This window comes from Acinonyx jubatus, chromosome B1 (genome assembly GCF_027475565.1).
Source record: "Acinonyx jubatus isolate Ajub_Pintada_27869175 chromosome B1, VMU_Ajub_asm_v1.0, whole genome shotgun sequence".
Lineage (NCBI taxonomy): Eukaryota > Metazoa > Chordata > Mammalia > Carnivora > Felidae > Acinonyx > Acinonyx jubatus.
In genome coordinates, this window is record NC_069382.1 from 78,047,207 (window position 1) to 79,200,639 (window position 1,153,433).

At 38.4% G+C, this 1,153,433-nt stretch overlaps 5 protein-coding genes, 4 long non-coding RNA genes, 1 other non-coding gene and 3 pseudogenes across 27 annotated transcripts; 7 read left to right on the forward strand and 6 right to left on the reverse strand.

Moving 5' to 3' along the window:
* The first annotated feature begins 1,260 nt into the window (after positions 1 to 1,260).
* On the forward strand, positions 1,261 to 659,803 carry TTC29 (tetratricopeptide repeat domain 29). Of its 6 annotated transcripts, XM_053216892.1 has the most exons (20): positions 1,261 to 1,455; positions 4,668 to 4,814; positions 13,563 to 13,689; positions 253,231 to 253,386; positions 262,742 to 262,837; positions 400,341 to 400,431; positions 412,857 to 412,973; positions 418,774 to 418,901; positions 419,551 to 419,598; positions 424,886 to 424,983; positions 426,762 to 426,845; positions 462,969 to 463,192; positions 468,627 to 468,812; positions 509,325 to 509,537; positions 515,800 to 515,885; positions 548,500 to 548,591; positions 566,803 to 566,926; positions 575,669 to 575,897; positions 659,294 to 659,360; positions 659,647 to 659,803. In XM_053216892.1, the coding sequence occupies exons 10-20, from the start codon at positions 424,892 to 424,894 to the stop codon at positions 659,675 to 659,677; spliced, it is 1,428 nt and encodes a 475-aa protein (XP_053072867.1). In that variant the 5' UTR covers positions 1,261 to 1,455; positions 4,668 to 4,814; positions 13,563 to 13,689; positions 253,231 to 253,386; positions 262,742 to 262,837; positions 400,341 to 400,431; positions 412,857 to 412,973; positions 418,774 to 418,901; positions 419,551 to 419,598; positions 424,886 to 424,891; the 3' UTR covers positions 659,678 to 659,803. The 6 variants fall into 6 exon arrangements, with proteins under 6 accessions (XP_053072867.1, XP_053072868.1, XP_053072869.1 ...); XM_053216893.1 differs by lacking the exon at positions 13,563 to 13,689; XM_053216894.1 differs by lacking the exon at positions 13,563 to 13,689 and having other exon boundaries at positions 253,234 to 253,386.
* LOC106983757 (calcyclin-binding protein-like) lies at positions 89,046 to 134,019 on the forward strand (annotated as a pseudogene).
* LOC113603115 (U2 spliceosomal RNA) lies at positions 231,020 to 231,207 on the forward strand. Its single transcript, XR_003424669.1, has one exon. It is a non-coding gene; the product is annotated as a U2 spliceosomal RNA (small nuclear RNA).
* Positions 659,804 to 674,945: 15,142 nt separating the features above from the next.
* Positions 674,946 to 676,479, reverse strand: LOC128314447 (V-type proton ATPase subunit D-like; annotated as a pseudogene).
* Positions 676,480 to 720,411: 43,932 nt separating this feature from the next.
* On the reverse strand, positions 720,412 to 722,353 carry POU4F2 (POU class 4 homeobox 2). Its single transcript, XM_027066863.2, has 2 exons — positions 721,888 to 722,353; positions 720,412 to 721,433 (listed from the first exon to the last, which is right to left on the reverse strand). Exons 1-2 carry the CDS (start codon positions 722,170 to 722,172, stop codon positions 720,492 to 720,494), a joined length of 1,227 nt encoding a protein of 408 aa, XP_026922664.1. The 5' UTR covers positions 722,173 to 722,353; the 3' UTR covers positions 720,412 to 720,491.
* A 34,711-nt stretch (positions 722,354 to 757,064) lies between these two features.
* LOC106983623 (28S ribosomal protein S16, mitochondrial-like) lies at positions 757,065 to 757,472 on the reverse strand (annotated as a pseudogene).
* A 27,721-nt stretch (positions 757,473 to 785,193) lies between these two features.
* On the forward strand, positions 785,194 to 786,007 carry LOC128314448 (uncharacterized). The gene is made up of 3 exons (XR_008296087.1): positions 785,194 to 785,427; positions 785,516 to 785,769; positions 785,869 to 786,007. It is a non-coding gene; the product is annotated as an uncharacterized LOC128314448 (long non-coding RNA).
* A 4,700-nt stretch (positions 786,008 to 790,707) lies between these two features.
* SLC10A7 (solute carrier family 10 member 7) lies at positions 790,708 to 1,040,264 on the forward strand. 6 transcript variants are annotated; one of them, XM_015081568.3, is made up of 12 exons: positions 790,710 to 791,046; positions 799,929 to 800,011; positions 806,044 to 806,180; positions 810,871 to 810,946; positions 867,002 to 867,040; positions 972,283 to 972,318; positions 990,961 to 991,044; positions 1,000,116 to 1,000,281; positions 1,001,231 to 1,001,282; positions 1,011,514 to 1,011,587; positions 1,037,281 to 1,037,426; positions 1,039,823 to 1,040,264. In XM_015081568.3, the coding sequence occupies exons 1-12, from the start codon at positions 790,947 to 790,949 to the stop codon at positions 1,039,850 to 1,039,852; spliced, it is 1,023 nt and encodes a 340-aa protein (XP_014937054.1). In that variant the 5' UTR covers positions 790,710 to 790,946; the 3' UTR covers positions 1,039,853 to 1,040,264. The 6 variants fall into 6 exon arrangements, with proteins under 6 accessions (XP_026922663.1, XP_014937054.1, XP_014937060.1 ...); XM_015081574.3 differs by lacking the exon at positions 867,002 to 867,040; XM_053216897.1 differs by lacking the exons at positions 867,002 to 867,040; positions 972,283 to 972,318; positions 990,961 to 991,044; ... (3 more) ...; positions 1,037,281 to 1,037,426; positions 1,039,823 to 1,040,264 and adding an exon at positions 833,266 to 839,724 and having other exon boundaries at positions 790,711 to 791,046.
* Positions 901,227 to 921,506, reverse strand: LOC113601729 (uncharacterized). Its single transcript, XR_008296086.1, has 2 exons — positions 921,303 to 921,506; positions 901,227 to 901,557 (listed from the first exon to the last, which is right to left on the reverse strand). It is a non-coding gene; the product is annotated as an uncharacterized LOC113601729 (long non-coding RNA).
* A 14,788-nt stretch (positions 1,040,265 to 1,055,052) lies between the features above and the next one.
* On the reverse strand, positions 1,055,053 to 1,077,806 carry REELD1 (reeler domain containing 1). 2 transcript variants are annotated; one of them, XM_027066857.2, is made up of 7 exons: positions 1,073,954 to 1,077,806; positions 1,072,022 to 1,072,262; positions 1,068,554 to 1,068,776; positions 1,066,296 to 1,066,459; positions 1,063,018 to 1,063,330; positions 1,062,431 to 1,062,494; positions 1,055,053 to 1,061,617 (listed from the first exon to the last, which is right to left on the reverse strand). In XM_027066857.2, exons 2-7 carry the CDS (start codon positions 1,072,227 to 1,072,229, stop codon positions 1,061,009 to 1,061,011), a joined length of 1,581 nt encoding a protein of 526 aa, XP_026922658.1. In that variant the 5' UTR covers positions 1,072,230 to 1,072,262; positions 1,073,954 to 1,077,806; the 3' UTR covers positions 1,055,053 to 1,061,008. The 2 variants fall into 2 exon arrangements, with proteins under 2 accessions (XP_026922658.1, XP_053072874.1); XM_053216899.1 differs by lacking the exon at positions 1,073,954 to 1,077,806 and having other exon boundaries at positions 1,072,022 to 1,072,979.
* Positions 1,065,784 to 1,093,391, forward strand: LOC128314449 (uncharacterized). Of its 5 annotated transcripts, XR_008296092.1 has the most exons (5): positions 1,065,784 to 1,065,984; positions 1,068,576 to 1,068,801; positions 1,071,920 to 1,072,039; positions 1,084,785 to 1,085,007; positions 1,089,754 to 1,093,391. It is a non-coding gene; the product is annotated as an uncharacterized LOC128314449 (long non-coding RNA). The 5 variants fall into 5 exon arrangements; XR_008296090.1 differs by lacking the exon at positions 1,089,754 to 1,093,391 and having other exon boundaries at positions 1,065,786 to 1,065,984; positions 1,068,556 to 1,068,801; positions 1,084,785 to 1,085,422; XR_008296093.1 differs by lacking the exons at positions 1,084,785 to 1,085,007; positions 1,089,754 to 1,093,391 and adding an exon at positions 1,075,464 to 1,081,855 and having other exon boundaries at positions 1,065,788 to 1,065,984.
* On the reverse strand, positions 1,093,244 to 1,107,618 carry LSM6 (LSM6 homolog, U6 small nuclear RNA and mRNA degradation associated). Of its 3 annotated transcripts, XM_053216900.1 has the most exons (6): positions 1,107,460 to 1,107,617; positions 1,105,739 to 1,105,828; positions 1,104,514 to 1,104,672; positions 1,099,183 to 1,099,298; positions 1,095,493 to 1,095,606; positions 1,093,244 to 1,093,532 (listed from the first exon to the last, which is right to left on the reverse strand). In XM_053216900.1, the coding sequence occupies exons 4-6, from the start codon at positions 1,099,274 to 1,099,276 to the stop codon at positions 1,093,498 to 1,093,500; spliced, it is 243 nt and encodes an 80-aa protein (XP_053072875.1). In that variant the 5' UTR covers positions 1,099,277 to 1,099,298; positions 1,104,514 to 1,104,672; positions 1,105,739 to 1,105,828; positions 1,107,460 to 1,107,617; the 3' UTR covers positions 1,093,244 to 1,093,497. The 3 variants fall into 3 exon arrangements, with proteins under 3 accessions (XP_053072875.1, XP_014937073.1, XP_014937079.1); XM_015081587.3 differs by lacking the exon at positions 1,104,514 to 1,104,672; XM_015081593.3 differs by lacking the exons at positions 1,104,514 to 1,104,672; positions 1,105,739 to 1,105,828 and having other exon boundaries at positions 1,107,460 to 1,107,618.
* Positions 1,107,619 to 1,121,757: 14,139 nt separating this feature from the next.
* On the forward strand, positions 1,121,758 to 1,139,347 carry LOC128314229 (uncharacterized). The gene is made up of 3 exons (XR_008295720.1): positions 1,121,758 to 1,121,949; positions 1,134,572 to 1,134,710; positions 1,138,974 to 1,139,347. It is a non-coding gene; the product is annotated as an uncharacterized LOC128314229 (long non-coding RNA).
* Positions 1,139,348 to 1,153,433: the final 14,086 nt, after the last annotated feature.

Genomic DNA, 1,153,433 nt, shown 5'->3' on the forward strand with positions numbered 1-1,153,433 from the left:
ATCCCATTATTTTTGTCTACTAGGCGCACGCTCTGCCTGTGCTTCTGCATGTGGTGGCAGTTTTGTTGCTAGAGCATGAGAGCTGGAACAGGGCCTCTTGAAACCCGGGCTAGCAAATCACACACCATCACTTCTGTTGGTTCAGGCTGCTCACAGGACCAGCCCAGATTTAAAGGAAGGAGAAATATACTCCACTACTTTATGAGAAAATGACAAAGACACATTGCAAAGTGTTAGCATTCAGGGATGGGAGGAATTGTTGTGGCCATCATTGGCAAGAGTCTACTCAAGCCTATTACATTGTCTCTTTAGAGAAGCACATTCTCTGAGTTACTTCCTATGTGTCAGTATGTGTGTATGTGTCTCTTCATTCAGGCTTCCATAAGAAAATGCCATAAATTTGGTGGCTTATAAACAACAGAAATTTATTTCTCACAAATCTGGAGGATTGAAGTCTGAGATCAGGGTGCCAGCATGCTTGGGTTCTGGTGAGAGTGCTCTTCTGTTTTGCAGATTGCTAATTTCTCTTTGTTTCCTCATGTGGTGGGAAAAGGGCAAGAGAACTCTCTGGAGTCTCTTTTATAGGGGCAGGGATTTCATTTCTGAGGGCCCCACCCCATGACCTAATCACCTCCCAAAGGCTTCACCTCCTAATGCCATCGCTTGGGAGGTTAGGATTTCAACATATGAAATTCAAGGGGACACAAACATTTAGTTTATTGCAATGTATGGGAATATTTATATAGGTATATATAAGCTACAACTCAGAAATGCGCATGTGTGTATATATAGCATATTTATAATGCATACAGAAATAATTTACTAATATGTAGGTATATGCAGTAGTCCTCTCTTATCTGAGGTTTTGCTTTCTGCAGTTTGCATCACCCTTGGTCAACCATGGTCCAAAAGCACACGATCCTTCTTCTGACATATCATCATAAGGTCCTTAATAGCCTAACACTATGTCACAATCTGACAATGCCTATTTCATTCACCTCACTTCATCTCATCATATAGGCATTTTATCATCTTACATTATCATGAGAAGAAGGACAGGTACAGTACAGTTAGATATTTTGAGAAAGAGAGATGCCACATTTACATAACTTTCACATTATGGTGTTTTGTTATAATTTTTCTATTTTTAGTCTTGTTATTGTTGTTAATCTCTTTCTGGGCCTTATTTATTTTTATTATTATTATTATTTTTTTTACGTTTACTTATTTTTGAGACAGAGAGAGACAGAGCATGAATGGGGGAGGGGAGAGAGAGAGAGAGGGAGACACAGAATCGGACGCAGGCTCCAGGCTCCGAGCCATCAGCCCAGAGCCCGACGCAGGTTCGAACTCACGGACCGCGAGATCGTGACCTGAGCTGAAGTCAGACGCTTAACCCACTGAGCCACCCAGGCGCCCCTCTGGGCCTTATTTCTAAATTAAACTTTATTATAGGTATGTATGTACAGGAAAAAACATAGTGTATATAGGGTTCACTATCTGCAATTTCAGGCATCCAGTGGGGGTCTTGGGATGTATCCCCTATAGATAAGTGGGGATGACTATATTAGTGAACATATGAACAGCCTCTGAATAGGAGTTACTTGTGAATTGTCTACCATGTTGTCTAAAGTCATTTGTAGAAGGAGCAGTGCAATACATCTTGCTTAGAAGTTGCACATTCTAAATCAACAATATATATTTTTTGTTCAGATAAGAAATGTGTAATTCACCATTGACCTTTGTTTAGTTTGGCTTCTAGAAAGCTGAGTTGAACTGAATTCATTGCTTATTTTTGATATTAACTTAATTGTTTCCCACTATTTTTTTTTTTTTTTTGAGAAAAAACAGAGAGTATGAGCAGGGGAGGGGCAGAGAGAGAGGGAGAATCTCAAGCAGGTTCTGTGCTGTCAGCACAGAGCCCAATGTGGGGCTCAAACTCATGAAACCATGAGATCATGACCTGAGCTGAAATCAAGAATCAGATGTTCAACTGACTGAGCCACTCTGGAGCCCCTCCAATTTCTTAGAATTAGTTTTCTCTTTCATTTTTGACTTCCTTATTGTGTACTTTTATTTATTATAAGCTACTTCAATCATTTTTGAAATGAGATAAGGAGCAATTAAAACATTTAAAAATACAAGAATGTGTCTTTTGTAGTATCAGATAAATTTTCACTTGGGAGAATGATGTTAACACATGCTACAAAAGACTGGAAAACCAAATGTTGGGATCATTTCACACTGGTAATATTTGTGGTATTAGCTTATACAATGGATTAGTTCAAAGAGTGGAAGCGAGTTCCCAGGAGTGATACTGGGCTCAAATGCTTATTGTTTAGTGAATTCTTTTTCTCACTTTTCACAGTCATCTGGAAGAGCCCATGGTGCATCATCATCAGAGATTTAATATTTTCATTTTTAATTCCAATTCACCTATTCCTCCTTTCTAACTAAGAAAGGAGTCTTCATAGAGGAATAAATCATTTATTTGGTTATTTGCTAATATCAGATTATTATCTCACATGTAAAAAGAGGTATTTGTTTCACTCTATTTTTTTAATGAGATCTCAACTACGTAAAATTTATCACAAGCATTTGTGACAAATTATAGCAATTATACAAAATGCTGGTAATGTTCCAAAGACAGTTCCATTGTCATTTTATTTATTTATTTATTTATTTATTTATTTATTTATTTATTTATCTTAGAAATTTATTTATTTTGAAACAGTGTGCATGAAAGTGGGGGATGGGCAGAGAGTGAGGGAGAGAGAGAAAGCATTCCTCTGCACTGGACAGGCTCTACACTGTCAGTAGGCCACGATGCAGGGCTCAAACTCTCAAATAGTGAGATCATGACCTGAGTTGAAATCAAGAGTTGGATGCTTAACAGACAGCCATCCAGGTGCCCCATCATATTATTTATAATAGACCCAGATTCAGTGGGTTAATTACTTCTAAAAGGCTGGTATCAACCAACTAATCCATTTTTTCTTCTATATCCTTTTATAAGCAAAGGAGAATTCTATAGTTCACATTTGTTATTCTAGAAATTCTAGTCATTTTCATAAACTCCCAAATTTAATTTACATCTCTGACATTTCTCCTAGCTGTTTGATTTCCTATAATCTATATTTGTAGCTGAGGACATTAGGCTTTTGCTTATAAGGGCAACTGTAAACTCCCACTGTGTCTTTTCCAGAGGAATAGCTATAGAATTCACTAATAACAGTCCTTAACTTCCATAGTAACCAGTATCACTGTCATGACATTACTCTCTACCCAGGACTTTTACTACGTTTGTAATGCCAGTAGTTTGGTTTTTGTCTGTTGGAAATGATAGAGCCACTAGTCCACATCTCTGTTTAGGCCAAGAGAAAACTTAAAGGAATAAAATTGTCAGGTGCACATTGGAATCTCTTAAGCTCTATTTTTACTCCCTACTTTGTAGAGTTCAAAACAAGCAATCTCAAAGTGACACATTTTTTTGTTCTCCATTTTATGGTGTCAAATACTGGCCTCCACAGAATGGGGAATGGAGCTGTGCAAATGTAGTAGAGGGGGTTATTTACTCTTTGATCAGTAACTTCCTCATGAAGAGTGACACTCTTCTCCAAGTATACTGAAGACTGGATTCATTCATTCAGTTACTCATTCAACATATTCAACATATATTTATTACCCATAGTCATAATAAACTAAAAGTATTTAGCAGGCATTAGATCAGGCTCTGGGAAGAGAGCAAAGAATAAAACAATGTGTGCTGCCCTCAAAAAGATTACATGCAGTCTTGTACAGGACATTCAATGATTATATAAATAATCTGAATGAAAAATAAAGGATGCTAGTGTGAGGTAGAAGATGAATTCCCTGAGGAAGTAACTTTCAAAGTGCCACCTGGAGGGTAAGTAGGTGCTAACCAAATGGAGATGGAAAGGGTAGAGAAGCCCAGCAAAGATTCCAAGTTAGGAGGTTAGACAGAATTTGATATACATACCAAAGGTCAGGGTGGCAATTTGTAGGTTTATGTTATTAATCATGTACTCCTATTACCTCCATTATGTTTTACAGATTGTGGCTTTTTTCTTTTTAATTATTTTTTATTTACATTTATGTATTTTTGAGAGAAAGAGAGAGACAGAGCACAAATGGGGAAGGGGCAGAGAGAGGGGGAGACACAGAATCCGAAGCAGGCTCCAGGCCCTGGACTGTCAGCACAGAGCCCGAGCTGGGCTCAAACTCACAAACCGTGAGATCATGACTTGAGCCGAAGTCGGGGGCTTAACCGACTGAGCTATCCAGGCGCCCCTGACGTTGTTTCTTTTTAAATGATTGAGCCTACAAAATTTTTTCCCCTGTTTTTTGTTTGTTTTGTTTTATTGAGGTATAATTGATTTTACAGTTGACCTTTGCCATTACTTTTGTCAAAGTATCCTTTTGACAAAATACTCGTTATTTATAAAAGTACACTGAGGCAAACTCGAATTAGCTAAAATTGAGTTTATCTGGGAATAGCAGAGTAGCTGCAGTTGGGTGAACGCAGGCTTCAGCAAGCTATAGACGAAGCCTTGGAGGCTTTTGGGTGGGTTGTATTCATGGGCAAGGAGTGCAACAAGAGGGAAGTCCAGCCAGAGTCCAAGCATTAAGTTCATTGGCTTGTGCAGGACAGAGATGCTTCGCGGACGTTCACTGATCAGGAGAGGAGTCTCCGCCTCAGCGTGGAGTTCCGTTCCTCCCAGCGCGCATGCGTGAGATTTGCAGTTTCACAGCTTCCAGTTTCATTTTAGCTCGAGATCCTTTTGCGCTTTCAGGTATGTTTTTTTTGAATTATTAACTCTCAATTCGTATTCCTGGTGCATAATATTTTTCTTTGATTTTCCCTTTCTCCAAGAGAATCCAAATATATTTCTCTATGTAACATTTGCATTTGTATTTAAGCTTGCATTTGTCTTGCCTCTTTTAGAAGGGACATGCAAACAACTCAAATGAGTATGGGGTGTGATACTGTGATTTATAAGAAGAAATATATACTTGATCTTCCTGGCATGTGGCTCCTAAAGCCATTGTAATTTCTTAAGTGATAAGAGCGCGGCGCCCTTTTTTGTTTTAATGTTTGGCCTTTTGTCCTCCAGTCCTCAGATAGTGCCAGGGAGATGAAGGTTAAATGAGGGTCTTGTTTTTCATAACAAGCCCCTTTCAACCTGAGTTTGTTAATGAGGTGATTTTTGGAAAGCCCCTTAACTCTGGGATGGAGGCTTGTTGTCAGGGGAACCAACCAGGTGATTAGAAGTTTGGAACTTGACCTCTGGAGAGGTGGGAGGGGCTTGATGTTAAATTAGTCATCAGTGGCCAAAGATGTAATCAATCATGCCTGAGTAAGGAAGTCTCCATAAAAATCCCTAAAAATACTGGCTTTGGGGAGTTTCCAGGATAGTGAATGCATGGAGATGTGGAGAGCGTGGTGTGCTTGGAGTGGATATGGAAACTCGGTTCCCATAAACCTGCCCAATGTGTCTCTTCCTTATGGCTGTCCTGAGTTGTATCCTTTCATGATAAACTGGTAGTTTAGTAGGTTTATGGTTTTCCTGAGTTCTGTGAGCCATGCTAGTGAAATACTGAACCTGAGGAGGGGGTTGTGGGAGCCTCTAATTTATAGCTGGTGAGTTAGAGGTACAGGTGACAACCTGGGCTTGTGATTGGCATGTGAAATGAAGGCAGTCTTATTGGACAGAGCCCTTAACCTGTGGGATCTGGTGCTTTTTCCAGGTAGATGGTGTCAGAATTGAATTGAATCATAGGACACCCATTAGGTGTCCATAGTCACTTAGAATTGCTTGGTGGGGAAAAACCCTCACATACGTGGTGGCCAGAAGTATTGAGAGTTGAGTGGCTTATTTTTGTTTTTGTTTTTAGAGACAGCGAGCAGGGCAAGAACAGAGAGAGAAAGAGAGTCTCTCTCTCTTTTTTTAAATGTTTATTTATTTTGAAAGACAGGAAGGGCCAGAGAGAGAGAGAGAGAGAGAGACAGAAAGAAAATCCCAAGCAGGCTCTGCACTGTCAGTCCAGAGCCAGGCTCGGACTCGAACTCACAAACGGTAAGATCATGACCTGAGCAGGTGCTGATCACGAGTTGGGTGCTCAACAGACTGAGCCACCCAGGTGTCCTGAGAGAATGTTAAGCGGACTCCATGTTCAGTACAGAGCCTGACCTGGGGCTTGATCCCATGAGCCTGGGATCATGACCTGAGCTAAAATTAAGAGTCAAACACTCAACCGACTGAGACACCCAGAAGCCCTGATAGTAGGGTGTTTGAGACAACAGTGTTTTCAGGGGCTACAGCATTTTAGCCATACAATAATCAGGGGTGGCTTACCTGGCTTACATTCCATCCAGATTACAGTTACCAAGTAAAGATTGTCTTGAGTGGCTAAAATAAGTGCCACTGTACTCACTGAATTCACTAACAGACATTTGAGGGTCTTGTCTACCATTACTTTGCATACATCTCTCCATGATTGTTACCTACTTTCCAGTTTTAATACTTTCCAATAAGCAGATTAAAGTAGCATGAAGTAGGACGAGATTGTGAGTTGCTTAAGGAAGGTTCTTTGAGAAGCTCAAGAAGATGATTTGACAGCCTAACAGTGACCAAAGCAGAAGAACCAAGGAAAGCAGACACAAAAATTAAAAAATTATAGCAATCTCTGACATATGAGCGCCAGAAATAACTGATTTGTATCAATAATCTCCAAGAACAGGGGCTCCTGGGTGGCTCAGTCAGTAAAGTGTCCGATTCTTGGTTTCAGCTCAGGTCAGGATCTCACGGTTCATGGGATTGAGCTCTGTGTGGGGCTCCGTGATGGCAGTGCAGGTCCTGCTTGGGATTCTCTGTCTTCCTCTCTCTCTGCCCCTCCCCTGTTCGTGCTGGCTCACTCGCTCTCTGTCTCTCAAATATAAATAAATAAACATTAAACAAAAATCTCCAAGGACAGCATTCCTTGGCTACAAGGCATCATATTTACTGTTCATTATTTTAGCCCCGAGTTGCCAGAAAAATGTTGTATTACATTCAAGTAGTCCATTTACAAAGACATGGAAAGATTCTCACCAAAATTGTTATTACTATTATTACTATTATTGGTTTCTGTGCTTTAAAGGATTAAGTTAACGGGAAGATTAACTGTGTTGCATGACTCATTCACCATCCTTTGCTCACATTTTTATGGGGCATCCACTGTAAACTAGGCACTGACCCAAGTGGCTGGATCCATAGTGGTAGACAAAGTAAGCACCGTTGTTGTCCTGATGGAAGTTGCAGGATTGCAGAGATAGGCAGTTATCAAACAGGCAAAAAAAAGAAAAAAAGGCAATAACTTGTATAAAAGGCTACAGGGGAAGAGAATATGATAGAGAACCCAAGGGTGGGGATGAGGAGACACAGAACATGATATCTTAGCCATCAGAGAGGGCCAGAGAACCCTAAAACAGCATGGTACCAGCAATGTGACAAGGGGGAGAAAGAGAGGTTCAATAGCAGAAACAATAGGGAAAGGACGTGAGATGGGAAAGAGGTTGACGACGTAGACGAGTTACAAGGAGGACAGTGTGACTGGAGGTCATACGGGGGATTATGGGGAGAGTGGAATGACTTGGAATTGAAGAAGGAGCCAGATCATGCAGGCCTTTGCAAACCACTAGAGTTTGGATTTTGTTCAAAATATCATGGGAAACCTTGGAAGGATTTCAAGCATAGCCACTGGGTAACCAGCTCTAAGTGTCTTTAAATGCTTTAGTTATTTTTGTTTCTCTTTGCTTTTGCTTATATTTGTAGAAATGATGAAGGGATACTTCTAAAAATGTGTGGTGCAGAAATGAATCCAAATTTTAAGGGCCCTAGATCTTAAATAGTTTGGGAGGCCCTGTGTAAGAAAAAAGAACTCAAAATTACAAATATAAAAATAGGAACAGAGATGTTCTTGGAAGGGACCCATGAAAGTGAGGGACCCCAGAGCTTAAGCTTCATTGTATCACATTATATCCACTTACTTCTGGTGCTGTGGGAAGGAGTTCATAGATATTCCTGGCTTTAGGTGGGAACCAAAGTTGATTTTCAAGTTTAATTGCTTGGAACAGGTCTCCATTGTTCTTCAGAAGCCCTGTTGGTTTTGCTTCTTTTTCCCCCCTGTTGAATCCCTCCTTCCAGTGCCCCCTGACTCAAAGAGCTCAAGTTAAAAACTCTTGTTTTTGTGGTTGTCTTATGATTGATTTCGAGTTTTTCTGTGGAACTATTTTGTCCTTCCACATTAGTGTATCCATCCTTTATAACAGTATGGATATCTCTTAGGGTTAACATGAGTATATCTGAAATGGTATGGGACAGGGAAATGGGATGGAAAGCAGTTGATAAGATTTATGTTTGTTAATGTTATGGAGATTCCATTTTCTCAGGAAAAACATACTAGAAATATTCTGGGAGGCTGTTATAGTGATGTACCAAAGTTTCACTTTTTGAGATCAAAGACCTTGGAAAGTTCAAAGTGCTTTATTGGGGCAGAACCCCTACCACTTTTTGTTCAACGTTCCTTTCAAATCTTGTTGAACACTGTTGCAATCCCTTACCCTGTTTATCAGGCTGCTCTACTGCAAGAAATGATGTCTATTCCATGAAATGCTCTTTAAAGAAATGGTACTCTGTGCTTTTATGAAATTGAGGGAAAGATGAGCTGGCTAATTTATTCCATCCCTAAAGCTTTGTAACAGAAGTTTAAATGAATGAAAATGATTTCAGTTTGTAGGCCTGGTCTGCAGATAGGAAAAACTGCTGGAAACCGTTGAGTGTGGAATGGCTTCAATTTGCTGCATGGATCTCAGCCCATGATATGCTGCTTTTTGTTAACTTTCATAAAAGAGAAGGAAATACAGAGAGCAAAAGCTTTCACAAGGGCTGTGGTTGAAAAGAACCAGTACATGAAGCTCTAAGATTGTTACTTACATTAAACAATGGGGCATTGTTCTGGTAGTGGAAGATGATGGGGACAGGTCTGTGAGAAGTGCGGAGAGTGAGATTGACAGACGCCTCAGTGAGAACTGGGACGGATTACACCCTGGCTTTCTCCACTGGCAGGAGGGCCTGGAGATGCGTGAGAGGCAACCTAAGCCAGGGCTTGTGTGATGATTAGGAGGTCATGAGAATACAGTTTCACTCTACACCGAGAATATTGTCCCTGTGTTTTCTGTATGTGACTTAAGTATCAATGTGTTTGATATTGCCTGGACCACAGAATGTAAATGTTGTTCCTTTTATCTTTCTACTCCAATACTGATACTTCATTAAATGGATGTGATGGGGTCCCTGATACCACATAGGTACAGGTGGAGAACATCCTTTAGTACACCTATTTGCTCCACAGCTTTCACATTTTGCTTTAATTGCACAGCACTGCACTGCTGAGAACTGTAACCCAAGCATCTCCACAGAGTACTCAAGTTGGGCATCCTGGTTGATTTATAGCAACAGTTAGTCATCTGGCCTTGGTTTCCATGCCTTGTAAATACAAAGAAGAAACCAATCCTTGCCCCCATCCTGTAGAAAGGACAGAATGGTTATATACGTCTGTCACGTACTTAATCATTGTCTTCCTCCTCCTCCTCTCCTCCTTCTCCTTCTCTTCCTTCTCCTTCTCCTGGGTAGTATTGAAATGATTTGGGCTGCTTTGAAGTCAGTTTATTTTACTAAATTAAACTTTTCAGATTGTGCCCCCCCCCTTTTTTTTTACATGATGCCATGCAGTGTTCGATTCATTCTGGCACAAGTACATCTGTGTTTATAAATCTGACCATTTAGTCTTTACAGAAGACAGCTGGAGCCAGAAATCCATGCCAAAGTAAGTCTGTTGGTAGGCCCCAGGTTTTTTTTCTCGATATTATTTTAGATTAAATATTTCCCTGTGTGGTTCAATATCTTTGGCTTTAAGTACCAGTTTACTTAAAGAGGCAGTATAGTGCAGTGACTGAAGACATAAGAGTTACAGTCAGAGAGAACCCAGTTCAACTTACTGTGTGACTTAGGAAAGTCAGTTTAGCTCTCTGGGCCCCAGTAGCTTCATGTGTAATATTGTGACTGTGGCATCTGGCCTCCAAGATGGCCCCAGTGATCCCTGCCTCCTAGTATTCGTGACGTGTGTGGTCTCTTCCCATGTTGAATAATGTTGACTTGTTACTGTGGAAATGATGGTGTGGGACTTCTGAGGCTAGGTAATCAGAGACATTGTGGCTTCTGCCTTGCCCTTTCTCTTGGATTGCTCAGTCTGGGGAAAGCTAGTGGCCATGTTGTGAGGATAGTCCAGCAGTCTGAGGAACAGCCCACCTGGCAGGAGCTGAGGTTTTCTGCATACAGAGAGCACCATATAAGTGAGCTATCTTGGATGCACATACTCAGGCCCAGTGAAGCCTTCAGATGTCTGCAAACTTGGCCAATGTCTTGACTGTAACCTTGTGAGAGAATCTGAGCTGGAAACACCCAGTCAGATTTCCCCCCAGTTTCTGACATACAGGAACTGAGAGACATAATAAAGGTTTACTGTTTTCAGCTACTGAATTTGGGATGATTTGCTCTGCAGCAATAGATAAATGATACAGTTAGAATGACAGCACCCCCTCATAGGATTGTTGGAAGGATTAAATGTGACATTGTAAAGTGTTTGCACAGAGTCCGGCACGTGGTGTTATTCGGAAAGATAAAAGCATTGGTTGTAAATGGAACTAGACACTAAAGGACCAGTTCTCCTCTCCAGTACCTGTTCTCCAAATGCTTTACGTGGGTTCTGCATTTAGATGATAAATAATTTCAGGTTTATAGCCAGCTCTTGAGGGAATGGTACATTGGGTGGCAAATCTGATGCTTCTCATGTCCTGCCTCACATGGTTTTTATTATTTTTATTTTTTTATTTTATTTTATTATTTTTTTATTTTTTTTCAACGTTTTTTATTTATTTTTGGGACAGAGAGAGACAGAGCATGAACGGGGGAGGGGCAGAGAGAGAGGGAGACACAGAATCTGAAGCAGAGTCCAGGCTCCGAGCTGTCAGCACAGAGCCTGACACAGGGCTCGAACCTACAAACCGTGAGATCATGACCTGAGCCAAAGTCAGACATTTAACCTACTGAGCTGCCTAGGTGCCCCTGCCTCGCATGTTCTTATCCCACCTTTTAATTTCAGCCTTGCTGTTCCAGTCAGCTACAGGATACCATTAGCTTAACGGCACTGCCTCAGCTGCACAAGTGCCTCTTGCTCACCACTGGGGCTGTCTTATTCCACACTAGTATGTACACTTTCAGCTATTTAGGTACATGTTCTTTGGGCTCACTGCCTAGAATCAACTGTCTGCATGCCAGCCCTGTATGCCTCTGGCTCTGGCCCTTAGAAGTTACGTTAGACTGCAACAGATGGCTCTAGTGAGAATTGGCCAAGTGTTGGGCTTGACGTGTGTTCACGAAACCATTACCATAATACCTGCTTTACCCCGTTCAGTGGTTTTCTCCTGTTCTCACAACAAAGTCTCAAACATCTCACATGGTGGCATGGACCTCCACAAGCTGAGTCCTAACCATACCTTCAGCCTCCCCTGCCAACTTCTCCCTCCTTTCGCATCACTTCTCTACATTGGCCTCACTGGGCTTCCTTCAATTCCTTTTACATAACAATCTGTGTTTGTTGCCTCTGAATCCAGTGTTTCTTAGTTCTTCTTACTTTGCTTGGCATTGTCATTCATTGTTTGGGCCTCAGCCTAAATGAGGTATCCCCTGGCAGGGCTTGAAGACATCATTTTAAATATCCCAATATCAATCTGGATTTCTCTTAGCGCCTGTTGTACTTGTAAGTATTTTCTTAATGTTCACATTTCCTTCTTGAATGTAAACTTTATAAAGGCAGGAGCTGTGACTGTCCAGTTCTCTATTGTTTAATGTTTGGCTTAGCATTTCAATAAATGTCTATTCATTGGAAGAAAGATTTTAGGGAGAATTCACTTGGCTGGTAAATATGTGTTTTTTATCTTCTTATTAATATTTTTAAATATTTATTTCCAGAAGGGGGGGGAGAGAGAGAGAGAGAGAGAGGGGGGGAGAGAGAGAGAGAGAGAGAGAGAGAGAGAGAGAGAGAGAGAGAGAGAGAATCCCAAGCAGTCTCTGCATTGTTAGCACAGCTTGATCTCATGAACTGTGTGATCATGACCTGAGTAGAAATCAAGAGTCAGACCCTTAACTAACTGAGCCACTCAGGTGCCTCATCTGTGTTTTTTATAAATGCCCTAGTCTCTCCTTTAAGACATGAACCATATCCAAAAGGGCCTCCTCAAGCTGCTGAAACAAAACATTACTTTAATAACAAAAATGACAAATTTGTTGGCAGTAAAACAATTTACTTTTATAATTACATTTCCTTTTTTGTCAGTTTACAAAAGGCAATATCATAGGCTCACATCAACTGACAAATTCCCCCAGTAATTTAGATTATAATTCAATTTACAAAATTTGATTGATAGACAACTTTTAGAGATCACTTTTATTGGATAGAGTCTACCCTGCATAAGTAAAACAGCTTCAATTCATGTAATCTAAGCTTTATATAAATAGAACAGACTTTCTGTTGTAATATATGTAGAAGGAGCACTCATTTGCTGAGTGAGTAGGAGACAGGAGGTGCCCATCCTGGAAAATCTGACCATTTCAGAAATGACAACACTATTCAGATGGCAGAGGGTTACACTAGGATTCTGCTTGTATGTTTAAGGATAGAGAGTCTTTCATGAATGTGATCATGCTTCAGAATATATTAGGGTAAATTCTAGGGCCATCTCATATTAGCTGGTATCAGATGGCCTAAATTTGTAAACTAATACTAAAAATCTGGTATCATATCAATTGAATTATGGTACAGGTAAGAAATCTGAATAATGTTGTATTTAAGACAAGTTTCAATGATACATATGTATATAAAATGGAAGTCAACTCTGTGGTAGATCAATTATGCACAAAGATAGCTGCCTTGTTATTTTGCAGAGTTCTGTGTACTGAGTTTATTATGTCCTTGATGATGATAAAGAGCACACACTGTATGTGGCAGGAGACCATTCATTTAACAGGTACTTATTGTGTGCCTACTATGCTTGGGCACTTCTCTGGGCATGAGATATAGCAAGAGCAAAATATATCTTAGCAAATTCTCCTGAAGAACAGATTTTGCCATGACAAAGGGCTTTGCAAAACCACATGGAGAGGAAATGGTTGACATCACTGGGAATTAGTGTTGGTCAGGCTACAGGAAATTGTCAGCAGATTTCCCACGGTATTTTCTGAAGAACTAGGATCTTCCAGAGGGGAAGCGATGTCATGTATTTCATCTAGATCCAGCTGTTACAGCAGTTTATATGAGGGCTAGACATGTTCTTTTTCTCTAAGGAAATGGAGATATCATTGAACTAAGTTAATTGAATTCAGGTCTCACTCATCCACAGGGTTTCCCTCTGGTGGAGTTGACCCCTTCCTTTCTCTCCCTAGGATCAGGGAGACTTAGCCAGACAGTGAGTTGTTGCTGAAAACCAGAGAGCAATCGATCATGTACAGAGAAGACAAGGGATGAGCAGTCATAGAATTAAGGATAGACTTTTAATCCAGATTTAATAAGGTAAGCTATATTAAAAGATAATTCCTAGGATAAAATCTAGGAGAGATCCTGATTGTACAATCTAGATCAGGGGTTCTAAAGCTTGGATGGGCATCTGAATCACCACCTGTGGAACTAAAATTAGAGATGCTTCAACTTAACCACAGCAGTTCTGCTATATACTGAAATTTGAAAATCACTCACTGAGATGTTAAAATTTATTTGATGATGAACTCTCACCACACTTTCCCAAAGATTCCCATAGTCATTGGGAAAGATACCAACTTTCTATGCTGCCTGAGATGGACTCCTTTTATTTCTGAAAACACTTGCATAAAAAATAAAAATTAAAAATCACAAAAATTACAATGTAAATTCTTGCTGATTAGTAAGATTATGTTTGCTAAAGAGATTGTGTATGACCACAGGTGCTGTGGTTCAATCTTAGATCAAGTGTTCCTTTGATTAATTGGGACAAACTGTGAAATATTTTCATTTGTGGTTATCCAGACACTACAATTAGAGTTTGAGTTTGGACCATTGCACCACTGACTATGGGAACTGAGATCTTTAACCTTAAAAGAGTTTTTATGTAAAATGTGTACCAACAGTGTATGGAATCAAGAAAATCACTTAGCAGTGAGAAGATGAGAACTGTATTAATGTGGTTGTTTTGCTACTTGGTAAAACCAATGGTTTGAATGACTTAACTCCAAAGAGAGTCTTGTGGGTTTTGTTTTCTCTCCTTTGTTACTCAATTGAACATATTTCCTGACTAAAAACCAAATAACTTTAAAAATACTAGGTTACATCAATTCTTAGTTAGCCATGTTTGCAAAGATTTCTTCTGGAAAGATGGTGGGAACAGTTTTTCCTTTGAATCTGCCTCCCAACATTCTGAACCTGATGCATACATTGTATGTTTGGCAGCACATAATGCTTTTGAGTTTTTCTTTATACAAAGCTGTGGAAATTTACCAGAGTAAATCATAAATCATTTCTGTCGTTGACTCCAGAAAACTGAAATTGCACAAGAAAATGAATATACAAATTAAAAAAAATAAAATTTGGCAGGTGGTCTGGTAGTTGTTTTAAGCATTGTTTAGTCCCAACGAAAACTGAAAAATAAGTTATGAGTTGAGTTGTATAGAGTGTAATAGAATGAAGCTTCGAAGTACTAACAATTTAGAAACCATCACAACCCTTGTCTAAAGCACAGATCTTCTCTGTCTTTTGCAGTGTTTTTTGAATTAGATGTCTGTGTTTACCAGCTGCTGTAAATCACTTTTTTTTTTTAGTACAGCATTTGACACTATGATACCTTCAAGTGGGTGTTGCTTATCTTGTGAGTGCTGGTGAATGTTGAATGAGTATGAGAAAGAATTATAGCTATTTAACAACTGTTTGCAAAGGTTCCAGGGTTCTTGGGAGGGAGCAGGAAGTATTAATTTAAAAACAGTTTGCAAAGCGAAAAAGACAGAAGAAGAAAGCATTTTATTTCTTAATCTGTTTGGATTACCTCTAAGGAGATGAGTTATGAATGAAATTCAGGATTAGTACACAGGAAGGGCTCTTAAGAGACAGTCTAGACTTTAGGCCATCTTTTCTTTTATGAAACTCCTTTTTTTTTTTTTAAGAGAAAATTCTCTGCCATATGCTTACACACTTGGAAGAAAAGGGAACTAATAAACTCTGAATAAATTAGTCTGGTGTCTAATAAACTTCATCAGCATTGTCTTCTTTGAAACATATTATTTTTTTAACTTCTCAGATTGCAGTTTGGATTTCATAGGATTTGTAGACCCAGTCATTTTACATCTTAGATTTGTATAGTTTACTTTTCTGCCTGTTTTAAAAAAGATGGTCAAAGTCATTTTAAATTCTAAAACACTTTGCAAAGTCACTGCCCTTTATCTTAAAATTTTAAGCTATATGTTAAGTTAGCCATCATATTTCAACAAAGGTATCTCTGTTGTCACTGGTACATTTTAAACTACTATTGGGAAAAATTTTCTGGTAAAATTATTTTATGTCTTCTGTATACAGTTATGAAAGTTTAAACATAGGATTCACTTCAGATGGCCCTGTCAGGGATGGATGATTCCTCTGTATATCGCCTCAACTCCAGTGCTACATAAAAGAAGGAAAACAGTTTAAAAAAAAAGAAATCTGTTTATATAATGCCTGTAAATAGTATATACGAATATATTGCAGACCGTGGTGAGCAATTAAAAAAATTCCTTACACTGAGGGGGCGCCTGGGTGGCTCAGTCCAACTGAGTTGGACTTCGACTTTGGCTTGGGTCATGATCTCACGGTTCATGGGTTCGAGCCCCATGTCAGGCTCTTGCTGACAGCTCAGAGCCTGGAGCCTGCTTCGGATTCTGTGTCTCCCTCTCTCTGCCCCTACCCTGCTCATGCTTGCTCTCTCTCTCAAAAATAAACATTAAAAAAAATTAAAAAATTTCTTTACACTAAGATTGAAACCAACTGCATTTCCTTTTCCTTAACAACTTTCACGCTACAGAGATACCTCTCACTTTACTGCCTTTCAAGCACTTTAGACAGCAGAATTTGTCACCCACACTTGGCCCTTTACCTTAAGCTGCTTTGGTGGCCATTTGCTGCTGCTGCAGAAAATCAGATTTTCCTTGATGAGCATTTTTGCGTGGCTGTGGAGTGGGTGAGACTTCTCCCAGGAACAAGTATTTATTCTAACTTAGTTACCAGGAGGCCCAGTTTCCTTGACTGCCTTGTCTCCATGGAGGCAGAGTGCCAGGCCTTTCCCTGGATTCCTTATTTGCATCTATTCTGAAGAGTTGCCTAGTGGTCCGAAGTTCCTGGCTGCAGCTCCTCTTTGTTCTTATCCCGTCTCCAAATGTGACAGTTTATTCCCTTGATGAAAGTTTTACATACTTAGGCACCAATATTAAACTTGTATAACAACTTACTACTTGAAAAGCTCATCTGTGGGGCAATGACTATAAATTTTGGTATGTACATTTGCTGAATAGTATGCAACCAATAAAAATCCAATGATGTGGAGTCTAGAACTCACATCTCCAGACTGCCACCGAGTGCTTTCCCACCATGATTCTGTGTCTCCCAGAAGCCAAACAAAATTCAGCCTTCTTTGGCCTGGAGCAGTTTTAGTTTTGCATTGCTGTTTCATCTGACATGCAAAGTATCAGAGCCAACAAATATGAGAACAGTTTTCCATAGGTCTGTTCTGCCAAAACTAACATGCACTGGCCATTGAAGCATCAAAACAATTTAGAAGACCTCAGTATTCAGTGCTGAGCAAGACCCTCTTTCTAGCATGGCTCACCTGAGCAGCGTGCTTGTAGACAATGACTGTGTGCCATTTGCACCAGGGAATGGGAAGTGAACTTGGGAAAGTGTATTTCCAAAAATGCAAATACCTACACATAGTTAATAAAGAGAGCTTGTGGGAAGTAGTTCCTCATGTAGCTTTTATACTTCTTTTCCTCTTTAGAGCTGAGGAAGGGCACATATTCTGGCTTCCATTTTTGTTTGTGTTATAACACTGCTTTGGGCGCTCCCTTGTTCATTCCTGTTTATTATTTCCTTATGGAAAAGCAATTATTTTGACTAGTTGGGAAGAAGTTTGCATTTTCTGTCTCTTTAGAAGGTGGAGAAGAAGAGTATTTATTGAGGGAAACGTGACATGTCTCACATTGCTCTTGTGTTTGGCAGTGTCTTGGTAAACTCTTCAGCCTTGGGATTTGTACAATTGATGCCACGATCCTGTCAGTGGTTTTAAAGGTGAATATTTCTATGTTATTGTCTTAAATAAGGCTCTCTGCATTTCTGCCCTTGTAGAGGCTGTGTAAATTAAAATAAAGTGGACTATTTTTTCCCTATCACCTTTAAAAACATTTGAAAACTTACAAAAATGCTTTTCAGATATGATGTATCATGTATTTCTTATAACACTCCTTTGGGAGTTTGTATCGTTATTTGTATTTTAAAGATGAAGGAAAACTGAATTGTAGCTAAAAATTGGCAGTACAGTGTGGTCTTCCCATGGCCTCTGCTCTCAAATTCCTTGTCATTTTCCCCTATCTCCTGTGATTTATGGCCCCTCTGTTGTAGGGTCCCCATTCCATTAACAGGATAAAAATTCCCTACAACTTTTACACTTTGTGTAACACAGCTCTTCTGAAATTGTACTTTATTGCTTGTATGAATCTGTAAAATCTCCATCTTTTACTGTGAGGTAAGGAATAATACAGCAATAAAAACTTTAGAAGTGTCTCCTGTGATAGTGTATTTTGGTAAGATTCACTTCTATTTTGCTGTTATAAAATGGTGGTTGAATGAAAGTAATGGCTTTTTTTTTTTTTTTTTAGAAATATCTATTCTGATCCAATTCATTTTTTAAAAAGAAGTGCATGTGTGGTAACAGACTTAAGACAGAAAAGTGGTAATTTGACGTAGATTTTCTGTTTGCTTGCTTAGGTAATTTTTTGGCCATCAGGAAGAAGGGCACTATCACTGAAGGAAAGCTATATCCTTGTTCATTAGTTTTCATAAGACAGTCTATGGTTTCTGTTCTTGATAACGTACTTCAGACTATGACCTGAGTCAGTAATTGTTGGATGTATGTGTATGTGTGTGTGAACCTGGCACAAATGAAAAATTATGATGCTATTTGTCCACCTTCTTCTACTCTTCTGCTCTTCAATCCTATGTTTCTTTTTGTATCCCTTTGCTCATTCAAAAATATTTATGGAGAGTCACCTGTGAAACCTGGACACAGAAGAGTGAGTGATTGCCCAGGATCTCATGGTTAATAAGTGGCATGGTCAGGACTTGAATAAAGCTGCCTGGTCACAAAGCCACACTCTCAACTGCTAAGCTCTTGTGGTATGCACTGTGCATGCGTGTGTGTGTGCGTGTGCGTGTGTGTGTGTGTGTGAGGGAGGGTGGGAGGAAGAGAGGTGGAGAGAGAGAGAGGGAGATGCAGAGAACACATAAGACATGGTCTTCCCTCTCCCAGCCCCTTAATAGGGCAACATGTTGGGAGTCATTCAGTCTTCTGTGTGAGCTCATTGTTGTCTGGGCATGTATTTTCACTGTTCCCTAATGTCAAGAAAATATGGCTTGGTAGCATTTCAGTGGGAGAACAGAGATGTGTGTAAGTGAGATTAATCACTCTTCGTGAAAAAGGAACATGTTCTTAGTGACCTTTATTTTCTAACTTTTGGCAAATATTTTAATCTTCAGTATTTCAAAAACTTGAAGCATATGGTGATTGAAAATGACTTCATAATTTTATGCTTGAAAAATATTGGGAGCACAGAGCAATCTTTTTCCTCTGCAAGGATCTATCTTAGAGCTAAGTGTTATGGAGAGAAGGTAATAGAAAATGTGGATATACTCCAACTTATTGCCCTAAAGCAGGGCAAAAGAAAGAAGATTGGATGTAAATTAGTGCAATCCTTAATGTGATCCACAAATTGGTGTTGCTGACCAGACTGATTGTAAACAGTTTGTGACCAGATAGATACAAACGTTGAGAGTGGTTTGAGAGTGGTTAAAACATTTGCGTAGGGGCACCTGGGTTGTTCAGTTGGTTAAGCGTCCAACTTTGGCTCAGGTCATGATTTCACAGTTCATGAGTTTGAGCCCCACATCGGGCTCTGTGCTGACACCCCAGGCTTGGAGGCTGCTTTGGATTCTGTGTCTCCCTCTCTCTCTGCCCCTCCCCTGCTCTCACTCTGTCTCTCTCTCTCAAAAATAAACATTAAAAAAAAAAAAAGAAACATTTGTGTAACGGAAAGAAATTTGGAAGTGTAATTATTTGTTTATTGAATTTAATGATAGAAAAAATGAGGGGTGACTGGGTGACTTAGTTGGTTAAGCATCTGACTTCAGCTCAGGTCATGATCTCATGGTTTGTGAGTTCAAGCCCCACGTCAGGCTCTGTGTTGACAGCTCAGAGTCTGGAGCCTGCTTGGGATTCTGTCTCCCTCTCTCTCTGCCCCTCCCCCATGCTCTCTTTCCCTCTCAAAAATAAAGTAAATAAATATTTTTTAAAAAGTAAAAATAGAAGAAACAACGGTGTTTGTATTTTCTGTCCCTTTTGTTTTTATTTTCTTTCTCTATTTTCATTGAGGTATAATTGAAAAATGAAATTGTGTATACTTAAAGTGTACAACATGATGATTTGACATACGTATACATTGTGAAATGATTACTGTAATCAGGTTAATTAACATGCCCATCACCTCATGCAGTTACCATTGTTTTTTAGTAAAAGCACTTAAGATTTACTCTCTTAACAAAATACACAATATAGTATTACTTACTGTATTGTATGTTAGATTCCTCAGAACTTACTCATTTTATAACTGAAGGCTTGTACCCTTTGACTAGCATCTCTTATCTCCCCTACCTCTCAGTCCCTGATAACTACTCTTTTATTCTCTGTTTCTATGAGTTAGTTGTTTGTTGATTTTTTTTTTTAAGATTCCATGTATAAGTGAGATCCTACAGTATTTGTCTTTTCTCTGGCTTATGTCACTTAGTGTAATGTCTTCTAGGTTCATCCATGTTGCAAATGGTAGGATTTCCTTATTTCTCATGGCTGAATAATGTTTTATTTTGTATATATATTCATATGTATGTGTATATATATCACCACATATTCATATATATATAATGCATACACATATCATATTTATGTGTATGTGTCTATGTATGTATCTCACATTTTCTTTATCCATTCATCTGCCAATGAATCCTTAGGCAGTTTCCCTATCTTGGCTATTATGGATAGTGCTGCAATGAACATGGATGTTTTTATTTACTTTTTCTGGTAATTCATCTCTTTTATTTTGTAAAAATATCTGCCTGTTTTGGATTGCAAATTGAAAAAAAAAACTCATCTTCTACTACAGATAGTTTGAGAACACTGTGCTAAACCACAATCAACTCAGGCTTTGCTATTGAATTGAAAATAATGTTTAAAAAAATTTTTTTTTAAGTTTATTTATTTTTGAGAGAGAGAGAGAGAGACAGCATGAGTGGAGGAGAAGCAGAGAAAGAGAGGGAGACACAGAATCTGAAGCAGGCTCCAGGCTCTGAGCTGTCAGCAGAGCCTGATGTGGGGCTAAGATTCATGGACCAGGAGATTATGACCTGAGCCGAAGTGGGACACTTGACTGAGCCATCCAGGCACCCTGAAAATAATGTATTTTAAAAACACATTGAGTATAAAATACCAGATTGATATATGTAAATTTTATCATTAGGAATTTTTTAAACCTTGGTCAACTAGGTGAATAAGATTCAAAGGATTCTGGGGGCTTATAATTGCATAGGGGCAATTTTTGCTTAATTCCTGTGAGAAATTTTGGCAAAAGCTTGGGAGAGGCCAAGCCCTACTAATTTGTTAATAGTCGAGTGTCTTCACAAGGATATCCTGAGGATATCTTTGTTTAGTCTCTCACCGAAAGAATTGTTGTGTAAGTATCAGTTCATTCATTCATTCATTCATTCGTTCATATCGGGGACCTTATAAATGCCCAGGACCACTCTCTGCATGTTAGAATGTGCTAATGGAATAGTATGAGGGGTTGTCTATATACAGACATTTTTGGAGATGTTTTAAAGGTAGGTTTTGGGTTCCTTGAGGAACCCTTGAAGAACTCAGGCCCACTGAGCACATTTACAGAATGTTCTTAGCTGGTTGGACTTCAACCATGCTTTTCCTATTTTCCTGGCCCCACTATCTGTCACCCCAGTTTTCCTAGCTTCTATTCTAGGAATAGATCCAGAACATAGCAAGTGGGACAGGACAATGGAAATCACAGAAGAATTCAAAAGCTAAAGCTGGAACACCCACTACAGAAGCAGCCTCCACTGCAAAAGTTTTTGGCTTTGGCAAGTGGGTATGGGAGGTGTGAGAACTGCCCCCCTGCCACAACTGGCCAAGGACACGGTGGCCTGCATGAACACCAATGTCATTTAAAAAAAAATTTTTTTTAAGTTTATTTATTTTGAGAGTGAGGGAGCATAAGTGGGGTAGGGGCAAAGAGAGAGGAGAGAGAGACTCCCAAGCAGGCTCTACACTGTCAGGACAGAGCCTGACATGGAGCTCAAACTCACCGTGAGATCGTGACCTGAGCCAAAACCAAGAGTCAGATGCTTAACCAACTGAGCCACCCAGGGGCCCTGTGAACATCAATGTCATTTTAATATAAAGTTAGCAACAGATGTGTAACCTAAAAATGGAACAAGACCTTTTTGCTGAATCAGCCAGTTTGATTCTCCGTCAGGAGGAGAAAGCAAGATTACGGTGAAATTCCTGCTAGAATCCCATTTGGTAAAGTGTAACCTCTGACATTCCACTGAGTGATCTTTTGGGAGTTCTAAAGACCTAACGTGCCTTTAGAAAATAGCACAGTCTTTCTCTTTCGTTTTGACTTCCTTTTATTTATCTTGATTTATCACTGGTAGGTTTGTTGTTATCATAAAAGAGAAAGTTTTCATCATAGATGGCATTCATGATGGCAAGTTGTAAAATAGTGTGTTTTACTGATGGATGTCCAGATAGCATTGAATGGGGGAGGCCTAATCATTCAATCTCTGTCAGCAATTAGCCTGGATTCATAAACAAGAACACATGTCGAGACTGTGGTATTGACTACAACAGCTAGGTACTTTTTACCAGGGTTTACAGAGCCTTGATTTTTCTCCATGTGATGTGTATGGGAGAAGTTGGGGAGGTCAAGAGAAAATAAGCATAAGTCAAAGGGAGACTTGTAAAATAAACAGCAACATCTGGCAAATGACTTCCTCCCATGTACATAGGAAGGACTCTTATTCAGGGCAGTGAATGAGAAATGTTTTTCTTGGCAGCATGTTAGGTTAATGTCCATCAGATTTGGGAGTGGGGTTTGCTTAGGGTTATAATATTTCTCTTGTTGATGGTGTGGACTCTAAGGCCAGATGCTCATAGCAGCAGCCATCCATTTGGCCATTCTTAAGACTCGTTAGGTTTACTTTGAAGTGTTTTCAAAAGACATTTAAACATTAAAGGCTCATAATTCTTCATTATCTAAACTTTTGTTTACATCTTCTTGGTGAACTATATTATTTACACTGGAGAGGTCTAGTACTTCATTTCTTTTTGCTCAATTAGCAAAAAGAACATGAAATTGTAACAATTCAGTATATCACTTTAGACATACCAATATATACAGGCCCTTTGTAATTTCGTGATGCATAACTATTTCCATTAAATGATTAAAAATAAATTGAATATGCAATAATTTGTTATTTTATAGCTTATCACTGTCTTTATGAAGGGTACTTTTAGGCCTTTTCTCACCGAAATAGACATATTTTTGTTGTTTTTACAGACCAAAAAAAAAAAGTAAAATATGCATACTATATATATTAGGAAAATAAGCAAAGCAAAAGTTTATAAAATAAGAAAACTTTGGAGTCTTTCATCTAGATCATATCAAATGACAATTCTATGTTGAGTTTGAACAAACTCAGAAATAAAATATTAAAAAAAATACTATTTTCATTAAGTCCCTTAAAGATAGCACAACTTTATAATTCTGTTGTAGGAGTTGTGTAATTTGCTTCTTCATGCAGTGGCGATTGAGAGGTGTTTTCCTAGTTGTGGGGAAGAGAATGGGAAGAAAGCATACCCCTCTGGGGGGCTCAGTGGGATAGAACGTCCACTGAATTTCCCATCTCACTGCTCTTCCCTTCCTCCCATTTCTGTCATGGCCATTTATGAAAAGCAGATGGAAACAAAGTGATTTACACATAGAATAATTCTATTTAATACCATGGGAAATGTGGATGTCTTGGTTTTAGGATTTTTGTGATGGTGTTGTTTTTTTAAGTGCAAGCCTTTCGCATTGTGAAGCCATCTGCTTTTCTGAAGCCATGTACTTTAAAAAATTTTTTTAATGTTTATTTATTTTTGAGAGAGAGAGGGAGGGAGGGAGAGAGAGAGAGAGAGAGAGAGAGATAGAGAGAGAGAGAGAAAGGGAGAGAGAAAGGGAGAGAGAGTGGGGGGGAGCAGCAAAAGAGAGAGAAACACAGATTCCAAAGCAGGCTCCAGGCTCTGAGCTGTCAGCACAGAGCCGGATGCAGGGCTTGAACCCATGAACTGTCAGATCATGACCTGAGCCAAAGTGTGGTGCTTAACCGACTGAGCCACCCAAGCAGCCCTGAAGCCATGTGCTTCTTGACCCAGGAGTCTTAGAAAGGCTCACAGATGGGAATCTGTGTCCATTATCTACAAGGGAAAGAGAAAGGTCCTGGGATTTCCCAAGGGGGAAGTAATCAGGGTAGCAGTTACCCGAATAGCAGGCCTACCAGGAACTGTGTCACCTGTGCTTAGTGAATGAGAAAAACTGTCACAGAGTCATACACTTAGTCACCATCACCCCAAGTTGTTTTAGAAAAAAACAGGATAAAGAATATAATTTACCTTCTTGAAGAGACTACAGTGGAATTTAGAGAAGGGAGAAACTGTACCTGGTGACATTGGACACAAGGAGTAACTTGAATTAATGAATAAGGAGGTGGTGGAGGGATATTGAAGAGCATCCCATGAAGAGGAAATCACGTTCAATAGTCACATAGTTTTGTTTTTTCATTATTTTAAAAAAAAATTTTTTTAACGTTTATTTATTTTTGAGACAGAGAGAGACAGAGCATGAACAGGGGAGGGGCAGAGAGAGAGGGAGACACAGAATCCGAAACAGGCTCCAGGCTCTGAGCCGTCAGCACAGAGCCCGACGCGGGGCTCGAACTCACGGACCGTGAGATCATGACCTGAGCTGAAGTCGGACGCCCAACCGACCAAGCCACCCAGTCGCCCGTTTTTTCATTTTTAAAAAATTTACATCCAAGTTAGTTAGCATATAGTGCAACAATGATTTCAGGGGTAGATTCCTTAGTGCCCCTTACCCATTTAGCCCATCCCCCCTCCCACAACCCCTCCAGTAACCCTCTGTTCTCCATATTTAAGAGGCTCTTGTGTTTTGCCCCCTCCCTGTTTTTATATTATTTTTGCTTCCCTTCCCTTGTGCTCATCTGTTCTGTGTCTTAAAGTCCTCATAAGAGTGAAGTCATATGATATTTGTCTTTCTCTGACTGAATAGTCACATAGTTTTTTAAATGACAAGAGACCCTGTGCTCCTGAGGATCTCCCCCGCCCCCCGCCAGAGCTCCAGACCCACTTGATAGCAGGCCATTGCCGTCCCTCTGTGGGAATATAACATGTAATATATATTGGTTATGGCACTTCAGAACAGACACTGACTCACTGTAACTGATTATAGAGATCCAGGGCTAATTAACCCAAAGCAGGAGGCATGCAACCATAAGAAGGTAAGGGAACTGTAAGAAAGCAAGGTTTGGTCTGGGACTTTATGCCTTGTCTCTGCTCCTTGTTTGCAGTGGCGGATTCACTTTCTCTGCGCCGCTGTGAATGTGGCAGGCGGTTTATGACATTCCTATTACTCGTAGGGTTTCTATATCCTGGTTCCAGGCCATGAAGAGATTGAGTAAATTCTCTATTGGACTTTGTTCCTCCTAACAAAAGCTACAAGGGAGTCAAAATAATCTACATCATTATCTCAACCACTAACGTATAACATTGAACAAAATAATCAGTGAAAAAAATATGTAGATGGTAAGTCAGATTTTGGGGGCCATTGACAAAGAAGTAGGAGGAAGTTGCATTTGGTCTAAAAGATCAGTATGTACTCTGGCAGTGGTTTAATTCTTGCCTAATGAATATAGATGAGAAGCCTGGGGTATGGCTTCCTGAAACATGAAGGTTAGCTGTAGACGAATAGAAAAGACCTAAATGGAACTGGGCACACACCCCATGGGCAGGATGGGCAAATGTAAGACTGGTTCCTGTTTCTAGAAGATGTGCATTCTGGACCACTTACTGAGCCACAAGTAGGAAGGAGCAAGGCAGACGATCAGGCACCAGAGAGGTTGTGCAAAATGAAGGCTTAGTTTTAGCAAATGGCTGTGAAAGTGAGCTAAAGAATGGTTTTTAAGGACTGATGGGTCCCAGAGCCTGAGACATAACTCAGCCCACAAGCTCAGGGAAGAGAAGAGGGCTTGGGGATCTAGGAACAAGGGTGGGGGTAGTTGCGAAGGTGGGGGAGGGGTCAATGTGGGGGGATTTGAGGAGTATCCTGTAAATGGATGGGAAAGGCTTCTGTTTGCAGGAGAATTCCTTGGTGAGCTGAGAAGAATATGTGAGATTTTTGTGTTTCTGTGCTTTATTAGTCAAGATCAGGGTATGGACAATCCAAAAAGTTACTTCCCTATCAATGTACACATTATTTGTCAAAAATGCTAGTAATGTGTTGACTCTTGTCATTGACTCGCATAATAACCAAGAGTCAATTTCTTCTACATAAAATACAAAACTACAACTAGAGAACTGATAATCAGTAGTAAACTGTGGAGAGAAAAAGACTCATTTCAGTGGAGAATTCCCAAGTTTATATTTTCATTTTAAAATAAACTGCAACCAAAGACACCTGTTTTAAATAACCATGTCTGTTTTCCATGCCCATAGTTTCATTTTTTTGTTTGTTCTGAAGGAGATGATAATGAACATGCTGTTGAAATGGAATGTTGTATGCTTACATTTCCTATTTCTTTAACAGTTTCCTCAGTTACTTCTTTCTTGGACTCCATATTATTTGTTAATGCTGAATACCAGAATATCTGCCTTCCCTCTAGGCCTTGTCCCAGTTGGATCCCATAACCTTCAGGAAGCCTTTTTTAAAGCTCTTCTATCATCCATCAGAACTTTGCAGAATGCTTTTTTGCTTTCATAGTCATTACTACACATCTTAGTACTTGATTTTATTTGTGTGTTTTATGTAAGCTATTCTTCCTCCTCACTGTCAGATTCCAGATCTTTGTTCTGTGCTGAACTTTGTCTTTTTATGGAGAATATCTATTTTTCTCTTGTCTCAGACACATGTACCATTTCCTCTTGGCTCTTGCATCAGTGTTCCACAACCCAGTTCCCGTACTTGAATCTCTTCCAGAATGGTTTGTAGGCCCTCAGAGTGCATTTCCAATGCTAGTTTCCTGGAATCTGAGATTTACATTATATATATATATTTTTTTACCTGCCTGCCCCTTCTCAATCTCTTTATCAGTCATTTCACCTGTTTGAACACATGGCCTCATTTACACTCTCACTACCACACTTACAACACTCTGAGACCAGATGTGTAGGGGTTTTCCCCTCTCTAAGCACTTCCCTCTGACATCAGCTGGGTGTCCTACAATTTAACTCAATTCTGACATTGTCTACCTGGAGATGGCATCAGATCCCATAGGTTAAGGGCTCAGTGCTGCAGGAATGCCCCCTCCTTCAGAATCTGGTCACAAGTAGTAGGTTCCTAGGTTACCCATAACTTTTGTCCAGCTTGGCTGCACATTGGAGATTCCCATGACCTCCTCCCCCTTGGATTTGATTATTTGCTAGAACAGCTTGCAGAACTCAGGGAAACACTTATGCTCATCAGTTTATTATATAATAATGGATATGATAACGAATACAGATGAAGAGCCAGATGAAGAGATACATAGGGCAAGATATGTGGGTAAGGGGATGGGTGGAGCTTCCATGACCTCTCTGGGTATGCCACTTTCCTAGCACCAACATGTATACTCAGAAGCTCTCCGAAACCTGTACTTGGGGATTTTTATGAAGGCTTCATCACATATGCTTGATAGAGCATTAACTCCATTTCTAGCCCTGTTCCCTCTCTGGAGAGTTGGAGGTAGGGCCAAAAATTCCAACCTTCTAATCATGGCTTGTTTTTCTGGTGACCAGCCCCATCCAGGAGCCCAACAAAAGTCACTTCACCAGAATAAAAGATACCACTGTCACCCAGGAAATTCCAAGGGATTTAGGTGCTCTGTGTCAGGGACTTGGTCAAAGACCAAATATGAGAACAAAAGGTACTCTTAGTTTTTTAACATTTAGGAAATTATAAGGGTTTTAGGAGCCTGGTGCCAGGAACCAGGGGCAGTGACTAATACATATATTTTCTTTTTTATAGAACTTACACTAGATTATCCCCACAAGGCAAGTTTTCTAGACTCCTGGCTATAGTTCTCCTTGATCTGATGCTTCCTGCCACCTATATTTTGTCTTTTAATGATCTTTTAATATTTTCCCCCATATTGTTGATATTTGGATCTGTGCCTCATCTCTGCTACAGTATTTAATCTAATATTTACAGCCACGATGTGAGAAAAACACTATTGTCCCCATTTTACAAATGCCAAAACAGAAGGTTTAATAAATGGTGTCATGCCCAATGCCAACCCACTAATAGATGGTAGAGAAATGATTCAAATCTAGGTCCTCTTTCCCCCATATCACAGAGAAATGGAACAGAGAAGCCCCACAGTTCAGACATTGATCTCATCACTGTGAAAATGCAGCTGGGGAGAAGCCTTTCTTGCATGAGCATAATCCTCATAATTGATGAATACTTAAGAATTGCCTTGACAATGATATTCAGCTTTTTAAAGTAAAGGATTTCATTGTGTTACTAAGATAAAAATATAATTCTAGTTACCATTCGGATACTTGTGGGAACTTAGCTTTCTGAATGTGTAGTTTTGGAAGGAAACTGATCTGAAGTAGGAATCTTTATTTATGTTTATAATGTTTATTTATGTTCTTTCCTATTGGTTATTTGAAGGGGCGTAAACTACCTGAATTTCAGATTGTCCCTGGGAGAATATTTGTTATAAAAATATTGTGGGAAAAGGTCACTATGACTTAGAGAACCCACATTTTGGGGGAGGGTATTTAGAGCCAATTTTCTAAGAAATTATTATTTCCATTGAAAGGGAAGTTCAAAAGTGTCTCATTAATTTTCATTTAATCTTATCCAAAATGTCCATTACCCGGTTCCCTATCATCTGCAGTTATCACAATGTGTCATTTTAATTTAAGGGGGGAGGATATATAAATAGTATATGCAAAGAGACAATATTCAAATATTGCATGCAGATTTCTCTCAACCATCATCATGGCTTTATATGTGCTTAAGGAAATTGTTTTAGTTGTTAAATCTTTGACTACTCAGTATGTTCAAAACACAAAAATGCAAACCAATGCTATAAGGTGATAAAAGAGGCATGCTAGATTTGGGTTTGTTGAGAGAATTAAACTTGGATTTTTCAAGGGGGATTTTATAGATTTCATAAGTCATGCAGTCATGCAGTCATGCAGAGGATTATTGTATAGTAAGAATTGAACATGATTATAAGTCAGTTCAAGTGATATTAATTTCGGTTTAAGTATATAGCTAATATTAAAACAGGTATAAATATAGAATATATTGTATATTTAAAGTCTCTTTCAGCTCTAAGAATGTCACTGACAATAACTGATATTAGTGCAAAGAAGATGGAGAAGGAATAGCCGGAGAGATAGAAGGAAAACTGGGAGAGTGAGCATCAGTAGAGTCAAGGGGAAAGGGTATTTTTAAGGAGAAAAGATTTACTGACAGTCTTGAATATAGCATAGCAAAGAAGACAAAGTCAAACATTGTGTCTGTTAGAACTGTAAAACATCAGAGCACTTAACGAGTGTAGTGGTATTGGAGTGTTATGGGACAAGGTCACATCAAAATGGCCTGGGGAATGTGTAAGTGGCAAATAAATGGAATGAATGAGTAAAAAAATAGTTTGAGAATATTTTGTAAAGGATAAAACATATCTTGAAAGGAGGCTAGAGGACATGTAGATTAAGGAAAGTTTTGTTTGTTTATTTGTTTTAACTTTTATTTATTTTTAATTGAAGTATAGTTGACAAGTTTTGTTTAGTTTTTAATGGAAAAAACTTGAAATGTTTAAAAGCTAATGGGAAGGATCCATTTGTTGGAGGGAGTTGAATATTAAGGAGAGAAAAAAGTAATCCATAGTTCCTGTGGTTTCTGATTAGGTGAATGAGCATAGCATTCAAAGCAAAGTGAAAGCATTGGCCTTATACAATGCCAGAGTCAACTTCTTCACTGTCACAGGAAAGAAAGGATGAGAATAGTTATAGGGGAGATTTGTATATTGGTGATGCATAGCTAGGGGATTGGCAAGAACATTATTGACAAGAATCTAAATTTGATAAGGAGAAAGTTTAGAAAGATCAATGAAGTTGTGAAGAGTGGTCAAGAGTAAGCAAACTAGATGAAAAAGAGGTTATGACCAGAATGGGGGTGCTTAAACTAGTGCTTTTGGTACTGGAGTAATTCCAGATGATCACAAGGTTCTAGGTGTAGCCTGGATATGTGTGCTGATGTGAAGTGTTGGAGAAGGGTATTGGAAACAAGGTACTTAAGATACCAAGAGGCCAGGTTCTGATTGCCCATATGGTTGTTGTAGTCCTCCACAGAGATGAGAATGGCTTGGAAAGGACAGGTGGCAAAGTCCGATGGATGAAGGTGAATGGATGAAAGATAGGAAGCCTGAGGGGCAGGGAGTAGGAGAAGGTTGTGGAGTCAAGTGGCATGGGACCCCACAGAGCAGGATGTTTTACTAGGAAGGAGGAGGACAGCAACTGGGAAGAACGAAGGTAGCAACTTCACTTCTTAACTCTATGTCCTTGGGGTGTGTAAGAATAAGCAGAAGTTTGCAGAGAAACTTGTATCTTAGGGGAAGGGGAAGGCTGGGGTTCAGGTACGGTAAGGAGATGGGAAAATATTTAGACAAGGTTGTGTGTTGATTTTGGAACAAGAATTCCAGATGGCACAGTGTAGGGGAGTGCAGCTCTGGGGAAGGTAGTTATTACAGGAAGATGGTGTGTTAGAGCAGTGGCTCTCAAATTATAACATATATCCAAAGGGCCTTGTTCAAATGCAGATTGTTATTCAGTAAATAGGGGAGGTGAAGATTGAGATTCTGCATTTCTAATAAGCTCCTAGGTGATGTCAGGGCTGTTGGTCCCAGACATACTTTCTCAAGAGATTAGAGAACACGTCTGTTTACAGGTTTACTCTGCTATCTGCAAGTAGAACATCCCTATGAAACTTTCTGTAAACAAAAATGCTTAAAGTAAAGAAGCAATTAACATTAATTTATATGGAAAAATGTTTGAGCATTCCGAGGCCCCAAAAATAACCTGTCTTAGGCTTTTCTGATACCTTGGAACACATCTTGCTAACGATGCAGAACATAAATCCAGATAAAGCACAGGTGCTCACAGACACAGTTCAAGGCTGTGGCCGCTTGATGCTGAGATGCTGAGTGTAGTTCCCGGGGAAGGAGCTTGGCGGGGCCACTCTCCTTGTTCTGATTGTGCCCCCTTGCTGCAACACAAATGCTGAATGCTATTTTTACTTTGCACCTTTTTTTGTAAAAGCAAAAATACTCTTCAGATTTCTTTTGTTAGTGAAAACAGGTACTTATGTAGATCTTTCATAAAAGCAAAGTGGTGTAGTGTTAACTTTCAAAAAGGGGGGGATACTTGTATTTGGGGGTGTAGGGAGGGAATGCACTTTTGATGTTGATTGGTGAAAGTAGGGATTAAGTATTAATTAGCACGTGTTAAACCTAATATATCTCAGGGGCTGTTTATATGTATTACATATATAAACTCATATAGTCCTCCTGTTGCAGGATTTTTTACCGTAATAGCTGGGATTCGTTGTCTTGCCATTTCAAAGAATGAAGAGGTGGACACAAAATGAGCAGCAGGCAAAAGTTTATTAGAATATAAGATTAGAAAGGAAGAACAGTATGAAAGTTCTCATTACAGAGAGGGGACATTTGAAAGTGAATGCCTGTTATAGTAGGCAGGATCCTTGTTTTATAAGGTTCTGGTCAGCCCTTCCCATCCCTTCCACCTATTCCTTCTCAAGTTCTACCCTTATTGGCTTGATAGCTCTAGGTGCTGAGTTTTCTGTTCCTGATTGGCTCATTTCCGGTCTATGGCCACCGTTAGGTCTTTTGTCAGATTCCTGAGGGGAAACCTCAGGGGGAGTAGGTGGGGCCTGTTACATTCTTAAGAGGAACCTTACACCTGAGGGGGTTTGCAGACTCTCCCAGCATTGTTCCAGAATAGGTGTTTTTCCCCCTACTCAGGGACCTCAGGCCCTAATCTTTCCCTCTCTGCCTCTTGATTCCTATCTTCCCTTATAATATTTCCAACAACCCTTTGAAATAGGTATTATTATTACTCCCTTTTGCAGATGAGTAAACAGAGGCATTTGTTCAAAGATGTGTAGCTGGGAGTGATAGAGCTAGGATTTGAACCCAGGCAGTGTTGACCAGAGCTGACATGCTTTGCTATTTATGAGAGTCACAGAAGTTGTTTCAAGAGTCTGTATGAGAAAAATGAACACTGGGAGTAGTGGTTAGAGATTTTTATCTCTCTTGGTAGATGCTTTAGAAATTTTTGAATAAAGGAATACACTATTTCATTGTTACAGAAATTCTATGGAGTGTACAGGGTGTAACTTCTTAAATAGGAATTTGCAGTGATTCTTACCTATTTTTTGTTAACTTCTATTTTCATAGACATGTAAACATAGTTCTAAATTTAAATTAGTAGTTGTAGCTATTTCTGTACTAACTAAATGCAGTCATTTGCTTATTGATTCTCCCAGATGTTGCTTGTGTGTTGGAAGCAGGATAGTGGCAAAGCACCCCCGGTTCTCCTATGCTCCACCATATTACCCTTGGATAAATAAAGATGCTTATGTATTATCTGGCCAATCTTAGTGCCTGTTTGTGGGTGAACACTTTGATACTTATAAAATCTTCCATAGTGTTCTTGAAGAGCTTGTAGGCACACAGAAGTACTCTAGAAACTGAAATCATACTTAGGACAACTGGAACGTAGTATATCCATTTCCATCAAGTTGGCAAACTATTCATATTGTTTTGGCAAACTGATCACATTCTTTCCAGTTTAGCTTTCGCTAGATTTCTTCCTAAGGGAATCTACAAAGAGAGTAAGGAATAGAAAGATGATTTATCTTTCATGAAAAAAAATTCAAGTATTTTCTCTTTTTTCAAAACCTTAACTCATTTACAAAGGTGATAATTGCCTAAGGAAGGAGAGTCAAGTGGGGATTGAAACTTAGTGTGTTGAAAGAGACCATGCTTGAGTTCACTTAATATTTAGCTAGAAATTTCTTAATGCTGATCTTATACCTAAAGGGGACTTGAAGGGATTTCAAAGCTCATATTTCATTATTTTTTAAAGTATTTATTTATTTATTTATTTATTTATTTATTTATTTATTTATTTATTTTGATGGGGGGGGAGGGGTAGAGAGAGGAGAGAGAGAGAATCCCAAGCAGGCTCTGCATGGAGCACATGGAGCCAGCATGGAGCACAACATGGGGGATAGAACTCACAAACTGTGAGAACGTGACCTGAGCTGACATCAAGAGTCCCATCGCTTAACCGACTGAGCCATGCAGATGCTGCTAGATCAGTCACATTTCTAAAATCAAACTCTGGAAAGAGTAAGTGAAAATTAGGTAGATAATTTCCTTTGGAAAGTACCCTCTGGCTCCAATTCGGTCATTTTCTGCCTGGCACAGTATATCAAACACCTCCACATGTTGTCTTTATGAATGTCAACTTCAGCCTTTTGAAATGCTTAATGCAATAAACAAGTTTTAAGGTGAATGAAATACATACCTTTGATCGCCAGTGATACTAGATGAAGAGTGTGCAGTTGTGTTACTGTTGATACTCAAAACTAATGTTATGTTTCTTTAGAGGATAGCTTGTTTTTATTGGACACCATTATTGGACACCTTTATTTGGTGTCCACCAAAATGGACACCTTTATTTAAAGGATAGCTTGTTTTTATTGGACACCATTATCTTCTGCTTTGAGCAATCCAGTAGCCTCTTAACTCATTTCCCATTTCCCATTCTTAGTCCCTACAATCCATTCCCCATAAGCAGTCATGTAAATTAAAAAGAAAAAAAAAAACCCACAACATACATCAGATCTCATTCTTGCTTGTCTTAAAACTTTACAATATTTTATCTTTGTGATTAGAACAGAATCCAAACTTTCTATGTAATGTGATCCCTAATTAATTCTCCAACTTTTCTTATTCCCTTCTTCCTTTGGTCACATCATGGCAGCCCTGACAGCTGACTTAGGCTTGTTCCTGTCTTGGGGTCATTGCATTTGCTCCCCCTTGCCCCCCCCCCCCCACCCCGGAATCCTTCTTCCCAGATCTTCATGGATCTTTACCCTCAGTATTTTTGGAATTCTTAGGTTGATAGATTTTAGACAGTACCTCAGTGGAATGTGAGTTATTGCCATGATTATTTAGTTTTTGTTTTGTTGACACAGTATCTACTTTATAACAATGTTTAGTATTTTTGAGGAGTCATAAAAAGTCCTAATTAAAACTTTAAAATTTTTATTCCTTTTGATAATATATTTTAAAAATAATATATATTATATACATTTACATTTTAGGGTATAGGATTTGTAATAATAAATGAATCATTTCTTGATGACTCAGGGTCATTAGTATATAAAGTTGTTATTATGGTCTAGTATAAGAATGTTCTCTGGGAGTCGTGAGGATCTCTGCCCTTTCGCTAAATTACCCCTTGCTGCATTTGGGTACTAAGGTCTAATTTTTATAGTTCTATTAACAAATCTGTTCTTCTCCATTTAGCTATGTCAGCTAATATTTTTATTTCTTTCCTGTAACTTTCCCTAGCTCTTTTCCCCCTTTCCAGTTTTTGCTTTTATTATGTTATGTCTTAGGGAAACAGATTACTGAGCCAAATAAAATTGTGCCCAAAATAAGGGAAAGTGTCTCAAAGTCACTTTTAAATTATTATTATTATTTTTTTTAATGAAGTGCACATAGATGAGTGCAGGGAGTTACTTATATGCAGTTTGGCTTTTTGAAGGTGTTTTTCGGTTTATTTCGGGGTTTTGATTGCATGCCTATTTCCTAGTTATATGAGAGCTAGAAAGAGCCATGTGACTACTCCTATTTTCATTTTTTTAAAAGTTTCATATGATTTTGGTCCTGTAATTATCTTGTGGTTTTAATCAAGATCAGCTTGTTAATTTTAAAAACTCATTTATTTTTCAGCTTTATTGAAATATAATTGACATATAACATTGTGTAAGTTTAAGGTGTATGAAGTGATGATTTGATACACATAAATATTACAAAATATTGTTTAGCACAATAAGGAAAGTTAACATATCTTTCACCTTTCATAATTACCATGTGCTTGTTATGGTAAGAATATTAAAGTTTTATACTCATAGTAACTTTAAAGTATATAATACAGTATTGTTAATTAGAGTCACCATGCTGTACTTTGTATCCTGAGAACTTCTTCATCTGTATCAGAAACTTTGTACCCTTTGACCAACATGTCCCCATTTCCCCCATTCCTCAGCCCTTGGCAACCGCCATTTTACTTTCTGTTTTTATGTGTTTGATATTTTTAGATTCCACATGTACGTGAGATCATGCAATATTTGTCCTTTTCTGTATGACTTATTTCATTAGCTTAATGCCCTCATGATCCATCCATGTTGTTGCAAATGGAAGGGTTCCTCTTTTTCTCATGGCTGAGTAATATTCCATCATTTCACATCTTCTTTACCCATGAATCTGTTGTTGATGAACATTTAGGTTATTTCCATATATTGGCTATTGTGAACAATGAACATGGGAATGCAGATATCTCTTTGAGATCCTGATTTCATTTTTTTTGGATATATACCCAGAAGTAGGATTGCTGGATCATATGGTAGCTCTATTTTTAATTTTTTGAGGAACTTCCATACTGTTTTCCATAGTGGCTGCAACAGTTTACATTGCTATGAACAGTATACCAAGGTTCCCTCTTCTTCACATCCGTGGTGACATTTATTTTTCTCTTACTTAAAAAAAAAAAATATATATATATATATATATATATATACACACACACAAACATATATGTGTGTGTGTGTGTGTGTGTGTGTGTGTATCATTCTAACAGATGTGAGGTGACATTTCATTGTGGTTTTGATTTGCATTTACTTGATGATTAGTAGAGCATATTTTTATGTACAAGTTGGCCATTTGTATGTCTTTGAGAAAATGCTCACATTTTCTGCCCATTTTTAAACCAGATCAGTTTTTTGCTATTGAGTTGTATGAGTTCCTTATATATTTTAAATGTTAACCCCTTATCAGGTACATACTTTGCAAATATTTTCTCCCTTTCTGTAGGTTGCCTTTTCATTTTGTTGATTGTTTCTTTTGCTGTGCAGAAGCTTTTCAGTTTGAAGTAGTCTTACGTGTTGAGTTTTGCTTTTGTTGATTGTGCTTTCAGTGTAATATCCAAAAAAATCATTGCCAAGATCAATGTCAAGAATTCCTTCTACTTTCTGCTAGGAGTGTTATGATTTCAGGTTTTACATTAAGTCCTTAATCCATTTTGAGTTTATTTTTGGGATTAGGTTGAGAAAAGGGTCCAGTTTCATTGTTTTGCATGTGGATATCTGGTTTTCACAACACCATTTACTGAAGAAACTATTATTTCCCTATTGAGTGTTCTTAGCTCCCTTGTCAAGTATTAGTTGAGCATATATATGTGTGAGCTTATTTCTGCACTCTTGATTCTGTTCCATTGGTTTATTAGACTTATTTTATGCCAATACTATATTCTTTTGATTACTATAGCTTTGTAATAAAGTTTGAACTCTGGAAGCATGATGCCTTCAGCTTTGTTCTTTCTCAAGATGACTGGCTATTCATGGTCTTATGAGGTTCCATATGAATTTTAGCATTTTTTTTTTTGAAAAATGCCATTGGAATTTTTTTCTTCAAATTTTTATTTAAATTCTAGTTAGTTAACATATAGTGTAATATTGTTTTCAGGAGTAGAATTTAGTAATTCATCACTTATGTATGACACCCAGCATGCAATGTGACAAGTGCCTTCCTTAAATACCCATCACCCATTTCACTCATCCCCCACCCCACCTCTCTCCATCAACACTCAATTTGTTCTCTGTCATAAAGAGTTTCTTATGGTTTGTTTCCCTCTTTCTTTCCCCCTTTCCATATGTTCATCTGTTTTGTTTTTTAAATTCCATATATGAGTGAAATCGTATGGTATTTCTCTTTCTTTGACTGACTTATTTTGCTTAGCACAGTACACTCTAGTTCCATCTATGTTGTTGCAAATGGCGAGATTTCATTCCTTTTGATGGCTGAGTGATATTCCATTGTATATATATGTATCACATCTTCTTTGTCCATTCGTGAGTCGATAGACATTTAGGCTCTTCCATAGTTTGGCTATTGTTGATAATGCTGTTATAAACATTGGGTTACATGTACCCCTTTGAATCTGTATTTTTGTATCCCTTGGGTAAATACCTAGTAGTGCAGTTGCTGGATTGTAGGGTAGTTTTGTTTTTACCTTTTTGAGGAACCTCCATACTGTTTTCCAGAGTGGCTGCATAGTTCTGTTTTCCAGAGTGGCTGCATAGTTTTTATTCCCACCAATAGTGTAACTATTCTCCACATCTCCACAAGTCTTCTCCACAGACTTTCTCCACATCTTCGCCAATACCTGTTTTCTTGTGTTGTTAATTTTAGCTGTTCTGGCAGGTGTGAGGTAGTATATCATCATTGCTTTGATTTGTATTTCCCTGATGATGAGTGATATTGAGCATCTTTTCACGTATCTACTAGCCATCTGGATGTTTTCTTTGGAAAAATGTCTGTCTATGTTTTCTGACCATTTCTTAACTGGATTATTTGTTTTTTATGTATATATGTATGTATGTATTTTTGTTGTTGTTATTTGAGTTTGGTAAGTTCTTTATAGGTTTTGGACACTAACCCTTTGTCAGGTATGTCATTTGCAAATATCTTCTCCCGTTCCATAGGCTGCCTTTTAGTTTTGTTGATTGTTGTCTTCACTGTGCAGAAGCTTTTTATTTGGATCAAGTCCCAATAATTCATCTTTGCTTTTGTTTCCTTTGCCTCTTGTGACGTGTCTAATAAGAAATTACCAAGGCCAAAGTCAAAGAGGTTGCTGCCTGTGTTCTTCTCTAGGATTTTGATGCTTCCCTGTCTCACATTTAGGTCTTTCATCCATTTTGAATTTTTTTTTGTGTATGGTGTAAGAGAGGGGTCCAGTTTCATTGTTCTGCATGTTTCTGTCCAGTTTTCCCAGCACCGTTTGTTAAGGTGACTCTCTTTCTTCCATTGGATATTCTTTCCTGTTTTGTCAAAAAATGCCATTGGAATTTTGATAGGGATCGCAGTGAATCTATGGCTTTGGGTAGTATGGGCATTTTAACAATATCAGGGCATTTTAACAATAACGATATCCTCTGATATGTCTTTCCTTTTATTTGTGTCTTCTTCACTTTCTTTCATCAGTGTCTTATGGTTTTCAGTGTATAGATATTTCACTTCTTCGGTTAAATTTGTTCCTGAGTGTTTTATTGCTTTTGATGCTATTGTAAATGGGATTGTTTTCCTTAATTCTCTTTCAGTTCATTGTTAGTGTATAGAAATGCATTTGATTTTGAATTTGGTCATATAATACAACCTCTTTTCAAAAAGTACTGATTTGACCACAAGAATTAGTCCTAGAGAGAATGTCTAGGAAAAAGCATCAGTGAAATCTCTTGGAGCTTCAAATAGAAATGTTTTATAAATAATCCATGTTATTTGTCAAGCATGCATCAACTAATCAACTATTGCCCAATATCATATTATTTCAGAGGGTGAAATTTAAACAATGTCTTAGAATCTGGACTACGGACAAATCTTAAGCTATTGTCCTAAAGTATGTAAGCTAATTTGGTGCTTCATCTTGAATTCATATAGCATTATTATTTTTTTTATACTGAGGACATTCTTTACTTATTTACCTATAATACACTAAGGGATAAAACTGGTGGTAATACATCTGATTTCATAGAAAAGTACAGTGGACTTAATATCAAATGGTAGAGAAGCACCGCAGAAATTTTGTAGATATAATTGAAGAAAAAAACCTTTAAAAATGTTAATTTTAAATTCTCTTAAATATAAGTCAGTAGGCTTATATGCTCACTCCTTGCTTGAAATTCTTCGTTACAGTTGTAGTCAGTCACAGTTGACAGCAATACCTCAGTGCTCATTTCAGAGTCACTGAAAGATCATTCCCTCAAAAAAAAAAAAATCACTGAGAGGCCATATACACAATAAGACAGTCTTTTGGAGGTTAAAGATAATTAGAAGAAATAGAGAAAAAATAAATGCAGCTTCTAAGTTTAATTGGTCAGTCATGTATATTAAAATAATTCTTTCTCAACTCTCATAAGTATTGTTTGAAGGCTTATGCTTCAGTTGAAAGAACATCTAACTAACGCCTTGCTTTTTGCAGAGGTACAATTATTTTTGGAAACTTTCCTGAAGTGTGTTTTTTCAAAAGAATTGTTCACATTTCTTTCCCTTTGCATTTACTTAAGGTAGGGAGTGGTGGATGAAGAGAAAATAGTGATCAAGTGATGAATGAATCTCAGCTTAACATTGTTATGTGTGAGGCTGGACGAGTCTCCACTGTACTTCCTGCTCTCAGTGACCTGGAGGCATTTCTCTGTCTCGTTATCATCCTGTAACAGCTCCTTTCTTACCAGGTCATTAAGATCCCCTGCAAGCCTCTGTGACAAGCTCTGCCTTTCAGGAACTCAAGATTAATACTTTAGGTAGAGTTTGGGAATTCCTTGTTATCAGATTGATCTATGAGAGTTTATCTACTGGTGTCAGGAATGCAGGCTTGCTGTAGAGTAAGTCAAGCTAACATAAACATGCCCATATACACATTTTAAATTCATTCTCTACGGCCTTTTTTCTTTTCTTATTTACATAAATGGTTAATTATTTCTCTATGAGATTAGTTTATGTTAAAGAAAAATAAAATTCAATTCTATGTTAGACTTAGGGCTGATACTGTAGTTTGGAGTAGTATTTCAATTTGATTTGGATAATGTTGATGTTACCCTAAGGTGATTTTTCTATCAAATCTCTAGAAATCTTAATTGACAGGAGTTGTCTTTAAATTAAGTATTTTCCTTTTTACACTTCACCTTTATTAGTGCAGAGAACCATGAATGGGTAGACAGGACTCATCTTTGAGAAAATCGCTTTACCTTGCTGCGCTTTGGTTACACTATCCTAAGGTGAAATTTTGGTTTAGGTGATTGCTAAGTTGATTCCAGCTGTCTCGGCTTCATAAATTTGCCATAAGATGCACAGTAAGCAGCACATTTACGTTCATTATTAGGTTTTTCAACATGATGTATATACTGCTCATGTCCTTAAGCTCACATAACAGTCATAACACATTAAAATAAATACGGATGATCTCTGAGACATTTGTGTGGTAAAGGTCAGATGATTTATTAACGGCAAGAGTTCCTTGGGATTTTCTACCTTCTGTCTATCTCTCTCTATATATATCTATTTAAAGCTTATTTATTTTGAGAGAGAAAGAGTGTGAGCAGGGGAGGGGCAGAGAGAGAGAAAGAGAGAGAGAGAGAGAGAGGGAGAGAGAATCCCAAGCAGGCTCCATGCTGTCAGCACAGAGCCCAGTGCGGGGTTTGATCTCACAAACTATGAGATCATGACCTGAGCTGAAATTAAGAGCCAGACGCTTAACTGCCTGAGTCACCTAGGTACCCCTACCTTCTATTTAACAGTGATATTGGTATTTATGATGAAAGAGAGAGAGCAGGATGGCTATCAAGGGGATGATTGTTCCAAATTAATTGACCCTGCTATGTTAAAATTATAATGACTTTTATGACAATCATTATGATATAGTAAGTGCCTATTTTCTTCTTGATTTGTTTCAAAGAATCTTGGTGACTTAGCCAGCATCTTGATGGCTTCTGTGCTAATCTGTGGGATGGTTTGTTTCAGTGAAGGGAGCAGAAAGTGTGCTATGTTGACCAAAAAGGCAAAAGGTATTGGAGAGAAGCTGAGGAAGAAGAGGGAGAATTTTAAAAGTATGGCATCTGAAGAGAACAGACTTATTCTGTACTGGGAAAAAATTATCTTGAGAATGAAATAGGAAATTGTACCGATTATATACTATCACATTGTAGTCATTATTAATTTGTGGCTGCTTCCACCAATCAGTCAAGCAAGAGCAAATATTCAAATAGAAGGTACTATTCCAACAGCACATTCAGATCCCTTATATTCTGTTAAGGAAATTGGATGGAGCACATGGGGCCCAGTAGACCTGTAAGAAGGGTGCAGTTATTCTACACTAATAATAATAGATAGGAAAGGTTGTATGGGAAAGGTTGGGGGGTGCAGAGTAAATTAGTCACCTTTTAGGGATGGATTAACTCCTTTAGGCCCCTAGGGTGCCTCTCGGTACATATATTTTTGCGCTAATGAGCACCCTTGGGTCCAAGTATTAATGCAGGCCAAGAGGGGAATGGTTTGCTCCCCAGGCATCAGTAGCATAAGGCCCATTATTATTGTTTATAATAAAATATTGTACTTACTGCACATCTGTGATCAAAGACTTTTTTTCTTTTTCCTTCTAAAATTTTCTCATTAATCCCAGCACCATTACTAGGATGAAGTGGCTAGAATACTATCATTAGCTCCAATTTTTGAGAGGAAGGGAGAGGCCCAGGAAAGTGGCAACTTGCTTAGGCCACAGTGAGTTACAAGTGGAAAAGGGACAAGAAATCAGGATTCCTTGCTTTTCTTCTCAGGCTAAAAATATCTTAGCTGATGAAAAGATGTCAGGCACTGACTCTAGAAATCAGCAAATGTTTTTATTTCTCCCACTCATCTTCTTGCTCATAGTACTTTTATTTGATGGAAGGGCTATGTTTCTCCTTTCCCCAAGATGATTGAAGAGGGTCATTGGTCCAGTGGGCACCAGCACTTTTTTTTTTTTTTATTGCAAGCCTAGTCCTCCCATGACATTTAAACATTTAAAAAAAAAAAAAGATGTGAAAATGCACTCTATAAGAAAATCCACTTGTGAAAGATAGCATTAAAAAGAAATCTATCCTCTAAGTATTTAATAAGACAAGGGTCCAGTTCAGCAATGGGAGCAACTGAGGTAAGAAGATCATTGAACATATAGACATGTGAGCACTCAAGACCTGTGACTCCCATTGAGTGGGCAGATGATCCCTAACACATGTTATCTTGTGCCCTATTGTCCCTGTGGACCTTTGAGATTTTCTGTCTAGTTTCCAAACAAGGTCTTCACTCCTTCAAATTATTGGATTTGTCTTAGAGCTGGTGGTGGTTTAAAATAGAAGACGGTACCTTCCATGACAAACCGGTCTATGCAGGCTCCCAGGGTGGGTGGGATTCACTGAAAAAAAAAAAAAAGTTTAGATTTCCTGTACTTACAGAAGCATTGGAACTTCAGGGAATGGGGACTCATTCATCAGAGCTTGGGTAACCCGGTATGTTCAAAGAATACTTTTTTGCACAGAAATAAATATAGTCCTCTTTTTCTTTTTTCTCTGTATGTGACTAGAGGGTGAATATTGGATCTTTATTTAAATCTATGGTATTAGCAAATGGATTAAAAACATATACCTTGAAGTTCTTAAAACTTGTGTAACCTTGGACATTTAACCTTACCAAGTCTCAGTTTTATATTCTATAAAATGGGCTAATAATTGTACTTACTACATAGCAATAGATGAGATAATGCATTTAAAATGCTTGACACAGTGCCTGAAACATAGTAAGAAGTCAATACTATTGGATGTTATTATTAACTACTGGTACTCTTGACTTAAAAAGAAAATAGTTAAGGTTTAAAAATATTTAATAATGCTTGACTGTGGCCACAAATTACAAAGCCTGACCCAACTCCTTTGTCAACTTTGAAGGAATAAGAACCATGAAATCCTTATTTCTCTGGTTTATCATCAGGGATTCTAAAGTCTATAACTTTATTGTTCAGCTCTCTCTTTTTGTCTACAATAATTAAATCACACCTCACACAGTTTATTTGAGCTACTTTATGTCCCAAATCCTTGGGTTGCCCCATAAAATCAGAGAAGAATTTCAACTTCTTAGCAGTGTTTTAGAAATAAGTCACAGAAACTTTCCTATTTGATCATAGCTATTTTATGATTCATGTTTTATTTCTGCATGATTAGGAGGAAGAGGCTATTAGTGGGAAGACACTCTACTACAGTAATTCTTAACTTCACATCCAAGGATGATTCTTAAAAATCCAAATGTTCAGGCTGCATCCCAAGTAATTCAAGAGAATTTCTGTGTATGAGATTAGGCTTTACTTTTTAAGGCTCCTCACATGTTTCCTTATTCACTTAAAGTTGGGACCCACTCTTTTGTTGGTCTTCCATTCTAGCAAATCTCAGGATTATGGGGAACGTGGTGATTCTAGGGCCCTACCCTCAGAGATCCTATATTCGGTAGGTCTAGGCTAAGGCCTGGGGGATTTTCATTTTTAACCAGAACCCTTCCATATCCTCCTTCCCGTGGTGATTCTGGCTGAGTAGTTTTAGGACCACATTATTGGGAAACACTGTTGTTGACTAGTAACCTTTTTAATGATCCCATTTTAAATTCACAAGGTTCTAAACAGGAATAAGAGCCTTATCAACAAATACATTATTTGGTTTCATCCAAGTTGCAATATGTGGGAGTTCCTTTGCTTTCAGATGTGTGGTAAAATTTAAAATTAGCACCTCACAGTTTGGGAGTTGGCTTTTTGTACATCATTGTGAAACTGCCTTAATTCACAAGACAAGAGGCAAGGAACTGCTTCTGACTTGCAGGGATGAGTCCAGAAAAGTTTCCAGAGACTGTGTTTTCTCTCATTGCTAGATTTGCCCCCAGGTTTCAGATGATTGTTTTAGCTAAATTTATTAAACCATAAAAAGGAGCTTTTATTAGAATTATCTTTTTCTTTTAGGTTTTTAGCCATCTACTGAGATTTCTGTAACTTTACCATGGTTTCATTAAATGAAAGCCTAGAATTTCTAATGAGCTTATGAGGCTGTTACATTTAATGTCAGACTTCCTGTTTGCTTTGTAATAAAATACAACTAAAATTTGCACATGTTTAATTTTTCTCAAGTTCCCTTTTGGCGTCTTGGACTTGACATTCCTTGGAGACCTGCCATGTGTTCCCCTTGTGAAATCTGAGCTGTAAGCATACTCTGTGTTTAACCCCTGCCATAGACTCCAGTATAAATTTTTGGGAAAGGCCAATGATGAATAACTTTTATAAATTTTTCTTTCATTTTCATTGAGGTTTAAGCCAAGTATACTAAGTACCCCCAACTGCCCCTAAAAAGAAAAAAAAAAGAGTAAAAGGAAAGCAAAACCAATATTATTAGAGCGCTTAGGTTTTAGGCAAAATAGTATGTTCACTGAACAGCACCAAATATACAGTAATATAAATTGGCTTTTAAAATAATTAAGGTATTTACCAATTAACATGGCACTCTGATGATATCATGGGCCCTTCTGAAGGAGCCAACCTTATAATTTATGGCCTGTGGGACTAACATTTTATAATTTGAAAATGATAAGGCTGATTGAGAATTGCCAGTTCAGTTCTTTATCCTCGATAGTTGACTTTAAGCACAGGTTACTCAAACAACTACTTTCATCTCTACCATTCATAGTTTGAGTGTTGTGAGCATTATACTTGTCCTGAACATTACTCTCAGCACCTAGAGCAGCCGTGTCCTGGTAAGAACCAGCTTCGAGATCAGGCATAATGTGTAACTCTGGAACAAAAATCTTCCTACTGACCCACAGGCCCAGGACCAAGGAAAAGATGCCCCACTATAATGGCTCTGCCATTATAGGGAAAACAAGACTGTTCCCAAAATATACAGGCCTACCTTGGAGATTTTGCAGGTTTGGTTCCAGACCACTGCAATAAAGCAGATATCACAACAGAGGAAGACGATTGAAATTTTTGCTTTCCTAGTGCATAGAAAAGTTATGTTTGCACTAAACTTTAGCCTACTAAGTGTACAATAGAATTATGTCTAAAACAACAGTGTATATACCTTAAATTAAAGATATTTTATTGTTGGGGCACCTGAGTGGCTCAGTTGGTTAAGGATCTGACTTCAGCTCAGGTCTTATCTCACATTTCATGAGTTCGAGCCCTGTGTTGGGCTCTGTGCTGACAGCTCCGAACCTGGAGCCTGCTTCAGATTCTGTCTCCTTCTCTCTCTGCTCCTCCCCCACTCACACTCTATTTGTCTCTCTCTCTCTCTCTCAAAAATAAACTTATTTTATTGTTGAAAAACACAAACTGTCATCTGAGCTTTCAGTGAGTCATAGTCTTTTTGCTGGTAGAGGGTCTTGCCTGCACCTTGATGACTGCTGACTGATCAGGGCAGTGGTTGCTGAAAGTCAGGGTGGCTGTGGTGATTTTTTAAAATAAGACAACGATGAAGTTTGCTGCACTGATTGATCCTTCCTTTCATGAATGATTTCTCTGTAGCTTGTGATGCTGTTTGATAGCATTTTAGTCACAGTAGAACTTCTTTCAAAATGGGAGTCAGTCCCCTGAAACCCTGCCTCTGCTTTATCAACTATGTTTATGGAATATTCTGATTCCTTTGTTGTCATTTCAGTCTTCACAGCATCTTCATCAGGAGTAGATTCCATCTCAAGGAACCACTTTCTTTGCTGATTCATCAGAAGCAACTCCTCATGTGTTCAAGTTGTGTCATGAGCTTACAGCAATTCAGTCACATCTTCAGGTTCTACTTCTGATTCTAGTTTTCTTGGTATTTCCACCACATCTGCAGTTACTGTCTCCTCTGAAGTCTTGAACCTCTCAAAGTCATCCACAAGGGTTGGAATCGACTTCTCCCAAACTCATGTTCATGTTGATGTTGATATTTTAACCTCTTTCCACGAATTACCATTGTTGTTAATGACATCAGGAATGGTTAATCCTTTTCACAAGGTTTTCAATTGACTTTTCCCAGATCCATCAAAAGTATCACTATCTATGACAGCTACAGCCTTGCAAAATGGATCTCTTAAATAATAGGACTTGAAGGTTGAAATTACTCTTTGATCCACGGGCTGCAGAATGGATGCTGTGTTAGCAGGCATGGAAATAACATTAATCTCACTGTCTATCTCCATCAGAGCTCTTGAGTGACCAGGTACATTGTCAGTGAGCAATCATATTTTGAAAGGAATCTTCTTTTCCAAGCAGTAGTTCTCAATAGGGAGCTTAAAATATTCAGTACACCATGTTGTAAACAGATGTGCTGTCATCTAGGCTTTGTTGTTTCATTTATAGAGCACAGGCAGAGTGGATTTAACATAATTCTTAAGAGCACTAGGATTTTTGGCTTCAATTTAAAGTCACCAGCTGTATTTATCCCTAAAAAGAGAGTCATTTGTTCTTTGAAGCTTTGAAGACAGACACTGACTTTGCCTCTCTAGCTATGAAAGTCCTAGATGGCATCTTCTGCCAGTAGAAGGCTATTTCATCTATATTGAAATTAGTTGTTTAGTGTAGCCACCTTCATGAATTGTCTTAGCTGGATCTTCTGGATAACTTTGCTGCAGCTTCTACATCAGCACTTGCTGCTTCATCTTGTGCTTTTGTATTATGGAGACAGCTTCTTTCTTTAAACTTTATGAACTGACCTCTGCTTTCAATTTTTCTTCTGCAGCTTCCTCACCTCTCTCCGCCTTCATAGTATTGAAGAGAGTTAGGGCCTTGCTCTGAATTAGGCTTTGGCTTAAGGGAATGTTGTGGCCGGTTTGATCTTCTATCTAAAGCAACTAAAACTTTCTCCATATCAGCAATAAAGCTGTTCATTTTCTTGGGATTCATGTGTTCACTGCAGTAGCACTTTTAATTTTCTTCAGGAATTTTTCCTTTGCATTCACATCTTGGCTGTTTAGTGCAAGAAGCCTAGCTTTTGGACAGTCTTGGCTTTTGACATGCCTCCGTCATCACTAAGCTTAATCATTTACAGCTTTTGATTTATAGGGACATCCCTTTGAGGAAATGAGTGATTTTTCCTTTCATTTGAATACCTAGAGGCCTTTGCAGGGTTATTAATTGGTCTGATTTTAAGATTGTTGTGTCTCACGAGGCACCTGGGTGGCTCAGTTGGTTAAGACACTGACTCTTGATTTCAGCTCAGGTCATGATCTCACAGTTCACGGGTTTGAGCCCCACATCAGGCTCTGTGCTGACAGCATGGAGCCTGCTTGGGATTCTCTCTCTCTCTCTCTCTCTCTCTCTCTCTCTCTCTCTGCCATTCCCCAACTCGTGCTGTCTTTCTCTTCCTCTCAAAATAAACTTAAAAAAATATTGTTGTGTTTCAGGGAACAGGGAGGCCTGAGGAGAGAGAGAGAGATGGGGGAACATTTGGTTGGTGGGGTAGTCAGAACAAACACAATGTTTGTTGATTAATTTTTCTCTCTGCTATGGGAATGGTTTGTGGTTCCCCCAAACAATTACAATAGTAACAAAGATCACTGGTTTCAGATCACCATAACAAATATAATAATAATGAAAAAGTTTGAAATATGAGAATTACCAAAACCTGACACAGAGACATGAGGTGAGCAAATGCTGTTGGAAAAATGGTGCTGATAGACTTGCCTCATGCAGGGTTGCCACATACCTTCAATTTGTAAAAAATGCGATATCTATGAAAGCACAATAAAGCGAAGGACAAGAAAACACAGTATGCCTGTATCACATTACTGAATGTTTAGTTGTTCAATGAGAGGAGGTAGGTAGAGGGAGACTTATCTTCCAGTGCATCCATTCACTCAACATACATTTTAGATCATTTAGTGATCTAAATCAAAAGCTGGGTATTGTTTGGGCATTGGCGATGTAGTGGTGAACAAAAATCTCTATCCTCATGGAGATTACATTCTAGTGGAAGGAGGTGACAAAAAGTAAAATTAAAAAGTGAACTACATAGCATGTAAGATAGTGGTCAGTGCAATGGGGAAAAATAAAGCAGTAAAGGAGAAGAGAGAAAATAGTGGGGGACTAGGTGTAGCAACTTAAAAACTCAAAATCAAGGAAGATGTTACTGAGAAAGTGACATTTGAGTGGTGTCCTGAGAGAGGAGAGAGAATCATTTGGGTACTTGGAAAAAGTAGTCCAGGCAGAGAACAAAGTATGTGCAAGTGTTCTCAAGTAGAGAGTACCTAAGCTATTCAGAGGCCAGGGACCTGGGTTGTGAGGGTTAGGTGGAATATAACACAGGTTGGAGCTAACCAGTGGATCTAATCAGCCACTAATTAAAAATGCTTATTTTATAGGCTTGGATGGAAATGGTGGCCCTCCTAACTGCCCACTTCTCCTCATCTTCCTCTGCTCCTCTTCCACCCCTCTTTCTCCTTGTCTTTCAGACTTACTCATGGAGCTATCCTCTGTGGCAAGTTTTCTTTTTAAAAATTTTTTTAATGTTTATTTTAACGTTTATTTATTTTTTTTGAGACAGAGAGAGACAGAGCATGAATGGGGGAGGGGCAGAGAGAGAGGGAGACACAGAATCTGAAGCAGGCTCCAGGCTCTGAGCTGTCAGCACAGAGCCCGACGCAGGGCTCGAACCCACGGACCGTGAGATCATGACCTGAGTCGAAGTCAGACACTCAACTGACTGAGCCACCCAAGCACCCCTGAAAGTTTTCTTCTTACAGACCTTCCAGCAAGGAGACTAAAGATTCAGAATTAAATGGCCATGGCCTTGTCCCCTCAAGGGAACATTCTAAAAGATCATCCTGACACTTTATAACCTTATATGAAGACACTTCTAGCCACATGAAAAGCACAAGAGATAATTGCACTTGATAACTCAACTTCATAGTGAAAATTAAAAATGTCAATTTGCAGTAGAAGATTGGTCTTTATTCTGGTCTGGTGAGAAAGGGATTCAGCTGGCTTGGACATCTCTAGGAGGTTCTCTGAGGGTACAGAAAGTGATACTCAGGCCTTGCCCTCATACAGATGTGGAATTTAAACCCTAGTAATGAAGTTTTCTAAAACACAGGTGGTTCTTTCATTATCATTACAAGTTTTTGTGAGGGTTAGACATATGGCAAATGCTTTGTTCATAATTGGAGGCCAATAAATTGTAAGAGTACCTTGATAAATGTTTAGACATTTGTAAATAGTGAAAGAAGTCCAGGAGAGGATGAAAAGAGAGAAGGAAGTGGAGTAAAGGAAACCAGAAAGAGGAACATATTTGTCGGATGAAGGCAAGAAGCCAGTGGAGATTGAAAAGGTGAGAGGTCATACCCTTTCACTTTCACACATTCCTGGAGGGACACTGCTGTCATCACTTCTTTATGGAGCTGCCTCCATGTCTCATGGCTGATGAGGCAGTCATGAATGGAAGTGAGTGACAGGGGCCATTGGGATCCTGGCAGCCCATGTTTATCAATAATTACCTTCTGGGTATGGACTCAGTAGCCGATAACAACACCATAGGTTTAACCAGTGTGATTTATGGCCTGTGAATGGGATCTGTCATGGGAAAGAATTAATGCAATTCAGCTTTGGTGAAGAGGAGATTTTCAGTTTGGCCTCTTTGAGCCTTGATGACTATGGAAAGATGTCCCCAGTTCTCTTACAAGGAAATTAGAGCATGAATATGAAGCCCACATGTGCCGTCTGGCACCTAGGAGATGTTCAGTCAATGACTGCTGGCTCTTACGATAATTTCGGCAACATAGCATACATGTATGCTTCAGGTATTATTGGCTTTATTCTAAATGTAGTATAATCTTAATGCATTGCAGCATCAAGTAGTATTTCATGAGGATAAAATTATTATAGCTAGAAATATCAAAATAGGAAATAATAATTCATCTCAATAGTTTTAGGCCTAGGAGAGAAAAACGTGTACAAAACCAAAGCACACAGATGACGTTTTGCCTAGACGAAAAAATGGTACTTGCATCAAAAGCAACTCACGCCTTCCTTTGATTCTAGTCTCTCAAAATAAAAATGTAACTTTTTAATTTATCCTCTGGTGTCTTAAAAAAATACTGAAGGAGCCTGGGTGGCTCAGTTGGTTGAGCCTCCGACTGCGGCTCAGGTCATGATCTCGCGGTCCGTGAGTTCGAGCCCCGCGTCGGGCTCTGTGCTGACAGCTCAGAGCCTGGAGCCTGTTTCAGATTCTGTGTCTCCCTCTCTCTCTGCTCCTTCCCCGCTCATGCTCTGTCTCCCTTTCTCTCTCAAAAGTAAATAAAACATTAAAAAAAATTTAAAAAATACTGAAAATGTTGTAAAGAGTAGTTCATCATCACTCATGTGAAATGAAAAGCTGTTGCCTCTTCTAGATGAAACGATTCCATGATCATGTACATGGGGGGATGGATATTAAATTGAGAAAAAGAAGTGCAACCTACTGTTCTTGAGAACTATGTCACTGGAAATCCAGTCATGCCATGCTGACTTCACTGCCCTTGGCCAAGAAGATCATGCTACTTACAAGGGACAACAATAAAGGAAATTTGGGAAACTGGTGCACTCTTTTCCTCTGTACTCTAAAATTTGTGCGCTTGTGTGTAACAAACTTGTATTATTTTATTGTTTCTTACTGTGTGCTAGTTGCTTTAGTATATTTCCCACATTGAACACACATAACAATCCTATCAGAAAGAACATCATTATCCTCATTTGAAGGTAAGAAAAGGGTTTAGAATATATGTCTTGCACCAGATAGCATCATGCATAGCACCAGAGATGAGATTTGAACATGAACCTAAGTCCATGTGACTAGAAAATAGGTGTTCTTTCTACTTTACCACTTTGTTCTATGTGCCTAAAATCTTCTCTCTTCTCTTTTTACTTGGTTTCTACCTACCATCTCTTCTTTCTTACGAATACTCTCTTGCCTTCCAATCTCTGGTGGCACATCTGCCATCTACTGCTCCAGTATCCCTTCTATAAAGATGTTTATGGGTCAGGGAAATTATTAACAAAAGACACCGTCATCCAGTACATTCCTCTACGGTAATGCACAGTGTGGATCCTTGGATCACTATTGGGCACATTATCTGGAAATTTGTTAGATAGGCCTTCAAATTTAGGAACTACACTTGGCAATAAAAGTGGGTTACAAATATTAATAACTAAATATCTCAGTTTTATGTGAAGCACTTGAGGGGACTCTATACAATGAAAACCCCCTATACAATGAAAACCATAATTTTTAAGGAGCTGCATCAGATCCAGGTCTTTTCTATTTGTTCCCTCTAAACCTTCCTACCTCATATTTGTGAATTAGGTGTTTTTCAGTAGCTTGTTTTGGAAAAAAAGACATGTGTTTTTCAACCATGATTCATTCAGGCCACTCTAGGATGCTCATCAGAACTTAGAACTCCGTTCAGAATAGATTGTCCTGATGAACACTTAGAGATTTGTTTGTGTGCAATATGAATCTTCATGCTAATGATAAAAATTTATATTCTAGCCTGTACTGAATATCCTTGGACATACCTTTATAGCTTAATGGTCATACAAAGCTGTCCTCTGTAACCCCTCTCACTGTGGGCCCATCACTGTCTAATGCGACAAGAAGGGAGGGCCATTTCTTTTTTCCTAGAGTTTAGACAAGGTTGGCTATGGGTGGTCCCATTTTGTCTTTGAAAGATGATGGTGAACTGAGAAGTCACTTTGGCTGTCTGATTGATTCTCATTTGTGGATGGTTAGAAGGCAAGTTTCTATACCTTTAAGAGTTGGAATTCATCACGAATACCTCTGGTTTTGTCTCACCTCATGCAGACAATATAGAGACGTACTTGAGAGCATGCTCCCTTTAATTTCAAAGTTATTTATGACAACTTAAAATCCACAACTTGAAAAGACTTGAAAGACTTGAAAGTATGTATTCTCCTCTTCGAGAACATGAACATTTGACTTTTCTTTCTGGAAGAAATAAAAGATGAAAAAAAATCCCTTTATTTCAGTCTTCACCCTGGGTTTAATTACTTTGGAGCCTTCTCCTGTGCTTTTGGCCTATTTGGCAATCCACATCCATGAATCATCCGAAAAACAAGTGGGCAAGCAAATATAAGTGGCTGAAAAACAAAGATAGGAGGGTAAGGCATTTGTTCTACATATATTTTGATTTCAGTGTGAAATTTCTTGGTTTAGAGCATTGTCATATATACAAATAACATAAGAAATGTAAAAATTTTGTAATTAATTCTGTGCGCTTCACATACTTTATAAACACTCTGGATGGAATACTAAACACGAGAACTGTTTTATGCTGTGGAAGAATATCGCTTTTCTAGTTCTTTTTGTGTTTTTCCTGTCTCACCTATCAAAATGTAGTCGCAGCAGTAAGGCTGTGTGTAATTAAGTGCATTGTACCAAGTGGCACACTAAATGCATATCCTCAATTTTAATGTGCATTTAATGTAATCTATTCCAAATAACGGAAATATTTATAGAAGGAGTTGGTTCTCGCCTTTCTTGAGTGATAAAAGAAAAATCCATTTAACAGGTTAAAAAAAAGTATTCTCTGCAAATACGAGTATAAAAAATCAGACTGCTGGATCATTGGATGAATTAGGGTCAAACCACAAATATGTAAGCAATGTACATAGACCTTTCTGCAGCTGCAAACATTTCCACCGGTAGAGTGAGCCTGTAAATCGGGTTTCCTGTGTTGGCCGTGGTTGCCTCTTTCTTTTTGATTTTGTAGTTCCCAGAGATCTAGGCTTTGTAACTGATGTATCCTAAAACTTTCCACAACAGTTTTCTCTTTAATGTGTAACAGATACTAACTAACTGCAAAGAAAAATCCAAGACATTGTTCTGGATTAATATTCAATATGTATAGGCAGAAAAATTCAAAAAAGTGTTCTTAAGTATTCACATATACACAGAGAATGGAAATGACTGGAAGCTGGGGAACTGATTACTAAATTCCTTCCTTCCTTCCTTCCTTCCTTCCTTCCTTCCTTCCTTCCTTCCTTCCTCTGTCCCTTCTCTCTTTCTCTCTTACTCCCTTTTTTCTTTTCTTTTCTTTTTTTCTTTTCTTCCTCTTTGTCTTTGTCTTTCTCTTTCTCTCTTTTGCATTAAATTACATTTTATGATAGATGTTGTTTCAGGACGTCAGAAAATAAGAATTTATTTTAATGAGCAAATAAGATTAGTTATGAAATTCCTATTGAGCTTATTCTCTCTTATACTCTAAATGGTGTAGAGCATAAATGATGCTCCAGCTACATAAAGAAATGATTCCAAATATATTGCAAATGCTGCAGTAGACTGAAAATGGTTAGGGATTCGTGAGCTTTTTGGTTATTAGACTGAAGAGAATAAAGGACAAGAGTTTTGATGAAAACGTAAATAGAAATTTTCCAACAGTGCATTTTGAAGGAAGAACTTAAAGAAGTGTGAAAGAGTCGGGGATGTTGCTCCATAATGACAGCTGAAAGTTCGCATGCTCACTGTTTGCCAGGAATCATTCTAAATACATTAGGTGTGTCGTAAAATGGCTCAATGAGGTAGGTGGGATTGGTTGCCTTTTACAGGTGCTGAAATCTTAAACCATTGGCTAAAAACAGTAGAATAGAGCGGAGACTGGGGGACCGGTCATTCTGCTTCTAAGAGGCAGTCTGGTGATCGTGCTCCCGTGCTTCTTGCAGGAACAGTGCAGGGAACGGCAGGGCAAATCATATCAAGAAAGCTAACTTTTCCCCCATTGCTACCATCTTCTTTTTAAAATTTGAACCTGTGGTATTCAAAACAAGGCCAAAGGCCTTTCTGTCTTCATTACACACCTTCTCGTTGGGGCCTTGGGATATGGTTAAAGATGACTGATTTATCATGAAGATGTTTATCGCCTCTTTTTCCTGAAACCAGTTGAGTGGTAGTAAAGAAGTTAAAATTATATGGGACCAAACAGACAGAAAGCCATGGTGTGCAAAGGAGACTGTTAATGAGAAAAGCCTTGATGTTCCTGGAAGAGTCTTTGCAGGTTAAGATTCTGGAAAAGAGCAGTACTGAAATATAAAGATTGTTTGAAAGTCACTATTCAGAATCTAAGATGGAGGCAGAACGGCAGGCATCTAGCATCCTAACGGAAGGCTGAAGTGTTCTTCTGTGGAGAGTTGAACTTCAGAGGCTGAAGATTCAGACACTAGCTTCTTCCTTGCTTGTGGAACACCTGCAGGAAGAGTCTAACCCCCCTACTCCACAAAAGGGGATCAGAAATCACTAAAAGGCTTCAGAAATAAACAGCAGATTGAGGCAGTTTTTATTTTCCAAATGTAACATAACTATCTATGCGTGTATATCTACACACATAGACACCTGTGAGGTGGGATATACATCTGTCCTGACAATTCTCCCATGGAGATGCTGAGATGTGCCATCTCTGCACTTTTCCCTCGAATCTGGGAAGGAGTGTGTTGCTGCAACCAGTATCGCCAAAGTGATGCTCTACAACTTCTGGGGCCAGAAAATAAGAGGGATACAGCTTTATAGCTTTTACCTGAGGTCTCTCTTTCTCTCTCTCCCTCTCTCTCTCTCAGTTCATACACTTTGAGAACCTTGAGCCAATGTGTAAGATTTCCGCTTTCCTGAAACTGCCAAACTAGAGAGATTACGTGCAGAGATTGCACAGAGATAGACAGGTGTCTGACAAGCCTTGAGTGTTGCAGCTCCCAGCCCTTGAGCTGCTCTAGACGATGCCAAGTAGAGCAGAGACACGATGTCCCTGATGAGAACTGCTCCAATTCCAGATTCATAAGCAAAATAGATGTTTTTGTTATAAGCCACTACATTTTGGGATGGCTTGTTGTGTGGCAAAAGATAACTGGAGAAAGCACACACTGACACTGGAGGCTCTTAGAATAGCCTGAAGGGAAGGGAATTTCTCAGGGGAAGTTCTACCCCATAACGCCTTAAAGTTTTAGTTACTGATCCTCATTTGTAATCAGAGAATTTCCAGTCATATCCTTGGTGTCTTAGTGTCTTATTATTAAACATGAATGGACAATCATGAACCACTGTCCACTTGAAGAAAGTTTCCTTTAAGAAACAGAGATGAAAATAGACAGATGAACTCGAAGAAACAAAGGTAATTCAGGAAAGAGAAGGAGCATTCTGCTCTGCAATTCAGAAATAGACAAGGATTATTATACTCAGAAAACAATGAAGAAGGAAAAATTAGAAAAAGAGAAGTTTTGCAAGTTTGATATATAATTTATAACATAAAGAATTAAGTAGGGATGCCTGAGTGGCTCAGTTAAGTGTCCGACTTTGGCTCAGGTCATGATCTCATTATTTGTGGGTTCGAGCCCCGTGTCGGGCTCTGTGCCTACAGCTCAGAACCTGGAGCTTGCTTTGGATTCTGTGTCTCCCTCTCTCTCTGCCCCTCTCCTGCTCATGCTCTGTCTCTCAAAAATAAATAAATGTTTAAAAAATTAAAAATAAATATTAAAAAAAGAAGTAAATGGTTGGAAGATAGTCAAAGAACCCTCCCAGAGAGTGAAAAAAGGAGAGAAAGAGATTGATTGTTTAGAAAAAATCATGGAAGACCAGAGTATATCTCTGATATCCAAAATTTGGATGATAGGAGTTCTAAAAATAACATTTTTTAAAAGTAGAAAATCATCACAAATGAATAGAAAAATACTTCTAAAAACAGATGGATATGGGTTCAGTGAGTTCCAGTAGCAGGACTGAAAAAGATTCACTCCAAAGCACTTAATGATGGAACAGGGATACAGAAGAAGATTCTAAAAGTTTCCAGAGAGGAAAAGTAAAATCACCTCACCCATAAAGGCATAAGCTTCAGAGTGGCATCTTATTTATTGCCTTCCCAATACTATAAGGAAATAGATAGAATACTTCACAATTTGGACTGAAAGTGATTTCCTACTTACAATTAATTCCATATCTTGTCATATTATCAGTAGAACGTCAGCTAAAAAAGACATTTTCACATATGTGAGGATTCATGCACTCATGCATTATTTTCAAAGTGTCCAATGAATTTGTTTCATCACAATGAAAAATAAATCAAGAAAAGGAAGACCTGTTTTTCAAGAAATAGTGAATAGACCTCAAAAGAGGAATAAAAAGAATATTCAGGATGACACATGGGCAGCAGCCATTGGTTCAAATTGGAGCAAGAGGACTGGAGGGTCCAGGAAGGAGAAGCCTGGAAATAAAGGGGGCTTGATAGAACATAAGATATAATAGTGCATGAGGTCAGGGTGGGGAGAGCACATAGATAGCAGATATGGTAGAGTAATTGGAAAAAAATAAAGATACGTGGGTTGAAAATTATGTAAATCAGGAAACAATGCAACTATTAAATTCAGGACAAACTTAAATTATTTTTATAAAGAGTATAAGAAGGGATATGTAATCATTTAATAAAATGCTTTTATATTACTTGATTCTGTAGTGAATAGTATTTACATAGTTAATTCTGTAAACATTATTCATTTAACTAAAAATAGTAAAACAGTTATATTAGGAGGAAGCGGAAGGGGGATCAATGGTATGAGCACTCAGTCCTGTTCTATCATAATGGGAAATCAATAGTTACAGTGTAAAATTGATTAATCAAAAAGTAGCCATAATATTATATTATTTGGAAAAATGGAGACATTTTCCAGGAGAAATAGCTATGAAAGAGTTAATAGTGATAGTAGAGAATGACATAAAATTTTGGAAGTAGGTCAGGAACTGCTGTTTTCCATTAGAAGTAGAACAACAATATATATTGGTTTATCCATGACAGTTCTGGTTTACGCCTCATGTTCCATATGCCATTTGGTTTAATATTTGTGCCAGAAATAAGTGTCCCAGTTTGGATAATAAATTATATGATCACTTTAATTATAAACATTTTGGTTTAACGTGATATTTTTAAAAGGACATAGGTATACTTTTGTTATAGAAAATAAAGGTTTAAAAATAGAAACAAAGGCTATTGGTTTGTGATCTTGTCTTTGCTTAGAGGGGGTAGTAGAAGCTTAGAAACATATAGACCATTGGTTGAAATGGTGGAGGAGGGGGAGGGGCAATGCTGGCAGGGAACTTCCTTAACCTCCTTGCTGTCCTAGTGTGACAGTTGTACAAATACATCATAAAAATCTTCCTATCCGATGCTGCCAGGAATGGACTTCTGGGTCAAATTAGCACTATGTCAGGAAGGCAGACAATAGTTGGAAAATGCGTAGAATTGAGAACTTTGGGAATATCAAAATAAATCCTGGCACAAGAACATAAATGCCATGTTGACAGTAGGGAAACCTTATTTATGTGTGATGTGAACCTTGCTTGGAGTGAATAGGCAGAAAACCTAAATCATTTCAACCTGGATTTTAGCATGCCATGTGCTGGGGAGACCAGAGGTCTGGAATGAGAACAAGACTTATATTTGCTCCCTCCTCCACACACTGGACCTTGAAGAGTGCTACTGTTAACATGTAAATCACTGGAAATGCCTAAATCCCAAACCCCAACACACGAGGCTAATTTTCCTTGGGGTGGGAAAGGTGAGGTGAATGTAGAGAGGCTGGTGGTGAGTGGGGATGTTCAGCCTAACCTGTTGCTTGAAATCAGCAATGGATTTCATGTCCGTTTCCAATTCTATTAGATGTCTCCTCATGAAGCCGGATTGGACCAAGTCTGTCAGACACTGTTTTCTTCTGCTTCGGAAATGATAATATACTTCAGATGTACTTTCATTTATTCAGCCTCTTAGTGGCAGTCTTTTTCCTTAATCTTAAAATAGTTTAAAGAAGGAGGAGGACCTAGAACCATCTAGCCCTAGTCTCTACTGAGAAGAAAGCAGACCTTTTTGGAATGTGTGAACACTTGACTGAAATCTCATAACACTTATTTGGAAAACAATTCAAGTTTTTCCTTGTACACTCTAAAATTCATGGACTTGTACAAGGGGCTGCCCTATTTTATTGCTTCTGATTATGTATTGGGTGCTTAAATATATTCCTTACAGGGAACACACACAAGAATCCTATTTAAAAATCACTATCCTCATTTGCAGGTGAGAAAAGGGTTTAATACATGTTTCTTGCATCAGATAGCTCCCTCCATACATGGGATTTGAACCTATGTCTGTGTGATTAAAAAGTCTTTCTACTTCACCACTTTGTTGGTGTGTGCTTAAAAGGTTTTCTCCTCTCCTTCCACTTGTTCCCTACCGATTGTCTCTTCTTTCCTGTTGATATCCTCTACCTTACATTTGACTCTAGCCTACATGTGCTGTCTACGGCTCCAGTATATCTTTCAAAAAGATTTTTAGGAGTCAGGACAATTCTTGACAAAAAAACGCTGTTATGCAGGAAGTTCCTCTAGGCAATGCTATTTAGAGAGCAGTCCTAGGACGGGCAGCATGGGCATCACCTGGGAACTTGTTAGATATGGAAATTCTCAAACCCTACCCAAGACCTAATACATCAGAAACACTGGGAGTAGGGCTCAGATACAACCTCTTTTATTTTTTAATTTTTTAATTTTTTTTCTTAATTTTATTTTTTTATTTTTTAAAATTTACATCCAAATTAGCATATAGTGCAACAATGATTTCAGGAGTAGATTCCTTAATGCCCCTTACCCATTAGGCTCATCTCTCCTCCAACAACCCCTCCAGTAACCCTCGGTTTGTTCTCCATATTTATGAGTCTCTTCTGTTTTGTCCCCCTCCCTGTTTTTATATTATTTTTGTTTCCCTTCCCTTATATTCATGTTTTGTCTCTTACAGTCCTCATATGAGTGAAGTCATATGATTTTTGTCTTTCTCTGACTAATTTCACTTAGCATAATACCTTCCAGTTCCATCCACATAGTTACAAATGGCAAGAGTTCATTCTTTTGGATTGCCGAGTAATACTCCATTGTATATATATACCACATCTTCTTTATCCATTCATTCATCGATGGACATTTGGGCTCTTTCCATACTTTGGCTATTGTTGATAGTGCTGCTATAAACATGGGGGTGCATGTGTCCCTACAAAACAGCACACCTGTATCCCTTGGATAAATGCCTAGTAGTGCAATTGCTGGGTCGTAGGGTAGTTCTATTTTTAGTTTTTTGAGGAACCTCCATACTGTTTTCCAGAGTGCCTGCACCAGGTTGCATTCCCCCCAACAATGCAAAAGAGATCCTCTTTCTCCGCATCCTCACTGACATCTGTTGTTGCCCGAGTTGTTAATGTTAGCCATTCTGGCAGGTGTAAGGTGGTATCTCATTGTGGCTTTGATTTATATTTCCCTGATGATGAGTGATGTTGAGCATTTTTTTATGTGTTGGTTGGCCATCTGGATGTCTTCCTTGGAGAAGTGTCTATTGATGTCTTTTGCCCATTTCTTCACTGGATTATTTGTTTTTGGGGGTGTTGAGTTTGATAAGTTCTTTATAGATTTTGGATACTAACCCTTTATCTGATACGTCGTTTGCAAATATCTTCTCCCATTCTGTCGGTTGCCTTTTAGTTTTGCTGATGGTTTCCTTTGCTGTGCAGAAGCTTTTTATTTTCATGAGGTCCCAGTAGTTCATTTTGCTTTTGTTGCCCTTGCCTCCAGAGACGTGTTGAGTAAGAAGTTGCTGCAGCCAAGGTCGAGAGGTTTTTGCCTGCTTTCTCCTCGAGGATTTTGATGGCTTCCTGTCTTACATTTAGGTCTTTTATCCATTTTGAGTTTATTTTTGTGTATGGTGTAAGGAAGTGGTCCAGATTCATTTTTCTGCATGTTGCTGTCCAGTTTTCCCAGGACCGCTTGCTGAAGAGACTGTCTTTATTCCATTGGATATTCTTTCCTGCTTTGTCAAAAATTAGTTGGCCATACATTTGTGGGTCCATTTCTGGGTTCTCTATTCTGTTCCATTGATCTGAGTGTCTGTTCTTGTGCTAGTATCATACTGTCTTGATGATTACAGCTTTGTAGTATAGCTTGAAGTCTGGGATTGTGATGCCTCCTGCTTTGTTTTTGTTTTTGTTTTTGTTTTTTTCCAAATTGCTTTGGTTATTTGGGGTCTTTTCTGGTTCCATACAAATTTTAGGATGATTTGTTCTAGTTCTGTGAAGAATGCTGGTGTTACTTTGATAGGTATTGCATTGAATATGTAGATTGCTTTGGTAATATTGACATTTTAACAATATTTGTTCTTCCTGTCCAGGAGCATGGAATCTTCTTCCATTTCTTTGTGTCTTCTTGAATTTCTTTCATAAGCTTTATATAGTTTTCAGTGTATAGATTTTTCACCTCTTTGGCTAGGTTTATTCCTAGGTATTTTATGGTTTTTGCTGCAACTGTAACTGGGATTGATTCCTTGATTTCTCTTTCTGTTGCTTCATTGTTGGTGTATAGGAATGCAACCGATTTCTGTGCAACCTTGCTGAATTCATGAATCAATTGTAGCAGTTTTTTGGTGGGATCTTTTGCATTTTCCATATAAAGTATCATGTCATCTGTGAAGAGTGAAAGTTTGACCTCCTCCTGGCTGATTTGGATGCCTTTTATTTCTTTGTGTTGTCTGATTGCAGAGGCTAAGACTTCCAATACTACTATGTTGAATAAAAGTGGTGAGAGTGACATCCCTGTCTTGTTCCTGACCTTAGGGGGAAAGCTCTTAGTTTTTCCCAATTGAGGATAATATTAGCATTGGGTCATTCATATATGGCTTTTATGATCTCAAGGTATGCTCCTTGTATCCCTGCTTTCTTGAGGGTTTTTATCAAGAAAGGATGCTGTATTTTGTCAAATGCTTTCTCTGCATCTACTGAGAGGATCATATGGTTCTTGTCCTTTCTTTTATTGATGTGATGAATCACATTAATTGTTTTGTGGATATTGAACCAGCCCTGCATCCCAGGTATAAATCTCACTTGGTCTTGGTGAATAGTTTTTTTAATGTATTGTTGGAGCTGGTTGGTTAGTATCTTGTTGAGAGTTTTTGCATCCATGCTCATCAGGGAAATTGGTTCTCCTTTTTAGTGGGGTCTCTGGTTTTCGAATCAAGGTATGCTGGCTTCATAGAAAGAGTTTGGAAGTTTTCCTTCCATTTCTATTTTTTGGAACAGTTTCAAGAGAATAGGTGTTAACTCTTCCTTAAATGTTTGGTAGAATTCCCCCTGGAAAGCCATCTGGTCCTGGACTCTTGTTTTTTGGCAATTTTTTGATTACTAATTCGATTTCCTCACTGGTTATGGGTCTGTTCACATTTTCTATTTCTTCCTGTTTCAGTTTTGGTAGTGTATATGTTTCTAGGAATTTGTCCATTTCTTCCAGATTGCCCATTTTACTGGCATATAATTGCTCATAATATTCTCTTATTATTGTTTTTATTTCTGCTGTGTTGGTTGTGATCTCTCCTCTTTCATTCTTGATTTTATTTATTTGAGTCCTTTCCTTTTTCTTTTTGACCAAACTGGCTAGTGGTTTATCAATTTTGTTAATTCTTTCAAAGAATCAGCTTCTGGTTTCATCAACCTCTATTTTAACAAGCTGTCCAGGTGATTTTGAAACAGGCTAACATTTGAGAACCATTGCTCTGCAGCAATACAACTCTAAGTGTGCTTCAAACTTATGGCCCAGCATTGACCAGCACCATTAGCATCATCTGGGGTTTTACTAGAAATGCAAATTCTTCAGCCTCCGGCCTAGACCTACTAAATCAGAATGTCTTAGAACAGGGTGCCAAGGATATTGGTCCCTGGAATCTGTGTTTTGATAAGACTTCTGGGGGATTCTGATTCAAGCTTACAATTGAGAGGCACAGCTCTAGGAATTATCATTCTGTCTTTATTGCCAAGAGGAGCATGCAAGCTTGAAACTCCCTCATCAGTTTTCCCACAGGAGGTACACATTCTCTCCAGATGTAGTGGGTGCCTAATTACTATAGTAGTTACACCCAAGAGTCTTATTATGAACAGAAGTTTTGGAATTCATGTAAGTGGTAAACTCATCTTAGAAAGGTATTGCAACTTGAACAATGTTAGACTTTTGGTTATTTTTAGTATGCTTATTCCTTCCAGTGTTGCCTGTTCCTGGAAGCTCTCCAGGAGCTTTCTTTCATGTCCTGCCCTTGGTGCCCCTTTCTGCATGCACTCAAAGCACTCAGTGATTATAGCACTTTCACTGGTACTAAAATGTGGCTTCTTACTTGCCAGCTTCCCCCTAGCCTTTGAGCAGAGTCCATTCTTTTTCTTCCTACAAGAGACTAAATAAGCATATAACCAAGGTTTTGTAGAACCTATAGAACTAGAAGGAATCTTGGAGGCCTTCCCTTATAACCCCTGCTGCAAGGAATGTTGGATAGCAATGCACACAGAGAGAAAGCCATGTTTAGGTCAGCAGTCTAATCATAAGGCTGACCTTGTCTGTAATGACCTTTTGTTCTATCTGGCATAAAATCTAGGTAGTGCCTTGACAACTTAGCCTCTTGAGACCTATGCAGTGAGGCTGGATATTTACTGGAAGGTGGTCAATGTTCCAGTATCAGCCCACTCTGAACTAGTTAGGCTCAGAAAGTCATGGGGGATGAGACTTCTCCCTTATTTACTTTTTTTTTTGTTTTTCTTGTATGTGCCAAGTGTCTTGTATGAATGGAAGGATCTTATAAAAACTCTAGACTGAATTCTTCCCTGAGGAAACTGAGATCTGGAGATGTGGGTAGATTTTTATATTGGAATATTAATTTTTACAATAAACTTATAATTTACCAGATTCTGAACTTTTTGAGGGCAGAGATGATACCTTCATCTTATTATCTGTAGAGCCAGAAAAGTGCATGATACACAATTAATTGGTACCTAATAGATATTTGAATGAACAAATGATTTGCTTAAGGTTGCCCAGGGATTGAACCTGAATGACAACAAAAATTTTCTAGGTCTTAATCCTTTGGTCTTCCAGTTGAAGCTTATAAGAATGTAGATGCTAAAGCTACATAAGTCTGGCATAATTCGTGCTGCTATTCCCCCATAATTAATCCTATTACTATAGAGAAGGCTCCTCTGAAATTGGTCCAAGCTGATCTGGGTAATGTCAGGTCAAAGAGGATCCAAGCCTTTCACAGCATGGATTTCACAGACTTTACCCCCGTTTCTTCCCTCATTTCAAAAGAACAAATTTACATTGGCAGTGGTTCCCAAACTTTTCCTGTTAATATACCACTTAATTAGGATGAAGGTTTCCTAAACCACATTGCTTTCTTGAGAAGACTGGTATTTTTGTTAAGTATATTAAGCAACAAAAGTAAAGAGATGGTCATTTGATAAATACATGTGAAAGACCGACAAGGGGTTATCTTTATGAATCTCAAGTACCACTACCGGGCCAGATGCAGAAATATTTTCCATAACAATTACTATGGCGTTAAGTTTCAAATCGATATATTTCTGCCCTTTGTATTTTTCCTCTCCCTTCCAACCTCCATCCACAGGCAAGCATGGATCAATCTGTCATTATAGATTAGTTTGCATTTTCAAGAATTGTATATAAATGAAGTCATATGACATTTTTTTAGTGTGGCTTCTTTTACTCAGCATCTTTACTTTCAGATTCATCCATGTTTTTGTGAGTATCAATAATCTATTACTTTTTATTGCTAAGTAGTATTCCATTATAGGAATATAGCAAAATTTATTTATTCACTTTACCTGTTATTGGTCTTTTGGGTTCTTTTCCAATTCTGGCTATCACAACTAAAGCTGCTGTAAACATTTGTGCATATATCTTTGCATGGGCATATGCTTTTGTTTTACTTGAGTAAATAAGAAGTGGAAGGCTTGGGTGGTCTGATAGATACAGTTTTAACTTTTAGGAAACTAGAAAATTGTTTTCCAAAATAGTTAACACCATTTTGCATTCAAACCAGCAGTGTATGAGCAGTTTTTCTACATTGTTGCCAACACTTGATATGGTCATTCTAGTGGGTAGATAGTGATTTTTCATTTGCTTTCAATTTGTATTTTCCTAAAAACAATGATCTTTAGCATTTTTTCAAGTTCTTCTTAAGAGATCTATATATATTCTCTTTAGTGAAATGTTTGTTCGAATCATTTTAATATTTTTAAAAATCGGATCATTTGGTTTTTTATTATTGAATATTAAGATTACTTTATATATTCTAAATATAAGGCCATTATCAGATACATACTTAGCGCATATTTCTCCTAGTCTGTGACTTGCCTTTTAATTTTCATAAATGATCTTTAGAAGAACAAAAGATTTAAATTCTGATGGAGTCAAATTTACTGAGTTTTTCCTTTTTTGTTTGGAATTTTTGTGTCATCTTAAGAAATCTTTGCCAAATTCAAGATCATGAAGATCTTTCCCTACATTTTCTTTGAGAAGTTCTATAGTTTTAGCTCTTACATTTAATCTTTGATCTATTTTGAATTAATTTTTGTAAATGGTGTGAAGCAAGTCAAGGTTGTTTTTTACATATGACTATCCAATAATTCCAGCACTAGTTATTAAAATAATTTAACTTCCTCAGCGAATTGTCTTCTTACCTTTGTTGAAAATGAATTGACATATATGTAAGGGGATATTTCTGATTTTTATTCCGTTCCATTGATTTATTTATCTCTCTTTATAATACCATACTGCCTTGATTACTACTACAATACAGGTCTTGAAATCAAGTAGTGGTATGTAAATATTCCAGATTTGTATTCTTTGTCAAAGTTTTTTGGGGCTATTTTAGGTATGATTAGGTCTGATTTCCCATATATGTAAAAATAAGCTTGTTAATTTCTAAATAAAAGGTCACTTGGATTTTGATTAGGATTACATTGAAGCTGTAGATCAATTTGTTGAGAACTAATGTTTTGGAATACTGAGTCTTCCAGTCCTTAAATATAGTATATTTCTCCATTTACTTAAATTAGTACTTCCTTGTAGCTTTCAGTGTACAAGTTATATATCTTTTTACTGATTTGTCCCTACATATTTTATATTTTGATATTATTTTAACTGATTTATATTCTAATATCAGTTATAATTGTTGCTATTACTTAGAAATACAGCTGATTTTTTTATATTGACTCCATACCCTGCTTAATAAGTTTACTTATTAGTTCTAGTAATTTTGTAGCTTTTGTAGGGTTCTCTATATAAATGGTTATGTTGTTTATGAATAGCATTTTAGTTTTTCCTTCCAAATTATTTCACTTTTAATTTCTTTTTCTTGCTTTATTGCACTGGCTAGAACCTTCGATATGCTGATTAGAAGTAATGGGAGAGGACATTCTTGTCTTGTTATCTACTTCAGGTGAACAACATTCAGTATGATGTTAGCTGTAGGTTTTTTTTGTGGAGGCCCTTTTAGCAGGTTGAGTTATTTCTATTCTTAGTTTCCTGAGGGCCTAAAAGAAATGAGTAATGGAGGTTAGATTTTGTCAAATGCTTTTTCCATATCTATTGAGAAGATCATATGATTTTTCTTTTTAGTCTATTATTGTAGTGAATTACATTGACTGAATTTTTTTAATGTTTATTTATTTTGAGAGAGAATGTGTAAGCACACATGCATGTGCACATGCAGGGGAAGGGCAGAGAGAGAGGAATAGAGAATCCCAAGCAACGCGGGGCTCCATCTCATGAACCATGAAATCATGACCTGAGCCAAAATCAAGAGTTGTACTCTTAACCGACTGAGCCACCCAGGCCCCTTCCCCTCTGACTGATTTTTGACTACAAACCACCCTAGCATTTCTGAGATAAACCCCACTAAATCACTGCATAGTATCCTTTTCATGTATTGTTGGAGTTCATTTGCAAAAATTTTAAGAGAATTTTTGCATCCATGTCCAATAATAATATTGGTTTTTAGTTTTCTTATAATAACTGATTTTGGGATCTGGTTAAAGTTGACTTCATAGACTGAATTTGGACATCTTCCTTATTCATTATTTTCAGGAAAGTTAGTGTAGAATTAAGTGTAGAATTCAGGAGTGAGGCCATCTGTGCCAGAAGTTTTCACTGTGTGAATGTGCGAATGTTTGTTACTACAAATTTAGTAAGTATTCAGATTATCTATTATCCTTGAATGAGCATTATCCATTTCATCTAAGTTTTAAGTTTAATGGTAAAATATGTTTAAATTTTTTTAAATGTTCATTTGCTTTTGAGAGAGGGAGGGAGGGAGGGAGAGAGAGAGAGAGAGAGAGAGAGAGAGAGAACAAGAGCAGGGAAGGGGCAGAGAGAGAGGAAGACACAGAATCTGAAGCAGGCTCCAGGCTCTGAGCTGTCAGTGCAAAGCCTGACACGGCTTGAACCCACTAACTGTGAGATCATGACCTGAGCCAAAGTCAGGCACTCAACTGACTGAGCCACCCAGGCTCCCCAGTGGCAGAAAATGTTTAAAATATTCTTTCATTTTAATATCTGTGACTTTTATAGTTTTGCCACCACTCTCATTCCTGATACTAATTTGTGTTTTTTCTCATTTATTTCTTGTTTAGTATGGCCAGTAGTTGATTAATTTTATTGATCTCACAAACCCAATTTTTGGTTTTAAAAATTTTCTCTGTTATTTTTGTTTTGTTGATTTATGCTTTTCTCTTTAAAAATTTTTAAATAAATTTATTATTTTTAATTAATTAATTAATTAATTTTTAAAAGTAAGCTCTACACCCAATATGGGGCTTCAACTCACAACTGCAAGATCAGGAGCTGTATGATCTGCTGACTGAGCCATCTGGGTGTCCCTAATTTTTTTTCTTTTTCTTTTTGTTTTTCTTTTTAATGTTTACTTTAGATTTAATTTGCTGTTTTCCTCTAATTTCTTAGGGTAGAAACTGAGTCTACTGATTTAAGATCTTTCTTCTTTTCCAGTATGGGTATTTAGTGCTATATATTTCCCTCAATTCTATATATTTTGATATGTTGTATTTTCTTTTTTTTTCTTTCTTTCTTTTTTTTTTTCAATATATGAAATGTATTGTCAAATTGGTTTCCATAATATGTTGTATTTTCATGGGGCGCCTGGGTGGCGCAGTCGGTTAAGCGTCCGACTTCAGCCAGGTCACGATCTCGCGGTCCGTGAGTTCGAGCCCCGCGTCGGGCTCTGGGCTGATGGCTCAGAGCCTGGAGCCTGTTTCCGATTCTGTGTCTCCCTCTCTCTCTGCCCCTCCCCCATTCATGCTCTGTCTCTCTCTGTCCCAAAAATAAATAAAAGTTGAAAAAAAAATAAAAAAAAAATATGTTGTATTTTCATTTTAATTTATTTCCAAAGTGGTAAACACTTTGAAAAGGGCCATGACTAATTAGGCTTGTATCTTTCACTAGGAAACAAGGGCATTTTTTTAACAAGAATAACCTGAATTATTATATAGGTGCTGTATATTACGTGAGAGGATTGGGCAATGCAAGGGGGTGGGCTATGTCAGATACCTTTTATGTGACAGCTCACATCTTTTTGGTTTTACCTCTTTCTAGAATATTTGGATACTTGTTTCACTGAGCTGTTGTAGCCACTGATTTCACAAAATAAAAATATGACAGTGTTTTGCTTTATGCATATTCTGTGTACTTTTCCCCTCTTACCCCGTGATGTCTTTGTTGTTGCTGAACTGTGAGACACTGCAGGAGCCACTTGGTCCCCATGCATGGGCAACCCAAGGGTACAGGGGGTCAGTGTCAGTGTCAGTGAGAGATGTTAACCTGTAGATAATTTTTCTTCCTTTCTACTCTTGGATAGATTGTTCTAAGTTAGTAGTTTATATAGCCTATAGGAAGATGGTTACAGAAGGTAGAACAATCCAAGAGGTTGAATGAACTATTTACATTTTTTTTTCTCCTTCTTTGACTCATTTTCTCTTTCCCTCACTCTTGCTTCCTGGAGATTGTGTATCGGCTTTTACCCCTAATAAAGGAGTACTGTATCAGCTTTTACCTTAGATCTTGCTTTCTGGGAAACCCAGACTAAGGCAGAAAGCAATCAATAAATGAAAAATCAGTACTTATTATTTCAATTAGTTTATTTAAAATGATTTCATATTCATCAGGGTCTACTATGACTGAGAAAAATCAAGATAAGAATATACAAAGTATGGGGTGTCTGGGTGACTCAGTTGGTTAAGCGACCAACTCTTGATTTTGCATCAGGTCATGATCTCACGGTGTGTGAGTTCGAGCTCTGCGTTCGGCTCCATGCTGACAGTGCAGAGCCTACTTGGGGTTCTCTCTCTCTCCCTCTCTGTGTCTCTCTCAAAATAAATAAATAAACTTAAAAAAGAAAGAAGATACCAAGTATGACTAAGTTTCAGTTTAGCCAGTAATGCAGGAGGTCATCAAGAGGAGGTGACCACTGGTTGACCCTGCAGTTGGACTTGGGCAGTTAGAGGCTCCTCACCACCTTCCCTGTCCCTGAAATGTATGTTCTGTCTGCCATTCCCATATTGGGAGCTGTTTGAAGGACATATCCTTGAGAGTCAGCTGGTGTTGAGACCATTTGAACTGAATACATGACTAAACCCTGTGAAGGCCTGTAGAAACTTTAAGATTCTGGTGGGCAGCTTTAGAGAGCTACTTATTTTGCAGCCAGCCAAGACAAGCCTTGTGTGTAAGTTCCCTTGATTGTTATACCTGTCACCTGCCAGTCTGGAGTGGTCTTCCTGTTTGTTTGGTTTCTTCTTGCCCTTCTGTGTATGGCACCCAGTTTATGAACCAACAGCCAGTGTTATTGTTCTGAAACTAAAGCATTGTTGCAAGTTTTCCTTTCTCCACTTAGTACTAATTCACCAATTGTTTTCCTCTGATGATTGTATTTCCTTCTGAAGTATGGTGTTTTGCATTTTGAGTTTAGGTGTTTGACATCAGGGAGCCTGTGTGTGGCTTTCAAAACTGTTTTGTACATGGATTGCACTGTCTGAAAAGTGAATACTCACTGTCTGATCCTGTGTGTGTAACCTCTATTTTTAAATAATCCACGGTTCTTCTTAACTAACTCCATGTCAGTCTCTTCTCTTTGCTCTGAGCTGCCTATATTGTTATTGCAAGAAGGTAAGAGGAAATATTTATGTTATGAATAAGTCTGTAGAAAATCATGTATTGTCACTTGTAAACTAGCGTATGCTTGACTCGATTTCTTTTGTCATCACTAACGTTCTTTATGGGCTTGGTTATTTGCTTCTTTCTTTTTGTTTGGTGACCAAATATCAGTGTAAACCTCTGTCTACTGCCAAACTCTTCTATTGACAGCTAGAGCCAAGATTTAATAAACTAATGCTAATCTGGTATTTCAGAAGATTAAAGCATTTGGGGAGGGGGTAGTATAAATATGCTTTACATTATCTCTTTGTTACAGGGTTAATAAAAGTGCTCATTATGCATATTGTGAAAAATTGGAAAAATAGAAGACAGTATCACCAGTAGCTCAACAGAAAAGAATCACAGCACTTGGATGTATTTCCTTTCAATCTGTTGTTGAGCATATTATTTTCATATGACTATTATGAAACAAAATTAAGTATATCAGTGTTTTCAAGAATTTATTTTCTGATTTAAAAAGTAATACATGTTTGGTGTAGCAAATTTGGAAAATAAGACATTTTTAATAAAAAATAAAATTGTGAATATCACCTGCATTAGTCACTTTCCCATATTTAATTTATTTATAATGTTTTTTACTTGCAAAGTATCTTGTAAAAATAAGCATTTCTTCCAAGTTCAAATAGTACTCTGAATAAGACATATCAACAACTTAACATGATAGCTTTTGTTAAATATGAATTATCTAAACTTTAACAAAAGTGAACTTTATTTTATCCTTATTATAAATATTAAGTTGTAAGAGCAAATAATTACAGTTAGGCTAATATTTGAAAAAGGAAAAAGGAAACAACTTATGTCTGATAGCTCCTTTATTGTGGTTGTTAGTTCCTTAAAAGACAATGTACTTGGCTTTCTACTGGTAAGCAGCCTTTTGCTTATCTTGCATGTCTGAGAGGGGATCCAGGCTGGAGCAATACTTCTCATTATGTGGGAAGTTCTAAATCTTTAGTAATCATGTGTTTCCTTCAGGATTGTAATCACATTTTCCACTAAAGAGGAGTCCAATACTCCAGCTTTGCATCTTTGTGAAAACCTTCCAGCGAACATGATTATGAATGCACGACAGGCTGCAGGGGTAGTGGTATTAGGTAGGTGTTCAGTAGGAAAGTCTTTGCAGACTTCACATTTGGTTATAAAGACAGGTTTATGAAGATACAGTTTTTTAATTACACTTGTATGTTTTAAGATAATTGCAGACTTACATGCAGTTGTAGAAATACTGTAGAGAGATCCTATTATTTTATACATTTTACCTAGACTCCCCTAGTGGTCATATCTTGTAATATTGCAAGGAAGAGATGGGCATTTACCAATTTTATTCATTTTTCCTTAGTTTTATTCATACTCACTTGTATATGTGTGTGTATTAGGTCTGTGCAATATTATCATGTGTAGTTTTGTGTATCCCCTGCTACACAACAGTTAAGAAAAACAGATCACCACAAGGGCCCCTGATGTGTTGGTTTTTTTTAACCATGCCCACCTCCCTCCCATCCCTAGTCCTGCCTCTATTCTCTGGCAACCACTTATTCATTATTTATTTTTAAAATTTTGTCATTTTGAGAATGTTCTGTGTAATAGTTACAGATTCACAAGAGGTAGCAAAGATAGTACAGAGTGGTTGTGTGTACATTTTACTTAAACATAAAGCATGGTATCTAATCAATAAAGTTGATGTTTTATAACACATGAGAATGGTCCTATGCCATTTTATTACATGTGTAGATTTGTGTAACCACTGCTGGTGATTGTGGTTGAGTTTTGTAAAAAAAAAAAAAACTTTGAAGGAACGTGAAATATCTATGGAGAAAAAAACCAATAAATATTTTAAAGTATTGGGGTCATTTTAAATATGTCTAAGGATACTTCATACTCCTTCCTTCAAGAGGTGGAGCCTAATTCCCGTCCTACTGAGTGCTGGCTTGACTTAGTGACCCACTTCTATCAAAAAGAATAAAGTGGGGGTGGTGGTATGCAACTTCAGAGACAAGGTCCTAAAGGGCACCTCTCTCTGGTAGAAGGGCATGCTCTCTCTGGTAGAAGTTAGCTGCCATCTTGTGAGCGGTCATGTGGAGATGCGTAGGTAGTGAGGAAGTGAGGCTTTCTACAAAAGCTATGTGAGTAAGTCATCTTTAAAGTAAGACTTCCAGCCCCAGTAAAGTTTTCCAATATGTCTTTGGCTGCCATCTTGACTATAACGTAATGAGTGAACCTGAACTCCAGTTGCCTAGGAAAGCTGCTCCCAGGTTCCTGAACCCGGAAACGATATGAGATGCTAAATGTTTGTTTGCTTAAGCCACTAAATTTTGCAGTAATTTGTTATGCAACAATGTATAACTAATCCAAATATCAATATGTAGGAAGACATATAAAATATATTAGAAAATAAAATTTTTTTAACATCATTGAAAAGAAAAATCCTACAGACTACCTTTGCTTTTATAATTACAATGGCATTTTGGGCATAAGACAGTATCAGGCCAAGGGGTCACTGAATTGCCTAAACTGTGAAGGTGGGTTGTTTTTTCTTTTTCTAATTGGGGTAGAGGAGAATCTAGGTCATGGGACCTTCTAAGTTTCTCCATCTTCCCCTCCCACACACTCCCTTACCTTTTTTTTTTTTTTTCCTCTGAGGCTGCAGGCTATATGGCAACTTTTGTTTGTTTGCAATGATTGACTTTGATTTTGTATGGAGGCATCCCCAAATCTTTGTGCTTGGTTATATCACAAAATAATCATCCAGTGGCCTGTATCTGTAATGATTTATTGTTAGAATTTGAAACCCAAACCAGCATGTCTTTTGAATGTATTACTTGATCTGTGCTCCAATTTAGTTATAGAATGGACACAGAGAAGAGAGTCTGTGACTTATAGTATAAAACAAAACAGGAAATAATTGCTTCACGTCAACTCTTCTGTGTGGTTTCCACAGTATTTGTGCTCAACTACCCTATCCTAATTTTGTATCTGTCTTTAACCATTATTTTCTGATTAGAAATATACTATATTTGAATCTTTTATCACCAGCATATGTAATAGCTACAGCAATGCTAGAGCAACCACTGGCAGCTTCAGACTTCTTTGTAAAGGTGCTTTTTGGAATGTGGCAGTTTAATGGGAATTGGGAGATAGGGTATTTGTCTTGAAGCCACATTAATAAAGCAACAAGGGATTACGGGGATGGTGGTGGTGGTGGTGGTGGTGGCTAAGCTTCCCTCTCTTCAAGCCACTTCTTGGCACTGCTATTGAAAGCAGTATTCTACTGTGGAAACTTTCTTTCTCCATCTACTTTTATTGGCACCTCTTCCTCCACCAGTCCCTTAACTGTTATTCCCTAAAGCAGTGGTTCTCAAACTTTAGCAGGGGTCAGAGTCATTTGGCAGATGTGTTAAAACAAATTTCTGGGCCCACTTCCAGAGTTTCTGATGCAGGAGGTTTGGAGTGGGGTCAGATAATTTTCATTTCTGCTGGCTTCCCAGGTGATGCTCTTGCTGCTCTTCTAGAGGCTATACTTAAGAGCCACTGCCCTAAAGTTCTGTGCTTAGGTAGGAGTTGAGATCCTGAGTACACAGTGAAGGCAGGAGCCAAAGTAGCAAAGGAGATCACCAAACTGCTTTTGCATGAGGCAGTCAAAGAAATACGTTTTTGCTATTGAGAAAGAGGAAATGAGGAGAAGAGAAGGAGAAAGGGGAGTGGCGTGATTAAGATGACCTGAGGCTGAGGGGTCAGGTAAAGATCAAGGCACCTACAGAAAGAACCTGGTAGAGAGGTTCTTGGAGGTCTTTAAAAATTCCTCCTCCGTATCTGGGCAAATCTTAAAATATGCCATATTCACTCATTTCCTATCAAGGTGTGTGTGTGTGTGTGTGTGTGTGTGTGTGTGTGTGTGTGTGTGAAAGAGAGAGAGAGAGAGAGAGAGAGAGAGAGAGAGAGAGAGAGAGAAGGAAAGAAAGCACAAGAGCGAGATAGAGACAGGTTGTGCATATGAGTGAGACAGACACACAGAGAGGATGTGCATGTGCTTGTGTGAGAGAATTAGACAGCTGCTGGTTTGTTTTCTTTTTTCTTTTTTTAAAATTTATTTATTTATTTTGAGAAAGAGCAAGCGAGCCAGGGAGGGGCAGAGAGAGAGAGGGCAAGAGAATCCCAAGCAGGCTCCACTCGGTCAGCATAGAGCTCAGTGCGGGGCTCCAGCTCACAAACTGTGACATCATGACCTGAGTTGAAATCAAGAGTCAGATGCTTAACCGACTGAGTCACCCAGGCAGACCCTGACAGCTGCTGATTTCTGCTGAGAATTGATGCCCTTCAGAAGAGAGACAGCACATTTAGGATGGTGAAGTGGTCAGCAAACTAAATAAGCAACAGACGGTAGCCAGAGGTGATCCATACATAGTGATAGTCCTCTACACCCTCCCTTCCCCTCACTGGAATTTAGAGTTGTCTTGGAGAAGGATTTGGGCTTGCACAGGACATGAAAATGGGGGTTTGAATCAAACATATCTGGTTCTCTAGTGGCCAGAGAGGCCTCAGCTAATTGGGTTCCCATTTTTTTACAGTTCTCACCTACTTTGTGTTTATCCTGAAGTTGTCAGATAAGCCAAGTGCAATATACTTCTTCAAATCACAACCTTGAGAGACTTCTGTTTGTGTTTTTCTAATGAATTTCTTGAGTGTTATGTGGAGGTGACTGCTCCTTGCTGCAGGTTATCTTTATTCTGGCCTCCTGATGAAGGATGGATATTCTGATACTTCTAGGAAGGGAGGAGCTGCCCCATCAACCCAGCATTTGAGGAAAGTTCTTTTTTAAAAAAATAATTATTTATTTATATTTTTAAAATTTAAAACAAGTTAGTTAACATGTAGTGTAATAATAATTTTAGGAATAGAATTTAGTGATTCATCACTTACGTGTAACACCCAGTGCTCATCCCAACAAGTGTCCTCCTTAATGCCCCTTGCCCATTTAGCCCACCCCCCACCCAACACCCCTCCAGAAACCCTCAGTTTGTTCTCTGTATTTAAGATTCTCTTATGGTTTGTGTCCCTCTCTGTTTTTATGTTGTTTTTTGCTTCCCTTCCCTTATGTTCATCTGTTTTGTATCTGAAATTCCACATATGAGTGAAATCATATGATATTTGTCTTTCTCTGACTCACTTATTTCGCTTAGCATAATACACTCTAGTTCCATTTACGTTGTTGCAAAAAGCAAGATTTCATTCTTTTTGATCACTGAGTAATATTTCATTGTATACATATACCACATCCTCTTTATCTGTTCATCCATCGATGGACATTTGGGCTCTTTCAATACTTTGGCTATTGTCCATAGTGCTGCTATAAACATTGGGTGCATGTGCCCCCTTCGAATCAGTACTCCTGTATCCTTTGGATAAATATGTAGGAGTGCAGTTGCTGGGTAATTGGGTAGTTCTATTTTTAATATTTTGAGGAACCTCCATATTGTTTTCCAGAGAGGCTGCACCAGTTTGCATTCCCATCAGCAGTGCAAAAGAAATCCTCTTTCTCTGCATCCTCACCAGTATCTGTTGTTGCCTGAGTTGTTAATTTTAGCCATTCTGACAGGTGTGAGGTGGTATCTCATTGTGGTTTTGATTTGTATTTCCCTGATGATGAGTGATGTGGAGCATTTTTTAATGTGTCTGTTAGCCATCTGTATGTCTTCTTTGGAGAAGTGTCTATTGATGTCTTTTTCCCATTTCTTCACGGGATTATTTGTTTTTTGGGTGTTGAGTTTGATAAGTTCTTTGTAGATTTTGGATACTAACCCTTTATCTGATATGTCATTTGAAAATACCTTCTCCCATTCCATTGGTTGCCTTTTAGTTTTGCTGATTGTTTCCTTTGCTGTGCAGAAGCTTTTTAGTTTGATGAGGTCCCAGTAGTTCATTTTGCTTTTGTTGCCCTTGCCTCCAGAGACACATCAAGTAAGAAGTTGCTGTAGCCAAGGTCAAAGAGGTTGTTGCCTGGTTTCTCCTCGAAGATTTTGATGGCTTCCTGTCTTATGTTTAAGTCTTTCATCCATTTTGAGTTTATTTTTGTGTATGGTATAAGAAAGTGGTCCAGGTTCTGCATGTCACTGTTCAGTTTTCCCAGCACTACTTGCTGTAGAGACTGTCTTATTTTCATGGGATATTCTTTCCTGCTTTGTCAAAGATTAGTTGGCCACATGTTTGTCGGTCCATTTCAGTGTTCTTTATTCTGTTCCATTGATCTATGTGTCTCTTCTTGTGTCATTACCATACTGTCTTGATGATTAGAGCTTTGTAATATAGCTTTCAGTCTGGAATTGTGATGCCTCTAGCTTTGGTTTTCTTTTTCAGGATTGCTTTGGCTGTTTGGGGTCTTTTGTGGTTTCATGCAAATTTTAGGTTTGTTTGTTCTAGCTCTGTGAAGAATGCTGGTGTTATTTTGGTAGGGATTGCATTGAATATGTAGATTTCTTTGGGTAGTATTGACATTAACAATATTTGTTCTTCCAATCCATGAGCATGTAATGTTTTTCCATTTTTTTGTTTCTTCAATTTAATAAGCTTTCTATAGTTTTCAGTGTATAGATTTTTCACCTCTTTGGTTAGGTTTATTCCTAGGTATTTTGTGGTTTTTGTGCAGTTGTAAATGGGATCGGTTCCTTGATTTCTCTTTTCTGTTGCTTCATTTTTGGTGTATAGAAATGTGACCAATTTCTGTACATTGATTTTATATCCTGCAACTTTGCTGAATTCATGTATCAGTTCTAGCAGTTTTTTGGTGGAGTCTTTTGGGTTTTCAACCTAGAGTATCATGTCATCTGTGAAGAGTGAAAGTTTGACCTTCTCCTAGCTGATTTGGATGCCTTTTTTATTTCTTTGCATTGTCTGATTGCTGAGGTGAGGACTTCCAACACTATGTTGAATAACAGTGGTGAGAGTGGACATCCCTGTCTTGTTCCTGACCTTAGGGGAAAAGCTTTCATTTTTTCCTCATTGAGGATGATAATAGTGGTGGGTCTTTTGTGTATGGGCTGTATGATCTTGAAGTATAATCCCTCTATCCCTGCTTTCTTGAAGGTGTTTATCAAGAAAGTATGCTTTGTTTTTTCAGATGTTTTTTCAGCATCTATTGAGGGGATCAGGTGGTCCTTATCCTATCTCTTGTTCATGTGATGTATCACATTTATTGATTTGTGGGTATTGATCCAGCCCTCCATCCCAGGAATAAATCCCACTTGGTCATCGTGGATAATTCTTTTGATGTATTGTTGGATTTGGTTTGCTAGTATCTTGCTGAGAATTTTTGCATCCATGTTCATTAGAGAAATTGGTCTGTAGTTCTCCTTTTTAGTGGGGTCTTTGTCTAGTTTCGGAATGAGGAAATTTCTTTTAAGGAGGTGCCAAGAGGATGGGGTTTTCACAGTTCCAGCTCAACTATGGGGTACAGGAGAGGCATTGTGAGGCCACATGAACATCTTGCCTGCAACTTCCTATCATAATCTTCATTCTGAGGAAATTCAGAGATTTATGGGTTTATATCCTCTTGCTCAGTTCATCTTCACCTTCATCCATAAAATTTTGTGAGTGTATAAAGAAAGGAAGGAAGTGATAGCTACCTTGGAACGTGAGGCAGACAGGTATGTTTCCTGCTCCCTCTTCCTTAGTTTCCCATGTGGTCTCCATGCTCATGCATTGGCCTATGGATTTATTGGTTGGTTTCAGTGCTGACTCATTCAGGATTTTTTAAGCCTAGAAGAAACAGCCAGTCAAAGGATTTCATTTGAAGCTAATAGTAGACCTCAGTGTGGTGCTAATTAGAGCTCAGTGTGGTGTGGAGAGTGTTGGTTCTCAGTATCTTGTTCACCTGGATGGCAGTAAATTCTAATTCTGAAAAGTTAAAGAGATTAAGCATCAACATCTTTTATGGTGGTGATAGTGGAAGTGGTGGTGAATCAGACCATTTTTTTGCTTTTAGGAGTCCTGCATATAATCTATAGATCTCCTGTAGAATAGTTCAATAATAATTATTGTTATTTTACTTTATTAAGGTGTATTTGTATTTTATTTGTATTGACAGATAAAAATTGTACATATTCAAAGTGTACATCTTGATGTTTTGAGGCATGTATATATTGTGAGATGATTATCACAGTCAAGCAAATTGACATATCCATCTTCTCATATAGCTTCCTTTTTAAGTTCAATTATCAATGCAGTTTCACATGCTGAGTTCCTGCTCAGAGTGAAAAGTCTTTCCCAGCACCAAAACTTATGTCAAAGATGAAGTCTTGGCATATTCCACACCACAAGGTGCCTCATTTAAACTGCTGGAGCAAGGCATTATTTTTCCTGTTCCTGGCATGTCTCATGCTTCCCCTTTCCTGATGATTTCCACACTGCTTCCCCCACGATCGTGGAGTGCCTTGTTCAGATGTTTATGACTCTTCTCTACCCATAAAAGGGAAGGTCTGTGAGACACTGACTGTCAGTTCTAGGCATTGTACCAACACTAACAGATTCCCTATCTGGGCTCTTCCCAAAGAGTATGCAGTGTTCATTCAACAGACAATAAACAATAGAGAATAAGGATGATGGCCATTGGGGTTATATAAGAAGTGCCTGTTTTCATTATTTATACTCTTTGGCACTGACTCAGACCCTTTATTCAGACATTAGTAGAACAAAACCAAAAAAGGATTTACAGAGGAAATAGTTCTTGAAAAAACTTATGCATAAACGCCTTTCGATAATTCCTCAAATTTGGGAAAAATAAATTATTAGAAGAATATTGGCAACTTACTGGATTGGTAGGAGATCTAAACAACCAAGATGGGGACGAATAGAAAATATAGGCCTTGTCTTATTGAGATTTTCTAACTCTCCCTTGGTGAGAGAATTTGACTGGGACAGATAGTATGTTAACTTTAGCTAGGTTCCAGCCATCCGTATTACCAGGAGGTAGGACAGGAAGCAGAGCTGCTAGGATTGGAGAGTTCTAATTAGCTGGGTAACACCCAGCCCCTGCAATATGTGTGTACTTACATTTGTCAAACATGTATTTTGTAGTTAAAAAATACTTTATTTATCTACCTCTCTACCTACCTACCTATCATCTTAGACTTTTTTTTTTTTAAGAACAGTTTTAGGTTTCCAGCAAAATTGAGAGGAAGGTACAGGTATTTCCCATATATACCCTGCCCTATACATGCATATCCTCCCCCATCACTCACCAGAGGTTTTGTTTGTTTTGTTTTTTTTTATCAAGTGTGAACCTACACTGACACATTATAATAACCCAAACATTCTATGAGGTTGGGCCAATTTAGAATGACATATATCTATCATTGTAATATCATATAGAGTATTTTCACTGCCATAAAAATCCTCTTTGCTGTGCCTATGCATCTCTTCTCCCTGCTATCTGGGGCAACCACTGAACTTTTTATTATCTCCATTGTTTACCATTTCTAGAATGTCATATGGGTGGAATCCTACATTATGGGGCCTTTTCAGACTGGCTACTTTTACTTAGTAATTTGTGCTTAAGTATTCCTCTGTGTCTTTTTATAGCTTGATAGCTCACTTCTTATTAGCGCTGTGGTAGTATTCCATAGTCTGGATGTACCACAGTTTGTCCATTCACCTGCTGAAGGACATCTTTGTTACTTCTAAATTTTGACAATTATGAATATATCTGCCATAAACATCCATGTGTAGGTTTTATGTGGACATAAGGTCAAATATCATCTTAATCAGTCATGGTAGTACCTGTTCAATGGAATATGCCTAAACTTAGATCCTTAGCACTCATTATTTTCCTTGACATAAGGTTGATCTGTTACCAAACTACCAAACCAAAGCAACCAGAGCAGTGGTTCACAAAGTGTGGTCTCCAGACTCAACATGAACCTCATTGAGAACATGTTAGCAATATGAAATCTATTTTTTATTCCAGACCTGGTGAATCAAAAATTCAAGGTGAGACCCAGGAATTAATGTTTAAATAAACACTCTAGATGAGTCTGATACATGCAAAATTTAATGTGCATATGAATCATCTGGGGATGTTTTTAAAATGTATATTCCTATTTAGTAGTTCTGGGGTAAACCTGAGAATCTGAATTTCTAACAAGATTCTAGGGAATCCTGTTACTGCTGGTGCAGGACTGAACTTTGAGTAGCAAACTCAGATTCAGGGAGCAAAGTTTTTATTACTACTTCAAACTGCTGAAATTCTGTAGACAAAAGACCTATGAAAACCAGAAAGCTCTGTAGGAAAAAAAATATTGTCATTGCTGTTAGGTGATAATGATTTTCCTAAATTTTCAGAAAGTTGTGTATTTTGGAGGTGGGGGCAGTGCAATCTTCAAGTGGCAGGTCTGAGAACAGGATTGATTACAAAATTTGTGTAGGAAGTCACCTTTACTTCAAGTGTGTAAATGCCTCATCATGTCTTAATCTCAATATGCCACAGCATGTAACAAGAGTGGAATCTGTATCTCCAGCTGTCTTTTATTTTCTGTTGTTCGTGACATAAATATTGTTCCACATCATTTAAAATGATAATCCAAAGCTTAATATTATTGAAGTTTCCAAACCACGACCTAAAAGAAGAGAGAGCCTTCCCAGATGGCTCAAGTTGCTGATTATAACTTCTTAGGTCTTTCTTGTCCCAGATTGATCATATCTTATGTTTTTAGTCTCTGGCTATTTGGTGAATAATTGTGAAAGCTTTTGAGAATCTGGTCCAGTTTCCAGCAGTTTTTCTATTAGAGCCATTAAAATCTGATTGCTTGACAGATTCTACTTAATGGAAGTGGGGAGAGACTAACTGGGTTTATGAAACTTCCTAGGTTAGGGTTCTCTTGGACAGTGTTGGCCATCGTGTTTTCATGTCCAGTTTATTGCTTTCATTATCAGATGACTGTACTCTTTGAGATTTTGCTTTGAAAAGGTTACAGATGGTTTCATTTCACATAATGGATTCAAAAACATTTAAGAAGACCTCCTCCCACACCAACATCTCCTAAGAGATTTGATCAAAATAAAGGTATATGAAAAAAATCTGTCTTTACAACTGAAATTATCTGCAGAGTAATTTCTATCAGAATTCTTTGAAGAAGCCAAATAAGCATGAGAATAAAGATAAACTGGAAAACAGTTTATTTAGTCTTTGAAAAATACTCATAAGCTTTAGTAAGAAAGGAAATTAAATAATCTGTGACTAAGCGGTTCTTACTCCTCATGAAGTCTTTGTTTTCTGTCAAGAAATGAAAGGCACAGATATACAGCATTTTCCTGAAGCAAGAAATATTGACAGTGTGACATCCTAGAAATTACCATGTCTAAATTAACATTTTTATAAAATAATCTGGATGGTCTGTTATATGTAGTTAAATGTCAATTGATGAATAAACTAATGATATGAGGGGTATGTTAGTGCCTGTTTCAGGCTTGAACTTATGGTGTACTTGCATCTTGGTTGAATTCTAAATATCAGGATCTAATTTCTCAGTTTGTAGGCTTAGAACCTAGATTACCTTTTCATTGAGAGGCCTTCCAGAAAACTGGCTTTCTTAACTTGAAAGAGTCTGATTGAAGGTAATAGAGTATGGTTTTTGTAAATACTTTTTTTCCTCTTGACAAAATTTTATAGATGTTTGTTGTAGGGAACTTAGAACATTTGAGAAGATTCAAATTGAAAAATAATCTCCTTCACTCCAACCCCACCCCATGTTAACATTATGGGTTTCAATCTTTTACTTTATACATATATAGTAAATTTTACTAAACATTCATGAAAAGCTTCATACATCTAAGTCTGTTTTCTGATTCAATATATACACTAAAATTACATCAGTAGAATTTTTTTTTTTATAATTACACTCCATAAAGCTATAACAATGTCCATTATTTCCAGCTAGGTATGAGGGTACCTCTTTTCCTACATTTTTTTCATTGCAGGATATCATCAATTTAAAAAAAAATGGAGGCTTTATAGGAGAAAAATGGTATTGCACTATAATTGCTATTTACTTGACCTCTGATTAGGTTGAATTTTAATCAGCCGTTTATTGGACATTTGTATTCATTTGACCATGTCTTATGCTTATACCTCTAGTGGATAGCATAGTACCTGGAACTTAGTAGCTACAAAGTTAGATTAGTAGCTACTAATCTAATTCTGTCTTTATTGCTGTATTACTACTCTGACAAGAAGACTACTTACTCAGTTGGGAAGGTTTATTAATTTACTAAGGAGATCAAATTATCATTTGGAAAGGACTCAATATAGTTGTGTGTGAGGTGCAAGCAGAGGTTGAGAGAGGGGGAGGAGATGAGGTTAAGGCTAATACTTAAGCAAAGAGGAGAATTCAGCCAGGCAAAAGAGAAGTTGAAGGAATGAGGGAAAGTGTTTCAGTAAGAAGAAATTCCAAGTATAAGGTCCTAATAGTAATAGAGAGTAGAGACTAGCTGAAGTGTGTGGTTTGGGGTAGATGGGGATAGAGAGAATTTCAGCTGCACAGGGAAACAGAAACCAAATTATAATAGATTTTTTTTTTACTAAGGAGCTTGAACTTTATCTAGAGGACAACTTGGTAATAAGTATTAAAAGATAACAAACTGTGTGTTGCCTCAATTCAGGAATTCCACAATGAAGAATATATTATAAAGAATTAGAGATATAAATAATCATTGAATCATTAATTAGGACAGGGAAAAACTGCATACAACTTAAATGTCCAATTGTAGAAGATAAGTGAAATAAATTATGCTCATTCTGTGAATTTTTATTGGTTATAAAATACATTTTGGAAGAATGTAATGGAAAAAAGTTTTTTTTTTCCCCACATGCTCTTAAGGTAGCACATTATATGCAAAATATGATCCCAAAATTAAAAAAAAAAAAACTATGTGGAATAGTTGGTAATTTAATATGTCATTTCTGAATGGTACAAAGAAATATAGCTTCTTCATTTTCTCTCAACTACTCTTAACTAACTTCATATTGCTCCTGGCCCCTTCATCTAGTTAGGCTCAGTGTAGCAGTGTGCATGTGTCTTACTTGATTGGCCTATTGAGTGTGGTTTATTTTCTTCAGGTTAAAAAGAGGCTTTAAAAAAAACATTTATTGTTTATTTATTTATTTTTTGAGAGACAGAAGGAGCACATGTGAGTAGGGGATGGGTAGAGAAAGAAGGAGAGAGAGAATCCCAAGCAGGCTCCACACTGTCAGCATAGAGCCCAGTGGGGGGCTCACTCTCTTGAACCAAGAGGTCATGACCTGAGCTGAAATCAAGAGTGGGACACTCAACTGTTCAACCGACTGAGCTACCCAGGTGCTTCAGAGAGGTTTTTTATTTTAAAGATAGTCTTATTTGTGCAAATCTTTAACTTACCACAGTTCTTGCCCTTCCCCCTTCTCCTCAATGTATCTGGCTTCTAGGTGTATCTCCACAGATAAGACTTTTTGGCTAGAGAGAGTAGGCTTGGGTGTGTTTGCAGGGGTCTCTTGGTGGTCCTTTCAGTCACTTTTACCCTATTGTTGAGTGATGTTATGCCACTTTTCTTTGGCATTGGCTTCTTCTGATGAACCTGTTGCTGGTGTACTTGGTCCTGCCTGGTCATCAGGCCTGTGACCTGTCTGTTACTGTTGGTCATAAACTGTCCTTTGCCTCTGTTTTGAAGTCCTGGCCCTTGGAAATATCTATTTCCTGATTCTGGGTCTTTTCTGTGGCACCGGTCTTCCACCTTGGGTAGGAGTGTTAAAGAATATCTGCATTTCCTTCATACCACATACAACAGCAAAGAGATTTATCTATCCACTTCCCTCTGATGGTGCTGCACTACTGCTGTTGCACCATATTGGATGTGGTCCTAGGCTGAAGGCAGGACTTCTGAGAGAGTTTGCAGCCTCCCCTAGACAACACCTGGAAGAGTGGGCAGTAGCTTTGATGTTGTTACTCTTTGGTATTTATTTGAGTGTCTCTGTAGTTCATTTCCCATATCCCATGGAGGTTTGGAATTTGACCTCCTTGCTCTATTCCTTTCATGACTTCCTCTTTCTTCCAGAAGAAGAAGTATTTTCTTTTTCTTTTATTTTCCTTTCCAGTCTGGCTGAGAATTTCTCTGCATAGTGTTATTTTTCAGGATGTTATGATGAGAAGCATGCAGAGAATCACGATTATTTATTTTATGTCTTTAGCTGCAAACTTTCGTGCAGGGGGCTCTTTTAAATACGTCACAAATATTACTTCATTTAGCCCTGATTGCAATTCCATGAGACAGATACTGTCATTAAGCCCATTTTACTACTGAACTGAGAGGCCCAGAGAAGTGCTGTAACCAGTCCATGTTTACATAGCTTGTAAGTGGTAGACAGTGTTGGAACTAAGGCACTCTGGGCTTGAGAGCCTATACAACATCTACATCATGTTGCCTCACATTTGAAACAGTTTCATTTTAAGCTTCCTCATGTATAAAACTTCAAAAGTGACTATTTGCAAGATTATTCTCATCTATAGGTATAAACACAGAGGAAAAAAAAGACTGGAAGGATATAAATTAAAGATTTTAACAGCAGTTATCATTGAATATCGGGATTATTATAGCACAGGTGATTTTAATTTTACTTCTTGGTACTTCTGTAAATTTGTTGCAGTACGGATGACTGCCTGCATGTTCAGTAAAATAATACGTCTATTAATAAAAATAAGATTATTTGTGAACATATTTATGCTGAAAAGACTAGGTTGATAAAAGGACTCTTTTTTTTTTTCATTAACTCATTCAATACTTACTGGAGGAATGTACTAGGGATTACACTATGACTAAGGTTGTGGAGGTGAAGAAAACATTGCACCTACTCTGAAAGAAATTATTTATGGTGAGGATTGAGAGAGAGCGACAGGGAAAAATCTGTTGTAAGATGGCCGACAGGACTGATAGGGGAATCGCGGTCCCTGCCTGAAGCCTCCCCTTCTGGGTTCTTCTTCCCACCCTGCTTGCTGCTGGCACCAAATTACTACTAATGAGGAATGCGAAGTAACGGACTATAAATTGTCCCCTCTGCTTATGACTGGGACTCAGACCTCTGGAGAACGATCTCCTCTGAGCCCACCGGTGTAAAATAAACCTGCCTTCCAAGATCTCCCAGTGCTGCTTGGTTCTTCTGCCGGGTGATCCAGACCAGTTTCTGTAACAATAAATGGACAGTTATGATACAGCATTCTAAGAACTACCAGCTTGAGCACAAAGTAAGAAATGTATATGAGACACAACCCAGTTTTGAGGAATTGGTGAATGCTGAGATCTGAGAGTGGAGGAATGTGGGGAGAGGAAAGGAAAGTGCATCTAGCTAGAAATACCAGCATGTGCCGAGGTCCTGATATATGTGTGTGTGTGTGTGTGTGTGTGTGTATACATATATATACGTGTGTGTGTATACGTACGTGTATATATATACATATATATGTATATATGTATATACACATGTATATGTATATATGTACACACACATATACGTACATATGTACATATATGTATATATGTGTGTATGTATATATACGTGTATGTATACACACACACACACACTCAAGGAATTGAATGCTACTGTTTGGCTAAAAATCAAATAAATTATTTGGAGTGGTCAGAGAAAAAACAGGAAAGCAGGTTTAATTGTAAGAATCTAACTGGTGATTTTGGCAAGAATGAATTCAGTAGAATTTGAAGGCAAATGAAACTTTGAAACATGATGTTATAGAGGAGGGAGTTTATCCATTTTAAAGGAGGATTTTGAGGGAAGGCCATGTGACGATGGTGACAATTCAATGGCCATGTGGCAATTCAACAGTTTTTGAATCGGCATGAATATTCGCACAAAACAGATGTAGAAACTAAGATAATAAGACCAAAATCCCACAGGCAGCATTTTCAACAAAACTAGATGACCAGAGAGCCCCAAACTCCAAAATATGGCAAAACACGGCTATGCTTAAAAGTGCAGAAGGAAACTGAGAGCTAGGAACTTTTGAAATCAATAACAAATGCTCACCCTTGAAAGAAAGGGGCTCCCCTCACAAGTGGGAGGGAACTCAGGCAATCTGGGAAAACCAGCTTAAACTGGGAGTTTGGACTTTGTAAGTCCCAATGTGTGTGTGAGTTCAGGGAGACAAAAAACTTGACATTGCTGTCAGCCTGTGAAGGCTTGAAACCTGCCAAAGTTCCTTTCCAGAACAAAACCCTGTTGAAAAGGTGCTGTAGGAAGTAGAACCAAACTGATACTAAAGACAGAAAAAGACTCCAATGAGAGTAGGAAGAGAGAAAGGAAAGCAGATTTCAGAAAGAACTGTGGACATATGTGGAATTATCAGTCATTAATGATAGAACTGTGGGCCCTGTAACCACAAAACTAAGAAAGCTTTTTTGGTTCACCCTACTCCCCTAATGAGGGGGCTCCCCCTGGGAGCTCAGGAATACTTATTGTGCTTAAACATGAACAACACAAATGACTGTGGTTAAGTCCTACACAAACTACTGTAAGAAAAAAAAAGAGAATAATGAGTAGAGTAGTATTCCCAAGGACATTGTAGATAAAAACCGTATCTATAATATTTAAAATAAAGTTAAAATAAAGTTCTACTTCTGGACGTGCTTTTCCATATTCCTCCTGGTAAGTACAGCTAAAAATCTTGGACCTTATATATAAAATAAACATTAAAAGCCACTGAAAGATGGAGAGCAAAAGGCAGACTTACTTGGGAACTTGGGAATTGAGAATTGGATCTGAAAAGCCAGCAACCTAGAAATGCTACTGAATGCAGACAGAGTCCCATAAAAGCAGGATCTTTCTATCCAAAATTCCAGGAAAGGGGTCGTCTAGGAAATCAGACGACTTTTAGACATTAACTGCTCTCTATTCCAGTCCAACACCATACAAAAACTATGGTTCCCTGCCGCCCACACCAGCAAAGGTGGAATGGGGGGAGCTTACAGTTTCATCTTGACAAGGCTAGAACAGGGTAGCCCATCAATCCCACCGGAGTGGTGTCAGAGAAGTAGGGACTTTTATCCTGTCAGACTTATGATAAAGCCCCGTGGTGTCAGTGGAGACCGCACAGAGAGCTGGATCTCCCACCCTAGAAGCTGGTGATGAGGAGACTCTCCCCACTGCAGGTGTCAGTTGAGGCTAAGTGGAAACTTAGACTTCTGCCTCCACCTGGCAGAAATGCAGCAGTGCCAACTTTCCCTTGACCTTCCTGAGAAGTTTTAGAGGAAAAAAATTACCTAAAACAGAAGATTTAATAAAATACAGTTCTAGGGGCACCTGGGGGCTCAGTTGGTTAAGTGTCCATCTGACTTGGATCATGATCTCACGGGTGTGGTTTGAGCCCTGCATTGGGCTCTGTGTTGACAGCTTGGAGCCTGGAGCCTGCTTCAGATTCTGTGTCTTCCTCTCTCTCTTTGCTCCTTCCCTGCTTGCACTTTGGCTCTGTCTCTCTCAAAAAATAAATAGATAAATAAAAATATATATACACAAAGTTTTACAACACAGTAGGAAAATGTTTAAGTTCTTAATTCAAAATCACCCATCATACCAAGAACTAGAAAGTTCTCAAACTGAATGAAAAAGACAATCAATAGATGTCAACACCAAGATGACAGAATGTTAGATTATCTGACAAAGATTTTAAAGCAGCTACAGTAAAAATGCTAAAACAAGCAATTATGAACATTCTTGAAACCAATGAAAAAGTGAAAAGCCTCAGTAAAGAGCTAGAATGTCTCAGCAAAGAAATATAAGATATAAAGGAGAATCAAAGGGAAATTTAGAACTAAAAAATTCAATAACCAAAATAAAAAGTTCAGTGGATGGATTCAACAGCAGAATGGATGGGACAGAGGAAAGAATCAGTAAACTAGAAGAAAAAAAGAAATGGCCCAGTGTAAACAACAGAGAAAAATGAAACTTAATTTTTCCCAGCTTTATTGAGATATGATTGACAATTAAAAATTGAATATATTTAAGGTGTGCAGTGTAGTGTGGTGTTTTGATATAAGTACGTCGTGTAATCATTACCACAATGATTAACATATTTATCATCTTACATAGTTAACTGTGTGTGTGTGTGTGGGGGGGTAAGAACAAGTAAGATGTACTCTCAGTAAATTTCAAGTGTAGAATACATTATTATTAGCTGTACTGCCATGATGTACATTGGATTTCTAGAACTTATTTCTCTTATAACCGAAAGGTTATATCCTTTGACCAACATCTCTTTCCCTCTCTTGCCCCCAGCCCCTAGCAACCACTATTCAACTGTTCTCTAAGTTTGACTTTTAAAACTTCCACATAAGTGATACCATGCAATATTTATTTTTCTGTGTTTGGCTTATTTCACTTAGTAATACCCTCTAAATTCATCCACATTGTTGTACATTGCAGAATTTCCTTCTTTTTTGAGGATGAATAGCAGTGTGTGTGTGTGTGTGTGTGTGTGTGTGTGTGTACCATGAATTCATTGATGGGTATTTAGTTTGTTTCTATATATTAGCTATCAAGAATAATGTTGCAATGAGCATGGAGGTAGAAATATCTCCTTGAGATCCTGTTTTCATTTTTTATTTTTTTAATTAAAAATTTGTTTTAATGTTTATTTAGTTTTTAGAGAGAGAGAGACAGAGCCTGAGCAGGGGAGGGGCAGAGAGAGACAGTGAGACACAGAATCAGAAGCATGCTCCAGGCTCTGAGTTGTCAGCACAGAGCCCGATGCGGGGCTTGATCTCACGAATGATGAGATCATGACCTGAGCTGAAGTCAGACGCTCAACCAGCTGAGCCACCCAGGCTATTGTTGCCTTTGCTTTTGGTGTCATTTTTAAGAAATCACTGCCAAGACCAATGTCAAGGAGCTTATTCCCTGTTTTCTTTATCCTGCTTGATCAAGTTACTTTTGAAGCTCTTTGCTATGGTCTGGGTGTTTGTCACCCACCCCCCATTCATATGTTGAAATCTTAGTGCCCAATGTAATGATATTATGAGGTAGGATCTTAAAAAGGTAAGTAGTAGGCCATGAGGGTGAAACCATTATGGATGGAATTAATGCCCTTATAAAAGAGGGTCCAGAGAGCTACCTTGCCCCTTCCACCATGTGAGGACACAGCGAGAAGTCAGCAGTCTGGAAGAAGGCCTTCTCTAGAACCAACTATGTTGGCACTATAATCTTGGACTTTCAGCCTCCAGATATGTGAGAAATAAATTACTGTTATTAATAAGCTATCCAGTCTATAATGTTTTGTTATAGTTGTCCAAACAGAACAAGACATTCTATATCGCATTTTTCATTTTATTCTTCAGCTTCATAATTTTTGTTTGGTTTATTTTTATGATTTCTTATTTATTTCTTTGTTGAATGTCTCATCTTGTTCATGTCTTATGTTCTTGAGTTTGTTGAGTTGTCTGTGTTCTCTTAAATCTTACTGAGTTCCTTATGATAATTATCTGGAAATTCTTTTTCAAGTAACTTGTAGATCTCCATTTCTTTGGAGTAAGTTACTGGAAAATTATTGTGTCTCTTTGGTGGTATCATATTTCCTTGGCGGTATCATATTTCCTTTCCTTGCTTTTCCATGTTTCTGGTGACCTTGTGTTAATATATGATTTGAGGGTGCAGTCACCTCTCCCAGCCTTTTTGGAATGGCTTTGGTGGGAAAAACTAGGAGTTGCTGCAAGCATGCTGTCCAGATAGACTGTAGAGTCTCTGGTTCCATTGTGAGAGGTGAAGTCTCCATGTAGCTCTGACAGTTGAGAATGACAGAGGTTCAAAACTGAAGAGGTCCTTGATGGTCAATGTACATGTCTTCAGCAGTAGTTGTGGCTAGGACTGAGGGGTCCTTGGTGGCAAAGTCTACTAGGTTCTTCCTGTTCCCCTCCCCCTCCCCATGGGAGGAAGTTCTAACCAAGGAGATTCCTCTTGGCATTGGGTCCTGTACAGAAGGTACTCTTTATTTTTTATTTTTATTATTATTATTTTTTTTAATTTTTTTTTCAACGTTTATTTATTTTTGGGACAGAGAGAGACAGAGCATGAACGGGGGAGGGGCAGAGAGAGAGGGAGACACAGAATCGGAAACAGGCTCCAGGCTCTGGCCATCAGCCCAGAGCCCCACGCGGGGCTCGGACTCCTGGACCGCGAGATCATGACCTGGCTGAAGTCGGACGCTTAACCGACTGCGCCACCTAGGCACCCTGTTTTTATTATTTTAAGTAGGCTTCACCCCAGCATGGAGCCCAGCATGGGGCCTGAACTCATGACCCTGAGATTAAGACCTGAGCTGAGATCAAGAGTCAGATGCTTAACTGACTGAGCCACCCAGGTGCCCCCAGAAAGTGCATTTTAAAAAACGGACTAGGAAAAAAATAAAACACAAAAAGGACCAGAGCCTTAGGGACCTGTGTGACTAAAAGAAAAGATTTCTGTCACCAGAGTCCCAGAAGGAAAGGAGAAAGAGGGTGGAGTTAAAAAAATATTCAAAGACTAATGGATAATAATAATAATAATAATAATAATAATAATAATAATAATGATAATAATAGCTGAAGACTTCCCAAATTTGTTGAGTGGCATAAATCTACAGATTCGAGAAGCTGAATGATTCCAAACAGGATAAACCTAAACAAATCTATGGCAAGTTACATCATATTAAAATTCTGAATACTAAAAAGAAAGCAGTTTGAAGCACCAGAGAAAAATTTCAAACGATTCTGGATTTTGACTAGAAACAATGGATTCCAAAAGTAAGTAATATGGATTCCATATTATCAGATGCTGAAAGAAAGAACTGCCAACCCAGAATTCTTTTTTTCAGGAATGAAGGGGAAATCAAGACATTCTCAGATGAAGGAAAACTAAGAATTTGTCATCAGCAGAACTATCTTAAAATGGAAGTTCTCTGAACAGAAACAATATGATAAAAGAATGAACCTTAGAAAGTCAGGAAGTAAGAACACAGTTAAAATATGAGTAAATAAAATAGACTTTCCTTCTGTTGTTAAATTTTCTAAATTATGTATGGTGGTTAAAACAAAAATTATGACACCCATGTGGTTCTATGTGAATGTAGAAGAATTGCTTAGGATAATTATTTTGTAAATGGAGAAGAGTGAAGGGACATAATGGAAGGTAAGGCATCTATACTTCAGACAAAGAAGTGATGATATCCACGGATTGTAATTTTATGTATTATAAATATGTATATAAAATAACATACATGCATACATAATTAATGTAATATCTAGATAATATCTCTGGATAATTACATAGCTAGATAGATAATATAATAGTGGGGCACCTGGGTGGTACAGCCGGTGAAGCATCTGACTTGGCTCAGGTCATGATCTCACAGCTCATGAGTTTGAGCCCTGAGTCGGGCTCTGTGCTGACAGTTCAGAGCCTGGAGCCTGCTTTGGACTCTGTGTCTCCCTCTCTCTCTGCCCCTTCCCTTCCCCCACCAAATAAATAAACATTAAAAAAATTCAAAAAAAAAGATAATGTAATAGAGCAACCACTAAAAAAAACTGTACAAAGAGATATTTTAAAAAGTATAGGTAATTCAAAATGTATTCTTAAAAAATGTTTAAGTAGTAGACAGGAAAGTAGAAACAAGAAAATGGAGAGGAAAAAAAACAAAGAAAATAAACAGAGAAGAAATATTTAAGTGACAGATTTAAGCCCTAGCAATAATTATATTAAGTATAAATGGCCTAATAGGTCAATTAAATGAAAAGGATTGACTGATTGGATTAACAAACATGACCCAACTATATTCTATTAGAAATTCAATTATAACCATATATGCAGATGGAAAGTAAAAAGATAGAAAAAAACATATCATGCAAGCATTTATCAAAGGAAAGCCAAATGGCTGCATTAATATCAAGTAAATTTGACTTTGGAACAAAGAAAAATATTAGAGACAGAAAAGGATATTATATAATGAGAAAAAAGCCAATTCACCAAGAAGAAGCCAAAACCCAAGGTATCATTAAGGATACATTCTTTTCTGGGACACCTGGGTGGCTCAGTCAGTTGAGCATCTGACTGTTGGTTTTGGCTCAGGTCATGGTCTTGTGGTTCACAGCATCAAGTTCTCTGTTGGGGTCTGTGCTGACAGCATGGAGCCTGCATGGGATTCTCTCTCCTCTCTCTTTCTGCCCCTTCTCTGCTTGTGCATGCACTCTCTCTCTCAAAATAAATAAACTTAAAGAAAATGGCTTTAGAAAAAAAGAAAAAAAATATTTTCTTTTCTGTCATCCTACACATCTAATGCATCCTGTTTATTATATCTCCAAGATACATGTTAAATATATTGATTTTTCTTCATTTTTTCTAGAATCACTTATGTCCAAAATGCCATCATCTCCTACCGAGATTTCTACACTATCCTCTTTATTGACCTCCTTGTTTACACTCTTCTCCTACAAGAATTAGAGGAAGCTTTTAAAATTGTAAATCAACTTGTAATTTTTCTGTTTAAATGGCTTTTCATAAAATTCGAATATAATAAAATATTTCAGTAGCATAAAATCCCAACCCCTTTCCAGGTCCAAAAAGCCCTATGCAATTGGATCTCTCCCTAACTTTCCAAACCCTATTTCCTACTTCTCTCCTATCTTCTCATTACACTTTATCCATAGTGGTATCCTTTTTAGGCTAAATAAGTGATTAATAGAATGGGAGAAAAGATAGAAGTATTTTGGGGTATTTTGAGTATTTTGAGATAGGTGAACAAGTAAAGTGAGAGGGCAGAGGAACAAAACATGAAAACTAGGAGATTATGGTGGTGGGGAGAGATGTTTGCAATTCATATTTTTTTGTCATGGGGCAGTGTTAGGTGAAAACAAGTTTCAAGAGTGTTGCCTATATGTGGATGGTGACTCATGAGGAGTGCTATTGAGAAGTTATTGGAATTGAGGATGTTAATAAAAACAGAGGCTAGAGTGTGGGATGCGTTAACTACATGGACATTGCTTTTTCCCAGTATGATGACAGGAAATGGAGTAAAGAAAAAAAATGATGGGTACTCATGAAAATGAAGTTTATGGTTGGTATCTTTACACCAAAGGTTTTTCTGCCTATAGAATTGAGAGATATCATTCAAATTAGTGAATGGTCTCTAAAAACAAAACAAAAAAAGTCTGGAGAAATATTGATCAAGTCTGAGTTTCCAACTCTTCTGTTTTAAGATTTGATGCAGGTCATGCCCTGCTGTTAGCACTACCCTTCAATTGTCTTTTATTCAATGTTCATTGTTTGCATTCTGAGATAGGTGCTTTGGGGGATAATAAAATAGTCCCTGATTCTAAGGATCTAGATGTCCTAGATCAGGGAGGGTGCCAGCACGCTTGGGTGAGGACCCTCCTAAGTTTGCAAACATCTCAGACTTCTTATTGTATCCTTACATGGCAGAAGGGGTTGGATAGCTTTGTGTGGTCACTTTTATAAGAGCACTAATCCCATTCATGAAGTCTCTGCCCTTATGACCTAATTATCTCCTAAAGGTCCCACTTCCTACTTACTAATACCATCACCTTGGGGTTTGGATTTCAATATATGAGTTTTGGGAGGGATTCAGATCATAGCACCACTCTATTTTCTGTTTGTATGAATTTGGCTATCCTGGGTATTTCATATAAATGAAATAAAAATAGGTGACCTCTTGAGGCTTCTTTCACTTAGCATAATATTTTCAAGATTCATCCATGTTGTATATGAACCAGTACTTCATTCCTTTTTATGGCTAATAACATTTCATTGTATGGACTGGTAAGGTAGGATTTATTTCTGCTGGTTTACAATTTGTTTTCTACATGTTTTATGCATTTTTTTATTCCTTTATTCTTCCTTTACTGTTTTTTGGTTAAATAGGTGTCTTCTAGTGTACCATTTTAATTCTCTTTTCATTTATTTTACTATTCTTTTGAGTTAGTTCCTTTGGTATTGCCCTGAGAATTACAATTAACACATGTAACAATCTAGTTTGGATCAATACTAACTTAATTACAGTAGCATGTCACAATTTTGTTCCTGTCTAATTGTGACCCCTTCCCCTTATTTGTACTACTATTTTTATCCAGATTACATCTTTTTACACTGTGTGCCTCTCAACACAGATTTACAATTGTTACTTTATGCAGTTTTCTTTTAAATCATACATTAGAAAAAAAGCTAAAAACAAGAAGATTGTACTTTTATATTTATCTATGTAATTACCTTTACCAGTATTCTTTCTTTCTTCATGTGGATTTGAGTTACTCTCTCATGTCTTTTAATTTCAGCTTGAAGGACTCTAGTATTTGCAAGTAATGAATTCTTTTTTTTTAAATTTTTTTAATGTTATTTCTGAGAGACAGAGAGAGACAGAGCACGAGCAGGGGAGGGGCAGAGAGAGAGGGAGACACAGAATCTGAGTCAGGCCCCAGGCTCTGAGCTGTCGGCACAGAGCCCAATGCAGGGCTTGAACCCATGAGTTGTGACATCATGACCTGAGCTGAAGTCACACACCCAACCGACTGAGCCACCCAGGCACTCTGCAAGTAATGAATTCTTTTAGCTTTTCTTCACCTGGAAATGTATAATATCTCCTTTAGTTTTGAAGGATAGTTTTGCTGGGTGTAGGTTTCTTGGTTGGCAGTCTTTCTTTGAGCACTTAAAAAATATTTTTTTTTAATGTTTATTTTTGAGAGAGAGAGAGGAACAGAGTGCAAGGGTTAGAGAGAGAGGGAGACACAGAATCTGAATCAGGCTCCAGGCTCTGAGCTGTCAGTACAGTGCCTGAAGTGGGGTTCCAACTCACAGACCAGGAGATAATGACCTGAGCTGAAGTCAGACACTTAACCAACTGAGCCACCCAGGTGCCCCGTTTCTTTGAGCACTTTTAATATGTCATTCCCATTGTCTTCTGGTCTTCATGGTTTCTGATAATTGGCTGTGAATATTACTGGTATTGTTTGTATGTGATTAGCAATTTTGCTCTTGCTCTTTTCAAGATTTTCTCTTTCTTTATCTCTTTCAACAAGTTGATTGTGATATGTGATATGTGATATGTGTGATATGTGATATGTGATTCTTTGAGTTTATCCTGCTTGGATGTCATTGAGCTTCTTGTAAGAGTAGATTTTTAATCATGTTTATGAGATTTTTACCATTATTTTTCAAATAATCTTCCCTCCCCTTTCTTTTTCTCCTTTCCTTATTGGTTTCCTGATATATATATGTTGATATACTTGATATTGTCTCCTAAGCTTCTGAGGCTCTGTTCATTTTTCCTCTTTTATTTATTTTTATTTTTTATTATTTTTATTCCTGTTCCTCATACTGAATAATCTCAACCAACTATATTCAAGTTTGCTGATTTTTTTCTTCCCCCTTGGTCAAATTTGCTGCTGAGTCTCATTAGGAAATATTTCATTTCAATTATTGTATCCTTTTTTTAACAGTTTATTTATTTTAATAGAAGGAGAGGCAGAGAGAGACAGAGAGAGAGAATTCCAAGTAGGCTCTGCACTGTCAGCACAGAGCCTGACATGGTGCTTGATCTCATGAACTGTGAGATCATGACCTGAGCCAAAACCAAGAGTCAGGCGCTTAACCCAATAAGCCACTCAGGTGCCCCAATTATTATATCCTTAACTCTAGAATTTGTGTGGGTGTATGTTTAAAATAATTTCTTTATTTTTAGTTCTACTTTGTGTTTGGTGACATCATTCTTTTACTTTCCTTTGTTCTTCAAGCATATTTTTCTTTACTTGTTTGAACATAATTCAAATAACTTCCTAAAAGTCATTATGTAGTAAGTCCAGTGTCTGGTCTTCCTTGGGGACAATATTTTTGTTGATTGCTTCCTTTCCTGTGTATAGGCCCTATTTTCTTGTTTCTTTTCTCATCTAGTAATTTTTTTTGAAAACTGTACATTTGTTAAGATTTTATTTTTTTAATTTTTAAATTTTTTAATTTTTTTATTAAAAAATTTAAGTTTACAGATTTATTTTGAGAGAGAGTGAGCATGAATGAGGAAGGAGCAGAGAGTGAGGGAGAGAGAGAATCAGAAGCAGGCTCTGTGCACTGTCAGTGTGGGCCCTGATCTCAGGAACCTTGAGATCATGACCTGAGATGAAGTCAAGAGTCCACTGCTTAACTGACTGAGCCTCTCAGGCACTCCAAGATTTTATTTTAACATAATCTCTATACTGAATGTGGAGCTTGAACTCAAAACAGATTATGAGTCACATGCTGTACTAAGCCAGCCAGGTGCCCTGAAAACTATATTTTAAATATATAATATGGTTACTCTAGGAATTAGATTCTCCTCCTTCCCCATGGTTGTTTATTTTCTTAGTGTCTTTTCTGAACTAATTCTATAAAGTCTGTATTTTTTGTCATGTATGGTCACTAAAGTATTTGGTTACCTTAATAGTCACCTAATGATTAGACAGAATTTTTTTTTTTTTTATTTTAGAGAAAGAGTGAATAGGGGAGGGACAGAAGGAGAGAGAGAATCTTTTTTTTTTTTTTTAATTTATTTTTGAGAGAGAGAGCGTGAGCAGGGGATGGGCAAAGAGAGAGACACAGAATCTGAAGCAGGCTCTAGGCTTTAAGACCTTCTCAGATCTTTCCTGAGCATGTTACAGTGTTGGATATATACATAGCCCTATGCATTGTGTGGGCTTCTAGATTCTCAGAAATATGTTGGGAGATTTTCAGTGCCCCTATGGGCATCTTGTCCCCCAGCATTTCATTTTGTTTATTAAAACTGTTATCCATTGCTTCATACAGCCATAAAGTTAATTAATTCTCTCTAATTGTTTTTGACAGAAACTCCTAGGGAAAAAGTTTGTACACTGAGTTAGCTCTGAGTCAGGAAAAAAAACACAACCTTGAGTGTGGAGATTTCCATGGAACCATGAGACAGGGCAAATAATGACAATGCTCAGGAAATGAGGCTTTAAAGGAGTTCCACTCTCGTTTTCCCCCCTCTGGTGGCTATCAGGCTATTGGTCTGTGCTGTGATTGCAGGTTGTCGGTTTTCACCATGATTGCAGGCTTTGGTTTTTAAAGCTGTCTCAGAGCTACAGAGAGGAAGATCAGAATAGGACAGGAAAAAATGCTTCAAAGGATATTCTTTTTTTTTTTAACTAAAATTCAGCATTTTTTCTTGAATAAAATGCACCCTGGATTGCTGTAGACCTTTGGTTAATTTCCAGAATTCCAAAAAAGTTGATTCTGACAATTTTTGCTATTTTTTTATTGTTACTTTTATGGGGGAGAGAATTTTATGCTACTGTGCTATATTATTTTATGCTTTACTGTGCTATTTTTGCTGATATCATCCTTCCAAAGATCTTATTGTATAGACTATATAACATGCTCTGATTGGTGTTCATTTGAAAATCTACATGTAACATATTACATTCTCTAAGATTATTTTCTTCAGCTGATTCTTTAAGACACAGAGTCAGGGGGCCACTTAGTTAAGCATCCAACTTCAGCTCAGGTCATGATCTCACGGTCCATGAGTTCGAACCCTGTGTCGGGCTCTGTGCTGGCAGCTTGGAGCCTGGAGCCTGCTTCAGATTCTGTGTCTCCCTCTCTCACTGCCCTTCCCACACTTGCACTCTGTCTCTCTCTCAAAAATAAACATTAAAAAAAAAAAAGACAAAGAGTCAGAAGAATGCAGTTATTGGGAAATGTGTGCTATGTCCATAATGACCAATAAGATGTAGAAGACTACTGAAAGAAAATTGTATGTTTTTATTCAGTTTTCAAAAGTAAAGTGAATGAATGTCTGGAAAACTATTTCAAGCAGTTCTGGTTTCTATTTGTTACGAAGTCAATAATGGTAGTAGAGATATGCACATAATATAAAATTAGAGCCTTTTAAGAAAAAGGCTGCAGAAAAGAAAATTTATCTTTGATTAATGAGTTTATAGAAGTTGTTTTCTCAAAGGCTAATACAGGCTAAAAATATAAACAGAAGTGAAAGTTATATTAAAAATTTCCTGCCTTTTGTTGTCATTGCTTTAAGAAAACTGAACAGAGCGGTAGCAATGAATTAAAATTTAGAAATTGCTTCATACCTGAATATAAAATATGGCAAAATTTAGATTTAGTAGGATTTGGCCCAGTTTGATACATTGTTTAATCAGAAGAACCATGATTTGACCAAGAGTATGATGGAATACCTGTTTCTACACATTTTTTTCCATTAGCAGGCCAAGATTTTATGGGCTATAAGTTGAATAAAAATTAGAAATTACTTTATTGCTAATTAAAAGGAGATATTCAAATCTAGGTCCAATACTTTAGCAATGATCCAGGCCCCTGACAAGATTTGACTTTCCCCAAGAATCATAGGAAATTGTGATGTTCTAAGTCTGACTCTGTGATCTAAATCTGAACTGCTTTTAGTTGTTGAAAATGAATTTTGGCCTTTTTGTTTAATTTTGGTCAGCTGTGTCTTGTATTATTTTATGTATGCATGCATGCATTTTGAGAGGCAAAAATTGGCAAGATTTTTAAGTTTCTACTTTTTGTTACAATTAGACCCCTCAACTTAAGAGTTCTAAAATAAATTAATGTTAGCATGAAGGATGAAAATGTAGCAGGTCACATGCACTTAAAGTTTATTATGCTAGGTTGGGTATGGTTGAAATTATCCATTAAAAAGTAAAACAAAGAAGACTACACTGTGCATGGTGCCTCCCACTTGGAGGACTAGGGAAGATATACATGGACAAGGCTGGTGGCAGTGAAGACATCAAAGGAATGGAAGAATGGAAGAGAGATGTTTAAGAAGGTGAAAGCCCAACATTTGTAATCTCTTTTTTCTTTGCCTAATATAGTTCACCTAGATCGTAAAATTTTATGGCTTTCTGCCATAAAGGTAAAACAACAACAACAACAACAACAACAACAACAACAACAAAACACCACCCAAACCACAAAACCCTCTTTAAGTTATAGGTGGTTTTGAGAATACTAGTTGCTGTTTTGGGTCAAGAGTGATCAAATAGAGCTCTATGTTGCCAATGTTCTTTGAAGGTGGTGAAGCTGTCAAATGTTTACTTGATGTCTCTGGACCACTTTAAGTTAGGAAGCCCAGGTATATGACACAGGAGAAGAAAAGAAGTTGTCATTGGAGTATATACAAGCTTTTGCAGGCAGGGGAAATTCAGACCTGACCTTGAATAGCTCCAGAGAGTGGTGTTTTAAAAACATCTTGAAGGTTGAAGGGCGCCTGGGTGGCTCAGTCAGTTGAGTGCCCGACTCTTGATTTCAGGTCAAGTCATGATCTTACGGTTAGTCAGATTGTGCCCCGCATTGGGCTCTGTGCTGACAGCGTGGAGCCTGTCTTCCTCTCACCTTTTACCCCTCCCCCACTCATTCTCTCTCTCCCCCCAAAATAAATAAACTTAAAAAAATTGTTTGAAAACATCCTGAAGGTTGATATATAAGAAAAGGAAACTTGGCAGAAGTTATTAGAAGTTTTGGATCCATAAAAAAGACTGGTAGAGGGAAATTTATGCAACTGGGTGTGTGTGTTTCCTGGTTGGGAATTTTTATAACTAGGGATAAAGCCATTTTACCTTTATTTGAAGGTAGACTGGGGGCCCAGAATGAAAGAAGATACCAGGAGAGAAATAATTTTAACTGTATTCCTGAGATAGAGAGGATCGTCCCTGTCTTCCTCTGTTCATTCCTTCATTCCTTCCCTTTCCCTCCCTCCCTCCCTCTTTCCTTCCCCTGTTTCCTCTCTTTTTCCTTCTTTCAACTTGTTGAGCACATGCTGTCCTAGTGATGTACTTATACATAACTTACTATCATCCAGTATGTGTTTACTACTATGGTAGATGTTTCAGAGTGCAGTAGGAGGGACTATGCGTGACTGGGGAATGTACTGTTACATGAAAAAAGGACGGGGTTTGGAGTCAGAAAAATCTGGGTGACATTTAGATTCTACATCTTCCTAGTTATGTAGCCTTTAATGAGTTATCTCTAACATTTTTTATCTGTTCATTTTGGAACATCAGTATTTATTGAGTACTTACTATATACACAGTACAGGATGCATATTATTTTAGTTGATCTTTACAAGAGCACTGTGAAAAAGAAATTTTATCCTCTTTTTTCTGATAAAGAAATGGAGGAGGAAGTTCTGTCCCTTCTCCAAGGACACACAGCTGTTTTATTATTAAAATACGGTAAGGCCAACAGATCAAATGATGATTGCTGTTGAAAGCATAGTTCCTTATACTCACAGATCCCAAGAGGAAGGGGCCCACCACACCAGGGCAGGGGTGGGGATAGGGTGGTGGGGCACCTGGGGAAGCACTGGAGTCAGTCAGGAGATGGAGGGAAAGGAGGAAACTGTAGGCAAGAGCCTTTCTTGCCATTTCCATCAGAGAAACAGTAGAGGCAGGCAAAACAGGTTTAGGATTGGCTAGTTTGAGTAATTCTAGTGGGCTTTGGACTTTGTGTGCTGCTCTGAGTTGTTTTGGTACCTGGCCCTGGGAATGATTAGGGAGTGGTTAAGGGTGTGGACCCTGGGTGGTTGGTTTGCATTTGAAAAGCATACTGTTGTTTACTGTCTCTAGGAATTGGCTAACCTTGGGAAGGAGGGGCACCTGGGTGGCTCAGTCAGTTAGGTGTCCAGCTTCCGCTCAGGTCATGATCTCATGGTCCATGAGTTTGAGCCCTGGGTTGGCCTCTGTGCTGACAGCTTGGAGCCTAGCGCCTGCTTCAGAATCTGTATCTCCCTCTCTCTCTGCCCCTACCCTGCTTATGCTCTATCTGTCTCTCAAAAAAAAAAAAAACATTAAAAAAAATCCAGCATTGAGACAGAACTCAAGAACACAGTGCAGCAGAGATCACAGAGAAAAGCAGAACTCTTTGACAGTGAAAAGCCAGTTTGCTGTGGTTGCTCCCACTACAGTGGGATATACAGTGGAAATCAGTAATTACGGATGGTATCAGTCAGGTAAGTTTGTGAAATTCTACCTTACCTAAACTGCAGTTCAAGTCCCTGCTGAGAATGTGCAGGTGCATTTCACAGAAAGGTCCTTTGATCTTTGGTAAAGAATCTAAATGGGAAGAATGAGTCCATGATTGTGAACAATCTCTTGAAACCCGTCTCTGTGGAAAGCAGATCAAAAAAAGATACAGTTCTTAAGTAGAAAGAAAGCAGAAAACATGCAATAGGACTGCCTTGACTTAGGTTGAAAAAGAACGCAAAGAGAAAGAAAAGCCCTCCCATGATGCTGAAACAGCGAGAGACTGATGAACGTTCTAAAGAAAGTTTATGAAGATCGAGATGAATGAAGCGAACCATTAATACAGCCTGGGTAGAATCGAGAGAGAAGCAAGCCAAAGGAGACACAGAATTTTGAGGCTTTAAAGTCATTTTTGGGAATTGTGATGTGGAAATATTGATGTTTCTAATAAGGAGGTGTTGGTGAGCTGTGCAGATAAATTTGACAGATGACTACTTACCCAGCCTTCTTCTAAGTAAAGACACTGAATTCTCTCATTTCCTCCTGGAGGATTTATTTAAATAAAATAGGCTTATTAAACATTTCCTCCAAAGATGGTTTCCTCAGTAATCTGGGCATTTTGTTCAAGAAACAGTAACATTGCATTCTTCTGTGAGATGTAAAACAGCAAGGCTTGCGGCAAGATAATGCTACATTGTGTGTATTTTTGTTCAGCAAGACTTAGAAAACAAAAGTTATTGTTTGCCTATAAGTTCCTGATATCAGCTCCCACCAAATGTAAGAATAAGTAAAAAATAAAACCTGAATTTTTGCATAAATTGCAAATTTGAAAAAAAAAATTTCTTGAAGTAAAAGGAAGTTTCTTGCCCTGCTTCTTTTGAGGTCGCTTCAGGCCGGCGCAGGTAGACTTAGCCCTTAGAGGGAAGGTGAGCAGGGAAGCTGGAGCCCTGTTGCACCTTTGTTCTACTTGGTTGCTCCCTATTTCCTCTGTCACAACGGCTGCGCTGTGCTGTGTCCAGATGTTGTCCATTTAGTGGACAACCCTTGTCCAGATGTTGGAAGGTAAGCATGATGCAGGAATTAAGAAATGGGACCTCACTTACACCGTACCTTGGGGACAGAACTGCTAGTTCTGAAAAGCTAGTGCTTTTTCTGAATTCAGGAACCATCACCCCAGAATTGGCTTACAGACAAAAATAACTAGGAGAACCTGTTTTTCATTAACTCAACAAATTAATTGCCTCTTTACACATGTAGTTCTGAATTGTTTACTAATATATGACATTCCTGAAATTTCACAAGCTCTCTTTAAATAGCACACTGTTATTTTCAAGCACTGTTGAAGAACTCAGTGAAAATCCATTGTTGCTTATGAAAATAGATTCTATATTATTTGCCGCAACTTGATTTGCTATATGTGAGTATAGCTTAAATCCATGTTTAGTTGAAGAGGACTTTATTGGCAATACAAACCCTAGTAAATAGTGATTTTTTTTCTAGTTTTAATTCATAAAGTAGTAAGTTTATACCATTTTTATGAGTGTGAAAATAAATATGTTGTTTTTTTGAAATACATGCCACTTGATTTTTTTGAAGATATCTTTCGCTAGAAAATTTGGAATCTCTACAATGAAAACTGCAGGAAAATGAATATATTTTCCCTTACGATGATAAAAGGTAGAGTTTAGAATGGAAATAGCAGGGTTTCAGTAAATGAATCTTGGCTAGAAGATGGAGAAGATTTTCCAAGATGACGATGATTAAAGACAAATATCCGAGTCAATACAACAGACTCTTAAAATGAAATCAGGTTCTTAGGGCAACAGAAACATTTGAACGCTAGAGTCAAGGATTGACAACCAGTGTGGTGTGAGTTATATTTATTCTTTGAGGTTGAAATATCTGATTTCAGTCAAGAGTCACTATTGTTTAGAACAAATTCTGTTTTGCTAAGATCACTCCCTTAGTATTTAATCAAAGAAAGGCCAGAAGAAAATTTGCTTTTTTGCAATATTCTCTTGTAGGAACCACTTTAGAAGGGACTCAGCATCCTGTCTTACAGAGAATTCACTTGGTGGGTGATAGGACTTGTAAGCTGAAAAAAACAATTGTCTTGCTGTACTAAAGTGACTGTTCCCTTTAAATACATTTGAATGATGATTTACTCCAAGAATATACTTGAAGTGTAGCTGAATTTTGTGTTGGCACATCGCCCTCTTTGGAAAGATTGCAATTAAGGGCCGATCCTCCATCCATAGACTGCCTCAAACATTTGCTTCAGTTTTAAGCCCAACTTGAGTCTCATTTAAGACTGGAGTTGTTGGGTTGAGTTTGGGTACTGTCTTCCTCACATGTATGGTTTTGCTGGTGGTTTAGTGTTTCCAGAATATGGATGGACTTCTATCTGGAAAGAGAATATTCGCCTTGATTTTTTGGATCCAGCAGACTGAGAAAAAAGAGGAAAAATGGGAGCGATTCAAACAGATTGGTGCAAGGGGAACTTGCTTCTCATTACTCATTGCCTGACTCCCAGGATTAGGCTATTCTATTGTTTTCTGTTTTAGACCACGATGGTCTTTATAAATTTAAGACATATGTGGTAATTCTTTGTAGTCCCTCAGAAACATCCAACTAAAAGGTTTTAATCAACCTCCAGAAGTTTTAGAAATGTTCTTGTGTAGCTTTACATTACGTGGGTCAGTGAACAGGGAATCTCAGTTTGGAGTATCTCTCTTGATGACGAGGGCCCCTCAAACCAATCCCATTGTTTTGTTTCTCATTTGGATGCCTTTGATTCTGTAAGGACAATTCATATTTATGCTCTAGATAATAAAATCATGTATTAGAATCCTCCCAAAGGTATCTGACCTTCAGGGGTACTGAAGTGTCCTCGTTCATTGCAATTAGCTACACATCTGTGATGCGTGCCTTCAGCTTTGGAACTTAGAGAATGACAGAGATGTTGCCTAGGGGCAGCACTGACCACCTAGTGAGAGAGGTAATATAAATGCTGTGGATCTGTAGGTTAATGTTGAACCTTCTGTGGAGACTGACAGGGACCACAGCATCAATGGCCACTCTCCCTCGGTAACCGCAGCCCAACTCCACCGTAACATTCTCCTGAGGGGTCCTGGGAAGAAGAACCTAACTTGGGGGACATTTTGGATTAGAAACCTCATCCAAGGAAAGCTCACCTATTCTTCTTACTTTGGCAAAGTTGGGAAGATGCACTAATATGACCTGACTCCCTACCCTGCCCCCTTTTTTCATGGTGTTCTCATTTGTTATTCTCTCCAGATTTCCTCTCCTGGGACATTAAATCCTGCCATTCTGGCACCCACTAATTTTTCCATGCTGTTCGACACACAGGAACTTTGTTCTGAGGGACGTTAGTGTCCACTGTCACCCTGACTGGTGAACCTGTTCTTTCACCCCTTTAAATCTTACTTTTACTAGGTTGGTTAAGTACACTTGATGTGTATGTGTATGATTCAGTAAACACAGAGTTTGTTAATGCCTCTACCTTGTTAGATCTTTCAAGTCATTCAGAACAGTGCGAACAATAGGGTTTAGAACTCGGGAGGCTAGTGATGCAATAAATCCAAATTGCATTTCCTTGTGCTTCATTCAGATAGGAATAAGTGGATTCGTGTGGTCAGTGATATTTTTCCGCCTTGTATGGTGCAGTCATTTGAGGGGAATATTGTCCTCCCTATAAACGTATGTACTCTCTCTGAGTGCATGAGAAGGCATACATAATTTCTAGACAGAATGCTGTTTCAGTTTTTATTATGCCTTTCCCCATAGCTAACCTATTGTTTTAAGACAAAGAGAAGACTAGCCGTACTATTTTGAAAGACATTTTCACAGGCATTGCTCTTGGGAACGTAAATTGGTACAAAATTTCTGGAAGGCCATTCAGCAATATATTTTCAAAGCCTTAAAAAGCTCATACTCTTTGAACTCAATAATTTCACTGTTTTGAATTTACTCTAAAGAGAAAAAAAATCACAAATATGCAGAAAGATTTATATTCCAGCGTTGTTCATGTCAGAATTAATAAGGGTGAAACATTGGATACCCTCTATGTGTCCAACAATTGAGAATGATTAAATAAATTATGGCACATATATATGATGAAATATGTTTATGCATTTAAAGTCCTATTTATATGTCAAAACTCAAAAGAATAACCAACTCCTAATAATAGTTATTTCTTGGTAGTGTGTGGGAAAATTTTATTTCTTTCATTCTATGTTTACTTATTTTACAACTTTTTCTGTCTTGAGTATTTACTGGTTTTTAAGTGAGGAAATTAGTGTAAAAATTAAAATAAGGAAAAGTTTTTGTTCTAATTATTCTCAATCAGAACCATTAACTACATTACTAACTTGAATTTTTCAGGGATTGATTTTTCATCTTTTTGATTATCTAAGAATTTTATTTTTTTCTTTTTTCATTCCTAAGCTCAGCTTCTATTGATCTCACTATTTATTAGCCCTGTGATTCAAAGTGAATGAATAAGGACAAGAGAAAGCAGATTTCCAGAACCTTCCTATGGGCTGGATTTGAATATAGCCTGGATAATAAGAAGTAAGGAAAAATCTTTTTGCTAATAACTTTTTTAAATGATTTGTTTTTATAGAGGTTAAGTGTTGATGTTTTATGAGCACCAGCAGCAAAGCTTCTGACTGGCTTCTGGTTCTTTGTCTTTTCTAAAAGAGAATGTAGGAGCAGAATATGTGTGGGCAGAATATCAAAATGGCTTTCTTCTAGGTAAGGGTAACTACCAGACAGCTTCTTCTTGCTGGAGGAGCCCAAGGGAGAAGAGCTGTTGACTTGACACAAGGGCTTATATATGTATGTGTGTGTGTGTGTGTGTGTGTGTATTTTTTTTTTCCCCTAGCCTCTAACCTAGTCTCTTCTAAAAGTTTCTCAGCCACATATTTGATATGCTTGAATATTTAAAAGATTTCAACTATAGAGTCATGAGCAAGAAATTTACTTCAACTATCTGCTCCATATGATGATGATGGTGGGCTTGAAAGTTATATCCATATGTTTGGTGGAAAGAATCAAGTTCTTACACATGTATAGTCTACTTGGTAGGTATACAGAATGTTCTGTTTCTGTATTAACATAGTCAATAGCATGGGCCTTTTTATATTTTGTTGTTAGCCTAGAACAATGGAAAAGGAAATATAACAGATTATACAAGGGCACATGCATCCCAGTTTTGGCTTTTTATCTTTTTAAATGTCTGATGGTTAGAAACTTTTCCTTTAATGACCTTTATGTAAGCTGAAATGAGTTTATTTGCATCTCGTTAATTAGCCCGAGAAGTTGTTCTTGATTGCTGTAGTGCTCAAAGCTTAAAATTGTTTTATTACAGTTGGAGAGTTTGAAAAGAGCCTTTCAACTTCTCCTTCGTCACCACACTCTTCAATTATGATTACATTGAATCTATGCTGGATGAACAAACTTTTAGGCATTTATAGGGAAATGAAATTATTCTAGGAAAAGCACTCTGGCCCATCAAGGTCCATTCAGGTACCATGTCTTAAAAGTACACTGGCCACTACATCAGATCCATAATGAGACAAAGCTCATGCACTCAGGGCAAGCATTGACTCCATTCTGAGTGAGTACATTGCTGTAATAAATTTTAGAAAGCATTTACATTGCTTATTATTGAGTAGTCTGTGTTGGGATGATTTGCAAGAGGCCTCTGGAATGTGGGTAGCTTCTTATGCATTCACTCAGAAACATAAATGTTTTCTTTTCTTTTCTTTTTCTAATTAAGAAAGTAAGTGATACTCACTGTAGAAAATTTGGAAAATCTACACAGGTTCTAAAAAGGAAAGTGAAAATTGCCTTCAATCCCTAAACATAGAGGTAAATATTGTTAGTATTCTGTTTTTTTCTAGTCCCTTTCCCCCTGCATATTTTTATGTTTAACATAGTTGAGATCTTTAAGTATTATGGTTTGCTTTTTTTTTTCATAAACATTATATCGTGATTATTTCCTTTAGCTTTAAAAATTCTTCAGAAATCTGTTTTGGATGTGTACTATTTCATTAGAGAACCTTAAGAATTCCCTATTTTTGCACGCCTGGATTGTTAGTAGGTGTTAATTATTATAAATAATGATGTATTGAACATCTTGTGCATACATTTTTGCTCATGCACTTAACTAGTTCTTTAGGGCAGAATTTTTGAAGTGGAATTCATGATACATTTAAATGGTACATTTTCAAAGTTTTAAATTCTTATCATCTCCGCTATAATATGTATATTTCTCTTTTATAGCAAATCAGATTTATTTACTGGGAAATGATGAGGCTGAAAGTGGAATGATTGTAAAAGCTTATAACATAAGAATTTAGACTTTGTTCTGAGCTCCTGGTTAGCCAAAATGGTGCAGACTCTTGGCCACGTCACTTCAGCTGTCTATGCCTTAATTTCCTCCTGTAGATTAAATAATACCACTCTTTTTCTTGTTGCCTTTTTATACAGTCTTCAAGTAGGCTAATTGACAAGAATTTGTAAAGTACTTTGAAAATGTTAAAAGTGCTATGGAAGAGAAAAAACAATGACAACCTGGTGGTTTATTTTGCGTTCGTGTACCACAGTCAGATGTTTGGACCTCTAGTTGTTAGAGGCTTGGCTAGGAAAGCAGGAGACAATGAGACTGGCCAAAGTAGCACTAACTGTTCAGTATAATTTCAAAGGTATGCTAAGAGAAAGAAAGCTCAGCCAAGAATTTATGACTTGGTCAGAGGCAAAGTTGAGAGCTATCACCTGCTTCAAGGAGGACAGCTTTGGATGAGTTCATATATATGCATGGCACACTGCTGCAGTCTAACTTTATGACTTTTAATGACTCCGACCACCTAATCACTTGTGAAAGGATGTGCTGGAGTTTGCCTTCACTCAGCTTGACAAGGTGATGGGAGGCATATATCTTCCTTACATGAAAACACTTGTCAGTTGCATCATATTTGGTAAGACAAGCACCAATGTCACCTTGGGGGGAAAGAAAAGTAACTCAGCTGACATCCAATGCATATGAGTTTCCAATATGCTGCAACATAGCCTAATTTCAAGTGAAATATGCAAATACACCCTATTTTGTCTGTAGTTTTTATTTTCCTGATGCTTTCTCTAAGTGCCACATCTTCTGCTGATGGAAACATTGTGTAACTTCTTCTGAGCTGATGCATATTTAAATACGCAAGGCGAAGAATTTTCAGCCTTTGAGTAGAAGCAACATGGCAAACCAAATGCAAATCTCTCAGTCACCTGTTCTTGTTCGGTTTGTTTTTATTTTATTTTTGGGCTCAGACTGCCCTTATATAACCAGTTCGCTTTAGTTCAAACTGCTGAGTTTTAGATTTTTTATGGGTAGTAGGTCATTCGAGTGAAGTTGGGCTTATTAGGGTTTAGGACTAAGCTACGTGGGCAGCAGAGATTTGACTGAGGGCAATTGTGATAATGAAAAAAAAAGATCGAGGAGTTAGATCACAAATTCATGTCTCTTTTTTATTCCTTTCACTAAACTTTAAAGAAGAATATTAAACCAAGTATGTTTTGTGATTCCCCATGATGGGTTTGTAAATTTATTTGGTTTGATTTTTAGAGGACTTCTGCATTTGGGCAGCCTACCCAAAGAAGTCTAGGTATAAATGCATCCAAGGGACAAATGTGGATCAGGTGAATGTCCCAAAGGGGACATTCAGAGGGGTAGAGTCCTGTTTCTAGGGAAAGGAGAAGGTTAAATTGGAAATGGGGCCGCTGTTGAAAAGGCTTCAGTGGGAGCTTTGTCTATAACAAAGGAGAAAGGCATCAAGGTATTTTAGTGTGACTGCATTGTTGATTGCTAGAATAGTGTCCTGTTGAAAACAAAGAAGTCCTTTGCAGACCATTAGACTTTCCCTAAGAGAATGACCTTGTGTTGTAAGAAGATGAGTGTCCTCTCTTTTTACCTTAGAGGTCCTGTTCTGCAACAGAGTTAAATTTGAATTTTCCAGGTTACTGGTAAACACATTAAGTTAAGATTCCTGCAGTGAGCTTCTTCTGTTTTGACTATTTATACATTTACTACAACTAGCATTCTCTTACAACAAGCCGGTCAGCTCTTGCAAATATAGGGATCAAAGGTTCCGTGTTATTTTACATACATGTCTCCTTCAGTTGCTGCTAGCCACATATATTTGATCATTACTGAGTGGCTAGAGTGAACCTTTTCTCCAGTTGAGTTGTGGAATAGAATTTTGCCTATTTTGGAAGGAAAAATTGCTGAGGGTTTGCTCTTATGTGTAGAGCAAACAAAAGTTGTTTTCAATTTGATATAACTTTATTTAGATTCCACTGTTTCCCATCATGGAAGAATGAGGCCAGGGATATGCTGAGCCAAGTTGTTTTCCCACCCAAGAAACAAAAGAGCCCATCATCAGCATCTGATTCTTCGTTTGCTGAGTCTATCCACTACTAATGAAAACCGTCGATGGTTACTTTAAATGTTTTTTGGAGGTCAAGGAATAAAGAGCCAGCTGCCTATAATTGTCCCCATGGTAGCGTGAGATAAACACACAGACAGTGATGTGATGTGGTTCTGTGTACAGTGCTGCGTACTTAGAGAATGGGAGTTTACGTATACTCAGGTGAAAACACATCCAGTGTCAGAAGGCCCATGTGAAACACTGTCTTAGAAAATAATAGGTAAAAATTACATTTGCTTTTTCACTATAATTCAATAAGGGACAAAATGTCAAGTTTGTATTTGTGGCCATCCATAGTAATGTATTTTTCTTAAAACCACTAATCAGAACACATGAGAGAAAGCCATATAGTTTACCATGTTAATGAAAACACAGCTCTTTAGAGTTGGTAGGCCATGTTGAAAATTTTCATTTTAAATTTCAAGCCTTTGTTTTTTCCAGAAACTCAACATTCATGACTATGTGATGTTCTTTGTCCTTTTTTTTTACACTATTGTTACTATTTCTCTTTCAAGAGTTGGCTAAAGTTGTTTTCCAGTGATCGCCCAATTATAAGTTTGATTTCTTAAAAATGAGAAGTCATTGGAGAATGAAATAAGCAAGCATCACTATTAATCTGAAATAAAACACATGCTAGGAAAGAAACTTTCTCTCTTCATGCACTTGTCTCTCACGAGATAGCTAGGAAAAATGATCTACTTTTGCATTTATTATTGTGTAGCTCCTTCCACATTTGGTCCATCGGTTACAGGTTCCCTGCTCTTGCTATTGTTCAGTGGTGGAAGAGGCAAACAAAGGAAACGCACTGAATTGTCACATGACTGTTTGGGGTAGTCATAAGCAACGTTTTCTTCTTGTATGAAACAATAACATTTAAATTTTGTGGTTATGTATCATGAGTGTCTGACAGCAGAAACCATTGTGATTGGCAGGCAGTAGATTAAATTTATGGGTTTTAGGCTTTTTTTTTTTCTTAATAAGGATACCTTGAGAAAGTCCAAGGGAAATGAAAGTCAGTTTTGTCATCTCACACAGATTTCAAAGGCAGGGGGCTACACTAGGGCTTGAAAGGTCTATATTACACTGCTGCTGTCTAGCCATACTTGACAATGAGACATACTGTATTTGCTCACGGTGCTGGAGTTTATCATGCAAGAAGAGTAATTATATTTGAATTGTGTCAGCCAGCCACCCTAAAATGAAGGAACGTCAACGAATGTTGCTCCAAGGAGAAGGAGATGATTAGTTATAATTATACTCAGTGTCCAAGAAAAATGCTTCATTCCCTCATTCTGTTGCAAAGGGGAGAGGGAAAAAAAAGAAAAACCCAACAAAAAATTTTCAGTACTTCTCAGTATTTTTTAAAACTTTTAAGGTGGCCATTTATTGTAGAAATTTCAGATAAGCTTTCTGGTGTGACCATTTAACTATCTGAGAACCTGCTTGGTATGTGCACATTTTTTAGTGTTAAAAAATAGGTAATATGTAATACATCTCTTAGATTTTTCTCCCTCACAATTCATAGACCATCTCCTAACAGGGAAATATTAGACAATAGGAAGTAAATTTCTTAATTCACCTACCTGTGGTTTCATCTACATAGGGCCAAGCCATAAAATATGGCTTTGCGGCCACTTACGAATATGGTGATTTGATTTATACGTCTTGTCAAACAAACTGTTTGCGATGACGGGTTGAATACCCTGGGTTTTGCTACTTTTGTGTGTGTGGTCAGTGAATTGTTACCTAAACTTTGCTTTCATTTCCTAAAAATACACATTTTGAAGTTTACATGTCACTGGGGCCTTTTTAGTTGGTGTGTTTTGCTGTATATTCATTTTCATTGTGTAGCTTCCCATAACTAGTTTAAAGCGGGAATTTTATAGGTATTAATTTGTTGGTCAGTTCTCATAGTGGTTGATGTCTATAATTTCTTATGTGTAACTTTTTTCTCAATTCAGCAATTTTTTATAATGTTGAGATAATGATATGGTTGATGGACATGGATTATCCTTCAAATAAGTTATTATTCTCCTTATAAGAATTCACTTCATTTATAATTATTGACATTTGTGTGATTCCAGTAACTTCTCAAGGCACTCTCATATAACCAATGTTACAAGTAATGATAAAATGAGTAGAGATAATGGATTTAAAAAGGGATGATGTTCCCAAGATGTATTTGCTGAAAAAACAAATTAGTACTAGCCATTTTTATATATTATTTAATTCAACTTCCTTACCAGTGAAGACCTAGGTCAATACATTTTAAATATTGCTTCTATTGTGTAAGTAACATAATGTATCAGATATTGTAACTATAATTATTTAATCAACATGTACATATTTTCACTGGAAGTAGAAATAACAGTGAAGTATTTCGAAAGATAGTAGAATGATAAAAGTCACAGAGACTCTCTAGTTTCCATATTAGCATCTGGTTGGGTAACTATTATGAGTCACTCAGAATGACTTTGATTAGTTGCTTTTAACAAGGTGGTTTACATTTCACAGAATTTTGTAAACTTTTATCAGACAACATACAGCATAGCTATTTCTGATTGATATAAAGTGAACCGGGACATGACCTTGTTTTCACTCAGATCAAACCCCACTCTTTCACCCTAAACAGCTAGAGAGAATTGAGGCAGAATTTATATATAAATAATTGCTTTTCTTCTCCGCTTGCTCAATCCACAGACACGTAGCAAAGCAGTGAAATTGCTACCTGATGTAACTGCCTGTTGCAGGAATTGGTGGCTATCTACGGGATAACCCTGATTCCAGAAGTTAGATACAAACATGCTGTGTGAGCGCTGTTGCTGTGGTGAACTGTTCAGATGGACTTTACTTACCGTGATTTTTTCTTTCTTTTTCTTCCCCCTGTGTGTTTTAGTGTAATCAGACCCATAAATAGATTTTGCAAATGAAAAATTGCAGTGTAAGATTTTTAAGATTTCCTAATTGTACTTGACTGTAAATACTATGGCTTAAGGATATCACCAATCTATAATTTTTTGTTGTCTTTTACAATGTCACAGATGAATTTTATCTTTTTAAAAAAAATTTAAAAATTTTAATGTTTATTTATTTTCGAGAGAGAGAGAGAGAGAGAGAGAGAGAGAGAGAGAGAGAGAGAGAGACAAAGTGCGAGCAGGGGAGGGGCAGAGAGAGGGAGACACAGAATCCGAAGCAGTCTCCAGGCTCTGAGCTGTCAGCACAGAGCCCAGCAAGGAGCTCGAATTTACGAACCACGAGATCATGACCTGAGCCTAAGTGATACTTAACTGACTGAGCCACCCAGGCACCCCTTAAATTTTTTTAAAGTTTATTTTTTTGAGAAAGAGAGAGTGAGAGAGCATGTGAGTATGGGGGAGGGAGAGAGAAGGAGAGACAGAGAATCCCAAGTAGGCTCCTGCAGTCAGTGCAGAGCCCAACACAGGGCTCTGTCTCACATGACCGGAGCCAGACTCAAGAATTGGATGTTGGTAACTGACTGACCCACCCAGGCACCTGGATGAGTTTTATCTTTAGATATGACTAGTTATTTGAATATATTGGTGTATCCTAACATCAATAACTATGGCTTCAAACCCCATTTAAAAATGTTTTTGGCAAGCCCACAGAATTGAGTCAACCATGGTCCTCATTCATGGCTCCCTCTGACAGAGGTTGGCTGGTACAAGCCTCTGTTGTTTCATTTTGTTTTCCCATGTGATTCCCCAATCTCCACTCCTATTCTCTTGCCCCATAGACACTTGCTCCAATGTTCTTAATGTACATTCTTCCAATTCATGTCCCATATATGTGTGTATGTATAGAAGCACACATAAAATTATACATGTAGACAAATTTAAGTACACCCTTCAAAATATAGAGTATTGTTTTGAATACAGTTTAACATTTATATAAATGGCATTATGCTATAAATTTCAAATTTACTGTAAAAATTTAAAATTATGTTTAATTATGTTTTTGAATCATTTCTATGTTGCTAAGTGTAAGTCTGGCTTATGAGTTCTGCCTCTGATTTTGTACTCCATCGTATGCATATTTGATATTTTATCATTCCCTAGAAGTGGATACTGTTGTTTCCCCCTCTATTTGCAACCATAAACAGTACTTCTGGGAATAGTCCTATACATACGTTGTTGTGGACCTGAGAGGATATATATTCGAAGGGTTGCTGGGTTGGGGGCATATGTCCATTTCCTTTCAATAAAGCACTTTAACATCTAAATTTTGTGTGATGAATGAACGAATGCTAATTTACATTTTGGGATCATTTAGAATCTTTCCACCCCACTTGCTTCGGCTTCAAAGTCAGGTTCATGGATGTCTTGAAAAGGAAAAATTTGTTCCTAATTTCCCTTTTTGCATCAGCTAATCAGCTAGCAGCATAAGTGGCTTCAATATATTGTCCCTTTCTTAACACTAAGGAATAATATTGATGGGGCCTTATATTAAATTGTGGAAAATATTTATTCTAGCATTAATCATTAAGTCTACTTTTGCAAGTTGATGTTTATTTTTTCATGGTTCTACATTTACTTAGATGACTAATAACATAACTTCAGTTATATATTGACCATTTGAATACTTTTCTTTTGCCTGTTCATATAGCAAACATGAGCAAAAGAGTGTCCAGAGTGCACAGTTATGCCTTGTGTATGTGTGTGTGCGTATGAGTGTGTGTGTGTACCTGCCTTAGCTCTTCATTTCCTGAGCTTGTCCTTATCAGAATTTATTCCTTACTTTACATACGTATATTGTCTGTCACCCAAATTCAATAAGCAATGCAAAATAAGAGCTTCAGAAAAGCGATGTTTGATGACTCTTGTTTGCTGAATACTTATGTCGAATCCCGTTGCCCGAAGAGCCCCTGTTTCAGTGAGTCCTAGCTGTGTCGTGGAGCATCTTTTGTTTACTGGAAATAAAGACCTTGTACAAGTTACCTTTTCATCTAGGTGGAGGGGTCTGTTTTTGCAGGATAAGCAGTGACTAGAAAGCTAAACTGAGAACCTCTGATCAGTTTCTTATGGGGAATTGTATAAATTTATAAAATGACTTTTAGTGCTGCTTTCTTTTGTGTTTTCTTTTCCTGTCTTTGCTAGTATATCTGTGCTCTGAATAGCAAGAAGTGCCATAACCGTGACTATCAAGGAAATATGTTATTTAGCTTGGTCATGAGAAAAGCTGTTCTGTGGTTGTTTAGGCAAAACCTGCCTGACCCTTTGTTAACTTAGGAGATTTGGTTATAATTTCAAACAACACCATTTTTTCCCTCTATGTAGTAGGAAAAAAGTGAACTCTTACACATTTGGCTGTAGCACAGCTGTATTGATAGCCCTCTGTTCTAACCTTAAGCATTGATAGAGATGGTGATTTCTTTTTTTATTTCCATTGTGACTTTTCTTTGTGTATTTTTTAAAATTAGCTGACATTAACACTGATCTATGTAACAATGATTGACCCCCCCCCTTTTTAAGAACTAAATATTTGAACAGATTTCACAGCAGTAATAAAAACCAAACTCTTTAACTTTTAATGTACATCTTTTAAGGATTCTGAACACCCACCCTATTTGGAATTGAAAAGTCCTTTCTGGCTTGTATTGGGGCTGGGCATGGTTATTAATTCATTAGGGAATGGTGGATCCACTCTTCAGCTCTTCTGCCTTTCTTTGGTCCTGGGAGCCAAGGGGAGAGAGGAGGAGGGGTGGAGGGGGAAAGACAGTGAAGGGAAGGAGGAGACAGGGAGACAAAGCCTGAGAGGGAGACGATGACATTAGAGGTGACACATAGCTATCATGAGCTTCCTCAGTCTGAGGGGAAGAATAATGAAGGGTTTTCCCTGCCTTCTACAGCCCGAGGACAACCCTATGGCCACAGCACCTTTTCTAATCCCATTTTCTGTGTGCTGCATGTCATAATCTGTAAGGCACTGGTTCCAAGTGAAAACACTGAATCCAAACAGTGACTGGGTCTTGTATTTATTTGCACTTTAAAACTACGGTGTGTGGGGAAAACTTTCTCTTAAAAAAAAAAAAAGAGAGAAGGGCAGCGACAGAACAGCACCATGAATATGTTGACATTTAAGTAGAGTCACTGGACCAGTAAGCCTTCAGATTTTAGTCTTCTGATTTATAGTAACATTTTGCCAATGAGAGAAAAACACATAGTCTCTTTCAAAATTTTAATAAAAATCTCGTCTCTTTGTTTCTTGCAATTGAAGGCCCTGTGTGACAATTAGCAGCTGTCCTAGAGTCTGGCTGACACTAAGCACCCCAATGCCAACAGAATCCTGGAAGACTACAGCAACAAGGCTCTGGGTGGGAATGAGGCAGAACAATTTTCCTAGATGCAGGGACCTAGGCAGCATGCGAAAAGTAGCAGGGTTCCATACTGCATGTTGTTTTAGGCGCAAAGATAATTGGTAATAACCAAGTAAGAAGAACCTGTATACGCGCACGTTGAAATAGCCACTTGCCAACTTTCCTTGACTGGTGAGTAGAACAGTCAGTGGGCTAAATGATTTTATCATTCTGTAAGGAGAGAGTTGATGGTTTAAAAGTGTGAAAAAGTCTGTGTGTCTATTTTGAAGATATGAATAGTATTTGTAAACTTCCTGGGAATTTGGGGTAAGGAGGGCCAGATAGGAACTAGAGAGAGGAGAGGATTCCTTAGCGTGACATCCGGGAGGGAAGGGGCAAAGCAAGGAAATTGGAAGACAGGCAGATTTGCGGGGATAGCATTTGCCTCTGCCTATCTGCTAAGGAGTGTTGTAGCAGACCTTAAGAAAGAGAAACTATTGGAAAGAGCCTAATCTAGCCATTTTATAAATGCCAGTTAATCATTATATTTTGATGATATAGAAAAATGGTGTGATTGTGGTTGAAAAAAAATCATTATTTAGACCTTTCGTCATTTTAATTCTATGGACGATATGTTCACTATTTTACTCCTTCAAAGTTTGGCCATTGGAGATGTATTAAGAATTTATGAAAACATTTTATTATGAGATTGCATTTACTTTTTGCAGACAAAAAGCAAAAACAGTATCTGAGCTGATTTTGAGTTGGTTGACCTACTAGAAATAGATTGTGACAAAGGGTTAATAATATTAAGTATCTTTCAATGAAATAGTTAAAAATTTTTTAAATGCTGGAGGAAAAGCTTTTAAATGAATATTAATTTAGCTTTAGAAGTTGTCCTTATCCCATTGAACTTCCTTCATTTCCTTGTGGCTAATTTGGGTGTACATAATTTCTTTTTTGGTTCACTTTCTTGGGCTACAGATTTACTCCCAAGCAATTATGTAACAATTCCAGGGGAAAATACTTAGTTCACTTTTGATTTAATAGGACTTCTTGACTGAGGATTAGAGAATTGGTTTAAAAATCCACAAATGCAGGCTAAACATTTTATAGTAATTATGTCTATTGGAGCAGTAATATGAGCCCTCTACTTTTAAAAAATAATGAATAAGGATGTGTAGAAACAAAATCTGATCCAACCCATGGACATCTGATAACTTGGTCAAAAAGGTTGTTTGCTAGAATTCTATATGTATATTGTCTGGTTCCTGGAATTGAGTTATTATTAGATCTGTCCTACCAACTTGGAGGACAAATGGTAGGCCATCCTTATCGAAAACAAAACCATAATTTTATATCAACATTTTTTTACTTAGATTATAATTTAGCTTTCATATCTAATAGAATTTACTAGTTCCCATTAGAATATCATTATTTTTATTCTTCTCTATCTGGTAGTTATTTATAAAGAGAAAAAAAAGCATTACAGGGAGATCATTTCAGGTCATTTATCTTTGTGTGTGTTTAATGGAATTTTGGCTCATTTAGTACATCCTCATTTCAGAAGAATTAATGGAACCACCCCAGTGGATAAATAAGCAGAATCACTTGTGTGCTTTACTAAGCTAATTTCCTATTTTAAAAATGATAATATTCTATTAAGTTCTCTAGTCACTTCATCTCAGAATAATATGAATACTGTAATAGGTATAATTTTATAATTTCTGTTAAATTATGGATGCAGACTTTAGTTTCATTCCAGTATTGTCAGTAACTAGCTGTATGATTTTGGACAATTCACTTAATATTGTCGGACTTCACATTCCTTTTTTTTAAAAATTTTTTATGTTTATTTTTGAAAGAGACAGAGTGTTAGCAGGGGAGGGGGCAGAGACAGAGGGAGACACAGAATCCAAAGCAGCCTCCAGGCTCTGAGCTGTCTGCACAGAGCCTAACGCGGAGCTTAAACTCATGGACTGCGAGATCATGACCTGAGCTGAAGTCCAGCGCTTAACCTACCGAGCTGCCAAGGCACCCCATTCAGATTCCTTATCTCTAAAATGAGGACAGGGGAAGAGGCACTCCAGGATCCTTTTTTTTTTATTCTAAAATTTCACGATACAGAAAGCATTTGCATGAACTTAGCTGAGTGTCTATGTAGAACAACCTAGTTACTTTGATAGTACAATTGAATTAAATTGAATATTGGTTTTCTTTTCAGGCTCTCAGAAGTATTGTTGAAAAGAAAATTGAGATATCTCTAATGATTCTGAATACATTGGTCTAGCTTCGTATTACCTGATAGTTTCCTAAAAGTAAGAAAAGATACTGCATAATAGCTCACGGTATTTGTGAGCTCACACTCTTATTTGTTAGGAGTCTGTTGCTTGCAAGGGTAGAACTCCAACTCAAAGTGTCTTAAGCATAATAAGGAGAATATTTTGAAATCTACAGTCATCCATCCAAGAATGGATCAGCTTGAGGTACAGATAGATTCAGGGTTTCAAATGACATCCTTGGGGACTTGCTTTTGTATCCTTTCACCTTGCTTTTCTATTGATTTATTTCTCAGGCAGGCAGGTTCTCAATGTGGTAGGAAAAGGAGCACCAAGAATATATCCTTTTGAATTTTGATTAAAAGGAAGAAAGACTGTCACAACAAGATTACATACATCAAATCTGATCAAATACTCCTCTGACTGACTTTCATTAGGTCATGTGCTCATCCAGTCATTATAGTTGGAATAAAGAGGGAGTATTCTGATTGGCCAGCTGTGATTATAGCATCACCATGTGGCCACAGGCAGGTTCACCCCACCTGAATTACAAGAAATGGACTTTCCAGAGGAAAGTAGGATTCTGTTGTTAGAAGTACCATGGACATGCTGAAAAGACATAGCAAAATAACAAATCTAACACAAGGCTTTAGATTGGGCAGTCGAAAAATTTTAGCCAAGTGAATAATTTGTCAACACAGTTAAAAACAAAAAATAAAAAAACAAAAAACCCCCAAACAACTAGTAGTTGAATGACTTCAAGTTTTTCTTTAAACCATTAAATCAGGCAGATGTCAGGACCCTTCCTGAACTAATTTAAAATTGATCTGCCCAAGGATTCAGAAACTTTGCTTTATTCATGCATTTATTTCATTCTGTTAATAATTTATAGTGGTGAATCTTTGTGTTTCTCCAAGGTATTCAAGATGGGCACCTTGATTTTTTTGCTCGTTAACACTTACATGCTTCCAATATTGCTGTTCTGTTCCTATCTTATACAAGAGAGGGTAGATTTGAAATTATTTTCAGCATATTTAGGGTATTTTTCAAAAGCAAAGGATAAGATGTCATTCAGACTTCTATTTTTTTATGTGGCATATGTGATTTAAACTTTTCCATTTGGCACCCATTCAGTATTAATTGAACTTTATTCTTTTTATATTTTATTTTTTATTTTTGGGAGGGAGGGAGACAGAGCACAAGCAAGGGAGGGGGCAGAGAGAGAGGGAGACACAGAATCCAAGGCAGGCTCTAGCCTCTGAGCTGTCAGTATGGAGCCTGATGCGGGGCTCAAATTTGTGAACTGTGAGATCATGACCTGAGCCAAAGTCAGACGCTTAACCAGCTGAGGCACGCAGATGGCTGTTGAACTTTATTCTTAATTACAGGAATGTTTTGAGTCATATATTGTGTAGATGTCAAGGCAACATTTACTTTTGTCATTTATTATAAAAAGCGTCTTGGGGGAGAATCTCATTCAATTATTATTAATAATTAGCACTAGAGATCTTTTAATTGGCAAAAAGTTTTATTTAACAATTTAAACAATATAATTAGACTAAAATTTTTTATTGATGCTATCTCACTGAGTAATGTTCAAGACAGCACAGTACAAAAGAAAGAATGTAGGAGTGCCTGGGTGGCTCAGTCGGCTAAGCATCTGACTCTTGATCCCGCTGGGGTTATCATCTCATCTTTCGTGAATTCAAGCCCCATGTGGAGCTCTGTGCTGACGGCGTGGAGCCTGCTTGGAATTCTCTCTCCCTCCCTCTCTGCTGCTACCCCACTCATGAGCGTGCGTGCTCTCTCTCTCTCAAAATAAATAAATAAACTTAAAAAAAATTAAAAAAGAACTGATAAGAAAGAATGTATACTTTTGCAACACATGGAATTGGTTCCAAACCCAGTTCTTGGAATCACTGGTTCTGTGGCTCTAGGGAAGTACTTAATATCTCTGTTCCTCATCCTTATTTGTAAAATGGAAGGAATCATAATCCTCCTTCACAGTACCTGTATCAATATTACAAAAAGGACAGTAGGTGATCATTCCTAGCATAATGCTCAAAATTTAATAAATATTATTTAGTTGTTCCTTCTTTTATTTTTATTTCCTTCTCCCCCTCCTTCTTCCCTTTTTCTCCTCCCATCGTCTCAAACCTAGCTAAATAGTCACTCGATCAATGTTTTGCCACCTCTTTTAATTAAAGCATAAATATATTTAATTGAAGAAATAATTGATTAAATATCACTTTATTTAAGAGTAAAAAAGCCCACATTGGATAATAAAAGATGTGTAGGTGTGTCCTTATGACGAATTAAGAATGATCTGCTTTCGGGACACCCTGGGTGGCTCAGTCGGTTGGGCTTTTGACTTCAGCTCAGGTCATGATCTCTTGGTCCGTGAGTTTGAGCCCTGCATCGGACTCTGTGCTGCCAGCTCAGAGCCTGGATCCTGCTTCAGATCCTGTCTCCCTTTCTGTCCCTCCCTTCCCTACTCATGTTCTGTCTCTCTCTGTCTCTCAATAATGAATAAATATTAAAAAAAAAAACTTAAAAAAAAAAAGATCTGGTTTAAACCGTATGCCCTTAAGTGAATTCTGCTTTTCTCCCCTGCACAGAAAAGTAAGTCAAACAAAATTATTATATTGTTGAACATTTACAGACTAATGATTAATTATATGTTTGCAATCTAATCTAGCTAGAAGGAAGGATAAAAAAGAGTCTAGTAAATTGCTGGAAGTCTTAAATAAATAGATTTTAGCCTCACTTTCTTTGAATTCTTGCTATACATTTGACATTGAAAAAGCTACAGGAAATGAGAGAATGTGTATATCTGGGCCTTGGAAGTGGAAATATTCCTTATATAGAGAGTATTCTGCTAACAGAATCAACCCTGGTATATAGCAAATACTTAGTATATTTAGTTCCTACTACAAAGTTTTGAATTGTTAAAAAAAATCTTTTTGTTGATGATATTTTATTATTATAGAAGGTCATGATTTTGTCCCGAACCTTTTTTTGATACGAAAAAAAGTGAAAATAGTAGTTCTTTATTTTTTCCTGAAAGGCATTTTAAAGAAATATTCCAAATGATGCACTGCATTTTTATAGATTATAAGAAGTTATTGAATTTTAAGCACTTAAACAGAACCAAGGTGATTTCAAGGGAGTTGTCTCCTCTGGAACAGTAAAAATCGCTTCCTAAGACAATGGCATCAAAAGTCAGGCTTCCATGAAGGGATGGAAACTCAGCAATTGCTGGCCGCTGGGCAGTGGGTAGGAACTGTACATTGGGCTTTTAATTGCTGTTTTGCTCTAGGTCATGCCTTGCTGTTTCAATTAAATCTCTGGCATAAAGAATCCCTTGTCCCCTTCTTCTTGCATTTGATCACCTAATGGAAAGAAGCCTATATTCCTCAGGGAAATAACTTGGGGCAGTGTGAATCAATCTCTCTCTCGTTCTCTTTCTCTCTCCTTTGTAAAATCTAATTTTAGTGTTATTATAGCAAATCACATGTAAAAAAGGAGTAGAACTGGTGTTCATTTCTCTGCTCCTCATTATTGCTCTCAATGCAAAGTTTTGAACAAGCGAGAGGAAAAGAGTTGATTTAATCCTAACAGTTTTAAGTGTATATATCGGGAGAAGTTAAGTGTAAGTATAAATCTGGAAAGCACCAGGATATATTTAGCCCCAGCTTCTGCTATTGAGTAAAAACTTTCATTTTGAAAAAACAAAAGAAAAAAAAAACCCAAAACCTTGAATTTTCAAATTAGTAACCCACCTTATTTTAATTATGTGGACTCACAGTGGGCACACGTACTAGCCTCAAGACACCTGCAATTTAGCACAGCAGGTGAGAAGTGTACATAAATAACTCTAATGTTAGGTGGAAGGTGATAAATTATTATAACAGGAGAGTTGTATTGACAGGTTCTGGGAATTCAGAGAAAGGAGAGATTTTTTTTTTTCTATTAAAACATGAAGCAGGGGACAGTAAAGTATTAACAAGAAACACAATCAAGAGGCTGATGATCTTTGGGCAAAACTATGAAGGTTAACTAAGATGTTAAAAATACAGTTAAATTAAGGGTGCGTGGGTAGCTTAGTCAGTTGAGCGTCTGACTTTGGCTCAAGTCGTGATCTCACTGTGAGTTCCAGCCCCACATTGGACTCTCTCTCTACCGTCGGGGCAGAGCCCGCTTCAGATCCTCTGTTCCCCTCTCTCTCTCCCTCTCCCCTGGTTACTTGCGTGTGCGCTCTCTCTGTCTCTCTTTCTCAAAAATAAACGTTAAAAACAATTTAAAAATACAGTAAAATTTCAAATAATTTGTAATATCTGGGTATAATTTGTAATATTTCACAGCTATTGGGATGTGAGAAAAGACCATCCATCTTTATATAACTATTATGAATCTAGTTAAGTTAATCAAAATTATTTTCAAACAGTTTTATAGAGGCTGTGTATGTTTTTATTGAGGAAAGGTAAAACAATCTATGTGTGTGCATTTGTGTGGGTGAGTATGTGTTACAGAAGTCAGTGTATGGGTCTGATGATCAGAGTCTATTCCAGTTATTATCTTCATGAGGAATTTTAATCTTTGCCTGTTCCAGCAGTTTGCTAATTAAAACTGTAGCCATCATGGTCTCCTGTTCTTTGAAGTTAAGCAAGTAAATGCTATGTTACTAGGTGTGCCTGGGAAGGTGTAGATATGGAGATATTTTTACCATGTGGCACATGGGTAGCTAATTTATTTAAGCCGATATCATTAAAATACTATTAATAAGCGTTTTGATATTTAGAAAAAAATAGATCATGTATCACAGCGATTTTAAATAGCATACAATTCTGCTGTCTCCATTTTGACTCCCAAGAAGTCACATTTTGTCCTAAAAGATTAAAATTGGGTTTACAACTTGTAGTTATGGATTTTCAAAAATATGAAATTAACTAAGCAAATAGATTAATTACTTCTTACCTGAGGCCAAAAAAAGAAAAAACAACAACCCCAAAAAGAATGCATCATCGTCTTGGAGTGGTGTCAAGGGTAACAATATGCTGGCTGCTTTTGAAAGAACAAGTAACTTTCAAATTTGTGGTTTGGAAAAACAACTGGTGTGTTGAGTTTAATTAACCAGAGTGTAATTCGTGATTAATACCACTGGAATTTCACTTGAACAATGTGACAATGAGCAGGTAATGGCAATTGTGAAAATAAATGATGAGTGAAAAATGCATTGTTTCTAGCCTTATAGCTTTGAGGTAGTTAGAATTCAGACAGGTTTCATTCATACCCACAATTCCATTGAGATTACAGATGTGGCCAAGTTACTCTTGAGATCTTTATTTTCCTTAAAAGTTGAATGGGAAGAATAATATCTATTGTTTGGGGTTGTTTAAGGATAAATGAAACAGACCATGTGAATTGCCAGGTATATAATTTGACACTCTATAAATTATAAGTTTTATTATTGCTGCTGTGTATTTTTTCACAAGGAATTTTGAGGCCATCTTGGATCCTTAAGAGTATTTGCTGATGCTAAACTAAAAGAAGAAAAAATTCAGAAAAGTCAGTGTTATTACCAAGGATGTTGTGAAACAAAATTTCACTCATTACTGACAGCGCAAATTGGAACATCTCTTTTGCTTTAGGAGTTGCTATCTATTGTGACCCTACTGCAAGTACAAAAATGCACTATTTTAAAAGTGTGGGGTAGGAAACTGAGTGGGTAGAAAGGGCTTTTGGTGATTCATTGGGAAAAAGGGAGCCCAGGGGAGTCAGGAAATACCTTTCTGTTAAACACTGGAAAAAGCTAGAGAAAAGAGAGAGAAAAAAAATGCAACTTGCATTGAATTAAAACATTTCCTCCCACTTAGGGTCTGTGTTGACAGCATAACCTAACTATTTGCAGAAGGCAGCAACCACAGCAGATGGTGGCACAAGCACCTGGGATATTAGCAGGCAGAAACCCAGAAAGACTGTTTCTGTGGTGAAGGTTTTTCAGCCCGAATCCGGGGTTCAAGGTCCTGTGTGCCAAGGGGAGGAGTGAAAACACGTCCTGATGAAAATTCTTCCAGAGTCAGCACATTCAGGAAAATTCATTGAGGCCAGCACCAGTAAATAGTAACAACGTCACATTGTCACAGGAGGAGAGCAACTAGGTTTCCAAGCAGATGCCATCTCAAGTTTGTGCGGACCCCGCACGTCCATATGTGGCTTGTGCCATCTAGGCTTTCTGATACATTTCTCATCCTCCCTTCTTGGCATGTCCTTTATTTTAAACATTCCCGGGGGTGCCTGGGTGGCTCAGTCAGTTAAGCATCCCACTTTGGCTCATGTCATGATGTCACTGTTTGTGGGTTCTAGCCCTACTTTGGGCTCTGTGCAGACAGCTCAGAGCCTGGAGCCTGCTTTGGATTCTGTGTCTCCCTCTCTCTCTGTCCCTCCCCTACTGATGTTCTGTCGCTCTCTCTCTCAAAAATAAACATCCAAAAACAATTTTTTTAAACATTCCCAGGACATTGGGCAAAGCTAATGTGAGGGATATACTATCTCCCAACATTACACCAAACTAATTATCTCAGAGAAAGAAAAAAATGACCCCTGATAGAGGTATCAGAGCAATAGATCCAGAAGATGTTCATGTACTTTTCCCAGGATCCAGCAGTCCTAGAGTCACATTGCTAGACCTGGAAAATATCCAGAAAATAGCATAATAAAATAATAAATATAAAATAAAATGATAATAAGTTCAAAGTTAAGCATTTTAAGGTAATGTACATGCCCGAAGGGAGAAAATACTTACGTAAATTAGAATATTAAGTAATATTAGTAGAATTAGTAAACTAATAAAAATTATACATGTGAAAAATACTTGCCAATATCATGTAATGTTATGTGGGAAAAATGTGTGTGATAAGTGTCACAATATGAAAACCATGCATTTATAAAAACAAGGGAATATACAAGAAATGGTATTACTTATTTATACTAGGCAATATGCTAATGGGATATTTTTTATGTTAATTTTAAAATAAAAACTTGTTGATGCAGAATTTTTTTTCTTTTAAGATAAACTCTTTAATAAGCCTGTGTCTTTGAGAATGGAAAAGAGGAAGAGGAGAATTCAGCTGTGAACATGATGAACTCTTCAGGTCAAGTTCCTAAATGTAGGATTCATTTTAAACTGAATTATAATTAAATAAACTAGATACATTGCACTGATTTTAAGATCAAAGATAGAGAAAAACTTCAAGACACATGAAAGTAAAAAATCTCACTGCCACACTGACCAGACGTATCCGTTTATGTCATAGTAGAAACAGGAATTGTAGAAATTGGAAATGCACAGTATCCCTCATCCAGTGTTTCTGTGGAAATTTTGTATCTTTCTGTGTTTCCAAAATTATGATGTCTACCTCAGCATTGTTTTACTGTGTTGGTCTTCTCCCCTCATTTATTAAAACTCAAAATGGTAGGAAAAAACAATGTCAAAAGATTGTGCTTCTTAAGGAATATCCACCAGCCTTTAAGGAAAATATATTTTCTAAGTCAAAAGATCACAGATAATCAAACAGAAAATTGGAGGTTGATACCTGATGCCACCAACCATCATGAGTGTGCAAGGGAACAGTTCATCCTTCTGATCACACTTATCGTACTTCCTTTTCATTTAGAATACACACACTTGAAAAGTCCTCCTTTTCCAAATTGTCCCTTCTCTGATACTTTTCCAATCATCTATGAAAGCATTTTTTTTTTCTTTTTGTAAAGAGAGTGGACCAGGGACCTCTTCATTTAATCCTGTTGAAGACATTTCCAAGAAGCCTAAATAATTAGGCACAAGAGAATTTGCCTAAATTAAGGCTTGCAAAAAATCCTACGATCCAGCCACTCCTTCCTCTGTATATCGGCCTATCTTCTAATGGGCTATAAACTCTGATACTTAATATTGGCAATTTTCTCTTATTGAAAGCAATGGTTTGAAACCCAAAGACCCTTGAAACACAGACAAGAGTTAAAAATCTACTGTATACTGTAGAGCCTATAGTTAACAATACTATATTGCATACTTAAAAATTTGCTAAGAGGGTAGATCTTATATTAAGATTCTTACACAAAATAATAATGAAGAGGGTGGGAAAAAAACTTTGGGGTGTGATGGATATATTTATGGCATAGATTGTGATGATGGTTCATGGGTGTATACTTATCTCTAAGCTCATCAAGTTGTGTAAATTAAATAGGTGCAGCTTTTTGTAAGTCAACCATACCTCAATAAAGTGGTTAAAAAACACAGGTATTAGGACATTGGGTTCATTCATTTTTTTAAAAAAATGAGATTTGAATATGTCCACTGTATTGAGAATGTTTCTTACAATTTTCCATTCCTGCCTCCTGACTTAATGGGGAAGTACACTCATAAATATTCAGAGACAGATGCATTGCACGCACACAAACTTTTAAAAAGTTAACTTATAAATAAATGTATTCAAACTTGTAAAGGCATGCATACTTCATGGAAGACTATGTTAAGGCTATTTTTAATAATTCAGGTACTTCAAGGCAGCCATCTAATAGAACTCAGGTCAAAATTTTTTATTTTAAAATGTAAAATATGTTGGGAGATTTCCACACTAGTTTCAACCATGAAATTAAGTGGTATCCAAAAGCAAATCACACAATGAGTCTTATAAAAAAATTCAGTATACCCCTTTCTATGTTTCAGTATCATTTATTTTCTTCTTTGGAATCTGTGGTCTAGGAATGATTATTTTACGTTTACTGCTAGCTAAGACTTGCATTTTCCCTATCAAATGAGAAGCAACAGACAGAGGCAGTGGTAATGCTGATGTGAGTTGAGTCAGTATTATTAATTAGATGAATTAATATTTATGTATATCTAATATTTTTCAAAAAACATTTACAGGCTAAACTGGTCTTAAAGAATGAATACTTTTATTTCAGTAGAAATAAACTACCAAACCTATGCTTGGATTATTCCTGGACTGTCTTCAAAGCATGTGAAGTTTGGCTGAAAAATATAGAAAAACAATTAGTTGTCTCTGAACTGAAACTTAAATAAAGTTGAAGGAATGGAATGGCTGCTGTTGAGGGCAGTTTCAAGGGACTGACTAATGTCCTAAATTCTGTGGTAAACACATACTATACAGTCAAGATTTAAGGGTGTCTATTATATTGGGTAAAAGATCAGTGTCCTATTTCCAAACTCCACAGCATTTAAAAATTTGTTTTGGTTTAGGCCTATTTCATAGAAGGGAAGTCTTCAGTTTATTTTGAGTTTGGGGACAGATTCTAGAATCCAGATTAGTTTCTCATCTTCATAATGCGTAAAAATTTGAGACCCAGCCATTAAGCTCTAAGCCAGACTCCTGGCTTAGAGTAGACTCCTCATGCAGGACACAGTTTCTTCTTCGCCTGCTTGGAGATATCACCTCTTTATGCACTAAATATGAAACTCATAAATAATTTGAGTTTTTCCTCAAAGTTGTTTGAACTTACCTACCTAGAGTCAGGAATGAGATAGTAGAAGTTAATTCACTCTTGCTATTGTTCTCTGGATGCGTGACACCCACAGAATCATTCTTTATTTGAAGGTTCAGATCAGTTCAACTAGATTTGTCAGGTGGCCGCTCTTCTGTACTGTGTGTTCCAGATACTTGTGATTGCAAAATCATAGGTAGGAACTCTTGGCGAAGACTCAAAAGCCCCACAGCCTTCTGAATTGGGTTCAAATTCTTTTTTGTTGAGTTTTGGCAGACATTCATAATATTTACTCAGGAGGTATCTCCCGTGTGTGATTTTGTTTGCTCATTGTTCTAATTTTGTATGATCTTGTCATTGCAGGATAACATGCTTTCATGAGCTGAAGTTTTTTTCGGCACATACGATATTCTTTTTTCTTAATGGTATATAGGGCACTTCAGATGTCCTAAGAATTTCTTGATTTGCCTTTCTAGTTGCCATAATTGGGTTACTTTTCATTGTTACAATGGAATCAGAGGAAAATCCACAAATGAACCAAAGGCAAAACTGGGGTATTTTATTTTACTTTTTGAAAACTGAGTGTTCTCATCTCTTTGGTTCTTTGGTGCTCAGTTGCTGATTATTGTTGACTGAATTGTAGGCTGAACCTGGTATTTCTAAAGGGCTGAATTCTATATTTAAACATTCTGCAAAGCGCATCATGGTTAGTAATTGGATCTGTCCCATCACTGATACATATAAAGCTCTAAGAATAAGAGTAGTCAGTGCATACTAAGTACCGAATACATTCTACCTACTATTATTGAACCCCTCTCACCTTGTGGTCGATTATAATCTTTGTGATCATTTTCCTGAATAGAGAATATGGGTGCCATTAAATGTAGGCAGCTTGGGTTTGTTCACTGATGTATTCCAAACATTTAGCAACGAGTCTGGCAGAGAGTAGATGCTCAACATTTTGTGGAATGAAAGAGCCTGAGACTGGTTTCAGTCAGGCTGGTCTCCTACCAGCCCAGCCTTTGACTTCAACCTGATCCCATTAGGTTTGTAAATATGATGGTGTTGTCAAACATATTCTAGGAAGATGCTGTTGACTCTTTTCTATTTTCTGAGGAGCCATGACAATAGGTGCTTCTTTGATTGAAAGTCACGGTCAGGAGAGTTCCTGGACCCTTGCTTTTTTGTGGGGAAAGAGCCTGAAAACTTTACCCTTGATAGGAATTCTAGTCAAGTCTTCCATTTTGGCTTATTTTGGCTACATTTTATTAAAGCTCTTTGCTTCTGGGAGCTTTTCTTTGAGAGATTATCTTGGTGGGGGGAAATTACAACAAAAGAGGCACACATTTTAGTTCATTTTTAAAATTTATCATTTTAATAACAGATGGCTGACACTTAGAGATAATGGCAAAATATTAAAGGATTTAATATATCTGGAATCTATTCCAGAGCAAAGCTGGGAGCTTTTATCTTTCCGATGATGGCAAATGAAGAGAAATTAAAAGGCATTTCAGGACAGATCTGTTTTGTAATTTGAAGTGAAAAGACTTTTCTGGTTCATATAGTGTATGCTTTATTGTAACCCCTCAGGAATTAACTTGCTGAATATTAAGAGGAAAGCACAGCTGATTTGGCTTGCCTCATCAAAGTACAAATCTCCTATTTCCTTTGTGTTGCATCTCAGCAGAACATGCTTCAGTTGGATGGATTTTTTAAAATTCTAATTATTTCAAAGGTTTCCAAATTCTGGTTACTCTTGAGATTTATGCTGCCTTTAAAGTTTAAGGAGTGTTGGATTTGTTTAGTGTCCTAGATAAATCCTGGATTTATTTCATTTCACCTCTTATAATCCCCTATGGTTATTTCTACTGTTACACATTTGCCAATTATTGTCCCCATTTTAAAGTGAAGCTTTTATTTGTGACTCAATGAATAAACATTATTAATTTGATAATTTATATCATGGTATATTGCACCATGATGGCATCTCTTTCCTGCTCCTTAAATAGTTTGTATTAATCACCAATTTTAACGTTCTTTGACCAGAGTCATTAAGATTGGTAGATTTGCCATCTTCATCCTTATTCTTTCCTATCTCTTAATGCTCTATGCTCCCATTGCTCTGTTATTCTTTTTTTTTCCTCTCTGAATTTATTATCCAATTTGTCTTTTTTTTTTAAACAGGAGAAAGTGTTTATTTTTATTTATTTTTTAAATATAATTTATTATCAAGTTAGCTACCATACAGTGTATACAGTGTGCTCTTGGCTTTGGGGTAGATTCCCATGATGCATCACTCACATATAACACCCAGTGCTCATCCCAACAAGTGCCCTCCTCAATGCCCATCACCCATTTTCCCCTCTCCCCTGCCCCTGTCCTTATTGACTATGCCTCCTTATTAGCAGTGATCCTATTGTATTAGTATATATCGCACAGAGATTGTAAGTTACTTGAAGATATGAACCATGCCTTTTTAACCGTATGTCTAGCATATGGCTTATAGTAAGTACTTAGTATATTTTTATTGAAGAAATAAAAGTAAAATGTGGCAAGGTAGTATTTGTTATTTAAGTCATAGAATCTGCAGAGTAGTATGGAGAGGAATAGCTATTACAAATATATGTGGATAATATATTTTTAAATATAAGAACTATATAAATATAAAACTCATACTTCTCTAGTAGACAATTAAACACAAACTGGTCTTGTCTTGCTTTCAAGAAGGACAGGCTTAACAAATTTTATTTGAAACTCTTAACTTTCGTATTATGGGACCCTCTTATTGATGAGACTAACTTAAACTGAGGTCCTTGTAACATCATATTGAAAATACTCTTTAAGTTTAAGGCTGAGCCACTTTTTACTGAATGTTGTATCTTTAAAAAAATTGTTAATGTTTTTATTTATTTTTGGGAGAGAGAGAGAGACAGTATGAGTGGGGGAGGGGCAGAGAGAGGGACACAGAATCCGAAGCAGGCTCCAGGCTCTGAGCTGTCAGCGAAGAGCCCATCGCGGGGCCCAAACTCGTGAACTGCGAGATCATGACCTGAGCCAAAGTCGGACGCCCAACTGACTGATCCACCCAGGCGCCCCGCTGAATATTGTATGTTTTGTTTATTAACTAGTATTATGATAGGGTCCTTGTAGTTTCATTCCATGCAAATGCATTCTATATGCTTTCTTGATAAGCATTCTAAGAAATTATTATTATCATTATTATTATTTTAAAAATTCATTAAAAAATGAGCTCCTTGATTAGGAGGATCTGGACTTAAATTTTGTGACAAGAATTACTTTTTCTGTGTAATGATGCAGGACACCCACAATACTTCCTAACTGTATTTACAAATTTATGTATAGTTTCCAGAGCCTAAAGAACTAAACAAATGCTAGGTATCAAAAATAAGTTAGCAGGGGCACCTGGGTGGCTCAGTCAGTTAAGCGTCCGACTTCGGCTCAGGTCATGATCTCACGGTTCCTGGGTTCAAGCCCTGCATCAGGCTCTGTGCTGACAGCTCTGAGCCTGGAGCCTGCCTCTGATTCTGTGTCTCCCTCTCTCTCTGCCCCTCCCCTGATCATGCTGTCTCTGTCTCTCAAAAATAAATAAAAATGTAAAAAAAAATAAGTTAGCAGTTTTCACTTTTACCTAGGATGTAGAAACCTGGAGAGAATGCTTCTCGTGCCTACCCTAACAGGGAGAAAAAGTCAGATACACTCCAAAATCATGGCTCTTTTTGACTCCGTTAGAGAGCTGAGGTCACAATATAACCTAAATTCCAAAGAGTGACAAGTCCATGAAATATGAACTATCAACTACCAGAGGAAGACAGGGATGCCACACAAGCAGGTCAGACTGCGTCAGCTAAAATTTTAGGCAAGTACACAAGGCTAAGTGTGGGCTAGCATGACAATTTGAAATGAATTCTCACTAGCAAGATCTTTTCTATTCACCTTCATTGGTGCTCATGAGGGCAGGACAGGAGACTGTAGGGACCACTCCTGTCAGGGGCACAAGGATGCAGGAAGCGATCTGGGGCTTCTGGGGGAAGAACTTAAAGCCTCTCCCTTCCTGATCTGTCCTTCCCTATGAATAAAAAGGATACACCACTGAGGAGGGGCAGCAAACACTGTCACTCACAGGGCCCAAAGAACCATTCTGGCTAGGAAAAGAGTAGAAGGAAAAAAAACCTTTATCCCTGTGGGAAAACGGGAAAGCAACCTGGCTTCTGAAATCCATAGTGGGATCAAGCACTGTTCTGCTACCATAGGGAGGGCAGGAAACTTGGCCCAAGATGAATCCAGGTGCAGGGCAGAGTTTGGCTGCCATAGGAAGGAAGGCAGAAATACTGAAAAGCTCGATCTGAAGTTCCACTGATACAGGGCCTGCCCAAGACTGAAGCTCAGTCAGTGAGAGAGGGACCTTCTCTTCAAAGCTAGCACTCAGTATGGAGCAATAGCCATCTACAGCTGGGCGGTGTGGCAAGAGCATGGAGAATGCCCCTGCCTACCTGTGCATTTAACATGTAGCAATGGGTTACATGTAGCAATGAAACATGGACATTGAGAAACCTGCCTGGCCACTCTAATCCCAAACTAAGCACAAGGCAATTGCTTCCCATCACTAGAGGAATTTGAAGCCTATGGTACACTGCATTGAATCTAGACATAGCTCACTGTTGACTAGATTAACTCACTGTCTTGCTCACATGACCTGACAGAAGAGGGAAATAATATTAGTTACCTCAGCCTCTATTGTCTCACATATGATGACTGACATCAAAATGACAAGACAGTCAAAAAAGCAAGACAGTACAACCCACTCAAGAGATGATAAGGGAACCAGAAGTTCCAGATGCAGAGATGATCGAGATGTTAGGACAATCAGGCAAGGACTTTTATTCTAACAATTATGTTAAAGAAGCTAGTGGGAAAGGTTCACACCATGCGTATACAAATGAGAAATTTAGAAGAAAGATGACACTAAGAATGGGCTATTTTATAAACAAATTCAAAAAAACAACAAAAAAATTAGAATGAAGAACACCTTTGACAGCTTTATCAATAGGCTTGATACAGCTGAGGAAAGAATGAGTGAACTTGTAGATAAGTCTGTAAGAAAACTTACAGAAATTATCCAAACTGAAACACAGTGTGGGGAAGAAAGGTGTTTAAAATAAACAAAACAAAAGATAACATCCAAGCATTGCCACACAGTATTAAATGGTCTAATATATATGTAATTGGAGTCCCAGAAGAGAATACAGAGAGAACAAGGCAGAAGAAATATTTGGAGAGAAAAAAGTTTGAGAATTTTCCCAAAACAATGAAAGGTAACCAACTGCAGATCAAGAAACTCAGAGAATTGCAAGCAGAATACCTAAAACAAACAAAAAAATTAAAAAGAAAAAACACACTTTGAAACATTATAACCACAAATAAACAGATAAAAAGACTAACTTTGAATAAGCTAAAAACCATTAAATAGGCTTCTTGTTAGAAACTATGAAATCCAAAGATAATGGAGCACTTGAAAGTACTGAAAGCCAGAAGCAGCTGGGTGGTTCAGTCTGTCAAGTGTTCAACTCTTGATTTTTGGCTCAGGTCATGAACTCAAGGTTCGTGAGTTTGAGCCCCAAGTTGGGCTCTGCACTGACAGCGTGGTGCCTGTTTGAGATTCTCTCTCTCCCTCTCTCTCTCTGCCCCTTCCCTGCTTATTCTCTCTCTTTCAAATTAATAAACTAAAAAAATAATAAAGTACTGAAAGACAAAACCTATCAACTCAGAATCTGATGTCCAGTGAAAACACCTTCCAAAGAATAAAGGTTAAAGATTGTTTTCATCCAAAAGTTTTAAATAAAAAACGAGAGAATTCATTGTCAGTGAACCTGCCCTATAAGAAATATTAAAGAGAGTTCTTCATGCAGAAAAAGTATAAAACCAGGTAGGGACTTAGATTCATCAAAAAATAAAGAGTGGCAATTATTAAAAATGAAGGTGAATAGAAGATACATTTTTAACCTATTTTTAATCATTCTAAGAGGTAGTTGATGATATAAAGCAAAAGTAGTGAAAATGTATTTGACATATATCATATACATAAAATAAAATAAGAAAACAAAAGTACAAGTGATAGGAGAGAAGAACTGGAGATATATTGTTGTAAGGTTCTTATACTGTGAAGAAGCAATATTATTATTATTTTTTAATTCTTTAAATGTTTATTAATTTTTGAGAGAGAGACAGAGAAAATGAGTGAAGGAGAGGCAGAAAGAAGGAGAGAAATAAACCCCAGCAGGCTCCATGCAATGGAGCCTCACACGGGGCTCAACATCACAAACCATGAGATCATGACCTGAGCAGAAATGAAGAGTTGGATGCTTAACTGACTGAGCAACCCAGGTGCCCCAAGAAGCGACATTATTTTAAAACAGACTGTGGTAAGTTAAAGATGTATAGTGTCAACTTTAGGGCAACCATGAATTAAAATTAAATTAAAATTTAAAATTTTTAGGAAGGGGCTGTAACTAGTATTTGAACTAAAAACAAAACAAAAAAATAAATAATAATCTAACTGACCTCAAAAAAGAGAAGAAAAGAACATCTTGAAAATAGAAAACAACTAGGAAGGTAGTAGACTTAAACCCACCATATCAATAATTACCTTAGGGGTGCCGGAGTGGCTCAGGTCATGATCCCATGGTTTGTGAGTTCAAGCCCTGCATTAGGCTTTGTGCTGACAGCTCTGTGCTACTCCTCCCCTGCTTGCACTCTCTTTCTAAAAAATAAATAAACATAATAATAATAACCTTAGAAGTTATCTATTTTTTCTAAATATTCTGATTAAAAGGCAGAGGTTGTCAGGTTAGATAATAATATAAGATGCAACGATATACTCAACATGTCTCCAGAGGCAAGGGAAACAAAAGCAAAAATTAACTATTGGGACCTCATCAAAATAAAAAGCTTCTGTACAGCAAAGGAAACAATCAGCAAAACTAAAACGCAGCTGACAGAATGGGAGAAGATATTTGCAAATGACATATCAGATAAAGGGTTAGTATCCAAAATCTATAAAGAATTCATCAAACTCAACACCCCCCCCAAAAAAAAAGAATCCAGTGAAGAAAAGAGCAAAAGACATGAGTAGACACTTTTCCAAAGAAGACATCCAGATGGCCAACCAACACATGAAAAAATGCTCCACGTCACTCATCATCAGGGAAATACAAATCAAAACCACAATGAGATACCACCTCACACCTGTCAGAATGGCTAACATTAGCAACTCAGGCAACAACAAATGTTGGCAAGGATGCGGAGAAAGAGGATTTCTTTTGCATGGCTGGTGGGAATGCAGACTGGCACAGCCACTCTGGAAAACAGTAGGGAGGTTCCTCAAAAAACTAAAAATAGAACTACCCTATAACCCAGCAATTGCACTACTAGGTATTTATCCAAGGGATACAGGTATGCTGTTTCGAAGGGGCATATGCACCCCAATGTTTATACAGCACTATCAACAATAGCCAAAGTATGGAGAGAGCCCAAATGTCCATCGATGAATGAATGGATAAAGCAGATGTGGTGTGTGTGTATATACATATATATACATACATACACATACACAATGGAGTACTACTTGGCGATCAAAAAGAATGAAATCTTGCCATTTGCAACTATGTGGATGGAACTAGAGGGTATTATGCTAAGCTAAATTAGGCAGAGAAAGACAAATGCCGTATGACTTCACTCATACATATATATGTATAATGTAAGTGAAATAAGTATATATGTATGTGTATGTATATATATACATATATATGTATGACGTAAGCAAAATAAGTATTTCGGGATGGGTTAAATGGGTGATGGACATTAAGGAGGGCAGTTGTTGGGTTGGAATGAGTGCTGCGTGTTATATGTAAGGGATGAATCACTAAATTCTACCCCTGAAACCAATACTATACTCTATGTTAACTATAATTTAAATAGTAGATAAATAAAGTAACCATGTTAAAATCAAACAAAATAGAGTTCACCCAAGAAATATTATCCAGGATTAAGAGGAACATTTCATATTGATGAGCTGTTGATTTATGAAGACTTAACAACTTTATGTGTGTATTTGAAGCACAGTATGACTTCAAAATGCATAAAGCAAAACTGATAGGCATAAAAAAATCCATAATTATAGTTGGAGATACTCTTCTCTTTGTAATCAGTGAAGTAGAGAAAGCATTGATAAGAATGTAGAAGATGTAAATAGCACTATTCACCAGTGGGCCCTAATTGACATTTAACATTCATCAAAGTAGACCATCTTCTGGGCCATAAAATGAATCTCAGAAATTTTGCTGAATTGAAATCTGGAAAAGTATATTTTCTGACCATCCAAGAGTTAAACTGGAAATTAATAACCAAAAGATACCTGGATAAGTACAGATTTTATGATTAAACAACACACTTCTACGTAGCTCAGGAGTCAAAGAGGAAGTCACAAGGGAAATTATAAAATATCTGGAATAGAATAAATAGGAAAATATAACAGTAAAAATTAGGGATGCACTTAAGTGCATAATATAGTAAAAGGAAATGATCAAAAGGAAATTTATATCATTAATTCTTATATTAAAAAGAAGCTTTGCATCAATATTCCAAGTTTTCATCTTCAGAAACTAGAAAAAATAGCAGATTAAACATAAATCATGCTGAATGAAGCCAAGTCAGACCAAAAAAAAAAAAAAAAAAGAAAAAAGAAAAAACAAAAAGAAAAAAAATACAGTAAAGTAAGTAAGAGGTAAAGTGATCTAAAGTTCAAAGAAATAACAGTGGAAATCTTAACTGAGGTATGTTGTGTTTCTCGCTTTTGGTTTTTTGTTTGTTTTTGTTTTTTTGTTTGGTGGAGAGAGAATGGGAGAGAGATGAGTACTTAAAAAGCTGACAGTAAAATCTATGTGGAAATTTATGAAAGAGCCTAGAATAGGCAAGACACTCTTAAAGAAGAGGTTACTTTGGCCTAGGTAATTTAGCAAGTGTTCTGAGGAAGATGCAAATTGAGTTGGGCTTTGAAGAATGATAGATAAGGCTTTACACATGTGGAAATTACAGGGGAGGACATTCTAATCACAAACAAAATATAGTCTTTGGAGAACAATAATGAGACTGGAATGGAATAGAAGGTTTTTTATATTGAAAGAAGGAGGAGGAAGATGGCTATAAGGACCATATGCAAATGCCTTATACAGGAGGTTGGTATTTATCCCGTTGGGCAATGGAAGTGAGTCTATAAGGTGATAAAAGGGATAACATGGTGTCAGTGCCTAATGCAGAGAAGAGTGAGGAAGTAGGAAGGATGCTAGTGGTGTATCTAATGTTGAGGTGGTAAGTGTGGGAGCCTTCCTTAGAAAGTAGAGATGAACATTACCAATGTTGTGAATAGGTCATTGAAGGTGGAAGTAAGGTAAGTCAAAGATAACTAAGATTTTAACTTGGAGTAAGCAGGGGAAAGGTGGGAAATCTTTAGTAGCAAGAGTAACCTAGGAAGAAGTTTTGGAGAAAATAAATTTGGAACATGCCAGACTTAAGGAATGAGGAATACAGTCCAAGTAGAAATGTTCCAGTGGCCATTGGGTGAAGTGTTAGCTGGAGCTCCTCAGGATTGGAGATGTTTGTGTATATGAATGAAACTAGTGATGTTTGAAGGTGAAATTACAGATGAGCTCTTTGGATAAGCACTTACAATGATAAAGGGCTGGGGACTGACTCTGGGAACACCCACATTTAGGAAGTGGAAAGAATACAAGAGGCAGCAAGAGAATCTGGGACAAAGTGATTAGAAACATGTGAAAAACCAGAAGAGACTGTTTTGTTGTTGTTTTTTATGGCTGGCTTTAAAGAAGAGGTGTTGCTAACAGTTTGAGTTGCTACAAATTAGAAAGAATGAAGGCAAGACAATTACTTTTCCAGTTTGTGGTCAGCAGATCATGGATAGCATTTGGAGCAGTTTCAGGGGAGTGGGGGAATAAGCCTAATCTTCGGTGCCTGAGCAGAGTGTACGGGAGTTCATTCCTAATTATTTTGAAAATTAGAAAAAAGAAAGAAATTGCATTTGAGCAGAGTGTACGGGAGTTCATTCCTAATTATTTTCAAAATTAGAAAAAAGAAAGAAATTGCATTATAGGTAGACGGAACAAAGCAACATTTATCAAGCAGTGAGCTTAAATTTATCTTCAAAGATGGAAGGGGATTTAGAAATTATTTTATTTAGCAATAGTTATTTGATGACTGCCTGTTGGACGAATGTAGTCCCCAGGCTTCACCATACCAGCAGATATTTTGTTATTCGGGCAATACCACACTTAAAAAATGGAATTAGGTGTGAACATTCGTAAATGAAAAGATTCTCCATAAAACCCCTGATGTCTAGCCTCTCTTGAAAAAAAAAATGGGGAATTTGACAATGCTGGGCCTGTGGTCCTGCATACCGTTAATCAGCTGGTGTTGAATAGCTAGTTGCTGTCCCTTTGGAAGGGCACATGTTTTATACTTAGCCATGGCCCACACTCCATTAGACCACCTGCTGAATCCTTGTAGGTACTTGAGTTGAGAATCCATAATTAAGCCCATTTCCCTCCGTTTGTAGAAGAGGAGAATGAAGTCCATAATGGAGGCGTGACTTGTCTCAAAGTCACATATCTGGTCAGTGGAAGGATCCATTTTAGAGCCCACATCTCCTGAGTCTTCTTTCAGTAAGATTCCTACCCTGTATTTTTTCTTTTTAAGATTTTGTTTGTTTTTAGAGAAAGAGAGCATGTGTGTGAGAGAGAGTGGAGGAGGGGCAGAGAGAGAGGGGAGAGAGAATCTCAAGCCAAGTTACAAGCTCATTGCAGAGCCCTCTGTGGAGCTCAATCTCACGACCTTGAGATCATGATCTGAGCTGAAATCAAGAGTTGGATGCTTAACAGACTGAGCCACCCAAGGTGTCCCAAGACACTTACCGTATTATCTCATTAACTTTTCTCTGGCTTGGTTGTCTCTTGAGGACTGGGATATGGCAACTTTTACCCCCTTCTCAGCTTCTAGTATTACCAGATAGCACCTACATGGTTTGTCTGGATCTGCCCCAACCAGGTTCCCAGTCCAGAGGGTCACCAAAGCCATTCCTTCTGGGATAAGAAGGCCACCCTTCTGGTCACCAAGCCCAAGATTTCTCTTGTCAGAATTTTGGCATAATACAAGGGGCATAAATTCGCCCATAAGGTTTCTTTTATGAAGATTTTTGCGGCCTAAGTGGAATGATGTTAAACAATGACTCTCACGCATTGCCTCCCAAAATAGAAAATTAAGTTCATCTCGTGGAAATGAATACCAGCTTATGCTTTCCAACTCCCTCCACCCTGATCTATAGTAGGTCTTTCAAGGGAATTTGAATATTTTGTTTGGGTTTCTATTATTTAAGGCTGTATAGCCTAAAGAAGAAAAGTATAAGATAGTATCGTCTTTCTTATTTTCCTTCTAGATGTGAAAATTAACTCATTCAGAAGTATTCCTTTCAAGGCCATAATGCTATTTACAAATGGATTCTAACCCACTCCCTCAGAAGGGATTTTCTGACAACCTGTGATAACAGCTGTATTAATTGCTTTCTTTCTCCACACCTCCAGTCTTTGCTTCTGTATTACCAAATATGAATAGGCCTGGCTTAAATATAGAGCAGCTGATGATGTTTGGCTAGTGGATTTAAAGTAGAGGGTGTTCATCCTTAGTGTTAAAGATATAATGGCCCTGTGGAAATTTGGAAATACTACTCCTTCAGTGAAGTGTATAGCTCCTGAGATAAAAATTGCATTTTTTAAGTTTTTATTTTATTTTATTTTGAGAGAGTGTGAGTAAGGGAGGGGCAGAGAGAGAGGGAAAGAGAGAGAATCCCAAGCTAGCTCCATACTGTCAGCACAATACCCAATGCAGGGCTGGAACTCATGAGCCCTGGAACAGGGCTGGAACAATGAGATCATGACCTAGCCGAAATCAAGAGTCAGATACTTAACCATCTGAGCCATCCAGGTACTCCAAAAATTACATTTTAAAGTGTTTCACACCAGCCACTTCTTTCTGAGCTTACTGCTTTCATGTAATTAAGGCATTGCAAAATCCAGCCTATATTAGCCAGTGCACACTAATGGTATGATTATTTCCCACCTTCTTCCAGTAAGGCTTCTGGCTTACTAGGTTGGATTCTATCACGTTATTTTTTTTTATTTTTATTTTTTAATTTTTTTAATGTTTTTATTTATTTTTGAGAGAGAGAGAGTGAGCGAACCAGCAGGGGAGGGGAGGGACAGAGAGAGAGGGAGACACAGAATCCAAAGCAGACTCCAAGCTCCAAGCTGTCAGCACAGAGCCTGATGCATGGCTCGAACCCACGAACCGTGAGATCATGATCTGAGCTGAAGTTGGACTCTCAACCAACTGAGCCCCCCAGGCGCCCAGGATTCTATCAAGTTATTACTAACAGCTCTACAACCTGTTTTCCCACCTCACAACTTATATCACTATATTCCCAGCCTGTGATATGAGCTTCTTTGGTGCCTGATGCACTGGCATATATTAAAAGTTTTATGATGGTAGTACCCATCGCCAGTACCATTTTCTCAAGTGGACAGATAGGGCTAAGTTGTGGTACATTCGTAAATGAGCTCTCAAATCTTAGTGACTTGGTCAGTAAAGGTTTTTTCTCACATCACTGTCCAGAGCATTTGAGATTGCTGTCCTTTATCTTGGGATGCATCCATATTCAGCACATGGTCTCCATGGTGCCTTCATGGACGGCCACGTTGCACTTTATGAAACAGGCAAGAAAGTGGTATGTTTCATCTGTCTCCATGTCCTTGGCTCAAACTGAGTCACTTGGGAACACTGGGAACTATAGGGAACTATAGGGAGCACTGGGAATTTTTTTCTTCCTTTTTTTTGGAGTAAAAAGATCTACCCAATCTTGCCATAATATGAATCTGAATATATCGTTGTTTTAAACTGTGAATAGCCTTTTTAAAAAACAACAAACAAACAAACAAACAAGGGCCTACTGGTATTCTGACATAGACTATGGAACTCTGTAATTCAACTTTATGATTTGACCAAGCACATTAGATCACCAGAGAAAACTTGTGTTCAGAGGAATCAGAATCTCAAACATCATCTGTTTATGCAAGGCACCTTCTAAACAAGAAAAAAAATATTTAAGTGGATATAAAAACTTTAAAGTGTCTGTTCCAGCAAGAAAGAATCAATATGTATGAATGTGTCTATCAGTGTGATTACTAACAAGTCATAATCTTTCTTTATTCTAAACACACACCCACTTTTCGAATAGATTTCTACAAAAATGAGGAATTTCCTTGAGTTAGTCAAAAATAAATGATTTGGCTACAGCATTAGATAGATATATTAAAGTGATGGCCTATCAAAATTTAGCTGCAATATGGTACTAATATTCAGAGGTTTTATTGTTACTGGGTATACTACTGAAGTTTTATTAAACATAAAAAAATTTACAGTTGGAAGGTTAATTGTATCATTGGTATGGAAGGATAATTGTATCAATATAATAATTGTAAAATGATGGTCAATGAAACATAAAAAAATCATCTTGTAAAAGCTTATATGCTAAACTAGCCATGCAGGTGGGGAGTGCAGAATTCCATCAACTTTGTCTTCTGTTGGCTCTTTGGTTAAGAGCTTAGGGATGGTAGAAAAGTTAATTATTCTAACTGACTGAGGTGCCTGGAGTGATAACTAGCCTTCTCTAATGTCTGTCCTCTATTTCTGTTTCCTGTTCTCTCTCACTTTCATTGTGGATTTTTGCTTTCTTCTTTTTTTTTAATGTTTATTTTTGAGAATGAGAGTGACAGAGCACAAGCTGGGGAGGGGCAGAGAGAGGGAGACACAGAATCTGAAGCAGTCTCCAGGCTCTGAGCAGTCAGCACAGAGCCAGATGTGGGGCTCAAACCACATCCTGATCTGAGCTGAAGTCAAGATCATGAGATCTTGATCTGAGCTGAAGTCAAAAGTTGGATGCTTAACCGATGGAGCCATCCAGGCACGCTATGTGGATTTTTACTTTTCAAATTGAAGACCAGTAATTTTCATTTTAAATACATTTTCTTTGCTTCCTAACACCCCTCCAATAATGACACATTTTATAAGTGAACCTTTGCCTAGAAGGATATTTCTTCAATTCCTACTGTATTTCTTTCTCCTCCCTCCTTTATTCCTCTTTTCTTTTCATGCAGAGCCACCTTGCTGCCCTACTCCAGGGGAAGGTTTTAATATTGAATTCTATGTGAATGACATCTTTTATCATCATGCAGCTAAGCCATCTGCTCCCATCCAAACCTTAGTCTTATTAAAACAATACTCTGCAAAACTATATGAAATCTTATTACCATAAAAGTGTAAATAAATCAGAAATGTCTAATATAGATATATTGGAGAGATATTAATATAGACACTAATATAGAGATATTAATAATTTTATGAAATACACACGATTAATTTTTACTTGTAACATGACCGTAATCTACCTGATGTCATTTTTCTCACCAAGAGAATAAAATTGTAACCATTGACAGTATTATGGTTCTTGGCTTGTGGGTCATTACCATTATATCTTTACAGAGCGCCTCATATCTCATAGGCAAATCTAAACGTTCATCAATATAGGTAGGGTCCTTTCCCCTTCGGAAACCCCTTTCCCCACATGGCTCACCATGTCTAGAATCCTGTGAGTGATCGCATCACAAAGAATAACAGTAGTTATTTTAAGAGCTATGAGTAGTGCCATTAGATAAATCTTTATTGAGATGACTGTGAAAATGGCTCCCATGCTCTCCTCCTTCTACACTTGCTTTATATTAGTGGCAGTTTCAGATGACTGATGTTGCTGCCTTTCCAAATCATTGTTATATTTTTGTTTATAAGCTTGTTAAGATGGCATGCTGCCTGCTCTTCAACTAAGATCATAGTATCTGAACTACCAGAGGAAGCATTTCAGAAAGTGGTTGTAGATGTATCCCAGCCTGCAAGTTCTTTGTGGAAATCATTGTCTTGGAAGTTTTATCGGCTGGTGAGTTCTTGCTGTCTCTACCACATTGTCATAGTCAACTTTTTTTTTTTTTTTTTTTACTGTTTTCTGGTGATTAAGCTAGAAGAACTCAGAGAATATTTGCTGACTTTAAATATATTCTGTGTTTTCCCTGTATCACAGATGATAATGAAACAAAAAAATCTGAAAGAAAGGATTGTAAATATCTAATATCTTTCTTTTAAGTTTACTTTAGGTTCACCTTGATTTGTTTTTTAGGTCTGGAGCAATCTGATTTGTGAATCCATAGCATAGCTCAATTTTGCTTCCTTAGATATTTGTGTTGGTGGGTATTTAAAACATTAGTGCAATAAGCAAATCTTACTTGAGTACCTGCCATCTGAGTCCCTCTCTCTTAACAAGATTCACTATTTCCTTGAACTCTTCCTACTGATGGGTCTGTGTTGTTTTTTTCTGGCATGGCAAAGTAGTGTAAAGGTTGACAGCCACCAATCCAAAGGGTGGTTCTTCATGGACACTGAGAGATCAAACAGCGTAGGACTTGAATACAATAATTTTGGGCTAATTTTTTTTTTTAATAATTACTTGAAATGATTTGGGCAGTGCCTTTAAGAGTTGGGAGTTGAATACAATCAAACAGCCATATTGCCTGTTCCTTCTTCTCTGTGTCCCCTTTCCACCCTCCTTGCCCCAGTTTGGAGAGAGAAGAAAGTATGAGCATGATAAGGAGGAGGCATCAAAGAATGTAGAACTAGAAAACAAGGTGGGTAGGTGGCAGAGGGAGGATGATGAAGAATAGAAGAGAGTAGGAGAAGGAGTTAGGGAAGGTAACAGATACAGGGAATTTAACTGCTATACTAATACTAATTCTCTTCTAGGAAGACGAAATGAGTTAACATTTAATGAACATCGATTTTTCTGTGGTACTGACATTTTAAACTAAAAAAAAAAACAGTAATTCTTTTTTGAAGTAGGTTTTAGTATTCCCATTTAATGTGGGAGAACTGAGGCTCAGAACGAGTGTGGGATCTGTCTGAGGCCAGATGTACACACAATCAATATTTTCAAGGAGGTCTGTTTTACTCCAAAATCTGTGTACTTTCCCCTACCTTTATGCCAAGTGCTCGGAGAATTAAGAGATGGAAAGAAGGCTATAAGTAAATGGTTTGTTTATAAATTATTTTCATAGCAGTAAAATTAAATAATGGGTAAGATATAGTCAACAATATAAGAATAATGCCTTTTAATAAATAATATTTATTTCTGGTCCTCTACCATGAAGAATCTGTAATGTTCCCAAGGGAGTGCTTGAAAACATCTGCTTTCTTTTTAAGGCTGCATCTCCCTGGCAGATGCTGTGCTGGGTTCTTGGTGTGGGGAGATACAGATCCATGCAGTCCAGGTCTGTGGGGCATGACCCAGGGGTCTAAACTCCTTGTCCCACTTTCCTCCCCACCCCCAGCTAGTTACTTATGGACACACACTGCCTGATCTCTTTACTGCAGTGTATAAATGCCATCATTTTCCCTAAGTACCATGACTTGGGAAAAGTTGGGAAACACTGCCTTAAATATTCATAAAATAAATGTGAAATTCTAAAGACTATTGGTGTGCCCTGAATCTGACAAAGACACCAGGATGGCCTGAGAGGATGAAGGCAGGCTGCCAGGTGCCCGGGTTATCTGCAAATTAAGGTGAATCCCATACTCATGCAATCATGACTGGTGAAGTGTAGCCTTGAGAAATAATAGAAACCTTCACACATCCCTCAATAAAATATTTTTTTGGAACTTCTTTCATAACATTTGGTGAGAAAAAACATGAAGATAAGGGTGTGTGGCTGGATGGAGCCTCACGACAACTATTATCTACTACATTTTATCTGAGTTTCCTCTTAAAGGTAACTCTTTTAAACGTAGGGTTTTTTTTTTTCTCTAGAACTCATGCCACCTTAAGTAAAGGTTTAATCTAATGTCATCATATAATAATCCTCTGATGCGCCACAAAAGTTACCACTTGCATGATATTTTCCCAAAGCTGTTCTATGATCACTTGCTCCACATGGCCAGATAAGATCATTCAGTCTGGTAGTAAGAAGCCATAGGCCCATCAGTGCATATTGTCTTCAGAAATTGTAATTCTGTGTGTAAGTACGTCCATAGGGCTGCACAATGCCTACCCTCTCATCTATGACCATTGGTTGTTACAGTCTTACATAACGAGGTCTGTAAAAGTGTCTCATTCCAGGGAAACAATACAACCTTCATTTCATGTAGATCCTCCTTCAAGAAGTGATTTGTCCCTTCTCCTTTCACGACCCACTGGTTGTCTTTTAAGAAATTATTAGCCAGGGTTGTTGTGATCTTCTGGCACAACACATTTAGTGAAATTAGTTCTTAGAAAAAAAACCTGAAAAAGGAATAAGTTCAGAGATGCCCCATGTTTATATGTTCTCATATGAAGACCAGCACTGATTAGATCTAATTGACAACACTTTTCATAGCGTACGTTCTTGTATTTTTGTGCTCAAGGGAAATTGTTACATGCCTAAGAAATTGCTATGTATTTCAGGTTCTAGATTATGAACATATTGTAGTACCATAGTACTACAAACAAAGCAAAGCAAAAAATCATAACCGATATTGACAGATTGTTATTATAGGCACATTTCTTGGGAGATCAGCTTGCAAGTATCTATAGTTTCAGATTCCCCGGTCACAAAAACCAAAGAGGTTGGCTTACTGAGACAAGAGATATGTTTCAGCCTTCTCTTTTAGGTATCTTTAGGACTGAATAGTTACCTTTTAATTTCTAAAGCGACAAGTTTAATGGTGTGCTGGCCTGAAATATAACACAGTTCCCTGCTCCATAATTTGCTTTGGCTAAATGCAGGAGGTTGAGTTCCCTCCTTAAAAATGCACACATTTTACTATTAAACAAGCAGTCAGATCTATTAAAGCTGAAAGGATCAATCTATTGCTTTAGGTGCAATTGTCTGAAAAAGGGCTCTCTTCATGGAGTGCAAAGTAGAACTACCTGGAGACACTCTTGCCGAATCTAAAAGTGATGTGACCTTGACTTCTGCAGGAATATATCCTGAGCCACATCTTCCAGCATATGGAATTGAGGGCTCATTTCCCAACAAGAGGGTTATTTTTCATTGGGATTTGTTTTTTGGCCTTTGTCCCCTGTGTACCTTTCTGACGTGGAGTGCCTTGTGTTTAAATTAGTCTGTGCTTAAAGGGATGTGATAGAGAATGTGAGAGCATTTCTGGAATTCTTTGGAAGACTCTGGCTATTTGCAGGAACTATCCTGCCTCCAGCTTGATTGTTTTGGCTGACAGGTGCTGACTTTCCCAAGTTAGTGTTCAGTGTAACAAGGAGAGGTGCAACTCACGTCTGTCTTTAATGTTAGCAAAACCTGGATGTGTTAGCCTCACTTACTGATAACATCCCATTTGCTCACTGCTGCTTCATACCATGTGTGATTGACCTAGTTCTCATAACAGATTTTTGATCTGAGTCCTGATAGAATCATTTAACAGATGAAAAAACTGAGGCTTGGAGAAATTAGACAGCTGTCCCAGGTGACAGACCTAACACATATTGGAGGATTCAGTGCCCAGCCTCCTTGATAGAGCTTCAGCCTGCAAATTTTCAAGCTTCATAAATGTTTGGTATATTTGAAGATGCTGCGTATAAACTCACCATTTATTTTTAAAATTTTTGTTTTTTACATTTATTTAGTTTTGAGAAACAGAGTGAGACAAAGCATGAGCAGGGGAGGGGCAGAGAGAGGAGACACAGAATCGGAAGCAGGCTCCAGGCTCTGAGCAAGCGGTGAGCGCAGAGCCTGATGCGGGACTCGAACCCACAAACTGTGAGATCATGACCTGAGCTGAAGTCGGACGCTCAACCGACTGAGCCACCCAGGCACCCCTAAACTCACCGTTTATTAATTCTTCTGTGAAGCTCGCGATTCTTCTCTTTTTGGTAGTGGCTTTGTTTTGGTAGTGGCTTTAGAATGCTTTGATGCTCTGCTTACACAAATTAACCTACATCTTTCCCCACATGGATGCCATCTCTCTGCTCTGCCAGCCACACTTCCTCTCCTTCTTTCATGCTCAGTTCAGCTATTACCTTTATTACGGCACTTTTTCTGAATTCCCCAGATGGAATCACCCTCTGTGCTCTGAGGACGCTTTGCTCTTAACTCCTTCAGTGCACTTTTCAGGTTATTGCATAATTATTAGCGTTCATTCCTTCTTCCCTTCATTAGGCTTGAATCTACTTGAGGCAGCGGTATTATCTATTTATCTTACATTCTCAGCATGGAGCGCAGTTGTGCATACACTCATAGACAGAGAAACGGTAGGGGGCCCAGGAAGATGGGGAAAATGAGAGGAATTACTGTCATTTAACAAGATGTTAGTAATGATACCTCACTTTTATTATCCAGAAAAGCACTTGAGTTAATAGTCTGTATTTCTTTGAAGAATTATTCGAAGAATAATTCGAAGAATTAGTGTGTAATTAATAGGGTGCAGGGTTTGTGGGGGCCTGAAGCTCATACAATTTTCAGACCCCCTTTTCAAAATCCTCTTAAAAATTAAAAATACAAAAGTATATAAAATGTAAGTATTTACTAGAAACAAGAAATCACAAGAAGTTAGAAATTAATAAATTCAGAGAAATACCACACACGTCATAAAATTCAGAAAAACAGTGTAATGTTCTGGTTAATGCACTGCCCTGCACACTTCTAGATTACTGTTTTCCTCTATGTTTTTTGTTTTTTTTTTACTATATCCTTTTTTTATCACCTCTGCATAAGACAGTAATTTTATAATATTTCCCATAGAGAGAATATTTTTTTCTTACCTCATTGATTAAAATCTATTTTTTATTATTAACAATGTAGAAAAAATTGTTTCAGCTTTATACTTGTGCTAGGTAATGCCATGTAAATTGTTAGGATTGCTGTCAAATTTGAGAAGTGCTGTATCAAATTTCTTTCTGATATGAACTGTATGATTTGGAAGAATTTTCCAAGGACTGGCTGTGCCTTCAGAAGATGCCATGAGACTTGGCAAAGCATGTAGTTAAAATCTATTCTTTTTATAACTTCAAAAGGTCATTGGACAAATGGATTCATCTTATCTGTCTTTGAATAGGAGTTCTTTTACTTGAAACTCCTCCATAGGTAACCTTGAAAATGTCAAATGCAGTTGGGAGGACCAGAGAATGAGGAGAATGGTGTTTCCCACCAGGGACGTCTTGGTGGACATGTAAGCAACCATTTCGCTATAGCACTGGTGAGAGAGAGAGAGTCCACATTTCAAGGGGGCAGGAGGACGTAGGCGGTGAGCAAAAATTGGAGACAGTGGGTATAGAATATCTGTTGGAGACTTTTATAGAGTAAGAAGGTAAAATGGTAAAAGAAAGACCAGTAGGATTAAATAGCAAACTGAGAGGGAGGAGGCTGTTTGCATTTTTTTAGAAGACTTGTTTGAAGTCAGACTTGGAACTTTGTTTAACCAGCTCTGTATTGTCTCTGCTGTAACTGCCATGGTGTGGTTTGTGGGAAAGTGTTAATCGAGCATCAGTCACCAACGTGTAGAACCTCCAAACACTCGGCATGCACCTGGCCTTCACTAAGTTTAGATATGCCAGGGTTTTAGTCATTCAGCTCATACTGTCTTTCTGGGGATATCAACTATACCTTCTGTCAATGTATCTCTTCATTTCCATGAGGGATTTTCATGACCATTATCTCCTTGGAGCATTATAGTTGTTAAATAATTTATGAGTAAATAAGTTATTTTACATCTTATAAGAAAGAAGTGAGATCTTAAAGTTTCATACCTTAAAGGTGTCCAGGTGGAAATTCAGAAGAGAAGACAGTTATCAACTCTGGGAACTGAAAAAAGGAAACAGCACTGAAAGTTCCTTTCCCTACTTGGCCGTGTGGAGTTATAGGACCAATGGGGATATTTATGGGGAACTTTTAAGTATATTTTTCTGCACTATGCAGTGTATTTCCCTTCCCTACTCTGTGTCCTGTACAAAATGTTCAGAAAAACAGTATTTTTTGTTCTGATGTTTTTATATCAAAAGCTTCTCTAGGGGAATAATTATCACACTTTAGTATGAATTAGAATCTCTCAGATAGTGAGTCAAAATGAAGATTCAAATTCAGGAGAAGCTGGGTGGGATGGGGAGCTCAGAGGTGGGCTGAGCCCCACGTGCAGGTGGACATGGGCCGTGGGTTGCAGGGGGAGGATAAAGAGCTGATATCTGGGTGTCACCTGCTTTAGCAACCTCAGCCTTGGAGAGATTAAATGTACTTTGGTCTCTTACAGCTGCTAATAGGAGGTGGCCCTGGAACTTGAACTTTAGGCTTCAGACCTTCAGTCCTACCCTGTCTTTGTAACTGTGGACTAAGAGATGACATCTGATATAGCTAAGATTGTGGAGCTTTAGAGCCAGGCTCCCTGGGTGTAAATTCTAGTTTTCCCACTGATGAGCCGTTAATATCTTGGGGAAAATATTTATTCTCTGTATGCCTCAGTTTCCTTATTGGAAGATAGGGATAATTTGTCCCAGGATGAAATGAGCGACTGTTGAGAAAGCCTAAGTAAGCACCAGGCAATTATTTGTAAAATAATTAAGAAACTTCTTTTTCATGGCCTATGATGTAGAAGATAGTACTTTCATCTATCAGCTTGCCCTGAGTGGATACGGCACTCCTGCCTTTTCCCAACCTGCATCCTCACCAGTGGTGTGCACATGTCTGGTGTCTCCCCAGGTCTGGCTTCGCTGGATCTTCTCTTTCTGCTCTCTGGGCTCCAGGAGAGGCTAGATCGGCCCAGTAAGATGTAGGCAGTATCTCCCTTCAGTGCAAAGCCAGCAAACTGAGGAAGAGACAGTCTATCTTATTCCATTGCTTTGCCCTTGCTTACATCTACTGAGACACTTGGGTTTTAGTTTTGAAATCTTCCAGTTAGGAAATGATTGAAAATATTATTATCCAAGCATGGGAAAAATTTGTTTTAAATTTTGCCTCCTTGTCATTTTAATATCATACTCTAACTGGCAGGACATTTGTAGCAGATTTTATAAATCTGTAATGATTCTTCTGTCTTTTTTACAGTTTTTCTCTGAGGAAAAAGTATTCTTATTTGCCAAATGTGACCCATCCTTTTTTTTCTGTCCCATTTGTTAAAACAAAACAGATATGCATTTAAAAATCAAAACTTTTCTGACAGTGGCTAGCAATTCTCAATCGCCTTGTTACTTTTGAATGCTGGTTTTCTTCCTAGCTTGCGACATCACAGTACCCATGGATGTTGTCAGCAGCTATTCACCAGCCAGTGGGGCAGGAAGTCCTTACAGCAGCTGGGGTTGGGTTATAAGGGTATCACTGATGAGAGTGTCTTGTAGATATTTTCTGTCGGAGACCATGACACCCAGGCAAGCCACTGGCTCACTCGGCTGTAAAGGGCAATGGGACAGAATGGTTTATACCTGCTGCTGGGAGTACAAACCAGTGCACTGGTTCTGTAGATATAACATTTATGTACATGTTTTACAAATAAATGCATAGTACTTACTATAAAGTATGTATAAGAAGCCTTAAAAATATGCAGTTTCTGGGGCACCTGGGTGGCTCAGTTGGTTGAGTGTCTACTCTCGATTTTGGCTTAGGTCACGATCCCAGGGTCATGGGATTGTGCCCTCTTTCAGGGCCTGCTTAAGATTCTCTCTCTGCCCCTTCTCACCCCTCCCCCCGCCCCATGCACACACACTGTGTCTCTAAAATAAAAAATAAATTAAAAATGCAGTTTCTGATGTCATAATCCCATCTCTAGGAATTTTTATGTCTAAGGAAATACTTTGTGCCAAGGTGTATAAACAAGGATGTTTATAAAAATGTATTGTGTATAATAGCAAGGAAATATAAACAACTCAACTTGCCATGAACAGTGGAATGAGTAGGACCTTATGGCGAATTGACAGAATTGAATTCCAGGCAACTATTTAAAACCATGATATACAATATAATAATTATATGTACTGTATATGGGGAGATATTTACAACATCTGCTATAGGAAAAGGATTATAATTCAGTGCATTAAAAATTTTGTGTATATTTACCTGTGTATGATTTTTTATTTGTTTAGAAAAAGTCAGAAATAGAAATAACAAAGTATTAACAATAGTTACCCCAGGTTGTGGGATTATGGATGATTTAAATTTTCTTACTTTAACTTATTTTTCTAATTTTTTTCATTAATAGTGTATCTCGTGTAATGAAAATGACCACGTGGAATCATTTGTGTGTGAAAAAGTGAGTGTTACAAGCTGTTCTTCCATTTATGCCTATTTAGAAACATTCATATACGTGAGTGTGTGCTAATAACATTTTATCGTGAGCGTGTGCTAATATTTTATTATGTCAAATAGAGATGACAGAGGCAAGATGGCAAGACGAGTCAGTAATTACAGAGCCAAAATAGCATTAGGTCTGTTATTTTGTTGATTTTTACAGAAATACAGCTCCAGAAAATTAGATCTCGGTTGGGTTAGCTTGTGGACCCTCTGTTACTATACTCTCAAATCTGTACTACAAAATTCTGAAGGATTAATCGTCATCGATGTGTTCATGGTACATACATAGAAGCCAAAAGAAATAAAAAATAAACCCAACTCAGTAAATGCCACTTGTTTTATATTTTACTTGGAAAATATTATAAAGAAAGATCATTAGTGCCAAAGATTCCATGACATTGAATTTGCTTCTTGGTCCTCTGTGCCATTTAAATTTTTGTGCATTCTTATGTGCACCTTTGTGGCCATGTTACAAAGAACCTTTTGGATGCCAGGGGTCTTTATTAAATGCTTTCTCAGGTTGCGTTTTAATGTTTCGATAATAAGGGAGAGCCAGTTTTAAACCTGCTTCTGCAATTAACTGCTGTATGATATGGCATGATGATGATGATAGTGATCAGTAGTTGTAGCAGTAGTAGAGAATAGTCATAGTCATACTAGGGAGTAGTAGTAATAATAATAATAATAATAATAATAATAATAATAAATCTAAAAACAATTCTATCTATGGATCCTTCACTACCTGCAAGGAAATCTCTCATTATCCTGCATAGATGGCAGGAAAGGAATCAAACCCAGGTTGTTGTTGTGACAGTAATTTGAGATAATCATGGAAAGCACTTCAGTTTGTGGCTGGCATATTAATTTTTTAATAAATTCCTGACAGTATTAATAATAATCATGTGTTTTCTTTCATTAGTAGGTGACTAACGCAAAAGTTAGGACCCATATGAACTAGTCTCTGAATAAAGCTACAACCAAAGAAATACAGTCTCTGGTAGCTCAGTCTGTTAGATGTCTGACTTCGGCTCAGGTCATGATCTCACATCTGTGGGTTTGAGCCCCATGTTGGGCTCTGTGCTGACAGCTCAGAGCCTGGAGCTTGCTTCAGATTCTGTTCCTCCCTCTTTCTCTGCTCTTCCCTTGTTCACTCTCTCTCTCTCTTTCAAAAATAAATATTAAAAAAAAGCAAAGTAAAGTCTGACAGTCCAGATAATAAGGAACACCTACATTTAAATATTTTCTCAAAACACATTAAAGAAATCTAATTTCCTTTTCTTTTTGCTACTGTTCTTTCACATTCTGAATCTTTGATTCAGCAAAACTCCAAACAATTATAGGTTCTAGGGCAGGAATTTATCTTGGTTTGTCAGGGACATTGAGCAATGAAAATTTCATGTCCTGGGAGCCCCTTAGTCCCAGGAACACCAAGACAGTTGGTCACCCAACTTTTAACTTTGTAATCTGACTCCCTGAGGTTCCAGCTTGTGTGGCTCCTCTTTCTGTTCATCTTTACGTTTAAGAATTTTTTTAATGTTTATTTATTTTTGGCAGAGAGAGAGAGAGAGAGAGAGAGAGAGAGAGAGACAGCATGAGTAGGGTAGGGGCAGAGAGAGAGGGAGACACAGAATCCGAAGCAGGCTCCAGGCTGTGAGCTGTCAGCAGAGAGCCCGACGCGGGGCTCAAACTCACAGACCGCGAGATCATGACCTGAGCCGAAGTTGGAACCTCAACCAACTGAGCCACCCAGGCGCCCCACTATTTTTCTTTTATTTTAATGATTCTAAATGTGTTGCTCTGGGTTCATAGCACCTCTATTTGAAACTTAGAGATCAAGGAATAAAGATAGCCAAGTCTAACTTTAATGAATGGCTTTAAGAAATCCAGGGTGTTGTGTAGGCTAAAGTTAAGAACAGTTCTAGTCTCTGGGAGTTAAGTCAGACACATGTGTTCTTAATTTGGTCATAAAAATGAGCAATGACTGTGAGGTTTGGAAGCTAGGGAAGAATGCAGTGATATAGATAAAGACGTCAGATTCACATCTTTAATAATTTAATCTTTAATAGAGAAAAGGCAACATGATTAGACTGGGTAGGCAATTATTTTGTACCTTGTGAGGGAAACATAGTTCCTGAGACCTCTCAGCCTGTCTAGAATGCAAAGAATTTTGGAGCAATATAATAAAGATTCCTAAGCTAAGTATTTCCAGTAAGAGTAACTATCGTTCAAGATGTGTAGCTTTGAAAACAACCTATAGGTTCCAAAATAATTTTATGGTTTCTGTGTAGGGTGAAAAACAAGATAAGCCATTCTGTTAAAGCCTCGTCTGTTAGTAATAGCTTCCAAAACCTACATCTATAAATTTGCCAAGCACTTCTAGGGAATAAAGTATGTTAATCCTTTACTGTGCTGAGAACATTTTTTCCCACTTTTCTGTTATTCTTTATCATTCATTAGGTAATTTTCAGAGAAGATGAACATTGCTTTTGGAATAGGCTGCTCAGTGGTTTGAGACTGAGGCTTTGGGAAAACTGTAGTCACCAGCTCAGCCCCCTGTGATGATAAAGAAAGCTACAACCAGCACCATCCCTTAAATATATAGTGAGGCAAACACACACATTTTATACTCTAGGAAATCAAAGGTCTCTTACTGATCAAAAAGGATCTCTAGGGACGCCTGGGTGGCTCGGTCGGTTAAGTGTCTGACTTCGGCTCAGGTCATGATCTCGCGGTCCGTGAGTTTGAGCCCCGTGTTGGGCTCTGTGCTGACTGCTCAGAGCCTGGAGCCTGTTTCAGATTCTGTATCTCCCTCTCTCTCTGCCCCTCCCCTGTTCATGCTCTGTCTCAAAAATAAATAAACGTTAAAAAAAATTAAAAAAAAAAGGATCTCTAGCACTTTTCTGAAAGGGCACAGTTGTGTATATAAATAAGTAAGCAATATGCTTTAACACCTATTCAATATGATTAGAGGAGTTATAAGTATTTCCCATAGAAGATCATCTTTATTAGAGAACAGTCAGAAAAATCTTTTATTTAAATTCTCCTTAACTTGCTTCATGCTATTCAACTAAAAAACACATGTATGTCTTAAGCAAAGCATGGAGTAGCTGCTAAGGATACAAAGAGACTCTTGCCTTGATGGAAACAGAACTTACAGGGAGAATGGGCACAGAAAGAGCTACCAGTAGTAAGTTCTCTACTTGTGATATTAATAAAGTGCTATGCTCATGTTATGCTCATGGGTACTAGGGACTTACTTTGCTGAGAATTCACTGAAGAATAAGTCAAACATCACCAGTTAGTATTTATTGATTCAGCAGACAAAAGCATGGTGTCTAGGAAAGTGGAGATAGCTATATATATGACACACAGGATAGAGGTGATAAAGACTCAACTTGGTCCTTCTGGTAGGGAGAGACTTTTGTGGGTTAGGCTGTTAGGAATGGAGTTAGGACAGCTGTGTCAATTAAAGGGAAGACAACTCTTGGGCACCATAGATGCAGGGTGGGAAATAGAGTCTTATGGAGTTGTACTGCAGCTCTGGCTTTACAAGCATTCTTTAATATTCTTAATGGATTTCAATTCAACAAACTTAAGTGCCTGCTCTATTGGGCTTGAGACTCAGGGTACAGGTAATCTACAAATAAGTAAATGAGGCAAACATATAAAGAAATAAATATCATTCTGTGCAGAAGGTATTCAATGAAGTAGAGGGCAAAATTAATGTTTGAGAACATGGGGAACTGTTGTCAAAAAGAACTCCAAATCCTAGTGGCTTAATACAAAGAAAATTTATTTCTTGCTTATGTCAAATCTAACCCTAATCACCCTGAATGGGCAGCTCTCCTGGTTGTCTTTCCTCTAGGCAATGACCCAGAGACTGAGGCTGTTTCTATGGGGGTCATCCAGCTGGTAGGTGAAGGGAAGAATTCATGGAGGATCCTACCCCTGATTCTCAGATCTCTTCCTGGAAATGATACATGTCACTTAGGTCCATATTCCACTGGCTAGAACCAGTTATATGGCTTCATCATTATGCATATTGGCTGGAAAATCGGCAGCTACTTCTAAGAAAATCAATGCAGTCTTCATAAGGAAGAGGACAGCATTCTTTGGTGGCCTCTAGCAGTCTCTGCAACAGTGCAGTGAAGGCCAAAAGGAAGACCTGTCCACAGAGACAGTGATGTGTATGATGAGCCTTAATGGAAAAAATAGTTTAGCTGTCAGATGATGGAGTGTTGGGAGAGTAAACCATTCAAAGCAGCTGTGTTGCTGTTAGGATAGAAATATGAAGCCTTACAGTAGTGGCAGGAAGTGCCCTACTTTGTTAAGTCTGGGGCATATAGTCTAAGGATAGAAGTGATGGGAGACAAGGCAGGACAGATATAGCCTTCAGTTTGTGAGGCTTGGAGCTATTAAGACTGTTTAACTGAATCTGTGATTTTAAAGTTCGGCTTTATACTAAAATGATAAGGGAAGTTTTTTCTTTTTTTTTTAAATTTTTAATGTTTATTTATTTTTGAGAGACAGAATGTGAGCGGGGAAGGGGCAGGGAGAGAGACAAAGACACAGAATCTGAAGAGGCTTCAGGCTCTGAGCTGTCAGCACAGAGCCCGACATGGGGCTCAAACTCACAAGCCATGAGATCATGACCTGAGCTAAAGTGAGACACCCAACCGACTGAGCCACCCAGGCACCCCTGGAAGTTTTTTCTTAATGCTCAGTCCCAGCTTCCCTACCCCACTTAGATCAGAATCTGTAGATAAGACTCCAGAATCTGCAATTTCAGGAAAAATAGAATTACCATATGATCCATAATTCCACTACTGAGTATTTATCTACAGAATACAAAAACAGTAATTTGAAAAGATATATGCACCCTTATGTTTATTGTGGAATTATTTGCAATAGACAAGATATGGAAGCAATCCAAGTGTCTATCAGTAGATGAATGGATAAAGATGTGGTATATCCATACAATGGAATACTACTCAACCGTAAAAAAGAATGAAATCTTGCCATTTGCAACAACATGGATGGATCTAGAGGGTATAATGCTAAGTGAAATAAGTTAGTCAGAGGAAGACAAGTACCGTATGATTTCACTCATAGGTGGAATTTAAGAAACAAAACAGAGAAAAAAGAGAGAAACAGACTTTTAAATATAGAGAACAAACTAGTGGTTACCAGAAGGGAGGGGGGTGGGAGGATGCATGAAATACGTGAAGGGGATTAAGAGTACATTTACCATGATGAGTATTGAGTAATGTGCAGAATTGTTGAATCACTCTGTTGTACAACCGAAACTAATATAAGGCTGTATGTTACTGGAATTAAAGATAAAATTTAAGTAAGTAAATAAATAATCTGTAATTTTAAAAGTCATAGAGGAATAGAATATGTAACCTAGATTGAGAATAACTGATGTAAAATTTGGTTAAAATTCAAACAAATATTTGATAGACTTTATTCCCATGACTATTGAGAGAATAAACATACAAACTTAAAATGAGTTTTTAAAAGTCTCACTCTAGGGGCACCTGGGTGGCTATCAGTTAAACATCTGAATCTTAATTTTGGCCCAGGTCATGATCTCATGGTCATGAGTCTTTTTAAGATTCTCTCTCTCCCTCTGTCCCTGCCACCAATAAAATCTTTTAAAAATCCCATTCTAGCACAGGTAGACATTGTCTGAAAATAAAATTTTTTATCATCAAGAACATTTATGAGATGACTACTTAGGGCTAGATAGTTGAGAGAACAAATTTTCTTCTCAAAATCATTCAAAGGCTTGTAATTTTTTATTAAATGAGGGAGGTTGCCTGATGTAATAGAAAAATAAGAGCATGTGGAGTCAGACCTGTGTTTGGATTCTAGTTTACCATTCTCTGACTCAGTTACTTTCTAGGATAGATACCAAACTTTCTAACAAAATCACCTAACTTCTCTGAAACTTTCTGTTATTTGTAAAATAAGATAATCATTTGTGTGACACTGCTGGTTGCCTTGCTAATATTTTTCTTCTTCTCCTATTTTTGTTGAGGTGGCAGTGTGCCCAGAGCTTGATTTCCCAGGCTCCCTTGAAGTGAGCAGTGGCTACATGACAATTTCTGATGAACGAGGAGTGAGCAGAGGGGAGAGCAGCAGGCCATGAGCTCAGAGGAATGACGGGGGTAGGCAGATCCTGTGGGGCCTTGAGGCTGTATTCAGCCTTTGGATTTTAACCTGAGTGAAATGGAATCCTGAGAGAAAGATGATTGGTCTGGATGCTATGCTGAGACTAGACTGTAGAAGAGCAAGGATATAAAGAAAGGGAGACCTATAGGAAATTATTGCAGTAACTTAAGTGAAAGATGCTGGTGACTTAGACTAGGGTGGTGAGCAGTGGAAATGACATAGGCTGTCAGATTCTGGACATATGTTGGAAGGAAAGACAAGATTTGAAGGTGGAATTGATGTGGGGTATGTGATTAAGATCATTAAGAAATAATGCAAGTTTCTTGACTTGAATAATTTTTGAATAATGATGAAATTGCCCTTAGATGAGGAGGGCCACAGATAAATTGTGTTTGAGAGGAGATATCAGGAGCTGAATTCTGTACATGTTGAATTTGTTTTCTGTTAGAAATCAGAGTGGTGATGTAAAGTAGACAATTTTGTATATGAGTCTGGAGTTGAAGAGAGGTATGTGCTGGGATATAAATGTAGGGATTCCAACATGGGTTTAAATCCCTGAGATTGAATTAAATCACTATAATAAGTATACATAAAGGAGATATGTGTGTGTCATGGAACAATCCACCATTAAGAAGTCAAAAGAAAGATACAAAACTGTAGTCATGAAGACAGTATGATACTGGCACAAAAACAGACATAGATCAATGGAACAGATTAGAAAACCCATAAATGGGGGCACCTGGATGGCTCAGTTGGTTAAGCGTCCAAATTTGGCTCAGGTCATGATCTCACAGTCTGTGGGTTTGAGTCCTGCGTCGGGCTCTGTGCTGACAGCTCAAAGCCTGGAGCCTGCTTTGGATTCTGTGTCTCCCTCTCTCTCTGCCCCTCCCCCACTCATGCTCTGTCTCTTTCTGTCTCAAAAATAAATTAAAACATTTAAAAAATAAAAAAAAAAAAGAAAACCCATAAATGGGCCCACAACTATATGGTCAACTCATCTTCAACAAAGCAGGAAAGAATATACAATGGAAAAAATATAGTCTTTTTAACAGATGGTGTTGGGAAAATTTGGACAGCAACATGCAGAAGAATGAAACTGAACCACTTTATTATACCGTACACAAAAATAAATTAAAAATAGATGAAAGACCTAAATGTGAGGGGCGCCTGGGTGGCGCAGTCGGTTAAGCGTCTGACTTCAGCCAGGTCACGATCTCGCGGTCCGTGAGTTCGAGCCCCACGTCAGGCTCTGGGCTGATGGCTCAGAGCCTGGAGCCTGTTTCCGATTCTGTGTCTCCCTCTCTCTCTGCCCCTCCCCCATTCATGCTCTGTCTCTCTCTGTCCCAAAAATAAATAAACGTTGAAAAAAAAAATTAAAAAAAAAAAAAGAAAGACCTAAATGTGAGACAGGAAACCATCAAAATCCTGGAGGAGAACACAGGCAGTAAACTCTTTGACCTCGGCTAAGCACCTTCTTCCTAGACACCAGAGGGAAGGGACACAAAAGCAAACATGAACTATTGGAACTTCATCAAGATAAAAAGCTTCTGCACAGCGAAGGAAACAATCAACAAAACTAAAAGGCAGCTTTTGGAATGGGAGAAGATGTTTTCAAATGACATATTTGATAAAGAGTTAGGATCCAAAATATGTAAATAACTTATAAAACTCAATAACCAAAAAACAAATAATCCAGTTAAGAAATGAGCAGAAGACATGAATAGACATTTTCCCAAAGAAGACATTGGTTAACAGACACATGAAAAGATGCTTGACATCACTCATCATCAGGGAAGTACAAATCAAAACTACAATGAGGGGCACCTAGGTGGCTCAGTTGGTTAAGTGTCTTGACTTCAGCTCAGGTCATGATTTCACGGTTCGTGGGTTTGAGCCCTGCATTGGGCTCTGTGCTGACAGTGTGGAGCCTGTTTGGGATTCTCTCTCTCCCTCTCTCTCTGCCTCTCCCTGACTCATGCTTTCTCTCTCTCTCAAAATAAATAAATAAACTTAAAAAAAAACTAACTACAGTGAGATATCACCTCACACCTGTTAGAATGGCTAAAATCAACAACATAAGAAACAACAGGTGTTGGTGAGAATGTGGAGAAAGAGGAATCTTCTTGCACTGTTGGTGGGAAAGCAAACTGGTGCAACCACTCTGGAAGACAGTGTGGAGGTTCCTCAAAAAGTTAAAAATAAAACTACCCTACAATCCAGCAATTGCACTACTAGGTATTTACCCAAAAGCTACAAAAATAAGGAATACATGCATCCCGATGTTTATAGTAGCGTTACAACAATAGCCAAATTATGTAAAGAGCCCAAACGTGCTTTGACTGATGAATGGATAAAGAAGTTGTGGTTTATTTATACAATGAAATATTATTCAGCCATAAAAAAAATGAAATCTTGTCATTTGCAATGATGTGGATGGAGCTAGAGTGTATTATGCTAAGTGAAATAACTCAGAGAAAGATCCCATATGATTTCACTCGTATATGGAATAATAAGAAATGAAATAGATGAACATAAGGGACAAAAAGGAGAGAGGCAGACCAAGAAACACATCCTTAACTATAGAGAACAAACCGTGGGTTGATGGAGGGGAGATGGGAAGGGAGATGGGTTAAATGGGTGATGGGTATTAATGACGACACTTGTTGTGATAAGCACTGGGTGTTGTATGTAAGTGATGAATCACTAAATTCTACACCTGAAACTAATATTATATGGTGTTAACTAACTATAATTTAAATAAAAACTTGAAACTACAAAAAAAATGAATGAACAAAAAGATACTTCCCCTGCCCCCCCCCAAAAAAGTCAAAGGAAAGGAAGGAAACCAGAAAGGAGATTTAGAGGAAAGATCAGTGAGGCAGAGTAATAGTAAGAGTGTGTTCTCCTGGAAGCCAGAAGACAACTGTGTCAAATGCTGCTGACCAATCACTCAGTAAAGTGGGAATTGAGAATTTCCCACTGGATTGAGCACTATGGAGGTCAGGGGTGTCCTCAGGGAAAGCATTTTGCTGATGCGGTAGGAAACAGTATGCTCCTGTCTAACGTATGCCTTAGAAGAACTGGAGAAAGCACTAGAGATGACTCTTTCAAGAAGTTTTAAAGCAAAGACATACGGTCATTGCTAGTGGGAAGGTGAAATAAGAGATAAGAGAAGGTGTGTGTGTGTGTGTGTGTGTGTGTGTGTGTGTGTGTGTAAAGATTTGACAGTATGCCGATGGGAATAATCTAGAGAGAGAGCAAAAATTTGATGATGTTAGAAAGAAGAGAAGTTACTGGAGTGATAACTTTAAATTGGATAGAGGGGATATAATCTAAGGCACATTGAGAGGACCATGGGATTCCTTATCCATTCTATCTACACTGTAAGGCACAAGGAGGATAAGAAATAAACAAAACTAAGTCTATTACTATTACCTCAAAGTACTTATAGTCTCACTGGGGAAACAAGACATTTTGGGTGCTGATGACTCCTTAGAGTCTGCTTTATCTAATCTTCTTTGGGTCATGAATTGCACAGACTCTTTAAGACTTTGAGATTTAAAGATTTTTTAAGTCTCAGCCAGATGGACACTGTTGTCCTTCTTCATTATCTCTGTTAGACAGAAAATTCCACATGAGGGATGCATTTCCCAATTAAATTTGCCAAGCCAGGAGACAACCATAATCAACCTATATTTTATGATTGGTTCATGACAACTTCATCATGGTCTTTCAAAGTTACAGCATTTTCTGACTCCCTCTCTAATCCTAGGCCCTTTGCTAGTTGTTGGCATATGGAGAGATGAGAACTGAACTCCCTGTACTGAAGCAGGTAATGAGAGCCTGACAGAAAGCAGTGGTGTGGACAGCAGGGTAGAGGGATGGGCGTGTGAGAGTAGAAAAAATTTGGTGATTGACCAGAAGTGGAAGATTAGTGAGACTGAGGGGTTTACATTTATTCTGAGAATGTTCCAAATACTAATCTCAATCTCTTTAACGTCTAGATTGATAGTCATATATTACTCTTAATTTTGTTGGGCTTTTTGTTTATTTGAATTTTCCTAGAAACTAATCAGATTCTTAATAAATTTCTCATTGTTTTACCATGAAGTTTTACATAACATTTTATTTACCTTTTAAATCTTTTGTGAATCCATATATTTGCATTCCTATGATTTTACACCCATGATTTCTGATACATGTAAAAATTTACACGTATTATATATATTAAAGTACATGATATATATAATAATATATAATATATAATATATAATAATATAATATATAATTTATAATATTATATATAATATTATTATATATATAATATATAAAGCACGTGAGTGGGGAGAGGGGCAAAGAGAGAGGGAGAGACAATGTCAAGCAGGCTCTACAGCCAGGGTAGAAGCAGACAGGGGCTCCCATCTCACGACTGTGAGATCATGACCTGAGACAAAATCAAGAGTCAGACACCTAACTGACTGAGCCACCCAGGCACACACCTAAAAATTTGCATATATTTAAAAATGACTTATTTTATGTTATTTATCAATTACACTGTTTGCAGTTTCAATTGAGCATAAATGTGCCTAACTCCCTATGTAATTCTCTGTTGAATTAGATCTTCTCCCATTTTCCAGCTCTTCTCAAAACAATAATGCTAAAAACAACAGCATCGGTAGCAGTGTAACTATTAACACAAGTGCCAGCATTCTTCTTGTCCCCATGCTCACCTATCACATTTGTAGGTATCACATGTCCTTTAATGCAGTAAGTCACTGACAAGACACAGCTCTTACTTTCTTCCCTGTGTTTTCTGAGGGTAATAGCTCTGCTTTGATATGTAAGGGGAGGTGATTAAAGTATAAGTCTACTATATACTACTTTTCCAGGGTGATAGAAGAACAGTTTTCTGTTTAGCATGGACCTTGAGTTCTGAAACAGGAGGCAGGCAAGCAGGCAGAGAGAGGGAGACTGAGGAAAGATATTCTTATTGACTTTTAGATGGGCAAAGCTTAGGTGGGTCACTGATTGTATTTTTAATATAGTTTTATTGGCCTTCAAGTTTGTAGAAAATCATCTCAGCTGCTAATTCTCAGGTTTCAGTGTTGCTGTAAGTTTTCCTTTCTTTTTCTGTCTTCATACAGAGTAAGTGAGGTGTTAGTGGATCTTCCTTGTAGTCTCCCTCATAGCTGGGTGTTTTAAAGAAATCACTTATGAAATTAATACATGATTGATTTGGACAGCTTTTAAAATACAAAAGTAAAGAAAATTAAAATCTAGAACTTTGTCACCCCAAAATAATTATCAGCATTTTAAAATTCATCATAAAGATGCTTGGTTATGTAGAGAGCAATAATAATGAAGATAACCTTTTAAAAAGTATGCTCATTCAGAGGTGCCTGGGTGGCTCACTTGGTTGAGTGTCTGACTCTTGAATTCAGCTCAGGTCATGATCCCAGGGTTGTGGGATCGAGCCCCATGTCAGGTTCCGCACTGAGCGTGGAGCCTGCTTGTGATTCTCTCTTTCTCTCTCTCACTGCTTCTCGCTGTTCCTCCCTGGCCCCAGTTGTACTCTCTGTCTCTCTTGCTAAAAAAAATAAATAAATAAAAAATAAAAGCATGATCATTCAGTGAATATTGAGTGTAATTTGAATTGTTATTGTGCATGTTTTTCCATATTACTAAATATTCTTCTATTATGTGTTTTAAAAATAGATGCTACCCAATGGTACCATTATTTACATATACTTATTTAATAACATATGTATACATACATAATAATACACACACACACATATGTATAAATGTTATGAACTTCCTTGTGCATATATTTTCTGTCTCTGTGATTTCCTTAGGATAAGTGTCCTCAGAGGCATTTCTGGGGAAAAGAATATCAGCATTTCTAGGGCTGTCATAATAAAATACCACAGATTGGGTGACTAAAACAATAGAAATTTATTTGCTCACAATTCTAGAGGCTAGAAACCTGAAATCAAGGTATCAGCAGGTTTGTTCCTTTCAACCAGCTAAAACTATGTGTTCAATAAGAGAGGAGGAGAGATTCCTGTTTTTTTTTCAAATTTATTTATTTTTGAGAGAGAGAGAGCACAGGTGGGGGAAGGGCAGAGAAAGGGAGAGAGAGAATCCCAAGTAGCCTCCAAGCTGCCAGTGCAGAGCTCAATGTGGGCTCGAACTGACAAACCATGAGATCATGACCTGAGTTGAAGTCCACAGTTGGATGCTCAACTGTCTGAGCCACCCAGGAGTCCTGAGATTGCAGTTTCTAAGAACTTCTTGGAAACCAGAATGCCTGGAGTATGGTAGAAGAGAAGTGGATGAGGTCAGAGCACTTCTGTGAGTCAGACTTCTGTAGTTGTATGTGCCTTTCAATGCCTTTGTACATAAATGATCATACAAACTGGCTGATGAAAAGATCATGAGGCTGAAATTTTTTTCCTAAAAATTCTGTAGGGTAGACATTGCCCCATTGTCCTTTGATTTTTTAGGGTTGAGGTAAAGAAATCTAAGATCAACTCTATCCCTCTGCGTGGATTCTGGTTGTATTCTCTCTTTATTCTTGGAATTAAGATTCTTCCTGTGGGATATATCTAAAGGTTTGTCTTTCTTTAGTAATGTTAGCTCATCTGTGGTCAATCCATTTGTTTTGCTCATTGGTACCTTTTTCAGTTCATGAACATATCCAGTGATTACATCTTCATTCTTTTCCATTTCTTTTAGACTCTTTAAAAAAAATCTAATTATCAATTTTGTGTTGGATCCCTGTTTTCTGTCCTCTGTATCATTCCTTTGGTCTGATTTTCTGTTTTACTCTCTTACAATGCATATAATTAATGTCTCCAACAGATTTGTTTCCTTGGTGGTGTATTTATCTACTGTCATTTAGCAGTTTATTTTTCATTTTACTCTTCGTTTCTTCATTTCATATTTTATTTTACAATCTGCACTTTGAAAGCATAGAATATCTTTCTGACCTATATTTCTCTTTTTCTGTAATGCCTTTATCAATATTCTCTTCTTCTGTATCTTGCGGGCTTTTTCCTCTTCTACTTGGGGAATTTTTGTCTTTCTACCCTGAATGAAGAGCAAGCTATCCAAACCTTGCAGTTTCTTGCTGTTTCTTTTCATATATGCAGTGTCTGGTGAATATAAGTTTACACACTTGTTCAGTCGCTGGGTTGCTAGAGGAGGGGCATGGGAGGGAAGGTACAGATCTTGGGAAGTCCCAGCAGAAAACATTTTTTTTGGTCTGTTTTGGAGGAGCTGTTTCCTGTACCCATCTTTCTGTTGGGTCATTTCACATAAGCCACATGGTGTATCTGTCTACTCTTCTTGTTAATGATGTGACCATACACATCCAATTATCAACGCCTACCCCCCTGAATCTTGGGGAATCCTCACCCTATTCTTGGCTGTCTTTGATGTATTGTTATATAAGCTTTTGGGCCTTTAGTCACAATTGCTTTGAATGCTGCCAATTACAGTAGCAAAGGGACTTTCCAAGTGATGTGTATCTTCTTTTCTAAGACTCTTTCTTGTTATCAGACTCTGCTCCTCCCAATTGAGAGTTTTTAAAAGGATCTCTTCTATTGTTTTCAGGCTCTCCTCTACCCATTTCTGCCAAAACCAAGTTACCACAAACTTAGTGACTTAACACAAATGCATTATCTTCTACTTGTGGAGGTCAGGAGTCTGACATATATCTCACTGGGATAAAATCAAGGCATTGGCATGGTTGTATTCCTTTCTGTAGGCTCTGGGGAGGAAACATTCTACAGGCCTCCTGCATTCCTTGACTTGTGGCCCCTTTCTTTATCTTCAAAGCCAACAAAGATGAGTCAAGCATTTTTTACTCTTCATCACTCCTTTTCTGCCTCACTCTGCCACTTTGAAGGACCCTTGTGATTATATTAGGCCCACATAGGTAATCTCACTATTTCAATTAAGGTTATCACTTTAAATCCATCTGCAAATTTAATTTCCATTTTGTATATACTGTTATCTATTCACAGGTTCCAGGGATTAGGAGCATGGCCATCTTTGGGTGGACCATTACTTTGTCACACCTCTGTATCTTCAACTGTGTTCTATTTACATGGCATGGTGTTGATACTCTTCCCTACTTTCTATTACTGATGCCACTTTTTCTCCTTTTCATGTTCAACAGGAGAGTTACCTCCATGTATTCAGGTCACCATTTTTCCTGGAAATGCAGAAAATATTTCCAATAGGACTTTTGTAGGGAGATTCTTCCATAATTACATGTTGATTATTAAATTTGTAGTTACTCAAGTTACATTGTTACTATTTCTCGTTTCATGGCTTTCTCTTGCTCTTTCAGGAATTTCTCCTGAAGTTTCATTTACCAGGAACTCTTTTTCTCATTGGTATTTCCAGCACATGATGGACAAGAATAAATGAAGGAACTAAATTTAGTTTAGATTCCCATATTTAAAAAAAATGGATTGAGAAATAATTCAAAGCTTCTCTTCTCACAATCAAGCATATCCAAGGCAAATTTGTTATATTTATTCCTTATTGAGCTCTGAAATCTACTTATCAAATGCTTTTCACACATGTTTTCCATTAGCCTTGAACTCTGGTGAATGTTTGGAAGATATGACAGCTTTTTGAAGGTCCCTAAAGAAAACCATTGAATGTCTTCCAGTTCATTTTGCATCCATTTTACTGAGTGAAAACTATATTTTATTCCACTTTACATTGTATTTTATAAATGTCAAGGGTTTAAATTTCTATGAAGCAACTTCCTCAAATTTAGTCTCATGAATTGGAATTCCCGTGGGCATCTTATTTTCTTACACAGTATCACATTTTCAAGATCATATAGCATTGTAATGTGTACTCATTCTCCAGGGATGAGCTCTCCGGAGAAATCAGAGAGGTTTTGTTTTCTTTTGTTTTTTGTTTTTATATTAAAAAATCCCTAGTTGGCTCATGGTAATACCCCAGATCATTGCCAGTACACTTCAGTTCAAACAGCCTGAAGAATAAACTGCCCCAAATGGTACTAAATCTATGTAAAAAATATTCGAGTTTCTTTGTCACTGATAGACTTCAAGATTAATTTCTTTGGTTCCCTCAAAACAGTATTTTTATTTAGATTGAAATCATTATAACCTTTTCTTTTATGCACTTAGAAACCTAGAATTTTGTTTGGCTCCATAATCCAAACTCTGTTTAGATCTGCTAATGGTGTAAGCCTCTGTGCTGACAGAACACCCCATGTGCTAACTTTTAGCTCGGGTCCCCCGATATAAAGTCTGCTGATAAAAGTTGCTCAGTGCTGTCACGCTTATCAGTGGACCTCAGTGAGGAGTGTGGCATTTCAGGGACACCAAGCCAGGGACCAAGCTGTTCAGACATACCATTCATCACCTCTCTTCACAGGGCCCAAACAGGCATTCCAGCTTTTAATCCAGTACATATATGGTCTTGGGAATGAAATAAAAGATGTCTGCTGTACCAAAGTGGGGCAAGCATTATATCTAGGGTTGTTGGATTGATCATATACTAATTGCTTTCACCGAGGTATGTTGCTCAAGAAAATTTAGGAGTGACAGTGGCCAAGAAAGTCCTGCATGGGTAAGGCCTTTACAGACCCTTAGATTTGGGGTTTTAGAAGAACCAACTGTTGAAGAGGATGGCAGCGCAGCAGACAAGAAAGAATTGGGAAATAGGCTCTGCAAGCGTCCGCCTTAATAGTCAAGATAAACATGTAAACCATAGCATTCTATAGGGAATGCCAGACTGCTGAACTGGAGGGGCTGCTTCCAACAAAATCTGACTTGGACAACAGTGTTTCTAATCCTGCTGGGGATGAGGGAGGTTGCAGGGCTGTGACTCTGTCCCTGATTGGAACAAAATGGGTTGGTGATGTCATGTGTGGCAGTGGCCTTATTCCCACTAATGGTTGTTGTGACTTTCTGAAAAAGAGGGTCCCTTAAACAGCCAACATTAGGCATTGATTAAGCAAAATATGGTTTGTAATTAAATAGATTATGAGGCAGCCATTAAGCATCACGGTTTTAAATATCTAACAACGTGGTGAAATACTCATTAGTATCAAAGGAGGGGAGGCAACAAGATATACAACTATTCAAAATTATTTCAGTATTTCCCTCTAGATATTAGTAAATTTAAATTCCTTTTTATGTTTTTTTTTCCACTGAATATTCTACACTGACCACATACTCTTATTATAATGAGGAAATGATATTTTTAATAAAGAAAAAAATGTTTAAGGCAAATATTTCAATTCTTAATCTACCAGTTCTAGATTCTGTTGAATAAGATTTAGAGTTCTTTTTTATAATTTATTTTTTGTTTTACAGAGGCAGAGCACACAAGTGTGGGGAGGAAGAGGGTAAGAGAGAGAGAGAGAGAGAAAGAAAAAAGAGAAAGAAAGAAAAGAAGGAAAGAAAGAAAAGGAAGGAAGGAAGGGAAGGAAGGGAAGGAAGGGAAGGAAGGAAAGAATCTTAAGAATCAGTGTGGAACCTGATGCAAGGCTCAATCCCACAACCCTGGGATCATGACCTGAACTGAAATCAAAAGTCAGACGCTTAACCGACTGAGCCACACAGATGTCCCAAGATTGATTGATTGATTGATTGATTTTTATAATTTATTGTCAAGTTACCTAACATACAGAGTATACAGTGTGCTCTTGGCTTTGGGGTAGATTCCCATGATGCATCGCTTACATACAACACCCAGTGCTTATCCCAACAAATGCCCTCCTCAATGCCCATCACCCATTTTCCCCTCTCCCCCACCCTTCCATTCACCCTCAGTTTGTTCTCTGTAAGAGTCTCTTATGGTTTGCCTCCCTAGGTGCCCCAAGCTTTAGAGCCCTATAAACAATATTTAATCCTGAGATTTGGACTATATTGGACAGGTAAAATGTTGGTTGAATACATTTTTGATTCTCCTTTTATTATATCCAAGGACCATCTTAAGGGTGAGTATGAAAATAACATAATACTTTTTAATTAGTGAAACTTTATAGAAAATTTTGTATTTTACAGTTTTTGGTGAGAAAATGGAGAAGTTAAGCTAGTGCAACAATATTGTAGAATAGCCACTTTTTTATTTGCATAAGGAGTCAAATTTGAGCTATACTTATAGAGGTTTTATGAATCACAGTTAAATTTTATTTGGAATAAGTGATTATAGAGATTTGGTTATTTCAATGCATATCACCTGTTAAATACTCAGTAGGTTTTTTAAAAATGTTTATTTATTTTGAGAGAGAGAGAGAGAGCATGTGCCCACAAGCTGGGGAGGGGCAGAGAAAGAGGGAGAGAGAAATTCCCAGGCAGGCTCCATGCTGTCAGCGTAAAGCCTGACACAGGGCTTGATCCCAGGAACCATGCGGTCATGACCTGAGCTGAAATCAAGAGTTGGACGCTTAACTTACTGAGCCACCCTGGTGCCCCCTCAGTAGGTACTTTTTAATAAATGGATAGATATCTGTCTTCAGTCAGTTTACTCTAACACTACCACTGCCAGTGATTAAACTCCTGGTTTTCTTGTCCTTTGACTAAAAGTAACAAATGAACAAAAAGATGAATTTACCAGTAGGAGATTTTGAGGTGGATGTGCATGAATACATGCATGAAGTCATTCTATGTTCTGTGATAGCTATGAAATACCCTTTAGTGTTATCTCCAGGACATACAAAAATTCAGGAGGTATTAAACTCTTTGAATTCAGCTATTAGTATTATTATTTTTTTTTATGGTACAGAAGAATAGGACAGGAGAAGTTGGGGAGAATATGCCATAATTGTATAACAATAATCTCTTAATTTAGTAAAGGCAAGAAGGGGTAATGCTATAAAACACTGAACTAGAAATCATATTATTTGTCTTCTCTCTCTGCTTTGTAATTAACTTGTGTCTATGGGTCACTCTCTGGGCCTCAGTTTTATCATGTGTAAATTTGAAGGATCTGCAGACTCAGGAGAGCTACAGAGTCTGGCAACGGCAATGGAAGGTAGGGTGAAGGGAGAAAATAGGCTTGCCTTTGAGCCATTCTCCCCTTTCTAATCAGATTGCGACCTTGTTTATATGCTTTTGCAAGCTGCTTAATTTTTTTCATAACTTTCAAAGCAATACAAACACTGATGTAGACTTATAAGGAGGGACAGGCATGGAACCACATGTTAAAATGGGTAGGGCCAATCCCAGCTTTGTTTTAATGCATATAATGATGTCTGAGAATTATTTTTAAAGGCTTGCTTACTCTACAGGAGTGCAATTAGTTGTTGCAATATGCTTTGTTCTGGAGGTGTGGTTTTACACTTGCATATTATTATGGTATGTGGTTACTTCAATGTTGGGATTAAGTCAGAGTCATCTTCCTATAATTGAATGGGATCTGGTGGTTGAAAAAATGGTCCCTGATGGGGAGCCAGAAAATCTGCATTCTCATCACTCACCTGCTAGAAGAAGAGGACAGTATGATAGGATTTTGTACATTTTGCTTTTCCCCATCAGCAAAATGGAGTTAACACATGTCAACTGTCAATCTCCACTGGGGTTATCCTGGGAATTAACTAAGAACGTCTCTCAGATATTCTCTGATGGTGATATCACTTATCTGTGTGTATTTAAAGGATGGATGGGGTGCCTGGGTGGCTCAGTCGGTTACGTGTCCGACTTCGGCTCAGGTCATGATCTCACGGTCCGTGAGTTTGAGCCCCGCATCAGGCTCTGTGTTGACAGCTCAGAGCCTGGAGCCTGTTTCAGATTCTGTGTCTCTCTCTCTCTGACCCTCCCCCGTTCGTGCTGTGTCTCTCTCTGTCTCAAAAATAAATAAACGTTAAAAAAATTTTTTTTAAAAATAATAAATGATGGATAACCATCTTGGTCATGGATGGATAATTCACTTGACATCCTAGTGAATTATCCCAGAAAACTTTAGGATCACTTTTCCCTACTCATAACTGGACTACTAATAAGTTTTAATTTTTTCCAAAGACTTATACCCTTTGTGAGCTAGGGTAATGGAGAAAGAAAGTATGGCTATATTTACATAAAACACACTACCTGAGTGTTTTGAATATAGTAAAACATGATCATTTTCCTTCTAGCCTCGGGTGACTAGTTGTTCTGAGGTCTGAAATGCCTGTAAAGACCTACATCCATGATAGACTTAACTGACCATATTCCCATGTGTCCTCAAACTCACAGGTCACCAGAAGTTTCCCTGTGACTACAGGATATTGCTATTTTTTTCTGCTGAAATGCTTGTGTTCTCCTAGGTTTCAGAACTTCTAAAATATACCAATATTTCATGAAAGCTCAGCAGGTTTTTGTGAAGAGTTAAATCTACATTGTAGAGAAATGCATCTGCTCTCATCAAATAATCAAAGGTTGTCCAATGACTAGAATATAGATTGTAAACAAGCCACATTCTTCAGTGGAATCAATTAGATCTGGACTTGCAGTTATAGATTGCCGGATGAAAAAAAAAGCCCCAATAGTACACTTCTACACCCAAAGTCACCATTATCTATCCATTGAGTGAAGTGGACTCTGCTTCTTTATGTACTCAGGAATATTAATTCCCTTTCATATTGTGTGGATGTTAAAAACACAGATGTATCTTAAGTTATAAATTGGCTTATAAGGAAAATGTTCATTTCTTAATGAAGGACTGCCTACTGACAGTTGATGGAAATAGTTAAATCTTTTGCTGTAAGAGTAGAACTTTCCCTCTCTGAAAAGGATCAGATAATTTATTGGCTGTATTTAACTAAAGTTATTTTGAGTGTGTTCATTTTCTTTGAAATAGTGTCTTTCATGCTGCTTGTTTCTCTCTCATTTGAAATACTATGCATCATTCCAGGTCATGCTCTAATCCTGTCCCTTATAGGAAAGTCTTCTACCCATGAATGGCCCACAGTGTTCTTTCCCCTCTGTGAACTCTGTCTGTTGGTATACAGTTAAGAATTGCCTTGATCTTTATTTTTAGGTAGTCATTTTATCTTCTATTTCTTTGGTGATTCCCACCTAGCTCAGTGCTCATGTATAGGGGCAAGTAACAAGTAAGTGTTCATTAAATGCCTGTTGATACCTATTTCTAGAATGAATGAATGAACATACCCTGAACTAGCACAAAATTAATATCGCTGATTTTGACCATGTTTTCCTAACTCTAATTGAGGTGTCATGGGAATATTCACAGGAAATCTAGAACACAGTTGCAATTTTATAAGCAAAAATCTCATCTTTTGTATTATTTTGAGATAGGGTGAACAGGAGGAAGATATTAGCTTAGAACATAGAAGGTTAACCTACAGAATCAGAGGTCTGCAGTCATATGCAGGGGTTAGGAGGGTACTTTGCCAACTTTAAACAGGAATTCAGGTCTTTGTGGTTGGTACATTTCTACTGTTGCATAATCTCTAATTTACTGTTAACTTTATCACCTACTACACAATTTTGGTAGCCTAGGTGGCTTCCCTAAAGAGAGAAAAGAATAGTAATTGATGATTTGGGCATTTCCACTTGATTGACAAGTATTTTTTCACTGTTGGTGAATAAATTGGCATTCTGATTTATCAATCTGTACATACTGAGTCTGCATTGAGTTGGTGTTAATTCTTGGGTTTCTAAACCTGCAATGCTGAGGACCACATTCTTGACTGTGGTGCTTTGGAGGTCCTTCTTATGGAATCTTCTAGATTTCTCCAACCGCATATCTTAACATTAAAAGCACTGAAAATAGGGGTGCCTGGGTGGCTCAGTGGGTTAAGCTTCTGACTTTGGCTCAGGTCATGACCTCAGGGTTTCTGAGTTCCAGCCCCATGTCAGGCTCTGTGCTGACAGCTCAGAGCCTGGAGTCTGCTTCACATTCTGTCTCCCTCTCTCTCTCTCTACCCCTCCCAGACTCATTCTCTCCTCTCTCTCTCTCTCTCTCACACAAAATAAATAAACATTAAGAAATTAAATTTGAAAAAAAAGCACTGAAAATAACTAAAAAGGGACAAAGCCTTTTTCTCAAAAACTGTTATTCTTATTTTAAGCGTATAAAGCATAGCAAACCTCCTTTTAAGTGCAGAACACAGGATTTTCCTCTCAAAATTCCATGAACATTTTTGACAGGGAATATGGTTGACATTCTGAATACAGTTTTGATAAATGATACTTGGTGTCTTGTTTTTAGTTTTTAAAGAGACATGTAAAGAAGAAAAGCAAAGAGAAGAAAGTTCAGAAAAAGTAAAGAAGGACTAAAACATTGCACATATTTTCGAATGAAGTAAACCTCATAAATACTTAACCAAGTAATTTTAATTTTTAGAAATAGTTTAATTTGCCCATGTGGTGTTTTTAAAGAGACACTATACATTTATGTAAAGACAAGTGCCAGAGAAGGAAGGAGATAATTAAGGTGACCTATAATGGCTAAGATTTAGAATTTTTAATTTTAAGTATCTGTGTACCTGAGAGACTCAAGTCAATTGGTTACTGCAATCCTGATTTATTTATTAAGTTTTACACTGCATTGTAGGAATGTTGTGGGACCTTTTGGCTCTCCAAAGAAGTTTGGTGGCTGTAGGAAGTACCATAGATAAAAAGACTTAAAGCTGTAGGAAACGGAAGCTGTCTAGAGTTGTGGCAGATTTTTTGTTCTAGCATATAGCCATGACATGGATGTGATGATGCCTTTAAACTATAAACTAAACTATAAAACTATAAGCTTTTTGTTTATCCAGAAGTGGCAAAGTCAGTTCATTTAGAGATCTGGAAGGGCAATTGCCTTTTTGAATTTGAAGGGTTTGAGGAGGGCTGAAATGGAAAATATTTTAAAATTTTCTCTTAGAATGCTGAGAGGTGATGGCATTGGTGGAAGAACTATACTAGGGTCTCATAGTTTTTTCAGGTTTTCTCACAGAAATTGTGGAGCTGAAACTTTGAAGGCTGTTCTCTACCAAGATCTATTTATTCTTCAAGGTTTTCTGTGGATATTTGCTCAGTCTTTTGGAGAAAGATTTTAGTTGAGAAAACAGCATGTAAAGACTTCTACTTTCTCCAGATTTTTTAGAATGTTACACAACATATTGGCAATAGCTAATATTTTCAAATGCTTATCATATTCTTAGGGGAATTATATATAGTATCACATTTGATCTCCTCACTGGGTCTGTGTGAAGTGTACTATTGCTGCCCCTATCTAATTAGGATGCTTAACGTATATAAGTGAGTTGTCCAATAGTACACAATCTAAATGGTGGGTCCATGAACTTGAACCCTGGTCTGTCTGATTTCAAAATAGCTCTTAACCACTACTCCTCATTGCTTCTTGAATGAACTTATTATACCTCCAGCAAAGAATTTAAAAACTTTAGGACCTAAAATTAATAATCATACAGCAGTATATTAGAGAAGGCTGGAAGTAGATGATTACAAACTTTTTTCATGTTTTCAAGGAGCAGCACCCAAGTCATGGGTGTAAGTGTTATGCAAACTGATGGTCCTGGAAGGCAGAGGGTATGCTTTGGAATTAGAATTTGAGTGAATTAGCATGTTTTCCTGGGTTCTTATCTCAACATCAGAGCTACAAGGGCATATGGTGATGAAATGTTGATTCAGCCCCTAATTCCAGTCATTATTGGTATCATCTTCAATGACACCTAATGGTGTGCTCAGTGTTAAATGTTTGTGGAACTTTTCCTTTTGAAATATGAAAGAACATCTTAATTCCTAAGTATAGTTGATCTTCATTATTTGCCAGTTCCTTATTTGCAAATTAGCCTACTTGCTGTTTGTTTACAAACCCTGTATCGATACATGGGGTGCCCCTACAGTCATTTGTGGATGTGGGAAGAGTGATAAAAATTTTGTCACCTGACACACAAATACCCAGTGTCAAACAAGGTGACTTTCTGCCCTCTCATTTCAGCCCCTACTGTGAACAAGTGTCCTTCATCTGTCTGGTGTCTTGTTTGTTTGTTTGTTTGTTTTTTGCATCTTTGTGCCTTTTTGTTGGTGATTTCACTGTTTAAAATGGCCTCAGAGCCTAGTAATGAAGTGCTGTCTGGTGTTCCTGAACACGGAAAGGCTGTGATATGACTTGTAGAGGAAAGATGCGTATTAGATAGCTTCATTTAGGGATGAGTTATAGTGCTGTTGGCTGTGAGCTCAGTGGAAATGAATCAACAATACAGTACATTAAGAAAAAGAAAGAGGAAATTTGCCCGTTTATAAGTGAGGCTGCTGTGCAAACAGCGCATCTGTAGAGTCTGATGAAGCTTGGAAAAGATAGAAAAGTGGCTAAATGGATTTGTGAGATGATTGATAAGAAAAGCCTTGTGAACAGCACTGTTGTGAGGTGGAAACCCAGAGAAATGTGCAGTCACATCACTCAGGCTAAGGTAGATGTTAAAGTCTTCTTTGTAGTGCTCGCTGGTTTGCACACTTCAAAAAGTGAGGCAGCATGAAAAGTGTGAGACCGATAGGCAAGGTAGGTTCTGCAGATCAGGAGATTTGGGAAGAAGTTTAAAAACACCTGCTTAGGTGTTATATAGGAAAAAGGTTGTGTGGAAAAGTGGGTTTTCAGTGCTGATAAGATGGCTCATGGAATGAACATGTGTAACACAAATGGCATTTTGGCTGAGGGAAATGTGATCAGTGGCTCACAGGAACATGATCCCCTAGGAGCAGTGGTTCTTCGTTCACTAGTCAAGTGGTCTTTGAGACTTTATAGAACATATGTTTTGCAAAGAACGAGAATGAGCTGTAGTTTTACCAGAGATAATGGAGAGGACTCTTTTAAATACCATATAACTCCTGTGAGACCAAGGACTTTGTCTTTCGGCACATCTTTGGGCTTGCTTTCTTTCTCCTTATGGTGTACCTTAATTTTTCTCAAATTCTCAAGTCAATTCTGCATAAACTGAGAGAGTGTTCTGTTGGACCCAACTAGATGAGACTCAAAGGACCTTGACCTTCTGCCACATTACTTTGAAATGAAACAGTCATTGTCTTCAGTCAGCGGTTTTGTGAGCCTGAGAGCAGTGTTTGGACAATTGGAAGAAGAGAAACAGCGGTGGCACAAGCCCTCATTTTGGATTACTCTTTTGCCTTGGGAATCACAGAGCATCACTTACTCAACATATATGCAAATGTATCTTATTGCACCAGGTATTATAAGAGTCCTTGCCATCCCCTTTGAAAGTGGCTTCAATAAAAAGTATAAAGTTTCAGTTAAAAAAAGAAACTTCCACAAACAAGTATTCTTTAGGAACACACTGGCTGTTTCCTTCTCTGAGGACCAGGATCTTGACTTTAATAGGAAGGTTCTACACTGTTGAGGTATTTATGTGTCATAATCCCTGGAGGGGTGATTTAACTAAGTATTTTGTAAAGATAGCAAAAGCTCATAATCTCATCGGGGCTGGGAAAATAGTAGGCACTTACATATTTATGAAATGGATAAATAAATAAATGATAACTAACGCTGTTAGTAGATATAGTGAGTATATATCCCCAATTGTGTATGTGAACAAATGCCCAGGAATGTGCAGATGTGCTGTGGAGTCTTACTGGCCCTTTCATTCCTCTCTCCATATGGAATTGGCCTGGAATATGGCTGGGAGAATATGTTCTAATCTGAACACAGGTTTGAATTCCTTTTTTTTTTTTTTTTGCATTGTCCAAGGTCCTGCTGTAATGACAGCTCCACAAGGACAGGTGCTATTTGTTTTATTTACTAATGTATCCCAAGTGTCTAGGACAGTGCCTGCCACATAGCAGATGCTCAATAATATTTGTTGGTTTAATGAATGCGCACTTCCCTTCTCTGTGTCCTGGACTGTTGTGGCCCTATGCTGTCTATACTGCAGTGTTGTTTTCATATATCAGCACCCTTATGTGTAAGTGAATAATGTTACTTCTCCTGCTTTTAATTTTTTTTAAATTATATTTATTTTTGAAAGAGAGAGAGCAGGAGAGGGACAGAGAGAGAGGGAGATGCAGAATCCAAAACAGGCTCCAGGCTCTGAGCTGTCAGCACAGAGCCTGATGAGGGGCTCGAACCCACGAACTATGAGATCATGACCTGAACCAAAGTCAGATGGAGCCACCCAGGAACCCCTCCTGCTTTTAAATTTAAAAAGCTTTCAGCATTATTAAGATATGATTGACATACGATGTTATTGTATTATGTAAGTTTAACACCTGTGTCATGTCACATAATTATAATTTCTTTTTCCTGCTGAGAACATTTAGGATCTACTCTCTTAGTAATTTTCAAATATATAATATAGCATTCTTGACTTTAGTCACCACTCTGTACACTCTGTTGTACACTTAGAATTTACTCATCTTATAACTGAAAGTTTGTACCCATTGATTAATATCTCCCCATTCTCACACCTTCCCCACCAGCCCTTGGAAACCACCATTCTACTGAGTTCTGCTCTTTGTTTGTTTCTGAGTTCTGCTCTTGTAGGTTCTATATAAGTGTATTAGTATACTTATTATACAGTGTTAGTTTTTCTCTGTCTGACTTCATTTAGCATAATGCCCTCAAGGTCCATCCATGTTGTTGCAAATGGCGGGATTTCCTTTTCTTCATCACTGAGTAATATTGTGTGTGTGTATATATATGTATATATGTGTGTGTGTGTATATATATATATGAATGGATGAGAAATATGAATAAAAATATATATATTATATATATATACACACACACACACCATTTAATAATTTAATTATATATATAATTCCTTTTTTATCCATTCAGATGTTGATGGACATTTAGGTTGTTTCCCTCTCTTGACTATTGTGAATAATGCTGCAACGAACATGGGTGTGCAGTATCTCCTTGCAATCCTGATTTCATTTCCTTTGGATATATATCCAGAGGTGAGATTTCCACATCATACAGTAGTTCTATTTTTAATTTTTTGAGGCACCTTCATACTATTTTTAATAGGGACTTCACCAGTTTATATTCCCACCGACAGTGCACAAGTGTTGCCTTTTCTCCACATCCTTGCCAACACTTGTTGTTTCTTATCTTTTTGATACTGGCCAGTATGACAGGTGTGAGATATCTCATTATGGTTTCCATTTGCATTTTCCTGATGATTAGTGATATTGAGTATCTTCTCATGTACCTGTTGGTCATTTGTATGTCTTCATTAGAAAAATGTCTATTCAGATCCTCTGCCTGGTTTTTAACCAGATTATGTGGTTTTTTTGCTATTTATGTTTTTGGGGTTTTTTGTTGTTGTTTTGCTAAGGCTTGACTCTCATGTATTTTGGATATTAACCCCTCATCAGATATATGATTTGCAAGTATTTTCTCCCATTCTGTAGGTTGCTTTTCCATTTTGTTGATGGTTTCTTTTGCTGTGCAGAAGCTTTTCAGTTTGATGCTGTCCCACTTATTTAAGTTTGTTTTTATTGCTTGTGCTTTTGATGTTATATCCAAAACAGTCATTGCCAAAACCAACATCCAAGAGCTTTCTCCGTGTGTTTTCTTCTAGGAGTTTTATGCTTTCAGGTCTTATGTTTAAATCTTAACCATTTTGAATTTATTTTTGGGAATTGTTTTAAGATAGATCCAATTTCTTTTTTTTTCTTTTGCATGTGGTCATCCAGTTTTCCAGGCTCCATTTATTGAAGAGAGTACTCTTTCCCTATGAAGTATTCTTAGCTCTTGTCAAATGTTAGTTGACCATATATGTGTGTGTTTATTTCTGGGACCTTAATTCTGTTCTGTTGGTCTATGTGTCTATTTTTATGACAGTACCATAGTGTTTAGATTACTATAGCTTGTAATATAGATTGAAATCAGGAAGTGTGAAGCCTCCAGCTTTGCTCTGCTTTGTCAGAATTGCTTCAGTTTGGGTCTTTGTGGTTCTGTACAAATTTCAGGATTGTTTTTTAAATTTCTGTTAAAAAGGACGCTGGAATTTTTTGATAGGGATTGCATTGAATCTATAGATTGCTTTGGGTAGTATGGACATTTTAACAATATTCATCCTTGGGATCCATGAACATGGGATATCTTTCCATTTATTTGTGTCTTCTTCCATTTCTTTCATCGAAGTCTTACAGTTTTTGGTGTACAGATCTTCATCTCCTTGGTTAAAGTTATTCCTAAACATTTTATTTTTTTGATTCAATTATAATGAGGTCATTTTCTTTATTTCTTTTTCAGATAGTTAATTGTTAATGTATAGGAACACAACTGATTTTTATACAATGAGATTGTATCCTACAACTTCAGTTTCTTGGTGGCATCTTTATTATTTTCTCTAAGATCATATCATCTACAAACAGACAATTTTACTTCTTCCTTTCTGATTTAAATGCCTTCGTTTATTTTCTTGTATAAATTGCTCTAGCTCGGACTTCCAGTAATATGTTGAATGAAAGTGGCAAGAGTGGTGTGAGAAGGTGGAGGAGGGATAGTAAAGTATCCCCCAAACTGAGAAGATACTATGAGATTGAAAAACCAAGCAAGCCCCTCTATACCATTTACATAGTTTTGTACATGGTAACTTACTTACAGGGACAGTTCAGTGGACGATGATCCAAGTGCTATGCGAGTATTCTCCACCCCCATCCAGACCTTACTCCATGGGTCTTATAGAGTGAGGGGCATTGTGGTGAGGTCAAAGAGTAGTTATCTAAAGTGGCACCACCTATGCACCAAGCATCTCTACTAGTTATCTAAAGTAGCACCTTCTGTGTGACACTTTAGAGAAGATTAGAACAAGTGTGCCTACATTCCAGTCAGGGAATATACTAACCTCCAAGGGACCTGGAACACATAGCCCCAAGGGAGTTCACTGTGTGGGCATGAACAAGATGGAGAGCCAAAGATGGAGTCAGTTTTGTCAGCACTCCCACAAGTGGGCACCCTGTGTTTTTCCTGACCTTAGAGGAAAAGCTTTCAACTTTTCACCATTGAGTATGATGTTATCTGTGGACTTGTCATATATGGTCTTAACTATGTTGAGGTATGTTCCTTTTATACCCAATTTGTTGAGAATTTTTATCATGAAAGAATTTTGCATTTTGTTAAATGCTTTTTTCTGTGTCTATTGAAATCATCATATAGTTTTTAACTTTCATTCTCTTATTGTAGTATGGCACATTAACTGATTTTCATATGTTGAACCATCCTTGCATCCCATGATCTTGATCATGATCTTTTTCAAATGCTATTGAATTCAGTTTGTTAATATTTTGTTAGAGAATTCATGCATCTATATTCATTGGGGATGTAGGCCTGTACTTCCTTGCAAGCTAGGAGTCTTTATCACTTTTTTTCTAGAATTATTTGCTTCCCCAGATCTGCTCTGAACAAAACCAGCTGCCTGCTTTGGTGAACACATAGAATGTCTGTTACTGCATTTTCTACCTGTTTCTTATCATAGTGCTGTGGCTGCATTTCTGGATTTGTTCTCTGCCATAATGTGGTAAAGTGAAAGGCATTTTAGACTCTTTTAAACTTGCATGTGTTCAATATGGACAGTGTGTGGGGAAGTATGAAAAGCAGCTGTGGGTTTTAACCAACAGCTGGAAGTTATGTAGATTAGGTAGATTCATTTCCTAATTGGTGGGTGATTTCTTAAAGGGAGTGCTCCTGTCCAGGGAAGGACCTATCATAGGCATGAGTTAGAGGCTTACACTTTAAAGGTTGGGTACAGTTTTCTACCTCTTTGGATTTGTTCTCTAAAAAACACATTACTTTGACTTTTAAAAGCTGGGGAGCTTTTTAGAAAATGCAGTTTTTCAGACACTGCACTGAGTCAGTTGGTCTTCAGTGACTGCAATGAAAGAGAGGTTTAGAGACCACAAATAGCAGTTGTTATAGAGAGGCAGTAATATAGGGAAAGAAATTTGCAGTGTAAGGGAATATCCATTATACCTTGTGAAATCCTGCTGTCCTTTGTAGTAATGCTCTTGTGAGATGGTTCATATCTACAGTATGTTGTATCTTTGTGACTTAGGGGTGCAGTGGGTTTGTTGGAAGGCTAAGTGAAGTATGCCCTATTTACTTTACAAGTTGCTTCTCTGCCATCCAAAGTGCATCTATACCCACCTGAATTTCTCTCATTACTCTCCTCTGAGATGTTTCTCATAAGGAATTGGATTTGAAATCAGCTGACAAAAAAGTTTTTTCTTTCTTTTCTTTCTTTCTTTCTTTCTTTCTTTCTTTCTTTCTTTCTTTCTTTCTTTCTTTCTTTCTTTCTTCTTTCTTTTTCTTAGAGAGAGAGTGTGTGTGAGCAGGGGAGAGGGGCAGAGAGAAAAAGAATCTTTAAGCAGGTTCGACATCCAGCGTGGAGCCCAGCAGAGGGCTGGATCCCAGGACCCTGGGATCAGACCTCAGCTGAAATCAAGAGTTGGCCACTCAACTGACTGAGCCACCCAGGCGCCAGGAAAATACATTTTTTAAAAGTGTAAAGCTCTATACACATTTGGCATATTATTATTACTACTAACAAAAACAGTAACTATTACTGTTGAATTTTGTGGGTACTTTGAAGTATGTAGTTGGCTAACTTAGACATGGTGAGTAGAAAGGCCTGGATGTGGCTTGTGGACGATCCTTGAGTGAGGGCCAACTATGTGAAATAAAATGAGTTTGCTTAAGCTCCGAAATCCCACAAGGAAAGATTTTCCACATTGTATCCTTTGGCAATATTTTAAAAACGTTTTCCAGGATTTTTACTTTTAAAACTTATATATAATCCCTATAAAACTATGCCTTATCAAATATGTTGTTTTTCTACAAAATTTCTTATCCTTTTCCATATATGCACATACTTTACATAGTTTTATTCATGGTACAGACAGCTTCTTCAGTTGCTTCTTTCTTGCCGCCATTTTTTTCATTGCTTCCAACCTTCCTAATTATAGTTGTAATGACTACATAATATTTACTATTTTATTTGATTATTCTACTATTACTAGATAGTTAGGTTGTTTCCAAATTCTGCTGTTATAAATAAGCCTGGGATTAATATGATACCTTTGTGTCAACAGTGGGAAGCTGTTGACTTCTCTCCAGTTGAATTCTTTTCTTTGTCCAAACACTGAAATGTGAGACTGTAGTCATAAAAGATAGAAACATTTTCCAGGCTCCTGATAACTATTAGAAACTCCTCTGTGCCCAGTTTCCTCATCCCTAAAATGAGGTTATGATAGTATATAAAGTACTTCCAGTAGGGCATTCAATAGATGTTGGCTACCACCTCTGTCTCCACCATCACCACCCAACCACCACCTCCATCATTACCACCACCATCGTTACCCCACCATTACTCCTACTACTGTTCTTACTACCTTGGTGAAGGTCAGCTCCATTTTCACAAATGAAAACAGATATCTTAATACAGTTTTGACAATAACATTGCTCATATAGATTTTGGCTTTCTGCTTAACTTTTCAAAATGAATTACAGGCTGTTTGGTGTTGCCCTTCCTCCTCAGTACCAGAACTCTCTCCTTTAAGGAACTATCTTCATAATTTCCACCTTTTCCCTGCTCTTTCATGTAGCCATTTGTACCCAAGAAGGTAAAACGTGTGTTTCTGATAATTACAGATAACCTTCTTGTATTATATTTGGTGGTGGTGGAGCTAAATTGAAGAAAATGGGGTTCTGGGAAAAAAAAGACACCCTTGTCTCAGACTCAAGTTTCGTGATCTATTGGAGACAGATGTAAAAGTCTGACCTCTGGTGGCTGTGATCTGGAGCTGTAGGGCAGATATACCAAGTCTGAAATGGGATCACAAATGTATTCTCCAGCAATAGTCAAACTGGGAGAGCTGATTGACTTTTAAAACTCTTTTATATTCATTGTGAGGGTTGTTCCTTATATCAAGAAAGACATCCTGCTCTCTTCCTTACAAAGCAATTATCTTATAACTCAGTTCCTCAGAATACAGGGCTTTAAATAAAAGTTCCATGACTCATAGTCTACAAAAAATACTTTCTTAAAACCACCAACCACCCCACTCTCACCACTACCACCACCTGACCTTATATATGCCGAAATCTCAGGAGAAAAATATATTGCTAAATCTTAGCAAAAGGGAGTATCAGCATGATTGAAATTAAAATTTTTTTATCTCCAAAACATCTGTAAATTGAGATATGCCTAGTCTTCTAATCAAATATTATCAAACTTCTTACATTCTAGGATTTAGTTTTTTAAAAAAGCAAACTAAAAGTCTCAGAAAATTATTTTCAGATATTATTCATCATGTCATTAAAAAAGAATTATGTGAATGAAGAAAATAAATTTAGATGTAAGCAGTCACAAGGAGTTAGAATACACATGAAATGTTTTATATTTTTAATTGCTTAAAATGATATGCTTGCTTATGCTTGAAAATAAATTTTTACATTAAATTTTAACTATTTTGCTTTTATAAAAATGATAGTTTTTAAGGTGATATAATGTATTGACAGGACACAACTAATGGTAATTTGACATTGTGTGTTTGTATGTGTTTTTGCATAAAAACTAGTTTAAAAACGACAAATTTTATTTTTTTATTAAATTTTTTTTAATGTGTATTTATTTTTGACAGAGAGAGAGAGAGACAGAGCATGAGTTGGGGAGGGGCAGAGAGAGAGGGAGACACAGAATCCAAAGCAGGCTCCAGGCTCTGAGCTGTCAGCACAGAGCCTGATGCAGGGCTCCAACTCACAGACCATGAGATCATGACCCGAGCCAAAGTTGGACGCTCAACTGACTGAGCCACCCAGGCGCCCCCAAAATGACAGATTTATTTAATCCTAGCTACTTGCTTTGTTCGCACGAAAATACAGAATTTGAGGCAGTTGACATTGAAAATGGTAGGTTCTATAATTTCTAGATGGATGACACATTCTCCTTTGGTCCCAACCCTAATTAAGTTCAGTGGCTATGTTACCATCTGCAGTCAGTAAAGGGACTGTTAGGAATGACATATTCTTAGCAAATTGGTTCATCAACCCTCCCCAGCATTTGTACTATTGACCTTGACTTCAAAGAAATAGTATTAATGCCTTCCTGCCAAAATAGGCTATAAATTTGAGTGTGTCTTTCAATCTGTCAATACCAAAATTTTAAAGCCTCATTCATTTTCTAAAAGCTTAACTAATGATTTCTGTAATTTGAATATACTTATTCTAATTGTATATTATAGTTGTAGGTCATTTTTATATTCATATGCTTATTGCAAAAAAAGCTGAGAAAAATGCCAGAATCTATAACAAGATAATAATATCCCATTTAAAAGTATTTTGACATTGTAGTTGATTTAAAATGGTTCTCGGTTTTCTTATCACCTGAGTAGAATTAATTAGCAAAACTAAATAGCTAATATTTACTACATGTGATTCTGTGCCAGATACTGTTTTCAGTCTTTGCACACATTCCTCATGTTATATTCAAATGATCCCATGAAGTAGGTTCTATCACTATCTCTGATTTTACAGATGAAGAAAACTATAGAAAGGTTGCCCAAGATGACACATGAGTGAGTCTTGGAACCCAGCTCATCTGACTGCAAGACACAATGCATATTTAAATGAAAAGATCTGCCTATGAACTAGTAGTACTCTGTTCACTGGGCCAAGCCTTAAAGCACTCACAACCCAGACGTATAGAACAATTGGAAGATTTTCTGTACTATTAGTGAATTCTACTAGTGTGTAACTTATTTAAAACAAATAAAAAATATTATGTATATTTTAACAGCATGTGGTCAACATCATTTCATTCATTGATACTGTAATCTGTATATTAGGTATTTTGAGCAGCCAGGAACAGCCTCCTGACTGCCAGCCACAGTACAGAGAGCTTGGGCCTGGGGGCTGCAGCTCACAGAGTCCCTCAGAGAAGGAAAGAGAGAAGACGCCTGGGGAGGGAGGGGACGTGATTTATGGGGCTCAGTTTTGTGGAGTTTCATGGTGATTGATGAGGCAAAGATGATACTAGTCATACAGCTTTTCCTCTTTGATGACATGAATCTTGCCCTTGATCTCCAATAAAGCAGAGCAGAGCCCTGTTTCTGGTTTTAACTAAAATCTGCAACTCCTGGTCACAAGCATGACCTAAAACCATTTCATGTGAGTGGCTGTGAGGCAGTAACTATGATTATTTCATTGACTCGGCAGATATTTATTGAGTACTTACTGTGTGCCATATGTTGCTCTAGACACTGGGGATGTAATGGCGGTCAGGTACTCTTCCAGATGCTGGGAGTATAATACTGTTCAGGTACTTTTCCAGATGCTAGGGATATAATACTTCTAGATACCAGCAATATAAAGAAAGCTCTACTGAGCTGACAGTTTATGGAACTAGGTCTTTTTCATCTTGCCCTTCTCCCTGCAATACACAATTAGCCTAGGGCCTGGTACACATAATAGGTACACTTGGTTATGTTCATTGAAATAAAGCAGTGAAAAGTGTCAGGGCAGAGAAGAGTCACAAAGACAAAGGAGTATTGACCAGAGGTCAAGTGTTCAACCTGGTGAATCAGGTCACCTCACTGTTTCCAGGTTGATGAGCAGTACTGAAATGGATTTTCCTCCCATGTAGCTGCTCCTTCAAGCTTCCAGTGACTTCTCAGTCAAGTGTTTTGGGTAAGCCTCTCCACTCAGCTGCTTGGAACTATCTTCAGAACTTGATGGGTGCTCCAGTTGCTGGTGCCTGGCTCTGAAAAGCTGGAGAGGTCTGTGGTGAAGTAGAGAAGGTTTGTATTTAGAGTGCCTGGAAAAGAGAGAGCCAGGGAAATAGAAATGAGCGTAGCAATTGCAGAAAGTGGTAGAATATACTGGTACATGAGGAAAGGCCCCTTTGCTGTAGTCAGGTGGCTGTGCTGTGTCCCAGGGAATGTGGGCAGAAATAAGATTCCAGAATTTATAGACAGAGGTATATGAATGGTTTGGGCTGGGCAGGTCCAATTTCCACATAAGCTGCTTCATGTTGCTGTTTGCCTATTAAATGTAAACCACTCTGTCCCTTAATATGCATCACACTCACAAGTGTTTCTGCTACAGAGTCAGTTCCAAGGTAGATCATTGTGCCCTAATGGATACCTCTGGCTGCCCACAACTCCTGGCCCTTTCCCTAGTGTGAGGGGATGGTGGCTCCTTCCTACACATCATGCTCTTTCAAAAGCAAACCATTTGTGTAGGCTGGAGTCACTATTCCTGCCTGCGCAATTGTGCGGGTTGGAGTCACTTAGATAATTCATCAATTGCATTTTATAGTGTGGAGAGATCATACAAAATGGCCTTGCCTGAAACCACAAAAATGAGAATTGTGGCTTTGTTTTGTTTTGTTTTGCCTGGGGAAATGTAAGGATTGGATTCCTTCACAGCAAAAGGCTGTTTTTGGTCAAGAGATTAAAAAAAAATATTTTTGAAGTATAATAACATTTTATAGTATATATAGTATGTATATGGTATAGTATATTGTATAGTATAGTACATTATATTAGTTTCAGGTAATCAATGTAATGATTAAATATTTGTGTAGACTGAAGTGATCACAATGTAAGTCTAGTTAACATTTGTCATCATAAAAAGTAACAAAAGTTTTTTGTTTTTTTTTCTTGTGATGAGAACTTTTAAGATTTACTTTCTTGGCAGCTTTCAAATATGCACTACAGTATTGTTGACTATGATCATCATGATTTATATTACATCCTCATGACTTATTTATTTTATAACTGGAATTTTGTACTTCTTTACCCATTTTGCCACCCTCCATTCCTTCTCCCCTCTGGCAACCATCATTTTATTCTCTGTATCTATGAGTTTTATTTTGTTTGTTTTGTTTTTTAGATCCCACATATGTGGATGAGATCATATGATAGTTGTCTTTCTCTGACTTATTTCATTTAGCCTAATACCCTCAAGTTCCATCCATGTTGCGACAAATGGCAAGATTTCATTCTTTTTAAGGCTAAGTAGTATTCCATTGTATATATATAATATATATTATCCATTGGTGTATATATATATATATATGTGTATATATATATATATACATATACACAAACATTACATCTTCTTTATCCATTCATCCATCATATGTGTGTACATAATTGTATATACATCCATATGTGTATACATCATAATTATATATATTATAAATATATATAGTTATGAATATGTGTGTATGTATATATATATACACATACATACACACACATATATATATACATATATGTATATCTTGGCTATTGTAACTTATGCTGCAGTGAACATGGGGTTGCATATATCTTTTCAAGTTAGTGTTTTCATTTTCTTCAGATAAATACCCAGAGTTGGAATTGCTAGATCATATGATGTTTCTCCTTTTAATTTTTTGAGGAACCTCTATACTGTTTTCCATAAAGGCTGCACCAATTTACATTTCCATCAGTAGTGCACGGGGTTCCTTTTCTTCATGTTCTCACCAACACTTGTTATCTCTTGTCTTTTTGATAATAGCCATTCTGATAGATGTGAGGTGATATCTCATTATGATTTTGATTTGCATTTCCCTGATGATGAGTGATGTTGAGCATCTTTTTATGTGTGTTCTGGACATCTGTATATTTTCTTTGGAAAAATATATTCATGTTCTTTGCCCATGTTTTAACTGGATTGATCTTGGAGGGGGGTCAAGGATAATGAAATGAGGACCATGTCTGCTGAGCAAAAGAGTATAGCACCCAGTATTGTGGCCTTTTCCCTTCTCAGCATGTGATGTGCTGCTGTGGCCTCTGTTCTTCCTGCCTGAATGGTCAACTTCTGGAATGGCTGGAGAATCTAGGGCCACAAAGATCATGCCCAAGACCAAGACCTGGAGCTGTGGCAAAGATGGTTCTTGCTTTGAAAATATGGATCACAGCAAACTCTCCAGCTATGAGCTTCTTGCCTGTTTTGATCTTAGTGCTTTACTCTATAATTATTATTTCAGAAATGTTGACTCTGTGAGCACACCAAGAATGACACAAAGTTCAGGCCCATTTTTCTTGACAAGCAACAAATCTCTGTGAGGATATTTAAATTTTGGTTGTTATTCTCTCCTCTGAATAGTAGGAGACTCCTCATTCCAGGTCACGCATGACCCAGCTGGTTAAGTTAAATGATTTCTAAAGAGCCTGTGCCACTGGAAAGCCCCTCAATCATGTTGAGCAAATGAACTTTCCTAGCTGGTGACACACAGCGGTACGTGAACAGATTAAATAAGCTGCATCCACAATTCAGCATTAAGGTGGTCTTACTAACCTATAGAAATAGAAGAATGTGATTTTTAAAAACTCAGATTTGTATAGGCTGGGTCTGGGCAGAATTAAGAAAGCGGTAACGTTTACCTTTTCTCTTTTGTGTGTTTTTCACTTGCTTTACCTAACTAAAATTTAAGGGTATATGTGCATATGTGTATGAATATATGTATGAGTCTGTGTTTGCAAGTGGGTCCCCGACTTCCAAAAATGGGAATAATTCAGCTTTTACCTTCACTATACCATTGGTTGAGCATTTTGAAGTCCTTAGTTAATAAGATGCCATGGGCAGTTTAATTTTGTGTAATAAATGTGTCTGTGTTTTTAGACATAGGTGTATCTTAGGTCATATCTTTTTAAGAATCCTCAATTCTGATATGTCATGGTTTATTTTAGTCTTCATTCAAAATTTCTACCGTAAATGGCAGTCAACACCACTTCTAGCCCTTTTTAAAAATAAAATATCTCAAGGGTGCCTAGATGGCTCAGTTAAGCATCTGACTCTTGATTTTGACTCAGGTCATGATCTTGTGGTTAGTGGGTTTGAACTGACAGTGTGGAGCCTGCTTTGGATCCTCTGTTTCCCTTTCTCTCCCCAAGTAATGGCTAAGGGGAAATATTAACCAGAGTGCAAGGATAAAGAAGAAATAACTCTGTTTATGTTGAACTCTCAGGAAGATCCATTGACTGATCTGGTGGTGACCATTATAACTAACAATCATGGAGGAGTGCCTGGGTGGCTCAGTTGGTTAAGCCTCCAAGTCTTGATTTTGGCTCAAGTCATGATCTCATAGTTTGTGGGATCGAGCTCTGCAGCTGGTTCTGCACTGACAGCACAAAGTCTGCTTTGGATCCTCTCTCTCCCTCTCTTTCTGCCCCTTGCCCACTCATGCTTCCTCACTCTCTCTGTCTCTCTCAAAATAAATAAACTTAAAAAAAGATAATTAAAAAAACAACTCACAATCATGGAGAAGAAGGAAACTCAGTCAAGAAAGCACAGTGCTTTCTTAAACTATAAGTAAACTTTAAATCTAGACAAATTATGATTAATTTTAACTTTTTTAATGTTTTTATTTATTTTTGGAACAGAGAGAGACAGAGCATGAGCAGGGGAGGGGCAGAGAGAGAGGGAGACACAGAATCCAAAGCAGGCTCCAGGCTCTGAGCTGTCAGCGCAGAGCCTGATGCAGGGCTTGACCTCACGGACTGTGAGATCATGACCTGAGCTAAAGTCAGACGCTTAACCGACTGAGCCACCCAGGCGCCCTGACAAATTATGATTAATTTTAAAATGTTGATAAAACTCATAGGCAAACTATAAGCAAATTATTCAAAAATTTCTCTATAATACCTGTATGTATCTACCTACCTATTTGTTTCTCTGTGATGACTATGATATAAATTGGCATTCCTCAAAGTTTATTCCATCTGCAAGATGCTCAGGGCAAAATAGTTCCGTAGTAATTAAGTTTGGGAATTGCTGCTTGCTTACTATATTTCTCTGCCATTGAAATATTCAAAAGATGGGGCACCTGGGTGGCTCAGTTGGTTACGCATCCGACTCTTAATTTCAGCTCAGGTCATGATCTTACAGTTAGTGGGTTCGAGCTGCGTCAGGCTCTAAGCTGACAGTATGGAGCCTACTTTGGATTCTCTCTCTGCCCCTCTCCTGCTTATGCTCTCTCTCTTTTAAAATAAATCAGTAAACCTAAAAAAAAAAAGGTTCAAAAGTCTCTGTTAGATAAAGAATTCTAAGAAGTTCTGCAGTAAGCAAAGCTATTAAACTTTATTCTGTCCAGTGTTCCCCAAACTTACTTGACTCCAACCACTCCTTTTTAAATAATACATGCTTTGCATTCTTCTTTTCGACAAATGCAAGAAAACAGACAAATCGGTTTATAATGGGGAGCTAAATTTTACCAAATTGACACACAAAAAGAAATTTTAAACATACATTTTAAAAAGAAGTCCTGACAGGTAAAAATTTATGGAATAGAATTTTTAAGTTATTAATTTCCTATATGTTTTTTATTATGTATTTTTGTGGTTAATCTGCAGGAATCTTTAACGAGTTTATATTTTTTTTACTGTGTATTAAAATAACAAATTGCTGGGGAGCCTGGGTGACCTCGGTTGAGTGTCTGACTTTGGCTCGGGTCATGATCTCACAGTTTGTGGGTTCAAGCCCTGCATTGGGCTCTGTGCTGACAGCTCAGAGTCTGGAGCCTGCTTCAGATTCTATGTCTCCCTCTCTCTCTGCCCCTCTCCCACTAGCATTCTGTCTCTCTCTGTCTCTCAAAAAATGAATAAACATTTAAAAATGAATAAATAAAAATAATAAATTGCTTTGCAGCATATAACACTAGGGGCAATATCCTTGCTATAAATAACAGAAAAAGATCTTCTTCCTGTCCCCCCCTCTCTCCAGCCAAAGAAAACTTCAGAACATTTGTTAGGAATGTATATAAAAAAATATTAAGTAATGGTAAACATATTTTTTGGTGTATATAAGAAAATTCCAATGTAATTAATTAGGGTTAGCAAAGAATGTAAGAGTGGTTTATTTATTTTATTAACATAATTCTTGGAAAAGGTTAATAATGATAAACCAGCTGATGATTGAAATAGATTTTGAAAATCCATGATAAAATGAAATTTCTGTTTCTGTATAAAACTATAGGTGATATAGGACTTGAATAATAATTCGTTTTTATAAGATAGTCCCCATCTAAAATAAATTGCCAACATTTTATTTAATTGTTAAAAACTATAGTCATTTCCTTTTTTCACCAAAAAATGGGATAAGGATGTCTATAATTATCACCAACAGCTACAGTTCAGAGCAATACAAGATCCGAGGAAGAAACAGGAGGTCTGTCAATAAAAAAGATAAGAAAGCACAAAATTATTATTATTTTTAGATAATATAAATTAATGTAGAAAATCAAAGAAAATAATTCAAAAAAAGTCCAATAGTTCAGATGATTGGTTGCTGTAGAATAAATGTGGGGAAAAAATCAATAGTTTTTTTCTAAATCCATAAATACTCTATTAGCTGAGAGTAAAGATCTCACTAAAATATCAACAACAAAAAGTAAGATGAATCATGTATGAAGAAAACTCTAAACATTTAATGAGTATTTTTCCTCCCATAAATGATTACTTGAACAAATGAAGACGCGATCTGTTCTTAAAGAGTAGACTCAAATATTCAAATAAGTATATCAGTTCTTCTTTGTTAAAGTATTAATGAATTCTAATTAAAAATCAAAGGGATGTTTTAATTTGGAAAATTTCTAACATTAATTTAGAAAACTAAACAAGTGAGGAAGAGCTAAATATTCAAAAATATTTTGAAGAAGAAAAAATGTCTGAAAGAATTTTACTGTATGAGTTATTAAAACTTCATTTGAATCCTTGATAATTAAATTCTATGATCTCAGAGGAGAATAGACAAGCAGACAAAAAGTAGATAAAAGATAGAAATAGCAGATAGGAAAAAAAAAAGAATCACAACAGGAGGAGCCAAGATGGCGGAACAGCATGGAAGCTTTTTGTGTGTCTCGCGTCCATGAAATACAGCCAGACCAACACTAAAGCATCCTACACACCTAGAAAACTGATTGGAAGATTAACACAACAGTCTGCACAACCTGAACCACAGAATTCAGCAGGTACACGACACAAAGAGCTGAACTTGGGGAGCAAGAAGCCCCGAAAGGTAGGGAACCCCTTTTGTGGGCGAAGAGAGGATGCAGACTGGGGAGTGGGGGAGCATATGGGAAAAGCACCCCTCCCCAAAAGCAGCTGAGAGAAAGTGGAAAATTGGAAACAGCCACAGGGACTAAACTAAAAAGGGAGAAAGGAGAAAGGAGAGGGTTTAAATTCCATTAAGACTGTAAACAAGGGGAGCGCAAATGCTGCAACTCTGCAGCTCGATACTTGGTGATGCTCTAGTGGGAAAGGTAAATCCCCAGGAACAGAGTGGGGTCCAGGAGGTTCTCAGGCCACAAGGGAAATAGCGGTTCCACTGCTGGAAGGACATTTGATAGAGACTGTTAAAGCCACCTGGTCCCAGCAGACCCCAGAAGGCAGCCACATTCGCTGGTGCTGGGGCAAGGTCGTTGAGGGTGAAGCCTGGTGCCAGATGTGTGTTGCAGTTTTCCATAATCCCTGAAATGCTGATGCTACACTGCTTGCAACCTTTTTTGGGGGCGGGCTGGCACTTGGCTGCAGTCTCGGGGCACCGGCAACAGCAGGGTACAGCAGGCATTCCTGGATGCAGCCCACATTCAGCCATTGCTCATTCAGCCATTGCTCGCTGAGACCCTCCCGCAGAGGGAGGAGTGGGTCAAAACTGCAGTCCTTCGGAAGGGGCTGGGGAAAACAGCCACATATGAGACAAAACTGCCTGGGGCCTGATCACAGAGAGCGGAAAAGTGGGGAGTGGACGAGAGCTGAAGACAGAGGACCGGTGTGCGGTTGCTGATCCGAGAGAACAAACTAGGTGGCTGGGTGGCGCCATTTTCACCGCTCCTGTGCATGCGCATACGCACCTACAAGCACCGCAACAATCCACCCCAGTAGGCTAGCAGCACCATCTAGTGGAGAGCGGAGCTATTACACCGAACCCCACCCGACTAGGCCAACTTTGCTCTTCAAGAACACAAACCTCACCGCCAGCTTAATTTATGGACTATAAAGAGCTACATGCACTGACCTCTAGGGGAAAATGAAGCAATTTCAGTCCTACTTCAATCTGTTAGCAGGTTCATCTGTTCAATTTTTTTTCTTTTTCCTTTTTCTCCTTTACAATTCTTTTCTTTTTCTTGAATAAAGAAAGAGAAAAAATTCATTTTTATTTTCAATTTTTATTTAAAATATCTGTCTTTAATTGTTGTTACTATATTTTTTACTTTTGTGTAGATTTTTCAAATTCTACTTTACTTCCATCATTTTATTTTAGTGTACTTCAGTGTACTCACTTTTTCAAATTTTCAAACAATTTCCTTTTTTCTTTCTTTTTCTTTTTTTCTCTTTTTCATTTCTTTTCTTGAATGCAGAAAGAGAAAAACTTCATTTTTAGTTTAAATCTCTTTTAAAATATTTTTATTTAATTTTTATTACTATATTTTCTGCTTTTATGTAAATTTTTTCAAGTTCTGTCTTACTGTCATCATTTTATTTTAGTCTACTTCAGTGTACTCACCTTTTCAAATTTTCAAATGCTTTTTTTCTTTTTTCTTTTTTATCTTTTTTCTCTTTTTAGTTTCTTTTTTCTCAAATACAGAAAATGAAAAAAATTCATATTTATTTTTAATTTTTATTAAAATATTTTTCTTTAATTTTTTCCTACTATATTCTTTACTTTTGTGTATATTTTTTCAAATTATATTTTATCCCCATCATCTCATTTTAGTCTAATTCAGTGTATTCATTTTGTCCAATTATCAAACAATTTCCTTTTTTTTCTCTAATCTCTCAAACCACTTTCAACACCCAGACCAAAACACACCTAGGATCTAGCATCATCTATTCGATTTGTGTGTGTCTGTGTGTTCTTAATTTTTAATTTTAATATTTTTTTAATTTTAATTTTTTTTAATTTCAATTTTTCTACCTCACTAATTCCTTTTCTCTCTTCAAAATGACAAAACGAAGGAATTCACCCCAAAAGAAAGAGCACGAAGAAATGACAGGGATTTAACCAACACAGATACAAGCAAGATGTCTGAACCAAAAGTTAGAATCGCGATAATAAAAATACTAGCTGGAGTCAAAAGTAGATTAGAATCCCTTTCTGCAGAGATAAAAGAAGTAAAAACTAGCCAGAATGAAATTAAAAATGCTATAACTGAGCTACAATCACAGGTGAATGCAGTGGCGGCAAGAATGGATGAGGCAGAACAGAGAATCAGCAATATAGAGGACAAACTTACAGAGAATAACGAAGCAGAAAAAAAAGGGAGATTAAGGCAAAAGGGCACGATTTAAGAATTAGAGAAATCAGTGACTCATTAAAAAGGAACAACATCAGAATCATAGGGGTCCCAGAGGAGGAAGAGAGAGAAATAGGGGTAGAAGGGTTATGTGAACAAATCATAGCGGAAAACTTTCCCAACCTGGAGAAAGACAAAGACATCACAATCCAGGAAGCACAGAGGACTCCCATTAGATTCAACAAAAACCAACCATAAACAAGTCAAATTCCCAAAATACTCAGGCAAGGAGAGAATCATGAAAGCAGCAAGGGAAAAAAAGTCCCTAACCTACAAGGGAAGACAGAACAGGTTTGCAGCAGACCTATCCACAGAAACTTGGCAGGCCAGAAAGGGGTGGCAGGATGTATTCAGTGTGCTGAATCAGAAAAATATGCAGCCAAGAATTTTTTATCCAGCAAAGCTGGATAGAAGGAGAAATAAAATAGAAGGAGAAATAAAAAGTTTCCCAAACAAAGACTAAAGGAGCTTGTGACCACTAAACCAGCCCTGCAAGAAATTTTAAGGGGGACTCTCTGAGGGGAGAAAAGATGAAAAAAAAATATGTATATATATGTATGTATGTATGTATATATATATATATATATATATATATATATATATATATATATATATACCAAAAGCAACAAAAGGTTAGAAAGGACCAGAGAATACCACCAGAAACTCCAACTCTACAAGCATCATAATGGCAATAAATTCATGTCTCTCAGTACTCACTCTAAGAACATCAATGGACTCAATGCTCCAATGAAAAGACATAGGGTAACAGAATGGATAAGAAAACAAGATCCATCTATATGCTGTTTACAAGAGACCCAGTTCAGACCTAAAGAAACCTACAGATTGAAAATAAGGGGATGGAGAACCATTTATCATGCTAATGGTCAACAAAAGAAAGCTGGAGGAGCCATACTTACATCAGACAATCTAGACTTTAAAGACTGTTTCAAGAGATGCAGAAGGGAATTATATCATAATCAAGGGGTCTATAGACCAAGAAGATCTAACAGTTGTAAACATTTATGTGCCAGATGTGGAGCAGCCAAATATATAAATCACAAACATAAAGAAACTCATTAATAGTAATACCATAATAGTAGGAGACTTCAACACCCCACTCACAGCAATGGACAGATCATCTAATCAAAAAACCAACAATGGCTTTGAATGACACATTGGACCAGATGGACTTAACAGATACATTCAGAACATTTCATCCTAAAGCAGCAGTATATACATTCTTCTCCAGTGCACATGGAACGTTCTCCAGAATAGACCATATACTGGGACACAAATCAGCCCTAAGTAAGTACAAAAAGATCGAGATCATACCATGCATATTTTCAGAACACGATGCTATGAAACTCGAAATCAACCACAAGAAAAAATTTGGAAAGGTAACAAATACTTGGAGACTGAAGAACATCCTACTAAAGAATGAATGGGCTAACCAAGCAGTTAAAGAGGAAATTAAAAAGTATATGGAAGTCAATGAAAATGACAGCACCACAACCCAAAACCTCTGGGAAGCTGCAAAGGCGGTCATAAGAGGAAAATATATAGCAATCCGGGCCTTCCTAAAGAAGGAAGAATGATCTCAGATACACAACCTAACCCTATGCCTTAAGGAGCTGGAAAATGAATAGCAAATAAAACCGTAAACCAGCAGAAGACAGGAAATAATAAAGATTAGAGCAGAAATTAATGCTATTGAAACCAAAAAAATAGTAGAACAGATCAATGAAACCAGAAGCTTGTTCTTTGAAAGAATTAACAAAATTGATAAACCACTAGCCAGTTTGATCAAGAAGAAAAAGGAAAGGACCCAAATAAGTAAAATCAAGAATGAAAGCGGAAAGATCACAACCAACACAACATAAATAAAAACAATAATAAGAGAGTATTATGAGCAATTATATGCCAATAAAATGGGCAATCTGGAAGAAATGGACAAATTCCTAGAAACATATACACTACCAAAACTGAAACAGGAAGAAATAGAAAATGTGAACAGACCCCATAACCAGTGAGGAAATCGAATTAGAAATCAAAAATCTGCCAAAAAAACAAGAGTCCAGGACCAGATGGCTTTCCAGGGGAATTCTACCAAACATTTAAGGAAGAGTTAACACCAATTTCTTGAAACTGTTCCAAAAAATAGAAATGGAAGGAAAACTTCCAAACTCTTTCTATGAAGTCAGCATTACCTTGATTCCAAAACCAGACAGAGACCCCACTAAAAAGGAGAACCATAGACCAATTTCCCTGATGAACATGGATGCAAAAATACTCAACAAGATATTAGACAACCGGATCCAACAATACATTAAAAAAATTGTTCATCAAGACCAAGTGGGATTTATACCTGGGTTGCAGGGCTGGTTCAATATCTACAAAACAATTAACGTGATTCATCACATCAATAAAAGAAAGGACAAGAACCATATGATCCTCTCAGTAGATGCAGAGAAAGCATTTGACAAAATACAGCATCCTTTCTTGATAAAAACCCTCAAGAAAGTAGGGATACAAGGAGCATACCTTGAGATCATAAAAGCCATATATGAATGACCCAGTGCTAATATCATCCTCAATGGGGAAAAGCTGAGAGCTTTCCCCCTAAGGTCAGGAACAAGACAGGGATGTCCACTCTCACCATGTTATTCAACATAGTATTGGAAGTCTTAGCCTCTGCAATCAGACAACACAAAGAACTAAAAGGCATCCAGATCAGCCAGGAGGAGGTCAAACTTTCACTCTTCGCAGATGACTTGATACTCCATATGAAAAACCCAAAATATTCCACCAAAAAACTTCTAGAACTGATTCATGAATTCAGCAAAGTTGCAGGATATAAAATCAATGCACAGAAATCGGTTGCATTACTATACACCAACAATGAAGTGACAGAGAATTCAAGGAATTGATCCCATTTACAGTTGCACCAAAAACCATAAAATACCTAGGAATAAATCTAACCAAAGAGGTAAAAAATCTACACATTGAAAACTATAGAAAGCTTATGGAAGAAATTGAAGAAGACACAAAAAAATGGAAAAAGATTCCATGCTCCTGGATGGGAAGAACAAATATTTTTAAAATGTCTATACTATCCAAAGCAATCTACATATTCAACACAATCCCTATCAAAGTAACACCAGCATTCTTCACAGAGCTAGAACAAAAAATCCTAAAATTTGTATGGAACCAGAAAAAACCCCAAATAGCCAAAGCAATCTTGAAAAAGAAAACCAAAACAGGAGGCATCACAATCCCAGACTTCAAGCTATACTACAAAGCTGTAATCATCAAGACAGGATGGTACTGGCACAAGAACAGACACACAGATCAATGGAATAGAATAGAGAACCAGAAATGGACCTACAAACGTATGACCAACTGATTTTTAACAAAGCAGGAAAGAATATCCAATGGAATAAAGACAGTCTCTTCAGCAAATGGTGCTGGGAAAACTGGATAGTGACATGCAGAAGAATGAACCTGGACCACTTTCTTACACCATACACAAAAATAAACTCAAAATGGGCGAAAGACCTCAATGTAAGACAGGAAGCCATCAAAATCCTTGAGGAGAAAGCAGGCAAAAACCTCTTTGACCTTGGCTGCAGCAACTTCTTACTCAGCCTGTCTCCAGAGGCAAGGGAACCAAAAGCAAAAATGAACTACTGGGACCTCATCAAAATAAAAAACTTCTGCACAGCAAAGGAAACAATCAGGAAAACTAAAGGCAACCCACAGAATGGGAGAAGATATTTGCAAATGGCTTATCAGATAAAGGGTTAGTGTCCAAAATCTACAAAGAACTTATCAAACTCAACACCCAAAAATCAAAGAATCCAGTGAAGAAATGGGCAAAAGACATGAATAGACACTTCTCCAAGGAAGACATCCAGATGGCCAACCGACACATGAAAAAATGCTCCACATCACTCATCATCAGGGAAATACAAATCAAAACCACAATGAGATACCACCTTACACCTGTCAGAATGGCTAACATTAACAACTCAGGCAACAACAGATGTTGGCGAGGATGTAGATAAAGAGATCTCTTTTGCATTGCTGGTGGGAATGCAAGCTGGTGCAGCCACTCTGAAAACAGTATGGAGGTTCCTCAAAAAACTAAAAATAGAACTACCCTACGACCCAGCAATTGCTCTACTAGGCATTTATCCAAGGGATACAGGTATGCTGTTTTGAAGGGGCACATGCACCCCCATGTTTATAGCAGCACTATCAACAATAGCCAAAGTATGGAAAGAGCCCAAATGTCCATCGATGGATGAATGGATAAAGATGTGGTATATATATATACAATGGAGTATTACTTGGCAATCCAAAAGAATGAAATCCTGCCATTTGCAACTACATGGATGGAACTGGAGGGTATTATGCTAAGTGAAATTAGTCAGAGAAAGACAAAAATTATATGATTTCACTCATATGAGGACTTTAAGAGACAAAAGAGATGAACATAAGGGAAGGGAAACAAAAATAATATAAAAACAGGGAGGGGGACAAAACAGAAGAGACTCATAAATACGGAGAATAAACTGAGGGTTGCTGGAGGGGTTGTGGGAGGGGAGATGGGCTAAATGGGTAAGGGGCATTAAGGAATCTACTCCTGAAATCATTGCTTCACTATATGCTCACTAATTTGGATGTAAATTTAAAAAAAATAAAAAAATAAAGTTAAAAAAAAAGAAATAGCAGATAGCAAATATGTCTGTTTTAAAAATTGTATATTACAGAAAAGCAGTGTTGTCATAGGAAGTAATTATGGTTAAAACAGGAAGCAATTAAGGTCAGATAAATGAAACTAAACAGTGTTTCAAAAGCTGTAAACATTACATAACCTTTATTCTCACATATATTGTAAATCTGCAAGAAGGGGATTTAATGTTCCACATTCACACACATTCATTTAATCATTAATTTTTATTTATTTATTTTTAAGCCAGAGCATTGTTGGAACTATTATTTCTTGAAAACATCCTTTGTAAAAGGCTGTCAAAGATAATCTAGAAACAGAAATATTTGCTAATTAAGAAAACTTCCTGGTCTTACAGTACATTCTATAAGTTTATCTCCTTACTGAGTGCTCCCTATTAACCTCTAAATATGTTTCTCCCAGTCTAAGATGACAGTCCTCTCTACATCTCACAGTTTCTGCTATTATCAAAATGCCCAACTTCCCGATTGTGCTATGACTTGATCACATTGGGAGATATTGTATAGTAGCATTTGCTATTTAGATCTTATTTTTTTTTATTCTTGTCTATACTCATCTAACAAATATAAATAGCATTGGAATGTAATTTCACATGAGATATTATTAACATATAGATAGAGTTTTTTTATTTTGAGAGAAACAGACAACGCTAGAGGGTGAAGGGCAGAGATTGAGGGGGAGAGAGAGAATCCCCGGCAGGCTCTGCACTGTCAGTACATAGCCGACGTGGGGCTGGCACTCGGGAAACTGTCAGATCATGACCTGAGCCAAAACCAAGAGTTGAATGCTTAACTGACTGAGCCACCCAGGCGCCCCAAGGTTAATTCATTCTAAATAGGTATCGTTTATTAGGATGGTGCCGAGAATAGCAGACAAAGCTGTGTTTTGGGATCCTCTAGCTCTGGATCCTTGCCTGTAGATTTCTAGAGATTATAAAATTAATATGAAGGTTTGGTCAGAATTATTTGTTCACTTATATGTTGTTATTTTTCAAATTTAATATAGCCTTCAAAAAAATACCAAAGACCAATGAAGTCAATTTTCTAATTTAGTGATGCAATATTAGGCTACTCTTAGTATAAGTAAAAAGTTTCTCCCTGACCCTGTCCACACCCCCACGTCCGTATATGTAGTTTTTTGACAACAGTAAATACCTTTTCTTCTCTGATACATCATCTGTGTTCACTGTTGAAATTTAATTCCTTACTGCCCTCTTACAACTCCTTTGCTCGCCCCCTTCCCTCCTTTCATCTCAACCCTATGGCCAAATCTTCACAGGTGGCTATTTTCTGACATGCAGTATTTCTTTGTACCATAAGCAGGGTCACTACTGAGGAGCACAGCTGTCCCTTTTCCTCAGTCCTCCCTGGGGCTGCCTCAGAGTCACACATCTTTGTGTGTGACTTATCTTCAAGCTGAATGCAGTGGTCTGAGAAATTTTCTCACACACCTTATGGATTTATAACTGTACTATACAGTGGAGTTTACTGCCTATACTGCAATTTGATTATCATATCCAATAAGTGTCAAACAGCTGACTAAATGGTTCTCATTAGCATAACTCGACCTTTCCACATTTGTGCAGAGCCTTACTCTATCTTTAAATGATGGAGTTAAGTCAGCAGTTCAATGGACTGGACATGAGTTTTATGTAAATTTAAAAGACTGATTCCAGCTCCTAGATAGTATACTTCCTCTAAAAGTCTTAAGCAACTTATAGTAACACTGGGGGGGAAGTCAATCTATCACGACACATTTCAAGTGTAGATCTAATCAAGAAATCAATTGTAGATGAGAGACGTTTTCCCCCATGGGAAATTTGTGCATTTGAATTTAGGGAAAAAAGTTTCAGAAGTAGGAGGCTATGTAATAGATATTCTTTTGGTAACAACACTATATTTCATCTGCCTTATACCAAATATTACAAAACATTTTCTAAACTTAAAAATAGGGTAATTTTGTTTTAAATTGTTCCTTTTCATAGACTATCACAGGCTACATAGTCCTTTATTATAAAAACTATATGCATACCTTAATTATGTTCTATTTTAGGATGTCAGAAAGTTTGTACATTTTGCATTGTAAATGAAAGAGTATTTTAGGGGACAATTCATTAAAAACAAATACATTTTCAATGATTAGATTGGTAAAAGTGTTAAAACGATATAAGTGGAATTATAGATTTTTATGAGTTAGCCAAAGGAAAAGCTCCAATGGAATGAGAGGCAAAATTTTGCATTTCTCCTTGCGCCTGATGTGGTGCTTCAAGGCAGACCACTTATGAGATTTCCTGTTTATTCCTGATACCCATGTGACAAGAGGTGTGCCTGATATTGGTGGCCTTAAATTATGCTTGCAGGGGTAAGAATACTGACAAGACCAGGAACTGTGGCATTATTAAATCATAAACCACACTCAGGGAGGAACACATATTCATTTTCATTTTGTAATGCAAGCAGAAAAGAACAAGAAAATTACTCCTGAATCCCACATACCTATTAATAGAAAAAGAATGTGTTGTTCAAGATCAGGAGAAAAAAAAAAAAAAGGTAAGATAGAAAACAGGACCAAATAAATTTCTGATGAGATTAGAAATTGATCAATACATGTAGTCATAAGTTAAAAAAAAAGGATCAAATACATTTCTGATGAGATTGGAAATTGGTCAACACATGTAGTCAGCATCTTTCACACAATAACCACCTTGGGTAAAGTTGAACTCATTAGTAAAACTAATAAATTATATAACACCTACAGTGTTATAGCCATTACTGAAATCTGTATTGTGCTTTGTATTGCAGAAATTTTAAATTTGGCATATTGTCATATATTTTTTTAAATGATGGACTTCTGAAAAATAAATTCAAGCAAAACATGCTACTAAAATCACTGCAGTTTTAGCATTCTTGGAAAAGGAAAAGCCTATAAATTTATATAGGTTAATATCAGAGAAAAATAATTTCTTTTCAGTCACATTTGGGAAGAGAAATTATCTTGTCCCTTACTATTCCAGGAGGAAATTCTAATTAAGCTGCTGTTGAATTTCAATATAGTTATTTTTCAGTGGAGTTTCATGCAGAAATAGGGCTAGAAATATACTAGTTTTAGGAAATGACTGGCCATATATTTTACAAAGGAAAAAACCTTCAGTGGAAAAAATGAAATTTATGCCTCATTCATTCTTTTTTTGAGCTATACAAAAGTAAATAATCAAATCAACAGCTTCACTTTTTGACTATGTTTATTATTTAAACACATTCATGATATCATAAAGAAAAGGTAAAATATGGAAATTAGTAGTGCATCTGTGGCTAAATAGTGAATGTTTTAAGATGACAAGAATAAATACACAAATGTGAAATGTTGATATGGGGTTTAACGTGAAATGTACTAGAATAAAACTACATAGAAAAAACCTGTATGCAAAGTGATGGTACACACACACAGAACACATTTCTTTTTTTTTTTTTAATGTTTTTAAATTTATTTTTGAGAGAGAGAGCATGAGCGGGGAAGGGGCAGAGAGAGAGGGGGACAGAGGATCTGAAGTGGCTCTGCACTGACAGCAGAGGCTTGAACTCACGAATCGTGATCATGACCTGACCTGAAGTCGGGCACTCAACCAACTGAGCCACCCAGGCATTCCAAACACATAGGACACTTCTAAACAAAGTCTGACACTTAGTAAACCCAATGAAAAAAAAAAAGAGTCTTATTTAAAGTTAATATTTTGTAAATTGATTTTCTAATTTCATTAAAAATAATAAAAAGGCCATCCATATTCTCCATCAACATCCAACAACGTGCATAAAAAAATGAGAGAATTGAAAAAAACAGCATTTGCTAGGCAATAACTATAGTTCAAAGAGCTGGCTCCATCATGGCTAAACTCAGACTTTCCTTAAAACCATGGTGATTACAAAGTGAGAAGCTGGAATTTGGCATGATTTTTTTTATTAATTATGAAGCAATTGCTACACACCTGCAGTTCTCAAAACCTTTTCAGGTTGTAGTCTTCAAAATGGTAGCATGCTCATGGGAGATAGATATCCAATAAAGTTAACCCTTCCTCAGATTTATTGAAAAGACTAATTCTACATCTTATGAGATATAAATGAGCTCACTGAATTTTATTTACCTCAGATAAATTAGTAATTCATATAAATGATAAACTAGAGAGTTATAAGCATTATGATTAAAAAATTGTAGGTTACAAGTCTGTAGATATCTCAAAATCTTTCACTGTCTATGTTAAAAGCATTTCAGCACTTCTCTTCCTTCTCTGAAGAATTCAGTCCTAAATCCCTTAGATGGAGCAAAGCAGGCATCCTGGGTATATGTATATCAGGGAGTGGTGGTAGTGGCCGAGAGCCCAAGCAGGGTATAGATGGTCCACCCAAGCATGTTGGGTGTCAGAGCCCTAGCAGGGTGAAGATGGCCTCCTTGTAAAGGGAAGGGGAGGCTTAGATAGGGAGTCAGACCCTGATTAGAGTAAGGAGGGCATCCATGCAAGGGAATGGCAAGCTGGCATAGTGCCAAAACTCAAGCAGGGTGAGGTGTGAGTCCATGAGGAGGAGTGGCTCAGTTTGGGGAGTTGGAGCCCCAGTTGGATAAGAAAATCATCTCCAAGGGATGCCCTCCTGGTGTGGGATGGCAGAGCTCAAGCAGGGGAGGAAAATGTCCATGTAGGGGATGGTCTGCTGTGGAGTATTGGAGGCAAGGGGACACAGTCAGGGGTACCAGAGCCTATGTAAGTTGAGGGCATTCCTACAGAGGAGCAATGGGAGGTGTTAGAGATCAAGTGGGGTGAGTAGCCATCCATGTGAAAGTACAGCTTGGAATATGGAATGAGAGCTGTTGCTCAGGGAAGAGGCAGTCACACAGGGGAAGAGTGATGGCAGTGGGATTGATCAAGTAAATGTATTAAAAGTAATTAGAGACAGCTTTCTCACTTTTGAAAAGGAAGTTACAAATACAAAAAGAAAATGAGAATCAACCCTGTTGTGTTGGATTGGATGTGGAAATATCCATATGAACTCATGGTCTAGATAGAAAAGGATGGATGGATGATGATAGATAGATAGACAGCTAATTAAAGGTATAAATGTATGGTTATGGAAGTGACTTAGATATGTACCTGCATTCATATATTTCCTAGCTCTTTGTATGGATAGGGGTTTGTGTTTGAATACTATTTTCCATGCAAAGGAATGAGGGCTCCTTGGAGAAATGGGTGATCCAGGGATAGGGCAGGGAAAATACAAAACAAGTTATCTTGTGCCAGAAAAGAAACCGCAGAAGTGTTAGGAGGTTGTTGGAGACCTGTCAAAAGGAAATGGAAGCTTCCATTTAGGACTTGAATGGTCTTCTGGCCAAATTTGGGACAATTTGAGCCTATGAATAATGATAGTAATCGATTAAAATCCATTGAATAAAATGGGAAACCCACTTAGATATAAATAAAATCATGAATAAATTGAAAATTTGGAAAGGATCAGCATATTTATACAGTTTCAAGGTATCCACCTGCAAAATAATGACTAATTTCTAAAGGGTAGGAAGGAACTTTACAGTGGAGAAACCTTGTAGATACTGTATCACCCTAGAGACCAACACAAATATCATCAGTAATGAGACAAATAGAAATTGCTTGCCATCTTCTCAGAATTCACTGAGAAGAACATGCTGTCACTTCTGAAATATTCTTGCCAGAAATGCATATTCCAAATCTAATTAAGAGGAAACGTCAACAAAATCAAATTGAGGGACATACTCCAAAGTAACTGGTCTGTAATTTTCTAAAATGTCAGAACAGTATGATAACTACATGTGTGATTCTGGACAGGATATAACAGATATTGTTGGGGAAATGTGCAAAACTTAACTAGAGTCTGAATTAGGTGGTAGCATCAGTGTTCAGTATCACAAATTTCTTGATTTGATAGATGTATTGTGGTTATAGAGGAGAATGTTCTTGTTTGTAGCAAACATACAGTAAGGAATCCATCAGTAATTGGGCATCTATTCAGCAATGGTTAAGAAAAATAAAATGTTCTGAGTACAGATATCCAGCTTTCCTGTAAGTTTGCCACCAATTGTAAAATATATAGAATTTTTTTTAAATTGAGGAGAGGTGACGGGGCACCTGGGGTGGCTCAGTCGATTAAGTGTCTGAGCTCAGCTCAGGTCATGATTTCATGGTCCCAGAGTTCCAGCCCCATGTTGGGCTCTGTGCTGACAGCTCAGAGCCTGGAGCCTGCTTTGGATTCTGTATGTCCCTTTCTCCCTGCCTCTACCCTGCTCACTCTCTGTTTCTCTCTCTCTCAAAAATAAACATCAAACAATTTTTTTTTTAATTGAAGAGAAGTCAGAGTCCCCCGCCAGCCCCCAGAGGCTGCAGCTGTTCCTCTGGTGTTACCTCCAGGACCTACCGTCCCCATCAGCAGCCTCTCCACAGGGAGTTGAGGGGCTTCTTTCTAGGAGTGAGCCTCTCTCTTCAGTCTTGGCTCTTAAAGACACTTAGAGGAAGCCCAAAGAGGAATGAGTTTCTTTATCCCTCAGAGACTATCATTTGGCCGTATTGAAGCCTTCACAGACAGTTGCAGCCCCTTCTTGCCCTTCCTAATGATGAGGTTTTGGGGATGATTGTGGGGTTCGTGGGGTCCGGTGCAAAAAGGTGATTTTATTGAAGCACTGGGACAGGACCCGTGGGCAGGAAGAGCTGCCCCGGGACCATGAGGAGAGACTGGTTATATACTATGGAGTTGGGGGAGGTAAAGCCCAGGGGAAGTTTCCAGTGAGGTTTTCATATGCTAAAGAAGACTCACAGGAGACTGGAGGCCTAGCTATTGTCAAGTGAAGGTCGTTTCTCCGTCTAGCAAAGCATTAAAGTTAAAACAATAAGGAGTTCCTGGAGAAACATTTTACTCTGCCTGCCTCAAGCATTTGTCAATGGGCTACAGGGTATAAGGAAATTTAGTTCTATCTGCCATTTCCTTCTGCCTTTGTTTCCCACATCACTATGGAGGGGTGATGGACACTTAGATCCTGCACGACTGTGATCTCTATCAGCTAACCATTTGTTGTCCCTCATTTCTTTGTTCTTGGCAGCCAGGAGTGCAAGAGGAATATCACACATATCCACCTGGGGGTGGGGGTGTTTGTGGTGGTCAGCTTGCCTTATGTTCCCTTGTCACTAAGAGAAGAGGCTTGGGGATCAAATAATTCTTTGTCTAGTCCGCTCACCTTGACTGGGATCCCTAGTAAGCAAGACTGAATAAAGTGTGTTACTTTCTGACAGGTCTCTAGAGTGATACAGTATCTATCTCTCTAGGCAGCCTAAGGTATCTACAACTGCAAGGAGAAAACGGATTAATTCTTTGAAAATCCTGAGGCCAGCTGAACCCAACATGCTTCAGTATCTCAGATGTCCTTGATCAACACCGAAGAAATAGGACCCTTCACTTATTTTTTTTTCTCATGCCCTTCTTCCTTGAGTCTGTCTCAAACTATTTCCCATTATCCCAGACTTTTGTAAGAGCCTCTTCTGCAGTTACCCAACACCATTACCTCCTCAGCCCATCTCTGTTGGTTCTGTCCTGGCACTGATACTTGGATGATCCTGAGGAAATTACTTCCCCTGAAGCTTTCTCAAGTAGTTGGGTTGTTTGTCCATACCTCACTTTCTTCAGGGTAGAAAATGGGTCCAGTATTCCCCTCTTTGGCTTCTTCCAAATTGCTACTCATCTACACTCACATAAAAACCACTGCCCCCAAAAGCATTTAATGAAACACAGCATCCATTTTTGATAAAAACCCTCAACAATGTAGGGATAGATGGAATATACCTCAACATCATAAAGACCATATACAATACGATCCTTAATGGGGAAAAACTGAGAGCCTTTCCCCTAGGGTCAGAAACAAGACAAGGGTGTCCACTCTCACCATTACTATTTAGCATAGTGCTGAAAGTCTTAGCCTGAGCAATCAGACAACAAAAAGAAAAAAAGGGCACACAAATCAGCAAGGAAGAAGTAAGACTTTCACTATTTGCACATGACATGATACTCTATATAGAAAACCCTAAAGACTCTACCAAAAAATTGCTAGAACTAATAAATGAATTCAACAATATTGCAGGATATAAAATCAGTGTGCAAAAATCTGTTGCCTTTCTATCCACCAATAATGAAGCAGCAGAAAAAGAAATCAAGGCATCGATCCCATTTGCAATTGCACCAAAAACACTAAGATATCTAGGAATAAACCTAAACAAAGAGGTAAAAGATCTGTACTCTGAAAACTATAGAAGACTTAAGAAGGAAATTGAAGTGTTACGGAACCAGGCTGGAACACTGGCAGAAAAACCAAGTGGCACTCGGTGATCTTGGTGGATTGGAGATTGATTTTACACTGTCGGGCTCAGAGGAGACTTTCTCCAAAGGTCTGAACCCAGAATGCAAGTGGGGAGGGTAATTTGTAGCTGACAGTCTGCATATCTGTGGGGGTTTTCACCTGCACAGCAAACAAAGGAAGAAGAAACTGGAGGAGGGGTCTCCAAGCTAGAGACCAACCTTTGTTTTAGTCCAATCAGCCATCTTTGGTGTACTTTATCCACTTCTGCAACAGAAGACACAGAAAAATGGAAAAGCATTCCATGCTCATAGATTGGAAGAGCCAACATTGTTAAAATGTCTATACTACCCAAAGCAATCTACACATTTAATGAATCCCTATCAAAATATGACTAGCATTTTTTGCAGAGCTGGAACAAACAATCCTAAAATTTGTATGGAACCACAAAAGACTCCGTATAGTCAAAGCAATCCTGAAAAAGAAAAATTAGACTAGAGGCATCATGATTCTGGATTTTCAAGCTATACTAAAAAGCTGTAGTCATCAATAGAGTATGGTACTGGCAAGAAAAAAAAAAAACAGACATGTAAATCAATGGAACAGAATGGAAAACCCAGAAATGGACCCACAACTCTATGTTAAACTAATCTTTGACAAAGCAGGAAAGAATATCCGATGGAAAAAGATAGTCTCTTCAACAAATGGTGTTGGGAAAACTGGACAGCAACATGCAGAAGAATGAAACTGAACCACTGTCTTACACCATACACAAAAATAAGTTCAAAATGGAGGAAAGACCTAAATGAGAGACAGGAAACCATCAAGATCCTAGAGGAGAACCCAGGCAGCAACCTCTTTGACCTTAGCTGGAGCAACTTCTTACCAGACACATTGCCAAAGGCAGGGGAAACAAAAGCAAACTTGAACTGTTGGGACTTCATCAAGATAAAAAACTTCTGCACAACAAAGGAAACAATCAACAAAACTAAAAAGCAGCCTACTGAATGAGAGAAGATATTTGCAAATGACATATCTGATAAAGAGTATCCAAAACCTATAAAGAACTTTTCAAACCCATCACCCAAAAAAACAACCCATTTAAGAAATGGACAGAAGACATGAATAGAAACTTCCAAAGAAGACATACGGATGGCTAACAGATGCATAAAAAGATGCTCAACATCACTCATCATCAGGGAAATACAAATCAAAATCATGATGAGATACCACCTCACACCTGTCAGAATGGCTAAAATTAACAGCACAAGAAACAGGTATTGGCAAGGATGAGGAGAAAGAGAAACCATCTTGCACTGTTGGTGGGAATGCAAACTCGTGCAACCACTCTGGAGAACAGTATGCAGGTTCCTCAAAAAACTAAAAATAGAACTACCCATTACCATCCAGTAATTGTGCCATTAGGTATTTACCCAAAGGATATAAAAATTCAGCTAAAGATGCACTCCAATGTTTACAGCAGCATTATCAGCAATAGCCAAACTATTAAGAGGGCCCAAATGTCCATCGAGTGATGAATGGATAAAGAAGATGTGGTATGTATGTGAATATACATATATACACATATACACATACATACAATGGAATATTACACAGCCATCACAAAGAATGAAATCTTGCCACTTGCAACAACATGGATGGAGCTAGAATGTATTATGCTAAGCAAAAGAAGTCAATTGGAGAAAGACAAATGCCATATGATTTCACTTATATGTGGAATTTAAGAAAGAAAACAGATGAACATATGGGAAGAGGGTAGAGAAGGAGGGGAGACAAACAGAAGAGACAAGATCTTAACTATAGAGATCAAACTGAGGGTTGATGGAGGGCGGTGGGTGGGGGATGGGCTAGATGGGTGATGGGTATTAAAGGAGGGCACTTGTGATAAGCACTGGGTGTTGTATGGAAATGATGATTCACTGAATACTACTTCTGAAACCAATATTGTACTGTGTGTTAACTAACTAAAATTTACATTAAAAAACACCAGTGCCCCCTTTGGGTCTCAGATCATCTGGCTATGTCTTCTTAATTCCTCTTTACTGATTTACCTGCCAATGTAATTATGCCCTTGTTTACTCAAGACATTAGCAACCACTACTAGTTTGTCTTCCCGCCCTGAGTTGTACCACTCTTGCATGTCTGTGTGGGTGATGCACAACACCTTGCCTCTCAAGCAGCCTCAACTCCAGTGACTTCTCCTCCATGCCTCTTTAAGCTGCTCATTCTCAACTTTACCACTGGGTCTTGTCATCCCCTGGAACTTCTTTCCCACCTCTGAATATTTAAATTCACCAATGCCACTCTTACACTTCAGCTTCCTCTTGTAAATAATGTCTCTCATACATACTGACTCCCTCCACCCTTGACCTTTTACTCACAGAGATATTTAGTTTCTTGCCCTGTGGATTATATCCATTGGTTTTCCCCATCCTAATTGCATTCCGTTCCAGATTTGCCTCCATGCTTTATTCCTTTGGGCCGTGTTTTGTTAGTATCCTCACTTGTGTGCCCTTTTATTCTTCCTCCATACCCACCTAGGAAAACCATAAAGCTAAGGCATTCCTACTGTCTACTCACTAGACATGTATACCTGGGCTGGTGAGCTCTGCTGTAGTATTCACACTTTTGTCCATATTCGTGCTACGAGAAATATATGGTTTCTTTTTGTAATTAAAACATTTTTAATGTGTATTTATTTTTGAGAGAGACAGAGAGACAGAGCGTGAGTGGGGGAGGGGCAGAGAGAAGGGGAGATACAGAATCCGAGGCAGGCTCCAGGGTCTGAGCTAGTCAGCACAGAGCCCGATGCAGGGCTCGAACTCACAGACCGTGAGATCATGACCGAAGCCAGATGCTCAACTGACTGAGCCACTCAGGCACCCCTATTTCTTTTTTTAGTTTAAAGTTTATTTATTTATTTTGAGAGAGAGTAAGACAGGCAGAGAGTGTGGAGGGCTCTATTCCGTGAACTGTGAGGTCATGACCTAGGCCCAAATCAAGAGTTGAATACTCAACTGACTAAGCTACCCAGATGCCCCAGAAATGTATGGTTTTGATCTCCAACATTTAACATTACCTGGAGACACTTCTGTGTGCATTCAGTTATCTCTCATTGCCATTTTCCAATGTGGCTATTTCAGATTCCCCACTCTTCTCAAACTCTTTACCCCACCTCTTCTATAACTTGTGGCAATGAATCTTGCCAACATGTCTTAGAGAAAACAGAAGCAAGAGAAGAATTTTCTCAGTTCCTTCTAGCAGATTTAAAAGTTGATCTGCATCATTGTAGATGTATCCACCGTTTCTCTTTCCTCCTGTTCCAGTGGAAGATGTGTCTTATCCTCAAGACTGTTTCCTCAGTATGAGCTCTGTATCACATCCCTTACGTCCTCAAGGACTGTTTTACTGATGTCTCCTCTCTTCTGTATCTTCAGTCTTCTACATAGATTTAACATCAATATTTAGCATGTTCAGTTTTCTTCCTTCCTGCCAAAGAGTCCCTCCCTTGGTCTGTGACACTGCTGCTCGGATCACCTTCAACTTATATGTGGGTTACTATAATTTTCCTATGATTTACTTTTTAATCATAGCCAGTGTTCTAAAACAAATCTATTTTCATGTTCCCCTGTTTAAAAACCTCCTAAGCCTCTCACTTCTCTCAGGATAAAATTCAATATATTTAGTAGGGCTTATGAGGTCCTTTACAACTTCTCTCTTGCTTTTATCTTTGGAAACCTGAGCACCAGTTCCATCTTCTACCTCCATCACATCTCCACACCCAACCCCCATCAGTATACATAGTCTCCCATCAGTATACATAGTCACACACTTGTAATTTCTGGAATGCATCTCTCATCTCTGGGGTTTTGAACATACGTCTAAGTCCTGATTAGAACATTCTTCTCTCTGGGGTGCTTGGGTGGCTCAGTCTGTTAAGCGTCACACTTCGGCTCAGGTCATAATCTCATGTGAGTTCAAGTCCCGCGTCGGGCTCTGTGCTGACAGCTCAGAGCCTGGAGCTGCTTCAGATTCTGTGTTTCCCTCTCTCTCTGCCTCTCCCCTGCTTGTGCATGCCCTCTCTCTCTCAAAACTAAATAAATTTGAAAAAAAGAACATTCTTCTCTGTGTTCTTGGATAAATTCTTCTCATCCTTTGTGTTTCAGCTTTGATGTTGTTTCCCTTGAAAAACTTTCCTGACACCCCAAGACTTTGTCCAGTAATGTTCCCTCATGGTTCCTAGTAGTTATCCTCTGTCATAGCCCTTAGCACCCTCTTGAGACTCCCTGTTTACTTGCACTCATTAGGACATCGATGCCTCAGGGCAGGGTCAGTTGTGTCTTTCTTGTCTTTCTCTTCCTATTGCTTAGTTCAGTAGCTTGCACAAATAGATGTACTCAGGAAACAATAAATGAAACAATGAATGAATGAATGAATGGATCCATGTGATAACAGGATTATATAATGCTGGCAAAGAAATAAAAAAAATTAAATTTGAAAAAAGTTAACATACATTCAGGAAGCCAATTCAAAATGCAGCTAAAATGCACCCAAATTGATTGTTAGGGGCTATCTATTTAATATAGTAATACTGGTGATTAAGGGAAACCATCTCATTTGAGGGTGGGGGAGGGTGTTGTGGAGATAATGAGGATGGAGAATTGAAAGAGGACATTGCTTAGATAGTATTTTAAAACCGTATTTGGAAGTTCCTCTCCTTGTCTTTAGAAATTAAAACATCTGGGGCCCCTGGGTGGCTCAGTCGGTTAAGCCTCTGACTTTGGCTTGGGTCGTGATCTCATGGTTTGTGAGTTTGAGGCCTGCATCGGGCTCTGTGCGGACAGCTCAGAGCCTGGAGCCTGCTTCAGATTCTGTCTGTCTGTCTGTCTGTCTGTCTCTGCCCTTGTGCTCTGTCTCTCTCGCTCTCTCAAAAACAAAGTGTAAAAAAAAAATTAAAAAAACATTAAAACACCTGTTCAGGGCCTCCTGGGTGGCTCAGTCGGTTGAGCTTCTGACTTCGGCTCAGGTCATGATCTCAATTTGTGAGTTCAGGCCAGGCGTCAGGCTCTATGCTGACAGCTCAGAGCCTGGAGCCTGCTTCAGATTCTGTGTCTTCCTCTCTCCTTGCCTCTCCCCTGCTTGCTCTCTCTCTCTCTCTGTGTCTCTCAAAAATAAAATAAAAACATTAAAAACAAAAAATTAAAAAAAAACTCCACCTGTTTAGAAAAGGGATAAAGTAAGTTCTAGTTTAACAGCATTCATTGCACTGTGATAGCGTGATAAGTGTGAAGGAAAAGAAGTGTTTACTCGCTTTTCAAAAAGGACTTAGGTCCTTAGCATGCTCACATTTCTCCTGTCCCGCCAGACAGTCCCTCCCTTGACATGACACCACTGCTCCACTGTCCCGTCACCGTCTACTTATAGTCCACACTTTCCTGAGATCGGTTTTTAAGATATGTAACTTCTTTATCTTTATGTCCAAGTACTTTGTATGTTTGGACAAGTACTTGTCAAACCAACAAATGAGAGTAATAGCCTCTTTGATCCAGGTCTGTAATTTTTCATGTTATTCTTCATAAGGAATTGCAATCCTTATCGTATACTTTCTCTCCTGAGATTTTAGAAAGATCTAGATGCTTATCGTTATCACCTTGTATTTTTGTACATTGCTATTGTATGGTCAATGGTAATACGGCGTTTTTATGAGGAACTCTGGTGGGTACTAATATTATCAGATTCAGGTTCTACTTTGCCTATGTGGGAGCATGAATTTCAGAAAATGGTGCCTCCTGTAAGCTCTGTTATTACCATTGCTTTCTTTTTTTTTTTTTTTAATATTTTTTTAACGTTTATTTTTGAGACAGAGAGAGACAGAGCATGAATGGGGGAGGGTCAGAGAGAGGGAGACACAGAATCTGAAACAGGCTCCAGGCTCTGAGCTGTCAGCACAGAGCCCGACGCGGGGCTCAAACTCATGGACCGCGAGATCATGACCTGAGCCGAAGTCGGCCGCTTAACCGACTGAGCCACCCAGGCGCCCCTGTTATTACCATTTCTAAATGTTTTTATTAAAATGTATTTGACATGTAGCATTGTGTAAGTTTAAGGTATACAACATGTGGATTTGACACATTTATATATTATAATATGATTGCCCTCATAGCATTAATCAACGCCTCTCTCCCCTCCCCTATCATTTCCTTTTTGTGGTGGGAATAATTAAGATCTCTTAGCGAGTTCAATGATTATACTACGCTATTGCCATCTGTATTCCCCCTGCTTTGCATTAGATCTCCAGGGTTTGTTTGTGTACTAGTTGCAAGTCTGTGCCCTTAAATAGCATCTCTCCTGTTCTTCCAACCCCTCCATTGCTGGTGACCACCACTAGACTCGCAGTTTTTATGAGTTTCATTTTTTTAGATTCTGCATATAAGTGACATCATACAGTATTTGTCTTTCTGTTTTTGACTTATCTCAGCACAATGCCCTCGAGGTCCATCTATGTTGTCACAAATGATGAGATTTCCTTCTTTCTCAGGATTGAATAATATTCCATTGTGTCTATATACCACATCTTCTGAAAGGGCGGGCCTACGCTGGCTGACTCCATCTTGTTCTGTGTCCTTCACCTTGACCACACCTCCTCCCCTTGAGTAACCCCCCCCCCCACCTGCCTAACAGGACTCGGACCCTTCCCCAGCCAATCCTGAGGCCACAGCCATTACCTCACCAACTGCCCCTAGGCCCCAATAAAACTTTCGTCCTTTTGAAACTCGCTCTCTCTCCCCGAAATCTCACTGCTGCTTCGGTGCAGGTAGGGGATTGAGCTCGAGCTAGCTCGAATAAAGGCTCTTTTGCTTTTACATAGGACTCAGCTCCCTGGCGGTATTTGGGGATCACAAATTCTGGGCATAACACTTCTTTATCCATTTGTGCATTGACAGACACTTAAGTTATTTCCATATTGTGGCCATCGTAAATAATACTACAGTGAACATGGTAGTGCAGATACCTCTTCGGTATCCTGTTTCGATTTCCTTTGAGCAAATACCCAGGAGTGAAATTCTGTGAGCTCTACTATTTATGAAATTGGGGCCAGTCAGCTTGCTTGATTTTTCCTTTATCAATAAATTTGACATTATCTGCATTTTCCCAGAAGTGACCTTACCACGATCTTTACCTTTTATCTCCACAAAACGTATTTTGATGTGTTTGCTCACTCAGGCTCCTTGCCCAGTTTTCTTCATATCCCATTGACTGGTCATGAGAGCAAAATTGCCTAAGACGGAAACAAGCCTGGCTCCCAGGGCTGCTGACCAAAAGCAGGTCACAGCCTCGGAGACATCTTCTCTACTGTGCTCAAACCTCACATTCCATTCTGGTCATGCTTTCCCTTGTTAATCCTGGCTCCACATGAAACCTGATTTAGAAGCCAAAGATTTGTTAAGCACTTTTCCAGTGACCAACTTTGGCTCTGATCTTTGATTGCAGATATAGTTTTCAACCTATGTATATGAGTCATCTAAGTTGGCTGTTTGTTGAGGAGGGAGGACACAATGTTACTTTACTGAACTGTGTTCATAAATTCCTTATAAAGTCATAACTATCTAGCAGAAAACTCTCAGTAATTTACTTTAATACATTAAGTAAAATTTTTTTTTATTTTCTACTTAAGGAAATATCTTCTTAGGAGATTGCCTTGGAAAGTAGTAGCTAAAACTACACTGAATATGTCAAAGACACTAACAGCCCTCTGGAGAAGTTCATTGCCCCACAAGTAAAGACAAACATAGCTATCTCTGTTCATGTCAATAACTATACTTTCCCTGGTTAAGTTCATAAAGGCTCATGGCATACCTAAAAACATCTATCAGGATGCCCAACCCCTGATATACTCTTACCTGAATGTACCTGCTATCTAGTCTTGTTACATGTTCCCATGGCAGGGTCACAGGAGCTGAGGTGAGCATTCAGTTTTCTGTTTTTGCTCTGCTCATATGTTAACTTAATACCTATGGATTTTCTTCTTACTATGTCATAACTACTATTATAGGTTCTGGAGATACAGCAGTAAACTAGTAAATTCTTGCTTATGACAAGTGGAGGGAATCAGAAGAGAGGTAATGAATTGGTAGAGAAAATACCAGATTGGGAACATGCTATGCAGCATGTTTAGAAAGGGGGTCTGATAGAGAATAACTGAGAGTCTGGGGAGGGAGGTTTTAGGTTGTGTGGTTGGGGAAGGCTGTTCTAGGCAGACACTTTAAGCTGAGAACTAATGCCAAGGAGGAGCCAGCCTAGTGAGATGGGGGAGGGCATGTCCCACACTGGCCCTAAGGCAGGTATAAATTTGGTGTGCCTGCAGAAAAGAAAGAAGGCCCCTGAGCGTCAGGAATGTGATGGGAAAGGAGGAGGTAGTTCAAGACCAGGAGAGGTTTTAAGAAGATCCTACCAAGCCTGATAAGAAGATTGTTTTTATTCTAAGTCTCTAGAGACCGGATGGCCTCGCTACTGTGGGGAGAATGGAGGCAAGAGGAAGAAGGGAGGCCAGCTGGGAGACCACTGTGAAGGTCCAGGCTAGAGGGTAGTAGCTGGGAAAGGGTGGTGGCAGTGGGGATAGAGAGATTAAGTGAACTAGGGGAACATTTTAGCAGCGATGCCAAGAACACTTACCCTCAGGTTGGGTGTGGGGAGCTGGGGCTGTCATGGACGATTTCTAGAAATTTACTTCCTTTCCCTTCAGTATCCATGTTGACTGTGGACACGAAAACCTCAGAAACATCCTGCCCAGAAGTCAGTAGACATCCAGTGTTCCAGGAAATAAGTACAGGGAGGATTTTAAAACCAGGGGCCTAGAGGCCAATATTTATATTTCCCTGCAGGCTGGGGAGGTTGCAATTTATTTTTATTCATTGGCATTCGTTTCAGGAAAGCTTTTTTGTTAATATAGAAATTATTACAAGCAATTAGTAACAGCTTCATTTTTAAAGTTACATTTTATGGAAAGCTTCTAGCATTTCATCTTAAAACAGACTAAATTGGGTCTGTGTCCTCAGCTCTTTTTGATTAAGGAGAGGAGAGTGATTAACATTTGTTTGGTTGTGGGTTTTAGCACTACTATGGTTACAGTGTGATGGTTGAAAATGTTCTATCCAGCACATTATTAGTTATTCCATTTCTTGATAAAACAGACATTTCAGAACAAGGCAGAGTCTGGAAGTGCAGTGGGGGAGGGGGAACTCAAACTCTGTGAAATGTTTAACCTTTTAACATAGTTCAACAAAGTTTAGATTTCTGGCAAAACGCCTAGACTTCATAAGGCTGTTCATGGTTGCAAAACCCGACAAGACTGTAGCACTTAAATTATTCTGGCTCAAAGTTGAGACAATGTGAAGAGAGCAGAGGGGAAAAAACCCACACCCTGATAGCTACAGCTGGGCTCATGGCACAGAGTAATTTGGGAAAGGATGCTGGGGGTGGTGATTACAACCTACAGTTCCTCAGAGGTATATCAAGTGCTTCTAATGAGAGAACAAACTATCCCCAAAGGGAATGCAAGTTTGGCATTAAAGGTAAAGAAGGCTCTTAAGTGACAAACCAAATAAATCACACATTAGCAAGAATTGTTCATTATCACAGACAGAATCACAGCAGTTGTCTGTATAGAGATCAGTGCAGTGACTAATCAAGAGATTATGTCTCAAGCACAGAGTCTGAAAGAAGTTTCTCCATCTAGAAACGCACATGCAGGGGCACCTAGGTGGCTCAGTTAAGCGGCCGACTTCGGCTCAGGTCATGATCTTGCGGTTTGTGAGCTCGAGGCCCGCCTCGGGCTCTGTGCTGACAACTTGGAGCCTGGAGCCTGCGTCAGATTCTGTGTCTCCCTCTCTCTCTGCCCCTCCCCCACTCACACTCTGTCTCTCTGTCTCCTTCAAAAATAATGTTAAACATTAAAAAAAATTTAAAAAAAAATAAATGCACATGCAAGCTACTGTTGGTGCCAGTATCTGGGGCAGCATCTTCTAGGCAAAGAAAATGGGGGAAATTGTAATTAGCCAGAAATAATCGAGAATTTCATTACCATCTGCCTTTGTTTGGTGCGTGTTGACATATCTATTGATTTAAATTCCCTGAAGTTTCTCTAAAAGTTGTCAGAACATATGGGTCATTTGCAAAGAAGAAAACATAAAACAATAATTACTGAAATAATTATGGATAAAAGTAGTACAGAGTTTCCTACATATGGTCCTCAGAACCCTAATTCTGAGAGGTGGACACTTAGTAGGTAAAGGGAGTGCTTGAAAAATCAGTTCAGTGGCCAATAAGATTGGGAAGCATCTCAACGATATTCCAATGTCTCTTTTATATTTGTCCTTTTTTTTCAAAGGTTGCAGTAGTTTTATGTGTATTGCAGAGCTCTAGAAGGAGAACAGAGTATCCAGTGTTTTCCAAATATATTTAAACATAAAATCAGCCTATTCTCCACCCCCATCCTTTTTTTATGAAGTATATCATCAAGCATATATTCTGATCATATACATTAGTAAACACTGAATATAGAATATGTGTGTCTGCAGAATGAACATATTTTCACATATGGGGCTAAGAACACAATGGAGAGAGAATCAGGCAAAGAGCAACACAAATGAAGGAATAGATCATGATAACTGAGTTTGGCAATGAATGGGTAATAAGAGATAGGAATGCTATTACCTACAGAAAAATTCAATCACATTGACTTAAATAAATAACAAGAACACTAAAGATAGGTGGTTTCTGATTTTATTTCAGCCCCTGAACAATGTTATATCCGAGATTTCTGCATTTCTCTTGGCTGTTACCTCATACTTGCAGTATGGCTGCTGTGATTCTGACTCTCACATTTGCCTCCTACAAAGGAAAAAGGGGAAAGTTTTAGGAAAGGCTATTATTTTAATCAAGAAGAAAAACACATTTTTAGGAATATCACTGCACAATTGTAAATATGTCTAATTGCATGGGACTGCCAAAAGATCTGTGAAAGAGAATAATTAGAATTTTACATTGGTCAATTGGGAATTTTTTGGTGACTTACGCATTACAGAATGGGAGCAAGAAAAGGAGTTTGGAATGATTTGTATATGTCCAGCTGTAGAAATATGGAGGTGGAATATGTTATTATAGACACATTCCTTTAGGCAAGTGTTTTGAATTACCCAAGGCCTTCTGGAAAGATAAAAAGATAAAATATCCCACCTTCTTTTGCCATTTGGGGAATAGTGTACCCGCTCAAATGCATGTGCATGTGTGTGTGTTTGCACGCACACACACACACACACACACACACACATGCACACAGACACAGTTTTAAAGTTCAGTTGAGAGCAGATGTGCCCCCATCCCTGGGGGACACCATGGGAACAAGATGGACATACTGTCTTGCTATCCCAGTCAGTCAGTCACTAGCCAGAGGACAAAATGTTCTGGGGCTTTTCCCCAGGTAATAGCAGGCTTTGTTCCTTTTACTACAATGAATTTTCAGGACCTACCTAATCCAGCCTATGGCTTAAAACATGAAAGCATTTACAGAGCTCTAAAATAATTACTGTGTTTTTTCACTCTCTGAGCTCTTAATGGGGATAAATATACACCAGGAAACAAATTGGTTCAGTTTGCCTATGAAGTTTTCTTTGGTAGCAAGACACAGGCATGTTGGTACTTCTCTCTGGAATGGAATTTATTAAAAGAAAAACCCATGATGAAACCCACAGAAGGGGCTATCAATTCTTAGTCTGTGAACTACCACAAAAGAACATTTCCTATAAAATGTTTTCTTTTAAAAATGGAAATTATGTGGACCTCAAATTCATGTAATAATAAAGTCCTTCTGATATTCCTTTGGCATACACACTCAAAGCGTGTTTCTTATTATGTTTTTTCATTATTGTGTTTTCATTAGAAAAGTAATATAAACCTTATTATTAATGTTCTGAAAAAAATACTACTATGAATCCAATAATCCTGAACATTGTGAAATCTTTTCTTCTCTTTTTAATATTTTTCATTAAATATATCATTGAACTTGGAGCCTCATACAACATCTCCCATCGTCACTCACTTCTTTAAGCATTGTGTTCATGGTACAGCCTAGTCTCACATCACAATATGAACAAATAGGCTGCCTTTTTCTCAAAGATCATTTGAACTCATATTATCATTTCTCATATAGTAGTAGTGTTCTTTCTCATAGACACAAAAATTATTCAGTTAGCATATCTGATCCTTCAACTGGAATACTGATTACCTACTTACATATACGCAAGAAACCATGGGGGACCCAAAAGAACAACAGTGGTATTAACTTCAGGAGTGTATGGGTGAAAGTTCTACCTAGGCATGTCCAAATGGAGTTCACAAAACTAGCCATTTGTATAAGGTACTTATAAATGATAATAGGCACTCCAGGGCTCAGGAGGAGAGGAGGAATGCAGACTGGAAACGAAATCACCATTCAGTCTGTGTGTGATGTGGGGTTAGAGAGGTGTGGACGGCCAGGCTGGGGGGAAATTCCAGATACAGGCAGAAAAGGGTGGGAAGGCATTGAGTGTGTTTAAGAAGTAGTTACATTTATGCCTAGTCTGCATAGCAGTTTAGTTTTCATCTCAATTTCCTGCACTTCCAGAAGAAAATGGTCTGAAGCCTTTATACATTGAAAATGTCCTCCGTTCTTTTCACTTGTATATACAAATTTGATCAGGGAGTGTGTGTGTTCGACAGCAAATAGATGCAAGGTCTCCTTTTTCCTAGCGTGAGCTGCTTTTCCCAGACTTACACTCTTTGCTGTCATGTCTCGCAAAATCAGAGAAAAAAGAAAGCTTCATTTGAAGGGAAAAATCAAAGCTGTTTGTACCTTTGCATACTTAGCCTTACTGGAATTTTCATAGTGACTCATATTTTGGGTAAAAGCTGGAGTTACTATTTAATCTGGAAATGTCTCTGCATTTTACTTTGTGAGAACAGCATTGAAATGTACGTACATGTTGGGGAAGTTTTATAATCAAAGCATTCAACCCGGAGAGGCCTCATTACAGATCACTTAGATCACCTGGCTGGTGTTTTTCAACACTACGTTTTTTGTTTTTGTTTTTTAGGTGTTACATGTTCCTGTTAAATGGAAGCCTTACCTTTAAGACCAAATGCAAACTGTATAAAACCAGATCCTCTTCTTTAAGCACAGTAGCCAAGTCCCTAAATTTTCTCAGAACCCAGATGGAAAACATTTGCTTTCATTCATTTTACAGATGGGAAAATTGAGTCCTAGAAAATCAAGTTCCCTGAAGGAGCCCATGTCTTGAGTTCCATTATGAGAGCAGGTATATTCAGATTCAGAGTCTTGGCAGGTTCTTAGCCTTGAGTGCATTGGGGAGAGCCATAGTAAGAGTTGCTGCTCTTACTCTCCCATCTCCTTTCTCTAAGGGGAAGAAAAGTTATATTTTCTAGGTCTAGGAAGCAGAGACAATGGGAAGGGCACTCCCAAGTAGTCAGCCCTGCCTTCTACTTCAGTTCTTCTGGGCCAGGCATCTGGGCTTCCTCCTCACACAGCCCCAAGAGAGCCAGGAGGCTGGAGACAGTGAGTCCTTTGGTTCAGTGAGGTGCTATAAGAGGGCGCCAAGCAAGCCTGGGATCCAGGACAGTAATTCTCATTTTTAAAGAAATATTGTAGCTAAAAAAAAACAATCAAGTTTTACTTTCTGAAAAGCTGCTTATTCCTAGTTCTAAGCCTAGTGACTTGGTTCAATTACACATAGACAGTTTTAAGAAAAACATTCAAAATGAACTAGCTAAAAAGACTTTCTGGTTCAGTATTTCTACTGGTGCCTAAGGTGCCCTGATGCTTTGTGGGCAAAGAAGTCACATGATAGGATCACTTTTCCAGTCATGCTGATCGTTTTTTCATTAATACCCACAGGACAAATGGCCGTGTTTATAACATGGCTGACCTATGTGAGGTTTATCTTGTGTGCACCACAAATTGGTGAATTATGGACCAGATGTGGCACACAGATTTGCTTTGTGTGGTGTGCATAGTGTTATGAAATTTTTGAATTAGCTGCCAAAACTTAAGAGATTTCATATAAAAACCCAGGTGCCCAGCTTCTCTTGAAAAATGAGAAGATTGAACAATATTGTGTTCAAAGTGTCCTTACAGGATGATCGACAGGTTAACATTTGATCTGAGCTATGTGGCATCTGCCCCCTATAGATGAGACATACATTCCTTAGTTTGCTACCATTCCTGATTGTGGAACTTGGTTTTTCTCCTCGTGGTGTACAGTATTCCTTTGTATCCACATTTCTATTAAAAGTGAGGCAGGAAACATTTGACATCGAAGGCACATGCTTTTTACATAAAACTAGACTACTGTGAATGATTTAATTGGCTCTGTGGGGCTTTGAATTTGCTACCTTATAGTGTGTGAACAGATTAGACAGTGTTCTGCTAAATGTTCTAAGAAGCCCAGTTTTTCACATATTTTAACATCTCTGAAATCAAGAGACATCACGGAATTGCTGTCAGCCAGGCAGTAGTCATGGTGAAATGGCCACTGCCTGCAAACTTTGTCATAATTGTTTATGTTATTGCTATGTCGATTGAGCTTGTGTGCGATGTTGGAAGGTACATATAACTCGAGTGTAAATGCCACTTGAGAAGTTTCCAACAAGAAGCCTATTATTCAGCCTTGACTTGAAAAGTGGCTGTGTATGTACAAAGACAGCAGCTGGCCATGAACTTGATACTAGTGAAGCAAATGTTCTTTGTCGGAGAGGTGACTGCAATTCTTTCTTTTCTTGGAAAGAGCAGCCAAGTGCTTTAGGGGACCTAAAGACATTTTGTTACTGAGAGACGTGCAAAAGAATTCCTGGTACAGGCCAAGCAGTGTAATAGAAAGCAAGAGAAAATGCCAAGTGATGTGGAATAGATAATGGAAATTTCTGGGCAAAGAAGTCTATGTGGCCCACCCAGACTTCAAGCAGAACTATCATTAAGGTGTTATATCATAGATTGATTGAAAGTGCATATTCTTTTTTGTATTGGTACATAAAATGGTGAATCTTACCGTCTGTGATGTCTTAGATTCAATAAAATATGGTAAAATAAAGCCAGACGAAAGGAAGGATTTACTGCCTGTGCCATTGACATGGGCCCTTCAGCTACCAACTCTCTGCCTCTTCCAGGACTGCTTCTTATCTTCTCTAACTGCTGAGTGAAAGAGAAATGTTGACAAATGAATAAATGGCATAGCTATTAGGAAATAGTAAATGCTGGTGAAGCATTAAATAGAACCTGAAATCTGTGCTTGGTTGTGTTAAATAACAACAACCCAAGCTGCCTTGAAAACTTTGAAGGAAGAACAACTGAGACCAAAACATCAGGGAATTGTCTTCTGAAGTATTTCCTAGATTAAAGGGCATTTTTTAACCCTCACAGTTTCATAGGAAGCCACAACTGAAGGGCTAGGTGAACTTGGTCTACAGCCGTAAAAGGCACCAAAACCGGCTGTTCGGGACAATGACACATCCATCCCCGGTCATGTGTTATTACTTACAGTACATGTCATGGGACAAATGTTTGTTATTAGCAGAAGTTTCACGGACAAGTTTTATCATCCATTTTCTGGTCCACTCCAATTTAACAACAATTTTATATGTTGCCTGCAGGCTAGAATGCCGAGTTTATGCCAAAGACATTTCTATTTTAATTGTCATGGCCCCAAATGAACATTTTATTTTTGAAAGGATATGGAAAAATACGTGCAAAAAGGAAAATCTAATTTATTTTTTGACATCTTCTAAAATAATTTAAAATAATTCCAAACCAACAAATGGCTGTTTGGTTCAGTTGTCTTTCTGGAAAGGAAGGTACAGATTCTGGTTTGATTAGAAATGACTCCTCTTCTCTCCACAAAGGTCTGTCTTGTTAACGTACATATTTGAGGAGAAGAGTGGTTCTTTGGCTTTATCTCTGTTCTCAGAGATACTGCAAAATCGTCTTGGAAGGTATGCATATTGGATATTTTCTGTGTCTCACATTTTAAGCCATGGTATTCACCAAGTAAATTGCTAATTGGGAAAGAGCTTATCATATTTCTTTTAGTAAAGTCCTTGACTTCTAGCTTAATTAGCACATCTTTTATTTGTAAAATAAAATGGAAAGGGCCTTTCACACAAATTAACTACACATACTTTTCAGAAGGAAAACAAGAACTCAAGATAAAAGATTACTTTTCCTAACGAATTTCTACTTTCACTTTTAAATTGTTAAATGATTTTGCCTTTGGGCTGACATTTTTCATACCTTTTACAATTTTCTAACGGTGAGGTTTTGGGTATTGAGTTGTGAAAGTGTCATTGCAACATATTGAAAGCCGATTCAAAATAGCTACTGTTCATTGCTAAAAATTTTGCACTTGAGTAGAGTTAGAGCTGGAAGGTGTCAGCAGCTTGGTTGGGTTGGAACACATCAACATAATTTTAACATTTTAAATTCAGGGCATTTCCAGGGTTCCCAGCTCAGTAAGACAACCATAACAGATTAGTAATAGTTTATATGGTATTTAATACAGAGTAGGCATATAGTATTTGTTGAATAAAACCTATAGCATGTGTGTGTACAAATGGCTATATGTGAGCTACACCTAATATCTTTCAATGAAATTCAGAATTAGGACATGTCATACAAGTAAAATATTTATAATTACGCGACAGATGAAATGAATAATGATAGCCATGATGATAATGACAATTTTTATTATAAGTAAGTTATTAATAATAATTATTATTACTAGCTATCAAGTTCATTTTTCTCTTCAGCTGTCATCTCCAGCTCAAGTAGTGCCATCTGGACCTCAGTAAATTGTAGGGAGATGGGAAATCTCTAGGAGTAACCCCCAGGCCCAAACTAAGTCAGGTCACAGAGAGCTGCGTCTTTGTCCTCAGAGAGAATAAGGACCAAGCAGGATATTTTCACCAGCTGTACTTGGTCAGGAGAAGAACAAGAAGACAGACCATTCATTATTCATGGATATATTCCAGATATTATGCAGAAGGGACAAGTTATGTAAAATTGCAGGTGATGGAAGAAAGCCATTTATATAGGTAACAGAGCATCCTACTTCAACTATACCTAGAAATCCCCAAGAAATTCTCAGTGAATTAAAATTATTTTGACTTGGGAGGAATTTGGAAAAGTTCAAGGGTCGAAGTCACATTGATAGGGAGAGTCTCAATATGTGGCAAACCAGGTACAGTACAAGTGTAGTCTGCCAGGAGAGGCTAATGACAAGATGGCTAAACTTACTTATTTAGATGGAAATATGATCATAGCTGTTTTATAGATTTTAAGTTAAATTGCTTAGTTACTACTTACTTCTATATTAAATGCCAAGTCAGTCTATGTATGTAGAGATGGTACTCTATAATGGTTAATAATGAATAGTTAAGACATAGTTAATCCACGGATTTAAATTTCAGGGCATGTAGAATTCTCTACTGGCCTATGGAATGTCAAAAATGCTAATAACTGATTTCCTTTGTAATTCTATATATTTTATTTTATGAATTAATCTGTTGGTTTCACCAAACTGTTGAAGAGGTCCCTGACACAGAAATGTTTTTTAAAAACTGAAACCTTAGATTCAGTCTCTTGAAATAACTTCTAAAAATAACATAATCAGGAAGCCAGTGTTCTATATGCCTTACCTGGGTAGAACTTTGAACTGATGTTCAGATAAGTGATCACCTTTCAAGACAGCATTGGACGAGATAAGTTGAAGACTTGAGAGAAGCATGAAACAAGTTGGTGTGATATAAATTTGGATGGGGAGTCATGGGTTTGCTGTCTGGGGGCAGTTCCCCAATAAACCATAACTTAATTAATTTTCAAAGAAGCTCGAATTTGGACATTAAAGGGAAATTGCAAAAGCTATTAAATTTGGCTCCTGGGTAATAAATGTTTCAACCATGCCTTGTAATATAATACCATGGTCCCTGTTCATTAATAGGGGGAAAATGGTTTGCTTGTTTGGGGACCAAAGAGCTAACTGTCACACATATCCACAGTTGGATGTATAAGAAGAGAAAGGAGATAATGTGAGCTCTATATTTTGATTTTGTTGGCTGACTGAATATTGTATTTTTCACATTTATTGAGCAGCTCTTTGGCCAGGCATGGTGCTAGCTTCTGGGGAGGCTATAAAGATAAATGAGACAGTTTCTTTGAATCAGTACATCACTTGGGCACAGACACAGGTCATTATTTCCTTAGAAGATGAATATTTTGTTAAATGGTGTTGTTATGACTTTAAACAGTTAATTCTAGTTCTACTAACATTTCTTACCATCAGGAAGCAATTGAATTAACTAGTTTTCCTTTCTCCTAGAATTTCTCAGACTGTTAATATTTTCTGTCATACTAAGCACCAAATATGAATTCCCGGAGGAGGGCAACACATAGAGAAGGGGCCTAGTTGAGTTGAAAAAGTCATTATTATCTATGAGAGCTGGCTGAGGGGATCTGGAGGACTCTCTTGACCCAATAGATCTCTCCTAGATTGCCTGAGATAGTTCACATCACTGTATAGCTCTACATCAAAGAACCACTGGATTGATAAGTATTGATTATACTTCCTAATGGCTCATTGAAAACACCTTCCTGAGACAGCAGAAGTTTTGCCAAGGTTGGGGGTGGATATATAAGACACTATAGGAGGTGCTGTTAAAGCAGATGGAGATGGGCGTCATTGCCTGTAGTATGCGTCATGGAGGCTTTAGGGAAACCTACCAGCAACCTGAGGAAAATCTGACCCATTCCCAAGAGTGACCCATTCCCAAGAGTCATGCCACAGGAATGACTGTAAGGCAGCTCCCCTCTGACTTGACCCTGTACCCTGGAGAGTCCTCCTATATGTGGAATCTGGGGGCAAGGGGAAAGTCAAACTCATAGAAACAGAGAGTAGAATGATGATTGCCAGGAGCTAATTGGGGTGGGGAATAGAGAGAAGTTGCTAAAAAGGTACAAACTTTCAGTTATAATTTAAATAGTGTCTGAAGGTATAATGTGTAAAATAGTGACTATAGTTGATAATACTGTATTAGTCAATTAAAATTTTCCAAGAGAGTAGAAGTTAAGTGTTCTTACACACACAGATAAATGTGTGAAAGGGAGGGACCCTTTCAAAAGCTATATGTGTATCGAATCATTATGTTGTATACTTTAATATATTACAGTTTTGTCAGATATACTTCAATAAAAGTGGGGGGAAAAGGGGAATAACTCCTTTCTCTCCAAGTCATGGTCTAGCAGCTTCAGTATAACTGCTCATGGAAGGAATAGGCCATCCTTCCTCCTTCACCTCAGAGCATCTTCTGGCACTTTCAGTCCCATCTAGGTTCATCGAGGTCATGAGCACAAAAGGAAGCCTAGAGAGAAAAGAGTTATCACTCCTGTGGACTGTAACCTTCTTGATGGCAAGAGATCACATCTGTTCTGCTCATATCCCTTCACTGAACAGTTGTTCATTGAGCACCCACTCTATGGTATGATGATGCCATACATCAGAAAGCCTAAGAACCAAAACCAGAAAAAAACCCACCCTCATCAAGCAGCAAGCAGTCAATAACAAAACCTAATAAATAAGTTTTATTAGATTGAAATAAGTGCCATGGAGAAAAATAGAATGGTTTAAGGGAAGTTGGAAATGCCAGCAAGGAGTTTGTGTGTTTGGGCTGTCTCTGCAATACAAAATAGAGTAATATGAGGAAGCCTCACAGAGAAGGTGAAATCTTTTTTTTTTTAAACGTTATTTATTTTTCAGACAGAGACAGAGCATGAACGGGGGAGGGTCAGAGAGAGGGAGACACAGAATCTGAAACAGGCTCCAGGCTCTGAGCTGTCAGCACAGAGCCCGACGCGGGGCTCGAACTCACGGACCACGAGATCATGACCTGAGCCCAAGTCGGCCGCTTAACCAACTGAGCCACCCAGGCGCCCTGAGAAGGTGAAATCTGATGAGACATGATTTGAAGGACTTATAGGAATTAACCACGTGAACATATGGGGTGGGAGGAGTTTTCCAGGCAGAGGAAAGAGCCAGCACCTAGAGTTGGTAGCATGCCCGGCTCATTAGAGGAAGGGTGCAGAGGCCGGTGTGGCTAGAGGGGAGTGGGCTAGGAGGGGAGGACCAGGAAAAAGTGGTCATAGGAACCTTGAGGCCACGGTAAGGACTTTAGCTTTTCCAGAGTGAAATGCCCAATCACGGGAGGGCTTTTCACAGAGGTATGGCATGATTTGAACTTCATTTTTATCAGAATGGTTTGGGTTGTTGTGCTGAGAATCGACTATAGGGAAACACGGTAAATGCTGAAGAGCTGGTGTGGAAGGTGTCTCAATAATCCAGTTGTGACAAGTGCATCATAGCAGGGTGACAGCAAGGGAGATGGTAGAAAGGGCCAGACTCTGGATATACTTTGAAGGTGGTACCCGTAGATTTCCAGTGAATATGAGTAAGAAAAAAAGGAAAGTATTGAGTCTTTAGGTTGGAGCCACTGGGAACGGTTGCCATCAACTGACATGGGGGAAGCAGTGAATAGAGCATGTTTAAGTATGGACACACTGAATTGAAGATGCTGTTTACATATCTAAATGGAAGTGCTGAGTGTGTGTGATTTATGATCTTGAAGGAGTTCAGAACATGCAACTCCAAAATATGCCACATATTGGCTATTTTAAGCTAAAGGCACATGAGTGACAGCAAATACAAGAAAAACACTCTGACCCTCCTTATTTTTCTTAAAAGCAGGACATAAAATTCCTGTATTAAAGATGTCCTCCCTGTACCAAAATAAAAGTATCATTCTTACCATCAAGGATGAGAAGTTGAGATGGAGAATTCTACACAAACAGACCTTGTGAAAATAATTCTCTTCCCTTGGCCTCTCCACATAGTTCAGTCATTTTTCCAGAATTGCTTGTCTGTTCAACCTAATATAAAAAAGCAAATAGGTTTTGCCATTTCTTTGATCTTCATTCCTTATGAAGCCTCCCACATTCTGTAAAACTTGTAATAAATGAATTTATATGCTTTTCTCCTGTTGATTTATCCTATGTCAATTTGATTCTCAGGTCAGCCAAAAAGAACCCTAAGAGGGTGAGGTAAAATTTTGCCTCCCCCATTAGTTTCTAGTTTGGGCAATTGTTCAGGCTGGAGAACACCACCAGCCATGCAGCATATACTCAACAAATACTCACTTAATTAAAGAATGAATAAATTTAAGGTCTGTCTTCCAAGGTCCAATTTTTCTGTCTAAGGACTTTCCTCTCCCCCAGGTAACTATTGCAGAAATAGTCACTCTCTTTAGTAGAAACATTAATCTGTAGGGCACCTGGGTGGCTCAGTCGGTGAAGCGTCCGACTTCAGCTCAGGTCATGATCTCACGGTCTGTGAGTTCAAGCCCCACGTTGGGCTCTGTGCTGACAGCTCAGAGCCTGGAGCCTGCTTTGGATTCTGTGTCTCCCTCTCTCTCTGACCCTCCCCCATTCATGCTCTGTCTCTCTCTGTCTCAAAAATAAATAAACATTAAAAAAAATTAAAAAAAAGAAACAATCTGTATGATATCACAGAAACGTTAATCTGTATGATATCACAAGACAACACTGTCAAAATACAGCAGAGCAAGTCTAATGTGTACAAAAATACAAATATGTATTTATATATAAATTGGCTGGGTGTGGATGGATGTGTTGGTTGGATGGGTGCCTGTTATAATTTTTACAAGGTTATTGCACAAATAGAAATTAAGGTAGAGCCAAGGAAAATGACACGGGTATTCTCAAACACAGAGGCATACTTTAAAATTTTGCTTAGAATTGCCTTGGAGCAGATTGAGAGACTTACAAACCAGTATCATGAAACCAAAGACCCCTAGGAGGGCCCATGAATTCCTGTCTGACCTGAAAATGTTCCTAGTAATTTAGAAAAGGCAGAGGTGAACATCCAGGTTTGAGATTCTATGATCTTCCTTCTTTTCCAGTTTGCTTCATTTATTTTTCTAGAAAATTTGTCCCTGTAGGAGATAGCTTGGCTGTGGGAAGAATTGGTCCCAATAAATTGTAGTAATACTCTACATATCTTTACTTTTTAAAAATGAAAATGCCCTATCCAGTCAAAAATCATGTAGGTCCTTCATACACAATACATTTCTATAAAAGTAATTTAAAAAACATGAAAGAACCACCAATTTGGTGGAGAGTCTTTTTAAACAGCCCCACTAGTTTGTTTATAAATGTGGTTTTCTAGAGACATGCTTGGAATTCTTTGCAAATAAATATTTGCATGATATTTTTGTATAAAGATTAATTTCTCCTGGGATAAAATGTGTTTTTAGACATATTTTTGTGCTTTGCTTCATACTGCCTTTCAGTGGTATTAGAAATTTATAGAAATATTTCTATTAAATGGAAATTAGTACATTGAGCATGTTATTTTGGTGAACTTGATTTAAAATGTGGGCCAAATTCAAACTGTGGAGTAGGCTGCTTTAAATAATTCACAATAGAGATAGAGGAAGACAAAAATACATCTGGACTGCAGCAGCTTAGCTGGCCATTTTAAGAACTCAGTCTCACTAGTAGCAAAACCACCCCCTTTATGAGATTGTAATTTCTGAGACACAAATACCAAGTTCTATTACATGCATCTGGGAGTGGCTGTTTTTGTGTATGTGTGGAATGTTTTGAAAAAGATAATTCATCTTTTTCTAAAAAGAAACATAAAATCAATTGTTGGACAAGGCTATTTTTACACAAAATATTGTTTGCTCACCTAACTAGGAAAGGACATTTAAAAATTTTTGCACTCGGGTGCCTGGGTGGCTCAGTCGGTTAAGTGTCTGACTTTGGCCCAGGTCACGATCTTGTGAGTGTGTGAGTTCATGAGTTCAAGTGCCACATTGGGCTCTGTGCTGACAGCTTGGAGCCTGGAGCTTGCTTTGGATTCTGTGTCGCCCTCTTTCTCTGCCCCGCCCGCACTCGGGGCACTGTCTCTCTCTTTCTCTCTCTCTCAAAAATAAACATTACAAAAAATTTAAAAATTATTTTGCATTGGAACCTCTTTGTTTCTCTTCTGCCCTGACATTTGTTTTCATCATAGTTATCATCAATATTTTTTTTTATTTGGCCTGATGCTTTATATTATTTAAAATATTTTATATTAGGGGCGCCTGGGTGGCTCAGTTGGTTAAGCGTCCGATTTCGGTTTAGGTCATGATCTCGTGAGTTTGTGAGTTCGAGCCCTGCATTGGGCTCTGTGCTGACAGCTCAGAACCTGGAGCCTGCTTCAGATTCTGTGTCCTCCCCACTGTCTTTGCCCCTCCCCTGCTCATGCTCTGTCTCGCTCTATCTCTCAAAAGTAAATAAATGTTAAAAAAAACACTTTCAATATTTTATATTTATTTCCGGACATTCTACTTCTTGTTGCATCATGTTTTGTTGTTTTGTTTTGTTTTGTTTTACTATATGTTGAATTGAATGTTATGAGGGAAATAAACAAAACTGGCACACTGAATAGGTCTCGGGACTGTATTTATCCAAGTACAGCAATCAGAACAACAAATTCAGGTAATCAGTGGTTAGATTTGAACTTTAACATCATTTAAAATGTTACTGATTGTGGCTTTAGCCTATAGAAGTTTTAATTCCTAAAATCCATGGCTGTTTGAATAGGATCTGGCGTCCTGAATAGGAAAACAGTACTGCTACATACATACATAAATAGACGCCAAGGTAAGGTCTGTACTCTGGCCGAGTGTAGTGCCAGAGTGAATGTTGCTAATATCATGAAGCTCATCCTAGCTTAAAGATGAGTGTAAGCGAGGAGTATGTTTTTCAAAGAAAACCAGGTCTAAGGAATGATTTCTCACCACGAATTAAGCTTAATTAAGCTCGGCTTTCTTCCTAGAACTTGATGACCTTAAAAACATCCTCCTGACTCCTTTAGGGGGTCAGCCTTCTTCAGGCTTCTCCTTCAGGCCAGTTTGGCATCAGGCTTCCATAGTTCTGGGTTCTTCGTAACAGAGTGGGAGTTCTGTGATGACTCAAGCTGCTCAGTTAGCAATTGCACGATTATAATGCATCTTTCCAAATTGTTCTTCTTTCCACTAGAATAAAGAAAAACTACTACAAGGAAGACAAAGTTGTACCACTTCCCCTTTTCCCCACTCTTCTCTTTCCCTTTTTTGTTCTGCTTCAGGTAAGGCACAAGAAGTACCTATATCACGGTCCTGGGGGAGGGGAGAATAAAAACCTAAAGAAAATCCAGAGACCCTTCTTGTCCCATAAACAGCATGCCGTCTGCGAACTTCATCTCCTTGAAGTGTGTTACTCCAGATGGCAGGGCTCAGCCCTGCTCCCTGTTTCTATCTTATATTCCAGCACATAATGTGTTGAGTGATGTGTTACAGGAAATCAAATGTTTGAGGACATCTAACAAAGGCGTCTTTTGCTTGTTGGTTTGATGGCAGGTTAAAAGAAATCATTTATTTTACATATTTCTTTGGAGTTCTGGGCATAATTACCTGAGTATATGCCAGGAGCCAATTGCACTGGCAGCATAAAGGTGGTCTTACTGTTGTGTCAGGGCACATGTGTGGTTTGCTAGTTGATGACACCTCTATATCATTCCTCTGATTGGTGAAATTACAACTAATTCTTTAAGCTCCATGCTTTAGGGAGATGAAAAGTCCTGTTCGGTCAGCAGGGGTTGAGGGGTTTCTGGCTAGCAAGGCAAGCTCAAGTCAGGAGGAATGGAGGCAAGTTAGCGGGAGATGCTGTGCATGGCTCCGTTCTCACTAGTGACCACGGTCCTTATTTTAAGGATCAACAAGGACCAACTACCTCTGCAACCTCCCTGCTCCCTGAGCAGAAGTGATGCTGGAAGGGGAGGTCTGGTGGGTGGGGATGAATTTGCTGGCCTGTGAAACTCTTCAGCGGGGTTAAGGATGCAAGATAGGAGACCCACGTGGTGGGGATTGCCTGGTGGGGCCTTCACCTGTCTCGCTTGTTCTGGCCTCATGCCCAGCACCTCGATGAGACAGTGAGGTGTCTGTGCTGAGATGGCTATGTTCTGATATGAACCTCCCACGGACTGAACATCTGGATTCCCCTGTCACATTTACGGCATCCTGAGGACACAAGTTACTCTCAGAGGGCAGTGTGTACTGTCAGTGGGAAATGTTCCCTTACAATTTGTCAGAAAATGAGACAATGGCCGTAACACTGTGATAAGGAGACAGAGAACACTCTTCACCTCGGCCAAAGCTTCCTAATATGTTCCTTAAAGTACATACTCTGATTTTCATTAATTCTCTTTATGTAGGCAGAGGTTGGAATTCTTTCTCTGCAGACAGTGCCTTATTGCGCCCACAGCTTTGGAAAACTTTCACCTTTTCAGTTGTTGCTGTGGATCGCTTCTCAGCCTTTTGGCTAAGATCAAGTGTAGTATCTTTTCTTGTCAGTTTAGTATATGACACGTCCTCTATGGAGGACAATATACTGCATTTTTGGAGCAGGGGGAAGGAATAGGAGAGCTTGCTCCGTCTGCTGCACACATTGTCCTTGTATTGCACTACCTTCAGGAACGTTGCACCCCCTCAAGGGAAATACCCAGGTGTCTAAGTCAGCTTGAGAGCTGGTGAGGGGGGTGTTAATCTGAGATTGTGTCTGCTAGATGCTTCTGCCTTGGAGTCTCTGAGCAGGTGGCTTGTTCCTGGTTTCCCAGAGGCGTAGACCTGTCCCCATCAGGGACAGGTAGCTCTGGTTGTGTTGACTGACTGTGGTCGTTCTGGAGGAAAATTCCTTAGAGTGTCTCTAGGCTGTGTGCCTGATGGAGGCACAGTGAGGGCTGTGTGCCTACAACTAGGGTCAGCCAAAGACGGTCCAGATGGTAATACAGGAATACGTGGAATGTGTTGTTGGTCTTCCTACACACTACCAACATGCTTACAAGTATAATTATGCCAACAGTGAAAAATAAATCAATTGTTCATGTGGATTATGAAAGTGAGAGAATTTTGATGACAGACCTTGCCAAAAACGAAGGTTCAGTTATTTCCCCTCGTGCTCTCATCCTGCCCTGATCCCAGAAAGGGAATGAGACCCACTACCTGTGTTCAGGAGGCATGTTCTCCAAATGAACATATTTTCCTAAAATGGCTTTCTTTCCCTGGATAATTATGCTGATCTTTGTAATGATGGATGGCTGACATACAATGGCAAAGGAAGGGGATATCATGGAGATATAAATGCAGAGATGACTGCATGTCAGATTGTATGTAGTATTCATTGATTTTAAGAAAGCAAAGCACTCATCTGTATTAATGCCTCCTCGTTTTAACCATCCACTAGCTTAAGGTACTTCATTCTGTTTTATTTTCAATTGATTTTGTCTTTCAGGAGAACTATTAGGTGAAGAAAGGAAAGAACGGGAATGGGAGAGGAAAAGGCTTCCTGATTTAAGTGTAATAGACCCCAGAGCTGGCACCATGTGTTGGTTCACAGCTTCCACTTTTGCTCTGAATCTTTCCTCTGCCCATTCTTGGTTATGTGACTTTGAACCACTTCCTTCACCAGTAGTGCCATTAGAAGACTGAAGAGGGGGTGGGGCGCATTACCCAGAAGTAAAAATGTGAAGTCAGGGCCTAGAATAGACTGGTCACTTAGCATATGTGTGTAGGATGAATGAAGTGATGCACAGTATAAGGCATCTAAGTCTGGAGTGAGGATAGTGCTCTGCAGAGGTTAACCGAGGGAAGATTTGGGGATGGTGGTGGTGGGGCCAGCTTATACAGAGCCTTACTGATACTTCTACAAGGCCAGCTGACTTGAAAGCGGAACAAGATGGGAGATGCTAATATTAAAAATTTAGGGCAAAAAGAGGCCAAATCTTTCTCTGTCTGTGCACAGATGCCCTAGCGTGTAATATAAGTATGTACAACTCCTTCCCCACACTTCTTGATCATTCATACCTGTACTCCAGCCAACAACCAGGTTCCTGTGGGCAGCAGAGAGGCCCGTCATTAAAAATACATATTATTTGCATTTTTTACTGTAAGTCTAAGTTTTAAGATAAAGTTTAGGTAAAGATATAAGATATATCTTAAGATATCTTAAGATATAAAGAATATTATTTTTAATAAAGAAAAGAGAATCAAGTTTCAACTAGATGGCATATTTTGTACAGTTACTTCATCTCTGTTTCGTAAGTGGTCATCAAGAGTTGGAGCTTGAGTTGTGTGTGTTTTCCAGGTGTATTTTGATGTTGTTATCCAGCAGATTGGGGTGAAAGGAGTAGGAGAAAAAGCAATCACCAGGGGGAGAAGAAAGGAAGAAAAGGTTCCTTTTATCCCCCAGACACCTGGGAATTGCTGAGTACAAGAAAAATATTACTGCTTCCTTAAAACGAAGATTGGAAAGGAAAACAAGAGTGTTACTTTAGAAACATTCTTTTTTAAAATACAAAGTGATGAGATTATTTGCCAGATTATATGGGGTCAGTAGAAAAGTTGCCACCATAACCAGGTCTGAAAAGAAACCCAAGGATTTGGGGTGAGAAAGTGGAAAGCAAAGAAGTCATGGTGTTTTGACTTTGGGTTAAAGGAAGGGAAAATCCACAATTGAGGTGTGATTCAGGGAGGTGAGGCATCAGAAGGCCACCAACTAGAAAGCTGGCTTCTTTGCAGAGCAGGAACTTGGCAGGAGTTAATGGTGATGTGGACATACTATCTTATCTCCCCCAGAGAAAGCCTCTGGCTCTGAGCTTAATTGTTTTGGCAAGGAAGAATCAGGAAGCTTATGAGCTTATAGCTTTGCTGGGCTGTTGCTCTACCTATTTGGAAGATAAACAACCCCAAAGCTCTCTACCACTCTTTAACCTAAAGAAGGATTACCCAGATGGATGGGTATTGTTAAGCCAAAAATGAGAGCAGGAACACATCCACTATAGAAAGAGCTAATAGCTTGCTTAGACAGCGGAGTATCTGGAGAAACTAAATCCCAGGCCAGAACATCACCTTGAGGAGTTTGGGGAGGGGGGGGATTTGTAATTTTTGTGCAGTGAGGGACTATAAGTGATCCCCTCAGCAATTATCTGGGAAATAATCCTAAAACACAAAACATACCGTTGTCTTGTCTGTAATGTCTTTATCATCTACTACTTGGTCAACCAAAGGTGTGGAACCATATTAGGTGGTTTTGAAAGGGATATGTCCAAAGTAAAGATAGCATTTCTAAAGAGATATGGCCCAGGATGGCAGAATGAGCATGGCATGGGGGACCAAAAATGGGGGTTTAAATCTGAAATCTTTATCTTGCTTCCTTTGTGATCTTACACAAGTTGTTTACCCTCTCTGATCTCTAGTTTTTTTCATTTGGGGGTAAGGACAACCTCTGAGCTGTTTTGTGGTGAGCATTAAATGAGATAGCGCTATGAATGTCCCAGGCTCAGAATAGATAGCTGATAAATTATATAACTTCTGACACCATTTGTAGGAGCTTGGAACATAATCTCAATCCCCAGATGTTCAGATGTTCTGAAATGATTTCTTTTTTCTCTTCTTAGGTATAGAATTGGGAGGTGGGGACAAGGAAAAGGTAATAGGTTCTGTGTCCCTGGCTTTAGAGAAGTATCTTAAAATAAACCATTGAGGTCTCAGTTTAAAATATAAAGTTCAGGAATGTGTTCTCTGCCATCCTTGATGTTAGCTTGCTCTGTTTCACTGTATCCATCTCTAAAATGGGACTATTATTATAGTTATGAATAGTTTACAACAGAGAACAATGTCTTTTCAGTGTCATAAGACTCTTCTATTTCAAACTCTTCTATATTTATCTTGAGCACTCAAGAACATGAAGGGTTTCAAAATATTCCACTGAAAAGACCAGGTTTTCTCCTGCGATAGAAATGTGGGACAAGGTATATTCAAGTGGTAAATCAGTGACACCCAGTGGCTGCTGCCTTTATATTTACCTTTTTTATTTTCAGTTTAACTGTAAGGCTCTGTCTCAGAACAAATGAAGAAGGTGATGAGAATATGAAAGTCATAGCTGCTTTTGAAGAAGAGTTTCTCAGCAGTGACATGGGTTTTCTAAGAAATGGGAACAACCTAACAGCAACACCAAAAATAAAAACAATGGTGGAAGGTAGGGAAACAGTTCTGGGAATTTCCTGCCCCATCATTTTGCATTTTATTAAAGAGCATACTCAAGCTTTCCTGTTACTGATGGATTTTGCAAGAAACTTTCCCACCACCGAAGTGGCATGTCAACTTCTTGGATTCCAGCTACATTCTAGTCTGTTGAACACAATTGGGGACATTCCCTAGAAATTAGACTTCTGAGGTGTCTAAAAACTTAACTGGAGGTTTAATCCAAAGCCTCCCCCACCCACTCTAAAGCTCCTCTATGACATAGTAATTGTGGTGGGGTTCAAGATCCCCCCATACTTGAGGTTGAGTAAAAGCAATCATAATGGCACATAGCTGGGCTCAAATCCCAGCTGGTACACTCTGTTAATTGGATGCTTGGGCCACTTACAACTTCGTAAGAGCCCTTATCTTTTTATCTGTACAATGAGGGTTATGACACCTGACACATAGGTTGTCATGGGGTTTTAGAGAAATAACATAACTAAAGTGATGAGTAGATAGCAGGCGCTTGATGAAAAGCAATCAGCCTTGTCCTTTTTTATCAGCCAAGGTTCTCTGTCAACCTAGGTACAAGACAGCTTCTGACCAAAACCCTTCTCTGAAACTGGATGAGTACTTTTTAGGTGCTCCATGATCTGAGTCTTCTGTCAGGGGACAGCATGGGTGGATAAGCACTCATTTTCTTTCTTTGTCATTAGCAGGTAGGACTGGTTTTCATAGAGGACCAGTGCTGCTAAAGTACTTTGGGTTTCTTGGATGAAAGTCTCTCTTCTATCGCATTATAAAATTGTTAGCTGATAACTTACATTGTAAGGATTAGTATTTTTCCCACATAAAACCTGCAGGAGGTTATCAGAGCACAGGGATATAGTAAGTAAGGTAATTTGGTATCACAGTTCATAAAGGATTCCACAGAAGGTTTGTTAAAACAGAAGACTCTAGTTCTTGGTTGCTGCTCCTTTTAATTGCCTCATAAATATTTTCAAAGGACAGGTTATTAAACTATGTAAATAGAAATGTAATTGTCAGTAAAATTTACAAAAGATGGTCTTTTTTCATTTTCTTTATATTGAATATGTGAAATGGTTAAGATGCCAGGCCTTGTGGTCAGACTTGAATTTGAATCTGAGCTTTTCCACCTTCTGGTTTACTTAGATTCTCTAGGCTTCAGTTCCATCATCTGTAGAACAAGGATGATAATGTTTGCCTCACGGGATAGTTGAGAAAAGTAAAGGAGAGCAAGTCTGGAAAACATTTAGCATCTGACACATAGTAAGTGCTCGATACGAAAAGGGAGGGTGGGGATGCCAAGAGCAGTGGCGCTTAACTTTATCTGATTCCAGCCTCTTTAGATGACAAATATTTTTATTCCCTCTTTATTATCTTAAAATTAAATTTTAAGCTAACATAAGCTATCTTCTCCATTCTTCCGACAGCAGTGTAGAGCTCCAATTGAACCAGCAGGGAGAAATAGGAAAAAGAATCAGACTTAACAATGCATTTCATATGCAGCTTGGCTACTACTGCACCCTGGATGCTGTGCCTCCACGACCGCCCTGGGGTGACAGCTAACCATGCAGAGCCACGTAGCAGCATGACTTACGTGCCGTGAGTAGTACTGCTCTTGGCGACTTTTTGAAATAGTGACAAACTCTTTGTAATATTTCAAACAAGGCAAAGAATGATCTCTCCTCACTTAGGTGTTAAGTTGCATTACTGGTAATTTGATGTTGGTTTATATAAATTAAATATATAGTTTATATTTAAACCATGCAGAGACGTGGTTGGAATTAGGTTTTAAGCTCAGAAAATTATAAACACATTTTCCCCCTGTACACACTTTGGACAGAATGATTTTTCGCTATGGGACTGCCTCCTTTGTTACAGGATGATGATCATCCTTGACCTCATTCTACTAAATGCCAGTAACTCACCTCCCCGATTTTTGTGACAACATAAATAACCCCACAGTTTTCCCAACTGCCTTCTAGTGGGCCATTCTACCTTCACTAAGAACCAGTGGCCTAGAGGGGTGCCTTGGTGGCTTAGTTGGTTGGTTAATCACTGACTCTTGACTTCAGCTCAGGTCATGATCTCATGGTTCGTGGATTCGAGCCCTGCATTGGGCTCTGTGCTGGCAGCATGAGCCTGCTTGGGATTCTCTCTCTCTCTCTCTCTCTCTCTCTCTCTCCTTCTCACTCTGTTGCTCCTCTGCTTGTGCTCTTTCTCTCTCAAAATAAAATAAACAACAAACCAATGGCATAGAGAGGCATGAATCTCAAAGCTGATTTTCCTAACTTCTCTTTGTAAGCCAGGCTGTGGGGAGCTCAAGACTGAGGAAGGGGTGAGGGATCCCTCTGGAGCCTCTTTTATAAAGGCACTGAACTCATTCATGAGGGTTCCACCTTCATGATCTAAGGAACTCCAGAGGCCTCACGTCCTAACTTCATCATCTTGGGAGTTAGGATTTTGGCATATGAATTTTGGAGGTGGTTTGGGGGATCACAAACATTCAATCTGTAGAAAGCCCCGCAGGCCAGTAGCCAGTGGAGCTCCAGTGGGCCAAGGGTCAAGGTGATGACCCCACAGCAGAGCAGAAAGCCCAGCCAAGGGCAGAGGAAGGTGAGGCAGAAACTCTGATGGTTCTGTAGCACATGTGAAAGGCAAACTGAAGCCTGGAACATGGACTGGCTCCACAGAATCCTAAATGTGAAGCCTGAAAACAATACAGTTTTCCCATAGAAGATGCCGCAAGAAGCCCAGAGATGAAGTCCTCACAACTCAGTGTTTACATCCAGCCTGAGTAAGTCACTATACCTAACAGTCCATGAAGATGTAGAGGATGCCACCTGGTTCCATGGACCACCTGTGCCCTCTGTCACCATATGATCATGTAGGCCACATTCCTTGCTAATAAAACCAGAGATGATCTAGAGTGACATTTGAGACTGACCTTGACCTGAAAAGATAAGGCATTTACTTAACGGGTAGTTTTAGGTATTGTGCCAGACCAAGGTTGACTAAGGTCCCCTCCAGAGATCTATGAAAAAGAGACTCAATTAAAGGGGGAAGTGGAAATCTGTAGTTTCTTTACATATGATTGTAGTGTGAATAAATTTGGGATCCTTCTGTGCTGTTACCTACCAGGAGTTTACCCCCCAGGATCTAGACATTACACATTGATAATGTGGGTTTGGTGCGAGATGGCTCTGCTTATGTATCATATTGTATGAAGCCTAATTCATGTTTAGGCTTAGTATTAACCTTGTTAACCAACAGAAGGAGCTCAGTAATTTCCAGAAGAGGAAAAAATATTCCTGTTATCACTTTATTGTGGAGAAAGAAAGAAAGAGGAAAGAAAGCAAGAAAAAGAGAGAGAGAGGAAGGAAGGAAGGAGAGGGAGGGAGGAAGGAAGAAAGAAAAAGAAAAGAAAGAAAAGAAAGAAAGAGGAAGGAAGGAAGGAAGGAGAGAGGGAGGGAAGAAGGAAGGAAGAAAGGGAAAGAAAAAGAGAGGAAGGAAGGAGAGAGGGAGGGAAGAAGGAAGGAAGAAAGGGAAAGAAAAGAAAGAGGAAGGAAGGAAAGAGAGAGAGGGAGGGAGGAAGGAAGAAAGAAAGAGAAAGAAAAGAAAGAAAGGAATGGCAAAAAGAAAAGAAGGAAGAAAGGGAAACACCAGTTCTTCAGTTTTCACACATGCTCCTGTCTCTGGATGAGGCACAGCCCTGACTAGGGAGCCAGGAGGAGAGTAGCACTGGTTCTCATGATGGTGCCTCATACTGTCTTCACCAGTTTAGTTCTCAGAAAACCCCTCTGTGCATGTGTGTCTCCCAGTGCACGTGCATGTGCTGACCTTCCATGGTTGTAATTAGGTCCTTAGTGGGTCGGGAAGGGTATGGAGACACCAGCAAATACAGCAGTTGTCAGTGGGTGGGAGACTGAGTCCTGAAGGTGGGAGAGGACTAAGATATGAGTTAAATTGATGCCAGAACCTCGAGTTTTGTTATTAATAGTGTTTTCTTTCTCAGAAGTGGCTGGCTGGGCAGTTCCTTGACTCTGTGCTATTTTTTGTAACCCCTGCTCTTGCTAAATCATTTGATTTCTTCTAGCTTGTGCCCTCTTTGCCTCTTCCTGGCAAGCTCCGGGGCTGATTTCCAACCACTTCCCATTACGGGCACCCTCTTACAGGGTTACTTTAGGTCATAGAGTTGATTTTTCTCTTCACAGTTTTTTTAGCTACAGTTATCCTACGTGGCTCTTGAAAAGCCACCAGAAATAGAAATGTTTAAAAAATACATGTGCATATAGAGGGGGAAAATCATAAATCTGAATAAAATGTAATGATTTAAAAATGTTTGTTGAAACAAAGTTAAAAAAAAAAGGAGGCAAAAAAACCAACAAAACCCTGAAGAAACTACATGGTCCAAATTATATAATGATATAGTCATAGATGAATGTTTATACATTCAAATGTATAGAAAAAACTGTAATAACAACATAAAACCTGGAAGGAAATGTAACAAAATGTTTGTAGGAATCTACCTCTATGTGGTAAGATTATAAGTAATTTTAACTGTTTTCCTTAACATTTTCTTCACTTTCAAATATTCTCTAATGGGCATGTATAAGTTTTTTTCTTTAAAGTTTATTTATTTATCTTGAGAGAGAGAGAAAGAGAGAGAGAGACCAGGGGAGGGAGAGAGAGAGAGGGAGAGAGAGAGAATCCCAAGCAGGATCCATGCTGTCAGTGCAGAGCCCAATGCAGGGCTTGATCTCACAAACATGAGATCATGACCTGAGCTGAAATCAAGAGCCTGATGCTCAATCGACTGAGCCACCCAGATGCCCCAGCATATATCAATTTTATAGCAGGAAAAACTATTTTAAAACCATCAGCTATTTTTTTCTTTCATACCAGCCAGTATATACTTTTTTCTAAAATGAAAATAGATGTGTGTGAGTGTTGGTGGATGGAGGGTGTAACATAGGAAGAGGAAAATACTGTTTTCATAAACAAGTGAATTTATGCTGTTGTCTTAGACATAAGGTACTTTACTTGAATTGCCTGAAACTTTTCACTTACAAAGGTGGTGAACATTGGTTGGGCTTTGATAACCCGGAATGCATTTTGCCTTTCTGATAACAGTCAATTTTCTTCTCAGGAATTACCTTTCACCTAGTGTAGTTCAACTGCTATCAGGAGTCCAAACCTTCCCTAGACAGGGAGGCAGGTGCACCTTTAGCTATTGAAATCTCCCCTTCCCCATACAGTTGAATTCTGAAATGAGCTAAAGGACAGGAAAATTGGTGGGAAATCCATCAGGTCCTGGAAACATCTTGTCATTCCTGCCTCCTTGCCTGGGAACCACCTTGTTAAATATCTGTGCTCAAAAACAGTTCTCTTGCCTCTCGTGAGATTCCTCCAAGTAAATTCCTCTTTGCTTAAGTTAATCAAAATCAGTTTGTTTGCTTGCAACCAGAGCCCCTCTGTTGTAAAGTTATTTTACAGCTGGACTGAAGCAGCCCTATGCTATTTCCATGGATGGCTGGATGTTTAGCTTTGACTCTTGGCCAATTTAAGGTTAATGGGCAAGCGCACCAGCTTACTAATGATTTATGACGTTCTGTTTATAGTCCAAAACTCCCCTGGTGAAACCTTAGGCCAGATTGTTTTTCAGTAGATTTCACCTGATGGAACCAGTTGGCCTGGCTTGGTTAATATGACCTGGGGGCATAAAAGACCCTACTGTGAATTTCTGCCTGCAGGTCTTGGAAAGCCAAGATACATAGTAAAATTTTAGCGGTTTAATCCAGAGACCAAGCAAGCAACTACTTCAGCAAATAAGAATAATCCCGGAGAATTTTGCCTGGAAGGCTGTTCAGGTTCCCATGCTGACATGCACTTTCTCTCAGTGCACCATAACTTTTGCCTTTATTTTATGCTTTAGGACAGCATGCTCTGTGAAGTCTCGTGAGTCTTTTAACCTAATGTGAGTAATCTTTGTGGGACCTTCCCTGCCACAGAAGCAGATGGCATTTACAGAGTGATGAAAGGGCCTGAGACAAGGAGTAGGTAGAGAGAGGGGCCTGCGTGGCTAGCAGTCTTTAATAACAGTTCTGGTGAGGGGGAATGTGTGGTTTGTTCAGGAGTGGGTAAAAAACTAAGGGGCATTCTAGACAAGTTTTATAAGATACTGTTGATTAAAATGAAGTCAGGAGAAACTTTAACCTGAATCTGATATCAAACCCCTTGTGTACTGGAAGGATGTCAGAGCCATGGTTTAATGGTGGAGTTAATAAGCATGTTTTAATTGTTCTTCCTGGGTGCTTCTTCTTGATCTTGCTTCCTCCACATAATTGCATTCTCTTGTTTGCATCCTTTGTACCTCTCTACAGTACTGTGGTTGCTTGGTGAATTTTAAGCTAAGATCTAGTGTGTGTTTTTTGTGAGTCAGTGAATTATGTGTTCCAAAAATGCTTTTAATCCATTGTGGTCAAGTTGTAGACTAGTTCTGGCCCCCAGAGAATTACAGGATTCACAAGACCCATGGCTCCGTGCCTCTCATTTAGAATCACTTACGTCATTGTGTTATCAGTTATTTTTACATCTTTTTAAAATCTTGATTGCAGTGGCTTGTCATTTATCTTTCCATCCCCAACAGCATCAAGCAAATCCCTAGCACATAGTGGGTGCTCAATAAGCATTTATAGAATAAGCATATATGTGTATATATCTATGTATTTGATGTCCAGGCCACCAAAAACCCGGAGAATCCTAGCATTTTCCTTCTGCTGCAGTGTCATAATTTTGAGAGTGGCAAAAAAGCAATGCAATAAATCAGTACAAGAAAGGAAATTTAAAATGCAGCTTCTAAAGTCTGGAACGGCTTGAATTTTGATCATGGACCTCATCTGTTGCCTGTGAGTCCTAATGCAGACACAGCCTAATCTTATTGTGACCTACCTGGTTTAGTACTTTGTGATGAGGACTAGCATTCTTATGGAGGAGCCAGAGGGACTGTAGATCCACCAAAGCCTTTAAATCAATCCAGGAGTATTTATTGTTCCGTGTGATTTTACTTGTGTTTTACTGAATTCTAATTCTTTGAGAAGGCTGAGGGTCCATAGACTAAGGTGGTTTTGTACAGCAGTTAGATTTCTAGCATGGACTCTGAAGACAGATGACCTGGAATCAAATTACATTCCTGTAATTGCTGGCTCTGTTGCCTTGGACAGGTCATTTAATCCTGCTGTGCCTTAATTTCCTCATCTGTAAAGTGGGGATGATTAAAGCACCTACTTCCTAGGTTGTTCTGATGATTAAAAGACTTAAATTTATGTAAAGCGTAAAGAATAGTATCTGACATATAGTAATCTCTCTCTCTCTTTCATGTAATTATTCAATAAACACCATATTTAAGGCCTCACTGGCCAGAAGTTTGTAATATAATCTGGAAGACTGCTTTTAATCTGGTGTTCTCTACATTTTCTCTGGGTTATCTTTTCATATTCTCTCTAGGCAGGTCTTCCTGTGTGTATACAGATTGGAACATGGGAGCAATGTTCTGTCCTCACTGGTCAGGCACCTTTTCATTTTCAAACGACTGGGTAACCAATACAGATGCCTAAATCAATTGGGAAGAAGGAAGTCTTGAGTAAGAATGCCTTTTAGCCAGGTAAAGATTGATATGTGTCCCATCAAATGAAAACAAGGAGCAGGTAACTCTCAGATGTAACTCACATGTCCCTCTAAGAAGCTCACGAGGGAACTCTACTGTAGGATAGTCCCGTCTATCCTTCTCTAGGAGACCCTATTTCGGTGTATAGGACAAATTATCTTATAGCTCTTTGAAAGACAGTGTTATACCCTTCACCTTTCAAAAACATATATAATGGCTGCCCCTAACCACTCTTATAGCTTCAGAAATAAAATTAAGTTAGAGTAACATTAAACTTTAAGAAATATCATGGTCTAATTGAGGTCACTTAGATCAAACCAAATATTTAAAATTAAAATAACTGAAATTGACAAATGATGTTTTTTTTTCCTTTGAATGATGCCCTTTTCCTTCTTTCTGATCATATGTGTGCTAACCTCTATGGAGAGTGTACACATATGTGTGGATGTGAAATCTCCCTCATTCACATGACTGGAGGCCAGTTCCTTCACATGACCCCATGCTTGGAATGTGGGAGGGCTCAGGCAAGAAAGGCTTCTAGAGGAGAATCCCTAAACTGTCAGAGGTGGGGAATGGCCATGGGTTCAGACAGACTGAGCAGTCGGAGGAAAGCAACGGGCTTGCTGTGGTTGTGAAGGATGGCGTCCCTAATGGTTTGAGAAACTCCCAGTATTAAAATACACCTTTGAGCCTATACAAATAAACCAGCATGAGAAAGTTTACAATGTTGTTTTTAAAAAGCCAAAGGAAACACACCTCTGCTGTCATTTGACCATTACTTGTGATCCTAGGACTAGAAGCTGACACGGGGGTTCAGAGAGCCTTGTGGTAGTAATCTGTAGGATAGAGGAGTTCTTTCAGTTGTGAAGTCTTGGTTATTGAAATTTGTTTACCTTCTCTCCTTAGGGTTCATTTCTTCCAACATGGCATTTCACAAGAGTCTCTTCGTTAATGTCCCAAATTGACCACTAGATGGCAACATTGCCCTTTTATGTTACAGCTTTGGCTACGATAAACTATTTTTCCAACAACCAAAGTTAAAAAAAAATTAAAAAGTAAAGACTAATAATTTAAATGCATCACTACGTATAATAGGAATAAGGTGGAGCACATTAAATTACTAATTTGTGATTTACTTACCTAGAAAGAAACTTGACAACATTCTATTTCATTGCATCCTTGGAGAACAGACATTTGTGCCTGGTGCTTATAGACTGTACATGTATGGCCTCAGTTCCTCTAGTGTTTGTGGCTGCAGAGACCTGCCCAGATGTTGGATGTTTTGGTTTTTTTTAGTTCAAATCATTTAACCTCTTTCTTGATTTCACAACATCCTAGAGCAGTGGTCTCCAAACCCAGAGACATAATATTAAATAAGTAAAAGATTACGGAGACTCTTCCCCAGGGATTCTGATTCAGTAGGTGTGAAGTGGTGCAGGAATGTCTGGATTTTTAAAATCACCTCCACATGCTTTTGATTATCAATAAATTTGGAAGTGGACCTAGTGCCCTTAATTTCTCCAGCAACAGAATCCTCGAAATAAAATGAATTTTAACTCAATTTCGCTTAAAATTGCCATATACACTTTTTTAAGAGAAAAAGCCTTAATTAAAAATACTCAAGCATCTCAATTATGAAAAAGTTGAAATCACTATAATAACAGTAGAGCTCTAGTAACTGAAATATTTATTCACCCTATATGTCCTAAATAAAGGTTATGAGATCTGCATATGGGCTGGAATTGATTTGATGTGAAAGACAGCTTGCTAATGGTATTGCCTCTCCTATGTGCTTCTCATAGTGGAAGATTCTCAAACTGGGGAGTGGTGGATTTGTATAGGAATAATGTCAGACATTCCAGAATGATGTCCCTCTATTGTCACATTAAGTATTGAGATGTGTATCTTTAAAAATCATGAATTGACACTTTTGAAAAATTTGGGGGTCCCATCAGCTATATGGAATACTTGCTTTCTTTGTCTTTTCTCATTTTCTTCTCTTCTCCTCTGTTTCTCTGTCTCTGTGTGTCTCTATCTCAGTCTCTCTCTGTCATTACTTGCTCTGATCTTTATTTACTTTCTGGTTTAATGTGATAGCTTGAGACCAAGTAATCACAGTTTATATATTATTTGCCTGGACCTGTTTGAATCAACTGGACTCATGAGTTTTTTCCTTTATCCAATATCATCTTTTCTTTTTTGTAGTTAAAAATATCGATCAGCATTAGAAAAGAACACCTCCCTTTTCTGTTGTTAATTCATGGGTTTATATAAAGGTCCTCATAAAGTGCAGGGGCATCTGGGTGGCTCAGTTGGTTAAGCATCCATTTCGGCTCAGGTCATGATCTCTTGGGTTTGAGCCCCGCATCGGGCTCTGTGCTGACAGCTTAGAGCCTGGAGCCTGTTTTGGATTCTGTGTCTCCCTGTCTCTCTGCCCCTCCCCTGCTCTCACTCTCTCTGTGTCTTTCAAAAATAAATAAAACATTAAAACAGTTTAAAATTAAAGTGAAGATACCTTTTAAAACTAATAGAGAACAATTTTGTTTTCAAAGAAGAATACCAGGTTTCCATAACATGATTCTCCAGTTTAAAAGCATTAAATCTGCTGTTCACAGAAGATTCTGGGAAACTTATTCCTTTGTTAAATCCTCTTTTTCTGTTTCTCTGCTTCTTTGATAAATCCTTGAATTTAAAGACAAAAAGATTCCTATATGTTGGATGTCACTTCTGTTTTTTTTTTTTTTTATGTCTATTTATTTTGACAGAGAGACAGAGAGCAGGGGAAGGGCAGGGAGAATGGGAGAGAAAGAATCCCAAGCAGGCTCTGCATAATCTGTGCAGACCCCAACACAGGGCTCGGTCTCACAAATCGTAAGATTATGACCTGAACTGGGATCAAGAGTCAGATCTTGACTGACTGAGCCACCCAGGCGCCCCTCACTTCTAATTTTTTAAACACAATGGCAAAGGGAAAAAAAAAACACACAGAAAATGGCACATGAATTGAAATACACATTGGTTTCAGAGTCAGCTACACAACTTAGAGGAATCCTCATCTGGACAGATGCTTGTTTTTCTTGTCATAAGTGGTATCCACACTCACCACTTCCTGCATCCCAGTGCTGGTCCTTGGCAGCAGGAACGGAGTAAACAGAACATTCTACTGTGAAAGTTTTAACTTAGATGCTGGAGACTTTGAACCTGCACTTAGGAAAGAAGCGCCCCCTTAGCCGGGCCAGCAGAGGGACCTGGAGGGCCGCTGTGTCTCTAGGCCCAGCCAGAGGAATCTGTGTGTCCAAATAAACATTTATTTTCTGAGAGTTTTATTCCCTGTTCCTCTCCCTTAAAAAATGCAAGAGAATTATCTGTAGGAAAATATTCAGATTTAGATCAAAACAGAAAAAGGAAGCAGTGCTCTCTAGTGAGAGAGTTAAACCGTACCTCTTCCCTCCTGAAAAATTGTCAGTGATTTTGATTAGCAGGAATCACTGACACTACAAATCAATCCTGTTTTAATTTTTAAAAGACACTTGAGGTGTGTTTCACAGCGCCTTGTTTCTGTGCAAACTGAAAAATTAAAATAAAATAAATTTTAAAAATATTTTAAACCAGAAAAAGAGAGGGGGAGGCCTCTAAATTTAGAAGGTGCCAGATCTTAAGCACCAGAAAAGCCTGTTCTGGTTTCCATATGTTTACCTTTCTGCAAAGCTGGCCCATAGCGTACCTTCCGTCTTCAAAAGGAAATCCTGGCACCTGGAAGATTGGGCTGACAGTGAGTATTAAAATGACTTGTTTAATGAGCAGCGTGATTGAACCGCGTAGGGAATGCTGAGGAGTTTTTTCGAAGGACTAGGTTTGGTGTTTGCATTTTGTTATGTTGTGTGCTTCCACTGTCCCTTATTTTGACAAGCTTTCGAAAAGTTTGGGATGAGCATGGGCAATTTTTCTTTTTGCTTGTAAACCTGGTTGCTAAAAAAGAAATGGGGCCTCTCCTTACCTGCCACTAATGGAAGACGGGCTGTGCCACTTAAGTGGCATTAAGTGAGACCCTTGGCATTAATTCAGCACCAAAGGTTTTTGAGGTCTGTATGTACAGATGAGCAGGGACCATGAGAGATGTGCTTATTCTTTTAAGGCACTAGGCCACCCTCCACTAAGTAAGGGCTGTTTACTAAATGGCGGGTGAGTTGCCAGTCCTTAGGGCTGGAAGGAACTGACTTTCAGAAATCATTAACTGCATTCCACGATGCTTCTTGGAGATGCAGCTTTGTTTCAGAGGTCTGCCTCCTCCCTCCCTAAGATGAGGATCTACTGAGTTTCAATTCCCCTAGAGTCAGTATACATACTGCCTTTCACACGAGAAGATTGTGTTCTTTAGAAGTCTAACTTAAATTTCCCTTCACAAATTTAAGGGATTATTTTTTTTTCTTACTAAAAAAATATAGAACACCCCCCCTTTTTTTTTTGCCAAGGCAAACATACCAAATTCCTTTGTTTTATGTGTTTGTCATTTTGCTTTTGAAGTTTGAACGTATTTCTCAACTAGCTCAGTTTTTTCTTCCGAATTGTTTTGAACTTTTTACCATTTCCTTTATTTATGGAGGATTGGACTGAAAACAAGATGATGTTAAATAACTAGTAAATGTTGAGTTAAAAGAAATTCAGAATAATATACTGAAAATCATACATAGAAATGTAGTATAAACCTACTGTTGAATAATTCTAAGTGTTGTGGTTGCCTAGCAGGAAGAAGAAGATTGCATGTCCTGTAAGTGGGCGGCTTTGTTCACTCCCAGTTGATAGAATGAGACTCATTTCCTTAACAAATCCCTTAAAAACAAACAAGTGGGTTGTAAATAGTCTGAAGATTCCAGCCTCTCTTATCCTGGAGTTTTCAGATTTTTTTGTGTATAATAGTTTTTGTCATGTCTTCTTGGGAAGAGGGAGTCTGTTTTGTTCAAAGACTTTCCACTGTTTGCTCACTGCAGAGCCATTTTATGAGGGTAAAAGTTGGAAAATAACTGCAAATGTCTACTAGACAAGAAGTGTGTATTTTTAAAAACACATGCATAGATACATGGCTTTAAATGGAAAAGACTAACATATTTCACGGATTTTGCTGAGATGTTACAATGAGGTGATTAAAGGGAACATTTGCTTCCTTTACAGACTTCTCTCTTCACAAAATCTAAGATTTCCATTCACAGTGCTGCAGATAAGTTGGAGCAACACAGCCATAATCGGGTTTTAGGGAGAAATGCTTCCCAGGTAGGGAGCACAGACCAGCAATAATTGGTAAAGGCGTAGTTGCTTCAGAAACAACTCTTCCGGCCGACTCAGAAAGCAAATGTGCAAATGGCACTGGATCCTAAAGGGGCCAGTTACACCCATTAGAAAAGGAGTGTAATGCCTGAAGTTCCAAAACCTCCCACAAAAGACCACCAGAGTCTTCAGTCAAAGCCAAGCGGCAAGGGTCGTTTATTGCAGGTTAGAACCTGGTCCTCTGCGCACTCGTCGCCGGTGCTGCAAGAGGCCACGATCAGGGTTGGTACAGCGTTTTTATAGACAGAGACAAATAGCACAGGGGAGGTTTCAAACTATGAGGGGCCTGATTAGTTGATTTCAAAGTAAGGACATTTGTTGTTCTCTGATTGGGCGTCCTTTGTCTGTCCTTTGGCGGGAAGGCTTTGTCCGTTACTTGTGGTGAGAGGAAAAAGGGGAAGGGGGAAGAGGGTAGGGTAGGTGAGGAATGTGCTAAGCAAGCAGGTTTACAGAAGCGAGAAATGCCGGTTAGTTTATGTACAATCACTCATTCCATTACATATCAGACTACATTTAGGAAGTTTTACAACCCATTCTACTACACAGCGGGTTACATTCAGGAAAGGCCTCACAATGCTCGTAGCAAACAGCAAGCAAAACAGACTTCTCAGCAATTGTATTTCTTATCAAAGATCCATAATAAGCAGAAAAGAGAACCTAGCTTTAAACTAAGGCAGGGCTGTCATTTGGATTGTTCCTTTCAGGAGGTAGTGTGTGTGTATGTGTGTGTGTGATTTTCTGTGGCCAAGGGCTTTTCACCTCTGTGGCAGCACACAGAGGGTAGCAAGAATTGCTTGGTTAATTCTTTCTCTGTGTTGATGACCAAGACCCAAACGAATGTAAGCTTTTAGATGGCGTACAGGGTTTTCACTTCTAAACAAAACCACAGAAGATGGCACCGCCTGGGGAGAGCGGCCACTGACCACCGAGGGAACTTTAGATCAGCAAGGACTCTCAACACCGGGGTCTCCTGGTTGCAGAGAAGGAAACTGGGCCCAGACACCAGTTTTTTTTTTTTTCTTCCGAGATTCCCACAGCAAGACCCAACTGGCAAAGTCAGTTCCCTGCACACAGGTCATTACTCTCCCAGGTCAGAGAGGGCCACCGGTCCTGGTCCTTGCTTTTCTTTCCCACCGGCTGTCTGCTTCCCCTCTCTTCCCAAGGGGAAAATGTCTTGAAACAACAACATGAGTATTTGCTAGGTTTGATGTTGGGGAATTAACTAAGCTCTTGGTTTAAGCCAGATCAGAGAACTGTGTATTTTCCCTGGTAGAGAACAGACTCTCGTATGCTTTTATGGGTGCCCCTGGCATGTACTGAGGGACATTCTAGGAAGAGGCTCTATAAAATCTGCTCTTTTACTCACGGCAGGGATTCCCAGGCTGCCATCCACAAAATCAGGACACTGGAGAATGACCCAGGGGAGAAAGTATTCTAAGTTTCGGAATCTAGGAAAAACCATGATTCTCCCCAACTGTTGGTGCATGTTTTTTGTTTTTGTTTTGTTTTGTTTTGTTTTTTAGATGCTATAAATATTGTAACTGAGCGTTGTTCCTTTTTTGTTTAGGCTGTAAGGAAGCATCATACATCATTAGAAAGGTGGTATAAGGTAGTGGTTAGAGCTCAAACCTGAGAATCAGAAAGGCCCAGGTTGCAGCTTAGCACCATGGTGACATGAGAAGCCTCAGTTTCATCGTCTGTACAATGAAGATGGTAATAATCTGCCTCGTGACGTTACTGTGAAGAGTAGTTCTTTTTTTCTCACAAAGGTAATTAAAGGAAAACATTGGGCGTCTTTTGTGGCTCCTGGTCAATGCTTAATAGGTGTTCGTTATTGTTGTTATTATTTATTCACTCAACAAATAATAACATACAGTTAGACAGTAATCGTACATCAAGCACTCTCCGCTAGATACCGGGAATAAAATACAGAGCAACCTAGACCTGGTTCCTATTGTCAGAGAGTGTTAAACCAGACAGCAGAAGCAAGCTGTTAAGTAAATGGTAAAGTGTGACAGATGCCATGATGAGGGAGGAGCGGTGGGGGCATGTTTCAGGAGCACATAAACTGGAGATGAACTCAGAACTGGAGGAAGAAGTGCAAGTTCACCCAGTGGGGAGGCCAAGCTGTGCAGGGAACGGCACATGGGAATTGCTGACAGAGATTTGGTGTGGCCGGAGGGGAGGGCAGAGTGGCAGGGGACCCCGAGACGGGGCTGAGAGCAGTGAGGGGCCAGGTCATGAGAACTGTGTAAGCTACAGGGAGGAATTCTGACCTTACCCCAAATACAGCAGGAAGCCGTCAACGTGCTGCGAGTGGGAATAAGACCCGATCCAGTTTGCTTTATAGAAGCATTACTCAGGAGTGGAGAGTGAGCTCAGAGCAGGTGAGGCTGGAGGTGTGGGGACCCCCGGCAATGACAGGCACTGCAAGAGGGTCTGCAGTCCACAGGTTTACACCTTCTACCTTCCAGCAGCTGCACAGGAGCAAATGGTTCTCGTTTACATAGAATATGTAATTAAATGTGATTAAATGTAATATGAAATGAAATAACTTCTTTGGCATTTGCTTTTTCACCTATTTCCCCCTTTGCTCCGATTTCAACTGTTTATGGTATCCTTTTGTATTGTGTGTATCGTTGGGTAAATCTCCTGAAACATATTTTGTAGGATGAAGTAGGAAAGGGCGGAGAGAGGTTACTTACGAACTACTACTCCTTTCTTTAAATACATTTGTTTCAAAGTAGCTGTATGGTTTCTGTCTTGGGTTTGACCTGGTTTGCGAGAAGCGCTGTATAGCTGAGTCTGTGTGTATGTTCGCTATTAAATGCCTTGTATCCTTGTCGAGGATGTGACCCAGATGGCCTTACCATTTCAGGACCAGCTTTCCTCCTGGGTTAAATGTCTGACGTAATTCAGACTCCTGAGTATTTAAGCCAGTACCATCAGGTTACTGAGCTCATCACCTCGTCACCCAGTGAGGTGTGTGAAGACAGACGATCTGTGTAGCCAGTTGATACTAAATTGCATAATAGGTTAACCTGAGTCCTTTGAATTCAAACAAAAGAAGCTCTCAACCTGATTGGAATTAACCTACCCTGACTTCCGCTTCATCTTTCCTAAAGCAAGGATGATACTGATCGGCAGGCAGGGAACCTGATGGGTGTTAATGGGGGGTTTTCAAGTTTGTCTTGCTTTTCTTAAACTATTAAGAAAGAACAAAAAACATTATTTAGAATGAAATCAGTTTCCAGCAAGGGAAAGAAAGAAAGCTGAGAATTCATTATTAAAGAAAGAAATAGAGCCAAGGTGAAAAAAAGGCCTTCTCACATCTCCTGGCCAGGTGCTCCGTGCATATAAATGTTTCAAGTTAAGCTTTAAGATCAAGGGAAAGTCTGTAGGGAGCCTTGTCTCCTGGAGATCTGCTTGCTAGAGCTGCTCCTGAATACAGGCTGCCCATTTTTATTTGGTTATTAAGGATTAAAGGGGCGACGATTCTGGAATGGTAGTTCCCTGGTTTCCATTAACTTTGTACAAGATAGTGAAAAGCAAGCTTCCGAGGGAGGGTTTGCATATGTATTTCGTGCCATCAGCTCGCCTCCTTCCCTGTCATCTTCTGTGTATGTTTAACAGGAAATTGTCCTTCCTCTCATGAGCTCTAACTAGAAGAAAGCTGCCTCGTTGCAATGATTGAGAATCTCTGTGCCTTTCAGAAATCCTCCTGGTTTTCACAGGAGTGTGGAGAGGAGATGAAAAGAATTTCACATTAGGTGGCTGGTTGCTCCAGATACTAAGGCTTAGCAATTGCCTTGGAAAGCTACTCGCCTTTGCCCAAGTTGGCTGGGCTTTCAGCGTCTGAATACGTGAGCAGGGAGGCATCCTATCATATTTAAAAATTTGCTTTTTTATTGTTCATGTCACAGCCTGTCCTCAAAACTAAAGCATGTCTGAAGTTACTTTCATAAAGTGCCTGAAAAAGTTTAGCAATAAAGTAGCATCTGCCTGAAGAGAAGAATGCCTTATCCTTGTGGTGGGTAATTGCATTGCAAAGATCTCGTTGTTTGGGGTAATGGATGCCTGTTTGAATAAGGTCATTAAAGTAAAAGTATGTGTGAAGAGCTCGGCCTTCAGAAAGAGCAAAATAACCAAAATAAAAAGCGAATTTCCTGATTTAATCCATTTCTTGCAAACCATGTTTTAAAAGCAGAATGGGATTCTCTCCCTCTCTCTGCCCCTCGCCCCCTTGCACACACTGTCTCTCTCAAAATAAATAAGTAAACATTTAAAGAAAAAAGTAAAAACAATGAGAACGCAGAGTTTATAAAAATGTACGCTTTCTGTCATAATATTTTTCAATCCCACGACAACCTAGGAGATACTATATAGACCAACAGACTGGATCCAAGAAAGCAAAGTAACTTGTCTTGTGTCGCATGACTAGCAAATGGCAGACGTTGGAATGGAACTTACTTATTTTGACTTCAATTCTTGTGATTTCAGTACTGCACATTTTTCTTCTGTTATTCCCAGGTTTTGTTAGGCTGCATAATATGAATGCTGCAGATCAACTAGACAAATATAATTCTGGGGCAGTCTCCCTTATTGTGTGTTTTTAATTGAAATTCTTAATGTGCTCCAAGCCTCATTTATTTTATAATTATAACCTCATAGTTTCATGTTCATGGCTACTCAATATCATGGTTCTCTTAAAAGTCATAATTGTTACTTATATGACCGTAGTTGTTAGGACCTAATGAGGGACTCAGTTAAAGATTACAGAGTTGTAGTTCACTTAGTGATTATAGCAGACTTCTGTTAAAAAGTGAGCTTCTTCTGTTGGAGATGGAATAATAGCTTAGAAATAGAAATTTTAAAATATTGTAGTGCTATGTGTAGTAATTTGTAGAGCTCTGCAAGATACTTGCTCCTTTCAGCTTTTAAATGTTTATTTTTGAGAGAGGGGGAGAGAGAGAGGGAGAGAGAGAGAGAGAGAAAGAAAGTAAGAAAGAAAGATAGGAAGAAAGAAAGAAAGAAAGAAAGAAAGAAAGAAAGAAAGAAAGAAAAGGAAAGAAAGAAAGGCAGAGGCAGAGAGAAAGGGATAGAGAGAGGACCCCAAGCAGGCTCCAAGCCATCAGCACAGAGTCTCATGCAGGGCTTATGCTCACAAACCGTGAGGTCATGACCTGAGCCAAAATCAAGAGTTAGACGCTTAACTGACTGAGCAACCCAGGGCGCGCTCCATCGTTTTGGCTTTTAAAATGTTCCTAATGCTGCTGTTCCAAAATTTGCAGTACAGAGGCGGTAGAGAAACCTCACGTTGAGGACAGCATCGTTCAGGGCAAATGACATTACATTTATTTACTCATTGATTATTTCTTAGGAAAAAAGTTACTGCATTTAATGGGCACAGGAATCTGGAGGTGTTGAGTGTAGTCTTGACCAGATGTGGGATGTGACTCTCTCCGTTGCCTCCACCAGCAGTGCCTTAGGGGAGAAGAGATGCCAGCCTCACCCACTCATGTGGCAAGTTTCAGCCCCATTCCACTGCGCTGGAGAAAATGAGCTGGTCAGCTGCTAGAGGTCAGAGGGAAGAGGTCACTGACCTTAAGGAGCTTAGAGTCCGCAGATCCAGAGGTAAGGAGCAGGGGCTGGTGGGAAGGCAGCACCTTCATTAGTCAGGCTGAGGATCACTGAGACCCTCATGGAAACACTGAGTGGAAGTGTAAAGTGAAAAAGCAGTGTTGACTCAGCGTAACCGTCTCTATTACATAAACTAATGGGATGGCAATAAATTATTTTGTACTGAAATTCTTGTTGCCAGTGTGCATGGTGAAAATTTATAATACCATTGCTTTGCACCAGATTTTTTTTCCTAAACGTGATTTATTATTGTAAGACATCTCTGCTTTAGGGTTGATTGGGGATAAAAAAATAGAGAAAACAACGTAAGGAGAATCATGCTAATAAAAATAACACAATGAAAGTTGCAGTGTGGATGATCTACAAAAGCCAGTCTGCTGATTCTACTCATAGATTCCTGTTGTCGTTTTCCCAGGAACTTCTGTTTTAATAGTATGGCAACAACTTATATTCTGTAGCACTAGGTAGTTTACAGAGTTCATTCCCGTGCATTTTTATCATGAACTGTTTAAACAACCTTATGACTATGACCTAGTCAGAGCAGATTTTTTATCCCCATTATACAGAGGAGTAAACTGGGGCTTAGGGCTGCAGTAAGGATCATCAATTAATGGTAGAGACTAGAACTTAACACCAAATCCAAGTGTCTTTCTATTACTTTCTGTCTTCTTACTCTGATTCTAAATCAGGTGTTGAAAAACATTGAATATGATCAGCAGTTGTATCCAGAATTTAAAACACACAACATGTTTGGGTAAGTAGTTATTTGGAGAGATAAGTGACCTTCAAATCCCCCACTCTGCCAAGCAACTGGGAGCGCACTTAGGAGTTTTTCCCAGCTTCAGAGTAAAGGATCCTTTGGGAAAATAATTTTAATGGTTGTGGATCACCAGTCAATTTGACTGGTCCTTTTTTTTTTTTTAAACCAAACCATCTGGCAGCTGTATCTTATTTCTTCTTGCCGCCAATGGCTGGACCCACACACATTCAGACCTCACACAAAAATGCCAGTGTCTGCACATTTTCACTACGAACAGGCATTTTCAGTCAAAGCAGAGAGAAATGAGGCTCTGCCTGTCTGTTGCAATAACATTAATATTATCTCTGTACAGATGCTTTTAGAAGTACGAAGTTAAAATGCAGAGCCCTGGAGATGCCTGGAAGCACACATGAGAAAAGCACAGCCATTCACGGAAGACCTAAGAAACTGAAAATTTGCAGGATAAACTTTTCACCATGACAAAGTAGAGCAATGTCGCCTATTCCAATATGAGACTGACAGCAGAAAATAATGACAATAAAGTTAGTGTAGGGTGCGTTTATGATGCAGAGAGGTGGAAGAGGTTTATGTGTGTAGCTGGTCAGAACGAACCAGGATATTATTAACGACCAATGTAAATTTGGCCTTGGAGAATGAAAAGGCTGAAATCGGAGGGCAGCAAAGTCAGTCTGGTTATAGAAAAGCTGAGGAAGAATAGATGTGAAATAAACATTCATTACAGGCCCTTTGACAAGCAAGACCATTTATATTAGTGGATAGCCTTTCAGAATTCAGAGGAAGAGAGGGTTGTCTTTGCAACCAATGCTGAGTGGAACGTGCTGAGTTAAGCAGGCAGGAGATGGTCTCACACAGGCAGTGGTGGGGCTGGGCGCACAGGAAATGCTGGTATCTGGGGGTCTATTGGCCCATTTCACTCATCCTTTCAACTACCGTTAAAAGTAATGAAAGGATTACACACACACGCACACATACACACACACACACATCATACATCATACGTGCTTGCATATTTATTTATTAGACTATTTTTTAAGACCCCGACCCCCACATGTGCATAGCCTCCTATTAGCAACATCCTCCACCAGAGTGGTACATTTGCTGTAATTGGAGCTACATTGACCTCCATCACAATCACTCAGAGTTCAGAGTGCATATTACAGTTCATGCTGGGTGCTCTGCATTCATTCTATGGGTTTGGACAAATGTATATTCACATACATCTGTTACTATAATATCATACAGAGAAGTTTCACTGCCTTAAAACCCCTCTGTGTTCTGCCTGTTCATCTCTTCCCAATCCCAACCCTTGGCCACCACTGATCCTTTTACTGTCTCTGGAATAGTTTTGCCTGTTTCAGAATGTTGGAATCCTATAGTATGTAGCCTTTTCAGATTGGCTTCTTTCATTGAGTAATATGCATTTAAGGTTCCTCTATGTCTTTTCATGGTTTGTGTCCAAGTTTTGGTAATCATGAATAAAGCTGCTGTAAATATCTATATGCAGGTTTTTGTATGGACAAAGGTTTTCATGTCCTTTGGGTAAATGCCAAGAAGGATGTTTGATGGATGTTACGATAAGAGTATATTTTATTTTGTAAGAAACTGCCAAATTATCTTCCAAAGTGACTGTACCATTTTGCATTCCCACTAGCAATAAGTGAAAATTTCTGTTTCTCCATGTCCTTACCATCATTTGGTGTTGCCAGTTTTCTGGGATTTGGGCCATTCTAATAGGTTGATAGTGGTATCTTGTTATTTTAATTTGTTTTTCCCTGATGACATATGATGTGAAACAGATTTTCATATGTTTATTTGCCATCTGTATATCTTCTTTGGTGAGGGATCTGTTAAAGGTCTTTGACCTATTTTTTAAAATTTAATGTTTATTTATTTATTTTGAGAGAGAGGCAGAGAGAGAGGAGAGAGAGAATCCCAAGCAGGCACCATACTGTCAGCACAGAGCCTGACGTGGGGTGAGATCTCACAAATGATGAGATCATGACCTGGGCTGAAATCAAGAGTTGGGTACTTAACTGACTAAGCCTACCAGGCACTCCTGGCTCATTTTAAAATCAGTCTGTTTGTTTTGTTACTGTTGAGTTGAAAGAGTTCTTTATGTATCTTGAATAACAGTCTTTTATCAGATGTGTCTTTTGCAAATATTTCTCCCAGTCTGTGGCTTATCTTCTCAGTCCCTTGACATTGTCTTTCACAGAGCGCAAGTTTTTAATTTTAATGAAGTCCAGTTTACCCATTATTTTTTTTCATGGATTGTACTTGTGGTGTTGTATCTGAAAAGTTATTGCTATACCTAACTCACACAGGTTTTATCTTGTGTTATCTTTTAGGAGTTTTATAGTTTTGTGCCTTATATCTAGGTCTGTTATTCATTTTGAGTTAATTTTGGAGAAGGGTATGAAGTCTGTGTTTCAGTCGATCTGTTTGCATGTGAATGTCCAGTTGTTACAGCCTAGTTGGATGGAAAGATGATGTTTGCCCCACTGTTTTATATTTGCTCCTTTGTCAAAAACCAGTTGACTATATTTATGGGTAATCTATTTCTGGGTCCTCTATTCTGTTCCATGGATCTATTTGTCTGTTCTTTGACCAGTACCATGCTGTCTTGATTATTATAGCTTGCTTCATAGTGAATCTTAAAGTTGGGTAATGTCATTCCTCCAGCTTTGTTTTTCTTTAATAGTGTTATGACTATTCTGGGTGTTTTACCTCATCATATAAACTTCAGAATCAATTTATTGATAATCCACAAAATAACTTGCTGGGATTTTGATTGCAATTTGATTGATTGGGATTGATTTGATTGTGATTCTGTAGATCAAGTCTGAAAGAAATGACATCTTGACAATATTGAGTCTTCCTGTCAGTGAACATAGACTATCTCTCCATTTATTTAGTTCTTTGATTACATTCATCAGACTTTTATAGTTTCCTCATAGAGATCTTGTTCATATTTTGTTAGCTTTATACCTAAGTAATTTGGGGTGCTATTATAAATGGTATTTTTTTAAATTTCAAATTCCACTTGTTCATTGCTGTTATGCAGGAGACAGAGGGACTTTTGTATATTAACCTTGTATTGTAACCTTGCTACACTTGCTTGTTAGTTCCAGGAGGTTATTTTGTTGTGGCTGATTCTTTCAGATTTTCTGTGTAGATGATCATCTGTGAACAAAGGCATTTTAATTCTTTCTTCCTAACTGTATACCTTTTCCTTTCCTTCCCTTCCCTTTCTTTCTTTTCTTATTACCTAGAACTCCCAGTACAATGTTGAAAGAGAATGGTGAGAGGGGATATCCCTCCCTTGTTCCTGATCTTTGTGAGAAGCGTCTAATTTCTCATCATTAAGTTTGATGTTAGTTATAGATATTTTGTAGATGTTCTTCATCAAGTTGGGGGAGTTTCCCTCTATTAGTTTACTGAGAGTTTTTATCATGAATAGGTGTTGGATTTTGTCAAATGTTTTTCTGCATTTATTGGTATGATCACGTGACTTTTCATTTATATCCTGTTAATGTGATGGGTTACATTAAATTGATTTTTAAAATTTTATTTCCAGTATAATTAACATACAGTGTTATATTAGTTTCAGGTATACAACACAGTGATGCAGTAATTCTGTATATTACTCAGTGCTCATCATGATACGTGTACAATAATTTTCTTCACCTATTTCACCCATGCACCCACCCACCTCCCCTCTGGTAACCATCAGTTTGTTCTATATAGTTACGAATCTGTTTCTTGGTTTGTCTCTTTTTTCCTTTGTTCATCTGTTTTGTTTTTAAAATTCCAAATATGAGTGAAATCATATAGTATTTGTCTTTCTCTGACTGACTTATTTCATTTAGCATTATACCCTCTAGATCCATCCATGTTGTTGCAAATGGCAAGAGTTCCTTCTGTTTTATGGCTAATATTCCATTGTGGGGTGTGTGTGTGTGTGTGTGTGTGTGTGTGTGTGTGTGTATACATATAAATATATCACATCTTCTTTATCCATTCATCTATTGATGGATACTTGGATTGCTTCCATATCTGTAAATAAAAATACTACAATAAGCATAGGGGTGTATATATCTTATTTGAATTTAGTGTTTTCATATTCCTTGGGTAAATACCCACTAGTGGAATTATTGGATCATATGGTAATTCTGTTTTTAATTTTTTGAAGAACGTCCATATTGTTTTCCACAGTGGCTGTACCAGTTTGCATTCCCACTGGTCGTGCCCAAGTGTCCCTTTTTTTCCACATTCTTACCAACACTTGTTATTTCTTGTGTTTTTGAATTTAGCCATTCTGACATCTCATTGTGGTATTGATTTGCATTTCCCTGATGATGAGTGATTTTGAGAATCTTCTCATGTGTCTGTTGGCCATATGGATGTCTTCTTCTTTTTTATGTTTTATTTATCATTTTGAGAGAGAGAGAGAGAGAAAGAGAGAGAGAGAGAGAGAATGAGCAGGGGAAGGGCAGAGACAGACGGAGACACAGAATCCAAAGCAGGCTCCAGGCTCTGAGCTGTCAGCACAGAGCCCAGCGTGGGGCTCAACTCAGGAGATCATGACCTCAGCCGAGGTTGGACGCTTAACCGATTGAGCCATCCAAGATTGCTTCTTTAAAGAAATGTCTGTTCATATCTTCTGCCCATTTTTAATTGGATTATTTGTGGGTTTTTTAATGTTGAGTTGTATAAGTTCTTTACATGTTTTGGATAGTAACTCATTATTAAAAATATTATTTTCAAAAAGCTTCTCCCATTCAGTAGGTTGCCTTTTAGTTTTGTTGATTTTTTTTTGTAGAAGCTTTTTATTTTGATGTAGTCCTTCTTAGAGTTTATTTTTGCTTTTGCTTTCCTTGTCCCAGGAGATATATTTAGAAAAATATTGCATGACTGATGTCAGAGAAATTACTGCCTGTGCTCTCTTCTAGGGTTTTTATAGATTCAGATCTTACATTTAGGTCCTTAATTCATTTTGAGTTTATTTTTGTGTGTGGTGTAAGAAAATGGTCCAGTTTCATTCTTTGGCATGTGGCTGTCCGGTTTTTCCAACACCATTTGTTGAAGAGACTTTTTCCCATTGCATATTCTTGCCTCCTTTATTAAAGAATAATTGGTCACTTAATCATGGGTTTATTTCTGGGCTCTTCTATATTTTGTTCTCTTCTTCTATGTGTCTCTTTTTGTGACAGTACCATACTGTTTTGATTACTATAGCTTTGTAGTACATCTTGATATTTGGGATTGTGACACCTCAAGTTTTGTTCTTCTTTTTCAAGATTGCTTTTGCTATTTGGGGTCTTTGTAGTTCCATACAAATTTTAGGATTATTTGTTCTAGTTTGGTGAAAAATGCTATTGGTATTCTGATAGGGGTTGCATTAAATCTGTAGATTGCTTTGAGTAGTGTGGACTTTTTAATGATATCTGTTCTTCTAACTCATGAGCATGGATTATCTTTTTGTTTGTTTGTGTCATCTTCAATTTCTTTCATCAGCGTCTTATACTTTTCAGTGTACAGGTTTTTCACCTCTTTGGTTAAGTTTATTCCTAGATATTTTATTATTTTTGGTGCAGTTATAAATGGGGCTTTTTTCTTAATTTCTCTTTCTGCTACTTCATTATTAGTGTATACAAATGTAGTGGATTTCTGTATATTGATATTTTTGTTCTGCAATTTTACTGAATTCATTTATTAGTTCCTAGTAGTTTTTTTGGTGGAGTCTTTAGGGTTTTCTATATGGAGTATCATGTCATCTGCAAGTAAAACAGACTCGAATACCTGGGATAAATTCCACTTGGTTGTGGTATATAATTCTTTCTATGTATTGTTGGCATGCATACTTGTTTAACTTCCTATTTACCTTTCTAATTTTATGAGTTGGAAGAGAAAAGTTCCTAGATATTTAAAAAAATCTAAATATCTGCAACTGTTGGTTCATGTCATGGGCTAAATATGAAGTTTGCAGTTTCACATTCATTTTGATCCCTTTATTGACTTCTGCAGGTAACAGAGCTGAAGGTTTTCTCTTTGAAGAAGATGATGGTGGTGATTAGATTCTCTGCAGTCTTGTACTTAACAGAAATTTGATGTTATGGTAAAAAATTATGTCCATCTTATTTCAAAGGATACAAACTGTATTTTTAGGTAGGGATGTGATTTTAGGATTTCAAGTATGTGCCTTTTGTAAATATTTCTTTTCATTTTTAATTTTTTTTTAATTTTATTTTTTATTTTTTAAAATTTACGTCCAAATTAGTTAGCATATAGTGCAACAATGATTTCAGGAGTAGATTCCTTAGGGCCCCTTACCCATTTACCCCATCTCCCTTCCCACAACCCCTCCAGTAACCCTCAGTTTGTTCTCCATATTTAAGAGTCTCTTCTGTTTTGTCCCCCTCCCTGTTTTTGTATTATTTTTGTTTCCCTTCCCTTATGTTCATCTCTTTTGACTCTTAAAGTCCTCATATGAATGAAGTCATATGATTTTTGTCTTTCTCTGACTAATTTCACTTAGCATAATACCCTCCAGTTCCATCCACGTAGTTGCAAATGGCAAGATTTCATTCTTTTGGATTGCCGAGTAATACTACATTGTATGTATATACCGTATCTTCTTTATCCATTCATCCATCAATGGACATTTGGGCTCTTTCCATACTTTGCTATTGTTGATAGTCCTGCTATAAACATGGGGGTGCATGTGTCCCTTCGAAACAGCACACCTGTATCCCTTGGATAAATGCCTAGTAGTGCAATTGCTGGGTCATAGAGTAGTTCTACTTTTAGTTTTTTGAGGAACCTCCATACTGTTTTCCAGAGTGGCTGCACCAGTTTGCATTCCCACCAACAGTGCAAAAGAGATCCTCTTTCTCTGCATCCTCGCCAACATCTGTTGTTGCCTGAGTTGTTCATGTTAGCCATTCTGGCAGGTGTAAGGTGGTATCTCATTGTTTTTTTGATTTTTATTTCCCTGATGATGAGTGATGTGGAGTATTTTTTCATGTGTCGGTTGGCCATCTGGATGTCTTCCTTGGAGAAGTGTTTATTCATGTCCTTTGCCCATTTCTTCACTGGATTCTTTGATTTTTGGGTGTTGAGTTTGGTAAGTTCTTTGTAGATTTTGGATACTAACCGTTTATCTGATATGTCATTTGCAAATATCTTCTCCCATTCTGTCGGTTGCCTTTTAGTTTTGCTGATGGTTTCCTTCTCTGTGCAGAAGCTTTTTATTTTGATGAGGTCCCAGTAGTTCATTTTGCTTTTGTTTCCCTTGCCTCCGGAGATGTGTTGAGTAAGAAGTTGCTGCGGCCAAGATCAAAGAGGTTTTTGCCTGCTTTCTCCTCGAGGATTTTGATGGCTTCCTGTCTTACATTTAGGTCTTTTGTCCATTTTGAGTTTATTTTTGTATATGGTGTAAGAAAGTGGTCCAGGTTCATTCTTCTGCATGTTGCTGTCCAGTTTTCCCAGGACCACTTGCTGAAGAGACTGTCTTTATTCCGTTGGATATTCTTTCCTGCTTTGTCAAAGATTAGTTGGCCATACGTTTGTGGGTCCATTTCTGGGTTCCCTATTCTATTCCATTGATCTGAGTGTCTGTTCTTGTGCTAGTATCATACTGTCTTGATGATTATAGCTTTGTAGTATAGCTTGAAGTCTGGGATTGTGATGCCTCCTGCTTTGGTTTTCTTTTTCAAGATTGCTTTGGCTACTTGGGGCCTTTTCTGGTTCCATACAAATTTTAGGATTATTTGTTCTAGCTCTGTGAAGAATGCTGGTGTTATTTTGATAGGGATTGCATTGAATATGTAGATTTATTTGGGGAGTATCAACATTTTAATACTTGTTCTTCCTATGCAGGAGCATGGAATCTTTCTCTATTTTTTTGTGCCTTCTTCAGTTTTTTTCATAAGCTTTCTATAGTTTTCAGTGTATAGATTTTTCACCTCTTTGGTTAGATTTTTTCTTTTTCTTTTTTGTGCAAATAGAACTAAAATGGTATTATTCCCAAATTACAGAGTTAGAGACTGAAGTCTAGAAATTTAGAAAGCTGTTGGTTTTGTACCTTAGCCACTTTTAAATTATTTCGTTTTATAGTTGAATCATTTCTTAATCCTACTGTTGTGAAGTGGAGACAACAGGATCAGCCACACATGGAGTAATTTATTCAACATCTATTGAATGCCACCTGTATATCAGGAACTATGATAAATATTAGGGATGCAAAGATGAATTGGAGAAGTCTTCTGTCTTAGAGGGGCTCACAGTTAAATGAAGAAGATGAGTAATCTGATAAATAATAATACAAATGCTTTGAGAATGACTGAATGTTTCTGGAAATTTAGAGGAGAAAGAAACTCTGCCTTGGGGAGTTAACATCTGACATGGGTCTTGAGTACTTTTTAAATAGTCTTATCTATTCTCTCCAGAAAAATAAAGCAGGGGTTGCTCTGTCTTCACATGTCTCACAGACCCTCTTCCAAAGTGAGTGAGATTTGCTTAAAACTGGCTATCACTACATCATAATACGTATTTTTTGTTTTTCAGTGTACAAAGTGTTTTCTTATCTAAGTCTCAGCGAAGTACCTGCAGCATGGATACGATTCTCCCCACTTCACGTGTGAGAAAGCGGAGCGCAGAAAAGTAAGTAACTTGCACCAGGGCCCATTCAGTGGCATGGCCTGGATTCAAACCTTGCTTTCTTCTGACTCCAGAACTAACATTTTTCCTCTTGTTTTGCTCTGATACATAAATAATAGTGTCTGAAGGAGCATTTCATCAAGCTTCCTGTTTAAAGTGGAACATTTTTCATTTATGTTCCCTTTGAAGAGATGAATGTTCATCTGGCCCAGATACCCATCAGTTAAGAACTGCTCTGCCAGGCAAGCCTCGTGTTCCATCCAACCCGATATTGTGTTGACAACAGGGGCCTTGAGGGATTTGCCAGGAAAGGACACAGTTTTCCTCCCTGACATTAACCTTAAAGGTCAGGTGTACTCTCAGTAGCCGTTTATGGCTCTGACATTCATAAATTTGGTCAAAACCTTTATGAATCCATTTATATTCCTTGCCTGTACTTCTTTTGTGGTAATGAGCTCCACGTGTTTATTATTTTCTGAGTAAAGTAATACTTCCTTTTATTTGTTTTTACCTCACCCAATTCGAAGGAGTCCTCCTCCTCTAGTGAGGAATTGAGGATTTATGAGAATAAGTGTACTTGTGTTAACTTTACACATGGTCTCCAGAATTCTCTAGGTGTGTTTTATTTTTTCTTGAACAAGAATAAATAAAACTGTACATTGTATTTCTGTTGCAGAGGGACTAACATTTTATTTAGAGATTAGAATTCTGTCTCCTGGCATATTTTCTGTACACTTTTTGATGAACTTACTCTAGAATTCCTTTAGAATAACCTCATTTTGGGATTTGTAATTCGTATTTACATGTTGAGGGCAGCTCTGATCTGGCCCTGGGGAAGCTTGAGGTAATTTTTGTTCTAATCTACAACTACTTGTGGAGAGTAAATATACAGTATAATATGTTATATATATTTCATTCCTGATTCTAATTGATGTGTTATAGAACTTCATAAAGTAGGAGGAGAATGCTGGCCTGGGTGTCAAGAATCTGGTGCTCTAGAACCATCCCTGGACTATAATTTCCGAACTCATATGATTAGGGATTGAATTAGGTAATTTTCAAGATCTTGTCGTACTTTAAAATTCTGAGTCCCTGACTTCCTTGGTGATTTAACTGAATACACCCGATTCCAGTTTTTCTAAGCCTCGACAGCCCTCCTCAAATTTCATCTTGATTCATTGCTCTCAGTAGAGTTGAAGGCTTTAGATGGATCACATACACTGTGAATGAAATGATTATAATGTCTTTACCTCAAACCCTTACAGAAACAATGACCTTTCCCAAAGGTTATTCTTTTTTTTAATGTTTATTCTTTATTTTAATGTTTATTTATTAATTGAGTAGAGGAGAGGCAGGGAGAGAAGAGAGAGCGAGAATCCCAAGCATGTTTCATGCTGTCAGTGCAGAGCACGACGTGGGGTTTGATGTCACAAACCAAGCTGTGAGATCATGACCAGACCCGAAATCTAGAGTCAGACACTTAACTGACTGAGCCACCCAGGCACCCCTCCCAGAAGTAATTCTTAAGTGATGGGTTTATTTTAGGTTCCACAAACCTATCCTGTTTGACATAAGTCTTAAAGGCCTGCTGTGTTCCTTTTGTTCTAAGTGGTCACTCTTGTAATTGATCAGTAGCATCCTTTAGGAATTATTAAAGGTAAATAAATATTGACCAAAGGTTCTCCATTTTCATCTTTGAACTTTATCAAAATCCTAAGACCAATAGTATGCATACCAGCTATATTTATTTGTAGCTTTAGGGAAAAAAAAAAAGGTTTTGACATTGGCCATTTCCTGGTTTTGCCATGAGGAACATACGTTTGGTAAGAATTACTTTCTTTGCTCTTTTTCAAATAGCAGTCGAGGACTGTCAAGTTCTCAGTCATTTATATACGGCATCATTCTGCTCAGCATATGAACACTCATCATACTTCCATTTGTGACCAGGTGTGTGCCACATCTAGCCAGAGGCCCTGGTGCCTGAAGTACATGATTCATGGGGTGGTGAACTCATGGGTCACGTATCTCTTCTGAAAAATGGATCCAATGACACATCACGGCATTGTGTTGGGGACTACATGAGGAATATAGCCTACCTCTGACACACAGTGGGTATTAAGTTTATAAGTGTTGGTTTCCTCCCTCTTGCATTCTAGTTCTCTAATTAAGTAACTGACAGTGCAAATAGGGACAGACCATGGCAGCAGAGGAATATGGAAGCAAGAGGACACGAACTCCAGGAGAAATATTCTTCACAAATAGAGAAGTGCTGCAGTCTGTGAAAACACAAGTGAACTCAGTGTGACTTACAAAGCTGACCGGACTGGTGGTCATTGTTTTTAGAAAAGTTGTTCTTTATGGTCAGATTGGCTCTAGTTGTCATCAGTTGCCATGTTCTTTTTACTTTGCTGTGTGGCTCATATAACTGCAATGATCTGGGTCTTTCTCTTAGATAGCCTACTTTATTAGGCTATAAAGCTTTATGTGTCCAGGTTTGATATCAGGGCCCCTGCTCCTTAAATAGTTTTCTTTGACAGTTGAGTGCTTCTCTCAACTTCTCTGTGCTGTCAGAGAGTTACTGTCACGAAAGAGTTCATTTCTTCCCCCTGTCCTAGTATAGTTCTTAAAGGACCTTTTTTATTCTATTCACCACCCAGAACCTGTATCCTTTCTCTGGATCACTAAGTAGAAGGGTGAGGGGGCAGGAAAGGTAGACAAAAGGAAACAAATCCTAGAAAGTCCTTTGAAAATCCTAACTTTACATAGGGTAATAGTTAACAAAATTATTCTCTTTTGGTATCTTTAAAATTGAAAGAAAAATGTAGCAATTTAGGGGCACCTGGGTAGATCAGTCAGTTGAGTGTCTGACATCGGCTCAGGTCATGATCTCATGGTTTTTGGGTTTGAGCCCCAGGTCGGGTTTTGCACCGATAGCACAGAGCCTGCTTCAGATTCTCTGTCTCCCTCTCTCTCTGCCCCCCCCTTCCCGACTCATGCTCTCTCTCTCTCAAAATAAATAAACATTCAAAATTTTTTTAATGTGGCAATTTAAAAATGTTAATTATGAAAGAATGAATGGGGGTGCCTGGCTGGCTCAGTCGGTAGAGCATGTGACTCTTGATTTCAGAGTCATGAGTTCAAGCCCCACATTGGGCATAGAGATTACTTTTTAAAAAAAGAATGGCTTCATTTTAGAAAGAATAGGCTGTGTTTTTATTCATAAAAATACTCCATTAATGTTGTAGGAATCAGAACTTTGATTTTTCTAAAAATCCAAATCTCAATTTGAGGTATGTGGTAGAAGGCCTTTGGTACACCATGGAGACCATTTATCATCTGAGCAAGGAAGGCAGACATATACTTACAATACAAATTAAAACAATATTCAGTGGGATAATAAGATAAAATACTGTAGTGGTACAATTAAGAGGGGAACCAACTGTAATGGGGGCAGATTTCGGAGCTGGGGTATTAAAACTGGGCTCCAAAGAAGGGTAAGGTCTAGACTGGCATGCTGGGGGGAGAGCAGTCCCAGAAGAAATACCTGAGCAAGGGATAAGTTCAATGAAAGTGTCCTGTGTTTGGGGAAAGGCAAGTACCCTTGTTGGGAAGGATCTGGGGAGCATGAGGAAAGGATGTAGTAGAAGTTAGGCATGGAAAAGCTGCCCAACTCTACATAACTCTACATATTTATTCTAGTTACTTCTTATGAATACCACTGCCTAGGTATGTGTTTCATCAGCACTTCTGGTCTTGCATTCTAATTTGGAGAGGACAAAGCTTTTTCTGAAACCATTTTGTAGTCTGCTAATCGAAACATCACTTGGATGTTCAGGGAACAGGATGATGGCTCAAAAATTTGCTACTGAAATGTTCCTTACTGGATGTAAAAAAAGAAAGTGGGCTTTGGGAGCTAGCAACAGGAAGCTGGGAGGTTTTGGAGATGCTGGTGGTGATGGTGTTTTGATTGCGCCAGGTTTGAATACCTGTTTTCACACTCAGTGCCTCAGTTTCCTTAGCTCTAAAATGGGGATAATAATGGAACCTATTTGGTATATTTTATAACCCAAAGGGTCTGCTGTTTCATAGAGTAAGAAGTGTAGAGGGAAGACAGTTTAAGGGTTAACTCAGCAGTTAATACTGTCACTGGGTACCCACATTTCTACCTTTCTCTCTTTTTTTCCTGGCATGCTTAGCAATTTGGCTTGGTGTTTAGGCTTCTAACTAATAGTTGCAAGATGACTGCTTCAGTTACTGGCATGACATGGCACTTCCTCCTGGTGCTTCTTTTGACTAGTAAGGGAGGTCTTTCCCAGAAATTCCCAGTAGATTACCCCTTATTTCTCCTTGTTTACAGCTTCTCAAGGAAGAATATGCCTATCTCAAATCAACAGCTGGCAAAAGAGATTGTTGACAGAGACCAATCATGATTGTTCCCCTGGGGCTAGGGATGGAATAGACTTCTCTGAGCTCTTGGCAAGAGGGAGGTAAATACATTAAAAAATATTGGGGCTTAGACAGCAAAGAGGAGGGGGAAGCAATGGCTTTGGGGGCTGGCAGCTTACTTCCTCTGTATTATTCTGAGAATTGAGTAGAAAGAGCCATAAAATTACTTAGCAAAGTGCCTGACAATTGATAAGCTCACAATAGAGGTTAGTGGTTATTGTTATTTTTATTCATATTAGTATTTAATATTATTTCACATGAATGGACTTTTTCGCTCTGAATGATGTGGGCAGAATCACCTTTCCCTTTATAGCTGTTTTTATCTTACAGGGTAGTAACTCTGATACTCTCTAAAAGATGCAAACAGAAATTCATCTGTTTCCCAATATATGTAGAATGGCAATGCTTTTTTTCTTCAAGGATATTCTTCAGGATATTCTTTGGGATACGTACTCTATAGACTCAGAAAGTCCAAGCCATGTAGATAATAGCGATGTGCTGCTCATTAGGTAGATAACCTTGGCTAAGTTAGTTACTCTGCGTCTTTGTTCCCTCATCTTTAAAAAAAAAATTTTTTTAATGGTTATTTATTTTTGAGAGACAGAGTGTGAGCGGGGGAGGGGCAGAGAGAGGCTGACACACAGAATCCAAAGCAAGCTCTAGGCTCTGAGCTGTCAGCACAGAGCCCGACACGGGGCTCGAACTCACAAGCCGTGAGATCATGTCCTGAGCCGAAGTCGGATGCTTAACCGTCTGAGCCACCCCGGTGCCCCTGTTCCCTCATCTTTAAAATGAGTATGATCTTGGGACCTATCTCATAGGTTCTTATGAACACTAAGTGAGTTAGTTCATTTAAAGCAGCATTTAAAGAGTGTTTAGTACCTAATAAGCATTCAGTAAATGTTAGCTATATGAAAGCCAGGCATCGAAGGACTGTGACCTAGATTTTCAGCCTGTCTTCTGGAACTAACTTGAGCTATAATGTCATCATTGGCTTAGATAAATGCTCAGTGACAGGCAGATTTTGGACTAACCACACTGTATCCTGATGGATTTTGGTTGAAAATGCATAGGGAAGAGAGAAGGGGTGTACCAAACACATTTATTTTCATAGTGACTTGACAGGAATATAAACACAGCTATTTTCATTGTAAATGCTTTTGGCAGCAAACAGCAGAGCAGTTGTCTACCAGGTTTAGAGAAAGAGATTCATTCTTCTCACTTGGCAGCATGGTGGAGCTGCCTACTGATGGAAGAGATGCTTCACAGGCTTAAGATGGTGACTGTAGCTCCAGAAACATGTCTACATTCAAAGCAGGAAGAAGGGGAAAGAGGCGGCATAAGAAACAACTGTCTTTATATCAGGAAGGCACTTTCCTAGAATCCCTATTTGGGCAAGAATAGACCACACGTCCATGCAAGCTTCAGGAGAAGCTGGGAAAGTGAGTATTCAGTTTTGCCAGTGTCTTAGTTAGAGGCAGGACAAGGGAGAAGGGACTCAGAAGGGAGTTGGGAATGGAGATTGGGATAGCCAACCTACATTGTCTGTCATAATAGTTTTAAACAGAAGAGCACAAAATCAATGCTTTGTATTTTCACAAAGCCCAAGGCAGAGAAAGCAAAAGCAAACAGAATTGGATGAAGATAGCACTGTTCTGTCACAGTGGTCCCTCAGCTTCTGGTGAAGGATTTATCTTCTCTTCTAATTTGTATAGTTGTTTTAAGGAAAAAAAAACAAAAGCAAAAAAAAAAAACAACAATCTCCTTTTGGTTTTGCCATGCTGAGTTTTCTAGAGTCTCTTTGTCTTTCCATAATTTACTATTCATACAGAAGAAGGCAAGGCCTACCATTTAGCAGGTGGGAGAAAGGCCATAAGTTACCTTCTGTTTTAAATATAAAATATCCTCTTTGAGTCCTACCCTGTGGTGCTGGGAAGTCTGAACCTTTCCCACATGCACCAAACTGGACTCACATGATTTTCCTAGAAGTAGTCCATTTCCCATCTCTAGTATTTATAACCCTCTCTTAGAGAAGAAAATGGGCTGTAGTAGGAAGTCCTATTAAGATAGAAGGGGGATTTAGGCCGCCTCAGTAGTAAAAGATAAAGACATAATTTAAATTCATTTGGTTGAAAAGATAAATGCAGATAAAAGCCCAGTAAATAGGAGCCAAACGCCCTGGCACAGAAAGCAGACAGACAATGGACTTGGCCCTCCTCCATGGGAGCCATTCACTTTTGCTGAAGGCTTGCTTCTGAGCAGCTGTGAGGGCCTACTGAGGGCTCTACCCCAGTGCTGTATGTGTAAGACACGGGAATGAAACTGCTGGGGAGTTGAAGACTGGCAGAGTGGGCTTCAAGAGGGTGAGGAAACAGACAAGCAGGGAGTGAGCCCGGAAGGTCTCAATAAATACATAGTCAAAAACAGCCCTTGGGTCCCGGTGCTCAGAAGACTTTTTCAAATATGCCCGTTGCTTTTAGAAAAAGAAAACAAAACCGGAATTCCTTTGTTTTTCTTAGTAGTGAAACATCATTTTTAACTAGAAACTATCTTTATTTAGAAATAACTAAAGAATGCTGTTGACACTGGGCAGTCTCTGGCATTTTGCTAGAGCAGTGTCATACTTTCTGTGGTTCGGATCACTTCATTAAACATTGCCTGAATGTATGTTGTGAGCCAGATGCTGTGTTAGTTTCTGAGTTTAATAAGATGGAATAGACTAGGTACAATCCTGGAGAGGCTTACACTATAACTGGGGCAATGTCCGCCTGGGTGGCTCAGTTGGTTGAGGGTCTGATTTTGGCTCAGGTCATGATCTCACCGTTCATGGGTTCAAGCCCCGTGGTGGGCTTTGTGCTGACAGCTCAAAGTCTGGAGCCTGCTTCAGATTCTGTGTCTCCCTCTCTCTCTCTGCCCCTCCCCTGCTCACATTCTCTCTCTCTCTCTCTCTCTCTCAATCAACCAACCAATAAACAAACAAACAAAGGTTAAAAAAAATAACTGGGGCAGTGTTATCCTCCAAGGGGCATTTGACAGTATCTGGAGATATTTTGGATTGTCCAAACTTGGAGAGATGCTATTGGAATCTAGGGGGCAGAAGCCAGGGATGCCACTAAGCATCCCATAGTATATAGTACAACTAGCTACAATAATGACTTAACTCCTCTAAAATGTCAGTAGTGCTGAGATTGAGAAACTGCACTATCATGAAGATACATGGGGAAAAACTAAAAATGAGAATCAGTACAATTGTAGAAGAGTGTACAAAATGAAGAAGTGTTTTAAAGATAGGACTTATAAATTCTATCCAATTTGAAGGATAGGAAAGTGATACCCGATCATCAGTGAGTTTTGAAGGATACTTAGGAGTTCACCAGAGATGGTGGTGATAGGGACCCCATTAAGGGATTACATAAAGAAGCAAAAAATAAGATTGTAGGCAGAAGCGTATCTAAAATCAGGAAGCTTTCAAATTGTACTATGTGAGAACAGGGAAATGAAAATGTGGAAAATGTGGAAAATGAATCTGGAGGGGTAGACAAGATCAAATTATTACCAGTCCAGGAAGACAGTCTAAAGAACTCAGTTCTATAATTGATGGAAAACAATCGAAGAACAACAAGCAAGTAAGTGGTATAACACAAATTTTAAGTGAGGTAAATAACTATTACTCTGAAATAAATTGAAAAATTTATTGTGGCCCAATTAACTGAGCCATTAGCATTCTACCAATGGTCTCTCCTTCTTTCCATCTTTCTGTCTTTGTTGGTCTCTCTCACACACATCTTTGATGGTTTATCCCAAGAACTATATGTACTTTCATATTCTACTTTTATGGAAGAGAGATTGTTGGTGATCAATGAAGAGATCTGCTCCACATGGGAGGGTAAAGCCAGGAAGGGTGTAATCATCTGGGAGAATGTGGAGGCACTAAGGGCTGAGAGATCTTTATGAAGCCAAAAGAAGGGAGAAAATTTGGCCGGAAAGAGACCGTGAGAAAAACAAAGTCTAGGAGGTTGTGATATAATTGGCATATTGGGATTTAAGGGTTTGTATGTAGAGCAGATCCAGGTCAGACAAGGCACCCAAGGATCAGTGAGTGAAGCCGGGGACAGAGACGACCGGATTTGAAGAGAGCAATCAGTAACAGTGTGTGGTTGGGTTAAGAAGTTTGGTGGCTAATTCATGTGGCTGTAGAAGATGCCAGAAACGAAGGCAAGATTTGGGGTGAATACGAAGAGTTTGAAGCAGGTGTCACATTTATCTGTGACTGTGATGGAATGATTGGAAAGTAATAGTAACAGGGGCTGGGTAGAAGATAGCCAGTGGCTTCCTCTGCAGAGCAAGAAGGAATTTTACAATACAGGAGACAACTATCCCTGGAAATAGCAACAAGAAGCCAGAGAATGCTTCGTACTTGATGAGTAGTTCTTGAGAGAGCCACATGTAAAGCACCATCCTCAAGAGAGTGCCAGAAGAGATCATTTGGTGAAGAAAACCAAGATGTTGGATAGCTTATTTAACATGAAATGGGGGTTCCAGAGGTTACACCTAAAATTATGAGAATGGGAGCAACAGATAGGGTATGCTAGTTTTCTAGGGCTGCATAACCAAATACTACAGAGTGGGTGGCTTATGTAGAAGAAATGTATTGTTTCATGGTTCTGGAGGCTAGAAATCCAAGATTAAAGTGTCAGTGGGGTTTGTTCCTTCTGAGGGATATAAGGAAGAATCTATTCCATGCCTCTCACCCAGCTTCGGGTGTTTGCTGGTGATCCTTGCTGTTACTTGGCTCATAGATATATCACCCTAATCTCTTCTTACTTTCACATGGTGTTCACTGTGTCTCTGTCTTTTCACAAGGTGTTCTTTTAAATAAGGACACCAGGGGCGCCTAGGTGGCGCAGTCAGTTAAGCGTCCGACTTCAGCCAGGTCACGATCTCGCGGTCCGTGAGTTCGAGCCCCGCGTCGGGCTCTGGGCTGATGGCTCAGAGCCTGGAGCCTGTTTCCGATTCTGTGCCTCCCTCTCTCTCTGCCCCTCCCCCGTTCATGCTCTGTCTCTCTCTGTCCCAAAAATAAATAAACGTTGAAAAAAAAATTAAAAAAAAAATGACACCAGTCATATTGAATTAGGGCCCACTCTACTTCCGTATGACCTTATTTCAACTAAGTACATCAGTAGCAACCCTGTTTCTAAACAAGGCCACATTATGAGGTGCCAGGGTCAGGAATTAAACATCCGTTTTAGTGTGTGTGTGTGTGTGTGTGTGTGTGTGTGTGTGTGTGTGTGTATGGGGTCACCATTCAACCCATAACATAGGGGTAAAAGAGGGACAGAACGATATTAGAAAAGATTAAGGAACAGGAAAGAGCACACGAGAGAGACGCTCGCTTTAGCTGCTGATCAAGAATGACAATAGTGCGAGAGTCAGTGGAATAAGTTGGTCATAAGTTTGCGAATGTATCTCTGGTGGCATAGCTAGGTACAGCTGGGATGGGCTGGTGCCTATCCAAGGCATGTAGTATCCCAAGGTACTGTCCCAACTCTAGAGGGCACCATTTATATAAATAGTCACATCATTTACAGTGTGTTCTACTGGCAGATTCTGGGACTGTAGGTCACTGTCCAGGCCTCAAGAGTGTGGGTGAGGAAGTTTGCAGTGGACTCCACAGGTCTCTGAATTGGGAAGAGGTCTTAGCACCTGTTATGATGTATATACTATATGCAGACTATAAAAGCTTTCAGGAGGTCTTCCCCTAAGCTATTCCCAGAGAATAGAAACTATTATCTCTTTGTATTCATCTCCCCAGTGCCTTCAAGTCCAATATAAAGTAAACAGTCAACAGATAAATGAAGAACTAATTCCAAATGATAATAATACGGTTAAAGTTAATTAGCAGTGAGTTCATGGGGAAATATTATGAATTCCAAGGTTGAATTCTTGGAAAGTAGCCTCATATGTTTGAGAATGTGGGAGACATTTCTGAAGGATGTAATGTGTTTATGACTTAAATTTTTGCATATCTCTGTAACACATCCTTTTTTCTCTTATAAAGTCAACTTCCATAGCATTTTCTACTTGAATGTTTCTAAGAGGTTCAAACACTTTTATTAGAAAGATATTTAAAGACCAGTATCTGGAAAACAAGGTTTTGGGTATTGTTCTTCTCTCTGCGGGGGGATTTCTGTTGTTGTTGTTTTCATTTTTTTCATTATAGCAAATTTTATAATTCAGTTTTGCCAAGTTGCACGAGAAAATATTTTTGCATTGTTACCTGCATGGGGGAATTCAAATGCCTATAAAGTATATCATGGTAGGTAAAATATGTGATTAGTATTACCAAGTTAGTCCTAAAAGTCATAAACCATTTAGCTGAATTTATCCAAATTGTATGAGATATGAAAGAAAAAAAAGTGTTCTTAGATCTTATATTCCAGAATTTAAAAAGGCAGAATTTTCTAGAAGGTTAGAATTATGTATCAGGATATTCTCAGCTGCGAGTAAGCAGCAAGTCCAAATCAAAGTGACGTTAACAACTTATTGTGTCACATAGCAAGTAGGAGGTAGGGCTGTGCTTGATTGACGAACCCCACAGCTCAAGGACTTCACTGTGGAGCTGGGTTCTTTCTGCTCCACCTCCCACCACATGTCAAGAAGTTTATTTAAGGTCACAGGATGGCTGTGGTAGTTCTGGGCATAACATTAATTCATTTATCCCACAGTTCTTTATCTAGTGAATATTAGGTGCCAACGTTCCCAGGTGTTGGAAATTTAATGGGACTGTGTGGACACAGTGGAATCATTTGGCCGTGCATTCCAAATAGATTTCCCACTGTAGTATTAGAGAAGAGACAAATTCTTTGCCTTTATCAAGTTTACATTCTAATGGGAGATTGAGAAAAGGGATGGGAAGAAATGATTTCCAGTAGTTGAAAGTTCTGTGAAGAACAATGCAGCTGTGCGTGGTAATAAAGGAGGGTGGAGGGGCTGCTCCTTTATAAATGGCTGTCCAGGAAGTCTTTGGCTACAAGGAAGGGCCTGAATGAAGGAAGGTGGTGTGGCATGGAAACTTCTTGGGGCAGGGTCTCTGAGTAGGGTGTGGTTGGTGTGTTTGAGAGGCCACAGAGGCACAGAGGCCAGGGTGGCTGGAAAGGAGTGAGCAAGGAGATTTATAGGCAATAAGATTCCCAAGGTAGCAACTGTCAGATCCTAAGAGCCTTTATAGGCTATGATTAGAATCTTGAATTTTATCCTAAGGTGGGAAGTTTTTGGAGAGTTTTGAGCAGGTAGCTGACATGATTTACATTTGTAAAGGAAACAGTCTGCCTCCTTTATGGGGAATTGACTGTAAAGGATGAGAGTGGAAATATGGAGCTGGCTTAGTGGGCTACTGAAGTAGCTCTCATTACAGTAGTGCTGGGAGGGGGAGGCAGTCAGAATCACGGTTTATGCTAATAGCCTCATTCATTGATACCCTGAGACAGGAACAAAAGGAACATTCCTCCGGTGTCCCTTTTTAAGATTGAGAAAAGATTTTCGAGAAACCTCCCAACTTATTTCTTGGTTCTCATTTGTTTGAATGAGAATCTTATACCTAGACCTCCACCAATTTACTGGCAGGTGGAATGAGACCACAGTGTGCGGCTCAGACAGATAAAAACCACTCTGTGCTGCAGAGGGGCCAGACTCTCCAGGAGGACTTGGCTACTTGGAGGAGGGAGAATACATTTGAAGATCTACGGAGCTCAGCACAAAGTAAAGATGTGGGGCTCCTTGTTTGAAAGTTATTAAAAATTTGAAGATGGAGACAACAGAGCATTAAACCAAGTGCAGGGTCCTTCTACGTGTGGGTTTCTGTCGGATTGCCAATGAAACCAGCTGTGTCTGGTAGCAAAGAAGTGGCTGTTGAGCGCCAACAAAAGTCTCACTCACATCATATTCTGGGAGAATTTACACAATCTTGGAGGCAACATCAAGGTTTTCAGATTATGCAGCTCTTGGTTAGTATCCTACCAGCTAGAAGGAGAAAGTAATACTTACTTGACTTTTTATTCTCCTTTCACTGTTATGTTGAGGTAAATGCCTTGTCTGTAATGTCACAGGTGAATCTCAGAAGTGAACTCATCTACTCCACTTTTTACTTGCTTCTAATCTAAGTCCTGACTGCTTGACTCATTTAACGTCTTGCTTCTTTCCTTAGACCTGATAGGGCTGCTGTTTCTCCTTCCCTCCCTTCTGGAATTTGTAGCTGTGCTTTGACTATGCTTTTGGGGGTTTTACAGGATATTTACTTCTAAGGGAATACCTGTCCCTTGACATTGTGACCAGTGTTGCTGCAGAGTTTGCCTTCCTGCACCCACACGTTCTCTTTCCAGTCAATTTTGCTTTAGGTTTTTCTTGGCCATTGAAGTACACCCCACCTAACTCCTCAGAGGAATTCTTGACAGTTGTCTCTGCATCTGTTAGTTCCCTACATACCTTCACAGCTTTCCCGGATTTCATATATTGTCATCACATGTCATCACATTTCACCATTGATGGGTACAAGGAGAGGAGGGGAAAAACATCTCAAGAGTCATATTGGTACTTTACAATAAGCAATTGTTTGGCGGGGTGGGAAACAGGGTGTAACTGCTGGCCAGTATGAGGAACAAAAGAAAGTGCACTTTAAGTAGGCAAAATTTATTTTGTTGTTTTGTTTTGTTTTGATTTGTTTTTGTAAAAGAACTTCTTGCCTTTTAGGGCATGATGTTTTTGCATCTCTTCAAGCAGAAGACAGCCAACTGGCCTGATGATTTAGATATTCAGTAGTCAGAGTAATTTGGATGTCAGCCTCTGAAGTCAACAGTCTTTAATTTTTCTTCTACTTTGGGTTACAGTTCTAAGGGAAAGCTGAAAGTTCTTAAGACATTACTCTTTTAGGATGAGCGTAAGCCCAGCAGCTTCCAAGTCAGGGAGACCTAATTCTTATGAGGGTTACGATTGCTACTAGAATTCAGTGTTCTCTGTGATAAATGTGATGATGATTGAAAGTGATCTGAATATGTTAAATATGTTAAAAGAGAAATTGTTTTCTTCTACTGAATTATTATTATTGGCTAATCATACCAAAATATTTATATAAACATGCCTGTTGTATTATTTTTAAATTTTTGATTGGAGACGTTAATTTTTTTTTAAACTGATGATACCAACCCAACCACTTTTGCTTGGATAAGTTCTCTCCTTGGTGCTGAGTGTAACTCTCTATCCCCAGCTGTCACTTGTGACAAATTAGGGCTTCCAGACCCGCAAATGCAGATCTTGTAGGTCACATGTCCCAGAGATGGGGAATGTGATTTCTCCCAGGGGCCGGATATGCAGACCATTATATCATCTCACACTGTGAGAGAGTCTCCCCTGTTCAGACTTACTGAGCATCCTTTGATTGTACAACATCTTTATCTCTGACCTCTAAGCAGGGTCACTGTTGTAACAGCCCAGAGAAAGCTTTCAGGAATGAATGAGTGCTCAGAGAAATCAGGTAGCATGCTCTGTCCAGCACGGTGATCATTTCTGACAATGCTGATAGAGGGACTTCTTGTGCAGTCCATTGATTTCAGTGTCAGGCAGATGAAAAGTAGCATATTGATGAGCCTTTGTCATTACTTTGCCAAAGGTGTCTTGTCAGATAAAAGACCAATAGAGGAAACCAACTTCAGACAGGCCATCACATCAATTTTCTTGGTGCTGAAGGGAAGAGAATGAACTGTGATATTTAAACTAATCGATGCCTATAAAGATACTGTTAAACTCTTACAATAAATTGTTTTGATTTGCAAAAGAAGAAGAAGAAAAAGAAGAAGAAGAAGAAGGAGGAGGAGGAGGAGGAGGAGAAAAAAGAAGAGTGATCTATAACAAGGATAAAGAAAAATGGCCACGGAAGATGAAATAAGATTTCTATTCACAGCAATTGGGAAGTTACAATTGGGACTCTTTTTTTAATATTTACCTCTATGAAAGGCTCATCTGTATAGCATGATGGTATAAAATGCCTCTGCAATCTTTTTTAACTTTGTAGTATTGGGAACTCACAGCTGAGAGCAAAGGTCACTATGTATTCTGCATTCTAAATTCAGAGAGAACATCATGCTGGCGTTCCATTTACCTTCCCAAAGGGCTTGCTGAAAAGTGCCATTTGAACAGAATCAGAGATAAACACCTTTTCCCAACCACTGCTTTTCCCACTGTCTACTCATCCTCTTTTTGTATAAAGAAAACTGGAGAGGGGCCAGGAGATAACTGTTAGAGGCCCTGACCTCCTCTTACTTTGCTAAGGGAAAGAGAAGCAGAAATGTATTGGTCTCTTCTCCAAAGCTAAAGGGAATGGATAATAAAAGGCTTCCTCATAAGGTTTGTGGGTATCAGTAAGACATGGACACTGGTTTCCCATTTACTGTCTCTTAAGCAATAGGACTTGCAAACTTGTTCTGATGTTCTGGAGGCAGGAACACTAAGCAAAGATAGTGAGATAAGAAAGCAAAATGGAGGAGGCATGAATTGGCTCTTTTCAGTATTTTGTGACTCCCAAGAATGGACTTGGAAAGGTTGCAGATCATAGATTGGATGAGGAGGGGTGGCTGTAAGCTCTCTGGGGACTCCTACATGTAATATGGTGGCAGGGTGAGGGCTGACTTTTGAAGATACTTTCAGATTTCTAAAGGAAATACCTTGGAGTTGAATCCAGTGCGAGCAGGATCTTGAGACCTCTTCCTTCCCACTTCTACTTCATAGACCACAGTTTGATCAGGTGGGCTGACCATGGGAAAAAAAGCAACAGGAACTTTAGCACTACTGAAGTGTGGTTGTTTGTGTAAGGGAAGAGTGTTTGGGCCAGCATGTGCCATGCTAAGACATGTCAGGATATGGATCATCTCCCTGCCTTCTCTCCATACTAACACCAGAGGAAAAGTACAAGGAGGAAAGAAGAGAGTGAAGTTCTACTACCAAAGATCTGATGGCCTTCGTGGGTTTGAGTTGGGAAAAATCTTTGCTCTAATAGGAGGTTGGTCTGAACCAAGTGTGAATAACTAAAAATTACAGGACAACCATGAAATCGGATTTAGAGATTATTCATGGGAATAGAGTTGGCAGTAAAACTGAAAGAAATTATTGGAAAATAAAATTCTCTACAGTTATAACTCAGTGACTTAAGATATCTCAAACAGACCATTACATCATTTTCTTAGTGAATTTTTTAAGCAGAATAATTACAGGTTTATTTTTAATAGGCTATGAAATTTCACTGTTCATCCTCCACAAAGAAGGCATCCTAAAATCATGATAGCAGCAGTGTAAATTCACTCCTCAGTGTGGGAAGGGCTGAGGTGCCCCAGCTCAAGGTCAGCCTGACCCCTGACTGCAGACTCAAGAGAGAGCCCAGGTCAAATTGGTCAGAGTGGCCCACACTGCTGCAGACCTTTGAATGAAATACTTTATTTTTGTTTATGCCACTGAGTTTTAGCATAGTATGTTATGCAGCAGAAGCTATCTGACACAACATTATTACATGATGTTTGAGCATCATAAAGCATCTTTAAGGTAAAGTCATCCCATGGTCCCCTTACCCTAAAACAGCTCAGCATTTTAGAGTTTGTCTGTTACTTACTGTAGGCCTGAAATTTCACATGGATATTCTATTCCTAACAGTTTTTGAAATGACAGAGCTAGTCTGATTAGACTACTTTCTTTCTCTTTCTAGCATGCATGTGCAGGCATGCAGAATTTCCTTTTAAGACACTGACATCGTTAAGTGATTGCTTATGTTGGGTCACTTTCCACACCAGTGCTTCAGCTTCATGAGGATTCAATCGAATTTTCACAGCTTAGCCATGTCCTTGGTCTGATCAGAGGCCCAGTTTGCTCAAAGCAAGTGGCAGCACTAGGAGAAGCAGGAGCATACACCTTGGCTAACCTTTGTGGCTACTGACATTAACATTCACCCTGTGAAATGTTGTCTTCTGGGATTCTTTTGGTCTAATCTCATTTGATGGGGAAAAATATATTTTTTCCTGCATTATCCTTTGACATTAAATTCTTTTTCTTTTAACTTTTTTTAATGTTTATTTATTTTTGAGACAGAGAGCATGAACAGGGGACGGTCAGAGAGAGAGGGAGACACAGAATCTGAAGCAGGCACAGAGCCCGATGCGAGGCTCGAACTCATGGACCGTGAGATCATGACCTGAGCCGAAGTCGGACGCTTAACCGACTGAGCCACCCAGGCGCCCCGACATTAAATTCTTTAAACCATTTCAAAAGATAGTCAGTTTCTCTTTTCCCCTAATGATATGCTTTTTGCTTTTACTTTTAAAAAATCTTTTCTCCAAATGGTCAGTGATATAGGTGGAGTTAATCAAGTCAGACCAAGGTAAGTGCTCTGCTTGGCATGATCTAGGAAATAGCTATAGACCCAAGAGTCTGGAGATTTAAGTTTTGTTCTTGGATCTGTCACTGGTAGTGGTATGCTAGAACAAATTGCTTTGCTGCGTTGTACTTCAGTTTTCCCCATCTTTAAAGTGAGAAAAGTGTGCCTTAACAGGCTCAAGTAAGGAAAAGCAGATAACATGGAGGGAAGAAATCCGCTTCCAGTGAGGACAGAGCGTGTGGGTGCATGAATTTGGGAGGTGGGCAGTGCCCCAGGTGTCTTGTGGCATGACAAGGAACAGGTTGTGAATTTGACCCAGAAACTCAGCTGTTGTCACACTGCGTCTCCTTGCTGTCTCCTCTCTTCCCATCCAAAACAATACTGTACTGGGTTGCCTATAGAAATAGCATTCATAAGTAGGCCAGCAAGGAACCTTGCATGAAAAGGTGCCAGTTCAACAAGCAAACAAAAGCCTTTCACAGCTGAAGGAATCAAATTAACAGAACAAATAGAAGTACATTGTATAAGTATTATTAATATTCTTGTCAGGACAAGATAATATTCTCATTAGGGCATTTACAAAATAAAAAAATCTGTTAGGTAATGAACAATATAGAAAATAAAAATATGGTAAAAATTAATAAATCTTCAAGTATGAATATTTATATTGGCAAACCCATTCAAAGTAAAACCGAATGAATAAAAAAACACAACTTAGACACATCAAAGTTCAGAAAGAAAATTACTTCGAACTCCAAATTCTAAACACAGCCAAACTATCATTAATAGATATGCAAGGACTCCTGGAAAGAGAAGGGTATATTTCAACAAAATGAAAAATGAATCAAAAAGAATGGTAGATATGATACAGTAAACAGTGATAGGCAAAGAAATAGACAAAATGTGGAGTTGTGTAAGAGTTAGTTGTAAAAATAATATAGAATGAAAAATCTCAACATGGGTGTTGCTGTGGGTAAAGTGGGCTATTCAGAGGAGGATGTGGGAATAGAGAACTCAAAATGCACCAGGATTCTAAGTGTTTATAGAAAAATATTTAAAATATGTGTTAAAACTTCAGTGTAACATGTAGACAATTTTATTTTGTTTTGTTTTTAATGTTTATTTGTTGAGAGAGAGAAAGAGCACGAGCAGTGGAGGGTCAGAAAGAGAGAGGGCGACACAGAATCTGAAGCAGGATCCAGGCTCCAAGCTGTCAGCACAGAGCTCGATGCAGGGCTTGAACTCAGGAATAGCAAGATCATGAGCTAGACCAAAGTCAGATGCTTAACCGACTGAGCCATCCAGGTGCCCCACAAGTAGACAATTTTCAATAAAACATAACTTTCAAACCAAGAGAAGAAAAAAAATTTAAAAATCCCTCTATCAATAACAAATATAAGAACTGGAAAAAATAAAAATAAAGGATAATAGATGACAGAAAGTAAGAAATAGGAAGAAATCCAAAGATGTTATTAATTCAATAAATGTCATCCTGTTAATAAATATCTTTCTATATTCTGTCTATTGGAGACATGACAGCAAGGTGGTCAATAAAAGAATAAAAAGGATATATATCATGCAAATATTTCAAAATGGAAATATAGTATAGTTATTATCAAGCAAGTGAAACTCAAGGTAAAGCAATAAAATAATAATAATAAATTCATAGTAAAAAGTATACAGTCCCCTCAGACAATAAGATAATTACAGACTTTTTTTAAACAAAATTGTTTAAAATATAGAAAGCAAAATTTTGTGGAAAAATAACAAATTCATAATCATAATGGAAGTCTAACGCAAGCCTCTCAGAATGCAACAGATCAGAAAGACCTAAAATGTCAAGGCTACAGAAGATTTGAATGACATAATAAATGAGTTTGGCCTAATAGATACATGTAGAATTTTGTATTCCAAAGCTTACTACATAATCTTTTTACATGTACAAAGAAGGGTTACCATAGTTGAATAAAATACTAAGGCACAAAAATATTTCAAATAAATTCCTGAAAGTTAATTGTCTCTCCCACCCATTTAAATACCTATATTCTTGATGGAATAAAAAAGAAGAGGAAAAGCTTTTGCAAATAGCTTTTCTTTAATAAATCACACTAAATTCCAATTTAGCTTCAAATTTTATTAGAAATAAGTGATAAGCCAGATATCAAAAATGAGAGCTGGGCAAAGTAGTACTTTTGGGTTAATTTATAGACTTAAATGCATTTATTAGACAGCAAAAAAAAAAAAATTAACATTCAGTTCAAGAAACTAGAAAATTAACTCCCCTCCAAAAAAGTAATTAGTAAAAGTGAAATAGGAAGGTAGTGAAATAAAAAGTTGTTCACCCTAAAGCAAAATTTTGCTCTTTTTAAAGGCGCGTGTGTGTGCTCACACATACACACACATAAACACACACACCAAAATCAACCTTTAGTGACTTCAACTTTAGGAAAGATAAATGGGCAGGCACTAAGTACAAATATACATGTCCTTGGAAGTGTCTGTACAAATATATGAGACTTATGGCTAATGACAGTAGCTTAATGACATATGTCTGTTAGTTCTCTCTCCCTGATTCCCCAATAAAATGGTAGAAAAGAAAGAAAAGTCTATAAGAGCACATAAATAAAGAGAATAGGAATGAGGTCATTAGGAAAAACACAGACTTTACCTATATTTAAAAGTTGAGAGCAGATAGAAGAGTGGAGGTTACTATCCCAGAGCAGAGAAAACCAGAGTACAGAGAGAAGATCTGTTCTTCAGAGGAACTAATCTGCTCCAAACCTATGGTTCCCAAATGCCAATGTGCATCAGAATTGCCTGGCATACTTGTTGAAACATAGATTGCCAGATCCCATCCCCATAGTTTCTGGTTCAGTAGATCTGGGGTAGAGCCTCAGAATGTGGGGTAGAGTTCTCAGGTAATGCAGATGTTGTTGGTTTCAGGACCACATCAGGGAGCTGCTTATCTGGATAATAATTTAGGATAGGCTCAGGACTTTGAATCATCAGATGTAATGGAAGGCAAGAATGAGACATGGACCAGAAAACAGGTTACTTACCAAAAGTCTGTGTATAGAACAATTGTCCAGTCTGCCCTTCAAACACATGCAGAATGCTCTACAATCAGTTATCTTTACTCAAGCAAGAAATCAGATGTTTTTTGGTTAGATCCTTAATGAAAAGACCTGATGGGAATTTGTATTGTTTGAATTTCCTGCAATAGTAATGTACTTGTGCAGTTAAAAACTAGGTACAGATTCTACATAGTGGTGGGATTTCATTCCCGTCTCAATCTAAAGCATCTTCGTCTTCAAGAAACAGGCTCTCAAAAAAAATGTGCTTTTTTTTTTTTGTCTCTAGAAGAAAACTGAAAGAAAAGAAAGTATCTTCACTAACATATAGAGGAGTTCATTTTTCTGTTCTGTCAAGAATTAGATTAGAGCATGTACATATAGGAATGATGAACCTCTTAATATCCATATTTATAATGAAAACTTCTGCTAGCAAGGACTAGAGTAATATAACTGCTATATTTGTAACTGTTTGTAATGTGTCTCAGAGCCCTGATTTTCTCAGTAAAGTTGCATTATTTAGTGCCAGACAAGAAAGCTACAATTCATGAGACAATAATCATTTTCTCATTAAAAGATGAATGAGCACCAGTATATATGCCTGCTGGTTTATTATTTAAAAATGGTTGAAGTCAAATCTTTGTACCTTCAAATGCTATTTTTTGTTTCTAAAAATCCTATGACATAACAAATGTTACTTTAAAAATTTAATTGAGTCCAAAATCAGATCCACTCTAAACTGTAGCCACCTTCCTTTTACTTGTGTGAACCTGAGCCTCTATTATAAATTTCAACTGAAACCAAATGTGAATGTTTATTTTGAAGTAAGTCCCAGGAAAGACTTTTGCTTTGCTCCTCAGTAGTATGGCATCCTAGAAGATCATGTTTATTGCTATACAAATTGACATCCAGCAGAACTATTTTCTTTCCAACTCTTTCTGTCCCAAGAATTTGTGACTAGGTCCATTTGCACTTTAAGCTTTCATGCTTTTCCCATACAACTTCTTTCTGTCCGCCCATTACCAGCAGGGGTGCCAAGATACTGTGTTGCCAAAATATCATAACTGAGGTAGCCAATGACTAGTCTTTGCTGCCTCATTTAGTTAGATGACTCCTGTAAGGGTACAAAGGCTATTGGGGATCTAATCTGGTATATGCTCTAGGAGAAAAGAGGTCCTCAGCATGTGAGTACTTTGGCATAATACAAAAGGGAGAGAATGAAAAACCTGTTCAAAAAAAAGAGGGGGAGAGGAGAGAGATTCCCCCCCTCCCAAACACTCAGGGAGAATGTAATTCTGATTATCATAATCATTTTTGTCTTTTTTTTCAACTTGTGTGAACTCTGTACTTCAGAATCAGATTAATGATACTGAAAATAGGAATATATAGACAGTATATGTGATTCCTCAGACTCTATTCAAAGCTTTTCATGCATCCCCTCCTTTAATTCTGACCACAACTCTTGAAGGGAATATTATTGTAAGTCCTCATTTACAGATGATGACACTGAAGATGGGAGAGGTGAACTGACTTGCCCAAAGTTATGTACCTAATAATGGTGGGACTGTAACTCAATTTCAGGTCTATATGACTCTGTAGCCCACGATCTTAATGTAGAGCTCTATGAAAATCAAACAATAGGATGCTAGAATTATGAAAAGTTCAAAACTATTTTAAACAACTACCTTGATGTTTGGTGTGATACAGCCCAAATTGAAAATAAGCTGCAGTATGATCAATCATTCCTTATTGGAATAGCATGCCCCCATTTTGTCTCTTCAACGGTCTGGCTTGACATGAGATGATTTGTGGAGGACTGATGTCCAACGTTAGCTAATATTATCAGTAACCAACTTGTAGCAAGGCATCACCTATCCAAACCTCTCAAACAAATACAAATATTTCTCCTGTCTAGTGGTACTTCATTTTTATAAAAGGAGAAACTAAGGAGTTTACAGAACCAGATTCGTTCAAGGATCACTTAAAGGATTTTGCTTCCTGTAGACTTCTGTCTTTTTCCTTAAGAGAAATATTTTATAGCCTAATAGGCATTTTGTATAGGGGTACTTCCTCAAGAAGAGTGATATCAGTAGTCGTGTGTGAAAAAATAACTACATAAATAATAAATGAGGGGAATAAATAAATGAGACACAAAAAGTTTGATGTAGGCTTACAATTAACATGGCAGGACAGTAGCAAAGTCCTGTTTAAGTTATTCTGACCAGAACAATTCCCAACTTTGAAAAATGACTTCTAAGTTTTAGAGAGAAAAATATTTTTCAGGATAAAAAAAAATACAAAATTGAAATGGGTTAGCAACCAATTCCTATCTTGCTACCTTGGTTTTTTGTTTTTTGGTTTTAAATTTTTTACTCTTTATATGAAAATCTCTATACTTACCATTCTTTAGAAAATTCCTCTTCACTAATTCTATAGTTCAGCTTCCTACTCTCTCCTCTCCTCTTTCCCAGGCCTGCTGTGGTTTTGGGCCCCATCTTGCTCCTCGTGGGCCTGGATAGGTAACCTCCCTCAAAGAGCTCCTACGGCTCCCTGAGCCCTTCACCTACTTGGCTGGCAGTGAGGAGAATTGAACACATTTGTTGTGAAATAGTTCTAGGGAAAGTGTATGTACCACTTTAGAGGAGATTTTATTTTATTTTTTTTCTTTTTCTTTTTTTTCTTTTTTAATTTTTTTTTCAATATATGAAATGTATTGTCAAATTGGTTTCCATACAACACCCAGTGCTCATCCCAAAAGGTGCCCTCCTCAATACGCATCACCCACCGTCCCCTCCCTCCCACCCCCCATCAACTAGAGGAGATTTTAAGTAAGAGATTGAAATAGTGGTTTCTTTAGTGGTCAGTTAATTTTTCATTGGGAACCTACTTTGTATCACATCACATGACACAGAGGCCTACCACCCCAATATGTCCAATTTTACCTGTCTACTGACCAAGTTCCCAGCTTCCTGATAAATATCCCCACTGATTTGTCTTGCAGACATTTCAGATTTGACATTTTCAGAATTTAAATGGTGATCATTTCTAATTACATACAGCTTGCTCTTTTGTTTTAAAGAAAAATCTGAATGCTGTATTAGAATCATCTGTTTTGTGCCCTTAGCACACAATTTTGCCCTTACTAGGTACCCATATTTGTTGAATTAAAGTAAACATTAAAGTAAAAAATGTTTTCTACCTAAAACTTGTAACTAATGGTATTGCCCATAGCAACATGCATGTAGGGAAGTGTGTATAGAGAATTGCCAGAGGTGTAAATAACATACTTTCTAGCTAAGGGACATGAAGGCTGTGTCTTTTCATTTTTTTCCTTCGGTGTGTTCAAACTTATTTTTTTGTCACTCATAACTCAAAAACAGTTTAATGGAAAAACTTCAAGTGTTATATATATATTAGTCCTTGATGAGAACTACAATGTAAGAATAATTTTACCAACATGGAATTTAAAGATTTTTTATTCATTGAAGGTTAATTTTTCTTTTCATGAGAGAGCACCATGAAGCCCCTACAGACTAAATAATTTCCACCAGGCATCTGGCAATAGTTCCACTAATCTAAGGTTTCATTTCAAAAAGTAAAATGACTAATCTTTTCTTTGAAAGGACACAATCTTTGCCATAAAACAGTTTCCCGTGGGTCTAAGTTTGTCATATTTACTTCTACTAAGTGTCAGGCTATCCCACAGGTTCTATTTTCATTTGCTCCATATAGTTTGGCTTCACCTTTGCTTGTAGATCTTTCCGGTAGAAGTCAGCAGAATGTCTCTGTCTGTAGAAATGTGTGTTTACCAAAGGAAAAGATTGGACCAAGTGAAAATGAGGAAGGTGATTGGCATCAGCTCCCCAGACATCTTCAAAGCAAGACTAGCCACTATTTAAGGAGCCAGAAGTATTTTTCCTAAACTTTTGCCATTCAGGTTATATCCCTATACCTCAGCAATTGAGTGAACAGGAAACTTCAGGCTTTCCCCCCAGGAATGCCAAAGTTGCCTGTTCTATGAATGAGTGTGGTCTAGAGATAACTTTTAAAATGCTTTCTCCAAAGAGGCATTGGGTTTAAAGGAGACTGCCAAGTCCTGGGCAGCAAATAGGAAGGAAAACTGAAGTCATAGTTTTTCGGACAAGTGCTTTCTCTTCCCACACATGCCACGGATTGCTTAATGCTCCCGTGAAGGCTGTGACCATAAAATTCTTCTAGAAGGTCCCTTCGAGGAAACAGAATAAACCACAACCTGCCCATAATGGAAGGCTAGCAGGCTACATTATCCTGTAGGGACAAAGGACCTTTGGCTCTGAAAAGTCTCAGGTTTTTTCAGCTTGATTTGTAGAACTGCTGAACCATCATCTCTAGGAAGCAGGAGATAATAATAAACAGGTTAAGGAATCGTTAAGGCAAACCTTGCTCCTTGATGACGTTTCCTCCACGTTCCTTTTATTAAATGCTTTTAAAGCCTGCCAGCAAATAGGTTTACAATGCATTAAAACTCCTGTTGAAAGGATCAGTCTAATATAATAGGGAAAAAGATGAAGAACCATGAAATACTGCCATGAACTTATTGGCTTAGATAGAGAGTAAACATCATCTTTGTGGTTTACACTGCCGTTATAAGCTCTTCTTGTGGTATATGGTTCTTACCACAGTCAATGCAGCTAGCAGACAAGATGTGAACGATTAAGCTACATTACATTTGAAAGAGGGTTTTCCTTCCCTGGGAAGCATACCTTTCCATAGCACTTTAATGATATGCAGACCTTCATCAGCTGGGATGCACTGTTTTGTCTGTACTATCACCGTGAACATTTCCATTAGCATCAGTTAATCCTTGACTCTCTTCTTGTGTTGCTATTTGGGTTTCTTCCAGAGGGTGAATTGATGCTCTGGAGTTTAGCTGCATTCTCTAGTCATCATGGAAAAGGATTCCAAATAGGTTCTGTCATAAGTGCTGCTGGTGGGGGTTGTGGATTGGTTGACGGTTCACTCCTAGCATTTTTGCACCCTGAATGTGATCAGGGAGTAGCCAAAAGTTGGTGAAAGAAAGGGGAAAAAGGTTGTTGACAGCACAGCAGTAATAGAATCTTGAAGCCCCAACTGGGGAATTACACTGGGCTAGAAGAACAGCAAGGCTGAAGAGGTCAAGAAGCAATGAACCTTAAAACAGCTTTAAAAGGAAACAGATGAAAAGAATGAAGAATTCAGCAGGACACACACAGGCCTAAAAGCAGACACAGAGGAATCCTAGCAATACTAACAAAAAGCACGAACTACTGCCAGAAGAGGAAATTCAAGCTGGCTGTGGACATTTGGGAAGGAATACATTTTCTCAGGCACTCGGGTTCAGAAGATACAACATTCTATGCTATGTATTTCACTTAATGAGGATGAACTTGGGTAAATAGATTAACAAGAACTTAACATTATTCAGTTTTGTAAAAAAAAAAAAAAAAAAAAAAAAACCAAATAGTAAAAATTAAACATCTCTGAAAAGAGACAGTTCTGATCTCTGAACTGCTTTCCATCACAGTCTCCTCTTTGTTGCTCTTACTGCCCTTTATAGACACATTTATTTCTTCTCGTAGCCCTCCCCTGTTGAAAAAGTACATTGCACACTTCAGTTTGCAGATATATACATTTTTATGAGTTTTGCATATAGTTTTGTAATAGACTATGGTCAAGCCTACTCTGGGTACAATATTGCAATAAAAACACAGTACATTAGTGACACAAAATTGTGTTATTGTCGTGTAGACAGACATTGCTTTATATAGTAGTAGATAAACTCCCGACTTTATGATGGGGCCCTCTCCCTTTTCTAATGCATAAATGGAAGTGAGCTAGTGACTGAGGCTCCTTTGAGGCAGTAGGTTTTCTCATCCTGCCCTCTGTTTGAAAACAAAATTTAGGAAGTGACTTTCTGAGAAACTTGGCAAGGACAGGGAAGCTGTACGTACTCTATGTGTCTTTATCTTATATATTTTGTGTTTTACTTGTTTACGGGCTCAACAGGAAAGTGAAATGAAGGTCACCATGAACTAGATTTTAGCCATCATTCTTGGCAGTCTTTAAATTTAAATCAAACATTTCTGGTGTAGCCTCACTCTATACTGACAGTGGAATTGGCTTACAATTGTTTCTTGTGCTGTTCTTTACCAATTTTTTACTCAAACTTGTATTAATCTTATAAAATTACTTGAGATGATTTTCTTTCTTATTTTCTTTGTCTTTTTTGAAAGTTTGGCATAAATTGACAAGAGAATTACTTGTTCTTTGTGGGTTGGAAGATAGATTTCTTAATCTACTGATTCAATTTCTTAGTGATCATAGGTGTTTTGGGGATTCTTCTCATCCTTATTAAGTTAGTTTTGGTAAATTACATCTTCCTAGAAGATAATTTCTTTGTGTTTTCAAATTTATTGGCTAAAATTTATTTACAGGCTCTTTACTTCTTTCTTCTACCCTCTTGAATGATTAAAGATGCTATATTAGTTGGGATTCCTCTGTTTATAAATAATCAAAATATAACTGTTTTATGAAAGGTGGAAATTTGTTGGTTCCCAAGACTGGTGTTCAGGAACATGAGTTCCAGACTGATGACTGGATCCAGGTGCTCAAAAAATGTTGTCAGGTATCAAACATAATTTTTAACAGATTTTAAAATTTCTTGATTCTGCTTTTCTATGTAGGCTCCATTCTACTGATTTTTCCTAAATGGTAAGCAAATGCCCACCCATTGCTCCAGGCTTATATTCTGTATGCTTAGCTGCCCCGGAAAAAAGGGGAGACACTCTTTTCCCCAACTTTTTAAGTAAAATCTATCCCACATGAATCACTTTATTACTGATTAAGTTGTCTATCCCTGAATCAGTTACTGTGATCAGTATGCAGGACAGGTGGAGACATGCCAATTTTTGATTGGCCAGTACTAGGAAAATATGTTATGCTACTCTCACAGGATGGAGTAGGCTAAAGTAATGGATTTTTCACTTCATATACTTAGCAGCCAGCAACTTTTTTCCATCATTGACTTCCATTGCTTGACTATGGTGATGTTTTAAAAAATGCAAGGCCTCCTGGGAACCACTTGTTTGCTTTAGAAGAATACATGGGAAACTGATAGTAGACTTTACTCCACTGAATTAATTTATTAAAGAAGTTCACATTGAGTTTGTGCAATGGAGATTGTGTGAGGTGCAGTGGAAGTTGCCTAACTGCTTTGGGAAGTGGGAGAAGTTAATGGAAGACACATGAACAATTTACAAGTGGCCATAAGGGGTCGAGATAAGGTTGGGAACCATAGATTTGGATTTATTCCAACTTAATGTGGTTTGTGATTTTTCCCTTGTTCTAAGTGAAGAAAATCAATGTTAGAATTAGGTCATGTTGGAAATCTTTATTATGGCTACCATGGAGTAGAGAAGGGGCAGGGTGACTGAGGGAGAGAGCCAGAAAGTACAGGACCATTATGGAGAAGAGAGCAGGAGGACACTCACTGATGGCAGAATAGTCTCTTCCACATTACATGGCCACTGAACACTGCCATCCCCAATACACCACAAATACCCCCAAAAGGGGTCGACACATGCCCTTGACACCATTTGTCTTCACACAGTTAGTGACACATCATCACTCAGCTACCAGGATTTTTAAGGAATGCAAAAGCACTTTGTCAGATGATGCTCAGTGCACAGTGTTGGATAAAAAGTCCCAGTGTAAACAGTACATCATTTTAGTGACCTTTACAAGCTGTTGAAAGGGTGGAAGGTACCTTGCATTTGTTTACTTAAATTCCTTTTGGGCCTATGTGGTGAGAAATGAGAGGAGGAAAGAAAATGTGGCCTGAGGGGGTGATAAACTGGGAGAAAAGAGAAGGGGTCAAAGCTAAAGTTTCTGTGAAGTCAGAGTATTACAGTGGGAGGACATTGATAGGTCTGGAGTGTTGGGAACCTGTGGTCAGAGTGAGGAATTCAGATTTAATATTTTTTTTTACTCTTTTATTTTAGAGAGAGAGAGTACAAGTGGGGGGAGAGGAGCAGAGGGAGAGAGAGGGAGAGAGAGAGAGAATCCCAAGCAGGTTCCATGCTCAGCACAGAACCAGATGCAGGGTTCGATCCCACGACCCAGGGATCATGACCCAAGCTGAAATCAAGAGTCAGCTGCTCAACTGACTGAGCCACCCAGGTGCCCCTCAGATTTAATATTTTAAAGGTGGCTCAGTGTTGGGTATGAAAAGTGATGCAAGAGTTTCTGACAAAGAACTACTAGAATAATCAGTGGTGATAGGATGGCCATCTTCTGGCTGTAGGTATCAAGGAGAACTCCATAGGGAGGATGGCATTTAAAAGAGTGTAGAAGAAAATTGGGGATTGTGATATGTGCACAGAAGTGGTTTCAGAAGCAAAACTTGCCATCAAAGAATACTCTTTTTTCTGAAGAATCATAAATACCAAGGATCTAGAGTTTCTGTTACCTAAAGATCCCAAGACACTATTATCATTAAATTTAAGTTTAGGGGTGCCTGGGTGTCTCAGTCGGGTGAGCATCTGACTTTGGCTCAGGTCACGATCTCATGGTTCATGAGTTCGAGCCCTATGTGGGGCTCTGTGCTGACAGCTCAGAACCTGAAGCCTGCTTTTGATTCTGTGTCTCCCTCTCTTTCTCTGCCCCTCTCCCGCTCACACTCTGTCTCCCTGTCAAAAATAAAAATAAACGTTAGGAAAGTCAAGTTTAATCTTATCCTGTTCTACTCAGATTATATTGTTTGGAAATTTCCTTTCTGTAACAGATGCTCATCTTTATGAACATCTACTTGGGTCAGGCCTTGCAGGAGACCTGATAAGACCAGGATGGAAGGACTCAGAGCCCTGCCCTCAAATGGTCTGTCCACTGCTGTTGGAGACCAACATACACAGACCACAGTATGATTAGAGATACGCAAAAGGTCTAGAGAAAGCTTAAGATAAGATTTCTCTTAGAGAGGCATTTACAGAAGTGGTAGTAACGAATTTGTCTTAAAGAAGAAGATAATAGTAACAATAACAACAACAACATATATTTATGTGGTACTATGTGCTAGCCACTGTTGTAAGTGCTTTACAGACGTAAACTCTCATTTATTCTTTAAGGCAACGTTTTGAGGTAGGTTCCATTATTATCCCCAATTTACAGATGGGGTAACTATTCAATCACAGAAAGTTTAATTAACTCAACCAAGTCCAGAAAATTAGTAAGCATTAGTGTGTGGGTTCAGACCTCGGCCATCTGGCTCTAGATACCATGTTCATAACCACTACCTCACATAGGATAAGTGGTTGTTTACCTAGAGACAAATATGAGAAGGCATGAGAGGTATGGAATGTTCTGGAAATCACAAGCAGTTCAGTATGGCTTGATGCAAATGTACATAATTGAAGGTGAAGAGGTGATTAGGGTCAGGGATGTAATCTGAGGGAGTTTAGATATTAGTCTGTTGACCATGGGGATACATTGAAGAAGCCAGGGCCAGAGAGGGCCCTCCAGTCAGATTTTCCTGTTAGAAGAACTTTTCTGGCCAAAGTATAGAGGAATTGGGAGGAGGCAAGACTCAGGACAAAAACATTCATACGGGATTTCTTGATGCATATTAGGTAAAAAGTGATGAAGTGAACCAGGGCATTTGCTGCAGGCACTTCAGTTACTGGACTGGCTTGGAAATATTCTTGCCATTTATGTACTCAGATCTGTTCCCTGCACTGATTGTTTTTATCCTCTCTTCTTACCATTGAGAATTACCTTTCTGTGATTTCCTTTCTTCTGGCTTCCAGGTTGCCATAGAACGACAATGGTTGAGGGTGAAGAAGGGGAAAATTCAGAGTATTTCTTCTTTCTTATCATTCAGCCTCTTCAGCAATAGCTACATCTCCTCAATGGCTCCGACTTTAGCAGGACAACCTCTTCCTCCATGACCCCAGCACCTGTTGGGTGGCCTCCACCATGTTATGATTCTTGCTCAGTGGCCTCCGCTTTTGGGCTCTAGCAGCACTGTCTCCTCTTTTTGTCCTTTCATCCCCAAAGAGGGGGATGATAGCTTACTGCTGTTGCTAATCTCTGAGTTGTCTTATAATTCCATTTGGCTTCTTTCCATCACCTGTGTAATCAATGTCTTGTAGTCAATCTTCCACTGGAAATGGCTGGAGCAATTTCTGTCTTCCTGGCTGTTCCCTGATTGGTGAATACATCAAAGAACCCAACCACAAGACACGGATGCCTCTCTAGGCTTCTTTGCAAATGAAGTAACAGAAGAAACCATGCTTGACAGGCAGAGGGGGAAAGAGTAACATCCTAAAGAGGGCCAGCACTGCCCTGTAGTGGAGCTTGAACAACTCCTAAGTGGAGGGACATGTTTACAATAGAATTATTATTTTTTCCAGTTTTAATGAGATATAAATGACATAAGACCTTGTATGAGTTTTTAGGTTTACAGCATAATGCTTGGATATAGGTAAATATCGTGAAATGATTATCACAATAAGTTAGTTAACACTGATCACCTCACATAGTTCCAAAAATGTTTTTTTTTCTTGTGATGAGGATTCTTTTTAAAAAAAATCTTTTTAGATAAGTTTTGACCTTTATTTGAATAATTTAGGTAATCTGAAATCAGACATCACATGCCTTTTACATCAGCACGAAAATGTTGAAATTAGCTAAAGAAAAATACAAGTTGCAGTCAAGAGAATGAACTCTGAACTCTTGCCATTTTCTTAGCTCTCCTATAGGCCTCTGAAGTTTTAATTAGTTATTTATCTGTCACTTGTGTTTCATTCTGAATATCCCCAGAGATGATGCTCATGTTCATTTCAAGAAAACCGTGAAAAGACCCACATAAATATTATTGTAGTAGTCAGTTATTTTGGAAATGTCAGTTAGAAGTATATCATTAGATACTGTACAATTGGTAATCCTCAGTATGTGACCTATTCAAAGAACTATTTTTTTAGATTTTCAAAACATTATCCTCCTAATGCTTAATGTAGTATGATATATAATTATATAGTCATAATGCTTCATATAGCATAATGCCTTCAATTATTAAATAAGAGAAGATAAAATGTAGAGACTGAGAATTTTGTTACAGTTGGCATCGTCCTCTCAGCTCTGCTGGTAGCTTTCATTTTTAATAACGTTTGTAACTATTCAATAAATGAATCCATTCATATAACAAGTATTTTTATTAATAATAAGAAAACCCATGTATTATATTCTTCCAAGTTCAAGTTGCACATTTCTTATAACTAGCATCTTACTATTATTATACAGGAGCCTGGAAATTAAAAAAAAAAGTAACTAAACTCAACTTAGATGTGCACACAAAGAATATAGCTTAGAACAGGATTCTTTGAGAGTCACTACTTTTTTATGTGACTAGAGATGTGGTAGTAAAGCAGCTTATTGAAATTCTAGCTCTAGGGAAAGCCATTAAGGTTAACATACTTCTTGAGGGGAAAAAAATGTTCTCGAGGCAAGGAAATGCTTCCTTGGAAATTTCATATGGTATTTTTTTAAAGAATCTTGGTACTACTACTTTTTACCCAGTGGTCTATAGAACATCAGCCCATTTTCTTTAACATTGCTTGAATATGATTGCTTTTTATGTCTCATTCCGTTTTCCTTAGAAATGTTACATCTGCATGCATGTTTAGATCAGACAGACGGACACATGCCTTCAGGAAGTGCTGCTGAGGGGACAAAGTCCATCCAATAAACAAAACCAAGTCTGTTCAGGCAAGAACTTCCATAGTTTTCTCTTCTTCACATGACTTTACTTTTCTTGATTAAAAACCCTTTGGGAATGAGACTTTATGAAGTTACTCGTTACATTTTTCATATATTTCCTATGAGTGGAATTCCCTACCTCCCAAGAATTTTATTTTTTTGTGAATGTCTTTGCAACTGTACCACTATTTTACATGTCACTTTCAAAATACTGTAAGTCAACACAGTCCACAGACCCCAAACTACCGACTTTCTTAATCTCAGAATCCTAAATGTGATCATATTGGCTCTACTTAGCAGCAAAATTTAGAATCTGATGCTTTTTCCATTTATCTCACTAATTCAGACCACCTGGTGTTCTCCATCACCCTATACTTCAAGCAAAACCCATAATATTTTATTTTAAAATTGAATAAAGAAAAAGACAGCGTTTAAGTTAAGGTATAAAGATTACCAAAGTCACAGAAAAATTTTGTGTGCTCTTTCATCAGGATCACCCATATTTTTTTCACATCTCGTTTTGGTATTTTACGCTGAACATACTGAAATCGTAGCAAGTTCTTCCTTTGAACATTGCTCTATGCACTCCCTCTAGTGATACCACCATGTATAAACATTATTTCTGTGTGTGAGAGATAGAATTTCCCCAGGGGCCCACAAAACATTTAATGAAGTGTGAAGCACAAACATTTCATTACAACATATTGTGTACTTTTGCCTTTAATAACTACATTCTTCATCCAAGAAGTCTCAATAGCTTTCAAAAATGAGTTATAGTAGTATTATTTTCCCCAGAATATAGTTTTTCCATGACAGAAACAGCACTTTCCTAAACTATTGTATTTATTAGCAACCTGTTGCCCTTCGACACTAGTGCCATTTTCATCGACCCTGATCGAGTGTGTATCATTTAAACTTCCCTTAAAAAATTATTAAAATAGTTTTATGTTATTGGATTCTTTTTTCTCAACTGTACACAACCACCCCTAGAAATGATGCACAGAAAGAGAAAGTGTGAAGTTGTTGAACGTTACATTTAGTGGAGAATTACATTCTCCATTGCAAAAGTGCAAGCATTTGATAGAGGAATTTAGAGGGAGGGGGGAGATCTTTACCTCTACTGGGCACAAAGGAAGCAGGTATACTCTGGATTCCTGCATTTTCATACTCCCCACTTTGGTCCACTCCACAGAAACTCTCCATCTCCTGCCCTCACTCCCTTCCTCCCTCCACAAGGCAGCCTCCCATTGACTCTTAGACACATCAGGGAATTGGGAAGTAACTTGCCTTAATGACTCTGGCCTTGTGCCAGTTTACAGAAGACCTTCGCTGTCCAACTCCATAATTCTAAATGGACATTTTAGAACAATCTTAAATGTTCACACAGTGTATGTACCTGTGTACTGTATCCCAGATGCCAGCTTTTCCACCAAACCAAAACAACAAAAGTAAACCATACAAGAAACTGGCATATAAAGAGAAAGCTGGTTCTTTGTAATGGGCACATTCTTAACTTCAAATGACTTAGGGCTCCTCAGATCATGTGTTAGGTAATATAACTTCCCTCTCTCTCTCTCTCTCTCTCTCTCTCTTTTTTTTTAGAATCATAGCTGCATCTCACTACCTCCCTGATTACTAGTTTCTACTGATAATCTCTTCAGTCAGAGTGATGGGGAAACTAAAAGGAAAATTATGAAGATAATCGAGTTTTGAGTGGTTTGGGAAAATGGCATGTTTGTGGAAGCAGATAAAAAGCTAGCTTCCTTTCTTCCAGAATCTTTTGTACTATGGTGAATTACCACAGAGCTTGTAAAAACAGCCAGCTTACCTCTCTCCCTTCCCTACAAAACAGTATTTCACTAAGCAAGAAAATATTTTATGGCTTCTTGACATATTTTATTTGTGTTCATTAAATTGGGAAGTTTTTACCCACCATTATTTCTATTGGATGTTACCCCAGAAGTGATTTTTGAATCCCTCAATATTTCTGGTGTTTGAGTGATGGTCTATCACTTATTCATTAGGGAAGGTGAAGGGACTAAAACTTGTTGGTAGCCATGGAGTTAGGGACAGCAATATTCAATGGCTAATGTTATGAATATATAAAATACTTAACCTTGGTCAGTAATGGCCTTCATGGTTTTATCAGTGTTCTCTAAATGTGTTTAGAATTTTTGACTTTTAATTTACTTTTAATTATCAATAGTTTATGTTTAAATGATCACTAATGTAAAACATCCATTGCTTTGCCTTCTTGGATCTTTTTGCTTTTGGAAAATAACCTGTTAAGGATGTTATCAAAATCTGTGTTTCTAACCTGCAAATGAAGTTAAATTGGCACTTCAGAAGGTTCTCATAGATAGATTTTTGAATAGGAGGAATAAGAAAAGTTATTTCAATAATTTGTGAATCTGTGGGATATGCATATCATCAGTTGTGTAAGGTTTAATTCATGGTCTATAAACTTTCTGAAGAAACACCTATCTTTTTTTTTAACTTACATCCAAATTAGCATATAATGCAATAATAATTTCAGGAGTAGATTCTAGTGATTCATCCCCTACATATAACACCCAGTGCTCATCCCAACAAGTGTCCTCCTTAATGCCCTTTGCCCATTTAACCCATCCTCTGAACCCAAAAGACTACCAGTGCCCTCAGTTTGTTCTTTATATTAAGAGTCTCTTATGTTTTGCCTCCTCCCTGTTTTTACATTATTTTTGCTTCCCTTCCCTTATGTTCATCTGTTTAATATCTTAAATTCCACATGAGTGAAATCATATGATATTTGTCTTTCTCCGACTAATTCCACTTAGCATAATACACTCTAGTTTAATCCATGTAGCTGCAAACGGCAAAATTTCATTCTTTTTGATTGCTGAGCAATACTCCATTGTATGTGTGTACATATACATATATATGTATATATATACCACAGCTTCATTATCCATTTATCCGTCGATCAACATTTGGGCTCTTTTCATACTTTGGCTGTTGTTGATAGTGCTGCTATAAACATTGGGCTGCATGTGTCCCTTCGAAACAGCACACCTGCATCCTTTGGGTAAATACCTAGTAGTGCAATTGCTGGGTCATAGGGTAGTTCTATTTTTAATTTTTTGAGGAACCTCCATGCTGTTTTCCAGAGTGGCTGCACTAGTTTGCATTCCCACCAGCTGTGCAAAAGTGTTCCTCTTTCTCTGCATCCTTGCCAACATCTGTTGTTGCCTGGGTTGTTAATTTTAGCCATTCTGACTGATGTGAGGTGGTATCTCATTGTGGTTTTGATTTGTATTTCCCTGATGATGAGTGATGCGGAGCATTTTTTCATGTGTCTGTCAGCCATCTGGATGTCTTTAGAAAAGTGTCTATTGATGTCTTTTGCCCATTTCTTCACTGGATTATTTGTATTTTGGGTGTTGAGTTTGATAAGATCTTTATAGATTTTGGATACTAACCCTTTATCTGATATGTCATTTGCAAATATCTTCTCCCATTCCATCGGTTGCCTTTTAGTTTTGCTGATTGTTTCCTTTACTGTGCAGAAGCTTTTTATCTTGATGAGGTCCCAGTCATTCATTTTTGCTTTTGTTTCCCTTGCCTCCAAAGACATGTTGAATAAGAAGTTACTGCTGCTAAGGTCAAAGAGGTTTTTGCCTGCTTTCTCCTCCAGAATTGTGATGGCTTCCTGTCTTATGTTTAGATCTTTCATCTATTTTGAGTTTATTTTTGTGTATGGTGTAAGAAAGAGGTCTAGGTTCATTCTTCATATAGAAGAATGCAACATGTAGCTGCTGTCTAGTTTTCCCAACACCATTTGCTAAAGACACTGTCTTTTATTCCACTGGATATTCTTTCCTGTTTTGTCAAAGATTAATTGGCCGTATGTTTGTGGGTCCAGTTCTGGGTTCTCTATTCTGTTCCATTGATCTAAGTGTCTGTTTCCATACAGTCTTGATGATTACAGTTTTGTAATACATATTGAAGCCTGGAATTGTGAGGTTCCAGCTTGGTTTTCTTTTTCAGGGTTGCTTTGGTTATTCAGGGTCTTTTTTGGTTCCATAAAAATTTTAGGATCATTTATGGTAGCTCTGTGAAGAATGCTGGTGTTATTTTGATAGGGATTGCATTGAATATGTAGATTGCTTTGGGTAGTACTGACATTTTAACAATATGTGTTCTTCCAATCCATGAGCATGGAATAGTTTCCCATTTTTTTGTGTCTTTTCGATATCTTTCATAAGGTTTCTGTAGTTTCCCTGTATAGATATAGGTTTATTCCTAGGTATTTTATAGTTTTTGGTGCAGTTGTAAATGGGATCAATTCTTTGATTTCTCTTTCTGTTGCTTCATTATTCGTGTATGGAAATGCGACTGATTCTGTGCATTGATTTTATATCCTGTGACTTTGATGAATTCATGGATCAGTTCTTGCAGTTTTTTGGTGGAATCTTTTGGGTTTTCCATATAGAGTATCTTGTCATCTGCAAAGAGTGAAAGTTTTACTTCCTCCTTGGGAACACCTATCTTTTTATTTGTTTAATTATTTGGGAGGGGGCAGACAAATTGCAATTTTACTTGTGGTGCAAGGGCTTCCAAGCAACGTTTCATTAGTGGTGAAAGAAAAAAGAAGCAGCTGGTATTTATGATCCTGTTTCTCTGACACCTGCTTTTTCTTCGTAGTGTGGTAGATGGAGGAACTTATTTTATTTTTATTTTTATTTTTTTAATTAAATTCCTGTTTCTTTTTTTTTTAACGTTTATTTATTTTTGAGACAGAGAGAGACAGCATGAACGGGGGAGGGGCAGAGAGAGAGGGAGACACAGAATCGGAAGCAGGCTTCAGGCTCTGAGCCATCAGCCCAGAGCCCGACATGGGGCTCGAACTCACGGACCGCGAGATCGTGACCTGAGCTGAAGTCAGACGCTTAACCGACTGAGCCACCCAGGCACCCCGAGGAACTTATTTTAAAGGATGGTAGTTTGGTGATTTAAATAAAAAAGGTCTGAAAAGGCAACATGAAAGTTTTTGCCAGTGCCAGTTCCCCTTCCTCCTTTGCCTTGCATACTGTACGTGTAATATATGTTTACCCATGCATTCATTTATTTGACACCTAGTCATTGAGTGCTGCCTGTAGGCAAATGGGAACTACAAAGATGATTGGACATGAATTATGCTCTCAGTCTGCCAACTGAATGTGGTAGATACTGCAGATTGGATCAGTCTGCTCTGACCCACTTCTGTCATGCCTTTCAATATCATAGAGGGTGGGAACCTAGAAATAACATCTCTCAGATTCCCTTGTAGCTACAATTGCATGTGGGCACTAGGTTTAACTAAACAAATGTACTACATAAGACTTTGAAAATAGAAGTGAGCAACATGTGCTTTAGGTGACTGTATGGGGGATTGAGTGTAGTGGAAGCATTTGGTTTTCCAAGGCATCTGAAATTTTAGACTTTTTTAAAGAAAGTTTTGTGTCTGGTTAGTTAGAGGTACCATGAACTGAGAGGAGGCAGTAAAAATGGAATCTTTGGGCAAACATTTCTCTTCATGAAGCCAAATGGTTCTTTTGGTTGTATTGTTTTTGGATGTGAATGACCTAAGCTTGATTCCTTGGCCCTCACAGTAACTCCATAAATTATGCAATAACCTTTAATAAATATCATTTTGTATAAGCTAACTGGAGTAGATTCTGTTGTCTGTACCAAAGTACCCTGAACTTTGTACTGTACAATGGGCAGATATTTGGGCACAGAGTACTGTAATATCCAGTAAACAATAACAAGTGTGATAGGAAGTGAAGGTAAACTTATATGGAAGATGGGAAGAAAGTTATTTTCTGATGAGGTGTTCAGAGAGAAAGAGCTATTGATACTTGGAAGGGCTTTGAAGGATGGATAGAGCAAACTTCTGGAATGGGAGGAAAGGGCATATCAGATGAAGGAAGAGCATAGAATAAGAGATAAGAATGGGAGCAGGGCTGGAACATAGAAGCATAATAAGCAGTAATGAGGTATAATGAGATATAGTATTAGAAAGATAAATAGGAAATAATGAGACCCTGAAATTTGTGTGGAGGATGGAAAAGAATCACCGATTGATTTGTTCATTTAACAAGTGTTTCTCGAAACCCTATCCTGTGCCAGGCATTGTGCCAGGAAGAACTCTCTCTCATTATGATTAATTTAATAGTAGCAAAGTAAATAATAACTTTTAGTGATGAGAGCACTGAAGACAGGGAGCCAAGAGGCTTTTAACTATAGTCTAATGAGTGATAATGAGCAGTGGCAATGGGAACAGAGTTTACTATAGTTTCTACTGCCCACTTCTTTACGTGCCCATTTTAATTGCAGAGCACAATTTTCGACTTCACTATATTAGTTAAAAATTCTAACGTATAGATTTATACACACAGGATGACTTGTGGTTTTGCTTATAATTTCATGTATGCACGGCTTGTCACCTTCTGTGAGACTGCAAGTTCCCAATGAGTAAATGACTCTCGTACTTAAAGCATATAATGGGCACTTAATAAATATCTTAATAGAAACCCCCAAATCTACAGAAATTATCGTAGAACACTATTATCCTGTAAAACCAAATAAAAGCCAGATATCAGCACAGGCCATTCAGGCTTTTGTGATGCAAGGAAAATTGGCTCTAACTCCCATCCAGCCAGCACTTGGAAGACCTGGCCTCCCTGGGAACCTCTGAGTGTCCTAGTGGTTGGGTTCCGGTGAGGACAGCTGGTATGAGCCAGCTCTCTGTGGTCCCAAGTTCCTGGATCATCCAGCTTTCCCAGTTGTACCATTCTTTACCATGGTGAGCAACACCCTGACTCCTCTGCTCACCAGAGTATGACTGCCAGCCTTGGGGCAGAGCAGATCTGCTGATGGGCTAGAGCCACTGAGAGGGTTTATAAGGAAGCAAGCAAACATCTTTCAATTGGTTATTAGCAAATCCTGCTCCTAGTCATCTTTATGAGCATCCAGCCCCTTTAATTGTTCCCCAGTTATTTCTCTGCCAGATTCAGCTTCTCAACATACTGCTTATCCTATTCTGTCTTTTGCTTCTCTTTTCTTCCCCTTGCTCTCCATTTTACTCCCATCTCCAAGCCTCATTAACTTTGTGAATAGAGCAATCCAGTCATTTGTTGGTTTACTATTCTCTTCTCTGGGCCATTCTCTTGGATTAAGTTAAGACCCAATTTCCTCACTCAAGGCCACCATCCATCTTGGCATTTTCCTAAACAGGGAAACTGTAGTGTCATCTGCTAATATATATACATTCTACTATGCAAATAGTGGCAAAGAGCATGTGTGCCAGGTGGTTCCCCTGTCAGAGGAGGACTGGTATTCCTGTCAGGAAAAAAGAGGTAAAATGGACAGATAAATAGATGTCAGTTTATGAAAAATCACATAGACAGAATTAAAATTTCAATTTTTAAAGTGTGTTAAATTCTTAAGTTCAGTTCCCTATTGAAAAAAGTAAGACGTTATTAAAGTTTTCTTTCTACCTTTTGTAAAAAATTTGTCTAAAACTGTAAAAAGTGAACCTAATTTACTAGCCAATTTCACCATGGCAGTACTAAAATACCACTTTTAAAAGAGTTGTTATGCTTGATAAATAAATTTATTTTAATGCCTTTGGAAATTTAAATTCCAAATATTTTGCTTTCTGGATCAACCAAAACTTTGGAAAAATGTATACGTAATATAGTTACGCAGCCATATATATATATATATATATATATATATATATATATATATATCTGTAATTATATATAGTTATAAATACTTACATATAGTTATATACATAGCTATATATTTACAATATATATGTATATTCTAAAATCCTCCCGAACACTCTATTTTAATATATTAATGTATTAGATGCCTTTAAGTGGATAAAAACTTTATTCTCATCTGTGAGCCAGAGATATATTGGCTGGATTATGAAATCACAAATCAATTAACAAAGGCATCAGAGACTTCTAAAGCAAAGGAAAGCATTCAGTTAAGCCAGAAAAGTTCTTTCTTCCGTCTGATGGGTATTCTGTAGCTGGTTCACATTGATACTCCACAAAACCTTAAAAGAGAACATCAGACAGTGCCAAACAAACAATTCTTTGACCTACCCATTGGCTCCAAACATCCTGCTTTGCCTCATGAACAAACAACCCTCAGGCATCTTTCCTATTTGGGGTTAAATTTGGGCTGGCAGTAGTTGATGGCATATGACCCATCTGAATTCACTTCTGTACACATATACAACACTTTCAACTCAGAATTCTCACTACTTAATAATCATTCATTTGGGGGCACTGGATATGAGTGCCTCACAAGGAAAATTGTCTCAATCTCCCCTAGCAAAGAATTTTTAAGGATGTACCAATGTACATGCAATTTGAATTCTACCTTTACATTGTCTCTGTGAAAGGGTGTGTGTGTGTGTGTGTGTGTGTGTGTGTGATATTTTATGTGCATATTATACTTCTATATGTATGGCTGTATAAGAAAATTCTTAAACTTCCTTCTATATAATTTCTCCATTAAAAATGGGACTCTGACACTAACTCTATCAGTTTCACTTGGGTAACTATATGTTTTGATAAGAAGCAATGCTAACATGAGCTTTATAAAGGAAATCTTGAGAAATCATCATTGTGAAAAGATATATTTCACTCTCCAGCATTGGAAAAAATAATGTTTTAATTGTTCTTGCATGGCTTTTCTTTCTACCATTGATGACTTACAGGATTTCAGAGTGTCTTCATTACTTTTGGCATTGCTTTTTGACAAGGTACAAACAGGTTGCAAACAAATGGGTAGACTGAACTTTGCAGAAGCCTTTCTAGTGGATATTTATTCAAATCCAAAGTTCCAGAAGATGCATTGTTTCTTCTGTGACTGTAAGTGATCTAAAAATGATTGTGTGAGTTTCCATGCACAGGATACGTGTTCACAGAGTTCAGTTCTACCGTGCTGTACTGAAACATACAGGACCAGAGCAGGGTACAAGTGAGAAGCAGCCCAAGTTAACAGAGTGTGAGGAACCACCCATAATAAGGTTTCAAGTGAAGTGATTGGAAATAATTTTTCCTTTAGCATACACTTGAAAGGAAGGGCAGAAATGGGCAAAGGCCAACCACCATGACTTAGCTTTATCAAGAAGCACTCCAGAGCAAGAGAGATCAGCCCAGACAGTTTTAGCACCTTTGGTTTTCAGAACACAGTTGGATATAATGTCAACATCAAGGAACTGACAGAATGAAGCTAACTGGTGTGAAAAAAAAAATCCATCCCACTCCTTCTGAAGAAGCTTCTAAATACCAGTTGTCTAAACCTATTGATAAGTATGGATGCATTATTAATGAAGCCAGCAGCCTGCCCGGTGCTACTCAGATGTTTCAAGCATTTAGTAGGAAATATTTCTGTGAAGTTTTGCACAAAATAATGACAGTGTCTGTCTTAAATGAAACAAATGGCTGTTGTAAGCTCTGGGGAAGCTGGGAGTACACAGCTGCTTTCTAGAGAAAGGCAGAGGGGCACCACCTGCTGAAGACAGGCAGGCAGGCATGCAGTGGCCCACTGAATATTGACTACTTAATAATTCAGGACAACAGGAACCCTGGCTCTTCAAACATGGCACTGTCCCTTCATCATGGGCTTTTTATCACCCTAATGAGCTACTTGAAGAATTAGATGCTAAAATGTCTTCTAGCAGTTCTCAAAAGACTAGGACTCAAACTGTCACAATGAAAAGTTCTCTGCAACATAAGGGTCCGTTTTCTTATTTTATCTTTCTCTCTCTTTTTTCTCTTCCTCCTCCTCCTCTCTCTCGCGCGCGCGCCTTCTCTTTCCTCATTTCTTCAATCCTTCCATTTATGTTATAAGAATGCCAGGTAAAATACTAAGTTAGAAAGAATCTTTAGAATCACTTTGTCCATAAACTTCTGATACATTAAAAAGACAAAAAAGATACATGAGTGTTCTGATTAGGCTCCTGATTAGGCTTCAGTGGTCACACAAAACAAAAAAAATGTTGGCAAAGTGATATTTTCATTTACTAGTTGAATAACAGTTTCCTTGGTATTTTTCCTCATCTATTTAACAAGGATTTATTGAACTCCACAATATATCAGGCACGAGATTAGGTTCTAGGGATACAACAGTGATCAAGACTGACCCCTGCTTTCATGAAGTTTACACCCTCTTTGGGCATTTACATGTAATAAACTAATACACAAATATTTAAAGGCACTAATTACTGATTGTGTTAGGTGCTCTGTAAGATATAATAGGGCATCAAGACAGTAATGGGATTGGGAAAGGAGACTCCTCTACAAATCAGAGTTGTGAGGATGGTCTTGTGAGGTGGTATTTTAGCTGAGAAGAAACCTGCAAAGTGAGAAGGAGCCAGCCAATGTAACAAGTCAGATGGCAGGCTTTCCATGAAGGAGGAAAGCAATTCTAGGGATTCTGTCATGTCCTGGGCCCTACCATGAAGCTCTGTTGGTTGGGGCATAGTGAGTCAGCAGGAGAGAGCAGAAGATAAGGTCAGAAATGTTCCTCTTCAAGTACATAACATCATTTCAGCATTACAGTATGTAACTGTTCCAATATTCATTCTTCCTTTGTTCCTTACTAAAAAGTTGTGATTTTATTCCAAACTGTAATGTGCCTAGATAAGAGGCTATATTTCCTGGCTTTTTTTCTCCTTTGTCCTTTTTTCTTCTTCTTTTTTTTTTTTTTTTTTTTTGGCCGGTAAGGGTGGTTATTGAGATATAATTAAAAGACATTAAGAGGTTTGGTAGGTGCAGCTATTCTGAAAAACAGAGTGGAGGTTCCTCAAAAAATTAAAATAGAATTACCCTATGACCCACCAATAGCACTACTAGGAATTTGTCTAAAGGATACAGGAGTACCCCAATGTTTATAGCGGCACTATCAACAATAGCCAAATTATGGAAAGTGCCCAAATGTCCATTAACTGATGAATGGATAAAGAAGATGAAAAAGAATGAAATCTTGCCATTTGCAACAACATGGATGGAACTGGAGGGTATTGTGCTAAGTGAAATAAGTCAGAGAAAGACAGATATCATATGTTTTTACTCATATGTGGAAGTTGAGAAACTTAACAGAAGATCATGGGAGAAGGGAAGGAAAAAAATAGTTACAGAGAGGGAAGCAAACCATAAGAGACTCTTAAATACTGAGAACAAACAGGGTGGAAGGGGGGATGGGGAAATGGGTGATGGGCATTGAGGAGGGCACTTGTTGGGATGAGCTCTAGGTGCCGTATGTAAATGATAAATCACAGGAATCTACTCCCAAAGCCAAGAGCACATTGTATACACTGTATGTTAGTTAACTTGACAATAAATTATATTAAAAAGCAATAGAAAAAAAAGAGGTTGGGTAGATTTCTGGGAAATCTCTTTAAGGGCACTGACCTCGGACAAATGACCTTTTGCCCTACCTCTCCTTTTTTTTTTTTTTTTTTTTTCTTGCCTGAATTGTGGTTGTTAGGCAAGAGCTCCAGCAACCATGTTGGGCCATGTGTCAATCCTGAAAATAAAAGCTGTAAGAATGGTGCACAAAGCTAGACAAAGTAGAGTCTTGGTTGACTAGGGTGCATCCAGAATAGCCTGAATGCCTAGCCCCCAACTCTTTTCACATGGGAAAGAAATAAACCCTTATCTTTTCCCAGCCAATTCAACTTGTACAACTCTCAGAAACACCGTATCTGGTGTTATTTTAGATTTTTGTCTTTTAGATTCAAATGCTAGTTATCAAAAGAGAATAAATATGAAATAGTTTACTGGTAAAGGAGACATAGGTAAGATTTGAAAAAAAAAAAGAAATAGAAGTATTTTGAGAGGGATTCTCCAGTACTAATAATGTTCTTTAAAAAATATTTTCAGAGATGATTCCTATATACATTTTTTCTCATCCTTTTTAACATTTAAAATGCAACAACTTGAAAGATCTTACAAGTAGAGAAATGAAAACCTCAAAATGTCCAAAAATCCAAGAGGGACTTCGTCAGTTCTGAAATCTCACTCTTTTGAGTTTAATATATCATCGTTACTTGTTATACCTATCCTTTTGAGTGGGAATTAAAGTAGATCAGTTATTAGTCACTCATATTTACCTTTTACCAAATAATTCCAAAAATTATTTGCATAAATTTTTTTTTTTTGAAAATCAATGGGTGTTCTTGGCTGTGTCTTCCTTCTGTTAATATTAAGCGCTGTGTTCCCTTTTGGGATTCATGAATCCATGTTGTCATATTTGAGACATCATCATATTTACATTCTTACAATAGCATCTACATTAGACATGGAATGGTTTTCCATTTCCGTTTGGATAAAAGTAAAAGTATAAAGGAGGAAACATTGTTCTCCAGTTGCCATTATTTGCCAAATAGGCATTTTAATTATTTTACAGTTAACTTGCTTCTTGTTAAGGTCTAACAAATAACAATGATTTTAGAGATTTTTATGAACATTCTGATATGCAAAGTCATTAGATTATTTAGTAGTTTTGTTTAATAAGTGTAATTATCCTTTGTTAAGTTATACAGTTTATTTGCTGAAAGTAGGTAAAGGGAAGGTATCGATTAAATGTCGTTTAAAAGTTGAAGAACTCATATTAGGAGAAAAACCCCAAACAGTCAGAAGTACGGTTGCTAGTGTGACACACTTATATACAACCAACCTTGGTGCAAACCATGATGGGATTGATAGTATAAATAAAGTGGTGTTGAGTCACAAGGATAAGTTAATTTTAATAAGGGAATCAAAGAAGGCTTCTGGGAGGAGGCAGCATTTGAGTGGAAAAGACAAGAAAGGTTTTGAAAGTCTCCAGATTGTTCCACATAGAGAGGATATGAACAGAGGCCTGGGGTGGTGTAGATACGTCTGGTAAACTTGGGAGAACAAGGAGGCTTAGATTCTGGGAGGCAAGAGATGGGAGAGTGGATGTGGTTTGGGACGGTGCATGCGTCTTGTTCATCAAAGCCACATCTTATGAAGGGTACAGAAGTGAAACGAATGCCTAAATGAGTGACAGGGAGTGTAGAGCGAAAGAGGAAACAGGATAGTGGGAGAGAAAACCACCAAATTTGGGCCCTGCTCAGACAGGCTGCCAGGCCCTCCAGTGGCATTGAAACTGAGATGTGAAAAGAATCCAGCCATGTAACATTTGGAAAGAGCACTCTGGGCAGAGGCAGCAGGGTGTGGTTTGTTTAAGGGTCTGCCGGTGTGTCTGAGAGCAGTGGAGAGTGTGAAGGGGAGTGGCAGTAGGTAAAGTAGGAGGGGTATGTAGATCTTTACCATGTAAGGAACTTGGATTTTATTCTGAGTGCACCTGGAAACCGTGGAAAGGATTTATGCAGGGAAGTGGCATGGCGTAGTGTACAATTTACAAGATCCTTAACTGACACCTGGAGAACAGATTGGGGAGGAAGCCAAGAGACCTGGAGGCCATTGCAGGAATCCAAGTGAGATGTGGCAGTGGTTTAGACTGGGAGGTGAGGGATGGGGTACAATGGATTTGAGAGATACACAGGAGGTAGAGTCAAAAGGATTCATTATAGACTGAATGTTGGGTTGGGAGAGTGGAGAGGGAGTCAAATATAACTCCTTTAAAGTTTCATAACTAAAATTGCAGTGACATTCCTACAGTTACTCTATTCAGGAAGAGGTTATAAAAGAAGTTGGAATTCTCTAGAATTTTCAAGATTCCTATTCTGCTCACAGATTATAGGACAATAAATGGAGGTAGTGATTCTGATTTTGTAAAAGACCTATTTAAATCAGTCTCACTTCTAAGGACCCACCACTCTAAAAAGAAATTACTTTTTAAATAAATTAATCTTTCTAAATTTTTTTAGTGTTTATTTTTGAGAGAGAGAGAGAGAGAGGAGAAAGAGAGAAAGACCAGAATGTGAGCAGGGGAGGGTCAGAGAGAGAAGGAGACAGAATCTGAAGCAGGCTCCAGGCTCTGAGCTGTCAGCACAGAGCCCAACAACGGGCTCGAACTCACAAGCCGCGAGATCATGACCTGAGCCGAAGTTGGACGCTTAACTGACTGAACCACCCAGGTGCCCCAATAAGTTAATCTTTCTTAAAATCTGAAAGTGGATGCCTTAAAATAAAAATAATACTCTGTGGTAGTTGTACGTTAATTTTTGGATTTTTCTTGCAATACTGTTGAAAGTTTTTGTTTAAATTAAATTTTCTTGTTGATTTTGAGAGTTTATAGCTTAATCTCTTTCTTTTTTCTAGTGTTAATGACACAATATTCATCCCCTGTGATAGTGATAGATTCAGCTGAGTAACTAAATACCTCAAAACTAATTTTAACCATATAATTATTTTTCCTAATAAGACTCTGACCAGATTTGTTAGGGCAAAGGGCAAAGAAGATGGATTTGTTGTGCCTCTCAGTTTTGCACTGTATTTGGTGAAATCATGCTTTGAGCCATCCCAAAATGAGTAGAAAAGAAACCATATTGTTTGAATGCCGTGAAGTTGCCTATATAATTGATTATTGGCTAAACCCTATTTTTAAATAGCCTATATACTACCGTCTTATGCACAACAGATTTTTAACTATCCAAGAAGCCATATGGATTTTTTGTTTCCAAATTTCAAAACAAAAGTTTTCAGAGCTCAAGTAAATGAGAAGATCAGTAATATTTTTCTTGACTACTGCTGTTCCACCACATAGAAAGAAGAATTCCTTTTGAAAGATGTATTTTTAAGTGTCTTTCAAAGAAGTTTGGATTTGGGCTCCTGGTGGTGCCCAGGAAGTGAAATGAGCCATAAATGAGACACATCAAAAGTAACTTACAAAGAATTTTTTTTAATATTAAAATGATGAATCAGAGCTCAAATTAACAAGTAAAGGAGTCTGCCTATAATGAAAATCTTTTTCCAACATAACACTTCATTATAAAGGGAGTTTTTCTATAATAGAAGCAAGTGTAATTACATTTTTATATATAATTAGGACATTATTATCATTTCACCATATCAAAGTTCATTATGAGACATCTCCGATACATTTTTCATAGAGCAAAAATAAAAAAAGAACAGGAGTCCTTCAATTAGACTCATATAAGGACATCCACAGAGACTGAGAGAAGCTGATCAAACAGCTTCCTTAGCCCAAAAGGGACCAGGTAGAACCCACATTGCTTTTATGACACAGAAGTTGCTTTTCTTTTTGTATCCCACATTATTTCTAATTATAGTTTTTCACCCCATCCTATTCAACCACAAGAAATTAAGGGTGCATCATTCCCAGCTGGAACCCAACTTCCCCCAACCTTCCAAGCTAACGTGCCACATCTCCTTGGTGTTTACCTGGCTTGGCGTGATTCTTACCCTGCCTAACACAAACACCTGTCACACTGGAGGGGATCTACAAACAGCTCTGTTTTACCAGTTTTAGAAAAAATAACCAAAGTCCCCTTCTTCCTCTGCCCCCACCACCTTTTAACATCTTTGGAAGATAACTTAGGTAGCTTCTAAAGCATGAAAAAATGACATGTTATGTATTGTTATAAAACAGATTGTATAACATGAAAACTTTGTCATGTGTCAGGATTTGTAAGTGTGTTTGCAATTAAATTTTGACTTGTTGAAGTTCGTATGTTTAATATGTTCAAATTTAATTAAAACAAAATGCATTTTATGCATGATTTTTCAGTCAGTGTGGCTGTTGTTGTAGATGAAAGGATGATGATAGCATGATTTCAGGAATTGACTTAGTATTCCAACCTCAGAATTTCAGAATGTCGTCTTTTCAGGTTAAAAGCCCGCATTAAGCAATGCCCTCAGGAATTCATCATGGATGTTTAACTTGCTTTTAACATCTTTAGCCTCTACTCTACCTCCAGGATATGTGGGATGTGTCAGAGAAGGGGTTCTTTCAGACCCGCGTAATGAGAATACTGGAAAGTCAGCAGTGGGAGCTGAGGTGTAGGAGTGGCAAACAGACTCAGACTGCCCTCCCAGGGCATGGCACTGGGGTCCTGGACTCCATGGCCAGAGACTTTTCTGCTCTACCTCTTTCCAGTGGCATTTGTCATATTTCTCTATAATTCCCACAGTTCCAAGATTTTTTTTTTCTTTTGTGGGGGAAGAGAGAGATTCCCAAGCAGGCTGCATGTTATCATGGGGGAGCCTGTCGGAGGGGCTCCATCCCGTGACTGTGAGATCATGACCTGAGCTGAAATCAAGAGTTGGGTGCTTAACTGGCTGAGCTACCATGGGGCCCCATGGTTTTTTGTTTTTGTTTGTTTTTGTTTTTGTTTTTCCAAAAAAGAAACTTAAAAATGTAAATTATCTCTACTGTACTAAGTAAATTATCTTTTTTTTAAGGACTGTGTGTGTGTGTGTGTGTGTGTGTGTGTGTGTGTGTGTGTGTCTGGAGTGGGGGCCATGGTATACCATCAAACTCCCCACCCTTTTTTTTCAGACAGCAGTTTGGTGTGAATCAATATATGTAAGCAAATAAAATACATGTAAGCGATATCTAAAATGAGAACTCAGAAGGTGCTTCAAGAGTTTCAAGTTTATAATTTTATATACCAATTATTTTTATTATTATATTACATAAATATCACAATTCAATTTTATAATTAATAGAATTTATATAAATAGGCACTTTACATATAGCAGTTTCACCTGGGCTCTGTAGATCCTTTCATTCCTTGTGTTTTGGGCTCTTACAGGTGTATATTATTTCTCACAAAATCCCCTTAGATGCTTATCAAAGTGTTAAGACTCCAAAGAACTGGGTCATATAGGGTACAGATGGATTTGAAATAATGCTTTTGTCACTAAAATCAACCACACTGCTTCTCAAAGTAGTGATAACTCATAGATACCAAAAATGTGATGAACTTATTTGACCATTCACTTGTATAGCTGTTAGTATAGTTGTTTAGACAGAGAGAATCCTGTTAAAAATTCACTTAACTCCCTAATTTCTTAAATCAAATTTAGTGATCAGTAGCTTTTTACTGTACTCATGTTCCTTCCTGTAATCCTGCCATGTTTATGATTGTATCATCACTGTTTTATGGATTAAAATAGCAGCCAGTATTTCTATACTCAGGTAGACCTTCTGCTTATTCCTTTTAAATAATCATGAATTTGGTTGTAAATGTTATAATTTTCTATGAGAAATTATTTCTTATAATGAGATGCTTTTTCCTAATATTAAAATGCTAAATATTAAGATGATAGTAAAATTAGGATGATAGTTTCTGTTAGTAATTCTTAAAGTAAGGGGGGAGGGAAGGAAATCTGTTAAAATGCCTTCTCATTTTATACCTTCTAAATTTAAAATCCCTTAGTTTTATCATAGAGATGTGTCACATTTCCCTCTAATTAAGCTTAAAAAAATCATCTTTCAGGTACATTATTTAAATGTTGCAAGTTAGGGGCGCCTGAGTGGCTCAGTCAATTAAGTGTTTGACTCTTGGTTTTGGCTCAGGTCGTGATCTCGGTGTTTGTGGGAGCTGGGCTGTGTGCTGGTAGCACAGAGCCTGCTTAGGATTCTCTCTCTCCATCTCTCTCTCTCTCTTCCTCCACCCCCCAATCATGTGCATACACTCTCTCTCCCTCTCTCAAAATAAATATTTTTTTAAAAACTTAAAAAAATATATTGCAGGGAAAAGTCTACAAACTACCTCCTTTTCTTTTTAGCTAAAACAAAATTCAGTCCTAAGGGTGAATACATCAATCATTGCATTAATTTTATTAAACCTTTATCATATGATCAAACTTGTAACTACTGTCCTATCTCATAATTAATAAAAGCTTTGACAGAAAATGAACAAGCTTATGTTGTGGACAGTATTGTCATCCAGCTGTTTGTGTGGCTGGCAGTCCAAGATTTGAAGCTGTCTCAAAGGAAATCAGCCTGTCAGGGAGGGACTTCTGCGCGAACTCATGTGTGTTTGGTTGTAATTGGTTTTGCATGCTCTGATTGTTTAAGATTCATGTGCTGTTTATACATTCACATGCATTTGTTTATACAAAGACAAAATATGTATTTGACTGCAGACCCTTTGAGGGAAGGATATCTATTGGCCATTTTATTTACACCTCTTCATGGTACCTGGTAAAGAGCTTTGCCTACCACAGGTCTTCAGTAAATATTATATCAATTCATTATCTAACTGCCAATCACCATTACATTTTGGGGTATTTTTTTTGGTTTTGCTTGTTTTATTTTAGTTCCATGGTGCTGCTGTCTCCCCAATAAGCTGAAAATTTCTTTCTTTTCAGAACACATGAGTGCTAGTGGGGAAACGTGGGACTGAAGGACTATAACGTATTATAATGTCCCCACTGCATTTGTGATAAATACATTCTGAGGTTTCAGATGTCTTCCTAAGGTAATCTCAAGTACATGCTCCTTATTTACAGCAGAAGCATCTTTTCACAAATCAAAGAAAGTACAGGTTTTTCCACTTTGCTTTCGGAATACAGGGCTGGGTGAAGCACCTCTTTTAGCCTATCAAAGGACTGATCACACGTTCAGAGTCTGAAGTTATGCGGATTCATATTTAATTATGTTGGCCAATTATTTTGCTACACTCACAGAAGGGGGAGGATGGTGACATAGAAGAGAATTCCCAGACCACATAAACTATTGCTATCCCTCCTAGCCATCACTTCCATACTATCTACATATTCCTGTATCCTTTTTTTTTTTTAATGAAACTTTCATCTGTGAAAAGAATAGCATTAAAATAAAGTGCAGCAGAAGGAAGCTGTGTTCGGCATCAAGCAATATGCTGGAAGTGCTTGCAATTTAGAAATGCATTTTTTTGCTTCTCCAGAGGGAACCATTCTTGATCTCATTGTGTTTACAGTAAAGAGTTCTAGACATGTTTTTACAACCTTGACTCCAAACTGGACTGATTTATACTTGAGAATGGGAACTCTGCTCTTTTTTAACCTTTAACTCCTTGAGGTTAATATTAATAGTTATTTTTCACAAAGAATGCATATATTATATTTGTGTTTCATTCTATACATGGTGGCTTTCATTGGGACAGTATCAAGGTGAAATTAAAAGGGGACTTTGAGGGACGCCTGGTGGCTCAGTTGATTAAGCATCCGACTTTGGCTCAGGTCATGATCTCGTGGTTCATGAATTTGAGCTCCGCATGGGGCTGTGTGCTGACAGCTCAGAGCCTGGAGCCCACTTCGGGTTCTGTGTCTCCCTCTCTCTCTGCCCCTCCCCTGCTTACTCTCTCTCTCTCTCTCTCTCTCTCTATCAAAAATAAATAAACATTTAAAAAAATTAAAAATAAATAAAAGGGGGCTTTGAAACACTTAATGAAGTGACTAATTATGAATCTAATATACTATTTTCTTATGCAAGAAGATAGAAACTTTATAAGTGATAAAATTAAGTATCTAAATTTATTCTCTGTGTTAATATTTCTGGTCCTAGGTAAGGGGCAGTCTTATAAAAGACTGAAATGATATCGTTTTAAGACTTTGTATGTATCAAGATAGAATAAATCCTGTTACAGGGTGACTGGGTGGCTCAGGCAGTTAAGCGTCTGACTTTGGCTTGAGTCATGATCTCACAGTTTGTGGGTTCGAGTTCTGTGTTAGGCTCTGTGCTAACAGCTCGGAACCTGGAGCCTGCTTTGGATTCTGGTCTCCCTCTCTCTCTCTCTCTCTCTCTCTCTCTCTCTCTCTGCTGTGCCCCTCCCCCGCTTGTGCTCTGTCTTTCTCTCAAAAATAAGTAAACATTAAAAAAAAAAGAATAAATCCTGTTATGAGTCTCCAAGTGAACCTCTTCACTTGACGCCTCTCCAGAAAATTAGGCAGACAGTGGTGAACTATCATTCACAGGAGTGGACCTTTTTATGTGACTGTGCAATCGAAGATTTATACTTAACACTTTTCTTCCGTGACACCTGTTCTTAAAAAGCTATCTCCCAACTCTCTACATCAGCCTCTACCTCCTTCCCAGTCCTCCAGCCGCCCACTCACTCATGCCTGTATGCATGCTTTCATTCGGTTAGAGGCTTGCAGACTGACCACAATGCTAATAGCTGCCCCTGCGGAGTGCTCACTCTGGCAGCCAAGCTCCCAAAAAGAGCACAGACATGAGGGGAAGGCTATCGTGATTTCCAAAGCCGTCCATGCTTGTTTTTCCTGCATCTTCCTCCAGGAGCGTGGCTCTATCTGCCTGGGTTTGAAATGCTACAGCAGCAATGCTTCTGGTGAACAGAGCCCCTTGGCTATGAGAAGATGCAGTCCCAGCTCTGATGTGGTGATGACGCGTCTCAGGGGCAGCATGGACAGCTGTCATGGCCAGCTCCTCTCTTGTCTCTTCTGACCTCTTTTGACCTCATGTCATCCATAAGTAATGTCTGCAGTTTCATCCAGTGGACGATGCTTCCACTTCGATAACGTCATTATTCGGGTCCCACACTCCACCAGTTGGCCAGATGAGCATGGAGTGCCATCTCTTCCAGACGCCCCTGGTGCCTGACAGATGGTTGCGTCAATCATGTTTAAGACACAGTGTGTGCCTGTTCCCTTTTAGGCTCCTTTAAACCTGTATCAACCAAGTAGAGTGTGAGCAGGAAGGTCCAAACAGCAAGACTAGATATGATGCTCGAAAACCAATGAGAGGAAACAAAGAGAAGATAGTATAAAAGGACACAATGCACACGGTGGGGGGTAGGGTGGATATGTTTGGGGAATGGTCCATGAAACTGCTCTCAGCAGTATCTTTCCATTCCTTCTGGTCCTTTTACCTTAAATCCAGGATCCCATTCTCCCATCTAGCATTTAGGTGTGATTAAGAAAAAGCCTCCCTCAAGTCAGGCATAATTTCTGGATTCCAGTTGCCACTCACCCCTCAGCTGGGTATCCTTGTTCAGGGCACAAACTGCTCAACTGTCCCTGTCAGCCATGTTTACCTATTGCCTTTTTAGTAACATCAGCAGAAGGTAACAGATCTCTTCTCTTGCAGCATCAGGACCTCACCACCTCCCAAAAAGCATAAGGCCTAGACAGCCACTCTCTGAAGCAGATCTGCCATGTGGCCACATAGATGTGCTGTGTGTTATCACTTAGGATGCCAAGATATCAGCATTATAGCCCACTTCCTAAACCTGTTTCCATGAAAGGATGGTGAGCACTCGTTTCCAAATAGCATTAGAGGGGAACTTTGTTATTGTTTATAATAAACTGGCCACTTCTTTAAAAAAAAATTTTTTTCTTAATGTTTATTTTTGAGAGAGAGAGAGAGAGAGAGAGCGCGCACAAGCAGGGGAGGAACAGACAGAGAGGGAGACACAGAATCCAAAGCAGGCTCCAGGCTCTCTGAGCTTTCGGCACAGAGCCTGACATGGGGCTCAAACCCACGAACTGCAATATCATGAGATGAGCTGATGTCAGACGCTTAACTGACTGAGCCTCCCAGGTGCCCCAAAACTGGCCACTTCTCTTAAAATGAAAAAAAGTAGAAGTTGTCTTTACATTCTTGTAATAATTTTAAACAAATACAATGGGTTTTTACAATCTGTGAGGGCACACACACACACACACACACACACACACATTTTGCACTCCAGTTTTGTCTCTCAGTTTGATTCATTCATTCAAGAGAAAATTATGAAGTGGGTACTTTCTTCAGTGTTCTATTTAGGTGTAATGAAAGGTAACACTGTGCGTAAGGGCATGGCTCCTGTCTGTGTTCACAAAACGCACTGTGCGGCAGAAGAAGAATGTTTCTTCCGTATGTCTTATAAGACCCTTATGAACGGAGTTCCCTTTCCCCAGAAAGAAGCCTGGGATTCTCAGCAAGTTACCTGAGAACTGCCCACATCAGATTAGGTAGTACTTGAGGCGTAGGGTAACAAACGAGATGGCCACTGGCAGAAAGTTCTTGCTGAAGCTCAATTCTGCTTGTCGAAGTCCCTCAAAGTGTCTCTTGAATCCAGGCTCTTGTCTTCAGCTGACTATTGCCATCACCATCTTGGGAATTGTATGTGCTCCAAATCATCTCCTTACACCAGTCTCTTCTGGAGGGGTTTCCAGCTATCACAGCTATCATAAAAAGGATGTCAGATCATGTTACCCTTCCCTTTTGCTGGAAGTTTCTAGTTGGCCTCCTATTGCCTGTATGGTAGATACTGAATGCCTTAGCTTGGCATATGAGTCCTTGTAGGGGATGCTTCAAAGCTACTTCCTTAGTCTCATCACCTGTCATTCTGTCCCCAGTGCCACACACACACACACACACATACACGGGCTAAGCTCTGGCATTCTCACCATTTTCCAATGTTGCTGCTCATCTGTGAGTCCAGGCCTCAACACTTGCCATTCATCACCTGGTAAGCTTCTCCTCATGCGTTAAAGATACAGACCTCAGATGCAGTCTTAACCACATTTGGCCTGGAAGACAGTGCTATTCCTTCCTTAAAGATCCCACAGCACTTTCCATTCCTTTAAAAGATGACATTATACGTTTTCTGCCCACACATGCGCTCTGCCGAGGAGATCTTTGAGGAAAGGTGTGTGTCTCACTCATCCGCGTATCCTAGGGACCCAGCAAGACCCCTGGCACAGAGTGGTATGCTAATAAATGTTCCTTGAATGAATGGATACATGAAAGAGAAATTGATGGTGAGTGCTCCAAGGCCTTGTGTCATTATTGCCCCCTTTTATTCATTGTTTAAAAGAGCTAAATGAAAGAGTCATTCCATGGATGTTTCCATAGTGAGTACAGGGCTACCTCTGTCACACACCATATTCAGTATCTGCAAGAAGCTATTGGTGCTTTGAATGTAGATACAAAAAGCGAAGTTCAGTATACAAGGAGATGAGTTCTTAAGCACAGAAGCCTGCTTCCTGACTTCTCACGGCTGCCCTCTTATTAGCAGTTGGGTCAGGCCTATTTGGATGGAGCCACTGGCAGTCTTTATTTTCCCTATTGTGACTTTCTTCTCGTTTCGAAGAAGTACGGCATTGCTGTTTGGGTGATTGTTGCTCTGCAATGCCAAGATGTTTTAGAACAATGTTATGATGCCTGGTCGCACCTACTACCACTGAGACAAGCCCAGAAGTTAAATTATGAAGCAAACGTAAGCTTTGAAGAAATTTTTATTTAATCTGTATTCCCCTGTTTCATCTGTACATCCATCCAGCACAATCTGCATCATTATTAGCCACATCAACTTGCTTAAAAAAAAAAAAGAGTAAAAAGTAAGACATCTGTGTTATAGCATTAATATATTCAAAGGTTTTTACTTTCATCTTGCAGGCATTAACAGTGTGTAAATGCAATGTAAGCGCAACTTACAACAGCACTGAGTTAGTGGAAGAAAAATGTACTTAGGAGCTTAGAAAAGAAGGAGGGCTTGCCAAAAAAAAGAAAGAAAAGAAAGAAAGAAAGAAAGAAAGAAAGAAAGAAAGAAAGAAAGAAAGAAAGAAAGAAAGAAAAAGAAAAGAAAAAAAAAGAGAGAAGGAAGAAAAGGTAAGTTTGTGAGGAGGGGGACAACCAGGTTAGGAATTATGTGAAAAGCAAAATTTTATCTATAGATAGAGTATTTTGCCTATTGCTCTTCCATAGCTTTATTTCTAATTGCCAGCACAATTTCTAAGGCACTGAGGCAACCCTCAAGCAGTGTGCTGAAGGTGTGTTTGTGCTGCTATGCCCTCTGGCTTGGCTGCCAGCCTATTCCCTTAGATCAGAGCCAGAAGGCAGACTGTTTTCGAATACCGATCACCTCACCCGGACCTAATCCTTTGAGTTCTCTTTGGCATCTATTCCTTCTGCCAGTTTCCTCTTCTGTTCCTCTCTTTTCTTCTGAAGTTGACAACAAAGACATCCTCAGGGCCCTCCTTGATGTAAGACCACTCTTGATGTTTTTACAGTGTGTTTTTTTTTGTGCCCTAAAGTTGTGCTACTTTTATATTCAGCTAGCACAATATTTGCACACCAGAAGATAAAGAAAATGTGAATATGTTATACAGAGTGATAGTTTCTTTTTAATTTGTACCCCTCAGTGTTTTTTTGATGTAAACCCTTTCCTTTCCCTGTCACTCATCTACATACCTGATCAAGAACCTGAAGGTCTTTCTTTATAGACGATGTTACTTCTATACCTTAAATTGGCCTGACCTGCCACTTTTAATTTTAAAAATATGGCTGTATGAGATATGGATGAATATGGAATTTCTATGAAACACAAAACTTTTGAACGGTTCCTGTCCTCTGTGATAGTGAGTTTTAAAAGGGAAATCTCCAAAGAGCTAATTAGTAGACAAGTAGAGCTCAGCCTGAACAAAGCTGAAAAGATTGCAGATAACTAAAAGGACCTGGCCATAGCTGACAAAAATCAAAGCCCTGACAGAGAGCTGGCAGTAACCTTGGGCTGCTAACTGACAGGGACAATAAAAAAAAGCCCTTCTGAACCTGGCAGAGAGTGACAGCCCCACTCTAGGCTCTGGGAAGAGCACAATATCTCCACCACAAGGAAGCAGTAATCTTCCAGCAGGCAAAACCAAAGGCTTTTGCTGCCCACCTCAACTCCAGAAGATGTGACCTGGCTTCGACCACCACTCGTGGAGGAAAGAGAAAGTGGGGATGGGGGGGAAGGGGAGGAGAGAGAGAGAGAGAGAGAGAGAGAGAGAGAGAGAGAGAGAGAGAGAGAGAGAGAAGACCCAGGGGCTTTGAAAAGTTCCTTGAAAAGTTCTAGGAGAGAGTGAAAGAGAGAGGGAGGGAGAGAGAGATGAGACCCAGGGGCTTTGAAAAGTTCCAGGCTAGCAGTTAAGTTGAGAATAGGAAATCTCCTTCTTGAGTGGCAGAGAAAATGTGGGGCGGCCCAAGATAGAGAAGGCTCCAGGCTGTGGCCAGAGACTCAGGCAGATGAGCAGGAAGAAAAGCTGAAGGTGCCATCTGGAAAAAAAGCCTATGCAGACCAGGAGTTGATGAGCCCAGCAGCCAACGTGGTTGCAAACGAAAGGCACAGCACTGCAAGGGAGCTTGAGGCATGTAAGGACAAAAGGAAAGTAGAAATCAAGGAAAAGAGTAACAGAAGAGCCAATAGCAATTTCTTACTTGAAAACATAATTTGCAAACGGGTGTGGCAGAGAGCCTCATTTTTAATCTACTAGAAGGGAGAGAAAACACAGACATTATAATCTTTAAAAACCCTCTTGAATTCACTAAGAAGTGTGAGGAAGTTCTGGTAGGTTTATGTTAAGTTTAGGCAGTAAGGAGCCCTATTCCAAAATCCCAACGGTGCAGAATTCGTGAGAGGTAAGAAAGGCTGCTTCCGGTTAATGCTGAGTGATCTTAAAATTTCTCTCTGTGTTTATGAGATTCCATTATATATTTCTAGACATACAAACAATTATATTTAGGAAAGAAGCCAAGCCCTAACAAAGTGCTACAAGTATGAGGAGGGTACTTGAGAGCAAGCACTTAAAAAGCATTTTGCTCTGAAACTCAAATGCTAATAACATACATTAGGTGGTTTCCATTATCCCTAAACAAGGTCTTAGTTCCAGACAAATTCTTCTGCTTCTATATTTATTCCTCCCCAAGATACTGAAATCTAAATCCTCACTGACATGGTAGGACTTGAAGATGTAATCAGTGATTGCAGACTCCAGGGATGTTATCTCAGAGGGAGATAAGTGGCAAGACCACGTGAAAACTTTATAAGCGTAAACCTGAGGGACTTTTTAAGAAGAAGGGCATATAAATGTACTTAAGTTCAGTAAGAATGAATCTCAGTTTTCTTGCTCAGACTCCAATATCTGCAGTCATACACCTCCAAATTGCTATTATGTCTATATAATTAAGTTATGATGCTAAATACTATTACATTGACCATCCACCAGAAGAGTGTCACCAACTCCTCCTTGTACTACAATCCTATTTCCACAAAGAACACGTCTGGCAAGTTAAAAAGCTTGGCTTGGCTCGGAATGAGTCTGATCTCATCCATCTGTCTGAGTCTGAGCAGGTAGGTCAGAAAGGTCGAACCGAGTCAAGCAAGTATTTGAACACTTGGATCATGGAATATCTGCCCCATATTAAACTTGGGGGTAAAGGAATAATTTTATCTTTTGCTTTGGGTTTGAGATTCAACATACAGTTTAGAAAATTAAGTGTGTATCAGAACAGTGTGTTTTTTAAATATATCTGCTCATATTTATAGCTGAGTACATAATCTAAAGCAAGCTTTTTTTCCCCTCGTTAAAAGAAGTAACCTAGAAGCTATTGTAAAGCACAGCCTAGCAAATAATTTGGTTTTTGGTTCTCTTTATTTCACATTTACAGGAGAAACTAAGGGTTTTCTGTTTCCTATTTTTAAATGATGCTACTGCTGCGCCTGGGTGGCTCGGTCAGTTAAGCAGCTGACTTCAGCTCAGGTCATGATCTCACAGTTTGTGGGTTTGAGCCCCACATCGGGCTCTGTGCTGACAGCTCAGAGCCTGGAGCCTACTTCAGATTTCTGTGTCTCCCTCTCTCTCTCTGCCCCTCCCATGCTCATGCACTCTCTCTCTCTCTCTTAAAAATGAGTAAACATTAAAAAAATTTTAATAATAAAAATGATGCTACTGATTCACTTATAGTGGAACATATTATGTTATTTTCTTTAGGAACGGCAATAGATTTTTGGTCAACCATTTGGCCAAGCCAAACATCTTCATCCCAGAACACTGGTATATATTTGTCTGACAAAGATTCAGAATAGTAATAGGGGAAATCTGGGAAGGTTTTAGTCCTTTGTTGTACAGGTGAGTTTCCCAAGGCCCACAAAGCTTGAAGCTGCACAGGGACCCAACAGAAAGTAGAGCCCAGGCCTGACTCTCCACCACAACTTTCACTGTTAAGAGGCACATGCACCACACTGGGTTAGTTCTGACTAGATTACTGGTCTGCTTCGGGCTTAATCAATTGCTGCTTTGACTCTAGGTAAAAATAAATTGTCCAGATATAAAGGCCTAATGATCATCTTCAGGTAGCGTATCTTCTTGCCACAGTCATCTCCTCCCCTAGCCTACCTGAAAGTATCTTCTCTTGCTCTGTTAGTCTGCTTGGGCTGCCCTAACAAAATACCATAGACTGGTGGCTTAACAACAGACATTTGTTTCTCCGAGTTCTGGAAGCTGGAAGTTCGCAAGATCAGGGTGTCAGCATGGTCAGGTTCTTGGTGAGGACCCTCTTCCTGGCTGCTGTCTTGCTATGTCCTCATATGGTGAACAGAGAAAGAGCAACAGACTCTCAAGAAGCTCTCCAATCTCTTCATATCAGGGCACTAATCCCATCACGAGGGCTTTATTCTTATAACCTCATCTAATCCCAATTACCTCCCCAAAGCCCCACCTCCAATATCACACTGGGAGTTAGAGCTTTAACATATGAGTTTGGGGGAAGATATAAGCATTTGCTTGTAACATCATTTGTGCTTCTTTTTCACTCACCTTCTGAAGATCAGTTTGAGAAAAGAAAACAAAAGTTGGTTATCAGTTTTTCCCCTCCAGCATCTCAAATGGTATCTGGCATACAGATACGATATCTAACATGCAATGAGTGTTCAAAAATATTTTTTGAATAAGTGGAAGAACCAGTTTTCACTTCTTAGTTGAAAACTTGGTTCTCAGACAGTGGTTCACCTGATTAAAAAATTTTTTTTCCATATGAATCTTAATTACAACTCACAAAGATGATGATCCTAATAGCCTGCTTCCTCCTTCAACTTTTACTGGTGGTTACACCTTTCTGACTGGCCCATCTAGAATTTACTGATTGAAACCTCTCCTAAGATTGGTTTATTAACGCAAATGCAGAAAATTCTTCCTCTTTGCACATATGCATCTGTTTGTGTGCCTAAGTGATTTTTCCTTGGTGGTTCTCTGTGACAAAACCTTGAGGTACATCATAACAAAATGGAAGAGACAGTTGAAACACTGTCATATAGACACAGATTATATATGCTTCATTTACATAATGTCAGATTTTTTTTTAGAACTCTTTGATGAATTCTTCAAATTCTTCCGTGACTTTGAATAAGTGCTTTCCATTCTTTTCAGTTACCTAACTTAGCTTTTTTAACAGACCTCTCTGGGGCAGTACTCAATACAAAGCTATCAACTTAAAATCATAGAAATATTGCATTTTTCCCAGTCTCTGCACACGGCCCTTAACTCATCCCAACACTGACTTTCTTTTTATTTTCCTTTTACACTAGAAAACAAAAGCATTTTCTAAAGGACAATATGGATTTTACCTTAAAAAGAAAAAAAAAAAAAGGTAAATTGGCCTGGACAGTAAAAGATACGCACCTTTTTTGTGATAATTGCAATATACTTTTGGAAAATGGCCAAAAGATATCAATGCTAAATGCCAAACATCTCTAAGAAATGACAGAAAGAACATTCAGTATCATTATGTTGGCATGAAATGTCAGTCTGGATCAGTCTTTGCCCTAAGTAGTCAATAAACCTTCTTTCCATTATTTTCATCTTAGAAGCAAAGATAATTTGTTTCTTTCTCTTTTTTCCTCCTTCCTTCCTTCTTCCCTCCCTCCCTAACTTCCTTTCTTCATTCCCCCCTTCCTTCAAGTCTTAATACATAATTTGAAAGTATGGAAAATTATGTTTGAGATCTTTTGAATACTTTTTGTTAATATGATTTCCTTTGTGTTTTTAAAAATTTGCTCAAAGTGTTTTTTTTTTTTTAAGTCCATGTACTTCAGTGGAGATTAAATTCTACAAATCATTAAAGTGAATTTAGAGAATCCTGATAGGCTAAAATTTCTTGTCACTTAGGTTGGAATAAAGATTCTTGATGGGAAGTTTTCTCTATATATTTTTTCTTGGAGGCTCCTACATTTCTACAAATGGAATACGTCACAAGGAAATTATCTATAAAGTTAATGCCTATAGGAATACTAACACCTATGATGGCAGGATAACTTTTGCTAACCATACTCTAAAAAATGGTTTAGGGCTTTTGTTTTGTTTTGTTTTGTTTTTATGATGAATGGTATGGTTCTTTCTAGATGTAGGTAATAGATGTAGAGAATCCTTTATGATTATGTTCTTACTTAATTTTACAGGGCTTTGTCTTATGAAACAGTATATAAAGATCTTGAATATAAAGTGAATCTACTCTATCAAATTAACTTGAAAAAACTAGTTGAATTCAGTTAAATAGTTATGCTGAGAACAAGTAGTTTAATTCAATCTAATGCTGTTTATAAAAGAGTTTTCTAATGATTTTTCTCTCCAAATAATTGTTGGTTAAATTTCTCCTTTTATCCTAGCTCAGCCTGTGTGAACACCACTGAAATAGGATAAAAGACAATGTACATAAAAGTGGTATAGAAAAATTTGTCCACCAAAGTCACAAAAGATGAAAATTTAGAATATTTTTTAAAAAAGATTTAATTCCAATATAGTTAGTATACAGTGTTATTTTAGTTTCAAGTGTACAATATAGTGATTCAACCATTCTATGTATTACTCAGTGCTCATCATGATAAGTGTACTCTTTTTTTTTTTATGTTTTTATTTATTTTTGAGACAGAGAGAGACAGAGCATGAGCAGGGGAGGGGCAGAGAGAGAGGGAGACACAGAATTCGAAGCAGGCTCCAGGCTCTGAGCTATCAGCACAGAGCCTGATGTGGGGCTTGAACTCATGGACTGTGAGATCATGACCTGAGTTGAAGTCGGACGCTTCACGACTGAGCCACCCAGGCGCCCCTGATAAGTGTACTTGTAATCCCTTTCACCTATTTCACCCATCTCCCACCCCCAACCCTCAAAACCAGAAAACAGATTCTTTACTATAAAGAACAAACTGATGGTTGCCAGAGGGAGGTAGAATACTTATCTTGTTAAAAAAAATCCTATTTAAAGTATTTGTGGAAAATGTGGTGTATATTAGAATATATTTGATTAATTGCTTTAAATAGCCAGTGACTTTTTCTTTCTTTATAATCAATGTGAAGAGAGGGAGAATGGGAGAGAGGGATACAGAGAGACAGAGAGAGACATAGAGAAAGACACAGAGACTTCATCTATGTAGTCCAACGATGTTAAAAAATATTCCCATCTTGTGAAGATTTCTTAAAGCAATTTAAGTGAATAATTCTCTTGCCAGAGGGTGGAATTTTCATCTTGTGTATTCCTTGACCACTGTTACAATCATAGATGCAACTGTGTTGACCTCCTTCACTACATGGTTTCTAGTTTAACCTGAACTTAAGAATATTTCTGTTTATTTCCTCCTATTTGCCAACTTCATCTCTCAACAATGTACAGTAAAGAAGCTTCCACAAATCCTTTTCTTGCTATTATTACTTGACTATTGTCAATGGTTTATAAGGAATTCTATAGAATACATTAAAATATATGCATCTAGAGTGATTAACATATAGGCACCTAGAGTGGTAATAAAAAATATTCAAAATAAAAATATTCAAAATATTCAATAAAGCAGAAGGAACGCCAGCCAGTAAACAGTCGCTTGAGCCAGTCTGGTTTTGTACCATTTGAGTATCAGTCTTGTATACACCCTCACCCAAAGGTGAACCTGTTAAGGAAAACATAAGGTGTATCAACAATATTTGTTGAACTCTGTTTAGTGAAATTTGTTTCGTGTGTTTGTGTGCATATGTATACCTACATACAAATATGTGTATATGAATAGGTAGGAAATCTCTTAATTTCTAAAACACTTTTTCAAAGCACATCACTTTTAAACACATTACTCCAATATCATAAATGGCATTTAGCTGATTTAACAGAAATACTGAACATTGGCAGTAAAAATTTGAATATACTCCCTTAGCCAAATTTTACCTTTATAATTTGAAAAAGGAAAATTGTGCTCATGACATAGCTTTTTATTACCTGAAATAGGATATGTTAAATTTCTGCTTCTCTTTTTAGCTGGGTGTGATTAGGAGAAAAATTTACAAACTGGGGAACTGTAGTAACAATATCTCCTTATCTCACTCACTGTGACTTTGCAGGATTCCCTTTTCTCAGTTACCTTATTTATAAAACTATGATTCCATTAGAGATGAAAAATACACACAATTAAAAAATAAAAGTGGCAGCCGGCAATTGCTTGTAATGATTACATTAGCTGTCCCTCAAGCTTTCCCCACTTCTCAAATGCATAAACCATCGGTAACAGAACCCACGGCAACATCTCCAATTTGCATCCAATGCAAATCATTATGGTGTTTACATTTAGAACTATACTCTGGAATTACCTTTTGTACATCTGTGGTAACAATTTCCATCTTGAAGTGCTTCACATAAACACTTGTTGATGATTACTTTCCAGTTTTACAGATGGCAAAAGTAGGGAGTAAGGGTATTGTAAAGTTTCAGAGTTAAGTTGAAGATTTTCTGATGCCCAGTTTATCCACGAGACCCATCCTGATGATTCAGTTGCTTTTTATTCCTTTGAACACACTGGTGCGAAACGCACAGTTGCCTCTTTTTCATAAACAGTCACAGAATTATAGTTAATAATAAAAGAATTTTTAATTTTCAAAAAAATTAAAATGGTTTTCCAATATAATAGCTTAGTGCCTTTTAATATAATTACTTCAAAGTTAACTTTTCTAGGTGAAGATAAACATACCGTGCTTTTCTCTAGGCAGTTCTTTTCTATATTTTATCATCAAATCAAGTGTGTATCTATCACAGATTTGATTAAATAATACAGTAAACACCCGACGATGGGTGCACTCAGCACTGGGTTGAAAGCCTTGTAAAAGCCAGCAGCTGTTCTATGTAAGGGGCTAATTATGCATGATGAGTGCCTAATTTGAGAGCAGCACAAAGCTCATTTCATCTAAACAACAAAGTAATTGATGTGACACACTCAGTGTATCACTTATGGATTTTTTTTATTAACTTTACTAAGTATAAAAATGAACAATGAGTGAATGCCACTTTCTGCTCTTGACTCAGGAAACAGGGAAGGGGGTACATTTTCCTTGGGGAAGGACTTCTGACTTGTGCATGTTGCTGAATGATTCTGAATATGTCACAACTTAAATAGTAATTTCTAGGTTCACTCTCTAGGTGCTGTGCATTGTAATAGAAGGCTGATTGTGCCTTTCCTCTACATACCTGCAAAATATAAAGGTACTCAGTGGCGTAAACATGTTGAAAATTCAGAAAATCAACCACAAAATTCTCCTTTAACAACTTGTCTCATATTTATGACAAATCATGATTGAAGTATACCTGATACAATAAATATTTAAAGCCTGACTAAATATAAAGCATTACTGATCCTGATTCCTTCTTTAAATTTCATAAATTATGATACAGAAGCAGCATCTGTGTGTACTTGGTTTCTCACCTTCTCAGGCAGGTCGCATTGAGCCCGTTCCACCTCAGAATCCACAGAGGCCAATCTGCACTGCACTGTGCTCTGTATATACTCAGCTCTGTGATAACAGAGAGCATCTCCATCTTGCTTATCATTCTATCCAACATGTATGTTCCAGTGCCTGGCACATAGTTGGCCATCAGAACAATATGTTTTGTGTAAAAGAATGAATGGATGGAAATAGAGCATTTATCCAATGGCTTTGAGCTCTAAATGATGTCATATGTAGGTAGTTCAATGGACAAGTCCTTATGATTTCCATTTATTCCTAATAATTTTTTTTTGGTCTTCTACAGGGAAGTAGCATAATAAATCACACTTGGTTAGGTGAGACCCTTAAGGGGGTTGAATCATCTAGACTGATGTACTATCACGAGATAAATGATATGACCACTTAGAGGAAAGAAAACATAGTTAGAAAACAAATAGACCTAGGCACCAGTTCCATGATACTTAAACTCTCTGAGCCCCAGGTCTTTTGTTTTAATACTCACCTTGAAGAGCTGTTTTATTAGATGAGAAAGTAACTATAAACTTTCTAGCATCACACCCAATAACATATAGTAGGTCTGGATTACACATTAGCTCCTTCCCTTTCCTTTAGATCTATATATAGACTACTGTTATATGGAGAATTTGAGGGAAAGAATTCTTAAGAATGCATTAAAACATTAACCTTCTCTTTTAATTTCACTGTAAACTGGGAATTGTGCATCATTTTGCTGTTTTCATCTGCGTATTTGATCTAGTGCCTACAAAACATATAAACTGCCTCTTGCCTTAGATGCACTCATTATCCAAATTAAGCGTAGACACATAGACATAGATTTATAGCAAGAACAGAAACAGTTACTTAAAAGAAATCAACATTGAACTCGATGGGCCATATTAAACCCACATTAAATCCACCTGAGCTGCACTTTGCTCTTGACAGGGTAATTGTAGGAGTGAGTAGTGAAGCTGAAGGGTGAAGTGATTACACAGATGGTGAGAGGGTGGGAGACAGGTGTTTAAATAGGCGCAACCTTCCCACTAGGTTTGTCCAACTCAATGATTCTCAATATATTTTTCTTGCCCCACAAGTTCTATTTTTATTCATATTGGTTCTGCAGATGTCCACGGAATAAACACACACAAATGACAGTAGAGTATGCTTAAATATTAAACATGACATTGACATGGGCTGATCTCACCGTTGGAAGATAATTGCGGACATGGTGTTCTTTTGTGATGAGAGACTCTAAGTGTTTCATGCCATCAGTGGGCATGAATTCTGAAAGCTATAAGCAAGTTTGGCTACCAGAAGAGAATCACCAAATCCTAAAATTTTTATCTGATCACTTATGTTAGAGTTAACAGTGCATTGTCTTCCCTAGTCCCTATCACCACCAGAAAGGAATAAGCACTTGTAATAGGTCATCTTATTTGGGAATATGGGAAGACAACTGGAAGCTTCACTAGATTGATTCTGGCCTTGCCAGAAACCCCTCCAACGTAACTGACAACATTTGGCCAAAAGTCCTTGAGGCAGTCATCCTGGGGTGTTTGAAACAAGTCATTACACTAAGAAGTGCAGATTTTGGACGCCATTGTTTCAGAATGAAGCATGAGGAACTGGCAGCTAATCTGAAGAAGATGGTGATTGCACAGCAGGAGACGGTAATGAGACTTGCTGTGAAGGAAGTAGAGAACCAAAGATTTTAATTGTCTCCTTTATTTTATAGAAAGTTCATTGCTATTAATGCTGCTCTCTCTCTTTATTTTTATTTATTTTTGAGAGACAGAGAGGTATGTGTGCACGGGAGGGGCAGAGAGAGAGAGAGAGAGAGACAGACAAACAGAGGATCCAAAGCAGGCTCCACACTGACAACACAGAGCCTGATGTGGGGCTTGAACTCATAAACCGTGAGATCATGGCCTGAGAGCTGAAGTCGGATGCTCAACCTACTGAGCCACCCAGTGCCCCAATGCTTCTCTTTACTACAACTACATTCTGCCCTTCGGAGAGATTCCATCTTAACTAAAAAGGCCTGCAAATCCTCTGCTTAAGGCAGCTGCAAGGGTTTGAATACTGAGCATCACATTGCTTTCATGTGGGACAATGGCAGGTGCTGTTCTACACATGAAAGACTCATAAGCGTGCTTTCTCCATCCCTACTGTCCTGCTGCAATACTGAGCCCATTCAGGATGATTCTACTCAGGGGGAGCAGAAGGGATTCTCTCTTCCTCTCTGCAAACAAATGCATAGAAAACACTGTGCTCTACCAGAAGCAGGCTCCTTGGAATTATAAACAAATCTAGAACGTTGGAAATTCAAATCTCAATTACTCCTTCACCCAATATATTGAGTTTTTGTGAAGTAATAAGAACCATGGCAGGTACTGGGAAAAGAGTAATGAGCAAGATACACCTGGCCTCCATTTTCATAAAATTACAACCAACTGGCAGTCACAGCAAACAGATAAGTATACAAATAAGTATTAAAGAATAATGATGTGAACTGATGTATAGATGAAGTAAAATATGCAATGAACACATGTAACAGAGTGACCTGACCTAGGCTGGGGGTCAAGCAAAGCTTCTCTGAAGAAAACACTATTTATCTGGACAGTAAGCCTGAGTACTGGCTAAACAGATGAAGACTAGGGAAGAGCAGTCCAGTTTTAGGACAGAACATATGTGAAGGCTCTGGGTCAGGAGAGAGTATGGCACAGTTGAACATGAGGATGAGATACACAAAGGCAAGGTCATCTAGGTCTTTATGGGAACTTAAGTTTGTCCATTGTGCAGTGCGACACCAATGAAAAATCGAATAGAGGCTGAGGGGTAATATTTTTAAAAGTTCACTTTGGATGTGTTACAGATAAATGGGAAGAGAAAACATGGAAGCAGGGAAAGGGTCTAAGAGACTTGGATAATATTTCCAGTGAACAATTTTGGCTGCAACTAGGATGGGGCAGCGGGAATGGAGAGAGAAGAGCGTCCTTATGTAAACTGGCTTTTCTGAAGAATACTTGGACCATGTCCTTTCTCACAGCTAATTAGGCCAAAGTATTTAAATCCTGTATCATTTTCTAAGAAATAATTGCTTCCTTTTCTGTAAATATAAATACTATTGTATTTGACAATATAAAGCAATAGTTACATTATCAAGAATAGTGTTTAGTAGCACTAGGCACCACCAGGAAGATTCCAACAATGTAAGGTTAATTCATGTATGTACAATTAGAGATTTGAGGTGAAGCTATATCACTTCTACCCCTTGATTAAGGGGTCTTCTATGCATGATACTTTGAAAACAATCAGTTGTGTGTAATGATAAAATTATAACTTGATAATGATTAAATGAAACACCTAGATGTATCATCAATAAACCACCAGAATTATAAATACACAATATGCCTTTTATTTAGACCACCAATCCTTCCTTACCTAGATAACTGACAATGGCTACTCAATGTCCATTTGTATCCTGTCCCTTTGTCTTACTTCAGTCTTCCCTGCTGGGCTGTCATGGTTGTCTGGCAGACTTCTCTGCATTTCACTACCTTCTTTTGTGCTAAGTTCTCCCTATCTTCTTCTCCCTTGCATTTTCTCCTTTTCCCTGTTTGCTTACTAGCACTCTCTTTTGCTCTTCCACCTCCCTTCCACCTGTACTTTCTCCTCTCTTACTGCACTCTACACCGATTTCTTGCCCTCTCCTCATTCTTTGCTCTTTCTTCACTTCTACCCTCACTCCTGATTTCCCTTGGGAAGCTCTGCTACTTTTCATAGAAGAGAAGGAAGTTAAATTCCAAACCTACCCAGTTGGGAATGACACTTATGTCTCTGATGAAGTCAGGAGAAGCTCACTGGATGAATCAAAGAGCTCTAGCCCTACTTCTGGGAAATAAAACCCTGTGATGTAATGAAGAATTTCCCCAGGCTCCATCAGCACCGATGTTTTTTCCTGTGAGGTCAGCTTTCACGCTGAGTTCTATCATTAAAGCTATTCCATTGGATGAAGGCATTCATTACCAGATAGAGGGCAAATATTAGCACATTTTCCACATATGAATATCATCACACATACAGCAAATGGTGAAATAACCATCATCACACACTATCTGTTTGTAGAAGTTTAGAATTGTAAGGGACATTAAACAGATTTGAAGAGCATGTTAGTTTGCAAGAGTAATTAGGTATCATCTACCAGGGAGAAGGCTTTATGAAGATACAGTTAAGGGCGGTTTCATTTTTATGGGATGGAGAGGGAAGGACCTCCTCGTAGAGGGAATGGAGAGTGACTTGGCCATCCAGGAGGCCCCTGGGAAGAAGATGTCAGGAAAGAAGGCCTTCAGAATGAGGCACGGCAAACAACATAAGTGATGCCCACTCTGTGTCTCGGCGTAAGGGGGTGCTGGACCACGTATATACAGCTTTGACATTGGAGACTATGCTCATCACTTGTGGATTTTAGTTGCCCAAATCTCAGAAGTCATAGAAAAAGGAATATGAAGGCTTGCAGATTTTTAATGTAGTCATTCAACAAATAATTATTAAGCTTTTACTGCATGTTAGGCACTGTTCTTGGCAATGAGAATACAGTAGTGAATGAAACAAAGTTTCTATCCTTAAGGAGATTATATTCTCCTGTAGAAGGCAAATAATAAACCCCAAACAAATCGGTGCTAATACTACTCTTACTGCGATAACTATTATCACTACTACCATTTCTATACTACTACTCCTAGTGATAATTAACACTTAATGTAATGCTTAAAGAATTGGCCAAGTATTGTTCTTATTCGCCCTTAATCTTCACAACCTTTTTTGAGATAGATACTATCATAATTACCCTTATACAGATGGGACACAAATAGTTTAGCCCATCTTGGTCACACAACACAGGCTAACAGTGAAAGGGCTGGGCCAGTCTAAAGCCTTCTTCCTGAAGGACACCTCACCTGGCAAGGTACAGGTGGCTCTTTATACAGATCTAAGAGGAGAACTGGACCCGAAGCAGTGACGTCCATTTTCATTTGTCATCTATAACCTCATAATCTTTCATTTTGCCTTCCCTAGGCTTGCTGTGTTTGGCAGAACTCCTGATGGTATTTCCCATTATTGTGATATGAAAAAAAAAATGCTAGTTGCCTCTAATGTGCTCCTCAGTTTCTTTCTCCTCCAAGTAGTCATGTTCTTTGCTTTTTAGACAGCTCTGTTTCATTATTAACAATCCAAGATGTGACTAAATTCATTCAAAGGATCTCTCTGAGAGACAGGTTATTTTTGTTTGGTTGTTTGGTATACTGAAAAAAAAGATAGGCCTTGTGATCCTGGAGTGATTTTCTTGTCAATCAAAAAGACTTTAGGAACCATGACCTCTACCCAAAGTCAAAATAAGAAATGTTTAGGACCAGTGTTAAAATGTACATCGGCATTGCAGTCAATGCTCATGGCTCCAAAGTAAAGATTAATGGATTTTATGATGGATTTTGCCAATACTATCTTCTAACATTCTAACATCTATTTAGTCTGTTCATGTCATCCTTTTTTAGTGTATTAGACCACAGTATGGCTTTAGTACGACTTGTATATAATTTGTATTGAGACATTCAGTCATGAGAGAATAATTTAGTGCAATAACTTTATGGAGATAAGAGGCAAGGAGAGTACAATGTAAACTTTATTACATTATAGAGCATGAAGTTTTAACCCACACAATGTCCTTAATGAAAACAACATGGATGGACCTAGAGAGCATTACACTAAGTAAAATAAGTTAGAAAAAGACAAATACCCTGTGATTTAGCTTATATGTGGATTCTAAAAGGAAAACAAGTGAACAAACAAAGCAGAAACAGTCCCATAAATACAGAGAATAAACAGGTTGTTGCCAGAGGGAAGGGGGGTGGGGAAAGGCAAAATAAATGAGGGGGAGAGGGAGACACAGGCTTCTACTTATGGAATGAGTAAGTCACAGGGATGAAAGGTACAGCATAGGAAATATAGTCAATGATATTGTAACAGCTATGGTAACTACACTTGTGAGCGAGACATAACATATAGCATTGTCACATCACTATGTTGTACACCTGAAACTAATGTGACATTGTCAACTATATTTCAATTAAAAAAGTACATTTATTTTAAAAAATAAGCATGCTTTTTTCAAACCACTCTTGATATTATTTAGTACATTTGAGAAGTATTTGAGGTAGAAAGTACTAGTGGGAACAATTTCCACATATTTATCTCTATCAATGCTTCAATTAAATGCTTAAGTATGTATGACCCTTTGTTGAATACCTGAAAAACGCTGGCTGGTGCCATATATTGGTGAGGGTAACCTTGCTTTTCTTGGTCTACCAGATATCACTTTTGAGCCTTTCTAAACGAGTCAGGGTTAGTGCTCCCAATTGCCCTTTTGGCCTGCATTTTTATTATTATTATTGCTATTAATTTTGTATTATTTGTAAATTTTTTTCCAGCTTTGGCCTTTACGTGTTCTCTAGACTTGATTCAAATGCCTTGCTTTTTTAAGTTAAATTTCCTGTCACAACCTGGAATGACTATCACCTCTGAAATTTAAAGTTGTGTTCTTTAACCTCTGTTCTTACATGCAGGCCTAAGTAGGCACTCAGTGAATATGTGTAAGTCTATTAATAGTCATCCCCAGTGTGAGTAATTAGCACTTTCTTCTTTTATTTGAAAGACTCTGTCCTTTGAGTGTGAAGTCATGTGGACATATATTAATGGAGAATCATCATTTGTTAGAGTGTCGTGATCTAAGGGCCCTTCAGAGAAGTTACATTAAGAGATTCAAAATGGTGAACAAAAAGAACAAGGTGAAAAAAACTTCTGGGAAACCATCCTGTAAACCTATAGAATGCTTCGGGTGGTCTTTTTGAAAATACACATATTAGCAGCTCTAGCCTGCATTGATGGACTTGTAGTCTGTCATCTGTAAGTAACAGTCTTACATCTGTAAGTAACAGAAATTACTGCCTTTCAGTATAAAAAAAGTCAATTTCCCATTAACTTTTGAAACATCTTTTGCTGAGTTTCTAGCAAATCAAAAGCATCATTCTCTATTTTTGAAAAATTTTAAATATTAAAAGAAACAAATCTTCATAGCACAGGATGATATGGGGTGGATATTTGACAAGCAAGTATTGCTCTTTGAAAGAATTGTATAAATGTTGAAAAAAAACCCCAACATTTATATGGCTTGGTAGGCTCATCTCAGCCATAAATTATTTCAGCATCTGGTACAGTGGGCTCTGAATAAATACTTGTTGAATTAATGAAAGAATGTACTAACCCATGAAAAGCAGAATCTGCAAAATATTTTGAGCTTTGGGGATAGCCACACAGGGATACTCACTTTTCGTTTTTTCCCTAAGTGTATTAGAGCCCACTCTTTATAGCTTCAGTGTTATCCAAGCTGACTCTGCCTCACTCCCCAATCGTGACCAACAGTGTGCAGTGAAAGGCCTGAGGTGGCATCCCACAGCTCAGGGAATGTCTTCAGATTCCCCTTCTTGCTCTGTGCTCTGAGTGTTCTTGCTCTGGCTTAGAACACCTGGCTTCTCTTGTGCTGTTTGACCTAAGTTATGCCCCTTGTTCAACCATTGCTGTCCACCTGGTTTTAAATTTAGGTCTCAGCTTTGACTCCCTTCTTTGATCACCACAAACCATAATCTGTGGAGTTGCCGTATCCCACCCCTTCGCCTTACCCAAGCCCTGGGTCTCAGCCTACTGGGTATCCACTAATGGAAGGGTTGTTTGAATGTCAGTCTCTGAGTATCTTCCTACCCCTACCATGTCTATGATAGTGGCTAGGCATGCCAGGATTCTTTTCATCGCCAGCATAACTGAGTGACTTATTTCTTCTGGAACCTTCATACCTTGACCAGGATGCACCCAGAGCTTGCAGTTCCAGTCCTTCAGACTCCAGATAGTCAGCTAGAGATAAAGATGGAGCCCTGATTTCAACAGAGTTCCAAAGACCAGCTCTGTCCTGAGGTTCAGTAGTGCCCTCCACAGTGAGTGATCTGAGTTCAGCCGGTAGGACTGGGATCCAAGCATTTTAACCAGAGCATTCCAGGACCCAGACTGCTGCACAGAAATTTGCCAGGCAACAGAGACCCTGCCATCCTTTCCGCCTCAGTAAGATTATCGCTGATACCCAGGATTTCAGAGCAGCTTAGCCCAACTTCCTGCTCTCATGCTCAGGAGGAGAGGGAGAGAGGTAGATGGAGGCTGCCCTCCAACCTGGAGCCCCAGGGCCTCCCAGCAGCATGTGCGGAGGCCCAGGCTAGAAGGGAGAATCAAGGAGGCCAGATGTGGGTGTCCACCCTTTCTAGTCCTTGTTTATGGACAGTAGTGTTCCACATGCTGCTGCCCTGCTTGCAGTACATCCTTTTCTCTTTCATGACTGAGGTGATTATGTAACGAAGTACTCATGAGGCAATAGAAAGTAGAGGTCAAGAGCTGGGGTCTTGAAGCCCCACTGCCTGGATTCCAAGCTTGATTCTGTATAAATCACTCTGAGAACTTAGGCAATTTGCTTAAACTCCCTGGAATTCATAATCTTCCTTTTAAAGTGAAGCTTCATCATTTAGCAGTGATTTATTGTGCTACTTCTCTGGGATGGGCACTATTTTGGGGTCTGAGGGCAAATCCATAAGCAAACTAGATAAGTTACCTGCCACCGTGGAACTTAAGTTCTAGAGGGGAAATAGATAATGTGAAAATGAATGTATTCTGTCAAAGAGATAAGAGCTATGCAGAAAAATAAAGCATAGTAAGAGAATAAAGAATGACGTGGATTATTTTAGATGGAGTAATTAGAATAGTTCTCTCTTAGGAGATAACATTTGACCAGATGTCTGAATGCAGTGGAGAATAAGCCATGAAGGTAACTAGTGTTCCTTTCAGAGAAAACTCTTAAGTACAAAGGCCCTGAGGCTGAAATGTGCATGGGATAATGATATTACCTGTTAAATACGGTCACCGTGAGATTAAATGGTTAATTCATTTGCTGTACATAAATATTTCTTGATAAATGCTGGTTGTTAGGATTATCAGACTGCTTCATATACTCTGGCCCAGCTAGTCTAATTGTAGCTGAGGTAGGTAGTCTAGGTAGGCCAGGGTAACAGGCCACCCTGATGGTTGGGCACACTGCCACCTGCTGCTTCCTGCTGGTAAAACTGGTGGGTATGGGTAGCATGTTGAGAAGCTGATGTTTCTTATCTGCTGTCCATCCTTCCTCCTGTATCTGGGTTTCTACTGCCTAGACTTCCATTCAGTTCCTCAAGTTAACTCTGCCTACTGCTTCATATGAGATCTCTATCACCAGAACTGTCTATGTCACCTGCTGAGCCCCAGCCCACTCTCCATCACAGTGCCAGGGACCCAGGACAATTGTATATCATATAAGGAGATGCCTTTAGTTACAGAAGATTGCTCCCAACACATATTTCACTGGGACTTGTGTTTTGTCAATGGCTACTTTCTTCTTTGAGCTTAAGTGAAAGAATAAAGACAACAAATTATGGTGGAATTTATTAGATCACCTACCTGCTCAGTGGGGGTCTGGTGATCTTATGAAAGAAATTGACAAACTCCCACAGAGCTACCACTGCCTCAATGCATTCACCATTGGAAGCTTGCACCTGCTCCCACAGACTCATGACCTTCTTAAACTGCTCTCTTGAATTATTGGTAATTTGTTACTTTTTTTTTTTAAAGAAAAGTACACTTCTGGATGCCTACAACATTGTCCATATTTAGAAAAGTGACAAGTAGAGAATGGTCTTCTAGTCATTCCTTGGTCTGGCTGTGTACATGGTGGTGCCATTTAGTGTTCGCAGATGTAAGAATCTGGCTACCTACAAGACTTGCTCAAAGAATACATCCTATATGATCCTCTGTGCCAGTACCCTTAGATAATCCCCTAACATGACATCCATAGTCAATAATAATGTCAACTTCCAACAGGTATTGTGAGCCTATTAAAAGCAAGATGTTATGCTAAGACTTTAATTTTTTTAAAACTCATTTCAGCCTCACAACAATACTATATAACCCAGATACTCTGTACGTCAGTAGGCTACAAGATCATACCTCCCATTAATAACTAATCACAATAACGTGGGTCTCTATCTCTTGTCACTATTAGATGTCTAGCATCTTTACCATTTTCCCTTCCATGAATTTCTTGGAACTATAGGAAATTCTTCTCGTCCCCAGACCTGGCTGTCTATCTATGTCATACTGGTCTGGGTTCGGGCCACTCCTGGGCTTTTCTGCAGGTCTCCTTTTCTTGCCCCAAGACTTATTTCATTCAAGCACCTGCTGCTGCCATCCCTGGCACAACTTTGTCTCAAGCATAGGCTCAATGCCTCCTGTAGTTCCCTACTGTCATAGGGAAGATTGAAATGTATTGTTTTAGTGAGACTCTTATGATAGCTTTGGGGAACAAAAAAGAATAATACACAGGAGTTAAGATTGATTATTAGATGTGATTGCTCTCAGAAATCTCTGGCTTAGGCCCTTCTGAGGCCCTAGCCCCTGCAATGTACCGATGTTCCAGTGCCTATTTTCTGACATGTTGCGGAGGCCAATTCATGTCAACGAGACCTCCTTGCCAATGTGTTTTGTACTGATTCCAAACATCTTTTTTCTCCAGTTCTGAACAGAAAGACAGTTATTCCGATATCACCTAAAACCTAACCCTTGGGCTCTCATTTTCTACTGCAGGATGAAGAACAACCTCATCCCTATCCACAAAGGTTTTCCCCAAGGTCACTAAAGGCAATGCATAAAAACACAACAAACCAACGTTAAGAAGTTCCGCAATTCCTGAGTTACTCCCTGTTAACTTACTTTGTATATGAGATATAAATAAGCTGTCCAAATTCAGCTTCAGCTTTTCCAAACCAGTCCCTTATAAACACAAGGCTGAGACCAGCTGCCATAGCCTGATGCCTTCCTGACACCTTCCTGTCTCTGCTTCCAACCTCCACCAAGTTTTCTATGTACAGTAGTCCCCTCTCGTCTGCGATTTTGCTTTCTGCAATTCAGTCAACTGTGATCCTGAATGGGGATGGTCCTGCTTCTGATGTATTGTCAGAATGACCATCGTGGCCTGACACTACATTCATAAAGCCTACATCATTCACCTCACTGCATCTCAGCATGTAGACATTTTATCATCTCATGTCATCACAAGAAGGGTGAGTACAGTACAGTAAGATATTTTGGGAGGGAGACCATAGTCACATAACTTTTATTACAGTATATTGGTATAATTGTTCTATTTTATTATTAGTGACTATTGTTAGTCTCTTACTGTGCCTGATTTGTAAATTAAATTTTATCATGGGAATGTATGCATAGGAAAGAGCATAGTGCATACAGGGTTTGGTTCTATCCATGGTTTCAGGCATCCACTGGGGGTCTTGGAATGTATCCCCAGGGGATATGGGGAGACGACTATATTATCCTATTCCATTTTCACGACAACCCTATGGAATAGGTATTATTGGTGTGTGTGTGTGTGTGTGTGTGTGTGTGTATGTGATCTCTTACAAACAACAATTCGATGAGATTAGAACTATTATTAAGTCCATGTAACAGATAAGGAAACCCAGGTTTAGAAAGTTTAAATAACTTGCCTAACATGACAGCTATTTGTACACGGAGGGTACCATGTGTACTAAACATCTCCTCATCCAACATTATCTTCTTGTCAAAGATAACTTACTACCCCTGTGAACTCCTTAGTGATTTCATGAACTACCACCGGGTCTAATTTGCTTTCTAGCTTTGGATCAGGCTGTTCAAATGTGTAAGCACCTGCCTCCAGGTCTGTCCCAGCAAATTAATCACCAAATAAGGCAAATATCATTTTTACAAAACATGCCACCCCTAATTTATCGCTTGTGGACAGCACAACCCTCACCCTTCAACCTTCAGGTCTCCACACAGACCTTCTCTGACTCCTCCAGCCACAGAGATCTTCCTTCTCTGCACTGCTGTAAACACGTCTTTTTATTTTTCTTCAGCCACATACCGTGGCATTTTATTATTTGTTACAAGAGGTCTTTATTCATCACAACATACCATCTTATATTGTTGCCCTATGCTCTTTATTCCTCTATGTGTTTAACTCATCTTCCATATAAAATTAGAACTCCTTTGAAAGTAAGGGCCTTGTCTTAAACTTCTTTTATATTCTTTCCAGAGAATCTAATGTTATGCCAACTTCATACAGAATACCAAATGCATATTAGCTCGATATATTGTTTACAAGAATTAACCAAAAAAGAAGGAACTGGTATATAATTTGATAATGTGTCTTAAAATATGTTTTGAATGATTTTTCATATGGCCAGTAAATCTATAAGTGCTACAGATGGTCCGTGGCAATTCTAGAAGCAAATAGTAAAGCCTTTCTATGTTTATTAAAAATTTTTAAAAAGAATCTGCTTAGTTCATAAATAGGTGTTGAAAAAGGAAACATACACATACAGTTTTTAATAACTTGAACACAAAGTTAAAGTAGTTTCTTAGGGCTTTCAAGTAACAGTGTGCACACACTAATTGTTAGGTCTTAGCTCAACATTTTCTGTAGTGTCTCTGGATGTCTTTACCATCAATTTATATAAATAAATTGAAAATGTGAGCCTTGCAGTTATTAAAAAAAAAAGGAGAGTAGTGTTTTGGTGTGATTTGGGTGAGAACTGTTTGAGGGAGGCAAATGCCAGCACCTCTTTTTGATTTCAGTTTAATGAAGTTTCTTTTAACTTACCTTTAACAAAATAGTGAATAAAAAGCTGTGTGCTTTGTGAGCAGTACTTTCTCTGTGCCTTTTTGGGAAACTGTGCAGCTTTCTGATTATAAACAGTATGTCTTTTGTCTTGTTTCTTGATGTTTCTGGAGTTTAAAAAATACCTTATGGTAAAGTTCAGCCTACTTCAGGAACATTAACATATGAAGCCAAAGATTATCTTGCCATGGGCCATTGCTATGCCCTTAAATAATATAAATTTGATCAAAATCAGATATTGAAGTAGACAACATTCACGGGAAAGTTTTCATTTCTTTCCTATTTTCTTAAAATCCCTGGAAACTTGTTTATTTCAGTAAAGAGCCCACCCTCTTCCAAACACATCAGCTTTTCGAAAGCTTTATTTAAATGCCTCTGCCAAATGAAAGGCTCCTTTCATGCCATTTCAAGCCCTGAAGTACCAAAAGGGTAAATAACTTGAAGTATCATTTTTGACTGACTTGACTTTGAAACAGGCACAGCCAGCGTAAACAGCTGCTCGGCTGTGAGAAGCTTCCCTGCCTCTCTAAACAGTTGCCCCCGTTATCTGCTAATATCGGTAACAATGATAAACACCTTAATTCCCTGGATTAATGAGTTAGAGCCAATAGGAAAGGACAAAAACCCATAACTTTTCCACAAACTTAGTTAAATGTCAAGGTTTTTAAAGGCCTAGTTAGCAAGTATATTAGATGAGATATGTCAGTTTCCCAATTTACGACTCTGACTTGTCTCTTGTGATTCCTTATAGCCTCTAGCCATTCTCCTCTTACCTGAGGCATTCTCTGGCAAAAACCTGATGCTTCCAGTCATTCTGCATTCTTGTGTTTCTTCAAAAATAATTGGACAGGCACCTTTCCATAAACAATCATCATTAGTTATATACGGTACACAGATACGAATACCACACAAATAAGTTTCAATGGAATGTCTTGAGCCAAATAGTAATAATTTGGCCTGCATGTTACAGATGTGATTGACAGAGAGTTAATGCACTTAGCACTTTTCCAGGAGGCTCTGAGTATTATCTCCTTGATGCTCAGAAAGTCCTGCTCCCAGAAAAGTGACATAGACATTGACCACTGAGTTTGTTGCTGTTCAATAGCCGGTTCCGTTTCCAGGCTCTATGATTAAAGTCATTATAGGAACTGTCAGCAGGGGGGAAGAAATGGAAACTGTCACAAGAAGCAACTGTCGGAAATGTTAAAGATTCCCATAATGTTTAACAGTTTTAAAGCAGGGGATTTTAACCTAATGAAGATCAACCTAAAGTGTAAAGCAGCAAGCTCCAAATCGTTTCTGCTAGGTTGATTAACCATCTCTATCTTTTTATCTTTTCTTTCAGCCTCCTTGGAAAAATTCTGAAATAACCAAAATAAAAATAAATCTTTGTACTTGTGGCCACGAACAAAATTTACCACAAAAATGAATTCATATCTTTCAAGGATCTTTTCTTAGAAGCAGGCATAGTCTATGGAAAAGGTTGATGAAATGAACATTTAAACTGAGTGAGTTAGCACATACTCTGACAGTTTTTAGTAATTATTTTTGTATTCAAGGACCATGATAGTGCTAACATTCAGTAGTACACGGTATTTCCAATCTGCCGTGAGCATGACTATGTTCCCAAGCTGCTACGAGTTCTTTTCCCCCCTGATGTTATAAATAAAAATTCCTGATTTGTAGTAGGATTTATTATTATTGTACAATCTTATAGAGAGAGCATTGGATGTACAGACCATTAAGATGATTTAGAAGTTAAAGTTTCTTGGAAATTCATTAATGTAAAAAAACAGACTCTGAGTGCAGACATCAAGTGTTTATTAACACTAGTAGATTATCAATTAAAATTTTATCTCATTTTGTACTCTATTTAAAAACAAATGAGAAGTCTGAGAGATGGTCACAGATCAAAGGAGCCTGTAAGAGACATGATGAGTAAATGCAATGTGGTTTCCTGATTGGGATCCTAGAACAGAAAAGACACATTAGGAAAAGCCAGTAAAATTCTAATAAAGTATAGAGTTTAGTTAACGGATGTTGATTCCTTAGTTATGACGAATGAATGATAGTTATTAGATTTCCCTTGGGACGTGTGTGTACTAAAAACCAATTTGTTCGTCGTCTGAAATTCAGATTTCACTGGGTGTCCCATACTATATAAGTTAAATCTGGCAACCCTTATAATAATGTAAGATATTCATGGTAGAAAAGACAGGATGAGGGCTATGCAGAAATTCTCGGATATCTTTGCAACTTTTCTGTAAATCTAAAATTATTCTAAAATTTAAAAATGTATTTAAATTTTTAAAAAGCATATGGGAAAGCACAGAGCCCATGAAATACATTTTGCTTTAGTATTTTAGTTGGAACATTTTACACACCTAAGAAAGACTAAAATCTGACACCAGCCTAAACTTTTATTTTTTTTCAATATGTAAACAAGTTTGCCCCTTAAAAAATGTGTGTTTTAACCCCATTTGCCAGTGAGAAGAGAGCCTAATACAATAATACTAACAGCAATATTCTTCTATTTATTTTTCTTTCCTCACCTGCTATGCCCAGGTTTTGACATTAAGAATATTGTGTTTGATATTTTCTGCATTAAAAACCACTTTAGGCTTTGGTTCCATTTTACTCCCAGTCAGAAAGATCAGAAAAAGCTCAAGTCACACAGTAAGAAACTTTATCCACTGAATGAGACATTATCCATTCCACCAGACTGCAAATCAAAGAGTATCTCTTAGGCTGCTTAAAAATTCATTTTAAAATCTGATCATGATTGTACTTTTATGGTAATTTCATACCATCAATCATCCTTTTACCTTTAGTCTCTGGGTCCACTGCTCTCCCCATAGATCTCATTCACTCTACCTCATTATAATTCTTTAGGTGAGAAAACAGGGGAAGAAATCTTAACAGAAAATGAGAGAAAGATGTAAATTTCTTGAGAAAAGTCAGGTTCACTAAGAAGCAGAGCTAATGATACGTTCTGATCTTCCCCTTTTTTGTAATTAAAAGATGGGAGGAAAAACGGACCCCAAAAAGGCAAAAGACCTGTCTCCCATGCAAATAACGTATTTGTAATCTGCATTTGGTGTCACTAATGTACCTTATAGTTTTAAGCTGTCAGGGTTCTGACTGGTTTCTGCCATTTGAAGTGAACAAAAGAAATATGTTTGAAACTCTCGAGAACTTTTCTTTCATTGTGTGATGTTTGCCTGTCCTTCTCCTGGACTGCCTCCTTTCTAATTCTGTTTCGAGGGAGTGGAATTATCGGAATGTAGAATTATCAGCAGGCAGCTATAAGCCACACAGAGCTGGCCCCTCTCCAGCTGTAGGGGTTCACCTAGAGTTGTGGGCAATCGACACTATAACTTTCGTTAGTATTCTCCATCTGGCAGTGCGTATATGCCTGCTCTGGCTAACAATTAATCACTGGAAGGGAAGAGCATGTGGCTGTGTGTCAGCCAGAAAGCGCTCGTGGCAAGTGGAATGATTTCTAACATCCAGTTTAAGTCAAGCCTTCGTTCAGCCTTTTCAGCATGATTCAATTTTACTAACAATAAATGTTATATTTTTGCTCCATTGATTTGAATGCTGACTCCGGTGTAAAGCATATTTCTTAGAGCAACAAGAAATGTAGCAGATAATAAACTCAGCGGCGCAGCTCAGCCTCGGTACGTTTAGATTGGAATAAAAAAAATGGCCATTAACCGCCAGAGAAGGGACGGGTTTCTCTCAAGTAGGAAGTCCAGCTGCACTATCGTTTCTAACATCTTCAACAAAATGTTGCCATAAACCACAGAATGCCAATAATAGCAATAATCCCTCAAAAATGGGTTGTTACCAGCAGTTAGTGACCAGTTTCTTAGTTAATGGCCTGAGGGGAAAGGCTTTAAGAAAGCTGTATTCACTATTTCCTCTCAGGCAATTTAACTGGATGCATTAAACTGCATTTTCATTGGGATTTCCAAATGTTTGTGCTCTGACAAGGCACTCATCATAAGGTCTTTTGATTAAATCTCCATCTCCATGGTCTTAGGGGGAGCAAATAAGCGACATATCTAAGCGTGGGCGAGCGATAATTTGAACAGTCTCTTTAATTAGTGACAAATGACAATCTGAAATATGTAAAAATATATATGCTGATGTCCTCCCTCGAAGGTTCTTTGTTCATGATTTAAGGCGCACTCTGCCATTGATGGGTTGTAAATTGGCGCTCCTTTCATCCATTTGTTCCTGGAGATAATAATCCTGCTGCTGTCTTTGCGGGGTTACTGTGAGGGTCACAAGCGATTCTGTTTGTGAACAAGATGGAAAACCGCGTGGTGTTGTGGTGTTCTGTACCGGGGAGGCAGGGACCGCCAGCCCACAGCCCGCCTGCATCAGTAGTAACCAGGTGTGCTGGTTGACAGAGCAAACTGGTTAATTCTCATTATGCCCAGGGGGCTAAATTTTAACCATTTCAAAGGTGGTTGAGGGTGGGAGTGGGGAGGTGACCAAAGAAATGAGTTTTCAGTAACTGCCTCTAGCCAGAGTCTGAACCCATTCAAATTTAGATTGAAAATTCAGGATTTAAGGGATTCGACTTTTATTTTAGGGCTTATGAAACACCAGCCCCACTTCTTTTGAAAAATGTGAACTGTTTATCAGGTGTCGTGAAACATCTATTTGTTATGGGATAGTTTCTGTTAGAAATAAAGTGTACCTCACATGCAAAGTAACTCAGGCCCATAGATGGGGACTTTGAAGTGATCGCAAGGAGCTTTAAAATTCCACAAGAGAAATAATAAGAATCTAATAATAATTAATATTGGGACTAACTGCCGGATCCTGTTCTTTTTTGGCATCCTAATATATATGAACACAAAAGCATTTTACTAACATATGTGGGAATAGCTGACTTAAATATATGTCAGGTAATAATACGGTATACCGCAGCTGAAATGTTCATAAATAAATGATGATAATAGTAATAATAATGACAATTTTAACATCTGCTTCTCAGGAACTCCGAAATAATATTTCAAATGCCATCTTTATTGATGCATTGTTTTTCCTGATTATACCTAAAATAATTTCTTCTCGTGATTCATATTTTATACATGTAATTAACATATTAGAATGAGACATGGCCACCAAAACACTCTTCTTATTTCGATGCATTAATCATAGCAATTTACTTCTTCTAGATTTAAGCTAAAATGTTCTGACACTATTTATGTATCAATCATAAATCATTCAGAAACATGAATAGGTTACGTAGTATTATTTAATTCATCCACTTCCACAGTCTACAGGTTTTAAGTGAAACACTTAAATTGCTCATTAATCGCAACATTAACCTAAATTTATAAATAAAGGCAAAAATGACTGATGTTACAAAGAAAATGGCATGCGTCAGGCACGGGACTGCTCCTCTAACTCATTACATCCAGTGCTACCCAGATCACAAATACACACTTTTATGTGTGCACTGAGGGGACAAAGATATATAGTACGTGCTGTCTCTATAGATCCATATTATATTACATGTTATATATTTTTTCTGTGTGAAAAAAAATCAAAGCAATATAAATGAAACCTTACATAGTTAAGTTTATCAAATTGGAATTACATAAGGAAAATCACATACACATTTGAAATCAGAAATTTTAATTTTCCTTATGACCCAAGTTCAAGGTGAGTCTAGCACCAATCCTTTTAATATTTTTAAAATTATTTTTAAAGTTTATTTATTTTGAGAGAGAGAGAGAGCAAACAGGGGAAGGGCAGAAAGAGAGAGAGACAGGATCCCAAGCAGGCTCTGTGCTGTCAGCACAAAGCCCAATGTGGGGCTCGAACTCACAGACTGTGAGATCATGACCTGAGCCAAGAGATCAAGATTCAGATGTTTAAGAGACTAAGCCACCTGGGCACCCCAGCGCCAATCCTTTTTAAAGGATAGTTGGAAAACGATGGAGGGTAAGGTTTGTCACCTGAAGTGGATGTGTTAAGACTTAATGGGTCTGTGAAGAGCTCTGTTGGAAATGAAGGTCCCCACACTGAGGCACTATTTTAGGAGTGTGAGAAAGCAGCATGGAGAGGGCCCTGTGGGGGGCAGGTGAATAGAAATCCTTGCCTCACACTTGATTTCTGGCAGAGGAAGGAGGCCCTGAACTTGCTACTCCCAAATCTGCTCTCCCTCCTCCACCCCCTGAAAGTATTTTAGTGGAGACAAAGCTTTTTACCCCACAGTGCACCTCAGGAAAAGGTGATAGTGTAAAACGTCTCTTTGAAGTGGGTAGAGTGTGAGGTCATGGCCCCTGCAGGGAAAGAGTGTAGCCATACTGAGTGTGGGCAAGGATGCGGTGAGGAGGGGCTGTGGGCACAGGAAACCAGCTTTGCAACTCTTCAGTGTTTTTTCCTTTGGCCAGCTCTTTTGCCTATAAATTCATCTCTTAGGAATGTTTTACAGATTTTAAAACAGACAAGGAGTGCTGGGTTCCTGGGAGGGGAGATAAACAATCATTCCAATATGGCCATATCTTGAAAGATTATGAAGAATGAGGGGAAGCACCATATCTTGCATATAAAACAGAACATTAACTGAGGGTTTTCACTAACTTTCTTTTATTTGACATGGTGCTAATGTGTCTTATATTACAAGAGCAAACAAAAACGTGGAAGGAATGTTAAGAGTGCAAAATCTTTGGAGGACCTCAGTGTCTTGTGTTTAGTCACAGATGTTGCCTTTGGCCGGAGAGGGTGATAGGGGTCAGAGGGAAGAGAAAGGAAACAGACGGATCACAGTGGTAGGTGTTTTCTCCCATATTACTGCTTTTTACTTCTCTATTATGAGGTAGCTATTATGATCTCCAGTTTACAGTTGGGAAAGCCATAGAGAACTCAAGTAACACGCCCAAACTATTACTTTGCATAGTTCATTAACTGGCCCAGCCCCCAAATGCTAAACCAAATCTCCCAGATGCCAACACTCCAGTCCTTTTATAGCAATGGTTAAGGATCCCAGTACATGTGAAACCAGGCCTGGTGTGGCCACTCACTGCCTACAAACATGTTGATAACAATTACTCTCAGTGATTATAAAATATCTGTGTGGCACTTACATTTTTAAGTACCGATTTTAAAGTCTGAAAATTTAAAGTCTGTGGATTTCCTAAGTAAATTTTCTGCAAATATTGTTGATGCCTGACATAAGTTTCCATATTGTCCTAGCTGAAAAAGAGAGTCTGAAAAGGATGTTTTTACCTCCACTAGTGGCCGACCAGTTTTGCAGTTCTCGAAAGATTAAAAAGACCTTTCCTGAAAGATTTCTTAGGATTCTAGTATATAAAGTTTTTTTTTCACCCACTGCTCCCTAATCTGCTTTTATTTTCAGACTTTGAGAGGTCTCCTAGAGGCACAGTTTTCTTTTTTTTTTTTTAATTTTTTTTTTAACGTTTATTTATTTTTGAGACAGAGAGAGACAGAGCATGAATGGGGGAGGGTCAGAGAGAGGGAGACACAGAATCTGAAACAGGCTCCAGGCTCTGAGCTGTCAGCACAGAGCCCCACGCGGGGCTTGAACTCACGGATCGCGAGATCATGACCTGAGCCGAGGTCGGCCGCTTAACCGACTGAGCCACCCAGGGGCCCCTGTTGATTTAGTATTTCATCATGTTTCACAGTATGACTTTTAGTTGTTCAGCTAGTTGAGTACATTTGGAACTCACAGTAAAAGGAGGCCACTTTCCTGACCCAGAACCTGGTGCGTAATTTTTTAACAGAACTGGCCATGAATGTGGTATTGAATCAACTTTTAGTAAGACACATTTACATCACACAACATAAAATGTTCTGATCACATGTCTGTAAATAGTGAATTGTAAATAGCATGTTAGGGAAGCAAGAATAGAACCAATGAATCAAATTTATCCAGCGGATTCCCAGAGAAGCCTCAGGAAGCAGTCGAGGACTCCTGGGCTGGTGCTTTTCCCTGCGCTGATGGGTCAGGTCAGCAGATAAGGGAGTTGTGCCCTGGCCAAATGGTGTGGTGACTTTGCTCTCCTCACTAAGTGCTGTCAGTAAATAGCAGGGATATAATTTCCAAAATTTTGCCCATAAGAATCATAGTAAGTTGGACCATTGTGAGTCAAGAATGAAACCTATTATAAATGATGAAAGCACAAGATAGTAGAAAGGACTTTATTTAAGATACATGAAAGAAAGTGTGATAGAGAAAGGTTATTTCATAAAGTGGAGTAGAAATGGTCATGCTAATTCTTCAGAGAACTGATAAAGAAACTTTGAGACATATCTCTATCTATATATCTATATGTATATCTATCTATGTCTATATATCTATGTCTGTATCTATATGAAGGTCTTTAAATTGTGCCTGACCTGGAATTTAAAAAAATGCCCAAGGCTAAAAATGTCTGTGTTTGTTTGGGAAGCATTATGATTCTCATTTAGAATGTCCAAATTCAATGTAGGATTGCAGGATTAGCTCCTCTACCTCTAGTTATGAGAACAGAGGTTATGTGCTGAAAAGAGCCACCTAAGAAAATGGGGCAGAGAAGTGGTCGTAGCCTATGTTAGGATTCAAGCCTATAAAACCAGATCTGCATGTCTCATTCAGCCTCACCAGCAGAGCAAGTCAGGTGAGCTGAGAAGAGGAACGATTCTTCTCCTAGCAAATACCTAAGGAAGTTCTCCTAGTTGGTCCTCTAATTGGCCATGAAGATGGATGAGAGGACATGAATGGGCTGAAATCAGCCAGTAGAATTCTGTTGAATAAAGGTATGCTTTAAGCAGAAAAATTAAACTAATGAGTAGCCTTTTCGTGGCTGTAAATTAATCCTCGACATTTTTCTCAGTGCCTGCTCTATGTGAGACCTCAGTGTAAAATATTAGCTCATTCAGAACTAGTTTCCTAGGATTCCAGTGCATGTGAAATCAGACCTAGCAGGGCCATGGCCTACACACATGGTAACAATTAATTAGAATGATTATAAGGTACCTGTTATTGCAGTTACATTTTTAAATGTCAATTTAGGTGGTTTGGTCTTGATGACTAAGCAAAATGATTCGTTGGAAAATGAGCTGACATCTATCATTCAGTGGTCCTTATTACCCTGCTCTGCGTCTGGCACATGGTAAGCATTCAATAAACTATTGCTAAATGATAGAATAAATGAATGCACGCTACGTTGTGGGACTCTGAAGACTGGAGAGGCAGTGGGTTGTAAGGTAGAATATTACTGCTACTTTAAAAGTGTAATTGTAAAAATTTCTATTTCTACTGCTGCCACATTAGTTCACATGTTATCCTCGCTCACATCAACTCCTGCGACAGCCTCCGACTTGGTCTTCATGCTCTTTGCTTCTTACATTCTATTCTCCAGAGAGAGGCCAAATTAATCTTTTAAAAATATGGATCAAATCATGTCACGTTTTTGCTTAAAATCCATCAGTGGCTTCCTGAAGCATTTAAAGTATAATCCAACCTCCTTACCTGGCCTACAAAGGCCCTGCCTCACCTGGCACCTGTCTATCTCTCTTGTATCTTATCCTTTACTATCTGTCTTAATCAGTTTGCTCATGTTACACTTACCTTCTTCCATACCTGGAATGTGTCAAACTTGTTCTCACCGCAGGGCCTTTGCACTAGCTCTTCTCTCTACCTGGTAAACATAGATGCTCAAAAAACATGCTCCTTCTTATCATGAAGACCTCAGCTTACTTCTCCAGGTGCTGTAAAGAACATAACTCTGATCGTTTTCATCTTTTGGCACATATCACCATCTATTATTTTCTTGTCTACCTTATCACTGTAATTATCATGAGAGCTTATTGAAACGTGGATTCCCCAAGAACCAGAACGGTCTGGCATTTAATGAGAGTTCAGTAAAAGATTTTTGAAAAAAATGAGTAAACAAATAAGTTGTCTTGGTTTGTGAAGGATCCATGGTGGAGAATCTTGATGAAGAATGGATTGCTCCATAGGTTTATATGAACTTCTGTGCATGTCCCCAATGCCAAAATTACAAATTACCACAAGGGGAAAATCAGTTAAGCAGGAATATTTTTGATATCACATAGGCAACACACGGCTTCATGAATTGGATTCTTTTCTTTTCAGCCTCCTGTTTGGAGGGCTCTTCCATTGGAACTATTTAAATTTCATTTGCACACATTTAAAACTTGAAGTTTTCAAGTGGCTATTTTCTTAAAACTTTTGAGTTGCTTCACAAAGTCTATAGTGTTTTTGTGTGATTCTTCCCCTCCAATGTCGGCAGGATGGTTTTCTGTGTTTCAGGTTTATAAAATTGTTGACAAATAAACGCCCACTGTGTCGAGAGCTAGCATATGCCTAGGCAGGGTGTTACAATAGGAATTTGCGATGGGCTGGGGGAAGGGATGGGGGTGTTGAAGTGGGAATCTGTCCACCCACACTGGTTGGAAAGCCTACTTTAAAACTCACCCAGCACCAACCAAGCTTAATACGGTTGTTACAGGGAGTATGTGTGCTGTGATGGCAATGTGTCAGGCCTAATTGGGACCTTCTGAGAGCTAAGAGGACGTGCAATTCTAGCAGGGAAATGTTAATCCAGTCACAAACACCGTGTTCACAGGAAAACTTCCCTTCAGCCCTCCCTGCCTTCCTTACTTAGCTATTCAAGGGAAGTGATCGGTGCATGCAAACTTATAAAAATTTAAACTATTTGGGTGCTTTTGGAAATGAGTTATAGAGCTCAACTAAACAAAAAAAATTCCCCCATGAAAATGAGATACTTAATGGGTATTGTTGACTCCTCTCTCCTGCGTAAGGGCAAGTCCAGCCAGTCAGAAAATTACCTGGATTTACAGGAGTGACATTTGCAGGTGATTCAAATTTAAATCAAGTTTACCCCATGAATGTGAGCCCCAAGAAATTCACAGATTTCTGCATTAACCCTAATTTCCAACTTTAGGTAAATGTTCACCAAACCATTTCTGGAACAGTAAGTGGAAAGTAATATAAGAAAGAAATCTGTCATTCTCTGACTGAGAGGGAAGCTGAGGAGGGGTGGAGGGTTGTCTGTGTTAAGATCAATTCTAGTGACATTAACACCCAGGGAGGGCCAGTCCCTGTAAGGGGCTGTCCAAGCTTATGATTGACACTTGACTTCTGCTGGAGTGGAAGCGGGGGATCAAGGTATTTCTTGGAATCACATGGTCAGTGTACTTCCCAGATCATGAGATGACTCAAGGCATCATGACCTTCATATCACCTTGCTAGTTAACAATAAATGAACAAGAAAAAGAAGAACTCACAGAGGTAAAGAAGTAAGTCTCTACCCATCACTTGTGTGTTACACCATGTGGCCTACCATGAAAAGAAGCTTTGACCGATAAACTATGATACCTAGAAAGCTAAATCTAAAAGAAATAAAGCAGGACACCTTAGAGAAATGTATTTTACCATATTTCCCTTATTTGCTTGAAAACAAAACAAACTCACATGGCTTTTGTTGGGTTTCTAGATTATTGGGAAGTTTGATGTAATTACTAAATGTTTTTTATCTTGGCTGGGTTTGTGCTCCCATTTATTGATCACATCCTATGTGCCAGGTACCGTCCAAGTATTTTACATATCCTAACTAATTTAATTCTCACAACTCCAAGGAGCATATATATTATTATAGTCATTTTCACAGATGAGGGAGTGCACAAGGTCACATGGTTTTAAAATTTCAGCCTGTACTGAAAATAAACTACCACCTAAGTTATCATTTTCAAAGAAAGGACTTGAGCAGCACTGGAGAAAAGATTTTGACTCACAAGAATGTTTCAGATTAGATGAGACTTAGGAAAAACACTGGTAACTCTGAGTAGAAAGAGAGCAGCATTTGGACTTAAAGGAGACTTGCAGACATTGGGTATAAGCTCTGATTGGTCAGAACCTAGAGTTTTCATGGAGCAGGAACCTTGCAGTGACACCTCTTTTCCTGCTGTCTAAAGTGAAATAAGGCGCTGCTTAACTGTATTTGCCTCAACTGCATGCCACATATCCGGTTAGCTGTTTACATATGTGTTTGCTTTGTTTTGCATAAACATTCAAAAAAATTTTTTAACATTTATTCATTTTTGAGAGACAGAGACAGAGCATGAGTAGGGGAGGGGCAGAGAGAGAGGGAGACACAGAATCCGAAGCAGGCTCCAGGCTCTGAGCTGTCAGCAGAGCCCGACATGAGGCTCAAACTCACGACCCACGAGATCATGACCTGAGCCGAAGTCGGACGCTTAACCGACTGAGCCACCCAGGTGCCCCTGTTTTGCATGAACATTTTATCTCAAGGGCTGCAGAGAGAGCAATGTAGAATGTCTTCATAACAGGATCTCCTCTGTGAGATCATTTGTTTACCTGAATCTGGTACATAAACTGCGAGTAGCTTCCTTAGTGGTTACACTGAGGACAAGGTGGGGTGATGTGTCCTGCTAGGTTCCCCACAAGCAATTCTTTGTTTATCCTGATGTCTTCCAGATCATCTCCAAAGATCTGTCTACTTGTGTTTTAGTCCAGCAGTGTTTATTTACAGCATCTCACCAACACCGGGCGGTACAGATAGGGGCCCTGTGTTTTGTAATAGGTTCTCCTTTCAAAGCTTTATGCTCACAGAGAATTGACTTCAGGATGTCAGGCGACCTTTAGCTGAGGCTTAACAAGCAAGGACCAAACTATGAACAGAAAATGGCTTTACTGGACATAGCACACCAAATCATGGACAGTGTTGTAAGTCTTTCCCAAGGACTCAAAGTTAGAATTATGCCTATTATGGCATAAATTTTTAAAAATTTATTGGGAGGATTTGATTCTGACCCCTATCGTATTTTTCTTCCCCGATGAAAAGTATATAGACATAGCAGACATTGTTTTTCATTTCTGCCATATTCAGCTTGGTAGGAAATAATGTCAGCCAGAGATATTAACTTCTGCCTTGTTGTGCGTGCTAGAGTGTTCTCATTATCTCCTTTACCAGCTCTAAACTTATTCAGGGAGAAGAAAAGGGAAAAAAAAAGATCTCAGCATGAAACTCATTCTGACTGTAGGGGGCCCCATGAACTGTTTTTAAAAATTTAGCAGAAAATGTCCATATCCCGTACATGAAGGTTTTTTGTTGTGGTGGTGGTAATAAATGTCTAAGTCCTTGAATTTTAGGAGCCACTTTCATGATTGTTTTTCTGGGGAATCTATGAAATCAAGAGAAGATGCTACTCCAGGTGTCACTGAGAGCATGGTATTCTCCTGAGATGCTGGTGATTCTTCCTGGATTTCATCCAAATAATTAATTCTTTTAACATTGCTTTGAAATGCTTATTTCTGATACTGATGCACTAGCCACTGGTAAAATGGAGAACATTGCAAAATAGTTCCAGACACTGAAAAGCCTGGCTCGATGAGTGTGCAAGTTATCCCTACACCCCCATTGACAACCACACACAACCCATGCCCCCCAGTGGAGTAGACTGCCTCTACTTTCTACTCCTCTAAGCAAGGACGTTAACATGCAGGGTAACACATTCAAGGACAGTGTGTCCGTGCTCCTGGATATTCCATCATCAGTGGTAAATGTAGAATCTTCTTTCTTTTGGACTTGCTTTCCCAAATTCACCTCAGGCGTCTCTGCTTTGGTTCATACACTTGAAGCACATCTGTGTCAAGGCCTCTGAACGACAGTCCAGGAGAGAGTTCCCTCTTCCTTTGGGATGTGAAGCAGGCCACAATTCTCCATGACAGTATTAAGACTCTCAATAATGCATGCCATCCTATTTCCTCTCCTTAAGTTTCCTGTATAGTACTCAGAAGAAGCAGGGCCTCATAACTTACACGTACTGTCACCTCTCCATTTACCTGGCCATCAGAATGCTTACCCATGTAAAGGATTCCTCTACCTCTATAATAAAACATTTTGAAGTGTTAGAGATGTTTACCTGACTTCATTGTAGGAAAGAACGAGGTGCTTATTTTGAATTCCAGCATCTAACGGTGTCTGGCTCATAGTGGCACTCAATAAATTCTTATTGAATCGATTTTTAAATTTTTTATTGCTGAAATGAAACATGGGTGTCAGCCTTTTTACACAGCCTCTCGCATCCTCCCTTAAACGCTACAGTATGCGCCCTGGAACTACAATGACCTCCTACTTTCACTTCCAAAAGGGACTTTAAAAACAAAACAGAAACAACTTTATTGGGAATAAAATGAAGCTGTGCTGCAACAGTGAAACGTGTTTGAGAAGTTTGAGAAGATTTTTAAACAGTTCTCTGTGAAAAATGTCATTTATATATTCACCTTAAACTCATCTTGTAGGAATAAGTTTTTCAATCAATTTTGTTTAATTTCAAGACATAGCATAATTTTTTTTATCTTTACAAACTACTATGAAAGAGCAAAGATTTACCTTATGAAGGAAAATGGCATTTGAGAGGGGTCTTCAGGAGAAGGCAGGCTTGTATATTGGAAGGGGACAAGGATGGGAAGCCAAGTAGCGGGTCAGTGTGAGATCAGGAATCATGTCTTACACATAATAGGGCCTCACACATAATAGATGCTGTACAATTGTTTAGTGGAGGAATAAATGAGACAGCTACAAAAATGAAACACACAGAGACTATTTAAGGAAGCTCAAGTTGTTCAGTTAGGCTGCAAAATAGGGTAGGGCAGTGATTGCTGGGGCTATCAATAGCTATCAACCTACTGATAGCTTGGACCAGACAATTCTTGGTTGTGGGAAGGGATTGTCCTAGGCGGTTTAGGGTGTTTAGCATGATCACTGACTTCTACCTACTAGATGCTAGTAACATCTTCCAAGTTGTGACAACCAAAAATATCTCCAGATACTGCAACAGATCCCCTGGGGGAACAAAATCTCTTGTGGTTAAGGACCATGGAGTTAGGGAGTTGCTCAAAAACAGGGCTGGAGAAAGAAGTTAGGATCACAATTTGAGAGAGCTGGGATGTCAAGATAGGGTATCTACACTTAATTTGTTAGAGGATATTTATGAAATACTTCTGAGCTAAGGAATTACAGAATCAGTCTCGTATTTTAGGGAGAATAATTTGGCAGTTCCTATAACTGTGTTTTTGCAAAATCTAAACATGTGTATATTTTATATATGTATCTCAAATAATTACCCAGCAGCTTCATGCTTCAGTTTTCTCTTATGTAAAAACGGGATAACCATAGCATTGCAATGAGTACTAAATTAAGTAATTCATATAACGTGCTTGGAACAGTGCCTGGTACATTTTAAGTAAAAAATAAATGCGTTATGGTCGTTAATATTGCTTACGCAAAACAAGGCACTATGGTGGTGCAAACACCTTTGAAACATTTTTGAAGAACAGCTACCATTTCTAGCATGAGTCAATTATCAATTGACTTATTAGAAGACGAAGTCCAGGTATAACCCAAATAATCATGAACCTAAGGGGAATGCTCTTTCTCTTCCTCCCTAAATCCTGATTCAAAGCTAATAAAATTGCGCTTCAAAACAAAATGGGAGAAAATGTTAAACGGAGAAAGAAAGCTGATTTTAAAGCTTCTGCTCAAATATGTATTGTAGTGCCCTGAATCCATGTAAAGACAGACGGAAGGCAACCAAAAGTGCTCTACAGGGGCAACTTTGAATGGGTTGGCTTCCACACGTAATTGCTAACAAGCCACAGGTGCCAAGCCACATGAGCCGGCGATAGCCTGATTTTGAGAAGAGAAATGACAATTCTTTACCCATCATTCATCCCCAGGTGCGCTTGTCATCTCTCATAGCACATAGCGAGTTACCTTTTTATTAGTGGCTTTGGAAACCTTCTCCCAAGTGAGCAGCAGCATCCTTAGCTGCGAAACTGCGTGTAAATGAGACTATGCGGGATGGAGGATATGCGATCCACCTGCCAGGAGGATGAAAGGTGTGCATTTGAGCTCCCCGGCAATCAGATTAGGGGCTCTTTCTTTCCCGCCTGTCTCTTCACACTGACCAAATTGACGGGCGAATGCAGGTCTCCCATCCTACCTGTTCTCTTCCTCTATTTTCCTGACCATCTAACCTCACCAGCTTGAAATAAAGAAAATACCTTAATGGTTTAAAACAAAAGGTTAAGTTAATCTTCTAGGTTTGCTGAATAATACAGTCTTACATTTTTAAGTGTTCAAAATGTTTTCTCATAAGCCATCTTGTTTGGGCTCTCCCAAAGCACCTAGCGTAAACAGCACAAATGTTACCTGCTCCTTCAGAAGGAAGATGGGGTTCAATGAGGTTAAATGCCTTGCCCATGGAAATGATGGAACTTGAGACTAGAAGGCAGGTTTTTTGACTCACAGTCCCAACCCTGTGACTGTGGACAATCTCTTAATCATTTCCACACCACAGTGTCCAACAATATTCACATACATCTTTCTTTTTTATTCCAGTCAGTGTCCTATTTCCAACTAACACATTTACAAGAATAATTAGGCCCTTATCATCCTTTGACTGATTTTCTGAAGAAGCTTCTTGCTTGGTCTTTATGCCTTCTGTCATGTCCTCCTTAAATCCCCCATCACCCACTGCTGTCAGAGTCAATCCTGCCTCCTTGACACCTTGGCAAGATTCCATCACTTTTCAGCTACTTTCAGCTACTTGTCCAGTTCCATTCTTGCATCTAAGATTTGTCCTTTTCATCTTATCTTTGATCTCAATCCAGTCCAAAGCTTTTCTTTCCTATTCCCAGTGTAGGCAAGATTTATGACCCTAGGCTTTAACATGGTGGTAAAAACATGGTCTGGGTCTTCCATACCTACTCCCCCTCCTCCTTCTAGGTTAGTTCTTCTAGTTTTGGGGTTGGAAAGGGGAGGAAAAAATGAAGGTCTCCTAACTTCCCTGGGTTGCAAAGACTCCGGATAGTAGAGGGGAAGGGAAATTGTAAAATGTTCCTATATTGTGGAGCTTTGACAATGCCATGTTGTTGCTGATTTACTGAATCACTTCAATGATGTGAAACAGCAGCTGGGCCTTCAATTACTCTCTCTTTGTGCCTGGATCATCCTTCAGTTTCTCCAATTCCTGGGATCAGGGGTGTGTTTTCATCTCCATGAAGGAAAATCTGGCTTCTGAAGGCTACCCTTATTGTCAAGGTAAAGACAACAAGAATGGAGTCAAGTTTTAATCTGTTCTTATGGGGTTCCAGCCTGCTCATCAGCTTCCTATCTTGACTGCCTGTCTGTGCACTTCAGACTTCAGCATTATTAGACAGAGGTAGTCTGAAACAGAGTGCTCACCTAGCCTTCACAACTGTGTGAGTCAATTCTTCTCTTGTGCAGATCTCTCTCTCTCTCTCTCTCTCTCTCTCTCTCTCTCTCTCTCTCTCTGTGTGTGTGTGTGTGTGTGTGTGTGTGTGTGTGTGTGTGTGTAGCCTACTGGTTCTCCTTCTCTAGTTGAACCCAAAATATACAAAATTTAGATGTGGGGTCAAGAGACCATTGCTTTAAAGATGGTAGAAATAATTGCACACTTATATGCTGATAGAAATGAACCAAAAAATGTACTGTAGTGAGAGAAAATGGCTGGGGCAGTAGTTCTAGCAAAAGTAGATGAAGTATAGTGTACAAGAGCAAGTCCTGACCTTAGATAGGTGCATGAAAAGGTAATCTATAAGGTAAAATATACATTATATGGCTACAGATGTTAGTAAAGGGCTAATTGTGGTACTGGCATCTTGTGGAAGTTTAATTTTGATCACAAATAGACTCTCAAAATGGAATTTCTAAAATATTTACTTCAAGTAGAAGAACAATAATATGATTCTAAAAGGAAAATCTGTTGGTGCCTGGGTGGCTCAGTTGGCTAAGCATCTGACTGGCTCAGGTCATGATCTCATGGTTCATGAGTTCAAACCCCACGGTAGGCTCTGTGCTGACAGCTCAGAGCCTGAAGCCTACTTTGGATTCTGTGTCTCCCCCTCTCTCTGTCCCTCTCCCACTCATTCTCTCTCTCTCTCTCTCTCTCTCTCTCTCAAAAATAAGCATTAAACAAAATTTTTTAGGGGCACCTGGGTGGCTCAATTGGTTAAGCGTCCCACTTTGACTCAGCTCATGATCTTGCAGTTTGTGAATTTGAGCTCTGTGTGAGGCTCTGTGCGGACAGCTCAGAGCCTGGAGCCTGCTTCAGATTCTCTCTCTCTCCCCCCCCCCCACCCCGCTCTCTCTCTCTCTCTCCCTCTCAAAAGTAAATGAACATTAAAAACATTAATAAAATAAAAAAATAAATTTAAAAAATTTTAATAAAAAATAAAAAGAAAATCTGAGTTACAAAAAGAAATGAGGAGCAAAGAAAATGATAGAGTGTGTGGGTAAAACTAGTGAGATAGGATAAAGAAAGCCCGTGCACTTGAAGTAAATCCACAAAAAACACTCCAGGCTGAGATGGCTTCACTGGCGAAATCTATCAAAAATACAAGGAAGAAAGAAAAATACTAATTTTAACCCAACTATTCTAGATAATAGATGAAGAGGAAAAGCTTCTCAACTCATTCTGTGCATCCAGCATTACACTAGTACTAACACCAGACAAAAATTCTTCACAAAATTTTAGCAAATCAAATCCAGAAATGTACCAAATGGATAATATATCATATAATGAATTAAAGTCAGGAATACAAATTTGTCTTAATATACTAAAACAAATCAATATAATTCATAGTGTCAACAGAGAAGAAAAGCTAAACATCTGATAAAATCTACCACCTATGCATGATAAAAATTCTCAGCAGAGAAGACAGAAACTTCCTTAACTTGATGAATGACATTTACTAAACCATGCAGATAATATCATGTTAAATTGTGCAAGACTAAGGTCAGGACCAAGGCAACAAGGCAAGGCTATCCACCTTTCCAGGTTAGAAATGTTTAAGTAAAAAAAAATGTTTAAGTAAATTTGTTTTTATTCAAAGACAACATGATGGTCTACATTGAAAATTCTAATGAATCTACAACAATAATAAAAACATGCCAGCATTAATAAATGAGTTAAGTAACACTGCAGCATGAAAACATTAATTGCATTTTTACATACTAATAACAAAATTAGAAATTTAAATTGATAAAAACAAAGCCATGTAGAGTAGCATTAAAAGTGTGAAATACATAAGAAAATATTTAACAAAATATGTGCAAGACCTGTACACTGAAAACTTCAATATATTACAAAGAAATATCAAAGAACACCTAAATAAGTGACAGTTATGCCCTTGTCCATGGGTCAGATGATTCAATAGCAAGATATCAACCATCCTAAAACTGATTTACAGGTTCAGTGCAATTCCAGTCAAAATCCCAGCAGAATTAGTAGTGGAGATTGACAAGTTAATTCTAGAAGTAAATGGAAAATCTAAGAACCTACAATAGTCAAAAAAATTAAAAAAAAAAACACAAAACACAGCTAAGTTGGAAGACTCACACTATTTGATTTTAAGACTTATTATTAAAGCTAATAAGAATACTATAAGGCTAGACACAGGAATCAATGGAACAGAATAGAGTTGAGAAATAGACTCATTCATAAATGGTTAATTGGTTTTCCATAAAGGACCAATGACACTCAAAGAGGAAAGGATAGTTTCCCCCTAGCCCCCAAAAAACACTTAAAGGTTTTTTTTAATGTTTGTTTATTTTTGAGAGAGACAGAGGGAGGAGGAGGAGGAGGAGGAGGAGGAGGAGGAGGAGGAGGAGGAGGAGGAGGAGAGAGAGAGAGAGAGAAGGAGAGAGAGAGAGAAACACAGAATCTGAAGTAGGCTCCAGGCTCTGAGCTGTCAGCACAGAGCCCAACGCAGGGCTCAAACTCACAAGTTGTGAGATAATGACCTGAACTGAAGTCAGACACTTAACCGAATGAGCAACCCATGTGCCCCTATAAAAAGTTCATAAGAAAAGAGATCTTAAGCAAAAAAAAAAAAAAAAGAAAAAAAAAGTGGTGGAACAATTGGATAATTATGTGTGTGTGAGTGAATATATATATATTCCATATATATATATTCCATATATATATATTCCATATATATATATATATATATATATATATATATATATATATATATATTAAAACTCAAAATGGATCACACTCCTAAATGCAAGAGTTGGATATGTAAAACGTCTAGAAGAAAACAGAGGGAAGTTTTTGTGACCTTGAATTGGGCAAAGATTTCTTATTAGGACACACAAAAAAGCAGAGATTGTAAAAGAAAAAAAATTATTAAATTGACTTCAGCAAAATTAAAAACATTTGCTTTTGAAAGGCACAGTTAAAAAGATGAACAAATTAGGCACAGGCTGGGAGAATATACTCATAAAGCATAAATCTGGTAAAAGACTTGCTTATATAATATATAAAATACTTTAACATTTTAATAACAATTTAAAAATTAATTTTAAAAAATCAATTAAAAATTGATTTTAAAAATCAGTAAAAACCTCACACAGACTCTTTACCAAAGAATATATACAAAATGCATTATTTATAAAATAAATGGCAAATATGCAAGAAAAGATGCAATATTGTTAGTCACAAAGGAAGTGCAAATTACATACTGACTAGAAAAGTTACAGTAGAAAGACTAACAACAAATAATAAGTATTTCCAAGATCATGGAGCAATAGGAACTCCTGGATATTGCTGCTGGCAAAGTGAAATTATACACCCATTTGGAAAATAGTTTGTCATTCACGGAGTGCATCATAAGCTCACCATACAACCCAGTAATACTACTCCCAAGTATTTTTTTAGGATGAAAGAAAATATATGTACACACAAGGACTTGTGCTCAAATGATTACAAAAGTTCTATTCATTATAAATTTAAAAATTGTAACAATCCAAAGATCTATCAACTCATAAGTTGATTAAAAAAATGTGGCATATTCATACAAGGGAACATTGTACAACAATGAAAGCTACAAACTAGGATAAGCACAATAGGATGGATGAATCTTGAAAGCATTATGTTAAGTCAAAGTCAAATACAAAAGATTACATCCCATATTATTCCATTTCCATGAAATTCCAGAACATGCAAAATTTTAGTAACAGAAGCATATCTGTGCTTGCTAGATGAGGGGAGGGGACTTTTGGGGTCATGAAAAGCCTCGTGAGAGAACTTTGAGTGCTAGAAATGTTGCATACCAGGTATGATACTGGTTTCAAGATTCTATACATTGGTTCAAACTCAATGAATTAGAAACTTATTAAAAATAGTTTAGCAACATTTTTGGCATGGCATGCTATTCTGAAAGGTTTTCTCTAGAATTTTAGATATTCCTGGAAATAGAAGTTGCTGTTTGTTTTTATTTTTATGGGAATTTCTCAGCTGTGTACATATTGATAAAGGAACTATCCCAATAAATATATAAAATCCCACCCACAGGCATCCTCATACTTCGAGTTTCACTGAGAAATTGATAGATGCCTACATTCAGGCATATGAGTTCTGCTTGAATGCAGTCACTGATTGCTTTAATGGGCAATAACAGATCCACTGAAAGTGCATGTACAACGTGGGTTGATGCTGACACAGTGTTAGTATCTGTATCCTTGCCATAAAGTGTCCTTTCCTTCTCAACCCTGGGGTGAGTTAGTATCTGTAACTCAGATTCATCTTGATGATCCAGCCAAGATTGTGACCTCACAGTCCCTCTCTTTTCTCATTTTAGGGACCACCATTCCCATATGAAAAATATAAATAAAAGTTCACTGAAGAGATGCTGAATATAGCACATGATTAATGTGTTGTAGACCATGTGGACAATAACTGCTGCTACAATTTAGAGGAGTTCGTTTATTTCGTGTCACTCTTCTGACCCATCAAATCTACCTTGTGGTCTCTAACCACTCACCCCTATGTGTCTTCCCAATTCACTGGGCTTCTTATGGTTTTAACTCTTTTTGTGTAGGCAAAGATTCTTGGTGAGCCATTTCAGAGCTGCCTTCACTATTATCCAAGAATTATTTGCCCAACTGCTGATCTCCATGGTTCTCCTACACCAGTCTAATCATTCCACCTTTGTTCTAACCACACATTTTTAGCCCATTCCTTAAATCACCGCAAATAATATGAATTCATCTCATGGGCAAATTGTCTACACCCGAGATCTCACTGATTTGCCAATTTGTTCCTCTGGCCTTGCATGACTTGTGTTCCAGGCCCATACTGGCAACCCGGATGTTACTCATGAGCCCAAGATGAGCATGTGTTCTTTTTTTTTCTGCCCACCCCATTTCTCAGCCTGCTCCTCTACCTGTATTTCACATCTCAGTTAATGGCACAAACACTTACCCAATTGTCTTCAAAATAAGTTTTTGATATCTTTCTCTCTTTAAAGTCAGTCAGTTACCAGATCCAGATCCTGTCAATTTTACCTCATAACTGTCTCTATATTCTGTGTCTTCGTCTCTGCTACTGCCTTAGTTCAGATCTTCATCATCTGTCTTCTACCTGGACTCTTGCAAAAGCATGTGATCCTTTGCTTCTTTTCATTTCCATGTAGTGATTCTCAACAAAAAATCACATCTTTCTGTGATGGAGAAGGTGTTCCGGAGGGAGTAGATGACCCCCAACTTGAGCTTTAATTCTGAGAGGTCATCTCTCATTCTTTACTATTCATCATCACCATCACCATCATCATTACCATCATCAAACAAATGCTTTTTAAAGTACATGTAATGTGCATTACTCTAAGCATTTACATACGTTTATTCTCACCAAGAGGCTAAGTAACGTGCCCAAGATCACAAAGGTACCAAGTGGTGGCACTGATATCCAAATCAGGGACTCTACCTCCAAAGACTGCTCTTGACTAGAGCACTGTGCTGCCTTTTGCAATCCCACTAATTTTCAAAATTTTTAAATTTACAAATCAAACAGGATCACACAAATTCTCTACCTCTACCATGTGTATCAATCCTTTCTTTTTTCATCTCTTACCACTCTGCCATTTTCACCTTATACTCCTGTGATAACCAATTACAAATCCTGTCCATATCCCATGCTCTCTTACCTCTCTGTACCTTTGCCATGCTATTTTTGCTGCCTTTATTCCTAGTGGGCACCTACCACATTACTTCTCAGCCACCTGGATCCCCTCAAGAAACTGTGCCAAGAGAAACCTTCTCTGCTTTTCTCCAAACAACCTGCTGCATCTAGGTGTTCTGTGGTGATTTCCTAATCATGCGCATTTCCTGAGGCTGCTGTCCTTCTCATCCTAGGAGTGGAGGCCTGTTTGGGGGATTGACAATATAGAAATAGCTTTGTGATTTGGTAACAACTCCTTGAGTGGCTCAGTTCTGAAATGAGGTGTCCAAAGTTGTTTCTAAAAGCTCGATTTACCATCTATTCCCCCAGCCTTCCCAGTGAGCTGTAGGGCATTCAATATTTCAAGATAAATTCATTTCTGCTTAAACTTGGTAGAGCAGTTCCTGTTTTCTGCAGCTGAACCCTGTTCATTACATTACAATTAATTGTCACATTTTCCATTAAGCCTATTCTGTTAAGCCCAGAATTCCAATACAGAGAAATCCCTCTTCTGTGAACATTTACCACTTATTTTCTATAGTAGTACTTCTTAATTTTTGCTGCACATGAAAATCACCTACAAGGCTTTATTTAGAAAGCGCTAATGGCCAGACCACAACTCCTGCCAATTAAATTTGAATCATTGGGGATGGGACCTAGACATTGGTATTTTTCTAAACCACCTAGAATAGTCCAGCATGCAGAAAGAATTGAAAAGCCAGTTGTCTGAGCACTTATCGGACCTTGATATCACCATACTATACAGAAGAGCTGGGTATATAAGGCAAAATGCATTTGGTTTTGAAAATTTTTTTCTTCCACTTGGAACTTATTTCATCAACAGATTTGAGACAGAGAGAAGGAACTAAAACGTTAAATTCATAGGCTCATTTTAACATTGTCCAAATGATTTTCTAGATGAGAACATTTGCTCAAGCTTTTGGACAATTTAAACAGTGACTTTTCTTAAATAATGTATTCAACATTTTAAGACAAAAAGTTATTTTCAACTTCTTGAAAATACTGTTCCTCAGGCATACATTTGTTCCTAGTGTCTGTAAACTGTGTCTTGCTGTTCTAAATAAAACTCCCTACTCATCCTGTGCCCTGTCATATCATAACTTCTAGGGTTATGTCCCCATGCTTTAAAACAAGTTTGAATGCTGACATACCATATTTACTGAAGTATATATTTATGAGCATAGATTCCTAATTTATACAAGGATGAAATTTTACTGATTGGATGAGTGTGTAGTTGTCTTGTGGCTACTCCATTAAAGCATTCCAAAATTAATAAATAAAGCATTTTTCCAATTTACATAAAAACTAACAACACGTGGCATATACTTGTACTTGAACCATCTTCCTTTTCATTCAGTCATCGCTTCTGTGTTGTTTCAGGTTTGTTTCCTTGATAAGGCAAATTCATATGTATCTGTATGCACCAAGAAGCCACTGATACAGAAGATATATATGTATTATCTCTCAGGATCTTTGAGTTAAAGTCACATTATGTAGGTTATAAGTCTTCAAAATTTAGAATATGTAGTTTTAAAATGTCTTGCTCACATAATAAAGTCTAGATAACAAATAGTTTAAAGTGAAAGCAAGTGAAACAAAAGGGGAAAAAACTTTTTAAAAATGTTTATTGATTTTGAGAGAGAAAGCATGGGCAGGGAAGGAGCAGAGGGAGAGGAGAGAGAGAATCCCAAGCAGGCTTCACACTGTTAGCACAGAGCCCTACGTGGGGCTCGATCTCACGAACCATGAGATCATGACCTGAGCCAAAGTCAAGAGTTCAATGATTAACTGACTGAGCCACCCAGGCGTCTCAAAAAGGAAAAAAAAATTTAAGTGAGGAAATATTGTCATGTATTTCATCAGTATAAATCAACTATCCACCACCTAACTGAATCAGAGTAAGGAGAGTGGTGTCAATAGAGACACACAAACATTTGAAATCATGCATTGATGATCACGAAATAGCAACTTCGTGTCAGCGCGTATTTATAGGGTTGCAGACGGTGGGCCAAATGGAGTTTAAAAATAGCCTAAATAAATTATCTAAGAAACTCACTAAATATAGTAGGGGGAAAATAGCTAGAATATGTCATTGAATTCATACGAAAACACAATAAATCAAAATTCTTACTTGTTCATGCCTGTAAAAAAATAGCCTTGCTATTTTACTGGCTGAATAAAATATCAAATTAGCTTTCGTGAAACTTTCATTTTATTGACATAAGTTTATATATACTAAAATGCACAGACCTGCACTTTTCAGTGAGTTTTAACAAATGCATACATGTGTACAAGTCACACCTTTAAGGAGTGTGCAAAATTTCTGTTTCCTCAGAAAGTCCACTCATACCCATAACCACTCAGTTCCTGCCCTTTCAGAGAAAACCACTGTATTCTGATTTCTATCTCCATAACTTGGCTTTGCCTGTACAACTTCATATAAGTGGAATTATAGGGGTGCCTGCGTGGCTCAGTTGGTTAAGTGTCCAACTTTGGCTCAGGTCATGATCCCCCAGTCTGTGGGTTCAAGCCCCATGTTGGGCTGTGTGCTGACAGCTCAGAGTCTGGAGCCTGCTTCAGACTTTGTGTCTCCCTCTCTCTCTGCACCTCCTCTGCTCACGCTCTCTCTCTCAAAAATAAATAAAGGTCTAAAAAAATAAATAAATGGAGTTATATAGTAAGCACTCTCTCATGTCCCTCATCTTTTGCTCCATATAATGCTTTTGAGATCATCTGTGTTATTGAGTGCTTCAGTAGTTTATTCATTCTTATCACTGCCTGGTATACAGTAGTTCTCCCTCATCTGTGATTTCCCTTAGTTTCCCATAGTTTCAGTTCCCTGAAGTCCTCCGGGGTCCAGAAGCAGATGTTCCTCCATCTGACGTATCTTCAGAAGGTCCGTACTAGCCTAACGCTACATCACAATGCCTGTCATTCACTTTACTTCATCTCAGCACATAAGCATTTTATCATCACACATTATCACGAAGAAGAAGGGTGAGTGCAGTACAATAAAATATTTTAAGAGAAAGACCACATTCACATAACGTTTATTAGAGTATGTTGTTATAATTTTTCTATTTTATGATTGTTGTTGTTAATCATTTACTGTGCCTAACTTATAAATTAAACTTTACCATAGGTATGTATGTGTAGGAAAAACCATCATTTATGTTTCAGGCATCCACTGGGGGTCTTGGAGCATATCCCTGATGAATAAGCAGGGACGATGGTACTAGTGCATGAATATCCTATTATTTGTCCGTTCTCTAACGGAAGGATATATGAATTGTTGCCAGTTTGGGGTTAATATGAATAAAGCTAACATGAAGAGTTTTGTAGAAATCTTTTGTGGACATTTGTTTTCATTTCTCTTTCTAAATGGACAGTTGGAATTGCTGAATCATCGGATAGGTGGTTAGCTTTATATAACACAGACAAAAAAATTTTTTTAAGTAGTTGTGAAATTATATGCTTCCCATCATCAGTGTATAAGAATTCTAGTTGCTCCAAATCCTCATGAATATTTAGTGTTATTAGTTTCTTTTTTAAATTTTTACCCATTCTAGTCAGAGTGTGGTCTTATCTCATGTGGTTTTAATTTGCATTTCCTTCATGAGTAATGATGTTCACTTTTTCATGTGTTTATTGGATGCTCTTATCTTTTCCTTGTGAAATGTCTGTTTAAAACTTTTGCCCAGTTTTAAACTGGGCTGACTGTTTTTTAATAATTGATTTGTAGGCATTGTTTCTACTTCTGGATTCAAGCCCATTTTCAGATACGTGTATCACAAAGATTTTCTTGTACTCTGTGGCTTGCCTTTTCATTTTCTAAGTGATGTTTTTTTGATGAGCAAACATTTTAAATTTTGATATAGTCAAATTACTTAATAATTTTCTTTTATGATCATGCTTCCTAAGAAATATTTGCCTACTTCTCAAATCATGAAGATATTCTTCTAAGAATTCTTCTTGAAACCTTTTTGTTTTAGTTTTACACCCACATTTATTATATATCTAGATTGAATTCCTATGTGTGGTGTAAGATATGAGTTAAGTTTATAATTTTCCAAATGGAACCCGGTTGTGCCAGCATTATTTGTTGGAAATACTTTCATTTCTCCCACTAAATTGCTTTGGCCCAATGTTATCAATTGAACAGGGTGCCTGGGTGGCTCAGTCAGTTGAGAGTCTGACTCTTGATTTCTGCTGAGGTCATGATCTCGCAGTTCGCAAGATTGAGCCCCTGGTTGGGCTCTGTGCTGACAGTGCTGAGGCTGCTGGGATTCTCTCTCTGTCTGTCTCTGCCCCTACCCCACTTGCACCCTCTCTCTCTCAAAATAAATAAATAAACTTAAAAAAAATCATTGACTTTTTAAGTTTGGATCTATCTTTGGCCAATATTTTCTGTTCCATTCGTCTATATGTTTATACTTCAGCTAGTATCACACTGCCAATGTTATTGTATTATTTGTATTGTTGAATTTGGGTAGTATAGGTTTACCAACGTTATTCTTTTTTAAAATCGGTTTTTGGATTTTCCTCCTTTTCCCTTCCCATATAACTTTTAGAATGAGCTTGTAAATTTCTTAGAAAAAAGTTTTTGGATTTTGACTGGAAGTACATTTACTTGATAGACCAGTATGGGATAAACTGACATTATAATACTATTGAATATTCCACCCCATTAACGTGGTATAATTTCTCAATTTATTTAAGTCTTTTTAAATTTCTATAAGAATATTTTTTACTTTCCATTGTAGGAATCAATCTTCCACATAGTTTGCTGCAATTATCCCTAATCATTTTTATGATAATGTAAATGGTATTTTAAAATTTCATTTCTCGATTGTTCATTGCTAGAATACAGACACATAATAGATACTTACATGTTGACCTTTTATCTTGTGATCTTGCTAATAAATTCAGTTATTAGTTATAGCAGGTTTTTTTTTTTTTGGTAGATTCTTTGGTATTTTCCAAGTACAACTGTGTGTGATTAGGTCATCTGCAATAAAGACAATTTTTCTTATTATTTTCTTTTTCAGCCATTCTTCTCATATCTTCATTCTTTGCTTCATTTGGATGTATTTTACTCTTTCTAGATTTTTGCAGTGGAGTGATTAATTGATTCAAGCTTTTTTGTTTTACAAAATAAGAATATAAAGCTATAAATTTCACTCTAAGCACCTCTTCAGCTACCTCCCATACATTTTGATAAGTTGTATTTTTATTATCAAAATATTTTCTACTTTTCCTTGTGATTTCTTCTTTGTTCTATGGGTCATTTGGAAGTGTTTGCTTAATTTACAAATATGTGGAGGAATTTTCAGATACTTTTTGTTATTGATGTCTAATTTAAATCTATGGTAATCACAGCACATACTGTATATAATTTCAGGGTTTTTTTTGAATTACAGTATATTTTATTGCCTGTCTTGGTGAATGTCCCATGTGCACTTGGAAAAGACTATTAAAAGACTATTCCATAGTCTTTTCATGCAGTGTTCTACAACTGAGGATTGTTTTACTTAGTTGATAGAATTATTCACATGCTTTATATAAACTTACTAAATATTTTAATCTACATGCTATACCACTTATTGAGAGAGGAGTGATAGAACCTTACTGATAATTATGATTTTCTCTCTTTTCCCCTGTATTTCTCTTACTTGTTGCTTCATACATTTTGAAATCCTGCTATCAGGTACATGCACACTTAGAATCACTCTTTAAAAAAAAAAACAAACAATTTGCCCCTTTAATCATTATGAAATATGCCCCTGTGTCTCTGGTAATATACCTTCCCTTGTAGTCTTCATTGTCAAATATTAATATAACCTCTTAGGCTTTCTTATCATTAGTGTTTACTTGTTATGAGTCATCCCATTCTCTTCTAACTTACTTGTCTTTATACTTCATGTGAGTTTCTTATAGACTGCATGTAGTCAGGTCTTGATTTTTATCCAAACTGACAATCTCGGTCACCTTTAATTGAAATCTTTAGGCCATTTGCATTTAGGGTTTAAATCTATTACCTTGCTATTTGCTGCTATCTCCTCTCTGTTCCTTTTTCCTTCATCTCCTGCCTTCTTTTGGATTAATCACATTTCTTTCTTTCTTTCTTTCTTTCCTTCCTTCCTTCCTTCCTTCCTTCCTTCCTTCCTTCCTTCTTTTTTATTTTATCTACTGGCCTTTTTTGCTTTTCTAGTGGTTGTTCTAAGGATTACAATATGCATCCTTAACTTAATTCAGTCTACCTTGCAGTTGTATCATGTCACTTCATGAATAATGTAAATATATTGTAATAGTAACTTCCATTTACCTCACTCCTCACTCAACAATGTGCTGTCATTGTCATATATTCTACTTCTTCATGTTATAAACCTTACCTATATTACCTTATATTATCATTTTTTAAAGTCAAATCTTTTTAAAGAAATTAAGATGCAAGCAAAAGCCTTTCTATTTTATCTTCATATTTCTCATGCTCTTCATTCATTCATGAAGATCCATGTTTTCATCTATTATAATTTTTCTTCAATCCAGAGAAATGTCTTTGTCATTTATTTTATTCAGGTCTGCCATTGAGAAGTCTCAGCTTTGGTTTATTTGAAAATGTCTTTATCTTGAAAGATATTTATTTTTATTTTTTTTTCATTTGTGAATAAATATATATATGTGAATATATATTTAAATATATATGTATGTATTTTTCATTTGTGAAAATATATAAAATACCTGAATATATACATATGTGTATATATATATATATATATATATATATATATATATATATATATATTTAAATTCAAGTTAGTTAACATACAGTATAGTTTTGGTTTCTGGAGGAAAACCTACCTAGTGATTCATTACTTACATATAACACCCAGTGCTCATCCCAACAAGTGCCCTCCTCAATGCCCATCACCCATTTAGCCCATCCCCCCACCCAACACCCTTCCAGCAACCCTTAGTTTGTTCTCTGTATTTAAGAGTCTCTTATGGTTTGCTTCACTGTTTTTATCTTATTTTTCCTTCCCTTCCCCTATGATCATCTGTTGTGTTTTTTATTTTTTTATTTGAAAAAAATTTTTTTTTCTTTCAGTATATGAAATTTATTGTCAAATTGGTTTGCATACAACACCCAGTGCTCATCCCAAAAGGTGCCCTCCTCAATACCCATCACCCACCCTCCCCTCCCTCCCACCCCCCATCAACCCTCAGTTTGTTCTCAGTTTTTAAGAGTCTCTTATGCTTTGGCTCTCTCCCACTCTAATCTCTTTTTTTTTTTTTTTTCCTTCCCCTCCTCCATGGGTTTCTGTTAAGTTTCTCAGGATCCACATAAGAGTGAAAACATATGGTATCTGTCTTTCTCTGTATGGCTTATTTTGTTGTGTTTTTTAAATTACACGTATGAGTGAAATCATGTAATATCTGTCTTTCTCTGACTGACTTATTTCACTTAGCATAATACATTCTAGTTCCATCCACATTGTTGCAAATGGCAAGATTTCATTCTTTTTGATCACTGACTAGTATTCCATTGTATCTTTTTCCTGGGTTTAGAATTCTACTTTTACAGGTCTTTTTTTTTTTTTTTCAGCACTTCAGTATTCTCATCACCTTATTTTCTAGTTTGCACTGTTTCTGATGAGAATTAACCAGTCCTTCTTACCATTATACATCACGACACATGAGTGAGGAAGAGCTGGGAAACAACAGAACACAGTATAAAGAATGGGCCTTGCCGTGAGCACTAGTGGACAAGAGTGATGATTGCTATGAGAGGAGTGGTCATTAATCAGGCCCTGGGTCGGGCACCCATCCCTGGGTGCCTCCCTATATGTAATGTGTCTTCTCTTGCTGCTTTAAAGATTGCCTTTTTTTCTTAAGTTTTCAGCATTTTGACTATGATGTGCCTAGGTGTAGCTTTCCTTGCATTCAGCCTGCTTGTGCTTCTTGGATCTGTGGATTTTTTTTTAATGTTTATTTATTTTGAGAGAGAGAGAGAGTAAAGTAGGGGAGAGGCAGAGAGAGAATCTTAAGCAGACTCCTCAGCTGCTCTGAGCATGATGTGGGGCTCAAACTCATGAACCATGAGATCATGACCTGAGCTAAAACCAAGAGTCAGACACTTAATCGACTGAGCCACCCTGGTGCCCCAATGTGATTATTATTTTTCATCGAATTTGAAAATTTTTCAGCGATTTTTTCATATATATTTTCTACCACAGTCCCTCTCTCTCCTGTCTCTAGAATTTCAAATACATAGATATTAGACTTCTTCATATTCTCACATGTCTTTTAAGACCTTGTTCTTTTTCTTTTTTTTAACATTTTTTCCTTCTCTATGTTTTAGTGTGATAATTTCTTTTACTTTTTAATTGATTTTCAATTTCATTGATCTTTTTTCTTGCAGTGTCCTATGCAGTGAATTCATCATTTCTAATATAGTTTTCAATTCTAGCATTTCCAATTATTTTTATACCTTCTATTCTTCTACTGGAATGCTGCATTCATTGTGTCATTTCTTCTTAAAATTCTTGAACATATTTTAAAATAGCTGTTTTAAAGATCTTCTCTGCTTATTGCTACATATTTATCATCACTGGATTTTTTTTCCTATTATTTATGTCTCCTTTTTCTGATTCTTTACCTATCTAGCAGTGTTTTATTATATTTTATATTTTATTATAAATATTGTGAATGTTCCATTATCAAGAATCTGAATTTTCTTATAGTCCTTGAAAAAGTGTTGAGTTTTGGGGTTTAATTCTGACGAGTTAATTTGCTGGAAGATCCCCTTGATCCTTCAAAGACTTGGTTTTAGGTTTTGTTATGACAGTCAAAATAATCCTTTTTCTAGAACTAAAGAAGCCAGACTCCTAAGGTATGGCCTTGCTGGAATCTCAAATGAATGCTGGAGTTGTTCAGTAAGATTTCTCTACTTTGTGGGTTGGAATTCCAATATGTCTCTATCCTGTGTGGTCTCTAGAATATCTGTCCATTTCAAAGCACACTTCTCATCATTGTTATTCTTTTCCAGACCTCACAGAGTTTCTCATTAGTATTTGGCCAAACACTTAAGGAGACCCCAGCTTGCACCTAGGTCATTTCAGTATGTGGTACAAGCTAAAAATGGATGGTATTTGCATTACAGCTACTGTCAGGCATGTCACTGAAAGACAGAGAGAGTGAAAATCTTCCCAAGTGGCTGAGCTGTGAGACGTGTACTTGGTCATACATTTTGTTTGGAGGAATAGTTACTCAAAGTGAGAACATATACCTACAGCTGGGCAGTGGTCATTGGCCTAAACTAATCCCTCAAAGACCTCACAAGTACAGGCAGGACTGGAAGATCTGAAAAAAGTATTTCTGCCTTAGAAGTATTTGGAATGACATATTGGAGTAGACACAAAGTATGAAGGTTTTTGTACCACACATTAATGGCCATCAGAAAGCATCCACCATGGAAGAGGCACCGAATGACTAAGCAGATAAAATAACTCGGCCAGTCAATGTTAGCTGGCCTTTATTATCAGCTACCCTAGGCATGTAATGGTACTATGGTCATATGATGGAAGTGACTTCTGGCCCAAAAGCATGGGCTCCCATTTACCAAGTCTGATCTAGCTATGGCTGACTCTGAAATCCCTTTTTGCCAGCAACAGAGACCAAAGCTGGATCCTCAATGTGGCACTATTCCTCATGGAGACCAACTGGTTACTCAGTTGCATGTTAACTACACTGAGCCACATCCATCTTAGAGGGGTCAGGAATTCATATGAATGGATACCTAATCTAGGTATGAGTTTGTCTTTCCTGTCCCAGGGCCTTAGCCAGCATTGCTATTTGGTAGTTTATGGGGAGCCTGATCCATGGACATAAAATCCTATGTAGCATAGCATTTGACCATGAGACTAACTTCACAATGAAGTGAATCTGAGATCGTGGGATTATGATCACATATCATACAACCCAGAGGCAGCTGATCTTGTAAAACACTGGAATCGACTTACAAAGATGCGACTGGAGCACCAGCTCAATGGAAACACTGTGAAAAGCAGGATACCATCCACCAGGATGCAGTGTATTTAATTAATCAGAAATCCTATTTTCCATGAGGAAAGGAGAAGTAGGTCTGGGCACCAAGGAATAAAAGCAGGTTAGTCCTGCTTAACCATGATTCCTGATGATACACTGGTGGTTTTGTGCTTCCTGTTCCTACAATTCTGGATTCTTCAGGGCAGGAAGTCCTGGTCCCCAAGAGGACGCAGAATTGAACTATATATTATGGCTGTCACCGGAACACTTTGGACTCATCGTTCTAAGAAAACAGCTAGTGAAGAGAAGAGTCACCATACTTGTAGGAGTAATTGACCCTGGTCTGCGAGAGGAGGCAACGCTGTTTACACAACAGAGGCAGGTGAATTCATGTGAAACCCAGGTAGTCTACTTGGATGCCACTTGCTTCTCCCTTTCCCCATTGTAACTTTAGGATGGAAACTTGCTGCAACCCTAGAGTGAAAAAGATACGATTTTTCAAGGGTTTAGACAATCCAGAAATACTACCGAGACCTGCTGAGGGAAGAGCTGAGTGTAAAGGGAATTAAGATATATAGTGGAGGTGAAGGAAGATAAGTCCCAGTTAAAGCTTGAAGACCAACTGCAGTGATGAGAGCTGTACTTCACCCCATTCACTCACCTATTTTGAGTTCTCCCACAGGAAGAAAAGGCCACAGAAACTCCAGAGGGGCTTCCTTCGGAATCAGTGGAGAAGTCGATCCATGTGGCCTGAGAGTGGACTGCAAATGCATGTTGCAGACCCCCATTTGGGGCATACTCTTGACCAAGGGCCCCAGCAGCTGCATTCTAAAACCCAGTGCTGCACTTCTGCTGAATCATGCTTTCTGCTGCCAGTGATGTCCTTGGCAGTGATCCTGCAGCAAGCAGGCCAATTCCCAGAAGACACAGGCATCCTCTGTCAACCAGTTTGAACTTGAACACTCTCCAGTGGCCTTGCTTAGACTGCACAGCACTCAAACTGCCTTTCTTCTCTCCTTCCCTCTGGGTCAGGCTTGCATGGCCTGGCTGTCTGCTGTGTTCCCAATCTAACCCAACTTCCACCCCATTTTTTTCTAACACAGGCATTTTCCCTAAACACAGTCCCTGCTTGTTGGCTGTCTTGGTGACTGCTTCTCACAGGATTAGGATCAAGGTTTTGAGATGGTCTTCCAGGTGTGGTGCAAAGCCTTGGAAAGATTGAAAGGAGGAGAATGACAGGATCAATTACTGGTTCAAGCAGTGGTGTTCAAGATTATGTGTCCAGGGGTATGTGAGGGGACTTAATCAGACCCGAAGTCAAGAACTGACAGAATAGTGGAGAGTTTGCCTTGTCCCCCTCAAACTACTGGTGCCTCTGAATTTGACTGTAGAAAAGTAATATGAATTGTGTCTTCATTCAAAATTCTATTTTTGTCTTATTTAAATCTTCCCTACTCTATCTTTCCCCCTCACACAGCTGTTGCCACCAAGTGCCCATGAAAATGTTATCAAATATGAAATATTTACAGGACCTGCACTCTAATAATTATAAACACTGAATAGCTTTCTCAGTGAGGTAAATAATAAGGACCATATCCTCCCTTAGGAGTCTTCCATTTGGTAGCTATTAATGAACTTTTAAAATTTCTGCATCTACTAACCACACACACAAGTTCACAATTAGTTTAAAAAAATTTTTTTTACATTTATTTATTTTTGATAGACAGAGACAGAGCACAAGTGGGGGAGGGGCAGAGAGAGGGGGAGACACAGAATCCGAAGCAGGCTCCAGGCTCCGAGCTGTAAGCACAGAGCCCAACGTGGGGCTCGAACTCACAAACCACTGGCTCATGACCTGAGCTGAAGTCGGACGCTTAACCGACTGAGCCACCCAGGTGCCCCACAATTAGTTTAATGTTTACCTAGTTGACAATACTTTTAAAAAGGAGAAAGCAGGAAGATTATATTTGAGAGAATTTTGATGTTTAATATACAGCTTATGTTCTACCTAGAGCATGTTAATCTGTGAAAGCAGTTTTAATCAACAGTGGGAAATAAACTGAACTGGCCATACTCCCAAATCATTTTTCTTTGTATTTTTTACAGCTGTTAAATTGTACGTAATTAATCCACTTTGCTCAATAACTCAAGTTTGATATTTATACAGGATGTGATGGCCAGGGTGACTCCCAGACTGTTGTTCTCAAAGACAAGAGTTTTAATTACAGATTACATTTCTCCAGCAACTGCTGTTGTTTTGGTCAGCTTGTGAATTAAGAGCCATAGTTCTGAGACTTTTACTTCAAAAACACTTCAAGAATTTTGCTGTAAGATTAGTACATGAGAAAAATGAATAAAAAATGTAGACCAACACAGTAAATTGTTAGCCATTTATAATCAGTGTCATTTTCTCTCCCTTTTCCTTTTTTTATTCACATTGGCTTCTGACTGTTGTTTTGTGTGTGCAAAGTGTTGCCTGTAGGAATATAATAATGGCTTCTTATTTTTGGAGAATCTTTTACACATTATACACAATACTGTATTTAATCTCTTAACAATTATGGGGAAAAAACAGAACAATTAATATTATTTCCATTTTACAAACATAGAAATTAAAACACAGAAAGGTTAAATTTAATTTTCCAAAGATCAAATGGAATCTGCAGTATGAGCCCATATTTCTTAGAGAAGCCATTCAGCCATCAATGCAGCATACACAAAATGGAGTTATTTATACTTTGTTTTTGAACATATGCATCACAATTACTCATCAAGCACATTGAGGATACATGTTTTATATGACATATAAATGTAAACGTATATTACTACAATGTTTGTCAAGCAGAAATATTGCAAAATGAAATAAAAATTTAGGGTTAGACGCAAAATGCAGTTGGAGTCAGAAATCGGTCTTAAAACGTATTTGTTAGGTTGGGCTTATGGCATCGATAGTCACTGCTAGATGCAGCGTGAAATGGATTATTTTCTAAAACTTGATGCTTCTGAGTGTCTTCCACATTCTCATGATGAGGCAAACGGAACTGGCCATATTTTGTCAAATCATTTCAACTTGCTCAACGTGAGGCCAAGTCATGATTGTTTTGTATCAAAATTGGTCCCCTGCACTGCCAGGGGGTGGGCACATTTAGGTTTGCTTAGCTTTTTCAGTCTTGTTTCATCTTCCTTCTTTACCTCTCCCTTCCATCATTAAGACCTGTCCCCTAAGCCACTCCAGCTTAAAGAGACTTTTGTTCTGGACTCAATTTGCCCATTTGACCAAATTAAATGGTTGAATTCGCAGAAGAGGAAGAATAGGTGAAGGACAATCAAATGCCTTGACTGAAGAGATGAATTTTCTGTTGTCGTTCATACTATGAGTTGCTTATTTACTAGTAAGCCCATCAGTAAGCCTTATGTTTGTGCAAGTTTTATCACATAGTCAAAATTTCATCAGCACTCATTGAAATAAAATAATACGTTGTAGTGAGCTACATTATTCATAATTGTTTATAATGCTGCAATATTACATCCAGACCATACAAGCAATTAAGCATCGGAAAGTAGAACACCACAGCCATCATAGGTGATGAATTATCATATGGATTTTTTTTCTCTAAAATCATCATGGCTCACATTTAGCATTTACTGCATACTGATAGTTTACTAAGCACTGTACCCAAAGGATAAATGGCAAGCCTTTCCATAGTATGTTTGCTATCTATAATTCATTGAGACAAAAAGAAAAAAAATCAAGCACTCAAACCCACAATAAAGCTGCCAACTCAGTCCTGTGCTCTGAAGAGAACATTCAGCGGCACTTACTGATAGGGCAGGCAGTTAGCTAGGGCACTGCGGGACACTGGATCTGCCCTCTGCTTGGTTCATGTAATCAGAGACTGGGATATTCTTAACCTTTTATGGTGGAAGGACAACAAATTAGGAATTTCTAATTGCCTTCCCTCTGAGGACTCTCTCCCAACTAAGTAGCGAAGGTACTAGCAGAAAAGGGTTGTTCATCCAAGGTGATGTTAACTTTTTGTGAAATTAAGAGACCTTTATTTTAAAACAGCTTCAATAGCTAGAGGGCTCGAATATAAGAAATGTACTCCAGGCTGTAATAATTGCCGGCTGCCCTGGGAAATGGCTTCAAGGCCAGAGCAGCCGTGGCTCCGTGCAAGCACATCCTCTAATTATTGAAAAACCTGTGTAGAGTCTCCATGTTAATCAGTCTCTCAGAGACTTCAGCTTTATGTGGTTAGTGCAGATTTATGGCATTTTTCTTTTCCTGTTATTAAAACTGATATTTCACAAGGAAGAAACTATCTCCAGACAACTGTTAAAATGCAAAGTTTCAGTCATAAAAGAAAACTGCAAGATTATTCTGAGAATATTCTATAGAGAATTCCAAACAAGGATAAGAAACAACACATCAAAGACGGGGGTTGGAGGGAGGAATTCAAAAATGAAAAGGCATGACTTTAAAGTATTAACAAAAAGACTCAACAGTTGGCCCATAGAATCAAGAGGTTAGAATGTAATTAATTTAAGTGCTTGTTACAATTATGGAAATAAACATTTCATGCATAAATGCAAACTGAATTATACATAATTATGAAAGCACTAAACTAATTGAAACATTTGGATTAACATAGTGGAAGCCAAATTGCCTTTTTAAACCAACGATACAGGGCTTTGCATGTATCCTGCATGTACATGGCAAGTAGTAGTTAATAATGAAAAGGAGCGTATTTAGAAAATACATTTCTATCAAGTTAGCATTTTGTTTCTCTTGTAGAGTATACACATATTTTATAAATTATACTGACTCTTATTGAAGAAGTACAAGGCTAGGACTGGCCGGTTGTGTCTATCGTAACAAATCTATAGAAGAAGACCAAAGGGCAGAGATTCCTGTTCCTAGACTCAAGTCTCCCTCCTCCAGCACCAGTTGCTGTATCTTCAGTACTCCAGGCTTGATGGACTAATGAGGATGGGTAGCAGGAAGTGGCCATCTGAGAAAAGTGAGAGGGAAGTGTGCTTAGTTTAGAGGAGGCAAGGAAAGTTGTGTCAGGTTCTGCCTCCTCAGATCTACATTTAAAAGTTTGTCCAGGCTTTCCTAGCTGCCTTTTAGCATTTTTAAACTTTGTCTATTCATGAACTTTCTCCTCTCCCAGATGCACCACATGATTTACTACTTTAAGCCTAGGCAAATCTTTATAATTTATTAGTATAGGTAGATACAACCCTCCTTGAAATGTCCTCTGCTAAAAAAAAAAAAAAAAAGAAAAGAAAAGAAAAGAAAAGAAAAACAATAAGAGTGACAAAAATCCTCCTGTTTGTACTCAGATTCCTAGAGAAGCAGATTAAGTCATAACTTGATTTTAGGCAAGCAATGTGATTGAACTACATTGTACTATGGTTGAAATGACCAATTAGATTCTTTTGAACTCTCCAAATGGCAACATGTCTATTCAAATGAGTCTGTAATTAGATGTAAACAGCTCCCCAAGCATTACCATCAGATTATCAGATTAACAGTAGTGACTCTAATCTCACCAGCTTTGACTACATGTTCACACACTGTCTCATCTTCTTGCAAAATCTCACTCTGTGATTCCTAAGTCTTAGGAAATACCTTACATGTGCTTAAGTACAAGTTAGCTAAGTTACAGTCTATAAGGCATCCTGTCCTCCTGTTCAACCGTGGCCTTTTCATTTATATTGTGTCTGCAAACCTCCTCACTAGGACCATCGTTCCTGGTGCCCTTTGTGACAATGTTCGTATCCAAACTGAAAGTACTAGGTACTCCCTGAGAGTACTAGAAACACAGCCACTGTGGTCTTCAGTGATTTAGGGCCATTCTGTCCAGTAAGGAAGATAATATTTTCATTTCTAACCTTGGGTCACATATTAACACCAAAGTAGCCCCATATGCCTATGTCTCCTGGTGTCACATGAAAATTGTTCCTTTAGCTTCTTGCTTCAAGTCCTCTTTACCTACGGCTCAAATGCAGGCCCCTGGAGGTGGTTCACATGAGTTGAAAGACTCAACTTTCAAGTGTATTTCTTCCTTCTCCGAATCCTCTATGCAGGCTCTTAGCTTCATAACTCAGTTTATAAAAATAGTTGGTTGTGGGCCTTTACCCCACTAAATCTTCCAACTTTTAAGCCTGTAACTGTGTCTGGCATACACTAAGTGTTCAGTTAATCTTTATAAAATTGAGAAATAAACGAGTCAGTAAGTTACAATATTATAAATCCCAGTTGTAGGTATAGATTAAGTTATAGCTGGAGCCACAGTTATAAGCCAAATTTCCAGAAAATTTTTGAAGCCTTTCTGGGACTCCTAAAATCCACCTCACCCCTCTACCTGAAGACACACACACACACACACACACACACACACACACACACACACACACATTACTACAGAGAAGGAAAAAAGTTCTTGGTAGCCCCGGCCCTTCCTTTTCTTTTGGGAAGAGTTCCTCTCTAATAATCCTTGCCCTTTCATTGCCAGCATAGTGTCAGGTTAGATGGTCATAGGTCACTGGTCTACATGACGAACAGGACAAGAGAATCTGTCATATGCTTAGGAGCTGGAGGTTACAAGACAAAGAGAAAGGAGATTGTAGGCAGGCAGATAATCAAAACATTGAAGGGAGCCAGTCATACCTGGAGTCAGCTACTTATTGAGGGCTTACTATTTTGTGATTATTATTTGAGTCTCAGGGAAGATATACAACTTGCCCAGAGTAACATACATAGTGAGCGCCAACCCTAGTCTGTCTGAATCAAGAACTCCAGCAATTTCTACTGCCAAGCAACCTCAAGCCTAACAGATATATCATAAAGTCTAATCCACAATGAGTAAGTTAATATAGGACTATTATCAGTTGATGTTATATGTTACTTTTGTAAATTTTCCTCCTTTCCTGAATATTTTTTCTGTTAATTTACAGAATTTCTACAGCAGACTATTGTCCATTTAAATGAGATGAGCTTTTAATCTTACTCCAGCATCTTATTTATTTAGAAAAAATTAAACTTTGGAAGTCATTATTTCTTATGGTGGTATCATTTTGCAATGTAATATTATAACATATTCATCAATGATCGTCCATAGATCCAAGAGTTTATCAGTGGACTCTTATAGTGGTCTTTTAAACCTGACCACCTTCCCCTTCTTTTTTCAGTTGCCCTTAAAATACCCATTCTTTCCCACCCACTGCACTTCATCTCCTCTGCTTCCTCCCTTCCACTGAAGATTGAACTCCCAATATGTAAATTTGGAAATGATTTATTAGATAATTCTAACCAGAAGTATCTTTTCAATATGGCCTGGCTGCTTTGGCCCCAGGATGACTTCTCAGACCTGGTGTATTTGCCTGGAGGGGCTTCGGTGGAATAGGACCAGAGGCCAAGGGCTTCTACCACTATAGACTCCCCACGAGCTGTAGACATGTATCTGCTGTTTTACAACTTTACTGTCTCCTTTCTTTGGAAATTGGCATCCACTTAACAAGCTTTAAAAACTATATAAAATTATTATAGCTAGGGTGGCCTAAAAGCCAATATCTACCAATGGTCATTAGTGGACGAACAATGGACAATCTTTTAAACCTAGTGGTTGGCTGACTTAAGTCATAATGTTTTAAAGGGTTTTAAAAAAAACATAAGGGAGTAAAGATAACCTAATCCAGTAACAAAAGTGTAAGCATATGCATAGTCATTTAAATTTGACAGCTCCAAATGAATATAAAACCTATCAATTAAAGACATTTTTAAAAATTAATTAATTAATTAATCTTTTAAATATACATCCAAGTTAGTTAGCATATAGTGCAACAATGATTTCTGGAGTAGATTCCTTAATGCCCCTTACCCATTTAGCCCATCCCCTCCCCCACAACACCTCCAGCAACCCTCTGTTTGTTCTCTATATTTAAGTCTCTTATGTTTTGTCCCCCTCCCTGTTTTTATATTATTTTTGCTTCCCTACCCTTATATTCATCTGTTTTGTATCTTAAATTCCTCATGTGAGTGAAGTCATATGATATTTGTCTTTCTCTGGCTAATTTTGCTTAGCATAATACCCTCCAGTTCCATCCACATGTTGCAAATGGCAAGATTTCGTTCTTCTTGATTGCCAAGTAATACTCCATTGTGTGTATATATATATATATATACACATACATACATACCACATCTTCTTTATGCATTCATCCACCGATGGACATTTGGGCTCTTTCCATACTTTGGCTTTTGTTGGTAGTGCTGCTGTAAACATTGGGGTACATGTGCCCTTTAAAACAGCATACCTGTATCCCTTGGATAAATACCTAGTAGTGCAATTGCTGGGTTGTAGGGTAGTTCTATTTTTAATTTTTTGGGGAAACTCCATACTGTTTTCCAGAGTGGCTGCACCAGCTTGCATTCCCACCAGCAGTGCAAAAGAGATCCTCTTTCTCTGCATCCTCACCAACATCTGTTGTTGCCTGAGTTGTTAATGTTAGCCATTCTGACAGATGTGAGGTGGTATCTCACTGTGGTTTTGATTTGTATTTCCCTGATGAGGGAGTGATGTTGAGCATTTTTTTATGTGTTGGTTGGCCATCTGGATGTCTTCTTTGGAAAAGTGTCTATTCATGTTAAAGACACTTTTTAAACAGATAATTGAATGTTGACAGATACCTGGATCTGCCCTACATATTCTGATTTATACTACTGAGGTTGGGCTTGGATACCCACATTAAAAAATAATAATAGGGCCATCTGGGTGGCTCAGTCAGTTGAGCATCCAACTCTTGATTTCAGCTCAGGTCATGATCCCAGTGTCGTGGGATCGAGCCCCACATCAGGCTCCATGCTGAGCATGGAACCTGCTTGGTATTCTCTCTCTCTCTCTCTCTCTCTCTCTCTCTCTCTCTGTCTCTCTCTATCTCTCTTTTGCTCTCCCCCTCTCTCCCTCTCCCCCTCTCCCCAGCTCATGCATACTCTCTCTCCTCTCTAAAATAAAAAGAATATTTAAATAATAAAAAACAATTCATAGGTAAAACATACACAAATGAATACATAAATGAATATGATATGCGATGTACCAATTCGTAATAGAGACCATTCACCTTTATAATATACCTCTCAAGCAGAAAAGGCATTCAGTTTAAGAGAGAGAGTCTGTCATCCACACTGGGTGAAAAGAGAGTAAGCTTAACGGTCTTTATGAAAAAAAGCTATAATCCATCTTTGTCTCTCCTCCTCCCTTGTATTGGTAGGAGTCCAACGGTGAGGGAAAATACTTGACCATGGGCAGCTCAGTCACTGAAGGCCTTAGTTGCTTACCTTGTGAGCAAGAATCCACTCTCATAAAAGAAAGCATTTCATGATTCTCTCTCAGAAGGAACCTAAAGGAGCATGACATCTGGTTCAGCTGGTGAGGTGGCTGTTCTTCCCTGACTAGACAAAGCAAACCCAGTTCCTGGAAGTTCTCCAGGTTGCTAGAACCACACCCACTCCATCCCTCCAGGGCCCTGGAGTTGTTTTTCACTCTGTCTACAAGAGTGGAATCAAAACGCTTTCATGTGTTTTTGGGTTCTCACCGGGCATAGAGAAGGTGGGAGAGCATTAAAGCTGTCTTTGATTTTACTTTATTGCAGGGTCTGTGTATTATTCTGTGTAAAAACTCCATTCTTCATTTTCTTTTGGGAATGAAAAAAAATCATGTTTCGTAAGATGAAGACACTACCATAGCTCCCTTTCTACCTGACCTGGAATTGCTACCATTAGAACGACTTCTACAAATTCAGACCCCAGTGTGGGAACTTCATCCTCAGGAAGCTGAAGTAATTTGCACAGGTCACCTGGGATGGAAAAGGGATAAGAAAATTAGTAGATATCCAGACAACTTTGATATTGTCAGGTTCCAACAAAATAGACTACAAATCAGGCAAAGTTGGTTGGGATATGTTTGCTAGGGAAAAGGAAGCAACAGGGGAATGTTTAAACACCTCAATTCTTGCCTCAGTCCTGCTCCAGTTTGCTTAAAGACCCTATGCAAAATGGAAAGACTGTGGGTTATTTTCACTGATTTTTGCCTTCCCATTTGCAATGCAAACACATGGGACATGGACCCCTAGAAGGAAAAATTGACTCAGAAAAAAGGGGATTGTGAAGTTGAAAGAGAATGATACTGAGTACGAATTTAGAATCATTAAATCCTGGTATCTCGTTGCTGGAAACGACCACAGAGATCATTAGTTCAATGTACCTCCTTTCACAAATGGAGAGCTGTGAGGTGAGCCACCAGGGAGGTTGAGCCATCCATTCCAGGCTGCAAAAATGATCATACTAGAACCATGGTTGCCTGATTCCCTAGTTCACTGTTTTAGGGGCAGCCTTGATTTCCAACTAAAAGGTTTATTTTCAAGATCCTCATTGTAACATATGTACTCTCAGAGATATTTTTAAGTAAATTAGCTGTCCATGTTATGTTCAGGAGGCTACTTAGCTCCTATGAACCTCAGTTTCCACATCTGTGAGAGTCAGACCAGTTTTCTATAGTACCTTAGCACAGAATCTTAGCACCTTAGTCTTACAGAATCTGATGATTCTTGAAAGCAAAGTCATTTGTAAATCATCAGAAAAGAAGAGAGGTAGCAACTTTTGATATATGGATACAAACTGGGGGTGCCTGTGTTAGAAGCTGAATAAGCCCAAGCCTTCAATGACCTTTGTCTTCTCCAATACCTGTTACTGCCCACATGTCCCATGAGGCATTTGTCACTTGCCTGACACATATTTACAAGTACATACATGTACATGCTTACACACAGTTTCTGGAAGGCAGAAACTGTCACTTACTGTTCTTCGAATTCTCAGTGCCTGGTGTGTAAGATTATATAACAACTTTTTTTTTTTAATTTTTTTTTCAACGTTTATTTATTTTTGGGACAGAGAGAGACAGAGCATGAACGGGGGAGGGGCAGAGAGAGAGGGAGACACAGAATCGGAAACAGGCTCCAGGCTCTGAGCCATCAGCCCAGAGCCCGACGCGGGGCTCGAACTCACGGACCGCGAGATCGTGACCTGGCTGAAGTCGGACGCTTAACCGACTGCGCCACCCAGGCACCCCTATAACAACCTTTTAAGGTTATTAAGTTCGACAACTTTAAGTGGAGTTAGAGGACTCATTACTATTTTCTTAGTTAATGTGAGAACATATATGGTGAAATCATAAGGTATGTGGTATGGGTCGTTTCCCTACATCTAGCTCATGTTCCCATTGGTATAGGATACACCCTTTTTAAGTTTTCTTCCCATTGCAAGGAAAAAGAATGTGGACAAGACATGGACCTAAATGCAACACTGAATCTGCAGAATCATTAAGCAGCTTAAAGGCTCCTCTTTTTTTCTAACAGAAGGAAATCAACATGGCTTTACTTTTGCAATATTCAGTTTGTTTAATGAAACTGTACATCATGTGAGCAAGTAAGAAGAATGTCAAGCCCAAGCACTTAGAAAGGTTGCATTGTGAGGGCTTCTCGAGTCAACCTCACCTTCTCATCCCCCTAAGGGAGTGGAGGAAGTGTGCAGTGGGGAGAGTTCCTGTTTATATTTAGATAAGATTATATGCCTTAATTTCTCTGAACCTCAGAATCTTTATCCTAAAATGAGAACAATAATGCCTTTTCAGGAAACTCCTGTGGGGATGAAATGGAATAGTGCAGAGGGTCTAACACTGTGCCTGGTCCATGATAGGTACTCAAAAAACGATCTGTGAATTTGCAAGAAAAATGGGCAAGACAATTGCATTACCTGTTCATGCCTCCCAGCCAGCCATTTTTGTCCTTAAAATACCTATCACAACTTACTTGTGACGTTTATTTTTAAAATACTTGTCACAGTACTTTTTTGCAAATCTCTCTAATGAAATGGAATTTATCCTTAATAAGTAAGAAGCCACCTCTATACAGATACACACATATTCACATACACCACTGCTCCCCCAGTAAGTTAAAAATTTTTTATGCATATATATGGCCCATTGTTCTATTTACATAAACATATAGTCGTTTAGAATATAGCTTCTTTAAAAACAATGAATCCTGTGCTAGTTTAATTCTGTGCAGTTCCTATGTATATGAGAATACCACATAAATACTATTATGGTTACATTTGTTAGAATAAGAGTTTCGCTCACCAGTGACTCATCCCTTGAATGTTTCATATTCTAAGCATTTTCTCCTACCCAATCCTCATGTCTCTTCCGTGCATTTGTCTTTATATTTGCATTGTCTGGTAATTTGGATATTTTTATTTGAGATTATTTGGCCTATGTCAGGTATTCTTCTCTGTGGTCCCCAGGGTCTTGTATCTTGTTTTGAACTTCGTCTCTTTCCTTGCTCTCTTTTTATCAGATGTCATCCATTGTGCCTCACTGTTTTACCCTTGGGTGTTTCAATTATGCATGGATGAGATCTGCCTCACAGTTGCACGTTTCCATTTTCAGTGTAACTAACGGCACACAGGAATTAAAATCTCTGCATTGAACTTGAGAGGCTCTCAACTGGTCCCAGGTTTCATTCAGGCTTACTCTCTGGTCCTCTGTCCCAGTAGCAGTTTTAGGGTTGTGCTTAAACCAGCTCTCCTCTGCCTTCACCCCACTGTTGCAATTGCCCAAGCATTTGCATCCATCTCTCTCCAGCCTTTGCTCCAAAATTGCATCTAAGCCACTATTTATATGTTTGTATATTTACAACAACTATGGTTGCTTTGAGTTTCCTTTTCAGATAAGAAACAGATACTTTAGCAGCAGGTTCTCTGCAGATCTTAAATCAATGAATCGTGTTTCAGCAGTACCAGTAAATCACGATTTCTCTAGGAAGCTCCATGTTTTAAATCAGCCAGAATTTCTCAGGATTTCAAACTTAACATGCTTTGGAGGAGGCAAGATATAAAGGAATGGAAACTATCATCTTAGTAGTCAGAGGTGTGTGTGCCTAATGCAGATGCAGAGAAGGGCAAACAGAAGATAATGGTTAGGGTTGGTTTCTTTTTGTGGATTATCAGCCTGGCCATGAATATAAGCTCTCAGCTGTCTGAGCTTGCTCTGGACATAGAACTTACTACATTTTATTAATTATTAGATTACACTCTTTCGATTATGTGTTCCCAGTACCCAGCACACTGCCTAGCCCATAAAAGAAACTGAGAGATGAATGAATGAGTGAATGGATGAGTCAATCACAAGGATGTTACAATGGTGACAACAAAAATATTATGTTATGCATTTTAATCGTATAGTGTAAATTAGTGAAGTAAATCTGAGGTAGTCAGTATAAACAACACACCGATAAAATTGGTAGCTTTTTAAAAATTTCAGTAACTTTTAAAAAGTTTTTATTTAAATTCTAGCTAATTAACGTACAGTGTAATATTAGTTTCAGGGGTACAATATAGTGATTCAACACTTCATTCAACCCCCAATGCTCACCACAACAAATTGCACTTCTTTTTTTTTTTTAATGTTATTTATTTTTGAGACAGAGGGAGACAAAGCACGAGTGGGGGAAGGGCAGAGAGAGAGGGAAACACAGAATCTGAAACAGGCTGCAGGCTCTGAGCTGTCAGCACAGAGCCTGATGCAGGGCTCGAGCCCACGAACTGTGAGATCATGACCTGAGCCGAAGTTGGACACTCAACTGACTGAGCCACTCAGGTGCCCCAACAAATTGCACTTCTTAATCTCCATCACCTATTTAACCTTCCCCCTACCCACCAACCATCAGTTTGTTCTCTATAGTTAAGAGTCTGTTTCTTGGTTTGCCTCTCTCTTCCCCCCCCACCCCTTTACTCATTTGTTTTGTTTCTTAAATTCCACATATGAGTGAAGTCATATAATATTTGTCTTTCTCTGACTTCTTTTGCTTAGCAGAATACTCTCTAGCTCCATCCATGTCCTTGCAAAAGGCAAGATTTTGTTCCTTTTTCCGGCTGAATAATATTCCACTGTGTATATATCCCACCTCTTCTTTACCCATTCATCATTCGAGGGACACTTGGGCTGTTTCCATAATTTGACTATTGTAGATAATGCTGCTGTAAACATCCGGGTGCATGTGTCCCTTTGGATTAGTGTTTTTGTATTCTTTGGCTAGATACCTAGTAGTGCAATTGCTGGATCATAGGGTAGTTCTATTTTTAACTCTCTGAGGAACCTCCATACCCTTTTCTAATGTGACTGCACCAGTTTACATTCCCACCAGCAGCGCAAGAGTGTTTCCCTTTCTCCACATCCTCCCCAACACCTGTTGTTTCTTGTGTTGTTGGTTTTAGCCATTCTGACAGATATGAGGTGGTATCTCATCATGGGGCCGATTTGTATTTCTCTGTTGATGAGTGATATTGAACATCTTTTTGTGTGTCTGTTAGCCATCTGTATGTCTTCTTTGGAAAAATGTCTGTTCATGTCTTATGCCCATTTCTTAACTGGATTATTTACTTGGGAGTATTGAGTTTGTGGTCCTAGCCACAGCAATCAGACAACAAAAAGAAATAAAAAGTATCCTGATTGGAGAATTAAAACTTTCACTATTTGCAGATGACATGATACTTTCTATATAAAACCCAAAAGACTCCACCGGAAAACTGCTAGAGCTGATAAACAAATTTAGTTGCAGGATACAAAATTAACAGACAGAAATCTATTTCAGTTCTACACACCAATAATGAAGCAGCAGAAAGAGAAATTAAGGAATCAATCCCATTCTTATTAAAACAATAAGACAACTAGGAATAAACCTAACCAAAGAGGGAAAAGACATGTACTCTGAAAACTATAAAACACTGATGAAAGAAATTGAAGATGACGCAAAGAAATGGAAAGACATTCCATTCTCATGGATTGGAAGAACAAATATTGTTAACGTGTCTATATTACACAAAGCAATCTACACATTTAATTCAATCTCCATCAAAATATCAACAGCATTTTTCACAAAGTTAAAACAAACAGTCCTAAAATTTGTATGGAACCACAAATGACCCTGGATAGCCACAGCAACCTTGTAAAACAAAAGAAAAGCTGGAGGCATCACAATTCCAAACTTAAAGTATATTACAAAGCTGTAGTGATCAAAATAATATGGTACTGGCACCAAAGTAGACACATAGATCAATAAAACAGAATAGAAAACCCAGAAAGGAACCCACAACTATATGATCAATTAATCTTCAACAAAGCAAGAAAGAATATTCAATGGAAAAAAAACAGTGTCTTCAACAAACCGTGTGGGGAAAACTGGACAGCAACATGCAAAAGAATGAAATTGAACCACTTTCTTACACCATAAACAAAAATAAATTTCAAATAGATTAAAGACCTAAATGTGAGACTTGAAACAATAAAAATCCTAGAAGAGAACACAGTAAGTAACCCCTTTATCATTGGTCGTAACAACTTATTTGTAGAAATGTTTCCTGCAGCAAAAGAAACAAAAGCACACATAAACTATTGGGACTTCATCAAAATAAAAATCTGCACAGTGAAGGAAACAATCAACAAAACTAAAAGACAACTTATGGAATGGGAGAATATATTTGAAAATGACATATCTGATAAAGGATTAGTATCTAAAATATATAAAGACCGTATCAAACTCGATACTCCCAAATAAATAATCCAGTTAAGAAATGGGCATAAGACATGAACAGACATTTTTCCAAAGAAGACATACAGATGGCTAACAGACACACAAAAAGATGTTCAATATCACTCATCAACAGAGAAATACAAATCGGCCCCATGATGAGATACCACCTCATATCTGTCAGAATGGCTAAAACCAACAACACAAGAAACAACAGGTGTTGGGGAGGATGTGGAGAAAGGGAAACACTCTTGCGCTGCTGGTGGGAATGTAAACTGGTGCAGTCACATTAGAAAAGGGTATGGAGGTTCCTCAGAGAGTTAAAAATAGAACTACCCTATGATCCAGCAATTGCACTACTAGGTATCTAGCCAAAGAATACAAAAACACTAATCCAAAGGGACACATGCACCCGGATGTTTACAGCAGCATTATCTACAATAGTCAAATTATGGAAACAGCCCAAGTGTCCCTCGAATGATGAATGGGTAAAGAAGAGGTGGGATATATACACAGTGGAATATTATTCAGCCGGAAAAAGGAACAAAATCTTGCCTTTTGCAAGGACATGGATGGAGCTAGAGAGTATTCTGCTAAGCAAAAGAAGTCAGTGCAAGAAAGACAAATGCCTCTAAACCTACTTTGCTGAGGGTTTGATCATGAATGGATGTTGTACTTTGTCAAATGCATCTATTGAAATGATCATATGGTTCTTTTCCTTTCTTTTATTAATGTGGTGTGTCAGGTTGATTGACTTGTCAACACTGAACCACTCTGCAACCCAGGAATAAATTTCTCTTGATCGTGGTGAATGATTTTTTAAATCAGTTAAATTTTGTAAGTAGAACAATTTTAATTTTAGGTGGTCTTTTTCTCCTCAGCATTATTCTAATAGGCAATTCTTTGAATCCTATGCACAAATTAATTTTAAATATTCTGTGCTATCTTTATATAAGAAGGCTTCTTTATTATTAATACAATTGGAGCAACATGCATATTTAGAGAATGACAATATAAAGTAACTCCTTGTGAGAGTGAACAAAGTGGATTATGCCTGTACTTATCCAGACTAATGTCTCAGAGCCTTAGCAGGATATTTTTCAGCCTAGTTAGTGGTTTAATTCTCCTCACTCTGCAGAGCCCTAGATGCTGGCCCTTGTGTAAAGAACCCTTACAGCCGATCTATAGTAGTGCATAGTCTAGGTTTTCCTAGCAGTCTCATTTAGATGAGAAGCAGCCACTATGCCAGGGAAATGTGTGTGCCATTTCCTGAGTTGTTCCAGCTCCATTTCATTAAAGGAGCACATCTTTAACAACTTTGTGGCAAGCACTTCAGTACTGCCATCTGGTCACAGAGATCAACGCCCTGAATCATAGAGATGACAAACAATCATGCGTTCTCCGTTGCACAGAAATACACTCTTGCAATATCAGAGGAGTAACTAGAATTTGGAGGCTGTGGCAAGAAACAGAAGCAAGAAACTTGTATGTAGGCCAGCATTTCCGAAGGCATGTGGATTTTCTGACAGAAAATTTTGAAATATTTTTTAAAAGACTGAGTAGATCCAACATAGAGCTTCAAACTTTTTACTGCAAAGTGAGACCATTAAAAACACATACACGTATGCTATTATTAACTGTCACCATTATAAAAGAAAGGACAGTTAATTGAAAAAAAAGGGGGGGGGGTGCCTGGGTGGCTCAGTCAGTTAAGGGTCTGACTTCAGCTCAGGTCATGATCTCATGGATCTCTTAAGAGTTCCAGCCCCATGTCAGGCTCTGTGCTGATGGCTCAGAGGCCTGGAGCCTGGTTTGGATTCTGTTTCTCCCTCTCTCTCTGCTTTCCTCTCTCTCTCTCAAGAATAAATGAACATTAAAAAAAAAAGAATAAATGAACATTTAAAAATAATTTAAAAAGGGAAAGACATAATTTCAGCATTTTTTGAGTGGAAATATCCTTATTTTTATTTTTCACAAGGTTTGGCCTTCGTGGTTGGTGGCTCGGCCTTGACAACTACTCTGGAAGCTTCCTGCCTTGTCCCTTTAGGAACAATCTGCCAGGCCCTGTATTAAAGTTCTGGCAGCTCAGTCCTGGTCATGCACATCGGAGATATTCAGATTTTTACTGCTTCTTTACGTAACCAAATAAAAGTCTGTGTCTGTACTTGAAGTGAACTTTTAAAGCCTATTTAACCAATATCAGAGTTACCCCCTTGTTCTGTGGATTTCTTTCACACCAAGGAAATCCCTAGGAAATAGAAATATGTAAGAAGACCAATGGAAGACTGAGTTCTGCTTTCACTGCCAGCTAAATCTTTTCTCTTATGAGGATTCATTATCATTCAATCCGGTCAATGATTTCTCTTGAGTATACAGTTTCAAGTATAATAAACAAAAGTGTTCATCTGTGATGTGATCAGCAGAGCTTCTAATGGGACATATATAAGAAGGAAAGTAAATACAAATCAACAAACATGACTTTAGGAAAAAACAGCACTGTCTCTCTAGGGAACTTTAGGGGGAAAAAAACAACAACAACCAGAAAACAATCATCCTGCTCAAACAAAGACTGGGTGTAAGAGACATGATTATTAGTTAAACCATCTTAATGAAATGTACAGACCTGTGTGCTCTTAGATAGATAATTCATGTGCAATTTTATTATCTCGCAAGGTTTAATTAAATATTTGCCTTTTGGCTAATCAACAGCAATTAATAAGAGATGCTTATATTCACACAACTTATAAGAAATGTGGACATGGCTTCCATTGGAATTTTAGTGGTCGTCTTAATGAAAGCAAGAGTAAGCAATAACATGACAGCATATGTACCAGGCCAGAGCTGAAAACCTGTGCTAGTCAGTGTTCTCTAGAGAAATAGAACCCCTAGGGTGTGTGTGTGTGTGTGTGTGTGTGTGTGTGTGTGTGTGTATGTATATAGAGAGAAACAGAGAGAGAAAGAGGGAGAGACAGAAGGACAGAGATAGATTTATTTTAAGGAGATTTCTTGGCTCCTACAATTGTGGGGGATTCCATAGGGCAGGCCAGAAGGCTGGAGAGCCAGGGAAGAGTTGATGGTGTAGCTCAAGTCCTAAGGCAGACCAGAGGCAGAATTCCTTCTTCCTCCAGGGACTTCAGTCTTCTCACTTATGTTCTTTACTCAAAGATTACCGATTTAAACATTAATCTCACCTAAAAAAATACCTTCACAGCAATACCTAGGCTGGTGTTTGACCAAATATGGGGGCACTGTGGCCTAATCAGGTTGATACATAAAATTAATTATCACAACCCTAGAAAGAAAAAAAAATACGTGAGAATATTTATTTTAAACTAGAAGAATGGAAGTGAAAAGACAAATATAATAAATACTTGATAGGTAAAGTTATCTTTTAAGTACTACACTTCTCAGCATGGAACTAGAAGAAGGAATTTGGATTAAAAGGGCAAAGGTAATAATGGATAACTGATCTGGAAGCATCTCTGTTCTAAGAATGTCATGTTGTGTTTTATATTTGATATGAACTCAAGGTGTCTAAAATACGCACATGCAGTACACTTTAGGTGCCCCCCAGAAAAGCAGAAAATGGCAAGGTAAAGGTGGGACACTTATGAAAAACATAAAGAGCCAAGAGTGTCATTTATTTCATAACTTGTCATAAAATAAATGACTTTTTGATCCTCACCATGGTACCACCATTTCATGGCAGCAAGATACTATTTTTTACAGTGTTAGTCTTAAAAACAAACAAACAAATATAATCTCTTCTGAGACTGGGCAACCAAACTTTGAGTAAAATGCAATGGCTGCATGATCTCACCTCTAAAAGAGGAAATAATAATGGCAGCTCTCTCATTAAGTTGTTGAAGATGTCTTATGATATATGACATGAAAAAGTGCTCAGGGCAGTGCCTGGTTCACAGCGAGCATCCATTCCATGTTTATTCCTACTGAGGTGATGAGGGACTTTTTAAAACCCTTGCTGTTGATCTCACTCAGCCTCTTTACTCCTAATGTCTGAACTAAGTTACTAATCTTGCACCTTCCATACACTGTACACTTGTTAAGTGATCAAACCTAGCTTCTCCTTTAGAGAGAAAAAAATAAAGAAAAGTAATTTCCCAGGTTCAGGCACTACCAAAAGAGAAAGGAATTATAAAGAAGTCATCCTCCCTTCAGGGATTGCAGCCCTGTTTAGGGCCCACAGAAGGCAAGTGGAAATGGTCTGAATTTCAGCCCCCACTTTGCACCTCCTCCCCTTGGAAGCCTGAAATACACAGTGGTGTCTTTGACCTCGTGTTCCCAAGGGGGTCTGAATAAGGGGTATTTAACTTTACCATATCTTCAAGGCACATAAAATCTGGTATCTTTCTTTTTGCTAATGGAGTTGATATCAACTTATACAACACCATCCTAATAAACTGACACATAGAGGTTTTCAACAAACAGAACTTAAATTCATGCAGCGACACCCAAAAAATGGATTGTTTGAGGGGAATAATTGACTTTCTACTCTTATATTCTGCCCATCCTTCCTAGAATCTGCACCCAAAACAGTCAGGAAGGACACACTCAAAGATACAGGAGATGATCCACCAGAAGATTCACCTTTGTAGGAAGGTAGGGTGATTTTTTAGATATTCTGCCTTTAGACCAGACCCCTATGGGGGTGTCTTCCTCTTCCTTAGCTCCCTCTGTTCATTGCTCTCAAATTTAGAAAATTTCTCCTACTCACTACTAGCAAGGGAAATAAGGTGGGAGAAAATGACATAACTATGGGTAGAGTGTGGGTCAAGGAACAGTCACCTGGAAGGATGAGAAAAAATGGTTTTAGAGACCAAAGGACTGGGATCATCTGGGATTGGGAAGCTGAGATAAAATGGAATCCAGGAGAATGGACTCACTGGCCACAGAGGCTTTCTAACATACCGTAAATGAAGCTGTGAGCCCAGGAAAGGTGGTGGAGGTGAGCTTAGCCACCTCAGGAAAACACTGTCCAGGACTTTGACCCTTTGACATTTGTATAGTTTGGTGTGGGTTGAATGACAACTCTTCAGGAAGAAACTGCCTGATTACTCCTCAGGAGCGTGCTGTATGTGTGCATGTGCTCAGAAGTGCAAAGGAATACTCTCTTCCTCTACTCCATCTAAAGATCTTCTGTTTCCTTCCTGTACTTGTCCAGTGCAGAAGATGGGAAGGCAAGCAAATGATGCTCAGGAACGTCTCACCAGTAGGCCATTTATATTTTCAGTTACAATTATACCTTTAGTGATAGGAGGAATAGTGCCTCAGTTTCGTATAATAAGTTTCAATGGATTCTGGGAGAAACTGGCAAGTCATTATATTCCAGAGAAATTGTTCTGCCAGGTCCAGATTCACTTGGGTTCTTTGATATTTTAGAACGTAGTGAGGGCTTTTAATCTATACCAAATAAATATGTTAGTATTAATCCTCAGCTACGTTGGGGCTGACTAATCACTTTGTGGATTTTCTATATCCTTTTCTTTTTCTCCTTTCTTACTTTTGGCCCTTTCATTGCTCATTTGCAACTCCATAAGAAATCAAAGAGGAAATAAAAGGAGATGAAACTTAAATCATTTGGGTTCTATTATTTCTCTGTGATTTACTCTGATTTTGCCAGAGGAAAGTTGGACATTTTAGCTGAAAAGGAAGTTCAGGGCTTGTAAATTTCAGTAATCCATCTTGTCTCTGAAGGAGAGATGACACTGTGCCTTTATTGTAGTGTGTTGGAGAAAGGCCTGACTTTTTTAGAGTTGGTTGACCTGTGTTATTCTGCCTTCACTTTTGGCCAGATGATCATTTCATCTCTTTGGACCTCAATCCTTCAATTGTAATTCGGATTGGATGATTTCCCATTTGCCTAGAAAACTTCCAGTGAGCCACTGGCAGTTACGGAAATTCTTTAGCAACTAAGAATTCTTACCCATCTAACCTCCTTGTGACCATTAGTCATCATTTTATGAGAAAGTTGACTGGAAGTTCAGTGAAATTTGGGGTCATAAAACAGAATCAGAAACCTGGCCTTGCTGTCATTAATCCTTTGCTCCTTCATGCGATCTGACCTCCCTATAGACCACTAGCCAGTTACCACTGCCATACTTCACTCTCCTTGTTTTCAGGAGCTAATCAGAAGAGGCCTTCTCTTCCAAGTTCACTGCTGAGTATGTGAACTTTACCGTAAATAACTCCCTCATCCCACAGTTCAGAACCCTAGTTCTCCAATCCACCTCCTTAGCATCTGTAGACTTCAGAGTATGCAAGTGATGACTTATTCTAATAGAACTCAAACACGCTATTTCTACCTCTTTTAACACTTTATTGTTTTCTTCCAGATAGTCCGGTTGTTATATGAAATCCTCAGCCAGAGAGTGCAATTTTGATCTGTTTTCTTGTTTTCTTGATATTAACAAGGCAGCTAGCTACCTCTGAATTTTTTGGTACTCACTTTGACTTTATCCTAATCTCATTCAAGCTATGATGTATACTTCTTCATATGGAACCAGAATTCATAACCAACTCTATGAATGAATTGATAATATGAGGAAACTTTCAGAGTAAAGTACTTAATGTTTACATTAACATACATTTACATTTACATACTCTTAAATGCCAGTGTTCACTTGGTATATAGTACAAACTAGAATGCTTTTGTTGAAATGTAGAGCATATGCAATATAGCTTAATTTCTCCCATAGAAAAGTATGTATGGTGAATCAGGGCACAGTCAGTTAAGCATTAGACTCTTGATTTTGGCTCAGGTCATGATCTCATGATTGTGAGATCAAGTCCCATGTGCTAAGGCTCTGTGCTAAGCATGGAGCCTGCTTAAGATTCTGTATCTCCCTCTCTCTGCCCCTTCCCACTTGTGCGTTCTCTCTCTCTCTCTCTCCTCTCTCTCTCTCAAAAAAACAAATAAAAGTATGTATGATGGATAATTATTTTTATTCCCCACCAGTTTTTTACCACTTTAAAATTTTTTCTTGTATCCTTCTCAAATTTTTTTCACTTCTTCTATTTTATGGTTATGGTTATGCCTGTGCTATTGCTGATGATAACTAGCAATGGCTTCCTTCTGGTTCTCCAAAAGTAAACTTTTCTTGTCATGGATCAGACTAGATCCCTTTTCCTTTCCACTTTTTCTATTCTGTTTCATTCTCTCCTGCGCTCTCTTTTTTGCTAAAAACCCTTTGTTTTCATTCTCTCTCTGAAAACTATATTGAAGTTTCTAAACCTTTCAGACTCATACTGCATACCTGTGTCTTGAGAAATAGTTAGATGCAATGAAGGAAGTTTGATATCTTTGTAATGATAATTTAATAGCTGTACTACTTGATGTTAGAAAATCCCTCAAAGTAAAACAGTCCGAATGAGATTACAATGTGTGCAGTCATTAAGAATATCTGATAGGCATCGTATGAATCATGTATTAAAATGTGTTCTGACTTAAATTTAAAGCATTAGCTTAAACAATTCTCTATAGAATAAATAGTATCTTGACCTAGATTTTGATTATTATCTTTCATTCAGTCTTGAGGAAGACCTTCAAACTCACTTGCCTGAGGCACTTGCAAGCTCCAGGTTTTTTTGGCTCATGAAAGAAAGATAAGTCACTCTTGAGAAGTGAGAAATCCTACAGTAAAAACCTAGTGGAGGATTATCTCTGTTTCCTTTAACCAAATCACACCTTTGTATAACCTTAGTTTATTATTATCAGTTTATTTGATTCTGTAACCATAATCCATTGCTGTCATGGGTTAACATCACTACAACTAGTGTAAGAGAGGGTATAGTTTAAATGTATCCCATTAGGTAATTTTATTTTGAAAGCAATCATTTTTAACTACTAAATTAATATTGCTATTTAAACAAACATGACTAATGGCTGGAAGGCTAGAAGCAAAGAGACCACATAAAACCAGTAAAGAGTGAAGGTAGATGAGCAGAGTCAGTTCACTGGGACTGAATCAATGGCTCAAATAGAAACAGGGTAGGGGTGAGAGGGAAATGTGAAATCTCACCCCAGGTAGGAGCTGCCCACAAAGAAGGCTGCAGTAGAACTTTAGCCAACCTTGGTTTTACTTTATCATATTACTCCCATTCTCAAAATTCCAAGTAAATACTAACTGCACATTAAATATGTATTTTATGAATGTTGTGGAACATAGTGATAATAGCCTACTGGTATAAATGTTGACAAAGCACAGTTCTCTATTCAGTGTCAACAGAAAGTTTATGTATTTATTTAATTCCTTTCTTATTACATAGCCTGCTAACACTTCCTTCTTTGATGATTTTCATCCCATTCTTGATTTTAATTGCAATCAGTATTTCATTTTCTTCCAAATATATATCACTAATACTGAGTTCCAGACCTGTTTGTTCAATAGCATCCCTGACCTCTTCCTCTAGAATATCTCATGGACCTCTTTTAAAAAATATTTATTTATTTTTTGGAGAGTGCAAGTGGGGGAGAAGCAGGGGGTGGGGGACAGATGATCCGAAGTGGGTTCTGTACTGACAGGCTGACAGCAGTGAGCCTGATGTGAGGCTCAAACTCACGAACCATGAGATCATGACCTGAGCCAACCAACTGAGTCACTCAGGTGCCCCTCTCATAGACCTCTTAATTTAACATGCAACGCTCTGGATTTTCTCTCTCTCTGTTCCAGCTTAGAAACCCAACTTACCCTCTTTCAGATTTCTCCATTGTAGTAAAGAAATCACTGTCCTTCTATTGCTAAATCCAAATGTCTAGGATTTGGTAACTGCATTGAAATTTTTCCTGGCTTTTTTTTTCACCGTACTTCACTTCTACCCTAATCTGAGCCACCTCATTCTCTCACCTTGTCTAATGAATGCAGCTGCCTACTGAGAAGTCTTCCTGTCCACTCTGGGCCTCCTATAGCCCATCTTTCACAAGTAGCCAGAAAACGTTTAAACACATCATAAAAATCATGCCACTTTCTTGCTTAAATCTCTCCAATGATTTTGCAACATGCTTGTAATAAAATCTAACTTCCTTATCATGGCTAAAGATTCTATGTAGTCACCCTTCTACATCACCTCATATGTACCCACTCTCCCCTTGGATTGTTACCCTCCAGTCAAATGTGTATTTTAACTGTCAGGCTATGTATTAGTTTTCTATGCTTTGTAACAAATCATTACAAACTTACAACCTAGAATAACACATCTATTATCTCATAGTTTCCATGGGTTGGGACTCTAAGACTGTGCTTAGAGTCCCATAGAATGAAATCAAGTGGTTGTCCAGGACTGAATTCTCATCTGAAGGCTCAACTAAGGAGGTATCTGTTTTCTCACTAGTGTGTTTTTTTGGGGAGCATTTGGTTTCTTCGGGCTGTGACTTTTTCAAAACCAACAACAGAGAGAGAGAGAGGGACAGAGAGAGAGACTGGAGTGACTTGGATGACAAGATAAAATCTTATATTACAAAAAATAATCATGGAAGTGACCTTTCACACTTTTGCCATATTTTATTGGTTAGAAGTAAGTCACAGATAATACACACAAGAGAAAGGAATTATCCAAAGGTGTGAACACAAGAAAGAGGCAGTCACAGGGAGGCGCCTGAGTTGTCTGTCTGCCACACAGCCACATATCAACTCTGCTCCCACCTCTGGAGATTTGCCTGTTCTTTTCCATCTACCTATGATGCTCCCCACCCCACCCCAGCTCCCTGCCTGACTCTTCCATGATTTCGGCTCAAATGACACTTTTACATGGAGGCCTTTTCTAAGAATCCACCCTAAACAAACATCCCCAACACACGTACACACACACACACACACACACACACACACACACAATCATGAATTATATTATCCTGTTTTATCTTTTTTCATAGCCCTAAAATCACCTTGTTTACTCATTTACTACTTGTGTCTCACTCCCCCTAGAATAAAATGTCCAAATGACCACTGGAGTGGAGACTCATTTAACATATTTTCAGCGCTTGGAAGTGATATGAAAGAGCATAACTAATGTTGTTGGGTAAATTTAGAGTAATATAAGAATAAAAAGTGGATAGTTCATAATTTTATGTGGGATAAAGAACTGAAAGAATTATAAGATTCCCACTTGAAAATTAAAAAAAAAAAGTCAAAACTCTGTTCTAATATTAGTCTGCTAAGGTGAATAGCCAAGTGTAAAATGTACTATTTAGAATTCCCAGCTCTGATTTAAAATTTATAATTATTTATTCCTTCTTGTTTTGAAAGGATTATGAAGGAAAATGATAGTACTTATAAAATGTTTTGTTTCTACAGTGATAATTTTAGTCCTAAATATATAATACTTCTTTGTATGAAGATTGGAATATAAGTTTACAGTAGTAAATTTCATCCTAATTTGGACTCCTGTGTCTTTCCAGGTTGGAAACATAGACCAACTGAATAGCTATAATACTCATTGGGGCAAGAAAAAGATATTGAAGCCAATGTCTTTGTAGAGTCTCATGAGAAGGCAGTCTTTGGTGGAAGCACTACCTCAGTGTCTAGTTTACAGCTTGACAGATTCAAAAAACAAATGCTTACCAGTTTGCCAAGAAATAATCAGGATGTAGAAGTTGATTTGCATAAACCAAAAATCTTAAAAGACTAGTTTATGCATCAGTTTGCCAGTTTATGCTCGAATCTATATTTGACAAAGCAACAGATCCTGACTGTTAACTTAAGACATAACTTCCCATTTCGCTGTAGATAATAAATGTCGATCAGAAAGTCTATTCCTGAGCACAGAATAAGAAAAGAATCAGATGTCCTTAAAAGATGGGTCTGTCAGGCTTTGACCACCTATATTGCATTACTCTAGGGAAGTCTCTGGCTAGATAACTGAAACTGGCCATTGAAGTCAACCCAACTTCTCTGGAGACTGCTTTGGATACTTGGCAAATTCTTCCCCATGCACACCCTTCTGCTGTTTTTATCAGTCATGACATTCTCTCTTCTGGGCAACTTATATTTTGGTGGAATTGATTATAAGCACAACTTTCAGAAAACACAAGTAGGTCTTTACAGCCACAAGTTCTCAGAGGCAACACTCATAAGCCATTTTGCACAATGGGCTACTTTTACGGATGCTTAGTCTGTTTATGAGCATTGATTTTTACAGCTCAGAGTTTCACTTGACAACCTCCTCCTGTCACTGTTTTCAAACCCTTTTGATTCATCCTCCTTGGTACCTGTAGCCTGCTATGAACTGACTGTATACCTTGATTGCTCTTTACTTTATTAACTAATCATCTGCTTGGATAGTTTTGGTTGCACCAGCAGGAGAAAAAATGAAAAATATTTTTATTATGAATTTCATCCATATTTATAATAATGAGCTGTTGGAAAACATCTGCAATTTTCTATCATGATTTTCAACTTTTTGTCTCTGGAACAAAAGGTAATGAAGGGTAAAATGGAAATGCTGAAATAAACAATTTGGGTATCAAGTTTTTAAAAAATACTTTGCTCTTCCTTCTATGTGTTGTTGGAGCAATGAAACATGACACTGATGTTCTCTTCCAGCATTTATGTGTTTAATGACTTTCAGGATGAGCTCTGTCTACTGAGAATGCTTGCAATGGTTGTTCATTTGATCATCAACAGCACTCCTGTCTCCATCTCATCTTTCAATCTGAATGTTTAAAAAAAGGAGAAATGATTTGGAGAATTTTCAAAGCTTATGTATTTCAAGTGAGACACCCATTTTTTTCTGTTAGGAAACCAGCAAGATTCATCAACCCAGCAAGATTCTGCTTTTATAAAATATGCCTCCTACCTATGAATTTCATACAGAATTAAGTGCATAAAGTAAGTAAATTGTATTTGCGGTAAGCTTTTATTCAGTTAAAACAGCCTCATCAAATATCCTCCTGCACCTCTAAAGGTTTCTTCTTTTCACAAAGACAGCTACCATTTCAAAAACAATTCTGGAATCAGAAGAGAGGAAAATGTGGGGCTCCAAAAAATATGGAAAAATCACTTACTGGAGTGTCCATGAAGTCTGGAGTCAGGAATTCTGGAGTCATTATCTTTTTCCAGTTCAATGAGCTTTCTCTAATTGTTCCTTTGCTAATCAGCCAAGTTAAGACATGGAATTCTAGATGAACTATAAAGTGTTACATTATTCCAGTTGTATGGATTGATAGAGGACCAACCTGAGCCCTGAGAAAGTATACCAGGAGTTTGAGATGGCAGGAAGTGGAAGGAGCGGTAATTCCATTGGTGGGACCCAGGCTGAAGAGGATGCCAGGACAATTCTGTTCTTTCTGGGGAGAGGAAGTTAGTAAAAGATACCCTTATATAGGGCAAGTGCTAAGATATGAGGGGTACATTAATGAAGTGAAAGGTGCAGGATAGTTAATGTGGATGATATTAGAAGAAGTTTTAATAGTATAGCTTGCTAATCAACATGAATGCTATTGTCAGTAGGTGGTAGTCTGTCAGATTATATGGAGACTATATAATGACGTGATTTGGAAGAGTCTCGAGGAGGCCACTCACCTTCAAAGGGACCATCTGTGAGATGTAGCTAAAGTCAGTAGGAGGTGATGATTAGGAGCAAGGGCTTTGGAGTCACAAAGTCTAAATAAGTCCCAGGTCTGCTGCTTATTAGCTGGGAAAACTGAAGCAATATGGAAGAACTGAATACATGGTACACATCTGTGGGTAGCTTCACAAAGCTCTAGAGGCAGAGCTAATCCTAACCAGGCCTGAAACAAATTATTCAAACAGTAGGGTCAGTATCTAGCAGGTTGGGGCTGATCTTGAAGGCACGTAAAGGCAACACAGGCTACTTTGGGCAGTAAGAGCCAAAAGGCTCTCAAATTACCTATTCACAAAACAGAGTATTAATCATATTCTCAATGGCAAAAAGGTCTCAATTACAAAAATTAGCTCTATTACAGTCAGACAAAATTTTGTTAAAATCATATTTGATCTTTTACAGAATATTCACAGAGTGGAGACCAAACATGAATCCTTGAACAATACTCCAAATCCTGCCTCGTAACTAGTGCCAGGGAGACTCTGTGGGCACAGATGCCCCACCTTGGACTTCTAAATCTATCAGTGTTGGCCCTGGGCTCTAGACAGTGCTGCCTCTGAAAACAACATAATCACTGTCACTACTCTCAGCCTTGCCATTTTCTGCATGATCGTTATGTGTTTGCATGAGTCACTTGTGGTTCAAAGTCTGAAGCAGATGTCTCTAATTGGCTGACACTGGCAGTGTATCAGTACAGTACGCTCATTGCAAAGGAGTCTCAAAAAGTAATGTTTTGGCATACTGAGCTTCTGTACCTGGAAGTGAACTTCTTATAGCTTACAAGGTTTCCTAAAATATGAGTAGAAGGTTCAGAAGCAGAATGACTAAAACAGAATGACAAATTCCCATTATGACCTACCATTCTGGCTGCCCACTGTCAACATACACCAGTATTCCTATACTTACACATATTTTAAAAAGAAAAGTTACTACCCTCCGTAATACAGTTCTCATTTGTGCAACCAAAGTAATGGTCATTCCATACCCAAAAGGAGTCAACCAAAAATATTGCGTGTTACAGATCCAAGATTGTTCAGTAATATCCATCATGCTCAAGTTCTGGTATGATTTCATGTCGATATTTTAGGTAGATGAAAGTTTGTTTATTTCTACAACTTGTCATACACGATTATATAAAGGTATATACAATTTTCCTCTCCACTGTACATTTTCCTTTTATTTTATCTTTTATTTTTTTCGATTTAATCAGTTTATGTCTTGGAATAACTTAAAAATGCATTCCAAGTGGATACAAGTCCTTGGTGTTTCCAAATATTTGAGATTGTTGGGTCTTCTAATAACTTTAACTGTTAGACACAGAGGTTCTGGAAGGCAATCCTTGCCAAGGCTCCCCTTGGTTTCATCCTGATTTCTCCTTTTTTCTTGGTAGGCAAGATCAACCATCTAATCAATATTATAACCATTATGAAGAAACCAAAATACCAGTTAGCAGTCTTAGCTACTCTAACTCAATGGAAACAAAATGTGTCCCTTGGTAGAATCATTTCTCCATTTGGTACTAAGGAGCTGTATCTCAGTACATCCTAGGGTTGTGTTGTTGAGAAGTAAAGTTTTGCAAATGGGATATTAGGTGTACCAAGCAGTACCATCCCTATTCTCTGTGTTCTTGGACCTAAGTATCCTGGCTCTGGGAAACAGCACCATACATTGATTCTTGTTTCGGAGTACATACTGTATCCTACAGCACAACATCCCAAACTTAGAAAGTAGTGTGTGTCAGCTGGAGCTTTAAGTCTTCATTTGTTTCCTTTTATAAGGTCAGGATCTTATGGATAATAGATTATGTGTTAAAGCAGTTAAACCATGAATATCAACAAACTCCCTTGTTTCATCCCTGAGAAGCTATTTGCATTGTAGCCATAAATAAGGCATTTATAAGTCCATAGGTGATGCTGCTGTCAGAAGCATAGCCAATAGGGAAGGCAAATATATATACAGAATACATGTCTGTTCTAGTTAGGACAAAATACTGCCTCCTCTTGATGGAGGGGATATAGTATAACCAGCATGCTATTAGCTAGTAGATTGGTCCTTCTAGAATATGGTATCCAATCAGGAACATGGGGTTATTTATTGCTACTTGCAAAATGGGCTCTCAGCAGTAGCAAAAACTAGGTCATCTGTGGGGTGGGAAAATGCTCGTTACTGTGCCTATCCATGTGTTCCTTCCTTTCCTACCAATATGATCATGTTGCTCATAAACCATTGAGTAAGCTCTAGAATAAATTTACCTCCACTGAGCAGGAAAGTCTACCTGACTGTTAAGAGACTCTTTTATCCACTCTGGGTCTATTCAAAGTAGTCTATCCAGACTTTTTTTTTTTTAATGTTTATTTTTTGAGATACAGAGAGTGAGTGAGCAGGGGGGTGCACAGAGAGAGGGGGAGAGAGAGAATCCCAAGAAGGCTCTGTACTGTCAGCACGTAGCCCATCACAGGGCTTGAATCCATGAACTGTGAGATCATGACCTGAACTGAAACCAAAAATCGCTTAACCGACTGAGCCACCCAGGTGCTCCTACCCATATAACTCTTATCCAAACTTCCATGTCAGCAATCTTGCTTCTCCCATGTCTCTGATCTTTTAGGAAAACTAATAGATAATACCCATATATCAGCATGGACTCTTTCCTCAAACACTTCCTCCATCTGGGTAAAGTGGACAGGAGGATACACCATTCAATATTCTGCCCACTGGGAGGATTAGCCCAGTTGGAATTCTTACCTTTTGTACCATGGCATAAAATGTTGAAGAGAATTTAGCAAAATTTTTAGAAGTGTTGTTCAGGGTCCTTCAGAAGGTGATGCAAAGATGAGGTAGGTAATATGCAAGGATTTTATTTGAAGAAATGCTTCTTTGAGAGAAAATAGGGAGGGAGCTAGAGAAGGCTAAGAGAGCCATCAGACTCTGATGCACTTCTGATCTCAAATAAAGGAGAGAGAGAGGTTTGGTGGAACTACCCTAGACTGATAGAAGGTTTGGGGAAACAATAGGGAATCCTTAAGCCAAAGTTGGCCTTCAGAGAAGTCAAGAATGGGTTTGCTTTAGTACCTCTTCTGCACACAGTCATTGGCTGGGAATGACCTCTGGGAGGTGTGGAACCACAAATTTCAAAACACAGTAGCTGGTACCCTTGGTTAATTACACACCCTGTAGTCAAGTCAATGGTCTCTGAGGTGCATTCTCACGGCCACTGTGATGGATAAGATATTCTCAGTTATCTGATTATCCTAGAAAAAATGTAAAGATGTTACTGCTAAAATTGTTCAAAGAGCCACTGAAATTATTATTTTTTAATATAATTTATTGTCAAATTGGCTAACATACAGTGTGTAAAGTGTGCTCTTGGTTTTTGGGGTGATTCCCATCATTCATCGCTTACATGCAACACCCAGTGCTCATCCCAACAAGTGCCCTCCCCAATGCCCATCACCCATTTTCCCCTGTCCCCCACACCCCCATCCACCCTCAGTTTATTCTCTGTATTTAAGAGTCTCTTATGGTTTGCCTCCCTCCCTCTCTGCTTTTAACTATTTTCCCCCCTTCCCTTCCCCCATGGTCTTCTGAAATTGTTATTCTTAAAACTTTGTTTTATAATATTCAAAATTCTTCCTTCCTGGGTATGTTTTTGGTTCACTGACTTTCTATTTTCCCTTGTGGTCCCTTATGTTACTTAAAAATTTTTTTAATGTTTATTTATTTTGAGAAAGAGAGACAGCAAGCATGAGCAGGGGAGGGGCAGAGAGAGGAGGAGAGAGAGAATCATAAGCAGTATCTGTGCTGTCAGCACAGAGCCTGACACGGGGCTCGAATTCACGAACCATGAGATCATGACTTGAGCCAAAGTCAAGAGTCAGACACTCAACCAACTGAGCCACCCATGTGGCCCTACTTAAAAATTTTGAATAAATCACATAGAACCATAATTACTTTTGTAATAAAGAGGGTCAAGATGGGGGTAATTACCAAGAGAAGTCAATGGTCACTAACCTGGCCTTCATAAGATGGCTCTTTCTGGATGGATTACTCTAGACAAAGACCTGTTCCTCAGTTTTGAAAATCCAGAACCATGACTACAGCATATCCAGTGGTGAACAACCTTAGTAAACACAAAATAACTAAAGACATATGCTGACACATAAGCCAAATGCCAGTGCATTTGTAGTGGGAATATATTAATTAATTTATTTGTAGTGAGAATATAATTTCATGGATAACCTAAATATTCATAGTTGGTTAACCAAAACACAACTTCCGTCCTTCTCTACAAAGAGAAGGAAATTATACATATTATTGTTAAGCATGGGATAAGAGGAAAGAAAGCTAAAATAATAATTTAGGAGAAAATCTTTGGAGTCAGATCAACCAAGGTTCTTTGTAGAATGTTCCTGTAAGTAACCAGTTTCACCCATAAAGAACTGATGCCCTTTTTACTTTATTTCACTCTTCTTGAGGAACATTCATAATTTTCCCTGTCCTGACTATAACTAATACTATAAAATCAATATCTGTTCCAATTATAATCCCAAATATACTAAACTGATGAATATGTTATTGTGTGCTCAGTTTTTCATTGCCTTGGTTGGAGCTCAGATTTTTATATTGCTATGTTGTTTGGGGATGACTTCATCTTCCACACCTCTGTGTCCCTATATTCTAGAATTCATGTGAATCTAAAGAGCTAAGGTTTTCTGCCATTGTATTCTCTGTATACCTGGCACACATCTACTCATTTTTCGAGACTCAAAATTACATTTCAAACATTATTCTCTATAAAGTGTTTTGTAGCTGTCAAACTTCCACTCAGTCCTGGGAAGCTGCATAGTCCCTCCTCAAGGCACCCAAGGTGATGTTATTTTATAGCACTTATCATGTGGTACTGTAGATTTCCGCAGGACTGGATGATCCAAGAAGGCACATTGGCCATGATGGTCTGTGCTGTACCAGGTCCCATTAGAATAATTGGTTATGCAAACTGGCTGAAGGAACATAACTCATGGGGTGTGAATGCCTGGGTGTCCTGAGGTCAGTACTAGAGGAGAATTAGATCTGAGTGCAGAATTTGAGACTGAATGAGTCAGGAGCAGAGAGGATTAGGCACAACCTGGGGACCAGAATGGGATGGCTAGGACTTAAGTGATTGAGAAGAAAAGGACATCAGTCCAGTTCTTTCTGATGCTGGTGCAGATGGGTCACAGAGCTTAAAAACAAAGAAATAGTTGTCTCTTTTGCATGTCTGTCTTGATTCCTAGACTGTGAGTTCACTGAGAACATGATTTATCTTTGTATTCCTACTCTAGCAGACTACCTGGCTTACTGAAGTGATGAATGGAAGGATAGATAGATGAATGGTTGGTTGGATGGATGAATGGATTTAGACTTTCAAATTTAGTGCATAGGACTGCTACTCCATATTTTTTTGTTATGTCTAATTCAGCTTTTATTTATACTTTTATTTAATAAAGTTATTTTAGTATGAGACTGAACTGGAAGTTATAGAATTTTACCAAATGTGATATTTATCATCTTATTTATAACAATCTTTGAAAAATATTATTATATTCAATATAATATATAATATGTTTATATGCTTATATATATTGTTAAAATTGTTCATAGAACCACTGAAGTTATTATTTTTAAAACTTTTTTTTTTATAATATTCAAAATGCTTTCTTCCTGGGTATGTTTTTGGTTCACTGACTTTCTGTTTTTCCTTGTGGTCCCCTATGTTACTTAAACACTTTTTTTAATGTTTATTTATTTTGAGAAAGAGAGCAAGCACGAGCAGAGGAGGGGAAGAGAGAGGAGAGAGAGAGAATCATAAGCAGTATCTGTGCTGTCAGCACAGAGCCTGACATGGGGCTCGAACTCACGAACCATGAAATCATGACTTGAGCCAAAATCAAGAGTCAGACATTCAACCAACTGAGCCACCCAGGTGCCCCTACATAAAAAGATCATGAGATCACATGATCTCATCTATATAATATATATATTCTATAGAATATATAATCTATATGTAAATATATAATATGCTTATATATAAAATATGCTTACATCTATTCGATACATATAGAATATATGTTTTGTTCATGAATTTAGAACTCCCCTTGTGTATACAGTTAGATCTTTGTCCTTGGAAAATGGGAAATTTCACTCCTGAATTGAATTGGGAAAATATTGATATGCCTCTTAATATCTTAAAATGATATTTATATACATATAAGCAGATATGTATATACACATATATTTTTATTATGATGTGCACACATAATTAAGCTTTTGAAAGATGTGACAACTGTTAAAGCATATTATTTTGTTGAAATTTGCCTACACTTGTAGAAAACATTGTCATTGTAGTTTTATCCAGTGTGTGGAGGCACAAAATGAGTAAAGTTAGCAAAAAGCATATAAAGTATGTTCAAATTCAAATGGCACTTTTTTTAATTGGCAGATTTAGCCGTTTGAGAAAACAGAATGCAGAGTATAAAAACACTGAAAAAAATGGGGAAATAAGTTTTAATAACAACTAATATTTACAAGACATTATAAAAGAAAGTTCTCTGTATACTTTGGCATTAAAAACAATGTGGTTGGCACACACTGAGTGAGAAAAAAAACAATTAAAAGTGAATTTAAAACCAAGATAATATACATTAGATGTCAAGACAGGTAAAAGATTTTCAAGCTGGATCCTAAAGGCTTTCCAAGCTTCTTAGATGTTGATGATTTTCAGGCAATTATTTCCTATACCCTTAGTTTTAAAATGTGCTTTCCTAACATTAGTATGACTGAGTATCATGCCTTCAGCCTGTTGCTTCTCCTTTTCCAGCTCTCTTGCATTTTACGGAATCTTGCCAAACAATTTGAGAATGTGTAGTTCAAAAACTATTTGCTGATTATATTTGATTGAATCTTAAAAGTTATTTTTCTAGGTTCTTTTAACTGCAAAACGCTTAGGACAATTAGAAGAGTGTTATACACATTGGTACAATCTATAAAAATGCTTTCAACTCTAAATTCAGCATAAAAATTATTGCTTGCAAACATCAATAAGCAAATGGCTTTTTATTTTACCTTAGAATATTTAGTTCAGTGCACTGTTTATGTAAGATCAATAAATATTGACTAGATTTCTCCACCTAATTTATTTTACAAATAGGAAATAGTAAAACCCCAAAAATATTTTATATTTTCAGCCAGGTAAAAAAATGCACATAATCACTTGACTACACAAATAGAATATTTTGGGGGCACCTGAGTGGCTCAATCAGTTAAGCACCCAACTCTTGATTTCAGCTCAGGTCATGATCTCACAGTTGGGGAAATCGAGCCTGAGTCAGGCCCTGGGCTGATAGGGTGGAGCCTGCTTAGGATTCTCTCCCTCCCTCTCTCTCATCCCCTCCCCCACTTCCACACACACTTTTTCTCTCTCTCAGAATAAGTAAATAAACTTAAAAACAAAACAATAACAACAAAAAATCAAATAGAATATTTTAGCCTCCATTTTTAAAACTAATTTCATCAAATCTCGATGTAACGATAGAAAAATATATGTAATTCTGTATAATCTTTAATGCAGTTTCTTTTTTTTTTATTTTTTAAGTTTATTTATTTATTTTGAGAGAAACAGAGACAACATGAGCAGGGGAGGGGCAGAGGGAGAGAATCCCAAGCAGGCTCTTAATCAACACAGAGCCCCATGTGGGGATCAAACTCATGAAATCATGAGATCATGACCTGAGCCGAAACCGAGAGTTGGACACTTAGCCAACTGAGCCACCCGGGCACCCACTCTTTAAATGCAATTTCTTAATAGAATCTTAGAGTTTCAACTATTACTTTAGAAAATGTATAATGTTAGGGGTGCCTGGGTAGCTCAGTCAGTTAAGCGTCTGACTTCAGCACAGGTCACCATCTCACAGTTCTTGGGTTTGAGCACTGCGTCAGGCTTTGTGCTGACAGCTCAGAGTCTGGAGTCTGCTTGGGATTCTGTGTCTCCCTGTCTTTCTGCCCCTTCCCTGCTCATGCTCTGTCTCTCTGTCTCTCAAAAATGAATAAACGTTGAAAAAAATTTTTTACAGAAATTAAATGTTATAAAATGTTCAATGTGAATAATTGATGTCTATAATTAACACTTACTAATTTGTGTTTTTTTAATTAAGTTTTACTTCATTTGTACTACATCCTTAATTATTGTGTAAATTAACATTCTTTAGTTGTAAGTAATAAAAGTCAACTCTGGCTAACTTCAGAAAAATTAATTTATTGGAATGGATTTCAGAGGTTCACAAAATCATTGTGAAGCTGTGAACAAGACTTGGGAAGGGCAGATATGAGGACAGATCCTGGGGCCAGAAACCAAGAACTGTGTTTTATTATCTCAAGGCAGACAACAGCTACAGATGTGATGACAGGCCAGGATTCGTATCAGCCTCTAAAATCCAAAGTTACGCAAATAAGCATTTTGATTGGGTAGGCAAATTTCAACAAATTGTCCTTCACATTGGAGTGTTTGTCCATCTAAACCCTCCAGAACCTCACTGATGTGAGAAAACTCCTGTGTTTTCATAAGATGTATATTGTCCCTTTTCCCATGCGCTTATAGTACGAGGGTATAGAGTACCTGGTATATCTTGCTCTCCAGTTTCTGCTAAACAACCAATCAGTGTCGCAATCCAGCCTGATATTCTACAAGATGGTAAGAGAATTAAGGTCCCTGTGAACTAAATTGCAGCAAAGAGCCAAAGTTGACAGATTACTGAGGTGGAAAATAAAAGTATACTTCTGTTATTGCTAAGTAAAAGCAAATCACTTCTGTTTTGTTTTGTTTTGTTTTTCTGCGAATCAAAATATGGGAGTAGGGAGTATATGCTGCTTATCAGGTTGCTCCAGCAAGAAAGCTCTATCAGGAACAGTGGCACAATGATTAAGCTTTTATTCTTCAAAACGTACATCTACTTTGTCCAGCTAACCCAAGGAAACAAATAGGAATATGCAAAGAATTTTCACTCCTAAGTTTTCCATGTGTAAAGTTCCTTGCAGATGTAGTATTACTTTCCATTTATTCTCCCATGACCAAGATATGAATGAAATATACTAGGTAGTGACACTTAATATGCTGTTTAAAGTCTGAAACTCCCCTGAATGCACGCTGGACTAGTTTGTCTACATTGTTTATCAAAATATATAGATTGGTAATCCGTACCTACTTTATAGCCTGCTTTGGCTGTGTGACCAGTGGAGGATAACGACCCCTTGATGAAAAGGAAACCCTTGTACACTGTTGTGGAAATGTAAATTGGTACAGCCAATATGGAAAACAATGTGGAGGTTCCTCAAAAAACTAAAAATAGAGTTACTGCATAATCCAGCAATCTCACTCCTGGGTTGGGAAGAAACAAAATCTTCATCTCAAAGAGATACCTACATTCCCATGTCCATTGCAGCATTATTCACAATAGCCAAGGCATGGAAACAATCTAATGCCCTCCAGTGGTTGAATGAATAAAGAAAATGTCACACACACACACACACACACACACACACACACGCACACACACAGGAATATTATTTAGCCATAAAAAAGAATAAAATTTTGCCATTTGCGACCACAAAAAAATTGTATACTTGAAAGATGCTGGGAGTAATCTTAAGTGTTCTCAGCACACACATACCACAAGAGTTCATTATAAGGTGGTGAATATGTTAATTACCTTGGTCTTGGTAATTATTTCACAATTTGTATATATATTAAATCATCATGTTGTACATTTTAAATGTATGCAGTTATTTTTTTCAGTAATTTTTCAATTATTCCTTAACATAGATTGGGGAAAAAATAAAGTATATATTAAGACTTAAATCCAACAATAAATAAGAGATCCCCAGGTAAACTTTTGTTCTAGAGATGAAGGTCATCATGTGCAAATGAGGGAGAACCAAAGAAGTTGTATATGGGTGTCAGGACCAATCTGAGGTTGCATTATACCTTTTTGTTTTTAATTTATTTTGAGGGAGACAGTGCGACCTGGGGAGGAGCAGGGAGAGAAGGAGAATCCGAAGCATGATGTGGGGCTTGAACTCACAAAACTGAGATCGTGACCTGAGCCAAAATCAAGAGTTGGACGCTTAGCTGGCTGAGCCACCCAGGCGCCCCCCATTATGCTTTCTTGCCCCTGCTTCTCTGTATCTTTTGCCCAGAGGAATCTTTTTGAGTAAGTCTTGCTAGAGTCTGGTGAATCTTTCCAATTATCTGACCCACTGTAATTGCTGCATAAAGGTAGAATCTCAAGAACTTCCTCTTGATGCTCTTGTACCGTAATAACCTTTATTCTAAAGGTCAGGTGATCACTAAAAATTCCTACCATCAGAAAAATAACCATAGGATGGGCCCAGAGTTTACTAGGCCTATTTTAGACTTAAAAAAACCAAACAATTAATTTACCTTAAATCTATTAATAATGGATTAAAAATTAGCATTAACATTAACTCAGAATTAGTGTATGGTATCTAACAACCCGAAAGTTTTGGGTATACTCTTTTTTCCAGTATGGTTACTTGAGTGAATAAATATAGCTACCTTTAAAGAAAAAAAGGAGAAAGATTCAAGTGCACTTTGGGTGTAATGTCTGGACTCCAGGGTACATAGCTTTCATTCAAGGGGCTGTGGTTCTCATCTTGGCATGTAACGAAAAATCAGTACTCTCTACTGTCTATTATGGGAACTCAAGCCAGGCTTCTGTTTATCAGGTTTAGGGGATCTTTTTTCTTCTTACACAAATTAAGTTCTAAGTATAAAGGTTACCCATTAGTTTGATTCCTAGCAATGTCATGACCAATTAATCATAGCCACAGGTCTCTGTAGATCAAGCTATTCTAATGGACACATTGGCATGGCTGAATATTATGGTAAATATACCTAGTCTCCCACTGAGATTTAATAATTCCACTGACCTCTTCTACCTTGGGAACATTGCATCTCTATTAAAGTCATGGTGCTTTTTCGATTATAACACTTCCCACCAGCACTTTTAACCTAGGGAAATAAGTTAGTAGAGAACTTACAGAGGTTTGGCATTTTCCTCTTTAGATCTCAAATTGTTGGTGAAGGGAAGATTTTTAAGACTTTCTTAGGGAATATAGTTAGAAGGTGAGCCATATATGATATATGCACCCTAGCACCCTATCTCTGAAAGACTTTAAATTTCTGCCTTTAAACCAAATTTTTTGCAACACAAATTACTATTCATTTGGCCAGATATACATTAACTAAACCAGGAAACTATTAAATAAACTGTATCTAATCACCTAAAATAGCACATGGAATCTAAAGTCTTTAAAAAATCTACCCATCATGACAAATTTATACTGATATTACATTACAAATTCTGGTATTACATTCCCCACTTTTTGTTCAGGCGCCCTAAAAATCCATTCTGGAGGAAAAACAATGTTTCTAGAATTTGGCTGACATAAACTAGCAAATTCTGTGCACACGCGCATGTGTGTCTGTGCTTGTGTGTGTATGTGTACACATGAGTCATCTCAGAGTTGTATTTTTTCATTTTTGTCCCCTAGGACACTATGAGACTTAAATCTAATTACAGATCTGAATATTATGAGATGCTGAGTAAGAAAGAAATTACTGTATTTTTTCTTCAAGGGAACAACCTCAGGCAAAAAAGTAACAGTATCTTCAAGCAAGGGAAGAATAGCTGTGTGACCAGTGGAGTATAAAGTGGATTATTTATCTTTGCAAAGACGCTTCAGTGGAAGATAGGTAAGAGGGGCTTTGGACTTCCGCTTACTCAATGTCTTCTGAATATGCCTGAATAACTCCATTTATATTGTTAAAGCAGCACTCTTTTCTGATGAATGCCCTGACATTCACATGACAGATCTTCCTGGGCTATAGAATCAGCTCTTGTTGTGATTAAGTCACTTGACTTTTTGTGCCAGGATGGTTATATAAAGCACAGTTAGCCCATGCTTTGAGAACAGAGATTTAGTATTTTTAGTTTGTCACTCTCTTCCTTATATTATCCAGTGTCACCAAAAGCAACTACTCAACCGCAAATACTTGGATTCCTCATTGTTTCACAATGATCTTTGGTTGTGGTAGCTCCATGATCTGTTAGACTTTTACTCTCCCCAATGGAAAATTTTTCACAAGTAATCTCGGTTGATAATTGCTGTTTCATCAACGTTGTCATGGTTTGCTACCTTTCCTTGTAAGGACAAGAATCAGAGCTTCATTGCTTTTCACCTTAATGTAGATAGATGATCAATCGTAAGAACCCTTCCCTGAAGTTCCTTTTCCCACAATCCAGCCCCTGGTGCCAACATTTATGTCAGTTAGGATTTAATCCCAAGCAACAGAATTTTGCTGTACTTCATTTAGACAAAAGGAAATGGACAGAGATCTGAAAAGCTGGGCTTGGGAACTGGTAGGAATCAATGCAGATTCTGAGACTAAGGAAGCAGAAACCACAACCATATCTTGGCAGGAATTATCTTGGCAGGAGGCCACTGCTGGTATGGAGTAAATGCCAAAACTTTTGGGGTTCTTTGTCTTGCTGCTCAAAATTCAAATTCTAAGGTGAAAGCCTGAAATTGACCCTCTTCAGTCATATTCTTCTCTCCTGATTAAACAAGTATAAGGATACCTGCTACTGTCCCATTGAATTGTATCTAATGGAATTTGATATTTCCTCAAGATGTATTTTTAGGAAGAAGAATGCGTAACAGCCAACCTACATACAAATAAATTAATTTGATCCAAAATTTTATTCATTTTCTTATATTTTTTAATGCCTATTTGTTTTTGAAGGAGAGAGAGAGAGCATGACAGGGGAGGGGCAGAGAGGAGGAGACACAGAATCCGAAGCAGGCTTCAGGCTCTGAGCTGTCAGCACAGAGCCCAACATGGGGCTCGAATTCATGAGCTGTAAGATCATGACCTGAGCCCAAGTCTGATGCTTAACTGACTTAACTGACTGAGCCACCCAGGTATCCAAAATTTTAGATAATTATATTAGTTAATTTATCTATTACAAATTTAAGACAGGTAGTTTGTGACTTGACTATTATGATTTAATCAATGTCTCCCTGTAACTTTTCATCGCATTTTCTAGTTTTGTTCTATAATTTCCCTTCCTTTCTTTTCTTCCCCTTAATTTTTCCTGTGTCTTATTTCAGTATTCCATTCCTGAAAAATGTTTAGATGCTACCAAACTAAGCACATATGTGTACCTCCCTTCGCTCCCAAGATCCCAGTGAAATAAAAATGTGTAAGTACCACAAAAAAAATACTAATAACAGTGATGAAAATAGGGTATTAGCTATCAATGGATGAGAGATTTAAAAAACCACCTTAAGATACAAAGTGGAAGGGAGTGGGGTAAAGGATGAAACAGGTAGAGAAAGCCATAGCACTGGAGCGGCCGAGGACAGTCTTCAACATAAACCCTGGAGTCATTGTTCAGCATCTACAGGGCAAGAAGAGCAAGAAATGAGAAGGGAGGTTGAAAATAAGGGCAAAAATAGTCTGTACATGATAAATTTCACCACTCAAACCCCTATTTAACACCCTCACTCCTAGGAGCAAGAAGGAATACTTTAAACCAAAAGTCTTCTATAAAGACTTTCAATGAACTTTCAGTTGAAAGTTTAGGCTCCAGGTGTGCAAGTTGGTACCTCAGGCCTGACTACATCTTCTGGCATAGCGGGCACAGCCAGATGGCTTCCCCATGTTTTCACTCTAAAAGAAACTCAAGAAGACAGGACCTGCCCACCTTACCCAGAGCTTTGAAAATTCTTACCCAAGGAGGAAACTTGGAGAACAGTCCCATTTAGACAATAGAGGAAACTCAACACCAGAGATCCAGTCTTTCTTTCTTATATAAGAACTGATGTCTTTAGCATTGATGCTGATTGTCCCCTATCATCCACTCTTTCTGATTTTCCAGTTATAGGATCTTGACTTTTAGCAAATCACATGGCTACTCAAAATAAAGATAATATTTTCAGCTGCCTTTGAAGCTAACGATGACATTGTGATGAAGTCCTTGCCAGTGCTATGTAGCACAAAAGGTGTGTTCATCTCTTGGGATGAGTATGCATGCCATTATTCCCCTGTGCATCCTTCCTTCAGAGAAAATACACACATATGCTTGGGAAGCAGCCATTGTGGACAATCAATGATCTTGGGAGTGGTATCCATATATAGTGGAGTTACAAAGCCAAAGAAACTGGGAATCTGACACTGTGGAGTATCATTCCAATTCTATATATTTTTTCCTGTTATTAGCAGCTAATTACCTAATATTAATTAATACAAAAACAAAGAACAATAGCTATGTAAAAGAGATATGTCAACATTAACAAAAGAAAAGAATTTTCTGGAGGAAAAAATAATTTAGAGAAAACTAATTAATATATTCAGAAATAATTGTACATCCATAAATGATAGTACACCTATAAAAGAGTTTATACAAAAGGATGAATAAAAGAACAAGAACTATCAAAGACTAAGAAATATGATTTATCTCACTCACAAAAAAATCAATAAAATACTGAAAAATAATACTGTCCAAAATGTCCAAATTTTAGAACCAAAAAGGCAAAGAAAATAAAAATGAAATAAAAATCAGAGATAAAAAGGACAAATCTAGGTTGATGTTTAATAAGCAAGAATCATAGAAAAAGAAAATGAGAACATGAAATAATTTTTTAAAAATAGAAGATGATTATCTAAATCTGAGGAAGAATGTGAGTACTCAGCTGACAAGTTCTACTAGAGAACTCCATGAAATGTCAGAACAGAAAGGATACAAAAGTCCAAAAAATGTCTTAGTTGAAGGAAAAAACCAGATGTGTGATATTCATTATGACCATTCCCAGAGATCTGGTTCTTCTTTCAGACACATGGCAAGATCAAAGTTACCTGCTCCCTTAAAACTGAGCATCGCCATTTGACTTCAAGTAGGAGAGGAAATGATGAATATAATTTTGGATGAAGGCTTTAAAAGCTAATGTGCAATTTACTCTCAACTTCTAGCTGCCACAAACCAGCAATGCTCCAGGGGGTAATAATCCTCTTAGCACGATTATGCTGTTGAACATAGCATGGAACAAAACCCAAGGTTGACCTGGGATGGTTACATATTGTAATCAGGAGATTACATCATCATTTTAGGTCACTGAGATTTGGGGATGTCACTGCAGACACGGATCTTATCACAAAATCCCATCAAAAAAATGAAAATTGGCTCTAGGCTTCTTATCGTTAACAATGAATACTGGGCGGGGGGGGGGGGGAGTGGGTGGAAATCAATACCTTCTAAACTGAGAAATGATTGTTAACCTAGAATGTCCAAACCTGCCAAATAACCATGGGTAAAATGAGCACATTTTCAGACATGAAAGACTCAAAAACTTTACCTCATATATTCTTTCTTCAGTTGTTCCTTGGAGATGTGTTCAGTAAAACAAAAATGATTCAGAGTAATTTTCATCGTGGAAGATCATGATAATGGAGATGACTGAAATGATGATTGAGGTATCAGAAACACTTTGAGAACAATTGTAGGGAGTAGTTAAGATGTATTGGCTTCTCCTAGAGGATTATCATTTGCTTCTTTGCATGCTGAGACATTCTAAAAACCTTTCTCCAGAGCAAAGATCAGAAGGGGGCACTCTAGATCTTAAGTCAGTATTAGCATTCAAACTGTAACTGCATCCCCTCCCACCTCACCAATTCTAGGTGGGGAAGAGAGAGGAAGCAATAAGAACAATTGCAAATGGAAGAATCAGCTCCAGAAGCTTCTAGCCATCCTGTCATTCATTTGATTAATTCAAAAAACATTTTTGAGCGTATGCTATATACTAATCCCCATATGGTATATACTAATTCCCCAGGGAATTCAGAGAAAAATAAAATGGTCTGCTTTCAAAGAGCTCAGAATCTTTCAGGAGAGATTAACTCATATAAACCAAGATCCACGCAAAGTGAGACACATATGGTAGAACTGGTCTAAGAGGAAGAGGTAGAAAGAAGGAGAGATTAATTCTTTGTGGTGAAGGGTGGGGTGTTCTAGAGTCCTCAAAGTTTTCAGAAGGCCCTGATTCTATAGGTAAAGTTGTACCTGGAGCTGGCATCCTTTGGTTGTGTGAAATAATCAGGTTCCTTTTTTGCTTAACCCAGTGTGAGTCAGGTTTTCTATCCCTTGCAAAAAAAGCTAACTGAATTCCCTAGCTCTAAGAAATATTACACTAAGCAGAAAGAGAAAGAGAATTGGTCAAAGAACTGCCAGTTAAAATGCAGCAAGCAGGAGGAATATATCCAAAGAGGCAAGAAGAAGCCACCTAGAAAACCAAACCAGGAGAGTCTCATGTGAAAAAGCAGGTGCATGGAATTCACAAACCTCTAAGGAGAAAAGGCAGTAAAGACCGGAAAAGAATTCACACCGCTGACAGTGGAGTCGTGTTAAGGTGATGTTGAAAACTGGGAGATGAATTCTTGAGGATAGGGCAGGCCTTACTGCCATGGGGGATCATGTGGGGCCCAGTTACAGGTAGTCAGAGTGATCAGTTGAGTGCATGATGTAAACTTACATGGTGGAAATAATTTCATAATTTGGTGCAACAAATTAGATGTCGGAATGAAATGTGTAGTTATGGTTGTTATGTTTGTACTCCAAATAGAATCAATTTATGGCTAATAGAATGACTTGCGTGAGCAATATTGCTGGCTCTCTCTCCTACAGTGTGTGACAGTAGGCACTGAATAAAAGCCTCACTTTCCAGCACGTCTGTATTTGAGAAGTAATAAGCAACAATCCTCACCCTCTTGCCCTATATACATATGAGAGAATGTGCAAGAAAGCTCACTTCCTTGCACTTACACATGTGAGAGACGGGATGGAATGATGGGCTGAGATTAATAGGCTGACATTTAGTCAATGTAAATATAAAATCCTGAGTTTCAGCTAAAAAATTTAAAAAGTAATAATAAGACAGGGTGCAGGAAGATTCTATGAACAGGAGATCTTGAGTCTGTCACTCACCACAACTCAAAATTGGACTATCTTGCTGGAGACAGGAGTGGAAAAGGTATTCATGGATGGCAGGGCAAAAATGGTTCTGGTTACAACAAAGGCTGAGGAAGAAGGGAATGAATGACTTTTCCAGTTCCTTAAAGTGGCATCAGGTCACGGGGGTCACGAATGCCAAGCTGAGTGCTTTCCCATTGATCAGGGAAATGTAGCAAAATATTAAGAATGAGGCGCCATGAAGGAAATGACTCCAGGCGGCAAATTGGAGACCCTTGGATCATTTGAACTAATTTCTGAAAGCGGCCACAAACTTTTGAAAGCTGCCTTGCTTGAAAAGCGTGCTAGATCTGGAGGTCCGACTCAGCCTTCGTAGGCTCTGTCCCCACCAGGCTCCGCCCCCGTGCCCGAGGAATCTGGAACTGCCCCAATCCCGAGACCCTGTTTAGCCTAATCCCGCCCCCACCAGCCCGGCCCCACCCCCTCAGTATCCCGGGCGACGCTCCCGCGTCCCTTCTCTCCGCGCAGACTGTGCCCGGTCTCCGAACAACTGCTGGAAGAGGAGGCAGCACCGGCGCCCAGCACCTGCCACCGGTGGGGATCACACTTCGGCGGAACGGAAAACCAGAACTGCCCCACGGGGCCAGCCCACCGAGGTTCGTGACGGCTGAGGCGAAGCTCGGGGCAGGACTTTAACAGTTCACAGGAGAGGCGGGCTGCTCTTCCAGGCAGTCCAGTCCCTTTCGTGACCCCAGCAGACCTTCCTTCGTCAGTGTGTAGACGCCTTCTCAAGCTTCGTGAACAGAGGCCCTCGCCATTTAACCTCAAGAAGTGGATAGAAGTAGGAGCCAGGAGAGGAGCTTTTCCTGCTTCCCAGTTCACCAGAGCCTCTGAGGGCAGTGGGAAAATAAACCGGTGTAGGAATAAATTACTAGTCCCGTTTAGGACTAAGTAGGAACAGAAAGGGAACTGAGGTGTCCACTGTTTGAGTAAAGATAACTTAGTGTCTAATAAGTTTGAGAGATCAAATTGTTATCCCTAATGCCACATTTGTATTGGAATATATTAATACATATACATAATTCAGATGTACTGGCATTTCATTGAATTAGTTATTAGATTCTCCCCTAGGGACTACATTTTGGTATTAAAAGAAAACGTCCATTTAAACACACATTAGGTACTTGGTATTATTTGTATGAGTGACTCTTATTCCATGATTTGGGACAGGAAGAGGAGTTATTCTGTTAACTGATTTGTAACTTTTTTCTTCTCTCCTTTGCTATTATTATTCCTAATTTTCAGACTGAAGTCTGTAAACCTTGGAGAGACCTTCAGCAGTAATCTCCGAATGTAAGTCAACTGAAACATGGCCTGCCTTCAACACTTTTCCTGCTTTATATTTTGATTTCATCATCAAGAAATGTCAGTTGGTAGAAAATGTCTGATTTCTATTTATTTTATTTAATGACCTAGCTCATGACCTACCACTGAGTGCTAGAGGTGTTTAAAAATTATGATACAAGAGATAAACGTTTAGCAACTCTTTCAGCTTCTTTGTGTGACTTTCTTTTACCCTTTTCAGGACCATAATTATTGATACTTTTTCCATAGTTTTCTTTAAGCTTTTATAGTAAAAAGAGCTTATGGTGATAACGTGAACAGTTCTAATTCTTACAAATGATTTTATTGGTGATCGTAAAATCATATTTATTTTGAATTCTCTTGATGACAAATAATAAATTTGTTTGCTGTGGTCTGTCGGCTTTCTCACATCCCAAAGTGATTGAATTCTAGAGATGGTAGTCGGCCTCAGACCTCCTCACTCCCCAAGTAGCCTCTGTCTACTCAGTGCTAGGCCTACCCTTTTCTTTGTGTTTCCTGATGAGGGCATCTCTGGGCAGGAGGAGGAGGGTTACTCTTTGAAGAATTTTACTTGGGGGGCAGAAATTTAAACTCTCACCATGGGACACGTTCAGCCTGACCCAGCACTCTTAAACCTTTCATCCTGTATTTTTCCATTCTCATTTGTCTTTGCGTGTGGGGGCCAAACCGTGATACAAGAGCCAACCAGCAGATCAAAGAACCCACCAAATCTCTTCTGAATACCAACAGTGGAATGGCTTCAGGCGGCCTTTTGATCTCTGTCTCAGCACCCTTGGTGCCACATGCAGCACCGCCCACTTGCTGGTACTGGGAGAGCTGCCTCTGGGTCCTCCTCACACACTGCTTCACCCTCGGCTCCTGGAGCTAGCTGGTTGTGGTACCAGCCAGAGAGGTGCGTCACATTCTCTGTCTCCATGTGCCTGGATCGGAACCATTCCCTTCCTGCAGTCACACCCATCTTGTGTGATTTCCTCTGTGGTCTTGAACCAGGAGAGCCCTGATACAGCGCATTGTTTAGGATGTGTTCCATTTCTGCTTGAACACAGATAGTCACCCTGAACCATTCGTCCCGTTCGGTGGAGCTCACCTAGGAGCTGGGAACACTGTCTGTCCAACACCAGGAAAGTGATACAACTCATATCAGCAAAGAGCAAAGGGCTTCCTTGACAGGTATAATTTCAGACTTAAATGACAGGTCCCTAAGCATGCTTGCGTTTTTTTCTCATTTATTTTCCTCTTGGCTGCTTCTATTTGCTAGAAAGCACCAACTTCCTACTTTAACAAAATTCAGCATAAATAAGACTGAACTTACAAAAGAGATGGTGATTATTTAGATTAAAAAAATTTGTTGTAGGAAACCTTTAAATATTTGATGCATATCAAATGTTATGCGCCATAAAATTCAGTTCACACATTACCTGTTGTGTAGAACAAAATACCTTTATGTGATCATGAATCAATTGTGAAAAACAACATCCCGTTCCCAGCAGGCATAAGCCAGGTACGTGTGTGGGGTTTAAGGCAGGGGGGGGAGCCTGCTCAACTTTCACCCTAACTCTGAGCTTAAAGTTTCCAACACAGTTTGGTTGGAGCCTATTTTTTCCAACGTTGAGTTAATAACTTTTTTTTCCACTTTATCATTCAGCTCTGACCACCCCCCATTCAGAGACTGTGCCTTGAGGCTTGCCAGCAGGGCTTGCAATACTAACATTAAACTAAATTTAAGAGTAAAGGTGCTCCTGCTGCTAATGTTCTCAGATCAGAGGAGAGCAAAATGAAGGAACTGGCAGCTGAAACGTTAATGGTAGGAAACGACTCAGATATTGAAAAAAAAAAGAATCGCGGTTCATATGTGTGACGAAGAAGACATGTTCCTCTCCACGTGTGGCGTTTGCATTTGATTTCATTAGATGCTTATATTTTCTAGCAACAATTATCTAACCCAGTAAACATCAAAAAGGATAAATTTTACATCACATACTGACAGCCCAACTTTACGGGGGTGGCTTTTACATACCTTGTTGGCTGGATCGCACTCTGGGGTTTGGTGCCTCTTTCTGTCTACAAGCAGCTGTATCTTTCTAGTACTTGGAGAATTACAAGTACTATTTCCTCATTTTGAAACTCCTTGATGAACCCTTCAAGGGCCCTTGCAGTTATGTAGAAATCACTCCTGCCCCAGTGCCCTTGGCATGCAAAGTGGGGGCTCTCAGAACTGTCTTAATTCATAGAGGATGAAATGCCCCAACTGAAACAAACACAGTCATTGTTTTCTCCTGTCCCTTTAGAAATCCATTAAGGATAGACAGATGAGGGTTAAGAGCTAAGATGGCCCAGATTTGCTCTGTAACATCAGAGGACTGGAACATAGACGACTCTTAGCTTCTCTGAAATAGGCTCATCAGAGGTGGGCTTGGGGAAGCCTTTGGTATGCCTTCAAACCTGTCCATGAGATTTATCTTTATGTTGATGTTGGCCTTAACCTCTTACCACATGTTCTACATAATGTTGTCATTTAGTAAGTTCTGGTTATCCAAGTAACTCAACTAGTTAATATGACATCTGATCAGAAGAGTAGGTTTTTTTTTTAGTTTTATTTACAAAAGAAGTCACTATATTATGAAGTTATGAAGTAGGAAAGGACTAAATAACATTTGCTGTTCAGACAGTGTGCTTTAAAGCTGTAACTATTTAAAAGTAAGTGGACATTGTTTCATGGATCATACCATGCCCTGATAATCTGGGTAATGCTAGGATTCCATCATATGTAAAACATGACACTGATCTGCATTAAATTTTCTCTCGGGGCACCTGGGTGGTTCAGTCGGTTAAGTGTCCATGATCTCATGCTTCATGGGTTCGAGCCCTGCATCACACTCTGTGCCGACAGCTCAGAGCCTGGGGCCTGCTTCGGATTCTGTGTCTCCCTCTCCCTCTGCCCCTCCCCTTCTCACGCTCTGCCTCTCTCTCTCTCTCTCTCTCTCTCTCTCTGTCTCTCTCTCCCTCAAAAATAAATAAACATTAAAAAAATTAACAAAAAAATACTCTTGTCTTTAATTATGCAACAAATTATTTTCATAATCTTTCATTTATTTCAAAAACTTTCCCTCAAGTCTTATTATTCTTCCACCTCCCTCCCTCATGGCTTTGTAGCACTAGAGGAATATTGTACCTTGGCTGTCCATAGCTGGCTGTACCCCAGATCTGACCACATCTCTCCACCTCCACCTCTCCCCGAGTAACCATCGACTTTCACCCAGATTTCATAACAACTGGCCTCCCAGCTGGCCTGTGTTATCTGCCCTTCATCCCCTGTAGTCTAAGCTCAAAGGAAACAAAACTGATCCTTTCGAGGTGCAAATCAGGTCGTATTACCCCTATGCTCAAAATCTCCAAAGGATTCTTAATGAGAGTAAAAGTCAGTTTTTATAGTAATCTTCAAGACCCTACACCATCAGAACACTACCAAATTTCTCATTAATGTCTTTGACTTTATCTCATTCTGCTCTTATTTATGCCTTCACTACTGGTGAGCACTTGGGTAATTTCTAGGTCCCTGCTTTATATTTTGCTGTAGATCTTATCATCATCGGACATTATATATATTTTGTATGTTTGTGTATTATCTGTTTTCCCCCACATCACCCCTATAATGTAAATTTTGTGAGATCAGAGATTTTCATCTTTTTTGTTCACTGCTCTATCTTTAGCACCTTGAACAGTACTTGGCACCAAGTAGTAGCTCAATAAATATCTGTTAAATATATTTAAGGCCCAGGTTGGTAGTGCTTTACCCTGGGTCTCACATGTAGTAAATGCTGGAAGTAAGTGACTTAAAACCTAAAATAAGCCTTTCAGTTGTTTGGTGAGGCTTAGGATAGACATCACAACTGGTGGACATGGTGGTGGAATCAAGAGGCTGTGGCCTTTTAGATGCCTCTCTAACAGTAGAAATGTGTGTTCTTTTGCATCTGAAAACCCTTGCAGCATGTGACAGTTTTTCCATTCTACGTCCACAGACATTATGTCCACACTTCTTCCTATTTAGGGTAATTTTTAGATAACTTGATTTTATAGACCCACCTTCATTATTGCTCAGCTACCTTCCCCGCTGTGACACATTGCATCTCCCAAAGATGGCCACAACAATATCTCCATCCCACATTCTCTTCATACAATGTGGTGTTGATACTCTCCCATCAGTAGGTGAATCTATGTTCTTTAGCCTTGAATCTGAACAGGACTTTTATCCCAGTAGAAGCAGTACTATGTGATTTCCAAGGCCAAGCTCTGAAAGTGGATATAGTTTCCATGGCTCTTCTTCAGCATACTTGTCTTTGGAGCACTGAGCTGCTGTGGGAGAAGCCTGAGGCTGCCAGGCTGTGAGGAAGCCAAAGCCCTATGAGGTGGCCAAATGTAGTGTTCTGGAAAATAGCCTGTTAAGGTCACAGCTAATACTTTTAATTACCAGATACAAGGGATAAGATACAGATGATTTCTGACTCCCCCCCCCACCATTGAGTTACCCCTAAACTTCTGAGTCTTCTCAGAAGAGGCCCCAGTCATCATGGCATAAAGAAAAGCCATCCCTTGTATCCTGTCCTAATTCTTGACCCACAAAAAGTGTGAAAGATGATAAAATGATGGTTGTTTTAAACAATCTTTTCTGGATCTCTATATTTTGAAGTGATTTGTTACACTATGGTAGCTGTGTGCCTCTTGGGGAAGCTGTCTCCTTGTTGAGAATCAGTCTTAGCATCTATCACTTCTAAAGCCTTTATTTGTGAGTGGGAAAGTTTTTAGAAAACAGCAAAGTATGAGCAATTTTCAATTATTGATTGTAACAGGAAAGCAAAGCATGAGCATTTGAAATCTATAGCTGTCCTGAAAATCTTCACTCTTTAATTGCAACCATGTCCCTTAACAAAACTCCTACCAAAGCCCCTGATTGTCTGAATCTTCAATTCATTTATCAGATTTTTTCCTTATCCATTGTTGGTAGAGATGCAGACAAGTAATAAATTGGCCAAAAGGCACATAGTAGAAGAAAATAATGAGAAGCAACCTGCAGAATCCACTTAGTGAGTATCCTTCCTGAATAACAGAGCTATAGCTCTACATACAGAGGCATTCTCAGCTAAGATGACAGACTGTGGATCTCTAATTATGTCTTAAAGGATTATTTGAAAGATTCATTCGTTAAAATACTGTTTCTGGTTTTTGTTTTTGTGTTTTGGTTTTTTTTTTTTTGTAGTCTAAAATGACCACCCTGCCCCCACTGCCCATGACACACCCAAAGCTTACATCTTTAGCCAGACAGAAGCTGCCATGTTTCCCCAGCACGATTCCAAGGTACGTGACCCTGGTTTTCATTTCTTTTCCTACAGAATGAATTGATTGCAGTAAGAAATGTCAATAACACATCTCAGAAAACAAAATTGTTTAAAGACAAAAGTATATTGTTATATTCAGAATATTCAGGTCTGCTGTTTCAAAAGGATTGATGAACTTCATCCAAATATTAAGAATTTATTTGCTTAGCAAGCTAGTGCTCATGTGATTGTTTTATTTCCTGTTCTAATTATATCATGGTCCTATAAAACATTGGAGATATATTTGCTTTTTAAGATGTTGATGGAGAATTGAAAGCAGAGGCTTTAGGACTGAAAGGTGGATAGCTGCTAATCCAAAGGTCCTGAGTGCTGATTTCCGTTTTGGAGGAAGGAGAACCCAGTGTTATTGCTGGGGTAAGTTGGCAGGCAAGATTTAGGAACTGAAATGATCCTGGGGCCTGAAAATGCTGCTACACATGAAGGACTGCTGAGCTCCTGGAGCTGTCACGCAGAAACTTAAGGACAGAGAACAATGTATTTTGTTCTAAGTATTAATGTGAATTTAGAAACTGTTCCTTAGAAATTGCCATTTATGGCTTTATTGAGTTATAGTGATGCAAATATTATTTATCAATATAAATAACTTGTGTAGGTTTGATTATTTATTTCATATGCCAACTTTTCACTTCCTGCAAGGCATAAGGATCAAAGTATTATGAAACTACTTTCTTTTGAGAAGGACCATACTTTAGTATTTCTGGGAAAGACCAAAGTCCCTGGACCAAAATAAATGCATACAGCTAAACTAACATAAAAGTTCCCTTATAATAGCAAATCAAATTTTCCTTTCAGAAAATTTGAAAAACAGATTTTCTGATGCATGCATAATTCAGGGTATATGTATATTCTTATTTTCAATTTTACTTTTGAATAATGTGGAATATTTACAAAGTCTGACAAAGCTTGTTCTTCCTGTCTTTTATAATGCTTGAGATTCATTTTCTTTTCAACACCAGCACAAACACAGCCCAATCTCACATCTCTACAGTAAAGTTTTTAAAGAAAACTATTTCTTGTATTCATTTTATTGAAGAAAAAACATTTTTTCATCACCATTTAAGGCATAGTTTTGTATTAACATTTTACATTAGCTTCTGAATAAAAACACATACTTGTTTAGGCCTGTACTTCCATTGTTACAGGATGTGAGTAGTATGCTTGTTTTTAAAGGTGCAAGGGAGTGTGAAGAATAAATACACTACAACTGTAATATATTTCTCAGTAAAGTCTTCTTAAAATCACTTTTTTAAAAAATAATTTGAATTTATGTGTGATAAAAAAACCACTCAAACATTTCAGTGCAAAGTTGGTGATGTTTAGAACAAATAAATTTTATACATTTGTATCAAATAGGTGTTCTTAGTTCAAAATCCAGTGTGAGACAGAATATGACTTCTGTATTGGAAAGTTACAGTGTGAAGCAATGTGAGTAAAATGGAAGAGCTTATAAGCTTTAAGGAGAAAACTCCATTTACTTAAGAATGCTGATTCTTTTAATGTACTGGTGCTTTATTTGTTTGCACACTGAGTTAATATTCTTCCCTGTCCCTTTCCATTCAAGAAAATGAAAATTTGGAAATTATTAATCAACAACCTAAGTCTATAGCTATTGTAGAACATTTATTATATATAGTATTATACCTTAAGTATTTCTCTACTCCTGGTGGCATTTTATATGTTTGGGAGCTTTTCAACTTGATAAAGCAGTGCTTTATTATTTCTTTCCATTTCATTTAGGTCTCAGTTGATCAAAGAAAAAGATGACATAGATCATTACCTGGAGGTGAATGTCAAAGGATTGTCAAAAGAGGAGGTTGCTGCGTAAGTATAACCTCTTAAAGGTACTTTAATATAAAGTTTGTTTCTTTTGTCTTGATTCTTTATCGAAATTTCAGTTTTCTTGTGCAGTACAACTTTTTCATTGGAACATGGCATTTAAAAATTAAAGCCCATATTCAATAGTGATAAGTCATGTCTATTGATCTTACACATATCAAAGTCTTTAATTTTATGGCTTTCAAAATTCTCATATTTACCAAGATATTATACTATCACATTTGCAATATTTTAGTTAAGTCTGTGCTATTAATTGCTTATTAACTTCCATTTTAAGGTGTATTGCCTCCATGTGGAGAAATTTCTTTTAGAGAAAGATCGTATCTCTTTTTCCTAGCAACTTAAAACAACAATTCCTTACAAATATATGTTCCTCCCCCCACCAAAAACCCACAAAAGAATGAGTGGATTGTACTTTATTGGTTACTTTTTACATAAATCTAAATTGTCTGGATTTATTTTATCAATGGACAACACGAACTTTGCCATTTTATCACGTTAGAAACTAATTTATGGTTTGAGTAAAAACAGTATAAAAATCTGTGTAAGTTAGCGAGAAATGAATAAAAACCTATAATAATAGCTAAACAGCTTTAATATTTCTTGTCTGTAGACTTGGTGGCTATGTTATCATCAGATCGTTAGATATAAGCACTGAAAATAGAAATATTTTAATGCACATGCATCTTATGAAACTCATTAGATGACTCAATTAAAACATTTTATGCAATAAATGCTTTTAAAGCATCCTCTCTACTAGTATTGTCTAGTGCTGTGGGATTCTACTGAAAGTGCTTTCTTAGTATTTTTGGTATAGATTTTCACAAAGTGTAAAATTCCAAGTCTCTTGATATGTTTCATTTGATTAGATATTATCTTTGTGAATTTGCATATAATGTGGAAAAATGGAATAGTTCATTCTGTCAGTAGTTACTTCATAGAGTGACAAAATTTTACGGTACCTATAATCACTGTCTTCCCTGGAATGCTATTGACTTCCATATGTGGTATATGGGCCCTCTGGTTAAATGCTTTGCTGATTGCTGATTTATTAACTTTCCATGGTAACCTGTTGGTTAAAATTAAAGGTTAATATTGTCTGATGATACTTCTTGAAAGAAAAGTATATATGAGTGATATTTTCCTTCTTATTTAAATATAATGATATACAAATATCTGTAATTGACTTAAGAAGTAGGAATTAAATTTGGAATTAAACATGCTTCAGATATTTTAACAAGCTAGAAATCCATATACAGCACTTAAAATCTGCTAAGCTTTCAGTCTGCACTGAAGAAAACTTTGACCTAAAAATGCAAAATAGGCTTTGCTGATGAGCATTCTCTTAATATTTTTTTCATTAAAGGTATTACCAAAATTATTTCAAATCCATAATATGCTACAGAAAACAAGTAGCACCAGATAAATCTCAATCCTTACAATTGCATTCTCCTTAAAGTTTCCTGCACCTGAATACTTTCCTAGACCAAAGCTAAGATAGTGGATGCAAACCTTAATAGGAAGATAGCTTGTACTTAGTTCACTCTTTTGATTGATATATATTCTAGGCTTTGCCACAGACAAACTAATTGAATAACATGTAAGGGAGAAAGTTGATGAATAATTTCATCATCTCCCAGCAATACTCAGCAGGTGCCATTGGAATTATGCATATTCTGTTAACCAAGGAATTGCTACATAAAACTTTTTATTAGTCATTCAACTCTAAAAAGATAAATTGGTCAGCAAGCCTTCAAGTGCCTGCTTTATATCTAATACTAGGTTTTTCACAGGGGGAAAGACAATGATATCTTATTATAAAATATTTGGCCCCTTCCTTGTCTCTATTTGAAACAATATTTACAAACAGGAAACAAATATGGAATAAATGAGTGCTGATTGTATTATGAGGGGCAGCCTCAAGGTCTAGAGGAAATCAGGATAAAACCTACCAAGGAAGACAGATTTTGAGTTTGGCTTTCTGTTTGGTAGCATTATAAAGTGACCAAACTAGTACATCACAGATCCTCAATATAAAAGGGGAAGAAATTGATGAATCAAATTTTCAGTCAGACAAAAGCAATGTCTATGATAAACCTTTAAATCTCTATATACACTGCTTTATACATACATATATATATATTATATATTTGGTGCTAAGATCAAGTGTATGAAGATGGTTATATACATGTTCATTATATAATTGATATACATATCCCATAATATGTATGTGCTCTCTGTCCCAAAATAATGTGAGTCCCAAAATAATGCTTCATCATCTAACCCAAAAACTTTATACTCTGGACTTCCCTTCTATCATAATGGGTGGAAAGTTCCTATTCTTGTCTAAGGATGATGCCTCTACTTGTGCTCTGAATACCATCCGCTCTTACTTGTTCCAAGACTTTCTCCTGCAACTAAACACATTTTTCTCCTACATCATCATTTTCTCCCTTTCCACTGGATCAGTCTCACTTAGCATTCATATTGACTTTAGTGTTTCCCTTGACTTCTTATCCCCCTCCAGGTTCTGTCCCATTTTTCTCTACCCTTCATAGCAACCAGAAGCACTGTCTCAATATTTGTACCCATTCTTTGCATCAGTTGACTCTAACTAGATTTCCAGCCCCAGAAGTCACAGAAATCTCTCTGTTTAGAGTGACCAATGTCCTTCATTTTTACAATATATAATGACGATGTTTCTGGACTCATCTTTCTTGATGTCTTCACAGCATCTGATAGAGTTGAGCACTCTGCCATTCATCACTGTGTACTTGTGCCTGCCAGGATGCCATGTTCTATGGTTTTCCTCCAAACTCTGACTGTGCCACCTTAGTCTTTCCTGGCTGGCTTTCTTTTCAAACTCTCAGTGGTGGGTTGTCCTAGGGCTGAATCCTAGGCCTTGTATTCCAGCTACATTCTCCTTGGATCCATTCTTAAAGTTTTAAGTATCACAATATCCTGATGACTATCACATTTATAAATTCAGCCCTGAGCTTGCTATTGAGCTTCAAATTTTTAAAAATATATTCATTTATTTATTTTGAGACAGACAGTGTGAGCAGGGGAGGAGGAGGAGGAGGAGGAGGAGGAGAGAGAGAGAGAGAGAGAGAGACAGAGGAGAGAGGAGAGAGAGAGAATTCCAAGCAGACTTCACACTGTCAGCCCAGAGCCTGATGTGGAGCTTGGTCTCAATAACTGTGAGATCATGACCTGAGCCGAAATCAAGAGTCAGATGCTTAACCAACTGAGCCAGTAGGAGTCCCGAGCTCTAGATTTTTATATCCAACTGCCTCTTTTCCATATATACTTGTATTTTTAATAGACATTCTAAGGTTAATATGACCACAAATGACTCTTGATTTATCCCTACTTTCCCTCAACTCCCCCAACAAATATTCCCCCCACAGTGTTTCCCATATTCAGTAAATGGCACCAAGGCAGCCTTGAGTTTTGCCCTGACTTCACCACCCTCCCCCATCTAATCCATCTCTATGACCTATCAGATGTAACTCCAAAATATATTCTGTGTTCTACTTCTCTTCATTGCATAGCTACCATCATCCCTTGCCATGGCCACTAGAATAGTCCTGGCTGCTCTTCACATAGCCCCTCTAACTCTGTCAAACTTCAGCTTCCAGAGTCATTTTTTGAAAAAAATAGATTATGACATTCATTTGCTTAAAACCCCCTGAGCTCCCTATTGCTCTTATGATAAACTGTAAGGTTTACTGTTTGGACTTTGCTGTACATGATCTGGACTTCACTGACCACTCTGACTTCATCTCCCATTCTCCCCACCACTCATTCTTCTCATTGTGCCTTATTGCTGATACTGTTTTTTGTCATGCAGGTAATGTGACCCCTTCAGTCTCCCACTTCCTGACCTCATAATCTAGTAGCCCTCACTCCACCTATACTTGCTCTCAGCCAAATCATCTGGTTCTATTTATGCTATAATTTGGTCCCCCTCTTGCATTGGGAGTTTGTATTTTGACTGTCTTCATCCCAGCAGAATAGATCTGCACGGGCACAGGAGCATGTCTCTGTGTGCCCTGGCATGTGGCCAGAAGCCAACAACTGCAAGTTAAATGAATGAATGAACAGAATGTTACATAAACACCGTGAAATAGGTATCCTGCTAGGAATATTCTTTGCTTGCAATATTTTCAGGTCAATGTTGTTTGTTAACTGGTTTGAATATCGAATCAAAGAAGTTTAACTCCTCAAAAGTGTCTTATATACACAAATAGGAGTGTAAAATTTAAATGAGTAATTGAGCAAGACAGTATAGACTAGTTCCTGGAATGGCCACATCCAATTGGGGGATCATTTTACTTGGGAATGGGTAAAGTAGTTCAAAAGCAAAGGGCTTCTAGGTTTGTTTGTTTGTTTGTTTTTTAATCATCTGCATTTGCAGAAGAATTTCAGTATGCTTCATTACTTTTTAAGTGACTGGATTATTTCTGTGCCTAGTAGGTACATTTTTTCCACGTTTTGTGTTCACATACAATATAATTAACACTGACAATTTGACTTTTTTAGATAAATCTGCAAATAGTTCATTGATAATATTTGACTCACCTTTAACAACTAAAGAAGATCCTGTTGTGGTTTTGTGCTTTGCTTTTTGTTCTGTATTATATTGTCAGAATATTGTATTTTTTAAAAGGATTGAAAGTATCACTTATTGTCATATCGTAATTGCTTTGAATAGCTAAGTAATGAAAGTGTCGTTTGTAGATTCAAATAAAAATTTCTGGGGGGCAGTTTTTACAGCTTCAGCTATGTGTATGAGGATACAAATAAACAAAACCATCAAGGGACAGAGAGTGCTAATCTTTCTTCTTCAGATACCACGTTTTATTATATGGAAGAATAGATTTAGATCAAATAGAGATGTGTGCATCTCTAAGATATTGCTTTCTTTCAGAGCATCTCAGCATTATCAGTTAAAGCTCAGTAAGTGTCACTTTGTCAGCACAAGTGGCCATTAGACTGTCAGTTGTCATATTCAATGAGTTTGGGTTGTAGAGACAAAGAACCGTTTATTTTCATATCTTTTAATGGCTTCACCCCTTCCTCATTTTGAATTGTATTATACTTACGCAGTTAAAGTAAATTAGCATTTTGCCAGTGTTAAGTTTTCATCTTGAGTTTATCTCAAAATTGTCTTCCACAGACGCTTTTATGAACCACAGATACTCTTGTTTTAAGCAAATGTAGCACCTGGATTTGCACAACGGCCAGGTTATCAAAATATACATGACAGAGTGAAGTTTATTCAGGATATAGTTCACAGTAACACCATGGGAATGTAGACCCCTTCGGTGTGCTTTTCAAAGCTCTGCTTCATTTCTCCTGTTTACCTTTAAATAATTTTGTGAAATCGTTTGGTTTTCTCTTCAAAACATTTTGTTCTTTTGTGATGTGACAAGTTAAATTCTGTATGGGGTTTTGCAAATCAACTTTCTGAAAAGGATAGTTGACAAATAAATGGCTCCATGACTAACAGGAACAGTCAGGAAAGAGAGGGATGGAAGCTGCCCTTCTTTCCTTCCAGGTAGCAGACTGGGCTTTAAGGTCTTACTGATTCAAGAAAGAGAGACAGGATTTTGATGTTCTGAAGTTTCGGAAAGGCATTAATTAGTCCTTACCTTATCATGAGTATAAAAAAATTAAGCAATAGCTGGGAATACTGATAGGAACAGAGGATGGGTAACTTTTGTTTGTTTGTTTGTTTGTTTCTTCAAATTCTAGTATTGTTTCCACAGTGGATCCCTAGGATGGGAAACTGGGAAAGACTTTTTTGACCATAATTTTTTTAAAGAATATTGATATTAATAAAATTTAAAATTTTGGAATTTAAGAAATGTAGTTGGAAAGAACTTTTAAAAATATTGTTCCAGGGATGCCTGGGTGGCTCAGTCAGTTAAGCTTCTGACTCTTGGTTTCAGCTTAGGTCATGATCTCATGGTTCAGGAGTTTGAGCCCCATGTTGGGCTCTGTGCTGACAGCGCTGAGCCTGCTTGGGCTTCTCTCTCTCCCTCTCTCTCTCTGACCCTCCCCCACTTGCTTTCTCAGTCTCTCTCTCAAAATAAATAAATAGACTTTAAAAAATTAAAAAAAAATTGTTCCCTAGATGCAAAGAGGATCTCATAGTTTCATCAAAACTAAGTTTAAACAAATAAAAAAAGGAGGAAAGGTTTCAAATGCCAACTTCTTAGGCATTTATGTGTCTATGTCTTTTAAAAGTTTGCTTTAAAATATTATTTTCATATATGATGTTTAAACTTAGCAGCTCTATTAGACTTAAAAAAAAAATCTTTGTAAGGCAAAAGCACAGGAATCACGACATTGCAGCTGTGGCTTTTATGGGAGCTGATTTCTCCCTCAGTTGGAAATTTGGTTTTGCTGCTTAATATCTGTGTGATCTTATGCAGGTTATCTGATTTCTCTAATCTTTGATTTCCACAACCATTTGGAAAGCATAATGATAATAAGGAATTCTTATGACAGTTAAATGAAATTCTGTATGAGAGACACATATAGACAACATTTACTTTAGCTATTTAACAGTCACTGATCTTTTTTTTTTTGCTTTTAAAGCATTTACTAATAATATATATAACCTAAATACTTCACATTAACATTATGTGTTGATTTAGGTCTTAATATTCATTTATCACTTTTCTTTACATATGTATAATTACATATTTTACTTTGTTACCTAGGTATCATTTTCATCATGCTCAGAAGATAGAGATTTTTGTGTGGTTTTTTTTTTAATCTTTATTTATTTTTGAGAGAGAGACAGAGCATGAGCCGGGGAGGGGCAGAGAGAGAGGGAGACACAGAATCCAAAGCAGGCTCCAGGCTCTGAGCTGTCAGCAAGGAGCCTGATGCAGGGCTTTAACTCACAAACCATGAGATCATGACCTGAGCCGAAGTTGGATGCTTAACCAACTGAGCCACCCAGGCGCCCCAGAAGATAGAGTTTTTAATAAGTTTTAATTTCAAACTTAGTAATGCTAACCAACAAGGGGAAAATATTTTTTATTTCAACTTATGGTAAATTTTTCATAAACTTACTTATGCTACACCAAGCAATACAATTTGTATAGTCTGCTTAGCTATTCCAAACCCCTTTAAAACATTTCTACAAATTGCTTTAACTTACCATTACTATAATAAGATTGCTTTACTTATAAACCTACAGTTTGAGAAATGTAAGGAAGATAGCCAGAGAATGTGGCTCTTTCCCATAATAGCTTGTAAACCTGAAAGTGCACAATAGCCCTCCTGTATTTGGAAATCATTTGGGAAATTGCTCTTTCAGGAACAAGGAACAAAGTGATAAAAGGAGATAAACACCCAGGTACCAGAGAGGTTGAATCAATCAGAACTGTCAGTGGGATGAGCAATGACCTAGCCACATCACCTGTACTTCATGTGGCAAGATGGTTTTGTTATGTTGAGTTTTGTCTTTCATGTTGTATTCTGTCTGTATTGAGAAAGAAGGCAAGGGAATATCTAAATTAATTAGGCCTTTTTCCATTCTCCATTATGGCTAAAAAATAATCTTCAAAATGTTGATATTACTGCAATTATGTAAAGATCACCCCCTGGCTCATACCCACGCCCTATTCTGTTTTCTGTTCTGGAAACTGGAGTTACTGTAACTAGTGTCACCTTCTCAGTACTTAAAGCAAAACTAGGATATAGGCTCACAAATATCCTTTTGCTTTCCCAGGGCATCCACAAATATTACCAGACCGGAGTCTTTTTTGGTATAGCAAAATTAGGTGATGCCTAACTCTACATTAGAAATGTACAACATTATTCTCTTTTTAAAAGATTTTTAGATTGTAATATGCATAACATAGTATTTTCCATCTTAACTGTTTTTAAGTGTGTGGTTCCGTGACATTAAATCATACTGTTGTGCAACCATCACCACCATCTATCTCCAGAATTACTTTCAACTTGCAGAACTGAAACTCTGTAACCAATAAACAATACCTCTCCTTACCTGCTCCCCTCATCTCCTAGGAACCATTATGCTACTTTCTGTTTATATTATTTTGACTACTCATGTAAATACCTCATGTAACTAAAGTTATTCAGCACTTATCTTTCTATGACTGGCTGATTTCACTTTGCACAATGTCCTCAAGGTTCATCCATGTTGTAGCATATGTAAGAATTGCCTTCCTTTTTCAGGCTGAATAATATTCCATTGTATGTATATACTACATTTGGCTTATCCATTTATGCATTGATGGACACTTGGTTACTTCCATGTTTTAGCTATAAAATGCTGCTGTGAACATGGGTGTACAATTATGTCTTAAGGACCCTGTTTTCAATCCTTTTGATTATGAACCTAAAAGTGGAGTTTCTGAATAATTTGTAATGTTATTTTTGATTGTTTTAGGAACACCATTCTGCCACAATAGTGGCTGTACCATTTTACATTCCAGTAACAATGCACAGGGGTGCCAATGTCACCACATCTTTGCCCACATTTATTTTTTTCTGCTTTTATGACAATACCCATTCTAATGGGTATGAGGTGGTATCTCATTGTGGTTTTGATTTACATTTCCCTAATGATTAGTGATGTTGAGCATCTTTCCATTTGCTTATTGGTTGGTCACTTGGATATCTTCTTTGGAGAAATGTCTGTTCAAGTCCTTTGTTCTATTTTTGAATTGAATTGTTTGGTTTTTGCTATTATGTTTTAGGAGTTCTCTATATATCATGGATGTTGACCCATAATATGATATGTGATTTGCAATTATTTTGTCCTGTTACATAGGTTGCCTTTTCACTCTGTTGATAATGTCTTCTGATAACAAAAGTTTTTAGTTTTCATGAAGTCCAGTTGGTCTTTTGTTGCCTGTACCTTTGATGCCACATCCAAGAAATCATTACCAAATCCCATGTTGTAAAACTTTGCCGTAAGTTTTCTTTGCATATTATAGTTTTAAATTATGTTTGGGTCTTTAATCCATTTTAATTAATGTATCCAGTGTTAGGTAAGGGTTTAACTTCATTCTTTTGCATGTGGATAAACTTGTTTTCCTATCACCAATTGTTGAAAAGACTGTCCCTTCTCCACAGAGTAGTTTTGACATCCTTATAAAAAATTATTTGGCCATACATGTGAAGATTTATTTCTGACTCTGTTCTATTCCATTGGTTTATATGTCTGTCTTTATGCCAGTAGCACACTGTTTGATTACTGTAGCTTTGTGGTAAGTTTTGAAGTTAGGAAGTGGGTGCAACTTTGTTCTTCTTTTTTCAAGATTATTTTGGCTATTAGGATGCCTTGGGATTCATTATGAATTTTAGGATGGATTTTTCTACCTTGCAAAAATTCTCATTGGTATTTTGATAGGAATTGCATTGAATCTATAGACTGATTTAGGTAGTATTGACATCTTAACAATATTAACTCTTCCAATTTATGATCATGGGATGTCTTTCCATTTATTTATATCTTGCTTAACTTTTTCAACAATGTTTCACAGTTTTCATTGTATAAGTCTTTCATCTCCTTAGTTAATTCCTTGGTTTATATTTTGTTGCTATTATAAGTGAAGTTGTTTTCTTAATTTCCCTTTCAAATTATTTATTATTAGTGTATAGGTATGCTACTGAATTTTGTGTATTGACCTTGTATCCTAATAATTTGTTATTAGTTCTAACACCTTTTTTCTGTGGAATCTTTAGGGTTTTCTACACCAGGTTTCTACAACAGCTGGAAACAGATCATTTTATTTATTTCCTTCCAATTTGGATATCTTTTATTTCTTTTTTCTTGCCTAATTGCTCTGGCTGGGACTTCTAGTATTATGTTGAAAAGACATGATGAAATTGAGTATCTTTGCCTGGTTCCTGAACTAAGAGGAAAGCTTTCAGTCTTTCATCATTGAATATTCTGTTTTCTGTGGGTTTTTCATATATGGTTTTTATTATGTTGATGTAGTTTCCTTCTATTTTTATTTGTTGGTGTTTTTATTGAATTTTTTCAAATGCTTTTTCTCTATCAGTTGAGATGATCATGCAGTAATTTTTTCTTCATTCTATTAATGTGGTGTATTACATTGATCAATTTTAGTATGTTGAACTATTCTTGCATTTCAGGAGGAATTTCCACTTGGTCACGATGTATAATCCTTTTAATATGATGCTGAGTTTGGTTCACTCGTATTTGTTAAATCAACGTTCATAAGGGATATTGGTTTTCTTGTAATTTTCTTTTCTTGTAGTATTTTTGTCTGGCTTTGGTATCAGGGGCAAAGCTCTCCTAATTGAATGTGTTAGCAAGTGTTTGCTCCTCTTCAATTTTTTGGAAAAGTTTGATAAAGATTGGTGTTAGTCCTTTAAATGTTTTTGTAGAATTCAGCAGTGAAACCATCAGATCCAGGTTTTTTTTTTGTTTGGATATTTTTGATTACCGATTCATTATCATTAGTAGTTATACAGGTTTACTATTTCTTCATATTCAGTTTTGATAGGTTTTGTGTTTCTAGAAATTTGTCCATTTCATCTAGGTTACTGAATGTATTGCATACTGTTTTTCATAATACTCTCATATTTTTTTTTATTTCTGTAGAATCAGTAGTAATGTCCCTACTTTCATTTCTGATTATAGTAATTTGAGTTTTCTTTCTGTTTTTCTTAGTCAGTCTAGCTAAAGGTTTTTCAATTTTGCTGATTTTTTTCAAAGAACCAACTCTTGGTTTCATTAATTTTTTAAAATACTATTTTTCTATTCTCTATTTCACTTGTCTTTGCCCTAATTTTTGCTATTTTCTACCTTCTGCTAGCTTTGGGTTTAGTCTGTACTTTTTCTAATTCATTAAATTGTAAAATTAAGCTGTTTATTTGAGATCTTTCTTGTTTTTAAATGTTTTTGAAAGATCTTTCTTGTTTACAAATTTAAGCTCTTACAATTAAATTTCCCCTTTGGCACTACTTTCATCACATTCCATAAATTTTGCTATGTTGTGTTTTCATTTTCATTCATCTCTAAGTATTTTCTAATTTCCCTTGTGATTTCTTCTTTGATCCATTGGTTGTTTAAGAGAATGTTGTTCAATTTCCACAAATTTGTGAATTTTCTAGTTTCTTCTCTGATTTCTAACTTCATCCAGCTGTGGGCAGAGAAGATACTTTGGTATAATTTAAATTTAAATTTTAAAAAATAAATCTACTGAGACTTAATTTGTGGCCTAATATATGGTCTATTCTGGAAAATGTCCCATGTACATTTGAGAGAATGTGTATTCTGTTGTTGGTAGAGTGCTCTGTATATGTCTATTAGATCCAGTTGGCTTATTGTGTTATTGAGTCCTCTCTTTCTTACTTATCTTTTGTTTGTTTGTTCTAACCATTATTGAAAGTCAGGTATTGAAGTCTTCAGCTATTATTTTAGAACTATCTATTTCTCCCTTCAGTTCTGTCAGTTTATTGCTTATGTATTTCGATAGTCTGTTATTAGGTGTATAAATGTTTATAATGATTATATCTTCTTCCTGTATTGAATCTTTTATGGATGTATTATGTCCTGATTTGTCTCTTGTAAACTTTTTTAATTTCAAGTCTATTTTGTCTGACATTGATATAGCCACCTTTGCTCTTTTTTGGTTACTATTTGCATGGAATATCTTCTTCCATCCTTTTACTTTTGACCTATTTTCATCTTTCGATCTAAAATGAGTCTCTTGGAGACAACACATAGCTGGATCATGTTCTTTTATCCATTCTGCAAATCTCTGTCCTTAACTGGAGAGTTTAATGCATTTACATCTGAAGTATTTACTGATACGGAGGGACTTCTGTCATTTGCTAAATATTTTCAATATGCCTTTTGGCTTTTTTATCCCTCATTTCCTTCATTACTGTCTTCTTTTTTTGTTTAGTTAACTTTTTGTAATTAAACAATGTTAATTGCCTTTTAATTTCCTTTTGTATATATTCTATAACTGTTTTCTTTGTGGTTACCACGGATTATGTCTGACACCCTAAAATTATAACCCTCTAATTTGAATTTATACTGGCTTATTAACTTTATGAACATACAAAAACTTTACTCCTTTATAGCTCCATCTCTACCCCTTTCAGTTATGGGCATAAGAGAATTAAATTTTCTACATTGTCCAAAAAACATATACTAATCATTTTTTTGCTTAGAACCCTTTTTGGAGCAGTTTTAGATTCACAACAGAATTGAAGGGAGGGTACAGAGATTTTTCTTATACCCTCTGCTCCCACACATACATTAATAATTGTTTTGCTAATGCATTAGAACCTTAAGTTATATGGAAAACAAAATGTAGAAGTTACAAATCAAAGTGAAAATAATACTAGCTTTTAGGGTAATAATTGTTTTTTTTATAAATGTATTAGTCTCTTAATAAGGTACAAGACAAAAATGTGAAGTTAAAAACCATTGGTGTAATAATACTAGCTTTTGCAATTGACCATGCATTTACCTTCACTGAGATCTTTATTTCTTAATATGGCTTTAAGTTATATTTAGTAGCCTTTTATTTCAACCTGCAGGACTCCCTTTAGCATTTCTTGCAGTGGTAATGAGCCTTCTCAGCTTTTGTTTATCTGGGAATGTCTTAATTTCTCCTTCACTTTTGAAGGACAATTTGCTGGATGTTGTTGTTGTTGTTTTCCCTTTCTAGCACTTTCAATATATCAGCCACCTACTTTCTGGCCTCCAAAGTTTCTGATGAGATATCTGCTTACACTCTTAATGAGGACCTCTGTTTGTAATGAGTTGGTTTTCTATTTCTGCTTTCAAGATTCACTCTTTGTTTTTGCCTTTTAGAGTTTGATTTTATGTCTCATTGTGGATCTTTTAGAGTTGTCCTCCTTAGAGTTCACTGAATGTCTTGGATGTTTTTATTCATGACTTTTATAAAACTTGGGACATTTTTGCCATTTTTCTTGAAATAATTTTTCTGCCCCTTTCTCTCTCTCTCTTCGCCATCTGGGACTCCCACAACACATATGTTGGTCCACTTGATCATGTCTCACAGGTCTCTTGGGCTCTGTTCATTTTTATTCAGTCTCCTTTCTTTCTTTCCTCATACCTGAAAGTTTCAGTTGTCCTATTTTAAGGTCACTGATTCTTTCTTCTGCCTGCTTCAGATCTGCCTTTGAATACCTCTAGTTAATTTTTCATTTTAGTTAATTGTATTTTTTAGCTCTCGAATTCCTTTTTGGTTTCTTTCTAGTTTTCCTTTCTCTTTATTGATAGTTCCATTTTTTCATACATATTTTTCTTGACTTACTTCCCATCTTTCTATAATTCTCTTAGCATCTTTATGACAGTTATTTTCAAATCTCTGGTTAGTAGTTCTGCCATCTGGTCTTTCTCAGGGACAGTTTCAGTGCCTTATTTGTTTTTCCCCTTGAATGGGCCATACCTTCCTGTTTCTTTTACACCTTGTGATTTTTGCTGTTGTTGCTGTTGTTGTTAAAAATTGGACATTTGAATCTAATAATGTGGTTAACTCTGGCAATCAGATTTTTCGACTTTTACAGCATTTGCTGCTTTTTATTTTGCTGTGTTTTGTTTTACTGTTGTACTCTGTCTTTGTGCCAAGGATCAGCCTGAAGTATACTTTTAAGGTCTTCCTAGGTCTTTTTGGTGCCTGTACCTTTCCTTGGGCATGAGTGGTGACTTATTTCCCCCTACATACTATTGCTTTCAAATGTCCTAATCTTGTGGTGCCTGGGTGGCTCATTCGGTTGAGCTTCTGACTCTTGATTTTGGCTCAGGTCATGATCTCACAGTTGTGAGACCAAGCCTGCATTGGGCTCTAGAACATGGACCCTGCTTAAGATTCTCTCTCCCCCGTTCCCTCTTCCCCTCCCCTGCTTGTGCTTGCACGCGCGCGCTCTCTCTCTCTCTCTCTCTCAAAAAAAAAAAATCTGGCTTTCAAAGCATATGAAAGAGAAAAATGAAGGAGAACAGAATGGTGCCAGGAAAGCACCAGCCCTTTGAATCTCCTGGAAGTTGCTTCAGCCCGAGAGGGAGGGGCTTACAAGAATGAAGGTGTATGTGCAATAATGGCTGCCCCCCCCAATTGGTATCTGCCTATTCATGATCAGAAGCAACAATCAGAACATAGAACCCCGATATTTGGAAGACAGGGCCTTTATTGCCTACCCTGGCTCCTGCAAGCTGTTTGCATGCTGGACCAGGAGCAAGTGCATAGATGCCTGCCATGAGGCTTGGGGGTGGGGGATGAGTGGCTACCACGAGCTAAGAGTTAAAACTGACCAAAGTTAATAAGAATTTACTGTCTAAGCCTTCCCTTGGATGTTGCAAGGCTTCAATAGACTCTAGCACTGCAAAATAATTACATCAAGCTGCAATTATTGTCTAGGTTGGGAGACAGATTGGTGAAGCTTCTTATGCTACCATTTCTCAAGAATCCTCTTCATTGCCATTCTCTTTCGAAGTAAAAAAAATTTAAATGTCTAGTTATAAGAAATAAAACAAATGCATAAATGTATAGAGGATCCTTTTCTGTGTTCATTTTAAAATTATTTGGAAACTTTAACGATTTTGTTTGGAATGATTGTCTAAAATCATTTTAAATACTGTATACTTTTTTGATCTTGTAAGGTTCTATATATACACATAAAGTTATATATAGTGGTTGTGTTTATATATATATAATGTTTATATATATACATTTATATATATGTTTACATATATACAGTATGTGTATATATGTATGTGTATGTGTACATATATGTATATATGTGTGTGTGTGTGTATATATATAGATATATATAGCCTCAAACTGTGATTTAACTATGAACTGAATTTTCTTCATATTACTATATAAACATCTTTTTATATATTTTAAGCATTTTTCTTCAAGCTAATGTGTAAGCATGTTAAACGAAATCAAATATTGGGGGAAAGTCTAGATGGAGGAGAATACATCGCCTTCATCGTAATCCACACACCCTGGGTAAAATTTGGTAGTCCCTTTCCAGCAATAACATCAGGGATACCCCACTAATTAAGATATCAGATTTAGGTTAGCCAACACCAGTATATCCTTGCAAACTTTGACATAAACAAGAAAAGCTCTAGAAAAATGGTATTTTACTATCAAGAGGGATGTGTGGAGCCATCCTTAGGACAAGTCAGTTGACTTAGAAATGTATATAAAATTAAGTTGTCTGATTTAACAGGCTTGGCTATATTGTTTTCTGTGGAAACCTCTCATTTTTCTAACTTTTTTGTGGCTTGAAACTATGAGGAGAAAGCTAACATACTGAAATGACATCTGATAAAGAGGAAGTCAAAAGTATCAGCCACTAATGAAAGGTTGAACCATCTGGAAATGACTGGTACTCTTTTCAGTGTGTTTGCATTGTGTTGAAATTAAGTAATTGAAATTTAGTAGCAAAGTATTACTGTGTTCACCTTACTCTGTTTCATATGGCAGTGAAGTAAGAAATATATTTTAGAAAAACCTAATATATTTTGGTTTACTAATTTTGTTTCATTCTGGGCTTCTGTGTTTAAAGATTTTGGTTGTTTGGAATTAACCAGTGTGAATCTCCGCTTCATTTCTTAATTAAAATTAATTATAATTAATTCACAAAGTAACTAGTTAATTATTATAGTGTCTTTCAAAACTCTTAGGCAATCAATGGGATAGAATCTTCCCAAACTTCTTTTGCCCTTTTTTTTTTATTATGTTCACATTATTCTTAAGGGATTAGAAATTACTTAGGATAATTTGAAATGCTTAAATTTTATTCTAGGTGTACTGGGAAATTATTGGATCATTTTAAGCAGGGAATGATGTGATGTAACATTTTTAAAAGATCACTAAGGCTGCTCTGTGGATATCTGCCTGGTTAAGAGCCCAAGTGAGAGATGATGGCATCTTGACAGGGTCGATCTGGTGAAAATGATGAAAAATGGTTTGATTTAAAAAATTTTTTAATTTTATTTATTTTTGAGAGAGACAGAGTGTGAATGGGGGAGGGGCAGAGAGAAAGGGAGACAGAATCCAGAGCAGGCTCCAGGCTCTGAGCTGTCAGCACAGAGCGTGACGTGGGGCTCGAACCCACAAACTACGAGATCATGACCTGAGCTGAAGTCGGACGCCCAACCAACTGAGCCACCCAGGCATCCCAGAAATGGTTTGGTTTAGAATATATTTAGGTGATAGGGAGATTAGAACTTACCAACAGAATGAGTGTGGAATTGAGTAAAGGAAGTAATCAAAGATGATGCCTTCTGAACTCAACTGAGCAACTGGGACAATGTCTTATTCATTGCTGAGTCTCTAGTACCTATAATAGTACCCAGCACATGGTAGGCACTCAATTAGTATTTTTTAACTAAGGCCAACCACACTTCAGTCTATGTAATCTCTACCATTCCCACTTTGAAATTTATTATTTGCCAAAATAATAATGACTAATATTGGGCACTTAGTATATTTAAAATACCATTCTAAGTACCTCACATGTATTCATCCATTTAATCATAGAAAAATCTTTGTTAATTCCATTTACAGCTAAGGAAACTGAAGCACAGAGATATTAGGTAACTTACCCATAGTTACACAGCAAATAAATACAAGAGTGGGAATTTGAACCTATGCAGTCTGGTTCCAGAACCCATCCTCAAATCATTACACTATTCTGTCTTTGGATTTACTTAGGTCATCATTAAACCGTGTTCTGTCTCATCTCCCAACTTGAGTGTACTGCCATTCCCTTGTCCTAGAATGCTTTTTTCCCCTTATCATTTCATGGCTAATGCTTACTCATTCTTAAATGACTTCAGTATGTACTGTAACCTTGCTACTATAATACCTGTAATAAAACCTACTATAAAACCTGTAATACCCAGAACTGTTCCCATCATGGCACTTACAGCATTGCATTGTCATTGCTACTTTCTTTCTTCTACTAGACTACAAGCTTCAAGAAGGCTGGAGCCATGGCTTCTTTGCTCTCATGTGCAACCTTCGTACTTGTGCAGTGCTTGGCTTATAGGTGTTTAGAGGATGGATGCGTGATGATCTTTTATCCCTTCATGGCCTTGTATATGTGCTTTGCCTGAAATGGCTTTCTCCTTCCTCCTTGCCTGTGTACTTGGTAAACTTCTGTTTTCCACCTGTTTCTTGCTCTGTGAGGCTCCTGTAGAGCCATCCTCAACCATATGGTAGAGTTCAGAGCTCCTGCTTGAAGTCCCTTAGTATCCATTGGCAATCATGTACGTGTAGGGTTTTTTCCTTCTTGATTAACAGTTAACAAACTAGAGACTCTGACCCTTTGTGGATATGGTTATGACCCACTGGTTTGGGGATCATGAGTAGCATTTTCGAAATGAAAGAGAGTGTAGTAAAACAGAATAGAAAAGAGTACATTGCATAGAGTAAGACTAAATATTGGGAGGCTACCAGCAGATGCACCAGAGCATGGATTCTAAAACAAGACACCCTGGACTCAAAACTCAACTGTACGCTTACAAACAAAATAACTGGTTGACCTTGGCCAAGTTATTTAACCTTTCTGCATCTCAGTTCCCCCATGTGAAAAAACAGGGATACTGATGGAAGGGATGGATGGCTCATGGAATGGTTACAAGGACTAATTAAATTAATATTTATAAAGAGATGAGAACATTTTGAGGACTAATGCATTTCAACTTTTGTTTCATACGCATGCATGTATAAAATATATATGTGCATGTACTGAACTGCTGTGTAAAATGTCTTTCCTGCTGTGAATTGCCATAAGGAAAGGACTCTGCTGTAGGCTTAGAGTTCTTTGAAAGCAGGGATTGTATTTCATTCTCCTTTAAGAGTCTTCTGACTTACATAAAATAACACTTTATTTCTTGTTTTCTTTCTAGAAAAGATTGAAGAAACTTAAAGTTAACATTTTATATTATACATCTGTCAGATTATAAATAGAAAATGAGAGGTAACGAAAGGAAAAGTGTGGACATATGCTGCCCACTAGAGTCAATATAGTTTCCCTGAGGGAACATTAAGTTTCACTCTGAACTTCTGGGCAGGTTGGGCAAAAGGGGAGATGTGATGGACTATAAAATTCTCATTTCCTGATGAAAGGAAACCTATCAGTTCTTCAAGAGGGACAAGCTTTTTTCCTGATTCTAAATTCCAAAGGAAAGTTATCACATGGACTTGTATAGGAAAAATGGGGCAACAAAAAAGAACTTTGCACACCTAATGAACAATAAAAAGGGCATTCAGACAGCTTGTCGTAAACATTACATCCCTTAACTAGGTTTTATTTCAGGCAAGATAGGAACAGGTAGGATATATTAAATGAATACTGTGTGCTGGTCTTTGTTTAAAGTGATCCTCACCATAACTCTGTGAAGAATTGTTGTTACTCCCAGAGACCAAGGCATAGAGAGGTTGAGTAATTTGGCCAAAGTGATCTAATGTTATACAGAAGCAGAAGCAATGAGATAGAAAAAAAAAGGTTCATAGAGACAAAGGAATGAATGAGCTAGAAAGAAAATGGACCAGACCTACATCAGAGATCAGATTTCGAAGCACCTCCTGAATTCTGAGTATTACTTTGGATCTAGAACCTTCCTTAGGGTTCACCTCATAAGGACTAGTCATTCTTTAATCCTAATTCAGATTTCCATAAAATATCCTTAAACTTATCTGAAAAAAATTCTCTTATCCCACAACCAGAATAGCCAAAGAAATATGTTGCCAAACATGGGATTTACCTTAAAAGTTAACTCAGCTTGTGTTTTTTTCCATTTCAAGATCAAGATCAAGATAGATGTTAAATACATTTCCTTCCTGTATTTGAAATGACCACATACAAGTACAGAAGGTAGTAAAATCTTAATAACATGATGAAAAAGGAGGGGCGAAAAAGAGATTCCAAGATTTTAAGAAATACATTTTTAGAAAGCAGATGGAATATTACCAGGGGTAAAAACTGCCCTTTCGTAATGATAAAAGGAGTTGGCTTATCAAGAAAACATAATACTAAATGTTTGTGCTCCAAATGACAGGACTTCAAAATACATAAAAACAGATAGAAAAGGAGAAACACAAAGGTCCATAATTTTAGTTGGAAATCCCAACACCGCTCTCTCAATAATTGATAGAATAATCAGTAAGAGTTCAAGACTTGAACAATACCATCAGCCAACTTAAATAATTGACATTTACAGAACATTCCACCAAATGACAGCAGGACACACATTTTTTCAGTGCACCTGGAACACTTAATCAAAGGAGATTATATTCTGAGCCATAAAACAAATTTGAATATATTTAAAAATATTTAAATCCTAAAAATTATTTTTGCCTTACAAAAATGGAATTAAATTAGAAATAAAAGCAGAAAGGCTCTGGAAAATCCCCATAAGTTAGGAAACCAGGCAACATACTTTGAACTAGCCCATGGAACAAAGAAGACATTGCAAGGGAAATTAGAAAACACAGTAAAACCTTGGATTGCAAGTAACTTATTCTGCAAGCATACCACAAGATGAGCAAACATTTCTAATAAATTTAACTTGATAAACGAGCGATGTCTTGCAATATGAGTAGCATGTGACACCGAATGTCACATGATCACAACTGAGCCATTGGTTCTTGAACTGCTTTGCTATACGAGTGCTTTGGATTACAAGCATGTTTCTGGAACTACTTATGCTTGCAAACCAAGGTTTTATGTACTTCTAACCAAAAGAAAAGAAAATGTGGCATATCAAAATATATGGGATACAGCTGAGGCAGTGCTGAAAGGGAAGTTTATAGCATTTTAAAATTCTTATTATATTAGAAAGTTAGAAATGTCCAAAATCAGTGCCCTAAGCTTTCGTTTTAAAAAACTGAGAAAAGAAAACAAATTAAACTGAAAGTCAAGGAAAGAAATATTAAGATAACAGAGAAATAGAGAAAATCAATGAAACTAAAAACTGGTTCTTTAAAAAGATCAGTTAAAATTGATCTTCTTCTAGTCAGATTGATCAGAGAAAAAAAGAAGACACAAATTACCCATTTCAGAAATGAAAGAGGGAATGTATCACTATAGGTTATACAAATATTAAAATGCTAATTAGATAATAAACCATATGCAGATAAATTCAACTTCTATGGAATGGCTGAATTTCTTGAGAGACACTGCCAAAGTTTACTTAAGTAGAAATAGGTAACAGAATAGGCTTATATCTGTTAAAGGTTTATATCTGTTTGTGTCTGTTAAAGAATTCATAGCTTAAAAACTTCCCCCAGGGTCACCTAGGTGGCTCAGGCAGTTAAGTGTCTGGCTCTTGATTTCAGCTCAGGTCATGATCTCATGGATTATGAGATCAAGTCTGGCACTGGGCTCTGTGCTGACAGTGTGGAGCCTGCTTGGGATTCTCTTTCCTTCTCTCTCTCCCCCTCCCCCACTGGGGCTGTCTCCCTCAAAATACATAAACACTGGGGGAAAAAAAAAACTTCCTACACAGAAAATTCCAGGCCCATAATGGCTTCACTGGTGAATTCTCCTGAGTAGTTTAGGATGAAATAAGGAGCATCTGGGTGGCTTGGTTGTGCGTCCTGACTTCAGCTCAGGTCATGATCTTGCAGTTCATGAGTTCAAGCCCCACAGTGCACTCACAGCCATCAGTACAGAGCCTGCTTCAGATCCTCTGTCCCTCTCTCTCTCTGCCCCTCCCCTGCTTGCACTCTCTTAAAAATAAACAAAGAGGAAGAAATAATAACAATTTAATACAAACTCTTCAAGAAAATAGAAGAAGAGGAAACAATTCTCAACTTATTCTCTGGGACTGGCATTATCCTGCTATCAATACAAGAAAAAGTCATTACATAAAAAGAAAACACAGAATAACATCCCTCATGAACATAGGTGCAAAACATTTTAAAGAAAAGTGGCAGTTGACCAGAGCTCCTGTCAGAAAGCTGGTGCACAATGCAAAGTCCTTTTCATTTGGCATTGGTGCAAGGTGTAGCCTGCCAGTGCTTTCCTGCCCTATGCACCAAAGAATGAAACCAACCAACACAGGCACACTACCAAAGTTAAGAACTCTGGAACTTCATTATTATGAGCAGACAAATATCTTCTGATATTTGAGAAAATATCACAGTGCAAAAGAAAAAAAAAGATTAACAAAGATTATATTTGTAAAGGTGTGAGATAGAGAACATTAGTCCAGAGGGTAAATATTTATCCAAGAGAAAGAGAGAGGAGCAAGTGGAGAGAATGAATGGTAACAGCCATATAGATGTAGATTTCATAGATACACATTACCAAGATAAAGAATTCATTTTTTAGTTTCTACTTTTCTTAATTATGAATGAGTTTTGAATTTACTAATTAACTTTCTAGCATCTAATGAGATTATCATACAGTTACTAGATTTTGTAATTTTGAACCATTTTTGAAATTCTGGGAAAAACTATTCACTATGATTTTTATTTGCTAAGGGTTCTTTTCTGAGAGGAGAGGGAGAGAATTTTGCATAATATTAACCTATTCTTTCCTTTTGCTGCATTTTTGGGATTTTGAAAAATGAACTAAATAATTTTTTTTACCTTTTTCTATGCTCTGGAACATTTCCTATGAGATGGGAGTTTCTTATTTATTGAGAGTAGTTTGATAGAACTACTATCTCTATGAAAGCAGATAGTTTTCTCCTTTGGTGGGAGAAGGGTCAGGGGGAAGAGAATAGATCTATTGTAAATTGGTCTTCTAAGTCTTCTCCAGCAAACTGATAATTGGTATTTTGATGTTTTATATAAGTATCTATTTTATGTGGGTTATTATATTTAGCATGATAAAGTTTATCATGATATTTTGTAATAATGTTTAAATCTCTTTTATATCTTTAAAAACATTATATCTTGGAGATGGTATGAAGGTAATGGTGGCAAATAACATCAGCTCTAAAATTAGACTGCTGGGATTGATATCCCAGCTCCACCATTCACAGGGTGTATGATCTTCAACTCATTAATTAAACTCTTTGTGCCATAGTTTCCTCATCTGTAAAATGGAGGTAATCATCATCATTATCATCATCATCATCATCATCCATCTCATTAAAAATACTGTAAGGTTTTAAAAAGGTAATTCATGTAATTAAAGTATTGAGAACATTGGCCCATTGTAAGTATACAATAAAAATTAGCCATTACTATAGTTGTAATTAAAAGTTGTATTACTTTTTTCATTCCTGGCACAATTTGGGAGACTTCCTTATTTTTGTTTTTCTCGATTATACTTGCAAAGATTTATTTGTCTTTTCACATAATCAGTTTTTTTGTTTTATGGATCAGCTTTTTGGTTTTCTATTAATTTATACATTTACCTCTAGTATTTCCTTCTCTGTCCTTTATTTTACTTCATGTCATTGTTGATTTTGTTAAGATTTCTTTTCTAGAATCCTGATTCAAAAGCTAGCTTCTTCACTTGTTTCAGTGCTCTTGTTTTCTAACAAATACATTTAAATTATAAATTTATTTTTGAACAGTATGATGACATCTGCCTCAGGATTTGATATTTAGTGTTTTTATTTTGTTTCAGTTCTAAATATGTGAACAATTTCTATTGTGGTTTTCCCTTTAGGCAATGAATACATTAGGAATACACTTGTAAATTTGCAGATGAATAGTTTTTGTTTGTTTGTTTGTGAGGGGAGAAATGCAAGGTTGGGGAGTGAATCTTGTGCTCAGTAAATGGGCTGTGTATATCAGTTTATAAAATTTCCCAAATGGCCAGTACATGGTCAATTTTTATAAGTATTCCTTGTATATTTGAAAAATAAATATATATTCTCTATTTATTTGGTAGACATTTCCATACAGAAAACCCTAACGGAAACTAATAATTAGATTGAGCCTGTTACTTCAATCAAGCTAGAAAATTGTTATGCAAATCCTTTTTTCCTTGACTTTATTTGGAATTTTCTGAAAAAATGCATTAAAATCAATTCCCCCTTATTCTGTTAATTTTGAAGCTGTGTTATTAGGTGTATTGTCTCCTAATTGCTCTATATCTCAGTAAATCAATCTATTTATGAGTTTCTGTTATTAGTATGCCCCTTTAATTTTTTATGCCTAAATTCTATTTTGTTTGATATTAATAATGTTATAACAGCTTTCTCTTTGTTGGCATTTGCATTATAATATGAAAATACAAAAGAAACAAGTGACATGTTCTCTATCTCAAGGAAGTTATAATCACTACTATATGTACATTTTGTACTACTGTTTTTAAAGTTTGAATTCAAGGCTCTTTTATTTTACTTCTGACAAATACTTCTTTTGTTCCTACAATATTCTTATTGATGCACATCTTTGATTGGATGTTCTCTATGCACTTAGTTATTACAAGTAGAAATTTTCTAAATGTTCGAGATAGCTACGATAAAATTAACACAACACTCAGCAAAATAAAATATTACAGATGTTGTCTGACGAAAGCATCAAATTGATCAATTTGCTTTTTGTTTTTATTAATTTAGTTTTTCCTAATGTATGTTTTGGAAGTTTGATAATTTGTACATAGAACCTATGAGAAATCCCCGGTCTCATTGTTCCCCTGTGCAATATATACCTCCTTTGTAACGGTAATTAAGGAGCATACACTTCACATGGCTACTTCACATGGCTTACATTATGGTGGTTATTTTTAAGTATTCAAGCTTGAAAGGGCAAAATCGATGCTTTTTTTTGAAACAAGGAAAATTAAAACATCAAAATGTGATATATAATTACTATGTTAAATAGTGAAAAACAAACTATTACACAGTGCAAAGAATTGAGGTCATCTGCTGGCCTAAAATAGAACTTAACATTTCTCTTCACTTAAATTTATTGCAGATTTCTTATCTGCAAGATAAGAAATATAGAATGACAGAGCAGTCATGAGCCTAATAATCATTTGGTTTAATATTTTTTCTTTTATCAAAAAAAGGCAAAACAGTGTAGTTAATGGAACATCAACGGATAGTTTGTAAAGAAATTCTATAAAGGTATATATTTTCTTCTCATGACAAAATATCATCACCACACTAGAAGAAATGTCATAATAAGAGAAATTTAAATGCAGGTTTTATTATTTACCCTTACTCTATCTTCCATTACATTGCTGGAAAGAGCATGAGTAATGTTTTGTTTTCATTTTTAATTTATGTGACTTTCCCTTTGTAATTTAAACATCAGTTACATTTTTTTAGATACTTGTCATGTTTATAGCCCAATGTATACTATTTTTCTTACCATCATTTTAATAACTAAGTAAGTATTACAAAGGAATATGTGTTTGGAAGGAACAGCATTAGAATATATATGATAAAGCTATAGGTGGAAAGAATTGATTGGTTTACTTTTCCCAAAGAAACCTCCTCATGCAGTTGTTTAATGTGAAAGGTTTTTTCTTGAAAAGGTTAAAAAAGTTCTAATCAACTTTTGTACATTATGTAGAACTTCATTTTCTAAACTCTGCAAAAGAAAGTTTCATATTTAATGGGAAATCATGAATTATTCCATTTATTATCTACTTCCTCCTTTCAAAGACATGATCTGGATAAAAGGCGGGGTGAATAATTTCAAAAAAATACAATACATTTTTAATGGGAAGGTGCAAACTACAGATTCTCATGACTATTAGCAAGTGTAGAGGAAACAGAATTTTACTTGCAAAACTCGTCAAACTCTTGCAAAGATAAAATGTATGACATACTTTAGTAAAAAAAGAACACAGTGAACTTAAGTTTTCTTTTTAATGCAACTTGTTGTTTTTACAAAGTTTTGTTATATTTTTCAGCTTCACATTTTTATTAAAAGTTGATTATTTCACTCAACTTATATGGAAAATTGATAGTTCTTTAATTTATAAAGATGAAAAGCTGTAAGAAAAAGTTTAAATTATATTATTGGAGACAAAATTTCCCAAATAATAGAATATTAAAAATTTTAGAGAACAATCACAAGATTATGTTTCAAAAAACAGAGTGACTATTATATTGCATGGGGTTTTATTTTATTTTAATGAAAATTTGTAAATAGTAATATAGACAAAAATGTGGAGTTAATGAGCTAGCATGATCATGTTTATACATGTTTGTAATCCATTGCTTGTAATCATTAGTATGAAGCTTACTTTTTGTTTTTCTCTTCTTTTTCTCGTTTATTATTGTTATATTAGGACACAGACTATAATAATTATATTACTTGCTCAGATTTCTTTTTTTATTATTGTGACTCAATCCCAAACCTAAGATTATTTTCAGGCTTTATTTTTCAGCTCGTGGTTAATTGATTTTCCTTTAGTTGAAAGTTACAGTGCAATTTAAAAGAAAAGAACAAAAATACATGACTGCCTCATTTAGCCAAAAGTGCTTGGACTCAGCTGTGGTACTGTGAAAATACCTTCCCTGAAAATTCTTCTTAAATGATGACACTCATTTCGTACCTTTCCATGTATAATCTTTAGCTTAACCCTTCCGTTTATAAATAAGTTTAAATTTCTCATCTTAGAAGTTTACAAGTAATAGGACCGTTTTAAAGATGACGTAATTAGCCTCTCCTATAAAGAGCTTGCTTTTTTCTAGCTCTTTTCCACTGAACTTCTGAAGAACTTTTTATAATGTGGTTAAGTTCAAGAGTTTTCCAGTAGAGAAAATCTTTCCGTAAAGAAAATGTGTGTTACAGCTACATGGGTAAATTTTTTGATAATACCTTATATTGACTGACAAATAGTTGCTTCATTCCTGATTGATGACAATCTCTGTACTCCAGATATTTGATTGCATTGGAATCACTTGAGTAAATAATTTTTAATAGGAAATAGACACAAAAAATTCCTGTATATCATTAAGGGAATTTTTAAAGCTATTGTAACATTGCAGTCTGCACTGTAGTAAATAACCACAGCTTTTCTCTGATCTCGGGTAGCAATCACTAGGAAAAATACCATTTGATTAACGTTTTTGATCTAACAAAAAGTTACTGCCTTTTATGCTAAATACCAGTTCTTACATAATTGCTAAATATCAGTTCATACATAATTGAGCCTGAGAAGTAATCTTTGTTCTACATTCTACACCAATATCCCATGTATCCTGAAATAAAATCACCGATATTGAAGTGAATTTTTATTGTGCTCTCGGCAGAATTCTTTGCTGACCAAATTTTTAAATATTTTATTTTTTGTTGATTTATGTTAGTAATAGTGCTATTTGGAAAATATAGGCTAAACTTTATTTCTCAGTTGTTATTAGATTTTTTAAAAAATAATTAAAGGTTGAACTTGGGTTAAATAGTTTCTTCCAAATGGCATTTTTCAATTTGTACACATATCCTTTAACTGTTGGCAGTCTGACTATGGTTTCTGTGATTATTAATAGATAAAAATGTGTATTTTCTAAAAATACAAAGCACAACTTGCCTGTGTAGCAGTTTCAAATTTAGTAAACTTGTAATTGTTTAGAAAATCACAAAAAATTTTGTCCCATAACTTCTTGGGGGCAGATTTTATTTATTTATTCTTAAGTTATCAAATCAGTCCATCTATCTAAAATGATTCTAAATCTAAACTGAAAAAAAAATCCTGCCAAATTAATATTTATGTTCTGATTTATTGATAACATTTTTAGGATGATTAGTTTTTTCAATTGATGCAACTAAAGGTGGTATCACATTTATTTGGATAGCGATTCTAATCGCTAAACCGTGTAAACATGCATTTGTGGTGTTTCTTTAAAATGAAGCTAACATGTTATGTATTTCAGTCTTTGTTAGGAGACTTTATATATTTTATATAAATTTATAATAAATATATTGTTATTTATTATAAATAGATTTATAAATAATATACATTTATTAAATTTTATATACATTTATGTAAAACTTACTTATATTGTATAACAATATAAGTATTGCACAATAGATATACCTTCAAAATTAGTTTTAGATTTTCTGTTAAAGAAATACGACCAATACATTTCACAAAGAAAATCATTATTGTTAAAAAGGCTTACATTAAAATTCCTGTGACATGACTAGTCAAAACTGCAATAATATTATTACAGAAGTTATTTTCTTTATTGAAATATATGCTAAAACTATACATAAGCTGCAATGATTGTATTATCTTTATTATATGTTCATTTTTATTTGAGGAAGTTCCCCAGAAATATTTAGGAGAAATTAATAACAGTGTTCATTTTAATGACTGATTCTACTTTTAATTACTAATTATTATAAACAGTGCTCGCTTCAGCAGCACATATACTAATTATAATAAACAATAATAAGCAATAGATTTTTTTGTTTCAAGTATAACAAATTCTACTTTTTGAGATGTTGACATGTAAATAATTCAAGTAAGTCATAAAGAAAATAAGCAGTGATTATCAAGTTATTTATGATTAAATGGATATACTGAGATGCAAAATGAATTTGCTTTAGAAAAACTATCATATCAAAAGTGCTTTTTATGTACATTTTATTTGGATTCATAAAAATGCCTCATTAAATTTGTATATGTTTATCTCTAAAATATATTTCTAATTTTTCCAGACATGAGAACTGAATAGTTTGAAAACTGTTCATCTGTGATATGCCACCTGTCCTATTTACATTTTTAACAGTTGAGTAGTTGTTAACTGATCTCATAGACAGTTACATATTTTGCTGTTTCCAGATGGATGAGATAGAATACCATGCATAACTTTACATTTATCTTCTTTGAATGTCACCTTATTTACATATCAATTAAAATAATATCTGTATTAAGATGGATAATGAAAGTTATCAAATTTACATGATGTAACTGCAGTTTGCTAAATTTCCAGTAGATGCCCCCAGAGACCAGTCAACTCATTGGAAATCCTTTAAATTTAAAAAGAGCCTTTTTCATATTGAAACATTTTTTTTCTTGTTATATTTTGAAGTACATGGAAAATAATTAAATGTCCTAAAAGTTCCAACTCTCCAATGGTTATTACATAAAAATATATATGAATGATTTTAGTCTTTCTTTTTTTTTTTTTAATGTTTTTTTCAACGTTTATTTATTTTTGGGACAGAGAGAGACAGAGCATGAACGGGGGAGGGGCAGAGAGAGAGGGAGACACAGAATCGGAAACAGGCTCCAGGCTCTGAGCCATCAGCCCAGAGCCTGACGCGGGGCTCGAACTCACGGACCGCGAGATCGTGACCTGGCTGAAGTCGGACGCTTAACCGACTGCGCCACCCAGGCGCCCCTAGTCTATTTCTTAATTAGCGTTAGTTCTCAATCACTCTTACTACTATGACTAACAATTGTTAAAAACCTAAATTAGTGTAAAATTAAGAAAATACTTTTAGTTGTCATTGTAATTTTATATGCTTTTAAGTCATTTTAAATATAATTGATATTTTTTCATTCTAACTTCTCTCTTTACCTAAATTTATATGGCTAGGGGAATGGCATATCTTTGTTTTAGCTTTTCGGGAAAATTTTATTCTTTTCACAAAAAACTATAAAACACACCCAACTTATATGGTTTTTATCAGTGTGAGTATGTCAAAAAATACATATTTTCTCCATTCAAACTATATGTAATGTCTACCTACACTGAGAAGTATGGGTAAGAATAGTGACTCACTTTATTCCGTGGAAATTATATTAACTGAAGCTATTTAAGTATTAATTTAAGAGTCAGTGTAATTATCCCGTAGGTGATTCCAATAACATTTATTCCTACAATACGAATGTAAGACTGTTATAACTGACACATAGATAACCCACTAGTGACTTATAAATATTAACTTAATGGAATAAAAGTATTATCCTGACTTTTGATTAGATATTACACATCTTCTAGGTTTATCTTTGTCAGATTAAATAAAATTTTTATGATCTTGTTTTAAATTATGATTTTTTTATTAAACTGGTTTTGAAATATTTTACAGAATATGAAGCTTCACCTTGATACAGTATTTGAGTTTGTCCTATGAAAAAAATATGTTAAATATATTAGTCATATATTTGAGTAGTTGATAATTCGTTTTGATTTTGAAAGCCCATCTGATAACTAATATAAATACCTATGGGTTAAGAGAAATAAAAGAAGTTGTCATATATATTCATTCCATTTATTCATGTTGTTCAGATTTGTAGAAGTATGTGCTTTTCATCCTTTTATGTGTTTGTCCTTCTCGGTGTTTTTCTTTTATTAGACTTCATATATCCTTGAGTGACAGTCATATCTATTTAATTTGCTTTGCATGGGTGCTACTGTCTACTTACTCATTTTAAGGAAGGGGATTCTGTGGGAGGGTCACATCATGACACTAATCTCTTTTCCTAGTCCAGCAGAAACATGGATTAACAAGGACAAAGGCAATGGCTTTCATATTTGAGGGTTACATTATAATTGTCCAATAATGACAAATTCCTAAACAATCAATGCAAATAAACAAAAAACAATGTGTAGAGGAAGAAAAGGAGAAGAAAACCCAACAAATTTAAAGCAATAAGAGAGAGCGTGGTAAAGTGCAAAAATACAGAATTCATACTCAGAAACCTGGATGTGAATTCCAGTTCTGCCCCTTACTAGTTTGTATGGCTTTGTCACTTATATGGCAAATCACATCCTCACCGAAGACAGTTTCTTTATCTGTGAAAATGGAAGTATTACTTTGTAGAGTTACTGTGTATTAGAAATTGTGTCTACAGTGTCTAACACATTGTAGGTAGTCTATAAAATAGTAGCTGCTCAGAATGTTTTAAAGCAGAATTTTAAAATGATAGAATATCTCCATGGCTGTTTAACGGAAAGCTCCCCATCTCTCAGCATCTCCACACATTCAGCTATGAAGTTCTGTCAAAGTGTTCAGTTTTACTTTCTGTAAATTTACAGATTTTTTTTTTAATCTTAGGATCTTTTAGGGCAATTTTTACATACGTTCAAAATGCACAGTGTGTCTTTTGAAGAATGGCTTTAAATCGTAATAAGTCCATATTAAATGGATGGCCACTTAATTCTGTTCCTAAATTCGTTCTTCTCCAGCTGCATCCCTCAGTCCGGTGCAACCTTAGGTGTCTGCAGTGGTAGATACCTTCCTCAGGGTAGAGATTTATAGAGTCCAGTGAAAGTCACGACTTCTGCTACTGTGAGTGGCATATTCTCTGTCAGGGAAACTCTTCTCAAACTCCATAATATCAAATCTCTACATAAATTTTACCAGAATTCTCAATTTCCCCCCAGCGTAGTGACTTTTTAGGTCAAAGAGATATTTCTTCTTCTGATTGTTGCAAAGAATATGTTTTAATTTAGACTAATATTTGTTCTAATATGCAGATGAAACCAAAGACTGATAACATTGTGTCCAAATGAATAACAAAATAATGAATTGGAATTGTTTATATTTCTATTTGTGTTTAGAAAAATTTTCTTTCCATAAAGCAAGTCAACTTTAACTATGATTCTGTTATGAAATATGAAACCTGAGAAGTCCAAATATCATAGTGAAATTGACATACGTTTTTTTCAGGTAGTCAGTTCATTTTAATAAAAGAAAATTATTTTGGTTAAAAGAAATAATTTGCAAGGCACCTGGGTGGCTCATTCAGTTAAGCATCCAACTCTCATGGTTCCTGAGTTTGAGCCCTGCATCAGGCTTCACGCTGATAGCAGGGAGCCTGCTTGGGATTCTCTGTCTCCCTCTCCCTCTGCCCCTTGCTTGCACTCTCTCTCTCTCTCTCTCTCAAAAATAAATAAATTTTGAAAAAAGAAAGAATTTGCATTAACTATGAAGATTTAAATAGGAGCTAATTTAGTAAATCACTAACTGTTCGTTCTTGCTCTCAAATTAATAATGAAGATTTAACAATGACCTACATGTACAGATGCATGTATATGTGCACATGAATTTGTATATAAATAGAAATGATAATCAGCATAGTTATATATGCATTTTAAAATACATCTCTATTTGAAATCTCTCTTGCAAAGAATGGTCTTTTAAAAAAAGTTACCAGAGGGGCGCCTGGGTGTCTCAGTCAGTTGAGTGTCTGACTTTGGCTCAGGTCATGATCTCACCGTTCATGGGTTCAAGCCCCACATTGAGCTCTGTGCTGACAGCTCAGAGCCTGGAGCCTGCTTCAGATTCTGTGTCTCCCTCTCTCTTTGCCCTTCCCCTGCTCATGCTCTGTCTCTCTTTCTCAAAAATAAACAAACATTAAAAAAAAGTACCAGAAATTTTAAAAAATTGTTATCAGTTATATATCATGGATGTTCTGAGGCTGAAAATATGTCTTGGAAACAATTTTAGTATAGCCCCTTCCGAATCCATTCATGTTCTTTGGTCACAGGCAACAGAAACTGATTCTGACTAAATAAAGTAGAAACAATTTTATTGGAAGGATATTAGGTAACAAGCTGAATTTAGGGAGAGCCCAGCTCATATGAAAAGGACAAGACCTGAGACCCTTGATAGGATCTTGGTAGCGAAAACTACTTGATACTCTTGTCAGGATATCAAGTTGACTGAGCTCCAAAAACCTCCTAACCGTTTGTGTTTTTCTTGCCCCAAGATTCAGAATTATGGGAGAGGAACTGGTTTGCTTAGTTTGGGTCACTGATCCACCCCTTGGTTAGAGAGTCTTTACAATCAAGTCCCACCAAGATGACACACAGTGTGAGAATGGTCATTTTCAAAAGTGTTTGGAGTACTGCCACCTGTGGAAATGGAGCTAGGTGTTGGGTGACCAAAGCCAACCAAAACACCCTCACCTTCCAGGTGAAGGAAACAAGGCCTGCAGGGTGATTTTCTGCGTTTTTGTCCCAGCTGAGATTAGAATGTGGATAGCCTCCTGGCTTGTGTTTATTTTTATTGTTTAAAGTCCATATTCTATTTTTTATTTATTTACAACTTTCTTCTCTTCCAAGGCATAACCATCAAAGCTGACAGTGCTTGTTTGAAGCAAGGTTAGATTTTTAGCCCTTCAGATCTCGTCCTCAGATCTCCTATATTCCCCCACAACCTGTCTCCATTTGGAGGTACTACTTGGATATCGTTTCAGCCTTCTTCTCACTTAAGTTATCTGAATCCAATCTCATTATCTTTCCCCAAACCTGTTCATCCTTTTGTGTTCTCTTCTTTAGCAAATAACCAATTACCTATTGTCCAGCCTCAAAACCTGGTGTCCTCCTAGGTCTTCCTTTTCCTCCTCCCCCAACACCCCCTCAGTCACCAAGGAATTGATATTTTTATCTCCTAAATATGTGTTGAACCCACCTACTTCTATCCATTCCCCCTGCCTTTCCTTTGGTCCAGCCCCTGTGACCTCTCCTTTCCAAGACCACCAGATTCCTCCATCTCTTCACCCTGCTCCCACTTCTACCCTCCTCCTGGCCATTCTCTTGGATCAGGTACAAATTTCAGAGTCACAAGCTCGAAGATGTTAAATTGAAAGCCTTTATTTTTTTTATAACAATTTTAATTCCTGGCCGCGAGCCTTGATCTTCCCTAGTGTGAAAATCCAGTCTTGTTCTTCTCAGGTAATGTGAGTCCAATTCAGTGATTTCTCAGGTTATTCAAGATTCTGACACCTCGTCCCCTCACCCTGTTTTCTCATATAGAAACAACACAGTGCTGAAGCAGGGTAGAGAGGAGGAGAGTTGCCAGACTTAGCAAATAATAATATAGGATATATACTTCAATTTGAGTTTCAAAAAAATTAGTATAAATATGTCCTATGCAATGTTTGGAGCACACTAATACTAAAAAAATATTCATTGTTTATCTGATATTCAAATTTAACTGGGCATCCTGCCCAGTTTCATCTGGCAACTCCAGGGCTGGGGGTTTGTCAGTATTTACTTTCAGATCTTAATCTAAGACCTTACTATAGACACTGAATATCCTTCTCTAGTATCTGTTTCTTCATTCTTCTTTGCCAACAAAACTACAGTTTTGCTTGGGAGAGCAATGTGTCTAAGAACAGGCAGAATTTTAGTTTTTCCAGTCTCCTTGCAGCAAGGGGTGGCCATGGCGAATGGGACCAAAGTAAGAATTTACTAGCAGTTACAGGAATGCTTTTGGTGTTCCCAGTAATAGGGAAGGACATATCTGGTGCCACCCATCTCCCCATTCTTTTTGCCTTGAAGATGGACACAATATCTGAAGCTATAACAACCATCCAGTGACCAGCAGGGGACAAGCATGAGGTAAAGAATAAGATAATCCTAGGTGCATTGACCTTGCCAGACCACTGAACGAAGGCCATCAGATGCCTACTTTTAGGCATCTTTTGCTGAGAGAAATGGAGATCTCTAGTTTTAAAGGTACTATGAAACAAGTTCTCTTGCTTGTAGTTGAATGCATTCCAAACCTATGGGGTTGTATACACGTGTCCATCTCTCATGCATTCATGAGAGATGAATGCATCTTTTTCTGTCAGATTTGGAAATATGCTGACCTGACTCCTTTGATAGCTCCCTAAGGCTTCTTATTCTCAGTGTTATAGCTGTGTCCTCCTTCAGCCCCCAGTGGGTGGCCATACAAAAACATTTTAGCACACATTCCCTGGTTGTGGCCAGTGACATTGTGACAGATATACCAGCCCTCTATTTCCATTAACTGTTGTGTCATACATGGAGCCCACTAAATGACTGTGGTATTTCACCCATACCATTCAGGAGCTATGGGAAATTATAGTGGCTGGTTCTGAGAAATCCAATACAGTGACTTTTGGTATACCTTGTGTGGGGCAGGTAGAAGGAGGGGAGAGAGAGGACATGGCCTTTGCAGCATTTCACTGCTCCTTCTTCATACTATCTTCCTTTGTCTTGACAAGAGGGCAGAAACAAACAAAAATCTTTTACTTCTTTTCTCTTCCCTATGTCATACGTTTTTGGTCTCCTACAACATGGGGGCCTTTGACCTTGTGGCCTAGGAATGTGGCTTCCTTATTTTCTTTATGGATGAGTCCTATTAAACAGGTGCTGTATATCTATCTGGATGCCAGAGCGGGGAGGATAAGAGCTCAGCTGGAACACTCCTTCCGGGTGATTTTTCTAAACTGTAATCTCATGTAGTCATTTCCGTAACTGGGACCCTTCAATGGCTCTAACTCACTCTTTGCTTGGAGTCCACACTTCTTACCATGGCTTTGAGGTCCTGTCTTTTCTTTAAAAGCTACTCTCTCACCACTCCTCTCTTCACCTTTCTTTATACCTAAGCTTATACCTTACTTATACTGAATAAGAAATTCTTGGTGGATGGCATATGGGCTGTTTTCTTCTTTTTTCTTTTGTTTTTTAATTCTTTAGATGAATCTACTGCATATCCAGGAGTTGAGAACCAGTAGTGCAGGACTTTACATGTATCTGAGCATCTTCACATACATAATCTTTTTTTTTTTTTACAAGTGGGGGAAGGTCAGAGAGAGGGAGACACAGAATCCGAAACAGGCTCCAGGCTCTGAGCTGTCAGCACAGAGCCTGACACAGGGCTTGAACTCACAAACCGCGAGATCATGACCTGAGCCGAAGTCAGACGCTCAACCAGCTGAGACACACAGGCAGCCCTACATAATTTAATTTTGTTCTTAGAAGAATCCTGTGATATAGGTACGGCATAGATTGATACACACATTTTACAAACGAGATGAAATGAGGTACACGGAGCGGTAGAACTGGGCCCAACCTTGAGTAATCTGACTAATTCAAGGCTGTCTCCACTCCACCCTGAAATTTTTATTACTAGTAGTATCACATTGTGTCAGTTGTTCTAAATATTTAACTGGCTCCTAATTTTTAAAAAATGTAATGTAATATAATTAGTAGCTATATGATTTGGCCTCTGATTGCTCATTAAGTGGAATAAAAGCTGCCACACAGCTGTTGTCCCATAACTCTGTTTATTTCCTGTATCGCACTTTTCATCATCTGAAATGATTTATTATTTCCTATTTACTTGTTGGTTGTGTTCTCCCACTAGAATACAAACTTCACAAGGAGACTGAACCCATTTGGTCTAGAACAGTGCCTTCTACCTAGAAAATTTAATAGCTATCTGTTAAATAAATTGAGTATTCATTTGTCACTTTATCTCCTTGTATATGATTTATCACTAAATTAGAAGTGAATTATTAATCTAAAAAATCATTAACTTAATCCTAACTGAAAATATTTTTAAGCGTATTTATTAATAGATTTTAATAAACATTTTCTAACCAAACATCCAAGCATGAGTGAATGAACAAATGAAGGAACTTCCATAACTTATAATGAAGCCACATAATATAGAGTGCCTTTTTGACATTAAATGGCATATTTAATTTTTGCTTGGCATGTTGAATTTTTTGTTTTGTTTTACTGGGAGGCTAGTATATCAAGTACTTTTGGATCTTGCAATTGCTACAGTCTGCATGTGTTCCCCCAAATTCATATGTTGAAATCCTAACTCCCAAAGGTGATGGTGTTAGTAATTGAGGTCTTTGGGAGGTGCTTAGGTCATGAAGGCTCTGCCCTCATGAATGGGATTAGTGCCTTATTAAAAAAAAAAAAAAAAAAAAAGAAAGAAAAAGTCTCCAGAGAGATCCCTACCCTTCCACTATGTAAGGACACAGTGAGAAGGCACCAACCATGAACAAGAAAGAGGGCCCTCACCAGGAGGCGACCATGCTGGTGACTTGATCTTGAAATTCCAGCCTCTAGAACTGTGAGCAATATATTTCTGCTGTTTATAAGCTACTCAGTCACTAGTATTTTGTTCTAGCAGCCAGAATGGACTGACATCAGTCAACTAGTTTATTTGTCCCTATCAAACAGAGCTCAGCTCTGGAACTGCTATATTGATAATGTAATTTTATTAAAATTACTACATTTGGGTAGCTCCTGGCATCTTTCATTAAACTGAAGTTGTTCAATTATAAGCGTGTGAGGCAAAGATAGTTTTCAGCTTTCACTGAGGGGAAAAAAAAAGGCAGCACATTTCAACCTTTAATCTTTAGAGAAGAAAAACACTGCATGGATTTAAAGGATTAAAATCATGTTCTGAGTGTTGGGTTTCTTCTTCCCAGTTACCGGAACTCGTACAAGAAGAACATTTGTGTGGACATGCTGCGAGACGGTTATCACAAGTCCTTTACTGAGCTCTTCGCCCTGATGGAGAAGTGGGATGCCCTGCAGGAGGCTGCAAGGGTTAGGTCCCTTTTCTGGTTGCAGAGACCCCTGGAGGAGCAGCCTGATAAGCTGGGTCACTTCTACCACCACCTGACCAGGGCTGAGGCGGCTGAACGGAAAGGTGAGTGGAGGGACTGTGGGCAGCAGGGCTGCGGGAGCTGGAGCAGTGAGCCCGAGGGAGGATTGCAGAGTGTTTCATGTCTGAATTGAGACCATTAAGACACCTTAGCACAGTGCATTCTAGACATCTGAGCATCTTTATGGAATACATGATAGGGGAACGCTGAATCACAAGCTGCCCAGACACAGGGGCATCCTGCTGATGTCATTTCAAGCAGGAAAGACAATGCATGCATCGCACCTAATAACACCGCCACAATGTTCCAGTGTATTAAAATCTTTTGTATCATGAATTACAAATCTTTCCATGGTTTTTAAAATATATAATCTGAATAGAGACTTTTACTAAGAGTTTCATTCTTTCAAAGAGTATTATAACTTGAAAATTTATATTGATTTTCTATTATTTATATAATAGAATTTGAAGATCTTACCAACAAGTCCTACAGATTTCAATTGGAGAATTTTTATTAGTGAATAGTAGGAAGATATGAAAAGCCTGCAATTCACAAATATAAATAAAATTGTTAATTTTATATTTTCCATCACATCATTTGTAGTAAATTCCTTTTCTTGTATCTGAAAATTTTCCCAAAAGTCAATGTTTCATCTAGTGAATAAAATATTTTGATCTCCACTGTAATTATACTCATATTGTTGTCATGAGCCTTTCCTAGTTACATATTAGGAATTGGTCGTTTTATATAATCAAAGAAAGGAAATCCTAGATCCTAGAAGTCAGCATATAAATTTGGTGGTCTAAATTATTTTTTTCTTCAACTTCTTGTGTGAAAATATCATAGGACTGAAAGAGAGAAGCTCAGGCCCCAATAATGCCTATATTTTACTTCAGGCCTTTCTATGAGAAAATACAGTATTAGAGGGACACCTGGGTGGCTCAGTCAGTTAAGCATCTGTCTTCAGCTCAGGTCATAATCTCAAAGTTCATGAATTTGAGTCCTGCATTGGGCTCTGTGCTAACAGCTTAGAGCCTGGAGCCTGCTTCGGATTCTGTGTTTCCCTGTTTCTCTGCCCCTCCCCAGCTCCTGTTCTGTCTCTGTCTCTATCTCTGTCTCTCTCTCTCTCTCAAAAATAAACATTGAAAAAATTCTTTAAAGAAAGTTGAGTATTACACAACTTTCCACAACTGTACCAATGACAGTGGGGAAAATTAATGGGGGCATGGTAACAGTATTAGAGGGATAGCAGAAGTCTTTCAACCTCTACAGTGAAGTTAATACATGTTTCCTATCAGGTTGTGACCTTACTTACAAATACGAGATACACGAAAATTTTAACAAGTGAATGTGTGTGTGTGTGCGTGTGAATGTGCGTGTGTGTTTGTATGTGTGTGTGAGTACAGGAGGCAGATATTTGTATTCTGAAAAATGCTTAGCTGCAGGATTAACTTTTTAATTTTTTTTTAAGTTTGTTTGAGAGTGAGTGCAAGCAGGGGAGGAGCAGAGAGAAAGAGAGAGAGAATCTTAAGCAGGCTCTGCATTGTCAGTGCAAAGCCCTTTGCAGGGGTGGAACCCACAAACCATGAGATCATGACCTGAGCCAAAATCAAGAGCCAGATATTTAACTGACTGAGCCACTCAGATGCCCCACAGGATTCACTTTAAAAATAGAATCCTCTGGTGAATTTTAAAATATGACATCTAATTTCTTAAGAAATTAACTATTATAAATAAAAAATGCTTTGTAAAAAACTTACATTCTCATTTCAGCTCCAAATTCTGAAGTGATATTTGCACTGAAAATAGAATTGAGCAAGATAAAAATTTCCCATTAGTCGTTTTTTCAAGTTGAATTCATCACATTCGCTAAGTGTTTTAAATAGAGGCTTTCATCTGAGTAGCATAAATATGAGCCCCATACATCACTTGTTATAAAAAAGTGTCATAATTATGAGAAACTTGTCATAAAGCATTTTGTAATTATAAAGAAACTAAAATGCTAAGTAGTCTATTTTAATGTAGAAAACATTAATTTACAATTTTTTATTAAATAAAAGTAAACATTTAAAGAAAACTGTTTCTTGGGGTGCTTGGGTGGCTCAGTTGGTTGAGCGTCTGGCTCTTGATTTTGGCTCAGGTCAGGATCTCACCTTTCGTGGGGTAAAGCCCCAGAGCCAACTCTGCACTGACAGTATGGAGCATGCTTGGGATTCTCTCTCTTTCCCTCTATCTCTCCCCACCCCCTCAAAGTAAATAAATAAACCTAAAAAAAAAAAAACTTTCTCCAATCCCAAAAATTAACAAAGTCCAAACTTTATAGTAATCAATACCTTATACACATGATATTAGTAAAGAAAAGAAATATTTTCTTTACTGGTTGGTTTTATCATATATTCATAGCAACTAAGCTGTATTTGTTAAAGAAATAAAATTACCTCTTGCTCAGGTTATCTTGTTCAAAAATGCAGTGGCTTTTGCCTGGTTGAAATATAGAAAATTAAGATTATAGCAAAGAATATTGTTGGAAATACCTCAGTTGAAGGACTTGTGAATATTTGTATACTTTAAAAAAATTGTGTTAATTACTTTCACATTTACTACATAAGCTTTATTGAGGAAAAATTGTGATACAAGTTAAGAACATCCCAGAAAATGGGAAAGGGGATATACTCATTCACTCTTATTAATTTGAATTAATCTTAAATCTTAAAACATGCACACATGCAAACACACACACACACACTTAATCTAGAATGTAAAAATTTGTTAATGGTGTCTCAGGATTCCATCTTATATGGTCATAAGACATATATGGAATCTGAAACAATTATCCTGAAGTAGCATTATCTCTGAGCATTCTCATTGCTTCTCATTGGAAAGACTATCACTCTAGGGCCACAATGAAGTTCATTTAATCAAAGCTATAGCACTAACAATAGTCATCTTGGGCCAGTTCTGTCTCTTGAGACTTACAGAACAGGAACCTAGAGTTATTTAAATTATTCTGCAAAACACCACTTGCTGGTTTATAGCAAAAAGTGTTTAAAGTAAGCTAGTCATTTCTTTTTGGATTATTTTCCATTTGTTAAAGTGCTTTTATTTTTTGTCCCTAATAACATTTCTTATATTACCCATTATTGTAAATCATCTCTGTACCATCTATAATGTTATGATTAGGGCCTTGTGCCCCATGGGGCTGGAGAAGAGATGGCAATAATGGTAATGGGCAACTGAATCAATAGATAATTCAAACATTATTTACACTTGACTTTAAATTATTGTTAAGGGTTAAGCAGCAATTTTTTTCTAATAACATTTATTTAAGATACCCAAATATGTTCTATACAAGCAGAGTCCCACAGGATGTTTACAGGTTTTATGTAAAGCAAAACAAAAATAATTATCTGATGAAATAAGTTTGAGAAACACCAGATGAATTAACGTTGACATTAAGGAGGCTGATTTATTGCAGGACTTAGCAGAGCCTCTAATATGCTGATGTATACCGTGTGGTTCACTAAAAGAGGGAAATTAGCAACTGTATTTTCCACATTTATTTCATCATGGAATCTCCTTTTTAGATAGCACAGTGAATACTTGTCTAAATAATAAACCAACAGTAAAAATTTTTTTCATCTTATAAATGTCTACTGACAATTCAAATAAGCAGTCTACAAGCAAGGAGATAAGTAAGGCTGCTTAGAATGTAAAGGGTACAGCCCATATATTTGGATTGTCCAAAGATTCAAAACTTGAATATATCCCTTTATACTTAATACTATGAAAAATATTGCATTTTTTAATAGAAAAATAGTTTAACTGATAGTGGTCTTTATTTTTTTTTAATTTTTTAAATGTTTATTTTTGAGAGAAAGACACACACACACAGAGTATGAGTGAGGGAGGGGCAGAGAGAGAGAGGGAGACACAGAATCAGAAGCAGGATCCAGACTCTGAGCTGTCAACACAGAACCTGATGCACACTGGAACTTGCCAACCTCAAGATCAGACCTGAGCTAAAGCTGGCCATGTAAAATGACTGAGCCACCCAGAGGCCCCTGACAAGTGTCTTTAAATATGGAATCTTGATAGCTTATATAACTCATTCTAAAAAGAAAAAAGAAAAAAAAAGTATGAAATTTTGGAAATGTTTTTCTATTGAGGTGTGATTACTGAAAAACAAATTATTTTGGGATCATTTTTTTCATGAAAGCTCTTTATAGAACTTTTTAAAAATGGAAGATATGGAACGCTTTATAGACTTTGTAAAATAGCTCTCTAATCACTAAAGATGACAAAGAATATAAAATATTATAGGTGCCCCCTGGGTGGCTCAGTCGGTTGGTTAAGCGGCTGACTTCCGCCCAGGTCATGATCTCACGGTCGGTGAGTTCCAGACCCTGGTCAGGGTCTGTGCTGACAGCTCGGAGCCTGGAGCCTGATTTGGAGTCTGTGTACCCCCCGCCCCTCCCCGACTTGTGCTCTGTCTTGCTCTGTCTCTCAAAAATAAATAAATGTTAAATAAATAAATAAATAAATAAATAAATAAATAAAATATTATAAAACAGACTTTAGTGCTTTGTTCACATTATGTAGAAGGTTCACAATGCAAAGACAAAACATAAGCGAAGTCAGTTCTGCGATGAGAGTATTTGTTTTTGTTTTTTAATTTATTTATTTATTTTGAGAGAGAGAGAGCAATAGAGCACGCAAGGGAGGGCAGAGAGAGGGAGAGAAAATCCCAAGCAGGCTCTGTGCTGTTTTCAACCAAAAAGGTATTTCAATTTCTAATATATTCTTTTAGTTTTTTTTTATTATTTTTTAATGTTTATTTTGGAGAGAGAGAGAGACAGAGTGCGGGGGGTTGGGGGGGGGGGGTGGCGGGGCGCAGAGAGAGAGGGAGACACAGAAACCAAAGCAGGCTCCAGGCTCTGAACTGTCAGCACAGAGCGGACAGCAGCCTCAACCCCACAGATCTGAGCCGAAATCCCACACCTGACCGGTGGAGCCACCCAGGCACCCCTGTTTTTTTTATTTTGAAGAGAGAGAGGGCGTGAGTGAGTGAGGAGCAGATAGAGAGGGAGAGAAAGAGAATCCCACGTAGGCTCCACACTTTCAGCGCTGAGCTCACCCAGGCAGGGCCTGAGTTAAGGATGTGGGGCTGGAACTCACCAACAGTGAGATCATGACCGGGCCGCTGAGGTTGGATGCTTAACTTCCTGGGCTACGCAGGTGCCCCTTTCTAACATCTTCTAAGTTTTCAAAAAGGTTTTTGTTGTATTTTTGGAGTGCACATCTTCGATGTAACTATTTTAATGGTTAAAATACATGAACTTAAGTTTGCATTTCCATTTTTAAAATAGCTAATCATGCTTTTAAGGAAAAATAAAAAATAAATGTCACTAAGTTGGTTTAACATTTGAAGGGGCAAGCCGTGAGACATTTTTCTAATGCAGTTTATGTTTTTGTTTGAAGAATACTTTGAAGATGTCTATAACAACTTGTATGCACTGGCCTGTTACTTCGGTAATTCTGAAGACAAATGGGTAAGGAACCACTTCTATGAACGATGTTTTAAGATTGCTCAACGGATCAAAATTGACGGTGGGAGGAAAGAAGCCGAGGCGCATGCGCACATGGGACTTCTCTTCGAGGAAGAGGGTGAGTGGTCATTTGTCAGGCTGTCCTGGGTGCTTTGGAGGATTCAGAGTCCAGGCAACCAGAAAGCACGTGGGGATTGAGAAAAAGACCTGAGGCGTTAGTATAAGCATGTAAGTTATTGAGATTAAAAAGCAAAGGTGTGTGACTTACGGATTCACCTTAAGCATTCCTTGCAGTCATACTCCACCCAAGCGCTCAGGCTAGAGTTCCCAGCAGCAGCAGCAGCAGCAGCAGCAGCAGCAGCAGCACGGAGAATAAGCATCCTCCCATATCCATCCACATATATCCGTCAGTGCCACTTGCTGTGTGGTTTTGAATTTCTTACCATTCTTAAGTCCTCTATTCATTTTAACTTGATTTCTCCTGTATGAAAATGGGAATAAAGGAAGGCATGCTTCGTGACTTTCCTAATGCCACATGTCCCCTACAAAGGGGACCAAAAAAATACCTCTATAATTTAGATATTGCCCCATTGTGATTTATAACAACTTCTGAAGGAAAAGTCCTTTAAAAGTAACTTCATACTTAATGATGTTATCTTAAGACAAGACTGAAACAACAACAACAAAAATCGTCTAAACATATTTTGTATGATGGCTTACTAAAGGATGCAAATAGAAATTTAAGAATTAAAATTGTGGAAGGAATGGTGGGTAGATAATATGCAAAGAAAATATATGAAAAGATATGAATAATCCTAATTCTTTTCCCAAAAAACTGTCTCATTTTCCACAAAGGTTTTGACTTTGGCCAAACAGTTAAATTAGAAAATATTTATTATTTTGTAGCTAGGACTGTATAGGACTTGGAGAAAGATTAAAAAAAAAAGTTTTTGTGCTTCAGGAAATTACACGTAATCTATAACATGGTAGGTGCTAGGACGTGGAATATGGTCGGGAGCCATCTTGAGGGATAAATACCAGGTTTGCCAGAAAAACTCAGAGAAATGAGAGATCATACAGACTAGATTCAAGGAAGGCATAATGGGATCAGTAGGGACTGGTAGGGGACTTGGAAGATGCGGTGGAATTTAAGCAGGTAAGAAAACAGGAATATATTCTGTAAGAGGGAGCTACTAAAGCATAGTTAGAAAAACTTGTAGGAGGAGCAACCTGTTTAAAATGGAAAGTGTGGGGGCACCTGGGTGTCTCAGTGGCTTGAGCTTCTGACTCTTGATTTTAGCTCAGGTCATACTCTCAATTTTGTCGGTTTGAGCCCCACATCGGGCTCCCAATGCTTGCTTGAGATTCTCCCTCTCTCTCCTGCTCTCTCTGTCCCTCCCCAGAGCTCTCTCTCTCTCTCTCTCTCTGTCTCTGTCTCTCTCTCTCTCAAAATAAATAAATAAACTTTAAAGCAAATAAATAAAGTGGAAAGTGTGTTTCTGAGCAGTGGTGGCAGCTAAGAGTGGAAAGGCAAAATAGGGACACAGCAGGATTCAGAGTTTGGGTTTAAGTTTCTGTATATTCAGAGTAAGGAAAGGTTGGTTATTACTGTAATTTGAGAAGTTGTTAAAGCTTGCAACCTGTTGTTAAAAGTAGTGTTCTTCCAGTTTGTAAAAATGGGGTAAATTCTTGCTTAAGTAAAATTCTTTCTTAAGCTTTTAAAAATTACTCTCATTTCATAGGTGTGGTGGATACTTTTTTAAACTTTAAAAAATTATTATCTTCACTTTGAGGATGAGAAAACTGGCCCAAAGAGATTAAGCTGGTTGGTAGTGAAGCTAGTTTTTTTTTTTTTTTTAACATTTTATTTATTTTTGAGACAGGGAGAGACAGAGCATGAACAGGGGAGGGTCAGAGAGAGGGAGACGCAGAATCTGAAACAGGCTCCAGGCTCTGAGCTGTCAGCACAGAGCCCCACGCGGGGCTCGAACTCTCGGACTGTGAGCTCATGACCTGAGCCGAAGTTGGCTGCTTAACCAACTGAGCCACCCAGGCGCCCTGGTAATGAAGCTAGTTTTGACTAGTCAGCTAGCTTCAGAGCCTGTAGTCACTGCTCTGTGCAAACAAAGGATTGGTTGCTTTACCTCCATGATGTGCTAGTTATGAAAATTATATATTAGAAGATAAGTTACCACTTTTTTATTCTTTACTATAGGAAACCCGGAACCCCACCCCCCACCCCGCAACTGAATACAATAAAAATCGTTTTTTGTTTTGTTTTGTTTCTGTAATTGGGGCCCTAATTTTCTGTCATCTGTGGTAACAAATCAGATCAATTAAAGTGTCCACTTCTAGTCCCCAAAAAAGTCACAAAAGAAATAAGAAATAATATATGATAATAAGGCTGAAGAAGTCAGGGCTACATTGGTGAAAATATTAAGAGTGGCCTAGTGAGATTCAAATAGCTATCATAGGTATATTCTGAATTTCTGTATCAATTTTAATTCTGATTTTTAAAATTCAGTTTGATTTTTAAAAAATTATTGCAGAAAAAATGCATAACAAAATTTACCATCTCAACATCTAAGTGTGCAGCTCAGTGTTTAGTATATTCACACTGTCATGTGATCTGTCTTCAGAACTTCGCAAAACTGAAACTCAATACCCATTAAACATCAACTTCCAGTTTCCCTCCTGATTTTTTAAAATATCTGAATGCATTTCTGTTGGAGGATTTATGCATTGCTTCCCTTATTTATTCATTAATCTACCCATTTACTCAGCAACCGTGCCACTGTGGTTGCCCATATAATTTTAGTGACTGCAAATGAGGATGAGTTTGGGAAATATGAGGGCTGGGCTGCTGTGAGATTACATTTGCAGGTCCTTGGCTTGCTCATAGTTAGGTGTCACACCCTATAGCATGATAAAATGCACCCATATTCCACAGCAAATAGAATATTTTGCCCATGAAATTATTTTTAAATTAGTTTGTGTTTTTTGTTTGCAATCACTTTTTTGTCAGGTCTAAAATATTTTTCTATGCCCTTGATCAGTTCTTAGGCCCTGAGAACCATGCCTTTATTGCCTGATAGATAAAATAACTGCGTTGATGTTGCTGAAAATTCTAGAGACGGACTTTGAGTGTTGCTTAGCAATGGTGAAAAGTATCTGTGCAGCTTTTGTAATCCGGGTAAACTAGGACTACTTAGAATGTGTGGCTAGAGTGCAGTGAGGACTCACCTGGCTGTAGGGCTCCCCCTGAGGTGATGGAGGTATAGCATCCACAAATCTGAGCTGATTGGTCCAGACAAGCGAATGAAGGCCCCACAGCAACAGCTAGGCAGCAGCTGTGCTCAGGGGCAGGTGGCAGCATCCTGATTCCAGGGGTGCCCATTCAGGTTAAAGCAGGATACCAGCCGGCAGATGGGAAAGGGCAGGTTGTCAGGGCCCAACGAAGCAGGCTGTAGTCCAGGGCATGGCTCCAGAGCCCTCAGGGAACTATAGAGCAAATGAACATGAGCAGAAGCCATAGTCACAGGGACTGGGCACCTGGGTGCAGTCAGGGCCAGTGTGCAGCCCACTGGCACATATGTGACCAGAGCTTCACCCAGAGCCCCCTGGCCAGAGTAGAGCAAAGGTCCTTGTTCCCACTGCTGTTCAAGATCGGGCCTTAGTATACAATGTGGCCTGATTTCCATAAGCTAAAGGGTTGGCAGTGTGACTCTTCATGTCAGGTATCTTCAGACTATAGCTGGGGTGTCAAGCATAAATAGTCATGGACTGACAAATACTTGTAGCAAATCAGTGGCTATATCTTCTTTCAGAACTGTGACATATTTGTAAGGAAAAATGGACCAGCCGCATTCACACCACATCTGTGGAGGATTGGAGAAAACTCTCAGACACTATGTCAGTAGGAGATATGTCCATACCTTCTAGAGCAGCACACAGAGGTCTAGCAAGGCCAGCTGTCAGATACTGGGAGAGAGGGTTTTTTTAAGAGACATGATTAAGGAAACACTGGCTCCTCCCCTGGGATGATCTGGGTCTAGGACAACAATGGCATGATGACATGGCAGAGCTGTAACCTCAGTCCTCTTCTGCCAGATCAGCATTACTGGTTGGGTCCAGCACCAACCCCTTTACTTGGCATGATTAGGATACTGGGGTCCAAGCCTTGCAGTTGTGGTTTTATTGGGTTTGGGGGTAGGGATAGCAAACTTGGGCAGAAATGACCACATCAACATTCACAGCTGAGCAAGAAGCAACACTTTTTCCCCTTTCCCCACTTCCAGTGATTCAGGATCTGGGTCCAAGCTTTGCTTTTGGCCAGATTAATGGACTTAGTACTGAGGCTAACTGGTTTCTATGGAGGCTTGCAGGAGGCCAAACTCCTTTCTGAAAGGCTAGCCTGAAGATCCAGTCTTGGGCAAGTTAACCATTAATTTCTGTCCACCTATTTCTCTGTTCTTCCTCTACCAGTTCAGTCCATGGTTTATAAAGAGCATCTCTTACTGGCAGCAACCCATTCCATTTCAACCCAGAAGGGCTTTGAGTCCAAACTGTGCTGTGGAAGACCAAAAGGATAATTAGATATAGATGTTGGGTGACAACCCCAGAGTGCTGATCATGGCCACTAAAAACAGGCAGGGAAAGACCAGTGTAGGAAGAGCTTAGGCAATGTACATCTTCCAGTTCAGGAAGCCATCATCTGTGATGTTAGCACAGGGATTGAGTAATGGCTAACCAGATTCTACAGCACTGATCCTAAGCTCTCCCAATGACAGAGGAACTTCTGAAGAAAGGAGTTGTCCCGATCAGCTTGCCCAGTTCGGGCCCTAGAATAACTTTCGACAGTCAGCTCCATGTGCAGATTGCAGTTTGCCAGGGGCCGGAAGGCACCAGGAGCAGAGTCGTGTTGTGAAGACACATTGGAGTGGCTTCCACTCTCCCCTGATATATCCAGTAATGGAAGGTAGATCCAGCAACAGATCAGTGGAGAAGCCCGCCATTGTAAGGGACTGTCCCCCTTATCGTCTTGATCTCATGAAAAGGAGTTGGAATTCAGAAGCCTACTTATCCTTGTCTTACTGATGTTCCCTAATTTTCTCTCCTTTTTAGTAGAAGACATCCCTTTTCATTTTTTTTTTTTTTTTGCATGAATTTTAGGAGAGGCAAGAGTTCAGCTTTCCTCTTAGTGAAGCATTCGACCCATCCAAGGCAACTCCCTCCAATATCACAAAAAAAGGAAACAAGGAATCCTATAACTGAGAGTCTGAACCCTATAGGCCTCCCACTACTTAGGATTTTTTAAAATTTGTTTCTGCTAATAGTCACTCATTGGCCTCCTTGAAGGCTGGCCACAACACCACTAGCAGACTCTTCCCACTCCAATCTTGGTCTTCAATTTATTTCCAGTCATCTGACTTGCTTCCAGAAGGCCGTGGTAAGGGCCTGGACAGATGCCCAGTTTGCTGGGACAACTGCCATGCTAACAAGATAACTGGTCAGCAGCACTCACAGCAGGCCTGCTGGAACAGCCTTGCTCTGAGAGAACTCATGGACACAGGAACAGTAGCAGGTGTGCTGGTGCCCATTGCCCTTTCATTGGATGCTATATGTTTAGAGAAGTGTGGTCACACCCCTGGTGTGACTGGGGACAGACACAATAGCAACATGATGTGGCAGAGCCTTAATACAGGTCTTACCCAGCATCTCAGCATTCGTGATTTGACCTAGCATAGCCCCTCCCATGCATGATCAGCAGAGGGGAAGAAGAGAAAGGGGAGGGGCCTGAGGTCTCTGCCTTATGAGTGCAGCCATAGGATATGGCATAAAAATAGCAAGATTTGCCATAAAGGCATTTATAGTTGGGAAGCACCAATCTCTCCCCTGTCAGGAGAGAGGTACTGCCTTTCCAGTAGATCAGAACTGATTATCTTAAAAGCACTGAACCTGAATGCTTTCCTTGGAATTTGCTAAAGTCCATTTTCTTTTCTAGAAAACTAGCCTCCAAAAGTCAGTCCTGGACAAATAAACCCTTATCCCCTTAAATCTTTAAGTTCTGCCTAAAGAGTGTTATTAACATAAAGAGACTCGGGTCAGGTTATTAGATGTAGAAGTCCCGTCCTTTGAGAAGAACTAGGACAAAGACAGGGCCATGAGCAAGATGATAAGCTTCAAAAGAAGCTCCAACCCCAAAGACTAGATGTTTTTAAGAACTGTCCAAATTAGAAGAGAACCAGTGAGTTAAAGTAAGAGTAGAACAAATCTCAGTCCTAGGAGAATGCCTGTTAGACAGTGAAATTAAATGAAGTGTTGCTCCTACCAACTGCCCTCTGACTATAGGTAGAAGTAGGGGGATTCTACCAGCACTGAGAGGCCAGGGAGCAGAGAGGCAAGGGCAGACTGTCCACTCTGCTTACTTTTAAGAACCAAGATTAAGTAGAGTGCTCCTAAATAAGGTATGTAGGAAATTCAAGGAAAACAAAGCATTTATCTGAAGACTCTGGTAAAGAACAAACCCGTAAAAGTGATCATTTTAGGGAAATTCTTGGTATCTTCAGAAAGATACATGTGGAGGACAGAAAAGCTTAAGGATAGAGCCAAATGAGTTGAGAATGAGCCCCAGATTATGAAATAATCAATGCTTTCATTAAGATGTGTCAGTAGAATTAACGTACAGTGTGGAAAAGGTAAAGAGTAGAATTGACCCAATAGGAGGTTGAATCAGTGATATTGAGGGCAAACTTGAAACACTCTTGCAAAAGAAAGACTAAGATGAAAACAATGAGAAATAAATATGGAAGTTCCTGAGAAAGAATATTAGGTAATTGCAATATAAGGCATAACCAAAGACATTTTAAGAAAACTCTAGACCCTAAAAGAACCCCCTCAGAATGTGCAGACTGAATTCGTCATTTGTGCTCCAGTCAAAAATTATTAAGAAAGATCCATAGCTAGACAAATTCTGGGTAATTTTTCGAAGGACTTAAATGAAGACAGACTTGCATTCAAAGAGAAAACACATGGAAGTGAGTGCAACATCTGTCACCCCATTGATCGCCAGGGTTGATTCGGCTGATGTGGCTGGCTAGGCAGGTGTTCCCTTCCTCCCTCACCACTCCACGTGAGTCCCTCCTGAAGCTGTGTACTTGATAAAAGAGGACGACCCTCCCGGATAGAGGAGGATCATTCTTGGGTCAAGGGTGTACAAGTAGCTGCACTCACCTGTTAGAACCTCCAAACAAGCTCAAAGAGAAAACACACATTGCCTGCATTGTAACAAAAATTAGGACTCAGTTTTCTCCCTTGCCACAGTAATTGCCACAAAATGAAAAGAAATAAAGTCCACAGGGCTTGAGAGGAGGGGAAAGAGCAGAATGCTGCCAAGTTGAAAACTACTGGGAGTATGCTACAGAGTTCAGTTCTGGCTCCCATGTGAAGCAACAGGAAGACATTCAGAAAGTACACTGTAAAGGTATTTTCCATGTGTATTGTATTCTCCAATTCAACAAGAGATAAATCAAAAATAAATAAATAAAAATTCAGGGGTGCCTGAATGGCTCAGTCAGTTGAGCATCTGACTCTTGATTTCATCTCAGGTCTTGATCCCAGGGTTGTGGGATCAAGCCCCTGGTCAGGTTCTGCGTGGAGCATAGTGCCTGCTTGGTGATTCTCCCTCTGTCTCTGTCTCTTTCTTTTTCTCTGCCCCTCTCCTGCTCACACTCACTCTCTCTCTCTCCCCCTAAGATAAAAATAAATAAAGAAAATTAAAAATAATAAAAAATAAAAATTCAAGAAGAAGGAAGTTCTAATGTAAAAGAACTGACAGTAAACACTGAAACTGATTAAACATGGTTAAGCCTACAAAACAACATACATGTCAAAAATTTTGGAAATAGAGGATACACGGTATAAAAATTAAGTATGGATTTAATTTTTCCCTTTATGATTTTCTATATTTACCATTCTGCAGTAATGCTAATTACTGCTGTATCTTACTGTAAAATTAAATTTTATGAGAAACATTTAAAAATAAACTATAAAAATCCAAGTGGAAAATATATGCAAATATTTATTCAGTCTTAGTTGGGAAAGACCTTCAAACATAAAAACAGTTGTACAAAGCACAAGTGAAAATGATAGAGTTTACTAAGGGATCATTATATTCTCTCCCTACTCCAAGTTCAGAACTGATTCAGAAGAAACATAGGAATCAGATCATAATTGTTAAGACTTATCAGGGGAACAAAGCTTATATCTCTTCAAGCCAGACTCTATTATCCTCAGAATTCATCGTAACCACCTAATTACCGGGAGATCAGGCTGAGACTCTCCTGCAGGTTCTAAGCCTGTGCCTATGAGCTTCAGTGTGGAGCTTGGTAGTCAGACCTCCTTGAGAACTGAGTCCACAGAGGATGAGAATTCAGAATTTCACATGATGTCCTACTTCTTCCCCTGATGAGAAGTGAAGGGGGAAAGAGAGAGGGCGTCCCCTCATGGAAACATGAGGCTAGGGGAATAGAATTCTCACTATCAGAAACAAGTATTGAGAGATTTGACACATAGTTTTTTTAAAAAATGTTTATTAAAAACCTTATTTAATTAAAAGATAAATCTGGGAAATATTTGAAACAAATGTGATAACAGATTAATAGCATTATTATTTCAAGAATGTGTACTAATTGTTGAGAAAAACCATATACACATCAGTACAAAAATGGTAAAGGAATTAAGAAGAAAATTCAAAGAAGAAATCCAACTGGATAATAAACATGAAAAAAAACAAGATAAATAATAAAAAAGCAAAGTTAGAGCACTAAAGATAGACTTTTCACCTGTAATATTATAACAAACATTTATTATGTTCCAACTATGTGCAAGACACTGGGCTAAGTGTTGGAAACCCGTGGCTGGAAAAGATATCTATGGCCCCTTAATTCAGAGGCTTACATTTTAATGGAAGAGGCAAGTCAGTTCTCTGATCATTGCAATTATGTGAGTGAATGTACTGATAGGACAGGTACAAAATGCACCAAATTCAAATGTGCAAGAGTCAATGTTGCCTATTTATTTTTTTAAGGTAGCATTCACTACTTGTGTAATTTTGATAAGTTAAGCATGTTTTTTACATTGCTGGTGATAGGATAAATTAGCGTGACATTTCTAGCAAAGAGTTTGGATATATGTATCAGGAGTTTTAAAATGTCCATATCCTTTAACCCCACTAATCTACTTCTAGGAAATAATCAGATATTAAGACAACGATTTACATAAAGATATATTATGTCTTTCTGTATGTACTATTTATGATAGTTAAAAATGGAAATTATAGAAATGTCTTACATTAGGGTAACGCTCTAATTATGGTAATTATACATGATGAGCTCATATCCCGCCATTCAAAAATGCTTTTTTCCAGTAACTGCAATTGTAAGAGCTACCATTATTTAAGTCCTATTTGTTAGCCACTGTAACAATGCTAACTCTTGCCAATAGGCTATAAGCAGTCACTTCCAGACTAATGTATGGAGGAGCAGATCTGTATTTTCCAAGCAGATCTTCCAAGCTATCTGTATTTTTGCCATGGTGACCTTGGGGGACATAGGCTGAGATGGTGAAGCCACAAGATGGAAATAAGCTGGATCCCTGAATGAGTGTTTGGAGGGGAGTTACCCTGGAGAGTCACTCAGTTCTCAGTGGACTTCATGTGAACAAGAAAATTACTTTTTCTAAACCCCTGGGATTTCAGGATCTATTTGCTACCACCATGTGCAATCTCCAGTCTCTAACACTTACATGCCCTTATTGTGAATGAAGGATTTTACGAGTTCTGTGAATGGTTTTTGGCAATTTCTTTGAAAATTTCACACAATACTCCAACCCTTTCTTTTAGAATGTGATATCTAATGTTTTTGCGCTTCCCTAAAAACTTCATTTTAATATTTTTAAAAATATATAAATCCCTCAATTTACAATACGATTTAGTCTTCCAAAAATTCCATTTCTATTTTTTCAATATAGAAAAAATAGATGCATTTTACTTTTTCTATTATGTGTTTCTCTATTTGAATATAGTAGATGTGCAACATATTTATGATCTGAAAAACTAAAAATATACAATTTTTTAAAGCTAGCTGATATGCAGTGACTCCACCATAAATCTACAGAAGTGTTTTGTTTATAATACGGGGTCCTAACCTGCTTCAGGATCTCATGATTATCATTACTGAACACTAAACCTAGGAGGAAATAATGGACCCCTTGGCTGACCCTGTCTTGGGGTGTCTCAGTCAGAGGAGCAGAGACTCAAACCTGATCATGGGTTTTGGAATTAGGATCTAGTACTCAAATGAGCTCTCTGACTCAATCCTGGATTCCTAGTCTCCTTCACTCAAACCTCTTGGCAACTCCCTCCCAGCCAACTCAGTAACCCAGTGTAGGAGTAATCATCAGTACAAAGGCATCAAAAGATCGGGCACAGTAGTTGTGGTTGTCAATATTGAACACAACACATAGGCACTCAGAAACTCAGTCAGATAAAAATATTTGAGTTAACAGATTCTTTATATATGCCTTATCTGAAAAATCAGGAATGTCTGATCTGCCATCTTCAAGATAATCCACCCTGAAAGTATCTCTGTCACCCTGATTCCACTTGAACCATCACAGCAAGCAATAATTCATACAGCCTTCTTCAGAATTTATGTGGACATTCCCAAAACAGGCTTCCAGTGCTGAAGAACAGCTTTAAGTAGTCTTGTTAACTGTACATCCTCACCATGAGCATACAGACCCTGGTCTTCTGACTGTGCTGCAGTATTGCTCAGCCTGTAGAAATATTTGGTGGCCATAAACCTTGTCAGTATACCTTCCCAATACCAAAAATCACTGTATCCCTGCTCACCACCTAGTATCTGTGGGTTTCTTCATCTTGTATTTTATCTCCCACATACCCACCAGCCTCAGAGCATTGATGCTATAACAGTGGTAGTTCTCAACCATTTTTCTCATGGCAACAAATATGACTGTTAACATTGACTTAGACAATCCTACAATGAGAATAGCGAGATTCAACATGCACATCCTGCCCACAGTATAAGCACTAATTTTGGGCTATGGTCAAAGGAAAATGGTCTGAAGGTTTATGCACTACCAATAGTTCTGTAGCATTTCTCTCCCACCTAGAAAGCATAGTGGAGTTTAAATGAGCCAGAGTAACACTTAAAATGGGTAATGACCAATCAACATTATATACTTAAATAAAAAGTACACCATTCAGGAAATTTGGTTATTCATTGTTGTAAAAAATTATTGGTAACACATTTTAGAACTGATCTGGACACACAACTGTACTGCAATACAGCTGTTAAGAACTACTGGTTTAGAAGGAGACTGTCCATCAGGAAGCTTGATTAACAAATTTCTGAGACCCTTTTTAATCATTGCCTCATCAATCTGACTTTCCCCCCTCTCACTTTCCCTTCTGTATGTCTCTATGTGTACTCTGTATTCACAAATCAATCATCTGCCAGACCACGAGACCCCATTCTTCATTGGATCATGCTTCCAACGGATCCCTCACTAGTTGGAGAGACTTCCAAACTCCACCATATGAGCTGAACTCCATTCCCATTGACAGAGATAAATGAGGCCAAAGTATGCAGAGAACTTTTTGGCTCCTTTACCAAACCCCTTTTCTGGTGACAGCTTTCCCAGTGATTTTCCCACAAGCCCAAGCCCTCTATGTGTGAGGGGAATGTTATTTTTCCTGTTCATCAGTCTGGGCTTTAGGCTAGTTGGAGGCACCACCATAATGGCCAGTTCTTATTCTTTCAAGCAAATTCTTTCAAACAGCCTTTTAGGACCGTCATGGTATTCTGCCCTGTCTCCTCTCTGTTGTGACCTCAGGTTTGCCTTGGGCTTGGGCTCCTCCATGTACCTCACTTATAGCCGTGTCTGTGATTCTCGTTATCGCTTTATGGATGGGTTAGGCCTTTTAACATCCCATTTGCAGTCTCTTCTCATGGCGTTACCTGTGCCAAGCTGCTTTGCTTTGCTTTGTCTTGTCGGTGTTGGTGCCATCAGCTCTTAGTAACTATAGCTAAAACAAGACAGCTACTGTATACATTGTCTACATTGTTTTCTTGTTTGAGAGAAAATTTTCAGTCATATTTTTTATGGGTTGAATTGTGGACCCCAAAAAGTATTGAATTCTTTATTTTAAAAAATGTGCTGAGGTTTATACCAACCAAATCTAGTAAAGTATAACTGTTTCTGCATGCATGGCTCATATTTTCTTAAAATAGTGCAAATGAAAAAAAAAGAATTAATGTATTAAATACTGAATAAAATAAATCCATGTGTCAAAGTGAGGTGTGAATTATTAGATAATTGACTTATAAGAGAACTTTAATTTCCATATTTATAACTTTAGGTTTTAAAATAGGTTATTCCATGTGTTGGATAATATGTGCCTTTGTCTCTACTTTCTGCCACTTACCTATTTTAGAATTAGCATTCCTAATGTTGTCAGTGCCAGTTTCATAATAATGGTGGCAAAACATAATTTAAAATCCAAAGGACAGGGACACCTGGGTGGTTTAGTCAGTTAAGTGTCTGGCTCTTGATCTCAGCTCAGGTCTTGATCTCAGGGTTGTGAGTTCAAGCCCCACATTGGGCTCCATGCTGGGCATGAAGCCCATTAAAAAAAAATCCAAGGACAAAAGTGTTTTTCTTTTTTTGACTATAAACATACTGCCAGTTATACTTCATAATGTTTAAATTGTCTGTACAGATGTCGATAGCATGAGGAAGTACAGATATATTTTCTTTGAATCTTTTAGTTTGACTCTCATATTATCTATCACATAGCTACTAAAGTTTTATTAGAACTGGCTGTTAGAGACTAAATTGGTCATACAGCAGGGTATTTAGACCTCTTTTCAGATGCCTGGCAAATAACACCAAAAAGTGATTCATGTCTTAAATGTTAGCCTTGAAGATATCTGGCTGTTGTGGGTTTTTTTTTTTTTTGAATATTTATTTTTGAGAGAGAGAGAGAGAGAGAGAGAGAGAGAGAGAGAGAGAATGAGTGGGGGAGGGGCAGAGAGACAGGGAGACACAGAATCCGAAGCAGGCTCCAGGCTCCGAGCTGTCAGCACAGAGCCCAATGCGGGGCTCGAACTCACAAGCCGTGAGATCATGACCTGAGCCGAAGTCGGACGCTCAACAGACTGAGCCACCCAGGTGCCCCGAAGATATCTGGTTTTATATGAAAATCCTGATCCAAATTCTTGATCCAGAATTCTAATTAAACCAGCAAATTTTTATTTTAGATTAATGAAATATATACCAAAGTCTTCACTGGTACTTCAGACAGCTAAAATCTATTTGAAAGTTTTCTGGACTTTGTACTTTCCATGTAGCCATCAGCTAGCATATGAACAAACCTATGACAAAGATGATACAAAACTTGTGGGTTTGCGGGGGGGGTGTTGTTTGTTTTGTTTTGTTTTGTTTTTGGGGGGTTTTTTTGCACCTGCATGCCCCTATCTTGGGTACATCTGCCAGCAACAGTATTGGGCCCACAATTCACTGTGAGCCAAAAGACTATCACTACTTCCTTTATACTTTCTAAATGTGAAAAAAAAATTTTTTTTTGGATGAAAGGACTTCAGGTTGCTCGTTTGAAGCTGTACATTCTGTCCCTATCTTCTATAAATGTATGCTGAGATTATTTAATTTTAAAATGTAATTTGATGGTTTTGTGCACTAGTCATGTTTGGTCTTGCTTACATTCAATTGCTATGGAATATTCCATGCAGTCATTTGATTCGTCTGCCATGATTTGAAAGAAGAGTTATCTCTTTTCAACTAATAATGCCATTTCATATCTTGGTAACTCAGTACAAGATACAGCTTCATGTTATCTGCCAATATTGTGTATAATGTACATCTGCCACAATTTTTCTTGCCTTCTGTTATACAGTTTTGAATATGTTGGAAAGTTCTTTTGTGTTTTGTTATTTAAGCAAAATATTGATAGAACAGGCTGTCTTCTGAGCAGAAAGGATAGTTTCAATGTGTGTAAGAAACACTTGCAGAGAAATTCAGTGTAACTGGACTTAAATAGTAATGGCATTTTAGTATCATGGTAAATAAAACTCTTATTAAAGCTTCTGTGATAATTGTTAGTGATAATATCTTTTATCATTTAAACTAGAATCTAAGAACTTTGCATTAACTGAACCTGATCAAATGCCAGTGTCATCATTTATTAGCTGTATATTCTTAGGCAAGTTACACACGTTATCTGAGTCTTACATTTCTCATCTCTAAATGGAATAATAATAATCTACATGTAGAGTTGGTTCAGGGAGGTAAGAGTTAAATGAAGTAAATTGGTCCCTGGTACATGACAGACACTCATCAGATACAATTGATGATTATTAGTTCTAGAGAGCAGTGCTCATTTTTCAATGTTTTGACTAGATGGGATTTGGTGATATTCTTTAAAAAAAATTTTTTATACAATTTATTTAAACTGAAAAACAAAAAGTTTCACCCATCTCTCTCACCCTTCTCACCCACTGCTTCTGGCAACCACCAATCTGTTCTCTGTGACTATGATCTTGGTTGTTTTTTTGTTTATTTGTTTTAGATTCCACATACAAAAGAGATCATATGGTATTTGTCTTTGTCTGACTTATTTTACTTAGCATAATGCCTTCAAGGTCCACCCATGTTGTCATAAATGGCAAGATTTCATTCTACTTTATGGCTGAAATTATTTAATTATACATATATATATATATATATATATATACACACACACACACACACACAAGGAATATGTATATGATATGTCATATCATATATATATCATGATTTCTTTATCCATTCATCCATCAATGAACACTTAGGTTGCTTCCATATCTTAGCTATTGTAAAAAATGCTACAATGAACATGTGGGTGCATATATCTTTGAGTTAATGTTTTTGTTTTCTTCAGGTAAATAACCAGTAATGGAATTACTGGATCATATGTTATTTCTATTTTTAATTTTTTGAGAGACCTCCATACTGTTTTCCATAGTGGCTACACCAATTTACATTCCCGCCAACAGTGCACAAAGGATCCTTGCTCTCCACATCCTTGCCACCACTTGTTATTTCTTGTCTTTTTGGTAGTAGCTATTCTAACAGGTGTGATGATATCTCATTGTGATTTTGATTTGCATTTCCCTGATGATTAATGACATTGAATATCTCTTCATGTACATGTTAGCCATGTGTATATCTTCTTTGGACAATGTCTATTCAGATCTTTCACCCATTTTTCAATCAAATGGTTTTTGCTGTTGAGTTGTATGTGTTCTGTATATATTTTGGATATTAGCCCTTTATTAGATATATGCAAATATTTTGACCCATTCAGTAGATTGCTGTGCAAACACTTTTTAGTTTGTGTAGTCCCACTTTTTATTTTTTTGCTTTTGTTTTTGGTGTCAGATTCAAAAAACTATTTCCAAGCCTGCGTTATGGAGTTTACCACCTATGTTTTCTTCCCAGAGTTTTATATTCTCAGGTATTACATTCAAGTGTTTAATCCATTTTGAGTTAGTTTTTGTATATGATGTAAGATGATGGTGTAGTTTCATTCTTTTACCTGTAGCTATTTAATTTTCTTGATACCATTTATTAAAGAGACTGTCTTTTCACCATTGTATATTCTTGGCCCATTGTTGTAAATTAATGACCATATATATGCGGGTTTATTTTGGGGCTCTCTGTTATGTCCCTTTTATCTATGTACTTTAATTACTATACCTTTGTAATATAGTTTGAAATTATGGCATGTGATTCCTCCAGTGTTGTTCTTTGTCAAGATTGCTTTGGCTATTTAGGGTCTTTTGTGGTTCCATATAAATTTTAGGATTATATGTTCTATTTTTGAGAAAAATGCCACTGGGATTTTGATAAGGATTGCATTGGATCTGTAGATTGCTTTGGGTAGTATGGACGTTTTAACAATATAATTCTTCCAAACTATGAACATGGAATTTTTTTTAATTTATTTGTGTCTTGTTTAATCAATAATGTCTTGTAGTTTTCAAAATAAGGTCTTTGACCTCCTTGGTTAATTTCTAGGTAATTTTATTATTTTTGATACAAGTAAATAGGATTGCATTCTTAATTTTTCTTTTTGATAGTTCATTTTTAGTGTATAGAAATGCAACAGATTTTTGTGTATTGATATTTTATCCTGCAACTTTACAGATTTACAAACAGATTTTTGTGTATTGATATTTTATCCTGCAACTTTACAGATTTACAAACAAATTTACAAACTGAATTTGTTTGTAAGTTCTAACCATTTTTTTTTTATTGAGTCTTTAGGTTTTTCTGTGTATAATATCATGCCATCTGCAAATAGTAACAGTTTTGTGTCTTCCTTCCCAATTTGGATGTTTTTTTTTTCTTGCCTAATTCCTCTCTATGACTCATGAAGTGGAAGTATGGGCATTCTTGTCTTTTTCCTGGTATTAGTAGAAAGGCTTTTGGCTTTTCACTGTTAAGTATGACGTCAGATGTGGGTTTGTCATATATGGCCTATACTGTGTTGGAGAACATTCCTTCTGTGTCTGCTTTGTTGACGGTTTTTTGGATGTTGAATTTAGTCAAAATGGCTTTTCTGCATCTATTGAGATGATCATGTGAATTTTTTTCTTCATTTTGTTAATATGGTATAGCACATTAACTCTTTTGTGGATGTTAAACCATTCTTGCATCCTTGGAATAAATCCCACTTGATCATGGTGTTTGATCCTTTTAATGTATTGATAAATTTGGTTCCCTAATATTTTGTTGAGGATTTTTCATCTAAGTTCTCCAGGAATATTGGCCTGTAATTTTCTTTTCTTGTGGTATCCTTGTCTGGTTTTGGTATTAAGATAATGATGACCTCATAAAATAAATTTGGAAGAATTTCCTCCTCTTCTATTCTTTGAAAGAGTTTGAGAAGAATCAGTGTTAATTCTTCTTTGAATGATTGGTAGAATTCACCAGTGAAGCTATCTGGTCCTGGTCTTTTGTTTGTTAGGAGTTTTATGACTATTGATTCAATCTTCTTACTAGTAATCAATCTGTTTAGATTTTACATTTCATGATGATTTTGTTTTGATAGGTTATATGTGTCTAAAAATTTATCCAGTTCACCTAGGTTGTCCAACTTGTTGGCATATAACTGTTCACAGTAGTCTCTTATGATCCTTTTGTATATGGTGGTATCAGTTATCATATCCTTTCATTTCTGATTTTATTTGAGTCCTTTTTCTTTTCTTTTAGGCAAGTCTACCTAAAGGTTTGTCAATTTTGTTTATCTTTTCAAAGAACTAGGACTTACTGTTATTGATCTTTTTTATTGTCTTTTTAGTCTATTTGTTACTGCTTTAATCTTCATTATTTCCTTTATTTTACTAATTTGGGCTTAATTTGCTCTTTTTTTTAGTTTCTTGAGGTATAAAGTGAAGATATTTATTTGAGACCTTTCTTGTTTCTTCAGATAGGCATTTATTGCTATGAACATCTTCTTAGAACTGCTTTTGTTGCACTTCATAAATTTTGTTATGTTACATTTCCATTTTCATTTGTCTCAGAGTATTATTTTATTTCTCTTCTGATTTCTTCACCCAAAAGTTCTCAGTAGATGCTGTCTTAATCTACATATTTGTGAGTTTTCCAGCTTTCTTCATGTAATTAGTTTCTAATGTCGTACCAAAATGATCAGAAAAGATGCTTGATATAATTTCATTTCTCTTAAAGTTATTGAGACATATTTTATGACCTAACATATGATCTGTCTTGGAAAATGTTTCATGTCCTTCCACTTGAGAAGAATGTATATTCTGTTGCTTTGGGATGGAATATTCTGTAAATATCTGTTAAGTCCATCTGGTATATGTGTCATTTAAGGCCAATATTTTCTTATTGATTTTCAGTCTGAATTTATGTAAGTGGGGTATTAAAGTCCCCTACTCTTATTGTATTGCTACCTATTTCTCTCTATGGGTATGTTAATATTTCCTTTATATATTTAAATGCTTCTATGTTGGGTGCATAAATATTTATAAATGTTATATTCTCTTGTTGGACTGACCCCTTTATCATTATATAATGCTCTTATTTATCTTTTATTACATTCTTGGTTTTAAAGCCCATTTTGTCTGATATAAGTATAGGTATTTCAGCTTTCTGTTTTCCATTCATATGGAACATCTTTTTTCCATCTGTTTACTTTCAGTCTATATATCCTTACATCAAAAATGAGTCTCTTATGGGCAGCATATAGGTGGTGTATTTTGTGAGTGTGTGTGTGTATGTGTGTGTGTGTTTTAATCCATTCAGCCACTCTATGTCTTCTGATTAGAGAATTTATTCCATTTACATTTACAGTAATTGTTGATGGTTAAGTGCTTATTGCCACCTTATTCATTGTTTGTGGCTTTTTAAAAAAAGTATATTTATTTACTTATTTTTGAGAGAGGGAGAGAGCAGGGGAGGGGCAGAGAGAGAGAAGGAGAGTGAGAATCCCAAGCAGGCTCTGCACTGTCCGCACAGAGCCTGACTCAGGGCTTAAACCCACAAACTTTGAGATCATGACCTGAGCTGAAATCAAGAGTTGGACACTTGACTGAGTCACCCAGGCACCCCAACTGTCTTCTATTTTTTTTATTGTCATTCACTTTTTACTTCAATTCATATACTACTAATTCTTAGATCAGTGTCACAGGAGAAAACTCCATTGGCAATGTCAAGCCAGTTTTGCATTCATTCTTCTTATTCATATTAACTGTTGTTTTAAATTTAATAGTTGATCTTATGGTGCCATATGACATTAGACAGGGATTTCAGTTACTATAACAAATGGTGAACTATGCTTAGAATTATAATACTGTTATTCATTACATAATTTCTAAAACTAACTTTCACCTTAGTTCCCTATTTGCAAATGAGGACAAATGGTAGTATTTCTGAAGTAAAATAAACAGATATTATTTGAATTTTTGCCTGAAAAAAATAATTAAAAATATGATTCAGTAAAATAGAGGCAATGGGAGTTAGTGGTTCATGTACAGGATACAGAGTCATACTCCCTGAGTTTATTTTTTGGATTTTTTGTTTGTTTGTTTTAAATATTAAATATAATTTATTGTCAAATTGGTTTCCATGCAACACCCAGTACTCATCCCAACAGGTGCCCTCCTCAATGCCCATCACCCACTTCCCCCTCTCCCTCACCCCCCATCAACCCTCAGTTTGTTCTCAATATTTAAGCATCTCTTATGGTTTGTTTTTTTTACATTTTATTTTCAACAAATTTCATTATCCATATGCAAAATCAACAAGATTTTTTACTTGAAGCATACTTCAGAATACATGGTTCTAAAAGATATATATAAAACATTCTATCCAAGGGGCGCCTGGGTGGCACAGTCGGTTGAGCGTCCGACTTCAGCCAAGTCATGATCTCGAGGTCCGTGAGTTCGAGCCCCGCGTCAGGCTCTGGGCTGATGGCTCAGAGCCTGGAGCCTGTTTCCGATTCTGTGTCTCCCTCTCTCTCTGCCCTTCCCCCGTTCATGCTCTGTCTCTCTCTGTCCCAAAAATAAATAAACATTGAAAAAAAATTTTTAAAACATTCTATCCAAGAAAAATAGAATACACATTTACCTGGAGTACACACAGAAGAATCCCCTGGTTAAATCATATAAAAAGAGATATAACAAATATTAGAAATTTTAAAAGACTGAAATCATACCAAGTATATTTTCCAACCACAGTGGTACAAAACTGAAGATCAATAGTAAAACAAAGCTGGAAAATCTACCATGTAAATATTAAATATTTAACACATAAATATTAAGCAACACACTACTGCACAAGCAATGGGCAAATAAGAAATCAAATGGCAAATCAAAATGTGTCTCAAAACAACAACAACAAAAGAAAACACAATATTCTAAATCCTATGGGATGCATCAAAAGCAGATGTTAGATGGAAACTTATGCTATAAATGCTTGTATTAAAAAAGATAAGTTTAGAAGAACTTTCCAGAAGAAACAACATTATACCAGAAGGAACTAGAAAAAAAAACTTAACTGAAATTTAGTAGAAGAAGAAAATAACAAAGAAAAATCAGAAATAAATAAAATAGAGACCAGAATAAACAATAAGATAACCTTGAAAGTAATGACCAGTTTTTCCAAAAAAATAAACAAAATTGGCAGTGCTTTAACATTAACTAAGATAAAAAAAAAGAGAGAGAGATAAGACTCAGAAACTAAAATAAGAAATGTAAGAGAATACAATACAACAGATAAACACAGAAATGCATACTGTGAAGACAGATTATTATAAATAATTATATACTAATATATTAGATAACTTAGAAAAAAAAAGATAATACCTAAAAATGTACAAGTTACCAAAATCCAATCATGAATCTTGAATACAAGAAATAGGAAATCTTCTTAGACCAATAATAAGAATGAAAGTTGAATTCGGAATCAAAAATCTCTCAGCACAGAAAAGCCCAAGACTACATGGTTTCATTGGTGACTTTTACCAAACATTAAAAAATAACTAATAGCAATCTTTATCAAAATCTTACAAATAATGGAATAAAGGGAACACATTTAGAATCATTCCAGGAGGCCAGTACTACCCCAATACCAAAGCAGGATAAAAACAGTACAAGAACAGGGGTGCCTGTTGGTTAAGTGTCCGACTCTTGGTTTTGGGTTTAGCTCAGGTCAGGATCCCCCAGTTCATGGGTTTGAGTCCCCCAGTCCAGAGTCAGCTTGGAATTTTGTCTCTTTCCCTCTCTCTGCATCTCCCCTGCTCATTCTTGCTCTCAAAATAAATAAATAAACATTAAAAAAAAAAGAACAAAAAAGCCTAGTTTGTCCAATATAAGTATTGCTACTCTGACTTTCTTTTGATATTCATTTGTATGATAGCTGTTTTTCCATCCCCTCACTTTCAATCTGCAGGTGTCTTTAAGTCTAAAATGAGTCTTTTATAGGCAGCATATAGATAGATCATGTTTTTTTGTTTGTTTGTTTGATTGATTGATTGGTTGGTTTTTTAATCCATTCTGACACTCTGATAGATATGTATTTATTACCATTGTATTACTTGTTTTGTCATTTCTGGAGATTTTCTCTGATCCTTTCCTGTCTTTGTCACTTTTGGTCTTTCCTTTGCACTCAAAAGAGTCCCCTTTAATATTTCTTGAATGCTGATTTAGTGGTCACAAACTCCTTTAATTTTTGTTTGTCTGGGAAACTCTTTATCTCTCCTTCTGTTCTGAATGATAGTCTTGCTGGATAGAGTATATTCTTAGCTGCAGATTTTTCCCATTTAGCACTTTGAATATATCATGCCACCCCCTTCTGGCTTGCCAAATTTCTGTTGAGAAATCTCCAGCTAGCCTTATGAGTTTTCCCTCATAAGTTAAGGACTTCTTTGGTCTTGCTACTTTTAAGAATTTTTCTTTATCACTATATTTTGCACTATAAATATCACTATATTTAATTACAGTATGACTTGGTGTTGGCCTGCTTTTGCTGATTTTGATGGGAGCTTTATGTGCCTCTTAGATCTGTGTGTCTGTTTCCTTCCCCAGATTAGGGAAGTTTTCTGCTTTTGTTTACTGAAATAAATTTTCTGCCTCCTTTACTCCCTCTTCATCTTCTGAAATTCCTATAATATGAATGTTATTATGTTTGGTGGAGTCACTGAGTTCCCTAGTCTATCCTCATGTTGCATAATTCTTCTTTCTCTCTTTTGTTCAGCTTCATTATTTTCCATTATTTTGTTTTCTGGGTCACCAATTTGTTCCTCTGCTTCTTCCAGCTAGTTCACTGCACCAAGCCTGTTACCAGTCTTGTTTATTGCATTCTTCATCTCTGATTGATTATTTTTTACCTCTGTAATCTCTGTGGTAAGGGTCTTACTGATGTCTTCTTTTATCAAGCCCAGTGAGTATCCTTATGATTGTTACTTTAAATTCTCCATCAGGCATGTTACTTGTGTCTATCTGTTTCACTTAGATCTCTGGCCATGGCCTTTTCTTGTTCTTCATTTAGGATAAATTCTGCCATCTTGGCATTTTGTCTAAGTCTCTGCATTATATGTGTTAGAAAAGCCAGTTATATCTCCTTCTCCTGAAATAATGGCCTTATGAAGAAGAGGTCATGTAGTTTCCAGGGCCTGGTGCTTCAGAGGTGTCTCCAGTGTGTGATGCATGCTGTTGTGTTTTGACTTCTCTATTGTTCAAGCCATTAATTCTGTTCCTTTCTTCTCTTTTCTCCCTTGTGATTTGATGACTTTCTTTAGTGTTATATTTAGATCATTTATATGGTAGATAAAACTACTTCTTCAGTCTTGAAGGAGTGATCTTGTGTAGGAGATGAATGTTGTCATTCAACCCTGTTCCAGTTATTGGTTGATTCTCAAACCTTTGTGCTTATCCAAGCAGCCTCTTTTATATTTAATAGCTCCCAGTGTTTGAGAATATGCCAAGACCTGTCAGTGTTCCAAAGAGGAGTATCTCAGTTCCTAGATTCAGGCTACCCAGAAGCCAGACCCTCCAGCATCAGTCTTTTTGTTTTTTTGTTTTTAATGATTATTTATTTTTGAGGGGGGGTGGAGCGCAAGCGGAGGAGGGGTAGAGAGAGAGGGAGACACAGAATCTGAAGCAAGTTCCAGGCTGCTGGAAACACAGAGCCCAATGTGGGGCTTGAACTCACAAACCATGAGATCATGACCTGAGCTGAAGTCAGATGCTCAACCAACTGAGCCACCCAGGTGTCCTGATCAGCTTTTAAAAGTATGCAAATATATACATTCCTGTGAGACCACAATCATAAATCCCCTGGCCCCCAGAGTCAAGCAATTTGGAAGTGTCCTCTGGGGATCGGTTGCAAATGTCAAGGTTCCAAACAAGTTATATATACTCTTTTATGGGAGATAACAGTGAGCTAGAGCAAGGCAGAGGGAGAGCACTAAGAAGAAGTCCACAGCCTACATTCTTGAGGACAGCTCTATAGGCCATTAGATGTATGCCAAACATGAAGCCTCTCCCTTAGCCCCAAAGCTCTAGGATAGGCAAGGAAGCCTTCTTCATAGAAAGATCGGGATGTGTGCCTCAGTCCACTCTTTGCACAGTGTCTTGGGAGTGGTAGCCTGCCAAGAATTGTCTCTCCAATTGCTGTAGTCCCATGGAACCCAAGAACACAAGCCCCCTGGCCACCAGAGCCAAGTGATCAAGGAGCATCCCTTGGGTGGCAGCCACAAAAACTGGGAACAAGATGCATGCAAAGCTCCCCTCCAGGAGACTGTGGCACTGTGGAGTGCAGCAGAGGGTGATCACAGAGATAGCACCTACCTTCTGAGGTCTCTGGAAAGGATTATAGTCAGCCCTTAGATGGATGTTTAATTAGAGGCCTAACCCTCAGGCCGCAGTCATGATGATTAGCTAATAGGACTCCTCAGAAACACTGAGCTCCTGGGTCTCCTGCCTCTTGCTGTGCCCTGTGAGTTATAATTCTTTAAGAACTCTTTGTCTGTTGGTTATAGTCCTGTGGGACCCATGAGCAAAAGCCCATGTGCTCACTGGCCACCATAACCAGGTGACGTAGACGTGTCCCTTTGGCAGCAGCCACAAAAACCAGAACACCAGACATGTGCAAAAACTTCCTTCCAAGAAATACTGGTCCTCTGGAGTACAGCAGAGGGAGAGCATGAAAATGGTGCCTGCCTGTCCCCAGAGAGTGTTCTAGCAGGCTCCTAAATGTGTGTTTAAATTACATGCCTACCCCTCAGGGCAGTGTTTTAAAATAAACAGATGAGCCTTCTTCACTTTAAATCTGAGTCTGATTGGCTGCCTCTGAGCTGGGCCCTAGGGTGAGTGAGTCCCAACTTGCAAGCTCTTTTAAGAGTGGCTTCTCAGATAGCTAGTCTTGTGGGTCTCAGGATACGAGCTCTGTTGGTTTTCAGAGTGAGATGTTTTGGGGCGTGTCTCTCAAGTGCATATCTTAAAAGTTGGGGTATCCAATATGGGGTTTGAACCCTTTACTCTTAAGGGAGAAGCTCTGGGTTTTGAGTTCCCTCCCAGTTGTGAGTCAGTTGCCATGCCAGGGGTATAGTTTTTGGCAAGACTGTGTTTTAGCCTCTTCTACCCACTTTGATGTGGTTTTCTTCTTGTTTGCCTGATGAGTAGACATCGCTCAGTCAGCCTTTAAGATTTTTTGGTGTTTGGGTTTTTTTGAAGTAATTGTTTCATATGTAGTTATTGACTCAGTGTGTCCCTGGGAAGAGGTGAGTTCAGGATCTTCTTACATTGCTGTCTTGAACCAAAACCTACAGATGTTTTATTCTCAACCTCCATACCTTTGGATGTGACCTTATTTGGAAACAGGAGATGATCAAGTTGAGATCTTTAGGGTGAGCCTGAATCCAATACAGCTGGTGTCCTTATAAAAAGGGGAAATTTGTCACAGAGATAGACATTTGTAGAGGGAAGGTAATGTGAAGACACTGGGAGGACATCATCTACAGCCAAAGAATGCCTGAAGCTACCAAAAGAAGCAAAGAGACATGGAACAGATTCTCCCTCACAACATTCAGAAGGAACCAACACCTTAATTTTGATTTGCAGCCTCCAGAACTGTGAGAGAATATATGCTATTGTTTAAGCCACCAGTTTGTTATGGCAGCCCTGGGAAATTAATACAGTATTTAATATGGTGTCATTCATTTTCCTAAAGTAACGAAAGATGTTATTTCAGGGGGAAAAAAGGAATAAAGCAACAGCGGAGTGGTTATGACCTGACATGTAAAGAATGTAATGTTCCTTAATTTTAAACTCTGACATAATAAAACAATTATGGTAGGTGGTGATCAATTGTATACTATCTAAAATAATACAGGGAGATTTTTAAAAAACTCCTTAATATCTTATATAAACAATCTTTTCCTACAGTTTTGGCTTTTTACCTTATTCTGTATTCCATTATAAATATGACTTCATCTGGTGAATATTTTTATTCTTTGACATTTGAAGTGAAACTGATTATCAGAGTTCTCAAAAAATAAAGGTTAAAATACAATAATATCATCAGAGGTTTTAATATCATCAAAGATGCCACATCAAAATTGATAGAAATTTCAGGGTAATTTCTTATTTGTCATGGAATAACATTTGCCAGCTTATTAGAAAAACAGCCTTAATAACTAAAAGAAATGCAAAGGATACATCAGTTTTTAGTGTGGTATTTTATTTTCTCTTGCATTTTATTAAAAATTAATAGAGATGTAAGCGCTGTTGAGAGAATTTAAAACGCATCAAATATACAAAATCTCAGCTGAGGCGGCCTCTGGCGAAGGGCACCAATGATGTGGAATGGCAGGCCGACTTATTTTGCATCATAGGCCCTTTCTCACTGTTAGAATCAGTTACCCTGTGCATGTGTGATTTTTTAATGGGGGGGGGGGAATAGCTAATTTCAAAAATTTCATTGAATTAAAAAGTATTGAAAGGGACAGAAGGTTTTTGCAGTTGGTAAAAATAATGGTAAAGATTAAAGAACTGTTATAGATACAATCACATTATTAATAAAGTAGACAAGTAGGGGCAAATATGAATTATTGATTTCAGACAGCAAGGAAAGCCCAAATCTACAGTGATATTAGAAATATGGGACAAAAGGTTTAAATAAAGATATAAATTGGAAACCTGAAAATTCATACACAGGAGTTAAATTAATGATATCTGATAGATGTTGAATGACTGTCTTGGTCTAAATACTTGACATAGCATCTGAGCATCAGGCTAGGAATGAAGTCTAGCAGGGAAAAAGTATTAGACTGAGCAATAAACCTAGACTCTCTTGTGACCTTGCACTTACTAGTTGGCTGAGTGAATCTGGGTAAGGTATTCAATTATTGTGGATCTTGCCTTCCTCACCTCTAACCTGAGGCCTTGGGAGCACATGCTCTTTGCTCTTAGTTCACTACCAGCTCTGATTTCTATGGCTGCTTAAATGGCTATTGAAAGATCAGTCCTTAAAGTCTGTGTGTCAACTTCTTTACTTATTAAGGAAAGAAAAATGTCAGCTTATGAAATGGAGATAGAGCCTAATGTTAACTCTGTTTGTGCCACTCCTCATTATCTTTAAAAAAAAAATGTAGCTCTTGAGAGAATTGTTCTCTGGATTAAATGAGATCAGTAGAGCGCCTGGTGTTCTGCTTGTCACCTAAGCCTACATAAATGCTGCTTCTCTTTTCACATTCTCTTCTCACTTCCAGAACGCTCATATCATTTACAGTAGGCTGGGGAGAATTACAGCACTGTTCAGGCTCTGTATCAGGTCAACCAGCAGCAATTCCAGTGAGTCCCCAGTTAAAAGTGGAGAGCACTCAGCGAGGCCAGTTCAGGAGCCAGGAGAAGCCCAAGCATGAAGATTCGTGCTGGTGAATGGCTGACACTTCCAACTTGCTGCCTCTCCTCTTCTCTTCCCCTGGGCATCTCCTTCATCTCATCTCACTCTTTCTGCAGCAATCTGCATTTTATCTCCGTCCTCTCATCTTGTGCTCCACCATTGATGTTCTCCATGTTCTACTGTAGACAATGATGCAAATCTACCACAAAGCACTTTTTGTGGAAAATTTCTCTTTATCCTTCCTTGGGCTTGTATTTAAAAACAAAAACAACAACAACAACAACAAAAGCCACCTGCCTCACTTTTGTTCAGGACTTTCTTGATCTCTTCATTCAGAACATTTAGCATATACAGAGAGGGGAGGTCTTCCTCCATTAATAGCATCCTCATTGCCTTTCGAAATGGTAGGATCATTTTTGTGTGTACCTTAGGTACTTAGAGCCTATCCTCTTGGTCTGAGGAACTTGAAGGTTTTTTCCTGCTTGTACCTGTTGTTTCACTTGGAGGCCAGGCTACTGTATGTAAATGAGGGAGCACTGAAGAGAGTAGTTTGGGTGGGGAATAGAAGGGCAGAACTGTTTTCCTGTGATTCCTTTTTCCTAAGCATTTATAATTCCTAAATGTTGATGTGTAAGAAGGCATATTATAAGGGAGGCACTAAGGGTCAAGAAAACGTTCCATGGAGTAACAGGTGGATATGGATTTTGATGAGGTTTTGGGGGTGACAGTGGGGTTCATGGGGTCCGGAGCCCACGGCCAAGAAAGAATTCTTGAAGACATCTTTGGTGCAAAAAGGTGATTTTATTGAAGTACTGGGACAAGACCCTTGGGCAGGAAGAGCTGCCCTGGGACCAGGAGGAGAGACTGGTTATATACTATGGGGTTGGGGGGAAGTAAAGCCCAGGGGAAGTTTCTAGTGAGATTTTCATATGCTAAAGAAGACTCAAAGGAGACTGGAGGCCTAGCTATTGTGAAGCTAAGGTTGTTTTTCCCTCTAGCAAAGCATTCACATTAAGACAGTAAGGAGTTCCTAGAGAAATGTTTTACTCTGCCAGCCTCAAGTATTTGTCAATAGGCTTCAGAGTATAAGGAAATTTAGTTCTGTCATTTTCTTCTGCCTTTGTTTCCCACATCACTATGGAGGGGTGATGGAGACTTAGGTCCTGTAGGACTAGGATCTCTATCAGTTAACCATTTGTTTTTCCCCTTTCCTTTGTTTTTGGGCAGCCACAGGTATCCCATCTAGGAGTAGGGGGAAGGGTGTTTGTGGCCTGTCAGCTTGCCTTATGCTCCCTCATCAGATTTAATAAGTTGTAAATAGCCCTCAGTTATTTGGACTATTGAAATAGTCCAAACATAGTGTTCAATTCTTGAAGATGAATGAATTTTAGAGCCATGTTGGATCTTAGAAGTCATCTAGTTCAGACCCTAATTCACGAGAGGAAGAAGCTGAATAGAATAATTAAACAGTTTTGCCACAGCCACCTACTGTGTTAATAATAGCAGACGCTATACTTGGATGTAGAGCTCCATATCTGTGTCAGCTCTCCTTCCTCCTCCATATCATACTGGATAGAAATACACACACAAACTACCCTTGTAATGCATGGTTCTTCAAACTGATTTATTGGCAACATTTAGACAGACATGGACTAAATAAAATGTATCTACAATGTACGTATTGGCAGTAACAGGTAGAAAGGTGTGTTAGTAGATCTATATGAAATTCCTCTTCTCATGCATGAGGTAGGTAATATTACTCCCATTTCTGATTTGCAGAAATTAGGATACTGAGAAGTTACATGACAACTAAAGCCAAGACAGGAGGCTATATATTTGGATTTTACGTTCAACATTCTTCTCACTACCCCACACTGTCTCCCTATACAAAGACTTTCTCAACAGGGACCTCACAAAGTTGACCTTGTGGATTTATTTTTTCTTGATTTATTTTTATTAAGGTTACAATAAGAAAAGACTTCTGAAATAAAACTGGCCCTGACAAAATTACAAATAAAAAAATTGTATCTCCTTTTTTATGTCTTCTGTCATTAGTCAACTTCTCCGACCATTTGCCTTCATGGTCCATTGCCCAGCCCTACCTTGACCAAGATTCTCATGTGTTCAGTGAGAATCCCATTCCATCAGTGGATACTAGTGACATGACCCCCTCAAGACTTAATCTTCACTATTAATTAGCCTATCAAGATTATGCATATAAAAGATGATTCTGTAAAAATTAAATTCATGTAGGCTAATACCATAGAGAAGGCCTTCAAATATGGAAAGCAAAATGGAAGAGAAAACAATCAGTGAACTGAATGTTGAGCAGGCAGATTTGGGTGACTTTATAACAAAGCTTTTTGTTATATGTTGAAATCCATGTGTGAATTAGGCTATTCAATAATTGTGGGTGGAATACCTTAAAACAGGGAAAACTAGAACCAGGAGGAGGATTTAAAAGGCATTAAGACTGTTGAGAGGAATGGGCTGGTCTATTAGCTACATTAGAGCTTATATTATAGCTTACATTAGAATAAATGTAAAGGAAGAATGACTTCCAGACACTACAGAGGAGAGAGCATCAATAGTCAAATATAGGGCAGGGATTTGGAAAAAAGAGGGGAAAAATGACCTTATATGCAGTATATATAACAGTATATATAGCAGCTATATTCTATGTAAAGTGTATATTAATTGGTAAAAACAAATGTTAAGACAAGTGTAATATGGATAATTTATCAAAGAGGAAATATGATATGCAATGGATATATAGGAAAATAACCAAAAAATTGGTTTCTCAAAAAACCAATTTGAATAATTGTGAAATGCCATTTAACACTTACTAAAATACAAAAAAAAAAGATCATGATTCTTCAAAGTAATTCTTATGTACATGATAAGGTACATCATTTAAATGGATTCTGGAAAAGAATATGGCAATGCATAGCAACAATAAAATTTGCCATCTCTTTTTCTCTGTTAATGACAGTTCTAGAAATTTTTTAAAAATTTAAAGATAGAATAATGAAAGTGTTAATTAAACCTCATTTATAATGGAGAAACAATCTACGTATACAAGCAATAGGCAGATGATTAAAGTATACATCCCCCCCTTGAAAAAATATGTAGTCGTTTTAAATGCTATTATTAAAATATGTAATATGGAAAGTAGTTCCATTAAAATAATTTAGATAGTAGAAAAATTATATTTTTCTCTTTACCAGTGTGTAAAAATTATACATGGATATAGAAAAGGAGTAGAATGAAACTTGACCAAAATAAAACATTTTGATTGATTAATGATGTTATTGTTAGTAAATTTCAGATTTTTCCTTGTAGCATTTCACACTAATATAATATTTTGACCCTTAAAATAAGTAAAACGTATATTGCATTACATTGCATTGTATCTTTCGCTGAATATCACTTTTGTGTTTTAATTACATTTTCAACATTGCTTTTGTGTTTCGGGTCAGTGTTAGGATCACTAATCATCCTGGTTTGCCTTGGGTATGAGGGAGTTCCCTGCACTGAAGACTTTCAGTGCTTCAACCAGAAAAATCCCAGGCAAACCTTGAATCAACTGGTCACCCTAAATATAGTGAAGTTTAAAATTTTCTTTTGTCTTTCTAAACCTAGCATCTGTCTCACAATAGTGAGATAATAACATCTTTGTTATTTGCTATTAATAGATTTTGACAGGCCTAATATGGTTCTTTTGGGTTTTAAATGTCTTGTATTTTCTATTTAAATTGCTATCATATTTTAAAATTTGTAACAACAATCCCTCCATTACATACAGAATGCTGTAAGAGAAAATAGCACTTGAAGCAACAAAGGGCATCTCGTTCAATGTTTATCTTTGAAAATAGATTCATTGGTGGGCACTATGGATATTTTGTAGGGAAAAAAAAAAAACAAGCAAAAATAACTCCGGCAAAATTTCCCGGTGGCTGCTACCTGTGTATGACCAAAGTTCTGTGTTGGTTCTCCTGCTGGGCTCTCTAAGTCCTAGCATACTTCCCTATCTACTTACATCTTCAGTTTAACTACACAAGTTCATTGGAACATTTTTTCCTCTTAATAGTTAAAAAAAAAAGAAATAAGTCCTATTTGTTTGTTTTCCTCTGCTTTTAAACTACTTGTAAATTTGCATCTTAGAAGTCCCTTGGGAGGGAACTTTTCCAAAAAGATCCTTTGGAAGACTGACCAAATTATTCTATTCAGGTTTCCTAGTAACTATATGAAGTAAAGCCAACCCAGAAAGTGTGGAAGTATGAACTCTGATTACTCCAACGTAGCCTCCCCCACTAAGGCTCTCGGGTTGACTGCAAGTCTATTGATAGCATTTTTCTGTTATTCTCTGCTTGGTTGTAATTCTTACTACTTCTACCACTGCATTGTTGGAGTATATTCCAAGAATGGCTTTAAAAATTGGGCACTAGCATACACTTTCAAAGGTACCTCTGACTAGATCAGTGTTAGAAACTGAGTCACTTTATATTTGAATAAAAGTGAATTTAATAATTAAAGTGGTTTTTTTTCAGAAGTTAAGTGAATTAGCATTGCTATTTCTATATAAATTAATTGTCACTTTTCAGGGCATGTCAGTTTATTCTCCATCTACTGTGTGTACATGTTCATAAGACCTTATAGTATTTAATGAAGAGATCCTTTTTAAGTATTGATAGCCACAAGAAAATTATACCATGTTTGATCTGTGTTAAAGAATCAAAGTCCAAGATCTTTGAATGGAACTTAGAATAAAAATGTAATTAGGTTACATCCCTGAAGTCTGATATATCTTTAAACAAGACTGCAAATGAAACTTTATTAGAGCTTCAAATGAATTATTTCATTGCCTTTTTTTTAAAATTCATTTTCTTCCCCTTCTCTTTCATGTCTGTGTTACTGACATTGCTGCTGTATTTTACCTATCTTTTTCAGGGTGTTTTAATTATTTACTGCTTAACGAGCAGCACAGAGAGGAAGCCTCATTCAGAGGTACCTGCTCTGCAGCACGTTTTTCTTTTTCAAAGCTTTGCAAGGGGGTCTTGAGTAGCTGCACCAAGCCCACAGTTCTTGCCACACTGAATAAACTGTTCTGGAGGCAGTATTTCCTCTAACTGTCTGAGAAGAGGCACTGCCCTAGAAACATCTCTTCAGAGGCCCCACTGACCAAGGGCGAAAGAGGTATTGGATGAAAGTTGGATGAAGTGTGCTGTTTCACTGGTGCCTTGAGTGGCTCTTAATATTGAAGGAGTGACACTGTGCCGTCATATTTAGTTTTAAAGCATTCCATGTAGCAGACTCATCCAGCTTCCCTCCCAATGGTAAGTCTGAAAAAAAAAAAAAAAAAACGTAAAAGGGCATGAAAACTTATTGGATATCTACGAGGCACCAGGCACCCTGCATGGCACCGCAGCTGTTTTCATGCCCTTTACAACCACTCCCTGAGGCTGGCATTGCTATCCTTGTTTCAGAGCACTTATTGGTGTGAAGGGTCCAGTTATATCATGGTGTTGAGGCTCAAACCTTGGTCTCTGCCTTTAAGGTCAAAAGTTGGACAGAGTTTCTAAAAAGGGGTCACTGGTTGGGGCGCCTGGGTGGCTCAGTCAGTTAAGCGTCCGACTTCGGCTTAGGTCATGATCTCACAGTTGGTGAGTTTGAGCCCTGCGTTGGGCTGTATGCTGACAGTTCAGAGCCTGGGGCCTGCTTCCGATTCTGTGTCTCCCTGTTTCTCTCTGCCCCTTTCCCACTCATGCTCTGTCTCTCTGCCAAAAGTAAACATTTAAAATAAATAAAAATGAATAAAAATAAAAATAAAAAGGGCTCAGTTGAGCAAGTGAAGCCACTGTGGGCTTTGGGCATCAGCTCTGCTGCATACTTGGTGTGTGGGTTGAGGAAAAGAAACACTGAGGCTCATTTCCCTCATCTCTAAAGATAGTAATACATATATGTATGGCAGCTACTGTCATGCTAGGCACATGGTGAGTGTGCAACTAACATTGCTTTTCTCCCTCCAGACTCACTTAAATAGATTATTTTCAGTTTGTTCAGTTTTTGTAGTATCCCAGATAGCACATGCTTATTATCAATCAAAACAGTGGTGTGTTAGGGGAAAGTTAATGCTCCCCTCACTCACTTCTATCTTCTCTAAGTTCATTGGTACTGGTACTTTGGTATATGTGCTTCCATACTTTGCTCCTCGCCCATATAAACATATGTACCTAATCAGAATGTGGTTTGCTTAAAATCATGAATGGTATATAATTCAAGTAAGAATTACATTGTTGATTAAGTCCAGCACAGTATGATTCATTAGTTGATCTAATATCAATACTGTCTTTATTTCTTCTCAGACTTTTAGACTTGTCAACACTTTTTACTTAATATTTTAAGATGGGGTGGCAACCATTAAAGTAAAACAATTTATTACACAAGGGATGGTCAACTTTGTAACCTCTACAATGGCTAGTAGTTACTCGTATTGTTTATACATTATAGAAGTGTTTTACATTTTTAAAAACTATTCCTGTAATTTTGAGACTTACAATTATTTAAGAACAAAGATGCCTAATGCTTAATCTTTAGAAACTACAAAACTTTGATAGAAACCAGTTATTTGAGGTTTATTACATCATAAAGCCGTCAAGCTTGTGTACCATTTCCATCACTGACCACAATTCACCTATCTAAAATCATAAACAACAATAATTAATATCAATTCCTTAAGAATATTTTAGAAGCGCAGGATAACCTTCTGGATTTTAAAAATTAACATAGTCATATTGCCAATATCACGGATAGACCCTCTGTGAGTTTCTCCCACACCTGTCTTGCTGTCTTCCTGGGATCCCTTTCATTGTCTGGTTTAGTGACCCATAGTTTTTAATAGGGATATGGTAGCATTCCTATCATGTCCATATGAAATCTTTGTTCAAAATGATAAAGGAGATTTTCCATTTTTTTTTAAATAGCCTCTCAAATGTCTTCTAGGTATCCCAAAGTAGCTACTCAAAAGTTATGGGCACATTTTCTTCCTGGTTTATTAGGGATGTTGTTGAGTTACAGAACAAAATCTTTGTTTTCCAGCTTTCTATTTTGCAGTGGTATGCAGTGGGTTATAGTCAGAACAAATCTCCTCTGACAAGAGATAAACCCTTGCAAGTGATAGTTTCCACTGGGAAGTGTGACAAGCCCTTAACTATTTCAGCATGTATAGTGACGTTATAATTATCATAATTGAATGTAAAAACCTAAAGATGATATAAATTGTTCGTGCAGTTAAACTGAAATGGGAAGCAATGTCTTTTGTTTTTACAAAAGAGCAATAACATTTTTCTCTTTTTGCTACTGTTCAATATTGCTCCTAGCAGATTTTATGTCTACATTGTATGGAATAGTAACTTAATGCCAAAGATGTCCAGTAGCTCCAGATTAAAATGTAATATAATATACATAAAGCTTTATTGTTCCTTTAGGTTGTTGTTTTAAGCTAAAGTGGAATATTTCCCTAAATTCCTCAACAAATGTGCCCAATTTACAACTAAATATGCTTAAGACTTATACCAGTGCTGCTGAAGAAACAAGCCTTATGGACCTGTCAAATGATTTTCATGCAATTGTTTCTGTAGCATTATTTTTACTGGCAAATGTACAAGTTGATAGAAAAGGAAATAATTAGCTACTTTCAGAATTGCTGATGCACGGAACTAAAGGAGCCCAGTCTGTGCGTCTTAGAGATTGTGACATTTTAAATTACCTGAATAATACCGGGAGCCATCTTTGGACGTAATTAACACCTTGCCTAATTACTGTCAGGTCTAGACAGAGTCACACTTTATTTATGAAATATTATTTTATTCAGACTTGCTTTCACCCTTATTATATTGCAAAGTTTAGATTTGTGTGCTGTTTTCTTAAGTGGAGCAACTTCTTTTTTTTTTTTTCTTTTTTCTTTTCCCTCCCCCTTCAAGTAATCAATGCACTGCTGAATGAGTTCATTTTAATGCACTCAATCATGCCTCTAATGTTCGTAGCTTACGGGCGCAAGCATCAGTAATGCAGGAATGTTATATGGCTTTAGTTTGGGCCATTTCATAAAATATTCATGGAATCAAAAATGTGCATCAAAATAGCGGCTGGGAGAATTACATTTATGTTCCTGCTTTTATGGCAGCTTCACATTTAAACCCATTTGTGTTAATATCTAGTCAATCTTCCTACTTTAAAAAAAAACTAAAATGGGAGAGATCATATACATTCTCTTTTGCTTAATATTTGTTCTAGACATCTGCTGTGATACCACAAATATCTATAAACTTTCAGAGATGTTGTGAGGGAAGAGGGGTAAGCAACAATTTGGATAATACCCAAATATATAAAGTCTAATTTTCTGTACATAGCGTTTGTCTTCACATCCTACCAAGCATTTTGCAGTTTACCACATTGTTTGGGTTTTGTTTGTATTTTTAAATAAATGGATGGATTTCTTGCTTGTGTGGGCTCTAGGTAAAGTGAGACTCCTTTGTAACAGTTTTATTTTGAATGTACTTTCCTTTAGGTGAAAAACTATAAGCACATACCAACCTCCTTATTTATGTAGATGTCATGTAATTGTTTACAAAAAACAACAATAACAACTGAGTCTTAGGATATCTCTATCCATACCTGGACACTCTCGTTTTAAACATTTGTTCAGTGTATCTCCTAAGTGTTTCCTGGTAGTACTTCATATGACTGAGTAAACTGATTACTAACGGTATTAGTAGAGGACCATTTGACTCCCTCTAACCAAACATTTTGGCTCCATGTTCTTCCTTGATTCACTTGAAATATTAGTGAACTCTCTAGAGTTTTGCTTAGCATAAAACCATGCATTCCATGCACTTAGTTGAGTGCTAGTTGTCTTCCTTACTGAGGTTACTTCTGTGATCTCTGTTACACACGACGATAGTGAAGATTTGCTGGAACATGAGAAAGCTCAGGTACCCCCAAAGACCTTTCACATCGATGACTATTCCCGAGGACTTCTCTTTTGTCTCCTGCTTTCAGTGAACTTTTACTTTTGTGGTACCTTGGTGCAGTCCTTCTTCTCCCTGCCCTCTTCTTCATTGGAAAATAATGTTACCACTTGATAATTCCAGTTGTCTAGACACTTGTCCTTCTGCAAGATTGGTTGTAAGATCTGGTAATCTCAGCTGGTTCCGGTGTTTAAAGTTTATATGGTAACAAAAGGTAGACTGTATATGAACACTTTAAAGAAGTTACAAAGAGATGAGCGAAGAAACTGGTTCATGATCTTCATTTGTTTTTATGTTTTGCTTTGTTGAAGTGACCACCATCATGATAGCCCTATATAATATTTCTCTCAAGTACATTAAATTTAATTTTTTTTGAGATAAAACAGGATGCATTGTCTTAATAAATATGTAGTCTTTTTTTTAATGCTTATTTTTTTGAGAGACAGAGAGAGAGAGGAGAGAATGAGTGGGGGAGGGGCAGAGAGAAAGAGGGAAACACAGAATGTGAAGCAAGCCCCAGGCTCTGAGCTGGCAGCACAGAGCCTGACATGGAGCTGGAACTCAGGAACTGTGAGATCATGACATGAGCCAAAGTTGGAAGCTTAAATGACTGAGCCACCCAGGCGCCCCTATCCAGTCTTAATATTAATTTGGTCTTTACCCAGAAAGCAAGAAAATCTTTAAAATCCTATTCACAGTTGAAAATATAAATTAAATGGAAATGTTTCCATTATTAATCATGCTTAAAGGGGAATACTCTCATATTTAAATTACTGTGCCCCCTTCATAGTATAGACTCTATTTTAACATTTTAAAATCAAATGTACCATATTATAGTATGCACTTGAAAATTCTGACAAGCCTTTAGAAATTGTAGCCAAGTCTTTTGTGTGCTTATGGTAATTTGGATCAAATCCTTACTGGCTTATTTACTGGTCTGTTTGCCACCAAATAACTTTAGAAATGCATCTCTACATCTGAGAAGGACTGGAAAACTCTACTTTCTCTGTTTAGGCACTTTGGTTTAAAACAGAATTCCCAGTGATCTCATCTGTGGCAGTGGTTAAAAAAGAGGAAGTGAATCTATGAATAGCTAGATGTGGCCACAGCTAAGTCTGGGCCACTCTAGGAATTCCAGGTGCTCCATGGATATCACCACATGGTTTATGGGACAGATGGGAATTTAGATAAAGGATGCATAGATGCTTATACATCAAACTCCTTCAGAAAAAACAATCAGAAGTACATCAGGGTCTAAGATCTGTTCTTTTATGTTACAGATCACCTGCAATTGCCTGAATAGAGTCAAAGAATTATAGAAATGGAAGAAACGAGAAATCATATAAACCCTAACATTGTTTTTAACTTGAGAGATTTATATCCAGAAAATATAACTTACTCTACCCAAGTCTCCCAACTCTTGGTTTGGTGACTAGCACCTAATATGGTGAGCCAAGCAGTATGGGTTTTTGATGATTCTGGGTGTAAATCCAAAATACCACTTTTTAGCTATTTGAGTCATTTAACCTTTGTGAACCTCAGTTACCTCTTAGTGTAAAAGCAATAATCGTATTTACTTCATCAGTTTTTGGAAGGTTAAATAAGATAGTGTATGAAGAAAAAAAAATCTTCCATCTTGATGAGGACCCAGTAGGCCTTCAGGAAAGAGTACCTTCCTGTTCTCTTTCACTCGAGCATCTTGGACCAGGCTCCTTCATCATGGGAGACTATAAGTTTATTCTTCTGAGAGTTGAACCTTGGCCAATAATCATGACCTAAGTAGTACACTGATATGAGGCCTCAAATCTTCAGCAAAAATCAAACTCAACCTCATTCCGAGGTTGCCTGCCATAGTAACCAACTGAAACAAATGTCCCCCAGGCCCCCTTTACTTCATTTCTGCTTAGACAGCCTGTCCAGGATGCTGAATAGTGCCAATAACATAGACAGGAGTCTGACTGTTATGGAATACAAAGACATAGCCCCCACCTTTTCTCCACTCTTCCTTACCTTCACCCCCTCTCCATTTCCTCCATCTCTCCTTTCCCTACTTTCTACCCTTCCCTCCCTCCCCCTGCCTCTTCTTTCTGCTCCCTTGTAGATGAAATCTTGGACATGGCCATCAGTTCTTAGAATACTATTTACATCTTTATGCCTCATTTGCATCTCATTGTAATTAGTTGAGTTATCCAGTGCTTCACCTCCTGGCTGTCCTCCTGGAATTCTTAGTGAATCTGTTATTTTATAACACAAGTTTGGATCCTCTTTCCATCTGGTTACTGTGTGTAACCACAGATGCCATTAGGTCCTTGCTAGCCTCCTTACAGTCCCAATTTTTTTTCTGGAACTATCTGGTTTACTCACAGTTTCCTGTATCTATCTTTCCCTATTCACATGGCCAAAGAGAAATATGTACTTGTACTTTATGAGTAGATGGAAGCTGGATAGAAAAAAAAAAAGAACAACTCTGATATACATCTTTCTAGGAATACAGAGCTATACTTTACAGGCAGAAATATAGTTAACAGAGGAAACATAACACACATATATGTCAGTGCTCCATTTGAGTTAAAAAAAAAAAGATGGTCATGGGTATTTGGAGAAAGGGGTTTCTAGTGAGAGGTGCTATAGGAGAGACATGAGAAACTGCCTGCTCTTGTGGGAAGTAAGAGAAAAATTGTTGGTTAAATGTGAGGAGAGATTAGAGCAATGAACTTGAACTTTGAGTATTTGCATCAAAATGAAAAAGGATTGGACATTATTTTAAAAATAGCTTTTATCAGGGGCACCTGGGTGGCTCAGTTGGTTAACTGTCTGACTTTGGCTCAGGTCATGATCTGGCAGTTTGTGAGTTCGAGCCCTGCATCGGGCTCTGTGCTGACAGCTCAGAGCCTGGAGCCTGCTTAGGATTCTGTGTCTCCTCCTCTTTCTGCCCCTTCCATGCTCATGCTCTGTCTCTCTCTCTGTCTCTCAATAATGAATAAACGTTAAAAAAAATTTAAAAAATAGCTTTTATCATATATTTTATTACAAAATAAGCATATTTTGATGATAGAAACATTAGAAAATGCCAATAATCAGAAAGGATAAAGAAACCATCCATTACCCACAAAATACTGATAATGCCTTGTAAATATTTTCTGATGTTTTCCAGTATTATCACAAACACCTATACATGTGATGAAATGCTTTCCTATAGTATCATGTTTATGGCTTAGTAGTCTTTTACCATGTGAAAATTTCATAATACAAGTTGCTAAACATCTCTGCCATACACATTCCCCTCTCTCTGTATGTATCTTTGCTGACATGCCCTCCTTCTACACGGTGCAACAGGGGCTCAGACTGGGCACGTCTTTACTCCTTTTTTTTACAGATTATTTGCTGATTGCCCACCTGTGTTGTATTTCTTTGTGAATGTCATTCTTATTTATGTGTGTATTCTTTATTACTTAAGTACTAATTTTGATAGCAAATTCAGGGCAGAAATAGGGGGACATTATATGCAGGAGTCATGGCAGTGGCTTCAGTATCCTGTATTATCTAACCTGTGATATCTAGTGAAACCTAAGTTAAGAAACTATATTGAGCCTGTTAAGACCTGCATTGGCTAATTTAATTAGCCATGGCAATATTGTTAATAAAGACTCAACTGCATCTTTTGCAGGGAGAGTAAGCTATACTTAGAGAATACTCTGTGTCAGCTATTGAACATGCATTGATTCACTTCTCACAATAACACTTTGAATAGTTACATCATCATCCTATTTTGCAGAAGAATTAAACTCTAGCACAAAGAGGGTAGTAATTAGCCTGAGGCTAAACAGCAAAAAGGGTAAGGCTGGGATAGGAACTCAGTTTGGCCGCTTGTAACCTGCACCCCCTCTTAAACACTACTGTTGGAATGCCTACATACAAGTACCTTTCCAGCTAATTTCAATTTGGGTGGCTCCAATGCCATAAGAGTATTTGGACTCCAAGATATCGTGAGGATTTTCACAAGGCAATTCGCATGTGAAATACAATCGATCCACAGCGTGGAACTGCAAACTACCCTTCCAGAGGTATGCTTGTTCCTATTTCAAGGAGCAAAATGACTTGTAACTTATGGAAGTTAATATGGAGTTTTGGCTTTGAGAAGAAATATTTTAAACTGTATTATAAAATTTAATCCAGAAATGCAGTTAAGTGGTATTTTAATTATGAAAAACTAAATGGAATATACAAATGCCTCTATAATAATTGAATTTGAAATTTGTAACAGACACATCCTTTCTCAAGATACCTGAATTCTTCCTGGGAATGAAACAGCTGCTGTCTGTTGAAAAAGTAGTGTAGGAAAGTGGTTGAGAATATGGGCTCTGGAATCAGACTGCCTGGATAGATTACCCCACTAAATATGCAATCATGGGCAAGATGCTTTTTTCAGAAAAGTTTATTTATTTATTTTGAGAGAGAGAGCACAAGCAGGGGAGGAACAGAGAAGGAGGGAGAGAGAGAATCCCAAGCAGGCCACGCATGGTTAGTGCACAGTCCATTGTGGGGCTTAAACTCACAAAACATGAGATCATGACCTGAGCTGAAGTCAAGAGTGGGACACTTAACCGACTGAGCCACCCAGGCGCCCCCATGGGCAAAATTCTTAACCTCATTTTCTCTTCTGTTAAGTGGAATCATAACAATCCCTATTTCACAGGAGTGTTTTTGAAGATTAAATGAGAAATTCATATAAAGCACATAGTACATTTCCTTTCATAAGTAATGTTAAATAAAGGTTATCTAATACCATTGCTATTAGTAATTACAACTGGGTTTTCACACCATTTCTAAACATGTGTAATCCTAGTCAATTTCTGCACGCCAGAATACATCCCTCCAGCAGATGTTCATCCAAAATCATTGCTGAATCTGAGGTCCAAATTGGGAGAGCTCCTTTCCCAGCTTACATCCTCTTCATCCTTAGAAATTCGTAACTGTATTCCATGGTTTCTACTTCCCTTTCATTGTAACACATAAGATATATACAAAATTTTTGAAAATATGTTCTGGCCTGTGGTTTGTATTTATGAATGGCTTTTATTCTTCAGGTCAGCTTCTGGAAGCTGCTGAGCATTATGAAGCATTCCATCAATTGACGCAAGGGCGGATATGGAAGGATGAGACAGGCCGCTTTCTCAACTTGTTGGCCTGTGAGAGTCTCCTGAGGACTTACAGATTACTCTCAGACAAAATGCTAGAAAATAAAGAATACAAACAGGCCATCAGAATTCTAATAAAAGCTTCTGAAATAGCTAAAGAAGGTGGGTGGAAAAGAACACTCTCACATTGCTTCCTTTAATGGGCAGGCGCTGCTTCTCCCAAGAGTGAAGTAAAAATCGTCAAGTGTTTGGGTGATTATTTCCTATGAAATGCAAAGACAAATGCCATCAATATACTTTCAAATTTCACTGTAAAACAGAGGAGCCTTAGTGCTGACAACAAGAAACCCATTAATTTCTTGAAAGCTTTGTCTCCAAAATTACAACCCTCTGGGAATAGTGTTATAAAACAATGAACCTATAATGAGAAGGTAAGGTCATTTGCAAAAGTTAAGTGTGTGTGTGTGTGTGTGTGTGTGTGTGTGTGTGTGTGGCCATATATTTCTTTCAATCTGAGAGAACTTTCATTGTTTGTAAATTCCCTATTGTCAGGTAATAGGGAAGATAATGATAAATATGTAGTTAAGAGTAACAGGAAAATAGAATGCTATTATATTTTGGACCTCTGCCTGTCAAAGTTTGGCCTCTGCACTGGCATCATCAGCATCACCAGAAGCTTCTGGAAAAAAAAGCAGCATCTCAGGCTCCACCCCAGACCTATTGCTTCAGCATCTGCAGGCTAGCAAGTTCCCCTGGTGATGCATACGCACACTTACAGCAGTAAAAAATGCTTTCATGAGAGCTTATCATATCCTTAATATTCTATATCATTTGTATATGTATAAGATATAAAGAAAAAATTTGGAACACATACTCATAAGCTTTTACTTTGTGAAATGTGAAGATATTTTATTACCGTAATTTATCAATGGAGTAGACTTCATGATGGAGAAAAAGATGCTGTGCTCTTTAAAGTGTATTAGCTTGAAGATGTATTTAATTGATTAGTTTATCAAGTACCATATGGTTTATTTGGAATAAGCAGGACCGAATTTCTGGTTGTGATTTTAATTTTCTAAAGAGTAAAAGTTAACATCTTATTCTGTTACTTCTTTTTAATGGTATTAGAATACTTATAAGAAATAACCCTCATTGAAAGACATATCCCATTGAATGAACTGCTTTTGAGTGACTGGTGATCTAGTACTTTCCCCAAAGGGGTAAAAACTGACATAAACAGTTAGCTCTTAGATGAATTTCAGCAGCTAACCTTAGTCACATAGAAAGTTATGTGGAATTTCAATGTAAAGTAATTTACCAATTAGGAAAAGGTATTTTGCTTTAGGTTCACATTTGCTAAATGATTGTAAGGCAGTTTACAAAGAAAGGAAGTCTCCGAGGGTCTCTTCCCAAAGTCAGTGTCTCCCTGGCAGTCTCCTCCTTTTCAAAAGAATCTTTTGCTTTCCCAAGGACAGATAAAGAAGAGGGGAAATCTTCTTATGCTTATGTAATAATTTTTTAACATCTTTTAACACTCATAAATATTTGCCCCTATACTTTCCATGTAACAAAGTAGATAGGTTAAGGGTTGGCACAGTGTCTTACAGAGCTCTGACAACAGCTGAACGCCCTGGGACAAAGCCTTTCTTCTTACTGTTACCTCCTCCTACTTTGGTTAGGGAGCCTGAAGCAGCAAACTGACAATTGCCTGCATAAGGCATGCCTCCCACACTGGTTTATGTAATATTTAAGGAGCAGTGACATCCACTGTGGGCCAACTCTTTTACTAGGGCACCTTGGTATAATACACAAGTATAACACTGACTATACTCTTAATTGTATATTCTATTATTTTCCTATTTCAGTCATTCATTGGTCTTTATTACATTCACAGAGTTGTACAACCAGAAACACTAACTCGGTACTCGCTAGAAGTCACTCTCCATACTTTCCTTTTCCTCTCTGCTAGCGACCATTAATCTACTTTCTGCCTCTATGGATTTACCTGTTCCAGAAAGTTCATATAAATGGAATCATACAATGTGTGCCCTTTGTGTCCAGCTGCTTTCACTTAGTGTAATGTTTTCAACGTTCATCCATCTTGCAGCATATATTACTACTTTGTTCCTTTTTATGGCCAAATAATATTACATTGTATGCTTTTATCATATTTTCTTTATCCATTCATCAGTTGCTGAACATTTGTGTTATTCCCACTTTTGTCAATTATGAATAATGCTGCTATGAGCACTTGTGTACAAGTTTTCAATTCTTTTGTCTCTAGACCTAGAAGTGGAATTGCTGGGTCACATGGTAACTCTATGTTTAACTTACGGAGGAGATGGCATGGAGTTTTCCCAAGTAGCTGCCCGATTTCACATTCCTACCGGCAATGTGTAAGGGTTTAGTTACCCTTACACACCCTTACAATGTGTAAGGGTAAAGTTTATCTACTTTCTCACCATCACTTCTTGCTGTCCTTCTTGTTTATAGTCATCTTAGCAGGTATAAAATGGTGTGTCATGGTGTATTTAATTTGCATTTCCTTGTGCGCTAATGATGTTGAGCATCTTTTCGTGTGCTGATAGGTCATTTGTATATCTTCTGTGCGGAAATGTCTATTCAGATTCTTTGTCCATTTTCAGTTGGATTGTCTTTTTATTATTGAGTTGTTTTAAATATTCTTTATATATTCCAAGTGCAAGTCCTTCATCACTTATATGACTTGAAAATGGTGGGTTTTCTTTTCACTTTCTGATGGTATCTATTTGAAGTACAAGTTTTTAATTTTGGTGAAGTAAAAAATAATCCATTTTTTGTTTTGTGGATTCACTTTGTTAATATTTTGTTGAGGCTTTTCATGTCTATATTCATAAGAGATCTTGGTTTGTAGTTTTCTTATGATGTCTTTATCTGGTTTAATGTCAAAATAATACTGGCTTCATAGAATGATTTGGGAAGTGTTTTCTCCTAACTTTTGGAAGAGTGTGAAAACTCGGTATTGATTATTCTTTAAATATTTGGTAGAATTCACCAATGAGGCCCTCTGAGCCTAGAATTTTCTATGTGGATAATAGTTTGATTACTAATTCAATTTCTTTACATATGGATTTATTCTGATTTACTGTTTCTCCTTGAGTCAATTTCAGTAGTTTATGCCTTTGTAGCAGTTTGTCTATTTCATCTAGTTTGTCTAATTTATTGGTATGCAATTTCCATAATATTCCCTTTTTTATTTCTGTAAAGTGTGTACTGATCTTCCCTCTTTCATTCCCTATTTTAGTAACTTGAGTCTTCTTTCTTTTTTTCTTTGTTCAGTCTAACTTTAAGGGTTAGTCAATTTTATTGACCTTTTCAATGAAACAATTTTTGGTGTTGTTGATTTTCTCTGTTGTTTTTCTAGTCTTTATTATTTCCTTCCTATATATATTATAAAGACTCTAGTTTTTGTTTTTCCTTCCTCCCGTTTGCTTTGGGTTTAGTTAGCTCTTCTTTTTCTAGTTTTATAAGATGGAAAGATGTTCCTTATTTTTTAAAATAGGCACTTGTAACTATACATGTCCCTTTATGCAATGCCTTAGCTGGATCCCCTAAGTTTTGGGTTGTTGTTTTTTCATTTTCATTCACTTCAAAGTATTATCCAGTTTACCTTCTGATTTCTTCTTTGATCCACTGGTTATTTAAGAGTGTGTATAGGGGGTACCTGGGTGGCTCAGTCGGTTAAGCATCCGACTGTTGATTTCAGCTCAGGTCATGATCTCGTGGTTTGTGAGTTCTAACCCCACATCAGGCTCTGTGCTGACAACTCTCAAGTAAATAAATAAATAAACATGAAAAAAATTAAAAAAAAAAGAGTGTGTTTAATTTCCACATCCTTGTGAGTCTCCCAAATGTTTTGTTATCTATTCTCAATTTCATTCTCTTGTGAATACCATCTTCTCAGTTGGATTTCCCACCCTGATAACTGCATTTAATACTGAAACCTGCTTTTTTCTCTTTACCCCCACTTAGCACTCTCAATTCCTCTTATCCTGCTGTAATTTTTTTCTCCTGGAGCACCTATCACCATACAATTTACTGCATAATTTTACTGTGTTAATTTATTTTGTATCTCTTTCTGTCCCTTCCCTCTAAAATGTAAGCTCTCCAAGGACAGAGAATATTTCTGGTTAATTTACTGGTGTATTCCAAATTCTTATAGCTGTGCCTGACACAGAATAGATCCTCAAAAAATATTCAGTGAACAAATGAATCAGTGAATATGTTAGCCAAATAACAAATGGAAGTTTTAAGACACATTTTAATGGAACATTTGAGTTATTCCCAAACACAATGTCTCTATCCATTAGACCCCCATAACCCTCTCTTTAGATTTGCTATAAGCATACCAGTATAAGAATGGACAATGTAGGTCTTGAAAATAAAACATAGTATTTCCTTTAACATGAATGATTATTGATTTGGATAGCAAGGCCAATACTAATGTAACTCACTCAAATAAACTACATAATATAAATAGTATTTTGCCCTTTTATCCTTTGGTATATGTGTCATTCAACTTTAATAATGCTAACATTTTCCTCCATTATTTTATGCTTTCACTTTATCTTGATTGTGTTTCAATTAGTAAGTAGGAAAAGTTCTCATGCTTAAATCCTATTTTAAAACTAATATTTAGTGTGACTTGACTGTTCCAATTAGCTACCTCAAAATCTTTTTATCAACAAGGGTCAACTTTTCTTTTCTTTTCTTTTCTTTTCTTTTCTTTTCTTGGCTGCCCTTTACATATAATTGGGTCCAAATGGTGATACTATATCAGCACATGCCACTGTTGGTACTTTAACACAGTGACAACATTTAATAGATCAAGTGCAAATTATAAATAATCAACTTTTAATTATCCAAAAGTCAACTTCCCCTGATAGCCTCTCCCTCCTACCCCATCTTTCCCTTCCTTAGTCCCATCCCTAACCTCAGCACCCATAAACTTATAGCAGAGAAAGAGCACCCAGCTAAACTATTAAGAGTTGAAATTCCCAAGACTGGATCACTGGCATCATCAACTCTGCTGAGGTGAGATCTTGAGGGTATTATTCTCTGCAATCAGTGAAATTGCTAAGAATAATAATAATAACACTGTCATTGGCATTTGCCATCCTGTTTTCTTATAGTCTTTCAGTTGAGCCACTGCTTCACAAGTGGTAATTCAAATATTCTTTTAATGTTTATTTATCTTTGAGAGAGAGAGAGAGAGAGACAGAGCATGAGCAGGGGAGGGGCAGAGAGGGAGGGAGACACAGAATCTGAAGCAGACTCCAGGCCCCGAGCTGTCAGCACAGAGCCCGATGTGGGGCTTGAACCCACAGACCGTGAGATCATGACCTGAGCTGAAGCCGGATGGACGCTTAACCCACTGAGCCACCCAAGTGCCCCCACAAGTGGTGATTCAGTGAGTGGTAAGAGTGAATGCAGTATGGAGAGCTGTGAGCTCCTGCTGAAGTCTCTCATGGTTGGAGTGCAGAGTTCAGGGGTAGATCTACCAGCATTTGTATTACCCAGGAGTTAGGTAACACTAAAAGCCAAAAAGTAGAAAAAGGACGGTATTCTTTTTAAAAGTAAAAGCCTTTAATGGTTCTTGTAAGCCCATTAGATTTATATGTTACATTTAGCATATAAATGTAAATAAATTATGTATTTATTAGGTGGTATGATGTATGTCTCATTGAAGCACATTACACGTCTACACATAATTGCTTTGGAAAGAAGATGTTTATAATTCCTGGAATAAAACACATTCACAGAAATTAGAAAGACTAGATTCCTTTGAAAAGATGATGAAAAGCATTACCAGTCATTAGCAAAGAAAAAATGTGTTTGGATTTCAAAATATCTATGGAATGGTGTACCAAGATGTCAGTCATTTTCACTCAAGTTTTAACCGATAGCTTTTAAATTGAACCTAATCAAAACAGTAATTCCTTAATTTGCTAATTGTATGCCCTGTAGAAACTTCACTGCATGTCTGTCTCTCTGTGTATATGTGTTTGTGCACTATGGAAAGCAATACCCTTTACCAATTATTTCCTGTATGTATAGTAGCTATGCAGGATGGCTTTAAGTCTTTATGGGTGCAACAGTATGGAAATTACATAGGAATGCCTAACTAATATTACTAAGCTGTATGTGTATGTAGAGGAAAATGCCTCTTAAATACATTGCTAATGCACCTTTCTCTAACATTTGTGACTCAGGTAAATTATATTAACATCAGCCTTTTAAAACTGGCACATAGTTAGGCTTCAGGGATTGTTCACAAATCTGTACACTTTGTTACAACTTTCTACTGTCTTAAAAAATGAAGATTCTGTTTGTTGTAATGGGCTTCTTTCATTCCATGGCAATGTTTCTACATTTTCAACTTTAGGAAGTGACAAAAAGATGGAAGGGGAAGCTTCCTATTACTTGGGCTTAGCACACCTAGCTGCTGAAGAGTATGAAACAGCACTAACAGTAAGTTGAAGTAAACTTGTAATCATTGCTACTTTTAGTTTTTATTTTATTGTGTTTATTTTATTTTATTATATGTTGTTACAAATGCAGCAGAAATGGGTGGACCTGTATGTATTTAGAGAGACTAAAGCAGAATAGCAATTCTAGAAGCAGAAAAAAAATGGTTTTATTGTTTATAGTTAAGTAATGTATAATCAATTAGCATGAAGTGCTTTAGGATATATAAAAGTTAAATATGTGGAGTAAAGGGACCCTCTGTGCTCACTCCCCATATCATTGAGGACAACAGGATATGGGTTTAAATGATAGCAAAAAGTAAATAGAAAGAAAGAAAGAAAGAAAGAAAGAAAGAAAGAAAGAAAGAAAGAAAGAGCCAAATTACAGTAAACTTATGATTTGGGAAATTTTGCTTTAAAAAAGACTAGGGTTGTTAAGCAATTGAGCGAATTGCATTGCTGTGGACCTTTAGTTGGAGGTTGGGGAGGCAGCAAAGGTGGAGATCACTGTTAGTTATCTGAGAAGTAGCCTGCTTCATGATAAAAATAAGTGCTTGCCTATTTTATGATGAGACTTCTTGTGTTTGGCTAAAATAAACAAAAAGTGTCAAGAAATATCTTTTCTGTATTATAACAAATCTTTTCCTTCATTTTTGTCTTACCTCTAATATATTTCAAGCCTCCTATTTCATTTCACATATCACTCTTGTAATAATTTTATCTGATACATGATATTGGCTTTATATTCAGCTTTGAGAATTTCTCATTTGCTGATTTAGATAATCATGCTAAGTAGAATTCTTACATTTGGGCTAGATATGTTTCTCTGTCACCCTTAAAATTGGGACATCATGGGGAACTTGGGTTTTTCCAGATAACTCTTCTGCTTAATAATTTTTGGTTAAAATTACATACATTCAGCAAAGCTGTGTTCCAGGTACTTTGGGGAGCACAGAGGCCAACACTTCCCTTTAGGAGCTAATTTAATAAAGGTGGCCAACTTGTAAACACAACTATAGTTCAAAGCAGGATGAACAGGGGTTTTCTTTTTTTATGTCATTTTATTTTATTTTATTTTATTTTATTTTATTTTACTTTATTTTATTTTATTTTATTATTTTCTTTATTAATTGATTAATTTATTTATTTTTATTAAATACATGAAATCTATTGTCAAATTGGTTTCCATACAACACCCAGTGCTCCTCCCAAAAGATGCCCTCTTTAATACCCATCACCCACCCTCCTCTCCCTCCCACCCCCCATCAGCCCTCAGTTTGTTCTAATTTTTTAAGAGTCTCTTATGCTTTGGCTCTCTCCCACTCTAACCTCTCTCTTTTTTTTTCCTTCCCCTCCCCCATGGGTTTCTGTTAGTTTCTCAGGATCCACCTAAGAGTGAAAACATATGGTATCTGTCTTTCTCTGTATGGCTTATTTCACTTAGCATAACACTCTCCAGTTCCATCCACGTTGCTACAAAAGGCCATATTTCATTCTTTCTCATTGCCACGTAGTACTCCATTGTGTATATAAACCACAATTTCTTTACCCATTCATCAGTTGATGGACATTTAGGCTCTTTCCGTAATGTGGCTATTGTTGAGAGTGCTGCTATAAACATTGGGGTACAAGTTCCCCTAAGCATCAGTACTCCTGTATCCCTTAGGTAAATTCCTAGCAGTGCTACTGCTGGGTCATAGGGTAGGTCTATTTTTAATTTTTTGAGGAACCTCCACACTGTTTTCCAGAGCGGCTGCACCAATTTGCATTCCCACCAACAGTGCAAGAGGGTTCCCGTTTCTCCACATCCTCTCCAGCATCTATAGTCTCCTGATTTGTTCATTTTGGCCACTCTGACTGGCGTGAGGTGATATCTGAGTGTGGTTTTGATTTGTATTTCCCGAACAGGGGTTTTCTGAGTGCAGAGGTTAAGAGTGGTTGGTTCCAACACTGAAGATCAGGGAGGTTGCACAGGGAGCTTTTGAGGAGCAGGATTTCTATAGACAGAAAGTGAGGGTGTTGAGGATAATATCAAATATTAGACACACACACACTCTGACTGTGAACGTACTCGGTATGTTTGGGAAGCAATGAATTGTCAGGTGCAAATATGAAATCAAGTCAGAAAATTAGGTGAAAACTAGCTTATAAATTCTCTGTCTCTGTTTCTCTCTCTCTCTCTCTCTCTCTCTCGCTCTCTCTCTAATGAGCAATGCAAAAACACAGGGTAAAATAAATTCAAGCAACATAATAGAGGTTACAGTGAAAAATAAATCTTCCCTCCATCCTGGCACTCGGTCCTGCAGTTCTTTCCTCAAAGGCAAATGCAGTTAACAAGTTTTGGGTTTACCCCTCCAAGAATATTCATATATGTGTATAGCATATAAGTGCATATACTTATGTGTTCTTTTTGTTGTTTACAAAATTGTGGCATTTATATGTAGTGTTCTGCATCTGGAGTTAACTTCTTCCACACTCATGCATATAGACATGCCTCGTTTTAAAAGGGCCACTGGTGTCCCATTTTATAGTTGTACCATAATGGATTTAATCATCTCATGTTGGTGGGCATTTAGATTATTTCCAGTCAGGTTTTATTGCAAAGGGTGTAGCAGTGAATAGCTTTGTGCCAAAGTGAGAGATGATCTACTCAATAAATTTCTAGAGGTGGAAATGCTGGATCAGAGAAGAGATGAATTACATTTTTTTTTCTAAACTTCCCTTCAAAGAAGCTTCATCAGTTTACATTCCTACAGTAATAAATGAAGGTACCTGCTTCCTTTGGAAATGCACATATGTATAATATGTGTTGTGAATATTTTTCCAGGACATTGTTTTTTGACCTGACTTATGAAATTTTTCCATGCTGAACTTTTAGATATATATGTGGCCAAATTTATCAATCTCTTTTTGCACAACTTCTGGCTATTCTTAGGAAGACTGTCCTCCTTCCAAAATGATTATTTTTTCAAGTTTATGGACGGTTGGAGGGTCTTATGCTTTGTTGAGGATAGTGAAATTCATATTTTAAGCAATGTGTGATTTTTAATGACTTTTGACGAGGCTAGCGACATGATCACATTGATTTATTCACGACTGTTTATTAAGCACCGTCCACATGACAGACGTGATGCCAGGCACTGGGTCTGACCTTTATTTTTAGAAGATAGCGGTAGTGGTGTAGTCTAGTAATGAATGGATTGAAGAAGCAGTACTTGGCATCTAAGAGACACATTTCTTGAAACTGTTACTCCTTTCAGAAAGATATTGAAATTGTTTTTCTGAAAGTATGGAAACCATAAACCAAATAAACATGAATCTCCTGTTAATATTAACTGTGTGACCTTGGGCAAGGACCTTAAACTCTCTAAGTCTCAATTGCCTCATCTATTCAGTGGGACTAATAACTCTACTTACTTTTTAGTGTATAGTGGGTTGAATGGTGGCCCCCAAATGTTAACTTCATAATCCCTGGGACCTGTGATTTTCACCTTATTGGAGAAAAGAGTCTTGGCAGATATAATTAAGTCAAGGACCTTGAGATGAGGTGATCACCTTGGATTATCTGGGTGGGCTTTAAATCCAATGACAAGGGGCCTTGTAAGAAAAAGGTAGAAAGGAGATTTGAAAAGGAGGACAGGAAGACACACACAGAAGAGATAGGCACGTGAAGATGGTGCAGAGCTTGGAGCCATGCTGCCACAGGTCAAGGAATGCCTGGAGCCACCAGAAGCTGGAAGAGGCAGGAAGAATCTTCCCCCAGAGCTGTTGGAGGGAACACGGCTTTGCTAACACCTTGATTTCAGACTTCTAGTCTTCAAAACTATGAAAGAATCGATTTCTTTTGTTTTAAGCCATTTAGTTTGTGGTGATTTGTTACATCAGTGTTAGGAAACTAATACATAGGGTGATTAGGAGAGACCATTTATATAGAGTTTTAAAAGAGTGTCTGCCTTGTATATAATGTGCCTTTGGTAATTGTTAGCTTTTATTATTTTTACTCTGGACTTTAGTGGTAGTAGTGAAGATGGAGGAGAGTCATTTTGGAAGTTATGAAGGACTTGGTGATAGACTAAGTACAGAGGGGGCGCTGGGGTGGCTCAGTCGGTTAAGTGTCCGACTTCGGCTCAGGTCATAGCTTGTGGGTTCAAGTCCCACGTCGGGCTCTTTGCTGTCAGCTCAAAGCCTGGAGCCTGCTTCAGATTCTGTCTCCCTCTCCCTCTCCACCCTTCACCCACTTGTGCTCCCTTTCTCTCAAAAATAAATAAATAAAACTTAAAAAAAATACACTAAGTATGGAAAGTGAGGGAGTTAGAGGTGCCCAGATGGGCACTAGGAGCCTGGCTGTGAAACTTGATGGTTGCTGGTGTCATTCACTGAGAGGGAATGCTAACAGATACCCAGGCTTGGGAGAAATGGGAAGGTCACTTTTGATTATGGTGAATTTGAGTTTTTCAGTTATCCAAGGAGAGATCAAACAGTGATATATGTGGGTCTACAGCCCAAGGGGAAGTCTAAACGTGAGATTTTATCCACATTTGATATGTAAGTTGTCAGCATATTGAAGCTGTGGAGTGGAGATTTCCTAAAGAGAGTTGATAGTGATGAATGAAAAAGGCCTAAGCCCGGCTGGATGAGGGGGTAGGTGCAAAGGAGATTAAGCAGGGATATCCAGGGAACTGGGAAGAAAACCAGGAATAGATGATCACATACAAGCCAAGGAAACCAGGCATGTCTAAAAACAGAATTATGCAAACCCCTCCTGCCTCCTATCCCAGGTTTTGGGCTGGAATGAGAGAGCTCCTTGCAGAGATTTCCAGTCAGACCTCGACCCCCTCCCCCAGGCATATACCTCAGTTAGAGTCAGGGTAGTTAATTTTTGTCATTTAAGTCTCCAGCCAGGGCGGAGGCTTTGGGAAACCAGGAAGGCCATATTCCAGGCTCCAAGGCTCACTGCCACAGTCAAGCGTAGCCTTTGCAGTTCGGAAGAATGAAGCCTGTCTTCAGAGCCCAAGTCTTGCTTGTGGTAGAATATTGTTGTCTTTTTGGAATACAGCTCACTCAGAACTGAGGAATTGCAGGAACCGAGCTTAAAATTTGGGCCAAGTCCCTAGGTAGAGCTGCAGGGTCAATGAAGGATCTGTTGTCAGACCTGTAAGTAAGATGCCAAAAGCAAAGTCAAGAAGGCATCAGATTCAGGGCTATACAACAGGAGGCAGGGAACACGTACCAAGGAATCATCAAGGAATGAGAAGCTGGAGTTGGGATGTGGTTGGAACGGAAAACCGACATGAGCAGTTGTACCTGATTTGGGGCATGGAGGTCTTCTAGCTTAGGTTGATTTTAGAGGGCAGCCTGTTTTTGCTTTGTAATAAAACAGCTTTCCACAAAACCTGACATCTTGCTTTCATTTCCATTTGAAAACCATGTCTTTTTCTTCTAATGTCTTACTTTAGCCACTTTCCCTGCTTCCTTTCAGAGATAAAGGGGGTTAGAAACCCATAAGACAGAGCACTCCTTCTTTAGTGAATCTAATATAAAATATTACTTGATCAATTACTAAATAGGACTGATTTCCTGATTGATTGATGAGATATCTGCCCAGTTACCTAATCACAAAGTAAACATTCAACATACAATTTTTTTTTCTTTTGAAATTCTCTTTTATCCTTCTTACCCACCCTGTGCAGTATGACCAACACTATCTTTATCTGTTTTAAGGCACTGATGGTGTTGTTGTCACAGTGTGGCTGTGGAGAGGGACAAGAATGCCCTGAAATCAGCTTGGTCATGTTGCAGCTAGCCTGAGACAGCAGACAGTTAGATTGAGCATTTCCCTTCCCTTTTCATATTGCACCTATCTTTAATTCTTGGTTTCAAGTCCATATACTCTTTTTATTCTCTCATTTGTGTATTAAGCTTGTAATTTGAAATATTTTCCGATTTTTAATACCTTGCCTCTACATTCAACCTATTTCTCTCATGAATTTCTCCCTTTCAATACTGTTCATCTGTTTAAAGATATTTACATGATTTGTTCAAAGAAACTTGGCTTAGAGAAACCTGTCACGAGTAAATATTACTGATTAATAGTTCTGATTATCTGAAACAGAAGGATTTTGAAATTTTGCTAATGGATCTTAATTTAAGGGTTTTAATTTATTAATAAATGATTAATACATGTAATAGAAGAATATTTTGACAAGCATATAAATAGTCTGGTCATCCATTCCTTGTTGATAAAGCATTCTTTATCGGATGACAGAACTAGGTTAAACTGAGACCCTAAATAATGGATTTATTTAGGGTTGAAATCCCTGCCAATGAGAAAAAGGTATTTGGAGAAGAGAAGTGATAGTTACTCTAATAAACCTGTGCAGGAGGTCACAGAGACCCTGACATTTAAAGGCGAGAATGCTACCTGCATTTATCAGGTGCTGAGAAAAGAAATAGTAATTCCCTTTGGCCATCATCAATTTAGACCTGCACATGTTCCAAGTAGAGTAAATTCTGAATCTTAGTAGGTAAATGTATCTTATGAAGTCCTAAAATTTCAAAGAGAAAAGTACCTTACTAAAAATCACATTCAAGGCTTTTGCAAAGTTGGTCACACTTCCATAATCAAATACTACAACCGTAAAATTAATTTAAGAAAAAGAAAGGGCCTCCCTTAGCACAGTGTTTTATGCATGAATTTTCTTCCTTTCTAAATATTCCACTCCACGTAATAATTTTAGGAACACCAACTTTAACAATCTTCAGTACATTCAGTGAATTATTTGCTTCTTATTATTTAGCAATAATGTAGCCTATCAAAAATTATACTATGAAAGCAAAATTCATCATATTGATACTTCATTTGCTTTTATAGTATAAAATTCATCACATGTACTATATTATTTAATTATTCCATATATAAAACAGTAGCCATCTTTATATTCGCATACATGTCAGCATCTTTATAATAGCTTAGAATGCTTCCAACATTAGTGTTAGCCTGAACTCGTGGTTAACCTAAATCTCTCGCTTTATCAGCAGCATCTCATGTTTGCAAAATGCAAATAAATAATGTATCAGAAAAAATAGTTACACTAATATTCTAGCAACTCATAGATTGTTTCAAAAAACTCACAGATTATTGATAAATATTAATAATGAGGGATATGGATTATATTTGTAAAATGATACATTCTTAAGGTGTCACTAGGTAATTCTAATTAAATTTTACTTTTCTTTCAATTCCATATATACAAACAAAGGGAAAGCCATTATATATCAGAAGGCATTTCTAACAAAGAATGATTTATTTGATTTGTATTGTTTAGCTGACCAAAGTTTGGGGGGAGACAATTCTTACAGTTATTCCCATTTAGTTCCTTTCTCCATTTAGTTTGTTACCTTCTTCTTTAAAAGTCATGCCATCCTTGGGAGTAATGGGTTCTTGATCCAAATGACAATCCAGCTGACATACCTTGCCAGAGTCCACAGTAACATACATAAAACAAGTTTTCTTTTTGGTCACTTTTACCAGTGAAGACTTTTATCTACTACTGAAACCATTACATAACCCAAATAAATCTGAGTTCCTCACATTTCACCCTCAGTATGATATCATATTAAAAATCCAGCAAGCTAAATAAAGGAAAAGTAATTTCAATTTCTATTTACTTGTCCTCAAAGAACAGTAAAAGATAAAATTCTTAACTCCCAGCAATATTATTTTTTTAAATCCTCTCTCCTTCCATTTAAAAAAAGTTCAATTGTCTCTGGATATTCTGAAGCCTGTAATTTCATGTCACTCGCTAAACCCAAAGTTCCCTCCTGTCTTCCACTCACTCGTGGTTCACCACTGCTCTCCTTTTCCTCTGTGCTTCTGTTTTGCCTCTTTTCTCTTCCAGATCAAGAAATGGTGGCTCTTCAGCAGGCTCATTTCTGTATCTTACATAGATACTCCCCTCCCACTGCAGATTATAACTCTGATCTGCATGATAAAATCCACCCACCTAGGGGTGCCTGGGTGGCTCAGTCAGTTAAGCATCCGACTTCGGCTCAGGTCATGATCTTGTGGTCCATGAATGAGTTTGAGCCTCGCATTGGGCTCTGTGCTGACAGCTCAGAGCCTGGAGCCTGCTTCGGATTCTGTGTCTACCTTTCTCTTGGCCTCTCCAGCTCACACTCTGTCTCTCTCTCTCTCTCAAAAATAGACATAAAAAAAAAAATAAAAAAAAACAAACACTGAGGGTGGGGCTGGTTTGGGGAGAAAGGAAGAAATGCCAAGGTAGTCATGCCATAGTGAGTAGACTGGGAAGGGAAAGGAAGCAGATACTCTTGCATTAATCATTTTTTATTCTCTTGCACTATATGTGACAGATGCTTGAACACTACATGTCATAAGAAAAAAATATAAAGAAAAAATAGTAAGTGGAGAGAGAGGGAAAGAAAGTAAAGGAGCCAAGGCAAAGAAGAGGTCAAGAAAGAGGCTCTCAGAGGCTCTGTCTTCTTTTAGATCCTTTGTGCATTAGTTCAAATACTTCAACCCTGCCAAGTTCTGTACATGTGCAGTATATGATGATATGATCAATTTTTCTGCTGGACCATACCTACTACTGTATGTGGACTGAATGGTCTGTCCGTAAGAGCATTTGCTTCTGTGCATCTGCACTTTTGTCCTTTCCTGTCTGCTTCCAGCTCCAGGTAAAGGACTCTTTGGAACCAATTTACTATGGTACCAGGATACCTGGTTAGAGTTGCCTGGGATGGATACAAATACTCACATCTGCTACCATATCTTTGATTATTAGAATTTTGCATGAAGTAAAGGCAGTAAATACTAGCATTTTTTGAATAAGGAACTCTCAACAGGCTTTTCGAAGTATATTTAACAACTCTTTGGAGGGTGAGGGCAACAAAATGTTAAATCGGGCTGGTGGAGAACAGAATCCCAGCTTTGCTGCCACCTTCACCATGTGACATTGCACAAGCAAATGAACCTTTTGGACTATTAGCTTCTTCATCTATAAAATGGGGGTACTATTACCCCCTACCACAGTACAGCTTTGTGAGAATTAAGTAAGAAAGCGTATGTAAAGTTTGTGGCGTAAGATCTAACATATAGAAACCCATAACTATTGTATCACCATTACTATGCAGAAAAGAATTATTTTCCCGAGTGCTAGATGGTCAGACATCTATAAAATCATGATTTCTGACTTTTGCTCTAGGCCCAAGTATTCCCAAACAAATAGTAAGCATAGAATAAAATGCTAAATGTGTCGGTGAAAAGCTGTATCAAAGATATTGAAGAAGGAGTTTATTTAGGAGCTATATTACATGATAAAGACCCCTTTATGTAATGCAGTTCAAGTGTATATAGCAGTAGCTCTCTAATTGTTAAGTGGTCAAACATTTGAGCTGACAGTAGGTTTTGATGCGTAATCTTTATATGGACAGTAACTGTTTTTTATAGAAAGAGCATGTGGGATGCTAGCATGTGGGCTAGAAGACTTGGATCTTAGTCCTGTGTGCCACATAACTAGCTATTGACCTTAGTTTAGTCACTTAACTTCTTAGAGGCTCGGTATCATTTGTGAAATAGAGGTGGCCATGGCAGCTTTGCTGTATCTTTGTGAAGATCAAATGGAAAAACCATATGTTTTTACACTTTAGACTATAAACAGTTTTCACATGTAAGATGCTATTATTACCACAGGCTATGATATAATTAGCACTGAGTAATGATAGCAATGATTCTCGAGTAGGTAACATTTATTGAGTATCTATTCAGAGTGCTGCTTTATACTTATTTCTCAACTGTAATTTACTAAATTTATCATATGTAAATTGCAAAGGGCTTAAGTTTATCTTTGTATTGGCACATATTTCTATAATGGAAATGTAATAAACTGACATTCTATAGAAAAATCTTTATTATTAATATATTAATAACTTGTCCTTGAGTGAAAAAAAATGGCATTTATCCAAAAAAAGGAATTTGAGTAATTTCTTTCTTTAAAGACCAGAGCTCTTCACTACCCACTAAATAGAAGTTGTCTTTACTTGCCAATTAGAAATCATTACCTAAAATTGACCCTTCTGTTCTTGTTTAATGGCCTCAGTATCTGAGGGGAGCTCAGATGCTGGCACAGAGGAAATCATGGCCTCCTTTCCCCAGAGGACCGCTGGTTATTATACAAAACATGCAGACAATTCTGCTTGCAGCCAGTTTGCCTCCTGGTACTGTGTAGTTCATCACCAGCTTCTGAAGCATGCTAAAGAGGGCTCGCCACTCAGCTTGAGACGATTCAGGTGTAAGCTCAGGGGTCTCAGCAGTCATTTTCCTGCTTTGCATCAGAGTTTTCATCCGTTTTATCCTTTTGTCCCATGACCCACCTCAGGCAGTCTCCTTCTTGGGAATCTAAAAGGAGCAGCTGTTACAGATCCCATTTCCCCCAATTGTTGCCACACGGATCTCCTTCTATTCAGCATCACCCCCCCCCACCCGCCACATGCACCCCTGCCAGTACACAAATAGCACAATAGCACAAATACCCAAATACTTCCTTTCCATTCCATACATTTTGCTAATAGAGAAATGTTCAAAATATCTGACAAGCAAAAGAAAAGTGATAGGATTAGAAAAACACCCATAGAAGAATATAGTCATATTGCCTAATTAAAAAAAATTATCTCCAAATTGCATCAAATTATATTACTCAAAATTATTATAAGCAATCATTTAAGGCATGGTATAAACATGTATTTCATATCTGATCTTATTTAATACCATTTGAACAGTTAGCCTCACTTGGAAAAACATGTTAAGAAGTACATGAAAAATATGTTTTAGTAATTTGGAGATTATGCAAATGTAAAATGTTTTACTAAAAATTTTGCTACTGTTATCTCTGTATTTAAAGTCATGACCTTTATAAGACATCAAAACAGATAACATTACAGTAATAATTTCATATAAATTTTTGTAGGAAAGATTGTTTGCAGACTAGCATCTTAGTAAATTGAATGTTTTTTTTTTAATTTTCTCATTAATGGGGAGCTGAACTCTCCTAAAAATTTTTTCTATTTAATTTTTCTATTTTTTTACAATGTTACAGCCTAGTAAAATAGCATTGTGTGTGTTTTTTTTCTTCTTTTTAAATGATGAATACATTATGGTATTTGTCATATAAATTACAGTATTTGTCATTTAAATGACAAATGCATTATAGGAAAATCAGAATACTGAAAAAAAAAGAAAACCTGATTTTTTTTAAACAGGAATCTGTAGGCAAAAATTTAAAGTCATAGACACTTGTGAAAAGGAAGAGATGTTTTATGTCAGGAAAGAAAGTTCATGGCCTAAATTAATATAAAAACTGATTTTCTAGCCATAAAATGTATTGGGTTTTTTGTTTGTTTGTTTGTTTGTTTTGAAATGTGAAAGCTGGTTTTGGATCCCCTTGAGATGTAGAATGCCACTTTAGCTGCGTGATGATGTTGATTATTCATTGTAAAAAGAAGGTGCTGGTAGAGTAGCTCTTTATAAAACTGCTGAAATTTTTGTTTCCAGTCAATCACATCTTAAGAAATAGCGCAAAAACTTCTGATACTCTTTTTGTGAGAAAATGAAGAGAAGGATAATTATTTTTACTTCGTTCATTCTAAAGAGGATGAACTTCCAGACTCCAAAAATTGAGTACCCTAATCAACTGTACCGAATAGTGACATATGGAACATAATGTATGTATACCCCTTAAAGTTCAAGGCCTAGCATATGAAAATGTTCTCTGGAGCAATAAAGCAACCTGCATAGTTCATCACAAGACTAATTGTATGACAGACCTAGAGGCAACGGCACAGCTGTTAGCACACGTTGATCTAGAGGCCGCAAAAGAAGAAGAGGCATCACACCGGCAAGAACCCAGAGATGATTATAGGATTAGATGTGTTAAACAATAGTGTGGGGACCATACTAAGTCATTATACATTGAAACAAATTATATTTTTCCCTCTCTGACACACAAGGGGTAACTTCAGAAGGACAAATGTAATACATCTTAAAACTTACCTGTAATTGTCTCAAATGTATCTATTGGGGAGACAATTACTTGATCTCCATTTAACACCTATATTGATTTTAGAAATTTTTCAGTATAAGTGGTGCTCAATAAAAATAACATACACTGGATTTTAAAATAGCACAACACTCTATTTCTGATAGTATACTTAAGAAACAATTTTAACTTCCTCCTTAATTAAACATTTAAAAGCTTAGTTAACTAGTAAAACAGTCTACTTTAAGACTAACTCTCTACTTTTCCCACGAATATCTTCTGTTGTCCTTATTGTTTTTCCCCCTAAATGATAATGGTGATGGCCAGGGAGAGAGAAAGAGAAGGAATGTAACAGAGAAACTAACAAATCCACAAAATGACATTCAGTTCCTAAATAATCAAGAATTGATTATATAGATGTGTATAGCAGCTTTTGTTTGTGAGCATTTCAGGGAAGAACGTTAATATTCTTTTACATGAAATCATGACTTAGAGGCAAAAAATCAAAAATTCAGATAGTATCAGAGGTTGGCAAGCATGTGAGGTTCTAAGAACTGTGGTTAGAAGTGGAAGTTGGTATCAAGAGTGACAGGGATGCCTGGGGTGCCTGGTGGCCCAGTTGGTTAAGCATCCAACTTTGGCTCAGGTCATGATCTGGCGCCTCATGAGTTCGAGCCCCACATGGGGCTCTGTGCTGACAGCTCAGAGCCTGGAGCCTGCTTTGAATTCTGTGTCTCCCTCTCTCTCTGCCCCTACCCTTCTCGTGTTCTGTCTCTCTCCCACGAATAAATAAACATTAAAAAATTAAAAAAAAAAGTGACAGGGTGAGGATACGAAGATTTGGCCATAACTTATACATACAATGTTAGAAGCACTGTTTATAATGGTGAAATATCTAGAAACAAGGTAAATGTACAATAGCAAGTTGATTAAACATCGCCAAGTATCCTGTGATGCAAAATAATGCAGCCAATAAAAGTGACACAAAAGTAAGTATTTTTATAATAATAAAAGTATTATCAATATATTAAGCCAAAAATCAGGGTATAAACCAATGTACATTATGACCACACTCATGTGTATTTACATACATGCATACACATATATAAGACATATGTATAAATGCAGATACTAGAAACACCAGATTGTTTTTTGGTGGTCATCTGTGGGAGCTGGAATAATGGATGACTTTAATTTTCTGTTTTGGGGAAAGTGATGGATCTGTATGCTCCAAATTTTCTGCAATTAACATATACTAATTTTATAATAAAAAAGTAAACTACTATTTCTTTTCATTCCATTAAAATTTAAAGACTTCAATGAATGTTTTCAGTAGGTTGTATGTAAACTATTCATAGTAAAAACCTTCAGCATAGGACTGATCATAGCAGCTGGTCAATTCAGCAGCTCGTCTCAACCCAAAACACCAAGACAAGTTATTAAAAGCTTAACAAGTAGTAAAGAGCATTTAAAGATGACCCAATAAATAATAAATTATTCAAAAAATAATCATATGACTTACAAAGCAAAAACAACAAAATAGGGGAAAAAATATAGCTATAGAGTTTTTGGTATCCTGAGTAAATGTGACCAAAGTCTGTATGAGCAAGAAATGCTAACAACTATATTAACGAAGGATGTTGTTTGTTTTCAACTTCAGTTTGATGCACATTTTTGAATATAGGTCTGGGCAGTTTCTTTATGCTCAGATAGATATTTACCATGCAGCAGGACTGCATTGTCCATAAAGGAAATAGACACCCAACACAGACTTGTGGCATACTTGTAATAGGGACCAAGAGCTAGAGAAGCAACAGGGAAGCTTCATCGTATTTGGAGATTGAGGTGATGACATTTGAATTGAACCTTTCAAAATACATGGTAAAAGAAGCAGCATGAGTAAAGGCCCAGGAGGGCAGAAAATGCATTCCAGTCACGCTGGAGTATTGGTGTTGAGGGACCGGGGCTGTTGGTGGGGGGAAGCTGGAAAGATAGGGCAGTGGGATGAGATCCTCACAGGCCTAAGTAGGGCAGGAACTGGTTTTAGAAGATAGCCTGGCAGTTGTGTGTAGGACAAACTGAAAAGAGAAAGTAGAGGAAGGAAAACCAGTTTAAGGGCTCTTCTAAAATATTTCAGGTGAGGAATAATGAGCTCTGAACTCGGGTGGTATGGTGTAGCTCATAACGGACACATTTGAGAGACATTTTACAATTTTACAGTGTTTTCTGGCTGGTAGATGAACATACAGAGACAAGATGGAGACAAAGAATATGAAGCTTTTTGTTCAAATAATCCAAAGTAGGATAGTAATGTTAAATGAGATAAAGTCACAGAGGGAGAAGCAGCTAAGCAGAGGACTTTTTAACAGCAATTTGGAGGACCTCCGTTATCCTTGTCTTCTCAGAACATTACACCATTACCACTATTGCTTTTCTGCTGGCTACGGTCTTGTCTCTAACCTTGGGGCTACAGATCTCACCGCCACCACTCCTTGCTCCAATGAAGCAAATCTCTAGAGGAAGGTCTCTAGACAAGCTCAGCCAATCGGATTGCTTACCTAATAATTTTGTTTTCTATTGTTTTTAAATCAGAGCCAGTCTTCCTTGGTAAGGAGTTAGCCTGGATGCTGCCAGAGCCACGGAGGATGGTGGGCTGAGAGAGTAAAACTAACAGAGAGAAAACAAGATGAGAAAGGGAGAGTGCAATTTCTGGTAGCATTTGGGTCCCTAGTTTACCATTTTGCCTAAATTAGATTGGGGTGGTTTCTGTCCTATGAAACCAAATGAAATCAAATGAGCCCAGATAGAATAGCATCATCATGAATAACAGTAACAACTAGCGTGCCTTTGTATGCTATGGGTCTACAACTCTACCCAACCTTATTATTTACGTGTTTTACCTCATTTAATACTCACACAATCCCTAAGAGGCAGATCTTATTAGTATTTTCTATTTACTCTTACTCCCATTTCACAGATGAAGAAGGCTGAGACTTAGATTCAATGACTTGATTACGGTCACAAAGCTAGCAAATGCCGAGCCAAGACTGGAGCCATGCTCCTAAGTGCTAATGCTGTCACAACTCATTTTTAAAGTCATTTAAATATATGTGATATACATAAATCACATGTATACACTTTTAATAACATTCTCACCTATTCCATTTAATGAATCACTGGTCGGCATAAATAACATTTTGTAATTCTTGTCCAGTAGAAATTATTATTCAATAACAATTGAAACTTAGAATAAGAATCACCTGTCTGCTATCAGGCCAGTTCAGAATAGGCACAGAGTTTGGGAACACAGAAGTGGAACTATTAAGTGGCATCCCGCTAGGAATGACCCGCTATTTTGTAGCTTCTCCAGAGAAAGAGATGTAAGGAATTCTCACCTCACATTTCCATCTCCCATCTCTCTCTTACCCTCCATTGGCATAGGTAATGGAGTATTGTGGATTCTTCATTGGTCATGACTTAACTCCATAGCTGAATTTGTCTTGTTTTCTCTAGATGTCAATGACATATCTAGCAGCACTAGAGTTAATACATTTGTAAGAATTCTTTTTCAAAAGCAGTGTGTTCAACATATTTTTCCTACAACCCTGAATCTCTTCTTGCTACTGATGCAAATTGGCTATCAACCAGCAACTCTTAGTAAATGCAAGGGAAAGAGCATAAAAAATGCTGTTTGTTAGGTTTTCCACAGAAAGATCTAGTAGGGCAGAATGTTTATAATTTTCGGATAAACAAAATAGGGGGAGAAAGATAGGGTCCTTCTGGTAGATTACAGTGCTCTCTGTTCCCGTCTTAAGCATGATCACAGTATGATGTAGTGATTACAAGCGTAGCCCCTAGAGTCACATTGCCTAACTCCAGAGCCTGGTCCTGCCACTTCTAATCCTGTGACATATACGTGGGTCACCTCACCTCTCTTGTGCCTCACTTTCCTCACCTGCAACGTAAGGAAATGCTAGCAACTAACCGATAGAGTGGTTGTGAGGATTAAATGGATTAACATGCAAAAAGTACTTCCATCTATGTCTGCCATACTGTCCTCCCTCAAAAAATGCAGGTGAATACTAAAGAATAATAGAAGTATGATTTGCTGTGTTTGTGCAAGGATTATGGCATCCCTGCTGCCATTGCTGACTTAACAGATCATAGATAAGTCTCTCAGCATCCCACTTTGTAAAATGAACATGATATTTATTAATATAGCCTGTTGATGAAAATTCCAGTGGAATAGTGAAGTGATAATGGTTTATTGGTCCTTATTATTGTTCTGCAAATGATTTAACTATATATTTTTCCTAAATTTAATTAAACATATTCATTTTCCCTATGAGCTTATATTAGCTTACAGCAGAGTGACTGTTTATTATGTTCATTTTATATGTTTATAATATCACAGACATTACCAAAATAAACATTTTCCTTTTAAAATATTATGTAAATAATCATTAATACTTGTTACAAGGTTGCAAAGCCAAAATTACTTTTTAATTGTTTATTATAATAGATTATGTGGAAATGGAAAACTACCATCCAGGCAATCATTAGAATCTTCAGAATTGGTTTTCAAAAATATCAGAAAGACCACCAAATTAGGAGTCAGACATTCTGCCTTCTGGTGGTAGTTTGTCATAAGCTCTTTGGTCTCGGACAAGTCGTTAAATCTTGTTCATTTTTCTTCACAACATTGTTACAGGACGCCATTGTTAAAATCTTGATTGACAGTGGGACAGGTGGTACCAAAGGAGCCAGACTTGGGGCCTAACCTTTATGGTGACATTATCAGGCAGCGTCTTGGCACTGAGGTGGGAGAAAGGGTCAGATAAGACCCTTGGCCTATTGGCTTTATTTCTCTGTGCCTCAGTTTTCTTACCTTAAAAAAGAGATAAGAATAATAATAATGCCTGCTCCTGAGTGTTGGGAAGATTTAGTTACTTAATATGTGTAGTCCTTTTTTTGTTTTTTTAACATTTATTCATTTTTGAGAGACAGAGTATGAGTGGAGGAGGGGCAGAGAGAGAGGGAGACACAGAATCCCAAGCAGGCTCCAGGCTCTGAGCAGTCAGCACAGAGCCCAACACAGGGTTCAAACCCACGAACCATGAGATTATGACCTGAGCTAAAGTCAGATGCTTAACCAACTGAGCCACCCAGGCACCCCTAGTCTTAAGAACAATCTGTGACATATCCAACAAATAGTTTTGGAGCACCTATTGCCAGGCCCTGTTCTAGACACTTGGAATATATCAACAGCAAAACAAAGATCTTTGTCCTCATGGAGCATCATCCCACTGGAGAAAGACAGACAATGGAGATTAAAAATAATAAGTGAGTTAGATAGCGTGTTAGACAGTAATAAGCATGTTATAGACAAGGAAAAAAAAATAGAAAAGAATGAGTCAGGAGTGTCTAAACAAGTGGTGAGTAGGGGAAGTTTTAAATAGGTGATCAGAAAGGGCCTCATTGAGAAGTTGACATTTGAAGAAAGACTGGGAGGAGATGAGAGTTCAGCTATGCAGATATTTGATGGAAGTTCATTCCAATCAGAGGGAAAGGTCAAGGCCAAAACTCCAAGACACCAAGCCTAAGCCCTGGAGGCTTGGGGCCAGTGAGGCCAAGGAGAAGCAAAAGGGAAGCAGAGTAATGGGAACCAAAGTCAGAGGATTGGGGTGGGGTCGTGGAAGGCCTTATGGGCCATTATAAAGTGAGGCAGGTTTTCTTCTGAGTCAAAGGGGGGGAGTCACTGCAGTCAGGAGAAAGAAATAATAAATACTCAGTATTAACAATTATTAGCTATTATAATTAGTTCATAGGATGAAATACAGCAGCTGGTAATAGATAAAGCCGTAACCAGGCAAACATGAGGTTAACATGTAGAGTGTCAGACATTGGGCTGCACTGGGTACCTTGTAGGTGAGTGGAGAATTCTGGGAAGGGTGCCAGCAGGTAGTAAGCTGTAACTGAGGGTCTAGATCTGCAAAGTCATGCTCAAGGGTAATCAGCAGCAGGCATATCACAGTGCACAAGGACAAAATGAGCAGGAGACAAAGTCCAATAAGCCCAGTTCAAATCTCTTCTTCTTCTCCAACCCTAGGACTGTGTGTACCAGAGCAAGTTACTCAACCTCTCTACACTTAATTTACCTCATTTGTACAATGGGAATATTGATATTTATCTCAGAGGGCTCTGTGAAAATTAAATGTACCATGAATATAAAACACTCCACATATGTAGCTTTTGCTCCATAAGTGGTAGTGACTGCCATTGGCAGGGGACAAGCACCAAGCCACAGGGACTGAGACTTAGGAGTGGCACTCCTGACGAGAGCATACTGAGGCCACAAGGTAGGTCTTCAGCTTTGTAGTAAATAGGGACCCAGCCAGCACCAAGACAGAGATTTAGGTAAGAAGAACAAGATGGGGATGCTGCTCCAAGGTCTGGGACACATGTCAAGGCACATGGAAAAAGCCTGGTCACCTTAATAGAGGTCAAATCAGAATATGATCTGTGGCAGACTGATGTGATGGCAAGCTTCTGCCCTGATAGAATAGGGACAGAAATGGCCCTGGGGACTGGGGACTGGGGCAGGTCACAGTTGCCAGATGGGGGGACACCAGCGTGGAGAATGGCAGGGCCCAGGAAGCAGAGCAACTAGCAAGTTATTATGGAAATGATCTCCACCATTGCTTCTGGGCTCTATAATTCTCCATTTCGAAATATTGATAAATAATTTGAAAATGCCAAATATAATGGTAATTTTCTAGTTTATCGTATAAAACCTAAAGCTTACTATAAGAATGCTAGCAGCAATTTGTTTTGCCATTTTATTTTCAGCTCATATGTTATTTCAGAGCTGATCAAAGGCATTGGTTGCAAAATATAAAATAAATCATGCTTCTAAATAAACCACTAAAGAGTGTTAAATTGATTTAAGTGATTTTAGGAATATTAATATTTAAAACATCTCTGTCCCAAGCCTCTTTATGACTACCTATAGCAATAATAACTACCATTTCATTCTACCATTCTTCATCTTATAATATTACATAGTAAACTGTGTAAAACATTATTTTTTAGCACTGGAATAGAAATGTAGGATTTCGGCTATTTATGTTTAAATATCTTGAATTTTATTCAGTCAATAAAAGTATACTCGATTAATGCATTTATTATACTCTTTGCTTAGGTTGAGGTGAATAGAGTGCAGTGTTTGTTTTTTATTATTAAAGAAAACTTTGCCTTGCACTCACATGCCTTTGCAGTAAATTTGATTTTAAGCAGCATGTATTTCAGGATTAGTCCCAGTCTTGGGAAATTTTCTAGCTTCACAATCTTGCATCTTTGGCTTATCTGAAAATATTGTTAAAATTACATACATGATTTTCATAGATTTTTTTTAATACATAGGGAAAAGACGGTATCTGCAGTGCTAAATGGAATATCGATGGATGTCCCTCAGTGGGAGGGAGGGTCTGGGCAGCAAAGCATCCCATGCAGGCACTTTGGTGTTAGAGTCACCTAGGCTGCACAGTTTGACAGCCAGCTCTATGAGTGAAGACACACTGGTGATAAAAGCAACCAGACATCTGGATCACAGTGCACACATTCAAAGGCATTTCTGAACTGTTCGCACATTTGTACTCACCCGGGTCCCCAGCCTTGCCCAGGGCTCACTCATCATTTTCTTCTCTGCCTCTGCCTGTCTTCGTCTTTTTTTTTGTACTTCAGCAACCTCCCTTTTCCTCTCCAAGTCACCTCCATCTGCTTATGTGTCATTGTGGCCCTCCTGCCACACGGCTGGCTGAGGAATCCAGTAGCCCTCCCCGCCTCTGCCCAGCACCGCCGCATGCCTGTCACTGCTCAGCGCTCTGCGCCACACTGGCTTGTTTTGTCAATAACCATTTATTTGTTGCTGGAATAGTAGCAGCCATTACATCTGACCTCCCTGTTTCATCAATTATGGATAGATTATTGGATGTGAACATCTGCAAAAGCTTGCTGTTGAACTCACCTCCTGGCTGGGATTAGATAAAGTACTAAACTGTTGTTTATTGTCAGGCCAAAACTCTACTGGGAAGGCAGGGAATTCCAAGAGTGGCAGAGCCCCATCAGAAGTACCAAAAATCGTTTCATATTGCCACTGTTTCCCCGAAGATTCCAACCATTTATTATTTACACTTATTACTAGTTGTTATAACCTACTTGATAAAAGCTCTTGGCAGGCATCGCCTTTCCAGTCATGGCCGCATCTGTCAGAATGGAAATGACTCATAAATTGTTTTCTTGCCTCTTCCATCACGGCGAAAGGGAAATAGATGAAGCTTCCTCTGTGAGCAAGCATTCAGAGAAAAGACTTTCCTACCATGTTTTATTTTAAAGAAACGTGTTCACCCAGCTTGATCTGAAAGCATTACACCGTGGATCTAAATTAGGGTTTACTGAGTTTACCAGAATAATGGCCTGTGGTGGAAAGGATATCAAATTGCACGGAGAGAATATGCTCAAAATGTTTTTCAAGGCTTTCATGGATTTCTGAGAAAGGGGAAGCAGAATGAAATTTTATTGAATCTTGCCTTCAATGAGGAAGAAATCTAGTAAGAGAGATTATGAATACATGATGGCCCTACCTTTGGGGGAAAGACAAATCTCTGTGCGGGAATTGGTTCATGCAGAATTATAGAAATTTTCACAGTATTAGTATTTATTAAAACCTTCTGGATAATATAGAACACACTTTGATCCTTTCCTGTGGAGCCAGAAACCATTATGCTCCAAGTGGTCCAATGGAAGAAGGTTGGTACGTCACCCCTTCAGGGGAAGCTGAGGAACTTGGTTTGTCACTAAGCTAGTGACTTTTCACTGCTTACCTGTCTTAGCTTGTTACTTGGGAAGATAGTAACTATATATGTCTCTCATCAGTCTAGATTTTAAAAGGAAGAGAAAAAGAGTTTTATATTCCCTCCACAGATAGGAAGAATTATTACTCAAGATACCATGACTAATCTAACAATCTCAGCCTCGGATCTGGTTGTCCTCACTGAGCATAATGGGTTCGTAATGGAAACGTACTCATTTGGGAATATGATTAGATGAAACAAGCACACATTTAGTAGGGGGTTCTTACATCATTTTGAAATGTCATTTAAGCCCGCCTTTAAGAATTTGGCCTGTTTGCTGATACTTGAATTCTCTCCAGGTCTGGCTGTTAACTGAAAAAGTTCCCGTACTTTCCATTTACCATAGTTATAGTGTGCCATAGTTTTTTCCTTTATTGAATGATATTCAATGCAAAACATAGAAAATATAATGTAATATATAGTGTGTGATAAACTGTAATGTATATTATGTGTAATGTATATGTTATATAATAATTTATAATAGCTTATTTTTCTTTAAGGCAAATAGCTATGTGTAATGTTCTTATGAAGACAATATATAATTATAAATACATTACTAATATAATTATAGGGGTATTATATAATAATAGAAGCTCATTATATATGTTTCTGCAGGTACTTCACCACTAGTACTTTCCAAGGGCTCTTCCGTATTCATTCAGCAGTATTCAACATTAACATAAAGTAGGAGCTAGGGGTATAATGGAGAGCAAAACAGGTATGGTTCCTGTTCTCGTGGCACTTAGGACCTAATTGGAGAGAGACAAATATGTTCTTATAATTAAAAAAATTTTTTTTTAATCTTTATTTATTTTTGAGAGAGAGACAGCGTGTGAGCAGGGGAGGAGCAGAGAGAAAGGGAGACACAGAATCAGGAGCAGGCTCCAGGCTCTGAGCTGTCAGCACAGAGCCCGACGCAGGGCTCGAACTCACAAACCATGAGATCATGACCTGAGCTGAAGTTGGATGCTTAACCGACTGAGCCACCCAGGCGCCCCAAGGGAGACAAATATTAATAAGTAGATACATATGATGCTGTGGTAAGTGCTGGAATAGCACAAGAAAGTGGTGTGTGTGTCCAGGGAGTGGAAGAGCCAGGAGTGAAGTAAGAAAGAGCAATGCAGGCAGAGGGACGTGGAGGTGGACAGCACTGGGCTCATTCCTGATAGTGAAAGGTCTGTGTGGCTGGAGTGAGGTTCCCAGAGTCCCACACATTCCAGCAAGACATAAATGTTGACATCTCTGCACTGACAAAGGGAGTGACAATACGTGTGTGGTCAGATTAGATTTGACTGGCACTTCATTTGATTCAGTTTGCCACCACCATCTTTAGTCTCCATAAATAACAGACAACTGAAATTACTGGTAATGTTATCGTAGGTATAATGGAATCATTTGTCACAATCCCTTTTCATCCTCATATAAACATAACAAGTGGAGTTTGAGAATATCCTAGTTTAAAAAAAAAACATTTTTTTCATTCAAAATCTTTTCTGCAAATGAAAACTCTAATCACTTTATAGAATCTGTTTTTGTTGGTGGGTTGCCATGGAAAGAATCAACATGTACTGTCTCTCACTGGTAAACATGGACAGGGGAAGGCCTTGAAGTTATTCACTTACCACATTAGCTCAAGAGAGCCCTTTTATCTTGCGGTGTTTCTCAGTTTTATTTTGCAGGTACAAGAAAGAGAGTCATTCAGATTACCTCAAGTGAGGGAAGCAATTGTAAAGATTCCTGATAGGTACATGCATCCTATCCCATGAATACTTGGGATCAGCAGACAGTTGCAGTTCATAGACTGAAAGATTCTTGGGAACCAGAGGACTCCGGTCAAAAGGGGCTGAGTTTTCTTATTATCCCCTTAGCAGCAGCGGTCAGTTGGATTCACTCTATTGGCATAATCCAACCACTCTCTTGATGTTCATTTATCTTGGAGCGCCTCCTCGCTTCTGCCATTACCAGCTGCTCAGTGGGTCTGCATTTCCTAAGATGGAGCTAACTAATCACTATAGTCTTCCACCAAGTAGAACTTTTTATGTCCGGCCACCTCATAGATTTCTGGACTGCCTTTCTTCAAGGGCCCTCTGGCAAAATATGAAACAAAGCCTCTAGTGGATTTTCCTAGCAAGAAATTGAGGGCAGGGAAAATTTTTTTTGAAGGAGCTATAAATATAACTCACATTATGATTGGGTTGTACAGGACAAATATTTGTATGCTGATTTACACCATAGAAAATAATTGAGAATTGGAATTAAAATTCTTCATAAATATGTCTCTCATTAAAATAGTACTAAACTATAATGACTGATTTAGAAATGGCAGTTTTGGGGTGCCTGGGTGGCTTAGTTGATTAAGCGTCCAACTTTGGCTCAGATCATGACCTCTCAGTTCGTGAGTTCTAGCCCCGCCCAGGCTCTGTGCTGACAGCTCAGAGCCTGGAGCCTGCTTCGGATTCTGTGTCTCCCTGTCTCTCTCTGCCCCTCCCCCACTCACACTCTGTCTCTCTCTCTCTCTCTCTCTCTCTCAAAACATAAACATTAAAAAAATTTTTTTAAAGAAATGGCAGTTTTGAACAATATGTTCCAATTTATGATTCAGAAAATTTTTATTTTTTATTATTTTATTTTCTTTTAAAGTTTGTTTATTTTGAGAAAGAGAGAGAGAATATGTGCATGGGGGGTGGGGGGAGGTAGAGAGAGAGGGAGAGAGAGAATCCCATGCAGGTTCTGCACTGCCAGCACAGAGCCCAGTACAGGACTTGAACTCATGAACTGCAAGCAATGACCTGAGCCAGAACCAAGCATTTGAAAATGCAATGTGAACTCCTAGCATGTGAGAGATTAACTACGAATTCTAATTTAGTTTACATAAATTAAGGATAACCTTGAATTTTCATAAGTCTTTAAAATTTTAGGTGGTAAAATAATTGGCTATTTTTGAAGAGTGCTGATTATTGCATTTATGACAATGGCTATTTAATATGAACCCCAAAATTATAGATTCAGCTCTCCTTGCTGTAACATTTCAATTGAATGAAAGGACTCATCATTTTGTTTCTTTTAAAAAATTAAAAAAAAATAAAATAAAATAAATTTATCAGGGATTTTAAAGCCAAGGATAAATATTTGAAAACAATCAGAGCCTATCTTAAATTACTAAATATATCAATGTAGAGTTCTGAACTCCAATTAATATTTTTGGAAGAGAGAATTTTAGATTATTTGGTCCCACCCCATTATCTTCCAGACTTAGATACTGATGCTCAAGGTAACCAAGTGACCTGTCCAAAGTCACACACTGAGCTAATGGCAGAAGAGAAACTAGAACTCATACCTTTTAACATTCAGTCCTTTCTGCACTAGACCATGTAGCCTTCGTATTGCGTGTTGGGCAATGTAAACCATGTGTGACAGTTACTCTAAATCATGAGTAATGCATTTCAGGAAGAGAGAGTACATACTCTAATGGTCAGTATAAATAGTAAGGCTAGACTGTTCCTAACTTAATATAGTGTCAGCAGAATGCAAAATATTTAACTACTTTTATGTGTTATAGTTTACAGAGATGCCGACTCACTTGTCCTTGTCCTCAGTGTTCATTCAATATAACATATTTGTAGGAAAGGATTACTATATCTACTACATGTCAGATACTATGACTTTGCAAAAAAATGTATAAGAGCCTTTAAGTGATATGAGACCAGTTCTGTTTACCCCCATTTTTAACCTTCTTTTGCCATCTCTGATTGCTGGCTCCAGTAAAGTACTCTGAATGTTGTTATGGTCCAGTCTGGTCCTCAGCCTGTTACTGCAGTGCTTGTCAGAATTCATTAGCCACTGATTTCTTTGACTAATGTTGCAGTTGATTGTCTGAATCATGTTCAGACACTGTAAATGAGGCAGAAACATCCTTTCTGCTCACCAACTGTGAAATGGCTAAAGGAGGTTAGATTGCCAGAAATCAGAATAAATGTATTTCCGATAAGATTTGACGTTGATTTCAAGCTCAAGATGGCAAACTTGATTTTTTATTTCTATATTTCTTATTGCACAAGAGTAAACCTGCGTCATTGCCTTTTTCTCCTCAAAGTAGGGCACTCTGTTGAGCACAGAGCCAAACTTTTGTTACGAAATGGCACAATTTTGGGTTTGTGTAGGAGATGTATAAGAAAATATTAGCTGTACTATCTTTTTATAGTGGGCAAGGAGAAGAGGTAAAAAATCCACCCTAGGTAATAGACCATAACTTCTCTACAAACAAACCTGATGGATGCCTCTTTGCTGTTTCACAGAACTTTTTGGTCCAGGTGGGTTTATTTAAACTCTTCTAGAACTCAGACAAAACTAAAAAGGAAACGTTCAAATGTGGCTAAACTGTTGGGGTTACATTCTCATTCATTTCAGAGTCTCCTGGATGACTCTATATGTTTGGAGGCTTTTAAGAGGGCAAACAGCTGTCTTTCAGCAACATCACATGGAAGAGGGATGGGCTTATTTTGTGTTGTCTCACAAAACACAACCATCATGAGCAGGTAGAAGTTACAGATTTTGCTGAATTTAACCAATAGTTGTCTCACTTACCTCTTCAATGACAGAGTGGCCAGCTTCACAAGGAGATGGTTTCCAATCATGAGAATGGTTGAGGTGAAGGCTAAATCAGGATTCCTTAACATCATCACTGTTCACATTTTGGCTGCATAATTCTTCGTTGGGGCGGGGGTGGGGGGCGGCTTCCATGTGCACTTGCAGGGTATCTAGCAGTATCCTTGGCTTCTTCTCACTAGATGACAGTAGCAACCTTCCCAATTACGACTACATCACATATCTCCACACACTGCCAAATATCCCCTAGGGGGTAAAATCACCCCCATTTGAAAACCACTTTAGGTAAGTAAGATAAGTATTTGGGGAAATTAAACAGTTGCTTTATTCAAATCTTTAGTAGGTATTATTATTAATACCTCATCTTATTGGAACTTTATAACATCCCTTCAAGGTAGACTTTATTCATTTCCATTTTATACCTGAGGAAATAGGCTCAGAGAGACTAAGTGACTTGACACATGTCAATCAGCTCAGTAGTAGACCTGTGTGACTTGAGAGCCTATGCTATTTGAAGATAATGTGAACACCCAGAGGGAGATTTGATTAATTATCCCATAAGGCTCCTCCAAAGCCTAGTCTATGCCCTCCGAGGAGGAGTCCCTACTGATTTCAAATATTGAATTAACTAAGGAAGAGAGCAGTAGGGGCGGTTGGTAAGTGAAAAAAGAAATGTATATAGAAAAAAAATACCAAAAATGTGAAGTAAAAGGATTATAGCTCCTTGAAACTTTTGCAAAATTACAAAATTTCCGTCTCAAATGGACTAGATGTTAGAACTTACTTTATGTGGTGGTTTCCATGAGTTGTTTTCCTACAGTAACAATGGGTCACCAACCAGAGCATGGGGGCCCATTTTAACTTCATGTCACTGATCTATATTAGTTTGAGTGGTGCATGCTCAGTGCTGTGCCAGAGGGAGAAAAGAAGAATATTTCCTCTCCTTTCCCTAGACACAGGAACAACTATGCATTAATTTTTTTGAAAACTTGCATAATAGGAAGCAAGGCAGGACCTGCAGCATCTTGGATGTGACGTATTTTAACCAAACACATTGAGCAGCCTAGAAAACAGAAAGACAAAAACTATGAATAAAAAAAGTCTTGCAAAAGACTACATTTATGTGCATGTAGAATAAAGAATGAAAGTGAATAACGCACCTTACCTTCAAAGCAACAATCAGATTTCTCCTTTGTAATCAAAAAGACAAATTGCAACTTGAAAGTTTATCACTTCATACCATCAATTAAAACTATGATTATTTAGTCCATGTTATCAGACAAAACATTCTATGCATGAGCCTTAAAGCAGACTTTTTATTGGACATTGTTACTTCTGTGTACTCTGGTAAAGCTTTTTCCTCATTGTATCACTCATTCTCCTCCCCAAACCTTTGTTCAAGCTGCCCTCCTCCCCACTGACCCAATCCCATCATTCCCTTAAAATGCAGATTGAATTTCTCTTCCTAAAGGAAGCCTTTCCCAGTTCTTCATTGCTCCTACACTATCTGAAATTCATTCATTTATTTATTTTATTACAGATTTTTGCCCCATCTCCTAGATACAGTATAGACTGCACGGGGGCAGGGATTTTGTATTATTTGTTGCTCTATGCCTAGCACCTAAAACAAGACTTGACCCATGGAAGACACTCGGTATTTGTTTAATGAATTAATGTCTTTGAACTAGATTTTTAGCCCTTTATACAGACTTACAGCACTATATAATATCAATGTCTATAAGTCTTATTGCCTTAGTAAGGTCTTTAAGAGCAAGGATATATCTATATTACACATGTAGATATGTAATATACCCTATGTACATAAAAAATATATATATCGTTTTATCTTGCAGTCACATCTAATGATCTGATGGAATGTACTAGAAGATTACTTCACATAATATATTGGTTCTGAAGGTTGAGCATTATGAGGAAAGCGATAATGAGAGGGAGTTACCTTTTCAGGTATCAATGACTTAGGAACACCTGATTTTCACATCTGCTGCTGCACATTTCCCTCTACCTTTTTTTCATCTCTTCCATACTACTTTGATAAAGAAATTGTGGGCAAGTGTGTGAGGCTTCTAGAAAACCTGAGGTATAGAAGTAGACCCCAAAAAAGAGGTTATAAAAATCAGTACCTGCTTAAGGGATCATATCATAAGGCTGAATTTCAATAGAAGGCTGGCCTTTCTTTTTCGTTTTATAACCTTTGTCCCCAATTATCCTGCCACACACTATCTGAATTGTTTCATTTCACTTCGTTAGACCGCATAAAACTCCACTCAGAAGAAGTGACTTGGGGCTAGCACGCATCCTCTTTTTATTTTTTTTTTTGATATATATTTTTTAATGTTTTTTTATTTATTTTTGAGACAGAGAGAGACAGAGCATGAACAGGGGAGGGGCAGAGAGAGAGGGAGACACAGAATCCGAAGCAGGCTCCAGGCTCTGAGCTGTCAGCACAGAGCCCGACTCGGGGCTTGAACTCACAAACTGTGAGATCATGACCTGAGCCGAAGTCGGTCGCTTAACTGACTGAGCCACCCAGGTGCCCCAAGCATCCTCTTTTTAAAACTACACCTTTGGGGCACCTGGGTAGCTCAGTTGGTTCAGCATCCAACTTCAGCTCAGGTCATGATCTTATGGTGTGAGTTTGAGCCCCCTGTTAGGCTCTGTGCTGACAGCTCACAGCATGACGCCTGCTTCAGATTCTGTCTCCCTCTCTCTCTGCCCCTCCCCAGCTTTCTCTCTCCCCTCCCCCACTCACACTCTGTCTCTCTCTCTCTAACCTTACCCCCCCACCCCGCTCTTTAAAATAAATAAACATTAAAAAATTTTTTGAAAAAAAAACTACAACTTCTTCTGGCAGTCATTCACGCCTAAGTATGAACCAGTTTAATCAACTACTGTCCTTCTATCACTTAGCTGAGGAAATTTCCCTGGTGAAATACACACAAGGTTAAGGGAGGTGTGCCAAAAGGGAACAGATCAGCTGCCAAGTTATTTCAGAATTTTTCCTAAGGCAGATCTTTCTTTTATCCAACCAAAAAAGAAAAAATAATTTTTTCTCCACTTCTCTTTTCTCTTCCAAGCAGCAAACATACTAAAAATGAAAGGGTAACGTGAGGGATCATCGTAGCAACAGAACTTTTCTGTATCTTAGCTATAGTAGTGTTTATTACATGGATAGATGCATGTGATAAAATAGCCTAAAATTAACACCCACATGCAAATACACACACACACACACACACACACACACACACACACAGGAGTGCAAGTAAAACTTGTGAAATCTGAAAAAAGTGGATGAATTTTATCAACATCAATTTCCTGGTGTGAGACCGTACTGTAGTTACGTGAGATATTGCCATTGGGGAAAGACGGTGAAGGATATATGAGAGTGCTCTGTATTATTTCTTATAATTGCATGTGAATCTACAATCATTTAAAAATATATAAAGGTTTAAAACAAATTAACTGGAACAGTGTTTTCTTATAACAGCTGGCTGGGCCAAAGAGCAGGGAGATGATTCCATCTAATTTGGGAGAGTTAGGCCTGGAGTGTGGTTTAAAGCAGGCTTTGGCTGTGAAAACAAATATAAGGGCCATTATTGCTGGAAGTTCTTTCTGTTTTAATGTTGTCTAAGATAAGGGGACTGTAAAAGAGGAATTGCAGAGAGATGTGGAATGAGAAAACAGAAGAAGACAAGAAGTGGGGGTCAATATAAAATAGATCATTTTCTTTTGTTCCAAGCACCCTCATAACTGGAAATCCTAAACATTTAAAGGTTATATAGAACAATTGGGCGTTTGATATTAATAGACCTAATAATGACTTCTTATGTATCTGCCCTGAAAAGTACCAAAGCTCAGACACAAAATATATTCTTATAATCTGGGAGGACAAGGCTACTTTTCTATGCTTTTTTCTCAATCTCTTTCTCTCTCTCTCTCTCTCTCTCTCTCTCTCTCTCTCTCTGCCTCTCTCTCACTGTCTCCCATTCACTTTGTTGACAGGTGACAATCTTGACTTAAGTCCAGTGTTCCCTCGAAGGATATTGCAGCAAGAGAAATTAATGACCCTTAAAATTTTATCTTACAGTAACAATTCTTCAAAGAATTTGTAGCATATTGCCAGCATGATTCTTTTGCACATTCTCATTTTTTATGCTAAGTATTCTACTAGTTTTGTTTTTAGGTGACCAATACAAATTATCTCATTTTAGGAACTTGGGATTTTATTTGAAAATGCCTTTTCAAGTAAATCAATTTTATTCTAGTGGGAAGATGAGGCCCATTGCCTTTAAAACTTGAAGTGAAATAGTTTTCAAAGCTTCATCTCCATTATTCACTGAAATTATTGGAACCATTTAGGTACCTATGTAGTGCTCGATTTTTGTGTGGTATATGAACTGATTTTTCTAACTTTGACAACCTTGTAATCCTACACAGTTTGGTGTTCATTGAAATTTATCTAGTAGTGTGCTTAATCATGTTTCCTTTGTCTTTTGACAAAGGTTGATTAAGTTCATTGTGAATAAAGTTTAAAGATACATAATGAATTTTCAGTTCATCAAAAGAGTTTGCATCTGAGAGTCTTTATTCTCTCCTCTTCGATTTGTGATGATAGAACTTAATCTGGATTCATTTCCAGCATATTGTGTGCCAAAGGGATATTCAACCAAGTACAGTTGATCTCTCAGATTTGCACACTGTATTTTCTCACTTGAAGTATTGAAGTATTATTCTTTGTAAAAAAAAAAAAAAGACTCCACTATTTGCCTAGGGATTTGAATTGATTAATGTTTATTCACTTGTAAATTATACCTTGCCTACGTTAATTAAAAAGCAAGTAACGTAGCTTACCAGAAGATCAATGTAAAACGTCTTTATTTTCAGCACAATATTTAATCTCATGTTATTTTTCCACTTTTATGAGTTTTTCCTCTTTATTTTAACAATGTCCTTACCTATACCCCTTAGATTTAACTATATGATTCCCCAATGTGCTGAGTTTTGCCTTGTGTTCTTGCCATCCATCCACCTGTCTGCATTTACTGTCTCCCCCTAGAGTTCACATTCCTGAGGAGCAGAGGTCCTGCCTGATTTAGATGGGCTCCTCTATGGCACATTCTAGGTCTTCCGTTTGGACTTCATGTCATTCATTGTTTCCCTACTGGGCCAATAGTGAACTATGTGCTTCCTACTGCCTATGTGTTTCCTGTTTTTAGGTAAAGTGTTTGAGCTGATGTATGAACTCTCTCAAGCCACAAATTAAAGTGTCACCAGCACTGAAATATTTACCTATCATTTCTTGAACACCTACCCTCCTATCCAGAGGGTAGAGTCACATCCTCAAGGTAATGGGCGCCTGTGGGACTTACTGTGCTGCTCCAGGTGACCAGGGGCATGGGAGAGTGTGCAGTAGAAGCATGGTGTAAGCCCTGGGGAACCCTGCCTTCAGTCATTGCTAATTTACACAGCGTATCAACCCAAACTTCTGTGCCATAAGACTGTAAACGCCTTCAAGGCTGCAAGCATGTTCCCTTCTAACTAAGATTTCTTGGGGTCTAACATAGCACCTGGTACACAGTAACGATATTTGGTGAATAAACAAGTTGTTTTTGGCAAGAAATCTAATAATATTCAATTGTAAAGTTCTAAAATGTCATATATAAAAATATATCAACCAAAAAAAGACACTAGAAGGTCTCTTCCTAAATATTTTGGTATTTGGATTCAATAAGGTCTCTTATAAATTTACAAAATTCATGAGTTCTGCCCCTTAACTCAGAAAGGTCTATGTCAAATCGTATCAGATTTAATGTAGGTATTGTCAGGTATGCAAGACAAAGTGGAAATAATATCCTTGGGTTTATACAAAGCATATTAAGAAGCTTAAAAATAAGAATCAAAAATTTTAACTTTGTAGGTTTAAAACACTGGGTCAATATGTATCAGTAAGTTTTAATGTCAGTGTTACGTCAAGCCGTCACTTGCAAACCACACACACACACACACACACTCACACACTCACACACAAACAAATGTTATACGGTATCATAATGGCCTCGTTGAAATTATTTCCCAAATGTTAACTTTAAGAAAGTAAAGTTAAATGTCAACACTGCCTCTAATACTTAAATCTTCAAAGCTGCCTAATTCGGGCAGTAGCATAAAGCACGTATTTATGTCCTCCCTCACCCTGCCTCTCTCTCCAAATGCTGTCAAATGACTTTCACTAATTCTGTCTTAGAAAATGTGCAAAAAGGATTTCCATAGAGGTCTTTGGAGATTTCCTGTGTCCTCATGTGTGTAATAGGTTAGGTCAAGTAACAATGAAGGAAGAAGAAAGAATAGGAATTTTGTTTTACATATTTTCCTCCTTCTGGTCATTGAGAGAAAAAGAATAAAAAGGAAAATTATACCATAAAGTTGATGTCAGTGTTAAATTAAATTAAGATCATATGTTTGGCTATGGCAGCCATAATCTTTTGATTATTGAAGAGATTGTTGGTAATGAAGTACATTTTTAAGAAATATTTTTAGTGTATACTGACTACATGTACAAACTGTGAGATATGCATCTAATAAAATGATAGATTTAGAAATTGCTTAGCACCTAAATTCACTTTACAAAACCGCTATTTATAGAAAGAACGTGATAGTTAAGCTACCACAGTAGAATATTGTAATCTGCCTTACATTACCTTAGATAATAGTACCATATTTTAAAATAATGTTGTAAACCATTCAATTATTTATTCACACCTAAGTTATATAAATTGGAAAATTTTGGATGTGCAGGAAAAGAATTATTTTTATAAAAGTAAGACCTCACTGTCATGGCTTAAAGAGTTTGCTGTGAAACAAGTTATACTATGGATAAAAATAAACCAAACCAACATGAATTTTTAATACACAAAAAAATATTTTATGGAGACATTAAAAACAGCTATTAATTTTAATCTTTTCTGTTATGAAATGAAAACATCAGTGAATCTGGCCATGCTGTATGTTTAATACGTATTTCTTTTCCTGATAGGTCCTTAACACTTACAGTAAAATCTCCATAGACCTGGAAGATGATCTCAGCCTGGGGAGAGCCTATGAAGCAATAGCCAAGGTCCTGCAGAGGTAAGTTAGCACATCCTTGTCTTGCTGTCACTGTGAATTCACTCAGCTGTGAAAGACTTAAATTGTTTGAGGTCTGTCGCTTTCCATTACTGCCTGCTTAAATTTTAAGCAGTGCCCTTCTTAAGTGACCCTTTCATCGTAAGTTATTTTAAACCAATGTGGTATCTTAAAATATGCACCTAAACTCTCCTTTGTCTATTCCTCCTTTGTACTATTTTATTTTTGATTTTCTGTGAGTTTAGTGACGACCTTGAATGAAAGGGAAAAATCAGGTCACATCTCACAGGTTAAAAAAGCAGAGAACGCAGAAATATATAGTACGCTTCAGTAACTTGGCTCAACCTAACCTTTCGAGATCTCTTCTTTGAGGAAAGTTTTCATTTATGTTTCAATCTTGCTTCTTCCATTAAGATATCTGTCTTTGAGCATCCATATCCGGGTAAACACCAGAATGCAAAAACGATATTCCCAATATCTCATTTAAAACAGAAAATTTAATAAAAGTATACCTGAACAACTTCTGATACAAATTTTTCCATGGAAAGCACTGATTTGCCCTTCACTCATTTTATTGTTATTGTTGTGTACTCCATTTAATTATTGCACTATGTTCTAACATTATGATTTAATTCAAGATAGAATAAGAATAAGAACAGTTATTAAAATTAAGACCGTGGTTTTGGGTATGTGATCTTATACCCAATGTCTAGCTTTTTAATAATGGTAGTAGTAGCAGTAAGACAAAGAAGAAAAAGAAGAGATATAGATTGTGTCAAGTTCTAATTTCTATATTTCAGCTGCAAACACATACAAGGTAGTGTTTTAAAAGATAAAATTGTTATTTAAGAGGCATTTCAGGGGTGCCTGGGTGGCTCAGTTGGTTGAGTGTCCAATTCTTGATTTTGGCTTAGGTAATGATCTCACAGTTCGCAGGATCAAGCACCGTGCTGGGCTCTGCACTGACATCCTGCTTGGGATTCTCTCCCTCCCTCTCTCTCTGCCCCTCCCCTGCTTACACAGGCATTCTCTCCCTCCTCTCTCCTCTCTCTCTCTCTTTCTTAAAATAAACATTTTTTTTAAAAGGCATTTAAAAGATTAAATGCCTGGGGCGCCTGGGTGGCTTAGTCGGTTGAGTGTCCAACTTCGGCTCAGGTCATGATCTCACGGTTTGTGAGTTTGAGCCCCACATCAGGCTCTGCACTGATAGCTCAGAGCCTGGAGCCTGCTTCAGATTCTGTGTCTCCCTGTCTCTCTGCCCCTCCCCCACTTATGCTCTGTCTCTCTCTGTCTCTCAAAAATGAATAAATGTAAAAAAAAAATTTTTTAAGATTAAATGCCTAATGAACTAAAAGTACATCTTCATTATATAATTACCATTGCCAATATAGTAATCATTAATTATTAAATAAATTAATTGAATATTAAAATACCACTGCCAATGAAATGAAACGTATACTACAAAATACCAAATAAAAGGCAATACAGTCATTACTGCATAAATGGTTAAGGATACAGACATATTTATAAGGAAAATAAGGATATTTACTCTAGGAAAGCAGGGCCAGCCATGAGTAAAGCAAGCAACCCATGAGTGTTGTGGTTCTTCCAAGTAGAGATCAGTAACTAGTCCATGGAAAACCAACCCAACTATCCCTTAAATTTTTACTTTCCACATAACACCTGGAAAAAAGTAGGGGTTTGAACACAAAGAAGACATTTATAAGTTTTCAGTTTAATGTCTCTTTGTAACACACCAACTCTGTGCCATTTGGTGCAGTTCATTTTGATTATTAAAATTACAATAAAAATTATGCTTGGTTTGCGAACGTTATTCATTCTGGAGACATGCTTGTAATCCAAACCACTTGTATATCAAAGTGAATTTCAAGAACCAATGCCTCAGTTGTAATCATGTGATATCCAGCATCAGGTACTACTCATATTGCAAGACATAACTCATTTATCAAGTTAAAATTTATTAGAAATGTTTGCTCGTCCTGCGGAACACTCACAGAGCAAGTTACTCTCAATCCAAGGTTTTTCTCTACTTCACTCTGCTGTTAATACTGCCCAGAATCAGTAGAAAATGGCTGAAGTTTTTGTCTTGCTTTGTAGTAGCAGACCTGGTCTAAGCCTGTACAGTTAAATAAATGCATCCCTTAACATGTTTATAAAATAATTCTTATAAAATGACATGTGTTCCAACATAACTAAAAAGATAAAACTCCAGGGGAAAACATTTCCTTTTATAAACAGATATTGAGTACTTCCTATGTCATAAATGTTGTCCTTTGGTTACTGATAGTCTTTATTTTTTAAACTTCTGGATACATGAGGTTACCTTAAAATAATTCTCACCTGTAAAAAACAGACACCTTGCTTGGAATATTTTAGTCTCTGGTCAACGATTTGAATTCCTGGTCCATATAGTAAAAGCTAAGGGGAGAGTTGAACAATTATCTGGTAAATAATGGCAACAACAACAACAGACAGACAATTTAATGTTTTAATTTGGCTGCTTAAGTGTTATTTGGGGTTTAGATGCGGAACAGGATACAGCTATTTTGATAGCCCATAAAGTAGGGTGTGTTTTTGGTAGGAATGGGGACAATTCTATTCCAACAGTCTAACAGTCTAAGAACCTGCCTTGGGGCAAGCATACAATAGGCAGGAAGATTGATCCCCACCTCACTTTCATACCAAATGAAACAAATTCCACTTAAAAAAATTCCCATCCACTACTAAGTAACAATGAAGCCATCAATGATTTCTATGGTAGACATGAGTTCTTAGTTTTATCATGTTATGCAATACACAAAAGAGTACAAGAGATGCTTCTTCTGGGGCCGTATGGAAGAAGTACTGCAGGGACACCGTAAGTTTTCCAATCCACATCTGCCATTTTGCCATATTGCTGGTAGTTGTGGAGTGGCGCTCAGGGGAGTAGAAGCCTCAGCATATTCTTTTACCATTTATGTAAAATAACTCAAGAAAGAGATAGATGTTTCAAAAACAAAAGTCCTCTTCAGGTGGACAGCATATCCTAGATATCTAAGAAGCCTTATTACATCAAGTCCACTGATTACTAAAAATGCATTGATACAGATATTGTGGTCATTTAAAAAAAATTCTCTTTAAGGGCTCAGTGTTCTTTGGTACACACACACACACACACACACACACACACACACACACACACCTATCTCTTTCATAGTCACAAACTGCCCTCAGATTAGCAGCAACATGCAAGAAATGAAGAACAACCAAAATAGAGGAAATTATGGTAGTGGTGGCAGAAAAATAAATCAAGCTGCATATGAGCTTCGCATCTTCTCTAAATCTTTTTCCGAACCTGTACAATTGCACAAGTTTCACTAATGGTAGCCCTATCTCTATAAATATATTTTATCTCTTAAGGAAATGGAAGAGGATAGCCATGACTAGCATAAGTGTATGTCTAACGCTATCAGCTGAGCGTGCATGAAAGGTGAATAATCTTTAATGCTAGAGGCTTCTAAAATGCTTATAAGAATTTATTCTGAGCCTTCGATTGAAAAACACACCATGTTCCCTCAAGACTAAGGACTTGGTAATACAGAATTGTCCATTTGGTAATGCCGGACCCAGCCATGCCATTAGAGTTATTGAGGAAGGTTTTAATAGTGAACAGGATGTGTTATTTTTGCTCTTGTTCTGAATAATATTAATTGCACAGGGGGTTAAGGGGCATAACAGAAAATAAGCATTACAATGCCTTCCCCCCCCCCAACACTTGGAATACTAGAAGAAAAGGGGGGGTTGATATTCTAAAATGATAACAATTGTGTATGACACAGCTATAAAAGCCAGAATTATGGTCCATAAAACAAAGAGAGAATGAGTTGAGAAATTACCAAGTAAATATTATTATTACACAGACAATTTGAGTAAATACAGAGAGCAAAATTCCTCAATTTTCTTTACGGCATTTTTTTGCCTCATTTACTGAAATAACTCATTTTACTGAAATGCCACACTCTCCAAATAATCAAGGTGACTTTTGAAAAGAATCTAGGGGGAAGCAAATCACAAAAATGAGAATTATTCAAGACATATTGGTCACAACTAGCCTACCTCTGGGTTTATTCCATACTCGTTGTGAATTTTCTTGCAAACTCGGGTTAAATTATTTCCTAGGAAACTTTCCACAGTGGAGATCTTTCAATCAATCAGTACAAAGTTTCAAGTGTGAAAATTACCTTTCTGTTATAGCTGGAAATTAATTTCTTTTTGCTTGAGAGAAATGACATGCCCTAGTAATTTTCATATATTCTTTAAAATGGAACATCCAGGCTTTGATGCGAAATTTCCTAAAAATGACCCCCCAAAAATACATCAAAACATTTCTATTAATTCATGAAATTAAGAATAGCTTTTTACATTTTCTCCTGTCACTGATTCCATTTGCCTTATTACTTTCATCTGTGGCCCACAAACTTGGTGGCACAATCAACAAACCCCTTAGTGGCTGTTTCATCTCTGCTCTATTTGATTTCTTCTCTCTGAGTAAATGATTAAGTTTTCATGCATTGGTTCAACCAAAATCTATGTTCACTCAACCACATCCTTTATTGATTACTTCTACTGCAAACAGTAGGCCAAGTGTGATATACATAATTGGACAGTTGTCAGGGGATGTGGGTGTTAACAGTCCTGTTTTCCCAGTTGGAAACTGGAATCACCTTGATACACAAATATTCTGCACTGTTTCATTCTCATCCTTTGGACCGAGGAGTCCTGTTCCTCAGAATATATGTTTTTAACTCTCTAAGGTCTGGTTGAATGAATTTAATGATTATACCATATAATATGCTGTTCAAGTTGCACCTGTGCACTGCCTATAGAAAACTGGAATTAATATTTGTCTAACATTTTAACCTTGTCCTTTAACTTATACAAATTATCTGTAGCTTTTCTATAAGAAAATATTTTATTCTTTCCCTTCCAAAGAAAGACTGGTTTCTAAACCTATTGCTACCTTTGAAACTTGGAAATCCTGTAAGCAATACATAATGTTTATATTTCAGATGCTAGAGTAACAATTTTGCTGGCTGTAGCACTGTGCATTCATTGAGTGGAGCATATAATTTATAACAGAAAGAATTTTTCTCTAGCATTATTTGTTGAGAGCAAGTTCCAGATAATTTTAGATGTGTGGGAAATCTGTCACTCCTTTGGGAGAGAAACAACTGGACTCACCCACCCAGCAATAGTTCTGTTTATACTACTTTGTATTTCTTGCTCGCCGAACTTGGTTTTTTGTTTGTGTATGTTGATTTAACAATCCTCAGCAGGCCAAACCTAATCCAAAATGTACTTCCATCAAAAATACATCAGCTTTTAGGAACATGAACATAAATAACCTCCAGTGAGTCCATTTTAAGTAAATAAAAATAATAATTTTTCCCTGAGGTTTTAAAGTGATATGCAAAGAAGTCTCTATTTTTTTTCTTATTTCATCAATTTTTTGTTGTTGAATATTACAGTCCAAGAAAGAGCTTGGAGAGTTTGCATCAATTTGATAAAACATTTTTAGTCCTAGAAATCCACAAGTTTTGCTCAAAATTCTAAATAGTGTACTTTTTTATTTATTAATAATTTTATACTCTCCAGCTCTCTCAATACCATTTTAGTTGTTCCACAAAATAAATATTTAAATTAGTAAATGCACCTCTCATGGTGCTTTACTCCATGTCTGCAATTTGAAATATTCCTCAAACAATTCATAATTTTTCTGGAGAATTGAGCTATGCCTAAATGTGGAAGAAAATTATTCATGATTGTGTTATGAAAAAAATGAGAACAGAATCATAAACAGCAATATCCACAACTTTAAGAATGTGAAATTCCATCCTATTTCTGGTATGTAGAACATTCTTTTACCAACAAGAAAGGAAAAAAAGAATGCCTGAGAGTACCTGGCACTCAAGGAAGCCAAAAAAAAAAAAAAAAAGTGTTAATTCTTTGACCCTGCCCCCTGAAAGCCAGACACCAGAACCTTATGTGCTGTCTTGCAGAGTGTACGTTGACATTGTGGCATTTAATTCATTGCAAAATGGAAGATTTTCGAAAAGTAATGCGTAGCTAAATTGACTTTTCTTCTCAGCTGGTGGTAGACAATATCAGGCAGAGAGCTGTGGATATGACAGCTTTCTATTTCACTGAGGTAATAATAATACTGGCTGTCATTTATTGAGTCACTACCATGTTTCAGACTATACATGTATGTAATTTTTCATCTGCAACAAGTTATGGCTGTTTTATTTTTTTTTTCAACGTTTATTTATTTTTGGGACAGAGAGAGACAGAGCATGAACGGGGGAGGGGCAGAGAGAGAGGGAGACACAGAGTCGGAAACGGGCTCCAGGCTCCGAGCCATCAGCCCAGAGCCTGACGCGGGGCTCGAACTCCGGACCGCGAGATCGTGACCTGGCTGAAGTCGGACGCTTAACCGACTGCGCCACCCAGGCGCCCCTATGGCTGTTTTAAAATTGAGGAAACTGAAGCTGAGAAAGAATGCAGATGTGATCAAAGTTACTCATCTAAGAGGCCAATCTGGGTTTCAAGCCTGGATCTTTCTAATATCCACCATAACACACTGACTTTGAAACAATACAACTTATTTTTGCAAGCACACCACAGCTTACCTATGAGAATAAACGTTATCCTCATCAAATCTTAGGAGGTTATGTAAGTTGATACCTATAATCCTGACACTACCTATTTAAATTATACTCTTTTGAAATGCTTTCTGAGTTTGTGGTATATTCTTTTGAGTGTGTATGTGTGTGTGTATATATATATCTTCATTCAAAATAGCATCACATCATTGTTTGAGAGGTGGGTTTGATCTCTAGAAATAGCCAAAAGGATTTAGAGTCACATTTAGAAAACACAGTAAATAATCTCTATGGGTAACCTGATTTTTGAAACAAAACTCATTAAATTGCTTATGAATGCTTTATACCACTGTACTATGCAGCAGTTTTTTGAAAAATTGCCATTAGCCTTATCATTAGATGACATCACTTGGAGGAAATTATCTTCCTTTGCATGCTTGGTAGGTCTTGGACAACTGTAATTATGGGTGGAAAAATTAGGGCTAGAAATATAATTTGCCAGACATATGCATATATAGGGGTTAGGGCATGGTGTGGTAGGAAATGAAATTGCCCATAGTAAGCTTTTAATGGAGGGGAAATGAATGCCTGGGGCAGGACTCTGGAAACAGCCAACTTTGGATAGTCAACAATCTCAATGTCAGTAAGCTATCTGGGTAAATGAGAGATACAGGGAAAGTGAGAGAATAGAGATTGGTCAAGAGTTCTAGATGCTATGGAGAAAGAAACATTTAGGAAAATATGAGACAGTTAACAGCAGCAACTCCCAACTTATGCTGAAGATCTATGTCAGGTTGAAGGAGAAAGAAACATGGGAGGACCTGTGAATCTATAAGCACACTAAACATTTTATGCAGTTCAAAATTCAAAGATGTTTCACATAATACATATTACAATTTTTCAAATTCATATAGATGCTTTGAGGTCACCACTGTGTTCACTGGATTTGTCTCCAAATCTGTTTTGCTCCCTTTTAAGACTAAATTTACCCGGAAACACTAGACTTACTCTTATAAAAATATTCAAATAAATGTGCTTTAAGTTTCAAACTGCTGTAGACAGTTCATAGTACCTATCACAGTTAATTCTATGTACAAATGTTTATATTGATCTCTCCAAATTGACAGTGAAACACTTTAAGGGCAGGAACCATATTCCCCAACAACTAGCACATTCTAGGGCATTTGATAGTCTCTCAACAAAATTACTGAAATAAAAAGATGTTCTTGATGTTACAGAAATATCCAGGAGATAGGAGTTGACAGTCATGGACTCCAAACATCCAATTACTGATGTTCTTGAAAGTTACCTGGAAGCTTAATTTTTATAAGTACTGCACAGGTGTTTCCCTTCTCAAATTTTCAACCATTCCTTTATTTAAAACTACATTAAGGCCTAGTCTATTCTAAGCACTCTGTTAGTAACTATATGTCATTTTAAACATTTTGCCAGTATATATGTAACACTTCTATAGATCACTTTAATGACATCCAAGATTTCACAGCTAAGGGACACTTGCAAGAACAAACTACCATTTACCTTTATAAACTTTTTACAGGTTTTATTAAAAAATATAACAGCTTTATTGAGATATAATTCATATACCATATAACTCACCCCTCTTTTTTGACATTTGAAGACTAGTTTTATTAAATATTTAGTATAGATCAAAGACTATGGGATAATGATGCAGTTGTTCCTCAGAGCTGCTGTGTTTATTTCCATACAGATCATAGAAAAATAGCATGTAGACTAAATGTTTAATTTTAGTCAGTGTTTAAAGGCAACTTGAGGGAGAGCATCCAATATGGTGGCATATGAAGGTCCTGAACCAACCCCCCATAGATACACTGAATCTATAGCTACATATGGAATAATTCCCTCTGAAAAAGACCTGAAAACTAGCTGAACAGCTCCTTTACAACAAATGGCAAAAGGGCCACATCTAGATTGGTGGGAGAGGCTGAGAAGCATTCTCACCAAAACCCCACCCACAGCATGGTGACCCACAATCAGGAGTGATCTCACAAATCTGCAAATTCTCCCTGAGGGATGAGGGGTTCATGCCCCACATTAGCACCCCAATCCCTGAGACTGGCAATGGAGAGACAAACCCCCAAAATGTCTGGCTTTGAAAAACAATGAGGCTCACATCCAGGAAACCGAAAGAGCTATAGGGAACTAGAGTACTTCTCTTAAAGAGCTTGAATGCAACTTACTTACCCCAGGGACCAGCACAAAAGTTGCAGTCTGAAAAGTTTATAGATTATATGTGAAGTTTGCTCATCTTAAAGAATATGCTAGAGGGGCAAAGGCCTATGGGACTCTCTCCAGGAGCAGAGGCACTGGCAGGTGCCATTTTTTCACTCTCTCTGTACCTTGATAGCTCCAGCAAGTGTGCCCTGGCCCTGTGCTCTCCTGCTTCTTTGCTAAAACTGTTGGGCACATACAGCATACATAGGAGATGCTCCAATCATCTGGCTCTGATAGCCAGAGGAGAGAGGCCTGCATTTCTGGAACACATGGGACTGTAACAGAGAGACAGTTCTTGGCAGGCTAACATCCACAGCACTACAGAGACAGAAGACTGAAACATACTCCCAGTCTTTCTGGGAAAGAGGCATACTTACTTGTTCTGGAACTTGAGGCTGAGGGGCAGACTTCAAGTTTGCCACCTACCTAGAGGCCACAGAGGTACTCTCAGGGAATGTAGACATGGGGGAGGTGGGGGCATCTTTGTTCATTCCATCCTTTGTGCCTTGCTACAGGGCACTGGTGCCTCATGGAAAGGAGCTTATACACTTACCTGAAGCCCCAAGTTTTGCTACTGTTACCAGGGAACACCTCCAGGCCATCTGGTCTGAAGGCCAGCAGGGTTTATAATGATAGCCCCACAGGACTATATATATTTGAGTACTCTAAAGCTGCTGCCTGAGTGTCTGGCTTCCAATAAGTCTGAAACTAGGTGCTGACTGAGATCTCTCTCAGTTAGGACAACATTGACCAACAAGGTTCATTTCCTATACAAGGCCAGTCCTTCAAGGCTGAGAGAGGTAGTGTTTCACCTAGTACATAGAAACAGAGTCTCAAGAAAACTGAGAAAACCTCTAGAGGACTATGATCCAAATGAATGAGCATGATAAAACCTCAGAAAAAAATTCAGTGAAATGGAAATAAGTAATTTACTTATTAAAAGAGTTAAAAGCAGTGGTAATTAAGACACTCAACGACTTGGGAGAAGAATGGATGAACACAGTGGGAAACTTCACAAAGAGATAGAAAATATAAGAAAGCACAGGAGGAAACAAAAGTCACAGGGCCAAAGAATACAATAACTGAAGTGTAAAATAAACTAGAGTGGTTCAGCATCAGACTAGATGAAGCAGAGGAAAGGATAAGTGATCTAGAAGACAGGGCAATAGAACTCACCCAAATAGAGCAGCAAAAAGACGGAAGAATTTTCAAAAGTAAAAGATAGCTTAGAAGACCATGGAGACAACAGCAAACAGAATAACAGTTATAATGTAAGAGTCCCAAAAGGAGAAGAGAGAGAGATAAAGTGGGAGAAAACTCATTTGAAGAAATAACTGCTGAAAACTTACCTAACATGGGGAAAAAACAGACATCTATATCCAGGAATCCTAGACAGATTCAAATAAGATGATACCAAAAAATTCACACCAAGACACATTATAATTGAAATATCAAAAGTTAAAGAGAAAATCTTAAAAGGAGCAAGAGAAAAACAAGTTGTTTTTTCAACTTGAGAAACAAGAGAAACCCCAAAAGACTACCAGTAGATTTTTCAGCAGAAACTTTGCAGGTGAGAAGGGAGGCAAACAATATATTCAATTGTGCTGAAAGGGAAAAAGTTCCGGCCAAAAATGCTTCACCCAGCAAGGTTATAATTCTGAATTGAAGGAGAGATCAAAAATTTTCCAGACAAGCAAAAGCTAGAGAAATTCACTATCATAAACTGGCTTTACTAGAAATGTTAAAGGGACTACTTTAACCTGAAAAAAAGGCATTAATTAGTAACAAGTGAACATATTAAAGTATAAATCTCACTGGTAAAGGTAAATATGTAGTAAAGGTAATGAGTTAGTCACTGATAAAACTCATATAAAGGTTAAAAGACAAAACAAGGGGCCTGGGTGGCTTAGTCGGTTAAGCGTCCAACTTCAACTCAGGTCATGATCTTGTGGTTTGTGGGTTCGAGCGCCGCGTTGGGCTCTGTGCTGACAGCTCGGAGCCTGGAGCCTGCTTTGGATTCTGTGTCTCCCTTCTCTCTGTCCCTCCCATGCTCATGCTCTGTTTCTCTCTGTCTCTCAATAATAAATAAATGTTAAAAATTTTAAAAGACAAAACTAGTTAAGGGGTGCCTAAGGATCCGACTCTTGATTTTGGTTCAAGTCATGATCTCACAGTCATGGGATCGAGCCCCATGCTCACCATGGAGCCTGCTTGGGATTCTTTCTCCCCATCTCTCTCTGCCCCTTCCCTGTGGTCTCTTTCATTCTCTATCTCTAAAAAAAGACAAGACTAGTTAAAATAACTACAATAATCTCTTAAGAATGCAAAAATAAAAAGATGTAAAATGTGACATCAAAAACATTAGACATGGGGGGGGGGAGGAAAAGTGTAGTTTTAGTTTTAGTTGCCATCAACTTAAAACAAGCTGTTATATACACAGGCTATTATATGTGCCCCTCATGGTAACCACAAAGCAAAAACCGATAGTAAATACACAAAAGATAATAAGAAAGGAATCTAAGAATAACACTAAAGAAAGTCATCAAACCATAAGGGAAGAGATCAAGAGAAAAAGACAGGAACACAGAGGAATTACAAAGCAGCCAGAAAACAGTTAACAAAATGGCAATAAACACATACCTATGAATAATTACTTTAGATATAAATGGGCTAACTTATACAACCAAAACACAAAGTGTGACAAAACGGATAAAAACAAAACAAAACAAGACCCATCTACATGTTGTCTACAAGAGACTAACTTTAGATGTAAGGATACACACAGACTGAAAGTGAAGGGATAAAAAAGATGTTTCATACAAATGGAAAGCAAAAGAAAGCTGGGGTAGTTATGCTTACAAAATAGGCTTAAAAGAGACTGTAATAAAAGACAAAGAATGAATTATATAATGATAAAGGGGTCAATCCAACAAGAGGATATAACATTTGTAAATATTTATGCACCTAAATATATAAAGCAAATATTAACAGACCAAAAGGGAGAAATTGACAGCACTACAACAAAAGTAGGGGACTTTATTGCCTCACTTACATCAATAGATAGATCATTCGGACAGAAAATCAATAAGGAAACATCAGCCTTAAATGACACTTTAGACCAGTTGGACATAATAGATATATACAGAACATTCCATAAAAAGCAGCAGAATACACATTCTTCTCAAGTTCACAGGGAATATTCTTCACAACAGATCATGTGTTAGAGTACAAAACAAGTCTCAATAAATTTAAGAGGATTGAAATCAAATAAAGCATCTTTTCTGACTACACTGGTATGAAACCAGAAATCAATTACAGGGAAAAAAAACGGAAAAATCACAAATGTGTAGCAATAAAACAACATGCTACTGAACAACCAGTGGCCCAATGAAAGGAGAAATTAAACAAGAAATCAAAAAAGTGAATGTGATACACCACATTAACAAAATGAATGATAAAATCATATGATCATCTCAATAGTGGCAGAAAAAAACATCTGACAAAATTCAACATCCATTTAGATAACACTCCCAAGGAAGTGAATATAGAGGGAATGAACCTCAACATAGTAAAGACTATATGTGAAGCCCACAGCTAATATTATACTCAATGGTGAAAATCTGGAAGCTTTTCCTCTAAAATGGGGAAAAAGACAAGGATGCCCATTCTCACCACTTTTATTCAACATAGTGTTAGAAGTCCTAGAAATTGGGCAAGAGAAAGAAATAAAGTTCTCCAAATTGGAAAAAGAGGTAAAACTCTCACTATTTGCAGATGACATAACTTTATATACATAGAAAACCCTCAAGACTGCACCAAAAAACTGTTAGAATAAATGAATTCAGTAAATTTTCTCAGTACAAAATCAACACACAAAAATTTGTTGCATTTCTATACATGAACAACAGTCTATCAGAAAGAGTAATTAAGAAAATAATCCCATCTACACTGACATCAAGAAGAATAAAATACCTAAGAATAAATTTAACCAAGGAGGTGAAAGACCCATATACTGAAAACTATAAGACACTGATAAACTGAAGTAAACACAAATAAATGGAAAGATATTCTGTGTTCATGGATTGGAAAAATTAATATTGTTAAAATGTCCATACTATCCAAAGCAATCTACAGATGTAGTGTAATCCCTGTCAAAATCCTAATGGCATTTTCCATAGAATAGAACAATCCTAAAATGTATATTGAACCACAAAAGACCCTGAATAGTCAAAGCAATCATGAGAAAGTTATCATGCTCCCTTATTTAAAACTATACTATAAATCTATAATAATCAAAACAGTATGGTATTGGCATAAAAACAGACACATAGATCAACAGAACCAAATAGAGTCCAGAAATAAACCCATATATATATGACCAATTAATTTACACCAAAGGGTCAAGAATATAAATTGGGGAAAGGACAGTTTCTTTAATAAATGGTGTGGGAGAACTGGACAACCATGTGCAAAAGACGGAACCTAGTTACCATTCACAAAAAATTAACTCCAAATGAATTAAAGACAATATAAGACCTGAAATCATTAAACTCTGAGGAGGTAAGTAGTAAGCTCTTTGACATATGTCTTGGTGGGGTTGTTGTTGTTGTTGTTGTTTTGATCTGACTCCAAAAACAAAAGCATGAAAGCAAAGGTAAATAAGTGGGACTACATCAAACTAAAAAGTTTCTTCTGCACAGCAAAGGAAATGATCAATAAAATGTAAAGGCAATCTACTGAATTAGAGACAATATTTGCAAGTCATATATCTGAAAAGAGGTTAATGTCCAAAATATAAAGAACTCATATTACTCAAAATAGAAAAAAAAACAACAATCTAGTTAAGAAGTGGGCAAAGGATCTGAATAGACATTTTTCCAAAGAAGACATACACATAGACAACAGGGCCATGAAAATATGCTCAGCATCACTAATCATCAGAGAAATGCAAATCAGAACCTCAATCAGGGGTCACCTCACACCTGTTAGAATGGCTATTATTAAAAAGACAAGAAACAAATGTTGGCAAGGGCATGGAGAGGGGAACCCTTGTGCACTGCTGGTAGGAATACAAATTGGTGCAGCCACTATGGAAAACAGTATGAAGGTTCCTCAAAAAATTGAAAGTAGAACTACTGTATGATCCATCTATTCTATTTCTAGATATTTATCTCGAGAAAATGAAAACACTAACTTGAAAAGATGTATGCACCCCTGTGCTCACTGTAGCATTATTTATAGTTGCTGAGACATGGAAACAACCTAAGTGGCCATCAATGGATGAAGGAATAAGATATAGGATATATCTTATAGTATATATATACTTATATATATTTATACTTAGTATAAAGTATATATATATATATATATATATACTTATATATATATATAGTATATATATACTTATATATACTATATATATATACTTATATATATATAAGTATATATATATACTTATATATTTATATATACTTAAGTATATATATATACTTATAGTATACTATAAGATATAGTATATACACACATGTATACGGTGGAATTCTACTCCATCGTAAAAAAGAACAAAACCTTGCCGTTTGTGACAACATGGATAGATTTTAAGAGTATTAAGCTAAGTGAAATAAGTCCAGCAGAGAAAAATAAATACTTACACTGTCACTAATGCAGAATCTGAAAAACAAACTGAATGAATAAAACAAAACAAAATGAAACTAATAAGCACACTGGTGGTTGCCAGGGAGAAGAGGGAACAGGGGTGGTGTAATAGGTGAACGGGGTCAGGAGGTACAGACTTCCAGTTGTGAAGTGAATAAGTCATGGGGATGTGGTGAGCATCAGGGTGACTGTAACCAATGGTACTGAGCATATTGAAGGTTGCCAGGGAAGAGTGACTCTTAAAAAAGTGCTCATCAAAAGAAAAAACATTTTTGTAACTTTTTTATGGTGACTAGACTTGTGGGGGTGATCGTTGCATAGTGTATACACGTGTTGAAACACATTGTAGACTTGAAACTAAACTTCCTAGAAAATTTTAAGCAAGAACTTACTAGCCAATGAACTACCCTAGTCCATTATACTGAAGTAGCTTTATTTTTAGATTTCACTCAATATAAGATTGTTTCTATTGGAAGATGCACCTTATGTACTACCAAAAAGATATTCTAACTAAACTGTAACATAATACCACTCATGCTTAGAATTTTGATTTTATACTTAATAAAAGAGCTATTTTAGTCTCACATGCAGACATTTTTATCATTAATCTTAAGCATTCATGGAAAAATACAAACAAAACAAATTTATTACACTCTTCAAACATCTTTCTGTTCCAAGTCCAATTTTTCTGAATCACTTTTAAATCAGAACTGTCATTATTTTTTTCCCAAACATATCATCTTTTGTGTCATCAAGAACATTGATACTCTAGCCCTTTTAAAAATAATGTTCCAGTATCATCTCCAGTAGTTTTTTCCAAGTCATGGACATTCATTTTGCCCATTTTGAAGTTAGCACTTTCTTGACTTTTAGAAGATTTCAGAAAGGTGTTTTAGAAAACAACCAGTCCTCAGATTCCTGTCTGAAATTATCTAAAATAGTTGTTCATAGAAAGATCAAGGCATTGCAATTGTTGGGTCATGTCCAGGAATATAAGCCTAGTCCATTCTGCAGCACCAACTGTGGCCTGCTACTGATCTGACAGTGATTATTAGATGCCTACCTGTTGTAAGACATCCTGATTTCAGAAATGTTAGAGCATGGGAAAATGTGTGTTTTAGAATCAATGAAATATTGCTAAATTTTTCTTTAACGGCAATAATTTAAAAGTTTGTGGCAAAACTTCTGTATATGCCACATTCATTATCATACTATCCAGAGCTCCTATGAGTAAATTCTTGAAGTCTAAACTGAGAAATGCCCATGCAGGGAGCAGCTCGATTTCAAAACAACCTCTACATTTCAGAATTTCGTCTTATGAATTATTGAGTCATGGCATAGATGTTCACTGGGAGCTGCAAAAGGAGATTCTAGGGATTCAGAAACATTCAGAAGTAAGAGTTTTTCTTTTATTATACTTAATTGAGGAACACAATTATAGGTTTTCTGTTATTTTAAAATCTCTAAATTCTGGGGGTACCTGGGTGGCTCAGTCAGTTAAGCACCTGACTCTTGATTTTGGCTCAGGTCATGATCTCACAGTTCATGAGTTTGAGCCCTGCATGGGGCACTGCACTGACAGCACTGAGCCTGCTTGGGATTCTCTGTCTCCTATCTCCCTTTCTCTGTGCCTTTCCCCTGCTCATGCATGCACTCTCTTTCTCTCAAAAATAAATAAACTTTAAAATAAAATAAAGTCTCTAAATTCTGGATGTTGTCACATTAATAAAAAATTTCAATAGTTCTGATATAACAATAGAATTTCATATAATCTTAGATTCATTATTCTGTGTTAGGAATTGGCAAAAAAAAAAAAAAAATCCAGAGATTCAGCAGATACTGAATTTCTTCAGCATACTTAATTTGGAGCCATTATTTGAAATCACTTCCTGCTTTTGTCCATAGCATTTTAATTCTTAATGGCATGTCCCTGAATTGGCAGTTCAATGTCCCTTGAGCTGGACTTCGGCTTCAATCACCTCTACAAAATCAGTCACAGCATATTATATCTTGGATATAGATGTTTTCAAAAATTACTGTCTCTTTGGTTGCTCAAATATTTTTTATCTTAGTTCTTAGATCTCATTCACCGTTATGAGAATGTACCTCTCTCAATGGGCCCCCAAGCATTCTTCACATAGTACATCACTACCCCTGGCTCCTAAAAGAGCTTGTCTCCTTAGATTGGCTTTCAAATTTCAAATAATTATCTCCTTTAGAGAGATTTTTAGAGTCTTTCCACTCTTCTCTCTCCTTTATGTTTAGCTCTTACTCATATAAAACTAAGATTTTTATATATCCTTGAAGTGGTATTCAGATCATGAAAAACTGATGATCATTTGGGACTCAGATTTGTAAAATTAGAGCAGAATTCATACAATAAGGGTTTCTTAATATAATTCATTGAAATCCTTAAAATGATGATTTTAAATGATCTTTAAAATCTTTTCAATTCTTTATGAAAGAAAAAAAAATCCAAACTTGTTTTAGTTAGTTTTGGTAATTTGAGTTGCTGTAACTGTCTCCAAAATCCCAGTGGTATATCACAGTGAAATCTCATTTCTTACTTATAAAAATGCTTGCAGTTTGCCCATGATTGTACCATGCCTTTCAGAAGCCAGGCCCTTCCAACTGGGTCTGTCTCTATCTTTTATTCTTTAGAGTCCTGGTTGAGGGATTTCTGAATACTCCATTTTCATCATATTTGTTCTAATGCCTCCAGTAGGTATTGCCTCCCCATAAAGGACTGGCTTCATTTACAAAGTAGTATGGAAAATCTCAATGTTTTCAAAGGTTTTATCTTTTTGTTTAATGATAGCTTTATTGAGATATAATTCATATACCATATTCACCCTTTAAAGTCTACAATTCAGTAGGTTTTAATATATTCACAGAGTTGTACAACTATCAGCACAATTTAATTCAGATCATGGCTGCCAGTCCAAAAAGCAACCCCATATCCCTTAGCAGCCACTATCTATATTCCCCTCCTCACCAGCCTCTGGTAACCACTAACCTACTTTCTGTTTCTTTGGATTTTCCTGTTCTGGGCATTTTATGTAAATGGAATCATACACTGTATTTTTTGTGACTGGCTTCTTTCATTAAAATGTTTTCAAGGGTGATCCATGTTATGGCATGTGTCACTAAACTACTTCATTCCTTCCTATGGCAGAAAAATATTCCATTGTATGGATATACCACATTTTGCTTATCCATTCAATTGATAGACCTTTAGGTTGTTTCCACTTTTGGGCTACTATAAATAATGCTGCTATGAACATTTGTGTACAAGTTTTTGTGTGGACATATATTTTATTTATTTTGGGTATACACATAGGAGTGAAATTGCTGGATCATAGGGTAACTGTATATTAAAATTTTTGAGGACCTGCCACCCTGTTTTTCAAAGCAGGTGCACCATTTTACAATCCCACCAGCAACACTTGAAAGTTTAAAGGTTTAAGTTTTAACTCACTGTATACTCCAACAAAGACAGGCCACGTATTTTTTAATTTTGTACTTCACACTTTTTTATCCTGAATCATCTTGCACTTTCTAAAGCAAAGACACAAAATATTTTCCCTTTAGTGTGATGTTAAATAAGATGATTCTCCAATAGTTTCCTATTTTATTTATTCTAGCCAAGGAAAGATGCCAGAAGCAATTAAATACTTGAAAAAAGTTGTGGAAATTGCAAGAAATAATTTTCAAAGCCTAGATGTCGTGAGAGCAAGTACAATGCTTGGGGACATCTATAATGAAAAAGTGAGTATGTGTTTCTTTATTATTATTATTATTATTTGAGAGAGAGACAGCATGCGTGTGCATGAGCAGGGAGTGGGGCAGAGAGAGAGGAAGGACAGAGGATATGAAGCAGACTCTGTGCTGACAATAGACATCCCAATGTGAGGCTCGAACTCACCAACCAGAGATCCTGACCTGAGCCAAAGTTAGACACTTAACCAACTGAGCTACCCAGGCGCCCCTGTTTCTTTCGTACAGGTAGAAATTTGCAGAGTTTTAAAATTCTATTCCCATTTGACTCTCCCCTTCCCATAATATGTTATGCAGAGTGACCTCAGGACTACAGGGCCTAGTTAATGCACAAGACAGTTCCTTCCTCTTCTTCTAGGACCTGAGAGCCATCTTGGGCACAGTCACCACAAGCTGCTAAAAGTGATTCATATCTTCACAGCCAGTGAAGATTCTAAGTGGTTTTGGATTTGAAGAGCAATTAAAACATTTCAATTCAAAGAATATCATTATAATGGTTGGCTTTTATCTACTGACACTAACATTCATCTCCTTGCTCCAAATTCTCATTTTTTTAATCCAGCTGTGATGCCCCTCCTAGGTCCCTCAGGAGAAGAAAGCACAATCCCAAGAGTAATTCTGAAGGAAATATGGAATTCTAGCATCAGATTGGTTATGTGAAAGAAAAGAGAAACAAGAGAAAGTCTAAAATTAAAAGTATCCTATTCAAGAGGTCATTACTAGTATAATGCATTGGTCATAATGCATTGATCTTTTGATTTATGTTCTCATGACTTTGTATTTTATTAACTAGATTTTTCTTTAAGAAACAGTATAAAAGAGGCTTTTTTTTTCTCTAGTTATAATTGCTGTTTTGATAATGAATAGGATCTATCATTTTTGAGGGTAGTTTCATTCATTCTTAATGTTTATACACCTTTTCTTAATTTTTTTGAGAGGTGGTTTATGTCGTGATTAAAAGCACTAATTCTGAGACCAAACTGGTTAAAAGCCTAGTTCTTTCACTTATAAGATCTGTGACCTAGGACAAGTTACTTACCTTTTAGGTGCCTCAATTTTCTCACCTCGTAAGGTTGCAGTGAGTACTGAGTTAATAAATGTAAAGCAATTAGAATAGCATCTGGCAGGGGAAGCCAGTGCCAGCTATATAAGCCATTATTACTCTCTACACCTTTATGTGGTATCATACAATTCCCCTTTTCCCAAGGCTCAGAGGGTTTAAATAACCTACCCTAGGTCTCCGTGTTTCTAGGTGGCAGTGGTATTCAAACCTATACTCTTCACCACTACAGTCTTTTATTTGCCATATAATTTACTTTGATGATTTCAGAATTATTTAAGCTCTTTTTTAAGGAAATAGAGTTTGAAATTAATTTGAATGAATGAAACTACTGTCTTTAGTCCCTGCTATGGGAAACACGCTTTCAAACAGGGAACCTGATTTCTTTGTACACCCCTCTCTCTTGCTAGCCCTGGTTCATTTGCTTCCTCTCTCTCCTATTACTCACTATCTTTAAACCCCCCTTTTTCTCTTGACTCTCACCCTCTACCTTCTTTCCTCCTCCCCTACACACCTTGCCCTTCTCTCCTGCCCCTGTAGTTCTGGTCTTGCTCTCAACTCAGTGGTCCTCTCTCTCTGATCTACCCCCCCACTTCGTTTCCCCTCTTTCTTTGTGCCTCCCCAGGTGTTCCCCCAGGTCTTTCTCTCCACTGTGTCCCCATTCTGCTGCCCCATCTCTGTGGCACTACGCTACTCTGGTGACTCCTCTCTCCTGGATCTTGTACGTGCTTTTGTTTACTTTTCAGGATACTGTGGTGAAAAACAGACAAGGCTTATGCCCTTGCGAGGCTGACAGCCTAGTGGGAGCTCATGCTGTAGTAGCAGAATTGGTATTCCTAATTATACATAGTCTTACTTTTTAACAGGGTTGTTCTTTAAAAAAGAAATGCAAAAAATGCAAATTGCTTTACTCTTCTACCAAACAATACTCAGAACTCAGTGTTTTGGTATGGCACAAATACTAAGCATCTGCCTATATTTTCCTAATTGCAGAAAGCCTAAGGAAAACGAAACAATAAACCTTTCTAAGAGGTAATTTTTACATTTGCATTTTTAAGCTTTTTTGCCAAGAGTTTGTATCTCATCATATTCTCTGGTTTTTAATTCTTAAAGAAGAGTCTAATATCTTAAAGGCAAGAAACATGAATAATGTCCAAAGGCTGTGTCAACTACCAAAAGTTAATTTTCTTACCAGTTTATCCCCAGTTTATCCCAATTCTAATATAAAATTTGGAGGATTCCAGGTATTCATGCTATCTTCAAGTATGCATGCCTTCAAGTATACAAGTTGGTTCATGCACCTTAATGATTACTTACATTTTAATGTAATAAATGGTCACTGAAAAATAGTATGATATTAAGTACACAGTACTATAACAGTTTAATTGCATGACAGACTTCTGAACAAAACTTGCTTTGTTACTAAAATTGTTAATGTTGTACTCAATTTTTTTGCATTACTGTGATTCTTCGCAGAAACTTCCTCAAGTCAGAAAATCTATTGATAACTTCTCAGGCTGAATCTGAATTGTTAAATCATTACCAAGAGTATGATTTGAAAACATATAACAAAGTGGGTTTATTAGAACTAAATATAGTTATTTTTCCTTCTCATCTTTTTGAAACAAGAGGATAGCCTTGATGACATCCTGAATTTCCTTCTAGTTCTACAAAGGGAACTAGAGAAATGACAAGGAATGACTAGGAAAATAACATTTCCTGGGGGAAATGACAAAGAATTATTTCATGTCTCTGTTTTCAGCTTATGGATATTTCCTAAGTATATTAAATGCCTTTATTTCAGTGATATACCTGAGCAATTTCATAAGCTGTTGTGCATCACATGCTATCTACTACACTTTTCCATGAAGGAAACTAGCAGGATGAAGAGGAACCTCACTGATTTTTGCCCACCTGACCCTGAATCTGAATTCAGCTACTTATTAACTGTGACCTTGGGCACATGAATTCTTTGATCCTCAGTTCTTTCAGATTTTAATTGTCAATAACAAGATGCCTTGAAGACTAGCTATTTAAGGATTAGAAATGTAAAAATATGTACATGGTACCTAGGTGAGTTCCTGGAACATACTGGGTACACAAAAGCACTTAGCTTCTTAATATCTCAAGCTCAGATCTCTCCCTGCAACTTCAGACTCGTATCCTACTGTCTGCTTGACATCTTCACTTAGATCACTTCAAATATAAACTGCTAAAAACTGAACTCATCATTTCCCCCTCTAAATTCTATTCCTCTATTAACTTAGTATTCAACTATGATAGAATATGATTCAGGTATTTTCTTGTCAGACTTCTCAGTCTGTGAGCTCCCCTTATCTGACCTCATCCAAGTCCATGGCTTTAAATAGCATCCATATGCTGATGACTCCCAAGTTTGTATTTCCATCCCTGATCTCTCTTTGGGACACATGGAACTCTAACTGGCTACCTAGCATCTCCACCTGGATGTCTAACAGACATGTCAAATTTAACATGATTCCTTCCTCCCAGTCTTCCACGTCTAAATAAATGGCATCATTATCTATCAGCCCCCTTGCTCAAGCCAAAAATCTGGATATTTTTTTTATTCTTGTCTCCTTTCTGATCTATATCTAATCCAGAAGCAAACCCTGACCTTTATGCCACCAAAACGTATCTCAGATCCACCTTGTTCTCTGTGTCTTCTCCCGTCATCCTGTCAGTTTATGACACTCTGTTCTGTCTCCTGCACGACAATTAAGTTCAAGCCCATTCCCTGCTTCTCCCTCGTATCATCAGGTCTCGACACAGAGGCCCAAGTAGTCCTTTTAAATGTAAATTAAATTATGTTATTTCTGTGCTTAAAATGCCTCCATTACTTCCCATTCTTCTTAGAACATAAATATAAATCCTCACCCCAATCTGAAATATTCTATGTGAGATGTACGCTCCCCTACCCCACCTCTGACTTTATTTCTTCCCACTCTCCTCATCTACTCCACCACAGCCACATGGGCTTAGTGAAGTCCTTCAAACATACAGAGCTTGCTCCTGCCTTAGGACATCTGCTTTAGCTGGAATGCCCTATGGAATGCTCTCTAATCTGAACTTCATATTGCTGATGTTTTGTCATCATATCTCAGTCAAATGTCGTATCTTCAGAGAGGCCTTCCCTTGGCAACCCAATAAAAATAGCCACATGGGTGAAGGTCGTTTGAAGGTACAAACTTCCAGTTATAAAATAAGTAAATCTTGGGGATGTAATGTACAGCATGGTAACTACAGTTAATTATATTATATATTTGAAATTTGCTAAGAGTAGATCTTAAATGTTCCCATTACAAAAAAAAATGTGTAACCATGTGAGGTGATATTAACTCAACTTATTGTGGTGATCATTTAGTAATATATACAAATATTTAATCATTGTTATATACCCAAAACTGTACGAAAGTACTTTGAAAAGGTACTTGTATTTTGTAGTTTAAGGTGGCGTTATTGTTATTCATATGGAACACTGTTTAATCACAGCTACCGTTTTTCTAATTTGAGTCCTCAAACACATTTTCTTAATCTAAAAATGATAAAAATCTTGGGGTGCCTGGGTGACTCAGTTGGTTAGGCAAACAACTTTGGCTCAAGTCATGATCTCACAGTTTTTGAGTCTGAGCCCTGTGTCTGGGCTATGTGTTGACAGCTTGGAGCCCAGAACCTGCTTCAGATTCTGTGTCTCCCTTTCTCTCTACACCCACCCTCTCCCCTGCTCATGCTCTGTCTCTGTCTCTCTCAAAAATAAATAAACATGAAAAATTTTTTAATAAAATAAAATGATGAAATCTAATCCACTAAATTCTATGGAGCTTTCCAAGGCAATTGAGAAAGAAGTCAAAAAGTTCAATCAATAAAAGTACCTGTTTGGTTGAAAAAATTTTTTTCTACCACTTACCAAAATATCCGAAATCTCCCATTTCTTTTCATTGAAGTCCTGAAAGCTGCATGCCAAAATAAAAATTATATGAAAAACAGCAGCCACCAGGTCACTCTTTAACATTACTGTAATATTCCACATAGACTCTATCTCATAGTTTTCTTATTTATGATATTTTCTTATTGTTCTTTAATTTGGCTAGAATAGAAGCTTAATGAGAATAAGAACCATATCTGCCGTGTTTATTATTTTGTTCCAGATCCTAAAACAGAACCTGGCACAGAGTTGGTGAGCAAAAAGATGTGAATTCATTGAATCAATCAATAAATTTGTAACTAATTATACCTCTTAAGGAAGAATAGGATTGTCTCACTTTAGGAATTGCAAACTTCTATTTCATTTGTGTACAATAATTCTGAAAAGTTGTAGTGAATCTTCAGAAGCAAATCTAACATTGCTGGTACTTGTCAGTCTGCTTTTAAGGCCTTCTACATACTGCCTTCATCATCTCTTTTTTGGCTTCATATTATTCATGCAATGTATTCTCATTGTATTCTTTATAATCATTTCCAAGAAATAATATAAGACCACAATTATAATGCAAAACTGTATTTGGAAAAATATTAGAATTAACTGTTTTCTCTAGTGATGATAGTGTTATTATAATTATAGTTGTAATTATATAATCTTTAAAACATCACATCTTTAAAAGATCATTTATCCTAATTAATTTACCTTTTACTATATAATCATGGAAGATGGGCCACCAATCCCACCCTCCTGATGTGATGTTTTGATGGGAACGTATAACTAATATAAAGTAGTCAAATGAGAATGCTTTAGGGAAAATAACTCATAGACTCTTTATGAGATTGCTCATTCCCTAATAAGATCAGATAATAATCATGTAGTTAAAACAATGGTAGTTCCAAACTCAAATAGCAGAGAAAATGTGCAAAAACTGATTTTTCCTTAGTACTGGGAAAATGCTCCTTTATTTTTGAGCTTGCTCATTGGATAGAGCGGCATTTTAGACACACTAAGAAGGATCAGGTAAGAATTAGAATAATGCATGAAAATTCTATATTATGTTGCAATAATGCAAGATTTGTTTTAAGGCCTACGATGTCATCAGGGTCCTGTCCTGAAATTGTCCACCAAATGCTTATCAATGATATTTATAACATTAAGCAAAGTTCTCTTTTCCAATAAGATGCATTCATGAAGTGCATAAATTAACTTATGTATTTTCAATTCATATTTAAGATTGTCAAGATTAATTACTGGAATCTTCTGAATTTTATAATAGGATAGGGATTAACTGATAACAGAATTGAACTGTAGAACGTTGGACAGAGCCTTTAAAGAAGAGATTAAATTTAGATATTCAACTCTTTCAGAATTGAAAATCTAGAAATGCAGTACACATTAGTGAAATCTCATTCCAAAATGGTATGTATAAAAATGCTTGCATCTGAAAAGAATTAATGTATTTCCTTAATAGTATTTTAAACCAGAGAAATTTAGGTCGATACCAGTTTTATGGCAGTTGTGTGTGTATCAAAAGATTGAATACTAGGCTCAATTTGAGGGAAGAATAACTATATGTAATTATAATTATAATTAAATAATTATGAATAATTATAATGGTCCTATTATAGGGGGGAAATACTTGTTAAAAAAGATCTAATGTAAGTTTTAGCCATAGTAAATTCTGTTAACTGCTGAATCCCCACTGCTTGTCACGGAGCTTGATAAATAATAGTTGCCAGATGAATGAGTAAGTTCATTCTAATATAAAAATATATAAGGTAACTCTGGAAATTTAAATATAAGTCCATTTACTTATGGCCCTAATTTTCCTAAGACTTTCATCTAAAACGATAAATAGCCTAATGCTCAGAAATATAACTAGAACTTAGGTATTTATACTTCTCTGTTTTTAAAAATAGAAATATTTGATCTAGTCACATATGTTCACCTATTTTGTCCTATATCTTTGACGTCTAGCAAAACATTCCAAAATTTTAACTAGTTTTATTTTCATCTTCAATATTTGTATTGTTTCTCAATCATAATTTGCTTGTCATACAAATAGCTTTGATACAATTTTATTTTTTCTAATTAAGTACTCTTATTCTATAAATTCTATGTTATACACTTTGAAATAAAAGAAAGAATTGTTCACTTCAACAAACAAAAATCACTATTGATAAAATACAGAGAGGCTGTGTTTAAAGCAACAAATTTAATTGGAATGAGCCATTTGAGTAGAATTCACTAACTTGTCCTTGTGGGTCTATAACACAACGTTATATGTATTGCTTATGTGGGTAACATAACTGTCACACAAGCCTTATTTCTCCCCCTCCTCACCTGGCTAGCAACTTCTGTATTCAGTTTGCTGTCTGAACGCCATGATCATGCAGAGATGCATGGAGTTGAGTATGCTGCTACCAGTGTATGGTATAAGGCTTTTTCTATGGTGTTTGTATTACCAGTTCCTTCATAAAATGTTGTGATAAAATCATTTGAAAACCTGTATTAAGATATTCTCTCTTGTAAGGGCTTCTTAAAAGTGTGTACATACATGTTTATGTGTATATGAGAAAGAAGAGAGGAAGGAGAAGAGAAAAGTGGGGAGGGCCAAAGGGAAAGGGAGAGGAGAGGAGAGGAGAGCGTTTGAGGGGGAGGAGAGGAGAGGAGAGGAGAGGGTGAAGAAGAGAAATTTTGTTCCCTAGAATCTTAAAAGTATAGCTCAATCCTAAAAATGATATCCTCCACTGAGGAAAACTTTTTTGCAAAGATTTTTACTAGACTGGAGGTTGGCAGAAGATAGTCTCTTTACTGAGGCTCAATTTAATTACTTGTAGAATAAGAATAATATTTCCTCACAGAATGGCTTATGAAAGTTAGTGACATAACATACATGAAGAATTTAGCCCTGGCCCTGACACTTTGAAAGAGCTTGATAAATACTGTTTATTTGTAGACAATAGCTTTTAGGAGGATAGGAGAGTACAACCAAAACCCACACAAGAAACCAAAAAACAAAACATCACCTTGAATTTTGCAGTGAAATGTTGCAAATGACTTAAGAGATAAACATTTAAATGATCTTGAGTTGTGCTAGTGCCATCAAGTTCATAATTTTTAGAAATCTTGAATACATCCTATGTCCACAGTCAAGAATGACATAAATACATGGGTAAAACCAGAGCAACAACCAAATCAGCATATAAATACACCTATTTTCACTGGCCACTGATTAAATAGATTGGCTGAAAGTGATCTCTTGCTGTGACTGAAGACAAAATCTGGTTTAAAATACTTCGTTAAGTAAATCCAATGCTACAAGTAAGAAACTTACATCCAAATCAATGTGAATCAGATCACTCTTTCCCAGACTTCTTTTTGCTACAATGTATTAGGCTGAACCATATGAAAATGCTAATATTTGACCATTTTTAATCCAAAAACACTTAAGTTGCATATAGTTCAACTTGGTAGATAAAACTTTTTACTGTATTAGCTTCAAGATATTGTATGGTTAGTAATCACAATTTTTTAAAAGAACCTTATTCCAAACAAAAACAAACAAACAAATAAATGAAACTTATTCTAATAGAGACCCCACTTGCCCTCTCTTTCTTCTAAAAGATGAATACCACATGTGGGTACACCAGTGTGGTACATGCCAAGGTGAGTAGACATGTGGAATGATGGAATAAAAATTAAGAAAAAATGATTTCTCTTACATTTTTAGGGATACTACAACAAAGCTTCTGAATACTTTCAACAAGCTTTTGACACAACAGCAGAGCTAAGGAACATGCGTCACGTGGATGAGACAAAAGTTCACTATGGAATAGCAAAAGCTCATCAGATAATGCTGACCATAAACAATTACATCGAGTCTGAAGATCTCACCAGCCTTGACTACCTGCTGTCGTGGAAGGAGAATAGAAGCAGCATTGCACCACATCCGATTATCGGTAAGACTTTGCTTTTTGAAAACAGTTTTTGTGTCATTCTTGATGGCTGCATTGGTGATTTTTATTTTATTGGTAACATTAATTATTCTTTACCACATGAATATCTGATGTGCCTTCATGCTGTACTGTATGTACCTTTGATGATAAGGAAAGCAGGAAATAGTGGTAATGATTAAACTCGACAAATGACCATTTTCATGCCGTTTGGTTTTTGTTTGTTTTTTTTCAGTGGTCTCAAGTACTCAACAATATGCACTGATCAGTTGAAAGGAATGTGATATAAGTTTGTGTTTTTTAAAACGTGGTCAGTGTCGTACCTTATTGATAAGAAAAGTCACGGATGCTAGTTCACAGATACTAAGCAGTATTAATGCAATTGGTGCTATACTCTTACTTTACCAATGGTAGTAAATTTTCCTGTATTTGATCAATTGAAGTTAGAATATTAATTTAGAAAAATTTAGTATTAATTTCTTTCAACTCCACGTCTTTTCTCATAGAGTTTTTCTTGTAACAATTTGTCAAAATAGTCAATTAAAAACAAATAACTAAAGGGGATGTGAAGGTCACTTTTATGTGTCAGCCTGACTTAGCTCGAGTCCTCAGTTAAGAACTTCAGAATAGAATTTTTTAAAAATTTTAACAGTACTGCCTGTGACAGACCTTTAGGCTGCATAATTGTTAGTACATCAAACTTTTTCAAGCAAAATATTTTGGGGATGTTTGGGGATAACTCAAATAGAATCGTAGACAAAATTCTGTTATGTAAAGAAGCCTCTCCTGCTTGGAACTCTTTTCTTTCCCTTAGGTCATTTAGATGAAACAATAAGCCCTTTGGTATTTATTTTCTCCATAGAATAAATAGTAAATAATAGTAAATTGAGCACAAAGGAATTTTATTGCTTCTTGTATATTAGTAGAATACCACTTACCACTGTCTGTCCTCTTGTTATGAAATAAGTAAAGGTCTCATTCCAAATATATATACACGATGAAGTCTTAAAAAACAGATAGCTTGTTGAATTTCAATGTGCTCAAGTGTCCAACAAATATTTACAGTTAACTATTAACTAACCACTTTTCAATAATATTTTGCTCACTTCAGTATGTTGTGTTGTCATATATTTGAGAGCTTGTTCTGTAGTTTTGAGTTATCTTCCCTTTACTGCTTCATGTTGTCCGCCCAGGAGATAAAGCAGAGGAAATATGATCCATCTATCTATTAGATTACTTCTTCTGATAAAAGGTTTGGTAGAGAATAGGTTGGGCTACTCACTTCTTCAGATTTACTTGGATAAGCTCTAACCATTATAATAATAATCAGGAAAAAAATACTCCTCAAAACTAGGTTCTCTGATCAGAACCATGTGTCTTTTTGCTGCAGTCCTTTTGGGGCTTTTCAAAGATCTCTTTTGTTTTTCTTTACTCTATAAAGCTATTTATTTTTCTATTCTTTTTAAATTTTATCCTCGTTTTTGGTAAGGGTGTTCCAAAGGGCTTAGGAAGCACACACACACAAAAAAACACATTTCAAAATATTATTCAGAGAGTAAAAACTCAGCTATTCATATGATGGAGAAGATTAAATTCTCTGAAACACTATAAAAGTATACCCCCTTCCTGATTCATTTGACTGAGATTAGAAATCTATGCATGGATGAGCTATGTCGTTATAAAAGTGAAGAAGAATAATCTTGCAGATTCAAATATAAATGAGAAGTTAATTCTTCTATTACTGGCATGTTTAACATTTTTAGTGATAGTTCTATTTGGAAATAAGACCTGTAGACATTATCAACATACTTGCTTGTTTACATAGACATATTTTAGTTCAAAATACACTAAAATCTGCTTTCTCATTGCTTCAAAAATGTTTCTTAAACCACAGCTCCTTATCATTCTACCTTTGCTCTGTTTCAAAACCTTCATTGGATCCCTACGGCCTACAAACTAAGTACAAGCTTCTCAACGTTTTTTGACCACCTCCTTTCCTCTACTTCCCCCTCTTCCCCCCAGATACACACAACATACATTGTTATCACCTTACTTCCAACTCTAACCCCATCCAGGGAAATCTCACTGGTCTTGCAAAGTTCTTCTCAAATGTTGAAATCTTCCCTGATCCCCCTCTTACTGGACTCTTGTCTCTTCTCTCTGTTCCCACATTGAATGCCATTCATTTCTCTCCAAGCACTTTTCATTTGTCATATTCTGCATCCTACCGCAGCCATTTCTGTAATTGCCTTATCAGCCCAGTGAAAGTAGGAGTGTTTTGAAAACAGATTCTGATTTTTGGTGTTTCCTACAAAATAGGGGCAATGTCTAGCATCTGCTAGGTACCAAGTAAATATTTGTCAAATTAAATTGAATTCAAAATGAGTATGTGTGTCCTAGCCATGAACTATTTGCATGAACCACTTTTTAAAACAGGAGTCATAGTTCCATGACTTCTTGGAAAAACAACAACAACAAAACAACTACAATCCAAAGCTGTATTTTGGTTACCGTGTGATTATCACATGAATGCAGGACAACACCAAGTACGATGTTGACAAAATGAAGAAATATAGAAATATTATTTGAAAATCTGAGCAGCTTTTAGGTTTTCAAATTTCGCCTTTCTTCTCTGAAGAGGCATCTTTAATCTTGCTATTGAGGGGTCCCATGTATTCAGGAAAAAAGTAGATCAAAGATTTGAAAGATATATTATAAAAGCTGTGCAGTTTTCTTCACCTCTGAGACTTACATCCTCCAAACAAATCATTAGCTCACAGAGCAGGCAATATTCTTTTAAGCAGAGGAACATGACCCCCTAAGGGAATAGAGCGGTGAGAGCACTCAGGTCTCTAGATAAAATAGAACCGTGATTCACCAGCAATCATATCTCATCTTTGTACCTTTCGGAGGGAACACTGCAAATATAGGAACCTTCCTACCATTCTAACACTCTTAGATATGGTTGGAATAATTTCACATCTTTCCTTTCCTTTTCAGTAGTAAAATAATAAGAATAGATTCTCTTCCCAAATTTAGGAATTTAGAAGGAATTCAAATTTATTGCAATTCAATAAAATTATTCAAGCCTGAAGCAACAGAAATTGGTTGGCTCTGGAAGGATTAAGGGCCTATGAATTTCTACTGATTTCTCCAGAATATAGTTTACTTTTTCCTACTAGAACTATTATGTCTACAATCATGAAATTTATTTTTTAATGAAAAGCTAATTCATCTCGCCTTTTGGAGATTATAGACCCAAATGTGAAACAGTGACAGAGAAGCAAAGCTTTTCTTGTGCAATTTAAGAGTACTGTTAACATAGAAATGTAATTATGGCATTCAAATGCCAACATGGTTAACCACTTCACTGATAATATCAGTAACATGGTTTTAATGCACATTCTTATTGAAGTCAAATGTAAATTATATCAGAGAAATAGGATGCAAATCCTGAGTATAGAAATAGATGAATACACTGGCTAGTCAGTAATGACACTTTTCTACAAAATGACATGTAAAGGTTTCCTTGAGTGCCAAAAATATCACTCTTGTTTTATGAATCATTTAATATTCTTAAAAGAAAACAATCAAGATCATGAATTTGTCTCTCAGCCCTTGGTTTATGTTGGTTTAATGTCGAGCCACATTTTCCTACCCTGTTCTTCGTTTGTATTTTTTATACATGAACTCAGCCCTTTTAATGAATGTGAAAAAGCCACATTCATGAGTGAGCCTCATGTTCTATTATACTTTGATCAGCTACTTCAGTTAAATAACCCTAACAATGAGGAGAAAGTTATGGAATCAGCCCAAAAGTCAGCAAGCAGGTTTTATAGCATCTTATTGTCACAGAGCAAACATCTGTCTCTAAAATGTGTTCAAAAACATGACACATTAAAAGAAGGTTCTGGTGAAAAATCTGACTGAATCAAAGCTCACCCTACTGGCATTTGGGGTAATTGAGAGATGGTGTTGCTCAAAAGTCCAGTTACCTGGATTCTAATACTATATTGAGCTCTAATTAGCTTTGTGACTTCGGGCAAAAGATTTCAATTCAGTTATCTTTATCTGAGATTCAAAACGGGTCATTAATAAGATCCCTCAGTAGGAGCATATTCTAAACACATATGGTATTTTGTAGTCTTTAAGAGCTCAATCTAGATTTTCGTGAGCATTTTCTTTGTTTTTCCCCCATAAATACTTGTTTCTGTTGGTTTACACAAAAGGGAATTTTATTATTGTTATTATCATTGTTACTATTTTAATATATCAAACAGCTGTAAAATTGCAAGGTATAAATATTTGATCTTTCTGCTAGAATTTATAATAGAGTTTCTAGCTCTCTGCTGTCATATGCAGTTTTACTTGTCCCTGTTTGGCATTGTTGAAGTTGCTAAAGCTAGTGCACTATTTCATCTGCAGACTTTCAATTGATCCTCCTATTTTCAATCCTGTGTCATACTTCTCCTCAGCATCTCCTCAACCCCTACCTGCCCCCACTGTTCCCTGGGCCTCTGATTCCTGAATGTGCCTGGTTCTTTATTCATCACTACCCCTTCTTCATGCACTTCGGTCTGTTGGCTGTCTCTGCCTTCCTCAATCCGGTACCATTTTCTAGCCTCTTTCTAGCTTCTGAAAACAGGCTAAAACCTTCTTGAACTTTTTTGAGTTTATAGAATCATGAAATTATTGAACTGTGTGCACCAAAGAAATTACTTGGCCCACAGTTTTTCTTTTCAAATGTCCTCAGGTCCAGGGAAAGGCAGTCATGCAAAAATCTGAAAGACAAAATGGGTTTATAATCTAGTGTTCTAGAATTCTGGTTCAGGAATTCTTTCCATGCTTTGCACTTTTTTACAATGTTACTTTATATTTACTAGAAGCCATGTCTACATTTAAAAAGATTATAATTTTTCAATGTTAGTTTATTTTGAGAGAGAGAATCTTAAGCAGGCTCTAGCTGTCAGCCTGGAGCCCAATGTGGGGCTCCATCTAGAATCTGAGCCGAAATCAAGAGTCAGATGCTTAACTGACTGAGCCACCCAGGCACCCCCAAAAGATTACAATTTTACTTAAAGTCTTGATAAAAAATATTCACAGTGAAAAGAAACAGGTGGGACTCTATTTCTGGCCAAGATGGAGCAACAGGGAAAAGATTACCCTCCTGTCTTAAACAGCTAAAAAGACAAAACATATAAGACAAATGTTTGCAGAAATTGGACAACAGGCAGCACAAGACAGTGATCCTTGGGAAAAATTATGAACACTGTTAGGAAGAAACAAATCTGATTAAACTGATTCACACCATTTATGAATGACTGAAAGTGGTTTAGCCTATTCAGAACAATTAGGATTTTTTAAATGTTGGAAGATTACCAATTGCCAGGATTTGGGACATTTGTAATATACCATATAAATGAACCCATTCAGGCCATGTGGGGCAAAATAATTGTGGATAATGAGGCCAACACGTAGACCAGTCTTCTACAGCCTGGGAACTTGACCTAAAATCAGTTTCTCTAAGCTATTCCTGAATTTCAATACTTTCCTTTCTTCAATATAAATATGTGCTTTTTATTAATTTTATTTTAGAGAGAGAGCACACACAGGAGTGGGGGGGATGGGGCAGGAGAGAGAGACAGAGAGAGAGAGAGAGAGAGAGAGAGAGAGAGAGAGAGAGAGAGAATCTCAAGCAGACTCCATGCTCAACATGGAGCCCAACTCAGGGCTTGATCTCACAACTCTGGGATCATGACCTGAGCCAAAATCAAGAGTCAGATGTTCAACCAACTGAGCCACCCAAGTGCCCCAAATTGTACATTTAAAAAAAAAAACTAGAGTTGTTCAATGACAAATCACTGTCCCCTTAAAGAATTTGATGAAAGCTAAGGTCTCTCTCCTGTCTTCAGAGAAATATACAATTACTGTGTATAATTTTCAGAGGGTTCAGTAACCATTGCTCAATAGGGTAGAAATTCTATGTGCTTACCAGTATCTGGTTCTTTACACTTTGGGGCATGTGGAAAACTGCATTTTTCAGCTCCTGGTAGCTAGGCAGGGCTCGGTGACTAGTCCTTGCCAATGGGCAAAAGTTACCTCTGGGTATAAGATAGGAGAGCCTGCCTGAGATCCTACAGCTGATTCTTTCTTTCCCTGCTACAGTTATCATGGTGGAGGCTTTAGTAAAAAGTATAGAGCAACAAGATGGATGCAATAAATCTCTACACGTGGAACATTTGTCCCGGAATGCCGTTTGGATCTGCAGCAGAGTTTGTGTGAACACAGAATAATCCTTTATTGTGGTGAACCACTGAGATTTTCAGAGTTGTTTGTTGGCACAGCTTAATGTAGACTGCCCTAACTCTGCAAGCTTCAGGATGCTTCATGACGGCCCCTGGATAGCAGCAGTGGGAGCTCCAGGTGGAGAACCAGGATAGACATTTCTCCGTATGACAATGTATAAATTGTGTGTTTATAGGTTGTGAGTCCGCTTCTGATTTTTTTTTCTAAGGCAGAGATTCTTAAAATCCTTTGTGTTTGACTTACATTTCCAGTCACAGAAAACAAGTTTGATAAGACAAAGGGGAATGAAACATTAAAATACATTCTTTATATTCTCTATGCTACTTACTATCAAAAAACTTAAGAAAGATAAGCATCTTTTCCACTAGTCTCATTTAAATCATGATAGATTATCAAAGTATGCTTCTAATAAATTTTAAGAAAGAGCTTAGAGATTTCAGTGGCTTCTGAAACTGATAAAATAATTCCAAAGATGAAACATGCCGAAGAAGACAAAATCAATACTTAATTGTAGCCAAAATTTTTAAATAAAAAAGACTGCAGAGTTTGAGCCTGAATTTAAAATTTCCTCCTTCAAATACAATTCCCCCATCTTCGTACGTTTTCTACAACACAAGTGACACATTTGCTTCCTTTGGAATCAAATACTTTTTTCAGAAAACTAATGCTTACTTCGTTGGGAAATAATAATGTAGCTCTAGATCCCTCGGGTTGAAAGATCTTTTTTTTTTTTCTTTTTTCTTTTTTTTCCCTTCTGAGAGCCTCCTTCTCTATCTGCTGCCTTGGTTCAATAAAAGAGAATTCTTGATTGCTCAAACAAAAACTATACTTCTTTTAGATTCTGCTCACAGTTCTTGGTAGCTGATGGTGTTACCAGTTTTAACTTTCCAAGGTACACTAAACTCACCACTTCCAAGAAAAATGTAACTGGTTTCTCTCATCTGGTTTTGTTTCAATTTCATCTTTAATTGCCAGTTTGAAAAGCTTATGAAAAGTTTGTTGATTGGCTAAACCATCGCAAAACCAGAATAAATGCCAGAGTTGGACCAGTACAGCGTTAGGGCTTGAAGATCTGAGAGAATCCCATCTGTATTTATCTCATTCCCACTGAGGGGTCTCACCCCTGCTTCCAGCTATGTCCTTTTCCCTGTGGGCATGGATTCCAAATCCTGTGCCAACTTAGGTAAACATTTTCCTACCATTGCTAGAATTTGGAGGCAAAAAAATCTTCTTATACATCTATTTAATCATTCTTTAATAAAACTCTATTAGGATAATTCATGTGATTCTTAACCCATACGATTTCCTCTGAAAAAAGAAGTGACATTAATACTTAAAACGTGAGCATATTGAAGAACAAGTTTTGTTAGCTTCTAATTTTTTCTAAAGTTTCCCTGATTTGGGGTAATGTGTGGGAGTGTTTCTTTCTTATTATCTCTCATGTTGGTATTCCCATTATGAATTTTGATTTTTTTAAACCACAACATCAATCAAAATTTATATCCATGGTCCCAGGACTCAGTTTCCTTTAAATTCTTTTATTCTACCCTCCCTGTTTTTTTAACTCTCAGACAAGAGTGAATGTTGTTATAGCCTATGTTCTTTAGCATAATTAATAGAAAAATAGATACATTTCATGATGAATATTCTTTTAGAAATTAGAAATTATTTATAATGCTTTTTTATGATGACTGACTTGAGTAACGATGCCTGGATACGTATTTCACTTCTTATGGGTGATGTCTGCCTCCCAGGGATAGGTACAGTGTGCTCAGTGTAGGAAATATTGAACAAGAATCTAATCAGAAGAAATGCTAGCATATTTCTTAATTTTAATGCCAGTCCATCCTGACCAGTGTCCTGACCTTCCTAAAATGAATCCTTGAAAGACTGCAAATCCTTGAAACACCTGAACACATTTACTTTCTGAATCCTCTGAACTACTGTCACAATGGGATAAATATTAAAAGTACTAACAAATATTCACTATCCCCAAATCCTTTATCACTGTAGTATACTCATGTATTTTCTTCCTTTCATTTCATTCTACCTTCGATCAAAAAATCTGAGCAAATAGGGGTGCCTGGGTAGCTCAATCAGTTAAGCCTCTGACTTCAGCTCAGGTCATGATCTCGTGGTCCATGAGTTTGAGCCCTGCATCAGTCTCTGTGCTGACAGCTCAGAGCTTGAGGCCTGCTTCAGATTCTATATCTCCCTCTCTCTGCCCCTCCCCCACTCATGCTCTGTCTCTCTCTCTCTCTGTCAAAAATAAATAAACATTAAAAAAAAACAATTTTTTAAAAATCTGAGCAAATAGATATTCTTTCATCTTGCCCTTAAGGTAAACAAAGTTGGACTTTGTCAAACCAATAGAGAAAACTAAAGTCAGCTCATTTAAGTGTGATGCCTCTGAGGAGTTGCATTTATTGACTTCTAACATGGAATCAGGTACCCAGAATGAGAAAAAGATTGGTTAATGTTAGCCTTTAGTGAGATAGGTCTGATTTCTTGGTGTTAAGACTGTATTCCATTGTATCAGCAGCTATTAAAGTGTAATTTGCACTCTTATCAAAGGAAATTTAGTTCAACACTTTCAAAGTTCTTCTCATCTTGTTTATTAGATGAGCTCCTGAGAAGGGATATACAGTTTTCCTCAAATCTCCACAATTTTCAACCTAGAAATTAAGATAACAATGGAAAAAAAAGCAATGGAGAAGTATGAAGTAAAATGAAGCTTCAAAATTAACAGTCAGGTAGAGGATTGGTAAAAAAAAAACTGTGAGAGTTTATAGATCAAATGACCATCATAAAATTGGGGGATTAATATTTTTTACTGTTCAGATTTATTTGGCCTTTTTACCATCACCCACTAACAAAACTATGAAAAAGAAGAAATCGGCTATACAGAGGAAGCTGTTATGTCTAACCTTTAGCTATTAAAGTTCAAACAAAATTAATAAAGAAAAAACTCCTGTCTAATACAACATAAGCAAAAGAAACTTTTTTTTTTCATAAAAATCTTAGTAGCGGGGCACCTGGGTGACTCAGTTGATTAAATGCCAGATTTTCTATTTCAGTTCAGATGATGATCCCAAGGTCGTGGGATCGAGCCCCCCATCAGGCTCTGCACTGAGCATGGAGGCTGCTTAAGATTCTCTTTTTCCCTCTGCCCCTCTCCCCCACTCACATGTGCACTCTCTCTCTCTTAAAAAAATAAAACAAAACATCTCAGTAGGGACAGATGAAGAAACTTCTATTATGATTTGATCATAGGAATTCTTTGTAAATATATGGATGTCCACATAACTATATTAACTGTATCTCATCTGAATGGATTCACTTGTTTACTCACCTTCATCCAGAGCTTTACACTGTAATTTTATTTGGAGATTTATATGATGAAATGTGAACATAGTATATTCCCTAGTAATTTGATTGGCAGGAAATAGAGAGCAAAACACATGCACAGCTTTTTAATAATTTATAATTACTTACATGAATCTACTAAGTTTAGGCACACAATTATATGACTAATTATGTTGAAAATCCAAGTGGATGCTTAAATAGATGACCATGCCCTGAGGCCTTTCCAGTTGTTTCTGCTGTCTCATTTAACCATGCAAATGTTATTAAGCATTCCTGGCTAAAAATTTTCAAGCATGTGAAAGTGTAATTGCATAGATAATTATGCACAATACTGTCACTTTCTATATCTAACATAGGAATTGTCCTTTTTAAAAAAATTAGATCAGCTTTGTACTGGGTAGTTTTCTCTGTACATGCCAAGAAAAATATAATTTGTAAAAAAGATAGGTGGACCCAAATCTATCTATTGCTCTTTCTTCCAGATCTCTTCTTGACTGTCTTTAGCACAGTGATTTGAAGTTACACACTATAAATATAGTTACACACTATAAATGCTACGATCCATATTCACGAATAAATTTAACGTAAATGTAATTCAATAACTAGATGTACATAAATATTTATAAAAACTTGTTAACAGGGACACAAAAGGGATACTGGAATACAAATGTATGTGGCAAGTTTTTCAGGTTTGCATGTAACTAAAGCCATGTTTATATAACAGTAAAAAAAAAATGTCCAGAAAAAAAATTAACTAGCCCATACATGATGGCAGGTTAATTTCTTGTCATGAGAACTGTTAGGGAAGCTTTGCAATATAGAATAGTGCCTGACTGCACATCTTGCAGGGTTTAACTCTGCACAGCCCCGTTTACTAACCAGTAACAGCTTTCAAAACAGTTTAGTGTGCATGCAGCTGATTGGTGGAGCCTGGCTCACGTGTCTGCCCAGCTGCAAGGGAAGCTGGGAAAGTGAGTATTAGCTGACTTCTTAGTCCCTGGAGTGAGGACAAGTTTCCATTTAAATTTATAAAGTATAGAATTTCTTAGGCATGGAAACGGAGGTTTAGATGCTGGCCAGCAATCACTAGAAATAGTGCTAAGTTCTGTGAAGGAAAAATAAAGCAGGTAAGAAAACAGAAAGTGATAGGGAGGGGGCTGTTTTAAACAGAAGGTTCAGAGAAGCAGCTCAAAAGAGGCGTGATTTGCAGAGAAACTTGATTGGAATGACAAAGCAAAAGCCCTGTGAATATCTAGCAGGGCCAGGCAAAGGTAGCCAGCTAACTAGCAGACCAGTATGCTGGGAGCAAATAGAGTGAGGAGGAGAGAGGGAAGAATTGAGTTTTGAGCGGCAGCCAGTTAATTTAGGTCTTCCAGGTCATAGTGATGACTTTGGATTTTATTCCAGTTGTGCTGGAACATTCCCACTGAGGTCTGAGAATAGGACTCTGACTGACTTTTCAAAAGGATCATTTTGGCGGCCGTGCAAAGAATAGGTTGTAAAACAGTGGCCTTTTTGACCAAAACCTATAGTTAGAAATATATTTTACCTCGAGAGTTTCACCAAACAGTACTTAATACATGTGAAGCTCTTGGGTATTTCTCGGTTGTAATCTACCTTAGTCAATTTCATGTTTTAATGTTGTTTAAAGAAATTATAAGTAGAAGATTCTTTGGAAGAAAATGACATTGAGATTTAAATTGTTCTATTTGTTGCATTTTCTATTCTGATAGAAGTATTTAAAAATACCCTGTGGAAAATTAAACTTCACGATAAGCCTGAGGCAGTTTCTCAGGGTGCAATTCAAGGATCCCTTGCATCAAAATGCCCTGATCTGTGGTGGGAGGAGTTGTTATAAATGCATATTCCAGGCCTTAACACAGCCTTACAGAATCTCCAGTTCAGGGGCTTGAGAATCTGCTTTTTGACAGGCTCACCAGATGATTCTCATGTGGGAGATCTGCTCTAAAGTTTTTTGGTTTTTAGGGTGGTAATAATGAAGTCTTTGAACTCTTCCTCCATAATCCTAATTGTTGTTACTTCACATCATTAATCAGAAATAATCATCTTTTTCTCTGCTCAGTTACCATTCCTTTCTCTTTCTAAATGTTTTAAAAATTTCACTTCCCAAGAAGCCTAACTACCCATGTTGAAGTATGGTAAAATATCATGTATTCACAGCCCTACAATTCTAAGTGGTTTGTAACAGCATCATTCTTTACTAGGTTTGCACATCATTGATTTTCACTAAACATTATCCTCCACTGTGGCATGGGTGGAATTTTCTCATCGTGTCGTTCTGTTTTGATGCATTCTGGATACAACAGGTTACATGGCTTCTCTTAAATAAGGTTTTCAAAGTTATCATTTAAGCGTGTGGAAAATTTTTCTTTACTCAGTTCTAAAGTGAAATAGGAAGCTGGCTAAGCAGCTATGTTATGGATCACACGAATACAAAATCAGACTTCAATCTGGCACATTTGATGTTTGTAAAGAATGGGGCTTAAGACCTGATATTATAAAGTCACTTTGTAAAATGTTTTCCATTTTCACGTTCACTTTTGCTGTGGATGGAACAATGCTCCCTTTATCAGTTGGTATCACTGTAGCAAAGCCTATCACAGGGACATTATCCTCATCCCTTAGCCAAAGTGAAATATTCTGACTTCTATGTCTATGTGTCAAAGGAAGCATCTCCCATTGAGTCAGCTTCAAAAACAAAAAAAGGACAGAATTCGTATGTGTTCATGGGGAAACATGGGGTTAAAGTGGACTGTATTTCAGGAAGTGTTCAGTTGACTTGCTATGTGGTGAGAGACTGCAGTCCTAGCTAATGACTTGTAGGTACGGAATCCTCAGGTCTCTCAGGTGGTTTCAGTCGATCAGTTTCAACAGAATGATGAAAAGGTTGAGATAAAATAAACTGACAGTTGCTACTCATCGTAGGCAGCAAGCTGTACCCAGGCAGCTGAGACCCTGGGAGCCCTCTTTCTTAAACAAAGGCTTTCACTGCAGTGAGCAATGAACTCCAAATAAAAAAAAAAATGGGGGCAGATTGGCAGCTGGTGACCGACAGGAGGAGGGAAAGGAGGGAAACTGGGAAACACAGCAATTGTTGGCTAATTAGAAGCCATTCCCACCTACTTAATACCAACCCATTAAGCAGAAAACACTTTTCATCTTTCTCTCCTGCTACACATGACATTATACTCCAATCAATACCCTCCCACTGGCTGCCTCAGTGCCCACAAATGAATATATTGTAAGTTTAAGAATGCAGTAACTGATTTGAGACAGTGAAACTACAGCTTTCACAGTATATTTTCTGAAGATACTAATGCAATGTTTGTGATGCTTAGATACAATAATTATCTGTAAACTGACAGCTGTCAAAAATTGAAAAACATAAGAGAAAACCTAAGCATGGTAGATGTATTTGAGGCTTAATAGCAAGCAATCATGTAAATCAATTTCCCCCCTTTTGGGAGAACAACTCAAATATTTGGCTTAATAAATTCACTATCGCTACCACCATTTCAACCCTCTACACACACATGCGCGCACGCGAGCGCACACACACACACACATACACACACACACACACAGAATTTGTAAGATGACATGTGGGAAATATAATATGTGTACGTACAATTATCTTGCATTATGTTTGAGCATACTTTAATAGAATTCTTTCATTGGTCCCACTTTTAAGCTTAAGGGAATTTATCTCAACAACTCAAACCTACTGGAAATTTATCCTAATGCGGTAAGATAATATTCTTGGACCATTACCTTCATATTATTTTGAGGAATTTTCTATCTTCTCTTTATAGAAGAGTTTGATGGCTCTCAGAAACAGATTCCATCTTAAATAATATTTACATGAAAACAGCATATCTAAAATGTTTTTTTTTCCTTGTTTTGGTTCTGTGACTCCTAAAGGTTTTTTTTCCTGACCCTAAATATCAGCTCCTAAATTTTACACAAATTTTCTACCTGGTATTCAGTCACTTCTTTCAGTTCCTATACACTATTTCTGGGACATTGATCACAACAGTGTTAGGCAAATAGTTACAGAAGTTGTAGGAGTGGGTAATAGAAAGGAAAACAAATTGTTCCCCTATGTTATGTCAATAGAGAGGAACAAACAGGATTTCAGAAACTGAGGTTTAAATTCATTGTACCGAAGGTGGTGATATGAGACTGCCTTGAGATTTCAGAGTAGGACCTTCAGTGGGGAGAATTTATTGGAAATTTTGCTGCTCCAAAGAGCAGAGCATGGCACTGTGGTTTCTCTGTGTGTATAAAACAAACAAGATGAGATCCAAATTATCTTTGTATTGAGTGTAAGTAGAATGGATTAAGCTTCTTAAGTTGATTCAACTGTGTTATTTTAAGCACAAATTTTAAGCACAGCCATTATTATTACCAAAGTATTGCCTAGCCCTGCCAGACTTCTATAGAAGAACAGACACCAACCTCCCCTGCACTGTACCTTACACATTACCCATAAGATGCGAGGGCAGTTCCAAAGATAGCTCACTGGAGGAAAAGGAAGGAGGAGAGGGAGAATCTTCTTGGATTAAAATTCTGACCTGATTCCAAACTACAGTCACACTCATCAGTTTTGTTTCTCAGAATTTAAGCTACTGATATCAAGCTTTATAAATAACTTTCAGGAATTTTCTTTCAGTCTCCCCAGCCAACCTAGTTTACTATTTTAACTGAGAGTGTGTGTGTATACCATTAGTAAAATGGAAATAATATCAAAAGGGTTAACATCACTTTAAGATATATTAACAGAGATGTTAATAGAAATAACAAGTCTTTTATTATTAGACTACGGTTTTGGTTTTAAAATTGGACAGTTTAAGAAGCATGTGTAAGTATTGAGGGTGATTTAGCAAATCATAATGAAGGAGAATTGGTTGGAAAATGTGACACATGAGTAAAGATTGAGATTAGTTTGGACTGTGGGGATAGGTTCTCTAATGACTTAATAAATGTCTTCAAGAAGGTGTCACTAAGGAAAGGATACTTTAACAACTGTGCTCCATCTTCTCAGAGGATGGAACAGAAGAAGATGCATTTACTGCAAAGAGTAGAAATACCTCACTTATCTGTTAGTCAAACTTTGGTGACTTCAACAAACCAAACATTTACTTTGCTGTTGTTGCTTGAGGCAATTGCTAGTACCTATTTTATAGAAGAGTATGTTACCCCTCGATAAGTGTATTAAAACCAAGGTGGCATGTTATAAACAGACACAGTGAAAACATCAATAAATAATAGCTGAAAATTAAAAGATTCACACGCACGCACACACACACACAGAGAGAGAGAGAGAGAGAGAGAGAGAGGGAGAGAAAGCTATTCATTCATACAAGCACTTAGCAGTCTGGGGCCATATTATGTGGGAATAAGAGACCTTACAAACTCAATGCCTTTTAACTGTATCACATGATTAATTTTTCTATTGGTGACCCTCAGCCACCAAGAAAAGATTAAATTACATTCATGTTTAGTCTGCTTAGAAATGCAGCAGAATTTTAAGAAAATTTTCTTTTGTAGAACTCTAGTAATATAAAAGACTCCAAGATTTCCAGTTCACCCTGAATTTTACAGATGAAGAAACTTCGGTTCACAGGAAGTGAAATGTCCTACCCAAGGCCAGACAGAATAAGTGGCAGAGTCAGAACTTAAATGCATATCTACAATGAGCACATCTCACCCTCTTTCAGTTTTCCTGTGCCCGTCACAATTTTACTGTTTTTAATTTTTTTTTAGTTTTGGTACCTAGTGGAGTAAATTTAAATTACCTAAAAAGTTTACCCTCTACCATGAAAGAAGATTTTGGAAAAATGAGGGAATCTATAGATATATAGATAGATATAGATATATTTGAAAATAGGGGTGCCTGGGTGGCTCATTCGGTTAAACTGCTGAGTTCGGCTCAGGTCATGATCTTAGTTCATGAGTTTGAGCCCTGAGTCGGACTCTGTGCTGACATCTGAGAGCCTGGAGCCTGCTTCAGATTCTGTGTCTCCCTCTCTCTATGCCCCTCCCCCCAACTCATGCTCTGTCTCTCTCACTCTCAGAAATAAATAAACATTAAAAAAATTTTTTTAAAGAAAATGAGTTCAAGCTACTGAGTTAATTTTTCAATCTACTTCACAAGTCTTTAGATAGCTTAGGGACAGAAATGAGTCTAGGTGGCTAGTTAAAAATACCATTTGAAAGTAGGGTCCTAGGTTAATTGTTCCAACATTTTCATTAATCTGTGGATCCTATCTTTTGTTCTTTATCTTGAAAGAATAATGAAGATATTTGTAAAATATGTCATGTTATATATATCCTAAAACAAATGGTACTGTTTAGCACAAATAGAAAAGACAAATATTGGAGACATTACTATAAAGGACAATGCTGTAATGAAGAAGCAGTCAGTGCTCTACCTTCACGTGGGATTCAGCTCCTTTCTCAGTTGAGAAACACCAAAAATATCACAAACAGTTGAAATTGTCAACTCTACTAATTCACCTTTTAAATGACTGCCTTTTTCCAGAGCAGATAGTGAGGTTATATTAAGGCATAGCAGATTATTTTAAATGTATGTTTTACAACAAAACCTCTTCTATGGTGTTTCAGAAAAAAAAGTGTTAATGGGTGAATGTTTATAGTCTTCCTTCATCCTTATACATGTTCCATTTCCCTCCTCCTCATCCTCCACCCTAAAGGAAAAGGATTTTCATTGGCTGAGGGAAAGGCTAACTCATTATACGTGGAAGCTAAGTCCTCACTCATAAAAGAATGAAGGAGGTCAACGGGGATAGAGACTAAGATGCTGAGCAAGTGAGAAGAGACAAAGCTGATGTGACGGACATTGTGGGGAGGTGTAGAGAGTGTAAAGCAACAAAGGACATGGGAGATGATGATGTGGTATGTTGGGTTATGAATGAATCTGTTAATGAAATCTGAAAAATGTAAGAATTTGAGCTATACTTTAACTGCTTTTGTTGTTTGGACTGTGTTTCTTCTCCTGGGACAAAACTATTAACTGGACCACATGGGTTTCTGGGTTTATAAAGTCTAGTCAGGCTATCTGTTTCAATTCAAAATTTTTTCTTTTTTCTCTCTCTTTTTTTTTTCCGTTGTTAACTTGGGTACCCATGGTGATTAAAACTTTGGTCAATTAAATAAAACAAAGCCCTTGGCCTTCAGGTCCCATATTCTATGCTAAATAGTCCTAGCAAAATTATAATACAGAGTAAGTTGATTTGGATTTGTCTTTTTCTATTCTCCTAGACATTTCCCTGGTATTGTAGGGTCATTTTAAAAACAACAAAACACTATGATGGGCAGCATTTTACATCATGGAATAGATTACATCAACATAAGAAAAACGTTTCCATCATCAGTCACTATCATTTCTTACTAAACAAAACAATGAGCTGGTTGTTGCATTGAATGTGGTATTCCCTAATTTGTTTCTCTGTAAGTTTCTCCAACATAGTAATGTCAGAACACTAGTTACATAATAAATATTTTACATGTTAAGTAACTTTATAGTAATGCAATTAAGAACCATTGTATCTTGGTATTTATTTTACTTTTCCCCTTCTCTTGATAATTAATGCACTTTTAATAATCCATTAATTTTAAATGATATTTCCCATATGAATGGTCAAGACATAAAATTTAATACCTATAAAATTATGAACTGAATACCTTAAAGTGGTTGCTTTGTTCCCTGCACAAAGGTGGCAGGGAAAGGACCATTCAGAGACAAAATAAGACTATTGTGTAAAAGAAGTGAAGAAATGTACTATAAAGTAGAAGTTTCCATGTCTTCCGTGTGTTTTAAATCAGAACTTCAGAAATTAGGGGCACCTGGGTGGCTCAGTTGGTTAAGTATCCAACTCTTGGTTTTTGGCTCAGGTCGTGATGTCACATTTTGTGGGTCCAAGCCCCGCATCGGGCTTTGCACTGACAGACAGTGTGGAGCCTGCTTGGGATTCTCTATCTCCCTCTCTCTCTGCCCCTCCCCCACTTGCTCTCTCTGTCTCTCTCTCAAAATAAAAATTAAAAAAAAGAACTTCAGAAATTAACTTATAGAAGTAAAAATAAACATATAGAATTTGTAATTGACAGTTGTACCACAGATTCTCTTTTGAATGGTTTTGCACCTGAAAAGATATCATTGTAGATACCATGTTTTATGGGCTAAATAGCATGTTTAATAGCTTCTTTTGTTTTGTCTTTCAGTTCGCTTCCTAGTAGCAACTGGTCTGGAAATTTGCTTGTGGTTATCATTTTAGTTTTTGTTTATTAAAAATTAAAAGTCAAGATTTTCTCTTAGCTATCAGAATTCTCATTTAGTTTACTATTGAATTTCTTCTACTGTCAAATTTATTTAATATTCCATACATGTTTAAAGAAACTACTGTAGAGAGGCATTGCATGTGTGCAGCTAGGTGGGTTTCATTTCCTAAAGAGACTAAAGTGAAAACATTTCAAAATGCTACTGTGATAAAATTTCATTTTCAGGTAGTCCTATACCAGAGGTGAATAATTTGAGATAATGCAGTATTGGAGTAGCATATTAGTGAACCTTGCTGGTAATGAAGTCCTACTGAACCCCAAATATAGTGAGTGGGTTTTATATAGTGTTTGCTTTTATTGAGTAAATCTTTCATACTGTTGTTCTTACATTAACTTAATACTGTGCCAAGCAAACTTTGCAGTATACCAATGTGTCATATACATTTCAAGATTTTAGTCTTAAACTATAAAATTACATGTGTTTTCAACCATCATTTCTTTAGAGATATTGGAGTTTGGCCATATTTTTTATTGTGCTCTCAAAATCTCAGCTCCAGGAGTGTTAAAGGAAAGGAATCTTCTGTTCAGGGCTTGATTCTTTTAATCCATTTTCTCAAGGTTAATATGAAAGTTAACTCATTTCAATATGATGTAATCTCTGTATTTTTATTGGATATATATTTTGTTGATTTAGAGAGATATCAAGCCCTTTAGTACTGGATTATCCAATCTAGCAGTTTTTTTGTTCACATCTGGCTATATATTTCACTGTATTTCATTTTTTTATCCCAACACTATATTATCAAGTGTATTTCTGATCATATGCTATTATTTCAAGAAAGAGAGGATGTATTTTTATAACAAAGCATGTCTGCTGCCATTTTCTCTTTTTTTAATAAAACGTTACTTTTCTTGTGTTCTTGCACATGCACATGCACATATAATTAGTAAATTACACAAAGTTTGTCTACTACAATCCTCAAATCCAAGATTGTCAGGATATTTTGTTTGTGAAACAAATCTACAAAGACCAATTCCCTAGGAAGCAATCAAAAGAAGTTATTTGTAATGAGATGATGGATTCTAATACAAGTCCAGGCATTTACTATCTGATCTTCTATTTTCTAATTTGTTACATGAGCAAATCATTCCAACCTTATAGGACAACTGAAAGAATTGAGTGCAACAAACCTGGTACAGTGAGATATACACATCTATTTAACATACAAATATTAAAGGGGGCTCCTGGGTGGCTCAGTCGGTTGAGCATCAGGCTCTTGATTCGGCTCAGATCATGATCCCCAGGGGCATGGGATCAAGTCCTGAATTGTGCTCCTTGCTGAGCATGGAGCCTGCTTAGGATTCTCTCTCTCTCTACCTCTGCCCCTCTCCCCCACTTTCTCTCTCTCTCTCTAAAATATAAAGGAAGAAAGAAAGAAAGAAAGAAAGAAAGAAAGAAAGAAAGAAAGAAAGAAAGAAAGAAAGTCAGCAGTTTAAGAGATGGACTCCAGAAAAGGCAAATCTAGAGCTACAAGAAACCTCAGACAGTAGAAGCAGAAACTATTCCAAGGAAGAGCACTTAGTCCTAGAGAAAAAGAAATTCCTACGCATAATTGTCCTATATGTACATGCCTGAATGTCTTATTTGCCCAAATGAGACACATGATCCCTGGAAGAGAGTTGGAAACTGCTGGCTTCAAGAGATTGCACAATAGAACATGCTTCTTTTTATTTTTGTACTTACTAAACAGTCTAAACAAGTTAAACAATAAGAATGTGTATTTATAATGCAGAAAATTAAGGTCCTCATAGCATCCACATATACACCAAGTTTAGAAAGGTTCATCAACTGGGTGGCTCAGTCAATTAAGTGCCTGACTCTTGATTTCGGCTCAGGTCACGATCTCACAGTTCATGAGATTGAGCCCCATGTTGACCTCTGCTCTGACAGTGCAGAGCCTGCTTGGGATTCTCTCTTCCCACTCTCTCTCTGCCCCTTCCCTGCTCATGCATGCTCTCTCTCTCAAAATAGATAAATAAACATTTTTTTAAAAGTTCATTTAGAAAGTTATTCATTTGACCATGCTATACCCATTAAGATTCCTAACTCTGTGTATTACTGACATTATAGTCTCCACTACTGACAAGTACTTTTAAAAAGAATATTCCACTGAGTTAATTTGATTGATGCAAGTCAATTTTAGCAAATCTGAAAAAAATATATTAAATCTGGAAATTTTACATATCTAGAGTTGCCCTTTCACATTGTTTAAATTCAATTAAAATATTTTAGAAGTTCTACTACAAAGCATAATGTCACATTTATTTCAAATGGGAGGATTTTAGAAGGAAGTAGGTAACTTGATGTTTTAAACATTTCCTTTTATCTCCCGTACTGAAAATTGATATACATTTAAATGTTCTTTGCTTTCTCTTAAAGCTACAATTTTGAGTTAGAATTGTGTTTACTATCCCCGACATTTCAAAGAAAAGTAAAAATACATATAATACTTCCAAATTGTAAAATAGTCCAATTTTTGAGAACCTCTACAGGTCTAGAATCCCAAGTAGCTATAAATGTCATTACTAAGATGGGGTGGGGGTGAAATATAACATCTTATCTGCCAAAAAGATTATTTGAATGTAGTGTTGGATTTAAAATTCACTTTTTAACTTCAGCTGTCTAGTTATAAGAGGCTCTAAAAGCAGTGGAAATAGCTGGTGGTTCCATTCTACGTGAAAACCTATAAATTCAATCTTATTTTGACTAGCTTCCAGGGTAGTCTTCCATTAAGAGGAGATTCAGAACCAATGTAAAGGAAGTAAAATGAGCCGTTGGCAGTTTCACCAGTAGTTGAGAGCCAATGACTGTGGGGTAAATGTAGTGATGCCCAGACGCAGCCAGATAAAGCCAAATCTAATCTAATTCTAATCTGTTCTAAAACCCCAGACTATAATAGCTATCATGACAAAAATTAAAAACAGAGAGTCATATTATCTATTGCTGTTATTGTAAACATTTAATTAAGTTAGTATGTTAATTACTAATAGATCTCAAGTATTGTCATTTTACCAATGCATATTTACCAATGCAAGTAGCTTAAGAATGTACCACATATTTTGCTTGTATTCAATTAATAATATTATTTCAAAGCTTTTTCTAAGCTACAGCGAATTCCTTTAAAAATTATTGTTCCTATTTGTTTATGATATCAAACTATACCTAAACACTGGGGTTGCTAAAAATTATTTGGGAAAATTTGGAAATTGATTGGAAGGAATCAAATTATAAAGGAAATGCCATCAGTTATAACCAGGAATGTTTCATTGGAGTTGGCAATAAATGATTATTATAAAATCTTTTTCAAAAGCTCTCACCCAATAATTCTGGAATGAGGCATTTATTTTATTCTTATGTTTATACATTATCCTTACAGGGATTCTAACCAGGCTATATTGAGACTAACTACACTTCAGACTTAAGTTCTTCCCCTCATTGTTCAAAGTTGTTGCTGCCCAGCCTCTAGTATTTAGAACAGCATTTCAAAACTGTTTTTTACAAAGTTGTTCTTTATTACTCATCATGTCTAGTAACAAACTCAACATGTAGTCGATGTATTTCCTGATACAGAAATACATACTCACGTATGTACAGATGGAAACATAGGGCATGATTGTGCCTGGATGTGGATATGGCTATTGCTGTTTGATGTGTGTACAACAGAGAATGCTTTTTTGCAACAGAGAATGTATAAGAAGCTAAGCATGCAGAATACAGAAAGCAAAGTGGGAAAGAGATTTTTCAACTTAATTTCCACCAAAAGAAAATTGAATAAAAAGAAAGAACAAATGACATACCATAGTTCTGTCCATTTCTGAAAATTTGGCTGGCATCAAGGTGATGGCATAGATACGGTGATAGAGAAGCAGACACTTGAGATATATTTTTGTACAGAACCGACACTTGATGGATTACATATGAGGATGAATAGAGAAATTACAGATGATTCCTAAATTGTTGGCTTGAACAACTGGGTAGAGATGATTTTGACTGGGAAAAATCAAGGGTTCTCTTTGGGATATGTCATGCTTTAGATGTTTAAGATGTTATTAGATCCTGAACTGCAGACTTCAAGCAGCAGTTGGATATGTAAGTCTGGAGCTCAGAGGGGAGGACTGGGCTACAGACACAGATTTGAGAGTCACAGTTTATATAGAGTATCTGAAGCAGTGGTACTTCACAGAATAACCCTGAGAAAGTATAGAAAGAAAAGTGTCTGGGGTCTGAGAACAAGGTCACTCTACAAGCAAAAGTTGGGCTCTAGAGGAGCACCTAAGAATAGAGGGTAGAAAAAAAGCACAGACGACTTCGTATCCATGAAACATTTTACTTCCATTGAAATGTGAAACAAATATTTTTAAAGACTTTAAAAGTGAATGGCTAAGCTGGCAAAAAAAAAAAAAAAAAGGAAAATACCTACGGGCCTGAAATATAACATGCTTTTTATGCTTGAGAAACAACAAAGAAGTCATTTTGACTTAAGAGAAGTGAGCAGGAAGACAGGTGATAGAATAATGAGGTCCCAGAATTCATGGCTTGGGCAAGATGGGAATGATCCAATAGAAATGGAAGAAATTCCTGTGAACAAGGGGATAATTGTTGGAGCAATCTTCTTGTTCAGGCAAGAGGGAATGAGATGTACTACGCAAATAGCAAGGATGTTGGTTGGCCAACATGGATGGCCTTTGAGGGCAACATGGACACATCTCCATTGAAACAAGAGTGACAGCACACAGCAAAATAGGTGAGTTGTAACTTTATCAAGGTTATCTTTTACTTGTCCTAGTTTTCTTAATGAAATAAGAAACATCATTACTATCTAGAGATCAGACTGGGAGGTTTAAGGAGAAAAGAGAAGGTATGAAATTATCTTCTTGGAGAAGGACAGAATATGAGAACTAGGTCAGTTTATGATTATTCCAAGGCAAATCTAATGGGCCATGGTGAGGTTAATGTTTATGAATATAAAGGCTAGTCAGCATTTTTGTGGTTTTCTCAAACCAAGTTAAAGCTATTCTTTTTTTTTTAAGTTTATTTATTTTGAAAGAGAGACCATGAGAGCAGGAGAGGGGCAGAGAAAGAAATAGAGAGAGAATCCCAAGCAGGCTCTGTGCTGTTAGTGCAGAGCTCGAGGTAGGGCTTGATCCCAAGAACTGTGATATCATGGCCTGAGATGAAATCAAAAGTCAGACATTAATTAACTGAGCCACCCATGTTCCCCAAGCTAGTCTTTGATACAGGGTGCCAAGTATGAAGATAGTTGGACTTAGCTAGGGTGGAGTTTACCAAGCAAGTATACAAGTATAAAAAATTAAAGGTATATGGCAAGGACCAATTAATATAATGAATAATAAAATTTTTTTAAAACCTCAGTAGATTTGCTAAGCATCAGATGAGATCTAGCTAAATGGAGAATTGATAAACTGATCAATAGATCTAAAGAAAATACATGATCTAAAGAATAGAACATGTTAAAGAACAAAAAAGAAAGATAATATAGACTAGTGGTGAATAATCACAAAAAATAGAGTAAAAATGTCCAAATATAATCATTGGAGTTACATAGTGGAAAATGAGACAAAGGCAACACCTTAAAGCTATCATGGCTGAGAATTGCCAAGAAATGAGTGCTCAGATATAAGAAGCACAACATATTCCAAACAAACTAAATTTTAAAAATCTATGATTTTGAAACATCTGAGTAAAACTTCAGAATACCAAAGATTAAAGCAAAGATTTTCAAAGTGGCCAAAAAGAGAGGTGCCTGGGTGTCTCAGTCAGTTAAGCATCCAACTCTTGATTTCGGCTCAGGTCATGATGTGGTTCATGATTTTGAGCCTGGCATCAGGCTCTGTACTGCAGTGTGGAGCTTGCTTGAGATTCTCTCTCTCCCTCTCTGCCCATCCCCCATTCGTGCGCTCTCTCTCTCTCTCTCTCTCTCTCTCTCTCTCAAAATATAAAGTTTTTTGTTTTTTTTTTTAAAAGTGGTCAAACAAGAAAAAAGGAAAGGATTATCTTTGGAGAATGACAGATTCACAGTCGGCTACAAATAACAACAATGGAAGTCATGAAACAGTTGAATAATGTCTTTAATATAATGAGAGAAATCACAATCAATCTAGAATTATAAATCCAATGAAACTATCTACCAAGAACAACAGCGGAAGATTTTCGGATTAAAAAAAATCAATCTCCTGCTCATAGAACCATACTAAAGCAAATCCTAATGTGTGTACTAAAGGATAAAGGACAGCAATCTCAGAAGGTCTGAAATACAAGAAAGATTGGTGAGAAAAAGATATACATATAAGTATATCTGAATCATTAAGTACATCTAAACATGTTTAAAAAAATAAAAATTATAAAATCCAGTCTGAGGGATTTAAAAAAGATAGAAAATTTCTAAGTAATAATTACATACAATTCTGGGTGGACTGGTGGTTTAACATATTAATTTACTTTCAGCTTTTTAAACTACATTATACATCATGTCTAAATAACAACTGGGGGCACCTGGGTGGCTCAGTCTTAAGCATCCAACTCTTGATTTCAGCTCAGGCCATGATCTCACATTTTTTAGGATCAAGCCTTATATCAGGGTCATGGGGCTGACAGCATGGGGCCTGCTTGGGATTCTCTCTCTCTCTGTCTCTCTCTGCCTCTCCCTGACTCATGCTCTCACTCTCTCTCAAAATAAATAAATAAAAAATTTTAAAAAAGAAATAGATCAGAAGAGGGGAAGAAAGGAATGAGGTGAAAAAGCCTAAACAAACCAAAAAGAGTGAAGAGAGGAAAAAAGTAAAAGGAAAAATTAGAACAAATAAAAAGCATTATATAATATACTAAAAACAAACCCATAATAGCAATGAATATAAGCTGATTAAATTATTTTATTAAACTCTCTTGTGAACTATTAAAGACAAAGGTTATCAGACTGAATTAAAAAAATCTAGCTATATGGTATTTATAAGAAACGTACCTAAATCCAGAAAGGTTAAAAAGTAAACAAATGGGAAAAGATATACATGCAAAACTATAGAAAGCAATGAAGCTTATTAGAGAAAATAGTCCTTTAAAGCAAAAGATTGGAAACCAAAAGTTACTACATAATGATAAAAGGTTCAGTTCGCCAGGAAGATATAATATTCTAAGTGTAAAGTTGCCTAATATCAAAGCATGTCAATGTATAAAACAAAAACAAATGGAATCAACATGGAGAAATTTCAACTCTACCATCATAATAAAAAATTTTCACATTTCTTTCTTGGTAATTGATGGATTAAGCAAATCGAAATACCTCCAAAACTGAAGATGTGAGCAAAAAAATTTAATGATATAATGAACACTTGTGAAACTATATCTAATAGTAGGAAATGTGTGATATATTTGAACATATATAAAGCATTTTTAAAAATTAATGTCCATGAAACAAACCTTGACAGAATTCATAGGACTGATACCATCCAGACCATGTTTTCTGGCCACAGTGCAATTAAGCTAGGATAATTTAAACAAAACCTTGTTCGAAAATTGTAAAAAAGTTCTAAATAGCCTCTTCAAAACAAATAAACAAAAAAAAACACAAATATCAGAAATCAGGACTGTCTTAGTACTGAATGACTGAAAATATCAAATTTAGTGAAATAGAGCTAAAGTAACTCTTAGGGGCGCCTGGGTGGCGCAGTCGGTTAAGCGTCTGACTTCAGCCAGGTCACGATCTCGCGGTCCGTGAGTTCGAGCCCCGTGTCAGGCTCTGGGCTGATGGCTCGGAGCCTGGAGCCTGTTTCCGATTCTGTGTCTCCCTCTCTCTCTGCCCCTCCCCCGTTCATGCTCTGTCTCTCTCTGTCCCAAAAATAAATAAACGTTGAAAAAAAAAAATTTAAAAAAATAAATAAATAAAGTAACTCTTAGAGGGAAATTTATAACCTTGAATATTCATATAAAGAAAGAGGTAGTGTATACGTTAATGAGCTAAACATACAAATGTATGTTTGTAGCTAAACATATAAATTATGAAGTTAGAATAACAATAAACCTAAAGAAAGTAAAAGAGAAGAAATAGTAAAGAAAAGAATAGAAATTAATGAAACAGAATACCAAGACAAAAAGGAAAGTCATTGATAACTTAATTTGTGTGTCCACCGAGATAGTCCCAGGACTCCAGGTCAGTGTGGCCAACTGTTCATATGACATCTTTTCTATAATATCTAATAGCCATCTGAATCTCAATGGGATTTTGTTTCATCCCCACACACCCATCCCACACCCCCAGACTTGCTTCTAGAACAATCTTCTCTCAGTTAAGCGACAAATCCATTCTTCCGCTTTCTCGAGGCAGAACACTTGGAGTCATCTTGACTTCTCTCTTTCCTCATGGCCTAGCTGAACAAAACATATTGGTATCTCAGAGGCTTCTCTAAAGTGGAGGAACCTCACAGGCATTCTATCCTGTTCTGTCTCAAAGGTAACATATATTTGAGTTATAGAGCTCAGACTCGAGCAAGACAGAAGAATGAGGGACTTAGAAAATTGGGGCCAGAGAAGAGAGGATTGGCAAAGAATGGGTAAATGAAGGGTAAATGGCCTACTGTAAAGTAATGTGAAGGAAATGGGAAGATTATGTGAGGATTCACTGTATGCTTTCAAAATGCCATCTTAGTTATTAAGAACATAGACGTCTTTTCTTTTCTCATCTTAGAACTTCTCCACTCACATAAAAAATATCCAGGGCACATAAACAAGAATGATATAAACTCCTCTTTACCAACTTAAAAAAAAAAAGTCAGGTGTTCTATGAAGAACTAACTGGGGTCTAGTCCTGGCTCTGCCACCTGGTGGATGAGTTGGCAGAAGTACTACAACTCTGTGGTTCAGTCTCCTATAATTTCCTATAATGATTTCCTATAACGAGGACAGTGGACTTAGTGTGATCCCAGAAGTATCTTCTGCCTCAGGGGAGCCATGATTCCAGGAGGAGAGTGCAGAACTGGAAAGACAGCAGTACCCTACACCTATAGTTCCTTCAGGAAAGCTTGTACATACTTTGAGTTGCAAACCAGGAGCTTGGTTTAAAGTATATTTGTCGTTACATTTGCTAGAATGGGGTATTTCTAGGTTTCACCTCTGTGAAGTCTGGCTTATGAAAATGGCCCAGCTTGCTTGCAGTCTGATACAAAAGGAGAATATTGACCTTTTGTATTTTAATTCTGTGTCCTTCCTATACCCTACCTTCTGGGACGGTTTTAGCAAAATTATCTCCCTCTATGCTCTCCACGTTTAAAGTTTTTCAGTTGAGAGAAATTTCCAATTTTAAACTTTGCCTCTTAAAAACAGTATCTCTTTAAAAACAGAAAAAATACGAAATCTACTTAAAAAGGAAAATATTTCATAATTAAATGAGCCATTCCCAAAAATACTAAGCTAATGAGATGCAAAGCTTTTATCAATAAATATGCATTCAAGGACATTTTAAATATTTTTGGCAATATCACCATCACTTGAACTTACTGCTCATGTTTACAGATATACTCATCAATTTTATTAGCTGAACAACATTTAGCCTTTGACCAAAAATTGACCATAAAACTAAGAACTAAAGTCCATGCATTTCTTTTTTTTTTTTTTAATGTTTATTCATTTTTGAGAGAGGGAGACAGAGCACAAGCCGGGGAGGGGCAGAGTTGAGAAGGAGACACAGAATCTGAAGCAGACTCCAGGCTCTGAGCTATCAGCAGAGAGCCCTATGTGGGGCTCAAACCCATGAACCATGAGATCATGACCTGAGCTAACGTCAGACGTTTAACTGACTGAGCCACCCAGATACCCCCATGCATTTCTTTTAATAATGAAGGCTTAGCTCTCTGCTCCTGGGCATATTCACAAAATGTGCCTGTAAGCTCTGTTCTGTATCCAAAATTATGATTAGTATATTTAATCAATGGTTTCTGTCCTTATTGAGGCTATCAACATATCAAAGTGGTAAGTGCTAATTGGACATAATAACTGCTAAGACTTTAGGGCTAATATGAAATAATGACTAACATTTATTGAGCCCTTACATGTTAGGCCCTATGCTAAGCAATTTCTATGCAGTGCCCCTTTTATTCCTACAAAGGTATGTATTACAAGTTAGGTAGAGGTAAGGTTCTTGGTGGCAGGGACCTTAGCTATCCCGTTTGTCACTGAATAGCAGCACCTGGCACTGAGTAGGCTTTGAATGTATTTTTTTAAGTTTATTTATTATTTTGAGAACAAGAGTGAGCAGAGAAGGAGCAGAGAGAGAGGGAGAGAGAAATCCCAAGCAGGCCCCACACCATCAGCATGGAGCCCCATGCAGGGCTTGAGCTCAGGAACTGTGAGATCACAACCTGAGATGAAACCGTTGGATACTTAACTGAGCCACCCAGGCGCCCCAACTTTGAATGTATTTATCAAACAAGTGAGCAAATATCATTGCGACCATCTTACACACAAAAAAGCTGAGGCTTGGTGTGCCTGGGTGGCTCAGTCGGCTAAGTGTCCAGCTTAGGCTCAGGTCAGGATCTCGCGGTTCACGAGTTTGAACCCCACATTAGGCTCTGTGCTGACAGCTCAGAGCCTGGAGCCTGCTTCAGATTCTCTGTCTCCCTCTCTCTCTGCCCCTCGCCTGCTCACTCTCTCTCTCTCTCTCTCTCAAAAATAAACACTAATTTAAAAAAAAAAACTGAAGCTTAGGGAGATTAGGAGATGCACTAGTGAGTGACAAAGCTGGAATCTAAACCCAGCTTTGACTGCAGAATCCATGCATTCAGCTACTATCTTGGCCCTGTTTGGTCTTTGACCGCATGTTTTCTGAATTGGAAAGATGTTATCTCTTATTAGTTTATGTTTAATTTTGAATTCCTTAAAGATTAGAATTCAGTTGAGTATATTTCTGTCAAGCAATTATAATTTATGAAAGTCAAAGAAATTACAGACCTACTCAAGGAAATGCTTGCCCCTAATTCCTTAAATATAAAAGATCCTCTTTTTTAAAAAGCGAAGATGTTTCCCCATCAAGCTGGTAAGAGAAAACTGACATGAAGAAGGAAGTGTGGTCTTGCTGCTTAAAATGTGGTCTGGGCTTGGCAGTGTAGACATCACCTGGGAATCTTAGAAAAGCAAAAGCACAGGTCTGCTGAGAACTACTGGGTCACAAGATCCCTAGGGCTCTCAGCCCTGGCTGCACTTTAGAATTGTCTTTTCCGGAGCACCTGGGTGGCTCAGTCAGTTAAGCCTCTGACTTTGGCTGACAGTTGGTGGGTTCAAGCCCCACGTCAGGCTCTGTGCTGAAAGCTCAGAGAGCCTGGAGCCTGCTTTGGATTCTGTGTCTCCCTCTCTCTCTGTCCCTCCCCCACTCACACTCTTTCTCTCTCTCTCTCAAAAATAAACATTGAAAACAATTTTAAAAATCATCTTTTAGTTTATATATATATATATATATATATACATATATGTATATATACATATAATTTTTTTCCTGTAGTTGACACACAATGTTACATTAGTTTCAGATGTACTACATAATGACTCCACAACCCTATACACTATGCCATGCTCACAAGTGTAGCTACCATCAGTCCTCATACAACTTTAATATCATTGGGTCTTGTCTGGTTTTTATTCACTACTAATGCAGATCATACTCCACACCCGGGATTCTGGACCTAAATGGACTTTAACTGGGTGGCACCCAACAATGTTTTTCCAAAAGACGCCCAAGTGATTCAAAGGAGGTGATAGAGTTGAGAACTAGAATTATAAGCTTGAAATGATCAAGCCTAGATTGTTTTCCCCATGCCTCCACTCGCTGAACAAATCCTACAACCTCTCTATAAGTTTGCCTTTTCATCTATTTGGCCAAGATGACATACACCCTATTGCTTCGGCGGAGTTGTAACAGACACAAGAAGCTTTGAGAAAGCTTAAAGCACAACGTACATGTTACTTTTATTATTTTTATTGTGTTTAACTACATGTGTAATCTCTAAAGTTCATCATTTGAACGTCAACATTAGCCTTATTTTAAATGACCTAGAGTGTGCAGTGTAATTTGTTTAGAAATTTAGAACCTATGAAAGTAACTGAAGATATAAAAGCTCTTTCATCTAGATGAGGAATAAGAGAAAAGTGTCTGAATGAAAGCCAATTCTGGGTCGTTTTTGTGTGACACTGATTATCAGCCCAAAGTGTAATTAAAATGTTAATTGGAACTAGGACATACCTACTATATGAAGATACTTGTGTCTGGTCCTGCTTAAGTCACAGCAGAAATTGGGACTGACTTTCTTTTGAATGATGTTTAAAGTGCTTTTAGATCAACATCTTAATTTAGGGCATGCATGAAAAATATGTCCTTCATATATTATTATTATATATCTTTTTTAGTATCTAAACGCTGTAAATAACCAATGATAGACACTTACACCACCTTTCACTATTATATTTTTTGTAGTTATACCTTAGTAAAATCCCATAATTCACAAAGTAAGAAAGAAATTGTTTTTTTTCAAAATCCTTAGTATCAGAGAAATATTCTAAAACATGCTTTAAAAGCTTGAGTATTTGGGGGCGCCTGGGTGGCGCAGTCGGTTAAGCGTCTGACTTCAGCCAGGTCACGATCTCGCGGTCCGTGCGTTCGAGCCCCGCGTCAGGCTCTGGGCTGATGGCTCGGAGCCTGGAGCCTGTTTCCGATTCTGTGTCTCCCTCTCTCTCTGCCCCTCCCCCGTTCATGCTCTGTCTCTCTCTGTCCCAAAAATAAATAAATGTTGAAAAAAAAAATGAAGAAAAAAAAAGCTTGAGTATTTGACTTTATCAGATATAATTTTTACTGCATGTAAGTCGATGTCTGTCTAAAAGGAAAGTCAAAAATATTTGCAATTCGTGACGTATCTTGTGTACCTTAGAATTTCAACCATAAATATGGATACTAAGAATTTGATTCAATCTGATGTTATAGGCCAATATGTAGCTTAAAAAAAAAATTTGAAGAGGAGAGAAATGCTTGAAAGCAACCATCTTGTTGCTGAAAGTTAGGCATAGTTAATAGGTTAATTTCTGTTTATTGAATAAGAGATCCCAATGCTGATTGATATAGTAATTTCAGTGTTTGCTATGGCAAATATTTAGCTCATTATCAGTTTTAATAGCATTTTGCAGAACAAGCCTTTTCTTGACATCTAGAAAATACTATTAAATTTCCCTGCATAGATACATTGTTATGACATGCAATAACTACTTGAATATAAAGGGGATTAATAATTTAAAAGGTGTTAACAAATTAGGGCCATCATTAAAAATAGACTTTGAACCATTTTGTAGCAAAATCAGATTGAGGTAATGCTCTGCTCTTATGATAAAGAATTACTGCATTAATTCTGCAAAGTGAACTTATTGCTCCTATTCGTCTCCAAAACCCTGGAGCATTAAAAGACAGGAAGAATGAAATGATCACTGCATTTTTTTCAGGCACAACAGCTCTAATATTTCCATCACAGTTTCACAGCTCAGCCAGCCTAGTTGTGTTAATGGGGCGGGGGGGGGGGGGATGGTTAGGTGGTGAAACCTTCAAAATGTCATCTTTTTCTTTAATTTTGCTTTTAGCCTATCCTATAAAATCAGGCCAGATTTTCTCGGACAGTTCATAATTATAAATAGAGAATTGTACTTAGGCAGCATCAGTATTGACTACGTGGCTTAATACCGTTTTGCATCTGACTTGTTAAAATTTAATCCCTGAGCATGTTAATGATCTTCTTTCTGCATCAGTTATCCTCCTGATGTCTGCAGTTGATTTGGCTGATGGGGATAGCGAAGTGGTGCCCCCTTCCTTCTTCACTACTCCCTGGACATCACTTCTAAAACTAAGCACTTTGGGGTGCAGAAGACTGCCCCATCAAAATTGTTTTGCCAAGAGAAATTGATGGCTTCTCTCCGCTATGTGCAGCTTCAAATTTAATACTCAATTTTCTGTGCTTTCTCCTTGTTTCTCTTAACAATATCATAAAATGGTAACACATTTGGAAATATTATTGTACTGAGTGATAACTAAATTCTCTGCGCAAGCGATTAGTATAAACTGAAAAGAAAATTAAAATTGGTGTAGGAATTGCAACTGTGATGCGTGTGTTCAAGGAATCACAGAATATTAGAGCTGAAATACAGCTAAAAGGTCATTTTTTCAACCCTTGAACTTTAAAGTTGAAGAAACTGAGTCCCAGGCAGACTAAATAGATTGCCTTAACACACGTGGCTGAGTGACTATTAGAACCTCTCCATTGTTAATTTTTCTGTATCAGCCAGCCCTGAGGTCTGAGACTCTCATATTTCTCAATACTACTTGAATGCTTCATTGATTACAGCTGTAAAATGGAACAAATGCTGGATTTAGGGCCAGCTGACCTAGAACTTGAATTCCAAATTATGCACCTATCCTTGAGAAAGTCACTTGACCTCTTGTTACTGTCATCCACTAAATGTAGATACTAATATCCTACTTCAGAGATGTCCTGTGAATTAACTAGATTATATATGTGTAAGCACTGTAAACCATAAATCTTTATACAAATAATAAGTCATTATCACTAAGAAGGAATGTCTGCTTCCACCAAATTAAGGCATTTTGTTATCAGGGAGGGGAATTATTAGTTAGCTAACACATTAACAAGGCCTTGAGGCAATGTTAGGAAACAATATGTTTTCATTTGGGGGAGACGAAAGGTAGAGAAAGATCTAAGGCATTGGCAATTAGAGGCGAGCAGTGAGGCACCAAGGGCAGTTGTTAAAAATAGCAGAAAGAAAATGGAGGAGATGGGAGCCCCATTTTATGATGGAGAAAATGGAGGTTTGTAGAGGTTAAGCAATTTGACCCCAGTGACCCAGCCAGAGGGTAATATAAGTAAGACTAAAACCAGGGCTCTCTGATTCCAGAGACCAGATATGATTAACTACCAGGAGAATGATTTACAGTATCATAAATAGAATGTAATTTGTGCACAAAGATCATCAGAGAACATTCTTTTCTCATGTCAGAAGGTGGAGGTAAAACATCTTATGAAAGAAATCTAAGGAAGCTCTGAGATCTGTGATGCCAACTTTGCTAAAGCAATGTTTTATTTACAGCACAGTTCTGGGAATGATTCTGAAGGAATTCTGACTGGAATTTGTCAATGATCTTTTTAACCTTAAACAATTCATGTAAGAACTGAACAACTTTTAAATGTCTAGTTCCAAAAACTAATTTACCCACCAAGGCTTCTACTCAGTTCACAATCCTTCTAACAATGTCTTCTGATTTCAGTAGAGACTCTATTTTCTTCTTGGGTTCTAAATTGATGGTGAAAAAAAAATTATTTAACATTAAATGCTGTGATTTCATCCTCTGCCAAAGATCCCATAAAACCTAATTATCAAGCATATTTATACCTAGTGTCATTTAACCCAGATTTGAAAATCATTGCAATGGAACTTAGCAATAATGACACTAATGGCTTTATTACAAACCCACTTTTTAAAAAAATACTAATTCAGTTTTCTTGTTTATTTTTTACCAGACAGGTAGTCCATGCACAATAAATATTTTATTAAAATATTTATTTAGAAATACTTAGCCCTACCTATACCATACAAACAACAAAGCTTCCTCTACCACCATCAATGCAAAAATAATGTTGAAAAGAATTGTAAACTTTATATTTGAGAGTCCTTATTGGTGTAGAAGTAGAGAAAGAGAAGCAGCCGTGAAAATACTAGCAAAAAGAGGAATTTGTTCTGTGTTAGATGCCAACCCAAAGACCAGGCTCCCACATAATGAACTGATCAAAAGCATTTCTCCTCATATGTCAGAATGATTTGCTTACATATATTTTGTTTCTCTATTTAAGGCTCAGTCATTAGGCATTTACATTAACAAACATTCATTTTTAAATGCAAACATGTGTAAGAAGGTTATGGCCATTCGTACATTAGAATTGATTGACTTAATCTGATTGCTGGCTTCCTAACATTTAGCTGAGTCCAGCTGAACGGAGACACTGTTAAGTCTGAGTAAATAATTTTTTGACTCAAGATCTCTCTGCTCTCCAGATTTATTCTATTTCTGAAACCCCCAACTTGCCCTTAGTGTTCTGCTCTCCTTGAGAATTCAGCTATCTGACCCGCATATGTGTTTATGGCAGAGGCCATATATTCTGAGCAATGGTCCCCTCTAGACAGTTGAAGCTTTAAAAACATTTCAGTCAATGTTATTGACAGTTGATTTATATACTTTGAATTTGCACTCCTAGACCAAGATTCTTTTTTTTCCCCTTTCTTTTTTTCTTTTTCTTTTTCTTTTTTCCAGCTGTAGAGTATCGGTATCATTTAAAATGATAAATCTGAACAGATGACAAGGTCTGCCTATCATTTGAAGGCTGCCTCTCTGATCAATTCACTTGGTTTGGGGCCACATTACAAACCAGATAAATTGTGTTTAGGGAGCTGAAGTAGGAACAGTGATACCTTGTCATCACCAAAGGATCATGTACTTATATGCAGAGATGTTTCAGGAAGAAATTACATAAAATACTCTCAATTTTGTAGGAAAGATAAAAATTAAAGGAGTTTTACTCCCAAATTTAGCCTGTTCTTTGATTTAGAAATTAAAACCTGGAAAGATGAATGCATTTTACCTAAACAGTAACTTGTGATATTTGGTTTCTTTTAAAGAAACAATAGGGCATTTAAATTACAATTTAACTTTATAAAGAATTACTTTCTATGAAAATCTTATCTCTTCTATGTGAATTTGCCTAAATGCATACATTTCTTCTTTTTTATTTTGATGATGTTCTAAATTTTTAAAATACCAAATATATTTTATTTTTAAATAATCTCTAAAATTCTTCCAAACCTTTAACTGCATTATTAATCTATAGAATAATGAAATAGTACATTAAGGTCTGACTTACAACATTAACAAAGACTTTTTTTTTTTTTTTGGTAACACATATACAAATACATACATAATGCTTATGGCCAAACTAAAGTCAGTAAGCCTATGGATGAGAAGTGAAATAGTCTAATTTGTAAACTGGAAACTGATTATCTTCATGGGGGAAAAAAATGAGAAAAAAAAGAAAAGAAAAAATACCTCTTTAGAGTTGCTGTCACTTTTAGCAGACAGTAAGAAAAAACACTCACATTAGTGGTGCCTCAGGACATGATCATCTTTTTTGAACTGAATTTATTCAGTGCATTCGTGTTCCTGAGCACTATGTCTCCAACCATCGCTTTACTCTACATTGTTAAAAACCTCAGTCTGGAGGTGATCCTTTTATTATATTTTGATCATCTGTAGATAAAATGTCAAGCACAAGTGATATAATAGAAGCAAATGATATCTATGTTTGAACATGATAAAAAGAAAAATCTGTTACCTAAATTAGCCTAGGTATGTGTACTCCCCTAAACTGATACTATTTTAAAGTGTTTTCTTTCTTTTTAAAATTAAGTATTCTTATTAAAATACTTACAAACCAATTAATGAGGGAACCGCCTGCTCGTAATGCCTTAAGGACTATTTCTCATTGGGGTAACTGAGGCTTGGAGTTGTGATAGGCTGTGAGACTATCAGGCCCCAAGCCCCTAGCAAGAGGGATGGAGATGCATCTCTCTGGAGTAGCCCCTTGAGGTTAGCTTAGAGCAGTGCTTCTGCTTTGGAAGAAGCTGTCAGCCCTCTGGGCTACAGGAATACGCTGTTTTTAATAAGAACCTTGCACAAGACAGTAGCTATGATTTGAAGTCTGTTTTTTCCCCTCTACCACTCTTGAAATGGATTGGATCGCAAGTTGATTGGATACTTAATGCCAAGCTAGTTCTGAACATTAGAAATCATCTTATATCTATATGTTAAACTTCCAAAAAATGGTTTAAGATGCTTTTGGGGTATATCCTCCAGTCTGTGCTCTGGCGACTTCTCTTATCATGGCAGAAGGGTGGGAATATGCGAATTAAGTTTAGGTAGGTGCCATAACCATCCTCCCCTCTGGCTTAGCAATAACCAACTCGGTTATTTAGTGAGATCTTTTCTGTACAGCATGTTTAGAACTTGCATGGAGTCAGCCTATAAATGTTAATGCACTATCTCTGAAAAAGGAATACGGTGCAGATTGGGAAAAATAAAGAAGCTTTTTTGGTGAAGTCTGGAAGTGCAGCAAGTTTGAAGATCACAGTCTGTGACTTTGACTTTCAGAACTCACTTTAGATGGTGACTATGATGAAGAAACGGCTAGCGCCTTGATTTCTGTCACTTCGTTGTGCTCTCTGCTGTCAGTTAACCACTGAAAGATTTACCTTTTTCAAATGTGTCATTTAACGAAATCTATCCAAAAGTTTTGAGATAAGCGCAGCTGTTCGCTGTGTTACCACAAGAGTGCTAACTTCAAGTCAGTTGCTCCTCACTTTACCAAGCCGTTTTTTGGGCTTATAATGCTTATACCCATGGTAATTTGAATACGGATGAATGTTGTGTTTTCCCATGCCCTACACTACATTCCGGTTAAATCAAGGATGCCTGAATTCTGTTAGCCACCAAACAGTTAGCTGGACTTGGAACTGGATTGTGGTCAGCAAAAATGCCTCATGCCTGGTAAAGTCAGAAATAGGAGAACCAAATATCTAGCGGAGGAGATCAGAAAAACTTTTCGTCCACAACTCCAAGAATATATGACTCTTCAACATGAACTTCATGAAGAAATTAAGAGCTTCTCATTTACTTAAAGCAGTTGTAACTCAGAGGCGGAAAGAGAGTATCAGCAGAGTACAAGCAACAGAGAAGAGAACTGATTGAGTTCAGTTCTAAACTGATTGAGTTCAGCGACTAAAGAGCCTTGCAGGTCCTAAGAAACTGAGTTACACAATTGAAATAGAGAGATGAGAGAAGTTCTGGGTACTGAGAGCCCTGACTCTGAGTAACCAAGGAGGTGAGAGAGAGAACCACTGAAAATGCAAAAGCATTCACTGCTATGGAAACTTCATCCCTAGGGAAACTCACTGAGTGCCCCAAATCCAGAAATAACTTCAGCTAAACATTTGCACCTCAAAATTGAAATAGCAAAACTTTTTTTTTGGTTGTCACATTTGATAACTGATGTAGAATATGGGCATATATTGTTTATATATTTTTAATTGAAGTATATCTGACACACAATGTTACATTAGTTTTAGATGTGCAACACAGTGACTTGACAAGTGTGACAGATCTGTGTTCGGCTGTGCTCACCACAAGGGTAGTGAGCATCTGTTTATCTTTTAAATTATGATAAGAACACTTAACATGAGATCTCTACTCTCAACAACTTTGTATGTGTACAGTACAATGTTGTATATACATATATAATTTTTTCGTGTCATGGATGTGTATTAGAAGTCAGAAAAAGTGGCAAGTCATATTTCAGTTACACCTCTTAGTATTAGACAAGCCAGCCAAACTGTGTCTGGGTCATTTAGAACTCAATCTCCATCTCCTTTTTTGCCCTGAGTTCTTTGGTGACTGTTTTTCAAAAGTTAAACTGTGGGGTGGTTGCCAGAGAGGAGAGGGTGGGAGCATGGGCAAAATAGGTGAAGGGGATTTAAGAGGGACAAACTGCTGGTTATAAACTAAGTAAGTCACAGGGATGAAAAGTACAGCCCAGGGAATGTAGTCGGTAATGTTGTAGTAACTGTACAACAGATGATAAGTTACAGATGATAAGTCGACTTATTGTGGTGAGCATTTCATAATGTATGTAAATATTGAATTACTCTGTTATACTTCTGAAACTAATATATTGTATGTCAGCTGAACTTTAATTTAAAATACCTAAACTTTTTAACTATAACAAGCATGTGTGAAAAACACCTGTTTCCTTAAAAGCTGTGTGGAAGATAAGAAGTAGAAACTGAAAATATGTATACATTAAGCGCTGTATGTATTTTATCATTGCTTGAATTACTTTTGGCAGTGGCGGGGGGGGGGGGGGGGGAGAGGAGAGAGGGCTGAGAGGGTTGCCTAGGTTGGATAAACTATTCCTAAATCCAGAAGTCTCAAAGCAGTAATTATGTGTTCATTGCTGCACATTTTCTAAAATCCAAATTGAGCACAGTTAATAGAATTAATGTTTCAATGAACCTTAATTGTATATTTAACAATTGCCTGCTTTATACTTAATCGAGAAGGTGATTCTTAGTTGATTGTAACAGCCGTGGGATTACAGTGGAGAGATGGCCAGCTTTTGTTGTCCACAGACTACATTGCCTTAAGAGACATTGAGACCGGCAGAGAAAAAAAGAAATTACACTGATCCAATAGATATACTGCTGAGAGCTTTCTATTATATTCCTACCTCAGACATTGTACCACCATTAAATTCATACATTCAGGCCCTGGGAATCAAGCCAGCCTGACACATAAGTTTGGCTAAAATGAATCTGCTGTATTAGTTTTTGTGAAAATGATTAAGCTCTATGGAGTCGAAATCAGTTCTATTTTTCAAGCAGTCAAAGGCAAATAAACCCTAATGTAAGAGACAAAATGAGAAGAAGCCTAACAGAGATAAAATTGAATCGCAAAGGAAGGAAAGCTGCTATAAGATGTGGTTTGAGCCAGAAAACAACACAAGGTCATCGATCTGGCAGTTGTTGTTTTTTTTAATCTGCTAACAGGCAACATTTTTTAAGCCTTTTAAGGAGACTGTCCATCACAAAGGCATAATTTTAATCAGAATTCTTACAACGTTTCCCAAATTCCTAAAGGCAATCAGCTCCATTCAAATTAGTAACTCAGATAAATCACCATTAATTAGCTAATATAAGCCAGCAGGTGGTTTTGAGCCCAGAGATGCTCCCTGGTTATTTAAATTATGTATATTACACCACACTAAAGAAAGAGTAAGTAAAAAGGAGCACAGAGACAAGTCTATAAAAAAAAAATCTGTTTAGGGAAAATACTCAACTAAAATCTCCTGCAACTTCCACATCCTACCCAAAGGAATACAAGGCAGCTTTGACCCCCTGACTCAAAAAATATCATTCACCAGCATCCAGCTCTTATTTCAACATTGATTATGCATGCAATGTACAAAGTGTGCATTGGAAGCTTACTTGAATATATTTGTTCTAGAAAGATTACCAATTACCACAGAATAGGAGAGGAAGAATTGTTTTTCATGCATAATTTGTGACACAAGAGAATCTTCTCCATAATCTTTATGCCCTTGTGTTCTTTAATTGACCTACTCTAATTTGTGTAATTGAGGGTTATTTCCTAGACTATAAAAAGAGATGAAGGCACCACATAGCTGCCAACCGTCTAAGATTGTATTTGGGATTAAATGGTATAGAGGATGGCTAGTTTTGTTTTAAAAATTGACTTGTCCATATGGAGGCAACTTTTCTTAATCCTGTTAGAGGGCTATCCTTTACTCTCAATAATGTCTCCCTAAACAAGCAATGAAACTTTTGACAATCTAACCACAGAATACTTTTTGGGCAAAATTATGTTAGACTCCAGATAACTAATTTCACTGTTTTGTGAATGCTATCCATATTATGGATCATTTTAGTCTTTATAGCTGTAGTGTCACTTAATAGGCTTTCTAAAACATGAACAAAATAAAAGAAGTAGAAGTCTGAACCTGACTAAAGACTTTGGTAAAGAAAATCCCAGGGTCTGATCCTGTTTAACATGACAGTTGAATTCCAGTAAACTATAATCTGTTGAATCAGGAGATACATGTTCGTTTTAAGAAGACCCAAAGAGTTGTTGGTTTGAAGTTTCCTAACTCCTACAGTAGGCTCGACTTGATTCTGGGTCATTCTTTGAGCTACCTTTGGACCTGTGATGCAGGTCTTAACATTTGTATCTTCTGTGATGCAGAATCTTATATTTGTATCTTAGTCATTCCTGGAAGGGGACAGAAGCCAGACCAACCTACAGAATTGGAAAGGTGAGGAACTGTTCCCTCCAGCATTTCTCTAAACACACTCTTTCATCTCCATGGAGGACTTGGGGGGGGGGGTGCGGCAGGGTGGGAAGAGACAACAACTACTCCTCCCATCCCCAACAACACCCCGAAATTACCTGAAACTAGTATTTTCCTTGAAACTAAAATTATCTGCAAACTATTATTTCTGTATGCTCACATATTGGCAGAAGGATCAAACCAAAGGGAAAAATCACGACTTTAATTCTCAAGTTAAGGTCCACCATCAACCACATGCTTGCTTCACAAGTATAAATACTTAACATCCTAACACCAAGTCAGCTGGAAAATCGGCACCAAGTATATTTGGAATTTTTGACAATTTTAACATCTCTAATTCTTAATACAACTTTCTATCTTTGTTGAAGCATACTAATAAGTCCTGTGTGGTGTTATAGCCCTGGATGTTTCAGAGAAGCAAACGCAGACTTGTTCCTCTCTTCATGTAACCATGCCCTTTGATATCTTTTTTTTTTAAGTTTGTAATAATGCTGTGACTACTGCTGTTCACAAATATTTTATTTATAAAATCTATCCTCCCCTAGGGCTGGTACAGAGGATCTACAAGCTGAAGGCTAGTCTATAAACTCCACTCACTCTAGGAGACTGAGCTTTCTCTAACATCAATCGCTGAGCTGGGAGTTTAGACAGAGAAAACTAGCTGTGCTTCCCAATTGCAAGATAGAAAGCAAAGCATCTCTTTGCAGATAGGTTTTTCTGTTGTGGCATTATTTGACAAAAAAGAGAAATACATTGTGAGGTAACTGTGCCCTTTCTTGCAGGGTTTGTGCTGGAGGCCAGTACTAAAGGCAAAAGAAGAAGCAATGTTTTTAAAAGCCTATCACCATCTTTGTATTAACATTTGAATAACAACCCTTACACAACACATTTCACAACATTGTGTGTTTCCAGCCCACAGTTTTGAAATGTGACTATGCTGCTCCATAATGTTACTGAAAACGTTAGTAGGGTGTGAGTTAAGGCAGGTGGGCAGAAGGACACTACATTTTGGATCAGAAGAGCTGGGCCTCTAAAGACAAAGATTGTTCCTGTCAGCTGTAGTTTATTTTAGTTCCAGTCCAGCCATGGAGTGCTAAGCATGATGGTTGTTAAGAGCTAAACTCTAGTCTATGGTTCAGATGTTAGCTAAACTTTTTTAATAGCTAGAACAGCAAAGAAGAGTTGTTCTTCATCTCTCTCACTGACACCCAACCAGGCTTTATTTACCGCAACCAACAGAGAACACTGCCAAGGTTCTCTCAACACCCAATGTTATGTGCCAGTCCCAGCTCAATGATGAGGGTTCCCCTACCTACCTGCCAGCATGTAATTTTTCCTTTCTATTTCCAGGAGCCCTTAGTTCTTGCCTACAAGCTTCTTGTACTTTCTCTCACTTGGCTCAGAGTGCCCCATGCCCTTTTTTCTCTAGGCTCTTGCCTCACTCCTGCTTACACATCAGTCCAACAACTTCTTCCACTGTCTTCCTCAAACTCTTTGTCCAATATCCTCAACTGTGATTAATCATGTGCTTAAATCAAATTGCTTATAGTCCAATACCCACGTGTCTGGATGTTGATGGTCAGTGTGGTTTGGTCTCTGAATCTTAGTCAAGTGGGCTATTGATGATGAATGACAGGGACGCCCTCTCCACTTTCTTAATTTTTTACATTTTCACTCCTAAAAAGACTGTAGGGTAGGGAACAACTCCCTCTCTCCACCTCTAATTCATACTCACACATCCCTACAGGTAACCATACAGCCCACTAGTGATTCATTCATCAAACTTGAGTACCAACTGTAAGCCAAACATTTCCTAGAGCCTGGAACTGTAAGATGAATAAAATACAATCTCTGCCACGAAAGACAAGTAAGCAGGTGACAACATACTTCGATAGTTGACGAGATAGACATACACAACACCTGTCAGGGCACAGAGAGCCTGCCAACCATCCTCCCCATCAGAGAGATTTACTGTACTCCACACTGTGCTCACAGGGTAATTCAATAACCAGTGCCCTTTGTAGGAACGAATCATATAGAAGAAAACAGCTTAAGAAACTTGTAGGCATTTACTACCTAAATCTCTTTTCATCCTGGAGAATCTATATTTGAGGAACTTCTAGGTTCTATCTCTGCTGTTCACCATTCACTCTTCATCTCTCTCTCCTCTCCCTTCCCTTCCTTTCCCCTTCTTCTCTGTCTCTCTCTTCTCTGTCTCTCTGTCTCTCTCTGTCTCTCTCTCTCTCTCTCTCTCTCACACACACACACACACACTCACTCCAAACACACATCTCTGCTTGGAAGACATCTAATGAATACCTTCTTCATTCAGAATAAGAATAAGTAACAACCAGATACACTGATATTTGTACAGACATAGAGGTATCTCAGAAGGTATCTATACTCATTCCTTTCCCTCTCCACCTTCAAAGCCATTCTGACAATACTCTTCTTTCTTGATAAATAAGCCACACTTATCAATAAATCACTCTTCCTTATTGATTAATCAGGCCTGGGTAACTTCGGTTTGTGGGCATTTGCTCCTCGTAGTGAATGTATACCCCAAATGTCCCCATTACAGGGCTCTATCCATTCCTTTGATCAACTGCCCCATCTGAGGGAAACTCTCACAAGCCCAGTTTGTAGTTATTTCCCTTCAATCAATCCCAGATGTAAAGGATCCACACTTTGCTGATGGAGCAATTCAGTAACTGTGCTGTCTGCCCCCTTCATGAGAGGATGTACATGAAATCCTCTGTCAGTTTGTGCTGCTATACAAATTTTGGTTTTTCAAAAGCTACAAGTAAGAAGCAAAACGCCCAGCAGAAGGAAATTAAAGCAATCTGTAATAATCCTTAAACTAGGTGTTTACCCTCTGAACTAATGCTTGGAAACCAATGTGCTATAAAGACACATGAGTGGAATTGCCCTAATATTTCTTTGGGTGCCGTGAAACTGAAGGATGTCTCACGTTGCATGCCCCGTTGTCTTTAAGATATAAAAAGAAAAGAAAAACTATAAAAAGATATAAAAGAAAACGCAGCCTGGCTGTGCTGCTTGTTCACTTTTGAACTCTATAAAGCATCCACCTCTAATTCAACCTGACACTGCTAATTTTGGCATTAGAGTTTGAAATGAAAATCAATATCTGTTTTGAGCTTGAACACAGAGTGACTATACCTAGGGTGGAGCATGGCCAAGCACTTATTTTCAGTCATCTCTAAGTGAAGTAAGAGAAATTTTCCAATGTAGAGCATTTAAAACAGTTATTAGATGAAATCAGATTGTCTTCTTGAAATTAATTGTGAACTGCATTCTCCCACCCTCCTAAGGCCTCTTATAAGATGATTTTCAAGGATTCTTGAATGTGTTCCTTTTTTGAAAACCTGTGTACCTGAGAACATTTCCCACTTGAGATTTAGAGACTTTGTCTGGCCTTTTCCTGCTAGGACAAAAGGTCTTCGACTAATGTAGGTGGAGACTAAAAGGCTCAGGGCTGAGGACTGATTTCTCTTGTGATGTCAGGCTGGGAAGTTAGCTCGTGCTTTTGCTGAAACAAAGTCCTATCTGAGGAATTTATTTTGCCTTGTGTTTTGTGTTATCTTTGTCTGTTTTAGATTTTCATTCAAATCTCTTCTGTTTTATATATGTAGGCTAATCTAATCTTACCTTTTACTTCAAACTGGGACTTAGATCAACTATTTTGTTTTAAAAGAGAAAGAGGGGGGAAAGGAAAGGAAAAAGAGAGAGGGAGGGAGGAAGGAAGGTTAGTTCACAATGATGTATGTAAACAAAATTGTTTTTCATTGTTTTGAAGTATTTTTTATTTGTTATTATTAGGTATATTTGGTCAACAAACTGATGTATATATCATCCCGGCTGTAAAGGATGAATATCTTTGCAAATAGGATTCCTCATGTGTCCCCTCTAGAGTTCCTCAGTAGCCCCCAGCAGTATACTTCTCTTGCTATTATTATTTTTTAAGTTTATTTATTTGGGGCACCTGGGTGGCTTAGTTAGTTAAGCGTCTGACTCTTGACTTTTGGCTCAGGTCATGATCTGAGGGTTCATGAGTCAAGCCCCACTTTGGGCTCTGTGCTAACAGTGCAGAGCCTGCTTGGGAATCTCTCTCTCCCTCTCTTTCTCTGCTCCTCCCATGTTTGCTCTCTCTCTCTCAAAATAAGGGGAAGGACACAAAGAGAGGAAAGAGAGAATCCCAAGCAGGCTTGGACAGCTCTGTGCTGTCAGTGCAGAGACTGATGTGGGGCTCAATCTCACCAACCTGAGTGGAAATCAAAAGTCAGACTGAGCCACTGACTGAGTGACTCAACTGTCTCAGCCACCCAGGCACCCCTATTCTTTTTTGAAATGCTTATTTATTTATCTTGAGAGAGAGAGAGAGAGAGAGAGCAGGGGAGGGGCAGAGAGAGAGGGAGGGAGAATCCCAAGCAGGCTCCACACTGTCAGCACAGAGCCTGACACGGTGCTTGACCTTATGAACTGTGAGATCATGACCTGAGCCAAGACCAAGAGTTGGATGCTTAACCAACTGAGCCACCCAGGCGCCCCTCTCTTTATTTACAGCTTTATTTACAGCCCCATAAATAAATTGGGCTGTAGCAGAGTCCAGTGTCACAAAGTATAAACCTGGTCATAACCTGGAAGTCACACTTTGACCATCCAAGAGCAATATCTCCAGTTATACCCCTAAGCAAAAGCACCATCCCAAAACCTTCATGGGGCTCCCCAATCCCAGAAAGGACAGGTAGATGGGCAAAATGGCCTTAATGTCTTGGCATTTTTCAAAACAAATATGAGGCATGATTTTTTTTCACTAGTAAAATAGGAATAGCTATTTAGTACAGGCTTGATGCTCAGATACCCCAAGCAGAGTTTTGACAAGACAGAGGTGGGGTGGGAAGACTCTGTAGAATGGGGATTCATTTGGCAAATGGAATTGTGATGAAAAGTGCCACTTCTGGGATCAGACAACCTAGGTTCAAATCATGGCCCCATCATTTACCAGCTGTGTCACTTAGACTTTTGGCTCTCTGCATACTTGTCTGTAATCTGAGGATTACAATATTATTCCAATAAGTTAAATTTCATAGTGCAGGTGAACCCATGAATTTCCCAGAATGCTAACTACCCTAGTTATAGAGGTCCATGAGCTGAAGGACTCACCACCTAGCACAATCTTGCCAATTCTAAAATTAAGATATGTGGTGCCAGGGAGAACAAAGGAGAGTCTAATTTGGATTTCTCTGGATACAATTTAAAGAAAACTTCACAGAGGAGAAGTTTTTGAGTTGTGTTGAAAGTTGGATAGGAATTCATCCAGTAGCTGAAAGTAAAGGATGACCCAGAAAGGGTCAAGCCTTGTGAGGAACCATGTCATGTTTAAGGTTTTGCAGTTTGAACAGGTAGCTAGGACATTTTAGGAATATCACTGGAACTTACTAGGAATGTATCCATGTAACTCTGGTGGTGATATAGAGGATGGACTAGAAATTAAGAGAGACCAGAAGCAAGGAGCCCACCCAGATAAGAGGCTCTTGTAATAATCTAGAGAAAAGAAGATGACCTGAATTAGGACAGTGTCAGAGGGCATGGATAAAAAGGGAAAAATAAAGCAACCATAAAGCTCTTCAATTCTGATTTCAGTATAAAAAAAGTAAACCTCCATGTACTCATGTAAAAGTTTCACACCCTACATCTAAAATAGTATTATTTGTGTGTCATGTGTTTGTGCTAAAGTATGCTAACATTTATCAAAATGTCAAAACACAGGTTTCTTTCACGTGAGGGGCAGGGTAAGGCCCACAACACTGAGTGACTTTTCTGTGCCAAACTTAAAATCGAGACTTAAAATCTGGAATCATTAAGGCATAGGATGGTATAATATATAATTTAAATTTTCTCTAATAAATTTTAAGCCTGGTTCTTGGAACACTCTTGTCAGTAGACGTGAAGACTTGTTGTCCGTAATATTTACTCATTCAAACATACAGAATGTCATTAAATGTATGTTTCTGCCAGACACTGAGCTTGGTACTAGGGCAATGGTAGGCAAAACAGACACAACATAATTACAGATTCTTAATCAACTCACTCTCAGGCTTCTGTTTCCTGTGTTAATAATCCAATTCCTTCAGCTTCTTCAACATCTTCTTTGTTACTCTTGAGCTATAATAAAAGCAAGGCTGCTATACACAAGGACATCTTTCTTCCGGGCTGGTGAAATGTAGTTTGCAGTCATAGTCATTTTCCCTATTGTGTCATTTAGGGCAGGCTACATTGTAGCAACAAAAAAGATGTAAACATGCAATGGAGCCCACAACAGAAATTTAGCCTTTGTTTACTTAATAGGACAAAGAAGTTCCAGGTCAGCAGGTAGAGACTGTGCCTCGTGACCATTCAAAACTCCAGATACTTCCATCTTGCGGCTCCATCATCCCCTGGAGCCTGTCATTGTTTGTATCTAACCAGTTGATAAGGAAAGCTCATGAGAGGCTTTTATATAAGATCAGGTCTAGAAGAGGCACACTTCACTTCTATTCATATTCCTTTGGGTATAACTTAATCCCAGCCACCCCTAACTGCAAAAGAAGGCTGGGCGATGTCGTTGAGTAGTGTATTTGAACGTGGAGAAACAAATTTAGTGACTAGCTAGCAGTTTCCATCACAACTACCAACTATACAGCAGGACAAAGAGTATAGAGGTACACAGTATTTATTAGTCAAAAGTGAGAATTTTAGGGAAAAGTATGAATATATGAACACAAGATGCTCTTCATTCAAACACTGGAAGCAGCCTACACAGATTTTTTTTAAATGATACATTAAAATCAATTACCCCCCACTCCAAATGTCCAAGCAAATTACAGTAGCTGCCTTCTGAGCAGTGCTGGAAAATCATTCCATAACTGTTTACTAGTTCTTACTCTATGCAAAACCCTGTGCTAGAATTTGAGTGGGGGGGGGAGGGGGGTGGAGGATACAAATTTGAATCTTAAGCCCAAGGATTTTACAGTCATAATGTGGAAGAAAATGGTGCACACAAATAACCAGAGTATAAAGTAGAGCATAATATGTGCTATAGAAGAGAGGAAGTGCTACAGAGTTTCTGAAAGACATAAAGATAACTTTAAATTGGAAGCATAAGGAATGGCTTCATGGTGGAGAGGGCCTGTGAATAAGGCTTGAAGGTTACGTCGGCCTTACGTAGATCAACAGAAGAAACAGCATAAGCAGAGGCATTAAAAACAGGAAAATGCGAGGTGTGCATGAGGATTAAGGAGTAATACATTATCAAAATGAATATTGCATTCAACTTTTTAAACTACAGAAATAGGTGGTAGACTAAATATGGATTGATACAACAAATTTAAATGACATCAGAAGAACTGCAAAGCTCCACATGCTTTATTTAATAACATTAAATCTTGAAAGCATCGTATTCCCGGGGGTGATACCTTCCTATATCAAAACACACCGCATTCATTCAGCCAAACAGCAAAACATACGCTTATTGGGTGTGCCTACCGTGTGCAAGGTAAAAAGTTGAAAGGGCATTGCCTGGATTTTAGCAAATAAGACTGAGATTGTTCTTTAAGAATAAAACTGCATGTCAAGTTAAAGTTCATAGTCTAAAATTTCCCTTAGTGACTTCTCCCAGTATCTGGGATTCTTACTGAGGTCAAAACTTAAAATTTATATTTTGTGTGTCCTCAGTAAAGACAGAAAATCATTTTCTATAATATGGATCCTACTCTTTTTGTTGAATTCTAAGACATGTCCACCTTTTTCAATTTTTCTCATAGTCTTCATCCTGTAATATGAATGAAGAGCTTATATAATCTAGTCATCTAATAGGCTTTAAATATTATTGGAAATTCATATGTATTTTCCTTAAATAGAGAAAAGTAAAAGTTATATATTTGTGTTTTCTGAAGCATTTTAAAACAAAAATTTGTAGCTAAAATTGTGTTCAAAATTGTTAATTTTGAAGAAATCCAATAATCAGTAATAGAGAAATCAAAGAAAAACATTAATTGACCAATCATCTCACTTAAAGAGATGCTGGGATTTAAAAGGTTTATAGCTTTCCTTTGGCCAATAGTCTAACATTTCTTCTCAATTACCTAATATTTCCATTTATTAGGAAGACTTGCTCTATTGTTTTCTCCTTAAAAAGATGATGAAACACTATAAGGCATTGGATGCTATTCTGGCTACAGTTTAAGCTAGACAGTCTTGTGAATATTCATACTTTTTTTTTTTTAATTATTTCATTGATATGGTAAAAGGGATTCCAGAGATCTCTCAGACAGAAGTAAATGTGTAGGTCCACTGAAAAGATCTTGTATTGTGTTCCTGTGCTACTAACAACCTGGCTTATTCCAGTATTTACCTGAAAATCATTAATAGTTTTACTTCTTCAAGCTCTTCTGTGGGATGTTGAGAAAGCCAGTCAAGAAAGTATTTTTGGTAGGCATTTGCCACTCTTAAGATGAAGGCCAGTTGATTTTAAACAATAAGTCATGGGGCGCCTGGGTGGCGCAGTCGGTTAAGCGCCCGACTTCAGCCAGGTCACGATCTTGCGGTCCGTGAGTTCGAGCCCCGCGTCAGGTTCTGGGCTGATGGCTCGGAGCCTGGAGCCTGTTTCTGATTCTGTGTCTCCCTCTCTCTCTGCCCCTCCCCCATTCATGCTCTGTCTCTCTCTGTCCCAAAAATAAATAAACGTTGAAAAAAAAATTTTTTTTTAATAAAATAAATAAATAAATAAACAATAAGTCATTTAAACAATAAGTCATCCATTTCTTTAGCTAGGTAACACTATCATAAAGTAGGATAAGTACATAAATTCTATTTAAATAATAGGTCTAATTTTAAATGTGTTTCTTAAAGTCCATTAAGTGTCAATCTATTATTTTTTTCAAGGAAGACAAGTTTGAAATTAGATCTGTGACTGCCATTATTTCATATAAACTCACGCATTTTTACGATTGTGATCATACTTACAGAAGTATATAAAACATGCATATACTATTTCATCCAAGTGTTCATGTATCAATCAGAATATGATACTAAATTCCATAGTGTTTAAAATCCATGCTAAATTAGAATGTTTGGAATTTACTATAAATTATTAGAATAAATTATTATCAGTTTATAGATTTTTCATCCACTTATTCAAAAAGTAGTCATTGAATAAATGCCGTTTGCATTGTAAAGATCTATAAGTTAGGATCCTTGCCTTCAAGCAGTTTTCATTTTTTTTTTAATTTTTTTTTCAACGTTTATTTATTTTTTTGGGGACAGAGAGAGACAGAGCATGAACGGGGGAGGGGCAGAGAGAGAGGGAGACACAGAATCGGAAACAGGCTCCAGGCTCCGAGCCATCAGCCCAGAGCCTGACGCGGGGCTCGAACTCACGGACCGCGAGACCGTGACCTGGCTGAAGTCGGAAGCTTAACCGACTGCGCCACCCAGGCGCCCCCAAGCAGTTTTCATTTTAACAGAGGATACAAGGTACATACAAATGAATGTTTTGAAGGACAGTGAGAGAGAATTCTGTCTTTATGGATGGATTCGTGGGTCGGGGGGGGCTTGAATTTAAAGAATAAGCAAGATTCTTTGGTAAGCAGAATAGAAGAAAAAAACCTAGATAATGGAAAAGAATAAACAAAGGACAGAATGAAAAGCTCAAAAATTCTGTGCTAAGTGGCAAGAAAACCAGGTTACCCAAGCCTACTGTTTCTGTGGGGGAAATAGTGGGAAATGAAGGCAAGCAGCATTAAGATGGACAACACTGTGAAGTTTGGGCTTGTGTTTTAGTCATTGGGAAGCCTCTCAAGGTTTTTATGCAGAGTCAAATGCACAAAACAGCGCTTTAAGAAGGTTAATCTGGGAGTAAAATGTAAGGTGGGTACTAAAGAAGAGAAAGAGAGAAGTCAGGGAGACTGCTTAGAAGATTGCTGTAATAGGTCAGGTAATAAAGGCTAAATCAAGGTGGAAGCCTTGAAAACGGAAAGGAATGGTTGATAAAAATCCTTATATTAAGATATTTTAATTTATACTTTTTTCTTGAAATATAAATCACAATCTGTAATGTCGATAACAGTATCACTCATTTCAGACCCTTAGCTCGGTGCTAAGGCTACAAAGACAAACCATAGATCCTCTTTCCCCATAATCTGATATAATAAAAACAAGTAATAGCAATATTTCAACCCTTAATATATACAAAACATTCACAGTTGAGTTCTACCAGACTTTTAAGGAATAGATAATGCCAATGCTCTTTAAAATTTCCAATATTAGGAAATCTAGTAATATAACTCACTGCAGTTGAAATAAGTCTCTCCCTCCTCCAGCCTACACTGTAAGAGTTAAGATGAACCCTAGATTCCTCCTACTCCACTAGAGCTCCAGGTGTTCCAGAAAATGTCACTTCACCTCTGCCTCCATATCAAAATTGGCAGGAGGAAAGAGGGCACCCTGTCCCTGTGAGCTCCAGGCAGAACTCCTACCCTTGCCTCAGTTTACCACTCCCAGCTTTGCTCCCACTATCTGCCTGAGGCGATCAGGACTAATCTCACTTATCTCTGTCCTAAAACAGTGATGACAATCCCCAATCTCCCCAAGATTTTCATACCCATAAGATTTTCTACATACCTTTTTTCCAATCCCATCTCTCAACCTTCTTCAACTAGTGAAATCCTTCAGTAGGCCCTCAGAAATTCACAGTTAGAAAAGCAACACCCTCCACCTTTTCTCCCAAAGTTCTCTGCTGTCTCATGCTAACTGAAACTGGCTCTGTCCCCCAAGGACACCACTTTCTCTGCAGTGCTCTCAAGTGACAGCAGTTTTCTCGTGCATATCCTTGAGGCCATTGGGCCTACAATATGACAAATAGCCTTGACCATATTGCACCTTCTTGCTGGCTAAAACCCTACTTATAAATCTCAAGTAATGAAACTGTACTCTTCAAACTCTTCTGGTTTGCAATTATCTATCTCCATGTCTCCCCTCCTCATTCCTTGAAGCTTATAGCTCCTGGTTCATTGTCCCTCCATCCCTATGCCCATTCATTTTTGGTAATTTCAATATCCACATAATGATCCCTCCAACATTTTCATCTCTTACTTTCTAGCCTTCTTCTCCTTCAGTGGCCTTGTCTTCCACCTTACCTGTCTCCTCCTCGTGGTTAAACCTAGACTTCATCAATAGTAATAACTGCACTGCCTTTCACAAATCTAATTTCAAGCACTCCCCACCCCAATCTCCTGGCTCTCCAATTTGCTTCAAATAAAAAAGAGGCTTCTAACAGGAACTATGTCATCTGTTGGCCTTACCACCTTTTCATTTTCCTTCAGTTCCTTCATGTCCATACTTCTATCAGTGTTCCCAAATTCCCATCAAATATTAATCTTTGAGATTTGAGAATGAGAAACAAGATTTCTAGAAATTCTCAGGAAGTCCCCAAGTCATAACTTATTCTTAAAATACTTTCACAGTCTTCATACTCTTGACTTATTATTCATATATTAAGAAGTCTGTAATCTAAAATATATAGATATCTAAAGAAATACTAAGCTGAGGAACATTTACAAAGAATTGTTGCCTATAGTGAATATTCAAACAAGAGAAAATGCAAGCTAACATTACTGCGTAAGTATTCAAATAACATAACATTTCAGTCTCCTTGCAGTTTAATAGCACTGCTCAGAATCACATATCAAAAAATGTGAATTTTGGGGTGCCTGGGTGGCTCAGTCAGTTGGGTGTCCAGTCAGTTCGGCTCAGGTCATGATCTCGCGGTCTGTGAGTTCGAGCACTGCGTAGGGCTCTGTGCTGACAGTTCAGAGCCTGGAGCCTGTTTCGGATTCTGTGTCTCACTCTCTCTCTGACCCTCCCCCCGTTCATGCTCTGTCTCTCTCTGTCTAAAAATAAATAAACGTAAAAAAAAAATTAAAAATAATGTGAATTTAAGGATATGTTGGTTTTAAAAGCTTATTGCTTGGAACACCACTCATGTAAGTATTCTATTCATGTAAACTCTATAACATTTATTTTATTTGCAAGAAGAACCTGCCATTAGCAACAGACAGTGCCACAAACACATACTTCTAAGATGGCAATGGCTAAAAGCAACATGGACCAGATCATGTTTATTTCTCTCTCACATGCTTTCATTCAGTTTCCAGGAATGTCAACTTTAACTTTCATCCAAGTGCCAGCATTTCCTGTCCTGTGTTTTAACTTGGTGCTAGTGGATTCCTTAAAAAACAAAAGGGGCGCTTGGGTGGCTCAGTCAGTTGAGCATCTGACTTTTGATTTCAGCTCAGATCATGGTCTCACAGTTGTGAGATCAAGCCCCACAATGGGCTCTGTGCTGAGCATGGAGCCTACTTAACATTCTCTCCATCTGCTCCTCTCCCCAGCTCATTATCTAAATAAATAAATAAATAAATAAATAAATAAATTTTAACGAGTATTATCTTTATATTTTTAACCTTTAATTCTCACCAGGGAATTATAATACATTTACCTGTTTTCCCAACTTACCAGCTTGTCTTTTATTCTGCAATTCAAGATTCAGCAAAACGTACAAATTCTCTGAAATATTCCAGTAAGAAATTGCCACTGGAAACTACTTCTGTCTATAGCAGCTTAAAGTCTGTGGTCCATCCCTTGCCCCTCTTTCTTCTTCATACTTGCCTGGTAAAACTATAAAACTAACTAACTTCAACTCACTGCATACTTCCTGTTTGCATCCATACAACTGAATATTGCTGCAGAAACATACAGCCATGCTGACTGATATCATTTTAAGTGATCATGGTCACTAGCCTGAAGTGGGTCCTTGATGCTAACCCCAATCACTGTATTCCCGTGGTTCACTCTCCCTTCCCTTCTCCCAGACAACGTTTTCGTATTTTGTCCTCTTTACTCAAACTTCCATTGCTTCCTCCCCCATCTTCACTCTCAATTAATGACCCTCCTTCCTATTTCACCAACAAAACAATCATAAGAGAACTTCAATAAAGTATAATCCCAATATCTACCCACTCACGTACATATCTGCTAAATATACACTCACACCTATTACTAAAGATTAACTGTCATGGTCCTTGCCTAAGCCAGTCTCACCACGTGTATACTATATCACATCCATTCTCATTTTCTCAAAGCATTACCTCCAACAATTCTCCCCTCCCTCCGTCTGTATAAAATAGTCTGTAAGTCATTCTTATCAGCATATAGTTTGGGCTATAATTTTTCTAATCTTCAAAAAACTTCTTTTGACTTCACAATCCCCGCCATTTACCATCCCATTTTTCTGCTGTACTTCATAGCAGCACTCTTTATAATAATCTTTTATGTTAGCTATTTCTAATCAGTCCCTTCTCATTCTCTCCTGAACCCACTCACATCAGGTTTTTAGTCCTATCTTCTACCCAGATTGCTCTTCTCAAACTCACCAATGACTTTCACATTCCAAATCCAATAGTCATTTCCCCATCCTTCTCATCTTATTTGACCTGTCAGCAACACTGAACAAAGTTGATCACTCTCTCCTCTTTAAACATTAGTTTCAATTGGCATACTGTACTGGCTGCTTCTTCATCACCAGCTGCTCCTCCTCAATCTCCTTTGCTGGTTCCACTTAATCTTCCTGATATTTAAATGTTAGTGAGCCATGGCCCAAGCTTCAGTTTCTTCTCTTTTCTATTTGCACTCATTCTTTTATTAATCTCATGGTCTTAAATATCACCTATTCACTAATGATTTTCGAATTTACATATACAGCCTGGCGTTCTCCCCTGAATTCCAGACTTGCATACACAAATTCTTATTTGACATGTTCACTTGGATATCTAATAGACATCTCAAATTTAGGTGTCCACAATCATATTCTCATCACTCATCTCAAATGGGCCCAAATGGAGCTCCCCTAGGCTTTCATGTCTTAACTAATGGGTGCTTCACCCTTCCATCTGCACAAATTTGAAACCCGGGTGTCATACTTAATCTTCTCACACCCCACATCAAATCTGCCAGCAAACCCTGTCAGCTGTTCCTTGAAAATACATCCAGTATCATGTAACTTCTTATTGTCTCCACTGCTACCAGAATGGTCCAAGCCACTGCATATCATGCTTGGACTATTGAAATAGCTTCCCCTACAGTCTATTCTCAACACAGTAGTGAGAGCAATACTTTTAAAATACAAGTTAGATTATATCACTTCTCTGCTTAGGAGTTCCCTCCAAATGATTTCCCATCTCACATGGAGTAAAAAGCTAACATACTTCACATGGCCTCTGAGACCCTTCATGATCTGGCCCTCTTTTACCTCTCAGAGAGTCATTCCTACCACCCTTTTCCTGACCCTTGTTTATACTCTTCCTCCCACATGGATCTTCTTTCTGTTCCTGGAACATACCAGGGAGGCTTCCACCTCAGAACCTTTTTACTTGCTGCTCTTCTTGCCTGTGTTGTTCTTCCAGATAGTCCCATGACTTACTTCCTTGGAATTTCCTCCAAATATGAGACTTTTTAAAGTTGCAAACCATCCCCCATACACACATATATATTCCCTATATGTATATACCCTTTCCTCCATAGCATATGTTATCTGGCATACCATATTTTACTTATTTATTTGCTATCTGTTTAACCACTAGAATGATAAGCTCCACGGGAACAGGATTCTTTGTCTGTTTTCTTTCCCCAGTGTTGTACCCCTAAAGCTTAGAACATAGACACATTATAGGCACGCAAGTATTTGTTGAATGAATGAACAATTGAAAAGTCAGATTACATGATCATCTCAATGGATGCACATAATACATTTAATAAAATTCATCATCTGTGCTAGGAATAATTCCATTAAAGACAATAATAAGGGTGCCTGGGTGGCTTAGTCAGTTAAGCGTCCAACTCTTGATTTCAGCTCAGGTCATGATCTCATAGTCTGTGAGTTCAAGCCCCACATTGGGCTCTGCACTGACAGTGCAAAGTCTCTTGGGATTCTCTGTCTCCCTCTCTCTCTGCCCCTCCCCTGCTCTCTCTCTTTCTAAAGTAAATAACCATTAAAAATATTTTTTAAAAAATAAAAACAATAATAGAACAAAGACTCCCATGATCACTGCTATCATTTAACATTAGTATAAATAAAAAAGATATATAAGAACTGGATAAGGATGAGAAGAGTGTACACTTATTTACATAGATACAATTGCTGACTTGAAAAACTAAGGATAAGCAAATGAAAAACCTTATAAACAATTAGAAAACTTGGTAAGGTGGCTAAGTACAATTAATATGTAAAATTCAATAGTCTTCTAGCTTCTGCTTAAATGTGGAAAGCTGAAAAGAATGTCATTCTCACCCTTACAGCAATGACAACAAAAAACTAGAAAATCTACATAAGAGCCTATAAGAGAACCCATAAGAGACCTAAAATCACAGGACAACCATCCCAACTCTACAACCAAAAGAGGAAAAAATGACAACATGCCTTCATAAAAATAAAACATTTCTGCATGACAAAAACACCACAAACAGGTTTAAAAAATAAAAATAAACTTGGAAAAAATATGCAAATGTCATAAAGGACTCATCTCTTGTACATATAAAGATCTAATAAATCAATAGACAAAAGGCCAACAACCCATTTTTTTTATTTTAATAGGAAAAGGATATAAAGAATTTACTATAAAGTAAATTTTAATGTGAATCATGCTTAACTTTATTTGTGGTAAGAAAAATGAATTAAAAGCATAAAAAGCAATTTTTCAGCTATCAAATTGGCAAGTTTGATAATGCAATATGTTGGTGAGCATGTAATGATATAGGATCTCCCATGTATTACTAGCGAAAGAACAGATACAACATCCAGGGAGAGTAATCTTGCAATATAGAAATTTAAAATGCACAAAGCTTTGACCCAGTAATTCTATGTTTATTCAACAGATAGGCCAAGGCAACCATTTATTCATTCAACTCTTTGCTAAATATCTCTATGATCTCTATGTGCTAAGCATTGCCAGAGGCACTAGGTATACAGCAGCAAACAAAACAAATCTCTGCCTTCATGGAGCTTATTCGCTACAGGGGAATCTAGACAGCTAAAAATATAAACATACAACATGATATAACATAATATAATATATAGGGTGGTAAAATGTGTCATATATAAATTTTATATAGAGATACATATAGATAGAAAGAGAAATGGAATGGGACAATCCTACTTTAGGAAGAATGGAAAAGAAGACCTTTCAGAGGAGGTAACATTTTAGGAGAAATCTAGATGAAGTGAGGGAGTGAGCCTTAAGCATCTCTCAGGGGGAAAACAATCCAGGCTGAAGGAAGAGAAAATGCAAAAGTCTCACTAATGTTCAAAGGTTGATTTACAGCATTGTAATAATAAAAGATTGCAAACAATTTAAATGTCCACTAAGATGTTTAGTGACTGGTTAAATTGTGGTATATCCATATGTGGAATACTATTGCACTGTTACCAATGAATGAGCCAACTCCATTTGTATTAAAAGAAAATAATCAAGAAAAGTGAGAAGACTAGCCAGAAACTGGGAGAAAATATTTGCAAAAGACACTCTTGATAAAGGACTGCTGTCAAAAACGTACAAAAAAAACTCTTCAAACCCAATAGTAAGGACACAACTTGAAAAAAAAAAAAAAGGAACACAAACAACTTTATGGTTTTTATTTTTTAAATGGGACAAAGATATGGACAACCATATCACCAAGGAAGATATACAGGTGGCAAATAAGCATATTGCAAATAAGTGAGATACTACTGCACACCTATTAGAACGACCAAAATCTGGAACATGATAATACCAAATGCTAACAAGGATGTAGAGCAATAGAAACTCTCATTTATTGTTGGTGGGAATGCAAAACGGTACAGCCACCTCGGAATATAACGTAGCAGTTTCTTACAAATTAAACATACTTTTATCATACCATCCAGCCGTCACACTTCTTGGTATTTACCCAAAGGAGCTGAAAACTTACGTCTACACAGACACCTGCACATAAATGGTTATAGCAGCTTTCTTCATATTTACTGAAAATTGGAAGCAACCAAGATGTCCTTCAGTAGGTTAATATAGATAAACTGCAGTATATCCATAAAAATGAAATATTACTCAGTTCTAAAAATAAATGAGCTATCAAGCCATGAAAAGACAAGGAGAAACCTTAAATGCATATTTTAAGTGAAAGAAACCAATCTGAAAAAGTTATATACGGTATTATTTCAACTCTATGACATTCTGGAAAAGGCCAAAACTATGAAGACTATTTAAAAAAAAAAACAATCAGTGTTCGCCATTGGATTGGGGTTGAAGGAGGGATGAGCACAGAGGATTTTTAGGGAAGTGAAACTATTCTGTATGATATTATAATGGTGGATACATGTCATTATATATTTGTCCAAACCCATAGAATGTAAAATACCAAGAGTGAATCCTAATGTAACCTATGCACTTGGTTAATGATGATGTGTCAATGTAGGCTCATTGATTATAACAAATGTACCACTCTGAGGCAGTATGTTGTTAGCGGGAGAAGCTCTGTGTGTGTAAGGGTAAGGGGTATATAGGAACTCTGTACTTTCCACTCAGATTTGTGGTGAACCCAACTGCTCTAAAAAATGAAGTCCATGTTAAAAAAAAAAAAGAGAGAGAATGATATCCATTATAGACTATTTCTTTAAAAGTACAGAAATATGCGTATAGTATGGTGACATGTGTGTATAAATAAGACATAAATATGTATTATTTTTTATATGTGAATATATATATTTTATCCTTTTACATATGCATGGGATACCCAAGATACAGCCAGTAATTGCCTCTAGGGAGGGGAAGTAAGTAGCTGGGGATCAAAGATTCCAGACAGATTTTTTTCACTGTCCAACCTTAAAAAAAAGAGGCACCATGGGCATGTATCAGCTATTCAAAAAACAATTAACTTCTACACCTATTCAAAAAACAATTAACTTCTGAACTAAAGATGTATGGGGAATAATTATGGGATTCTTAGAGCTTGTTTTAGTCCATTGGGATACTATAACAAAAATATTACAGATGGGGTGGCTTACAAAAAAACAGGAATTTGTTTCTCAGTTCTGGAGACAAGATCAAGGCACTGGCAGATTCAGTGTTTGGTGAGAGCCCACATTCTGGTACTTAGTAGGTCATCCTTTCCACTCTGTCCTCATATGGTAGGAAGGGCGAGGGAACTCTCTGGGGCTTTTATAAGGACATTAATCCTGGAGCGCCTGTGTGGCTCAGTCCGGTAAGCACCGGACTCTCAATTTCAGCTCAGGTCATGACATTACGGTTTGTGAGATCAAGTTCCACGTGGTACTCGGCACTAACAGCAGGGTGCCTGCTTAAAATTCTCTCATTCTCTCTCTCTCTCTCTTTCTCTCCCTCTCCCTCTGCCCCTCCCTTACTCACACTCATATTTTTTCTCTCTCAAAATAAATAAATAAACATTAAAAAAAAAACACTAAAAAAAAACACTAATCCCATTCATGAGGCCTCATCTCTAAATACCATCATATTTGGCCTTAGGATTTAACATGTGAATCTGGGGCAGACACAAACAGGGCCTATTTTTTTTTCACTCTTTCACAAAAATATTTAATTAAGTTCTTCCTCTGTAATAATGTCTGTGCATTAAGAAGTCTATTCAGTTTACTTTCTAAAGTTTAAACCTCTTTACCACACTTAGGTTACGTTTTTATAATTTAGAAAAAGTGGCCTCCATAGAGTCATCAGTGATATGCATGGATCATATCCCTTCTCTTTAATATCATTCTACGTTTGTTGTTTGTATACCATCTTAATGAAAAGTATTGTTCAATCCTGGGTAGGATAACAGGTACCAAAGAGAAACGTGTAATTATGTAACGATACTTAAATAAAGAAACAGATCAGCCAGAGTGAGAAGTAACAGAAATGGGAGGACAGAAACTGCATCAGGGAAAATTTTATTTAAATCCAGGTTAGTTAACATATAGTGTAATAATGATTTCAGGAGTAGAATTTAGTGATTCCTCACTTACATGTAACACCCAGTGCTCATCCCAACAAGTGCCCTCCTTAATGCCCATCACCCATTTAGCCCTTTCCCCCACCCCCCACCCCTCCAGCAACCCTCCATTTGTTCTCTGTATTTAAGAGTCTCTTATGGTTTACCTCCCTCTGCCTTTTTGTCTTATTTTTCCAGGGAAATTTTTAAATAGGTAGTTTGGGTGTATAGATATAAAGGACTCTATTCAAGTTAATTTGTAATTTACTTTGCTGTCTCAATATGTATGAAGAATACTGTATGATGCTGGAGCAAATCAACAAACTTTAAATTACACGGAGAATTTAGTTTTTTATTCTCACTTTTCTAGGTAACGTAAAAATGGCAAGAATAACGAATGTATATATTTTTAATGTATTTTATATTTATAGTACATGTATTTTAACACATTTATATTATATTTACTTATATATGTAAATATTTATGTATTATATGTATAAATATATACATGTTGGGGCACCTGGGTGGCTCAGTCAAGCATTGGACTTCGGCTCAGGTCATGATCTCACAGTTTGTGGGTCTGAGCCCCACATCAGGCTCTGTGCTGACAGCTCAGAGCCTGGAGCCTGCTTCAGATTTTGTGTCTCCCTCTCCCTCTGTCCTTACCCACTCACGCACTGTCTACCTCAAACAGAAACATTAAAAAAAATTTTTTTAAAGAACAAATAAATATATACATGTAAATACATAAATATATGTAAATATTTAAACTGAAAAGACTATTTTATATTTTTGTTCAACTTAACTATTCAAAAGTAATTACCCATAAAAGTAGTCTTTTTCCAGTAACTTATTAACTGATTATGTGTTATTATTTTTCATATCTTCCCATTCATTAAAGCATAACTTTTAAGTAGTATCTTGCCACATAAAATATGTCTGCTTTTAAGATATAGTACCTTTATTTTCTTAACCACAGTGCCAAAGAGCCAAAGAAGATAAACTTGAACAGCAGAGGTTATTTGTGTTGTGAGGATAAACAATCCTCCAGTCTGCTATTCACTCTCTCTCCTCTCCTCTGCACCTGTGCATGCCACAGCTCCATAACTGAAACAGGGAAAGTAGACTCAAAACCCTCTTTGCTCTTTAAAATACCGAATCCATGAAGATAAGACAATTTGTGTAGCTGAAACCGTCTTTCATTAAGACAGGAAGGAAAATTAAGGATTTCTTTAAACTTAAATGTTTTAAATTAGTTTAAGCAATTTGCATAAAAATCTCATTTCTTCTCCAAAGCACTTCAGAAATTGTGACTAAAAGTTTAAATTTTTCCTACTTTGCTAGCGCGATGAAAACATAATACATTCAAGAGGAAAACCAGTTCTTAAAAACTAAGTATTTATTACGTACTCATTAAAAAGTTGTCCATAGACCTGGCTGGACAATTAAAAAAAAAAAAGTTTTAATGTTTATTTATATTTTGAGACAGAGAGACAAAGCATGAGCAGGGGAGGGGCAGAGAGAGAAGAGACAGAATCTGAAGCAGGCTCCAGGCTCTGAACTGTCAGCACAGAGCCCAGTGCAGGGCTTGAACTCATGAACTGTGAGATCACGACCTGAGCGGAAGTCGGTTGCTTAACTGACTAAGCCACCCAGGCACCCCAGGACAGCTTTTTTTTTTTTTTTTTAAATCTGGCACTTGAAACCAATAGATTTGTCTTAATTATATATCTTTTGGGTTCTCAACTAAACATTTAAGAATAGACATTCTCATTCATTCTGTTTTTCTTTCAACAGACATTTACTGGTCATTCAATATGTGCCAAGTAATATTTTATTATGTCATATTTCTTTTTTTTTTAACTAAAAAAGAAAAACCATCTTATTATCCTAGTAAATGCAGAAGCATTTGACAAAATCTAATATTTTTTTACAATTTCTTTTTTTTTCAATATATGAAATTTATTGTCAAATTGCTTTCCATACAACACCCAGTGCTCATCCCAAAAGGTGCCCTCCTCAATACCCATCACCCACCCTCCCCTCCCCCCCACCCCCCATCAACCCTCAGTTTGCTCTCAGTTTTTAAGAGTCTCTTATGCTTTGGCTCTCTCCCACTCTAACCTCTTTTTTTTTTTTCCTTCCCCTCCTCCATGGGTTTCTGTTAAGTTTCTCAGGATCCACATAAGAGTGAAAACATATGGTATCTGTCTTTCTCTGTATGGCTTATTTCACTTAGCATCACACTCTCCAGTTCCATCCACATTGCTACAAAGGGCCATATTTCGTTCTTTCTCATTGCCATGTATTATGTCATATTTCTAAAAGTAAATCGTAAGTTGCAAACATTCATTCAGAAATTCAGAAACATTAAGGACATTCTATCTGTAAGACATCATGCAAGGTACTGCAGGGACAGGAATGAATATATTACTTTTCAAAAGAGAAAAGTCTATAATCCAAAGACTACAAAGAAATGGTGGTTATATACTTAAATTCAAACCACAAAAAGTTTTACAAAAATGACTCCTACTTATCTGTAAGTCAAAATATATGCACAGTTGTATTATGTGCACACGTTGAGGGGACATGCTTTAACACGGAGATTGTCTACTCTTCACATTTCTGACCAACCAATCAAGCTATCAAAGAATCTGAGTCCCACCATGGAAAACCCAACAAGTTTATTATTCCTGAGATGAACATTTAAAATGCATTTATATGTATTTTGTTAGTGTCTTAGTATTTGTTTTGAAACTCTGTGCCCCCTACTGGGCTACTCTAAATTAATTGCTTTGAGGAGCTGTACATAAAATTCTCATTTCTTCTCTGAAACCAGGCCCTATTCCAGAGAATTAATGCCATGATTGCAGATTGAGCTCCTCCTGGCCCCGTATCCTGAATTCATCTAATTAGAACACTGCTGCAAACTGTACACCAGCAATTATCCCACAAATGTGTGTGTTTCATTTAGTGGGTACTCAAAGAACTTCTGTTGAATAAATGGCAAATTAATAGAGGCTACCAGTTGAAAGACAGTGTATGTTCAACATAAACTATACTCACTACAGGTAAAGCAGTTTAAAATTTGTATCATTCTGAGAATGGAGTAACATGAATCTCTGTCTCATTCATTATTATACAAGTGAAATAAAAAATATGTTTAATCGAGAGTTTTCCTGGAGCAATTGGTTTGCTACTCGGGGTCCTAACAAAACACATCATAATGGCCCAGAGCTGGTCTACATAGCATTACAGGAGTCTTTGTGTATGATTTTTATTTCTCATTGTCCTCACCTTCTGTGAAGAGAATGACTGATAGCTTTTCCTTGTGATAGCTGAGCTTTTAAGAGTGTTGTTTTATCTATTTTTTATGACCAACCTTACACTTGTTAAGTGTAATTTTTGCTTTATGTAACATAAAAAAAAAATCTGTGATATGGTGCCCCGCGAATTAACAAGAATGGCTGGACAAAAGACAAGAAATCTTTTAAAAACAAATGTTCACATTAAATACCTTGGATAGGTAGGCCTTCTGGGGATTTTTCTTTAATGCAACAAAAGTGCACCATTTCTGTTTTCAGAAATGGTTTCTTTCAGATACTGAGCTTGTCTAAAGTCATATTACATAAGTAAGGGCTTAGTTTGTACATTAGTTTTTACATCTTAGAGTCTTCCTAAATCCTCTTTTGATCAATCTGATATCAAACTGATCTATATTGATTGCTTCTACACTTGTTTATGGTCTTTATTTTGATATATCTAAGATTAAAAGCCAAATTAACAAGTGTAATCAATTTTCTTTGTGATAAAGAAAAGTCCTCCAATACCCTTAGACACATTCACCTAGGAATAAAAAACTTAAGTAAAGATGTTGTAATAAATGGATCGATTTATTCAATCACTGGGCATAAAAACATTAGCCCTGGGAAAGCGCTTTCCTCCAAGAGCTTTAGCTACCGAGTTTCACTTGTGTTGTACCAAATGATTTGCATTTTTAGAGAAATTTCATGTCTGCAGTGAGCTCCAGTGAAAACATGAATAAATTGCTTTCCTTCCCTCTTTTTCTGACTTTATAAAGCTGAATCCATTAGGGGTCAAATCAAAGTATAATGAAAAAAAAAAAAAAAAGCAACAACTCATGTGATGGAAACCCTAGATAAGGTTTCTCACTAGTCCAAGCTCAGTTGTCCTGGCCTAGTTGTCAGATTGGTGGTCTTTAGGCAGATCCCTGGGGCATATGGCAATTTTTTTTAACTGCAGCATTATAAATAGTCTCTAAAAGTCACGAAATGAAATAGACAAACAACGATTAAGAAATAACAGCAGTTCTTCACAAAGTCAAGTAAATCCAACCTCTGCAGGCCTAACACAAAACAGATGCAAAGAGGTTTTGTGTTATAACATCCTTCTGAATACACTGGAGAGAGAATGAATGCAGAAGTTATGAGCATGGGTTTTGGATCCAAACTGACCTGAGTGTGAATCTCCACTCACTCAGTTTTCAGTTGTAGGATATTGAGCAATCTTCTTCAGTCTTTGGTTTCCTTACCTGTACAATAAGGATAATAGTATCTAAAGCATAGGGTGGTTTGGAGGTTTTAAAAAGTCCTTATCCCATTACCTAGTGCAAAATGCATTCTCAATTCATGGAAAAAAATTTAGTTTTTACTCATGATATGAATATTGCTCCTGAACCTAGGAGAAGCAGACACCACTGCTTTTACTGAGCATGGGGCCCAGGATTCTGCATTTCTAATAAACTCCAGGTAATGCTGCTCACTTGGAGAACACACTTAGAGACCACAAATGTAGATCACCTGGAAAATTATATTAATTTTGTTTTATTTTTCTTTATGATTATTTTAAATAGACCGATTCACTTTATAAAAAGTAAAAAAGGAAGGCTACCTTATCTGAAATCTATAAGGATTTGATTTATAGTTTTGGTGGAGGAATTAGTTTTGTTTTTCAAGGAAGATTTATTTCTAGGAACTACTTTTCTGTGAATATGGTACATATTTACTCATTTAATTATATTTGGACTGGATATATCTACATTATGTTTGACAATCAGCATTTTAAAATTCAATCTTTGCAAAATATTAATTTTTACATCTCTAGATTAGTCATTAAAAATGTCATCCCCTATATAATCCTCTGTTCTAAAGTAGCCTGTTCATGAGAAGGATATGGAGTTTGTGTATTTTCCAAACTCTAGTATCTTTTACAACGGTACCAGAAAAAAAAATCCAAATCCATCTGTCACCATTTAGGTTCCTATTATATACATTATACTTCATCTGATTTGGTCAAGAAAATTTGGACTTGTACTCCTGGGACCCACAGGACTGTAACAGTCAAAAAGACAGTTCTAAGCAAGATTCCACCCCCTGGGCACTGCACAGACAGCAGACTGAAACACATCCCCAGTCTGCACTTAATTGTGTGAAAAGGCCCACTTAATTGTCCTGGGATTTCAACTTGAAGGGCAGATTTCAGGTTTACCAAAAATCTAAAGGCTACAGAGGTGCTTTTAGGAAACACAAGCAGAGAGATATCATCTGTATGCTCTTCTTTGGCCTTACCACAGCTAGCTGGTACCTCTCAGAAAGGAGCATTTACGCTCTTCTGAAGCCCTGATTCTTGCGACTGTTGCCCAAGATATACTGATCTGGAGGTCAACAAGGTCTATAATTGAAATAAATTGTATGTATAGTCTACTATATATATTTGCATAATTTATATGCAACACCCTGAACAACTGAAGTCCATGAAAATTAAGTTAGGCTACTTGGAGAATCACAAAGGTTTGAGAGACAACCAAGTACTAGGGCAAAGTGATGAGATTTGCCTCTTGCATAAGGACACTGCTTCAAGACTGGGAGAGGTAGCTTTTTCACTAAATACATAGAAACAAGCACAGAAAGTCAAGCAAAGTGAGGAAACAGAGGAATGTGTTCCAAACTAAGACAAGACAAATCCTCAAAAAAAGATCTTAATGAAAAGGAGATAAATAATATATCAGATAAAGAGTTTAAATGGTCCTAAAGATGTCCATTGAACTTGGGAGAACAATGGTGAATACAATGAGAACTTCAAAAAAGAGATAGCAAATATAAGATAGTGCCAATCAGAAGTCACAACACTGAAAAATACAATAACTGAAATGAAAAATACACACAAGAAGTGTTCAACAGCATACTAGATGAAGTAGAAGAACAAATCAGTAACCTAGGATATAGAGCGGTGAAACTTACCCAATTATAGCAACAAAAAGAAAAAATATCTTAAAAAGTGAAGATAGCTTAAGAAACCTATGGAACAACATCAAGTGGAATAGCTTTCAGATTATAGGGGTCCCAGAAAGAGAAGACAGAGAGAAAGGGGCAGAAAGCTTACTTGAAGAAATAATTGCTAGGGGCGCCTGGGTGGCTCAGTCGGTTGAGCGTCCGACTTCAGCTCAGGTCACGAGCTCACGGTTCGTGAGTTCGAGCCCGGCGTCAGGCTCTGGGCTGATGGCTCAGAGCCTGGAGCCTGCTTCCGATTCTGTGTCTCCCTCTCTCTCTGCCCCTCCCCCATTCATGCTCTGTCTCAAAAATAAATAAGCATTAAAAAAAATTTTTTTTAAATAAAAATCTTACTAAAAAAAAAAAAAAAAAAAAAAAAAGAAAGAATTGCTGAAATCTTCCCTAGCTGTGGGAATAAACCAAACACTTAGGTCCAGAAAGCACAGAGAGAAAGATATGAAGTCATTTATAATTAAAATGTTGAAAGCTAAAGATGAGAGAATCATAAAAACAACATGATATAAACAACTTAGTACATTCAAAGGGAACCTCCATAAGACAGTCAAGCAGTAAATCTGTAGGCCAGAAGGAAACAACATGATACTTCAAAGTTCTAAAAGGAAAGAACTTCCAGCCAAGAATACTCAGCAAGTCTATCATTCAGAATTGAAGGAGAGCTAAAATGTTTTCCAGGTAGGCAAAAGGTAAAGGACTTTATCAACACTAAACAAGCCTACAATGAATGTTAAAGGGCATTCTTTAAGTTGAAAAGGAAAGACACTGATTCATAATAAGAAAGCATATGGAAGTAAAAATCTCACTGGTTAATGGTACATATATAGTAATGATACTGAATTAAACACTTATAAAGCTAGTATGAGAGTTAAAAGACAAATTTGTGATATTAACTATAATTACAATAGTGAAAGAATATACAGAATTAAAAGATGTAAAATATGAGGTAAAGATAAAGCAGGGGGGATAAGAATATAGAGTTGTTAGAATACATTCAAATTTAAGTTGCTACTAATTTAAAATACACTGCTATAGAGAGACTGTTACATGTGAACATCATGGTAACCAAAAAGCAAAAACCTACAATATACACACAAAAGATAGTGAGAAAGGAATCTAGACATAATACTAAAGAAATTCATCAAATCACAGGGAAGAGGAAGAGAAGAAAGGGACAGAGAGGAATTACAAAAACATCCAGAAAAAATTAACAAAATGGTTATCAGTTTATGCTTATCGATAATTACTTTAAATGTAAATGGGCTAAACTATCCAATCAAAAGATATAGAGTGGCTAAATGAATAAAAAACAAGACTATATGCTGCCTACAAGAGACTCACTTCAGATGTAAAGACACACACAAAATGAAGGGATGAACAAAGAGTTCCCATGCAAATGGAATTGAAAAGAAAGCTGGAGTAGCTATATTATATCAGACAGAATAAACTTTAAAACAAAGACTATAATAAAAGACAAAGAAGGGAATTACATAATGATAAAGGAATCAATCCAACAAGAGGATACAACATTTGAAAATATTTACACATCCAACATAGGAGCACCTATATATATATATAAAGCAAATATTAAGAGACCTAAGGGAAGAAACTGACAAAAATACAATAATAGCAGGGGACTCTAATACCCCACTTACATCAGTGGATAGATCAACGAGACAGAAAATCAATAACGAAACATAAGCCTTAAGTGACACATTAGACCAGATGGACTTAATAGATATATACAGAACATCTATCCAAAAGCAGCAGAATTCACATTCTTCACATGTGTATATGGGATGTTCTTCATGATAGAACACATATTAGGCTCAATATCTGTCTCAATAAATGTAAGAAAACTGAAACCATATCAAGCATCTTTCTGATCACAGTGGTATGAAACTAGAAATCGGTTACAAAAGAAAACTGGAAAAAATCAAAAATATGTGGAGATTAAATAACATACTATTGAACAACCAATGGGTCAGCGAAGAAACCAAAAGGGAAATAAAAAAAATACCATGAGACAAATGAAAATGTAAATACAGCAACCTAAACTCTATGGGATTTGGTAAAAGCAGTTCTAAGAGGGAAGTTCATATCAATACAGTCCTACCTAAAAAAACCGGAAACATTTGGGAAAAAAGAACTACACTCTTCACTTAAAAGAACTAGAAAAAAAAATAACAAGGCCCAAAGTTTGTAGAAGGTGGGAAATAATACAGATCAGAGCAGAAATAAATGAAATAGAAACTTTAAAGATATGTAAAAGATCAATGAAACTAAAAGGTGCTTCTTTGAAAAGACAAACAAAACTGACAAACCTTTAGCTAGACTCACAAAAAAACAAAACGCAAGTAAATAAATTTAGAGGTGAAAGAGGAGAAGTTATAGCTGATACCACAGAAATATAAAAGATCATTGGGGACAGCTATCAACAGTAGTATGACAACACACTGGACAACATAGAAGAAATGGATAAATTGCTAAAACCATACAACCAACAATACTGAATCATGAGGAAATAGAAAATCTGAATAGACCAGTTGCTAGTTAGGAGATCAAACCAGTAATCAAAACACTATCAAACAAAAGTCCAAAAGCAGGCAGGTTCACTAGTTAATTCTACCAAAGATTTAATACCTATCCTTCTCAAAACTCTTCCAAAAAATTGAAGAGTAGGAAATACCTCCAAACTCATTTTATGACGCCAACATTACCCTGATACCAAAACCGGACAAGGACACTACAAGGAAAACTATAGGCCAATATCTCTGATCAACATAGATGCAAAAATCCTCAACAAAATATTAGCAAACCAAATTCAATGATATATTAAGAGGATTATATACCATGAGCAATTGGAATTTATTCTAAGAGCTCAGCATCTACTTATCAATCATTGTGAAATTAACAAAAGAAGGATAAAAATTATATGATCAGCTCAAGAAATGCAAAAAAAAACCATTTGACAAAATTCAACATCCATTTATGAATAAAACTAAACAAAATGGGGATAAAGGGAGCATACTTCACATAATAAAGGCCATATATGACAAACCCACAGCAAGCACCATATTCAATGGTGAAAAGCTTTTAAGCTTTTCTACATAAGCAACAAGGCAAAGATACCCTCTCTCTCCACTTCTATTTAATGTAGTACTAGAAGCCTTAAATATACCAAGTAGGCAAGAAAAAGTAATAAAAGGCATCCAAATATAAAGGAAGAAATAAAACTGTCACTATTTTCAGATGACATGATTCTGTATATAGAAAATTCTAAAGACTTCACCAAAAAACTATTAGAACTGTAAATGAACGCAGTAAAGTTTCAGGATACAAAAATCAGTATATAGATTTCAGTTATATTTCTATACCCTAATAATGAACTATCAGAAAAATAAATTTTAAAAAAAAATCCTATTTACAATGGCATCAAAAAGAATAAAATTCCTAGGAATAAAATTAAAAAGGAAGATGAAAGATCTGTACACTTAAAACTATAAAACACTGGTAAAAGAAATTGAAGAAAACACAAATAAATTGAAAGATATTCTGTGTTCATGGATTGGAAGAATTAATGTTGTTAAAATGTCCATATTGCCCAAAAAATTCTACAAATTCAATGCAATCCCTATGACATTTTTCACAGAACTATAAAAAAAAATTATAAAATTTGTATGGAACCACAAAAGACCTCAAGTAGCTAAAACAACCTTAAGAACAAAGCTAGAGGCATCAGGCTTCCTGATTTCAGACTACACTACAGAACAAAAACAATCAAACAGTATGGTATTAGCATAAAAACAGACACATAGATCAATGAAACAGAATAGAGACCTTCCCAAATAAAGCTACATATGCATAGTCAATTAATTTATGATAAAGGAGACAAGGATATACAATGGAGAAAGGATAGTTTCTTCAATCAATGCTGTTGGGAAAACTGAACAGCCATATGCACAGCCATATGCAAAAGAATGAAACTGGACCACTATCTTATACCATACAAAAATTGAAGTGGGCTAAAGACTTGAATATAAGACTAGAAACTATAATAGATGGTAAGCTCCTTGACATTGTTGGATCTGACTCCGAAAGCAAATGGCAACAAAAGCAAAAATAAATGATTGGGACTACATCAAACTCCAGCGAAGGAAATCATCAACAAAATATAAAGGCAACCTTCTGAATGGGGAAGATATTTGCAGATCATATATCCAATAAGGGACTAGTATTCAAAATATATAACAATTCATACAACTCGATAACTGTAGCAGGAAGTGTGACCGGAGTTGCAAAAGATGAGTCTACAAAGTGCAGTTAAGTGAAGGTCCTCATACTCAGTGGGAATGAGGCCCCGACCCCAGATTGAAGCTTCTTTTTATTAAGATAATTGCTAAAGACTATGTGCATAAAGTCAGCTAAGTAAGTGTGTTAATCTAATGGTTTAGTTTTTCAAGGTTGAATTTCGAGTTAATTGGTTTCTATAACACTAGGAAGGGTCGGTTGTGAAGAAGGATCCAGCCCAGACAAAGTTAAAGGCTCTAGGCAGTCCTTGCAAGTTGCAGCCACATTCAGCTGTGTAAATGTGTCCTAAGGCCTTTCACCTTCTCCAGCCCTTCCCTTTTGAAGTCTTTTCCTTTGATGCTTCTTTCCTGCATCTCCCACAAATAACAACAAAAATCTGATTAAAATACAGGCAGAGAATCTGGATTGACAGTTTTCCAAAAAAGACATACAGGTGGCCATGGCACATGAAATGGCACGTGAAAAGGTGCTCAACATCACTAAGCGCTAAGGAAATGCAAATCAAAACCACAATGAGATATCATCTCATACTTATCAGAATAGTTATTATCAAAAGACAAGCAATAACAAGTGTTGGAGAGGTTGTGGAGAAAAAGGAACGCTTGTGCACTGTTGGAGGGAATGTAGATAGGTACAGCCACTATAGAAAACAGTATGGAGGTTCCTCAAAAAATTAAAAACAGAACTACTACATGATCCAGTTATTCCACTTCTGGGTTTTTATTGAAGTAAATGAAAACACTAAATCAAAAAGATATCTGCACCCCTATATTCATTGCATCATTACTTACATTGCATCATTACTTACTTACAATTACTTACATTACTTACATCATTACTTACAATAGCCAACACGTGGAAACAATCTAAATGTCCATCAATAGATGAATGGGTAAAGAAGCTGTGGTATATATACACAATGGAATACTACTCATTCATTAAAAACAAGTAAATCTTGGGGCACTTGGGTGACTCTGTCAGTTAAGCATCTGAGTTCAGCTCAGGTCATGATTGGCTTGGTTTGTGGGGTCAAGCCCCACATCGGGCTCTGTGCTGACAGCTCAAAGCCTGAAGCCCTTCAGATTCTGTGTCTCCCTCTCTGCCCCTTCCCCACTTGTACTCTGTCTCTGTCTCAAGATGAATAAACATCAAAAAAAAAAAAAAAGAGGAAATCTTGCCATATGCAATAATGTGAATGGACTTTGAGAGTATTATGCTAAGTGAAATAAGGTAGAGAAAGACAAATGTTGTATGATTTCACTTATATGTGGAATCAAAACAAAACAAAATTCATAGATACAGAGGACAGACTGATGGTTATCAGAGCAGTTGAGGCAGGCAAAAAGGGCAAAGGGGGTCAATTATACGATGACAAACGGTAACTAGACTTATAGTGGTGATCATTTGTAACGTATGCAAATATTGAATTATTATGTTCTACACCTGAAGCTCATATAACATTATATACCCATTTTACCTCAATAATAATAATAATAATAACCTCAACTGTGTCAGTGGTAACAGTGAAAATTCAAACCTATTGAACTGAGCATTCTAAGAAAATTAATTTGTGATTAAAATGTAACAAAGAACTGTGAGCACACTGGACAAAGATATAAACCTAAAAATCATGAGGCCTGTGTTTTGGTCACAACTGATTGTGACCACACAGGGCCTTGGAGCCAACAGTTGTTTGTTTGTTGGCTACTGAGCGTCCATCTCTCTTTCGTTGGTACTAGTGCCATAATCTCATCTGATAAAATAACTCCTTCTCCATATATACATCTTAGTAATCAAAATCCCTTAAGCTAAAGGGCCAAGGGATGGGCACATAAGGCCCCTGTATAAGGCAAATTGGATCTTTTCTCACAGGATTTTGAAACCTGATCAAAATGATGTACAAAGTGGGATGGGACTGGAAGTATTAGCCAGAGTAATTAGTCAAGAAAAAGGTATCTAAATTGGAAAGGAAAAAGCAAAATCATCCCTACTTGTAGATGACATGATTCTAAACATAGAAAATCCCAAGGAAATTTTTAAAAACTCAAAAAAATTCTAGAGCTGGTACACAAATATGGTAAAGTTGCAGGATTACAAGACCAACACATAAAAACAGTTATATTTCTATAAACCAGCAGTGGAAAATCTGAAATGATATTAAGAAAAAAATCCACTTACAATAGCATCCAAAAGAAAAAATTACCCAGGAACAAATTTAACCAAGGAAATGAAACACTTACACACTGAAAACTATAAAACATTGATGAAAGAAATCTAAAAAGACATAAATAAATGGAAACACATCCCACATTAATAGATTGGAAGACTTATATTAACATGGCAGTATTACCCAGAATGATAGACAAATTCTATGCAATCCCTATCAAAATTCCAACAAACTTCTTGCAGGAATGGAAAAAGCAGTCTTCAAGTTCATATTCAATTGAAAGGGACCCTGAATAGTCAAAATAAGCTTGAAAAAGTAGAACAAAGTTGGAGGATTTACGCTTGCCTATTTCAAAGTTTACTACAAAGCTACAGTAATCAAAGCAGGATGGTACTGGCCTTAAGGTCAGACACATAAACTGATGGGATGGAACTGGCAAATTAGAAATCAACCCTCATATGTATATGGTAAATTGATTTGGGACAATAGCTCAAAAACTATTCCGTAGGGAAAGAACAGTCTTTTCAACATATCAGCCTCGGAAAACTAGATATCGACATACAAAAGAAAACAATGAAAGTGGACCTTTACCTCACAGTATATACACAAATTAACACAACCTAGATCAAAGATCCAAATATAGGAGCTAAAACTGTAAATCTCTTAGAAGAAAATATAGGGGTAGTCCTTTCAACATTGGATTTGGCAATAATCTCTTGATTTTGACACCAAGAGCACAGACAAAAAAAAAGAAACAATAAATGGGAATCCATCAAAATTTTAAACTTTTGTGCATCAAAGGACACTATCAAAAAAGGGAAAAGACAACTCGCAGAATGGGAGAAAATATTTGCAAATCATATAGATGATAAGGTTTGGATATCGAGAATATATAAAGAACAAATCAGCAAGAAAAACCCCAAACAACCCAATTAAAAATTGGGCAAAGGACTTGAGTAGACATTTCACCAAAGAAGATATGCAAATGGCCAGTAAGCACATGAAAAGATGCTCCACATCACTAGTTATCAGAGAAATGCAAATCAAAACCCAAATGAGTTATCACTTCACACTTATTAGGATGACTATTATCAAAATAATGGAAAATAGCAAGTGTTGGCAAGGACCTGGAGATATTAGAACTCTTGTGCATTGCTTGTAGGAATGTAAAAACAGTGCAGATGCTGTGAAAGCAGTCTGGTAGTGCCTCAAAAAGTTAAACATACAATTACCATATGATCCAGCAATTCTACTTCTAGGTACATACCCAAATAAATTAAAAGCAAGGACTTAAACATATATTTGTACACCAATGTTCATAGCAGAATTATTGACAATAGCCAAAAGCTGTAAACAACCCAATGTCCATCAACAGAAGAACAAACAGAATATAGCATATACATTTAATGAAATATTATTCGGCCTTAAAAAAAGAATGAGATTCTGACACAGGCTACAACATGAATGAATATTGAAAACATTATGCAAGTAAAATAAGCCAGACCAAAAAAGAACAAATATTGTATGATTCCACTTATATGAGGCAAAGCTATAGACAGTAGAACAGAGGTTACCAAGAACAGCAGGGTGGGAAGAATAGGGAATTGTTTAATAGATACTGAATTTCTGTTAGGGATGTTGAAATGTTATCAAAATGGATCATGGTTATGGTTTCACAATATTGTGAATGCATTTAATGCCACTGAATTGCACATTTAAAAATGGTTAACATGATAAAATTTATATTTTGTATATATTAGAACAATTTAAAAAATCCACAACAAGGAAAAAAAAATAGTAATGACCAGCTCACGTCTTTAATTTGTCAGAGTCTACCTTCAGGTGACAGTAGACAATTTAACACATAGTATAAGAATTTTACAATAATATACCTTTGTTTCTCCCCCCCCTCAGACTTTCCACTATTGTTGTCATACATTATACTTTTACATATATTACACTTTTACATATATTGTAAATCCCACACTACATTGTTATAATTTTTATTCTATCAAATATTATTTGAAGAAATTTAGTAATTACAAAAAATCTTTCATCTTTTACTTGCCATATCTAACATTCTTCATTCCTTAGCATAGGTCCAAATTTCCATCTGGTGTCATTTTCCCTCTAAGGATTTTATCATTTCTTACAGTGCAATCTGCTGCTGATGAATTGCTTCAGCTCTTGTCTGTCTTAAAAGTCTTCATTTTGTCTTCATTGTTGAAATATATTTTTACTGGGTATGGGATTCTGGGCTTGACAGGTTATTTTTCTTTCAGTACTCTAAGTTTCTTGAGCTTAGAGTTTGTTGAACTACTTAGATCTCTGGGTTTGTGGCATTCATCAAGTTTAGAAAAAATTTCAGCTGTAATTTCTTAAAATATTTTTCAGTTCTTTACCCATCTCCTTCCAGAACCTCAATAACGTTTATAAAGGGCTACCCGAAACTTTCCTGCAACTCTGTGATATTCTTATCTTTTTAATTATGTGCCTCTCTTTGTTTTGCTTGGGTAGTCTCTACTGCTCTGTCTTCAGTTTCGCTATTGATTTTTATTATACCATCCATGTATCCACTTAACATTTTTAATGCCTAAAATACAGTATGTCTGGGGCACCTGGGTGGCTCAGTCAGTTGAATGCCTGCTTCAGCTCGGTCATGATCTCACAGTTCCTGGGTTTGAGCCCCTCGTGGGGCTCTGTGCTGACAGCTCAGACCTGGAGCCTGCTTTGGATTCTGTGTCTCCCTCTCTCTCTGCCTCTCCCCTACTCATGCTCTGTCTTTCTTTCTTTCACTAGAAAATAAAATAAAAATAGATGATAAGATAAGATAAGATAAGATAAGATAAGATTTATGTCTTTGTTCCAAATCCTAACAACAGTGTCAGTTTTAGGTTGTTTCTGATTGGCTGATTCTTCTCCTCGTTATGCTTTTTTTTTGCATATTCTGTAATTTCTTATTAAATGCCAGATATTGTGTGCCTTAAATTTTGATCACATTCCTTTCTGGTAAACTGAGAGTCTGATCAAAAGAGGGGACCTGTTAAAACAAAAACAAAAACAAAAACAAAAACAACAGGCCCAGCTCAGAGTCGCAAAAAACAAAAAACAAAAAAAAAAAACAAAAAAAAACAGGCCCAAAATAGTGTCGCTTGAGTCAGGCCAAGTTACTAAATCCAGGCAGTTTCAACCTCCTCCACAAATATAAATTATAACCTGTTGATCAGGAATTTTCTGATAAGCACCAATGAAGAAATTTGTTACATGGGCCCTTTCTGCCTGCCAAAAGAAAGTTGAGGTAATCTGCCCAAGACTCCTTGCTCTTACCCTTCAGGGAAAGTGACTTGGCCTGCAACAGTCCTTTCTTTTCTTTTGCTTATAGCTTTCTTGCCCCACTCTCCTTCTATTAAAAACCTTCCATTTTGTGGAAGGTCCTCCCTCCCCTCTACTTGCTAGATGGGATGCTGCCCATTCATGAATCATTTAATAAAGCCAATTAGATAAAGATAAATAAATAATAAATAAATAAATGCCAGATACTATAAATGGTATCCTTTTTTGGTACTAGTCAGTTTTGTATTCTCATGAATATCCTCAAGCTTTGTTCTGAGATGAAATAAAGTTCCCAGGTATTGCCTTTGTGATCTATTGGGTGGGGTCAGAGAAAGATTAAATATAGGGATATTTTTCCCCACCTCTGAGGCAAGACCCTTCTGAGTACTATGCCCACTGCCCCATGAATTATGAGATTTCCCAGTCTGGCTGGTGATAACAGGTAGTATTCCTAGCCTTTTGTGAACACACTGTGTACTGTCATTCCTGTCCTTTTGGGTTGTTCCTTCCCCAGCCATGGGTAGTTTCCTTACGTATATGCTCTGATCTGTACTCGATAAATCCTCGAGGGCAGCCTCTGTATACCTCCAGAATTCTCACTGTATGCAGCTGTCTCCTCTACAGCACACTAGTTGCTAACTCTTGTGGCCTTGGTTTCCCCAGACTCTCTCAGAGCCATCTCCTCAACTAAAGGAGCCCACTGAGCTCTTCCTGAGTTCCCCCTCTCTAAGTTATGGCATGGAAACATACTCAAGACAGTAGGCTGAGCAGTTGTAGGGTTCATATTGTTTCCTGTCTCTCAGGTGTCACTGGGTTTTGTTGTCTGATGTCTAGTATCTTCAAAATCATGGCTTCATATTATTGGTGGGGAAAGAAGATACTGTGATTTCTGTTAGTCCATACTCCTTAGGGGGGAAAATGTTAGATTTGTAATGTAGTATCAATAGGAGAAATAAAAAGAACTGTATGAAGACATCAGCACTGTGTTTATCTTGAGAAAATATTTAGGGGCGCCTGAGTGGCTCAGCCAGTTAAGCATCTGACTTCGGCTCAGATCATGATGTGAAGGTTTGTGAGTTCAAGCCCCCCATTGGGCTCTCTGCTGTCAGCACAGAGTCTGCTTCAGATCCTGTCTCCCTTTCTCTCTGCCTCTCCCTCCCTGCATGTGTGCATGCTCTCTCTTTCTTTCAAAAATAAATATTAAAAAAAAGTATTTAGTGTCTATACAGGCTGATACACCTGAATCAGATACTTTCATTAAAAGTTCAGATATCCAGAAGAAGAAATTCAGTATAAATCTGTGTCAACATGGTAACTTCAGTGCTTCACCAAGGTCTAGCTCCATTCCGTTGATTTAAAATAGTGTTAGGAGAAAAGAACCTATAATTTTGAGTTAGAATATACACTTGATCCTTGTATAAATTTTAACAAGCTTCAAATATTAACAAATGCCTTTGGAAAGGGAATTACTATATACCAGAACCTGCAAATGAAAGAACACATCTCACTTTTTGACACTTTAGAGAATATGCCCAAACTTGTAAGAAGCCTCCTGCCTTCAAAGTTAATATCTTGACTTTTTCTTCACCAGGTATAGAATAACCATATCATGATTTTCTACTTCAAAACACAGAACAGATTATCTTTTTGTTTACTAACAAAAAATAGGAAAGTATTGCCAAGAAACGCACATTTTTTTGGTAGAGTGAGTAACTCTGTTCATGGTAACATGAACCAGTAACTCTGGTTCATAGAATTTTTTACACAACTATAAGATGAGAAGTGCCATGAATGACAAGCCAATATTACCAAAAATCCAGGGGAGGAGAGAAAGTGGAAAGGAAAGGGAAGGAAAAAAGCACCAAGTCATATACTAACATCAATATGCTAACACTGCAATCATGCTTCACATGACTACATTGATGACATTTGCACATGGGATTATTAGATGCTATTTGCCACATGCCCACACACACCTCAAGATTCATTCTCCCACTTTATCTGTTCTGTGTCCTTGGAAGACTGACTTCAGACTACATCTCACAACTTCACTTGCCTTCTGGCTTCCTGGTTTGGATTTATCCAAAGGGCATCACCAGCAGGAAATCAGAGGTTAGGAAGGTGGAGAGGTCAGGAGATTGTTCCTCTGTTCTGAGGAACTGAACTGAGGCTCAGTTCTGACAGCTGTGATACTCTACAGCTGCTGCTTCTAGCTTCTATTGGGAGACCCCTTTTCTTAAATCTCCATTTCTCACTCAGGGTGCAATAACATCCTCTTCCCCTTTACCTTTCAGTCCCAGGGAAAGGTATGGCATCCCTCTATTATGAGGCACTGGGTGCCTCATCCCTTGTCAGTTCTTAGCCCTGCCCTCATCTCCCAGTGGTCCCTTCATTAAAGTCTCTTCCAAATCCCAGTTGAATGTGCCATCTGTTTCCTCCCGACTGATACCCTCTCCTTCTCTATTGTATCAACTGGGGTGGCTGAAGACAAGCAAGTACAAGAAATATTAGGAAACTTCCACTTGCTGAAAAGTTCAGTTGATTAGAGAAGAATGCTAATGAGGCTGAAATTAGTGTCTGGCTGTGCTCCAGGACCACAGGCTGTATCCCTGACCAGCCATTTTACACACCATCAGTTACAAGGAGGACCATGCCAAAAAGGATACATGACTCTGTGCCAATCCCTCAACACTTCTAGGAGCATAATTCAAAAACTAGCTGTTCATTGAGATAGCTTCAAAATCATCTTTGTTCCCCAAAGATAGCTTTGGTAATGTGATTCTAATGAAAATTTTTTATAGATTATTTTAAATAATAAAACCATATCTGTCAATATTTTTGTCAAGAAAACACTTTCGTTTGCTTACTAATCTGTAGCTAATTCACAATAACATAGGTGAAAAGTCAAGCTTATTGAAATATGCCTTATATTGGTAATGGGATTCAGGATTTATACAGATATATATTTAGCTCATTTCTTTAAATTTTTTTCAGCTATTGTGACTAAATAAATGAAACTACACAACCGTTGTTTAAAGAATAAATAGTTAAAATATTATTTGAAGTGATTTTCTGATTATCAAGCGTAAATGACAAATTTTCCGTATATATGCATATTTCCTCCAAACAAAACACTTTTCTCCTCAGTACAGTTGCTTTGTAAAACCATGTTGTAATTAGTTTACATTGTGAATGTACTATCATATTAATATTGCTATACTGAGCTTACTTCCATGGTGTTAATTTTATATGATTTGAGTACATGGAAGGAGACACTTTGTTCCCTTTGCAGAATTCAGTTTCTGACACTCTACTATCAGCAAGAAAGAAGTACTATTTGTACTAAAATTAAACCTATGACTTTAAGTAAAATGTGCTGAAATACTAAAGCAAAATATAATTTTATCATTAATAATGGTATAATGCTAAGATCACCCATAAGATATAGGCATTTTTATACATAGTATTTATTCTTAATCACTTTCATAAAATGCAATCTGAGTTTTATTTTTTAACAAAACCTTTTGAGTCATTTGGATAAGGTCAACAGAAAGCACAATCTTTTAACATTAGGTGATCAACTTTTTGACAATAACAGGGCCAGCATAGCTAATGGAATAATAGCCTGCAGGGTCCAGCTAAATATGATATACGAACGTAATCAACCTCTGTGATGACTATTCAGAAGTAATCCCTTTAGCTTTGAACTGCAACATATATTTCAACCAGGCAAAAACCATATGAAGAAATTCTCTGCAGACCACACTGATACAATACAGCCTTCATATGCTGCTCTATGTGCTTGCTGCTTATAGTGAGTTTTAAATTTAAGGTAATGACCACTGTATATTCATGTGAGCATACAATACTTTTGATTTGTTGTAGAAAGGTTGAATCCATTACCAGGGGTCTAGTCTATAAACCCTGACACAACCTTTATGTACGAGTTATTATTTACCCTTTTCTAGACTAAGGCCAGTAAAAATGTTAGTCATGTCAAAATTATAAAAACTCATTTACCTTCTCATTCACAAAACTACCAGTCAGTGTCTCCTCCATTTTATTTTGCACTGCTCTACTGGTAACATTTTTTGAAATCTCATTTACATACAGTACTCTATTATATGAAAATTATAGGCCATTGTTTTCAAGTAAAGGGATGGGATGGTAGGTTGATTGCAATTCAGCATTTGCTGACTTACTCTATTGCTCTTTGGTATAGTATAGGCTAAGTGGAGGTATAAATAAGACTGTTTTGTTGCCCACCTGAGGGAATCTACCATTTGAGAGCCTACTATTAACAGAAAAGTGTCTGTTTCTACTGAAATGGTAGACAGTATAAGCAAATATCATGCTGTCAACTTTGTATTGGTTCTGATCTCCTTGTGGGAGTGATATTGGTCCTACTTTTCCAGCTTCCTTGTAAGTCTTACAGATCAAACACCACAAATCACATTCGAAGTCAAGCCCACAGCACAAAACCTAGGTTAGGAATCAAAATGAGTGCTTTTGCAACAGTGTAACCAAGAACAAACAATCCCATGGTGTTCGCCTTATTGCAAATGAATAGAAATATCGGAACACCTGATGAGTTCAGGTGTTCCCCTATATAAATTAATCATTGCTAAGGTTTCCTAGCACAGAGAGAGTGTGGATGTCTTTTATTTAAACTGGCAACTGTGGCCTAAGTTGAGTAAAAGAACAGCTACAGATATAGCTGTTCTTCTCAGAGAATCTACTTGGGAAATATTCCCACTAAAAATCATCTTTCTTCAACATCTGGGGAGTGAATGCTAGAGAATTATTTGAGACAAACCGGGCATAATTTTAAACTCAGAAAATCCAGGAAAGATTTCCCCAGTTTAAGAGATGTTACATCCTGCCAAACCAAAGGGAAGGCTGAGTTTAAGACATTAGAATAGTACAAAATAGGTATTAGGAGGTTAGGATGTTCTATATATTGTGATGCAATGGAAAATATTAAACTGAGAAGCCCAAGGTAAAGAATGATAAAAACATATTACTTAAGGTAAAAGCTCAGCTCCTATTACAGAAAGTCCCCAAAGTACAGTAGGTTAAGAATACACAAATTTGTTTCTTCCTTAATCCTGAAGTGAGCAGTCTAGATTCACAAGGTAGCTCCACAGGCAATTAGGGGACCATGATCTTCCATTTTATTGCTCCGCTATCCCCTAAGGCAGGGTTTCTCAATCTTGCACTATTGAAATTTTGAGCTAGATGCTTTTTTTCTTGCTGAGGGGGCTGGAATATGGCTATCATGGCCATTGTAGGATATTTAGAAGCATCCCTGGCCTCTATCCACTGGATGCCTGTAACACTTCCACCTATGAGTTGTGATGACCAAAAATGTCCCCAGACATTTTCAAAAGCCACCTGTGGGGCAAAATCACTGCCAGCTGAGATCCACTGGCTTAGAGTATTGTCAATGTCTGCATGTTAGAAACTGAATCATGGGGTAATGGTGCTATGTCTAAGATTAAAGAAAAGGAAAATTTTAATGGGGAATAAATCCTCACTGTCTAACACTCAGACCCAGGAGCAGTATGTATCATTTGTTTACTTTCACTGGTAAGAATTCAGTCATTTGGCTTCAACTAAGTATTTATTTGCTGATGTGGAAGATCTAATAGCAAAAAACAAACAAACAAAAAACCCCAACCAACCAACCAACCAAACAAACAAACAAACACAAAACCCTGATACGTGGGAGACAGAAGGAATTACTGGAGCCATGTCTTATGTGGGCAAGAACTGATGAAGTCTAGTGAAGATGGAGTTAACCTTAGATGGGAGCATAGTAGGTAAGATAGAGCATATAGAACAAAAACGAGTAGGTAAGTGACTGTTAACACAGAGCTTGTGGAAGTTTCTTCCTATTGGTTTTTACTTCCTCCATGAAACCAGAAAATAAATCATCAGCTGAAAACAATGATCCAGTTGCAGGATTAGAGGTTTGAGAAAATAGAAGAAAGAGCTAAATAGTCATCTAGGAGAGTAGAAGAATGAATGGACCAAGAATGCTTAATAGGATAACCTGAAAGCATTAAAAGTCCACCTAATTTAAAGTGAGGCCTGGTTGTACATAGTACAGGAGAGGAATAGGGAGACAGTTGGATGTATCTAGGGTTATGGTTTTGTCAAGTGAGTATGACAAAGTGGGAAAAGGGTAATGAAGTCAGGCTATATGCAAGGGGGAGAATGATCATGGAACTCAAGTTAAATAAAGAAGGGAAAGAAGACATCAAAATGAAGAGGAACAATGAAAATGTGGCAGCATTGGAGGTCCCAGGGAAGTAGAAAAATTGCTGGTGTTGGGGTACTAGAGGGAGTGATCTAAAAGGATAAAGCTGGAAGTCAAGTAGTTGAATGCTGGCAACTGAATTTGAGGGGGGCTCTAAGTTACTGCTACTGGCAAAGTCTAAAAATGTCCATGGGAATCAATGGCTGCAGTAGGCTGTGGGACCAGCTCAAAAAGAACCGAGCTCAAGGAATTGGGACCCAAGGTGAAGAATCTTCTGCATGTACATTTAAATTGCTAAGTTAAGAAAGTAGTAGCAAGATAACAATAAGCCAATGATAAAATCAACTGAGAATGATCCCAGTTGTGGGTAGATCACAACAATAGTTGGTTGTGTAAACTGATGACTGAGTTTTAGGAAGGGAAGGAAGGAAGGAAGGTGAGTGTCCTGAAAGAGAACAATAAAGTGTAAGGAGGACATCTGTCCATTTCCAGGTCCAATGGTAGCCAGACTGACAAAAAGAAAAACAAAAAAGGCTGCTGGGCTGGCAGTGTCCTTTGAGGGCAGCCATGTTTCTGTTAGAGCAAGAAAGTAAAGAGAATTTCAGAAAATGGAATGAGGATACAGTGGAAATGTTTCAGGAGTTGTGGTAGGATATGGGGGCAAAATAGGAAATGTATAGAGCCTTATTGAAAATAGAATACAGGTGTAGAGCCTGGATGGCTCAGTCGGTTGAGCGTCTGACTTTGGCTCAGGTCATGATCTCGCAGTCCATGAGTTTGAGCTCCACGTTGGGCTCTGTGTGGACAGCTCAGAGCCTGGAGCCTGCTTCAAATTCTGTGTCTCCCTCTCTTTCTCTACCCCTCCCCTGCTCACTCTCTCTCTCTCTCTCTCTCTGTCTCTCAAAAATAAATCAACATTTTCTTTAATTAAAAAAAAAAAGAAAAGAAAATAGAATAGAATAGAATACAGGAAATGAAAGGGCTCCTGGAGTCGGAGGCCTATGATAAGCAAGAATGTAGAGCATATTATTGGATTAGTCCCAATGGATTCAACTCAAAAGTTGAAGGGCAGATATGAAAGTTCAATAAAAAATTAACACGCCTATTAATATGTATGCATTTCCTGTATCTGATTTAATTATTTGGATACTTTATATTGCTATCTAAATTAATTTTCCTTTTGAGTATTGTTCTAACAAGTCATTTTGTCCCCCAAAAGGTGGCTATTCCAGTTGCCATTTTATGTATCACAAGAATTCTGTGGATTAGGAATTCAACCATGGTTTGGCTAGACATGAGTTGAGGTCACCCGATGGTGGTGCTCAGCTGACAGGCTAGTTTGAAGGATCCAAGACACCTTTCCTCACAGACTGGAGCCTTGGAGGGATGGCTGGAAGTTTGGACTCAGCTGGAAAGGTCAACTGGAGCATCTTCTATGTGGTCTCTCCAGGATGGCAGGATGGTAGGGTTTTTTATATGGTGACTGGCTTCCTCCAAAGCAAGCACCCTGAGCAAACCAGGAGGAAGCTGCACAGCCTCTTCTGACCTCACCTCAGAAATCATGAAGCCACTCTCTCCACATTCTAATGATTACAAAAGGGTCCAGAGCCTAGCCCAATTTCAAGAGAAGGTGAATTAGATTCCACCACTTGAAGATCATATTGTTGAGAAACATGTAAAGTGGGAGATATTGTGGCTATCTTTGACTAATATAATCTGCCATGGTGACACAAGTAATACATTCACTTTGATCATTCAAGTGACCAGGATAGGTATCTCTGAAAAGAGACTCCCAGGTTCAAGCTCAATATAACTGTAAATTATATTTGTGATAAACCATTAAATTTACACATCTTTTTTCCTGTAGGAGGATCTAGAAAACCCACAATGGAAAGTTTGTATCAAATCCCAGAGAATTCGGAAGAACTCAATGGGTAAGATAAACCAAGTTAAAAGTTTCTATTGCATATACATTAGGCAAAATATTAAGCATAAACTGATTCTCCAAACACAAGAAGAATAATTTCATCTAGTACTTGATAATACTGAAACACTGTCTAAAAAAAAATCACAGATTTACTTTTAAATGTTACATAAGGTTAAGTGTTTTTCATCTTTTAAGCCATGTCGGAAAATTAAAGAAAACAAATATCTTTCAAGCAAATGTCTTTTACTTTCTGCCCCAATATAAGATTAAATTTTGTAATTTATGTATTTCAGATTTCCAGATAATCGAAAAAATGAGACTTAAACCAGCTTTTGACTCAGCAACAAAGCAAGAAGAAATTTATCATGTCACCTTTGTCTTTGATAACTGTCATAGGAGTATGTTACAAATAATACAGATAAAGTTATAATAAAACTATGACTATGTTTAGATTGGATTTTGTATTGCAGTGTACTACTACAAATTTAATCTAAAATTGATGAGAATAAAAAATGTATCTCAAATGCTTAGAACTATCAACAATTATTCATAAAACAAACTATAAATTTTCCTCTTATCCACTATTCCACAAGAAAAGTGTAATTATAGAATCAAATTTGGTTGTGTCTAATGAGAAAATAATTTTATTTTTTCTTTAAAAAAATTTTTTTAGAGAGAGTGTGCGAGTGGGGGAGAGGGGCACAGAGAGAGAGAGAATCTCAAGCAGGCCTCCACACTCAGTGCAGACCCCAACAAAGGGCTTGATCTCATGACCCTGGGATCATGACCTGAGCCGCAATCAAGAGTCAGACTTTCAACAGACTGAGCCACCCAGGTACCCAGAGAAAATCATTTTAAACTTAAGGAAATCTATACTGAATAAACATGGGGAAATATTTATTAAATTTTCAGGAAGAAATTTCAACATAATTGAAAGATTATAAGCAACAAAGACTATTATATTGATAAGCACTGTTTGAAACAGTGCTTTACTTGTAAAAGAAACATCTGTTTCCTCTACTCACACCACTTGTGACACCAAATGCATGAAGTTGTACACACTAAGCAATTTTCTAATTCTCAGCAGATACTGACTGGGTGCCTTACACTTTAACTCAATTCTGACACTAACTGCCAGAAGTTAGCACAGATCCTAGATTAAGGGATCAGTTCTACAAGGATGTTTCCCACCTCAAATGCCAGTCACAAGTCCCAAGGTGCCACTTATACTTCTGACTGGCTTGGCTACATCCTGGGAATTCCCACAACCCCTTCCTTGACTTCAATAATTTGCTATATCAGCTCACAGAATTCAGAGAAACAGATACTTACATTGCCAGTTTATTATGAAGAATATAATAAAAGATACAGATAAGGAGCCAAATAGAAGAGATACATTGGCAAGGTATGGGGGAGGGGGTGGAGCTTCCAGCCCTTCCTGGGTACATCAACCCTCCTAGCACCTCTATACATTCACCAACCCAGAAGCTCCCCCAAATCCTTTCAGTTGGGGTTTTTATGGAGTCTTCATAACATAGGTATGATTGATTAAGTCAGCCTCCAGCCCCTCACCCTCCCCAAAGGTCAGATGATAGGGCTGAAAGTTTCTAAACGCTAATCACATGGTTGGCTTCCCTGGCAACAAGACCCCATCCTTAAGGGCTTTGCAAAAGTCACCTCATTAAACTCTGGTGTAGATGAAAGGGGCTTGTTATGAATAGCAAAAGATGATCCTTTCACCTTTATCATTCCAGAGCTATTTCAGGACCTGGGGACAAAAACCAAATATTATAACAAAAGATATTCCTTTCACCTTTAACCAAATTTTAATTTATTGTATTACATAAGGAGCTCTGTGCCAGGAATTGGGGACAAAAACCAAATATATGTTTCTTAACACTATTATAACATTACATTGTGTAGAACTATATTTTATGATACTTTTGGCTGATAGGATATAGTTGGCCCTTGAACAACACAGGTTTGAACTGTGTAGGTCCACTTATACATGTATGTATTTTTTATATAAATATAGTACAGTACTATGTTTTGTCTTCCTTGTGGTTTTCTTAACACTTTGTTTACTCTGTCATTGTAAGAATACAGTATATAATACATATACAAAATATGTATTGATCAACTGTTTTATGTTATCAGTAAGGCTTCCGGTCAACATTAGGCTATTAGTAGTTAAGTTTTGGGGGAGTCAAAATTATATGTGGATTTTAACTGTGCAGGGAATTGGTGCTCCTAACCCCTACCTTGTTCAAAGATGAACTGCATAATAAAATGTATCCATGTCTATTATAAAAGATTAGGAAAATCCTTCAGTCTTAGGCCTCTCCCCTAATGTGTCTTTACCATAATAAATGTACTGAAACCCCTGGTTTTGTAAAAAAAAAAAAATTAATGTTTTTGAGACAGAGACAGAGTGTGAGCAGGTGACAGAGAGAGAGGGAGACACAGAGTCCAAAGCAGGCTCTAGGCTCTGAGCTGTCAGCACAGAGCCTGATGTGGGCCTCGAACTCATGAACTGAGATCATGACCTGAGCTGAAGTCGGACGCTTTATCGACTGAGCCACCCAGGCACCCCAAAAACCCTGGTTTTCTATATAGGAACAAAATCTATAATGTGTTTCCCATCTTACATTATCTGATTATAAATATATGGAATCATACAGAATATATGATATATATAATATGATATATATGATATAATATATGATAAATATGTATATTTATCATATACAACATGATTGTGTTTCTAATTTTGGGTTGCGGAATGCCTTCCTAATTAAGAAATCAAAGTCAGGTGCAGAATTAACAATGACTACAACATATGTGATTACATTAAAATATTCATACAGTGAAAAGGTCACTAAACAAAATTAAAAGCCCAATGACAGAGCAGAAGAATTTGCAACAACAATCAAAAAAACTAATGCCCATAAAACACAAATAATTTATGAAAAAAGATTAATGAAGGAGAAGATGAGGAGGAAGGGGGAAAAAAAAGAAAAAGATAATCTAGTAAGAAAAAGGACAGAGCATACTGTTGGAATTTAAGTTCTTATCATATTAAAATAAATTGTTATAAATATATTTTATGTAAGCTTGATGGTAACCACAAAGCAAAAGCCTATAGTGTTACACAAAACATAAAGGAATATGAGCATAACACTACAGAAAATCATCAAATCACAAGGAAGAGAGCAAGAGAAGAGAGAAACAGGAATTACAAAGCAGCCAGAAAACAAGTTTAAAAGTGGCAAAAAGTCCAAGCCATCAATACTTATTTTAAATGTAAATGAACTAAATACTCAAATCAAACAACATCAAGTGGCTCAGTGGATTAAAAAAAGAAAAAAAGACCCAACTATTGTCATCTACAAGAGACTCTCTTCAGCTTGAAAGATACACGAGACTGCAAGTGAAGGGATGGGAAAGCATATTACATAAAAATGGAAACCAAAAGAAAGCTAAGATAGCTTTATTTATATGAGACAAAATAGGCTTTAAGTCAAAGACTGTAATAGGTGAAAGACATTATATAGTAATAAAGGAGACAAGCCAACAACAAGATATAACATTTGTTAATGTTTATGCACCCAACATAGAACCCCTAAATATAGAAAGCAAATATTAACAGACCTAAAGGGAGAAATCGACAGCAATACAATAATAGTAGGGAACTTTTAATACTCCCACTGGCATCAATAGATAGATCATCAAGACAGAAAATCAATAAGGAAACATTGGCCTTAAATGACACATTAGACCAGATGGACTTAGACATATCCAGAACATTTCATCCAAAAGAAACAGTACACATGGAACGTTTTCCAGGATAGATCATATATTAGGCCACAAAACACATCTTTAAAAACTTAAGGCTGAGAATATATTGAGCATCCTTTCCACCCACAATGGTATAAAACTAGAAATCAACTACAAGAAGAAAACTGGAAAAATCACAAATATGGGGAGACTAAACAACCTGCTACTGAACCACTAATCGGTCAACAGGCTAATCAAAGAAATTTTAAAAATACCTTGAGACAAATGAAAATGGAAATACAACACACCAAAACTTAAGGGATGCAGTAAAAGCAGTTCTAAAAGGGAATCTCAAAGTGATAAATGCCTATATTAAGAGGGAAAAAAAAGATCTCAAATAAAGAACCTAACTTTATACCTCAAGGAACTAGAAAAAGAAATTAAGTCCAAAGTTACTAGAAGGAATGAAGTAACAAAGATCAGAGTGGAAATAAATGAAATACAGATGAAAAAGACAGTAGAAAAGATGAATGAAAATAAGAGCTGCTTTTTTTAAAAAAATAAAATAGACAAATCTTTAGGTAGACTCATCAAGAATAAAGGAAGAAGACTCAAACAAAACTAGAAATTACAGAGTAGATGTTACAACAGAAAACAGAAATACAAAGGATCATAAGAAACCACTGTAAACAATTATACACCAACAAATTGGACATGTCCTAGAAGACATGGAGAAATACCTAGAAACATACAACCTACCAATACTGAATCATGAAATACAAATTCTGAATAGAGCAATAGTAGCTACTTAAATTACTAGTTACTAGTATTTATTACTAGTATTTTACTAGTAATTACTTGTAAGGAGATTGAATCAGTAGTCAAAAACCTCCCAACAAATAAAATCCCAGGACTGATGGCTTCACTGATGATTTCAACACAATAATTTTTTTGAGAGGCAGGGAAGGATAGAGGGAGAGGGAGAGAGAGAATCTCAAGCAGGTCTCATGCCCAGAATGAAGCTGGACGCAGGGCTCAGTCTCATGACCGTGAGATCATGACCTGAGCTGAATCGAGTTGGATTCTTAACTGAACCACCCAGGCAAACCTCTACCAAATATTTTTAAAGGAATTAAGATCAATACTTCTCAAACTCTTCCAAAAAATAGAATAAGAGGGAACAAGTTCCTTGTACAAGACCAGCATTAATTACCCTGTTACCAAAACCAAAGACACTAGAAGAAAAGAAAATTATAGACCAATATCCCTTATAAATATAGATGCAAAAATCCTCAACATAGTGACTATAGTTACCAATGCTATATTGTATATTTGAAAGTTTCTAACAGAGATCTTAAAAGTTCTCATCACAAGGGGTAAAACAAATTTGTAAATTTATGAGGTGATGGATGGATGGTAAATAAACTTACTGTGGTAATCATTTTGCAATATATGTATACATATATATGTATATACATACATATATATGTACATATATACATATATATGTATATACATATATACACATATACATATGTATACATATACATATATATGTATACATACATATATCAAATCATTATATCATCCCTTAAAATGAATACAACGTTGTATGTCAATTATATGTCAGTAAAATTGGAATAAAAAGTAAAAAGTTCTTTAAAAAAAGACAAGTCACAAACTGGAAGAAAATATTTGAAAAATATGTCTGATAAGGACTAATATCAAAAATATATAAAGAACGCATAACTCATTGAGACAAAGAATGAAATATAAGAGGCAAAAGATTTGAACGGACATTTCACCAAAGAAGATACATAGCAAAAAAGCACATGAAAAGATCCTCAACATCATTAATTATTAGAGAATTGCAAATGGACACCACAGCAGATATCATACTACATGCCAAGGAAAATGGCTGCAGTTGAAAAGTCTGACAATTCCAAGTGTTGTAAAGATGTGGAGCAACTAGAACTCTCAAAGTCACTAATGGAAATACAAAATTGTACAGCTGTTTAGTAGTTGCTTATAAATTTAAACCACACCATATGACCCAGCACCCCACTCTGTTATTTACCCAAAAGAAGTGAAAACATAAATCTGTACAAAGACCTGTCTGTGAATATTTATAGCAGTTGTATTCATAATGGCCCCAAACTGGAAAGAACCAAAATATCCATCTACTGGGGAGTAAACAAATGGTGGCATATTCTATAAAATGAAATACAGCTCCGCAATAAAATGAAAGCAACTGTTGACACATATAATAAGATGAATTTCAAAAGCATTATGCTAAAAGAAAGAAGCCAATCACAAAAATTGCATTTATATAACATTCTGGAAAAGCCAACCCTGCAGAACAAAAATCAGATGGATGATTGCCATGAGCTGAGGGTAGAGGAAGGGAAGTGACTATAAAAGGATATGAGGGAACTTTGGGGGCTACGGAAATGTTCTGTATCTTGACGTTAGTGGTCATTGTACAGCCATATACACTACTCAAATGTAGTGGAGTAGTGTATACATGAGGATACTGTATACATGAGGATGAATTTTACTACATAAATTGTAACTCAATAAATTGGACTTAAAAATAAAAATAAAAAGGAGATGTGGCTATTGAGTAAATTCAGCCTGATCACACTGTTATTTAAATATAGTTGTGTATATTTGTGGTTATGTATATACGTATAAGTATAGAAAAAAGTCTTAAGTGATTTACACCCAAATGTGAACTGCAATTTTCTCTAGGGAATGGGAAACCAGAAGTGATTTTATTTTATTTTATTTTTTAAGTTTATGTATTTATTTTGAGACAGAGAGAGAGCAAGCAGGAGCAGGAGGGGCAAATAGAGAGGGACAGAAAGAGAATCCCAAGCAGGCTCAGCACTGTCAGCACATAGCCCAACACGGGGCTTGAACTCGCTGTGAAATCATGACCTGAGCCAGACAAAGAGTTGGACATTTAACTGGCTGAGCCACCCAGGTGCCCCTGATTTTATTTTTTATACATCTGTATTGGTTCAATTTTTTCCACATGCAAGACTATATGCTGTGGGTATGTGTTTTAACGATAAAAAACATTGAAGACAAAAAAGGTTCTTCTTCTATATGTAAAGTGTTTCCTTAACCATTTTCACTAAAAATACACCATCTCATCTCACTCTATTTAAAAAGATCAGCCATGAGAAAACTTTTTCCTTTCATAAGAACAATTCTGGCTTTGAAGTTCTAAATTCAAATAATAAATATTTATTTTTTTCCTTTGAAGCTTTTTCTGTAACAATAGCCTTTTATGATAGTGTCTTCTTAACTATAAGATCCTTAAAAATGTGTCTGGAAAGTTTTGTGAGAATATTTTTAATCAAAATGCCCACATCTCTACAAATACTTCAGCAAATTAGATCAAACATACACCTCTTGGGAAGGTCAACAGAAGCCAGAATATACAATTAAATGCTAAATAGTCACCCTACTATCCCTTCTAGTGGATCTAATCAGAAGGTTTCTTTGGCAGTTTCTCCTTAAATTTCAACTGGAGTCACTTTTATTTGTGAAACTGAAAACAAATACGAAAACTAAAGCAAAGTTTTGTGACGACAGATGCAAATCACAATTGCAGCAAGTGCAAGTCTCTGTAAAAGGCTCTTCCAGACACAGGGCGGCAAGGACTACTCCCTGAGAACCTAAGTGTTTACAATGGTCTCACATTTTAATCAAAATAACAGTGCCTAAAATACATCACTCCATAATGTGCTATAATTACTTTAGCATTCAGTTTCTCCTTTAAAAATTCGCTATGATATCATGTTTTTTATAGTAAGATTGTCCAAAAATTATTTTTGAAAGTTTATTTATTTATTTTGAGAGACAGAGAGAGAGAGAGACACAGAGAGAACATGAACAGGGGAGGGGCAAAGAGAGAGGAAAGAGAGAGAGAATCCCAAACAGGCTTCACACCTCGCATGGAGCCCAACTTAGGGCTTGATCTCACAACCGTAAGATCGTAACCCGAGCGGAAATCAAGTCAGAGGCTCAACCAACTGAGCCACGAAAGCGTTGCATAAGATAAACAGTTTTAATGCCTTCCTACCAAAGTTACTTTGTTCAGTTATTTTTTAAGAAGGTATTACATTATCATTACCACTGGCAGATATTTAACTCTCCTCCATCCACACACACATACCATAAAAATTATAAACTGTATTCTGGAGTGTAGTGTGGCCATGTGATTATTATGGGATTTTTATATTTAAAAATTATGATCTAAATTGACTGAAAATCAAAGAAAGAAAAAGACTAAAATGCTGTAGGTTTATTTACTACCCCACTAAAAATTGCTTTTCTTTCCAAACATCTTGCTTTTGTATCTAACATCTCAACCTCTATCTGAAATAACAGTTCATTGTAGAATCATACCTATAAACTTTATGAGATTGCACTTAATTACATTAGGTTATTGTGGCCAAAATTTTGGATTTTGAGTATATATATGTGAATTACCTCAAAATTTCTTTTAACGGTCTCAGTAATTATTTGCTTGGACAATCTAGGATTCACCAGGCTGAGTAAATTTGGCATCAGAGAATAATAAGCTTATCCCCACTTTATAATCCCTAAACTTTTAAACATGTTCTGCATCTGCTGGTGTTCAAAGAAATACAAATTAAAACTACAATGTAATACTAATATTTTGCCTATTACATGATCAGAAGTTACAAAGAATAAAAATAACTGGTGTTACAATGGTGAGTAAACAAGGGGGTAGAAATGCAAATTGTAAAAAAAAAAAACAAAAAGAAGACAAGAAAAAAATCTGAGAGTGATGTGACAGTATGTACCAAAGCTTTTAAAAACTCTGTGACCCTACAATTTCATTTCTAAGGATTTATCTCAGGAAATAATCAGACAAGTGAGAAATGATGAAAGTACAATGCTATTATTGAAGTTACTTTCTCATGCTAGCATAAGAACAAACAAATAATACCTAGGTTCAACCTAAATTCCCAATAATAAATAATGGGTCAAATAATTTATAGTACCTTCATACTAGGTATATTAGTTTTCTATTGCTGCCATAATAAATTATTACAAATATAGCAGCTTAAAACAATACTCATTTATTAACCTCACAGTTCTGCGGGTCAAAAGTCTAGGCTGGAATGGCTGGGTTTTCTGTTTTGGGTCTCAGAAGGCCAAAGTCAAGGTGTTTGCTGAGCTGGGCTCCTTATCTGCCAGGTTGTTGGCAGAATTCAATCCCTTGCAGCTGTAGGACTGAGGTCTCTGTTTCCGTGCCGGCTGTCAGCCAAGGGCCACCCTCAGCAACTGAGGCAACCAATGTTCCTTCCTATAGCTGCCTCATAGGGGAAGGGGGAGGGGCGGGTGTGGTACATAATGCTACTCTACCATACCATGGAACAAAATACAATAACTAAAAATGATGAATGTAGAGTTGATATTTGGCTTGGCTGCCCCCAAATATAAGCCAGTTATGAAAATACTGAAATGTTCAGCCAAATGTTTCTGTTGGCTGCAGTTCTGTATGACTGCCCTGGGTCCTTCCTTCCAGTGCCTAGATACTCTGCCAGCCCCTCCTCTAGGATGACCACAGCCCCACCTCCTGATCTAGCAATTAAAGGACTGATGCCTGCCATAGTCGTAAACCTTTGGGCTACAGTCTGTCCTTTCATTGCTTGGTGTCCATGAAACAGTAATCATTAATAATTTTTAATGTCACCCTTGGATTTGGCTGTATATTTAATGGCAGAAAAGAAAGATATTACAATACCATGAAGTGAGGAAAGAAGACCTATTTATTTAGAATGAATAGATATATAGATACAGCGATGATAGATTTGATAGATGATAGATAGATACACATATATACATGTACATTTGTATTGGCTTATTTATATTAGTGAATATATATAAGAACAAATCCTGAAATTTGCATGGTTTATTTATATTACTGAATATGCATAGAAGCAATTCCTGAAAGATATACCATAAAATATTAATAGTTGTTATTTCTTAAAGATAGAATTTCAGGGGATATAAATTCAAGTTTTAAAATTTACCATATTTTCCAATGAACATGGATTGTTGGTATAATAAAAAGAACATATGATAAAGACAAAACAGGTTCTGTACCTTTCCTTCTATGACTGTGAGGGGAAAAATTCCTTTATTTTTGACCCCCTATGTAAAATGAATACATATTTTTCATCCTTTCCAGCTCTAAGAGCTTCTGATCCTAAATAGATCACTAACAATGTACTTAGGTTCAATCCAGGTTAAAACGGGGAGAGAGGAGGAGGCCATTAGAGTTTTAAGAAATTAAGTCTTCATTTTGTCCATTTAAAACATTGTAGAAAACTAAAGCTTCTGTTTAAGGTGACATGATTCATTCAAGATCAAGGTTATTGCAATTACTTATTCCCCTTTGCTAATTGTCAAGGTGGTGTAGGTTTATTCTAGCTTTTCAACTGCCTATCCTGAACTGTCATTATTGAAGCAACAAGCACTGAGGATACAGGAGATTACAGCGGATAAAACAGAAAGGCTCTCTATCCATGGAGCCAACATTCAAGATGGAGAACACAAACCATGTCATAACAAGTGAGTAAATAAACAAGATGGATTGTTATAAAAACTCGAAGGAAATAAAAGAGGAAGTAATATTTGAACTGAGAGGTGCAGGATGAGAAAACTATGGCAGTTTGAAAAGCCAAAAGCAGCAGCAGTCTAGCAGACAGAACAGCAATACAAAGGCTCTGAGGCAAGAAAAACCCGACATGTTTGTGGAATACAAACGAGAATGGTGTGATTGCACTAGAATGAGTGGGAGACAGTGGCACCAGATGAAGTTAAAGTGAAATAGGCAGGTACCAGATTATATAAGTATCCTTAGATGAGGGTAAAAAATTCAGATTTTATTTTAAATACCAATGGGAAATCATTCAAAACTTTTATTTTTTTAATCTTTTAAAAAAAATTTTTAATGTTTGTTTCCGAGAGAGAGAGAGAGAGAGAGAGAGAGAGAGAACAAGTTGGGGAGGGGCAGAGAGGGAGGGAGAGAGATTTTCTGCAGCAGACAGGCTCTGTGCTGTCAGCACAGAGCCTGACATGGGGCTCAGACCCACGAACCATGAGACCATGACGCTGAGTTGAAGTTGGATGCTCAACCGACCAAGCCACCCAGGTGCCCCCATTCAAAGCTTTTAAACATGGAAGAGATGTATTTCTGAAAGTATTAAAACACAACTTTGGCTGTGGAGAAGAGAATATAAGAGGGCAAAAGTTGTATCTTAGAGACCTGTTTGGAGGTACTGCAGTAATCCAGGCAAGAGACAGATGAGAGTCCTTAAGAATAACAGGGTGTCAATAAGATGGACAAAAGCAAATGGTTTAAGACTTATTTTTAGGATGCAGTCTGCTGATTCTACAAAATTTGCTGATAAGAGTGGTTGAGATGATGAGAAACAGGGGAAAAATCAAAATGGACCCTAGAGTTTTTCCCTGAGCAATGTGATGATTGGTAGTACATTTACTAAGATGGGAAAGGCCATAGAAAGATCAAAGTTTGAGGGTGACATCAAGAGCTCTATTTTTTTTAATGTTTATTAATTTTTGAGAGAGAGAGAGAGAGTGCAAGCAGGGGAAGGGCAGAGGGAGGGAGACAGAGGATCCGAAGCAGGTTCTGTGCTGACAGCAGTGTGACAGATGTGGGGCTCAAACTCAAGAACGTGAAACCATGACCTGAGCTGAAGTCGGACACTCAGCTGACTGAGCCACCCGGGTGCCCCATGAACTCTATTTTAGACACAAGTTTGAGATGCTTATTAAACCTCCTATCGAAGTCAAATAGATATCAAAGTGTAGAACTGAGAAGAGGTCAGGCTATAGATAACAGTTTTGAAGTCAACAGAATATGGATGCTGGTTAAAGAAGAATGGACAGAATGGAAGATAGTCAATTCAAAATTTAGGGACAGTGAGTTTGAGTATAGGAAAAGGAAATCAGTCATGTTAACATAAAGCCCTTTTTGATAAGGTATCAAAAAGAAGAAATTATAATTACATATTCATGATCCATCAAAAAGTACATGTGTTATTAAATGCATGTATTTAGGACTAAAGCTTAGAGAAGAATTTCTTTTTAAGTAACAATTGGAGAAAAACAATTTCATTCCCTGAGAGAAATATAAACCTGAAGTGTCTAACTTCTTACCAGCAAGTCACTTATTTATGAATAGAAATCGCAAAATCAAGTCAACAAACACTCGCTATGAGCCCAACATTGCTCATCCAAGTGTTCTGCCATGGGATATGGTAGAAGCCAAAAATGTTGACAAATTTCTAAGTAGAAAATGATTAATTTGTAATGCCCTTATTTCTGAAAACATTGCCATGTCTTGTTTGAACACGTACGTACTACAAATGTTGAATACACAAACTCATATTTAGTGTTTAAAAATGAAATGCAGTTAGTTCAATCTGACAGATGATATAATGATTCAGTAAGTTGGAGTTTTTTTCTCTGATTTTCAGTAGATATTGACATTAGTAGGAGAGATTTTCAAAATTTAAATTGTTGGGCAACTTTGCAAGTCAATTTTAAGTATACTTCTAACCAAAGTTATCTTTTGAAGCTCACTTTGAAGAAATATAATGATCAAGGTGTCCTAGGTGGCTCAGTCCGTTGATTTTGGCTCTTGATTTTGGCTCTTTGATTTTGGCTCTTGATTTTGGCTCAGGTCATCATCCCAGGGTTGTGGGATTGAGCCCTGTGTCTGGCTCCATGCTAAGCGTGGAGCCAACTTAAGATTCTCTCTCTCTCCCTCTGCCCCTCTCCACCATTTGCACTCTTTCTAAAATAAAATCTAAAAATAGAGAAATATAGTGATCATACATATTGTATCACTGCAGAAGATAAACTGAGGGGCACCTGGGTGACTCAGTTGGCTGAGCGTCTGACTCTTGATTTCAGCTCCGGTCATGATTCCAGGGTCATGGAATCGAGCCCTGGCATCAGGCTCTGTGCTGAGCATAGAGCCCTCTTAAGATTTTTTTTTCCTCTCTCCTGCCCCTCTCCCCTGCTTGTGCTCTCTCAAATGAATAAATAAAATAAAATAAAATAAAATAAAATAAAATAAAATAAAATAAAATAAATATTTATATAAAAATGATATATTTATATAAATAATGTATATGTTTATATAAAAACATTTGTTGGCTTAGGATAATATTTAACATATCTGTACATAAAATTAATTTTACATAAATCCAATACATGTGATAGTGTTCAGATATTTAAGCTAATTTATTGAGCATCTTTCATGCCAAACAATGTGTTAAATATGTAAAACACATAAGATACCATTCCTATTTCCAAAAAAGATTAAGAATTTGTACCCGTTTCCTGATAATCAAAATTTGAATTTGGTTATAAGTTACATTAATATAGGTCAAGAAATCATGCAATACAATATGAGAAAATGTGTTTTTTCCTTTACTATTATAAAAATATTTCTTGAGCAATACATTTTAAGGCATCCAACATCATGACTTTTCATAATGACGTATTTCCAAAACCCAAATCTTGAACTGTAACTCTATTTCTTATAGAAAATATTATAATTTTAGCACACTAACGCATAGATAGGATGAACAACGCTATGAGGCAGGACAGCATAAAAGTTAATAGTATGGATTCCATCTAGGACCAGACTACTTGCTTTCATATCCTACCTCTGCTACTTCCTAGCTGTGTGACTTTAGACAAGTTACTTAACCTTCCTGTACCTAATTTCCTTATCTTTAACATAGAGATAACTGACATGTAAAAAACTTGCAACTCAACAACAAAAAGAGAAATAGCCCAATTTAAAATTGGAAAATGATTTGACTAGATCTTTCTCTGAAGATTTATAAATAGCCAATAGCACATATAATGATGCTCACTATCATTAGTCATTAGGAAAATGCACATCAAAACCACAGTGAGTTACCACTTCATACCCACTCTATGGCTATCTTCAAAACAGGATGGACAATAACAAGTATTGGAAGAATGTAGAAAAATTGGAACACGTGTACATTGCTGGTAGAAATTTTTTTTAAAAAATGGTGCAGTTGCTTTGGAAAACACTTTGGCAGCTCCCCAAGAAGTTAAACATAGAGTTGCTTTATGACCCAGCAATTTCACTCCAAAACAACTGAAAACAAATGTCCAAACTTGTACAAATGTTTCAAAACAAAAACTTGTACACAAATGTTTCAAGTAGCACTATTTGTAATAGCCAAAGAGCACAACAATCCAAATGTCCATAAGCTGATGAAGGGATAAACAAAATGTGGTATTTCATACAGTAGATATTATTCAGCAATAAAAAGTAATGAAATGCTGATACATTTACAACACGGATGAACTCTGAAAACATTATGCTACACGAAAGTAGTAGATGCAAAATCCCACATATTGTACGAGTCTGTCTATAGGGAATGCCCAGAATCGGCAAAAATACAGAAGCAGAAAGTACATTCGTGGTCTCCTGGGACTGGGGACTTCAGTGGAAATAGAGAGTTACTCCTAATTTGATGTGGGATTCTTTGTTCTGAAATCACTTAGCAGTACTGATTGCACACCTCTGTGCACATACTAAAACATACACTAAACATACACTAAAACGACTGACTTGTACATATTTTAAAAGCGTATGCTTTATGGCATGTGAATTATATCTCAATAAAGCTGTTATTTGTTAAAGCAACAATAAAAAAAGAATATAGGATAATGATAGCACTTACTTCATGGGTGTTACCAAGATTAAAAGAGTTAATATTTGTAAAATGCTTAAATAAAAAACACTTGACCCATAGTAAGTGCTATAGAAGTGACAAGAGAATTCTCATCAAGGTAAAAGTGCATGTTTTTGATACACATCCCTCCCCACATTCCAAACTCATTGCATTAATAAAAAAAATATAAAAGTAATTTGTAATATGTACAACCAATTAAACATTAATATCTAGAATGTAATAGATTGCACAAATAGGAAAAAGCAACACAGAAATGGCCAAAGTATAAGAGCAGACACTTCATAGGCTAAGAGCTCCAAAGAGTCAAGAAAAATATGAGAATATAATCAACCTTACAGTTAATTAGGAAAATACATAGTAAAAAAAACAAACAAACAACAAGATACATTTTATACACATCCAATTTGGCAAAAAATACAAAATTCTAATAACCCCAAGTGTTGGTGAGAATGTGGAGAAGTGGAATGAACCTTTGAGAGCAAGTGGGTGTTATCTAGTAAAGTTGAAGACAGTTATACCCCATGAATCACGGAGCACATACTCTAAAGAAACTTTCTGATATATGCGTAACAAGACAAACAGAATTTTTATTGCATCTCTGTTTATGGTAACAAAAAGGCTGGAGATATCCATTATTATGAGAATACATATATTGTGGCATTCATACAATGGAAACCACACGCAGGATCTAATGAAAGAAGTAGTACTATGACCGTCAACATGGACAAATCTCCAAAAACATAATTTGTACAAAAATAAACGCCTCAGAAAGGTGTATACATCATAACATTTTAACAAAATTTAAAAATGTAAAACAATGCTGTACACTTTACACATGTATGCTGTATATGTGTGTGTTTGTGTGTATGGTTAAAGATCAAAAGTAAAATGAGGATAATTAACAATTTCGACAGAGTGATTACTTTTTTTAAAATCATTTTGCTGTTTATACCATAGTCACATTTAAATGGGCAGAACAGCTCCCATGATGGACAGGACAGAGCCCGGTCATGCAAGGAAAGACCGGGAAGGTTTTCATAAAGCTTGAGGAGAGAAGTACCAGAACACAAGGATGACGGCAGCAATTTCACACAGCAGTGCAGAGGGGAGTGAGGGGGCAGGAACCAAGGGTCTTCCAGCAATGGTTGGCCTACAGATGTTGGCCTGAGGCCACTTCTCTTTCCTGAAGGGAATTTCCTAATATTCTCAGTAAGCAGATCTCTTGTATCACAGAGGTAAATGGAGTAAATGTCACTTGTGCAGAATAAGCCCTACAAGTTCCTGGGCAGGGTTTACAAACCTCACGTGATAAATGGTTGCTGAATTATGATTCTGCAGAGGTACTCCCAGAACTGAACGTCAAGGGAAATTTTACAAACAGTGAAATTCTTAGGCCAAAAAATAGCCACACGTACAGAACCTACATACTGTGAATTAAAATGGTGCCGTGTTAGGGTTTCTGAAAGAGCCAGAGCAGGAAAGATTACTCAAGAAGATCCTCGTCCTTCTCTTCAGCCAAAGATCAGCAGCCTCCATCACCTCTCCAGCTGCCTTCTGTTGCTCCAAGTCCTTCTCCAACTTTTCCTTGAGAATCTTTTTCTTCCCCTGTATTTTCTTTAACCCATAGAACTCTTCTTGTTCTCTCTCATCCAGCTCTGTAATGATATAGGAAAGGGTACTTTCATTCTGGGGGATGATGACACGTTCAGTGGCATTTACACACCTGTTGGTTATCCTAATGGCTTTGTTCAGGGGCACTTGGCTGGCTTAGTCAGTTAAGCATCCGGCATCAGCTCAGGTCATGATCTCATCGTTCACGGGTTCAAGCCTCGCATTGGGCTCTGTGCTGACAGCTCAGAGGCTGGAGCCTGCTTCGGATTCTGTCTGCCTCTCTCTCTGCCCCTCCCGCACTCATGCTCTGTCTCTCAAAAATAAATAAACGTCAAAATTTTTTTTTAAAAAGTTTCAAAGTAACAAAGGAAGTCTGCACTGAAGCTACTCCTTCCACCAGTACTTCCACTGCTTTGGCTTAATTCCTTTTTAATTTAGCTGGTTGTGCCCCTGCCTCTGGCTAAACCAGTCAGTTCACAACTGTCAGTTCCTTGGGGGAATACTCAAATACTGGCAGAGTAACACCAGCTGCAGAGTTATCTTTCTTCTCTGGAAGCTTCACTTGGGCTTTGTTACCTTGTAGATAACTGTGGTGCAGAGGTCCCTTGCGGTGAACTTGGCCTCAGCAAACGAAAAGGCAGCTTCTCTCATCACTTCAGCCATCTACGTTAGTCTCTATTATCTTCTTCAGGATCTATCGAAGTGGAAGAGTTAAGACATCAGACTTTTTCTTCAGGAGGTTTCAGCATGTCTGAAGCACTCATGATGGGCTGTGCCATTTGAGAGGGAAAGATTTCAATTCGGTCTTTGCCCAGCTGGATGGCCAGATATTGATAGTTCTGCTGCAACAGCCCCAGTCAGTCTCCTTCTACCTGAGTCAGCAGGTAGTGTCAGAACAGTACTTACTCTTAGGGAGGAAAGAAGGAAACTAGAATCAAGGAGGGACAGCAATTGCATCTGTAATGTTGTATTTCTTTAACAATGAAGTAATTGAGGGATGCCAGGATGGCTCAGTTGGTTTAGCATACAACTCTTGATTTCAGCTCAGGTCAGGATCTCATGGTCATGAGATCCAGCCCCATGTGGGGCTCTGTGCTGACAGCTTGGAGCCTGCTTGGGATTCTCTCTCTCCTCTCACTCTGCCCCTCCCCCTCCTTAGGTTTTCTCTATCCCAAAAATAAATAAATATTTAGAAAATGAAGTAACTGAAATAAACATAATAATATAAAGATTTGATAAAGGTAAGTGCGGGGAACACAGGTATATATTATATTTTCCAAACTTATCTACCTAATAAAGAATAACTTTTAAGAAGTAAGATTTTAAAAAATTCATGCCTTCCAGTTCCCAATCAAAAAGGTCTTTTTTCAAACAAATGCACTACTTTTTCTAATTTTTTTCTTGATATTTCATTTGTTTGTGGTTTAAATTCTTCCCTAATAGCTTAATGACTAAGTATCTTTGGTTGTAATTAAATAACTATTTAATTAAGAGATAATTTTAAACACTTTTATAAAGGATAATTTACCATACAAATTATTACAAATTTGCATTAAATTTCCTTTCATACACTAAATTTTTATTATGAATGTATACTCCAATTCCTTTTCCATTTCTGCAGAATATTTTTTAAGATTTTTTTTTCCAAATTTTTATTTATTTATTTTTGAGAGAGAGAAGAGAATAAGTAGGGGAGGGGCCAAGACAGAGGGAGACAGAATCCCAAGCAGGTTCTGCACCATTGGCACAGAGCCCCATGCAGGGCTCAAACTCACAAACCGTGAGATCATGACCTGAGCTGATCCACAATAGATGATTAACCTACTGAGCCACCCAGGCGCCCCCTGCAGAATATTTTTTTAACAGCATAGACATTTTTTAATACTGTTAAATTATTCAAGGAAGAAATTGCTCCAGTTTTGACATCAGTTTTTAATCACAATTTATTCAACTTAGATTAACCTACCCTTTTAAAAAGGTGTTATTGCTATGATTGACTTCTCATATATATCCTTAAATCTGTGGCCTTTTTGTTAGACATAAATAAGAAAAGGGAGTCTTCATTCTTCCTTTACCCCATTAACCTACCAGAAGCGATTTATGTCAAAAAGCTTAGGAATAATTAAATTTCCAAGCAAAAATTTAAGGACAAATATAAGCTTCAGAATTCAGTACAGTACCTTAGTTAACAAAACAGATGGAATGCAATTAAGAAAACCATGGTCACTCTTATAACATGTACAGGATGAATAGAAGCTCTCCTTTTTTCAAAACATCCAGATTAACAAGTTTTTTTTTTCTTATGGCTATCCGGTTAGTTGAAAAACACTAGGGAGATTGTTTTGTGAGAACACTAAAATTGGCATTGTGTACATATTTTTTAATAGGCCACATAATCTCTACTCTTAAGAAGTATACATAGGAGTGAGGAGTAAAGACTCCATAAGAAATAGTTTGGAAACAATTGTAATGCAGAACATTAACAAATTATTTGACTCCAGCATCTTATTTCTTTTATTTTTTTTTTAATGTTTACTTATTTCTGAGACAGGGAGAGAGAGAGAGAGAGAGAGAGAGAGAGCATGAGTGGGGGAAGGGTAGAGAAAGGGGGACACAGAATCAGAAGCAGTCTCCAGGCTCTGAGCTGTCAGCACAGAGCCCGACGCGGGGCTGGAACCCACAAACCGTGAGATCATGACCGTCGCTCAACCGACTGAGCCACCCAGGCACCCCTCCAGCATCTTATTTCCAATATCTGGTTCAGACTGCAAGAAAATGACACATCATTGGTTTTGGCATCCCAGCCTTGTGATTTTCTTATGGTTTTTCTTCAACAGCTATATTCTTTTAAGGTTAGATTTGTTTATTTAATGTACACTATGTGTCACATAATGTTATAAGCATGTTAGAAATAATAATTGATTTATATTATAATGTTAGGGTAAAAAAATGCAGCAATAAGAAATCACTCCAAATCTCAGTGGTTCATAACAACGTGTATGTCTCACTTATATGTTGACTTTGACCGTGGCTCTCCTTCATGCTCTCTTTACTCCAGGATGCAGGCTGAAGAAACCCCTGTCGGAGACATCATTCTCACAGAAGAGAAGAGAGAGAGAATGGTGAAAATATATGATGGATCTTAAAGTTTCTGCTTATAAGTTGTATACATCATTTAAGCTCACATTTCAGAGGCAAAAAAACAAAAGCTATTTGGCCAAGTCAACAATGGAGCAGTGATGGGTAATCCTCCCAGATGGAGGAGCCAATGAAGATTTTGAAAATGCTACAAGGTACCATCATCATATCAGCTATATTAGGACAGATTTATTATTATCCCCATATTATAATTATATCCCCATATTATAATGCCCACTGAGGCATTAGGATATTAAGTAACCTGATGAAGGCCACACAGCTAATAAGTGAAAGAGCCAGGATATTTCACCCAGGCGATTTGTGCTCTTCACAACTATAGTACACTGATTCCTTAGGTGCTTGAACTATTATTTTCACCTCTTCATCAAAATTCCAAAATTTATTCACACAGAAATATTTGACAGGTACAAGTTTAAATAGAAACTCTACCAAAGGGATTTGCCTGTTAAGGCAATAAAGCCTTAAGATAAAGGTGCAAAGTTCAGATAGCTGGATTTCAGAAGCTTAGTGGAGAAGGCAGCCTTTCCAATGCCTCTGAAAGCACATCTAATAACCAGCCCCTTATTCTGTGTATATACAGTCACTTAACTGCTCTGCTTGAAGTCTATGCTCAAATATCACCTATTCAGAGAGGCCTTTCCTCAAAATCCTATTTTTAAAACCACCCGTGCATCATTATCACTACAATAGCTACTTCTTTTATTCTTTATCCCTTTCCCCTGATTTATTTTCCTTCCTAGAATACTGTCTAATTATACCTTATGCAGTTACTTGTTTATTTCCTTATTATTTGTTTCTATCACTATTATGACTTAATTAAATTAACATTTGTTAAATAGAGCACAAGATGCCAGATGGTAAGCAATAAAGGGCCACAAGAGAAATTAAAATAGAGAAGTTTATTACTGACAGGTCCTAGAGGAAGTACACAGAATGCTTTGAGGGACCACATGGGGGGAGGTTGAGGCAGAGTGCAGTCAGAGACAGGCAGGACCTAGGGCACGTGCCTTTTAAATTAGGGTCCACACAGAATACTTTGGGATTCCCAGACTAAGACTGGGTTGGCCAATTCAAACCAAAAGGGCTTTGTAAGCCCCATAAATGGCACACAAAGGTAAGGCCCTGGCTGGTGGGGAAGACTATTTATTCTAAGGGCTACTGGGGAAGCTATAGAAGGAACTTACAATTACTTATGACTCTGCTACCAAGAGCTTGTGCTTACATGAGGGTGTGTCCTTTTAAAACCTTCCCAGACTGGCTGGCCAAACAAAATGGATGCCAAGGCAGCCATATCATGGGGTAGCTTAGCTAAATCTCAAATCCACTAATTCATAAGCTCTATGAGGGAATGAACACTGTGTGTCTTATCACTGTTGTAATCACAGCACCAAGACAGGAACTGGCATATGGTAGGTTCTTAATAAATAGTTGCTGAATGAGTAGATGAATAAATGTATGAGAGAATAAATGAATAAACTCAGTGTTTGCTACTCATAAAAGTGGAGTAAGACTAGCTACAGAAGAGACAGTGGAGTAAAGCCCAAAGGACCAGAGCAAGACATTCTTCTTGTCATTAAGAACAATAACTTTTATTGAATTCTAGCTGTGTGTCAAATGCCATGACTACAAAGAGATATAAAATAAAGATCCATCCCTGAGGTTCACAATGTAATTAATAAAAGAGAATATACTTATGAAGAAATGAATACGAATAGAAGGTAATAATTTAATGATTAGTAAAATATTTCAAGTGATACAAGATGTTTCAACTTCATGAAAATAGGTGTGTGGGCATAAATATATGTATATATGAGAAATTTTTGTGATTTTCACACATAAGTGCATATAGTGAAAAAAAAGTCATAGCAGACTTGTCATGAACAAAGGGATCTGGCAGTAATTTATTGTGCTTTATAGCATGTCACTCAAGAGCTTTCAAAAGAAAAAGAAATCTGGTCTCCCAAAAATGTATCAAAGCAATGTCTAGCATACAATAGTAAATTATTAGACATGAATAATTAAGAAACTATGACCCATAACCAAGAAAAATAGCAAGCCATAGACACAGACCTGAGATGATCCAGAGGTTAGTATCAGCAGACATGGACTTTACAGATTTGTTCATAGGCTTAAAGGAAAGATGATCATAATAAGTAAACATATGAGGAATCTCAGCGGAGAAATAGAAACTATTAAGAAAGAACTTAATGGAAGTCATAGAAATGAAAATTATGCTGACACTTTTATAAATTATTGGATGGGTTTAACAGGATATCGGAGATTGCAGGATAAAGCTATAGTGAACTTGAAGGCAAATCAAAAGAAATTATCCAATAGATCAGAGAGAAAAATGATTTAAATAAATAATGGACACTCAGTTACCTGTAGAATAATATAAAATGGTCTAACATGGATAGTGTCACTAGAGTCCCTGGAGAGGAGAGGAGATGGAGTGGAAAGATAAGGCAGATATATATATTTCTTAAAAAATAATGGTCAAAAATTTCCAAATGTTTTGGAAAACATTAACTTAAAGATCCAACAAGTTCAGTGAACTCCAAACAAAATAAATTCAAAGGGGAAAAAGCTGGGTACATCAAAGTCAAATTGCTGACAACCAAAGTTAGACAGTATATCTAAAAGTACCCAGGAAAATAGATACATAATATATAATAACACAAACAAATACAACAACACAAACAAAGGAAAACTTTGCATCAAAAATAATGGAAACCAGAAGAAAATTAAATGACATTTTTAAACTGCTGAAGGAAATAATTGTTAAAATAGAATTCTCTGTTGAGTGAATATACCCCAAATGGATGGAATAAAGACATTCAAAAATAAACACACACACACACACACACACACACACACACACACACCTCCAAACACCAGGAGCCCTCCTTCAATTGTTAATAAACACTATTCTGAAAATAAATTCAAAACACAGTTTTGGAAAAATTATTCACAATACAAATATATGACACAGGTCTTATATCCAAAATACAGAAAGAACTCATACAACTCAGTAGTAACAAGACACACATTCAAATTTGTTAAATAGGCAAGAGACTTGAACACAAAAGAACACTTCACAAAAGAACATTTATGAATGGACGATAAGCCATGAATGATTACTAGTCATCAGAGTAAGGTAAATTAAAGAAACCAATGAGGTATTACTTGATGCTGCTCACTACAATAGCTAATATTTTGTTTTTTAGTAAGTCTATTTACCTTGAGAGAGAGAGAGAGAGAGAAAGGGCACATGCACAAGTGGGGGAGGGGGGGCAGGGAGAAGGAGAGACAAAATCCCAAGGAGGCTCCACGCCATCAGCACAGAGTCTGATGTGGGGCTCTAACTCATGAACTGTGAGATCATGACCCGAGCCGAGATCAAGAGTCAGACACTTAACCAACTGCACCACCCAGGTGCCCCAAAATAGCTAATATTTTAAAACTTGACACCTCTTAACATTGGGCAGGGATGTGGAACAACTAAAACTCTCATGCATTGCCAATGGGACGTGAAATGGTACAACCACTTTGGAAAAATGATTTGATAGTTTCTTATATATTTAAATATACTCTTACCTTATTAACCTTGAATTCTACTTTTAGATACTTACCAAGAGAAATTTAAATGACTTTTATGTTAATATTTATAGCAGCTTTATCCATAACAGCCAAAAAATGAAAACAGCCCAATGACCATCAACAGTAAAATGGGTTAACAAATCGTGGGATGTCCACAATGAAATATTACTCAATGATAAAAAATAATTAACTACAGATATACACAAAGCAAGAATAAATTTCAAAAACATTATGTTGAACAAAATAAAGCCAGACACAAAGGAGTATATACCAAATGGATTTACTTATTTAAAATTGAAGAACACACAGGACTAAGTTCTGATGATAGACACCAGAACAGTGGTTGCTTCTGGAAGATAGGAATTAACAGATGGTGGCCACAAGGGAACTTTTTGAGGTCATGGAAATATTCTTTATCTTGATTGGCTCCTGGTTACATAAGGTCATATACTTTTCAAAATTCATTGAATTGTACATTTAAGATCTGTGTTTTACTGTATGTAAAGTTTATTTCAAAAAACAAAAACTACAGCAGAATTTTCAAATGAATTGCAACCTACTTTTAAAATTTGTAAGGAAAAGGGGGCACCTGGGTGGCTCAGTCGGTTGAGTGTCCAACTTCAGCTCAGGTCATGATCTCACAGTTTGTGAGTTTGAGCCCCGCATCGGGCTCTGAGCTGTCAGCACAGATTCTGTGTTTCAGATTCTGTGTCTCCCTCTCTCTCTGCCCCTCCCCAACTGGGGCATGCTCACTCACTCTCTCTCTCTCTTTCTCTCAAAAATAAATAAACATTAAAAAATTTTTTTAATTTGTAAGGAAAAGCAAAATTTACAAATACTCAAGACATCATTGAAGAATGAGGAGGAGGAAAGCACTTACTGCACATAAAGATCGAGATTATTATAACCCTATTGTAATTTTTAAATGTTGCATTTATGAAGGGAGAAATTGACCTATAGAATAGAATAGTGAGACTCCAAACAGAATCACACACAAATGAAACCTTGACTTATACTGGAGATTACACTGAAAATCACTGAAACATACTATATTCAATGAAAAGTACTGGAAGAATTGGTTATTCAAAATAATAGTAAAATTGATCCTTAATATACACATGAAAATTAATTCTAAATTGACTGAAGATTTAGATGTGATGGGAAAAACTTCAAACTTTTAGAAAAAAACATGGGAGAATATTTTTATGACCTCATATTAGAAAAGAACTTTTCAAACAAAAGATGCTGATAAATTTGATAAATGTAAAATTTTAGTGTATCAAATGACACCAAAAGCAGAGTGGATAAAAAGTTACAAACTGAGTAATAAAACAAGAATAAACTGAATTTATGAAGAACTTCTACAAAACTGTAAGAAAAAAAGATAAACATTGGGACAGAAGTTCAATAAGCGTGTCCCAGAAAAGAAAAAAATAGCAAAACAGAGAGCAGCAAAGAAAAACACAGAGGAAAATGTCCAACCTTCTTAGTGGCATTGTGGATTCCTCCTTTTTTACTTTGCACTGCAGGAGTAATGCTTTAAAGACGTAGAGGTGCGCCAAATTTTGGGTAATGCAAAATAAACAAATGTGAAAATCAACATTCAGCCAAAACAAAGACCCAAACCTGAGTTTGCCATCATAGACTGAACTTCTCAGATGTCAGAATCTTGGAATTTTACCCAAAAGTAATTTTTACTATAATTTTATTATAAAGACCAACAGTAAATTTTTTAAAATTTGACATAATAAAAGAAAAATGTTTCAGCACTGTCAACTGAAAGATTGCTCCTGTGTTCACGTATACCTGATGTGTGACCCAAAATAGATGCATGCTTGCAGGTTGGCAGAACGTATTTTAGGAGTTTTTCATTTTTCTTTAACACTGTCTTCCTTGATTCCATATATTCTTTGTTAGGCCTGCATCAAAGATGATTTATCACAGGTGTTAAACATGATTTGGGTTGTTTTCCCACCTTGTGAAATTTTAACAAAGCAAACTTAACATTTTGCTTTCCATCCATCCTTCAAGCTGTGAAGAATTTCCAAAGTGAACTTTTTCCTGAAAGACTCATGGCCTCATGGAAGTAAGTAACTAAAACAACGACAATAACAACAACAGCAACAACAAAACTATAAAACAAAATTAATTTGAAAGGTTATTTTTATTAATAGTTGAATACTAATACAACTCTGAGGACTAATTCTAATCTTCACAATATGATTTCTATTATTCTTTCTTATATTATTTAACTTTTATAAATATGTACTGACTCTAAGAGGATATAATATTCTTAATGTTTTCTAGCTAGTATATGCTCCCTTAAAATTAATCTTTATTTTAAATCTACTTCCTCATAAGTTTATTATATAAAATCTTCCAATTATTTTTGTGTGGAAAGTTAGCAATTTGCACAATCGTCCTTAAATATTGCCCTATTTTATACATTTATATTTCTTTCTTTTTCTTTTTTATAATAAAGCTTAAAAAATTTTTTTAACATTTCCTCATTTTTGAGAGATAAAGACTGAACATGAGCAGGGTAGGGGCAGAGAGAGGGAGACAAAGAATCTGAAGCAGGCTCCAGGCTCTGAGCTGTCAGCACAGAGCCTGATGCAAGGCTCAAACCCACAAACTGGGGGGTCATGACTTGAGCTGAAGTCGGACACTTAACCCACTGAGTCACCCAGTCTCCCCTATATTTATATTTCAGTGGGTTGATAGACTGTCAACATTTTAAATCTATAGACATATTTTTTATTTTAAACCATATATAGAATATCTACATTTGAAAGAGAATATTCAGATAGTAGCAATAATTTTAATGATATGCTTTGTTCCTGTTTTTGGCATTGTGTACAACATTGTATGCAGATTTGATGTGATAGTGATAGTAACCTATTCGACCACATCGCTGATTCTGCAAATATTTAGGATGACAATTGAAGTAGGCATTTGGTCTCCAGTAGCCTCAGGCTAAACCAAAGACAAAAATTTTGGCCAATACTTAGGCTAATACCAAACCATGGGTGCATCTCTAAAAGGAAATATGTAATCAAACATCCATTTCCTAGACAGAAACTTATCCCAAATCCATATAAGTATATACAAAAATTCTTTACATCCAAACTCAAATTTGCCCAGATACAAAAGACCACAGAAATTTGATATAAAGATGCTAAATGGATCATGTTATCATTATTCTTCTTGTTGATAATGATGATTTATTCTCATCCATACCCCACTGCCATTTATAAAACTTCACAGAAGCCTCTAGGCAACTACCACACACAGCCATATCCCATTCCCAATGTACTCCCCAACAGGGTCACAGCACTGCCTCAGAATGGACTTGGACTTTACTCAAAAAATAAAAAATCTTTTAAAAAACAAAACAAACAAAACCCCCAAAAAATAAAATGTCAACTTCACTTAAAAAAAAAGTCAAGGGGGCCTCTGGCTGGTTCGGTAAATAGAGCGTGTGACTCTTGATCTCTGGGTTGTGGGTTGAAGCCCCATAATTCATTGTGAATTATGAATACAAGAATAAAAACCATAAAGAATAATAACCTTAAAGGTTATTTAAGGCCTAAGAGGAACTGAGATAAACAGGAATCATCTAGCTGGAATCAAAATGGTAAAAATAGGAGAGAAGGACCAGTTCACAATAGTTTAGCTCAGTTGATGCACTATTCTAAAGCAAACAAATTCCACTTGTGGCAATGGAAACATGATTGACTCAGAACAGAACATGCAAATAACAAAAATAAACCTCATGAATAATTGGCCTTGATTTTCAGACCTCACTCTTTCAAGTTGCCCAATACTAACAGAGTATTAAGAGTATGTTTCTCAAACATTTTGATTTCAGGGGATTTCAGACTCTGAAAAATTATTGATGACCTCAAAAGTTTTGGTTTATGTGGGTTATATATATTGATACTTACCATATTAAAAATTGAAGCAAAAAAAATTTAAATATGTATTTATTTTAAAGTTACATAATAAACCTATTACATGTTAATACAAATGGCACGTTTTTATGAAAATAACTGTTCTCCAAAACAGAAAACTTAGTGAGAAGTTCTTTATACTTTGCAAATATTTCTAATAGAACTTAATATTAGGCTTAATAGAACACAGCTAGATTCTCATAACTGCTTCTGAATTTAATCTGTTAGCAAATAGCCAAATTATGGTAAGAGCCTAAATGTCCATCAACTGATGAATGGATAAAGAAATTGGGGTTTATATACACAATGGAATTCTATGTGGCAATGAGAAAGAATGAAATATGGCCTTTTGTAGCAACGTGGATGGAACTGGAGAGTGTTATGCTAAGTGAAATAAGTCATACAGAGAAAGACAGATACCATATGTTTTCACTCTTATGTGGATCCTGAGAAACTTAACAGAAGACCATGAGGGAGGGGAAGGAAAAAAAAAAAGGTTAGAGAGGGAGGGAGCCAAAACATAAGAGACCCTTAAAAACTGAGAACAAACTGAGGGTTGATGGGGGTGGGAGGGAGAGGAGGGTGGGTGATGGGGATTGATTGAGGAGGGCACCTGTTGGGATGAGCACTGGGTGTTGTATGGAAACCAATTTGACAATAAATTTCATATTAAAAAAAATCTGTTAGGAATATATTATTTGGAGTATATGAAGAAAATCCAACCCCACACAGATATTCACTTGGAAAAGGATGAAGTATTAAACAGTCTTTTCAGATAACTATGGGTATTCTCCTTTGATAATATACCAAAATTTGACAAATGATAATTTTTTTAAGTTGGTAGACTGACACTACATGACTTTAATAGTTACTCTAAAGCTACAGTAATCAAGACAGTATGATATTGGCAAAAAAAAAAAAAAAAGGAAAGAAAAAAGAAAAAGAACGGAATAGAGAGCCCAGAAATGCACTCATATAACATAGTCAAATTATCTCTGACAGAGCAAAGACAATACAGTGGCGAAAAAAATAGGGGCACCGGGTGGCTCAGTTGGTTGAGCAACTGACTTCGGCTCAGATCATGATCCCACAACTGGTGAGTTCGAGCCCTGCGTTGGGCTCTGTGCTGACAGCTCAGAGCCTAGCACCTGCTTCAGATTCTGTGTCTCCCTCTCTCTCTGCCCCTAACCCACTCACATTTTGTCTCTGTCTCTCTCAAAAATAAGTAAACACTAAAAATTTTTTTAATGGAGAAAAAATAGTCCTTTCAACAAATGGTACTAGAATGACTAAAAATCCACATGAAAAAAAAATTAATCTAGGCTCAGTGGATTTTAGCGTCTCACTCTTATTTTGGCTCAGGTCATGGTCTTGGGTTTTGTAGGCGCCCCTATGCAAAGAATTCTTAAAACTTAATAAGAAAACAAACAACCCAATTAAAAAATGGGCCAAAGACTTGAACAGACACCTCACCAAAAAAGATATACAGATGGCAAATAAGCACATGAAAAGATGCTTTACTACGCACCTGTTAGAATGGCCAAAATCCAAAACACTGACACTAGCAAAAGGTGACAAGTATGTGGAGCTACAGGAAGTCTCACACATTGTTGGTGGCAACGGACAGCCAGCCATTTTGGGGGGCGGTTTGGCAATTTCTTAAAAAACTAAATATCCTCTAACCATACAATCTAATAGTCACAACCCTTGGTATTTACCAAAAGGAGTTACACTTATGTCCATACAAAAATCTGTGCATGGATGTTTACAGCAGCTTTATTTATAATTGGCAAAACTTGAAAACAAGTAGGATGTCAAATTCAAAAATTCACTTGGTAGTTTGAAAATAATTTAAGTGTATTGCTCTTTTTTTTTTTTAATTTTTTTTTCAACGTTTTTATTTATTTTTGGGACAGAGAGAGACAGAGCACGAACGGGGGAGGGGCAGAGAGAGAGGGAGACACAGAATCGGAAACAGGCTCCAGGCTCCGAGCCATCAGCCCAGAGCCTGACGCGGGGCTCGAACTCATGGACCGCGAGATCGTGACCTGGCTGAAGTCGGACGCTCAACCGACTGCGCCACCCAGGCGCCCCTGTATTGCTCTCTTAAAGTAAATACTGGGACGTTGGGTGGCTTAGTCGGTTAAGCATCAGACTTCAGCTTAGATCACGATCTTGTGGTTTATGAGCTCAAGAGCTGTGTAGGGCTTTCTGCTGTCAGCACAGAGGCCACTTCAGATCCTCTGCTTCTCTCTCTCTCTCCCCTCCCACATGCACACGCTCTCTCTCTCTTAAAAATAAATAAACACTTTAAAAATAAATGAAGTAAGTACTGAGCACTCTTGATTGATGGCATGCTTCAATAGAAGAGCAGAGAAAATTTATTTGGGGATTCCAGAAGTTGCTCAAAGTGCTTACATTGAGGTACTACTTAAATTTTTCTTCATTAATTTGGTACATCCAGACAATGGAATATTATTCACCAATAAAAAAAGAAATGAATTATCAAGCCATGAAAAGACATGGAGGAACCTTGATGCATATTACTAACTGAAGGAAGCCAATCTGAAAAGGCTATATACTATATGATTCTAACTACGTGACATTCTGGAAAAAGCGAAACTATGGAGACAATAAAGAGACCAGGGCTTGGGGGTAGTGAGAAGGATGAATAGGCAGAGCACAGAGAATTTTTAGGGCAATGAAAATACTTTAGATGATACTATAATGTGGATGTGTGTCATTATACATTGGTCCAAACTCATAGAAGGTACAATGCCAAGAGTGAATCCTAATGTAAACTATTGACTTTGGATGATCGTGATGTGTCAATGGAGGTTCATCACTTGTAACAAATGTCCCACTCTTGTGGAGGATGTTGATAATGGAGGAGGCTACACCTGTGTGGCGGCCAGGGATACATAGGAAATCTCTGTACTTTTCTCTCAATTTCGTCGTAAACCTAAAACTGTTTAAAAAAAAGTTTAAAATTTTTAAATTTAATTTAATTAAAGAACAAAACAGTGGTAGGATATACAAAAGTCTAATAAAAGTGGGTTGGGGTAATAGGGAAAATAAAGATATGAGTGAAAGCTAGACATCAAAATGTATACTTTCGTAGATTTTTAAAAATTTGTACCACAAAATTTAATGCACTTGCTTTTCCCGAAACCAATTCTACTGCTTAACATCTAATTAATGAATAAAAGTTACACGATGTGCCCTTCCATATATATTTTTGTTGCTGAAAGATAAACAGAAATACTTCATTTTCATAGACTTCCCTAGAATGTTTTTATCGATAGCCTCGTCTTTACTGCTTAAACTCATTTGGATTCTCTTCCAATACATGTCCATACATAAAGATGAAAAGTGTAAAACTATTGTATTAGAAATATTGATTTTAAATTTAAACTGTTGAGAATAAATTGCTTAAGAAGAGCCAGAGGGGAAACAGTGAACTAGGGTGTTCTGTGTAAAGAAGCACTGTTAGGGCATGCCATTCTCCTTACAATTTCTGTGAGGAGATACTGTGCAGTCAAGTATAATCCATGTCTCTGAACCTCAACTGCAGAAAATAAAGAAATCTGTAGCATAGTGTTGTCATAGTTGATGTCTGTCAACAACTTAAATTCAGCGCACATACATAATGCCTGCACGTTCATTGTTCTTCCCTCTCATTCACTAAATCTACTGGCAAGTAAACATTTTGCCCGAGTAAGATCACAAAATGCTTCCAGAAAATGTCTGCCACATATTCTAAACAAAATGAAGGGAACTTTTAGTCAGATGCAATCAGCAATGATCCAGCCTGTCAACATTCTTTAGCAAAAACTGTTCTAGCCCCCCAAAAAGGGTCAATCGGTGGGCAGGAATGATTCTCCCATCCAATATTCAAAAGAATCCTTATCAGAGGATGATATGAGTTCTTCCAAGCATACCCTTCAGTATACCCTAGTATACCCTTCAGTACACCCCAGCATAACCCTAGCATACCCTTTCTCCAAAAGGCTTCCTAGGACTGCATGCAGCATGGGTAGCAGAGGGCTGAAGAAGGACAGCCTCCTTTAAAAAAATTTTTAAGTTTATTTATTTATTTTGAGAGAGAGAACATGAACAGGGGAGAGGCAGAAAGAGAGAGAGAGAATATCCCAAGCAGGCTCTGCACTGTCAGCCCAGAGCCCAATTTGGGGCTCGAACTCACCAACTATGAAATCATGTCCTGAGCTGAAACCAAAGTCAGATGCTTAATAGACTGAGTCACCCAGGTGCCCCAGGACAGCATCCTTTAAAAGAAAAATAGGTCATGTTATTCAGGATTTTAAGTGTAAGAATGGTAATTTTCATGCTAGTAAATGCCATTCATCTGGAAGTTTTCAGCAACTATAAAATATTAATTTCCTTATTAGGTGCCACATAAGTGAATATTACTAATAACAAGAGCCATTATCTCAAAACATTTTTTGAATTTAACACATAAAAAATCTGTTGTGCCATATTATCTTTTTTTTAATAAAGAGTAATACAAAAATAATTTCACTCTAAATCTATGGAAACCATAAAGCTATCACAAAGTCCTATGGAGCAAGGATTCAGGGGTGTAAAACTGTTCCTATATACTACATGGCCACTGATGGCTGTGCTTTTATAGTTTTTCTGTCAACTTTCTGCATTTTCTCTTTTCCCTGCTATTATTTGCTATTATTTCAGGTTACTAACAATATATGCTGCTTATTTTGAAACACTGAGTAAGAACTAAATGGTAGCTCTCAACTTCTTACAGAACCAAATGCTTATGTTCTGGGCAGAACTTGGAGTTCAGAAGTCTTTATTAGCAGAAGGGGCACCTGGGTAGCTCAGTCAGTTGAGCGGCTGACTCTTGATTTCAGCTCAGGTCATGATCTCACTGTTCATGGGTTCGAGCCCCACATGGGGCTCTGTGCTGACAGTACTGAGCCTGCTTCAGATCCTCTGTCTCCCTCTCTATGCCCCTCCCCCACCGGTGCTGGCTCTCTCTCTCCTTCTCAAAAATAAATAAATGTTTGAAAAAAAAGTCTTTATCAATTACTGCCAGATTTAAAACAAATATTTTATAGTTGAAACATGGCTTCGGGAAGAGAGGTAAATTCATTTAATATAAATCCAATACCGTAAAGGTAACTGTTTCAACTTCTAATCCACCTCTTGTCATAAAGACAACACGAGCTATATTTAAACCAAAACTCTATGGTACCATCTTCTCAAGGTTGTCACTGTTTTCAAAATGGTGAACTTAATCAGTTTCCCAAAGTGCATCCCTCAGCACAAGGATATCCAAGGTAATGTAGTAAGCAGTACCACCCTCAAAACCAGATATGGGGACCCCTACCCTACCTGCTGCCCACCACCCTCAGTTCTGTGGCTTTCCCCACTGGGGGCAGGGGGTAGACTTTGGCTGAAGGTACTGTGGTGTTCACAAACAGGCAAGCAAAGCAACACTTCTTCTGGGTGGGGAAGAGAAGTGGGAAAGAGGCCCAGAAGCAGGGAGCCAGGGGCATTCTCTACCTTCACCATCACAACACACCAAGGAATCCAAAAACTCTAAATGAAAGCTTGGTCTGCTTTCATTTTGCAGATGTATCAGTCAAGGCAAGAGCATGGGACACATTTGACCAATTTGTTGGCTTAATGTATAGCTTTTAAATATGTGGGCATATGATATATGGGTGTTCACTTGTAGTCATGTTCCAGCAGAGCAAATGACTTGTAAATAATAAAAATTCTGTGAAAAGCAGCTTCTTACCCTGTTTACTACTATATTTCCAAAACCAAACATGTAGCCAATAAAATGTTAAATGAAAAAGGTTCCTCGTGGTTTAAAAATGTTCGGCCTTTTGCAGTTCCCTTTGGAGTGTTAGCAAATTAGCACTTTAAAGGCTTTGAGAATCCAACTAGTTTAACCAAGTCCCTCCTTCCCTTTTACCCTAGAGACCTTTTCATATCTACTTTATGATGGAAAACTTTTAGGAATTGCTCAAGTCAATGACACCTATCAATCATCCCACTTTGGGAGCATCTCAGGACATGTTGGAATGGATATAATGTACTCTCAAATATGGTCCTAGATACAACCCAAACATTAGAAAAAACTAAGAAACATATTGGATGCTCTTGAAGGAAATAAATATATGATTTTCTTTTTCATGAACAAATCAAGTGTTCAATAATAGCAAAACAATCTTTTCTTGGAATTTTTCTACCTAAGAATTAACAGTTTAAAGAGGGTTGGAGGGAAAAGAAAAGTTATAAACCTATCAAATTAAATTTAAGGTAAAGAGTAAATGTCCCCTAAACATTTAATACTCATTCAACACCTCATTTATCCATTTAAAATGTATTTATTTCTGTTGTCACTAATCTTGATACAAATGCTAGCCAACTTAGGACTTTTAGTTTAAGCATGAATATGCATTGTAATTAATACTGATGCTAATTATGATTAACAGTTGGTATCAGTGCATGGTAGAATAGGACATTTATACCATAGATTTTTAATTTAAACTGAAACTATAGAGGGGCGCCTGGCTGGTGCTATGGGTAGATGTGCAACTTTTGATCTCAGGGTTGTGAGTTCAAGCCCCGTGTTGGATGTAGAAATTACTTAAAAATAAAAAATCTTTAGGGCACTTGGGTGGCTCAGTTAGTTGAGCTTCAGACTTGGTTTTTGCTCAGGTCATAATCTTGTGGCTTTGTGGGTTTGAGCCCCACATTGGGCTCTGCCATGACAGCACAGAGCCTGCTTGGGATTCTCTCTCATGCTCTCTCTCTCCCTTGCCCCACCCCGACTTGTACTGTCTCTGTCTCTCTCAAAATAAATAAATAAACTTAAAAAAACCCATTTTTTTAATTTTAAATAAAAAATTATTTTAAATAGGCAAACAAACAAACAAACTGAAACTATAGAAAAAGTGAGAATGTATATTAGGACTCTTTCAGAAACAAGCTACAGAAATTCTATTCAAACTAACTTAACCACATAAAAGAATTTATCGGCTCATGCAACTGGAAAGGACATGGATGCCATTAATGCCAGGAATAAAGGAATTGAAGAACTCAACTGTCTCCTCTCTCCTCTGTTCTTCTACTTCTTTCCCCATTCCCTTCTCCACTCTCCTCACTCCTCTTCCTCCCACCCTCCTTTCTTGTCCCATCATAACCACCCTCCCCCAGCCCACAGTGTCTTTTCTCAATTTCCCTTTGTATTGCCCTTCCTCTCTCCAATCACAGGGAGATTCCTAGTCTGTCAGGAATCTTTGCAGCAGGTAGCTCCAAGTTATATCCACACAGTTTAGAAATCCCAGAAGACAAAATACTTCAATGATTAGTATATAAAAACTCAATGAAAGAAGTCAGATTGGCCAGAGTTGGGTCACATGTCCCAAAGAGATCAACTCTTAAGAGCTGGGAAGATATGCTGCTGCTTGGTAGCACTCCTTGTTCCCACAGTCACATCATCTGGTGAGGTAGATCAAAACAAGGCAAGTACTCCCACTGTAAGAGGAGCAAAGGGATACTTGACATACAGAAGTCCAGATGTCCCAAGTGTGAACTGTTAGATTTTTGGAAAGTAATTTGACAACATATATCAGGACTCTGTAAATTCATGACTGCTATCCATGCTAAGAACAGAATCTAACCCCAGAGGTCATATGTATCAAGAAGTATACTATAACAGCATTTATATACCAAACATCATACTCAGTCTTCCATGACCCAATAAAAAGGAAAACAAATAGGTAAATTATAACTTCACAACAGAGCATAATGTTGCCATAATAGAGAAGACTGCCTGTTGCCTGGAGCCTGTCTACTTCCAGGATTCTTGTCCTAAGTGAAAAAGCAAAATACAAATCTATATATACAATCCTGTAAAAATAAGTAGATAGAAAAGATAGAAGAAACAAACAAAAAACTCCAAAATGTTAATAGACTTTGATTAGTGAGACCTGAGTAATCTTTTATCCTTTATATAATTATGTCATAGTTTAAATATTTCATTATTACCACATTTCTTATAGCAAACATTTATAATTTTAATGATGAAAACTATTAACTTCGAGGTTTAATAAATGATAAAACTTAAGCATTTAAATGTAAGATGGGTGTTCTTTGATTCTTTGAACGTCTGATCTTCCCAAACTTATAAAATGTTTCTCAAAAACAGTCATTTATTTCAAAATATTACTGCATACCATATAGATCCAATGTCCTTGACCTATTCCGGGTAAGTGAACAAACTGAAAAGGAACATACAGAATGAGGTACAAGCTGGTCAATTATAACAGGAAGGAATATTTGCTTCCCTAATTTCCTAAAATCTATAACATTCAGAGACCAAACATCATTACACAGCAGGTCAGCTGTTTCTTTAAGGATGAATCTAAATTTCATAGAAAGAAACAGAAACAACTCTTTCTAAGATTAAGGCAAAGTCTGGCAGTTGACTCCACAAGCCTACCCCATAGTTCAGACCTTCCTATCCCTTGACCCTGGGCCATGTACACTGACCTCACCTACCCCATTCTCAATCCACATGTATCCCCCTTCTTGTCCAACCTCTACATAACCCATTTGCACCGTGAGTCACATCATGCTTCAAATTTCTACTCAGGAGGATGAGCAAGGTCATTAAGAATCATCTTCAGGGTGCCTGGGTGGCTCAGTCAATTAAGTATCCAACTTCAGCTCAGGTCATGATCCCACCATTTGTGAATTAGAGCCCCACATGGGGCTCCCTGCTGTCAGCACAGAGCCCACTGCAGATCCTGTCTTCCTCTCTCTCTGACTTTGGCGTTCGGCTCAGGTCATGATCTCACCATTCATGAATTCAAGCCCCATGTCGGGCTCTGTGCTGATAGCCTGCTTCAGATTCTGGTCTCCCTCTCTCTGTCTGCCCCTCCCCCTGCTCATGCTCTGTCTCTCTGTCTTTCTCTTTCCTTCAAAAATAAATAAGCATTAAAAAAAACTGGTTAAAATGGTAAATTAAAAAAAAAAGAATTCTCTTCTAGTCAAAAGGTCAATAGGGCAAGACAGGGCAACAGGGAAATGACAGCTTCAGAAATAGGCACAGGCAACAGCTGACCCATCCTAGTTATGCTGAAAGAGAACAGACTACTTCCTTGCCATGGTCTCTCAGAGCTCAGCCTCAGAGTCAGCAACACAAAAAACTGCTTTGAAACTAAGTCTGACAGAGGTACAAATATAGTGACTAATATTTGTAATAAGTTATTTGCTTTTATGTTATCCTTATTTCTTACATGGTCATCATCTCATTCAGTTTAAAGTCTATCATTTATATTTGAAAAATAACACAAGGTAAGTCACATTTTGACATTTTTTAAATCTTTTATTTTTTAATTTTTTAAAATGTTTATTTTTGAGACAGAGACAGAATGCAAGTTGGTTAGGGGCAGAGAGAGAGGGAGACAGAATCTGAAGCAGGCTCCAGGCTCCAAGCTGTCAGCACAAAGCCCGACACAGGGCTTGAACTCACGAGCTGTGAGATCATGACCTGAGCTGGAGTCAGACGTTCAACTGACTGAGCCACCCAGGTGCCTCTACCTTTTGCCATTTTTATATCATATGTCTACTAAATCCCCCAGACAGTAAGTGAAGATCAGATTCTCTTTAGTACACACACTTGTGCTCCTCACTTCTGTCCCCAAACTCCCAGCAGAAGCCCCAAGCAGTTGACTTAACTGCCAATCATGTCCTTGACTCCCCACTTTGCCTACCTGCACACCTGGTCTGCATTTATTGAAGAGTCTGAGACTCAAATGACCAATTCTGCTGTGTAGCTGGGGCTTGGTATTACACTAGGCAACAAGTTACTTCGTCCCTCTCCTTCAGTGGATAACCTTTTGATTTCACATTAGATTAACCAGCTTTAGAGTGTTGTCTCTCAGGACTTCTTATTATGTGATAACAATAAACATACCCACCATTAAAAATTCAGAAGTTGACCTTAGAGACAGGGGCCACATAAGTGTATGATGATACAAAACGATGATCTATAAGAATTGGGGGACTTAAAAGGAGGTTTAGAACATGCCCAGACTAAGAACCATCCTCCAGGACAATAGTCCATAGGTATAAATAAATTAAATATGTCCAGTGGTATCCAGGTTAGCTACATACAGATGTATAAGTTGGATGTTTTCAAATGTCCTATTACTTTCATGAACAACACGATGCCTTCCACACTGGGAAGAGTGGCAGCACTGACTAGAGAGGAACTCCCAGCCCTTTGATGCCCCACATCTGCATATCCATACAAATTCTTGCTGAGTAGCTCTTTAAAGCCTTGCTACACCTCTTTACTCTCCTTCTTAAAGCTTAGTGAACTGTTTTATTGCTTGTGTCAATATGTGGCTTAGTTTGAGCATTTGAGGTATAATGGAAGGTTTGAGTCTCCACACTTATCCGCACAATAGGAAAGGGTGAGTTAATTAAAAGCTTAACTAATTCTCCTCACCTGACTTCCACACTGCCTTTTCTTGTGGCCTGGCTCTTGGCCAAGCCCTGCAGGGCAATGGACAGTCAAGGCCAGCTCCCCAGCTGCTGGGAAATGTGGGGACTGGATTATTCTACAGTGGCCAGACTATTATATATTCAAAGCAAATAAGAAATAGACTTTTTGTATGCAGACAACATGATACTCTATGTAGAAAACCCAAAAGACTCCACCAAAAGATTGCTAGAACTAATACATGGATTCGGCAAAGTCACAGAGTATAAAATCAATGTGCACGAATTTGTTGCATTTCTATACACCAATAATGAAGCAGCAGAAAAAGAAATCAAGGAATTGATCCCATATGCAACTGCACCAAAAACAATAAGATACCTGGGAATAAACCTAACTAAAGAGGTAAAAGAGCTATACTCTGAAAACTATAGAACAGTTATGAAAGAAATTAAGGAGGACATAAAGAAATGGAAAAACATTCCATGTTCATGGATTAGAAGAACAAACATTGTTAAAATGTTTATACTACCCAAAGCAATCTACACATTTAATGTAATGCCTATAAAAATACCACCAGCATTTTTCGCAGAGCTAGAATAAACAGTCCTAAGATTTCTATGGAAGCACAAAAGACCCCGAACATCTAAGCCAATTCTGAAAAAGAAAAAACAAAACTGGAGGCATTACCATTCTGGACAGACTTCCAGCTGTATTACAAAAGCTATAGTCATCAAGATAGTATGGTACTGGCACAAAAACAGATCAATGGAAAAGAATAGAAAACCCAGAAAAGGACCCACAACTATACGGTCAAGTCATCTTCAACAAAGCAGGAAGGAATATTCCATGGAAAAAAGACAGTCTCTTCAACAAATAGTGTTGGGAAAACTGGACAGCGACATGCAGAAGAATGAAACTGGACCACTTTCTTACACCATATACAAAAATAAACTCAAAATGGATGAAAGACCTAAATGTGAGGCAGGAAACCATCAAAATCCCAGAGAAGAGCAGAAGCAGAGACTTCTTTGACCTTGGCCAGAGCAAATTCTTACTAGACACATCACTGAAAGCAAGGGAAACAAAACCAAAAATGAAGTGTTTGGACCTCTCTCCACAGTGAAGGAAATAATCAATAAAACTAAAAGGCAGCCTATGGAATGGGAGAAGATATTTGCAAATGATGTGTCTAATAAAGGGTTAGTATCCAAAATCTATAAAGAACTTATCAAATTCAACACCCAAAAAACAAATAACCCAGTTAAGAAATGGGCAGAAGACATGAATAGACACTTTTCTGAAGAGGACATCCAGATGGCTAATAGACACATGAAAAGATGCTCAACATCACTCATCATCAGGGAAATACAAATCAAAACCACTATAAGATACCACCTCACACCTGTCAGAATGGCTAAAATTAACAGCACAAGAAAAAAACAGATGTTGGTGGAGATGCAGAAAAAGTGGAACCCTGTTGCACTATTGGTGGGAATGCAAATTGGTACAGTCACTCCGGAGAACAGTACGGAGATTCCTCAAGAAACTAAAAATAGAATTACCCTACAATCCAGCAATTGCACTATTAGGATACAAAACTACAGATCTAAAGGGGTACATGCACCCCCAATGTTTATAGCAGTATTATCAGCTATAGCCAAACTATGGAGTGAGCCCAAATGTCCATCAACTGATGAATGGATAAAGAAGATTTGGTTTATATATACAATGGAATATTACTCAGCCATCAAAAAGAATGAAATTTTGCCATTTGCAAAGATGTGGATGGAGCTAGAATGTATTATGCTAAGTGAACTAAGTCAATCAGAGAAAGACAAATACCATATGATTTCACTCATATGTGGAATTTAAGAAACAAAACAGATGTGGGGGTGGGGAAGAAGAGAGAGAAACAAACTGCAAGAGACTCTTAACTATAGAGAACAAACTGGGTCGACGGAAGGAGGTGGATAGGAGGTGGATAGGAGATGGGGTAGATGGGTGATACATAATGAGGGCACTTGTGATAAGCATGAGTAGTGTATGTAACTGACGAATCACTGAATTCTACCTGAAACCAATATTGCACTGTATGTTAACTAAGTAGAATTTAAATCTTTTTAAAAAGTAAAAAAAAAAAATAGACTTTTAAACAGATAACTGAGGCTTATTAACATGCTATCATTTTCTTAGCTTTATTACCACTGTGAGTTTCTCATCTTGCAAAATGATCATTGTTCACATCCACAGTCATTAAAGCAGGGAGTGGCTGTTTCACTTCCAAATACATTTTCTCAAAATATTAAACTGATGCATTTTGCAAATAATAAATGTGAAACATCTTTGAAACAGTACAGAAAATACAATCATATAATTCCACAAAAAGGGTAAAAGGGCAATTTTGCTCAGTTTGCAACCAACTAAATTTCTCAAAAATCTGTTGACTCTAAAAATAAAACCACACCATCCTTGTAAAATAAGGAAAGGAAAAATTTTCTTCTTCTAGTTCTAATGTCCTGTTTTCTAGAAACCAAAAGATTATCTATTCTCAATAAGGGGTAATGGATTGCGTTCTGTTTTCATTGAGCTCAGCAATGTTTACAACAAACATTTGTAAACCTAAAAGTGCATCAAAAGTTCGCTGATTGAAATTCAAATGCACATAAAGTTCAATAGCAAAATAGAATCTTTCCTTGAACTTCCACTACAGCTATCTCATTTCTCCACTTGATTTTAACAAATAATTATAGTTTGGAGCGCCCAGGTGGCTCAGTCGGTTAAGTGTCCGACTTCGGCTCAGGTCATAATCTCCCAGTTTGTGGGTTCAAGCTCCTCTTTGGGCTCTGTGCTGGCGGCTTGGAGCCTGGAGCCTGCTTTAGATCTGTGTTTCCCTCTCTCTCTCTGCCCCTCCCCCACTCACACTTTGTCTCTGTCTCTCTCCCAAAACTAAATAAAAGCATTAAAAAAAACCCAAATAATTATAGTTTTACATAAGCCAAAAAGACTTCAAAGAAAAATTCTTCCTTCTGCTGTGTCAATTCAAGGTGTGTGTTACAGGGGGAAGGGGAGAGTGGGTTGGTATAAACCTTTGACTCATGAAATATAAACTGTCGCTCCAGTTTCTCTACTGCCTAGTCCTTTGTCCTTAAGTCTCTGTCCCAGCTCTTATCATTTACTCATCATTGTCTCCAGGTGTCTTTCTCCCCCCAAATGTGTACATTTTTCAAGGGTAAACCATGTCTTTTATTCCCAGCATCTTTCAAAATACCTGAAACTTGGTAAAAGTTTGTTAAATGACTGAAATGTTCAATTTACAAATTAATATAACAATTCCAGAAATCTTGGTATAAAAAAAGGATCATATAATGGGGAAAACAAGGTCTCATATCTCATTCAAACCATGAATACAGCAGTAGAATTCCCTAAACTGCACTTACTTCTGGAATACACCTCAGCCTGAGATTCCTATACAAAGCTGAAAAAGCATAAATGAAATTAGAGAAAAAGTACTCTTTGTTCATTTCATTTCTGTGATGGTATCATATTTTGAACTCCCTTCATTTTCTATATGCTGAATTCCAGCCTACCTGGAACATCAAAAACTGGTTTCTCATTCCCAGGTGATCGACCTCCTAGATCCTCTATATTCAGCTTGCTTCTGATACCTTGCTTCTCCCTTTCTGCTAGAAGCCTGTGTGCCTACCTAATCAGTTCTATGTGGCTGCTGTTTAAATCTGAGCTTATACGACTGCAGCCACTACTAATACCTTAGCGCTGTGCCCCTAGAGCTGAAGCAGTATCTATTTCTCACTTTCCTAAGTAAACTGTAACCATTCAGGATAGAAGAGAATGTGAATTACCATACCTTCAATTTCCTCAAGAAATACAAGATAAACTTGTACCTAAAACACTAGTAAAAAAAAAAACCACACCAATTCTACATGTAATTAATACAAAATCCTGATAACTTAAACTAGAAATGACATTTTCAGCACACCAGGTTATCTCTTTCTAGTCTTTTCAGGATTATCCTTGAGACTATACATGGTCATCCTCAAATAATTTATACATCAATAATATTAAAAAAAATAATTCCCTGATGTGATTTATAATTACAATTTTCTGAATTTTGTAGATGAAATAATTGAGAGAAACATTATTATTTTCCTAAGTTCTCAAAAAAAACAGAAAATGTAACTTAACACATCAAACCCTTTTGTTCTCATGGATCCTACTCACCTCCTTCCAAAATGGACTTGAAGTTACACACCACAGAAGGAAAGAAAGAGAAAGAATATTTTCTGAGTACCTAAAATGTGCTAAACACTGCACTTGTAAGTCAGATAATAATTAAAACAATAAGGAAAGTAGTATTGATCTCATTTTATAGAAGAGAATAGTAAGGCACAGTGAGGTTACTTTTCTAACATCACATAGCTAGGAAAAATTACAATCTACATTTGTTTAGAATTTGCACCCAGATCAAAAACAATGCACGCCACTTTTTCTACAGTATGCTGACATAGGTGTAATAAAGCCAGAAAGCACATAATCTAATTAATTAATTAATTAATTATGACAACAAAAACGTAAGTTATAAAGGCCGAGAAAACAATAAGATAAATATTCTATACATAGAAAAAATAATCATTGTATTTTTTTAGTTTTTATTTAAATTCCTGTCAGCTAACATACAGAGCAATATTAGTTTCGGTGTACAATATAGTGATTCAACACTTCCATATATCACCCGGTGCTCATCACAGCAAGTGCACTCCTTAATCCCCATCCCCCACTCACCTCCCCTCTGGTAACCATCAGTTTGTTCTCTATAGCTGAGTCTGTTTCTTGGTTTGCCTATCTCTTTTTTTCTTGTGATCGTTTGTTTTGTTTCTTAAATTCCACATATGAGTGAAATCCTATGGTATTTTAACCCGAATCTTAGACCTGCACTATTAGCCAGGGCAAAGAGGGAAATCACAGAGGTAGAGCTCTCACGTGTCAAGAAGGAGAAACAGCTTACAAGTTCTAAGAGAGGTTTCTTATGTAGGTCACAAACTGAGCCTCACACAATAGAATCCATTTTGTCCATATCAGTTATTCAAAGATGGCAGAGATGTCATTCACATAGCCGTTTCTTACATGAACCCATTTCTATAGCAAAGTACAAGTAACCAAAATAGCGTGCTGCTAGCATAATTGGGGAAAAAACAAGATGTCACCATGCGAAAGTTTATCTTCCTCAAATCATCAGATCTGACTCTTCCCTTCTCATTTCATATTCATTAGCAAAATGTCTTTCTGATAACACGAAAGGGCCTGCTGCCTCTGCCAGAACTGCTGGTCATTCTTTAAGTCATTTAGTCTGTTGGTCAATCAGTCAGTCCACAAATATTGATTAAGTGTCTACCATGTGCCAGATACCGTGCTAGGTACAGATCAACAGATCTGGCCGATTTCAATGACATTTACACCCTAGTGGAAAATACAAGTCACCTAGCCACACAAATATTTATATTCAAACCCCAGTAAGTGTTAAGAAGGCATTACAGGGGCGCCTGGGTGGCTCAGTCTAAACGTCCGACTTCTGCTGAGGTCATGATCTCGCAGTGTGTGAGTTCGAGCCCCGCGTCGGGCTCTGTGCTGACAGCTCAGAGCCTGGAGCCTGCTTCAGATTATGTGTCTCCCTCTCCCTCTTCCCCCTCCCCTGCTCACACTCTGACTCTCTCTTTCAATAATAAATAAACGTTAAAAAAAATTTTTTTTAAAGAAGGCATTACATAGTGCTATGAGAGCCAATAACAGGGAGATATGATCTAGCCTGGAGTGGAGGCAGTGAACAAGTTAAGATAGGCATCCCTTAAATTACTCTAAAGGAAATGAGTCCTAGATAGTTTTCCCTTCAGGTCAAGCATCTTGTTGTTTAAGTAAACTTCTTATTTAAAAAAAACAAAAAACAAAAAACTGAATCCCTGAAAAAGTGGCGTGTGAGCTGAGATCTGGCTTACTTGTGTTAAGCACATAATCAGCCATCTACATGTGTCAACGGGGTATCATGTGTTCAGCACCACATTAGAAGCCATGAAGTATACAGAGAAGCCTAACATATACATCTTTGAAGAAGTTTCAATTCAATTAGGTAGAAAAGACGTGTACACATGTGAAATTTATGACACAAAAAAGCATCAGAGAAGCATCAAATAAGTGGCACAAATAAATGGTAATGGGAAAAAGAACTATACACTGTTAAGGAATGATATAACCTAGAAAGAGTTCTCACAGAAGGTAAGACAAGTGTAAGGCCTACAACAATGGTTTCCAAATGTTTCAGATTAAAACACACAATAAGAAATACATTTTATACCATGGCCCAATATAAACATACAGACATAAATAAAACTAAAACTGAAGTTTCATGAAACAAAACTTGCTCTCACAAGTGGTCTGCATTGACTGTTTCTATTGTGTTTCATTAAAAAAAATTTTTTTTAAGTTTATGTATTTATAATCTCGACACCCAACATGGGGCTTGAATTCACAATCCTGAGATCAAGAGTCACATGCTCTACTGACTAATCCAGCCGGGTACCCCTAATGTATTTTATTTTTAAATTTTTTTCTTTATGCTGGTTACAACCCACTAATAAATCACAACCTAACCTTTGAAATTTCTGTAACAGAAGGGAGATCTGCCCACAGTAAAGGTCCTTCACACAGAGAAAAGGAAACCAAGAAGTGATTCTCATCTCCTACAGAAGCGGTCCAAGCTGACATGACCTCTAAGTCCTTCTCAGTCGCATAGCTACCTTAGCAATGAGGAATTCAAGCAATGAGGTATAGCAGGTGGCTATACCACATATTTAGAGCAGAACCTTCTCTGAGGCACTATCATCACCACTATCCTCTACCACCACCAGCTGCACTGGTCTGAGTCTTCGTCAACACGTATGAAGCTTCCTCACATGAGTAAGTGAAGATTGCTATCAGAGATCTGACTGGATCAAAATTCTAGGTCACACCCACATTTTCAGTCCTGAGGCTACACATAGGCAGAAATTTACCCATTAATCTTCATAGGCATTAGGTTTAGGCCCAATTCAGTTTTCCAAGATCAGTCCTCTAATGGATCAGATCTCTAGTTACTAGCGATAGAAACATGCATATCATCCAGAAGAGCCTGCCAATTTTCCATGATTTCTATGGTGATCCCTCATCAATACCCACCAATGCTGATATTTCAGGCATACCTGAAATACTTTACTTTTATGAAATATAGACTTAACAAAAGTCTCAAAAATCTGACTTAATAGGTTTTACCTAAGACCTTAGAGGAAGAGTGCTTATCATCACCAGTTTTATAACTACTCCAAAGCCATCCCCCAGTGTTTTGTTTTATTTTGTTTTGTTGTTTTTTTTAGGAAGAGATAGTTGTTTAAAAATAAAATGTTGGGGCCTGGGTGGCTCAGTCAGTTAAGCATCCAACTCTTGATTTCGGCTCAGGTCATGATCCCAGGGTCATGGAATCGAGCCCCACATTGGGCTCCGCACTGAACATGGAGCCTGCTTAATTTACTCTCTCTCTCTCTCTCTCTCTCTCTCCATCTGCCCCTCTCCCCCATTGTCATGTTCTCTTTCTGTAAAAATAAAATAAAATTAAATTAAATAGTTAACGCAAACCAAAATAATAATCGGTCTAAATAAGGTGGGGAACAGGTTAAGACATGCATCTATCGCATGTATCAATACAAATTGTGAAAATATACTTATTAAGTAGGTATTAAAAATTAAAGCCAAAATTGATAAATATGTATTTCTCATTTTGCCCTACTCATTTACTAGCCTCTTTTAAAAATCTGAAAGAATGGTTATCTACCTCGACTGGTAGGCATACCCCTGAGGTTAATAATCCAGGAAGTTATAGAGAAATTCCTCAGCTGACATGCTTAACACTGTGTTTCATAAGCACCTGCTAACCTATCCTAGTACCGGCTCCCAGTACCAACCCAGTACCAGGGAGATCAGAGCTGCCTCCTGGCCTCATCTAACTCACTCTGGCTTTTTTCATTTGTTTGAAGCACATGTGTTGTAATTTGAAGAGTATTGCTGCTTAAAAAAAGGCATTTGATCCTCTAAAGCTAACATAGAAAGGTGATGCATGGTCACTTCGGCGTACTCTTAACCACATCCATTCCAAAAGGCAGCAACATTGCTACAATTAGCATCCTCCTTAAAATAACCCCTCAAACCTGAATAGGCCCCAATCTTAGGACTATGGCTCCTTATAAGTAGGCGTAAGACAAGCTTTCTGGCAACCAGATCAAGAAAGTTACCTATGGGGCTTTAGTAACTAAAGGACCTGTTAAGAGATTTGATTCAGACCCGATTCTTCTTCCTCTAATGTCAAAGACTGTGGTTAAGTACATTTACACTTTTAAATTTCCAAATAACAAACCGAGACCACGATGCTCAGTCTATTTAAATTGTTGGGAGGGGAATGAAGCTCATTCATTTAGGAATCATCGTGTTTGCTCTCCTACAAGCCTAGTCGCTGGCAGGTCAGGATTGGGAAAGGCAACTTTGTCAAAGGGCATGGGGAGTTAGTTGTTTTTCTCCCGATCTGCCGGGGTCCATGTGAAGTTTACATCAGGAAAGGCTAGCTCCGGGGGATAGTCTTGGTGAGGAAGTCAAATGAAGCCCTATGATACTTCATTCCTCAGCGTCGGACTGACGGGAGGAAAAGGGCTTTCAGGACCCCGGCGCAGACCTGGCAGGCTTCCCAGGTTTGGGGCCGCAGCCCTGCGGCTGGCCGGGGCGCCAAAGACGGGCCTGCCGGGCTTCCTGGGCCCAAGTAGGAGGCGAAGGCACCTCCGGGGACTCTTCGCCCTGGTTTGGGAGCAAAGGCAACAGACAAAGGGCCGAAGGCACAGCTGGGCTGCTGCGAGGACGTAGCGAGGCCGCGCTCAGTCACCGCGCTGGTGATGCCCCGCAGGTCGTGGCCAGAGCGCAGGCGGGAGGCGCCGGCGCGGCTGGGGGCTGGAGAGGGCGCGGGCCGCGAGGCCGGGGACTGAGGTGACCCGCAAGTCCCGGCGGCCAGGGAGGGGTCCCGGGGAAGGCCCAGGCGCCCGAGTGACGCCCACCTCGCTGCCAATCCGTGGTGGAGCCCGTGGCTTTCCGGGCTCGGGACGCTCCCCGCGCGGCCTCCGCGGACGGCAGCCACGCTGCTCCTACCGAAGGCAATTTTGACCCGAGTGTCCCCGGTCGGCCGCCTAAGGCCACGGGCTGGGAGGGAGAAGAGGCCGAAAGAGAAAAAGGGAACGGCGTGGGGGAGGGGATCGGGAGCGAGGGAGCGGTGTCATTTCCACCAACTGGGCTCTTTCGTGACCCAGCCGCTCATCTGTCACCGCTGTCTCATTCCTGTTATTTACATCTGTCTTTAGCATTCTAATTACTCGCTTTATTACTTTAGCCTGGAGGAATCCTGTAAAAAACAACGGAGATGAGGATCCTACCACACAATAAAACTGCCCAAAATCCCCACTGCACATTATACAGAGCACTTGAGAATATTTGTGCTGTTATATGACCTCAATATGTCCTTAGATTGATCTTATTATATCTTTTTTTCTCCCTTCTTTCTCCATGTGTGAGTAATAAACTCTTTCAAGGTGTGGACTGCAAGAATAAGCTGTTCAACAAATGATGGAAATGAGATGATTCCCTAAGAGGGAGGTGAAGGGGGGAGAGGGGTTTAAAGAAGACTTTGAGGTATCTGGACCAACCCCACCCCCATCCAGTTCCTAAACTCTTGCTTTTATTTTTATTCAATCTGATAAAGTAGAGCCATCTTCACACAAGCTTCTAAGGCTGAAAGAATCTTGGAAATTTAGAGGAGAGAATAAAATGCCTAGTGTCTTTCATTATCTTGCATTAATCTGAGTCCCCGGAAGGTCTCAGGAGGGGAAGTGAATTTAGAGTACAGATAGAAGTGGGGTTCAAAAATCATGATGGTTTGAATGTTGTTCTTTTAATGTAAGATTTAGAAGGGTGGGGGGAAGGTGTACGAAATCTTACTAAACCCCTGATTGCAGGATTCACGGACACACTCAGGACTTGAATCAAAGGAAGGCTGGTACAACCTACCAGAAAACCCAGGACAAAATGCAGCTTTCTAAACTGTTATTTATTCCTGCTAGTGGAATTATTGTTGCACTCAATTGCAATTTTCTGGCTGTGCTAATGGTTTTCTTTATTGTGTTACACTAACATAATCTCCTCCAGAAAGAAAATGACAAAATATATGGATTTTTAGATAAATAACTGAGGTAATTTATTGGCCTTTATGCTCTTCTGATGGGGTGGTTGATAGATAATGTAATAATATGTACATAATTAAGCGGGTTTACTGTACCTCAGTCAAAATAGGTTCAAGGGCAGTATCTCTGTCTTTCAGCCTATGGTTTTCTCAATGGATATTCACTTCCTCCACTCCGTGGAATACAGGGCAGCCCTCAGGAAGTAAACAAGTAGGCACTAAAACAGGGATGGGGGTGTGAAGAGAAAAAAAAGAAAAAGAAAACCGGCAAATTCTCACATGAAGGACCTTATATTAGGGTCCATTTTTTTATACTTCCCGCCCCTTCCCACAAGGTTCAGTGAGCCACAGTAAACACGAATTGATGAGAAAAAAAGAAAACACTGAAGATAAACATAGGCCTTCCCAAAGAAATGAATGACTCACACCTTGGTCAGGGGGTGGGCCTTCAAAAACACCTTTGCAGGACCCAGAGACCTGCTGTCAAAGAAGCATGAAGGCTTCTGGGCAATCCTTCATAGTGAACTTGGTCACCAAATGCCCCCTTGCCCTGGCTTCTGGAGGTTGCCCATTCAAGGCATGGTGTACTTGCTCTTCCAAACTCATCTAAATTACATCAATAACAGAGCGCACTCTTTAATGAGCTCTCAACTTTAAAGACTTGAAGGATATTAACAAGCCGCTTGACAAATGGTGCTTAGAAGCACATTAAAGATGCTGCTAATGGAGCGCATAATGACGGCTAATTTTCGATCAGATATAAATTAGAGCCCCAACAGTTATTTGCCTTAAGGACTTTATGTAAATGATTCTGTTCTGTATAAACTGAAAAGCGAAGAGAGCCTTGCCATTTTGGCAATCCTTGTGGATATGATTAATAGATCTGCAATAGAACTGGGCAGAGACAACTGATGGTATTTCCATCTAAAAGTCAGTGTGTTTGGGTAGTAAATATGATATCTTCTAGAGTTGTGTGTGCTCCTTTGACCAAAAGAGTAAAAATTTCCCTGGCATCTCCTCCACATGGTTAAAGAGGTTCCCCAAAAGAGCATCCGGACTCAAACCCTTAGAACTGTACCTCACACCCACCAGCCACAACTCTATTCTTCACTAGACCCAGATCTGCATTACATGCTCCTGAACCACATGCCCCCCAAAGACACAGACAACTTGCCTGGGATCTGAGCTCTACTGATCACAGTTTTAGATCCCGTCATTGTGAAATCACTTGAGATCTCATTTCTAACTTTGCACACAATTCAGGTTCTATAAGAGAGTGCTGGGTAGAAGGAAGAGATCGGGAGAGGGAAAGGGAAGAGAAGGATGGGGGGGGGGAGAAGGAGAAGGAGAAGTAGGAGGGGAGGAGGTGAAGAAGGGGGATTATGGTAGTGGTGTGGTCGGAAGAAAAAGTGGAAAAGAATTTGAGAGCAGAAGGAGTTCAGAGAGGAAAGGTTGGAGGAACTCTAATACCTACTCAATTAAAGTGGAGGAGATATTTGTAGCTCTGCTTTTTTCCCCTACCCTCATTATAAGTGCTTCCCACATTATAAGTCTCAAGTCATCTGAGTGTATGAAAGGGTTTGGGGATTGATTCTTAAAATTGATTTTCTTCCAATCTGTTACTGCTCTGACAGTTAAATGGGAAGACTGGAAGAGGAGTTACTCTAAGATGGTGTTACCTGTGTTCACTTTCTGCTTTATCACATCTACATGGCATCAGCTGGAGCAGGTTCCCTCTGTAACACTGTGGTTGCTTAGAGCTGCACCTGGCTGCAGTTTCAGGGATGGCATCCTTTCCTAAAGTGGAAAGAGTTTGTATAAGAGTGAGTTTGCAAAACCTGAAAACCCAGCCAACTCTAGCTTGCCAATGGCTTGTTTATTATAAATTACAAACAAAAGCTCAGCCTTTCTGCTGCAAGAAAGTCAAGCATTACTGCATCTCAGGGCAGTTTTCTCTGCCTTACACATGCAGGATTTGGGGGGGGGAATCATTTTTATAAGCAATTCATGGGCAGTGTTAGAGTTGATATAGAAATCCCACCTCAATAAGACAGCTGTTTCTACTGGTGACAGTAGCTTCTAAGATTTCCTCTTCCAAGCCATTTGAAAGATGAGAGTAATGAGAAGAGGGCAGGGGGAGGGGAGAAATGGAAGGGGGAGGGATTGAGCACTAAAAAGATTTCTCCTAGACTGATTAAATCATTTTATCTGGGAGTAACTGATACCTAATGGCCAGGAGTTAAATGGTGGAGAGTAAGGATGCTTCCTACCATCATTAATTACTGAGTTATGAAGTAGTTCTAAATTGGGGTGCAATAAATACGATTGTTCCTGTCTTCCATTAAATCTATCTACTACTCCCTCCAACTCTCTTCCCCAATCACACACACTTCTAGTGCTAAAGGGACATTCGGGAAACATCTGGACATTTCTTCTACCTACCAGCGTAGGATTCTGTAGCAATGGGAGTTAAGCCGAAAGAGCAGCCTCACCTCTCGTTTTATCTGACAGCAAAATCCTACTCCTGTTTTCCACTGGCTGTTTTCTGCTCCGTGCTGGTGCTAAAACTGGATGGTAAAAACTGTTTTTGAAAACAAAACTTAAGAGGCACGTAAATGACAAAATTAATGACCAAACCAAAGAATTCTGGTTTCACCTGGTTTTAGGATGGAAAGTAGCTGAGCTTTTCAGAATGGGAAAAGGTATTTTGTTACATTCCAACTCAGAGAGCTAGATTTGCTTATTCTTCCACTTTTTTCTCCTGCCCAGAGTATATATAGTTCAAGTCACCTTCAGGAAATTTTGCAATTTTATTTACAGTGAACGAACACATGTTACCAAGACTAATTACCAATTATCTGGGTATTTGGGGTTCTCGCGGATCTAATTAAGAATACCTGACAAAATGGGACTGATCTGGTTCCCCCTACCGTGCCCTTTCTATTTTATTATAGATTCCCTTTCTCTTTTGTGTGTCTATATTGTCTCCACTAGGGAGAAGGGGGACAGGGTCATTCTTTGCACTTTCTCCTTCTCCCTGGGGAAAGGTAGAGATTACTCTCTTATTAACCACCAGTCTCCTGTCGCATTACCTCTTTTTTTCTTGTTCACCTCTCAAACTCTGAGCAAATCCCAGGGAAAAAAAAAAAATAAGTCTTGCTGAAAAGGAAGGCAGCATGAGGAAAAAAAAAATCAATGAAATGATTTAGGAAATAGAAGAATGGGCCCCTTTGACAATACTGTAATTAAAAGCTCTCAGGGCTGCAAAGTGAAAAGTGGAGGAAAGAAAGTGCAAGTTGCCAACCCATTCTTACTTAACACATTTAGGACTGGTTCACGAAGCTAGAGACCTAATTTAAGGATGTGAAGCCCCACAGCCCTCAGAAACGACTTTTCCCTCAGAAGGAATCAGAACTCCTAGCTCAGCAGCCAGGAGCTGCGTTCTCTTCCCCATTCATCCTCTACCCCAAAGACCAAAGACTCCGGAGGTGGATGAGAAAGTGATTGCTTTCATGCGGGTTCCAGGTGAGGAAATGGTACTGAGATGGAAAGTTAGCCAGATCCCACATGGTTAGTTAGAACCTCCAAGTTGGTACAGAAATGGGACTTAAAACCGGTGAGACTGGACAGCCTCTCTGGAAGCCACCACAGAGTCCGGAGAGCCCAGAGCTGGAAGCACTGCACCCTGATTCCAAAAGGAACAGTCTGTCTAATTCTGGCCCCTCACCTCTAGTGAGGCCGGCTGCAGGCCTGGCCCCCGGGTCCCTCCTGGCAGTCACAGACTATTCCACCTTCGGAGACAGAGCTGCTGCGGCCAAAAGTCACTGCGTTTGGGCTCCGTGTAAAGGCAGGACTGTCAGGAAGGACACCTGTGGCAACAGAAGGTCAAAGCCTGTCAAGTGCATTAAAAAAAAAAAAAAAAATACGCACAGAGGTGAGTCTTAAGCACCTTCCAGTTGAATTACTTGTTTGGGCTAGACAGAGAAAGAGAGATTTTGAGTGAGTTTGAAAAGTTTCATTAAGGTATGCTGGTCCCCAGGGAAAGGCCCTGTGTGTACCTGCATGTTGATCTGTGAACATCTATCTACATATGTGTATTGTCTACATGACAAGTTTCCAGGAAAATGACAGAGTTGAAGAAGACAATCTCTACCTCTCCTGGGGTCTGTGTTTTTAGGTCAAGCCCACGGAGGCTAGGATGTACCCTGGACAGAGGTATGCATCCCAAACGCTGTAAAGTGACTTGGCTCAGGCTGGTTTTTGGCCCAACTTTAAAATAGACCTTGCTTTTGCTATGCCACAGAGGCTGCTGGACCTCAGCAGCCAAGGGAGAGACACCTCACTCCTACCTTCCCACCTCTGTCTATGCCAAGGGAGAGACACCTCACTCCCACCTTCCTCATCCCCAGTGCAACGAATAGAAGCCCATGGGTTTAAAACAAGGAAATTGAGAGACCAGAGTTGGAGCAGGGAGGTGGCTATTCTGGGCAAAGCTCAAGGAGTCTTCACAGAAAACCTCACCCTTACATATCTAGACTCTGGACTGCTGTTAAATTTGGAGCATGAAGTGACTGCTTTTGCCAAAAGAATGACCTCAAGCTCTCCCCCTACACATACCTCCATCACCTCACACACCAGGCCAATAATTCCCCAAATGAAGACCTACTCTGTTTCTGGAAATCAGGGAGCCTTCACCCTTGTTTAGCCAAATTGCACAGAGATACAGACTACCATCTAGCAAAACCCTGGTGTCCCTTTGGGAGAGTAGGACTGTCTGGTCCTGTGTGTGTTAACCATCTATCTTCTGGTGAGCCCACCAACTCAGAAACCCCAGGCCTTCTAGTATACCAACACTGCCTGAGCCACTCATGCAGAAAGTGTTGATTTAAGCCTTTCAATCACTTTCAAGCCCATCAGTAACTTGTTATTGTGTGTTGTTGCTGTTTTTTTTTTTTTTTTTAAAACAAACCGCATTGATTTCACAAGATGACTTTGGCATCTTACAAGAATTCCAGAAGCCAATTGGCTTCTTTCAAAACTATTTGATACATACTTCTCATTTTGTTGTCACCTCAAATTATTCAGGGAAACCCAGAAGCTATGAGAGAACTCCGCCCCCCCCCCCATCAAAGAAAAACAAAAACAAAATACTCACCAATACACACAAATAAGACTTTGAATACGCTCCTAGGGTCCAGAAAATGGGAAGGTTAGGGGACAGAGAAAGGAGGAAATATGGTATTTATGGGAAAAAATATAACAAAAATTTAAGAACCATGACTCGGACACTATGGGAGTGTGAGGGGGGCGCAGGCGTCTGTTAGTCACAGCAAAGTCGGGGGAAGGGGGGAGGGCGCTTGCTTTCCGCCGAATGACAGCTGGAGTAATGGCTGCAGACCCAGTGCGGAGGTGGGGGCGGGCGAGCCGGGGGGCGGGGGTTGGGGGGCAGTAATTACTAGCCAGGCTCACCCGCCTCCCTACTTTAGAGCGATCGCGTTCTTCTTGCGCGTCCAGCTGCGCGCTCGGCTTGCTGCTCCGCCTCGGGGCATCCTGGAGCCTGAATAGGGGGTGGGGTGAGTGCTAGAAGACTTTAAATTGAGGTTCCTAAAAGGCTTCTAAACTGGAATGTCCCTAAGGTCCCATCCTTGCAGGCCTGTGGAGCAGAGGAAGGCTGAGCGGAGACTGCTCCACACCCAGCAGCCCCCAGACAGTCGGTCAGCATTAGGGACCCGGCAAAAAGTGAGGGTGGAGGGTAGCGGCGATGCAGAGCGGGTAACAGAACGGGAAATGGTGATCTGTCTGATGTGGCCGCACAGGACTCAGACCTCTCCACAGGAGTTGAAAGGAAGGCTAGGCCAGGTCCCAGTCTACTCTCACCACCTCCCCTCTGGGTCCATAAAAGCGCAAACTCTCAGAAGGTGCACTAGCTCCTTCGGGTCCCAGAAGCCTGAAGTTAAGGGTACACCAAGGGATCCTCGCTGGGAACGGCGGAGAGAAGGGTAGAAGAGTAGGGGCTAGGTTCTCCACCTCCTCCCGCTGCCTCCCTCCCGCAGGCTGGAAGCCTCACGTAGTCTGGGATTTTTTCAGAATAATTGATGGGTCCAGTTCTCCAGAGCTTTCCCAGTGAGAGCGCGGCGGACCGCGCTAGAATTTAAATAGATGTGATTAGTAAAATGCAAGGGGGCGAGGCGCCCGGGCCTCTCTTTCTCGCGGGTTCCTGGCTGCGCGCTTGGCAAGCCGCCTGCTCCCCCAGGCTCTGGGGGCCACGGGGGGGGGACCAGGGCCAGCGTGTCCAGCGAGGGTGGACGGCTCTGCCCCATCCCCCAACCCTGTGGACTCTAACCCTCACCCACTCACAACCTGCTTCTCACCAACATGCACCCCAAGCTGGAGGAGAGGGGAGGTGGGGCTCATATGCAACCCATGGCCGGCAGGTGCATAGTGGTGGTAAGCCAGAGCGGTGGGTGCGTAGACTTGATTCCTCAGCATAGCCAGGGCGAGCCAGGCGCCTGCGAAGCCTTAGCCATGAAAACCTAGCAAAGACTCTCGGTAATCGTCCGCACGCCCTGCTTCTCTCACACACAGTTCCCTTTCTGTACCTCCGCCCTCACCAGTTGTCCTCTCTCCAGGTTCAGGAGCCTGAGCAGCCCGGGCCTCGCAACTCAAAGCGCCCCTTCACTTACCTAAATCTCTAAGAAGGTCCCCTCCACAAAGAAGTGACCTAGGCTGGGAAAAGCCTTCGCCTTCGCTGACTCTCATATCCCTATCTCATCGATTTGCTCCTGAAAAGGGGACTGTGCATTCTTATAACATCTACAGCCAATTAATATTGCATTAACTCTATTAAAAAAAAAAAAAAAACAAAAGCACCAGAATACTGCACCCTATCAAAGCCATCTATTATTCACGGAAATGTAATTGGAGACCTAAGATGTGTGTGTTACGGGCCAATGGAGGAAAACATAGTCGTGACAATATTTCAGAAAGGAAGGAGATCCGAGGGTATCTAATATTTAATTTCAAATCTGTGGTTTTCTAATTCGAGATTAAAAGCAGTCACGTCTTTGAAGCCAGACAGTTGGTATAAATGTACAGTTAAAATATTCTATTCCACGGTCCCTAGACAGAGCTCTCTGCTCGTCCCAGGCTTCATTAAATTTTTATTATCATCCCAGACTAGAGCAGGGAATGAGCGGAAAGACTGTCCATCTAATTGCAATTGATAAAAAAAAAAATCTCTTAGATTCCCCCACCCCTCATTTTAATATATTAACAGCAGTTTTCTTCGGATGTCCAGTCTTTCCCAGCCCTGTGATACACACAATCACTTTATCACACAGATACATTTTCCACTTCCAACAGGCACCAGACTTGGCTGTCTTCTCTGCCCTTTGAGAAGGCCTTGGGGGTTGGTGGCAGTGGAGGGAGAGAGGGTAGTGGAGGCTGGCTTTGGAAAATGATGCTATATGAAAAAGGAGAAAAAGGTGACATCAGTTCTTGAAGCACCTGGTGAAAGATCAAGGAGAGACAACATTTGCACTAAGCTAGTTCTTCCTGTGGCAAGATGAAAGCATATTGTTACCCAAACAAAACAAACAGATTATTAGACGGGGCTGCACTTTTCGACAGCCTTCCACTCTGTGGGATGAAAGCAAGGAGTAATATTTTCATTTTCTTTCTTTCTTTCGCATTGCTACCCCCCACCTCTCTCTCTCTCTCTCTCTCTCTCTCTCTCTCTCTCTCTCTCTCTTTCTCTCTGTCTCTCTCTCTCTCTCTCACACACACACACACACACACACACACACACCTCAAAATATTTGTTCTCCTTGAGCCCTCTTCATGTGTTGCTAATATGATTGTCATACCAGATGACTATAGGTGTGTGTGTGTGTGTGTGTGTGTGTGTGTGTGTGTTCAGGGGAGTCTGTCTCAACAAGGGTGCTTTAAATTTTTTTGAAACTGATGTAAATAAAGCTTTTCATCTCCAGGCCTTGAAAGTACAGAATAAAACCCACAGTTTGCTTTCTGAGCAGCTTCCTATTATCACATCGCCACTTAATTTTATTTCTATTCTCTCCAAGTTAAATAGAAAGACTAGCTCACAAGGGAGCTGCCATGTGCCTACAGACTGGGGATGTCAAGCAGAGAGGCTCACTGTGCAAAGTTAATTTCAATTCCCGAGGAGGATTTCACATTCCGGCTGGCTCTGACCCACAGTAATTAGCTGAGATAACTAATGATTACTTACTTATTCCTTGTAATTATCTGGATTTAATAATTTGCTGTGTAATTTATTAATTCACTCATAATAGCCTTTCAGTGCTGGGAAAGGCTCCTTTAAAGGGGCAAAGCAGGAAAAATTTAGTGATTTTTTTTTCCCCTCATTGCCATAAATCTGTCTCCTGACAAATGTAGACTTCGGGAACATTTCTATCATCATAACTGTCTGGGAACCTTTGTCTTCTTTTTGTCCTATCAGAATACCAATCTAACTTTTTCCCCCCTTCTGTTGCAGCCCCTCCCTCCAAAGCCAACTGAAAAGTAAAGTGAAGTTTTGAGTTCTAAATGCACCATTTACCTGGAAATATAAATTGTTTTCACCAAACAAGTTAAAAGGTAAATTTCTAAACTTACTGTCATGGGTTGCTTGGAAAAATTTGAGTTTCATCTTCTGAATAATATGCCTTTTAAAATCAAGTGAATTTTGTAATGCCTTTTCCAGTGTGTCCTCAAGAGTGTCTCCAATAGATAGATCAAAATGAATTCATTTAAAGTTTGAAATAAAGCATTTTTATGGCCCAAATTCCAATTCTCTGGGCAAAAAGAGGTCTCAAAATCTGTCCTTGATAGTAGAAAGACTTAGTTATATATTGTTGTTTATTTTAAAATACATTTTATAGAAAATAGAAGAGCATTATGTTGAACATAAATCTTAATTATTTCATTTTCTTTTTCATATTTCCATTATCTTCCCCAAGCTATGTGTCAATGAAACTTAATCTGACAAAGAACTGACCAGCTGATTTAATGTCAACTATCCAAAGGAAACTGCACTCTTTCTAGATGATATCAGAATAGAATTGGTAGAGAGTACTTAGATATCAGCCAGGCCTTACATGATCTTTGCTGTTAGACATTTATTCTATTCTAGTTTAGATTTAGATGGTTACATTTAACAAAAAGATTGGATCATTTGCCTTTGGAGAAGTTAAAAAATTAACAGCATAGTTCTGAAATGTCAATTGAGGATGACTAGGTGTGCTGCTAAGTCAATTCATAAAATATCTCTTCCTAATTAAATAGTAATTGTGGACCTTGAAGAAAAAAATTAGGAAATGAGTCACGAATGCCAGTGGATTTGATTGATATGACAAGGCTCTTCAGCCACAATTTGCTATTTATCCATTTCAGTATTTTGAAAGTCAATATTAAATAAATATTTCTCAAGAATGTATACAGGATTCATTCTGCTCTTACCTTTAATTTCTTTTTTAAGACCAATCCTCTTTTCTCCAAATCTCTTTGGTTTGTTTTGATATGTCTCTGCAGCTCTCATTAATAAAAACTTTCAGAGTATATTTACTTTTTTTTAAATTCTGATTTTCCCATAAAACAAACACAGTTAAGTAGGGTTAAACAATGGATATAATTTCCATCTTGTAGACAAGAGGGGTTCTTTTACCCTTGTAATAACACTGAGAAGATATATTTAAAACTGTGGTACAGTGTTCAAAGTGTAGGAGCTTGGGAGACAAAAAACACTTGGTGAATGAGGGGGGGGGATATAGGCCTTCACTCTCAACTGTCGAGGTAAATTGAGTTGCTGTTATGTCATTTTTGTCATAAAAATCTTGGGCAAACATGCATACGTGAAAGCTATCATGTACTTCAAACGTACCAAAAGAAGCCTATTTTGTTTATCTTCAATATATTTCTCAATTTCTACTACTTTTACAGGATCTCTCTCCTCGTTTAAAGATGTCATATTTGTAGAAAGAAAACACTAGCACACATGTCTGTCTTTCCTCTAATGGACTCCCCTTTCTCTTAACGAATATATCCTAGACTCTTAGATAACAACCACATATGGGAAGAAGGAGGTGTTATTTATTGAAGATAACTTTAAGCCCAGATCAGCAAGCCTGGTTTGCTACATCCTCAAGCCATTTAATTCATTTTCTCCACTCTGGAAAAAGTAACTAGCAGAAAGTTCTCCAGCTGGCTGACAATGCTTGGTCAAACCCGTGTTGGAGTAGGACTGTGATGTGGTTACTATCCGTGGTGCTGAAACCAGGACCTAGCGTACTGTGATTAGGGGCTGGCTATTTGAAAAGACTTTTCAAGAAAACTGAGTCTTAGAAGGTAAAACAGAAGAAGGGACTTTCAACCTCTAAAATTTAAGAATAAAATTAAACCATCAGTATCACTATATCTGGATTCACAATTCTTTCTTTTAAGTTCCTACAACTTTGAAATATTTCCTTAAGCATCTATACAATATATCTCATTGTTTCTAAATGGACACATAGATTTTGTCTCTTCTGGTTTCTTCTTTAAGTTGAAGAAAAGTAAGTCCCTTCACTTATTATCCATTAACTGTCACGGTTCTTTTTGTTACATCTGAAAATCACAATGTTCTTTAACAACATTTAATCCCAACTTGAGCCACTGTAACAATTTTCATGGACTCCTGGGACATTTCCTAAACTCATCCTCAAAATAAGAAACACCCCAAAGCAGTTCCATATTAGGTCACCGCTCAGGGCAGCAGAATTTCCCCTAAAGGATCACCTGGTTCCTTCCTCTTTTTGGACCTATAGATTAGTAAGGTGCTCTTCTCATCATTAATAATGTAAATGTCTAAACCAGAGCTTTCCTGAGAAAAAAAACTTTGGAAACCTAATATGTTGCTTAAAATGGATCAGGAGGTACCTTTAAACTAGGATCAAAAAAGGAGAAAAGTCTGTATATCAAAGGGCAAAATTTCTTTGTGCCAGACCACCATTAGACTTTCACCAACTCTGGTGTTTGAATGAGTGATAGGAAGGGGGCAAAAATCAACTCCTTGTAACCACCCAGGATTTCTTCCTCAACCCACTCTGCCTATTGCAGAATGTAAGTTTTTGTAAAGGTCATGGAAATGAAGGGAGAGAGAGATGTACTTTTGCTTCATAACTCAGTAACCTAGGTGCTTCCTGCTCTGGTTGGGGCATTGCTCTCCAGGAGCAGTGACTGAACTGAGAAGTATGGTGGGCAAGCCCTTAGGCCTCAACCGGGGTATCCTACTCCCAGAAACAGGCCTGGACTCTTGCCACACCCAGGCTCCCAGTCCTAGCTGAAAACTAAACTGAGTTCCTTTCTTCCTTCTTCCCAGGTAGTACCTCTGTTCATAAAGATTCTCTTTGCAGAATATTGCAGATCTGGAGAAAAGACTCCAAGGGAGATATTGGAGCCAAATATCACAACCTCATCTAGACAGAGAAGCAATGCGCCCTGTGAGATGAGCTCTGGCTATTAGAAGACAATTATAAACGCTGTTCTTTTATACCTTCCTAGAGAAACACCCCCTTTAAAGTAAATCCAAATCAGACTATAACAACCACTCTAAAATAAACCATTAAAATGTTTCTGCTTTAAAAAACTATCAAAATAATTTCCATGTAAATGATTGAAAACAACATCACATTTTAAAAGCCATTTAATTTTAATAGTATATTTTAATGAAAAAAGCAGCATACTTTGCCAATAAAACATTAAAATCATCTTTTCAATGAAAGACAATCAAACAACACCAAAAATAACTTAATACATTACCATAGTAAATAAACCATCTATTAACAAACAAAACAAAACAAAAACAAGAAACCAGGTCATATACAGAACTCAAGACTTCAGAGAGCCTCAAATGGAACAGCAATACAGCAAAATTTGTAAGAATATATCTATATGTGCATCATTTGGAATGGGATATTTACAATAGATAAGGTACCAATCACCATGTACCTAATTATTTTTTGTTCCAAAAGAATTCTACCAAACATGTGAATTTACAAGCAGTGCACTGTCTTTCTTATAGTTTAAATTAGTTTTTCTACAAACAAACCTCCAAAAGGAAAAACCGAAGGATTCTTGTAAATGTTAAAATGTAGTCAACAAAGCAATTGAAAACAAGAAGATTGAGATACCTTGGTGAAATCGTAGAATCTGGAAGGGCAAACACCAAGTGAACAAATGCACCTAAAGCTAGAAAATGATGCATCATAGTCATGCTTCCAACTGCTTCACTTCTTCTCTTCCATTAGAGGTGTGTGTGTGTGTGTGTGTGTGTGTGTGTGTGTGTGTAAGGGTGAGTGAGAGCGCGCGTGTGTAGTGGGGACAATGTGGGAATCCCCATTAAATATGTAACGAAGTAAACAATACTTTGGACAGTGAATCAAGTCTACACGATTAAGACATCCATTACTGAGTGTCGACTCACAAACCAGAACACTACCAGTAAAAACAAAGGAAAAACAATCTTCATTCAAAGTGAGAATATACAAATGGGCCAAAAGGAACACAGTATAAGAGGAAAGCCATAAAAATTCAGTAAACTCATCAAACATAAAATTGTTTAACTCCACGAGCCATACGTTTCCCCCATTTTTAGACTAAATAAGTTTAATTAATTGGAATGTGCACAAATTAAGTTGCTAGAGAGATAAATTAATAATTTACAGAGGGTTGTTCGGCAATAATCTAATAATAGCTTTCAAGATCAGTGAACACAGCAGGCGCAACTCCTTTCTTAAGCATTAACACTTTAGAGAAGGAAGAAGGGGGTAAGAACCACAATAAAAATATATATATAATATACAGTGTAAATGCAGAAAATCTGCCATCTTTTTTAAAATTCAAAATACTTTAGAGATGTCTCTATCACATTAAGCATCAACTCTAGTTTAAAGTTTCAGTCCTGAATCGATTTCTATTTCTGAAAAATAGCTGCAAAGTGTACTTTTAAACTTGAACAAGGGTGATGTCTTTAGGAATAAAAACAAATCTTACTTGATCATTTTGGGGGCCTTTTTAAAACGCTGTCTCGTCTGCGTTCCTGCAAACAGCCAGCTCCAGACTTTCTGTGAAGAAGCCGAGGTGCCTTTTCCGGATGGGGTGGGGTTAAAAGGAATAACTTTGCTACAACTTGACAAATCCCTTCTTTTGTTTTGTTTTTCCTTGAGAAATCGTTTCACATTCTCACTGGGTTTGGGCTCATTTGCTCGCTCCTTTGCTCGCTCTCCAATCCTCGCTTTCTCCGGATTCACATTTACTGGAATGTGGAAAGAAAAGAGGCAGGAGAGAGAGAGGGAGGGAAAAGAGGGGACGAGGAGGGGATGTCCCTGGAGAGGCCAAGGGTCTCCTAAATGCCCGCAGAATATTTCATTCTTTTCTGTTTCTGCCTCTGGTTGCAGAACCAGACGCGCACCACGTTTTTCTTAAGGTCCAGCTTCTCCGCGATGGCGGCGATCTTCTCGGAGGAGGGCCGCGGCTGGATGGCGAAGTAGGCTTCAAGAGAACGTTTCTCTGGGGCAGCGATAGACGTGCGCTTGCGCTTCTTCTCCGCGCCGTTGAAGAGCTCCGGCTTGGTGAGCTTCTCTCGGTGGGACTTCTCGGCCTCTTCGAGCCACGCTTGCAGGATGGGTTTGAGCGCGATCATATTGTTGTGCGACAACGTAAGGGATTCGAACCTGCAGATGGTGCTCTGGCTAAGCGAGCCCACACCAGGGATCTTGAGGTTGGCCAGTGCGGAGCCCACATCGGCCTGGGTCACCCCCAGCTTGATGCGTCGCTGCTTGAAGCGCTCGGCGAATGCCTCCAGGTCCCGGGGGTCGGCGTCCACGTCGCTCATGCAGCCCATGTGTGAGGGCAGCCCATGCGCGTGGGCCATGCTGAGCGCTGCTTGGTGCATGGGGTTCATGGTAGCCATGTGCGGTGCATGAGTTGGCGTGGACACTACGGCGCCGTCGGGGCCAGCCATGGCACCCAGGGCCAGACCGGGACTCAGGTGCTCCAGCAGCTCGCCCTCCAGCGCCTGATGCGGCTGATGGTGGTGGTGGTGATGATGGTGGTGGTGGTGATGCGTGCCCGCCAGTGCGGACGGGTGCGAGATGGGCACCGACGAAGAAGAGGCAGCCGAAGTGCACGGGATGGTGTTCATGGTGTGGTAGGTAGCGTCCGGCTTGAAGGGGCTGTGGTGGGGCGGGTGGTGATGGTGGCTCTTGCTCTGGGAGACGATGTCCACGGCCGCCAGAGCTTCGGCGCGGGCCAGCAGACTCTCATCCAGCCCGCCGAATATATTGCTCTGCAATTGCAAGTAAAAGGCACACATTACGCTCAGCAGGGAATTGTGCGCACTCTCCCCGGAAGCCCCGGCACAGCGCTCGACAACACCGCCGCGCCTACAACATTCCCAGAACGTTAAAATAATAATAATAATAATAATAATAATAATAATAATAATAATCCTGAATGTAGCAGGTGAGGCGGAAAGGAGGGAAGCCACTGAGAGAAACCGTGAGTGCACGAGGAGGAGGAAAGTGAGCCTGCAAACACACAACACAACACGCGCACAGGCAACATCCCAGGTCATAAAAATTAATATGAAAGAAAAGGCCCGCTGAATACATAAGAGAGAGAGGGGGGAAATTGGTTGGAGGTGTGGGGTGATTTGCTGTGCAGACATGAAAAAAACATCAAGCAGATAAAGGGGGCTGTCAAAATGTGCCTTTAAGCGGTGATTATGCAGAAATACGCACCGGTGGGGTTGGAAGACACGCTCTCCGCATCGCCTCGGAGCCCCCGCCGCTGTTGCCGCTGCTGCCACTGCTACTGGAGCTGCTGCTACGGCCTCCACCGCCCCCGCCACTGCCACCGCCGCCGCCAGCATTGCTCGAGCTGCTAGGGGAGCTAGCGGAGGGCGCCGCGGGCGCGGAGGACCCGGGCGAGGCGCTGTGCAGTGCCGAGTACTTGGGCTCCACGTGCAGGCTGCCGCCGTGCGGCATGCTGAACGCCTGCTTGCTGTTCAGGGACATCATCATCATCTTCCCGGTCCGCCCGGGCGCTCGTCCGTAGCGCACGCACTGACCCCGTCTGCCGGGACCCTCTTGAGAAGTGCTGGGCGAGCGCAGGAGCAGCGAAGGGCAGTGCAAAGTTGCGCTCTCCCGCCGCCGCTCCCAGCTCTGCGCGCCTTCCCCGGACTACGAGCTCCTCCTCTGGCTCCGCTGTCAGTCTTAGGGGTTTCTGGGCTCCGCTTGGAGCTGGCTGCAGACCTGGGCGCCCGAAACTGCCCCCGCGCCTCGCGGCCGCCGAGTTATACTCCCCTCTCCCCGCGCCTGCCCCCTACCCCCCGCCCTCTCTCCCTCCCTCCCGCGCGCCTCCGCCCTCCCTGCCAGGAAGCGCGGTTTCTCCAGCTCGGATTCTAGCGTCGCCCCTTCTCTCTTTGCTCCCTACAGAGTAGGGTCCGAGGAGCTCTCTCGACCCCCGCCTCCCGCTCCCCCGCCGCGCCCTCCACCTCCCCTTCCGGCCCCCGCCCGCACGTTTTTGCCGCCGCCCCTTCCCGGCTCCCCGCAGCTCTCACTTACTTTGGATCTCAACCCCACCCCACTGGCCAGGTCTGTGTTCCAGTCGCCAGGCAGTTCTAAGAGCCGGCCTTCAGCCCCTCCTGCTTTTTCCGCTTAGTCTCCACCAAGCCGGGAAAAGAAAGTCCTAAATAAAGTTGCGGGCCAAGCCAGCCTTGGGTAGGATTTTTCCCCCCAGACTACTAGGAACGCCTCTTACCTGGCAGTTTCTCCCCTCTATGTCCTGCTTACCGCTAAGTTCCAGGCCTCAGCCCCCACTCGGCCCGCCCCTCCCCGCAGCTCAGGTGACCCCGGCCTCTGACTCCTGGCGGAAGGAGAAGAAGCGGGCGCGGGAGAACCAGCTCCTCCGCGCTGGTCTGCGCTTCCGCTTGGTGCACACGGCAGTTGGCGCTTAGCGTTGCGCCCCCTCGGCCCGGCGGGTGCCTGGTGCCGAAGAGACATGGGGTCGACCGGGCTGCAGGGCTTTCTCTCACTCGGTTTCTCGCAGCTCTCAGCGGATTGGACGTCCGTGGAGCCAGCTCCGGTCGCCTTTGCGCATGCGACTCCTCCCCCCCCCCCCCCCCCCGCGCAACCCTGTCTACTGCCCCCCCCCCAACGGACACACACACACACACACACACACACACACACACACACACCTCCTCCCTCTTTTCTCTTCCTCCGGATCTTCCTCCTTTTCCTCTCTGTATCCAAGTTCAGTGTGAGTTGGGTCTTGGGTGGATCCACTGGCAAATCCTGCCACTGGATTTATTATTCTTCATTAGCCACAATCAAAAGAGGAAGGGGCAACTGATGAAGGGAGCGGCAGGGCCAGAGATCATAGAGCGCATGTGCTGCTTAACCCCCCCCCCCCCCCGCCCCAGCACACACACACACACACACACGCGCGCGCGCGCGCGCGCGTGCCCTTAGGGGTTGGCACAAGCCCCACTTGTCTTCATTTCCACAACCACTGGGCTCAGAGAACCTATTTTTAGCCAACACTTTGCTCGCAGTTTTGTCCCAGTGCAGACCACTTTTCTTAGAAGTGGACACACACTTAGTTCCAATCGTAAAAATAGGAGACAGTCTTACACACACACACACACACACACACACACACACACACACACACACCGCCTTCCTCTCCTCCTGCTTCGATCTTCTACTTCCCTCGACGTTAGGGGCGGCTGTCACCTCCCCAGAGCGCAGAAGGAGCGGAGTATAGGCGAGGGTGAGAAGGCCCTGAGACCTGGACGCTGGAGTCCGCGGGTGGCCTAACCCGGACTGGGGTAACTGGGAGCAGGTGCAGGCACACGGTGCCTGGGGAAAGCGAGCAGGTGCGAGAGCAGGCGGCAGGCCTGAGAGGCGCTGGCTCGCGCTGGGACAAAACAGAGTGGAAAGGAGTATGGCGAAGGGGGGGCCTCGAGTGGTCAGCGTCCGGAAGCCCCGCGGCGGCAGAGAGTATGGGCCCGCCGGTTCACCCATGACCTCACCAGAGCTGGACAGCAGGTTCAAGTCGGGAGCTCAGAGCCCGCGAGTCGCCAAGAGTACTGGGAAGCGGCAACAAACGGCGGGCGACGGGTTCTGTCCATGGTCCTTAACCCCTTGCGCTTTCCTGCGCTATCCTTGGACATGTCTTTCTCTTCCCCTATGTGGAGGAAAATACTAAATAGTGGCTGAAGGGGATTCCTACCAGCACTGTTCCTGAGCATGAGACCAGATAAGTCTAGGCACGAGACTGGACAGGGGGTGTTGACATGAATGAATGTGGCTTGCACCGGACGGTTCAAGTAAATGCTTAGGTGTTTAATTTCCACCTCTACAACAGCCACGGTAATTTTCAAAGAAATAAAAAAATGACATTGTACAGCTCTCACTGTCTCAAGCTTCGAGAAATGAAATAAATCAAAGTTAAAAGCTTGAGTATCATTTAATTATAGTGCGAATAGCGCTTTGAAAGAAGTAGAACAACATCTCTAAACAAATTATGACTGGGCCAGGAAGGAATTATTAGATTGAAATTTCATTTAGGCTCGGGAGACACCGCGCTTCACTGTGTAATCTGCTATGCCTCATCTGATTTGTATGCTTAATTCAGCTTGACGAATTTATTAGTTTTCATAATAGTGAAAAAATTGAGCAGCACTATGGGCTAATGCATTGTATGTACTATAAATTGTATGTCTTCGTGGAAAGGCTGAAGTCTATAGAAATCTTTTATTAATGTTGGTATAGGAGGGAGAATTTTCGTGGAAGACTTGGAGAGGTTCACGCCAAACTCCACTGTTGTGTCTCACTGGTCCATTAACACATCGTCATACTAATTAGACTACTTCATCAATGATATAATTTCAAACTTCAAATTATGTTCTAATTAACAAGGGTTGTCCAATTTGCTTAATCTTCAAAAGGGTTTGGATGGCCTAATTAGTATAAACTGTTGAGCATCTCTAAAGCATAATAAAAATATTAAATAAATTAAAATATTTTGGGGTATGTTTTCTGTCAGTACTATGTAAGGGGCAAAGGGTTAGAGTGAATGTGGAGGAAGAAAATAACTATAAGACAAATGTTCGCATCTACCTAGTTCCCCCAGATTATAATACCAAGTGAAACACACAAGAAACTTTTGGGTATTGCACCTCCTAAACAGTGTGTTTATGTGTTTAAATAAAGGCATAAGAATATCAAGGAGAAAAATCACATGGGAAAAAAATTCTTCTCTTTCATTAGGTGCCTAATTAGATGTAAAGTGAAAAGCAACCCTGAGGAGGTCCCCAAGCATTATTGTGGCAACAGTCTGCTGAACTTGGATTGCAAAATCAAATATTTGGGGATGTTTTGAACCTCTTCCTGTCCCCTCCCCCTTCATTGAGCTTAATTACTTGCAATAGTTGTTTTAATGTATGTTGTCACCTGGGAGTATTGAGAAATGCATATCGTTAATATGAATTAATCTTGATTTTAATGGCAACTGACAACTGATCTCCAAAATGCTAAACACTTGTCACCACTTCATATGGTAAATAAGGTAGTATAATAAATTCATGAAGTAAAGAGGGCATTGTTGAAGTGACTGGACAAACTTTGTTTGATATGGAATTGATCGGCTAAAACTATTTTAAACAGGAGAACTCCTGAAAGAATATTGTCCTGATGGCTAAAATCCATATATCATTAAATTAATTTAATATAACTTTTTTAAATCTCTCAGACATTTCCCAGCGATATGTCTAATTCCAGACTGGGGGGGGGGGGGGGAGAAAAGGAAGCTCTTTATTCTAACTGCCAAGTTGAGATAAATTAGCATGTAGTTGAGTAATTTGAGCTTATTTACCTGTATTCCATTACCTCTAGAAAACACATGCAGGTCGAAGCAGAGTAAGATTTCTCCTTTTCCCACTCCAAGTGAAAAATGAACAGCAGTGATTGTGTTGCAATAGAGAAAAAATGCAATTCTTCCTTAATCACCACGACTTGCAATCTTGTGATCTTTCCTTCCAGGAGCATCCAGAACACGAACGTCTTAGCAATATCAATAAAACCCATTTTGGTTTTGCCCACAGGCATTGCTGCAAAGTGCTCCAGTGAGTGTGGAAGCTGCTCTCGGAGAAAGAAAGACTTCAGCCCTCCAGGTAGGGGAGGCCATCTAAACAACTGGAAAGTTGGGGATAGACCCAAGGGGGTGTGAGCGAATGGCCCAATATCCAAAATCTGCTTCATATGACCTCAAAATACACTTTTATACCCAAGCACCTGTCTGTGCTGGTGCCTCTGCACACCTACAAATCTACCTAGTAAACTGAAAACAGAAATGTGATTTTTTTTAAAGAAAAGAAATGAAAAAATGAATCAAATGTGTGACTGTATGAGGAATGCCTTTCTTCTCGCCAAGTCTCTTTGTTTGACAATAGCTTCTGTCCCATACGCTGCCAGATGCGGACAGATGTGACCAGCTTCTTCTCTCCCCGCGGGGCAGTCGTCGCTTGAGGTTCCACCCAAGCTCCCTGGCAGCGGGGTCCCTGCAGTAGGAGCCCTTCCCCCACCCCCTAAATCGGCCGGTAGCCATCCCGAGGGGAGAAATCTCTGTCTCCTCCCCTGTATCTGGGTCCTAATTTACTATTAAAATTTTAAGCTGTGCATTCATATTTTACCGGACCTAATGTGTTTTTATTAAATTTTAATCCAATAAGGGCAGTTTGATTTCTTTGTATTTCACACAGAATTGAGTTGGACTACAGGGAAGATTTCTGAAAGGACAAATCTGACCCTATTCAAGCACCATTTCGATTTTAGGTAGACAGGGTGTGGGGGAGGAAAGAAGGAAAGGATAGGTTCCTTCCATGCCAACTCTTCAAGGAAGTCAATCTGCACCTAATTCTGAATACAATCAGACCTTCTGAGCTCTCTCTGGACTCTGCAGCTTGGGGCAGAAAGATAGGGGGTGATTAAACTCCTACATGGCCTCGCAGTTCCAGGGGAGAAAAAAGGAGAGAAATGTCCCTGAAGCTGAGAGTTCTGGGAGCGCCCAGAGAACTGGCCGCGGAGAGTGGCGGGGAAGGAGGGCTCTCCTGGGTTTGTTACGGCCTGAGATAGGGGCTACGCTCAAGGAGCGATGCGTGCGCTTTGTTCAAACACCTTTCCTCTTCCGATCATGTCCACTCTGCTCTTCTGTTTGTCTCTAACTTGCTGTCTCCGCTGGCTCCCCGCGAGCCCCAAGTACCCCTCACTTAGAGATTTGAAGGAACCCCTCTTTTGTCCAAAGACGCCTGGCTCCTCTTATGTCCGATGGCACAGCCTCCTCCCGGGGCTTTCCGGGCTAACACTCTCAACCTCCCAATGCAGGCAGTTAGCACGTGTCTCCGGAAACCTCTGCTTCCGGCGCTCCTCTGGCCTTTCTAGATTGAAATTAGGACTTTTGCAATCTTCCAACGGGGCGAAGGGAGGAGGACAAAAGCGAGTGGTTATTGGCGCTTTGGAGGGTGCCCTTTGGGGGAAGGGAGGGACTCGCGCCAGGGCCGGGGGCCTGTAGTCGCCGAACAAGCCACGTGGGGGCTTTCTCTAAGTAATTCTGCACTGAGAAAGGTGGCTGGTCAGGGGACAAGGGATGAGAGGAGGGACAGCAGATAGGAAAGTAACGGTTCCCTCTTTCCCCGGTGAATGGAAAGAAGCGGAGCTCCATTAAATTAAAAAAAAAAAAAAAAAAAAAAAGCAGATTGGGAGGAGGGAGACCCGGGAAGCAGCCAGCCGGAGACCCGGGAAGCAGCCAGCCCCAGGCCCGCAAGATGCCTGCGAAGCGCCTGGACGCCTTCATGATTCCGCCTGGTAAGTACGCTTACACTGAATGCGGCCAGGAACCCGCACGTGGGGACAGCTGATTGGACCCTCTAGAGTCGACCAAGCTTTGGAGCCAACACAACAGGCGCCAAGAAATGAAAATGTAGCAGAGGGAAGGATTCAGTCCTCCGTATCCAGCTCCGCACTCCCTAGAGCGCAGGGGCGCGAATTCACACGCTCACGCACGGATACACGCGCCCAGACACGCTCACATACCCACGCACGCAGACACGTGTGTGCTGACACTCGCGCACACTCGGTCACACGCACACATGCTTCTCCCCTCCCCCCGCTGGCGGGCCACTTTCGAGGGAGTTGGGCAGGGGCGAGCGGATCTCCGCGTCGCGTCCACGAGCAACCACTCCTGTCTTTACTTGCCCCAGTGAAACTGTTATTTTTCTTCGCGGCGAATTTCTTTGGCCCGTGTGTTTACCTCTTCCTAAAGTTAAGTCCAGTCACGAAACCAAACTTAAAGCATTGGAACAATCAATGAAGACTTTTGCAACCCATGGCGCCTTGCGCTTCCTGGAACTAAAATAAATGCAAGAAATCGAAACTTAATTACTTGAAAGAAATCCAGAAATCCCTCTGCATAATTTATCCAGTCATTTTTAGTAGCGTTCGTGTTCGGTGCAGTGTATGTGAACTCTATGCTTTTGGCTAAGATCTAGCTCCCTTCCTCGATTCCGTGGGGGTCGCTGCCGCCCCCTCAGTAGGAATTTTGTCCTGCACCGGTCCCCTTTTTCCTCCCACTGCTCAGAACTGATCTCGTAATGTTTCTTTTCAGAAGTCACCAGCTGTAACGGTACAAGAATCCCTGGGGCTGAGGGTTGTGTGTCGTTAAAAAATAAAAAAAAAATTAAAAAAATAAAAAAATCTCACCCGTTCTCTCTCTCTCTCTCTCTTTTTGTTCACTGGGACTATTATTTGAATTTGTGTGAGATGCTTAATACTAGATCTGAAACCAGACCCTTTCGTAAATACAAACCAGGACCATTCCTCTGAGGGAACAGTGCATCATCAAAAAGGGCCATTCGACTGGTGATGGAAAAATTGATTAAAAAGTAGACTTTTTTTCCTTCTCTCCAGAGAAGTTCTTTTTTTTTTTTTTTTTTTCTTTCCTTAAGTGTCATTAAGGAAGTGTCATCTTAGGAAGATTCCTAAGGCACAATACTAGAATATTCGTTCTGACTAAACTACTCTTCAAGTTATTTAGATGGACCACAAAACCTGGACACTAGTTTCTTCCTCTAATATCTGTTCCTTTCAAACTTACTCATTTTCTCCTCCCCTTTGGTTTGTATTTGGTAGAGAGTCTTCATATCTACGAAGTGCCAAAAGACCTTCATCTGGTGGCACTAAATAAAATAGAGTCTTCGAGAGGCTAAAAATCAAATGATTTTGGTACACATTGTGTTTCTAACACTGGGTACTATTGGGAATTTAGAAATTTGGTGACGACTAATGTTATGGCCAGCGGATTTGCAGAACAGAATAGTCCCTGAAACTATTAGCATGGTGTGGGTGACTCCAGAAAGGCATGCTTTCTCATAGACACCTTATAGGAATCTGAAGTAGTGTTATGAAAGAATGAAAAATACATTGGGGAACAGCTTGGAAACTGAAGTACATTTTGATTTAACTCACATTAACAGAAATGTAATGTAAAAGTGAAAGGATCTAACAAAACCATTAATAATTAAAAAATAATTACAGATAGTCTATCCTTACTATTCATAACCACTCAACACTTTAGACAAAGAAAACGGAATACTCTTAATGGGAATGAGATGTGAGCAGACTGCTAATGAGAAGTTAACCAAGGACCGTGCATTTGTCAAAGGAGACGAGTTTCCTTGTTTCCCCCACCTGCATATTTTAATTCTCTCAGAGTTAGCGTGGACCTTCCTCTTCCATCAGCACATATACTGCATGTCAGAGTTTATACAACAGAAATCTCTTGAGCAATAACAATACAGACTTTATCAAATTCTGAAGATCAGGGGCACCAGATGGCTTATCTATTAACCATCTTCATTGACAAATATTTATAGGTGAATAAGAGATACATGCCTCTGTAATAGATTTTGTTTAGACACTCCCATCCCACAAGGATTTCACAAAACAATGACCCTGTAAAGACAGCAGTTTGGTCCCTGTTCCTTGTGGTCATTAAGAAAAAAAGATTAATCATCCTTTAATGATTCAATGTCAAGCTTTTTCTTGTACTCTTCACCAAAGGAGTTGCATTCCAGAATTAAAAAAAAAAAAGTGTGAGTGTATTTTTCTGTCACCTAATTGCGTTTGTTTTCTTTCCAGTAAGTATTTTTCAATGTCCAAAGTCTTTAGAGCAGATTCTACATATAATCATACAATAAACCTTTAGTCATGCGCTAGGTGCATGATTAAAAAAGACATTGGGAATGAAGATACAGTGACTCCATTCTGATCTTCACTGCATATTCTTCTTTATTTTGCTTGAGAGACGCATGGGACTGCCTCTAGAGTGCTCCGTTGGCGTTTGGAAGCACTGGGAAGACATCAAAGCAGCCTGGTGGAAAGCAAACTTCACTGCCTCTTTTCAGAGATAAAGGGAAACCTTACAAAAGGAGAGATTTGCAGACCTACAACTGGAATTCAATGAAGTCATGGCTGAGGCATCTGCTGGGAAGCCACCAGGAAGTGGAGACCTACAGCCCATGTCAAATCTTGTGCATCTATAGAATTTGAAGCCTCCTTCCTTCCTTCCCCTTCCCAAATGAATTAGAAACAAAACAACATGCCTTTTGTAGGAAACAGAAAAACCTAAGGAGAAATGCTAATAGATTGAGTGCAAAGATTATAATTACTTCTTAGCTATATAAATATGAGTTAAGCATACAAAACATGTTAGCTTCCTTGTAGGCATCCACTCTCATATTTTTAATGCAGCGGAAGGACATTACAACAACAATGACAACAAACTCACCTTTAAACATTTATCCTTTCTTGGATTTACATATGGACCATGATTTGCCTGTAAATCTCATATACACAAGTCTGCAAATCAATGGTAGAATTCTACAGTATTTGCACCCACATAGGTGTTGTTATCTCCCTCTTCGTTTCTCTCCTCTTATGTGTGCACACAGATCAAGACATAGTTCAACTAACGCGTGTTCTGGAATATGCTATAGCTGTGTGCCTTGACTAGTTTTTCCTGATGTGCGTATAACACATTAAAGAGTCCTTGCATGTGTATTGAAAAGTACTAAACTCTCTTCTCTTCAAAACACAAATGCTATTTAGTTTGCATGTGCTCATTGCACCCCTTTTTTTTTTTTTGCCTTTCAAGGGCAAACCCAAAGTAGGCATTATCAACATTGTGCTTATCTGTCATATTCCTATCCTCATATTTCATCGGTTTCTCCTGGCTTCCATTCACTAGTCTGGACCAGATGATCAGTCATTTCTATAGTAACCCTGCTAGGCACCTTGATCTCTTTGCTCCCTTATCTTTCCCATATCAGACTACCTATTTTTCCACTTTTGCCTACAGATTGCTGATAAATTTATACTATTAAATAAATATATGTTATTTATATCTGTAATAACTTGGTACTCAACATCCTTCTCAATCTTCTTGTGTTCCTTCCTCTGCTGCAGTCTGTAAAGCTAAAAACTACATTTCTCAGACTCTCCTATAGTTTGGGTACTGGCTGTAACTGAGAAGCAGGGGCGTGGATCATTTATTCTTTGTTGGTGTGAATCTAAGAAGAGTGGTACTTTATAGCCAACAGTCGTATGCTGCAAAAATGGTATATTCCTGAAGTCTGTGCTTTACCAATGTTCTCCTTATTCCCCTCTTTCCTGATTGTGGTAGAGCTCATAGCTTTCCTGGCAAGCTAATGCTGCACTGTGGTTCTGGGAGTCATTCCCAGAAGTTCAGCCTAGAGTTGCCTACTTCAGCCTTTCCAAAGATTTGTAAGCATCTACCTGCATTAAATCTCTCTCTGCTTAAAATAGGTAAAGTACTTTCTGTTGCACCTTGCAACTAAACCCTGACTGATAAGCCAGCCTTAACATTATTCTCTGTATTGCTTGGTATTTGTTTTGCTCAGTTTTAATTGACTCTCCATTTCATTCCCTACAGAATTTATTGCAAACATTTTCCACTTCTGTCTTGACTTGGAACATATAACCTTGCCTCACAGTTTACTAGGAAAATACTTTACTACCACACATTCCATGAAGTTTTCAATTGCCATCCAACCATTTTTTCCTGTTTTCACCCAACATCTCCTCCTGTGATTCTCCCGTGTTAGCCTCCTCCCTCAAGATAACCCTCCATGTACTCATGATTTCTTACCCTCTCCCCTTCTTCAGAATCTTGCTCTCACAATTTACTCTTTTTCTTGCATCTTCAATTTCACTTCTCCAGTCTATCTCTTCTATACCACAATTATATTCAAGGTGTGTTGGCCATAAAATTTAAACAAAACAAAAACTGTCTTTAACTTTTTCCCTTCAATATCTCTCAAAAGATTTGCTACCCAATTTTGGAAATGATAGCTGCATTTACCACTTCCATCTTCTCACCATTCAATCACTTCACCTCTGGAAAGTGTACTTGTGTCCTTAACTCTCTACTGATGGTGCTCTCCCTTAGGATACTGATGGCCATTGAGTTTACACATCCTGTGGTACTACTCCCAAAAGCATGAGCTTCAAACTTGGGGTTTTGTATTAGCTCTACCAATTATTGGTTTCACTTCTCATTTTGCTTCTCTGAAAAATGTACATAATAATAACATATTCTTCTCCCAGATTATTGAGCAGATTAAATGACATATTGTATGTAAGGGGCTTAGCATATTTCTTTGTATATAACAAGCATTATTACAATATCATCAATAATAATATCTGCAAAATGTGAGGGCTGGCCATTCTCTCATTCTTGAAATGGATTGGCTTAGATCTCAGCAAATGATTTGTAAAGGCAGAATGTGTCAGCCTTAGTAGAATCATTGTTTAAACCAGGCTTTGTCCTTTCTTGGTATACTTTGCCTACTCTTTCCTGTCCATAAAACAGGGCCAGCTCCCCAGTGGCCCATCTCCCCAAGGCAGTTATATAAAAAATGTGGGTTTATATATAATTTATTCATTAACTCAAAAACACATTCAGAGAAGGAGGGGGTTAGTTATTATTGGTTAAATGCTTTATCTTGCTCAGGGAGACACACATTTATGTGACTAGGCTTTCCCTACCAGTATAATAGCACTTCTAACTTACTTCCACAAAAAATTAATAAATTCTGAAAATTAATAAAAATCACTCATTATTTACACCTGAGCATGTTCAACACAGTTTCTTTTTTCAAGTGGAGAGTATTCTGCACATCTACCTTCTGAGACACTGTTTTCTTCCCCACCACCCCTGCCCCGGCTACTCTCCCATTTCCTGAAAGATACTGATCAATTAAGGATCCATCAAAGAATGAAGATCCAACTTTTGCTTCTTCCTTGTCCATTCTATCAATTTCACGGCTTTTACTCTCACCTGAAACTATATCACTCTGATCTCTTCTGAAAGATATTTCATATTCCAGTAATTTATTGGATTTCTCCACCTGGATACCTGTTCTTTCTACAAAACCCACCTCCTACAGATTCATACCACTTTATCAATATTTAAGTTATGGAGTTTATTACTTTCCATCTCTATATGTCTTTTTTCTTTTGTCGTATTTCCTATGTGAGACTGTGAGATTCTTGAAGGCAGAATCTATGTTGAACTTCTCCTGTGGTTTCAAAATGTTTATACATCTTATCTAGAGCAGATGTTCCTATGTATCTAGATACATATTCACTGACTGGCTGAATGGATGATCATTATGATAGCAAGTGATATGAATGTTGTACAATACAATGTCACTAATGCTTGCTCCTTTCTGACTCTTTTCGGTACCTGATCCAAAGTTAACAGGTAGATGGCAGACTGAGAGAAAATATTTGCATTGGCTAAAAACTACAAAGGAAAAATTAGATTATACAAGTTACCCCTGCAATCTAACATGAAGAGAAACCTAATAGAAAAGTGGGCAAAAGATATAAATAGGCAATTTATAGGTTGGCAAAGTCTAGCGCTAACTAGGATTGGAGAGGTGCCAAATCTCACTAAGTACCAGGACAAATGCTAAATAAAACAGTGAGGTAATACTTTATAACTATCATCTTTATAAAATTGGAAAGTTAGATAATGCCAAAAGTTATTAAGGATGTGGAATGGAAACCATAACATAATATTGATAGAAGTATGATTATTGGATGGCCACTGAGAAAAGCAAACTGGCAAACTTTAGTAAAAATGTCCAGGCAAAAACCCTCTGGTCTGCCAATTCCCAGCTGGGTTATACTTCAAAGAAATTTCTCTACAGATTCAGAAGGTAATGTGTTTGAAGATGTTCCTATCAGTGTTGTTTATAATGGCAGAGAGGTAGAGGCAGCAGATGGAAGCAGTGACTCTTAAGGCAATACAGAAAGGCCTTAAAAAGTTGAGTGAAAATGGGACAGGTCCTGCAATATAATACCATTTATATACATAAACATACACAGAAAACCTGTGTATTTTTCAAGGAGGTATATATATCCAAGGACATTTTCAACTCAATATAGTAAGTGCCATTGGATAGTAGGAATGTAACTGGGATATAAATTGATTAAGACATATCAAGGGCCTTAAAAGAGTTCACTTCCTCCTATGAATCCTACTTCTAGGAATGCCTCAAGAAAACAATAAAAAATGAACAAAAAATTAAAGACAGTGTTGTTTATAAGAGTGAAGATTGGAGACATCTAAATGTCTAATAATGGAGAAATCATTTAATAAATTGAAATACAACCATATTATTAAATAGTGTTCAACCACTACAATCATGTTTTCAGAGAACATTTAATGGCATGGGAAAGTACACTATTTGACAAAAACAAACGTGATACAAAGCAGTGATTCTTTGTGTTCAGAAGAAGTATATAGATACACAGAAAACAGTGACAAAATAAGCATTTCGTTTTAAGTGTTGCATTGTGAGAGATTTAGATTTTCCAAATTGTCTACAATGAGCTTTTATTCCTCTTATTACCAGAATTACACGTGTGTATAGATTTAGATACAGTTGTACATATAGCTTTCCCAGGTTGCATACTTTTTCATATAAGATTCATTGCATCTCTTATTTAAAGTGCTGTAACTAAGTGATCCATCAGCCAAACCATCAACTGAACTCATTCACTATCACTAACTGCAGTGAATATTTATAGATTGGAAATGGTATTTAATTGACTTGAGAAGGATGTATTCAGCCATCCAAGTTTTATAGTACATCTCTGAAATGTGGAAACTCTCACAGGCTTATACACAGAAGCCAGTCTTGCCTATCAAACTCTTGGCTGGGGATTCCACACAAGATCCTCTAAATATGGCCTAAATCATTTCAACTGCAATCCATATGTCTTTTCTTTGCCTACAGCTGGACCAAGATGCTTCTTAGGCAGGTAAGAGATAGGACAAGAAGGGGTTTATTATCAGACTCCTTATTTTCACCCTTTCCAATACTTTATTAGAGAAAAGAATACATACTTGGTTAGTTTAAGGGAAAAAGTCATTTTATTAAGAAAGAGTTAAAATAATATTTCTAGTCTCAGAGGCAGGATCCATTACATTCTTGGCCTTGGATTTCCTAGATGATATATATACTTAGAGAATTTTTGTAAGTTAGTTATTATTGTTTTTAATTCACACACACACACACACACACACACGCACAATGATGATTGCACTAATGCTCCAGCTGGTGCAGTAACTTCAATCTTTGAATACTCCATTAGTTGCAAACACATGACAAAGTTAGAAAATATAAAAAAAGAAAAACCCATAGTGGCATGATGAAGAAGAACCAGTGACAGGGAGGGAACAAAGCAGTTACTCACAGTTGTCCAGGCAGGTATTTCTGGTTCTTTGATCAGAACATTGGATTCAGTTGCACACGTATCAAATCACACCATATTTCATGACAAGGGTTCAAGTGCAAACTGACATTATTATGTGGACTTATATTCCCCCAGCAACCAAAGAATGCCTTGACAGTAAACTATATACATAAGATTGGTTGATTGGTTGCTTTTAATCTAAAGCAGGAATAATGTGATCCATATTTTTCTCTTTACATCTCTTAATATTCTTTACTTAGTAATTCACTACAAGTTGCTAATTGAAGTTCAAATATTTCTTTGATTGAAACTCATAATGGAAGAACCTGAAAGACTAGAAAATTCTTCTTCTTGGTGCTACTTAGAACTGAAAGGTCACCAGAAAATCTATAGTGAAAATAAAATGTAGAGCTATATAATTCTCATAAAATTAATTTGTAACTGAATTTGTTAAATCAACACAAATGATTTTTTCAAACTATCAACATAATTGTCCAAATTATTTATTCTACATAGTTTCCCCACCAATATTTTTATACTGATTCTAGAAAGACAACTATTCACTATAAAACCAGGTGTGCTAAGTCCAGGTAAAATCTAAAGTTATATTTCGGTCATGGTTGAAGTTTAATTTCACTACCATGCAGTTGGCAGGCAGGTAAACTGAGTTTCTTTATCCATCCCAATTGTTTATTAAACAAGTGTTTATCGAGTGTCTACTGAGCACTATGCTAGGATAGCTTGAGAGAGAATAAGTATATGCCTGTGACACTAAAAATAGTTTGCTGTATTTGGGATGGAAGAGGTGGGCTACTACAGAATCATTCATGGCTAACTATGGATCCTACAAGAAAAGAACAGTGTTATCTCACCCCTTGGCTGGATACTCGCTAAGCTTCAGAATTTTCAGGCCCCAGATGAAAGGTATGGTGACGGAATTTTTGGAAAAGCTTTCTGAGGGTAGTTGGGATACTTTTAACATAAAGACCAGTGGCCACTTCTTATTTGGTGATTTCAGAAGGTGTGAATCTTACTGGAGGAGCGCCCAGGAGTACTATGTGTAAGAATATTGGTAATATTTTTTAGTTTAATATCTTATAATTCTATAAAATACCCCCTTGAGCAGTTTTTTGCTCCCACTGTAGCAACTGAAACAAAAAAAGATAATTACAAAAAAATGAAATTTTTGAAGATATTGGAGGACTATGGGAGTAATGAACTTTGGAAGAACTACAATTCTAAATAAAAAGGAACCCTTCCTAGTTGAACTGAGATCAAAGGCTTTTTTCTTCTTTAGGAACATTTGCTGATTCAGGGCACTAGTTGCAGATAAGGCTTAGCATAGGCAGAGGGCTCTCTAGGGTAGAGAAACTGGAAGAACTTTCATGACCTCTTGTCCTAGCATGACTGGTTAAAGCACAGAGGAGCACCAAACCCACGGCTTGTATCTGCACAAAATATTTTTGGGGTTCTAGGGTAGTCAGGAAGCAGGGCAGTTGAGCCAGACACGCAGAATGAAATCCCCTGTTCTCTTGCAAAACTTAGAAGTAAAAATCCTGCTAAATTTTAAACCCATGTTGGGTGGAAGACCCAAGAGCTAAGTTTTAAACCTCTGAAAAGTAGAACTCTGAAGGCTAAAGAGAAAGGAATGTCCTCTCAATAAAAACCCTTCTTGCAAGACTGACTTTGAGACATGGGAGCCACTAGCAAATATTGTGTAAAGGGATTTGTCTATATAATCATTTGATTAAGAAATATAAGATTCATGGGCCTATGTAAGGTAGAGATTTATTGATGGAGATGTAGAATGATTTATAGAGATAAGATACATACTTGTTTATTGCCTAATCAGTGCATTGAAGAGTCTTTCTTTATATTCTGTGGGTACCAACTCTTCCTGTTCATGCCTGGGAGCCATCTCTTCATGTTATTTATGCTGTTTCTGGATGATTTTATATCACCCGCCAGAAGAAAAAGTCAACTGTTTGGAATCTATTTGTACTGATATAATACAAATTATATTGTTCTGCAGTATCCTACTACTATTTATTTAATGCTGGTTACTCATGATTCTGCATTATCTATCCTACCGTTCATAAATACTGACTTCCATTCACCCTCTCGGACGTTGTCATGCTTTGTTGATGATGATTTCAAATGCAAGTCATACTCAGAGTATTCAGAAAAATGTGAATTTGTTTCTGGTAATGTTAAATTTGCCCTTTAAAATTTTATAGAATAAAGGTAAAACAGCATATTCCCAACCATCTTTTCTGTTGAACTTTTTTAGACCGTAATTAGTGCCTTTCTAGATTGTGATCTTTTTCAGTATTGATTGTACCCATGCTTCCACACACAACTACCAGTAGGAAGGATAGGTGACACCCGTATGGGCAGAGGAAAAGTGTGGTGTCATTCACTCAAGGATATACATCTCTAATTCAGAATGGCATGAAATCAATCCAGGAGAATATGACATCTATCTGGAAATAGAAACAAGAAAGGACATTGATCAGAAGAGTTTTGGCGTTGTGGAGCCAGGGTCTCAAAAGCTCTCAGAGGAGGAAGACATGGCTATCCACAGGATGCCTGAGATTGTGGCATAGAGTCTGCAATGAGGGTGGAATAACCACCTTTGGTGCCACGAGTGGAAGACAAACAGTAAAAGATACCTAATACCCTCCCTTCCTTCACTGCCCTCAACTGCTGTAGACTACAGGTAACATTGTGATTAGAAGACAGATGGGCAAAAGTCAATACATAGGCCTGGATCAAATCAAAGCTCAATCCCCAAATCAGGGTGTTAGCCACATTATGAAGGTCTATCTAGGTACCATTCTGTGAAGGAAATACTACACTACCCAGAAGTAATAATCTACTTACTGAGCAGCCCTCCTGGAATAGGAATCTGGCAACAGTAACATAGGAAAATCCTTGTAGAAAGAGCTTCAGTCCTGGACTTCTTTGGAGTAACCAATTGAACCCACATATAGTATAGGAGGTCTGAAAGCAAGCTGAGGAGAAAATGAGGACCAGGGTTTATGCAGGTCCTAGTGTAGGCATGAGATACACTTCTCAGATAGCCAGTCTGAGAATGGTCCAGTACCATTTTGGCAACAGAACAGGAATTAGTAAATTCTAGGAAGTGCTTCTAGCAACTAGGATTCATGCAAGACCAAGTTTGGGCTCTGCAAGCCCTGTCTGGATTGCCCTGTTGATCTTGGCCAACTCAAGTCATCAAAGAATGGCTTAAAAATTTCAGTGAAGGTAGTCCAAAGCAGTAGGCTCCTGGAATGTGGGTTCTGGTACAATGTACAATCTACCCTCGTTTAAAAGCAATGTTCCTTGACCAGCACCTGTGGCAAAGCAGATGCTAAGAATCCCCAGGAGCACATCTAATATCCAGTGGGTAGATGACAATAAGAACCCCACCAAGGGTGTTATAGTCCTATAGATGGGAAGTCCATGGAGTCTATAACAAATGTGAAAATATTCCATGTATCAGAGTATAAAGCAAGTGCAAAAGTCATCAGATAGACAGAGGTGTCCATTTCCTAGAAAATGATGACCAGCATAGTTGCCTAAATGATCCTGCAGATCATAGCTGATTGACTGAGCACATTGCCAATACTTTTTGCCTTGCTCTTTGTCCCCACCTGGAGCTTCTGAAGGAAGACGGAATGACTAAACTAGGACTACATGTGACATTGACTCAGATCAAGTTGGCTATCAAGTAAGGGAGCAATGGCCAACCCTGTTCTTCTTTGTACATGAATAATCTGGACAGAAATTTGGTGCTGGTGATCTGTGGAGGGGCCTCCCAGCTCAGTGAGAGCCCATCATCATGGGACTCATCTTTTATATTCTGGGAAATATCACATAGATAGAGAGGACTTCACTGTTTTTCTGTCCAGCCTTGTTGCAACAGCAGTCATACCCAAATCATTTGCACTTTAGAACTGGAATATTAAGCTTTTATTAACATTGTTAATAAGAGGTGGAATGGGCGGGTGGGAAAAGGTGGTTGGGGGGACAGATGCTCCATAATTCCAAATCCATGCAGTCCACCAAGAAGATCTGGGCAGCTTCTGTTACTGCACAACAGTTATGCTATTCTTGCTATTAATGCCCTTCTGTTACAGTTTAGACAGAAATTCTTCCCCTCTATTTTAAGACTTACTTATGGTCTTATTCTCAGAAATGCTTAAAAGGGTACAACCATCACCAAGGATGGGGTTGGGAAGGCAGAGGGAAAATAAAAAAGGAAGCATCAGTCTTGCAAAAAATAAATAAATAAATAAATAAATAAATAAATAAATAAATAAATAAAATCAGTACTGCTTGGATGGACTATGCCTAAGAATGGATAATTTTTTAAAACAATGTATGGCATTTGTGAAAAAGTTTTCAATCATGCCAAGAAACAGGACAAATGACCAAAAACAAGAGAAAAAGAATAGATGATAGAATGGACCCCATAGATAACACAGATATCTGAATGCTCAGACAGGGACTTTTAAACTATAATTAATATGCTTTAAGAACATAGATGACAGCTGTAATCCATTTTAAAATCAAATGGAAATCTACAAGTGTATAAAATAATAATGATATTTAAAAACTCAACAAATGTGTTTAATATCATTAGACATAGCAGAAGAGAGGATTACTGGCCTAGAATATGGATCAGGACTGAATCTGGAAAGGAAAAAAGATGATGTATGCAGAAAAGAACTATAAACTTTCAACAGGATAAATACAAAGAAAACAATACTTAAGCATTTCATAGTATAACTCCTGAAAGCAAAGAGAAAGAGAAAGTCTTAACATAGCCAGAGGAAAAACATATATGAACTTCAAGGGAGTAACAATAAGATTTACATCAGACTTTTCAAGAAAAATATGGAAATGCGATCTTTAAAGCATGGAAAGACAGTAGCTGCCCATCTGTACCCCAATAACTGAGAAAATACACTTTAAAATGAAGACTTCCCAGAAAAACACTAAATTTTTTTTTACCAGCAGACTTATACTCAAAGAAATTCTAAAGAGAGTTCTTTAGGAAAAAGGAAAATCCAAGAAATCAGCTTTAAACTTCATGAAGAAATGAAGTGCATTGTAAAGTATTAATATAGGGTAAATAAAAATGTATACAGAATTAAAATATATGACAACAATAGCACAGAAGAGTTGGAAAGGGTTAAATAGCCTTAAAATGTTCTAAAATCCTTGCATTATCCAAGAGGTGATAAAATACTAATGTATAATAAACCCTGTTAAGGATGCATGTTATAATCTTTAGATAATTACTAAAAGAATAATAAACTCTAATACAAAGGGGAAATAGACTCTTTAAATGCCTAATTAACCTAAAAGAAGTGTGAAAGTAAGTAATAGGAAACAAAGACCAGAGCCAACAAGCAGAAAACAAATAGTAATATGGTTAATTTAAACTCAGATATACTGGTAATTACATTAAATATGAATGAACTAAATATTGCAATTAAACAGGCACCCTGTAAACAAGGGGTTAGCAAACTTTTATGTAATTGGCCGGATAGTAACTGTTTTAAGCTTTGAGAACTACATATGTCTGAGCTCCATATTCTTCTTTGTTTTTTCGTTTATACATTTTAACATGTAAAAACTGTTCTTAGCTCTACTAGTAATGTTTTCTGTGTGTTAAAAAAAACAACAACTATAGGGGCGCCTGGGTGGCTCAGTCGGTTGGACGTCCGACTTCAGCTCAGGTCACAATCTCGCAGTCAGTGAGTTTGAGCCCCGCGTCAGGCTCTGGGCTGATGGCTCAGAGCCTGGAGCCGGCTTCCTATTCTGTGTCTCCCTCTCTCTCTGCCCCTCCCCCATTCATGCTCTGTCTCTCTCTGTCTCAGAAATAAATAAACGTTAAAAAAAATTATATAAAAAAAACAAAAACAACTATATAGTGAAGTTGTTTCTTGTTCAAATTACAGGGATAATATTTTTATCAGCTAGTGTGTATTATTTAGATATTTACAAAAGATCGATATACAAATGGTGATTTTCAAAAGCTTTTAATGTTTTGTATTTTCCATGCTGTCAGCACAGAGCCCAATGCAGGGCTCGATCTCATGAACTGTGAGATCATGACCTGAGCCAAAATCAAGAGTTAGATGCTTAACCAACTGAGCCATGTAGGCATCCCAGAAGAAAAATTTTAAATTAACCATTTGTAAGCATAATGCAGTGAATTTTTATCTGAGGTTCAAATGTTGGATTAAGCATTTTATATACTATCATTTGGACACTGAAATATATTGTCTGCAATTTATAATTTAGGCATTAAAAATATGTCCTAGAAAAAGTGTCACCACACAGCATGGGATAGAGACTATTTTTAGTGCCAAGTTACCAATATATTAAAACATATTCAACAATATCTTTATGTTCTTACTTATTTCTCCCTGAAAGTTATTTTAGCTCTTCAATAGGTACTACTGCTATATTTTAAAATATTATTCTGAATGGAAATAATTCTGAAAAGTACTATAGCCTTAGAATAGCAATATAAAGAAACACATTTTCTCTAAAATCTTAGGTTATTTTGTACAACCCTAAAACCTGTAAGTAAATCACTTGGGTGTGTGAAGCCATGAATGAATAAAGCTCTACTAGAGTGAACACACACACAAAAAAGTTTAAATGCAGTTGGCACTAGATGTTTAAGTGCAAGTTTAAAATTTCCTTCCTCTTACAGATGGGATGTTACAAAATCCCTGGTGGTGAACTCATTTTAATTTTGCTTGTTTACATTCTTCATTCCTCTGGCAACTTCAGTCTCTTGCCAAATAACTGTCCCCATCATTTGGCCCAGTTGTTTTCTGGCAACAGAAAAAGAGAGGAAAATCATTGGAGATGTTCTTTCTGAGACCAAACATGTGGGGTTGCTGCAGTTGGCAGCTCTGTTATTCTCCAGTAACAAGAGCCCACAAGATTTCAGGGGCAGCACATCTTGTTCACTGAAGATTTCCCTATAAAGATATTTTCAGTAGGAAGATGGCCTGAACACTTCTTGAAAAGAACTCTTTGGATCTTCTGCCTCTTTTCATTCTTTCTCCTGGTTGCCCAATTCTTTCTCTTTTTTTTTCCAGGGCCTTTCCTCTCCCAGTCTCCTCAAAACCAGCTCTCAAGAAAGGCTCTGATACATTCTTCACATTAAGGCGTAATTGACTTGCTGCTATAACGGACAATTATCAAGAGTCAACTTTTCTGGAAAATTTTGTATTTTAATAGAGTTCCTCAAAATGAATTTCTAGCTGTGGAGTGTCCCACATTAGGAAGGAAGACAATGGTGGAGAAAGAGAAGTGGCCTTAAAATAATATAATGCAAATTGCCATTTATTCTACATACTCATTAGGGTGGACGTGACAAAAAGAGGCCAAAGTACTTAGGTTCACTTGGTAAAATTAGCGGAGAGTGGACCTACTGCCAAATGAACTTGAACCTGTGAACAGACAATATGGAAAGCTGAAGACAATGTTGATGTATTGTCCTCAACAATTCAACACGTATGTATGTATCTATACATATAGAAGATTGATGAGTGATAACACACTTGCAAAAGGAAATATATATATTTAAATTTTACCCATGTTGGCCTTATTACTTCATCCAATTACTCTTCACCATTTTTATGGATTGAATAACAGAGTTGAAGAAAAGCATGGCTTTAAAATGGCGAAAAAACATGAGGGATATAGCTAGAATTCTTTCTTAGGGAAAGCACTCTTGCTACTTGTGCAATTTGAAATGGCAGCAATTAGTTTCTTAGCGGGACCTAATCACTTGCACAAAGAGAAAACATATCACTTTAGATACAGAATCAGCATTTGATTTGATCAGCGGATTCCTAATTTGAAAAAAGAAAAATAGCTTCAGGGCCTGGGTGGGCCAGAGTAGTGAACCATGCATGTAAAATGCTGAGCCTTTGATTAGGAATATAAATAATTATTAGCTTATACCACATGGTGTTTCTCCTTTTTTCTTTCTCATGCTCTATATCTGCAGGGTATTTTATAAAATTTAACTGTGGGGAGGAGGGCAAACTAGTGAAGGGCCCCTGGACCTCACTTACCTTTTATTAACACAGAATTCTGAATGCCTTGCTTAAATGCATATTCCTGTTGTCAGAGTGGTAGGGAAAATCATGATGTCAGTTATGGACAGAATGCAGTAACATTTTTGGAGATTCTAAGATACCTTGTTTCTGGTTCCTTTTTTCTAAAATGGCAATAATTGTATATTCAAAAAGTAAATACGGACTACAGACAGTATTCAGTTTTAAGTAATTGTGCGTTAATGCCAAAATTACCTTTGGAATTATGTAGCCCTTTTTTCCAGACTTTTTACATACAGAATTAATTTTAAGCAAGTAATTTTTATTCCTCTCCATTGATATAAAGCAGTACTATTATCTCAGTTTCTTAGTAAAAGAAAAATAGAATGTATTTTGGCTAACCGTTTTTCTGAGAATCATAGCACTGAAATTTGATAGAGTGACTTTTTTGGAGTTCAGAAATGTTTTATAGGGGCACCTGGGTGACTCAGTCAGTTAAGCATCCAACTCTTGATCTTGGCTCAAGGTCAAGATTTCAGTTTGTGAGATGGAACTCCATGTGGGCTCTGCACTGACAGTGTGGAGCCTGCTTGGGATTCTCTCTCTCTCTGCCCCTCCCCTGCTTGTGCTCATTCTTTCTCTCTCTTGAATAAGATAAAATAATATAAAATAAAATAAAATAAAGTAAAGTAAATGTATTATATACTTAAATTTGAGGAAACTCTGCCTGAATATACAGCCATATAGAATAACATGGGAAATTTGGGTAATTATTCAGAAAAATTCAACATATACTCTCAGTCTGTTTCCTTTCTTGGGAGAGTTAGTCAATACCTCTGATCCACAATTTACTGTGCATGTCAATTGAAGGGACTAATCTCCTAAACAGGAACGATGGTTAGAAACCCATTTTACATAAGGCATGGCTTTCTTTCTGTATCTGAGGATGCAAATGTCAGGCCAGACCTCCCACCTCACCTCCCTTATTATGTTTGCTGAGTTCTTGACTGAGACAACAAATGAATACATGGACTGCAACCTTAAGATCAGTAGTTTATTTTCAAGTAATTTAAATTATAAGGAATGATGCTCAGTGTTGATTTGTCATTTACTTCCAAGCTGCCATCCTGAGGTTATGAACCAGTGCCTGTCAGGATCTCCTTCATGGTTTATTGTCCTACTTCTGTGTCTCTGACCCACCATTTATTCTTCATTTTACTCTGACCAACATTTGTCTAGCCACTTTCAAATACTAATATTTATTCAGTAATTGTAGACAACTTGAGTCACTTTGTCTGCAATCATTCTAAGTTCTTTCCTTAGGCTTTCTGTTTCTTGGCAGAGCTCATTAATTTTTGACTTCTCTGTTTCTAACCTTGTCCCTGATTTCCACTGTTCATTTTATTTATTTATTTATTTATTTATTTATTTATTTATTTATTTATTATTTATTTGAGAGAGAGAGAGAGAGAGAGAGAGAGAGAGAGAGAGAGAATCTTAAGCTCCACGATGAGTGTGGAGCCTGGAGCCTAACGCGGGGCTCGATCTCACCATCCTGAGATCCTGACCTAAGCTGAAATCAAGAGTAGGTTGCTCAACAGACTGAGCCACGCAGGCATCCCTGATTTTCCCTGTTCACATGCAAACAATTCAGGATATGCAGAAGTAGGATCAAAGTCTCTCCTCGGTAGTACTCATTCTACGAGATTTTTTCCTCCTCTCACAAACTTCCTGAAACAGAGAGGGTTTTTTTTGTTTTTGTTTTTGTTTTTTTAATATAATTTATTTTTAAGTTAGCTACCATACAGTGTATACAGTGTGCTCTTGGCTTCGGGAATAGATTCCCATGATTCATTGCTCACATATAACACCCAGTGCTCATCCCAACAAGTGCCCTCCTCAGTGACCATCACCCATTTTCCCCTCCCCCTGCACCCCATCAACTCTCAGTTTGTTCTCTCTATTTAAGAGACTTTTACGGCTTGCCTCCTTCTCTGTTTGAAACTATTTTTTCCCCTTCCCTTCCTCCATAGTCTTCTGTTAAGTTTTTTAAATTCCACGTATGAGTGAAAACATATGATATCTGTCCTTCTCTGACTGACTTATTCACTTAGCACAATACCCTCCAGTTCCATCCACATTGCTGCAAATGGCAAGATTTCATTCTTTCAGACAGGGTTTATAGTCCACCATGGCTATAAGTAAGAAGAGAAAGAAATCTTTAAACCTAGAACTGTGTAGAAGGCTTTTTCCATTATTGAAACTTTTAGTCTCTTCTTGTTCATGTTAAAGATTCCTGCTGCTAAGGAAGCATTTTCCATGGTGGAGAGAATCTGGTGGATATACGTACAGAAATGATCATTAGTAACACGATCCATGTCTTTTACCAAAAAAAGTGAATTTTGTTTGAAATCTTATTTCAGAAGTAGAATGCACCTTAGTAAGTTTAATAGTAGATGTTTGATATAGAGGTTTTGGAAATGTAGATATGCTTTAAAATATTGAGGACAGATTTATGTTTTTAAACATTCTCAGTTTGGCCTGCACTGGAAGGAAGATGAAAAATGGACATTTAAAGTATTATATGTGTCATACAGGTCATTCAACTATACATAGTTTGTAAGACAAAAAGCTTTCAGTCATTCACTTGATAGAAATTTATCAAATGCCTGCTATATGTTAGATATCATTTTTAGATGCTATGGAATCAACAGCGAGGAAGATAAACTCCAGAACTTACATTCTAGTGGGGTGGCTGGATAATTAACAAATAGTCTAGCAGTTGTATAAAATGAGATCTTTTTTTTTCAATATATGAAATTTATTGTCAAGTTGGTTTCCATACAATACCCAGTGCTCATCCCAAAAGGTGCCCTCCTCAATACCCATCACTCACCCTCCCCACCCTCCCACCCCCCATCAAGCCTCAGTTTGTTCTCAGTTTTTAAGAGTGTCTTATGCTTTGGCTCTCTCCCACTCTAACCTTTTTTTTTTTTCCCTTCTCCTCCCCCATGGGTTTCTGTTAAGTTTCTCAGGATCCACATAAGAGTGAAAACATATGGTATCTGTCTTTCTCAGTATGGCTTATTTCACTTAGCATAACACTCTCCAGTTCCATCCACGTTGCTACAAAGGGCCATATTTCATTCTTTCTAAAATGAGATCTTTAAAAACAATGACGAAAAATAAAAGAGGGCAAGGAGATAGAGAATATCAGGATGTGCTATTTTAGATAAAGTCCTCTCTGGAAGAAGGGGGTTCTAGAAAGATGCAAGAGTTACATGAAGGCTTGAGGTAGGAGACAGCCTGATTCTTGAAGGACAGCAAGGAGGCCAGTATGACTGGAACATGATGAAGGGGCTGGGAGGCGGAGAGCCTCACAGAGTGCTTATCTTGATGGGGCCAGTGTCTTCGAGCCCTGCACTTGGCTCTGCAGGTCAAGAAATATGATTTTCATTGGCTTGCCCCAAGGTAATCATCATATTTAGGGTCCCTGAATCACACTAATTAAGCAGGAAAGAGCCAATTCATTCATTTAAGAAATATGTAACTATCAACGCAGACAGAAAATCCACTGAAATGGCCTACTTTGTTTCTGTGGGATTATTCACATAGGAAACCAGATAATAATCAAATGATTATTTAGTGAGTGTGAAATCAGAGCCAGGGATATTCTTAATGGTTAGTGCTATTGAGTTGTGATCCATTTCAAATAGAATTGATTTAATTTCAGCAATTGTCTGTTGAGTATCCTTCAAAGCCCTGCCAGGAGGACCCAGCAACTGTGATGTCTGGTTTGTATAGTCTTGTACCTACAGTGCTGGAGACACAATGACAGGTACTTGTTCTCTGATTCTCTGCTCTCTGAGCTTCCTGCTGCCACACCCTAATGGTTCTTCCCCAGGACCAGCCAGAGTGCAATATGTGAAGCTAAAACTTTCTAGATGTTACTGTATTCCAGCCCTGCCTTTATGCGGCATGTATCTACAGCATCCAAATTGTAGTTGTATCCCCAGATCTCTTTAGCTACACTTTACAGTCACTCAGATTACTACTACAGTTGGTTATTCTTTTTTTGAAGTGTTTATTTATTTATTTTGAGAGAGAGAGAGAGAAAGCATGAGTGGGGGAGGGGCACAAAGAGAGGAGAAAGAATCCCAAGCAGTCTCTTGACTGTCAGCACAGAGCCTGGTGCAAGGCTCGAACTCACATGAGATCACATCTCATGAGATCATGACCTGAGCCAAAGTCAGACGCTCTACTGACTGAGCCACCCAGGTGCCCCAGGTGGTTATTCTATTCATTATGTTGATGCTTACTAGGTTTACTCCTTTAAAATGGAATGACTATTTTTTTTAAGTTAACTTTTTTATACATGCGTATAGTATGCAGTTCAACAATACAAAAGGACGTGTAGTAAAATCTCAGCTTACCTTCAACCTCTGTCATCTATTAATTTTTTTTTACCCCTCTCCCACTTTTTTTCCCCTGCTGCTGAAACCTGGGAAGGTTCCTCTCATCTAAGTGCTCCCAGCACCCGTACTCTTCCTCTCATTAGCACATAATCTCTTGCTTACTTGTTTGTATCTATGGTAAGTCATCAGCTTCTTGAGTGATGGACTATTCTCTGTCTTGCTTTATCCCCAGCATCTGGCACAGTGTATGTACCTTAGTACAAGGTTTAATAGATGTTTGCCGAATGAATAACTATTATTGGTAACTGATGTTTACTAACAGTTAGTGGTAAAATGGAATAAGCTATTGTAGTAAGACCACTATTTGCTGTAGTAGATGGTTGTAAGTCAGTGCCCCACCCACATGCTCCTTGCCCTTAATATTTCGGGATACACAGGATCAACTTCCAAATGCATTTCTTTGCTTGAGGGCTTCTTCTGACCAAAATGCAAGGGAAATAATGACCCCCTCCCACCGATAGCCCTAAACCAACGACTAATGGGAGGTGGGGTATAAATATCCAGTTCTTTTGCCCTTAGGGTGGGATTACTCACAGGCATGTGTCCTACCTTTGCTCCTAGGATTCAAAGCAAGATTAAGACCCAGTTGCCTATAATGGCAATTTGTTTGAAAATGTACTAGTTGACACCAATGTCCTGAAATTAACCTTATTGTCTCTAATTGGCCCAACTCGGATCATGTGTCCATCTTGAACCAATCACTATTCCTGGTCTGACTGACCAGACTTGGGTCACATGTCCACCCTTGGCATCAGAGGTGGAATAAACTTCACCAGAACCACAAAGATTGAGAATGAGAAAGAAAAGAAAATCAGAGACCATTTCCAGAAAGTATTGTGATTAGATGTGGAACAGCCAAAGAACAACTATGTTCCATTATAGACAGAGGACTAAGACTCACTGAAAAAGAAAAAAGATTTTTTTTCATTAAGATTTATAGCTAGTCTGAATTATTTATCAGGCCTTCTAAGGAAAATAATATTTCTCTATTTAAACTTTTCCAGAGAGCCTAAAATGAAAGATTCCTTTTTTTAAGTAAGATAGATATTTTTCTCTGGGGGGAGCATGATAACTAATTCACCCCCACTGAGGTCATAGGCCAAGCATTTGGTTCTTACAAGCATATTGAAATATTATTCACCTCTGCAAATATACCTGAATTGAAACTATATTTGAAGGAGTTTTCAAAAAGAGATAAATATTTTGAGCAGCTGACCTCAGAAAGTTTGAGATGTCAGCAGTTCAACATGCTTGAAGTTTTTCACATTAAAAGACCTAAAACTAAGCTTTTCTTTAAAATGTTCCTTTTGTGTTATCAATTCCTCAAACCTAAGGGATTAACTTTCTCACTGAACATTCCTATTCTTTTTAATATCTCTAACACATGTACATAGTATGAAATCCAAGTACTGTCATAGGAACACTAAATTTCTTACCAATTCAGTATGCTTAAATATAAGAATAATAATATCCCTCATATTCAATTTACAGTTTTAGTTAGGAAATCACTGGCCCTGTGGAATGGATGGATAGCTCAATCTTAACTCAAGACTGGTTATTTGGTTAGTCATCTCTCTCTCTCTCTCTCTCTTTTTTTAAAGTAATCTCTACACAGAATGTGGAGCTCAAACTCATGACCCTGATATCAAGAGTCACTTGCTCTACTATAGTTAGTCATCTTGTAAATCAAGATGCATAATAGACGCCTATCCTCTGAGCACACACTTGAAGTGTCTTTCTCTTAGGTCCAGCAAACAGGAAGTGCATCTACACTCTCCCTAAGAAGTTCAGAGAAGGGAACAGTCACTTATTCTTTCATTGACCAATTCTTCCTAATAATAGCTCACAGTAGAATATGAAATGCTGGTGAGAACATGTTGGTTAAAAAATTGGAGAACTGGTTGAGTGTCACTTTCTGGCTATCTTTGGAGAGCATCTTCAAGGTGGGACAAAGGAAATGACTATATCTTAAACACCAAGTCTACTTCTTGGGCCTATAGGGATCAAGAGAATTATTAGAAAGAGATGACCAGAAAGAAAGCTCAAACTATTCTTCCAGACCTGATGTAATGTAAGAAATAAAACTGCAAAAACTTCAAAAATCAAGGAAATTGATAGGGAAACTTCAGTGAAATGTTTTAGACCACAAGGGACTGAAGTGAGGAAAGAGGGAAAATTTCTGCAAAAGCCAATACATGCAGAGTAGAAACACCTATTTTGTGTGCAATTTTGCATTTTCCTTAGACACCCATATATGGTAATCCTGCCCGTCCTCTCCAGTGCTGTCTTGGACATTTGTGTCCCCAGGATGACTGACTGGACCACAGTAAAGGTCTGCTTGACTTCAGTTATATCAATGTAAAGGAGAGTTTCTTTTTAACAGAAAGAGAAGATTTTGCGGGCATAGTAATTGCTGGAATGAAATTCTGGCTTGGCATCTCTTCCAGATTCACCTGCAGCTGTTACTTACCTACTTAGAAGCAGTTGGTGACATGGCAGAATACAAGATGTGTGAGACAAGGAGCTAGGAGAACTGAATCTCTCTATGCCATTCCCCCACCACCCCCAACTGAGTTTCAGCGGGGGTCACACGATCATTCACTCTACATCAGCGTTCTCAGTTTTGCCTGTACTTTAGAATCACCTAGCAGCTTAAAAAATCCTGACATTCAGGGGCATCTGGGTGGCTCAGTCGGTTAAGCCAGTTCGGCTTCCGAAGTCAGTCCGACTTCAGCTCAGGTCATGATCTCAGTTCTTGAGTTTGAGCCCACGTTGGGCTCTGTGCTGACAGCTCAGAGCCTGGAGCCTGCTTCGGATTCTGTGTCTCCTTCTCTCTCTGACCCTGCTCCACTGCTGCTCTACCTCTCTCTGTCTCTCAAAAATTAAAAAAAAAAAATGCTAACATTCAATCTATGCCCTAGATCTCTAAGAATCTCTAAGAGTAAGATCTAGGCATTAGTAGTTTGTAAAGCTCCCAAGGTAACTGAAATGTGCAGTTAACGCTGAGAACCATTGCCTAGAACCCTTGGAATTTTGCTTCATTGCTGGTGGGAATTAGAAATGATGGCAAGTGAAGATATGAAGAATAGAAACATCTGGGAAAAGACATGGCAGGGGCAGGGGAGAAAGAAGGGGTTACATTGTTTAAAGACTGATCATCATGTAGAAGACACACTTTTTAAAAAATATTGGAGTTAAGATATAATAAAATTAAAGTTAAGGCATATTAAAATTATGTTTATAGTTTTACTCTTTAAAACAATTCAGAATAAATCCAATTGCCTTTTACTCAACGGCACTTTGAACAAAAGACATCTATCTATCTTCTACCCACATCCACATAACCCGTGCATTCCAATTAATGCTAACATTAATGCATCAATTCACAGTTATAAAGAGCTTTCATATTCATAATGTTCTTTGATCCCCACCAAGTCCTGCAAAGTAGGCATTAGTTTATTATTTCCATTTTACAGATCACAAATGTGAGGTTCAGAGAAGTTAATACTTAACCAAAATCACACCAGTAAATGCCAGTCATGACTTGAACCTAGGCCTTTGGACTCTAAATGGGTGCCCTTTTCACCATATTTGTATGGACTCTGTACTTTTGCTAATGCATCCAAGATGTCATTGGTGATTTTATTTTCTTTCAGTTTTTTTTATAGCAGCTTTATTGAGATATAATTCACATACCATGAAAATCACCTTTTCAAAGTGTATACTTCAGGGGTTTTTAGTATATTCATAGAATTGTGCAACTCTGGAAACAATATAATTTTAGAACATTGTCATCATTCCAAAAAGAAACCCTATATCCACTGCTACTCTCCATTACCTCTTCCCTCCAGCGCCTAGAAAAATGTAGTATATAGTACAGTGGAATATCATTCAGCAGTAAAAGTGAGTAAGTATCAACACATACTACAACATGAATGAAACTTGAAACATTGTGGAAAGTGAAAGAACCCAGTTACAAAAGACCATATATTGTGCAATTCCATTTACATGGAAAGCAATTACATGGAAAGCAAATCTATGGAGCCATTAGCTTTTCAAAAAAAACTATAATAAAACACACATAACATAAAATTTGTCATCTTAACCATTTTTAAGATGATTAATAACAATAAAACCCATTTTACTGGGGCATCTTGATGGCTCAGTTGGTTAAGCATCTGACTTTGGCTCAGGTCATGATCTCACGGTTTGTGAATTCGGGCCCCAAGTCGGGCTCTGTGCTGAAAGCCTGGAGACTGCTTCAGACTCTGTGTCTCTCTTCTGTGTTCCTCCTCCACACATGCTCTGTCTCAAAAATAAACATTACAAATTTTTTTTTTTAAAAACCATTCATGTTGTTGTTCCCCCATTACCACTATCCATCTCCAGAACTTTTTCATCATCCCAAACTAAAACGCTGTTCCCACTGAAACATAGCTTCCCATTTCCCCGCCCCCCGCCCCAACTCCTGGCAACCAGCCTTCTACTTTTTGTCTCTGTGAATGTGACCACTCTAGATATCTCACATAAGTGGAATTACACAGTATTTGTCCTTTTGTGTTTGGCTTACTTCACTTAGCATGGTGTCTCCAGGGATCATTCATGCTGCATGTGTCAGAATTTCCTTCCTTTTAAAGGCTGAATAATATTTCACTGTATGTACATACCACCTCTTGTGTATCATTCATTTGTCCATGGACATGGGTTGCTTTCACCTTTTGGCTATTGTGAATAATGCTGCTATGAACAAGAGTACACAAATACCACAAGTATCTCTGGTCCTGCCTTCAGTTCTTTTGGGTATATATCCTGAAGTGAAATTGCTGGGTCATATGGTAATTCTGTGTTTAGTTTTTTTAAGGAACCACAGTACTATTGTCACTAGCCTTTGTAAGTAGTCACAGGAGCTTACAGTAAATGAACACTTCCATCCTATCCATGATTTACCCGGAGGCAGGCCAAATCTGCCTGACAGTAGTTTAATTCCAGGCTCTCAAACAGTGATCTTAGAAAGAAGCAACATGTCCTCGCCCCCCACTAGCGCTGTTTTTCATAAACAATCAAATTAGTGAAATGTCTTATTTTTAAAAATTGAGTGACTAAAAGTGATAACATTCTCAGTTTATTAGCATGTCAACTTAAGGAAAAAATTTTAAGTATTACTTCACTTTTAATAATCTTGTGAATCAAAGTTTTCCCCATGCTTGGGTAAGAGCCCACCCATGAATGTTCTGAGGAAAAGCCCGTTTATGAATGGGTAGCTTCTGCGTGTGGCCCAAACAGTATGTTATACACTGAATTTTAGTCAGAGAGGATTCAATTTGCATCCCCTAATGGTTTAGTTATAGTCATGCCTCAAGGCATAGGAATAGACTGGATTTTGTATCACTTTATTTTTCTGACTCATGAAGGGAAAGGCAGATTGACGCAGTTTCTGATTTGGAAAGAAGGAGAGAAGTACTATCCATTTTCCCTTACCCTCCAGTGATTTTCTTTTTTTTCCCTCCTAAATGTCACACTCTGAAAAAAAAAAAAAAGATATTCATAGCCTTAAATTCCTCAATTTATTACTAGCATTTTCTTTGGAGATGTAACAGATAGAAACCACCAGATCCAATCAGTATCAATGCCCTGTGGGGAGGTCACTGGGCAATATAAACAATCTTCTTGTGTTGGGAGATGTACTTCAAGACCGGCCCTTAAAATGGGTTTCCTTTTAATAAGGCAGTGAATGTTTTCCATGAAAAGTCATCTCCTTCTCAATGAAACTCATACTAAGCCACTTCAGAATTAATTCATCTCTCAAATTCCAAGCCAGCAAAACTAAGAATTGTTAGTAATTTTTGTTTAAGCTTGCCTCCATTCCCTACTTTGTGGAACATTCATTTTTTCACTAAAGAGAAATCAGCCTGACCCTCCCGTCCAGTTACGTACAACGATGTGTGTGTTCTTGAGAGTGATGTGTTAGAAAACACCAGAGAAAACATGTGTTGCATTATCCTTTTAGGTGGAGAAAACCCATTTGTCCACACTGATGGAAGGCCAGCAAGAACTTCTTTCTGCTCATTACTAACTGAGACCCCATTGTTTAAATTGACTGTATCAAAGTGACCACCAGCCCCTGGTGCTACCACATTTGTGTTAACTTCAAAGCCATCATCAGAACGACTGAACCATGAGCCTTAGAGCTCTGCTGGCTACAGGCAAGAGCCCTGACTTCCCTCTTGAATGCACTCACATCCTCGTCACCTTGCCTGTCCAAGGACCCACCAGAAATAATCCCATCACAGTCTCCATTCCTGCTTACTTCAGCAACCTCAAGAAGGTCAAGACTCCTAGGTCGTGTCTCTTTATTCCAATAAAGACTCCTCCCCTAAGGCTCTGTTGATTCCACAATAATCTGACTCAGTCTTTCTTCCCTCTTCAACCACAGTCCCTTCCATTGTTCCCTCTGTAAGTCACATCTGTAATCAACAAAATCTCCTGTATCCTCAAACACATCCTGTTATAACTCTAACTTGTCTCTCCCTTGAGGATACAATTTCCCCTCTGGCCCCCTTAAGTAGTGACTCTTTTAGTCTCCTACAACTGTGCCCAGAAGTGATAGCTGTCCTCTGTGTCCCTCATGGCCACTTTCAGACCATGCTTTTTCATCTTCCCTACACCTGCCAAATCCTTCAAAGCCCATGCCTTTTGTCAATTCTATGGACTATCCCTCCATGTTGCAGCCAACCATAGCCCTCAAGGTACCTCTTCATCAGTCCTTAAAGATCACAGCTCTTGGCTCACAGTAAATCTCTCCAGCCATGTCATTATCACTGAGACGATCCTTCCATTTATGTGAGTTCTCAGGCCCCTGACCTCTCTCACCACATACTCCCAAAGTCATCTAGACTTTGTCATCAACTTTTCTATAACTAATTTTCAAGATCTTTTCTTTCTAAATCCACTTCACTCCCTCTAATATCCTGACACCAAAGATTCTTCAACGCCACCAGAACCTTCAGATTCATGGGTTGGACCACCTTTCACTTAGCCTTACTCCCCTTGTGTTTTTACTTGCCTCCTGATGCAGCTTAGACTCAATTCTCCTTCATTAAAATTATTTATTGTGGCGTGCCTGGGTGGCTCAGTTGGTTAATCATCTGACTCTTGATCTCAGCTCAGGTCATGATCTTGAGCTTTGTGAGATTGAACTCCACATTGGACTTTCTGCTTACAGCACGGAGTCTGCTTGGTATTCTCTCTCTCTCTCTCTCTCTCTCTCTCTCTCTCTCTCCCTTTCTCTGCCCCTATCCACTTTTGAGTGTGTGTGTGTGCACACCTGCTGTCTCTCTCTCTCTCTCTCAAAAATCTCTTTTCTTGTACATACCTTCAAATCTCTTGCTCTGCTTTCTTTAAGTAGTGGTTATGTGAAAAAATTCCTACTTGGTTAAACCCAATCTCACCCCTCTTCTCCTGGTCTTACTGTAAACTCATCCCACTAATCTCAATGTGCACTCAGTACTACTCTGTAATCCCACCTCACTTCCCTGATCCAATCATGCTTAGTTCTTTCTAGATCCTTATTTCTCACCTCATTCCTCTTTCCTTACCATGCCTTTCCTCAACTCCCTGTTGATGATCTTGATTCTTATTTCATTGAGAAAATAGAAACAATCAGAAAGTATTTTCCATTTGCTTCTCTAACCAAATTTATAAAACTACCTGTATGGGTGACCTCCTACTATGCTTTCTTTACTGTTGTGAGAAAAAATCCTGTCACTTATTCCATTTAGGCATTTATTCCAATTGCCTATTCCATTAGGCAATTCCATTTCCATTCTTTCTTTCTTTGGAGAAACTTACTCATGGAGTGGTCTCCTGCATCATTGACTTTTTTCCTTTTTACAGGATCATTCCCATCAGTGTACAAACATGTTAGTAATATTGTCCAAATTGAAAATAGAAATAAACCTCTTTTGATTCAGCCCCATTCAAACTCTGTTTGGTTACAGGCTCATTCTTTTCTCCTCTTTATAGCAAAATTCTTAGACAAAGGAGTCTGTTCTCACTGTCTCTACTTCCTCTTTTTCCCATTCTTTCCTAGTCCACTTTAATCAGACTTTTGTCTCCACCATTTTGGTAAGCTTATCTTGTCAAGGTCACTAATGATCTCTGTGTCTCAAAGTCCTCCTCTTACCTGTCTTACCTATCAGACATAGAAAACCACTCCCTCCTTTAAATCCTTTCCTCATTTGGTCTGTGGGACTTCATCCTTTCTTGATTCTGTTTCTAACTCTTAGGCTCCTTTGCTGATTCCTTTTTATCTTTGAGACCTCTTCAGATCTTTTCTCTATTATATTCATTTTATGAAAACTTTATCCAACCCCATAGCTTTATCTGTTTAATTTTTTTTGACTCATAAAACTCCATTTATTGACCTCCAAATCTAATAAAACTAAGAGCTCTGCACAAGTGTTTTAAGAGGACTTTGATCTTTTTCCCAATGTTCTTCTCACTGAAGGCAGCTCATTTTTGTTTCTGTACCTTCTGTATCCTTTTTCTGAGATGCTAAAAGGACTTCCCACTCCCGTTTCCTCTGCAGCCTCTCAGCATTTGTGATCTTCATGGAATGCAGAGGGAAAAATCCAGAAAGACCCAAAAGCTACCCTACAGGCTTACAGAGATGGGCTCCACAGGCATTTCAATCCTAGATCCGGTCCAGGTTGAGAGCAACGATTCTCTCTCCATGACTGTTGGGCAGTGGATAATCGGAATCCAGCTGCTCCATGAAACAGCCATCCCTGTTGTGAATGGTCACAATGTGGTAGAAAAGCTGGTTGGTATAGCCACACAGTGCAAGGCAGATGGATAAGTGGACACCATGGTAGGCCTTGCAGAGGACAGTAGTGAGCTGGACCATGGTGTAGCTGGCATGCGCCACCAGCACACATCAGCTTTATGGCCTCTGGCTGGGTGGGGAGGAATGCGGAAAAGCCTAGCCCCATAGCTTTAAATACTATCTATTGAGCTTCCTAAATTTGTATCTTCACTCCCTTTCTTTCCTCTGGATTCCAGATCCATATAACCAACTGCATACTGAAACTCCTCACCGGATGTCTAATAGAATTTCAAACTGAATGTGAAAAAAATTTATTGATTTTAGCTATCCCCTCACCCTCCCCAACCCCTGAATCTGTTCCTTCCTACAAAATGGCAACTCCAGGCTTCTAGCCACTCAGCCCAAAATGTTGGAGTCTATCTTAAATACTTTCTTTCTATCACATTCCACATCTGACCTCCAATTCTCTTGACTCTGATATTTCCAAAAACTTTACTACTTTTTACTATCTCCACTGATATCATCAACTTCTGCCTGATGACGGCCAGTGGCTTCCTAACGACTTCCTAACTGGCCTCTCTGTTGCTTCCCTTGATTCCCTACATCCTATTCTCTTACTTTTATGCTTGTGTTTATTGCCTTACTTTAATGAGATATTTCCCAGAAATATTACCAATGATGACAGGAATTGCCAGTGTTTGCATTTCAAAGAATTATTTAATCAACACCCAGAAAATACATATTGAGCACCTACTATGTGCCAGACATTGTTCTAGGTGCTGGGGAAATAACATTGAGGAAAACAAAACAAAAAAATACTCTACCTTAGAAGAAGAGACTAAATAAACAAGACAAATAAGTAAAATATATAGCATGTGATATAATGTTAAGTGCTGAAAGGAAAAAATTAAATTAAGGAAAGAAGATACAAAGTATCAGGGTTAAAGAAATTAAAACTTTAAATAGAGTGGCTGTGGAGGCGCCTGGGTGGCTCAGTCTGTTAAGCAGCCAACCTCGGCTCAGGTCATGATCTAGCGGTTCTGGTTCATGGGTTCGAGCCTTGCATCGGGCTCTGTGCTGACAGTGCAGAGACTGCTTGGGATTCTCTCTCTCCCCTGTCTCTCTGCCCCTCCCGCACTCAATTCTCTCTCTTTCAAAATAAATAAACTTAAATAAATAAATAGCATGGCTGTGGAATACCTGAAAAAAATTTTTTTGAAGGATGTGAGGGAGCCAGGCAAGAGAGAAGTCATACTCAAAGGTCAAGAAAGCATAGTCGGCATGTTCTGGGGCTGGTAAGGAGGTACCGTGGCTGCTGCAGAAAGAACAAGGGAGAGAATAGGAGGTGATGGTTCGAGAGAACAAGAAGCAGATTAGAAGGGCCTCACAGGCAGCAGTGAACAAATTGCCATTTGCTGTAAGTGGTGGGAAGCCATTGGAGGGTTTTGAGCAGATAAATGACATGACACGACTTAAAAGTTTTTCAGGATAATTCTGGCCACTGTGCTGAGAATAGACTGCAGAAGTAAGAGCAGCAGAGAGCAAGGGTGTTCATAATCCAGATAAGAGATGAGTGGTTTGGGTGGGAGAGATGGTAAAATCAGGTGATGAAAAGTGTTCTTATCCTAGATATAGACATATTTTTAAATTTATGTATTTATTCTTGAGAGATTGAGAGAGAGAGAGCACATGTGAGTGTGCACATAAGCAGGGGAGGGGCAGAGAGAGAGAGGGAGAGAATCCCAAGCAGGCTCTGCACTGACAGTGTGGAGCCACTGTGGGGCTTGGACCCATGAGCCGTGAGATCATGACCTGAGGCGACATCAAGAGTCAGTTGCTTAAGGGCGCCTGGGTGGCTCCTTCGGTTGAGCACCCGACTTCAGCTCAGGTCATGATTTCATGGTTCCTGAGTTCGAGCCCTGCGTTGGGCTCTGTGCTGACAGCTCAGAGCCTGGAGCCTGCTTCACATTCTATGTCTCCCTCTTTCTACCCACCCACCCCCCCCCCCCAGGTTATGCTCTGTCTTTCTTTCTCAAAAATAAATAAACATGAAAAATTTTAAAAAAGAGTCAGTTGCTTAACCAACTGAGCCATCCAGTTGCCCCAACGTCTAGATATATTTTAAAGGTAGAGCTGCTAGGTGTTGCAAATGAATTCATGTGAGTAGCTAGGAAAATAAAGCAGTCAAAGATGACATCAAAGTGACTGGCCTGAGATACTGGGGGAAAGAGATTGCCAGAAACTGGGGTGGTGAAGGTTGTAGAAGAGAAAGTGACTTTAAGGGGAATATCAGGAACTCAATGCTATTATAAAAGGATCCAATTCAAATGTCAAGGAACAGTTGGGTATGTGATACTGGATGAAAGAGTTTAGAACACTAAGTCCAGATTGTTATAAAAACATTTTAAATCATTATTTGTAATAGAAGAAAAGGTTGGAAGTAGCCCGTATTAGTCATAATCGTCTAGAGATTTTAAGCAGGACTAAATTATTCCAGGGAAGAGAGAAGAATGAAGTCAGGAATTTTTTTCAGGAAATCTGGAAATACAGGACTCACAGAGAAGCACCTCCATTTTCTTGATGAAGTAGGACTCAAGTAAAGTGCTGAGAATGGGAGGAGCAAAGAAGGTTCAGGAAGGGTTTGGGAAAGTACTAAAAGTTGGATTGATCACTAATAAGTTTTCTCTGAGCCTGCTCATGATTTGTCAAGTGAACGTACGGTATTTCATTTTGTTTTCCTGTCTTAGTGCAGCTCTACAGGCGTATAAAGTAGTTCTGTTTAAAAGCTCTTTCAGGAACATAGTTACATCATAGTTGCCAATAGGAGATTAAGCAGAGATTCAACTCTGAGTTTGTAAAATGCAGATTTTCAGCTCACCCCAGTGATCCTGACTCACTGGGTCTAGGATGAGGTCTAGGAATATTTAATAAATACCATAGGTGATTTTGCACACTGCGATAAACGCTGCTCTGCGTTGCTAGCAGATGGGAACTATTGGTAGAGACAAGATAGTTAGAGGTGCTCTTGATTGGTGACAGACGCCATTGCCACTTGAAGAGCAGGCTTTGCTCAAGTATCAGAGAGAGAAAATTTTCCATTATAACAAAATACTGAAGATCTACATTACTTTAGAATGCCCCCTCTTTATTCTGGAGTCAATCATCCTTAAGGAAAATGTAGTTCAAGGCCCACTGGCTACCTAACAGCCGGGGAAAAAGTAGACATTTCTGGTCTTGTGCTGTAATTCTTAATGAAGAGGAGAAATAGCAATTCTCTCCAGAAAATTTCCTGGGGTTCAGCTCAAAAACTCCTGTCTTTAAATCTTCTACAAGTTTTTAAACAATAACCTGGCCCTCGAATACCTTGCCAAGATGATGTATCTAAGAGAAACTTAGAAAAGATTAGTTTTTCCTAGAGCTAAGTGTTAACTTTTGACTATATTTGGCAATATGTGAGATGGCTCATACGGCATTTTTACTGTGCAAATACCAAGCAGATCAACTTCATGTGATAGCTGCAGATTTTTTTCTTTTTAAAAAATGTTTTTAAATGTTTATTTATTTTTGAGACAGAGAGAGAGACACACACACACAGAGTGCAAGCGGGGGAGGGGCAGAGAGAGAGGGAAACACAGAATCTGAAGCAGGCTCCAGGCTCTGAGCTGTCAGCACAGAGGGGCTCGAAGTGGGGCTCGAAGTCAGGAACCGCGAGATCATGACCTGAGCCGAAGTCGGATGCTTAGCCGACTGAGCCACCCAGGTGCCCCCAGATTTTTTTCTTAATAAGGCTGATTTCGTTAGAAAGGAGTTTGTTAGTTTGTTTTTTTTGTTTGTTTTTGTTTTTCGTTTTTGCCTTAGAAGATTGTTTAATCAAGGTGTAACTGTATTAACATTAGGGAAGAGTTTCAACCATTTAAATAAAATCACTATGGCAGCATGTACTTGGTATATTTTTCTAAAAATTTAAAAATTTCTCTTTATTACTAGCAACCACTTAAAAACTCTTAACTATTCAGCTCAATCAATTAAATTAATCCCATGAAATAAAATGTGCAATAGAGATGATATCTGAAATCATTTTTATTCATGGTTAGAGACTATGAAGATTCTTTTGACAAGCCCTTAAAAATCTTGTGGGTGATGTTGAAAACTTCAATGTACAAGCACTGATTCAATTTGGGGGGGCACCCTCCTCATTTGATAAGAGTCAATTCTACACAGAGAACATGAGAATAGCAAACCCCCAAGCTATACAAAGGCTGCTAGAGTTTTCACATGCTCATTACCGGAATTTTCTAATGCTGAACAACTAAGGAATATGAATATGCAAAGCTCATAGACTCTGATCAGCATCTGCCTCTTTCAGCGGCTTCTTCTGAAAAGGAAGTCATTGTGCCTCTGGCTTTCTGAGCTCTGTGTTCTGAATCCCCAAAGCAAGAGGGAGAAGAGAGGAGAGGGGGTGGATTTGTTTGTTTGTTTTTATAGCAAACACTGAATTTGCCTTTTACAGAGCATGTGTTTTCAGATAAATATCAGAATATAGCCAGTGACTCTCATGCATTTGCCTACCAGGATGAGTGCACATGGCTGTCCCAGAGCAAAATGAGAGAAATCACAACAGCTTGACATCTTGAATTGTCTTCAATAACCTGCAAATTTTTGCAGTTTTCTTTTCTCCCTCTGTTTCTGATTTTTTCATCCCAAAAAAATTAAAAAAAAAAAACAAAGACATAATAATGTGCATTTTTGTGTTTCCATGATTATCTTTATGTTCAAGTCAAAAAAAAAAAAAACAAAACACTTTCTGAGACTTAGAGCTTGTTTGTCCATCCATAGAAACATTAATTTTGTAGAAGAATGATTAATCTATAAAGGAAGATCTTCTCAATCTACCAGCATACTTTATATTTTACCTCGTGGCTGATCCACTGCCTTGTCTCCATTATTCTCCATCTGTGATCTCATTCCCTTTTCTCCCTGCCAAACAGCAACCAAACTATCTTGGGCCAACAGTACCACCTACTGGTCATGGTAGTAAATTGTCTAATAAAACTGCTTTAATATACGCCCAAACCATATTCTCCCATTATTTTCTGTACTTGAAACTTGTAAGTTGTTTTGGAAATTTCTCTTCAATTGCAAATTACATACATCCATGCAATTAGAGTCACCAAAAGTAGCCCCGACACCACTCATCGCTTTATTTTTTTAAAATGTTTGTTTATTTTTGAGAGAGAGAGCAAGAGAACAACCCAGCCTGAGTGCAAGCAAGCGGGGGAGGGTCAGAGAGAGAGGGAGACACAGAATCTGAAGCAGACTCCAGGCTCTGAGCTGTCAGCACAGAACCCTACGTAGGGCTCGAACCCATAAACAGTGAGATCATGACCTGACCCACAGTTGGACACTTAACCGACTGAGCCACCCAGGTGTCCCTATCATTTTAAATCACATCCCCAAATATCTCTGTCCATTCCTTTGTATGACCCAATCTCACATTCTTCCCAAAACATAGACTCTCCCACTGTGCCCTCTGGAACTCACGGACATCAGCAAAATTTCCTATATCCTCAGGGTCCTCTCCACCTTACTGCACTTCTTTATTCTAAGTGAAACCCATTGTTATAGTTGTGAGTGTTCACTGCCAATTCCAGATTCTGCCCCCCCTCTCTGCCACCCACCTTCTCCCTAAACATTCCTGCTTCCTTTGAAGCTCAGTTGTTGGTCATCCTCTTCTCCATGTATCAATATACAGACTTCATCGTCTCTTCTCATCATTCCTTGAAGATTCTCATCCCTGGCCCACTGTCAATCTCTCTTACAGTAGTCTTCTCCCAATTTCTTGGTGTTTTAAAATCATTGCAATAATCTCACCTTTCAGGCTCTTGATGTCCTCCTCCCATGACCTTATCCTGCCTATCAGTTCAGCCACCTGCTCTTATGGTCACACTCTAGATGTTATCACTACTGGTAACTGTGTCCTCCTTCAGAATATCAATTTCAGACATCATACACTCCCACCACTATGTCTTATCTCTCCATCTCACTGTAATCATTTTTTTAGCCCCAGAAGAAACACCTCTCTACTGACCTTAGCATTTGTCTCTCACTTTCGCATGTCCTAATTTATCTCGTTCATCAATTAAGACTCAGTGGCTCAACATGATAATCATTACCTTATACATGTCCCAATTCCCTTGTTCTCTCCCATTACTTATTTTTAGCCCAGTCCAAACTCCCACTCCACTCCCTTCTGTCCCTGAACTGTAGAAAGTGGCTGAAAGAAAATACACTTATGCCAACAGATCTTGTTTAAGTTCCTATTAATATCAAGTGGACCCTTAAACTGTTGCCAGGAGATTCTACTGCCTTTAAATCATCCTCTTCCTCTCTTATTCTTCTAAAAACTATTTTGTACCTTTATTCTTTCCTCAAACATGCAGCATTTCATCCTTTATTCTCATTCTTACTTTTAATGATCTTGCTCTTCATTTTATCTAAACTTGACAATGCCTAAGGATTCCATCCTCAGATCTCTTTATCATTCATTCTTCACATGATCTCACTCAGTCCTCTAACTTTTAAGTGTTAACTATCAATAGACTATTCCAAATTTCTATTGACAGTTCGGATCTCTCCTCTGACCTTGGTATTCATGTAATCAACCCCCTACTTGGTATTATTATATGGAAGTCTAACAGGCATCTCAAATATAGGATTCAAATATCCCAAACTGAATTTATGGTCCCACCCTTCAAATATGTTCCTTTGCCTGTTTTTGCTTATAGCAATAAATGGCACTCCCATTCTTCAAGATGTTGAGCCCAACATCTTGAATCATTATTTTGTTACTTTTGTTAAAGAAAAAAATACAAAAAATAAAAAATACAAAAAATACAAAAAAGTAGATTGAACCTTAATTCCTCTTATTTCATTCGTGCTCCATATCCATCAACAAATCCTATTTGTTCTACTTTTGAGGAATATACAGACCACTTCTCAGCATCTCCACCGTTATTACTCTCATCCATCTACCACTAGTACTGCAAGAACGTCCTAACTGCCCACTAACTTCTGCCTTTCCCTCTATATTTTCAACACAATTGCAGTCATTCTTCTGGAATTCATGTAAGATCATACACTAATAATGCATTTAATCTGCTCAAAACTGCCTTAGAGGAAAGTTTTTAGTATGGCCGTGTCCTACATCATCTGACCCATTACTGTGTCTTACCACATCCTCACTCAAATCTTCTTTCTCCAGCCTGGTCTTCTTTCTCCTATAACTCACTGCCCATACTCTGGTCTCAGGACCTTTGCACTTCCTTTTACTCTGCCTAGAAAGTCATTCCTTTCCAACAAGTTTTTCCCTGGCCATCCTGCATACAAGCATCTTCCTCCTCTCACCCCCATCACTTATATCTCCTGTTTTGCTTTATTTTTCTTCATGTTTCTCATCTCCATTGACAATACTTGTTTTGATACTTTTCCCCACAAGAATATAAACTCCATGAGAGCAAGGACTTTGTTTTATCTATTGGTTTTTACCTAGTGTTTTGGATACGGCTCAGTGCATAATGGGAACTAAATAAATATTGCCATCCAAATCTTTGTTTCTTTCTCTAACTCTTGCAATTTCACCTCTCGTCTCCTGGTATTCTTTCATTGCTTTCCTTAACATGTACTTGCCTAACATTTCCCAAAGTCACATAATCCAGGGGGAAAACAACGAGGACAATGACAGCAACAACACCTTCGGGACCCAAGTACACCATCAATGTGCAAAGCAGCTGAGTGTAGAAGTACGGGTCTGGTGAAGTGTGTCTGTCCCACCCCAAACTATTCACATTCAAATGTTAAGAGGCGAAACAATTCATCTCTAAGACCACGTTGGCTAGCGGGCCGTGCGTTTGCCATTCTTGTTCTGGCAGTGCCATGTAACTCTTGCAGTAAAGAAAATGAACTCCATAAACTTTGGAATGAAATTTGACGACATGCGAATACACACCAGTAATTTTCAGAATTTCATGTTGCCCTCCAACACTTCATTTACGTTAAATGAAACCCACTTTTCCTCGGGCTCTAGCATTTGAAGTGTTTTGTTTAAGTTTTCACTATTGGCATTTTGACCGATTTTATAAGATTGCTTTTCTACTATTTTTATGTGACTTTTAGTATTTAGCACACAGTATCTCATAGACCCTTTATAAGGCCTCAGACCCCCAAACGCAACCAATAAATATAGTGACTCTTCCTATAGAAAGCAGATGGGACTAATGAATTGTGATCAGTGTCTATTTTTCCTAAACAAGGTAGACCAAAATCAGTGTGCCACTTCTAGAAGATAGGCCACACAGAAAGAAAACGGATCGTGTTTGCAAATCCTCTACTTAAAGATCCTTTATTTAAGAATTGTGCTTGTTTCTTTCTTGCTTGCTTATTTCCATAAATGGACAGAGAAACGGTTGCCCCTCAGTATCCCCAGACAAGGGAAGAGCTCTGTTGGATGCTCACATAGGGCTGTAATCTCTGCTGTAGTTAACTAGAAAGAACCAGAAAACAACCCTTTGACCCTACCTTTTTATGCTCATCTCTGAATCATCACCCAGTTATGAAAACAAGTAATGAGTCACCCTCTGCTGTTTCTGCAAAGGCTGAGTCCTGTCTGGACCCTGCAGTATTTCCACAAGGGGAGAATTCTAACACCAGGCTGAGGGTGGGCTCAGGGTGCATACTATCTGCTTATTCCTCAGCACTGCCTCTTGATAAGGAATAAAGGGCAGGGCTTTCATTGGCCAGGAATTTCTGCTTTACTGGAAGTTTTAAAAATCATGCATATTCCACCCTGCCTTCCTCATTTTTAGTAGTACTTGCTGGATCCCAAAAAATGCCTATGTATGTGTTTCAGCCTCTGACTGTTAACAGTTTAGAAAATGAGTTCCAAGCAGCTGGCTAATGGATGAAACTTTGAAACACAATCCAGGTATAAACTGAGAATATTTCTTTTTCTCACACAGGACCAAATTCGACACAGGAATGTTCTGGTCAGGCGGGGTCGCTGCAAATGAAGGAGAGGGGAGTCAATCCCTTATCCAGATGTCATGGGTGCAGGAAGCCCTTCAGATAACCAGGACTTCTGAAACACATGAGTTTTTCCCTTCAAGAGAATGATTTAATATCGGAGACAAAGACATTTAGCAGAATGAACCAGATAGCACTCAAGAGTGGGTGCTGGAGAGAGCTAGACAAGCATGTCAATCTTAAATGGATGCTAAAAAAAGGAGAATTCAGATGCTTAGTCCTGGATAAGGAAGCTGGCCCCGCTGTGTGAAATACGTCGGCAGTGAAACTTCACCTTGGCTCTCGCTCCTGCACTCAGCTGTAAGACTTTCTACTTCTGAGCAGAGTCCTAATATGCAAACAGAAATGTCAAACTATGAGGCTAACAGGAAAGGGTATCTTCTCAGAGGTTAAATTTGCTGAAACTTTTGAATAAGGAATAAAAGGGCAAGCGGACCAAAGACCCTGGTGAAATCAGGACCCTGTCCCCTGAAGCCAATGACTGAGTGGGAAAATAATTTCATATCCTCATGCCTGGATTTTAAGTGCAGAAAGCAATATAGTGTGGCAAAAATATGGGACATAAATTTAATAAAATGAGTTTTATGAGTTGGGGCACCACAGAGCTTCCCTAATTAAACTTTATCTTCACGTTAGGGCAATTTTCTTCTTTTTGAGAGCAGTCTATCCTTTATTTCTTAACTTCCTGTCATTCTTTTTATTGGGAAAGCAATTATTTTTACTAAAACCAGTGGATAGAGCTCATAAAGTGATGTTGTTTTGCCCATACTCTGCATTGTTGAAAAGTATAAAGAATAAGTATGTACTTTTGGAGGGGAAATAAATCACCAAAGTATTGCTCACTGCAGCAGGTTGTGTCCAGGATTATAATTTTAAACTAGGTTTTCTGGATAAAGATTGGAAAAAGATCTCTTTTATGAGGAGGGCACCTGTTGGGATGAGGACTGTGTGTTGTATGGAAACCAATTTGACAATGAATTATATTTAATATATAAAAAATGAAAAGAAAAATATACCTTTTAATATAGAAAAACAATGTTTGCTTTTGGAGACATTATATGAAATAGGTTTAAGATTAAAATATTAGCTCACAGGGCTGAAGGAAGATGTCCCCCAGAGGTCCTTAAATATATCCTCCTTGGTCAGAAAATCCTCCCTAAACTGATCATGACTGCTAAAACCATTTCAGCAAAGTAAGTCCAAGTGACTTGCTAACACCCACAGCTACAATTGCTGCCTGTTAACTATATCTACAGGGAAAATAAACGTGATAGAAGTCACTATGAACTTCTATTATAAAAAGTGTTTCAAGTTTCATGATTAACTATCCTTATCAGTTATTGAAATGTTGACCAGTTGTACACTCAGCACTACCCATTGGTGAAGTACCAGTACCAAAGAGAATTTCATAATTTAAGGCAAAATCCACATAAAAAGATCTTGGTGATGAAGTTTTACAAGTCACTCGCTTTATTATATTGGGTTAACTTTAGACGAGATAGATCGCTATTTAGGAGAACGTTTAGAATAATGAGCTCTAGTCCATCCAAAAGTGTTGTATTGTCATTTGTAGAAGGTGATGAAACACATAAGACCATTAGATACAGTTTTGTTGTTTCTTTTAGATAAAAGATCCTAAACTGAGTGTAGTGATAAAGCATACCACATTCTTTGAAGTCAATATTTCCCAAGATATCAGTGTAGTCTACCTGCTGGGATTCTATAAAGAAATGCCGAGTGGGGTTGCCGATAGCTTCAGACTATTTTCTTTGAAAATATAAAAATGATTCTGATTTAAGGACCACCAGATGCCATGTTGGATGCAATTGTTTTAAGGAGACCATAAGAACTTCAAAGCTGCTTATCCAAGATGGTTTCATGAGGCAGTCTCTGGAAGAGTAATTTGCTTTCGTTATTTGATTTTCTTTTTCCTGAAAAAAATAAAAATAAAAAAAGCTCCCAGGGATTTTGGCATTGTGAAGTAATTGGAGAGCTGTTCAGGAAGAGAGCAGAATTGAAACTATAAGGGAAAATAAAGAAGAACCTGGAGAAGGAGACTCTCTTCATCACCATTGTAGATTTTCTCCCAGAAATAAAAGTTTCTGAATACAAATATAGGACGATTATTTGCTGTAGGCTATGCTAAATAGAACCTAAATAAAATGATGGCAAATGTTGATTCAATCAGTGTCTTTCAGTGTCACAATATAGGCTTTTTCTTAATTTCCAAAAGCAGAACAGGAAAATTTAAAAAGCAAACCAGTGTTCAGGAATATTTTACTTACTATTTTAATAAACCTTTGTTTATGCCTAGAGGTGCCATTAAATTACCAGCCAGACATTAATATACAGCTCACTGGGGACTGGCGTCAGTGCAGTGAATATTGCTGGGTGTTTCACTTGAGGCTCACTCACAGCTGTTTCTACACAGCTACTGGACCGAAGATTGAAAATACAGTTTGTGCTTTGTTTACATCCCGACTGTTTTTCTAACATACTTGGGGATGGATAGCAATTTATGATGTGGATCAAAAAACCATGATAGCAGTTTTTAAAAAATGACTTAAGACATCTTTAGACATTTTCCCCATGATCACAGAAGATAATTGGCTTCTCTTTAATTTGAAGAACTGACTGCCAATACAGTGGGTGATGCTGAATACAATGTAATGTCTCACCGTTTCCCAGTCTACAGTTCAGAACTTGGCCTAAGAGTCAAAGGATAGCAGCTTTTCTGTACTTGGGAGGATAACTGAGGAGATGCCAATTTCCACCTGTACAAATATATGCCAATTACGATGTAGGTCAGAAAATCAATCCAAACATGGCCATGAAACCTGAGCCTAAATGTGTTTGGTACGTTACCCCTAAGTATAATATTTAGATTATAAATAATTCATCATATATCAGTACATTCGCTTTATGGTATTACATTTCTTTGATGAGTGATCTTGATTTCTTCCCCCCACACTTGAAAAATAAGAATACTACCAAGAAGCTGAGACTCATAGTTCTAAGCTGATTTTATTTTATAATTAATTAATTAATTAATTAATTTTTATTTTAGAGAGAAAGAGGGTGCAAATGAGCAGGGGAGGGGGCAGAGGGAGAGAGAGAAAATCTTAAGCAGCCTCCATGCTCAGTGGGGAGCCCAATGCAGGGGCTTGATCCCATGACCCCTGGGATCATAACCTGAGCACAAGTCAAAAGTCAGGTGCGCAACCCGCTGAGCCACCCAGGCACCCCAGTTTGGTTTACAATGCAAATATTAGTATAGAAATCTCAATGATTTAAAATGCATTTTTATATTGATTGTAGGTGCTAGAAGCAAATATCACAGCAGCAGTATAAAAATCAGAAAGCCATGCTGGCAAAATGGAGCTGTTTTCCTCTGCTAAATGGAATTCAGACAGCATTCTTAACTTTAAGAACTGGTAGAACTAAGTGTGTAACTTCCCACTATGACTCTCAGACTGTCAGCAATAGTTCTGTTCGACTGCCTGGCATTGCTTAGGAGATGTAGTTATTGAAAGCCTGCTTTCCTTACTTTTAAAGTACAGGTGACAAGTTCAATGGGCCAGGCCAAAAACTTTAGTAATTACTGAATTTTTCTAGCATTGCAAATAATGTAATAGGTCTATAGTAATTACCCCAATTACATATAATTGTATGTATGTAGTGTGCATATAAATGCTAAAAATAAAGATTGGATTAAATACCAAGAGAAAATGTAAACTGTTACCATCTTTTGAGAATGCAATTCTGGATATATCTATAAAGGTTACAAGTACACACACCGTTTCCCTGAACAATTCCATAAAAATAAACCTACCAGCACATGAGAGGGTGTGTGCAAGGATGTTTACTGTAGCTTTGTTCATAGTGGCAAATACGGAAACACAAAGGGGTGCTCATCTCTAAGGGTACAGATAAGTAAACTGGGGTTTATTCATACCATGGAAGAGAATGTGTTAGGTCTATATTAGCTGATTTGGAGGGATTTTTACATTATGTGTTTAAGTGAGAAACAGTTTTCTAGCGTTTTGTTGTTGTTTTGAGAGAGATAGGGAGGGGAGGAGGGGAGGGAGAGACAGAGACAGAGAGAGAGTGGAGGAGGAGAGGGAGGGGCAGAGAAAGAGAGAGAAACCCAAGCAGGCTCCATTCTCACTGTCAGCATAGAGTGGGACGTGGGGTTCGATCCCACGACCCTGGGATCATGACCTGAGCCGAAATGAATAGTTAGACGCTCAACCAACTGAGCTACCCAGGTGCCCCTAACATTTTTTTTTTTTATTGTAGTGATGAGGAGCGATGGATAAGAGAAAGAGAGATAAGGGAGATAAACAATTTAACAAAATGTTTAAAAAGTATTCTCAATGAAATATGTGTATAATATGATCCTAGCCACTCAAATTTTGTATATGGTCTGTGTATATATGCCTGATTATAAGTTACCAAAGTGTTAATAGTGGTTATCTTGGGTGAATTTTAGTTTCTTTCTTAAGCTTTTGTTTGTTCTGTTTGACTACAATATAGCATATTTTGTCTGCATAAGAAGTTTAGAGAATTATCAGTAAAATAGCAATTTTAATGTTATAGTAACACTTAAGGAAAAAACTTTTAATAATACAGAGTATATAAATAGGTTTCTTAAAGTTTACAAATTAACATTATGTTTTCAAATATGAGGCTGAGTATATACTCCAGACAACTGGTAAATTTTTTTTTTTTTAATTTGGCAGACTTTTAAAACTTTGCTTAACGGATTTATACTATGCTGCTATTATGCCCCAACCACATAAAGTAGACCATTTACAAACTCTACTCCTGTTCATGGGCCCTTAATACCAACTAGAAGATCTGTCAAATTTGGATACTCGGGCTTAGAAATGTTGGGTTTGATACAGAGAGTCAGAATGTACAAACAGTGTCTGTTTCTCCTGGCACAAGAGTTAAGTCCCAGTTTCTTCTAAGGACATGAAGCACACAAGCCCAAGGTTTCCAACAAACCCCCCAAAGCCATCTAAAGATGTGTATGTATCACAACACCATGGATTTGTCTTGGTTTTGAATATGGTGAAATGAATATCTTGGTTGCCATCTATAGAAATAACAGTAACATCTACTGTAAGGGAGAAAAAATCCTTTTTCCTCCACCTTGTAAGTTCTTGCCCAGAGTCTCTACAACACAAGACAGATTAATGAGAGAAAAGCATACCAACTTACTTAACATGGGTTTTATGTGACACGGAAAACTTCATAAGGAAGTAAGACCTGAAGAAGTGGAAAAATCTGAGTGCTTTTTATGCTAGGCTTGACTAAAGGATGGAGAGTTGCAGGAAAATATGATAAGAAAATAAAGGGCATGGGGCGCCTGCGTAGCTCAGTTTGTTAACCATCTGACTTCGGCTCAGGTCATGATCTCACGGTTTGAATCCATTTTTTTCTACTCCTTGGTGGTATCGTTAGATTTTAACAATTGAAAAAATGGTTTTATCAGGTTTAAAATATTACATTCCATACATTCTCTTCTTAGGAAAGAATGAACGTTCTGTAACTGCCTATGTACAAGCTCGTATCAGGAATCAAACAACTTGCTTTATTTGTTTGTATTTGAACCCAAAGTTAACCCTGGGTAAATGTGCTTAGAAACCACCCTGAGTTTTCTTGTCAGTAAAACAGGGGTAATAATACCTGCTCCATCTATGCTACAGGATGATAAGAAGCAAATGAATTCATGTGGATTTTCATGACTGTAACGTACTACATATAACTAGTATACATATAGTTATAGTAATACATATAGTTACACATATAACTGTATATGTTATACATATAACTATATTACATAAAATATAATTTTGTAATAAAACTTTAAGAACACAAAAATGGAGGCTTTAACAACATCTCTACATAGGTAAGCAGGTTTAGAATGAGAAAGATTACATTTAGTGATAATTTCCAAACCGGCTTCATTTTAATGAAATGAATGCTAGACTCCGAGACTAACCAATTTCAAGTCTGCATTGGTCATAAAGATAGTGTAAGAATAAGAATAAATGAGAACAAGAATACATCAAGAATTCACGTCATTACCAGATCAAAAGTTATAGTTCTTGTAGAATGCTCCTAATTTAACAGGTTCATTTCAGGAAACTTCTCTTCCTTTACCCCCTTTTTCTGTCCTCAAGAAAGTGTTATCCTCTTGGGGTGATAGAGTTATGTTTCCCAACCCTTTGCCAGTCTGAACATTCATACGCAACCATAATAGGCTATTCTTGGTTCCACCATGAGTTCTATCCTGGTCTTCTAGAAGCCTCCTTCTGTGTGTGCTTTCATTTGAACACTGGGTCTGGTGACCGTGGGGGAGGGTAATGTGGTCTATTTTCCCTCACAGAGATGTTACAAGGATAAATGAAATGATATTCATATAGCACTTTAGGATGTTCTTATAAAAGACACCTTCGTAAATATGAAGTATTCTAAAAGGCCAGCGACTGCAACTTCTATTTAAAATAAAAATTTCTGACAACAATTTCAACCCTGGAAAGTAAACACATCAGCTCGAAACTGAAGTGCACTTTGCCAAGGAGCAGGAGGCTGTTCACATATCTGGGTCCTTACTGCAAATAAGGCTAAATGTTAGCATGGATCACTGCGTACAGTTAATCCTGTTGTGCTATTTGGAAGCATCTAAAGGCAGTGACCCGGTCCTGTTTTCTCTGTGATCTAGGAACATCTGGAAGTGTGTCCTGTCTTAGAACCTCCAAGGGCATTGCAGTCTATCTCAAGAAAGCTCAGATCAGAGGCATGTTGAGGATGTTGAATTGCAACAGGATCCAAGCCTGCTCTTGTGATTAACAATAGTCCCTTGGAACACACTAAAGCCATCTATTGGGGTTTCTCTTGAAACCAGATCAGAGTGACTCTCTGAAAAGCATTCAACCTGCAGACAAGAGCAAAACTGTCATCTCTCAGATGGCCATGGTCTGGGAACGGGGCCATGCTTCTGGGGCATATTTGGAGCTATGTGTAGGCAAATGCTATAAGTTACCCATTTACGGTACATAGGTGTGGGGTGTTCCAACATCGTCACAGGGTACTAATGAGTTTGGTACTCTTATCAAGCAAGAGGTACCTAGGACCTTTAGAGATCACACACTAAGTTAGCATCCTAAGTGCAGAGGGCAATGACCTAGCAGTGGTGAAGCCTGTGTAAATGGACAGCCAAAGCAACAAATGCAAGAGGGAGAACTAGGAAGCAGATGAGTGTTGGGGTGTGCAGCCTTGATAGATACCCCAGGTGACTATATCAGGGAACCTGACTCTGGAATAGCATAGAGTGAAGCTTCACAGATTCAGCAGTGGAAACATTTCAGTAAGGGACAGAAGACAATGATGTCAACCACTGAAAAAAAAAAAATAGCTCATCAACGAACCACAGCCATGGCAGCTGCATGTGCACTTGCCCACTTACAAACTCATTCTTTGCTTTCCACTGTGAGGTCTTCGTTTAGCCTGTTTGGCTTCCTGATCTGAGCATGTAACGGGGCTTCTGTTTGAAAACTCACAACCTAAACACAACTCGTGATTCACTACTGGTTGCTGATACACAAACAAATCACTGAATAATAGCTCAAAAATAATGTGCTTGTTTTTAGAGTTTGAACTTCCAATGTGGAGACTCTGATATTCTTTTTGCATCTGTTCTTTAAGTAACTTTAAAAAAAAATTTTTAATGCTTATTTTTGAGAGAGAGAGAGAGACAGAGTGCAAGCAGGGGAGGTGCAGAGAGAGGAGGAGACACAGAATCTGAAGCAGGCTCTAGGCTCTGAGCGTCAGCACAGAGCCCGATGCGGGGCTCGAGCTCATGAACTGTGAGATCATGACCTGAGCCGAAGTTGGACACTTCACCAACTGAGCCACCTAGGTGCCCCTGTTCTTTAAGTAGCTTTAAGGAAGGTGTTAACATTTTGGTGCTTCTGTGTTTTCAGAATGAGACAAATTAAATGGATGAAGGGGAGTAGGAGATAAAGGCATCCAGTTAAGGAACGAATAAGTCACGGGAATAAAAGGCGCAGCACAAGAAATCTAATCAGTGATACTGGAATAGTGATATAATGGGACAGACCATAGCTACACTTGTGGTGAGCATAGCATAATGTATACACTTGTCAAGTCACTATGTGCACACTGGAAACTAATGTGTCAATTATATTCAAATAAAAAAATTTTTAAAGAGAGGAAAATTGTATGGTATGAGCCCAGAGCAGAGATTCCAGAAAGGCATTGATGTCTTGTCATCATTTTACGTTTTTCACTAAAAGTCTGAGATTTCTCTCTTATCCTGTTCCTAAGTCTATTCCACAAATATTAATGTTTAGGAACACTAGTGACTTTTCTCCTCTTTAGGAACAGGGAGAAGGACAGGGGTGCCTGGATAGTTTAGCAGTTAAGAGTCTGACTTTGGCTCAGGTCATGACCTCATGGTTCATGAGTTCTAGTCCTGTGTCAGGCTTTGCAATAGTGCAGAGCCTGCATGGGATTCTCCTCCTCTCTGTCCCTCCCCCATTTGCATGCTCTCTCAAAATACATAAACTTAAAAAGAAAAACTTTTAATTAAAAAAAAAAAGAACAGGAAGAAGGACAAAATGGAAAGGGAAAAGGGTCAACACTTATTGGCCATTAACTACTGCTAGGTGCTTTATCTATATTTAACACTCATGACAACCTTATTATGTAGGGATTTAACCAGGGCATGTTTCACTGGAAAGTGGAGGGGTCACTTGCCTCTTAATGAGGTAGTTTGAGATTTTCATGCAATTAGTAAAAATAAGAATGTCTTATGATTTTTGAGAACATAAGTTTGCCAGATATCAACCCTGCTCCGCAACAATTCTGCTCTTACCAGCGAAGAAACAGACCTGTAGCTGTGGTTAGGTAATTGACTCAGATGCTGGATGTGGAGTTTGAGGCCTCCAGTCTTTCACCGTCTCGCATTCTTAAGTGTTTTAAAGTAAGGCATGTCAAATGAGTTTTAGAAGTATATTCATCTGTAATCACCACTTAGCCTCCAAAATAAATCTTTAGGTAGATGGCTAAAATGATGGTGAGAAAGTGATAAAGCATGAAAATGGGATCATTTAAAACATGTTTATTCTTTCTTTCTTTATTGTTTTTGTCCATCTGGTTTTAGGAAATTCAACAAGTGGGAATAATGCTAGACGTGTGATAGACTCCAGCTGTTTGCAGTGTGGTACCAAGCAAGGAGGCATATGACTTCAGGGAAGAAAAGGGGAGGGGTTCAAACAGACTGTTTATGAAACCTTTTTTTTTATTATTGCTTTTCCCTTTGTTCTAGGAAGGACTATAAAAACTGGTTTATTTTGTTTTGTGGTTATTCATTTCCTAAAGTCTCAAGGTTTACCCTTTGCTTGTTTTGATTAAGTGGTCAGTGGGTGTAGGCATGCTTCCTATAACATATACCTCAAGTGTAGAGGCCCAGGTGTTGAAGAGATCCAAATATTTGTCAGATATTCTCAGTTCTTTATGAAGTTAACCCAGTGAAGCCAGACACAAAAACAGTAGAAATGACAATCTTCCTCTTTGAGAAAATCCCAGTCTTCTTACAAGTCCATCGGAGCAGAGAACCAGAAATAGCTTTTTAAAAAGATATTGTTGTTTAAAACGCAGCAGATGACAAATCTTGTCCTAGAGCCATCTGCGGATTTGGCTACCAAATGCTGATATATCGTAGAAACATTTATTTTGTAAGTCATGTTAACGATATTCTCAGCGCTCTGTGTTTATTGTTTAACACTGCTATCATTTGTTGATGAGTAATGGCCAATAAACAGAGCCTCCTGCCTTTACTCTGACTTCTAGTTGGTATTTATGGATTAGGCCCATTAGTCTCCTTTTGAAAGCCATCGAGACAATGCAGCTGGTACCCAGCTGAGGGGAACATGCAAAAAAACATCATGTGCCACTCATGCAAAGGCAAAGAAGTAAACTTGTCAGGAAGATGTGCTATTGCAACCACAAAGAAGCACTTAAATAGAACTACTATTATGACTTAATTAATATTCCTAAATATCTAGTAGTATGGCTCACATTTTATTCTAGCTTCCGTCTCAAATAGTCTCCACGTTCTGTAAAATGAGAGTTCCGTGAGAGACTATGGGATACAGGTGAGATCACTTTGAGGAAAATAAATGCTCAGGCACTTCAGAATGCGAAAATAAAGGAATAATAATAAAATTTAATTAGTGGAAGTAAAGAGTAAAAGGAAGACAGCACACAACTCATGGAAAAATACAGCAAAAAGACACAATAACTGAAATGCTTAAACATTTTTATTAATTCATTTACCACAAAAATAAAGAGGAAAAATATTAGAAGAGTTTTTCCCTTCTCTAGTCTTAATTTAAAGATACTGTAGATCCTCCTTACCGTGGTTTCACTCTCTGCAGTTTCAGGTACTGAGGTCAACCCAGTCTGGAAGCAGATGATCTTCCTGATACCCTCAGAAGGTCAGTAGTAGCCTAACGCTAGATCAGAAAGTCTGTGACATTCACCTTACTTATCTCATCGCGTAGGCATTTTATTATCTCACGTCCTCACAAGAAGAGGGGTGAGTACAGTCCAGTAAGGTGTTTTGAGAAAGAGACCACACTCACATAACTTTATTACAGTATGTTGTTATAATTCTTATATTTTATTATTAGGTATTGTTGTTAATCTCCTCCTCTGCCTAATTTATAAATTAAACTGTATCATAGGAATGTATGTGTAGGAAAAAGCAGTATGTATAGGTTGAGGTACTATACTCCTACAGTTTCACACATCCACTGGGGGTTTTAGAAAATATCCTCTGCCAATAAGGGGGGGGGGATTGTATATTGTGTTATCAACGTCCTGTTACGTTACATCCATTTTGCAGCTAGCACGTGTATATTTATGAATTCACTTTATCTTTCAAGTGAACTCCTAAAGGCTTATCTTCCAATTGTTTAAGATGACTCTAAATCTCCAAAGGTTTTACATTTTCCCCAAACTGAGTTCTGTATCTACTAATCTTTACCACCTAAACGGCCCTTCTGGGAAGTTATGTCTCAGTGTAGTGTACAGAGAAATGCTGTGATCAGGAACTGTGACTGCCTGAATCAGTTCTGTCACTATGCAGGGTGTGATTTTTTAGGAACACAACTGGTTCTTGTTGGTATAATGGGCATATTGGACTAAAATTATTTTAAAGTTCACGTCTGGCTTTAAATTTCTAAAATTCCAAATAGACAAATTCAAATAGAATCCAACAACTGTTTTTGGTTAAGCACTCAGGGCAGAAACATGTGAATAACTTTCACCCAGCAGTGAATGACTCAACCAGGAAAGTCAAACTGTTCGCCTTATCTGGATTACTTCTGTCTAGCTCCATATACACTCAGGCTGCTTTTCCTCTATGCTATTTTAAATTGTCTTAATTCTCTTTAACTTTACTTATTTCATTCAGCCATATATCTATCTTCTTGATCTTTTTTCTGTTTGTGTTCTTGACCTTTTGTTGGTTTTATTTCCTCTGCATTTTTCCTACATTTCAGAAAGGAACAAAAATTATGTCATGTCATAACAACTTCTGGCTACCCCAGGACATAACTTACTAGATGAAGGTACTAATTTCCAGCAACATACATTTGGGGTGCAGGTCTTTATATTGCATTTTCAGGAAAGCGTTGCTTGTTTGGGGTTGATGCAGGCAAATTTGCCAGTGGGATTTAGTAATAAATTTCCACTTATTCCCTAGCAAATCTTGTAAGCTGTACCCAAGAGTAGACAGATCCAGGGGGGCTATCTTAGGGTAGAAAGATTTTAAAAGTCAAAGGTGAAGCTTAAGAACCTTAACTTTCTCCTATTTGAGGTTTCATAGGTTAGGGATGGGGAGGCAAACTTCTTTTATAGAGGCAAACCTCTGTAATGGGCCAGATAATAAATATTTCTGGCTCGCTGGGAGATAAAATTACTTTGCAAGTATTCAACTCTACTATTGTAGTAAAAGAGCGATATACAATACTAAAAAATTGGGCACAGCTCTAAGTTTCAATGTAACTATTTACAAAAACAGAATTTGTTTTTATTTGCTTGCAAAAACAAGGGCTTTTGTGTATTGCCCACTGCTCGTAGAATACAAATACTAGGCATGCAATTTGGAGATGTGAACTTAAGAGCTCTGCTTTGATAAGCTGTACAGATAAGGAAAGGCCATTGGTCTGGTTAGTCAACTCTTTGTTTCCAGGGAAACACAATTACAACAGCCCCTGAAATAGAAGAAGAAAACTCCACTTCCCTTGGAAAAGGGTAATGGCACTTGTTTCCTTCCTTATTGTTCAAGAGTTTCAATCCTTGTACCCAGGGCCACATAAAATTCATGAGCCAGCCTCACCACTGATACTAAGAGATGCAATTTATTAAAAAATAATATTGGGGAGCTCAGCCCATTAAGCATCTGATTTCGGCTCAGGTCATGATCTCACAGTTTGTGAGTTCAAGCTCTGTGTCAGGCTCTGTGCTGACAGCTCAGAGCCTAGAGCCTGCTTCAGATTCTGTGTCTCCCCCCCACCCCCACTCTGCTCTCCTCTCCCCAGCTTTCTCTCTCTCTCTTTCTCTTTCAAAAATAAATAAACCTTAAAAAAATATGTATAGAATAGTCTGGCTGGTGTGGCTCTAAGGTGTCTTCAGATAGAGCTTCTGGCCTCCAGGCCAGACTTCTTTCTCCCAATGTGCATAAATCGAATTTACCAAGACAAGCAGGCCAATCACAACAGCAAAATCCAGTCTTTGTTTTCTGTTTACTAATAAATCACTTTTCTTCAAGGCTGTCAAGGGAGGAAAGTACATGAAGCCCTGTTAGCCAGCTGGCCAGGCAGCGGTGGGGCCTTTGAGGTAATGTAAAGCCTATGAAGGTTGAAGATGTACCAAGATCGTTGTGACACATGTTTTCCAAGAACTCGTGATTGAGGTTAGCTGAGAAAAAACCTCTAGAAAAAACCTCTTACAGCTGCATGTAATGAGCATGTAGGTAGCTATAGATGAATGTTCAGGTTTTTAGCTGTAGTGTTTAGAATGTTTTCATTGAGTCAAGAGTAGCATGCAACAATTTGGAAGGGAAAATGAAGAATTGATCAAGAAGAGAGATGAATAGAAGCAAATGATGAAGATCAATGTTTTATTTGACTTGATAATCTCACAATAAATGATATAAAAAATTAAAACAAAAAACCCCACAAAATAACCAATCTATCACCAATGATTCAGTTCCTACTATGTGTAAGTTCAAAACATTTTATGAGTGGGAAGCAACAGTTGGGCATTACTCAGCATTAGCAATTCAGTTTTTGATTACTCTTTAGATCAAGAGATCACTACTTCTAGTTTTCAAAATTGCTTATTAACACATTAATGAAGATTAGGCTTGGCTATAAATAATAGAAAACTCAAAATAATAGTGATAAATAAGCTAGAGTTTGTTTTTCTCTTATATACATGCAATCTGGGGGTAGGCAGAGCAAGGAGGGCAGCTCCAAGATGCTCCCCCTTTGTGCTCTGCCAGTATTAGTGAAGGATGCTGGGATTTAAGCCTCTATATCTGCATATATCTGCATATAGCTAGCAAGAAGAGAAATCTACAAAGAGGTGAACATCCCTTTCCTTTCACGTTCTTCCTAGAAATCTAGGAATTAGAAAGCCCTTCTAATTCCACTCCATTGCCAGAACTTGGTCATATGCCCATTTACCGGTTGTCAAGGAAACTGCAATCTTTCTTTGGCAGCATGTGCCTAGCTAGAATGAGGAGTTCTACCACAAAGAAAAAAGGAGAAAATGGACAAGGGGAGATGGGCCAGCAATCCCTACCACCCATTCTGACTACACAGCCCTTGAATCAGCCAACCCAATCCATTCTTTGAAACATGCAGCCTTTGGGAGCATCAAGAACCTAGCAGAATGTACACAGGTCTCAAAATCACAGAGACATAAGGCTTTTCAAGTTTCTTTTAAATCTGTGTTCTTATATTGGACTTACTACTCCAGTGAATGCCCAATCTTACAGGACAATCAGAGACATAGCTATATATAATTTTCTAGGAGGAGATAAAAATGCCCTCTGGAGAAGTTTAATATGTTTGGCATTTCTCTCAGGAGTAGGAAGTGGAGAGCTACTCTAAGAATGATATTTGACCTGTCCTAGAGGAATGCAGGTGCTATCTTTTCCCTAGAAGCCAACATTAAATAAAATACTCAGGTAATTATCATACATTATTTTTTTCTGATGATTGCAAGGTAAAATTGTATATTTATTTTAAGCAACAAAACCTATATTACTCATGCTAGTTTCTACACACACATGCTTCTGCATTTTTTCTTCTTATCTCAGTCTTTCTTCATTAATGGTGCCAAGTTATGTCTTTGTTTTTAGCTTAGCTAGTTTTTCCAAGTGCTTCTGTGATATTGTTATGCACAGTGTTGGCTTTATTTCTTTGACTCTTTCTATCCTTCATCATTTATTAATGACACAGATTGTGTGATGAAGAGTTGTCAACATTATCATTTTTCTATATTTACAGGTATAATAACTGCATTGAAGTGGATTTGTCATCTAATAGCCTTAAATGATCCCTCTCTTTGGGGCTGCATTTCCCTCCATTATTTACTGTGCTTCCCAATAGCTTATCATCCACTGCTGTCTACTCTCCTCTTTGTCCTTAATTTCCTGAGACAGATTTCCACTTAAGAGACTGAGAAACTATTAGATGGAGAGTTTCCACAAACCGCGGGAGCATAAGGTCTTCTGCAAAGAGACACATTCACACACTATGGGTTAAGGAAAGAAAGTAGCATTACATCTTCCATGCTGACAAACCCAGTTGCTATCAATGTGAAGAAGGCATAATGGCATTCGAATTGAGGGAATCTACATGCATAACTCTCATTAACACAAATACAATAGAAGCTAAGTGCCTAAATTCTTGTGCAGAGAAAGGAGAAGTGGTTATACTCCTACTCTAATGTAAAACATGACCTCTTATATTTGAGTTGGAATTTTCATAACTGTTTAATATTAGCCTGTGAGTTGTTCTTTATCAAAGAATAAAATAGTACTCTATCTCCGTAAAGCATTTTAGCAACACTCAGAGAAGCTGATTACCAGATATTTATTTTGAAAATTAGCCAGCTAGCTACAATATGTTTCAAATTAAGCATGTATTGGTAGTATTCTGTTGTAATTGGCGAGGGCACTATATATCTTCATCTTTGCTATATTTAGAATACAGGAAAATAACTCAGCATTTCTGTTCATGGTAACATTTTGGGGCTAAAAATATTCACTAGCATAAAAGTATTCTCCAACCAAAACAATTGCTCTTAAATATATATTAGTTTGAAGATTACATCACATGTCAAGAATTATGCCCTTATGGATCTTTTCATTTAAATTATAATTACTTCAAATAATTAAAGAAGCAAACATACAACTTATTTAACTCCTCAAAAGAAAAATATAAAATAATGTCATCATGCCATTGTAGTTTTCACAAATTATCCACTAGTGATAAATGAATTACATGCATTGACTATTGAACCAAACACTCCTATCTAAATTATGTTTCTACACATCTCCAGGGGGCTTTTTATTTAACTTGTTTGAATGGAGTTCTACATTTCCAATTTGCTTATAAGTCTATGTTAAGACTTGAGTTCTTTTTTTTTTTTTTGATGTTTTATTTTTAAGTAATCTCTACACTCAACGTGGGGCTTGACCTTGCAACCCTGAGATCAAGAGTTGCATGCCCCACCAACTGAGGCAGACAGGTGCCCCAACACTTGAGGAGTTCTTGGTGGAGAGTGTGAGAGCTAGTTGAATTAAAAGTATCATAAAGACATGAAAAGATTGGTAAGATTTGGGTGAAGTATGACAGTATAGATAGCCAAGTTGAAGCATATGGAAGGAACTAGTTGTTTGATTATGAACGTAAAGAATTAATAGAAGCTAAATTTTAACCTTTTCATTTGCTTTTCATCTGTCACTCAATTCATGTTATTAGATATTCATTAGGTTCAGGGTCTCATTTGCCTGGTATACACCTTGCTACTTAGCCCATACTTATCATGGGAGACATTTATGCCATGTCTACACTGGACACTCATACACACGTAACCCAAAATATGTGGTTGGGCCGTGTCAACACAGTAAACACTGAGAATATATGCTATCTAACAAGTGAATTGATAGGGTGACATGGAACTGAAACAAAAAAATTAATCCAGGAAAATTTTAACTTTTGATCTATGGTATAATAATAACAAAAAAGTGAATCCTGCTTTTTTCTTTCTACATTATACCCTAAGGTTCTACACGAACTATTCAAGTCAACAAATATATCACATATTAATACATCTCATGGTCTGATGTTAGCTGGTGTGGATGACAGTAAGATGAAAAAACTATAATCCTTATTCTTGAGAAGGTTCTAATATGGTATAGGAAAGTATATACACAAATACCTTTAATAACTAATAACTGCAACAAGGGAGGGAACACACAAGAGGGAAACATTATTTCTGGCTCAAGAGAGCAGGAAAAGCTTTCATAGAAGTTGTACAATTTGATGTGGGTCAAGATATAAAGGAGACACTACCACAATATTTTTTACATTGGTTATGTTTCTGATATGTTTCCTCATGATTATAACAGCCATTAAGGTAGGTACTACAATTACCCCCATTTTTAGATGTGGAAACTGAGGCTAAGGAATGTCAAGTGACTTTCCGAGAGTCACATGGGAATAGCAGTAAGTAATAGAGTCAGAATTTTAACTTGGGCTGTTGGATGCTTGGAGATATATTCTTAATCACTAAGGTCCAGTGCCTGAAGTTCTGAGGTCAAGCTTACCTAAGTTTGAAGCCTGAATCTGCCACTTATTGGTCATGGGGAAAGCATAGCTCATCTTTCTTCATTTTCACATTTGTAATATGAGGAAAATAATACTTACTGTAGTCTAAATGGCAAGCTACCATTCAAGAGTTACCAGAAGAAGACAACCTTGCTGGCCACTAAGAAGCTAGTATGATTAAGGGGCTATTTCTTAGCTTTATAGGCTCAGAAATCTGACTCTGTCAGCATCCCGGTGCTAACCACATTCAGGGGGGCTCTCAGGAACACAAAATCTCTTGTGTTCCAGGTACCATGTAGGAAGATATTAAATATTATCTGAGCAGAGAAGTGGTATTATTAGAGCTACAGAGTGGAGTGATCAGTTCCATAGAGCCAATTGCAATGGTCAAGGTAAAAGGAAATGAAAAATTGAACTAGAGTTAGTCATATAACAAATAGGAAGGGCTGGACACAAGTAAGTACAATTTTGAAGAAAAAAAAACCAACCTAATCTTGGTGAGTGACTGATTATAGACTATGAAAGGAGGAAATCAAGGGTAACACTGTGGTTGGAGTGTGGATAACTGGAAAGCTAGCTATACTCTTAAACGAGACAGAAGTAGCTGGTTCATGTTTTAAGACTCTGTTTTGGGTCGGTTTGTTACACAGCCATAGATAATCAGAATATGCACCTAGTCAATGCAATACCTCTTCTTTTGGATCTGTCTTTATATACTGCTTTATGTATCTCTTAAAGAAATATTAACCTATAATATGGAAACAATCTTTTTAAAGGACAAATGGTCATGTCCCAGGTTAATATGATGTGGGGATAAGGCTTTTCCTGTGTTCTAAATTCCTCTAGGACTCCACTACTTGAGGACAAAAAGATTCTATCTTCCCTCTCATCCTTATTGAAAGGGTCAATATTTACCTTCTCAAGTACTCAAGTTAGCCACTGTATGAATGAATTTGCTATTGCTGCTGTAACTAATTACCATAAATTTAATAAGTTAAAGCCACACAAATTTATTATCTTATAGTTTTAGAGGTCAGAAATCTGAAATAGGTTTTATTGGGTTAAAGCTAACCTGTTAGGAGAGCTGCTCCACTTCTGGAGGCTGGTGGGGTGTGGGGGCTATTTTCCTACCTTCTCCAGCTGCCAGAGGCTGCCTGCATTTCTTGGTTCATGCACCCCTTCTAGTCATCCCATCACTTTAAAGTCTCCTTCCATCTCACATCTCCTTCTCTGACACATACAGCCCTCTTCTGTCTTTTAAAGACACCTTGTGATTGCATTGGGCCTACCTGGATAATCCAGAATATTCTTCCTGTCTTAGGGTTCTTACCCTAATTGCATCTAGAATCCCTTTTTGCCATGTAAGGTAACATATTCACTGGTTCCAGAGGTTAGGAAGTAGACATCTTTGGCTGAGGTCATTATTCTGCCGATCATAGCCCCTATTTCTTCTTCATTATCAAGGTCTCCCATTCTAATGGATCATTTTATCAGCAAATGGAAATGCTCCAATATCACTCATCTTCAAAAGAAGAGACTCCTCTTTGATCCACATCTCTCTACAGTTCCCAGGTAATTCCTGTGCTCGACAGCACAGCAAAATTTTTTGACTGAGTTGTGTATGCTCCCTGTAGCATACAGGGCTTTTGCCTTAGGTATTAGGTATCTATTACTGTGTAATGAGCCACCCCCAAAGTTTCCCATCTTAAAACAATATGATTTACCTCACAGTTTTTATGAGTCATAAATCTGGGCATGGCTTAGCTGGGTGTCACTGGCTGAGATCAAGGTGGAGACCTGGCTGGCAGCCATCTTGAGACTCCACTGAGGGATCCACTTCTAAGCCTTAGGCTCTAGCTAGCTATAGGAGGGAGAGATCACCTCCTTGCCACTGGGCCTCATGGCAGTTGGATTCCCTCCCCAAAGAAACAACCTGAAGAGAATATTCCAGAGAGAAGCCACAGTTCTTTTGTTCGTTTGTTTGTTTTTGAAATCTATCTTAGAAGTGCCAGGTAATCACTTCTGTCATATTCTAGAAGTCAACTATTATAGGCTGAATTATGTCCTCCCAAAATTCATATGTTGAATTCTCACCTCCAGGATCTGGGAATGTAACCTCTTTGGAGTTAAGGTCTTTCAAGAGTGATTAAGTTAAAATGAGACCATTAGGGTGGAGTTCTAATCCTACATGACTAGTGTCCTTATAAGAAGAGGAAAAGACACCAGGGATATGTGGATGCCAAGAGAAAAGACTGTGTGAAGAGACTGTGTGAAGACAGCAGCCCTCTGCAAGCCAAGAAGAGTGAAACCAACACTGTCAACACCTTGATCTCGAACTTCCAGACTCCAGAACTGTGAGAAAACAAACCTCCTTTGTTTAAGTCTTCCACTCTGACCTATTGGATATGTAGATTGTGTATGTTAGACTATGTAATGTGAATTTTATTCTACAGGGTATATGAAGCCATTAAAGATCTTTGAGCAGAGCAGGGCCATATGTCTGAAAAGAAGGTGAGATCTCTGTAGGGTGGAAGTTGACTTGTCTTCTTTTATTGTGATTTTTTCTTTTTACTTTTTTAAATTAAAAAAATTTTTTTAAGTTCTTTAAATGTTTACTTATTTTTGAAGGAGAGAGAGAAAGAGAGAGAGAGACAACATGAGTGGGGGAGGGGCAGAGAGAGAGAGAGAGAGAGAGAGAGAGAGAGAGGCAGAATCCAAAGCAGGCTCCAGGCTCTGAGCTGTCAACACAGAGCCCGATGCATGGCTTGAACCCACTACAGTGAGATTATGACCTGAGCCAAAGTCGGAGGCTTAACTGACTGAGTCACCCAGGTACCCCCACTGAATCTTTTCAACAGCCTGATGAGCTAGAACTCCTATCACCATTTTATTAAACACAAAGTCCATGGGAGTGATCATAAGGTACACATGAGTATACCTTATGTTCTTGGCACATAGTAAACATTCATAAATATAAGTAAGCAAACTGTGTTTAAAGAGACTGAGTAACCAATGTAGGTAGCAAAGTTTAAAAGTAAATATTTGCTCCATTAATGCCTATGGTTTCCATAAGCTATTGTTGAAGATTCCAGGAACTATAGCAACTCTGTTTTCATGAGCTCAAACCTTCATTTTACTGTGCCCATCCCCCCTCTCAAAATAAAAAAAAAACTTTTAAAAAGGGGGGGTACACTTGGGTAGCTCAGTATGTTAAGTGCTGGGCTTTTGATTTCAGCTCAGGTCATGATCTCACAGTTCATGAGATCGAGCCCCTCACTGGGCTCCGTGCCGATAGAGGGGAACCTTTTAGGGATTCTCTCTCTTTCTCTCTCTGTCCCTCCCCTGCTCATGCACTCATGCTCCCTCTCTCTCCAAATAAATAAACTTAAAAAAAAAAAAAACCTTCATTTTAGTTGCTTGCCGGCATCTCTTTATATGCCTCAGTGGCCTTGCACACAAGATGTGAACTAAATTTACAATCTCCTCCCCGAATCTACTTTGTAAAGATTCCATGGCTGAGTGAATGGCACTGGTATCTATCTGACAGACATCCTGGAAGTCATTTTAGACTGCTTTGCCATTTCCCTAGAGGTGACTGGTCATTTGTTCTTTATTCTTTCTATTCAAAGGTTTTTATACTAATTGTCTTTCCCAGCTCCATCCACTTAGTCACTTCTTCCTGAACCATTTGTAGAGAGCCTGCTTCTAAAGGAAACTTTCCAGCAGACTGTGCATATCATCACTAGCCAGGCTAAAATCCTATAGTGGCTTCCTATAGTATTTAATAAAATCTGAATCCTTGACTGTGACATGAGAGGTCACACACGATCTGAACCCTGGCCAGTTCTCTCTACCCTTCCCACATCATTCACCTCTCACTGACTCACCTAGCTAGACTGGTCTTTGAATTCCATGGTGTCAAGCTCTTTCTTGCTGAGCAATAGCTTTCTCCCACCCACCCGCTCATCCTTCTGATCTCAGGAGGCCTTCCCCAATCTAGATGATTCACAACATCCTGTTCCTTCCTGTTAGCAATTTGTAATGATATATTTGTTTACATCTGTCTCCTCTATTAGATTATAAACTTCTGAGGGCAGGTGTTGTCATTTTTGCTCATAACTGAATGCACAACACTCACACATGATGACTCATAGTGGAGGCCATTAAATATTTGTTCAATAAACAAATACAATATTTATCGAACAAAGAGCATTTATCGTGTGTCTTTTAGAGAAGCTTCCTTTAACATGTACATTTTTGTTGGGATGATGTCAGGTGAAGTGGCACAGGTAATGAAGAGAAAAAACTGAAGTGAAGAGACTTTGGAAAGGAAAAAATGACAGGGAAAAAATGAAGGAGAGCAAAGAGTGATGCAATTATTGAAGAAACAGTAATGGAAGACAGGGCAAGAAGGGCCTTGTGGAGGGTTGAATGGTGGGCAGACCAGATAGGACCACATCAAATCCCTGGAACCTGTGAATGATTCCATTATTAGTTTCCTAGGGTTGCCACAATAAAGTACCACAAGAGAAATGTATTCTTCCACAGTTCAGGAGGCCAGGAGTCTGAAATCAAGGTGCAGGCAGGCTTGGTTTCTTCTGGGAGCTCTGAGAGACAATCCGTTCTACGAGTCTCTCCTAGCTTCTGGTGGTTGTTTCCAAGGCAGAATCCTTGGCACTCCTTAGCTTGTGGACACATCCCTCTGATCTCTGCTTCCATCTTCAATAAGTTTTTCTTCTTCATATCTTCTTTGTGTGTCACCACATGACCTTCTTAAAAGGACATCAGTCACTGGATTTGGGACCCATCTTAAACCAGTATGATCTCATCTTAACTAATCATATCTGTAAGACCCAACTTCAAATAGGATCACATTCGGAGGTTCCAGGTGGACATTGCGGGGAACAATATTTGACAGAGTACAGTCATCTAATTTGGGAAAAGGATATTTGAAGGTATAATTAAGTTAAGGATCTCAAAATGAGATCATTCTGGATTATTATCTGGGTGGGCTTTAAACCCAATGACAACTGCCTTTATAAGAAGCACACAGAAGAGGAAACATAAGACAGACAGAAGAGAGGAGGCAATATGAAGACAGATGCAGAGACTGGAATGATATAGCCAGTAGCCAGACACACAGAGAATATAATGTGAAGATGAGATGCAGAGATTGGAGGGATGTGGTCATAAGGAAGGAATTTATGCCAACGATCACCAAAGCTGAAGGAGGCAAGGAAGGATTCTCTCTCCAGAGTGTCCAGAGGAAGTATGGCTTTGCCAACACCTTTGATTTTGGACTTCTGGTTTCTAGAGTTCTGAGAGAATAGATTTGTTATTTTAAGGCAGCCAGTTTTAGGTATTTGCTACAGTTATCCTGGGAAACTAATATAGGCCTTACACTAACAGAACAGAAATCACAGCACACTGTTTTCCTTGAAGTACCATTAAAAACAAAACAAAAACCCTTCTATGAGTTAGATTCTGCTTTAAACAGATCAAGGAATTCTTAGTAAATAAGGACTTGCAAACAGTGATAAAATTAAACTGGCCCAATTTTCTGTAAGCATAATGCTTAATGATTTTTTTTTAATACAAGATCATACCTTCAATGACTGAAATATAGGCAGGACTCTTTAACCTAGTAAATTACTCTAAGCAAATAATTATGCTGTAAACTATCTTTCATCTCCACTTATCTGGTGACTGCCTGATAATGAGCATCAGATTTTATCACATCTCATGTGCTTTCTTTTCTGTTTTCAAGTTAAGTTGTTTAATGTCATCTGTGTCTCCCTATTAAGTTCTTTTTATCTTGAGTTTCACTTCTTGCCATTCTGCCTGATGTATAATTAGATGACACTCCATACTGTGTAACCTACAACTGGTAGCATAACTGCAAAAACTGGCTTCGTTTTTGGATAGCAAGTCATGTCATCAGATAGAGCTAAACAAGTAGATGAAATTACAAAATGAGTCTCTTTCAATCTCTGAATAAATTCAGAATCAAAGTCCGGCATCACTGAACAATCCTGGAAGTCTCTTCCAAACCTGAGGTTCCGTAGTTACCCATTTAAGTAAGCATCAGACACCACACTATTTCGAAATGTTAGGTAGTATTTTATTTGGTCATTTATTTAGGTGCATGTTGGGGAGCAGTAGAAGCTCCTGCTGGGTCTAGAAGGAAAAGTCCATCCATGAAACGATCAATGTCACTGGTTGCCAGAACACACCTCAAGGGAGAAACTGGGGGAAGCAGAGAATACAGCACGAGGGCCAATGGAAAAGGTCAGGAGCTCCCCTCGGTTCGGCTCCTCACCATTCTTGCCTTGAGGGCTTTGATCCCCTTCCCACGCGTGTCCTGCTGTTTGGGTGGGCAAGCCTTGAGAGTCAAGCAAGCCCCTGCACTCGCGCACCCTCCAGACTCCCTCGCTCAGACCTCACTTTGCCTCTTAGCTTCGCAGGAAGGGAGCTTGAGCACTCACCAGTGCCCCCCAAGGAAGATCTGGTCCCCAGCGCCCGAGAGGGGACGAACCTTGCAGACCTCCCTCTCCGCTACGGGGGGGGGGGGGGGGGGGGGGGCGGTGTGGGCCAGGGGGCTCGGGCCGAGCGTCCCACAGGCGACTGGCCTGGTGGGTCCCGCCCGCCCTCCAGGGATGTCGCGGATGCTGGAAGGCAGTGGTCCTGCAGACTTGGGCGTCGGCTCGACGCGCCCAATTTTCAACCCGTCCTCTGAGCTAAAGCTCTCCCAAAGAGGGAGCCCCGTTTCCGACTAGAGCTCGGAGCGCCTGTAACTCCCGGAGCTCCAAGCCAAGAACCTGAAGACTCAGAGTGGCCTTCCCTTCCCCCGGCGCACACGTCAACGCGGCGTCGGGGAAGAGCCGTAATGCCCCGAAGAAGCGCACCCCCAAAAACCACCCCGCACTCCGCCGCCGCAGCTGCTGAATGAGAACTCACGCTAGCCCTTCCGTAGGCTCATGGCAAAGCAAAAGGAAGTTTCTCCGTGGATGTGTTCCAGGAGAGTAGGAAGCTGTGTCTAAAGGCTCGTCGGAGCGAGACGCTCGATAAGGCTAAGTGGCTGTGAAGCCTAACGTCTCTCCCCGTACCAGTCATTCCTAAGGTTCTGCAGGTCCTGGCGTTAAGCGAGTCTGTCAGCCCTACCGGGCAGCCAGCTTCCCTTATACGATCGCCTACGCTGGCCGACCTGGCCCAAGTGTTCGCTTCAGAGCATTTGCACTTGGGAGCGTCGGCCAGAGCTGCCGTGGTAATATGCGCGTCTATTATGAGGCGCGTGGTAGTGATGGCGGCGCTCAGTGAGACTTTCCTGTCACTGGATACTACTACTCCCAGCCCTCCTCAAAGCCGCCGGAGCAACCCCCAGGTCTTTAGTTTACAAGTGGCAATTTGACTTGCTCTGCTGCATGTCTGGAGGGACCGTGGAAAGTGTGGAGACGCCTCGGGGATTAAGCGATCGTAGCTTAAAAAGAAAAAAAGCCAAACAAATAAACAAAACCCACCCACCCTAACAAACATGAGGCTGCTGGAGAGAATGAGGAAAGAATGGTTCATGATTGGAATAGTGCTGGCGATCGCCGGAGCTAAACTGGAGCCGTCCATAGGGGTGAATGGGGGTAAGTGCTGCACCTCTGAACGCTCCATCGCGATTCTCACTTCAGAACTAATTTTCGAGTCTTGGAAAGGAGGGGAAACCGTAATTGGGAAGTGTCTGCTTCTCTCAAGGGCACTGACCAGCTCAGGGTGTCCTTTGGCCCATTCTGCTGCTGTTTTGTCAGCCTTGGAGACTGTAGCTAGGAATGGGGCAAATGAATTTGAACGCAAGTTACCTTTTCCGCGAACAATCTATGAGTATCCTTAGTGTTAGGGAGTGAGGTTACTGAGAATGAAACTTAACTCCTCTTGCCTTCATAGAAGCATCCTATCCCAAGGGACGCTAGGTTGCCAGGAGTTCCTTATCTATCTTGGAGTGGCCACCATTACCTTGTCTATTTCCGGATCCCTCCTCCTTACCGGCCCCATGTTTAAAAAAAAAAAAGGGGGGGGTGGGGGAAGAAAAGGGGACACCCTTTCATTCTCCGACTCAGACTTCATGGCCCACATGTTGCAGAATGATGATTTGCTGCAATTGCCACCGCTCCAGAAACTCCCAAGCCGACTGACACGTTGCACTTTTTCCTTACAGGACACTACTTCCGTGTGCTGCCCGGACTCAGTTGCTAGTACTCTAACAGATACAGGCAGTGTTAGACTATGTGCAGTGTGTATTTTGGCAAGGAAGTGTAGGCAGGCTAAAATCATACTCAGATCTTTGAATAGTAGGAGCCGTGTAATGTGGGGGTGGGCATTGGTGGAAATATCATTAGTCTTTTATTCTCCTCCCTGCGGTTTCACCCTTACACACTCATGTCTTCTTCATAAACATTAATTGAATTTCTCCAATTCATTGTCTTTTTGACCTTGTCACCTTTCACCTTTATTGACAGTTTTAATACGGTCAGTCATACAACAGGGACAAATAAGGACCGAAGTGAGCACACAATTTTTTAGGAAGTGCTCAGAAGGATATTTGAAGTTATATGTACCTTTTTGTTAAAACATGATGGAAGGGAGTGAAATATCTCTCATTAGAACAGTGGTTCATTCAAGCATCCACCCTCAATTTCTCCATTTAGAAGTAGCTTCAGGGAACATTTTAAAAGGAATTTTTTGAACAAAGACTGTGAGGACTAAAACTTTTTTGTGTATTTTTTTTCTTTCTATATTCAACTTGGTACAAAATGTGCAGAATATATAACTGAGAATAAAACTGATATTCATCATGGTTTCTTCTTCTGAAGATCTTTGACCTAGCTTCTCCAGGAGTTTTTGGCAAACTTGTGAATGCTGGTATTTCAAGTTCTGTCAAATGAGTACCCTCTGTCCCTGGAACTAGCTGGATAGGCAGAATTCAAGTTAGGGTGTCTTCGTGGTGGTCTGGAATGCACACTTAACTAGCTTCAGTAGCACACTTTCTATTTTATGGTGTTAGATCTATTATTTGCTCATTCTTAAGGTGTAATTACAGGTGATATATTATCTTCAAGTTTTAAGTCTGCAGACGCTAGGTTAGGTAAAATACGTTTTATCTTACATTCCAAGGATGCTGTGAGAAGAAGGGTTATTGAACACGGAATCATTTCCTTAGGGCTTCTTCGAAGTGTGTGCAAGATGGATTCTATAATCTTGTTTGTTCCTTCTGACTCTGCTTCTTGAAGTTTTGGTGTATTGTATCTTAGAAATGCTTCCCATTTTTGCTGGTACTTGTGCCATTAATCCAGGATAATTCATTTCTTTAATTAATTGTAAGAGTAGAATGTTAAGGGGTGCCTGGGTGGCTCAGTTGGTTGAGTGTCCCACTCTTGATTTTGGCTCAGGTCATGGTCTCACCAGTTGGTGAGCCTTGTGTGGAGCTCTGGGCTGAGAGCTGTCGGTGCAGGGCCTGCTTGGGATTCTGTCTCCCTCTCTCTCTGTCCCTTCCCTCCTCCCCCCTCCCCCCTCCCCCCTCCCCTTTCAAAATTAAAAAAATAAACATAAAAAAAAAGAGTAGAATGTTAAGAACTAAAAGGAACCTTTAAGTATTTTAAACTAACATGCTACTTTTACAGTTGATGAAGATACTGAGGCCTGAGGTCAGTGCTCAAGGAAGAGGCACTGGACATCAGGGCTCTCCCTTTATTTCATACTAGTTGCAAAATCCATACACATTTTCTTGGCAAAAAATAATTTAAAGTGAATAACTATTGTAAAGAAGGGTTCTATGCAATAAAGATATTTTCCATGCCTTAAGTTTTAGCCTAAAAACGCAGAGCAGAATCAGCAAATGTGAAATAACAGTGTACTCAGATGATTTGATAACTGTCCATGTATAAAAGTTACTTTTTCCAAAAAAGTAAAACAAATGATTGCTTAGGATTTCTTTCTTTCTTTCTTTTTTTAAATTTTATTTTAGAGAGACAGCGTGAGCAGGGGAGAGGGGCCAAGGGAGAGAGAGAGAGAATCTTAAGCAGGTTCCATGTTCAGTGGGGAGCCCGAAGTGGGGCTAGATTCCACAATCCTGGGATCATGACCTGAAGCCAAATCAAGAGTCAGACACTCAACTGACGGAGCCACCCAGGCCTCTTGGGATTTCTTATATAGGCTATCAGGCTAAGTTCTTGATAATTCTGTTGAGCTTTTAATTGACCTTCCCACCTGTGAAACCTCTTAAATAAAAATAAACCTCCAAATAGTACCAAATAACATTTTCGCTTCACAAGTTAAAACAACAAAAATCTAGGAACAAGGAGAGGAATGGTTGCTGAAAATGTTTCTATTGCATCTTGCTCTTTGGAATGGTCTAAAGTGCCTCTTTGTACTTGTAATTTTTAGTCAAAGTTTCCATTTATGTGCTGTGTACACTTGGGGATGTGATTTTTGTTAAAAAAATTTTTTTTTACATTTATATATTTATTTTTGAGAGACAGAGAACAAGCGGGGGATGGGCAGAGAGAGAGAGAGGAGACACAGAATCCAAAGCAGGCTCCAGGCTCTGAGCTGTCAGCACAGAGACTGTCGCAGGGCTCGAACTTACAAACCGCGAGATCATGACCTGAGCCAAAGTCGGAAGCTCAACTGACTGAGCCACCCAGGCGCCCCAGGGATATGATTTTTAGTGCTTTCATACTGACTGAACATTTTTTTTTAAGTTTATTTATTTTGAGACAGAGACAGCACGAGTCAGGGAGGGGCAGCAAGAGAGAGAGAGAGAGAGAGAGAGAGAGAGAGAGAGAGGGAGAGAAAGTGAGGGAGACAGAATCCCAAGCAGGCTCCACATCGTCAGCACAGAGCCCAGTGCAGGGTTCCAACCCACGAAGCCCTGAGATCATGACCTGAGCTGACACCAAGAGTTGGATGCTTAACTGACTGAGCCACCCAGGCGCCCCTGAACAATTTTCAGCAGAACGGTTTTCTAGATATTCTTTTAAATAGGAAAAGTTTTGGTAGTCTTAAACTTAAGATGTTTGCTTCATCTTTACCTGGATCAATACTTTAACGACTATACTCTTTATATGTAAATGTACTATTTCTACACTTAACATATCATACCTGTGTTCTGACCTCCCTTTGAAAACAATCTGTATAGCCAATAGGTGAGTTGTATATTGCAGGAAATTTATAGGTAATGGAAACCCTAAAATTAGAGACATTGAATGACTTTCCAAATGAGAAAAAGTATAACATGTAGTAGCCTCGAAAATTTAATTCTTAGTTCACTGTTCTTTTTACTCAGATACATTTCATTTTTATTTTATTAAAAAAAATTTTTTGTTAACATTTATTCATCTTTGAGAGACAGAGAGAGACAGAGCATGAGCAGGGACGGGGCAGAGAGAGGGAGACACAGAATCCAAAGCAGGCTCCAGGCTCTGAGCTGTCAGCACAGAGCCTGATGCGGGGCTTGAACTCACCAACCCGTGAGATCATGACCTGAGCTGAAGTTGGATGCTCAACTGACTGAGCCACCCAGGCGCCCCTTCATTTTTAAATATGTAGAAGAAAGTTGAAAATAAAGAGCCAGGGTAAATGTAAATGTGCAGATTTTGAGGTGCTGATAATCTGTTCCAGTGCAACCCAGGGAAGTGCTGAGCTATGCACACCTTTGAGTTGACCAGAGTAACACTGTGCTATTCATTCTCGGGAAGAGAAAGGTTTACTTCTTTGGAAATACAGAGTAAGTTTCTCAGTTCTACTTGCATCTTAATTTAGATTATTGACATTAATAAGACATAAATCCTAAAAGGAAACTGCTTCGTTTTTCCATTAAAAAACATAAGCAGAAACATGTTAAAGCTTAAGTGTGTTAGCATGAATATCTTAGATTATAGGTTTATAAATGAAATGTACTTGGTGATGAGTAGATTTTATAAAATGGTAATAGTTCCTTGCATTCTTAAGCATTCCAAATCATTTTCTTTTATCTCCCCCCCCCTTTAAAAGCATGGATTTGAGGAGCCCCAAAATTACCTTGTTTTTCTGGGTAATTTTTCTCCTGATTTTGCTCTCCTATCCTATTTTTACTGATCAACATTTTTTTTTTCTTTTATTTAAAGGAAAAGTTAAAACTTGTATTTCTATTTTGAACTTTATCGCCACCTGAAGATCCAGGTCTTATTCAGATCTATTTTGGTGACTTGGAGGATGTAATCATTGTCTTGGAGAGGGGCCAAATCTCTTTTTTTTTCATATCTCATTTTTATATGTAGTCTCAACTCTCACCTCTGTGCAAATATTTACCAAATGTTTATTTCAGCCCTGTGTGACTTCTAGGTTTCCATTCCCAATTTGGGCAATTTGATAGTTGATCACATCTCAAAGGGGCTTTAGGTCTCTCCAAATCATAATTAATTCCTTCTTCCCTTTTAAAACATACATTGTAGGGGCGCCTGGGTGGCTCAGGTAATGATCTCATGGTTTGTGAGTTCAAGCCCCGCGTCGGGCTCTGTGCTGACAGCTCAGAGCCTGGAACCTGCTTCTGATTCTGTGTCTCCCTCCCTCTCTGTCCCTCCCCCACTCATGCTCTGTCTCTCTCTGTCTCAGAAATAAATAAACATTAAAAAAAAATTAAAAAAAATAAATAAAATAAAACGTACATTGTAGGAAGCCATGAAATGTCCTCACCATGTTCTTCCATGGCTTAAAGTTGTTTAGATGTGCATCTAATATAAAAGACAATGTACCCCATCTCTAAGCTTTAAAACATTAAAAGCCTGGAATCATGCCAAGTAGTTCATAGTTATCATGTGTATTTATGTATGTATGCATGGAATGTGGGAAGGGTTAGCTTCTTAAAACATGTAATTGTTGGCCAACTAAAGCAGATGCTGTAGCTGCCCCAAAGAAACATGCAATCTAAATAAATGCCATGCGCTTGCTGTGGAGATACATCTTTGGCCACATTCCCTGGCTCTACCTTACAACCACATTGCTAATTTTAACCCATCCTTTATAGAAATTTTGGGGTACCGCTGTGGGCAGAGGTGTACTTGATAAGAATAGGGTCTCATAAAAAGCAGGGAATTGGAGGAAAATAAAAAAGAGTTCAAAGAAACAAATGAACAAACAAGGTATTTAAAATTCTTGGAAGACGTTTACTTCCAAAACAAGCTGGATTCCTTGACTTTAAAATCTGTTCCTGAATCATCTTCCTCAGTTGTAGAGGAAATATTATTTGTAAGTGTGAGCTGCAGAGACAGATTCACTCACAAGTATAAAAAATGCACCTCTTTTTAAGTTTTGGAGCACTTTTACTGCCCTGAAATGTAATGACTTTTGCTCTTGCCTTCTTCCTTTTGCTCCCTTTTCTCAGATCTCAACAAAATAATTTGTGTAAATAGCACGTATATATAAGAATTTGTTGCCATGTTTGAGGAGATCTTTGTTTCTTTTTGTTCATTGAGATACTACAAATGCCTAAAATATAGTAGATGCTTAGTAAGCATTTGTTGACTGAATGGTGATTTTTCCCGAGCTTGGTCTTACTTATTGAGCAGTATCTGTGGGTATGGTGGAGGGCTACAGGGAATGGAAGAGCCATGAATGTGGTCCTGTTATTTTGCTTAAGGGAGTGTATTAGTTTTCTGTGCTGCCACACCAGAAACACAAACTGGGTGGCTTCCAATAACAGAAATTTATTTTCCAGAAATTATTCTAGAGGCTAAAATTCTGAAGCTAAGGGCCATGCTCCCACTGAAGGTCTAGGGAAGAATCCTTCCTGGCTTCTGGCTTGGCCTGGTTGCCAATTGTCTTTGGTGTTTCTTGGCTTATGGTAATACAATTCCAGGCTTTGCCTCAGTCTACACATGGCCATCTTTCTGTGTCTTCATACTTACCTATACTTGTAAGAATACCAGTCATTGGATTAGGTCCACCTTAATCCAGTAAGACCCCATCTTGATTTGATTGCATCTGCAAAGAACCAATTTCCAAATAAGGTCACATTCGTCAGTTCTGGGGGGACATGGATTTTGGAGGACACTATTCAGCTCAGCACTAGAGGGCTGAATAGAATGTCAAATATGAGATGATCAGATTTTGAAATGTTGGCATATGCCAGTGTTTCTCAACCTCAGCACTATTGACATTTTGGACATGGTAATTCTTTGGTGTTGGGAGGGCTGTCCTGTCTGTGCTTTCCAGGTTGTTTAGCAGAATTCCTGATCTCTGTCTACTAGATGCCAGTAACACCCCCCCACTTGCTGAATTATAACAACAAAAAAGAGTTTCCAAACATTGCCAAATGTCTATGGGAGGCAAAATTGCTCCTGCTGGAGAACCACTGGTATATAAGTACAAAATGGCATTTTCTCAGAACGACATCTTTTAAAAGCATGTTGTTCCTATGGTGCTGGGAGAACTGGACAGCAACATGCAGAAGATTGAAACTAGACCACTTTCTCACACCATTCACAAAAATAAACTCAAAATGGATAAAGGACCTGAATGTGAGACAGGAAACCATCAAAATCCTAGAGGGGAAAGCAGGAAAAGACCTCTCTGACCTCAGCCGTAGCAATTTCTTACTTGACACATCTCCAAAGGCAAGGGAATTAAAAGCAAAAATGAACTACTGGGACCTTATGAAGATAAAAAGCTTCTGCACAGCAAAGGAAACAACCAACAAAACTAAAAGGCAACCAACGGAATGGCAAAAGATATTTGCAAATGACATATCGGACAAAGGGCTAGTATCCAAAATCTATAAAGAGCTCACCAAACTCCACACCCGAGAAACAAATAACCCAGTGAAGAAATGGGCAGAAAACATGAATAGACACTTCTCTAAAGAAGACATCCAGATGGCCAACAGGCACATGAGAAGATGCTCAACGTCGCTCGTCATCAGGGAAATACAAATCAAAACCACACTCAGATATCACCTCACGCCAGTCAGAGTGGCCAAAATGAACAAATCAGGAGACTATGGATGCTGGAGAGGATGTGGAGAAACGGGAACCCTCTTGCACTGTTGGTGGGAATGCAAACTGGTGCAGCCGCTCTGGAAAACAGTGTGGAGGTTCCTCAAAACATTAAAAATAGACCTACCCTATGACACAGCAATAGCACTGCTAGGAATTTACCCAAGGGATACAAGAGTACTGATGCATAGGGGCACTTGTACCCCAATGTTTATAGCAGCACTCTCAACAATAGCCAAATTATGGAAAGAGCCTAAATGTCCATCAACTGATGAATGGATAAAGAAATTGTGGTTTATATACACAATGGAGTACTACGTGGCAATGAGAAAGAATGAAATATGGCCCTTTGTAGCAACATGGATGGAACTGGAGAGTGTTATGCTAAGTGAAATAAGTCATACAGAGAAAGACAGATACCATATGGTTTCACTCTTATGTGGATCCTGAGAAACTTAACAGAAACCCATGGGGGAGGGGAAGGAAAAAAAAAAGAGGTTAGAGTGGAAGAGAGCCAAAGCATAAGAGACTCTTAAAAACTGAGAACAAACTGAGGGTTGATGGGGGGTGGGGGGGAGGGGAGGGTGGGTGATGGGTATTGAGGAGGGCACCTTTTGGGTTGAGCACTGGGTGTTGTATGGAAACCAATTTGACAATAAACTTCATATATATATATATATATATATTAAAAAAAAAGCATGTTGTTCTTTGGCTAATATATTAGGTCTTCAAGAGAGTTGTATACAGGTGACAAAATGAAGTAAATATTAGTTAGGGTTGCTGCTGTTGTCCTCATAGTGTTAACGCATTTGGGGTGATGCCAGCCTAACTCCAGAGAGGATTTTCCAGAGGGCAAAGATTAGGCCTGTTGGTTCACAGCAGGATAGCCAGGGCCTGGCACAGTGTAATAATAATTGCAAACTTAACATATTGTTACTACTGTATTACTCTGTATGTATTATTTCATTCACATAGTAAATGCTCAGTACATCTTTGTAGAATGACTACCCGTGGGCTGAACTGAATGTATGTGTGAATATAGGTTTTTATTTCTGGTATCCTAGAAGGAATAAAATAATATTTGCTAAACAGAAGGGAACTTCTTCCGTTGATTCTCTCTCTCTCTCTCTCTCTCTCTTTTTTTTTTTCCTAGTTTGGGGAATTTTGATTGTTGTATAAGCACTGATACTGTGGTAGATACAATTAGACGTCATAGTGAAGGATGTTGCCTATTTGCTCTCCTATATGAGAGCAGTTTATTTTTATTCTGCTGGTCTGAGGATACTGTGCTGAACTGGATAGCCATGGTCCTTGCCTTCTGGAAAATCTCTTTTGGAGCTAGACTGCATCACAGCAAATACTTAACTCTTCAGAACAGTGGTATAGTAAGGGTAACACTAAGATTTGAAGTACTATTTGCCCTCCCTCAATGGATTCTTCTTTCATACCAAGTTATCTACTGGAAATTCTTATCTAACAGTAACTTGTTTCTCTCTCTTTAGGACCACTGAAGCCAGAAATAACGGTCTCCTACATTGCTGTTGCAACAATATTCTTTAACAGTGGACTATCATTAAAAACAGAGGTACTGTCACCTATGGGGCATATCAAAAGCTGGGAGAAAAATTTAATTTTTGCTTATTATTTTGAAATATCAGAATCCTTTTGTAAAGATGTATGTAACTATGGTCGAAAAGCTTCACTACAATAGAAGATGACTTCAGCAAAGGACTTGTGTTTTGAACCTACCTATTATAGAAATTTTGTAGTTGAACAACATGGACCCTGAGGGTGTGGTTATAATGGGTATGTTTTTAATACAGCAACTGCACTGAATGAAGCAACCACTTGAGATCTTCCTCAGATTATGGTGGTCAATACGATGGTGACTGCTGTGGCACATTTGAGTTGATGTTTAGTTGGGTTTCCATAACTTTTGTTCTCAGGACTCATGCTGCTCAAGTGATGCCTGTTACAACTTTTAATCAATTTGTATTTAAAACAATTTTTTTTTGTAACATGTATTTATTATTGAGAGACAGAGAGAGACAGAGCATGAGCAGGGGAGGGGCAGAGAGAGAGAGAGAAGGAGACACAGAATCCGAAGCAGGCTCCAGGCTCTGAGCTGTCAGCACAGAGCCTGATGCGTGGCTTGAACCCACCAACAGTGAGATTATGACCTAAGCCAAAGTCGGAGGCTTAACTGACGGAACCACCCAGGCGCCCCACCAATTTGTATTTTTAATGTATATTTTTTGCTGGTATATCTATTAAATATTAATAAGTATTTTAAGAAAAAATTGGGATTTTCCATACTATGTCACATTTTATCATGAAGATATATAGTTAATGTTATTTATTGATCAGTGTGTCGCTGAACATGGAATTCTCCCAGAATTAAAGAAATCAGACATTTTAACATTCAAGAGAGGAATAAGTAGAATTTATGATTCTCTTTTGGCTTATAACAAAAAAGGAGAAGAAAAATATAGGAAAAAATACCTATTTGCTCTTGAAGAAATTACTTAGGATTTTTAAAGTTGTTATTCTAAGATGCTTATTCTTATGTAGATAGGGAAATCTTACTATGCAAGGATTTTTTTTTTTTTTGGAAATAGCTTTATAAGTTAAAATTTTGTTTCAGCATCATGTTTTGCTTTACTTATTTTTTATTTTAAGTATGATTGGAATGAGGACCAAATTTAGTTACAAGGACCATCCTAGTAGCAACATGGAAAAAATACGGTTTTAGTAAATTTATGTATTCTGTAGTTATCTGGTTGGTGTAAATCTTTTTATTGGAGCATTATTTTTAGATAGATGGGATCCATGTGTGGTATCTGTGAAATTATGTCTCAAAAATCCTGAATAGTCTCACTACTATTGAAAATAACTGACATAGGATGAGATTTCCTAAATATGTTAAATTCTAGTTTTCGCAAATTACATTGACATGAAAGGACTATGATCAGTGCTTACAGGGCACAGGCTTTTTCTGTCACCACCTTCATTCTACTGGTTCTCAAATGTGGGGCCTAGTGATACAGAAAAATACTTGCTACCCCTATGGTGCTGGACTATTCTTCTTTGGAGGTCTTCCTGCTGGTCTTGGCCAATGCCCTTTGTGAGCAGCTGCCTTACTCAAGTCCTCTACTTGGGACGTTGCTCTAACTATGTCCCCTGGTGGCTGCTTAACGGCTACAGCTGTTACTTATGCCATGAGAAATCTGGCAAGAGACTTGATTCTCTCACTCCTTAGCTTCTTGCTTAATGTGATTCTGTAAAGCAGCCAACTTTGTGGGATGCAGGAGTTTAAGAAGGAAGAACGTCACAGCTATCAGCATTTCTCTAAGGACCAAATTCTTCTGTAAGCACCTAGGAAACCTTCAGAGTATTCCAGCTAATTTGGATCTAATGATAAAATGCCTTGATCCTGTGCTTTATAACGGTATCTAAGTAGCCATCAAAGCCATTTCTTCCACCAATGCCCCTTTTCACTGTATTACATTGTCATTTTCAAGATCCATTCAGTTGAAGATGTTTTAGATTGCATCATTGTATAGTGTTAAACCATCTAAGTCCTGCTAATTTCCTGGGCAACTGAACCAATGCTTTTAAGTTAGCAGGTAGCAATCTTGTTGTTATTTGTTTTCTAGTTAATAATCTTAAGTTTATTTCAGCCAGGACTACTATTTTTGAACCTTATTAGAATAGTGTGTTTTTGCAGGCAGGAGACAGTAAGTTATTATTGACTTGAGTTTATTTGAGAGCATTCACATTGGTCCCATTCAAGTTTGATTTATATTGAACATTTCACGTAGTATTACCCATTCATTGATGGAATGATGTATATTCTAAAATTTGTTTTGCTCATTTATTAAAATCATAAAGAACTCTGTGTTAATACTAAAAAGATTTAATGCTAAATCTTAAGTCTTATAACTGTTGATTTCTAGATTTTAAAATATCTGTTGAAATGTCTTCTGAAAATTTATTGTATTCAAGTCAAGTAAGGTCACATTTGAAATATATTTGATGTTTAGCTAATTAGGAGCTACCGTTTCAGAGGATTTGTCACTTAATAGACCGTGGCAGGATCAATCTCATATAAACAAATACCTATGAGGTGCCTGTGGCTACAAAGCTCTGTGTTTGGCACTGGGATAGAACCAAAGATGGGCAAGATGCTCAGGGCCTGGAAAGGGTCCTGAGTAGGGCAGATTGTACAGGTCTTTCCTTATTTTCCTAAACAGATTATTTTTTGAAGTTCTATTACCTTAGAAGTAAATATAGCAACTTCTAAGCTTTACGTTCATGCTGCTTGTTTCCAGCCTAGAGCTATGAGGCTGATTTCTCAGAAAGTGAATCAAATGAAGGTCAAATAAGGGTTAGAAGGGAAATTGGTGTGTAAATGAAAATATTTCTACATCTCAGAGTGCCTGATTTCAAGCAATTCTCGATACTGTCGGTGATAATTCTGGTATAATAAATATTTGGAGTATCTTTACTTAAGTTTACTTTAATGGAATTTGACCTGTATTACGTGTGAATAAATAAAATGTCATGCAGAATCAACTTTTCAATTATTCATGATGGCATTTATTTGAGTATGTGGCCCTAAACTCTGTATGGGTATGTATGGAGTAATACTATTTTGGATGTTACAGTGTTTACTTGTTTTTTCTTTTCCTTGTTACCTTATTTTATCTCTATGTTTGTATGAAGAAGTTATGGAAAATATATAACCCTGGGTTTTTGTGACAGTCTTAAAATCTTAGGGATACTTCATGCCTATTATTTCCCTGTTGTTAAGAGACCTCTCATGACCCAACATTGTTGGCCTTTGTGATTCATTTTGCTGGATTCTTTATTGTTCCATTGTCCTGAGGCAATGGCAGTTGTTTATAATTGTCATATATTAGATCAGCTAGTATTTTTAAACTAAATTTTGTTTTTTATAAGTTTTTCTGATTATAAAACTGGTATTTACCTATTGTAGAAAGATTAAAAAGAATAAAAATAACTAGCATTAACATCTCTGTGATTTTGGTCCCTTTTTTCCTAAACATGTTTTATACATAGAATATTTACAAATGAAATACTTAAAAAAATTATATATATGTAAGTATACATATATATATATACATATACTTGCATAGTATCATGTACATGTACACATATATAATCTTTTTTCTTATGTGACACTGTATAGTAACTTTTTATATAATTTAGTATTTTAATTTAATTTTTCTTCATATATAATAAAATTTATGTTTTGCTTACTTTTATGAACATAAATCAAACGGTACAAAAGTGTACATGATGAGAAGTCTTCTTTTCTCCCCTCTATCAGATATGTGGACATAACTAATGTTAATAGTTTCTGTGTATCTTTCCATAGTTAATAGTTTCTGTGTAAAACATATGTGTATTGCACCCCTTCAAGCTGAGGTATTTTGTACTGCTTGCCACCCTGTCTTGTTTTACTCAGAAAACATATCTTGGAGACTGTTTCATATCAACATGTAGAGAACTCCTTGTTTCTTTTTGTATGCTGGAAAGCATTCCGTTGTATGAATGTGTCATGCTATATTTTACTAGTCCTCTATTTATGGACATTTAGGTTTTGCTGCAAAGGATAACCTAAAAATTGCCCATGTTCCCACATTTGGGAGAAAATATGAAGGATTGCTTCCTGGAAGTGAAATTGCTAAGTCACATGATACATGCAGTGGAAGTTGTGACAGATACTCCAAGTACCTAGAACAGTGCTGGGCTCTTGGTATTTGTTGACTGAAGGAATGAGTTGCCAGATTGCTGTCCTTAGATTGTGCCAATTTATATTCCTATCGGTTAAGTCGGGAAGGACCTTGTGTTCCCACATGCTTGTCAACACAGTTTTAACATGGTTTTTAATCTTATAACAGTCTGGTTGTACCTTAATTTATTTAATTATTCATCCGTTTTTGGACTTTTAACTCGTTTCCTGATTTTACTATAATAGATGATGCTGTCGTGATCAATTCTGCATATAAATTCTTGTACCACTTATTATATCCTTAGATCAAGTACCTAGACATAACATTTTGGGGGTTCAAGAATGCGAATTGTATTATAGTCCTTGATATATGTTCCCAAATTACTTTTCAGAAAAGTTATTCTGTTTCATATTCCTACCTGAAGTATATGCAAATGCTTTAGTTATTGCATTCTGGCTGATCATCTTGTTTCTATTAAAAATTAGAATCTTATTTATTTGGCATTCATCAAATACCTCTGAGTATATCTCAGTGGCATTTGGTTTCAGAACTGCTGAGAATTCTTGGCACTGCTGGTGCTCAAGTTTTCTCTGGGGTGGAACTTTAAAAATTCTGATACTGTATTAGGATGGCTCCTTTAATCTTCAATCTGATCCATGGACCTGGTGTGGCTTCTGGTCTGCCCGGTGTTTTCCATTTGCCAGAAATTCCTTAGATGTCATTTGGGATGTTCTGTGACTACACTGGCACTGCTGTGTGTCTTCACACGGGAAATGAGTCCTGTCCATTAAACTGATGAGCTTTGGTTAATGTCTCTGAGGCCAAGGATCTCTTGAATGTCTTACTTGAACTAGGGTAGGCATTACAGTGCTATGTTTATAACAGGGGAATCTCTGGCATCTTTGAGGTGCTTTAATGACTTCTTGCATGTTTTATAGGACTGTACTACTTTTTCCACTGCTTTCTGAGTTTGTTTTATTTCAACAGAATAACCACATAGCTCAAAGAAATTCAAATGCAAAGGCCTTTGAATTTGTACCTATTTGAACCCCAAAGTTGACCTCATTATCTGTTTTCAGCTGTGAGGCATATAACGTGCCTGGTATGTCATGTTTAGTGTGAATTTCTTCCCTCTGGGGTAGTAGTGTGACATGATGGAAGAAGAGAGGGGTTTGCTAGCATACCAGAAATGAGTTTGATTAGGAGCCTCATTGTTCAGTAGCTCTCAGCCTCAATCTCCTCCTCAGTAAAATAGGTAATAATATCTAATGGGGGCTGTGGTGAGGATTAAATGAGATAACATACATAAAGTGACAGGCTCAGAGCATGGCACATTGCTGCTGTTCTGTAAGCATTGGCAAGGAAATCCAGAAAGTTGATTTTGGAGAAAAAGCCATTTTGAATTATAGAATATTACTGGGAAAAACATTTTTAAAAATTATGATTTGTGTGTAGATTTGGTAACATCTTGGCAAAGTGAGGCCTTGCTAGAGATTAATCATTTCATTAAAATGAGATAGGTCCTTAAGTAGTTACATGCCTATTTGTTTATAGTGTCAACAGTCCTCAGGTCTATACTACTGTACAGGTACTTAGCTCAGTTTTGGTCCAGAATTTTACAAATCTGAATCGTTGGGGTATATTATATATTCAAAGAAATTAGAATATTTCAGAAATTTTATATAAAAATACTTCTTTTTTTTCCGTAAGTCTGTCTATTCATGCTTAGAGGTAAAAATTTTAGCTCTGAAATAATTCCAAATTAAAAATTCATTTATTTGATGTTATTTTAGTAGCAGCCTTTCTTGGGAAAAATAATATTCTTACCTTTGCTATTTTGTGTCTTTCATTTTTGCAGGAGCTGACCAGTGCTTTGGTGCATATAAAACTGCACCTTTTCATCCAGATCTTCACGCTTGCATTCTTCCCAGCAACAATATGGCTTTTTCTTCAGCTTTTATCAATCACACCCATCAATGAGTGGCTTTTGAAAGGGTACGTTTAAATATTTTGAAGGGCCCACTTTTAATGAGGCATCTGTAGTGACGTTATTGTTTCTGTGGCAACTATATACAAAAGGGCTTATGTGTGGTATCTTATAAGGAAAAAAGAACACTTTAAAAATTATTATCCCTGAAAATTTTTTTTAAGTTATTTATTTATTTATTTTGAGAGAGACAGAGACAGCACAAATAGGGGAGGGGCAGAGAGAGAGGAAGAGAGAGAATCCCAAGCAAGCTCCATGCTGCCAGTACAGTGCTGGAGCCGGGACTTGAACTCATGAAGTCATGCCAACTGAACCACCCAGGTACCCCTAAAAATTATTATCCTTTAAAATGATAGTGTTCATCAAGAAGGTTCATCAAATAATTTTATAACACAATCTTTTTTTTTTTCTTTCTGATTTCTAAGGGTTTTATTAGTAAATTGTTTTAAATTGTAATTTCACGGTGCCTGGGTGGCTCACTCTGTTGAGCGTCTGACTTTGGCTTAGGTCATGATTTCTCTGTTTGTGGGTTCGAGCCCCACCTTGGGCTCTATGCTGACAGCTCAGAGCCTGGAGCCTGCTTCAGATTCCGTGTCTCCCTCTCTCTCTGCACCTCCTCTGCTCGCATTCTGTCTCTCTCTCAAAAATAAATAAACATTAAAAAAAATTGTAGTTTCAGTATATTTAACCTACAGTGTGATATTAGTTTCAGGTATACAGTATAGTGATTTGACAATTAAAGTTTATTTATTTATTTTGAGAGAGAGAGGCAGGGGCAGAGAGAGGGAGAGAGAGGATATCAAGCAGGCTCCACATTGTCAGCGTGGAGCCCATTGTGGGGCTCGAACTCATGAACCGTGAAATCATGATCTAAGCCAAAATTAAGAGTTGAACACTTAACGACTGAGCCACCTACGTATCCAGTGATTTGACAATTCTATATATTACCCAGTGATCATCAAAGTAAGTGTACTCTTAATTATAACACAATCTTAAAATGTTTAATCTTAAGGTTCTGGGATGGATACTGTTCTGGAAGTTTTAAAGAGCTGTGTTGGGAGAAAGATGGAAGGGACTAGAAGATGTAAGATATGTGTGCATGTGTATAATGTAGGCCATCAGTTGGGCACTTTAACTTGTATATTCTATATCTTGCCAAATGTAGGCAGATAGTGGCTGAATATAAGTATTTTAGAAGTACAGGAAAGAAAAAAATATATAAGGAGCAAACATTTACCTTTTTACTTGTTCTGTTTATGTTTGCTATGACAGTTGAATTAACAATAGATTTTTATTAGACACTTTTCTTCCATAAAAATGCCATCATGTTTATTCAAAGGATTTAATGAATTTAAAAAATTATTTGAAGTGGTTTAAAACTAACTACAATTTAGTAGCATGGTATAATAGTTAAAATACTGAACTTGGAGTCTGGAGGTTGCTTTCTGACCCCATCCCTAACTGAAGAAGTCATGTAATAGTCGTGAACCTCAATTTTCCTGCTTATAAATAGTGAGGATAGTCATACTTTCACTGTCTGCTTGATAATAATGTTGAGGATCTCAATTGAGATCACTTATTCATTTATTCAAGTCACTTGTTTAGTTCCCACTATGTACCAGGCATATAATAGGTGTTGGAGAAAGAATAGTGAACAAAAATGGGAAAGTGCAAGTTAGTTTTGCACATTGGGAAGACTTAGGTTGATTGGCAATAAACAAGTAAGTAGATGACCAAGATAGAGATCAGTGATGGGAAGTAAAACACAGTGTGATACAGTTAAAAGTGGTTGGGTAGGTAGGCCAGTGATGAATTTAGATGGCAGAGTTCTCGGGGCAGAATGTTTTAGGCAAAGGAAGTAGAATGTGCAAAGGCTCTAAGACAGGAACAAGCCTGGTATGTTCTAGAGTCAGGAAAATGACGAGGATGGCCAGATCCTGGAGATACAGAGGAAGAATAATAGGACTTGGAGTTGGTAAGGTAAGCAGGAGTCAGGTCCCACAGAGACTTATAGGTCCTTGGTGAAAGCATTCAAGTATTTTTCTGCATGCAGCAGGAAGCTCTTGGTGGGATTTAAATGAGGGTGTGTCGTGGTCTGATTTATATCAAAGTAGTGCTCTGGCTGCTGCATAGAGAATAGATAGTAGAGGGGCTGAGAGAAAGGTAGGAGACCAGTTTGGAGGCTAGTCTGGTAAGGTAGCAGTGCGGTAGAGAGAAATGGACATTGGAGAGTGTATTGTAAATTAGAGCTCTCAGAACCTCTGGGTGGATAGGATGTAGAGAGAGAAGGACAGGGAAGAATCAAGGATGACTTCTGGGTTTTGGGTGTGAGCCACTGGGTATTTGGTGGCATCATTTACTTAGCTGAGGAGAAACAGAGTAGTATAAGAAGGGGAAATCAAGACCGCTGTCTTGGCCAGATTGAGTTTGAGAGAATGAACATAAAATTTTCAGTGAAAAGCATAAAGTGCCACATAAGTATCATGACATCATTTTAGAGCAGCAAAGTATGATGCATATCTTAAAAATTTTTTTTTATGATGCATATTAAGAACCAATAGTTACTGAGAGTTTCCCATGAAGAGGGCACTCAAGGAATAGGAAGATATTAACTCATTTTCCTTGTATTCAGGGAATGTCCAGGGTAGTCGGGTATGTGAGAGATATAAAATAGTAATCAACCACAGTGGGGCAGCATATGATTTGTTAGGTAAGTAATGTAATAGGTTAAAAGGTAAGAGGTTCAGCAAAGGTTGTGAATTCCTAAAGTAGAGAATTCAAAAATAAAACATAGTGGGAGACAAGAATAAAAAATTTCCTTACAGCCACATTACAGAAGGTCTGAATTACTGGGCAGAGGAGTTGGGGCTGCATCTGTAGATGATGGGAAGTTCTGAAATGCACTAAACAAGAGAATAACGTACTAAAACATGGTCAGTAAGAAAGATTAATCTGATAGCATCATACTGGGTGTTATTAGAGTTGGGCTTGCAGTCTTAGGAAGCTAAGATACAATTATTACCTCATGATATTGAGCTTAAAGGAGTTTACACTTAGCCTAACTCCCTTACAGAAAGCTTTTCCTAGCTCACTTTTTCTGCGTTCCCCACCCTAGTTTGAGAGTACACAGTATGTTGCTAACTTGAGGGAGCTGCAGACTCTTACCTCAGGGCCATGTTTCAGTCATTGCAATAAATATTTTGAGCACATCCTCTTTACCTTGCTATGTAAAAGGGAAAGAGTGGAGGTAGAGAGAACATTCAGTAGGCATTTACAAAAATCCAAAGTTGGGGGAAAAAAAACATCTGAAGGGGGATGATGGCAATAGTCATGGAGAAGAATAGAAAGTTGGTTGTGGTAATATATTGATTTATGAGAAGCAGGTGGAGCCACATGTAACTCCAAAGTTTCAAATTGGATCATTAGGAAAAACAACAACAACAACAACAACAACAACAACAACAACAACAAACTATCCCATTGACAGACATAAGTAAATTCAGAGATGAAATTGACGTTTTAGAAACTATTAGACATGTTCAGTTAGAGGTGGCAGTCACAGGCAGCTACAATTTGGGGAATGGTGGTTAGGGCTAGAAATGTAAAATTGTATATATTCATATAGATTCAGATTTGAAAATAAGATTAAAAAGAATGCAAGAGAGTCAGCAAAAAGTCAGAAGGGGCTGGTTTAAAAGAAAGGAGATAAATTAGAAGGATGAAGTACTATGGCAACCAAAAGAATAGAATATTTTGAAAAGCAAGAAGGGAACGAGAATGAATATGGGGAAGAGGATACTGTATTTGGTGAGTAAGAGATCACCTGTTATTTTTTAAGGTTACCACTGTTACTAGTAGAAGGGGCATAAGTCTGAATCTAGGTGAGTAAAGAGAGAATGAGTTGAGGCCCCCACTAAGAGAATTTATCTTAAATACTTGCAAGGAATCAATGAGAAAAGTGTCTAGAGTAGTATCTGCTACAAATGGTAAATGCTTGGTAAGTATCAGTGATGATAATAGTGATGGTCATAAGGAAGGCTCAGAGACTGGGAATCGATAATAGGAAAGACCACTTAAGCATCACTTGGGAAAATAGACCTTAAAAGATATGAATTGAGCTGGAAATTCTATGAAAAATGTGTGTTCTTGTGTTTTCAGTCAAAATAAATTAAAACTTTTTCTTTTTTTCTTATTTCAGAGGTAATATAAATTCATTGCATGAAGCTTAGATGATAAATTCTTACGAAAGGGAGTAGAAATATCTGTAATCTGGACTTAAAATATGTTTAAATCAGGCGTTCCGTGTCCTCTATTCCCTCCCTGTATGAACTTTCTACTTTTAGTGAGCTGCTGCTCACCATGTCTAGAATGTATATTCTATCCATCTGGGATGTATATCCATCCTTTAGATGGTAAGTAATGTTTTATATCTTTGGTATTTAGATTTACTACTCCTAGTTTTACAATGTGTTTTCTATTCTAAACTAAGAGAATAGATTTCTTGTCATGATCTGGGGAGTAGACTCATAATTTAGTAAAAACTAAATTTAGAATAGGTACTAGAATTTGCTACTGTTTGAATTCAAGAAGCACATGATCACGAATATGTTTTTTTATGAGCTGAAAGTTTGAGCATTGCTGTTTATAATTGAAAAAAAAAAAACCCTACTGATAATTGCATTTTCTTTGATTTTCCAGCTTGCAGACAGTAGGCTGCATGCCTCCCCCTGTGTCTTCTGCAGTGATTTTAACCAAGGCAGTAGGTGGAAATGAGGTGAGTCATAGGGCTAAATGCCGTGCTTTTGTTTTATATTTTATTTTATTTTTAAATTTTATAATGAAGTCATATCACAGAGAATGCATAACTATAGCAGCTTATGAAAGAAGTGTAGGTAGATTCATAAATTAGGATGGTGCTAAAATTAATGATTATGAGTGAAAGTGAGGATTTCAAAGAGAAGAGCAAGGGAGATGAATGAAATAGAGATAGTGAGTTTTCTACCTCGGTGAGAAATTGAGAGACAAAAGAAGCAATCCAAGGAAAGGTACTTTTCATCTAAGACTAATGAGCCAACAACAGCTCTATGGCCATTCCTTAGTTCTTAAAAAGTTTGTAGCTGGGGTGCCTGGGTGGCTCAGTCGGTTACGCGTCTGACTTTGGCTCACGTCATGGTCTCACAGTTTGTGAATTCAAGCCCCACATCAGGCTCTGTGCTGATAGTTCAGAGCCTGGAGCCTGCTTTGGATTCTGTGTCTCCCTCTCTTTCTGCTCTTCCCCTGATTGTGCTCTTTCTCTCTCAAAAATAAATAAACATTTTAAAAAATTGTAGCAAAGTACATTTGTGGAAAAAGGGTCCATATACATTTTTAAAAATTTTATTTTTAATGTTTATTTATTATTGAGAGACAGAGACAGAGCATGAGTGTGGGAGGGGAAGAGAGAAGGGGAGACACAGAATCTGAAGCAGGCTCCAGGCTCTGAGCTGTCAGCACAGAGCCCGACATGGGGCTCAAACTCACAAACCGTGAGATCATGACCTGAGCCCAAGTCGGATGCTTAACCGACTGAGCCACCCAGGGGCCCTGGGTCCATATACATTTAATGGCAAGTGAAGGCTATGTAAAAAGGAGAAATGAGCCAGGGTTTCTAAGGTGAGTTCAAAGAGATTATGCAAGTGCTGGGGGACTGGGGCGGAGTGCTTGCGTTTTGGGACAGCAGTCATCCATTTCAGGGGCTACACAGAGGTGGCTCCTCCGGGTGAAAGGTACCACAACTTCATACTGAAGGACTTGGTGGTAGCTTATTCCTCCTTTTCCACTTCCAATTTCTCATTTAGCAAAGAATACTATTGAATGAGGGAGAATATAAGGGATTCCTACTTCAAAAAATAAATATATTTCTACTTCAATTCATTCTTAAGATTTCGCTTTCTTAGCATTTGTTTTTATTTTCATCTGCTTTATTTATTCTGAAAATATTTATTAAGTGTATTAAGTGCCTGCTATATTCTTTTTAAAAATAGGTTTATTGAGCTATTGTGGATATTACAATAAACTGCATACATCTAAACAACTTAATGTTTTGATGTCTGTGTACGCCTGTGATACGACCACAATCAAGATAATGAATGTATCCATCACCCTCAAAACTCTCCTGTGTCCCTTGGTAATCCCTCCCTCCTGCCCTTCTTAGTGCTCCTCTTCCTTAGGCAACCACTGATCCGTTTTCTGTCCCTGTAGATTAGTTTGCGTCTTCTAGACTTTTATACACTGGAGTTATACAGTGTGTACACCTTTTTCTTTTCTGGTTTCCTTTATTCAGCGTGATTATTTTGAGAGTCATCTATACTCTATGTATCAATAGTTCAGTCCTTTTATTGCTGAGTATTATTATTTTTTTATGGATATACTATAGTTTGTTTATCCATTTACCTGTGGGTGGACGTTGGGCATTTCCCTTCAGGGCTATGAACAGTGTGTACAAAACTTTAAGTGAATGTGCACTTTCATTTCTCTTGGGAATACTTACGAATGGAATGTTGGGATCATCGGGTGGTGTATGTTTTAGCATCTTTCAACCAAGGCAAGAATTACCAACATATAGTTATAAATCATCTATAAATAGCTTCTGAGGTGGACCATTTCTGTCAATATACAAGCACTCTTCTTGGACCGCAGGTGTATGTTGAACTTTTTCAGAAATTGCCAAACTATCTTCCCAAGTGGTTTTACCATTTTACATCTCAGCCAGCAGTGTCTGAGAGTTCCAGTGCTCCACATCTCATCAGCACTTGTCATTGTCAGTCTTTATAATTTTAGTCATTCTAATATGTATCTAGTGGTATCTCATTGTGGTTTTAATTTAATTTACATTTCCCAGCTACTAATAATGTTGAGCATTAATATTTTTCATGTGTTTACTTGCTATACATGTCTTCTTTGGTGAAGTGTAAAATCTTTTGCCTTTTTTTCTTTGTTTTAAACGGAGGTGGTTTGTTTTCTTATGAAAAGCTTGCTTTGTGAGCTTTATATATTCTGGATACAAGTCCTTCATAGATATATGCTTTGTAAATATATTCTACCAGTCTATAGCTTGTCTTCATTTTCTTACCAGTGTCTTTTGAAGAGCAGGATGGTAATGAAGGCAGTAAAGGTGGTTGGATTCTGGATGTATTTTGGAGGCACAGGATATGCTGATGAATTGAATGTGGGATATGAGGGGGGGGTCATGAATGACTCTAAGGCTTTTGACTGAGTAGCTGAAAGGATGGGGTTGCTGAGGGTTTTTATCATGAGTGGATGTCAGATGCTTTTTCTGCATTTCTGACAACCACCATTCTGTCCTGGAAATAAATCCCACTTGATCGTGGTATATGATTTTTTAAAATATACTGTTGGATTCAGTTTGCTAATATTTTGTTGAAGATTTTTGCATCTATATTCATGAAGGTATTGGCCTATGGTTCTTTTTTTTGGTGGTGTCTTTATCTGGTTTTGGTATCAGGGTGATACTGGCCTCAGAATGGATTTGGAAGTATTCCTTCCTCTTGTATTTTTTGAAATAGTTTGAGAAGAATAGGTATTAACTCTCTTTAAATGTTTGGTAGAATTTTTCTGTGAAGCTGTCTGGTCCTGGACTTTTGTTTTTTGAGATTTTTTTGATCACTGATTCAATTTTATTGGTAGCAATTGGTCTGTTCAAATTTTCTATTTCTTCCTCCTTTAGTTTTGGTAGGTTATATGTTTCTGTGAATTTATCCGTTTCTTCTAAGTTGTCCAGTTTGTTGGCATATAGGTTTTCATAGTATTCTGTTACAATTGTTTGTATTTCTGTGGTGTTGGCTGTTATTTCTCCTCCTTCATTAGTAATTTTCTTTATTTGGGTCATCTCTCTCTCTTTTTTCAATGAGTCTTGCTAGAGATTTATCAGTTCTGTTAATCTTTTCAAAGAACTGACTCCTGGTTTCATTGATCTTTTCTATTGTTTCTTTATTAAATCATATTTAAAACAAAGATGGATGAGATTATATGCAGAGAGAGCATAGTTAGAAAAGAGATGAAGTTCAAGTACTGAGCACTGGGACCCTCCAACATTAAGTGGTTAGAATGAGGAGTTACCAGCAGAGGGAACAGAGAAAGGCAGTGTGTTTCTATCATGGTGGGGATTATATAGTTGAGAGGAAGCTGTTGATTTAAGGGAGTGCTTGAGTAATTTATTGGATCAAATGGAAGAGAATGGTATCAGGTTGCATGAGCTTCAGTGGAACTTGGATCATTTATTCATAATAAGAGTGTGTGGTTAGAGATCCATGAAGATGGGTGGAAAGGGTGCACTTGGGAGTCCTGATGACTTCTCATTCCTTAGGGCTCTTCTGATTTTCTCAGTTCTCCTCTGGTTTTCATTTTTTTTTTTTTTCTCAGCAGCTGAGACTGATGATGGAATAGGTGGCATTAATGTTTGAGATAAGAGGAGAAAGTGTGCAAATGCCATCTAGGTGAAGAGAGTGAATTAACTGGAGAGTATGGTAGCACTGCTGGAAGCACTAAGGATCTGAGACCCATGGTCATGCATTTAAAATGAAGCCAGACTTCATCGTTACGTGTTTCTCTTATCTGCATTTAGTTTCTTGGTCCAGGAATGGAATTGACAGAGTTGGATTTAACCAGCGTTTCATTATGCTGGGAAGTTCTTTTTAGTTTCCACATCATTACTGAGCTAGAGGAGTTACAGGAGTCTTAGATTAGTGCTTGCTGTGATTCTCTTTCTATTGCTTTGAAAGAATTTGAGAGGAGGGTCTTTTCAGGACCTAGTGTTAACTGGCTCAAAGTCATCATTTATGTCTTTCTTTCTGATGTGATTCCCTTAAGAGCTTTTATTTATTTATTTAAAAAAAATTTTTTTTAACGTTTATTTATTTTTGAGACAGAGAGAGACAGAGCATGAATGGGGGAGGGTCACAGAGAGAGGGAGACACAGAATCTGAAACAGGCTCCAGTCTCTGAGCTGTCGGCACAGAGCCCGACGCGGGGCTCGAACCCATGGACCGTGAGATCATGACCTGAGCCGAAGTCGGACGCTTAACCGACCGAGCCACCCAGGTGCCCCCCTTAAGAACTTTTAAACTAAAAAACCCTTTTGTTCTCAGATGACTGTTGGCAGAAGTTCAAAGTCCACTCATTTTGTTGACATTAACATATAGCATTAGAGATTGTATATACATGTTCATTCCCCAGTAGATATTTAAATGATTTACATTAATGTTGCATGTTAATAATGTTGAATTTATAGATATCTCCTTTGTTTTCTAATGTCATTGGTCTAGTACATAAATGATTATATTGTACACCTTTATCATTATCAAGCATTTTTGTAGTCCTGGGAGTAAGTTACAAGTTTTCATAGGTATTGAAAATTGAGCTTGCAAAGTCCAGTTGGATCGTATCTTCTGATATGAAATGAGTGGACTTTTTCAATATTTACATCAGATTGTGGAAGAAAGTGATCTGCGAGGAAAGGTATTAGATGATTTTAAGTTTAATGTTTTTCTAAAGTAATGTTAAAAGGTAACTGAATATAAGATTTAGCTGAAGGAAATGTACAGGAAGATTAATCTTTTGTATAATGTATTGGGAAAAATCTAATCTAAGGGTGGAAAGTGAATTTATTGGTCCATGTAAATGAAAAGGTCCAGGGGCGCCAGGGTGGCTCAGTCTGGGTAAGTGTCCGACTTCGGCTCAGGTCATGATCTCACTGTTCGAGAGTTCGAGCCCCACATCAGGCTCTATGCTGACAGCTCAGAGTCTGGAACCAGCTTCAGATTCTGTGCCTCCTTCTCTCTCTGCCCCTCCCCCTCTCATGCTCTGTCTCTCTTTCTCTCTCAAAAATAAAAATAAACATTAAAAAAAATTTAAAAAAAAAAATAGAAAAAGAACAGGTCCAAAAGCAGAATCCACTATCAGGTTCCATCAGGTAAAGGTTTTGATTCTACTTCTCTATGATTCTCTGTTCTGCCTTGTACACAGCAGCTTTATACACCCTTGTGGATTTCAATGTGGTAGGAAAATTGCTGGGCACATTTCCATGTTGCACTGTCCTTTAAAACTGACTATTCTCTGCAGTGTTTATAACATATAAGAAAACTTTTTTCCTTCCAGATTTTGTGTTGTTAAACTTGTTTACATTTAGTTTATGCTCTCATATATTTATATATTCATCTTTAATATAAATATACACGTGTAGCATATGTTCTGGTGTATTAAAGCAAATGTGAGATTGTGTAGCATATTTGTATTTAATGATTTTGGGGATGAATGCAGATATAGTAGTGTCATTTGGAATGATTTTATTTTTATTTTGTGAAGTTGTTATATAACTTAGGAGGAAGTTTTTTCTGTTACTTATTATACACCTTTCATTTTAAATGCTTTTTCCATAAAACTGTTGATTACCAAAAGGTTTTGTCATGAATTGAAAGTTAGCACATTCCTTAAACTCACAGCTTGCACTTTGGCAAGAAATAGTCTTGTTACTTCTTGTTAAAGTTAAAAAAAAGTATCTGTTTTTATAAGTTAGATTGTTGTTTCAGTGAGCCAACTGGAGTTTATAATAAGTTTTAGAAGCAGAAGGAAGTCAGCATATGTGCACAACAATGCTTATATGCTGAAATGCTAGCATATCCTTTAGGTATTAAAATGAGACTATTTAAGGGCATAGCTGACTCACAGTCTTATTTTGTGGCTTTTAAATTTTAAACTACTTTCATTTAAATATTAGAAACATAGCTAAATTCTTTTTTGTGATCACTCATTTATTCATTCATTATTTATTCATTCATTTTATTCATATAACAGTTTTAAATGCAACTTTTCAAAACTGCAAGATTATAAGGTGTGCTGTTGAAATGGTCTGATTGGTGGTTATGTGGTTTTGTGTGTGTGTGTGTGTGTGTGTGTGTGTGTGTGCATGCACATGCACTTTCATTTCCTTTTTTAAGTACTAGAAAGAGTAATAAGACCTGATGGACCCTAATTTCATTGCCAAGTGTAAGAAAGTGATAGATCAACATGTTTTCTATTTTGTTCTAACATGGGAGATAAACATTTATTCTTTGTTTAACACTGTATACATTTGTTTGGTTTAAATTTCTGTTCCAGGGGTGCCTGGGTGGATCCTCTGTTAAAGTCTCCAACTCTCGCTTTCCTTTTTTGGTTCAGGTCATGATCTCAGGGTCTGTGTGATCCAGTCCCGCCTCAGGCTCTGTGCTGACAGTGCAGAGTCTGCTTGAGATTCTCTTCTTTCTCCCTCTCTCTCTGACCCTCCCCACACTCTCTCTTTCTCAAAATAAATAAATAAACTTTAAAATAAGTAAATAAATAAATTTCTGTTCCAAATGTAAAGTTCTATGGTAAAAAATACAATTTTTTCCCCCAAAGCTTTATAAATGTTTAAAACCTTATGGGACTGGCTAAAGAAATCATTGTATTTAAATTCAAGGAGATTCTGCCTCATAGTAACTATGGAAGGGATTATGAAAGAAGTTTCTTCTTTAAGAAACTGGCACATTATTTTTCCAAGTTTGAAGAGATAGAGTTATGTAGTTTTCATGCTGTTGTTACAGAGGTATTTCAATTCCCTATCACTTATGCTGCTGTTTAATGAAAAAAGCTAGAAAGGTAGAATTTGGGAATAGTTACACTGTTTTCCTGAGAAAAGGAATGATTGCAAGCTGAAAAAAGGAATGATTCAGCTAATCGCCCATGCCTCAAAATGTGAAGTAAACATTAGGTCTTAATTTCTGAGTAAAGTTGCAAAGCTGTATATAACTTTGTGAAGTTTTGTGAGTTTGAACATTAAACCAAGTAGGAGAGAAATATAATTAAGGGTTTCTGCCTTCAGATACCTGAAAGAAGAAAATAAAAAGAAAGGGAGAGCATTAAGAATCATAGTAAATAAAAATCAGGGCAGGGTAGGAAGGAGTTTCCTGTCAGATCTGAGTGTATTTTATGCTAAACTCTATCTTATCTGTGTTTAAGGCTAAGCCTGGTAATTTGAATTATGAAAATAAGGAATCTTCACCACTAAAAGCAGTGTGCTGATTACATGCATGTTATTTATGTTGGTTTATTTATTTATTTTGTTTCTCAAAGTGAATTCCATAGATCACCCATACCAACATTATGGGTGGATGATTAGGAGAAAAAAAATATCCTTGTCTCCACCTTAGGATCTGTTGAACTAGAATGTGTGGTAGATGGGCCTCAGGATTCTTCTTTTAAAAATTGTGAATTAGGGGCGCCTGGGTGGCTCAGTCAGTTAAGTGTCTGAGTTTGGCTCAGGTCATGATCTTGCAGTTTGTGAGTTCAAGCCCCACCTCGGGCTCTGTGCTAACAGCTTGGAACCTGCATCTTGCTTCAGGTTCTGTGTCTCCCTCTCTCTCTGCCCCTGCCCTGCCCCTACTCGGTGTCTCTCAAAAATAAGTAAACATTAAAAAAAAAAAAGAAATAGAGTATAGTACTCAACCAGAAGTTAAGCCCCTACTACGGAGGCCGCTTTTAGGCAAACAGGCTTAAGCAATGGAATGCACAAAGGGCCATGGTGACCACCTGGCTGAATACAGACAGGCCCATCAGGCGACCCACCCTGAAATATCCATAGGCCCTAGTTGACCAACGGGCTACTGACAACTAGGCACAGTTACCAAAAAAGTGAAAATTTGTGTTGCCATACCTCCTCACCTTCCCTCCATAAAAGCAGCCCCCTCCCACTGCCTCTTTGCAGACAGCCTCTCCTCTGCTGTCCTGCTTGCCACTCCCTTGTGGTGTACTCAATAGACTATCTCCTTTGTCCTGCCTCAGGTGGATTCTTCCACCTCTGGTGCCACTGGCTTCTACCAGATCTCGACCCACATTACGGGGCACCCATCCAATGGAGAGACATACCCTTTAGCTACCACACTCACTTTATGTAGACACTGGGAGTAAAAAGGAGAATGAGGCCTGCTTTCAAAAGCCTACATTTAGTGTGATATCACACTATTCAAAACCTTTATTTCATGTTATAAACCTCACAAAAATAGGTGAAACAGAGTAAAATGGCTTTGTATTGGCTCACTTTATCAGATTATTGTTTTCCTTTTTTAGTGTAGAAAAAGCTTAAAATGCACCCCAAGTGAACTGAGCCCCACGCACCTATGTAGGACAGCCAGAACCTCAGTTTAGGAATCTGGACTGTGTTTGCTTCTTCTAGGCAGTCGGCTGTTCCTTGCCTAGTTTAGGGTTAAGGCGGTATGCTCCTTTTAATGTAAACATATTTAGTTGGCATTTTTATTATATTTTAATTAGTAGGTTGAGGGATTTTAGAACTCCTTGGTAGTCATGTAGCATTCCAAACACATTTTAAAGAAAAGTTTTGATTTCAGGTATAGTAGAGAGGTAATTAAGTTAAAAGGTGTGTGTGTGTGTGTGTGTGTGTGTGTGTGTGTTTAATTTCATCAATGGGGCTATTGCCCAAATCTCTTTAAAGAAAACTTAAGAATGTCTCCTGAGCAAAGAAAATTATTACGTGTGGTGAACTCTTTAAGTCATAGACGAAGGTCATGGCAGTCTGAGTGTATTTAAAAAAGGTTTTCTGTCTGCTTGGAAAGCAAATGAAGCACTCATTACTAACTTTAAAATTATAGCTATGAGAAGATTTTTGCTAGAGGTGAAAGATCAAGATCATCACAGTCCAAATGGAGACAGAAAGTTCAATTTCTGGCTTATCAGTCAGGCATGAAACATTTCAGGGTTATTTTGCATTATCAGTGGGGAGTTGATCTTGCTAATCCAATGCATGAAGATAAGATTCATTGAAACATTTATAAAGGCATTTAGAGTAGATCTGATCAGCAGAGAGCCAACTTGAAGTGAGAAGGAAATCTGACCTGTCAGTCACTGTCTCAGCTTCAGCAATCACTCAGCTTTTCTGTGCCTTGCCTTTCTCTTCTGTTAAATGGGGTCCGCTACTGCTTTTGCTTGCAGTGGAAGTTTAATGGCCTCCTGGAGAAATGTCATATCTGAAAAAGGCTTTCCGTGTTGAGCCCTCTTGCAAGCTGGCTTATGGGCACTTATTTCCCTGCAGCCTCCTGTGCTCTCTGGGAAATGGTGACCATTCTTCCTCTCTGACAGATTAAAGAATAGGATAGCAACAGCAGCAGCAGCAGCAGCGAGAAATTGTATGTTAACTACTCTTCTTCCGTATATACCTTTTAACATTGGTCTCATCTTCTGGGTGAGGTTGGTATTCTTAGAAGCCCTGCAAAGAGTTGGCTGTGTTTGTTTTAAGCTGCTATAAAACTTGTTTGAAACATGCCTAGATTTCTCCAGAATTTTGTTTGTGTGTAACTTAGCATTCTCCCCTTTAACCCCTTAATGCCTCTCAAATTGTCTTCCACTCTCCCACTCTAAACAAAAGCGTTTCCTTAATGGTTGGCAGTGATTTGTGTTTACCATATTCAGTGGCCAATTCTCAGTTTTTGTCCCCCATGACTTAATTAGCCTTTGACACCATGGCTGCTTGCCTCTTCCTTTTGCTTCCCTGACGCTCTTCTTTCCTATTTCTCTTCCTCTGTCTCTCATCATCCCTTTTCTCCTTGTCTAGCTCCTTTTCCATCCTAATGGGAATGTCTTCCAGGGATCTGATCTTGGAACACCTTATTTAGCATTGCTGGATTCCTGTAACTGGGTGCTTCTCTCCATGGCTGAAGTCTTTTGAACCCCACCTTTCAGTCTGTCTCTGCCTCAGACATAAGGACCAGTCTTGATCTTTGGTGAGAAGTGTTTAAGCAACACCAGCTCAACATGCTGTGGCGCAACATCACCCCCTGTGTTGCTAAGCCATCTGACCTTTAGCAAAGGATGCACTTGCCCAGGAATCAAAGCAGTTGTTACCATTATTCACCTAGTGGCCTAAGTGGTCACCAGGTAAGCCCGGGACCTCTCTCTGTGAGCCTTGGTTTCCTCATCTGAGGAGTATTTGCATCTTTATTTCATGGGATTGCGTACAAGGATCTTATGAAATCATATGAAGAAGTACTCATAAATTGTTCAGGAGCATATCAAGCAAGCATCGGCATCATCATTGTAGATGATGATGATTTTGTCACTGATGGGGTCACCTAGTTATCATTGCTTTCTCAAGAATTTGATCGCCTGAGTTTACTTATTCACTCACTTCACTCATTCATTAAAAATATATATGTTGAGTGCTTGCTATAGCTTGTTATATATATAGTACCTTCATAGAATTTTCAGTTGAGTAAGTGATATAAAACATAAACAGTAAATTGCAATATAAGATGGCTAGTGTTTAAATTTATAAGATGGTGAGTGTGTAAATAAATTTAATAAACTGTATAATCCCAGTTTATTACTTTGTATTAGTTTTTATTATAGGTCTTCAATATTTTTATATAAATGTTTCTTACCATAACCAGGAATATTAGTCAGATATTTAAGATTACCCCTTCTGGGAATGAAAAGGAATGGGGAAACATAATAGTAGTAGAAAGATTGCTTTGGGAATTTATTTTTTATTTAAAATTTTTTTTTAAGTGTATTTATTTATTTTGAGAGAGACAGAGAGAAAAAGTTGGGGAGGGGCAAAGAGAGAGTGAGACAGAGAATCCCAAGGTGGCTTCATGCTGTCAGAGTGGAGCCTGATGTGGGGCTCGAACTCACAAACCATGAGATCATGACCTGGGTCGAAACCAAGAGTCAGTTGCTTAACCGACTGAGCCACCCAGCTGCCCTACTTTGGGAATTTAGAACCAGATAAAGGGGGTTGAACAGATTTGCAGGATATTTCTCTAAAGTCTGGAAAACCACCCTGGTTCTGTTCCAAGTCAACAAACCAACCAACCACAAGAACAATCAGGTACCATGTCTCCCTTGAACAGTTCTACATAAACATTGAAAATCTCTTATCTAATTCTTTTTCAGTATCAGAATGTCTGCATATATTAGGACCAACATAAAACATTTTTCAGCAATTTGGTTTATTCGAATTAATTACATTTTAATTATCAAACTTTCTCAGGAAATACCCTGGGTTTATTAGTGATCTTGAGGAAACACTAGTTTAAACAACGCACAAGTTCTTTGTTAGCTAATCTAATTTGATTAATATTTGTATTTGTCTTATTATAGAAAATTTGATTATTTTTACCTCTATTTCCAGATTGTGGGTGTGTACATTTTTCAGGTTCTGTGGCTTACTGTGCGTTGACTACATTCCGGTTACTCATGTATTTGTATATACTTACGAAGTTGTTGCTACTGGAAATAGGATACTTGCTCCCAATAATTTGTTAAACCATGGAGTTTCAAAAATATCAATAAGTTGGATGTGAGAAGACTTAGCTTCTTCCCTTGGCCTTGTCCTTAACCAGCTCTGTGATCTTGGGTATTCTCTTTTTTAGCTTTTTAATTGATTGTGTATAAATAGGGCTGATTGGTCTATGTATTTATCTACAATAAATCTGTATCTATTTATACATATCTATCTATATCTATTTATTTTTTTCTCCAAGTTTTTATTTAAATTCCAGTTAGCACACACTGTAATATTAGTATCAGGTGACAGAGTTGTTTTAGATGAAAATACTTTGGGGAAGAAAAAGAAAAGGACATATATATTTGACTTATTTATAAATTTTTAAATTACAATATAGTTGACACACAATGTTACATTAATTTCAGGTGTACAACATAGTGGCTGGACAAGTCTATATGTTATGCTGTGCTCACCACCAATGTAGCTACCATCTGTCATCATACAACTTTATTATGATACTACTGTCTATATTCCCTGTGCTGTGCTTTTCAACCCTGTGACTTATTCATTCCATAGCTGGAAGCCTGTACCTCTCATTCCCCTTCACCCATTTTCCCCATCCTATCACCTTCCCTTCTGGCAGCCATCAGTTTGTTGTCTATATTTATGCTAAAAGGACCTATTTAAGTGACAGGAGGTAATCTGTTATTTTAAGCTGTTTGCTTGTTGGTGAAATATGATTAACTGTATTGCATTAATTATAGATCTTCATGCTTTCTCAGCTTAACTTTCCTTATGAGAATATATGCTTTATGAAACAGGATGGTATTATACATGTATCTTTCATATGGGAATATTCAGCATCTATCAGACTAAAGGAACCAAGCTTAATCTTTCCTGCATTGCTACAAACTTTGAAAATTATCCTTTTAAACTTTACTTGCATTATGAAGATATCAGATTGTGTCTCCTAAGTACCTAATGAGAACATTCTGCTTAGTGCAATACGATTTTTCAAGCACATTATTCATGACCAAGAACACTTGGGTCCAAACTAATGGTCTGAATATATTGAGTGGGACTGAGCTGCATTCTAATCAAGTGATAAGATATTGGACTTGCAGGGCCCTCTAAATGAGTGATTTTCAATTTTTAAAAAAATTACAACCCACAGATAGAAACTGAGAAGTTTCTAAAGTATAGTTACTCTATGTATAATTCACTTTCTCTTCTCATTTACCCTCTCCCCACTTCCTTCCACCTTTCTCCTTTCCTTCCCTTCCTTTTCTTTTCTCCTCTTCTATTTTGGAAAGAAAATGCGAGTCCGTATTCACTAAATTGATTTTGTGAACTACAGTTTGAAAAATACTATCCTAACCTGTAGTGGAAAGCTGCCATCCTATTTCCTCTTGAGTCAGCTCTTCTGATCCTCTGGACAGACTTATTGGCCTTTGGTTTATTCCCAGGGGGATTCCTGGCTGCCCGTTACTTGCAGAAGGCTCCTTTGGTGTTGGCCCTCAGACCGCTTGGGGACTTTGTGTTCCTGATCAATTCTTCTGCCATTTGTGGTCAGCTCATTTGAGCAGTCCGCTCCTGGAGGACACACATCTTCATCCGCCTAGCTACCAGATGAAGTCCTACTCATCAGTCAAGGCCTAAGTCAAATACCACTTCCCTTCGCAGAAGGCAAGCCTTTGCAGCCGCCTAGTCAGAATTAATCTTTCCTGCCTTCCCTGGTACTTCCTTTGTGTCTCTGTCATGACATTCACCCGTTATCAGATAGTTTTGCTTGTATTTGGCTCTCCAACCAATTTTTGAGGTTCATTTTCAGGAACTGCTTTTCTCTGATCCCTTTAATGCTGTACAAGAGTATCCATAATAACAACGGCAAAGGAGCATTTGGGGAAGCTAGAGAATGACTCTAGTTCTATCACAGTCATACAACGGTCCCGACAAAGTTGTTCAGAGTAATGATGAAGTCACTTCCATGACAGTAATTTCCATAAGTTTGTGTTCAGTCTCTCCTTCAAGGATCTTTTCATAAACTTACTGTGCCAGAATAAAGTGGGATAGACTTGGACAATATTCTGTCTAGATTAGTCATATTTTGTCATTAATGCAAATAAATTTTAAATTTTGTTGAGAGAACTTATTGTGGGAAGTTTTCAGTTGATGCCCCATAGTGTTTCTTATTTAATGATCCTTCAGACATGGACTTTGAGACAGTGGGATTACAAAGTTCTCATCTAATTACAATTACATTAAGTTCACACTGCTTTGAAAATGGTACACTTTCTCAAATAGGCAGACCGTGATAGTTTAATTCCAAAAAACAGTCTGAGAAATTAACTGTATGAGGTAAAGCATATTTATATATTTATACATACTAATATTTTTTTAATGCATAATGAGTTAGCCTATGAAAAATGCTCTTCGATTTTATGGCTCCCATTTTCAGGGACAACAGGGACTGATATGCCTTAACTCTCACTGGAGTTTACATTGAGTCCTTATCAAAATGAGCCATCATAAATACTTATTACATTTGTGATCTGCAGTTACTGGCATGCATTTATTGTTTTTGTTCCTCCGAAGTACGATATTTCCAGTTCCTCAGTAGTTTTAACTACCAACTGCTCTGCTCTGTGTTTGCACACTTGCCATTAAAGGTGGAGTACATATTACATTTTCACATGAAAAATGAGAGCCAGCATTAAAATAAAAAAAAATCTACCTATGCTCAAGTAGTCTATAAAAAGACATGAATTCTGTTGGTTTGATATCATCATTTTTAGTAAATAACCAAAGATAGAATTTTTGTTGGAGGAATTATGTAGTTCTATTTAAAAAGTTTTCATTTTCAAATTATGTTTGAAATGCTTTTTTAAAAATTTTGTTTATTTCAGAGAGAGAGCATGAGTGAGGGGCAGAGGGAGAGAGAGAGAATGAATCTTAAACAGGCTCCATGCTCAGTGCAGAGCCCGACACAGGGCTTGATCTCATGACCCCTAGGCTCATGACCTGAGCCCAAATCAAGAGTTGAACACTCAACTGACTGAGCCACCCAGGCACACCTGAAATACTTCTGAGGGCTAAACAAAGAGCCTACTTATTTTTATTTATTTTTGAGAGTATGAGTGGAGGAGGGGCAGAGAGAGAGGGAGAGAGAGAGAGGATCTGAAGCAGGCTCTGCACTATAAGTGGAGAGCCCAATGCAGGGCTAGAACTCATGAACCGTGAGATCATGACCTGAGCCAAAGTCAAGCTTAACCCACTTGCCATCTTGCTTAACCCACTGAGCTACCCATGTGCCCCCCAAAAAAGTCTACTTTAAGAAACAGTTTGCCTATGGTTGATGAAATTTTAGAACTTTGGGCCCAATTCATTATAAATTGATTATCAATAGAGAAAGAGGAAAGAAGTTAATTGAGTTAGAAACTTGTTCGCTAAATAAAAGAGCCTTTTACTGGTTGGAAGGAGCCTAATCTCAGTTGTTTTGTTTTGTTTTGTTTTTACTTCCAAATAATTTTTTAAAATATAATTTATTGTCAAATTGGCTTACATACAACATTCAGGGCTCATCCCAACAAACCTCAGGTTTTTTACAAAGCCTTTTAGGGATGTGAAGAAATACTAGCTTTATTCTGCATTTTCCTTATTTCTGACCTGGGTGAATAAAAAGGGCACAGCAGGATGATAGAATGACTCAGGACTGTAACAGGGCACAGTCCAGTAAGCACTGTTAACTTTTGTGGGCAATTCCTGTGCCCTGAGTGGATTTAGCTAGCTGCTAACCCACCCAGTAAGAGACCACTGAGATCACAGTAGGATCTTGTCATCAAAATAATAATAGCCAGTGCTTTTATAGCCCTTGGTATATGTCAGTCCTTGGCCTCAGTGCTTTACTGCATTAATTCCCTTAATCCTTTTAACAGCCTTTGGAGTTAGGTACTATTATTCCTATTTTGTAGATGAGGAAACTGGCACAAAAAGAGATACAGAAACTTGCCCAGCATTGTGTAGCCCAGAAGAAGAGCTATGATTGTAAACCAGGTGCTCTGCTTTCCGTGTCTATGTGCCCATCTTTCCCTTTTCTGCCAGTCCCTCAGTTAACACTAGAGCTAGGACAGATGGCACTCAAAGGTCTCCCTCTATATGTGGCTAGTGCCTGTGCTACCTAGGTGAGAAAAATAGAGGTTGACCTATAAGTAGACCCAAAAGCCATAGTTGCAGAAAAAATGATCCCTACGAAGTTGTGTAGGCATTGATGTTTCTACCTGACAGGAGATCTCCCTTCAGAATGCTTTCCCATCTCTGCCAGGGCCCTGTGGTGGGTACCCCATCCAGGCATGGGCAGCACAGCAAAGGTCTGTGTATCTCACCGAGGCTTCCATTTGATGGCAAACAGTGTTTGTGAATATTTCTTATTCACAGCTGTATCCTCTGTGTCCAGTGCAGCACTCGGCATATGTCAGGGGCATAGTAAATCTATTTGAATTGATTAATATTTTTGAAGGAATGTGTTTAAATCTAGCCCTATCCAGGTCTTGATTTAAATATGTCTTATTAAAGCAGTAATTCATATCTTGTTTTACTTCATCCTATATTAAATAAACTTGTATAAATATCATACAGTTTTATAGAAAAATCAAGATACCTAATTGGCAATGTCTTGCAATATTTTTACTTCTCCCAGTTATTCACAACTATTCTGCTTCATCTAAACATCAGCAGCCACAGCCACTTAGATGGTGGCAACCTCCAAAATGGTGGGCATGATGTTTAGAAGGACATAAAAAAGACTTCTATAAGGTTGATCTTGTATGTTCAGATCAGTTCAGAGATGAAAAATGTACACAGACATTTTAGTAACTGAATGGGACCTTGAGTGTGTTTTTTTTCCCTTTCTTATTTTGGATGGTCTTAAACTATCTAGTCAAATAAAAATCTCATGTGGGAAAAATGATTTTGACACTAGAAGACCTTCATAGGTACTTGATAAGTGTTTTTGTTTGGCACAAATGATGTGGTAAAAAATTCTTTTCCTTAAAATAAATAGTGATTTTTTTCTCTCTGGAAGTTTCAGTATAAACAATTAAAATATATGTAAGAATACTTCTTTAGGTCATCTTCTATTGTGATAAATACACTTAAATTATTTTGCATATTTTTTGAAATACCTTTACGTGTATTTTCTCTTTTGAACTTCCTAACAATTGTACGAAGTAGATAAGACTGGTAATATATTACCCTGATATTTGTAGCTGGTCAAATTAGTATTTATAGGTAAGGTGCCTTGACTAAAGTCACACAGTTGGAAAGTATGGACTCCTTCTCCAGGCTTTCATCCCATCATACAATATCTCAAGCAAAAACAACAGAACTCCAGGAAGGAACACCTCGATCTTATGCTGGCTCTTCATTACAGGTGGACAGTTTGAAATTGTTCTGGGAGATCGAATGTCAATGCACTATTAACTTGAAACACATTATCGAACACTTGCAATTTACAGAGCACTGAACTAATATTTTGAGGAGCGGGAGGTAGAGTACAAAGAGAATCCAGCGGTAGTCTGCCTTCACAGAGATTGGTAATGAAATGGGGGAAATTGGCAGGAGCATAAGCAACAAGTGAGTGTGAATGAGTAGGTGGGGTCAGTAAGCAGGGGGCTGGAGAGGTCCCTAGGGTTTGAGCCAGGCCCACAAATTCTGGTTGGAAAGGTGGTCCTTGGAAGTGATCCGCTTTCAAGTTCTCTCCCACCGGTTAGGAAATTGTTTGAAAGTGCTTCCGGGTGAGGTGAAGGTAAACTTGTTCTAAGATCCAAGCTAGAAGGGATGCTGCTCACAAATCCTGTCCCAGCGATCTGGCTGACGCAGCACAGTTTGTTACCTGCATGTGGGAGCAGGAATGCAGGCTGAGTGAGGATGCGGTCGCATCACGACTGACAATTGCACTGCAAATGTTGCTTCCTTACAGTGACCTGGTGGCAGAATTGCCACTTTGCTGTGCCCATGGATACAAAATCTGAACGGAAAAACCGGAAACCACACTGATGGTGTGGGTGGGTCTGTGGCACAGGTAGGCCAAACCTATACGCATCATGGCAGCTGTAGAGTTAAAAGAAAAAATCACCACTGCCGTAGTCACAGAGAAAATCTTCAAATATATCTCAGCAGTTTCCATTCCCTACTGGATGAGAAGGTGATAGCAAATCTGAGATTTCCTTCTGTTCTTCAAACACGAGAAGGCTTTCGAAATTGTTTTGGTACCACAGATCCAACCTTTACCACCAGGAAGCCAATCCCCCCCAGGAACACAGCCACCAATATTCCCTTCTAGCTGGTATCTGAAACTATAAGACACAGTGTAGATGTTTTTTCTTTAAATGTTATTGAAATAAAAATAACAAATTAACTTCAATGTTATAAACCCTATTAGTACATACCTACTTTCCTCCCTAAATCCATACTATTGATTAGGTTATGTAAAATATTTCCTGGCAGTAGATACATGTTGTTTAGTGCTAACTGGAGAAATGATTAAATTAACATGTGAACATGCTTTGCAAATTACAAACCATTACAGTTACTTTGTTATTAGGTTACTGCTATTAGATGATGCTATTAGATGACTGGCTTTTAAAAAAATTGTTGATTAGAAAGTCTATTTGATATAGTTAATTGAGTTAGGTATTGAATTGTCTTATTGTATGTTGTGTTACTACTCTGGGAGTTAGGAGTTAAATGTGATGTATTCCACCTTGGTTTAGAAACCCATAGTTTTAACATGATACTTGAAAAAACATTTAGTGTTTTCTCTCTTCCTTGCCTAAATTGCTTCACTTATTTCTTTTTGCCTCAAAAGGCTGGGAAGAGAGAAGAGAGAGTACTATGATAGTCTACTTGATTTTTTTTTTAAAGGTTCTTCACTTTTGTCTTTATATTTTTAAGATCTATGTCTTTATCTTTTGAACTTTCCCCTCTCTCGTTCCTGTCCTTTTCCTATTTATCTTTCATCATTGTCTCTCCCTCTTTTTTTTCTGGTGAATTTTAGTTCCTCCACTAAGTCTTAACCAAACTGGACTCTTTAGTAGGTTTCTGCATGATCCCCTGGCACCTTTGTTATTGTCGCTGTCTTCAGTGTCGTCTCTTAATGTGTGGTTTCTTCCTTGGGGCATAACTGTATTTCAGCCTAGAGCAGGACATCTTAGGTTTCCAAATCCTTAACTTGGCCTTCTAATGACAGAGGCATGCACATCCCTGGCACTATCTCTTCTTCCAGAAGCTGTCAGGGTTCATCCATCTGCTCTGGCAATCGTAGCCTCTGAAGGTCCTCTATGACAGGCGATTGCCTTCTACCCTGGCTCTGTGTACAGCAGGTGTTCGCAGGGTCCACGGGACTCCTTCTGCCCTCAGCACCAAGATGTTAGGAAGCTTCCTGTGGGGTGTGCAACTAATGTGTGACTCTGCTTAGCTGTGACCACAAGGCCCATCCCAAAGCCTGCTGGTGTCATGTACCCTCAGGTCTTCCTTCTAGGCAGCTACCTACTCTTTAAAGTGCTGCTTCCAATGCCTTCTCAAAATGAATCACTGCAGCTTTATTTGGAAATTGCAGAAGTCAAGGAGATGGATGGCCGCCTGAGAGGACCTTGAGCTATAACTATAACTCTCTAAAATCTCCAGTCAGAGTCAAATCATATAATCTCTTTAAACTCCATCTCGTATGATTCTGTAGAAATAATTCTCCATTTGGTCTAGGTGTGAGGGTCTTGGGGGATGTTGGTTTGGTTATCCTGATTTTCACTCTTTGGCTTCTTTTCCGACATTAACCCCCCACCCCGCCAGTCGTGGCAAAGGTTGGGGGTGGGATGGCAGAAGACCATTTACCTCAATCCATACCAAAGTTGTATTCTGTTTTTGCATTGACTCAGCCTAAGTCAACACAGAATATTAGCTAATTTGGAGAATCTGCCCAATTTATTTATTTCATAAGTGCTCAATTCATACTCAAGGAAGTAAAGGAAATAAAGTATGTTGCAAGGAAATGAATTGATTTCCTGTATCTGTCTAATTGAATATTATTTTCTCAAATTGACCCAACTTTAAATTTCTTATTTTGTTGAATTTTTGGTGATTTTTTTTAACAACTCCCATTCTTTTGTATAAATTATACTAATTAGATACCAATAATAATGATTTTTTTCTCTTCAAAAAACTGTATTGATTAAGTGACTATGCTGGTTAATGTATGTATCATACACCCCTGATTGCTTTCTAATATCTATACTCCCTCTTTCTTTAGAGCAGAACCTTTCAGCTGGGCACACTGCCACTCAGCTAAACACTGTGTTTACTAGAATTTGTGGTGTTCCAATGGCCATGTAACTAAATTCTGGCCAGTGAAATGTAAATGGAAGTATTGCATATCACATCCAAGATATCTCCTTAAAAGTGGGTGGTGCAGCCTTCATTTTTCCTTCCTCTCTCTGCTTACTGGAATGTTGACCTGATGGCGACAGCTTGAAGAGCAGTCTTAAGATTGAGAGACAGGCTGCTAATGATAGTGGAGCATCAAGAACAGGATTCTGGGTTCTTTTGACTATGGCGTTGCCATATCCTGGGTTGCCTACGTCCAGGCTTCTTTTACAAGCATACCTCTCTTGTATAAGCATTGTTATTTGGAGTAGTTTTTTGTCTGCAACTAAACTTGATCACAATTGATGTAAAATATATAATTTTCAAATAATGGGATATAATAAAGTACACTTAATACTGGAGCTACACTGAATGTATTTCAAAATAATATATTTAGAAGCCACTTGAAGAGCTAAAGTGATTCCTGGGTCCATTATAACTTAATAACGTGCATTATTATAAAAAGTAGCTCAATGATTGTCTTGAATATTTTACCTCTTTTGATTCTTTTGGAAATGCGGATTAATACTGAGAAATAGTTTTGTTATTTAGCAGCAGTATTCCTAATGCTAAGTACAAAACTCTAGACACTTGGGGGAATTTTTGGAAATATTCTGTCTTGAATCCTTTTTGCTAATGTATTCGAGACTGATTTTGTGCTTTTTTTGTTGTTTCTTGAGTGACGGTGATAAGAATACATATAGTAAAGTGTGGTTGGTAATGCTTCTCATAAACTTTATGCATCTTTTGTCAAGGACAGATATTCAAAATAAATGAGCTCAGATTTTTCATTATCTTTGAGTTTACGTATTATTTTGAAGCTAATGTAATTAAGAAAAAAACATGGTGAAATACACCTCACATAAAACATACCGTTTTAACCATTTTTAAGTGTATAGCTCATTGACACTACAGTTTACATTGTTGTGTAATCATCACCACCATCCATCTCCAGAACTCTTTCATCTTCCCAAAATAAAACTCCGTACTCATTAAATAAAAACTCCCTATTCCTCCCTCTCCCCAGCCCGTGGCAACCCCCTTTCTCATTTTCCATATCCATGAATTTGACCCCTCAAGAAAGAAACCTCATACAATTGGAATCATACAGTATTTGTCTCCTTTTGACTTGCTTATTCCACACTGATATATTGTTTTTCTTTACTTGGGGAATTATTTCAGCATAAATGAATTATTATTGCACAGGATTGTCTTTTTTACGTTCATCTTCTGAAAATTTTCATTGATCGTGGTAATTACAGTGAACGTTAACAGAGTAGATAGTGTTATGATAAAATAGGGTATTTGAATCATTAGTTTATGCAATACAGTCCAAGGTAGAGGTCACTGTATAGTTTGGTATTTTTGATATTATAACGACCATTGAAACATAAAACAAGGGCTTTATGTTAACAGATATGCCATATGAGATGAATATGTTAGATATTTTAGCTAATCTGGTGAGTTTCCTGTCATCCTATGTAAGAACATAAAGGTCATATTGTAGTGTACCATTTGATTTCACGTGTTATCTGAATATATTAGAAATAGATAAAATGTGATTTTAGGATAAAATGTTAAAGTTCACAGATGAAGCGGTTATCCCACTTGGCTTATATTCTATGTGTGTAACAAATAGTAAATTAGTTTTTCTTTCTCAGAATGTACAGATTTTTAGGATTGAATAATAATCCCTAAAAAAGGAATCAAGATGTTGATGATTATTTGTTGCCTTGGGGAAAATATTGATGATCTTTGTTGTTTCAAAAATAACATTTGTCCTTGACTTAAGTTGTTTTGTTTTTTGTTTGTTTGTTTTGTTTTTTAAACTTGTATCACTGCTTGCTCCCTCTTGGTTTCCTCAGAGGCACTTTATAGAGGTATGCTTCAATAAAACCTTTCTGGTAGATTGGTAGCTGGTACGATGCTTTCAAAAAATCCCAATTAAAAGAAGAAATATGATAGGGAGTTGGCCTAATGGGAGGTATGCAACTGTATTTGCAAATCTTAGACATCATCCCGCTATTTTGGTGTAACCCTTCAGCTGACAATTAAAATCTTTGTTTTATTAGTCATCACCCAACCCTAACAGATGGGTGAAGAATTAATCTGATTTGTATTTTTCCCCACAACTTTCTCCTACACATTGTAATAATCTATGATTCGCATTCAGTGAGTTCTTAAAGATAGTTGATAGGCCATACAGATACAATATTTATATCCTATTAAAATTACGCCAGAGTAAAACCACAGAACAGAAGAGCTTCTAAGACCCCTGTAGAAATTTGAAGACAATTTTGATACTCTCGTCCACTTGAAAAAAAAAAAAAATCTGCCTAATACCATAATGTTTTTTCCCTTGCCAGGACCCTCCTTGCCTGGTGTCATTTCTTGAGCTCTCCTGGGAGGAGATTAGTCTAAAACAACAAAGTAGCCAGATGTCTGGTTCTGAGAGAGTCCCAGAGGCCAGGCTACGGTAGGCAACAGAAACCGCGTGGGGCTGAAGATCAAAGATACCTGAGAATTACTTATGGGCACATAATATGTGTCATTCCCATTATTAACAGTCTGAGAAAATTTGTTTCTCTAATTAACCCTTTTGTTGGCGTAACCTTAAATTTTAGTCACTATATTTCTTTTTTGATATGTGTTCTTTTGTGTGGTTTTGAGAAGTATACATATCAAAAAAGAGAAATGAAAAGGAACCTATGTGCTTGATTGAAATCTCTAAGTACTGTTATTCTTATCCAAAATAGATATGCTGTCCAGTGTATCATCATTTATCATGAAATGAGTGGCATTATGGTTCTAGGTTAAAATTACAAATTAATAGTCAGGAGCTACATGTTTTAATGTGTGAAGAGCTCTTCTTAAAGCTCTAAGCCTTACTTTTAAAAGTACAATTATTTCAACTTTTAACTGCTTTAGAGTGGAGATTTTTAGATCACAGCTTCCTGGTCTTAAAATGAATTCAGGATAAATCCCAGTGGTGGGAAATCTGTACCTTATTAATAGTTGACCTCTTTCTTTTCACATTGGTATTATAATGAAATGCTAATTAAACGTTCTTGCTATCCTTTACCTGTTTGCTTTATAGATACAATTTTACATTGTTTAGACGCAGACAAATTTGGAAAATATGAATACATTTGCTCTTTTGAGTTTGTTTTAATCCTAAAGGCTCTGAAAGCTTTTAGCTGAATTTATTCCAAGGGATGGGGAAACATCTAATTATAACTTTTGATGTGTTAGCCTCTAGATGACAGTATCAAAATAGAGAACAAAAGATTCTGGTTGGCCTTGCCACTTGTTTTTGTTTCCGTTCAACATCATCGTGTAACAACAAAATCGTGTAAAAGCCTTATTCCTGCTTTCCTTGAGATATAATCATAAACCATTGTTACCAAGAGCCAGCTTTAGCGCTTTTAAGTGCTACAACACATTCTTTAACATCTAGTAATATAAACTTGGCATAAAAGCTGTAAAAATGTCTTTAGACCTAATTGGAGATATGTGTTAGCAATATAGTGCAGAGATTTCATATTCTTTGTGTAGTGGTCAAGGCTTCTTTTAACCCCTTGAGGAAAATGAAGCTCCTAGGAGCAGTTTGTAAGGATTAATTGATTTATCTCTTTGCTTCTAGATTTAAGTATTGAAGCAAGAATAAAATTGGCTTCCTGCACAAAGCACTGGAGAGACAACTGTATTTTTTTTTTTTAAGAGCAGAATTTGTGTTACTTTAGTGACAAAGGGTGATCTGTGCTTTCGCTCCTTACACCTGTGTTTCTGTTACTGCTTACCCCATCGTCAACAATATCATTTATTATCACTGGGGAGTCTGGTTATTTGTTTTCCTATTTTGAGTGCAAATTGAGTTCAGTTATGACAACTGTGCCATAAACATTTCTAAGCTCCAGTTACTGGCTTACTTTAAACAAGTAGTATTTGGAGTAACAAAACACTTCCCAGTATCACAATATTATTGTCAGTTCCTTGAAGGTGGTTATATAGCAGGATTTGATTTGAAGGAATGAGAGTCATGGTTCCAGGGCAAAGGTCCAATGATGGAAGGAGCATTCCATTCTGTTGTGGTTCAGGGGGCTGTTCTTGTTTCTTCCTTTCAAGGAAGTCCTCATTTCCTCCCCTTCCCACCTCACCCCCAAGACACACATGCTTGTGTATGTATACACATTTAAAATGGGGATTTGCTAAGGAGAAGACCAAAAGGTAACTCTTTTAATTTTTTTTTTTTTAAATCTTTCAGAAGTTGCCAATGTTGCTGGTCATGTTAATGTATTCATCTTGAGTCGCTTCATTGACTCCTGATCCTCTTGCCCCTTCCCCCTCTTCTTCCTCCCCTCCCATTTATGTTATGGGCCATTACTGTGAGTATCATCTTTTGGGGCATCTCTCCCTCAACACTGTGTACAGAGAAATGTTGAATTATGCTTGAAAAAATAAGCATTATCAAATTTAAGGAGGTGAAGAGTGTTGGTTTTCTAGTTCCTGCTTTTTCTTCATTCACTCTACCTTCCTTACTCATAGATTTCTTTGTAGATTACCTCCACCTCTACCCTGTCATATTTTCTCTATTCTTCATCTTTTAGTTCTTAATTGTGTTTCAGCAGTCTGCCGATAGCCTTCCAGGATGGGTTCTGATATGAAATAAGAGCAAAGTTGTAAGAACAGGCAATTAAGCTCTCTTTTTAAAATTCTTTTAATAACTTAATGTGTAATGATTTAGTACTTGAGTGGATATTGAGGTAATAATCTATAAACTTTTTGTGATAGAATTATGTGCTAAATAAAAATGCTTGCAATATAAATCAAGTTGGCTTTGTTAGAATGTGATGACTCAATATGCATTTTAATTTCTCTTAATTTTAAAAGCTTTGAAGTTAAGCATATGGTCTTAAACATTTGTTTTTAATCTGCAATGGTTTGAAAGATCTTAAGACCTGCTTACTTACCTTTTTAACTTGTTTCCTAAATTTCTTTACTTTTATTTTTTTTTTAATTTTTTTAATGTTTATTTATTTTTGAGACAGAGGGAGACAGAGCACGAGTGGGGGAGGGGCAGAGAGAGAGGGAGACACAGAATCTGAAACAGGCTCCAGGCTCTGAGCTGTCAGCACAGAGCCTGATGCGGGGCTCGAACCCACGAACCGTGAGATGGTGACCTGAGCCGAAGTTGGATGCTTAACTGACTGAGCCACCCAGGTGCCCCTAAATTTCTTTACTTTTAAAGTAACATTTATCCTCATCTGAGGTTTGTAGAAATAACCCTTGGATCATCTGTCACTGTTTCCAATGGTGCTCTTTGGCTCTAAATTGCCTCAGAGTCTGAGGCCGCAAAGTGATAGGATTAGATCCTAGCAGATGGGAGAGTCCTTTCCCCAGTGGCAAATGACTGGTAGCACACTGCTCAAGCCGGCAGTTCTGGAAACAAAGTTATGTTTTGAGTACAAAAATGATCTTGAATCCTTGTGACTTCTAACTCTATGGTTAAAATAAAGGACAACGTCTTGAAAAGAAGTAATAGAAAATTAAGCATTGTCATTGATTGTATCCAATGTGAGCAGTTGGCAGAAGTGTTTTAAGTGGAGTCCTTTTTCTTTTTCAGGTAAGATTTACATGATTAAATATAGAATGAAACGACAGCCAATAGATAATCAGATACCTCAGAATAATGTTTGGGAAGCTGGGTTTCCTGAAGACCTGAGGCTTAGTTATTTTAGCCTGGGGATTTTGCCTGGGGAAAAATGTATGTGCCTCAACAGCTGAAGGGCTATTCAGGAAGAAACAAAGTAAAATGGCATCTATTTTAACGTGTAATTTTGATATTTCATACTTAATCTTATCCGTAGCAGAAATGTCAAAATACACCAGCTGCAGACCATTTCTGAAGCCATATCTACACTACCAAATTGAACTAGGTAGATAAAATCCTTAAGAATCAAATAGTTTTCCATAGGGAGAAGAGGGTGTCCTTTCTAGGTAATTCTCTGGAGGGTAGGGAATGTGCTAGTGGAGTCAAATTGAAGATGTGCTGTATTTCAAATACAGGAACATCCAGCCTTAAAAAACTGCTGTGGGGAGGTCAGGGGGCAGCTTTAAAAATTGACTTATCATACTTAAACGTAACTATGGATTCTTTCACACCATTTTCTATCTCTATTTATTCCCACTTACATTTAAAATAACATGTTCCTTCATTTATGTTTATTTTTTTTTGTTTTAAATTTTAACGTCATCTCAAGTTGAATTGTTCATGCTAGAAATGATACTACAGTTCTGTCCCTCATTTCTTTCTCCTTCATAGACTGAGTTATTCTAGCCATATGAGTTACTGTTTAAGTTAAAGTCAAGTTCTTACTAATGGAATGGCTAGATTTCTATTTTATATAAATGCTTTTCTTTTGTTCACCCTGGAAGCTTACGCCTTAAAGGAATTAAAATAGTAAAGTCTAGGCTACCATTTATCCTGTCACTACATGGCTGTTGTTTATTGTTTTTTATTCAAAAATCAAGTTTCTGTATTTAATGACTTGGAAGATGCATTACATTTTGTCAAAATGTAAGAATTTATGAAAAATAAAGAGCCTCTGGAATCCCCAAAAGATCAAGAAGGGGATGTGTATAATTTTGCTGTTTAACACTTATATAAGCATTAATATTTATTATTGAGTTTAGTATTTTGTATTTTCTCTTCCGTCAACATATATTATAGTGTATTATTTAGAGAACATTAAACAGCTAAGATTGAGTCACAGTAAAAAAAAAAAATTAGGTTTTTTCTTTTTTCGTCTTTTATTTGAATTTTCCCCATGGTTGTTTGGTAAAGAGCAAACAAATTTGTTCATGATGAGGGCATTTACCTTGAATAAAACCCTGTCTGGTATGTATGGAAGTAAACCAAAGAACTGACAGGTTGCAGAATGGTCACCATCATCTCTTACCCTAATGCACAGACTGTTAATGCTAAGGTAACAGAGGTAACTTTGGCAGTGAAAACCAGTGCCATGTGCAGATATGGCCTTTGATACTTAAGTTTTACTTAATTATTAGAGTGAACATGAAGCACATCAGGTTGGTTGGCTTAACTAATAGTATTAGTTTCCTAGCATTTAAAATTCATAGAAATGTTAGATAAATGCACTTTTGTTTGACCAGAGGATTCATTTTTTATTAAAATAGCCATTAAAAAACCAAAACACAACATTTCTAGAAACTCATTTTTTCTAAAGAAATACATGATAAGTAGAAAATGTTTCCCTAGCCAAATTGGTAGCCTTGTGCTCTTTAAAACTTTTTTTTAATGTTTATTTATTTTTGAGAGAGAGAGAGAGAGAGTGAGCGATCAGGAGTGGGGGAGCGGCAGAGAGAGAGAGAGAGAGACAGAAACAGAAACTGAAGTAGGCTCCAGGCTCTGAGCTGTCAGAACAGAGCCCCATGTGGGGCTTGAACCCACAAACCTTGAGATCGTGACCTGAGCTGAAGTCCAGCACTTAATCGACTGAGCCACCCAGGCACCCCAATCTTGTGCTCTTTTAGACAGCATTATTTGGAATACTTTAAAAAGTACTTTTTACCCCATAAATGTCAAATTATGCCTTTTCTTTGTAACCTTTTTAAGGGGAAGTTTTATCAAGGAATGAGACCACTGCATTTAATTCACTGAAGTAAATTATAATTTCAAACATCTCTTTATGATGTTTTAAAGATCATCTTGTGTAATGTATACATATCTTTTTAGTGGAATATACCCCTTGGCTTTTCCGTATTTGATAGGTGTTGTAGCTTGGAAAGAAAACCACACATAGAGTAAACCACAGACTCCAGGAACCGGACAGCATGAAAATAAAACACACTTTCATATATGCAAACAGTAAAAAGCATACAAATTGGCCAGCTCTTTTTTTGAAGTTTTCAGTGATAATTAGAGATTAAAAAATAATTTTGCCATATCTGTTGTGATTCTCTACTCTTTCAGCCAGTTGTAGCAACCCACACACTTTCCTCATGAGGGGATCAGTGCACACAAAGGCTTATGCTTTGAGGGAACCTTAGAACATGCTTGGATTCGAATATAAAAACCCCACGTTTCACAAAGACACTGGTGTAGGATCTCCCCGACCTTTGTCCCCTTGAGAAATAGTGATGACAGCCATTTAGATCTTCCCCCACACCTCTAGTCCTCTGTATCGATGGAAAAAAAATGCTTTAGACAACTGATGACCAAGCAGTTAGCTTTACCAACCTGAGCTTTGGTGTTTGAAATTTGGTTTTCAGTCTCATTTCCTGCCTACTGAAGCGATATGGCTTTTAGACAACCAGACTTTCAAAAGTTAAAAGGCAATAAGTCAATCCCCCTGCAAACACAGAAACATAGATTCAAATCGTAAATAAGGAAATGCAGTGGGTACATTAAACAGACATAGAAAAATGGATTTCTGTCTTTTGTAGTAAGGTAATTGGGCACCACCGCTTGGCAGGAGCTGGTGCTATTGAGCTGGCTGTAGCTGCCACAGGTTGATAGGCAGGTGATCAGGCAGCTTCCACCAGGGTCTGCACAGGAGGCCTACCTAATATGCTGTCTGCCCTAAGGGCCTATGGGAACACAGTTGGATTATTATGTTAATGCATGAGCCTGCTGCCCTCTTCCTATCCCAGCTGGGTTCCCTGTTGTTAGGAACTGCTTTGCACTGACAGTGGAGTAATATGCTTCATGATTGAAAGGGCAAAGGGGCTTGGAGGAAAAAAAAAAAAAAAGAATAGGCCTGTACAGATATGTAAATGAAGGAAGGAAATCTGTAGGAAGATTTCACTCTATACAGAGAAAGTTTATTAGAAAGTTCTTTTTTCTTGCAGCACTCTGTAAAACCACTCATTTCTTAATTAATTTCTAGGCTTGCTTTCCTTCCTAACACTGCCATGAAGTACATGGCAACGTTTTCCAAAACAGGCACTTAGGCTGATTTGTTTTCAACTGAGATGCTCTAACACATCCGAACCCAGGTGGAGTGCTGACAGTGGTGCATTTTTTTTGCACATTCATTACTCTTTAATACTCGTCCTTCACTTATTCCACTATTTTTTACAGGAAAGTTATGTCTTAAGGTGCTGAAGGATTTATGTTATGTATTGCTATCACTTCGATTTTTCTTTATTTTTGGTGAAGCTTTGGGAAACTGCATAAACCTGTCTTTTGGGAGTGGGTAGGTGTAGAGGTGAGGAAGTGTTTGGGTGGGGTAGAAGGTATTTTCTTGGGTCTATGAGTTTAATATGAGTGATGGTTCAAATTGCAGTAGCATTTGGTTTTCAACTGAGCTTTTTAACATTGACATCATAATGTAGTGAAGAGTGTGGGCTTTCGTGTCCACAGACCTGTACAAATGCTGGCTCTACTAACTATTAGCTATCTTATTTTGGGTAAACCACTTTACCTCATATCTACCTCAGCTGTACAATGGGTATAATATGAATTTTAAATGAGAGGATAATGAATATAAATAATTTTGTTGATGTAGAGTGGGTATTCATCAATGCTCACTATAATAATGATACGTAATTGCTATTATAGCAACTATAAATTTCAGTTATTAGACCATTATTTTAATATGTATGGTTGTATACATTCAATGGATTGAAGATTCTGTCTTTTCCTCTACATGTTTCTTTTCTTTCTTTCTTTCTTTCTTTCTTTCTTTCTTTCTTTCCTCCTTTCTTTCTTTCTTTCTTTTTTTTTTTTTTACCAAGCCTCAGCAAATGGGAATGACTTTAGCTTCAACCAGAATTTGACACAAAAACATAATGTTAGGATATGTTTTTAAACAATTAGTTTTATAATAAGCCACATTTCAAATGCTGAAAGGAAATTGAATGGAAAAGAAAATCTATTTGGCCAATATTCCAGACAGCCTCTGGAAATATTTTTTGTGGATGTCTAAATTTGGAAAAGTTTACAAGTATTCCTATATATGTGACTGTGTCTAACACATTTGTTTATTTAAACTAAGTAGAATGGCAGTATATGGCTGGGAATTATTTTAAATATCTCTCGTGGTTTTTTTCACTTGGCACGGTACTTACTGGATGAAAAGATGTATATAAAGATGATGTTCCCAGTGCCTAGCACACTGAGGGATTGGGAAATGATGGTCATTGTGAATTAGTGTCCATGCATGTTTCGTATCAACAGCACAGCCTGCATTAAATAATGCTTTGCAGATTTGAAAGGAGGAACTTCAGAGAGATTCTTAAGGTCAGCAAATGTAAAAAGTTGGGTGTAGTATAGGATCCATAAGCTAGTAAGATGGTTATCATATAAATGATGAAAAGAATTCATATGATTTAAAAATGATCCATTAATCATTTTAATACTCCATTGAAAACTTTGTTAAAGTTTGAGGTAGATACTTTGTGTTATATTAGAAAAGAGACTCCTTTCTGAAAAGTGATTATGCATTTAACTTTACATGTACAGAATACAGGGAGAAGGTACCAGTTCTGTCTAAGCAATTCTTTGTAGTTATAGAAAAATTCTTTTATACCATATCTTCATATTACCCATTTAGTTGGTTACATATATGGTGTGTTGGGGGGGTATGTAGCTATGTACATTTATATACATGAATATACATGTAAACACATGAATATATACATATGTATGTATATCTCTGGCTGTATTGATACGTACATTATATAAAATCTCAGAATCTGATGTATACCTAGGAATATTTCAAGAGGAGCTCTAGTCAAGCACATTGCTTAATAATGGAATTTTAAATAATGCCTTAAGTTTGAGCAATAGTTGTTAATTGTGAAGACTTTGAAGAAAAGACATTATAGTAATCAATAAGACCATGAAATAGGTAAAGAATACTCAAAGGAGTATGCCTTTTTAAAATTTCCTTCTTCTTTACCAATCAACAGTGCAGGCTGCATCACTGCCGATTGTCAGAATACAGATCTACATCTCTCCCAAATATAGCCTATTGTACATACAAAGAAGTCCGTCACAGAGTGAATTATAAACTCTGTTTTAAAGGAAGTCCACTTTGAAGAAAATCTATGTAGTCTATTCGGCTTAAATAAACATTTGTCCAATGCCTGGTTTTCTTTAAAATAGCTTTGGATTTAACACATCCTATAGTTCCTTATAGGCTGAATGTTATGGAGAATAGAAGTCTTATCTTATTAGAAGAAGAAGAAGAAGAAGAAGAAGAAGAAGAAGAAGAAGAAGAAGACGATGACGACGAAGAGAAAAAGACAAAAACAACCTAGTTCCTTAAACACAGTAGGAATTCATCGAATGCTCATTGACTGAATAATTGGGTCAACATAATAATGTAGTATAATAATAGTATAATAACACTCGGATATAAGTCCATGGATCCCAATGTACCTTGTTTTTTCTTACCTTTACTTAGTACTGCTCTCAAGGAAGCATTATCCATGTGTCCCTTTGGCAGCTTTGTGAAGCTGCTGAGTTACCTTTCCGACCTCCCTGACAAAGTGGTAACTTCTGCCTCTCCTGAGCCCCTTCCTACCTCCACTAACCCATCCCACTTCTTTATGCCCTCCCCACATTGTTATTCTGCCAGAGACACAAGAAAGGCCAGAGTTGGAGACATGATGATTGGGTGCAGGTGTGCTTTATAGGAAAGAAGCAAATGTTTTGCCAGAGGGGTTGTTGGTTTCTGCCCTTCTAGAAGCCATTAGCCTGTCCAGTGACTATGTTCTCCCTCTAGTTGTGTTCCACATTCACCCTTTGCTTTTCAGGAAACTTTAGAAACACCCTAGATTATTCTTTTATTCCAAGCCCCAATCCTAACTAGAATTGTGAGGACCTGCTGCTCTGTAAAGGTTTCACCCCCCTACCCCCAGACTTCTTTCAGACTCTTCCCCCAAAGATGGTAAAACACACACACACACACACACACACACACACACACACACACAACTTTTCTTGACTTTTTCCTTAGGTCTCATGAATTTCTGAATATTAACAAAGAGGTCTACATAATAGGTTATGATTCTAAAATCACAGGGAGTTACAAACAATAAACACTGAACTTTTTTAAAAGGTTTGCCTTACATCCCCATATCCATCCTTTCTCTTCTTCCTACTTTAAAAATGCTTATTTGTCTCCATTTTTCCAAATTCACCAGAAATTTTATCTCTATTTGGGTCCCTAATTTGGCAAGTCATTGATTAATAGTTCTCACCACTTAGTAATGAGATAATATTGATGATGATACAATTAATAATAACTAATATTTAGTACTAACTATGATAATGCTTTATATAAATTTTCTCATTGAATTCTCACAAATGCTTACAAGCAGATAGTAATATTACACCCATTGTGAGACAAGGAAACGGAAGTTTAATATGGCTAAAGTTGTTCAGTCTCCTGTCTGTGGAGCTGGATTCAGACCAATATAAGCTAAATCTAGCGCCCTCTAGTGCCTGCAATCTTACGGCTGTTTTAAGTGGTAAATTATGTACTGAAACATAGCCTTCATTTCCCAACTGCCTCTCTCTAATATTTGGGTTGTATCCTTACCTATTCTTGTGTAGGAGGTTGTGTCTCATTAGGTATAATCATATCATATATATCTAGGAGGATGGATCATGGATAAATAAGAGAAAACCATGCTAACAAGTTTTTTTAGCCCTGTTTTTCAAGATTGAATGGGTAGGCAGCTTAATAACTTGGTATTATCTCATGATGACAATGTCAAAGGAAAAAGTAAGAGCCAGCGTAACTAGTCCTTCTTTTACTAGTAAAGTGTGATAGCAAAAATGGTGTGAATAGTGAATAGTTAACAGCTGACAATTTAAGGGCACGAAAGGCAGAACCTAAATTTGCATTAGTTTCCTTAAAGATAAATGTAATCTTGGAACTGACAGTCTGGCAAGTGCATAAATAGACCCTGAAGCTCAGACAGTAAAGTTATTTGCAGTTATAAAATGCAATTGACCTTTATAGAATATGGGTGTTAGAAGCACTGATCCCCATGCAGTCAAAAATCTGTGTATAACTTTTGACTCCCTAAAAACTTCACTAATAGCCTACTGTTGAATGGCAGCCTTACTGAAAACAGAGTTGATTAACACATATTTTTTATGTTCCACTGTTATATACTGTCTTCTCACAATAATAACTAACTTTTTCTTATTTTTTTTTCGTGTTTCTAGGCTATGCAGTTCAGCTGTGAGTTTTTCAAATTGGTGCAAATCTCCAAAAAATTTTCCAGTATATTCACTGGGAAAAAAAAAATCCACATATAAGTGGGCCATGTAATTCAAACCCATGTTGTTCAAGGGTCTACTGAAAATAAGTCATGGGGCTGTAACCTACAGCATGATGACTGTAGTCAATAATACTGTATTGCTTATTTGAAAGTTTCTAGGAGAGTAGATCTTAAAAGTTCTCATCATAAGAAAAAACATTTTTGTAACTTTGTGTGATGACAGATGGTAATTAGACTTAATGTGATGATTATTTTGCGATGTATACAAATATCTAATCAATATTTTATATATCTGAAACTAATAGAATGTTATAAGTCAATTATGCTTCAATTTTTTAAAAAAGGAAAGGTACCAGAAGGAAACAGAACATGAACTAATAAACCAGACCTTTACTTCATGATAAAGCCTGCTCTGACCACCAGACACTGATTGAAAAGACAGTGAAGTCAACCTGGATTTTAGCAAGCCCATGGATTTGCAGAAAGAGCTCTGAGAGCCCCAAGAACTTCCTGAAGCATTCTAGTCAAGCTCACACCAGAGATGAAGGTGTCTTGGGGCCACTGAAATCCCCACAACCTGTTTGAGAGGATTATAGTTAAATGGGCAATTAAAGACAGGTGCTTTGTCCTAAGCTTTACTCCTTTTTTTTTTTTTTTTCTTCTTCTTTTCTGAGAAAGAGTGACAACAGGAGCAGGAGAGAGGCAGAGACAGAGGGAGGCAGAGAGAGAGGGAGAGAGAGAGAATCCCAAGCAGGTTCTGCACTGTCAGCGTGGAGCCTGAAGCAGGGCCCGAACCTACGAACCATGAGACATGACCTGAACTGAAGCCAGGAGTCAGCCGCTTAACTGACTGAGCCACCCAGGCGCCCCTAAGCTTTCCTCCTTTGGTCTTACACTTATGACACTGTCCTTTTATAAGAGCATGGGTTTAAGCATGGGTCCCAATTTTACCATTGATTTATTTCAACTTATTTCTCTCAACCGCTTACTTTCTCTGAGGCTTATTTTTCACATCTGTACAATGGAATAATACTTACCTCATGGGGTTGTTTTAAGAATTAAGTGAAGTAACCCCTATTGTCTGGAATAGAAGATGCTTAACAAATGTCAGCTTTTTTTCCTTCTGCTTATAAAATGCTATTTTGATGGAAAAGGAAAATAAAAGAAGTTAAATCATTTTATTCTAAATTCTTGGGTCAGAAAAACAGTTTTTACCTCTTGCTCCCATAGAATTTCATGCATCATCTCTCATTTAAGACCCTGTGAGCTACTAATCTTGGGGGGGGGGAGAAATGAAATTCAGTTTGGTTCATAACACTTCTTGGAAGGGAGTTTTTAAACTGTGATGAAGCTAGGTTAAACGGGAGCCAAGTGGGGCCATTTCCAAGGGTTTGGGAGGTGAAGCAATTTGTTTTTGTACTTGTATCACTGTTTTTACTCTTTTTAATCTCATTTCTAGTCCCTTAGGTTCCGTAATAAAGTCTTCAGTACTATACATTTTTATTAAACATCTTTTTGGACTCCAATTTGCATTTCAGATAATATAACAAAATGTATGTTTCAAATATTCACTGCATAATTGCGATTAGAACATGTAATCCCTCAAAAGATGTTAATTGCAATTTAAATTCACGCTGAATTTAATTAAGTGAGTTGGGGATTAGAAAGTAGATGTAAGGAGTAGTTAAGGGAATACATTTTTAAAAAGCATCCATATTTTTTTTCTAAAAAATGTAAACCTCTTTCCACTTTATGATTAGAAAGATGAGGGGAATGTAGAAGAGGAGGAATCAAAATCTTAAGACTATGTTCACAATTTGGATCTAGAATTTAAGCTAATTGTGGTTAAAGAAGGCGGGCTGGTTTGAGTAACCTTCTCATTTATATTCTTAAAGAGTTTTCCAGTAGATGGTGACTCACTTGGTGTCTGATAAGGACTTCAGTTGAACAGAAATCTTGAAGAACCGAGAAAATGTTAAGGTAGTTGCAACAGAGATCTATCCAGGCAGCTGTTTTCTGTGTGTGTGTGCGTCTTTGTTATAATGTGCTGGCCAAGGCGGTGTTTTATGTATAATTATAGAAGAGGCACTTAGTGCATAGACAGTTCATATTTAAGCAGTGCTTTTCTATGATAACTTCACTGTACTAATGGAAGTAGAGAGTAGCATTAGAAGAAAAACAAATGCCTTATTTTTTCCTAATTTCTAAAGAATACTAAAACTTGAGATTTATAGTCTTAAAAAAGTATGTAAGCAGTCCTATCTCTCAGTGATTGGGAGCATGAAGCATTTAAATTATTATTATTTGATGTTGAATCTGAAAACAGTTTTTCAAAAAGGCTACCGGAATAATAACATTGTGATTCATTTTATTTTTAAGTTTTTCTGGGAACACATTTTAAATCAAGAATCCCTTTTAAGGTGATCTAAACACAGTTTTAAATGCAAGGGTATTATTTCTCTTTAAGTAATTTCTTTATTTTTACATGTGTCTACAAGAGGAAAAATTACTTCATAAACCTGTTTTGAATGAGTCATACCATGAATGTGGTGCACAAAACAGTGTGCACACGCGTGCATGTGTGTTAATTACACATACTGACTGCCTAATATTTTATTGGATTCTATAAGCATAATTTTTTAAGAAACAAACTTCAGAGTCTTTTAAACTGTTCTCTTAGTAAGAAATGTTTGAAATTCTGATGGGAAGCTCTGTCTTTGTTTCCTAAGAAGCAAGCATCCTAAAAAAACTGAATCATGAATCTGGCTTTACATCTAGAATGAGTTCTTCAAACTTTATCTGTGCTACCGTAAGGAGTAGTTAAGGGAATACATTTTTTAAATGAGCAAATAATAAACTCGTTTTTAAAGGAAACAAAAGCTATGTTTATATTTAAGACACTGTGGCTTTAAGTATGTAAATCCTCATCCATCTTGCCTGCAACCTAAAATCATTCCACGTAAATGTCTTCATTTATTTGCAATTTAATTTCCTTAAAATGACTACTTTGATAATGGCTGTCATGGGTGCTTTTTCTAATAACATAAAATTGCTGTTATTCTCAATGAAGTGACTTTTTTCTTTTGGGTTAGGTTCACACTATCACATAAACATAATTTTTGACCAATGGCTTATCAAGGAAAAGGCTTACCATTCATTCACTGTCCTAAATTCACTATGTGAGACATCTAGTAACATACAACATTACAGAATGACTAGCAAACATTATGTTCTTGTATTGTTTAAAAATTTTTTAGTATCTTAATTTTTTTTATCACAAAGGCACCATATTCCGAGTAATATAGAAAACATAAGCAAACAAAACAAAGAAATACCATAATCCCACCGGTCAGATAACCATATTGATATTTTTATGTGTATCTTCTAGACATTTTTGTTTGCACATATATTTAATAGAATGAGATCATATAATGCATATTGTTTTGTAATCCTGTTTGCCCACTTAGCAATACATCGTGATCATGTCTCCATAGTGTCCTACAACAGTGTTTCTATAGACCATTTACTATTCTCATGTGTGGACATGCAATGTTTTGTTTCAGTCCTGGCTAGTTTTGGCTATTAAAAAATAATATTATGATGAAGAGCCTTTTCACTAGATCTTTTCTTGGATCTGTATTAGTTTCTTAGATAAGTTTTTAAAACTGGAATTGCTGGGTCAAGGGGTGTGTATGGACACCTGTAAGGTTTGGCTGCTTTAGAACCCAGCGAGGTTCTAAAGGATGCAGAGGCAGCTTTTCCCTGAACTCTCATCAGTCGTAGGAATTATTATTTTTGCAAATCTTTGCTCATTTGATAGTTTTCTCCCTACATTACTTTTGTATTCTCTTTTCAGTGCGAGTCAGTCCATGTTGTAAAGATGAAGAGCCCACATAATATTTTCTAGAAATGTGTATTTGACAAATATTTTAATTTTATCCCTCCCCCCCCACTGCCCAATATATGTCATATTTTAGAGTAAAATCTTGATGGCAACATTTACAAAATTGCTCTATTTCTTTATTTGACTTCAACGAAAAGAAATACACATTGTTGTTGCTGAATGTGTTGTTTAACTAGATCTCTAACCATGTTATAAATGGTGCCTGTGGAAGGATCTGGGGACAAGACCTTTAAACTTTTTTTTTTTTTTAATCACATCTTAAGATCTTGGAGAATCTGAACTTATATAAGAATGTTTGGGCGGCTGTTATTACAGTGAAACCTTCTGAGAGTATCTTCTCAGGTAATTTTTTTAGAGAAAGTCACTTACAGATATAAAACGTTTGACCAGAAGAAAGCCTCAGGTTGTCAGAGTTACTTATACACCATTGTTCAGCTGGGCCTCTTTATTAAATCATCTCTTGGCAGTCCATTAGTTGTGGTGCTACAGCTATTGCATGGCCCACTAAGCTAATATACCTTCAATCACTAACAGAAGGATAACCTTAATAAAAATTTGAAGTCGATTTAGTGCTTCACTGCTTGCTGACTAGTGTTTTACGTTTGAGTGTGTCTATTACAATTTCCATTTCGTGTATTTTTGATATTCACACATCTCTTATCTACATAATATATTGGAATCAAATAAAGATTAATGGCCTAGAAAAGCAAGAGTGTTTGGAAGTTCTTCAAATCCTGTCTCGCCACTGCCACAAACTGTGTGATCTTGAGCAAGTCACTTCCTACACTGGGCTTCAGTCCAACCCTTGTATGTAAAATTAGGGAACTGGGAAGATGTTCTCTAAAATTTCTACCTGTATTACTCTACTATTCATAGAAAATTCAGATTACATTCTGAAGAATCTGTACCTTGAAACTTTTTTTTTTAACTTCAACTCTGCCTTTGTAGGAAATAAAAAAAAGAATTTCTCTTTTCTGCCCCCCATAAAATTTTGAGTAGCTAGAATAATAAAAGAGAAGATCCACGTCATTCAATGGTAAATGATACAGAAGAAAATCACTTAAAGCCAATTAACTTTGAAAAAAGAATGAACATTTACTAGTACTTAAAAAATATGTTTAGCTTTTATTTTGAAAAAATGAAACTAAATTATGGAATAAACTTATTTTATGATTCGCTTAACAAAATTTGGGTTATATTGTAACTATTCACTGATTCTTGGTGTGAAGGAAGAAAGGGCCAAGTGTTTTGGAAGGTAGGGGTAACTGTAATTTTCCCAAGAAAATTGTTAAGATGACATGATGTCACATCTTTTCCTCCTGTTTATTTTGCAACACAAATTTGCGAAAAGAGTTGAGGTTTTGCAAATTTTCATAGATACTCTCATTTCAAAAATAGTCCAGGGGGGCCTGGGTGGCTCAGTTGGTTAAGCATCCGACTCTTGGTTTTGGCTCAGATCATATTCTCATGGTTTGTGAGTTTGAGCCCCACATCGGGCTCCGTGCTGACAGTGCGGAGCCTGCTTGACACTCTCTCCCTCTCTATCTCTGCCCCTCCCCTGCTCACTCTCTCTGTTTCTCTCTCAAAAATAAATACAGAAACTTAAAAAAAAAAAGTCCAATTTACTCTCCTTTTAAGCACCTGTCCTGTCATTAATTTCTTTCTTACTTGTCATTAACTTTGTGCTGATATCATTGACTTTCCTGCATCTTCTGTAGGACTCACAATTATATTTAGCAAGCGTATTTGTGTTTTATTTGTGCTATATGTCAGGTGTTTAAAATACTGTGCAGTCAGTGAGAGTAAACCAACCAAAGCTGAAGTAGAGAGATAGATAACTATTGTGAAGAGGTTAGGGTGTGCATGTGGGAAGGGAAAATGTCTTCTTGGGAGTCCTTTTAGAAATGGTAAGTTCGTTAGTGAACTTTTTCCTGCCATGATGTCCCTTGTTTCCATGTACAGCCTAAATTCTTCAGGGACTTGGAGAATGAAGACCTGTGTAAAGAAGGCCTGCTGGGCCTTACTTTATATGGTTGTAGGATATCCAGGGGTCTTATATCTGCCATCTCATTTAATCCTCACAAAAATTTTGTGAAGTGGTTGTTGTTATTTGCATTTTATAAAAAGATGTGGGGATTTTTTAAAGGAGTTTTCATAGCTGAGTATGTGACCAGATTGTTTTGAAACCAAGTCTCCTGACTTTATTATCAATGCTTTTTCTAGTATTTCACAGGTGTCTCTGTGATGATTTAAACAATTTTTTTTAACATTTATTTATTTTTGAGAGACAGAGACTGAGTACAAGTGGGGAAGAAGGAGAGAGAGGGAGACACAGAATCCAAAGCAGGCTCCAGGCTCTGAACTGTCAGCACAGAGCCTGATGTGGGGCTTGAACTCAGGAGCTGTGAGATCATGACCTGAGCCAAAGGTGGTTGCTTAACTGACTGAGCCACCCAGGCACCCCTCTGTGATGATTTTAAATTAAAACATTTTATTTAACATGAAATCTTTTATCATCTTTAAATAAACATAAAACAAGAGTGTCATTTTTGAATGTCAGATCAACCCACAGAGTCTTTAAGTATACCCATTATGTTATTGTTGAAAATAATGACTTAAAAGACATTTTTACAAATTATAAGCAGAGCTCTGAGGCTTCAGCTTTCATAGGTCATAGGTAGTAACAGTGTGGTTTTAATTAATTTATATTTTATTAAGTAAAGACTTACTATGTATTTTTTGAAATTTTCTGGGTAAATCTCAAAACTGAGTAAAGATGAAAAAGTTAACCCATAATATCATATTGTTGTATTTTTCTACTATTTTTTTTTTACTTTTAAAATTCTTATGGATTTAAAAAGTCAGGTTTATGGATGTATAATTCACAGACAGTAATATTTGCTCTTTTAAAGTATGTAGTATGATTTGTTTTAGAATATATACAAAGTCATGTAGAACATTGGTATCATGCCAAAAAATTCTTTTGTGCCTCTTTTCCCTTTTCCTACCTGCAGTTCCTGATAGCCAGTGATCTGAATTCTGTCTGTGTAGTTTTGCCTTTTCCAGAGTATGATATTAATGGAATCATACTGTATGTAGTTTTTTGTATCTGGCTGCATTTATTTAGTGTAATGCTTTTGAGATTCATCTGTGTTGTTGCCTGTATCATTAGTTCATTACATTTTATTACTGAGTAGTATTCCATCGCATGGATGTACCATGATGTGTTTATCCATTTACCATTTGGTGGACATTTAGGTAGTTTCCAGTTTGGGGCTACTACAAATAAAGCTGCTCTGAACATTTGAGTACAAGTTGTTGTATGAACATATCAATATCTGTCTTTTGGGTAAATACCCAGTATTTGATAGGGCTGGATCATATGTAAGTGTAGGTGTAACTTTAAAAGAAACTGCTAAACTGTTTTCCCCAGTGGCTATACCATTTTCAATCCATCCAGCAATAAATGAGAGTTGCGTTTGGTTCACATCCTCATTAGCACTGAGCTATCAGGTTTTTAAAAAGGTTTTAGAACTTCTAGCAGGTATATAGTGGTATCTTATTATGATTTTAGTTTACACTTCTCTAATAACTAATGATGTTGAGCATCTTTTTGTTGATTTGCCATCCATAGCTCTTCTTTAGTGAAGTGTCTGTTCAAATCTTTTGCCCACTTTTTTATTGGATTGTCTTATTTAGTTGCAAGAATTTTTAAAAAAATGTCTTCTATGTACAGGTTCTTTATCAGATATATTTTTTGGAAATATATTCTCCCAATTTATGGCTTGCTATTCATTTTCTTAACAATGTCTTTGAAGGAAAGAAGTCTTAAATTATGATGAAGCCCGATTTATCATGTAAAAATTTTAAAGTTACCATTTTTGTATCCTACCTGAGAAATGCTGTCCTAAACCAAAGTTACAAAGATTTTCTCTATGTTCTTTTCTAGAAGTTTTATAGATTTAGCTTCTACATGCAGCTCTATGATCCATTCCAATTTATGTTTTATGTATGGTGTGAGGTAAGGATTAAAATTTTGTTTTGTTTTGTCTTTTGCTTAGAGATGTCACTTACCACTTACTGAAAAGATTATTCACTCCCATTAAATTACTGTGCACCCGTTTCAAAAATCAATTTGTCATATCTATATAGATCTGTTTCTGGACTTTCTATTCTGTTTCATTGATTTATATATATGTCCTTAAGCTAGTACCACACTGTTGATTAGTGCAGCTTTATATTAAGTGTTGAAATCAAGTAATATGTTCACAATATTCTCATCCTTTAAATATCTGAAGGATCTCAGTATGTCGCTTCTTTCCTGGTATTGGTCATTTCTACCTCCTTTTTTTCTCGTAGTGCAGAAAGGACAAACCATGACTTGCAGGCTGAACCATCTTGCTGCATGTTTTTGTGTAGTAAATGAATTAAGAATGGTTTGTACATTTTTTAACAGGTAGAAAAATAAATAAATAAAATTTCATGACACATGAAAATCAAATTTTAGTATCCATAAAGTTTTATTGGGACACAACCATGCTCAGTCACTTATACATTATCTATGGCTGCTTTTGTGCTGTAACAGCAGAATTAAGAATTTGTGATCATATGGGCTATAAAACCTAAAATATTTATTATGTTGCTGTGGCATAATAACAATATGTATCTTTGTCCCAGCTTTTTGACACAGAGCTTCAAAAACCCTTGGCATTTCCTGAGTGATTGGAATGTTTTTCTTACGCTAATTATGCTAATTAAGAGACTCTAGATGGGCTCCTAGGTAACTTTAGGATGTGGGCTGGTCAAAAAGATCAAACTGGTAACTAGAGGGTTAGAAATTCCAGTCACTCCACCTCCGGGGAAGGAGAGGGAGCTGGAGATTGAATTGCCAATGATTTAATCAATTGTGCTCATATAAGGAAACACCAATTAAAAACTATGGACTCTGAAGCTCACTGATGCTTCCTGGTTGGTGAACATGTTGATGTGCCAGGAGAATGACTCACTCTGACTCCATGGGGACAGGGCACAGAAGTCCTCAGACCCCCTTCTTTGTGTATTGCTTATAATCAAAGTGTAATCTTAACTATAGCACTTTCAGTGAGTTCAGTGAGCTGTTTTATTGAATTATTGAACCAACCAGGGTCATAGGAACCCCTGAATCTATAGCCACTTGGTCAGAAGTGCTGGTGGCCTGGGACTCCTGTAGTGCACCTGCCTGCTGAAGTGAGGGCAGTCTTGTGGAGGACTGAGCTTTGAGCTTGTGGGGTCTGTGCTAACTCCAGGGAGGTAGCATCAGAACTGTATTGCAGAATATTCAGATGGTGTTAGACCAGTTGGGTTGAAATTGAACAGTGGCCCTTTACAGAAAGTTTTCCAGACCCTGTTCTAAGGCTTTATCAGTTTTATTGATCTTTTCCCCCAAAGAACCAGCTTTTGATTCCATTGAATTCTGTTGCCTTTATGGTTTTGATTTCATTCATCTGCTCATGTCTTTACTTAATTTCCTTCCTGTACTTATTTTGTGTTTAATTTGCCCATTTTTTTCTCATTTCTTATACCTTGGGGATTATGCCATCCCTTCCTATCTTGGTGTTCAGTGACATCATGTTTGTAACTTGAAATTGGCCATGGTGGGAATATTAACAGCATAAAAATCAGCCAATATTACAAACTAATGTTCCTCCCCTCATCTTGAGAGCCAGTTACTAAACATTTACCAGCATACTACTTGTAACAGAAATAACACAGCTCTTTTTTAATCTTCTCAGGAGACCTACCATAAAAAGATGATCTCAAACGAAAAGTTAATTCAGAAAAAGAGAGGACTTGATAGTGAAAAACGTAGATTAATAGTGAAAAATATAGATTGTAAATCTGGAATTTTAAAAAAGATTATGCAATCTCTGATCCTAAAGACATGAAGAATAGGATAGGGAGGTTCCTATTGTTCGTGATTTCAGTATAGTCCTTTTTGAGGACTACTTTTGAAAAATGCCTTGACTAGATGATCTGCAAAAGTCCATTTCAGTTCTGTGAATCTATGGTAAGTTATTTCCCAGAAGATGGTAGGAAAGCTGTTTTATTGCTAATGAAAAGCTGATGAGAGAGTTATTGCTGAGGGATTGATCCATTGCCCTCTTAAGAAGCTCTGTGATTCCCAGACCTAATGGATGGAAAAGAGCAGAAATAACAGAGGTAGGTAGCTAGAGTCTAAAATTTGTAAGAAACATTAGACGATTCGACGTAGCTTGTCACTTACGTTTTGTGGATGCCCTTCTAAACAAAGTGTTAAGGGAATTCTTGGCCAATTTCTCTGTTGGTGTGCTGAGAGCTTAGTTCGTGGGTTGTCATTAAATAGGGCTTCCATTAATTGATCAGAAAAGTGCTTCTTGTCCATCACTAGGAGGTATTGAAAAAGTCCACTTTAAAGGAAATTTTAGTAGTTAATTTCTGTGCTGCCATATCTGTGATCCCATTGATCTTATTGTATTATAGCCATTATGATGTCTAGCCCAATACTGTGAGCAGATACTGTGGCATTTATTTTTGAATTATTAGTGCTTAGAGTAATAAATTAATAAATTTGTGTTGAATAAATGAATAATTAAAGGAGCATTTATTTTATTCCTTTTTAGCAGGACATAGGAAACCCAAAAGATAAGAACAATTAAACTTAAGGGATATTGAGAAATTGGAATTTTAAAAAAGATATAATGTCAAGTAGTACAGAATATTTTAAGTCAGTTTTATTCAGCTTTTTCTTAGAAATTTACAGGTGCTGGGGCGCCTGGGTGGCGCAGTCGGTTAAGCTTCCGACTTCAGCCAGGTCACGATCTCGCGGTGCATGAGGTCGAGCCCCGCGTCGGGCTCTGGGCTGATGGCTCAGAGCCTGGAGCCTGTTTCCGATTCTGTGTCTCCCTCTCTCTCTGCCCCTCACCCGTTCATGCACTGTCTCTCTCTGTCCCAAAAATAAATAAAAACGTTGGAAAAAAAAATTTAAAAAAGAAATTTACAGGTGCTTAATAAGCTATTATTAAATAAATAATATATATTTTCAATTTAATAGTTGGTAATCTGAATTATATACACAGTTTGCTCCTAAGCATTCTGTGTTAATATAGCAAGTAAGTCTAGGTGGTTTTTTCTTGGTATTCTCCTCAATTTCATTCAATTTTTAGTCAGACATTGAGCACCTAATATGTACATAGCATTAAGGTTTGCCTAAAGATTAAAGAGAGAACCTCGAAAATGTTTGTTGTGAGTAATATTACATTTATTGTATGCTTTTTTCTAATAAATATATAATCAGTGAAAAAATCTTGAAAATTAAGGAAAATCACAAAGCAGGAAAAAGTCCATAATCCTATTACTGCAGCATAACCACTGTTAGTGTTTGGGTTTATGCCCTTTTATATTACATATTTATAAATATCTGTTAAAAAATATGTGAAATAGACAGCATTGAGTGTAATAGGGTACAGGGAATGTCTGGGGATGAGTTGTAGTCTGGCTTTGCCAATAGCCAATATGACCTTGGGAAGGATCCTTTTATTTCTCTAGAGTTCTATTTCTTCATTTCTAAAGGGATTTTCATAGTATCTAAGGGCCCTTACCAGTTGAAAATTCTGACTTCATTGAAATTGAATACCTTCAAAGACTGAGATTTCAGGAGGATGAAATTGCAAGTGTTTGATTAAGTATATATTCATCTCAATTATGAGGCTGGTTTAAAAATCTTGAACTGGCATAAATATTTCCTACTAATATAATTAGGTGTTATTATGAAGCAGCTATACTTAAAGTAACAAATTTCTCCTGGAGCAATCATCACAGTCTGAACTGGTGAAGTTATTTGAGCTAATAAATATATTTTTAGGAAAATGTTAAAGTAATACTCATTAGCCTTTAAGTATCCTACCGAAAATAAGAAATACAGGATCACCACTATTTTAACTATGTGGCATTTTATCAAAAAAGCATACCAAGAAGAGAATCAAAGTAGCTATGTTACTTGATTCTTTTTGCACCTCAAGAAAATTGATTTTGTCTTCCCTCCTCTATTCCATGCATATTGTGAAAATGTTAGGTTGCTATGCAAGAACTATTGTGTATTATGCACCCAAGCTTTAAAAGTGTTAAAAGGTGTCTGGTTTTTCCTAGAAGGGTCAGTTTTCATATTAAATATTTTTTGTTGAGCAGTTAAGGTATCCTTTTACTTTTACCATTTTGTAGAAGGATTTTTTTTGTATGCATTTTAACGGTTATTTAAGAGTCCCCATGTGCTTAGAAAGGAATCTGAATATATGTGCCTTTTTTTTAAAAGCCTCAGCACAATGTAGGTTATTCCATCAATACCATCAAATGACTGGGAGCTGTAGTTGGAACAATATGTAAAAATACAGCTTGTGAAAGATTTCCTTTATTAACTGTCATCATCGGCAGAATATATGTTCAAATAAACGTTGTGTAATAACTAAATTTGAGATTAATAGGCCCCTTAAGAAACAGCGAAGTCATTCAGAATAGTCAGTGAAAAATAGGCTGTAAGACTGTAACATGCACATATTGTCCTGCTTACATGCTCTCTCTGGTGTCATTCCCATTTATCACTGTCGGCGGGCTCTGTTCTCATTAAAACACTCTTGCACAAAAGCAACTTAATTTTCTTAAGAGGAGAGGACACCTGATTCAATTTAGCACCCAGAAACAGGAACTTGAATATATTTTTTCCTTGCCTGAATTGAGATGAATAGTTACAAACAAGAATAGCCACCCCCCCATTCACCTCAAGATTAAGGATATTAAATAATTTTTTTTCCATTGGTAGCAAGAAATGAACCTGTAGAAGCAGGCAAGAAATGTAGCTTACTCTGAGAAAAGCAGCTGGATACATTTACTAGCAACCTGCATTTATATGAACTTCTGTTCATTCCTGCAATGTTTTTGAAACAAAGAATTAAAATGGTTGTTAAGATGGTGAATTTTAATGGTATATGTTCTAAAAGTAATCTTTCTTTAAATTGGTGAATGCCTTGTAGTAGTTCTATAGTCTTCATTTAGTGCAGTAACATAAATAATGGAATAAAATGAAGAGTGCCCCTTTAATGTTGAGCATGGTGTATAAATTCATATTTTAATTGATGTCCCAGATATTTAGTTTTCCGTGGTATGGTTCAATAATACTTAAGTGTAATATAGAAATGTATAACTCAGTTTTACTTGTTGTAAGATATATACAGTGAAAATAGTGGTAATTAAGTAGTTAGCCCTAGCAACTAAGGTGCTTCGCAGAAAGCCAAATACAATTGGCTTTTAAAGCGAATGGGATAAACTTTTCCTAATTCTTTCTCTTTCTTTTCTTTTCTTTCTCTCTTTCTTTCTTTCTTTCTTTCTTTCTTTCATTTTTCCTTCCTTTCTTCTTCTTCTTCTTCTTCTTCTTCTTCTTCTTCTTCTTCTTCTTTTTAGCACTTCTATAGCACTTTGCAAAATACAAGTAAAAAGAAAATATTTTGTGTTTCTGTGTTTAATAAAAGACCAAGGATTGGAACTCAATATTTGATGTCTTTATGTTTTTTCAACTGAACCTGTGCTTGGAAAGGAAATAAATATTAAATAAAAATTTAAATTTAAGTAAAAATTAAAATATTAAAAATACTATATATTAAAAATACTATACATTAAAAATACTATATTCTTGTGAATCAGAGCTTGGAGTGATATAAATTCACATAATTGAGGAACTTTTCCAGGGCAGGACAATACAGCTTTGATTCATCACTGGTAGTCAATTTTCTTTTCCTTTTCTTGCTTTCTTTTTCTTTTTTTCCCCCAATAATGTGCTGTGCTATATGCAATGGGAATAAGACATTATGCTAAATAAAACTGAATATGCCTACTCAAACTTATATCTTAGAGGAAGCATTTTTGATTTATCTAACCTGCCCGATTAGTCCTTTATTATTTTCTGCCTTATTTAGGAACATTATTGTATCAGTTAGACTTCACGTAATGGAAAATCAGACTACAAGTAGCTTAAACAAGCAGAGACTTATTTTCTCATATATTAAGATGCCTGGAGGTGGGGGTTGCTGGCATTTGTTCTGTGGCTCGATGACATTAGAGTGGCCGTCTCTGCACTGCTATTGGTCTTTCTCTTCTGGATGCCAGCTTTCACTGCTCTAGGCAGGAAGAAGGAAGAAGGACAGCGCCAGAAACTAACCTCCCTAACCCCCACCACGAAGCATGGATGTATCAATTTATATCTCATTGTCCAGAACTTTGTTGCATGGCAACCCTAGCTTTTCCGTTCTTATGTGTACTTTTTGTGTCTTATTAAAAAAACCACACAATTGTTTCCTTTTTTGAAGGCATAAAGATAGTTTCATTTTTTGCTAGATGTTTTCAAGTATTGCTTTCCAGCTCTAAGCGTTTAATTCATGTAGTATTTTCTTAGTATATTATGAAATACTGTTTCTCCTCCTTTCCTAACTTCTTTGTAATGGTGCTGTTGTCATATTCAGCTTTCTCACATTTGTAATTTTGTATTTTAAACTTCTGTTCAGTAGGGGTTGTTGCAAGTGGGAATCCACTGTGTTCTGGATTGTTGAAGTGACCCCAAAGAGTAGTTTTGCGTTTGCTTCTTATAAGGCCTTAGGGGTTCTACTGGTCTTTGACTGATTTTGTCTTTTGTTTTCTTTCTTTCTTTGATAAATGTTTATTCATTTTTGAGTAAGAGAGAGAGAGAGATGGAGAGAATGAGTGGAGGCAGGGCAGAGAGAGAGGGGGACAGAGGATCCGAAGTAGGTTCCGTGCCGACAGCAGAGAGCCCGAAGTGGGGCTCAAACCCACGAACTATGAGATCATGACCTGAGCTGAAGTTGGACGCTCAACCGACTGAACCACTCAAGTGCCCCCCGTCTTTTGCTTTCTTGAATTAGTCTTTAGTTTGGGATTCTTGAATCAGATGGTAGGGGCAGTGCAGTTCTGTGCACACCGTGGACGCAGCAGGCCTTGTGTTATTTTCTTGGTTTTGTAAGTAGAGTTGTCAAGGTGCCCTTGTGGTAGTGGGGCAGTCCTTCCAAGGTTCTGTCTGTCTGCTTGCTACAGGTGCCTCCGCTCCACTTATCACCTTCTGCAGGTAGAAGCTGTGCTACTTGTTGCTTCCAGGGCCCAGGGCCCAGGGCCCAGGACACAGGCCTGTTGTCCAAGAGGGTGCAGCATCGCCTCGCCTGCTTTACCACTCTGCTTTTGCCCAGCTTCCATGTGTCTACTACCTGACTTTTCTTGTTTTCTTTTAGCTCAACTTTACATTGAAGATGTTGTGTTGTTATTTTAATCTCCGTATTGAGTGGTGGGAATTTAAGGATTGTGTATGCGAAATGCCATCTTACATACTCCTATTCCCCACCCCTCCTCTCTCCTTTGACAGCATCCCTGGCAGATCTCATGGTTTTCTGGTCACTTTTAGTTGCAAAAATAGTCATATGTGTAGTAATTAGCATTTACATGTTAGTATTTAATTTAGGGCAGTCTAGCTTAAAACTCCATACTCCCTTCTTTCCCAATTTAGGCCTAACCTGTGTTTTAAAAACACAAAACATTGCACTTTTTTCCTTAATGAATGTATACATATATGATAAAAATATAAAAATAGTAGAGGCAGGACCAGTAGAGAAGAGAGCATGGTCTGTTACCTTTTTTTTTTTTTTTTTACCTTCTCACCCTCCCTACTTCCAGCTTCTTTAGGGTCAGGGTGAATAGAACAAATGCATTACAGTGTGGGGGACAGTCTTACTTTACTGGTGCTGATGGCTGATGTTACGCAGCCCTTAGTGCCCTGTGTCATGGTGGATACCCACAAGCTATGTCTTTTCCTGGACAGGTTAAGGGAGGGAGTTCTTCAGAGTGTACCTCCAGCTCCTGCTTCACAACATATCCCCTCAGCCCCTTATTGCCAGGGACTCCTCGTCCTTGAAGCCTGCTGTTCTGCTTTTCTCAAAAAGAGTTAACATTTGATGGCAGTCCTCTAAGGCATGTATTTGGCCCATATGGAATTGACAGAACCTGATCCCATCACAGAGTTGAAGTACACTTTGCCCAGTTGCTTACTCTCTCTCTGCCCCACCATTGTGGTCTGTTCTAGGCAGCCTCCCCAACTTTGCTGTTTCTATTCTGCAAGCAAGTGCCTGTTTCCTGCTCATTACACAGCCTTATTCTCCTCCTCAGTTCTAGGGAATTAACCATGAGGTTCCGAGAACTCTCACACAGTGCCCTCTGCTGGTGACTGCTTTCTCCCCTGTAAACATCCTGCGTGGGGCCGCAGGTCAGCTTTCTCCTCTAAAGGAGAAGTCCAAATACCCTCTTACTCCTGGAGATTTCCTTTTTATCAATCCCTTCTAGAATTCTTAGTCTTTTTTTTTATGCAGCCTGCATGTGAAATGGTCCCTGGCCTGGTTTTCATGTCTTTTCGTGGGTACTCTATGTCGATATCTGGTATCTTTACTGTAGGAATAGTGCGGTGCTTGCCACATATTCTCTTTAGTTTGGTGCATTATTGGAAATTCTGAGACAACCATAAGTGTCCCATTTTAACATTTTGGTAAACATTTCTGATTAGGTTGACTGGGGAAGCAGGGTATGCAACAGTGGAAACCGGAAGTTTCAGAAATTAACTTGCAATAGATCATTAACACCCAATGCGAACAATGGATTTCATTACTTAGTGGATTGATGATGGAAGGAAAAAGAGGCTGTTGGACCAGCATTATGAAAACTTTAGATATAGCGTCATAAGAGGAGACTTGGGGAAGACTTGGGTAGGACTCAGCAGTGTTCATGTATCTGAAGTGCAATCATTTAAAAAAAAAAAGACTCCATATTTGTGTAACTCCAGAGCATGGGACACTGTCAGGGCACAGCCATAACAGATGGTAAAGGTTTCAGGCTTACTGTAAGGTAGAACTTCATAACATTTAAAGGCATTCGGCTGTGGCAGAGTTTGCTTTTATGAGTTAGAGGACTCTCTGTCCCCATTATTTTCAGTTTTTTTTTAAATTACCTTTTTATTTCAAGTAGGTTATAAGGAAATTAATTTGTTCTTGAACTTACTCAATTTACCAAAATAATTTAATACAGACATGTTATACTGGGGCGCCTGGGTGGCTCAGTCGGTTGAGCGTCTGACTTTGGCTCAGGTCATGATCTCACGGTCTGTGAGTTTGAGCCCCATGTCGGGCTCTGTGCTGACAGCTCGGAGCCTGGAGCCTGCTTTGGATTCTGTGTCTCTCCCTCTCTCTGCCCCTCCCCTGCCCATGCTCTGTCAAAAATAAATAAACATTAAAAATTTTTTTTAAAAAAGACATGTTATACAACATATAAAATAACAGATATTAGGTAAAATTGGGCAGATACTAAAAGCAATATAGTATCTAAAAATATGTGATATAGAGAAAGTCTACTCAGTATTAAAAAAACACTTATATGAACTTTTTTTCCAGCTAGTCTTGTTTTAATTATCCATCAAAGTAATTGCGCCAAGGTATACACTTTACAGATAGGACTCATGAGTTAAAAATGAAAACATTACTGTACAGGGCATTCAGTTCGCATACGTATTCATTCATTCATTCTTCATTTGATTCAGTAATATTTATTGAGGGTCTGCTATAAGCCAGGTGCTGTTCTAGGCACTGAGGACATGATCTTGTACCAGTTAGGTAAAATGCTTGTTGTAATAGAGCATTATAGACAGGAAATGGGTATTTAAGTCGTTTCTAGCAAAAACAATAATAACAAATAAAATGCTATATTTAAAAATCAGTGAATCCTTTCAGGTATGGCTTCTAGAAGGTAGGAGAGAGGAATCATATCCTAAGAGTCTTTTGTTACGTTAATGAGGCTTTTGGAAAGCCCCCAGCTCACCTAAGGATGAGGCTTGTTGCCAGGGGAACCAAACAGCTGATTAAAGGATTGGAATTTTTGGTTCTGCTTCCACACCTCTAGGGAGGAGAAAGGGGCCGGAGATAGAGTTCAATCAGCAACTGCCAATGATTTAATCAATCATACCTCTTTAATGGAGCCTCTGTAAAACCCCAAAGGACTGGTTCGGAGAGCTTCCGTGTTGGTGAACATGTGGAGGTGCTGAGAGTGTGTCACACCTGGAGAGAGCTGGGAAGCCCCGTGCCCTTTCCCCATACCTTGCTCTGTGCACCTCTCTCATCTGTCTGTTCCTGTATAGCCTTTTCATAATAAAGTGGCAATGGAGTGAATAAAACCGTTTCCTGAATTCTGTGAGCTGCTCTAGCAAATTAATCAAACTCGAGGATACGGTGTGGGAACCTCCAATTTATATATAGCCAGTGCGTCAGAAGCACAGGTGACAACCTGGCCTTTGTGATTAACATCTGAAATGGGAACGGTCTTGTGGGACTGAATCCTTAACCTGTGGCATCTGACACTAGCTTAAGGTAGAAAGTAGCAGATTTGAGTTGAATTGTAGGGCACCTAACTGGTGTCAGAGAATTGCTTGATGGTATGGGGGGAAAAAAGTTAAAAGAATTATACATCATTTTGAAGCTTGCTTTTTCACTTTAAATATCTTCGCCAGCTTTCATATTGGTATATGCAGATCATCTTTTTTTTTTTTTTTTGAATTTAAAGAAGTTAACATATAGTGTAATAATGGTTTCAGGAGTAGAATTTAGTGATTCATCACTTACATATAACACCCAGTGCTCATCCCAGCAAGTGCCCTCCTCAATGCCCATCACCCATGTAGCTCATCTCCCCAGCCAGCACCCCTCCAGCAACCCTCAGTTTGTTCTCTGTATTTAAAGTTCTCATCTGGTTTTCTTCCCTCTCTGTTTTTATCTTATTTTTCCTTCCCTTCCCCTAGGTTCATCTGTTTTGTTTCTTATTCTACATATGAGTGAAATCATATGATATTTGTCTTTCTCTGACTGACTTATTTCACTTAGCATAATACACTCTAGCTCCATCCATGTTGCAAATGGCAAGCTTTCATTCTTTTTGATTGCCGAGTAATATTCCCTTGTATATATATACCACATCTTCTTTATCCATTCATCAGTCAATGGACATTTGGGCTCTTTCCATACTTTGGCTATTGTTGATAGTGCTGCTATAAACATTAGGGTGCATGTGCCCCTTTGAATCAGCATTTTTGTATCCTTTGAGTAAATACCTTGTAGTGCAATTGCTGGGTCATAGGGTAGTACTATTTTTAATTTTTTGAGGAATCTCCATAGTGTTCTCCAGAGTGGCTGCCCCACTTTGCATTCCCACCAATAGTGCAAAAGAGTTTCCCTTTCTCTGCATCTTCGCCAACATCTGTTGTTTCCTGAGTTGTTAATTTTGCCATTCTGACAGGTGTGAGGTAATATCTCATTGTGGTTTTGATTTGTATTTCCCTGGTGATGTATGATGTTGAGCATCTTTTCATGTGTCTATTAGCCATCTGGATGTCTTCTTTGGAAAAATGTCTATCCATGTCTGTTCATTTCTTCACTGGATCATTTGGTTTTTGGGTGTTGATTTTAATATGTTCTTTACAGGTTTTTGATACTAACCCTTTATCTGATGTCATTTGCAAATATCTTCTCCCATTCCGTCTGTTGCCTTTTAGTTTTGCTGATTGTTTCCTTCACTGTGCAGAAGCTTTTTATTTTGATGAGGTCCCAGTAGTTCATTTTTGCTTTTGTCTCCCTTGCCTTTAGACATGTCTAGTAAGAAGTTTCTGCAGCTGAGGTCAACGAGGTTGTGGCCTGTTGTTTCCTCTAGGATTCTGATGGTTTCCTGTCTTACATTTAGGTCTTTCATCCATTTTGACTTTATTTTTTGCATATGGTGTAAGAAAGTGCATGTCACTGTCCAGTTTCCCAACACCATTTGCTGAAGAGACTGTCTTTTTCCCATTGGATATTCTTTCCTGCTTTGTTGAAGTGTGATGGCTGCAGAGTATTCCTTGGTAATTCTAGATTTTATTTCACTAACTCTATTGTTACATAGCAGTAGTAAATTTTAAAACATTGTTTATTTAAGCATATTTATGTAACTGTATATAACTGGATCATAATAGGGAGGCTAAAGGAAATAAAACAAGATATTGTGAAAGAGATGCTTGTATTGGGTTGAGACTGAAGTCTTGATCTGTCATTGCTTTTGCTTGGTTTGGAGCCAGGTGTCAGATCCAGTCTTCTGCCAATCCTTGTATTCTGCCAAACATATAGAAAAACTTAGCAGAAGAGGTAGACTTTAGACATTTCTGGAAATCTTACTTATTTCAGCAATTCAGCAGATAAACATGTAGGTGCTTAAGATGAGCTTCATCAGATTCCTTCCTCAGAAGACTCTAGTTTCTAGGAAGGCCAGGAGGCATGTAAATAGATAGGTTATTTCAATAGTGTAACAATTGCCATGGCAGAGGTATGCTCAGGATGTTGTGGCAGCAGGTGTGGAGACACTCAGTCCACTTAGAAGTGAGGATATATGTGTGTTGGAGGAGGTGATTGAAAGCTGCTTGGAAGGAGTTGCTAATATAAGTGGGAGTTACCTAGGTGGAGGAAGAGGGAAGGGCATTCTAGGCCAGGGAGCAAGGTGGTAAGAAACAGCACAATGAGTTTGAGGAATCACAAGTGGTTTAGTATTGTCGGGATATAAAATTGGAGGCAAGAAATAAGATGGACAGAGACCTATTCATGGAAGGCCTTGTACATCGTGCTGAAGAGCTGGAAATTCCTCCTTAAGTCTAAAGACATACATGCCTTTTATGTATGAGTGAAACACTCTCTAAATATTTATCACTCTTTGGGACTCTGGAAAACATAATTCCTTTATATGCTGCAAGAGTAGAATTAAGTCAACTATTAGGTTGATTATTTGTCACTATTGAGCTCAAGATCCTTGGTTCAGTGTCCACAATTTCACATGGTTCTTGAGATACCCAGTACCTTAATGAGCTGTTTCACAAATGAATGCCAGAGCTCATTGCATGGGAGCACCAAGTGATAGGATAGGTGGGTTCAAATGCATCAGCACCAGCACCAGCAGAAGAACAACTAAGAAGTTGGCTTGCAGCATCTTCGGGTACCTAAGACAGCACGTCACTGTCATCGCCATTATTTTATAAAATGCCAATCCACATACAATATATTGCTTGTGTTTGGGTTAAAAAAAGAGAATTGGAAGGAGTGGGAAAATGGTAATTTGATCTGATGACTAGTAGTTGACTTATTTTACTTTGACTTCTGAGTCTTTTTACTTCTAACAATCCATGTGTTTTTGTTTGTTTGTTTTTGATTTTTTTGTTTGCTTGTTTTTAAATACTAGCCAAAACCATTAGTTACCTTGAATAAGGTTGGTGAACACTGGAAAGAAACACATTTGGAAGAGAGAAGCTCAAAGCAGAATACCTCATTCCTTTACTAAAGAGATCAATCCATTTTAAGTACAAAATAGGGTCTAGAAATAAACGGTGGTTGTGGGGAAGGTGCATGTCTTTTGTAGGAAGGAAGGCAGTGTTTCCAGTTGATCTCACTATGACTCATTTATTTATATAGTTTTACTTATTTTTCTCCACACATACAAGTTTCTCCTGAATCATCCATAATGGAATTCCAGGAAGATGGGTTAAATATGTTGCCATAGTTTACAATTGTCATCTGTAATGTTTTATTTAGCCAAAATTTTTTTTTTTCCACTACTCCCTGTACAACACGGAACACCATATGCCATTGTCCCTGTCAGGAAGCAAAGGTTTCCTTGGTCTGTGCCTGTGCCTATGTTTATGCCACAGAGGAGCTCTGGTCCAGTGCCATCTTTTATTGATAGGGCCAGCAAAGAAGAAATCTAATGAAATTATCAAAGCTTTGAATTAATTATGAACTTGAATAGGAGAGCTAAGCTCTCTGGAGCCAGGGATCTCATTACCCATGCACTCTCATTGCATCCTCTTCTGGAGCAGAAGGCATTTTCAGCTACAGCTCTTAGCCTGGCTTTGGACTTTATTCAAACTTGCTAAACTGACATCCTTTTCTTACTACGACGTGGCTGCTAATGTCCATGATGATTAATTTAATTCTGCTCTTGATCTACAGGAGATGTCAATAGGTTTTCTCTACCTTTCCTTTTGCCTTTTATTATTTTTTCTTTCTCTCTCCTTTTTTCCCCATCAGATTGGATGTTATACAAGTTTTTATCCTTTTTGGGTAATGTGAGAAGCTTTCAGGATTCAGGTGTAGCTTCATGGAATATAGTGATTGATTTAAAGTTAAGAACTGTATCACATCTACTGTGTAATCCCTGGATGTTTAGGTAAGCGCAAAGTCAAATGTTTCTTCTTTGAATTTTGAACACCAAGTGGAAGTTTTTCTTGCTTGTTTCTCCTTTAGCATTAATGGTACATCGTCTTAGCAGCATTGTTCACATTCTAATGTTTGTTGTATGGGAACAACAGATCTCACTTGGTGGGTGTAGCTCATAAGACATATGCTCCCTGATGCAGAGTAGTTAATGTTTCTTTACAATTCTGGTTTTTCTTTGCCCGGTAACATGAAAAAGAATTTTTTAACAAATATATCAACCTCTGTTTTAGGTCAACTAACGAAACCAATAACAAGAATTCAGTTTACTATTGGTGATGATTCTTTGGTAGTGTCATATAGGTTCAAAACATCTCCTGGCAAGTCTTTTTTGCTTGCTTTTGAGACCCATTATTTATGAATTCCTAAGCTGCAGCTCATCTATCTTAGTAAAGTACAGGCCACTGGCAATTTTTGTAAGCAGTGACTAACTTTGCTTTGTAGAGTCAATGTTTTAGGGTTTTGAATAGTGGGGGATGGGAGAATGATAATCTTTGCTTTTCTTTTTCCTATTTACTTTCAGTGAGTTTTTCCCCCTATTTATTTTCTTTATAGGCAGCTGCAATATTTAATTCAGCCTTTGGAAGTTTTTTGGTAAGTAAATATGGTTTAACTTGTCTGTAATAACTTTTGTTATGATGTTGTTTATATGAAAGATTTAGTGAAAATTGGGACTTTTTTTACTGTTGGATTAAATATAAAAGTTTTTGAATCTTTTTATGTGCCGTTAACCATACCCTGAAGAAATTAGTTAATAAGTAAAGGAAATGTTCTCTTACATTATAATTTGGAGGCTTGGGTTTAATATTCCATTTAATGGATTCAAGAATCAATTAAAACTCTGTGTATCTCCTTATAGAAGTTATGTCAATATATTGATCATTTAATGAGGTCTTTTAGATTATTATTATTTTGTATCATGGGACTAAGGATTTTGAAAAGGAAACATGACCCAGCTGGTCAGAAAGGGAATGCTAATTTACTTGTTGACATGTCATTTATTTTGTTCATTTCACTGTCAAAGAAGCTACTGTCATGGATACTTCTGAGAAATCTGTGTGAAAAAAATTTGAAATGAGGAAATAATTAATGAGTAATTTGGAGGAAAATGCAATATTTTTTTGACGTGTGAACTATAAATGGTATAAAGGTTAGAAAATAGTTCAGTGTTCATAAGTAGAGCTAATAGAATTCTAAGGACGATTCTGTTTTAGCGTTTTCAATCGTTTTTTAAATAATGATATAACAAAGACTTGGTTTATTTTATGAAAGAATGAGAAAGAAACTGAGTTTTCTGTTAATTATTTTTATTTATACCCTCCCTAAAACTTTGCCAAATTCATGAAAATAAATTAGAATATTGTGTTTTTAGGTCCATAGTTCATGAACAGATATGAAGTACAGTGATTTGCAAAAAATTGAGAATAAAATCAGCAGGGTATAAAATAGTTCACGAGTCTAGGCAAAATATCAGTTACTTCTGTTTAAAATGCTCTTTGTGTCACTACTGTATGCATCTGAATGTAGCTGGAGCTTTTAAACGTGTTTGTTACATGATGTTAATTCTATGTAGTGCTACACAGCTTTGAAGGTCCCGATGTTCTAGAGCTTTAAATGATGTAGCTTCTGCAAAATTTACGCTTAGAGTAGACTTTATTTTTAAAGAAGTAGTAATGTTATTTCTGATGTCGTATTATTGGGTTTTAGAAGAGAGTTAATAGTGTCTATTTAATGGAAATGAGCTTTTAAGCTACTTGTTCCAGACTCAGTAGTATTTTGTTAAATCGTTTTTTCATCTAAGTATTATTTTTCATTATTTGTCACAATTGACAAAATAATATCTGTAAAATATGATCTTGCTGGAAGCCAGATTTTTTATATAGTTTGGAATCATATACATCCACTACCAAAGCATGACTTCTAAGATGAATCTCTTACTCTTTAAACGTCTACAGTAATTGAGAAAATAAATTTGAGGCAATTGTCTAAGTAACTAAAATACTTAAATACACCGTCCCTTAGTTGGAGGACAAGCTCACTAAGTATAGTTTGAGTTTTGCACTGATTGTATGAACAGTGAACATATCAGAATATGTGTTCTCCCAGGCCTGATTATTTGATAAGGTCCAGGAAAGTAATACCTGTTCTAGGGACTCTTTAGGATCTTTATTCTACTCTTGCACTTCTAAGAAGTTGTGCATTCTCACTCGTTAGTCTTCTGCTCTTTTTCCTCTTTTTTTTATTTTAATTCAACTAATCAAAAGTACTTAGTGATCTCCTACTACACAGAGATGGTTTTCTAATAGCTGTGGAGGGTGCAAGATACATGATGTGGGTCCCACTGTGTTGTGGATATGACTCACAGAAAAAGAAATACAATGTAAAAGTTAACAGGTCAAACTAAAGATGTTACTAGATGATGTAGGACTGTGAAATGGCACAGGCCATAGGCACTCTGAATTTGAAAGTCAGACAGAAGCCATTTTGCTGAGTTGGTCCTTGAAGTATGGTAGGCTTTAGCTAGTAGAGAAGAAAGGAGGAGAACTGGCATGAGTGATGGCAGAGAGGCAGAAGTGTCTTTTTCCATGTTTCCTTCCCCCTCTGTTACCCCGCTTTTTAAAAAATGTTTATTTTTTATTTTTCAGAGTCAGAGATAGAGAGCGAGCAGGGGAGGGGCAGAGAGAAAGGGAGACACAATCCCAAGCAGCCTCCGCGCTGTCAGCGCAGAACCTGATGCAGGGCTCCAGCTCACGAATCATGAGATCATGACCTGAGCCAAAACCAAGAGTCATTTGCTTAACCGACTGAGCCACCCAGGAGCCCCTGTTACCCCCTTTCTTTCTCAAAGTTCAAAGTTACCAGAAAGGGTTTGAGAATGCAAATTATGACTGGAGATATTTTGTTCCAGTGTTATAAGAAATAATAATTCTATTTCTTCCCCCCCCATAGTTGCAATTATGGATTATGAACTATGGATTATGAACAAATTGGATTATGAACTATGTATGAATCTGGACTAAATCCATGAGAATTAGTTTCAGATTATTTAACAGAAAAAATAATAATTGTGGCATACAGGATAGAGGTTTATATTTCTACTATGTAAAATCTGGAAGGAGGCTGTCCAAGTGTTGTATGGTGGCTTCGTGGTCTCATTGTGGATGGATATACCTATCTTTCTCCTCCATCCTCCACAGCCTGCACTTTCCTTCCTCAAGCTTACCTCATGGTCCAAGACAGCTGCTGGAGCTCCAGCCAAAAAAGATACCTGGTTAGTAAAGTCTTTATCCTGGGAAAGCACAGAGCTCTCCTAAAATCTAAGTTTGCTTTGTTTAATTTGCATTCCTAGAATTCCAACATCATACTTGCAGTCATATCTTATTGCAGAAGTTATTCAAGCAATCCTACTTAGCCACTGGAGAGGTTGGGACATGTGGCAGGTTGCTAAGAGCTAAAAATTGGATTTCTGTTACTAAGAAAGAAGAGAATAAGTATTAAAAGGGAGCTAGCACTTTCTTCATGTGAGCAGTGTACAGCAATTGCCAAGAGGTCAGAAAAGATTAATCTCAGTTGAATGATATGAGAAGGCTTCAGGGAGAAGTTGGTGTTTGAGTTGGGCTTGGGAAAAGGACTTATTTTAGAGGAAGGAAATTCTAAATTGTAACCTTCATGTTTTAGTTTGTTATTCTTTTTTTTTCATTTTTCACTTAATTTACTTAAAAATTTTATCGAGTTTTTTTTTTTAATTCTTGTATAGTTAACATACTTATATATTATTTTCGGGCCTACACTATGGTGTTGTATTATTTTCAGGCTTACGATATAGTGATTCAACAATTCTGTACATCACCCGGTGCTCATTACAAGTACCCTCCTTAATCCCCATCACCTATTTAACCTATCTCCCCACCCACCACACCTCTGGTAACCATCAGTTTGTTCTTTATAGTTAAGAATCTGTTTCTTGGTTTGTCTCTCTTTTTTTTCCCCTTTGCTCGTTTGTTTTGTTTCTTCAATTCCAAATATGAATGAAATAATATGGTATTTGTCTGTGACCGACTTATTTCACTTAGCATAATAATCTCTAGCTCCATCCATGTTGTTGCAGATGGTGGGATTTCATGCTTTTTAATGGCTGAATAATATTACGATCCATCGATCGATCTACCACCTCTTCTTTATCCGTTCGTCTGTCAATGGATACTTGGGCTGCTTCCATACTTTGGCTATTATAAATGATGCTGCTATAAACATAGGGGTGCGTGTATCTCTTTGAATTAATGTTTTTTTATTCTTTGGGTAAATACCCAGTAGCGTGATTACTGGATTGTACAGTAATTCTATTTTTAACCTTGTGAGGAAAGTCCATACTGTTCTCCACAGTGGCTGCACTAGGTTGCATTCCCATCAACAGTTTACAAACCTTCCTGTTTCTCCACATCCTCACCAACACTTGTTTCTTATTTTGTAATTCGTAAAGGATAGTACTTGTTACAGTGTTTTTGGAATTCTCTTTATAAATGAAAAATATTCACTTACTCTTAAAATTTAGGATGAGGGGTAGTACTATGGTTTCTGGAATCAGAATGGCTTAAATCTTCATTTGACTGAATTACTAGCCTAATCACATAACCTTCCTTATATATAAAATGGAGTAGATAGTACCTAAACTATACAGTTGTGGTGAACATTAAATGGGATAATCTATATAAAATATTTGTATGATCTAAGTTTTTTCCAAGCTCTTCCATGAATTTGTTTTTGGCATGGCCATGGACATCCATAAAATGAAGAATTGGTTATCTCTGACTAATGATTGTTCTCTGATTATTCTCTAGTTATAAGTGACCATTTCTTTTGTAGTTACGTAAATAGAATCTAAAAAGGGCATTTACTTCAGATTCCATTAAAACTTTGAATGAAAGCCTTTTTTTTTAGATGAATTTTTGAAGAAAGAACTCTGAGGGCATTTTTGTTGATTTTTAGACATCTGGGTATACCACATAAAATACTGTACATATTTATAGCTAGTTTAACAATGTCCCAGGTCTAATTAAAACACAGTGTTTTTAAGAACTAATTGTTACAGAAAACTGTGTTTTGTTTTTTTCTAATGTAGCTAGGCTGGTAATAACCAATGATAGATGAATTCAATTTACATAAATTTCAGACTAAGAGCATATTTTAAAATCATGCCACAGAGGATTGCTTTAAGTTAAGAAGTTAATGTCATTATCTCCTCCTCTCATTTAAATTGTTCTGTTTACAATAATTGTGGGGTATAATAACTGTTTTAAGGTTTCTCAGTTGATGAGATTTTAATAAAATTTGATAGCCACCTCTCTGAATAACTAAATTGTTGTAAAAAGAATATATATATATATATATATATATATATATACATATACATATATATATTTTTTTCTGTATAACATCAGGCATTTCAAGTTCAACCATCTCATGTGCTGCTTCCTCATCAAAAGAAAGATTAAAAAATAGATATTGGCAACTTTTAAAACAATTGCAATTGAAAATCCTCTCTTTAGTTTAAAAAGATTTAACTGTGTTGAAAAAAATCTGATCACATGATTTGTTAGAGCTTTGGCATTTTTGGTTTGGGGGCTAAATTGAATGGTTCCATGTCTTCAAGAATTATAGGTTAAAGTTTGACAGGAAAACGTAGAGCTTTTGCCTTTCAGACTCCTCAGCCTATTTTATTATTTTTGGTAACTCTTGAGGGAGTTTGGTAATTCCTGAGGAAACCTTGGTGAGTGACAAAGCTGATCATGCCAAATTGAGTTTCTAATAACTGTGTTATATGACATCATAGCAATTCATAAATGTAAGGATTCTGAAACATTAGCAAAGAGTTATAAGCAAAATTAAATCATCTTTGTGAATGTATAACACCAAGTCTAAAAAATATCTGTAAGAGTTATTATTTACTTTCTAAATCTCTTCATTTAAAGTATAAAGAAATGGGTTGATTTTATGTAATTCTTTTAAAATAATTCTTTTAAAGTAATTCTGCTCATTACGGGAATGAGCAGAAGCTATTCTAAAACAAATAGGGGTTAAAAGGAACTCCTTGCCTTAAGCTGAATAACTAGTCAGAATATATTTTCCTTCCCTTACTCTATTGTTGTTCTGCCTTCCCTCTCAGCTTTGGCTGGTCTGCTATTACTACCCAGCTTTGTAGTAAGATTTGAATAGTTAAATGATACTCTTAAAGTTGCTTAAAGAAAGGAAATTCCAAACACAAATGACATGTTTTAACAACTCAGGATATGTGTTTACCACCTGTTTTATTCTTCCTTTCTTCTACAAAAATGTGGTAAGCCACACTTAGCATGGTCAGAGAGGAAGCACATTTACTTTGTTATTCATTGATTGCTTTTTAAAAATCAGAGCAAGAATCTCAAATATTAATGAAGAGGGTTAAGGGTTGTAACCAGAGAAGACTCAATTGTTACATTAGTTTTCCTTTCGCCTAAATCTAGAATGTCAATTTTTAGTTTTGTTTATGTTTGTGGAATACTCATTTTGTGTAACACTGGAAACTACGCTGATTTTTTTTTTCTTTGTTTGCTTAAAATCCTGACCAACCCAAATTACTCAGTTGTGATTTTGGTTTTCCCCCAAAAGTTCATGACTTTTTTATAAAACAGGTTTTCATTTTCATTGAGCTTACATTCCAGAGCAGACAATTAAACACTTTTCAGTACCACCTTATAGAATGTTATTTCAAGTTCGTTCCTTACTGCTAAGGACTTGATAAAACTAGAATTTAAAATCACCTATTTTGGGTTTTAAAATACCTTATGAACTCTGTTCAGACAACGGGAAGCTGGTTTCTCCCTTGATAGAATGGAGCCCATCGTTACGCTGTATATTTCATTGAATCACCTTTTTGGGCAAATGAATGTTATAAAAGCTGAATTGCTGAGAACAGACTACTTATTCTTTAAAAAGATGCAGTCGGGTTATTTATTAGTATGGGACAAAATAGGAAGGTAGGATATAAAATTAACACACATATACTCAGAGTCCATTATTCAAGGCACTCTCCTAGACACCGAAGCAAATATGTGAAGAAAATAACAATAAAAGATTTTAAAAAGAGGGAAGACAAGAACTGCCTTCACAGCAATGTCTTCCAAATTTCAGGCACTTTTTATGACCTTTGCCGTGTCAACATGTTATTTGTATTAAGTTAAAACCCACTTAAAATTTTTTTTTGAGTTCTTTCTACATCTAAAGTGGGGCTCGAACCCACAACTCCACGATTGAGAGTTGCACACCCCGCTGACTGAGCCAGACTGGGGCGTCTAAAACTCACTTTTAAAATTTAACTTTTTTAAAAAGCAAAACTTGGGGCACCTGGATGGCTCAGTTGGTTAAGCGTTCCACATTGGCTTGGATCATGATCTTATTGGCTTGTGGTTCGAGGGCTCGGGCTTTGTGCTGACGGCTCAGAGCCTGGAGCCTGCTTTGGATTCTGTGTCTCCCTCTTTCTCTGTCCCTCCCCCGCTCACGCTCTGTCTCTATCTCTCAAAAATAAATATTTTTAAAAAAGTGAAACTTGACATCAACACATAAAACAATTTTGTCATGAATAGAAGGTCACTGAAATTAAATCAAATGGAAAAAAAACTATTGTTAATTGGTAGCTAAACTGCTGCCTTCATAAGTCTCTGAGCTCATAGCCTGTCCTCTTTTTGATAAAAAAGTAAAATTAGTACTGGTCCCAAACCCAAAACAGCCTTTTCCTGCAATCTGAAAGATTGAAAAGAGTTTTTGAAAAGAGAGAAGGTCTCGTCACTACTTCTTTGCTCATGTGTCCTTTATGTCATCTTGCTTTGACTTCCACTTTGCTCAGCACTGTTCTCTCTAAAGTCATCTCTTAGTCATTTCATCAGAGGTGAATTAGAACCATCTGGGGAGGTCAAAAGAAGAAAGGTCCTAACCAGGGAGTCTAGCAACCTGAACATGTTATTGTTTCTTTGTCAGAGTTCTTTCCCATGTAACATTTGTCCAGAAGAGCGGTATGCATGTGAGCCAAACATGTTGGCAGGGGTAAATAAGTTATGATGCTGGAGCAAGGAGAACCCTGCTGTAGCTACATTTGGGTTTGTTTCTAAAGCAGACTAGTGTTTGAAGTGCTGTGATTAAAAATGGTCTTTGTTACTTAATAAAAATGTATGGAAACCTTACTCTGTTTAAGCTATGTCTGTGTCATCTGACAGGACTTGTGTGGCAAGTAAATGCATTAGTCACAGTGACCATTTTTCTTGCAAATTTGTGACATAGATTTAATTATAGGAATGACCAGCAACTTACAAATCTAATTTTGGCGGAGGCTGAGGCAACTTTTTTTTTTATTTTAATAATGATGGATTTTTTTTTTAAAGCAATGATTTCATTACTATTTAAAGAAATCTACTGGTGTAGAACCAGCCAATTGACTGAAGTTATTTTATTACCCTTTAACAAATGCCATGTAGTTTCATTTCTATTTTTATTAATTTTTAAAATACCATTCTGGAAAATACTTGCTGTTATACCCAGTTAGATAAAAATAAATAAATGTAAATGGGGGGAGGGCAGGATATGGTCTCCTAAGAAACATGATCCTAGTGGTTAGGTTGGTTAAAATGACTACATTTCCTTCATGTGAATCCAGCCAACTACAGAACTGCTGAGTTTATGACCATTAGTAGGAGATACCCATAATTAGTAATGATAATGTGGTAGATAGTTCTCATTCCTCCACACCAGAAGCTTACTTGATTACTCTATTTATTAAGCTAATATTTGGGGGATCTGGGGATAATAATGTGGTGAGCCAAACGAGGTTTCTTCTATCTTTGTCTGTATTATAGATTCTCAAGGTGAGCATGTCAAATCCCATGGCAGGCAGGGGAGAGGGAAAATTAATAATTTTCCATTATTAATATACCTCATTGATTCAAGACCCCACTGCCATTCCAAAATAAATTGGGACATATGGAAAGAAGCAGGAGGGCATCTGAGGTTGCATGAACTATATCAACTTTTGGATTCTACCAACCAAAAAGAATGTTTCATTTGATTACTGATCTTTATGATGAAAGCAATGCTAGACACCTAAATTCCATTGAGGATTCAGGTTTTTGAGTAAACATTTAGTACTTCTCAAAAATAATCGTCTGTGTTATTGGAAATGGCAGATTGTAGTTTGAAATAAAAAAAAAAAAGAGACATCAGCTTTTTTAGCTCTAATTCACTTCATGTCACTGTTTGACCTTATATCAGTTTTATTTAATGAAACATTTGTGGACTTCCTACTATGTGCTAGGCTCTGGGTGAGGTTCTAGAACTCCAAAAGGAGAGTAAAACTTGCTGGATTTAAATGGCATTTCTCACAGTATAGTTCCCCAAACCGATTCTTAGTTGCCAACTGATGATTTGGACCCACAAAGTTTGGTGACCACTTCTCATAACTACAGAACGTCAGGTAAGGTAGTAGATGATCATCTCCAGTTATCACAAAACAAACAAACAAAACCATTCCATTTTGATTACAGCTGTAAGGAAAACTGGATTTTAAGTTTGTGTGTCTGCCAGCTTGGTTGTTTTTAAAAGCAGTTTTGTCAGAGACCAGATTCAATTTGTAACTACATCAAAAACTGACTTACAAAAAGTATCTTACTATATGTATAACTTATTCCGTTACATATAACATCATATTACATCACTGTGTTAAGAATTAACTTCATAAAAGCTACTACAGTGGTTATTATATGTTTATTATAGAACTTTTGAAAAATAGAGATAGAATCACCTAGATACAACTACTCTGAGCATTTTGGTGTATGTCCTATGTATTTTGTACATATAGTTAATAAAATTGGAATTGCATTATATAGATGATTTTATTTTCTACCTTTCCCCTTTAACAACATCTATACACATTTCTTCATATTCTTATTTCTACCTTGTTTACTTGATTTTGCTTTATATAATGAATAATAACATTTTTTTGGACAGGGTATGATATTTATTTAGTTGTTTCTCCATTGACAGTCATATGGGTTGTCTATATTCTTCTACTATTATTTAAAAAAAAAGCTTCCACAATATTTTTGTGCATAAATATTTGTGATTCTCCCTTTTAATTATCCATCTTAGGAGGAGTCCCTAAGAGAACAAAAACTGAGTAAAATGCTACAAACTTTTAAAGGATTCTTGATGTTGCTAAGTTGCCATCCAGAATATTAAAAAAAATTATCATCCGAATATGTAGATGTTCAGAAATACTCATTTTTCTTTATCATCACCAGCTCTAATTATTACTTTTTAAAAGTTTTAGCAAACCCTTATTTTACTTTAAGTATAACTTTTTGAGAAGTTGATGTTTTATTATCTGTTTATTGGCCATTTGAGATCCTTCTGTTGTCAATTATTCATATACTTTACTTATTTTTCTTTTGGGATGCCTATTTTGGTTTCAAAACAGTCTTTTTATATTGAGGATATGAATACTCTATTTCACATATTGCAAATATTTTTGCTTGTTTGTCTTGAACCTTTTTTTAAAAAAAATATTTATTTTGAGAGAGAGAGAGAGAGAAAACACAAGCGGGGGAGGGGCAGAGAGAGAGAGAGAGAGAGAGAGAAAGAGAGAGAGAAATCCAAGCAGGCTCTGTGCTGTCAGGGCAGAGCCCGACACAGGGCTTGAGCTCACAAACTGAGATCATGACCTGAGCCAAAATCGAATTGGATGCTTAACCGACTGAGCCACTTGGGAGCCACTGTGTTGAACCTTTTAATTTATTTGTGTGGAGGGGTGAGAGGAGATGATTTTTAATTGACAGAAGTTTAAAATTTAAGTCAGATTTATTAAGATGTAATTTTTATACAGAAAAATCGACCCATTTTAGATGTACAGTTATGAGTTTTGACAAAATGTAACAGTCATGTAACTACTGCCTCACTCAAGATAAAGAATATTGCCATCCCTCCCAAAAGTTCTTCTTGCCTCTTTGTAGTCAGTCGTCCCCTTCCCCATCTTCAGCCTTTGGCAATCACTGGATTTCTTTCTTGGCCCTATCCTTTGCCTTTTCCAGAAGGTCCTATGAATGGAATCACACCACGGGTAGGCTTTTGATTCTGGCTTCTTTCACTTCGTATTTGTTTTTGTGATTCACCTTTGCTGTTGTATGTATCTATCGGTAGCTCACTCCTTTTTATTGCTGAATAGTATTGCACTATCAGTTTAGCAGTTGATGAACTTCATATAGTTTCCTGTGTTTGGCAATTATGAATAAAGCTGCTATAAGTATTTGTGTATAGGTTTTTGTGTAGATGTATATTTTCATTTCTTCTGGGGGAATACCTAGGTGTAGGATTGCTGAGTTACATGGTAAGTGTATGTTAAACATTGCAGAAAACCACCACGCCATCATCCAGAGTGGTTGTACCATTCCTACCAGGAATGTCTGAGGAATTTAGCACTGCACATCCTAGCAGCCCAGGGTATTAGCAGTATTTTTTATTTTAGCCATTCTAATAGGTGTACAGTAATTTGTTATCGTAGCTTTCATTTGTATTTTCCTGATAGCTAATGATGTTGGACATCTTTTTATGTACTTATTTGCCATCTGTATATCTGTTCAAATCTCTTGCCCATTTTGTATGGAGTTGTCTTCTTATAATTAGATTGTGAATTTGTAAATATATTCTGGACAGCAGTCATTTAGGGATATGTATTTGCAAGTGTTTTCTCCCAGTCTGTGGCTTGTCTTTCACTTTCTTAATAGTATCTTTCAAAAAGCAGGAGTTTTAAATTTTGATAAAACTCAATTTATCTATTTTTTTTTCTTTTATGGTTCATGGTTTCTGTGTCCTTTCTAAGAAATCCTTATTCAAACCAAAGTCACGAAGATTTTTCCCCGATGTTTTCTTCTAGATGTTTTAGAGGTTTTGTTTTTGCATTGAGGTCTTTGCTCCAGTTTGAGTTAATGTGTGTATATGGTGCCACGTATAAATTGGGATTCATTACTTTACATATGTTTGTAGAAGTTTAAAGTTTTCATGTCTGTCAAATGTATTCACCTTTCCCTTAATGGATTTTTTTTTCATAGCCTTTATACTTATTAAGCCCTTTTCTAATCACAATGTCAGGTAAAATTTCACATGTATTTTCTTCCAGTTTTATAGACACAGTGTATATCTAATATATGTTAAAAAGCAAAGCCTGTTATATGAGAGTTCAGTAAATATGAGTAAGTTTGAAAGCACTTCACCTGATTATGGTGTCATTAGCTAAAGAAGTCAATTTATGTTGTTACTGTTCTTACTGGTTTTCTTTTTTTTCCTCGTAAGCCCAGCTTTGTAGTGTTACTTTCATATCTACATAGTGACATGTATGCTTGTCCCTGAAAATAATTAGATCAGTATTCATGACTGTTAAAAGTTATTTCTCCATCTTAGGATATTACACATGACATTAATACAGTTACTTAAGATTATTTGTTTGAAGTGTAAATGGGTATGTACATAGAAGAGTGAAAATTATAGAAACCTCTTATTGCGAGAGAGCCAAAGCATAAGAGACTCTTAAAAACTGAGAACAAACTGAGGGTTGATGGGGGTGGGAGGGAGGGGAGGGTGGGTGATGGGTATTGAGGAGGGCACCTTTTGGGATGAGCACTGGGTGTTGTATGGAAACCAATTTGACAATAAATTTCATATATTGAAAAAAAATAAAAAGAAAAGAAAAGAAAAAAGAAATTGTGGTTTATATACACAATGGAGTACTACATGGCAGTGAGAAAGAACGAAATATGGCCCTTTGTAGCAACGTGGATGGAACTGGAGAGTGTGATGCTAAGTGAAATAAACCATACAAAGAAAGACAGATACCATATGTTTTCACTCTTATGTGGATCCTGAGAAACTTAACAGAAACCCATGGAGGAGGGGAAGGAAAAAAAAAAGAGGTTAGAGTGGGAGAGAACCAAAGCATAAGAGACTCTTAAAAACTGAGAACACACTGAGGGTTGATGGGGGGTGGGAGGGAGGGGAGGGTGGGTGATGGGTATTGAGGAGGGCACCTTTTGGGATGAGCACTGGGTGTTGTATGGAAACCAATTTGATGATAAATTTCATATATTGAAAAAAAAAGAAACCTCTTATTGCTCTTTATCAATTAATCTGCAGATAGTCACACAAATCGACAGTAAAATGTTTCTATTTGGAAGATTGCAGGTGAAATAGAGTTTTGAATAATAGGGGACTTTCCAAAAATAAGTTTGTAATTTAAAAAACGTGATCCATTTGACTTTAACTTTTATCATCGAACGGGCTCTACCGATCAGGGGAGGACAATCTCAGGATGTGAACACAGTGTCTTGGAAATTAAAGTCAAAGCCTCACAGATCTCCATGAGATGAGCATTGATTCGGATTTTACACGTCCACTGACAGTTATACTATGAGTCTACAATTAATATGTTTTCTTTCTCTTTTGACAGAACTACACTTAACTTACTTCTTCTGGGTAGCTTTTTCTGTGATGTTTCTAATAAGTAATGTAATTAAGTTAAAAATTTCCACCATGTCTACAGTGCTGTTTGGTGTAGTGGCCAATATTTGTGGTTTAGTTTTCTTATCTTTCAGGCAATTGTCTTTTAAGTAGTTATTTTCTAAAATGTTCCTATTTTCATTTGAAAGCCTATGTTGTTATTCTTTTTATCCATTCATTTGGAAGAGATGATGTTTATTAACATTATTGTGCTTCTGGTAATTTCCAAAAGCCAAGATGATACGTGCTACCTTCTTTCTCACCACCACCCTATACGTTGTTGTGAGGTTAGCTGTCTTCACCTAACTACTTTCATATGTCAGCCCCATGCTCCAGTCCCTTCAGTGGCTCTTACTTGCTCACGGGCTTACTGGCCCTTCAGTGCTGATTCTTCCTGGTGCAGCCCATCCCCTCTCTCTCTGGCACCTTTCTTTCCTTCCTCTGTTCGCTATTGATTCACTCTTCTCCTCCCTCTCCTCTTGCCTCTTTGATTACACTATTTCATCCTTTCCATATCATATCCATCTCTTCTTGAAAGACCATCTGCCCCTTGAAGACTGCCTCCAGCATTTTTTTTTAATGGTTGTTTAGCTCTTAGGAAGGCTTTCCATCAAGATTATAATTGGTTAGCATAATTACTTTAAAATTCTGATCTCTCCCACCTCTGGCAGTTCTTATCATCCTGTTCTTTTAATTTTTTTCCTAAAATATGTATCTTGTAATATATTACATATTTACTTATGTTTACTGTCTGTCTCCCTTTTTGGAAATGAAAGCAGGTATTGGTTTTGGTTGTTTGGGTTGATTTGGTTCACTGCTCTAGCCACGGCACATATAGTATCTGGCACATGGTAAGCACTCAAAAATTATTTGTTACACGCATAAATAGAAATCATTCAATGAATGTTATTTTAACCTCTCTTCTTCTATCTTAGATTGTAAAATATCTTGTATATGATACACAGTTAAATGTATGTTAGTGATTACAATTAAATGTTGAATTCGTTTGACAGAAATCCTGGTATCATTTTCATTATCTAACAAATTTTGCTTACTTATGTTAAAATGATTTTAAATTGGAAGCTTTTAGTTTCAATAAAACATATGATACAGCCAAAATTTATATTGCTTTCTATTCACTGTGTTGATTTAGAATGGGAGTGAAAACTCATTATTACATCTAAATTTGATATTGGGTAATTTGTAAGACTCTCTTTTTATGATAACTCTCTGTGAGTAGATAATGGCAGATTATCCCTATATAATTTGTTACCAATCCATATCTTGTTATCACTGAAATAATTGATTTTAAATGTCAGAAAGTTTTCCATGAAAGATTGCTACAAGTGTGATTACTACATATATAAAGAGCTGCAGATTTATAAATAAGAGGATGTAATAAGTGATTGCCATTATATGGCATTGTAGAGAATTGTTGCGCCCTTGGTATTAAGGAAAAGTATTTAATCATTTAAGTTTATATTTTAACAACTTGTAAAATATATAATTAAATTGACAAGTGAGAGCTGAATTACTAGACAATACTGAAAAATTGTCTAGAGGAGAGGTAAAAATTTAAGTCTGAAAAACAGGAAAACCAATCAATGGTGTATAAAAAAAAATGGATAAAATCCACTTCTGAGAGTCATTAAAAGTACTTAGAAAATAGAAACTACCAAAAGAGAAAAAGAAAGAAAATAAGAAAGCCAAGGTGATAATGAGGAAGCAAATAACTTGAACTTGCAACACGATATGACAGCGTATGAAAGCTAATGCAGTTCTTTCTTTAGAAGCATCGTGTTACAGCCCTCTGCATTTGAGTTTGGTAGGTTCAGAATTCAGAATATTGCTTTGACTTTGGTCTTATCAGGGGTTAAAATTTGTTAAATGAGATATAGAAAATAGAGATGTGACTTGGGTTGGAGGAGGTTTGGAGGGTGATGTACCTCTATATAATGGAGAAAGAAGAGACAGAATTTTAAGATACTCCAGGAAGGGATGTATATGAGTACAGATCATAAAAAACATTAGAGAAATATAAAGCCTTCCTGTCTTTTGCCCTTTAGTTGACAGGCATTTTCTCTCAAAATGGTTGAATCCGGATTCTGTATCATTAAATAAATGTCTGTATAGAATTTTAGATTCATATCTCATGTAGTTTCAAGCCAAACAGTTGTTGAAGTCAGAAGGTTAAATTTCCAGCTCTAAAAAAAAAATGAGTGAAAACTCTCACAAGTGGTTTTAAAAAAGGTTTAAGTGTGTAACAGTAGAAAATCTCTACATTAGGAAGAATACTTACTCTTGTAAGAATGCTATTGTTCTTTTTCATGTGAATTTTCAAGATATATTTGAAAAGTAACATTGAGGTATCCCCAGGGAGCAATCTCAACAAACAACCCTTAATCTTGAAGCAAATCTTCCATCATGTCTGGCTTTTTTTTTTTTTTTTTCAAATTCTACCAACCTGGTGCCATAATCATCACTGCAGATTTTCTCATGGCAAAATTATCATAAACTAATGAAACTCTCCAATAGCCTTGTGCATCTCTGTTAGTTTTTCTAGACATTGTTGACCTTCATTCATTTCTTTTTTTTTTTTTAATTTTTTTTTTTTAACGTTTATTTATGAGACAGAGAGAGACAGAGCATGAACGGGGGAGGGTCAGAGAGAGGGAGACACAGAATCTGAAACAGGCTCCAGGCTCTGAGCTGTCAGCACAGAGCCCGATGTGGGGCTCCAGCTCACAGACCGCAAGATCAAGACCTGAGCCGAAGTCGGCCGCTTAACCGACTGAGCCACCCAGGCGCCCCGACCTTCATTCATTTCTATATGGGAACTGTAAGTAGTGAATCATCTAAAATATATGTTTTGGCACATGTTTTTAAGAATACAAACAAATTAGAAGGGGAAGTTTTTCTCCTTAAAGAAGGAGAAGTTCGGTGCTACCCAATTCTTAAGGAAGTTTTCCATTCTCTGCTGGAAATTCCAAGATCTGAGATTTTTTTTTTTTCTTGGCTTAAGTCTTTTCTTGGCATAATGTCTCTCCTAAGCAAAATTGTATCCAGTAATATTACTGGGTTTTATTTTCCCCTTTGTCTTTTTGAATCATCCATTGTTTAAGATACTGGGCTTCTGATTACCAGGAAGGCATATACTTTGTAAATTTTCTATGGTCCTGTTTCAGAAACTGATTCTGTGTCTCCATCTCACAGGGATGGACTCAACGTTGATCATATTCACAGATAATGATATATAAAGCAATCAAAAGTGGAAAAAATAATTATGAGAAACTTCTGACAGCTGAGTTGATGCCTTCTGTCCTCATGATTAAATCCACACAAAAAGATATTTTGATAAGAATTTTATTTTGTAAGAATGCAATTAGAGGAAAGAGAGGTAGAGACGTAGTTCCCAAGTTTGATTCTGTCAGGCAGTTGTAAGTTAATGTGTCTGGCTCCACAATAAGGGTATGGTGCCCTTGGAAGCAGACAGATTTACCATTTGGACCAGAGATCTTCTTTCGTAGATGGTGTTTAGATATGTGTTCTTAATGGTTTCTTTTAGGTATTTTCTCACTGGTTCCATTGCTGACTGGTTTGCCCTTTTATTGATCTGCCATACCTTAGAGTGAAGTCTTGCTGATGTTGAAACCATTCTAATGTTTTAATTTTTTTTTCAACGTTTTTTATTTATTTTTGGGACAGAGAGAGACAGAGCATGAACGGGGGAGGGGCAGAGAGAGAGGGAGACACAGAATCGGAAACAGGCTCCAGGCTCTGAGCCATCAGCCCAGAGCCCGACGCGGGGCTCGAACTCACGGACCGCGAGATCGTGACCTGAGCTGAAGTCGGACGCTTAACCGACTGCGCCACCCAGGCGCCCCTCTAATGTTTTAAAGTGATCTTACATGTCTTTGTTTTAAAGGCATTTCCTTTATTGCCAAGTTCAGAGTTAAGGGAGATACATACATTAATATTTCCATTTTGTATTGTCTATAAAGCTGAACTGACTGACATGGTAGCCACAAGCCACATGTGGCTATTTAAATTTTAAATTAATTAAAAAAAATAAATTTTAATTAATTAAAATTAAATAAAATTAAACGTTCAGTTCTTCAGCCACACTACTCACATTTCACATATTCAGTAACCACATGTGACTGCTAATTGCTGTATTAGTGCAGAATGTTGAACATTTTTATCATTGGAGAACGTTCTGTTAAACAGCACTGGAGAGATGTTTAATTGGCAAGCTATTTTGAAATTATTTTAATATAATTCAGTGCCTAATATTTTTGTATGTGTTCATTGTTTTATATTTATTTCAAGTAATAGCCCAACTTACTATTCTAGTCGTCATCAGTGAGTTTGAAGTAGATCATATACATATATTCAGCTGGACAGGGATTTTATTGTTAAAGATACTAGTTATTTAAGTATCTAGTACTTATGCGTTTTACTTAGGACAAAGTTCTCATGAATTTCATTTGCAGTTCCCTTCTAGTTACTAAGAGGACTATTTACTTTGGTGTATTATAAAAACTCTGGCGCACAGTGGAAACACTTTTTAATGGTTATATTATAATTTTCATAATTTTGACTCCTCATAATAGTAGATTTCTTGCTTTTTCCAACACCACGTTGTTTTAATAAACTAACATCACTCCTTCAGAAGTACTGACAGTGCCAGGAAAGTAAATGCAGCCTTATGTGTCTAAGAGCTGTCCTTCAGAAAATAGTATACTGTTATACTAGAAGTGCCCGGAAGTCTGTTTGTTTTCAGAGTCTGAATATGATTTTATTATTAACTTGTGTGTCTTCCTCTGCATTTAACAACTGTTCTCATGGGGCAGTTACAATTTTTTAATCTGCTTTAACCCCTTTCACATTTGAAAGATTATTTTCAATAAGACAGGTCTTTCTTATATAGTAGTTTAACTAGGTCAGTGATTTTCTAACATTTGAATTTCACTCATCAGTAAATTTCAAAAGAAATTTTGGGGAGCGCCTAATGTCTTTAGTTTCTTATTTTGCCAAATAAGAACTACCATTTATTCTCATCATCATTTTATGAAAGAATAGATGTTCAAATATGAAACCCAGAAGGGTGGATTTTATCGTATTCATTTATCATTGAATAAATTTAACCTGATGATAGTTATACTACATTCTTCTTATTTTGCCTCATTTATTTCTTTGGAGTTTTGACTAGTCCCAAGCCCAAACAGTTCATTGTGGAAATTATCAATCTTTGTTGATTCTCTTCTTCATTGATCTTTTTACCACTTCTGTTTGGTGTTTTGAATTATAATTTTGATTTAGATTCTGTGCTGTTAGTTAGGCAAAGACTGTCACTATTCAAGGAAATCCTATAATATAATTAGAACAGTTAGAACATTTAATACATGATAGAAATGTATCAAAAAGTTATTTAACGGTTTTAACCATGCCATCTGTTAGCCAAATATTCATTTGTCTAATTCATATTCTGAGATAAGTTTGTCCAAGCTATACTCTGTAGGGGCTCAGAAGAAATAGATATCTCTTCCAGAATTGGAGGAAGGTGAAAACAAAAGAATAAAAACAAAGTAATTTAACTAGACCTGAGAATTCAGTTTCAAAGAAAAGTCCCTTTGGGCAATATTTGGGTAATATAGTTCACTTGTCAAGAACTTAACATTTTAGAAAAAAAAATATTTAGCTTGGAAAAGTATGTTTTTAAGGTAACATCGAATATATATATATTTATTATTCTGCATATTATAGTATATATAATATCTATATCTATTATATAGCATGTATTATATATGTCTATATATAATATCTATATCTATTATATAGAATATATTGTATATCTATATCTATATATAATGTCTCTATCTATTATATATTACATATTTGTATAGAATATATAGATATATAATATCTACTTATGGAATTCTTATGTGTTCAGTGGACTCATGAAAGAACTTATTGGAGTGTTTTTATACACACTCAAATATATATTTATTCATCCATATTCCTATATATAATTGTTCTTACATTAGGAAAGTTCACTTTTCACTGAGTATTTTTTTTTTTAGATTTAAGAAATTTTATATATTTTTTAATGCTTATTCATTTTGAGAGCAAGAGAACACACATGAACATGAGCATGAGTGAGGAAGGTGAAGAGAGAGAGAAGGAAAGAGAGAGAATCCCAAGTAGGTACCACTCTCAGTGTGGAGCCTGACACTGGACTCAATCTCATGACTGAGATCATGACCCGAGCTGAAATTAAGAGTTCTCACTGAGTATTTTAAAGATGGTTCAGTGTAGCTGCTGGGAGGAGTACACAGATCCGCAGGCTCAGCTCCCCTCACAGAGCTCTCACTGCAGAGTTTTCTTGTCAATGGGGTATACCTTCCACAAGGCACAGGATGACAGGAAGCTTTGCAGAATAAATAGAATTGAAGAACATACAGAGGTTTATTCCAGACTGGAGTAAGGGGGATCTTACTATTACTGATTCTCTATTCAAAAATCGATCTCATAGGCTTAGTTTATGATGAGTTAGAATGTTAGTGTCCTGTGGACAGAGTCTGCTATAATCCAAAATGGGCAAGTAATACATAGAAGGAGGCCCTGTCTAATATTTGTCACAGCTGGATTTCTGCGAGGAAGGTGCATTTGACATGGAAAGCCTGCCAATTAATTTACTAGATTCTTTTTCGTTACACTTTTACACATGATTAAATTATAGTACTGTTATTTTTAGATAAATGTAAAAGATAAGGGTGTGTGTGTATGCATGTGTGGTCTCTCTATATAGAATGTTAATCTTTGCTACTGTTGAAAAAATAATTTTTCTTTTAAAAAAGTTAAATAAGACTCCATTTACTTTCATCAATATTATTGACATCTTAGCAAAACCCTATTAAATTTGGCCAATGTATGGTCTCAATTATGTTCTATAAAATACAAGATTTAAAGAAAAAGACTGATGTTTAAATTAAAGAAATTAAATTAAAGAAAAAGACTATGCTATAATACATGTGACATAGAAAATACGTGCTAGAGGCACCTGGGTGGCTCAGCTAGTTAAGCGTCTGACTTTGGCTCAGGTCATGATCTCACAGCTCGTGGGTTTGAGCCCCACGTCAGGCTCTGTGCTGACCGCTCGGAGCCTGGAGCCTACTTCGGATTCTGTGTCTCCCTCTCTCTCTGCCCCTCCTCTGTTCATGCTCTCTCTCTCTCTCTCAAAACTAAATAAACATTTTTTAAAAAGGGAAAAAAAAGAAAATATGTGCTAATGACTTCATATTATCAGTAAGTTTTCTTGTCAGTAGCAGACTATTAGTAAAGTTTTTCAGGAGTCAGAAATTATACCTCGGATTTGCAACTGCAAAGGAGGGTTGGCCCCTTTAACCCTCATGTTGTTCGAGGGCCTACTGTATTATACATGACTGGGAGACGGTTATACTATATAACAAAAATTTTCCTTTTTGTTCCTTTCTTCTTTCTTTGTATAATTACACCTTTTTAGCTTAGAGATTTTTTGTATCTCTATTTAGAAGATAAATTAGGTCGTGGTTATTGTTAGTTTGACTTAGTATTCCAAACTCTTTTCAATACCAAAAGCTATTTATTAAGGACGTGCTGTGTACATATCATTGAATTCAGTTGACCTACATTCGATGGGTGATGAAGATTATAATACACATTTTTTTTTTAAGAGACTTAGTGTAATTGAGGGAATGAGATATGCTTAAGTTAAACACTTGGAGAAAAACAAGAAAAAAATAGTGGTTAAAAGTATGTTATCATCAATTAAGAAAGGGAGAGCAAGACAACGTAAAATTATCAAGAAAGGATCCCTGGAGCATGTTAAATGTAAGATCTTAAAAATCAAGAGTAACCCAAGTGGAGAAAATCAACCTGAGAGTGGATACAGTCCAACAAAGGCAGGGACCATACCTGTTATACACATTGTTACCTCTCTTTCTATCTCTATCTATATAACGGCAAATATGGTGCCTGGTACTCAGTAGCCAATATATAATGAGTAAATGAATGAATGGGCAGTCGCAGGCAAGAGACAGTGAAAGGAGGGATGCTTACCAGAGTAAGCCAGTTCTTGTTGACTGGTGGAAATTATGTGAGACTGTATTATGAAGCGTCTTGAATGGAAGGCTAAACTTGAACTTGATACCATGTGAGACATTACTGAGGAGTTTTCAAGGAGTATATCATGCCAGAAGTGGTGTCTTAAGAGAAATGTCCTGATAGCAATGTGTTTGTTGGTGAGATTGTGCATGAAAGATTGGTAAGTAGGCTATTCTAACTCTAGACAAACAATGATGAACACTCTGACTACTGCCTTTCAATTTTTTTTTTAACAAAGAACCACAAGCACAAAAGAAAAAGGAAAAGCTTTTTTTAGTCATTTATTCAGTTACTTAGAAAAGTAATATTAACCTTATGCCTGCTGTATGTGAGGCCCTGTACACAAGGAGTTTCACTCCCAAGCTTTGAACCAGGGATACCTACTTCCCAATGCTGTTAAAGAGATTAAATAAGATCGAGTCTCTGAGATGCTTAGCAGAGTGTGTGGTACATTAACAAGAATTCATAAGTGGCTCCTCCTAATACTATTTGGTTTATTTTAGAAACAATGTCACCAAGACCCTCTTCATCCCTATGGCCAAAACCCTCTGTATAATCCCATATGTAGACTTTTATCTACTCCCTAGATACAGTATTTTCCTAAACATCTGTTTCTTCAAGAACAACAACACTTTTTCTGTTAGAGGCTTTGAAACTTTTAGAAATCAAATCAAATATTGTTAGTGAACCTTGTGTACTCATCTCTTAGCTTCAATAGTTGTTAACTCACTCCAGGCTTATTTCCTCTACACCTCTGTCTGCTTTGGTATTACTTTGATGCAAACCCCAGCCATGTCTTCATTTTAACAGCAATCTAATAGGTAAGGGCTCTCATCTTTTTTTTTTTAAAGTTTATTCATTTTTGAGAGACAGACAGAGATGGAGCACAAGTTGGGGAGGGGCAGAGAAAGAGGGAGACACAGAATTTGAAGCAGGCTCCAGGCCCTGAGCTGTCAGCACAGAGCCTGATGTGGGGCTCGAACTCACCAACCATGAGATCATGCCCTGAGCTGAAGTTGGACACTTAACCGACTGAGCCACATAGTCACCCCAAGGGCTCTCATCTTTTAAAGATAAGAGACTTTTCCTTCTTAGAGACTTTTACTGGCCAAGTTTTTCATGAAAGAGTCTGGAATATCTTTATGTAGAAACGCCGGGAAATGTAAGGAACAGAAACAGACTGGGGACCCAAAAATCTTAGGATTAATAACTGTGGTGTCATGAACAAAATCAGGGAATTTAAACAAAAGAATAATTTTGAGCGAGATGATTAACTTTGATTTGATAGATATTAGTTACATGGTGGTACTGGGACATCCAGGGGCAGATACCCAGGGGTGGGCATGCTTGGTATGTTCTTCCTTCGTGGATGGAAGACACATGGATCTTAAACCAGTATAGATCCTTTTAGGTTGATCATTAATAATAATATTAATATCCTTCCTTCCCCTTCTCCTCTTCCTCCCTTTTTTTTTTTAAACTTATGATCTCATCCTTTCTGTGTCCCAGCCTACAACTTTCCACTGCCACTCTGCTCCATTCCCACACACTTTGGGGCATATGAGGGGACCTTACTTTTCTATTAATTATGTTTGTTTGAGTTCATTCTGTTAAAATGTTTATTTTCTTCTTAAAAATTATTTCGGTTTTTCTGACAGTACTTAGAGTCAGTGATGATTAGGTGAAGAGTACATATTTATTAAAATGGATGATAGCTTCAATCTGGATTTTATAGTAATTTCAACTGAAGATCTTTTAAAAAATCTTTTTTTAATGTTTATTTTTGAGAGACAGACAGAGCGTGAACAGGGAGGGGCAGTGAGGGGGAGACACAGAATCCGAAGCAGGCTTCAGACTCTGAGCTGTCAGCACAGAGCCCAATGCGGGGCTTGAACTCACAAACCATGAGATCGTGACCTGAGCTGAAGTTGGATGCTTAACTGACTGAGCCACCCAGGCGCCCCCCATTGAAGATATCTTTTTTTTTTTACATTTTTTTTTAACGTTTATTTATTTTTGAGACAGAGAGAGACAGAGCATGAACAGGGGAGGAGCAGAGAGAGAGGGAGACACAGAATCCGAAATAGGCTCCAGGCTCTGAGCTGTCAGCACAGAGCCCGACACGGGGCTCAAACTCACGGACCGTGAGATCATGACCTGAGCAGAAGTCAGACACTTAACCGACCAAGTCACCCAGGCGCCCCTGAAGATATCTTTTAAAGTAAAAATGTAAAATAGTATCATAGACAAAATTCCATTCATCGAAGGAGCACAGAAATAAATGCCTGATTGTGAAATTAAATTAGAACCAAAAATGCTCATAAGTTAGTAACTTCAATTCTCTTTTAAAAAGTTCTTAGCTTTCAAAATATCTCCTCTTATTTCACTTTGACAATAGTGTAAGCAATTTAGCTTCTAGGCCAAAATAGAGATGATATTATTATTATTGTTATTATTTTTATTGTTGTTGTTATTTTGGTGCATGGGTGTCATCATATTAATGCTAATTTGGTTACATGTATTCATCAAGAGTAAAATTCAGACTCATTTTAGCACCTGTTTTAAGCCTGCAGCAGACATTCACATTAGAATTGTATACCCTAAATGTTAGAGGTCCGTATAGAAAGTGGAGATGTATATGGCTAGTATATGGCTAGGACCTACTTCAGCTTTATAGCACACTCATAATTATTAGCAGTGGGATCCATGCTGTTAACATTGGACACTGTTTGAATGTTTCCTGATAATTTATAGGGTTGATTACTCCAGCCTCAAGTGGAACCTTAGGAAGAAGAGCAGCAAATGGTAAATCTCTGTGATGGTCCCTGGGGCAGTGGTTCAGTTTGAGGCTCTGAGTTATGTGGTTCTCAGCCTCTTTTCCTCCCCAGCCCTTCCTGTGGCTCGGTGTCATCATCATCATCTGTTCAGATAATGTCTGTTCAGAAATCACAGGTCTCTGGGGAGGAGAGAGAAGAGAGAGTCCTGTTATAAGCACACTCGCTGCAAACCTTTCACCTTGCTGTCAAGGTGACAAATGTTTGTCCTTAAGGGAACACTAGAGGTTAAATCACCAGTGTTTTTCTCACTTATCTTCCTTCCCATACTATCCCAGCTCTTAGCCAAATTTATAGCTAAGAGAATCTCAGAAAATTAGGCTGCTCGTGACCTCTATGAATCTTGTTCAGAGATCTGTTTTGTACAAGCTCAAAGTACTGATTACGTTATGATTGGGGTCTAAGTAATTGGAATTTGCTGAAAGTCATTATGTCAGTACATTTTTCTTTCAGGGATAACTCAGAACAACAAGATTTAGGAAAGAAACATTTACATTTTGAGAGGTAGTATTGGAAAGTTTGCAAATACAGTTGTGACAAGGTGAGCTAGGACTTATTTTTACATTAGTATTGTGTTAATTAATGGTGTACACATCCTTGCATAGAGAAACACCAACATGTGCATTAACCCTGAAAATGGAAGTTGTTCTGTGTTGTTGTTGTTGTTGTTGTTGTTCTTCTTCTTCTTCTTCTTTCTCTTCTTCTTCTTCTTTCTTGGCTTATTCCATCCTATTCTCCATTTAGCAATGAGAATGATCTTGAAGGATGTAAATTGGGGCACATGGGTGGCTCAGTCACTTGGGCATCCGACCTTGGCTCAGGTCATGATCTCACGGTTCGTCAGTTTGAGCCCCGTGTCGGGCTCTGTGCTGACAGCTGAAAGCCTGGAACCTGCTTCAGATTCTGTGTCTCCCTCTCTTTCTGCTGCTCCCCTGCTTGCACTCTTTCTCTGTCTCTCGAAAATAAACATTAAAAAAAAGAAGGATGTAAATTGATCATGTCATTCTCCTACTTAAAATCCTTCAGTTTTTCTTGGGATAAATACCAAATTCTCTTATATGGCTTATAGGGTCCTGCCTGATCTAAGCCTTGCCTTCCTCTCCAGCTTTCTGCCATGCTGCCTTTTCTTTACCCACAGGACAGCTGCCGTGTGGGCATAGTTGCAGTTCCTCTAGTCCATTCATTCAACATATACTTCACTGAGCTTCTGCTCTGTATTGAGGCTACAAAAATGTACAAAACAGACAAAAATTCATGAGGCTTACATTCTAGTTGAGGGGATATGACAACTATAAAATATATAGATTTGCAACTGAAATATATGTAATATGTATCAAATATGTATATAATGTCATCTGTTTCCCTCCCTTTTCCCCCCATATATAAATGTATATATAATGTCATCCCTTTCCCTCCCTCCCTCTTCCCCCCATATATAAATATAAATACACATATAAAATATGGAGTAAATGAAGGAAAAATGAAACCAGGAAGGGAGGAAGCTAGAGGGGTTGCAATTTTTTTAAAAGGTGCTAAGTGACAGTCTGTCTTAGAATGTTTGGGCAGAGACTTGAAAAAGGTAGGGGAGCAAGCCTTGAGGATATTTGGGGAAATAATGTTCCATAAAGAGAGAACCCGCAGTGCAAAGGCACTCAGGTCGGAGAAAGGCCACAACAGGGTGGGCGATAGAGATAAATTCAGGTATGTAACAAGGGTCTAGATTATATAGGTAGGGCCTTGAGGACCATAGAAAGGACTTTGGCTTTAAATCTGAGTGAGATAGTGTATTACTCAACTTGAGTTGCCATAATAAATTGTCATGGACTAGGTAGCTTAAACAATAGAAATTTATGTCTCACAGTTTTCTGGAGGCTGGGAAGTCCACGACCAGGATGTCAGCCAACTAAGTTCCTGGTGAAGGACCTCTTCCTGGAATGTGGACAGTGTCTTTTTTGCCATGTCCTGGCATAGGAGGTTGGAGGGCTGGAGAGAGAAATATGGATAGTGTCTTCCTCTTCTAGTAAGGCACTAATCTCTTTTAGATTAGGGCCTTACCCCTTATGACCTCATTTAACCCTAATTACCTCCTAATGGCTCTGTCTCCAGATATAGTCACACTGGAGGGTAGGGCTTCAACACAGAAATTTGGCCAGGGGTGCACAGTTCAGTTCATAGCAGATGGGAAGACATTTGAGAGCTCTAAGCAAAGCAGGAACATGATCTCACCTAAAGACCACTCTGTGGAGAATGGACTACAGAATCAAGGGCAGGAGCAAGGAGACCAGTTAGGAGATGGTTGCAGTAATTCAGCCGAGAGATTGTAGTGACCCCAACCAAGGGTAGTAGCTACTGAATCAAGTTCATTACAATGTCAGGGCATTCTCACAGGTTGTTCCTTGGATTGCTTATATATATGTATAGCATCTGATAGGTTTCAAAGCACTTTTACATATATTTTCCCAGGCAAGCCCCCCACACCTCTCCTGTGAGGCAGGCACAATATCATGAGGCTCAGGTTTCAAACGGGACTGATTCTGGAGTCAGACTGCCTGGGTTTGTGTCCCCTCACTGCGTCTCCAATTCCTAGGAATAGCACCTATGTCAACCTTATCTAGTGTTGTGCAGATTAAATGAAATAGTCCGTGTTAAGTGTTTAGTAGAGTGTCTGGCACATTAGTAAATAATAAATATTAGCTGTCATTATTTTTGCCACTTAGTAAGTTGTGAACTTAAGAGTCGAAAAGGTCAATTGGTTTGTCCAGGCTTATCTAGCTAGTGATAAGAAGAGCCACAGCTAGAATCCAGTTCCTGTTATTTCTCATACACTCTACTTTCCATTATGTCATTTGCTGAAGGAGTTCCACTTTAAAACATAGGATAATTCAAGTCACAGAAAGCAGTGAAATTTTGTTTCTTTTCATATTCCATAAATTGAACGTTTCAGTACTCCATCCTGACTCATACTCTCTTCATCCTCTGGAGAGGGTCTATTTATTCATAAAGGTTAACCTTTTGTTTCCTTCATGAGTCCAAAAGTTTAATCTCCTCTGAATTGTTAAATTAATCCTTCTCTAGAAATCACTTAATTTCTGTGTATTGTTTCCTCAACAGTTCACTGTTTGGTGTTTTCATTAGGAATGAAAGTACTGATTTGGGGACTGTTAAATTAAGACTTTATGAGGTATCTGCTCCCACATCTGATTTTTGCTTCTCTTTTTGTCCAGTCTCCACTGTTGGGTATTTTATTCATGAGTAGTACACAGAGTCTTATAGAAGCTCATGGCCAAATGTCTATGCAATTTCTCACTGCACAGGCATTTTCTCAGTAAGTCCCTAACCCAGATGAACTTGAATGCCAGCCCCTGGCAGAATTTTGAATTAAGCTAGAAGGGTTGTAAAAAAAGCCTTAGGATTAGTCCTGGGTTGCCATGTATTTCAAATGGCACCTTGGTGTCTCCTTTCTGGGGCACATGGGAATGTCTGGATCCCTTGTGCAGGAGCTATAGTTAATGTTTACTTATCTAGACACGTCCTTTTACCACTGCTGTTTTTTCCTAGTGTTGGGTAAAGCCCAGTGTGAGACTTCCCAGGAGTTTGTACTTTCCCCGGGGCCAATCCTGAGTAAGCCATTGATTAGCTCCTGGATTCTGGATATTTCTATTTCACCATCTCTTCCAAGCAAGGATATTAGCATCTGACCTCCCTATACTATTCGTCCTCAATAGCTTCCTGAATTTTCCTTCCTGCAGTTCTAGAAGTATAGCCCACTTGTTCCCTGGGCCATTAAGAGTTCCCTTGCATCACATCCTGAATTTCTCTCTGTGGTAACGATTGGTGTTTAACACTACCAGATTTAACCTTTAATCTCTAATAGAACTATATAGACTTCAGAAAATCCTGAATAATAAATTATAACTTATTAGGAGCAGAAACCTGTAGTGAAGAGAGAGGTAGGCAGAGGTATAATAATAAAAACTGAAAGCGAGAAAAGAGACAACAAAATCATTAAAAATGAGTATCTATTGATATGTCCCCATATTTAGGGATACATAGCCCTATTTACTAACATCAAGCAACCACTATATTTTATGATGGAATGTAAGGAGTTTTAGTATATAATTTTGATTGTGAGGCATCAGAAATGATTAAATTTTGTGAGACCTATTTTATAAAAACAAGGTAGAAAATAAATAATGACGTATGTTTGAATGACTCATATTTAAAAGACATGGAATTAAATTGTCTAGGGGTGCCTGTGTGGCTCAGTCAGTTGAGCATCTGACTCTTGATTTTGGCTCAGGGCATGATCTCACGGTTATGGGAGTGAGCCCTGCATGGAGCTCTGCTCTGGACTTGGAGCCTGCTTGAGATTCTCTCTCTCTCTCTCTCTCTCTCTCTCTCTCTCTCTCTCTCTCTCCCCCCACCCCCCCCCCCCGCTACACCTCTCTACTGCTTGCATGCATTCTTTCTCTCTCTGTCTGTCTCAAAAAAAAGAGATCTTTCCTCACATTCTCACCAGCCATTGGATTTCTAAAAAAAAAAAAAAAATTAAAAAGTTAAAAAAATAAATTGTCTTAAAGTTATATTAAAGGGATCTTCTTTGGCTGAGAACATCAGCTTATATAGAAAATATTCTGTAAATATGATCCAAGATACTTGAGGGTTTTTTTCTTATACATATATGCAGGGCATATATATTTTTTAAGAAAGTACAGAAGCTTAAATGGTCCTTCAGAGTCCCTTCCAATTCAATCTGGTAGAGGATTTAAATATTCATTTGTTTAAAATATGTTTACTGAGTATTTACTGTGTGGCTGGAACTAATCTAAACATTAGTAATAGAGTGGTGACGAAGCAAGGCACAATCCTTGCCCAGATGGTGTTTACATCCAAATAGAGAGATGGGCAATATGTAAAGTAATCACACTCTAATTAAGTGCTGTGAAGGAAATAAACAGAATGATGGTATACCAGAAATTGTTCCATTTTAGTCTAGTTCTTTTCCCAACTGCTCCCCATTTCACTCATTTCCTAAGATAATTTCTTAATCAGAAAACCTCAGGCTTTAAGTGTTTTGCTTAAGTCCTCCTTATGAAGTTGTTTAATACAGGACAAATAATTTGAGTAGATAGTCAAAAGACTTGTCTAGTGTTTACATTGGTATACATAAAACTTTAACGTAGGCCATGATTGGCAGGCTAAGTTGGAAGAGCATCATTTTAATAACAGCACAAACTTAGAAGAGATATTTGTGCACTCTACAAATAGTACCAGCCATTGCCTTTAATTTTTTACTTTCCTTTGCTTCTCATTGCAAAGGAGTGTAGATGCTGTGGTTTTTTTGTTTGTTTGTTTGTTTTGTTTGTTTGTTTTTGGTTTTTTTGGGGTTTTTTTTTTTTTTTGCTGTGCAAAGTTAACATCAGTGCTTGAAAGAGACACACACAACAATGAAGAATGACAACATAAATTGTAACTTGTTTTAAAATTACCTTTTGATACGATAGAGGAAAATACCTTTCGGAAGATCATGTGAATTATCCCTGTCTCTTTTAGGCCGAGTAATTATGTTCTATAATGCAATTTTTTGTGTGTATTGGATGGACAGAGTAAAGATGAAAGGCGACCATAGAGATAACAGCCTACTTCACAGCTGACTGAAGCAGGTGTTAGAAATGCAGATGAAGGGTGTTGACTAAAGACTGTACAAATTTGAAGTGAAAATGCCACTGGTGTGCATGCAGCGCTCTGCACACACGAAGTTTTAGTTGAATTATTCATTTTATTGTGTGAACTAGTTCAGGAGTTAGGGAAAAGGTGCTTTTTACATTTAAACTGTTTCTTCCCCCCCTTGCTTTTATCTGCACTTGGCAGGCAAAATGAACTTCATTTTGTAAGTTTTATGCCAGCAAGTGGATGACTTACATCTCTCCATGAAAAAAAAAAAACAAACAAAACACACCTAGGAACAGATAACTCACCAGCTTACGTGACAATATAAAGCAATCGAAACTAGAAATTATTTCCCCCTCACTTTTTTAAAAAATGAAAGCCACTAAAGACAAATAAGTGTAAAAGTAGCTATCCAATCATCATTACCATCAACCTCACCATGAGATGTTTCTCAGATGCCTACATGGGCATCATTCTGTTCTGGATAAAAAGATAAAAAAAAAAAAAGCCATTTCTTCTGTAATCTTATGATTAAGAATCTTGTTTTTTTTTAAAAGGCAAAACAGATATTTTAAAATATTTAATGTATAATTTTAAAGCAGAATTACATTTTAAGGAAAATGTCATAATTCCTGGAATTATTTCTACTCTCATTTTGGTTCATTTTGCTTTTTGATCTCAAGGCCTGGCTGACCTTGCTACAGGGCACCACACTGGTACCTAAAGGTTGACACTAGTATTGAATGCCTGTTTTTGGTAAACTCAGATCATTTCAGGTTACGCAAAAAGGTTTTATATATGTCTAGGAGGAAAACACACTTATTCCACATTTTGAAGGTGAAGAAAATGTAAATAAGGCATGCCTTGATTGATTGGTTGACTTATTGAGATTCAAAGTTATGGAACTGCTGAAATTTTGACTCAGTTTGTCCAAATGTGTAGACTTAAAATACCTTCTTTTGGTTCCAAAAACAAAGGGCTTCAGCCTCCAGCAGATTTGTATTGGAATCCTGTTTCTATCCCTATGAGTTGTGTGACTCTGGCAACTAAACTGACATCTTTGGACTCAGATGTCTTTAAATGTGAACTGGGGATAATAATAATACTACTTCTGGAGATTGTTATAAGATTAAATATGAGGGGCGCCTGGATGGCTCAGTTGGTTAAGCATCCGACTTCGGCTCAGGTCATGATCTCACAGTTCATGGGTTCGGACCCTGCATCGGGCTCTGTGCTGACAGCTCAGAGCCTGGAGCCTGCTTCGGATTCTGTGTCTCCTTCTCTCTCTCTGCCCCTCCCCTGCTCATGCTCTCTCTGTGTCTCAAAAATGAATAAACGTTAAAATTTTTTTTTAATTTAAATATGAAACAGTGGGCCTGGCACGTCATAGGAACTCACTATGTATGTATTTCCTTTTTCATGGGAACAGTAGCTTGCCTTACAGATAGTCCCGCCTCTGCTATATTCTCATTTTAATTTTATAGAACCATTTAACAAGGTGTAGTGTGTTTAGTGTGTTTGAGGGTTGATGTAGCTTTTTTCAGATTTTAGCTAGCTTTGTAGTTAGAAATTTGGGGAATAGTTTTGAGATACGTTCCTTTTAATTAGCCAACTGATGTTTGGAGAAAAGTATTAGATTTGGAGTCAGAATATCTTTGCTTATTTTCTGACTCTACCTGTACTAATTTTAGGACTATGGGTAAGTCATCTAACCTCTTTGGCCTCTATTTTCTCACTTGTATATTGGGGAAAGTAATAATAATGCCTCACCTATTAAGTGTTCCCAGAGTGCTGTGAGAATTAGATGAGACAGTATGTTTAAGATACTTTGTAAAACATGAAATGTTCTTGAAAGTTAAGTAAGCTATTATCATCTGTAATTTATCATTATCAAATTTATCATTTGTGCCCTTCTTCCCATTGGAAGGCACAATTATGCTATGAAATATTAAGATTAATTGCTTATTTCCACAGTAATGGATATCACTTTTTGTGATCCCTTTCTGGTAAATTAAACCTAATAATTTGATGTAATTCAGATATTAAGTTTGTATCACTATAAAAGTCTTGAACACATATAATGATACCCCACAACACAAGATTATTCCTGCCATAGACATTTATGTCTTAAAATTTTACATAATATATGAGTGATTGCTCTGTTTCTAGAGTTCTTGATTGGTTACCAGAGTGTGGATTAACTGAGTACAGAATAACCCTTTGGTTATTTTTATCAGTCCACAAATGTGCCCTTTTCTCCCATTAAAAAATTAAGGTATGTTTTACATATAGTAAAATTCATTCTTTTTAGTGCATAGTTCTATGAGTTTTGACAAATTCTTATGGTCATATGAGCACCACCATAATCAAGATGTAGAACATTCCATCACCCCTACAGTTTCCCTGTGCCCCTTTGGAGGCATCGCTTCTACACACCCTCCCAGCCCCTGGCAACTACTGATCTGTTTTCTGTACCCATAATTTTGACTTTTCCAGAACACTGCATAAATTGAATCATACATCATGTAGTGCTTTGAGTTTGACAAATATGGCATTTTTGTTAATGTACCATTTTTAAACACCATCTTTTTTTTTCCTACTTGGGAACAAACGTGTTATTGCACTTATTTCTTTAAAAGAGATTTCCAAAGTTGCCTTTTTGGAGTGTGCTTTTCATTTAGAAGAAATACTAGTTGATGTTTTTGGCTCATATTATCTATATTATCTATAGATAGGTTGACAGTGCCTAAATATTTCTGAGCCTTTACCTATACATACCCATTAAAATACTCCTCTCTGTGTGTTCCATATGCTGGGGAACAGTTGTTAAATTATCTTTCAGAATGTATGAAAACATGTTTGCTCCCAGCTTTTTAGTTCAGAGGTTTTGGGTTTGTTATTTATTTATTTTTAATAACCCAAGGCCTGTGTTATAGAGCGTATTGTGTCGTTCCCCAAATTCATATGTTGAAATCCTAACCTCCAGTGTGACTGTATTAGGAGCTAGGGCCTTTAGGAAGTAAACCACAAGGGTTGGTCCCTAATCCAATAGGACTGGTGTATTCATAAGAAGAAGAGGGGACACAAGGGGCGCTCACTTACTCAGAGGAAAGGCCAGTGAGGTTACAGTGAGAAGGCAGCTCTCTGCACATCTAACTAACTCTGCTTGCACCCTGGTACCAGCCTTCCAGCCTCAAGTGTGCAGGAAATCAATTTCTGTTGTTTAAGCTACCTAGTCTATGGTATTTTGTTCTGGCAACCTAAGCAAACTAACACACCCTGAATGTGAGAATCTATAGTGGCCCTGCGAATTTCCACCTAGCTGCAGAATTACACACAGTATTGCCATAATGTACTAAAATTTCTAGGAGACTCGTAAGTTTTGAGCTATGAAGAGGACGATAGAAATTGATAGCATTAAACCTGGCGTCATCCTAGTCAGACTCAAAGTGGTGACTCAACATGGTGAAGGGATTAATAGATGATAAGAAAGCTGATATTCCTACAAAGTGAGAAGTATAGGACGCTTCAGAGGAAAAAAAAATTGACTGAAATCTCCCATCCACTAGTATGCATCGGTCAACTTTAAGCAAGAAGATGGGAAGTAGACAATTGCTGATTTTGGTTCTGATGTTCAACAAAGTAATGAATTTCTAGACTCTTTCCATCTCTCTGCTCTGCTCTACTTAGCTGTTGCTCTTTTACTCGCATGCTTTGTTGTCTTGTGGTAGCAAGATGGCTGCTGTAGCCTCAGGCATCGTGTCCTTTTTCAAGGTATGATGGAAGGGGAAAGGCATTGCTAGAAAGGTTTCCTCTCATCTCTGCCCTTTTAATAGGTAAGAGAAGCAGAAACAAATGGCTTTCAGCAGACTTTCTCGAATATTTCATTGACTATAACTCAATCAGAGGGTTACTGCTAGCTGTAAGGAAAGGAGACAGGTTGAGTATCTATCAAAGGGAACAGAATTCTCCTTTGCTTCTTGACGTTCTTCCCTTTGTGGCACACATAGGAAATGTAACATTTTTTATACATCCTGGGAGTGAAGAGAATGCTCTTGCTGCTCCAAGCCCTGCCCATCTGCCCTGAGTGTTAGGGGGAAGTCAATATCTTGGCTATCTATGGTGTATTTAAGGCTCACATTAGTTGGAAATGACTAGTGGACTAGCCATGAGTCATATCCTAGTTGGACATATTGTTGCCCCAAAGAAAGAAGTGTTACATGATTTCATTAGCATATGAGAAGATGGGAATGGCTATTAGATAGGCATCTCATAGAATCTGACCCAATTGTTTGCTTCAAAAAATTATGTTTGATCTTGGAATATGCTATATTTGGATTTGAATACATGTGAATCTGTTACTCTCAGAAGTCACTGTTTCTCCCCCCCCCCCCCCCCCCTTTTAATAGTGAGATTATTATATACTGTGAAAGAAGCTTGGAGCTGGAAAGTTGACTTCCTTTTCCAGGCGTACTTTCAGCCTCACTGCAGTCTGACTTCTGCATACATTGGTTATCCCAGTAGTTGGTAAAAGGAAAGTGGGGGACAGGAAAGGGCCCATCACCTAAGTGAATCAGGTTTATATGTGAGAGACCAGAGTTGCATAGTCAGCTTGTGAGGAAGAATCCTAGGAACAGGCTCCAAGCACATCAGTTGTAGTTGTCTTCTAATGTGTCACACTGTTGAGGGTGCACATCAGTAGGTCTCCAGTCTCCAGTATAATCGGTCAGGATGCTCCTCTCCATAGCAGAGAGTGGAGAGCAGGTAGGAGCTGCGTCAGCAGTGAGTTCCAGGCGGTTGCCAAGGCTTTGCTCTGCAAAACACGGTTGAAGAGCTTATGGAATGAAGGTGTGAAACTTTAACTCTTCTATGCTCCAAAATACATAGATGGAGTGCCTAAGGTAGAAACGGGAGAGTAGTTCATATATTAGGTATTTGGCGATAGTCTTAAAAACAATATTTGCTCTAGAGTAGTCCTTAGCCTGGAGGCTTGGGATCCTAGTCAGTTCTGAAAATTTATATTCAAAATGTATTCTATAATTGTATATGGATTTTTCTAGAGAGAAAGGCCATAGCTTTCATCTAATTTTCAAAGATTAAGAACAGAGAATATGCCGAATGCTTAAATAACACAGACTTGAAGCAGTTTTTCAGGTCTCATTAGAGTTATTTTAAGAGAATTGTGGCTTCTAATTGTTCTATAACCTGATAATCTGTTTAAACACAAATTTGTCTTTGATGTACAAGGTTTTACAATATGTGCAGTATGTAGCATAAATGGCTTTATGGAAAAGGTATGCTTTTATCCAAAATATTCCTCAGGCCTGAGCCCACAGAATTTAGGTTTTTTTCTTGAGGAAGATAAAATCGATTGTAGGGGATGACCAAAATTACGCAGTGTTTTTGTAAGCGGTATTGCTACCTCCAAGATTACTTAAAATTAAGGGTAAATTACTTACAATTGTCAAATGCTTAATTATTTATTAGTCTTTGCAGAATTTGAATACCCATGGTATTTAGATATTTACCAAGTTAGGTTTTTAATCATAGCAAAATAATGATAGATGATAGACAGATAGGTAGGTAGATATAGGTACATAAAGAAAGAATGAGCTTTCTCTATTGTAAAACAATTGTCAGTTCTTCATTGCCTTCAAAGTTATTTCTGTCCTTTAGATGTGTGTGTTTAAATAATTTTTCCCTTGTGGATGAGGCTGACAGCATTTTCTAAATTGATTTTCTATCTGTAATATTCCAACCATATTTCAAACCTCATTAAAGCCCTTTTCATCATTTCTCTGACTCCATTAGTTATGGCAGCATCTCAAAATTTAGTTTTCTCAGTAAATTTCATTATTGTGGTTACCAAATCATTATAAAATGATCAGAGGAGTAGGAGGGAGAGAAGAGGAATTGACATATGAGGACACAGTGAAAGATGAGGACTCTTTGGCCTGTAAAGTAGAAATCTATCAAGTCATGAATGCCATAGGTTAGGTGCACATGGACCAAGATGGTAGAACTGGAAATAGAAAGAGGAAGGGGCATGCTTAGAACTCTTGAAAACCAAGAAGTAGAGGTACTTAACAGAGGCAGAAATGTCATCTTAAAGAGTTTTGGTGAATTTATTTCAGAAACAGTGAGAAACTAAATTATAGCAAATCTGGCTGTAAACGCTGAAGAGATCTTGAATAATTGTATTATTATGCCACGCCATGGCTCTTATTTTTTATCATGTTCTGGGACATCCTTTAGAAACAGAATTTTGCACTGTTTGGGCAAGGTAAGATAATCCCTATGCTTTTTTCATGTGAAGCTGGGAAAGAAGACTAGTAATAACCCAAATTACATATCAGTAAAGACTACATCTTCAGTTTATTCTTACAGTGAATTCATCCTTTATAAAGGAAGTGCTTTCATATCTGAAGTTCGCTGTAAGAAACAAAATATAGACAAGCATGTTTTTATCTTTATTCAGTTTTTAAAGTTTTTTATTATCAGTTTATTTATTATATTTTATTTGTTTATCATTTATTGTAAGAGAGAATGCACGCATGCAAAAGGGGAGGGGCAGAGACGGGGAGAGAGAGAATCCCAAGCAGGCTCCATGCTGTAAGCACAGAGCCCTACGTGGCGCCTGAACTCACAAACCATGAGATTCTCATGACCTGAGCCAAAACCAAGAGTCAGACGTTTAACTGACTGAGCCACCCAGGCACCCCTTGATCTTTAACAAATAAACAGCTCTTGCAGCTAACAAGGAAGTAAATACGTATATCAATGGAAAAATGAGCAAGATCTTAAACTGGCCATTCACAGAGGAACAACTGTGGGTGAGCAATAAAATTATGAAAAGATATGTAACTATATTGTTGATCATATCCGTGCAAATAAAACTAAACATTTTCCATCTCTGAAATTAGTAAAGTTTAACAAGATTGACTTATTGGTGAGAATGGAAAGACTTTGCAATATACACTGTTGATGAGTCTATAAATAGATATGAGCTTTGTAGATGGTAGTCTCACGATATGGATCTAAACTGGAAATGCTGAGAACAATAACTATAATAATAGCATCTGTTGGGGCACGTGGGTGGCTCAGTTGGTTGAGTGTATGACTCTTGATTTTAGCTCAGATTGTGATCTTGCAATTCGTGGGTTTGGGTCCCACGTTGGGCTCTGTGCTGACAGTGTGGAGCCTGCTTGGGATTCTCTCTCTCCTTTCTCTGCCCTACCCCCAGTCACACTCAGGCACGCACACACACATACTCTCTCTCTCTCTCAAAATAAATAAATGAACTTAAAAAAAAAGATAATAGCATCTGTCAAAGCAACCATGGATTTGGTGCTGTGCTAAACACTTAGCATGTATTGTGTTTTTTATTTTCAATAAGTGTTATTACTCTTGAATTATATGAGGAAACCAGAACTAAAAAGAGTTTGATTTTTTCCCCCAGGATGATAGCAGCTATTCAGTGATGAAGTCAAGATATAAACTTGCACATTTCTAACTCCAGATTCCACAGCAATAAGTACTGTGTTGCTCAGCCTGTTCTTGGTGGGTCAGTTCCCCTTCTAGGAATTTGTGTGAAAAACACAGTTATCAAATGCCTGAGTTGCACACGTTAAGAATGTCTTGCAAATGGCAAGATTTCATTCTTTTTTGTGTCTGAGTAATGTTTCTTTGTGAGTGTGTGTGTGTGTGTGTGTGTGTGTGTGTGTGTGTGTCTTGTGTTGTTGATTTTAGTCATTCTGACAGGTGTGAAATGATATCTCATTGTAGTTTTGATTTGCATTTTCCTTGATAACAAGTGATGTTGAGTATCTTTTCATAAGTCTGTTAGCCATCTATATGTTTTCTTTGAGAAATGTCTATTCATGTCTTCTGTGCATCTTACAATTAGATTATTTGTTTTTTGGGTGTTCAGTTTGATATGTTCTTTATAGATTTTGGATACTACCCCTTTTAGTTTTGTTGATTGTTTCCTTTGCTGTGCAGAAGGTTTTTATTCTGATGTAGTCCCAAGAGTTTATTTTTGCTTTTGTTGCCCTTGTCTCAGGAGACATATCTAGAAAGAAATTGCTATAGCCAAGGTCAAAGAAGTTACTGCCTGTGTTCTCTTCTAGGATTCTTATGGTTTCAGGTTTCACAGTTAGGTCTCTGATCCATTTTGAATTTTTTTGGTGTGTGTGTATGGTGTAAGAAAGTGGTCTAGTTTCATTCTTTTGTATGGTGCTGTCCAGTTTTCCCAATACCATTTGTTGAAGAAAACATTCTTTTTTCCATCGCATTCTTTCCTGCTTTGTTGAAGATTAATTGAACATATAGTTGTGGGTTCGTTTCTGGGCTTTCTTTCTGTTCCATTGATCTATTTTTGTGCCAGTATCAAAGTGTCTTGATCACTACAGCTTTGTAATATAACTTGAAGTCCGTAATTGTGATGCCTCTAGCTTTGCTTTTCTTTTTCAAGGTTGCTTTGGCTATTTGGGGTCTTTTTGGGTTCCATACAAGTTTTAGGATTATTTGTTGTAGCTCTGTGAAAAATGCTGTTTGTATTTTGATAGGGATTGCATTAAATGTGTATATTGCTTTGGGTAGTATAGACATTTTAAAAATATTTGTTCTTCTAATCCATGAGCTTCGCATGTCTTTCTATTTCTTTGTGTCATAGTCAGTGTTTTACAGTTTTAGGAGTACAGGTCTTTTACCTCTTTGGTTAGGTTTATTCCTATGTATCATATTGTTTTTGGTGCAGTTGTAAGTGGGATTGATACCTGAATTTGCCTTTCTGCTGCTTCATTATTGGTATAAGAATGTAACAGATTTCTGTAAGTTATTTTGTATCCTGTGACTTTAGTGAATTTGTGTATTAGTTCTAGCAGTCTTTTGTGGAGTCGTTCGAGTCTTCTATATATAGTATTATCTTATCTGCAAATAGTGAAAATTTTACTTCTTTGTCAACATGGATGCCTTTTATTTATTTTTTTGTTGTTTGCTTGCTGTGGTTAGGACTTCCAGTACTATATTAAATAAAAGTGGTGAGACTGGACATCCTGTCTTATTTCTGACCATAGAGGAAAAGCTCTCAGTTTCTCCCCACTGAGAATGATATTAGCTCTGAGTTTTAAAACAGCTGTCCCAATCTTCACTCCTTATAGCACTGTCCCCCTCAATTTACTCTAATCAAGACTCCCTGGCACTCTACGAAGGACTTAACTCAGTTTTTATCAAGGTTACCAGTTACCTCCATCTAGCCAAAGCCAGTGGTGGTTTCTCTGTTCTGGTCTTACTCAAAGACACATAAGAATGTTCTATACCTTCAGAGTATACCCTCTTTGAAACATGTTTTGCTCTTCATTTCCATGATATCTCCCTCTCCTAGGATTTCCATCTACTTTACCGACCATTCCTTCTCAGTTTCCTGTGTTGGTTCTTTGCTCTGCTTTAAATTCTCACTATTAGAAGGTCTCAGTGCTTGGTGGTGGGTCCTGGTCTTTTTTCTGTCTACAGTAACTCAGGAAAGTTCAGCCAATTCCATGGTTTTATGTAACATCAAAATGCACTGCTACCAAATTGATATCTTCAGGTCTAACTTTTCCCCTAAATGCCAGACTCATATGAAAAGGCCTATTTGATGTCTAATCTTGGACATTTATTAGATTTACCACATGCAAAATATTCTTGATTCTTGATCTCCTTCCCCGTCCTTAGGTTGCTTCTCCTTCAGCCTTTCTCATTTCAGTAAATGGCTCTACTCATTAAGTGAATTTAAGAGTGTTCCTGGAATTCTCTCCACTGTCTCTTCCCCCCACCCCCATATCTAACTTATCAGTAAATCCTATTGGATCTACCCCAAAATATATCTCGAGCTCATCAACTTCTTTTCATCTTCACTGTTACTACCCAAATACCAGATATCATCAACTCTTGCCCTGTAATGATTCCCTAATCAGTCTCACCTGCTTCTACTCTGATCTCTCTAAAATTCTGACTTCACATAACGGCTAAAGTAATCTTTTTAGCATATAAACCTCATTTTATGTCACCATACTCTCTCCCAACTCTTCCCTAGTTTTTTTTTTTTTATTTTTTTTAATGTTTATTTATTTTGAGAGAGAGAGATAGAGAGCAAGCAGGGGAGGGGCAGAGAGAGGGAGACAGAGAATCCCAAGCTGGCTACACACTGTCAGTGCAGAGCCCGATGCGGGGCTTGAACTCATGAAACATGAGATCATGATCTGAATCGAAACCAGGAGTCAGACACTTAACTGATTGAGCTACACAGGTGCCCCAACTCTTCCCTAGTTTTAAAACCTCTGGTGTCTCCTGGGGCACCTGGGCGGCTCAGTCGGTTAAGCATCAGACTTCGGCTCAGGTCGTGATCTCCTGGTTTGTGAGTTCAAGCCCCATGTCAGGCTCTGTGCTGACAGCTCAGAGCCTGGAATCTGCTTCAGATTCTGTCTCTCTCTCTCTTTCTCTCTCTCTCTCTCTCTCTCTCTCTCTCTTGCAAAAATAAATAAATATTTAAAACCTCTGGTGTCTTCTGTTGCCCATCAGAGAGAATTTATAGACTCCTTATCCCAACCAGTAAAGTCTTAGTAACTACCCTTGCCTTCCTCCTTGGCCCCACCTAATACATACCACATACTTAGCACACTCCAGCAACACAGAGTCTCTCCTCAAACACACCAAGCCATTCCCCCCGGCTCAGGGCCTTTCCACTAGCCATCCCTCTTTCTAGAACATTCTTTCTTCTGGTCTTCACTGGATTGGCTCTTTCTTGTCCCTCAGGTGTCAGCTGAAAAGGCATCTCCCCGGTGGCCTTTCATAAGTACCTCCCCAGTACTTTCTAACACATCAACTTTTTTTATTTCTTCAAAGCCATTATCATTATCAGAAGTCATCTTGTTAATTTGTCTGTTGTGTGTCAATTGCACTAGAGTGTAAGCTCTAAGAGAGGAGAGACCTTGCCTGTCTTTTTCATTCTAATGTCCCTGATACCTATATTGTGTCTGGCACCCAGCCTGTGCCAGTTTAAATAGCTATAGAATAAATAAACCATTTTCCAGGCAGGACTCAGGATAGAACAAAAAGCCTGGGGATTTGTGAGTCTTATAAGTTAGCAGTGTATGATACATATTTGCATGCAAGGTTTTGCTTTTCCCAGCCTGGCTGTTTTTTCTCTGTCTTTTCTCTTTCTTCAGGATGGACTTGTCTGTGTTCCCATCTCTAAACAGCCTTTACAAAGCCATATTTCATCCTTCTTGTCTTTTGACATCACCCAGAGATTCTTTCCTGAAAAAGAGTAATTCTAGCACACTGTGGTCCATAAAGCTGTTTCTTATTATATCAAATTAAAGGGCTTCCTGATCACTGGTCCAAGGCTTGTCTACTTTTCTTATAACAAATGTTCCACTATTGTTACAGTCTAATTTTGTATAGATTCTCCTTTGGAGTTTCTGGTTTTCTTGATCTTAATTTGTCTTCTTTGACTTCTTTTGTGATAAAAAACCTTTTTGGTACTTCTTCTTTTACTATACTTTAAACAGAAAGAAATCAAATATGTAAGTTATAAATGGATGCCACACATTCATTGTGCATATGTGTGTGTGTGTGTGTGTGTGTGTGTGTAAGTATATATAACTATTACCTTTGTTCCATGAAAGGAAGGTATATGGAAAATGACCTCCAAAGGCCAAAGGAGCCATAAGACCAAAGAAAAAGGCCAACAAGTCCAGCTTGATGAGAAATGGTTTATTAAGGGGATTTATGGATAGCAACCTGTCTTGGGTGGGCACAAAAGGAGTAGGTCTTCACATCCCCACCTCCCTTAAGACCTGTTTTATAGCCCTAGAGGCTGGGAATACATGCTGAGAGACCACTCCAGAGAAGATCTTTAAGAATAGGTGTATGTCATAGTCATATATCCAGGGCAGATCAATGACTTTATGCCCCAAGGGTATGGTATAAGCCAAAGGAAAGAAGTAGGGGGAGGGCAGGGAGAGGCTGTGCTCAAGAAGATTTCAGGTCACAGAACAGTCATGGTGGCAGATTTGTCCAAAGTGGCATTAGTCTAGTTGGACAACCTTTTTTCATGTGGCTCTTCCTTATATCCTAATTGCTGTTTCATTGTCAAAATATATATCAAATTAAATACAAGGATGCTGACTTATATAAAGAGATTTGTCTATTTTTTTTCCAGTACAGAATAGAATTTTTTTTTTTAATTGAAGGTCCAGCAGAAGAGGTACTCATTTGTAGGTATTGGCTCATGTATGCACATACTCACATACTTCCAGAAATCTCAAGGTGATCCTAGGAGTTATTGTGTTCTGCTATATGATGTTGCAGAAAATACCAATACTTTATCAATAACACTGTGAACACTTGTGACATTATATGCATCTGCACTGCCTGAAGAGCTAACTGTGCTTCAACTCTGGTCCCCAGAGTCTCTGCCCAGAAGGAACTTCTTTAGTTATTGCTTTATCCAGGTTTTCTTCCATCTTTAGTTTCCACTTTTATTTTGTATTGTTAAATTATACTCCAGAGAATTCTTAAAGGTGTTTCTACTGCTCTCCTGTTTTGATGCTACCCCAGATCTACTTACCCTACAAGGACTACATCCTTCCATGTCCTGCTGAGATCTTTTATTTGCTCTCAAACCCACGGACTTCTGTTTCAACACCACTTTAGCATGAGTGGACGGGCCATACTGAAGGACTTTTGCTGAATGATCTCATTTTTGTGACTTAATGAGAAGCTCTATTAAGCGGGGTGTGAAGGAGCAATCAAGCTGTCCAATAGCTAAATTTCCTAGGCTGTTGTGCTGTGCAGATTCTTTAGTACTTCAGGTTGGAACATAGTCATGGTGTTTTCCAGCTAAAGGTTGTAATCCTAGAGCAAAGACAGAAAGTTACCTGTGATCAATTTTATATATTTTCAGGGTTGTATTTCAAAAGGAGATCTATCTTACACTGAAATTCCTAGATGGCTTCAGTGTTGCTTTGTAGTTGTTGACTTGGAAGCAATTCCCAGTTGTCTAAAAACTTTTCTGACATTATTTTAGCTGACAAATAGTATACAAGTGGCCCTGTTTTTAAATGAATATTATTTAATCCACATTAAACCATCTTTTAGTTCTTACACAAGTCTAAAATTTATTAAAGTCAAAAGTAATGTTTAGGGAGGGTAAAATCATAAATATGATTCATAAATACTTAAAAAATCAACAATAGAGCTCCTGGTTGAATAGAAATCTCACTTAGAATTGTAGTTTATCTTTGAAAGAAAAACTTCTGGGATTAAGGGTAAACCAGTTTTAGAAAAGAAATCAAATATTATGGAATTTGAAAATCTAATTTTGCAGATATTAGATTAATGGCCTGTAAAACCTTAGAGTCTGAATTCAGTTTACAGAGTGTTTGACTTAATTCTCTTATTTCTTTTTCTCATTTTTCCTTTGTTATTTATGTTTAAATCTTAGTGACTTTTCCTTGTATGGGTTTAAACATTTTGTACTGAATTCTAAAGAAACAGGTCCCTACCTGCCTTTTTCTCAGTGAACTTTTGAGGAAGCTGTGGTCAGGAATTTTTTTGTGTGTGAAATTAATCTTTTTATAAATATATAACCCCACAGTTTCACCAATGTACATGTTTTTTGCTTGCAAATAAGTAGGGATTTAAAAATTTGGCATATAAAAAGCAAGGTTGATAAAGGCCTTTTCATATATTTGTATCCCTAATATATTTTTATTTTTTAAAAATATGCTGCAGCTGATTGAACTAAATTTGATTTTGACTTGTGCCACACAACTATAATTCCTTTAAAAACATGTCAATATGCAATATATTTAAGATGATGTCAGCAACAATTCCTTCTTTATTTAGAGTAATGTAATCTGAAACTATCAACCTTTTCTACTTTCATGAGCTTTTGACTTTCAAAACATAATGCATGAAATAACGTATTTTATTTTTGGTAAAATGTCCATCATTGGAGGGAAAATTTTTATTTAAATATGCTCGTTCCATTGATATGGGTGTTTCTATCAGTATCTTTGTTTCTTTGAATATTCTAAACCTTTTGAGTTACTTTGGCTTAATTAGTTATCGCCTCATTTAAAAGTTAATATCATGATTTCTCTTTGTGGTCAAGAAATTAGACTAATAAGGGTGATTAAGGTGGGAAACAAAATATCAAATGATATCAGAGTTTAGTTACCTTATTGTTCTCTTCAGATAGACAGGCTTATGCAACATGTTGACTAGTAGCTCTGGGCCAGAGAGAAGGAATAATTAATATTGGAAGTATGTGGAGAGAAAAAACTCTGTAGGTTGACCTATAATGCAAACAATCCATGATGTGTAGCAAAAAGAAGAATGATCAGTGTCTTGAATTCAAGGGCCAAAGTGGCTTACTTTTATAAGGATATCTTACTGATTTTTATGAATGTTAAGTTCTATAAAGTCTAAATTGAGCAAAGAAAAATGAATGACATATTTAATTATCTACAAGTATAGGGTTGGGGGGACTTCAGTGGATAGAAAGTACATTGAAATATTAAACAACCAAAGTAGAAACCCTCTTTTAGTAAGATATTCATGCTGTGCAATACACATACACTAGTTGTTTCTGGTTTTTCACTTAAGTTATTACATGTTAGCACTAAAGAGCATGTCTGATGTTAATATTGTTGGGATCAAATACGTATTGGCACCTGACAGCAGATCACTCACAGACAGCCATATTCATTTATTTGTGAATTGTTCTATCTATTATGTGCATCCATTATGATAAGTGCTGTGACAGGACAGGAGGGTGCAAAATTGAATCACATGAAAAACCTACCCTGAATGAGCTTCTACTTTAAAAAGAGAGATATGAACACATAAATATATGAAATATAAGGTAGTAGAAACTGTGCTTTAAATACAAGGTAGTAGAAATTGTGTGCTTTAACAAGCATGCATGTGAGGAACAGGTGACATGGTAGCAAGGAGTGAGAGCTCAGTGATTTAGGGAGGGGGGGAGATAAAGTTGATCAGGTAAGACTCCATAGAAGAAGTAGAACTGTTGATCAGAGACCAATATTCCCTTTAAACATTTCTGATAGCTGAACAAAGTTCATGTACATCTAATAAGGCATGGCTTTTGAAAAATATAGATTATTCATTTTGTAGTCATGTGAATAGGAGTATGGAGGAATGTGATCCTATGGGTAAGAAAAGGGACTTGGAAGGATGATGTCTTTGAATCTTCTCCAGGTCCTCCACATTTTCATTTGTCCATTTGTTCATAGCTATTGTATTTGTACATGGTGGGCTCTGTAGGCTGTCTAAATACGTATATTGCTAAAGGTAAAGTTACACACTTTTGTCTTGGTGTACTCATCAGTGCTTATCTAGTATAATTGGCCTTTATAGTTTATAATTTAAAGTATAATATTTGTGCTCATTGAAAAAAATTTTTATGGTAAGCTGCCTCATATTTAGCCATGTCAATACTCATTAACTACTTTGTTATAGAAAGGTAGAAAAGAAGAATATAAAACAGGACCTGTTTATTTTGTTAATCAGTTGTAGCACTGGTAAATGAAAAAGTTAATGAGGTAGAATGTTGAAATAAATACTTAAATCAGGTTTTTATTCATGATGTAACCATGGATTTTGAAAATTTGAAATCTAGGGCTGACCTTGATCAGTCCCCAGAGTCAGTGGAATTGGTTGTACATATTAGGTTCAAGAAAACTTGCAATCATTCTGATGAGATTTCCCAATATATGGAATAATACTGTTTAGATGCAAGGATTAGCTGCATTCCTTGAGATAGATCGATGAGTGAAACAATTTTACCTTTTTTTTTTTTTTTTTTAGTTTCTTTTGAGAGAGAAAGAGCATGTGTGCAAGTGGGACGGGGGCAGAGAGAGAGAGAGAGAGAGAGAGAGAGAGAGAGAGAAAGGGAGAGAGAGAATTCCAAGTAGGCACTGAGTTGATAGCATGGATCTCATTCTCACAAACCCATGAGATTATGACCTGAGCGGAAATCAAGAGTCAAGGCACTTAACCGACTGAGCCACCCAGGTGCCCCAAAGCAATTTTACTTTAATTATCCATCATTTTTCATTGTGATTTTAAATGTGTTTATGCTTTGGAGTTGAGAGCTATCAAGCGTACTCTGAAATCTATAAAGAACTGCATTTTCAAAAAGTGCTCTGAGTAATTGGTCTTATGGGTAGGCTCCAGTATAGAGTTAGATGTGCACACAGCGTTGCCTTTCCCTAAAAACACACTGCATGCATTTCCCATTCAGATGATATTTACTATGACTTCATTGGACTGCATATAGTTCTGAATAATTTACGCTTATCTCAGCTTTACCTATCCTTGAATTGGATAGGTAATGACTTACGGTGAGTGTTTTTAATTAGCCTTTCTTTTCTTTGTGTTAGAAATGACTCTGTGTCATGCACTTACTCATTCAACAGGATCCGATGTTTGTTGACCTCTGTGTTCCCAGCACCAGCACTATATCTTAGTGAACGAGGTGGATACACTTTCAACATTTATAAAGGTTACGTTCTACTGTGGGAAGCAAACATTAAGCAACTAATTATATGATGTTACCTAAGAGTATATATGTGAAGAGAGAATGTATCAGAGGGACCATCTCAGTGAATTCCTCTTCCACCTTTTTAAAGTTGTGTGATCTTCCATATATTCATCTGCCTGGGACCCATCTTCACATATGTAAATAGGGATAGTAATACTAACTTCATGGGGTTGTTGTGAAAATAAATGAAAAAAAAATGCATGTAAAAAGTTGGGTGCAATGCCTATTACACAGGAACATTTAGTAATTACTACCTATTAGTCTTTGGAGGGGTAAGGGAAGCCTTCTCTGAGCATTTGGCTTTTAAGCTGAGATCTGAACAATGGTAGGAATTTGCTAAATGGAGAACATTACATAAGAGAAAACACCATGTTCAAAGGCCCTGAGGCAGGATTGCCCATGATGTTTTCAAAGAACTGAAAGAAAGCCATTGTGCCTGGAGCTCAGAAAATGAAGTGGAAAATGGCTTGAGATGAGGCTGAGGTAGGCTGGGGTAGCTAGATCACACAGGGTCTCCTGGGCCTTGTTAAAGAGGATTTAGGGTTTTATTCTAAGGGCAATAGGAAGAATTTCCACAGGGAAATGACATGATTAGATTTGAGTTTTAGAAAGATTGTTCTGGCCTTAGTATTGAGAGCAGTTCAAAATCTTTTATCAAGAATTAAGGGTCTGGCTAGTCTCTAAAGGGACCTTTTGGGGAATAATATTGGTGGGTATTTTTGCTAGTGTCATCTTCTTAGGTGTTGGTCTCAGAACAGCAGTCAGTGATGTAATTGACATTGTCAATTTCTAGTTTTTAAGTAAATCTGGGGATCATGGATATGTGAGTGTGTATATGTGTATGTACATATATACAAAAATATAAAAACACAGAGTGTGTGTGTGTGTATACACATATATATACAAATATGTCAGTATAAATATACACACGTATGTATATGTACACACACACACATTCTGTCATCCAATAAGGAGAGAGCCCAACTTATTTTCTGAATATGATCATTCAGTCTCAATGCTTTTTTGAATTATGGCATAAATGTTTAAGAGATGAGGGAGAGAAAATATATTTACCAATCCCTTTAATCTGTAAGTTATGACACATCAGGATGATTACTCTTCATGTGAGATTGGGAATTATTGTGTTATACATAACAACTTTATAATATACATCCCAAAATTTCAGTTGCAGAGATACAGGCGAATGCTGTGTTCTCCTCTGTGTCATGATGAATGCAGCAGTTGTGCATATATACAAGAATAGATCATACTGAGCATCCCCTGAGCTCTGTTTGCAGACAAGTCGTATCTCCACCATGACAAAATTCCCACAAGATTTTGAATTATTAATGTTTTGGAATCTGCGGGATTCAGCAGATATGTTCAGTGTTATTGATGGCAGCAAACTTTATCTCTTTTATTTCTGAGACACATAATGAAATGGGGAGTCCCTCAAATAACCACAGTTAGTGTTTAGGTTAATTTTGTAGGGGCCATTGGGCTTTTGCCTTAATGTGTATAAATACGGTTTTTCTCTCTCACAGCAGATTGCACGGTAGATAGAGGGAGAGTGAATTGGCATTAATTTATGAACCCTTCCAGCCTTCTCACTGCTGTACACCCTGTGAGGGCAAGATGCTATAATTACACTTACTTCACATAATGAGAGCTTTTAATGACAATTACTGATGAGAGTTAGGGATGTTTGGGGACCTTACAGAAGATGCATTGACTCTTAGAAGAGACGACCTCATGTGCCTTTTGTGTGGCTCAGTCCCTAACAACTGACCAGCTACTCAGTGGAACACAGCTCCATAGCCCCAAATATTTGAGTGGACTACGAACCAAGGGCGTAAGGTATACTTTATTTCTCAACTCAGAATAGGTCAAAGAGTTCAAGAATTCTGTTTGCTTTTAGCAGTGTTTTTACTTTACGCTTTTTTTTTCCCCCTTGGTCACACAGACACAGGCCATTTTTCTTTTTGGTAACAAGAATAACCCATAGTCCAGACTGTTCTTCTTGGAGACATTGATTTGCACAGTCACAAATGGGTACCTAACATTATTTTCCTCTTCACACATTTGCCATGTTCAAGTTTGATGGGCCAACACTTAAAAGCTCTGGTATACTTTATATTAATATGTATATGACAATTGTAATAAAGATAAAAAATAGAGATAATTACTTATTCTAAGGGCTTGAGTTTATATGGTCTACATGTCCTTTTATGAGTAAAGCAGAAATTTTCCTTATGAGTGAAGATGACACATTTTGTTACATTTTTATAAACAATTAGACATTTCAATCATACTACGTGTCAACATTTAACTAGCAGGATGATAGCACCCCTTTTCAGCTTCAGGATCTCTCTCCTTAAAGAAAATGGGTCAAGATTTGTTAATTTATTTCTTTTTCCTTTTCAAGTTGCTCTGAGCATTAGTTTCTCCCAAAGCTCCTCTTGCTTTTATATTCTGTATATTTACAACCATTTACTTTCAATTTTTGCATTTTGAATTTTCTGTATTTATGTCTGCTAACTCTAAAGTTATAATTAAAAGCAAAAAGTACTTGAAATGCAGGCACATTTAAACCCAGTAAATTTAAATAACTTACAAGTAATCTGATAAAGTAGAAGGGAAAATGGTTCATGTTTTCATGACTTCTGCTGCTGAGAACCTTCCCAGATCTAGGATTCTAATTTAAATAACTATCTTTCACGTACTCTGTATCCTTTTCCCACAACTTACTGATGCCTAGCAAACTTGAAGTCCTTAGTAATTATTAGCATTAGCAATACTATCAGTAATTGGAATCATAAAACACTGTGATGGCTTTTTGTCAGTTTCAGTAAGGTTTTTTGTGAGCAGGTATGCTTATAACCCAAAAACCTTTTTTTTTCACCCATGTATTCATTTACTCATTCAATAAACACACATGTTTGTTGATTGATTTTTCTGGATAAGGTATATGAGTAAAAATATTCCTTCAAATAGCAGAATCTAGGATGTCTTCAACAAATTTTACCGTTAAAAGACTAAAGCTCAAACACTCAAACTTTAATGGTGTCATATACTATTACACTTTTCATTATCATAATCCCTAAAAAAATATGATTTGAGACCCCATAGGCTGCATTTATTAACATTTATTGAGCATTTGTTAAGCTAGGTAACTGCTGAGTGCTTTTATCTCCATTATATCACAAATCCTAGCAGTTGCCTGTGGAGAAATGGTCATCTACATTTTATAGCTAAGGACTCTGAGGCTCATAGAGGCTGGGTAAGTGATGTGCTCAGTGTCTCATAGCCAGGAGGTCAGCCTATCAGGCCTCCTAATTCCAATTTGGAGTTCATATCTATATATCTATGTAACAGTCATATTATATTCTTTTCTTCCAATGTTATATTAGAAGCTGATCCTCTGACTTTGGCCGTGGAGACACTGAAGCTGGACCAAAGAGACTGAAGTTCTCTCTGGGAGTGTTGGTCTACTATGTTTCTTGATACTGCTTACTGTTTTTAAATGAGTTAATAGATTTCATTAAGAGTATGTGTTTAAAACTAAACACAAAGGTGTTTGGGAGAATGTATAATTCAGGGAAACAAAATTTGATGAAAATTGCTTATGCACTTTTTTTTTCTTTTTCTGTTTAAAGATCAAAGCCTATCAGTTACTTTGGAGTCAGACTTTAAAACAACTGAAATTATAGCCCAGTTATTTTAGGTCTCACAGCTTTGTTCAGACAGAAAGGTTGTATTTGAGCCAGTGAGTCTCAGACCTGTGAGAGCTGGGAGCCAGATCCCCTGTTTGATAACAAAGGGCCCTGACACTGGACTCTTGATGTGCACTTTTTCCAAGGTAACATAAAATGTTTAATAGAGAACTCACAGATACCCATCTGATGGATTTTGGTGGAATTGCCAATTACAAAAACAATTATAAAAGTTAAAGTCACCTAGCTCCTCACCAGAACCCCCCCCCAAAGAAAAAGCCCCTTAATTCTCCATGTTTTAAGCACGTACCTCTCTAAGTATTGCTGCTGTTCATGATAAATCAAGAAGTTAAAAGCTAAATCAACCTAGGATAGAGTTCCAAAGATTATTGTGACTTTTTGTGTATAACAGAAAATACCAGCTTTTCTTTAATTATCTGGTATCAAGTATGAGTTATTTATCTGTTTTGGTTGTTTTTTTTTTTGTTTGTTTTTGTTTTTGGCTAAATAGTATTACTCATTGAATTCATATATCTCTAAGTAGGCATCTGCTTGCACCTAATTTTAAACAAGTCATTTCACAAACATTTATTGAACACCTACTACAGGTCAAGTGAGCAATACAAACAATAAAAAGATAAGGATGACAAAAATCATAGACCAATACCCCACCTGCACAGACATGTTACTTGATCTCTCTCTACTTCCATTTCCTCTTGTAATTTGGTAATAATGTCTACCTCACAAGACTGTTAGGAGGATTAAATGACACAGTGAATGGCATATATGAAGTGCCTGGACTTGAAAAAAATTAAAGAGCTATTGTTTTATAATCCATATTTTCACTGCTAGAGTTAAGTGACTTATAGAAAATCACAATGAATTGTTGAAAGTGTTGGAAATAGAATCTTAATTTCCCTCTGATTTTCTCACAAACATAAATTTATTCAGTGATTTTGCTGTTTGGTTTTGCAGTTGTTTATTGAGTATCTCCTATTTGTAAGTTGCTCTGCTAAGATCTGTGGAAAATGTAAGTTACTATTGGACACACTTCCTGTCCTTACATGCTTGTGACTATTAGGGATGTGAGACATATGCACAAATAACTGTGGTGCCAAGAAGAAAGAAATAAGTGATATAAAACTGGCACAGGCAACAGAAGGAAAATTAAAAAGGGAAGGGTTGGGGCGCCTGGGTGGCTCAGTCGGTTAAGCGTCCGACTTCGGCTCAGGTCATGATCTCACGGTCCATGAGTTTGAGCCCCGCGTCGGGCTCTGTGCTGACAGCTCAGAGCCTGGAGCCTGCTTCGGCTTCTGTGTCTCCCTCTCTCTCCGCCCCTCCCCCATTCATGCTCTGTCTCTCTCTGTCTCAAAAATAAATAAACATTAAAAAAAAATTACACTTTAAAAAAAAAAGGGAAGGGTTCATGGATCGAGGGACATCTGAGTTGTGCCTTGAAGGATGGATAAGGTTTGGATATATGGAAAATGCAGAAATACATTCCAAGGAAAAGAAACAGTAAATATATGATACAGGAAGTTGTGGGAGTTCATTAGGCTAGAGAAAGGATCTATGAAGGGCCAGCCTAGCAGAAATGATGAAGAGGCACAGAATCCATGCTAAAGCATTTAGATGAGAAGTGTCACAATGTTGTGAAATCCACCAGTGAGACAGAGAGTTTAGGAGTGGAGGGTTAAAAGCGAGATGGCAAAATGTTAGCAATTGGTAACTGATGAATATAGGTGAAGAATATATAGATGTTCATTATACTATTGGCAATTTTAATATAGGTTTGAAATTATTTTTTAAAAAGTTGAGGGAAAGAGATTAAAATACATGAAAAACTACTAAAATCAGTAAGCAAGGGACAAACCATTTAGCCTAAGAATAGGCAAAACATATGGCAGGAAATGCTGCAAGAGACTATAATGGCCAGTAAATGAATAAAAATATGTTCAGCCTTTTAGGTGTTAAGAGGAATTCAATTTCAAGTAATGAGACACTACTTTTCATCACCTGATTACACCATTTTTTAGGTGTAATCATATTGTAGGTATCCAGATAAAAGAGATGTTAATACTAACCTTCTGTGATTGTTGTAGGGATTTGAAAGCAGAATATGTGAAGTGCCTGCCACATAGAAGAGCTCAGTAACAACATCTCCTTCCACTATTACTATTGCCTAATAAATGATCATGAATACCTGAGCTAGGGTCCTGACAGCATGAATGGAAGAGTATTAGCTGGGTTTGGCAGCTGGTTGCATTTAAGAGAACATGGAGAAAAGAGCAGAGCTTAGGACAAACTCAGTGTGGTTTGTTTGTAAAAGAGAAATTGCTAAAGAAAATTATATTTGCTATGGAAAGGAAGGAATATTGGCTTAATTGAGGTGTTTGCCATACTGATTGTTGAATACTCAGTCTTTTCAAGGAAGAGTCACTGAGTCATAGAAATTGAAGGTAGACCCATAATTTAAAGCCTTTTTAAATGCTCTGTTTTTCAGAATTATATTCATAAATATATATTATGGGCACACACACAAAAACAAAACAGTAAATGAAAGTACCCCCCTCCCATATCTCCTTATGGAAAGCCATTGCTAACTTTCTCATGTTTGCTACCAGAAAAATATGATGATACCAGTATAGTGTGTGTGTGTGTGTGTGTGTGTGTATGTGTGTGTGTGTGTATGCCCATGCGTACATGTATGCTTTTAAAAATTCACACCAATGGTAATATGTCATATAAAAGTCTGCACCTTGCTTTTTTTTCTTTAACTCAGTGCAATCTTCCTTTATTCTATGTTAACATCTGCTTAAGAGTCTATTGACAAGATATAGCAAAAGGATTGAATTCATCCTCCATAAATGAGCCTATAAGGTTGTATTTAGTTTTTTACTGTTATAAACAAGTAGTCATGAACATTAGTGTTTATTTATCTTGATGTTTGTTTTGGGAGCATATTGGTAGCATCGGTTCCTAGAAGTAGAACAGCTGCGCCGTAAGTTTTTATATTTTTAATTTTGATAAATAACTTTACTCTTAAAAGGCTCTACTGTTTTTTCTTCCTCACCAACATTAGACATTACCAACTTATAAATTTATTAAGAGAAATATAATCTTACTTAGATATATATTTATCAAGTATTTATTGTAGCATTTCTTATTTATTGTCAATTACAGGTGAGGTTGAGTAATTTTTAAAATGTTCACTGGCTTTTACATACCTTTTTTGTTTTTAATATAATATTCTGATTTTATATTTCTATAAAATTCTATAATAATTCTAAAAAATCAACCTATTGTTGTCTAAACCCCTATATTTATGTAAGTTGTATGCTTTAAAAAAACTAATAAAACTAAAATTACGTTAATTTATGTATTTGGTTCAATTAATCATTAGCTATCTCTCTCAAGGAACTGGACAAGGCTCTAAGGGTGTGAATATGTTATCTTTTTACGAAAATTCCCATTACTCTTTTACATTGATTTTATATGTTATTCATATAGTAATAATCTATTTCTGTTACATTTTGCAAATATTTTGCAAATATTTTCCCAGTTACTTACCTTTTGATTGTATAATTGTTTTTGTCATATAAAGTTTTTTTTCAATGTGCAATTAAATTTAGCAGTGTTTTCCTTTAGAGCTAGGATTTTTTTTAATCTAGGATTTATTTTTTTTTTCCCTTTAATTACTGTCTTTGTTTGGGCTGCCATTAACAAAATACCATAGACTAGGTGGCTTAAACAACAGAAATTTATTTCTTGCCGTGGCTAAGAAGTCCAAGATCAAGGTTCGGGCCAATTCACTTCCTGGCAAAGTAACTATTTCTGGCCTTTGTAGGGCCATCTTCTTGCTGTGTTCTCACATGGTGGAGAGAGAGATATTGAAATCTCTGGTGTCTCTTCCTCTTCTTATAAGACACCAGCCCTATTGTTTAGAGCCCTACCCTTATGACCTCATTTAACCTTCATTAGGTCCAAAAGGCCCTATCACCACACACTGTCACGGTGTGAGTTAGCACTTCAATGTATGAATTTGGGGTGGGAGTGCATAATTCAGCCCATTGTAATTACCAAATTTTATTTTGTATTCTGTGTTAATCCACCAAACAGTTTTGAATGCCATGTGAAATCTTTACTGGTCCCAATCACTGATATTGTTTGACTTAATATATACAGTTTTTGACAGCAAGAATATACTTTTATTCTAGTACCCCTGTGTTCATCTCAAGGGCCTCTTCCGTTGGCTTATTCTGAGTGGGAAGACTATAAATATGTTAGACTTGAGGGATCGTCTGGTACAATACCTTCAATGTATATCTGTGGAAATTGAGATCCAGATTGGTAGAAGTGACTTCCTCCAAGTTTTGCAGTTAATCAGTACCAGGATTTGGAGTAGAATCCTGGTCTTTTTGGCTTCTAGTCTAGTGTTGTTTCTTAAATAAGTGAAGGAATATCTGTAGAGTACTTAGAACATGCCTAGCCCCTGATAAGTGCTCCTAACTGTTAGTATTCTGACTTTGCTGATGTCATTAGTATCATCATCATTATTCATAAAGAGCACAGATTCCAAAGCTAAACTGAGATTGAATCTCAGTGACAGTGGCAGTCCGTTGTTAGCCGTTCTTAGCCTCAGGTTTCTTGACCAAAAGAGGGGACAATAATGGAACCGATCTTATAGGGAGCTGAGAGAAATAGTTGATTGTTTTATACAAAGCACTTGGTGCAATACTTGCATCCAAATGATCATTATGTGAAGTATTTACTATTATTATTAGAGAAATACTCAGTCTCCTAGAATCAGCTTGAACCAATTAATCTTGTCTAGTTGCCTCCCATTATCCTCTGAATTCATGACTGTAAGCACACTCTGAAGTGGTCGCTGAAGCAATAAAAAAATGCTCACTTATGTGATGATGGAGCAGAGCAGAGCAGAGAAAGAGACGGAGGGAACATTCAGTGGTTTTGGAGGCCCGCGTGCAGAAAGAAACTGCGGAAGCTGGGCAAGAGGGAGGTGGTGCCAGGAGGAGGTTAGAAGGTGGCAAGGAAAGCTTCACCAACATTTATGATATTTAATCCTCCTCTTTGCCTTCTCCCAATGCTAATTAATATAAAGGTCTGACTCATTTTATTGTGCTTCACCTATTACACTTCACAGATACTGTGTTTTTTGCAAAGTGAAGGTGTGTGACAACCCTGCGACAGGCATTCTATTGCACCATTCTTGCAACAGCATTTGCTCACTCTGTGTCTCTGTGTTGCATTTTAGTAATTCTCACAATATTTCACCCTTTTTCGTTGTTATTGTATTTGTTGTGGTGATCTATGATTAGTGATCTTTGATATAACTATGGTGATTGTATTCAGGTGCCATGAACTGCACCCATGTAAGGTGGTGAACTTAACTGATAAATGTTGTGTGCGTTCTGACTGTGCCACTGACTGGCCATTCCCCCATCTCTCTGCTCTCCTTGGGCCTCCCTGTCCCCTGAGACACGACAATATTCAGGTTAGACCAATTAATAATGCTATAATGGCCTATAAGTGTTCAAGTAAAAGGAAGAGTCATACATCTCTCACTTCAAATTAAAAGCTAGAGGGGGTGCCTGGGTGGCTCAGTCGGTTCAGCCTCTGAATTGCACTCAGGTCATGATCTCATGGCTCATGGGTTCGAGCCCTACGTTGGGCTCTGTGCTTACAGCTCATTGCCTAGAATCTGCTTCGGATTCTGTGGCTCCCTCTCTCTCTGCCCCTCCCCTGCTTGTGCTGTGTCTCTCTCTAAAAAATAAATAAACATTTAAAAATTTAAAAAAATCAAAAGGTAGAAATGATTAAACTTAGTGAGGAAGGCATGTTGAAAGTCAGGATAGGCCAATAAATTAGGCCTCTTTTGCCAAACAGTTAGCCAAGTTGTGAGTGCAAAGGAAACGTTCTTGAAGGAGATGAAAAGCGCTACTCCAGTGACTACATGAATGATAAGAAAGTGAAACAACCTCATTGCTGATAGGGAGAAAGTTTGAATGCTCTGGATAGAAGACCAAACTGGCCACAACATTCCCTTAAGCCAAAGCCTAACTCTCCTCAATTCTGTGAGGGCTGAGAGAGGCGGGGAAGCTGCAGAAGAAAAGTGTGAAGCTAGCAAAGGTTGGTTCATGAGGTTTGAGGAAAGAAGCCATCTCCATGACATCAAAGGGCAAGGTGAGGCAGCAAGTGCTGATGGAGAAGCTGCAGCAAGTTCTCCAGAAGGTCCAGCTGAGATAATTCATGAAGGTGGCTACACAAGCCAACAGATTTTCATCGTAAATGAAGCAGCCTTGTACGGGAAGAAGATGCCATCTAGGACTTCCATAGCTAGAGAGGAGAAGTCAATGCCTGGCTTCAGAGCTTCAAAGGACAGCCTGACTCTTTTGTTAGGGGCTAGTGCACATGATGACTTTAAGTTGAAACCAATGCTTATCATTCTGAAAATCCTAGGTCCCTTAAGATTTATGCTAAACCTGCTTTGCCCGTGCTCTATAAATGTAACAACAAAGCCTGGATGATGGCACATCTCTTTCCGACATGGTTTACTGAAAGTTTTAAGCCCGCCGCTGAGACCTACTGCTCAAAAAAAGGATTCCTTTCAAAATATGACTGCTCACTGACAATACACCTAGTCACCCAAGAGCTCTGATGGAGATGGACAAAGAGATGAATGTTGTTTTCATTCCTGTTAACACAGTAGCAATTCTGCAGCCTGTGTGTCAAGGAGTCCTTTCGATTCTCAGGTCTTATTATTTAAGAAATATATTTCATAAGGCTATAGCTGCCATAGATAGTGATTTCCTTCATGGATTTGGGCAAAGTAAATTCAAAACTTTCTGGAAAGGATTCACCATTCTAGATTCCAACAAGAACATTTGTGATTCATGGGAAGAGGTCAAAATAACATAAACAGGAGCTGGCAAAGAGTTGATTCCAACCCTCATGAGGGGTTCAAGACTTCAGTGAAGAAAGTATCTGACAATATGGTAAAAATGGCCAGAGAACTAGAATTACAAGTGGAGCTTGAAGGTGGGACTGAATTGCTGCAATCTCATGATCAAACCTGAACGGATGAGAAGTTGCTTCTTAATGATGAGCAAAGAAAGTGGTTTCTTGAGATGGAATATATTCTGTGAAGATGCTGTGAAGATTGTTGAAATGAAAACCAAGGATTGTGAATATTACATAAAATTGGTTTGTAAAGCAGCGATAGAGTTTGAGAAGACAGACTCCCAATTTTGAAAGAAGTTCTCCTGTGGGTAAAATGCTATCAAACAGCATCTCATGCTGCCCAGAAGTCATTCAGGAAAGGAAGAGTCCTCAGTGCAGCAAACTTCATTGTTGTCTTATTTTAAGAAATTGCCACAGCCACCCTGATCTCCCCCAACCCCTGAGCTGTCAGCAGCCATCAACATCGAGTAAAGACCCTCCACCAGAAAATGATTATGGTTAGCATTTTTTAGCAGTAAAGCATTTTTAATTTGAGGTACATACAGTTTTGGTTTTTTTGGTTTGTTTTGTTTTTTAGACATAATGCTATTGCCTACTTAATAAGCCACGGGACATTGTAAATATAATTTTTATATGCATGGGGAAACAAAAACAATCATTTGACTCCCTTTATTGTGATTTTTGCTCTCTTGCAGTGGTCTGGAATCAAACTTGTAATAATCTCTTGGGTATTATTGCAGGATTTGTTTACCTCAACACCCAGGATTCATTGTCTCACTGCTTTGAAGAATAAAGAGATGGACACATAATAAAATGAGCAGCAGACAAAAGTTTACTGGAGTAGAAAGTAAGAAAATAAGAATGGTATAAAAGCTCTCTTTACAGAGAAGAGGCATTTGAAAGTGAGTGCCCACAACTATAGGCGAGGGACTGTTCTATAAGGTTCTGGTCGACTTACCCTTCCCTTCCTCCTAGTTCCTTCTCAGGCCCCACCCTTTTTGGCTTGATAACTCTAGATGCCTGGGTTGGCTGTTCCTGATTAGGTCAATTCCATTGTGTGAGGAGTCAGACTATGGTCATACTCTCCCTCATATAATGTAAGGTTTATGGTTTACTTATTTTAGTTAAGTATTTTGTCAAATTCCTGAGGGGAACCTGAAGGGGAGTAGGTGGCGTCTGTTACATTCTTAAGAAGCACCTTATTCCTGAGGGGCTTTGCCGTGGTCAAAGTCTCTCAGCATTGTTCCGAAATATGTGTTTTTGTTCCCCACCCAGGGACCTCCGGTCCTAACCTTTCCCTCTTTGCCTATTTTATTGTATCTTATTCCTATCATAGTATGTCTGTAATTATATCTTGAAATGTTTTGGGCTTATAATAGAGGAGAGTTTCATAAGTCAAGACTGAGTTTTGTGTTTTTCTTATGTGCAAAAGTACAAACATTATGAAAGGAAAGTCAAGAAATAAGATGACAATCTTATAAGAAATTTGAAATAAATTATATAATTTTAAATACATATGGAATATTTTTTAAAGTTTATTTATTTTGAGAGAGAGAAAGAGAGAGCGAGCAGGGGAGGGGCAGGGTGGGAAGAGAGAGCGAGAATCCCAAGCAGGCTCCGCACTGTCAGCACAGAGCCCAATGTGGGGCTCAAACTCATGAACTGTGAGATCATGACCTGAACCGAAACCAAGAGTCGGACACCTAACCAACTGAGCCACCCAGGTGCCCCTGGAATATGTTTCATCTCTGGGTTCTACAATGTTTTTCTGGAAGGAGATGTTACTATATATTAAGAATCACTTCAAGCTTAGCCCTGCTTGGTTCCATTGAGAGCGTCTTTTGTACGGCTTTTATTATAGTAGCTTTTTAAAAATTTTTCAATATGCTATGTTCACTCCTAGACTATTATTAGGCTTCCTGCCATTCCCATTTAATTGAAGAGCACAATTCAGTCAATTTTTAAAATATATAAATCTCACCATTTAATATTATCCATTCCCTGACTCTTCTTCAGTAAATCCACTCATTGAGTGCCTACTATATATCAGCATTCTACTCATCCCTAACGACACAGAAATGAAAACAGCCCCACTGCGCCCACCTTTCCAGCCCCCAGGGCTTTATAGTCTATTGGGTGAAATAGTCCTGAGAACTGCAACTGCATTGTGATGTAAGTGCAATGAGCACAAAGTGCAGTGATAGCAAACACAGGAGGAAATGACTGATCAGAAATAGACCACGTCACACAGTCCATGAGCAAATGTAGTTCTTCTGTGAGGAATAAACAATTACCGAAATACCAACATGACTAGAAATCTTTGTCCGTTCGTCGATGTTACCTTACACTATTGCTGTCGTAGCACAATGTGTGTAATCTCCATATCATAGTAGTACCTAGACTACTTGAATTTTTTTTTTTTTTTTTGCAAGGGTCAAAAACACGACTTTTGCAACCAAGCCTTTTGTTGGGTTAGAATTTTTTCTTAGCCCATGAATTTAGAGATTGATGCCTTCTCTATGATGAGAGGCATTACTCTTCATAGATTTAGCAATCATTATTTTCTTTGTAGTCTTCTGTAAACTACTGATACCACACATGCTTCTTAAAGAGTCATTGAATATCTCTTCTTGCAGATTTTAGAGTCTAGGGCTAAGCAGTCTTGTGACACGTAGAGAACAGGAGTAGAATAAAAGTATAAATGCTGTCTTCGTGATTGATAACATGGTTGTCTGTCTCAGGGGCTAGCTTCTGGAAAGGGCCTTCCAAGGGTAGTTTTAAGAACAATTGCCTAGGGCTATCTTGGGCTGAGTGTGTGGTAGAAACAGAACTTGCTCCTTCAGGGGAAGGGAAAAGAAGGCCTTGCAATCCCAGAAGACTTATGGCTTCTTTTTGTCTGATGAGAGAGTGGCCTTGACAAAATACAGAGTGGATGATAGCAAATCTTGCTTTTCTCTAGTGAAGATTTTTCTTTAGCAGGGTGGAGGGATTCAAATTGTGTAAGTCTATTTGGGGTGAGTTATCTGCAATCTCCCCCTATCCCTGGGGAGAATGGGAATGACTAATTGAAGCATCCCATAACAGTAATTGAGACAGATTGGAAAGGGAAATGAGTGATTAACCTTGAGCCTCCTCCTGATGCCATGCATGGTAATGTTAGAGTAGGTTTCTGGGGGGTGCCTTTAGGAGTTCATTTTCACAGAAGTCCACATAGCTCCTATAATTACATTTCAGAGAAATCTATTTCCGCCCCAACTTAAGTTTCAGATACTTGTTGCTCTGTTTTACATCACGTCATTAATGAAAGCTTGTTACTGACGGCTGCAAAGCCGAGATGGATTTGCTCAGAAGCTAATGAAGCTGAAGCTTTAGGGCTCGTCCATTGCATGGGCCCCTTTGAAGGGCCTGGAACTGATTTTGCCTTCTCTTCTTAGACAAGAGCCCCTAAATCGTGTAGGCTTCTGGTCCCACAAAATCTGGATCTGCTTCTGCTAAAATTCCAATTATAAAAGAGTGATCTGGAATGAATTGAGAAGTTTTCCAAAATGAAGGCCAACATTTCTTCACTTTCTAGGGATTCTGGAACTGTTTAAATTAAATACATGCTTAGATTTTTATCCGGTGACATTATCTAGTTTTTGAAATTCTGGGAATTGAGATGAACAATATATTAGCTAATTACATGTTTTTGTGGTAGATTGATTACTTTATTCCCTAAATATAGTTGTTAGGAATGCTAAAAAAGGAAAAGTAGAAAAACACACCCTATGATCTAATAATATAAAAGTACCAGTTTATCTATTTCTGTGTACTGGTACAATAATTATAAATAGGAATCAAATGGATTCATTTTAAAAAGGCAAATTTTCTGTATTCCGGCTTCTGATACAATTCATCATTGTACTCTTCAGCAGTAACTAATTTTGCGCTCCGTACATAGTAGGTGCTCTAAAGTATTGGTTGGATTTAAACTAAGTACATGTTATGAAATGAATTGCTTTAAAACTAAAATTAAATGCTAGCAGAAGCTGTCTGGTTTGAAAACAAAATAAAACACAGAATGTAAAGATAGTGGTTTGCACATTAATGGCAAGTAACTTTTATAGAGCAAGACTCTACTTTCTCAGAAATTACATAATCACCCTTTGGCAAGTATAATTAACGTACCATCACAAACCCACTACCATTTTGCTGGTTGATTAGTGAGGTCCTGGTTAACTTAAGCATCCGATGTGCCTTGTTTGAAAATCCACATATGCTTGAAAGATCTAGGGTATCATTTTCTTCTTCTTCTTTTTTTATTACTGCTGTTGATTTTGTTTCGCTGCTTTTGATAGGGTTGTAGATTGACCTGGAGAAATTACAACTGATAGAATATACTCAGGTTCAGAGAAAATTTTAATTGACTAGTTATATACTTGTATCTGAAGCTCACGTCCTTTGGATGGTTGTCTTCCCATCAAAGTTTGCTCCAACTGCTTTCTAAGACATAAGAGGTTAGCTCTCTTTGGCTTATTTATATTTTTGTACACATATACACACCACACACACATAAATGTTATTTGGCAAGCAGATATTTGTGTAGTATGAATCACCGAGTGAACTCTGAACGGCGTAATTTGACAAGAGCGAGGGCCAGTCTTCAAGCTATCAGAAATTTTACATCTCTCACCCAGGAGGAATATATCTAACTCAGTGGTAGGATGGCCTGGAGATATCAGTGAAAAAATACAGTCTCTTACTGCCATGCTCTTGGAGAGAATAAAAATATAGACAAGAATTACACTGATTTAGAGCAAAGTATTTAATTGCTACTATCAACATTCTCCATTTAAGATTGCTTTCTTCTGACCAAGAGGGTGTCAAGATTGGGGTTTCCATCTCTGAAGAAGCAGGTTTCTCACTTTTCTGAGCTTCTCAGTCATCCAGGCAGTTTCACAGGCAACTGAATGAGATAAAATATTTGCTTCTTTTAGGCTAGCTATCCTAGTTGTGAACATGTTTGTTGTGCAAGCAACAGCAGTTACAATATTAAGGTTACTGAAGATCTTGTTTCTCAAAGACCTGTTTATTACTATGATCTTGCTGAGGCTTCTGATAAATCTGCATCAATAAAAGATGTGGTATTCACTGATTAGGCACAGCGCTAAAGCTGCAAATACACGTATTACATGTTTTAAAATAAAGATTGTCACTTTTGATAGAAGGGATAACTAATTTTTGAGAACATCATAGCCATCTGTGTAACAAAGACTAATAGGAAGTGCTTTGAGCTGTTGCACCAACATATATCTGAACAAATAGGACCCTAATGGTTTTCCGAGCTAGAAGGTAGAATGAAACTAATGTGGGGAGCATTCCTAAATCTGCAATTCTGTTAGACCAGTTCAGACAGTCTCCACAGGAAGCGGACATTGAGGTCAGAAGTTGGGTCAAAGCCTTTTAATTGTGAGCCTCCATGACGCCTCTGGGCTCAGGTCAATAACCTGAAAGGCTCTGTTTGTGGGCCTGGAAAGGGTATATTATGGGGGCTCAGGTGGCCTGCTAGACTGTTCTAATACTCAATTGTGAGAAGCAGATTATCTGCTTTGCAGATTATCTGATCTTCTATCATCAGCCTTCCCATTGGGCTTTCATTTGCCAAGGATGGGGCTGAAATGTGAAGTGCAGGAAGTTAGGCACAGTAGACTCTGTGTGCAATCCCATTACAAAACCAAATATAAATCAATCAACAGGCATTGCTTTGTTAAATGACTTTAGGCTTATTTAGTTTGGCATTTTTTCTATCTTAATCTGTATTCTCTAGAGTTGCATAAACCCCATTTATTTTACTCTTATCTCCTGGAAATCTTTAGACTAGAAAACAACTCTATCATGAAATCCATGCAAAATGGAATTATTGGAACACCTTTCCTTTTTTCATGTACTCTATAATATAGATATAGCATTCTGATGTAATTGAATTTCTTCTCTGGAAATTCATGAAGTCATTTCCAGCCTAGGCTGTCCTTGGTGCCCCAGTACTCTTGCTTGATTGTACCCTTCAAAGCAGCTGGGTTCACTCAAAAGAAAGATTGGTCATCTCTGTGAGTCACAGTTTCTGTGAATTAGAAAATCAGCTCTCTTGTGAATTATGTTTTATCGAAGACCAGAATATTATCATCATTCTCCTATGTTTTCTGAAACAAAGAGAGAAAGGAACAGAGGGAGGAAGGTGCAGGGGGTGCAGGATAGAGAGAGAGAGAGAGAGAGAGAGAGAGAGAAGACTAATGACATTTTGGCCAGATATAAATTATTATAATCTTTTCTATGGCTAAGCAGATAGTATCCCTGATAAACTGTTGATAAGAAAGTGGATATTTATGCCCTTCTTTGGCATAAGGAAGCATCTCTACATGCTTGAAAGCAAAATCGCAGACTCTTAAATCCAGATCTTTGTTCTCTTTACCAGCTCATGCCTCACTGTCAAAGTACCTACTTCCAAAGCCAGTCTTTCCCCCTAAAACACATACTCTTTCCAGTACTCCACTGGTCTTGGCACAGATGTTCTTAGAGCATTGCTAAGTACCAGTGAATAGAAATTTTTGGTTTCAACAACCACTTCACATAGTAGACCTTTCTCCCCCCCATCAGTTTTGATGACTTATTTTATATTAGTAGCATGCTTACTTAACAATACTGGCATATACACCTATGAATTTAGAATTTTCTGGCAATTTAAAAATTTTTTATTATTCAACAAATACTCATTTCATACCTACTTTGTGCTAGGCACTAGTCTAGGTACTTGGCATAATAATAAAAAATAAATAACAAAACAGTTTTAGGTTTCTGGCCTGATGGAGTTTATATCCCTATTAGGAAGGCACAGACAATAAACAAGAAAATAAATAGTAAATTGGACAGTTTGTAAAAAAGAGGTAGGTGCTAAGGAGCAAAGGAAAAAACAAACAAACAAACAAACAGAAGAAAAGTTAGCTGGGTAAGGGGGGCCAGAAGTGCCAGGCAGGAGTGGGGAGGTTGCAATCTACGGAGCACGATCAACTTGGTCTCATTGAGGAGGAGCAAAAACTTGAGGGCCAACGAGGCAGTTAGTCATGCAGATTTCTGGACAACATGCCAGGCAAAGGGAAGAGCCAGTGCAAAGGCGAAAGCAAGGTTCAGAAACTCTGTTCTTATGAATTGAAACTAGGATGCTTTTCCTAAGATCAGTCTTCCATTATAAAGCTCCTGTCTAACACTTACTGTTTGTTTTTGAAATAATTTAACAACATTAGAAGCAAAGGCTTCTCTCAATTTATCTGTGTTACCAGAAATGAGAACATACTATTTTTCAGCATCAAGATATTCCTTTAAATGTCTTGTGTCTCCTGAGAACTATAAATCATAGTGTTTTTAAATACTGTGCTAAAATAGCTTCATGTATTGAAACAAATTTAGTTCCTTTAGGAATTTAAATGAGTACATTTTACGTTTCATAACAGCCACACCCAGAGTATCTGTGTTATAAGATAGAGGGGAAGAACATGTATTGAACACCTTTTATGTGATAGACACTGTACTAGGTCCTTTAAATATGTTATCTCATGTAATCTCTACTGGTTCTGTGAAGTATTACTGTCCCCATTTTGTGTAAGTTTCAGAGAGATCAAGTGATTTACCCAAAGCCTCAAAATAAAAAATGAGAAGCCAGATCCAAAGACAGGTCCATTAGAATACAAGGCCAATGAATAACACCACAGCATGCCCATTTTCTTAGGGAGAGCCTTGTGGTCATTTCTGCTTCATGTATTGCCCTCACTTTCCACAGGTAACCAATCACTACATCCTCTTGATTTTATCACCTGAATATCTATCATTGTGCATGCAGCTACCATCGGTCACCATATAACACTATGACAGTACCTTTGACTGTATTCCCTGTGATGTGCCTTTTATTCCCGTGGCTTATTCATTTATACCTGGGAGCCTGTATCTCCCTCTCCCCTTCACCCATTTTGCTCATCCTCCCAACCCCCCTCCCCTCTGGCAACAATCAGTTTGTTCTCTGTATTTGTAGGTCTCACTCTGCTTTTTGTTTGTTTCTTTCTTCATTTGTTTTGTTTTTGAGACGCCATATATCTAAGTTTTACCATCAGAATTGTCAAATAGGGGCACCTGGGTAGCTCAGTCCCTTAAGCGTCTGACTTTGTCTCAGGTTAAGACCTCACGGTTCATGTGTTTGAGCCTCCATCGGGCTCTGTGTCGACAGCTCAGAGTCTGGAACCTGCTTCAGATTCTGTGTCTTCCTCTCTCTTTCGGCCCCTCCCTTGCTCATGCTCTCTCTCTGTCAAAAATAAATAAATAAACATTAAAAAAAAAAAAAAAAAAAACCCAACCTGAATAGCTCCTCCTGTGTCTTAGGGTAAAGTCCAAATTTTTAATATGGCACTTCTTGACCTGGTCTTACCTTGCCAGCCCTTATATTTTGTCCTCCCCTTGAATTTATTTACAAATCACATAGAATTATTTTTATATTATAACTTCAGGGGTATTCATTTGTATTTCTCATCAGCCTGTTCCTTAAAATGTTCTTCTAGGACCTCCTGTCAAATAATGATCAATAAACTCTTAGGTACACTAAAAAGCCATAAATGATTTTAATAAAATAAACAATTACTTTGTGAAGCAAATGGAGCTCTCTGAGATGGCTGATTGATATTCTTTAAGACAGACCTACTGAAAGAACAAAGGGACTCCGGCAAAACCAAAATTTAGATCTTCCTAATAATAATGTTGAAACCAAGAGGAATTACTTGGGTTTCTTATTCATCATTTACATTGTTACATGTAACTGAGAATAAACGATAGTAAAACAACTTATTTCGGCAGTGTTGTGATATTTAATCCCAGCAAATGATATTTCCCTTTTAAATGTTTGATGACAAGTTAACTTGCCTCTCTGTTTTTTTGTTTTGTTTTTTTTTTTTTTTTTTTGCCCTGTTATGGCATTATCCTTTCAAAACGCTTTAGTAACTAATTAAGAAAGAAGTTATAACCTTATTCATGTCTTCTTTGAATAAATTAGGGTTTTTTAATTAAAAATAAAAGGTAAGCTAGTGCTTTTATGAATCTCTTATTATTAGATAAGCTAGATGTTATTTTATTCAGTGGGTAAGTAAGAAAAACATTGACCTGGCTTCTGAGTAAACTGCAATGAACGTTTTCAAATTTGGCTGTTAATGTGAACTACTGGGGAAGCTTTTTTTTTTTTTTTTTTTAAAGGGTTTTCTCAGCTCCACCTTAAAAATTTAAGGAGTAAGCAGTGAATTCTTGAATGAGAATCTCTAGGTTTAGACCCAATAGATGCAGGCCTTTTTTTTTTTTTTAATTTTTTTTTTTAACGTTTATTTATTTTTGAGACAGAGAGAGACAGAGCATGAACGGGGGAGGGGCGGAGAGAGAGGGAGACGCAGAACTGGAAGCAGGCTCCAGGCTCTGAGCCATCAGCCCAGAGCCCGACGCGGGGCTCGAACTCAGGGACCGCGAGATCGTGACCTGAGCTGAAGTCGGACGCTTAACCGACTGAGCCACCCAGGCGCCCCCTTTTGTTTTTTTTTTAAGTTTTTTTTTTTTTTTTTAACATTTATTCATTTTTGAGAGTGAGAGAGACAGAGTGTGAGCAGCGGAGGGTAGAGAGAGAGGGAGACACAGAATCTGAAGCAGGCTCCAGGCTCTGAGCTGTCAGCTCAGAGCCCAACACGGGGCTCAAACTCACAAACCCTGAGATCATGATCTGAGCTGAAGTTAGACGCTTAACCGACTGAGCCACCCAACTGCCCCTGGCTTTTTTTTTTTTTTAATCTGACTCCTAGGGGGTCCTGATGCACACCCAGGTTTAAGAACCACTTGACCAATATATATTTTGCAATGGGAAGAGACGTAAAGTAGCCTGATCAAAGTTACCGTCATCCATTTGAAGTAAAATACTACTTCAAGAGTACTAACTAAGTAACTAGATACCTGGGAATCAAAAGGCAAAATGTGAAATACCACTCTTAACCTACACCTTTTCCATTTTCCTTATGTTTGAGCCATCCTGAACCATCTAGACTTCTCTGGTAATAATAGGTCTAACAATAGTAGCAATAACATTTATTATTCACGAATCCCTGTTTATATATGTAATTTCCATTTAATCCTCAGTATCCCCTATGACTTATATACTTTTATGTGGACAAAACATGAGAAAAGTGACCTGACAGATAAGCAAGTTATTGTGATCCTAGTAGGCAACGTGATCCCAGCTCAATCAGGCTGACGTCATAATTCTAATTCCTCTTACCCACTGTGCTCTGCTTCTGAACATACCATGTGCTTTTTCTTAAATCATGTACTTTTGGCAGCTTCTTTTTTCCTCATAATGCTCCCTTTGCTACGAATCTCTTACTTCCCATTCTTCTCTCTGTTTTTAAAAGATTTTAAATAATCTCTATACCTAACATGGGGCTTGAACTCACAACCCTGAGATCAAGAGTCCCATGCTCCGCCTACTGAGCCAGCCAGGCGCTCCCTTCCCATTTTTCTCTATTGAAATATAACTTGTTCTGCAAAGGCCAGACTCAACTCTGCCTTTTCTTTGGCCCCTTCTCCCATTGTCCTCACTGCCTTTAGACCAAAGAATTGTTCTTGACTCGTATACAAGGAGGGAAACAAACTCTTAACCATCTGTCGAGGACACTCTATAAGGTAAATAATACTGTGTCTATGTTATATGTGGCTAAAATGAAGCTCAAGAAGGTAGATGCCCTTACCAAGAGTTCCCCAATATGCCGAGAAAGGCATTTGATCCCCAGTCTAACTTGCAAGCTCTTTATACCATGACGTGTCGTTCTGTCCTTTGACGTGTTCTTCATGTCATATCACAGCACATGTTACACTGGAAATAGTGAATTGTGAACTCCCTGAGGGCAAGCACATTAGATCCATCTTTGAAACCTAGTTCCAGGAAAAGCACTGCACATAGTGTGCTCTGCAAGGTGTGTGATGAATGAATTTTGAGGTTCTTCCTGTAAACCAGATCTAGGGAATTTTTATGGCGCTAAGTACATAATGGGCGAAATGTGGTTAACTTTATTTTCTCCTTCAGGTGTGCAGATACCTCACAAGTGATCAGGAAAAGACCAAATTAGCCTTTGAGGGCAGTTACTAGATCCTTTCTCTCTAGCAGTGATGTGATGTAATACCTTTATTTGCATGATGATTTCTCTCCTTTTGGAGTAACCATTTGGAAAGATAAATAACAGAGAGAAAAGAAAAGCATGAAATGTAAGAAAAAATGGCTTACACTCATTTTTGCTTCTACAAAGCCAAGTTTTTCACCATGAAAAGTACCTGTGAGCTCTGTGGGTAAAGATAAAAACAAAAAAGGTTGAATGCTGGTATTTGTTTTGCATGCTTCAGAATTCTCCATTCTTTGTGCCCTGCAGTTTTAATATAGAAACAGACAATTCTGACTTGACCTTAAGTGCCTCACCAGTGTGCTCAGGGGACTCCCTTTAGGAACAGAAGCTGACACCACCTTGCCTGAGCCTCTTTCAATCAATAGCATGGTGGAGTACACATGATACGAATAGGCAGACCGATAAGAAATAAAAGCATATCTGTTGATACAAATGGAGCGACAAATGGACCGGTTTCTATTCAAGGACTTTGAAGGGGAAATCAAGGAGGGAAAAGATGGCCCAATGTGAATGGATAGCAAATTAATTTTTTCTGAGGGATGAGGTGTTTGTTTTTTTTTTTTTTTCATTACTTATGTTCAGAAGAAAATGGTCAAGTTGTTCTGTCTAAAAGGAATTTGTTACTCTGATTCTTGGAACAAGCCTCTGGGGAGTGTGCATTTGCGACTGTAAATCTACAGTGGCAAAATTGTGTTAATTTGGCTGACTAGAAGTATTAACCATATTATATCAAATCACTGCCAGAAATAATTCTCTGCCATGCCCCGTGACTTTATTTTAATTGATTTTTTTTTACTTTCTGCTTCTGTGATTTTTGTTTCTTCTGACACATGTTTATTAAATGCATGAGGAAAATTGTTTTGCAAATTATTTTTAGTGTTTTTATCTTGTTTAAATTGGTGGGTTAACTCTTTTTCTTCAGAACTCCAACCTCTTTTATTTTCATACTCAATACTGCTGATTTAGCTTTTTGGGCCCCACTAATGGCATTATTGTCCACATCAGCAGTCTATACAATTAAGCTGTATGCTTAGTATCATTTGATGTTTCCCAAAGATTTGAAAGTCAAAATTGAATATGATTGATTGCTGCAAGATATGTTAATATTGGGATCCCTGAGCTATGTTACAGAATAAATCATTCACCGTAATAACAAAGATAATGCCTCTAACATTACTCATTGTATGTTCTATCAGTAATCAGGCCTCAGGAATAAGCCTCATTTGTCTGCTGTGGAGCCCTCATGTTATACGAATCACACGGTGAATGTTTCATAGAAACATCATTTAGGATAGAAGAATTTAGCTGTCAATATTACCAGCAAAGATAGATTCCAAAGAGGATAACCCCGTTTCTTTTATCAACCTTTCTTCTCTCTATTTACTTTGATATTTGATGTTTAAACATGAAGCTGCTTTGTCGGTTTTAGCTGTATCTTTTCAAAAAACTAATAATAGTATATTAACCAACATTTAAAAAAAATTTTAATGTTTATTTTTGAGAGAGAGAGAGAGACAGAGCACGAGCAGGGGAGGAGCAGAGAAAGAAGGAGACACAGAACCCGAAGCACCTCCAGGCCCTGAGCTGTCAGCGCAGAGCCCAATGTGGGGCTCAAACCCACAAACCGCAAGGTCATGACCTGAGCTGAAGTCGGATGTTTAACTGACTGAGCCACCCAGGTGCCCATGTTAACTAACATTTTTTAAATGCTTACTAAGTACCAGGAACTGTACTGGGCATTTAACATGTGTACATTTATTTAATCCTTGCAATCACACTAAGATATGTAGGTACTGTGTTATCCCCATTTTACTGAGGCCCGGAGAGATTAGGTAACTTGAATAGAGTCACACAGATATTAGGTGGTAGGGCAGCATTTGAACCCAGGATGTCTGGCACCAGGGCTTATGCTCTTAACTAATATAGCATACCTGCTGGGGGAATATGTGAGAGATGTAGTTCTACTCAGTGGCTCGCTTTTTCATCTTGGTGATATCAACCCTGAATAGTAAATCTTAATAGAAGACAGACTGCTAAGTCGCAGAATAAGTGCCCCCTGATAGGTATGCAAGACAAGGACTGGCGTGGCTGGGTAGCTTTCAAAATAACTTGTCATCGTTTACTTAACACTGAGATGCCTACGGAAAGCTTTAAAGTTCCAACACACTGAATGTTAATAATGGAAATAATTTTATAGACTGCAGTCTCTTTATTTTTACATCTTATTCTAGACACTGGAAGGGGTTATCTGTTGCTGATTCTGATTTACTCCCAGATTATTTTGAATATTCGTACTTTTGGGACAACTTTCCTTTTGGAGATCTCTCACCTGTGATGCAAATTGAATTTGCACTTGATAAAAATGTTTCACAATACCACTTTAGTATCTAGTGGATTCATTCAAGAAGGAAGGGAGGGACACAAGTTGTATTTTTTATGGTCTTTAGGTCTTGCTCCTTTCAAGTTTTAGGCTGGGCCAAAAGATGGTTTGTTCTCCTCGGTTAAGTCAGCACAGGGTTACTACCTATGTGAAAATAAAAACTTGCTAATTTAATGTCAGAGCCTAGAGTCAATTAACTTCACATCATTGGTTGTCAACAGCTTTGGAGATTTTTGGCAGTTCTGGTTAAGTAAAGCCCTGTGTAACAGTACCATTGACAGAACATTTGTACCATTAAGCCTTCAAACTCTTATTCAGCTGTCAACACATGGGCACTTTCTGGAGCCAGACTCTCTCATGCTGTGCACTGCCTGCAGCTCGCCGGAAGCTCAACTTTGACTAAAAGTGTTGATTTCTCTTCTCTTACCCTTGTTCTCATTTAGTGTTAAAACTTGCTTAAAGTCTGTCTTTTATTCTGAAAAGTACACAGACATGTGTCATCCCTTAAACCGTTGTGATGTTGAGGTAAGGGGCTCCAAAGAAATGCTAGACATCTTAGTGAATAATTGATTAGAAAGGAGTCTGGCAGTGTTAATTGTGAGCTGCAGTATAATGAATGCTGAAACGGAAGCTTTCTGGAGGTTTCCAAAAATTGGGTGAAGTTTTTAATACTGAGCAGTAGGGTCAGTGTACTGACGTGGAATTTAAAGGTTTTTTTGTTTTTTTTTTTTTTTGGACTGTGATAGATTTTTAATTGGCTTTTGTTACTTGCCTTGTTCTTTGATGGAAGAGGTTCATTTATTAATTGGCCGTGCTGTTCTGTTGGTGGTGGTGGTGGTGGTTTTGTTTTGTTTTTAACAGTTGCCCGTCTAAAGCCACTTTGGGGATGTTTATTTATTGGACATAATTGGTAATGTGGGGTAGATAAAAAACCAGAGAACAGATTCAGACAAGCACAAATGTTGAATGAAGTGATAAATTCTGTAGCCAACTACCACCAACATAGCACAATGAAGCAGAAACTTTCATTCATGGAGCCTGTGACAATTTGATTTTCAATGGTTCTTTCCAAATAAAATTATAGAAAAGACCTCTCAAATTTTATCCTATGGATAATATTACAGATCATTTTAAAATTGAAGTGACATTCAGTGTGTCCATTCAATAGGGCTGCAAAAACAGGAGTTTTATGGGCCTGCACTAATTCATTACTAACATGTGGCTAATTAAGTTTACTTTTAAATTAATTAGAAAATTAAATAAAATTTAAAATTGAGGTCCTTGGTTCCACTAGCCACATTTCAAGTGTTTAATAACTACATGTGGCTGGTGGTTATTGTATTGAACAGTGCAGATTGTGGGACATTTCCATCATTTGAAGAAAGTTCCATTGGATACCACTGTACTATACAATAATAGGGAAAGCTAACATAAGTTTATGGTGGTGGTGGTGGTGTGTGTGTGTGTGTGTTGTTTTGTTTGTTTGTGGGTTTTTTTTTTTTTGCCTGTCATTTTTTTGGCTTTGATTTTAGTTATAATTTAAAAATATTCTTTATGAAGACAAGGACTATAACTGTTAGAATTGATGTGAGAATTTTTGTATTCATTTTTATGTCTTATTTTTATGATTTCAAACAGTTCACAGATCTATAAATACATTATTCCAGTAGCTCAGGAACTGAAGAAATACCTTGTAGATTAGCTCAACCGTGTTTTTAGTATGAGTACCCCAAAATAGCCTTGCTTGGTCAGAAGAGAAAAAAATATGAATATGGAGTCAAAGAATAAAGTTACTTTGCCTCTAATGAAGGTATAACCCAAGAGCATTTTAAACACAGGGACCTCAGAAGAATTTTTCTTTGTACGATAGAAGAAAAAAGGCAAGACAAAGAAAGTCTAGGAAGAAATACAATGACTTAAGAAAGTAAATACTTTTAAATGAAAGCACAATAAATATTTTAAGTTGTATAAAGATGCTTTATTCTAAAGATAGTAACTGTCCACTACATAGAATTTATAAAATACAGAAAAGTGTAGATAACAAGATAAAATTCACTCGGAACTCTGTCAGTCAGCAATCATCACTTTGAATACTTTAATGTATTTTGTAGTTTGTCAAAATTATAATAATGTTGATGACAGAGACAGCAATGACCGCTGAATGTGGCTTTAATATGGACTGTGTGCTTTCTATGCATGTTACCATGTAACACTTAGCACAGCCCGGGAAGGAAGAGTTACAGGTCTTCCACTCCTTGTCCACATTTTCTGTTCAGAAACAGAAGAGCTCTGAAAACCAAGAGCAGAGCCAAAAGAGTTTGGGTCAGGGCAGTATCTGACCGGAAATGACATGGGGCTTCTTTTCTGCTTTATTTTATCTCATTAAATATGAATACTAATGTGCTCTGTGGCAGAAATATGTAATGTGTTTGCTTATTGAGTGCTTCCTCAGAGCCCACTGGAATGGTTATTTTGTGTGTGTATACGTGTATATAAAAATACATTAGATACAATATATCTATGTAAAATGTTATATAATTTGAATGCATTTGCCCCGAGATATTTAGATAAAGTATATAAAACTGTACTGAATTTTACTGAAGAAGACATAGGGACATTAAATAACTTGCTTAAGAACTCTTGGCTAGTAGGAAATGGAGATGAGACTCAATCAAACAGACCTCTCCGATTCTACAGTTTGAGTGCTGAAAGCATTGCTTCATTTAAGTAAAATTGCTGTGTATTGAGAAACAGTAACTGTATACCTACCCTCCTTAAGGAGCCTGAGTAGGACTTTCAGATATTGATGTTGGTAACCATCGCCCTGCTTTTTAACACTAAGTGTAATAATTTTGAAGCATTATTCATCAAGAATAAGAAAATTCTGATTTATGAAGCTTCTGAGCCTAAAGTTAATGATGCAGCTGTGCTTTAAGTAGAGATAAACTTTAATGTTAAATGCAGTCATAAAGTCAGCTACCATCAATTATAAGGTACTAAATAATATTTTGATGTATCCTTTTAAGTTTTAATATTAAATATGTAATATTTACTGTATCTTTCATAGCTAGGTATCCAGATAAAAATTTTAAGTAATAATATACATATAGATCCTTGACAAAAGGAAAACGATTATCTGTCTTAGTATTGATTGAATTCATTGCTTATATATATGTAAGATAGTGTTTTGCTTTATGCTTTCTTTCTAAGAGTATAAAAGATATTATTAACGAACCATAGTTTTTGATAAAATTTATATTTTGTACATTTAGTAGATATTAAAATATAATAATGTGATCTTAATGTACAATAGAGATAGAACTACAGATTCCCCCAATACTTTGCTCAATTTATGGATCTCATGATTTCAGTTGCTGCCCAAGATTGACAGTCTGCTTTTTTTTTTTTTGGTGGTGGGGCAGTGTCCTACTTCATTGGATACTTATTCTCTGATGGAAGAAGTTTTAAAAAAGGAAATGGAAGCAGCTTCTACTGTGTATTGGCTTTTTTTTTTTTTCCTTAAACTGTGCACTTGTCAGAATCTTGGGAAAGCAAGCAAGAATCAGTGACCTACTCCTCTTGGTGCTTTTGCTTTAGCAGCTCCATTTTAATTGGCTCCATTCAAAGAATTCTTCTAAAGCCTTTCAAAATCCATCCTTACAACTTATTTACAAAACACAACTTTGATTTGGCTTGAAGTAAATAGCATCCTTTTGACCTACATGAAAAGAAATCTTTGTCTGACTCTATCTGGCATTGGCTGTTTTTAGAAATGCAGTAATCTCTTAATCTATCAATGTTATATTTATTGTGGGCCAGTGATGTGTGGGCAATGTTGAAGGAGGTAAAAAGATAACTAAGGCATTTGCTTTCAAGAAGTTCAGAGGATTCATTTCAGTATAATAGTAGCAGCAGCAACATCACAGTGCTTTTTCTATGTCTAGCACCATTCTAATACTTTATATGAACCCACTGAATCTTTGTATCAACCCTATGAAATAGGTACAATTCTGTACATTCTGAAATAGGTACAATTCTTCTGTACAATTTTCAGAAGAAGATACATGACAGTTTAATCATTTGCCAAGGTCGTACATGAGTGGAACTAGAATTTGAGCACAGGTAGTCTGGCTCCAGGATCCATACCAGTCTATATTTTCAGATGAGGGGAGGCATGAGCTATGCCTGTAGTGATGGATGGAGAAGATCATCCAAAGAGAGGCATCATTGTGAGCAATTCTGCTTGACAGTTATATAATAAATGACCATTGTGTAGAAAGCATGACAGAAGTGGTAAGATACAGACACTGCGCTCAAGGAACTTATAGTAAGTTTACAGCCTTCCTGATGATCTATTTGAGAACTCTTTGATAAAAGAGTGTCATTTCTATTGGATGGTTTATTTTGCAGTTTTGTGGTTCATTATATTACTCATTGAATAATCAGTAAACCAAAAACATCCTGCCAACATTTTTCCCTTTAATATTTGCCAAGTGTCAGGTATTATGTGGCTGTCACAAGAACAAGAATATGCAAGATAGACCACTCCTCCCCCCATAGAATTTGCATTTGGTGAAGACAGTTAAACAAGTATTAACAGAAAATGTGATAAATATTGTGATAGAAGATAAGGAACTATGAAAATATGTAAGTAGATACCGTAATTCTAAGGTACTTCAGGAGTAATAATGCCTGAAAGATAAGGTATTGGTTAGGAAAAAGGGGTACAGGGAGTAGAGAGTAGAGGAAATATGTTCCAGGCAGAGGGAACAGCATGCACAGGGCCCAGCACGGAGAAATAACGTGATTCTTTCAGTGAATTTAAGGGCAAATGGGGTGAGCGATCTGATCAGGTCTGTAGACTCCTTCCCTACTAAATGACCTTGGGGGAAGTTACTCTTCCTCTTTAAGCTTCAGCGATCCCATTTGAACAGAAAGAAAAATATAGCCCCTCCCTCTTAGGGTTGTCATAAACATGAAATGAGATCCTGGTTCTAAACTACCAAGCACAGAGTAGGTGCTACAGACAACTTAGCTATTACTAACTTGGGGAGGCCACCTTGACTGCATATGGAAAATGGCTGGGAGCAAGGCTGGACTGGAGGTGTGGGACTAATGAGAAGGTGGTATGGTGATTTGAGGGAAAAAGAGCATTGGCCTAGAGTAAAGTGGTGGCAGTGAGAGTGACAAAAAGCAAATACATATTGAAAAATTATTTCAGAAGTAGAATGGAGGGTCCTTGGTGAATATAGATATAGCAGGTGAGAGGAGAGGGAGTTAAGGATGACTCCTAGGTTTCTAGTTTTAGACCATTAGGTGGATGCCAAAAGACAGATTAGAAGTCCAAATCCAACCTTGTAATGTAGTTTTGGAAAATCAACTCTATGGATATGGATGCGCTATCTACTAGGTAGTCAGTGACAGAGTAGATTGGAAATATTTCTAAATTCTCGCCCACAATTTTTCAATATGACACACAAACTAAGAAAATCAAATTATAAGAGAAGTACATCTTTGTGTAGATTGCCCTAAGGCATTCGATAGATATTCACAAATGGAAAGTCTTCTGATTTTGCATAATAACTATGTCAAATCTATAATAAACTTAGGTAATAAATCAGGAGTGTCTAATATACTCACTAGGAGGATTATTCATTTTAAGAAAAGATACACTTCTCAAATGAATCTTCATAGTCAAACCAAGTATAACTGACTTATTGAATGAGCTAGACTCTGAGGCACAAGCAGAGAACATTATTACATGCCCTCATTAGCACACTTTAGCTCTGTAAAATCATTCTTTCCTCTTTTTAGATAAAATTTTAGGGTGAATTCATAGTTTTTCCAGCCTCTTTCAGTTATTTAAAAAGTCCAGTCCACTAGAAGAAAACATAGGAGAGCATTTTAAGTCACAAAAACATAACTATATATGAAAAGATTAATTAGACTTCATTAAAATTAAAAACACCTGTTCAACAAAAACCACTGTTAAGAGAATAAAAGACAAACCATGAGAATTGGAGAAGATATTTAGAATAATCATATTGTTAGTCAGATATCCAACAAAAGGCTTGTACCCAGACTATCTATATAAGTAGCTCATACAAATCAATAAAAAGAAAAAAAAAAAAAACATAGGTGACAATAAAAAAAAGGCAAATATTTGAATGGACGTTTCATAAACAAAGATGTCCAAATCTTCAAAAAGCATCTGGAAAATGATTCATCATTAGTCGTCAGGAACATGCAAATTATAATGAGATACCACTGCACATGTTTCAGAATGGCTAAAATTTGAAAAGATTGTCAGTTTCAAGTATTAATGCAGATGTCTAATAACTGAAATCCTTGTACGTTGCTGGTGGGAGTGGAAAATGCTTCAAGTACTTTGGGAAAATGTTTGGCAGTATCTACTAGCACTAAACATAGGCCTACCCTGTGATTTAGCAGTTCTACTCTCAGATATTTACTCAACAGAAATGAGTACATATGTCCACCAAAACACATGTTCAGCAAGGTTTTAGCAACTTTTTTTTCATGATCAAATGGAAAAAATTCAAATGTCCATCCATCATCAAGAGAATGGGTAAATATTCTGATATAGTACTTATAAAATAACATAAAATGTGATTGGAAAAGATGAGCTACTGCCCCACCCAAAAACATATTTAACTCTCACAGACAAAAGATGGAGCAAATGAAGCCAGACACAAAGAGTTCCTATATATGATTTCATGTATATGAAGTTCAAGATAAGAAAAATTAACCTGTGGTGATAAAAGTGAAAATAGTGGTAACTTTAGCAGGGTGGGTATTGACTACGAAGAAATAAGAGAAGTCTTTCTAGATTACAAGAAAAGTTTTATATTTGTATCTGTGTGTGTGTGGAGGGGGGGCAGGTTACCCAAGTATGTGTATATATGCATGAGATGCATGAAAAAATTTATACTATGTTTGTTATACCTCAATAAAAAAAGAAAAAGCCTAATCCAGTCTAATGTCAAAACTTCAGTCTCATATTCAGTTAAAAGCTCCCCCTACGCCACCCCCACTACCCATCAACTCAAAGCCAGTAATCTGCAGTAGGGAAGGGAGAATTGTAATAGTTTTCTTCTCTCATCTTTAGCCCACTTCCTCTCCCACTCTTGAGCCACTGTTGTTGTTCCCTCTAGGATCAAGCACATGGGGGAAGGAGGGACTAGGGAAGAATGCACAGAGCCTGATGTGTCTTTGGTTGTTATCAGGCTTTGATTCCTGCTGAGTATGGCACATCTCCAAAGGCTAGCTTTTTCTCTTGCTGGGGTGCTTCTGTGGATGTTTGAGTGATCCTACTTCATTAGGAACATCCTATTTCAACATTGCCTGGCACAGGCAATGATGCTCTTACAACTCCAGCCACAGCTCTTGGCTTTTAATGATCTCCCTCTCTGAGTACAGTCCTGGGCAGAGTGACTCAAGACCAGTTTATTGGGACACTTGATCCAGAGGGAAACTGACACATCTTTGCCTTGCCAGTGGAACACTTACACTTTGCTCCCATCATAGCCTCCATCCCCTCCCAACCTCTCAGCTTCAAGTTTCTCTAGGAAGAGAACACTCTCTGGTATTCCCTTTTCCCCATCCCAAAGGCCAGGGGACACCGTTCTCCAGCTGCTTCTCAGAAGATCTCCTCACTACTTTGGGCAGGAACCCCCTTGGAGAGGCAAGTGGTTAATTATGTGCTCCAGTGATAACTCTCCCCGAAGAAATTGCTTCTATCAATCTTACTTCTGCCTTTCTTGTTTAGCTTGAAAGTGGACAGTGAACCTATGGTGGAGCAAAATTGTTGACTTAAGCTAGAGGATAGATGAATGGTTCCTGCCCCAAAGAGAAGTACTCATTCTATCTGTTCCACCTTCTTTACCAGTTGCTTGAGTCTTTTCTGAATGAAATGAAGCAATCTGGAATATTAAATGTTTTGCAATTGTTTTTTACTTTTCAGTATTCTACTTCAAATATATTTCAGGTAGGCAAAAAAAGATTGAGAAGTAGAGATTTTGTCAGACACATACCTTCCCACACACAAAGATTATTGGAACATTCTTGAGTGACTGTGAATAACTCTGTGAGGCTCTGTGTCCACATCTAAAAATAACAGATTAATATTACCTGCTCTATATTATTGTCATTAGGGTAAAGTAAAAGTGAGTTATACATATACAGAAATAAACACATGCAAGTATAGACATGTGCATACATATGTCTGTACGTATATTTCTCAGAACAAAGTAAGTATGCAATAAATGTTAGCACCTTTTTTTCTTTCTTCCTGAACTGTGTGGGCCCTCATTCTCTTTCTTTCAGTAAAACAGCTTTCTTCAGTTATAGGCTTTGGGTGGAGCAGAGAGGGGCAGGGCTCTAGGATTCATTACAAAGAATGTTAGTTTACTCTTTGGAACCTTTTTTTTTTAATGTTTATTTTACGATGGTGGGGAGGAGGGGCAGAGAGAGAGAGAGAGAGAGAGAAAGGTGGGGGGGGGGGGGAATCTTGAGCAAGTTCCATGTGGTCAGTGCAGAGCCTGACATGGGATCTCAAACCCACAAACCGTGAGATCATGACCTGAGCTGAAACCAAGAGTCAAATGTTTAACCAATTGAGCCACCCAGGTGCCCCACTCTTTGGAAACGTTTAATAAAGGCATGCTATATTTGAAATTAAAATTTACCAGATGTGGTAAAATAAGTATTGGCCTAGAGTTAGAAATACCTGGATTCAAATCCCAGCTCCACAACTTCTAGTCATTCATTTATTCAATACATTTATTGAGGGCTTACTTTGTGTTGGGCATTGTTGTAGTCACTGAGAATATGGGGGGAAAGAGACAAATGAGATCCCAATCTTGTCAATCCCAAACTGGGAGCTTTGTTGGGCAGTGGAGATGGGTGAACCGTAGGGGAAACAGACAACAAAGCAAATAGGTTTTATGAACAAATAGGTTTTGCGAACAAAATAAAGCAAGATAAAGGAAAAGAAAGTGGTAGGGGAGGGTAGATAAGGGTGCGCAGTACATGAGTGAGTGCGTGCGTGTGTGTATGTTTGTGTGTGTTGTATGAAGGATTGTCAGGAAAGGTCTTATAAGAGAACTGAATTGAGAGAGGAAGATCTAGGAGAAGGTAAAAGAGGAGTTTGTAATATTACAGAAGCCAAAGGAACAAAGTGTTTCTAGAAGGAGGAAGTCAAATGTTGTTGAGTGATAGAGTGACATGAGGAGGTCTCACTAGCCATGGGACCCCTGGACAAATTATTTACCTTCTCAGAGCAATAATAAATAATATATTTCTGAGGATTAAGTGAGATAATTTATGTAAAGCACCTGTAACATAGTAGACAGGTGACTGATGATTTCCTTCATATATTATGTGTGTAATAGGATATTTAAAAATTCATAGTGAAAGATATTTTTAAATAGTCTCAATTCAGTTTCTCACTGAGTTTGCAAAATGTTCAATTAACTGTGTATGTAAACCATAATATGGAAGTCAATACATTAAACAGATGATAGTTGTGGAACTGAAGCTTTGTCTCGTTTAACAGACCGTATTAGTAACAAGTAGTTATTATGATATGTTATGTCAGGTGTTTTGTGTCGTGTCACAGGTCATGTGAATTGCAGTGTGTTTAAATATGTTGGAATTTTTCACATCCATACTGACAGAAATCAATTGTGTAAAAAATAAGAGCTAAGAAAATCAAATATTTCAGCATTCGTTGGAGTCTGTTTTGTTAAATTACAGTTCCTATGAATGATCAACAAATTATTCCCATTTTAAATCTAAGAAATAAGGAAATTGATTTGGTTCTCATCCATTTCAGGCATTCCCTAATGTCTTTGTATTGATTTTTAAATATGCTTTCAATTTTACAGAATTTGGCTGAATAACATGACATGTGATCTAACCTGTATGGTAATGACAAAATGAGACCGTTATACACTCTTTAAAGTAATACGAAATTATGATATCTTTGTCTGGCTACCTCACAGTACTTACATGTCACCTAAATTATTTCATAAAGATCAGGCATTAAAAATTCTACCCAGAAAGTGTTGAAGAATGAGGATATACGTTCAAGCATGTGCATTGAAATTTACATAAATTTAAAGGATATGTTTTTATGCATTGTAGCTTCCTGCAGAAGAAATCGATATGCTTTTTGAAAACATGACTCTTACTCTTAGATGTTTAAAAGCATCTCAAACACCTCACAGTGAAGGAAATAAAGTCATTTTACGTAAAGTAAATCATTTTTCCAAATTTTCTCAAGCACATTTATGTAGGTACTGAGAGAGAAGGAGAGTTCTTTTTTCACATTTTAAATACAAAACACACCAGCTGCTACCCCAGCTATTCACTAGAGAAAGGGAGAATAACTAAATTTCTGCAGCAATGTGTAGAACTAAATTTATTGAAATCCCAGTGAAAGCTTTTGTTGTGTTTGGTATAATAGGGAAAATTCCGTAAGATATCTTAGATTGCATTTTCTTCATGGTAATCTTCATAGCCCTAGTGTTCCCTGGTCAGTCTGTAAACATGCCTCATTCATTTGGAATGAGAACTCACACCTCAGAAGCCAGCCAGGTTTGGGGATTACAAGACATTTTATTTCAAATAACGTGAGTACTCCCTGTTCTAAACACGGAATCCACTGAATTTGGTTCAGAGAGGTTAGAGCCTAGTGACCCCCATTAGTTATTTTTTCTCAAATATATAAGGAATGGATTTGTATTGAAAAGTGTGTGGCTTTGATAAACTAATGTCGGCCTTTCTTGTATCTATTTTTCTGAGGCTTTTCCTCTAGTTACATTTCTGGTTCCATTTCCAGCACTTTTTTAACATTCATGTTTCACTTACTACAGGAAGTTAATTTGTGTATTGCGGGTGACTCACATTTCCTTTCAAGATTTCCTCTTTTCACCTAGCTTGTGTTTTCTAAGAGAAGACACAAGCAAATGCTTTTGTTCCTCTTAAGAAATCCCTGACAGGCCTGTGACCCTGGCTAGTGCTGTAGCTGTACATTTCTATACATAATTGATGACTTTGGGCCCAGCAGACAGCACCAGTACACAAGCCATGTAGGTTACCATACAGTGAAGGCTTTTGGGTCTTTGGGTTTTCCATTGCTGAATGGAAATAACTCCTTGCCAAATAACAAAAATTACGGAAGGAATAAGTTTAGTAATAAACGTTCTTTAGAGAACAAAGCATTTGCCAGCAAAAGAAGATTAGGGCAGTCTTAAGATCCTAACTTTGTTACCCTCTCCAGCCATCTCTCAACTTAGCAGCACTGGTAATGTTTGGTTTTGCTAACATTTTGGTAATAATATTTAAAGAAAAAAAGGCTTAGTGCTAATGAAAGTTAAATTCCAAATGGCACCCTTTGAGGTATGCCTTAAGTGAATTGCCTTTTATGTTTCTTTGATTGGCTAGTGTAACTGGTTACCTTTTCATGAGGAATTTGTGAAATTCTTGTCCTGGGAGTGGCATTTGTTATGTCCTGTCACTATGCCTTATCTTTTGTTTCCTCTAAACACCATGAGAACACTTTCTTGTCTTTAGGTCTTTGTACAGACCCCTCTTCCCAGACCATTTTTAGGTACCCTCCGCCTCCACCCTTCACTTGGCCATTTCTACTCATCATTCTGGGCTTAGTTTATGTCATCTCTTTCAGAATCCCCTGTTCAGTTAGGGGAGGTAAGCAGCTTTTCTTTGCCCCATTATCTGGCCTTTGCCTTTTTTACTTTGCCACAACTAGACTGGAAAATCTTTTAAGGTAGAGACCATGTCACCTTTATCATGATTTCCCCAATCTCTACGATATGCCTGACCTAGAGTAGATATCTAATAATTGTTTGTTGAATGAAACTACAAAGATTCTAATAATATAAAATTAAACTTAAACATAAAAATGGGTTTTTTGGGGGCACCTAGGTGGCTCGGTTGGTTGGGCATCTGACTCTTGATTTCCACTCAGGTTATGATCTCATGGTTCCTGGGATCAAGCCATGCATTGGACAGAGCCAGCTTGGTATTCTCTCTCCCTCTCTTTCTGCCCCTCTCCAACTTGAGCTCTCTCTTTTTCTCTCTGTCTCAAAGTAAATGAATAAACATTTTTAAAAAAATGGGTTGTCAGGTTTTAGATGATAAATTGTCAGAATTTTTCGGATTCCTAGATTTTCACTTTGTTTTTCCTATACTAATATAGTTATGAATGCTGGAATAACAGGAAAAAAATAGGTTTGAATTGCAATTACAGTTTGCATTGAAAGACTCATGAGACTAATTTATAACTTCAAATGACCAGGTGAATATAAATAAAACCCATAGTAGTTAAGATATAAACATAGCTGAAATTTTTAATTCAAGTTAAACCAAATTAAACCATAAAGGGGGACATTTATCTATTTAATTCTGAAAGTTTAGGCTCATTGATTTTGATTAACTTGTTTTTAAAAATATAATTTCTGAAAAGAGCAAAGAATTTTTTTCCTAATTCTAATATGTATACTTACCTAGTTCTAGATATCTGGAAGAGAACATCATTTTTGTCATTATTTCCTGGACTACTCTTATACTCTCAGAAAACAGCATTCATAATGATCTTTTCCTTTTTTAACCAATGAAACATAAAGGATACTAAAGCTCTAATGTACAAATGGCTCTTTGCTGTTTTTTAAAAATATCTTTTAATTTGAGAACATATTCCACAGCTCCCCCATTAGAATCACTCATCAGTTTGCAAAAGTTCATTTCCTAAAGTTTGTTAAGTCAGTTGTTGATTTCTTTGGCAGATGGTTTTTTTTAATTCCAACCTTATAAATGGAGATTGCGGGGTTGGGAGCACTTGGGTGGCTCAGCCAGTTAAGGGTCCAACTCTTGATCTCAGCTCAGGTCATGATCTCATGGTTCATGAGTTTGACCTCCACATTGGGGTGCAGAGCCTGCCTGGGATTCTGTCTCTCCCTCTCTCTGCCCCTCTCCCATTCTCTCTCCCACTCTGTCTTTTAAAATAAATAAATAAACTTAAAAAAAAATAAAAAAAATAAATGGAGATTAGGCCCACAGACTACTGTATAGTGTTACAGGCTGTAGAATCAAACCACTTGAGTTCAAATCCTGACCTCAAAAATTACTGTATGACCATGGGCAAATTAACTAACCTCTGTATGACTTGGTTTCTTCATCTGTAAGTGAGGATAATGATTGTACCTATCCATTGGTTTTTTTTTTTTTTTTTTTTTTTTTTTTTCAGAATTGCAAAACACTTGCCAAATGAAAAAAAACAGTGTCTGGCAGTATGTTCAACAGATTCTACCTATTATAGTCATGATTATTAACGTCTTAGAAGAAAGAAGTCATTTGTTCCTTTATTCACAAATATTAATGGAGCCCCCAGTATGTCCCAGGCATTTTACTAGGAACAGGGAATACAAGGTGGCATAACAATAAGCATGATCCCTACCCTCCTAAAATTTACAGCCTAGTAGAGGAGACACACATTAATTTAAAAATCATACAAAGAAGTGTAAAATTGCAACTGTGGTTAAGTGCCACAAAGGAGATCCATGATACCAGGAGAAATGAATATCGGCAAGAAGGCTTCCTTGATGACTGAAGGAAACCAGGGTCTGCAGGTGGAAGGAAACATAGCCAGTTGAGGAAATGGACCTAGGGCCGGTGGCTGGATCAGGAAGACCCAGGTAGAGAACGAGGAGAGAAAGAGATGGAGAGGTAGGCAGGGACAGATCATACAGGATGTTGTAGGCCAAAACTGGTCTTTCAAGACTAGTGGGAAATCAATAAAGGACTGCTTTTTAGTTTGGAGACTGGGTTGGAATTGCCCAAAGTATAAAAGGTAAGAGAAGGTGGAGAAAAATGATGTAGCAATGGTCCCAGGCTAAATTTTGAAATCAAAATATTTGCCATTGTACTCTCCTGACTCCTTCTGAATCCCCTCTTCTCCCTGGGTCATGTCACCTGGGCCCATAGCTCTTAGGTCACTGTTTCCCATCTTCACATCAAGCTAGTTAGCCCAACCTTGCCCATGAAAGTCTTCCTGCTCTAAAACGTTACACTCTTCCTGCTGCTAATAAAACCTCATTCTGATGGAAGTTTCAGGCTCATATAAGTATTTAGAGGAAAAGCACACTGATAGAATTGATTGCGACAAAAATGTGAGCAGCTTACCTGAAGAACACTGTTCTCAAACTTTTTGGGTCACTCTGCATTCTTAAAATTTGTTGAGGACCACAGAGGACTTTTATTTGTGTTGGTTATATCTATCGGTATTTATCATATTTGAAATTAAAGCTAGGAAATTATTCATTCATTTAAAAACAATAAACCTGATAAAACCTGATATATAAATATATGTTTTTGTGAAAAAAAGAAAAAAACCTGTATTTTCCAAAACAAAAAGAAAACTAGCAAGAAGAGTCTCATTGTTTCCCATTTGCAAATCTCTTTAATGTCTGGCTTGATACAAGACAGTCGGAGTCTCATATCTGTTTCTGTATTAAATCTTTCAGTATAACATGTCATGTCGCCTCTGGAAAACTACACTGTACAATTGTGAGAGAATGAGGCTATAAAAGGCAAATAATGTCCCAGGATTATCACAAATGTCGTTTATTTTTTTATCTCACCAACCTCCCACAGTGGTCTTAGGGACCCCTGGGTACCCAGACCATGCTGTAGGAACTGCTGCCCTTGAAGAAGGCCTTCAATACAAGAACGAAATGCATACAAGAGAGTAAAGACTCTCTTCTAAGATGGCATTTCAGGCAGTCTAAAAAGTGAACTGCAAAAATTCAGGCAGTGTGGCTCCGATCTGTTTCTGCTTTTCATCACTTCTTGGATATATCTGTTTGAACCCATTAAATTCTCAAAAAATTCCAAATGATTTTTAGTGTTCAGTGGAGACTCTTGTGGGTGTTTAGACAACATTTGAATTTCCTGAAATGTGATATTTTTGCCTTGGTTACTGGCATAAGGCTCATTCCCCATTCAAAGTAAATTGTGATTCCCTCATGGTTTCCTGTAAGCATCAGGTCACTTAGCTTTCTATGACATAGCCTCGCCTAGAGACTGCAGCTTCGCTGTGTTTATCTTTCAAGAAGAACTGATTTGTGAGGTATAGCTAGAGTAACAAGAGACTTGTTTATCTCTGTGGTCTCTTCCAGTTCAGTAATGACATGATTTTGTATTCTTATGTGGCACACAGGCCCTTTCTGAAGACAGCTAAAATGTTTGGAATTGATGCATGATTTAAAAATGAGTTTGGCTTTTCTCAAAGACAACCTTGAAGAACAATACTCTTTTAGACAAGTTTTGTTGCATTTGTCAAAAATTCATTCTCATTCCTTTTTTTTTTTTTTTTTTTTTTTTTTTTTAGTGTTTACGTATTTTTGAGAGGGAGAGAGACAGAGCCGAGCAGGGGAAGGGCAGAGAGAAAGGGAGACAGAATCTAAGGCAGGCTCCAGGCTCTGAGCTGTCAGCACAGAACATGATGCGGGGCTCGAACTTGTGACCCATGTGAGATCATGAACTGAGCTGAAGTTGGATGCTTAAATGACTGAGCCACCCATGCACCCCTCATTTTCATTCCTTTTAATCACACCTTGTACCTATAATGTAAGTTACACCATCACTATTCAGTAAAAGTAAATTCTTCCCTTCTTTAGTTTATGCTGATCACGTATTTCTACCCATTCAGTATTAAATACTTTGTTTTCATCCCCTCACAGTCATAAAAGTAGGGAGCAGAAGAGCCATAGTGGTGGAAAAAGGCCACTAAATCTATGCTTTTCTTTAAATGAGAAGCTCAGCAAGGAGAACTGATGCTCTTGACGGCTACAATTTATCACCTGAATCATTAGGAATTTCTTCCTTTTTCTTTAAAAACATTTCTTTTTGAGTTTATTTATTTATGGAGGGGGGGGAGAAGGGCAGAGAGAGAGAGAGAGAGAGAGAATCCCAAACAGGCTCTGTGCTGTCAGCACGGGGCTGGAACTCAGTAACATGAGTTTATGATCTGAGCAGAAACCAACAGTCAGGCGCTTAACCTACTGGGCCATCCAGATGCCCCAGGAATTTCTTTCTTTAAGGAGAGACATACATATGTGATTAAAAAAAAAAAAATCCAGAAAAATGGCTAAAACATCATTTGTACCCTTTCATTTGAACTGAAATTCTTAAGTTTTCTTTTAAGACATGTCACTCAAAGCTAAGTGGTTGGGGACATGTTGGGGCTTGGTCATAGCTCACAAAAGAATGGCTCACAGGCTACACTGAGACCACAGTTGTGCTTTCTTTGACCTGTATAATGGGGTGGGTGTGTGTGTGTGTGTGTGTGTGTGTGTGTGTGTGTTGGTTTTGTTTGGCATCTGAATTTGAATGCATACACTCTTTGTTTTTTGTATTATTTTACGGTTTCCCTACCATTTCGCATGTGGCCTGATTCATGCATTTGCCTTTTCTGTCTGGCTGATTTCAGCATTTGAACAAACATTGCTACAAGTAGTCACATCTAGGGAGAACAGAAAAATAGAGCCCAAGAAAATGACTGTACTGTGACATACAAAATTTTACTTTTCAGTATTTATTTTTCTATACAATTAAAATTTTTCCAATTACATTCACGTATTACATTATTTAATGTCAGCAAGAGTTCTTTGAGTATTAAATTATGAACCATTTCATTTTTCCTTGTATTATTTCTTTGTGATAAAAACAAAGCCTTTTTTAATAATAAAAAAAGAAACTAGCAGTATGAGACATGGTAAGCAACTGTGTTTTAGATCTATCTTTTCAGAAGGCTTTATGACACATTATTTTTAATAGATATTTAATAGATATTTAATAGAAAATTATTTGACAAGAATATATAATTGTTAGGTTTTTTACTCTTGGACTTATGAAAAAATATCATTAGGACAGGTGAAAAATATCAATTAATTGAGAAGCATGCCTCAAAAGTGACATTTGTTATATAATAATGTTTAAACAGCCTAACATAGGAGTTAAGGTATGTAATTATAAAAGGGGTCATGTCTTCCTGAGGTCATCTATCAAAACTTACTTTTTGCATTGTTATTTTTATTATTTACATAGCATTGGTTTATCTAGAAACAGTATTTAATGTACATTTAAATATACAGAATCCGCTCCACAACTAATTTATCTAGTGAACTTTGCAACATTGGTTTATCTGGAAGGTCCCACAGCACCACCTAGTGCTCTGTATTTTATTTTGCATAATATTTTTGTCAATTTAAAAATTCTGATCATATTTTAATATCAAATATGGCACTGAAGTAAACATGGGGTTTAAGCAGTATTAAAAATAGGATAAGAGAAAGTAATACTTATATGTTCAATTAAAAACTTTAAGTGGAAATTTTAAATGTTGATTTTATAACAGAAGTATTATAAAAATTTACTACTAAAATTTTTCACTAATATTTCTACTTCACAACCAAAGATACTCCTTAGAAAATTGTTACATCGTATGTGATCTCATGGAGTTATTGGTAAGCTTTTTCATCCAAAACAGCTGCTGATTCCTTTTATTTTTTTAATTTTCTGCTCTATAATACATTAAAGGTCATTTTTCCGGGCTTCTTTTTGAAGTTCATGAATTCCCAGTCTTCATAGATTAAACCATACTAATTAACACCACATACCACAGTTCTTATCAATTTCAGACAAAATTGTATAATCTCTTTTCAAACTAGAATTTGAGGTATTTAGAGATGGAATGTTCTAAAATACTTAACACATTAAAAAAATAAAATGAGTCAACTAAAAGAATGAGGTACACTTATATATTCTTTCATGGAAAGCACTCCAAGAAGTGCAGTGAAGTGAGAAAAATAAAGCTATGTGCAAAATACTGTGTCGAGTACGATTCTCTTAAGAAAACTGTATACATTTGAACAATTTAAGAAAGATGGATGAATGAGTGGGTAGAGGGATGGATAGATGGATGAATACTGATAAATTATTTTCTTTTCTGGAAGGAGTCACAGGAAGCTGTTAACATTTCTGGAGGTGAGTGAGGTACTAGAAAATTTTACTTTTCAGTATTTATTTTTCTATACAATTAAAATTTTTCCAATTACATTCACGTATTACATTATTTACTATCAGCAAGAGTTCTTTGAGTATTAAATTATGAACCATTTCATTTTTCCTTGTATTATTTCTTTGTAATAAAAACAAAGCCTTTTTTAATAATAAAAAAAGAAACTAGCAGTATGAGACATGGTAAGCAACTGTGTTTTAGATCTATCTTTTCAAAAGGCTTTATGACACATTATTTTTAATTATTGGAAGTATAAACTCCAATAAGGTAGAGAATTTTGTCAGATTTGTCACACTGTATCCTTTACTTCTAGAATAGTATCTGGCACATAATAAATGCTCAGTAAATAAGTGTTGAATGAGTGAGTGAATAAGAACAAATCATATTGTGTCCAAATCTATAGTAAGGAGATGTATTATAGTAGAAATTTACTCTCTCCCTCTCTCTCTCCCTCCCTGTCTCTCTCTCCCTCTCTCTCTCCCTCCCTGTCTCTCTCTCTCTCTCTCTCTCTATATATATATATGGTGTGTGTATATATACATATATATGGTGTGTATGTATATATATATATATATATATATATATATATATGGTTACATTCTTCTATCTGATGCCATTTAAAACATGAAAACTGATAAGTATTATTTCAAGATCCTTAATAACAAAAGCATTCAGTTATACTCTGAGATGTTTGTGTTATGGCCTTTTTTTGGTCTGTTCTTAATAAGACTTTATGCATTCACATTAGCTGTATTTGGAACTCGGTCATAATGAAATTCAGTCAAAATGTTTACTAAAGGGGGCGCCTGGGTGGCTCAAGTTGGTTAAGTGACCGACTTCAGCTCAGGTCATGATCTCGCAGTTTGTGAGTTTGAGCCCTGTATCTCGCTCTGTGCTGACAGCTCAGAGCCTGGAGCCTACTTTAGATTCTGTGTCTCCCCCACTCTCTACCCCTCCCCTGCTCACGCTCTGTGAGTCTCTGTCTCTCAATAATAAATAAATGTTAAATAAATAAGTAAATAAATAAATAAATAAATGTTTACGAAAGAACACTGCTCTCACCATTTGCCTTTTATATTTCAGTTACTGATAATTCTATCATAGTGACCTAAATGGTTGCCACTTTAAAGTTCCTGCAATAACACTTATATTAATAATAAAATGCTAATTACTCATTGTTAATTATACTCAATTCCTAATTACATATTTAAAATTTCATGACATTTTATAGCTACCTGTTAGTGAAAATCCACTCACAGACATAACTGTATTGTTTTATTTTAAACATAACAGTGGGTCTTACTGATGTGGTGTGCATAGATTTTTTTTTTTTTTTTTTTTTTTTATAGCTGTCAAAGTGTGTAGAAGTTGCCCTCTACTGGGCAACTAGAAAAATTATATTGACATAGATTTTCAATTTTCTTAAAGACTCTTAAATTCATTGGTGTAATTTACCAGATAATCACTTCTTGCTCTCTGGTACTTTTTACTTCCAAAGATATAGAAGTGGTTAGCAGAGGACATTTAAAAATAAATATCTGATATGAACATACTTACAGTCGTTTCTGAGTAGAAACATTGGCTATTCCTTCTTAAAAACTCTTTTTTTTAAAGATTTTATTTTTTTAAGCAATCTCTACACCCAACATGGGTCTTGAACTTACAACCCCAAAGATCAAGAATTGCATGCTCTACTGACTGAGCCGGGCACCCCTCCTTCTTAAAAACACTTTAGTGGCAACACCCAATAGTGTTGATCCAGAAGTAATTGTGTAGGAATGAGTCTTTGGTGAAACATTAAGAGGAATTAGCTGCACATAATTATGTAGCCAAAAATGAGGACCCTCTTTAGCAATTTACCCTGGGAATTTGGGGTATAAAAGTCTAAGCACTAAAAAAATTTCAAGCTAGCTCCTTTGCATTTTCCTGGGTTATGAGATGAAATTCAATTTTGTAGACGTGATTTACGTGTATTAATTACTTAACTTTTTATACCAGAAAAAGCACATCATAATATGACAATATCTGTTTACCAGCTGTAATAAAATGATAAGAGAGTGTTCTTCCTCACTTCATCATTGTTTTTTCCTTCTCCCTCTAGGAATTCTGCCATGCTTTGGGTAGCACTGGCCTAGAGAGTTTCAGGATCTAGGATCCATCTTGTTCAGACCCCAATATCACATTGTATGTTTTTCCTTTCCTGCCCACTGATACAAAAATAAACATGTTACTTAGGAGAAACCTGTTAAAAGTACATGTTGATGGTGGGGGGTGAGTTGGGAACGATGACGCCTAAAAGTCAGCTTGAATATCAGAATCCTACTGCCTCTGCCTTGGTAGGGTTGAAAGGGCTTGCGGACTAAAGATGTTCATGTGAAGAGCAGGCCTTCATTAGGACCCTTGGTAAGTTCCCCCACCTCTCCCACCTCACGCCTCTCTGAATCACAAAGTTCAGGGCCAGTTTTCTAAGCTGTAGGAACGGCTTTTAGCTAAGGAATATTATAAAAACCAGAGTAAAGCAGACCATTGATATATGAGACAAGGCAAGTGGAGTGCAGCTGTCTCCATTCATTGTGTCCATCATTACACTCGGTATTGATCGTCGCAGCTAGATCTAACGGCGGTGTGTGCTGTCATTTAGACGCATCCAAAAGGAATGGATGACCTGTGCCAAACCCATTCATTTCACATGTGTAGACATAGGCTGGGTTTTTTTGTTTCTTTGTTTGTCGTTTGTTTATGGTCAAGCTGTAAGTCTAAACCCTAATTTTGATTAACTGTTCTTTTGAATGCCGTATTTAAAAGAAAATCAATGTATAATTATTCCATATGTTTACTTTAACATCCAGAGGCAATCATTAAAAGCCCTTTCCCCAAATCTCCACAGATCACTTTTCATTGCCTCCTTTCTCTATCCTCACTGACCTCATACTTTCCCTCTCCTCCAACCCCCACATCTCTTCCTGCTTTTGCAGAATTTTGCACAAATGTTCTCCCATAGCCTTGCTCGAAATTCATGAGCCTTTTTGGGAGGAAAGTAGCACCTGTTCTAATTTTATTTTCTATGTCTTTTTTTGCTTGATACGTATGATAAATAATATAGTGTTGAGTGATAGTTTTCAGGTCTTCTATATGTGAGTTTTTCTCTATTCAGCTGACTTATAGGAGGCAGCGTGAAGAAGTGGGCAGGGAATTCAGCCACTTACTGTCTCCTTCCTAATGTTTCCAACTAACTCTGAGGCTGTAGGTGAAAGTTACAGCCAGCCTTCTTGGGCCTCAACTTTTGTAATCTGTAAAGTGAGATAGCAAATTATTCTGGAGATTCCTTTTAGCTAGAATTCTCTGATATCTCTGGGGTACCTGTGTGGCTCAGTCGTTTGAGCATCTGACTTCAGCTCAGGTAATGATCTCGTGGTTTGTGGGTCCGAGCCCCACACTGGGCTTGCAGCTGTCAGCGCAGAGCCCGCTTCCACACCCTCTTTCTGCCCCTCCCCCTGCTTGTGCATGCTGTTTCTCTCTCTCTGTCTCTAAAATGAATAAATATTTTTTTAAAAAAAGAATTCTCTGCAATTTCTAACTTCTCAAACAACTCCTAATCACTATGTAAACACATGATTGGGAGGGACCGTGGATTCTGGAGCTTCCCAGAATGCTTCCTATTCTGTCACTTCCTGCTTGGGAATTCTGTATAGTTCTTCTGTCCGTATATCTCCCTTTTCTCCTCTGTACAGTGGGAATCATAATGGTGCCTTTCTCGTAGGCTTGTGGTGAGAATTGAATGAGTTAGTACATATGAAGAGCACAGAACAGTTCTGGAATCCTACAGAGTAGGCATTCAGTAAATGTCAGCTAGTCTTCTTATTATTACAGACATAAGAGTTCTAAAGCATTTCAGAAAGTGTGTGTTTCTTATCAAATGGATATGCTATTCCCTGAAAGAAGCATTTGTGGATACACATTCATTCACTTGTTCAGAAAAAAATATATTGAGTACCTCATACATGCCAAGTGTACTGTTCTATTAAAGGCATCAATGAGCCAAATGGCGGATACACATTAAATCTTTTAAGTCAATGGGTAATAAATATTCAGTGCTATTCTCATGGAATAGAGAATCTCTCATGAGAGAGTTCCTTGAAGCATTCTTTTCATATATTCCTACACCACTGGCAGATTGTATTTGGAATCTTTGAACCCATTTTTAATTTATATTATAGATTTTTTTCTTTTGTAATGTTTATTTTTGAGAGAGAGAGAACATGAGCAGGGGAGGGCAGAGAGAGAGAGAGAGAGAAAGAGAGAATGAGACGGAGAATCCGAAGCAGGCTCCGCGTTGTCAGTGCAGAACCAGGCTCCGGGCTCAAACTCATGAACCATGAGATCATGACCTGAGTCAAAGTTGGACACTTAACAGACTGAGTCACCCAGGTGCCCCTATATTACATATTTTACATTGGTTTCCTACCATCCATTTCCTGAATATCTTTTTAAGTTTCCTACTTTCTCCTTTGCTCTATTTTTTCCTTTCTAACAACTTTTCCTCCCCTTGGACCATCTCTTGACCTCTCAACCGTTATTCTTATTTCTTTGGCTTGGGTTCTGCCTGCTTGTACTTCCTACAGCTTAGCCATAGTCTTATCTATAAGTTTCTCATTTCTCACCTATAAAATTGGGACAATCAGTTTACTTATTGGAATTTAAAATTAGGTGTTGTTTGTGAAGCACATAGCACAGCTCCTAGTGCATAATTTACATTAATAAATGTTGGCTGTTGTCATGATGGTAATATTTGGTGTCACCGAAGCAGTGATTTAAAGCAAGAAATACAGGGCGCCTGGGTGGCTTAGTCAGTGAAGCATCTGATTTCGCTCAGGTCATGATCTCACAGTTTGTGTGTCCAAGCCCCACGTCGGGCTCTGTGCTGACAGCTCAGAACCTGGAGCCTGCTTCGGATCCTGTGTCTCATTCTTTCTCTGTTCCTCCCCCACTTGTGCTCTGTCTCTCAAAAATAAATAAATGTAAAAAAAAATTTTTTTTAAACAAGAAACACTACTAGCTCCTATGTATAAGATTCAGGAAACTTGGCTGACCATTGGGTAATGTGGAACCATCCTCCTGACATTTGAAGAGAGCTGGGCTTCTCGTATATAATGCTGGTTGTGCTGCTGCTGATCCTTAATAGACTGCCACATGTATTCCCAGGGAAAAGAAAAGCACGACACACCAGATGGCAGCTGTATGCCCACGGTGGAGGCCTGCAGGCCAGATTGAACCTTGACAAATCACTGCTCAGCTATGAAAGCTTGTGTCATCAAATGAGAAATTTTGACTTACTTTCCTTTGCCACCTCTTTGATCCGATCTATACTCTACAAATAAGCATTTTTAAGAGGCTTCTTTGGAAAAGTATTTATTGCATGTTAACTATAAATGTAGAAAACATTTATATGAAAGGTTCTTGAAAAATGCAGAAAATTCCCACGTGCATCTCAGTTTAGGCCTTAATTGAATTTCAGATTGTCTGTATTACTCCTAATTTAGGTAGAAAAAAACAATAGTTCATAGTTTTAATACAAGTCTATGAGTTTACATAGTCTGAAAAGAGGATTTACTTTGTCAGCTAAAAAGTAAACAGAAAAATCATGAGTTTGAACACTGTTTTTCAGCTTTTAACATCTATCACTCTATTCTAACTAGCGATGTATGTGTTTTTTCCCTTTTCTGCTCTTGTGTTGATCTCTTTTCTCATACGGCTCTGGATGTTAGGACCCTTACCTCCACACATTCTGCCTACGATTCAGCATCCTGCTATTTATTCGTCCCCCTTCTGCCTGGCCCTTCTCTTTGCTTCCATCATCTTTGGCAAAGAGAATAGTCTTCAGATTAGAAATGGTAAAGTAAATATTGGCAAAAGGAAAGGAGGCCCAAGATAAGCAGACTCTATCTTCTGACCCAGACAAATTACTTCACAGGGTCCTGAGAAAACTAACATTTGAGATTGCTGAATCGCCGTCTTTGAGAAATCATAAAGAAAAGGGGTAGAATCAGCAGCTGGGCATGTGCAAATGTCACTGCAAATATCAAAAAGGAGAAGAAAGTAGATTTTACACGCTATTAACTGGTAATTTTGTTTTTAGTCTAGAGAAAAATTAAAGAATGGGCAATTAAGTAGTGTGGTATAAGCAGTTACAGAGGAACATGCTGTGATGTTTAGAAGCTGGTGTGGGTTCGCCAGACACCAAGTTATTAAAAGTAAATGCTTGTTACACTTGCTTACTTCTTTTTAAAATATAACTGCTGGGGCGCCTGGGTGGCTCAGTCGGTTAAGTGTCCAACTTCGGCTCAGGTCACGATCTCCCAGTCTGTGAGTTCGAGCCCCGCGTTGGGCTCTGTGCTGACTGCTCAGAGCCTGGAGCCTGCTTCAGATTCTGTGTCTTCCTCTCTCTCTGACCCTCCCCCGTTCATGCTCTGTCTCTCTCTGTCTCAAAAATAAATAAACGTTTAAAAAAAAATTAAAAATAAAATAAAATAAAATAAAATAAAATAAAATATAACTGCTAACCCAAAAACAGTTTAGAGCAGGGGTCTCAACTACAGCCCGTGGGCCAAATTTGACCATGCCCATTTATTTACTTGTTAACTTTGGTCGCTTTCAAGCCGTAGTAGCACAGTTGGCTAATTGTAACAGTCTGTATGGCCAGCAAAACCTGAAATAATTGTTATCTGGCCCTGTACAGAAAAGTTTGCCTACCCCTGCTGTAGACCCTAAATCAGTTCTTTTTGAATTTTAATGTGTCTACAAATATCCTGGAAGTTTTGTTAAAAATGCAGATGACGACATGGTAGGTCTGGGATGGGCTCTGACGCTCAGCAATTCCTGACAAGCTTTCACTTGAGGCCCAGTGCTGCTGGTCCGTAGACCACAGTACAGTCTAGCGAGGATCTAGATTTCAAACATAAACTTAGCAAAGTTTCCAATTTAAGAAGAGAGAGAGAGAGAGAGAGAGTGAATTATGAGTTGGAAGTCAGTTCAGTTGGTTAAACTCTTACTTATTTTAATCATAGTGTCCAAGGAATGTTAGAGGATCAATGTCATCTTGGAGAAGTTTTTCTGGTCACTTAAAAATGATTATCTAATTATCATTTTACTGTATACATGATGATGTTTGAAGGGAGCAATAATGAGCTTGATAGCTCAACTGTTGAGATGACCAGTATGAACTGGGTTGGCCTGCTGAAAATTTCCTCTGTTGGAAGACCGTCCTCCACATGTCTCTCACATTTCTGTACATCTTGTGATTGGAGGCACTGACGGACCTTTGTTCTCAACTATCTTTTCAGGGATGTTTCTATAGTGAATGGCCTTGAAAGATAGAAATAGCATCTCCCTCTGGAGAAAATGGCAGGTTTGCTCACTGCCTCGGAAAGATAAAGATAGTATTCCCCTCTAGAGCAAAAGGTAGGCATGCTTTCTGTCCATTTTAAAAGCTTTGGATTCCCTAAACTCAGTATTCCTTTTCTGTAATGCAACCCACTGTAGGGCAGGCATCCATCTGAGCCCATTTGCACAGCCCTACTTGACTTGGGGGTGAGGGAAACTGATGCTCAGGCTGCTTGCTATCCTGTGAGTGATACAGTCCTGTGGCTCTGACCCAGGAGTCATGTGTCTTCTTCCAGCACCCACGAAATGATGGCCGGCTAACTTATTAACTTCACGGGATGGTGAAATCCCAGCCCCTTCACTGTTTTAGACACCCACTCCCTTTAGTCATAGCACCGGTTTCCAGTCACTGACTTCCCCTGCCTGAACCTGTCTCCCCCTTGGCTTGGTAAAACACTTCAAACACCTCCTACTTAATATAGAAAATAGAAGCCCTTAAACGGAAGTTCCTTCAACTTTCTAATATCAAGGACACACAGGTTTGTCTTCATCTGTACCTAATGTATCCTTCTCTCCCATTTTACAATGAAGAGGTGTCAGCCCACCTCCTTCCTGAAGTTAAACCCTGCAGCTGTGCCCTGGGACTCTTTCCCTGCCCCCTCCTCCTTCAGGTAATACATACATTCCCTTCTATTCTCTAAAGCTCCACTCTCCTGCCTGCTTGGGTTCTTTTTTATGAATTTTGGAAATCCTCAAGCTTCTCCTTTCTAAAATAAAGCAAACAAACCACAGAACAAACACCAAAAAATTTCCTTTCCCTCATATTCCCTCAGGTTATAGCTGTATCTCTCTCCCCCTCTCTACAGCCAGACTTCTTGAAAGAGTATCCAAACTGTCTCTCTCTCTCTAAGAGAAGAGCTTCCTTCTTAGTGCTCAATCTACTCCAGCTTAACTTCCACACTGGTCATTCCAGCTGTTTTCTGCTAGGCCTCGTCTGAGCTTCAATATGTATTCTCTATTCCTTAACTTCTTATCTTCTCTGTAATAGTAAGCCACCAACTATATAGTGAGGGATCACTCATCTGTAGCCACTGTCCACACCAGTCTGAGCTTCTGTCCCATATATCCAACTACTTAAAGTGTCTCTAATTGAAGGCCTTGTAGACATCTCAAATTCATCGTGTTCCCCAAGAAAAATTAATCTGTATATCCTAATTCTACTGTGGCTCAGTAATTGTTCCACTTTTACTGAGTGGAACAGTAAGTGGCCACTCTTCGGGCCAAAAAATCACTTCATTTAGAAGACTGAGAGGCCCTCCCTCCTTGTTTTTTATCATCACCTCTCCCTCAATATTTACTTAACCTACCATCTACATTTCAACTGCTTCTTGAGTATGTTATATCTCTGTCGTGATCACTAAACTTCCATCACCTTAGCCTAAATCCACTCCTGCCTGGGCTACTGAAGAGCCTCCTCATTAGTCTCCCTTCTTTTAATTTTTCAGCCTTTTAAACTCTTCTCTAAACTACACCCAGAGTGATTTCTACCTAAACACAGATATATATCATCAAGCCCTTGGTCCCAGGCCCTTCCCCTGTAACCATGCCTCCATAATTCTTTCAGTGGCTTCCCCTTGCTTGGAAATGAAGCCAGACTCCTTACCATGGATTATTAGGCCTTCCTTCTCCATCTGGCTTCTAGCTTTATGTCTCACATGGCATTCCTCACACTCTGCCCTTTACTTCCAGTTTCTTGATGTTCTTCTTGCCTCCAAAGCCTTTGTACAGCCCCTTCTCCCTCCCTATGTTTCCTCTCTCCATGCCCCTTCTCCTGGGCTGTGCCTTCTTGGCATGACTCCCTCCTATTCTGCTTTCAGTTCTCATCTGAACTGCTCTCATCTACCTGCTAAGCATTCTCATTGCACGCTGAGACTGTGATTGTAAACACTCACCATTTTATCATTATCGCTTTTCTGTCTTCTGTAAAGCACCAAGGGTATCAGTTGTGCATGTCTCATTCACCACTATTCCTCATCTAATGGGGCCTGACACCGTAGTCACTAAGTAGGTATTTGCTGAATTTATCAGTGACAGATCAAAATTTCAAAAGATAATAGGCCAAATCTAACCACACTTAATATATATAAGACCCTTAATTTTGGTCTGAAGAAACCTCAGTCTCTTGGGAATAAGATGGTAGAGGTATCTCTCAAGAGAGGTGTTGAAGTTACAGAAGGATGGATAGAGCCGCTTTCTATAATGGGAACTCTGTATGGGCAAGGACCATGGCGGAAATTAAAGATCAAATATGGACATATCATATCAGAGACATAGCTTGAAAAACCAAAAATTATTCTAAGTGCATTAGTAACATAAACAATGCTCACCAGTGGTTGTAGGAGGAGAAAATAGGATAGAAAAAACAAAGGTCTTCCAAGATAGCCTTCAAAGACAAGCCAAGGAGTTTACAGAAACTATTTTCTAGAGCTTCCTGTAAAAGTCCGCTTCAAAATGACTGAAGTTTTTTTTTAAGTGTTTAGGAGACTTTGGACTCCTTTTCTCCTCAGCTCCCATGATGTTTGATACATGGTTAGCACTCAGTAAATGTTTGTTTAATTAAATGTACATCATTGAGAAGAGCCAGCTGTCATTTCTGCAAGGCCTCATAGGGTAACATTGCTCAAATGGAGTCACCACAATCCAGAAATAGATCCATAGCTTTTCAGGTCCAGAAACTCACTGTGTTTAGCATACCTCAATATGGGTGTATTTTAGGAGCCTAGGGTCAACTAGCCACTGTGCTCTGTTCCTATCAAAAATGCTACTTGAAAAACAAAATTATGATTCAACATTTTCTTGGCAAACATGGATTCAGATTAGAGAGAATTAACTGAATGTTTTTAGTGACTGGTGTTTTCCAGCTCAAGTAGTCTGATGCAGGTGCCTTTACTATAGTGTTCTGTGCCTAGTGAACAGACCAGAATGCTCATGTCAGCTGCTAGGATACCTTCTTTCCCTGGCCGAGCGATGAACATACTGAGAAATGCTTAATTGGGGGATGTTGAGGCATTTATTCTATGAAGGTCCAGTTTTAAAGAGGAACATACAGGCAGAGGAGAGGAAAGAGGCTCTTACCCACCAATCAACCACAACTTTCTTTCCAGCTAGGCTTCTAATGCCTTTTTCTTTAGTTTATGAAGTTTATACAGTTATTTACTCTGACATTCATGTTTATCAGGTCATATTCTCTGGAGACCATGTATCTTGACCATTTTGTTTAAATTTGGATGTCTCTAAAATTCCCACCACTACTTTATAATGTACTGTTTAGGATGTATTGGCCAGTCTAACTCATTCCATATTGGCTCAACATAATTTCATTCTTTTTAAAAAAGTTTATTTATTTATTTTGAGAGAGAGAGAGAGAAAGCATGAGCAGGGGAAGGGCAGAGAGAGACCAGAGAGCAAGAATCCCAAGCAGGCTCTGCACCACCAGCGTGGAGCTTGATGCGGGGCTCGAACCCACGAACCGTGAGATCATGACCTGAGCTGAAGTTAGACGTTTAACTAACTTAGCCACCAATATAATTTCATTCTTAAAGGATAAGTTTCTCCGTAACTTTTTAAGATATCACTGTGTACTGACCATAGGACAAAATGTGAAGACAACCTAGGAGTTTTAGTTGGCATTAATCCTTTAAAAAATAAAAGGTGATCTTTGCATTAACCTAAATTCAAGGTTTAGAGTAAAGGAGCTGTCAAAGTAGAATTTTCAAAAATTGAAAACATATAGAATGAGCACATATCAAACATTTATTTAACTGAGTAATAAGGGAGACAGCAGGATAATAAAGTTGATTTCTAAAAGATTATAGAAGTGGGGATTATATAATCCATCAGAAAAGACTACCGAAATAAGTTTGGTATGTTAAGTACAAAACTGGCTAGTACCTATAGGGTAATAAGACCATAACCTTTGTGGTGGTTGTTTTTTCTACTAGACGGAAATTATTTCTAAATCTCCTGGACAACACTTTATAAGTTAGCATGTAATTTCTGAGCCCTAATCAGTAGTAAACAAAAACCAAACAAAGGTATGTCTCTCTAGGTAATTGAATAATCCTTGGATTGGCCTGAGACAATGCACCAGGATGACATTTCCAAGTTTTGGTCAATTTTCATTAAGCGAATGCTGTGGACTCTTATATTTACCTGAATGAGATTATGTCTAAGAAGCCTCAAAACCCTACCCTCTGAGGAACACTGTTGGGGTGGAGGTGTGGCTAGGGACTTTTAGCCTGAAGAAACTTAGTGTGGGGACCCCAATGCTCCCTTCAGTATTATTCTGAAAATACAGGTTTGAGGAAGTAGTTGGAGAGTGCAGAGATTTTATTGATATCACTCCAAAGCAGCAGTTCAAAGATCATCACAAGGCAGGAGGGGTGAGATGTGCCTTAAGTTGCTCCAAGAGGAAGACAGGGAGACAGGGGAGGTGGTGTGGGATCAATTATAAGAAAGAGCTTCCCTGCTATGAAAAAGCTTCATCCAGGTCAATGTGTGTCTTCAGAACAAGAACATTGCCTCTCTGTGGGTTCTCTGGCAAAAGCACAGCCATCATGGCCTCACCTGACTGGTGAGCCAGTGAGGGAGACCGAGGGGGTCACACTTCAGATGAGGACTGGACCAGGGTAGGTCTAAGATCCCTTGCAAAACTGAGTGTCTGTCATTCTGTAAACATTCAGTTATTTATTGCCTTTTAATTAAAAAATAAAAAGCACCTTTTCCAAGACGTAACATTCAATATCCTGGAGACAGAAACCTACCATGTCAGTTTTTGTTTCTGTGCAATCACAATAGTTGTTGCAGTAAAACCTTTTGATAACGTTTTCTATGTTTAAAAAATGATAATTCACTTAAGTTTTGCCTTCTTAGCTAGTACTACAACTGAGAGAAAGGTGCATTTACAGTTGTTGTTTTTGTTGTTATTTGGGTTTTGTTTTGGTTTGTAATTTAATGTGACTAAATCTTAGTGTCTGAGATTTGACACTTTTTTTTCCTTTCCACTAAAGCCATTGAAATATATTCACCCAGTGAGTCACATCAGAGGTGTAAATGGATTTTCTGAAGGTTTTTTTTAAAGAGACAATCAAAGCCAGTCACTTTGTGACTTGACTTCTTCAGGTGTTGCAATCAGAAAGCTTAACACTCCCTCCCAATTGCAAGGATGCTAAAACTATGTCTTGACCTTGAATCTGCAAGCAGAGGGAGTAACATCTTTTGCTAGAAGTGCTCCTCCACCACCTCTTTGGTTTTATCCATTTGCATAGGATTTACTTGGAAAAGAGAAAAGAGACCATCAAATTGAGCCTTCTGCATACCCAAGAGAAAATAACGTGTTTATTTGACTTTCCATCTTCCAATGAGTGTTGCTGTTACGGTTTACATTTTCAGTTCACCCTTTTTACCACTGATATTTGTAAAAAACCTGACTTTGAAAAAATGTACCAACCGTGTCACACAAAGGCTTCTCTCTCAATTTGTTTTATGTCATCAAAAAGACATACTGAGTTTGAAGCTCCTCTCCGGTTTACTCTTAAAGTATAACCCTGAGGAAATAGGGTAAAACTGCAAAGGTTTTATTTACACCAGTCAGGCTCACAGGCTGTGGAGCCAGGGAGATGGAGATTGAATTCCTGGCACTGCCTCTTCATACTTCACTCAGTATCTCTGAGACTTAGTTTCCTTCCATAGTAGAGAGGGATAATAATGGTGCTTACCTCCCAGGCTTGTTGTGACAGTTCCAGAAGATAACATTCATGAAGTCCTCATTGATGTAGATCAGTGCTCTGTAGATAGTGGCTATTAGTAGTTTGATAATTATTATAGTGACTTCACTAAAACTTACGGTGCGCTTACTGGGATTAGCGGCATTGTGACTGATTCATTTCCTAATACAGTTGAAAAACAGATTTCAGCACTAACGATTCAGTCTTAGTTAATGAAATTGAACAACATTTTTGAGAAAGTAACAAGGAATCTTGAATCCAGAATTAGAAAATACATCCTGTTTGCTAGGAAATTTTTAATATTTTAGGAACAAACATCTTAAGTCTTTGGAAGAACTGCAAAGAAACTTTTGTGTGTTGGTAACTATACAGCTGAAATATTAAGGCAGGAAAATCTGCAGATAATAGTGCACTGCCTTCCACAATAAAGTCATCTTTAAGAATTGCTTATCACCTTGAGACCAAGATCATACTACAACTAATCACTCCATATATGTCCTAAACAGAACTCTGTGGAAAAACGTACTGGCTGCCACTGAGGACCAGTGGTAGTGGAATCAGTTCTGGATTTGGAATTGGGCAAAGCAGGCTCAAATCCAGGCTTTGCCTTTTGCTATTTATTTGCAGTGTGATTTCGGGCCATTTGCTTAACTTTTCTGAACCCCAGTCTCCTCATCTATGAAACGGGACTAGTATGTACCCTACCTCCTTCAATAGGGAAGGGTCAGGTTTTAATTTTTTTTTATTAACATTTCTTATTTATTTTTGTGAGACAGAGAGACAGAACGTGAGCAGGGGAGGGGCAGAGAGAGAGAGGGAGATGCAGAATCCGAAGCAGGCTCCAGATTCTGAGCTTTCAGCACAGAGCACAATGCGGGGCTTTAACCCACAGACCGCCAGATCATGACCTGAGCTGAAGTCAGACGCTTAACTGACTGAGCCACCCAGGTGCACCGGGGAAGGTCAGATTTTAAAATGTGCTTGGTAAGGGGCGCCTGGGTGGCCCAGTCAGTTAAGCGTCCGACTTCGGCTCAGGTCATGATCTCATGGCCTGTGGGTTCATGCCCGCGTAGGGCTCTGCGCTGACAGCTTGGAGTTCGCAGCCTGGAGCCTGCTTTGGATTCTGCGTCTCCCTCTCTCTCTGTCCCTCCCCTGCTCACGCTCTGTCTCTCTCACTATCAAAAATAAAATAAACACTAAAAACATTTTTTTAAATAAAAAATTTAAAAAAATGTGTTGCGTGAAAGTGCTGAAAGCAAAATACTATTGATAGTCCTGTATTGTTACTCCTACTGTTACTATTCTACTGTGGAAAATTAAGCGGTCACCAGGAAGAACGTGGGTCCCCATGTACTATACGACACCCTTGTGGCTCCACCTCCTCCATATGAGACAGTTGTCCTCAGAGAGGTGACAGTGCTCAGCTTTCCTCCTAGTTGAAAATTCTTATCCTGTCACAGATACCATACCTTGTTTCTTAGAAGTGTTACTAGTGTTATTGGTGTTTCATAATTAACATTAATATTTTTATTTTCTTTTATCTGGATGTGAGTGAATTGATACATAACAAAGGTAAAACTGGTTAGCTTAGAAGCTAAGTCCAGTTTATTCTCCATATGCTAAATTATGTACCACCTCATTGTACCTTTGCTTGACATTCTTCAGTAGTTTGCCATTGTTGATGGGATCAACTCTGAACTCCCTCTTCTGGCCACAAAGTCTTTGGTGACCTGGTCTCTGAAACGCCTACTTCGTACTTTTCTTACCAAGCTGCTCAACTTTTTTACAGCCTTGCAAATTCCCTTCCTTCTTTCTGGAATATCCTTATTTTCCTTTCTGCCAGATCAATCCCCTCTAATTCTTCTAATTAATGGAACAGTGCTGGCATGTAAGTGGACATTCAATAAATGTTTAAACAAATTGACTTAAAATCAAATGGCTCCCCCGTAGACTGAAACAGCCAGATACTTTCATTTCCACGTGGTCTAGTAAAGTCTGTAGTTCCTCCTAAAGTCTGAGTACATTCCATATCATTGAAGGACAGTAGCTCTTCAAAATTCCTTTGCTATTTTCCACACTTAGCTCTCCTAAACGTGCTGATGAGAGCCTGTTTCATAGACACCAATGGAGTTGATAAGCCCCAACACATATTTTAGCAAACAGATTAAAAATATGATACTTAAAATGTATTCCTTATTGCCAACTGCAAGCGTTTGCTCAATAAAGAGGCATTTATTCTATTATTTAACAATAAAACAAGCTCATGGGTGAATCTTCACATGTGGTATATGACTAAGAAAGTCATAGTAGCAATATTCATATAAGGTAAGCCAGTCTTTCCTGGGCCATATCCAAAAGAATTTAGTTACTATAATGATGAAAGGATTTCATATAAATACCACAAGGACTTTTTTCCAGACGTAATGAAATGGTCCCAGACCTAGATCCTGGCCACAGTATAGTCTCTGTCTGTCTCTTTCTCACACACACACAATACACACAATACACACAATACACACACACACACACACACACACACACAGGCTCTTTGGAATACTAAAGTTCCAAGTAGAATTCATTAATAAAAATATGAAATGCTTTTTCTTGTATAAATCATAATGAAGTGCTGAGAGATAAAGGAAGAACTAAGAGGTGCGAATAATCATCTGCTGCTCTAAAACTGAAACCTGTCATGTTAACTCCCAACTCAAACACCTAGTTTTAAAGATTTACCTTCAAGAAACCTAAAAGCTTGTATCCTGCCTCATTGACAACAGCCTCAAACTGTTTCCTGTCACTGCAGAAAACAAATCTTTTGCTCCTTTCTGCCTAGGGGAGGCAGAGGGACTGAGGTGGTCCTGTGTGGCTGAATTAGATGAAAGACTTGCCTTCCACCATGGAGACATGGAGTCTAATCAAGTGAAATGAGTTTTGAGATCCCAGCTCATTTCCTAGGGGAGATTGGTTCACATTACAAAATCACGACATCTCATTCATCACAACTGACGTGGTCTTTGCTCAGGAGAGGACCCCAACTGGGACTGAACCACCTGTCTTCTCTTGAAAGGGGGCACTTTATCCAAGTTAGAGTTGAAAGCCTTGGAGTGAGAAGGCTTGCCAGCTTCACCCGAGTGATCCATATATAACATGGAAGGCAACTTCAGTCTTAAAAGGGGCAGACGAGTTTAAGGAAGATTGGCACTGGTACTTTTAGTGATGCCAAGTATGAGTAATTATAATAGAGATGCTAAGGCATTGTGGTAGGGAGAGCCAAGACCGGGGCTCCCTCATCTTTATCACCTCAATTTTATTAAACGGAAGTGAGAAGGATCAACATTTCCATGCATCAGAGTTTAAAATGGCAAAGAAAGTGTCCTGCTTTCCAGGCTGATAAATGATCATCATCTCTTTCATTTCTTTCAGGGCATCGTTGTAACACCCCTGCTTCTGCTGCTTTTTGTGAGTATTTTGATGTTGTCTTTAATATCTTTTATTAAAAGCCACCTACAACCCATTAAGAGAGACCATTAGGAGAAAAAAATTGAAATTTGAACCCTTTTGCACCACTTTGCCTCATGTTTTGAATTGTTCCTCCAGTTGAACTGTACCAAATAATAACAGGTAGACACAAAGAATCTCTGTGTTCTCATGATCCACTGATTAGGCCTCTGACTCCTGGCTGAATCATTAATTATTACAAATTAATGACCTGTGATGCAGGGCACAAATATGTATGTGCTCTTTATTTTCTTGCTGCTAAAACTAAAGTGATTGCTGGTGACCCAATGTTTGATAGAACCAGGGGACCAGAGGAAGCTTAGTTTCCATGGCTTGTAGCAACCGGCTTCCTTACTTTGGGGAATACTGCCTCAGTTGTTTCATCTGTAGAATGGGAAACAATAACACCTACCTCGTCTGTCTGCCAGGGATAATGAAATGTGCTCCAGAAATAAAAAAATACAAGCTACTGATTAACTAAACAAAAATTGCTCTGAAAATAAGAAATGCTAATTAACTGTCATTTCTTTTGGCACTATGCATATGAGAAATTAGATGAAAGATTATAATAGAAATTAATGTTATCTCATGCTGAGAAAAGCATATGTAATCATGAATGATACCTACAATATTTTATGAACTGTGCATTTTTCATACACACATTTCCCAAATATAAATCACTCCACTCATCACTGAAATGGAGTTGGGGATCATTTCTGGGAGTGAAATGTAGCTGTTTGACTAGCACTATTTGTCAGTGAATTAAAACTATGGGGAAAATTTATTTAATTATAGTGTAATTACCCAAGTTGGAATTCAATTAGAGTAATAGTGTGAGGGACTTCATTTCTTACAAGCTGTGCAGGAAGTGGAGAGGAAGAGATGCCCTACTAAACAGTTGGATACTGCATCTTTCATGAAAGACATTACCTTCAAGTAATAAACCTCGCTTCCCCCATCCCTTCTGAAATGCTAGCTCCATGCTGACAAGGTTAAAAAGAGTCAAATCATCAGATCACTTCCCTCAGCATAACAAACCTCATTAATTTGGATTTCATCAATTCAGAATTTGCAGTGAGTCACATTAATATCGAAGTGAATATTGCTTTGCATTCATTCGGAAGAGAAAACTGGGTATGTGCCTACCTGCTCACTAGATGTGAGGAATTAGGATCACCCCTCAGTGTTCTTTCTAAGACCTTGGATCACGATTTGGGAGGAGCAGCCCTCAACAGGCACAGGATGCAGGCCAGCCTGAGACCACCACCTGCAGTGGGGTCGGAGGACAAGTAGAAAGCTGAGCATCTAATCCAATGCACAGTAAATGGCTTTGTAGTCCAGGTTTTCTCCATTGCAGAAGAGTAGCATCCCTTACTCATGTGACGCTTTTAAGACGAGCTGGGAAGAAGTCACAGCCACAACTGTGGGGCCGAGACTGAGGATAGCACTTTTGGGTATCTCGAGGTCTGGAATCTCTGGGACCTTGTTTCGGCTCATGATTACAAAACCAGATGAGTGTTTTTCTCCTTCTTCTGCCCATTTCCAGCTCGTTAACATTATGACATCACACCGTTGCAAGCTTTCCCCTACTCTTAGACCCATAGGCTTGTGAGCTTTGGTTGGTTCAACATTTTAAAATGATAGAGCTACAAGAATAGTTAAAGAGACTCCAAGACCCTCAACTTCAAAGTTTAATTCTTCCCTTCTGAGCTAGCTAACTAAGCTGTCCCAACAGGTTCTGTGACATCATCACACAACATCAATAGACACGTCTATGTTCTATGACCTTAAATCACATGAACAGTATATAACATTTTTTGTCTGTGTAGGTGGTCATGCATTTTACAAACCAAGGTCATTGCTTAAACACTTGAATTGCCAGGCTTCATTTACCGAGTAGGACTAAAACCTGAGCAACTTAAATTGGAACACATTCCATAAAAGATGTAGTGTTTTTTATTAGCACCCCTGTTATGGGCTGAATCATGTCTTCCCATGATGGGAGGTTGAAGTTCTAACCCCTAGGACCTCAGAACGTGACTTTATTTGAAAATAGGGTCATTGCAGATATAATTATTTGAGATGAGGTCATACTGGCACAAGGTGGACCCTTAATCCAATATTGGTGTCTTTACAAGAAGCAGAGTCCAACGGAGGGAGAACACCACATCATGATCAGACAGAGGTTAGAGTGATGCACATACAAGCCAACGAACAGCAAGGACTGCTGGCAGATGTCACAGCTGGAAGAGACAAGAGGGATTCTCCCCTGTAGATTTCAGAGGGAGCATGCTCTTGCTTCCAGAACTGTGAAACAATAAATCTCTGTTGTTTTAAGCCATCCAGTTTGTGATATTTTGTTAGAGAAGCTGAGGAAACAAATACAGCCCTTGCAAAGTGAATTGTGTCTTTAAAATCATATCTTGAACATGGAAATTTCTAAATGTTCAGGTGCAGGAGCTATTAAAGGCCGTTTTTACTGATGAAATCTCAGTTCTCTGTATTCTTGAGCTCTTAGAATGTTCCACCTCACCATCTTGCTCCAACTGAAACCTGTCCTCTGACTCATGTTTCTGCTGCAGGTGCCTTTCATATCACTGAGCCTTGAAATGGGGTAAGGTGTCTTTCTTGCACCTCGTTACCAATTCCAGATCATTTCCCATGCCTTCTCCACAAAATATTCTCATTCCTTTGAAGGTTAGGCCAATATGCCTATACTGCCTGCTACCACTCCTTGCTGTAATTATCAGTAGAACCCCAGGTCACTCTCTAGGAGTCCAAAAAAATATTAGTACCTTCCCTTGTCTTCTTTTTAATAGTACACTTGGATTAATTCCTGGTGCTTTTCAATATTCACGTAATTGATCCCTCCTAATACTCTGGCCTCTAAATTCTTGACCTCTTCTCCAGTAAGATTGCCTTCCACTTCATCTCAGCCAATCACCCCTATAGTCACACCCTTGACTTTGTTACTGCCAGTAGTGGCATCCTTCCATACTCCTATTTTCAAATGTTTTCTCTTACCAGTAGCTCCTGTCTTTGTGACCTACTCCCCAAATTAAAATCTTTTCAGACCTGCTAGAATGGCCAGTTCATTTACCTTATCGCCTTAGCAAAGCCTCTAACATACTCTCCCCTCACTCCCATCCCCTCACACCCCATCTTACCTAGCCTAGATCTCCTGGTCTGTCATTATGATTACTTTTTTGTGTATACCATTGACAACCTTGCTCATCTCTTACTGCTTTATATTTGCATGGCAAAGTGCCAGGCCTGCTAATATCCAACCCTATACCTTTTCTGCATATGTACCTGAACATGCCTGGAACACACGCTACATGCTGACTGGTCTCATTTGAAATTCATGACCACTAACTGTGAGCCTGGTGATCATACTTACCTTCCCCTAATTATCCTCATTCCCACTCTCTAGAGAGTCATTTCATACCTTCTCCTTGCTTCTCAAATCTCCAGTGCCTCTTCTCCTTTTTCATCTCAACTGATGCAGAAAAGAAATTAGCTGATGAGGAAATTAGAAGCAATCAGAAATTTTACAAAATCCCACCAACCTGCATCTACATTCTTTGTCTTTTCTCCTATTTCTGCAGATAAACTGTCTTTGCCCTCATCTAAGGCCAGTCGCTCCTGTTGTATTATCTCTTATTGGCTACTTAACAATACAACTCAAAACAATTTCCTTCTTTGTCCTTTATTACCAAATTTTTTATCACTGGATCGTTTCTGTTAACATATAAGTATTCTGTAATATTACATATCTTAAAAATTAAATCTCATCTTATCGTGCCTACATTCTATTTCTGTCCTTTGTTTTATAGAAAAATTACTCGAAGTTATTTAAACTTATTCATCACTCATTCAGTAATAAGTATTGAGTTCTTCCTATATGCAAGGTGCTTTCCTGGGTACCAAAGATATAGCAATGAGCAAAAAGATACATCTTTGCTGTTGTGGAGGTTATATACTAGTGGAAAGAAACTACCAACAAATAAGTGAAAATACAATATATGAGTGATACATACAAAAGAGAAAAATAAAAGGAAGGAGAGGAAGAGAGAAGGAGGAAGTGCCAGAATGGGTTGGGGGAATTGCTGTTTTCAATAGGGAGGTCACGGTGGGACTTCCTAAGAAAATGATATTTGAGGAAAGGCCTAGAGTGTTCCAGGTGGAGGGAACAACAAGTGGAAAAGTCCTGAGAGCATATATGGTGTCCTTAAGGAACAGCAAGTGGGCCAGTGTGGCTGGAATGCAGTGAGCGAGGAGGAGAGTAGATAGAGATGAAGTCAGAGCCATGACAGGGGCCAAATGATGTAGGTCCTTGAAGTCCTTTGTTAAGGAGTTTTAATTTTAATTTGAGAGAGATACAAAACCATTGAAAGCGTTCTGATCATAAGAGTAGCATGTTCTGACATACCTTTTCAGAGGATGATTCTGGATGCTGGATTGAGAATAGATCGTCAGGAGATAAAGGTGGAGACAGGAAGACCAATTAGAAAGCTAGTACAATATCATGGCAAGAGACGGTTTAGCTTGGACCAAGGTGGTTGAGTAAATGGTGGAAAGTAGTTGGAAGTAGATCTTGAAAGACCTGAAAGATTGAATGAAGGTTATGAGGACACAGAAGAGTCAAGGATAACTAAGTCCATGCAATTGGAGGGGTGGAGTTACTGTAGAGAAGAAAGAGAAGGCTGTAGGGCTGGGCAAGTTAAAGGAACTCATAAAGAGCTCAGTCTTGCACATGTTTGGAATAAGATGCCGTTGAGAGATCAAAGTAGAGAAATCAAGTAAGCAGTTGACTATATGAGTCTGGGATTCAGGGCAGAAGTCTGGATAAGAGATACACTTTTGGGAGAAGTCAACATAGAGATGGATTTGAAGTTAGACAGAATGAGATTACCAAGAGAGGATAGAGAAGGTATTAGTGGACTGAGTTCTGAGGCATTCTAATAATAAGTCAGCAAAGACCACCAAGGATATCCAGTTTGCTTAGGAAGAACACCAAGAGATTTTTGTGTCCTAGAAGCTAGTAGAGAATGTGTTTCAAAAAGGGAGAGAGTGGTCAACTACTTCAAATGGTGGTAATAGTTTAGAGAATGTGTTTCAAAAAAGGAGAGAGTGGTCAACTACTTCAAATGGTGGTAATAGTTCAGATACAATGAAGTCTGAGAATCAGCCATTGGTTTTAACAAGATGGAGGTCACTGGGGACCCTAACAAGAGCTATTTCAGCAGAAATGTGGAGGTAAATGCCTAATTAAAGTCAGTTCAAGAATGAATGAAAAAGAGTTAAAGACCGTGATAATCGCCAACTCTTTTGAGGAATTCTGCTATAAAGGATGAAGAAAATGGGGCAGCAACAAAGTTAATGTAAGATCTGTTTTTAAGTTGGGAAAATTATTAGGATATTTGCATTGATATTAATTCAGTTAGAGAAGAAACAATTCAGACAGAAAAAAGAAGGGTGAATTTGTGGACCCGTGTCCTTGAATAGGAGAAAGAGGGTGAAGTGTAGTGCACAAAGGGAGAGTGTGGCCCCCTAAGCACAGATAGTTTATCCATAGTAGTAGGAGGGAAGCCATGGTATAAGGGCAAATATGCAAGTAAATTGGTTCCTGTAACTATAGGAGCTTGTATACATTTTCTTATTATTGTTTATATTTTCCCAGTGAAATGGCAAGTGAAGCTAGGGGTAGAGGACAAAAAAAAAAAGCAAAGAAGTATTGGAGATTTGGTGAAAGAGGCCAAGATTTGAAATAGTTATGTGGGAGATTGAATGGAATGGGCACACATAATGGGATGCTCTAGCTGCACCAAGAACCATCCTGAGTCTTTACACTTGGCTTTGACTCAGCCTGGAATTTCCCCTCAGATCTCCACATGGCTCTCTCCTTCACTTTCATCTCTGGTCTCTAATAAAATGTCATTTTAGGAGACAACCCTTTCTAACTACTTCATATGGAACAATATACTCTCTCTCCGCCAATACCTCCCCACCTACCATACTTAATTGTTCCATTTAGCATTTATGATCACATGATATTTTAATCATTTGTCAGTTTGTTTATTATCTGTTTTCCCCAACTAGAACATGAGCATCACAGAGGAGCAGGGACTTTATCTGTTTTGATCACTACTATAACCCCAATGCCCAAAATAGTGCCTGTCTATGGAAGCCACTCAAAAGTATTTTTTGAGGGGTGCCTGGGTGGCTCAGTGGTTAAACCTCCGACTCTTGATTTCAGCTTAGGTCAAGATCTCATGGTTAAGATCTCATAGTCGAGAAATCAAGCTCCCTGGCGGGCTGTCTCTCTCTCTCCCTCTGCCTGTCTCCCCCTCCCCCTAACTTTCTCTCTCTCAAAAAAAATAAAAATGAATTTAAAAAAAATTTTTAAAAATATTTTTGAATGGATGGTTGGTAAAGGAAGGCTGTTTCTGTATTCACAACACATTACCAGTTTATCATAAATGATATTATAAAGAATACAAATGAAAAGTCAGATGCAGAGGTACATAGGGCAAGGTCTAAAAGGGTCCCAAATGCAGGATCTTCTGTCCCTATAGAGTTTGGGGTATACTAACCCCCTACATGTGGATACATTCACCAATGCAGGAACTTTCTGAATCCTCTGTGCCAGGAACTGGGGACAAAAAAAGCAAATATTATAGTAAAAGCTGCTCCTATCACTGCTATGACTCAGGAAGTTACAAGGTTTTAGAAGCTCTATGCCAGGAGGAAGACCGAACTTATATTTCTTTTTCTTTCTTTTTTTTTTTTATTTTTTAAACATTAATTCATTTTTGAGAGAGAGAGAGAGAGAGCACGTAAGGGAGGGGCAGAGAGAGGGGGAGACACAGAATATGAAGCAGGCTCCAGGCTCTGAGTTGTCAGCACAAAGCCCACCACGGGGCTTGAACTCATGGACCACGAGATCATGACCTGAGCCGAAGTTGAATGCTTAACCAACTGAGCCACCCAGCCGCCCCCCCTGAACTTATATTTCTTACTGTATCACATCTCAGTTGGACAGATGGATGAATGCATCTGTCCCAAGAGTTGGGTTAGGGCTACCTTTAAGACTGGTATTTCCTTCCCTGTTACATGCTCCACCTTTAGGCACACATTCCTTTGTTATAAAGCCATTTTGAAGGGACTGGCTTCATTTTCCCTCACAGTCTGTGTGTGGAAAGGTAGCATTGTATGTATGGTGAGAAGGCATAAAATTTTGGTTTGGTTTGCAGCCAATTTGTTGTGTAGCAGTGGATTCTCCTTAATCCTTCTCAGCCTCAGTTTTTTTCCTCTGTAAAATGAGGGTTATGAAGATTATGATAAGCTGAAATGAGTTAATTTATGTGAAAGTGTGCTGTAAGCTGTAAAGAACCATGCAAGTGCTAATTATTTACATGTGACGCTTTAGAAAGGAAAATAGAAAATAATTCCAGGAAGGATGTCAAGGTTCTGCAGAAGCACTTATCTGAGATGTAGCAACAATCCAACTTGCCCAGACCTTAATGGTGGGCAGTCTTAAAACTTAAACCTTTAAGATTCTGTAGTCATTTATAGTCTATAATTTTATAATCTTACATGTAAATAAATCCAGTGTTTACCGTGGCTGACAGTGAGAGCAATAAAACTTTCCCTGAAATATTACCATTTGTTTGCTTGTAAGATTCGAAGTGTTTTGGTATATACTACCTCAATTCTCTTGATAATATACCTCTGATATTGGCAGGGGCAGAAATTATTGTCTTTATGTCATCAGTTGTTACGTACCAGTCCCTGGGGTTCCTATTGTAAGGATTAAGCCTTGCCCAGCTTTCAAAACTGCACTTATACTTGTATTACTTGGAATATTCCATCTTAATTTTCCTTACAAAACAATGTTACAAGTAGTTAAGCATCCGCTAGATTTTAAGTTCTCCTAGGCTAGGAACAAGGCATGCCTTATTCATTACCTTACCCCCAATGCCAAATATTCAATAAATATTTCTTGGAAGGAGCAAAATAGAAAGGTGGGTGAGTAATGAATGATTAGATCAGTTCAGATGGTAAATGGATGGTTAGAAGGTGAGGGTCTCAGCCTGATGCATAAAATCTTACCTTGTATTTGCTCCAAAAAAGAATTTATAGGTTTTTTTTGTTTATTTTTTTAACGTTTATTTATTATTGAGAGACAGAGAGAGACATAGCATGAGCACGGGAGGGGCAGAGAGAGGGGGAGACACAGAACCCAAAGCAGGCTCCAGGCTCCGAGCTGTCAGCACAGAGCCTGACATGGGGATTGAACCCATGGACTGTGAGATCATGACCTGAGCCAAAGTCAGATGCTTACCTGACTGAGCCACCCAGGCACTCCTATAGTGGTTTTTTTTTTTTTTCAGTAGTATTAAGCAAAACATCCATGGTTATATTCAGTGTGTGAATGCCTGCTGTGCACTGTGAATATTACAAAGCTCAATCTGATATGGATCTTTCTCTCAAAGAATTTATGTGTTCATAGAGGAAATAGAATACATTCCTAGATAATTAAAATCCAAGCCCGAAATTGTAAGTATCACAAGTATCAAAATATTTCAAAGGAGATTACTAAAATAGAAAACATTTTATTTAATAGAAGAAGTGAGAGGTGGGTGTTACAATGAATTTTGTACTGGATGAAAACTTTTGAGGAAAAAGAGAAGGTAGATGGAAACTCAAAGGATCTCCTGCTTACTTCAGATTTTCTCATATGCATGGTGCTGATTCTCTGTTATGTCTAACGTCACTTAAAAACTTGCATGTCTTTCCTTTCCTTGATATGGTTATTTACCACCCATTATTATAGTCTTTGTTCAGCAGCAAATAATAGAGAATACTGAACGAGAGAGAATTTTAAGCCTGGAACTGTAGTGTGGTAGTTAAGACGAAAAGAGACTGTAAGGCTGAGTTCAGCATTTAGGTGGTAAGATCAGGCAGCCAGTTTGAAGCCCACATGTACCATACTGGGACAGCCCATCAGGTGACGTGAAGTCCCTGCTTCTATGGACTTGTGTTCCCCTCCAGCCTCCTTAGCTGCTGCCCCACATCTGCTTCCCAACCACATCTTGTTTATTCTGAGGAGTGAAAGGAAACAATGTTTAAACTTCTTTGTTACTCCCTGTGAAAGTTAAGACAAAGGTCAGGGATAACTGTATTCACACCATAGAACAGCTCTGTCTAATTTACTGCGGTTATGATCTAAGGACACCATATATTGGAGACCATATTCACGGTCTCAAACTCCATAATTCTGTAGAACACCAATTTATTTAAATAAGTTTATGCTTGGCAGGGGAAGGTCAGTAACACTTTAGGCTTGTGCGGTTAAAACAGCAGACCAAGGCCTCACTTCCACCCTAGCCATAAAGGTCATTGAACATCTAGGTCTCTGGAAACATTTGGAGTCCAAACTTTGACCACTTCTGAAAGTCATGTCCTCAGAGTTATAGATCAGACCATCTTCATATGTGGGGATGGCCAATTCAATACTTTAGGATGTTTGATAAACATTCGTCTACACCCTTACCCATTCAATAGCATGTAAGCAACCCCTTAAGGAAGTGAAACGCCACCAGTGCTGCTGTTATCTCAACTGAGTTGATATGACTTGATTTCTTGGGGATCCGGCCTCTGTTCAAGCAAATATTTATAAGGCATTATGATAGTTAGACATATGCATACATGCACCCACACACACACAAACAGATATACACTCACATGCATGCACACCACGTTCTGTGTCTGAGCTCCCTATACGTCCCATTGACGTGACTGTCTTCTGTTACTTCCCACATCAGTGGTTCTTAAATCCAATAGCCTTTAATTCCCACAGCACTGTATAAGAAACCTTGCTTTTCCAGAAGGAGAGGGAAATGGGAGGAGAGGTAGAATAATTTTTTTTAAGTTTATTTATTTATTTTAAGAGAGAGAGAGAGAGAGAGAGAGAGAGCAAGCAGGGGAGGGGCAGAGAGAAAGGGAGAAAGAGAATCCCAAGCAGGCACTGTCAGTGCAGAGCCCGATGCGGGGCTCAAACCCACAAACCGTAAGATCGTGACCTGAGTCATAACCAAGAGCCAGCCACTTAACCAACTGAGCCACCCAAGTACCCCGAGGTAGAATAATTTTTAACAAGTATTTATAATACGTACTTCATAAATAATCCCATGGCTACCTTTCAATGTATTATCCTCACTTTATATAAGAAAACTTAGGTTCAAAGAGGTTTTGTAATTGACTTGAGACCCTCTACAAGTAGTAAAGAACATCAGGTGCTTTCAGCCAGGCGCTGTGCCCCCTTGCACGTGCCTGTCCAAGTTGTGCTCACAAAGCATGCCTCCTAGGAGACACCTGTTATTTTAAGACCTATTATCACCATCGATGATTATCTCTGGAACATGTATATCTTAGGTAACATAGGAAAGACAAAAAAAGAATAAGGCATAGTTATTGCGTTGAAGGAACTTAAAGCTTATTTGGGTAAACAAGAATAAGTTAGAACATGGGAGAGATTTAGAGGAAAACTCTAACTGCTAACGTACATGGTTCAGACTACATGGAGCAAGAGTTCGTGTACGAGGCGGGCCCAGCATGGGAGAGACAGACTGAGTGGCAACTTTCAAAGCTACAGTCCTCATTAGTTGCCCTCGTAATTGGCCATCTGTGATAGAAAATTATTCCACTTTTAATCCCATCAATATAAACAGAAACAGTGAATACAGCCATTAGTGTCATGTACAATAGTCTGATTACATTTTGTAATATGTTCCCAAAAATGGGTTGTGTATTTGGCGGTCACACACGTGTGATGCGTAAAGTGACAAAACGTGAAGCACTTAAAGAGCAACTGTCCACTTGATTGCCCCAGTCGTTCACGTTGAGCCAGTCTTCCTACCTTGTGCCCAAGTGTTCCGAAAGCAGCTGAAGACAAATCTCCTCCTGAACCTGAGAGGAGCTCATCTTTGGGCTGTGTGTGGAAATCCCTCAGAAGTCGTTCTCACACAGAGAGGATTTTGTAAAGCAAAATCATCTGTGGGATCTCTTGTAAATGCTCATGCCAGCACTTCCCTCTCCCCTCTGATCTCGCTGAACCGTAATGGGCCGGGGGAGTGCCTGGCAAGCTATTTCCAAATGCCCTAGAGGTGACACTGATAAACCCCTCTCCCTTTCCAGGATCAGTGACCCAGAGAGGCCACTGCCACTGCTGGTCTGGGACTTCTCAGGCTTAACTGAAGGCAGGCAGGGACACCGGATGACCGCGGCACTGCCTTAGCCAGGCTTTCCCCTTCCCCCTTGGTCCCCTCTCCAACAGCAGCTGCCACTGCCGGTGCTCCCCAAGCAGGTGGGGTCTGGCCAGAGTGAAAGGGAACAGCTCCCTTAGGCCACTCCTGCCTTTTGGTCCCCCGGCTTAGGGCACTCTTTGGGGGGAACTTAGATGTTTACTCCACTTGAGGGACTATTTAGCAACAATGGGCTCTTTGGTTCCCTAACCAAATAGACTGACAAGACCAAATTCTGTGGCCAAATTAGGAGCAAAGTTTGTTCCCAGATGCCCCTGAGTATCTCTCTCTCCAGCCTTCCATGTCCTGATAGCCCATTTCCCCACAGCCGATTTGCAGTTCCTTTAGGCACGTTTCACTGAACATCCTGTGTGGTTTGAGTAACCAGAATTTACAGTTGTACACAGTTTCCATCAGTGATTGGAAGGTAATCTTTTCATCTTATGTTTTAAATTAGCATATAATAAAAAGAAATGTTTTACATAATTTATCTTTAAAAAATTATTAAAAGCCTATTTTGTTTGTTACTTCTCAAAGAAAAATACCATGCATCTAGATATAAAAAGGCTCATTTCCTCTACTAAGTATATACTTTCCACACAGTAACCCAATTTTAGTTTTATGCATGCAGCTGAATCACGATTAACAATCATATTTTAATTTTGATAAAAATCATGGCCATGTTTACGTTGAGCCCATCAGCTGGTATACATTTAAGTCCTTGATTTTGTGTAAGTCATCAATGTAGTTTGCAAGTTTCTCTGTGAGAGAAGGGGCAGCAGTTGAATGAAAGAAAGGCTAAACTATAGTTTCTGGGGAAAGATGGAAATCTCAAAGGATTTGGGGGACTGGGGCCTGGGGACACTCTCCCTTCTTCTGTTTGGATGTTTGTCTTTGTGATGGGAAGGACACCGGTATTTATGAGTGTGTCTGTGTAGAGGTACAAGAAAGTAGAGCCACTAGTAAGTGAGCCCCCTTGCCCCCTCCCCAGGATTGGGTTCTGCGGGCCATGGCGGAGGGTGGAAATTGGGCAGGAAGTGAACAAACACCGCTCCCTATCCGAAGTGGCTTTGTCCCGCTTTTCTCACAGAAGAGATTTACCCTTCACCATTCTACAGTATAAACTGTAAATATCTGTTCTTATATTTTCCCTGAATGCAGTACTAATGAAAGCAAAGACCAATCATCAGGGGTGAATTATTTAATACAATAATGTTTTAATAGCCGAGAAGAGACACAAATAGTAGAGACGCCAGTGGCTAATGGATTTCCCTGGTAGGAGATAAAAGGCTGATTACACAGCAGAGCAAGTGAAGACCTGGTGCATTAATGACAATTTACAGGTCAGCTCACTTACAGAAGTGATTGAAAACACACCATCTGTTTTCTAACTGTAGGTTGATAACTCTGATTTTACAAATGCTCAGTGTCTCCATCAAGAATTGTTACTCATTTGTCTCTCTGAGCCTTGTTTGGCCCCACAATATTTTACTGGCTGAACCCCCAGATTCTTTCCAAATCAGTTTCTAAATTGAATGGATTGATAACTGTCAACCCTGGTTCCATTCAGCCTTTCTCTGCCAGGTTATATAATGAAACCCTAATGCCCTAAGACAGCCATTGTATATATTGGATTAACGCTTTCTGATGCATTTACTCAGATACTATTTAGGTACCATCCTTGAGAGAGTTGAGAAAATAGTCACTCAAATAATCTCCTGTGTTCTGTAGTTCAGATCTGGAACCCCAGATGAGAAAGACTGTATCATCAATTACTGCTTCCCAAGTTTCTCCCACCTCTCTTTTTGTTTCTCCTTCTCCCTCTTCTTGCTTCTGCCTGCCTTCCAGTTCCCCATCTCCATGTAGGCACCACACACACACACACACACACACACACACACACACACACACACCCTCCCTGTCTTTCTCTCACAAGGGCAAGAAAGGGGGATCCCAGGTTTGGCTTCTACCCCTGCCCCCTTCCCCATTTCACTGCTCTGTATCTTCTGTAATAAATATGCAGCAGAGTGTAAGAATGACGTGTGAGGGCTGTGGAGCGACACTTCCAGGTTTAGGTCATGGCTCTGGCACTCTCTAGCTAGTGACCTTGTCTAAGTCCAACTGTTCTGTGCCACTGTTGGCTTATATGAAAATGGCGGTACTAGTAAGACCTACCTGAAGGAGTTGCTGTGAGAATTAAATTATTTGGAATACATTAAGCATTTAGAGCAGTGTCTGGAACATAGAAAGTCTACAAGTAAAATTGCCATTATTGTAATTATAGGAGATTGTTGGGAGGCCAGGCAATGTGATCCTCTTCTTGAGACTGTGAATTAAGCAGGGCTTTGTAACTTGTAGTTGGACGGGTGGAAAGCAAAGAAAACATTGTCAGGCCTCTTTTGCTACCTATGTATTGTTGGTTAATTGAGTTCATTAATTGAACTCAAAATTGTTGGATACCTGCTATGTGCTAGATTAGTGGTTCTCAAAGGGTGAACCGTAAGCTCAGCAGCACCAACCTCAGTGGAACCATATTGGAAATGCAAATTCTCAACATCCTCCCCAACCTTCTCTGAAGATGGGGCCAAGAAATCTGTGTTTTAAGAAGCCCTGCAGGTATTTCTGATGGGCTAGAGTTTGGGAACCACTGCCATAGATGTAAAACGTAGTCACTCTGCTGGGCTCTGGGAATATAAATATAAATGAGACCCTGTCCCTGACCTTCTGGAACATACAGTATAGTGAGAGAAACAGATTTGTACACAAGAGCAAGACTAAGGATTCTGAGAGGAACAGTGCAAACGCAGAGCCACAAAAGAGGGGGCGGCCGAGTCTGTGTTTCAGGAGGAGGGTTTGGAAAGCATTCCTAAACAAGTGATACGTGAATTAACCCTTAGAAAAGACCAGAACTTTTCCAGTTGTGAGTGGGGAGGAAAGGTATTCTATGGCAAAGAGCGCGCGAGCCCTTGGTAGTGGGTAGACATGCACACATTCCTCAACTTTTAGAAAGCAGCTCCTGGAGCCACCTGGGTGGCCCAGTCAGTTGCGCGTCCAACTTCAGCTCAGGTCATGATCTCACAGTTTGTGAGTTCAAGCCCCTCGTAGGGCTCTATACTGACAACTCAGAGCCTGGATCCTGCTTTGGATATCGTGTCTCCCTCTCTCTCTGCCCCTTACCCACTCATGCTCTGTCTCGGTCTCAAAACTACACATTAAAAAAAAATTTTTTTTAAAAGCACCTCCTGGAGAGGAGGGGTTTTGTGTTGTGTTCGCTGTTGGATTCCCAATGCCTAGAACATGCTCCTGCCTCACAGGAGGCACCAGTAACTATTTGAATGATCAAACACAAAGGTCCTGAATTTTCACATGTTTAGTTTTCGCTGCAACATTTCTTCTCACCATGATATTAAAACAAATAAAACAAACCTAATTGTGAGTTCTCTGCTTCAAAGCATTATATCTCTAAAAGAAATTAGCCAGTGACCGGATTGTTCATTTAACACACTGTATATTAAAATACGGGTTGGCAGTGTGAGACTATCACCTTTAAATCTGCCAGGGTAGCTCAATGAAGCACAGAGCACTGGCCTGATACATCCTTATCTTGCACCTGCAACTCTATCCAAATGGACAAATTATTGATGCTTCTTATAAACACACTGGTCTTCACAATAGAAACCATGACAGGTTCCTCATTAAAATGTGAAGAACAGAATATCCCTTGCACATGTTTCCTTCTGCTTTAGTTAAAATCAACTCTGCATACAAAATGATGGGGTCTTGTGCTTTTCTGGTCATGCTCTCATATGTTACCTGATGCCAGATTCTCACTCTTCTTTCTTCTGTACTTCATAGCGTCAGAAACGTCCCCAAGAGCATCTCTGCATCTTCACATTGACCACCACGACAGGTCTGTTGCCGATTCAAAAGAAAGGACTTATGCCAAATTAGACCTCAGTACTGAGATCTCCTTCCTTTCAGAACCACTTCTAAGAGAGCCATCCTGCGGGATTTGCTCCCCAATATCACTGCATACCTAGTCTGGCTTCATGAACCCTGTTAGTTGCATCCCTGGCCAGCTTGCTCTGGCCTCTGATCTGACAAAGTGGGAAGCTCCTCTAACCTGTGTTCCCAACCAAGTAGACCAGAGATCATAGACCTTTTAGAGGACAAAGGGACTTTGGAGATCACCTTTTCTCTTGCCTTCTAGGAACACAACCCTTCTAAACATTGAACATGTACATGGTCTATTATGTGATGGATGGAGAAATTAAAATATATAACAAATTTTAAACCTAAAGCTGACGTGAATTTTCCTTTACCTCTCTTATCTCCAAATGCAATCTTTTAGATAGAATTGGGATTAAAAATAACCCCCAAATTAACTTAATAAATGAAGTGATGTTTTAACTTTTCTCTATTTGATCTCTGGCATTACTGCTCTCCAGCAATACTTTTTTGTTAAACAAGCAAGCCTTCCAGTGTAGGAGAACTATGATCACAGAGTAGATTTGGCTGAAGATTTGCTTGAACGTGTTTGAGAAGCATAGCCAATTTCACATCATAAGGCAAGTATTAGAGGTGTTAATTACAAGTCATTTCTGCCTGGACCTCAGTTTTTATATCTTTATAAAGAGAGAATGGGATTCCAAGTCTTTCAGGGGTAGGATTCTATTAAGTTTTAGGTCTTTCCCTCCAGAGCAGCATTAAGGAGCTAAGGAAGGGCGTGGAGGAGGGCTGAGGGCAGAGAACACGCAAAGCTCACTCTACTTCTTATACGCACACACACACCTCCTTCCTTCACGTGGTTCTCATCATGTCTAGATGCCCTTTGTTTCTAGGTGCATATTAGAATTAATTGTGTTACCAGTGATAAATAAGCAGTGGAAAAAATAATACCAGGTGATTGTATAACACCACTGATAATAAGAGGTTTTTGAAATATACTTAAGTTTTGTGTTTTTGTAACTTTAGAAAAAATACGGATATGGTTTTGAATGAGTGTGGCACTTTTTAGCACCTTATATTTACAGATTACTTCATCTTGTTAGTCGTGCACAGCTTTATTATCTGCAAACTTATTATCTCTGCCAGGTATTGGGTAAATAAGCACTGGGTTTACAGAGGGAATATAGCTTGATATGGTTATTCATTAAGACATTTTAAAGACACATTAAATAACAGTAGAGTTGAGATAGAAAGGGGAACAGAAGAGCACCTGGGTGGCTCAGTTGGTTGAGCATCCAGCTCTTGATTTTGGCTCAGGTCATGATCTCACAGTCATGAGATTGAGCCCCATGAGATTGAGCTCCATGGGTGCATGGAGCCTGCTTAAGATTCTCTCTCTCCCTCTGCCCCACCCCCCATGCTTGAGTGAGAGTTCTCTCTCTCCCTCTCTCTCTCCCTCTCTCTCTCTTTCTCAAGAAGGGAGGAAGGAAGGAAGGAAGGAAGGAAGGAAGGAAGGGAGGGAGGGAGGGAGGGAGGGAAACAGGGATATGTGAGATTATCTACCCATGAGATTCCAGGCAAGAATTGACAGGTTTTACTTGAAGGTTACCACCCTGAATCCTACTGCATCTCTCCAAATATTGTGAACCTTATGGATAGAGCATTGAGCTGGATGCTTTTGAACTTGAAAACTTTGTTCTTTAAATTTTATCTTTCTATTCATCCAGTGCCTCAGTTTCTCTATAAAATATATAGTTTTAAAATTTCAATTCTTACCCCAGGAGCATCTTTAGAGTTAATATTTGTGGAAAGAAGGGTATATTTGTTAAATACCTTGCACTTCAAAGACATAGTTGTTCTAAAATAGGGTGGAATTACTGGCTTTTAATACTTTGGCTTCTCATAAAAAGAGACCTCTAACATCCATGTAGCATTTAACACACCAGGAATTCCAGGTGTTCTTTGCCAGTTTCACTTTTTCTGTTTGTCTTTCTTCATTTCTTTAGTTTATATTGGTTCTGGAGGAAAAGGTTAGAGACTACAGTTTTTGTGGGTTAAACTCACAGCCAGCGGTCAGTGCTGAAGCTAGTATTAAGTGAATGCAGGCCATTGGTGGGCAGAACATACATTCTTGGCATATTGAGTGCATATAGATTGGAGCCAAGGATGGGGACACAATTTCATAAAATCCACCATGGTGTAGATAAGATTTTGGTAAGCTAGTTCATGCAGGAATTAGAAATCAGTGAAAACACTGACCCCACATCATTTCACCTGAGCTAATGACTTCATTTATCTAAACATTTCATTTGTTTCATTTGTTTTATTCTATGCCCTCATTCATTACTACCTCAAAGTCTTTCACAAAAATTATCTTTTAAAAGGTATTTCCAAGTTTAATTAAACATAGGAAATATAAAAATTGAGGTTTGGTCTGCAGGGGAAGGGTAAAAGTTCCAAGTTCCAGGGAGATTACTTGATGGCTTGAAAGAACCTGGCTGCAAAAGGGCCTCATAAAAGAGATAAACATCTATTGAACAGGCTATTGTTTGTCCATAGGGGTTTGAAAGCCAGAAGGAGGTTTCAAAAGCCATTAAAAAGTTAATAGGAAGCTTGCAATTCTTGGTGGTTGAGACTAACAGTGAGTATAGGACTGTGTTTACAGATAAACACTACCTATGCTACGGACAGTAAAATCTTTATGAAGCCCAGAGTGCCATCATTAGTAAGGACGAACCAAAAAATGAGGAGGGAGGCAAAAAGAGAGATACGCTGAAACTTTACGTTGAAAAATAATTTATGTTCCAAGAATTCCCGTTTCCTAGATTTTGTGTAAGAGTAAATTTTAAAGGTATAGGAGATTCATTGGCTCTGTTTTCAAGTAGAAAAGTTAGAAACTATTTCATTTGCATGCATAGAAATGTGATCTTGATAAGAGAATAATGAGACACAGTATGTTTGTCTTAGGGATCTACAGACAAGTGAAATAGAAAGCATACAAACTGTGGGTTATAGGTGAAATACGCCATGATTATGGACAGTATGAACAAAGAATGACTTTACTAATCAGCAATGTATTTAATAATAAGCAATTCAAGTTAATTGCAAAAACATAGTTACCATTTTCCCTCAATGGTAGTTTCCCAATAAAAATTATGTATTTAATTACTCAGTCTATTGTGTGCTAAATTCAGAAAATTAAAAGTAACTTCACTTGCTGTTTGTATGTAGCTACCCAATTTTTGGTGGCTGTGAGAGAATTCACTTACTGTGCCATTTAATTAACAGCAATATTTGGTAACCACTTCAAAGTAATTCTAACTCCTCTTATATTCTTGTTTTGCAGCTTGGCTCGTCCTCTTCTGTGCCTTTTACATCTATTTTTTCTCAGCTTTTTATGACTGTTGTTGTTCCTCTCATTATTGGACAGGTAAGGTCTCCCTCCAATTTCATCTATTCTTTTTTTGTGTGTGAATCAAATTGTGAATTCTCATGTAATGTCAGGACAACTGAGGCAAAAGATAGCCAGAGGAAGAGACAGTTAAAAGAAAATATAAGACTGTGAAACACAAGGTTTCATCAATCACAATATACCCATATTTTTATTTCTTTATTTAATATCAATCTGCTTTGCAGAGAGCTTTATATAGGGATGCCTGCACAGAATCTTGATTGTTTTAATTTATTATCTCTGCTTTGTAACCATATAGCTCGCTTAAAAATACTTAGTAAATCATTTCCTTATTCTCCTTCTGATAAAGTCTCAGCACTTATGACTATTGTTGGGGAAAAAGCATCTGGCTGGCTGGCTCTTCACAGCTCTCTTCAAGAGCAGTGATCATACTTGTGATCAAGTAATTAATAAAATAAACATTTAATTCTATTAGCTCTTACAATTAGATCTTAGAAAATTTCATTTCCTTTGTCATTCTTATTGAATTAGACTAATAGGAGAAATCCTTATATTTAACCTCTTATAGCAAGTTAATAATAAGCACATAATTGAATTATAACATGCAAATTTAAAAACACTGTAATGGAGCACAGAATTGTACTACTAAAATGAGTGAATCTCAGTGAATCTCAGGAAAACACTGTATGTTAAAAGTACAAATGTTGGTTTAAGAGCAACTAGACTCTAGTTCTTGGTTCTACTTTTTATTTGCTGTGTGACCTTGGGCAGGTCACTTAATCTCCTTAGCTCCAGGTTCATAATTTATCAAATTATATAATGATAGTACCTATCTCAAGGAGTTGTTGTGAGGATTAAATTAAAAGTGGATGCATAGAAAGTTTTCACCATAGAGCCTGGCATCGTCATTTTCAAATTCCCTGTCAATACTAAACAAGAAGCAACTCCTTGAAATATTAACCGTAAATAATTAACTATAAATAATTTGAAATATTAACTATAAATAATGTGTTACACGTACAGACATGTAATATTTACACACTGTCTTAGCTAGGTTCTCTGGGAAACCGTGTGAGACACAGGTTTCCATGCAGGAAGTTGGCTGGGGGAATACCCTTGGGGTGAACACCTTTGGGAAAGTAAGAAAAGTAGGACGGGGAGGAGGTGCAGGACAATGCAGTTCCAGCAAAGGCCTCTAGCTGCTCTGATCCCTCAGAGTCATCCTGTCTAAGACAAGAGTGCCCAGTCTTTATACTCTTGCACTGACTAGGCATTAGGTACTTGCTTCCCTCCACTCCCCGTGAGAGGTATGACCTTGAGAGAGTCTGCTGTCTTAGCAGCAATTCCCAAAGAGGCACTCAACTGAGATCTTTGGGACAACCAACATGCCCTGCAGATATGGGAATAAACACTTCAGTCAAACGTACAGCATCTACTACATGCCCCTATTTTTTTTTTTTAACTTTCATGCTATACTTAGAAAATGGACTAAGTTTAGGGTTAAAGGGAAAGACTTAAAAGTAGTCAAAGAATACCATTTAATTAAATATAGAATGAAGGGTGCCTGGGTAGCTTAGTTGGTTAAGCATACACCTCTTGATTTTGGCTGAGGTCATGATCCCAGGGTTATGGGATTGAGTCCTGCTACAGGCTTCACACTGAGCATGGAGCCTGCTTAAGATTCTCTTTCTCTCTCCCTCTGCCCCCTCCCCTGCTTGTGTGCTCTATCTCTCTCTCAAAAAATTAAAAAAAAAAAAAAAAAAAAAATATATATATATATATATATATATATAAAATGATACTTGGAAAACTACTTCTCCTACAGTGCTGCTCACATCACAGGTATTCTGGATAAATATTATGTCCCCTGCCTAGCCGAATGTGGGGCTCAAACCCACGAACCATGAGACCATGACCTGAGCCAAAATCAAGAGTTGGCCGCTAAACTGACTGAGCCACCCAGGCTCCCCTCCCTGGTTGCTCTTTATTGTAGCACCTTGATTCCTTTCTTGACCTTTGCCACAATATATACTTATCTTTTGTTTGCTTGTTAACTGTTTGTCTCCTGCATTAGACTATAAGCTTCCTGAGTACAGGAGCCATATTTGTTTTGTTTACCATTACATACACAGACCATAGGCACCCAAAAAATAAGTGTGGAATGGGTGAGCAAGGGAATGAATAGGTGAGAGTTTTGTGATCAGTAAGGGAAATGCTGTCTTATAGAAGCATAACAGAACCCACCTGCCCTTCTCAGCTCTAGAGAGTTCAAGCTGTGGATACTGTTAGTTTAAACCCATACTTGTTTTCTCGGTTCTGAAAATAATTCCATATAACCTGAGGATCATACATTCTTTTCTTAGTGGATCTTGGAAATATCTCTGTTAATAAATGTTTGGCTTAAAACATATGGACCAAAAAACCCTTTGTCTATCTTCTAGTACCACAGTCCTTTAATGGCTTTTTTCAAAGAGGAAAACATTTACATATACCTGCCCACCTCTTGTATTCTAGTCTTAGGAATTAACACTCACACCCCCAGTCTCCAGCTTTAGAAGCCACCCTGCCTCCTCTTTTTCTGTACATCCTCACTCCCTTACATCCAGGCAGTCACTAAACGTCTCCGTTTCTGCCTCAGAAATCGTTCCGTCTGGCCTCTGGGACCTCATTCACACTGCCAGAGAGGATGCCACCACTTTGTCATCTCTCGTCTAAATTATTGCACTTTCAGAGTGTCTCTCTGCCCTAAGCCTCTTCTGATTCCCAGCCAGTGTCTTCACTGCCTCCAGGATAGCCCTAAAAAACAAATCAGATTATCTTGTTCTTCTCCTTAAAAACGCCCATTCCTTGTGTGACTCACAAAACCCTTCACAGGCTGGCCCCACCCTGCTTCCTCAGTGTCACCTCCCACCATCCCTTTCATGATGGCACGTCCAGTGCCGGGCCGCATGTGCTCCACTCTCTCACCTGCTCATGCCCCTTCACTGCTCTCTGCTCTTCAAAGGCTTATGGTTCCCATCTTTTCCACCAGCAAACTGCTATTCATCCCATAAGACTCAGTACATAGACGCCTTCTGGTGTGCCGTCAACCTGCTCCAACTCCCCTGATCTAGACTAAATGCCAGTTCTCCCATTGTACTTGATTCATAAATTCATCAGGAGAGATTATAACTGACCTGTGAGCTTCCTAGAAGCAGAGACTCTATTAGTATATTCAATAGCACACTCAACAGTACGGTGTGAGCTGTATAAAAAGACTGGCTGAAAAAAACTTTGAACTTACCTTCATGAAACCCCCGGCAGCTATTTTACCTAGATCTCCAGCTCTACTGGAGAAAAACACATAATTGGTCTCCTCTTGTTTCAGATTTATGACCCCAAACTTAAAATGTCACTTAACACTTCCTAGAAATCCTACTCTGCTTCTTTACAAGATTATGTCACCCTATCTTCTATTTCCAGGTCTCTTTTACTTCCCCTAATACTCTTCCACTTGCCCATTTCACTTGGGTTTCACTGACCTTTTGCTTCTGTTTCTCAAACATGCCAACTTTGATCCTGCCTTAGAAGCTTTGCACCAACAGTTCCTTCTGCTCGGAATACCTCACCTTTCACCTCCTCAGAAAGACCTTTCCTTACCCCTCCTCCAGTGGCTGCCTGGTCACAGCAGTCACTCTCATATCATCCTACTTAGTAGGGATCATTAGCTCCCTCTTGTTGATTTGTTTGTTGTTTTTGCTTTCTATTTATCTTCTTAAATAGAATATAAGCTCTATGATACTGGGGACATTTTCTGCTTCTTTATCTCTATTTGTTTGCGATCAGTTGATTCACCTGAACTTTGTGATGTGATCTTTGAGGATCTTAGAAAGGCTCATATATACTTCTTCAGAGGAAGTAGCTGAGGCAAGGTGGTCTCATTTCTCAATTATAACTAGAGACGCCACATTATGAAAGTAAATATTTCTATTTAAATGATTTTTATCATTTTAAAATTAGTCTCTTTTAATCTAAAGTTTAAAATGAGATTTTTATCATTACCTTTTAAATAAACAATGGAAAGAAGAGGGAGAAGAAAAAGACCAGGAAGGGTGAGTTGAAAATATTTTCCTTCAACTTTTAGTGATAATAAAACTTTATCATTTAATTTTTTACTTTTTATATTTCTGAGAGTTAATTTAATTTTATTTTGTGTGTGTGTGTGTTTTCTCCATACAATACTTCTTTTCGGTTGAAATCATTATTGACTGACTGCAATGTGTCTAGAAATAAATACAATGGTGTTATTGTATATTTCTTTTTTCCTTATAAACCCTTCGATACATCTAAATCCTTGTGACAAATACTTATTTCATGCATTATATTGAGAGGGTTACGAATAAATGTTAATGAAACATAACACCCACCGCCTTTGAAAAATACTTTTCAAAACAGCACCCTAAACCCCATTTTTTTTCTGTAAACTTTTGAGGTTGGCTTTTCATAGTCTTCAGCTAAAGCTGAAGATAATGTTATTAATGCTAGTAAAACTTTGTACTTAAAAAATTATATTAGGTATGAACTATTTTCATTGCCTCACTTGAATGGCTTTGAGAGAAAAGAAGCTGTTACATTATGCAGTGGGATATACTGGTAAACAGTGTTGTGATATTAAAAACATCAGCAAACTGGGACTTGGAAATAAGAACAGCCATTATTCACCATGTACAGGCCCTGTTTCTGAGACATTTGTTTATTTAATGACTTAATCCTCCCTGTGACTACTACTATATCCAGTTTACAGATGAGGCACAGGAAAGTTAAGGAATTTGCCAAAGATTATAAAGAAGCTCCAAAGTCTGTACCTTTAACCATTATGCTGTTGTTTCCTGAGGAGGCAGAGGTGATATTCCTGCTCATATTCCCCTCACTGACCTTTTAACATTATATGCAAGTTGTTTGGGCTCTCTGTGCCTTTGTTACGGACTGTAAACCGAGCAGGATAATATCTGCACAACTTCTCTCGTGAGACAGAAATTAAATAATACTTAAGTAGATGATGGGTGTTTACTGTTCCCATGTATTTTTATTGTTTATGCTTTTTAAGAAAGTATACAGATATTATTCTTAATCTACTCAATATTTAATGAAAATATTTTTAAAGAAAAGTGTTACATAAATTGGATTCGATTTTGTATACCTACCTCTACATTTCAACAGACTATTAAAGAAAACACAAAACACTTTATGAAAATATATGGATTCAGTGGAATCGAGGATAAAAATTGAAGAAACAACCTAAAGTCACCTTGAAGCAAAATAAATCTTTAAAATTCAGACTTAATATGAGAAATTATCCGTCATATATCCCCACTCAAAAATCAATTTGTAAGTATAAAGACAGAGTAGAAGGAAAAAAGCATGAAAATACCCTGGAAAAAATTGGAGAAAACTAAAATGATGAATATTACACTTCTCTGTTATCTCAGTATATTAGCATTCTTCACCTAAGACATATCTTCTCAGGTTTCCAGCTTGGAGGTCATAAAGTAATTGATATGTGGCTTCGCTTATTAGAAGTACTGGGGGTCAGATCTGAGTTTCCCTTTAACCCTTCCTGGTATTTAATTTAAAATAAAATTAGTCAGTCAGAGAAAGATAAAAATCATATGACTTCATTCATATGAGGACTTTAAGAGACAAACAGATGAACATAAGGGAAGGGAACCAAAATAATATAAAAACAGGGAGGAGGGACAAAACAGAAGAGACTCATAAATATGGAGAACAAACTGAGGGTTACTGGAGGGGTTGTGGGAGTGGGGGATGGGCTAAATGGGTAAGGGGCACTAAAGAATCTACTCCTGAAATCATTGTTGCACTATATATGCTAACTAATTTGGATGTAAATTTTAAACAATAAAAATAAAATCAAATCAAAATGAAGAAAGTGAGACAATAAATAGCTCCTTGGGGAAGATGTTTTTCCTTCCCTCTCCATAGGGAAAAGCAAGTCAATGAGGATTTGTCAACTAATGTTGAATGTCTGAGTTTCTTTGAGCTGTGTAGAAGGTACAGATGAATTAGAATAAATTCTGAAGAAAAGCTATACTTGGCCACCTTAGGAAGATGCCTTTTCCCACCTCATCCTGACTTTCCCCACTCCCCCCTCTTCTGAGGCATCTCTGTCAGGTTGGGTTGCTATCTCTAGCAAAGACTTGTTTCCTATAAGGTTATTAACTGTTTCTACAAGGCAAAGAAATTTGGAGAATTTTAAAATGACATGGATTCTTGACAAATGGAGGGTGATTCTGTCAAAAGTGTAAAGGGCTGAATGAAGAGAAGAGGAGCTTTCTCGAAGTTAATATCCAAAGCATATCTTTAAGGCACATCAACACTACTTCACCCAGTAGTTTATGAAAGGTTTTAACCCTTTTCTTGCTACATGGTACAAAAGCAGCTGCTTTGTGAACTTAATTTTAGAAGAAGATAGAAAATCTCTTTGGAGCCTGGCAAGATATAATATGGTTTACTTAGGAAACACAGACAAATATCACTATAAGACTAAAAACAGTGAAAGACAATCTGTTTTCCCCTAGGGTTATTGTTTCACTTGTGGGTCTAATTTCCAACTTTCTACTTGTTTTCTGTATCGAGATTAAGTAACTAGCGTTAGCACATTGATGTGTTTAAAAGAAAGATATTTTGGCTTAGGAGAATGCAGGACTTAGGGGTCCATGTTTCTTGACATATTGAAAGAGTCCCACTATACTATGAGACTGTAAGTACTTCGTATTGAAGAAAGACATAAGGGGCACCTGGGTGGCTCAGACGGTTGAGCATCCTACTCTTGATTTTTGCTCAGGTCATGATCTCACGATTCCTGGGTTCAGGCCCCACATTGGGCTCTGTGCTGACAGTGTGAAGCCTGCTTGGGATTCTCTTTCTCTCCCTGTCTCTCTCTCTGCTTCCCCCCACCATCCCACCCCTGCTCGGGTGTGCATTCTCTCTCTCAAAATAAATCAATGAACTTAAAAAAAAAACTTGAAGAAAGATGTAATTAGGTTGACTAAGCCAAATTGCAGCTTATAAAGTCGATTGATTAGAGATTTGTCTTCTTGGTTTTTAAAATGGCTTTGACTTCAAAGTTATACCTCACTCATATTTATCTTTTTATTTTGTCAGAGAGGTCAGTGGTGGTGGAAGGAGACACTTCTACTTTGGGAATTGGGATCATACATTCTATAACTATTGCACAGAGGACCTTTGTATCTTTAAGCACTGTATATGCAAACAAGATTGGAGGACAGCATCAGTTTCAGTAGCTCTGTGTAATTTCCATTTATTTATTTCCTAAAGGAGTTGAGTTGTAAAAAACTTGAGCAACTACTAGATTTATGCTACCAACACAACAGATTATAAAATGACCTTTTAGATGAAATCTCTGTAGTCTTCTAATAAGCAACCACCTACATGGGGACATATCTCAACATGGGGCCATCTGGGGAGCTCAAGCACTATTTTCCAAAATTTGTGTTCTAATCCATCAGTCATAACACTCTGTGACAAAACTGCTCTTACTTCTGTATACCTGACTACATTTTTTAAAAGTAGTCTCTATGTCCAATATGGGGTTTGAACTCACAACCCCCAAATCAAGAGACACATGTTCTACCAACTGAGCCGGTCAGGCATCCCTATACTGTACTACATGTTAACTTCATAGAAAGAAATGAACACCAGATCAATCACTGTGGTTTGGGATCACATCTACAAAAAGAAAAAAACATAATTTTTTAAAATAAATCCAGCTATTATTTTAATTAAAGATCTGTTTTTTAAAATATTTAACCACTATTTATCTACATACATATAAAACACTTTCTCTTTCATTCCCACCCCACCCAACCATTGAGGTTTTGTACCTGTACTTGATTCCAACTGGTCTCCCTTTATTAATACTGGTATTTCACTTACAGAGTCCTTGAGAATGGATGAAGTTGATCTAATAGCCATTTGTCAAAAGGTTCTCTTGAGAGTAGTTTACTCTGTTCTTGAGTATCCGTGAAGGTATGCTCCATTGCAAATTAAACCTTTTTAGTCACAGAGTAGAAGATGACAGAACCCCATCAGCATTGTCAGGAGAAGTTCCCTGACCTCATTATTGCTAATGGATCATGGTAATTCAGCCTGTTGTGAAATCTCATGTTCAATTATGCAGGATAACGAGTGACTCGAAGCTTAATATGTCTCAACTATAGTCCTTCTTACAGGGTTTGTTCAGCTTTTTTCAAAAGTGTACGATTTTAAATAGAGTGGTTCACTTTTATACCCAGGCAAATGTTATCCAGTTTCATATCCAGGCAATATTCAGCCTGTCCTGATTTTAAACCTCTGATTTGATTTTTAAGTAAGAGAGGATTGCTGTGTAACTTTTGTAGGAAACTTAGGACAGGTTTATTCATTTTTAAGTGTTAGTTCTGGAATTCTAAAAGCATGCAAATGGCATTTGTCTTTGGATTCACAAAAACTCTAGATATTCGGAGTTTGAATTATTTAAACTCCCACAACACATGCACTTTTGCTTTTCAAGCATGAGTTATAATTTAATTAAAAACTTCTGGTGCATTGCTTGCATTTTAAATATTAATATGTTCCATGGATCACTTTCGATTATCTACTGTCTTGAAATTCTTGAAGATGTCAGATTTTTAAGATTCCCAAAGTTGCACTTGGAATTGTCTGTTGAGGCCAAGGGGACTGTGATAATTACACACATCCATTAGGATCAGCAGAGGAGATAAACTTTGGGGAGGCTTAATGGGCATGTCTCAGTGACAGCTAGCAAAGAGCATTTGGCATGATTAAGGATGGATTTGAATGCAGTTGAAAATACACTCTCATTATGGACACCAGTGGTAGTCGCACTACAAATGTTAAATCCCCCAGAAGAAGGGTGATGTGGCAGGGAAGCTTTGAAATCCATTGTGGCCATCATCCAAATTACTCTCTTTCCTTTATGTCTTTCTGCTGTCAGAATCACTTTGTGATGCCCAGTTCAACTCTCTACATCTTCGAAAAGAGGCAACCTGTTGATCTCTATGTTTCAGATCGTCCGAAGGTACATCAAGGATTGGCTCGAAAGAAAGAAGCCGCCTTTTGGTGCTGTCAGCAGCTGCGTGCTCCTCACGATCATCTACACAACCTTCTGTGACACATTCTCTAACCCAAATATTGACCTGGATAAATTCAGCCTTCTTCTCGTACTGTTCATAAGTAAGTTGGGAGCCGGAATATCCCTGCCAACCTCTCATTCTCCTCAGAAGCAGAGTGTAGTGATCTGTGTTAATTTGATTAGCAAGGAATACTGAGCTTCGTATTATATATGCTCAGCGGCTTTATCATAGGTATCTGTTCTTTAACAAGACATCAGTTATATATTTATGATTATGATTTAATGCCCTTTGTTTTTTGTGTCTGATTTAGAGTAGTTGATGCCAGATGAAAGAAGCCACAATATCTGTCAAATTCAAATGTTAGATGGAGCACTCTTGTGCCAATTTATTTTACTATAACTTTAAGCTAATCTTGCCCTTCATTGTGGGTTACAAGTAGGATGTATAATATCTGATCCTATTATTTTCTAAGTATAATAATTGGCTGTATTAGTTAAAATGTGAATATTATAGCATCTTTTCTATTCAAATATATACCCAAGGTAATATCATGTCATTTTCAGAAGCAGCAGACTATGAAACGCAAGTAACTGCCAGGATCAAAAATCAACCTTTTGTTCCGTTTATCCTGTAATACCAAAGACAACTTTTGTAATTATAATACCTAAGAATCTTTTGTCATTAAGATCAATACAAGTTATTCCAAAATATATATCATACACTACTGCAGCTATGCCATTTCCTATAAATACTCGTAGCAAAAACCAGCACTTTCTAAATCGAACAAATTAAATCAGCATGTCTTAAAGAGGGTTTCAGATTTGCAGAGTAGTAGACATCATAATTTATATCTGTGGATACGTTCCTTCAGGAAGAACAGGTTGCGTCCCACTAACCTAAATGATTCTATCAGTTTAGCAATGTATGTTTATCTTTCTAGTTGAGCTTCCATAAGTTTCAGATAAAACTAAGCAGACTAGTAAATAAGCTACAGATATTTTTATAGCCCTAATTTAGATTCAATTTTTTTTGTTTTTTTTCTTCTTCAGTATTTTCTATTCAGCTGAGTTTTATGCTTTTAACCTTCCTCTTTTCAACAAGGTAAGTGATACAATATCTCTGGTGGTTGTTGGTTTTCTAAGTGACAAATCGTGCTATTTACTTGGCTTCTATGCCACTCTGCTGTTCTGGCTTTTCTCCTACCTCCTGGACATTCTGGCTTGCTCCTGCCACCCTCAGGTTGTAGATCTTCCTGAAGAGCTTGTCGGTAGCCCTTGTATCATCTATTCACGTCACGTGCTTAGGCAGCCTCCTCCATTCTGCTGGCTCGAGCTGTCAGCCTCCTGATGACGGTTTTCAAGGCGGGACCTCCCATTTGGATGTTTTTCCTCAGTTCCAGCACTATTTATCACTCACCGTTTAGATATTTTCACCTGTCTTAACAAGACCTCAGTGTCAAGCTATTCTAAATGGAATGAATTTTCCCCCCCAGTACTTCCTCTTTCTCTTTCATTTGTTCATTTTTAATGGGATCACCATCCACAGAGTCTCTCAGACTGGAATCTTTTGCATCCTTATTTTTTAAATGTCTTGATCCTACCTGTGTAATATTGTTTGTGCTCCTAGAGCCACTTCCCTAATTCAGGCTCTTGTTGCCTCTTTTCTCCCTAGACTATTGCAGTGGATATCTTATAGGTATCTTCATTTCTAAAGTGAACTTGTCTTATGCATTTCGTACTGTTTCTAGTAACTCAGAGTTCTGAGGATAGCTCTTATCGGAGATCTTTGATGATTCCAGTGCCTATAGAATGAAATTCATTTTGGGGAGCTAAGTGAACCACTACCAACATTCATGCTGTATAAGCTTCAGGTTGTGGTAAAATCTTTGCTGTTTCTTAGAGGAACCTCAAGCATTCTCATTTCTGTCCCTTGCTTAAGCTATCCTCATTAAATTGGTCTCTGTGTCCTGGCCCATCTTTCTTGTTCTTAAAGGCTCATCTCTAATGTAGCTTCTTACACTAGTATTGTATATTCAACAGACATTACTTAAGCCCTCGGTATGAGAAAGTTACCATAGTGAATACCACAAAGAAGAGATGATTCTGATCTTGCATGAGTTTGCAGACTAGATATATGTACTCTTAGTGGATGGACAGTGAGCCATCCTGAAGTCACTTCAAGAAAGCACTTCCAAAGAGAGTGGTGGAGCAAGGCTTCATGGAAGAGATGGGATTTGACATGAGTTATAAAGAATGGCTAAGTATTCAGCAAACCAAGATGCAGAGAGGGGGTTCTTGGTGGGGAAAAAACCAATAATGCAAATGTGGACACACACACACACACACACACACACACACACACACACGGTAGGACAATGGGAGTAGAAAAAGACTGAAAAATAGGGGCACCTGGGTGGCTCAGTCAGTTAAGTGTCCAACTCTTGATTTCAGCTCAGGTCATGATCTCACAGTTTGTGGGATTGAGCCCCTTGTTAGGCTCTGCACTGACAGTGTGCAGCCTGCTTGGGGCTCTCTCCCTCTCTCTCTCTGCCCCTATCCTGCTCACACTTTCTCTCTCTCTCTCTCTCTCAAAATAAGTAAATAAACTAAAAAAAAAAAAAAAAAAAAAAGATTAAGTAATAATAGTAACTAGAGGGTCAGACTTAGGCCAGACTGCCAGGTGATGGCAATAAGTTGCCATGAGGAAAAGTGTTGTCTTTGAGGCCTGAAACAGTGTCAGAGCCGTGGAGGGTTCAGGCTGCACATTAGGCACTTGGCTCTTACAGCACTTGGTACAGCACGAGGCTGGCTGATTGTAAACAGTCAATAAAAATTTATTGATTGGTGTAATTTGAACCATTTTCCCTAGCTTGTGGTTGTGATTTATAAAGTAAGAGTAAAGCCTGGAGCCATTAAGGCACCGAGAAAATGGGACTTAATTGGGTAAGTCTAGGAGTAGGAGCTATTTTAAAGTTCTTTTGTAAATGATTTGTTATGTCATCCTAGAAAAGATGTTTGCCTTTCCCCAGCTGTTTGTTTCCTGATCCTTGTGGCAGAAGTAATAATCAGACGCACTTATTCATTCTATCCCATCAGACTGGGGAGGATGCATATATCCTGTCAGTGACTGAAAACATCTTGCAAAGCACAGAGTAGTCACTACAGGAATTGCTGAAGGAGGAGTGGGGCTGGGAATGGTGTGACAAGTAGTTGAATTAAAACTGAGAATTTTCAGTATGGAGTAGACTGGATTTTCATAAGGCCTTGGGGTTTTAAGACCCTTTCTTTCTGCCTTCAGTGAAGTTGTGTTGCATTTTGAAACTGCCTGACCCACTGTCAGAATGCACATTCTTGGATAAACAGCAGAATAGGGAGTGGCTATAATCCTGCTCCTCAGTAAAATGATTATATACCCCCAAAGCATTCCATTAGAATATGGGGAATTTTCAATTGAACAAAATTTAGAAGATGGTTTTTACTTTTTTTTTCCCCCTTCACTATAGGAGACTTCATTGTGCCTGAGGATTTTATTGGAGGAATGAAAGATACCAATGGTTATTGAGCCCTGCTCTGTGCCAGGCACTGTGCTAGGGACAATGCATATGTTTTTTTATGTAAGTCTGACAGCAAAGACTATGATACTATACATTTTTATTGATATTTTGCTGATGAGGCCCAATACATAAGAGTAATTTAGTTTAATAACTTGCCTAAAATCAGATTTTAGTAGTTTTTTTCTTCCTTTTTCAAAGTTTATTTATTTTGATAGGGAGAGAGCACAAGCGGAGGAAGGGCAGAGAGAGGGAAAGAGAGAGAATCCCAAGCAGGCTCCGCACTGTCAGCACAGAGTGTGACGCGGCGCTCGATCTCAAAAACCATGAGATCATGACCTGAGCCAAGATCAAGAGTCGGATGCTTAACCAACTGAGCCACCCAGGCGCTCCAAGATTTTAGTAGTTTAATAAAAGATGGCAAATAGTACATGTAGAATTGAAATCTATTGCCATTGGACATTTGTCCATACTTTTTCCACTGCACTAAACTACTTAAGTTACTTTTAAAATTCATAAGTGCTTGCTTTGGTTAGGGAATTGGTAGATAGTATTTAGCTGGATTCTTCCAGTTCACTCATACAAACAAATTAGTCAAAGACACCAGGGGTTTAAACTCAGGCCCACCAGTTTATACTCTATTGAGTTTCATTTTCTCTTCCTCCTTTTTATTCGTTTCTACTTAAAATTAGTAAAAGTAGCCTGTGGTTTCTTTTTCATCTATTTCTTACCAACTTACTAAATCTAAAACCAGATATCAAGAGACAAAAATCTCAACATGGACATCAGTCTGTCTTTTTTTTCTCTTAAGTGTATTTATTTATTTTGAGAGAGAGTGGGGGGTGGGAAGGAGCAGAGAGAGAGAGGGAGAGAGAGAATTCAAAGCAGGCTCCGCACTGTCAGCGCAGAGCTCAATGCGGAGCTCGATCCCACGAACCGTGAGATCATGACCTGAGCCCAGATCAAGAGTGGGACATTTCACCACCTGAGCCACCCAGGCACCCTCCTGGTCTGTCTTTTTTTGTATACTGCATGCTACTGACCCCTGATGACGTAAGGTTAGCATAAACCAGGAGACACCCAGCCTGGAAAATTCAACTTTCTTACAACACTCCTCCCACCTGGTTAACATTTCTTAGATTTACTGACCTGACGTGTTAACCATTCTAGTGTCTGGAAAGTACACTTCTACTTTGAGTATTTAAAATAACATTTGAGAAAAATAAATAAATAAAATAAAATAAAAGAACATTTGAGAGTTACTATGCTGTGTTCTTATTTATCTGTCCACAAAATAATGTCAGGGTTAAAAATTCCAATTCTGTAGTCAGACAGGCATGAGTTTCAATCCTGTTTAATAACTCTGTGATTTCTGTCATTCCTCATTTATAAATGGAGATAGTATTAGTGCCTACCTCGTAGGGTCATTTGGTGAATTGGATAATGCACTCACGAAGTCCTCATCCTAATTCCTAGCATACAGTAAGTGTTCAATGAATGTTAGCAACTGTCGAATATTTATTGTACCAAACTAATTTATCTATACTGTTTCAAAAACTAACGATGGAAGAGAAGAAATTAGCATTTCTAGCTTTGTAACACATTCTCTTTGGCATTACACTGTCACAGATGCTGGGGAATGAGAGCCGATTCATCATACCAATAGCAGCTGTCCATAGTACCCTAAGCTTTCTGCAACTTTGGGAAGCTGTCACGGTATTTAAAAAAATGTTGAAAAGGTTGGAAAAAGAAAGCAGTAATTATGAGCCTTTAAAAAAATATGTAAAAGACAGTTTGGAAAGCTGATAACTAGAGTAACAGAAACCCAGAGTATCACTAGAGTGACAAAAGAAACCATAAAGAAAGGGGGGGAAAAAGAAGCAAATATTTGAATATTTGTATAGGTGTTTTCACCCTTATCAGTACATTTTTAATTGGATGTCTCAAACGGCCTCTCATTGTAGCCAGGACGGAGGGATGGAGGGACAGAGGTAGGGACGGAGCGTATAGTAGGAAGGAGCTAGGGACGGAGGGAAGGAAGACAAGTATTAGTATTAACAGTAAGTCTTACCATTTCACATGTGAGGCACTAAGCCACAAAGCTCTGGGTAACTTGTTTAGTGGCACACAGCTAATGACAGATGAGGCCTTCTCCTAAAATTAAGTGAAGATAAAACACAAGTACAGAGGTTAACAAAGGAAAGTATTTCACATGGAAGTTTCCTCCTCTAAAACACAGTGGGCTTAGATGGAACTCCCTCAGAGGACCTTTTCTGCTCCACATTCTGCGATTATACTAGTAAAACCTTCTGACATGTTCTCCTTTGTGAGTACTGCAGAGAAAGGCAAGATAAATATTATGTGGAAAACACTGATTGAAAGCTCTGTAAGAGAGAATAAAAAGACCAATTGGGAAGAAAAGGAAATAAACAGCTCAAGGGAAGCCGAAGTGATCAAAAGAATTATAAAAACGGGATAAAAAGAAAATCAATATTAAAAAGAGAGAAGGTAGAGTTAGAAAATAAATAGTAATGGGATTCCTTTCAAGAGTGTGAACGGACACAATAGAGATGTTAATCACTGAAAATAATTGTAGTCGTTGCCACTTAAACATAACGCACATTTATTTAAGGGTGCTTCATTTTTCTGGATGGCGTCTTCTGCCATGAAGTTGCCCCTTGACAGGGCGTGGCTGAAGGAAGGTTACTGACCAAGATAGCTGCCCTCATCCACCAAGTTCTGTGGTGGGTTTTGTTTTCGTTTCTTTAATTTCCTTTGCGGAAAGCGAACTTGTCTCTGATTTGGAGCAGCCTAATTGCTCGGTGTGTATGACTCTAGAGAAGTTAGTTACCCTCTTTGTGCTTCAGATTCCCTTTTCAGAAAAGCAGCTGATGATAACACCCTCTACCTTATAAGGCTGTTCTGATAAGATGGAAATACTGGGAGTAACGTGCTCTGGAAAACGCTCCGTGCTTCCCGCTGTGGTGATTTATGGGCACCATCGTCTTCCTCGTCACGAATGGAGGCTTCAGTGAGCACCTGCTCTGTCGGCTTTCCCCAAGACCCGTGATGTGGAGCAGTCAGTTTCTTTCCAGAGAGAGTATTTAGGGAGAATATTGGTTTTTACCCTTAAACGGTTCACTTTTATGTGCTGACACCCCCTCCCCGCTGACGCACCCTGTGTCCGTAGAATGACAGGGCGGCGTTCCATCTCCCATCAGGCCGGAAACCTCCCCATGCAGGCCTGGCTTCAGCCACCTTACCCAGAGCAGGACAAGTAAGCAGGTCTCGCCACGCCATAAGTGCTGTTCTAACAAACGGCAGCCAATGCCAGGTTAAATCGGAGCCTTCTTGGCCAGAGAGATTTGACACACTGGGAACGTGCGATAGCCTGGAAAAGAGCATGATATGAAGCAGAACCAAGTTCACTAAAGGAGAAGTATATTGCCGGATTTTCCCGGAAAAAACCAAACTGCATAGTCCACATGCAGCAGCAATGGGTTGGCAACAAAGGCAGCAACAGACCAAAAAGGCCTTTGTAGCGTGACCAACACCATAAGCGTTGCTGGAGAACAGCCCCAAACTAGGTGGTTTGTTGTGTCACATGTTCCGCAAGCACAGGTGGGCAGTCGTTCCTGTGGAAAGTTTCTATTCGTTGTGAACCGACTATATTTCATACTCCTCAGTCTGCCCATTTCAAGTTTTCCTAACTTCTTAGGTTCCCAGGCTTCAGTATTAGCTCAGACTCTCTGGATGAGCAAAGTGCCTCATGCTTTATTTACAAAGAACATGAAATCTCTGACATAAATTGCCTCCACTTTCCCATTCTCTACAAGAAATTTTTCCATATTTCCTGCTCAGCTTGTCTTCTTTAGTGTCCAGTTCATGGGCTGGGAAATAGCCCCTCTCAGGCTAGCCCCACAGCCTGGTCCTCTTAGGCCTCTCTGAAGACCTGGTTTCATCAGTTGTTTCTACCCACCGTGTCATCCCTCTCTCTGCATGGTCATGTTCAAATTCCCATGACCTTTTCCTTCTCTTCCCCAGATTTCTTGAAAACATGGTGCCCTGTCACTAATGCAAATTCTGTTCACTCAACTCCTTGGCCTCCTCCCCAGACCCTGTTGGGCCGCCTCTTCTGTTCCCTATTTCCATTAATGCCCTCGTGTTCCTCTTAGTCCTATGTGCTCAAAGCTTATCATTTCTCTTTCATTCTTCCTCCTCTCTCAAAGCAACAGTAACAATAAAAATATCAGCTAGCAGGGGTGCCTGGGTGGCTCAGTCGGTTAAGTGTCCGACTTCGGCTCAGGTCATGATCTCATAGTTCATGAGTTCGAGCCCGTGTCAGGCTCTGTGCTGACAGCTCTGAGCCTGGAGCCTGCTTTGGATTCTATGTCTCCCTCTCTCTCTTTGCCCCTCCCCCACTCATGTGCACTCGCACGCGCGCGCTCTCTCTCTCCCTCTCTTTCTCTCTGTCTCTCAAAAATAAATGAAAACCTTAAAAAAATATATCAGCCAGCATGTGTTAAACACTTGTGATGTGCCAAATTCTTAACGAACATTGGTATTTATCCTCCCCTCAGGAGCCGTCAGTATTATCCCTATTTTATATATAAGGAAAAGGGTGGTCTGGATTGAAATTCAAGTGCGTCTGCCCCCAAAGTGTGTGCTTTTAAGCTGCCGGGAGGAAATATTTCACAGAAGTCAACATTTGACAAATTCTTTTATTTCTGTCTTCATGTCTCTTACCACCATCTCTGCAGTCACGGTGATTCTTCAGGCCCTTACAGCCTTCTGCTTCCTGCCTAGCCTCATCATTGCCAGTCTTATACCACACTGAGTGGTTACTCCTCCCATCTCCTTAGCCCATCTTGTGAAGTCCACACTCATGGTCACAGCCATTGTCCCTTCATACAAGTCAGCCTGAAGACTGCTCTTTGCCAGCTGCCCCCTGGACTCCCTTACCTAAAATACACACCGCCACGTATCTAAACCTGACCTTTAAAGCCCAGCTCAATTGTAATTTCCTTCAAGAAGGTTCTCTGTGTGCTCCATCATTATCCCCCATTCCCTGCCAAGCTTGAGATAATCTTTTTTTGGTGCCATAATCCTCCCACCCCCTCTTTTTCTCTTTCTCAGTCCCCCTCTCTTAAAAAAAAGATAGATAGATAGATAGATAGATAGATAGATAGATAGATAGATAGAGGCACTTGGGTGGATCAGTCTGTTAAGCATCTGACCCTTTGTTTCAGCTCATGTTATGATCTCACGGTTCGTGAGTTCGAGCCCTGCATTGGGTTCTGCGCTGACAGTGCAGAGCCTGCTTGGGATTCTCTCTGTCTCTCTGACCCTCCTATGTCTCTCTCTGCCTCAAAATAAATAAACTTTAAAATATACATATACAGTGGTGCCTGGGTGGCTGAGTCGGTTAAGCATCCAACTTCAGCTCAGGTCATAATCTCACAGTTTGTGGGTTCGAGCCCCGCGTTGGGCTCTGTCCTGACAGCTCAGCTCAGAGCCTAGAGCCTGTCTCCCTCTCTCTCTGCCCCTTCCCCATTATCTCTCTCTCTCTCTCAAAAATAAACATTTAAAAAATTTAAATATATATACATATGCATATGCATATCTGTGCTCCTTTCCTCCATGCATTGACAGCACCTCACACAGCTGCTTTCACGTTAGGCCTACGTGATGAACAAAGGAATCAAGGAATATGTCAGCCATGTAGTTCAATGTTTAAAAATAAGAGTGTTATCACAATATAAATATGAAAATAAAATGTGGAAACAGTAAGGTCATCTTATTATACTCAAGTGATACATATCTGTGGAGAGGTGAGACGCCAAAAAGTCAGTTTGGGAAGTTGTTATCCAAAAAGAGCTGGAGGTAAGACTAGTTAGTTAGGAAGTGTGAGCACGCATGGCTTTTCAGAGGGGAGAAAACCAAAGGCCCATTTCCACATTCTCTTAACCTGTGCCCAGGGGACAAGGAAGAGAAGGCCCTTCTCCCCTCCAGTGAGTATGTAACAAAGAAATCAGGATACATGGATGGATTTAGAGAGGATTTTTCTCCCAACGAAAGTTATATGCGAGGATGAGGTTACTAAGGAAAGGGGTGAGATTGCTCTCTTTAGAGATCCTTAAAAATTGGATAGACTGTTGGATCTGCAACTGTACACACAGAGTCAGGTTCTGGAGCATTTTCCATTTGCTAACTCATACCATTTGTCTCAGTTCAGGGCAGGGAATGAATAGACTTACTGTACCTCAAATCCTGATGATTCTGCAGGAAGGAGTAGTTTCTAACATATCAAGCATAATGATAATAATAATATAATAATAATATTAGTAAAATAACATTTCTTTTAGCATCTGGTTCTCTAAATCTTTATATTCTAAAATGGAAAATCTGAAAATTGATATTCACCAGTACTGTCCTCCATAACATTAAATGGATTTTGGCTAAGTGAGATTTATTTTTAAATGCTTGACCTATCACATACCAATAGTAGAACACGGCCGTTAAGAGCATAGGCACAGAAGCCAGACTTGATTTAAATCCTGGCCATGTCACTTACTAGCTCTAGGGTCCTGGGTAAGCTACACACCTCCTGGGTGCCTCAGTCTTCTCATCTGTATGTGGGATATTGTGTCGCCTACCTTATGGGGTAGCTGTCTTCAAATGTGCACACCTTAGAGGAGTATCTGATACACAGTCACTGCTCAAGGAATGAAAACTTACTATTTTTGCTAAAACATATGATGTTTCGTTTTTGTTCATAGCATGTATTCATCAAAAGGTTATGTTTGCTGCCAGAAAGATATGCTCCTTCTTGAGGGAAGCAGTTACAGAGATACATTAACGCTTTCGAGCCGCTGGAATTACTGTCAAGTGATAGCCTCGTAACTTTGCTAAGGGAGTTCCCTGCTGCATGATTTTCACAAAGCCCTGCGCCACAGCCTGACTATGTATGTGATCTTTGGAGACCTCCACCACATATTTTTGTAGAGCAACTCTATTTCTCATAACCAATAACTAGATACAGTCCAGCTGTCCTTCCATAGGTGAATGGTTAAACAAATTAGGCTACATACATATCATGGGACACTAGTTAGCAATAAAAGGAACAAACTTTTTTTTAAATGTTTATTTTTGAGAGAGAGAGAGAGAGACAGAGAGAGAGACAGAGCACTAGTGGAGGAGTGGCACAGAGAGAGGGAGACACAGAATTCGAAGCAGGCTCCAGGCTCTGAGCTGTCAGCACAGTGCCCGACGTGGGGCTCAAACTCCCAGACCGCGAGATCATGACCTGAGCCGAAGTCGGATGCTTAACCGACCGAACCACCCAGGCGCCCCAGGAACAAACTCTTGATACACACAACAACTTGGATGAATGTCTAGGGAATTATGCTGAGTGAAAAAAGCCAGTCCCAAAAGGTTATGTACCATATCATTCCACATACAGAACATTTGAAATGAAAAAAATTTTGAACAGTTTGGGGTTGCCAGAGGATAGGCATGAGGGATGAGGAGAGAATCATGGGGGAGCTGGGAGAGGTGGTGTCCCCCACATAGTTTTAAGACCTTTTTTTCATGGGCAAATGACTCAGGAATGATTCGCTAAAAACAAATTCAGACACGTCTGTACATTTGGGGATAGAATCACTTCTGTCACCAGGACTGATCAAAAGATGTTAACATGAAGGTAGGTACTACATCTGATTTAGAATGTGTTTAAGTAGGCTTTTTACGCACGTATTTGTAAAATACTCTTTTTGCCCCTAGGAATAATTCGGGTTTCACACCAGCAGACACTGTGGCTATCATTTTCTGTTCTACACACAAATCCCTCACACTGGGTAAGTGATTCACAGAGTCGAAAACCAACTTTTTAACCAATATTACCCTCAGTTACATCTTACGATTTTAACATTTAAGCATTTCTTCAAATTAACTGGAATGGAGTATTATACACTGTGTTAGATAAAGAACAATAGCAAGATGAGGATGGGTTGTTGCTCTGAAATACCATTATTTGGTTGGACCAGTTTTTGAAGGCCTAAATTTAATAGTGTGCGACTTAACTTAATTTGTAATTATGCTTTTGATTCTCATAAAAGGTTTTCAAAGTAGTGTGTTAACATTAAAAGCCGGGGAAGGAGGTAGTAGGAATGGGGGAAGGAGAAGACTTTCTTCTGAAAAGGAATGGGCAAAAACTTAGCTTTGGAAAGCTCTAGAGTTGCCCCTGGAAAAGTTAACTTACTTTTTTGGAAGATTGGAGGAAGGTAGAAATATTCTTACCCTAATCTGGTATTGACATTAGTTTAAAGTCCATTTCAGAATGTTACTTCCATGAAGAAGCACAATGTGGTTATCATTAACCCAATCTGATTAGTGCCTGAAGTGAAATAAGTACTTATTTAATAGACGAAAGTAGATCAAGAAGAAAAGTGCTGTTTTCTACTATGCTTTCTCCAGTGTATTGGCATTCTCCCAATAATCTGTCCGGGCAACTGAATCCATGTTTTTAGTCATTAAAAGTCATAAAGTAACCAGGAACTTTACTGACAGCTTCATTCACAAACTCCTTGAGGTAGTAGGCACATTGTGGTAAAAAAGTCGTATTAAAAATTTCTTTATATTTTGGCATGTGACTCACTTAAAAGAGTCACTTAAAAGAGTGAAAAAGCATGACAATTCTCTGTATGTTCATGTTAAAAAGGTTCAGTCTGTAAGTTAGAAAACAAAGACATTCCATAATGTTGTTACTAACCCCATGCACGTTTGTTTGATAGAATCTATTGTCAGTCTTGCCAAGTTTGGAAAATGACTTCAAAATTGGACAAACTAAGGAACAGTTGCTATCTAGGGCTTCAGCTTATTTGAAGAAGTGATATACAGTTAACTCTTGAACAATGCAGGGAGAGGGGGCCTTAGGGGCACCAACCCCCTGCACAGTCAAAAATCCATGTATAACTTTTGACTCCCCCAAAACTTAACTACCAATAGCCTACAGTTAACAAGAGGTCTTACCAATAACGCGGTCAATTAACATAGTATTTTGTATGTTATATGTATTATATACTGTAATAAAATGAGCTAGAGAAAAGAAAATGTTATTGAGAAAATCATAACGAAAAATACATTTGCAGTACTATACCATATTTATTGGAAAAAAAAAATACACATGTAAGTGGACTCTTGTTCAAACTCATGTTGTTCAAGGGTTACTGTATCTAATGTCTATACGTTGCAGTATTTCTGTTAGGTTTTCTTCATAATATTATCGAGTTGAAGTTGAAAGCACTTTGGAAGTCACGTTCCAATCCTGACTTTGTGACTGGACAAATCCCTTAACTTCCCTGAACCTTTGCTTTCTTATCTGTAAAATGGGGCAGAATCGTACTCACGTTTATGAAGTTTATTATTAAGATTAAAGATAAAGTTTGTTAAGTAGCTGGCACGGTACTTGTACATAATCCATAGTCAGTACATGGCAGAATGTGCCATAATTGCAGTGTATGTAGATCACTATGGAGGAAATTCTACAGCCCACCTACAGAGCCGGGTGCGCTGCCTGGCACACAGCAGACACTCTTTCAAGCAGGAGCTGTTATTGTTTGTTATTATCAACTGTATTAATTATGACCGTGTTACCATTTCCATGGTTCCAGTCCCCCGACCCCTGGTCCTATAGATTTTCATGTAATGGGTGTGGTTTAATTTTTGACTTAAGAGAAATCATCTTGCGCTTCTTTCCGCACGCTGTTATTGCGCTGTGATGTCTAGTGTTCCAGGGCTCCTAAAAAGTAGGTAGGGAGTCCAGAGGCCAGGGCCACCAGACGCCTCAGATGCCCAGAGCCAGAGATCAAATGAGCCCATGTCCGGTAGAGTGGATTAGAGGAGATGCTGAGCTGTGGCTGCACCATATATACACTCTGCATTTCTGCAGTGGGCTTGTAAATCCCATACACTCCTTGGGGTTTTCTTGGTCAGAAAAACCAAAATGGATTTTTTTTGTCTCTCCACGATGTTCTTTTGTGCTGGAGCTTGCTGTATTGAGCAAAGAACTCTACCCAAAGAGCCTACTGAAGCCTGACCAGTATTCTTTTCTTTTCGATGAGCAAAATACCTACCCATTGGATATTTGTGTGTGTGTCTTTTTATTTTTCTTAATCTCAACACCATGTTCTTCTGTTCCTGATGCTTTCTGAAACCTGATTTTCAGGCAAACGGGTATTCTGAACACTAATCAGAAGTAGCTGTTAAAGGAAGTAGCTGTTAATCAGAAGTTGCTAAAAAGGGTTGGGTTAACTTGGACAAAATGTCTGCATATGCACTTTGTTTTTGCAGTGCTCTCCCATGAAGTAGACCCTTAGATACTACAGTAAGATACAAGCTGGTATCTAACTAACCATGTAGTCTAAATCCTCAGTTACTTTCATTACATGATGGCCTTAAGCTGTTTTGGAATTGTGAGACCTGAATACTTATCCTCACTCTTCCACTGAGGCATGCCCAGGCTTCAGTTCCCTTAGCTCTTAGATTAGGCAATTTGACTGACTATTCTGTCCCGGCTTGATCATATCTGGCTGCCTTCCTGAAGTCTCCTAGGCAGCATTTACCTCTTTGCTACTTCCCTTATCTCAGGGAGGTGACATGGATTGCCCTTGTTCCAGCAACACCCTAGTTTTTACCTGTAGCGAAGGGTGTTGGCTCAGTATTACTAGAATGGCCTATGAATTTACCGTATCCGTTTTCACAAGATGCAATGCACGTTCCCTTCTATTGGGGACCTGACATCACTGGTATAGAGGATCTGCCATGACAATGATAGTAATTATCCTAAGGGAGCTTCTTCTCTGCATGGAAGTGGAAGAACATCACACTAATTGTGAAAAAATTCACATTCCAGAAAGCGAGGAACATATTTCAGATCATATCACTCAGAATTATACTATCTCTCACCTCTCACACAAAGATAAAATATAATAGATTATAATATATCTCTTTGGCACTGAGAAAGTATATCTGACCCTTGTGAGATCACTACCAAAGTATTTCTTCTAGTGATTTTACATACACGCAACAAATGTGCACACACATCTAACACCTCAGATAGAATACATTCAGTAAGCCTTATGAAATACCATTCATTATTATATGTAGTATTTGTATTTAAGAATAAATCGTTGTAGACCAAGTGGTACCCAGGTAACTAATGAGCCACAGATGAAAACCCTCACTTGAGGAGCCTTCTGAATATTCTCTTGTACATACCCTTTCAATTTATTTTATTGTTCTTGCTTTTGCCCTGTCTCAATCTCTTCAGTGTACTTGCATCTACGCAGATGCTGAATTTGATTCATTGCTTTTATTAGTGCATTTGCCATTGATTGATTAGTTCTTCGTATTAGTACTTTTTCTATTGATTGATTGCAGATGAAGTGACTATTTGACCTTTAATTATGAGGCTTCCTATTGAAAATGACATTGAGCTATGGCTTCACATAATCCATCTGGAAAGCCTGACATGATGCCATTCCCTGGAGTTCGTTCAGGAAGAAAGAGGAGGCCTGAAGGAAGCACCGAGCTATCACTGTGCCTCATCTAAAACAATACTCCGGGGCTTGCATGCTGCTCTCCTGTAGTTTTAGCTCAGGGTTGGAGGTAATTTTATATTTGTCAAGACAGCATCCCTTGCAGTGGGTTGCCTTAAGAGCTGTGAACTCTCCCAAATTCTCCTCTAGTTTGATGTTGATATTTGTAGGGTAATGACAAGGTATTTTACGTAGCAGAGATTGAAGAACGGTATATACCCTGGTTAACAACGGCTCAGTGCACAGTCAGTCAATAGATCTCATCAGAAAGAAATTCGATCCAAGATACTCTGTGGAATTAGTAGTTTACTTCTATTTTATTTTATCTTTTTCTCTTGAGTGTTCAAATCACTTTGCTTATCTAGAGTTCCAATGCATGTGAAAAACATTCTCAAGACACCTCAAAAGAGAATGTTTCAGGAGGGTTGAGATCCCTTCATATAAGTTTATATTAGTTTTTAATGTTTTTAAATAGCAAAATGAAAGCACATACTCCCATAGCATGTCAACTGACTATTGACAGTCAGTTGTGAGATTCTCAGTCATTTATTTCCAGAAGCATTTCTGAAGTGGAAGAATGCTATTTAAAGTTTAGAGAATCATGATGAATGCTTATTAAAAGCCCACCATATGTCTTACCGTTTATAGACACTATGGACAAGGGCGAATCAAGGCAGGGATTCCCTCACACTGTTTAGACTTCACTATATGAATCTATGGTTGCAGTTGCACAGCTGAATTGTGACAAGAAACTATGCATTAAGCAAAAAGAATATAACTCTTTGGTAGACCTGGGATTCTGCAGAGTGGAGAGAACACATACCTGATTCTAGCCTGGATTCCAGTTCCATTGATCTCACCAAAAGCTGGAACAAATCATGTAACTGCTGCGGGCCTCAGTTTCCTCATCTGTAAAATGAGAAGATGGACAAAACGATACCTGACATTCCTCCCAGGCTTAAGTTTCCGTGAGTCTGTGCTCAGTGACTGTTTCCTTTCTAGAACCGCTTCCCTGCTGTGTGTGAAAGGGAAAAGAGCTCACGAACGGTTGTGTAAATAATGTTACATTATTGCAGGAAAAGAAATACGGCTTTTGCTTCTTCCAAAAGAGGTTAAAAAATAGCTTCACCCTCCAAAGAGTTTCATAGGAGAAACAAAGTCTGCAACGGATCTTATTTTCAGTTTTCCTTGGAAGCTACTGGAGAATGCTACAGGATTACCCGTAACTTGGGCTGGAAAGATCACTTAATAACATCTGCATTATTTTCTCAAGAGGAAATGGGATTGAAATATAAAAGTTTTCACTTCTGCTATTCTTTTCCCCTAAGGCTTATCTGTGATTCTATTTGGCACACAGAGACTATTATCTTTTTTTTTTTTTTAATGTTTATTTATTTTTGAGAGAGAGAGTGAGACAGAGTGTGAGCAGGGGAGGGGCAGAGAGAGAGGGAGACACAGGAACCAAAGCAGGTTCCAGGCTCTGAGCTGTCAGCATAGAGCCCCACGTGGGGTTCAAACTCACAGACCACAAGATCATGACCTGAGCCGAGGTCAGATGCTCAACCGACTGAGACACCCAGGCGCCCCAACAGAGGCTATTACCTTAATAAAACTTGCCCCACAATTGGGAAGCAAGCTTTGAGCTCATTAAATCATATGACCCGAAAACCTTGAATATTAGCAGGTCAGTAACATTATTTTGCCTACAAAGAAATGAGAGCATGGAAAATTTTTACAAACTTACCCCCAGATCATATAACTAATAGAGACTGGATGCCCAGCCTCCTGATTTCCAGAACTGCATTGGATAATAAGATACGAAAGCACTTGGAAAACCAAAAAGTACTATACTGATTCCAAATATTGTAAATGTGCATTCTTGGTGTGAATTTGAATTATTTTATTAATTGCTTAAGGAAGAAAATCACTTCTGATCACATTGCAAGTTATAAAACAGTTTTAAATACTTAATATCTATAATTGTTCCCAGAAGCATATATTTCCATGCGGCCCAGTCAGAAACTGGCATTCATTCCTTCTACCTTCTATAGTAACAAAAGGTTATATTCTATTTAAAGTGAGTCTTGATGAGCCAGCCTCTCCATTTCACATGAGGCATCACTGTCTGCACTTTTTCTTGCAAACTAAGAGCCACAGTGCTGTATGACAATAAACTATAAAATGGAAAGAGAAGTCCAGAGAAGAGACAGAAAATAGAAGTTTGTGTCTGGGTCGTAGCCATAAATATGTATCTGTCCTGTGGTTTGCCACTGGAGTTACAGTTCCATAAGGAAAGGCAGTTCAGGGACCTCTGCATTTGACGGATTCTTAAAGATGCCACTGAAATTATAGACAGAGTAGATTTTGCTACTGCGCTGAAGAAAAGTGAGGGAGCATCTGTCATTTTGTACCATTTTTTGATCCATATAAAGAAAGAAATGTAAGTGCTCAAAGTGGTACGCTTCTGTTTCTCAGAGGTTTGTGGATTGTTTTGCTTTGAATTTTTGATTCTGAATTTGGTGTCTGAAAATCGTTGCTAATACATCTAGACTTAGGTAATAAAGATTTAAGAAGTTCCCAGGTTCTAGGCGGCAAGTATGAAATGAAAAATAGTAAAACTTCTTTGTTGTTTTGTCTTATTTAGCCTGACCCTCAAGTACCATTAATCTTAATGATGTGCCAGGAGCTGTTCACCTGGAGATCAGTGCCCTGCTACCCACATTTCCCCTCCTCCTCGTTTCCTATGCCAGAGACTGTCAAACGTGTTAAATTAACAACCTACAGTTAGCGATACATTTTACAGTGTCATCGAGTACACATTGCTTGTGTGTAAAAAGTTTTACAAAACCCCATTCACTCTTATTTTATATGATGCATTCCATATTCTATCCAAGTGGTAGATAAAACCCATTACATTGACTTGCAGTTCATTAATGGGTCATAAGCCAAGGCTGGAAACTATTACCTTATACCTTCTTGGTAAGATTTTATCCCCTTCCTCAAATAGTTACCATATAGGCTTCAGCGTCCACTGTCTTTTTTCAGTTGAACTTTAACCCAAATTTCTGATACCATGTGGAAACCAGAGCTAAATTAAGACTCAGAATAATTCTTGATTTATGGTAATATAAGATCACCTGCATTTAGATTTTTATTAATCCAGCTTATATTACAGAGTCTCTGTACCTTTTTTTGGATTTACCTTTTAATTGTGTCTCTATGCATCATGTTTTCAATAGTAGTGGGAATAAAAATAACAGCTAACAGTACTTGAGTACTTAATAGGCAAACACTGTGCTATGTGCTTGTTACATGAAGTAATTTACTTGAAAATACTTTTGTGTCCAGTGTGGGATCATGTAGGCACTAGTTAGTTCAGAGTTCAGCTCTAGGGACAGCCAGTTGCTCTAATGGAAAATTCTCACCGGAGTGTTCGGCTACTATTTTATCAGAAAGGAAATACTGCAGAGGCAGCTATAACACATGCTTTTGTGATCTGTATCTCTGTCAACCAGAGATTTCACTAATGAGTATAATGAATTCTGAAATGGGTTTGTATTGATGAAATTACTGACTTGTTACTTTGCACGATAAATGTTATAAATGCACTCTAATAAGTATACTGCCTGAAAACTTTAGAGACACTTCCTACTTGCCTCAAAGAATCTAGCAAACCCAGTAGCTTGAATATGAAATCCTCCGGGCTGTGCTGGAGGCTTATCCCTACATGGTTTTGTGCCCCACTACTATTAGGAGGATGTGTGGTTGCCTGAGGCTGACTGGAAGGGTCATGGAATCCTGTGCTGGAACGTAGCCATGTGTGCTTTGAGAGGGGCTAGTGAGAGCGCTTGAAAAGTCAGAGCCGGGCCCTTGAGTTGACAGGATAGGTTGTATAAACTGTTTCTATGTGTGACTACGAATATGTGTTGAGTTAAAAACACCTGTATGTGTGGCAGCTTACTTTCATTCAAACCTGCTGGCAAGCTTGTGGGGGCCTAGCTCATCTTCACCCATTCTTAAAATTCTTGGGTGGCTCAGTCGGTTAAGCTTCCGACTTCGGCTCAGGTCATGGTCTCGCGGTTTGTGAGTTCGGGCCCTGCGTCAGGCTCTGTGCTGACAGCTCGGAGCCTGGAGCCTGCTTCGGATTCTGTGTCTCCCTCTCTCTCTGCCCCTCCCATTATCACGCTCTGTCTCTCAATAATAAATAAACGTCTAAAAAAAAAATTAAAAAAATTATTTCTGTGGCCACTACACATTATCTGCCAGAAAGAATCTGGAACTTATGCGTGACCAACCTGGTGGAGGTCACCTCCCAATAGTCCTTTACACACACCAGCTCACATCACTCCCGCCATCATCCTGGATAAGGAAAGTGAGGTTCCTAAGTGATCAGCAGCTTGCCCAAGTCACATGACCCAGGAGGCGGAGCCAGAACTTACACGAGGTCTCGCCCTCAGCCGCTGTGCTGTGCTGTAACGACAGTTCTACAGAGAGTATTGTGCTCTAGTACCAGTCCTGTGGGCTACTAGCTATGAACAGTTTAGGCGAGATGATCTCTGGGGCCCTTCTAGTTCTAGCATTCAATAATTCTCTGATTTTGAAAGGTATTCAGCTTTAGAATCTTGAGCCCTTCAGAGGGATACCTTAAGATCAACATTTCAACAAGGGTGGCCCTCTAAATTACAGCAAGTCACTTCCTTTGAAGAAGAAGAAGAAGAAAAAAAGAGATTACTGCACCTCATCTGATTCAGAATTTTTAAGAATAAGACCCTGAAGTTCGATTTTTGAAACACACCAAAAAAGAGTATTTTGCACACAAAAGTTTAAGAGGTATCATAATACATGCATCGAGAATCACCTCTCAGTTTCCAGAATGCTGGCTCACCTGCCCAGACCTTTAGGGAAGTGTTTGACATAGTAGAGCATTCAGGCAAATTTTGTGTAAGTGCTTTTTGATGGTAATGGAAACTAGTTTGGGTCAGCCTGGCTTGGTTGCTTTGGGTTGTTTGGGTTTTTTTGTTTGTTTGTGTTTGTTTTTGACTTTAGTGTGGCCATGATGTGCCCCACTTGTAGACACTTTTTATTTCATTATTAGCCAAAAGGAGATACTTAGGACAGATGCTCATGACATACTCCCAAGTACTCTAAGAAAATAAAATTTTACAAACAACTCAGTAGGCTTGGACACTGATTTCTCAAGGCCACTCACTTTCTCGTTCCATGGCTCCAGTGTGTGATATTGTGGTTATGTCTAGGAAGGATGAAAACTTGCTCCTGTTTTTCCAATCTGTACCTATATTTTTGCCTGAACTTCAAAGGCCTTTTGAGTTCCCTTTGTATGAATGTGGTCAAAGCGCAGCTTTTGGATGTGGAAGTATGCCAGTATTTCACAAGGCATAGCCTGAGCAGAGGAAAACCCTTCACTCAGCAGCCACACCCCCAGTGCTCACTCCAGAAGCCTCCAGAAGTGAGGCTTGCTTTCTTTAAGCTGAAAGTAAAGTTTAAGCATATTAAAAATAATTTCAGCATGCCTGGTATTCGAAGGTTGTCCATATAGAAGTCCCTTGATGAAAGGAAATAGATATGAATTTCCCCCCCAAAATCTTATAGTGTAATTCATACCATGGAAAGATTCAAAAAGAAAATAAGAGGGGAGGGGAGGGGAGGGGGGGAGGAGAAGAAAGGAGAGGAGAGAAGAGGAGAGGAGAGGAGGGGAGGGGAGGGGAGGGGAGGGGAGGGGAGGGGAGGGGAGGGGAGGGGAGGGGGGAGAGGAGAGGAGAACCACAAGCCCTTATCCAGAATCTGTAGACAGATGAAGGCCAGTGGAGTCTTGGCCACACCCTAGGTAGGAAGTTTCAGTTCCTGTGGCAATCCTCAGTAGCTACCATTCTCAAAAGTTGTAGGAATGCTTCTGACATCACCCTGGGTGTTTCAGTGGCAAGCCCCTTCCCTGCCCAGTCCTGTAAACTACTAAATCTGAGCTCCACAATACTATCTCATAGCGCTCTTTCTAACCATAATCGAAACCCTAATCACAATCATTTGGGTGGTGCTGAATCTATGCCAGACGACCGTACTAGGTACTTGACAAGCCCTGCCTCACTAAAACCTCCAACTTTGAGGTGGGCTCCCTTTGAGACAGTTGTTTTAACCTCCTTTTCAGCAGATGTGGAAACTGAGGGGAGTAGGGTTAGATCACCCGATCATATAGCTGGCAGAGGGCATGATCGGGATTTAAAACCAGGTCTCTGATGTCAAAGACCAGGTCCTTTCCATCACGCCACCCAGGATTCTAGAAATACCTGAGAATGGTGTGTCAGCCGTCCACCGCTCGTTCAGTCTTGGTGGCGGGGCGGGAGCAAGAGGAGCCGTCGTTTACCTGCACCAGCTGCACTGCCGCTGGACTGGGCTTGCAGTGGCACTGAAAACTCCGTACCTTACCTTACATGCTTTGAAGGTCGACTTAGTGGCATTAAGTTAGTGGAAACTCATAATTCCCAGTTTTCTTTATTTCAAAGTAAAAAACCACCAGTCATGGAAGTAGCTCTAAAGAGATTAATTGTACCCGTTAATAACCAAATCACGCACCCGCAGTCATATACACGCCACGCTTCTGAGAGGGAAACGCCACGAGAGGTGAGGGGAACACGCTGTGGCGTTCTGGAGCTTGTCCTTTGTGAGGAGGCCTTCGCCCCGTCCAGGAGAGCTGACAGCGGCCCCTGGCCCAGTGCTTCCTGCTATCTCTACACTCGCTGTCAGTTGCCGAGGGGTTTGGTCTTTACTATTATTATTATTCATATTTAGAAAGTTTGCCTGTAGCAGTACTAAAATGTGCATCACAGGACAGCAGCTGTTTACCGTGTTTAAAGTGAAGACGCTCACCCAGAAGATCTCATTCACTTGAAGTTCGTATCTCTCAATCTCCACTTGCAAACAGAGACCTGTGAATAACATTTGTCATTTCAGAGTTGCATCTCTCCAATTATTTATTGGGTTGTGTCTCTTCCAGAAGTTCCCTTAATTGAGCCAGACACTATAAACCAGTTTGTGTGTATTTAATGACAGCCAGCTCCATGCTCCTTTACAGTGAGGAATAAACGAGCCTGCAGCTGCAAAACAAGGGGGACACCCACAGCCTCCTTGTCCCCATCTACAGCCCCATCCAGACAACTCCAGCCAGAAGTTAGAGTTAGCTGCCCACTTTTTAAAGCCATGGGGTACCAGGTGGGTTTTTGACAAGCTACCTTGGGGGCAAGAGGAGACGTAAAATTGGACACAGCTCAGAAGAGGCCGAGGCCTCAGAAAGCCAGCTCATTTGGAATGTCATCTCTCCTGAAGCTGAGCATGGCAACGATACTGTAGCAGCGACAATTCTCAGAGCTGCCCCTGCTGCACGTTCCCACCATGGACTGGTTCTCTGTGTGCTACGACTGGTCTATTCTGGTGCAAGCACTGTAGTACTGCTAGAGCAGACGTTCTAAATATTAATAAAAAACAAATCCCTCGAGGGGAAGGAAAAAAAAAAAAAGAGGTTAGAGTGGGAGAGAGCCAAAGCATAAGAGACTCTTAAAAACTGAGAACAAAGTGAGGGTTGATGGGGGGTGGGAGGGAGGGGAGGGTGGGGGATGGGTATTGAGGAGGGCACCTTTTGGAATGAGCACTGGGTGTTGTATGGAAGCCAATTTGACAATAAATTTCATATATTGAAAAAAAAAAACCCTCAACACTGGCAGTGAGTGCAAAAACAGGAAGCAATGGTGCCGATGAAAAGGTGCTTTTGAAACACAATTTTCTTGATTCGTTCATTCACTCACCAAGTGTTTTTTAGTGCCTACTATATGTTGGGTCCTGTTCCAGGTCCTATGGACTGCAGCAGTGAACAAAGTACAAAAAAAGTTCTTGCCCTTATCTAGCTTCCTTTCTAGTGGGATTAAACAGACACTTAAGCATAGAACATATCCGATGATGGTTAAGTGTTATACAGAAAAATAAAACCAGGAAGGAAAATAAGGAGTGCCAGGGTGGAGATGGGAAGGTTTTAGGCTGAAAGAGGGTGTTGGATCAAAGACCTAAAGGAAACAGGGAGCAAGTCACATGGGTATTTAGGGGAAGGAGATTCCAAGTGGAGGGAGCAGGGAGGGTGTGGGGCCTGGGGCAACACTGTGTGCCTGGAAAGTTGGAGGATGAGGAGGGGGCCAGTATTCAAGAAACAGAATGAGTGAGGGAGAGAGCTATAGGAGACATGGTACAAGGGGTAGGAGAAGGGAGAGTGATATTGTGTAAGACCTTGTTGGCCATTGTAAGGACCTACATTTTACTCAGGATGAGAGTGGAAGTCATTGGAAGGTTTTGAGTACACTAGTAGATCTTGAGTAGACAAGATCCAGCTTCCACTTTGAAAGGATCCCTATGGCTGCTGTGTTAATAAAAGCCTGGGGTTGGATGGATGGAAGGGTACAACAGTGAGAAACAGGAAGGCCAATTAAGAAGCTTTAATCCAGACAGGAGTTTAAGGTCAAAGGCAATTCAAAGGTGGGAGTGGTATTGGATTTTGGACATATTCTGAACGCAGAGCCTATAGGGCTTCCTATAAACTAGATATGCTTATAAGAGAAAGAGAATTAAAGATATTCTAAGGTGTTTGGCCTGAGGGGCTGGAAGGATGGAGTTGCCATTTACTGGATTCGGGAAGATGGCAAAGGAACAGATTTTGGTGGCTGAAGAGGGATGTGGGGGCAAGTCAAGAGTTCCATTTTGAACATGTTAAGTTTGAGATCTCTTAACATCCAATGGAGAGTTGGCCTTGTAAGTGTGGGGCTTTCATCACATAGAGGTTATTTTAAGCTCTCAGACTGGATGAGGTCACTAAGGACTATGGAGATAGAGGAGAAAGGAGCTCGGAGGACTGAGCCCTGAGCCACTCCAGAGGTTAGAGAGGATATGAAATTATTTTAATAAAATGATCTGAAATTCTAAATCAGCCAAACATATTGACATCCAAACTTGCAGGCCTGTTTTCTTCTGCCTTATAAGGCTGAGGGGAACATTAAATCAGAAAGTAGATATGAAGACACTTTGAAACATTAAAGGGAGAAGGCCCCGCTGTTTATCTGCTAATGCTAGGCACTGTATTAGGCACATAAGTTGCCTTTATCTCATGTAAGCTTCACAGTAGCCCTGCACAGTAGGTATTATTAAGCACACTGTCCAAGGTAGAAAGTTCTGCTTCAGTGAGGTCAGATAATTTACCCCAATCCACATAGTGACTAAAGAGCAGAGCCTACAGCATACGGGCCCATCTGTCTGCCTCCAGCATCCTCCAGAGTCCTCTTGCTCCCCCCTTCTACCAGACCTGGCTTCTCAGCCCAGCTCACATTAGAATCATCTGGGAGCTGTCCAATAACCGTGATGCCCTGACCTCTCCCCACAGCGATTACCTCTGAATCTCTCAGGATGGACCCAGCATCATAGTTCCTGAAAGCCACCCAGGTGATTCTAATGTGTAGCAGGGGCTGAGAACTACCGCATCAGACTACTTTCTGCATCTATGTGCATTTATGCACTACTGTGTTTCAAAAAGACTGCAATTTAGGGGGCGCCTGGGTGACTCAGTCAGTTAAGCGTCCGACTTCAGCTCAGGTCACGATCTCGCGGTTTCTGAGTTCAAGCCCTGCGCTGACAGCTCAGAGCCTGGAGCCTGCTTTGGATTCTGTGTCTCCCTCTCAGCCCCTTCCCTGCTCGTGCTCTGTCTCAAAAATAAATAAACATTAAAAAAAATTTTTTTTGAAGACTGCAATTTAAGATTATCCCTACTGATTTGTTGATAAAAGTGGCCATTTGTCTGTACTGACTTGTGAAAACCACAATTCTCTTAGATGTGTGAAGTACTCGGAGGTTAAGGAGAACTGAGGAGATTAGATAAACATCATTATTTCCAGAAATGGCTCCAAGGGCTTTCTTAATTTCTTCCTCTGCCTAAAAGCCTTCTAAATGAGGCCTTAACTCTCCAATTTTTATATATTCAGAATAAAGAGCAGGACAAGCTAAGTTAAACCACAGAAACCTGAGTGAACATTTTTAAAACAGTTGGATTTAAAGATAAATAATGCTAATTTCTAATCCCCAAATCAAAACTGCTTTGTTTTGTGTCAGTTCTTTAATTTTTTTGAGTCAGAAGACATCTCTTCTGATGTTGATGTTCATCATAAACATTGTATCATCAAGAAGAAAATTACTGCCAGAGGGTGATTAACAGCCATGTTGACAAAAGAAAGAATGTATCTTAAAAAAATAATGTGCATTTGGGTCACAGCTGATCACATATACCACTTAACTAAGACTTGAAAGCCTTCCAGAAGTTCCACCGTCCACTGTTAAGAGCATTATCAGTGCAAAATTTTAGGGAGCACTAAGTTTAGAGGGTGGGGGCTGTGTCAGAATCCACGAAAGCACGTGTCACATCCATCCGCTTCTCTGATGTGCCTCGGACAGAAAAGATTGGAGTGTTTTTCTTCATTTATATAAAAACACATCTAAAAACTTCTGTAAAATTAAGCAAGGCTTTCCAGAGCTGGAGTCCGGTGAGTTCTGTTCTGAACCAGGGGCCACTTCTGTATTGGTGATCATGTTAAATATATTCTGATGACCTTGTGTTATTTTTGTCATACGAAAGCCTCAATCTATTTTTGATGTTTTCGTGTCCTGTGAGCATGAATATTAGCCAGATTTTCTCATAAGAAGACAGAAGACTCTTCCTTCACAGCCTAGAAAAGGAAAAAAAAGTCATGTCCATCTACTTCCTGCCCACCTTGTCTCCGTAAATATGGTGACCCCATCCTGGAAGACACAGCTGGCGTTTGAATGAAGCCTCCGTGGCTCAGTTCTTTAATTCATTCTTGAATTCCCTGCTTGCTAATTACTCCTACAACGCTGTCAGACAGGTGAAGGTGTACCTAATCTTCCGAGGCAGAAACCTTCAATTGGTAGAGTTAAATGTTTCATTGTCAGCATCTGGTGAGTCGGCTCAGGCCATTCATTAAACGTCTTTTCCAATCAGAACGTACCTGTTTCAGAACAGAAATAACACCAGCTGCTCATTTTGGTCTTTTCTTGCATCTTTATTTACATAAAACTTTCAGCAAAGCGATGGGATTACAGCCCAGGTAACTGAAGACTAAAACACAATCTATTATTTTCCTAAAGGGCCAAAAATGATCATAAGCCACCTTTCATTTGAAGCAAGTAAAAGGCCGGTCACATAGGCACCTTTGTTGAAAGGCGTACCTCTCTTTTCCTTTCAGACTTCTCTTGTGTAAATATTATTTTTCTTAGGTTTCACCCTCTGTTTTCGATGTTAATATTATCAAGCATCTCTTTTCTCTGGGGTTCCTAAGTACCCCAACAAATCAGCATTTCAGGCATTGCAAGCACAGAGTATGGTTGAAGACCACAGAGGCTGGAGCCAGTCTGTCTGCATTCACATCCCAGCTACATCCAGTCACCAGCTGTGCGTGGCCTTGGGGAAATTTGTACTGATGGCGACCTCAGTTTCCTCATCTGAAAAGTGGAGACAAGAATGGTAGCTTTACTCACACTGTAAACATGAGGAGTGAATGAACTGATGTTTGCACACTCTCCGAATGGTACCTGACACATAGCAAGCCCTGTGTAATTGTCTTCTGTACCCTGTAGTGCCTTTCCAACACACAAATGAAGATCAAAAACGTCCATGAACTCAATGGGGCACCTGGGTGGCTCAGTTGGTTAAACATCCGATTCTTGATTTCAGTTCAGGTCGTGATCTCACTGTTCATGAGTTCGAACCACGCTGACAGTGTGGAGCCTGCTTGGGATGCTCTCTCTCCCTCTCTCTCTACCCCTCCCCTGCTGGTATGCGCGTTCTCTCTCTCTCAATGCTCTCTCTCCCTCTCTCTCTACCCCTCCCCTGCTAGTGTGTGCTCTCTCTCTCTCTCGCTCTCTCTCTCTCTCTCAAAATAAATAAATAAATAAACTTAAAAAAAAAATCTATGAACTCCAGATATGACTTCTGAAGTTCTGTACGAGGTGGGATTGTTGAAAGACTGAAACATGGATACTGCTCTCTCATTTCTAAAGCTTTCGATTACTGGAAAGGTGGTTCCTTTTTCTTAATAATGGCCTTAGATGTGTAGTTTGTAACCTTATATTTGTTAGTTGTCCTGCTCTTGCAGACCTCATTCTCCCTTTTGGATAAAAAATATATATATATTCTTGAATTACGGTTTTGAAAGATGAAGGATAAATGTCTAAAGTTTCACATCAGAAAAGACATCTGACATTTAAAGTCTTCCTAAGTGTGGAGGGGAGGGTGGCCGGAGAGCAGCGTGAGCCCCTGAGAGGAAAACAGAGGGGGTGTTTGAGGCCAGTTTGTGACGCACGTTTGCTGACGTCTCCTGTGTGGATTGTAAAGTGTCCCTTCCCCTCTCGTACGCCAGCTACAGAGATAACCCTATGACATATTTTGGGCTTCGGAGGTTAGAAATTAAAATTCCATTTGTAGATATCTGTTGAACTGGTGCAGGATTGCCGTGTTTTTCTGCCAGAGGCCTAGCCAAGGGGGTTCGTCAGAGATCCCGGAGCTGCTGTTGTTGCCTTTGTATTGAGCACTTTGGAAATGTTCGACTTCTATGTGGGTTCCGTGAACCCACTGGGACACTGGGAAAAGTGCGAGAGAGCTCCTATCTGCATATGTTATGTAGTTGTACCTCATTTTGGATGCCTCTTTGTAAAAAAGGACAAAAATGTCTTCTTCTGTGTGTCATAAAGCAGCAGTAGGCTTTCTGATGCTGTGGTGGGGTAATGCCAAAGATAATAGGGCAGGAGATTGCAGTTAAGGATGGAATGACACAAAAAGACCGGGGAGGAAAGTGAAATGTAAATCATTGGCAAGGGTGAGGCAGTGTAATCTGCATATTAAAGTACCTTGGAGAATTTGCACAAAAGACCAGTTATTTAGATGGGAGTGAGGAGAAGATCTGTGACATCCTGTCCGCAGTCCTGAGGGAATCTGCAGGAAGTTGACTTGCCAGCCTTCAGAACATTCCAGATGGGTTTGGAAGGCTGGGGGGAGGGGATTGGGGGAGGAGTTCTAGAATAGCCAGGATTGTAAGCAGAATAGAATTCTGGGGGCTGTGCAGACTAAATAGCAGCTGCTCCAAAAGGCCACACCTTAGGGTAGCTCTTGACGGATCTAGCAGGCCTCTAACAAGCCAAGCCATAACCATTCAACCTAGAAGCAGATGGCCTTTCGTTTTACCCCCTCCAAACAAGAGACAAAAATCAGAATAACACAAATGTTCACTGAATCCATTTGCCTAACAACTGTTTCCCTAGACAGCCGTGCTGCATTTTCTCGCCGCCGTGTGTCATGATTTTGTTACTGCATGGAATTTGCTCTTTGCCTTGATTTGGCCTGGTATCCTCTATCTTCTCTCCCTATTAAATGAGTAACAGCATACACTCCTTGAAGGCAGTGGAAGGGGGCGATTGCCCATTTATTCACTGCACCTAGAAGATTGTCTGACACATAATGGACTTTGTACATTGTTTCACTTACTGTCTATTAAAAAAGACAAAAGCCCCAAACCTACAGAGTAGGTACACTTTACAGATGTGAAAACTGAGGCTAAATAACTTGCCCAACCAAGGTCACACAGGTGGGAAGTGGTGCACGTGCTGACCCAGGGCTCTTTGACTTCTGTGTCGGGCTTCTTAACTCCTACACTGACCTGCCTCACGTAGGTTACTGGATATAATAAATTATAAATGGCTGCATGAAAATGACAGCTATATTACTAAAAATTAGCTCGCTTTAGGTAAATCTCACCTGAAAGCCTTTTCTAACCAAATTCTAAACCTTGTTGCACTTTATCATGGTATCATTTTGTGCTCTAGAAATGGCATGTAATTGCTCCCTTGTTTAGTAATTGAGATAAATTAGTGCCAGTGAGTTTGACGTTTTGTGAGTACTTGTCTCTAAAGAGAAAGACTCTGTGTGTGTGTGTGTGTGTGTGTGTGTGTGCGCGCGCGCGCGCGCGTGTGTGAGAAGGGAACACAGAGATTGGCATTTAGTGATGTGGGAGAAGAGTGTCTTAAACAGCGACTGCCTTCCTGGGTTATATTATGACTGGGGAGACCATCTATCCCAATGACTTTTAAAGGCAAACATGGGCTTTTCTGAGAGATTCACTGAGGAAGAGATAGAATTCAATAACAATGTGTAGGACATTTAGATAGTAAACTTATGGATGTTTCTAACTAAGAACAGACTAAACAAAAGTGGGAAATCACCATGACAACGGAAGAGAGAAGCAACTGGATTCCAGATTTGCCAGGAGCTCTCTCCAAACCTCAGTGAAAAGTCTGAGAAAGCATTTAAATGGAAAACAAGTCATGTGAATTCAGGTGAATGAACCCCTAAAAGACAGGAAGTGATCCAGGTGATTGGAATACACGCTATCTTTGCTAGGTGGGAATGTGAGTGTCATATTAGACTTCGAGGGACGCAGAGGCTGTTTTCCAACATATTTCCTCTCCTACTCCACAATTTAGTACTCGTTTCAAATTTCGTGTTCCTCAGTCAGTCCAGTTTCTTTCCTTCCTGCAATAGCAAGTGTATTTTGTCCTAGGAAATACAGTCCTCTCCCCAAGGAGTGTGTGAATGCACTCTCTTTGCAATCTAGCGAAGCAGCTAGTATTTATGCGTTCTATATCCTGTCTTCTTAAATAGGAAACATTACTTTAGTATCTATTCTTAAGTAATCAATCATTTATTAAGTACCAGTCCTGTGCTTAAATACTGCAGGAGTTTAAAAGAAGAATGCTATACTTTACCTATGGTCAGGGGAAAACAAAACCTACACCAAAGAAAATAATGGCAACATAAGCAAATGTTAGTTTATCTGATGCAGGAGGAAGAGCATCTTCTTGCCTCAACAGAGGAAGAAATCAGTAGGGAGGCCACCTTCACGGTAGAGGAAATATAAAGCTGAGCCTGAATGAACCCATAGGATTTAGGTGCGTAGAGAGAAAGGGCAAGATCCAGCAGAGGCTGGGCTTTCACAAAGACAAGAAAGTTCTAGACCTGAGCTGAGAACTGCAATTGACAACTGAAAGTTTGGTTTAATGGAGTTGGCATAGCTCAGTGATTACAAGTAAATAGACTGAGGTCCAATTCCGCCTCTACTGAAATGCATGATGCATGATGTCATGCAAGCCACTTAACTGCTCTCAACCTCAGTTCCCTCATGCCTAAATGGGAAAATTGCCCCCACTTCATAGGGCTGTTGCAAGGATTAAATGAGATAATGCAGGCAAAGCACTTTGCACGCGGTAAGCACTTACAAAATGGTGCTGGTAGTACCTGTTTTTCACTGAAGTTGAATAGGTAGAGAATGTGATGAACGGGCACTGGACAGTCATTGTAATTCTTGAGCAGGGTATTGGCTTTAATTAATGTGGGTTGTAGGAAGATTAATCTGGCCGTGGTTTGGAGGATTGATGAAGGGAAGACTCTGAAGATGGGTTATGTCAGGAGGCTATAAGAGTAATCTCAGCTTGCCTTTATGAGGTACGGAATTAGGAAGGTGGCAGTGAAAACCGAGGGGGAAGGGGGGTGGCAGGCGGAGGAAAGAATCTACAGATTTCGGTGGCTTGATCTAGGGGTAAGAAGAGAAATGGGGTTGGTCGAAGATAATTCCCAAACTTTGAGTTGTAGAAACTGGGGAAGCCAGTGACAGAACGGGTTACGCTCACCATGCTGACACTTGTCCCTCTGGCGGAGGAAAGCTGAGGTATCAGGGCAAGAGCTACAGGAAGGTGAGCCCCAGGAAGGCAGAGGCCTTGGAGGTGCTGCTGACCTTATATGGTCAGCACCTAGAACAGTGACTCACACAGGGCAGAGGCCCAAAAAGTATATTTTAACGAAGGAATGGATGGATGGGTGGATGGACGGATGGTGAGAACATTGTGCACCTACAGGTAAGTAAACTGAACTATGATATGAAGTAGTTTTTATGTCGCGAACAATAGAGCAGGCTTCTGCCTTCAGTGTGGGCTAAATCAAGGTCCATGTTTAATCTGGAAAGATAAATGTTTCCCAAGGAACAATTAAAAACTGCCCATCCAATAGAACATAGAAACTGTTGAAGCTTGAACACTAATACAAAGGGAATTTTCTAATTCAGAGAACATAAAATAAACATTTTTAAAATAGGAAGGAAAAAAAAAAACTTGTTCTTGTACGTATTGTTTTATCCTTTCCATCCTGGGTATAGGATAAAAGAAACCCCTTACTCGCTTGTTAGAAGAAGAAAGCTCTCACTTGAAGTTCCTACTTGGCAGATGTCAGTTGAAAGCCCTGCTTATGGAATGTGCCGCAGTGTCAAACTCTGTTGGATAATTTTAGACGAATGTGTCATGTGTGACATGGAAATATGGCATGCTGTACATTACTGATTTCCCAAGTGTTTGGAGCAGGTAGTAATGTGCTGGGAAAGTGCTCTTTATCTATCCACACAGTGTACTTGTAGAGCAATGGGGAAATGCTTTTGGTGGAAATTACTTTAGTCAGAAAAAGAATCCATTTACAATATGCGCCTTCTAACATCTTTCAGACAATGCATTGTATTAAAGAGGCATTTTTTGATTAATGTTTTATAAACATTTTTCAGCATGACAGCTTAAAGCCCCCGTAAAATTGTAAATGCAGGCATAGTGTTCACTTCCATAAAGTCAAATGCCATCTCATAAAGTCTAGTTGGATCCTGTCAACCATGGTGACACAGAATCAGTACCTGGGAGCATTAAAATTAATTTGCTTCATTTAGATTACTGCAGTGATAGCAAGATGAAAAGAGTCCTATATTTAAATTTTACTTTAAAAAGAAAACTCTTTCTAGTAAGTTTGTTTTTTTCTTTTAATTATTGCCGTTTTTTCCCCCTACTTAAAGAAGATAATGAAAACGGAGTGATAGTCTGCACGGTAAATTTATGGTGGGATCTGGAAAAATAGAAATCCATTCACTCGACACACTCCTTTTGAGCACCCACTATGTGCTCAGAGATGAAGAGGAAACAGCTGCTGACCCTCAGCTGCCACCTTAGTGAGGGCAGCTCCTAAGGACCGGCAGTGGTAGTACTCGCGGTGAGCACGAGGCTGGAATGTGCTGCGGGTCAGGCGAGCACAGAGTGGAGAGGACCTGAAGGCCAGTGGGCGACTGTGAAGACAGCATCCCAGAGGAGGCGACTTAATAACTGAGGGCCACTGGAGGAGAGGGCTTGAGAAGTGGGTGAAGGGCATTCCAGGCAAAAGGAGCTCGAGTGCAAAGGCTGGGGGACAGCGCTGGGGCCTGGGCACGTGGCAGGGAGGGTGAGGAGGGCAGTGAGGAGCTCCTCCCGGCTGGAGCACAGAGTGAGGAGTGGGGGAGTGTGAGACACACAGGGACGGGCAGGGGCCAGGTCAGGAGGGTCCTTGTGTACCACACCTAGGAGTCTCCCCTATGTGACAAACTCCTGAGGGATTTGATGTAACCCGATTTTGTGCTCACTCTGGCCACAGAGTGGAAAATAGCTTCGACAGAACAGACCTCAAGTCAGAGAGACCTTCGTGTGGTTGTGGGACATAGTGTGGGAATGCAGTGGAGAGCAGATTGCCCTGAAGGAAGTTTATGGGAAGGAGGTGTGAGCAGTCACAGGGGTGCCTGGGAAGCCACCAGTGTGGTTATGTCACATTCCATTCCGGCATTCCTCACTCCTTCACAGAGCAGTTAATCAGTTCCATGAGTGCTAACTGAATGAACGAATGATCGAGCGAGTTATTAAATAAGTGAGCAAAGAGGGTGGAAGGTGGTGCATGACATAGGTTTCTGGAACAAGAGCCACTGCTGGTGTTCTGATTTGGCTTGAAGATTGCGTTCTGCCAAGTTCATGACCAACTGACGGAAATCGTGGCTCTTACAGGTTCCTTACGTCTCTGTTGAATTTTGCGTTGTCATCCTAATAGTGCCGGCAACGTGACACAGATGCCCTGGAACTGACGTACTGACCTCACTGCTTCCAAGTGATGGCCACCATAGCATGAGACACTCCAACATGGAAAAGTGAACCCTCGCTCTGCTTCTCCCAATTTCTTTCTACACTGACCTTCGAGGAAATGAAAATGCAGAGTGAAGGGTCTACTAGAGTTGGGCGGGAGGCTGAAAGAACAGTAGGGAAAAAGAGAGATGGAAAGATGGAGATAAATAAGAGATTGGAGAAAAAACTCGAATAATTGAAAAGGAAAGTAGAAATCAAATGATTGAAAAGTAAGGTGGATTTTAAGACTGAAGGAAAGAGAGCATCTGGGTGGCTCAATCATTTGAGCATCTGACTTTGGTCCGGTCATGGTCTCCTGGTTCGTGAGTTCGAGCCCACATCCAGCTCGCTGTTGTCGGCTCGGAGAGCCCTCTTTGGATCCTCTGTATCCCTCTCTCTCTTTGCCCCTCCCCCATTCGCTTGCACTCTCTCTCTCTCTCTCCCTCTCTCTCTCTCAGAAATAAACATTAAAAAAAAGAGAGAGAGACTGAAAGAAAATGAAGATTTCGGAAATGAATAACATATGACCTGAATTGCTGGGGTCCCCCTCCCCTCACCAGGAGACGGAGATGCACATCCGCCATACAAGAGTAAGCGAGGGCATGTGAAAGGGACTTGGGCCCTGATCTCTGGAAGCTAAGTTTTTTTCCTCTATTACATCATGTTCAATCATATTTTTAACATTAGTCACTTCGAGTGATAGTGATAGGAAATGTGATTAATGATTAACAAGGGGGTATTGCAGGCACATAAAGTGAGAAGAAATCCCTGTTTAACCCGACACATGTCCGTGGCAGCTGCTAGTCATCACGGACCCCTTCTCTTCGTGAGGAGTGAATATGTGCACTACAAGGCAGCATAAGAAAAGCGTCTGTACCACCAGGTCCATCAGGAAAAAGGGAAAACACTCTTTCATGTAGGAAAAGAGTAAACAGTGTGGGGAAAGGGGACCGTGAGGACAAAAAAGGAGTAATAACCACAGGTAGCAGCGGGAGCTGGGTGAACAAAGGGAAGAAGTGTGGGTTGTCAGAGCCTAGAAGCTTAGAGGAGGAAATGGGGGCTGAGGCCTCTTAGGAGGGGCACAAGGACCTATCTGCTGGAGCCAACCACTGCTGCTCCCTGAAGGCGCTGTGGCCATCAGGAGCCCCAAGCTCCTCCTCCTCCAGCCTTCCTGTAGTGCCCCGGTTGGCAGAACCATCCACGGAGTCGGCTGCCAAGGACGGGTGATGTTTGCAGAGTCCCAGCCCCATCCTGGAGCAGTGTACAGAAGGGTGTGTTTGAAGATTAGATCTAGGAGCTGAAGAACCGGCCCAGAAGAGAACTTCACACAAATGGTGTGAAGGTAGAAGGTCACTTGTACACTGGAAGCTTCCTGCGAGTAAAGGCTTGGCTCCATCTTTCCGTCCGTGTGCCCTTGACACTACTGGGGTTGTCCTAGCCATCACCTAGCTCCTCGAGCATGTGAAATCACAGGAACATCCGGTATGGGTGGCAGGGGAGTTTGATGACGTCTTCTTCTGGAAGTGCTTCTGGGAAGCATCCAAGGGGAATGAGTTCCAAAAGAACTTCTGGACTAGAAAGCATTTACATACCAAAAAGTTCCATTTCTGCCTAACGAAGCTGCTGTCCCCATGGCATCTTGAACTGAAGACCTCGGAGGCCTTGACCCTTACCTAGCCCAGAGAACTGGAACACGAGATTGCCTGGGTTGCAGTTCAGACCCCCCCACCTGGAAAAGCTTCCTGACCACGAGGTGTCTCTTTCCTCATCAGTAAAATAGTGCAAACAATAGTTTTCATCAGCCTCCCAGGGTTATTGGGAGGCTTAATTCCATTAATATGGGAGAGCACTTTGGCAGCACGTGACATGTAGTAAGCACTCTTTGCATAACAAAAATTCTCATCGTCATTACTGCCACATCTCTGTACCTAATTCCTCACACTAAGGTGAACCTCTGATGTGGCTTGCCCTGAGATGCCTCCTATCTCAGGCAAGGCCTGAGGAGATGCCTCTTTGCAGCAATTATTTGTTTATTTATTGCAGCAGCAGCCCCATGACTGTATCTCTGGCTTCCCTTCAGAGCCTACTTAAGCTTGCTGAAGAAAGACACAGAGCCTGAGTCTTTGCCAAAGAAGGGTAACTCAGGTGATTTAGCCCAGCAGCCATGGTCCTCGAACTTTGGGTCAGAATCTTTGCTCTGATCATTTACAGGGACAAATGTCTCTGTATTTCTATTCGTTCCCTTCAGCCCTACTTTGACTCCACCTGCACCCACCGGCTACTTAACATCATCCCTTTGGGCCAAATAATCTCTCCTGGAAACAGGAGGAGAATGTTCCGGTCTTTTCTTGTCGCAAGAACTTCCCAGGACTGTAATATCAGATGCTGCTTTTCAACTGTCAGTTGATTAAGTATATTTTTAAAAAAATTTTTTAATGTTTACTTATTTTTGAGAGAGAGACAGAGTGCGAACATGGGAGGGGCAGAGAAAGAGGGAGACACAGAATCCAAAGCAGGCTCTAGGCTCCGAGCCATCAGTACAGAGCATGATGCAGGGCTCAAACTCACGAACCACAAGATCATGACCTGAGCTGAAGTCGGATGCCCAACCGACTGAGCCGCCCAGGTGCCCCTGATGAAGTATATTATTTTTAAAAAGAAAGCTCTTTTGTTTTTTTTTTCTATTAGAAGACAGAAACTACAAAAATCTAAGCATGTCCTTTCAGAGCTGTGAGAGAGAGATCGTTGGGGATGAGTTAAGTGTCTTCAGTTTATGGCAATGATTTGTGAGGCTATGAAAAAGAAAGCGGCTATGAAATACATTTTTGCATAAAGGTTTGAAATTTATTAGAAAGTAAAAATAATTGAAAAAGCAGAGCTTTCCTCAGTGGGTTATAATAAAAAGTTATTTATGTGCCATCATTGTGCATGTTTAGGACCTTGAGTCCTTTCCAGAGGCTGTTCTCAAAGAAACAAGAAGGAAGCTAAGCTATTAAAGCCATTCCGTTGAAAAAGCAGACATACATACACAGGAATTCTGACAACTGGGCCACATTGAAACAATTGGTAATAGTAGTCAAATTGCCGGTGTCTGATTTCTGTTATAAAAGCCTAATAGGTACACACATAGGCAGCTGTTTACAAAATCTGCAGACTTTGCCCTTGGTATTATAGAGTGGTAGATTCACAAAGCTGTATTCATTTACCTGAGCTCCATTAAGACTTTCACTGTGGGGCTTAAACGTTCAGCACTCATCGTAGAATTCACTTGCCGTACACAGTAGCTCGTAAAGAGCTTTGGGATCCTTGGCCAAAAGAGAAGGGGCAAAGACTTTATTAACATTCACTTGGCAAAAGTATCCTCCTACTTATAACGATGTATATCATATGTTATCTTACCATATCCTTTCGATTCTCAAGAGTGAACTTTTGAGACTTTGAAATGGTGTCAAGCAGGCCTCCCTCCTAAACACCAGCAGTCTGTTTCACTACTAAGCACGGAAGGATCCATTTTGGACCTCTTCCTTACTATTATTTTTCAGCCTTCTGAGAAGCAACTCTTCTCCCCTCTCCTCGGTAGACAGGCTGCTGATTTGCAGTGGGAATTATTGGTGCCGTGGAACACTGATCACCTTTTCAGCTTTAATCTGTTCTGGGAAGAGCTATGTAGTGAAAGGAAGATGGAAAGATTTGATTATGTGTTTGAGACATTCCCTATGAATACATTCAGGGGGAAAGATGATAATGACCCAGTTCAAAATTCCGGTTTTATTGGAGTGTGTCTTTAGTTTGATGACAGACTGAATTTGCCTCTAGATTTTCTGTCTTCTTTGTCCACCAGGAATTCCAATGCTGAAGATAGTGTTCGCAGGCCATGAGCACCTCTCTCTAATATCTGTGCCCTTGCTCATATACCACCCAGTTCAGATCCTTCTGGGAAGTGTGTTAGTGCCAACGATAAAGTCTTGGATGGTGTCAAGGCAGAAGGTAAGACTCTGGCAAGATCTCATTTAAATCCAAATTAGATTGAAATGCTATTTCTGAATCTTAGCTGTTCATATTCTTTAAGTTTTGCTAGCATATTCTCATTCTCAAGTACATATTTTCTTAACTAATCACAGTAATAATAATGATGCATTGATCCATTTTATTTGAAAAGGAAGACGGAGGGTTAATTGAAGGGCAAATTGCAATGGGTAAAGGTGAATATACTCAAAATATCTGTACCCCTCATCTCAGGTGTTCACCATCTTTCCCCCACCCTGTCTTTTTCATACGTGTCCTGATTTCACATGCCTTTCTAAATATGATAGCCCCTGGGGCATCTGGGTGGCTCAGTCAGTTAAGTGTCCATTCTTGATTTTGGTTCAGGTCATGATCTCATGATTCATGAGTTCGAGCCCCGCATCGGGCTCCATGCTGACAGCATGAACCTGCTTGGGATTCTTTCTCTCCTGCTCTCTCTGCCCCTTCCCTGCTTGTGTTCTCCCTCTCTCTCTCTCTCTCTCTCAAAATAGATGAATAAAACTTTTAAAAAATTAAATAAATAAATGTGACACCACCTGGGTTTATCTAAAATGTCTATTTTTTTTTAATATTCTAGACACCTAATAACTTCTTTGCACAGCAAAACTATGTGTTTGGGCATTTAAATAATTTAATTAAAAAAATTAACACAATGTCAACTTCACTACACTTAGCTCAGAGTCTTGTTACTTATTTGATATCTGTAGATTTTATTTCCTAAATTATCAGCCCAAATAAAATCGGCCAGGTGATTCACACAAAGTTTAGTTGCTGCAATATACCATTGAAGCATCCACAGAGTTGTCTCCTTCCCAGCAGCTCAGACCTTACAGGACTTCTCTGAGCCTATACACAGCATGGCAACTGTTATCAGGAGAAGCATAGGCAAAAAGAGACATCCAGTGGCAGGGGAGTGCCCTATGTTGTGTCATTAGCATCCTATACACAGCATGGCAACTGTTATCAGGAGAAGCATAGGCAAAAAGAGACATCCAGTGGCAGGGGAGTGCCCTATGTTGTGTCATTAGCGTCCTGAAAATGGAAGAGCCACACGACACCCATTGAGCTCTGTGTGCCAAGCGCATCCCAACATTTACCTGGTTCGGAGTGTGGACCTTGAAAAGCCTACGGGCTGTGCTGCCTCCTTTCTGGGTGACCTCGGGCACGTACTTCACTTCTCTGTACCTCAGTTTCTGCCACTCTGAGACTAATGATAATATCTACTCTTTAGAGTTACAGAGGGTTAAATGGCAGGTGTTTGATAAAAGCTAGCGGCTGTAAGTATCGTTATTGTCATCGCTGCCCATTACTATGTACAACACCATTCGCGGCGAGCTCTGTTGTCGCACTGTACAGGTTAGGAAGTAGGCTTGGGGAGCTGAGCAACTTGCCCAAGGCTACATGGGTGGCTTCGTCAGTGCTAGAGTGAGGACTAGAACCCTGGTCTATTTGGCCTCCAGAACCTTGCCCCAATACCACAAGAACCTCCCAGACAAAAATAGAACATCGCTTTTATACGAAGCGTCCTAGGTCCCCAGGATCCTACTTGAGAAAGCTAGCCCACCCAGCACCTTCATTTATTCTGTCATTTACCAGAACATTAGCCATTCCCGTTCTGTACTGGGTGCCACTATGGGCTCTGATCTGCCCACTCTGAGTTGGTAGAGGAGCGGTTTAGTACCTTTTTATTTCTTTTACTATTTATCCCTCTTGAAAAGTTCCATTTATATTTATCGATGTGTATGTGCGCTGTTGGTCAGAATCTATACACATACATTTTGACAAAGAATGAAGACAATTATTTGAAAATCCTAATATTCTATCAAAAACATGTAGTTGTAGTGAACAGAAAATTGTTTTAAAGCTCTGGGATTTATTCTGCAGAGTAACTGAAGCATTTCCAAAAGGGAGGCAAAATTGGACAACGCTGTTCATTTTCCTTTTGCACGGGAACTCCTCCAAACAAGGGAGGTATCGGCTACCTTAGAATAATCCAGAAGGCTTGGAATATTTACCCATCCCATTTGACCACAAAATAAATACAAACTGTCAATCATATCCATGAGCGTCTCCTCTGCTTTACAAATAATAGTGATTGAGACGCATGGCGACCATCCATGTTTGGTGGGACAGTGTGAGTAGCCAGGTCAGGCTGGGGAGATGACAAAGTCTACCGGCCGGTGAGGTGGGCAGATGTGTCTGTTTGTGTCTGGAGGTTTGGATCACTGGTTATGTGAGGCTGTCGGGGTGGGCTGCCTCTTCCTTCTAGTAGCATAAATTATCTGCTGTTGATTGATGCTTTCATTTTGTTCATAGATACTGTCCAATTCTGAACATCACGTTGTCCTTTCTTACAGGGAGTGAAGTTGACGAGGCCAACAGTTTAATGAAGATGGCGCCCTTCGTGTAGCGATGTATATATGTACAAGATTGTACATACAAACAGTTCCGAAGACACGTACTTGTGAATGTTGCTTCGATGCATATTTTATTTTTCTACACAAAAATATGATATAACAGTTTAAGTGCCTTAAAATGTATTTGACAGGAGCGTTATTTCCAAAACCTACTTCGTTGGTTACTGCCAGGGGTGGTACTGTATTTTGGAGTGGTTTATTTATTTATTTTTCCTACCACAGGAAACTGTCACCGTGACAAAAAGCAAACATGCTTTCCTTGTACCACCTTTGGTGCAATACAACTCTGTTCTAGTTACTGTGCTGTTTGAAATGAGGTCACCCCATCAGGAAGATGCCCTCCTGATGACAGTGAAAATTTCCAAAGTCTTATTCATGAATACTTTGATTTACTGTGTGATTCTTTTTTTCTACAACTGTGACATGCCTCTTCCTTATCAACTCAGCAGGGGTCATAGATTGAATAGATGCTGAAAAGCATAAGTTATCTGCATTTCTTGACATCATTTTTTAGACATTCCTTCAAATAGTTTCCACACAGAAACTCCTCAGTCCCATTATAAGAGATGGCGGTGTTATATGTCTTAAATTTATTATAAGCTGCTTCAAAGAAAGAGCCTGATGTTTGAGTTGTAAGTAAGGGAAGTTTTGAGGTAAACTACAGGACTCAGTTTTCAGGATTTTTACAATTATATTTCACATATTTTCCCTTTTTCTGCCATAATTTCTTTCTTACCTGTTTTCCAGCACACTCCCAAAGTCGTAACAGCAAATGTAAGACACAAAAATGTTACCGTCAGTTGGAGAACAGCAACAATTAATGGTAGATTATATTCACATTCCGCAACTGAGACCAGAATTTATTCTTGTTACACAGATGTCTGAGCACAAATTGCCCCTTTTAGCCGGAAGCAGCCTGTTACATCCTTGAATTAAGCACACGTAAGGCACTTGACACAAGTTATTGACGAAAATTTCCTTGGCAGATTTGACAAACGTTTGCAACAATTTTTTAGAATTAAATCATATTGCTCTTATGAATAAATAAAAATATAAAGGTCATGGATACAAGCAAATGTTACATATACACATATGGAAAGAAAACTGGGCACAGAAAATGCAAAAACATTCATTAACCAAAATACCAAATAAAATGATGTCCCAGTTGGGCATCAGCTTTCAAAAGAGTGTTCATGTTTGCTTCTACTGTGGCTGAGCAAACTTTTACTGGACCCAACTAGAGAAGAAAGTAATATATACAATTAAGGGAACATTTCTTCTGCTTCCTGCACAGCATTCTGTCACATCCTCTCTGCGTGTCCTTCCTTGATCTGATAGACGGTATTGGCATCCTGGGTCTCACAGAGGCTGACTCTGTCCTCAATAGCTGTTTAGTTGTTATTTGGTCAGCAACGCAAAAATCATTCCATAGAAACTTACCGGCTTTATCAGTACTGTAAATTTATATTATTGTCCCAACCAGCTCTCATCTCTGTAACTTCTGACCATTTCAATACTATTGAACCTCGTAAGTTTCACAAGAGTTATCCTCACTGTAAATTTTAAGGCTAGTGCCAGACTCTGCAAAAATCCTTGTTCACCAGGCTATTTGCCAAGAATGTCCCTGTATCTAAAACTCCAGTAATTTTGCTCGATACCTTTGGTGCTTACATATGGAGCACAGGAAGATTTTCATGTTTTGTTCCCTCAAGCTTCTTTGAATTTCAGAGGAGATGGAATTGTCTGTCTGTCCATCTGAGCTATAAAAATCTTTCTCTCTAGATTAGAATACTGATTTTTTTTTTGCCCCAACTTATCTACCTCTATTATCTAACACCTATAGTAGGTGTGATTAATGGGATAAGGTTCAACTGAAGATGCTATAACAATTTATCTTTTGCTTTAAAAAATGTTTTGTTTTCAAATAATCTCTACATAGTGCATTTTGGTGGCTTTAGTGATAGGTTTATGCCCATTTCTTTTTTTACACAAATACCGTGGCATATTTTTCCATAAAGAAAAAAAAATAAAATCAAAATTTATTTTTAATTCATGCTTATTGGGATTTAATTATTCATCTCAAAATATTTTGCTCTGTGTTATGCACTGTCAGGCTATCCATTTATGCATTCTTTTATCTAAATGTGTTTATGAAGGAAATACATTGTATTTATGTTTACTCATTTTTCCACCTGTTTTTTTTTAACGGTTGTTATGAAATTTGATTTTTTTAATGGGTGATACTGTTAATCTTTTCATGTGTCCTTTTCTCGGTTTTAAGTTTTGTATTTTTAAAAAATTCTTCCCTATTTTGTTTAACACACCTCTGGCTAATGTTCAGTGTTTGTTTATGCTAAATACCAAATTTTTACAAAAGGATTGCTGAAGTTAATGAAGTGGGTTATTTATGATGAATGGAAGATGCAGATAATTCTATGATTAAACAGAGATGTTTCCAAAATCACAAGAGAACCTGTGGCTTATTTTTAACCTGATTTCAGATATACTCCTATGGCCTTCTAAGTCTCTCTAGATTTCTCTTGATTCATTCCAGTATTATTACATCGTTTGTGGTTAAATACACATAAGCTTCATAATCTTCCCAGGTACCCATATCAATACCTCCACCTCGGCATGATGTTAACATCCAAAATTAGCCCTTGCTTCTTTTATTAGCATTGTTTTCTCTGCAACAGGAGTGAGGATCGAAAGACAAACATACCCAAGAGAAGGGACCAAATTTAAGCAGTTCGAATTTCAGGCCCCCTTGTCATCTTCTCAAGGGATAGAAAAGATGAAACGTTGGAATGCCCTTTCCAAACGCAGTATGTCTTTATGAGCGCCTTACCTTGTGTAGAATTCCATATTTTTTTGTTCTTTTTTGGCTGCCTTCTTGGCTTAGCAATCCTCTTTGCCCTGGCAGGCTGTTGTAAATGCCACCCCCTCCATGAGGCTTTCCTGCCTCCCCAGCCAGTGCTAGACTTGCTCCCTGTAACATGCCCTTAGAACCTGTCCCTCAAGCCTTCTGAAACCTTTGCGTTGTCTAATCATTACTTTCATTTGTCTCCTACAGTGTGGCCTTCATTTCTGTTTCTCTATAGTGCCTAGCACAGTGCCTGGCTCAGAATAGTGTCTAGAATATACATGTTGACTTTCTCAATTGTTATCTTAATGGGTAGGACATGAAGCTTCAAAATTATGAGAGAGCTCGTCCCTACGTTTAGATCATTACTAATTTACAGGAAAAACTGACTTTTTTATTGTTGTTCTGATCCTGAATAAAACTGTGGAGCTACATCAAGCTACTCAGAAAATACATTACTTCATAGCTGTGTAAATATTAACTCTCCAAGGTGACATTGCAGATGTGATAAGCAAACAACTTTCATCTTCTATGCTTTGACAGAACAGTAAGCCCTCAATAATTCAGGCTAAATCAGGTTGGGTCGATCTGAATTAGTGAATACTTTATATGCATAAAAAATAGTTTTCCTTATAGAAGTGTTAACATACTATAAAGACTAGATACAGATTAGTAAGATTATTATCCTATCATTGGTTTGTATATAGACATAAACAAAAAGGTCTTACAAGACTTTATTCTCTCTAGTAAGCCAACTAATCTTATTTACAAGATATGACATTTTCTCAAATGTGAGTTAAACATAACCTCATTTAAAGGGGGAAAAAAGTTTCTCATACACCCTGGAAAATTTGTCTACAGAGCCCATTATGAGAAACTGCATTAAATGGTAAATGACCATCACTGGGGCACCTGGATGGCTCAGTCGGTTGAGCGTCCAACTTTGGCTCAGGTCATGAGCTCACAGTCTGTGACTTCAAGCCCCACGGCAGGCTCTGTGCTGACAGCTCAGAGCCTGGAGCTGCTTCGGATTTTGTGTCTCCCTCTCTGCCCTCCCCTGCTTATGGTCTGTCTCTCTCAAAAATAAATAAACATTTTTTAAAAATTAAAAAAAAAAAGTAAATGATGATCACTAAGGATCCATCAGCACCCATGTGCTTGTGAACATGGGTGCAGATGAGACTGCTGAAATCACAGCACCACGCTGAGTCATAGATGGTCCCCCCCATGATTTCAACAACTCAGAAATTCCAGACCATGGGAAGGAAGTCCAGGGTTTCTGTGAGACCAGGCCTCAGAGTCCGCTGATAGGAAAAGGCAACACACCGAAGAGATCGATCCTGGCCACAGCCATAGACATTGATCATTCCCTCGTTGCCCACTGTTCCAAATGTGAAATCCTTGCAGCCGTATCGATTTGTGCGCACTGCTGGAAGTTCTAGACTCTGACTCTAGAGGTTCACAGTGCTGTCGGTGTGGTGCCCTGGGCTGGTTTTGCCAACGTGCTCAAAACTCATCCTGTATCTTTTCCACCAGTTCATGTTTCCCACGACTTCCTGCCCTGGGCCCCACTGCCGTTAGCATCTCACGTGCGGTGTATTCTGATGGTGCCCCTCCCCCTCAGCCGCCGCCCCCACAGCCCTACCTGAGAAGTCCCACGCATGTTGAAGATGGGGCAAAATACCATTTGTATAGCTCACCTCTCTGCTCATGAAGCCAAAGAGAATTGTGTGACATCCTAGGTTTGTTGCTAGGATCGAATGAGATAATCCCCGCAAACAGCTTGTCACAGCGCCTGCCACTTGGCAGGAACTCAGTAAGTGGCAGCTATTATTGCGCAACAGCCGATGGGACCTGGGTAAACCGCACTGGTCGTGTAGAGTCAGGCATCGGGCTCGATTCTGCATGACTTCTAATTATGCAAAAGACCTATTACAAAGTCCATTAAATGTCACTAATCAAGTCAGGAAGTGACCAGGGCACGAGTCTTACTTCATCAGTTAATGAGGGTACCTGATTCTGAATTTTAACATGGTTGCTGCAATCCCCGGCTTCTGGCAAGGCTTGAAAGTCCCTCCCTGCCCATCACTGCCGTCCAGGTCTTGCCTTTTTCTGCCTTCTCCAAAGAACTCCAAGGAGAAATTTTGCCCAACTTCCCCAAAAACCCTGAGTCTGGCTAAGAACCATCGGATAAAGCAGTTGACAGACTGAACTGCCTCCATATGGATTCGCATTGACTAATGCCTGCCTGGGATGAGTTCTGAACTGGGAGCTGCTCCCAGAGCAGGCACGGTGGCCAAAGCTTTCTCAGAGGGCCTTTCCTTAAGCTCACTGAATCCAGGCTATGTTCCCTTTCCACTCGGTTGGGTGCCACCATGGCCCTGGAAAGTCTGGCTGTCCCTTTGACGTGCCCCCTTTGCGCTCACCCCCTTGAGATTAACCATATCCAGGAATTCTGGTCTCCGATTTTTCTTTCCACCCTGCCTTTTCCAGTGGGAACTTTTGGGCCACTGTCACAGCATCAGCCACCTTCTGTAAACCAGCAAGAGCTCCCAGATCTGTAGCCCTGAGTGCACGTCTGACAACATTCAGACGTTCACACTTGGGTGTCCTCAAGGCACCTCTAACCCCCTATGCCCTGAAGCAAAGGCCAGCCACCTCTTCCTTTCTCCACACTCAGTCCTCCCCAAGCCAGCCTCCTATGTTGGCACAGCAACCAGGCCTGGAGACTTCCCCTCCACCTTTACCTGCACTTTTCATATTCAGTAGTCTGGTAGGTCTGAATTCTATTACAGACTATTAATTCTATTATGAGTCCTCTCCTTCATCTCCGCCTTCTTCATCCCACTGCCACTGTCTTAAAATACCTTTTTAAATGTTGGGGTTTTTTTTCCCCTCCAGGAGTACCTTTCTCCGATCCAGGGCACTCTCTGCTGACACTTATCAATCACCTATCATGTGCTGAGTGCTCTGCTAAATGCTTCACATGGATTACCCCATTTAATCTTTATGACAGTTCTGACATTGATCTAATTGCTCCCATTTTACAGATTAGGAACCCTGGATTTCCACCCGGGTTGCTGACATGGCCAGTACCTCAGCACTAATGACTCCCCATTTTTAGGATTCCACCACAGCCCCCACCACCATGAGACACAAGGATCGGTTACCAGTTGCCTACTGAATCTCTTCACTTGCTATGCTACCACTCGTCAGGTTTGTGCCAAATTACCCTTGCCCACATATCTCTCTCTCCCTCTAAATAATTCCTTTTTGATGGGGACCTTGTTTTGTTTATCTCTGTAACCCTGATAACCAGCAGAATGCTTGCCTGATGATAGGAACCTCAATAAATGCTTGTTGAATAATGAGTTAACTTGTAAGGCCCTCCAGCTTGCTTTTTTGATTCTGGGGGACAGATGTCTTCAGATTAGGAAACACTGTTTTTGGAGAGTGGCATGTGAATCAATTATCATTCGGTGAATGGAAAGCATCATATTAACCAATCTACAAATGCTTCTGAAAGGACTTTTTTTTTTCCCTGAGAACAATCAATAAAAATAATGATGACAGTTTCAAGGCCAGAGTATCTAGATTTCAGTATCTCTCCCGATGTGCATTCCTTGTTTCACCATTTGCTGTGGGAGCCATCTGTCTGGCCGCTATGTGTGCAAGGGTCCTGAGGTCAGAATGAGACACCCAGCCAGGGAGAAGCATGTAGCTTTCGGCCCAGGGCTAATCAAACAGCCCCTGCCTCTGTGCCCTTCATCTGCCTTCTGTTTCTCATTCTCCCAAGACACACATGCATCCCTGCTTGCCCTCCTGAGACATTAACCACTCAGCCCCAAATGCTAAGTTAGGATCTAACCAAAACTCAACTAGCTAAAGAGAGTGCATGGGCAGATGCAAGAGAGAGCACTGGGCCAGGCATAACGAGGCCAGGCAGGCCAGTTATTGTAAAGGGAGCCCTACATCAGGGCCTTTTACCTCTGGGTCACTGGTTCAAATCCAGCCAGGCCTCGGCTGACAGAAAATCATTACCAACTGTGTGTCAGGTTGCTTGACAGATGGAAAATGAGTTTCTGTCTCCGTCCAGCAGGCAAGTGTCCACATCACACTTGGCACTAAGCAGCTCTCAACCCTGTGGAGACAGAGTAGAAGTCAGGCGACAGCCGCCCTTGTGTCAGGCAGGTCCCTGAGGTCAGGCAAGCCTGCATTTCAGTGTTCTCTGCATGTGGGTCTGACAGCCTCCTTGTCTCAGCCCTTTCATGAGCACTTTATTAATCTGCTTGTGTTTTTTTGTCTGAAGACATTGTTTAACAAGTCGTTTGAAGTAATGGAACAGCTGAGAAAATCTCATTCTGCAGCATCGAGAAATGAGCAACCAAATCATAACAGAACACTGTCTAAAGGGGCATTTGTCTCCTTGGCTCAGCTGGGCCAGGCTGGGCTGGGACCCCTGGGCTGCTGAGTATGTCCAGTGGAAAGTGTGGGTCTGCTGAACAGGGTAAGCTGGCACCACAGCTCCACCCCAAAGTGCCTAGATAAGGGGTGGTGGGAGACAGTTCCCTCCAGGACATTTAATTTTCATCTCTTTTTCCCTCGTGAAAACATTGAAGCCACTGGTCTGAAGGCATTTCAAGCTTAGAAAAATCTTTCTTCCCTTCCTGTGCATAAACAGGCCCCGCCCAACCTTCAGAAGGGTGTCTACCAAATACCCACAGCCTGGGCTTTCCTCACCACAGCCAAGTAGGAGGCACTCACACCACACCCCTGGATGGCTCTGACAAATGCAGAACATGGTCTGACTTGGCTACATACTTGCAAGCCGCCTCCCCTCTATGGCCATGAACCCCGTCAGTACAATACCACTCCAGGGCCATCCCTGGAGAATTTCACTGTCACAGGAGCTCTTCTTTTTAAACTCTTTCCGGGAGATCCACAAAGTCATCCAAGAAGCTCCAGTCCTCCCAAGACTCTCTGGCAATGAACAGAAGGAGCCCACTCCGTTTTTTGGGTGCATCCTCAGCAAGTTTGCTGCCTGGGATTCATTTGGCCAGCATAAGGCAGACCAAATGGTCCCCTCTGTTGACCCTCCAGAGTGTAAGCAGTGGGTCCCACTACTCTAGAGTTCACCTGGCTTGTGGCAACCTGACCACCGTGTGTGAAGGGACCTTCTGAGCTGTCTCTAAGAGCAAAGAACCAGGGAACCCACAGCCACATTTCTGACCCTGGGAAACCCTCTTCCCCTTCTTTCGCTGTGTCCCTCCAGCCTTGCTTATTAGGACCAGAGCCTGGGGTCCCCAGACCTAAGCTTGACTTTACCCCTTGTTTAGTTGAATTGGGGAAAAGAGACGATAGCACAGAGAAAAGCACAGGGCTCAGGACCACCGTGGCATCTGCCTTTCTCACTTCTCAGCCTTCTTTTCCTCTCCTCAGAGATTTCTGAAACAGAAAGAAGCCCTAAAACACCCAATTTGCATTGTGCATTCTGTTCCCACTCTCTGTTGGACACACTGGTATTATTATCAAATAGAGATGACCCCCTATTGTATCTGTTGCTGTTCACATATACCAGCAGTTTTAATATAGATTCCCTGCTGCATCTGAATTTCTGTGAGGGCTGTATCCATATGTGCAGTCACTGTTACAGCATATGGCGTTACTTTCCCTGACAAGCTGGACAGAAGCTGGGTTTTAAAGCTGTGTGCACGTGTGTGTTCACGCACACCCATGGTTTTAGTTATAAAGTCATATGTGCTCACGGAAAAAAAATCGAATGGAGTACAGCGAAAGCTGGGTCTGCAGAGCATGCTTGGAACACCACTGCCCCACAGCCCCCCTGCTCATTGCCTTTCCGACTTTCTCCTCCGCTGCAGCCCTGAGGCCACAGGGCAACCCTTCAGGAGTCACAGCCGCCTTGCTTCTCCCCAGAGCCATCCGGACCACTTTCAAAGGTGGCCTTTCAGCTCCCCTCCACAAAGAGGAAATGGAACAAGAAGCCTGCAGCACAAAACCCCTGGACAGGGAGAAGCCTTTTGACGATTGCTTGTCTGCTCACATGTGGGAGTGCACAGAGGGGCCAAGGTCACCAAAAGGAGCGGGAGGGATACCTGCCTGCCAGGCTGGGCCTGAAGCAAGCCGTGGTCTTGGGCACCTGGACCAGCCCTGATCTTCCAGTAAATGAGACACCCCAGGGAAGGACACTCCCTGCTGACCCAGCCCAAGCTGTGCGAAGCTCTTTCCACCCTGGGAGACACCCATGTACACAAAAAGAAGCAGGTGCTTTTGTGTTCTCTGGCCTCCTTCTCTAGCTGTGCTTCTGGAAGAATGAGGAATATTTGCAAGTGAAGGCCAAGGGCTCGCCTTGACGTTTAGAGAGCCTGTCTTTGAGAAAGGAAGCAGCAACATCCTATTCAGAGCTAGCACTGAGCCAGGCGCATGGCAGGAGCTCAGTGAAATGTTACACGGAAGAAAGTGAACCACTTCTACCCCAGCTCCAACCACTGCGTGTGTCCTTCTTCAAAACACTGCTCCTCCCCGAGTCTGGTTTCCTTCTCTGAAATGGGGATCATGATGGGAATACCCACCTTACAGAGCCGTTTCCAGGATAAAATGAGGTCACTCACTTAAGTGAATGACCTGAACTTGAAAGGGTGACACAAATGTCAGAGATGGGTATCAGATATGCCCCAGAATTGAGGCTTTAGTGGCTAAAAGCCACTCTCATGTACCCATTGTCATTTTTCTACTCATCGAGTAAGAAAATTGTAATAATCTCTCCCCCACCTGTACCAGTGGAACTCAATGGAGCCGTTTCTTTTTGGGTGGGAAAAAAATTTTACTTTTCTAACATGGGCTGTGTGGAAAAAAGAAAAAAGCTACTCATCACTGCCCTGGACAGCCCTGGCTGCACAAAATATGCACAGCACCCTTCCATCACCAAGACTCGGTCTTATTTACACTTATTTACATATCGAGCGAGATCTCCATGGCTGCCTGCCCGGAAGCCCTATTTTTAATTGTTGGCCACCCAGCTGCCCCCTGACCCTTCCTGGCACTTTTCTGAGAATTTCCTGCCACTGCTAGCTTGCAGGGCAGGGCAGCAGATAGACTCCTCGGACAGGAGCTCAGCAAAGGCTGAACTCAACCAGAGGCCCTGAAATTCGACTCTCACAGCCCCTTTCCAAGGTGATTCCTGGCCTGCTGGGATGGGCCCCCTGCGGAGCACAGGGGATTTGGGTGCTGGCCCGTGGGCCAGCTTAGCGGCTTGGCCAGCTGTATCCCCTGTGGACAAAAGGACAGGTGAAGGGAAGCAGCGGCCTGTCCTCTCCCCAACTTCTCTCTCTGGCTGCACTTCTGGGAGAATTAGGAATAGTTCCAAGAGAAGGCAAAGGGCTGGGTCTGAAATTTAGACGGACTGATTTTTCTTCTTCTTTTTAAAAAACAGCGTTTCTTAGAGCAATAAAAAAATATATCGATAAATATTTTCCAAGAGTGCCCTCTAGTGGAAATTTGGTAGCAGGAGCAGGTCTTACAAATAAGTGACTTGGATCCCAAACTCCTGAATAAAAATAAAGCACATTCAAGCGAGACCTCCTTCACACGTGACCTACAAACATATCAAATTTCTCCCACAAGGCCATGAAATGTCACATGGCCTTGATTGGAAATGAAGGCTGTCTGAAGTCTCTGAAAGGAAATCGTGCTCTACTTTTGGAAGTGGAGACCATCCTGTTATATGCCCAGTATTTTGAAACTCTAAGTGCAGAGAAATATGTGGAACAGGACAACGAAAGAGATCCGTTGGTCGTATTCCTAGGCTGCGCATGTGTTGTTGGCTGGCTGAGTGCTTTTATTTTGGCTGTGGAGGAAGCCAAGGCTGCAATAACGTCCAGCACCAAAGGCCACACACACTGCTGGGTTTTTACCTTGGAGGATGTGGACAATGAGTCATTTGTGCCTCTTCCTGATTCTTCCTGGCCAAGGTCAGCTTTCCCACTGGAACCGAGCAGCTTGGCTCAGAGCCCGAGCCGTCTGGAGCCTCTGAATGGTGCAGAGCCCAGGGAGACGGTGCACCCCCACCGCGCTCCCCGCGAGGGCCCCAGCACAGGCTCCCGGGCAGCCCTTGTCCAATCATAAAACCTCACTCACTCTGCTCAGTTTAGCATGAAGGGCCTCCTAGTGGAGGCCTGAGGAAATCATCAGTCCTAAAGAAAGGTTCCCAGGCCAACTTCGGCGAGAAGCTAACTCAAATGGCTTCTGACCCTTCTTACCCTGGCTGGTGAGCTTTCCAAAGATGATTCACTTTTATCTGCTTGGGTTGATTCCGATTCATCTCGTAACCACTGCTTCTACTAGTAGTAATAAAACAGCTGCCATTCATTTATTTCTCCATTCCACGAATATATTTCGAGCCTGGCACCTCTGTACCAGGCATGTTCGAGACTCTGACCACCAAGACAGACAAGGCCCCGATCTCGTGGGAATTACGGTCCAGTGTGGAGATAGATGACACACGAAATATCACGTTGAGGCTTTGAAGGAAACTAAGAGTTGAGCGAGCAGCAAAGGACTGAGATGGCACACTGATTACACCTCCCACTGAATGTGTTGTTTCGCCGGCTCTTGACAGTGCTACAGTCTGGCCTTTGTCCTGAAGAGATGCTGATCAGATGCTCCCCCAACAAACCAACTCAGAGCTAAGCCCACACCTAGTGTTCCTCCTCACCTTCCCTTCATGCGGCCCCTCTCATCCTACAGCCGAAGGGACAGGTCTCCTGACTCTGTGACTAGATCCCCCTCCACTTGTGCAAAATTCATCACTGACTGGAACCTGAGCAGGAGCAGGAAGGAAGAAAATACCACCAGACGTGACCGCTGACTACTCCTCAGCTGCTGGAGGGAAAGATAATAACCCAATCAGCCTACACGCAGATGGTAGTGTGATGACGGTTTGAGTGCAATGAATGAGGGGATTATCCCTACCTGGATGAAGTCTTCGGGCAGACGTCTCGGAGAAGCATCTATCACGTGCCAGCTATTTACAGTGTCAGAGATCGAGAATACAAAGATAAAGAAAATGCTTCCGGTACCTTTGAAAAGTTGAGTCCCACGGTGAAATGATAACTTCGTAGGATTCAAACAACAGGATTTCAAAATAGCCCTAAGGTCTATCCCTCACAATAAATCTGCTAAGTAATTCATGCAGTCCCCATTTTGTAGATGTAGAAACTGAGCTATGAGACATGGGAGGACTTTCCAGAGTAGAGCCCATCAGTCACACTGTCGAGTTTGAATTAAGGCCCTTCTTACTCCCAAATATTTTCTTTTTTTTCTTGCGTATGCCATGTTGCTTGGTGGAAATGGGGATGAACCGTGAAATCCCAAAGTGTCTCTCAGCTCAAAGGTTTCATATGGGCACACGGCACCGTCTCACGTGGGTTAAGAGGACACTGCCCACTCTCCCTTGTCTCCTAACATCTGGCTGAAGGACTCTTGCTCGATCTAGGAAACAGGGTTCTTACAGCATTCAAGTTCAGACTGAGTTCTCAGCCCCAAGGCCTTATGGGAAGTATTTTGAGGAAGAGGGACAGAGGGACAAGCAAAGGAGATGGGAGAGCTGACTTCTCTTCCCCCAGGGTAGCTGTGCTTTGATCCCATCTACATATTAGGCTTCCATTAGGGGCAGATTCCCTTTGAAAAAGGACTTCTTAAGCTTGACACAGAAGGAAGAGGTGGATTGGGGTCAGGGGCTGGATGTAATAACCTCCAGCTTGGTGTTGGGTCTAGGGCCCAGCTTGGATATCAGAATATATTGCCACCCTGCCATCGGCCACTCCTTAGAGGCAGGGACCACACCAGACTTCCCCTTGTGCCGCCCCCTCCAACGCAGATCCTGCCACATGGCAGGTGCTCAGTGTTTGCCTAAGTGATCTGAATTAATGAATCTGAATTAGTTCGGGCTCCAATGAAGTCTCCAACTTAGGAGCCCTCCCTTTTTATGTTCAACCTCTCATCTTCCTACTCAGTGGTGACCAACCCCAGAGACGGCTGGACAACAGACAAGAGGCTTTCCTCCAGGACACAAGGGAAAGACTTCAGGAAGCATCGCCCATGGAAGGGGGCCCCTGCTGCCTCCCCAGAGCTATTCTATGAAGATGATTGCTGGTCCCATGGGTACAACTCCTGCTTTACTCTCTGGAAGAACTGGGAGCATGCTGCATGTCTACTCACACAGTGAGGGACAGACATGGTCCTGAGAGCGTGGCTCTTGGCGGCCTGGGAGGTAACTCCCTCCACAGATGCCTTGAAGGGCCTACTTATATACAGACTTGTTTCTGCTGCAGAAATGCCTTGTTTCGCCCACAACCCTTTCACGTAGGGAATCTATATTCAAGTTCTGCTGTGTGCCAGGCGTTGTGCTAAATGCTAGGTTACATAGCCGAGAATAAACACACAAGAATCCCTGCTTTTACGGAATTTATACTCATCAAAACCTAAAGCAGCGGCTCTCAGCCAGGGCAGCACATTCGAAACACCTAGAAAGTTTTAGTACATATGGACGTGGGCCCACTCCCAAGAAGTCTGATTTAATTGGACTGGGATCCTGATAGCAGAGTTCATATCTAAAGGATCTGGGGCTAGATGAGAGGAACTCTAAAGGTCTGTGGAGAAGCTTCTAGTCTTTCCAATTATGCAATGAGCCAGTCTCCTTCCTTATTACTTATTAAAGTTACTTATTAATATTGACTTATTAAAGCTGGACCTTTCCCCTGGTACCAGGCTGTGGGAGGAAAAAGGGAAAACGCACAACCGCCTATTTGTTTCCTCCAGAATTTCACTACCGCCGTATGTCTGTTGCTGAATGTCTTCTGCAAGCGGAGGCTTTGCCAGCTCAGGTCCTGACGCCTGGAGGTCAGAGAGGTTCAGCCTCTGCCTTCTGTCGCCCTGGGCCACTAATCACTGCCGCCGGCTTTTTCTCTTCTCCACTTCCTTTTCTTTGTTGCTTGACTCCAAGCTCTTTTTGTCTCCACCTCTTAGATCTGGTCGCCTTCAGTTTTCTTTATGGCTCTGGAAGGTAGCAGTGGTGCCTGAGCTGGGGTAGAGGAGTCTCTCCCCCTCCCCCATCAGGGCCCCTCCTTTTCTAATCTCTGCAGAGTCTCTCTCTCTATCCAGTCCTCCTCACCACATCCACCCCCTGATCTAGCCCTTCTCCTGCCCCAGGGCCATGCTTTATTTAAACTTCTTCTTGACCTCTCTGCCACTGGTGCACGAGACCTGCGGGAAACAGGAGGCAGCCTGTCATTAAGCATCCGGGGGTGGAAGCTGGCCGTTGGGATCCTCCCTATCTCCACCCAAGCCTGGCCATCACCCGATCTGCAAAGCGTCCCATCCACAAACATTAAAGAGAACAAAACTGATTTACTTGCTTGTTTGTTTTTTAATACCTGGAGGAGTTGATTTGCAACCCCAGAGGGTCTGGGCAAGTACGGGCTCTGCTTAATCAGAGGGCTCGGGCTTACATAATGCCCTGCAAACAATAATAATAATAACATAATAGTACTAATGCTTGTGCTACATTTGGAGCTTGAAATGATCAGTGACATTTCCCCTGATGAGGTTAAACAGCCTGGCTCTCGGGGCTGCACATTTGCATAATAAAGATCAGAAGTCACTGCCTTCTACATCTCTCTCCGCACAAGCCGCCTTGTGTCCTTGATTCAGGGACACCACATCCTAATGTACTTCCATATGCCGTCCTGTGCAGTGATTCTAATCTTTGGCTTGCATGTGAAATGTCAGCCTTTTTTTTTCTTCTCTTTTCTTTTTTTTGGTCTGAGAGAACAACAAATTATGTTTCTAAATGAGAAGGTACTGCCTGTAATGGATAATATAATCTGAAAATGCAGAGGCAACATCTGTGACCCTTGGCGCTAACCTAGCAAGCTGTAGTCTATTTTTCCAGCCTATCAGTTGATGGGAATACATCACTTTAGATGTAATAATTAATCATTAGTCAAAATGGACATTCCCATTGGTTCCTTGCCTCTCAGACAACCCTGCCTAGCCTGACTATAAATCAGGAAAATACATTCTTTAATATCGGACGGAATATATTTCCAGGCAGCCCCTCTCCTCTATCAAGTAACAAAACCCTGTGCAGAAGCTGTCTATCATCAGCTGCTGGATGAAGATTCTCCTGAGGTGCCATTCGAAGGAAGGAAAATGCAGAGTCCAGAGGAAGAGCAGCGGTAAGTTCAAGATGCTGGCTGCACACCAAAGAAGCCTCTTATAGCAGTGGCTCCTAGCTGGGTCGTGGGACAATGACAGCCAGCACCTTTGCTGTGTGGACCCAGTGGTTCCTTTTCCCTTTGTCTGTCTTCTCCCCATCACCCACTGCTGGGGCCTTGTCCATTCCAGCCCAGCAGGTCAGGCCTCGGCCTAGCCCACCACGAGTGGCCAGTCCCCACGACCCATCGTCCTGGGTCTAATGGCACATGCAGATTAATCATTCCAGGCATTTTTCTACTTGATTCCAGGCTCTCTCTGGATCTATTGAAACATTTACAGCACCCCACACGCTCCAAGAAAACAAATGATCTGCCAAGTGTGTTGGAAAGAAAAGTGGGTTGGAAATCAGGATGGAAGGAAGGAGTCCGTGGACGGCCCGAGACTCTAATTTGTTGTTCCACTGTGAGCTCTCAGCAGCCTTGTTCTTCCCCTCACCTGTAAGAAGGAGGTGTTTTTAATGATGTTTAACCTTGCTTGTTGGTGAAATTTCTGAGGCAGTGCCTCAAGGTGAGCTGAAAGGGAGAAAGGGGGAGGGAAGGAAGAAGGGCAGATACCCTCAAACTTTAAGCAGAGAATCCAACTTTTATCGTTCCACCCAATAAGCGAAATTAAAAGGTCAAAACCACTGAGTCAGATGACCTTCAAAGCCATTTCTACAGTTAAACCCTATGGTTCTGTCAGTACTGCCCACTCTATCCCCGAATATGGGAACGATTTAGGAAAGCCTGCTTCATCCTGGGGCCTACAATGGCAGCTCTTAGTTACTCGACCAGCAGTTCCCCAGTGGAGTTGGTTTTGGCTTCCAGGGGACATTGGGCAATGTCTGGAGACACTTCTGGCTGTCACAACTGGGGAGGAGGGAGCTACTCTCATTAGTGGGTAGAGGCCAGATGTGCTTCCCAGCATCCTACAATGCACAGGACAGCCCCACAACAAAAGATTGTCCAGCCCAAAATGTTGAGAGTATGGGGGCTTAGAAACCATGTGCCGGAGTATCTATACTGAAGAAAGTGTGCTCACGGGGAGCTTCTGACTTAGAAAGCCTCCATTCAGCTTTCCTTCTGCCCCAGCTCAGATTGGGAGGTTAAGTCTATTGTCAGCCTCTCTGTGCCAAGAACTTCCCTGAGCCTTGGATCTGAGACACAGAACATCCCCTGCCCTGGAGACAGTGGCCCACAGAACTCTAGTTCACCTCTAGACAGGAACCTGCATTTCCTGATGCCCACACACCCTGCCTAGAACTGCCCCAGGTGCTGCATATTCAACTTCAATCCAGACTAAGAACTGGGGGCAGCAACACAAAGCCGAAACTTTCCATTCATTCATTTAGCAAATTTTTATTGATTACTTACGATGTACTAAGAACAACTCGAGGGGCTGGGGGAATATCAATGAGTAAAACAAAGTCTCTGCCTCATCCTAGTCAGGTGGAGGCAGAAAATAAACAACACAAATAAATACATAAGACTCAGGAAGTGATAAGTACTATAAATATTGTAAAGCAGAGAGGGGCACTGAGGGCGAGAAAAGACTGCAATGGCCAGGAGGAGCTTCTCCGATAAGGCAACATTGGAACAAAGCTCTGAAGGCTTGAGGAGAGGTCGGAGAGGATGGGATTTGAGACAAGAACAGCCAGAGCAAGTGATCTGAATGAAGTGGTGCAGTGTTCAAGGAGCGCTCATGACTGCACAGTGGAGGTGGGGAGTCAGGAAGAAGGTGGGCAGGGGACCAGGTCTCACAGCCCCTGGTCAGTCCAATCAGATGCTCAGACTTTATTCGGAGACAGGTGGAAAGCCACCAGAGAACTCAGAGACAGTGTGGCATAAACTGAGTTATGTTTTGGGGCACCTGGGTGGCTCAGTCGGTTAAGTGTCCGATTTCGGCTCAGGTCATGATCTCATGGTTCATGGGTTTGAGCCCCATGTCAGGCTCTGTGCTGACAGCTCAGAGCCTGGAGCCTGCTTCGGATTCTGTGTGTGTGTCTCTCTCTCCCCCTCCCCACTCGCACTCTGTCTCTCTCTCTCAAAAATAAACATTAAAAAAAAAACCAACTGAGTTATGTTTTAAAAGCAAAAAGCCACCAAAAAACAAAACAAAACAAAACAAAACATTCGACAGGGCTCAGTTGTCCTGGAAGCTTCATTCAATTTTCAACAGAGCAGAGTCTCAACACATTCACATTTTCCTTTTGCATGTAAAAAATGGAATAACAAACTAAACTTCAGACTTCCTTTTATCATAAAGGCCCTCCTGATGCTCTAAACCAGAGGTGACCGTTCCTGGGTTTGCAACACCTGAAAGCCTCCACTTGCAGAAGGAGCAGAGTTCTTCTGAGGCTGTTCTCAAGTTTAATAAAATAAGGGACGCAAATTCATTTTATTTGAATAAAAGAAATTCCTTGCTGCACACCACTTTTAGAAGAAGGGGATAGTCTGGGGTAGAATGAAATCAAATCACAGAGCCTGTATTCCAGAGAGTCTGGGATCACTGATGAACACCGGAAGTCCCAGAATGGGAGAGGGTATATCTGTAATTTATTCATAAAGTGTCAGCCATCTCTAGACAACGTTTCAAATAAAACACGACACTTATTTAAATATTTACTGGTTTGTCGACCCATTTTTGTTGTTGTTGTTAATTAGGATTTTTTTTAAAGGCAACAAACATTGTCACAGCAAATTAAAATCCAGACAGCCTCAATAGTGGGACAGCTCAGCCACGCTATCGTTAAGCATTAGGTTGTGATTTAGTGAAAATATTGTATCCAAGGTGAGAAATCAATTAGAAATATCAGAAATAGCCTCTCAATGTAAGAAAGGTTGAGGCTCTCCCCTACTCTCCTACTCTCGATCTGCTATTATTGAATTAACACAACACAATAGAGGTAAAAACATTTGTTTGAAATAGAGTTTTCAACAATTGTTTTTCTGCCATTTTCCCTTAAATGTGTATTTAGCCCAAACCCCCTTCTCTGAGAAGTGACTGGCCCAACAATTCTGTAGCTGTTCCTACAAAACAAAAAAAATTATGTTAAGACTTTGCATTTGAGTTGCTTTGCTTTTTTTTTTTTTTTTTTTTTTTTACTTTTAATGTCTTTGTGCTTTAGTAAATGCCTTCAGGTTAACACTTCCTACTGGCTCCCCTCTGGGGCTTCTCTGAAGCCAGGCTTAGAGGACTTTCAAGTTCACAGTAACAGAGGGGTTTTATGTCTCATGACTACAGGCCTATGGACCCCACTGCCCCTGCCAAAAAAAGAGTTTACTCAGAATGTCTCAGCAAAAATGTGTGACCCCCAGCAGGAACTGTAGCCAGTGGCTACCATGACAACTAAAGCCGTGACCACCTCCATGCGCTGGGCAGGAGAAGGAGGGGCCGACAGGGAGAAGCTGTCATGGAAAGGGAGTAACGTTTTTGTTGACCACGGAATTTCTCTAAATGGACTAGATTTAAAGATGGTGTTGGCTGCAAAGTGACATTAAGCAGTTGGTTATATAGATGGCTAAATGTCGAACATGCATTTAATGTTCACAACAACCGAAGCAGGTAAATAGTTTTGTTTTTCTCTGATGGGGAAGCTGAGACTCAGAGGCCTGGCTGACTCTTCCGCACCACTTTACTATTTTGCCCGTGGAACCGGAGAAGAGGAAATACCTAACCCTGATGTCTGAGATTTCCGTCACCCCTTTCGATGTTTTCCAGAACAAGTCCCCCAGGGCACCTCTTGGGGATGAATGTCCCTTCCTTCTACTCTCACATAAGTCCTGTGGCAGGTCGGTATTCTAACCGGAGAGGTAGTGAATTAAACATAGCTTCGCATCCTTTGCCACTTCTCCTATCAAAAATGAAATCCATCGCCCTTCCTTCTGAAGAAGGAGAGCTGGCCCATGGCTCCCTGTAACCACTAGAAAGTGGCAGAAGTGAAACCATGTTATTTCTGAGGCTAGGCCTCAAGACATCGCCTAATTTCTGGTTTTGTCTGCTTGGAATACCCATCTTGGAACCCAGCCATCATGATGTAAGAAACCAGGAAGAGAAGGAACAAATTGCTGCCTACACTCATCAACGGCCCCAGCTGAGCGCCAGCCATCAGCCAGCGACTAACTGCCAGCCACGTGAGTGAGTCACCTTGGGTGTTCCAGCTCAGTCAAGAACACATGGAACAAATGAACTGCCCAGCTGAGCCCAGCCAACCCTAGAACTGTGATGGACAAGTGGTGGTGGTCGTGGCTATTTTAAACCACTGAGTTTGGGGATAGTTTATTTCAAACAGTTGTGAAACAAATAGACAACAGTCTGTTTACCCAGGAAAATGTCCTCTTGGACAGGTAAGGTCTTGAAGGTGTACGTGTAGTGCATTTGGCCATCTGATGTGATGGTCAGAGGAGAGCTCTCCACTGGTGGGTTCCTCGTCTGCATCTCGGGGAGGATTTCATTTGAGGAGGGCGAGATATGTAAAAGGATATCTGTGGCTGCCATTGGAGTACAGTAAATTCACTCATTTCCACAGCATTCCTAGAACACTTTCATTTGTGAGCACACAATTACCTAGGTCTCCCTGGTCCTAATGAGGCACTTGACTAAAGACGGGACAGATCTGCCTAGCCCAGAATCCAGGAGGAAACAATTGTGGTATTAGTGCCCAGTGAGCTATAAGAGGCTGGAAAAACAGCAGGATCTAGCTCTTTCCCACACCCCAGTTTTTAAAAAAAAATGTTTTTGTTGTTGAACTGAGATGTCATGAAAGCCTCTCTCTCTTTGGCAAGTCACTACACTTTTTCCTCATTAAGTTATTGTGAAAGTTAAATGTGAAAATGTATGCAAAGTTAGCACACTACCTGTACGATCTAGGTGCTGGATGAATAAACACCCTTGCCAGATGTGTCGTGTTTTCCTGTTTCTACATTAAAATGCTTTGTGACTCTGTAGCAGGTCTAGCTCTGAAAAGGCAGCTAATTTCTGCGTGTCATATTAGGTGAGTATATTCAAAAGTTATAGTCAAACCTGTTGACCCCACACAGTATCTATGGGACACGTCCTAAATCAAAGTGATCTTCGTAAATCACAAGAGCAGGAAAATGGACTTTGTCCACAATGCTGTCTTCCTTTTCTCCCTGAAAAGATGAGTAGAGGCTCTTCTTCAAACTGTGGGATCATCAGTTTTTTTCAGCCTGACCTTTGGCAAAAGGCAATATGTTTGCTAGCTGTTAGGATTCATAAGCCTCCCATCAAGTGTAAATGGATGGGAAGTCTCAGATCCATTTACACCTGATGAAGAGGCATGCTTACCCCACTCTGGTGTTTATGCAGCATGTATACGTTTTCCCACAGATGTGTTCAGTCGAGCTCTCTCAAACTCTCCTTGCTTCAGATCAATTTCCAAGGGGATTTGCCAGGCTTCTGAGTTTCCAAGAAGACTGAATACCCTTGCACTCACCTAGTCAACCGAAGCAGAGCCAGTGTTGAAAATGAAACTTCTTCTGGGGTGGTTTGGAGAGGCAAAGTGAGGGCCACGGTTCTTTTTCTTGCAAGAGACACAACCCCAACATTACTTTTTTTTTTTTTTTTTTCAAAGAGTTGGAAGGGATGAGGCTGACATACTGAGGAGGGACAGAATTTCTATTTCTGCAGGTTCCTTAAGGCAACAGAGGAAGCTTGGCGGCCACAGGAGTTTAGTTAATGAGCAGGTTATACAATATTCATTGTGTGGAGTTTAACTCTTCAAACAGAACGTCTAATTGTGAAAAGAAAAAAAAAAGCAGCTAAATTACAGATGTTAAGACAACAAAGCTCGGGCAGAACTCCCTCTGTTGATAAAACGGTCTGCTCACAGCTTCCTCCACTAACTGCTCACTGATGGGGGCACAGGGAGCCCCTGTCCTCATCAGCTATTCTCATTAGCTCTGTTCTGGCTGAGACACCGCAGGGTCTAGGGACAGCCACTCAGAGGCCTGCCTAGTACCACGATCTTCTCAGAGGACTGTTTTCTCACTACCCACAGAGGAAGTGATCCAGTTGTATTCCACTTCAACTGAAACAAAACTGTTCTCCCCGATCTTCCTGACATGCACAGTCTCGCCTCCATCGCTGCTGGTAATAGCATCCCCAGCAGGCTCACTGAAGGATACTTCCGTCTGAGTGTGGCAATATTGGGCATGCAGGTAGCGAAGGCCAGCAGCCAGGGCCATGCCCAAGGTGGCTGAAAGGCAAAGCAGGATTCCCAGCTGGGAAGTCCTGAGCTGGAGCCCCAAAGGGGCACTGTGTCCCTCTTGCTCAACCTCAGGCCTTGGGTTGGGCTTCCTGGGGTATCCCCCTCTGCCCCTTCCATTTCCCTCCCCCACTCTGGGCTCCTTGTACTTCGACTGAGGTAAGAAGCTGGCAGAAGGCCTAGATGCCTCTGACTGGCTGCCTGCAGCAGGTGGCCTAGAAGTGGCAGAAGTGTGGAAGACAGGGGTTGAGGTGGCTGCCCTAGCCTCACTCCCAGTGAATGCTTCAGAGGACCAGAAATGCCGAGGATAGGTAAGATGGACAGTGGACAGATGGGACCTCCTCACAGTCCTATTAGAGGATTCCATCTTGTCCTAGAAAAGCAAAGGGAAAAAAAAGAAGTCAAAGGATCTAGTCTTCTTCCAAGCTGCCACTGAACTTCCCAATTAATTTGGGATCCTTAAAGAAGCCCAGGCAGCAGCTGAAAACCCAACCTTGTGCCTGGTCCTAAAACAGCTCAGAATAAAATGCCCAAGTAGATAGATATGCCCTTGTGGTTGATGGGGATGAGGTAGCTAATGGAAACCCCACAAAGAGAGCATAGAGGCCAGTTACAAGAATAAACTTAGGGTCCTTTAAGAGGTTTCCAGACCAATTTGGGTGATTATCATCTCCAATGGCAGAAAGCTTTGACTGTCTTTTTATGCTAGGACCCATGAAAGAAGACATTTAATCTTGCTGTAGGTTCCAATAAATTTGAGTAGGAATATTATACCATGTTTTATTTTGTGTTCCTTTTAAGACTTCAAAGGAATAGTAAATCAGTGGGCATGTATATTTTATACCGCCCATTGATCTAACCTCTGGAACCATACGTGGTGTTTTGAGGCCAATGTTATAAAGTGGGGGTGGAGAGGTGGAAAGACAAGAATTATTAACTGAGGCTAAGTGGGAAAACAAATAACTAAAACTATCAATTTCTACAATTGTCAATAACTTCAGAGACACTGTGTATAACAGAAAGGCTGGCACTGATTGGTAAAAAGATGCTGAATATATATCATACCCTTGAGTCCTTCTCTCAAATTTTGGCTACTAGTATAATAGCTTTGCTTTCCCAGCCTGGAACTTCCCACACTGGGATCAAAATATCAGCCTCATCAACCATGCACAACCAGGGCTATTACCTGTTCATCTCTATCCGAGGGCAGGCAAGTTTCCAATGAACCAAAGCTTGGATCATCCTGAGTCCTAAAGAGAAGGACAGAGGGCGGAGAAGGGGTCACTAAGTATATGGATCAAAAAGCAGCATTTCCTACCATTGCTATGTATGCTGGTAAAATCAGATTTCTTTGGAAAGACTTCTGAGTTTGGAGCTGAGGGCTAAAGAGGAATAGGAGATGGGGTGGGGAAGAGGCTAGTGAGGATAGCAACAAAGACTCACTGAATGCTTTTATTTATTTTACATAAAATATGTATTTATATATTATAAATTTACATATCTAAGCTATAAAATGTATATTTGTATCTTATTTTATTTATAGCAGCATCTCAGGGATCTCACCCTGGCCAGGAGAATACAGTTTCCCTAGGTGATTTTCATACCCAGTCCTTTTGACCAGTAGCCCTTCTACAATCAGGGTTTCTTGTGCACTTAAGAATAAATATGGTGAGGTCTTTTCTGTCAGACACCAAGAAATGTATGTTTTCTCAGCACCCCACTGTTTGGCCTCATCCTACCACCTTACTGAATGGTCCACCCCTGATCCATTACCTGAAGTAGGTGCTAGGGCTGGAAGCAATGCCCTCTGAGGAGAATCTCCCAGGAGCCATGAGTCTCTCCAGCCCACGGACATCCAAGGATGGTTCTAGGGTTGGGCTGCTGTCCCCTCTGGGTTGCTCGCCATTGCTGATTGCAGTAGCTGTGTGTGAAGATGATTGCAACAGAGTCTCTGTGCCCCCAGGAAATTCCATCACCCAAAAACTGGCAGGAGAAGAATCTAAGCTGTTCTCCTCTGTAGCTCTAGTTAGGGCAACAGCAAAGATGTCTGCACGTTGCTGGGGAAGAGTGGTGGGGGGACTGGGAGCTAAGCAGAGATCCAAAGACACCACAAAAGAGAGTGAGAGCATTTTCCTCATACTGATTAGAATAAACAACTATGATAATGGGGCAAATACTAGAGACCAAGGTACCTTGGGGACAAAAAATTAAGTTTGGACCACTCAAAAATATCAACAAAACGATCATCTGCCCAGTAATATAAGCCCCTGGCCAAGTGGCAAAGGACTCGATTTCTAACATTTTTATAAATAGTAAGCCTCTGGTCCTCTGGACCTGTACATTCTTAACAGTCATCACTCAAGGAATATAGAAACCACTATGACCACTGTTGGTTTTTTTTCCTTACCTCTACCCAAAACTGCTTCTAGCTAGGAAAAAAAAATCAGAATTCCACAAATCAAAGATTTTTAAAAGCCCTCGATCTTTCTTGCCATAGTATTAAGAGGAAACGATAACCTGGTGATGCTAATGACTTGAACCTGTGCCATGGGCAGAGATAAGATCACTGCCCCTGCCCTGCTCTCCGCCATCTCATTTCCCATCCATGACTGGCCAACACTACGGCCCAGAGCATTAGAAATAAAAATTAGAAACAGCGCAGCAAGTAAGCAAGACAAGTTTTAGAGTCAGATTATTGTCTGGGTTCAATTCCCCACTCTGCTACCTCCTGGTTTGGGGCAAGTCCTCCCAGAGCATTAGTTTCTTCTGTTGCAAAATGGTACCAATAATGGTACCTAAAGCATAGGGCTGCTGAGGAGTGAAGTAAAATCATTGATGTAGAATCATGGAACACAGTGCCTGGCACAGGTGCAAGGCACCCTGAGGGCTTACCATGATAACTGTTAGGATGCCAAGGATGGTGTTTGCAAAAAACAAAAACAAAACAAAAATACATTAGCTGAGGTTTCTCTGGCCAAGGTTCTAACTGGATTGGAATGCTTTTTTTTTTTCTTTTTGTGCCACTCTTATCCAAAGCCTTCATCACTCAGAAACATTGAGGATGAAGTGAAAAGCAAAGAAGCCTAACAGACATACGGAACGTGGCAAAAGTTGACAGTTTTAGATTCTTGCCTGAACTCTAAAGGCATTCGGCCATTTCCCGCAGATTCATTGTGTGACGGGCATTCCTGTGAAGCCTGGGGATACAGAAATGCCGCATGGTAGCAACTGTTGGTTCTGAACTCAAAATCTAGGAGGAGAGACTCTTAGATGCCCGACCTTATCAATTACAGTGTGATGAGAGCTTAAAAACCAGAATTAAGAAGACAATTACATTTGCCTCCCCAGACATACGGGGAAAGTTTCACAAAGAAGATATTTGAACCTCCCCTTGAAAGATAAACAGATTACCAGGAGGAAGAGCCCGGTTTGAGGAAACGTCTGAAGGCAAAACATGAAGATCAGGCCCTGAAGTGTTCTGAGGGTCTATTGGGAACTAAGTTTGGGAAATACAATATACCATCTTCCTAATGCGAAAATTCATAATTTGTAATTTGCCTACTGCAGTCTCTCACAGTTAAGAAATCTATTTCACTTTGCTAAATGACACCCCTTCCCCCCTCCCATCTCCATGCACAGGCACACACACACACACACACACACACACACACACACTACTTTTTCCTTTGGGAAATACTGGGATCTGTGTAGAGAAATGGGCAGGAAAACAGGCTAGGCCAGAAGGTGAGGAATGTGTGCAGTGTAATAAGGAGTTTACCCTTAGCTGCTCAGATGGGAGTCTGCCACCGGCCCCCCCCAAGGGACAAGGTTCCCAGTAACATCCTAAGACAGGCTGCAGGGCCAACATGATGCAACTTCCTGACACCTCACTTTTACTCATCTTCATATTAAAACAAACATGCTTGGGATTAAAATGCAACATTTGCATGATTTATAAAATAAAACATGAGACTTCAAACACACATTGAGTTTGCAGGGTCTTCTTTAGGCCACACTGCCAGACCCTGAGATCTTAATCTGCTTTTAGGAGTAGCTTGCTGGGAACGTTGGAGGAGTGTGCTGCGCAGTAGGGAGAGTGGCCCAGGGTGAGCTCTGTGCCTGGGTCTGCCAGACTGAGCAACGTCAGACACCATCATGTTGGCCAAAAACAAAGGACGGAATAAAGCAAAGTGGGATCGTGAGGATTACAGATTGGATCTTCTGTGCAGGTGGCTGGATGAATTTAAGAGTGCATCCATTTGGAGTACTTAACTAGAAATAAATAATGGAAATGAGTTTCGTATCACCAGGAATTTTCAGATGACCACTTTATTCTCTGGCTGGTTATTTTTTTGTTTGTTTGTTTTATTTTTTAAGTAGGCTCCACAACCATTGTGGGGCTTGACCTCATGACCCTGAGGCCAAGAGTTGCATGCTCTACCGACTAAGCCAACCAGGTGCCCTGCTTTGTTTCATTTTGTTTTGTTTCAGAAGTTCACAGGCCAATGGAGTCTCAAGTTATGTGGTGAGCCAAGAAAAAGTCCATTACCATCCAAACAGCCTCTCATTCCTGATTCCCTTTTCCAACCCAAGCTGCAAAGAGCCAGCTACCTACCATGGAAAGTAACAATTAAAGCTGGATGAGGTTTTATACAAAAAGAAGAAAAGATGATCTCTTTCTTGTGCTCCCTGTGTAGCTCCAGGGGTTTGAAGGAAACCGCTGAGACACTGTGATGACCGGTAGGTGCGGGGGTAGAGGGAGGTAGGTGCTGTTCTTTGGCTCTGTAGCAGAATCTAACTGTCTACCCCAGGGCCCACTTTGATTTGGGAGGTTGAACCACACAAAGTCTGTTTGCCACAACAAACAGCACGGGCAAGTGTCCCCTCCCAACTGCGGCTGTGTCCCCGAGAACTGCAGCAGCCGGTGGAGGCAGGTGTTTATTGTTTGTGTTGCCAGAACCGGGACCAGCAGCCATAATTTCTAAGTGAAAATAGATAGCTATAAAAATAATGATGCCAATCAAGCTTCTGAGTCCCATGGCAAGCTGTACCTGGGGCGATTCCTTCCGTTCCCTCTGGCCTCCACCCAGGGGTTGGCATCGGTGAGCTGGGCTGCACGGGGCCATCACGATGGGCTCTGCTGTGTGTCTGTTGAGACATCACAGGGGATTCAATCCTCTCCCAGTAAACGAAATATGACTGGACCACTGATAAACTGTGGAAAAAGAAAGCAAAATGATTCGAGGATTTAGTTTCCCTTAAATAATACCTGAAGAAGAATAAAAGTCTAAATGAATAGAAAAACTGAAGAGATGATTGTATTGTCCTTTGGGTGACTCCACTCTATTTAGAAATAAAAACTCGGGGTGCCTGGCGTGGCTCAGCCGGCTAAGCATTCGACTTCGGCCTTGGTAATGATCTTGCGATTTGTGAGTTCAAGCCCCACATTGGGCTCTGTGCTGAGAGCTCAGAGTCTGGAGCCTGCTTTGGGTTCTGTGTCTCCCTCTCTCTCTGCCCCTCTCCTGCTTGCACTGTCTCTCTCTGTCTCTCCAAAATAAATAAATGTTAAAAAATTTTTTTAAAAAACCCAAAACTCAACAGCAGCAAATAATTAACACAGGAAAGGATATGTATAAATCAATGACCCTCCTGAATAAATACAGTCATTAAAAACCTCATTTTGACAAAAAGGTGTCTTCTTGAACTGTTTAGACTCAAAGTTTCCATTTTCAACTTTATTATTAGCCATTCCTGGTCTATTGTTAATTGAATTACTCTGTTAATTAAAACTTTCATAATTCTGTTGTACAATTGTATGGTTCCGTCGTAATTGTAGATTCCATTAAACATTAGAGATACATCATTGGTACTCTAATATTTTGAATACTTATGGCTTTCTTTTGTGAAAATCACCTTCACAGTTTTTCATTTATTCTCCCCAAAATTTCACTGAGGTAGGGATTATTGGCTACTAGCATTTTTCTCATTTTAAATATTCAGAAGGCAGTTATAAAAATGTGATTAATTTAGTTGAGGCCACCCAAAGTGCTAGGGTACAAGTAAGAGTCATGGCTCAGGCCTCATGCACATCATCACTTCTAGCATGGGAAAGGATCCGGGAGGTGAGCCAACACAGGGTGACTTTGGGAGAGGCTTCTGATCAAGTGCCTTTACTGTCAAATGGAAATAATAGTTCCTAAACTATTTACTATGTAGCACTGAGCAGCTATGATGGCAAATCTGGAAATGGAGGTGATTTGAGAAATAAAAGCAACTCCACATATTTAAGGACTCTAAATCACACACATTCCCTTGCATTGGATCAGAACCAAAGCCCCAGGCAGAAGCTGGGTTGCACCAACAGTCAAGTGGATGGATACTGGCCTTCCCGAATGGGCAAAATCATTATGGCACAGGGTTTTCTTCCTTGCTGTCCTGTCTGTTGACTTAGTCCACCAGGAAATGATGGAAAAGGGTCACTGTGGGGACAGGGGGCAGGCAGTGGTACTCATATTTCATTGTTCCCAGTGCCAAAGGCAAAATCTGGAGGGGAAGACAACATGGAGTCTGGATGCCTCCACCTTCAGGCACAGCCTCCCCCTTATATATATAAGCCTCCCATATATATATATATATATATATATATATATATAGGGGTGTGGGGGAAAGAAACTGAGGAGCACATACCCTTTCCCAAGAGTTAAAAAAAAATCTCTTTCTTGGTAAACACAAGTGTCTGAAAAGAATGGCAAAGCAAGTGTCTCATTTTGAGTAATGATGTATAAATAGAGTTTGCTGTTGCCGGGAACCATTGTAAGCATTTTGCCTATATTGGCTCTTTCATCCCTATACAAACCCTTGAGGTAGGTGCTGTCATTATTATGCCCATTTGCTAGACCACAGGCCAAGGCAGGGAGACCTCAGTGGCTTTCCCTGGGCCCAGGGAAGTGTCTACTTGTCTGTATGCCTCAGCCTCTGTCTTTCTCAGTTTTCCCCACTCTCCCACTGGCCCTTCTTTTGTTTGGCCATTATTTCCTGGAGAGGTCGGCCAAGATGCATCTGTGCCCAGAGAGGAAGGGAAATCACGTACTCCTGAGCCATGGATAACGACAAAGTGGGAAGCTGGGGGTAAGTTCCTTGTTAGCTAGCCTCTGCATAGGCTGTCTAGTTGGGGCAGTCCTCATCACCCTGTCCTTGTCATTAGGTGGCTGGAGTAGGGGACAAAGCATGAAGGAAAGGAGAGGAGAAGCCCCCTCTCTTCAAAGTGTAAGGCTCCATTACTAAGAAGCAACACTTAACTCACTCTTACAGGAATCTAATATCCCCCACAGGCTGGGCAGGAGCCTGCCACTCGAAGGCCAGGTTTCTCTTCCGGGACTTGTCAGAGTGGGTGACTGTGTCAGCCTCTTGAACACAAGCCATCGGTTTGGAATGAGGAGGGATGGAAACAAAAGTGCCAGCTATTTGATGATCAGAGACTCTTCGAGCCTGTAGTAGAAATCCCATGAAATCCCGACTGCTTCTCACGGTCACTGCAACGGAACACATCCATTCAGGGTGAGCACTCTTAACGTGTGGTTCCATTTGGTGATTTTATATGGGTATTGTCAAAACGAAAAGCTTAAGACAAGCCCTCAGAGAGTAAACAATTCATTAAGGGGAGGGGAGTTGAAGTGTTCTTTCATGCCCAAAATAAATTTGATTTAGATCAAAGTTATGTAAAAATGAAATACATAACACTAAAAAAAAAATTAAAAATAAAGAGCGGGGAGCACCTGGGAGGCTCAGTCGGTTAAGCATCTGACTTCGGCTCAGGTCATGATCTCACAATTCCTGAGTTTGAGCCCCATGTGGGGCTCTCTGCTGACAGCTGGGAGCCTGGAGCCTGCTTCAGATTCTGTGTCTCCCTCTCTCTACCCCTTCCCCACTCTCTCTCTCTCTCTCTGTCTGTCTGTCTGTCTCTCTCAAAAATAAATAAACATTTTTTAAAATTTTTTTAACGTTTATTTATTTTTGAGACAGAGAGAGACAGAGCACGAACGGGGGAGGGTCAGAGAGAGGGAGACACAGAATCTGAAACAGGCTCCAGGCTCTGAGCTGTCAGCACAGAGCCCGACGTGGGGCTCGAACTCACCGACCGTGAGATCATGAGCCGAAGTCGGCCGTCCAACCGACTGAGCCACCCAGGCGCCCCAATAAACATTATTTAAAAAAAAAAAGAAATAGAAAAAACTAGGAAAAATGTGGTTTGTAAAAATATTGTAGTTTGGAATGCCTGAGAAAAACCCAGTTGCCAGAAAGAAAAAGATGGTTTAAAAAATTATGAACATAGGAGAAATCAGAAGACAAAGTATAAACTAAGAAAAGTATTTGTAAAGATACAAAACAGGCAAATACAAAGAGGATTAGTGAATCAATAAAAAGATGACCAACCTTAAATTTAGCAAAGGACACAAACAGAAAACAAAGCAAGGTCAATCGTGATTTAGAAAATAATTACCAATGAGGCACTATTTTAAACCTACCACGTTCACAAATTTTAAAATGTGTAATTATAACCATTATTGATGGGACTGTGGAAAAGTCCCATTCACTACTGTTAGTACCATAAACCATCCAACTCTTCGAGGGGGCGAGTAACCTAATAATATTTTCCATATTTAAAATGCAGTTACCTCTGATACATGCTACAACATGGAAAGGCCTAGAAAACATTACAGTAAATGAAATTAGCTAGACACAAAATGAACATGTTGCATAATTCATTCATACGAGGTACCTGAGCAGGTAAACTATCATAAAGACAGAAAGATTATAGAGGTGACCAGGGTCTGGAAGATGGAGATTATTATTTAATGGCTACTGAGCTTCTGCTTGACGTAATGAAAAAGTTCTGGAAATGGATAATGGTGATGGTTGTACAACATTGTGAAATTATGTCACTGAATGGTGTACTTCAATTAGAATGGCAAACGTTTTGTTACATATATTTTACCACACAGCAAAAAGCCCAGAAATGCAGTCTCCCTTTGATCTAGCAATTTCACTTGCAGGAAGTTTTCTTACAGACATAAATAATATGGCAAGCTCGTTTGTAATTAAATGAGTTGCTAAAATCATGGGTATAACTTTATAGGCTTGCTAAATGCAACTTAGTGTCTGCGATCATTTTATTTTCCATTGCAATTGAACTTTCATTAATAAACATTTGTACAATATTTAGTTATTATTTAAAACTAGGCACTGTACTAGGCATTGAGCATACATCCATGAACAGGACAACACGGTCCTTACCTTCAAGGAGCTCATGGATTAGTGTGGGGTCCCAGAAAAAAAAAGAAAAGAAAAGAAAAGAAAACAGGGTGATCCTAGCACAATAAAGTGGGATCCATGAAGTGTTCCCTCCAGCTCTTTATTATGTATGTTGTTTTACTTCCAATAACAATACAATCATTTTTCCTTCAGGTCACCTTTTATTAGAGTTTTGGGTGTCACAGTATTTTGGGTCACTTTTTACAGCTTTTTTTTTTTTTTTTTTTTTTTTTACCATTTTCATTCCTTTAGCCACAGAACACAGGGGTGCTGATATATTGATCCCTTCATGCTGGTGCCTGGGTGCATACTGTGGTGATTGGAGCCCCAGAAAAGTTGCCCCCAGCCTTGAGTAGCCTCTTGCCTTTGCCCCAGCATGCACTACACGTATTATCATTTTCTAGCTGTGTTGTGATATGATAAAGTTTGGGAAGCTCTGTTAGAATAGCCTGTATTTCAGTTTGGGGAATATGTTGCTGTGGAGGGCCAATATTTTACTCACATACTTTTTCCCCACACGTACCAATAGAGCAGAACGATTGGATAAAATGATATTTATAGAGTAAATTTTATTCTAATTTATTTCCCCTAATTGACAGCAAAATCAAAAGGGGGTAGAGCAAACACTGCTGATATGTTTGAGTTCACATGTGGTTGCACAGATGCTTTTCTGTCTACACTCAGCTACTGCTTCCAGTACCTGTAGATTTCTTCTCTGCTTTTTCTGCTGGGAGCTTGGTCCGAGGTAAGCAGGCATGACTCTGAAGTGTGTGTGTGTGTGTGTGTGTGTGTGTGTGTGTGTGTGTGTGAGTGTATATGTGTGGTGGGGACGCTACCCTCCACCCGTAAGTGCCCCGGTCCCTCCAGCCTCCTGAGAGATGATTCAGAGGTGTGTTTTGTGTGGTTTCTTAGATGGTCTCCACTGGAATTGAGTCCCAGTTGTCCACGGCAGTGACCTGCCTAGTCTCGCACTTCTTACTGGTGTCTCTCTCTTCCCTGTCTCCCTTTCCTCATCTGTACTTCCTGGAATCATCGCCCAAATAAACTACCTTCACTCAAGTTCCTTCTCGGTTTTTGCAGGCACCTAAACTAAAACAGCAGGAAATACTCTTTTCACTCTGCAAATAACTTTCGTTTTAAATAAGGAGAAGCTAAAGTCTATTTCACACACGCACGCACCAACACACACGATACATGAAGTTTGTTTGGGGTAATTATATTTATCTTAGAAGGATGGATACTTTTTTATTGTAATGTTATTTGTGCCCGCTTGTAAAAATGAGTATCAATATAGAGATTATTTATGTGGTTTCCATGATACAAATAGTTCATACGTATCTTTGGCTCAATAATTGCTTTTTAGGATGAAGTCAAACTTTAGCCAAGAAGACACATGCTTGGGACAAGTACAACTTGGAATTTGTCACTAGGGCTTGGGGGTCTCTCAAAGCTCTCCCATACATACCTGGAACGATGTCTCCCGGTAAGTAGGAAGATCTGCTGGTGTGAATGGTGATGTGGTGTGTGCCGGGGTTCTGAGGCTGGGCTTGAAGGTGCTTGGGCTGCATGTCCTGACAGGCCACTGAGCCGGCACCATGAGAAAAGGCAGTTGAGCAGGAAGCCAGGCAGAGAGCTGCACAAGCCCAGCCTGTGAGGGCAGCGGGGACCCTCATCCTCCCCTTATCTTGCGTCACGAGAAGTAACAGCTTCAATCCAGATGTTATGTAAGAAAATAATATGACGTCGTTTTGAATGTGACTGATCTGAATCCACGCTGCCTTTAACCGACCTGAATCCCACACTGCCTTTAAACCTGAGATAGCTTTAGTGCTGCCTCCCCAGATTTCAAGGGTTCAAGGTCAAGATCAAAAAGATGTGCCAGGCTGTAGAAAGTGTTTCATTTCTAAATATTTTTTTTAAGCCTGTCTTATAATTTTCTTACAAGACTAGACTGTTTCTTTTCAAAGGGAGGATTTGATTAAGTCAAGGAAATAAGACCAGAAAATATTTGTATCCTAATGTGAACCCTTTACAAGCTGTCTGATCTCCAAGGGCAGTGTGAGCTATAATACATTATTGAGGAAGTGAATCACCCAGTACTCCAATATGGTCAGGCCACATGGCATATGGTGGCTTGGGTTAGTATCTTAGCTCTATACTTGTAAATTACAGAGCTGAATGTTACAAAATTTCTGCCAACTATCTATTATTTAGAAGTAACTGTTAAATTTGCAACACTTTGATATCTTCTTGCCCTCCCTTCTGTTGACTGGCTTTAGTTATTTCACTACTTTTTCACAGAGAAGATGAGCAGAGAAAGTTACACCCAAGCTGATCCATTGTTAACTTTATTGGCAGAAAAAAAAAAAAAAAGGACTCAGGAATAGAATCAAATGATTGGATAAAATAACATTTATAGAGTAAGTTTCATTTTTGTTTGCCAGCTCTAATGCCATCAACAGAAAGAATTAAAAATTGTGTAAAAAAGGAGTTCTCAGATGAGAATATTGCGAGAGATAGCAAATACGACAGGTTGAAAACTACTCTCTGAATAAGCATTCAGAGGGCACCTTGGTGGCTCAGTGGGCTAAGCATCCAACTCTTGGTTTCAGCTCAGGTCATGATCTCACAGTTCATCAATTTGAGTCTTGCATCGGGCTCTGTGCTGACAGTGTGGGCCTGCTTGGGATTCTCTCTTCCCCCTCTTTCTGTCCCAACCCTGCTTGTGCTCATGCTGTCTCTCTCTCTCTCAAAATACATAAACTTAAAAAAAAAAATTAAAGAAAAAAAACCATTCAGAATGGTCAGGTATCTTTTAAAAGTAGGTTTTTTGAAATTGTTTATATACACAAGAATTTTCAAAGGGCAGCTAATACATTGATCTAAGGAGCAGTACATGGTAACAACAGCCCCCTCTCTAATAAGCTAGTTTTAAAAGGTAAAAATAAAAGACTTAAAATTTAGTGAAAGTAGCTACAAATACGTGACCCCAAATAATTCGCACAATACCTTTCTCTACTAGGTTTGCCTTCCATGAGGCAAAAAAGTCAAAAACCTCTACACCACAAAGGACCATTCCTACAGTTTCCCAGACACATTAAGAAATAATGAACAATGAGCTGTAAAAGCACATTCTCAGTTGAGGGGACACAGGGCCTTTTCCATTTTCTTCCAGAAGGGCCACAAGGAAATGTCCCTTGAGCCTTTGTAGATGGCAGAAGGTGGTCTCCTCTCCCCAGGTCAGATCAAACACAGATGCCTACAGGGGAAGGGGGGAAGGGCACATCCCACAGACCATGGTCACAGCCTCAACTCCCACCCTCTCCTCCTTAAATCTTGAGATTTCTGCTTTCCCACCAGCACCTCATCTACCTAACCCAGAAAGACATCCACTTACCTAGTATCACACTTTCCTTCAGCCTTGATGGAAAGGCTCCCCCCACTCAGAGTTGCAGGGATGCATCCTTTAAACAAGTCTTTTGTTCTCTCTTCTGTTTCTCCTCTAATGGGCAGGACAGCAGCTGTTACTGCTAATCCTCAGCATCCACAGGAGCTGTCCCTCAGAGTCCAGATCCAGCCTTAATCGCATTGGCTTTCTCTAAGATGGCACACACATACTCACACACGGTTTCCACACCAACGTTGTTTGAGCCTGTGTGAAGAACCAGAGAGAACTGGAACTGGTTTAGCTTATGACTGGCATTGGCATCCTCTACAGGAGTCTATGCGTTCGTCTTGGTTTCCCTCCCAAGGGGAGAATGACTGAATCAAGCAAATCTCAGTGTCCTCTGCTTCTTGAGTCACTGTGAGCTGAAGAAGTTATCCCTGGTAAAGCAGAGAGCCACGTGTGGTATAAAAAAGTACCACAAGCACACTCCCTCCCCTTTCAATGGCACTGAGGCTGGAATTCACAAATTTGCAGGCATATATGAATCTCCTGAGATGTTTGATAATCGAACATCTGTGGGTCAATGGTTCTCAAAGTGGGGCTCCCAGAGCACAACATCAGCATCATCTGGGAGTTGTAAGAATTGCAAATTCCTGGACCCCACTCCAGACTTACTGAATCAGAAACTCTGGAGGTGGGCTCCTGCACTCTGTGGCTCAGCAAGCCTTGCAGATGATTCCAATACAAGAGAAATTGCCGAACCGCTAATAGGAGTAGCTGAACACCAAATTTATGCCAGGCATTTATCTGGGCAGAAACAAAGATGAATTACATATTATCTCAGGTCCATAAATACAGCAAAATGGAGGAGACTCAAAAGGCTACATGGTGTATGACTCTACTTATATAACATTATGAAAAAGACAAAAGTATAGGAACAGAAACAGGTCAGTGGTTGCCAGGGGCTGGGGTTGCAGGGAGGGCAGCACAAGGGAATCTGGGGGCCATGCAACTCTTCTGAACCTCTCGTGGTGGTAGTTACACAACTGTACAAGCTGGTTAAAACTCAGATTGCACATCAAAACTGTACACAAAGAAAAACCGTATGTAAATACATTAAATAGAATAAACAAAAAACGGAGGGGACAGATATATACACGTAGCTATTAGGCAAATGATCATTGGGATATCACAGAGGATTTACATGTGATTAACTCCATGAGAGGAAAAAAAAAAAAAAACCTCCATAGAAGTTACATTTAAATTGTACCTTAAACACCGATCAGAATTTTTTTTTTCATGGCAATAAAGATTAGAGAACACTCTTGAATAAGAGGAATGTATTGAATACTTTTTACTCCATGTCCTGACTACAGCCCTTGTAGAATCTCCCTGTTCAAAGTGTGGTCCATAGACCAGGAGCATCAACATCACCCAAGAGCTTGTTAGAAATGCAGACTCCCAGCTCCACTCCCGCCCTCCTGCGGATCCACTGAGTTCATTTCTGCTTTTTAACAAGCTCCCCAGATGATTCATATGCACACTAAGGCCTAGAAGTACTGCTCTGGAGAATCTGCCCAGGTCTCAGCCCATGGAAGAGCCCACACACACCACACAACAACCTCCCATGTCACCATGACTGATTAGCCAGAGATGGCCACCTTATCGGAGACCAGGAAACCCACTGATTGGGCAGCAACCAATCAGCTACCTTGAGAATTTGGACTTTTCAAGGAACACAGATCATTCAAGCTGAAAGGGTAAGACAAACTAGGGTTGGAATAGGGTGACAGGGCAAGTCACAACTGAATTTCATTCTTGACAGCTCTCTGAGGAGTTCTCCCTTACTGGAACTCATTTGAGGGGCTTTTTGTGTGTTTGCTTGTTTGTTTTCATTTTTCCACCTATGAAATTTGACTGTGGAGTCCTGAACAAGGCCTGGCGTGTTTAAGATGTTCTCGGAGAGAAGGTTGCAAGGGAGGAGGAAAGCATCCAAACTTTGAAGGGATTTTCATATCATAGTGAGGAGGTCAAACCATATCCAGTGAGAAAGAAAGGAGCTACTGTGGCTGTTTAAGCAGTAGAGTAGCAAGACAGGCAGCTGGAGTTCCACGAAGGCAGTTCTGGAAACATCCGGAGAGCCAGAGCCAGAGCCAGAGCCAGAGATTAGGGCCGTGGAGGAGCCTGCTGTATTGCAGGCCAGTAAGAAATGAGAGGGTGAGCAATGATGGTGCGGGACCAGAGGGATGGACTCAGGAGATCCTCTGGAAGTAGACTTGGTAGGGTGTGGTGACTGGCTGAATGTAGGGTGCCAGAAGAAAATTCTAGCATGGACCCTGTGGGGTGATATGGAGTAGGAGGCTCCAGAGACAGCAACGGCTGGACCATCAGGCCTAGTTTCCATTCCAGAAATCTTAAGGAAGTGAATGACTTAACGAGGAAAGCACTCATTCAGAGACTACAGTCCTATCCCTGTAATTTTAGGGGGCCTGCTTAGCTTGTCATGGCAAGTATGAATGAGGCAATTAACCTTATAACCACCAAAGGAAGTTGAGCTTCCTTGGCCTAGGCCTCTGGTATTCCCGATGCAGAGTGAAATCAAACTGAGTAAATCTGGCTCCTCTAAGCCTCTGTCCCAGCAGGAGGGAGGAAATCTCCATCTTTTGTTGAGTCATAAGGGAATCTGGTAGGCCTAGAATATTAGGGTGAAGGACTTCCATTGCTATTATCCTAGTTTTCTAAGCTCTTGTGGTCACTTAAAGGCTGTTCGCTCACATGCTTCCCAGAAAAGAAGGGTTCAAGTCCAGCCAGGCTGAGGGGCTCCCTAGATGAACTGGGTGGCCTCTCCTCTCTGAAGTTCAGCCACCCCCTCCACTGGGTACTGCTACAAGCAGGACAGATCCCTGCTACTACGAGGAGCGTGGTTAACCTCTTCACTCCCCACGTAGTCTCAGGACCAAAATCTCCCTGCTCTCCCTCCCCCTCCCTGGTCACCTGGCCTAGTCTACCCCCATAGGTGGAGGGGCAATCTACTGACACTTCTGCTTTGGTTCTGCAACCCGAATTCTCCTGATGTGGAGGTCCTAAAAGGCCAGCTAGCAGATTAAAGAGGGGATGGCAAAGAGGTAGAGCAAACGTAAATGGCTCAATAATAATCCTGCCACTTTCCCATGTAATACTTTTCCTTGGATACCAGGAGGACATCTTATCCTGGATGTGGCCCCCATTGCCATCACACCCCCAGCCTCCCCTGAGTCAGCAGCATGCTCTGCACCACTCCCTCCACAGAGCCGATTGGTACCAGAGCAGCCACCTGATGGTGGGGAGGCTCTCCTCCTCGGGCAGGGCTGAACCACATCCTCTCCTGAGAATCTCACAGAGAACATAGAAGGTTTCTCTATATCAGCACTGGCCAATAGAAACATAATGCAAGCATTCATAGGGGCACATGGACCCCAGTGTTTATAGCAGCACTTTCAACAAGAACCAAATCATGGAAAGAGCCCAAATGTCATCAACTGATGAATGGATAAAGAAGATGTGGTTTATATATACAATGGAATACTACTTGGCAATGAGAAAGAATGAAATCTTGCCATTTGCAACAACGTGGATGGAACTGGAGGGTATTATGCTGAGTGAAATAAGTCAGTCAGGGAAAGACAGGTTATTATATGTTTTCACTCATCTGTGGAACTTGAGAAACTTAACAGAAGACTGTGGGGGAAGGGGAAGGGGAAAAAATAGTTTCAAACAGAGAGAGACAAATCCATAAGAGACTCTCAAATATAGAGAACAAACTGAGGGTTGATGGGGGCAGGGGAGTGGAGAAAATGTGTGACGGGCATTGAGGAGGACACTTGTTGGGATGAGCACTGGGTGTTGTATGTAAACGATGGACCACAGGAATCTACCCCTGAAACCAAGAGCACACTTTACACACTGTGTGTTAGCCAATTTGACAATAAATTATATTTTTTTAAAAAAGAAACATAATGCAAGCCACATATGTAATTTAAATTCTTCTAATTGTCATTTTAAAAAACTGTTTGTTTATTTTGAGAGAGAGAGAGAGAGAAAGTCACAAGCAGGGGAGGGGCAGAGAGAGAGGGAGAGAGAGAATCCCAAGCAGGCTCTGCGGACGTGGGACTCAATCCCATGAACCATGAGATCATGAACTGAGCCGAGATCAAGAGTCAGACTCTTAACCGACTGAGCCACCCAGGCACCCCTCTAATTATCTTTTTTTTTTAAAGTAAAGAAACAAGTGCAATTTATTCTAATAATACATTGATCTAACTCATTATTTTGAAAACATTATCATTTCACATGCAATCACATAAAAAAGCATTAGCAAGGTATTTTGCTTTCTTTTTGCACAGTATTTGCTATGCAGTATATATTTTACACTTCCAGCATATCTCAGTCCAGACTACCCACATTTAAAATACTCAGGAAACAAAAAAGAAAAAGAAAAGAAAGTACTCAAAAACCGTAGCTTCTGAGTTGCTACCATATTGGGCAGCACAGGTTGAAACCAAGAAAGGTGGTTGAGCAAAGAGGTCATGATGTGGGGTCAGGCTATGTCGTACCATGAGCAAGACAGGTAAGAAAAAGCAGTGCAGCTGAGGGGAAACAATAGTAAATACAAATAATAACACATTTACACGGTGATTATGTAGTACAGGCATTGGTCTACTAAACTGGTTAGTTAGTTAATTACCTCATTAATACTCACAATGACACTATGAGGTCCATCTCATTATCATTCCGTTTTAGAGGTGGGGAAAAGGAGTCACAGCATTTACACAACTTGTCAAAGATCGCACAGCTTTCAGGCTGTGGTAGATAGGGCTCCTTATCACAGCTTTGCCACCCACTACCTCTGGAACCTGATCTACAAAATAAAGATAACTGTAATTCTTGTACCCGTATCCCAAAGTTCTCCTGAAGTTTCACCGAAGAATAAATAATAAGCAGTTAGCCCTTTGCATGGGAAGGGCTTAAAACACATTTCGTTTGGGGAAACAGAAGCTGGCAGAGCTATGGAGATAACAGAGCCTATGCAGAGGAGGGGTCCCTGTGCCATGTGGCCCCTGACAGGTGAGAGAGAGAGAGAATGATCACGAGAGAGCAAGAGGGAAAACAAGGACCAAAGCAGGAGCAAGGCAGAGCTCATCCCAGGCTCCTCTGGAGTCCAATCCCCATTCCAGCATGAAGAAAACCAAGCTGTGTACACCAGAAAAGTGAGAAAACATTGGGTTTTTGCTTGAATCTGCTCCAGTCGTTTCACACTAACAATTTAGCTGCACCTGATGTAACATGACTAAATCCTTACATTAACATCCCATGGCCCTGACTAGAATGATTATATTAGGAAATACGGGATCAGTCTCCTGGTGGGTTCTACGGTTACAAATTAGAAGCTTGTCCTTCTGCAAATCACTTAACTTCTCTGGGTCACCTCAGGTATAAAATAAGAGGCTTGAATTAAATAATCTCTTAGATTTCTTCCAGGTTGAGAATTACACATATTTTTAAAGTTTTATTTTAGCCATAAAGGTAGAAGAATGAGGTACTCTGAGAACACCTTGAGATGACGCGGTATGGCACATAATTACGGACTGGCGTATAAACACTACCTGCACGGACATGATCCTGCGTCACTACTGGTTTAGGAGTCAGCCTTAAAACGGTTTTGGCAAATGCCCATTGGGTCCTCAGAAAGGAGGGACCAGCGGGGCAACAGAGCTCACTATGCCAGTCCTGCCTCCGGGACCTTAACTCCAGCCGACAGGTGGACATTCTGTCAGGCTCAGTCTCTAGAAATAGAGCCAGTGCCTTCGGTCACTCATAAATTCATGCCCTGGTCATGAATTTCCATTGAAATGGACTGGTGTTTTTACATAGATATTGGCTATTCTAGTGTCATTATTGTAGTGAGCATTTTAATATTTACCTAGATAATTTTTTTAAGCCTACAGATTTCTGGAGTGCTGGGACAACGTGTGTAAGAAAAGAGAAAGATTCTCATTTTCTTCAAACTCTACTTTAATTTACTTAAGAAATGGGGACTCAATGGGCATTTCTGTACATTTAGCGGGCTTGGTGACTTGCTTCACTCTCCAGACTATAGTTCACTTTGTTCCATTAAAAAAAAAAAAAAAAAAAAGGATGGCATAGTGCTCCTTTTTCTATCCAATTATCCTCTCCTCCATTCTCCCTATTAAAGAACAATACAGACAAAGAGGCCATTAAAACTAATCGCTATTTGAATGCTTATTATTTGCAAAGCAATACCTAAGACCATCTGTGATGCAACAAAGAATCAGCAGGATCTCTTCTCACTTCTAGAAGGTTAATGTTTTACTGGGGGTGAGGCAGTAAGATGGAGAAGAAAGAGCTCTGGAGGCAGACAGCCAGTTTTGTCACCTTAGGTTAATTAATGTTGGTGAGCTTCATGTCTCCCATCTGTACAATGGGCACACTGTTAGATTCCTCACAAGAATGTTGCAAGGACCAGATGTGCTAGCACAGGGATGCACAGAAGTAAGTGCAAGCTGTTGTCGGAAAGGAGATAAAGCCAGGCTACCAGAACTGAGAGCAGAGAGGGGTAGTTCAACTAGAAGCAAGAAGAGATGGTTGCTCTTAGAGGTGAGGTGGGGTTTGGATAGAGAGGGGTAACAGAACATTCCAAGCAGGAAGGATAGCTTGAAGAAAGGTATTGAAAGTGGAAGGGGCAGATGGGATGGTGTTTGCAGTCATTATCCAGAAATAGAATAAGGGACACCTGATATAGGGTGATAGAGACAGGGATGTTGACGAGAGTAGATGGAAGCAAAAGGAAGAATCAGAAAGATTTAGAGATTGTTTGTACGGAGGCCAAAGAGGTTTAAAAATAAGAAAGAAAAAAGATCGGTATTTAGAAAGCCTGAGCGAATAATATAACTGACATCCACCTGATGAAAGAGGGAAGTTTATGGTGTTCAATTTTAGATATGCTGAGGACGCCCTCAGCACTCATTTACTCCTTCAGCCAGCCTTTAAGTAAATGCCTATCAAATGCAGGCCATGTGCGCGGGGCTGGGGATACGAAGATGAGTAACACAGAGTGTCAGACAGGCTGACAATGGAGACTAAGGTGTCAGCAGATAATCACAGAACAATGGGATAAACGATTAGGGGAGAGATGATCACATATTTATTACGGCAGTATAGAAAAAGAGTATCAGGGGATCCAAATTTCCTTTTCCCTTTCTAAAAACCCAAACGTTCACATCTTGCAACTGGATGCCAGAAATTAGTCTCAAAGCCCAGTATGGAAATAATTCAGGGGATTTCTAACATATATCATGGTCTTGTAGCATCTTTTTAGGATCCGACTCCACGGGCACTCTTTATGCTCATGGGACTTGGGCTTTGTGGTACTCTTTCCTACCAACCTAGTTCTAAACTCCTGGAGGGTGGGAATCATCTTCAAATTGCTTAGCTGCCATGCAGAGCACAATACCATGCTCACTGTAAGTCAGCTGTTAAGTAGTCTAGCATGGCCTTTATTTTAATCATCCTTCTTCCAATTTTCCCAGGGAAGTAGGAATAATAGCTGCCATTTATTGAGCTCTTACCACGTGCCAGGCACACACCTGACACTTTACTTGTACAAACTCATCTGGTCCTTGCAACGACCCTACAGAATATGCGCGAATATCCTCTCCATGTTACAGATGAGGAACCTGAGACGCAGAGAGATTTAAGTAACCTGCCTGATGTGACATTGCTAATAAGTGAAGGAGCTGAGTTGTACAGCACAGCAGAGGAGCTCTGGAGTCTGGGCTCCTTTTTTCCAAGCATTTATTGTATTACTAATAGAAGATACTTTTTTTTTTTTTTAGAGAGAGAGAGACAGAGAGCACACGCGCGTGCAAGCAGTCCGGGGCAGGGGTGGGGGGAGAGAGAGAGAGAGAGAGAGAGAGAGAGAGAGGGAATCCTAAGCAGGCTCCACACTCAGCACAGAGACTAATGCAGGGCTGATCCCACCACCCTGGGATCATGACCCGAGCTGAAATCAAGAGTTGGTCACTCAACCGACTGAGCCACCCAGGCGCTCCTGGAGCCTGTGCTCCTAACCCCTGTGCTATTACATCTGCCATCAGATGTTCATGAGAGCTAAGCATGAGGAGGGAGCGGCCTGCGCTGGTTCTGGAGAGCAAATGAAGGATGGGAGGCAAGACTTCCATTCCCTATTTCTAGGACCAGGGTTTGGAAGTCCACTCTGAGTGAGTAAGCAGCCTAATTAGAACTTCTCACTGAAGACCTCGCATATTAACACTGCAAACCTACCATAGACAGGCAAACCATTCTTTCAAGGCATGCAAGGAAAAGCCACTGCAGTGGAACTGGACCTCAGGGGTCCTCCATACTGAACTCTGCCAGATGCCTTTACTCCCTTCCAGCTACAGCAGATCTTCTCAAATTGGGGAGCATTTAAAAATTCTAAGGATGGGGGCACCTGGTTCATGAGATTGAGTCCCACGTAGGCTCTGTGCTAGGGTGAGATAGGGTAGAGTCTGCTTGGGATTCTCTCTCTCCTTCTCTTTCTCAAAATAAATAAATAAACAAAGTAAAATAAAATAAAATAAAATAAAATAAAATAAAATAAAATAAAATAAAATAAAAATGAAATGAAATGAAATGGAATGGAATGGAATAAAATAAAATAAAATAAAATAAAAGAACATAGCATTATGTTTGAGTACCTAAACACCACCTTTCATTTTCTCACCCCCTATAATGCCCCTTCATCTCCCATCATGGAAGCAGTCACAGCAGAGTTTATTCTCCTTCATAGAAGGGATCCAAACCTCTTACCATTTTTGCATCAAAAAGAAGCAAATTATTTGTTTAGCCCCACCCCTCCCACCTTGGCAATGGAGAATACCAAATCCTTGAATGTGAAAGGCTTCACCAATTTTTTTATTTTTATTTATTTATTTATTTTTTACCTGCTTTTTAGATATTTTTCAAGGCAGCTGCAAAGACCGAACTCCAAGCGTGATTCTCTGGTTCACTTTTATAGATCATTTCTGCAGGACAAACTCCTTCTTTTGGTTTATGACCCTCGACTCCACAGCTGGGTCTGCGTTCCTCCCACACCACCTGTAGTTCTGTCACAATCTGTTACCACTGCTCTTTGTTCTACTAAACAGACACCTAAAAGTGACAGGCCTCATTCACTGGCCTCCTGATAAACAGCCACAGAAGTCAGCCTCTCGGCCCCTCAATACTACCCCAGAACTTACTCCTGGGAATCTGACTACCCAGCGTCATTACTGAATTATTGAGGTCCTCTGCACACGCCTCTAACACACGAGGGTGGCCCCCATCTTGGTGAGTTTGAGGCATTTCAGAGAAATGCACTCTGCCTCCCACCATACGGCCGTCTAGGAAAGCAGGAGAGAGAAACAGCAGACTTCCTGATTCCCAGACCCGGGCTTCATTCTTCCTTCACATAAAAATGCTGTGGTAAAGTGAGCAAAATCCACGTGACAACAGCACCCTTAAAAATGTAAGGAAAGGTCTACTGTAGGCCGAGCCACTAACACCACTTTCACCCCCTCGTGTCACTCCACCTCGGGCTGGTGTATTTGCTTACCCCATGATTTGAAGGAACAGCGAGTTTTTGTTAGCATCACTGTTATTCCTGCCACAGAAGTCCCTGTATTTCCCTCCCAAAGCCAGATTTGCACCCATATTACTGAAGGATCTATAGTTACGTAGAAAATATTAATTATTTGAACACAGTTTAAATGTAAACAAAATTTAAATATGGCAGGCCCTTAATGTTTTGCCCTTCTATGTCATGTGTATAGATAGAACACAATTTGAGATATATAAGAAATAGAACAGTTTCAAGTAGGGTATACTCTATGTAGCCAAATTCTTTAAAATTACATATATTATTATATCATATAAACACATCATTTGGAAAAAAGCTCTACCACATGTGTTATTATTTTATTTCTGTGGAGTTCGGAATGTTTTAGACCCATTAAAAATGGATGATTGGCTCAGTCTCTGAGCTTCCTAGCAGCTAGGTAAAAAAGGTAAATATAATCAATTGCCTGTTTCTTATCTTTATAGACCATAGGGGGAAAAATGGGCTAAAATAACACAAGGACAGGAAGAAGAATTGTAAACGGTCTGAGTGACTTCCCCTAAAGGACACTCATTGTCTACTCCATCATGTCACCTGGACAGGGGTTTCCTGTGGCTTCTTCTCTCCAGGGCTATGGGAGGAAGGTATAGCAGGCATGCGACTGTGGCCTGTGGGTGACCAGCCACGGGGAGGAGCAGGCAGATGACTGCATGACAAAATAATGATGAAAAACGATCTTGACAGGCTAGAGCAATGAGCTGAATCTAACAAGATGAAATTAAACAAGGACAAATGTGAAGTGCTTTTCTTAGGTCAGAAAAAAACCAATGGCATAAACCCAAGATGGAGAAGATACGGCTCACCAGCAGGCATTAAAAAAAAAAACAAAAAACAACTAAAAACAAAAACAACAAGAAACCACGTTAGAGCTCTTAGCTGAAAAGTCACTAAAAAACAAAACAGCCAAAATAAAAATTTTAGTGCAATTTTGTCTCCCAAACAAGGAGCATAATTGTTCCATTATATTCTGAGATTTTAGTCTACATTGGGAATTAGATTCTGGGCACCCTGTTTTATTTTTGTGGAAGATGAGTATATCCCAGCATTAAAAACAAGTTTGGAAACAGCAAAGTAATCATCAATAATATCCTGCGCCTAACACACAGCTTGCATGTTATTTCTCAGGTTGACTGCTCACTTTAAAATGAGTACGCAGGAGAAAAATAAATAAAACAGAAGAAACATATACAACATGGAGTGCATTTAGAAGAAAGTGCCAGAGTGGTTTGTCGACTCTGAAACGCACATTTCTGAAGAGTGGCTGAACAGACAGGGAGATTCAGCTTGCGGGGAGAAGGTTCATAGTAACTGTCTTCAAATAGCTGAAAGGTTTACAAGAATGCCCAAGGTGAATTTAAGGGCTATAAGGGAGAATAACATTTGTAAAAATCTTCCGTTTTTAAAGTGCCTTCTTTAAAAAAAAAAGGAAAAAGAAAGAAAAAGATTTTACCATCACATTAGGTTTGGAAGGTGTTATTGCTTTGTTATTGGTAATATTTCCGTTTTCATACATTAGGATATTCTGGATTAAAAAGCTGAAATGAGGGGGGCGCCTGGGTGGCTCAGTCGGTTAAGCGGCCGACTTCAGCTCAGGTCATGATCTCTCGGTCCGTGAGTTCGAGCCCCACGTCGGGCTCTGTGCTGACAGCTCAGAGCCTGGAGCCTGTTTCAGATTCTGTGTCTCCCTCTCTCTGACCCTCCCTTGTTCATGCTCTGTCTCTCCCTGTCTCAAAAATAAATAAAACGTTAAAAAAAAAAAAAAAGCTGAAATGAGGGTTGCCTGGGTGGCTCAGTCGGTTAAGCATCCAACTTCGGCTCAGGTCATGATCTCGTAGCTTGTGAGTTTGAGCCCCGCATCTGGCTCTGTGCTGACAGCTCAGAGCCTGGAGCCTGCTTCACGGATTCTGTGTCTCCCTCTCTCTCTGCCCCTCCCCTGCTTGCACTCTCTCTCTGTCTCTCTCTCAAAAATAAATAAACATTGAAAAAAATTTTTTAATGTGAAATGATGTGAGCAAGATCATGCAGCCAGTAAGTGGCAGGGCTGAGACACAACCAATTTGCTCAAGCTACAGTGAGACACATTTAAATTCAACAGTACGTGGAAAAATATCTTCCTCTGAGTCATATCTGTACAAAGTACAAATCTCTATATTTCCCCATATATTAATGAAGGGGAATTAATGAAGTAATGAAGTGTATATTAATGCAGTAATGAAAGACAAGTATTTTAAGAACTGGCCACAGTAGTGGCTTTCAAATTTTTTGACCACACTCTCTAGTAGAAGATAAATTTTATGTCACCACCAAGGGCATACACAACCAAGAATAAAATGGAAACAGAAGCTCACACAATAATACTAATAATTCCTGTAAGTGGTGCACTTTGACTTTTCTCTATTTTACTTTTTTAAACTACTGGTCTTTATCCACTAAATCTCCCATCATGTGGAACTCGAAACACTGACGTAGATTTGGTGGGAAAACCAAGAATTCCTTCCAAACATTGGGATTCAGTAATTCTGGGTCTCCCCAAGCTGTGTTATATACTTAAAGCAAAAAAAACCAAAACCCAAACCCTAAATTGAAGTGATTTTTTTGTTTCCAGTTTATTGCTTTTACTCTTATCCCAGCTCCTTGGGCTTTCTCACTCTTGATTCTATTTCTGGCATTATCTCTCCCCACCTACACTACACCACCTGAAAACTCTTTCTTTTCCCTTTACCTGAGTAATTGATGAAAATATTAAACTGTATAGAAGCAAGAACAGATTGTAACATAAGCACAGTTGTTCCCACACGGCTGTGTTTATGTACACATACATCCCTCTTCATTTCCAGGAATCAGTCGCACATCCTCTGATCATATTAACAACTAGTCTACTTTATTTTTGTCCACAAGGCTGAGAAGTGGTGTTCCACGCGTTAAGACGAAGAGAGGCCGCTACTAGGATAGGGGGTGGTTGGTCCCGAGCATTAAATAAGGTGATGTATGCTGAGAGCTTTAGACAACATGTGGCACGAGGAAACTGCTCAGTAGTTGTTAGCCAGGACGACACTGATGGTGACGGTGAGGACACGACAATTATATTCCTGTAGTTCAGTAGTTTAGAAACTCTGCTGATTAAATATTATGTGGTCTTGAGAGGACTTGTTCAAGCGAATCTGTCCTGCCTTCTAAAAAAAAAAAAAAATCACCTTTTTTTTCTAAGCCGTGTTCTAATTTTTTGAGTAGTGCAAGGTTTTAACATCTTTACTGGCCTACTGTTTCCCTATCCTTTATTCCTCCTTTTTTTAAGCCAGAGCGCGTGTTCATCTCTCATTTCTTGAGTCTCAAAGGCTCCTCACGGCATTTCCACGGTGTTGTCAGCAAGCTGTCTTGTGCATCGGCCTCTGCATCGGGCGCCACTGGAGACTTGAGTCAACTTAAGAGGGCCCACAGTCTTCGGTGTTTGTGTGGACTCTGTTTCTCTCCCAGCAAGGTTTTCAGTTTGGAGATTACTCCTTTTGAAGAGCAAGGAAAGGTGGGGCGCCCGGGTGGCTCAGTCGGTTAAGCATCCGACTTCGGTGCAGGTCACGATCTCACCGTTTGCGAGTTCGAGCCCCGCACCTGGCTCTCTGTGCTTCAGATCCTCTGTCTCCCTCTGCCCCTCCCTGGCTTGTGCACGCTCTCTCTCAAAAGAAATAAACATTGAAAAAAAGAATAAAGGAAGGAAATAAGGCCCAATCAGCCTGGTCTTCTAGCCACCTGTTAATGCCATGCTGTCCTCATTAACAAGCGGGCCTGTCATTTCGTTGTTCACTTTATTCTAAAAAGCCTCCTTTCATTTGGGGGTTCGGGCTTCTTGACACATTCAGGTGATGGTTTAAAGTCCCTGGAGCCAGCCTGAGGGGCTTAAATCCCACCCCTGCCCCTTACTAGCTGGGGGATGTTGAGCAAGTTCCTTTTGGTGCTTAGATTTCCCCATTTGCAGAAGGATTAATGTCTTTTTCGTGGGGTTGTTGGGAAAAATTAAGAGTTGTAAAGAGCTTAGAACAGCGGCCAGCAGAAAGCCAGCCTTGAATACCTACTGGCTGTTCCATATTTTTATATGGAACTCTCTGAAGGCGCTGGCCTTTACTTTCTCTTTAGAGTCTGTGTATAGAAGGAGACTTTAGAAAGGTTCCTGGGCGCTTCGGGAGATGTGTCTGACTACATTCAACATTTATTTTATTCCGTGGTACACATACCAGGGTGGCAAAGTCATTTCTCCTCCAATTTCCCATCACTTCCCTGTTGGTGCCTTTCCTCCTTACGGGTCCAGTATCAGCCTTCCCTGGTATGTCTTCTAATTTCTAAGCAATGGAACCATCAGCAGGGCAAGTCAAGATGTGTGAGATGGTCTCTTTGTGGCAGGATGAACCTCCAGTGGATGTTAAGGTCCCCGTTGCACTGTAACTTGCCTCCTTGCCAGTGTTTCAAAACTTTCAAGTAATAATAATACTGATACTGAGTATTATACTCAGTATATGATACTGAGTATAATACTGGCCTGATACTGAGGGTGAGAGTATTTCCATCTGGAAGCAAAAATGCTTGCCAAAGACAGAGGTAAATTATTCAAGGGCATCAAGATTGAGTTTCTGTGCAGTTGTCAGCAGGAAGACAGCAAACTGAGGACCAATGTGCCACACACCTTCAGCCATTGGAGACAAAACGCCGAAACACGGCCTTACCCTCGGGGAGCTTCCAGTCTACAATGGCTCTAAAGTTAACTTGTCTCCTGTTTCCAATTTAATCTGGAGTAATGTGTCTCTTACTTGACGAGGCAGAGGGGAATCTCTCTTCCTTCACGTTTCGTTAAATTCCCAAAGCACCTAGCTCAGTGATGTTCCTTCCTCCAGCCCTCCGAGGAGTCACTGACTTGGTAGGGGTCCTGCTTCCACTGAAATTCAACAGTGACTTTAACACACCCCCTTCACCTCCACACAGAAGTTTTAAGGAAGGGTCAGCTTGTTAGAATAATAAACTGACATGAATTCAGAATCAGGGCAACTTTGAGAGAAATGATGCCTGTATAATTTGGGAGGGGTGGTGTCCCATAATTTGGGAACTATGGAGTCTAACGACTGGTTTCTTTCCCATAAAACAGAAGAAAGATGGATGGGGAAGGAAGAAGAAAACGTGTTGGCTTTGGGGAAGTTTCATTCACTAAAGGAAAATGAATGACAATTAAAAAAGCAAGCTTATTAAAAGTTTGCAATGGTTTTTAATGAAGAGAAGGGTCCTTAAATTGTCTGATTGCTTGATTATTTAACCTGGTTTCCCTTTTGGTTAAAACAACACTTTCATTTCTCTGAATAGGCGAAACCAATCCATGTGGGAAACATTTCTTTTTTTAAAAAGAAAAAAATTTTTTAGTGTTTTTATTTATTTTTGAGAGAGAGAAAGAGCATGAGCAGGGGAGGGGCAGAGAGAAAGGGAGACACAGAATCCGAAGCAGGCTCCAGGCTCTGAGCGGTCAGCACAGAGCCCAACGTGGGGCTCAAACCCACGAACCACGATATTATGACCTGAGCCGAAGTCGGATGCTTAACTGACTGAGCCACCCAGGTGCCCCCTTGAGGGAAACATTTCTAACTGGTCAGGGGGGGAAGGTGCCTATTCTCCTTCACCCTCTATTTTAATATTTCTTAACATAGATATTTCTCTTTTCTTCTGAAACAATACGGCATTTTGATCAAGGCCTATTACATCTCGTGACATCCTGGACTTCGTCCTCACAGTTTCCAAAGTGATCAGTTTCAATAAAAGAACTTTAAAAAAATGATTTAAAAAAATTTTTATAATAAACTGAATAATGATAACAACAGCAAAAGTGACGTCCTGAGTAAGCGTATCAAACAAAACATATTTAATGTGAAACACGATGTAACCTCGCTGGATTTTAAGTAAGCCTCACATGTGCTCGGGGTCAGGGCACAGAGGGGTGTCATGGGGTGGTGGGGGTGACATGTGTGTGCTAAGTACACTTAAGGACAGTGATGGGTTCCAGGGAGGGTGGTCGGGTGGCCTGGAAGGCCTCACTCTTGACACGGCACCAAATTGTCTTCATTAGACACCTGAGCAAATGAGCCTGGGACAAAGGACAACGGATCCAGCCAGAACTGCGCCAGGGAGGAAAGGGTGACTGAGGTCACACACAGCCTGTTGCCATCTCTCTTATGTACGTCCTGCACCTGACGATGCGGCTTCTAACATGAAGACACAGCGGAGGGCTGCTGGCAAACAGCCTGTCATGTAGTCATTAGGAACAGGGACACTCCAGAGAGAAAAACAAATTCTAAGAGACAGGCATCTCAAGAAAAGCAAGACGCTGCAAACTGCAGACACCAGCCAAGGGGCGGGTTTCACCTGGGCCCGTGTGTAAAGGGCTGCTGGCTGCCTACTGATCTTTCCTGTCATACCTGGGCAAGAGTGACAACAAATCACTGTCAGCCACCCCATCTCTGAATGCAGAGGACGGTAGTCCATGAGCACACATGGGGACCTTCCTACTTAGATTACCGGGAGGATGAAGAGAAGAGAAAATTGATTTATCGATGCCATGCACCCTGGACGGAATCAACAGACAGGAGTTTGACATTTAAGACCCTGATCAAATAGCAGTGGGAACTGCTAGTCTGGTGGCAGCGACTCCCTGAGTGACCTGGGGCAAGTCACTTTACTTCTTTGCTTCGGGGCTCCACATCTGGAAAAAAGGGGACTGCCTTGTTCAGTGACCACAAGGGGAGACTGTGGGGCTCAGCTCAGGTGGCTAATGAAATCCAGGCGGGGCTTGGCCCCCTTGTGGGTGCTCTGCTGGGGCAGTCCCAGCATCTTAGAGATCCGCCAGAGGGTGTGAAGTGAACTCTGCCACGCTCCAACACGAGGTCCTATTAACAGGCCGTCTTTGAACAAGATGGACGGCACATTCACCCTCTCGGGATAGATCTGTGCTTGTAAATACTTCCAAATACACTGGAAAGGGAGCGCCACACAAACCTAACATAAGAAAAGTGGTAAGGGTCAACTGGTGTTAGAGGAGTATACCCCTGTGCCTCTGAAATGGTTTACAGAGCCCGGTTCTGATGCACGCAAAAGGCTCCAAGCCCATCTCCCCACAGTATGTGGCTTGAGGTAATGCTTACCTGCTCTATGTGAAGGTTGTTCTCACCTTCTGCATTTTTGTTTTAAGTTCAGGAACACGTTAGCTGGGAATTTCTAAGTTGTCCTGCAACCACAAAACCAGAGCAATCTATCCAGACCCAGCTTCTGAAACCATGGAAGGAACCAATCACTAGTTCTCTTTGGAATCTAACGAAGCGGTAGTGAAAGCCCCAGGAACACAGGTTCCTCAATCGCACTGTTAGCAGACGAAGGATTCTTTTTCCATGAGCAATAAACTTTGAGACTATGCAGTTTGGGATTTGGGTATACTTCGTTTCTGTGAGAGAGATTTATAATGCAAAGGGTACGGTTAACATGCTGTGATAGTTGATTTCATGTGTCAACTGGGCTAGGCCATGGTACCGAGATATTTGGTCAAACATTCTAAATGTTTTTGTGAAGGTGTTTTTTAGATGAGATGCATTTAAATCAGGAGACTTTGAGTAAAGCAGATTACCTTCCATAATGTGGGTGGGTGTCACCCAATTGGCTGAAGACCTTAACAGAAAAGGACTGACCTCCCCCAGAAGGGGAATCTGCCAGCAGACTGTCTCTGGTGCAGCTCTTCTCCAGGTCCCCAGCCTAAAAGCCAACCCTGTGAATTTTGGGTTTGTCAGTCCCCACAATCACATGAGCCAACTCTTTAAAATAACTCTCTTTCTCTGCGTATGTGTATATATCTATACACACACACATCTACATACACAACCTATTAGTTCTGACTCTCTGGAGAATCCTAACACACACACTGTGGTAAATACTGCCATTGCTCACCAACATTTCCAGTTTTCTCTCCTGGGTCTGTAAAACAAAAATTACACTTTCCAGGAAACTTAGAGTAAACCACGACCATGTTACTTGCTTTGGCTAACAAGATGGAGGGAAAGTGACGGGGGCGTGGGGGGGGGTGGGGTCACCACCGGGGAAAGCATTTAAGAGCCAGTATGATTGCTTATGCCCCTCCCCTGTAGCACCGAACCTCAGTCCCACCGAGATGGTAGAAACAAGAGTCAGAGCCCCCAGGTGACCACGATGAGCGGGAATCCCACCGGCTGGCCCCTGTGGACGTGGAGCATGAGTGAGCATCATTTGTTGTTTCAAACCACCGAGATCTGGGGGTTGTTTATGATTGATACACCACTTGGGAAAAAAAAAAAAAAAGTTGTCCTGGTGATTTGTACTTACTGACTGAACCCTTTCAAGCCCCTGTCAAGAAGTGATAAATTATTGAAGCATAGCATAAAGTGTTTTCTTTTTGGTGTGCACACAGTAAAACCCTGTGAAATGTTCCTGTTCACCTTTTCTCAGTTATTAAAAAATAATTGTTTCCAATTACTCTGATCTTTAAAATAAAGCAAGACAAAATGCCACATACACTTCCCCGGAACTGGCACCACCCCTTTCCTCCCTCCTTCCCTCTCCTGCCCCCCACAACATCCTTCAACCAGGCAATTGTTTGAAATCATACAACTGGCTCCTGGAACAGGAATGCTGTTCAGCTTGGGGAGGGAGAGAGGAGGAAGGCCAATACAACGTCCACACAATTGTCTGGTATTCATTCAACCTCAGTGCCCAGATACATGTGTTGTTCCTAGAGACCGCATAAACTGCTCAGAGAATAAAGCGGGGTTGTGGAAATCTCATTAATAAACTGTGAAAACCCTCTCAGCGGGAGTCACATAATGCAGAGGGGGCCGCCTTGTGCCAAGCAACGTGAATGCTTGGTGCTCTGCTCCTGGACAACATCACACTCCCACACAGCTTGGATCTGAGAGAAAGGCTTCCCAGGAGCCCCTCCCCAGCGGGGGTGAGGAGAAATTCTCCCCCAATCACGGTGAAGCAACTGGAACCTGAGTAAGTTTACAAACTCCAGGCTTTGCTTTAATGGAAACCACTGCCAGACAGACATATGTACATGACTGGCTCCTCCCCTGCTGTGTTTCATAAAAATTAGAGAAGGACACTGATGCCAACGCTCCTGAAAGAAGGCGAGAAAACCTAACAAGTCTAACTGCACAGGAGGTGCAAGGTGACTGCAGACAGACCTGGCTTAACTGGGGTGCTTTTTGCTAAGTGGAGTTTGGGTCTCCCCCGCAACTCCATTCAGATTCCCACTGCTGTTGCGGATCCCCAGCTCTACTTTCTATCCAGGTGACAGAATCAGAGGCTGAACTTCTGACTTCACAAACCCTTCCCAGCCTCTGACTGAAACCGGAGGCCTCTGTCGAACATTTCCACTCACGCATTTTGTGTGGCAAATCGAAGGCGATGGGCTAAAGAAGGACGTCTCTAAAATGTTTCAATTACCACCGCATGCATCCTTTCATCAGACAAGTAAGTAAAGCAATCAGAGCATATGACACTGCTGCAGCCTTGGGTTAAAATCACGTACAGGGAAATAGCTTTTCTTTCTTTTTTTATTCTTTTGCTTTCTGCACACTGACACAGAGGTAAAAGGAAATGACTGAAACTTAAATAGGAAGGAACGCGTCGCAATTACATTATCACAATTCTGTACATTTCTCTTCCTCACAGGTCAGTGAAAAATCACCAACTATTATGAAATGGGACAAGTGGAAGTCACAAAGGAACCCCCAAAAAATCTCATAAAAAAATATACCCCAGTATGAAAAGTATTGTACTCCTGGCGTCTTCACATCCTTCTCTTCTGTGTACTTATATACAATACTGAAAAGAAAAAATAAATATGTTGAAAAAAACCTGTGCTTAAGTCTCACAACAGCAAGTTCTAAAAGCAAATAGATGTTGGCCTAACATCTCTGCAAATTTAAAGGGAATTTTCATACGACACGAGAAAGTCTAGGACGACTGAAAAACTAATTTCATGAATCCAGACGCGCATCTGATGTCTTACAGGCCTGTGTTCTAGTGCTGGCTGTACATGTGACTGCAAACTGAGACCAGGAGGACAAAACAGAAGGGATGTGAAAATCCCTGGAATCTAAGAATGTTTTATAATTACAGATTTATTATGCTTGTAGGAAAGCAAACCAGTAAACCCACCAGGGGAGACTTCAGATTAACAATAAAAAACATTTCCATCCATCTCTCCAATAAAAACTCTAAACTTGCTGTTTACTATTCTTTAATTACAACGCGATAAACAAGGGCTGAGGAGTTTTTGTGGGTTTTTTTTGTTTGTTTTGTTTTGCTTCTGTTCTTGTTTTTAAAATACTAAAAGTTTTATTCTGAGTTCCCTTTTAAAATATCAACCTTTGGTGTTACCCAAAGTTTTGCTCACCTAGTCCTCTTGTGAACACCCAAACTGGACCCTTCAGGGTATGTGGTGGTCCATGAGAACAAGACGAAATGTGAGAACTAGGGGACTCTGGTCAGGCTTTCGCCAGAGGCGTTCTTCCCACCCCCTACCCCCCTGCCTACTGAGACTCCGACACGGCTCTTCAAAGTGACATTTAAAAGGCATTTTGACCAAAGAACGTAGCACATATTAAACAAGTAAGTCGGGATCCTCTTTAAGAGACAAAGATGTAAATCTGGGGGGGCTAAAGAGAACTACTGCTGATTACATCGTGGAAAAAGTTACATGAAGGGAATCATCAGAATGACAGCAAAAACACACCTGGGAAACTGGACAAGCGCTAGATGTGGTGTGCATGTGACAGGATCTAGCCTGTCACCACTCACAGGTGGCTACTGCTATCAGCTGTCTGGAGATGGGCAGAGAGCATAACATTTCTAGTAAATGGAGGGAGTAAAATAAGAATAATATTAAAAAAATAGAGAGGAAATTTTCCATGTTGGGAAGACTAAAAAGCCAGCAAAAGATGTAAAAAAAAAAAAAAAGAGAGGACATGAGAAAATGTGGTACTGTAAGAACAGGAGACAGAACACCTACAATAAGTCAGGATACTTAGTTCAGAGCAGAGATACAGCTGTAAAGGCGGATGAAGAAATTACCCAGAACCAAAGAATGCACGTCCATAAAAAACCTGAGCTCCATTTGAGGGATGGGACCAAAGAGTGGGGATGGGTCGAAGGGCAGTTACCACAGTTTTGATGTCTCTCCCTTCCCCCTGAGAAACTCAAATACGACTCTAATGATAACTGTTTAAAACAAGGTACTTAAAACTGTAATAATCATAGCAATATACTAGCAGAGTAACTTTAGAACCCTATTTCCTATTTTGTCTTTTTTTTTTTTTTTTTTTTTTTTTGCCAAACTAAAGGATGCAAACCTCCACAACAGGCATTTGAATGTTTAAGACAGAAAAGGACACACAGGACAAGCTGACTGCCAAATGATGCAAACCAAAGACAGCGGGGAAACAGGGGCCATCGTTTTGGCTCCAACTGCCACTGTGAGAGGCAGTGTTGGGGGAATATAATCAACTGTATTCAAAAGTACCGGGTTCTGGGTCAGTATACTAATGCCCCTTGGTTCTTCATTAGTAAAGAGAGGGAAGGTGAGAATGCCTATTCTAAAACTCCAGGAGGCATCTTAAAAAAAATGGTCACAATGAAGATCCGAGATATAAGAAGTTAAAAATTAACAAGGCAAAACTAAAACTAAACTTTTGAATTATGTAGAAAATCTGCTGGAGATCCTGATTATAAACAAAAAGGCTTATTTTGGATGTTACACAATTGTACAGTGAGAGAATATTACCATTGTTTCCACGGATAAATGCATCCCCGTACTTATTCTTCAGCTGTCCATTTACATATTCTTCCGTCTGCTCCAAGGCTATATTCATGTAGCCATCCAGGCAAGCCAGGACCCCTGGAGGCAGATTTAGTCAAAGAGAAGATACTTAAAGCAAGTCAGAGTTGAAAATTACAGGGTATACCTTAGAGCTGACAATCTCTTTATTTGTTAGCTCTTACATGCTTAATATAAAAATTCACACTGTAAATGAAACTCAGATCGGTTCATTCTGTGCCACTGTGAAGGAAGGCTAAGAAGCATACAGTGTGAAAGCAGTCATATACCCACTGCTAAGAGGGAAAACATCAAACTATCACTTGCTTTGTGATATGTGTGATAACAACAGCAAGTTCTAAAGCCTTCCCAAAAATAACAGAACAAGCATGTTCCAAATAAGACACCATCCTTTGAAAGCTAAAATCAGGAGTGGGCAATTATGCAGGAACAAATGACCACTGGCCAAGACTCCTCGCTTCCAGTGGCATTTCTTACTTCAGCCACTAAGTGAAATATGGGTCTGGCAGATTTATTGCATTCTTTCGCAACATCTACTGCAGCAGATGAATGTACTCTAGGGTTAAGAGGAAGTCTCCACAATCTGTTAAAATAATAGAAGAGGAGACAGCAGGTGCTCCTGAAGGCACATCTTAAAGTTGTGACTCACAGTGAAGAGCAGCTTGAGAAGAGAGGGCAACATATTGCATTATAACACATCCCTTTCTGTTTTATCACAGTTAGAATATTTTCAAATCCAGACTAATATAGAAAAGTGGCCCAAGACGTTCTGAGGAGCTTTTAAGGAAAAACTGTTTGAGTGAATCTTTTTAATTGTGTTAAAATGGCATAAATTGTGCAAAACTTGCCCTGAGATATATATATATATATATATATATATATCTCAGGGCAAGTTGTTTGTTTGTTTTGTTTTTTGTTTTTTCCAAAAGGTGAAAATATATAAGCCTCTAAGTCCGGGTCTTTAACTTAAAGTGGTATTTTCTAGAAAAAAAAATTAAGTGAAAACAAACAGTACAAACTTGATTCAATTAGTCAAGTCGATGGCTTCATTTGGCCTCCACTTCGTTAATATGCTCCTCACTCTGCCTCTGCCCCCATTTTCCTCTAAACAAAAAGTTTCTTTTCCCAATTGTGTGTGTCATGAGAACACAAGACGTTAACCTAACGGAATTCTGCTAGAAGCTGCACACTTTCAGAGAACCAGAATAGATAATGGACAATTACTAACAATTATTTCCTATCAAAAGAAAGTTTAGGATGTAACTTTGTAGTTTATTTCCTGCTGTATCATTCTACATCAAAACCATAATCCTAAACAGGCAGGAAACTTCTGAAACATGATATGCAAATCTATTTTAAACTTAACTAAAGGCATTCCAAAATGAAATATTCACTAATAAAAATATCCCTTCTCCTGGCAAAGGTTGTTTTACGAGAAAGATTCCAGGAGGTTGTAATTGTAACCCCCTCCCTTCTCTAAGGGATAAACTACTATGAATAACAGAAGAAACAAAGTTTTCTTTAAACTTCAAGAGAAATTGTTACAGAGAGCTGGGTTTTTTAATTCAATCATTATGGTTACTAGCCATGTGAAAGGCGGTTCAGCTTCACTAGTAAACAAAGAAACAGAAACAAAATGAAACTATTACTTGTTGCCAATTAGAATGGAAAAGTTGAAAACAAGGCTAATACAAGGGTTGGTGAGAACACAGAGAAGAATAAACCCATCTGCCCCGACTAGAGGGCCACTTGGCAAGCTCATTAACACAGAAATCCTAGCCCAGAGGATTTCTTCTAAAGAAATACTTGGACAAGTGTTCAAAATACATGTCAAAGAAGCGGAGTTGTTTACTTAAAATAGCAAAAACTCGGTAAATACCAACATGTCCATTAACAGGAAACTAGTTAAAAACAAAAACAAAGTGGTGGTACATCCACACAAGGTACTCCTATGCAGCATTAAACATTCTGTAGTGTCAGAGAACTGAATACATTTTTTTTAATGTAAAAAAAAAAAAAAATAAGGGTGTATGTACAGATGATTCCATTTATATAAAATTATGCTTATATGGACACAGGTCCCAATTGGTAAGCCTGATTATCTCAATGGAAAATTTGGAGCGACTGCTTTCTTCTATATATGTTTCTTCATTATTTGCTTTGAACTTGCTGAAAAAAAAAAAAAAAAAAAGAAAAAAGGAAAAACACATATATTACCTTTACAAATTCAAAAAATTTCCCTAATGGGGATAGAGAAAAAAAAGTCAGGCTAGGCTGGCTAATCTCCCCAATGAAGTGGATTCTGAGAAGATATTGAACATAATGTCCCTACCCTAAACGACTGGCGAGTATGTTCAAATCTCTAGAAGTCTGGTATCTCCTTTGGGCTCATCAAAAGTTTATGGGTGTAAAGCGGTACATAGAGACTTTCTATCTCAGTATTCAGTATAAATCCATTAGTTCTACTACAAAAATCAAACTAAACTGGAGATATGTTGTTGATATCAAGAAACTAAAGCCGTACAAAAACAGTAGAGTGATTTCTTAACAAGGCTTTAAGTTAAGCTTGAGTTGGGAGTCCTAGCTCCTCCCTTACTAGATGGGGATAAACAGGTATCTCAAAGGATTTACGTGAAGATAAATTGGAAATTGAAATGATTAGCACACAATGGACACACAGTAAGTTCTCAGTAATATTAAATTTGCATGTATGGAAAGAGGAAAAAATTCAAGATTACTATCATCATTCAGAAAAGAGACAAAAGGCTTTACTCTGCTAATGAATTCATTATCTGCACCCGTGGAATATTCCAGGTAATTAAACATACTTAAATTTTGGAAGATTAGGAATTTAGTAACTTTTAAAAATAGCATGTGAGGGGCGCCTGGGTGGCTCAGTCGGTTAAGCGTCCGACTTCGGCTCAGCTCATGATCTCATGGTCCGTGAGTTCGAGCCCCGCGTCGGGCTCTGTGCAGACAGCTCAGAGCCTGGAGCCTGCTTCAGATTCTGTGTCTCCCTCTCTCTCTGACCCTCCCCTGTTCATGCTCTGTCTCTCTCTGTCTCAAAAATAAATAAACATTAAAAAAAAAAATTTTTAAAAAATGGCATGTGTGATACCATTTTTCCCCCACAAAGTTAATTTCAGTAGTGTCACAGCCTCTTAAAAAGAGCATTCTCTAAAAGAAAAGAAAGGTGTATCTGGAGTCCACGCATATTGTAAGAGTGGGAAGTTCATGTTGTAAAATGATACTGTCTAAACAGCTGCTTGTCATTCGTGAATACTTTGGCAAAAATGAATGCTGCTGGGCTAAGGTGTTCTTCTGTACCTGGTTATTTATGCCCCAGGTGACTGAGAACCCTGGCTCTTACCAGGGAGCTTAGGCACACGCAGTCTCAAAGCACAGACAGGAGACAGCAGTCACACAAATCACAGCGGAAGTCAGAAGCACACACTCTGCTACCTGCACTGTCTCCAAAAGGAACTATCTCAGGGGTAGAAAAGAAATAGGCATAAAAACTACGGAGAACCCATACTTTTTTGGTCTCCTGGATATGTTTAAGACATTAATAAAAACCAGTTCAGTCATATTTACTTATTTAGTTGCACCAGTGAGGATGAAGCATGAAAACACTACCTCGATAATCCACTCCAGAATTCAATTTTACCACAACTGGTCGTCCAATGATTTGCTTTAAGAAGTCACTCGGGGTTTGTTTCCGTAGACTCATTTTAACAATCCTGATCAAGAATCTGAAAGGGGGTAATAAAAGTGAAGGCAAAAGTTAATTATTCAACAACAACAAAAAGCCTGGAAACCTTTAACGTATCTGTAGGAAGTCAAGTATCAAAGGACCACAGATGAAGACTCAACATCATTCACTACTGCTATCACAACAGGGCAGCTGACATGTTTCCAGTACGTACAGCGAAATACTAAACGAATGCATTATCTCACTCAGGTAACCCACAGCGACCCTATGACACAGCTTCACCACAGCCCCCTGTGTGAATAGAGCCCCTATTCTTAATCGCTTGTCACTACTGTCTCACACACAGTCAGTATATGCATTGCAGCCACGGCCACCTCCATCATTTGCTGAATGCTTTCTCTATGCTGAGCACTCTAAGATCCTTATAACCACTATCGCATTTGATCTTTGTAGGAACCCTGGGAAGAATGTCTTAATACCTCATTTTGCTAATGAAAATAACAGCTCAAAAACTTGAAATAATTTGCCCCCCAAATGTGATGGAACCAACGTTCAAGCTCAAATCAGTCATATTTTAAAGTCTATGTTATATGATGTAGACATATTTACAAACGACTGATGCCAAAACAGCGTTTCTCAAAATAATTATAATCATAATTGAGAGCTAGTATTTGAGTGTACTGTATGTCAGCACTTACCTAAGCGCTTTTATGTATTAATCCATTTAAACCTCACTACCTTATGGGGCAGGTATTGTTTTTAATCTTCATTTTACAGATGAAGAAAAAGACATCCCCCCACCCACCTCCCCTCTGGTAACCATCCGTTCTCTACAGTTAAGAGTCTGTTTCTTGGTTTGTCTCTCTCTTCTTTTCCCTTTGTTTGTTTTGTTTCTTAAATTCTACATATGAGTGAAATCATATGGTTTTGTCTTTCTCCAACTGGCTTATTTCACTTTTGCATCACTAATACTCCCTAGCTCCATCCATTTGTCATTACAAATGGCAAGATTTCATTCTTTTTATAGCTGAATGATATTCCACTGTATGTATACACCACTTCTTCTTTATCCATTCATCAGCTGATGGACACTTGGGCTGCTTCCAAATTTGGCTATTGTAAATAATGCTGCTATAAATAAAATCTGGGGTGCATGTATCCCTTTGAATTAATGTTTTCTTATTCTTTGGTAAATACTTTCATAGGGTAGTTCAATTTTTAACTTTCGAGGAACCTCCATACTGTTCTCCAGAGTGGCTGTACCAGTTTGCATTCCCATCAAAAGCGCAATAGGGTTCCTTTTTCTCCACATCCTTGCCAACACCTGTTGTTTCTTGCACTGTGGATTTTAGTCATTCTGATAGGTGTGACATGATTATCTCATTGTGGTTTTGATTTGCATTTCCTTGATGATCAGTGATGAGCACCTTTTCATGTGTCTGTTGGCCAGCTGTATGTCTTCTTGGGAGAAATGCCTGTTCATGTCTTCTACCCATTTTTTAATTGGATTACTTGTTTTTTGGGTGTTGAGTTTTAGAAGTTTTTTTATGTATATTTTGGATACTAAACCCTTTATCAGATACGTCTCTTGCAAGTATCTTCTCCCATTCCATACGTTGCCTTTTAGTAAGAAAAAGTCTTATTCAAGAATAGGACTCTGAAATACAGAGTATTATATACCCAGATCAAACATACATAGTTGCCAAAGACTCCTTTCAAAACTCATCTTGTTATGTAAGTTATCTGGCTCAAAATATTCTGGTAAACCAATGTAACAAAACTGTGGTTACTTAAGCAAAAACTGATAGCAAAAGGAATTTGAAAATTAATTTTTCTGTTTCAGTCAAATGAAGCTATTCTTTAGTAGCCATATAGTATTAACACTTAAAAATCAGTATGGATACAATATTTGAAGGTTCTGCTCAAAAACTCAAATTGTTTTCAATCAACATTTTCGTAACACATTCTTCCAGAAACAGCCCAGCTTATTTCACTCCAAATCTGTTCACTCAATGACCTGAATTCAGGGTTAGGAACATTGTTTGCAGATCTTCTCAAAGTGAATCTGTGCTGGCTCAGCAGTTTGGGTAAGGTAGAATGCTAGGCTGTCGGCTTTTCATTTCTTCAACAAACACGTGTCTGTCTGCACATATTTTCAAAGAAATTCACAAATATCTCATTCACACAGGTTCTGACCTTAAAAAACTTAGAATCTAGAAGAATTTAAACTCTTGTTCAAAGAGTGTGAGTAAACAAAGGGAGTATAATTTCAGTAAAATAATTTTCTGTAACCATAAAAAGTCAACATCCTAAGTTAAACAAAAGAAAATGCAAATTTCACAAAGTATTCTTGAATTTGGAGCTGTTATTTGGACCATTCCCTACTCCATCTCCCCAAGACTTGAAAGACTTTAAAAATGTGATCAGCTAATTATTTTACTCAGGAAATTTTAATTTAACTTTTCCACTGGATTGCCAGTTTATTTTTGTAGCTACAGTCTCAATAGATAAGTGGAATTACAACCGCTATTCAGTACAATCACTATTCATTCAAGACTCAGACCACACAACAATTTTATGTTGTTTTGAACACAAGAAAAAATATTATAAAGTAAACCTTGTAACAGATTCAGTACTCTTGATGGGTTTAGTAAAAACAAACTAATCTTCCCATTCGTCTATAAACTCCCTCATTTATGTCCTGAACATGTGCTGTTTTGTGGTTGAACAGGCCAGAGAGACTATTAACCCCAAAGGCCTGATAGAGACTCAACTCATGAGTCAGGCTCATTTCCTATTAGATGGGAAATCCCATTATGGCACTTTCTAGGTACAAGACTTGAGATGAAACTAGCTGTTTATCTTGTGTTAAAAAAAAAAAAAACACTACGATGCACTGTCACGTGAAAATCTAGTTGACAGGAATATTATTAACTACCTTGTCCAAAGTTAAGTTAATGACAGGAAAAAAAAGACCACAAACCTCGACAACTGCTGGTATTAATTATTTTTAAAATGTTACTCATCTTCTTTCTTCACCTTTTTAAAGAGCATAGATAATATCCTTCTAAGCTCATCAAAGATCACACCTCTGCCATTAAGCCACATTTTTACTCCAATTAACATCAATCTCTTCCTGAAGGCATTCAACACTTCTAACTTTTGTACAGCGCCTAAGTGAGCACCCAAGTGTCAGGCGCAGAGGCTGGGGGTGTGAGACTAATGAGACACACATAGCCTTGGGCCCTCAGACTTTGCGCTCCAGAGCTGGCACAAGGACAGGCCAATGGAGAACTTTTTTAAAAAGTTGTAATGTATTTGGACAGAATTGTGCAGGGAGCAGCACACAGAGAAGCTCGCTTAGCGCAGGCTTGGTGGGTCAAAGGATTCCTGGGGGAGACATCTGAACTGAGTGCGAAGGAAAAGGAGTCCACTGGCTGAAAGGACAGAAATCTTGGCAAAGGCAGCAGACTGTGTGTTTGGGTTTGAGGAGAAAATGCTACACAGGCAAAGAAGACAAAATGTAGCTGCAGAAGGGAGAAGGGCCACATTTCTGGCAGGCAGGGCAAGTCAGGCTAAAAGAGCTTGGGCTCCAGCCGCTAAGTCAGTTTCCTAAACATCAATCAATTGGCTCACTTCGGGATTCTGATTCGGTGGGTGCGGGAAAGAACCCTGGAACCGGTTTGCACATGCCCAGCAGACCCTTCTGAACTGGCAAGTATGGGGAATACTGTGTCAGTGGAGGGGAACACGAGGGGGTTCTAAGGAGAGACTCACATGAGCTCCACCTGCTACCTTCCACAGCAGAGTGGAGGTGACCAGCTCACTTAGTTCTGGCAGGATGCGTTTCCCATTTGGTTGGGATTTGATATCATCTTTCACTACTCTCTTTTATATTCTCTACTTTTTTATACACAAGTCCTTTCTCCCTCAAAAGACTGTGAGCCACATGAAAGGAAAGACTAATACCAAGCTTTGCATTTATTCTCCAGGACATCTTCGTTCTGCAGAATCTCTTGGGAAAAAAAAAAAAAAAAACCAAAACCATTTTAAAAGTTATTTGAAAAGAGGGTGGTTGCTTCAAACACATTTTATCCATCACTTTAGGAGGCCACGTCTTTTACATTCATCTTCATTAGGCTTCCTGGGTACTCCCTGTTACTTAATGACTGGCCCATAAATCCATTTTGTGTGAGTAAATTGGTCTCAACGTCACAATTTTTCCCATCACTTGGCTCACGTAATTTTAAGTGTTCATCTTTTAAATTGGTTACGGCAGAAGGAACAGTTCTGACCATTTCTGAAGCGAGAGAAAAGCCTCTTGAACCATAAACACATAAAAAGAAAAAGGCCTCCTTTCTGCAGGGGTCACCTTGATAAAACTTCTCCCTTCAAAATTAAAGCCATAATCACCTCTATGGCTCTCTCCCTCCCCTGCCTCCTACTCAGGCTTGTTTTAAATGACCTATTTTCAGAAATGGCTATTAAGTCAAAGGCTGTATATTTTCTGCCAGAAGCTACTGAGATGAGAGGTCCAGTATAAGAACATCTGCAAACTGCCCTGCAGAGATTTTTTTTTTTTTTTTTTGGTAAAAGAATGGGGGGAAAAAAAACAAATTTTATTCATCCAACTATGTATGTTAGATTCACAAGCAATTCACACAGTAACCCTGTAAGGTGGTAAGCAGAAGTAAGGCTTTTGGTCCCAAAGCCTAAGCCCTTTCAAAGCTGCCCTTTTGAATATGTCTAGATTCTCCTGCTAAGCCTGGAGCATGGCCACAGACGTGCATGGAGATATAAGTGGAGATCTGGGTGGAGAGTAGGAGCACTGGAGGGAAAATGCCTCAAGTGACAAATAGCCTGTGAAGAAATACAATGGTCAAAGGTTCAGAAGGAGATCTGATGTGATTTCAAGAGTTGCGTTATTGAGCAGATGATTTGCAGATTTGCAAACCATGCAAATCCTGGTTTCTTGGCAATGTTCACTAGTAAACTTTCACCTACTCACTCATAGCACACTGACAGCTTCGGGTGAAAAAAACGTGAAAAGTAAAAAAAAAAAAAAAAAAAAAAATCACAATGAAACACAACATGACAACCCAAGTAAACACACACAGCCCTGGACGGAGAGGGCATCAGACACAGAGAGCCGCTCCCTAAACATCTCCCTTTTGAGACAGGGGCATACCTGGCCCCCTTCTGAAGGCTTCATACCAATCCCTCCTCTCCACACAGTAGGGGGCTGCTTTCCCCACCCCTCTCATGTGAGCCAGGAACCTCAGCCCTCAGGGTACCACTTTCCACTTCTCAGGCCATTCTGTAGTCTTCCTGTTGACCAGTCTCCCACGGTAGGTTCTAAGCTTCTCAGAGGCAGGGAAAATAGTATCCCTGGTTCGTAAGCTCACTAGCCAAGCCTGTGGGGGGCATTTAATGTCAGTGCCAAGGAAAATCCCTGTCTCTTTCTCCCTGACCCACAAACTACGGTTATGGTAACTAGCATGGTATCATCTGTGCACTTAAATAGCTACAGCACAGTAATAACTCTATTACTGATCATCAAATAAAAGAAGAATGAAGAAAACTGAAATGTTTCTGTGTTACGTAAGAACCAACTGCATGGAGTCAACAGAGATGCTTGTTAAAATGCAGATTCCTGAAGCCTGCTGCTAATCAGACTCCCCGAGCAAGGGGCACTGTCACATTTTTATAAAGTTCCCCAAGTAATTCCTGTAAGCAAGTGGGGACATTGGGAAATGTCTGGAGACATTCTGGAGAAGGGTGGTGCTATTGATATCTAGTAGATGGAGGCCAGGGGCGTTGCTTCACGTTCTACAAACCATAAGATAGCCCTCCACAACAAAGGATTATTTGGCCCAAAATGTCAACTGGTCTTAAAGCAACAAAGAATTTTAAAAAACCTTCAAGGTATAATAAATGAGAACAGCTCAATTCTAACCAGATAATAGAGTACAAAATACAACTTATTAGATCCTTTATTCTGACATAAAGAGAATCTGAAAACAACTGTCAAAAGTCTTGGGGGCACCTGGGTGGCTAAGGTCATGATCTCACAGTCTGTGAGTTTGAGCCGCACATCAGACTTGCTGCTGTCAGCACAGAGCCTGCTTCGGATCCTCTGTCCCTCTCTCTCTTCTCTGCCCACCCCCCCCCCCCCCACCACTTGTGTGCGCTCTCTCTCTCTTTCGCTCTAAGATGAATAAACATTGAAAAAAAATTTAAAAAGTAAATCTTGAAGGGGCTGCCATTATAAATAATGGATTTCTAATCCCGGTCATGAAAATGGTCAATTTCCCATTTTTCAGTATTACAGTTCCCTCAGATGATTAAGTCTTTGTTCTTTGGCACAATTCTCAAAGGATAGAATAATCCAAGTGATGTAAACCTTTTTTTTTAAATTCTCATACCAAATATGCCACAGTCTAGTGAGAGACCACCCAATGCAGGATAAGGAGTACTCACTTGGGAGCCTAATCCCAGCTCTGCTACTTAATTTAGCTGTATGCCTTGGATAACTCCTCATTTCACCTCTCAAGGCCCCAGGCTCCTCATCTGCAAAATAAGGAAGTTATGCTAGATGATCACTTAAGAGATCATCTTGCTCTAACACTCAGTCCAGCCTATGCTGACTTCTGCTCCAATAATACATTTACACACACACACCAAATAACCCTCTTAGACTCCTGCACAAAATTCAAGCAATTGGAATTGTGAGATACACCACAAAAGAGACAGAGAGAGAGAGAGGCTGATGTATTAGAACTGTATTATGAGCTATCACTCTTTTGGTGAAAACAGGCATTATCATACATGAATGATGTAAACTACTAAAACTTTTCTGAAAAACAATTTGGCAAAGGGTATGAAGATCTAAAAAGACCTTAGTAGAACACAGCATCTATTGTACTAATTTCACTTCTCAGAATCTAGTCCAAGCAAATAATCTGAAATACAGTTTTTTTGTTTTTTTAAGTTTAACAAAGTATTACCTGGGATGCTAAAGTTAAGCAAAGGGGCGCCTGGGTGGTTCGGCTGTTAAGCGCTCAACTTCGGCTCAGGTCATGATGGCGGGTTTGAGCCCCACGTCAGGCTCTGTGCTGACAGCTCAGAGCCTGAAGCCTGCTTCGGATTCTGTGTCTCCCTCTCTCTCTGCCCCTCCCCGGCTCACACTCTGTCTCTTCCTCTCAAAAATAAATAAACATTAAAATTTTTTTAAGTGAAGCAAAACTTCTCAAACACCCTAAAGGCCTCAGTCAGGCAATGGCTGCATTTATGGGCCCTACACAACGGCAGAATAGGCAGCCAATCAAAAGATAGAAAATTAGAAGTTTTTAGAAAGAACTTTTAAATGAAAGTGGACGACTGTATATACTGTTAACTGATAAAATAGGGAGTCTAAGCTCGAATAGAAAGTAGTACATACAAGAGTAAAATACACAAATAAATGGCAGGCGGAAAGGTTTCAGTGAATCTTACTTCCTTTACCATATTCTTATGTGTTTTCAATTTTTCAATAATCCTGTATTACTAAGGCGTGGGTGGCACACTAAGTCACTACTACCAACGTTATCTGCATCAGCCTAATTCTAGACACTCTAAAAATACCTGCTATGAGCGAGCGCGCACACCTATACACAAAAGTCCTGGTGATAGGACTTAACACCATACAACTGTGGACATCCGAAACCTGAGGACTGGGTAAGATGGACTGGGTTAGGTAGGCTGGTCCAGCTCTCAATTCCTGGGTGTCAGCGGAACCATCCCGACGTGGTCGGTGTAGCCCTGGGAACCGAGCGAAGCCTGCCCGTGTATTCCGGGCCCGCTTTCTCGCCCAATCCGAAGGCTAATGTCGGGGTTCCCTCGGGAACTTCTACACCAGGACTGGTCTCGGAAGCCAACTCGGTGGGGCCAGGCAGCTACCGTTCATCCCCGCGTGGTCTAGACGCCCCCCGGAGGGGTGCCGGGGGCGGGGGTCTCAGGGCCGGCGACCACAGATCTCCTGACTTCCTGGCCTTTCCAGGAGTGGAGGAGACCGTGAGCGCGGCATCGTGCGGGCACCCGCCATCCGCAGGCCCCGGAATCCACGCTCCGTCCTGGCCCAGATCCGGGTTGCTACTCTCCAAACCCGCCCGGGGCGAACGAACACTGGGGCCTCGAACCGCCCGCACAGCCGCCTGGCTCACCTGGTGGCCGGGATCCAAACCTCCTTTCCAGCAGCGCCACTAGCTTGCCTCCGCGGACCACCCGGGTGAAACCGAAAGTGAAACTGCGGCCGCAGGTGGCACTTTTCTGGGGAACAGAGTGCTGCCTTTCTTGGCTACGGCAGCCCGCGAGGACCAAAAAGGCCGGACTTCGCCGGAACGCTCAAATCCAAGAATCTTTTGCCTAAAGTCGAGGTTGGTGCTTTGGAGGTCAAAGTAGAAAGCGCTGGTGCTCTCTCTTCTAACGGAAAGCAAACACCCTTAAAAAGGGAAAACTGGAAGTGATCTTTCAGCCAGGATTTCTTTTAGGCAGAAATGCAAGAAATAGTTTGAAGTCATACTAAACTGAGTATTACTGCTAGCGTAATGACTACGCGTACCCAGGAAGGTCCTTAATTAAGTTAATGCAAATGAATAAATAAAACAGGCAGCCTCAAATCTTTAAATCCACTTTTGGGTTTTTAATTTTTTTTTAACATTTATTTATTTTTGAGACAGAGAGAGACAGAGCATGAATGGGGGAGGATCAGAGAGAGAGAGAGGGAGACACAGAATCTGAAACAGGCTCCAGGCTCTGCACTGTCAGCACAGAGCCGAGGCGGGGCTCGAACTCACGGACCGCGGACCGCGAAATCATGACCTGAGCCAAAGTCGGCCGCTTAACGACTGAGCCACCCAGGCTACCCCACTTTTGAGTTTTGATTAAGTGTGTGAAGATGAAGTCATTATTAGCAAAAGATTGTTTCCATGGCAACGTTAATTGCCACAAAAAGAATCGAAATCACTAAAGTAACTCCGTATTATAATGGCATAAATTGTGTTACATTACAATCTAGTTCTAATTGGAAATGGTGTGCAGACACTATTTAAGTGCTACTATGGGAACTTGGTTTGGAATTTTGCATGAATTCTCAATATTCTTGCTATTAATGGAAAGGGTGAAGAAAAAGAAAACTGTTATACCAAGACTTGATTCCTTTTTTCCTTACACACATGCCCTCATCAGCTGAAAACTAATACTTTAATTCTATTTATGATTCGTAACACTATAAACAACAACAACAACAAAAAACCTGTCTCTTTAAAAAGATTCTTGATTAACCCTGTTAAGTGTTATGGATCTAAGATGCAGAATTTTTTCCCATGATAAAAATGAGTTTTCCCTCTTGTAAATATCTCCTAAAGAGATAGGTTCTTTGCTATGGCCGACAGAGAACAACTGGTGTGATTTGATGGAAAAAAGAGATTTCCTTAGGGGTGCTTGGGTGGCTCAGTCAGTTAAACATCAGACTTGGACTCAAGTCATGATCGAGGAGTCTGGGGGTTTGAGCCTGTCCTCAGGCTCTGTGCTGACAGCTCAGAGCTCCAAGCTTGGCACTCGGCACTGGGAGCCTGGAGCCTGCTGCGGATTCTGTGTCTCCCTGTCTTTCTGGCCCTCCCCAGCTTGTGCTTGCGCCCTCTCTCTCTCTCTCTCTCTCTCAAAAATAAATAAACATTTAAAAAGAAAGAGATTTCCTTATAATCCTTCTCTAAAAGCTCTCTTTGGGTAAAAACCAAGCATTACAGATTCATTGAAAAGGCTGTATTTGAAGTTGTTACAGTATAAAATATAATGTTAGAAAATTAAGTATCATTTAAACAATTAGCTTTAAAGAACAAACATAATAGGGACACCTAGTTGGCTCAGTCTGTTAAATGTCCAACTCTTGGTTTCAGCTCAGGTCATGATCTCATGTTTCATGAGTTCAGGCCCCTGGCCAACGCAGAGCCTACTTGGGATTCTCTCTCTCTCTCTCTCTCTCTCTCTCTCTCTCTCTCTCTCTCTCTCCCACTCTCCCTCTCTCCCTCTCTTTCTCTGCCTCTCCCCACTCATGCTCTCTCAAAATAAATAAAATTTAGAAAAGAATAAACATAATAGGATATAAGGCCCTGTCCCCAAAAGCTTTCTTCACAAAAGACATCAAATTGTACCACGTTACTCACCAGGTGTTTCAGTTATTCAAAAAAAAGAATTGTTTGGTTCATAGCCTTTCCCCCATTACCACAGAACCCTGATGGAGTCATTAAGACTGGTGTGGTGGGCTTGGAACAATGAGGAGTTTTAAGGTCATGGTTCATCTGCAGAGGTAGTTGCAAACTTTTTCAAGGGGCATATATCTATAAGGGCCCAACTAGACAAATGGGGTGGGCATGGTGAATTACTTCATGAGCCAACAAACTTATCAATTATAATCCCCTTAGCAATTATAATTGGCTTTTACTGATTCACAAGGCAATTCTCCATATTTCACAAGTTTTTTTTCTTTATCTTTTATTATACAAAGAAAACACGTGCAAGACTTTTTCTCAATGGTAGTCCACCAAGAACTAGTCTTCAAAATCCTGAACACAAACATTAATTTATTAAGGAGCCCTAAGGGCATACATACAGTTTGACATGATTTACTTTAGCTTACACAGTTTAGCTTAGGTATTACAATTGATAAACCTATACTGATGCATCATTACCACCCAAATATCAGTCCATAGTTTGTATTAGGGTTCGCTTTTGGTGTTGTGCGTTCTATGGGTTTTAAGAAACATATAATGACAGGTATCCATCATCATAGTATCATGCAGAGCATTTTCACTGCCCTAAAAATCTCCTGTGCTCTGCCTATTCATCCCTCTCTCTCCATTGACCCCTGGCAACCCCCGGTCTTTTTACTTTTGCCATGGTTTCACCTTTTCCAGAATATGAAAAAGTTAGAATCATGTAGTATGTGGCCTCTTCAGATTGGCTTCTTTCATTTAGAAATGTTCTTTTAAGTTTTCTTCATGTATTTTTATGGTTTGATAACTCATTTTTTAGTGTTGGATGATATTCCATTTTCTAGATGTACCATGGTTCATTCTCTTACTGAAGGACCTATAGGTTGCCTGCAAGTTTTGGCAATTATTTAAAGCTGCTATAAACATCTGTGTATGGATTTTGGTGTGGACATGAGTTTTTAATTCACTTTGGGAAATACCAAGAAACGCGTTTGCTGAATTGTTTGATGAGAGTGTGTTTAGTTTTCTAAGAAACTGCCAAACTGTCTTCCAAAGTGAATATACCATTTTGCATTCCTACCAGCAATGTCTGAGTGTTCCTATTGCTCCACATCCACACCAGCATTTGGTGTTTCCAGGGTTTGGGATTTTGGCCATTTTAATAGGTGTATAGTGGATCTCATTGCAGTTTTAATTTGCAATTCCCTATTGACATATGATGTGCAGCATCATTTTGTATGCTAATACTTGCCATCTATAGATCTTCTTTGCTGAGATGTCTTTTCTGATCTTTTGCCCATTTTTAAATAAGATTGTTTTTTTTTTATTGTTGAATGTTAAGAGTTCTTCACCTATTTTGGGAAAGTTCTTCATCAGATACGTCTTTGCAAAAATTTTCTCCCAATCTATGGCCTGTCTTCTCATTCTCTTGAAACTATTATTCTTAAAATAGGCAAAATGTTGGAATGCCTGGGTGGCTCAGTTGGCAGAGCGTCTGACTTCCGCTCAGGTCACGGTCCATGGGTTTGAGTCCCATGTCAGTCTCTGTGCTGACAGCTCAGAGCCTGGAGCCTGCTTTGAGTTCTGTGTCTCCCTCTCTCTCTGCCCCTTGCCCATTCGCACTCGGTCTCTGTCTCTGTCTCCGTCTCTCTCTCTCTCTCTCTCTCTCTCTCTCTCTCAAAAATAAATAAACATTAAAAAATTTTTTTAAATAGGCAAATGTTGGTATGAAATACTAAGGTGAACTTTTGCCATTTCATTATTTGTCTCAAGTGTCTATAGTTCTATGCTTTTAAAAAACTATGTTCTTCAGTGTTTCATGTTCATAAGAGAAGGTATTGTGGCTAGCTTACTTTATAAAACACCCAGCAAGACTGTGACCACATGGGTGATCGTATCATGTTAATGCTATATATATATATATATATATGGAATTGGACTGGCCAACAGTCTCCAAAGCAGATTTTAGTACCTAATCAGTGTTAGGCTTCCAAGAACACTGGCTAGTCTTGTTCCAGCAATGCATTACCTGGTATGAAGTGCTGGTTTGCACTTGGAACCAACCTGGATCTTCAGACGGGACAATAAAAACATCTAACCTCTCACATCCTAGTTTTGGGTACTTGGACCACTATCATCTATCTTTTATCATGGGATGTGAAAATTATTTATTAAAGAAGATGAGAAGAAAAATATTCTATAGTTGTTGAATTTCTCCTCCTCCTCCTCCTCCTCCTCCTCCTCCTCCTCCTCCTCTTCCTCCTCCAATGCAGCCTTTCAAACATCTCACTTTTATGCAGCAGTCTCAATTCCAACTCTCTACCTCAAATGGAGCCAATGCCTTGTCTCTTATGGTAATGGGCATTAAAACTGTCACTCACTTCCGTTCTCCCTTCTCCTTAAACAATTCAAATCTTATCATCTTCTGGGTTTTTGTGACAGCCCTAAACCTGGCCTCATCATTTGGAGCCCAGTTCCCTTTCTCCTCACCAGACTAATTTGTAAGTATGCTTAGGTCTTAGCCCATACATAAATTCTTTAAAGAAAGCCTTGGTAATCCCTCAGACTAGATTGGGTTCCTCCTCTTGTTCATGATCATAGTACACTAAACATCATTGTACCACTCGTAAATGCTATAATTATATAACTTTGTGTGTCTATGTGTGTGTCTCTATTTGTTTTCTCCCCCACTAAACTGTCTGTTCTATGAGGGTGGGGGCCAATGTCTCTGTTATTCAGCACTGTACTGTAAAATCTTCTGAGAAGGGGCAACTAAACTTTGACAAAGCAGGAAAGAATATCCAATGGAATAAAGACAGTCTCTTCAGCAAGTGGTGCTGGGAAAACTGGACAGCGACATGCAGAAGAATGAACCTGGACCACTTTCTTACACCATACACAAAAATAAACTCAAAGTGGATGAAAGACCTCAATGTAAGACAGGAAGCCATCAAAATCCTCGAGGAGAAAGCAGGCAAAAACCTCTTTGATCTTGCCCATAGCAACTTCTTACTCAACATGTCTCCAGAGGCAAGGGAAACAAAAGCAAAAATGAACTACTGAGACCTCATCAAAATAAAAAGCTTCTGCACAGTGAAAAAAACTAAAAGGCAACCGACAGAATGGGAGAAGATATTTGCAAATGACATATCAAATAAAGGGTTACTATCCAAAATCTACAAAAAACTTATCAAACTCAACACCCAAAAAACAAATAATCCAGTGAAGAAATGGGCAAATGACATGAATAGACACTTTGCCAAATAAGACATCCAGATGGCCAACTGACACATGAAAAAATGCTCAACATCACTCATCATCAGGGAAATACAAATCAAAACCACAATGAGATACCACCTTACACCTGTCAGAATGGCTAACATTAACAACTCAGGCAACAGCAGATGTTGGCGAGGATGCAGAGAAAGAGGATCTCTTTTGCACTGCTGGTGGGAATGCAAGCTGCTGCAGCCATTCTGGAAAACAGTATGGAGGTTCCTCAAAAAACTAAAAATAGAACTACCCTACGACCCAGCAATTGCACTAGTAGGCATTTATCCAAGGGATACAGGTGTGCTGTTTCGAAGGGACACATGCACCCCCATGTTTATAGCAGCACTATCAACAATAGCCCAAGTGTGGAAAGAGCCCAAATGTCCATCGATGGATGAATGGATAAAGAAGATATGGTATATATATACAATGGAGTATTACTCAGCAATCAAAAAGAATGAAATCTTGCCATTTGCAACTACGTGGATGGAACTGGAGGGTATTATGCTAAGTGAAATTAGTCACTCAGAGAAAGACAAAAATCATATGACTTCACTCATATGAGGACTTTAAGAGACAAAAGAGATGAACATAAGGGAAGGGAAACAAAAATAATATAAAAACAGGGAGGGGGACAAAAGAGACTCATAAATATGGAGAACAAACTGAGGGTTGCTGGAGGGGTTGTGGGAGGGGGGATGCGCTAAATGAGTAAGGGGCATTAAGGAATCTACTCCTGAAATCATTGCTTCACTATATACTAAATAGTTTGGATGTAAATTTTAAAAAATAAAAAATAAAGTTAAATTATAAAATCAATCAATCAATCAATCTTCCAAGAAGGAATATAAGCTTGTTGACTGATGGACAAATTTCTCAGAAAAGACAGTGTACCTTTTATTTCTATCAAGAGATAAGATATATTCTACATCATGGGCATTTGGTTTTAATGTGGTGTTTGAGATGTTTAAATAAATGCCCAGATCTCACTGACCAACATTTTGAATTTCAAAGGAGATGGGCTCATGGTCTGAACCCCTGTGAGGAGAGTCTTCCAGATGCCATGCTGCTTTATGCTCCACTGTGAACTCTAGAAAACCTCTCTCAGCTGTAAAATTCAGTGAAATCGGTGTGACGCTGCCCTTGTATTTTAATCAAGATGAACTTGAAAGGTGAACATTATAAGTGGGAGAAATTATTTATAATTTGGTAATAAAAGTTTATGTCTAACACTCCAAATTTCATACATCTGCTATGTGCTGGCCCTGAGATATAAAACAATTGAAGTTGCCTTTACATTTGGCCTCATATGAAAGGTCATAAATTAGAATGATAGCATTCGTCCTCTCTCCTAGCTCACAAAATTTCCATATTAACATCTTCACCTCAAACATAAATGGTTACCCAGCTACAAAGAAAAGAGTTGTGTTGGCCCTCATGAATTATAGTTTATGTTGGAAATCTGTGCTATAGAAGGCTGCTGTTCATCTTGCTGGGGAGTACATCTACTTCAATGAAGCTAATTTGACCACAGTGAAACTAATTAAGACTGTATGGCCAGCTCAAATAAATAAAGTACCGTATATAAAAATTTAGGAATATTTTAGATTTCAGCAAACGATTTCTAAGGCATGTGGTCCTTTTAACTCTTAAAAATGCGTTTTGACATCTTTGAGGGATTTTCTCTGCTAGAATACCTGCTACCAAGCTTATTTAAAATTAATTCAATTTTCAAAATGTTCCTTTCTAATGTGGTTTTCACTGATAATGTGAAAATTTTGATTTTTTTCAACTACAAAAAAACCCGCAATCCATTTCTACTATGACATATCATAATGAAATTCATTCCAAAATGTTAATGAATTGGACCAGTGCTTTATGTTTAGACTTTCAAAAAAATGTTTACAGCAAGAAACCCAGATGTCCTTGATTTTCCCGAGTAGGTTATCAAATCCATATGCTTTTTTGGTGTAACGGTTTCTTTCACCAGCACTGTGGTATAGTTAAAATGCAGCATATTATAAACTAGCAAGGTCAAGTTCAAGAACAACTCCAGAATCTCAGGCCTTCATCCAGGAAGACTGCAAAAATTTCAGACCAAATGCTACTTCCCTGTAACTTCCAGCATTGGAAGATGGATGTTTTCCCCCAAATTCTGGATTAGTAAACATAATGTATCTGAAAATTACCAGTGCATTAGCATAAATTCCTTCACCTCAATTTTGTTTTTCTTAAGTAGTTGACTTTCTCTCTATATAATATCAGGAGAGATGGATGTATCTGCTGTCACTGAAGTCACTGCCATAAGAAACACGTGTGTTGTTACCTAAAACTCTCAAGAGCAAAGACTATAGTTGTTTCTTTTTTTTTTTAATTTTGAAAAGTGTATTTATTTATTTCGAGAGAGACAGAAAGAGCAAACGTGGGAGGGGCAGAGAAAGAGGAAGAGAGAGAAAATCCCAAGCAGGCTGTGTGCACTGTCAGTGCAGAGCCTGATGTGGGGCTCAAACTCACGAACCATGAGATCATGTCCTGCTCCGAAGCCAAGAGTCAGACGCTTAACTGACAGAGCCAGCCAGGCGCCCTGGTATAGTCGTTTCTATTGTGACAAAAACTGCACCAATGTCTGGACACATTTCAAGAAGGTCACCACACAGAGAGGGTGCTCAACTGTCTCAAAAATACAACATTCTCCTCTTTTCACATCTGTCCCCAAAAGAATTTGGGGAACAGACAATCATCTTCATAAATTGTAACTAGAAGAAAAAAGAATATCCTCTTACCTTGAGGGTCTGCTTTACAAACTCAGTTGAGAAGAATCCCGGCTGCCTTTATTAGAAGGATAAGCAAGACCTTTTGATGTAAGCTGAAGAACGGGGACATACCGGGTGAAAAGAACGTAAAACGTGGGGAGGACAAACACAGCTTCCAATTTGGTCAAAAGCAGGACAGATGTTACAGTTCCTGATTTTACTCTTATCACCCTGGGTGTGTGAGGTCCTGAATAACGGGCATAGATATTTGCTAGACTACGATCCATCCTAACGCTATGTCCAAATGACAACTCATTCCCTTTGTAAGTTTTATGTATGTGTGCAGTACCTGGCAAAGAGAAGGTTCTCCTAAATGTAAATGAATGAGTAAATTACCAGATCAGTGAATCTTCAGTTGGTCCCAGGATAAGACCCTCTGAGTACCATGGCTTGAATAAATATTAAACAAAATACGAAAGGAGATGACGTTCCCGGCGTGGACTCTATAGGAGTCAGAATCTCAGCACCTCTTGAGCCTTGTTACCCCGCCCTCAATCACACAATTAATTAATAAACATTTCTTCATCAGTGACTAAGTGCCTGAAACTGGTGACTGCTCTCCAAATCTGACTTTTTGCATCCATTCATTTTCAGGGGCAGCAAAGATCTCACTCAAACTTGCTTTTCCCTTTCCAAACTAGACAGGGAATGTACCAGTTCCACCTTCAGCATATAAATTTCTCCCTAATTACACATGACGGAAAACTAGAGTCTTATAAATCTTGGCTCCTCCATCCCCAAATAACTTAAAGAAGTTTTTCTAGCGTAAGTTATTATGAACAAAATTCAATAGTACATTCATAAAAAATCAAAAAATCAAGGAAAAAGAGATTGTGGAGGAATTCTATTGTAGAGAAAATTGATTGCTCGTTCAGAACATAAATGAAGACAACTTTTCTATTCTTAGGGTATGTGTATGTGTTTGAAAGAATAATATTTTCTTAGTCACCACTAGCTGGAGCAGAGGAAGCCTTGGCTAAGCTCTGTTGCATGGCTTCCTTCCATCTTTGAAGTTCCTTCATTCCTAAACCACTGGCAACTTTCTGTTGGCCCAAGAATGCTCGCCTAACTTAGAGGTATTATTTGACAAAGTGTGAGGCCATGAATTTTACACAAACCTGCACAACGTGCCATATTAGAAAGAGTGAAACTTTTTGCCCGAGAGCAGCTGCTGAACAAAACTGGGGCTGCAATTTTCCTCCTTAGACCATATGTAGGACCCACGCCAGTACTAAGCTGAATATATGCATCTGACAGGGATTTACAAGGATCGTTAAGACTGGCAATCATTAGGTAGGCCGCCGTAGCTCACTCAGCCCTCCATCTGAGAAGGACGTGGCCAGTCAGATGCAGCAGCATAGAACAAGAATGTCCCCTGGAAAACACACGAGAAGCAAAGTTTCTGTGGAGAAAGGTCCATCAGGAGAAAGGGTATTGCCTCCTGGTATGGGAATGTAAGCTCTAGGACAGTGTCTCCAGCCTCCCATGTGGATAGTCAGTGCTGGCCAATAGGGGTGAGCCGTTTGAAGAAAACAGTTGTCTTCAATTGTCTTCCCAAAGTTTCCCTGCCATGGTGTAGCTCCTTCCCTAATTTCACAAGCCATCCCCTGACACCACTAGAATTCTCACGAGGGTGTCCCTGTCAAGTGTCCCCATCTAACTGGCTCTGGGTTCTGCGCTCCTGCCCTCTAAATGTTCCCCAAGATAATTCATGTGCTCTTGGTCTCTGCCCCAGTCTTTCAGTCCAATGTCATCATGGCAAAGACCTCATAAACTCACTTCTGATCAGGTGATAATAGCAGATACACGATTTTGCCCGTGTGCATCTTAATAACACAGTGGTCCTTAGTAGCCTATATAATAAATCTCTTACTACAGAGTGATGGCATCGGCGCCAGGCATGGAGAGATAGCGCAGGTAGTTAGAGGTGTGATGGCCTTCCCAGACAAGCAGGAGATATAGGTCCACCTGCCAAAGGTGTAGAGCAGCCTTACCGACCAGCCTTCCTGTGGGATAGGGCCAAGAGGAACTACACTAGACTCTGTCCATCTCATTCACATCAAAGAACAAAACAGCAACTGTTTGCTAGAAAAAGCAGGGTGTGGGGGAAGAAGGACATGAGGATGGTGTGGGGTAGATTTTATTTAACTTGAATGATCTGATATTTATAAGGCGAAAGATTGAAGCCTCTTACTTACAGCCATCCCTAACGCCTTAAAGTCCTCTACCCTCCCAGACAATCAGAAAAGTGGTAGCTGTCATGAAGGTGAGGGCATCAAAGACATTCCAGATGAATGTGCATGATTATTTCCAGGAAAATCGATCCAATTAAACCACAGAGATGGTGTGTTATCTTCTACCAATACTGTCAGCATTTTATATCACACTTTAGAATGTAGTTATGCTCCATCCACGGGCTTGGCTGTGGAGGGCAGAAGGCCTTCCAGAAAGGGTGTATATCTTGTTAGCTCATGTCCTGTCCTGGCTAACTAACTTGCATTTCACCTACTATTCCAACACATCTAAGTCTGAGCCAGAAGGTTTTTCCAAGTCTGGAAAAACTGGTGGTTTATTAAATATGTGTTTTTATTGAAGATGGACCAAGAAGTGAGGGTAAATATGAACATTTAATGAGACAGGTTTATTACTCTCAAGGAAAAAGGGGAGCCCTCAGTGAGATGTGGTCATTCTTTTTTTTTTTAATGTATTTACTTTTATTGCACAAATATGACACAGTTTCTGCAGATAAACTAGAGATTAAAAAAAAAACCCTCAAAATTTGCCTGTTATTTCACTACTCCAAGCAAAACAGCATGTGAATACAGAACTTCCCAGGACACTCCCATCTCTGTTTCTCAATCAGTCTTGCTCAGTGTGACACTCATTGTTGTATCATCTTTTTTTCTCATTTATTTCTACTTAGTGAAGATCTTTACATGCCAGTGAATATAAAATCATTTTAATAGCAGCATAATTCTCAGCCACAATTTAATCTCCTCATTATTAAACAACTGTATTTTAAATTCTTTGCTACAATAACAACATATATTAAATATGTATGTATGTATGCATTTTTTTGAATGCTTATCTGAGTATTTCCTTAGATAAATCCCCTTAAGTAGAGTCACTGTTTCTGATGATTTGCACAATTTAAAATACAATTTGCTGTAAGTGTTGCCATATTTCTCTCCAGGAATGCCAATTTATACTCCTTTCACAATAAATGAGTGCCAAAAGACAGGTGTTTTCAAAAATAATCTGACCAGTTTGTAAATATTTGTTCAGTTTTCTGCATTTATTTGTGGACTATAAGCTCCTGGGAGACAGGGAAAGCGCCTAGAATATGCCTAACCCTGAATATTCCTAGTGTTTGTAATTTTATGTATTTGTGTTTAAAAGGCACCAAATTGTTGGGCGCTTGGGTGACTCAGTCTGTTAAGCATCTGACTCTTCATTTCGGCTCAGATCTTGAACTCACGGTTTGCGAGACCCAGCCCCAAGTCAGGCTCCACACTAACATCACAGAGCCTGCTTGGGATTCTCTTTCTCTGTCTCTCTCTGCCCTTCCCAGACTGGTGTGTGTGCATGCACCCGTTCTTTCTCTCTCTCTCTCTCTCTCTCAAAATAAATAAGTAAACCTAAAAAAAAGAGAGAGGTATCAAACTGTATATGCCTCAGGCCCTACATAACTGGAATTCTCCTGGTAACACTTCTTATTTGTCAGATACAGTTGTGTGCATTTTATGAATGTGAATTAATTTAATCTTCATGCAATCCTATGAATTACTATAATTGTTATCACCAGTCCATAAGCGAGTTGACTGAGGCTCAGGAAAGCAATTTGCCCAAGGTCGCATGGTTGTGGATCTGGGATTTGAACCAAGGCAGCTGACACCCAGAGTCTAGGCTCCTTAACCACTTCAATTTCTTTTAAATTGCATAGATACTAACCCGTGCATTGCAGTAGACATGGGCCCAATAGCTAACTTCTTTCCAGTTATCTATTGTTTCATAACAAATCACCCCCCAACCTAGTTACTTAAATAAAAATCATTCTGTAATCTCTCACAGTGTCATTGGATGAGAGTTTGGGACAGACCTGGGAGTTTCTCGCCCAAGGTCTCCCAAGGTTGCAGTCAGATGGTGGCCAGAGCTACTTTGACAGCGGGCTTATGCAGCTGGGGGCTGGCGAGGCATCTCTCTAGTTGTGGTCATGTGGCCACTCCCTGTGGTGTCTCTGCAGAGCTAGTTGTGCTTCCTCACAGCATGGCAACCTCAGTAATCAGACAATTTACAGGGTGAAGACTTTCTGAGTGAGTGTTCCAGTGAACAAAGTGGAAGACTTTGACCCAGCCTCACAAGTGACAGAGGGTTGGGGCGCCTGGGTGGCTCAGTTGGCTAAGTGTCTGACTTTGGCTCAGGTCATGATCTCGTGGTTTATGAGTTTGAGCCCCGCGTTGAGCTCCATGCTGACAGCTCAGAACCTGGAGCCTGCTTCAGATTCTGTGTCTCCCTTTCTTTCTCTGCCCCCTCCCCCCACCCCGCTCATGCTCTCTCAAAAATGAATAAACGTTAAAAAAAAAAAAGTGACAGAGTCACTTCCGCTATATTCTATTGGTCAGAACCTCTGCTTTGAAGGGAGCCATCAACCCCCCTTCTCAATGGGAGGAGTTTCAAAGTCATATTGTAAGAACATGTGGGATGGGAGATCTTGTTGCTGCCCCCTTTGAAAAATACAATCTGCCACATTCTTAAAACTGTCTTCATTCCATAAAACATGCTTTAAAACTCATGCTTCATATACAGCTAATAATACGTGTGCTGATTCATTCTTATTTGTCAGCAACTCACCATCCTGATGCATGAAACACACCTATAACATGGTGCATTAGAAGAGGTATCTCTAGGAGGGAGGTACAGTTTATGACTCTGGAACCAGCCTTTGTAGAAATTGAGCCTGGGACCCTGGCCTCAATGCCCGTGATTTTAAAGCTATCTACAGAATTTCAGCTACATGGGAAAGATACACTTTTTCTGTTTCTAAAAAAATTAGCCTTATTGCAAAACTGCTTTTTATCCCATACATGAACTAGATCCAACGTTGCTGACTGTAGCAGTGCCGTGGTTTCTGTATGGGGTCACGGATATCCAGCCAAATGTTCGCCTCTGGCAGCAGGCCAGCAATGAAGGGCTGGGAGCAGCGGGGCAAAGACAACTGGACCTCCTCCCCATGCAGTGATGCCCACTGTGGTGGCCTGTCCCCTTTCAGCTGCGATTTCATTTAGTAAACAAGGCCGATGGAGGAAGACGTTTGGAGAGCCAAGTAATGACTAGTGGAGGTTTCAATCCACTTCTGGGTTGTAGGTAAAGAAGATAAAGGTTCCCCAGAAGGGAAACCAGTTCAGAGTAACTAAGTCACTCCTTCATGGCCTTGGGGATGTATAGTTTCTTACTTCTTATTTGTTTTATAAAGCTTCTCATTGATTTTAAACTTGTGGAGTCCAAGGACACTGCATTTCTGGGTAGGTTGGTGACTTCAGTTAGTGAGTCTCCGCTGCTTCTCTACGCTAAATGGTCTCATGGGACCTGAAGGGGTCTGAAACAACTCCGGGGCCAGTGGTGCAAAGCGGTTCAGGCGCTGGGCCCTTTTATGTGAGTATGATCCTGACTTCGAAAGGAACTGCAACCAACATCCCCCGCAGTCGGTGCAGAGTGCTGGTACATACCAAGAAAGAAAAGCATTTTAGCTCCAAGCCAAACTGTGAAATCCAGAAGGAGTGTTAAGTCAGGGATTCCCTCTTTGGATTTGATGCTTAGAAGGAAGATTTGAGTGCGTTTGGAATCGCAGTTCCCTGGCCCAGACTCCACTTGGGTAATTTTTTGGAGGTGGGGGGGTGGAGTCTGAACTGGCATTTTGTTCTTAAGGCACGCATCCTCAGCTGCGACACACTGCCATTAGTTTTAAATTGTTAACTTTTGTAACATGGTCTAATATTCTCAGGCGGAGGAGATAACTCAAACCATCATGGCGCCTCGCTAGATAGCTGATAGTTGAGCGTCCCCAGATTCCTTATCTCACAACATTGCCAAAGGGGATTCTTCACAAGGAACTACAGAGGCTTTCCCTGGCTCAGTTTTATTTCTTGGCATTTGCAAATATTGTTGACTAATCTCTCCTAAGATCCCTCCTCTCCTGAGACGGTCACTGAGCAGGCCCGGGAGAACAAGGCCGGAGTTGTGACTTATGAACACAGCACATCCCACAGGGCTACAGGTGGATGTCGGGGTTCCAGCTACCTCCCTGGAGGCTTGTCTTTTTCACTCATGGTAATTGGATTTAATTCAATCTTTGATGGTAAGACATTCCAGCAAATCTAAATGTTTCTGTGGCTAGAAAGGGTTAACTAGAAAGCCTGAAGACTCACAAAGGCATTTGGATGTGGGGAGAGTTATAGACCCCTCAGTAATTTCTCTATATTTTTATGTGGGTAGGTAGAAATGAACCCCTACCTTACAAATAAGACACCTTAAACTCCCCTTACTTATACACACGTATGGGACAGGCAGCCAGACAAGTTCCACCAGCAAGTGATGATTTGGTGACAGTCTTCAAAAATGTTCAGAAAAGGGGCGCCTGACTTTGGCTCAGATCATGATCTCGTGGTCTGTGAGTTTAAGCCCCATGTCGTGCTCTGTGCTGACAGCTTGGGGCCTACAGCCTGCTTCAGATTCTATGTCTCCCTCTCTCTCTGCCCCTCCCCCTCTCACACTCTGTCTCTCTCTCTTAAAAATAAGTAAACATTAAAAAAAATTTTTTTTTAATGTTAAGAAAGAGTTTCAATCTGACACAAAGGCTACTTCATTTGTGAATTAAAGGTGAATTGTGGGTTAAGTATTCTTTTGTCACTTCTTAGACTAGACAAGTAAAAATGAAGTGCTAAAATCATTGAAAATGTCTAATGATTTACTATAAGAGCCAGTGTGAAATGCATGCATTAATAAATCTTTCTCCAGCTGTGTTTCCTATCTGAGCTATGCCAGCCTGCTTTTTAAACCTGGGTTTTAAAAACTTTTTTAAAAAAAAAAAAAGCTATCTTTTAAAAATTTGCTTATATAACACTCAGTTAATAAAATGTATATTTATTTTTTAAAGTAATGTCATTACCAGGAGTCCACTTCTTTCCCTTTGACAGTAAAACAGAGTGTTTATCTTCCTATTTTCATAATGAAAACTCCCCAAGCTCAGTCTCCTCTGGCAGATTTACAACCTTTGAGCAGGAGAGCTGACAGGCATTTTAATATGAAAGGAGATATGATGTCTTTAATGTACAGTGATGTCACTTCTAACAAGGGACAAGCCGCTTTCTGCAGTACAATCACCATAACGAGGCTGACCTGGCTGCTGCAGCAAAGACCTTCTAACCCAGAGAAAGGTCACAAATGAGACAGAAAAGAAGGGACTCTGCCGACTGAGGTGGGAGGGCTCAGTGTGAGGTTGTGGTCATAAGCCTATTGTGGGTGTGCATTAGCCGCAGCAGGTTGAAGCCAGGTGCCATCAAGACAGGGCTGACCTTGAGAAGGGAAAAGGTGAGGAAGGAAGCTGGAAGGGAAATGAACATCCGCCAGGGAGTGTTAAAATAAAAGTGGGATTGCCTGTGGACCAACTTCTTTTCTCTTCGTAATCCATAGAACCCTGAATGGGTCTCAGAGCTTGAAAGTGATATTGACAGCCACCTTTAGCAGGGTGCATGATTACCGTGCCTGGAGAAATGGCAGGCAGCAAGCAAATGCTGGAAACTTGTGGTCTTTTGTGAAAGGTTTAGCGTTTTGTATAGTTTTGTGTGGTTTTGAAAGGAGCTTTAAATTCTCAGAGGCTGATATTCAAATGTCCTTGGCCTAAGCTCCCTAATTAGAACTGCCACCCACTCCCGACTGATCACGGAGGGTTTCTATCAAATATCCAAGGAACTGCCAAATGGCTAGATCCCATGTCCCTGGGAAGGGCGGGAAAGGGCCACCTGAGTTTCCCAGGAAATTCCAAAAACACCCTCTGCTACATCAGAGAATGAGGCTGCTGCTTGCTTCTCCTCGAAAACCCTAATCCTCAAAGGCTGGGTAGGCGCTCACTATTCAACCAAACTTTCATTCATTAAGCAAATTTTCTGGTAGTGTGAGGGTTAACCTAAGAACAGAAGATTTTGCCAGCTCAGAGGATAGCCAAGCATTTAAAATTTGCCAGCGCAATTAAATGTACTTCTCTTTAATTAAATGTAGGCACATTCAGCCATCTACACACTCAAAATTAAGTATCAAAGATTTATGGTGTTTAAGGAGCCAAACAGCAGAGACAAGGGTCAGAATTGACCAATATCACAAAGGACTGTAATTTTTTAAAAAATATGTTATTATCTAATTAATTTTACTGCAGTGAGACAGTGGTTATGAGCTTAAGCAGGCAGTCTTGGTCTGTGTTCTATCTCTGCTATTTACAAGTTATAGGATTTGGAAAAGTTACCTAATTTTTTTAGGCCTCAGTCTCATCATATGTGAAATGGGAATAATCATTTTACTTACCTCACATGATTTCTGTAAAAATTGATTGAGCTAATCAATGAAAACCACTTACAACCATGTCAAAAGCAGGGTTAAGCACTCAATAAATGATAGCTCCTATCACTACTAGTAATATTATTAAAAACAGATAAAAATCGAGGTGCCTCAGGTGGCTCAGTCAGTTAAGCTTCTGACTTCAGTTAGGGTCATGATCTCTCACTTGGTGAGTTTGAGTCCTGCAAGGAGGGAATCTGCTTCAAATCCTCTGTCTCTCTCTGTCTCTGCCCCTCCCCCACTCGTTTGCGCGTGCGCGCGCGCGCGCGCGCGCTCTCTCTCTCTCTCAAAAATAGACATAAAAAAACAGATAAGAATCCATATTAGTCATGTGTCTTGTATTAAAATCTCATTTGTAAGACTTCAGAATCTGTAAAATTACCTTACATATGCAGTTTATAATGGAAATTACTTTTTATTCGTGGTTGCTCAGAGGATCATGCTTTAAGCTCTAAAAGATGACATGTGGCCATAGGACCACGGGCTATCATCCTTGCCTGGTGAATCTGACATAAAAATAGGTACAAATCTGTATTCGAATTTTAATGATGACTTCTACCCCTCATTCTTGCCCTCCCACCCCTGTGCTGTTCTAACTCAGTGGCTCTCAAATTGTGATGCACACAAGAAGATCAGGGGAGTGCATTATTATTGCAAAAATCTGGGTTTGGTAAATTTGGACAGGAGCCCAGGCATGTGCAATTTTAATGCAATTGATTCTGATGCAGTCGGTATATACAGACGCTAATAGCCCACTGGAGAAGGATGCCCTACTTCCCATTTATCAAGGATTAGAAGCTGGACCTTTGGAGGAATGCATAATTTCCCTTCTCTTTCTTGGTAGGACTTGGATTGCCTTCTGCTCAGGAGTTACCTTTAGATCTAGGGGATGGGAGCAGGCCAGGTGAAAGCTAAGAGAAAACACACAAGGCAAATTTCTCAGGCCATCTCTTTCCTCTGTTCTAAGGGAAAGAGATGAGGGTTTCTTGATATTTTATTGGAGTAGGAGAGGAAATAAAGATATGGTTGGAATCTTGGCACAATATTCAAGACTGTGCATATGGCTGGAGCATCTTTTGTTGTTATCTCTTAGGTTCTAAGTGTGACAATAGGTGGGCGAGATTTAAGATTCAGTGGAAATGTGGAAACAAGCAATAGCCTTGGAACATAGGCAGCAAGGTCATAACATACCAAAGGAGCTCTTAAACTTGGACCATGGCTCACTGCAGCAGAGCACAAGACCTCATGGCCCCCATACCATACCAGCCCTTACCTTTCAAGCCTTATTGGCTCCATTTTCTGTTTGTCATCATCTGCATATGTTTATACACAACATTTTGGAATATTGCAAGACATGGTAGGCAGCATTATTAGTAAAATATTGAGTCAAAACCTTTATTAAATTCTATTACAATCTAATTTTGTCTGTAAATGACAAACAAAAGAAAGTCTTGACCTCTGGTTTCTGATCCAGCATGTAAGAAGGTTTGAAGTCATCATACCCAGCCACAAAACAAGAAAAAAGCCAAACAAGCTGAATATCAACAACTGTTCTCAGATCCATCAGAGAACTGAGGTCATACCTCTGTCCCCAGAGTTGGAGAGATGGACAGGTGGACACACAGAATCACAGCTTACCAGAGCAGAAACCTCTGGGGAAACAAGTACTGGGGCCAAAAAGCCTAAACTGTAATTAATTAGTCACTGAAAGCTCCATGTGAACAAGCTTGAGAGTTACAAATGCCAGGGTGGGGAACAATCTTAGGAGGCCTTGACACTTTTGTGAGTCTCACCTCCAAGGAGATCTACCAGGTACTTACAATGAAGATTGGAGAAAAATCTCTCTATACTTCAAGCAAGAGGATGGTAAATGAAGCCACTTTGCAGAAGTCCGGAACTCTCTGTTCTCCATAATAAGGCCTATCTTCAAGGAGACTAATTTACAAAAGCCTAACAACATGGGTTTTATCAGTGTCTGATTGGCTTGGGAAAGAGAAATACTCAACTACAGCCCTTTCTAGCCTTTCTGTCTCATCTAAGAAGGAGGGGGAAAAAAAAAAACAAGGCCAAAAACAAACTGAGAAGTATTTGTGAAGGTCATAGCCCAGGAGCATAGACTCACTAAAATACAGGCCATAATCATAGGACTATAGAATGCTTCTCCTTCTGTCACTTCTTACCAACACATCAATAAGTCTTCTGTGTAATAGCAGGGAATTACAACTGAAATAACTGCACATCTCAGGCTTTATTTAAGAAGAAGTTTCTAGGGAAACCCAACAACAGCAGAGGGGACAAAAACAAGAGCAGCAGAGGAAATTTTAGTCTCTGACACCTACAGCTACAGGAAACAGTAAACATATCCTAAGTCCAAGCCAGATAAATATAAAACTTTATACTAAAGCCCTCTTTACTTCCTTCTCTTTATCTAGTACATCATGTCCTCCTGTCAACAAAAACTTATAAGACATAGTAAAAGACAAAAATCACACCTTGAAAAGATAAAACCAGCATAAGATCCACACTCAGATATGGCAGAGACTTTGGAATTATCAGAGCAGGAATTTAGAACAATAATGAGTATTATGCTAAGGGCTCCAGTGGAAAAAGTGGGCAACATGCAAGAACAGATGGGGAATGTAAGGAGAGAGAGAGGGAAATTCTAAGAAGTATGGAAAGGAAATGTTACAAATCAAAAATATTGTAACAAACATGAAGAATGCTTAGTGATAGACTGGACACAGCCAAGGAAAGAATCAGTGAACTTGAAGATTGATGAATAAAGACTTCTAAAACAGAAATAACAAGGTGAAAAAATAGTGAAAAAGAAAGAACAGAATATCTAAACACTGTGGGAAAATTTCAAAAGGTATAAATGCTACTCATTAGTCACCATGGTGGAAGGAGAATCAATTCTCCTGACTTCATACAACCTTCAGGCAATGTAAAATAGAATACTTCCTGGGCTTTTATCACCCCTTGCTTACATTTCCCAGTGGGAGGAGAAGTAATGATTAGATTGGTGAACTTGGGAGAAAGAATTAAGCATCTCTGACAACACCATTTCTTATCCTGTCCTATGTTTCTCCACCATGCAAAAAGTGGTCTGGCTCCATTGTCAGTACCATGTTTTTCCACTTCTGCCTTTTACTGGAGGAGGAGGGTAAATTTTATTCTGGTAGAAATATTCAGAAACCTATTGTTATTCTATACTGGGTTTTTTTTATTATTTTTTTTAGCATTTATTTATTTTTGAGAGACAGAGATAGAGCACAAGTCGGGGAGGGGCAGAGAGAAGGAGACACAGTATCTGAAGCAGGCTCCAGGCTCCGAGCTGTCACCAGAGAGCCCGACGTGGGGCTTGAACTCACAAACTGTGAGATCATGACCTGAGCTGAAGTTGGATGCTTAACCGACTGAGCCACCCAGGCGCCCCTGTTACTGCATACTGTTTTAGCATAAGCTCTTTAGAAAAATGGAATCTGAGAGGAGACCTACATGCTAAATTTTATTGGGAAGGGGTGCAATTCCAAGGCAACTGGGATCAGAGAAAACACACAAGGAAGAAAATGAAGAACAAATATGAAGTGGTATATTACTAAGCTGACTACAGCTTCACACAACAGTTAAAACACAGCCAATTACCGTGTCACCTGCCACAAGCTGTGTGGATCCACCATCTCAAAAAGTTCTTTGGTGGGAGAAGGGAGAAGAATTAGATACTGTATACTGTCTCTCATTGTTCAAAGTTTGTCCCAGGTGCCCCTTACGTGTGTGTCTCATTGTAAGTTTGTCCCTTACATTTCTGGGTTGTATCACCCACTCTTCCAGGCAACCTGTGGGGAAGTCAGATTCCCACTGGGTAGGAGCAGTCAGATTCTCAGTGGGTTCCATCCGTTTGGTTGTAGGGACCAAAGTTGCTGTGGCTTTCATTTTGCTGCTCATGATGAAGGTAGTATCAGAGCAGAAGTCTCAACCTGGGAAGACAAGACCCCTGGGAATGTTAAGAGTGGGCAAGTTGCCCATAAGACAGGCAGCCATGGGCTTATCCTAGACATATTTGAAAGATGCTTCTAAGGTACAATAGCAACCCTAGCTTCTCTTAATAATCGGGGTGGATTATACCAGCCAGTATAGCTATTCCATTCCCCCCTCCCCCATCCTTCTTTTTTTCTTTCCTTTATTTATTTATTTATTTTTCCTGCGGCTCCACTAGCATGAGAAACCCAACATGGCCACGGGTTGTTGCAGCTCATAGTTTTGTGGAACCCTCACTGTTCTCTCTGAACCAGGACCCTAATTTCCTAGAACAAAGACCTCTATTCCAGTATAACCTAAGTTTGCAGAGGGTGGGGCCAACCCTGTTTTAATCACCTCTTCTCACCCTGTTGAAGAGGAAGAGATTCTCATCCTAGAGGTGTGGGGATGGCTGAACACGTGACACCCAGTGCTGGACAGATGAGACCGACAGCAGTTTATGGGTCACAGGTGTGCACAGCCTGTGGAGGAGGACAGCACATCCTGTGCAGGGCCACAAGGCGGTTGCATTCAGAAACAGAGGGAACAACCGTGGCTTCAGGAAGCCAGACTCTGTGAATCAGGCCCAAGTCCCTTCTTCTTCCATGAGCTGGTTGTAGCTCACATCCCCAGGAGCGTTAAGGGAGAGCCATTGGTGCAACAGAGGTAGGTTACATAAGGTCTAAGCCGCCTATTATAATTTTGGTGGGCTTTCTATGTCAACTAGAGCCTGATCCTGACCGTACCATTTTCATCAGATAATGTTTCTGCCCAATTTTGAGACTCATGAATCTGATAATACTGAGCTCATCGGGGAGAAATACTCTCAAGAGAAATAGCTGCCTCCAAAATCCAAAGAGGGCCAAAGTACATAGTACCTCCTAAGGGTAGGAGGTACAAAGGGCAACAATTTTTCCTTTGCTTTAGAGGGGTGGCTCTGGTATGCCTTAGGCAACTGGACCCCTAAAAACTTCACCAACGTGGAGACCCTGAATTTCTGTGGAATTAATCTTCCACCTTCCGGCACACATGTGACTTATTAGGTACCTAGGGCTTGTGCAGTCTCCTACTGATTATGTTTCATAAGCATGGTCTTACTGATATTGTGGACCAGCATGATGTTCTGTGCAATGTAAAGGTAGTCGTCATCCCAATGACAGTAGATTATGACAGACAGGAAGAGAGCTGACACAGCTCTAAGGCAAGACTGTAAAAGTGTCCTTGCCACTGTTGGGAGAGGAAACCTGCCATGATCTACAAATACCCCTGCATACGGTTTCTGGGTGTGCCAAGAACACAAAGCCATGGCCAGTCTGTCCCGGCCATTTCTCAGGGTTATGATTATAGTGAGCAGCCTTGAGGGATGAGGCAATATCTTCTCCCAGGCAAAGAGGAGCCCTACAATAAAAACAAATTTCCCAAGCTCAGTGTTCCTTTCCTGTAAGGCAACCAACTGAGTGAATCGGCATCCATCTCCGCCCATTTGTGTCATCTCCTTCACTCCCCACACTGTGAGGCTTAGAAGGTGTGGGGAACCAATGCAAATGAATATGAAATTCTGGCTACTGCTTTTTCAGTGAGTGGTAAAGTCCTTTGTGTCTGACCCAGGAGTCTCATGTCTTCTGCTAACATCCATAAAACTGTGGGCAGCCAACTTGTGAGTTTGCAAATAACATAAAACCTCAGTCCTTACGTAGTTCTTCACAGCCACATACAGGTACACCACTTCCTTCATTCTCTGCTGCTGGCTATGGACAAGAAAATCTTTGCCAAATCAATAGTCATATCTCAAGTGTTAGAGGCTTGGTGGCAATAGTAAAGGTACCACATCTGGTACAGTAGCTGTGCCTAAGTCTATCGTTTGGTTAAATTGGTAATGGTTCACTATCAGGCTCTATGATCCCTCTTAATTCTTACAGTAGCCAAAGAGAAGAATCCAAGAGAATATTATGGTAACCCCTCCATCTTTGATGCTGGTGTCAATCTCTGTAGTTCTTCAAGGATCGTGACATTACTTCTGTAATTCGCAAAAGGCGCAGGAGTTTCAGGGACTTCGACGTGCCCAGTGGTTCTCAATCGTTAGTGATTTTGCCCTAGGGCACATTTAGCAATGTCTGGAAACATTTTTGGTTGTCATAACAAAAAGGTGTTACTGGCATCCAGTGGGTTTGGTGGTGGCAGGGATGCTATTAAACATCCTACAATGCCCAGAAAAGCCCCCACAGTGAAGAAATGTCGGGATCAAAATGTCAATAGTGCTGAGACTGAGAAATCCTGCATTTAGCCCATCTTACCACAATGACCCTTCCTTTACAGGACAGGTAATCGATTTGAGGGTGCTGCCGGAATCTAAGTATATCTGTCCTGATAATGCATTTGAGAACCATGGAAATAATCGCAAAGGGGGTATCCAAAACCACTGAACCCACGGTTAGGTGGGCTTGGTCTCCATAAGCCTCTGTTCTAGCCAGGGGACTGTGCAGGTGTTTCAGACCTCCTGATATCGGTATCATCTCATACACTGTAACTAATAGTCTTTGAAAAGTCGAGGTTTGACTCTTTCCCTAGTGTATAGTTACCCTGGCAAATTGCTTCAGTTTCCCTCTGGGGAAGGATCAGAGGAATAATTACTGCATATACTTACAGTGGAATTATAGGGTCCTTCCTAAGGAGATCCAGCATCTCCTGCAATCAATGGGTTCTGGGTTTGTTAACTGGCTTAGATCTGGAAACTCAATATAGAGTGCAATTCTCCATCATGGCAGACAGTGATAGCCTTTTGCTCAACAGCTTTTGATTTTTTTAATTATTCAAATCAATTATCCCCCTAGACAGTTTCCCATTGCCATACGTTCCTGAAAGTAGGCAGCCTTGTTCATACTGGGGCATTGCAGCTCTTAATGAGGTCTCTCTTTCCTTTGGTGGTTAAGGGCTGCCACCCAGTTTTTGACAGTCCAGACATTTTTTTTTTAACACCATGGATAAGAGGGGGCCCAATTCCATGGTAACATTTCCCACTGTGAACCTAGCCTACAGAGGACAGCCACCACTGAGCTTCCCAAAGATACTGGTGCCCTACCACAACCACCACCGCTGTTTCTTCACAGCAATCCTCAACTGCATCATGAGAGGAGTCCTTCTGGGAAACATAAGTGGCAGGTTTTACAAAGTGAATCCATTCTCACACACCCACCTTTTGAGACTTCTACCCCCTATCTCAAAACTATGTCAAGAAATTTCCAATATCTCTACTCATTCATGTTAGGCTTTCATGCAAACTAGGCTTAAATGAGCCATTGCAGCAGCATGTAAGGACCAGCCCCAGGCATCCTTGTCAGAACACTGAATCCTGAGTCATGGGTAAGTGCCCATGTCAATCGGCTCTCACCTATCCAGCTTCTGCCTGCCTCCTCCCATCTAATAACCTCAAGATTCACACCCACAGTGTTTCCACAGTTCCTGCCTGCACATTTTGTCAGGTGCAACATTTCCTTTGGGAAGTAGTTTACTTCTTCCCTGGCACAGCTTGTACTTCTCTTTATATTTGCTTGGGGGCCATGAGGGGAATGGATTTTGAGGAAATCTTGAGAACAAGCATCATTTTGGGAGGCATCTACTTCAAGTGAGATCATTGATGCTTTCCAGGCAAAAGGTGGTCCTTCATCCACAACAAGGCTGTTTCTGCCATCCAGGAAGATTCAAGCTTGTCTACACAAATATCTCCACTCCAGGTTTCAATTTCCCACTCTTTCCCTATCAAGACCCTGAATTTGACCTACAAGGCCTGTTGAGGCTGCACATCAAGTTTCTTTTACAACTCTGTCACCCTGAACAAATTGTAAGTGCATATGCTTTTCAGTTGCAGGAGACGAAAGCCTCATTTAATGCTGCTATGAGGTCCTCTGGCTTTCAGAGCATGACTTAAGTTGATAATTAGATGACCTGAGTCTATTATTTTCTTTTAGCAAGGCTTCAAATGCCTCACAACAGCCACATCTACACCACAGTTGTTGCCCCTTGGAGTGGATGTGGTAGCTCCATGATTTTCCAAAGTCTTGCCCTCTACGTGTACATCGCAGGGATGTACACAGGTGAAACCACAGGTGAAAAAAGCTAGCAACTTCTCAGGCTAAGCCACTTCTCAGGACTATCACCACCTCACTTACCTGATTGCTTTCAGACAATCAAATCCTAAATCAAATCCAAAATCTGATTCTGACAGTCTCCTTTCTAGAACAATTCTACTAACTTTCTTAGTAAACAAAATCTGAGGCAGTGTGTATGCTAATGCCTTATTTATCAGTCATGTAATCCCAGGGCAGCCAGAGTCATGAAAAAGGGAAATAACGCAGGGAAAGAGGGACAGCAAATACAAGGTGGTCCATTACTAAACTGGCCACAGCTTCATAGGAAAACACAGGCAATTGCTTCATCATGTGAGAAGTATCCACACAAACTATTAGGAAACAACTTCTGAGACTAGCCCATTGTGGGGAGTGTTCTAGTTTTCTACTGCTGTGTAACAACTACCTGAGAATACAGTGGCTTAAAATTACCATTTTATTTTGCCTTCAATTCTGTGAGTCAGGAATCCAGGAAGGACTCAGCTGAGTGGTTCATCTCTGATCCATGGGGCATCAGTTATGATGGCTGGGATAGAAGATCTACTACGAAGATGGCTTCTTCACTCATATGTAGCACCTGGTCCAAGATCACTAGTAATTGATGCTGGCTCTTGGCTGGAAGCTCGGCTGGGGCTATTGCCACAAGGACTCTCCATGTGGCTTGGGCTTCTCTCAGATCATGGGTCAGTATCCAGAGAGTGCATCCCAAGAAAAATAATTCCAGGAGAACCGGACAGAAGTTTCAAGGCTTCTTATGACCTTGCCTCAGAAATGTAAGAATGTCCGCTACACTCTATTGTTCAAGTAAGGCCCTTAAGACCAGTGTAGATTCAAGGGAAGGAAAAACTAGGCTCTACTTCTCAGTGGAAAAAGTAGCAAAAAATTTGCAGCCATATTTAATCTACAGCAATCCACAGGCAAGAGAAAAGAAACAGCATATATAAGATGGTGTATTACTGAGATGTCTAGAGTTTCACAGAAAAAAACACAGCCAGTTGTTTGACTATTTCAGTCTCCAAATAGGTATTTGGGGAAACTGCCTCAGAATAGTCTACTGAGGAGAAGAAAGAAAAATTTATTTGCTAGTTCGTCACCCCCATATGGTCTCTTGTCTTTCATTGGTCAACATTTGCCAGATGAAGTGGTAACCCCTACACTTGTGGGTTCTGTCACTTAGTCACTCTACTTCCTAGGAAGCTGCTGGGGAAGCCATATTCCATGACCCATTGCATGGGTCCAGAAGTAAGTGGGAGGATTCAGAGCCTCCAGACCTCATTGGTCAAGCCCCTGTAGCTCTTGGCAGTGGTAGGCATGTTGAATCATCCTGGAGGCAGCCCTTAACCTGATAGCTAATGGTGTTAGAAACTGGTGTTGGTTATCTTAGGTGACAGGACTGGTGGACAGGGCTTCCCAGTGAGAGCAGGTAGGGTTGAGAGAATCTGGGGAGATGCATAAATTAGGTCCAATGCACACATCTAAGCCTTGTTATTCAACTTAGCTTTCATGAGTAATAAAGCAGATGTTTTTATATTCATCTAGGGTCTCTTGTGGTTGATTTAGAACCATCTGTGCCGCTCTGAATTAGTTCCAAATTTGGGAGGGGTAGTTGGGTATTTTCTGTTGCCTCTCTAGATCTCCTACCCATGTTTATTTGCCTGCTTGAGGTCTGGAAGGCTGTCTTTATAGACTGTATCTGTAGTTTTCCCTGTTTTGTAGTTTCCAGTTGATTTAGCCAATGGGATGCACCAAGAGATCAGAGGATGAGATAAAAGTAAGGTTGCCAGGGTTAGCTGTTCCTTTAACAAAGACCACAGCTCCTATCAAGCAATCTTCTACAGCAACTCTTAAATGGTTCCAGAAACTTCCTTCTCCCCTTGCCCTGTCAGGTCTAGTAGTGGGACAGCTCACCTCTGTTGCTAACCCTAGGATGCTGCACCGTACCTTGCCGGTTTCCTTTACCATGGCCCACACCTTTGTAAAGTATCCTTTTCAAAACTCTCCTTAATTGTAAGTTTGAGCGTGACTTCTGTTTCCTGTTGGAACCCTAACTGATACAGGTGGGGACAGAAATATAATTAATTATCACCCCTAGATCCTCAAAAGTAGGCCCTAATAATTACTAGTAGATTTCAAGGAAATACTCTTTAGTCATATATGAAAATAAGAGTTTTATTATTGGCTCATTGTTCTCCTATAAGCAGAAAATAAAAGACTTCATTTTTTAATCAGGCTGAGGCTCATCAGTAGAGTCCCTAGGGCTCCAGGAGACAATTGCTGAGATGGAGTGAAATGCCAATGTGTTCTCAAGGGAAATAGATGGAACTCTTCATCTCCTACCATCTGCCAGGGACGAATTGGAAGTAAAGAGGTAATGAAAACAGCTAATTTACTCTTTTTGGGAAATCAGGCAAGTCCCAACATTGATTTTATTAGGGCAAAAGGAATATTACTAAGTGGCAAATATCCATGAATACTTTTATCTGAACATAATTCAACCAACTATAACTCTAAGGCTGTGCAGTCCAATACGATAGCAGCTAGCCACATGTGTCTATTTAAATTTCAATTCGTTAAAATTAAACAAAATTTAAAATTCAGCTCCTTAGGCACACTAACCACACCATAAGGGCTCAGTAGTCACACGTGGCTGGTGGCTGCAGTGTTGGACAGCACAGACTGAACTTTCCCATCACTGAAGAATATTCTATTGGTATTCTATTGGATACCCCCTAAGAACAAACCCTACATTTCCCTAAGTTGTATTTTTAAAACTGCTGTGTTTATTGAAGTTTTGGGGTGCTAAGATATCAGATGCCAGAGAACTATATTAAGTGTGTGTGTTACGTGGAGAAGTAAAAGAGTTCTCTATTGTGATCCTTTAGAGGAAAAAAGACCTAAAGACTTATTTCAGGAATTTTTAAGCCATGTGTTATAAAATTTATTCAATTTGTTAAACAAAATAATGAAATAAGAAGATATTCAATTGAGTCTAATAATTCAATTATTGAATTAAATATGTGGGCTTTGTTCTCGGTTGCATTGTAGCAACTTAATTAATTTTGAAATTCTTGGGGTGAAGATAAGATCTTAAAAGTCATGTATAATATATTCAGAATTACTTTTGTTTTAGAATATTGAAAGAGAAAGCACGTTTTAAATAAAAGCATGAAAATAAATCAGTAAAAACATACAGCCCACCCACTCAAAGTTGTAAAGAAAAACTAACGCTTTAGGCACTTAAACCTGAAATCTATTTGAAAACAATTGGGAAGTTAATCATTAAGCATTCCGGCCTTAATGAGACCACTTATGTAAATAAAAGGTGGGGGGTGGGGGAACCCATGCAGAATTGGTAAAATATCTATGATGTTGGAATGAATTGGTACATGAGTAAATCCAAGGAAATAGCAGTCTTAGCCTAGATAAGAGGTCTTTAAATTACTTTTATGCCTCTCAGCATGCATCCTTTATATATTTTGAGATTAAACTATTGCAATTTTTACTTTTAAACTCAAACAGAGGAGCCAGAGTTTTCTTAGAAGGGCTGTCATCATGATCGGGTTGTACTACCTTCTTCTTGAAAATTTGTTAAATGCCAGACCACACGGACACTGAAAGTGTACTATTGACTATTTTAAGTTGACATGCTGCTTTCTGGAAGAAAAACAAAACCTAGGGACATGAAAGGTAAATTGAGGTCATCTTGGATGTAAGTAGGCTAAGATTGGTCAGTATAGTAAGCTGCCAGGATTTTTTAAAGGACTTTTTAAAAGCCCACAGTTTTTTTTTCTTATGACAAAAATAATTCATATTCATTGTCGACATGTTAGAAAACACAAGTGAGCAGATACAAGAATACAAAAACGACCAATTTAGCCTCCCCAGAGATAAACTCTTTTAATAGTTTGGGAGTATTCTTGCAGAATTTTTGTTTCCTTGGACAGAAACGTGTATTCATTGCAACACTTGAGGGTGTAAAGGGGAACTTTTAAGTTGAAACATGCTTTTTTTCCCCATATTTAACAACTTGTATCATTAGAAAAATTTTAAAACATCACTTTCTTAAACAGCAGTCAAATTTTTTCTAATATGTGTGAAGGCTCAACATAGCTTTGGCGTTAGGTATTCCATTTTCCCAAGTCAATTAAGAGCCTGATTCAGACTATTTGATCCAGTGATTCCCTAAACAGCTCTCAGTTTTCTGTGGTCAGACACCAGTGACAAACAAACAAACAAAGAAAACCCTCTACTGTGTTACAGGCTTCCAGTTGTGGAATGAATAAGTCACAGGAATAAAAGGCGGAGCATAGGAAATATAGTCAGTGATATTGTAATAACACTGCATGGTGATAGACAGTAGCTACACTTACAGAGAGCATAAGTTTCGACTTGCTGACTCACTCTATTGTACACCTGAGACTAATATAACATCGTGTGTCAACTATACTCGAATTAAAAAAATAAATAAATAATAACGCCCTCCACGTTTTTGCTTCCCAAAGGTCACTTTAACACTGTCGATGCCTTTTCAAATCCAAACGAGACATATTCATACGTACAAGGAAGGCAGAGGAGTTGTCTTTAAATCACTCAGAAGGAACTAAGGAAATGTTAGCCCTTCATCTTAAACTTAAACTTAAACTTCATCTTAAACTCCCCCACCATGGGGGACCTGGGTGGCTCAGTTAGTTAAGTGACCCTTGATTCCAGCTCAGGTCATGATGGTGCAATTTGTAAGATCGAGCTCTGAGGCGGGCGGCTCCAAGCTGACAGTGCAGGGCCTGCTTGGGATTCTCTCTCCCTCTCTCTCTGTCCCTCCCCCCTACTTGTATGCTCTTTCTTTCTCTCTCTCAAAATAAATAAATGAACTTTTACACAATAAAAATAAAAAAAATAAACGTGCAACACCATCCAAGATGAGAGTGTGACATTCTCTAGAGTCAACAAGGAGCATGGGTGTTGATCATGAGAGAAATGTCGTCATTCTGTGTTTTAAGACCATCCTTCCGCAAGCAATGAAAGTGGTGAGATTACTGTCACAGATAGAGGAAAAATGGTGGGTGGAGAGGAGGGAGCCCATGAGACATTCTAAGTAGGTAGATTCGACAGATCTAAGTAAGTAAACTGGTAAATGGGGAGCAATGAGGGGAGAGAAAAAATCTATGTGCTCTCCCAGGTCATTGCTTTTGACAACTGAAGCATCAACTATGGAAAGAGATAAAAATTATAGGAGAAAAGGGACACAGGAGGAGAAGCTTTGGGTCAGACAAAATGATGTCAGTTTTGATCACATTGAGTTTGAATTGCCACAGGACAGCTCAGTGTAATAAACAGTAAGTGCTTGGAAGCAGCATTCTGAAACTGAAGAAAGGGGCCTAGGCTCAGAATATAGATTTAGGACAGCATTTCCCTCATACTGCGGGACTTCACAGAGCCTTTAGTTTGACGAAGTGTACTGCAAATCTCCAGGAACAAGAGGTGTACAGCTGGCATTTCTCAAACTTATTTGAACATGGGACCTAATGGTCCTTGGAAAATTATTCTGGAGACATTGGTATGTTGGTGTCTTTGAAGGCTGGGCATGGATGAGATCCCCAAAGAAATAATGTTGAGTGGTAAGGGAAGAGTGCTAAAGATGACACTTTGGGGAATCTAGATATGTCATGGCCACAGAGTTGAAGGAGCAAAAACAGTGCTTATTTTGATTCTTCTTTATTTTAATTTTCCATCCCAATGAAAATTGCTATTGTTATACTGCCTCCGAACAAATAAAATCGTGTCTTAAATTTCAGAATTTACTCAGATGTCTTAAGGGCTTTGACAATTCCATCTTTATTCACACATTATAAAATTTCTTTTAACTCTTAGAGACTGTACCCCAAACTTAGATGTATGCTAGAGAATAGCAACATTTGACAGGTAGCCAGAAGAAGAAGCTGGAGAGGGACTTGTGGGGAAGAATCCCCACAGCCTGGGAGGAGGCCCTGCTTAGAACTGTGATGGTTAATTTTCTGTGTCAATGTAGCTACGGTGCCCAGTTGCCTAGTCAAACTGTAGTCTAGATGTTGCGATGAAGGCATTCTGGGGATGTGATTAATCTATTGTTTATAATCAGTTGCCTTTAGGTAAAGGAGATTACCTTTGATAATGTGGGTGGACTTCGTCCAACCAGCTGAAACCATTAAGAGCAAAGGCTGAGATTTCCTTAAGAAGAAGAAATTCCACCTCAGGATTGTAACATAGAAATTGTGCCTGAGAGGGGCGCCTGGGTGGCTCTGTCGATTAAGCGTCCGACTTGGGCTCAGGTCGTGATCACGCGGTTTGTGAGTTTGAGCCCCTCGTCGGGCTCTGTGCTGACAGCTCGGAGCCTGGAACCTGCTTCTGATTCTGTGTCTCCCTCTCTCTCTGCCCCTCCCCCACTCACACTCTGTCTCTGTCTGCCTCTCAAAAATGAATAAACATTGAAAGGAAGGAAGGAAGGAAGGAAGGAAGGAAAGAAGGAAGGAAGGAAGAAATTGTGCCTGGGTTTCCAGCCTGCTGGCCTGTCTCACAAATTTCAGACTTGCTAGTTCCCGCAATTCTGTGAGCCCATTCCTTAAAGTAAATCTCTCTCTCCTTCTCTCCGTAACAGATACAAAAGTTGAGCGAGGAGGGTATTTCAAGGAGTCCATGATCAGCACCCTCCACTGTCTGATTGTCTGATGCCCTAGAAGTACTAAGAAGCAAAAGAAAGATCATCAAAATAAATGGATATTTAAACTCTCCCTATGGTACTACTGTGTTTTTGAGAAGCATTTTAGTCTCTGAGAGGCATTCTGAATCAATACAATCACTTCCACACTTTGATCACTGTCACCCCTTATTCTTAGCATTGTAAATTGAAATGTTGCACTCAGGCATACGTCCCTGACAGAATTTATTCTTCTTTGCAATTCTGATAGTTCCTGGTATGGAACCCAGTGTGGCCAAGGAATGTTAAACTGTCTCATCTTTCACTTGATCATCTCTTTCATCACCTGTAACTATGAGACATATGAGGAGGACTATGAGAGTCCTCCTCGTTCAGACGTATCTTGTTTTGTTTTGTATTCTTTTCTTTTCCAGTTCTCATTGGCATCACTGCAGCCTGCTTCACTTCACCTGTAGTCTCGGAGCTTCGAGGCTAAGCAGGACTGGTGGCAGTGTGCATGAACACGATGGATTGAGGAGCATCTTGGGGAAGAACTCACTCTAAAAGAGGAGATAGGCACCTGGTGTGGGTCAGTGACAACCCCTTAGGCTCAGAAGGAGGGAGCTCTTCATCCAGTTTGGTGTCCTTCCCTCTCCATGTTCCATTTTAACATCATCCCTGTGCCTGAGTCCTTGGGAGGGACAAAAAGACAGAGAAGGCCTTTCCCACAGTTCTTTTGAGACTGTGGACACCCAAAGCAGAGCTCAACTTTGAAAAAATGCAGAATAACACAAAAGGGGATGGGAGGGAGCTGCTCACTTTATCACAGAACGTGAAAGCTTGGTGTTTGTGAATTTCAAGCATTGGCGTCCTGATAAATTTTAACAACCAGCTCTCTGGAAAAAAAAAATCAATAAAAGTCCAAATTTGTAGAACTTGTTGATTTTCATGGTGTAAACATTCTTACTATGGCTGATTTTAAGCTTCCAACGTAATGTCATCAAGCACAGAGCTTGGAATAAATAGATACAGCACATTGTTAAGTAACATTTTCATCATACAGATACAATAGGTACAAGTAAACCTTAAGAACATAGATCATAGCAGAACACTTAGGAATTGATTAGCTTAGAGTATTTATTGCTTTTGTTTTTAATAATGTATTTAATGGCAAGTTTATAGAATTTAGTTTTTAATTATGCCTGTATTTAACAACTGCAGGAAGAATTCTCGAATGTCACACCCAGGTGGTGTGAGTGGTCCTCACAACAGCTCACCATTGACATAGGGCCCCAAAGGCAGTGCATTCGGCATCACCGGCCCAGAGCTTCGGCAGTACCCGTAGCTGTGCACAGGGTTTGCCCCAGCTATGTTTATTGAATTTAATTCAAAACACTCCCAGGAAAGGTCAGCTGCCACAAGTCCACAATTCTGCTTCACCTCCGTGAATGTGGTCTTCCTCAGCTCTACTCCATGACGAAACCCAGCTGCACATCAGGCTTTAATTCCTCCCCCTTGCTGATGTAGATTTTATTCGAATGCCTTTACTTGCCCCAAACGCCTACTGAACCTTGCACATGTCTCCCAAATTCCTTTAGCTGTTGTTTGCTTTGTTTTTATACCTTGCCATCTTATTTTTCCAAATGAAATTTTTGATTTTGCATTTTTTTCCATATTAAAAAAGCAATCATGCATTTATTTTAAGAAAACAGTGGGAAAATATAGTATATTTTCATATATATATAGCATATATATATACTATATATAACAAATAGATATATAGTGTATATATAGCATATATATAACATATATATAGTATATATACGTATATATACTATGTATATAACATATATAGTATATATACGTATATATACATATATACTATGTATATAACATATACATAGTATATATATACTATATATAACATATAGTATATATATAGTATATATAGTATATATATATACTAGTATAATATATATATATACTAGTATACTATACTATACTATATACTATACTATACTATACTAGTATACTCTATACTATACTATACTATATACTATACTATACTAGTATACTATATACTATACTATAGTATATACTATACTATACTATAGTATATACTATACTATACTATACTATATACTATATACTATACTATAGTATATACTATACTATACTACACTAGTATAGTATATATATATATATACTATATATATAACATATATAGTATATATATAGTATATATAGTATATATATATAGTATATAGCATATATATATACTATATATAGCATATATATATAACATATATATAGTATATATATGTGCAAAGCACAGAGTGAAAACATACATGGTGATATATATACTATCTATATATACATGTATATATGTACATCTACATATATGTACATCTGTATGTATGTATGCATCTATGTATAGATGTATATGTAGTGTGTATATATACTATATATACACTATATATGTTGTATATAGTGTATATATACACTATATATGATGTATATAGTGTATATATATATAGTATATATATATGTTATATATATATATAGTATATATATGTTATATATATAGTATATATATATATACTATATATATAGTATATACAACATATATAGTATATATATATACACTATATACAACATATATAGTGTATATAACATATATAGTATATAATAACATATATAGTATATATAACATATAGTATATATATAACATATATATTACATATATAATATATATAATATAAAAATATAATATATATTTTCATATATATAATATATTTTTTCATAATATATATATATATAATATGAAACCTACCTATTAAAGGAGAAAATACTATTGACATTATCACCTTTGTTTTTCTGTGCCCAGATGACTCCAGGACACTGGAGTGAATTTGCCTCACTATTGGAAAGTTCATTCCGTCTTGAGGACAGTTCTTCGATGGACTGGCTTTTTTAAATGTCTTTTGCAGAGAGGGGTCAGAGCAAAGCTTTGCAGCTCCTTTTTATTTCAACATCATTTAGACTACTGAGGGGTTACCCCCTCCTCCCACCCTGATAGGCTACCTGTTCCTTCTATTCCTTCAGCCTCCTTGATTATTTGAAGTTGTTATCCGTGAGCTGGAGGAGGGACCACTTGGGAAAGGACAAAACTCTATAGCATTTTTCTATACGGTTTCTCTCTTCTCTACAACCATCAGAGCTGCCTTTTCTAGGTCCTCACATCAGCCTGCAACAAGGGCTCTGCTGTCTTCCCATGATCACACTTCATCTGACTGTCGGGCAGTTCTCAGTGTCAGGGAGGAAGGATGGCCCCACACTTATTTATGCCCTTCCTTGCTGTATAACACCCACATTTATGTCTTCTGCTTGTACAGGAGAAAGTTTCAATTTAAAAGAAGAATCCTAAATTCTCAGAATCCCATAATACTACTTTCTTTTCTAACAAGAAAAAGCACAGAGTGAAAACACGTGGTGACTCAAGATTGCCAGGGCCACAGTTCCCTGGAGTGAAACGCGAGGTCCTACTTTGGCAGCATTGTCCACCAGGAAGGATCTTCGTGGACACGCGGTGTCACTTGCTTCAGTTCCCGTCTGAGCCAGGACTGGACTGGCATGTTGCCTTGTTGAAATTGGCTCCACACCTTGTTTAAGTGGGCATCCCGCCCTACTAATTGGTGGGTATGAGTGCAGACATGCTGGGGAACCAGTATGCACATCAGATCTGAGTAGGAGAAGGATTTTAGCCCAGAAATATCCAAACAGTCAATTGTGCTGAGTTCCTGTGCCGGGGTGGGGGGGGGCGGGGAAGGAAGATGGTATCAATGTCACTGCTGCAAGTCAGGGTTGGATTTATTCTTAAATGCCCCAAATAGCTGAAAAAACCAGGAAGGAATGGGTCTGAGGGGGAGAAGGAAGGGGTAAGGCTATTGACTTTCAAAAGAAATAGCTACTATCTGCCAACTAGGGTACAAGGAGTTTTTTTCATCCAAGCGGTTCCTTGGTTAGGGTAACTTTTTAGCCAGGCACGTTGGGCAAACATAGAAATCAGAGCCATCAAGTGGAGAGGTTCCCAGCTTAATCACAGAGGGGAGTGCCGAGGGTAGATGCAGGTAACCCCCCCATAGATGGGAAATGACTCCTTCTGTTTGTCCTCGATGCTCCAGCCACCCTATAGGATCATTCAGCTCTGCAGCAAGTTGGTCCAGCAGACAAATCATCAACAGCATACTTAGCATCCAGCATCGTCTTGTCAATCTCATATATGATACGGCAGAATCCTCCCATCAAAAGGACAGCTTGGTAACAACCCAAGTTTAATGCAGAAGGGAGAAACGTGATAGTGCTAGCATGAGAAAGATTTGGGGGCACCTGTGTGGCTCAGTTGGTGAAGTGTCCGACTTCAGCTCAGGTCATGATCTCACCGTCTGTGAGTGTGAACCCCGTGTTGGGCTCTGTGCTGACAGTTCAGGGCCTGGAGGCTGCTTCGGATTCTGTGTCTCCCTCTCTCTCTGACCCTCCCCCACTCACACTCTGTCTCTGTCTGCCTCTCAAAAATGAATAAACATTAAAAAAAAAGAGAGAGAGAGAAAGATTTGGGAAAGGGTTCTAAATGTATGTTAGCACAGACCCCAGGTTTCCCTCTGTGGCTGGCAGTGACTTTCTGGTGACAGCCTGGTGATAAACAGCCCAGGAGAAAACTAAGGTGAGGGACTCAAACATTTAATAACAGAGATAATGGGTCATCAAGATGTAGGTCCTGGTAAGTGACAATCTCACAGGGGATGAAATTTGTACCTCAATGAAGTCCTATGTCTCAGAATAACATACAAAGTCAAATATTAAGAGGCTTCAGTTAAACTCTAAGAAGTACCTGTTTGAAGATTTTAAAAACTCACTCTTTGAATTGTTGCATCATTATCTGAATCCATTTTGAATTGACATTTTTGAATCAACATTCCAGAATGTGGGTCCATCAGTTCAGCCTTCCCCAGTTTTTGAACTGACTCCATTTTATTAACAATTGCATTTCTGTGTCAAGTAGAAATGGGAGAAGCCATTGCTCTAAGTCCGATTTTATATCCTCTCTCCCTTCCTGATTGTAAAAATGCTTGCTTGCTTGCTTTCTTTCTTTCTTTCTTTCTTTCTGTATAACCTTTTTAAAAAGTCAGCCTAAAAGGAACATAATCAAGATAGGGTAGTGGGAACCAAATCAAAATCTTTGTAGTCTCAGATAAATTGAAATTATTGGGAATAAGGTTATTTTGATTTTACCAAAGGTCCTGGATTTTTACTTCAAACCAAAGGAAAACATCAAATTTAGAAACGAAAGCCAAAAGAAAATTATTGGTATCACACTTGGAGACAGTCCTGAGAGAACGGGAAGAAGTTGATTGGACTGCTTTTATCGAAAGGTAAGCAAGATCATGTGGGGTTAATGGGCTTACTTCCAATGTCTTCTAATCTTAGATTTGTTCTATGCTTCCCACATAGCAACGTGTGTCCATAATTCCCAGTAGTAGTCATTAAAATAAGTTATCCAGGGACACTTGGGTGGCTCAGTCGGTGAAGCGTCCAACTTCAGCTCAGGTCACGATCTCGTGGTCTGTGAGTTCAAACCCCGTGTCAGGCTCTGCGCTGACAGCTCAGAGCCTGGAGCCTGCTTCGGATTCTGTGTCTCCCTCTCTCTCTGCACCTCTCCTGCCCGCACACACTCCCTCAAATATAAGTAAACATTAACAACATTTTAAATAAATTATCCATGTGGATATTTACCTATATTTGATGCAAGTCACATAAATTTTGATCAGTCCAATCAATTCCCTAGACTGACCATCAGTGAGTACCTCTCCATACAAATAGCACTATTCACAAGGACCTTCGAAAGGTTCTAGCTTTGTGGGAGTGAATTTTTCAAGCATTTTCTCGTTGTGGCTAATTAGAAGTCAGAAGAAGAAAGCAAGTCATCTTCCTCCTCAGTTTTCTCCATGTTATTTGTTAGTTTATCCTTCCTAATAACTTTTAAAATCCTAATTCCTCAATTACTTTTGGCATTCCAAATGCTGCTTAGAAATAGTGTGCTGTCCAGTTTTTCCTTTTATGATTTCTACTTCTGAAACAGGGGTGGCACATGATTGATTACTCATTCAGTTCTGAGTGCTTTCCTTCACAGTTCTGACTTCACGACACTCACAACCAATTCAGCACAGAGTCAGAAATGACCTCCCTCGCCCCAAAGGCATTGTTCTGCATGATGCTCAACTCAGTTCCCAGTGGTGAGGCACCATGGTTTTCGGGCACACGCCATTGGAACCATTACCTGCAGTTTCATCCATGCATTTCCCAATCTGTCCTGACTCAGGAGCAGCCCAGGCCACCAGCTGGGGGATCTGTGATTGGCTTTGTGGTAGCCATATGCTTCTAGAATAATTGAAGTGACTGTCTGGTACCTGAAGGCTGCAGAGCCACCCCCTCCCTGTCTTAGTTTTCTGGGATTGCCATAGCAAAGCACCACAGACTGGGTGCCTTAAAACAACAGATGTTTACTGTGTCACTGTTCTGGAGGCTGAAATCAAGGTATCAACAGGTCTGTGCTCCCTCTGAAACCTGCAGGGGCAGGACTTTTCCGTGTCTCCTTCAGCTCCAGTAGCCCCAGACATTCCGTGGTTTGTGGCAGGATCACTCCAATCTTCATACAGGATTCTCTTCATGTCCCTTCATGTACTCACCCATGCATGTCCATGTTTATGCCCAAATTGTCCCTTTTTAGGCTCATTTTAGCTTTACTACACCTGCAAAGACTATTACCAAATAAGGTAACATTCGGAGATACTGGGCACCAAGACTTCAACATATCTTTTGTGTATGGGAGGGGGCACAATTCAACCCGTAACACTTCTTGACCCTTTACCACGATGGCCCAATTTGTCTGTTTTTACTCTACAAATATGTTTATTTGAGGACCTACTATATGCTACCCACCGGCAAGGCATGAGAGACAGAGCAGTGCAGAAGCCCCAAGAGGGAGCTGCACAGAGGAGAGGGGTGAAAGAAGGGGAAGTTTGTGTGGCTGGGTACTGCCTGACCTTTCCATCCAGCCTGCCAGCCCTCTGCTGGGACTGGCCCGTGCAAAGCTGCCACCTGTCCACCTGCCATTCTGGCACCTGTCACTCACTCACCTGGCTCCACCCTGGACTCCCTGGCCACCAGCCAGAAGTCCAGAAACTCTACTGCAAGAATCCTGATCTGGGTCTCAGCTGCTGCTACCTGCTAGTGTCAGGTGTGGGCTTCTGCCCAGACCCTAAACCCGTGTCCTGCCTCCGAGATCAGAACTAGTTTGTATATCTAGATTTAATTCCCCCTCAGCCCTTCACTACATTTAGCCTCAGCTTCTTCTCTTTTCCTGACCTACCCCCTTTTGGTTGAAGCCTCCAAGCAACTGTGTTTCTGATCCCCAGACTTAATGAACTGTTTTCATCAGAGCATCCCAGTCTACAGCTCTATTCCTTGCAATGGAAAAGGAGCTGATGGGGCCTGATTTCCATGTGATTCATGTGATACTCAGCAGTATCAGATGACACGCCTTTTTAGGAAGACATTTAGGACTCCTACCTTGGACTTACAGAGCTTCTGAGAAAAAGCTTTGCAAACTCCCTGCCTGGAGGTTCTGAGTGGGTCTCCACTCCCCGGGATAGCTGACTCTCAGGGTCAGATCTGCCCTAGTGGAAAGGGTGACAGATGAGAAGGATGGAAGGTTTTGGAGTAGCACATCTCTGGCATAACTTAGATCTAGAAACTGATCCCAGCAAGTGAGGGAGGTTTCGCCCTCCAAGAAGCTTGGAGCTCATTTGACAGAGTCCAGTTTTCAAAGTTCAGAGAAGCCAAAAACTTTGTTTCTTAAAGGATCATCTCTCAGCTAAATGATAGCCATCCAACATTAAAGCAAACACTGCAGTTAAACTATTTCCCACTTCATGACTAGGTTAGGGAAAAGCAGTCCTTTTGCTGAGATGGACTCCTTATTTAAATGTAACAATAATTATGAAGAGCGTAGATTTCTCAGCAAAGCCTGCCATCTGTCAAGCACCTGCTCCATGGGAGAGACTTTACAGATAGGACCTGTGGTCCTCACCTCGTCCTGCAGGTGGACTGCTTGTCTTCCACATTTCCTCCCCCTTCTCTTAGGAAATACTTCTCCTCCAACTTCAATGATGTGGTTCTATTGAGCCACAAAGAGGTCAAGAGTCCTCTGAGATTCTAGAGTTTGGGACAGAGAGCATGAGGTGGGTATTTTCTGGAGACAACAACGTGGGAGCAAGAGACAAGTCATGGAGGAAGCTGGACTGTAAGAAGAGTGAATGAAGCACAGGGGTAGCTAGCCTTGCCTTTCCTCCTAGTTTGGTCTTTACTGCTTCCTTATGAGATATCACAGAAGTTTCCTTTTGTTTGTAACCTCATTTGAATCACCTTTTTATCACAATCTAGAGTACTAAGATGAGTCTATTGTCCCATTTTACAGATGAGGAAACTGAGTCTTGGAGAAGTTTAAAAATTTGTGTAAGCTCATATGGCTAATAAATGGTGAAGCCAAGACTTAGATCTTAGTCTGGGAGACTCCAGAAAATTCCACTGCACACCCTATTGCCTTCTTATAGCTGTTAGATCTAGCTATGTGCTATTTCTGTGAAATACACTTAAAGCAAACTGTCACTGGCTGGATATAAAAGTAGGCAAAGATATACCAGCCAAAAGTAAATCAAATGGCAAAACCTGTCAAAAATATAGATTGTAATGCAGAAATCATTAACATAATGTGAGATATTTTATATTGATTAAAAAATACAACATAAAAAAGATGAAATCACCAAGAACTATTTTATACCAAACAATAGTGATCAAAATATATATGAAACCCCAAAACTTAGGAATGGAAGGAGAATTGTCAAACCCACAATCATAACAGGAGATGCATACTTCCCAAAACTTGGCAGGTCTGGTAGTCAAAACCTATAACATTACAGACAATTTGAATCACAAATAATTAACAGGCTAGCCAACATACAAAAAGTACGCATTCTTTCCACATCCCCATGGGAAAATTTAAAATTTTTATTATGTAGCAGGCTATGAAGAAAATCTCAATAAAGTTTAAATATTAGATACAGCCACATTCCCTGATCATTATGCAAGAACGCTAGATATTAAGAACAAGATATATCCAAAATAAATCTAAATACCGGGGGCTGGGGGGACTATTTTAGGCATTATTAGAAAAAAAAAACCAAGCTATTCAGAATGAGGTACACCTACATGTGTGGCATAAATGCATCTCCAAATTATATTAAATTAAAATAACAATAGTTATAAAACAGTTTATAAAACAATTTAATTTTTTATATATTTAAAAGTGTATTCACATATGTGATATTAAATACATAAATAACTTTTCTGGAAGAATGTGTAAGAAACTGTTGACATTGGCTATCTTAAGAAGGAGGACATAGGGATCAGGGGCAGGGAGAGAACATTATAGAGAATTTAAATCACACGTAATTACCAAGCCATCCAAAATACAAAATTACACATTCTTTCCAAGTCTATATAAAATATATTTTAACATTTATTATGTAGCAAGCTATGAAGAAAATTTTAATAAATTCCAAATACTATAGACAGACTATGTTCTTTACGTGAAGTGAGTGTAACTCAGGCAAAGGCTAACAAAAGACTATACATAAAGGAATAAAAGAAAACTATAGACCAAATTTTCTTATCAATATCAATTAACATACACTAAATAAAATATTCATAACAGAACCGCAGCATACTGAAATAATAATACACCATGACAAAATGGAGAGGGAGTATTTGTTTCAAGAACATAAAAAAATTCCAATATTTAGAAATCTTTAATTTCTCATACCACCACATATAAGGAGAAAAACCATATGATTATTTCCACAGATGCTCAAAGCATTTGATACAATTCAAATATATTATGGACCAAATTCTTAACAAAACAAAGCTAGATGGATCGTTTTTCAACATGACCATTTATCTGTGTATCTATAGAAGCTGATATAAGTATAGATGCCTTTTCTCCAAAAACAAGGACTAGACTCAATTATTTTAAGTGAACTAGGAATGCTAAGCTTTACCAGTTGGCTATGGGGGTACATTAGAGGCACAACCAACCTGTGCCCCACATCTGATGTAGGTTCCTCATGGGGTCTCTGACAATTGTAAACAAAAATTTCTTTCCAGGGCACCATGTGCACCCTAGGACTATACTTTTTCTGTGGAAGCCTGGCATCAACTTACCTCTCTCTTCAAAATATGGTGACTTGTACTTTTTTGAGGGGGGTGTCACAAGAGACAAATGTCTAAGGAAACACTCTGTGTAGATCACGTAGCTCTCAGATGGGTGTGGAGACCTCTCTAAAATGAGGCTATTCTCGGTTACTTGGGCTTGCTTTCCAAGTAGGTACCTTGTTATTTACGCACACTTATCAAGCAATTGTCACTATGATAGGAAATGAGGATCATTCCATTAGAAAAGGCAGTATAAAAAAAAAAGGTAGTATAAAAAAAGGTAGTATAAAATGTCCTCTACTTAACCGAAGTGATTGATGATATCACTGGAGCCCTGGAACGCATTTAGGCCAGCCTCAACTCACTGACCAATCTTGTGGCAAATGCTAGAATTGCCCTCAACTTCTTCCTCGTGGGCCGAGGAGGAATCTGTGCAATCAATACAATACCCTGCTGTACCTGGAGTAATGCCATGGCCAAGTGGAAAGACCAAAGCAAAAACTTAAGGAAAAAGCCACCTGGCTTTCTAAGGTAGATCCTGATGGTTTATGAGATATGTTAAGCTGGTTGGTCTAGAACTCAAGGGGCATGTTTGAGGTCAATGCTATAGGTTGCCCTCATCCTGCTGCTTGGAATCTTATTAATAATAGTCATAATTGTGGTAGCCTCATGGCAGCTTCCTAAGTGCTACATGAGACAGTTTCAATGGAATTGGTCCCAGCCTCCATCATTCAGATTACTAAGAGCAGCCAGTGTAGTGACATGCTAATGGGAAAATTCTCCAGAAGCCAAGACAGTATAAAACAAGGGGTGGATATTGTTGAGAGACCATTCTCTACCAGTCTGTTGCATTCCTGCCTGTCTTGGAAACAGGTACTAACTGTCCTTAATTTCAGACTATTGTTTCAACGATGTTGTGTAGCAAATAGTCTCAGAAGTAAAGACATGTTTCCTTCCAGAGGAAAGGGTAGGTTGGCTTGCAGCTTTAGACAATAAAGATAATGGCTCCCTCCAGAGCAAAGATCAGGCATGCTTACTGCCTCATAGAAAAGTTTCAAGTTCTCTAAGCTCAGGGTTCCTATTCTGTAATGCAACCACTGCATGTGCAGGCATCTATCTGCATCACTCTCATAAGACTTGGGAGCAAGGATAATTGGTACAGACACGCTGATATTCATGCTTATTGCTGTGCTGGGAGTAATAAAGTTCTTTGTCTCTGACCTAGGTGTCTCATGTCTTCTGCCAGCATTCATGAAACTATAGCACAACTTATTAGCTTACGAGTAAGGTAAGATCTCAAGCCCTTATACTTCTTGACAATAATAGAAAACAAAGACTGACTTGTCTAAGCCAGTTTACAGAGAAAAATGGCGGGTATCATTTTTTCTGCTTTATCAGTCCCTTCACTGATCCCAGTAGGTTTCCCATGTCAGTGGCCTTCAACCAAGCACTTACTCACTGAGGGGGCACATCCCACTCTCTGCTGATTTGCATACCTTGAGCCCAAATACTCATGCAATTTTAGTGGTTACTGCCTCTGTACATGCCCAGTTCTCATTGGTATCTCATCCCTCAAGTGACTTTGAGGAACAAGAGTTGCATTAAGCTTTATGATACAACTTAAAAAGGTGACAGAAATAACAGAACTAGAAAAATAGAATGCCAACTCTTTATGGGGTCATTTGTGAGCACAACAAAGTCTTGTACTAATTGACCTGGCATTTTCCTGAATGATGTAAATAGAAAGTCAGCCAGCCACAAAGAAATACCTTGTGGCCAATGGTAGACTTCAACAATATATATATTGTTGTATCTATAGAAGTGAATACTGCTACCTTTACTCATATTAAGGTAGTTACCATCTCCCTATCCAAGTGTTGACATTGCAAAACAGTACTCACTGACCACTGCATAACAAAGCATAGAGATATCTGTGTTTTAAACATCCTTCCTGATCATTCAGATCAGGAGGATGTAACTTTGGGTGAAGGAAGTACATGACTGACATTGAGTATGGTATATACCTATCTCATGTTCAGGCTTTGGTATGGGGTTGGGTAAAGCACCAGTTATGGGCAATGCCAGCCAAATTTGCTGTCAATAATAAGATAAATCCATGACAGGGTAAGAACTGCTGTCTACTACAGAAAACTGCTTCTTGTTAGTGACATTACTTTGCTGTTCTATGACCTGCTTCTTAGTGTGATGAATAATATGACAGGCTTTTTGTGTGCTTGTCCAATAAAATTTATAGTCCCTTGCAGTGAAATGAAACTGGGTGTTGAAGCTGTGTAAAATGCATAGGCTGATATTTTCTTAGATATTCACTTGAATTAAGCCTGTTACGGTGCTATTTTTTATTTGAAAAAAAAAAAGATATATGGTTGCTTTTTGGAGATGACTTCTGAGTCTCTGAAGTATTTTCACTTCGCCCAGTCTTTCTCTCTCCAAATTGTAAGTTCAACACTAAAGACAATAAGCCATGATTATTTGAGAGCCTCTTGTCTAGGGAGTTTATATTTTAAATTCCATCCATCTTTAGTTTAAAATTGCCAAAAAAATAAGTGTTAATGTGAGTGGTGATTGAAAGAAAATTTCATTTCACATTCTCTTAACATTAATGTGAAAGAAGAGCACAACAGATAAGGAGTGTTTATGGACATAATGGGAAATATCAGTGAAACTCATTTGTTACTGAAAACACAATCAATAAAGCCATCTCCAAAAGACTAAATCAGGAAAAAAAGTGTCTTTTCACATTGAACGGATAAGGAGAGAATTTTACAGAACTTAAAGGGGATGAACCCTTAAGGGGGATTGATAACACCAGCTGTAGTAAACACTCAGGGAGAAAAATCCAACAATGTGCTTTGGTTGCTCACACCTTGCAGAGCTCTGTACTCTGGGCAGAGAGACTGAGGACACCTACAGATTGAGGGCTGGGACTCAGAAATCAAACCAACTGTGCCAAGCATTTCTATGGGCAGTTTCCATGAACAAAAACATAGTTCCCAAGTTCAGGTCAATTTTTTTAAGAGTGAGAGCGGCAAATAGTTCAGCATTGTGCACAGGAGCCAACTCAATCAGGGACTAACAAAGTATCCCCCTGAATTGTAATTCCACAGCATACTAACATGGTGGTGGCCTCCTATGGCAGACTTATTGGAGGGGTTAGGAGCCACTTTGTTTTTTTGCTCCACAACTCTACTCATATTCTCACCATAAACCAAGAGAATCCATGGTGAGAAAACCTTCCACACAGAAACAAAGAAAAGGGAACAGAAAGTATGCTAATACCAGTGGTCTTCCAAAGCACCTTTCTCTCCATCAGAACTTTATAGTTTATCTGACAACTTGAAATAACTATGATTTTTCACTTTTCCCCTTAATTCTTTAAAGTGTTAAAGCTCAGAGCCCTCCTTGTCAAAACCGCAAAGTCAATTGTCTGGTGCATACTGGCTATGACGCCCCAATCTGAGACGCTTTGGCGGCCTGCCACAACCACAACCTCTTCTCAAAGACTCCTGTGCATAAGTCAGTGGGGTATCCCGTGACGTCACGGCCATGGCTGCAGCTGATTGGACTAGGGATAGGTGTTTGTTAGCCAATGGTAACTTGACTAGAGGCCTATGAAGGAGTCTAGTACAAGAGCTAGGCCATAAAAGGACAGGGGGTAAGAGTTAAGAGTCCAACCAGAAACTGTTTTTGAGAGATTGAATGCAAAGCGTTTTGAGAGAGTCAGCAGGCTGGAGAGGCCAAGAGACACACACACAAAAAGAAGGAAGTAAGCAAAAACTGGGTGGTGGTAGAAACTCTGAGTAAACAAAAATCTTGAGATAAATACAGGAGATTAAAAAAATAGTTACTCCGTTGTAGTAGTAACAAGAGCAGAAACAGAAGCCAGGAAAGAGTAGAGAATTAGTTCTAGAAGAACAAAAAATAATCATAAGTTGAGATAAGTAGAGTGGAGATCTGAATCAGGATCATGGCCAACTGCTAGAGGTAACAGTTAAGTCATTAGGTAGACGTAATATGAGAGCTTTCACTGCATCCTAAAGAGCGGTAATGTTTTATATTTAGTTCCCTAGGGGT

Excerpts from the sequence above, each read along its gene's own strand:
- REELD1 (XM_027066857.2), bottom strand. The coding sequence starts at position 1,072,229 with ATGAGGGTCCCCGCTGCCCTCACAGGCTGGGCTTGTGCAGCTCTCTGC. Across the intron at positions 1,066,460-1,068,553 it reads GTGGGGGATATTAGATTCCT|TTTATCAGTGGTCCAGTCAT; the intron begins GTAAGAGTGAGT and ends CTTTTTCCACAG. Across the intron at positions 1,062,495-1,063,017 it reads AGCCCTAGCACCTACTTCAG|GACTCAGGATGATCCAAGCT; the intron begins GTAATGGATCAG and ends CCTTCTCTTTAG.
- TTC29 (XM_053216892.1), top strand. The coding sequence starts at position 424,892 with ATGACCACCCTGCCCCCACTGCCCATGACACACCCAAAGCTTACATCT. Across the intron at positions 509,538-515,799 it reads TTCTGAAATAGCTAAAGAAG|GAAGTGACAAAAAGATGGAA; the intron begins GTGGGTGGAAAA and ends TTTCAACTTTAG. Across the intron at positions 575,898-659,293 it reads TGCACCACATCCGATTATCG|GAGGATCTAGAAAACCCACA; the intron begins GTAAGACTTTGC and ends TTTTTCCTGTAG.
- POU4F2 (XM_027066863.2), bottom strand. The coding sequence starts at position 722,172 with ATGATGATGATGTCCCTGAACAGCAAGCAGGCGTTCAGCATGCCGCAC. Across the intron at positions 721,434-721,887 it reads CGTGTCTTCCAACCCCACCG|AGCAATATATTCGGCGGGCT; the intron begins GTGCGTATTTCT and ends TTGCAATTGCAG.
- LSM6 (XM_015081593.3), bottom strand. The coding sequence starts at position 1,099,276 with ATGAGTCTACGGAAACAAACCCCGAGTGACTTCTTAAAGCAAATCATT. Across the intron at positions 1,095,607-1,099,182 it reads TTCTGGAGTGGATTATCGAG|GGGTCCTGGCTTGCCTGGAT; the intron begins GTAGTGTTTTCA and ends ATCTGCCTCCAG. Across the intron at positions 1,093,533-1,095,492 it reads ATTTATCCGTGGAAACAATG|TATTGTATATAAGTACACAG; the intron begins GTAATATTCTCT and ends TTTTCTTTTCAG.
- SLC10A7 (XM_015081568.3), top strand. The coding sequence starts at position 790,947 with ATGAGGCTGCTGGAGAGAATGAGGAAAGAATGGTTCATGATTGGAATA. Across the intron at positions 1,000,282-1,001,230 it reads TCTTCTCGTACTGTTCATAA|TATTTTCTATTCAGCTGAGT; the intron begins GTAAGTTGGGAG and ends TTTCTTCTTCAG. Across the intron at positions 1,001,283-1,011,513 it reads ACCTTCCTCTTTTCAACAAG|GAATAATTCGGGTTTCACAC; the intron begins GTAAGTGATACA and ends TTTTGCCCCTAG.